Genomic DNA, 1,079,735 nt, shown 5'->3' on the forward strand with positions numbered 1-1,079,735 from the left:
TCTTCAGAGCCATCTAATTTTCCTGGGATGTGCATGTAATATGTCAGACTGAATAATCATCATCCTGACCTTGACATTTACAATGCTGTCTTGTCATTGGCAAATATGCAAGAGCAGACTTGGCAAATTGAGGACCATAGCCTACTTTTTCATTGACCAAATATCCCAGAATGTCTACGTTTCTCCATACCCAAATAACATGGTTTGGGTTGCTGGCTTAAATGTCTAGATCCTGGAAATCCAAATAATTAAAATTTTTTTTTTACTGCAAACATTTCCACTCTCATGAAAATGAGGAACAGATTTCAGCCGAAGTGGATACCTTGAAGGGGTTTTGTGCTTGTCAGAGGTGAAACAGGATCTTTATGTTTCAGAGCAGGGACCCCAAAGTGCCTTGGCAATCCAGAAATTTTAAAAAAATGCTGCAAACAAGTGTCCACTAAAGGTAACATCTCTAGTTTATCATATTACAAGGAATGGCACCAGGGTGGAGTGATGGAGAGCAAACATTAGAGAAAGGAGAGGGTGAATTCCATTGTGATTGACAGGTCAAACTTGTAATCAGAGGTGAGTATTTTACCTGGAAAGTGGATCTCTTTCTGCTTTCCCACCACACAAAAAAAATCAAATGTAAAGGTGCTTAGGAGAAAACTCGCTGCTTGCAACTTTACAGGGTTCTTATCCAGTAGCACCTCTCTCATATGTACAAGTTTCAGATCAATTGCTCCCAAGCACTAGAGGAGATTATGCAAACTTTACCCATCTTTCTGGGTAAAACAACTGAATCTTTACTTTTGTAATCTGTCAGATTTCTTGGCTTCAGAAGGAGTGGCCTTGCCTGTAAATGTGATTCAATTCTGCCCCCAAACATACAGATGTTTCCTTCAAAAAGAAAACAAACTTTAAAGATACCCAGAACAAAAGTTTCTGGACCTATTTGCCTGTGATTTTGCAGGTTTAGCCACTCTGGAGAATTTACTTTGTCAAAAGGTTGGTTTGTTTTTTTTTTAAATTTCCCAATAGTTAAGGTCAGGAGAATGAAGCAGACCCAGATGGACCCTGTGCCAAGTTTTTCAGCCTATGAAGCATCCTGTACTAAGACAGGATGTTTTATGAAGCTGGGTCCAAATTGAAGTTTGTGGTTGGTTCACACTCTTAATTTCTATGTTGCTTCCCTTCCATTTCCTTCACTTCTGACAAGCCCATGCTTTTACTGCCAATTTTAACTTTTATTCCGCTGAGGTTATTCTGTTATTTGATTATTCTGCTTTTGCTGTTGATCAGTTTGTGGTTTGTCATTTATGGCTTTATTGGTATTGTTGTTAACTACTTTCAGTTACAGATAGTGTGAAATACAAAATTTAAAAATCAATAGTGCCTATTCCCAAATACATCTGTATAGGATTTCACCATTAGTTTTAGATAGAAAACACCTGTTTGAAATAAGAACGAACATTGCTAAATGTGTACTGCTCCCCTACTCTGTTGAAAACATTTTTTCCCCCTTTATAATTTCCCCTTTCCAGTTCACTGTCAGGTATCATTAAAGCACATCCAAACATATATTGTGTTTTAGACAGACAACAGATCCAGATTGTTTAAAGGTAAAATGATCGTTGTCAGAATAATTTACTTTTTTCAGTACAAAATCCCTGCTTAGAAGCTGTGATTACATAAAATCAAATAAGCTGCCTGAGGGGAAAACAATTACATTGAACTGTTTTTAGAAAATCAAGTCCTGAAGAGCACCTTGGGGCGAACTATGCATTGCATGTAAATATACCTGTATGTAACATGTGAGTGCATGGAACAGAGTCCTGGTTGTGTTTTTCTTTTTTTAAATGAGAAGTTGTCTTCAGAAGCTGCAGTTTTGAGTGGTCTCGAGGAGAGGCACTTGAGCATTTTCCTGCCCTCCACTTTTCCAAAGAAAAGGGCTCCTTAATGTTTTTTCCTGGGTTCTGGTATGTGCTCCTGGGCTGTCTGAACCACTGAACAGTCAGAGCCTCTGTAGTTAGAGATAGGTACATCATATCTTAAATATTCATTTTACAATCTCCGTGGAGAAGGGGGGACAAAAAGACCTCTCTCTTCAAAGTCTGAATTCAAACAGTTTGGATTCAGTATTTGAAGACAAGAGAAGGTCTTTAGATGTATTTACAGAGGGAGAGATGTGCATCTAATTGTAGTGGCTCCGTATTTCATTTATGTAAGGGAAATTAACCCAGTATAGAACTTTGGAGTGGAGTTTAACCCAACTGTGTTTTATTTAGAAAAATGGGCCGAAGAACCAGTCCACGATAGAATACTTCATAATTTGTTTTGCTGTTATAGAATCATCTTGCTCTTTAGACTTGTTATTGACATAGCTCACTTCCTTTGGCAGTGGAAGTGGAACACTTTTTAAATCACCTTGCAATTACATAATTATCCTGCTTTGGGGCTCGTTTAGAGTGATTTCATATGGTGGTTATGTTAATTTCTTACCAGTTGCGACCAGTAAAATAAGTTCTTTTATTTATAATTTGGTATATTTATCTCAATCCAGGCATGTCCAAAGTCTGTTTCGAGGCCCTAATTGGGCCCGCTGGTCGATTTAATCTGATCCTCGTGGCAGTATATGTCCTGGGGTAAAATCCTAAAAAAAGCTCAGCAACTTTGGAGTAAAATTGTAAAAAAAAGCTCTCAACAATTTCAATCCTAAGAAAAGCTCAACAACTTTGGTCGGTCCTCATGCATGTACACTTCATCCAACCCGGTTCTCTTTGAAAAAAGTTTGGGCACTCCTGATCTCAATCCTTTTAGAGGGATATTTTTTTTCCTTTTTCCTCTGTGCAGTTAGAATTGCACCAGCTTGGCCCATATGGTTTGTGCTCCTGTGCTTTCTGGGGCCTTCCTTGTATTGCTTATTATTTTAAAGCATACAGTGCCTGAAGAGTATTCCATTCATAGATGGAAAGGATTGAATAAATAATGATATTTGTAGATGATTTAAAAAGCAACAACACTTAGCCATGCAGTAGTGCTTCATGCAATGAGAATGATGTTAAAAATGTTAGTATCCAAAATTTCCATACCCAAATGTATGCATTATCTGGGATAAATGATTTTGTGAACACATTGGCTGGCACAGTGCCTTTTAGACATCCCCACCACTGTGGAGTGTCAACATGGACAAGTGGTTTTCTTTTGCCTCTGAGTGGAAGCTGTCATGTTTAAATCTGCCCTAAGATCAGCAGAATAGTATAGCTGTGTTAAACACAATCAGATGTCTTTGAGGACTGTTATACTGGGGGAATTCTGTTACTTACCCCGTGGCACGATGCAGCTGTAGCATCCACTTATGCGGTGAAAGTATGCCACATGTCACTTGAAAAAGCTTTTAGCTTTCCCAGAAGGCATTTTGTCATCGTGGGGGCTAGCTCATCAGAACGTAATATAAACATGTATAAGTGCCAAACATAATGAAAACACATTTACATTGTTTTAAAAAGAATTATTGTCCAGTCTTTGCCTATTAAAAAAAATATCCTTGATTTGAGAAAGAAACATGCCAAGTATTTCACTTTGAGTTACATCATTTCCTCATTGTATAATATGACTGTCATACCAGTAATGGAAAGTTCCAGTGCGTGGTGGTATGTCCTGTTCGCCTCTGTATAGTTCTATCCTTTCAGACATTCTGGTAGATTGCAATGTTTAGCAATATTGTGATACTGTGAGCTTTAGCTTGTGATAACATTGCAATGTTTAGCTGGTGATGTTGTGAGCTTTAGTTGGTGATAACATTTAGCTGGTGAGCTACCATGATGTTGAAAAACCAGATATGGCCTGGCCCTTACACACATTGTGATTCGCAATATATTGCCAGCTCAAATATTAATGAAACAATCATCACTATGTGAACTTCAAACTGGTTTTGGATGATATATCAATATATCGCCCAGCCCTAATTGCAACCTGTTGCACAGGTATGGAGAAAAATTATGTTGTGGCATTATTGGTGGAGAAGCCTTGTCCTTTGCATCTGGCATGGGGAACAACTCTTATCCCTGGCCATGCTTGCTGGTGCTGATGGGAGTTGTTCTTCAGCAGCATCTGGAGGGACAAAGGTTCCCAACACCTGCTACAGAACTAAAGGTTCCTTTTGCCGGCATTTTCAGGTGAGCAGGTGCACCACCATTTCTGAAACTCAATGTAGAATATATCTTTGAGGGGGTAGAAATTAGAGACTTCACGTTCAGCATTCTTCACATGGGATTATTTATACTCTTGGTCAGTCGTTTCATCTTATTCTGAAATCATTTTCAATAATGGGGCAGGAGTGGCTATAGAAAGGTTAAGATGCCACTTTTAACGTGCTAAACTAAATTATGCCAATTTCCCCGATGAAGCCTGAGTTATGTGGTTGGCTTGGTACAAACAAGAGATGATGAAACAGCAGAAAATATCACAGGGTCATTTGGAGAAGCTAAAGGACTAAATAAAGGTTACATATGGCTAGAAGGCACATAATTTCATATTTGCATTTGTTTCTACTGTCTTATTTTGTTGAATCTACTTTTGTGGAAAGAGCGTCTTATGACAAGTTATCCATTTGACATTTAGTGTAATACAGAATGAAGGAAACCAAAATATTTTAGCTGAACAATTCAGCTCACAGAGTGACTTCCTTGTCGATTGTAGAGGATTATAAAAATATATTTATCAGGCAACACTGGGGGAACATCTTTTGTTGGATCTATTTCAATATCGTTTGAGAGAACATGGAAGATTTTTTAATTTAATGTACTGTACTCCCCTCAGTAGGCACGCGGGTGGCGCTGTGGGTAAAACCTCAGTGCCTAGGACTTGCCGATCGTATGGTCGGCGGTTCGAATCCCCGCGGTGGGGTGAGCTCCCGTCGTTCGGTCCCAGCTCCTGCCCACCTAGCAGTTCGAAAGCACTCTTAAGTGCAAGTAGATAAATAGGTACCGCTTTATAGCGGGAAGGTAAACGGTGTTTCCGTGTGCTGTGCTGGTGCTGGCTCGCCAGCTGCAGCTTTGTCACGCTGGCACGTGACCCAAAAGTGTCCTCGGACGGCGCCGGCTCACGGCCTCTAGAGCGAGATGAGCACGCAACCCTAGAGTCGGACATGACTGGCCCGTACGGGCAGGGGTACCTTTACCTTTACCTTACCTTACTCCCCTCAGTACAGTAAGAAACAAAGCGAAGCAAAAAGTGTATACAGACACAATCAAATCTGCTTCCAAATGCAAGTGAAAGCCCCTCCCCCAATATAGCCCAATGAAGACCAACATGGAATGTAGACTGGCTGTTCTGAGGAGCAAGAGAAATAGAATATTGGGAGAGGGGGATGGAATGGATTGTTTAGGTGGAGGAGATGGCTAGCTGGCTAGAACATTGAACATGGACACCCCACCTGGCAACACTACCCCACTTCTTGAATTGCTTTCTGGTGGAACTGCTGTTCTGTTCAGAAGTTCACCAGCCCACAAACAGCGGACTGTTTTGCCAAGCTGTTTTGAAAAGCTTCTAAATGTAAACAAGGCGTTAAAGCTAAACTGAGCATCGTCTAAGTCAAATCCAGTTCTCAAGACATACACCTTTTGTTTTTCTTAGAAAAGTAGGCAAACTGAACATCTGCTGCATACATGGTTTATCTGAAGTCTCAACCATTTCTGGCACCTGCACAAAATACAGTATGGAGAGGGTGTCGTGGCATGTCACAGAGTCTTAGTTCTTCAAACTCTTCTGGTTAATGTGCCATGGAGGGTGTTGCTGTTTCTCCTTCTGCCTCCTTTTGGTGATGACGCTGCTCTCTAAGACGTGCCCCTCCCCTCCTGGAGCAATCCTCTCCACAGGAACCATCGAGTGCTCTTGTTCCACATTCATTTAGCCCCTCCAAAGGAAGAAACCCCTTCACCACATATTCCCTGCTCAGAGATAAGCACATCCTTCTATTCAATTCACATATAATAAAGATTCTAATAAAAAAACAAATAGATAAAAGTACCAAGGAAAAAATGCAGATTAATTTGGGAATTTATATCCTTGATTTGAATGGCTTACTTTCAGGGGTAACATGCTAAGAAAATAAGAGGATTCTGTTTGCTTTGTGTTAATTTGCATGTTTATGTTAATTCTGATGCTAATTGGGGGTGTCTTTGAATGTCTCTAATGTACTAATCTAACAAGGGACATTTTCAATTAAATGTATCCTAAGTGGGAGCTCTGAAACTAAGATCTAGGCACAAACGAATAGTATAACTCCCCTCCATGCACACACCATGCTGCTGTGCTCCTGTTTGGCAATTGTGCTCAGGTATTTAAGTCAAATGTCATTAACGTTACAAAAGGAAGACTTTGTGGAGGGAGTGCTTTAAGAAGTCAAGAGCAAATCATGCACACTGGATTAAAATAATGCATAGTGACTAATCAAAGGAAAAGCATATCAGGGGATCAGGACGTGTGTATGGGTTTATGGGTTTCTCCCTAGAGTCAAATCTCGTGGCACAAAAGCTAACAAAGTAAACCACACTAGAATGGCTGCCATGCGTATGGATTTCCCCAGACGTTACTGGGATTTCAAAGGGGGAATTGACATCTGGGGCGGGAGGATTTCCGAAAGGTAGTGCTTTGTTCTGGATCTCAGACAAGTCAATTGAACAATTGACAAGTCAATTGAAAATGGCTTCCTGAAAAAAAGCTCAGCTGTTTTGGGGTCCTCCTAAAAAAAACCTCAACAACTTTTGGGGTGTCCTGGTTTTTACTTTTTGAAATGTGGCAACCCTACTGTAAGTCATAAGAATCTGCCCTCCCAGTTCTTGGATGATGGATGATATCCTACATGCATAAAAATGTAAAGTGTTTCTGCTCACCAAACCGTCTTCTTTCCCCACAACTGACCAGATGGTCTTTCTTCAGAGATGTATCTCGGGTTAGCAAAACTGGCCCCCACTGCTGCTGCAGATCAAACACGGGAGAAGCTTCCCATCCATCTCACAGGCATGTGAATGTTTTTGCCCACCCCCCCTTGCCCTCACTCTGGATGGGTGATATAAATGTAGTAATTTCAAATGTGGCTATTGCAGTAAAGTGGTCCCCCCCCCAGCTCAGTGCTCTAGGGACGTAAGCAACTGCTCAAGAATTTATGCCAGCTTGTTATTTCCACACAGTTTTCTATCAGTTTGAGTCCCATAAATGTTTCCAGGAAGTAAAATAAATGGGTCCATTGGAATAGTTTCCAGCTCCCAAGTAAAGTAGCCTTAATTTAAATGAGTGCTACCAAACCTTCCTGAGTGTCTTTAGTTCAGGAAAACTTACAAGCAAAGTGACCCTTAGTTCAGCAATATCTATGAGGATTTGCATGAGTGTGTGGTGCTACATCTGGATTGGATTGCACTTTTGCTATTTCAAATTCCAGAGGACAAGAGTTTGAAGACCAGCCCATGTATTTTCAGGAGGGTTTAGGATTGCCTCAACTCATGCTACCATCTGAAATAGAGATTTAATCATCATGTTCTTGTGGGACGTTGAAAAGCATTAGCCTGTGGTCTTTCCACTGCACAACAATTTTATGAACAGAGGTGGAAACATGCAGGAAATGCCAGGCATAATTCTAAATATATGCATCTGCATAGGAAGATTTAAGCTGCTTCCTCTTGTTAATATATGACTATTTGCTGAAACATTTCAGTCTGGAGCCTTCATATTAATTCCTTTGACTATAATAGGACTACTCTGTAGGTTAATGAATTATGAATTCACTAAGAACTATGCTGAAGATTTTTAGAGCCAAAAATGGTATATTTCCTCTCCTGTGAACTGCTATTCCTTCTTGGTATTTTGACTAATTATTTTGGTCATTAATTCATGCAAACATATTTGACAGAGTACAGGGAATGGTAATGTCCTAGAAATAATTCCCTAGCAGAACCTGACACTTCTCTTTAACTCCAGATAGATATTTATTATTTTACTTATAGTATATTTTTATATCGAAACACCTGTGTCACCTTTGAGTATGATTACATACCGCGCCTGATAGATGCAGTAACACTCAATCACCTTTTCACCAAGAGCCTCCAGGGGCTGGGCATGAATTCTTGCTTACAAAAATCAATAACCCAGTGTTGCCTAGCAACAGAGAGTGGTATAAGCAAAGACGTAAAGCTTTTCAGGAATTGTCACAGACCAAACACACACTCTCCTTCCTAGTAATAGAAAACCAATTCTGGGCTCTGTTTTGCTTGTAAAAAATAACCATAGCCTCTTCAGTATTTCTTGGTTTCTAAAATTTACCGTAAATGGCATTCCTTCTAACTCTAAATAATATTATTTCATCCATCCTGAAATGGAACAAGTTTATGATTATTCACAGAATAATTTACTGTTTTTAACTGTTTTAAATAGCTTGTGGTAATCTGTAAAATTTGCCACTCTGTGCTAGATTCCTAAGGGCATGAGTGAAAATGCTGAAGTCTCTCTACCATCAGATCAGCTATAATCTCCTTTTGTTTCTCCTTCTTCTGCTACTGTATAAGGTCCCGGTACTAATCAAAGGTGCAGTGCTAAACCTGTGACTCAATGCAACAATATCAGACTGCAAAGGGAGATTGACTTGATGGAATGATGCACACAAAAGCATACATAGCAGGTCAGGGAGAAGGCTGAGCTGGAGCAATGTCATTTCAGATACCAGATGAGGACTTGCATGGCTGAATGATCCTCTATAATTGTTGTAAATCCCTGAATATACAAAGCTAGATGTTTTGTCCCTGACATTTAGTTTTCCATGTGTGCATAATTATTTTGTATTATTTTCCTTATCCAAGCCGGGCCCTTAGGCTAAAGTCATAATGCCCATACAAAGCTTTTCTCCTCACCTGTCTGTGAGAACTAGGTCTTCTGCTCATTATCTCCTTCCATTCCTGTCCTTCTGGCAGGGTGACCATTTCGTACATTGGTTCATTTCAGTTTCTTCCTCAGATCCATTCTTGACCAACAGCACCATTCTTTACTCCTCTATTCATTAAACGTGTTTCCTTCCTCTTTTACCATAGAGGTTCTTCCTCCATTTGATCAATATCTTATTGAGGAGGAAGTAGGGGCATTCCCCTCCATCACCATAGCCCTCTGTAGGTTAGAGGTTGATTGTCTACAGTAGTGGGAAGCCTGCTCTTCCTGTGTGCTTTAGGGCCTGGGTTTTCAGGGAGTGGGTCTACCTGAGCAGAGCAGACTTTCTCCTGCAGACAATCATTCTCCAACTCATGGAGAGGAATGGAGTGGGCAGAGTAAATGCACTCATTCCTACTTCCTCCATATAATGTTACTATGATGCGGAGAAAGGAACCAACTGAAGATGGCTATTGTTTGTAGGGCATCTTTTCTCCTTCAGTCTTTGAGAACTCTGCAGCACTGCCTTTCTGCTTCTTAGCTGTATTTCAGATTGCCTTTCAGTTTCGCACTGGCTTTTTGTTTTAAAATTCCTATGGGTTGGAATTTGGTAATTCAAATTAGACCACCATCTTGGGGGATGACATTGCCACCTCTTGGCTCTGAAAATTTAAAAACCACAACATGAGTGGTACCGTAGCATGTGTGCTACCATTCCAGACACTTAGTTCCAGGACATAATTCTAGCCTGGAACAGGGCTTTTATTAACTCCCTTTCCCTTCCCAATCAGGATTCTAGGTCAAGGTTGCCATTCTTAGCATTAATTCTGAGATTTGACCTGACTACTGACTGGCTTCTGAGTACATTTCAGGTTGCTGATTTTCACTTTTAAATCCGGTCTACAGGAAGAAACATTTTCCCCTTTATGAGTCTTCCTGTCATTTGAAATAATCAGCAATCAAGATGTTGAGTGGATTGGGGGAAGTGCACAAATGCCTTAAATAAATTCATAAAAATAGATAAGAGGTTGTTCAGAATCCCATGTAAGAAACCTATCTTCTAAAAAGGATAGAAGCAGGCTTTTCAGATGGTGCTTTGACCTTATGGAATTCTCTCTCCACTGACAACCATGGATATTAAAAGTCACAATCCCACCCATAGCTACTTACTTGGGAGTAAACCCCAATGAACAGTGGTTGGACTTAATTCTGAGTAAACAGGCATCAGGTCAGGCCATTGACATGTTAAGTAGAAAAGTAAAATGTTCTTCTTTGGAAAAGCTTTTCATACTCAGCTGCATGTTAGATTTTTTTTGTGGGGGGGATATGTTTTCTGTAGATTCTCAGACTACAATGTGTCTGCCATGTTTATCAAAATCTGTTGGGTTAATCACAAATTCATGTTCTTATTATTGTGAGGTAATTTGGAAAGTTATTTGTGAGTCATAAGATGATGGTGGTGCTAAATGTGTCCAAAACAGCCTTAGAGGAAGAGGACGGAATAGAGGAGGTCCTGGCAGAGAAACTAGAAGTTAATCTGTTTTGTCAGTAGGGGTTGTTTGGTCATACTCCAAGATCTTAATCATTTGTCTTTAAAGATAATATATGCGTGAACATTTCTAGGCTTGGTAAGTGACTAAACACACAAAAATTTCCATTGCTCAAGATGTACGCAACAGGATTCAATTTTCCAGAGTGGCCTTTGCCTTTGGGTCTCAAACTTTGCATGCCCCATTAGATAACACCTCAGAGAGTGTGATGTTATACTACACAGTGTGGCTGTAACAGCTGCATTCACCAGTTTCAGGGCATGAGTAAGAACTTTATACACACCACAAGCCATTGGGGAATGAAAATACTGTATTAATGAAAAACATTTTTGTAAATAAGTGCTTATTACTTTGTTGCTTTTTTATATATTACCTTAAAAAAACAAGCAAGCAAGCAAACCTAAAGCAGTCAACAGTGCAGTTTTGAAGAATGGAAGGGGAAAGGAGGCTGGGAGTCTAGGGGTTTTCAAGATGTTAGAAATGTGGGGGAGGGGGACCTAGTCATTTTGCATTTTTATTTTATTTTTTGTAAAAAGACACACCTGGGATTCTCAAAATGGGAGATTTCACAAAGTGAGGGTAAACTTGATAAAAGCTATGGCGAGTTGGCATACACTATTTTGCACTGCTATTTTTTGAGAAATAAAGGTGCTGGAACTCACCTTGAACACCTTCCTTGTTCTTTTAGAATGGCAACAGCACTCACCTGAGAGGTGTCAGAACCCACCTGAGAGGTGCCGGAACTGAGTTCCTGTGAATTCCCTCTGAAAAAGCCCTATTTTCCTAATATGCAGTGCAATCTGAAGCCTGTTTACTCAGAAGTGAGTCCCATTTTTAGCAGAAATTCTGCTATCTGGGAGTGATACCTGGGAGTGATATGTTTTCATAGAATTGCAGTCTAAGACAGCAACCCTGTATGCACTTACATGTGAATAAACCCTCTTGAGAACAGTGGGGTGCATTTTAGTAATGGCTAACATGTGAAGGGAGCCTTACTGGTCACAAAAATGAAGACCTTTCATGGACTACAACAGAGAGGAACATGCTTAAATCTCTACGGCCTTAGTACTTTAATTTCTCCTAGTTATTTGATATCTCCCCTTCCTAAGGAACTGCATAGAGATGAACAGAAGGAGAAATATCTCATCATTCATTAGACTAATTTGATTTACTTTTCCTTGATTGTTAATTGCTCCTCCTTAGCTAAAAGAAGCAGCCTTCTTAATATTTCTAGGAGGAAATAAGTTATCAAAATTACATGATCAAAAGAATATTAAGCATTGGACAGCTCCATGCATGAGGCAAATCTTGATAGATCCAAACTGAGCTTAATAACTGTGTTTCTTGACCTATAGTAATTAAGACAGTCACTACAAGCCCTCTGGAGAAATTTATGCTTAGAGGACACTTGGCTTCAAATCAAAATGCTAGTTTGTCATTTTGTCACTGACTCACAAGGACCCGTCTTGCTTGGGCAGAATGGTAATTTCTTCCTCTAGGAACAAGTGAACTGGACAGTACAAAATTAATTATGTGTTTAGTTACATCAGTGGCCACTATCTTCTCAAACATCATGATTTATGCGGTACTATAAACGTGTTTGATCATGAAGGAATGCATGCCAAACTCTCTTTTGTGAAATTCTTCCGGATGATTTCTTATTCAGCATAATCGCCCTTAATTGATTGACATTGTTAGGAACTTTGTGTGCACTCTCTGCTCAGATTCACAGACCTCTTCATTAGAGACCAAGGGAGCGTATCTGAATCATTCCATGACTAAAGACCTGTAGGCAAATATCCTTCCACCCAGCCCAAAATCATAGCTATAAAAAGATGCAAATAAAGAGGAAGAGGAGAGGAGAGGGGACTTGCAACATTATATGAGAGAGCACGGGAAGGTTTGCCACAACAAAGTCAGCTTATGATGGCAGGTTGTTCCCACTAATTATAGGGAAAGTCTGACATTGCATGCAACGTGGGTCAAATGAGAAATACCAAATTGACCTCAAGAATGTATATAGAAAGCAGTATGTAGCACCTGAAGGCCAAATCTCACGGGTGAGTATAGCCAATGGGTCTCAAACCTCCAGTGAGTTTTGGACTTCCCCTGCATGTGAAAACAGACTCCAATGGATTGAGAGGACAAGACCAATAGTGAGTCCAATGGTCAAGAAGGTGGTTTCTGCACATGCTGTAGAGGGAAGTGAGGGGCAAATGGGGCTCATAAACCTGGGAAGTCAGACCACCTAGGAGAAGGAAATCTTTGATCCTAAACCTCTGCCGCCTTCCAGGATAGCTTTGAGAGAACAAAACCCTACATAAATCTGGAGTGGAGTCCCTAAGATGGTTGGGCGGCGCCTTGTATGTCTTCTTTCAGCAACTCCTGCAGCCAAGTTGGTGCCAAACGTGTTGCTCTGCTTTCGCTTGGACCACATCAGTGAGGCCAAGAGGGGAGTCTTGTCTGGGCAGCCCAGGACCTCCCAGGCTTGCACTCTGAATAGGTCACTGCTTCGGTGCTGCTGACACAGCGGTTTGGCTTCACCTCCAGAGGCACACTCCATTGTCTCTCTAGACAGACAGATGTCTACAGCAACCAGTTGCATGGACATTGGTTGCAAAGTTCTACTTCAAATGTGGATCCAATGGGTTGGTCCACCATAGGATCTTTCCAAAAACCTATACAGCACTGGGTGCCAAACTCAGAAAAAGTTGTTGAAGGCTGTAGAGAGAAAGTACCCTGGGCAGCAGAAGCACAATGTATAGAGGCTTTCTATAGTGGACACTAGGACACCACCGAGTGGATATATTGTTATGCTCCCATTCAACTGAAGGCAGAAAAAATGTCATCACTCTTAGAGGTTTCTGTGTTGCCCCTCCTCTTGAGTCATCATTATATTGGAATTAAGGCTCAAGTAGCTCCACTAACGTTCCACATAAGTGAGAACATAAATTCGTTCAGGGAAATCTCCCACTCCCACAGGGAAGAGGTGACCCTCTTTGTGTTTTCTCATCCATTTGCTATCAGGATATCTCCAAGACAGGGAGGACAGTTCTCCAGAAAAGTATGAAATATCATAGTGCTAACTAGCTCTAATTCATCTACACTTTCTTTTCTTGGTCATGCTTCACTGAAGCATAATAGCATTCAACCATCACTAAATAATACTGGTCGTTGAATCCAAGGGCCCACTGACTTCTCTAACCACTATTCCAGGCATAGGCAAACTGGGACTACAACTCCCATCATCCCTAGCTAACAGGACCAGTGGTCAGGGATGATGGGAATTGTAGTCTCAAAACATCTGGAGGGCCGAGTTTGTCTATGCCTGCACTATTCTATCTACTCACCAGCCAGGGAATGGATATGACAATATGAAGACTGAGTTTCCGTTCGCCACCACCACCCCACTGTCTGTGCTGAAAAAAGCTTGCCACCAACTTATCTTGGCTTACTTTTGTTGCTGAGTTGCTGTTACCAAACAGGAAGAAAATTAAATGTAGTGGCATGGCCACCTACTGTTTTGCAGAGCGTGAGTGCACAGACAGATGATGATCTCAGCAGAAAGACTGGAAGAGTAAGATTAAAGCAACCCATCTCATGTCTGATGCAGTGTGCTGAGTGGGCAAGAGTATCATCTAAGGAAACAGAAAATGTATACAAACCACAATCCTAACACAGTCATTCTCTCTCTTAGCTCCAACGTAGTCAATGTTGATGTGTTCCAGACACATAAAAACTCACTGTTAGTAGGGGTGGGTTTAGAAAGTTTTGAATGGGAAACTTTGGAAGCAGTAGGATAAATGAAGCAACACAAGGTGAGAGACCAGATCTGGGCTGGCTCACCCTGCTGATTTTGCTCCTTCCACAGACACTAAGCGGACACATTGTATCCAGCTCCTTTGATACATGTGGCATTTTCACATTTATTTACAAATGATGTTGGCATTAGCCAGTCTTTCTCAACCTTCGATCCCCAGATGTTGTTGGACTACAACTCCCATCATCCCTAGCTAGCAAGACAAGTGGTCAGGGATTATGGGAGTTGTAGTCCAATAACGTCTGGGGACCCAAGGTTGAGAAAGGCTGCTTAGGCAGTATCCAGCTCCGCTCTTGACATCAGGCAGCCATCTTTACTTTACTCTTTTTGGTGGCTGCTACAAATATTTTTTGTTAGAGAAGCCTACCCAGACATGCAGAATGCTGATGTGTTTTTAGCTGCTTGTAGGTTTTAAATTTTGGAATGTTTTAATTGTTTTTAATTAACAATCCTATGTTTAGCTTTTGGCAGCCCCAACCATCAGCTGCTGGAAGGACAAGGAAGAAGGGAAGAAGAGTCTGAATGCACTCCTGCTTCCCTGAAAGGTGACCAGTGCCAAGGATGATTGTGCCAATATTATTTTCTGACAGCATGCATGTATACTTAGATTCTGGATGCAGAGATCCAACATGCAGCACCCTTTTGCATGCAGGGGACATGATTTAGCAAGAGGATCTTTGTGCAGAAGGAAATCACATTCAAAAAAGAGAAAATTTCAAAATAAATGAACCTAACTTTGCTCCTCTCAGGAAGAAAAAAACTCTTAAAATGTCAAGCCAAGGTTAGATTCTGCTCAACGCCGTCACTGAGATAAGGCTTGCTGGCAGAAATCATTATTCCTCCTTTAGTGGAATATCAACGTTCTATTTCACAATAATTTATGTAGGTTTTGAACTGATTAATACATATTATAAAATATATTACAAGCATGTATGAGATATATTTATATTTGGCTGCAAGCACAATGTGAAAAAATTAACAAGCAGTTTTCAGATTACACTGAATTATATTTGCATCCGTAATGTAAAATCAGTGCTTCAAAGCATTAATGATTAATGGTTCTGAACTAGTGACAAATGATGTATCTATATAAAGTGGGAAAAGTAAGTGTGTGTGTATCTATATATCTCCTGTGCTGATTAGAGTATGCATACTTGGCTGCATTTGTAAATTCATGCATGCAGATAAAGATGCATTGATTGGCACTGAATCCAGAACTGAAGACTTGGGACTCTGTTTTTTCTCTCTTGAGAAAGAGCAGCAGCTTAGAGATAACTCACTAATTTAAGGTTGCAAGCCTCTGAAAGCAAAGATTTGGCTCAAATATGCTAATTCCCATTTTTTTATTTTTATTTTTTAAAATATGTATCTTAATGTCTAGAATATAGCCCAGTCCCATTCTAATTCCCATAAACCACTTCCTTACTTCTTTACTCCTGGCTGCCAATGAGTCGTGTTGCTAGTGTCCCAAGTATTTACTAAGAAGGCAGTGCATGAGGCCAATTAGGGGCAGTGTGACCAAGGAGGTGACAATGCTGCTGATCATGGAGGGATAAGAATAGCAGTATAAGGATTGTGAATGGCAGGGGTGGAGGTTTTAGCCTTAGGTTTTAGATGCAATGGAGAAACTGTGATTTGACAAACCTGTAAAGGAAACTTGATAAGAGAAGGGATAAGGAGTAGGGGATGTGCAACTGGTCATATATTTCCAAGTCCAAAAAACCATGGATTGTGCGAATGGGAATGCATTGCCTAAACTGGGTGATAGAGATCTCTCAAATACTGAAAATTGTTTCGTAAGAGTCATTCAAAATCTTCTACTTAAAGAATTAAATTAAAGCCACTTCATAGAATGTATAATATAACTTTTATTCTTTTTTCTAAGCTCTTGGAAAGTTACATAACAACCGTGCTTTAGTTAGGACACCATTTATAGACATTTAAAATGCATCTTTATAAATATTTTACATTTGGTCCATAGAACATTGCAGTTTTCTAAATTATACTGTACTCTCTCTTTTTAAAACAGGCTCTATATATATTTTAGAATATGTATATATTACATATATATTTTTATATAGAGATAAATTTGCTTGGTGTTTAGAGAATAATTAATTATTGCAAAAAGCATATATGATCATATATTCTTTCTTTTTTAAGGGCAAATACTACAAAAAGATACAGCTATTCACAGCTTACACACAGTAGTTCTACGACACTATTTTTGTGCTATATATGATACGTTTGTACAGGATTCTGCTAAAGAGCAAATCTGTCAAACATCTGTCATAATTGTTTTACAATCAAACATTGAATACTGCATTTTTCTTAGAACAACATGGGACTTGGTTACATAAACAATAAAGAGAAAGTCTGAATTTTGTATCTTAAGTCTAATGAAATTCACAGTTATAATGTATATGAAGCAAGTGAAGTATGACATGTTTTCTTTTCTTTCCCCCCCTAAACCCTGAAAATCTACAAGACATTTGGATTTATTTGTGAGTTCATCTATAGATATTCAGCATGTATCATAGATTTCTGAATATTTTACAGTTGATCTACTGTATGAAACGGTTTAGAACCTACTAAACAATACTCTTTTTATGAGTTTTTTTTATTTGTTAAGTTGAAATATATGTATATATATATTTTCTACAATAATGTGCTTGACATTCTGAGAATAATACCTTATTGCAAGAACATATGTTTGTCACCTTCAGACAAAAACAACAAAAAAACCAACATTCACAGTTAACATGTTGTTCACATAGTAGTTCTACATAAAGTGTGTGCTATCTAACATTGTACGTTGCACAAGGTTTCGCTGAAAAGCATGTTTCATTGCACAGTTCTGTCACAGTCATTTAGAATCAAACATCACATACCACTTTTCTTACGATTCTCACTTTCTGTCTCATAGCTGCCAAACAAGAGTTGCCTTTATGGACTCTTGAGTCTCGCCATTTTCCACACAGGAAGAAATCCATTAGCTTTAGGTGCCTGTGTGGAAAATGCAAGCGAGAGCCTAGAATGGAGCTGTTTATGGCAAGACCGTTCCCTCACTTCTCCATCTTTCCCATGAAAAATACATACCTAAATAAAACCATAAAAATAAAATTCTTTCTTCAAAGTGCTTTATAATATGCTTGCTAGTCAAAAACCTCTATTGTTGATAAGACCTTCAACAGACCGACTAGAGCAGTGCTAATTTTAAAGCCCTAAATTATATTCTGCGGGGAGCATCTCGATGTAGAAGCTATTTGTTTGGTTCTCTATTTGTGGGAAAGTGCTATACCTGCCAATGACACAACTTAAAAGTGAAGCACAACCTGGATTAAATGAAAGATAACATGTACAGCTTTAAATATGGCAGCCTTTGGGAGGGACTCTTCACAGTTTGAAGTATGTAGTCATATTATCACTTGTGCGGCTGGCTTTTTGTTTTTTGTTTAAAAAACCACCCCAGTACTTTGAAAGATGCCGACATGGAAAATATTCTAAAAGATATATTGCTATAAAATAATACATTAAATGTTGGCATCTCAATAGGTTCGGTTAGGGAGTGGTGCAATTTAGTCTGTACTGTATATCCCAAAATAGCTTGTTAATGGCATTTGTATATGAATGATTCAGTATATTGTAGTATATGAGAAGATTTCCACGAAAATTAGAAAAACCAACTCCAGAATAAAGTTGGTCAACATTTTTAAGGGCAGTATTTTCACTGGTAAATTTTCTTGGTAAAAAATACTTTGCTGGTGAATACAAAACAGCTTTCTGTTTTAACTGTTCTCAGAAATAACAGTCTTGGGATTCAAACAGTATGAAATATATTAATAAAAATCAGCTGCACAAAACTTCAAATTGTTGTGTTAAAAGGTAGATTAAAAATGGCCTACATGTCTTTATAAATTCCCAAAGATATCCAGCTCTTACTGAAAGAGAATAAAAATGTTAACAGTCTATGGATTGCCAGGAAACACAAAACATTGTCAACAACTAAGCCCACAAAATGGTTTGATCGTATCCACATTGCTTCCCTTATAGTGGTGATGGTCTTTTGTGCCACTAGAGGTAGGTAATTTTATTCTCAGACATAAATTTGTGGTCATATTCAACCATGTTTCATTTGTGTATGGTTTTTCTTTTTTTTTTTTTTTGCCCCCCTAAAGGAAGCTTTGTATCATTTCAATGACCCAGACTATATATATGCTTCTTTGTTTGCAGAGTTGCTCTGCTGGGCTTGTTCAGGTCCGTTTTCAGGATGAGTAATGTCTTCACTTGGCTGAATCATTACCTGGATTCGCTACAGTAGAGAGAGAGAGAGAGAGAGAGAGAGAGAGAGAATCATTTCATTTTTCTTAATCTGAATGGCTTCCCTTACATTAAATTTATATTCCAGTTCTGTAGTTGTCATTCATGAAAGGTGCAATAGGAAGGAAGGAGGGAAGGAAGGAGGCCACAGTTCTTGAACGACTTTCCAATGTATGGTATCAATAATTTTTGGGACAATAACACCATTATTAGATCAGTAAATCCTGCCTAATCAAAATGTTTGTCCTATTATCAGTCCATGCACTGTGTAACAACTGAGATAAAGCAGACAGCCTATTTTATTACTTCATTCTGGTCCATCACCCAAGCACTGCCCCCTTGGGCCAATGATTGGCCAATTTGAATTCCAGTGCATGGTGAGCTATCCCACCCTCCTTTGCGGCCAGCTGGGGAAATTCCCCAACAGGCCAGGCTATGATGGAGAGGCCCTTTTCTCCATGGAGCCGAGATCCTTCCACAATGGGCCACCACCACCACCCAGAGACTGAGTAAGTGGCCGTTCTCAGTTGATGCACTGTGTAACAGCTGAGATTCTCTACAAAGATTTGAGCTGAGATGTTGGTGAAGCCTGCTGGGCTGGGGTCTTCGCTGACATTAGTTCTAAGCAGCATAACCAGTGACCAGAGATTGTGGAAGTTGGGAGGAAACAGGACAAAGGGAAATGAAATTGGGGCAGAGGAAACTGAGAAGCCCACTCATACAGCTAGAACTCATCTTTACAGTCACAAAGTGGGAAAATCATTTAGCCATGTTTTTACTTGGAAAGGAGAAAGGAAGGTGAGAACCTGAGTAATCCTGTCACATTTTTTAATGGCAACTGGTATGGAGAGGCCTTCCTATGCTGCAATATTCTGGAAGCTTAGCTGCCGATCTTTATTTCATTTAAATGTTTTATAGTCCACCCTTCAGCTAGGAAGTTCTCTAGGGGCTCGCTATCATATTGATATATAGTAGATATAGAGATATGTGCCGTGGCTACTGATTTACATTTGGACAAATCATAAGAAAAGACTGACCCAGGGATAATTTACTGTAGCAAAGAGGTATACTTTGATATTGTAAATAAGAACGCAACAGCAGATTGTGCTTGCTGAAACTGGCATCTTGCCAAGTGTAGGCACAGTTCTAAAGACATAATTTACCTGTTTCAAGGAGCCTTTTAATGTAAGGAACATGTATGCCATGTAGCCTGGAATCAGCACCATGGATGATAGAGCCATAAACCAGCCAACACCTTGGCCCCATGCCGGGAATACGTAATCGCCCAAAGTGAGAGGAGTCATTTGCACGGCACTGAAGATAAACACACCCTGGGGAAGTAAAAGCATTAAAAAAGTCAGCTATGGTTTGTTGTAGTTGCTGCTGCTGCTTTTGCAGGTAGTTCTTTGCTTGGATAGGAAAATTAAAGTGAAAAGTTATTTCCCTTTTTAAAATTCCAGACATCCTCCATTTTACCTATGTAATTTCTGATGGTACTGTTATGAGTTTGGGGTGAGGGCGGGAAGTAGATTGTATACAAAGACCCCTCCAAGCCCTGGATCCAGCAAGTGTTAAAATATAAGCCATTGAGGTGATAGCCTGGCCAATGAGCCATTAAGGGATACAAAGGAAAGGGGCAAATGGGTCGGACCCCTCACCCAGCTTGCGGCTAGTTTGAAAGACAAAAGGCCACAGTAGAGAGTTGAGTTATGTAAGCTGGAAGCTGGGAGAAAAAGAAGCGAGCTGGAGATACAGTCAGAACATGTTTGATGTCTATTTGAGCCCAAGGCTGCAGCTACGGGAGAAACAAGACCCTTTTGGGGTGTTAATGCTGTGAACCCCTCCATTGCAGACTCAAGTTGTACATCTGTGTAAATAAACCATATCTCATAAAGACACCACAGTCTCCGCTGTGCCTCATTTCCAAAAGTGCTTGGGAACCCTGGAATCTCACAATGCTCAGAGACAGGGATGACGTGCACCCGGAGAGAGCCACTATGGGTATTACTATGTAACCCTATGGGTATTAGGTATTTTCAGACATTTAGTTAGTTCCCCCTCATCGGATATAAGATTTATAGGAATTATACTGAATTTGTCCCTCATAGACAAAGGAGTAATTTCTGCATACTCAGGAGATTCTCTGGAATGCACAACTTTTGTACAAAACAATGCAATGCAAAGATTCAGTATCCATCCTGCCCACCAGGAGCCACAACCTGTTGGTGACAGTTCAAAGGGTTGTGGAGGAAATTGGAGCAGGGGGTAGGGAGGAGACAGGCTTGCTTAAGCTCCTAGAGGTTTACAGAATCTTAAAGGTGGGGTTCTTAGCAGTGGTGATTAAGGTGAGGGAGATGTCCACCACGAAGCCTTTCTCCCCCACTGCGTATGGAATTTTCAGGCAGAAGGAAGGAACAACCTTCCTTTCCCCTTTCTCTAAAAGACATTCCCCCATCCACTGGATGCATAGCCCTTTAGTGTTATATAGCAACAGAGGAAGGCTTCAGAAGAATGAGCGAATATGGTGCCCTTTTTCCTTTCTTTCCTCCTTCCACCCTGCGAGCTAATTTGTATTTGTATTTTTTATTTTATTATTATTCCTTGCTTAATTCTGTGGCAATGTGCTAATGCAATAGTTCCAAAATGCTGGTTCAGGACTGGACGTTTATGGAAGCCAGCCCAGAGCTCATTGGTATCCTAGTATTGTGAGATGGGGATGTGAGCATTTCTCATTAATTTATTCCTATACCACTATGATTCCTCAAAGGCCCCCAACTTGTTGCATCTGTTTCCAAGAGCCCTGCAAGATTTGGCTCGTAAACTCTAACTGCATGTTAAATTATCTGATCTGTCTTGTAAATGAATTGGCAAATAGCCCTAAACAGTGTGACATGCATTTTGATATACAAAAGGATATTTTGAACCATATATATTTATAAATTTTGAAATCATACAGTTTCATAGATTTTTAATTTTCTCTTGTTGCTTCTCCTTTCAAACATTTTATTTTTCATGTACAGAATAAAACAATATATACTGAGGTTTGAGCCTGCTTTACGTGGTTTTCTTTTTGCTTCTCAGTATCATAAAATGATATGTGCATTCACCACTATAACCATTGCTCTAGCCCTTTGCTAGAAATAGCCCAAAGCTATTTTTGCTAGTGGAATCAGCTAAAAAAGACAAAAGTAGAAAGTTTTTGGAAAGAAGAAAATAGAAGATGGCAGCTTTTATATTAGATTATCATCACCTGTGCACTAAAAATAAACACTGGATTCTCTAAAATAATGTGTCTTGGGGCGAGTCGGCAGTTGTTATGGTCCTTCCATTAACTATTGGAAGATTAGAATTTCATTAAGTATACTTTAATTAAAATTATTTTAGTTGCTATTTCTCCAGAAGGCATGGAAGTAGACCAAAGTATTTAGAGAACAGAAAAAAAACACAGCTTACATTTTTTAAACACAGCTTACACCTTTTAAAAAGTTTTGTGAATATTATGCTTGAATTGTAAGTTCTATAAATTATTGTACGTTGTTATATCAAAGTAAAGCACAAATGTGTGTGTGCATGATCAAACGGCCAAGTGTAGTTGCAGCATTTTAGAGCCTTACTGGACATCCTTATCACTGTGCATTCTTGATTATTTGTGCTCATTTGAACTTTTTAAAAAAATGTAGACTTGCATTAATTGCATTTAACATCTTTAACATTTTTGTTTCTTACTGCCACAATGATTGGAGTAAAGAAAGACCAGCAGAGCTTCCACCAGATGCAGGGCCTATAGCCAACCATCTCCTGGATATTGTCGTAAAATCTGTTTACACCTAAATAAACAAACAAACAAATTGTTAGTTGGTTGAAACCAATAATGAATGGCTAGGAGAGAGAAAAGGTTTGAAATATATCAGAAGAAGAAGAAGAAGAGTTTGGATTTGATATCCCGCCTTTCACTCCCTTTAAGGAGTCTAAAAGCGGCTAACATTCTCCTTTCCCTTCCTCCCCCACAACAAACACTCTGTGAGGTGAGTGGGGCTGAGAGACTTCAAAGGAGTGTGACTGGCCCAAGGTCACCCAGCAGCTGCATGTGGAGGAGCGGAGACGCGAACCCGGTTCCCCAGATTACGAGACTACCGCTCTTAACCACTACACCACACTGGCTCTCTTGCCAGATAACCTACCAAAGTCTTGCCAGAGTCTTGCCAGATAACCTACCAAACCCATTAACAATCCAGTGTTGGTGGTTCTACAGAACTGGTGGCTCCAAAAAGGCCTTAAAGCCAGGGACTAGCCTAGCTGCAGGGAAATAATCAGACCTGAGTGGGGGAGGTTTTAGCACTGGAAAAATGGAGCCCACACCCTACGGGGAAGGGAGGAAATGAACAGCAATCCAAACAACAGCCAATACATCATTAGTTCTGGTTACAAGGGGTACATGTGTCATGAGAAAGCTCTTTCCCCCATGATTCAACATTATGGGTTGAGTGCAGAGAAAATGTAACTTCCCAGGAACAGGACCATTAGCAGTAGGAACTGTTAACAGATTTGCATTCCTTGTGCAGAAACAATGCACAGAGGAAGGAAAATGCCAATCCCCTAAGGAAAAAGCCTAGATTCTAGCATGTGAATGTGAATATAATCAATAATCTACAGTAAGATGCTTCAACAAAGAAGAGAATAAATCAGAGAAGTCAACAAAAGAGTCATTAAAATGTAAGAGATTTATTAAGGTCTTATAGGGTTGGTGTGAAAAAGCTCATTTGAAAGCATTAAGTTAGGGAGCTGCAATACGTGTGTCTAGGAACTCTGGATCTGAGGGGCATCCTACAGAATCTTGACTAATTTATTGCCTCTTTGTAGCATAATATTATTATTATTTGGGTTGCAATTTGTGTGCACAGCTAAGCTGCATCAATAGGATTTAAGTGTTTCATGTACAGGACTGCAACCATGGTTCTAGTTCATCCTAAATATATAGGTATTATGCTGTTATTCATTTATAATCTGGAAAATGTATTTTTCTTTGATAGTTTGATTGCATCTTCAAATTCTGTTAACTTCCTGGATAGAAACTTATTCCTCCCCCCCCCATAGGTGAAACCTTTCTGATCCTCAAAATAATGGTAAAATGAGAATCTAACCTTCACTAAACATTTTGTGCATATGACTTCACTTTCTTGGTCTTTTTCCAATCCTTATACCCTTTCTAGGCATGGAAATTTCCTGACTGCATTATGTGATGGAAATATTTTCTAAAGCCTTCTGCCAGCTAGCACATCAATGGAGATTGGAAATACCATGTGGAATGTGCTTACATTGATATTTTAAGCACCTATTGGATAGTGCCAGTAACATCACAAATGACAAGCCATCATTTTGTTGATACTTTAAAAGTTTTCAAGGATTTAATAAGTTGTACATTTATAAAGTGATACCGCTTTTCATAAGCAATGCAGTGCTCATAAAACGTTTAAAACAAAACAAATCAAGGAACAGTTCTTCCATAGCACCGTATATGAATGGTAGTACTTTGACGAGTGCTAGAGTTCTTACAGTTCTTATTTACTTTTTCCAAAAATGCTTAAATTTCAGTTGAAAATGTTAGCATGCTATCAAACACCCCCAATTCTCTCCTCCCTCCTAAGTGCAATATACCGTATTTTTCGTCCTATAGGGCGCACCGGCCCATAGGATGCATCTCGTTTTTTGGGGGGGGGAAATGAATAAAAAAATTTATTTCCCCCCCCCCAGCCGCGGCTGCAGCCCCAAGCCTTGCAAACACCTGCCCGAAGCACGGGGCGCCCTCCGGAGGGCGCCCCGTGCTTTGGGCTGCAGGCTGCCGCCCCAAGCCTCGCACGCCCGGCGGGACCTCCCGCCGGGCGCGCAAGGCTTGCGGACACCCGCCCGAAGCACGGGGCACCCTCCGGAGGGCTCCCCGTGCTTTGGGCTTCAGGCTGCCACCCCAAGCCTCGCGTGCCCGGCGGGAGGTCCCGCCGGGCTTGCAAGGCTTGCGGATAGCTTCCTGAAGCCTGGAGAGCTAGAGGCATCGGTGCGCACCGACCCCTCTCAGTCTCCAGTCTCCTTCATTTTTGGAGGGGGAAAAGTGTGTCCTATGGGCCGAAAAATACGGTACATACAGTGAAATGGCACATCTCCCTCACTTAAACAGTTCTGATGGCCTCAAATTACCTCTAGGTATGACATTATTTTGTTAAGATAAATGTGGCAATTATAGAAAACAATTTCAGTTTTAAGTACACATAACATTTTAAATGATTACTTCATTTCATCTGGGGACTGCTTTACAAAAAAAATTACATTATTTTGGCTTATTTTCATAAATTTCAAAATACTATAGCATCACATACCATAGCACCAGGATATGGAGATACACTCAAAGAACACAAGAAACAAGAGACTCATTCCACTTGCAGAATAATAGTCGAAAAGCTTGAACACATATAGTCCACCCTGCAATATAAAAAATGTGTTAAGTTCATCACACTTCTGAGATTTCCTTTCCTGTTTTGTTTAACCTTTATATTAGCTTTAGTTTCCTATTTAAGTTCTGTTTTTATTATTTGGAAAGATTCTGTAGGTTTATAAGTATTCATTGATCACTTACCCTGGATAAACTGTGACCTTTGGACCATACAACTGCAAATAATCAGTGAATTGCCCAACTACGTATCAGTATCAATAAATTTGGTGTGTAATATTTTTATTTTGTAAACTGCCCTGTGATCCGCAGATGAAGGGTGGTATAGGGATAATTCCATATTTATTGATAAGAGTAAATAGTTGAGCTAGAGGTTCTGTCACATGGAAGATGTTCTCCAGATCCAGAGGGTAGGACCTGAACCAATGGAGTCAAGTTACAAGAAAGGAGATTCCAACTCAACATCAGGAAGAATATTCTGATGGTAAGAGCTGTTCAACAGTGGAATGAACTCCCTTGTAAGGTGGTGGACTCTCCTTCCTTGGAGGTTTTTAAGCAGAGGTTGCGTGACCATCTCTCAGGGATGCTTTAATTGAGATCCCTGCCTTGCAGGGGGTTGGGTTAGCTGCAATTCTACAATTCTGTAATTCAAAGCAGACACACAATTGGATAGGGAAGGAATAATAAATACATTGATGTCTTGCTCTTGTACAAAGAAAGATTCCTTAAATATACCATTTGCGTATTGGTTTTCAATGTTGCCATGGCTTTTGGCATTATTTACATTCCATACTATATAAAATATTGCTCCTGAATGCAGCAATGTCATTGGCTGATGATAACCAAGCATTTATGTGTGTTTTTCTATCCAAGGGTATCTAAGAGTTGCCAAAATATATGGAATCCTCAGTGGTTGTAAATCAATTTAATAGAACAAGCTGAAGATTTTAAGAGTAGCATTAAGCCTGACAACATGCCAGTAAATATAGGTATTATATATTATATATGCATTATACTAATCTCAAATCCTTAGAGGATATTGACATTTGAAGGTTTAGGAAAAGCTGAATCTCTCCTGTCTCCCCACCTTCTTAAATTAATAGGCAATCCACAGAGGACTCTTACTTCATAATTCTGTTTAGTAGAAAATGCGACCACAGCAAATTAGAGATAAGAAGTTCCCAATATAGTATTTACCTGAGTAATATTCGACAGTCCTATCAGATAGGAAACGACACACACACCAGCAATAAAAATTTCTCTCCGACTGCGTAACAGTCTTGGAAATTCATCCACTAGTGCTGTTATGAATCCTTCAACAGTACAGAACTGAAAGTGGAATGAGAGGTTACACACAAACCAAACCAGCAACATTAGATTGAGCTAAAGCAACATCCAGATTTATCCTATCTCTTCTCCAATTTCTCTTCTCCCAAACTATTCTGTTGTGATGCAGATCAATAGTCAAGATACATCTGGAACAGGGCAAACCGATACGCCCAGTTCTGATATGCTTTGATCAGACTAATGTTGACTCATTTCATGAGTTGTGGTGCAGCTTCTGCAATCATGTTAAAGCACAGGTGGGTTATTTATAGGGCAACATTTCTGAATCTATTAAAATACACTGGAAATTAAAAATAGGAAACTCACGCTTTTTAAAATCTGTGGGACAGGTTGTCTGGACTAATCATAATTAAGCTAACTTGTTCCTGCTGAGAGTCTAGACCTCAGTTTAGAAACATAATAGATAGTCAAACTGACTTAGATCCCTTTGTGCATTCTGATGCACATGCAGAGCTCCTGTACATGCTTAAAGTCACATATAAGTTTCTTCTTCTTAGGGCCACAGTAAACATTTTTTTTCAATAAGCAAATATTAATTTTGCTGCCCTGCCAAAAGAACTACTAAGCACATGACATTCTCCCCTCAAGCTATGAGTGTGTACATTTCTGACAGCCACTGGGGAGTGTGTTAAGACACAATGTTTTAACATACTGTAGATTGACTAAGGATAATATGAGACAAGGAGCCATTTTTGGTGGTATCTGTGTTGTGACAGCAGAGTGGAACTTTTTCATATTATACTACAGATGAAGAAGTTGAAGAAGTTAAAGAAAAATAAAATAAGGAAGTCCGAAAGCTCTTACACACAGGCCTAGGGTTTTTTTTGGGGTGGGGTGGGGAATATTAGGCTACTTTTTATATTTCAGTAGCCTAAAGCTGAACTTAGTTAAGAATATGTTTGACTCAATTAAATTAATAGCAGTTTCTTCAAAATGAATTATTAATTTTGCTGATTTTCTTTAATAAAAGAACTTTAGGCTTCATGAAAGAAATGAACAGAATAAGGACTCTTCATTATTTCCATCCCATTATGAAATAGCTATTGCTGTTGCTAATGTACTGTGTATGTACTTTCACCAAAAGTTAAAGTAAGGTGCGCTATGAAAAATAAGGTTTGTTGACATGTATGTACATACATTCCACTGTGTTTGTTTACATGGGTGGCACTGTGGGTTAAACCACAGAGCCTAGGGCTTGCCGATCAGGTCAGTGGTTCGAATCCCCGTGACGGGGTGAACTCCCGTTGCTCAGTCCCTGCTCCTGCCAACCTAGCAGTTCGAAAGCACAAAGTGCAAGTAGATAAATAGGTACCGCTCCAGCGGGAAGGTAAACGGCATTTCCGTGCGCTGCTCTGGTTCACTAGAAGCGGCTTAGTCATGCTGGCCACATGACCCGGAAGCTGTACGCCAGCTCCCTCAGCCAATAAAGTGAGATGAGTGCCACAACCCCAGAGTTGTCCGCGACTGGACCTAACAGTCAGGGGTACCTTTACCTTGTTTGGCGAATTGGTGAGTAAAGGGGATTTACAGTTCTATATTTTATATTCTGCCCCAGTGATGCAGGTTAGCTCTAAGGCCACCCACTGAATTTCATGGCTGAACTGTCCGTTAAATGAAATTGGGCCTCCCCCATTCAAAATGCAACAGCTCCGACTTCATTGGTTCAATGCTAATAAAGGTCTTCATGTCAGCCTTGTGTAAACAAAATGGCACTCTAAATTATTTTAATATTTACTCTATAAAAGCGTGGAAATCTTGTTTGTTGGGAGCTGTAGCAATAGGGCACAGGGGCTCCATTTTGTGGTCTGTCACTGGCACTGGCACATGGACATCCTGACAACATGCTGGCATCCCCTCCAAAAGCTTATTCCAGAGTGAACTGGAGAAGTGGAAACACTTGGTCGTGGACCCGAAGATGGTAGCCGAGCTTCCACTAGTATAGAATCTGCCTCTGCTGATGTCAATAATAGCCTGGCTTGAGGGAACATCCATGTAATGGGCCCAGTACCTGAACTACTAATAGGGAGGAGTGAGGACTCTGTAGACCAATGGAACTGATGCTGATGATGTGGTGAGTACCTTCCCTTCTTGCATAGGACATTGGGGGAGAGAACCCAGGGCACTCAAGGGATGTAGCCAAACCAGGAATGTGTCCTCTGAGGAAACAGTAAATGGGGGACATGGGGGTCAAACCTTCACAATGTTTGGCAAGATCAATATCCTGAAAGTAGTCAGAGTGAGGAAATTTATGCTACTATAAAGGCATCATCTCATGAGACAGGATAATAATTGGCTGCTTAGTTTAAGAAAATAGGCACAATTGTTTGGGGGCCTAAATTGTACTGAAAATGAGTTGTACACACACACACACACAAACTCACAAAAGTCAGAATTAAACATTATGGAAAAATGTTTTATGAGGCATTTTTAGCATGCATAGTTTAGCATGCTTCTGCTAAATCTCCTTTGACACAAGGAGTGGAGAACCTTCAGTCCTGCTCTCAGTGACTGAGAAAAAGATCAGCAAAGGCTGCTGCTTTCATGAACCAAGGGCACTTATAGGGACCAAGAAAATGGGGAGGCTCACTTTATGGGATTCCATATTCTAAGCCACAGTGCACAGACATATTCTAAAGAAAAATTTAATTGGCTGTGGTGTCCCATCTCTGGTAAGCCTTCTCCAAAGAAACTTCTTTGATGTAATGCTTTTGAAACCAGGCAAACTTTTTTAAAATTCTAGGTATATTATTTAACATTTTGCTTATTTAAATACTTGTTAAAGTTCTGCAATCTACTGTTTTATTAGTTGGGTTCTTTTGTATTGTTTTATTGTCTGTAAACTACCCTAGAATCACTGGATGAAAGGTGGCATACAAATTTAAATAGTCACCCATTATAGAAACTGTTGACTAGTGTTAATGGCCCAGTTCAGCCATAGACCTCATTCTGACATAATGAGCCTTGGACCTGTGTGCTCTCCTCCCTTTTCTCCTCTGCATCTACAACACGGAGATCAGGAGTCTTTACTTCCTTTTTAAACTAACTTGTTCAGTATTATGCGTGAAACTCAAGAAATGGGCTGGTCTTAATTACCGGTACGTTTTGTGTTTTGTTTTTTAGAGAAACAAGCCAGCTTCGAACTGTGGTTCGTGAAGTTGGCTGGTATCAGTGAAGATTGATACAGAGATAGAGCTAGCATTGATAGAAACATATAATGAACTGTTGGACATTTGTCTTCAGTAATAGCATTTTAAAAAACAACAATAACACTTCGTTTTACCTGACTGTCGATTCCAAGCATAAGCAACATGGAGAAGAACAGTATTGCCCACAAAGGTGAGACAGGAAGTTGTGTTACTGCTTCTGGATAGGCTAAAAATGCAAGCCCAGGACCTAGTAATGGGGGAAATGTATTTATTGTCACTTACCATTAATGCAATATCTAGCAGCTCAATTTATTAATTATAAACTAATTTAGTCATTTTACTGTACTAATATCTCATTTCCAGTACGTTTCCGAGCACAATTCAAAGTGCTGGTGTTGACCTTTAAAGCCCTAAACGGCCTCGGCCCAGTATACCTGAAGGAGCATCTCCACCCCCATCGTTCTGCCCGGATGCTGAGGTCCAGCGCCGAGGGCCTTCTGGCGGTTCCCTCATTGCGAGAAGCAAAGCTACAGGGAACCAGGCAGAGGGCCTTCTCGGTAGTGGCGCCTGCCCTGTGGAACGCCCTCCCATCGGATGTCAAAGCGATAAATAACTACCTGACATTCAGAAGACATCTTAAGGCAGCCCTGTTCAGGGAAGTTTTTAATCTGTGATATTTTAGTGTATTTTTGGTTTTCTATGGAAGCCGCCCAGAGTGGCTGGGGAAACCCAGCCAGATGGGCGGGGTACAAATAATAAATTATTATTATTATTATTATTATTATTATTATTTCATACTACTGTATAATAACAAAGCTGGAAAAACTGAGACAGATACGAAATGGAGCTTAGAAAGTGTAGGTTTAAATATGCACATGAATGTATATCTTTATATATCTATGGATATAGAAACAACTATATTTTTGTGAAAAACAATTACAATATATTTTTCTATATACACAATAGCTTCTGCACTCTAAAAGCATTATGAAGTTATCTCGTATAAACATATGAAGCTGCTATGTATTTCCAACAAGTAACTGTGCTGGTAGTTACTTGTTTATGCATGTCTACATTGATTTTTGAACCCTTGGCGTGAGGTGTGTTGGCCACTAGGCTTGCAGACACTTCTCAGATTACTTTGGGGTAATGGCCACCGATCTCACAAGCGTATTAGTGCCTTGTTTATGCAAGTGTATGCCGCTCTATTTTCCTAGACAACCATTAGGACTAATGAACTTTTGGGGGGGTATTCTCTCAAGTGCAGATTCCCCAATTATAGTGTAACTTGTCTTCCCTGCTATCTTCTGAAACAATAAGACACTGCAAACTGTTAAGATGTTGCACACCTGATTTTGCAACTTCTTCAATAGGACGTTTGGTGACATGAGCCATGAATCCAACAATGGAGAAGATAACAAAACCAGCAAACATGCTTGTGCAAGAATTTATGCAGCACACTATGATGGAATCCCTGAAAAAAGAGACAGAGAGAGAAGAGGGTAGTAATACTGTCCAAAGTCAGTATTTCAAGCAACATTCCCGTTGACAGGGCAAATTGTTTAAGGCTTATGATACTGGATTATAACTCTGTAGATGTAGGATTAACTTTTTAAATACAAACATTATCAGTGCACTCTAGCTAGTTTTCTTCATTTGACAAAGAAGCCTTTCGTTGGTCTGTCTCTTATTAAGCACTGTGTCTGTTTTGCAGGGGAAAGTACTAACTGACATTACACTGATATGAGCTAGCTGAACAAATTTTGCTCAGGAATATTGAGACATGCAAAAGTAGTCTTACTGCCCTAGACATCCCAGTTCCCAAGAGCCTGAAAATCGGGAAGTTTGATATTCTGACATTAAAAGTGGGGCTCTGCAGCAATATGTTGCAGCACCTAACAAAAGTGCTCCTGTTCAGAGTTTGAGCAATTCTTATAGGGCTGTTCAGGACTCACAGAAAGAAGGGAAGATGTCAGGATGAGTGGGGGAAAGGAAAAGAGATACTTTAAATCTATCTTATTCACCTGACATCTCTCCCTGCTATTCTATATAATGCTAAAAGTTGCCAGATCCATCTGCTTTATTGTTACATAGTTTAGTCATCCTCTCATATAAATGCTGAGAGTTGGAAGCAGATCAATTTAGGGTCTCAATAAGATATTTCTTCATATTCCTCTCTAACCCCAAATGAAGCATAGGTCTTGGTGGAAGCCACACTGAATGTAGGTCCTTGCTGAGAACCTTTGTTTAAAAGGTAGAAATCACTACTAGTACTTTTGTGTGGCTCCATTTTGCTGCCAAAACAGATAGGGACCAAAACATCCAAATGAAGTATTAGAAGGAATGATGTTGCCCACTTTGCATCTCATGAGGATCTCTCCTTCAACAATACAGCTGCTCCTCCAGTATGGGAGGAATCTGGAAACACCATGTGCTCTGTGTGCAGCAGGAGAGAATCGTTCCCTTTCAGCTTCTGAGGGATTATGTTTGTGCCCTGTGAATTTTATCAACTCTTCCCTATCTGCAGTATCTAGGAATCTAGGTTACTAAAGAATGGTAACTGCTTTACCTGTAAACATTGTTGTTGAAAGGGTTGTAACTTCCAAGAGCAATCAATGAGCCAAGACCCAGACCATAGGAGAAAAAGATCTGTGTGGCAGCATCCAGCCATACCTAGTCATAAAGGACAAAGACAGGTCCACATGGCTATGATTGGTAGTTTATATATAGTTACAAACAGGTGATAATAAATAATGAGCGTGCAATGACAATATGAGCAATACTACTACAAATGGCCCAGAAATCAGTACAAGGGCTCCTGCTAGTGCAACATGCCTGGTGGGACAGGCTCTGGTGGGACAGGAGAAACCCCAGAACACCACATGGAGGGGAGAGCAGAGGGGATTTGATTTAATCTGGAATGCAGAAACACTTGCTCCAACAGAATGATCAGAAGAGTGCATCACTTGAACTCCTCCCCATAGGATTATTAGGTTACCAGGCCTGACTGCTTACCTCAGAGTCGGAGAGCTTCTCAAACTTAGGAGTTACATAGAATAAAATGCCTTCTCTTGCTCCAGGTAATGTTACTCCACGGAAGAACAAGATAATCAACATGACGTATGGATACGTGGCAGAGAAGTACACTACCTGAAACAAAGAATGGGGTGCGTAGCATTAGAAGCAATGAGTTTAACACTAAGGTTTAAGAAATACAGGGGAAATAAATGTGGCGATGCTGTACACATCTGAATATAAGACTAGGGATGGGAAATTCAGGCCTAGGGACTAAGTGCCGTCCTTCAGACTTTCATACTAGGCCCTCATGACTCTTCCTAGGCCACACCCCCCATCCCAGCCACTCCTCTTGTAGGCCCTGCTTTGCACCCTCCTTAAGTGTTTTTGCCTGGCTGCAATACTTACTGCTTGCCTGGATGGAGGACAGAGGAGGTGTGCAACAGTGTGTGTAGAAACTAGCTTACTGAGAGAAGGTAAAATTCATATTAGTTGCTCTGCCTACTTTTGCCTCTGGCCTAACCCACGATTAGCATGTGGCCACCCCCAAAAAAGGTTACTAAGAAGGAAATGTGGCCCTCAAACTGAAAAAATTCCTACTGCCCCCTGTCTGAGACAGATGCAACAGTACTCTGCTCTTTCTTCTTGCATGTTATGCTCAGGGCTACAGAATCCCCTCCTTGCTAGACATGCCCATGCTTGGTTCTCTTCTACGGACTGCCGCCCTCCAACTTTTATAGTTAAGTCTGCTCTTACTTACTTTTCCCGCCACAGCAGTACCTACTTATCTACTTGCACCGGCGTGCTTTCGAGCTGCTAGGTTGGCGGGAAGGTAAACAGTGTTTCCGTGTGCTCTGGCTTATGTCACGGTGTTCCGTTGCACCAGAAGCGTTTTAGTCATGCTGGCCACATGACCCAGAAAGCTGTCTGTGGACAAATGCTGGCTCCCTCAGCCTGAAAGCGACATGAGCGCCACAACCCTATAGTCACCTTTGACTGGGCTTAACCGTCCAGGGGTCCTTTACCTTTACCTACTACTCACTTTAAAAAACTTAAAAGTTCAATTTGTACAGTAATGGAATATATATATGCATGCTTGAAATACAATTTACAGCAGAAAACAATAGTCTTGTGGCGCCTTTAAAGCTTGCATGTTTTATCCAAGTTTATGAAAGTTTGTGCCATAATAAAATTTGTTAATATTTATGGTGTTGGAAGAGTCTTTATGTTTTTTGCTGCAACAGACTAGCACCACTATCCCTCTAGTAATTTACGGGGGTATCCAAAGAGTTTAAAAAAGGGCATATCTCATGGAAGGATGTATCAGCAAGACTAGTCTATTTCGAAGCTTTAGAATTCTATGCCAACTCTGATTACAATATACAGGCTTTTAGAACATATTCTTACCTTTCCTGTCCAGCCTACCCCCTTCCAGATGCAGAAATACACTAAAATCCAGGCAATTGCTAGAGTAATTGCTAATGGCCAACGGATCTGGCCTGGTTTTTCCAATCCATCTGTCATTTGGTGCATGTTACGTCTAAAATCAAAGAGGAAATGTATAAATTTCTTGAACTTAGCTGACCTTATACATCTAGTAAGAAATTAACTGAACATATTCATTGGGATGAGGAAAAGATTTTTCTCAACTTACTCCCAGAATTCCAAAACAGCACTTGTCATGTTGGTGGTATTTGCTATACTATAATTTGAGAAACAGTGGTCTGTGTTCCAGGGGTTGTTACAGTGTCTCCATGGAAGATTCTAATTAAAAAGGCAAGGATAAAGGATGGGGAGAGAAGAATAAAAACATCAGTGTTTTTAAAGTCATCTTAAGAGCTAACAGCTAGTATATCACGCTCGCTTAGAAATGATAGCCAATGTTAAAACTAAGCTGGTTCCAATTTTTCAGGGCATTAAGCTTCCACAGGGTTCATGCCTGTCAAGAATTATATTCTGTTGTAACTTTTGTCTCTTAAATGTTCTTGACTTACATTATTATATATGCATACTTCTGAAGACACACAGTACATTATTGGACATGAAGAGTGGCACTGATCTAATCTTTTTCCAGCATTTCTGATTTACTCTTCACAATTAGGAAGAACTAAACATGCTTTCTTTTTCTTTTTTAAAACTGAAACAAAAATTTAACTTGAGTTGAGTGTTTCTTTTCTTACTAGCCTTTTCTCTCAGACCCATTTTGTACGTTATTCTGGTGGAGACTGCCAAAAAGAGTTTGGGCCTTGCTCTACCACTTTATGGGTCCATTAGGAATGTGTTCGTTGTGAATTCCTAGGCAAGCGCATCCTGAAACAATCAGATTGCATGTCTCTGTAAGAATTCTGCACCACAACCAATTTGTGTGAGGTTGATTGAGGCCTGACTTTAACACACTTTAAAACAGCAGGTGCTAGCCTGCTAGCCACCTGGAGCCTCTGGAAAGCACAACTCACACCACTTGCATTGAAGATGGGGGTCAGAAAAGCCCCTTGGGCTGACAGGATGTGATTATGTTTCATCCATTCCAGGGACTTCATATGAAAAATGTATGGCTGCCCCTATGAGCCCATGGAGGAAGCCATCAATCATGTGCTGTCAATCCCAGGGACAGCTCTGGCCAAATTTTCAATGGGTATGACAGCAGCTATGCTTTCTAGCTGCTGCAGACAGCTAGTACCTGTTTAAAAAAGAAAGAGGGAGAAAATGTGTTAAAGCCAGCACTTGAGGCACTTTTTATTGTAAAAATATTAAATCTGTGCAGGGGGAAATGCACACAGATACTGGATAGAATACATGTATTGGTGAACACATGCAAAAGACAAATTAACAAGACCGACACATCCATTCCTGCTGCCCATGCAGCTGTACTATGGCTATACTGGACCTATGCAGCTGTTTTAAAACATGGGTTGTGTGAAATCTACATGAAACCTCAGCCAGCCATCCGGCTGCTGCATTTTTGGACCAATTGAAGTTTCCAAGCCATCTTCAAAGGTAGTTGCATACAGAGTTCCTTGTAATAATCCAGTTTGAAAATTACCAGAACCTGGAATACCATAGCCAAATCATCTCTGTCCAAAAGGAGCTGCAGCTTGTGGTCCAGCCAGAGCTGGAAAAAGGCACTCCTAGCCTCTTAGGCCAGTTGAGCCTCCATTGACAAGCAGAATCCAGAAGAACTCTTAAACTGTGGACCTGCTCCTTCCATGGAAGTGCAACCCATCCAGAACAGGCTGTCCTTCCCAGCTCCTGGATGTGAGAACTCAGGATGCATAACAGCTCTGTATTTTCTGAATTCAGCTTCAATTTATTGGCTTACATCCAGCCCGTCACTGTCTCCAGGCACAGGTTTAACACAGGTTTAAGGAAGAACAAAGAAACAGTGGGGTCACTCAGAGGAGAAGATGGTGAAATGCAAACAGGGGGCACAGAAAGGGCTGAACTCCTCAATGCCTTCTTTGCCTCAGTCTTCTCCGATAAAGAAAACAATGCCCGACCTGAAGAATTTGGAGCAAATGATTCAGCAGAGGAAACACAGCCCAGAATAACTAAGGAGATAGTACAAGAATACTTGGCTAGTTTAGATGTATTCAAGTCTCCAGGGCCAGATGAACTACATCCAAGAGTATTAAAAGAACTGGCAGATGTGATCTCAGAACCACTGGCAGTCATCTTTGAGAATTCCTGGAGAACAGGCGAAGTCCCGGCAGACTGGAGGAGGGCAAATGTTGTCCCTATTTTCAAAAAGGGGAAAAGAGAGGACCCAAATAATTACCGCCCAGTCACTCTGACATCAATACCAGGGAAGATTCTGGAGCAGATCATTAAGCAAACAGTCTGTGAGCACCTAGAAAGGAATGCTGTGATCACCAATAGTCAGCATGGATTTCTGAAAAATAAGTCATGTCAGACTAACAAGCGTGGTAGATGAATTACAAGCCTGGTAGATGAAGGGAACGCAGTGGATGTAGCCTACCTTGATTTCAGCAAGGCATTTGACAAGGTGCCCCATGATATTCTTGTAAAGAAGCTGGTAAAATGCGGTCTTGACCACTCAGTGGATTTGTAACTGGCTGACTGACCGAACCCAAAGGGTGCTCATCAATGGTTCCTCTTCATCCTGGAGAAGAGTGACTAGTGGGGTGCCACAGGGTTCTGTCTTGGGCCCGGTCTTATTCAACATCTTTATCAACGACTTGGATGATGGACTCAAGGGCTTCCTGATCAAATTTGCAGATGACACCAAACTGGGAGGGGTGGCTAACACCCCAGAGGACAGGATCACACTTCAAAATGACCTTGACAGATTAGAGAACTGGGCCAAAACAAACAAGATGAATTTTAACAGGGAGAAATGTAAAGTATTGCACTTGGGCAAAAAAAATGAGAGGCACAAATACAAGATGGGTGACACCTGGCTTGAGAGCACTAAATGTGAAAAGGATCTAGGAGTCTTGGTTGACCACAAACTTGACATGAGCCAACAGTGTGACGCGGCAGCTAAAAAAGCCAATGCAATTCTGGGCTGCATCAATAGGAGTATAGCATCTAGATCAAGGGAAGTAATAGTGCCACTGTATTCTGCTCTGGTCAGACCTCACCTGGAGTACTGTGTCCAGTTCTGGGCACCACAGTTCAAGAAGGACACTGACAAACTGGAACGTGTCCAGAGGAGGGCAACCAAAATGGTCAAAGGCCTGGAAACGATGCCTTATGAGGAACGGCTAAGGGAGCTGGGCATGTTTAGCCTGGAGAAGAGCAGGTTAAGGGGTGATATGATAGCCATGTTCAAATATATAAAAGGATGTCACATAGAGGAGGGAGAAAGGTTGTTTTCTGCTGCTCCAGAGAAGCGGACACGGAGTAATGGTTCCAAACTACAAGAAAGAAGATTCCACCTAAACATTAGGAAGAACTTCCTGACAGTAAGAGCTGTTCGACAGTGGAATTTGCTGCCAAGGAGTGTGGTGGAGTCTCCTTCTTTGGAGGTCTTTAAGCAGAGGCTCGACAACCATATGTCAGGAGTGCTCTGATGGTGTTTCCTGCTTGGCAGGGGGTTGGACTCGATGGCCGTTGTGGTCTCTTCCAACTCTATGATTCTATGATTCTATGATTCTGTCTCTCCTGATTCAGTTGGAACGAAGAGATAGTGCTGGGTGTCATCTACACATTAAGGACACTTCACTCCAAATCTCCTGATGACAACTCCCAGAGACTTCATGTAGACATTAAATAACATGGGAGACAAGATGGGACCCTGTGGGAAACCACAGAAAACCTCCATGACACCAAATAGTAGCCTCTCATAATGACTTTCTGGAAATGGTCCTGGAGGTAGGAGTGGAACCACTGAAGTACAGTGACCCCAACCTCCCTGAGATGCTCCAGAGTGATACTGTGGCCAACAGTATCAAAAGCTGCTGAAAGATTGAGAATTAGTAGGGTCACACGTCCTCTATCTTTCTCTCCAAAAATGTGATCAACTAGGGCAACCGAGGCAGTTATAGTGCCACGGTCAGGCCTGAGGCCAGATTGGAATGGATCCAAGGAATCGGTTTCCTCCTAGCATGCTTGAAGTTGGACCACCACTACCTTCTCAAGCATATCAAGGGTATGGTCCCTGGGTGCAGGGAGGTCTTCTTAAGGAGGGAACCAACCAATGCCTCTTTCAGTAAAGCATTAATCACTCCCTAGGCCCACCTAATTAACCTTCTATGGCTCACTCTAAGAAGATAAGATGTGCAAGAGTCAAGGGGGCAGGTGGTGAGCTGCACTTCTTCAAGAAGTTTGTCCAGATTAAGCAAAAAAACAACAACAAAAAACCACAACACCATTCACCACTTGAAAACAACTCTTTTGGGTGGCTACTTGCGGATGTGATGGTAGTGGAGAAGTAAGCTTTCTTTGCCACCATCATTTGGTAGGCAGGGTGGTGTGGTTGGTTATACCTGAACATGCCCTAAAGTTTTGAAATAGTTGTATTCCACCTCAAGGTTGATGTGAGAGACAGTAAAGAAATAGTTAAAAATAAATATATGGACCTGTGGAATAGAGGAAGGCCATTGCTATATGAACTTCTGGCTGCCTCTGGAAATTAAAGTTATATATTACGCCAGTATGTTGCCATGATGTGTTTTATGGACCAAAACCTTATAATACCTGTTGGAATAATAGAATCTCAAAATGCTATGGGTGGAACTTTTAGTGGTCAAGGAATCAGCATGACTTCCTAGCAATGCTATTAGGTCCTAATCTATGTCCATACACAACTGTTGTTCTCCAGTTTTCAAGTTCATCCAATTTAAATCATTTCCCTATGCAACAGAAAGGAGAAACTGAAATGATTTGTCCATTAGGTAGACCATTCAGCAAGTAAAGTGACTTGTGAAGAAGTTGGTGAGGGATTGATGAGAGGAGTGAGCAGGGGGGCAAAACTCCCCTATGTAAATAAATAAAATGATATTTTATTATTATTATTATTTTAAAGTAGGTCAGCTAATCAAGCTGAGCTGTGATGAGGGTTTTTTAAACAAGAGAAGAAAGATCACTTACTGTGGTGAAAGAGTTGTATAAGTAATATATGGCCCAGGAAATAATCACAATGTAGTAAATATTAAGCCAGAAGGACAGGACAGCAGCAGCTAATCCCACACCTACAGGGAGAAAAGCATATCAGAGCATTTTAGGACTCATATTCTTAGCAGTAGAGTTTCAGAATATAACAATAATAAGTACATTTGGAGGGATGTAAACCTAAATAAAACAAAATTGCTATGTGTTTTTGCGCACTTATACTAAGATGAAAATGGTTATGAGAAAGTAGTGGTTACGTGAACTGCAGTTTGAGGTACCAGTCTTCTTAATGAGGGTTGAAGAGTAGCACAAAAAACTACACTTTCAGTTTACATTTCTATAAAGTCAGATAACCCTTTTGCTATGGGCAGGGAGCAACCACGTGAAGGGGGAAGAGATATCACAAGAAATGTCACTATGTGCACTACAAGTAAGCAAATTAGGGTTGTTGGGAGAAGGAAAGAGAGTGCATCTTCAGAAAGCAGTGTTCTGTTGCCAAATGAAATAAGGGTTCTGAATGTTTAGCCAGCCTACAGCTGGAAAACAATATACTGAGAAATCGAGACTGAGGATAATACATTGCAACACTGGCCATAGTCAAGAGATGTGTATGGAAAGAAAAATAGGATAAAGGGTGGAGATGCCTGGGATTAAATTGCAGAACTACCTGGTTATTCTGTTTATCTTTCTCATATAGACAGAGTTTACACTGGCTTGTTGTAAAAGTGCAATTTCATAGTTATGTAAACATCATTTTATTATTTCTTTTGCAATAAATATTTATTGGTTTGGTGCATCTTTTAATATACTTAAATAACTTTGAATTCTTAGTCTAGAAAAAGTGGGCCAGTATTAAATTGATCAAAGAATGACCTGAATGTTAACACCTACTATGGTATTAATAGCACTGTACCTTTGAACATTGGAGCAAGCTTCCAAACTCCAAGACCTCCTATGGATGTGTATTGCCCAAGTGAACATTCCAAAAGAAACAGGGGAACTCCAGCAAAAATTAAAGTAAGGAAATATGGAATCAGGAATGCTCCTGAAAGGATACAAAAAATGAGCAATTATACTGAAAACCAACATATGTATCATTAAGCAAGAATTCAACCATCATTTTTCCTTTAAATGCAGCAGAAAGAAAATGTACACTATTTGTGACCTAGTTGCTCTAGGTCTCCTCTGATACTATTGCCCTAATCGTATGCATGGTTAGGGATATGCTTTGCTGTTTAGCAGTGTGAGCTGAGTCACATGTTACACAGAATGCTTGCAGATGAGTTTCTGTCTCGTTGTTTTTGATAGGAGCAGACAGTCTTTACCAGCAGTTAATACCACCAGGAGGGTCTTGCTTTGTGTCGCAGCAAGAAGGAGCTACTCTCGCTACTGAGCACCCTGACATAACCTTGACCTGGCTGCAGAACCTGGCTTTTTGGTGCCATACTTAGTCCGGAAGAGACTGCTTTCCTGTTAAAGGCAAAAGCAGATGTTCTCATAGTACACAAGGCATATCCTTTTTCTAAAACCTAGCTGCTGTGGCTGCCGCCAAATATAACAGTATATCATGGTGGTACTCTGAATGGGACGAGGCAAAGAATCAGCAGAGCAGTCTCTGTGAGCCTCTTTGCTCTCCTCCAAATGGATAATAGGGAAAGTGTTCTGCTGCCTTCCAAACCAACCAGATGGGAACTCAAAATACATCGATTGTCATCCTTCACTGAAGTGATCGCCTATCATGGCCAAGGAATCCAGTGTGCAAGTAGTAAAATCTGTTTAGCGTGCACTTCCAAAAAGCATTATCATGCAGTTTGAAAGACCTGTGTTAAGAACCTCAGCCTGCTCTCCCTTCTCTGCTGCTGGTCTTGTAAGATTAACAGGAAGTAGTGGATTCTGATCAAAAATATTTAGCACTTAATTACATAAACTGAAATAAGTACCTCCTCCATTTTTTCCACAAAGGTATGGAAACCGCCAAACATTTCCTAAGCCAATCGCATAGCCAACACAGGACATAAGAAAGTCAAATTTCCCCTTCCAGGTGTCTCTGTCTGGAATATCTCCTTTTTTCTTCTGCACCTTGACCACCAGCGTCTTAGGCTTGTCATTGGTGATTGAGGCATCGCTGAGTTCTGTGGAGATTTGTCCGTCAGCTACTTTTGTTCCATTTGTTGCCATGTCTCTAGGTTTAGATGGAGAGGCTCTCGCAGCTGGACGAGAAATGTCAGCACCAGTCCACGTGGACAGCAGCTTTGCGGCTGTTGACTACCCAACCAAAGCTTGATGGGGTTGTTAAAATATCAGTGGAGGTGATGCTTGAGTGTGTTAAAATCCAAACAGGTATCTTGTAATAGGTGTCCGTATTGATCTGCAAAACAAGACCAGGAGACTTTTTAAATTGGGCCTTACACAGAAACGATCACAGTTATATTCAAATCCTTTCAGTAACTTGAATGTATTTTCAGATTGTGCCCTTGATCACAACCACCCATGAAAGTGTACTTTTTATCTAAATATAGGAGTCCTTCTTGGAATGAGTGGGAGTTTAACGCATTGGCTGGTAATCCAGCTATGGCTCTTTCTGGGCAGGGAGAGTTTGGCCATAGTGTTGCAGGCCTTAGTAACCTCTAGATGGGACAACTGTTGTGTGCTCTACATGGACCTACCCTTGAGGCTGGTTCAGAAATTACAGATGGGGCTGAATGCTGCACCTGGAATAGCTCGGTGTCAGCATATTACTGGAAACTGCAGTGGCTAAGCTCAAGGTATTATTATTTGTGTTAAAAGGAACAGGTTACCTGAAAGACTGCCTTATACACCAGCCAGATCACTGTGATCATCTAGAGAAGCCAAACATTACTTTATCTTATACTTGATTTCAAGGGTTTCAGCGTAGTGGCACTGATCTTATTGAAATTAGATGGACACCTACAATTCTGATGTTTTGTCATCTGTTGAAAACATTTTAATTTCTCAAATGTTTTAGATAATTAATTCTGTTTATTGTTAGTCATTTGGTTCTAGTTATGATTTTATCAATGGTGGTTATATTTTTTTAGTGCCCACCAGCACCATCACAATAGCTTTCTTATGAATTAGGTGGTTTAACCATATAAACAAAAAATAAATCAAATACTTGATAAATCAAATAAATAAACAATAAAACCTTTAATCTTTTCTCAAAGGTTGGATTTTAAAGGGTTAGCAAATCATTACACTGTTTAAGGCATTTAAACATAGGAAGCTGTCTTATATTGAGTCAGAACTTTGACCAATTTAGTTCAGTATTATCTACTATGAATGACAGTGGCTCAATAGGATTTAAATCGAGTCTTTCTTGGGCCTACCTGAAGATGCCAAGGTCTGAGCCTGGGATCCTTTGAATGCAGAGCTTGTGCTTTGCAACTGAACTATGACTGTTCTCCTTGTGGGATTGTGGGAACCACTCCCTGGAAAGCTGTTCCCATACCACTAGGACACCATTCAGGTGTGTCTCAAGTATCTGAATGCAGGGTGCAATTATTTTGCTCTGCAAATTGGTCATAATGCTATTCTTACTTGGACAACATAAGAAACAAAGGGAAACCTTCTTAGGATTTAGGTCTAACTTTGCACCTTAACTTGCATGTTCCCTTGATCGCTGCTGGATTTCTTTGAAGAAAAACAAATAGGCAATATGCATGCCAACAAGTATACTTTATGATTACGATAATACAATATTGTTTAATGGCATTAATAATTGCTTTTGTAGTACATATTTCAGGTAAATGAACCAAGACAAGGCAGAGAGAACCATCATAATCAGAAGCTGAAATGATCACAAATGTGATCATTTCAGCTAGCGGTTTATAATGATCACATTATTTTTTATGATACCTTTGTCACACTGTGTACTAAGGGAATCACAGAATCGTTGAGTTGGAAGGGAGCCCAAGGGTCATCTAGTCCAACCTCATACAACGCAGGAATCTCAACTAAAGCATCCCTGGCAGATGGCCATCTAATGTCTGCTTAGAAACCTCCATCAAAGGAGAGTCTTCCCAAGGTATTTTACTTTGTTGCCCTTTCAGATAACTCCCATGCAAAAAAACAACAACCCACCAAATATTTATATTTTACAATGGACTGCACAGTAGCTGCTATGCTTATAGCAATGAAACTTAAAACTTTTTTAAATAGAACACGGACCCATAGGCTAGTATCCAACTAAGCTCTCCTCAAAGTAGACCTGTTGGACTTAATAGACAAGTTAGTTCTGTCCATTAATTTCAATGGGTCTACTCTGAGTGGACCAGCATTGTGTAACCCATGCATTTCAACTTTCATTATTTGAAAGAGCTAGAAGATAAAATGAATATTTAGTATTAAGCATATAATGAATGCAAGCTTTGGTTTAAAAAAATAGCTCAGTGAATGCCTAATGGACAATTGTTGCACTGTCAGTATGACTGATGAGGAACCCATCAGTGATAAATTATAATCCAAATATATTAGCTTTTCAATTACAGCCTTCTGGCCATTATTTCCAATCAAAATGTCAGTAATCAGAACTCTTTTCTATAAATTCTTAGCTAAACTGTTCTCCCCTTTATTCTACAGTTGCATTTCAGAGAAGCAGCATTGTATTTAGACCAATCTTTTTGAATCTGCTGGGTAAAGAACAATTTAGTGTGCCTGCACTTTGTCCACCATTGCATTCAGTCACTGGCATCCAGCATTTTTAGAAATGTGTGTACCTCCATTTGAAGTACAAGCCCCTCTGCTTGTTGTGATTATATTACACAATCAAATCCATTTTATACACAGAATCTGGAAGAGTAAGACTTTGTAAAGACAAGTCATGCATTTTACTGGGACCAGCTCAAATTTTATGAGATTTTCATGGGTCTCTGTAGTCCCCAATGTGTTGGGCTTCCTTTGCTCATCATAAACCACACTAGATTAAAATTTCACTTTACTGTGGTGAACTTCCTTTTTATTTTATTGTCTTGTAAAAATTGATATTTTTTGCCTTTATTCCATTTGATCACACAGCAGACAAAAAAGAAAATGGAAGGATGAGCCAATTAAGATGAAAATGAAAAGATGAGCTGATGAAATGGAAGAATTTCTTTCTTTTTTCCTTCCAAATAGCATCACTTGCCTTGCAGTCTGGGTTTGCTGATTCACAAGTTCAAGTAGGAATCAGTTCTTTGGGAACTGTTATATTTCTCTATGTATGCTGATGAAGTAAAGGACATGGGAAGAAAACCTTCCTTAACTTTTTTGATTGTAATTGTAAATGTGAAAAAAGAGGGGTTGTTGGAAAGGGGTTATAGTACTCAGATTCCACATGAGCACCAACATTTGCTAATAGCATCACCCCATTCTCAGGGGCAATGACACATTATTTGCATTCCCAAATTCACCCTAAGGGCCTTTCTTTCAAATTTGAGTTCAGAATATTCTGTCCTGCCCCCAATTCATTTTTTTAAAACCTGACCATCTAATTCAAAAAGGAGTGTAGATTTGTGTGTGCAGAATATTGAGACACCTGTAAAAAATACCCACAATGAATGTGAGTTTCTTTAACTGGGAGAAAGATTAATGGCATCACTGAATAATAGAAATGTGCCTGAAATAGCCAGTGCACAAATTTCTAGCACCACCTACTGATGAAAATTAGAAGCACAAATGAGGTGTTTCTTTTTCCTTTTTATCAGTACATTGTTATCAAGATTTCCAGTTTTGTTTTCCAGTTTAAAATAAGTGCAATAAGCGCAATATTTGCTCAGATTTCCCAAATCACAATTTTTTAGTATGCAAAATCATATTTTTAATTGATTAGGTGTGAGAATTATGTGAAAACCTTTGCATAACTTTGTCCAACTCCTTTGCATAATGCTCTAGGTCCAGAATGGCACTATTACCAAAATCTTTAACCAAACCAAGATGTTATTTATTGGGGCTTCCATCACAGTTCCACCAGTTCAGGATTTAGACAAAAACAGTGAAATTTTGGTTAGAGTTGTTGAAACACACAACACAAGCTTTTTCAACAACTAGAAAGAACTAAAACAGGACATTTAGTATTGACTCAGCCCTGTATACAATGTTAAAATAATGCTGGGCTTGAAAAATAAGCACCAGAAAGCTCTAAAAAGGAGGAATGAATGGCATACAATCCTGTCAAGGTTAGGGGAAACTTTAATAAATAAATTATGTCATCACATTCATGTATCTAAGAGGCAGGCACAACCAAATAATAGATTAGCATTTACGAACTTAGCTCCATAAAAAAAAAAAAAATCTAATACGCCCTTCTACTGCTTTATGCTGCTCTTCTGAACTGTACTATTTTCATGTTTTTTATTTATTTATTTTATTATTTGAGGCACCCTGGAAACACATGTAGTAATATATGTGTTAATGTTGTTGTTGTTGTTTAGTCATTTAGTCGTGTCTGACTCTTCATGACCCCATGGACCAGAGCACGCCAGGCACTCCTGTCTTCCACTGCCTCCCGCAGTTTAGTCAAACTCATGCTGGTAGCTTCGAGAACACTGTCCAACCATCTCGTCCTCTGTCGTCCCCTTCTCCTTATGCCCTCCATCTTTCCCAACATCAGGGTCTTTTCCAGGGAGTCTTCTCTTCTCATGAGGTGGCCAAAGTATTGGAGCCTCAGCTTCACGATCTGTCCTTCCAGTGAGCACTCAGGGCTGATTTCCTTAAGAATGGATACGTTTGATCTTCTTGCAGTCCATGGGACTCTCAAGAGTCTCCTCCAGCACCATAATTCAAAAGCATCAATTCTTCGGCGATCAGCCTTCTTTATGGTCCAGCTCTCACTTCCATACATCACTACTGGGAAAACCATAGCTTTAACTATACGGGCCTTTGTTGGCACGATATGTGTTAATAATCATTTATAAATAATAACCAGCAACCCAGTGTGCAGGAAGTGAAATAGCTTGAAACTACATTGGCCACAAAATTGAGAAATTCACTGCTGCCAAACCTTAAAACAACCCTGTCTATAATGATATGATGAAAAGTCAAGGTAAGATGGAAAATGTAACTAAAATAGTAGTTTACTGTTGACCAGTATAAGCAAAGATGTTACTATACAACAGAGTCAGCTTTCATACACTTCCTCAGCTGCATGGAAATTGCTTCCCTGTTGTGTTGATTACAGAAGACCAGTTGTTTCATCTTCTGCGGTCTCCCCTCATATCCAACAGCCTTCAAACACTTAATTTTGGACACAGAACAGTGTCATACAGAGATGGTGTTGAATATACTCATTATGTTGCTAGGACTTTCTATGGAAACATTAGATGTAGTGAAAGACAGACTTAGGTCATACATTAGATGAACATGCTTGGGAAAAGACTTGCACCACTGAAACAAACATGTCCACACGTCAGGGTCCATGCTCTTAAAACAATGCAGTGGTAGTTCAGAAACCTAGTACAGTTTTGTTATATGGAAGCAGGCATTTCTCAAGAAACTGAAGAAATTGCAGGAGTAGGAGAACTCATGTATATATTTGGTGGGAGTGCTTGACTGTTAACACAAGAAATGCTGACCAGAAATGCTGACAATCTTAAGTGAATTAATTTACCTCTCAGTTGCTTCTTAGAAATGTGTTTGAAGGTAACAATTCGGAAGTGAAATTTAAGGAATTACTAAAATTTCTGATAACTGCAGCACATCTACCCATTGCACAGAAGTGGAAGATACTCAAAATACTGGCTTCTTAAATGGTATTATTTGGTTATGGAATTCCATTGAAAGTTGAAATCTTTTATTAGTCAAGTCAAACAGAAAAGCTTGTGGCCACCTGAAGCACTCAAGGTGCTAGGAACTGATTAAAAAGAACTACAAATGATTCTATTTCAGACTTTAGTGACAGCCATGAGAATCTTTTTTTTTAATATCTTAGGTTGGAAATGAGGAAGATCCTAAATTAGAAAAATGTACATGGTCTTTACCTTTGCATGTCTTGAGAACCATGAAAAACTAGGCCTTTAGTTCCTGAGGCTACATGAACGCTTTGTCTCAGACTGCCCTGATTCTCTCCAGCTCCTAGCAGAAATAAACCCCAGGCTTCACTGTCATGTCTCTCTACAGCAATTCAATTACTGCTTCCACTCCCGTTGGCTGCTTTACTGCTACACGAGTGACTCTTTCTATTAGCTGCAGCTGGGCTAGCTGGTGCCTAAAGGCACGGTCAGGAAGGAGCAATGGCAAAGACTTTGCATAAAGACGGAGAGTCAAAGCCTGTATGTTTTCTTCATATTAAGGTCATCTTCGCATCTGCAGAGGAATACTATTGTCAATATTAGATTAATATTGTCCTGTCTTTTTAAATGGGAACTGCTAGTCCAGTCTCTCAAATATATGGAGGAAACACTTCGTAAGTTAGGGATACAGCAGATGTCAAGGCAATAAACAACTATTTTACTTTTAAAAGACAACTGAAGGCAGCCCTCTTTGTTTTTAATATTCAGTTGGAAGCCGCCCAGAGTGGCTGTGGAAACCCAGCCAGATAGGCGGGGTATAAATAATAAATTATTATTATTATTATTATTATTATTATTATTATTATTATTATTTATTATACAAAGGCATTCATTGCCTTTAAAATTAAGTGGCTGTTTCTACCCTCAGTCTGTTTAGGGTTTCCAGCTTGCAGCCCAAAGAACCTTCCTTTAGTTTAATGTCCTGCCCCCACCCCAAAGGATGGTGGTTACAGTTTCTTCCACCCTCCCCATCATTCAATCCATTTACACATCCTCCCTGTGTTAGGAAAACAGGAGATTACAGAGGAACAACTTTATCCGTCAACAATGAGTCAGGTCCCGTTTAAATATGCTTGGATTTAATGCCCCCCCAACACTTAGTTCTTTTGGATCACTTTTGTGGGGGGGAAATGACTAACAAATAATAATAATAATAATAATAATAATAATAATAATAATAATAATAATAATTAATTTAGTATGTCTTTAGATGCTTTCTTAATGAAGTTATTCAGCTTTTACAAGGCTAGCTCAACAGAGACATTGCTTAGCTTGTATTTCATGACTAGTGACTGCTGGAAGATGGGGATTACGAACTGTTTTCCCTGGGGTGGTTCCTTGAAGGACACTGGCTCACCCATATGGGCATCCAAGATGCAGAGCTCCACGGCCAATAATGTATGTACAGTGCCTGGAATCACAGATAGACTGTTCTACTGAAATAAGAGAAACCAGAGCTTATAATTTCTGTCCCTCCAATACATAGGAGAGATAAGAGAGGCTTAATGAGTCATAAAGCAGCTGTTCATTCTTGGCTGACCACCTATAAGAGGAAGACAAAACCTTAGGCTTCTCCCCCCCCCCCAAAAAAAGAAGTTGTATCAAGACATGGCACCCTGTAGCCTAACAGCATGTTAGAAAGTCAGTACTTCCAGAGGCAACATTGCCGTAATAAAATTAGACCATAGTACAGAGCATCCCCTCTGGTGAGTACAAAGCACTAAAAAGATAACTTCCTCTCTTTTATGGCTGCGGGGATGCAGCAGCCTGCAGAGTCTGGCAGATGTAAAATGGGGACAGGCTTGCAGCATGTGGATGGAGCCTGCCTAACGGTTGCCCTTTGGCCCAGTCTGGTTTGTAGGAGGGCAAAGAGAATTTGCAGTGCTAAGAAGAGTTTTGTGTCCTTAATACTGTACAGGGCTCCTGCTGCACACCAGCTTGAACTGCAACAGCAACAGGCGTGTTTTTGAGGGGGGAAAGATCTTACAAGCTTGAACAGCTGTCCACCCTTTAGCTCCCTGTGTTTCAGATGGAATGCTTCCCCTCTCCCAACTGCTACCACAGAGCTGCCTAATATTGCCCTGAGGAATGAGAGAGAGAAGACAGAACAGGCAGGCCATTCTTTATCTCCTAAAAAGTGGCCTGGCCTAGCCATCCCTCCTCTGTCTTTGGCCAACTTTTTATTGGCACCCTAATTTGCCATCACAGGTTTACTCACAAACCATTTTTGCCTGAGGGAAAGAGTTTTCAAAAGGCCTTTCCCCTCCCCCCCTGTAGCTTGTCTCCTGCCTTTTTATTATAGCTTTAATATATGAAGTTCTGTGTAAACTGCTTTTGAATGTTCACCTGAAAAACAGGATATAAACAACTTGAATGAATATAATGATCCTCACCCAACTTTGTTGTGTGATGTTACCACTGGAAGCAAGCAAGCAAAACATGTTTCCTTCTAACTCTGTTTCCGTCTCTCCTTCTTCTACATGTGGCAGTATTCAACTAAGTTTTATTCAGAGAAGACCCACTGAAATTAATGAACCTATATCAGTAGACCTACTCTGAGTAAAACTTAGTTGAATGCTACCCATGCTTTTTAGAGACTGAAGAAAGGTTCAAAGCTTCCTGTGTACATTCCTGTACAGTGATACCTCGGGTTAAGAACTTAATTCGTTCTGGAGGTCCGTTCTTAACCTGAAACTGTTCTTAACCCGAAACACCAATTTAGCTAATGGGGCCTTCCATTGCCGCTGCGCTGCTGCTGCACAATTTCTGTTCTCATCCTGAAGCAAAGTTCTTAACTCGAGGTAATATTTCTGGGTTAGCGGAGTCTGTAACCTGAAGTGGCTGTAACCCGAGGTACCACTGTATAATATATATTGATTTGGGGCATCTTCCGTATATTTTCCATGTTGATAATACATATCCTATTAATAATGATATGGTAAGTGGAGAGTGAAATCTAGCTATCAGCTTGAGCATAAATATCATATTTAATGTGAATTATTTTCCTGATAATTACTAATCAGCTACATTTAATTGCATCAGAGAAGGAACTTTGAATTTGAAATGTGTGTGAACCTTTGATTGCCATTAGTCCCTGCCTGTATCCTAAGGAAGTTTCTAACACTCCACTTTAAATTCTCAGTTTAATTTATATGCAGATGACAGTATAACTTGCAAGGCACTCTGCAGATGTTGCTTGCTGGATGCTATGAACAGTGCTTTAAACACAAGCTGAGCTATCAGGCTGGCAAGTGCTTGCTAAGTGGTCCCAAAGTGCACATACAATCTACCCAGCATTCAGATGTGAATGCATTCATTTTGTGTCAGCAATCCTTTGCAGAATACAACAGAAGAAGAAGAAGAAGAAGAAGAAGAAGAAGAAGAAGAAGAAGAAGAAGGGGAAGAAGAAGATAGCTTCCAGAATTACAATCTGGTGTTGTACAGAGATTTAAATAGGTACATGAGAATTCAGGGAATTTAACTGAAGTTGCTTTGTAAAAAGGGGTAATGCAAGTTAATTATACAAAAGAATTCAGTTTTTTTGACCTGCCAAATGATCCACATGCTGTTAAAGTACATTCTCAGATTGTAAACTGCAGGTTCTTCTGAGAATTAATGGGCCAAATTTTCTTCTATAGTACAGAAATGATAGTTTGTTTCATATACAGTTATTTAGCAAACAGCTTTAACATTTAATGTTTAGGGATCCTGAAAATACACATTTCCTCTTAATTTCCATCTCTCAAATAGTTTTCCAGCTGCAGTGCTCCTATCTATCACTGAACATACTGCCCTTGGCCAACTAACTCTTCAGCTACCTTATACCCAAGATAGGAATGAATATTTAACATTGACTTCCAAGTGTGGGTGGTTGGGTGAAGATTAAGGGGTTCTCTCTATCCATTACTCCATGGTTCTGAAAACCGAGGAAGATAGTGGGATGAGGATCAAGATGCCTACTGAAGTTGAAGCTTTTCATAGATGCCTTGGTGTCAGCAAGATTCTGGGTAATAAGATTGTGTTGCTAGTCAGCTGATTATCCGTGTCTCAACTTAAGTTGAATTTTCCAAATAAAAGAAATAATATTTTATCTGGAAAATTTGGCTTAAGTTGAGTATGAGGAGAAAATGTACTGAAAAATCTGTTGTGGTGGGTTGTATATTCAAGATTAAAGGATGTGCATGAGTGTAAATTTATACATTTTACATTGCTCTTTAATCACTGAATTCTCTGATTTCTAGCATATAACTGATTGTCTTCAAGTCTACCGAAGTCTATTAACACTTTGAACTGAGTGAGTATCCAATAAGTCGTATTTACTGAAGAGATACGAAGGAGACCAAAATGTTTTGCTTCTGACAGTGAGGAGACTGTAGCATATCTAGCATTGCTGCTAGCAGTTGCTATTTGGGGAAGTCATGCTATCCTGTCTGCACTGTGATGCTGTGCTCCATTTCTAGCCACTAGAAGAGTTTTGAGAACTGCTTTTGGAGCAGCACTGCCAATGCTGAAATCAAAGTTCAGACTCTGAGGCCTGAAAAAAACTAAACCTTGGAAGAGTGTAGCTCACTTCTCACACTGGCAAAATATGTTCCAGTCTGATCAGGAAGGTTGAGAGCAGAAACTTTCTGTTCATACTTTAAGGGAAAGCTTGCACTAGGAGCCAAACTACATGCTAAATTAACCATCCTTTTTAAAAAAGGCATGATTAAGTTGGCCAGTTTTATTTTGAACAGCACCCTTCAGGGTAAAATAAGAGCCATAGTTTTGGGATGGAAAATGGGTGTGAGCCCCCCAGTCTGGCCTGGGAGTGTGATCCAGATGCATAGCTGACTTCTTTTCCAAATAAAAGTGACCAATTTAAACATGGTTTTTAATAGTTGTGTCTAACATAACATGCAATTGGGCCCTTGTTAACCAGATATAGGAGTGTTTATGATTAGTCAGAGGAGACTAATGCCATTTCAGCAAATATATCTCTGCTCCAGAACAGAGAGTAGAAGTCTTGCCCTTTAAGCTCTTTGCTGAATTACAGAATGAAACTGGTTTGCTCAGTATGGCAGTGTGGCAATATATGCAATGGTGCAAAAGCAGCATGACTTAATTTGGCACAGATGCTTGGAAATAGCAACTGCCTCTGGTTTGGGGTCACCCCCCCCCCAGTTTCTCTGAACTATTGAGATCCTTAGAAAACCATATATGTTCACCAATATATTTGCTAGTGCTTGTGTGATGCAGACATTAGATCAGGCTTCCTCAAACTCGGCCCTCCAGATGTTTTGAGACCACAGTTCCCATCATCCCTGACCACTGGTCCTGCTAGCAAGGGATCATGGGAGTTGTGGACCCAAAGCATCTGGAGGGCCGAGGCTGAGGAAGCCTGCAATAGATCATCCTAGGTAGCAAGAGAATGGGGAGCTCCCTTCGCTTATGCAGCCACTCAAATGGAAGGCTGCATTGTCAGCAGGGAAGGTTTCCTCTGGGTCTCAGACTTAAGTTAATCAAACAAATAAACATTTCAAATGCATTGGACACCAGCCTGCTTGTGTACTCAAGGCCTAGCCTCCTGCCACATTTGCTGGAGATCCAGTGCTACAGGAGAGGGCCTTTGCCATATGCTTTGGGGATATATATGAAAACCATAAAAAGGACACACACACACACACACACACACACACACACACACACTCATGCTCTCAGGACCTCTTGACCCTCATAACTAATAAGAGCTATCTAAAAATGGTGACTCCAGATAAATTTGAAAATATTTGGCAGAAGTGTCCTTTGGTGATTTCATCTAGTCCAATGCCCTGCAGTGCAGGAATCCTGCCCACAGCTATCCCTGGGCAGGTTTGAACCACCAGCCAGACACACTGACTCATTGTGCCACATACCCAAATGTTGTTCTCTGACACTTTCTCCAGTTTGCTGCTTTCCCCCCTTCTAGGTCACACTACACACACTTTCAGCTATAAACTCTGGTTCTGGTCCTTCTCACTAGCTGCAAGTAAAGGGAGGGAGAAGGGAACCCCCCCATTTGCATCTCCCACAGAGCCGATTCCTTTGTTCTCCTTACTCCTTACACTTTGCCAGGAGGCTAACCTGACTTGGTTATCTTTGAACACTTGCTGGCTCCAGAGATTAGATGTATCTAGCACTCTGGTTAACACCCCAAGTCTTGATTAAATCCTAACGCTTACTGGATTCGGGAGTTGAGAGGGGTTTGGCATCCCTGAACTCATAACAATATACTATATGTTATATCCCTTTTCTAGCTGCTAAGGTAAGACCAACAATTTCATAATGATTGTGATTGTTATTTGATACATTGGACTAATACGATCCAATTTGCTGGCGGGGAGTGGTCTGTTCATATGTTTTGTATAATCTTTTATGATGGCTCAAGGCTATGACAATAAATTAAAAACATATGACAGTCCTATTATAAACACAGGGGAGGGAGGACGATTTTGTTTGGCCTGAGTGCAAGAAATTGGAGCTGAAAAGCAATTGAATGTGACTGTTACCTTTTCAGCTACCAATTCAAGTTAAACCCAAATTTCTTTTTTTTCTCCCCTTTTCTTTTGATCCTCAGGCTTCAATCCAAACCTTTGGGTTTAAATGGGATTTCATTTTGAAATGAAAGCAGTTTAAATGGAAACAAGAAATCTCCACCTCCTGCCAAATTGGGAATTTAAAACTGTGTGCTGCTGAAGTGTCTAGCAATCTTGGTAAGTTTCTGGCTTGAAGTGATAAGGACAAACAATCAGTAAGCTTGCTCTGAAGGTAAGAGATAAACCGAAGCAGTGCCTTTCATCTCACTTCAAAAAGTAGGAGCTCAAGATAAGTTTTTATATATTTTGCAAGAGGTCAATAGGTGAAAACTGGCCTTCTTTTGCTTTGCATGCTGATTGAATTTCATTAATATATTGACAAAGCAACACACGTTCCTTTTTTCTCCATTTATTTCAACACTACGTCCATTTTTCACAGAGCTTTCAGCTGCCACAATTTCTCCATGAAGCTGCTGTAATAAAAGGGTATTTTAAATAAAACATATATTACTGAATATGGCAGTTCTGAAACGCCTTTCTCCAAAATAACCTTGTTGAAATGAATAAGACAATACTAGAGGTAAGGCTGTGTTCTACCATTTGATAGCAGAGCAGTCGCTACAAGAAAACACAAGCTCCATAGGAAACTAACTAGAAAGGAAGCTATTACCAGTATGTTTAGAACAATTCTGATTATTTCAGTAAAACTTAAAAATAAAAGCTTTGATGGTGTAGCTAATGCTAGCAAGCAGCTGATACTTTCTGCAATTAACTATTCACATTTCCCTTCCAAAAAGGAACAGCTGAGGTTTGTGCACCTTACAGATAATTTCAGTGCATTCTCCTTGGGATCATGTCTTGCACTGAATTTTATTTGGAGATTCACAAGTGAGCCCTCAGGTGTTATCATTATTTTCCTTAGTATGCAGTAGATTCTGCATTCCTATGGTTGGAATGCTGCACAGCCCTTATGTTGGTTCAAAACCAGTGTATATGATGTTTTCCTACTCTCAATTTTAGTGAAAACAAACAACAGGCAGAGCGCAGAGTTTATTTGTTGTTGGTTCTCTGTACATAATGGAAATACTTGAATGCCACTCCAGATTTAAAATACTGTAAGTCCCACTGATTTCTACAGAAGCATTAAGCATATACCTGTATTTGAATGTCTTACATTGGAATCAATGGATTCAAAAGCAGAGTGGTCCAGCCCGTAGTCCAATGGCGACATGCAGCCCTCAAGGCCTATTTTGATGGCTCTCAGCAACATTTGATGCTGCCTGCAGCCCTTGTGCTGGTAAGCAAGGAGCTGGGCTTTGGGAAGGAGGTATGGGGGTTCTGATAAGGTCCTAAAGGCCTCCCGTCTCCTTCCTCAAATCTAGTTAGCACTTTCCCAGCTTTGGAAAGGAGATAGGAAGGCTCTAGGACTCTGCCAGATGCTTGCAGCTCCTACTCAAAGCTTAGCCAGCGTTGAGGAGGCAGCATGAAGGGTGTGTGTGTGTGTGTGTGTGTGTGTGTGAAATTCTGCTCTCACTCTGCCTCCCATGCAACAAAGCTGTGTGCAGCCCTTGGGTTCTGTGTACTCTTGCAGCCCATTTGGTATGAAAAGTTGGACTGCCCTGGTTTAAAAGCACTTAACTTCATCTGGATTGTGTTCTCCCAACACCCTTTCTTTCTTTAATATACATGCATTTAGGGTATAACCCTATACATAGTTTCCCTTGGAATAAACCCCATTCTGAACAGATATGTCTAAGATGGTGCTGTTAGAAGACATGGAGAAGAATCTTACTTTAAGTGGTTTAACCTAATTTACACGTCCTGAAGTAATTCACTGCCCTAATTCACATGTAATTTTCCTTAGGATTTTGCATTTCACCGAATTTTGCAATAAAGTTCTTGGCTCAAAAACAGTACAAGAATGTGCAAAAGCTTTCACAATTTCAGGGTAAAATAAATTTAGAGATGTGTATGTTGATATAAAATACACACTGAATATGTATTTTGGGGATAAAATATGAATTTAAAGTTACATTTAAAACAACAACAACAGCCTAGAGTTTAACATGCCATTAGGAAGGATTTTTCAATTAACACATGCAATTCAGAGACAGGCCACAAAAAAGCAGCAATCCTATACCCACTTCGATGGGAGTATGCCCCACTGAATTAATGAACACTGGGATAGAGAATGGATACTTTTTATTTGAAGATGACAAGATCTTAAATCAGAGGAATTTTCACTAGACTCTCCAACTCTGCCTCTTTTTGGATTCTTCCACAGTATTTCTGAAGATTACTTGGCCAGCTTTGGTAGAATGGACTTGCATAATATTTTTTCTAATCCCTTTTACCCTTTTTCATCGGTGCCCTTTCCCTACACTCTAGAAATTCACACGGAAAATTACTGAATGCATTTTTCAAAAAGGGATTATTTTGCGCTTTCTCTGGAGGAGGACAGTTGCCTTTGGTTGTTATGGTGCAGTAATTGTGAATGAACTAATTAGCATAATAAATTAGCCTGTGAATAAATGCATCTAATTACAACTTGGAAATCAGAACTGCAATGGGAAACATATACCCCAGCATATAACTAAATGACCAGTTGCTTTGATTATTCCAGTCCTAATTAAACTTTGCTCTTTATCTTAAAAGTATTACTGCTTTGGTTTGCACCTCCCAATTTTTGGTCTATGCAATGCTTTGCCCCATGCCTCATATTCTCTCTTTGTGGTGTAATACAAATATATAATCTATTGGAAGTGGGGAAGATTGGATGATGGTCATTCCAGGCTTGTGGATTGGGATTAATTAATTAATTAATTAATTAATAATATTTATACACCACCCATCTGACTGGGTTTTGCCAGCCACTCTGGGCAGGTTGCAGCATATATAGAACATAGTAAAAAATGTTTCAGTATACTTCCCACCCTAGAATTCTGTGATTCTAGATAGGGATTTTTTGAATATCTTAGCACTGAGCTTACTTGGACAGATCTACCCCCCAATTCTGTCATTTTTTACCTGTTCCTCTAAAAACTCTTCTTGTATATTACATGTATTATACTGATATTATACCCCATGTTTCTCAAAGTAATCAGCACATAAACAGATACCTGCACCAATGCATATAACTGCATAAAATACTCATCTTGATTCTTTTATACATTTTAAATGTATAATAAATGTACACATCTGTTTTGTATATAATCTTGTGTATAATTAGTTCAACATTTTAAAAAAGAGGACTCAGCAATGCATGAGTGGCTTGGTCAAACTTGAGACAAGACGTGGTCAGATGCAGGCCAGGGTCAATTGGGTTAGAACTGCCAAATTCAGGGTATAAATCTGTTTAAAATTTCCGAGCACAATTCAAAGTGTTGGTGCTGACCTTTAAAGCCCTAAACGGCCTCGGTCCTATATACTTGAAGGAGCGTCTCCACCCCCATCATTCAGCCCGGACATTGAGATCCAGCGCCAAGGGCCTTCTGGCAGTTCCCTCATTGCGAGATGTGAGGTTACAGGGAACCAGACAGAGGGCCTTCTTGGTACTGGCACCCACCCTGTGGAATGCGCTCCCATCAGATGTCAAGGAAATAAGCAGCTATCCTATTTTTAAAAGAAATCTGAAGGCAGCCCTGTTTAGGGAAGTTTTTTATATTTAATGCTGTATTGTTTTTAACACTCGATTGGGAGCCACCCAGAGTGGCTGGGGAAACTCAGCTAGATGGGCGGGGTATAAATAATAAATTATTATAATTATTATATTATTATATTATTATTACTCCTCCATTACTAAACTTAGGATATAATTTTTTTGCACATTAGCATGGGGGGAAGTCCTTTGTGGTTTGTGCCTTATCATGCAATATTTATTCAAATTTCCAGTATAGTATAATATTTCCCCAGTAGTTACACACTGATCCTACTGAAAGATAAGCAGTAATTTGTGATTGATCACACTGTATATCAATCTAACTTATTAAAATATCAAAAGCAAAATCTAGTGAAAAATCAGGTTTTTAAAAAAATAATTTCATAAACTATTTGCAATTAATCATCAGCCAGGAAAATCACATAGCAATGTTATGTTCATACTAAGGATAATTTTTCAGAAATTTCTGAGCTTTGAGAAAACTAAGCTCTCTTTTTAAGCATTCCTAATTTTTATGAACTATTCATGTTTGTGCAGTGAGGGGCAACATGACTGCCTATAATTGCTATTCCAGCTGCAATTAACCATATGTAGATGCTTTCCCATGGAAATGTTTTGTGCTAAGACTTAATTAGGCTCCCTGATTAAATGGCAATTAAGGATACCATTCCTTGCATTCCACCTTAAAGGAACTGTCCAAAATAAAACAAATGGGATGTCATGAAGAAATTAAAGGACATTCTAGCGTTAGCAACATATAAACCATAAGCACAGTGTTTGCTTCTATGTTTATTCCATAAAGACATAAATCAGTATAGGATCATAAGAGAACTTAAAATCTTAAAACCATTTAGTGTCTAATTAAAAAAATTTTTTTTTTTAAATGTAGACCTTCTAAAACAAAGAACCTCTGAACAGCAAAGTAACTGAACACACTTTCTTTAAACTCAGACCTATATGGAACCTTTGAGTGGACCAACCTGCTAAACATTTTGACAAGAGCCTAACATTTAAATCAAGATGCCGGCAAAAGAGAATTGCAAGGCCATGATGCAAGAGCTGGCTGGGCTTTATACAGGGTCAGAAGAGAGTGATAGCATCCTTGGCATCCATTGCCAAGACGAGGGTGGAGTTCATGGTAATCATCTCTAGAGCTAAGATCTTCCCCCGAGTTATTTAGCTCCTAATTTCTAAGCTATATGGAAAAATATCCAGATTTATGGTAAAAGCATGGGTTGGACTGTAAAATAGCAAGTATGTAGCCCCTGAAAAACACATTTTCATATATATATATTTGTAGAAACTTTTTGATTACTTTTAGTGTGTGCTTGTCATGCGTTTGGGTGGGAAATATTGCATTGGGAGTCTATGAGAGGAAGTAGAATTAAGTAGCTCACAGCTGCCTTACATTTCTCCCATCCCAGGGCACCTTGTTTGCCATGTCGCCAATAGATGGGTTTTGAGCATCTCATTTTCCAAGCATCCTGTCCCAGCAGTTAGCCAGTTTCAAGCGTATGTACCTGGTGTTGGCCTCCCAAGACCATTGTGCTTGGAGGTGTTATCAAGCACAGGTTAAAAAATGGTAAAGAGACCCCTAACCATTAGGTCCAGTCATGACCGACTCTGGGGTTGCGGCACTCATCTCGCTTTATCGGCCGAGGGAGCCGGCGTACAGCTTCCGGGTCATGTGGCCAGCATGACTAAGCCGCTTCTGGTGAATCAGAGCAGCACACGGAAACGCCGTTTACCTTCCCGCCGGAGTGGTACCTATTTATCTACTTGCACTTTGATGTGCTTTCGAACGCTTGACAATTAATAGAACCTTAGCTTTTAAAATTGACCTTTGGTAGTACTGTAGTGGGTTTATGGAGTCAGTTGAGCATTATGTCCCTGGAATGAACATCACAATGTAACATTCTGAGGGATATTCTGGTTTTTGTGTTTTTAAAATGCTTTCACATCCCCAGTTCCCAATAATGCTCCTTGAAACTGTCCCTTTGCTGTGATGCAGTGCTATTCCAGGGGTATTATGGAAAAGTAAACATGGAGTATAGCCAGGAAAAGGTATTGCCTTCAACAGTGCCACAATATTCGGTATATGGTTACTTGTTTAAGTAACCAAGGAGGAAGTACATTGCTGCACAATTGGTAAATCATCCCTACAAACTTTCATCACTGCAATTTTAGGTCCCGTTTTGCTAAAGGTTCTCAGGAGAAAACCTGTTGGTTCAGATCTAATATAATTTTGCCTACACACAAGTACTTTATTGCTCTGTTGTTGTTTCATTGTGTTGGTACCGTTTTCCAATCTGAGCTCTGACTGGGCTTCTGTATAGTATAATTCAAAGAAATTTCACAAAGCTTGAACCTTGTGACTAGTCCTTTGACCCAACATTATTTTGCCCAAAGGTATGTGATGCTTGCAGCATCACAACTTCACAATCCATTGTGTTCTGCCAGCTATGGGGGACTGATGTTGGCCTATATGTCAGGGCATCAGCCGATGTTGAGAACCAAACCAGAAAGGTTGCAATTTGCCCCATGTCTGCCCAAACCTGGAACTACAAATAAATAAATAAATAAATAAATGCCCTCCATTCTGATCCTACAAAACTGCCATACATTAAAAGTTTGGGGCTTTAAAAGGGGGGGAGGAAATGCTGCCGTGGCTGGTCATGGATTTTGTGATTTTTTTCCAATTATAAAAACATTCACTGGAGCTCAATAGCCTGAGGTGGACTAATTTTAGATGTACTTTCTCCCACCAAAGGTAAGCTTCTTTAGCAAGCAGCTTAATCTTCTAAATGTAAAGCCAGAGAAAATTTTGGAACCTCAATCACTGAAGATTTTTAAGAAAGCTGGGTGAGTGTCTTTCATGGTTATGTTGGGAGGTGAAAACGTTAGTCGATAGAGGGGGCAGAGGATTATCTAAGGACATAAGCATTAATAGGTTATTAACCTATCAGAGTTTAAATCTGTTGAATCTGTTTATTGTTTACTGTTGCTGTTGTTGATATTTTTGTTTTATAAATGCTTTCAGTATTTTTTTAAAAAAAATATGAACCTCTTTGTTATCCAGCTTTGGACTTTTGCCCATAACACTTTGGTTCATGAAATGCTAATGTTTATATGATTTTTTTCCTCTATAGTACAATTAATTTATGTCTATGTTTTTAAACGTAAAACGCCTTTTAGATAAAAAGTGACTAACACATTTAATAAATAAAATGTTTCATGTTTTTAGGTGAATTGTAGCATCTATGCTGTCTATCAAATACCTTTAGCTTTGCTTTCCCTGTTATGACAGCTAAATAGCTTTCATGGTAGATGTTTACAATATATATTATCATTTATTATTTACTAAATTTGTTAGTTGTTTTATCTTGCCCAGGGCAACCCAAAGCAACTTACAAACAACCAAACAAATAAACAGACAAAAAACACAAACCACACACATCCCGCACCACATAGGTATATTAAAACCAAGAGGAAAGAGAACATCCCACCCACTTCTAAAAGGCCCCAGATAGTTAAAAGGCCAAAGGCCTGGCTACAGAGGAAAGCTTTTGCCTGGAGTCTAAACAAATATGATGGTGCCAGGCAAGACTCCCTGGGTAGAGCATTCCACAAGTGGGGAGCCACTGCAGAAAAGGCCTGTTCTTGTGTTGCCACCCCCGGACCTCTACAAATGACATTTCAGGGTTATGTGAAAGGCCTTCTACAGATGGAACTCAAGGATTTACACATTTCCTCTTATTTTCAGTCTTTAGGCATCTTTGCTCATACACAAAATGGCACAAGAGGCAGGTATCAGAGGGTTTGGAGAAATCCCCACATTTGCAGAAATCCAAAAATAAATGGAGGGGAGTCTTCAAAAACAGAGGAATACAAATGTAACTTGCTACGGGTGCTGGGAATTGTAGCTCTGTAGAAGGGGAAACTAGCTCTCAGGATCTTTGGTGGGGAGGGGGGGAGAGTCATGTGCTCTAAGTGTACATTGAATGTGCTTTAAATGTATGGTGAGGAACTGACCATAGTTGTTCTCTATCCTAGTTGCGACTTGCTTTCCCGTTCTCTTCTAGTCTTCTCTGACTTTGCATGGCTTTCTTCTCTTTAATGCATAGGTGAAGAACTCTCTTTCTCTGGAGAGAGCTGCATCCTACAGAGGCGTAATCCAGCAGGAGGTGTGTAGCTGCAGTAGCTAGGGCTGAACTAAAGCTTGTGGTAGGTGGGGTCCGAGCTAAATGTTGGGTCCTTTCTTTCTGGTTCTGTCTGTCTTTCCTCTCTGTTGTGGGAGGGACATATCACTCTTGCCATAGGTGACTTGCAGATGGCTTCCCATCTCCTCCCTCCTATGTTCCCTCTGTTTTGGCTCTTCTTCATTTATCTTCTTCCACCCTTCTTTCCCTCCAGGTACTCTGCCAACAGCATTAGGCCAAAGCCACAGTTTCCCACTGCTGCCTTGGAGCAAATTACCATATTTTGGGAGCATATTTCTTGTACAGCATAAAAAATATATCTCTTGCTTGGCTAAGTATCATAGATCACACCTATAGCATACATTTTCCCTACAATCAAGGCGTCCCCCCCAAAATCTTGGGAACATTAGTTTGTTAAGGATACTTAACATCACAGATGTACAATTTCCTTTCCACACTAATGATGGTTTATGCCCAAATTAAGAAAAGTTATGTGGCTGTAGTCACACCCCTTACAGACACTTGTGCTCCTCCATCAAGTAATTGTCAGAGTTATTAGCATGTGCACAGGGATAGCCCTTTTGCAGCTTTTCTTCTATTTAAAGCCTAATATTCTGAAATTTTGATGTTGTGGATGTGTAGGAAATTAGAAGAGGAACTACGTGTCTGCCTGAGCTATGGAAAACCTGGTTATTGCGATGAAATTTTGTCTGCAGCTAATGATTGCTGTCATGGGCAGTCAGAGGGAAGTGGCATCAAAGAGACTTCTCCTAAACCTCACCCACCAACCTCCAACCCTTCCACTCAGAAACTTGGATGGTGCACATATCACACAAATTAAGATGCTGAGGATCCATTCCAGATCTTTTACAAACTTTTTTTGTTTTGTTTTTGTTTTGCAGTAGATGAAAATGTGGTTTTTCAAGTATATTATTCTGGAATACTAGCTGAATAATGATGATGCTGTGTGGCACCATGCCAAACCTTCTCTCCACCATAAATGGATCAGTTTAAGCCACCAGCTGAGTTGCGCTGAACAGGCAATCTTGGTGAGAAAGGGAGAAGCCCAGTGTTTGAGAGGTACTAGCTGTGCCAGCACAAGTTTGATGAGGCAACAGGAATAGACAGAGAACTCTCAGGATGATCCAGTGGCTGTTGTACCAGTGTTAGTGTCACTGACTTGGGATTTACATTGATTTTCCTGTTAAGTAGATAAAAAAAACCACTGACTCTTATGGAGAAACTGCTGCTTATACTGGGCGTAAGCAAGAAGCAAAGCATGCTTTGGTTCATTTGGCTTAATATTTCAGTGTGGGATATCTGATGGGGAGTTCGTGCAGTTAGAAAATTTAGATTAATGCGCCCCCTTGTTCCCAGGTGTGATATCTTTGCTGTATCCATGTACCCTTTCCACATCAGATGCCATGGGGCTGGGATGATGTGTCTTAACACTAGGGCTTTGGATCCTGGCTAGGGGTCTGTAAGAATAGCACGCTCTTCTTGTATACCAGACTATCGGGATGTGGGACTAGGTCCCCATATCACATCCTCATGGCCTTCCTCTATACCACAAGGGGCCAATATTTTAACCACTCTCCAGCTTAATGGCTCTTGAGAGAGACTCTTGAGAGTCCCATGGACTGCAAGAAGATCAAACCTATCCATTCTTAAGGAAATCAGCCCTGAGTGTTCACTGGAAGGACAGATCGTGAAGCTGAGGCTCCAATACTTTGGCCACCTCATGAGAAGAGAAGACTCCCTGGAAAAGACCCTGATGTTGGGAAAGATGGAGGGCACAAGGAGAAGGGGACGACAGAGGACGAGATGGTTGGATAGTGTTCTCGAATCTACCAGCATGAGTTTGACCAAACTGCGGGAGGCAGTGGAAGACAGAAGTGCCTGGCGTGCTGTGGTCCATGGGGTCACGAAGAGTCGGACACGACTAAACGACTAAACAACAACAACAACAACAACAACAACAACAACAACAACAACAACAACAACTTAATGGCTTTGTGGTGTACAGAGATGCTCAGCCATGTTACGTTTCTGTGGGAATGTCTGAAATGGGCAGTAAAAGCCATTCTGGGTCCACCCACTCTCTTTTTTTGGTTGGAGTAGAATGACCTCCTCCAGGACTTAGTGAAGCGGAATTGGTTTGTTATATCCATCCATTGCCTACAACCATATAATTACCTTTCAGATTTCTGTATGAATTGCATTCTTCTTCTGGCTTTCAAACCTGTGATTACCCTAGAGTTACAGCTCACTTTTTAAAGACAAACTGCTATTGGTTTGCTTTTAAAAGAAAAAAGCTTTATTGTAGCTTGAAGACAGTTCCTCTTTGGCTAATAAGAGGTTATTTTCTTTAAATTGCCTGGCCCTGCATACATGTCACTAAGAATAAGCAGACGTAGCTTCCTTTAGCAGTAGGTGCACTGCAGCCAGATAAGTAGTCAAATCCATTTTCACTACAGCAGTAAAGACCCAACACGTTATGGCACCTGTATATTAACACATTAGCAGCCAATAATATTAAGGGAACATCAGCATGCACAAATTTATTTCAGATGGTAACAAACGTTTCAGCAAAGCTAAATTGTTCTAAGAATTTGAGGAGAGCCTGCTGGATCAGGCCGGTGGCCTATCTAGTCCAACAACATCCTGTTCTAACAGTGGCCAAGCTGATGCTTGTGGGAAACCCGCAAGTAGGGCCTGGGCACAACAGCACCGCAGTGACTGCCAACTGCCTGTGATTGTGAAGGCAGAGCATAGCCATCATGTATAACAGAGATAGATAGCATTATCCTCCATGAATTTGTCTAATCCTCTTTTAAAGCCATCTAACTTGGCAGCCATCAGTGCATCCTGTGGCAGTGAGTTCCATAGTTCAACTATGTGGTGCATGAAGAATTGCTTCCTTTTGTCTGTCTTGAATATTTCCACATTCAGCTTCACTAAATGTCCATGAATTCTAGTGTTATGGGGGGGGGGGTAGAGGTTTTATATACTTCCTCTATGCTATGAACTTCTGTCAGGTCTCCTTTCACTTTTTCTCTAACTAAAAAGTCCCAAATGCTGTAACCTTTCCTCCTAGGGGAGTTTCCCCAGCCCCTTATCCTTTTGGCTGCCTTTGCTGAACCCTTTCCAACTCTACAATAACCTTTTTTTGAGGTGAGGCAACCAAAACTGTACACAGTATTCCAAATGTGGCTGCATTGTATATTTGCATAACAACATTATGATATCAGCAGTTTTATTTTCAACTCCTTTGCTAATGATTTCTAGCATGGAATTTGTCTTTTTCACAGCTGCTGCACACAGGGACAACATCTTCAGCAAGCTACCCACTATGACCCCAATATTTCACCCGTGGTCAGTCACAGCTAGTTTAGACCCCATGATTGTAAATGTGTGATTCAGATTATTTTTCCATGACATGCATCACTTTATGTTTCATCTGAATTTGGCATTTGATTGCTCATTCAACTGAATCTGAAGAGGTCCTTTTCAAGCCCTTCACAATATCTGTGTATTTTAATGTCCCTGAGCAAACCTGGCCACTTCACTGCTCATCCCTAACTCTGGAGTGTTTATAAGTTAAAAGTTAAAAAAACCACAGGCCCCTTAGGGGGCTCCACATTCTATACCTCTCCGTTCAGAGAACTGTCCAGGGCCATATGAGAATGACTACATAAGTCCTTGCTTTCCTCCTTGTAAATAGATTGACGGTCAATAGCTCAGGCATAGGCAAACTCGGCCCTCCAGATGTTTTGGGACTATAACCCCCATGATCCCTAGCTAACAGGATCAGTGGTCAGGGATGATGGGAATTGTAGTCTCAAAACATTTGGAGGGCCAAGTTTGCCTATGCCTGCAATAGTTTGGCAACCAATGGTTTTAGGACTGAACTACTGAAACTACTCGCCTTGTTTTATGTGCTGCTTTCAGCCACTTATAGTTTACTGCAAAATTTATTTATTCATTTATGTCCTCCTAAGAACAAGTTCCCTAGAGCAAAAATTACAGCAACAATATAAGTCAACAAATTAAAGAAAAACACACAAGTGATCAAAATGCATCCCTAAAAAGCAAGAAGTATGTGTGCAGGACAAAACTAATGTGAGAGAGAGCAGAACAGTAAAACCCACTGTGTTAAAGCAAATTTTAGAATCACTCCATAATTTGGGGAAATTAAAAAGGTGCTTGTCTGATGTTAAACTGACATTGATACAGGAGCCAAGCAAGTGTGAGGCCACTACTGAGAAGCCCCTTTCGCTTATTGCTATCTGTTCCACATCACACAGCTGGGGCATTCATAGAAAGGACTGAGACCTGACCGCCTTAGGTGTTGTTTCAATATTGTTTTAATCACAGTAAATTTTCTGGTCCTTGTTCATTCCCCCCAATAGGCAAGACAACACAGGCAATTTAAAACAATTGGGTCAACTGCAACAAGCTCTGTGATGTACACTTGAGCCTAGTCAAGATCCCCATAACAACAGGTCCATGAGCACATGTGTAAGAAGATTCAGGTTTGCAAGTATGTATGTACAGGCACACATATTTGGTAACAATTGCAAAAAGATGCACATTCTGTCACTTTCACTTTTTCAATAATAATAATAATAATAATAATAATAATAATAATAATAATAATAATAATGCTCTGCTGCTGCCATCCTCTGTTTGGCTTCGGACATTTTCTTTCCCATGAATGCCCTGGATGTAGCAATATTGGAGGCATTTTGGGAGAAAATGGCACCAACCACAAAAAAATTGTGGTGACTGCCCTGCCCCCTTCCAAAAATGCTTTAGGGGGAAAAAAGCTATGTATGTGGCATCGTGAAAGAGGAAAATGTAGCTGTCAGCCAGTGGCTGCCAAGAGGAGCTCTAAATCCCAACACAACTGTGCTTTAAGATAAAGGACTGAAACTGCTGTGGCCACCACTAAGCCTTCACCCGAACAAATCTTTCCGTTTACCCTTCCAGTGATAAATTACCAAAATCCCAGCTCTTCTCTTATTCTCCGGTACTTCCCCTTTATAGAGGTCTGTTATTGGTGGACAGACAGGTGAAAAGGAGCCCCCTCACATGCAAAAAGGAGAGGAGAGGCATAGTGCTGTGGTATCATGGCTGGAGGGGAAGATGAGCAGGAGCAGCAAGGAGGTAGTGTTGGGGGTCCTGCTGCCAGTGGGCCTGGTGGTTGGACATGAAACGAGCCCCTTCAACAATGGCAGAAGGTAATGATCCTTAAGAGACCCTGGGCATAAACTAAAATTAATCATGAAGTGCAGGAGATGGCAAAACCAACCATCACAGGATGAGGATATAGGGTTTAAATCAGGCATAGGCAAACTCGGCCCTCCAGATGTTTTGGGTCCACAACTCCAGTGGTGGACAGGACCAGTGGTCAGGGATGATGGGAATTGTAGTCCCAAAACATCTGGAGGGCCGAGTTTGCCTATGCCTAGTTTAAATTCAGGAATACCAGCTTACAAAGGAGGTGAAAATACAGAACCAGTCAATGTCAACAGCCCAAAAGAGGTAGCCACAAACTGCTTTATCCTCCCTAACTATTTATTTACTTAATTCTTTAGTAGCTTAGTTATCTAAATAGATTTGTGAAGCAGTATTTGCTTGCATGACTGGATCTGATCATCATGGATATATATATATATAGGAGCGTGATCCAAGGAATGATATAAAACTTAAAAGATGAAATAAACAGTGGACTCCATTATAGAATTATGAAAAATGTTTACACCTGGTGCCAAACTGTAGAAATTTTTCAAAAGAAAATCCTCTGGTGAGGAGCAGTCATCTCAACAGTAGACTGGATCAAATTTGCTTATCTGTTATAGAAAGAGATGTAATTTTATTGAATAGTCAGTTAAGTATTATTAAAGGAAACAATTCAATAAGAATAAAATTCAATTGGAATAAAAAAAGAGATTGCTTTTAAGCAATGAAGCAAGAAGTAAACATTCAGTGTTTTGCTAGATAGAGATAAAATTGTTGTCCTGAACTCAGAGACCTTGTCTGAGATAGGACACCTGGTTTAACCTTTGCACAGCAAATCCCGGTACCAGATATTCAAAGTGGACTATTCAGTGATTTATTCTCTAACCAAATTTCAAATACTCAATTCAGTTTGGAAGCAAAAAGGGCTACATCATCAGATTTCCCCCACATGCGAGTAACATTGCTGGATCTGTAGCACTTTCTGATTTAAAATTTTAATGCTTCCCAACATGTTCCTAGATAGATCAGATCCCTTCCCCAGCAACCTCTTGTATTTCCTAAATTAACACAAGTATATCGTTGTTATATTGACAGTAGATGTTAAACTGACTTAGGTGGCTTTGAGAAAGCACTATCTCTCAGTTCTTACATGTGACTGTCTTAAAGCTAAAAACACTGCACGGAGGCTTCTTCTGGAAAAAGCAGGATATAAATGTAACAAATAACTAAAGTAGTAAAAAGCTTATGATTTGATGTAAATGAGGCACTGTGCAGCCAAATAAGCAAAGAGGACTTGGTGCAAACCACATCATACATTTAACTGTATGGGAACTGTGGTTTACCCACCACAGAGCTTTAATTCCCGGCACCCTTAACAAATGACAGTTCTCATGAATTTGGGGGAGAAAAGTAACGTGTTTTAAAATAGTTTTAAATCTGTGGTGTGGATGTGACACAGCAAGTCCAACCCAGCAGGAGGATAGCAGCATGTGTTAATGTTACTCTACCGGCAACATCCTGCCTGTTCAAAACTTTTACGTGGTACAGAAATGGGCATGGTGAAGCCTAAAACATGGGATATCCAAAAAGCCTGCTGCCCCATTTACTCCATCCTCTTTACACATTTATATCCCACCTTTCATCCAAAGAGCTCAAAGTGGCATAGATGGCCACTTGGCTTGCACTCTTTATAAAGACTTCAGGAATGAGATTATCACCCCTCTTTTATTGTCCATTCTGTGTCGCCCAACCACTGCCACAGTGTCCTTTCTCTTGGCAGATCAAGATGAGCAGGGGACAGCAAAGGTTGCAAGGTTTTTGGCCGGGGCAGTTCAGAATAAGATCCACCATTTGACTATTGATTCAAAACCCTAAAATGTACTTTATATAATTGACTTTCATTGCTATGGCTGATGGCTGACGCAAATAAAGATTCATTCATTCATTGGCATAGATAGTTCTCCTCCTCCCCATTTCATCCTCACAACAGGACTATGAGGTAGGTTAGGCTGAGAGTGAGTGACTGGCCACCCAGTGAGCTTCATGGATGAGTGGGGCTTTGAACCATGGTCTCCCAGGCCCTAGCCCACCACTCAAGTCACCCCACCACACAGGCTCTATGTTATAGCTACTGTTTATACAGAACAATAATTTGACTGCCCCTTTATCATGTTTAACCCCCACTTATTTATTTGTCTTTTTTGCTTTAAATTTGATGTATTTCTGTTTTAATTATTTTAACTGTATTGTTGTTGTGAGCCGACTTGGGCATCATTCACGGGAGGGTGGGATATAATTATTAAATGCATTATAATAATCAATACAGTGGTACCTCGGGTTACATACGCTTCAGGTTACATACGCTTCAGGTTACAGACTCCGCTAACCCAGAAATAGTACCTCAGGTTAAGAACTTTGCTTCAGGATGAGAACAGAAATCGCACAGCGGTGGCGCGACGGCAGGGGGAGGCCCCATTAGCTAAAGTGGTACCTCAGGTTAAGAACAGTTTCAGGTTAAGAACGGACCTCCGGAACGAATTAAGTTCTTAACCCAAGGTACCACGCATTATAGAATTACAACTATACACACTTAAAAGACTTAGGCACCAGTTAGTGAATTTAGTTCGCTTGCTGAGCGCTTAGTTGCTTTATCTTGCCTATTAAGCCCGGGAGATTATTTTATCAGCTTGATTATATTTCATCGATAAGCAACCATGTGCAAAAATCCCTAATTGCGGAATAACGAGGAAACATAGGATATTGTCTGTAAAACAGTGTTTGCATAAATAAGCACCTAAGGACTAATAGAAGAAAAGACTGATTACCTACTACATACAGACTCCCATAGGGGACTCAGCTGGTTATATAATTATCAGCAAAGTTTTAAGCTGCAGAGAACAATATGGGTTGTGTGAATACATATAGTAACCAATTCTGTAATTCTGTTACAATGTGTATTATTTCCAGAAATGACAATCTGTATACAAAGAAACATTACGTACAGTAACAATCACTTTGTTTCTCTTAACCAACCGATTTAAAATAAAAATGCAAAGATAACAGAGTAGAGTGTAGAAACTGGTGGGATCCATTTTCTGGATCCATGTCAGGAGGGAGAGACTACTGTTGCTACAAAAAAAGGTAGCAGGTTGGCATAAACCTTTAAACCTCCTACAGCTTTAAAGGTGCCTAGCACAAACCGCTCTGAGCCTATCTGACATTCGGCCAGCTTCATCTCTTCAGGATTTTTTTGCAAATTTCATGCACTTATGTTGGGGAAGAAAAGTAACCATTATGGGTACATTGTGACTTCCTTGTTTAAATCAATGAGAAATGCAAATGAAGCTTTTCCTTTTAAAAATAAATATAAAAGTGGCCCCAGGAATTGGGAACAAAATAAAGCAAGATATGCCACCGAAGTACCAAGATAAAGAACCTACCTAAATGAAGAAACAAATATGAATATGAAGAGTTTGTTTTGGGGTTTTTTTTGGCACTGCTCTACCTGCACTCAGGGCTCAGTTTCTTGGTCTGGTTCTAGAATGGGGTGGAATCCTGGGAATGTCAGAGTGCAATGGAAACAGGCATTTTAGGGCATGACACAGAGAGAATGATTTATTAGAAACTGGTTATTATTTAAAGACTTTAGCTGGTAGAACTTTGAGATGTTTTTAAAAACATGTCTGTCTTGTTCATTCTGAAGTCAAAGCATTATATGCATAAAATAAACTTCCAAATAATTGATACACACACACACACACACACACACACACACACACAACACACACACACACACACACACACACACACACACAGAGTGGTACATCGGTTTAAGAACCGTCTGGTTTAAGAACGATTCGGTTTACAAACTCTGCAAAACTGGAAATAGTGTCCCGGTTTGAGAACTTTACCTTAGTCTAAGAACAGAATCCGATTGGTGGAAGAGCACCGGCGGCGGGAGGCCTCATTAGGGAAAGCGCACCTTGGTTTAAGAATGGTTTGGGTTTAAGAACGGACTTCCAGTACGGATTAAGTTCATAAATGAGGTACCAGTGTAAGTCCTGAATTGTTCAGAGCAACCTTTGGCTGCAGTCTATTGGTGCTATTAGACAAATAGGAGAAAATGAACTGTCCATATAAGATAGGAGTGGTGATGGTGAGTCGTTTGATGATCTTGCATGTTCTTCACAGGATCACACTCTCCCAGAAGGCACAGGTTTGCACAGGCTGCCAAGACCATATAACACTGGTCCTGAAAGACCTACATTGGCTCCCAGTATGTTTCACAGCATAAATCAAAGTGTTTGTGCTGACCTTTAAAGCCCTAAATTGCCTTGGCCCAGTATACCTGAAGGAGCGTCTCCACCCCCATCGTTCAGCCCGGACACTGAGATCCAGCACCGAGGGCCTTCTGGCGGTTCCCTTACTGCGAGAAGCCAAGTTACAGGGAACCAGGCAGAGGGCCTTCTCAGTAGTGGCGCCCACCCTGTGGAATGCCCTCCCATCAGATGTCAAGGAAATAAACAACTATCTGACTTTTAAAAGACATCTGAAGGCAGCCCTGTTTAGGGAAGTTTTTAATGTTTGATATTTTATCGCTTTTTAAATATTCTGTTGGGAGCCGCCCAGAGTGGTTGGTGAAACCCAGACAGATGGGTGGGGTATAAATTATTATTAGAATATTATTATTAACCTGAGGGTGCTCCTGGCTTCAGCCTAGCTTAGCTGTTGTATTCTAAGAACTGTAATGTCTTTAATTAGCAACACCTAGCTCACCAGGACACAGAGTGTATTGTAGGCTGCTCTTGACAAGTCTCCAAAAGTTACAGCTCAGGCAAAATACTAATAAGAGCTCACAGCCCATAAATATGTGACTTTAATAATCACATGTGTTTGTTTTATGCTGATTGTTACCTACAAAGCCTTACACCAACCTGAAGAACAGTGTATATTTTAGATACACACCTCGGATCCCATTTTAGATAATCAAGGAGGTGCAGCTTTGAATTTCATGTTTCCATGATGTAAACTTGATGGAGCACAGGGAAAAGACTTTTCCATCAGGGCTTCAATCCTCTGGAACTTTCTTGCAGTTGAGACTTGACTCTCTGCCCTTAGAAGGCATGTGAACATTTTAAGCTGAAATTTGGGTTGTGAACTAGCATTTATTTAACAAAATTTGTATGTGCCTTAACTGCAAATAAAACATCTAAGTGGATTAGGAAGAATATAAAAGGTTTAAAAAGCAAAATGAATAAAACCAACTATTAAATACATGCATTGTATGCTAAAATTACAGATTAAAATACATATCAAACATATATGCCTGGGTAGGCTTGCCTAAACAACAACAACAAAAAGGTGTTAGCAGATGTGAAAAAGAATACAGTGAAACCTCCTACCTAATGTCAATGGGCAGGGAGTTCCAGAGTGTAGGAGCTGCCCCAGTAAAATACTGGATCCTTACAAATGCAGAATGTGCATTGCATGGCACCTGCAAAAGTGTAAGTTCCATAAAACAAAGTGGTTGAGTGGGCATATATGGGCTAAGGCAATCCTGCAAGTAAACTGGTCCCAAGATGCTAAAGGCTTTATGTACTAACCCTTACACCTTGAACTTGGCCAGTGATGAATTGGTAGCCAGTGCAGACCTTTAAACAGCAGTGTTATGTGCTGGCAGGATCTTATCCTTGTCAACAACCATGCTGAAAATTTCTGCACCAACTGCAGGTTCCAGACAATCTTGGAAGTCACTAGTACCCACACTGCTGTGCTTATGGTCGCCTATCAGTGATAAATTTGGATCCTGAAGCACCCCCAAACCACATCCTGTCCAGAACTTCATCCTGTCCAATTTCTCAGAAATGGAAACTACTCACCCACAACCCCTCTGACTTCCTTGGATTCAAGCTCAGCCTATTTTCCCTCATCCCTCCCACCTCTTCATTCTGACAGCAGTCCAGGGTTTGAAGGCCCTCACCTGATGCACATGCTATGCAGTAATAGAGCTGAGTGCTGTAATACCCTTGGTGCTTTGCCTCAAATTGCCTAATGACTGCTCCCAGTGGCTTCTTATAGATATTAAACAGCACTGAGGATACAACAAGTGCATTGAGGCACCCCATAGTATAACTCTCCAAATGCTACTCTCTGAATTTGGCCATGTAGATAGGACTGAAGCTGCATTAGCACAAGGCCCCCAATTCCCATCCCATAGAGCAGGAGGATACCATGGTCAAAAGCAGCTGAGAGATAAGAAGCAGGAGCAAGGTCGCACTTGTCCCACTCTCAGTAACGGCTACCCATCAGGGCAACCAAGGCCAATAATTGACTTTGGCAGTCATGCCTAGACTCAGATTAAAATTGGTTCAGATAGTCTACGTCATCCAAGAATACCTTCAGCTGGCCCACTATATATTAATATGCTTTTCTACTGAATAGGTTTCTTTTCCTGAAATTGTGGTTTACTGTGTTAGGTTTCAATCATTTTGTGACAATTAATTTTGCAAGTACAAATTGAAACCGGCAAAATATTATGGTCCTAGGTTGTGATGACTCTCTCGTTCTCTTAGAATGGAAATGGTGCCCACCTGAGAGGTGCCAGAACTGAGTACCAGTGAGTTCTGGTTGAAAAAAAAGTCCTGGTCAGGGCCAATATGTCAATGTCATCACAACCTGGAAAATGGATTTTTGATCTTAGAATGGTAACTCAAGAAATTATATGCTCTACTCCCATGGGATACAGATTGTTTTAGAATTCCAAGGTACCCCATTTTCTAATTATAAACCTTGTTTTTGCTGATTTCCTTAATTTGTCCCTTGCATTTGAACCCTTTGTAGTTTAGCCACATATAAAAATGTTCTGTATGATACTGGTAAACACTTTGTAACATAAACAAATAAGGGCGTTCAAAATACCTAGACAACAAAAAGTAACAAAAATAAAATTATTAAGTGCCTATTTTAGATAAGAGGCAGCCTTTTTGGGGTCCCCCTCCATAATCAGCCTAGTTTTTAAATTTATTTTGAGGATGAAAGGCTACAAATTTGAAAAAGAAAATCCCTAAATTTCCTCCCAAGCTCATTTCAGGAAAGAATAAAAGTGAGCTAAGAAGTGTTTATTTTTTCTTCCTCCATTCACAAGATGATGCCTCACTCGTGGGGAGTGGTAGATGAAGAGAAAAGGAAGAGACCGCTCTCTGCAACACACACACCATGGAGGTTTTCAAAAATAAAATGCCTTCTCTTCTTGAAAAAATGGCACAGAAGGTCAGAAAGTTCTCTCCTTCTCTTTCATATTTTCTCTTTCATGGGAGGTGTATCTCCTTATGGCGGAAGGAGAAAAAGAGTTTCTCCCTGTAAGGTAAAGATCCAAGGAGGCTGCTTGGTGCTGAAGTTAAGTGGGGGGTTAAGTGGGATGCCAATCCCCCCCAAGCAACAGCATGCAAGCCCCTTCAAATTTCACAGACTCCCCCAGCATCATAGTGAGCAATGTGTGAAAACTTGAACTAGGATCTCAGTGAGGCAGAGCTAGGCAGCACCATTCCAGAGCTTTCACTGGGAGCAGATAAAGCTTGATAAAGCTCTATGAAATTTTAAAGATGACCCAAATCCCTTCAGGAGGATTTGTGTTTGATAGGGTGCAGGTTGCTACCCCTTCTGGATTTTTCCCTCCCCCTTTATTGATCTGAACCAGCCAGTTGGGCTTCCCATTTGACACACATCAGATAAGGATGATCCTTCCAGGACAACTTTGGGATTCTATGGCCCATTACCCCCATCTGGCCATGTGGACAGAATCCTTCCCCTTGGGACCTCCTTACTAGGGTACCCTGATACTTTCATCCACAGGAGAGGGGAAATAAGGTTCCTTCCTACCCCTCCCCCCATTAGAAAATGCCTTTTCGTGACAAAAAGATGTGACAATTGCTGCAAGGTAGGCAAAAACCCCAGACCGGCCTGATTGGTCTGCAAATAAAATTCTTCCCTGGCCCCAAATACAGCGATGGATTTACTCCACAGTAAAGTCATATGGATGCACTGCTTGCTTACCTTCAGGCAGGGCCAAATATCTACCAGGGTGGAGGATGGAATGCAGGAAGGTGGCACAGCCTGCTTTTGAATTTTGGAGGTGGATCTGAGAAGACAGGTTTACCCAGGTCTGTCTCCAAATTTCCATCCTGCTGTCTGGCCTCTAATTGGCCAGTTTAAGGTGGGGAAGCCACATACTCCCTGTGGCTGGCCAGGGCTGATAACGTCAGCCAGCCAACTGCACGAGAGGCTTTCTCTCCTCCCAGCTCACCCAAGGCCATGCCAGGCTGAAACCGCTGCTGTCATCAAGGACAAGCAGTCTTTATCTAGTGGTTCTGTCCTTGTAGTTCTCTAAGTTACTGATGGAGTCAGACAGTACTGTGGAATAGTAAAGAGGGCATGCTAAAATAAATGGCCGTCTGTGTCCTTTCTTTCATTCTACAAACCACACCTCTGGTGTGTATTCTGCAGCCTCCCAGGGTGTCCAGTGCTTCAGCTAAAGCCTAGGAGACGACATCATGCCATTACTCCTCCCATGGGGCTTCTTCCGATGAGGAAGCATGGGTAGCTAGGAAGGCAACTCAGTACTGGATAAATTTTTAATGGAAAGCAAAACATACACACCACCCTCAGCCATCTCATCATGATGAAAGCAAGTTCCAAATCCAATGAAATTATAAAGAAATTCTAAAATGCCCTAAGAATGAGGAAGAAAAACAGAAGCTTCTTTCACAGTGGAAGAAAAAATTCAGAAAATGGAAGGCCAGGTTATGGTAAGGCACTAGTGGCACATTCAGTCCTAAGCACTTATATTCTGGCACAATTTTTCTGTAATGTGGTTTATACCATGATCCATATTAAGTACCTGAATTGGTGTGGTAGCACTGTCTGTTAAAATTAGTGGGACATATCTTGATAATATGCTTAGTTGTCAGGCTGTTAAAACTGGACCCTGTGTAAGGGCATCAAAGGGATGAGCATGCCCAGCAGGGTGCTTGACACTCCTAATTTTAGGGTTGTAAATTCCACAATAAAAAAGATAAAAATTCACTAGTCCCATTCACCATAGAAGCTTGAAGAAAACTAAAATTCTCATAAAAGTAATACAGCACCACACAGGCTCAAATAACAGCTCCTTCAGTAAGATTTTTTTTTAATGGAAAATGAGTTTGTTTCTGAATGAAAGGAGACCTTACAACTCTTTCCCCCAATTAGCTTTAATCAGCCAGAATGAAACACACCCTCCTCTCCAAGGATGCAAAATAAATAAAAAAAAAATAATGATATCAAGAGACAGGGCAGCCAAAAAGAAGTTGTAATATAAGGGAGTTATGGATTGCCATTAAATTAACCAGATGCTTTTCTGAATTGCAACAAGATGATTTAAGAAGGATAATAAGCTGAAGAAAAACAGAACTCACTGGGAATATGAAAATGGCATTCCAAATTACCCACAGCTGATGACTAGAGTAAAAGGAACCTGCAGGTAATCACTAAAGATAACAATGTTAGGAACAAGCATTTCTAAATCTTTCCTTTCATAAGCGTTCATCTTCAGCAGGAAACATGTCACAAACAAGACATACACAAACCAATGCTAGATTGATACTTTACAGGATAATACGAATTCCATTCCAGATTTTGACATGGAAACACAGGTTCTGAAATGCCAGAAGTATGTTAGAGACCTTCAAAATAGTAAGCAGTTGTCTCCTCTGGAGAACTGGCAGCAGCTAGTGTTTCTTTTATCCCCCTCGTCATGGTTTGCAATGCATTGTCAAGCATGCTGTGAACTGGACAGTGGCCTACTTCCTACTTCCTGCTCAACTAGTGGCTGCCCTGGGAAACCATGGACCCCAGAACAGAATGGGGATAAACAAGCGCATTGTAAGACTGTGACACTCCCTCAGTGAAGTTTTATTCTCAGCCCATTTTTCCATGTTGCTGTTTCCAATTCTTCTTAATCTGAGAGTTAAAAAGTGGCATAAAATATATCTGAAAACTGAACTTGAAAAGCATGCGAGGCATTGCTATTTATCAACATTTTGAAGCTAAGCAGATACACCTGCTGATTCACAGATTGCCTTTTTTTGCTCATCCTTCACCAAATGTTTGAGAATCAAGTAACATGTGCAGTGGCTAAACCCAAAAAATTGGCATCTGCAGCCAGCAACCATATATAAATCCAATGGGTTGAATATAAATTAAGTTAGTTGAACTCTGTCCCCACTGCAATCATGAGACAACTTAGCAATTACTTGTTTTTAATGGGAATTAAGTTTAACTAACTTGGTCAGGATCCAAACCAATGCTCAGTTGCTTTTAATCTGTTACCAAGCATATTATGAAACTTTGCTATTCATCTGGAAATGATAGGAAGAATCATATGCTCTACTGAAGTCCAAATCACTGCAATTCCTACATTTCTCCTTCTAGAGAAGGAATGGAAGATGTGTGCAGCACCAAGGAAGCATGGAAAATGTGCCACAAACTAAGGAGTGTGGCTACTTTTAAATAATAAATACATATACAAATCAGTTTGCATAAAAAATTATGAGGCCTTAGCTGGTGGACGCATGTCATCCTTTCTGTAGTGCCAAATAAGTCATATGTGTTTCATGGGGTTATAGATAAAGATATTCCATGCAGAGTTTGAGTGCCATTGCCACCGTCATAGAATTGTAGAGTTGGAATGGATCCTTAGGGTCATCTAGTCCAACCCCATGCAATGCAGGAATCTCAACACACAGAAAAAGAGTGCATGCATATAATGAGGAGGAGGAGGATAATGGTGTTGATGATATAGTCTTGAGTGGGAAAGGAACAATATAATCAGCAAATCAAGCACATGGAAATAAGAACAGCAGAAGGGAACTACTGGTGCGTACAGAAAGGCAGCTGTGTTGGTCCTTTGGAATGGGAGTAATTCAGCTCCCATACACCGTAGTGAGGATGGCTGAAGAGTGATTACAGAGATGGGACTGTAATGTTGCTCTAAAAAGGAAAGGTGCTCCATCAAAGCGTACCATCAGAATGAAAGCATTGTGGCTGTAAGAGTGTGAACTAAGAACTAGGTAATCACCAATTCTGCTCTTACATTATCACCAACTCTTAAGGTGTGCAGCCTCAGAGACTCTGTTGACTTGTTTAAAACATATGCCTATTATTTTTCCTTGAGATACCTCAGGTATGGGTATGATCCAGGCATCTGAATGGGGTATAGAGTATGCACATGCCAACTTCAGTCTATCACATCACCTACACATCACTTGTAGCTATACAATCTTATAATTCTGTTATCTTGGTACCGATAGAAATGTCCAACAAGCAAATTATATAGTCACTGAAATGCTGGATTTGGATGTCAGCAATGATATCCAGATTTGAATTCCGTCAGCCCCCCCACCCCGGGGGAGCTGCCACGGATTGGTCTATTTGAATGGATGGGTTTGGCGGGAACCTGTGAGCCTCTGTGGTGGCCATGAGGAACGGGTAAGATGGGGTGGCACGTCCGGGCAAAAGAGGAGGTGCCGCGTCAGGCCGCAACAACCGCTCACCAGGAGGATGAGCTATAATCGGCCTTTCAAGTCACTGTCTTTAAGCTCACAGTCTTTAAACTGTCTTATAGAGTTGTTGTGAGGTAGCATCTAAGATCATTTTTAAAGCTGTGAACAGAGTTGTTGTAATGTGGTTAAGAGAGTGAGCTGTGAAGTAACTACTTCAAAACTCACCTCAGCAACAAACTCACAATTTTGCCTTTGGCAAGCCACTATCTCTTTACCTTAATTCTCCCATCATCTTCAAATAAATACTACCTTACAGAGCACACGGCACCAATGTATTACTGCACACAGAGGCCTTTCCTTTAGTGTCCTGTCCCCACCACTGACATTAGTCTTGAGAGAAGCCAATAAAATACTTTCTCCCAAGCCAAATCAAAGTGCATGGGGTTACAGCTGGAGACAGGAGATTTGCAGAACACGTCAGGGGAACATGACGATTTCTCTGGAATGCAAACGTACCCACAGGCAGAAGAGAGTTGGCACCCCTTTTTATAGAGTCATATTTCAAAGATTATTGTAATATGCAATTTGAGCATTCAAAAGGCACTGAGTGTTTATTATTGCTATTATTTAAACAGGAATTTTAATACATTTTTTTTTTACCATTTCTGTCTGGTGTATGAAGAATTTTACCATTCTTATTTGTCTCTGTGACTTTGTGCCAAAGCTGTGACCTATACAAAATATAATTTTAACAGGAATCTATGAGATATAGAGGCCACAATTCAGCAAATTCATTTGCATGCACAAACAGATTGCACGTCACGTGTGTGTGTGTGTGTGTGTGTGTGCGTGCGTGCATGCTTGACACAACACCATTTCTCTTAGTCCCATGCCTAATATTTAGGGAGCTTTAAAAACCACTTTGTTTAGTGGATTGAGGTGTGGACACTATGGTGAAAAATAAGAAACTTCTCCTGACACATAAGCAGACACAGATGTGAGCTTTTGGATTGTGCGCCACACTGGCAAACATTATGGACTCAGGAAAACAACACAAGGCTTCTTGTTTATGTAAAAAGGAATCTGTTAACTTAGCTAACTACATTATTTGTCTGCTCAGAAATTTAGGATGCTGTGTAAAACACAACATGGCAGAAAACTCCTGGAATAGAAATGCAGTGCAGATTTCGCTACCAGCGCAGTTATATTATCTTGTATGGCACGTGCACAGTTGCCAAGGCAACCAGTATCCTTCAACCAACTCTATTATTATGGCTATTAGAGGCTTTTAGACTCTCTGGTGTCCAAGCCATCACTCTGAGCTGGTTTGTGCTAATAACCCTCAAATACAGATGCAAGTAGAAAAGCACAGAGGAGAGGGGAGAAACACTTTTGCAGATCGACACTCAGCATTATAAGCCAGTGGCGGCTTGGGAAATTAAATTCAATCAGCTAGAGGGAAGCAACTGTTATATAACTATCTTTATTAAGCCAGATAAGTGTAGTGACAGTTCACTGCAGACCTTGAGTTCCTGTGATGAATAACTGTCTGAGTGAATCTAATAGCAGAGCAGGGCTACAGTACTTACTAATTATCTGGAAGAAAAAATCTCATTGCACACCTATTGCAGTGAAAAATTAATTAGCCACTGCTGCAGCTATCAGATTGTATTTTCTGAGAGGTAAATGATGAATATATTCATAAAAGATACAACTAGGAAATGATGGATTTCTACCTTTTTAATGTTATCTCTCAAATTGTGAAAGTGGATGTTGCCATTATTAAATTAAAAATCATTACAATTCAATCTGTATTTGTCTGACACAAGCCATCCTTTTAACATTTGCAGAAAGCTTTCCCAGTCAGTAAGTGCCCATATCCTTCTGTTATATCTAAGCATTCACACATCAAAGCACTACAACAAACTCATTATGCACCATATGGATCAACAGAGAATTTCCTTTAGCCACCAACTAGGGAATTTCAAGCAGAAAATAAATAGTGCAATTTATTTTTTTAAAAGCACCCGTTGACAAATCATCCAGTGGTTTCTGAACTAGATTTATCCTCACACTTGCAAGTGCACTCAGTGTTATGGGGAAGGCAGAATGATGGATGTTTTATAAGGAAAACAATTTTTGTACACTAAACAGGATTTAGGAACTAACAGCCCACTCCTGGTGCTTTGTAGTACAATAAAAGCTTGCACAGCAGCAGCTGCCATTCTGAGCACCACCTTGTGCAGTTCAGCCTACTCAGTAAGGCTTAAGGATGAGGCTCAGAACTAACAGCATCCCCCCATCCTCTCTAATTTTCCCCGACCTTGAAGAAAGCCTCCCTGCACGGTGCTTCTTTGCTGTGCAAGGGTTTGTGTGGCACTCCTGTGCTGCGTAAGGTGCTAGTCCAGCTTGGAGTAGATTAATGGCTCACAGTAAGTGTTGGTGGCCATGGCTGAACCCAATGTTGTAGTGACATTGGGTCCAAACACCCATTTTAACCTTTTTTGAAAACATGATTTTGGAATACTTTTCAAGGCCACCACCCTCAATCCATTATGGAATTCAATAAGGCTGACAACAACATGCTGTTGCATGTTGCAAAATCTCTGCCTCTTCTCTCGGAGAGGTGGGGGAAGGTGGATAATGTATTGGAGGAGCTAATTGCATTGTGAAATAACCGTCTAGGATGTGGATGACTGAGATGGGAAGAGGTATGTTAGAATTTCCCCATACTGTGTTTTGGCAACAGCAAATCCAGTAGCAGTGCCCGATATTAAAAATGCCTGGGCCATTTCTGTGTGATAGCACTCTTGCTGGTATGCAGCTACTGCTAGACTCCATGGCATTCTCACAGTTATCCAGTGAAATGCTGTCACAGTATGGACAGGAAAGAATCAAGTGAGAGGTGGGGTGGAACCAAAAAGTATTATATTATCCCTTGAACATTTAAAAACTGTCAGTAAATGTATAAAATTCAAAATGTCACATTTCAAATGTCTATTTCCAAAACATACCTAAGCTGCTATAGTATGGGTACTCTGGTACTTCAACTCTACTTTAACTTTACCAAATCATACCTAAGCTGCTATAGTATGGGTACTCTGGTACTTCAACTCTACTTTAACTGCATATCCAGTTCCCTAGAAGTAAGCCTCACTGAACTCAGCAGGTAGGACAAGGAGCTAAGCTGACCCAAGCTAGCTCTTGCTTTCACATGACGGCACTGGGTCCAACTGTTACCCCAATTCCATTACAGCATGACCAGCGAGACAACTGATGTGGCCCCACTGCTGTTAAGAACCCCACTACCTAGTCGGGTTGTGGATTGCATACTTAGCATAGAGCCATTGAAATAGACGGTTCAGGTTAGTTATTATAACTTAAGTCATTTCACTAGGTCTTCTTTAACTGTTACTAAGTCTGGATCCAACCCACTCAAATTTATGTGTATTGGATTATCCTATGAAGCATACACAGTTCCAAAACACCAGTGTTTTGCCCTTGAATCCAGTAGGCCCTGCGTAGCCTCAGAAACAATGGAGATAAAATTCGGAGTGGCCATGCAAAAGTAGATTCATCAAAGACTATCAGCTGTTGCAACTGCTATGAATGGGTTACAAACTCATCCTCAGGGCTGCTTCATCTGATACAGCTGCTATATAAAGGCAGCAGTTCAAACAACATGCTGTGAACTTGCTCGACTTGTTCTAATTCTTACACATCCACAACCCCAAAGAACTTTTGTCCCTATGCTGTGGAAAAAATGTGTTGCTGATAAGGTTTGGCATTCACAGCCATATTGTGTAAAAAAGCCCTCAAGTTTCACATTTTATATGCTTATGCCATGTTGGCAGTAATTGCATACATGATCTTTTTTCCAAATCAACAACCATGTGCAAATGTAATTTGTACTATTTCTCAAATTATCAAAAGGTTAGTGTAACACGCTCTGCAACCATCCTCAATTTCTGGTACCTCTCTCTAGTCCCCTTATCCATTTTGTCTCAATTTTGCCTTTTGGGGGAGATGTTGGGGATACCTTTTAAAAATGTCATTGGTGTGCATATACATGGACTAAGAGTTTCTCAGGTTTCAGCCCTGCTTTGCCACATATCTGGGGAAATTACATCTGGGGAGAGGGTGAAATGAATATACGATGCCCCATGCAACAGAATGAAGTGGGAAGATGGCCAGTACCGCTTCAGAGGGTGGTGGGGGGGATTACCTTTTTTTTTTAAAAATTGAGAATAAAGAAACAAAGGGTGGGATTCACCTAATGATTCCTGTCAGCACAAGCACTCTGTGAAGGCTTCCACTTGCACAACAAATTGGCTCTGTGGGGGGTTGAAAGAACCCTAGAACACGGGAGGAGAAGGGGAATTGTTTTCTCTGGCAAACTGCAATGTGTGATGCTGAATCCGACCCAAAAGCTTCTTGTAAGCAGAAACAAGAATAGCAGGCAGAGAGTTGGGCTCTGTAGACTTTCTTGCTGGTATGCTTGTTCTTTTCTCGCAGCAAATGTTTATGTAGGGGAGGGCATTTGAAAATTCTACATTCCAACTACTTCCTGGAGTAACATAGTGATTTAGAATAACACAGTCACCTCATTCTTACGTGTGTAGAGGAGTCTAAAAGTACGTGAACTGCCATTCTCTTGTTCTCCTTCTAATGGCTAAGGTAAAGGTAAAGGTAAAGGGACCCCTGACCATTAGGTCCAGTCGTGACCAACTCTGGGGTTGCGGCACTCATCTCACTTTATTGGCCGAGGGAGCCGGCGTACAGCTTCCGGGTCATGTGGCCAGCATGACTAAGCTGCTTCTGGCGAACCAGAGCAGCGCACAGAAACGCGATTTACCTTCCCGACGGAGCGGTACCTATTTATCTACTTGCACTTTGACGTGCTTTCGAACTGCTAGGTTGGCAGGAGCAGGGACTGAGCAATGGGAGCTCACCCCATTGCGGGGATTCGAACCGCCAACCTTCTGATCGGCAAGTCCTAGGCTCTGGGGTTTAACCCACAGCGCCACCCGCATCCCCTTCTAATTGCTACTCTGATAGTAAAGGGGAAGTGTTATGACCAGGTTAGTAAAATACCTCTTTCAGGAGCTTGGGGGGGATAGATAAATACAGAATATAGTTGATGGGGGAAAGCCTTCAGTAAGGAGGAGAGGGCTGCCATAGGCGGTGATCCTTGGTGTGAGAATGGGAGTGGGTCATATCAGTGTCCATGTTTTCATCCGTGAAATGCTGAATACCATGGCACTCTTAACCACAACTGACCAAATGGCATGCATTTTAAGCACCAAGTGGATCAAGTGGAGGTTGTTTTCTGAAAATGTGGATCTTACTTCTTATCTCGCATGAACTTAAGTGTACTGAGTTATTTAAAAATAGAAACAGTAAGTCACTTCAGATTTTGACCCTGTTTTTCAACATTGTATCTTGCCAAGCTTCTCTCTCTGTTTAAATCAATGTATCAAGAACTGGGCCTCATGAACATTCGGATACACATGCTTGATCTTTATGTGAAAGAACAGAGAAGAAGAGAGAATGTGAAAGGGAAAATCCAGTTGCTCTACACAAGGGAATGCTTTGAGACTCTCTCTTTTTGTCCCTGTTCCCAGTTGAGGCTGAGAATCCCACTAAGGATCTTGAAGAAATGGCAACACCTCCACTTCCTTTGTCTGCCAAACCAATCAGATTAAGTGGGCACCTGAACAAAGGAGAATTAATTTGTATTCCTAGAAAGAACACAGAGGAAAGAACATCATAGATTGTGAAACACCTTTTAGGGGGGGATAGCATCTGGTTCAAATCCAGTTCCTTCTCAGTAGTGTGCTCTTTGTAATGCTGAACCATTTGAAAACGACCCATTAAATGTATCAGCCTTGCAGACAAAGAGGGAATGTTTTTACTATTTACATTTCTTTTTGAATATATAAGTCTTTGTCGTTCATTTTGATGATGATTTTAATTTACCACAGTGTCAGGGTGTACAATGGGAGCCCTCCACTGTGCATTATGAACAGAACACAGGAAAATGCAGATACGTATTTATAACAACAGGAAAACAACAATTATTCACTTGTGAGCAACTGGAAAGGAGGAATGCACAATATTATAAAAAATGCATACTTGCCCATTGCTCTTCCAGTATCTCAAACCATTTATATAATTTAAAGTTCATTTGGTACTAGCCTCTTCAGCAAAGCAAACCTCATGATCATTTCAACATACTGAAGCAACATCTATCTTTTGATGATATTTACATAATACATGGATAAATGGTTGTTGTGTTTTATCCACTTCTTCCCCACACAATACTGTAACAATATTATTATAATCTATTTAATAGTTACTTGTTACCTAAAAGTCTCCAAGCAATTTACATGTAAAAACATAGACATAAATAAATTATACCATATACAACATTAAAAAAGCACACATCGTCCCCATAACAGCAATAGGAAACTTTCACAACACACTAACAATGATACAAACTCCACTCTTGTCTTTCAAAAGCCTGGGAAGGTAGTAGGCAGCCCAAGCTGTGCAGAGCATTTCACAGAGAGGACCACAATGGAAAAGACCCTCTCCCTTGTCATCACCCTCCAAGCCTCATTCAGAGGAGAAGAGTCTCAAATGCCAATCTAAGGATTTGGGTAGATTCATATTGGAAGAGGCATCCCATAAGATACTGGGGTCCTAAGCTATCAAGACCAAGACTTTGAATTGGGCTCAGAAGAACATGGGCAGCCTTGTGTAACGGGAACAGAATTGGTGATCTATTTGTCTCATACCTGTCAACAGCTGTGCAGCTGCTTTCCACACTAATTAAAGTTCCCAACCTGTTTTCAAAGGCAGCTGGGTAAAGTGCATTGCCATAGTTCAGTACTGAGGTTTCCAGAGCATAGGTTAGAGTAGCCAAGTTATCCCAGTCCAGATAAGGTTGTAGTTGGGCCACCAACTGCTGGAAAGCACTCTGTACTACTGATGCCATCTCTGCCTCACGTGACAGTAGTGGATACAGAAAAATATGGTGTCACCCAAAAATATCTCAAAATGACTTAAAGAACTCAGGAGAAGCAGAAATGTTAAAGGGTGTCCCTTTGCTATATAAACCCATCAAAATCCCAATGTTCTGAGTAAAAACATTTTATTCTCAGCCTCACTTGATGGGCAAGGAAAGACGATAAAGTAAACTGGTGGCAAAATAGCATTCAATCAAATGGAGACTATTCTGGTAATAAAAACAACAATATCTACTCATTACATGCTTGTTTGCAAGTTGTGTCGAAAGAAAATTGAGTTGGTGTATTATAATTGAAAAAATGATGGACTAGCAATGAAGTCACTGCATACTTGTGACTGCTTTAAAATATGCTCCTCAATCAGTTCTTATATTTCAGCATTAAAATTGCAATAGACTTCTGTGATTTCACAAACTAGAAACTTCGCTTTATTATCAACTGAAAAAACATGGAACAGATACACCAATCCTGCTACATTTTCATTTGAAAAGACTACGAAGAAGATATATTTAAGCATTGCCAAAGCAAAAACATACTGGCCACTTTAAAGGGAAAACTCATGTTTTTCCCCCTCTTTAAAATATTCTATTACATATAAATGCACATACAGTATTATAAAACACTTTTATACATTTATCTTTTTTATTATAAAAATTAAATATAAAGAGAACAGAGTTATAAATGGCATGTTTGGATTTCTATAAGAATGAATTTCTTTTGAGTTTTATTTTCTCTATTTTTAGTTTTTCTATTTTTACAGCTGTAGAGATAATGAAAATACATTAAGAAAACTTACTTTGAACTAAAATTATGAAACTGTTAGTGAAAGTAAAATTCAGCTGCAAAGCTGAAAAATGCATTTGTCAATAAAAGCGACAAAGGTATATAGTGTTTCATGTTCATTCTACATATGAATGGAGGCCTTCTCAGCATCTTATATTGTTAAGGAAAACAAAAATATTTCTCTCAACAGATACTGCCAGTAGAGTTGTCCGAGGAAATTATGCACCATATCTGTTCTCAACAGTGTTGGTGCATATTGAACACCAGCACTTCCCTTCATATCAAAAGCTGGTAATTAAAATCAAAAAGTATCAAGAGGAAAGACCATACCTTAATAAAGAAAAATGTTATTTTACAATATCCAACTGATTTCAGTGGGAAGGACATTAAAGTATGCGTACTTCAGTTTTTTACTCCAAAGTAATACAATTAAGTTCAACAGAACATGCTCCCCATGAAGAGATTGTAAGATTGTAGTATAATCAAGCATGTAGCATAAAAATGAATGTCTATAGTTTATCCTTAAATTTAGTATTTCCAAAATACCCTCAACCTGATGCCATTACTCCGCAGAGTAGCTTCTGACAGCTCTTGGTCCCCATGGTTTGTTGCAGTATATAGACCCCCCCCAGTCTACTTATAAATATATTTGCATTCATGTTAAATTACTGGCCCATAAAAGTATGTATTAAAACTCTTTTAACTTTAATTAACCTTATGTTTGACATACATATATTTAAAAAGGAAATTAACATGACATTAGTTAATAGTATGGAGCTGAAATTTACTATACTAACTCAAGGCATTCCTGGCTCTGGATACAACTTTACTCATGTAGCCATTGTATAGTTTTGCTTCTGATTTCCAATGAAATAAATGCTTATTTGATTTACCAAGACTTTAAAAACACCTAACACTTTGAAACTGCAAGTTTTCATTTAAATTCAATCAACAGAAAAGCAATAGATCATAAATAGCTTGGAATTTTTTACCCGATGCAATGAATTCTGATATAATAAGCATTTCCCTAGATGTTAGGTGACCTATTAACTTATTTTAGTTGTATTTTGACATTCAGCCTACTCAACTAGCCTGAAATCAGATTTGTTTTATCTCTTGCTTTTGTAACTGTATGGCAGAAGCATACATTTAAGACAGTTTGGACTTTTTTTTTCAGTATCTACTGATACAGGTTGTATTCTTTTGGCTAAAAAAGTTGTAGCAAGTTTTGCATGTATGCCTTCCTTAGAATATTGAAAGGTTTATATAATATAATAGCAGTGTGTCTTGTCTCCCATCATTAGATCACTACAGTGCCACAAGATATTATTACCTCATCTTTTGGCTTCTTAAATCATGGCTACAACTGACCTTGTCTTTCCAAAATGAATTCTGTCACAATAATGACTTTTTCATTGTCATTCTTCAAGCAGTCATTGCCAGGTCAAGAAGCCACAACTTAATTAATGCTTATTAATCAGGCTCAGAATTACTCTCACAATACTAGGGATTCTAAAATTCAACCAGATATGCCTGTGTGACTGAGGAATAACTAACTATAGCAATATCATTGGTGCTTGCCTAAAATTCACCAGAAGGCCCAGAACTCAAATTCACATTTTGCCTTCAACTTGCATTTTCATAATGCATTATGCAGACAAGAGCCAGAAAATTATACCTCTTATTAAATTCAATAACTGAACAACAACAAAAAAAAACAACTCCAAGGAAAAAATATTAAATGAGCATTTCAATTAAATACTAACTCAATATTTAAGAGATTTTTTCCATGAAGAATTATGTTTTAGAGTACCATATTTTTCGCTCTATAAGACGCACCAGACCACAAGACGCACCTAGTTTTTGGAGGAGGAAAACAAGAAAAAAAATATTCTGAATCTCAGAAGCCAGAACAGCAAGAGGGATCGCTGCGCAGTGAAAGCAGCAATCCCTCTTGCTGTTCTGGCTTCTGGGATAGCTGCGCAGCCTGCATTCGCTCCATAAGATGCACACACATTTCCCCTTACTTTTTAGGAGGGAAAAAGTGAGTTTTATAGAGCAAAAAATACGGTATATATGATGGCATACAAATGTTAGCTCCAGAGGGGCTTTAATATTACTATACTAAGAATTTACTATATGCAGCTTGTCAGTGTTTACATGTATAGGGTCAAGCATGTATCACTATTACCCATTGCTTGTTAAGCATGCCTGTTAAATTCTCATAGATTATAACAATTACAGATTGAGAACCTACTAACATTACAAGAGACAATGCCAATGCTCTCAGTTCAGCTGACTATCTCTTCTGTAAATCTCCACAGGGTTCAAATTATTGGATTCAATTAAAATGTTGCGTCAACAAACCATGCCATTTATCAGATTTAAAGAATGCAAAATATTGACCCTAACCTTGTTCTTATTGGATGTGAACACCAATCCTCCTTTCTGCAAATGGTGCTTGTACCAATTTTATGCCATCTGAGTTTTCTGTCTCTAATCATCTTGAATGAATCAAATAAAATCTAAAAAGTCTTACTAATTTAGCATACGAAAATATTCACAAGCTTTAATGATCACACCTTCAAACCATTTTAATCCTCTAATATTATTAATGTTCATAACTGAATAATTATCATTACTAAAATAGCCTGAAAAAATGTATTTTGCTTTTCTATGATTTTAAAGGATTCCTCTAAACAAACAAGGTCTGCTGAGACATAAAATAATTTAAATGCAGATCTATTTTAAAATAGCCATCTATCTGACGTATCACAAAAAATACTGTGAAGCTATTGGCTTATCATTCCGTTCTGAAATACAATGACCTTTTGCTACCAATTCGACTCAAAGGAAAATGTCGTACAAAAATAGGTTCATATTTCAGAATTGCTTTGTGCAATGCGTAGTGCTTTGAATCTGGGTGCTAGGTTGTCATCCTGTTTCAGTGTAAATGCATAGCCTTCTTCAACACAAGTTCCAGTGAAGTGAACTGAGGTGATGTTGCAGAGAGCATCGAGAGCAAAGCCTAAGAACATGTCTGTACTAGTTGTTTATAGTGTGTCAGTTCCAATTTAAGATGTCTTTAACTTGCATCTAATCTGCTATCTTTATGCATACAACATCAAATGATCATTGGAGACGTCATGTATTTCAATGATCTCTGCTAAAAATGACCGAACTGAAAAGAGGCCTATGTGTATTACTTTAGTAAAAACCTATTTATTGGTCACTGTGACCATTGCCTGTGGGAGGAGTCTATAGTACACCCTCCTCATTATTCTCTCTCTCATAGACCCCCTCCTTCTCATATACCCTCCTTGAGTTCAAAAGGTAATATTTACATTACAATCATTGTCTACTCATTATGCTTATTTTGGTAAATGAACCCCTGATAATCTTCTGTTTTGCTGTACAATAGAATGCTCATAAAGTATGAAAATTTAAATTAAAACAGGAAAGTTCAAATGGAGAATTGTAAAAGCCAGATCAGTCCCAGGCATTTCACAGACAGGCCAGAATAGAGTCTACCGCCACAATATAATTTTCTAACGAGCCTTTAAATTTTCTCTCTTACGTACTTTGGGTCTCCTTCCTTTCTCTTTCCATTCCAGAATAATCCCACATTTGCTGATAGTGTTTCAATATGGAAGGATCACATCAACAGCTACCATGCATTGTAAGCTCTGCAAATTAATACTGTATCCGTAAAATAAGGCCCATTTTAATTCTCCCATAATATAACACCTAAAATGTTATCATCACCCAGCACTAGTTTTTACTGAAACCTACATCCAAGAAAGCAAAATGGGTTAAGGCCACAGCCTAAAATATTATTAACATTATTTTTGAAATTATAGATGTCATAATAGACAACTGATGTAACATGTCTTGTAATTTTAGATTATTTATAATTGTAATTGGATGTTAATTCAGCTCACCATTCAACCTTTCTGAAGACTATATATCATTTTTGTAAACTAATTTAGCTTTGTCAATAAGAAAATGAGTCATCTCCTGTTAGCCTAGGTGCGCTAACTAGATCAAGAATGAATTGCTTACAATTTGTGAAAACTACCAGTTTAAAATAATTTATTGAAAAACAGGTTCAAAATGTAACGAGAATGCCCAATGCATTCATACCTCTTTCAATTAGAGCTTAAAATTCATTCTCCGAAAGCCATATCTTCAGCACGCACACACGCACACACACATAGGGGGACGATCATGCAGTTTTCTGTTCATTTAAATCCCATTGTGTCTTTTATTCTTAAATGTATGAATGTACACATTTATTTACATATTAGGTTGACTTTTTTACTTGAAATTTAGCACTACAGGACAGGCAGTCCCTGCAAGGAATGAGTAATTTTAAGGGGATGGGGCATATACTTCAGAACCCATTATTGTCCTATTTTGATGATCAATCAAGTGGAAGAATGTGATGACATCATCTGCTTTAAGATTAGTAATTCATTGCCTCTAGCTATCAGAAGCCACCCAATAAGAATAAAAGAAAGCCAGGGGAAAAGGTTCTGTTCTTATTAACTTTATGGTAAAGATTTCTTTCAGATCTTTTGTCTTTTTCCGGTCTTTGAAGACATACCATGGTCTTATTCAAAATTTTCAATGAATATCTCATTGAAGTTTATTATGCAGTTGCAGATATTTGTTTTGTATGTCATTTCAATCCAAAGGCAAGTTACTTTACTGTCTAGGATAAAAACAGCAATAGATTTATTTGCCGAAAACTAATCTTCTAAACTGTTTTGGTTGTAATCCCATCAACAGTATGCTTGAATCCAGAAGTCAGTATTATTTAAGCACCAATCTGTGCTCAGGATCATATTTTCACTCACATATGAGCTCTGTACTGGAAATAAGCCTTATAAAATTAATGAGCTATTAGCACGATCAATCTACAGTTAAGCAGTTTTAAGATCCATTAATTAAAAGTATGCCTTCCTAAATCTCTGCCACTGAAATAAGTGGAATTCAAAAGTGCTCAACTCTGGCTAGATCAATATTGGTCTCTAGACAGCTATATACTCTCATATAAAATGGTCCCAAACCATATTGCAATTGACTCTCGCAACAGCAAAATTTAAAGATACATTTCCCTAAAGAAAACTGTGCATGGAAAAGAAGTTTGTCATATTGTATCTGGTAGCTATTTCTGGACATAAATTGCATAGATTGTATGCCCGCAATCTATTCGTGACCTGGTTTCCTTTAAAGTTTGCTTGCATCTTATGAGGATGTTTAAATAAATTTCACTGCAGCAGAGCAAATATGTAAAGTGAACAGAAATTATAGCTTCTTAACTACAATATGAACTGGTTTATAAATGCTTTATATATTTATTTTATCATTCAGAATTCTAATTCTGCATCAAACTTCAACCATGTTGGTTTGAAACATCTCAATTCTTTGAAGAAGTTATTTTTAATTTTCACATCATCCTAGTTAAGCCTTCATTGGTGAAGATGACATGGATTGCTTTAATGAAAAATTATCAGAAAAGATTGGAATAAAGGTCTCTGTACTCCCTATGACATTTGTTACGTTGGTAATATATGTGATGCTTCACCTATTGGCAATACAATCCTATACATGTCTACTGAGAAGCAAGTTCCACTGTCCTTTCACTGTTGAAATTGAAATTAGTTGCTTATTTCAATTAGACATTACATAAAAGCAAAGGTTGTTAATGTAAGTTCTAAATTTGACTGTTTTTATTCAATTCTATTTGAAATTTCCATTTATTTTGGAAGACTGACAACATCAATGGGAAAAAATAATGAATATATTCCACTGAATGAAAGAAACACACACCACTCCATTTACAAATGCAATGCAACATCCATTATTGTTTCACTGATAATTTCTGAATAAACGCATAAAACATTTTAACATTCCTGACATTCCATTTAAGAAAAATATTAATGCCACTGGTAATTACATTTTCATTGACTTCTTATCTCATTCTTCTGTCCCAAATTCAAACAGAAATAATGTGGAGCTGTCTGAATCATTGCCAGATGTTTATAATGATTTATTGACTAGGTTCATTAAAATGCATTTATCAACTCATTCAAATATAAATTTAATGGTTCCAGTTGACGCTGCCATTTTATTAATGTTGCTTTTATCTGCCCAGACTGGCTACTTCAACAGAACAGAAAGGTTTCAAGCTAAATGTTTTTTAAAATGCTTTATTTAGTTGCAATGCACTGCAATTCTTCTCACTTAAATTTAATTAGATAGGTAGCCCCAACTAAGGATGGGACTATTGAATAAATGCAGCCTATATGAAAAGGGGGAAATGCAGTACATCAGTTCCGCTGAGGGGCTTGTATGTTTATGTCCAGAGAGTTCTGCAATTCAGTAATCTACAGGTAAATTTAGGTTAGGCTGGAGTTCAGTACCTTAAAGAACTCTGCCTCTAGGGATAAGTTGGGAACAAGAATGACTCTGCTGACATTAGGTAAATGCCTGCTCAGTGACCTTCATTACCAAAGCTCTTGGCTTTCAGGAGCATCTCAAGCATTCTGTGTCACTGCTGATATCACTGTGCAGAAGGCAACATGACAGGGTGCAAATGAGAAGCAAACACAAAGTGGCCAACAATCAGCACAGAGAAAAGGCAAATCTTTGGGCACAGCTGGCAACACAATATCAGTGTGTGTCTGATAATTTTTTATACTAGGGCAAGCACAAGAATAAAAGAGTTTTGCATGCTAAGAAAACCTAATTTTGTTTAAACTTAAGACATAGTCATCAGAATGGTATTTGATGAAGGGTAATGCCAGATCCAATTATATTCTGAAAAGGCTGGCTCCATCTATAGTACAATTCTATAGGTCCTACTCCAGAGTGTGCTCCATTCAGTTCCATAGGGCTTACTATCTGGACAATGTGTATAGGATTGCAGACATGGTTTACAACAGTCTTACTATGCTTTAACAGCCTATACTTGGGTACCTGTGCATATTATCCCCCTTCTTCACATTATATAGCCTCTTGTATTAATCAGGCTTTTCCATCTGCTCAAACTATACAAATGTGAATGTTTCGTGCAATACTTAAAAAAACCCAAAACACACACACACACACAACCTCAAACATCGTTTTGTTGCTGTTTCAGAAAGCTCTATGTACACAGTAGCAAACTGTGCCAGTTAGACACCAATGGTTATTTCACCACACACATTTCCACAAAGTGGAATGTGGCATCTAGTTCAGTTTACAGCGTTAAGTTCAGAACTGTAAGCTGCTGAGATAGTCTTTGCACACTAAAGCACAGCACAGTGTATCTGTCCAGGACAGGTAGATTCCACAGGTAGAAAGACGGCGACCTAGATAAAACAAAAATATGGTTGGGCAGCAAAACGCTCGCTTCCGTTTGGACGAAAGTGTCCACAGCTGCGCGCCTGGGTTTACCTGCCCATCCTTTCGAGGCGCCAAAGACGCGCACCAGAAACGCAAACCAAATCATTAGTATTCTCCACCCCCTCTGTGGAAAATTAGAAACGGTGTGGATGGGGAGGGGGCAATGCAAAATAGTGACCAGGGCAGAACCACCCTTTCCAAAACATGGTCCAGAGCACACTAAACAGAGGATTCCAGATCAGAATCACCATTTGGCGCCCGATCCAGCCCCTCTGGTTCCTCTCATTCCACCCTGACCACTGACATCCCAGGCTGGACCCTCATCTCCCCAAGCCTCCGAGCAACTCCCATAGCGGTCCCTTCAGCTCCGTGTCCTTCTTTCCTTGTCGCCTTGTCCCGCTAGCAGCGTTTCCCTTTGGCTCTTCGGAGCCTCCCCCCTCCTCCCTTGCCCGCCAAAGAGCCTTTCTTCTTCGCTGTCTTGCTTCAGACAACCTCCCGCTTTGACCCTTCTTCTGCTTCTGCTTCTTCTTCTTCTTCTCCCCCAGCCTCGCGTTCCTCCTGGCGCCCGACCTACCTGCTGGAGCCGAGGGGACGCGCTCGCTGCCTCCACACGCGCTCCGTCCGAGCCAGCCCGCGCTGCTCTCCCCGCGCGGTGTGAATGCTCATTTAAAGCTCGGCGCCCGCTGCTCAGTGGCTGCTGCTCCGCTGTAGTCTCCCGGCTCTGGCTTCTTCCTTTCTCCCCTCACGACACAAAGGCGCTCGCGAGCCCGCTCCGAGGAGCCCGGCGAAGCGGCCCCGCCCCCGCCAGAAGAGACCCGCACCTGCCGCCGGGCGGCTCCGTACCCCCCACTCCGCCTCTCCCGCCAAAGTAGCCAAAGCCCGCCCCGCGCCGGGGTAAAGTTAAGGCGCAGCCGAGCCCGCCGCGTCCAGCCGCCGAGAGAGAGCTGGGCGGCGCTAGCGGGGCTGGTGGTGCTGCTGACCCTGGTCGGGGAGGCGGCGTGGAAAGTCTGGCACGCGGCGCTTGGCTGAGGACCTGCCCGGGCCGCCCCTCCTCTTTCTGAGGCAGCTTCCTGTGCAGCCAGGCGACGCCAATGACAAGGAGTGTTTTAGGCGGGAGAGAAGGTTGGCCATGAGTCAACCTGAGGGAAGGGACTCCTAGGCCTATTAGGTCCGCCAATTGCGCCCTCAAAAAAAAAAAAAAAAATGCTTTGGCCAGAAAGTTTCTCCATGCTCTCCAGCTAGGGCAGCTCACCTCAGTGCTACCAAGAAAGAGGTGAGGCAGTGGGCAGAGATCAGCTGATTTCTTGCTGTTTCTCTGGGTAGCTTGGAGAGAAGGTTGGGCCTGGCTAACGTGGACTCCAGCTTCTGTTGGCAGCAGCCAGCATGGCCAATGGTCATTGAATCATCGAATTATGAAGTTGGAAGGGACTGTGAGGACCATCTAGTCCAAATCCCTGCAATGCAGGAATCTTTTGGTCCAATGTGGGGCTCAAACCCGCAACCCTCAGACTAAGAGTCTTGTGCTCTACCAACTGAGCCATCCCATGGGAGCTGAAATTCAGCAACCTCTGGAACATCAGAAGAGCCCTGCTGGATCAAAGGCCCATGTATCCTGTCCCCACAGTGGCCAAGCAATGCGAAGCCCCCAAGATGGATGCTGAGGGCGTGACATTGCCTACCTACCTCTGGCCTCGAAAGAGAGAGAGAGATGCCACCTCTGTCCACAGGGAGAAAACAGGTGTACAAGTAAGTAAAGGCAGCTGCTTGCGCAAGGAGCAACCTGAACATTTAGTCGCCTCCTGCACTCTTCCTCTGTGTACAGCAAATCCTTCCCACCCAGAGAGGGACAGAAGGCCAGTTGAGATGGTGGCAAGTTTTTGCTCACCCACCCGCTCATTCACTCGGGTCTCAGTCGTTCCCACCCATGCCGTGGAAAGAGAAAGGGTAAGTGAGCAGAGAGAGCTTCTGCGAACAAGGTGGCAAGTGAGCAATCAGAAGCAGCCGTGGCCTCTCCTTGTAACCATTGCTTGCCCAGTCCTTTTGATTGTGCTTGGTTAAAGATACGAGGGAAGAAGAGGCAGTGGCTGGTACTCCCATCTCTTCCCTGGGCACAGTTTCTAGGCAGCGAAGTACTGAGGATGATATTTTTTTGGAAATAACTGCTTGTTTACTAGAAGCTACTTCCTACTGTGTTTTATCAATAGGGCTGCATAGATTGCAACCCAATCATTCAAACACATACATAAATCCTGCGTAGAAGAACTGTGGGACTTACTCTTAGTCTAAAGATGCAACCCGTAGCTTAGGAAGTTCCATTGAATTCACTGTGACCTATTTCCAAGTAAATGACTGCATATATACCATGCTTTTAAGCGCATGGCTTTCCCCAAATTGGCAATAATCTCCTCCCCTCCTTTTCCATTATAGCAACAGTGTAAAGATACCACCCATGGCTTTTATTTATTTGTTCTTCTTCTCAGTTGATACAGAAACTAGGTTGGGGAGAAATGCATCAAAATGCAGCATTTCATATGAAATGACAGGATAGACACATAATAGAATATATGTGGATTTTGGTTAACGTCATGTGTACACCGCTTCCTAAACCAGCAGGGGAGCACATTAGATGCAGAGTTAACAGGCACATGAACCACAGCCTAAGTTTCAACACAGTTAAGATGCCTTGCCTTGCGACATCCACCCAGACCTGCATCTTCCTGGATGCAGAAATTGCTGTACCCCAAACCCAACATTGACTGCCTGTGCTTTTCCCATTGCTGAAAATATGGACTGAATACCTATCTGCCTGAACACCGGCCCTCTAAATTGTGAATGCTGCTCATGGTAAATTGGCATTCAAACTGGAAAATGAATGAGCATGTGTTGTATAATCATATGTTCATTTTAAAGCTTTACTCCTTTTTATGCCAAAGAGGTAAGAGGAAGGAAATATGTCAGAGAAATTCGTTTTTGGCTGACACTTTTGTTACGTTCAAGATATGTGATATCCAAGTGAACAATCTAAAAACAGGCTGCTTTTTGGAGGCCTGGAGGCAAAAAGTCAGCTGTTGCATTAAGTGTAAAGCAAATATTAATACTTGCTTTGATATGTGTTGGCACAATTGATGTCATTACATTCACACCAGCTTTTCATAGCATTCAGTACTGCTGGCTACAAAATCAGTTTTTTAACACAGTTCTCTACAACACAGACACAGATTATCCATGAAGCTGGCCTGCATTATCACTCCCCACCATTACAGTCCATCAGAAGACAGCACTATTGACAGACTTGGTGTTACAGCTTTTGATAATTAGTCATAAGATTAGTAACCAACTTAACCCTGAGAAGGTTACTTTGGTAAATACTAAATGGTCCTTATAAGCATGATCAGAATTTGTGCTGGTCATCATTTGAGATTTCAGAGGAATATGTTCTGTTCCACTAGCCAAAATAGTACCTTGGGTTATAGACATCATATTTGCATTTCCAATTTCATTGATTTCAGAAGGTAAGGGCATGTGATGCAATACATGATCCCCCAAAAAATTCTGTTGTCCCCCAGACTGATAAATAGTAACGGACCATGTTCTGTCCATTTTGAGGAGCTATCATTTAGTGAACGGTAACCCTTTTTTAAAATAACATCTTGTCAGCCTAGTGACAAATTCTGGAGATCTTAAAAGCTTGCCACACTTTTATGACGTTCAAGAGCAATTTCATGTTTGTAGTGTACTGGGAGAAGTTTAACACTATATTTATGCTCCTATATGTCACCCTGAGTTCCATGATGGATGCAAGGTAGGGTATATAAATGTATTAAATAAAATAAATAAAACAAGTTTCCCACATGGAATAGTTATATGTGTAGGAAATTGTCTTGTGTGCTGCACACCTGACACTTGTTTATTCTCATTATTTGGCCAAAAATATAGGTTTTGTGGCAGCTAACAACATTTTAAAATATCACTACAACAATTCAGGCAAAATAAGCAACAAAAAGCTGCCTAACAGACCAAATACCTGAGCATCCCCTATGAATTGGTCATATGGGACAATTTCTAAATAGGAATGCAACCATGAGGATGTATACCATTGTATAGAAGGCACACTACTCATTATCTTTGCTGGCAGTAGTGCCCAGAGAACATCACTTCATCTGAAAATCTCACAATTTGGAGAAAGGGCACATTTGGGATGAGGCACTTATTGAGGTCCTACAGGCCTTTAAAGATCAAATCAACATCTTTCCTGGTATCATTGGACCAGATCTTATTAATAATATGTCTGCCACATTCTAGAGTAGCTGGAGTTTCCACAGGCAGCCCCAAACAGAGCACAGTATGCATCATTTAATAATCCAATCATATATTGGTCTACTCAGAACATTAAGCTTTATTCATGTAGAATATATATGGTTCACAACAGAACTTGGAAACCCTCCAGATGTTGTTGTACTACAGCTTCCATCATCCATGACCATTAGCCATGCTGGCTGTGGTTGATGGGACTTGGGAGTTCAACAACCTCTAAAGTGCCAAAGATGTCCCATCTCTGGTATATAGGATTGCAGGCTTGCCCTCAAGTCACCAGGGCATTGCTGAAGAATGCAAGGATAATTCCCCTAACTTTTAGTGTGATCAGATAGTTGAGAGCCAGTGTGGTGTAGTGGTTAAGAGCGGTAGTCTCGTTATCTGGGGAACTGGGTTCGTGTCTCCGCTCCTCCACATGCAGCTGCTGGGTGACCTTGGGCCAGTCACACTTCTTTGAAGTCTCTCAGCCCCACTCACCTCACAGAGTGTTTATTGTGGGGGAGGAAGGGAAAGGAGAATGTTAGCCGCTTTGAGACTCCTTAAAGGGAGTGAAAGGCGGGATATCAAATCCAAACTCTTCTTCTTCTTGACACATAAATAAAGTTGCACAATAAGAGTATTTTCAGTCATTTCCTAAGCAGCATCCATTTTTATTCAGGGTGGGACATACTGTAACCCAGAATTATCTCATACACTACTGCCTAAACGCTGATGCATCACAGTAACATGAAGCAAAAACTTAGTTTATGTCTTTTTGGGTAACTTTTAATTTGGCATTTGGTGGAATATAATGAAAGGCAGCATTTGGCCTGAATTATTATTATTTTTTTAAAAAAGGTTTGGGGATCCCTAGAGATAAGACACTATTTATTTTGTGATTAATTTCCTTATGATTAAAAATGATGAATATAGGTCACCATTGAAGTTTGTCTTGCCACTTCAGAAGTAATAATATACATAAATTATAATACTTAAAGAAAAGGCTTTATAGCAAATCAGTTTTGTTTTTGAACTGGGATGCTTAGTTTTTCTATTAATGTTAGAGTGCAAATTCCTTGTTACTGTATAACCCCTCCTCCGCCAAGTTTTGAACCATGGCTCTCTGGTAAGAAGAGTTAAATTTATTTTGCTTTTAGTCTTAAACATCAAGGTATTTGAGATCTGGCATCAGCTTCATTTTTAGAAAATAGTATAAGATATAGATGATATAGGACATATATTTACAACAGCTAGGTTAAAAAATGACGTATACAGTGGTACCTCAGGTTACATACACTTCAGGTTACATACGCTTCAGGTTACAGACTCTGCTAAGCCAGAAATAGTGCTTCAGGTTAAGAACTTTGCTTCAGGATGAGAACAGAAATTGCGCTCCGGCAGCGTGGCAGCAGCAGGAGGCCCCATTAGCTAAAGTGGTGCTTCAGGTTAAGAACAGTTTCAGGTTAAGAACAGACCTCCGGAACGAATTAAATACTTAACCTGAGGTACCACTGTAAATTGAATGAATAAGCACCTTTCAAACCCTTAGGTGCACAATGCAATGTTCTCCTTCATAAGGGTTAGGCAGGAAGCCCATGTAGGTATGATGACATTATCCACTGTCTCTCGCACTCCACGATAACTTCATAATCTGTTTCCTCGTGCCAAGTGCTAAGGATGTATTACCATGCTTCACATGCAGACATGGGGCCAAATGTTGTATAGCACATGTGGTAAAATGATCCTCTGTATCCACTACATGTTTCCTGGTAATAAATTTATAAAGGTAACATCAAGCAAAGGCTGAGACTTCAGGGTGATTCTGAGGATGCTGGGCTGATGCTGCTATGACTGTCTTTTTACCAGAAGTTGCAGAAACTTTTGCAAAAGTAAAGCCTTGCTGGAACTGAATTTTGGCTTTACTAGGCACTGAGTAATATTTTTAGATAGAAAAGAAGACCTAATTGAGGACTCTGATGGACGTTTGGATTAGTGTCCAAATGAATATGGCACTGGAGTCTAGCCATAATGGGCTGTATGCAAGTCAGGATTTAGCCTTAATAAGAGATTAACAAATAAATTAATGAGATCATTACAGCAGTTTCTGTAGCATAAATGTACATTCATAACGTTCCATCATATTTTACATCCCAGAATTTCTTAGAAAAATACTGGCTGAACAATTAAAACAATTAATACTGAAATACACTTTAAAAAAACCCCACCCTGCTGGGATTCTTGACTTTATTTCAAAAAGTCAAACAATAATGTTATTTAAGTGGACTCACATCTGAGAAGGAAGACTGGAATTGCGGTTGTTCAGGGGTGGCTAAACTATGGTTCACAGTCCATAACCATAGGTCATTTTGGTTGCCTCAAAGGCACACCTCTCCAAAATAGAAAAATGTCTTTCATTTAAAACCAAACAAACCCTTTCTCTGTTTGCTCCTTGTCCATGCAGGTTTTTTTTTTAGCTTTTTAAGGCATTTTAGGATGTCTAAAATACATTCAGCATCCAAACTGGCCATCTCTTCTTAGTGTTTTAAAAGAGCTATCACCACTACAGGATTTTAAAACCAAGGAAACAGGAATGAGGGCCCCTTCCTGATTCCTAAGACCTTGCAATGCCAGTGTCCCAGATTGAGAAGAGGGCTTCTCTGTCCGTCCTTGTTTCCACCCCATCAAAGTGCTGTGATGGGGAATAACTCTACTCCTTCTGCTGATTGGTAGTCTAGTGGAAGGGCTGTCTGAATATGCAGCTGTCTGTCTGCATGTGTGTGTAGGTGTGGTGAATGTGTGTGCGTGCGCATGCTATCATTCGTGAGAAAGCTTCAGCAGTAAACCCCGAGGAATAATCCATACCCCCTGCCTAAGGAGGTTAAAGTTTAAACTCTACACACATCTGGAGTGGGGTCCCTAAGACAGTTGGATGACATATCATGGGTCTTCTGCTGGCAACCCCTGCATCCAAGTTGTTGCCAAATGTATAGCGCTGCTTTCCTTTGAACCACATGCCAACAACAACCGCAAAAATGAGGGGGAATGCAATCATAAGAATGGATGACATCAGGAAGTAGACAATTTTGCTCTAAGTAATTTAAGAGAATTCGTCCAGCATAATAAAACAAATAAAACAGATTATACAATTTCATGAACTTATTGTAGTACTAAAATACCAAAACTATTAAGAATTAGTTCATAAATCTATAGCAGGCCTTATTCTACTAATTCTGCTTATTCTTCTAGGAATAGAGCTACAATTTATTCCCCCAGGCAGCTGTGCAGAGCTCTTTTTAAATTCTGATATTTATTTTTAAATGTGCATTTTACCAGAATCTTGCTAAATGTGCAAAGTGGTGAGGATGATCTTTCCGTCTGTCTTGTACTAGCATGAGAAAATTCGTAATAAACTTCACAGAGCTCAGCTGAAATGCCTAGATAAGAAAATTAGTACAATGAAACATAGTTCCTTTCATTTAATTTATTTGAGTGTCAAAGTCAATTTATTTTATGCTGACTCCATAGTCTCAGTATGGCATCATGCTTTGAAGGGAACCTACACAACTCCTTCATAGCAAGTGCTGCAAGATGAGAAGGGTATTTTCATCTGAAAAAGAAAGAGCTCTGGATCTGAGCACAATTCGTGTGCCTTGCAAATCTAGGCAGGTGTAATGGCAAAAAACAGGGCTCAATTGACAAGAGCTTAGCTTGGATACTTATTGCCCTGGTCAGCAATGAAATAGTTAATAAGCTTATACTGTAATATTTATGAGACACATAATCTACAAGCCTAACTTTACATACTTGGAAGAATGCATTAGGGCTTACTTCTGAGTATTACTATTACTGTTATTTTAATTTATTACCCATGATTCACTCTAAGATCCCAGGGTGGGTTACAATTTAAAATACAATGTTAAAAATAGGTTTCTTAAAAATAGTAATCCTTATCATTACAAAAATGTAATCACAAAAAATGGGGGGGGGGAGGAATTTGTCCTGAAAATATGCATCTCAGTTGTCAAAGGCCCAGGTAAAGATGTGTGTCTCCAACATATGCCAAAAACTGTATTGTTACCAGCTGCCACAGATAATGCCCTCTCCCTGGCCAGCGCCACCACCCAAGCTTTTGAGGGCAACAAAAGTACCAAGAAAGCCCCCTCTGCTAATCTTAACACACATGGGGGTCCGTAGGTATGGAAGTGGTCTTTCAAACATTTGGGCCTGGATCATTGATGACTTTAAGCACCTTAAATTAAGCCTGAAAACAAATTTGTAATCAGTGCAGCTGTTTTAAAACATGGGTTATATGAGATCTAAATTATCGTATGTCAGAACAATACTACGGTCAACTGTATTGAAAGCTGCTGAGCAATCAAGGAGAAATAAGCAGGGTCACATTTTGCCAAAATGTTTTCTACCAGGGCCACCAAGGTGGTTACAGTGCCATGGACAAGTCTGAAGCAGGACTAGAATTGATCCAGGTAATTAGTTTCCAAGCATCCCTGAAGCTTCACTGCTACCACCTTCTCAAGTATCTTGCCCCTAAAGGCGATATTTGCCATTGGACAATAGTTTCATAACGTGTCTTGGGCCAGGAGGGAACACCTTGCCACCTCCTTCAAGGCAGGTGGTATTCCCCCTCCTACAATGAAGCACTGGTCATTTCCAGGACCCACACCGTCAACTCTTTATGGCTAACTCTAAGAAGCAAAGATGGGCAATGGTCAAGGGGGTAGGTGGTTGGCTGTACTTCTTCAATCAGCTTGTTCACATCCTCAGGCTACAATAATTTAAACTGATCCAGTACAGATGGAACAGACAGTGCCTAGACACCTCTATTGGGCTTTCTCTAATTGCTGCATCCAGCTCTGTCCGAATCTGAGTGGTTTTGTCCCTAAAGTGCCTTGCAAAGTTGTTACAGCAGTTCGCCAAGCGTGTCAGAGCAATACTCTCTTGGTCAGATGACAAAAGTCCAATCACCACTCAGAATTTGTGCCTGTTTGAAGGGCAGTTTTGAGCATCACTAGTTTTTTGCCTGTAAATTGGTTGCAGGCCCTTTCCCCCCAACCCCACTAAACCTAATAACCATACAAGTGTCTGTCAGTGTCTGATAAATTAGATAGAAACCATTTCAGGTGGAAAGGACCTCTGTAATATTTTCTGACTAGTAGAATAGAAGGAGTTAGTTTGAACAAACCAAAGATCTACTTTATTTCCACTGCAAAGAGAACCAAATATGATTTACTTCAGTGATTAGTTTGGAAGCTTCTGTTCTTGTTAGTATGTCTGTCATTTAAATAAAGTAGTAATAAAAATGCCACCAAATCCAGCTTTTACAAGGACATACCCCCACTTCTTTAGATTTGTATCTGCATTGCCAAGGCTTAGCTAAATTTATGACCAAATGAACAAAATAAGACATAGGGTATAATGTGTTCAATGAACCCGAACATGTAGGTATATTAGGATCAGAGGCTCACACCAGGTATTGTCAGAAAACCCTAAAATGTGAACTTTTTCTCAGCTTAGGCTGAAGATGAAGGCAAAAAGACTATATTAAGAGCACCATTCTAAGTATATCCAGTCAGAAATAAGTAACATTGGGTTCAATGGGAATTACTCCCTGGTAAGCGTGTCTAGGATTGCACCACAAATGTTTTAAAACTGTATGGACCCATATTTTTGTTAAAGTAGTTTTATCATGCTGTGATTTAAAACTAGACTTTCCTTCTTTTTTCTTCCTGTATACAAGTATCTTGCTAATATCTGTCTGACTTCTAACAATTATATTCTTTGCTCACCAAATTCTGTGGAATTTTGAAGGACTTCTGGTGTGATCCAATAGTTCGTTTTACCTCTCTTCAGTGACACTGACACTCCCATGAGGAGACAGCACTGTGTACAACAGGAGCAAATGATGGAGTTGATACAAGCGTAGCAGTGATGTGCTTCAAAAGGAGCAGGAAGTTCAATTGGCAGCCTACCTCCCAATGTGGCATAGGTGGCAGAAGAAAGAGAGTTTGCTGCTGCGTACTTCAAATTGTATTTTTCAGAAACTGTCCCCCAAAGCGCAAAACCGAAGAAGGAAAAGTTGCAGTCTATTTTAAATTTCACTGGCTTCCAGTGGTGTTCCTCCTTGTGAAAGCTAGCAGAAGGAAGAGGGGGGAAATCAGCTGGGACTTCTTACCCTATAATTTCCTTTAGACTGCATATTGTAGCACTTTGGAAGAGAAAGGTCTCCAGCTGTGATATCCTAATTCAGCTAGGCTGCACACAGAGGGAGAGAGTAAAAAGTGAAGTACTCAAAGTTTTAGATTGGGGGAGGGGGGGTTGATGGGGGGCAATTGCAGAACAGACTGCAGTGAAACTGTAACAAGAATCTTCCTGGCCTATAGTAGAATTTTAAGAATATGCCCTCTACTACAGTAGTGATTTAATTATTTTTCTCTATTTATTACATTTCTATCCTACCCTCCTTTATTTATGTGGCATACAAAGAGAACCAGGCACCAATTCAGCATTATTAATTATCTTGGGTCTTCTGCTTAGATTGCTTCCCCACTGTCACTATTTAATGGATGGAATTCTAACATACAGCAGTAAATTTAGCTTGTACAATTAAAAGGCATTTGCTCCCCACTTCCCAAACCCCTGACAAAACAGCCTCCCCCACCCAACCCTGGTCTTTTTGCAGTAATAAAAGTGATGGGAAAATATACTACAAAATTTAGGATAACAAAACGCTTGATGTAAACAAACACACCAATTAATGTTCAATAAACAGCAGATATTGTGCGAAAAGAAATCAGGACGAATGGCCAATAAACAGCTCATATGGAAGCTTTCTTACTGTTTGGGACATTTCAGCAAGAATTATGGAAATGAAATCAGCCTTAGTTGCACATCAATAGCAGCTGAAGTTTCAAAATGCCTGCTCTCAGTTTTTCACATCCAAATTAACAATAGTGGCCATTTACATGAAACAATTATGTGTATTCAAAGAATCATTGGCCCTTTTTAGTTGAGGCAGGGGCTTCTATTCATCCTCATACCCTTAAGATATCTAGGATGACATCTAAAAATGCACAAATACTTTTCTTGGTGCACAATTTGCTTAATCTCTCTTTTAGAGAAAGTCTTTGGCAATTTTGCTTGAAAGTTTAAACGTGCAGGAGAGTTCAAATGGATGTTTTAGGGATGAGTTTGCCCCTAAACATGGAACACAGAAGTATTAGATCATTATTTGCTCTTTAGCTGGTAAATTTCATTAACTAAAGCATATGTGTTCCATCTGTTGCTGTTTACCATGGACACTCCATATTTTCTAGTCATCGGTGGTAAATTATTTCCAGCTTTTTTGCTTTAGGTGACTCCTTCTCACTGGTTGCATCCAGACACAAAGTAGAATTTAGCTAAATAAGTATTATTTAGCATTACGAGAGTGAGATGAGTTTTCCCCTAGCTGTTCCCCCCACAACTCTTCCAAAATATGCATATATGGGGGAATATGTAGAAAATTACATATATTTGTGAAAATTCATTATATTAGAGGAAATTGCATACAGAAAGGTTATATTAGGACAAATGCATAGTGCATGCTGGTAGATTTTCGTGAAGACCTTTAATTTTTTTTAAAAAAGTAACAAAGTAATGTAAAAATGTGTCATACTAAACTTAAGGTGGGAGAAATGAGATTCTGACTACACATCAGGAAGAAGTTTCTGACGGTAAGAGCTGTTTGACAGTGGAATGAACTCTCTCATGAGGTTGTGGACTCTCCTTCCTTGGAGGTTTTTAAGCAGAGGTTGGATGGCCACCTGTGATGGATGCTTTAGTTGCAATTCCTGCATTGCAGGGGGTTGAACTGGGTGGCCCTGTGCATCCCTTCCAACTCTACAGTTCTATTATTCTATGATTTTGTTTCAAAGTGATGTAATATAATAAAGAAAAGAGATTGTGCTGTATTTGTGACCAGTATTATGAAACAAGAATAGTCACCTGCTGTTATATCCCTCAATATATTCTAATAACACAAAGGTCAAATCTGAAAGTTATGTCTCGGGCAGCTATAATTTATCTTAGAAAATTGCCTCACAGTGGTTTTGTGAAATATTGTTATTGTAAATACATGCACTTCTCAGCTCCTGCTATATCAAAATAATGTTTTCCTCATTCAGATGCTTCCCTAAGAATGTTTCCTGCCTTCATTACAGCAAGCTTCTCTGAATGAGCTGTAATATGACCTAAGCAATGAGCAAAATAAGCCATAATACTAGTCCTGGATTATTGAAAACACAGCTCATCGAACAGGGTATTTCTCACTGCCCCACTTATGGAAGCCTCCATGGATCAAACTGTAGCAAAGGGACTCAACCCCAAATCCAGAATATAGCAAAAATTACCAAAAGAACATTATACAGACAATTGTGAAAAATATCAATAGAATCCTGAGTGCTCACTGGAAGGACAGATTCTGAAGCTGAGGCTCCAATACTTTGGCCACTGCATGAGAAGAGAAGACTCCCTTGAAAAGACCCTCATGTTGGGAAAGATTGAGGGCACAAGGAGAAGGGGATGACAGAGAACGAGATGGTTGGACAGTGTTCTCGAAGCTACCAACATGAGTTTGACCAAACTGCAGGAGGCAGTGGAAGACGGGAGTGCCTGGCGTGCTCTGGTTCATGGGGTCACAAAGAGTAAGACACAACTAAATGACTAAACAACAACAACATCGGGAAAAGAGAAATGCAGGGTTTTGTGTGTTTTTTGGTAAATCTTCACTGAATTATTTTTAAAATGAAAATAAGCAGACAACATTTATGTCTGGACAAAATTCTTGACCATGAATGGTGAAAAGGTTTTATGTTAGCCATCTATTTTGAAAACACATATTTTCATGTTTTACAAATCAGTGTCACTGTTCAGGTGAGGCAGAGGTCAGCAATAAAACAACAGATCTCCGGAAGTCCATTCAAAGGTGACTATGGGGTTGCAGCGCTCATCTCGCTTTCAGGCCGAGGGAGCTGGCGTTTGTCCACAGACAACTTTCCAGGTCATGTGGCCAGAGTGACTAAACCACTTCTAGTGCAACAGAACACCGTGACGGAAACCAGAGCACATGGAAATGCTGTTTACCTTCCCTCCACAGCAGTACCTATTTATCTACTTGCACTGGTATTCTTTCAGACCGCTAGGTTGGCAGGAGCTGGGACAGAGCAATGGGAGCTCACCCCATTGTGGGGATTCAAACCGCTGACCTTCTGATCAGGAAGCCCAAGAGGCTCAGTGGTTTAGACCACAGCGCCACTTGCACTACACTTGTACACCTATTCCTTGGGCAGCAGATCTGCAGCCCAGAAGTGATTCCTGGGACAGAATGCACAGCGATGATGTCACTTTATGAACAACTGGCCAATGGGACCAGCCATCTTTTCTCCAGAATTGCACCGGCGAATGCACCATTGGCCATACTTCTCTCTCAAGAATACCTCTGTGAATTTTGCCACATCCTGAGCATTCCACCTCAAGAGTGTTGCAGAAAGCAGCCAAGCCACCGCATGAAACAGTGGGAAGGTTATGTTTGTTTGCAAAGAAAGAAAGAAAGAAAGAAAGAAAGAAAGAAAGAAAGAAAGATAGATCGATCTTTGGCATGTCATCTGTAAAGGTAAGGACACTTCTTGATTGTTACAGGTTTTCCTCCAGAAGTTTAATCCAATATCTGGGGTGCATTTTCACACACAGCCTGAAATTCACAGAAATAAAAACCACTAAGACTGAATAGTTTGACCCAGCACTTCTGGGTTCCCATTGCCAGATACTTGAGTTCACTATTTAAGAAAAGAACTGAGATACATTCCATTTGTAATGAAAAGCTGCTTGTTGTTTTCTGCAGAGAGGTTTTGCAATGGAGTAGTGCTGTGTTTGAAGCAATAAAGTAATGAAGAGATGATTTCACAGTGATGTCAACCTGTTTGTTCCCAATGTCCTTAGTGAGCTTTGGATTGGTTCCTGAAGGAGAGATGATTGGGATGTTGTTGTTTTTATTGGTGGGATGCTGTTTCTCTACTGTTGGAACACTTCTAGCAAATGTGAGGTTGCTGAGAGTTGGCACTTTTTGAAAAACTCCTGCTGCCAAATGGCCTTGCATGCTCTTTGAAGTTAGGCATGGTTAGTGGGAGGAAAGAAACACAACCTTTTGTTCTGGTAACATTTCTCCTATGCTCTGTTTTGCACTTGACGAAGTGGGTCCCTACCATCCTTGGCTCTATAGTTCTGCTTGCAATGGTGCTTCACTGATTTGTGTTCTTAATTGCACAAAGTTACAATTCAGATACCATATCACTGAATGCTCATCCTTGTACTTAGATTCCTAAACTTATTTCTTAGCATGCATCCAGTAATATTTATTTCACCACGTGAGTTATAAATTTTTATCCCTAGGGATTTCCTTTAAATGTGTATGGTGTACTGTGCAGAGCCCATTGAACCCTTGACCACCATGAATTTTACTCATAACTTCCACCCTTGCTAGCACAGGCTGAGTCAGTCATGTACAACCTCATCACAACATGGTGCGGAGTTCACTACACATCAAGTTTGGGCTCCTGTTTGCAAACAACTGCTCAAAAATCCATTGTTACAAACGGGTGTCGATCCATGCTCATGCTTGGTATAAGTGAACAAAAAAGGTGGAAATCGGAATAGGATATCTAAAAACAGAGCTTACTGTTAGTTTTAAAAAGCCATATGAGAAAATTAATGGCAACAGAAGAAAAGCATGTCTTGTTGGCATTAATTTACTGAGTGCAGTCTTTGCCATTCCTCATCCCATTTCTCTTATTTGTATCTTATTTATGTTCTCTTCAAATGCAAGGTCAGAAATAGTCAGAGTTCTTTTTCATCGAACTCACAAATATTCTCATTCCTGGCCATCTCCTCTTCTCTCATTTTCTCTAGTTCCTACCTGTTACCCTAGGAACCGGCTGTTGTGTTAGCTGTACAAATTCCACAGCCACTATAGGTGGGAACTATGCAAGGTGTTATATTGGAGTGAAAAGAAGAAACATTAGTTTCACTTTGATCTTAGCATGGTGTCCAGATACGATTAGGTTTATTAAATTTATATATCACTCTGATTTATTTTTTTAAAAGGCCTGGACCAAAATTAGTGATAAGATCATATAAACCAATTTAAAAAGATTTAACAATGCAATACCATATCACAGTTACTGCCCAAATGGCCAGGAAAACAAAAACGTCCTTGTCTATTGCTGTGCCAGGGACAAGGTTGGTACCTGGTGTGTCCCCCTGGGGAGAGCATTCAATAAATATGGGCGGCAGGGAGCTGCTGCAGGGAAAATCAGCTTCTTATAAAGAAACAGTTGTCTTTTCCATTTGATCATTCCATTTTTCCTAATGTTCATTGTTCATTATATGAACAGCTGTGTGAGGTCTGACTGTGAGGTATAAATTCCTTAAATAAATCTATAGGGGACTTGCAGAAACCCTGATAAAACAGTCAGAGTGTAGGTGGATAAGCACTTACCTGGCCACAAAATAACTTTTGAAAAAGCCCAGACACTTCACAGAGCGAAGGAAACAATGTTGTGAATTCACAACTGTTGGTTATTCCAGTGCATTTATCCATGCTTTATTAAATGCTGTATTAAATGTGTGGTTATGCACAGATTTCAAATGTCATAAATAGAGGGAAATGTAATCTCTTCATCCAATGAAGAGGTGGTGGTGGTGGAGCCCCAAATCATTAATTCTAGAAACCATAAGAACCCAAACCCATCTGTAGGCTCCCTGTGCAGAAACCTACTAATTCATGTAGATTAAGACTGTTCACTGATACCTATGTATCATAGTTAATGATGCACCTTTAAAACTAATGTGTACATTTAATTAAAATGCATGCTATCAAATTCTCTGTATAGGTAGCATTTGTGATATTTATTGAAGGTTGCATGAAACAATGTGCAAATTAACAAATACAAGCTATCTCTCATTGTTAGAATAAGGATATATCATCTGTAACATTCTTTCCATTCTGTATAACAGTAGCACTCTCAGTTCCCCAATTACAAATTGCTTTCACTGATTAAAATTGGCCTTTAAAAATTAATTGATTAATCTACTGATTAAAGCTTGCAGTTCTCATTTAAACATGCTATATTTTATTCCTTATCTTCGGTACAACTAGGGATAAGGGAAGAATCTGCCAAACTCAGATTCCTAAATTCCAAGCTCACCTGATCTGATCCAAGCAAATTAGATCACTGGTTCACTTCAGATTTCACAGTTAAGCAAATTCCTCTGTCAGGAAGTATGAAGGTTATGCACTGCCTCCATACCTCTAAATATGTTTTATTCCTTTAAACTTTTCAGAATAGGGCACCTGGAGTGGTTAGTGCATGGAACTCCTTGCCAGCACAGAGCAACAAAAGCAAGTAGCCCCAGGAATGAAAGAACTTGATCTCATTCCAATGCTCTCAGGGGAATTGTGCAATGGCTGCCCCTGTAAATACTGGGTTTTAATAGGTCTGTCTATCCCTTGGTATAATGGAAAGCAGGATTTAACACTTCATATTCAGTATTAGTTTCAATATTATGAATTTCTTCAGAATTTTTGTGATTTGAATTTTAAATCGGGCTCTCACATAAATTAACAGATGTAAACATTATGGCAAAAAAAATGATACCCGGTCTCAAAGACACTGAAAAGCAATGCACTTTTTATTAATATGTAATGCATTTGGGGCATAATGGACCTTCCACAGAGGTGTTTTTTTAAAAAAAAACAAAAAATGACTAGGATGACAATAAATAAAAATTGCAGTGCCACTCTGTCAACCTGCATTACGCTCCCAGATCCCTATTTTCTTCCCACAAAATATGTATTTTATCATGTGCAAAAGGATTTCCTTCTCATTTGTGGGTGGAATGGGATTATCTTTATCATTAAGCAATAATCAGTAATACTAATCCTGTGGAGGGTTCTGTGAGCTGAATAGTAAAGAGGTAATTTTTGCTGTTCCTCTTCTCCTGCATCAGCTCCCACAATATTCCAGGAGAAATCCCAAACCCCTAAAGTGAATTTGGGTTTGGGTGTGTGCAAAGTCTTCACAGGTTCACAGGGAATTGGCATATTATCATCATCATCATCATCATCATCATCATCTAATAATAATAATGTTCCCCTCCCTCTTCTAACAGAAGGCTCCACTAGTCAAAGAGTAAAAAGATGCTACAGGATACAACCAAAGTGCGAACCTGACCGATAACTTGTCCTTAGATTTTAAATACAATATATGAGAACATGTTACCAGAAACTATAATTTAAGGCTTCCCAGCATTAAAGCAAATGATATCCTGATTAAAATGTTCAGTAGTTACGACATGTGTATAATTTCAATTTTTATTTTTAAATACAGCATTTTATGAGCAAGGATGATATTAGTATTAATTTTCTTCTGCTTTCAAAAGCTTGTGCATGACCCAGGCAGTCTTGCTGGGAAACTGAAGTAATGACAGATGGCAAGTAAATGAGGGATAAAAACTAACCTGTTAAATAATATGACATGAAATTTAGCGTTTAAATTCCCATCTGGAATGCCTTTACACTCAACTGGTCTTCTGGGGTTTCAGTGAGAGTGTACACAACATGTGGCAAATTTATGAGTCTATAATCCAATTCCAAGAGCTTGCAAATGGACTGTAGCACACATGGCTGCTTTGCTGAAACTAGGACCTCAGGGACCACATAAGGTAGCAATTACAGATCCACACAGGGTGCTCATTGCTTTTGGATTTTAGTTATGATGGCCACAGAAAGCAATACCTCTCAGCACTGGAAATCTCTCATGGTAGCTTGGTATTAGAAAGCTTCTGATGGAGAGTGCCAATTTTAAACCTGAGATTGAGGGGTGGTGGTGGCGGCGAGGGGGAGTGGGTGGAGTCAGCCAGCTCTGATATTTTTTGAATCTGAACATTATGCTACATTGCTGGTTAGGTATGGCGGATGACAAGAACAGAACCAAAACACAAGGGAAAGAAATGTAAGTTGTGGATATTTCAGTGGCTTGCCTGCAAGGGATGCCGTCCATCTGCCTTTAGTGCTATGAGTGAGTGAGCTTACCAGCCGAATCCTAACGGAGAGTGAAAATAAATATATTTTACAGAACCTTTTTGATAGCATGCATCTTCTATCATGAACCTGGTGTCAGATCCCTTTTCTGCAGAGGATGAAGCTGAGGACTCTGAATCAGAAGGGGAGTGACAAGCTGGGTCAGCTCCAGAATCACTTCCACAAAACAAATCTGTGGTGCCTCTCGGGCCTCTCTGCCACCGTCACACTTGGAGGACTAGCACAGAAGTCCCAGTGTGGCCATAGTTTCCTCCACGGCTCTGTTGGAGTAAAAGAGTGCTGGAGTGGATATGACCCCATGAAAAAGCACCTTTCAATGAAGGCACAGCTTTCTGTTAGAATGCAGCTCGTCCTCCTATATACAGGGCTCAGCCTCAACTTGACTGGTGCTGAGGCAACATCAGAGCTCTGCCCTCTGTTAATATTCAGGCAAAGTCCTGTGCAAGTTATGTCAAACCTGCGCCTCCCTGCTTTCCTTTAAATGCTCTCATTACCCCTGAGTTTGGGTCTAAAGGAAAGACTGTGCTACTTACTAGAGATTCCTGGAAGAGCCAAAAACTGCTCTTTGCCTCCAGGACCTTCAAGCAGACAGTAGTTCAGATCCGGATCAAAGCAGGACCTGCCGTCAGTAACCGCCCCAGCATGTCAGACTAAATATATTTGATTTAAAGAATTTAGTGAACAGCTGCAAAGGACCCTGTTGTCCAATAATATAGACAGATTACATACAAGAAGAGTATTTCCCTGTATTGATGAGTAATGTGAGAATGGTAATTGAAATCTGCAGGAAAGTGTGTGAAATCAAAATAAGATGTTTTACTACTTATTAACTACCAATACATATTAACCTATTACTGTGTCAAGCCATCTTTACTTTTGCATAATATGGGCAAAGAACTTCAGATCAGAGCTGAGCTTGCAACAGGTCTCTTTTTTCTCTTTGCTCTTCCAAGCTTGCAGAGTAAGCTTAGTGGCACCTTACCCCTCTCCTGGGGAGGAGGTGAAGATTTGTTAGTAAATGCTTATAAACTACTTTGAGATACCAACAATTGGTATAAACGATAATCCTTGTTGCTATTAATGGAAACAGATACAATAATTAATGGCCTATTTGGTTTGCGTTGTCAGGCTCACTAACCAGTGCAGCAGAAGATTAATATGCTCTTCCAAAGCAACCCTACCAAAGTGACCCATCCAATTAGCAGTGTTTCACACCTGCTTCTATAACAGTTTCAAATGATGAGTCTCAGTAAATGGTGAAATACAGTTATAGGACCTTGCAAGCACTGTAGCAATGCTCACATCATCAACCTCGACAGTGCATCAGGGAAATTCTACTGATACTCAGAACATCCTGTTAATCCCTTCTAGATATTCTTCCTATACAGAATAATGCACTGCCCAGTAATGTCTTCGTGATGTTCCTACAATGAACACTGTAAAGCAAACTTGCTGGCTATATATTTTTACTTGCATATATTTTGTGGGTTTTAATAAAGAGGATGCCATTCTCACCTCTGTCATTCTGCCTTCTCCAGGCACCTTCTCATTGTTTATTCCTTTCCACCTCATTGGGGGAGGGACTGTATACTGCAGTACAAAAACTTCATGTTTGCCTTATAATATTAATCTGGGGGGTGGCTTTTACAGAGAATTGGCAAGGGGAGGCATTTGTCTCCACAGTGTCTCCCCTGCATATTCTGTCCTGACTGTTTTTAAGGAATTTATCACCAACTGGGTCCCGCTGTTGAAGATAAATCTGAGGACTAGAAAAATAACCATCTACCTTCCCACTGATTCTCATTCTACAAATGTCTGAACTTTCTGTGGTACCTCAACAAAGCCAGGTTTGGAAACTCATGTTTGCCAAGGTAGCATACAATCTCAACATTAGGTAGTCCCCCATCTCAGCATGCAAAGCCTGAGTGTAGACACAATCTACAAAGAACAACCTAAGCCTATGCTCTGTTGTACAGTGCTATCTTGGGTTAAGTACTTAATTCGTTCCGGACGTCCGTTCTTAACCTGAAACTGTTCTTAACCTGAAGCACCACTTTAGCTAATGGGGCCTCCTGCTGCCGCCGCGCCGCCAGAGCACGATTTCTGTTCTCATCCTGAAGCAAAGTTCTTAACCTGAAGCACTATTCTGGCTTAGCAGAGTCTGTAACCTGAAGCGTATGTAACCTGAAGCGTATGTAACCTGAGGTACCACTGTACTCAGGTAAAGCAGTACATAATCTGAGAAGGTGTGGAGTCCATCCTTTCATCCCTGTGTCTATTCCTGCCTTCTCACATGTCAGACTTGGAGATACTGATACCCATCCAACAGTCTGAATCTCCATATATAATTGAACAATTTATTGTACATGTACATTTAGGAAGGTTTTCTTTTTAAAGAAAAAAGAAAAACGGGTTGCTGGATGCACAAAAATGTACACTGATGCCTATGGATTTCAGGATTTACTTCCCTGTTATTCCTAATCCAAATTACTGATAAACCAAAGCAAGGAATGCCTTTTGCTTTCTACCACTGTTATATATTATCTTGTTTATGTTTCATATGCCCTGAAAGAAAACTAAGTAGGTGAGTTAAAATATCCTGTCCTTCACAGTGGGAAAACAAAGCAATTTAAAAGTGGAGGTTCATAATTTACTACTTACATCTATTTCCTCTGCAAAATTGAATTTAGTGAGAGGGAGAAGCAGTAGGCATTCTAATTCGAAAATAAAATGCTACTGTTGGCACGGCCACTGTGGGGTAGAAGTGCAGAGGAGATGGTGGTACAGGATCTACAGCTCTCATGGGGCTCATACTCTGAGCTTTCTTATAAAAGAAGAAAGCTTGTAGTTTTAATGAGATGTTGTTTTTAAAAAACATCACAACAAATGCTTTTAGAATACAATGTTTGCTTTCTAACAGATTAATCTTGAATTTATCCATACATGGGTATCTGTATTTTGGTTGCTGTAATTCTCCCCCATGATAACCATTTTGTGTTAGGCAGCACTCGAAGTTGCCAGTTGTGGTAAGACAAAACTTGCAGCAAGTATTGTGTCTGTGGTGCCCATGGCACTCCCCGCCTCCCCAAATAAGTGTCCTTGGGCCCTCAAAGGGGAGCGGCCACTGGTATATCTGCTTTCAGGCACACAAAATAGGTTCTCAGTATGTATTCAAGTTTATTATTCTCAATAGGTTTGGTCAAGCTTGATGTACAAGCCACAGAAAATTGCAGCAAATAGGTTCAGCCGGTTTTCCTGACATAGTATATTTTTAGAGCAGAATACTCATGCTTTTCAGTAGGAAATATGATTCAGTTCAGAGCTGGTTTCACATTTTAGCATGTATACATTTTTCACAGTGGAGTTACTGCTTAGGAATCATTGAGAACACAGTGCGTTGGTAAAACAATTTTCACATCACAAAATGTATCCCAGTGTCCCATACACTTAGTGCTTTGCTCAGTGTGAAACACAATGCACCTTATACTACGTTTATATCCTACATGCCACCTGGTGGGTTTATACTTTTTAGAGATGTGCTTCAAACTAGGAACAATTCTTTAATAAGATTATAAATCCTAATTTGCCAGCCCACCCTGCCTGCCCCAAACAGGCCCATCCATCATAAGAAACAATATGAATATAAAGACTTCTTGTGGATTTGTTGTCATGGAAACCACATTTCGACTCTGCTATCTCCTGCATTGTTTTTTCTAGCTCTTTTCTTTCCCTAAATTACCATTCTGTCCTATATTCTACATTTTAATTTGAGTGGTGAACCTTGCTCCATTTGGAACAAAACTTCCCTAAGAAAGATTTTAAAAACAAAACAAAAAAACCCTCCTGCCAAGAAGTGTTCACTTATTTTCTGTAGGTAATACAGAAATTGTCTAGGCATCTTACTAATTCTTGCATGATCCTGAAGGTGTCATCTTCCAGGTCAGATACTAAACTGACATCCTGACTGCTTGATACAAGCTTATTTGAAAGTGATTTGGATGATATTTCTTGTAGCGTCTGTGACATCTTTGATTTGTGAAGCTGTGTATGTTGTCAACTGCATAGATAAAAGGATGTTTGAAGAGTCCAGAACTTGAATGCTACTAAGTAAAGGTTGTAGTCTTTGGTCCATATTCTGAATCATATTTCTCTTGCTATATTGAGACAATTACCTAACTTTACAAGTACGGATTGCTTTTTTTCTTATTTTATTTCGATATTTACAACCCATTCTATATCAAACTGATCTCATGGTGGGCAGCAAGAATACATTACTGTACATTAATAAAATGGGAGCAGACAAGACAATAAATAAAGGCATGCTTATAACATCTGAACTGGCAGTGGCTATCCAGGAAAGACGTCTGGTGCTTGTACTGGATAGCTCTCAGAAAATGCTGCAGCAGCTGTGAATAAAGTAGATTCAATTTTGGGGGTAATTAGAAAAGTGACTAAAAATAAAAATTGCCAATATGACACATAATACATATAATATATATTATATACGTAACATAATACAACTTATGGGATGAGCATATTTGGAATACTGTGCATAGTTCTCAAAATTCTATTTGATGTATTACTATTCTAATCGTTAAAAATTTTACCGGCCTTTCTCCGGGACAAGTTACAACTATTTTATAAGACTTATTAGGTGCTGTTACACACTAATATTAATGGAAGTCTTAGGCCCTCCACAAACTTTTGAAGTAACACATTACACGTGCAAAGATACCCACACCAACTTTGCCACAATCAGGACTAGAAAATTGTGGAGTTTTGAAAAAATATGGGACCCTTGAACTATTTGTCAGAATCACAGAATATGCACAACTCATCCCTGGATCATATTTGTCAACTTGGTTAATTTTTCATCCATTTGAAAGCAGGATCTGGAAAACGCAAATACAGAATATAACAAAATGCATAATGTATAATATGCATGTGAGTCCATATAATCAGGAATGGAAATGCTCTCTGCATTGAAAGGAAGGAAGGTGCAGTAAATTCTTATACTGTATAGGAACATTGGAAGAGCCTTGCTGGATCAGGCCAAAGGGCCATCACGGTCCCGCATCCTGGTCCCACAGTAGCCAACCAGATGCCCATGGTATCTGAGTGAAGCAGCACTCTTCCCACTTGAGATTCCCTGAAACTGCTATTCAGAGCCATGAACCCCAGATATGACCCTTGTGAAGGAGCAAACACATTCAAATGCCTGTTATTCTATGTCATAGCCATAATGTGAAAAACATTCCCACATAATAGCTCTTTGCTGGAAGAAAGACATTAGTGATTCTCTACTATAGTCCCCACTGAACAATGCTAGTACACAGCCATTCTCTCAACAAAGCAATCTATATTATGCTAGGTGGTGTTCTCCAGAAATGTTGCTTGTCTAGCAAGCAGCCCCTTTTAATCACAAAGCCTGAATCTGTACATTCATTACGATAGTAAAGCACTGATAAATAGAATTTCGCTTTCAGTTAAATTACACCTTTCATCTTGAAAGGTCACAAAGTGCTTTAGCAAATTCAGTAATAATGCAAACTGCTCTCATGGGTACAACAATAAATGGAAAATATGAAGCAGAAGGCAGCACCTTCTTTCCTCCCTCCAGCCCACCTGGCATCATTGTATAACCTCTTATTCCCTCTTGTTCATTACTCCTTTCCTATAAAAAGCTAATTGTTGCTAACCTTTGCTCAACCTAGTTTCTCCCAAATGTTGTTTGACTACAACTCCCATCATCCCTGACCATCAGGGCTAGGGCTAGCTAGGGCTAATGGGAGCTGTAGTCCAATAACATCTGGAGGGTGTCCGATTGGGTAAATCCGGTTAATCCTAATCCATTCCCAGTATTAAAAATTACATTAATGGTTTTTGGGGTGTCTGTAGTACCCCAATGATATTTCCAGTGTATGCTGGGGGTGATTTTGGACCCCAGAAATTGTTGTTTGTTTGTTTCTGTGGCATCACATGAAGTGTGATTGACAAAACAATTCAGAAACCTTGGTCCCCAAGCAACATATGGTTTGTGCCAACCTATTTACGCCTGCCCCCCACAATAGTTTATTGTTCCAGGTGGCCTTTCATGTCCAGGAGGAAAATGGGAAGTGATAACTGGCTGAAATTTGGGGACACTGTACAGCTTGCAATTTGTGACGGTGTCCTAGAAACGTAGCATTCCATAGCACTATTAGTCCAGCATTTTTCAACTGCTCGCATTTCTTCATTTTATATTCCTAGGATTTTTAGATGACACAAAGCAGAGACAATTGTACAGAGGATTCTATGGAGGATTAAAGTTGACAATGGTTTGATAATCGACACACTAAGCAAAATCTCATTCAAACAAAAGCAAATGCAAAGTATTTCAGTTATGAAGTCAGAATCAGGTTTGTTAGGAGTGATTTATTTAAAAAACCCAACAACCTAGTATTTTATCTGTGTGGATGCTAAAAGTTTGTAAACATGGGAAGAAATGAAATGTTAATCACAGGATCAGCCTATGTAAATAACGACTTGCATTAGAAGTAAAAAAAATTGTAGGAGTTATGTAAAATGTGCTACCTCCCAAAGGATAAAGGCGATCATGTGGCAAAGGCTTATCGCATTCTTTGCACAGAACTGGGATTCATATTCCCTGTTGTTTTCAAGGAGAAGATGATTGCATTTTGCATCTGTTCTCAGCACTGCTCAATAGCCCTAACACTGACTTAGCATTTTGCTTCTGAATGCAGTCTGATGGCATTTCCTTCTCTAGCTCTTGTTCTGTATCATCCTCTTCTCCTGTTCCTCCAGTCCAAGCAGCTGATCACCAGCTTTTGATTCAATATGTCACACAGCTAATCAGAAGGTCATTCCACAACCTTCCAAAAGTACATTAGTATTCTAGTCTCTTCATCAGTGCAACATTGTCCATTTGGGGAAAGACTGTCGCTTGCTTGGTAGAGCACCTCCTTGCATGCAAAAGGTCTCAGGTCCAATCCGTAGCCCCTAGTGGGGCTGCAAAAGAGTGACTCCTCCAGGAGTCCTGCCAGTGTAAGACAGTGTTGAGATAGATCTAGGACAGTTTCCTATGCTATTGCTATGTCCCAATGGTATACTTCCACTATTCTTTTGTGAATCTGTAGGCCAAGCTAGATGTTATGCCATTCGCACAATTAGCAACTGCATGAATGGCTTTTAAAAAGGAAGCTGAAGACCTCTATCACTGCCCCCACCCACCAATCCAGACCGAGAGCCAGGTGTTTATGTGAACGTAAGACAGTGGATTTTTAAAAATAAGAAAGTTTGCTCTCTGCTGTCAGAACTGCCCTCCACCTTGCACTGTAAAACAAACAAACAACAAAACAAAAAATCCTTTGCAGCAAATAGAACCCCCCTTTGTCATGCAAATAGGATCCAGATTGGAAACAGAGGAGCAGCGAACAGTTAAGACCCCCTCCCATTCCAGCTGCCTGATCCAGGCTGGGGCCCTGGCACCTATAATTTACTTTTTAAAAGCCAATTACACAGTTGCTAATTGAGCCAATGATACCACATTCAATTTGATCCTGAGTCCTCTAAGGGGAGAGGCAGTCAGACTTCTTACGAAGGAAAAAGAAGGAAAAGTAAAATCCTAAGTTGTGTAGCCTGGCATGTGTAATGCCCCCCCCCCCTGGCTTGGCTCTATATTTTCCTGCTGCCATGTTTGGCTCCCTCAGTCCGTTCTTTGAGTAATGGTGTGTCTATCTGCAACCACTGGGTTAGCAGCCTAGCAGGATACGAAATCAGCTTCAGTTTTCTATATTGGTCTAGACTAAATGGGTGGACTAGGTATGAGATATAAAGCAGGAAAACATGGGGAACACAGTTCTGAGACTTTGAGTGTCTTCATTTTGAAGTGCCAATGGAGAGAATTGTCATGCCTCCTGTGTGACTAGAGGCTGCAAAGATGTGCTGAGCCTGTCTAAAAAAAGCAAGTGGGAATCCCTTTGTGACAGCTGGCATTTTGTCCCTGTAATATGCATGGGAAACAAATTTAAGTAAAGCTAAGTCTTGATCTTGCTTAGTGCCTTTTGATGATCTTCCATCCACCAGCCTTATTTCCCCTTAGTATATACAAGCTACACTGCACTTGATTTCCTTAAGTGTTCTATGAGATGTATGACAAACTTTCTGACTGGCTTTCACACGTCTAATCATTACTTAATATTTAGGTTAGCAGCCTAACATGTTGCTCTTTCAGAAAGGCAGAGAGTGGTATGCAGACCCAAATTAACTACACAGCCTGATTGATTCGCCAAGATTAAGGAACGTTATCAATGGACATAAACTATTGCCCAAATATACAGTTGTTTCTTGGATTTGTGTGAATGGGCTAGAGAGCAGTACTTGCTGGAACAAGAGTAGATTCATAGCTTGATGCCAGAGCACCTGCTTCTCATTCAAAATATCAAGGTTCAATCCTGACATCTCCGGGAAGGATTGGGAAAGGCTCCCATCTGAAAACCTGGACCACTGACCAGGCCCATGCAGAGCTTGTCTGAGGCCAGGGGCATGAGTTTTATTAGAATAAAGTTACAAACTCAAAGAAACCAAAACAAAAAAAACCAAGCAACCAGTCCCTGGCAGGGACCCCTAGCCGGCTTTGCCCTTCCAGGGCAAGTGTACCCAGCTGCTGCTCCTCCCTCTGCATGGGCCTGCCACTGACAATCAGTGTAGACCGAGCTGAGCTAGATGGACCAATGGCCTGACTGAGTATAAAGCCGCTTCCTGTGCTTGTGAGTGGTGACAATGAAATAAATGCTAGCTTTGTGCATGGCCATACAACTGCTAAGTTCCTTAGAATGCTGCACGCTCCTGTTGAGCCTTAAACAAAACCATTCAATCCAAGCCTTTCACATCCGGCTCCTAACAGAGACTTCTCTGCCTTGTGTGATGACTGTAAGGATAAATAAAAGCACAGAGGCTTGGGGATGCATATATTGTGTTTATTGAGTTTATATCCTGTCCTACTTCCAAAGGAGCCCAGGGCAGAAAACACATCAACATTTCTCTCTCTCCCCTCTCTCTCTCTGTGTGTGTGTGTGAGAGAGAGAGAGAGAGAGAGAGAGAAAGAGAGAGAGAGAGAGAAACACACATCCTATTACAGTTAAAAATGTCTAAAAACAGGTAGGGTTAAAAACATTATTTCATCCAGCAATCTCAGTGTTTCCAGAAATACACACACACTCACAAACACACACACACACACACACACACACACACACACACACACACAGATGTAGAGAACATATGTTGCATAAATAACATGGAAGCATTAACAAGCCTAAACAACATAGGACCAGTGATGTGATATTACCTTAAACTTTTAGCCATTTAAAGTGAAGACCAGCACTGTCAAAATACTTTGCGGTTTCTTTCTTATGCTAGGGAAAACTAAAGATATTGAAAATAAATGACCCCATACTAGGTTATTGCTTCAAAAGCACCAATGTAAGGGATAGTCTTCTGCTGCTTCTTTCCCACCAGTGTCCAAAGTATGAACAAAATACATAAAATACTTATGCACATTTACTTGGGAATAAGTTCCATTGAATTCACTGGGACTTGCTTTTGAGTAAACATGCATAACATTGTGCTATTAAACCAACTAATCATCTTGCTCTTAACTGCTTTTAGCTGATTCACCAATTAACTAATTACAAATTAGCAAATTTGAATGCAGATTATTTTGGGGGAATATTTAATGAGGATGTTTATCTTTGCTAATTAGCATAGGTTAATTGTGTATAGGTAAAAAACACATTCAGCCCATTCCAAGAATCAAGAGATGCACAAAGGATGCTTACAGAAATTGCAGTCAGTCACTTCGTTATATGGGAAATCTCTACTTAAAATTCATAATCTGAAATAATTAACTGATCCATTGACCAATCACATTTAGTTAGAAGGTAACCAAATGGACTGGAAACTAGGCTAAATGTGCTAGTTAATCTCCATATACAGTAGACTGCTGGTTAATATAAGGAATTTGGATACAGGACAGGCAATGCAGGGTAATTTCGAGAAGACACATAAATAGTTGGTGGACTGTCATGTAACATGAATGGACAGAGTCAAAACTGAAAGATAGCAGATTTGGACTGGATTCCATATTAGGGCACCTATTTATCTTGTAAAGCAGAGGATGGAAATGGGAAGAGTATATAACAGGATACAGGTGTGCATTGGCAATCTGCTGACAGAGAAATAACATAAACTTGAATTTTAAAAAATGCAAATTTGAGGAGGTTCCCATTTTAGAAAGGATGCTAATTGCTTGAATAAACATCACTTCATTCCCTGAAAATATAAGGAAGGCATTGTGTAATAGGAAGACAGGAAAAAATCTACACAAAACCCTGTGACATAGCTAACATATGTCAGTGCAAATTCAATTCAACTCTGGTTGCCCAGCATAGGATGCGTTAACAAAGCACTTGGAATGCTTAACACCAGAGCAAGGAATTTATGCAAAGGAAAATTCAAATGGACAGAACAAAATTGCAGCCTTCCCTGAAAGAACATTGCAGAGTAAATTTTCCATTAACAGTAATAGGACTCGCCTTTCTAATTTCACACACACTGTGCTGAAATTCTCCCCTCATGCCCAGGGAAAGAAACCTCACTGGTAACTGATCTTTCCTTGGAGCATTTGGAATATACTGAAGTGAAAAATATTTTGGTGGTATGCTTCAGCTTAATTTAGAGTGCAGCAAACAAACAGTTAAGACCTTGTTCAATTCATGTCAATAGGAACCTGCAGAGACATGAGAAGACATTTTATTTTGGGCAGGGATGTGAAAACCCAAAGGGCTTCACAAACATTCCGCAGAGTGATGTACAAACAAAGGAAGTGGAAACAATGATTTTTTTTCAAAGAGACCCATTCTTGTGTGTCTTTAAATTGGATAGTTGGGCAGATGTACACAATATATTTATGCTCTAGGTATCATTCAGATCACAAGAGACCCATGGGATTTAATGGCAGTGCTCTGAAGTAAGTGGTTTGATTGCAGTCTCTTACTGCAAATAGGTCCTTAGAGTAGTGGAATAGAGAGAACTGTCAAACAGATCTGAGCAACAACTGCACATAGCTAAAGTAATATCTCCCTAAGCTGCTATTTCTTGAATCCTGGATAAGCATGTGCTTATATCTTGCGCTAAGCACCTAAACTGAGCCCTAAATTAGCCACAGCTAGGTGTTTCTTAATATAGTTTATGAGCAAAATGGACTGTAAACAGGGAACTGCTGAACATGATAGATGTTAGCCAGTCTACAAATATTACTGGAAGTGTGCTAAGATACATTAACTGTTTTTCTTTCTTTCTGTTTCTTATGAATTTTATTCTAATCTCCCATAAGTATTTTGCAATATTCCCAGAAACCTCTTGTAAAAGGTTCAGCCATAGAACGTGGGCATAGCTGCTTCCCCCAGTCAAGTAAATAAATATAAATACTTAACTAACTGACCAGTTGTGTTGCAGATCACTCTGTTCTGCTCCCCTCCCCCAACATAGGATGCATACGGGTTAGTGCAGGTTAGAAAATTAACAAACAAAAAAAGCTGATTTCTGAAGCTGGGTAGAAGGAAGAAGCTCAGAGGCAGATTTATAAGGTTTCTGGGCTCATTTTGAACCGTTTTTATGGAACAGAGACAGTCTTGGTTCTACATGTCCCAACCCTCCTAGTCTTGCATTCCATTGCCCATAGCATTTTTATGGACTGCCTGATTGGTATGGGAGGTGCCATTTTATGGTGGTTCAGGTCCTTCCTGGAAGGTTTCAGAAGATAACACTAAGGGATTCCAGTTTTACACTTTGCCCATTTACCTATGATGTACCACATCAACTCTGCTACCCATGCTCCTTTAACATCTATATGAAACTGCTGCTCAGACAACACCAAGTTCCAGTTCTCTTGTCCACTGCATTCCAGGGAGGCAAGTTTTTGACTCAGTGCCTGAGGTCCTACCTAGAGCCAAACGAAGATGAGGTTTGAGTCAGAAGTGCTCCTAGCCAGTAAGTATAGTTGTACTCCAGCTTTACTTTTGAATGCTCAGGTAGCTGGTGTGACCAGGAGTTATTTTGCCCAGCTTAGACTGATGTACTCATTTCTAGAGAATGTAGCTCTGGCAATCATGACGCATGCCATAGTTACCGTGGACATTGCAGATCTTCACAATTTTCCCCTCAGCCTAGGAAAAGCTGGGCAGTTTTCGAAGGTGCTGAAGATTTAATACTCCTTTCCAACTCCCAGAATCTTCAGTGTTCTTATCACAGCCCCCAAATTCTTTTCCTTCCAACAAGAGATTTATGGCCCAATTAAACTTTATCTTAGATTACGTTCTGTCAGTAGCACACACATATCTCAGTCTCTGTTTCATACCTAGGGTGGAAACCCCGCTCAGGTCTGTCTCTCTGTAACACCCTTTTTGATGAATTATTTGATCCCATTTTTTCAGTTATGTCGTTCTTGGTATTTAATTAATCTGTAAAATTAATCATGATTCATTGACCATCATATGAGACATATGTGCAGTGATTTCTTATGCATGCTTGGTTACTGTGCTCACTGTGGCTTACTCTTTAGTAAGTGTGTTTGTTTTTGATTGCTGCCACCTACACCAATTTTCTTTGACTTTTTTTTTTAAAAAAGAGAGAAATGAAGACTTATTATTAAATGGCTTTTCCACATGGGAGATTATCAACATACTGGTGACAGAAGAGACTATGATATGAGTATTAAAAAGATTATCACAATTTCCTTTAAGGAAGTTATCATTAAATAGCTTTGATTATATTCTGACCTTGCAAAACTCTTGTTAAATTGGACAGATGCTGATATCAGAAGAATTATAAGCTGGTGGTATATAAGCAGCATGCTCAACTATAATTTCTATTCTCATCTCTCTCTTCCCCCTCTTTAATATCCTGAAACCATTATTCTCCTAAGACTTCCCACGCCCCCACTAAGCACTTCAACAACCCCAAACAGCAATTTGTCTTCCCTGAAGCTCATTTTGCCAAAACCATACCTCTTTTGTGCTAGGCTTTCTGCAGATGCTAGTGCCAATGCATGGGCATCAAGGGGGCATGGCCACTGCCTTGCAGGGTATCAGGGCAAAGCCAGCAGCATGATTCCACTGCCCCGTTCTCCATACGTATGTTTTATGCTTGGAGAATAATTGGGGTGTTTTATGTTTGGATACTAAGGAGTTAGAATTGTATTTTACTTAATGCAAGAAATCATGGCTTGTCTGCCAAGCTTTCTCAATGGTGGTTTGAAGAAGTCATAGACATTATTCAACATTATTATTATTAGATGGGTCTTAAAACGGTATGTCTGCAGTGTCAACTGCCAGGGCCAAGAGGTGTGTATTCATCATACGCAAGAACTAGGTAATGAAGGTGCACCTTCTGAAGAAATTCCATAACTTAACCCAGTGAATATCTCCAATATCAGAATAAGAGGAGATGCAATATTTGCTGATAGCTTCTCCATCTTGAAGCCCTTGGCACCCCAGAAAATCAGCTCCAAGGAATTGGAGGACCCTCCAAAACAGAATGTAAGAACATAGACAGATCTCTGCTGGATCAGGCCAGTGCTCCATCTAGTCCAACATCCTGTTTCACAGTGGCCAACCAGATGCCTTTGGGAAGCCTGAAAGCAGGATCTAAGAAACAGCACTTTCCCCACTTGTGATTCCTAATAGCTAGATTTCAGAGGCAAACTAATATCCAGACACATAGGCCACACGGTATAAAGGGGGAGAGGAGAGGAAAGAGCAAGCTAGTAAAAATTGCCTCCACTTCTCTTTCATTTGTGGAGGTAACCACAGAATTAAAAGACCTTCCATGAGTTCAATGAAACAAACTGGATTCCACCCCATGCTTTCCACAATACAGACCCTTCAATGCCCTACACAACTTTCATATGCTCATTTTATGGGTAGAAAATACTGGTTTTCCATTACTAATTATGGCTAGTGTACAACAGATGGGACTTGTCAACCTGGAAAGGTAACCCATCCAGGGGAAGAAAAAATCTGGTCCTAAACTTCCGCTGCCTTGCGGCTATACTCATTTTTGAGAAAGCCTTCAGGAGTAAACCCTGAGGAAGAATCTGTACCAGCTACCCTGTGGGACACCTTCAGGAGGAGAAAAGGCTAAGGAGTAAACCTCACACAAATCTGGAGTGGAGTCTCTAAGACAGTTGGATGGTGCCTTGTATGCTTCCTTCTGGCAACTCCTGCAGCCAAACTGGTGCCAGATGTTTTTCTCTGCTTTCCTTTGGACCACATCAGCAAGGCCAAGAGCAGGGGTCATGTCATCTAGGCAGCCCAGGACCTCCATATGCACTGTCCAGGCTTGCGCCCCAGAGAGGTCACTTTGGTGCTGCTAAAACAGCAAAAACAGTGAAGGAGGCAACAGTTATGAGTTACTGGTCTCTGCAGCCACAGCAGATGCTACGATTCTCCAGCTGCTTGATTTCACTCCCAAAGGCACTTGTCTCTTAAGACAGATGGAAGCCAACAACAACAGTGTTTCCCAACAGGGTGTCTTCCAAATGTTTTGGACTACAATTTCCACTATCCCAGACTATTGGCCACACTTGCTGCAGCTGATGGGTGTTCTATTATAAAGCATCTGGAGGGCACCAGGTTGGGGAAGGCTGGTGTATAATAATTTGCACAAAGCTTCCTTAAGCTGTAGACAGGAAGATATGGGCTGCTGCTATGAATGCCTGCTGTTAGCTTTGTTCCAATGAACAACAAACCCATGAAAACACCCTAGCTAACATGGCATTCAGGTTGGAGTAAGAGAATGCCCAGAGTAGGATGTTCGCATTCTATAAGAGACAAGGGTTTCTTTTAATGTATAAGAGCTTTTGGGCAGGGTAAAGGCTCAGCTTCTTTAATCCCTGTGTTGCAACGATGGGGAAAGTTGCATCCACTAAGTGTTGCCCTGCTTTGAAGTTCCTAAAGGGGCAAAAGCTTGGTCTCTTGCGGAAAGTGGTCATCCTTGGGATGCCTATATTCTCTGTACAGGTAGTAAAAGTGAACGCTCTGATTCTTTTACTGTCTCTGAGGCTTTCCTAGAGCCATTAGATTCAGCCAACTGGAAACTGATATCTGATGCTGGGCCAAATTGCACTCCTCGATCCATTACATTGAGTGCAGAATCTTTGCCAATGTGTAATTGAAGACAGCATTTTATTGCCTCCTTTCCTACTCCGATACAGCTGCCAACTTTTCAACAGGCCTCTGTAACCATGCATTGAACAGCAGCAATTACCAGGTGATGACATGTATCTCCATGCCATGAATCACCTGTTTAACACCTGTGCAGCAAGCTGCTATGAACAGCGTAGCTGCAGAAACAAGCTGGAAAGGCAGAAGCCTTAGCCTTCTTGTACTGGCTGTGATACTTAAGCACAAATTGCATTCTTGTGTATTCCATAAATGCATCTGTGAGTAAACCTGGATAATCAGTTTGACCGGAGCCTGTTGCCAAATAATATGTTCCTGTCATCCAACCAGTTTCCAGAAACATGAGTGCAAATTGGCAGCCATGTGGTTCCCTATAGACACACACACACACTGCTTAAAATTGTGGTGGTTGGGAGCTTATTACAAAATTGTTTTCCAAGTGGAGATGGTCTATTTCTGGGGGTCGGTCATGTCCCCCTCCCCCACCTTCCACTGAAAGCATTCTGCGAATGCTGATGCAAAGAGCCCCCATCTGCAGCTGTGCTAGCAACAAGGACAAATGTCTTCAAAAGAAAAAAAACAAACAGTGCGCAGTCACACTGGATAAAAATGCAACTGACACCACACAAAGCTAATCGCCAGCTGCAGCTGCCGTGGCTTGGAAGCTGACCAAATAAACAGCTTTTCAGTGCCATATTGTGTCCTGTAACGCTAACTAGCTTGTGAAAGCAGAGCACATTTCCTATCATACTAGAAGCGTTGTGTGATGCTATGGGGTGGGAAGACGCACGTCTTGAATTTCAAGGAACACTGAACTGTTTAGAGCATTAGCCAGTTGGTCAAAAGAGACAGAAAGCCCCTACCTTATTTGTATGCACTATCAGCAGAGCTGTTCTGGGGGGGATTATGGTGACAAGGCACCACTTCTTTTCTTTTTGTGGTTGGCAGGGTCACAGTTATTGTGTCTGCTTAAGGAAAACCATGGAACACTCCAGTTCTTGACTGAATCCAATAGTATTCATTGGAGAATGAGGTCACATCTTGCTTTCCACATGATAAGAATGGCTCCTATTATGAGCCATCCTCCCCATTAAGTCATGTTACGTGATCCTAGAATGGCAAGCCGTAGGCTTGGAAGAAGTTCATCACAAAGGCTGTTGCCATGGAATGCTTTGCTAGTTACAACTCACAGGAACACTATAACATGTATGGCAACTGGAAGGACATGTTTCTCTTCATGTATGCCCAGTTCATGCACAGTGTGCAGTTGCCCTGTGGGCTCACATGTAATGAAAGGCACATGTGTACAATTGTCTCACATGATTGATTTGTGGGTTTTATATAGAATCGTAGAGTTGGAAGGGATCCCAAAGATCATCCATTCCAATCCCTTGCAACACAGGAATCACAGCTGAAGTGTTCCTGATAGATAGCCATCCAACCTCTGTTTAAAAACCTCCAAAGGAGGAGAGTCCACCACCTTCTGGGACAGTCCATTCCACTGTTGAACAGCTCTTACTGTCTTTTCTGCATGCAATTACTCTCTCTAAATGTGCAAAGCAGACCTTGAATTACAAATTTATCCTGAGTGTTCTTATTCCACACTCTTCCTGTGTCTCTAGCAATATGAGAGGTAACATTCTGATAGTGTTGGCTTAATTAGAAGGCCGTTTTAGTGAAGATAGTGCAATCCTGTACAATTTACTTGAAAGCAAGTCCAACTAAGTTCAACAGAATTTAGAGTGTGTATAAGATTATCAATATCCAGATTATTTCTGGGCAGAAGAAAACAAGCTGGAATGATAGAAGGGTGTAAACTCAGTACATGCTGGGAAGCCACAGTTCTCTATGGCTATCCACTGTCATGTTGTTATGAGATAGGGTAGGGTGGGAAGACAGTTTGGCTCCCCAAGGAGGAACATCAGGCTATTTAGAGCCGACATTGCCAATATAGCACCTTCCAGATGTCTTTGGACTTCAACCTCAGTCAACCTGCCAGTGGTCAAGGATGATGGGAGTTGGAGTGAACAACATCTGGAAGACATTAGGCAGTCAGGGAGAAAGTCAATACTTTCTCGATAAAGTGAAATGAAATGCAGAGAGTTCCATGCATGCACATCTACTATAATTGATAATATTTATTTAACTGAATACCAAGGGTGAGAAACCTGTGGCATTCCAGATGCTGTTGGACTCCAACTCCATCAGTCCGAGCCAGCAGGGCCAATGGCCAGGAATGATAACTTGAAAACCAACAACATATGGGGAGCCAACATCTGAAAAAGTCTGCTTGCAACTGCATGAGTCCCTTCAGCTGCTCCACTGTTCATCCAGTGCTGGGGTATATACCTATCAGACATGACAGTATCATGCTTCATGGACAATCTGTCGTGTCTCCTTGTGGGTTTGGCATGCCGCCCATCCAGTTATTTAACATACATCATAAACAGCAGCTGATATTTAGTTTACTTGTTAAACATACAGTGCTGACAGCTGATCTGTCCCAGGTTAGCTGCTTCCCGTTAAAAAACAGAAAGGTCTATGGCAGCAGTTGCACATGTTCAAGCAGTACCTGCAGTGATACAAAGCAAGATGTGATCTGATCCTCAAATGCATGATATTGTATAAACAACAAGGCAATAGATCCCTGGGGGTCCATCTTGACTTCCATCTCACGTTTTCAAAATCCAGGATTCAGCACAATCCTGTGCATAGTTGCTCAGAAAAAAGTCCCACTTTGGTGGATAAAGCTTACTTCATAGTATGTGTGTTTGGGATGACAGTTTCAGAATATCTATTAACTACACAGTTCTACTGGCACTCTGACTCTTCATGAGAGAAAATGAGCTTTCTTTCTCCCCCAGTTATTTAATATATTTCAGCCACAGTCAACAGCTAATTAGTAGAGGGCAGATAAATAGTTCCCATTAGTAGCAAAGTGTTTGGAAGTTATTTCATGTCAACAAATTCTCTACTTAACCTGAGATTGAGAGAAAAAGACCAGTACTAATAGATTTCAGCTGCTAAGAATTTGTTACTATAGCAACAGCTCAGCCAATAGAAACGCTGAATCCATCCGTTTTTACTCAAAATGAATTCGTTTACCTTAATTTCACCAAATTACCATTGAGCCAAGAACAAAAAAAAATCCCTTCAACAGCTGGCTATTCTTGAGGAGCAGTGTTTATTCAAACATAATCTCTTGCTCAGATTTTTCATGTTTGTTTTGAGGAAAGTAATGTGTGTATTAAAATGGCCCTCACTGAATTTTTGCATCAAAGTAAATGACAGTTCTGATGGTGGTGTTGATGATAATAAAAAAAAATACAGCTCATCTCAAAGTACTTACCTACAAAAGTGTGTGTGAAATGAAGTAATTTTCTATACATTTATACGTCATTATTTGACTCAACAGAAAACTTCCAAATTCAGGTGGCAGGTATCCCCACTCGTCCCACAATGCTCTCGGGTCATGATGTTCAAAAGGGTCCCTTTTGACTATGCAGATTTCATTTTCAGAAGTGAAGTCCCTCCTTTTACTTGTGAAGATACAAGGAAAAGCACACAGGCAACGTTCTGTGTTTCAGGTCAGAAGAACTGCCTCAGAACACATCCCATAGCGTTGCCGGTGAATGTGATTGAGCTGGGCTGAATAGCCCTCCTCTTGACTTTTACAGAACCATTTGTCCCCCACAAAAGAAGCGGTAGGATATTTAGCAACCCTTAGGAGTTAAGCCTTTTCAGGGTTGATATTACCATTACATATAAGGTGGATGAGGATTTTTTTAAAAAAACCTTTTAAATATATACCAGCCTTGTTGCAGCTTTAAGATTTCATTAGCCTGACAGAACAGCGATGCCCTTAGAACAATGATGCATCAGCATTTGCTTTGAACACTGGTTTGTGGGCAAGACTCACAGGTATTACTTGCATGAGGAGGCAATTATGGTGAATCTATGTGTCTAACCCTGCCCCAAAGATGCACATCTACTCCTTTCCATAGCTGTTGCTGTCTTGTGGTGTGTGTGTGGCTGGCTCAAAACATTTTGGCTCCTGAGGTGGATCCCAAAATGATGTTCCCCCCCTCCGCACAAGGGAAGATAAGGTGTGACAAGATCTACATTAGGAACAAGCAGAAGAAGAAATAGTGTCACCAGGGCCTGCTGCCCCACTGAATCCTCCCACCTGAGACAGTTGCCTCAACTTGCCCCATGGGTGGACCGGCCCTGAGTCTTCCTACATAATATTGGAATTGTCCAGAATTCTAAATAGCATTGGGGCCCCCTCTACATAACAGTAGTCTCCATGATAAAGATGTAATGCCCAATGTCAGCTGAGGCAGGAGTCATGCAGCTTTGGGGGCTAGACAAAATGCACACTAACAGTTCCTGGTTAGCAAGTCCACATTAAATCACAGTTCTCAATTTTGGATGTAACAAGGAACCGTGGATTAAAGATACTAGGATCATATTTCCAAAGCTGGTGCTCAAGAGTAGTTGGGGCAGACCCAGTGCTCACCTCTAGCTTCATAAACTGAGGTTCAGAGTCTTGATTCTGCATGCTGTGACCTGACAACCCAGTTAATGGGATATATGGCTTTGAACTGGACATATCTGGGACATTAATCCAAAATAACTAGTCATTTAGCTTAAATATATATTTTTTCCATATAGGAAGCAGAAGACAAAACAACAAATAAAGCTTACAGCTTCACTTCTGTATACATTGTTGGGACCTTCCAATGTGCCTTTGAATGGAAGTTTGTAGCACACATCAGAATTCAGATTTTCAGGTTTCTTGGCTACTCGTGTGGGTTAATTACATATTGGTAAGAGGAAAATATCTTTTATAAACATTTAACAAAGAATCCTGAATACAAATCGTGTCATGAATATGTAAATCTTGCCTCAATGTGACACTTCACGTGTCTGGAAAACACTGATAGAGTAAAGAAATTAAACGCCATCAAGGATGATAAAATTTTAAATTAATATTGTAGTAATGACGGGGAATACAACATTTTAATGGATGTATGAAATGCTGCAGCGTACTGCAGATTCTACATATTTGTTTATAGAATTCGTGCTGCTGTGGTTGATGCGGTTTGGCAGGGAAATCTGTATATGAACACCAAGAACTGAAGTCAGACTGCACAGATCCCAAAGGATGCTGGAGAATATGAATATTCGTTTGAGGCATTTCATGCACTGTGCAATCAGTACTGGCTCTAAAGCAGGCATAGGCAAACTCGGCCCTCCAGATATTTTGGGACTACAACTCCCATCATCCCTGACCACTGGTTCTGTTAGCTAGAGTGCCTGGAGAAAGAACTTAGTTCAAAACACAATGGGATGGGGGAAAGGTTTGCTTCCCCCATTTATATGTGGAGATTTCCTTATTGCCTTTCCCTCTGCAGTTGGTATCTTTCTGCATTTTCTTTCCTTAAATCGATGGAGGAAAACCCCAACATTTCAACTAATTATAAATCAGTTGCATAAATATGCACTGGCGGTGTTTGTAAAAATGCACATAGGAAACCCAATCTGTTGCTGATGAGTCATGTTGATATTTTATGCTGAGCAGAACAGATTTTGTTATTAAATATTTTGTTCACATCAAAGCAAGCATAAGATTGGATTTTTTTAATTAAAAAAAAATTAATTGTCACAGATTGCAGATTCTTTCCTAAGGCATGCTTTATATTGAAGTGGTGTTTAGTAAACAGTTTAATAAATGGCTGTCATAAACATATTTGTTTATTTTGATTTCTTACCTCCCTTATCCCTAGGGCAGAGGGCGGACTTAAGGAAAAGCTAAGTGGTAAAACAGTTTTTCAAAATATGACTCACTAAACAAATAACTAAATAATTAGTTCAACACACACACACACACACACACACACTGTTTTGGCCTATTTATCTAACCTGCCACTCAGCCCCTGTTTAGACAAATCTGCCCAAACCCAACATAAAAAAAACGGGAGCCAGTGAGTGAAGGAGACATTAAGGAGGCAGAAAAGGGGAGAAAGAGAATCAAAGAAATTCAGAGCAGTGGTGAAAGAGAGGCATGGCAAATCTCACATTGAACCTGGAAGCGTCCTGTACTAGGGAATGGTTTAGGGCTTGTCCACTGGGTGTTTGCAACTACTTGTGTTCCCATTTAATTTGTGTAGGCCACATGATGTTACCTCCAAATAAAATCAGTCTTGATATTTCCCCCTTGTAAATTTGGTCTTATGCTATGTGGGGATAATCCAAAACCTTGAGAGAAATGGGACTCTAAACCACTGCACTCAGGGGCACAGATTGTTTGTTTCAGAGTTTTTGAGTGACTTTCCGCTCCTTCCTTTTCATGCCCACTACTTCCTTGGTTTTTTTCATTTCTTTTCCAGCCATGCTCATAACTATTTTGGGCACACTCCTGAACGGCCTGCATCCTTCTGCCTCCCCATTTTAAACAAACAAACAAACAAACAAACAAACAAACAAACAAGATGTGTGGGCAGCTATCTGCGCACATACCCTGGTATTACTTAATTGCCGTAACAGAAACTACAAAGCTGAAGGTGAGCACAAAGGGGCCTGGCATGAACAGGAAAGACCAAAGTTGCTCCTCGTATACAAATTCAAATAGGTGTGGATTCTCCGGTCTAATTTGAATTGGACCAACAGGTAAATAACATTCAAGTGTGGACAAGCCCACTGCTTTGGAAACTGGGAGACTCTGAACCAGGACAGTAAAAAATGAAAGTGGGACACAGTTGATTTTCATATCCTCTTTTGAAAGAAGCTAGAGTTGGTTGTGTGATTTAGTTTTCATTTAACATCTCCATCACAAAAACCATCCTGGAAGCAATATTCTGATGTGGTAAGCAACGTGCAACTGCTTGACAGAAATTGTTCCTCAGTCAAAAGTAATTGTTCCTTCACTTGGATCTTTTCATTTTGCTGATCTTTGGCTATCAAGAAAAACAAGCATCTCTGCTTACTTTGCTGAGAGACCAGATGCATCATGTTCCTCCCTTGCTGAAATGTCCTCTAGTCTCATCTATTTTCCCAGGCTACAACAGAGATAGACTCTCCCTGAACTGATTTCACTCAAGCTGGTACTATATAACTTTAAGGACTGATACCTATTTTTTTCTCTTTCCTCCTTATCCCCTTTACCTTCAGTGTCATGCTTTTTAGTCAGGCTTACAATCTTAGTTGGTCCCTAAGGTGCTAGTGGACAATTTTTTAATTTTTTTGTGTGTGTGCTTACAATCTTGTTTGTTATTGATCAATACGAACAGTTCTAGAGTACTTTTCAGCTGGAAAGCATGGTTAAAGATGTGTTAAACAAATCCATATCCTGCTTAAAGGGCTCTTGCCACAATGCAAGAATGGAGAAGAACAGAAATTTGCTATTGTCTCCTTATTTGATTCTTATGTTCTGATCTTGGGTACAACTGTATGCACATTTCCTTGCATGCAAGTCCCATCCAACTAAGGCTGCAATCTTATAAACACCCCACTGGTAACTTGCTACTGCTGGATGTTAGGATGTAGCAGATGCAGCTGTCTGCTGGCCTCCATCAGCCTCTACTGGTGAGGTGAGAGGTGTTGTTTTGCTGCCCTGTTTTGCTGTCCTGTTGCAACCAAGGTTTGCATGGTGGATTGAACACCACTGCCAGCATATGGGCCTCGGAACAGGATATTACAGGAATGGAGCAGGGCCATCCATGAATCCATTGGTCACTACGCTGATCTATTTACCAGAAAGGAGTCCTATTTTGGCCCCTCAGTTGTGTCAGCTCATGCCTAGCACAGCAGAAAATGACATGAAAATTGTTGCTTACCTTCTTCTCTGGTTGATTTGAGCTGTTAGGGCTTTGGCTGAGGGTGTTGATTTAGCACTTTGACTTGTATTGTTATGTGGGGTGTTGTTGACTCTATTTTTAAAAATCATTTCAATATAACTTCCACAGTATAAAGAATATAGCAACTCACTGATTGCCAAAGTATCTGGTAGTGCAAAACATTAATGCTGGATGTTGGCTGATGCAAGAATGATAACTGGGGTAATTTGCAAGTAAAAGGGTTTTACTTAGCAACCTGTAAACATGAATTCACATTCCTATATCTAACACAGTAAAAAAATGATTGTGGATCCATTATGTACTGATCATGTTAATGAAGTAGGGCGGGTTGTTTTGTTTTCGTTTTTAAGAAAAAGACAATGATTACCTTGAGTGTGACAGGCTCAAACTTCATTAGAAGTCACAGCTGCTGGGATCATTATTCTGATTAGTTACCTTATATTGCTCGGGAAAAGACAATTATCATCAGGCTCCCTCCACCAGACAAAGAAAATGGTTCTTCTCCTACCACAGCTGAATTTGGAAAAACTGGAGCATGAAATGTAAAGGAGAGGAAAAACTGGGTGCAGGAGAGCAGTTGATCATACCTTCCTGGACCCAAGCATTTTAAATAGAGGTTAGTACATTTAAAGGAAGGAAATGCTGGAGCATTTTCAGCAAGCTGCTAATAGATGCTAATGTTCAATCTTACAAATCAGTGGCTCTAGAGGAGTGTTTATTTACGGTACATTAGCCTGTCTGCACCGCTGTGAAATCTCCACAGACTGTCGATCTTGAGAACTGACCCCTTCACAGCTCTGAATAAAATAAATAAATTTAAAGATTGAACAGTTATCCTGGAATGTGTATTGGCAGTTGCCCTTTCAGTTGTGTGTTTTTGGGATGTGCTGCTCAGAAGGAAATAGACTGGGGCCATGGGCAATGCAAGCTGCACTGCATGCCCTCTAACACTTTGCAGTTGAAAGCAGCGACATACCTTTATAACACTTCAACTGTGTTCACACTCCTGGCTACTGTGCACTCACTGTGGCTATCGTGCTTAGTTGTGAATACATGTTTGCACAATTTTTCCAAAATGCATATGTATCCTGTACCTTGTTATGTGTTGTGGCTGTTGGATGTATTCTTTCTTAAACCAGTTTCACACCACTTGGAGTCTCTCAACCATTCCTAATTAATCTCTAGCCAAGGTGTGAACAAATTTGCATATGACAAAGACATCCCTGGCCCACCAACTGCCACTGGTGTCAGAAACAAGTCTGACACTAATGAAGCCATGCTGATGTGATGGCACCAGCATAAAATAAAACTGCCGTGATATGTGTTCATTCAGATCTATTTGGGACACTGAAGACCTGCAAACTATTAATAAAATTTTGTGTAGAACTGGGATAAAATAAACATTGCTAATACTTTAATTCAATTTTCATTCATCTGAGTAAACATAGGATCCAACAATTTGCTCCAGAGAACATCTTAAAATATTCTCTTTGAAATCACTGTCCTCCAATGATGTTATGGGAAGTAAGGAAATGAAATAGATAAGTTTTAAGTGCCAACATGCATGCAAAATAATAATAAGTTATGGAAGCAGGGAACACATTTCTCAGCTGTTCAAACTGGAGTGAATTATGATGCTATTTCGTTATCTACCCGCTGCTACATGTTGAATTGGAACCATCGGGTTTTGACCTTGACCACAGTGTTTTATTATTCACAATGAAATACATGGGAGAAGGCAGCCATAAAATCCATAAAGCTAATAAAGCAACACACTAAATTCTATGAACCAGGGCTGGCCCAGCCATGAGATGATGTGAGGCAATCACCTCAGGTGCCAGGATCCATGGAGGCAGCGGATTCAGCTTCCAAGAAACACATCACTTACTGCTGCTGCCACTGCTGCTGCAATTTCAGCCATGGCTGTGCCATGCTCCCTGGAGGTCAGATCAGCCACCTCCTCGGCAGCCCCCCTCATTCTACCTCTGCAGTTGCTTCTTGGTGAATAGGAGGCACTGCTGGTCTTCTCCTACCTCTAGGGAAGTAATGGCAGGGGCTGCCCTCTGGGGTCTCCTGGGCTCTGCACCCTCCTGGCATGATTCAGAGTGGGCCCCTTTGCCCTTCCCCCAGGACACCCTTTGATTCCTACTTCAACCATCAGGTAAAGCTGATTTGATTCCCGCCCCCTTGTTCCCAATATAGATCTTCACTTACCACTTCTTTCCTGGGAGTGGAGCACCATTTTGTGGTTTGCCTCAGGTGCCAAAATGGCTTAGGGCCAACCCTGTTATTAACTATCAACCTATGGGGCACAGTGTCTTAACCCAGAGCAATCAACAAATGACAAAAATTGTCTTTGTTCGAAGCTGTATTGTAACTGTTATGTGCATAGCCCCCCCCTTTTCTTGTTAATTTTGAATACAGTGGTACCTCGGGTTACATACGCTTCAGGTTACAGACTCCGCTAACCCAGAAATAGTACCTCGAGTTAAGAACTTTGCTTCAGGATGAAAACAGAAATCGTGCGGCAGCAGTGGGAGGCCCCATTAGCTAAAGTGGTGCTTCAGGTTAAGAACAGTTTCGGGTTAAGAACGGACCTCCAGAACGAATTAAGTTCTTAACCCAAGGTACCACTGTACAGAGCTACCAGGGACATGCTTAGCAGACACCTTGGCATTTGGGGGGCTTGGCTGGGAACTGCCGTCCCATTAAGAGTGTGCATCTGTGTGTGGCATCTATACATACTTTTTGTCTGGTATATTGAAATGGACCATGAGGGGAGACTCCCATGAGCTCCTATAGGACTCTGAAGGTCATTGGGACTCCATCATGCTTGTCAGCAAATTGTGGTGAGCAGTGCAGACTTGCCCTGTTAGAGTAACCATGTGGCTTTAACGCTGTTGTCCCCACCCCACCCGCAAAAGGAGGAAAGGAGGCACTGAATGCAGGAACAAAGCAAAGAGAAAACATTTTCAAAAGCCACCCCCCCATCCCCGTCAAATTATTATTGCCTGACACAGTTTGGAAACAAGAGATTAATTCCTTAGGGGCAAACTTTCTTATTAACAGCCTACAAAAATAAGGGACTGTAGCTTCCTCCTTTGCAACTTTGCATTTTTTAAAAACCTCATTTTGTGTCCTTTCCTCATCTCCTTTTCTTGTGGCATTATCTTTTAGAATATTAAACGTGTGAGCAGTCCCCCCCCCCTTGAATATATATACCGCATAGCATCTAGCTGCTGAGATACGTTATGGCAAATAAGTAGCTATATTGTGATTGTGTACACATTACTGGCTTAAAATGCAGCTGGGCTGTTCTGTTTCTCAATTCAAATTACAGCAGTATTTAATAAGAAATTACAGGACATATATGTATGGTAGCTTATGCTGTGTGAATGCCACTTCCCAAACCAGTTGTGTGAGTGTTCTGGATGCAGAGCAAATGGGAGTGTGTACACAGCTTGTATCTCCATTAAATATGTACCACTAAAGACCATTCCTGCTGTCTATTCCACTAAGCACCTACAGCCCTCAAATATTTAGAGAATAACATCTTTGAAATTATAGCTCATGTATGCGATGCTATTGAAATTCAATAAACTATTGATATTTGGACAGATTGCAAAAATGTCAAATATTCATTGCAATAGCTGAATATAGACGGATACTGCGCCAAAGAGACACAATTGGAGTCAGATTACTTGGAACAGAACAAATAGAAGTTTAAAAAAAAAACCCTGAGGGCAAAACAAAATGTGATTAATATATACAGCAATCAAGCTCAGCACATCTAAATTGAGAGGAAGAGCTAATCTCCAAATAAAAAACCTGAATAACATACCATCCTTTCGGAGGAACTCAGAACAACAGATTCTAATATAAACATTAACCACAGTGAAAAGCTAAGGAATTAAAATGGGGCCACACTATATGTTTGAGATACACACATAAAATTAAAGGTGACATCTTGCCCATTAGGCCTTCTCAAGGCTGCAGAGAAAAGTAGGAGAGGGAAGGTTAATTTCAAGGTTAGATTAAATTTTGGTAGTTGTTTTTCTCAAGCCCAAAGCAGAGCCTTTGGCCAAGATGTCACTGCAAATGGTTACAGTACTTAAAATATTTGGATTGGGTTGTGGTTGTATGTTTGTGCATTTTGGTCAACCAACACATTAAACCAACACATTAAACACATTAAAAGGAACACCCTGTAACCCTCCAGCATGAAAGAGGAGAAGCTTTGTATTGCCAAATTGCTTCAGGTAATCAAGAAACCAAGGCTGTTCATACATTACCGTTTACTCTGCCAAAGGAAACTTGAAAAGCGATGCTTAATCTGGATTTTTTGAGAACATCATCCTCTTTGCAACACTTGCTATGAAGATGCAGCAGCGGTAACAGGCCATTCTGTAGGGGCTCAGATCCATTCTGTGTTTATAAATCTTTGGTGCATATGCAAGATCCCCCAATAGCCTTTTTCTACAATATTTAATAAATTCCGCATTAGCAAGAAGCTCTTGTTTGTTGTTGTTATTGTTTTTAACTCACAGCAGCAAGCAGAGTTTAAGCAAAGTTCTACACCTATGTAACCCAATTTGATGGTCTCCAAAAGTTTTTGGACTAAAACTCCCATAATCTATGACAATTGTCAGTTTAGCTAGGACTGATGGGAATTGCATTCCTAAACATTTAGGGAACCAGTTTAGGAAAGTGTGTTCTACACATAAACAGACATTGCAATTGGATGTGATTTATTTGTAATTTAGTACTGTTATTTATTGGACACAGGTGGCGCTGTGGTCTAAACCACAGAGCCTAGGGCTTGCCGATCAGAAGGTTGGCGGTTCGAATCCACATGATTGGGTAAGCTCTCGTTGCTCGGTCCCTGCTCCTGCCAACCTAGCAGTTTGAAAGCACATCAAATGCACGTAGATAAATAGGTACCGCTCCGGCGGGAAGGTAAGCGGCATTTCCATGCGCTGCTCTGGTTCACCAGAAGCGGTTTAGTCATGCTGGCCACATGACCCGGAAGCTGTCTGCGGGCAAACGCCGGCTCCCTCGGCCCTATAAAGCGATATGAGGACTGCAACCCCAGAGTCATTTGCCACTGGATTTAACAGGGGTCCCTTTACCTTTACCCTTTACTGTTATTTATTAAGTACTTAAACAGACTAGTTAATCTGGGAGTGAGTGGAATAGTATTAATCCAGGAACTGTAAAAAAAAATGTATTAAGTACTCAAAATGTGCTCTGGAGGCTGATTCTTCCTTTTTAATTCTTTATAACTAAAACAAATACTGGCCATCTGGAACAGCTAGCTAGTATGTACAAGTCCTATCATGCTGTGTTGAAAACATTGCTGCAATTCCCCTGGGAGTATCGGAACTTCTTTTTATGTATATTACCTAGTAATGAGATTGTACTGTACTGAAAAAAACATGGCTGCCCCCCTGTGGGCTTATGGGGGCAGCCATGTCCCCCGCCTGCTACAATCTCCCTGAGTGTGGTGGGGGAATTGCAGCAACATTTTCAACACTCACAATAAGATCACTGTATGACACCGCTCCCCTGACTAGTATATGTGAAAATAAATAAGTTGAAGAGGTTCAGACTGCAAGCCACCTTTTAATGCAGACTAGTAGAAGCACAGATTCTGAAGTGGAGTCAAGTGAGTTGGTTTTGGAATTTTAAACAACCAAAATTCATTCCACATCCCAAGACTAACCATCCAATCCTGTGCTTCTTCATTAGGTTTAACAGGACATACCCCATTTAGGTTCTTAATACACTTACTAAGGAGTAAGTAAGGAGGGACGTGGGTAGCACTGTGGTCTAAACCACTGAGCCTCTTGGGCTTGCCAATCAGAAGGTTGGTGGTTTGAATCCCTGTGATGGGTGAGCTCCTGTTGCTCGGTCCCTGCTCCTGCCAACCTAGCTGTTTGAAAGCATGCCAAAAAGTGCAAGTAGATAAATAGGTACCACTCTGGTGGGAAGGTAAACAGTGTTTCTGTGTGCTGTTGTGGTTTTGGTGTTGCGTTGCGCCAGAAGCGGCATAGTCATGCTGGCCACATGACCCGGAAAAACTGTCTGCGGACAAACTCCAGCTCCCTCGGCCTCTAAAGCGAGATGAGCGTCGCAACCCCAGAGTTGTCTGCGACTGGACTTAACTGTCAGGGGTCCTTTACCTTTACCTTTAAGGAGTAAGTGGCTTTGGACATAATGTGACTTACTTACATTCATAGGGAGTGTGCTGGTCATCTACTAAGCAGTACTTAATTTGTGTTGAGTAAACAGAAGCATTTTTTCCGGGGGTGTGTGTGGGCGAAATGGAACATTTTAATCAAGAAACACAGAGAGGGATTCATAAAATGGTGGCCATTCCTGGCTTGACATGCTGTAGTGATGATAAAATGCAGAAGGAAAAAAGCTGTGAGGTTTAGGATTCTATTAGAAAGACTCAGCTGACCAATCCATTCATAATTTGGATTTATCTCTGCTGTGAAGACAGCCTGGCCAAGATATTCACTGAAGCCAGTGGCTGACAGTTTGACATAGTAGTGCATATTCCTGCCATTCAGATATGGAGCTATCTGCCTTGTAATTGTGTCAGAGTATGAACTTGGAAAAGACTTTGGAAATAGGCACATTCTGTCTGATGCATACAATATATCTTCATATCACTTGTATAAATAAATTGGTACAATAATCAAAATGTATAGGGTTTTTTCACCCACCAGCTTCCCCCCCTCTGCCCCCATTGAAACATTCTGGTAGAAAAGCATAGAAAGAATATCGGTTTTTAAAAGGGCATTTTCCTTTAAACCTTTAGGGACAGCTATACTGTCTCAAGCATTTGTCATGTCATTTTACAGTATGTCATATGGTTGGGCATTTAACGTCCCATGAGCCAGTACAATTCATCTCTAATGACATAATGCAGTGTTGCAGAGTTGAGATTTAGTGCAACATGCTGGCTTAAAACTAATCACCAATAAATTAGGGCACCTTTCTGAGTTATTCTTCTGACATGGTTGCATGTAAAATGCAGCTTTTACTTCAAGAAATTTAGCTCAGCTCTTTGCTGATTATTGGATACAGTACTATGATAGAGTCAAGAAGAATTTCAGTTTGCAAATGCTTTGCATGGCTCAAAGCTGGGGTGTATAAATAGAGTGTGCAATGTGTGTGTGTTGGGGGGGGGGGAAAGCCCTATAGGGCACAACTGTCAGATGTACTATCGCTGCCATGTCACTAATGTAGCCATGCAAAGCAATTGCCCAGAAGCATATCGCTGCCTCTGTATGCTGCTGAAGAATTTTATGTTGTGCTGTACAAGTCAGTGACAGAAGATATGAAGGTCAGAAAAGAACAACTCGGGCTCTCTGACAATCCCATACATAACACAGTTGACTAACTTCTTGTTGGCAAAGACTAGAATGAGCATATTTGGAAGGCAATAATACACGCCATATATAACAACGACGAGCCCCCGCAATCCCACTTGCAGAAAGACATGCTATTTACAACAGGGATAAATCAAAATTAATGTTGGTTTATTTGTAACATGGAATCCCACACTGACAAACCCAAAGGGCTCTCATATTGGTTTTAATCTTTGATTATGAACACATAAACACACTATATTTATATATACTATTATTAATTAACCAATATAAATGATCAAAATTGAAGCCAATGGCACTGAACAACTCTGAAAAGGGAGGCACTTAGTCACTACTCAAAACAAAGCTTGTTGTATTTCTTCGTTGCACAAACCCTGGCATACTGCACCTCCAGAGATTTAGAGTGGTATTCTAGCCTGTGAGGTAGCTATGGTTTATAATTAGCCAAAGCATTTTTTGCCATCTGTGCTTCCATTTCCGGTCATGTTTTGTTTTTAATTGCCAGTCAGCTTCATCTTGTTCTTCACTGCCTAAGGAACTCTGAGCTGGCCAAGCCAAGCCAAGCCAAGCCAAGCCAAACCAAACCAAACCAAACCAAACCTGCTTGTTTTCCTTCATCATGTGGCTTATATGCAATGGCTACAGTTTGGAGCTGCAGCTATTTTAAATTTGGCGCTGCTTTCCCCTGTTCAGGATGCTCAGCTTAAGTGCAATGCGAACAGAACTTAGTAAATTCTATTGCCAGTTACCTGTTCAACACTGTTAAATACCGACTGCTACTGCATGTCAGCTGTCGAAATACTTTCAAATGTTGGTTACATGTCAGATACTATTAAATGTCAGATACCGTCAAATACTGATTGCTACATGTCACATATTGTTAAGTACTTAAAGCTATGGTATGCCCGCTGTCCAATACAGTTAAGTAAATATGAAGTGTTACTGAAAAATCTTCAAATGTTAATGCTGAATGTAAAACATTTTCTGAAGTGTTCTACTCCAGAGAATAACAGCAAAGGGTCCTATAGCACATTAGACAAACACATTTATAAGCCCATCCTGGCTTATAAAAGCTAGCCGGGAAGGACTGGGCGATGGGCTTCGTGGGGTGGTGAATGCTTCCCTCCGTGAGGGAGCCTTCCCAGACCCGCTGAAAGAGGCGGTTATTAAACCGCTTCTTAAAAAACCATCTTTAGATGCAGCCACGATGGCCAACTATCGCCCAGTCTCAAATCTTCCATTCTTGGGCAAGGTGATTGAGCGAGCGGTTGCCGAACAACTCCAGGCACGCCTGGAAGAAGCGGACCATTTGGATCCCTTCCAGTCGGGATTCAGGCCTCATCATGGGACTGAAACTGCCTTGGTCGCACTGGTTGATGATCTCCGGCGGGCTAGGGACAAAGGTGAGAGCTGTTTCCTAGTTCTGCTGGATCTCTCAGCGGCGTTTGATACCATCGACCATAACATCCTTCTGGACCGTCTTCAGGGGCTGGGAGCTGGAGGCACTGTCATACAGTGGTTCCGCTCCTTCCTCCTGGGCCGTGTTCAGAAAGTGGTGGTGGGGGATGAGTGTTCAGACCCCTGGGCTCTCACTTGTGGGGTGCCTCAGGGTTCTGTCCTCTCCCCCATGCTTTTCAACATTTACATGCAGCCGCTGGGAGAGATCATCAGGAGGTTTGGGCTGGGTGTTCATCAGTATGCGGATGATACCCAGCTCTACCTCTCTTTTAAATCAGAACCAGTGAGGGCGGTGAAGGTCCTGTGTGAGTGTCTGGAAGCGGTTGGAGGATGGATGGCGGCTAACAGATTGAGGTTGAATCCTGACAAGACAGAAGTACTGTTTTTGGGGGACAGGAGGCGGGCAGGTGTGGAGGATTCCCTGGTCCTGAATGGGGTAACTGTGCCCCTGAAGGACCAGGTGCGCAGCCTGGGAGTCATTCTGGACTCACAGCTGTCCATGGAGGCACAGGTCAAATCTGTGTCCAGGGCAGCTGTTTACCAGCTCCATCTGGTACGTAGGCTGAGACCCTATCTGCCTGCGGACTGTCTCGCCAGAGTGGTGCATGCTCTGGTTATCTCCCGCTTGGACTACTGCAATGCACTCTACGTGGGGCTACCTTTGAAGGTGACTCGGAAACTACAACTAATCCAGAATGCGGCAGCTAGACTGGTGACTGGGGGCGGCCGCCGAGACCATATAACACCGGTCTTGAAAGACCTACATTGGCTCCCAGTACGTTTCCGAGCACAATTCAAAGTGTTGGTGCTGACCTTTAAAGCCCTAAACGGCCTCGGTCCAGTATACCTGAAGGAGCGTCTCCACCCCCATCATTCTGCCCGGACGCTGAGGTCCAGCGCCGAGGGCCTTCTGGCGGTTCCCTCATTGCGAGAAGCAAAGCTACAGGGAACCAGGCAGAGGGCCTTCTCGGTAGTGGCGCCCGCCCTGTGGAACGCCCTTCCAGCAGATGTCAAAGCGATAAACAACTACGTGACATTCAGAAGACATCTTAAGGCAGCCCTGTTCAGGGAAGTTTTTAACGTGTGATATTTTATTGTATTTTTGGTTTTTATGGAAGCCGCCCAGAGTGGCTGGGGAGGCCCAGCCAGATGGGCGGGGTATAAATAATAAATTATTATTATTATTATTATTATTATTATTATTATTATTATTATTTAAGCTTTAATGCACCACAGCCCACTTCGCTAGGTGGAAGAAGTGTTAGTTGCAAGTATATACACATATTGAGAAGACTTCCATGTATCTTATGAAGTGAACTGTAGTTCACAAATGCTTATGCCATAAAAGAATTGTTAGTCTTTAAGATATCACAAGACCCTTTATTGAAGTTTTCTGCTAGATATTAGTCTTTTGAAAGAGGTTTCTTGACAGCATCAATTTTGTTCTTCAGAACCCTAAACATTCTGGGTTCAGGATTCCTTATGAGACTTCTATATGGACGTTCATCTGTTCTCAAATCATATCTGCACTGAATACTTCCCTTCCTGAATTTATAGTTGTGGATAGGGAATTGACTATTTTTTATTTTTATTTTTTATTTTTTGTGCACTCATTATGGAACTTCCCCCTGAGGTTCACTCTCTGTTGGCTTTCTAAATGCTGGAGGACCCTTTTTATTCCAGGAGGTCTTTGTGGTAATAATTCATTATTCATTATACTCTTCTGTTGCCAATTTTACTGTAGTTCTTATTTAGCTGATTTATTTTAAAGTTGCTTTTACTTCCCCACCCCCCAGTTTATTTCAAGACTAGGCTAAGTGCCTGTTTGGGTCAACAGATAGGAAGTGCTGCATAAATTTACTACAATACTACATTTTTTAAAAAAAACAACCTGTGTTTTGTTCCAAAGCACTCTTACCTAATCTGAAAATGTGGTGGGACAGAAATGAAAACAAAATTTTAAAATCCATGATGTTATGATTTGTGGGTGGCCAGGTTCTCCTAAATTCCTGGGTGTCAGATCCCCCCCAATAATTCCTGGATTTAGTAAAAGTTTGAATAAATCAAGGTTTGATTAAACTTTGCCAAGCACACAAACCCTATAGATTTAGTTATGCTAATGAGCCACACCAGCTAGCTAGAGCTGGCTGGCCTGGCTTTTAGCAGGGGACAAAACCTGGTGATGGCCCATCAAGGAAACCATCTGAGGGCAAAACTACCTGACAAAAAGGAATGGGGGCCCTTCTTTGCTAGGTGCTAGTGGGCAGAGCCAAAGGCCTGGTTTAGGGTTTCAACTTTGGATGAGTAAGCTGGAGGGAGGTCCTGAGAGTAGGTTAGCAGCGAAAAGGAGAAGTGGGGCAGAACTCCATGTGAGCTAGAGATGACAGGCTAGAACTAAGAGACACAGAGGATAACTTGGTGCTGTCCTGTGAATCCAATGCCATCCTTTAGGGGGAAGACGGACCCGCAAAGGATATGAATGCTCTGCAATCCCTTTGTCTAGTTTCAAGTTGTGTAAATGAAAGCATATATCATAAAGACACTACAGTCTCTGCTATGCCTGATTTCTGAAGGAAATATGAACCCTTGTTAAGTGCCTAGAACCCCTGAAATCTCACACCACTCAGAAATGGGGGGACGTGGAATACTGGTGTCAGAAGTGGAGTCTGTGTTTCCTAGCAGAAAAAGCCTGTGGGCAAAAAGTGCCTGAAGTCCGAGATGGAGTGATTGCAGAGCATTCACATCCTATGAGGGTCTTTACATGCCACCCCTTGATGGTTTCTTTGAAGGGCCTTGAACTGGCCTTTGTCCCCTGCCATTGGCCCATCCAGCTAGCTTGGCCAAGCTGGCTTGGTTCGCTAGCATAACTAAATCCAGGGGGTTTATGTGTTTGGCAAAGTTTAATCAAACCTTGATTAATTCAAACTTTTACCAAATCCAGGAACAATGGGGAGGATCTGGTACCCACAAACCAATAACAACATATCACCTTAGCATTTTTAAAGGAAGAAATAGAAATCGTGCTAGTTATCACCTACCTATTGTCTCAGAAATGGTCCTGTGCAGGAGGAGGCTTCCAGACAAACTGCTCCTGTGCAAGCAACCCAAATGTGAAAATAAATGCAGTTGAGCTGGAGCCAAAAGGGGATGGGACCACCAAGTGGTAGCAAATTTCTAGGCTCCTCCCACTGAGATGAGGCAGGCAAAGAGGTAAGTAAGGATCCCTTAGATAAAAGTGCAAAGGTGTTTTGGGGTCTGGTAGAATGTGACAGTCCGATAAATGATGTCTCCTATCTGGATTCAGAAGGAGGAATTGCATCACAGTGAACTGTCATCTGGAGCTATTTTCTCAGGCCTGTCATTAGGCATGCTGCCTGGGGTTTGCTTCCCAGGTTATAAATTCTGCTCAAAGGAGCAAAACAGACATTTTAAGAAGGTACATTTCCTATGATTACTAAGCATTAATTAAGGTGTAAGAAAAAGATAAGCATTTAAGGAGATGGGATTTCCAAGGTGTAATTTATTATGATGAAGAAACATTGTAGGAATCCCAAATATAATCAAGAAAACCAACAGTAAGATTATCCCAGCAGGCTTAGCGTGGTTGCTAAGCAACGTTTCACGTTAGCTCCAAGTTGTCTGTGCTGTGACATGACTGAGAAAGACAGGGTAGCTACTGCTTCTGAAACCAAAACAAAAAAATAGTCTTTGGCCACACATACATGTTAGCTGAGAATAAATCACAGCAAAAGTCAAATGAATTCTGACAAGAGTGTGGGGTTGATTTTGCTTTCAGACACTGCAGAGTCACCAAGGGTGAGAAGCTCGCTATCTAATCAACACAGTCCTAACTGCACAGATATTTCGCATCAGTGTTATGATACTGCAATTTCAGTGTAGTGACAATTCAAGATCCTGCTCTTCAAAATGATGAAGCGAGAACAGTAGTAGCAGCAGTAGTAACAACAACAAATGCCTTTGTTGTTGTTCCACCCTTCTTTCAAGGAGATAAGGGTACCAGAAATGGTCCCCCTTCCCATTATTATTGTCAAATCCACCCTGTGAGGTTGGCTGAGGTGCCCACTTTACCTGGTTGTCTTTCCTTCCTCTTTTGAAACATATTTATATTTCCCAATGTATGTACAAGCAAAACTGAGGGAAATACTTTGTATAAATTTGAGTAGCAAAAAATTACAGACAACTGAACATGTAGCATAATTAAGTAGCAAGACTCTGGCCAAAGAGTGGGAATTGGAATGAACATGTGGCCCATGACTGGATCCTTCTTTGAGCAGGAGATATCATTGAAAAAGTTTTTTTTAAAGGTAGTGACTAGAGATAGTGGAGAAATTTGATTCCATTTGCATTCAAAGCTGAATTTATCAAATTTGTGCCTTCCAAAGAAATGTGAGGAAGTTCCCCAAGTAAATAATATTTGCAAATATGCATATATTAGGGTATATGTGCCTATAAATGAATATATTAGTGAAAACAACGTACAAAATCCATTATTTCCTTTTAAATTGCTTGTAAAAATGGGTACATTGGTCAAAACTGTATACTAGGAGAAATTTACACAGAAATGCTGAATAATTTTCTTAATTTTGAAGAATTTTTCTAAATGATTTTTTAAAAAACAAAAAAACAGTGCTTCAGAAATGTGGAGAACTGAATTTAAGATTGGAAAAATCTGAAATCAAGAGAACTGAAAGTGACAGATCACTCCCCATGCCAGTCCCACAAAGAAAGGTTTTTTGGGCATTTGCGACATCTACCACGTTTTCTCCCATGCCAGCTCCAATTCCTGTTTTCATAACCTCTTTGTGTTTCATTTATCTAGATATGTGTGCGCATGAATGCCTTCATTCATGATTAGCTCATATGTAAAACAACAACAACAAATCTGCCATTTCTTCCCACAGCCAGATTGTGTGGCTATACTATACAATGTATGCCTAAGCATATTAAACTGGCACATGTATTTTAAGAAATCACTTTGGTCCAACTCGCCCTGTCTCTTTAGATTACTGCTCTGGGGAAATTGTGGTTTACCGGCCTTATTCCCCATGGCAATAATTCCGTCTTGCCCAGGGCCTTTCTAAATATGTGGGTAGGTCAGTCAGAGGGGAGGGCCTTTTGAATTAGCTCAGCCCGTCATGTCAGTTGCTGGGCAGAGGCCATGGGTCTATTGTAGTGCATATTTATTTTTATTTTATTCTTTGCATGCCTGAGGAAGTTCAAGTTCTGGCATCTTCATATAAAGTGTTCTCAGATAGTAGGGTTCAAAATAGGCCTTGCTTGGGGCCCTGAAGAGTTGCTTCCATCCAGTCAGAGCATTTATTAAGCCTTTCTGACCAGTGATCAGATAGCGTAAGACAGCTTCACACCTTCAACTATTTAGTAGGTGCCAACAGATGGGAAAGAAGGGAAGAGATTGGTAACTTGTCTGTAAATGTCATGAGACTCTGTGAACTCTATACAGTTAAAGCACATGACTGTTGTTGTTTAGTCATTTAGTCGTGTCCGACTTTTTGTGACCCCATGGACCAGAGCACGCCAGGCACTCCTGTCTTCCACTGCCTCCCGCAGTTTGGTCAAACTCATGTTGGTTGCTTCGAGAACACTGTCCAACCATCTTGTCCTCTGTCGTCCCCTTCTCCTTGTGCCCTCCATCTTTCCCAACATCAGGGTCTTTTCCAGGGAGTCTTCTCTTCTCATGAGGCGGCCAAAGTATTGAAGCCTCAGCTTCAGGATCTGTCCTTCCAGTGAGCACTCAGGGCTGATTTCCTTCAGAATGGATAGGTTTGATCTTCTTGCAGTCCATGGGACTCTCAAGAGTCTCCTCCAGCACCATAATTCAAAAGCATCAATTCTTCGGTGATCAGCCTTCTTTATGGTCCAGCTCTCACTTCCATACATCACTACTGGGAAAACCATAGCTTTAACTATACGAACCTTTGTTGGCAAAGTGATGTTTCTGCTTTTTAAAATGCTGTCTAGGTTTGTCATTGCTTTTCTCCCAAGAAGCAGGCATCTTTTAATTTCGTGACTGCTGTCACCATCTGCAGTGATCATGGAGCCCAAGAAAGTAAAATCTCTCACTGCCTCCATTTCTTCCCCTTCTATTTGCCAGGAGGTGATGGGACCAGTGGCCATGATCTTCGTTTTTTTGATGTTGAGCTTCAGACCATATTTTGCGCTCTCCTCTTTCACCCTCATTAAAAGGTTCTTTAATTCCTCCTCACTTTCTGCCATCAAGGTTGTGTCATCTGCATATCTGAGGTTGTTGATATTTCTTCCGGCAATCTTAATTCCAGCTTGGGATTCATCCAGCCGAGCCTTTCGCATGATGAATTCTGCATATAAGTTAAATAAGCAGAGAGACAATATACAGCTTTGTCGTACTCCTTTCCCAATTTTGAACCAATCAGTTGTTCCATATCCAGTTCTAACTGTAGCTCCTTGTCCCACATAGAGATTTCTAAGGAGACAGATAAGGTGATCAGGCACTCCCATTTCTTTAAGAACTTGCCATAGTTTGCTGTGGTTGACACAGTCAAAGGCTTTTGCATAGTCAATGAAGCAGAAGTAGATGTCTTTCTGGAACTCTCTATCTTTCTCCATAATCCAGCACATGTTTGCAATTTGGTCTCTGGTTCCTCTGCCCCTTTGAAATCCAGCTTGCACTTCTGGGAGTTCTCGGTCCACATACTGCTTAAGCCTGCCTTGTAGAATTTTAAGCATAACCTCGCTAGCGTGTGAAATGAGTGCAATTGTGTGGTAGTTGGAGCATTCTTTGGCACTGCCCTTCTTTGGGATTGGGATGTAGACTGATCTTCTCCAATCCTCTGGCCACTGCTGAATTTTCCAAACTTGCTGGCATGTTGAGTGTAGCACCTTAACAGCATCATCTTTTAAAATTTTAAATAGTTCAGCTGGAATATCATCACTTCCACTGGCCTTGTTATTAGCAGTGCTTTCTAAGGCCCATTTGACTTTACTCTCCAGGATGTCTGGCTCAAGGTCAGCAACCACACTACCTGGGGTGTACGACACATCCATATCTTTCTGGTATAATTCCTCTGTGTATTCTTGCCACCTCTTCTTGATGTCTTCTGCTTCTGTTAGGTCCTTACTACTTTTGTCCTTTATTGTGGTAATCTTTGTACGAAATGTTCCTTTCATATCTCCAATTTTCTTGAACAGATCTCTGGTTTTTCCCATTCTATTGTTTTCCTCTATTTGTTTGCATTGCTCGTTTAAGAAGGCCTTCTTGTCTCTCCTTGCTATTTTTTGGAAATCTGCATTCAGTTTCTTGTATCTTTCACTATCTCCCTCGCATTTTGCTTGCCTTCTCTCCCCCGCTATTTGTAAGGCCTCGTTGGACAGCCACTTTGCTTTCTTGCATTTCCTTTTCATTGGGATGGTTTTTCGTTGCTGCCTCCTGTATAATGTTACGAGCCTCCATCCATAGTTCTTCAGGCACTCTGTCCACCAAATCTAAGTCCTTAAACCTGTTCCTCACTTCCACTGTGTATTCATAAGGGATTTGATTTAGATTGTATCTTACCGGCCCAGTGGTTTTTCCTACTTTCTTCAGTTTAAGCTTGAATTTTGCTATAAGAAGCTGATGATCTGAGCCACAGTCGGCTCCAGGTCTTGTTTTTGCTGACTGTATAGAGCGTCTCCATCTTTGGCTGCAGAGAATATAATCAATCTGATTTCGATGCTGCCCATCTGGTGATGTCCATGTGTAGAGTTGTCTCTTGTGTTGTTGGAAAAGAGTGTTTGTGATGACCAGTTTGTTCTCTTGGCAGAACTCTATTAGCCTTTGCCGTGCTTCGTTTTGAACTCCAAAGCCAAATTTGCCAGTTGTTCCTTTTATCTCTTGATTCCCTACTTTAGCATTCCAATCCCCTATAATGAGAAGAACATCCTTCTTTGGTGTCATTTCTATAAGGTGTTGTAAGTCTTCGTAGAATTGGTCAATTTCAGTTTCTTCAGCACCAGCAGTTGGTGCATAAACTTGGATTACACCCCCCCCAAATCATCCTGGGAACTGTAGTTTATTAAGTGTGCTGGGAATTGCATCTCTACGGTGACAGTTGCCAGTAAGCAGTGTGTATAGTGGTTAAAAGAGGTGGACTCGTAATCTGGTGAACTGGGTTAGCTTCCCCGCTCGTCCTCATGCAGCTTCAATTCCCTAGGAATTTCCTAGGAGCAAGGGATACTGGAAAGAAGGGCTTTGGAGTGGGATCATAGGTCAGGGGCAGAGTGCATACATTGCATTCAGAAAGCTACAGGCTGTATTCCTAGGCATATCCATTTAATAGAAGAATGAAGTAGCATGGGGTCGCTAACATCAGATCTGGGGGCCTATCTGCCCCCAAGCCATTTTTTTTCCTGGCCTTCTAAGACCCCTCCTTGAGGCAAGGAGCTAGGAGTAGTGCTAATTTTTACCCATTATATATTCTCAACTGGTTCTACTGACAAGTAAATATTTCCGTGCTTCCCCAATTCTCCATATATGATTTGTTAAATTGACTTTGTACTTAATCCCAAACAAGTAGCATGAAATGATCACTTTAAACAACTGCTCCAGCTCTGAAAAAAAGAAAACTTTGAAGCAATATTTTTGAACAGATTATTATTATTTTTTTGAAATGATCGCTTTTGTGCTCTTTGTCCCAAAGGATCCTTAGTGGTTATGTAGTATTACATAAATTTTCTCCTGATTAAAAATGTAAATTGACTAAATGCCTAAAAGCCCAGTGAAAAGGCTTCTAACATTTCCCCCCTCTTCCTGCCTTCCAGTTTCCTTTTTTATCTCTTCAGAATAAAGAGCTGATTATAATTACAGTGGATACTGAAATGTAGGCTCAATTTTTAAAAATTTAATTGAAGTCTGAAATGGGTTTTCTCCATTTTTATGTGTGTGAATTGTTCTATAGCATGTGGTTGGTGTTTTTTTAAAATGTACTGAATATATTTGTATATAAATCTACATAATTTTAGGGAGGGAGATTGAATGAGAGTGAATGCTAATAATTCCTGAGTAGATAAGGGAGAAGATCCTTTGAGATTCTGTCACTAATTCCATTCTGTAGAATCACTTCACAGATCCAGATAAGTAGCCACCTTGGTCTATAGCAGCAAAAAGACAAATGGGAAATGGGTTGGCTCTCAGGGTGGTAGTTTTCCACTAGTCTTGTTATGTGTATTGCTTGTGTTAACTGGTTGTGTTGCTAAAGGGTGCTTAGCTGAATTTCAAAAGCAGCAGTAATCCGGTTTCTTCTTTACCCTGAAAGCATAGCATATGACCACAGCCATTAAGATGACAGCTGGTTTACTATTGTGCTTTCAAGTTTTTATGAATATAAAATCTCCCCTTTCCTTCTCCCCCCACTCCATTTCTGATTTATTGTTATTTTTGAGGGGAAAATAACAGCAGTGTGACTACCAACTTGCATTGCTATAAAAGTGGTTTGAACATATTAATGGAGGATAAGCCTATCTATTGCAACAACAACAACAACAACAACAACAACAACAACAACAACAACATATTTACGGTATACCCCATCCATCTGGCTGGGCTTCTTCAGCTACTCTGGGCGGCTCCCAACAGAATATTAAATACATCATAAAACATTAAGCATTTAAAACTTCCCTAAACAGGGCTGCCTTCAAATGTCTTCTGAAAGTCAGATAGTTGTTTATTTCCTTGACATCTGATGGGAGGGCGTTCCACAGGGCAGACGTCACTACCGAGAAGGCCTTCTGCCTGGTTCCCCGTAACCTCACTTCTTGCAGGGAGGGAACCGCCAGAAGGCCCTCGGTGCTGGACCTCAGTGTCCGGGCAGAACGATGGGGGTGGAGACGCTCCTTCAGGTACTGGGTCGAGGCCATTTAGAGCTTTAAAGGTCAGCACCAACACTTTGAATTGTGCTCGGAAACGTACTGGGAGCCAATGTGGGTCTTTCAAGACCGGTGTTATGTGGTCTCAGCGGCCACTCCCAGTCACCAGTCTAGCTGCCGCATTCTGGATTAGTTGTAATTTCCGGGTCGCCTTCAAAGGTAGCCCCAAATAGAACGCATTGCAGTAGTCCAAGTGGGAGATGACTAGAGCATGCACCACTCTGGTGAGACAGTCTGTGGGCAGGTAGGGTCTCAGCCTGCATACCAGATGGAGCTGGTAGACGGCTGTCTTCACACAAAATTGACCTGCGCCTCCATGGACAGCACAGTTACCCCATTCCAGGACCAGGGAGTCCTCCACGCCTGCCTGCTCCCTGCCCTCCCCCCCAAACCGAACTTCTATCTTGTCAGGATTCAACCTCAATCTGTTAGCTGCCATCCATCCTCCAACCACCTTCAGACACTCACACAGGACATTCCTTGCCTTCACCAGTTCTGATTTAAAAGAGAGGTAGAGTTGGGTATCGTCTGCATACTGATGAACACCCAGCCCAAAGTCATGATGACTGAATAATAATAATAATAATAATAATAATAATAATAATAATAATAACAACAACAATAATGTATATTCTCTCTAATATTGGAGCTGTTGCACTCATGTTTTGACAGTGGGCTTCTCATCAACCTCAGGTTGGCTGCTGTGCAAACAGGATGCTAAACTAGATGGATTTGATACAGGACGCTTATAGCATTGGCTCCAGGTTTTGATGGGCAAGATGCCCTTTGTGAACCCCTCTCCTCTGCCCTGCAATTGCCCACTCCCTCACCCACTACCTGTGGGTTTATCTGTGTCTGACTTAAAAGGATGTGTGTTAGTGAATGGGCTGGCAAATCATAGATGCTTTAAAATATACGCTCATCACTTTGGAATGTGTAGGATTTCACAACTTCGGGCAGTGTTTGAATGAGCATGTCACGTTTCAGTTGAGCACAATGGTAATTGGTGCTTCTGTTCAGCTGTCAGACAAATGGTTGCCTTAGAATACAAGAATCCTTCATGCCTCAGGCAAATATAGATTATTTGTACCTAAAGAGAGGCTGAGCAAACAGAGGAATACTAAGTGGCAGCACTTCTGTTCTCTTTAGTTCTTGTTCTGTTCTGACCTTAAGAAACAATGTAGGCTGCAATCCTATACTGTACTTACCTGGGAATACGGTAAGTCCCTTTGAACTCAATGAAACTTACTTCTGAGTAGGCATGCATAGGATTGCGCTTCTGGCAACTCAGTATACTTTGTATAATGCCAAATGTGACCAACCTTCCAATTAAGTAACATTCAACAATAAAAAGTTGGCCCCTAATGCTTAGTTAAAAACTAATTTCTAAATCCTATATTTAGAATTATTAATGTTCTCCAGATTCACACACATGCTAGATTCACATATACTAGAGATACTAGAGATGTAAAAATTCTGGAAATTTTGACGCCACGGGGCGGGGGGAGTTTTTGTTCTGGCTTTTTTTGGGGTGTGTGGGGGGGTGACACATGTTTTCAGAAAAATTGGGGGGAAAGTAAGAAATTTTTAAAAATTACTCTTAAATATCAAAAGTCACTTTGTTATTTTGGAACATAAAACGCATTATATGCAGGAGGGATAAACTTGGCAGAATCCCACACTGCATTCCTTGACCAAATACCTGAAGATTTCCTGTACTCATTCACATTTTAAAGTACCTTTCCAACATTTAGCCATGTTTGTTTTGTAATCCAGTCAAATGCGGAAGCAGTTCTATCATCACTTACCTTTCTGCCTCTGAATCGTAGATCCAACATATTTGCAGCAGCATGAAATAGATGTCGACAAAATGACATTATTCCCAAGTTCTTAGAGGTCTAGCCAAGAGGAAAGAAACAGCCACCAAATACTATACCAACAAGAAGTAGGCTGCAAGCAAAGAAGGCACTGAATCCTTCTTACTTCTTTTGTGACAATGGCAATGCCCTCCAAGAATCAAAAATTAATCTTGCTCTTGCATTTGAGAGTTGTATGCTCAGTAGACCATGGGTCGGCAAACTAAGGCCCGTGGGCCGGATCAGCCCCAATTGCCTTCTGGATCCAGCCCGTGGACAGTCTGGGAATCGCTGCATAGATCGCCAGTACACGTGTTCTTTCCCTCTCCCTCACAGGGCGGCGGCGCCTCCTCCCTCCCTCCTCCTGGCTTCTCCCCGCCCTGCCTAGAGGAGGAAGGGGGCTGGGCTTTGTTGGTGCCAGCAGCAGCAGGGCTCAAGCAGCTGCCATTTTAAGCAGGCCCTCTCCAGAGCCCTTTCACGTGCTGCTCATCGTCCCTCCGCTGCCACTGCCGCTGCCACCACAAGACACAAGTAAGCAGCCACTGGGGCTCGTGAGTGCTCTTGCATCTTTTTTTCTCTTTTTCAAAATATAGTCTGCCCCCCCCAAGATCTGAGGTACAGTGGACCAGCCCCCTGCTGAAAAAGTTTGCTGACCCCTGCAGTAGACAACTCAAGACTTGCTTGTCCTCAATGTACAGGAATTTTACTATACATAGTCTTCCTGATACACAGTTTTAGAAATCATTTGAGGGAGTAAATGTATGAACAACTTGGGAGAAATTCAGCATGTTGGCTTGCCAGATGGAACAATCCCTCCTCTCCTTCCTCACACATTGTTCCAGTGTGTGAGAGCAGTGTCCTGTTCTCACACTGACCAACCAGATGCCTATGGAAAGCCCCAAAGCAAGACACCAGTGCAATAGCACACTGCCCTCCAGCAATTTCCCACAACTGCTATGCAGAAGCATACTGTCTCCAACAGTGGACGTGGAACATAGCCTTTGGGGTTAGTAGCAACTGATAACCTTATCCTGCATGAATTTGCCTAATCTTCTTTTAAAGCCATCCAAGGTGGTAGCCATCCCTTCCCCTTGTGGGAGCAAATTCCATAGTGTGAAGAAGTACTTTCTTTTGTCTGCCCCAAATCTTCCAACGCTCATCTTCTTTGGGTATCCATGAACTCTAATTACAGCATCAAATACTGATCACTCACATTTGCTGGACTTATTTCTGTTTATGGACATGGTATAAGGAAACATCAGCATTTTCTGCTTCTGCTTCTTTGGGAATTCACCAACATCCAGACATGTCACCCAAAGCTACATATCATGTTACTCTGGCAGATTAATGCTGATCAAGGGATTAAATCCAGGCTTGTGGATTTAGTTTTAAAATAGGTATATGCTTTGGCGGAGAAGTCTGAGCATGAACAGTGGCTACACTTCCCAGAGCTTCTGAGTTCTCTCTCATTGCTACCTTTTTGCAATTATTTTGCCTCTCTTTCTGAACAGAAGGAAATTAACTGGCATGTCTTCTGATAGACACAAAAGGGGCAGGGCAACTCAGCCAAAGTTGAAATGCATCTTTTGCCCAGAATGGAGTTTTGTGGCTTGTATTTTACTTCAATTTCAGACTCAAAATCTATCATGTAGAGAAACAGCTGAGAAACACTGTCCTGTTCCTGAAAGAGACTCAGTGAAAGTAGGTTATTGCACCAGAATGAGAAAAACTACAGAACAGGGCTCTTTAGCATATAATCTCTTCATTGTAGGAAGAAAGTCAGTATTAAAAAAGCCTGTGTCCTTGCTGCCTCGATAGAAATAATCATACCTTTGCCAGTCAGTAGACTCATTAGTTTCTAATCAGAATCACTTTTTATTCAAGGTTATAGTACAAATATCCCTCCAGGGCACTTCAGTGCTGGAAATCTTAGCAATCTGGAAATCTTGTCCTTCATAAATCTTGTGGAATAACAAGAATAATAATTTCCCTTAAAACACCTTTCATCAAAATACACACAAACAATAATATAGCTTTGTAGGGTAGAATGATGTTTTCTTCCTGTTGGTCTGACATTAACTGCCAGTCACCTTCACTGGCTAATTACATCCATGTTCTGACCTGCCAGTGAACTATCTATTAGAGCTAATTGTAATCTGAGTCTCTGCAAATGATCTTCTTGGGGCTACTTTGTGTTCTCCTAACAGTCTTCAAGTGCTCTTCACTTTGTAGGGAAATATTGAAACCCGTAAAGAGGTCATGGGCCCCATGGTTCTGAACTGGTAAATGCTTTCAATATTTTTTTAAAATAATAACTTATAAGCATTCCCTTATGTTACACATCATATTACTTTGTAATTGCTATCATTTATTATTATGGCTTTTTATTATTTTAATAATATTTTTAAAGACAATAACAACGATAATTAAATTTTAGGGGCTTTAAAAAACCTCAAGGAAAGGAATATTTCCAGGGGAAATATTGTAATGCGCAGCTGTTTTTGCTATGAGAACCTTTTCTCCAAAATGTACCTTTTCCCATTTGACTTATACAACACCCTATTGCAGAGGCTTTTGTTGCCAAGCATATTGTGTAAACAAGCTTTTCAAACCAGTCTGTACCTACTGCCTCTTTGTTTTATCAGGGGCACATTCTGGCTTCCCTACTTTGTAAAATAAAAGAAAAAAAGATAATTGGCAACTATACAATGGCCTGGATTATACACATCTTATGGAAGCTTTCTTTATCATCATCAAGCTAAGCTAAATCTTCAATAAACAATTTAAACATTCTTAAACATATCAGAGATAGAATACAGTACATGTAAACATTGATTTTTAGAACAGTAGGCTGTGCTGTTTTTGGTAAACTATTCAAAATGCACACCTAAGGATTCTGCAGACAAATCAGCAATTCCATGCATCCATCCAATCAGAATGGTTCTAGCGATTTGCACTCTAAGCATCTGTTTCCTAGCAACCAGGGAGGCAATCCAAGAACATAGCATTTTACATGCTATTCCCTCTTTGTAATGCTAATCATAGATTTGTATGCACTGCGCTTTTTGTTTTGTTTGGCAGAAGGTTAGAGCGACAAAATAGTGTTGCATGCCACCCCAATCTCCAAGTGGTGCGAGATTCCAGGGGTTCCAAGAGCTAACCCAGGTTTAATGTTACCTTTTGGAAATGAGGCACAGCAGAGACTGTGGTGTCTTTATGAGGTATGGTGTACACACACACACACACACACACAACCTGAGCCTATGATGGAGGGTCTTGTTTGCCTATAGCCTTGGATTCAAGCAGAAATCAGCCATGACTCTCTCTGCTTTTCAAGCTTTCAGCTTTTTACACTAGATCACATCACAGCACATTGCCCTCATTCCCTGGCTTTGACCTTGTAACTATCTGAGAGTTGGAGAAGGGGCCCCATCCATTTTTCATCAGGCACAGAGCACCCTGTTTTTTGTTCTCTTAATTGCCCAGGAGGTTACCTCATCAGGAAGCTAGCTTGGCTCAGGGGCAGATTTAGGGCTTTGTGAGTGGTGCACATGAGTAAAGCCCAGTAAACATGAGTAAAGCCCAGTAAACGAGTCACAGGGCTTTGGGAAGGAGGTGTGAGGATCCTAGAGTCCTCCTGGCTCCTTCCCAAAGCCTAGTTACTGCTTTCCCAGCTTTAGGAAGGAAGTAGGAGGGCTCTAGGACCCTGCCAGAGCCTTGGGTCTTCTTCCCAAAGCCGGGCACCTCCTTACCCACCTTTGGGAAGGCAGCACGAGGGCTGGGGTTGGGAGCACACCAAATTTTGGCCTTGCACAGGGCACCATAACACCAAAGTCCACCACTGCCGGGCTTGATTAGCTTTTAACACTTGCTAGGATTATATGGGTCTCACACCCACAAACTCGTAATAATATATTATAAAACAAGGATGGAAGGCACTTGAAGGTCAGCTGAACTGAGGCAGGATACTTTCTACTAAAATAGATTTCATAAATTAGTGCATGTTGTTTGGGTTATAGGAGTCACATACTGTATATTTAAAATGTCAGTGCTTAATGGCATGAATGCCACTCCATGTGAGGAACTGAACGGATGTTTGACTTTTTATATATTTATTTTATCAACTCTGCTACCTCATCCTACAAGCCATCTTAAGACTGTGACCAGCTGCTTCACCCATTTCTGGAGAACTTGAAAGGTTGCTCACTATTTTGTGACTTTGGGGTTAGTTTGAATAAAAGTATTGCCCATCTCTGGATTTCTGGATTTTTCATATGCACTGGACAGGGAACTGTTGAGCTGGATCCTGAATTTTCCCACCCCCTGCAGACCAATTTTGGCAGGTGGGTGGGACTTGTTACCTGCCAATCAATCACCTGACATCATAATGTTGTCAGGTGACAAACACATCAACCTCCTTGGAAGATGCACTTTCAACACCACTAAGCTTTAAGCTCACCCTATTTGTTCCTTGGTAGCTGTGTCCATACCTGCACCAGAATTGATGTCACAGTTGTGTCAAGGGTGAGTCAGGTGGTGATGTGGTTTTAGAGGGAATGACCTTTTGGGCCAAACTGGGACTCATTAGACCCCAAGGCCAGGTGGTCCCTACCAGTGTTATAAACTAGTGTAACCTTGTTTGCTTATTGTGTGGTAATTTATTGAAAGTGAATTATATATGACTAGAATTTTCCATTGTTTGTAATGAAACATCTGTTTCATTACAATACTTCGCATTGTGGCAGACATGAAAGACAGCCAATACTTAACTATTGGCTGTCTTTCATGTCTGCCACAATGCGAAGTAAAAGCATAAACAAAGTTTTTTTGGGTTTTTTAAAATAATGCCCACGGAATCCTTCAAAACATTCAGAACATCTCCATTAAGTGGAGACTGAAGCTGGGAGTTTGTGGTTAGGGCACTGGGAGTATGTGGTGAGGAACAGAGAACACCTCTAGTTCTGTACAGGGAATCCTTCAGTTCTGGCCTCGCTCACAGGGCACTGGGATAGATGATCCACTGGGCTGACCCTGTGTGGCTGTTCCTACCTTCTAATCTTCCTCACTACAGAGTTAAATAGAAACTGACTGGATGTCAGATCCTATAAGAAATGAAAAGGATGACATTTGTATGCATTTGTGAGATAATAAGCTTTTATGTAAGTCTATCAATGGATAGCCAAATATTTTGCTTCTAGGACTCTTTTGCCACTGAAATTCTTGGTTGTTAGCATAATGAACTGTACATCAAATATAATCTGTAATGTATGAGCAGCGCTTCTTGCTTTATCAAAACCACTTAACCAGAGTTCAGCACCAACACATTTTTATATACATTTTTAAAAAAGAATATCCATCAGTTGTAAACTTAAAATATTAGATGTCTGTAAAACTATTTTTTTAAAAAAAGATATTTCCTGGGATTGGATCAGAGGGCATTAGATCTAGTTCACAAAGTTCTCCAACATGTATGTTGTCTGGACTGCTATTTTTAAGCATAAACTGTGCTATGGAATTTAATGTAGACCTTTGTTCTAAGCAGGTTCTTAAGTTATGCTTTTAGTGCCAGTCTGTTTGTGTAGCTTGATGGCAACAATAATATTAGAATCACAATTAGAATTTTTGAAGCGATTTTACGTCTGCACAGGGACATGCGGCCCTTCAGGTAACCTGGGGCCAAGTTGTTCAGGGCTTCATAAGATCTTGAACATGACCTTATAGCTGATCAGCAGGCAGAGCAGTTCCCTGAGCACAGGTGTAATATGTGCACATCCAGATGTTCAACTCGATAACCTGGCTACAGCATTTTGCAGTAGCTGCTTCTAGATCAATCCGAAAGGAACCCCTACATGGAGTGCATTACAGTATTTCATGAGCCAGGAGTCAGCTTTGCCTGCTGAACAGCAGCCTGAAAGGGGAGAAGGTGGAGTGACTCCACCTGCAGCTCACCAGCCTTCAAGGACACAGAGAAGATGCTGATGAGAACCAGCTGGGTTCAACCTTCTTAAGCAGAGCTTCCAGCAACAGTCAGATGCTAGTAACAACACTTGCACTTCCTGGTCCTACCTTGCTACTTCCGGCTTGTCTTGAGCCTTGACTCCATGATCATCAGATTCCCTGACCCCTGGACTCCTTTGGATACTGACCTCAGAGACTCTTCTGGTTGGCTGGCCTCCCACTCCACTGAGCCTTGCATGTTGCTGCTCAGCAATGAGACTATGACACAGTAGTCCATTGGTGAGGTTACCAATGCATGAATCACAGTGGCTAAGCTATTACACAGGAAAAGATGTAGCTGATGTACCAACCTAAGCTGATAATAGGTACTCCTTGCCACAGAGGTCACCTAAGCCTCTGGGTACAGAGGTGGGTCTGGGAACACCCCCAAAGTACACACACACACACACACAGTTCCTTCAGAAGGAATGAAACCCTACTCAGACTGCTGAACTTCCCAACTTCTGAGTCTGGGGACCACTCACCCATAAAGTCTGTTGTACCAGTGTTCAGGCTTGGTTTGTTGGCCCTCATCCAGTCCTCCAAATATATGTATCTTTTTATTGAAGAAGTTCATTACGTAAATTTCAAATGATCGCAGTACCTTGGTTCATAAAGTGCAAGTTAGTTAGGTTTTCATCAAGGCTCAACCTGAACTAAATTTCTCCCCCTTAGTTATCCTCCAAGTGCAGTGGGTTGCTCTTAAAGCACAAGTTTGTTCCTTGATTAATTTTTTAAAAACTCACCTTAAAAATGCAAACCTGTATCTGCAGGGGGGGTCCCCTCTTATGGACAAAGTGGGGTGTGGCCCTGCCAGGATTCTTAACTTCCAAAATGTCCAAAACTGTGTGGTTCAGTCTTTCTCCTGCTACCTACAAACATATCAATCCATTTTTAGTGGCTGAGATCCTTTCTAGATCTCCTCTGCTTAGTCAATCATAAAAATCACTAGCAGGACTAAAACAGGACAGCCCTCAAAAGCAATAAAAGAAAAACGGCAGGGCAGGTCTATGATCGCCCATCCTAAGCCAATGAAAACAACACATTATTCATATGGGTGCTGCTGTTTCTGACTCTGGTTGTTTTTTTTTTGAGGGGTGTGTGTATATGTATGTTTGTGCATGTAAAAGAAGGAGGGAGAAGTTTATTCTGTATCTTTTTTTGACCACAAGGCAGAGGGTGAGAGAAAAGCTCTATGAAGTTTTCCTTGGTTGAAGAGGTACAAAAGTAACATAATTGTGCTATAAAGCTCCTCTCGTGCTCTGGTCCATGGGGTCACGAAGAGTCGGACACGACTAAACGACTAAACAACAACAAAAGCTCCTCTCTGGAAACAACTTTCATTACATTTGAGTTAGTTTACCAGCACATTACTGATTTCTGCTTTGAAGGTGCCTCAAATACCAGCAGACAAAATGAAACTAAAGAAGGAGAATAAGAAGTTAGACCCAAGTATATATGAAAGCATCCATTGGAGAAGCAGTTGACTGTTACACAGTACATATATTTTTATTTTTTTTAAAAAATTATCTTATCAACAATTGTGGCCATCTTTTGATAGCCAAAATGACTTAGGTCTGCTGACTTTTAATGATTCCCCCCCCCACTGTTTATCTACATTGACAAGAACAGTCAACAAAATGACATGCGAAATTATTACATTTTCATTATCAAGAATGAAATATCCTTTATTCACAGAAAAGCTTTTTTTTATAGAAAAAAACTATTTTTGTTTTAAAATGAAAAAACAAACAAAATGCAGCTCAGTTGTAGAATTTGGTACTGATCCAAGTACTTTAATAAGGCCACAAATCATTTTGACAAATAGCCAGAAATAAAGTAATCTTCTAGAAGACGAGAGACAGACATCATAATATCTGACAATGTCTGCCTAGCGATGCTTCTAAGGTACTGACAGGAGCATCAGGAGAGGAAAAGCAGGCACTTATTTGTCGACTTCAAATGACTTCAAATTCACAAATAATTTCTTTTCTAAGCATGACAAGCTCAAAAATTGCCTATCTTCTTTCCAATATCATCCATCTGGAGAAAACCTGGAAAGTATGAAACGGACATTTCAGATTCTCAGCTTTATATCTTTAGGGGGAGAAAAAAAAATAAACTCTGTATTGAAAACAACAAGAGAAGGCAAAGAAGAGACCTAAGTACCCAAAACTAGCAACCTGCTAAAAAATAATCCTGCATTAATTTAACCATCTCATTATCCATCAATTAATGAGAAAAGAAATTGCATTCACACATTATCAAAAGGGGAAGGGCGAATGAGCAACGTTCTCCTGGGTGTGGCGCAGGCCTGCTGATGTGCTTACCTAACTTTCAAAGTGACCAAGAGGTTTTGTTTTTCATCATACAAATCATCACTCCAGTGGTCTGCACTCTGTTTCCTCAAAACCACATGTCCTACACTGGGCTTTACTGTAAGCATGCAAGTTGGTGTAAGCATGACGTGTGTGGCGCTGTGGTCTAAACCACTGAGCCTCTTGGGCTTGGCTGATTGGAAGGTCAGCTGTTTGAATCCCCGTGTCGGAATGAGCTCCTGTTGCTCTGTCCCAGCTCCTGCCAACCTAGCAGTTCGAAAGCATGCCAGTGCAAGTAGATAAATAGGTATCGCTGTGGCGGGATGGTAAACAGCATTTGAGTGCGCTCTGGTTTCTGTCATGGTGTTCCGTTGCAGAAGTGGTTTAGTCATGCTGGCCGCATGACCTGGAAAGCTGTCTGTGGACAAACGCCAGCTCCCTCAGCCTGAAAGCGAGATGAGCGCCGCAACCCCATAGTCATCTTTGACTGGATTTAACCGTTCAGGGGTCCTTCACCTTTACCTTGCAAGTTGAGACGTCACTGAGCAGCTGACAGGCTCAGCTGCTCAGATTGCTTTTTGCTTTGAAATAAATCTTGCTTTGAAATAAAGATTTTTTTTGCAGGTAAAAGGAAGGCCTTTCCTTCAAACAAAATCAGTGAGCACACTTATGTCAGGCAGTTGGTAGATAGCCTCCCAGTTTCCCAGGATTTAACAAAATTCCAGGGAAGATTTCATTAGGTAACTCCTACCATGGGCTTTTCTGGACCAGGAAGCATGGGCAGCAGGGGAGCTGCAGAGCACTGGAGAAAGATACACACACAGAGGGAGAAAGAGAGAGATTGGTCTCCTTGCAACAGTAAAGTAAGTCAAAACCACTCGTATCCACTGAAATTCTAAACAAACAAACAAACAAAACAACAACTCTAAAGCAGCTTGCTAATGAGACAGAAAAAATGCAAAACTCTTTCACGAGGGAAGAAAACTTTTGTGAAACGACATGGTATATTTTTGTAGAGTGCTACAAAGAACTGCTCATTCAGCAATGATTTCAGGTCTAATTGAATCTAAATTACCCGTGTATGTTTAGGGCCCAAAGATCCACAATCCAAAACCTACAACAAATGGGTGAGGCTACAATCATATGCACATATATGGTGGGAGTAAACCCAACTGAACTGAATTGAGCTTATTTTGCAGTAGAGGAGTATAAGATTGCATGTGATTCCAGCTCCAGGGAAAATGGGATGACAAAGCAGGCCAGCAGGATGAGTGAAATTCACAGCTGGGTTGCCAGACCTCTAGGGCTGACCTGAAGTCTCCTGGTTTGCTTGCCCTCCCTCTTTCCCAGTGGCAGAAATCTTCAGATGGGGAAGAGTACTTCTATTTATTTCTTATGGAGGCAATGCATGCAGCTTGCAAACTTTGGCTGGCAAAAACTGGATGCATATTGCACAGACTCGGGGAGAGGCAGTTCTTCCCTCTTCCCACCTCTCAGTTAAAAAGGTAAAGGGACCCCTGACCATTAGGTCCTGTCGTGGCCGACTCTGGGGTTGCGGCGCTCATCTCGCTTTAGTGGCCGAGGGAGCCGGCGTACAGCTCCCTCCCAATTAACTGCCTTCTCCAGGGCTCAGTGGTGGGAGGGAGCTCAGCGAAAAATAATCAGGGCCTGACCCTAGGTGTCAAGTTTGGGTCTTGAAATCTCAGGATCTGGGAGGTTCCTGACCTGGAAACCCTAATCACAGCAAGGTTCAAAATATTCAATTGCAAAGCAAAACAACTGTGTATTTTAAGAGAGTTGTGGATTTTTTGTTTCTTTGTTTCTATCTCACACTAGTTAGGCATGTAAAATCGCATCGGTCACATAGGTTGGGGGAAAACCTGTAACTGTATTATGGAGTGCACAAGGGGCATACAGTGGGAGAAGAGGGAGGAACATTTTGTTCTGAGAGCAAACCTCATTCCCTACGTGCATAGCACTCCATAGCACTCTTAGCAGTATATTGAATTCTACCCATATTTCCCCATAAATTAGATTGACCAAGACATGCCCTAACACTTTGATCACAATGACTTCTCTTAGAAGTAAATGGATTCCAATGAAGTTTTATTTTGCCTAATGCATTTGGAATTAGGTATTATTGATAATTTAACTAGCGTTGCTAATAGCTTTAGGTTTTGCCTCAGATATACCTGGATAAAAAGGTCTATGCCTTTATGATGATTATTTATTAAATTTGTATACTGCCCTATACCCATAGATTTCAGGGTGGTTCCTAAATGTTCATTTTGTATTGTTGTTTAACCTATTTTCAGTTATTTTCTATACTAAAACTATTTTTAGCTGTTTGTAAATCACCTTGACACACACATAAAAGATGATACATAGATAAATAAAAATAACAGATAGGAAAGATGTCTTTTGAGAGCCAAAATAAGTTTTCAGTAGCAATGTGCAGCGTTTGCAGAAAAGTTTGTAGAACTTTTGAAAAGGACTTTCTCAAAACCCTGCTATTTAGATACCACCCTCAGTTTTGGGTAAATAGAATCTAGTTAACTGAAGAGCACTGGCAAATCAGAGCTCTGCAAAGTAAGAAATTGAAAACTAGAAAACAGATATGGTTGGCTTTTATGCTGCCACCTTAATTTCTATTGAACAAAATCTAAAAGCTTGTCTAGAATGTGAATGACACGACTGGATGCTGTGGTTCACCAAAAGTAATGCTTTCAGTCTTTAAAAAGCATTATCAACAGTTAATGATTTCTAATTAAAGTTTCTGTAGCAATTACATTGTTGGCTTCTTTTCAATTATTGAAACAGAATCCCCATTTCCCTATTTCATGTGGTTGACATAATTTTGGCACACAGGTGTAAGGCTGGAACGTTGTAACAGAATATTATAGAAGCAGAGAGAGCATTAGTAGTTTACGAAATGACTCACCGTGTAACCTTAAAATATAGTACAACCTGAGACGGATGCAATGAAAATAATTCTTGGTGAAAATAAGCAGTGTCATTTTTCTTTAAAACTATCTCAGAGCAGTTTGTTCAATTTTTTAAAAAAGTCAATTGTAATTTGAAGTCTTATTGATTTGGCATTTACCACACCTGTACACAATACAAAAAGTGGCCTACTGAAGCACTGCAAATGTTTCTTCTTATGCTTTAGTGGGAGTTTTGTCCCTTTCAAATAGGAGACTTTTTATGCTGTAATACAAGACCAAACACCATGACAGGGAAGGAGTTGGAAGAGTTGTAAACTTTGTTGATAAGGTTTGTGGCGTCTATCAGTAAGCTAGCAAAGTCCCCACAAAGTATGAGGGACTATATTTATATTCAACTCTATATTCTTGGCTGCCATTGACTTTGACCTGGAAGGGACTCAAGAGCAAACAGGTGGTGGTGGTGGGGAGACAGGTCTAAAATAAGCTACAGATAGGAAAAACATATCCTTTGTGGACTCATCCCTCCTCCCCGCTACAGGAGAACGTACATGATAAAGTTTCACCCAGATTTTCTTTTTGTGTCTGTGACCTCCTCCCAAACTTTTGAAGAATTCTGTGTCTCTCCCCAGAAAATATTCTGTAAAATCTCTCCCACAGTTCCCAAGAATCTGAAATTTTCCATATTTCAACTAGATTTGAGTGGGCTTTGATTCTTATCAAAGTGAAAATAAATGTAAAGTAATGTTTTAGAATTCTAGAAAGTTAAAAGAGGAACAACTTGTATAAAATGAAACTGTAAATATTCTTTAAATCAACCAAAAAGAAAGGGCTTTTAAAGGATACCAAAATAAGGAATGTGGTCATTAGAGAAGGGTACTCTTTGTGACTATTTTATTGCAATTTAAACCTTGTGGGCAAAATTGCCATCATCACTCAAAGCACTGAGAGTTACTGTGGTCTTGTGGAGAGGATTTAGACATGGGAGTTTTGAGCCCACACGTCTTTCTTAAACAGCCATCCACTTGCCTAGTGGCATTTTAATCCATGTCGCTTTCCCCCACCAGTACAACAAAAAGGGGTTAGGTGGCACCAGTTGTTGCATATTTTTAGTCAACTGTGTTTTAACATGCTTATGTACTTTCATTGTTGTATATTTACTCTGTTTTCAATTCACTTTGGGACTTTTTGTAGTGGGAAGTGATGTGTGTGTGTGTGTGTGTGTGTGTGTGTGTGATAAACCTAAACTTAGTGATTTGTCACATGGTGTTGCTGTGACGGTAACTAACATAAATGCAGAAAGCACTTCATCACATTCACAGTAATAATAATTACTAAAATACATAATAATATCCTCCCATACAGTGTAACTCATAGGTGCCAACTCCCTGGGGCCCTGAGTGCCTGAGCACCCACAAAATTCCCCATGAAGGGGCCAGGCACCCACAAATTTTGGTGCCAGGGCCATGCACGCTGCATGGAACCCATGGCCCCAGTTGTCTGAATCTTGCTTATCTCACATTTTTGGTCTTTGAGATAAACTATGTCCCAAGTCCTACCCCTCTCCTTCCCCGCCATCCATATTGTTACTTTATACGGAAACAACATAAGGATTGTTGAATGTTTTCTACATTTTCCATACCATTTGTGTATATGATGCTGATCTGTATTACCCAAATGTTTCCGAAGACATTAGAAGAGTACTGTATTGTGTGGAAATAAAGACGCCTAAGATTCCTAAAAACTGAGTTCCTTGGCCAGAATATTGAGGCTTCCAGTCATACATTGTGCTGTGAAGCAATAAATTGGAGACTTCAGAGCTCAGCTAGCTAGTGAAGCATACCTAATACTACTGCCATTCCTGCAAGGTGATTCTGGCATGCTATTACAGACCATGAATGCCAGCAGAAAGTGGAATTCAAAGCTAGGGAAAGTTACTCTTCTGCCAATAGCAATTGCAGCAGGAAGGGCCAAGCAATGGGCCTTTACATTACTATCACTTAAATTACTATCATAGGTTCAACCTTTCTATCTGGAAACCCATTTTTAAAAAATTGGGTGATGGCGTGGATATTATTATTATTATTTATTAAGTTTATATGCCACCCTATACCCAGGGGTCACAGAATAAAATTAACATAAAACCACAAAATACCTAATAAAAATAAAACAACAACCCAATAGCCCCCCCCCAAAAAAAACACATTTTAAAAGGGCATAGGATGTCAATTAAATCAACCTAAGGTCTGGTAGAAAAGGAAAAGGTGTATAATGAAGGCCCTGGAGAGAGCATTCCATAGATGGCGAGCCACTGCAGAGAAGGCCCATTCCCTTGTTGCCCCCCCATATGGAATAATATTTCAATACACCCTCTTTTTAATAGTATATAGGTCATTATTCACCAATCTCCTTAACCTTTGCTTGGATTGGGGTGGGGAGGATGGCAAGCTGACCTACCTATTCTGGACCATTCCAACCTCCTCAGACATCCGACTGAGGTCACTTGGAATCCTTGGAAAAATCTTGGAATTTTGGATCCCCACAGATATGTAGCACTAGTAGGAGCACTTTTACACAGAGGGTGGGTATAGAGTGCTCTCACTCTGCTTTTTACACTAGTTATATTTTTTAATGCTGTGAAAGCAGCGTCAGGGCAGGACTTTGGGGCAGAAGCCAAGAGCTCCACTCAGCAGAAGGAGCAGGAGTATCCCTGTCCCTGGTAGGCCTGGCTTACCTCATTTTGAAGTGAAGCAACGCACAGAGCAATTGCTCTTTGGCAATGCGATGTGTGATTATTGGTTGTGTTGTCTGCCTTAGAACTCTGTTTTCAATTGTTTTCAGTATGTTCTACAGACTATACTAGATATAGGATAACAGACATTACAAAAGCAGCATAAATCTCCAGTGGTCTTGGCTTCTTTGGAAAAAAACGAAGGCTGCAACCCAATATTCACATACTAATAGAGAGTAATCCACATTGGATGCAGTGAGACTTCTAAATAAGATTGCACTGTAAAACCTATACCACTCAGGACAGTGGGGAGAGTGAAACACTACCATACAAGTGTATCAAATTTGGCTGGTAGGATCCCAGTGGTCCTGCTGTAGTGTTGCTTTACCATATAAACTTTGCTTGTATTTATTAAGTGGATTTTCATCGTGGCAATTATGTGTACAGGCTTTTTATTAAGTGCTAACCTAAAACACCTGGCTTAAAAAAACCTTTTGCAAGGTATTTGCCAAATATGTGTTTTGAAACTTAGGTCATTTAACATGCCTACCCATTTTCTAAAAAGAGATTACCTTTCAAGTAAATACAAAACAAGTATACATCTGACAGATTCTATGTTGTGTTCTTCAGAGGCCCAAGGACTTCAAAAAGGGTATGTTACTTTCCATTTTTGTGTACAGGAACCACTACCTCCTTCCCTAGCAATCAAATAAGAAGAATATGGTAGGGAGGATTGGCAACACAACACTGGGAGATGTGACTTGATTTGACATAGAATCACATTTATCTCCCTCTAATTTGCAAACTTACAGTTACAGCAGTAGTGTTTCCCTCCTGCCCTGATGTTATGTTGTTGGTATGCACCAAGTAAGAACACAACTAGTTGCCCACAACTGTTAATTTTTTATGAATAATAAATATTTAAATTGATTCCTATCCCTGTACTGTCATCACACCTAAAGTATATGAACCTTGTCTAGTCAGCTAAGATACCTGAGGCCAGCTGCCCATGGGATAACATCACAGAATTGAGAAGTTCTGAAGTACCGGGTCCACAATTAGTATCCTTATAAAACTTCTTTCAAATTTTATGGAGGTAACAAAATGCAATTCACAATTACAGAAGCTGAACAGGACAGGTGCAATTCTACATTTTAGACTTCAAATATGACGTGCAATCAGAATTGACAAGGAAGGATAGATATGTTTATCATGCCATTTGAAACAGGAAAAACTCCAGTATAAAAAATAATAAGGTGTAATAGAGTTGTCCCCAGAAAAACTGTGCGTTTACTGAATGCTTTATAAATATATACATTTTTAAAGATGGGCTCTCCCCCAGTTTTATTTCTTATCGAGAGGAGCAGACTTGATTGAAAAGCTTATTCATATAATGTGGAAGTGGCTTACCAAAAGGAAAAAGAATGGGGGGCGGGGCGGGAATACAACCCTCAGCAAAATGCATACAATGAGTTATCCAAGCTCACCAGTCCCTGGATGATAAGGGTGATGTGAATGTTGCAAGCAAGAATACAAACAATTGAGAATGTGCAATGAAGCAGGCTGCTCTTGGACCTGATTGATAGCTTACATCCACTTGCTGGATTCACAGCATCTGCAGGTAAGATTTCATGCTCCATTAACTAATTCTGAGCATGCTGTGTCCCATTTTGCCAGGAACAATTAGGGATGGGCAAGCCCAGCTCAGACAAAATAAGACAAGAAGGACGCCAAACAACCATTCTGTTTTCCAAACTAGCTTGCCCTGATATTCTGGAGATTTGAAAAGCTATTTGGAGATCCCAAAGATCAGCAGAAAAAGACTACGCCATTTAAATGCTACATAACATTTTGCACAAGGACGCATTGATTTGCTGTTGAGCATATACACACTCACAAGGAAACCATAACCAATGCTGATTTCTAATGAATGTCCCTTATATGATACATGCACTTTCATGTAACTCAATGCAATTTCATCAGATTCAGAGTTTACCTTTTTTAGTTGGCACTTAAGGTATCTTGGGTATATGCTTACAACCATTCAGCTAAAATAATGAGTGCAGATACAAAGCCTTGTTCCTGGGCGATAAATGCCAGCCTGCCATGCCATTATACATCTCGCCTTGCATTTCTGAAATGATGCAATGTATTGGTAATGCATGGCCCTTTATGTTTAGGAAAGAGATGGGGGAAATTTCATGCAGGTGGTGAGTTACTTGTTTTGTTTTATGGTCTTCTGATGTCATATTTCCATATGTTGCTGATGGAACTGCAGTGCTTCCCCACTACCACCCTCAGGGCACATCTCAGAAAAGCATGATATTCTCTTAGAGGAAAGCTGCTGGCTCTAGGATAGTGGGCAGGGACAGACCTCTCTCTTCCTCCTGTATGCCTTTGCAGCTCCCACCAGTTAACAGTTTTATGTGAAGGGTGGTGTTTTGTTTTATGTATTGATGTGTTAAATTTTGATGGTCATTGCTTTTAACCATTTTGTAGGTTTTTAAACTTGAGGCATAATTTATTTATTTATTAAATTATTTTCTTGTTACAAAATTGTACACACATAAGTTTTTAAAAATGACATGACTAACAAGATTGGCGGGGGTATTATCAGTGGCGTAGCGTGGGGGGTGCAGGGGGGGCCGGCCGCACCGGGCGCAACATCTGGGGGTTAGGGCAAATCCACGGGTTAGGGGGCGCAAATCCACGGGTTAGGGGGCGCAAATTACTTGCCTTGCCCCGGGTGCTGACAACCCACGCTACGCCACTGGGTATTATTATTACATATTATTTAACAGGACATAATAATGAAATGATTGCAATAAATCACTAAAATGAGTTCCTCAATAAATAAAAAGTCTACACCCTTTCCTTAATAAAGCACTAGAGCTCTGGTGTTTTTGACATCCTTCTTTGGTATCTCTGCATGCAACCGCTTCAATAAGCCCTCCTTTCGACCTGCGGTCCAGAACAAAGAACTATAATTTAATTCCAAGTGGACTGTGTTGTTATTTTCAGCCATCCTACCAGGACATTCTGGATGTCAAAAACTCTAACTTGAGGTCATTAAGAATAGCAATAATACTGCATTGTGGGGATTTTTACATTAAAATACTGATATCAGGGTGAAAGCTGTGACTTACTATCGTCATTACACTGAAAAACACGCATGCTTTGATACTGTAGTAGCATCCAATAATACATATTGGTCAGTTACTTGTAGGTCTTTGGGTAACAAGTGTCTAATAAGTCATCATCATCATCATCATCAAAGTAGGTGGTAAATGACTTGTTCAAAGTTATGACCCAAGGGATTGGAAACACATGTTCCATGTAAACATTTAAAATCATTTGCAGAACTCAAAAAGCATTGTGTGGATTTAATGCAGAACATTGTAGCAGATGAACTGGGAGAGGGGTGGCATTTCTCTTTGTAAAAATGTACAACCTACTTTTTGAACTTGGAGGTAATACTGTATCTCAAAGGGGAAACACAAAAAATAGCAATAAAAGTGTTGAATGGCAGCCAACATCTGACTCCCTTTTTATGATACTCAAAAACCAATAATACAATCAAGCTCCTAATCAAGGAAGCAATCAGAAGCTCTAGAACAGTTACATAAAACAAATAATCAAGAGAGCTGTTTATAATCACACTTTAAAACACAGTGAATGGAAACTCGTTGAACAGGAACTGGGAGAAACTGTGAAGGCTTTCAGTAGCTACTGAATTAAGATCGGACAAGCTAATGAAAGTCCTCAGAATACGAGTACCTCTGTGTCCCTGAAGCTTTTGGAACAAACTACCTCAAAATCCTAGAAGACAAAGTTAGAAGCTTTAGTAAAATTTGATAAACTTTCTCTTAGGTACACTAATAATAGCTTCTTTTTCTGATGTTCAGAAGTGAACACTTTTCCTTAAGAGGCACAAATGGCAGGATCCTCACACTAGAGCAGGGGTCCTCAAACTTTTTAAACAGGGGACCAGTTCACTGTCCCTCAGACACTGTGGGGGGGGGGCGGACTATAGTTTGAAAAAAATATGAATGAATTTCTACGCGCACTGCACATATTTCATTTGTGGTGCACAAAAAACAGGGGGGAAAATACAATATTTAAAATGAAGAATGATTTAAATCAACATAAACTTAGAAGTATTTCAATGGGAAGTATGGGCCTGCTTTTGGCTATTGAGATGGACATTATCTGGTTCCATATTTGTCGAAGAGTCCTCCCCTGGTCTTACTCAGCTTCATGAAGAAGGGGGAAATACCTCACAATCTGAGGAGACAATTGTCTATGTTGAGTATAACCTTGTTTGATTTCTTGTGATGTTCAGTTTTCTTGTTTGTTACTTCACGAAATACTAATAAACCTCCTCACGGATGGGGGGTGGAGAGAGAAATGAGAATGGCGCCTTGGCTGGGGTAAAAGTAAAAGCCGTCCCTCCCAGCGCAGGCTAGGCTAGGCCCGCCCCGGTCTCCCTCACCCGGGAGTGTGGCCACCACAAGCCCAGCCAAGGGCTCCTTTGAGGCGAAAGAACGGGCAGATGAGTGCGTGCGTGTTTTTTAACCTCCCTTCCCTTCCCTCTCTGAATGGCAGCAAAAGGCTCCTCATGACGGCACCTGTGATGTCACTTACTGGCTTCTTCCTTCCTTTCCGCTTCCCTCTCTCGCTCATACCCCCTCCCTCCTCTCCTCTCCTCTCCTCCATGCTGCACGAGTAGCAGTCGCCTCACATGGGGTTCCTGACGTCAGTTCCAGTCCCCACACGCAGTGGGGGGGGGGAATGGAAACACGCGTAGACCTGTTAGACAGTGGCAGGTTCTGCATTTGTCGGGCAGGCCGGGTTCAGGAACCTGGTGGGCCAGATGTGGCCCACAGACCATAGTTTGAGGACCCCTGCACTAGAGGATCAGCAACATTGGGCCAACCCCAGGTTTTGCAAAAGTATAAAACCCTAAGGTAGGAGGGGGCAGCCCTATGAGGTCAGCCATGCTCAGTAGCCATGGAATGCTGACTGATTGTTGGGGGGGGGGATAGATTGGATTGAATATTGTGGAATAGGGTTAGGGTCTGACTTGAATAGTGCAACACTTTGCGGAAGGTGTCTCTTTTGTTTATAGTTTGTTTATGAAATTTATATACCGCCCTTCCTCCGAAGATCACAGGGAAATGAATAAATTTGCAGCTTTTGCCTTCAACAAACAGTACAATAAGAATTGAAAAATGATACGGTGTTTTGCTATTGTCAGCTTTCAACATCTTTGTAAAAAAATAAGCATGTGTCGCTGTGGAGTAAAGGCTTTTCAGTAGCTTAATGTCTGAATGAATTAAGCTTGAAAGACTGAAAACACATCATTTATACTTGCTGCAAGCAAAAGAATAGCTTTGATAATGTCAGATCTTGTTAATTTTTTTTTAATGTCCCTAATAGTGCACAGACCTTTCATTGGGTAGTTTGTTCCAGTAAAGTGAAGAGCAAATTCTGACTGATGCAGCCAGAATTTGAGCGTTGAGCAAATCTTGGGCATGAAACAGCTAACGTGTGGCATTTTAAAGTCCCATTTATTTTGGTGGGAAAGAGTTAAATGTGTGCCATGTGCCTGAATCAAGACCCAGATTTTGTTCAGCTGGTTGCTGGATTGCCATGGGATGCGGATGGGGAAAGAAACAGGAAGCTGGGGAGAGGGATGGAGTAAGTGGTTGGAATCCTGAACAGAAACACTATATACAGCAGCATTCCCACTTGTATTTGCTAATAGTGATCTTTATGGCACCATCATCATGCCAGCAATGAAAAACCCACAAGTGTGCAGAAGTACGAAAAAAAAATATTTAGTATATAATTTCCCCCCACAAAACAACAACTAACCCCCTAAAGGGATGGGAGTTGGGGAAACCCATTTACAGCTGAATGAAGACTGCATTATGGGGCCAAAGAATGATGACTGAATGTTTGGGGAGCAGGGGGAGCCTGGCAATAGAAAACCAGGTTAGGATGGACTTCTTGAACAGAAGCACTCTTCATGGTGCATCATTTCTTGCAACCCCCACTTGGGTTAACCAGATTCACTGAGACGTATTTATGTATATTGCAGTGGAGAAAGCATGTAGCAAGTTGAACCAGGAGAGCTTTGCCATGTCCCTTCCAATGAACAAGAGCTCAAGGCTTGTTTGAAATGAGGTCATATTCCTGATCATCTTGGCAAAGCATCTTTGAGAGACCTGTTCTCAATGAACCTTTCACACTGCTTTTAAATCCAACCGTAACACTACTCCTCACAATATCCGCTGGCAATGAATGCTAGAATAAACAAACCTCCTTCCTTTTATTTCCTTGAAATCTGCTGCCAGTCAATTTCATCCTTGCTTTTGTACTTTGGAGAAGAGTGAGTAATTGCTCTTTAGTCACTCTCATCAGCCCTTTCCTTTTTGTGTAGGCAATGCTCACATCCTCATTTGAGGTATATTTCCAGGCAGTGACAGTACTAGCTTGAGAAAAAGGCAATGAAACCAGCTGCCATGTTTTAGGTCGTATAGTGTGCATAACCACAGAAAATGGGGTGAAGGTAAACTCTGCAAATTCTCTTCCTCCCCTGCATGTATGCACACCATTCAAAGGAGGAAGCCTCACCATAACACTAGAACTTGTGGATATCCAATGAAGCTGAATCTTGGAAGAAAATACTTCTTAACGCAGCACATAGTTAAACTGGAACACGCTCCCCCAGGAAGCAGTGATTGCCATCAAGTTGGATGGCTTTAAAAGAGAATAGGGCACATTCATGGAGGAGGGGACTATCAATGGTTACTAGCCATGGTGGCTGTGCTTTGCCTCCATGGCTGGAGGCAGCAATGCTTCTGAATACCAGTTGCTAGAAACCACAAGAGGGGAGAGTGCTGTCGTGTTCAGGTCCTGCTTGTCTGTTCCCCACAGGCAACTGGGTGGACCCATTTAAAAGTGTTGTTGGGAACATGGTGGCATGGTCTAGTGGCCATAGGCCAGGGCATTGGGGTAGCTACTGCCTCACTCTATCCCCAGATCTCAGAGACATTCATCTCAATCATCCACAGTCTCACAGGATATGCACTGAGTCTCAGGCTTTTGAGCTTTTGGGTCTATAACCTATAACCTTTGCATTCCATGACATGGGCTCCTGAGGAAAAAACTAGTCAAGGATCAGCTTTGATATTAGATGAATAGATAGCTCAGTTGTCTATATTTAAATAAATAGGGCAACTGGCTGCCTATCGAGCAGCCTTTTAACATTTATCAGGACAGCTGATTGATTTATAATATACTGAGATGGCTTATTGATTTTTTTGAGATGAGCTTTGTAATAGGATCCATAACGTTTTCATCTTTGGGTCACTGGCTGAACTGGAGGTCAGTCATGATCAAATGCTATCCTCTTAGGACTTTGAAGCACTGGAGCCAGAAAATAACCCAGGACTGGAAGGATTGCTCCATAGGAAGCAGACCATAACTTATAACTTTGACTTCATATGAAGTGTCATCCAACCAGGATGTGCTTGGATGAAGGCTTGGGAGTCTGGAATGGGTCATGTTTACAGTCAGTTTCATAAACTGTGGAAAAGAATTGGTGGGTGCAAAGTGTTTGTGTGCAGGCTCTCTGCAAAACCAGGGGTCCCTAAAAAGGCTGGGTTTCTGCCCAAGCATGCGCAGTCTGCATGTTTATATTTTGTACATGTGTAGGGTTATGACCAAAACGTAGGAGCATGACCAGTGGTTACCAGCTGGCTCAGTTTCTCTCCCTCTTCTGTCTTCATTCCATGGAACATGGACATTGCTAAAGATGACGAATCAAGTGGGTGAAGAGATGAGTCTTGGAAAAAGAAATTAAGAAAGTAGCCACGGTTGGCATCTATGGTAAATGTGTGATCCTCCAAAGGCCTGACATCAGCATTTAGTTTACAGGGGCAATCTTTGGAGAGGATGTTTCCTTGCAGGATTCACTAAGGCAGATGCCTGGCCTGCCCACCTCCAGCACCCAGCACTCTGTCATGAACACATCTGCCCCAAACAGAGAAGCACAGTGTGAGTTAGGAAGCAGTCAGACAGATGGGAGCAGTCCTCCTCCCTCCCTCTCTGACACAGAATGGAATGTTGATAAGGAGTTAGCAGAGAGCGGGATGGAGAGAAGCCAACTCACTCAAAAAGCACAGTCAGGCTCGGAAAGCAGGAGAGGTAGCATTTCCTCACCGGAAGAGGAGGCACTTAATCACCTGAGCCCAAGGAGTAGACATATGGGAAAGGTATTAGACAGGAAACAAACCCAGAAACGTAAGGGTCATAGGTTCAGGATATTCTGCAGAACCAGGAAGCATTCCTCAGAAGGGTCAACTGAATCATAAGGTACAGAAGCTCCAATAGAGCATCTGAGACTGATTGTTTGTTTTGCAATAAATTTTGACTTGCGTGCTGTGTTATCTAGACAGCAGCCTGGGCTCCTGACACACTCCTCGGGCATCACTGGTGACATTGCTGCAGCTGCCAGCCTTGCCCTCATACTTGCAAGTGGGCTTTCTGAACAGAGGCAGGTCTGTAATTCTACTTAGCCAATGATGCCATTAATTTTGCTAACAAATATGATAAAGGAATAAGAAATGTGGTAAAGGGGCAATGCTATTAATATGTAAGCATTGTCTTATGTTAGCAAGTTTACTGCTGTGCATGTGTGCAGATCTGAAATATGAAGAGTAAAGTGGATAGGTGGCTTGTAAAGTAGTATGTGGAAAGAAAATTTTCTGACCATTCCTCCTCCCTGCAGATCTTTCTGGAGTATAAGGGGACTCATTTGAACAAAGTAGGACGGGGCATGCAGCGATGGGGTGGGGGGTGGGGCGCTGGGTAAGGGGGAATCGTGGTTGGACAAAAATGGCAAAAGGGAGGATTAGGAGAACATATTTTTTTTGTAACTTTCTTTATGTGAAATTCCTTCTTTTCACCTATCTTGCAATTGAAGCCAAAGACTTCACAATTACTATTGCTTTAATTTATATGAGGAAGCAATGGACACATTTTCCCCACACCAATGTGTTATTAGTACTAGCTTTGGTTTGATAAAACACCATAGATTCCATACAAGAGAACATGAAGTGATAGCCTTGTCAGTTAGTTATCTACACTTGTGTCTTTTATTTGCTGGTGTCCTCATTTGTTCTTTATTCAGACTCATAACCGCTCATTTGCGTCTGGCTTCTGCATTTGTCCTGGAGCTGTTGATGACTTCTCCTCATTCCTGGACATTTGCAGCGTTCATCCATCAAAAGCATAATGTAGATAAGGATGAAAACCCAAGATCTAATTTTGTTCTCATCAAAATCATTGGCAAAATTCGATTAATTTAAGGAAAACATATTGGTGTAGTGATGATAATTGTTTCACAATGCAAGATACCTGTTTCACCATTTCAGATGTTTGGACCTTGTTTTAATTGGATTGATTTACCAGGGTACCTCACCTCACTTTATAGGTTGGGAATTGCCAAACCGGTGATTGTGGATGTCCTGAGTGGGTCACCCTCAATATGCTGTTGGTTTTTTATTTTATTTTAAGGGCATAGCAGTTTCTAGAGCTGGAAGGGCCTGCCCCCTTGCATTCTGGTTAGTTTTGAATGATATTTGGGGAGAGGGGGGAAGTGGCCCTTCATGTTTGCTTGCTTATTGCTTGCCAGCCATGTGGAGCTGGCAGTGGGCACTTGCTTCACCTCATGAAGGGACTCTGTGTGTGTGGGACTAAGAGAGATGTCTTTGTGGTGGCGAGGGAAAGGGAAACAGGGATGTATGGTTTCTGTGAGAGAGAGAGGGGGGTGAGGGAGGGGAGGTGTGCATGTATGTGTGGTCTGTGAGAGAAAGAAATGTATGTGTGTAGTATTTGTATTTGTGTGTATGAGCTGTGAGAGAGAGGTGGCATCTCTTGGTTCTCTAAGTTCTTAATAAGGACTTTATAGGGAGAGAGAAACTCCATCCTGTTGATTTGGTGCCAGTATGGTACCCCAGCTGATAGGTTATTTCCCCGCACAGGAGTCAACTCCTAGGGGTCGAGGTCCCATTGGCCCTCCCAATAAAATGTTTGAGGGGGCTGGGCACCCATAAAGTGGGTGAACATTACCATTCAGATGGTGTGCATGCGCTGCCCTTTGTGATCAGTTATGCAGGGCAGGACATACCTGCCCACCCCACCCCCAATATTTTGATCAAGTTGGCACCCTTGCTTCCTCCACAAGGGGCTGCTATGTTGACAGGATTATTATGGCTAACTTATTATGGTGTTACGCTAAGCTGTTCCAGGACAAATCTTCCTCTCCTTAAGGAGATTGTTTGGCCAGGATGTGTCATTTATAATTTCTCATTGTGAGAAGTTGTGAGAAAGTGACACACCTTTCCCTGCTCAAACTAAGGAGGTGATACAAGGCCGTTTTCTGTGGGAAGAAACAGAGAGAGGCAGAGAGTTAGCTGAAGGCTGAAAGTGTCTTGGGATGCTGGTTTCTTTTTCTTGGAATCTGGTGTGGCACAGTGGATCTGCAACATGTGACGAGTGGGAAGGAGGTTTCCTCTCCATCTTGTAAACAAATAAAATGTGACCAGAAAGACACAGCAGCAGTCTTTGGTGATAATTTATCCAAAAGAAAGTCAAACCTAGGTCTTGGTGCTTCTGGAAGATCTCACTGCTAGAAGAAGCTTGTCTTTTTCTAAATATTCTTTGCAATTGAACTACATTATATATTCAGAAAGGAGAGGGCCTTTTCTGTGGTGGCTCCCTGACTCTGGAATGCCCTACTCAAGGAGGCATATGTGGTGCCTACATTACAATCTTTTTAGCGCAAGTTAATTTTTTCCTATTTTCTTGGGTATTTTAGATGATATTTTAGATGGAACTGATGCATTTTTACCTTAGCCCTTCCCTCTCCTGACAACCTTTTTATTATTCATTCACAATTATTTGTGCTCATGATGCTACTGGGGCAGTTATACACGATTTTGCTTTCACTACTTTCTGTTCCTGTAACAGTTTTGGGGGCCAACATACTGCTTCATGCTTAGCTGGTGCATGTCCTGTAGCTTCCTGCTGAAATCCTGCAACTTTTCATGCAACAAATGTTTAGAGGTGCGTGAGAGTTGTCCTTCCCCCTTTTTGCACTATAGCACAGAACTGCTGTAACATTGGGAAAGTATCACACAACAACTAATAAAGTGAATGATATGTGAATGCCAGATAATCAAACACTGGTGTACTATTATTGTGTCCACAACCCCCCCCGAAAAGCCCCACCAGTCTGGAGGGGGCCTTTAACTTGCTTTTTTGTTTTTGAAATTCCACCTCCCACTTGAATATCATATTATTATTATTATTATTATTATTATTATTATTATTATTATTACACGCCCATCAGCCACTCTGGGCAGCTTACAGAATATATAAAACACAATACAGCATCAAACATTAAAAACTTCCTGACACAGGGCTGCCTTCAGATATCTTCTAAAAGTTGTCTAGTTCTTTATCTCCTTGACATCTGCAGGGAGTGTGTTCCACAGGGCGGCCGCCACAACCGAGAAGGCCCTCTGCCTGCTTCCCTGTAACTTTACTTCTCGCAGTAAGGGAACCAGCAGAAGACCCTCGGAGGAAGACCTCAGTGTCTGGGCTAAGCAATGGGGGTGGAGATTATCCTTCAGGTATGTGAGGACAGTTTTATTCATACTTTTGTAGATCATCCTGGAATCCTCTCATGAAGAGCGGTTAAGAAATGTTTCAGATAAATAAATGCTGGAGCTTAGCCATCTTATCTACTTATAATGTTGTATGTGGCATGTTCCTCCCCGCCCCCCCCAAAACCAAACTGTTCTTGAAATACAGTTTTGATGCATTCCCCAAAATAACTCATGTCAGACTCAGAATGTATGTCCACATAAAGAAAGGCTAATGAACCAGTCAAGTTGCAGCACATGGGCCACAAATACCAAGTCTTGCTCTCAGCTCTTTGCGTGTGAGTCAGTGTCTGCTGCTGCAAGAATGGCGTTTGTAAATAGGACCACATCGTTAATGCAGTTAGAACAACCAAATGCCATAACACTGTCACTCTGCATGTCAGAATCGATGTACGGCCTCGTCAAGGAAAATGCAAAGTTGATGTGGAACTTTAAATAGCTCTCTTCTCATGCTGTTGTTTATGGGAAGTAATGATAGGAGGGCCTCTTTATGATTGCAAATCAAGCTCTTTATTCAAAAACTGCACCGTAATTGCCTTTTCATGTGAAATGTGTAAAGAATTCAGATTTATTTGTGTCTCTAGGAGAAAACATCCCCGTGAGGAGTAACAAAGCAATAGACAGGGTTCCCCCCTGCCCCAAACAAAAATTGATCCCAGCACAAAGTCTTTTGTTGACTTGGTCTTTGGAATTTATTTTTTAATCTCAGGAAAACATTTTTCATTTAGATTGTGTAAAGTACCACTTGTTTCTGGACATGTGGTGAATATAATCACAAGCAAAATTCATGCATTTTTAACCTCCCTGCCCCACCTGCAGAATTTTGTCAAATGGAGAGTTAAAGCCAAGGACCTTAATGAGAGTAGACAACCTGATTTCCCAAGACCTGCACGGCTGCAAAAACACATCAAGTAGCCTGGCTGATGTGATTACAGCAGCAATCGGGATGAGGCAAGTGGAGTACATTCACCCTGCGGTGCTGCACTTTAGTTGTGCCCTTTGTCAACTCTGTATTGTCGAGGATTAAGTGCACAGGTTTGTATGACTGTGGTCCACAATGGATGAAAACCCACTAGGATTTCTGCCTCCTTCCCTCACCTCTTTACTCCCAGTGCAGGTTGCCTGTGATCATAGCCTTGGAGAGGAACAGAATTGATGATTGTACATGAGGACCTCTTTCCATAGCAGGTAATGGTCAATAATATGTTGTTGGTCCAATGGAGGGCCTTTGACAGAGAAGGAGAGAGTTCCCAGTCCTTTGTGGGATCCCCTTCCACAAGCATATTAGAATGGATTGGCTGCTTTGTTAGTTTCTGTGATTTGGCCTGGGTCAGTTATTTCTATGTTGCTATAATAATTTTTTTTTTTCCAACTCAGAGCTGTTAAATATGAACATATATAGGGTGATAAATATTTTTGCAGTAAGCAGAATGTTGCTTACGTGGTGATATCTAAAGGATTGAAATCTGTACCTGAAAATATTAAAACATAGATAAAGATGCTAGAGTGGTAAATTGCTTATGCAGTATTAATAACACAGCAGCTGATTGCAAAGAAGTCATGAATGCAATTGAATTGGTGATGGTATTATAACCACTTAAGCTGATTGTTTAAAGGGCCTGTTCTGGCTACTCCAAATGGTGAATTGATTTTTGGAAACCTGGAATTTGTCATGACCAAAACAAAACTGTGTGAGTATTCCATGTTTGTTGCCTTGGACTGATTGATTGATCAGTTGCCTCACCTATCTAAGGCCAGGACCCAAGGACAAAGGAACCAAGACCCTTTATTACCATCGCTTTATCTTAGAAATGAGAACAATCCACTACCCATTTCAGAGTAACAAGCTTTTCCAGCATGCAGGCTCTCTGATTTTCCCAGAGTTAGGTTTCTGATTTGATCCCAGACTGCCCTGCTTTCCCTTTGGGCATCCCTCTTTTCATCAGAGAAAAGTTGGAGGGGATGTATATCAAAGGTGTAAAAATAACCCCAAACAAAGGAACAAAAATACAACCCGTAACACAAATAATAGAAGGGAATGCCACATCATGGTGTCATGACCACACAGGTGCCATTGCTATCTATATGCAGTTTCAACTAGGGATGTCCTTTGGTAGTTCTTAAACAGCACGGCTGTAATCCTATACTCAGTGGTTCTTACTTCTGTGCTGTTGTGCTGTTAAAGAAGCAAACTGCAAGGTATTCAAATAGCTCACCATTTTACCAGGACAGACAGGAGTGTGGATATGTTTATCTTTTCCCTTTCATTTAAAAAATATTTTTATTGAAAGTTTTCAACATAAGATACAAATAAAAACCAAACTAATCTAAAAAGAGAAAGAGAAAGAGGAGCAAAAACAAGAACAAGAAATAGATATAAAAACCCTCTGTCACAATTGTTTCATATCCTTCATCCATATACAGAAAAGTAGACCATCCCAGTTCTCACCTGGGAACTTCTTCCCCTAGCCTCCCACCCTGGGACTCGGAGATCCCTTCTACCCTGTTTCCCCCTTTCCCCTTTCAGAAGTGTGTCGAGTGCTCCCCTTACACTTGTAAGAATGAATTTGTATGCCACTACAGCTGCAGCTCTGAAAATGTTTGTCAACGAGGTAGCAAGATTCAGTCTGATGTCTACATTACTTCCTTGCAAATGCTGACACCGTCTCCTTTTCACCACTTTCTGTCTTGAGGAAAAAGTGAATTGCAGGTCCGTGCGTTAGAGCCTGAACTAAATGAAAGCTCCTTCTCCCAGCGGCCCTACTCATTTGCTCCAGGGTGGAACAAATTATTTTCTGCTGGCATTTGCTGCCACCTAATGATACAGAAAGCACGCCTTTCAACGGCAGGGTGCAGAGTCTATCTCAAATCAAAGCCAAAGAGAAGGGGGAGGGCTTGAAACCCAATTAGCTGAACTGCTGTGTTTTGCTCTGGGATAATACACCACATGGCAAGTCATGGTTATGGACTTGACTTCTGACTGACCCTGAGAAAAACAGCTGTGGAAAATAGTTATGATGGCACAAAGACATTTCACTTGAACAGAATATGGCCAGTAGTTAGTTATTGCTCTTTCTCCATCACAGTATTTCCCAGAGCTAACCAGATGGTACAAAATTAGTATATTATCAGTTTTTATAGTGATAAATACTGAGCAGCCTAGAGCAAGGGTAGCTGTTTGGATGTCCATATGAAAGAGAAAAGGATACAGACCGGTGCAGTACAGTGGTACCTCGGGTTACATACGCTTCAGGTTACATACGCTTCAGGTTACAGACTCCACTAACCCAGAAATAGTGCTTCAGGTTAAGAACTTTGCTTCAGGATGAGAACAGAAATCGTGCTCCGGCAGCGCGGCAGCAGCAGAAGGTCCCATTAGATAAAGTGGTGCTTCAGGTTAAGAACAGTTTCAGGTTAAGAACGGACCTCTGGAATGAATTAAGTACTTAACCTGAGGTACCACTGTAATCTGAAAAAAGCAGGATAATGCAAGGGACTTTTTACTGCCCATAGCTCCTTTAGAAGGGCAGGACTATACTATGCTATGCTATGCTATGCTATACTATACTATACTATACTATACTATACTATACTATACTATACTATATACTTGTTGATATATTATTATCAATACATGATCTTGATATTAGCTACCGTTTGAATTATCAGTACAATGCGAAGAGGGAGGTTTATGGCAAGGTCACCAACTTCTTTATTCATAGCATCTATTCTTCAACTAGTGGACAGGGAGCCAGAGTGGTCAATCAAGGCCTGTATTAAAGCGAGTGCATCTAGCGATAAGGGGTGCTCGCATGTGCTCAGGGGTGGCAGTACATTTTTGTGTTGCCTACATTTCATTTGATTGATCATAGATCCATGAAATTGTCTAATCCACTTTAAAAGTTGGTGGCCAATACTGCCTCCTGGAGGAGCAAATCCATAGTTTAGCTTTAGTACCTTCTTCATCTGTCCTGACTCTTTCAGCGTTGGATGTCCTAATGTGATGATATAGAGGGAAACACTTTTCTCAAACCACTTTCTTCAAGTTGTGTATAATTTTAGACACTTCTCTCATGCCACCTCCTACTCACCTATTCTCTAATCTGAAAAACTCCAAATGTTGTAAACTTTCCTTATTGGGGAGTTGCTGCATCCCTTGGCTCACCCTGGCTGTCCTTTTCTAAACCTTTTCCAGCTCAAAAATATCCCGTTTTAGGTGAGGCAACCAAAACTGTATGCTAAACCTCACTGGATGTGCCATCTACACTTGGTGGTTTTGTCCCCGCACTTGTTTAAATGAAAGCATCTTTCAGCCCAAATCCTATACCGATTTACTCAGAAGTAACTCCCACTAAACTTTGTGTATTCTAGCTGGCATCACAGCCAGGTTATTCCATAGCATGCATAGCCATTCACGTTGGTTTGGCTGCCATCCCATGATCTTTCATATTCTTCCTTCTGCCTGTGCGTGCCTTCTTTATGACTCAGTGAAGTGCCAGGATTCATGATGGTGGTGAGTGAGTGACTAGAGAGCAGAACTAAAGCCCACATCAACAGCGAGAGCCCAAGTTAGAGCTGCCCCTTGGGGGTGTCTGTGTGAATATTTGTAGCCTGCTCTTTTGAGCATGGCTTGCCTCTAACTCTGCCTTCCTTGCATGCTACTCACCCGCTGGCGGAACACAGTAAAAAGTGATTCATCTATGAGCATCATAAGAGAACAGTGGAGCTTTCTTTTATTATTAAAATAAAAGATGGATTAACAAGAACATTCACTCCTCATTACAAAGCCGTGTGTTACTTAGATTAATGTTTAGGGGGGGAACTGCCACGGACGCAGCACAATACAAGCTCATGAGTCATTTGCTGTCGACACCTCTTGAGGAAGAAGTTGATCATGTTAAGCTGCCCTGAGCAATTACACCCAAGTACTGTGGCCAATGCCTGCTCCAAATTGGATTCTATAAGTACACATTTTTTTGTTATGTAAATAGCAGCTGCATGGAAGCTTGAACAAGTTCAGAACCATAAGAGCAGGCAGGGACAGCTCTTTCCGTGCCAAAAGATCCCCCCTTAGCAGCTGCTATTTGCATTTCAATAGAAGTTCTCATTGGTGCCAGTGTAAGAAACCAGTTGGTGCTGATAGAATAGATGACTAAACCATCTCTGTCAGAACCAGATTCTGGACCAGCAACTGCACATTAGTGCCAATAATAGTTGGCCTTGGTATGTCATTGCTTTATATGCTATGGTAGTGAATGCTTGCATACTTGTCTGTAATATGGGACTCCTCAGTTTGAATTTGTTCAAATATAATTGTAAAGGCTGTGCTAATATACCCACCAGCTTGTGCATGGAAATTTCAGTCCTTCTGGTTGCTGCAAAACAGAGTGTCCCCCCACACACATGGGTCAACTTTGACAGGAGGGCAGATCCACTCATCTATCAGTCACCTGACACCATCATGACATGAAATGATTGACAGGTGGGTGGCCCTCTAGCTCCCAAAGGTTCCCCACTCGTGTTATATAGTTATAGTAACATAAACAATGGTTGGACAGTGTTCTCGAAGCTACCAACATGAGTCTGACCAAACTGCGGGAGGCAGTGGAAGACAGGAGTGCCTGGCGTGCTCTGGTCCATGGGGTCACGAAGAGTCGGACACGACTAAACAACAACAACATAAACAAAGTACAATGCGCCAAGCACAGTATGTTTACCCATTTTCTTTAATTTTTTAAAAAGGAGTAAGCAGACAAAATGTTGTGCTTCCTTGAATACCAAATAAAAACATTCCTTGTGTAAAACAGTACATAAATCTGGGCTCTTCTTTACTTATGAATAATACTGCATATATACTTCAGAAAAGGGCATTATTGTTTACTGCTGCATATCAAAAGAAATAATCACAATATCATTGTTGTTTATCTTCATATTCTTTTCCAGGAAAAAAATAACAACAGAACTAGTCAGGAATTTCAACCCTTCCCCAAAATAAAAAATAAAAGCACAAGTGTTAAATGGGTCAAGTATTAAATGTGCACATTTACAAGCACAGCAAATTAGAAACACTGCTTTAGACCATGCCAAACCACATGTATGTGTATAAAGCTATTAGTGAAGTAGTTCATAGCAGCAGAGTAGGAATCATATTCCATGAATCATACCTGTTGGGATGGTTGGATGAAAACATTCCACATGTAACATTCTATATCCATGAACCATCTTCTCCCATCCACACCTATTTGGGAGTGGGAGTTACCTCTATATAGGGTTTTGGCTGAAAGATGCTTTAATTTAAATGAGTGTTGGGACTACCTCAAATTATTTGGACTATGGCTGGCTGATGTGGCAGTAATAAACACAAGCATTGAAACATATCATTGCAAACTTTGGGAAATTCTTATATGTGAACAGTTCCGGTGAAGATGATCACTTAAAACTATTTATTGTAGGCATCCAATACTTACAAATCACAGAGATATATTTCTCAGAAATTCACTTGAAGACCATCCCTGTGTTTGCAGGGCATTTGAGCAAATGTGTGGACTCCCAGAGAAGAGACCACAATCACTTTGCTCCTCTTTGGTTGTTTTGCTGCTGCACTGAACTAAGCCGTGGTTTGGTTTAGCATGTTGCTTAAATCCAGGTTCATGTTTTACCTCTTCCAGACAAACCACACGCTGCAAACAATAGGTCAAACATTGGTTACATCTCATGGTTTGTCTGGAGAGAGCTAAACCATGAGGCCAGGTTAGGTTGCAGTGCATCAGCAAAACAATTTGGGAGGACCAAAATAGCCATGATCTCCTCCAAAAAGCCATACACTTGCTTATCCACACTAAACCATGATTTGACTGAGTGTTAAATGCAAACTAAGGCAGTGAATAAAATAAGTTCAGAAATGCAGAATAGTCACCTTCCAAATTAACAGCTTGATTTTCTTTTGACTCATACTTATTAATTCTAGAACTTGAAAAGGTCAGTGCATTGATTTAAGCAGTGGATAGTTGTCCAACAAAAATGTGTAAATAATATTTTATTTTATTTTTTATTTACGGCTATTAGCCCATAAAATATGTACAAACATAAAAACACAGGGACATAAAAACAGATATATCCGACAACAGAAGGTGAACACCACGATGCAAGGGTGGGTCATTGAGCAGAGCCAAGTGACGGCTTGGGGCCAGGAGAGCTCCAAGGGATGGAACACAGAAAAGGAAAACTAAAGACGAACTCCGACGTGCACTCTCAACGTAACAGTCCAATTAGTTTTGATGTTGTTGTTGTTTTTTGGTGGTTTTTGAGTGTGAGATAACCGCATTCAGAAATCTCGCCACCTGCAGAGTTACAGAAGGATCTGTATCCTGCAAAAGCAGTGCGGCGTGTGACTCAACAGGCCTGCCAACCAAGCGCAGTAAAGCAGGGCCCAGGAATTTAGCCCTGGCTATGCTATGTAGGGGACAGTTGAACATTATATGTGAAAGTGATTCAACAGTTTCCCCGTCACACACGGTGTAAATAATAAAAAATACCAATAATAATGATTTGCTACTCATTATTATGGTCAGGAGATTCAAGAAGAGCAAATAAAGTATATGGTTTTCCTTCTCATTTTTTTCTGAACCTATAACACCTATGGAAGGAAGAAATGAAACTGCAAAGGTGCAGTTAAGGGGTTATTTGAACCACTAGTTATAATTAGTTCAATAAGGTTGACAGGTGAGATGGATGACATACAGCATCTTTGAATATGGATCACTGAGTTCAATGAAACTTACTCTCAGAAATATATATAGGATTATAGCCTAAAAGTAGATGGGTTTTGGTCTCTGTGTTGCTCCCCATTATGCACTTCTGAAGAACTTGTTTCTCGTAAAGTAATACACATTATGGTTGTTCTTTATAGTGGCATGCTATTTTAAGGTTGTTACCAGAAATAGTATGAAAACTGGTGCTTTAGCTATACAGTATACAGATATGCATGGTGGAATGTGCCATAAATATTGAAGTAAATTCACTGCAAAAAGCTACTTTGAGTCTAGTAGCCCAGCTGAGAGACCCTATGGATTGGCCAGTCCATTAAACAACATAATTGATGACTCTCAACTTTGTACAACATTCACTCCTGAATTCTAAGTCCATTTTATTTGTATTCAGGTGCAAGTTAAAATCACATTACCTATATTTCCCATTTGTAAAACAGGCTACATACGTATTCTATGCTGAAATGTGTATTAGTTTCAGAAATACTTAAGACAAAGGCATTCTGCCTGTGGTGGAAGATTTATGTTATCATGGATACCTGTCCAGGAGTACTCGGAATGTGTCAATATAGCTTACTTATCATAACAATGGTTTTAATTTACTTGCCCTGTTAGACCCACAATCATGCTGATTGACTGGTAGCTGGGTGCATTTTTCCATAAAGCATTTAAGGCATGCATGCTTATGGATGGATTTGAGATTCTAATCTATTTTTAGTAATTATGAATAGTGGGCCCAGGTGGCAGCTATTATAGATATAACAACAAGGAGTACAGTGATATATTAAAATGTCATATAAATGTTTTGTATTGTCCCTATCACATTCATCAATGTTTTTAAGAACATCTGCTTACTTTCAGTAGCTTTTAAAAAGTCCTTATGGATACCAAAGCCTGACTCCATCATCTCCTGCTGTCCAATTATACCTCACTTTCAATGTCACATGCAGAATATCATGCACAAATTCATACACATTTCGCTGTGAAGACATGTAAATATCCAAATGGTGAGACATTTTATGCAGTCACTGGGGTCAAGCAAAGAGAGATAAAATGTTTTTTAAATCCTGTGACACAGCACCTGTGAATTCAAACTCTATTAAGGTCACAGCTATATTAATAGCTCTTTTATATATAAAAATAATTTTTAAAGTGAGTTCAGTAAAAAATAACTTCTACAAATGTCGTTAGCAGGTCAGGGGAAGCAAGATATTGAGATGTAGTTTTCCCATTTTGCTCCAAAATGAGGAAGTGTTGCCTTCCCTGCTTTACAAGTCAAAGACATGATCCACTAAGTCTGGACATCTACAAGAGTGGCCAAGAGCTGTCTCATGTTTAGAAATAAATTAACTTCTTTTCTTGGAACAGAAGACCCCATGATATATTAGAAGCTGCTTTTGAAACCTCTGCAAGCTTCAAAGATGACTTCCATGAGGTGTGGCAGCTGCTGTTCAAGACATGCAGGTCCAAAGTCTAGCTTTTTCATCCAGCCAGTCAGTTATTTGGGCTGCGTCGAATGGGCAAGGTAGGAATCAGATCCAGAGAATTGTTCACAAAGGCATTGGGTGGTATTCAATAAATAAATGTGCAACTGGAATGACTTCTACTTGTGCATCAGGACGTCTTCCTACTCTCTTCTTCCATTGTGTGGTCTGCAGCATCCCCAAATTTGCTCTGGATGATTGAGAGAATCGCCCAAACAGATTTTGGAGTGGGCACAGCAGGAGGAGAGTGCAAAAAAAAATGAAAAGTCCTGTTTCATAAGCGGAAGTCATTCTGCTTGCACAAAGCACTGCTCAGCACTACTTAGAATACAACCCTTTGCCTTCAAACCTGTGACAGCATGTTTGCAAAATGCCAGAGTTAAACATGGGCAATTCAGGTTGTTGTTTTTTTGTCACTTCATTCAGTAGAAAAGCAAAAGGTAGAGGAGGGTGGCTGGTGGGTAGCATTTGCCTCCCTCTGTTTGGACACTGATGTCCCCACTGTGTTTTTACCGTTTTATACCCCCATAATGAAGAGAAACAGAAAAGTTGATGGGAGAAAGAGGCAGCAGGCAGGTATGTGACCCAACCACATAATTCAATGGGTAGCACACACTTCAGAATGACACTCACATATCCACATGCAATGGAGTGCCTTTCAGAACCACACTGGCCACCAAAAACTTGCTGGTTCATGCATGTTTCTGACAGCTGACAGTTGCAGTGGCAACTTGTGGCACAACAGAACTGGGGAAATCACAAGGCATAGATAACATGAAGATATTGGGGGCAGTGGTGGAGGATGAAGGTAAGTGCTGGGAACTGAGCTAGTGAGGTGCGTATGTGAAAAACAGAGAATAAGAATGAATTGAGGATGAGTCAGGTACATGCTTGCATATCTGTGTGAATGAAAGAAAAAGGGTCTACCTGCCCACTTTTGATGTTGGCTTTGCCCATTGCCAGTATGCAGTTCCCATTCACCTTCTTCCAAGGAAATACGGGCCTGAACTTTAAAAAGGTTGCCCACCCTGATGGAAGGACTGCCAGGGTTTGAGTCTAGTGACATTTGGCAAACTCATTCACTGGACTGGGCCCAAATTCAGAAACAGAGCTACACATCCAAAGACAATTCCCTTAGATATTAATAGGAGGACATTGTAATCCCCTTTATATACATACAGTAGAAGCTGAAATGGTCTGAGATGCTCACAAATTAGAATGTGTATAGCTATACAACACCATACCTTTTTTCTTTTTTTAAAAAAACCAAAAGTATAAAAGTTTTACAACACATTATACAGGTCCTTCTAGGATCTATAAAACACTTACTGAAATCACCATATTACAAGGCATCACTAACAATTCTATTTCATTTTATATATATATATATTTATATTTATTTATAATCGTTACTTATATAATAATTAAAAAAATCACTTTTAAACAAGTATACAAGTTCACTTTAAAATTAACTTGTTAATAAAGTTGTGCAAAACAAGCTGGCCTCTATAATTAAGTGAAGTATTTAATTTATTTATTTACTTATTTATTTATACAAAAAAACCAACAACAACAGAAGAAGAAAGTTCTTTCAGAAGTGCGTCTCTTTTTCTGTGATGGCTGAAATGTTGCCATCACCTTTCAGTTTGGCATCGCAGTCATTTACAGTAGCAGCATATGCACCTGCTCCACATTTTCCTCTCATCTTCAGGTCTGGGCTGGCCACAATCAACTTTCTAAATCTCTGGGGGCAGGGAATGAAGAAAATGGAAGGCATTAGCCATTTCTGTGACCTGGTCACAAGCACACTCCATCCAGATCAGGGGCTTGGAACCTCCAGTCCTCTCTATCTGGCTCTAAGGACTCTTCCAAGCACTGGCGAAGGAAGAGGCGTGCGGGGGGAGCGCACCGCCCCCGGCAGTGCGATCCCGGCGGGTGCCATCGCTGCTGCCCCCACCCGTACTGGGCACCATGCCCCTACGGGTGGCACACCACACCCCTGGGACACGCGCCAGCCCCGCCCTCGCCTGCAAACAATACATTGAATAGTGTTCATGATACTTTGGCATAAAAATGGTCTTTTTTCTGTAGACCTGACCTCCCGTTTACTCCTATTTCTCACGAGTTGTTCTCTGCCATATGTTTATCATGGGTTTTCCATCATACTTGAAACTCCTACCGAAGTTATTCAAATGCTGCTACAGAGTTTAAACTGTCATTACTATTTTTCAAATAAATTTTAAAGACTTCCCATTTTGAAATAAATACTTCCTTTTATTTTTTATTCTTTCTGATAGTCTAATTCCGCATATTCAAGCATTTTTTGAGTCCACTGTAATCTAGAAGGGACTTCATCACTTTTCCAATTTGTCGCAATGAGCACTCTTGCTGCGACTGTGGCGTATAGAAAAATTTCCTTTGCCTTTTTAGGGATATCTGCATCTGTGATTCCCAACAGGTAGGCTTCTGGTTTTTTGTTGAAATATATTTTTAACACGTTTTCCAATTCAGAATGAATATCCTCCCAGAATATCCTGATTTCTTTACATTGCCACCACATATTATATAGATTACCTGGCTTTTCTTTACACCTCCAACAATTACTTGGTACACTTTTATACATCTTAGAGAGCTTCCAAGGGGTTATATACCATTGATGTTGCATTTTAAGAAAGTTCTTGCTTATTTCCTCTAAAGCTTTTTAACTTAAATTTATTATCTTCTTCCTTTTTACTTATTATCTTCTTCCTTTTTATGATGGCCACGTTCCCTGGGTATTTTTTCTCTTTACTGCACAGGCCTCCATCAGGAGAGTTTGGGTTCAAGCAAGTTTTTATATTTCTCCCACACAACAAACAATGATTTCGTAATAATATGATTTGTAAAACCTCTATGGATTTTAGCTTTCTCGTAAGCCAAATATGCATGCCAACCCCATCGGTTGTCAAAACCCTCCAGATCCAATAGTTCCAAATCCTGCAATGTACACCATTCTTTCAACCAGGTGAAGCAGGCTGCCTCATAATACAATTTAAGACTGGGCAGGGAGAAGCCTCCTCTGTCTTTTATATCAATTAAAATCTGATGTTTAACTTTAGGTCTCTTCCCCTGCCAAACAAATTTAGAAATGTCTTTTTGCCAATTCTTGAGGCAGCCTGCTCCACCCAGTATCGGAACCATTTGAAACAAACAAAAAAATCAACCTGAGGGGCAGATAACTTCAGGTTTCTTTTTATCTCTGACCATACTTTTGTATAATTGTCCTGGAATAGATTTATGTTTTTAGGGGTAAAGCATATACCTAAATACTTTGCTTTGTTACATATCCTCAGGCCTGCTATTTTTTCTAGGTCTTCTTTTTCCTGTGAAGATATATTCTTGACCAATAATTTTGTTTTTGTGGTATTCAATTTAAAACCAGCAACTTCTCCAAAATTCTTAATCAAGTCTAATACGCTCATTAAACTTTCTTTGGGGTTTTTGGTCATTATTAATAGGTCATCAGCAAAGGCCTTGAGTTTGTAGGATTTATTTCCCAATGTTATTCCTTTGACCAGCTGGTCTCCTTGTATCCAGATATTTAGGACCTCCATTACCATAATAAATATTAAGGGAGAGAATAGGCAGCCTTGCCGGGTCCCCTTACTTATTTTGCATTCATCTGTGATTTTACCATTGATGATTAATTTAGCTGATTGTTCAGAATAGATGACATTTATTCCTTAACAGAGATTTTCACCAATTCCTTGAATTAGTTTTTTCATAAACTTCCAGGAATCCTGGTCAAATGCCTTTTCAGCATCTACCAACATAATAGCAGCTGCTTTATCAATTTTATAATCAAGATATTCTAAGACATTTATCACACACCTGAGGTTAGTCTGCATACGGCGCCCTGGGAGGAAACCTGTTTGATCTTTATGGATTATTTCTTTTATAACTGTTTTAAGCCTGTTTGTAGTAATGTCTGCAAATATCTTGTAGTCATTATTTAGCAGGGCAATAAGTCTGTAGTTCGCCATGCTTAAAGGGTCAGATCCTTGTTTATGAATAAGGGTAATGAAACTTTCTTTCGATGAGCTCGGTAGTATTCCATTTTGTAGAATGTCATTCATTGTATCTTTCATAGGTAGAAACTGTGGGGTGTAAGAATCAGGTACAGTCAAGCACAACATTGCTAGAGTAGACATGAAGGTTGTCTCAGTCCTCCAGCCGGAAGTTCCTGCTTTCCAGGACTGAGACGAAACTTCCTATGTGTAACTTGAAATGGGCATGGCCTCTCCTGAAGTAGAAAGAACCAGAATCACAGGCTGGTGACCATCTTGTCTCTATCAATGCCATCTTAACAACAGCTCTACTAAGATGCACCCTTGGCTCCAGGCCAAGAGAAGAAAAGGGGGGCTTTCTCCCATAAGGAGATAGTCACCACATTTAAACTATGTTCTAACCTTTTAAGTCTGCCTTCTGGGAACCTTTGTGTGAACAGATGATTACTTGTGAGTAAACGTTTTATACTTTACAGAAGACTGTGTAGCATCTTATTTTAGGAGGGATTAAATGGGGAAAATACCAGGAAATATTTACAGAGACTCTAACGAGTCTGAGCAAGCTATCTGTTGTGCGTGTGTTTAAAAGAAAAAAGGGGAATGTTAACTCTGCTGATTTTGTTGAACTTGAAGACAAGTTGGGACAGGATATCTTAGATAATATATCCTCCCCCGCATCCCTAAACATTCCCACAGAAACAGTGATTGTTCTAATTTTTTATAATAAATAGCTGGTATACCGTCCGGACCCGGTGTTTTCCCGATTTTCGATCTTTGCATTGCTTGTTGCACCTCCATAGCGGTTACTGGCGAATTCAATGTGGCGATTTTCTCCTTGGGAATTATCGGCAGATTACTTTTGTTTTAAGTATTCAATTATTTTCTCAATTTTCTCTGGTCCTTCTTTGTATAACTCTTTGTAGAAATTAGTGACGCTCTTACTAATTTCTTTCGGGTCTTGAATCCAGGTCTCATCTATTTAAATTTTAATTTCATCCTGTTTCTTTTTCAGTTCCCAGGCTAGAAGTCTACCTGGTTTGTTCGCAGATTCAAAGCTTCTATATTTTAACCATTTGATCTTCCATTCTATTTCTTCATTTATAATCATCAAAAATTGTGTATGTAGGATTTTTATATTTTGCTTTATTATTTTGTCCTCTGGTTTTTGAAATAATTTCTTTTCATTATCTCTGATTTCCTCACATATATCCATTTTCTTCTTCTCCTTTATTTTCCTTTGGTAAGCACTTTGTTGGATGAAGAAGCCTCTTATAACTGCTTTTACACGCATCCCAGACCATTTTTATATCTGTCCCTTGATTTAAGTTAAAATTAAAGTATTGTTCTAAAATTTGATTGGCCTTCTGTGCTGTCTTTTCATCATTCAATATATTCTCGTTGAGCTGCCATCTTTTAGTTTTTTCTTTCCCTCCTTTAAACTTAATCCATACTGGGTTATGGTCTGAGATTGTTCTTGGGTGGATTTCAACTTTCTTAATATTACCTAATATCTTTTGAGGCGCAAATTGCATGTATTCTTCCAGCCGACTTGTGAGGATCCGAGTAATGCGTAAATTCTTTATCTTATTGGGTGTTTAAACCTCCCGGTATCATTCAGATTCAGGAGGTCTATTAACTGAAAAAATGAGGTTGGGAGTTTGTCTTGTCCCGTTGCTTTTTTTGTTTTTTTGCTGCTCTATCTATGCCTGGGTTCACTACTCCGTTAAAGTCACCTAATAAAATAAGTTTATCTCCAAGATATTCTAGGACTTTTTCTTCCAAGAATTGATAGAATTCTGATTGCATGCAGGGGGGTGGGGGGAAAGCTTATGTTAATAAGACAAAATACACTCATCTAAACCAGGGCAGAGTTGAACCTACCATTGTTATTTCTAATGTTTTAGTCACTGAACATCTGTGACAATGCAACCCACTGTTGTTTTCTTTTTCATAATTATTACTATGAAACTTCCCAGGATCAGAGCCAAAGTGGATACGTGGATTGTTGACTACAGTTACATCACAGAAACTGGTCTGGATGCATAGACACCAGCTTAGATTTCATAACTTCTGAATACCTGATGGTAAGCAAAATGTGCAGCATTCAGCTCAATATGCTCACCTACTCTATCAAGCAACAATAGTCTGAAAGCATTCCTTACCTCTCCGATAGTTCCTTCTGTCTTCCACAATTGAATACAGATCCACAAAGGAATGCAAACCATGGAGGAGAGAGCCATCATCCACCCAATGCCATAACCCCAGTCTGGGTATATATAAATGTTGTTGTATTTCAAAGGCTTGTATTTCACCAGGAAAAAGATGAAGATTCCCTGAAATGGAGATGGGCATTTTATCCATTTTTGTAAACAACACATAGATATTTAGGAAACTTATTCACCCCGGTTCACTGAATTGCTACATTCAGGTTTCAAGACAGGTAGCAGGCAGGCTGGCAGGCAGGCTGGCTTCCTTCCTCCCTTCCTTCCACCTGAACTTCCTTTCACATTTAATCTCAGTCTTCATTTAAGGACCATAGAAATTGGCCACCCCCCCCCCCCAATTTGACAGCAAGTTACAGCTGTGCTGAAGAGACTCATGGGAAGGGATCTGTTTTGTGGCTTGAAAGCACTTCTGCACACACAAGAGGGGGTCATGATTCTCTCATGCCCCACCAGCTGTATCACTCCCAAATGGATCACACTGTATATTACTTTTGAAGGCCCCTGAAAAATTGCACCAAGAATGGGAACCTCCCCCCTCCGCAAAAGCCCCAGGGTGTGTGAGGACGACCACACATAAGCCTTTGGATTCCAGCCCTTAATTTGTGTACAGTTCAGTTCAGTTTCATAGTAAGTAACAACATAGTAGCATACAATTGCTCCAATAATAACTACACATGAATTTATAATAGACACCTTGAGTGCACATGAAACCACTATGATGTGGGAACAGAAATGTGGGAACACATAAAAAGAAGTTGTCATACCTCATCATATTGTAGGGGGGTGGGGGAAGAGGAAGAAAAGAAAAAGTAGGGGCTACTGAAGTCTAAAACCAATAGCAAAGAAATACCTAAACAATTTAAAATAACGAAATAAACAACATCTGCTTGAAAATTAAATAAGTTTTAAAATCACTTTTTTATTTAATTTATGAGGAATTGTTGCCTTTTTTTTTACTGATACCAGGAAATTAAACTATTTTGCATTTTGGAGGTGTACTTCCTGTTCAAACACATGTGTGTGGCTCCATGATTATGCTCTATTTCTGCAAAATTATTTCCATAAAGTCTTTGGGGAAAGGTACTGACAAGGACCTTACAGATTGCTCTACCATTTTATCACACTTTCATTACTTACAGCGCAAATGCCAGGAGTGAGTAACATCCAACACCATTTAAATAATGCCAGTGGTCTGTACCCAATCATATCTTCAATGTTGTCATAAAAACGATTGCTTCCTGAATAAAACCAATATGAAAATTAATAGAAAATGAATACAGGTTACCAGGGCTTATGTTACTGGAGTGATGTAGATTCATTAGAATTTATGCTTTCATTCTTAGAATATTCCTTGCCTCTGCCATTGGCAAGGAAAGCCTGAAAACACGAAGTAAATGCAGTTGGTGGGAATAAGATGAAAATCTGCCCCCCCTTTTCACAATCTCATTCACAACTAGCATATATAAGAAACGTTTTTTGGAGGGCCTGCTGAAAAATTGAAGTCCTCCTTTACCTCTAGTGGGGTCTGCAGAGATAATATAGTAGCTACCTTCCCAGCAGATGGAGATCTTTGGTTGACATGTTATTTCCCCCAGAATTATTTACCCCTGGAATGATGTTATAGAATAACATAATGTCATTCTGAGAGAGCTACAGTGGTACCTCGGGTTATATATGCTTCAGGTTACAGACTCTGCTAACCCAGAAATAGTGCTTCAGGTTAAGAACTTTGCTTCAGGATGAGAACAGAAATCGTGCTCTGGCGGCGCGGCGGCAGCAGGAAGCCCCATTAGCTAAAGTGGTGCTTCAGGTTAAGAACAGTTTCAGGTTAAGAACGGACCTCCGGAATGAATTAAGTACTTAACCCGAGGTACCACTGTACTTGATGAAAAAATAGCAACCAGTATGGAGGCTGCCAAGTATTTACCCAAGAACTCCCTCAGAATGATGGTATGTCATCCAGCAGCACTGAGGTGGAAAGAAAACGGTGGCTGGAGCTTATAGACACCAGGAAGAGATCTGATGCTGTCACTGCCACAGACAGTGTCTAGCATACCTTTTTCCGAAAGCAAAACAAAAAGAATTGAAAGAGTTATCAAAGGTAAAGAGGGAATCTGAAAGATTAAAAAAAAAAAAATTCACCCTTTTATGATTATTCTTTACGTTCCAAAGCTGAGTTGTTTCATTGAAATTTCAGCTGAGCACTAATAGTTTTAGTATCCTCAGCGTTAAGAGGGAGAAGAAGGTAAAAACACCACACTCTGCTAGGTGGCCATTCTGCCATCCTTGAAGAAGAGAAGTATGGTTCCATTGGTTTCATGGTTGTATCCAGTGGTTTCTCTCCGCTGACAGAAGGAATGTAAGTTGATTTTCATAGATTCCTCCTTTCTTCTGCAACCCCTTCACCACCAATCATGCTGTCCCAAAGGTGCCCCAACCCTCTGCGGTAGATTTGGGAAGGGCGCTGGGAATCAATTAAAGTCACCTCTTCCCGTTTCTGCTCTTGGAAGCTCCCACTGGATAAAAAAGCCTTCTGTCAACAAAGGGACACGGCTGGATACAAACCCAAATGGTTTGGCTGAATTAACTGCACAATTAACAAACAACATGTAGTACTAACATAAACCTTGGCATCAGAGAAAGGCACGTAACACAACTCCACATATTACAATGGAGTAGAGGAAGAATGTGCAAGCTGTGTTTTTTCTAGCAATGCTCCCAGCATAGCATAGAAAAAGGACTTGTGAAGATGAGATGTACAAGCTACAGGCATAAGAGCAGCAGATTTATCTCAGACTCACAACTTCCTTTTCATATGTTATATTAGATGCATAATTAGAGAAAGTACAACTTGTACTGACTCTCCTGGTACTATGAAATGAAGATTCACATGTGAAAAGGATCCACCAGAAGGGGAAATATATACAACTTGCAATATGAAAACAAGACTGTGAAAAAGAACTGATCCTTGAAATCCACATGATGATGTATGGCAAGGTAGGCTATGGAAAACACGGTAAGACTCATTCTAAAAATGCATGATGTGATTTCAGAATTAGCCCCAATGTTGCAAGAATTGCTGACTTACCGTAAAACCAGCCAATGCAGACACATTCAAATATAGCAACGAAAAGAAGACACATTCCACTGGCTGCATAGGAATCAAACAACTGGAAAACATACATTCCACCCTGGAAGATAAACAGTTAAAAACAGGAAAAGTTGAGTGCGAATAACACTTTACAGCTGAAATAAGGTTTCCGTCCACTTGGGAAATTTCTAAACCAGCTGATATTTTGGACTACAGCAACTATCAGTCCCAGGTGGCAAAGCCAATGGCCAAGGGTGGTGGATGTTTTAGTTGAAAACACCTGGAGTGCACTAAGTTGGTGAAGGAGACATAAATTATAAGTCTGCTTGCTTAGGTTTAAGGGTCAAATGAGATGCAATGTTAAATGCATACTTGTATTTATGGGACCATTAAAAGCAAGCATCATCTGTTTGAGGTGTGACTGATCATTCTCAACGGAGGAGGGATTTAATTATTTCCTCCCTGGTTCCTTTCCTCAGGACTGGAGCAGGAAATAAAAGAGTTTTAAAAGCGCTCCATGCCTGTTGTGATCTTGAGAAAGTATACCATTGAAGAAAACCATGGTTGGTTTTTTTTTTAAAAAAACCCTACGTGTTTGTTTTGTCCCTTGGCAATCTTTTGCTTTGCTGTGTTTTATACTATGTTCTTCCCTCCTTTTATTTTATTTAGGAATTGTATTGCCAGAAGGGTAACAATATTCAACCCAAGAAACTTCCCACATTGCTTTTTGGAAACAGGCCCTTTGTCCATATTAGAAGGAGAATGAGAGAGACAAAAATCTCCTGTCTTAAAGAAGTTCTTCCTCACACCTTGTGCTTATTTTTGGAGCATACACTTGATAGTGATGCTATTTGTCCTTGGCAGCAGGTTGAGATTCCACGTGAATTATGAATTCTCCTCCTAAACACCCAGAAATTTTAAGGCAATATCTGTTACATAAAAAGTCTTACACTGTATCAGCCCATAAGCAGTGTACATTTCCATACACATAGTAAACATCTGGAGTGGAAGGGGGGGGGGGACAGGCGAAGATGTCTTATACTTTAATTTATGATGACAGGGCACTAAGCATTGCTCTTTCGAGATGTGTTTCCAACTGCATATATTCAGGTTTAAGTTGCTAATCATTGAAAACACTCTTAGTCTCTGAAGTACATTATATGAATATTCAGATTTGTTCAGTTGTGTGTTGCGTGAGCAAGTACAAAACCACAGGCAGTATTCTGGGTTAATGGCATCTATCAGGGTGCATGGAACATTTTCATGAAAGGGTAAGATATGAATGTAACTTGTAAGAACATAAGAAGAGCCTTCTGGATCCAGCCAACTGGCCATCTAGTCCATAATCCTGTTCTCCCAGTGGCCAACAGATGCTCGAGAACAAGAACATTATCCTCTCCTGTGGTTTCCAGCAATTGGTATTCAGAAGCATACTGGCTCTGAACATGGAGGCAGAGTAATCTATGCTCCTTTAGCTGATCAAAATCTTAATCTATGTGCTAGTCCTATTGTGTCGCCGACACCAGTATCTTTCTTATAATAACAGCAAGTAAGAAACTTTAGATATTATCATATGAGTGCATATGGTGAGGGACTTGGGAATACAAAGCTACCGAGTCAAAAGTTAATCTTCAACAGTCATCCCAAGTCAGAAATATCGAATGGGACACTAGCCATTTATCTCCTCAGCTAATTATTGAGGCTGTCTTGAGAGCTGGCCTAGATCCAGGCTTTGCAGTGGTAAACTGAGACTGAAATTCATTGCACATAAACCCTCTTCAGTATTGCTTTCAAGTGCTCCCAAGGAATCAAGTCCTCTTGAACAGGAGTGAATTTCTGCACCCTACGCCATGCTCCTTGGAACGTTTTGGAAAGAGCTCTAAAGAAATTATTTACATGATGGAATGTTGCACAACAGTGCCATTTGGTGGCACATGATGCACACTGCAACTTGATTTATACTGCGGAGTGCCTATTTCACAGCATACATTGCACTCTTCCCGCAGCAGAAACAGCAGCAGCTACCATGCTGGGATTTGGAACAATTTGCTTCTCTTTTTCCTGCAGCCCATCAAAAACGGTTGGGTAAGCACGAAAGTACTGAAGTAACAATTGAATACTATGGGTCCATTCTATACAACAGAATGGGGAAAATGAGTTAATCACCATGAAAAATAGCTTATTCCTTGATGCTTAGTCCAGCCTCAAGCAGGATTGCCAGCCTGAATCCAAACGAAGCCAACTAGGAGTTTGAGCCTGACTCTGAAACTCTGAGAAGAGTAACAACTGTACATGGAAACAAGGTGGACTTGCTTGAAAAATACATAGAAAAGGAAGGAGAAAATTGACAACAAAGCTGCATTGTATTTCTATATGGCAACTGATGGGAAACAGCAACAGTGGTGAGAGCTTTATTGCTCTCCTTCCTGGCTTCCCTTGGGCAACTCTTTGGCCACTGTGGACTCAGTGCTGGACTGGATAGGCCTTTGGTCTAAACTAGCTGTGTGGATGCACACTTCAGAGTGCTTATGCTTGTGTGGGCAATAATGTGCTCAAAAGATTGAAACTAAATGCAAAACATATTGGGGTGGTTGCAAAATGTCTATTCTACAAAGGGAAGCAGTCCTCCTGTTTGCAGAAGGGACTCAGTGGTCTCCCTTCAGTAAGAGTGAACTTTGACCAGAAGATCAACTCATATGTATATGGTTATAGTAAAGGTAAAGGGACCCCTGACCTTTAGGTCCAGATGTGGGCGACTCTGGGGTTGTGGCGCTCATCTCGCTTTATTGGCCGAGGGAGCCGGTGTACAGCTTCCGGGTCTTGTGGCCAGCATGACTAAGCCACTTCTGACGAACCAGAGCAGCACACGGAAACACCGTTTACCTTCCTGCTGGAGTGGTACCTATTTATCTACTTGCACTTTGACGTGCTTTTGAACTGCTAGGTTGGCAGGAGCAGGGACTGAGCAACGGGAGCTCACCCCGTCATGGGGATTCGAACTGCCGACCTTCTGATCGGCAAGCCCTAGGCTCTGTGGTTTAACCCACAGCACCACCCGTGTCCCACCTATATGGTTATACACCTCTCTATTCTTTTTTATTATTATTGAAAGGCAAAGATTTGAAAGCTTGGTATTCAATTTTAAATGGACATTCAACAACCTCAGTTTTTTTTTGTTCTAGTGAAATACTATTGTCTCCCAAATTAATAATTAGCCCACTAATAATATCCAATACAGTATGCTGTGCAGTTTTAAATGTTAACATCCTGAAGTACAAATTCAGGATGTCGTTATGTAGGAAACTAGTCATTAAGAGTAGATAATAGATATTTATAGCACAATTACTTGGTCATATGTACAGAAAAGATGTACATATTGCAAGATGGTGATTAATGATCTGCTTTCTTCTAACAGCCTCAGGTAATGTCAATGCATGTAATGAATCTTAAATGTATACATTTGTTTATTTACATCTTACTAGTTAGGCAGGGAAGGACCTCTACTGATGCTAGAGCCTGCAAACTTGTAGAGAAAATGTCTGCCCTCAACTCCCTACTCTAAGCAATTCCATCTTTAGTATATGCCTTAGCTTCTCCAAACCCTGTTTATTCATCCATTATTATAAAATATATTCTACCCTTCAATGCAACGGTCACTGTATTGTAAAAATACAATAAAATATGATGCCATTTAAAATCACAAATAAAAAACCTAAAAGGAGCAGATCTATAAAACAGCACAATAATTAAAAAGAAAGAAAGAAACAGTTCAGCCAGATTGGAACAATAAATAGTAGTGCGCTGACCATTTTGCAGGGTTGAATTCAAAGTCACGCAATAGCAAGCTTTCTGTGTATGCAAGCATATCCGCTTCCCAATGGAATGATCCCCCTCCCACTGTGTGTTGTTTTGGGGGTTCTCCCAACACTCCCAGAGCCAATTTCAGGGAGTTTGCTGGGGGAGGGAGGGGGGGGGAAAGCCTCATTGCATAAGCAGTAGCCCTTGCACAAGGCTTCCACTGATGGGGTTCATTAGGGGAATTCCACCAACTATTTTAATTTTCAGCAACTTAAGAGATGGTGTGGGGTGAAGCAGATGTTTAGGAAGAGGCCAGGGAGTGTGAGAATTTCAGAGACTATTCTCAGCGAGAAAGGCAACGTGTGCTATTCTTACCTTATACACTATAAACAGGTGTCTGTGACATTTTTAAAACACACCGTGCACACTTGCAGTGGAGCAGAGCTCTTTACAAACACAGCATCTCTCCTCACAGCACTTCCTACAGTTTCCAAGTGACCACAGGGAATCATGTGACCATGTGGACATTCTAGGAATTCCTGTGAGGCTGCCAGCCTATATATGAAGAGCCCTGCATTGCTGCAAGAGCACCAAGCCACTCAGCTCTTTATTTCAAACTAGACTAACAATATACCTTAGAGCCAAAAGCAACAGATGACCATGTTCAATTGCCATATATCAGATAGTGAGGGTGATGTGTGAAATAAAAGGCTCCTGTCGCTATGATACAATAATGTTTGTTCCCATATGCCCCCCAGATACGACTCTGCAGTTCCTTTGAGGATTTTTTAATCTTTCCAAGTATGTTGTATTTTGTCACAGAACAACATCTGATCAATATTTTGTTGCTCCAGATGTCTATCAATCCTCAAATAGTTTTGCTTAGAATTTCTAAGGCTGTGCTCCCGTTGCTATTTACTGCAGTTCCAGCGCACTCCCACTGCTAGTCCCGTAGCTCTTTTGCTTGGAACTAACTTCCATCTGATTTGAAAAGGGAAGCCATGGCTCCACTGTGCTCTAATTCAGGTGGCTTTTGCGTCTGTGCACATGATGACATGTGCGCAGATCGAAGTTTCACTCAGCATGGGGAAAGATATCACTTAGTGTTTCAAGCCACTAGTGCAAACATAGCCTAAGTTAAAAAAAGAATGGAAACAATTTTCTTCCCCACCATTCCAAATACAAATAAATATATCTTACCTCCGTTAACATGATTAGACCAAGGAAGAATGATACAATCGAAAGAGCGAGAATCAACAGCTCTCGTCTGTATCCCCTCCGGAAAACCTTTGGGTACATATCTACCACAGCTGTCACGAGACTTTCAACACACACAAACTGGACAAAGCAAATGCAGAAAAAATGACATATAGAGTAAATGATCTACAGTACCTGTTCCTCAGCACATGCCAGTGCACTATATGCTTTAATTTTTTTTGCATTATTTATAGCCCGTTCCTATATAGAGCTTTAAGTATCACTAAAGATCGCACCTAACTTGCCATACTTGCTCCCACCTGATGAGAGCTCTCTGCATGACTTTCTTGCACGGTGGCATTTCCTCCACGCTGACCACAGGAAAAGTACTGCATCAGGCACTAGGCACTGCATTAAATGACAACCCTGTGACATGAGTAACATGAGGTTGGTTGGTTGGTTGGTTGGTTGAGCTAGTTAGTGGGTTGAACTAGATGGTACCTTCAAACTCTGTAGTGCTATGAGTCTATCAGTGCTCAGGAGCTATCAGATTGCTGGGATAGCTCAGTTGGTAGAGCATGAGACTCTTAATGTCATGGTCATGGGTTCGAGCCCCATGTTGGACGAAAGATTCCTGCATTGCAGGGGGTTGGACTAGACGATCCCTTGTGAAACCTTCCAACTCTACATTTCTATGATTCTATGATTTCAGTTGATATTTCTCATGTCTAATCCAATACTTCCTGAACCATGCTGCTAGCCCACTCTAGTCTTAAATGCATTTTCTGCTCTTTAGTTCATTGCCCCAGTCTTGCTAGAACCCATCCATATGAGTGTCTCTAAAGTGAGTGTGTAAGACTGATAAGACTGTATATTCTGTACTTTATGATTTCCAACCTTATGCAGCAGGGCTGTGTGCATGTGATTCCCCAAAACAGCTGCATTCCAACCAACTGGCTGTTTTGGATGAGAGCTAGACGCAGTCCCCACCACTTTAGCTTTTAAAGAAGGGCTCTGCATTCTCATGTCCAGTATAAGATTGGGGCTCATAACTTTTCATTCCTATCTTATAACCTTGCTTCTCACTCACCTGTGGGCGACACATTAAAATTATAAAATAAAATGAAGTACAGTGAAGCAAGAATTCAGCAATATTAAGCTGGCAATTTAAATTAGTTTTAAATTTAATTTAAAGTTACAGCTTGATTTAAATTCAGATCTCAGCTTAAGTTACACCTGGAAAGAATGTTCTAAAATGTCATCTTTGATCCATACCTGACTATCTAAACCAAGGAATATCAGCATCATGAAAAACAAAGTTGCCCATAACGGAGAAAGAGGCATCATTGTTACAGCTTTTGGGTAAGCAATGAAAGCAAGCCCAGGTCCTGAAAAAAAAAGAAAAGAAATTAAATAGGAATTGTTTATATGGTGGTCTTGCACAGTGGGGTGGGATATAAATTTAACAAATAATACATAACGATTAAAGTACACAATATCACTAGTATATCAAATACACTTTAAAATAATAATAAATGTATACTTTTAGTACTTACCTGATTCTGCAACTTCTGCTATGGGCACTCCCTGCTCATACGCCATAAAGCCAAGGACAGAAAAGATGGCAAAACCAGCCACAAAGCTTGTTCCACTGTTCAAGCAACAGAGCATAATGCAGTCTCTGTGGAAGAAAGAGCAATTTGCTTGTTCTCAGTGTGTGGCTTTGCTTCACATATTTTTGGGCGGCTACAACAGCTTTGAAATTTGGTACATATGTAGATCAAGACACCACAGTTATTAGAAAAATCAGACAATGAAACAAGTGTTTTGGTCACCATAGAGCAGCAATAGTGTTCCTTCCCCTCTGCACAGGTTTTATTATGGTTTAATCTTAAATAAAGTGGCCCTAGTTCAACCCAACCTCTGCCTGTCTCTTTATTTGGCCATCAAGTTGCGATTGGTGGACTTTGCCAATAGGCAGGGCTTCCTCACTGCTTCCAATTCTCCACTCAGTATCTAGTAAGACAACTTCCAAATCACTCCTTTGTGGATCTGCAATTATTAGCTTCATGGGCCTCAACACAGCTGAGTTCATAGTGATGCAGATATGCTTCAGGGTCAACAGAGAAAACTCTTAACCTTAGAAGAAGTGACACAAACCCTTCAGAGATAATATACTATAAATGCAACAGTGGTACATTTTAGTATTTACAATCAATATTTATGTGCCTGAAGCAGGTTTATAGTCAGCTTTGTTTCCAGTGACACACTTCAGGTAAGCAATTTTTTTTTATACTGATAAACAGAACAGGCCCAAGACATTTTGGCACCTGAGGCAAACCACAAAATGGCATTCCTCTCCCTGCCAGGGAAGAAGATGTGAGGGAAGATCTACATCAGGAACAAGGGAGGAATAAAGATCTACATTGGGATCTGCTGCTCCTTTGGAACCTGCTGCCTGAGGCAATTGCCTCACCTTGCCTCATGGGTGAGCCGGCCCTGCTGATATACCATCTGTTTTACCAGATCCTGCATATGATTCCTTCACTTCTTGATGGATGCTGTTTGAAAAGTGTGAGTAAATGTTTACAATACAATTTGTAATTTCACAGTAGTCAGTAAAAGAGGGAAAATGTAAACAAAACAGACTTGTGGCACCTTAAAAGTAACAGGTTTGTTCATTAGCCTTTAAGATTCCACAAGACATTGTTGTTCTTGCAACAGCTTAACAAAGCTACCTCTCTGGAATTTGTTAAGAAATGTGTTAACTTTGCCCAAGGCTCAGATAAGAAACATTCTCTACTCTCATGATAAGGCTTCAATATTGATGAATATTGGCATGACTTACAAATGTCACACATGACTGAATAGTTGGATCTACTACATAATATTGGTTTATCTTGTAATTTACTAAAATAAGTCCTGGCTTTAGGCATCATTTCTTAATGACTGAACTAATGGATTCAGTCATTTTAATGTGTAAAGAGGTTCATTTTAAGAATCTTACATTTTTACAGACTGGCTACATTAAAAATCATTATAATAAATACCACTGATTAGGGGGAAATGCTAGACTGTGCTTCAGATATATGTATCATTTACAATAATTGTATGGCGTCTGTTTAAACTGGATATTCCTCCCTTCCTATTTTGCATAATAAATAGACCAGCTGAATTTGTAGTTCAATAAACATGGTGAGTGAACAGGATAGTGGGACTTTGCAGCCTATGAATAAAATTGACACTGACTTTATTTTTACAGTATATGTCAAACTTCTTACAGCAGCTTAGCAGCATCCGATTTTCACAAAAACATCCCTCCCAGAAACCTTAGTATGTTTTATGCAAATTTTGCTAGTGACTAGGAATTGGGATTTTAAAAAGGTAAAATTTGAAGGTAAAATAGTATCAGCTTCATTATGAATCCAATTAAAATTCATGAAAAAATATATTTGGTTTTTAATGTTCTCAAAATATCATAATTGATTCTCCATCTGAGGGAATATCTCAGGGGGATAAGCATTAAAGTTTACACTAGAGGGAGCCAATACACCACTTTCAAATTTCTTTATGAACTACAAGGTTATTGTCACATGGCGGTACCTAGATCTTATGGCTGCTGTGTTATAGCTTTTAAAAAGTATTTATGAAATGGACACTACTCTTGTTCTATCCATTACCTGCCATTTTACAGACACTCAGAAAATAAGCATTCTCCAAGGGTATATACTATGTAAATTTTTCATCCCCAAAATATGTTACCAGAACCACTAGTCATTCCATGTAATTTAATGTACTGAAAGATGATACCACACCTGCAGTGAATACTGACCAAATTCACAATTTTATACTAGTATGGCACCAATGCTAATGTACCACCATGTGGGATTCTAGATTAATCTTTGTCATAAAAGAGGGGTTGGGCTGTTAGAATTCCTGCTCCATGTAGCCATATATTTTCTGAACAGCACAATCCTCCATTTCTACTCAAAAATTAAGTCCCACTCTGTTCAGTGAGGCTTCCTCCCAGGTAAGTGGATATGACTGAAATCAAAGTACATGAAAAAATGTTCACAAATGATCGCACTTGTGCTAGTTAATTTTTGTATAATGCATGCATCATTCATGTGCCTAAAATACAGTTAATGTATTATCTATTCTATATTTATCTTTATAACTTTAATAATGGAACATTAATTTTTCCTCCCAAATTACCGTTTTCAAAAGAAATCAGTTCAAAAGCAAACTGATCAAGTAATGCTCAGAACCCTTAAAATGTCGTTGTGTAAAACACAGTACTCAAGCATGTTCTGTGTATCTAACTAGTATATATTCAGCTCTATGCAACTATTCCACTGCGCACATAAAGTAACTTTTGAATGCGGAAATGAACTTCTCCTTCCTCTCCTTCCCTTGCACACCCCCTAAATCTGCTTTGGGAGTTCCTGCAACCCTCCAGCAAAGATTTAGCGGCAGAGTGGGGGGCATGTGGGGAGAGGGGAAATTCCATTGCAATCACAGAAGTTGTTCCACATACACAATTATTTAGTTGGGTACCTCAAACAGGTATTTGCCAGACTAGACCACTCAACAGAAAAAATAAACATAACTGTAATCGTGCATTACCTGTAGCAGTTGTTATTGTAGTTGTTGTAGCTCCCTAAGGCTGTCAGACACCCCAGGCAGATGGCATAAGAGAAAAATATTTGTGTTCCAGCATCCACCCAGACCTGCAAACACAAAATATAGCAATAATTATAAAAAAGTTTTTAAAAATCCTTGTTACTATAAGGTAAGCAGATCATAAATTATTAGAAGAAGCCTTGAAATTAGATTCTCTAGTGCTATCCAGTGTTGTTTTTTTTTTTTTTTTTTTTGCAATTCACTTGAAATTGCAAAGATTACATATTTTTCAGACCAGTGTAATAGACTTGAATGAGGAACTTCCTTCATGGCTATATAATGGTTATCATCAGTCTGTTTCTTCTCATTCATTCTGCTGTTTGTCACCCATACAGTATCAGAACCATACCATATCCAGCGGGTTCAAACAGCAGTGGCTCACAGTTGATAGGCCTATCCCCAGTGAATTTGTTTACATCTCAATTTAAAGTAATCTAAGCCAGAGGCTATTGCTACATCTTCTGGCAGTAAATTTTATAAACTTCTTTTACCTCTCCTGAATCTACTGCCAAGCCACTTCATTGGTTAACCCTGAATTCTAGTAGTGTGAGTCCAGGGTTGCAGGTTCGATGCCCATAAGGGTCAGCTGTATATTCCTGCATTCCTTCCAACTCTTATGATTTTCTGAGTCACATAAATATACTCTACCCACTGTCTCCATGCCATGCACTTCCCATCACCATTTTCCCATGGCAACTCCAGCCCATTCTCCTTTATCATTTCAAGTTTAACTATACAGTGGTACCTTGGTACTTGAACGGCTTGGCTCCCAAACAAATCGGCTCCCAAACGCTGCAAGCCCGGAAGTGAGTGTTCCAGTTTGCGAACGTTTTTTGGAAGCTGAACATCCAATGCGGCTTCCATGGCTTCTGGTTGAGTGCAGGAAGCTCCTGCAGCCAATCGGAAGCCGCACCTTGGTTTTCGAATGGTTCCAGGAGTCGAACGGACTCCTGGAACAGATTAAGTTCAAGTGCAGATTAAGTTCAAGTACAGTGCTACTGTATTCTTTTTTTAGATGAAGCAACCACAACTGCATACAGCTAGGGGAGGACTTTGGTCTTTCAAATTTCAGTGGTGCCCTGTGCAAGGCCAAAATTTGGTGACCCTTGTCTCTTGCCTTCTGTTCTGCACAGTTCATTACATCATAGTTGTGAAACCCAGTGGTGCCCCCTAGGCTCAACCGGTTGTGCTACCCAAAAGCCAACTCTGACACAGCATTCCAGATGTGACTGAACTGTAACTTATTCTTTGATGAGAAAAGTGAATGTAAAAGTTATGGTCAGCATCAATGAACTGTAAAACCATTTCTGCTTCTTTTGTCGATCACAGGAAACTGCATTTGGAACAACAGAGAATTTCAAAAGCATTTTGCAACATTGCATACAGGTTAGCTACCCAGAGAGAAAACAAAAAATCCAACCATGGATAATACTCCTATCTATTTATTCTGTTTGTAGATCATTTAACCGTTAAAATTTCAGGACAAAATGCTTAATGCAAGATGGAAATTGGATTGAATTACCAGTTGTCTCATGGAATTCCAAATCATAAAAAAGATACAATGTATTTTACATGTAACTTCTAAGAGGCTCCGATTTCTCAAGTTATTGAAAGCTGGAAGTGTTTCTGTTTTGAAGCACTAGTACGATCACATTTAATTTGTGTCACAAGTTAAAATGGTTTCACTGCTGTCATGATGAGTAAAATATAGCTGATTACATCTGTAAAATGTTCTACTTCATAGTGAGAAAAATGGATATGAAACACATTTTAACTAAGAAGTCTGGAGATCTCATTTCTTCAACAGCAGTTCTCTACATTGCATGGCAAACCAAAATGGATTTTTAAAGATCATTTGTGGGCTAAAGTGGTCTCAAACTCTTGGAAATAACATCTCACAATTCTTTAATTAGGTGGAATACTGCAGCAATATATTTTTTTTACAATGCATTTTCAAACATACATCTTATCAATGCCATACTGAAGTTACCTCTGGAATTAACACTGGTATCAGTGGAGCAAATTGATATGTCAGAATTGCTGTGATGTCATATTTGCCAAATAGCTAGAGGGACAGGAGAGGAAGATAATTGTTTTGTTCTGTTCTTGTTTTTATTACGTTGTATGCTTATTATGCTTTTTTAAAAATAAAAAAAATCTTGTATTTTATGCTGTGAACTGCCCTGAGATCTATGGATGAAGGGCGGTATACTACTACTACTACTACTACTACTACTACTACTACTAATAATAATAATAATAAAAATAATGTCTGCATAGTCTATAAGGAGGATGGTATCTACTAGATCAACTTGATTCTATAAACCTTTGCTATCAGTCCAGAGACCACACTTTTGAATGCTGAAAGAACAATAAAATTGAATAAATCATTTTGAAGCCATTTTTGTCTAATTCTTTTCAGAGAGGGTACCAGCCTCAGAACTGAGAAGGGACATATGTACCTTCCATGGAAGAAAATGAGGAAGTCGACCACAGAGAATAATTTCTCCATCAGGTCCGCTCCCCAGGCATACTCCCAGCTCACCTGCAACTGGCCTTACAAGTAAGTACCTAGCCACCAGTGCAGTGAGAGGAACCAGGAGCATCACCTCCCATTGTGCCAAAGACTGAGGGAGATCAGCCCTGCCATGGTGTCATTGTGGCGCCAACCACCACACCCAGCAAAGGGCTTTGTGAGCTGAGTAGAGCCAGGAGCGGTGGTGCCATAATGACATCAACAAATGACACAGGACAGGTGTGTTGGGATTGAAAAGGCCATAACTTTGTTAATTACAGATGTCAATTCATGATCCCCCAGGATCACCCAATGGAACTGTTATGACCCGTTATGGACAAAAACCACCGCCCAGGCTCCCTTAAGGTGATACTCCATGGCCGCAGGGGGAGAAGGGAGGAATCTCTGAAAACTCTGCATAAACTAATTCTCCAGGCAGGAGTTAGTTCAGTTTGGGGAGGAAGCCTCCACTTGGTTTTAAAGAATTTCCCCCTTCTAAACAGCCCACCATACCTCAGCTTCCCTCCCAATTCAGCAGGGTTCCTGAATCCTCACGGTGGGGTTTTGGAGGCTGCTATGAAGAGGATGAAGGGACACGGGTGGCGCTGTGGGTAAAACTTCAGCGCCTAGGGCTTGCCGATCACATGGTCAGCGGTTCGAATCCCCGCGGCAGGGTGAGCTCCCGTCTTCCGGTCCCAGCTCCTGCCCACCTAGCAGTTCGAAAGCACCCCTAAGTGCAAGTAGATAAATAGATACCGCTTTATAGCGGGAAGGTAAACGGTGTTTCCGTGTGCTGCACTGGCTCGCCAGAGCAGCTTCGTCACGCTGGCCACGTGACCCGGAAGTGTCTCCGGACAGCGCTGGCCCCCGGCCTCTTAAGTGAGATGGGCGCACAACCCCAGAGTCGGACACGACTGGCCCGTACGGGCAGGGGTACCTTTACCTTTACCTTTATGAAGAGGATGGGATGAGGAAGTCGGTTCACACCAACCCTGTAGATTTACCATTTTGACGTAGGTTTGGAAAGAGTAAAAACTATTGTATATAATATTTTGAAGCTCCAGAGAAAGGGGGTGGTAAAAATAAGTCATTCAAAACTTTTTTTTATAAAAAAGTGATCACAACAAAGCTGCAAATTACAAAGTTGGAACTACAATGGATCTATTGAATGTAATGAAGTGACTTGAAGAGATAAAGTGATATCTTTGAAACATGCCATCATTGCCAGCTGCTTTATATATCATGGTTGTAAAATACTAGAAACAAGGAAATCTAGCAGATCTAACAAATTTATCAAGCGTGTTATTGGAATGTACTTTTGATGATGTTGATTGCAAAGATCAGAAAGCAATGCTCACAAATACATTCCTCAGTGAGTATAAGAATCTACAAGGGGTCAATATAATAAAGGAAGGATTGTTATGTGATGAAGCGATGTTCACTTGGTATGGTTGCCATATTTTGAAGGGCAAAAAAGAGGACACTTGCTGACTTCCACTTTTAACTATGGATCGCTATGACAACTCTCAATTTACATACCCATGAAAAAGAGGCCGTGTCCTGGAAAAAGAGGGCATATGGCAACCCTATATGGCAACTTAATAGTACAATTCACATGTACTATTAAGCTAAACTAATCAGAAATTAATAGTTTACAACAACCGGAACTGTGAATAATTTGCCATTTCCAAAGATTTCCTAGTGATTTCCTGTTTACTTTTCTCTCTCTCACCCACCATGCCTAAATAAGAACTCTAGGTATTATGAATCACAACAAAGAATTCTGTGACAAAATTTTGCAGTATGAAGTATCTTCAGGATACTCTATCTCCCACTGGGTTTCCCAACCCTCCTCCCAAAAAACAGTCAACGTTCTCATTGGAGATTTGGAGTCTGCTGGTGAGTCCCTCTTGTGTTATTATATATGATTTATTCCGGTAGAATAGAGGTTGAATAGAGATGACTCTATCCAATTTATGAGATAAAGACTTTGGGGTTGCGGAGCTCATCTTGCTTTACTAGCCGAGGAAGCTAGCGTACAGCTCATGTGGCCAGCATGACTAAGCCGCTTCTGGCGAACCAGAGCAGTGCACGGAAACGCCGTTTACCTTCCCGCCGAAGCAGTACCTATTTATCTACTTGCACTTTGACGTGCTTTTGAACTGCTAGGTTGGCAGGAGCAAGGACTGAGCAACGGGAGCTCACCCCCGTCGTGGGGATTCGAACCGCCGACCTTCTGATCAGCAAGCCCTAGGCTCTGTGGTTTAGACCATAGCGCCACCTGCATCCCTCAATTTATGAGATACTATAAAGCGTGTTCAGCTTCATGGAGAGCACATGTTGCAGTGGGGTCTGACAGGCCACCCCCTCAGTTGCTGGGTGGGATCATTTAGATGGTCATTGGCAGTGATTGGGCTGTTTGGGTTACTTGGCTAACTTTGATGTTGCCAATTTGTGGGGTGGACCAAAGGTTTTATGTGCAGGGCATGCTGCATTGAGCGTTCTCTTTTGCAGCGTGTACTGGATCACTTGCCCACCCTCTCTAATTTAGGGCTCTTGCGTCTGACCTTGCTATGCCTGTCATGGGGTTGTCTGCTTTTGGGGCAGGGGCCTGGTAGGAATTTTGTCTATTTGGTTGATTGGCTAGTGCCATTCGGTTTTTGCCTACTGCGTAGCAAATCGTCACAACTTGTAAAGTTGTGTTTAGGCATTGGTTAATTTTTGGTTGGTAGAGGGGATGTGGTTGGCAGTGCCTGCCCCTCCAATGCTGCTGCAGTAAGGGAATTCTGTTAAAGGAATCCAGGGGCTCGCCATGCTTTCGTCCAAATCCTTGACGTGGGGCTTGGGCCGCGCAAGCCCCTGGGAGCATGCGGGGAGAGGTGAGGGTCTGGTGCCCGGCTCCATTTTCTCCCCTATATTGTTTTCCCTTACTGGCTTTCGCTGGAATCCAAAGTCAGTTCTGTCCCTGGATGGGGACAGATAGTCGGAACCAATGCCTAAGCAACCACTCACATTTATGTATTTTAATAAAGTTGTGGCCAAAATTATGCCTAAAACCTTAAACAAAAATTCTGTGTGAATTGTGATTTATTTGGGGGTGGCTTGGGGACCTCGACACACAACACAATTCTGGCATAACTGATCAAGATTTTTGTACTGGGAAAGGTTCCACCACACCCCAGTTTTACAATAAAAAAGAAGGGACATAGAGAACCTGCTCTCTTTGACTTTTGTTTCAGTCAAAAGTCAGCAAATATTTCAGAAGAGGGTATGATGAATATGACTTTGCTAAAACTGGAAGGTGAGATTCAAGGACATTGCTGCAGTTGTGGAACAAGCTCTACTTGTACAATGGGACTTTCCCCCTAAATCTGCTCTGGAGAGCTGGGCAAACCCTCAGAACAGGTCAGAGGGGTGCAGGAAAAGGAGAGTGAGGCAAAGTCCTACTGCATGAGCACCAGGTTCTTCATGTGCATTCCCCACCCAGTGCTACATTGAATTCCTCCCTATAATTTTAAGTATAACATGCATTGCGTTAAATTGAATACCATGATTTCTGGTGACTGATAACAACTTCTTACAGTTAAATGTGTGATTCAGAAATTTGCTGAAGCCATTAAAATTTTGAGTTTCAATACAACAGAGAAAAACCTCTATATTTTAAATGTATAATTAATTACTTTATAGCTTGATTATACTATTTATACTAAGTAGTGCGTGCTCTGAAGCACACTTCCTCTGCAGTATTCAGCTATCAGTCACACACAAGAAATGTTTGAGAAAAAGTTCCCTGCATATTAGTGGCTATACAGATGTTTTAGCCCAACTACAGCATTTCCCTCCCCCTCCCCCAGAGCACTTATAATGAAATTCAGATCTACTACTATGTAAGATAGACTCTTCCAGATACAGAAAGCTGTTTACTATGCTTATTTTCATCAAGGAATGAATAATCATTTTATAGTTGAAGACTGACATAAATTATGCATTATTGTTGATGAGTCTTGGCATTATTTACATTTTAAATAGCAATTTTCCTGAAGTTGAAAACAAAAATCTGTTTTTGAAAATTCTTTGGTACTTCTGAGCTTTTCTCTAAGTTTGGGAGGAAGGAAGTAGACATGTTGCTGAGATGTTACATAATTTATGGGCTGGTTGTTGTTGTTGTTGTTTTAAAGGCCCCAGTGTAGACTACAATGTAAAATACTGTTTAAACAGATAAAAAACTTACAATTAAAAAAAAAATCACAAAAATAGAGTGGGTCCTAAAAATGAACATCTCAGCGGTCAAAGGTCAGGGTAAAGAGGCGCACATGCAGCACCAATGAAAGCTGTACAATGACATTGCCAGACAGACCTCTGTGGGGAGGGAGTTCCACAACTCAGGGGTGCCCAAGATTTTATCTCACAAGCAAACAAGACTTAAATTGTGCCTTCTGTGGAATCTTAAGTGCGGAAAGTGCTCCATTATGATCAAATATAAGTATGTTTAACCTTCCACCACAGTAATCCAAGCTTTTCATTACTACGTGTACATATAATCTTATTACACCTTCGGTTTGTCTCGCCCTTAAATGCTGTAATTCAATACGAAAATAAAGCAACACAAAATATGAACTCTACATTGTGTATATAAATAGCAGCAAATGTGCAGTATTTGGATACAGGACTCATTTTGTTTCTGAGGTTTTACTACCCGGGGGTTTTCAACAACACAGCTTCTGTAAGCAGAGGCTTCATTAGGGGAGAAAACAGAACTTAAATGGTTAGGCATAAAATGGCTGAATTAAGCCCTTTCTTTCCCCCTCTTTTAATGGAAGTGATTCTCAAAAGATTAAAAGTAGGTTAGGGGAATAATAAAACAGCTATGTTTCTAGTGTCTACCTGACAACAGCTTTTGTAGCAGTGAATAATTACATGAAAATCACTTCCTTTCCACCTCTCTTTGGGATTTCTGTGGGTTGCTAAGCAGTCCCTCTCCTACCTTCTGCTAATGTTACTTACAGACGCCAATGAATACAGCATATTCATTATGAGAAAAGGGAACTGAGGGATAGAAGGGCCTAAATACTTGAAGTTTTTTTGTTTTTGTTTATTCACTGCTGCCTCCAGCACCAAGCACTATAGCTCAAAATACTTTACACATATTTAAATGCTAATTTGTCCAGGCATGATTAGTAGGAACCTATCTCTCTTTAAATGAAGCAAAAAAAAAACTTTATTGGAAGAAAAGTCACACTTGTGTCATGTTTTTGTGGTGCCAACCAATGTAGGAAGTCAGTTGCCAGCGTGACTGTGTCTAGCGAAAAAAGGGGGGAACTTCTTTATGTAGCCCTTCTGCAATCCTATGTTCTAGCCACTTACCTTGAAGATGCATCAACATTTTTTCTTTAAAATGTCTAGCATAAACCATGAATACTTGACTAGGGATTGAAAGACCTAGTCAATTTCAGTTCTCTTCATTTTTCTAATCTCCACATTTCACAGCAATTTGTGGTTTTGGGTTTGTTTGTTTTAAAAAATCCTAATGAAAATCCACCAGCATTTTAGTGCAAACTTCTCCTAATAAGCACATTTTTATTTGCAGTTTTTGCAAGCAATTTCTCCTAATGTAATGCTATGTCTTTTCCACCAATATATTCATTTTCAGCAATACTTTCTCTTAATGAAAGATTTTTGTAAAACGATGGTTGGCAAACTGGGATACTAAAATTCAGACAAGTGCAAATTTTATAGAATGGGGGATTGCATATCCTTCTGGAAATTGTGAATTTAATAGATTCAGCTTTAAATGAGACCTGAATCAAATTTCTCCCACATCTCTACCCCTGATAGCTATATGGGTCACACAGGGAAACAAGAAAGTAGGCTGTTCATTGGCCAGACTATAAAAAAAGGATTCTAAACCAAAACCTTCCCAGTGGGAAGACAGAAATTTACAACATTCTTATTTTGGATGTTTGAGCTTGGCACAACCTAGGCTGTCATACCACGCAAAAATGTACTGATCTGAGGAACCTAGGAAGCTGCCTTATACTGAGTCCGACAACTGGTCCATCTAGCCCAATGTCTGGGAGTATTTGTAAAGAGAGACATGAAGTGTTTTAAATCCGCTTTTGAAACTGTAAAAGTTTGACAAGAGGTGCTACAGCCAACAAGATTCACAACTACAGTGGTACCTCAGTTTACGAACTTAATCCGTTTTGGAAGTCTGTTCTTAAACCAAAGTGGTTCTTAAACCGAGGCTTCCCTAATGAGGCCTCCTGCCGCCGATGCCCTTCCACCGTTCAGCTTCTGTTTGTAGACCAAGGTAGAGTTCGCTAACCGGGACACTACTTCCAGTTTTGCGGAGTTCATATACTGAACAGTTCATAAACAGGGCTGTTCTTAAACCGAGGTACCACTGTACTTATTTGAGGTAGGAGAGGCAGATTGCCTTTTCAACAATTTGTGCAAGTTTCCTCTGACTGTCATGTTCCCTCACATGCAGACTTCTGGGGGATGCATGCCAGTGGAGGGTGGAACCAGAGGCAAAACTGGGCAGAGAAATGGATATGGCTTTCACCTTTGCATAGCAGGCTACATTGCAACCACACACAAGTCAGGTTTACATACCTACACATGGCACATGCGCATGCATACACCTTCCAAGCAGCCAAAAGGCAAAAGGTATTAACACAGTTCAATAAGACATTTCAGTCAGGTAAAAGCACTTACGAGGGCTGCTGAGCAGGGCCAGTGAGAACTGTAGCCAAGAGCTGGATAGAGAGGCTTGGAAACTGACATATGGTTCCCCAGCCCTGCTTTAGAGGAACAGGCTGCCGCAGAAGCTGGTGAACTCTCCTTTCACCTTTAAAAGGTGAGGCTGGATTGACACATATCAGAGTTTCTGTAGCAGTGGATTTCCTGCACCAGCTGTTTGCAGGGCTAGATCAGGGTTTCCCAAACTTGGGTCTCCAGATGTATTTGGACCACAACTCCCATCATCTCTAGCTAGCAGGACCAGTGTTCAGGGATGATGGGAACTGTAGTCCCAAAACAGCTGGAGACCCAAGTTTGAGGTATCATCCAACTCTATGATTCTGTTCTTATACCTTGCCTCAAGGGCTCCACATTCAAAACCCAGCAGCAGCCCCAGCTAGGGATGCATGCAAAGAAGAGTACATCACACAGGTAGACAAGGAAAGAGGGAGCTCCATGCTGCAAAATATAACTGCTTTAACTACTTTTCATTTCTTTCCCCATTCCCTTACTACATTCCTTGTCACTTTCTTCATGAGCAGTGCCTACCACACGGGTTAAGCAATCCTCCCTGCATGCAGACAAGCTTTCCATCAGTGAATCTGAGGCATTCCATTTCTGTCACTACCACTACTGGCCACAGACTCACGAGCAATTTTGCTTTGCAGAATCATAGACCAGATGCATGGGGCAGAACAAATCATTACTGCACACAAGGGTGTATGTGGCTGTAGTTCCTTCCCCTCAGTGGGGTGAGAGGCTGAGCCAGGAGCACTGGCAGAGCTGTAGTTTCAATCTAAACCATCCTCAGAAGTAGTACAACTTTTAATACATTGTAGTAGCAGAGTGTAGCCCACTGAAGCAGGGAAATCTTCATCCAAATAGGACTGCAGCTGGACCACCGTCCAATTTATCCAATGTTGCACCTGAGTAGTGCTGCATTGCTCGTAATGGGTCTAACCTTCACCTCTGAAATAAACTTAAAGGTGCTTTTCTTTTCCTGATATGAAAAGAATGCCCACCACTTCATCTTTGGAGAGAATGCCTGAGGTGAAAGGCAGGCTTTCTGCTTAACTGGGAATTAGAAGAAAAAGCATACATGAAAGGGGGGGGTGTCTACGAAGCCCAAATGTTTGAAGAGTTGCTGGCACTTACTGAGATTCAGTTCTTTTCACCACTTCTTCAAATAGAGGGTTCATTTCAGCTCACCAAAACAAACTGAGCCATTCCTCTGGGAGGAGGCCGAGACTAGCTTAGCTCTACAGTCACTGATCTACTTTGACAGGCAACTAACCTTCGTGTGTTTCTAGCTGCCTGATGAAATTTTAAAGAAACACTGAAAGCATAGGAAAACCTTACCCACATAGCAAAAGCCGTTTTCACCATCATTCACATAGTTTATTGTTGCAGATATACTAATTGCACTGTAAATGGTTAATGGGACTATAACAAAATATGGATATCAACAATGAAGGTCTGAAGTCTACAACAATGGTTGTAAACAAGGGAATGATCTGCAAAAGGTGCTGCTAAGCAGCCACACAACAGCTTTGCCTCCTCCTTACCAACCATATTTCCAAGAGAACTTACTTGCTAAATCCATTTCATTTTTAAAAGAATATAACAAAATAGAAAACTGTTGATTCCATTTTGCAGCAACGATTAGAGGAAAACAATTTACACCAAAACCAAATGAAGTTTCAATACAGTTGAGGAGTGAAGAAATGGGGAGAGAAGGAAGGCACATAATGGGACAGGGGTGATACCCTAGTGAGGAAGAAACTGAATATAAAATGTCTAGTTAAAACAAGCCAGGTTCTTACCCGATTGCTTGAAGTTGGCTCATTTCGCAGCTAACCATTGTTTCTTGTTACACTGGTTAGCAAGTGACATGTTTCACTCTTTCAAAGCACTCTTTTCTCCCAGTTCAGCTGGGGAGCGGTAATAACTTACTCCCCCTTTTATATCATCAGGGGAGCAATTACTGCCTAAAGCTCTGTCAGAGCATTCAACTCACTGATGACACTAGCAACACTTGCAAAATGTACACAGGCATGAAGAAAGCCTTTGGACCAATGGTCAGGAAAACTGCACCGCTGAAAACCTTGTCAGGAGAGAGCATCACAGACCACAGCAAGCAGATGAAGTGATGAGCCAAGCACTATCTAGAATTGTACTTACAGGAAAGCATGGTCTCTGACATAGCAACTGACAGTATCCAGACTCTCCCTTGATGAGCTGAAGTATGCCATCAACTCTCAGGCATGAGGTAAAGTCCCAGGGCAGGACAGAAACACTGAAAGCCAGCTTCAATTCCTCCCTCATGACATAACTCCGCAGCCCCCTCTTGCAATGTTGGGAACAAAGATTCATGCCACAAGACATGCATGACTCCAGCATTGTGACCCTCTACAACAGGGGTCAGCAACCTTTTTCAGCCGTGGAATGGTCCACCATCCCTCAGACCAGGTGGTGGGCCGGATTGTATGGGGGGGGGGGGGAATGAACGAATTCCTATGCCCCACAAATAACCCAGAAATGCGTTTTAAATAAAAGGACACATTCTACTCATGTAAAAACACGCTGATTCCCGGACTGTCTGCGGGCTGGATTGAGAAAGCGATTGGGCCGCATCCAGCCCCTGGGCCTTAGGTTGCCTACCCCTGCTCTACAAGAACAAATATGACCACCATGACTTTAACAACTACCATGGGATCTCCCTGCTGAGTACTGTGGGGAAAGCCTTCAGCCATGTAGTTCTCAACAAATTGCAGTCACTCATTGACACAATGCAGCTTTAGAGCTCAGAGATCAACAGTTGACATGATTTTCTCGCTGTGCCAACTGCAGGAGACATGCCGAGAGCAGAGATGCCCCTTATACAGCGCTTTCATGGACAAGGCCTCTGATCTCATTAGCCAAAAAGGACTAAACAAGATAGGATGCCCACCTGAGCTTCACAAGATGATTGTGTTCTTTCATGAAAACATGCACAGCACCATCTAATATGACAGCTGATGCTCAGATGGCCTTCCCTATAAAGAGCTATGTGAAACAGGGCTGTGTTCTCACCCCAAGTCTCTTTGGCATATTCTTCTCCCTGTTGCTCTCCTATACCTTCAGCTCAACTGAAGATGGTGTGTACATCCATTCAACGAGTGATGGGGGTCTGTTCAACCTGGGCCATCTCCACACCAAGACAAAAGCGTGGTGGGTCCTTATCTGAGAGATGTTGTATGCAGATGACACAGCCTTGACAATGCACTCCAAGGAAGCTCTTCAGAGACCCATCAACTGTTTTGCCCAAGGCTGCACTGAGTTCAGCCTGACGAGGACCAACATCTTCGGTCAGGACATCGCCAGCACTCCATGCACTCAGTGTTACAAAAATGTCTGCAAATGTGACATGGAAGCTGAGAACATCAACCTTGCCCTTGTAAATGACTGCAATGCCTGGAGACAGACAGTCAGGTCGTGCATGTGACCAGTCAGTGACCAGAGGAGGAATGACCACTTGGTGGAGCGCAGAGAGAAGAAACACCATGGTGTATCTGTAGCAGCACAAATGGATGCTTTCATCTGCCCCAGCTGCAACACAACATGTCTGTCCTGTATCAGTTTCTACAACCACAGCAGGTGCTGCAACCTTCTAACAGTTTGACTTCACCCCCAAAGATGCACTCCTCCATGGTCTCCTAAGACAGATGGATGCCACCGGAGCTATTAGGAATACCCATTACATATTCATGTTTGAATGACACTAACTTAGCAGCTGCATATTCTAATTCTAATTATATTGTAATTCTAATATTCTAATTACTTTAGCTCTTATAACTGCACTATGCATTTTAGTAGCTATATTACCTCTGTTTCATTCCTCTCCATTGTTAATTCCACAAGCCTCTCCAATGTTAATTCCTTGCTGCCCACGCTGGTGCACAAAGTATTTTGCCTCCTACCCACAGACATTTTACAAATCATAAAGAACCAGTACAATACAATAACTTAATCAAATCAAAGGAGGGGGAGCAAAGGGATCCATAGTCTGGATGCAAGCATACTTAGGATGGCAGCAACTAGTTGTCTCTTCCAAGGCTTTCCTTTGAAATATTCATCCTGTTTGTTTGTCCATACACACATATGAGGGAGGGAGGGCCTGGACCTGCTCTGGAGGGGAGGGTGTTGAATCAGTTGTATTCCCATTTATTTCCCATGCTGTTTGCAGTGTTTCTGCACACCCGGAAACTAGCAGGGAATCATGCTTGCCCTCTATTTAGCTTGCTTCGCTTTACACAACTCGCTTTTAACAACTCAAACAAAAGCATGTCTGCTAACAGTGCAAGCAGATCACATTAGCAACTGGGCCACTCCTCTCTGCCCCATCTCTTTGTGGGATGCTACCCCAATGCTAGAACAACTACAGAGCTTTCAACTTGTAGAAGGAAAGAGGGCTCATTGCCACTTATCCTGGAACTTTCCCCAAACTTCATCAGCTTGCCTTCCAGTGGTATGACAGTGACAGAATCCCAAGACTATCTTCATGTTGGAAGGAGCCTTATTGCAATCTCCAAGCCTTCTTGCTATTAATGTTCTGTCCATCAGCATTGGGATTTTGACCACAAGGAACATCTTTCATCTCAGCATGTCTAGAGCTGCCAATTCCTGTGGTCCAACAGTAAAAATTCTCTTGCTATTCACCCAAAAGCAGCAATGTCAACTTTGGACAGGCTAAAGTAAACAGAAGACTGGCTGTGCAAAATTCCACAAGTCTAACGCCTATGATTATACATGGGACAAGTCTGCCTGTGTCTCTTGGCCATAACTCTAATGGATTTCAATGGGCCATTCCGATCTACAGGTACCCGTTGGACTCATGGAACCAGATGTAGATACCTAATAATACTGGGTTAAGGGCTCATAGTTTCTAATGACTTGCACACTTTCAAGGGCCTCTGTTAGTACTGCTTAATTCATTATAGGGGCAGCAGAATTTCAACAAAAACTGTTTCTGCTCTTCTGTGGATGTGCAAAAGATAACAGAAAGAAGCCTCATTGGCAAAAGTCATAGACTTCAATCTTTTAGATACTTGGCATTTCAGTCCTCTAGCTGCAGATTAATCATGTGATAACATTTTATGAGTAAACCACACATTTCTGCGAGCCATGAGTCATTTCTCTTAGTAATTACTTCTTTTCATTCCTATCTGCCTTCTACCTTCAAGCACTGACTAAAAAGCTGTAGTCATATTGTGTAGTAGGTACCTGCATTCCCTCTAATCCTTTCCCTTTTCTCTGGCTCATTAATGCCAATGCGCTTTCTTCAGCTTTGGCATTGTTCACTGTTCTTGTTACTTTCATTCTCATTGTGATAAGAGCCACACGCTCTTTTGTTAATACCACTTTAGTGTCTTTCTAAACTAAAATTATTTCTAATTATTTGAATGAGCTGCTGAAGAAGTAAACGTTCGTTGGCTGCTTTCCCCCAACAAACTAAGACTTCACATCTGAGGAAACAATACATTATTTCACCTGTCAGAAGATGTTACCATTTATCTCACTTCTACCCAGACACAAACATTCCAGTAACTATTTATTGCACTAACACTTCCTGTTCCTAAATCCCTAAATATGAGGTGTTTAATTGGGGGGACAGACTAATCACTAATCACTTTTTAATCTTATAGACTAAAATGTGAAGCCATAGTATATGGCCAAATACAGAATTTATTTGTCTGTGACATAACAGGATCTTTTTTAATCCTGGACAAATCATTTAACAGTAGTGATTAGCCAGTTGATGACATTTTAATAGGTCATATGCATACAAGTACTGTATATATTCCTGCTATGCAGACTTAGCTTATGTGTGTTTAGTAAATCCCATTGAGTTCAATGTGGCTCAGTACGAATTAATGACACAAGAATGCAGACTTAGTGTATTGATTTTATTTATAGAAATAATTACAAGCCCAGAAACCACAGCACTGTGGTGGGATCCAAATAAATAAAATATAGCAACTAACTAAATGAAGGCTTTTCATAACATAGACAATACAGATCTAACTGGGACTCATGCATGGAAATACTGTATGGGATAAATCTAACACATTATTATTATGCTACTTTTATTTTTGATATTTTTATGTGATAATTCATCATAATTATCCAATTTGGTAATTTGCAGGCCATTCTGAATTATAAAAAAGAGATGCATTACTTTGGGAGAGATTATGAGGTGATATGGACAGGAAGCTGGTGATTTTGTTCAAGATTTGAAGCAGTTGTTATTGTATTTGTTGTTGTTGTTTGAATTTATATACCACCCTATGCCTGGAGGTCTCAGGGTGGTTCACAAAATAAAATCAAAATATAAAACCACAAAATACATAATCAAAATAAAAACAACCCAATACTCGCCCCCCCAAAACCCCCACCAGATTTTAAAAGGGCATAGGATGTAAATCAAATCAACCAAAGGCGTGGTTGAAAAGGAATGTCTTTGCCTGGTGCCTAAAGGTATATAATGAAGGTGCCAGGCGAACTTCCCTGGGGAGAGCATTCCACAGACAGGGAGCCACTGCAGAGAAGGCCCGTTCTCGTGTTGCCACCCTCCGGACCTCTTGAGGAGGAGGCACACAAAGGAGGGCCTCAGATGATGATATTAGGGTCCAGATAGGTTCATATGGAAAGATGAGGTCCTTGAGGAATTGCGGTCCTGAGCTGTTAAAGACTTTATAGGTCAAAACTAGCACTTTGAATTGGGCCAGTGCAGTCGGACCAGTTCTATGCTCCCTCCTCTGCACCCTTGGCCTCACTCACAAAAATTGCCCTTGTGTGTGCGCGCTCTCTCTCTCTCTCTCTCTCTCACACACACACACACACCAATTCCCCAGCCTTACCCATATACATTTAGCTATAACAATTACATTAACATTAATTACATTAATGGGTTCAGGACAGTGCCACTTTAAGCTTTAGCTACAACTGATGTGTTCAGGTAGAAATGGAGAGGCATGAAAGATGTCATGGAGTGACATGGAGTGGATGAACCCACAGCCTGTTCTTGATATCTTAACCATCATTAACTATTTGTCAGCCTTATGTCTGTTCTGGCTTAATGAGTATATGTGGGAGATTATGCAAGGGCAATAAAACTGTAAAAGGTTATTTTGAAGAAATAATTGTCAGAGTATTGTAAAGAAAATTATCTTCCCTTTTTTTAATGAGTAGTGATGTGAAATTGGAGGAGAGTATTATAGGACTAATATGCTCAGCCAGCTATAGCTCCACTAATCTGGTATAGGATACCAGCACATCATGCACTAAGGATAATGGTTGTAGTTCTAAGTGATAAAGCTGTATCAAAATACACCCTGGCAATAAACCACTGTTCCTATATTATAAAATGATACCAACATAGGGCAGCATGGAAGAAATCACAAATGGACCAGCATATTTCCCCGTTCACTTGCTATGCCAAGCTTGAAAAGGAGAATGTAGAGAAAGCCAAACAGCAATACCTATTATGTTATAACTGTGCGACCTTGGTCAGAAGGATGTGGTTGAGAATAAGTAAGATATGTATTTGGAACCACTTCTGCACCTGAGACTTCAGACAAGAGCTGACTGAGGGACAATCCTTTACCCACTTACCTGTGAGTAAACGATCCATTTAACAAGGGTTACTTTTGAGTAAACATTTATAGTAATGAGCTGTTATGCTTGAAGAAGCTGTAACTGCAATGTGCCTATAAGTCAGATGAACAGCAGAGAGACTGCAGCAGATAATTATGTTTGATTATCCAGGTTTGGGGAAATTGTCAAATAATATTTCTATGTACAGGCTGCATTTGGAGAAAAATCAGTAGAGGAATATCTCTGAGTGACAAGACACAACATTAAATGAAATGGAAAACCCCATCAAGGGGTGCCAGTGAAAGCACAGTATTAAATGCACCATGCACTCTTATGTTGGCAAAAGAGGCATGCACCACTCTATGAGTGCTCTTACTTTGAGTGCTACTAAGGAATTAACAAGAAATTCCTATAAAGCAACCTTCCTCTGTCACAAGCAATTGGTTATTTAACACAGAAAGAACTTTCATATTTAAGGCGTTACAAGAAATCTCTCACTCCCAGTTTCTACATGTGTGCCCTGGTAACATTTTCAGCTGGCATTTAAAAACATCTGGAGAGACTGTTGCCCAGCATAGGAGTTTTCCTCCTCCTAGGAGTATGAAGTATGCAAGATACACATCCTACATACTTCTGGGTTAGTAACAATAGGTCCTTACTGTCCTCTATCTCAGTATTTTCTTATCTAAGAAAACAGCTGTGTAAGTCACAAAGCTGAATTCAGATAAGACAGAGGTGCTATGTGGGCAGAGTTGTCAGGTCCATGAGGTGCAGAGATGGCCTGTTTTGGGTGGAGTTTTACTCCCACTGGAAGGAACAGGTGCATACCTTGGAGGTATTCTTTGAGACACTGTTGCTGCTTGAGGCCAAGTGAACTTGATGGCTAGGAGTGCCTATTTCCAGCTTCAGCTGGTATGCAAGCAATGGCCCTGTCTTAACAGTAATGATTTGACCATTGTATTCCATGCTCTGATAACCTTCAGATTAGATTATTGCAATGCCCTCTATACGGGGCTGTCTAGTGTACATAGACCACATAACACCGGTCCTGAGAGATCTGCATTGGCTCCCAGTGCATTTCCGAGCACAATTCAAAGTGTAGGTGCTGACCTTTAAAGCCCTAAATGGCCTCGGTCCTGTATACCTGAAGGAGCATCTCCACCCCCATCATTCAGCCTGGACACTGAGATCCAGTGCCAAGGGCCTTCTGGCAGTTCCCTCATTGCGAGAAGTGAGGTTACAGTGAACTAGACAGAGGGCCTTCTTGGTAGTGGTGCCCGCCCTGTGGAACACCCTCCCTTCAGATGTGAAGGAAATAAGCAGCTATCCTATCTTTAAAAGACATCTGAAGGCAGTCCTGTTTGGGGAAGCTTTTAATATTTAATGCTGTATTGTTTTTAACACTTGATTGGGAGCTGCCCAGAGTGGCTGGGGAAACTCAGCCAGATGGGCGGGGTATAAATAATAAATTATTATTATTATTATTATTATTATTATTATTATTATTATTATTATTATTATAGTGCAAGTAGTGAATAATGTGGCACTCCTGTCCTGGGTGGGACAACTTGTCAGGACAAGCGTAACACCTCCTAAAGCACTTATACGAACTGCCTATTCCCTTCCAAGCCCGATTCAAGGTGCTCACCTTGGGGTTTAAAGCCCTAAATGACTTGGGCCCCAAATACCTGCAAGAGTTCCTTCTGCTCTTTCTGCTGGTCATAACATGGCAATCTACAGGAGGAGAGACAATTCTTATGGTGACATCTTCTTTGGCAGTATGAGGTGAGAGGGCTCATGAGACAGTCTTCTATACAATGCCCACAAAACTGTGGAACACCCTTGCTACAGAGGTGTGTCAGGCACTGTCTCTTTATAGCTTCAGTATGGTAATCTGGGGTGAAGTTGTTTAGGGCAGCATTTAACTAACTTGTGTGCACAGAACAAGGTCCCCTGTCTCCCCCCTGGTGCCCCTCTAAATCTGGTGTGGAGGGCGAGGAAAGCCCCAGAATAGGATTCAGGAGCACACCAGGGAAAGTATAATTGCACAGGTAGACCTCATTCCCCACATTCACACCCTAATTAGCTGTATGGCAAATCTTCACCATGATCAACTCCCCACCCGGAAACCTATGTCCCCACTTTGGAAGGATGTGTGGATCCAGAATTGGCTTCCACAGTCACTTACAGACTCACTGTTAAGACCATGTTCATGGAAGACAATCTTAGCTACGAGTGATCGCCAAAGAAGAAGAAGCTACCGTATTTTTCGCTCCATAAGACGCACCTGACCATAAGACGCACCTAGTTTTTGGAGGAGGAAAACAAGAAAAAAAATATTCTGAATCTCAGAAGCCAGAACAACAAGAGGGATCGCTGTGCAGTGAAAGCAGCAATCCCTCTTGCTGTTCTGGCTTCTGGGATAGCTGCGCAGCCTGCATTCGCTCCATAAGACGCACACACATTTCCCCTTACTTTTTAGGAGGGAAAAAGTGAGTCTTATAGAGCAAAAAATACGGTATATATGGAATTTCACCCTTTCCAAAATACCCTTTATCTTTTTTAAAAAAATGTAACCCATCTTGGGACCTTATGGCGAAGGGCAGGTGGCAATATTATTGTTGTTGTTGTTGTTGTTGTTGTTGTTGTTGTTGTTGTTAGCAGCAATAGCAGCTCATTCCCCCCTTTTAAAGTGAAATTGAAATGTGCTTTTTGTCCTTTTCATTTGGTCTGTGTTTTAACACATCTTTGCCTCAAGGTGGCAATGCTGCTTTCAAAAGATTGGGATGTTGATTTAAATTGTGTTTTTTGTGTTTTTAAAAGAATATTATTTTAATGTAAATAAAGTGGCTAAGACAACACGAGAATGTACTCAACTTACAATTTCCAAAGCGGGAAAACACATATCCTCACATTCGCAGAGAGTCCAATGCTCACACTTAGATTTAAGCTACTCCCTTGAAGAAAACTATCTGCACATACAGCCATTTCTGGATAGCTATAGCTTGGCTACAATAATATTTGGTCTGCGTAATTCCCAGTCTGGAACTATTTCAATGTGCTCTACATGGAGCTGCCCTTGAATACCGTTTCGAAGCTGCAATTACTGCAAAATACAATGGCAAGGCTGCTCTTGGATGTCTCTGACCAGACACATTTTATGCGGATCTGCACTGATTGCTAATTCACTACCAATTTAAGATGATAAAATGGCATATAATGCCTTCAATGACTTGGCCCACCAATATCAGAAGGACTACCTGTTTAAACCGTCAACTTTTTTTGCAGAGTAGGGGGAAAGAGCTATAGGGCTCCCAACTGGAATGTGCTCCTGATTTAGATTGGGATCTTGAGCCAGCATTCCATTGAGATGAGCCCCCCCCCCCAGTATAAGTTGCCCTGAATATGTTTTATGGCAAACAGTACCTTAAGCAGCAGAGAACTATGTAGAGTGGGGTAATTTTCAGCAAGATATTGGTACAGGGCCCGGATTCAGACTGGGAGCTCCTTTTGGATCAAAGGGGGAGGGAGACAATATTACAAATGACAGTGGAACACTTGGTACTGGGGATAATAGCCTAATTGATGCACAAGAAACTGAGGTGGCGCTGCAGAAACCTGCTAAAAGGGCAGGAAACTACAAGAAGGAAGCAGCTGGAGGGAATGACTTGCTGTTTCGGTTGTCTCTATACTAACCCACAGAGTATGGGAAACAAGTAAGACGAATTGCTCTTAATATATAATGGCAAATATGACCTAATAGGCATTACTGAAACCTGGTGGGATGCCATCTTCTCCTGTCATCTATGCTACTATATCAGGCCTCTGGAAGAGGAAGGGGCTCCAAGATGATTTCTAGGAAGGCTTGAGCACTGCCATGTTAAGCACCGCCTTAAGGTCTGGTGGGAGCAAGAGAGGAAAAGATACCAGAGCAGACCAACAGTATCTTTTATCCCCTAGTAACATCATGTCTCCATTTCCTCTTTCTTCCAAGCTTGCTTCTAGGAAATATGTCTGGCTTCTATGTTTTACTGATTATGCATTTCACACACTCACAGAACAGAGGCACTCTCAGGCCCTGGTTCCTCTGTGTCTAGGGATGTCAGAAAATTCCAGGCTAAACAGAAAGACATATGGAAATTCCACCTGCATGTTCACTCAGTGTTCAGGACTGGAATTTAAGAGATTGCAATCCACATTCATCCACAGCAGGCTTTGGTTTTCTTTTAAGTCCATAAATTATACATAATTAATGTCACACTTTTTGACATGTCACTTCGCTTGATGTTTCCCCAGACTACTACAATGAAGATCAATAGAGGTTTAGAACCCTGTGGTGAGATGGCTAATTGATGAGTGGCTAGCTGCTTCATTTACTTTGAAAGAGAACACACGGGGGAGTGAATAATGCAAGGTATTTGTTTTTGGCTGATAAAGGGGCTGCCAAGGTGTGAGAAAGTCACTGATGTATACAGGTGACTCTTTGCTTTTCATATTTCTGAAGTGCTGTGTGTTGCCAAAGGCACTCTATATGCACTGCAGTCCTAACCATGCCTATTCAGAAGAAAATCCCACTGAATTCAGTGAGGCTTACTCACCAGTAACTGGGGTTAGAATTTCAGCCTTAATTTGCTTCCTATTGTGAATTTTTAAAAAACAACAATGGAATACATAGCTCATTATTGCTCTTTCCAGGTGGAAAGTAGTGGTGTCTCTTGCTACCTGTGAATTTTATCTGTGCTCCTCCATTAGTTCCAACCTCTTTGTAAAAGTGGGGAGAACTGTCTAGATTCAACCATTTTTTACCACACCAGTAGGTGGCGCTGTGGGTTAAACCACAGAGCCTCGAATCCGCACGAGGGGGTGAGCTCCCATTGCTCGGTCCCAGCTCCTGCCAACCTAGCAGTTCGAAAGCACGAAGTCCAAGTAGATAAATAGGTACCGCTCCAGTGGGAAGGGAAACGGCATTTCCGTGTGCTGCTCTGGTTCGCCAGAAGTGGCTTAGGCATGCTGGCCACATGACCCAGAAGCTGTACGCCGGCTTCCTCGGCCAGTAAAGCGAGATGAGCGCCGCATCCCCAGAGTCGGCCACGACTGCACCTAACTGTCAGGGGTCCCTTTACCTTTACCACACCAATTATGTATTTTTAAAGTAAAATTAAGTTTAAAATTTCTTTACTTCTCCAACCCCCTGCTACAGTTATATTGCCTTATAATGAAACTGTCCCTCCCTGATGCCTGAGGAAGGGAAATGAGATAGGATGACAGATTTATACAGAATTGTGAAATCAAGGTAGTGAGAGTGGCTTCAATACTAACCCCACCCATCTGGAAGTAAGCTTCTCTGACCTCAATGGGACTTGCTTCTGAATAGACATGGTTAGGTTTGTAGCCATAGATGGCTTTGTGATGAGTGATGCCACAAGGCTGTTGGTTGAGTTTGCCTCTCTGGAAATTCACTAAACTTTGAAAGGGAATATACTGGGAAGGCTACTGAACTGTAAATTATAGTGTACTACAGCTATATTTCACAATAAAATGATGCAGACCATAGCAAACAGCAGGATGGATAGCTATGTAATGGGTGGAAATGGAATGGCGGCAGAACAAAACCAGCTCGCTTTACAATGAACAAGCGACACAATGGACACTACTAATTTCATACTTCCCTACCTGTGTCCCCTGAATATCTGCTTCAGAGTGTTGGGGAACCTCTAGAACAGTATGAGAAATGGCCTAGGTGTGTGTGTGTGGGGGTGACTCTAGCAGGAAAAGAAATAAGTGAAAACCATTCCCCACACTTCTGTAAACGAAAGCTTCCAAAGGATCCATTTCCCTTCATGGAAAGGCCCCTTCTTTCATTTATAGAAGGGAACCCTTTTGATCCAGTGTGTTCATATCTCTATACCAGCAAGGAAGGAATATGCAATCATAGCAAGGATTAAAGTGCAGGTAGGGTGCAGGTAGGATTCTGTTACAAATTGAGAATAAATGTAGAATTGTCTCAGGTTGTAAACAGGAAAGAGATATGAAAGTCCAGAGATTCCAATTTTTGTACTTTTTATAAAAAAGTACATGCAAACCATATTAATTTTATTTCAGTGAAGTGTGTATAGCCTTATAACTTGCTGGTGACTGTAATGGTGGAAGTTGTGGCAATCTGATATCCAAAAACTGAATGCTTTCTAGTATGGTACAGAAATGCATTAGTTAATTTACTGTCTTGACTATATAGCAACCCTGTCATTTAATCCCCCCGCCTTCTTAACAAGTTTATGTCTCTGAAATGGTATATAATATGAGGGCAGCATAAGATTGTTTGGGTCACTGTGAAATGTTGCTTGGACTCTGAAAAAACTTTTTACTGTTTTGCATTGTTGTTTTTTAAATCTGTTTCACCTTTCCTCAAAAGGTTCAAGGCTGTTAACAACAAATGACCATAGCAATAATGACAGTAAAAGCAGAAAAGCAAAAGCACTATCTGTCCATAAAACTCTAACAAAAAAATGGTCCACACAAGACTGTCAACCAATTAAACCATGTTCAGTTTGTACAGCATGTGCCTTTTAACCAATTAATTGAACAACAAATTATATTTAAATAAAAATCCATATTACCAAAATCTCAATAGAATGATGTCTTTGAGACACTGGAATAACTGTAAGGTAACTCACAAAAGCCACCTCCTCATTCTTTGAAGAATGGCAATCTTGAATAGTTTCTTTTCCAACACAGTAAAAAAATAGCCTCAAAAATCCAAGGATACCCTTTACTCATAGCCCAACCAATTAAAAATTGCCCTCACCAATTAAAACAGACCTCCATCAATTAATAAATGAAAGCTTGACTTGATTAATCTAACACTGAAACCAATTAAAACTGACAGCCCTCCTGTATACCCCAAAATAAAAACAAAAATAGCAATTCCCAAAGCGTCTACCCTAGTGCTTCTGAAACTGCTAAAATACATAATTTGGCAAAATAAAGTTACTAATGTAATTAGCCTATGCTTAAATGTAGGTGTGATGCTGACTTTAAAAGTAAACAAAAATTGTGATAAAGATTTCAAATGCAACCCTCCTTTTCAAGGTCCTGTATCAGAATATTAGCAACATCCTATTGAATGGGAAAATGTGGAAGAAGAGAAATAGTGAGACATGCAAAGGGGATTTGAAAAAAGTCCTGCTTTTCAAAAGTTCTGACTGCTTGAACAAGAGAATGATTCATACAAATACTTAAAACACAGGATCATATCTATCAAGAGTTTGCCAAATGAAATTTGTACATTTTAACAACTTCAGAAGTACTAGAGGAAAGGTTTGGGGGAATAGCTATATTACCTTAAAATGTACTTTTGCTGAGATGTTCACTGTTTATTTTATTAATTGTTTATTTCAGAGTTGTCTATACCTCCCTTTGCCAGGAAGCCCTAGGATGGTTTACATAAATAACAACAGAAAACAATACAACAGAAACCCTATCACAGAGAAAAGGGGGGGGGGAATAGCATTAAATTATTCACCAATTCCATACAAATCCAATTATTTAAAAAAATCTTACACCACCATTTCCCCCAAAACTCCTCGAAACTCGAAAGAGGAGTTGCCACTAGACTCAGGCAGCTACTTTAAGAAATGAAGAGTGACAAACACCTCTTTTATTTATTTGACTCCATCTAATTCCACCATAAACTTTATGTTTGATGAAGTCTTACAGTTATTAAGACATCGGCCTTGATAAAATAAATCACTTTCAATGGCCTTCATTTCCCGGCTCCCTTTTAAGTCCTTTTCTGACAAGTGGTGGAAAGTATACCAAATGCTCAGTTGTTGAATGGAATCCAGAATCTTCTAATAAGCAAGTGCTTTGTAACTAAAACCCAAAGCCCAGCACCCCTTTCTTTTCAGAATGCTGCTTTTCTGCCCAAAGAGTCCTATCTCCATGATTTCAAAAGCAAGCATCCACACAGGATGTACTTTGCCAAATCCAAATTAGAAACGTGTCCTCAGGTTTACACCAATTAAAGCCTCTTCCAGGGGCTTTAAACAGTATGTTAGGCATTGCCCTCTGTGCCTTTGTGCAGAATCTGACCCAGCCAGAGTCCTGTCTGAGTGGATCCCTGTGTCCACACAATCAAGCCCCTCACCTGAATATCAACAGATAAAAAGTGCAGTTTCCCAACAATGGTTCTATCACTTTTTGGAATGCCTGCTACAAATTGCCTGGGACGACACAGGCTGTTTTTCTATGGCAGCTGAGGTTACTTTGTTAAGCCTGTCCTAGAAAGTATATTGTTAGGTTGTTGTTTTCAAATCACAACTTTGTATTTTCTCTCCATTGTTTTATACTGTTTTAAATAAGTCTGCTGTTCTATTCTGAATGCTGGAGTTGATTAAATTTTTGTCTTGCTACAGATTCTAACCTTACCCACTGTGCCTAACCATTCACTGAGACTACAGTATGAAGTACTTGCAATTACTTACTGGACTCTGGCTGCCTATAATCATAGCTGTCAACATTTCCCTTTTTTAAAGGGAAATTCCCTTATTCCGAATAGGATTCCTCGCAAGAAAAGGGAAAAGTTGACAGCTATGCCTATAATCAAGATGAGAGTGCTAACACAGTTCCCCCACTCAACCACCCACAAACATCACAAGTCTTGTTGTTGTTTTGCCCAGATCTAGATAAAATAGAGTGAAAGAGCTACCCAGGACTTATTAACAAGTAAAGCAGGCACAGGCAAACTCCAGGCCTCCAGACGTTTTGGACTACAACATCCCTGACCACTGGTCCTGTTAGCTAGGGATGATGGGAATTGTAGTCCCAAACATCTTAGATCACGGACTGCAGTTTCTTAAAGATGGACTTCTGGCAAGCGATGGGCTGTACCTCACAACGGTTGGGAGGAATGTTTTTGCCAAAAATCTCAGAAACCTCATCAGGAGGGCTTTAAACTGACTAATGTGGGGGAGGGAGACAGTGCTCCTGAAGGTAGGAGTCTATCAATTGATGAAGATGATCATCCAAATGCCATAGACCAAATGGAGCAAACAGCACGAAGACCTAGTGGTGGGAGGAAAAAATCCTTAAATAAGAGACACAGGGGAATGATTAATGGACTTCAATGTCTGTACACTAATGCGCAAAGCATGGGAAATAAACAAGATGAGCCTGAGCTCTTGGTACAGCAAACTAAATATGACATAATAGGCATCACTGAAACCTGGTGGGATAAGTCCCACGATTGGAATGTAATAATGGAGGGATACAATCTATTTCAGAGAAACAGACCAGACAAGAAAGGAGGAGGAGTGGCGTTATATGTCAGGGATGTGTATACCTGTGAAGAGATCCAAGATTTAGAACCTCAAAGCCAAAGTGAGAGCATTTGGGTCAAAATTAAGGGAGAGAAGAATAACAGTGACCTCATTGTGGGAGTTTACTATAGATCCCCAAGCCAAACGGAGGACATAGATGATGCCTTCCTGGAACAGATGGCCAAGCATGCAAAAGGAAGGGAGATAGTAGTAATGGGGGACTTCAATTACCCGGATATTTGTTGGATGTCAAACTCAGCCAAGAGCATAAGGTCAAACAGATTCCTCACTGGCCTTGCAGACAACTTCATTGTCCAGAAAGTGGGAGAAGCAACAAGAGGAACAGCCATTTTAGATCTGGTCCTAACCAATGTTGATGACCTGGTTAGTGGGGTAGAAGTGGAAGGATCATTAGGCGCGAGTGATCATGCTCTTCTGAAGTTTACTATACAGCGGAAGGGAGCAGCCAAGCATACTAGGAATCAATTTCTTGACTTTAAGAAAGCCGACTTCATAAAACTTAGGGAAGTGCTGGGTGAGATCCCATGGACAGTAATACTAAAAGGAAAGGGAGTTCATGATGGCTGGGAGTTTGTTAAGAGGGAGATAGTAAAAGCACAACTTCAGGCAATACCAATGAGACGGAAACATGGAAGGTGCCTAAAGAAGCCAGGGTGGCTATCTAAAGAACTTTTAACCGAGTTAAGATTAAAAAAGGATGTGTACAAAAAATGGAAAAGGGGGGAAACCACCAAAGAGGAATTCAAACAAATAGCCAGCACGTGTAGACACAAAGTCAAAAAAGCTAAAGCACAGAGTGAACTCAGGCTTGCTAGAGAGGTTAAAAGCAACAAAAAAGGCTTTTATGGGTATGTTCGTAGCAAAAGGAAGAACAAAGAAACAGTGGGGTCACTCAGAGGAGAAGATGGTGAAATGCAAACAGGGGACACAGAAAGGGCTGAAGTCCTCAATGCCTTCTTTGCCTCAGTCTTCTCCGATAAAGAAAACAATGCCCGACCTGAAGAATTTGGAGCAAATGATTCAGCAGAGGAAACACAGCCCAGAATAACTAAGGAGATAGTACAAGAATACTTGGCTAGTTTAGATGTATTCAAGTCTCCAGGGCCAGATGAACTGCATCCAAGAGTATTAAAAGAACTGGCAGATGTGATCTCAGAACCACTGGCAGTCATCTTTGAGAATTCCTGGAGAACAGGCGAAGTCCCGGCAGACTGGAGGAGGGCAAATGTTGTCCCTATTTTCAAAAAGGGAAAAAGAGAGGACCCAAATAATTACCGCCCAGTCAGTCTGACATCAATACCAGGGAAGATTCTGGAGCAGATCATTAAGCAAACAGTCTGTGAGCACCTAGAAAGGAATGCTGTGATCACCAATAGTCAGCATGGATTTCTGAAAAATAAGTCATGTCAGACTAACCTGATCTCGTTTTTTGACAGAATTACAACCCTGGTAGATGAAGGGAATGCAGTGGATGTAGCCTACCTTGATTTCAGCAAGGCATTTGACAAGGTGCCCCATGATATTCTTGTAAAGAAGCTGGTAAAATGCGGTCTTGACTATGCTACCACTCAGTGGATTTGTAACTGGCTGACTGACCGAACCCAAAGGGTGCTCATCAATGGTTCCTCTTCATCCTGGAGAAGAGTGACTAGTGGGGTGCCACAGGGTTCTGTCTTGGGCCCGGTCTTATTCAACATCTTTATCAACGCCTTGGATGATGGACTCAAGGGCATCCTGATCAAATTTGCAGATGACACCAAACTGGGAGGGGTGGCTAACACCCCAGAGGACAGGATCACACTTCAAAACGACCTTGACAGATTAGAGAACTGGGCCAAAACAAACAAGATGAATTTTAACAGGGAGAAATGTAAAGTATTGCACTTGGGCAAAAAAAATGAGAGGCACAAATACAAGATGGGTGACACCTGGCTTGAGAGCAGTACATGTGAAAAGGATCTAGGAGTCTTGGTTGACCACAAACTTGACATGAGCCAACAGTGTGACACGGCAGCTAAAAAAGCCAATGCAATTCTGGGCTGCATCAATAGGAGTATAGCATCTAGATCAAGGGAAGTAATAGTGGCACTGTATTCTGCTCTGGTCAGACCTCACCTGGAGTACTGTGTCCAGTTCTGGGCACCACAGTTTAAGAAGGACACTGACAAACTGGAACGTGTCCAGAGGAGGGCAACCAAAATGGTCAAAGGCCTGGAAACGATGCCTTATGAGGAACGGCTAAGGGAGCTGGGCATGTTTAGCCTGGAGAAGAGGAGGTTAAGGGGTGATATGATAGCCATGTTCAAATATATAAAAGGATGTCACAAAGAGGAGGGAGAAAGCTTGTTTTCTGCTGCTCCAGAGAAGCGGACACGGAGCAATGGATCCAAACTACAAGAAAGAAGATTCCACCTAAACATTAGGAAGAACTTCCTGACAGTAAGAGCTGTTCGACAGTGTGGTGGAGTCTCCTTCTTTGGAGGTCTTTAAGCAGAGGCTTGACAACCATATGTCAGGAGTGCTCTGATGGTGTTTCCTGCTTGGCAGGGGGTTGGACTCGATGGCCCTTGTGGTCTCTTCCAACTCTATGATTCTATGATTCTATGATCTGCTGGGCCAGAGTTTGCCCATGCCTGAAATAAAGTGTCTCTAAGCCTGTTTTGCTTTGAAATAAAGGTGGTGTGGATGCTTCCATTTTACTACTAATTTTAGTATGGTGTGTGTGTGTGTGTGTGAAACTACTGACATTTAGAGTGGTTTAACTAATGTGGTTGCTTGACTATCAGATGCATATTGGATCATGCCCACAACATCCATGCTGACAAGCAGCACATCTCTATTTCAGGAGTAGGGAACCTATGGCCTTCCATCCAGCTGCTGTTGGACCCCCATCATCCCTGAACATTGGCTATGCTGACAGGGGCTAATGGGAAATAAAGCTGCAGCTACTGATGGGGCCATGGAGTAGCCACCCAAGATTTAAACCAATTTGCTTGAAAAAGTAAAGAAATATAATACGGCAACAGTTGTTCCAGATATAAAATAAGCGAGTCTTGCTTTTAAGAAAATATACATAGGATTTCTCTGTAAATTTCATTAATATGCCAAGCAGTACAATCTGATATGCTAATTAAGTTATGAATGATACATTTTATGGCATTGAAGCAGTAAAACTAGTGTTGGTTTGATAACAGAGTATGTATTGCATATATTCCAAACATCTCTCCTAAATCCACCCTTCTCCCCGGAAAAAAATAAAGGAAATGGTATTCTTTTCATGGTTTCAAAATTCCTGAAATTTTTACATCTCTAGGTACAATTAAACGCAGCACAAATGTTTCCAAACTGGCTTTGCTTACTTAACATCTAGTTGAAACTATAGGGATTCGCCCCTTGTTTCAACCTGAAATAAAAACACAGAAGACAAAAGTTTGGGTACATGATGGAAAACAACAATGCACTGGATGTTTACATTTTATTAGCTCCTACCTGTGGGTCAGAAAGTCGCGATAGGTCAGGGTACAAGTAGAATTTTATCCCTTCAGCTGCCCCAGGTAGTGTTACTCCTCGAACCAGCAGTACCAAGAGCATGATGTAAGGGAATGTAGCTGTTACATATACAACCTATGAAGAACAAGTGGGAGAAAACACATTATTTTAGCAACAAAAAGTTACATGTAAAATAATGTACTCAGCTGCAGTTCATAAATGGAGGATAATATTATGTATGCTTACTAATCCAGATGTCTATCAGGAGATCAACAGCAGGCGGGGTATATTGCCTATATGTCCTGCTTGTGGACTTCCCATAGGCTGCTGGTTGGCCCTGTGGAAACGTGTTGGACTAGATAGGCCTTTAGTCTGATCTAGCAGGGTTCTTCTTATGTAATTTTCTTATGTTCATGATGATTCAGTATATAATAGAATCATAGAATTGTACAGTTGGAAGGGACCCTGAAGTTCATCTAGTCCAACCCATCTAGTGCAGGAATTCTGCCCACAGTCATCCCTGGTTGGTTGAACCACCAACCTTCTGGTTAACAGCCAGATGCACTGACCCACTACGCTCTCTGGGCAATGGAAGGCTTGTAGCTAGACTTCAGTTGCCAGGGAGCTGGATCTGGAGAGCTTGGTTCAAATCAATGAAGCTGTCTTATACTGTCTATTGATATATCCAGCTCAGTATTGAGCTGACTGGCAGCAGCTCTCCAGGGTTTCAGACAAAACTTATTCATACTCTGACCTGGAGATGCTGGGTATTAAACTGAAACCTTTTATATCCAAAGCATGAACTACCACTATCCCAAAATTGGCCTTGGCAGGCCTTTGTCAACTGGGTACCCTTCAGATGTTTGGAGTACAATTTCCATCAGTCCCAGCTGACTCAAGCTGATGGGAGGTATAGGCCAAAACATCTGGAAGATATTGTGTTGACAAAGGCTGATCTAAGGGGAGGAAGTTCCAAAGCCTTGGTGTAGCAACCGAGAAGGCAGTTAAGTTGAACACCAGGTCCACAGATAGACTCAGGAGTATTATCAGACTCTGAACCAAAAGTTTCAAGGGAAATAGTACCCACCCAAGATAGGCTGAACTCCAATTTTCAGAACAATTCTACTCATCTACTTCAACTTTGTCTTGCCTGGAAAGACAGGCATTTGCTTCCATCTAGTCCAAAGGTTCCCAACTGCAGGTCCGTGAACCCCAGAGGGTTTGCATAACCCACCCAAGGGTCTGTGGCAACATTCACATAACAAAAACTACCACAGAGATACCAAAATTTTCAAAAGTAGGGGGTCCATGCCTTGGCTTTTGAAAAATAGGGGGTCCGCAGTACTGAGCTAGTTGGGAACCACTAATCTAGTCCATTACTAAGTTCAAACATCAGTTTAGCTCCTCAAAAGCCACCCTAAAATGCGATGGAAAGGAGAAGCAAAGCTGAATGTTATCAACATATTGGTGCTACGACACTCCATATCCATGGATGGTTTCCCCCCATAGTTTTTGGTAGATGTTAAATTTCTTGTGGGGACAGGATGGACCCTGAGGAACCCCACAGACCCAAGCATGCCTCTGAATAACCATTGCTGTAAATCAAAATCAAAAGTGTGGAGAATGCTGTTGCACCCAGGTTTCATTTAGGCAGTTAGTTGTCTGCAAGAACAGGATGCTTGACTAGATGGGTCTTTGGCTTGTTCAGCAGGGGTATTCTAATTTACCTAAGAGACCCTCACAACCACTGCTAGAAACTGCCCCTTCAAGAAGGACTGGAGCCAGATTGAAGCAGTGCATCCCAGTCTAATCTATGGTCAAGAAGAATATGGTAGTCAATGGTATCAAAAGCTACTGGAGGAACCAGTTGAATCTATAGGGACACAATTCTCCCTGTCCATTTTTTGGCATATAAATTTCAATACAGCAACCAAGCCCATTACCTAATCAGGCCCAGATTAAGATGGAACCAACTAATCCTTATTTGTAAAATTCAAGATGAGGCATCATTACCGTATGGCTAAAATATCATGCACACATATGTATCAATCATACTTCAATAAGGTATAAGTAGAAAGAGTTAACCTAAGATTTAACTCAGAAAAATAGCTAAAAGTGATTACAGAAAAGCAAAAATAATTTTTGACATGGATGCATTTATGCCTGGGCAAAATTTTAAATAGGAAGTCGATGGGCACAGGTTTCAGCAGGAAATATGGTTAGATCAGGCTACAGTTAGAAGTCTATATGTACCGATGAAGAGTAAATGATTAGGCAATATGTTCTTGTCTAGAAATGGGAAAACAGAGGAATATGTTAGGGAACAGGAAAGTAAGAATTAGAATTCAAATTGAAAAGACACTCTGCATGTGTCCAGAATATATAGACACCAATGAGAATACTGGCATGCCCATCGTTACCATATATGGAAACCCAAAAACCGTATAAAAGAGGTTGGGAAGTTAAGCTTGGGATGGAATTTTAGCTTGGACTCTGGTGGCCCATTATGTTGCATTAATGTTAGGTAACTCTGTTGGACTGTGCTGATGGGCCACCTCCACAAGTAGACTGACATGTCTTTGGAAGTGTAAGAAACTATTTGCTTTCTTTGAAGCTGTGAATGTCTGTGTGCGCAGATTCAATTTTAAAAAAATTGTTAAACTTGCAACTCAGTTATGTCGACTCTACAATATTGAGTTCATTGGATAAATAAATCCCCAAAGCCAGGAAAGTAAAACAGTAAGGCAGTTGTAGGGTACCTCCAGCCTTAGAAAATTTGCCACCCTCATTACCCACTTGATGATTCTTCCTTTGGCTGCTCTTATCAGCCAGGAAGGGCAAGGGCGGAGGAGCATACCAGCGGTTGGTCTCACACCTCCAAAAATCCCATCTGCATCCTTCATAAACTATCCAAAACAAAAGGTCAAGCCATTTCCACAGTTGCATTAACTGTGGTATCCCAAGCAAAATGATTACAAGTTGTATATATTTGCACTGAATTTTTCTTCTACTCATCCATAAATCAAACACAAGAAAGTTCAAGGCTAAATTTAGACTGCAAATAAAGCTGCATTTATATAAACAGAAGCAAATGTATAAACATAAAGAACTTTCATTGAAGTGTTGTAAAATTAGAATGTTAAATACAGAAGGGTCTTCTTCATGCAGCCTGTTTTCTGGCAGCACATTCATGCACCCTTAAATTATTATTAGTATTATATTTATACCCCACCTTTTTCCCTGACAGGGACTCAAGGTGGCTTACAGATAAAAGAAGAACAGCTTAAAAACATACAGGGATTTAAAAAAAAAATTATTGAATTATAACTATATATAAATATAAAAAATTAAAAACATAACAATAATATAATGAAAACAGCACCGCACCAGCCCTTTCATTAAAATTCCCAAAAGCTGGTTGGAATGAGAAGGCCTTCATCTGCTGGCAGAAGGCACACTTCAACTGTGCAAATGCACTCCTGGCCACTGCAGAGACTTGGGCATCCATGCTGAGAGCTAAACCCAGGAGCAGGCCCAAACTGTGAGCCAGTGTCTTCACGAGGAGAGCTGCCCCATGCAGCACAGGTTGAATCCCTATTCCCTGTTTTGCCTTCTGACTGACCAAGAGCACCTCTGTCTTGCCATTTGTTCACCCTCATCCAGTCCATTACTGATGTCAGGCAGCAGTTTAGAAATGAGAAGAGCTTCCATGGATTTAGGTGGAAAGGAGAAACAGAGCCGAGTGTTCTCAGCATACTGGTGACACTAAACCCGGAAACTTCAGACAACTCCTCCCAGCAGTTTCATGTAAAGGTTAAATAGCATGGGGGACAGAAAAGAACTCTGAGGGACCCCGCAGGTCAACAGCAAAGGCATTAAACAGGAGTCCCCAGCACCATCTTCTGGGTTCACCCCTCCAAGGAGAAACAGAGCCACTGTCTCATCCCAAGTCCCACCCCAGCAAGGCAGTCCAGAAGGATACCATGGTCTATGCTATTGAAAGCTTCCGAAATGTCCAGCAGAACCTACAGGGACACACTTCCCCTGTCCCACTCCCCCAAGGTGGCCAAAGCCATCTCTGTCCCATAACCAAGCCTGAAACCACATTGAAATGGATCTCAACCAGTCCCCTGCTGGCCTTTTTGATGAGCCGGTAAAAGCAAGGCTCTAGTATACCTATGTGAGCAATCACATTTCCAAGGATCCTGCCCACATCCTTGAGCCCATATCCAGCAAGCAGAGGCCAAAGTTTAAATTCACTGGACCTGTATCAACTATAGTGTCCAAGTCAGAAAGGATTGATTTTGTCAATGAAGTGCTAAGCTGATTGTTCCCAGCAGGCTGCCAAGTGGTCATGGGTAGGCAAACTAAGGCCCAGGGGCCGGATCCAGCCCAATCGCCTTCTAAATCCGGCCTGCGGACGGTCTGGGAATCAGTGTGTTTTTACATGAGTAGAATGTGTCCTTTTATTTAAAATGCATCTCTGGGTTATTTGTGGGGCATAGGAATTCGTTCATTTTTTCCCTTCAAAATATAGTCTGCTCCCGCCCCCAAGGTCTGAGGGACAGTGGACCGGCCCACTGCTGAAAAAGTTTGCTGACCCCTGGTCTAAATTCTCTCCTGAGCCAGAGTGTAAAAGACCACTGACAACTTGAAAGAGCTCTGCTGGACAGCTCCTTGCTGATGCAATGGAAACGGGGTGGGGTAATCTTGCTCCCTTTGTTGTTGTTTAGTCGTTTAGTCGTGTCCGACTCTTCGTGACCCCATGGACCAGAGCACGCCAGGCACTCCTGTCTTCCACTGCCTCCTGCAGTTTTGCTCCCTACATTTTGCTCCCTACACTGCCACAAAACAGATCTTCAAATAGGCCCCAACCTGTGTTCAGCCTGATTCATTCCGAGCTTTCTGCCTATGTTGCTCTAGTCACCATCTCACGTGTTTCATCATCACTAGCTCTATAGAGGACCAAGGGGTTGGATTGACTCCACTCCATGAGAGGAGATGCCTCAAGAGCCACTCCAAAGGCTGAGTGGTTTTGTGGAAATGTAGAGAATTTTTCCTGGGAGAGAAATGGAGGATCACCCTTGTAATTGCCCTCCAGCCTTGCATGGAGATGGACTTGCAGTATCAATTAAACAGTACATTTATATTAGTCTGCACTGCAGGATTACTGGTAATATTTTGGGTGCATTGGCTCCCATTTACAATACATTAAATTTGAGTCACGCATACTACGCATTAACATTCAGTGTTGTACTATCCCCATCCTTAAATACAACTTCTGCCCTTTGATTCCCCACTTAATGACCTGGAACCTTATGTTAACTTGTACCGTCATTATGGAGCTTTGTTGCTGTTATTATTACTGGGTACATCTCAAAAACCATTGCAAGCTTCCTGTACTTTTTCTTTTCTTTTCTCCAACATGTCAAACTTCTCTGAATAAAACAAGGACAACATCGTTTCTAATTACACTAGATCCTGTTTTAATTGCCTCTAATTGCCTAGTGTATTAATTTGCATACCAATGCTCAAAATAGTTCCTCCACATCCCTGCTATGCCCCAGCAATGTCAGTGTGCTGAGAAAACAAAACAAATATCTAGCCTATCTGTTTGGACTGCAAGTTTGAGTCATTACATAAACTGAGACTTCTGATCAGAAAATCACAGTATATACAGTTTGCAATGCAGCAAGCTTAACTCTGGAGAGCCAGTCCAGAAGTAAGGCAAACCTCAGGAGGAACGATACAGTTTATCTTTAACCTGTTGAGACAGAATAGGAAGCACTCAGCATGGCGAATTGAGCTGGAAAAGTTAAAAATAGATTTCCCAGGCTGCTGCTACAACACAGCATGTCAGTTTAATGTTCACACACTATATCACCACAACTTCGAGATGAATCAGAAAAAAGAGTTGGCTGTAGTGAACCTTACTCCTTTGCTTTCCTTGTATTGTGCGTATACCATGTTATTTGTTAGCTGATCAACATTTTTTTTGCAAAAATGGGCCCCTCCAGACTGCTATTTTATTGGAGGTATATTCTGCTAAATGTTCTTGACACAATAGCAGTGCATTAAAAAGGTAAAGGGGACCCCTACCATTAGGTCCAGTCGTGACCGACTCTGGGGTTGTGGCGCTCATCTCGCTTTATTGGCCTAGGGAGCCGGCGTACAGCTTTTGGGTCATGTGGCCAGCATGACTAAGCCACTTCTGGTGAACCAGAGCAGCACACGGAAATGCCGTTTACCTTCCCGCCGGAGCGGTACCTATTTATCTACTTGCACTTTTATGTGCTTTTGAACTGCTAGGTTGGCAGGAGCAGGGACCGAGCAACGGGAGCTCACCCCATCACGGGGATTCGAACTGCCGACCTTCTGATCGGCAAGTCCTAGGCTCAGTGGTTTAACCCACAGCGCCACCCTCTGCTTCATTAGTTGTTCCGTGGTGCTACCCCAAATGCTGCCACATTATTGCTGTCCAGTGGGGCTAGAGCACAACAAACGTGACAAAAAAAAAAAGGCCAGAGGATTTGTGATATAAGAAGTTACAGGATTTCAGCAGGGATATGCATCGACTGGAAACAAAACATTATAGCCACCCCAAAACGTTTGTAGGGGCAAACAGTACTGAAAAATGGGATGACAAATGACCATCCCAATAACATAAAGTGCACTAATCATCATGAACGTGCAAAGAAAAGGATGTCTGGAGGCTCCCAGTCCCTTACAGTGAGACTTTTATCACTGCAGTTTAACAATTATGGTTGCATTTTGGTTTAATGTTTTACAACTGCCATGAGAACTTTGCCCAGATTTACTGAAACACATTTTGCTTTCCTCAAGATTCTTTGAACATTGGCCTGACTAGAAATCTCCATACTCATTTAGAAATTCTGCTTAAATCTAAATTTAGTGGCACCTGAGGGGATGTTTGGCCACATACCAACACACACATGCACATGAGTTTTTACTAGTGTTATTTAAATTATTTATTCCTTCCACTGGGATTCTTCAGATGCTTGACCTGTGCAATGACTTAAAATTTTTTTTATGTGAAATTAAGAGGGGATTCAACAACAGAAAAAAACAATTTTTAAAATGTATGAGTGAATGGAATCAGTTATGAAGACTGATACTCATCTCAGTTGTCAGATTTTGGATTACATTAAAGGCTGCACAATTGCCATTAAAGTTTTAACATAATTTCAAAATGAGGCTGGGTTTTTGGATTTTTTATTTTATTTTATTTTTTACCTTAGACACAAAAAGTCATTCAGCTATCTGCATAACTCTTTACAGAGTCTACTGGCAAACTCAAATTGTCTGCAAAAGTTTTTCACTGCCACCCCTTTTTAAAGTGGCTAAAATGTGATTCTGACTATATGAGAAAAAATTAACCATCTACACATACATTTTCATTTGTATGAGATTATGTGAGTAATACAGATTGAATATGTAAAGTCATAAATTATTAACACTGAAATAATTGTTGTAGTTGTGCATAAAAATATTTGTCTTTTTATTTTATCAGTCATTTACTTACCTAGTATTATTAAGTCGCTTCCCTGTACTACCTTTTTAAAAACAGACAGGGAGGAGGAAAAATCAAAAGCTCTGATTGTAAAAAAGGAAAATATTAAATTCAGGCGATGAGGCCACTTGTATAACTGAGACTGAAAACTACCCTACGTTATCTCTCACATGGGAATGACCCTCAAGTTCCTCAATGTATGCATTGTCACAGCCCAAAAAATCCTGCTTAATTTTTAGGGTGAAGCTGAATTCCTTTTCATGTCTATTAGACTGAAGCCTAATCTAGTCTCTGGGGCCAATTAAAGATATCTGCAACAGAAAACCACGTGGGGTGAGGGATTAAATAGTTTGTTTTTATTGCAATTCCATGCTGATTGCAGTTGCATGTGAAATACATTGCAGTGCTGCAGAAAGACTTCTGCAGCAAGCTGCTCTGAGATTTCCTTAAATCCTCACCAATGTGTTAAGAGAAGAAGAAAACATTTTTCAGTGTTTTAAAACTTCAGCGAGAAAAGGCAGGAAAGCCCAAAACTCTGCATGCATCTCATGAACGTTCTACTTTCCTCCTCTGAATACAGAGATCAATCTTGGGCTGCATGTTAAAGCCTCACTATGAAGGACTATTCTCTGCTATTACTTCAAGCTGAAACAAAAGACACTTCAGGAGATATAATCATTGCTGCCTAGTTCCCTTTCCTAAAGACTTACAATGGTCCCCAGTTCCTTTCTTTTTTCGCACATCTTTCTCTTTTATTTTCCTCTGCTGTCCCTTTACACTTTTTCTTTATGCCTCATTGAATCCATTAGACTCCTTATTCAGTCTACTATTGAAAAAAATAAATTTTCTGTGTGGAACTACTGACTGAGTCTTAACTGCTGGCAAGTACAGCTTAACTCCTTCTGATGAGTTTACTTTAGAGTTAGAAGGTGAAAGGTACACAGGCACTGTTCCTTAACTTTATGAACATGTGCACATGTTATGTTGGCTTAACTTCACCTCTGCATGAGAGCTTTCTTATCCTCACTCTCCTCTAAACAAGCAAAAAAAAAAAAAAAAAAAAGTGATAAGTGACTGGCAAGTCTGCCAGTAGCAGCAGGATGAACTGCCGGTTTCTGCATCTTACTCTCAGTGTTCCAGCTGAATTTGTAATGTTATTGTCAGTTTGAGAATTTCAGTCAAAGGATGAATACAATACACCACTGCCAGATGTTACTATCTCCAGAAATGAGCAATACATTCTGGCTCAAAACATTTCAGGATAAGAAAAATGGCAGCAATCCAAAGCATCTGGAAAGTCCACGTAGCAGGAGATGTGGCACAAAAACAATGTACTAGCTTGGTATTTCATGTAACTTCATAATTCCGGTCAGATGAAGAGCACAGTCTCCCCCGCCCCCCGCAGCAGGATCTCACTAGAGCTCAGCTCCGGCACCTCTCAGGTAGGCACTATTTCCATTCTAGGAGGAAGAAGTTCATGGTGAGCTCCAGAACCTCTTTTTCTAGAAAAATAGCACTGATGAAGAGGGTTTAATATTAATGAATCTTTGAGGATATGCCTACAAAGAACCTGCCTTTTGGCATCTGATCTGCTGAATGCTGCCACCAATGTGCAGAATGTTTTATGTTCTGAGCCAGAAAATAGTTTTGGTGAAATACTCCTTGATTTAATATGTTTTAGCATTATGAACTGTCTAGATTATTAGACAGCAAACCAAGTAGCTGTAAACTTTGGTGATGCACCTAGTACCCACTGAGATCTCAGCTTGACAAACATGGTTTAGCAAGACATGAATATTATGTCCCAAAGGGCCCCAGTCAGCACCCAGCCTAACAGAGTACGCACTCAAAAATAATCATCAGAATCCTCTGCAACAAGTAGATATTTTTTGGTCAGCGTGCAAAGGTTTTTGTGAAAGAAGAAAATGTGAAAAACTCTGCCAGACAACATCAATAGACAGAAGCAAATAGGGGAAGGCAAATTTTCACAGAGAATATTTTTTTGCAGTTCATATGATGACTCCTACCTTTCCAACTTTTTCACTGATTGGTTGGAACTGCTTTAGGAAACAGTGTTAGCTGTCTTGAGAATGCTAGACAGTTCTGCCTACCAGTTGCTGGGAATACCAAATGGTAAAAAAGTAAAGGTAAAGGACCGCTAGATGGTTAAATCTACTCAAAGGTGACTATGGGGTGTGGCGCTCATCTCACTTTACAGGCTGAGGGTGACAGCGTTTGTCTACAGACAGCTTTCCAGGTCATATGACCAGCATGACTAAACCGTTTCTGGCACAACGGGACACCGTGGCGAGTGCTAGTGCATGGAAATGCCATTTACCTTCCCGCCACAGCAATACCTATTTATTGACTTGCACTTGAACTGCTAGGTTGGCAGAAACAGGGATAGAGCACTAGGAGCTCACCCCGTCACATGGATTTGAACCGCTGACCTTCTGATTGGCAAGTCCAAGAGGCTCAGTGGTTTAGACTACAGCACCACCTGCGTTTCTATACCAAATGGAGATAGTGTTATTGTACTCAGGTACTGCTCACTAGTTTCCTAAAGGCATCTGGTTGGCCAGTATGAGAACAGGATGCTGAACTAGATAGGCCTTTAGCCTGATCAAGCAGCCACTTATGTTCTTAAAGTTCTGTGATTCAATAAGGCATACCATAGCTATGTACTTTAACACATACTAATCACATACACACACCACAGCACTTATGAGCTTCACTGGAAAGTACAGTAATGGAATTTTGAACAATTTGCTACTTTTCAGTGAGCAAAAGTTACCTTTTCCATTCCCACTGATTATGTATTCTAGTACAACTTTATGTAAGGAGAATCTGTTGACTCTGAACAATGCAAAAGCAAGATTAGGTTACAATTCCATGTTTTGAAGCTTTTTCCACATCAGTAAACCATAATGATGGTATTTCAAAAGGCCAATTTACAGAATCAAAACCTCTTTTTTTTTTTTGCATGATGAGTTTCTTACAGAGCTAGCAACACTCTGCAATGGTCATGGGATTGTTTAAATACTTATGATAAGCATCTCCCCACTACATCTCAATGAAGGCTTAACACTACTCTGACAGCACAATAAAATGATTCCTCCATTGCAGAATCATGGCAAGTTTTGGTTGTATGACGTAGTATTTCAGGCTTTAATCGACTATTCATTTAAGTGGTTTCTTCAGAGAGTAATAAAGCATGTCCACTTCTCATTTGCAATGCTAAGCTAAGGCTTTTGCTTCTCCTTGCTCCAGGCAGAGCAAAGCAAAGCAGGAGCAACCAATAAGCTTGTACCAGCATAGCAAGCCCCCTTTCCTTTTTTACTGTGGCTCACTCCGATGTGTGAACCAGTCTAGTATTTGGTATACATTTTTTTTTTTTAGCAAGAATAACCTTAGATCAGTCTTCTTCAAACTGGTCCCTCCACCTGTGATAGCCAGGGCGAATGGGAATTTTAGTCCAAAACATCTAGAAGACACTATGTTCAGGAAAGGTCACTTAGAAAGTAAGGATTCTAAGTGAAGTGGCCCTTTTTTTTTTACCTATTTATTAAAATGATGTATACCCTGTCCTTCAATCAAATTCCCAAAATTTATAAAATTTCAGATCCAAATAAACCAAGTTAAAAATAAACAAAAAATGCACTAAAGCAGCAAAATCTATAAGAGAAGTATGCACAAAGGTCCTATGCACACTTTCCTAAGTGTAAGCCCCACTGAATTCAATAGGGCTTACTACTGAGTAGACAAGCAACAGCTTGTACTGCAAATTAAATTAAAAGGCTTGACAAATTAATACTTCAATCACCTAGTATTCATAAAGTCCAGTGTACAAAACTTTCAGACCCAGACTATTACTGGGGGGGGGGGTCAAACCAGTTCAGGCACTTTGGAATCCATTTTTAAAAGACCACATTAATAATAATTTTATTTGAGATGTTAAAGTAACAAACAAATCCAAAAGTATGCCAGCATGATTAAAATAATGGATTTAAGGAGCTTGCAATTGTAAGTTGCTTTGAGACATTTTATATAATAAGCATCAAATAAATGCAATGAAAATAAAAGTGCCCCACATTGCCACATTTCTCCCCACACTGCTCTCATGTAGATGTGCCTTGCATTGACACATATCAAACTATTTTGAAGCAAACATTTTGTGATATGTGACAGTCAGCTTTTCATAGAAAAGAAATTTCTGTGAGCACACACACACAAGTCCTTCAGAAACCTTGAAGTAGGTATTTGGATATCATTGGGTGACTAGGAGCACTGAGGATTCAGCAGTGTACAATGGCTTCCTGTGCTCAAAAGCAGGCTATCTTGTACTCAGAGCCAGCCAGATTATGAGGCAGGATGAAGCAGCTGCCTCAGGTGGCACCCTTGTTCTCAGTTTTGCCACCAGTCTGCCCAGCCTCAATGGGCCTCCCATCTGCTGACACCTCCCCATCTGCTGAGTCAATGAGAGGGGAGACATTCCACCACCCAGCTTCGCCACTGAGAGATTTTCTCCCCACTCCAATTTGCTGCTGGGTGGGTGAAGTGAATCCAGAATTGATCTCTTCCCTCTGCCACCTGGTGGGGAAGACTCTGCAACAACTTCTTGAGGAGAAACTCTTGAGGAGAAACTCATCATGGGGGTAGGAGTGAGGTGTTTCACCTCAGGTGCCCAAATGCCACAGACCATGCCTGCTTGTACTTTGAGAAAAGCATGTGGGTTTTGTTAAGTATCTTAACTGCATTGAGATGCAGTAGAAAAAAACGGTATTATAATTTGCTGGCTTTGAATCTTTGAAATTCACTGTACTCTGAATGCGGGTAAATATTCATTTCTGCATTAACAGAAGTGTCAAGAATAGTGTTTCTAAATAAATGCTGCCTAAATTCTGTGAACACAATGAACTTGACATTTCATAGCAAATCACAGCCCTATCAACTTACATTTACATGATTTCTGTGGCTGGCCTCATCTTGTGTGTTTACCAAAACAGTACTGTACATAAATTTCTCATTCCTTTCTACTGATTAGACGAGCTTGCCTTTCCAGAAATCTTAAGCTGTTTTGCAAAAGACAAGTTTCATATATGTGAAAGATGCTGCTATTGTTTGTTTATTCATACTAACAGTGTGAAGTTATACACATCTGCTCAGAAGTAAGCCCTTTTGGCTTTAATATAACTTACTCCCAGATAATAGTGCATAGGCTTTCAGCCTAAATAATATTACAGTTTCAGTACAGTGGGTTGTATTGAAAGCTGTGGTAGCAGACGTCTGCTGGTGCAAAGGGACTTCCATATGCTCTCCTCTCCACACCAAAATCTGCTCTGGAGGGTCCCTCAGCCCCCTGGAGCTGATTTGGGGGGCACATGTTGCTGGAAGAGACAGGAGAGGAAGCAGCAGCTCTGTTGTGTCATGGGAGGCCTTTTGTGCCAATGGGGCTGCAGTGGTAGGTTCAGTCCAGTATGACAAGCTATCATAAGCTTACATATCTGAAGAAGTGTGTATGCACACGAAAGCTCATACCAAGAACTAACTTAGTTGGTCTTTAAGGTGCTACTGGAAAGATTTTTTTTTTTTTGTTATAAGCTTACCTAGTATATAGAACCATTACTTTTACCTTGCCAGTTGACTTGGTTCCTTTCCATATGCAAAAATAGCAAATAGTCCAGGCTGCCAAAAGACATAGTGCCAGCTCCCAGCGAAGATTCCCAATGTGTTCAATTCCATCAGATATGGCCAACACCCTGCGTCTGCACAAGAATAAAAGAAGCCATAAATTGCTGGAAACTTTTAATGAAGTCTATAGAAAGTTTGAAAGAAAGAGGGCAAAAGAATTGCTAGAAATCTATCAATGTGCTAAACAAGAATCATTATCAATTATTATGATACCTTTCACATTGGCTAGTGTTACAATTAGTATAACAACAAGGTAATCCGTAAAACTGCCAACTAAATGTGGGAAGTCACATGTGTCAAAAGTTGGTTCCCATTCATACAACAGCTTCATACACTCAGAACAAGCACTGCTCCGTGACCACTGCTCCGTGGTCCACTTTTATGTGCAGTGCATACTCTGTAAACCAAGACAATTTGCTTGTGGTAGAAAGTGTACCATCAAACCAAAGGCAAGCTATTCCATTTAGCTGCTATCTTGATTTAAGTCTGGTACGCATTTACCAGACATACAATATATTCAGTAAAAAAGTAACCACAGTCAGGTCCCCACATTAGCCTGATATGTACTGTACCATGGAAACAATCTGGCTGGATCAAACACAATTCTAGCATGACACAAAAAATAATTTTTATAAGGCTTTAAGATGTTTTATTCTTGAATGTTGCTGAGGTTCACACAAAAAAGGCTTTGCAGACCACATGTGGACCACAGGCAGCAAGCTTGATGACCCTATCATAGAGGAATGTTTTCACCTAGCGCCTAACAGTATGTATTGAAAGCACCAGGAAAGCCTCCCTGAGGGAGACACTGCCACTGCAAAAAAAAAAAAAAAACAAACTACTCTTGTGTTGCCACCCTCCGAACCTCTTGTGGAGGAGCCACATGAAGAAGGGCCTCAGATGATGGTTGCAGGGTGCGGTTTGGTTCAAATGAGGAGAGGCAGTCCTCAAAATATTGTGGTCTTGAGCTGCTTGAGGCTTAACGCTTTATAGATCAAAACTAGCACCTTAAGTTGGGCCAGGAAACAGACTGGCAGCTAGTGCAGTGGTGCCAGGATTGGCATTATATGGTCAAACTATTTTGCCCTGGGGAGCAACGAAGCTGCCAAGTGTTGCACCAGCTGCAGAGGCAGCCCCACATATAACACATTGCTGTAATCTAATCCAGAGGTTAGCAGAGCTGAGGCTATCCCTGTACAGATGAGGTGCAGCTGGGCCACCAGGCATAGCTTTTGGAAGACACTCCAAACCACCTGAGCCTCAAGCATTCTGTGACAGCAATTTCTTGAAGCCAGGCATGCAGGCTGGATGGTAGGTGGGGGAGAAAGATAAAGGAATTCACCCACCCGAGCTCTCTGCAAATTTCTGTACAGAGCCTACATGTGCAGAAATTGTATATTCAAGGATGGCAAAAGCCAGTTTCCACTCCTATCTCGTTCTCTTTCAAATTTTATTTGTAGTGCCATGCCTGCAGCCTGTAAAGCAGTGCCAACAGAACAGTGGACAGCCTGATTGGTACTTACCGTTATTCTGAATTTTTGCTGCCCCCCTCAACACACATTAAAAAGACACACATTAAAAATAACATGTAACAATTTTTATATACCATGTACATTAAGAAAACTCTCAAAGCAGTTTACAAAAGTATGTTGTTTTTAATAAAAAAGGAATTTAGGGTGCTACTCATATGTAACAGCTATATGAATAACCTGGATATAAGCATGCTAAACACCAGTCTCATCATTCCTTGAATATTAATATTTGTGGCTACCTACAAAGCACAGGCATTTCAATTTCACTTGATGAAAATAATACACTGTAGTTTGCCCAAAACTTGCTTTGGCCTATGAGTCATGGACATGTCATCTTTGCTTGCAGCTTTGATTTAGAGAGGGTGCAGCTGGGTCAAGGCAGAGGAAAGCAGAAAGGAACAACAAGTGAAGCAGAGAAAACAGACCAGCATGCAGTTTTCCTCCATTGCCATAATTAAGCTGCAATCAGCCATGTGGACAAAAACAGTTTATTTCTGTTTTGGGGAAACAGTTACTTTTATGATCAAACTAGGTAGTGCGCTAAGTTTTAAATTTGGTTTATTCTAACAAGCCAGGATCATAAAGTGGTTTAAAGTTGGCTCATTTGGCCAAATCAGTTTGTGCACAACTCCACACTCCTTGTGCTCACACAGTAGTGGTGTGGGTGTGTACACACACACTTCATGCCTCCCACAGGATACTCTCATATCACTGAATTATGCACTTTTAATTCTTGCACTGTGCTCATTGCAAAACAGCTAGGCACATTTCACTAAAAGTTTTGGGTTAGGGTTTGGATGACCCATGTTAACCTGCTATCATGCCTAGATATACTACTGCCTGATGGCAGGGTACTTGTTAGCACATGGAATACTTGAACACTCTATGGGTTCTGTCTCTTTAATTCTGGCCTTTGTCCCCAAATACATGGTCTCCACTATTAATGCTGTCAGATTCTGCCCATTACTCCACCTGGCTCTGCTTCTCCCTCTCCTCTTGCATCCAGGCCAGGTATGACAATTTTGCTTTTCAAGAGCTGGCAACAGGAAACAGGAGGCATGGGCAGCAATATCAATGAGCAACGGCTGCAGAGTTAATAAGCAGAAGTAAATAAAATGTTTTTCTCTTAATTAAATACTTTCCTGCAGGAACCTTGCCTCTTGATTATTTGATATTTATTTTTATTTGATAATTGATTATTATAAATATTTGCTACCTGCCCTTCACACACACACACACACACACACACACACACACACACACAATTCCCAATGTATGGTCTAAGAAGACAAAAAATACAATCATATCTAAAATAAAAAGCATAAAACACCTGTCCAAAGTAAAAGCCATACAGCACCAGATACAGAGAGGAAAACTCACATTCAGTCATTCTCAAAGCCTAGGTGAAAAGATGCATCATAGCATGTTGCCAAAATGTGTACAATTTAAGTGTGCATCCAGAGGGAGGAAGTTACAGATCTTGGGGACCTTTATGAAGAAGGTTCTTACACCTTCAGCCACACTTTGAACCCCTGAGGGTGAACAGCTTCTAACAGAGCCCCCTCCCCCAATGAACACAGCTCCCAATTGGGATGAGTTGTGTAAGTGGAGTGGATCTTTCAGCTATGTGAGACCCAAGCTGCTTAGGCTTCATATGCCAAAGACAAACCTTAAATGGAAGCAAACAGGCAGCCAGTGCAGTTCTCCCATAATAGGAACTGCATGAGATCTCCCACTCACACTTGCATGTATTCAGCTGCATTCTGCTTCTAATTGCAGCTTCCAACCCATCTTCAAGGGAAGCACCACATACAATGCATTGCAGTAATCCAGATGGAAGGTTACTAGGATACAATTGCATAGCCTTATCTTTCTGGTACAGTCCATAGCTGGTGAACCAGCTGCAACTGGAAATAGGGACTCATTGCCAAATATGGCCTCAAATGATAAAGCTGGACAAAGCTACAGATGTGCCCTTTCCAGGAAAGTGTGACCCAAGTAAGACAGACTTCCAGACTCAATAACCCAGACCACATAACCTTTCCATCTTGTCTGGATTCAGGTTCAGTTTACTGGCCCTCATGCAGCCCATTACTACATCCAAGCACTGGTCAAGAACCTGAACTGCCTCTCTTGATTCAGATGGAATGGAGATAGATCTGTGTATGATCAGCACGCTGATCACTCCAAATGCCCTGATGACAGCTTCCTACAGCTTCATAAGGATGTTAAACTGGGTGAAAGATGGAGTATGGCAGGACAGAACAGATATATTTCCATGGTGCTGAACAGTGTCCTCCATTGCTTTGACTGGAACAAGTCTCCTAAGTAGCATAACCATGGTTCCTACCACACCCATAGCAAACTGTATCAAAAACCAGGGAGAAGTTAAGGAGAATAAACTGGTTGCACTCTTCCTGTCTCTCTCTTCCCCACCACAAGTCATCAACCAGTTTTGGTTCTAAATCTCAGCCTGAAGCCAGATTGAAATGAATCCAGATAATCCACTTTCTTCAAGCATGCCTACAGCTGTGTCACTGCTACCCTCTTGAGCACCTTGGCTATGGAGGGTATATTTACAACTGGGTGATATTTATTTGTTATTTAACAGTTCTGTGGCCGGTGAGATCCTCTTATGGAGGGAGCACTCTTTCAAGGCAGGTGGCAGTTCACCATCCCATAGTGAAGGCATCATTAACCCAGCCTGTCAATTCCCTCAGCTAGTTTTTAATAAGCCACAATGATCAAGAAGCGAGGAGGTACCTGGTTAGCTGATACAAGCAGGCTGTCCACATGCATCCCACAGATACAAGCAGCATCTCCACATCATCATCAACAATTAAAAACTGATTCTCTGGAGAATAGCCTGCTGGATCAGGCCAATAGCCCATCTAGTCCAGCATCCTCCTCTCACAGTGATCAATCAGATATCTGTGAGGAACTAGGGAGCAGAACATGAGTACAAGAGCACTTTCCCCTCCCATGGCTTCCAGCAAGCATTACTGCCTTCAACTGTGGAGGTAGAGCACAGCCATCAAGGCTAGTAGCTACTGATAGCCCTCTCCTCCATGAATTTGTCTAATCCTCTTTTAAGGCCTCCAAGTTGGTGGTCATCACTGCCTTCCGGAGGAGTGAGTTCCATAGTTGCTGCATGAAGAAGTGCTTCCTTTTATCTGTCCTAAATCTTCCAACATTCAGCTTCATTGGATGTCCATGAGTTCTAGTGTTATGAGACGGGGGCGGGGGGGGGCAGGTGCGTGGGATGACAACTTTTCTCTGTCACCTTCTCCATGCCATGCATAATTTTATAATCTTCTATCATGTTGCCTTCATTAACCTTTTCTCTAAACTACAAAGTCCTTAATGCTGCAGCCTTTCTTCATAGGGGTGTTGCTTCATCCCATCCATTATTTTGGTGGCCCTTTTCTGAACATTTGCCAGCTCTGCAATATCCTTTTTGAGATTAAGTGACGCGGGTGGCGCAAACCACTGAGCTTTGGGCTTGCCAATCAGAAGGTTGGCAGTTCGAATCCCCGCGACAGGGTGAGCTCCCATTGCTCTGTCCCAGCTCCTGCCCACCTAGCAGTTCGAAAGCACGTCCAAGTGCAAGTAGATAAATAGGTACCGCTCCAGCGGGAAGGTAAAAGGCGTTTCCGTGCGCTGCTCTGGTTTCGCCGGAAGTGGGTTAGTCATGCCGGCCACATGACCTGGAAAAACTGTCTGCGGACAAACGCCGACTCCCTCGGCCTGTATACATAATCCCACCCTTGACTCCCCTCCACCACACCCCGATTTCTGTTTTATATTATGTTAAATCCTTACATTGCATTTCTTATCTGAATTTCTTTCATATCTCATTTACACATCATTCTTCTTATAAATTCTACAGTCTTAATCTATACATATCAACGTATTATTTTGTGAACAGTTTATCTATATAATCTTCAAAGCATTTCCATTGTAGTCTTAACTTTTGATTTGACTGTGACCTTTTGGCTGCTGTTAATTTTGCCAAATGTATATAGTTACTCATTTTACATATTCACTCCTCTTTGGAGGGAATCAATTCACGTTTCCATTTGCTGGCTAATACTGTTCGGGTAGCTGTTGTAGCATGCAGGAAGATTACTTTCTTTTCTTGTGGAATATCTTTCCCCAAAAGACCCAATAGGTAGGCCTCAGGTTTCTTTTCTATGGGACTCTTTAACATCTTTTTTATTTCTTCATCTATAGTATCCCAGGAACGTTTTATCTTTTTGCAGCTCCACCAGACATGGTACATTGTCCCTTCCAATTCTTGACACTTCCGACATAGGTTGGATTTTAATTTGTAAATTTTGGGTAGTTTCGATGGTGTCAAGTACCATCTAAAAAACATTTTCATGAAGTTCTCTTTAATCATATAACAGGCCTCCCTTGGCCTGTAAAGCGAGATGAGCGCTGCAACCCCAGAGTCATTCGCGACTGGACTTAACAGTCAGAGGTCCTTTACCTTTACCTTTTTAATATACACAGTAGTCCAAATGCTGTTGCACCATAGGTAAAGGGTAAAGGGACCCCTGACCAATAGGTCAAGTCGTGACTGATTCTGGGGTTGTGGTGCTCATCTTGCCTTTATTGGCCAAGGGAGCTGGCGTACAGCTTCCGGGTCATGTGGCTAGCATGCCTTAGCTGCTTCTGGCGAACTAGAGCAGCACACGGAAATGCCATCCTTCCCGCCTGAGCGGTACCTATTTATCTACTTGCACTTTGGCATGCTTTCAAACTGCTAGGTTGGCAGGAACAGGGACCGAGCAATGGGAGCTCACCCCATCGTGGGGATTCGAACCGCCGACCTTCCGATCGGCAAGTCCTAGGCTCTGTGGTTTAACCCACAGCGCCATAAAAGCATAATGATAATGGCAGTTTTAGTTTCAATTCCCCTCCTAATGATACCCAGCATGGAATTTGCCTCTTTCATGACCGTTGCACACTGGGCCCACATCTTCATCGAGCTATCTACTATGACTGCAATTACTATCCACTATGTAATTGTACACACACAAATCTGAGGAATTTTATCTTCCAGTTGTTTTCCCAAATTGTTACAGCAGGCTGCTGAGACCTGCAGGAATGCTCTCCCGACACTGCAAGCTGGGCAGAGATTATTAACTTATTCCCCCTTTGAAAAAAGCTCTTCTGTACAGCTATCTGAGGGTACAAGATTGGCATAGAAGTACTGTACACTTTGTTTGCATAACAGGATTTTGCCTCTAGAAACTACAGGCCCTAAAAATGTTCTCCTGGGCACCTGCAAGAGGTCACGACATACTGACAGAAGCTTTAGCACCCAGGAACTGCAATCTTTATTTTGCTAATTGTGCAGACAGTCTGACTGATTAGAGATTTTATCTCTTTCTTATCTAGATAAACTCATCATGATTTAACTAAATTAGGCAGGAATGTTGTGTGTTTTTCACTTTGAGGCTGTGGCTGTATTGTTTGAGCAAGAGACCAGACAAGCAACCAGAAAAAAAAATTCTCTAATAAGTTACCTAATTCACAGCTGAAGCTTTTTGCCTAGGGAATGAATACAAGGAAAATTTACATCTGAGTGTTTAGCCTTCCTGTGCTGCCAATCACTTTGAATTAGTGGTATATGATATTCAAAGCTTTTCAAATAAAAGAGGGGGAGGGACTTTGCTTTGGCCTCACTACCACCCTTCGGAGGCCAATGGTGGAAAGCACGAAACATATAATCAATCCATAAAGTACAATGTTCCATGAACTCTCTATGCAAAGAATACATGTAAGAAAAGAGAAAGGAGGCTCACACAGGGTCCAACAGTGATTTTCTCACCAGGCACAACACAGCTTTGCCTAATTCCTTCCCCTCAGCTCCCCTGCTGAGACTCTGGCTGCCCAGAGTCATGCCAGAAGCCTATCCAGTTCTATTCTTGAAAATCTAAGGCACCATGCCCAGGATGCCCATTTTCTATTTTTATTCATCCGTACATTTCCCCCTTTCCCATTTTATCAGGTGAAATATATTAGCAGAAAAGTCAGAATTTCAGCTTCCTTAGAATGCATATGAGGCTGATTATCCACTGTACCAAAACCGTGTGACTGGATGCATTTAACAGGGAAAAGTGTGACACAAAGGCCCCTTGGATAAAGGTTGCTTGGCTCTCTGGAAAATATTTTATATAAAACGAACTCAACAAGCTTAGACATTTTTCTGGTGCCTTGTACTTCTCATGCAGAGACAGTGAGCATACGGGATTGAACCACAAGAACATATTTTAGGTCTATAGCCACTGTGGCTGGTTGGTTGGATGGATGGATGGTGGTGCTGCTGTGGAAAACAGTGATCTGCTTTCATTCTTAAAGTGTTATATATTTATTTAACTAATATTGTACATTTATTCATTTAATCTATATACTGCTTGATTGTAGTAAAGCTCTAAACAGTTTAGAATAATTAAAATTAGCCCCAAACTCTGCTTATCAGCTTCATGGTGCAACTGAATGCCACTGGGGAGCCAAGATGCTGTGCTAGATGGACACCTGACCTGATCCAGTCCTGTTGCATCCAGACTGGTGAGGGCTCATCATCAAACCTACCTAGTGGCAGTGAAGGCAGCAAAGAAGGCATACTTTGTTGCCTCCATTGCACCTCCATTGCAGCTTTTCTGGGAAGTGCAGGGTCTCTTACAGACTGCTTCTCCCCTTCTGAACCAACACAGATCCTGTGACCATCATCTGAGACCTTTCCTCATGTGCTTCCTCCACAAGAGGTCCAGAGGGTGGCAACAGAAGAACAGTGTTTTTCTGCAGCAGCTCCCTATTTGTGGACTGCTCCCCCCAGGGAGGCTCATTACATATCTTTAGTCACCAGGTGAAAACATTACTCTATAACCAAGCCTTCCGGTGATTAACATACTATGGTCTTTTAAATGTGTTTGCGGAAAGGTGATGGGGGGGTTATTGGTTTGTTTTTGTTTTAACGTGTACTTTATGTTCTCATTGTGTATTTTTCTGTTGTGAATCTCTCTAAAAATCTTCAAAAGAAGGGTGGTATACAAATTTAATTAGTTAGTTAGTTAGTTATGATAATAATATTCAAATGGACTCTCCCCGCCACTTTTAAAGAAAACCTGGTTTCTTTCTGGTTTGCTGCATTTAGTTTTTTACTAACCCGTGAATACATCTCATTGATTCAAGAACCCAAGCAAACTCCACTATTCTGAAGCAGCAAGATTTTTATTTTATTTTACATACTGTACTGTACAATAGCAGAAAAACAAACCATTTATTGCTGCCCTCCTTCTGACAAAAAAGACTTCCAGAGTAGCTTCTAATGATCAGGAATGATACAAATCTTAATTAATAATAAAACCTTTAAAAGTTTCTAAATCGACTACAGTGGTACCTCTGGTTACGTACTTAATTTGTTCTGGAGGTCCGTTCTTAACCTGAAACTGTTCTTAACCTGAAGCACCACTTTAGCTAATGGGGCCTCCCGCCGCCACATGATTTCTGTTCTCATCCTGAAGCAAAGTTCTTAACCCGAGGTACTATTTCTGGGTTAGTGGAGTCTGTAACGTGAAGCATATGTAACCTGAAGCGTATGTAACCCGAGGTACCACTGTATCTATTTTCCACAGAAGTATCACTGTCTCTTTGCACGGAAGTCAAACACAAACCTTAGTATGCAAAGTCTAACCCTGTTCTGACTACACTTAGTCAAATTATTATCTTTGTTCACACAGATCACTATAAATCACTTCCTTTCACCAAACCTCCACACTTATTCTCAATTTATTATATTGCTTTTGGGGCAAGGGGTGGAGATACACAAAACTTTTACTTAGCTCCTGCCAACCTAGCAGTTTGAAAGCTCGTCAAAGTGCAAGTAGATAAATAGGTACCACTCTGGCGAGAAGGTAATCGGCATTGCTGTGTGCTGCTCTGGCCACATGACCCGGAAAAACTGTCTGCGGACAAACATCGGCTCCCTCGGCCAGTAAAGTGAGATGAGCGCCGCAACCCCAGAGTCATTCATGACTGGACTTAACTGTCGGGGTCCTTTACTTTTTTAAAAAAGGCTGTACTGTATTAATTACAGATGCACCTATTTTTCTCTGATTGGGAGAAAATGGGACAACCACTAGGAAATGTGATAAAGGTCACTAAAGGAAAGGGAAAAATGTGAACTCTTTAGGACCCAAGGATTTATATCTTCTGGTGTCAAAGCAACTCACTCACCAAGCAGGAGCAGCAAGACTGGCTCATCTACCTGCACATTTAGCTTCCTAACTTCATAGGTTGCTGACTGAGCTTTAAGGGGGTTTGTTTGTTTGTTTGTTTGTTTTAAAGTAAGTCAAAGCCTGGGGCCCATTGCAGGCATGGGTTCTGGTGCAATCAGCAGCTAGGCAGGAAGGCTGAGCAGACTATGCAAAGCCCCACTGTGCCTCTGGTCTCTTTGGGACTTTATTTGCGCTCACTGAAGTCCTCTTTGGGCTCTGGGAAGAGTCTCCTCATGAGCCATGAGGACTTTCCAGCTCTCTCCCACCATTTCCTGGTTTGAATCTATCTATTTATTTCCCGATGCTGTGCATATAAATGGTCATCATTGAGTCGACTGTGCGTAAGTGGGGGTATGCCTGAAAAAATTGGGCATGCCCTAATAATGTCCTCAGAAGGCTTCACAAAGCACAGAGATCAGATCTTAGACAAGCCCACTTCCATAATGGTTCCTTCTGCCCAACCCTCTCCCTGGTCCTCAGGACTAGAATTCTGTACAGCCCACCAAAATTTTCTGTGCAACTTCCCCCCAATTAGAAATTAACATGCAACATATTCATCTGAATTCAAATGATTAGCACTTTGGAAGCTTGACAGTGTGTTTGCCTCATTTTACACAAGTGTACCCATTTTGGATGAAGTAGCTGCAGCATTACGTTTCCCATGGGCTTGGAGTACACTGAATTTTCCTGGGAAAGGGTTTCTTTAATAAAGCTTTCCAGCATGTAGGGCTGTAACACACTCCTGAATAGCAAGAGGTTTAATCACTGCCAATGTTTCATGGAAAGGAATGTACCAGAGTACTTACTGCATTGTTTCATGGTTTGGAGAAGCTAAAGAACAAATTCAGTCTATTTGGGAAAGTCTTGTTGTGTCTGTTAACTATTTTAGAGCAGTATACAAGGTGTCTGTTAATCTGGGGACGAGGTCGTTAGAGTTTATTTCTCCTATTGCACCACTTGAAACAGCATTAAAACACACACACACACACACACACACACACACACGAGGTAATACACGCTTTATCTGACCCAATTGGGTCCTAAACAATTTTATAGAAAGAATCTTTTTTTAATGCTTAACCTACGTTCTATCCACAGCAGCCATTGAACAAAACAGTTTCCCCCTCATATGAAAAGCTGCGACTACCAAAAATTGGGTGTAGCAAGAAATAAAATCTTCATACAATATGGGTTAGGTATCAGTGGACTGCTAATAAATTTCAAACTGAAAATAAGTAAAGGATTTATAACAGTCCTCGGACTGAAATTAAGTAACCTGCTTAAAAGGAAGGGGGATAATATCCCAGCCACTTCTAGCAAAATGTTACTCTCTCCGCCACCAGGAATGCCATACGGGAGCTTGCTAGATGTTTTGAATTACAGGTCCTGGGGCTGAGGGGTGCTGTATTCCAAAATATCACCAGGTTGACGAAGTGGTCCAATACCTAAGGAGTACAGCATACCCTCTAGCTGACTAGGTTACAATTTTACCTAAAAATAACAGAATGAAATTCTTCAGTCTTACACTGGCATCAGGCCTGGCCAGGGCCTTTTCATAAGAAAAATAAAAATTAGAGACTGGTACTCATATCCTGATAAATTGTAAAACACCTATTCCTCTCCTCCTGTACTGACTTCAAAATGAACTTTCTATATAGTAATATTTATTTGAAACACCCTTGAAACTGCAAAAAAGTAGAAATCATAACCAAAGTGTGCAATTGTCATGAATAAAATGAACCAAATTCCTACATAATATGTCCTTCCTACTAAACTAGTAGAGACATATATTTGTTGAATACACTCTTTTGAAAAAATGAAAACAGCAGCTCAGGGATTTTTTCTGGTTTGCATACCTTGACAAAAGAATATATTGAGGGAAGACGGATATGACTTGCTGATCCTCACTGAGGAGATCACTAATTCTACAAACACGCACATAGTGATGTTGCTGCTGCCCAACAACAAGGAACATTCCCCAGTTCTAGGGAAACTATTCAAGCTGGCTGCCTCACACTGTCTCTTGCACATGCACGTTCAGCACAAACATGCACTCACAGTATATTATCTATATATCTATGCATATCTCACAGCACAAATATATTTCTTCCACTCTCTCTCTCTGCCCAAGTGCATCTCACAGATACACACAGACTATAGACTTTCTTCCCTTTTCTCCTTCATATGCCCACCACACATACCTACAGACCTATTTGCCTACGTATAACCCCTTATGCACATACCTCATGTGCGCACACACCCTCTCTTTCTCTCACATGCATGTACACACAAAGACAACACACATATTCCTTCGTTTCTCTCTCTTCTGCACACACAGACAGCGTATTGTGTGAACACGCATACATCCAATCAGGAAGCAACTAACAAGCAAGGCAAATGGGATGATCCCTGGTGCGTCTTCCTTCTCTGCAGCTATAAGAACAGCCCCTACACAGGGAGAAGGTAACACCTGCAGCCAGCTCTACCTGACTGGCAGGCAACAACACTTGGAACCTGCAGGGACATCCCTGCCATTTTTCTCCCTGCTTTTTAACACAAGCCCCTACATGGGGTGAAGGAAGCTCTCACAGCCAGCAAGGGACTGAGAGTTTCCTTCCTCCCCTGACCCCAAGCAGACCAGAGTTTCTAAGGAGAAATGAAGGTCTTTTTTTCTTTCTTTTTTGATAGGATGTCACTCAAAGTAAAATTAAAAAGTACCAGTATGAAGTGGCAGGGCATACTGAGGGGTGGGCAGCCCTGAGCTCCTTTGGGAGGAAGGGTGGGATATTAATTTCACTAATAATTAATAAATATGGAAAGCCCATTTAGGAGCATAGAAAGGTGGGGGGGGGAATAAAGGGCTCACAGATTTCATACTGCTCTGGATATCAATTTAGGTCCCTTCTCTCATAAATTAATCAAGACTTCCACTACACCTGTACTTGGAGTGAACAGAAAAGCGTTTCATGTACAAGGTATCTTCCCCACAATATAAAGAAAACGCAGGCAGGTCCCATGCAAACATATTTTAAGTATGCTTCATATTTCCATTTTCACAGCAGCCCAAGGCACTGTTAAACAAAGCCAGAGGAGCATAGACTGGCATGCAAATCAGGAATTCCCCTGGATTGAATCTTACCTGGGCCATAAATTCACTGAGGCTACAATTCCAAACCCACTTATCCGTAAGTCCCACTCAGCACAATGGGTTTTACCCCTGACTAAACATGCACAGGACTGCCGTGTAAGTGGCCTTAGGCAAGCCATTCTCTCTCAGTACCTCATCTATAATATGGGGAATAATAATGCTGGCCAACGTTATAGGGCTGTTGTAAGGATTAAAGTTTGATAATGCATGTGAAAGGCTTTAAACTCCATGCATGTGTTGATTATGGTTGTTCTCATTGTAATGTCTTAGGGATTGTATTTTATAACAATAATACTATGTGTAAAATTCAATATACAGTATTACCTACTATTCTCAGCAAAGCTGTAACTGCTCTCTCAAAATTCAATAATAAGGCAGCTTAGTCTGGGCAGCTTCTTTGGGGACAGAATTCTATAACAGTGGTGTAACTACTGTAAGAGCCCAGCTCTGAGCTTCTGAACAATAAACCATTCTCATGAATGGTACTTAAGAGCTAGGGATGAGCGGATTTCCTTCCGTTCCATTCCATTATTGTTTATCCAATTCTCTCTGCTCTGTCTTCCACTCCTCGTGAACTCCAGTTTAACTGGGAGAATCAAAATTAATTCTGCTATTGGAACAGACACTGTTTCCCACAGTTTTCAGTTCACCCAGTTTATTTTATTTCTCCACACACACATTGCTGATTTCCAGTTGATAAACAATGAATAATATTCTTCAATGCACTAATATTCTTTTGTGCAGTGTTGCTGATATACAGCTATATACCTCATGCCAAATGGAAGTCCTTGCAAACTAAATCTTACTATCTAAGATTGTTTTGCGACTGAACTTGTGTTTTTTTTCTGAAAAATTACAAAAGAAAGAATATTGATGCAGTCATGCGTACAATTACATTAAGACCGCTTTTAAAGTTTTATCATAGTGGTGCATAATGGGGAGGAGGACAGAACTGAGAGAACGTTGTGGCAAATTCTAGAGACACAGCTCTCTGTACAAAATTCAGAACCAAAAGAGAACAACCAATAATTCTTAGAACATCAGTTCCACTTCGGAGAGAAGTACATGTAATCTGGGAGACTCAGAAAGAAATAACGATGAAGATAATTTCAGAAGCATCTCTGCTTAAGGGAGAGCCTCTTCCACAGATCTCACTGCTAAGAGGTGGATGGACATTCACTGAAGTATGCTAAGCCCTGCTGAGGCTCTTCCCAAACAAGATTCAAAATTTGGAAAAGAAAGCTATGGTGTAGATTACTGGTTCAAGTAGTCTTGATCTCCAGCACTTTTTGCACACCAAGCCTTTCTTCTAAACATTTTAAAGTGATACATGCATCTTCAATAATAGCAACTGTGTATAAATGACTTACAAAGTAAATAGTTGCTGTCGGGTCCAACCTGGATTGAGCCCTCCGACATTGGGAGTAGGGAGCTTCAGTCTTGGTAAGCAACAAGGAATTGAAAATGTGACCCCATTCAAAATGCACGAATCCTGGCTTGCAAAGTCATATTTCTGCCCCCAGAAGAAATTCTGGGCAGAATATTCCAAGTGGTTCCCAGTGGTTGATGTTAATGGGAATGAAAAGCATTGTGCTCAGTTCTGAAAAATATACCACTTCATAAAGATTTCTGTGACCTTCCTTTGTCAGTTACCAGAATGTAATACTTAAAAACTGAACTACCCTCATAGCTAAGGTCACTCTCACCATATTGCATCCTACTAAGGGAAGGATTTGCTAGTTTAATTTTTTTCCCTTTAAAAGACTCAAGCAATAGAATTAGTCTTTGTTTCACTGAACCCTTATTGAAGATTCATTGAATTTGCATGAGCGCAAAGTGTTTTCTGAACTCATAATTCATTAAAATTGGCATTTCGCTCACTCTATTCTGCATCACTGGTACCCAAAGCCTAAATGCATTGGTTGTAATTATGTCTCACATATTCCAATAGTGTTTTTAGGGCTACAGTCTCAAATTGCCTTGCCACTGCTGCCATAATCTGCAGTTGTTTTTCTCCAAGCCTGGAGAAATATAGTAAGAAGAAACTTCCTTAGAGAATTTCATGAGCACAAATTTGATATTCCAAGCTCTTCTATTGTGTTTTCTTTTAAATTCAAAAGGGAAGAAAGCTATTTTTCAGGCCATGCATGTTGGCATTTGTTCAGAAGGCAGAAGCCTACTTTCATAATTTATTCTCCAAATTTTCAATGAGAGATTTGATTCCTTTAGGTATAATCCTGTACCGATTATCTGCTGGTCCATCCTCCTGCCAATCATCTGGTTTCATTACCTCAGGTGATTGACAGGTCAGTTGTCCCACCTTCTGTGTTGGCCTGTAAAAGGGGAGGGAGATTCTTCACAAAGCAGTACCAATCTAGAAGTTACCAAGACCTGAACCACTATGTCCAAGCTATCCTTGACCACAAATGGTCATAGCAAATACACTGGCTGAAGCCAGAAGAAAACAGTCTTAGCCTCTATATCTCCAGTGATGTGACAGGTCTAAGAGAATTTCCAAGCTATGTATCTGCTGCTTCACGTGGAGTGCAATTTCATAAAGAACAGGCAAACTATCAGTTTCTTAAATGCCGCCAGTTTAGTGCTCTGGTTTGTCAAATATTTGCCAGAAATTACTTGAGCCATCTAATTTGCAAAATAATCAGCTCCTGTCACTTTCATTAAAACGTCATCTAGTGTTGAAGTACATATTTTTCTTGGCTAGTTCCATTATGCTGTCGAGGATCTACATAGATGCATATTATTTCCCCATTTTCTTGATGACTGTGACCACCACTGTTGCACAACACAAAGTGCTAAGCAATTCCTTTAATTATGCCATGTTTCTTAATCTTTCCTAGCTCCGTTTTGATCTTGTGATGTACGGGAATGGACTTCTATGTGAAGTGTGAATTGTGATTTTGAGCCACACCAATTATTTAAAGGAGATATTGCTCTTAACACTTCATGCTGAGTTGCACTCCATAGAAAACAGGGGGAGAAAGAGTCTTTATTATAATGACTCACTTCATTCATTTTAATAATTTAAACTTGTGCATTTTAATCAAGTATTGGTTTTTATAACAGCTAATAGCCCTAGATCTAATGCATTCTTATACAATCATTCCTGAAAGAAAAATATATCATATAAAACAGGATACAAGAAATACATGGAATAACTGCACGTAACTGAACAACAGTATCTGTTTGAATCTTAAAAATCACTACAGCATTCCTTGGCAGCACCAATAAGTAGAGTTTCTTTAAGAGTCAAAATAAGAACCACATCTCACTAGTAATTCTATTAATTAAAGTTTAATTACCCTTGAGTAAACGTTTCTACATTCAGACACGTCAAGATTCAGCACATATTTTTAGCAATTTTTCAATAAACTAATTACTAACATCCGTTAACCTATTTTGCTTTCAATGTATAATTAACTACCCAGTTGTAATTCAAAAGCATTAGGCAGCAAAAGAACAAAATAGTGTTGATAGTGATAAATGCAAATGCCACAGGCTGTCTTAGGTGCTGGTGAATTTGCCATCGTTGGGCATATTTTAAGCTGAAGAAGTTTGACAGACCTCTGTAAGCAATGTGGCAGTTGCATTCTGCATTTAAGAGCCTGCCTTGTGCAGGATATAGTCTCCAAAGTTCCCTCTAACTGTGATTCTATAGCACCCTTTTTGCATCACGCCAAATTTGCCAAAATGAGATCTGACTAAAGCTGAAATCTTTAATCAAAAAACCATGGAACCCTTTTATCCTGCAACAATATCACTTGAAGGATGCTGTGTTGTGTCATAGTGTCCCTCCACAAAGGTGCTGTGGAGTGTATTAGGAGTGTAGCTTGCCATAACAGCAAAAAAGAAAAATGGGGGCAATGCTGTCTGTACTACCAGGCATTCCAATTGTAAGTGCCTGCAAAAAATTAAGTCAGTTTTTGCCACCTATTCTGAAACCATCCAAAAATGTCTCCTCATTTTTGTTACAAGATATAAAAGTAAGGAGTCACTTTTCACCATGTCCAGACAAGACACTCTGTGTCCTTGTATATAATCCCCCAAGGCACCTGCCATCATTCCGAATTACCAGACAGAAATAATGAAGAAATTCATGGTAAATGAATATTTTAAAAATCCCAAAGAAAGATGTATTACAGGATGCATATTTTGGTTTAAATGTTTGCATTAAATGTTTTGCAAAAAAATTTTTTCTGCCATGTTTGCTCAAAATTCATTTGGAATTTCTACTCAGCAGGTAACATAATCTCTAGGGTGCATCATAGAAATAAACGATGCAGATTCCTCAAACTATTTAAAATTTTCTGGATTGATGCCTTATTATAACTCAAAACCTTGCCTAGTATCAAAGAGAAGGTGGCTCAGCCATGTTCAGTGCTTCCAAATAAAACCAAGCAAAGCTTGTGGTTTCGAGGCAGAACCCAGAGAAAAACTTGTGTTCATCCAAATGAAAGAATGTTTTCACACGGCCTTCTGTGAACTGAACACAAACCGACGAGTCTGGCACAGCAAAATGTTCTTCAAGTTGAGCACAAAAAAGGCCCAGTCCAGAGAGGAACTGAATAAGTGTGTGGGTGCTAAGTGCACCAGAATCAGGCCCAAACTTGCTAATGACTTTTCCTAGGATTGTGGGGATTAGTAACAATGTGTCTCCTGCAGTTATTTGCAACCTGAATAAAGCAGGAAAAACTCTTTTTGACTTTGTCAAGTTTTTTTTTAACCTTTTCCTTCTACAGAGCATAGCTCATTTTCCTTTGAGAAAATGTTTTTCTCACTGGGCTTTACTTGAAAACACGAGGGATATGCCACCTTTTCCACTGAATGACAGGCTAACAACTAGGTCTTCTTTAGCAGAGGTCTGGGTTGTTACTTGCCTAACAAAGGAGACTATTGAGGTGGAAATAACTTCACCACCGTGTCACCTCCGTTTACCCAAATCCTTTTCTAAGAAGCAGCAAGCTGTATTTCTAAACCATGGTAAAAGACTTGAACAGAGCCAGTAAGCAAAAATTACATCAATGGGTTCCCTCAGCTGCACCCTTCTCATTTGATAGAAGATGATCTTCCCTGCTACAAAAGTTTAGTTGTCAAGTAAGTCTCGTGCCCATTCTATCTAACATGTATATTTCAACTGTTTCCAGCCTTTGGGTCGATAAACCAGCATCATGGCTTGGATACATCAAGGAACTTCCACCACTATATTTATAACATAACCAACATCACACAACAGCCCTACAGCACCACAGCTTATCAGCTTATCATACAGAGGCGTGGGGTTATTTTTTACATTTTGTAGCCTGCAAATTCAGACTGAATTTGCCACTTGCTTTCATTCCCTGTGCAACTAAGGGATCCCTAAAATATACAGTCATACCTTGGTTTTTGAACAGCTTAGTTCTCAAACATTTTGGCTCCCAAATGCCACAAAGCAGGAAGTGACTATTTTTGGAAGCTGAACATCTGATAGGGCTTCCGATTGGCTACAGGAGCTTCCTGCAGCCAATCAGAAGCCACACTTTGGTTTCCGAATGTTTTGGAAGTCGAACAGACTTCCAGAACTGATTCCGTTTGACTTCCAAGGTACGACTGTAGTAGGTGTCCAGTTGTGTGCCTCTCAAATTCTCACAAGACATCTGTGTGTGAGTATACACACACACAATCATGCTGGCACTAGACACTCCCACATCATCTAGATATTCTCTCCCACAAGTGCCCACAACTAAAGAACTGGGCCAGTCAATAGGTAAAAGGACTCATACGTTCAACAACATTATTATATATTTTGCATTACAATATTCTATAAGATTATTTAAAAGTTATGGTTTCACTCCATATCAAACCTGCTGCCCCATACTATGTCACTTATATCTGTACTGGCTATGTGTAAAACCAGTATTATTTGTAGTGGACAATAAGAAAAACTTGATGCAAATATAGTACTGTATATTGTGATGGTGAATTACAATATTCCTGAATGCACAAGGGGCACATTTCTTGATTTTCCAAACTCCATACTTTGCCAAAATTTAGCATTTGCCAACAGGACCTAAAGTTCTCATTCTTCTCTTTTGGATTTGTGCATTTGTGAAACTGTAATGTGGGTAGGCATATGAACAGAAATTTGGCTGTCTGCATATCACATAGTATTTTTATTTTAAACAAAACCTGAAATCATAGTAAGCACAGCATACAATGTATCCTTAGTTCTTTCTTCACACTTTCAAGCCATGTGAACAATGGGAATAAGTTCATTTGAAAAGTGCAGATATAGAAAATATAACTCTAAGTGTTCAGTGGTATTCTTTCCTGCAATGTCAGAAAAAGCATTCCTCAGCACCCTCATGCATCAAATATACAAATATTATTGTGATATAAATATTATTCTGGAACTCCTAAAAATGCTCCAGGGGGCAACATATTTAACTAATTAGATCTAATGCAAATATGCACTCTTTCATCCCTGATAAATTTCTAGTTCTCCTCAAACTTTTCAAAATCCACTAATGCAAGTATTAATATTCATTGCCTCTGAATATGCTTCCATGCATTACAAATCCATCAGATGTCAAGATAGTGGTGAATGTTCAGTTCAACTCAGAAAACACTCCCCAACTTAAATGAACTCTGTCCTTTATTATAGTTAGGGAAACATCAAATTATTTCTTTCTCTCTTGGTCAATGACCCGTTCAAAGAATATGTCTTAATAAGAGTAGTAGACAATATATTTATGGGAGTGGCACAGGGATTTGTTAATAAAGGCAATCTTAAAGAATATTTGCAGGTGACTACTGCAGAATTTTAGTAGAAATACAGCATTTACACTTTTAAAAGGAAAGACTCAGGTTCCTCTCCGATCTCTCTCAGTGTGTGTGTGTGTGTGTGTGTGTGTGTGTGTGTGTGTGTGCAGCTGGCCTCTGAGCACATCTATACTCCACCACATGCTACTTTGTTAATTTTGTTGCTTTGAACGCTTATGCCTACAGAGCACAGCATGACTGATGGGGTTAAAAAACACAAGAGAACCTGCTCAACATTTGCTGAAATGAAAGCTTGGATTTCTCATCAATCATTTAAAAACAAGTCTTAGCGGCTTGTGCACACAAATTATTCCTCTTCTGAGGCACAGTTCTGCACCAAACAAATGCTTCAATTCAGTTTTTTCACAGGATAGTTTTTTGTACAAATAAATTGCCCAGATAGTAAGGAAATTGGCTTAGCATAAATTATTTTTTATTACTTAGAAATTGGTAAGTTGTCATTTACCAGAATCATTGCCCACACTCCTACTTGGACTGAATGATTAATATTTGGATTCTAGGAAGTGGAAACTCCCAGACGCATGTGGTTGTGTCCAATGATGCACAATCAGTATTCTATTATCACAATGTAACATCTATGTTTCTGCACCCCCCAAAAATCTGCTTTGGAGGGTACCTGGACCCTCTGCAGCAAGAGAGAAAAGGCAAGTTTCATTGCATAAGCAGAAGTCTGTTATGTAAATGGAGCAAGAGTGGTGGATACAATTCATGGTTAAGAGAGTTCTTATCAGGTCGCAGCTATTCAGGTGAACAATGCAACATCTCAGAAACACCAGTGAAATCAATCCATTTTCCAGGTTCAGCCATGGATGATGTCCAGTTATGCAGGTTTTTAAAAAAAAAATACAGGAAAAAATAGTAATTGTTGGGGAAACAATAGACTGCTTTGCCTGCCGAAAGATGACCAGGCACAAGCTCCCCAGTTATGTACAGTTATGGCAGAAAGGGATAGAGGAACTCCACTCAACACATTTGACCATGCAAATTTTGTGTCTCTGCATTTTAGATGCAATTACTCCCTACAAAATCTGTAGCAGCAGATGGTCAGAAGTATAAACACACATAAAGAGAACTCCTGTGCTTCCTTCTCCTAACGCTTAAAAATGCTGGGGAAAATTCACTAGATATTTTTGTGAACATTTTTCAGCCAGCATAGATAGCACAGAAAAACATAGCCAAAGAAAAATTGAAGCACTGGGACCAAAACAAGCAAAGGAATACTCTCCCCCACCCCCGCCAAGTAATCTTCACCACAATGAGAACACAACTGGAATATAACCTTAGCCAAAAACCAAACTAAGGGCAATACATTTCCAAAATGACAGGAAATGCTCAGATAAGGTATTATGTATGATATGCCATCTCCTATGCATTGATAATATTTGGCTGAGATTAGCAGTCCCTTCCAACAGAAATCTAAGTTTCAGGGCCCTGCTCAGGAAAGTCTTGCAACAAACTCTTACAGATAATATTCCAAGGAAAACATTCCCATCCTCTCAACACACATGCATACACAAAATACTAGCCATCATGTGCAGAACAAAGTTTGATTTTAATGAGATGTGGTTTCAAGTAAATGTGTCTGGATTGCACATATTCATTCCCAAAGAAAATATATATTTTTATTTCCTATTACGGAAGAGTTCTTTGTGTCACCTATGTGAATTTTATGTAAAAACAATTTGCTGCTGAAATTCTCACGTTGCCATAAGCTTACATTTAGCTATTATTGTTTGCTCCACACCTTTCATTTGAAGAGAGTTAATACTGTAATTAGTTTAGAATAAAAGTTTAGTTATACTTACTCCCAAAATTCCATCACTGGAGAAGTAGCATTCTGCAAATATTGTTGGGAGCAGTTGCTCATATTAATTTTTTGAAATTCTACACAGTGTTCTGTAAAAGAATAAAAAATAATAATGCTGTGATTTTAAAACTTTCAAGTTCACTTTGAATATGTTAAGATCATGGCCACGGAGATCTGAAAACAAGATTCAGTCACATGCTTTGATTACTAATTCATACTGGTTGTCCTCAGAAAGGTGTTCACTAGCTGCTTTTGATTTGTCCTGTTACAACTGCAACAGCCAGACCAGTTGGAGGCAGCAGAAATAGGATAATTTCCTCTGATTGCTAGGGAGTTTAATCATGCATTGTGTTTGATTCAGTTGACCGCAGTTCAATTCCTAATGCCTATCACTGGCTCGGGAATCTCTTTCTACCAGCAGAAAGGTGGACTTAATATGGCAAGTGACAAAGCTACCATTTGGCACACTGTTATCTCTGGCATGAGAGAAATGGTAGAAAGAGATCAAAGCAGTTCTCCATTATTGTGTTGACACTTACTATTTGGACAGCATTGAATATTGGCTAGGCTTTCCTAAACAGATGCCAAAAAGGACAGTGAAGCACTATCATTTCTGATGAACTTGATGCTAGACTTTTAATTTACCTAAACATCAAGAGATTCAAGTAAGAGTCCCAAGCTGTTAAAATGAATAAAAGAATGAGAATGAAAGAGTACAATTCTCACTAAAAATTATATTAGATGAGGAATATGAAAAGAAAACCCTTACCATTTAAGAATGTATTATTTCCCTTTGAAGTGTAATTAACTAATTCAACGTGCCCTTATACATCACCAAATAAAAGAGGTTATTGGTTTGTAGTTTATACTACATGTAAACTCATAAGAGAATTAATATTTGCCAAAGGTTAGTGTGAGGGGCTTTCCACTGGACTCAACAAAAAGAACCCACAAAAACTTCAAGAGGTAAGACTGGAAGTATAAACAGATTGGCAACCCTTCCACACCTTTTGTTTTAGTGCACACATGTAACCCTTTCTGAATCTCTGCCTCCATATTTTCACACTTGCACACACTTTTCATTACAATGTTTAATGATTCACAATAGTATGCAAATGTGTCCATCTGTTGATGGAAAGCTGTTTGATCCAGCAGATAGCTGTGTGAATCAAAAAAATGTAAACTGTTTTGTCTTCAAGGTTACAGTGAGCTCAACTGTAAGTTTTTAAAATAAAATAATAATAATAATATACTAAATTCCATTACATAAGAGGTAAAAAAAACCCCTACATATACTTTCTCTATGTTTAGTTTGCAAAGTTTTAATAAACAGTTAAGGAACATATTGTACCATCACTTTTCAAACCAGTATGTCTTAGAAGGGAAGCTTTTCAAAAATAATACATGCTGTTTAAACCAGACTGTTTGGTTCATGAAGCAAAATGATGTATGGGAGAAGATTTGAAGGCATTACTTTTTTATTGGAATAATCAACATTAATTATTGGGATTCATCCCTTTATTCTTACATCATGTGTTGCAAATCTGAATTACGCTAATTTTCACCATTATCTTGTTTGGCCCCATAATAATTTAAATATTAATTCACTCTGCTGCTCTTTTAACATATTCATACAGATTGTATGTTCATTGTGCCCATACCTGTATTCCATTCATGCCCACAGGTTGCCCAGGGGAGCTCCGTTGTAAAGCAGTTAAACAAATAGAAGATGGCCCATGCTAAAATGATGATGTAGTAAACATTCAAATGTGCCTCAATAACCTGGGTAGCATATCCGATACCTGCAAAGTACAAATACAGGAACTTGTTTCAGCATTGTTAAAGGAACAGGGAACGAGCGTCAGAAAGCAGTTTTTGTTCAGATTCTAAGATTGTCACTTGTTACAAAGAAAATCCTGAAAATATAAATGTAAGGGCTGTAAGGGAAGAACTGGTCATGGGGGGAGCAGTCTTTGAATATATGTGACAAATTGGATTGTGTAATGAAATAAGGCCAAGGCTGAGAACAGCAGGGCTATGCAATGGGTTCAAATGTAGGTAAAGCATGTTAAAGTGTTGGAAAAATGATTTTAGAGGTTCTGCTTCAATGTATAGAGAAGAGGAAACATTCTACGTTTACAACAAAGCATTTAACATACAACTTTTTCCTAAATTCTCCAGATATTTTGCATGCATTATCTGGCTAATGGCTACCTGTAAGGTGATCTGGTACCATTAACTTTTGCGCTGTATCATTATCCCCATACTATAGACTGGGTGGGATAAAGCTAGGATTAAGAAAGTGGCTTGCCTACGGTTATTCAATGAGTTCATGGTTAAAGTGGATTTGAACTGAGGATTCCTGAGTTTACTGGTCCTCTGATGTGCTGCACTGGTCAGGACTTGGCATGATTTGCTAACTAAGTTCCGAAAGCATCAGTAAGAAAGGTGTGTAGAATGGCTGGTGCAATGTTTTTGTTGTTGAAGGAAGCAGTAAAAAATATGTTTGCTCCATTTGTAAGATATTTCCAAAACTCATGAATGTTTTGTGTGTGTACATGCATAGATAGACGCATAGATGTTTATATATGGGAAACAAGAGAGAATTTGACATGTACCTTCAAATAGTGGACAAACTTTCCTCCAACATGTAATGCCTCCTTCGCTAGTAAACTGTCCCAAGGCAGTTTCCAGGAAAAACACTGGTATTCCACAGCAAATAAAGAAAATCACATAGGGTATGAGAAAAGCACCTAAAAGCAAGGATTGGATATGTATTATTTAGTTTGATCCAGGTCTTTAAAGATAAGTAATAAGTTTAATTTCATGCATAAATTATTTATACAAGACTACCGTACATAACATCACTTTATTGTCTTATCTCAAACAACACTCTGGGCTCATCCACCCTTGAGCTTGTGCCATGCCTAGAAAGTGTGGGTCTGAGCGGTTTTCCCCTTGCCCCACTCCTTCCCAGTGGAAAAACCTATCTATAGTGATAGATTGGAACAAATGGCAATCCAGGAGAAACCTTAATTGCCATTTGCTTTGACTGAGTGCTGAAGAGCAGTTTCCTCTGGGGGAAAGCAACAGGACAACTGGAAGTATGGGTGAGCCCCTGTCTTGAATGTAGTATCACTGATAGCAAAGGAATATTCATGCAGGTAAAGATGCATAGCTCTGGCCCCCGAGTTTTCAAAATTGATTTTTAAATGCCAACAATTTGTTATACCAACAAGCTTAATATTATCCAATACATATTTCAGGCTGATTTTTACTTACACTTGAGTCGCAGATTTAACATACTCTGGGACATGTACCCATGGTCTCTAAAAAGTTATTATAAATATGAGCTATAATAATTTTGTGCATTTGAGTATTAAACCCACTCACAAAGCTAAGGCATTCGCACACTATGGATAAGAAACTACTATAGTATCAATATTTGCAACCAGAAATATCAATGGAACTGACATTCCCAGTTAAATGCTTAAATGTTATTGACTTGGACCTGGTGTAGAGCACACAATGCTAATGATGCAGTTAGGCAATCATAGATCCTGGACTTGATTGGGTGGGGGAAGTTGGGGGTGACTTCTTTAGATGGCTTTCTGTCTTCCTTCACTTACTTCAAAATGCAATAAGCCAGCCCTGCTGAGTTTGGGGGCCCTTGACTTCTGTCCCAAAGCCCTGACTTGATGACACCACTGTACAACGCTTAAGCCAATGGGATGTGACTCAAAATGACCTCCCTGTGGCAAGATACCTGCCAGGCCAAAGACATTTAGAAGCACTTACTGCATGGATTCTCAACCCGTCATGTGTTAAGCCTCCACACACCCTTCAGTCATTACAGTGGTACCTCGGGTTAAGTACTTAATTCGTTCCAGAGGTCCGTTCTTAACCTCAAACTGTTCTTAACCTGAAGCACCACTTTAGCTAATGGGGCCTCCCGCTGCCACCGCGCCGCTGGAGCACGATTTCTGTTCTCATCCTGAAACAAAGTTCTTAACCTGAAGCACTATTTCTGGGTTAGCAGAGTCTGTAACCTGAAGCGCATGTAACCTGAAGTGTATGTAACCTGAGGTACCACTGTACAAGGAACGTAGAAAGTGGGCAAGGAGACCCAAGTCATTAAGGCTACAGTTCATTTCATAAGCGGTCAAGCATTAATCAGTCACCATATGGACTGTATCTGCTGTAGCACCCCAATGGCAAATGTAACAAGAGAAGATACTTGAACAGTAGACAAAATGTGTAGCATGGAAAATCTAACTAGTAAATGTATAACCTTTATTGTTTGATTACATTGTATTGCACTTCAATTTGAATTACTTTGTTTTTTGCTCTTTATGCATTGCTTTTTACTATTACAGTCGTACCTCAGAAGTTGAACAGAATCCGTTCCGGAAATCTGTTTGACTTCTGAAATGTTTGACTTCCAAAGCACAGCTTCTACAACCAATTGGAAGCTGCGGAAGCCCCGTTGGACGTTTGGCTTCCAAAAGAACAATCACTTCCAGTTTTCAATTGTTCAGGAGCCGGAATGTTCAACTCCCAAGGTGTTTGGGAGCCGACGTATGACTGTATTTGTAAATTGCTTAGAGAAACTTGTGTAAAGTGACTAATTACCTAAACAAATGATACTAATAATAGTTCCAATTGCATAGTTCTAAGCTATTTTAATTTGTCTATACTTTTAAAGCAACTAAACTTAACTGGTGAAACTAACAGTTAAATATTCTTGTATTGCCTTCCATTCATGCAGCACACCAAAGCATATACTATGCTATTACTTAGCCCTGAAAATATAGCAGGTTTCCTTAAATAAGTTTGCAAACAAAATTATTTTATTTGGGTAGTAAATATGATCACAGTAACAGACATTCACTAAAAAAGGGGGGGCACCCAACAGTGAAAGCTGAATATTTTTCATGTGCCATTAAGCAGTTTGGTAAAGTTTAGAAAATATTGCTGGATTGGTTCTAGAGAGCAAGTGGCATGCAGAAATTTTAAGAAACTGAATCTTCTTCCAATACAGTTTTACCTCTCTCATGTACACCAGTGGACCTTAGTGACTGAAGCATTCTAATAATAATTTAATGCATTAGGTAATGATATTCTAAATACACCTACTTGAGAAAAATGCAACAGCATTTCAACAAACACTTAATTTTTCAAGTCTTCCAAGGACAGCACAATCACACATAGAAATCTTTATTCAGGAACACCTTCAATTCTTGGTTTTCTTTTTGCAAATAAATTACATTGGCAATTTGCTGAAACCTATTGTTTCAAGCCTTTTCAGAATACAGAATTCTGGTGCTTTTCTAGATGAAAAAAAACTATGCAACTCCATTATGAAAGTTAAAGAGACAAATACAGTGGTACCACTGGTTACATACTTAATTCGTTCCGGAGGTCCATTCTTAACCTGAAACTGTTCTTAACCTGAAGCACCACTTTAGCTAATGGGGCCTCCCACTGCCGCCGTGCCACCGGAGCACAATTTCTGTTCTCATCCTGAAGCAAAGTTCTTAATCCGAGGTACTATTTCTGGGTTAACGGAGTCTGTAACCTGAAGTGTATGTAACCTGAAGCGTATGTAACCTGAGGTACCACTGTAAAGGGATAGTGAGTCTAACTAAGTAACTAACTAACTAACTGCTGGCAAAAAAATCCTGTAAGTATAGTTCTGCTACCAGGATGTTCACACCAGCTCGAGAAGGGAGGTGACTGACTTTCACCAATCTCTCATTCTCTCTCTAACCCCTTGAAAATCTGTTTTATCTCCATTGACTGAACCATGACATTCACATACCCAGTGCTTTCCAATGCTGTCGCAGTACATAACTGTAGATCCAAAGCACAAATCCATTGTAATTTATTTTATTTTTATTTGGGTACACCGTACTCTGGGTACACTGTGGGGTTTTTTGGTGGTTTTTGTCATCAGCCTTTGTAAAAATTATGAAGATCCATGAGGATCACTTGTGGATCAATGCTTCTATAGTGCTAGAAAACATCAGATCTGTGATCTTAACTGTGCAGTCTACCACTGGAAGCTTTAATTTTGTGGTTGTAGAGGATGCGTAAAATCATGCAAATTCAAGGTCTGTTTTAGTTCTGCTGGATCAGACTTTTGCCTAGACCCCTTATAAAAGCAAGGACTTGTGTTCATGAGTGTCTGTCTGTCGAGGAGCAAGGAAGAGAGACACTGACCTGGGGAAGTGGGGAGGAAAGCAACCAAAGTAGTGGTGTCAGAGTAATCTCTCAGAATTCCAAAAGGCCAGAAAGGATAGCAACCCTTGCTGTTTGCCCAGAAATAAGACCCACTGGACTCAGTACGACTTACTTTTGAGTACAGATATACAGTGGTACCTCGGGTTACATATGCTTCAGGTTACATATGTTTCAGGTTACAGACTCCGCTAACCCAGAAATAGTGCTTCAGGTTAAGAACTTTGCTTCAGGATGAGAACAGAAATTGTGCTCCGGCAGCGCGGCAGCAGCAGGAGGCCCCATTAGCTAAAGTGGTGCTTCAGGTTAAGAACAGTTTCAGGTTAAGTACGCACCTCTGGAACGAATTAAGTACTTAACCCAAGGTACCACTGTATAGGATTGAAGTGTTTGGCATTTATATATAAAAAAGCAAACAAACCTGTCTCTATGTCAAAAACAAGCATCAATTCTCAAAACACCTAAGCAAAAGCTATACATTTCCTACACCACCAATCAAGTATCATCAATGTGCATGCTCTAATATGCATGTGAACAAGAAAAGATAGATGATACTGTTCATTTTAGCACTCAACACTCATACCACACAAATTAATGATTTATGTAGAAACTGGTTCATTGGCATCTCCTAGATAAAATCCTAAATCCTCAAACCATATTTTGCCCCACTTGATTCTGTGATTTGAACAATGATCAATTTGTTTATTTTAAGTATAAATGCAAATTTAACCATGGGCAGAATTCAACTGAATAGCTGTGCTAGCAGAAGTCTCACTAGCACAATGGGGCTTTCCCCCTTTCCTCCCCCTGTGCCCCCCCCTCAAGTCAGGGGGTACTGGGATAATCCTCATGTCATCATGTGGGGCAAGGAAAAGGAAGATCATTCCAACTGGCAAGAAGAAATGTGTGCGCTGATGGAATGATCATAATAGTGCAATGTTGACTTTGTCCCATGGTCTCTAATATCTCAACTAAATTTAACATGGAAGAAGTGAAGTTCTGAGTCAGTATTGCACTAACCACTGAAAAGCAGTACTTAGACCCTCAAAATAATAATAATAATGAGCTTCTGTGTTCTTATGTAAACATATTTCTTATTTTGCCCTGACGAACGTATACCTTGAAGTAGGAAATTTGCTTGATCATGTGGCATAAAAATGACACCCCCAGCTTTGTCAACAGCATGTAACAAAAACAGCATGAGGAATTGACTAACGCTAACCAACAAGAATCATTGTTAATACAGAAGAGCTTGTTTTTCTGCCACTGTGTAGCAACAGACGACAATAAAGAAAAGCAAGTAAACCTACACACTGTGCTTTTAAGAGACGTAGCAAACCAAATGGGCCAAATTCATGATGGTGCTTCGCAGTACAGAAACACAAAATATTTTGGCCCTGAACTGTTGGCAGAGAAACAGGAAATAAAGATTCACACTTTCTGTGCTGCTTTGTAGACAGGCTACCCAATAGTTTCCCTCATGTTGTTTAACGAACACAATCCCCATCTCTTTTGGCAGTGTTTGAATCTTTACAGTATAGTTGTTTACAAATGTCTTAGGTCAGGATAGAACTAGGCATTGTAAGTGTACTCAATAGGTTGAGCACACATCATAGTCCCTCCCACTTCTGCCAGCACCTCTACTTTTCCACGTTTGAAGAGCATCACCTCTATGCCAAAGCATAACCTACTAGCCATATAGTATGGGAGGTTACTCTTCAATGGACAATCCAAATCTCCCCCTGACCACATGGAACTGGTTGCACAATTGCTTAGATTCTGGTCTTAAAGCTTATCTGTAAATAAATTACTCTCATATTCAATGGCCTTAGTCCCAAAAGTGTGCCTAGAATTGTAGCCTTATTACTTTAAGGGAAGTGGAACTGTGTATAGCAAACTACTGTCCATGGACCACCAGTGATCCACAAGTTTCATTCATGTGATCCACAAGATGTCTCTGGATTTGTGGATGAAGATGGAAGGTAGCATATCCATCATTTTTAATATCTATGCTGATTATTAATTGTACTTTTCTTATTTTATTTCTACTATTGTACTTTATTGTATTATAATTTGAATTCTGTGAAATTACAGTTGCTAAAAGAGGCAGAAAAATCATTAGGTGGTACACCAAAAATATAAGCAATGTCCAAATGGTCCTTGGGGGGGGGGTTGGGAACCACTAGAGCAGGGGGTTCCAAAATTGAGGTTCATGAACTTCATTAAGGTGACACACAGTGCCTCTGCATTAAATATTAATTTACATTTCAAACTGTATTTTATTGCTTCTTTTATATCTTATATTGTTTTTATTGTATTGCAATTTCAGTTCAATGAAATCAATCAGCATCTAGCACAGTGCATTATAATTGCTACAACTGTCAAGTTGTATTTTCTTATCATTGATCATATGTGCATATAGGCATATATGTTTCTTGCATGGTATAGTTACTATTATGAATGTGATCCATAAATATATACCTAGAATAGATAATATCTAGAATATTTTGTCATTTAATAATCTAAGGATAATACCTAATCCAAATTACATTTCATCCTGCCTCACAATATCACAGTACTGTACTGAATACTGTTTAGAGTTTGCTGTAGTGGTATGTCCCTTCTTCAGTTTACAATCCACCCTCTTTTCCTTTGAAAACATTGATCATATTTGCCTCCTTGTGCTATTACAGAGCAGAAGTTCTTCAAGTTTAGCATTCAGGACAGGATCCAAAGAACCATGCTACTAGCTCTACTCATCCCAAACATCCTTGACTTGTGGTTCTCAAGAATCAGTTACCTCTCCCCCAAACACACACAGAGTAATGAAACATAGCAAAATACTATTGTAACACTTTCAAAAGCAGCATTTACTGTGGCATGACTTTAAGAATTACTGTTCAAATGTTTAAAATGTGGAAAATTCAATCGATCCTCAGATATATTAACACCTGTTTACAATGAGCAAAGCAAAATAGAACTATCCATTCCATGTTGACTGCCCCAAGAACAGCATTCAGAGGTTCTTTCTGACACAGAGAAATGATGGTCTTATAAAAGCACTTCACTGTGTGTTGAATTGTGGTTGATGGTTATATTTCTGAATACTAACATAGCTAGTAGCCAATGGCAGACCTTAAAATCACTTTTAGAAGCTATTTAAAGCCGGTGGTCATCACAGAGCTCCATGGCAATACAAATGAAGTCTACCTAATTTGTAAAAACAAAAACTTGAGGTTGCTGTGCCAACACCATGCCAAGACAGCATTGAACTCCATCTGAATAGATATGCTTAAGGTTGCACTGTGAGCATAACTTCAGTATGCAACATAAAATCTCTATAACTGTATAGAGTACAGTATATGTGACAGTATAACCGGTAATACTTTCCAAAGTTATATTAACAAAAAGTCTAGTGGCACCTTAAAGACTAGCAAATATATGTGCATGCACACACACAAACACACAAATGCAGTCAATATAACAGTTTCTTTCTTCACTGTCCACCATGCAGTTAAAGAAGTGCTGTCTATAAAAGATCTTGCACAATGCACATGTTATTTGGGTGCTTCTATATGGGGGCTTAATTTGGAAATGGGCCATTGAGATTTGCAGATAGAATGTTAGCAACAAGTGTTGTTGTTGTTAACATCGGATATCCCTTAGAAATTGTACATCTGGATTAAATGTTCAAAATATACAGTCTGACATTTTGAACCCAACAACATGAGGATGCTGCTAAATACCTGCATGTCTGAGGAACTCTAACCCCACAATAAACACCCATGTGGTAGCACTGCTTTGCTAGGAGACATTTAACATGGATTAACATGGATTTTGTCTAAACTCTATAATATTCACCAGCAACAAGCTTTAGGAAAAGAAACCTTCTGCCTGAGAGCCAAAACTGATATTTGTCATTAAAGGTTTTTTTTAAACAACAACACTTTCAAAGGGTTCAAAGGGGTTGCATGGTGTGCTTTCAATTCAGTCTAGCCAACAAACCTGTCCTTTTATCAACATGACTCTACACAGTCACTACATTAATCTAAATTCCATACTGCAGGTGGAGCATTTTACATGCCATGCTCACACCTGCCTGAATGCTAGCATACACTGAGAAAACCTCTTTTTCCTGACATTAAGCGCACAGACCTTTCGGCGATTCCCTAGGGCATGAAAGCTATGCATTTACACATGATGCCATCTTACCTCCTCCATTTTTGTAGCAGAGATACGGGAATCGCCACACGTTTCCCAGCCCAATAATCTCCCCAGCCACAGAAAGCACAAATTCAACCTTATTGTTCCAGTGGCCTCTTTCATGCACTTTCTTATCGTTACTGTGGACCAAGTTGGTACTTGAGGCTTCGGGGTCCAGAGCATCCTCTGGCTTGCCATTAATTATAGGAATAGTCTTTTCAGCTGTCATGACTCTTTCCAGCCTGAAGGAGAAGGAGAAAAGGGAGGGGAGATAGTAAGGAAGGTTTGGGTGTTGAGACATCCCTTTCTACTTGGTCAACACACCGCTTGCTTTGCATCTCCCGTTTCACAAAAGCCTCAATAAAAAGCGCAGGAGATGCAAAACTTTGCCAGATCCCTGCTGCTGCTGCTGGGATTATTTAGCGCGATAAATACAAACGGAGACAAGGAGCATTGCGCTCCCTTTTCCCACAATCCCTCCCCTGACCAAATGCAGCAGCCTTGCAAACCTGCCATGCATCCCTGGGGCTGCCCTGCATCTTCCTAGGGTGAATGTAACGCGTGGGGAGGAGGCCGGATTCTTCGACTCACCCAGGACTCTGCCTGTGCTGTTGGGAGAGGGAAGAGGTCGGTGCCGGGCTCGCCGCTGAACCTTCGGGCTGCGTCCCTCTTCGTCCTGTTGCGCCGTCAAACTGGGCAGAGGGGGCCCGCGGCGAGGCAGGCGTCCGCGGCGGAGGCGGCAACCGGGGCTGAGGGGGAAAGGCTCGTGATAGGCAGGGACGTCTGGTCTTCTCCCTGGCCGCTGTCGCTGCCTGGGAAAGGCTGGGGTGCTCCTGGGCTGGCCACGCTGCTGAGGGGAAATTTGCAACTGCTCGGCGGCGCTCGCGGAGGAAGACGCACAACACCCGCCCCCTCCACCCACCTCAGTCTGTCCCACCAGCTCTCCCGCCTCCCCTCCTCCTCCCCGCTTCGCTGCCAGCAGAACAGCACAAGCCCGCGCTCCACCTCCTCATAAACGACGACAAATATATATGTGTCTATTCCCACACGCCCCTCCACCTCCCATATCCTCCCCACCCCCCGTTCCCGCCTTTAGGACATCTACGAGCTGAGGGAAGCAAGGGGCGGGGAGCCCAAGAGCTACTAGCCATGGCCACATGGACGCGGGAAGCTGAAGCAAGCTAGCCCAGGGCTCCATGCGGCCGAGGGAGAAAACGAATACGTTGCCAAAATGCAGGCGAAGCTGGGCTGAGGGGCGAATGAGACCCCCCCAAAAAGGCGGGAGAAGAAGCCAGAGGCCACCCGCGTAAGACACTGTGTGTGAAATGTTCCATGAGATTGCAATGGCCTAAAACGAGGGGCAACAATGTCATTAGCTTCGCCTTTGTGGCATCCTCAGCATTAGCAGAGGCAACCGGTGTTTGCCAGGGATGTGCATGCGGCTAGCCATAGTTCGCTGCTGAGCAGAGGCGCCAACTTGCACACCAGATTGAGGGGTCCCAGCATCATGCGTGTGTGTGACGTCACGTGGGCAAGGCGCATCATGCGCCTGTGATGTGACCCACACAACGCGCTCGGCCTCCGCCTGACCTGGCCCACTGCTGCTGCCACACACACACACCTGCAAGTGTGTGCAGGCTGCCTCAGCCCACTGCCTCCTGCCAACTTACCATCCTGCACCTCCAGAAGTGAAGCCCGGCTTCCTGAAGTATGTCTGCAGCAGCAGTGGACCTCAGTGGAGGCCTTGAGGTGGCAGAGGCCTTGGCCTCATCACAGTGGTGAGCCAGCAAAGGTAAGGTTTCCAACAACCAGGGTTCAGAAGCATTGCTGCCTTAAACTGTGGAAGAAGAACATAGCCGTCATGGCTGATAGCCATCGATAGCCCTCTCCCTTCATGAATTGGTCTAATCTTGTTTTTAAGCTATCCAGGTTGGTAGCCATTGCTGCGTCCTCTGGAGCAAGTTCCATAGGGCTCCTCAAATATTTTGTTTGGGAGAGCCAAAGACCCCTCAGCCTCTAGGAGTTGACTCCTATGCCAGGTAGTCAACAAGACCACTCCTGTTGAAAGTGGATGCTAGACTGGAACTCAGCACTTTTTTGGAGGAGCACTTTCCTGACCAGGCAGCTCAAAATGCTTGTTGTGATCTAAGGATGCTGCTTCTACAGATGTTACAAGGTTTAGAAACCCTAGAAATGCAATGATAATATAAACAAATGAGTTGTGGTGCCTTTCTTGTGACCAGGAAAGGAGGTCCAGAGTATTGCTGCACCTGGTCCTGCTTTTCAAGAGGAGTACGTGAGCAGTGGCCAAGAACAGAAACCAAAAGTGGAGATGCAATAGGGATAGTGCTTCTCTAAAACATATGTTTTTTCATTGTCCTATATTGAAAGATTTTTGGCAGAAGGTAACTGAAACTAGCAACAGAACTGTATGGAACAACCTTACATTTATAGAGCAAAATATTCTTTTGAATTATATACCCAGCACATGGAACCGTACAAAAGGACAATACAAGTGGGCTCTCCGTGCCCTTACCACAGCAAAAAGACTGATATTGATGAACTGGAAAAATAAAAATGGGGCTCCCTTCTATGATTGAATTGAAGATGTGTACAAACTCGTAACATATGAACAACTTGCATATAAACACAGACTTGCCATGGACAAATTCAATGATATTTGGAATCCATTCTTACAAATACTGTAGTAGGTTAAGATCTGGTGCAGTACAATAACAACTTTGTAAAGTACAGTGGTACCTCGGTTTTTGAATGTAATTCCTTCCGGAAGACTGTTCGAGTTCTGAAATGTTCAAAAACCGAAAACTCGATACGGAAGCCTCAATACAGAAAACTCAGTAAGGAAGCCACATGGCACGTTTGACTTCCGAGGCTTGTTCGAAAACCAAAGCATTTACTTCCAGGTTTATGGTGTTCGAAAACCGAAATGTTCATCAACGGAGATGTTCGAAAACCGAGGTTCGACTGTATACAATTTTGCCCCCCCTTTATTTCCCCTTCTACATAGCTACTGTTTCTCTTTTTCTTTCTCTCTTTTATTTACATCTCATTATGTTTAGTGCACATATAATTATGTCCTTTTTGAACTTTCAAATAAACATGGGGAGAAAAGAAGAAATAGAAACCAAAAGTAACCCAGGAAATAGAAACCGAAAGTCCTGAAAAGGTCCACAGGAAATGGGTAGCAAATATCCTGCTCTGGTGCTACTGTTTTGATTGGGTAAGGGTTGAAAGAAGGCACAAGGGTTTGCTATTTATGGTTGCTAGAGAGAAAAAGCAAAGGAGAGCTGTTTCTGTTTGTTTAGGTATGGACCCCTCCTGGGCCGTGTTCAGAAAGTGGTGGTGGGGGATGAGTGTTCAGACCCCTGGGCTCTCACTTGTGGGGTACCTCAGGGTTCTGTCCTCTCCCCCATGCTTTTCAACATTTACATGCAGCCGCTGGGAGAGATCATCAGGAGGTTTGGGCTGGGTGTTCATCAGTATGCGGATGATACCCAGCTCTACCTCTCTTTTAAATCAGAACCAGTGAGGGCGGTGAAGGTCCTGTGTGAGTGTCTGGAAGCGGTTGGAAGATGGATGGCGGCTAACAGATTGAGCTTGAATCCTGACAAGACAGAAGTAGTGTTTTTGGGGGACAGGAGGCGGGCAGGTGTGGAGGATTCCCTGGTCCTGAATGGGGTAACTGTGCCCCTGAAGGACCAGGTGCGCAGCCTGGGAGTCATTTTGGACTCACAGCTGTCCATGGAGGCACAGGTCAAATCTGTGTCCAGGGCAGCTGTTTACCAGCTCCATCTGGTACGTAGGCTGAGACCCTATCTGCCTGCAGACTGTCTCGCCAGAGTGGTGCATGCTCTGGTTATCTCCCGCTTGGACTACTGCAATGCACTCTACGTGGGGCTACCTTTGAAGGTGACTCGGAAACTACAACTAATCCAGAATGCGGCAGCTAGACTGGTGACTGGGGGCGGCCGCCGAGACCATATAACACCGGTCTTGAAAGACCTACATTGCCTCCCAGTACGTTTCCGAGCACAATTCAAAGTGTTGGTGCTGACCTTTAAAGCCCTAAACGGCCTCAGTCCAGTATACCTGAAGGAGCGTCTCCACCCCCATCATTCTGCCCGGACGCTGAGGTCCAGCGCCGAGGGCCTTCTGGCGTTTCCCTCATTGCGAGAAGCAAAGCTACAGGGAACCAGGCAGAGGGCCTTCTCGGTAGTGGCGCCCGCCCTGTGGAACGCCCTTCCAGCAGATGTCAAAGCGATGAACAACTACCTGACATTCAGAAGACATCTTAAGGCAGCCCTGTTCAGGGAAGTTTTTAACGTGTGATATTTACTGTATTTTTGGTTTTTATGGAAGCCGCCCAGAGTGGCTGGGGAGGCCCAGCCAGATGGGCGGGGTATAAATAATAAATTATTATTATTATTATTATTATTATTATTATTATTATTATATCAGCTACTTCAAAAAGCAGAAGACACCAAGTGAGCCTCAGACACATACTGAACATACTGCTTCACTGGATATCATGCAAGTAGCACCTAAAAGAGACAGAAAATATTGAGGTACTGGTAGGGGCAGGGCATGAGAACATCCCAAATGAAAATACTGAGGCAGCTACTAGCACTGTACAACCTGAATAGCAGAAAAAGCTGGATATAGGGAACTACCGAAAGCAAATCTTGTATCAGGTGCTTTAGAGTGGTTTTCACAAACCTAGACCCCCTATAAAAAGTTATGTATTTAAGCATCATAGTATGGGTCCAATAGTGTTTTGCCATGCATGGCTTTCTAAACAGTCTCATTTGTTGGTGTTCACTGCTGTTTTGAAAGGACCTATACGTCATTATTGCATTTTATTTCCCTAGCTAGTAATCCAAGGGATACAGGACACATGTGTCAACTGAACAGCAAATGTGTCAATTGAACAGCAATTTAATAAGTCATATGTAAGAGCTAAACAGGAAAATAAACAGACACTGTACTGTATACAATCAACTCTTGTGTATTGTGGGTCATATAGCATTGTTCTTTAGACCATTACTTCTCTTTAGGGTAAGACCAGTACCGCAAGTAACATGACAGACCTTCTACAGTTTCATGTTGAGTAAAGGGATGTTGTATTTCAAAAAACCCTGGAAACTTGGGTGGGCAATGCTAAGTACCCCTCTGCAAGAACACAAAGCAAATTAATCAAGTTGTGTGGCCGAATTTCAAGAGAGGATATTGTTGTGAAGACTGATGCTTCCACAAATTTCTCAGTTTTAGCAGATGAAACAGCAGATATTTCTTGCATACAACAACTCTCTAGGTGTAAGATTTGTGGAAGAAAGTGAGGAGAGTGCATCTGTACATGAGGAATTCATTGGGTTCATTTCAGTCTCAGACCAAACTGCAGTAGGCATAGCCTACTGGGCAAAGATATGATGGTTGTTCCACCATAGCAGAAAAATAAGGTGGGTCTCAAGCATCAGTTATAGCAATCTACCTGCAGGCAACCTTTGCCCCCTACTTGGCCCATAAACTGAATTTCACTGGAAATGTACTGTATTAAAGCTATGATAAAAAAATTCTGTATAATAGAATTATGTCTAATACGCATCATAGCGTTGCTGTTTGAAACACAGTGGACACACAAATACAGGAAAATCAGTTTGTTTGCAGAAAATTACCCAAGTATTCTTTTGCAAGTAAAGCTATGATCAGGATCAAGCAACACACAAACAATACAACTTTTGTAGCAGTTGTGTGCATCATTGACTTTAATTGTTTGTCATGTGATCATAGGCAAATATTCTTCAGCACTAGAGCCAGTCACCTAAGAGATCTATGAGATTAGGCATAACAGAAATGAAAGTGCACATACAAGAGTTGCTCGGAATAGAGGAACAACACAGGAAAGCTAGCAAAGAGACCTTTAGCACAATAACAACCATATTTTGTTTTGCAGCTTGGTAAGGTAAAGGTAAAGGTACCCCTGCCCATATGGGCCAGTCTTGACAGACTCTAGGGTTGTGCGCTCATCTCACTCTATAGGCTGGGAGCCAGCGCTGTCCGCAGACACTTCCGGGTCACGTGGCCAGCGTGACAAGCTGCATCTGGCGAGCCAGCGCAGCACACGGAATGCTGTTTACCTTCCCGCTGGTAAGCGGTCCCTATTTATCTACTTGCACCCGGGGGTGCTTTCGAACTGCTAGGTTGGCAGGCGCTGGGACCTAACAACGGGAGCGCACCCCGCCGCAGGGATTCGAACCGCCAACCATGCGATCGGCAAGTCCTAGGCGCTGAGGTTTTACCCACAGCGCCACCCTCGTCCCTGTTTGCAGCTTGGTAAAAGAAAACAAAAATGATTCTCCGAAGTATCAGTTATACATTTCCAAGCCACAAAGAATTGAAGTTTGAAAGCAAGAGTATTGCTTGTATGTACACATATCCGACTGTCCTATCTGATGAAATCTTTGTCAGATTTGCATGTTATTTCTAAGCTTAGACAAACCTTGTTTCTAAACAAGTCAAGCCCAATGTAATGATTTTGTTTACTGTGAAAATTAATAAAAATAAAAATATTATTTAAAAAAGATTCCCAGGTTATGACAGATTGGACAAAAGGAATACACCTGCATAATGCCTCCATCAAACTACTTCCAACTCCCTTTCAAACAATAGTATTGTCTCCAGTCTACAACCTCAGGTGGCATTTTGAAATTACCTAGCTCTAGCCCATCAGATGAAATAGAAACAGTGGGTTCAGGAAACTAGTATGCTGCTGCACAGATTTCCATACCCACACATTCATGTATACAGGAGAATAATAGCAGGCACGGGTGTTCAATTTGGTGTCCTAGTTTTCTAGCAATTGATGACATCTTCTTGAGCTGCCAAGCAGTGATAGCACACAATGGACAGATTTGCTGGCAACGTTTATGGCCCAAAAAGATAGGCTCCTGTTGAGTTTGGCACATGCCATTACAATATGCTTTGAGAATTGTAATGAAAATTATTTGTTGTCAAGATAATTCTCACATTTTTTTTCATCATTAAATATTTCTACAGTGTTGTTCCTGTATTGATCATAATCTGCAAATAGAAACACTGGAACATGTCCATGCAGCTGGATGCCGCCACCTTGCAAAAGTTTTAAAGGTTAGCATGCAATTTGAATACATTTAATGAAATAATGACAAAATTAAAAATAATATATGACAGTGGATCTGACCAGCAAAGTGGTTTTCTGTATTCAACAGTGGTCTTGTAGGACTCTCATGAGCAGTATGAGTCCTATCAGAATCTGATGATTGGGGAATTCGTCTATGAAAATAGATATTTTGCACTATCGTTGCTAATAAATATTTATATTTTGAAAGTTTACTTGTGCCAGTTTATACAATTTGTCCATCTAGCCCAGAATTTTTAGTTTGTCTGGGAGCAGTCATCTAGGGTTCAAGGCTACAGGTGTGTTTCTATTGCTAATACAAGCATGTAAATGTGGTTAGGGGCAGGGCAGAATCCCAACTCAACCACAAAACTGACTGGTTGACCTTGGGCCAGTCATTGCCTCCCAGCCTAACCTATCTCACACAGGGTTGGTGTGAGGATAAAAGGGGATGGGGAACTATGAACACCTCCTTGTAGTAAAGATTAACAAGAAAGGAGATTCCAACTAAACATTTGGGAAAACATTTTGATGGTAAGAGCTGTTCAACAGTGGAACAGACTCCCATGAGAGGTGGTGGACTCTCCTTACTTGGAAGTTTTAAAGCAGAGGTTTGGGTGGCCTTATGTTGTGGATGCTTTAGCTGAGATTCCTGCATTGCAGGGGTTGGACTAGATGACCCTTGGGGTCCCTTCCAACTCAAAGATTCTATGATTCCATGTAAATAATCCTTCTAACTGGAGATGCCAGGGATTGAAACAAGACCCTTATAATACAAACCACATGCTCCATGGCAATCAAGGACTTGGTTGTGGTTAAAAAGGCTGCCACAACTATCAACTATCAGACAATAAATTACATGAATCAGAGATGTAGTAAATAAAGGTAAAGGTATATATATAAAAAACCCATGTAGTAAATATGCACTGTATGAACCAGTACCATAGCTGTCAAGTGTCCCTTATTTGAAGGGACAGTCCCTTATTCCAGCGCCATGTCCCGCTGCTGTCCCTTATTGATGGATGTCCCTTAAATGTCCCTTAAATTTCAAAGGAAGCAGCTCCTCTCCCTCCCTCCCTGCCGGCCAGGGAGGAGGGAGGCTCCAACTGTGTTGCTTGGCTGCGTTGCTCACCCAATAAGAAGTCTAAGAACGACTGGAGGGTGGAGCTTGCATGCCTTGTGGGTGGCTAGTTAATGCAAGCTGAGGGGGGTTTTGAATGCTGGACGCCATTTTGTTGCATGTGCTGCTGCAAACTTTGCAGTGCAAAGCCAGGCCGGGGAGCCATCTTAAGTTGAGGCTGCATAGGCCTTGTGGTGCATGTGATTCAGATTCTATTCAGTTGAACCTCTGGTTACAAAGTTGGTTGGACAGTGTTCTCGAAGCTACCAGCATGAGTTTGACCAGACTGCAGGAGGACAGGAAGACTGGAGTGCCTGGAACAGGTGAGGCTGCAGGTCCCTTATTATGGCTGCTGGTCCCTTATTTCCAAGGCTGCTGGTCCCTTATTTTCAAATCTGTAAGTTGACAGCTATGACCAGTACTTTTGTTTTTGTTCTGATCAAGACTAATATGCTCCCACTTCCATTTTTATCAAAATCATGTGAAGTTTTATTGGTTATCTACTCCTTCTTAAATGCTTCTCTAGTGAGGACCAATCCCCCTGAAATTAGATGGATATGATGCCCAGAGAATACCCTAAGCTTCTTGTTTCATTCTATTAAGCTTTAAAATGTAAAAGGTAGCAGGCATTTTCAAGTGGTAGCTCTTTTTTTATTTTATTTTTTTAATAATATTTATTACTTTTAAAAGTTACAAAAAAGGAGAAGAAAGAAAGAGAAAGACAAAAAAGAAAAGAAAACAAAAGAGAAGAAAAGCAAAAACAATACAATACAATATATAAACAATACAAAACCCAACCTAAACCCATTAAACTAAACACATAAATAAAGCAAAACAAAAACAATTTAAAAACATCCCTCCTTTTCCATACTCTATCCTTCATTCCCTTGTTTCCTCGACTTCCTCACACCTCCCTTTTTGTATCCCACTTCTAGTACTTGTTTCAGCAAATTCTTTCCATCTTTCTCTATTTTCTATCATATTATAAATAACATTTTTTTTAACCTTATTTCCCATTAAGACTAAATTACTTATATGTACTTAGCTTCTTATAGCATTTCTGCTAAATCCATAAAATATCATTCCACCATTTTTCTAGCTGTCATTACTTTTACAATATTTCTAAATATACACTTTAAATTTTCCAGTGTTCTTCCACCGTCTCCTCTCCCTGGTTTCGGATTCTGCCAGTCCTTTCCGTCAGTTCCATATAGTCCATCAACCTGGAGATCTTATGTCCGAGGCTCTTAAATCTTTTCCAAGTCCCTTCTGCAGATCTTCTTCATATTCTTTGATGCTCGGGAGCAAATCTCGGGAAAACTCCAACCTAGCAATACTTTTATTCCTTCTGGATAGTTCAGTCAAATTTCCATAGTTAAAACTAAAGTCCATAAAGAATTTCAGGATGTATTTCAGGATTCCTCCAAATCTAAAGGCCTCCAAAACTTCAGGCTCCTCCAAACCCAGGCCCATGTCCCAAAAGTCAATCAATCCCTGGATAGAGGGATCTTTCCAACTTTCCTTCTTCAGTCCAAGCCGGGATCCAATCCTCAAGATCTGACTTTTGCTAGGTTCAATCACGGAAGACCTCAATTTATAATCCTCAATTTGCTTCTGAAAAATTGAGGATCCCGCTTGTACTACTTTAGGTTTCACAACAACAGCTTTCTCCTTTTCCTCCACCATTTGTCCTGCCAAGGTATGTTCCTGTGCCAAGCCCTGAATTATTTCTGTGTTGGTACTCACTTTTTGACTCAAATTAGTCACTTTCTGTTCCAAGTTATCAATTTTAAAGATCGTGTCATCTGTCTTTTTATGAAGCTGTTCCAGCGAGTAGTTTATCTTATATAATACAGTCACAATAGCTTCTCCTATCAACATTTGAATGGTCCAAGGTCAATCTCTGGTTCTCAGAATCCTTATCTTGCAGCTGGAGATCTCCCTGTTACACTCCTGTAACAGTTTCACATGCTCCCTCTAGGGGGAAACAGTCTCCACTTGTATCAATTCTTTCAAGCACGACTCGAACAAATAAAGATAGTTTCAATTTTCAGTTACTTTTTCCTCCTTTTTTGAACGCAAAAGAGGACAATGGAAACAGTATCTTTCTTATTTTAGCTAGCTGTCAAATCCGTTCTGTCAATGAACATTCCCCAAACGTCATCTGGCAGCCCTTTTCCAGGTTCAGAGCAGTGGTAATTTAATTTTCACTCTCTCCTGCAGGCTCACTAGGTCCAGAGCTTCCCCCCCTCTTCTCCTGCTTCCAAGGGGGGTTTTGTATTTTTGTCCGATGGAAATTTAATCCTTTGTCAAAAACTTTCAGAGACTTTAGCTTGTAGCGTCTTTGCTTCAATCTATTTACAAAAGCGGAAGGCGGACTTCCTGTTTAGAACCTTCCTGCTTCAATGCCAAATTAAAATATTTAGAGATCCAATTTTCCATTCTACTCACAGGTAGTTGTTTAAAATCCAATTGTCCGCAGGAAAAAGTCAGCGCTCTCCGGCAGCAGCAATGCGGCTTCACTCCGTGAAAGAAGCAGTCGATTCAAAGCACCGTGCCACTCACCCCACGTCGCTCCGGATCCCCAATACAGGGTTTCCCCGTGAGTAGGGGAGGCGCAAAAGGTGCCAGCCGAATCCCAAGTTCACAGGCTTCTCCCGCCTGTGATTTCTATGGGTCTCCGCCTTCGCCGTGGTGGTCAGACCCTGCTTTTCATGGAGCAAGTTCCTCCCGATCGGAGGAGCTCCGCCATTGCCGGAGGCGCCAACCCAGAAGTCCTCAAGTGGTAGCTCTTACACAGAACGCATTACAATAATTTAATCAAGAAACAATTCATCTAAGGTGATGGCAAGGTCTGGCTGTACCAGGAATGGGTGCAATTGGCACATCAGCTGAAAACGCACTTCTTAACAGAGTAACAGAATCGTAAGTTGGAAAGGACCCATTTGATCATCTAGTCCAGGCATGTCCAACAGGTAGATCGTGATCTACTGGTAGATCGCGGGGGTTTTCCTGGTAGAGCTTTGGCCCCTCAGTTTTTTCGTTCCATCCCCCCCACAACAAAAGGGGGTGGAACAACTGTGGTTTCCTAAAGAAAGCTCAACAACTTTGGCTTCCTAAAAAAAGCTCAACTTTGGTCTATCCAACGACAATGGGTAGATCACCACCAGTTTTTTTATAATGTGAGTAGATTGCAGTCTATTAGGAGTTGGACATCCCTGATCTAGACCTCTGCAATGCAGGAATCCTGCCCACAGTTATACCCTGGGTGGGCTTGAATCACCAACCTTCTGGTTAACAGCCAATGCACTGTCCCATTGCACCACCTGGGCTAGATTGCTATAGCAAACACCACAAGGCCAGATCCATGAGTACTCCTATGCTATCAATGTTGCCATCCTGTCCCTGGACTAGTAGTTCCATGGTAAAAGGCAGCAGCAGAGTCTTATCTCTTATTTTAGCGCTTGAACTTTGACTCAACTGATATCAGGTGACTGACAAGTGGGTTGTCCCACCCACCTGTCAGAATGGCCTATGAGGCTGGGCAGCTCTGCATCCAGCCCTCCAGCCAGATCCAATTCCCAACTCCTGCTCTGACACTTGCCAGATCAGTTTATCAACCACAACCAAGTCCTTGATTGCCACGGTCTTATTATCTCTCCATCTGTAGTTAACCAGCAGCATCTTCATGTTCAAGGGATAGCAAACATGACCATCAATCTCCCCAGGACTGGAAGAAGGGCTCAACCTTCTTTCCCAATTAACATCCACCCCAGCTTGCATTGCCATATTACGCCTGTGAACAGCAGCACCCAAATCACCCTCACCACATACCCTCCAACATGTCCCAGAGGAAACTGGGATGCACGCCTTTTATAGCTGCACTCCCACACGCGTCACATGACTTGCATGAGAGCACAGTGCCCCAAAACAGGATTTCCTTATTAAATCAGGACAGTTGTTAAGTATGTCATCATTCTATGACATCTGACAATGTGTACACACTATATATTTAAAGTACACATTCTTTTAAAAATCCTGAGAACTGTAGTTCACCCCTCACAAAGCTACAATTCCCAGAACCCTTAAACTGGATTAAGCCTCATTTAATTGTTGTTTAGTCGTCTTAGTCGTGTTCGACTCTCCGTGACCCCATGAATCAGAGCATGCTTTGAAAACTTTCTTCTCAAAGCTTCTCCTTTTTTATGTCTATGGAGTTTTCTTGGCAAAATAAGGAGTGGATTGCCAGTTCCTTCTCCAGGTGGATCACATTTAGTCTAAACTTACGGCTATGACCTTTCCGTCTTGGGTGGCCCTGCACGGCATAGCTCATAGCTTCTTGGACTTATTCAAGCCCCTTCACCACAACAAGGCAGTGATCCATGAAAGGGCTCATTTTATTAGTCCATTTCTAGTCTATTATAGCAACTATATACTGTAACTATTCAGAACCTATGCAGCTTGCTTGGCATTAGAAAAAAGAGAGAGGGTGGGTAGGGAAGAGTGAGATCTAGGTATTGCTTACATATTGATACCTAACTAAAAATCCACAGGCAAGCAAAGTCCCTTAGAGGTTTCATGTAGATGTTAAACAGATTGAAAGACAATACAGAACCAAAGGACCTATCCACAAGATTGGAGCCACATAACATAGTGACCTCAAATACCATTTCTGTGACCTGTTATGTTAAACACATAACCATAATTTGTTATGGTTCTCTTTCTTTGTCTCACCAGCTGCCATGTTGTATTTTGTCTGGTGGAATCAATTTTGCTTTAGCACAGATGTCTGCTGCTTCTAGGAATTGGAATACCTGTGTGGTTTGCACTAAACTAGCTGTTAGCTTTTGAATTTATTTCCTCCTCTGACTTAATCCCAGGCTCAAACTACTTAAACACAAAATTAATGTTAAGATTTCTATATTATATAATGTTAGGTTACAGAGTAAGGAGCAAAATAAGTCTCAACACTGCCATCTATTGGGACATCATAACAATACTTTCTGTAGAGGATACATGAATTGTTTGTCCAATATGTATAAACATGCTTGACATATAAAATGTTTTTACGTTTTAGATACATTTACTAATATATACACAAAATGCAGTATATAAAAAGCAGCCAAGATGTATAAACTATTGCATAAATTATTGGAAAAGCCACAATTAGCATGGAGTACTAATATTTTGAAAAAATATTTTAATACTGTGAAAATATTGCATTATTGCGAGTACTGCATTAATGCTGGTAAAGTGTATTGTGAGAAAATATGAATCGACAGCCTGATTCTCTCACAATAACTATTTGGTCACAATGTAAGGAGGAACTTAATACGTTGACAAGCATTGCTGGGACAGATCCAGGCAGCTCCATGAACCCTCACTTTGTCACATGTTACACAGAGTGTGGGGTGGCTTCTCACATATTCATAGCAGAAACTATATATATATATATATATATATATATATATATATATATATATCCACCAATCTGCTCTAGATTGGAATTCATTTTTAATGACACACAAGGATTAAACTCTAGGAGGAGGAGAAATGCTTCCTGATCAGGCTGTCCCTGCTTTCAAATGAATCTTATATGAACCTAAGTGCCCTCCTTGCAATGATCTCCTTTGGCACCTATGCAGGATGCTAAAAAGCCAAAGTCTAGTCCATCTGCTGAGCTGGTTATGTACCGTAGTTCACTGCACCTGACATACCATCCAACAGCGTAGCTAGCCGCTCGGGTACCCCGGGGCGGCGCATGTGCCCTGTACCTGGGGGCAAAGCGAGCCAGGGCAAGGCACATTGCGCAAAGCCTCTCTGCCACCTCTCCCTCAGCTGTTGGGCAGCTGAGGGAGAGGCGGTGGGCAGACGCAAGCCCCACGCTGCTGTTTCAGGCAGCGCAGAGCCTGCAGGTGCCCAAGCCACGTCACTCCCAGGAGAGATGTGTGGCTCGGGCACGCTGCAGGCCCCGCGGTAAATGCCGGCCCCCACGGTGTGGTGCCCAGTGCCAGCCGTGTTTCATTGCGTTTGTTGACTGAACTAAAAAGTTTCATGAGCCCTATATATCTCTCATATTTTTGCTATTTTGTCACCCCCCTCAGTGATGACACCCGGGGCGGACTGCACCCACTGCACCCCCCCTTCCTATGCCACTGATACCATCTCTACCATGCTTCAGTTAGATTTAAAGCTTCTGTGCAGCTGCTAACTATTTGAATTGACTCAGACACAAAAAAGTAGTACAACAATGAACTGACTAAAAATAAGTGCCTGCCCTTACACTTTGCTTGCTCCAGTTTCTCAAAAAGTAATATGCATGAAATTGTTGTGTACACCACCACTTTTAACTGCTTTCCTTCAACAAAAACAGCTGAGTTTTGTGGTGGCACTAATTTTTTAATGACATAAATAATAGGAAGCAGCTTTAAGCTGAGTCAGACCATTGGGTTATCTAGCTGAATATTGTTCCCCACATCGATTGACTTCAGCTCAACAGAGTTTCACACAAGGTCTTTCTCAGTCCTACTTATTGACATCAGTGACTGAACTAGGAACTTCTGAATGCAAAGCATGTCGTCTACCACTGAGTTATGGTCCTGACCCTAATTTTCTTTTAAAGTATCTAAGTCCACTTTAGACACATGAAGTTTGATTTTTATTTGGCAGCCAATACATGGGTGTAGAAGAGAACTAGAACCTTTGACAATTCTATTAAACCACAATAAGCATTCACAATAGCAGCAATGGATTACACAAGCATCCTATCACTGTAAATAAATTAACGCCTATAGCGGGATAGAAATATATTCTTTATCCAAGTAGGGGTGATAGTATTTCATTTATTGGTAACCTTCATGTTAGAGTTTCCCTTGAAGTTTCCCTGCTCAATAATGGCTACCTTTGTCCTGAACCACTGGGTACCTGTCAGCAAGTCCAAAATCAGGCCACCTCTGCAGTCAATGCAGGGGTCAGGGCACTTGGAGATCAGTCCCAAAGAACTCCCTGGAACATCCAAGCAAACCCAGCATCTCAGCTCTGCTTTCCTTCTTATACTGTGCCTGCTGATTACAGCATCTGAGCTTGATGAGGCATGTGACCCTCACCTGTTCTGAAGAATCACACACCTCCTCCCAGAGCTGGTGAGCCCCACCTGGCTAGCTAATGAGCTTTGCTGTGGGCCCTTGCCTGCTTTAGCCTCTTAGAGCACCCCTTCCACTGCTCCCTATTCCCCAGAGCCTGCTGTGTTTGTGGAGACAGGGGCTCCTCTGGCTCTTGCGGGTGGGTCCTGCTTCTCTGGTTCCTGTGCACTGACCGCTATCCCCTCATCATCATCCTCCACCACCCCGTGAGTACTTCCTACACCAACCTCTCCTTCCCTATCCCCAGCTTGCCCTGGTGTGTCCTAGTCCCGGCTATAACCATGGCCGGGATCCTCTTCCTCCTCCCCATTGTTCTGCCAGTTCATGACAACCTTCCACTTAGCAACTGCATGTCCAGTTAGGGTGACTGGTTTTTGAATGTCAGGAATTCCTGCTCACAAGCCTGCCATGAAGGGCAGTTAGGTTGGTGGGCACAAGTGAAAGGGTTGCTACAATGGTAGCCCCAGAGAGCACCCTCCTAAAGGATCCCTGTCTGGATCCCTATCTATCTGCTTTTAAGTGGGCATCTTTTCAAAATACAAAACTATGCATTACAGAAAACAAGTATGAAATATTGAAGCAGAGACAAAAAGGGGACCAGGGCAACCATAACGCACTGAAGACTTTTGGTATGATAGAAATTATAACCAGTCTATAAAAATAAAACCACTGGACATAGATACCCCTTATTTTCCAGTAGGGTGTACTGCATTTCCAACAAACCTTTGTTTGTGAAGCTCTGTTTGGTTTTAGACTTTACTGTATTATTCACAACCATTTAGGCCAGGGTAGGGTGGGGCAATTGGTTGTGTTCTGCATCAGTAATATCATACCAAGAAGAAAGAAATATGTCCTTACCTTTTTTCTTTTACTTCTCGAGGCTCTGTTTATATTGTCATTTTTTCTAGTAGGGCTAAGTCTCATACTTTCATGTACCAGTGAGAAATGTCTGCTCAGGCTAGATCCTTCCAAAATCAGGCTATTGTGGCTCTGGCTACAGTTAACATAGGGATAATCAGCTGATGTTTATTGAAATGGTGTTGGATTTTAAACTATAGTTTCTCTCTATTTAATACCAAAATATTACTTTGTACTGGTCTGGCTGGAAATGGTTGCATGCTGCTGCTTAAGCTGAATGATTTTGAAAGATAACTTGTTTTAAATGTACTGTTACATTTAAACAGTTACAGTTACTATTTATATTATAGTAACTGTTTTCCATCTTGAGAAAATTCAGTTTTGTATGACGACATATAAATCTCTAAATAAATAAATTTTGCAGGGAGATTGTCCTGTGTAAAATTCAGAAGGACATTTCTGGAAGGCAATACAGTGGTACCTTGGGTTACATATGCTTCAGGTTACATATGCTTCAGGTTACAGACTCCACTCATCCAGAAATAGTACTTCAGGTTAAGAACTTTGCTTCAGGATGAGAACAGAAATCGTTCTCCGGTGGCGCAGTGGCAGCAGCAGCGGGAGGCCCCATTAGCTAAAGTGGTGCTTCAGGTTAAGAACGGACCTCCGGAACGAATTAAGTACTTAACCTGAGGTACCACTGTATAATATATCTGGGAGTAAGCACCAAAGATAAGATCTAGCTTTCAGAAAGCAAGTTGATTTAGGCTGAGCCACTTTGAAAAGTGTGTATTTCAGTTTGGGGCCAAATGACTTTTGCAATGGAAAATGCAATGCTTTGTAGGTCTAGTCATTGACTTAAATTGTGAAATAAACAACTATATTGTCCACATCCCAATCTCTGAGTGGCCTACCTACAGCATTGCTCACTCTTTAAGATGCTGCTCAGAGCACTTAACTGGCTAGCTAAGGCCATTACCTTACAAAGAGACTATTCTGGCCAGTTGAGGTTTCCCTTACATACACAGATTTAGAAGGGACGCGTGGGTATCATCCAGACTGACTTCAAACATTTTGTAAGGCCTCTATCTGAGAACTTGAAGAGCCACAGACACTTGGAGTAGACAGTGCTGCATCTCCTGGGATAGCTCAGTTGGTAGAGCATGCAGTTGGGCAAAAGATTCCTGTACACAGCAAGTTGGGCTAGATGATCCTTGTGGTCTTTTCCAACTCTGTGATTCTACAATTAGATGGAACAGTTGAAAAAGTCAGCTTCATATTTTCATAAAACAAAGGTCAATACATTGTTTTGCAAAACATTTATTCCCTCACTGATACCACGTCTCAGTTTAAACTAGGGGTGGGGCTCTCCAGGTGTTGGACTCCAACTCCCATCAGCTCCATCCATCATGGCTGATAGTCAGAGATGATTGGAGTTGAAGTTCAACAATATTCGAAGGACCACAGGTTAACCATGCCTTTTGAAAGATATATAAAACCCTGCAGTTCCCTAGTTGTTAAACTCTTGAGTTTATGTTGTCACAGCTTGATCATCCTGGAAAATCCACTTGTATGCAAATATTTTGTTTGGTACAATTATATGTCAGATGTAACTGTTCTTTAACAGCTGTAAAAACAGATCACATCCCTTCTGTTTTGCCTTGAAAACAGTTCACTGGAATACTAAAAGCGAGAATAGAATGGTAGTAACTGCAGGAGAAATGACTAGCAACGTGCTGATGTTTAACGTCTCCCTCACTCCCTTGTTATAGACCTTTTCATTCTCAAGCTTTTCTTCCTTTTCTACACTTGAGTGCTCACTTTATTATCTAGAAAATGGGTTTCTCAGCAGGAAAGCAATGGCAACAGAATGGGTGTTTGGCACAGCAGGCTCCTTTTGCCAGAGCCAAGTATCTAGATAGAAAAGGACTGGATATTCCTTTTAAAAAGTTCATTAACTGTTTGACCTTTCCAACTTCCGGGAAGATAAAAGTATCAGTGTAAGCTAGACAAGAAATATGGACCACCAAAGATGCTATGACATCACCATGGGAATTGCTTATAAAAATAGAAACCAACATAATATTGTGGAGCTAAATGGAATCATGTGATGTAAGCCGTGAAACTCACCCAAAGTCATTAATATTCCCTACACTTTATGGGTAGGCACACTGCTATGCATGCAGCTTTGTGTACTGAGCTTCAGTACAGAGAGTACTCATTGCCCAACATGTACAACCTCTCCAATATTCCCAAACAGGCAGGTTTCTGCTATGATTATCACACTTTGCAAGTAACAGAAATTGGAAGATGGTAATTGTGTTCTGTCGGCAGTTTGACAATAGCTGTTCCTGGGGTGTGTCACTTTACACTGCAGTGGGAGACGCACGTGGTTAACTGCTCTGTCATAAGCAGGGCCTTTTTTCAGCCGGAACTCACCAGAACTCAGTTCTGACACCTTTTAGGTGGGCGCTATTGCCATTTTAAGAGAACAAGGGAGGCGCCCATGGTGATTCCCAGCACCCTTTTTTCTAGAAAAATAGCACAGCCATAAGCAAAGACTGTGGAGGGAGGGAAGGATTTGCTGGGATGGAGGAAGAGTCATCTTCAATGCATTGCCATCTCAAGTCCTTTGGTGTGGATTGCCACAAGGTCTTATGAGATTCGAGGGGTAAGTCTGTAGCTAAATAGTTGATTGGCATCCGTCTGTCTCAGGAGGCAGTGGAAGAGTGTGCCTTTGGGGGTGAAGTCAAACTGTTGGAAGGTTGCAGCACCTGCTGTGCCAATACAGGAGAGACATGTTTTCTTGCTGCTGAAGCAGATGAAGGCATCCACAGCATTTCTTCTCTCTGTGCTCCTCCAAGCGATCATTCTTCCTTTGGTCACTGCTGTGGATACATGACCTGACTGTCTCCAAGAGCTGCAGTCATCTACTAGGGATTACCTTTGGCGGGGTTGATGTTTCCAGCCTTCATGTGACATTTGCAGACACCTTTGTAATGCATAGTTGGTCTGCCAATGGGCCTGGTTTCTGAAGCCAGCTCCCTATAGAGCATGTTCTTGGAGATCCTGCCATCTACAAGCCAGTGTAGATGTCACTGAGACAGGAGTGGGAATGTGGGCTTGGGAGAGTACAGCTTTGTTTGAGACTCTGTGATGTCCAAAATCTTCCTGATGCAGTCCATGTGGAAGGCACTGAGCAGTGACAGAACAAGCTATAGCTTAGGGCCTCACTCTCTTCAGGGCCCCCCCAAAAAATTAAAGAAAAAGACCTGGATGTACATTTCCAAAATATAAGATTAAAAACAAATAAAATAAAACCTACATACAGCAAATGGCTTTAGATACCTATTAGGTCCATAAATTACCATATAGCATATATTCAACACAAAAAACAGCAACAATTTGTTGTTGACAAAGGACATATAAAGTGCCCTATTACCTTCAGTAGCTTAGGGCCTCATCAGACCTAAATCCAGCCCTGCACTGAGGTGCCGCTCCTAGCGGGTGTAAGTTGCCCTTGTCTCACTACCATAAAGCAGCATGCTCAACATGCATGTCTGATAGACATTCATCTTTGTAAATGGTAGAGCACATGAGTTGCATGTACAAGCTGCCAGGTTCAATACCTGGTGACTCCAGTACTGCTGGGAAAGATTGGTAGTGTAGACAACAGTGAGACAAACAGTAGATGGAGCCAGAACCAATGTCAGAGTCAACCAAAGGCTCATCCACACTTCTACTTTCATAAACAAGCCGATCCAGCAGCATCACAAGTAAAACTAAACAGCTAAAATTACCTAACACTGTGAAGTTTAGATTGTATCATATACTGTGATTTATGACTATGTCATTACCAGCAGAAGATTGATGAAGTACTTGTTGGACAAAATTAGATGCCTGGATAGCTCATTTGGTTAGAGTGTGGTGCTAATATCACCATGGTTGCAGGTTCAATCTCCGTATGGGACAGCTGCATATTCCTGCATTGCAAGGGTTTGGACTAGATGATTCTTGGGATCTCTTCCAACTGTGATTCTATGAAATCTGCTCCCCTCCCCCCCCCCAAGTTGCTGCTGGAACTGATGCCTGTTTATAGAACATACTTTTATTCCATTATTATCTATCTGAATGAGAAACAATACACAAACATATATTTGAATATAAACACATGTTTTCATAATGCACAGAGCTTTTCCTTTAGGAAGAGAGGGAACGAATGAGGCAGGGCACTGATCTACCCTTCAACCACTTACGTTTACCAGAAGTAATCTCTACTCTATCCAATCTGGCTTACTTGGTGGATGTGTATTGGATTGCAGCCTTAGATACTGAATTATGTACTAACTCCTGCATTTAGTCAGTGCAGTCAGGGAACACACACTGTTCTTAAAATAACCTCCTAGCTAGTTATGCAACTCATTTTATTGTTTTCCTGGTTCTCAGAGCCTTTGAGAAATGAAGAAGCATGATGGGCAGTAGAAATGGGCTGTTATCAGCCAGAGTTGAAACTATCTACTAGTAACAGTAAATTATTTTACCTATATGGAACTTGTTTAAGAAAAACAGATGCCCAACACAATGAGGAATAGGTACTGAAGAGTAGACTTGTGATATCATGGGAGTTCCAAATGATAGGTATAATGCTCTATGTGCTCTTTAAACCAATGACATAGGAGGATATATGCACATTGTATGGATATTCCATGCAGTGTTTCTTAGAGGGAAAACATGATATGTATATATTTTCCTAATTCTATGCCACTTGTTTTAACATCATACAAAGCACTATGATATGATATGATATGATATGAATTCTGATGGGGTGCTTCCTAGCAGGACAACACAAGTCTATAGCATCTGTTTAGTATCGCGTGCTGCCAGCTGCAATGGAGCAGTCACCTTTTGTAAATCAGCAGTGCACATAAAGCATTAGTCATCTTTCCAATTTCTTTTCCTTCTTTATAATGTATGATCTACTGCCCTCAGTGCTATCAGTCCTTATATTTAATTCATTTTTTTTCTCTGAAACATTTTTCAGGCCTGTTCTCTTATGTGGCATTGGAAGCAAATAAGGGGTATTCTACCTCTGTGTAACCTCAATTAATTGATATAAGCTTCACATGCCTGCCTCATTGACGTTACCAGAGTAACAACATGCAACAACTGTCTTCTTTAGAATATATTGCTTTTTAAAAATATATTATATACCTTGAAATTTTGCAACAATTAGAATCATAGAATCATAGAGTTGGAAGAGACCACAAGGGCCATCGAGTCCAACCCCCTGCCAAGCAGGAAACACCATCAGAGCACTCCTGACATATGGTTGTCAAGCCTCTGCTTAAAGACCTCCAAAGAAGGAGACTCCACCACACTCCTAGGCAGCAAATTCCACTGTCGAACAGCTCTTACTGTCAGGAAGTTCTTCCTAATGTTTAGGTGGAATCTTCTTTCTTGTAGTTTGGAACCATTGCTCCGTGTCCGCTTCTCTGGAGCAGCAGAAAACAACCTTTCTCTCTCTTTTTTTAAAATAATATTTATTGCTTTTAAAGATTACAAAAAAGGAAAAGAAGAAGAAAAAAAAGAAGACAAGAGAGAAAAAACAAAAAAGGGAAAAAACACAATACAAAACAATATACAAACAACAGAAAACACAACCCAAACCCATTAACCCTAACCCTAACCCGAATCCTAAACACATCAAATTAAACTAACCAAAACCCACTCCCTAACCCTAACCCTAAATAAAACAAAAACAATTTAAAAACATACATACATCATCCCTTTTCCATTCTCTATCTTTCATTCCCTTGTTTCCTCGACCTCCTCTCACCTCCCTTTTTGTATTCCACTTCTAATAGATTTTTCAGCAAATCCTTTCCATCTTTCTCCATTTTCTATCATATTGTAAATAACATATATTTTTAACCTTATTTTCCATTAAAACTAAATACTTATATATGCTTAACTCCTTATAACATTTCTGCTAAGTCCATAGAATATCATTCCACCGTTTTTCTATCACTCATTAATTTTACCATATTTCTATATATAAACTTTAAATTTTCCAATCTTCTTCCACCATCTCCTCTCCCTGGTTTCGCATTCTGCCAGTCCTTTCCGTCCACTCCATATAGTCCATCATCCTGGAGATCTTATGTCCGAGGCTCTTAACTCTTTTCCAAGTCCCTTCTGCAGGTCTTCTTCATATTCTTTGATGCTAAAAATCAAATCTCGGGGAGGCTCCAACGCAACGATACTTTTATTCCTTCTGGACAGGTCAGCCAAATTTCCATAGTTGAAACTAAGATCCATAAAGTATTTCAGGACATATTTCAAAATCCCTCCAAATCCAAAGGCCACCAAAACTTCAATCTCCTCCCAACCCAGGTCCAAATCCCAAAAGTCAGTTAATCCCTGCATAGAGGGATCTTTCCAACTTTTCTTCTTCAGTCCAAGCCGGGGTCCAAACCTCAAAATCTGACTTTTTCTAAAATCATTCATAAAAGGCCTCAACTTACAGTCCTCACTTTGCTTCTGTAAAGCTAAGGATCCCACTTGTATTACTTTATGTTCAGCAACAGCAGCTTTCTCCTCCTCCTTCTCCTCCACCATTTGTCCTGCCGAAGTAGATTCCTGTACCAGATCCTGAATTATTTCTGTGTTGTTGCTCGCTTTTTGACTCAAGTTAGTCACTTTCTGTTCCAAATTATCAACCTTAAAAGTCATGTCATCCGTCTTTTTATGAAGCTGTTCCAGCGAGCAGCTTATCTTACATAAAACAGTCACAATAGCTTCTCCTGTCAACATTTTTAAATGATCCAAGGTCAATCTCTGGTTCTCAGAATCCTTATCTTGCAGGTGGAGATCTCCCAGTTACACTCCTGTAACAGTTTCAAAAACTCCCTCAAGGGGAAACAGTCTCCACTTGTATCAGTTCTTTCAAGCACAACTCAAGCATTAAAGATAGTTTCAGTTTTAAGTTACTTTTCCTCCTTTTTAAACGCAGAAAAGGACAATGGAAACAGTATCTTGCTCTTATTAAGCTAGCTGTCAAATCCGTTCTGTCAATGAACTCTTCCCAAACGTCCTCTGGCAGCCCGTTCCCAGGTTCAGAGCAGTGGTAATTTGATTTCTCACTCTCTCCTGCAGGCTCACTAGGTCCAAAATTCCCCCCTCTTCTCCTGCTTCCAAGGGGGGTTTTGTATTTTAAACAGATGGACGTTTAAACCTTTGCCAAAAACTTTCAAAGACTTTAGCTTGTGACGTCTTTGCTTCAGTCTATTTACAAAAGCGGAAGGCGGACTTCCTGTTTATGACCTTCCCGCTTCGCCAAATTAAGGTATTAAGGTATTTAAAGATCCAATTTTCCGTTTTACTCACGGGTAGTTGTTTAAAATCCAATTGTCCACAGGAAAAAGTCAGCGCTCTCCGGCAACAGCAATGTGGCTTCACTCCGTGAAAGAAGCAGTCGATTCAAAGCACTGCGCCACTCACCCCACGTCGCTCCGGATCCCCAAAACAGGGTTTCCCCGCGAGTAGGGGAGGCGCAAAAGGTGCCAGCCGAATCCCAGGTTCACAAGCTTCTCCCGCTTGTGATTTCTATGGGTCTCTGCCTTCGCCGTGGCGGTCAGACCCTGCTTTTCACGGAGCAAGTTCCTCCCGATCGGAGGAGCTCCGCCATTGCCGGAGGCGCCAACCCGGAAGTAGAAAACAACCTTTCTCCCTCCTCTATGTGACATCCTTTTATATATTTGAACATGGCCATCATATCACCCCTTAACCTCCTCTTCTCCAGGCTAAACATGCCCAGCTCCCTTAGCCGTTCCTCATAAGGCATCGTTTCCAGGCCTTTGACCATTTTGGTTGCCCTCCTCTGGACATGTTCCAGTTTGTCAGTGTCCTTCTTGAACTGTGGTGCCCAGATCTGGACACAGTACTCCAGGTGAGGTCTGACCAGAGCAGAATACAGTGGCATTATTACTTCCCTTGATCAAGATGCTATACTCCTATTGATGCAGCCCAGAATTGCATTGGCTTTTTTAGCTGCCGCGTCACACTGTTGGCTCATGTCAAGTTTGTGGTCAACCAAGACTCCTAGATCCTTTTCACATGTACTGCTCTCAAGCCAGGTGTCACCCATCTTGTATTTGTGCCTCTCATTTTTTTTGCCCAAGTGCAATACTTTACATTTCTCCCTGTTAAAATTCATCTTGTTTGTTTTGGCCCAGTTCTCTAACTTGAAGTTCTCTTCAAGGTCGTTTTGAAGTGTGATCCTGTCCTCTGGGGTGTTAGCCACCCCTCCCAGTTTGGGTGTCATCTGCAAATTTGATCAGGATGCCCTTGAGTCCATCATCCAAGGCGTTGATAAAGATGTTGAATAAGACCGGGCCCAAGACAGAACCCTGTGGCACCCCACTAGTCACTCTTCTCCAGGATGAAGAGGAACCATTGATGAGCACCCTTTGGGTTCGGTCAGTCAGCCAGTTACAAATCCACTGAGTGGTAGCATAGTCAAGACCGCATTTTACCAGCTTCTTTACAAGAATATCATGGGGCACCTTGTCAAATGCCTTGCTGAAATCAAGGTAGGCTACATCCACTGCGTTCCCTTCATCTACCAGGCTTGTAATTCTGTCAAAAAACGAGATCAGGTTAGTCTGACATGACTTATTTTTCAGAAATCCATGCTGACTATTGGTGATCACAGCATTCCTTTCTAGGTGCTCACAGACTGTTTGCTTAATGATCTGCTCCAGAATCTTCCCTGGTATTGATGTCAGACTGACTGGGCGGTAATTATTTGGGTCCTCTCTTTTCCCCTTTTTGAAAATAGGGACAACATTTGCCCTCCTCCGGTCTGCCGGGACTTCGCCTGTTCTCCAGGAATTCTCAAAGATGACTGCCAGTGGTTCTGAGATCACATCTGCCAGTTCTTTTAATACTCTTGGATGCAGTTCATCTGGCCCTGGAGACTTGAATACATCTAAACTAGCCAAGTATTCTTGTACTATCTCCTTAGTTATTCTGGGCTGTGTTTCCTCTGCTGAATCATTTGCTCCAAATTCTTCAGGTCGGGCATTGTTTTCTTTATCGGAGAAGACTAAGGCAAAGAAGGCATTGAGGAGTTCAGCCCTTTCTGTGTCCCCTGTTTGCATTTCACCATCTTCTCCTCTGAGTGACCCCACTGTTTCTTTGTTCTTCCTTTTGCTACGAACATACCCATAAAAGCCTTTTTTGTTGCTTTTAACCTCTCTAGCAAGCCTGAGTTCATTCTGTGCTTTAGCTTTTCTGACTTTGTGTCTACACGTGCTGGCTATATGTTTGAATTCCTCTTTGGTGGTTTCCCCCCTTTTCCATTTTTTGAACACATCCTTTTTTAATCTTAACTCAGTTAAAAGTTCTTTAGATAGCTACCCTGGCTTCTTTAGGCACCTTCCATGTTTCCGTCTCATTGGTATTGCCTGAAGTTGTGCTTTTACTATCTCCCTCTTAACAAACTCCCAGCCATCATGAACTCCCTTTCCTTTTAGTATTACTGTCCATGGGATCTCACCCAGCACTTCCCTAAGTTTTATGAAGTCGGCTTTCTTAAAGTCAAGAAATTAGCTGTAATAGTGATTCAAAAGAGAAATTCTAAAAGATGAGGCAGCCATTGCAAAACACTTTGGAGAAGAATAAACTCAGGATGGATGATGGGATATAAATTAGGGTACCAAAAGTTAACATGTTTCATAAAATTTCATGCAGATTTCCTGCACTATGAGCAAAAACTGAAGCCACATATGCCTAAGTAATTTCTTGCATTAATGCACTGCTGCTTTATGAGAATAGTGATTGCATGCTATATCCTGAAATCTAATAATAGAAATACACCAAAAGATATTCCCTGCCAATCATTGTCACTTAATTTTTCCTGTACGGCTGATATCTGTTAACTCAAAGAGAGATAAATCAGGCGTTAGTTCGTAGGGGAAATATAAATGTAGGAAGAAATCAGTCATCCTATCTGGAAAACTGAGTAGTAGTTAGAATGCTGAGATTAGTTGATTTCATGTTACCTCAGTGGTGTGGTAGATGCTGCAGCATAGCTTATTCTCCTGCCACTCAGGGGAGGAGTTGATTAAGCAGGTACTTCCAGGCCATCATCGTCCCTGCTAAGAGATGGAGCAATTCTGGTGGGAGAAGCAATGGATTTAGCAGTCTCTCTGTCCTGCCCTCTCCCCAGCCAAGGAATGCACACATCTGATAGTTAAGTCTTTATTGCCAAAGAAGCACTTACAGCAGCTCCTACAGTGCTCCAGACACACACATACACACACTTCTAGCCTCTAGGCAGCTGTCCCCAGATTTGTGCCCTGTGGAGCAGTTACAGCAACAGAAGGACCACACCCCACCCCTCAGCTTATGTAACCTTATCTGATGGGGGTGGGCACAACCTGAAGCTATGCCTACATGGAAGCCATCACTGCTCTTTCCTGTTCAAATCCCCTCTTAGTTCTAGAAGACAACAAGGTGGGGGATGGTGGTAAGCCCACTTGGCCATCCCTTGCCTCAACAGTCTCTTCCTTCTCCACCACATTGTCCGTCTTGGACTGCCCTGTCCCTTCCTCCTCCTCCTCCTCCTGCCCTGGATCCTGCCTTGCAGGCAACACCAAGCCCCATAAACCACTGGCTGGGTCACTCTCCTGGATCACTCCCTTGGTACCCCTACCTCTGCCACACACTCTTCAGAGCCCTGCCAATCCCTGACACACTCCTCCATGAATCTGAGGTTTTGTGGTCTCTTTTAAAAATCTATGATACTTTAAGCCAGCAGTCCTCAAAGTTTCTGGGTTCATAGGCAGGTTGCAAATTTAAAAAAGGGTTTGAGAACACCATTGCAAAATTACTTTTGCGGGTAGGTTTGCAAGTTTCAAAATAGCTGAATCCAAGAAATGCTATTCAGCTTAGAAGTTGGTGGGAAGGACACAATTCCCTGCTCTAGACACCAGAAGCTCTGGAACAGAGGTCTGATGCAGATAAATTATTTCTCAAGAATTTACAGGGTGGGTTTTTTTTTAATTAGACACATACTTATGCTTACAGAAATGACATTATGGAAAAAATAATTTGGTTTATAGCCTACAGCCTGAAGTTGTCTTGGTGTGCTTCTAACGCTAAGGGCAATTTTTTGTCCTGGTCCATCACAGATGCCTGGTAGGATTAATTTATCTTGATAATACAGTGGAGTAACAGAATAACTGAACTAAGCAACTAAAATATTAATGAAAAGTAACAACTTGCAACAGTTTTATAACCATTAGATTAACACAGAAACACACAAGGTAACATAGAGATAAGTATTCCAGGAGAAAGTTCAGGAGCCAATCCATTTGGAGTTGTTGCAAAACATTCTACTTCCCCTACTATTCTAATTTGTTCTTCCCCTGTATTTGTTGACGTTTTTAATAGAGACCATTCTTTCCAGCTGAATTAAAAACCAGAAAAAAGTCTTTGTAGGAAGCAATTTCTAAGAGTTTGAAAGAACAAAATGCCTAAACAATGCACTTTTAAAAGAGAGAGGAACTGGCTAGTTTCTTTAGAGGGGGAAAAAAGAGAAAAACGTAAAAGTCTGTTCAGTTGCCAGAAGAGTTTGGAGACGTTAAGACTACCGAGAAAACAGCAAATCCTGCCAAATAGCTAAAAACCATAGAGGACCAGATGAATAAGTAGTTTCAACATAAGATAAATAGCATCCTATGCTGCTCATAAGATCACAAATGTGGAGGCTTTTCCACTTGTGCTGGGATCTGACCCTTGAAACAGTGCATCAGTCACAAGCAACATTGCTGGCTACACTGGTGATCTCCCTCACCTATTCAGTGCAATGCTGGCACTTGATGCTATACCCCAGAAGCCATTTAAGATTAGTGAATCCCGTACCACTTTTCTTTGCAAAGAAGTGCTTTGTAGTGACAGCTGGGACAGCATTGGTGGCTTTCTCCTGTTGGCCAAATATTGGATACTGCTGCAAGATTTTGTTTTAGCAGCTGCAACTTATATCACTGCCTGCAAAAACACAATTATAGGGTTATGTGGCCTGCTGGAGAACAACATGACAAGCTTATTATTTGTGCTATAGTTAAGCCAAAAGAGCTCTCGGTCTTCACAAATCCTGCTGGATTGGAAAAGAGCGAATGATATGGCGGCATTCAAGTAATTATTCTCACTGAATCTCTGTGTCCTTCATTCTGGTTGTCAGTCTAAGCCAATGCACATAAAGCCCAGTGTTGTGCTGAAGCCTGCTGGAGAAATACATAATGTTTCTAAAACTTTACTATTAAATGATACCAGGTATGCGGCACCAGAATATAGGAGACTTCAGTCAAGAAAACGTGAAATATACATAGATATTATTTGTTTATTTTACACGTTTGTCTGCTGCTTTTGGCAAAATTGACCTTGAAGTGGTCAACATTTTGAGAATACTTTAAAACAGGTTTGTGTTCTGATTATCACAGTAGAAATGTATCTGATATTATGTTTAAACACCTGAAGAGAATTCTGTGCTCACTAGACAGGCTCAGGCAAGCTGCTCTCTCTCAGCTGCAGTATGGTTGTCTCTTACTCATTTTATCCGCCTCAAGACAACTCTCTGATGTGGGTTAGGCTACAAGGTAGTGACTGGCTCATAGTCACCTAGTAAGCTTCATGGAGGAGCAGGGATTTATTTATTTTTATAAGATATTTATTAAAGTTTTAAAAGTTTATATAAAATAGAAAAAAAACAGAAACAGTAAAAATACATACAAAACACATACAACAACAAGTATCATTTCAATCCCTTATATTCATAAAACTTACTTTCCCGACCTCCTCATACCTCCCCTTTCTGTATTCCAATCTCTAATTAATTCAATTCAGCAAATCCTTCCCCTAATTTCTATATAATTTTTAACCTTTCTTTTCTTGATCACATAATCATTACAGCTTATAACCACTTAATTTCTGAATCAACATCGTTCTAACCTTCAATAATTTTACAATGTTTCCTAAGATAGTCCTTAAATTTCTTCCAATCTTCTTCCGCCGTCTCTTTTCCCTGGTCTCGGATTCTGCCGGTCATTTCTGCCAGTCCCATATAATCTATAACCTTCATCTGCCATTCTTCCACGGTGGGTAGATCTTCTGTCTTCCAATACTTTGCAATGAGTATTCTTGCTGCTGTTGTAGCATACATAAAAAATGTTCTGTCCTTCTTTGACACCAATTGGCCGACCATGCCCAGGAGAAAGGCCTCTGGTTTCTTCAGGAAGGTATATTTAAATACCTTTTTCATTTCATTATAAATCACTTCCCAGAAAGCCTTAATCCTTGGGCATGTCCACCAAAGGTGAAAGAACGTACCTTCAGTCTCTTTACATTTCCAACACTTATTATCAGGCAAGTGGTAAATTTTTGCGAGCTTGACTGGAGTCATGTACCACCTATAAATAATTTTCATAATATTTTCTTTTAAGGCATTACATGCCGTAAATTTTATACCGGTGGTCCACAACCGTTCCCAGTCCTCAAACATAATGTTCTGACCAATATCTTGTGCCCACTTGATCATAGCTGCTTTAACTATTTCATCCTGTGTATTCCATTCCAACAGCAAGTTATACATTTTTGACAAGTTCTTAGTTTTGGATTCTAACAATTCTGTCTCCAATTTTGATTTTTCCACCTGGAAACCAATTTTCCTGTCTAACTTAAAAACCTCCATTATTTGATAATAATGGAGCCAGTCTCGCACTTTATCTTTCAATTTCTCATAACTCTGCAATTTCAATATATCCCCTTCTTGTTCCAAAATTTCCCAATATTTCGCCCATTTAGACTCCATATTAAGTTTTTTCACAGCCTTTGCCTGCATTGGGGACAACCACCTGGGAGTTTTGTTCTCCAGCAAGTCTTTATACTTAATCCAGACATTGTACAATGCTTTCCTGACAATATGGTTTTTAAAAGCTTTCTGAGCTTTAACCTTGTCGTACCACAAATATGCATGCCACCCAAAAGTATTATTGAACCCTTCTAGGTCCAAAATATCTGTGTTCTCCAGAAGTAGCCAGTCTTTCAACCAGCAGAAAGCTGCTGATTCATAATAAAGTTTAAAATCTGGCAGGGCAAATCCCCCCCTTTCTTTTACATCAGTTAATATCTTAAATTTTATCCTGGGCTTCTTGCCCTGCCAGACAAATTTAGAAATATCTTTCTGCCACTTCTTGAAACAGTCCATCTTATCAACAATTTGCAATGTTTGGAACAAAAATAACATTCTAGGCAATACATACATCTTTATAGCTGCAATTCGACCCAACAAGGAAAGCTTCAATTTTGACCAAATTTCAAAATCTTTTTTTACCTCTGTCCAGCATTTTTCATAATTATCTTTAAACAAATTCACATTTTTAGCTGTCATATTAATCCCCAAGTATTTCACTTTCTTAACCACAGTTAAGCCTGTCTCATTCTGAAACCTCTCCCTTTCCATAGGTGTTAAATTTTTCTCCAATACCTTAGTTTTAGATTTGTTCAATTTAAATCCTGCTACTTGGCCAAAATCTTGAATTAGTTCTAAAACCCTTTTGGTACTAGATTCTGGCTCTTGTAACGTAAGTACCAAATCATCTGCAAATGCTCTCAATTTGTATTGTTTAGCTCCGACCTGTACCCCTTTAACCAACTGATCCCTTCTGATCATATTCAGCAAAACCTCCAGGACTGATATAAAAAGTAATGGGGAGATTGGGCACCCCTGACGTGTCCCTTTTTCTATCTTAAACTCTTCCGTAACCACATTATTTACAATTAACTTTGCTTTCTGCTCTGAGTATATTGCACCTATACCGTTTTCAAATCCTTGGCCTACCCCCATCCCCTGGAGATTCTTCTTCATAAAACTCCAAGAAATATTGTCAAAGGCTTTCTCCGCGTCCACAAATATCAAAACTGCTTTAGTATTTATGTTCACTTCTAACTTTTCCAAAATATCAATTATATTCCTTACATTGTCTGACATATGTCTTCTCAGGAGAAAGCCCGCTTGGTCCCTATGAATCTCCTCCATCAAAACTTTTTTCAATCTCTTAGCCAAAATGTCAGCAAAGATTTTATAATCCACATTTAGTAACGAGATAGGGCGGTAGTTCTTAAGTTGATTCTTTTCAGTCTCAGTCTTCGGTATAAGTGTAATATAAGCTTCTTTCCACGTTTCTGGTGCCCTTTTCCCCTCCAAAATTTCATTGCAGACTTCCATAGGTTGTAATAGCCACTCCTTCAACATTTTATAGTATCTGGAAGTGAGCCCGTCCGGTCCCGGGGACTTGCCCAGCTGCATGTTTTGAATGGCACCTTCTATTTCCTGTTCAGTTATTTTCTGATTCAAAACTATTTTACTTTCATGAGAATTTTTTTGTAATCCATAAGTCTTAAGAAATTTGTCTATGTCCATTTCTTTCTGCGGCCCTTGTGTGTATAATTGTTTAAAATATCTCTGGAAGCAATTTCTAATCTCATTTGGCTTATATATGTTCTTTCCTTCCACTTCTAGATTTGTAACCGTATTTAATTTTTGTCTTTTCCTCATTTGCCAAGCCAATAGTTTACCACATTTGTCTGCTGATTCAAATGTCTTTTGTCTCATTTGTTTAATTTTCCATTCTATTTCTTGATTCATCAGTTCCATATATTGTGTTTGGTATAATTTGATTTCTCTCAAAATCTCTTTGGACTTTGGTTTTGATCTTAGTTTCCTTTCCCCTTCTTTTATCTTCTCCAAAATCTTATCTTTTCTCTCATTTTGGCTTCTCTTTTTTATTGCATTTTGTTGTATCAGGAATCCTCGCATAACGGCTTTACTTGCATCCCAGATTACTCTTTTTTCCACATTGGTATTCATGTTTATTTCAAAATAGTCTCTCAATGTTTTTTGGGCCTTTTTATACACTTCTTCATCTCTAAATAAGGTGTCATTCATCCTCCATCTGAAGGAGCCAGTTGTTATTTGCTTCATCTCCATTCTTACTGCGTTGTGGTCGGAGCAGGGATTTAAAGTTTTTCCAGTCTGATTTTGTCTCTCTCACCACTATACCACATTTGGCTGGCCATTATTTCCAACAGGCATGTAGACCAGAGGGAAAGTGAACTGTCCCAAATAATCAAATGCATATAAGGTAATGGTGGGTTTCCCAGCCCCCAGATAAGATGTAGCACAACAGCCATTTTAGAGGTGGCAACCTGATTAATATCTCACACTTATTATCTACCCTGTTCACATCCATCTCTTCAACTGATTTACTCCACTCATGATTAATTTGCTTTGCAGATAATCACAACGCTTCCGTTTACTTACGGCTCAAGTAATCAAAAATCTTCCCAAATTTGATCTCCTTTCCCTTGATTCTCTCTCCCTTCATCAACATCAGGACCCTTCCAAACCCATATAAATTCAGTTAACCCCCCCCCCTTTTCCCTGGGATGGGACCATCCAACCTCTGCCAAAAAAACCCCAATAGGACTCTATGTAAGTAGTATTTAATGATTTGGCCAATTTTCAGTAAGAAACCTTTGCTGGGAGTGCAGAGAACTAGATGATAACAGCAAGCCATGTTTTTGGTATAAAGGTTATTTATTTAATATGTGTATATATAGTTTAATACAGTCGTACCTCGGCTCCCAAACGCCTTGGGAGTCGAATGTTCCAGCTCCTGGGGGGCCACTAGGGGGCGCAATGGAAGATGGCCGACAATACCATCTCTCCGACCCACACGGGGTAATTAAGAGGCTGTTATGGGAGTAGGCAGCCTCCCTTGTTGCCCCAAGGAAATGGGGAACACTGCCCTTGCCTGCTGTGCCCATAAATCACCCCCTAATTTGAAAGAAGGGAGTGAGGGCCCTAGGCAGAATGCCCCCGTGTGGACTTCGGCTCTCCTGGACACTGTCTCTGATCGCGCACTAGCTGCAGCAATTTGGAATAATTAATTACAAAAGAAGCAAATGCACATATTTCAAGTGAAGAAGGGGAGTGAAGTCTGCTAATTTAAGTGACCTCTGCGAAAGAAGACGACGGGTTGGAGAAACAGGAATATTTTACGATGAAGATACACCAAAGGCTGGGTATGTTGACAACGGGACTGAATGGGGGGGGGAACCTTTTTTACTTTCCTTCTATGTGATTTACAAGAACCCCTCCTCATTAGAATCGTCGGTTGAACTGACCCAAGCAGGATGATTAAGGTCTGTGTGGAGATAAACTTTAACCAAAAGTATGCTTTATGGAGATCGAGAAGCAATAAGAGCTTTTGGAATGGCGCAGCAATTAATTCGGAGTCGCCATCTTGCCAAAGGATTTATAGCCAGGAGGAAGAACGGACTTGTTTTCAGACTGCATTCCTGGTGAATCTCCTCAGAGGTTTTGAGAAAGGAGGCAGATTGGTGAAGATTAATGACGCTAAGACTGTTTTGATGTATGGAAGTGATGTTATATGGAACACGTCTGGATATGGCTACTGGATTAAAAAAATAATATCCACGCAGGATTACAAAATGTTCTAACCAGCTTGTGGAGACTATCAGAGGTCACAAAGAGAAAGGAAAAAATATATGAAAATAACAACAAGAGATGTGGAAAAACAATAAGAAAGGACTGGATAGTACTGTGAACATCATAAGGTCAGATTTGTGGACATTAAAACAACAGTAAGAAGCAAGAAGTTGATTGGATCCCCTTCGGAACTTGAAATATGGGTACCCCCAACAAAAATTTAAAATTTGGCTGTGTAATTTGGAATTTATGTAATTTGGTTTGATTTGATGTGATTGGTCGATTAATAAAAAATTATTCTTAAAAAAAAAAGAATGTTCCAGCTCCTGAACAATCTAAAACTGGAAGTGAGTGTTCTAGTTTTCGAACTTTTTTTGGAAGCCAAATGTCCAGTGCGGCTACCGCTACTGTTTCTGGCATGCCTGTGCAATCGGGAACCAATTGGAAGCTGGGCCTTGGTTTCCAAATTTTCAGAAGTTGAACGGAGGTACATCTGTATTTAAGAGAGTCTTTACACAGTTTACAAAATAGCAAATACAATAGTTATATAACAAACAATGGAACTAAGGAACTACAATAAAATGCAATGTAATAAAAGAATAAAATCACAGAAAACAAAAATATTGTAGCACATTTTAAAACATCTCTCCTGCCAAGACTGTTTTGTGTATATTTTTTAAAATTATACATGGATGTTTTATGATGGCCTATATTTGTGCGCTGCTCTGGTTCCCCAGAAGCGGCTTAGTCATGCTGGCCACATGACCCAGAAGCTGTATGCCGGCTCCCTTGGCCAATAAAGCGAGATGAGCGCCGTAACCCCAGAATCGGTCACGACTGGACCTAATGGTCATGGGTCCCTTTACCTTTACCTTTATATTTGTAATGCCTAATAAAGGTTTGGCAAAGTAAGTCCTGTGAAGACATATCCTGATTCACAAAATACAACACTTATCCCACCAATACTTATACCCCACGCTCAAATTCTTCCTTACATCTACACAAATAATACAATGCCTACTACTCATTCAATGTCACTAATCCCGTTCTTCTCCTTCATCTCATACATATCCACCACTACACACAACACAGCATCCAACAGCAATCTGGCTCTTATTCAGGTTGCTATCTCTCACCCAACTCTCTTACCCAAGGATGGGTGCAATTGAATACCCTCTCCCTAGTACTCCTTTCTCTCATCAAGGACATTGATTAATTGAGATAGCAAGAAAGTGGGGATGGACAAATCTGTCAAGTTTGGTTTTCTCATTTTTCATTTTTCCAAACTTAAATTCAATTTTCTACAATTCTACAGCAATTTATGATTTTAATTTTAAAAATATTTATGAAAATCCACTAGCATTTTAGTGCAATTTTATATACACTTTTTGAAAGCAATTGTTCCTAATATAATGTTTGTTTGTATGCTATTTTCACTACTGTGGTTTTTTGCCCATTTCTTACAATGCAACCAAAATTGAATTTCTCCATATAACAAAGGATTGGAAAACCCTCATCTGTAGGTTTTTGTTTGCTTTTTGTTTTGCTTTGACTTTCAGCCAATGTGTAAGATATGAACATGTGAAAAGCATTTCCTTAAGTTGTAAAAGAGAAGCAGGGGGATAGCTACTTACTTCCACTAGGAATAGTAGTAGAAACTAAACTTGGTGATCTCATTACAGCAATTATTAAACATTTTATTTCTGGAAGACCTATCATCCCAGAGATTCAAGGGGCAATGCCATTGTAATGAGAAACAACCCTTTAAGGGGAAACAAAACTTCCAGCACTTTCTATAGGATGTCCTCAATTTAGCACCAAGGAAGCAGCATGATTCAAGTCAACTCCAACAGAGATCTTATTCTTTGGAGAAAAACAACAAAACCAGATTGGGTCTGGGCTTGAATATCCCTATGCTGCAAGCTCCACAAAGTAGCAAGTGTCTGCGGAGGGCTGATCAGGAATTCTAGGCACACATCCACATGCAAATGGGAAGAAAGTACAGCACTACAGCCTTCAACAGAAGAATTAGCTAACCTCCTTTTAAAAAGGGGTGAGGGGGCGGGACAGGAGGGAGAAGAAAGGAAGAAAGGATGTTGGGCCAACTTTAAAAAGGAAAGCTGGGAATAGTTTTTTGTAGATTCCCCCCCCTTTAAAAGATCTTTATGTTTAAGAACAAAATAAAACAAAACTCCTAATGATAAGATGTAACAAGCACCAGTAGGGTTCAAAGTGACCCAAGGTCTTCTTTGTGTTCAGATTGAGGGAAGCTTCCTACAGAGATTTTTTACTGGCTAATTTTCCCCTCCCCGCTTAACGGAAGAATTTCCTTGCGTGGACATCTTGGAAAGTCTCCGTGCTGGGAGTCTGAACTTTCCCACAGCAGTGGAGTGTGAATTGTTTTGTTCTACATTAATTTAGGTTTAAGCAGCCACAATCCCAGACGCTGCCAGAGCGTTTGCCCCGTGCTTCTCGATACGATGCAAATTAAGCATTCCTTACAGCTGTAGCTGACAACAGGAAGTCTCAAAGAGCCTTTAAAGCAAAGGAAGAAAAATTGGCCTTGTTTATTCATTCACTGAGCATGCTCCACTAGCAGCACACATCATGTGATTTCCAGTTTCCAAGGCAACAACTGTGATGCTAAGTACACACTGTCCTATGCCAAAACAAGAGACTTGGGGGATTGAGGGTAGCTTTTGTAAAATAAAAAAATAAATGTACAGACCTTGTGTAGTATCATCATACATTTATAGAGGCTGATCTTTTCATTGCCTCCTTATTTGCAGCTGAACACAACACAGGCAGTTGCCAATAGATCTAAGCCTCTGCAGCTGTAGTAGCAAGATATTCATTAGCTGTATGGTGTGACAAAAAGAGAGTCCTGATAAATTATATCAGAACGGTATTATCTGAAACAAAGGCAGACAGCTTGTAACCTTGAGCTACTCATTTCTAATCCTTGCACATTCACAAGCATCAGTTGCTCAATAAAGTTAAACAAGCAGCTCTCAAAGTCTGAGCTGTCCCCTCCCCCTCTCCCCTCACAGTTGCCAGGAAGACTTGCACAAAGTCCTTCCTGACCCCTTTCCCACAGTCTCTTTCGACTGGGGCAAGAGGCAACGTGCAAACTCAGCCCCTCTGGAATGGTGAGTACAATGGAAATCGGGTGTTCCCTTGTGTTGGCTGCTGTGGGCAATTTAGTTCAATTGAGCCACCCTCTATATTTAACAGGCTTTTTGTTCCCTGAGAGACTCTAAGGGACCAATAAGCATGGTTCATGAGCCACTGGGCCTTCACTTTTTACTTTTAATAGCTTCTTTCAAGAATAGCTGCAAGAGCAGATCATACTTTTGCCGTTTGTCATCCCAATAATATGGATTGGCTTAAGCTGCAGCGGCAAATGTAATGACTTGTGTTATTGTGCTGACGAAATGTCACCCACACCTCTCTTTCAAATTATCCATAAAAAGCCACTCAAGGGACAGGAGGACACCCAGTCCCTCTCTATAACCACCAAGTGCCCCAATATCCCTTGCATTGTAAAGTTGTCTCCCTGACAAGCGGATATTAGGAAGCTGTGGGATAGCTCAATCCAGTGCTTTTTTTCTGGGGGAATGCAGGGGTATGCATACCGCTAAACATTTTGAGAGTCTAAGTTTGGCCTAATTGAGGGGCAGTATTTTAATATGGGATATGGGTGGTGCTGTGGGTTAAACCACAGAGCCTAGGACTTGCCAGTCAGAAGGTTGGTGGTTCGAATCCCCATGACGGGGTGAGCTCCTGTTGCTTGGTCCCTGCTCCTGCCAACCTACTAGTTTGAAAGCACATCAAGTGCAAGTAGATAAATAGGTACCGCTCTGGCGGGAAGGTAAACGGCGTTTCCGTGCATTGCTCTGGTTCGCCAGAAGCGGCTTAGTCATGCTGGCCACATGACCCGGAAGCTGTATGCCGGTTCCCTCGGCCATTAAAGCGAGATGAGCACCACAGCCCCAGAGTCGGCCACGACTGGACCTAATGGTCAGGGGTCCCTTTACCTTTATTTCAATATGAGTAGGAAAATGAGAGTACCCCTATTTTTTTTTAAGAAAAAAAGCACTGGCTCAATCAGTAGAGCACGAGACACCTAATCTCAAGCTCATGGGTTCAAGCCCGTCTTTGAGTAAAAATAAAATACAATCCTACATTGCAGGGGGTTGGACTCAATTATCTGTGTGGTCCCTTCCAACTCTACAGTTCTATGAGTCCATGATTCTAAGGAAACAGCAAGGCTAATGTCCATGAGTCCATGAGTCCATGAGTCCATGAGTCTATGAGTCCATGATTCTAAGGAAACAGCAAGGCTAAGGTCCTAGGAGCTACGTTCTCAGCAGAGCATCTCATAGGCTGAGCTACTAGGTGCAGCTGAGAAGTTATTTTGAAGAGTTATGTTCCTGACACTAGAAGGCATCCTTGTCACAGCAATCATATCAATTTGCAGATGAGAGAGTTGCTTCTTTTGGATGTGTGAGTTCTTTAATTAACTGTTATCATATCTTCCCTGGAATACAGGATGTGCTTGTGCATACAGATTCCATGTGTGCAAAGTTCTCTTCCGATGTGGTGTGTGTGGCTGGTTGTGGCTTACAAAAACTCGGTCCAAGCCGTACCTTCACCTTGCAAACGGAATGGGACTTACAGCAATGGTGATAAATTTTTAAGGTGGAAAATGAAACTGTCTTCAAAGAGAAGATTGAGAAAGCTTAGCTGTCACAAAAAATCACCTTGGTGACTGTTACCTTAAAGGTGACTTAGCCCCTAGAGTTATTTTGGTTTTAGGAAAAGCACTGAAATTGGGTCACCTTCAGCATGCAGTGCAAGTCTACAGTTCCAAGGCACAAAAAGGTGCTATTCAAATGGATTCAGCCAAACCAAAATAATTCTAAAATATTCACAGAAGGACAAAGAAGCAGTGGAAATATTGTATCACTACTTTTGCCAAGTGTTTTGTTCCAGGGGTTTATACATGTTAGAATACAGCATGAGGAGCAAGAAAAACCTTGCTTTTGGAAAGAGTGTATGTAGCTTCCTAGGTTTCTTGTTGGAAGGATGCTTATACATATTATCTTTCTGTCTTAACAGTCCACTTCCACAAACACACTGTAGTGGCGATTAAGGTGGCTATGCCCTTGTCATTGATCTTCAGGAGCACAACCATCAGAGAGATCTTTCTCTGTAAATGAGGATAATGTACTACCCCTGGACTGGCAGAAAAGATTCCAGACACAGTAAAAACGGGTTTTAAAAGTCCCAGGAAGTGGTGAAGAGTCGCAGATCTATTGGTAAAGTGTCTCCAGAACAACCACATTCTTTCGTGATTGCAGATTCCACTTCAGAGAGGAGGGGGCCTGAGCAAGGCTAGAAGGGATGTGTGTGTAGCTGATAAGTCAGGAGAAGGTGGAAGTAATAACATATTGTCAGGGGCTCAGGAGCAGGAGCACAGGGGAGAGAGGAAATGGAGAGCGAAGGGGAAGAATCCGAGGGCAGCGTAGGGGAGTATGACAGTGGCCCGAGAGATTCCATGAGCTTCTCCAGCGAATCAGAAGATTCCCAGAAGGGGGCGCCGATGGTCAGGGCAAGGGGGGGTCCCAGGGGGAACGCACCAGAAACAAGGAGCCAGCGGGGAACCCCGAAGCAGCAGCGGGGGATCAGCACCAGTTTCCCCACCAGAGCGTAGTGGGGGGGAAGAGTCACATGTGTCAGGGCCAGCGTCTCCTCCAGCGGGGAGAGAAGGTGAGTCAGGGCTGACCACGCCTCCAACGGAGGGGAGGTCAGTTGCAGCTAGCCTCCCCGAAGGGGGAAGCAGTGACAGCAGCAGTGAAACGGTCAGGAGGAAAGTTGCTGGCTGGGCGCGCGCGCCAAGTTCAAATGTACAGGCACGGGGGACAGCAGGAGACCCGGATGGGGAACCAGCTCCTAAAGCCCGCCGGAGGGAGGGGGAAGGCTCAGGGGATTCAGCGTCAGAAGAGTCTAGAAAGGGCGAGACCCCAACGGACAGGCGGAACCAGAGGCGGAAAGAACAGAGGAAGAGGTGGAGTAAGGCTAGAGTCTTAAACTGGTGTATGGGGGGAGGAGACTCAGACGGAGCATCAGCGGTCTAAAAGTAGAGACGTAGAGCTGCATGCTGCGGTTCTGGAAGTGAAACTGAACTTCAATAAAGACTTTCGTATTTAACAACGAAGTGGCATTGGTCCTTTGTGAGCTGGGACCTTGGGCAGCTCTGACACATATGAAGTTTCTGATGGATCTAGTTCAGTATCCTGTTCTCACAGTGGCCTGGGGAGAAATGTTTCAATTTTTAAAGCTACAAAATCTGCCTCCCAAAGTCTAAATTGCTCACAAGGTTTCAGGAGGCCTTTCATGCAGTTTGTAGTAACTCAAAGAAAGCCTGATTCAGCTTGGATAAATCTTTAATCTGTCTAAATATGCTCATTTCAGGGTTTGTTTTATTACACTACAAACCCCTGCTTTTGTGATAACATTTCACAGCATTCTAAAGCTCACACCTTTTAACCATTTTTGTCCTAAAGGAGAACAAAAGTGTGTGCCAATTCAGAGTAAAGAAAAGTACTGGTCCAAGAAACATCGCTGTCACTCTTAATTGGCTTCATTTGCCCTCAGTGATATTCTGACTTGGCTAAATCTGATTGGCTGTGAAGCATCATGACATGGTCACATTGACTATATCAAGGGTAGGCAAACTAAGGTCCGGGGCCGAATCCGGCCCAATCACCGTCTAAATCCAGCCCAATCGCCTTCTAAATCCGGCCCACAGACGGTCCAGGAATCAGTGTGTTTTTACATGAGTAGAATGTGTCCTTTTATTTAAAATGCATCTCTGGGTTATTTGTGGGGCATAGGAATTCGTTCATTCCCCCCCCCCCCAAAATATAGTCTGGCCCCCACAAGGTCTGAGGGACAGTGGACTGGCCCCCTGCTGAAAAAGTTTGCTGGCCCCTGGACTATATGATAACCTGGCTGGCAGGCATTATCCTTCTGATAATTAGTGGAGAACCTTAAATTAGTGCAGAATAGGGTTGTCAAACTGTTGATAGGTTTGAGGCAACCCGATAATAAAGCACCAAATCTGCTACAAATACACTGGCTGCCTATATACATCTGAACCCGATTCAAAGTGCTGGTGTTGGCCTGTAAAGCTCTTTATGGTTCAGGATCCCAATATCTTCTGGACCACCACTCTTGATATGAACCTATCTCTACCTTTAGATCTTCATCCAAGGCCTTCCTCTGAGGGAAGCTCAGCATGTGTTGGCAAGGGAGTGTCGAAAGTTCTTCCCAGGGAGGTCTGCTTGACACATTCATTGGCATCTATTTGGTGACTAACCCTTTCCCCCAGGCTTTTGGTGGACTGAGTTGATGACAAAGCTTTCTGTAAAGGATTTTTTTGGGGGGTGGGGTGGGGTAGGGTTTGTTTTGTGTATATCTATCAATACCTCTATAGATGTTCTTTGTATGAATTTGTTAATAGTATGTTGTACTTATTCATGTTTTAAAATGTGTTGTAACTTGCTTGGGAATCTTTGGGTAAGAAGTCTAAGAATAATAATAACAACTTCCTGCTCATCTAGTCCCCAATACAATAAATTAGCATCATAGGGCAATGGCACTATAGCTCTATGAAGCAACTAAGTGAATTTTGGGTAGAGGGATTCCCCAACTGTAAATCACCCCTCCCACCCAATTCCTTGGGCTCTCCCAAACAATAAATTTCAAGTTAGAATCAGTCAAACACTGTTTCAGGAAATCTCTATTGCTTACCCTATTTTATCATGCTCCATCAAGTCTTTTGCCAAAACTACAATTTAGGCTGCAGTCCTAACCCTACTTATCTGAACTTAACAGGCTTTACTTCCGAGTTGACCTGGTTAGGGTTGTGCTGTTCATTATGAAGTTGAAGAGCTTCATGGGACTGCAGTATTTAAATACAAAACTGCAATGTCTACACAAGATTGGTTTAGATGGTCTAGGGTGACACTATGTGGTTAATTCAAGCACTGAAATAGCAACAGCATATACAGGTTTCAAAGATAAATGTTTTCTTTTCAAGCTGTTAGAACAAACCTTGGTTTTAAATGAATCAATCCTTCTTACAAAGCACATCATTTGTTTCATGTCCATTTTTTAAAGAGGCTGCTACCACCGTGACTTAAAATTGTTCTCATCCTAAACATGTGCAATACCCCTAGACTTGGAATGCACTCTGGGAAGGTTTCTATGCATAAAATGGGGAGGTGCTTGAAATATGGATGCAAAGTAAACATCTGAGGTTCTGTTTGTTGCCTGAAAGTGTCTTAACAGATTACGGCATATTTACCAAACTAGTAAAGAATGATCTGTTAATAAGAACTTAGAATAGGAAACAAAACCAAACAAAACCCCTTCTGCTAAATTTAAAGATACTCAACCCAGAGAGACACAATTAAAATGCACAGATCAACTGTATAGTGTTCCCTCTCACAGTGGAGTAGCGAGAATACGGGTAACTTTCTACAAGGGAAAGTTACATTCAGCTGTGTGATCAATGTGCAGGATCTGCCCTCTGGTCTCAATCCAAAAAGAAACACTGCATACTCATTTCTTCTGATGACTGATCAGAGCCTAAAGATGACAACTATGATGATCTTATTATTTATACCAGGCACCCCCAAACTCGGCCCTCCAGCTGTTTTGGGACTACAATTCCCACCATCCCTGACCGCTGGTCCTGTTAACTAGGGATGATGGGAGTTGTAGTCTCAAAACATCTGGAGGGCCGAGTTTGGGGTTGCCAGATTTATATACACCACCAAGCAAGGAGACCTATTGGCCTTGGGTGGAGTGCACTGAGTTGTGCTAAGGATTTATTTATTTTTAATGGTGAGTGTATGCCAACAACTATCTGTGGATCTCTATCTAAATAACTTCCTACACAATAAAGCCACTATAAATACCTGAAATGAACATGACTTTGGTGTGAATAACAGTGCTGGTCTTTAAGTGAGTTCTTTTTTAATAAAAAGGTTTTTTGGTTTTCTAGATCTCTGTGTGAGTCGTCTGCCAGATGGTGGAACTGTCAGTTTTGACACCGCCCAATCGTATTTCAAAAGGTGTGTGTCGCTGAAATGAGCCATGGGGATGGAGTGTCACACTTCTCTGGGTAAAGGGCTTTGGATCCAAGTAAGAATAGCAGGGATCCTGTTCTTCATAGTGCTGAGACCCCCTCAAAAATGCCATCCCACTTTTGCCACTTCATTTTCACAGCCTTCTTCATGGACTGCAAAAGTAGGTCTGGATTTTTGGAAATATTTTCCTGGTGCAAGAGAAATTCAACAAGAATCAGGGAGCCTGATCGTAAGTGGTGGCAGAACCAACTTTGAAAATAGATCATTTCTTTAACTAGCAGCTCTTATAATACTTGCAGTGATAGAAATTCCATCAATGGCCTAGTGGACTGTCATTTTCCTTAGTTTCATCCTTCCTCATTTTGCCTCTTGTGATGGATAGGAATGTTGGAGAATTCTGACCAAAACAGGACTAGAAATTGCCAATATTCACTTGTTCATCCCTTGTCTGGAACAGAAATTAATCCAGTACAACTGTTGTTGTATTCAGTCCTCAAATGATATATAACAATACATAATTTATGAACCCCTGCCCCCAAATTTACATTGTGTTTTCTCTGCATTGAAATGAATGGTGTAGAATAATGTAATGATAATATAATTATGTAATTAATTACATAAAACATCGCCATAGCAGACACCATGGCAAATAATGCTGCTTTTGTTGGAAGCAGAATGGAGACCATATGTCACAAACACAGGGAATGGAAACTGATGCCTTCTTACATCTCTAGACAGGTATTTTGAAGTGGTGTGGGGTTTCAGATGAATCTTAGATGCTCCTCTTCTGTTCAAACATTTTTATTCTGTTCAGCTTGTTTTCCTTAATCTTCGTTTCTTTTTTATAGTCTGATTTCAGTTGTAATGTGCATAGTCCTTTGCTGTGAATTCATCACTATGGACTGTTGTCTATCCTGCATCTTATTATGTTATTACTGTGGATTCAGCTTACTGGTCCAGCTAGCAAACTCAGCCCTCCAGATGTTTTGGGACTACAACTCACATCATCCCTAGCTAACAGGACCAGTGGTCAGCAATGATGGGAGTTGTAGTCCCAAAACATCTGGAGGGGTGAGTTTGCCTGTGCCTGAGCTAGCAGAAGCTTCTGCTCATAATAACTTCTGCCAGTGCAAGAGTTTTCTACCCTCTCTTTCCTTCTGTGCCCCCTTTCCTTAAATTAAGTGTGGGGGATTTAGAAGAATCCCCAGACAGCCCACAGGGGAGGAAAGTTCATTCCATCACACAAAGAGAAAGGTTTGCGCTGATGGAGTGAGCTCCTTAGCACCAGGTTCCTCTCACTATTTGCCCTTTAGACACAAAAGCTGGTCTCCAGTCTGTAACCACTATCTCTCACAAATTTTATACAGTTGTGAATGGTTAACTGCAGTTCTTCACATTTTGCATCTCTCAAACTATCATTTCAGGTACAGAAATGGATCTTAATGTTAAACCCTTCTTTCAGTGTTGGTGCATATTTCCTACTTTTAGGATAACTTCTTTTGATAACCTCCTGCAAGTGTTTTAAGTGGTCGCTGCTTCACATCCACATCTAAGATTGGGGGGTGTCATATGAATTTCCAAGGGGCTCTTAACTATGGCTTGTGCTAGGAACAATAAAAAAGCATGCAACAGCAGTCATATTTCAGCACCATAAGCTGGAAGAGCACTTCCGGAAAGCAGATTTTTTTTACAAACATTCCTTGAGAAGAGAGCTCATAAGGACTGAGCCGATTCCAAAATGAAGTGAGGGGAGATGATCCAGCACTAATATTAAGGCTAGTAGAATGCTTGATCTCTCTCATTCCACGCAGTGTAACTACCTCCCTGGCAATGTCTCCCCTCTGTGTACTTGTGCAAGAAGATTTTCCCCCACCAAAATAAAAAATAAAACTCATGCCTGTTACCACTATAGGCCCATTTTGCTGGGCAGAAAAATTGCATGCAGGCCACCCACTTCATTCAGGTATATTATGATTAACCAAATGTCAATTATGTTGGAGCAAATGTGCAGCATGAAGGTATTATGGGGCACAGGTAGGCATGTCATTCCGTGTAATACGTCTGATCTGGATCACTGCTTCTCAATGGTGTTTAAAAGCTTATGTACTTGAGCCACAGAAGCCATTCATTAGCCATGCTTCATCATTGCTGCTACAGAATACATAAAACACAAGCATTAACAAGAATACAAAGTCAGGTATTCTCAATGAAGCCTCAAGAGCCCAGTAGGCAGGAGATGAAGTGGCTGGATGAGGGGAGTTGTGCCGTGGGTGGAAGAAAGGTCCAGCATTTCCCCTCCCACTCCTTCTCCACAGCAGATTGCCTGTTCCCAAGGATGACTGAAGAGAAGAGGTTATGTTACATGCTGTAGTGGTGTAACATGTAGTTTCACCCTCTCATAGCTTCCAGTACCATTTTTCTTTTCTTTTTGTTGAGTAGCATTTTAAGTGGCATTTCTTGAGTGCGCTGTGTGTGTAATACTGATGTGTACCTCTTGGAATTTGCAGAAGAGGCACTGTGCTTTAATTGTGCCATGAGAAGTGATGCAAAAGCAGTGCTTCCCTTGTTGAAAAAAGTAGCCTTGCACAGGGCCTGAGCTGGGGTGGCCAAACTCCACCAGTCACTATTTTGATTGCCTGGAAATTTGCATACTGCATCTTTGTGGACTGAAGCTGGCAATCTTTGGTGATGTTTTTCAACACTGGGAACAGAATAAGCAAATGGCATCTGTTTCTCAGCTGTAGCAGGAAAACTATTTCATTGTAACGTTCAACTGGAAATAGCTTGAGGAAAGTCAGTTTTCAAAATGGTTTATAATGGTATGCATGTAACTGTTTTCAAAGAAGATGATTTCCAGTTATACAGATTAACCTAAACTGGAATATAATTCTCTTTTTTTAAAAAAATTAAGCAAGAATGAAACACCAAACATGCATGTAGGCTAGTATTTTGAAATTCAGAATTGTCAGTGATAAGTATTGCATTGTCAAATAATGAATGCTCTTGGTATTTCCTTAGTGAAGCCTTAGAAATGAAAAAGAAAAAGCTAAAATTATCGTTGCAGAAGGACGGCATTTCAGTTTTGCTACCAAATCAAAGACAACTCTTTGAGATTCCCAATTAGGATTACTGGGAATGTGGGCACATGTAACTGTATTCTTTAAATATGCTCCACTCACATATGGGTCATTCTTCTGAACCCTGTATATGCACTAAAAAGAGTACTGTCCCTTTTATGTTTCTGCCTGCATTATTTAGACCCATCTCTTCGGCTTTAGCTACTTTCAGATAGCTCAGTTGGTTAGACCATGGTGCTGATAACGCCAAGGTTGCAGGTTCGATCCCTGTATGGACCAGCTGCATATTCCTGCATTGCAGGGGGTTGGACTAGATGATCCTCAGGGTCCCTTCCAACTCTACAGTGCTATGATTTATCTGACAAACTTACTTGGTGATCAGCGGCTTAACAAAAGGAGTTTGTTGCTTCAGCCTCCCACACACATCAGTTTGCAAAAGGGACATAAATTTGTTCCAGCAGCCAGATACAATTTAATATGTTGCATTTTGGCAGGAGAGAAAGAGGGGTTTTAGTTGGACTAGGATAAATGCAGCTGATAGAATCAGATAGGGCTGCAAATAAGGCTCTGGGTATCTGATACAAGATTAGCAATTGCAGTGTCTACTTTAGAAGTTGATTTGCTTCCAATATGCTTTGTTTGAAGACCTGCAAATCAGCCATGGGGAATGCTTTCTGGCCAGTGAGACAGATTTTAATCTACTCAGTCGTGGCGGGCCAAATTTGACAGGTAGGAAGAACCTGTCAATCATCTCTTGTCATAGTGATGTCAAGTGATGCTGCACTTTGAGGTCTTGGTTGCTGGGACTTCAAAACATAGCACAGGGCTGCTTTCAAAGGGCTTTCAAAGCAGGTTTAAAGAGCAGTGTGGGGTGGTTTACAAGAGGTTTTTAAGCAGCCCCACACTGTTCTTTGAAAGCCATTTGCAAGCAGCTCCATACTGCTCCTTAAACCTCAGCAAACTGGAGGTTTATGGGTCCACACTCAAGTGTCTTATGCACAGAAACTTACTGATTCTGTTGATGTTTACATCAGTCATGAGGTGGGGTGTCTTACAGTGGCTATTAATTCCTGAGATCAAACATTGGTTGGTGGTAATATTGCCCAGATCCTAAGCTTCAGGAAAAGTTCATTGAGATGCTGTCCAAGGTTTCCAAAACGACATCTGATGGTGGTCCCTGAAGCCTTTTTGTGACCTTCAGTAACATTGGACATGCCCCAAGCCATCAGTCCTTATGCCACCTTCCCAAAGGTGGATGAGGTGCTGGGCTTTAGGAAGGAGGAAAGAGGGCTCTAGGACCCTGTCAGAACCCTTTTGCCTTCTTCCCAAAGGCCAGTGCTTCACTTACCCAGCTTTGGGAAGGTGGCACAAGGGCCGTGGTATGTGTGTCAAATTTTTGCCTTGCTTCCTCCCTCTGGAGGTTTCAGTGTCAAAGTGCTCTTGCAGTCCACTTGGTATGAAAACTTGGGCCTCCCTGCTCTATAACAAAAAATTTTAGCATGATGGTGTTTACGCCAGTTATCACTGCATGAATGGTCATAGAGTTGGCTGATGCTTACTTTGGCTTTCCAGCCACAGCCCCAAGTACCAGACTGATTTTTGCCATTGTTTTATATCCCATTGTGTGCTTACAAATTGTTAAGACTTCATATATCTATGGCTGTAGATGATCCAAAATCCACTCAAAGAACTTCCATATGTGGGGTTATTTTTGCCAGAACACCCAATTTCGAAAGTTATCATGAAAAACAAGCTGGATTGACCAAAACATATCTTAGGAACACAGGTTGTGGACTTGCATGGAGGAATTCATTTCTAAGAAAGTGATTACTTAAAAATAAAAAGAGTAGCTGTATGCAACTGGGCAAGTGGAGCTATAGTCATGGCAGACGGACAGCAAGAAACTAGGCAAGCAAGCAAGAGCTCTGAGCATGCACAAAATGTAGCGCTACAAACGCTTATTGGCAGAATATTGATGCTTTTACTTCCAAGTTTTTAGAAAAGGCAAAAGAAGTTGCACATGATGAATGAAATCAGCATAAAAGGATTTCTCTCAAGCATTCCATGGGTGGGATAGGTGCTGTCGTCACATGCAAAATGTACCATGCAAAACAGCTGTCAGTTGTTAAAGAAGGGGATAATTAAATGCCACCTATCGTTTTAGATGTGTATGCTGAGAAGAAAAGCAACTTGAAAACTAAAATGTCAAGATTTTGTCAGTGTGCGGAAAGGGGGGAAATGAAATTGGTACATGTAACTTTGCTTTTACAAGTGGATGAACAGGCTGGCAGATGTCCAGAAATCTGAAAAGATGCTGAAAATGAAGCATGTTTAGTTTATAATGAGCTGTCAAACTGTTTCCTATTGTGCTAATTCACTCTTCCTGTCAGATTAAGTACTGAATGATGAATTTTTAAATTAGTAAGCAACACATCCTGCTAATACCTATGCAAAAGGTATTTTAAAATCAAGTTGGATTTAACGCTTCCCAGCTATACCACCATTTGATTCCTTGCTCCCAGAATACTAAAGAGTGGTGGGTCTTTCGTGGCAGAGAGTGGGGAAAATTACAGGATCCTCATTTACCATGGGATCTCTGGTTACCAGGTGCTCCACTTGCCAGCTGACCAGAGGCTTGTTTGCTCCTAGAACTGGAGAACAAGGATGCTTGTTTCACACCCAGAACTCAAACGTGAAGAAGGACCTCCGATGATGATTGCAGGATCCAGGTCAGTTCAGACTGGGAGAAGCAGTCGGTCCTTGAGGTATTGTGGTCCTAAACTGTTAAAGGCTTTATAAGTCAAAACCAGCACTTTGAATTGGGTCCAGAAACTAATTGGCAGCAAGTGCAGTTGGACCAGAATTGGTGTAATATACACAAACCGTCTTGCCCTGGTGAGCAACCTGGCCACCAAAGTCTGCACCAGCTAAAGTTTCTGAACTGTCTTCAGAGGCAGCCCTATGTATAATGTGTTGCAGTAATCTAACCTAGAGGTTACCAGAGTAGACGACAGAAGTTAGGCTATCCCTGCTTAGGTAGGCACGCAGCAGGGCCACCAGCCGAAGCTGATGGAAGACACTTCATGCCACTGAGGCCACCTGAAACTGAAGTGACAGCAAAGGATTCAGAAGTGCCCCCAAGCTCATTCCTTCAGAGGGAGTGTAACCCCATCAAGAGCAGGCGATTTCCCACCCATCAAGTCTAGGGAACCACCCACTAACAGTGCCTCAGTCTTATCTGGATTGAGTTTCAGTTTGTTGGCTTTCATCCAGTACATTACCGAAGCAAGACAAGGGTCCAGTGCATCCACTGCCTTGCCTGCAGATGTCAAGAAGTAGAGCTGTGTGTCATCAGCATATTGCTGACAACGCACTCCAAAACTCCAGAAAACCCCATTCAGTGGTTTCATGTAGATGTTAAACAACATGAGGGATAAAATTGAACCCCAGGCACCCTCCCATTGAAGGCTCCATGGGGCTGAGAAGTACTTCCCAAGCATCACCCTCTACCTCATGGATTGGGCAGGTGGCATGTTGGGATAGCCCCATGATGGCAGCCATAAAGTCCTGCGCCACTCCAGAGCCACTTGCCTTGGCATAGATGTTGAAGTCCCTCAGAACCAGCAGACTGTGAGTCCTCAACATTGCCTCTGAGACCAGCTCTGTCAGCTCAAACAGGGAGTCTGGTGGGCAGAAAGGCATGTAGTAAACCAGCAGAATGCTTAAATCTGTCCCAATTGTTCAGTGCCAGGAACACACTCTCTAGATCCCCTGCCCTGGCATACCGGACTGAGAAGCCAGGAGAGAGAGATGTTCTCTAATAGACAACAGCAGCTCCCCCTCTCCAACATTTAAGTCTGCCCTGATGCTGCACCAAACATTCAGGTGGGCACAGCTGGGTGAGACCAACTCTACCCTCACCCACCTAGGTCTCAGTAATACAGTCATACCTTGGGTTGAATGTGCTTCAGGTTGAGCGCTTTCTGGTTGCGCTCTACAGCAACCTGGAAGTAACGGAGTGCATTACTTCCGGGTTTCGCCACTCACGCATGCGCAAACGCTCAAAATGACATCATGCGCATGCGCGGAAGCGGCAAAACTCAACCTGTGCATGTGCAGACGCGCCGTTGCATCTTACATTCTGTTCAGGATGCAAACAGGGCTCCGTAATGCATTCCATTCCCATCCCGAGGTACCACTGTACAGACTAGATTGGCCTCATTCATAATCAAATAACGAACGAGGGAAGTCTTACTTGGAGCGACCTGGCATTCAGCAACAGCAGCTGCAGACCTGAGCACTGACTGATAGGACAACTGCAATTCACCAGGTGAATGGTGAGGCTGGCATACAGCACAGTCCCTGCCTGCCTGTGCCATGTGCCCCTCACCCGGCCTGCCACACTCACCACATCATACCTCCTCTTGCCCAGAACCACTACAATTGGGGTCGCCCCTGCTCTCCCCAGCTCCTCTCTTCTCATCTTACATTCCCATTAAAACAAAAAACCTCAAATTTAAAAACAACCAAGTTAAAAGCAGTTTAAAACAATCTAAAACATTTTAAACAATTAGGGCAATAACAGGTCCTCACAACAAAACCCCCTAAACAATACCCCAACCAAAATTATTGCCTATCAATTACAGTATCTAATCCATGTCAAGCTGCGCATCTGATTTACACCAGTTCTCTTTTTTCCCCTTTACAGGGGGTTTTAAATGTAATATTTTTATTATTACTAACACAATTATCCTCACTGTGCCACACTGTAAGCCTTCTCTTACAGCTATTCAAAATCTCAAAATACATTCTGAAAATTCCATGTACACAGCTGCAGAATGCATTGACAAAAGTGCAAGTAGATAAATAGGTACCGCTCCGGCGAGAAGATAAAAGGTGTTTCCGTGCGCTGCTCTGGTTTTGCCAAAAGCGGCTTACTCATGCTGGCTTACTCATGACCTGGAAAAACTGTCTGCAGACAAACGCCAGCTCCCTCGGCCTGTAAAGCAAGATGAGCACCGCAACCCCAGAGTCGTCTGCGACTGGACATAACTGTCAGGGGTCCTTTAACTTTACCTTTTTTTAGAGAAACATAAACCAACCTCTCTGCTGAGACATTGTTTGCCTGTTTGAGCTTCTTGCCACAAATTTTCTTACAGAAGAAGGAGCTGCAATTGCATACGTCACACAACCCGAGAGTCCCCTTTCCTTTCAACTGCTCCCCACTTAATTGCTGGTTGGTGGGAGGGAACTCAGCAGGATTATGAAATTGAGCTGTGGTCAGCATCTGGCCCATACGCTGGGGGTTCCCAACTCCTGATCCAGAAGGATGATTCAATCCATCACCACTTCTTCCCTTCCTCTCTAACACCCACTGCTCTGAGTATGGAGTCTCCTATTGACGCACACATACCAGAGCACCCAGTAGAAGACCTTCAGTTTTGCAAGCAGCAGGTCCCAGGCGGGTTCATCCCCCAGCAATTCCAGGCAGAGGTGGGAGAGACGGCTGGTCTGAAATCCTGGAGAGCTGCTGTCCATCACCACTGAATTAGATAGACTGCTGTTCTGACTTGATATAAGGTTGCTTCCTAAGTTCCTACACACAACCATGCTAGGAGTTGGGTTCATGCAAAAACTATGTGCCTGCAAGTTATACACTGGATTGTGTTCTACATCTAGAAATTTATTCATTGATTTACAGGAAAACATAAAGCAGCAAATTTGTCTCAAGCAGAATCCTTAACAGTAATTTCCTGTATAGCAATTCTCTTACTTCATGTGAAATAGCCACCTCTAGAAATCTGACTTGATCAAAAATGGTTTTCTATCCTACTTTAAAAACACTGTTATATTGTAAACATTTTGCAAACTTTTATACATGAGCTTAGAATATATAAAACTTGTGAGTTTAATTTTAAGAAACAAAAATAACTTTCCAGTTTTAAATATAAATTCTAAACACAATATATAAAAATCAGTGGGAATTACATCAGTGGCCCTGACCCAGAAAGCCCTTGTACACATAAGTATGGCACACACACAACTAACGGGGCATTGCAGAGGCAACCCCCCCCCCCGCAAAACAACAACAACAACCAGAAAAGGAAAAGAAACTCTGAAACCATTTTGGGTTAGAAAAAGGCACAACTTTATTTGATGAGCTTGCAACACTCCAAATCAACCAGTGCGAGAATTAGGCACATCTCATCTTGACATCTTATTGACAGACATACTCGAACAACAGTAATCCGGAGGCCGGAAGATCCAGAGAATGCAAACCAACAGTTAAACTTCTTGACATTCTTCTTCTCTGTAGGCAATTACGTGGTTAGGGCTTGGGAAAAATAGGTAAAATTATTAGTTTCCATTTGGGCTAAAACTCACAAGCTACAGTATAACACATTATTACTGAATGTACTTGAGCCCACTGAAACCAATGATCTAGACTGGCCATCACATTGTACATGTATTAGGAATACTTTCCTTAAATAAATCTTTGCCAATTGTGAGTCTAGATATTGTGGGGGAAAGAACCATCTCTGACCAGTGGTCATATTGGCTATGGGTGAGGGGGATTGTAGTCCAACAACATCTGAAAACACAAGGTGGGGGAAGACTGTCTTAAGGGCAAAATATCAGTATTAGGATTGCTGTGATAATCTGCTAGACTTAGTAATTGGTAGCTGGATGTGCAGACTCTTGCATAAACTAGGTGAAGAGGAGCATAATATATGTGCCCCTTGGTGCAGATGTCTGTCAGCATTGCATTAATGGGACAGGAATTACAACGCACAGTCAAATGCCCATTAATTTCACAAGTACTGCAACAAGTGGTGTGTAATGAAACTCTTCAGGAACGGAGCTGGATTAGGATGTATATAGACTTGAAGAAGCAAACGAATGATTTTGAGCCTCTGTAGCTGTTACTTTCTAGGTCAACCCTTCCTCAAATCATTAATGTATTCATGCATTAAGGCAAGGCAGCAAAATATAAAAAGATAGAACTGTAACATAGCTTCCAATATTTCACATACATTTGCAGATATAAAATACCAACATACATGGGACATGTTCTGACCATTGTAACGCATAACAGTTTGCACACTGCTTTTTGATGTGGAGGTGGGTGGAGGAAAGAACCCTACGTGTTCAAAAATGATTTGTAAATACAGGGCTATTTGAGACACGCCACAGCATCTCCATAGATACCCAAAAGCACGTGTAGGCAAAGAAAACTCCACAGAAATATACAGACTCACATCATGCATCCCTAAATTAGCACTGTTTGACCCCCCCAAAAAAACCCTGTTACAGTGATACTATCCAAATGACCCAGTTTCAGATACATACTAGCAAGCCTAATTACCTGTGTCAAAGGCCAGTGTCCAAATCCCAAGATCCTGTACTGTATACCTGCCCAAGCTGTGACAAACTGCAAAAAACAAAGGAATAGTATAATATACTTCATCAACGTAAAACTTCTAGCCTAACAAAGGACCATCCGAACACACAAAATATAGGAAAAGAGAGACTTTGCAACAACCATGCCCAATCAGTGGAGGAGAGAAGCTTACTGCAAAAGGTTGGTAAAGCAGGTAGTCCTTCCTCAAAGACAAGAACAGCTAGCAGCCTGCTTGTCCTTGAATCATGACAAAATGCACCTTCCAGGCAGTCTAAACCCCATGTCAGGATGCATTGTGTCTGCCATGACCAAACAACTGGAGTCATCATACTGGCCAACAACTTCCTGCCATTAATCATGTGGTACAGAAACCCAAGTATGGCTCCATTAAACCAGTGTGGTCAAACACTGCCATCAGAGCCTTTTAAAAATTATTTGTGGTGTAGTTTAAATGCAATATATATTGCATTGTAGCAACTTCCCCTCAGGAGAGGGTGTAACAGGCCTAACAGCATATATTTTCCTTCTTGTGAGCATTTATGGATCTGGGCTAATTCAGAATATTAGGTGTGTTTAAACTTATATAGCTGGACTTATATAGCTGGACTGAGCACTCAAACCACATGAATTTATGGTGAAGTGCAGTGATTTACTATTGCGAATCTGAACTCAAATTGTCACTTTAACTTGTTACCAATTGCTTTTTTGAATCTGATATTTTGTATTTGGTGATTTAAATGAGATTAAGTAAATTAAATTGATTGTTTAACAAAGTATTATCAAGTACAATAGTTAAACTATAAAATTCAAAAATACATCTATGTTGCACATTTTACCAAAAAGCAGTATAAATTAAATGCAGGCACTCAAGGTTCACATTTAAGGGAATCAAATTGTTAATTGTTAATTGATTCAATTTAATATTACTTGATGGTTCTCATAACAGTAGAAGGTAAGTTGCTACTGAAATGGGAAACATAGGGCAATGATTTTATATGGGCATGTGGTAACTTATATGTCAAACCTTAAAATATGTTCTTCCATTGTCTCTCTAGGACAAGTTTTTATGTCCAGCTACTTATATTCTTCATGCTTTGAGAAAAAGCAAGAAGCAGGGGACCAAGTCACTTATAACCAATGCAGAAAATAGTAATAGCTGCATTAAATTATATCCCACACTGGTTCCATCATTTCCGTCCAGCATTAACATCCCTGGCCATTGCTGCTGCTTATTAGAAACACATTAACTGTGATACCCCATTCAGAAAGCCATTAATATTTGCAAAGAATTACTTCAAAGGCATCTTCCTGACAGAGTAGTGCAACCGACCTCATACAAAACCATTGGCTTAGACTTCTTCATATAGAAGTTCAGTTGCTTTCACTCTATCAGCCCCAAAATAAGATATGGGAAAATGACAACTCATACCACAGTTTTCTTTCTTTAAATGATCCATTTTAAGTTGCCGGGTAGAAAATAGAGGGTCTCTTTGTGAGCTGCTTCTAACATTTTCACTCTGGCCAAATAGTGAAACTAAAACCTCCATACTCATGATACAGTGCCGACAAAGTGGCCCTTCAGTTTAGAGATTATTACTGTTTTTCATTGATCTCTGAAACTATCTCCACTGATAGGGCTTGCTAAAGATTAAAAAATAAAATGGAAAGGGAGGAGTCAAGGCTATGCACAAGCTCATTATGTACTTTAATGTTATTGCAGTGGGAACATGAAGGAATCAAAAAGCTTTCGCAACTCTGTTTAACTTGAGCATTGATGAAGGTAGCCTCCTCTGTTTTAATGATTAGAATGCACTTACCCTCTCCTGATTCTGCCAAGAAGGCTGCAAATATGGAACTATCCATGAAGGAATAACTTGCATGCTCTCTGCAGTAATACTTGGTAAGTGGTAACCAGTTTCATCTTTCTTTTTTAATAGAAAAGAAACCTCAGATGTTTTTGTATTGTCATGTGCCTCATCATTGCTTTTTTTTTTTTAAGAGGGAGGAAGAGGCAGCCTAAATAATGAAAAGTTGCAAGTGAATACAATAGCTCTCATCTTGTCATGCAGTGGCAAGAATTTTACTACTCAAAGGGGTAAGTTTACCACATTCTGCTTTCCGATAGTTTGTTTTTTTAAAAATAAGGTGTAGTAAAATTCTTGCCTTTGCATAGAAATAAGATACAAAAGGTGATTATAGAAAGTGAATTTATCACACATCTAGATCTGTTGTGTGGTACCCTCCTTACTATTTGGCAGGATACTAGTGATGAAGCTAAATTGGTCAGATATGCTTACCAACTACAGATGTGGTATAGTTGTCTCTATTCACACACAAAAAATGTCAGGGAGAGGCTTATGACTTCCTAGCAAAGATCGCTTCTTCTTTAATGGGGCTAGCCTTCGACTTAGTGAACCACAACTGATCAGCAAGCAGCTCCCAAGAGAACATTGCCCCCAAATCCTTCAGTGCTCCAAAATATTTATAAGTATGTAAAGAAGAGCCTGCTGGATCTGGACTTTGTCCCATCTAGTCCCGTATCCTGCTATCACAATGGCCAACCAGTTGCCTATCAGAGACCAGTAAGCTCGACCTGAGCACAGAAGTGCTCCCTTCCAGAGGTTTCCAGCAGCTGATATTCAGAAGGATAATGCCTCCAACTGCAAAGACAGAGCATAGCTATCATTTATAAGTGTCTGGTATTAAGTGCATTGAAAAATACATGTGTTGTTTCAACTGACAGTGGAAATAAAGAAGGATGTTATATTCAGACTTTTATTGTTCATGCTGCTTTGTGAATTTATTACTTTTTTTTTTCAATTTCCACTTGTGCTCCTGCCAGGAGATAGCTATTAGACAGTAAGCAGCAAGAGTAAAACGTTATCATTTTGTTTCAAACTATAAAATAATTTACATCACATAATTTTACTGTTGTGTGTTTTTTTCCGTTTTTTTTTTGAAACCACAAACATTCCAGCATCACACTGTAGGAATAACAATAGAAAGCATAACCTTTTGCATAGTATTAAATGAACAGAGACAGTAAGTTCTTTATTTACAATTATTGTCTAGATTTAAAAAATTCATAAAAACAGATGAATAAACATATAGGAATAATAACCCCTAGTGGGATGAATTGCCAAATGTACTGCTGTATTTTTTTCCACAAATCTCATGCTTTTAGGTACAGTACGCAGAGAGCAAGCATTTTATGTATTGCAGTGAATTTCAACATATAGACCATTTTGGTTTTTTATCCATTCTTCCCATCATAGAGAGGCCAAGCAATTAAGAAAGGGAACAAGGTGCAAAGCTTGTAGTTGAAAGGCTGTTATCAGCTCATCTGTTTTCTCCCCCCCCCCCAAGTCTGTTTATCATATACATATATATATATATATATAAAGAGAGATCATGGTTTCTGTTGACAGAATCCGAAGTTTCCTATGCATCACAGTTAATATATACGTTATATTGTCTTTTTCTTTCTTTTTAAACTATATATGTACAGAATGAAATATTGGTTTCTTTTTAACAGTTTTTCAAGTCTCAAATAGTACCCTACTAGTTATTAAGAATCTGTATTACAATGCGCACACACAGAAAATGAAATGAAAATCAAAAAAGTATCTGATGAAAATCAAGCTTGAAATAAAAGGCAAATCATCAATATTAAGTTGTTAGGGGGCAAAATATTCCAGTGCCAACAATTTCGTAGTTTCTTCAGCCCAGAGCTACATGCTTTTCCCTGTAAATAGACTTTATTGTATTTCAAATATAGTATCCCAAGGAGATCATAGAACTTCAGTGTTACACAAAAGTTAGTTGCTGTTATTTACAATCCAGGGATAAACCCTGCCTAACTGTCAGTCAGTTTGATTTTAAGAATAAGCTGGTCAACTGGACTGTCATGCCAGCTTTGAGATTTAAGAAGCGGGTAACACTGTCTGTTGAGAAGAGGGTTGTGTAAGCCTGGGAAGGTTTGCTGTTCAGCCAGACGTTTGGATCAGAGTGAATTATGTAGAGCCAAAAGACATTAAAAGCTTCTTACGAAAGTCCAGAAGCTGGCAATTCAAGGTGGTTAGAACTTTACCTGGCAGAATAGTTCTGATATGCCCTCAAAACATTAGTCATCTGAAACTGTAGTTGGCCAGGAATCTCATCTTGTCTGAAGAGTTTCTGGCTTGCAATAGTTCTTCCCACTACAGTTGTTCCACCTTATTAGCCAACTTTAAAACAGCAGGCAATACAACAACATATAAAGTTTTCAAGCTAATTTAAAGGGCTTTCCCCCCAACTCTTCTGGCATAATTGATCATATTAATCAAAATGTCTTTTGCACTGTACAAGTTTATGGAAAAGATCATTTGCTGAAAAGTCTTGAAGCAAACCTTGTATTAAATACAAAAGTCATTTATGAAAAATCTGTGACCCACAAAGTGCTTTGCATTCAAGTGGTTGACATAGCAATTATATAAGCTTTTAAATTACCAGGGCTGTTACCATCTTGAAGAAAAAAGAAATCTCACCCAGAATATTGCAGTTGTTTACAATGGCTTTCAGTGTAGAAAGCACAATACAAGGGAAAAACAACATTAGTGGATTTGCTATAATATACTTTTGTGACTACAGGAAGACAAGCTTGGTTTAAAAATAATCACACAAAGCACATTTCAGTATACACTTCATAAAGTTTCATTCAGGTCTACATAGTGCAGAAAATGATATTATTTTTCTTTTTAAATGTCAAAGCAACAAACCATAGTGGTTCTCATCCAAAATGCCAACAGCCCATATTTTTCAAGAAATAAATGACTAAATTTCTAATGGAATAGAATCCAGCACACAGTATTTCAACATTAGTTTGATCTTCATACAAAGCCAAATATAACTTATTTTTGAACTGATATTCAGAAACTCCACTGAGGTTTATTATAATCTTTAAAAAAAATATGTTTAAGAAGCCATTGCAATACACTTAAATAATGAAATGGCCTCATCATTAAGTATTGCATCAAAATAAGGTCAAATAATTCATTAAAAAAGAGAGAGCAAAAAACCTGATCATTTAAATGTGTATTTAAAACAAAGGAAGCCTTTCTGTTTCATCACCCTCTATATAGGATCACAATGCTACATCCAATATATTATATTTTGGCTTCTTTTGTTATTTGCTAGCAATATCTACATTATTTAACAAAAAAAGAAAAACCTATCAGGCAAAAATCTGATCACAGTTGTAATAAAACATCCAGGGTGCCATATTACAGAAATTTTCATTGAATTGAGCGATTTGAATATTATCTCGGCAGGAAGTGCTGTCTTAATCCTACAAATAGTTAAGGATATTATCTACAGTTCTGTAAACAAATTACATTCTTTATTTTTAGGACATAAATAAGTTAAAATATAGCAATTTGAGCAGAAAAAGGCAACATGCCAACAAAGAAACTTTATATATATATATATATATATCTATATCTGTATATAGATATAAATATATATATGGATATATACACATATATAATTATATTATGTATATATTTATATATTTCTATATATAGTCTCATAAATGCTTATTTTAGGTTCCTCTGTCCAACTGGTGCAAATCTACTGTGCAAGTTAAGCTTTGCAACTTCAAAAAAATATTTAAATTAATCTATACAACTGAGTCCATGCCACACAAGCATTAAAAAAACCCAAAAAAACTCACAGACCAGTGAATTGGATAAATAGCCTCAAAGAAGTCCTCTGCATTTCCTGCTTAAGGAATAAAAAGAAGGGAAGGTTGGAAGTGGGTAGTACATTCATGCAGGAGGGCATTTGTATTGTTTTTGTTTGTTTTTGCAGGGGGGGGGGAGCAAGAGGGGAATATGTAAATCAGCCATATGTAAATCCCCCAAAACCATCATGATCAGTGGTTTGTTCTGTCCCCCCCTCTCTCAAAGTGAACAGGAGTTCAAACAGCTTCTCAGCCAGCATTGTTTATACATATCTCTCTATGTATATATTTATATTAATATTTTTGCAGTGACATTTTCAGCTAAAGTGATGTCTCCAGGCTATGGATCGGGCTTCCTGGACTAGAAGAGGTAGCTGATTTACTTGTATCAGTTGTAAGGTTTATTCCACTGTCGATAGCACTATTGTTCTTGTTCAGTGAAGACGGTGGACTTGGGTTTTGCTTGAGTGCAGGGTCTTCTTCTAGTTCTGTGTCGTCAATGAGAGGGATATGGGGCTGGGAATCTTCTATCCTAAATTCAGGATGAGTCATAAAGTTGTGAATGGAGGTTCTAGATTCTGGTTTTTCTAACCCTTCATAGAGAGAGCTACGGAATGCCTTCACGACGCGGATCTGAGAGGAGGGAAAAAGATAGAAAAGATGTCAGTGGTAACTGCTTTTTCAAAACATCTCATTATGATTTACATTTTTTTGTTTTGGTGAAAAAAATGTGGCATATGGTTAGGGCAGAGCAGGCAGCTGTAGTCCATAGTCTCTGGATGCTAAATGCATAAACAAGTGGCTCAGTTTTGTGCATTTTAGGTGTCTGAATCAACTGCAATGTTAAAACCATATGAGATTAAAGCCATCAGAACTGTTCCCAGAACTGATGGGAAGCATTGGTTAAAGAAAGCAAACATCCACTCATGTGATATTTCCCTAGTAAAAGACAAGCCATGTTAATTCAAATGCAAATGTAGAACCATGCATGTTGATAGTTTGCAGTGAATAATTAAGAAAGCTTTTAATTTATTCTTTAAAAAGTTTCATTTATATAGACACACACAAAAAAAAAACCCCAACATGAAACAAATTGTATGTCTCAAACGAGAAAGCACAAAACATAGACACAGTTGGATGGATGGATAGGTATGAGAGACAAACATAGGAGCCAAATGTAAGAACAGAGCATAGGTTTTTGAAAAAAGCAAGATCTAAATGAAGCAGCCAAAAGCACACACACACACACACGCACACACGCACACACACACAAAGCCAAGCAGACAAAATACTTAGGCAAAAACATGCTATACAGGAAAAAGTCACAGTAATCACATAAACACAGCTAATTGGCACACAACAACTACACTTGGAAGCCTGGATAATGTGAACATGTAATTGTTGATACAACTTTTATTTTTTCTTCATGCATATGTGAGGTAAACACTCGAGTATAGACCCACTGTTCTAGCCATTTGTTTTTAAAATAACTTATTAATAAACAATTAAGACTAGAAAATTATATAGTGATTATTGGGTTTCATATAATTGAATTACAAAAGTCCGATTCCTTCATTTTCTGTGTCTCACTTATGAACATCATTCATAAAGTTAAGTGCATAAGGTGGTACATTTTTATGCCTCATCTGCAGTACTTGATGTCCATTTAGTTACGTCAAGATATTTTCTTGCCTTTCCATCACTAAGCCATAAGAACATGGGAAAGCCAGGTACTTAATTGAAGTAATGTTTGGATGGCCCACCAATTAATTATGCCTGCAGTGAGCTGCAGGAGCAGCAGGATGCATTGCTGAGTCAGCAAAGGACAAATAGTTCTCCGTGACCAGAAACAGGAGAGCATTCTAGATTCCTTCCGCTCTTGCCAAAGCAGAGGCTTCTACTATGTTATTAGTGAGAAAAGACAGGATTTCTTGAAGGAAAGAATTAGCAAGGAAAAAACAGAATGGCAAGTATGTGAATTGTTGGGAAATGTATTATGACTATAAATGAATTCTAGAGTTGTTGAGCTTTTTATTTTTCTCCTAATTATGAGTGAGGTATTAATGCTAGTCTGAATGAGGTACTAATGGCAAATGCATTGAGCAAGGGATGCTCACCTGAAAATGGGTGAAGAATTTTAAATCTCTGGGGCCTTTTAGAAATGTTTGAGTGTTTTATTTGTTTTCTGACATTTGCACCCCACCGTTCTTACATCATGAAAAAACAATCTGGCATACACAAACCACCTTAGCTTTTGCAAAGCGGTAGTCTCATGTACCTTCTGACTACAGATTACACATATCCAACATGGCGCATGCTTGGTTCTGAACCACGATTTATCTACTTTTATTATTCTTTGTGCTGGAGGTCTTGTGTCTTTAAATTGCATTTTATCATTCTACACTGTAAGCTGTCAATGTCATAGAGGGGAATTATATTACTATAGTAAATAAATAATGTGTGCCAGTTATGGTCCACAACAGATGGAAATGCTCAATTGACAATACTGTGAGATCTTGCCCACCATTGTTGCTGCTGCTTCAAGAGCACCACTGAATACCCCAGGTAGGGAGGCTTCAGCAGCAGGAGGGCAGTGGAAGGGGGGGGTTACCTTTCCCTTTTGCCTCAGGTGGCAAAATGAGATGCACAACCCTTGTGGGTAGGAGGCTGATTTCCAGCTCTGACTAGTTCACCAGCTCAGCCATTCCAGGATAGTGATAGTAAGGCAACAGTGATTCACTCTCTGGAACCTTCCTATTTAGAATCTTACATTATGGACTGTGACATGATATTCTGATATTTTATCTTTGCATGTGTCACCTACCCTGGGGGTTTGCAACAAGGAGTTGGGTATACAATTTAAAAATAAATAAAAATACAGGATTGGGCCAAGCGTATGTATATATCTTGCATATATAGTGTTTTATAACTGGAGAGCCACTGTGAGTCAGGGTAGACAATACTGAACTAACTGGAGCAGGGGTTGGTAACCTAACGCCCATGGGCCACAAGTGGCCCACGGGGGTCGTTTAAATGGACCATGAGCCGCCTCCAAACTGAGCTGCCCGCTTGGTGAGTCCCCGTGCACTGTGCTAAACCAGCACAGCGTGGCGCAGGGACTCGTTTTGAGGCTCCAGAAATCGCGACGACACACTGAAAATCGTGTCTGCGCAGACGCCAGAAATCACATCTGTGCACACACAGATGCTGGAAATTACGAGCATGTGTGTTCATACCCGCTCGCAATCCGGCCCATGGAGGGAATCTCTGCTGGTGTGTAAACCTTGCCGACCCCTGAACTAGAGCAATCGCATGACTTTGTTATAAGACAATTTCCTATGTAGCCATTTACCAAAGCAGTCTTTCTCCTCAGAAGTAATATGCACTGTCTAAATATGCACTGTGATCAACAATCTCTTCAAGTAGAAGAGGCCTCAGCATGAACCTAGCCTGTTTCCGAATAATTTGGGATTCTGACCTGAGAACTTTTAAAAGAAGGACACATTAGGAAAAATATTTTATGTGCTAGTGCCATACTTCTAAACTCCTTTGTGAGCTGGGTGGGATGGGGGTGGGGAGGTTTAGTGAATCTGCAGGAGTCCTTCTAAGGAAGGGTAACTCATAAAATTCTGTTGCATGTTGTTGATCATTGGCCATGCTGGCTGGGGCTTATGGTAGTTGGAAACTAACAATATCTGGAGGGTCACTTTATAATTAGGGTCTCCTGAGGTTATATTAAAAGGAAGAAAATGCTATATAGTTTAATTAGATCACTAAACTAAGAGTTGTGAGGATTAAAGGTGTAGCCTTTTGGGCTATTTCCTTATATAGGCAGGTTTTAATGACCCTCATATAAGATTGTATGCGTGCTTGCTTTCCATGTACATGTGGGGACATACCAGAAATAGATATCAACTACATGGCGATCATGTAATGGACAGTGTTCATGAAACGGACAATGTCAAGAGATGATAAACAATGATGTACAGCTCTCTTTTCTCACAGGAATGGAGACAACAGGAAAAAATGGACTGCTCTTAACACGGGATTACGGGTGGGGTTAAGGACAACACTTCAGAACATTTTGACATGGCTTTTAAGTTTCCACTTCTTTCTTCTCTGCTGCTGTAATAAAAGGTGCTTCAATTTTGCCCCACACTGAAAGTGAGACATAGATATTTGCATCCAGCAAAGAAAAGATAAATACAATTTTTAGATACTGCAGATTTTTACCTCCACTGAAGAACAAAACACCACCCTGATAGAATATCACTCCTAAGTTCAATGCCATTTAAATATGCAGGACCAGTTTTCAGATGTACTACAGTAGGTAGCATATGAGCTTATACTCGAATGTTTACCTGGCTTCATATAAGCCAAGTATCTTGAGTTTGGTTCACATTCATTGTCAGGCTCAAGGTTAAAGACTCACAACCTCTTTTTATTTCACTCTCTCCTGCTGAACCCTTTTGTCCAGTGATCTCTAGCCCTCTGGGAAAACAAACACATTTAATATTCAGAAAGTAGAGAGTTGGGCACTACAAAAGCAAATATTGCAATTTTATTGAAAGGACAGTAAGGCGGTTAGTTTATAAATGTAAACATGAAGTCCGTTTTGCCAAGAGATGCCAACTCTGAGGTTTAAGTGCTTCTATTTTTAGTTAAGGATGTGGTTGTGCAAAGGCAAGTCTTATGTTGACTTAACTGTAGTCAGACTTCCCTTCATTTTGAAATACGTTCAGAGCACTGAAAATATTCAGGGCCATTTCACCCTCAATGGCACATCAGCAAGAGGACTTTGAGAGTACAGTAATGTACATGGGGTGTTTTCACGAACTGGCATCACTGTGCAGGTGCTGTGTTTAAAGCTATAGCAACATTTTCAAGCCAATACACCACAGCAATGGCATGACATTATATGGAAGTAGTAGTTCAGACAAGTGCCATTTGTATAGAAAAATAATCCTTCTACTCTCAACATATTTCAAAAAGAATGAAAAAACAATGCAGAATACATAAGCATTGTTTGCTAGCAACTTCATGGGAAACAATGAATTGTACATTACTTAGTTATCGGATGGGGTCCATTCACAGACTCACTAACCCAGTGCTTTTTTTTTTTTTACATGCAGTGGGGATCCTAAGATGTTGCACACACACACCCACAGAATGTGGCATTGCTTGGTGTGGTAAAGGACCCCTGGACAGTTAAGTCTAGTCAAAATCAGCTATGGGGTGTGACGCTCAACTCCGCTTTCAGGCTAAGGGAGCTGGCGTTTATCCGCAGACAGCTTTCCGGGTCATGTGGCCAGCATGTCTAAACCGCTTCTGGCATAATGGGACACTGTGACAGAAGCCAGAACACACGGTTTGTGTAAATGTACATCAATAGCATCTATGCTCAATTCTTAAACCCCTTTCCTCCCTCCTAAAAGAAAAAAAGTGGGGAAGGAAAATGATACTGGGATGAGAGATACAAATTGTAGAGGGTCTGTGGGTCAGTGTCCCATAATGTTATCGTCTTCTTTTTAATGCTAGAAGACCTAACAAGAGAAATAAAAGCTCTCTCCTTTTTCTCCATGGCTGAAGATTGTTTTTAAAACAAAAATAAAAAAATAAAAAACCCTGCATCTTAGCTAATGGAGTTCAAAATTAGCAGTATATTTGAAGCTTATCCAACCCCCAAAAGCAACAACATTGCAATGTTCAGTTTATAGTATCACACATCGGTATGGCTTTGCACAACCAACAACCTAACCAAAATATTTTACAGGAATGTGACTCCAAATCTAATTTTGAAAATGTAGCATTATAATATATATAGTGATACCTCTTAGCTAAAATTTTAAAACTAAAGCAGCAGCATGTTATCTTTTAATAAGTTAGAACAGAAGGATAAAGGAGATTAAATGACAGGTGGAAGAAAAATGTGCAATTTTTACATGCTCTGATGCTGCAAGTAGAGTTAGCTTCCAATGCCAGCTACAGCAGGAGTATCAATTGCAATGGCATTAGCATGGAAGGATGACATATGCAGTTTTTTGGGTTTCATACCCTATATACTGGTTCCTGCCTGCTTTTTAAAGTTACTGGAACATATGACCAACTAGTTGCATAGAAAGGTTTGCTGATATTCAACTACAGCAGCCCACTTGCATGACAGACTTCTAGTCACACAAACGGGACTTATCCTTTCTCTCTTTCTTGCCAGAGAGTTGCAGACCCCACCTCCCCAGAGAAGAATGGGGCTGGGGCTGCAGAAAAGCAGAGAAAGGAAAAGTGAAGCTGCATGTGGTGGTGTGAATTTGGGTCTTGCCCAATATTTTTTAGTGCAATCTGGTTTAAAAAAAGTCAAAGGCTCTAACATGCATGCATAACTATTTCATTTTTGCCTCAAAACTCTTTATAAATATTTAAGTGGTTTAAACAGCCTTTTAAAAATGTAGTTAAATGCAATTGCAGAAAAATAGTAACCATGGGATAACAACTTTCATGTGACTATGCATGCAAATTTTATACTTGTTCAGATAATGTGAAAGCAATAGCTGGCAAGGGAAGCAATCCTATTGTAACTCGAGTAGTTTTGTTAAAGGAACATATTTACCAAATTAATATTATCAGTGGTTGCCCACTTGTGGAAACTCTCCCAGAGAGGCACACCTTGTATAGGAAAGTCTTTTAATGCGCAATGTTTTCTTATGCTTTTATATATGTTGGAAGTCACCCAGAATGACTGGGGCAACCCAGTCAGATAGGCGGGGTACAAATGATAAAATTATTATTATCTTTCTATATATTTTAGGTACCAGGCAAATACTTTTCTCTTTACCTGTTCTTTTGGCTTAATTTGAAATGTGGCATTGTGGCTTCCTTTAATGGGGCGAGAACTGTAAGTTCTGCCTGTGTAGCTGTGTTTTTAGGTTTTTAATTGCTTTTAATGTATGTTGCTGAAAGTCTCTGACAGGATAAAGGTAGGTCATAAATATATAATAAAATAATAATAACAGATTTAAATAAAATAATAATAATAATGCTGTAATGGGTTTGAAGTGTTTAATTTGTGTTTATGTGTAAAGCCTGTATCAGACCTTGAAAATGTGATCAAGATCCATGTGTATTGGATTGTGTGTGTGAACCCACTTCTGACACCAGTGTTACATGCCACCCCAATCTCTGCTGAGCGGTAGCAAGATTCCAGGGCCCCCTGGGGGGTGACTCAGGACCGTGTTTCCGTTGGGAGTTCAGACACAGCAGAGGCTGTTGTGTTTTAAGATATGTGGTTTATTTTACACATATATACAACATTTAGCCTTCAATGGAGGGGTGCACAGCAGCAGCACTTCAAAATGCCACCTTAGCCTTACGGCAGAATCACCAGCCTCCTTTTTGATCTGCAGGCTATCTTGGTCTCCAGGGCACATGCAAGCATAGTTCCTTGTCTGCTTCCTTGTACTATCTTTTTAATGGTTTATGTTTTATTGTGTTTTTAATATTTTGTTGGGAGCCGCCCAGAGTGACTGGGGCAACCCAGTCAGATGGGCAGAATATAAATAATGAAATTATTTACTATTATTATTATTATTATTATTATTATTATTATTATTATTATTTCTACTAATTTATTTGCCACCTTACTCATTCACATTCTAATGGCTAGAACTTTGATGCGCTGAAGTACTAATGCTTAATTCTCCCAGGCTCACCTAACAAAGGAGTTTGTTTGACTTCATCAACACTAGTTGATTGACTAGGATTAAAGGCTGGTATACACTTAGGATGTTTACCTAGGTTAATTAACTCTTCAAATGCTAATTGCTGGTGCTCAGAAATAGGTCCACGCACACATCTTTCAATACACATGAATCTTGATTACATTCTCAAGGTCTGATAGAAAGTCTTTACACATAAAAACTAATTAAACCCCTCAAGCCCCTCACATTACTCGGTTATAATACACACTGAGACTGTCTTATAACACATCCCAGTTATAACAAACAAGTTCTAATTAAATCCTAATATTTACTAAACCTAAACATTTAGCATCTATTATGTTACTCTTCATTGATAGAATACATTTAGGGATGGTGCACACATAGGAAATTCTTTACATCTTAATTTGGTTGTTGATTGTTTATACTTTTTTTTTTACAGGGTATAACGTTTGCTATTTATTTGAATAGGATTGTATCCAAAGATGGAAGCCTCTTTGATCTAACAATAGCTTTCATCCTCAGAAAGGAGAATTAAGTCTTCACCCTCCTCCCTGAAGTTCCCATCACCCATAAAAATTTCCCCAGGGAGTTTGGGGAACTTTGGAACAGTGTCGTCGTTTGAGGGGGGGCGTGTTGCAGGGCCGGGTGGCAAAAATAGTCTCCTTCCCTGTTCCACTGATAAGAGCCTCCACTGGACCAAAGAGTCTTCCGTCAGTGGAGGCACAACACTGGATACAACCAGAAGTGTACTACGCATTCAGTAGTGAACTGCATAGATAACAGTATTAAAGAAATGGGCGTGATAATAGATTTAATAGAACAATTTACTATCTCAGAGCATGTGTGAGAAGAATCCTGCTTTATGTGTTTTCAAATGTTGTCCTACTACATAAAACCTAGTCCAATATTTTATAAAGCGAAGCAGCCTTGGAAAGATGAGGCAACAGGAGATGTAGTTTACAATCTAAGAAGAAATGTGAACATGTGAACTGTTCAGAGGAGATTTATCATATAGAGATATTTTCATAAAAGAAGAAATTGGTATTCATTCCATAGGAGGTAGCTTTATAGAGGCACACCCTATTTCTGAAAATGGAGACCTGTAAGGAAGAGTGCCACTGTGGTATGCCAATATTTCAACTATATGACTTATTCTGGAATATAAGAGGTGGGAAAGGGACATAATCTTGAATGGCCCAGTCTTGAATGACTGCTAGATAAGTTGGCATCTCTGTAATCAGATGCATTAAGAATACACACTCACGCCCAGCCGCCGCAGCAGTTGTGCTGGTAGGAGAGGAAAGAGCATTGGATAACGAAACGTGGCTAGGGCTAGAAATATTGGTTACATCCTGGTTCTGGCTTGTGACGGAGGATTGTCTCCTGAGAGCCCCCTGAAAGGAAGTGCCACTCTTGAAAGTATTGACTACTTCGATCTGTAATGGAGGAAAGAATGAGACAAGTTGCTTGACGAACGGACAGAGCTTTGCAACCCACAGGAACAATATTTTCTAGTCAAGTTCAGCTGCTCATACAAATAGTGCTTCCATTTTCAAGGTCAGAATAAAATAAGCCCCTTTTAAAATTTAGAATAGACAGGCAGGTTCTGTACAGAACAACGTTAGGCAACACAACTGACAGTTTGCCAACTCATTTCAAGGAAGTTAGAAGAAAAACTGTTATGTATACATTTGTGTTACTATTGAGCTTTAATAATAAATTAATTTCTGACGTTACTATGAAGTTCATCTGCAGATAGTCATTACCCTTGTATCTACCAGTATTACCATGTAGATTTTCTTCAAAAAGTAGGACAGGGAAGAAATGCAGACACATCCAATCTCATTTAAAAAATAAATTCTACCTATGCATGTCTATTCAGAGAAAAGCACCATTCAGTTCAATTGAGCTTAGTCCCTGATAAGTGTGTATAGGATTGTAGCCTGAAATAATAGTACTGAATAATAAATGCCATATGAACCACTTTTCTGACCATTTTGGATTCATAATAGTCAAAAGGTAAACCTAGGACTTCATATGTACTTGAACCACATTAAAATTACCTCATTCTTTTTTCATCATTCACCAACAATGATTCTGATTATGAAAGTTGCACAGTGAAATAGCTTTCCATTTACAAATAATTTACTAATTCATTGCATTGGGTACACCTGTACATTTTGGAGCCAAGTAGAAGATTCAAATTGCATCCACCCAGGTTGAAAATATCATTTTTTACCCAGGATCTTTCTTCTGAGGCACCTGCCACACAGGACCTAATGGCAGGGCAGAGTATGAACCAGGAAGTCTCTTGTTTTCATATCACCTCTGCCCTGAACACACTGGGTACTTTACTCAAGCCATTCCTTCTCAGCCTCGATTGCTCCATGGAGGATAACACTGACTTACCTGAAAGGTCTGTTGTAAAGATTACAACCAGATAAATAACACATTAAGCACTTTGAACATTTGAAAGTGCTATACAAATGTTAGGTGGTATTATACTGCTACACATTATGTTGCTAGGAAAACAAATATGGATATTAGATGTATTAGATATGAAAGCAAAGCTCGACAGGCTAAGTTAGGCTTCAAGAGTTCATAATGCAAACCTTGCCAAAAAAAGTAATAATCCTTGACATACTCTTCTGTTTAAATTAAAATACTTAGGGATGCTATTACACAATCATATTGAAGAGGCTGCAGGGGGCAGAGAGGAAATCCACTCCCTGCAGAAGACCCCTGGGTCAAGAAACAGGCTCCTCACCACAAGCAATTTTCCCCCCACAACCTTTAAACAGGCTATGCAGGGGATCTGCTGACTACTGAAAATGATCCTCTTACTCCAAGCCCACCCCACAATAGCTTTTTCCTCCTGGGAGGCCAGTTTAACCTCAACATCTTCTCACAGTCTGGAGAGAGCTGTCCTGGCTGTATGAAGCGGTCATTTGACAGCCAGCGATCTGGGATTCTAAGACCCATCCAAATTCAGAATGTACTGAAAACAAGCAGAATCATTTCCTGATTTTAGGGGAAATGGCTTAGCTTATTTCTGAATCATTACAACACAAGCCATGGGTAGGTCACCCATCTCTAGCTGATAAATTTCTTCTCATAAATATTCTGTCACAGACATTTTGGCAAATATACAATTACACACACACACTTGTGATTGCCATTAAGGGTTGTGGTAGTGAAGTGGAGATTCCACTCTGCCTACTGCAAAAACATCTGTAACATAACGGAAAGCACAATACTGGTGTTTTTAGACTAGGTGTTACATCAGAACACCTTAGGATGAATATGTTTACATACGTCTCAGTAAGACACAAATGGATCACAAAATACTGATCTAGGTATCACAAAGATACCTAGTATTAGTACGAATGTCACATTTGATGGGGCTGAAACATCTTTCTTTTGCACACCTGCTCAAAGCTATGTTTCTTCATCTTTGGGCTCATAGGAAATGTTAGGCTCATGGGATCAGGGCAAACAGAGCCTTGCTTTCAGAAGACTGTGCAGAGCTGTCTTTGCTCTAATCCTCTTCATGAACATTCAAGGTATGATGTTCACCTATGTGAGCACCTTACTTGGGACATTTGTGATCGTCACTAAGAAGCAGTTAGGGAGATCCACATGTAGCAGAATGCATCTTTGTGTGCATTACTTGCTGGAACAAAAACCACATTCGTTTAATGTGCATTAAAATGCACATAAGAACATCAAAGCTATCTACTAAAACTGGATTCCTCCTCATCCACATTCTGGAGCAACATAAATAAGTTTTAAAGCACAAGTAGAGTGGGGATGGAATTTATGTACTGTGTCTGGACACGGATATATCCTTTAAGGCATGCCCAGTACAAACTTCTATTCTTTCAACAGTAAATATCCATTCCCATGCCACAAACCTACTGCTTTATCCTAATCTTTAAAATCTCCCTTCCATTTCAAAAGAACTTTGCCATTCAGCATTTAAGTTTCTGTTCAAGAAACATAAGTCAAAGCTCCTTTGGACATGTAGCTATGTGAATTCATCCCAATATTTACTTATTAATAGGGCAGGTTGTCACATGATCTGGCACATGGTTCTGGAGAAGCCATGCTGTATTTCATTTGGTAGACCATCATGAACTGTTATATCCTGGGCATAACAATTCTATCCGGTCAAGGAAGGGACAACTGAAAGTGAATGAACCACAAATCCAAAGCCTTGATGGAGTCACACCAGCAAGCATACAGCACTGCTTAAAATTTTATAAATTGCATGTTTTGAGTCTTTGAAAGCCACTTTGAGACCCAGATCAGGTGAAAAGTGGAGTATGTATATTTAAAATAAGTAAATAATGAAAAATTGGAGGATTCCCTGTAATATGCCTCGTCTTCCCTGACACTTTGAATCCTGAAATGGTCTTCTCTTGGACACCAGGAACCCTGAGAAATGTAGCTAGTAATCTACAATGGCTTAGTCTTTAATACGGATGCCTGGTGTCCTGAACTAATGCCATTAGCGTGGAGCTATATTGTTAATTGACATATTGATTGATAAGATTTAGGCTTACTTTTTGATGTGTTATCTTGGAGTGATAGTGTATCTTTTATTATGTGCTATAGTTTCTTTGTACCATTATGGTATTTAGACTGTTTTCTGTGAACTGCTTTGAGTACAAATGTATTTTTGGAAAATGCAGTACAAACTTACTATAGCTTTGGACCCAGATTCTTCACTACCTAACAGGCCACAGTGTCTCTTTGGCAAATTTGCCAAAGGCTCATAAATTGCTGAACAGCATTCAATAAGAATCTATTTTGACTACAATAAATTGCATTCTTAATATTAAGGGGTACTTACTTACTTGACTAAATTAATCCTTTTAAGTAGAATTGAATACAAATTCTGGCTTGAAATATTCTAATGCAATCTGAAGCACTATCCAACAGGGACAATTCAACAAGCTTTCTAGAGTCCCTGTTAAGAGACTATCATCTATGTGCCATTGTGAAAATCCAGTCAATCAATTTTACACGCTCTTCAATCATATTATAAAAGAGGTCTGTACTAAGACAGAAAACCAATAAAAACCAATTTCAAGTAAATATGGAAAGATCAGTATTTACTGTCCATAACAGCACTAAGATTTCACAGATGTATTTGTACCTAAACATCCCAACTTGCTGAATAATTAGTGGAAAACATCTGTTAGAAAGCCTAACAATGGGTATTCTGAAGGCAGAGCAAGTTTAAAGTTTGCCTTCTGTGTGAAAGCAGTAGAGATAATATAAAAAGGGATCACCTGTTCTGTGCTGAAGAAGAAAGAATTGAAGTCAAACTAGGAAACATTTTAAAGGAAACTGGATATTATATTCATTTATATTATAGTAGTAACCTGGATGAGTAGAATTTTGCTAAAAGCCCTTGTACCTCTTCAAAAGAGAAGACTTAATTTTCCCCTCCCCTTCAGCTATTGCACTAAATTCTTAAAATGCCATTCAAGACTACTTTGGTGATGAAAGTTGCAGTTTATTACTCTAACATGGCAACTTGATAAATCAATCTTGCCATATGTAGATACAGAAAAAGCTGGCAGAAAAGGCTGATTCTGATGCAACATGGAACTATGGTTCCTCACTATATGAGCCTTGGGTTTGTGTGCTCCTCCTTTACTTCTTTTGTGTGCCAGAGGCAAAGACTGAGAGCCTCCACTTTTACTTTTAAACTAAAAGCAGTTCTATCCAAATTTGAGCAGCTACGGTTTGTAAGGACAATCCAGAATCAAATCTTGTCTTGTTCTCACTAGCCATCATTTAAACAAATCAGTTTTCTAAGCCTGATATGAAGAGGGGAAAGCACACAACAAGAGGCACTCAAGTAAAGTGTTATTTCACATTGCAGGAAAACATGGTTTCTCACTACATCTGAACCCAGATCTAATCTCTTAGCTAACAATATTGTTATTCAAACTGGAATATAACAGAGGCTGCTGTTTACAAAGTTTAAACAGATGAACAAATAAAATCCAAGTGCAAGATCTGTCACAGACTTTAGCTTTAACCCACATCTCCTGTTTTTGTCTCCTCCTATTCAAAGTGTGTGTGTGTGTGTGTGTGCATGTATGAGAGAGAGAGAGAGAAAGAGAGAGAGAGAGAGAATTTCCTGGGAATGTGTTGAGATAAGGTGTGGTGTTGTCATTTCAATTCCTATAATACAAGACAGGAGGGGGGAAAGGGTCTGAATATTGACGTGTAGGACTCCTTTATTGTCTCTCCTGTAAGGGTACACAGAAGAGGGAGAGAACAGAGACTCCATCTTGATGTGAACCAGAGGGTTGGGGGTTTACCTCTTCAAGTTCCATCTTCCCCCATAGAGGGGGGACGGTTGGGGAATAAGTGGCCAGTTGATACACACTAGATGCACACACTGAGTGAAAAAATCAAAGAGTTGGAAAAGGTGCTCCAATCAGCCTCCCCATATTTCCAGAAGTGTATAATGCATTGGAGGATTTCTATCATTCCGCCATTCACGAGGAAGCTTATCAACCTAATCTTCACAGAAATCCTTTGTTTGATTATTTCCTGTAAAATGCAGTAGAGGTGTACTAATTCATTTGGGTGTTCTGCTTATCTGAACTGGGGCATCCAGCTGCACCATCTTGACAGTAACTGCCCGGCAGTAATTCTTTTACTAATCTGAACTTCCCAATCATCATGGGAACTCTCCAGTGGATATATTGGAGCCGCTTGCAAAACTCTTTCTGAATTAATGGCTTGTTGATGTCAAATGAGCACATGATGGAGGCATGGAGCGGGGCAGTCACAGACTCCAACTGGCAGGGGACGTACCAGCAAAGCCTTTCACAACACATCTACTTCTAAGCAGAAAGGAAAGTGAACAGTGTTGGTTAGCAAGAAAACATCATTATTGTTTATTTTGGTTTAAACAGTAAACAACAAGAATTTTCCATGGATCATGAAGATAAAAGTATATAGAACTAAAGGATATTTCTCAATCTACAAGAGGAACTAAGAGCAGTATTTGCTCTTTGTTGTTTACACTCACCACAACCAGAAAGACATCCTGACAGAAATGTCAACAGACAATACTCCTCCTACAGCCATCAGGAAGAAAATAATTCACATTTAGAGGATTACTTAGGGCTGATAATAGCCCCCCACTTGGGCATATAATAATTTTTTCTCTCTCTCAGAGAGTAATCCCAAATCACTACTCCAACCCAAGTGAGCAGATCTTCATTTAATTATTTACACAGTGAAAAATGAAAATTTATCCAGCTCTATGGTCTACTCCCATTCACCCAATCCCACCACTTCCTTTTCCATTCTTTTTTATTTCTTTACAAAACTTTACAAAAATCAAAAGGGATAATAGAAATTTTCTCTTGCACTAAAAACATTCACAGCCCTCCCTAAAAATACATCATCTTCTGCTTTAGAAAATTAACTAGCATTTGCTTGAATAGAACCACATTGCTTTAAAAATCTGATTGTAAAAATAAACCTTCCAAGATGGATTAATTTTACCCCCGAAGTGCCTTGACCTTACAAAGCAGTATTTTCATTTTCTTCTACTCCATTGCATTATAGGGAGCACATCTTTTCAAAGCTTTGACTAAAATAGTCCTTCCAGAAACTGACTATTTTTAGTACTACCTTCACACTTTACTGCAGTGACAAACACCCCTATTCAGAGAGCAGAAAAAAGAAACCCACATGATTTAAACATTTTTTAGTAAACAAATTTTGTTACAAATTTTAATAAATCTGCTTCCATCTTTTTCTTCTACTGACTTGGATATATTTATCATGCATAGCTTTTTCCTCATATTATAGTAAAACAATTAATTTTTTTTTTACAAGCAGAAAAAGGAAGAATCCTGGTGCCATTCCCAACTTCTCTAATTAAAATAAATGCAGTAATACAACATATGGAAAAACTTTTTTTAGCTTCTAGCTCTCAAGGTTTTGCTGACAAGATAAAGAACAAGGTTAACCCTATTTCAAGTTTATCACAGACGTGTGTGTGTGTGTGTGTGTGTGTAAGGTAAAGGGACCCCAGACCACTAGGTCCCATCGTGGCCGACCCTGGGGTTGCGGTGCTCATCTCGCTTTATTGGCTGAGGAAGCCAGCATACAGCTTCCGGGTCATGTGGCCAGCATGACTAAGCCACTTCTGGCGAACCAGAGCGGTGCAAGGAAACGCCGTTTACCTTCCCGTTTACCCGCCGGAGCGGTACCTATTTATCTACTTGCACTTTGACGTGCTTTCGAACTGCTAGGTTGGCAGGAGCAGGGACCGAGCAATGGGAGCTCACCCCATCATGGGGATTCAAACCGCCAACCTTCTAATCGGCAAGCCCTAGGCTCTGTGGTTTAGACCACAGCGCCACCCGCGTCCCCTATATATATATATGTATATATATTCAAATATCAATTTTTGATGATGCAAAACAAAGGATTCATTAGCTTCAAAAAGACTCATGCAAAACTCCTGGGAAACAGTACAAGATTATCCTTTTTTTAATGAATGAATAGAGTAACAGAAATAGTGCAACACAGAAATGTTTGATGTACCACAGTAGCTTCCAGCTGTAATGCAAAGTTACAGAGCTAAGTATGCTGTTTATATTGCAAGCTTGCATATATTTCTTTCAGATTTTGCTAGTTTACTTGTATATGACTTGTAGTTTAAGGAAATGTTCTTTCTGTGCTTTATACTTTCTATTCTCTTTCCAAGCCCAACAACACTGGTGAAGGGGGACTGCTGCCCACACCTGAAGAGTATAGGGGCCACTAGGACAACACCAAATGAGCTGTAATCCCCCTATTGCCTGAAGGCTGGCCAACATAATCACTACAATGGAATATTTAACTCACTTGAGAACAGAGCTCTTCTATAAAACTTTAGGCATTTTATTTCCAGAGGCAGCAAGAAGAATGCACTAACTCTGGTTCAGTAAGTTAATCAGTTAAACATTTCTTGTCTGCGCTAAGGCTTTAAAATTAATTTGTGGGTCAATCAGAATTAATTTTATATCTAATCAATTGTTTTTGAATAATTTACCATCCATTGTGGGAAGGCAGAATCCAAATTATCAATTAATAAATGGAGAAATTGACTTGGAATAGGTGAATAATTGATTGGGGGGGGATGTTTACAGGGGAGCAGTGGTCACGCCACAACAGACAGAAGAGGACTAACAGCCAAAAACACAGAGGGAAAATAAACTACAAAAGCTTTGAATACACCCACAGAAACACTAGAACAAACACAGGGATAGAGGCATACCATTCACACACTCATCCAACACTCAAGACTCACATTTCTAAACAATTAAACCAGGCCAGAAAAGCACAAGCAAGTTATAGGTCTGCTCCAGGCAAGGCAGGAAAAGGGAGTGATGTTTTCCTGCCTCCAAGCAACAGGGTTGCAGCCCACTTGATGTTGTCCTACTCAATAATACACAGAAGCTTTGATTCACCTGTGGAGGTCCACATCTCAGCACTGTGAAATCCTCCAAATATTCAGTGGTTTGAATATGCAAAGCATTCCCTGTCACAGAAATACAACAACAGTTCCTGCTCATATCAGAGCTACATAGAGCTTTGCAATATGGACTAAGGGTATATAATTATTTTGTCTAAATGTAAAGCAGCTTTGGGGAGAATATATCCCCAACCTTGTAGCACAACATACCTGGGTCTGGATTCTATTGAGCCCTCGAAACCAGAGGATTTGCCCACGCCGAAGTTCTCTTTCCGCGTGGTCAATTTCTTCTACATCTTCATTCATCTCCTCTTCGGGCGCCTCTTCTTTTAATGTAAGACCTCCTGCCTCCTTTAAAAATTTTAGCCTACTCGTTGGGATAGTTGCAATGACCTGAAAGTAAGTTTTAGAATTATGCCATTGAGCACTGTTTGTAGAGAGTATGTGAAGATCTTGTCTGTATTAGACAAACTACAAGTTTAATTGAGGACAAACAAAATATATATTGTCATTTGCCAAGGAATTCACATCAGCCCAAAGATCTTTGATGGATGAAGTACCACTCTACATCTTATGAAGCAATCTCAACAGGCAGGGAAGGAGCCGGTCCTGGGTCTACTGCCTCATCAGTAGTTCCAGGTGAACTGCAGGGGGGGCAGGCAGATAGGGGCTTTGTCTTGAGGGCTCTCCAGCATAGCCTCACCCCTCTTTCCTTCTACGTGCTCATCCTCAGGTGTCTCCTCCTCCTCCTGGTCTGAATCAAAGAGCTCAGAGGGAAACAGGACATGGGTATTTTGTGTGAAATTTGTCTGGATTTTTTTTTTTAATTAAAAGTTGCAGTTTAATATGGAAACAGGATGGAACAAACCTGAATGAAAACTTGCAAAACTGGCATGGACTGGAAACAGATCTATAGAACCCTCATTCCAACCCAACTAATACGAGCCAATGGAAACTGCTCATGGCATTAGGCACTCATTCCCCTACCAGCTTTTTGGCTAGGCACAGGAGAGTCTAGAAATCTCTATGCAGAGACCTGGAGGGGTGTATAGACAGAGAAACTTTTACAGATGATCTGTCCATGAAGATGTAGCTGGCATTACATCCTTATCTCATCACATTTTCTTGGTAAAACATTGGAAGAGGGAGAAATCAAATATTATTATCCACAGAAGTGGTTCTCTGAGTTGTAATGTATAACATGCCAGTGAACATTCAGCCTGAACAGGCTGTTTTGTGGGCACATGTGCTGAAGTTCTTTAAAATAAATTAGGGCTCCAGGAAATTGTGCAATCACTGTGCTGACCCACAGGGCACATCTGAAAGAAGGCCTTGGGGCATGGGAAATATGCCATCCTTGACCCTGTGTGGCCAAGCCCCCATGTCCTGCCCTCAGGGATCTGGTTGACCACTGTGGGGAAGAGGGAGCTGGTGTAGAGAAGCCTTTGGCCTGATCCAGCAGGGCTCCTACGTTTTCAAACTTTCCAGCATGACTGCAATTCTCAATACTGGTTTCAAAGAGTAAGAGGAAAACTGCAACCATAATTTCAAGGGGGAGGGGAATTCAAAAGTGTAAGTACCTTACAAGTCACCTTGTAAGTGTGAGTTTTAGAAATATGAATTCCATTGAAAATAATGGACTTCTGCATTTGAATTCTGGCTCATTTGCTTTAAAGTGTTTTGTCTTTACTGTACATGTTCTAATTACAGGGTGAACTTCTCTGCCTTTCTTGGAACTCATGTCCCTGTCAGCCTTTTCTGGTGAGGACATTTTAGGATACAGTTTAACAGCGGATAATATATGAAAGATATTAGGAAATGTTAGCTTTCCAGCACAGTTGCAAGTTTTATTCAGTATGTTAATTGTCATTTGGAAGTATTTGGGCAGAAAAGCAGCCTGGAAATAGTAATATAAATGAAGCAACTAACCTTGATTGAAATTCAGAAAATTTGAATTTCTGCCAAAACAGGGTTTTCTTACTGTTTGCTGTAGGTGATGAAAGAGTCCTGGGCCATTCAAGAGCCAATGTTTTGTGGTCATTAGACTATTAGGCTTAAACTGTGGAGACATACCTCCTTATTATGTAGTTTACTGTGGGCCTGACACACACTATCAACCTCTCCTACCTCACAGGGTTGCTGTGAGGACAAAATGGGAGGAGTCTGTGTATGCTGCCCAAGCATATTTGAGGAAGGGTGGGATGAAATAATAAAATAAAATAAGGGTCCATCAACCATAGGCAGCAATGTGAATCTCACAACCACAAAGGGATTCAGAGTGCAGCCTTCATTTATATTTCAAACCCTAGAAGAATGTGAAGCATTTACATGCTTTACTGAATTTCATTTGACGTCAGTGACAATTACATTTTTTTTAAAAAAATACTAGACACGTCATTTGCAACACCCACCTTTAATATATGAATAAAATTGTTTACACCACAATCCTTCTGCATGTGTCCTCAGAAGTAAGCACCACTGTCTTCAGTGGGATCAGGGCCATCTTACCCATAGGCGCTAGGGGTGGGGGCACCCAGGCACCGGACTCTCAGGAGCGCCAGGCCAAGAGTCCGGGGCCCAAGAGTTGAGTCTGGGGAAGAGCCCACCCATTGGTTGGAGCGCTGTGGCGGGCTCTTCTGCTGCAGGTAGCTCTGCGCTGCGAGTTTGGGGGCGACCGAGCCAGTGAGATGCTGAGGTGGCTGGCCAGCTCCGCCCTCCTGCGCACCTGGGACTGGGCAACCTGGGGGGTGGGGCGCTGGGCGGATCTTTGCATCCTGGCGCTGCATATGCTTAAGACAGCCCTGAGTGGGATCCCCAAGTAAGTGTAGATAGGATTGCAGCCTTACTATAAAATGTGTGATTTCCTTTTAATTATATAAAATAAGTAGTCCTTACCTGACCCCATACAAGTTCACCTAATCCAATAAACACACACCACATCCACTGGTCAAGCTCCAAAGGGGAACAGCTAAAAGGTTTACCACCAAACTGTACAATTACTATCTGCAAGGGGAAAGCAGAAAGAAAAATAAAAGGTGCAATTACTAATCAAAGAAGGGGGGAAAGGACAGAGAGATGCAAGTTTTTTGTTCTGATGCTTTTCTACAAGCTTTCTTTCCAGGTGTGAATGCTATCATTTATTATTTTACTCTCCGCTCCTTGTAAGAGGGTGACAGACGAAATATGAGTCATGAACAAATGAAACTGCCCACATATACAGGAGGGCCCTGCACGTCAGGTAAAGTTAGTCATGACTAAGACCCATTTAAAGCATCAGTGCAAGTTAGTCGCAACTAATTTAAACTCCCAGAGATGCTGATGAGACTTCATCATGACTAAATTTTGCTGGATTGAGGCTAAAATGTACCTATCATCATTTTCATATATACTCTACAACTATGTGTATAACTGCTGAGGGATCTTGTCAGAATAAGTGCAATATAAAGCCCAACCATATTTACCTATTATAGCTTTTGAACATATTACAATTACTATTACAATCCAACTATTACTAATGATAATTTATTTTCTTTAGACAGCATAAGAACTGCTATTCTGTGCTGAACACACAAATCAAATAATCGACATGGCTCAGAAAATTGAAAGCACATGCTATAAGGGCAAAATATTGATACTGGGAGATAATGGAGATTGATAAAGTTGTAAAGTGAGGATTTGGGAAAGAGAACAGGAAAGGTGGTGCAGACTTGTGAGAGTTGTCGACATGCAGAGGGCTGGGAGGCCAGCTGGCAAGCTCCAGCTTGGACGTCTCCTTCCATCGGCCCGTGCTCCAATGTAAATCAGCGACCCGGACTTGAGAAGCCAGGGCACACTATTAGCAGAGTGTACTGTGCACACAGAATAGGCGTGAGGCTTGTGAAGTCATACTACGGCTACAGATTTATTAATCATAAATCAGAACAAAGAAACATGTCGTCTCTCTCATGTCGGCTCAGAGAGAACAGCAAAAACATAAGCTATACACAAACGGAAGTTCCCAGCATACTGTGCTGGAATGTAAACAGACATGTGACACACAATTCCACATGCCTGTTCCTTAAGGTGGAATAGAAATGTCAACAAGAGTATGTACAGTGATTCAATAAATTCTTTGCAGAATAAACAAGTTTGGGAAATGGGAGAAAAACATAAAAGTGGTTGATCAGCCTGTGAAAAAGAAGGGACAGGAAAATCAGCACTTAAGCCTGTTCAGATAATAGTCAAGCAAAAAGTTGGGAAGAAAGAGTAGAAAGGTGGGGAGAGCCTTAAATGGAAGGCCCAAAACTTTGATGTTCAGCAAATGTGACAGTGCCCTAATACATAGACTTAGGTAGATGGTGGCATATTCAAAGCAATTACGCCGATTCATTTTATGGAGAGATTCTGGATTGACTACTGCAGACACAGACTATCAGAACAGATATCACCAAGGAAGAATAATATGGATGATGGTAATCAATACAATGGTAGAAGAAAAAGTCACAAGAACAAACAGTGACCAGAGTAGAAAAGTATGAATGATAACACAGCAAAGGATGAATTAGAAATATTGAATGGGAATAAGAAGAGAAAAATATGAGGGAAGTCCAGAGGAAAGAAAGTAAAGGAGATGGTATGATCAACAGTATGAAGACGCAGCAGAGAAGTGAAGAAGGATCACAATGACAAAGAGGCCTCACAAAATGGTAGGAAGAATATTTTAAAACCTGATAACCTTCAGTGGAGTGAAAAGAGCAAAATCTAGCCTGGAAGGGGTGAAGAACAGGAGAATAAATAGCCAAGAAAGCAACTTCTTATTACAAGGGAAAGGAGAGCATGAGAGGATAGGTGGAGCTGGTCAATCTTCTTGAACAAATTAGCAAATGATTTTTTGATAAGAAAGAGCAGAGGATAGACTGCAGAAGCGATAGAGCTATTTCACAGAAGCAAACTCAGGTTTACCACTGAGTACACTCCCAGAATGGCACCACTCACTTTGCTAGTAGAGGGAATCTCATGTCAAGAAGGTGGCAGCAAAATAAACGAATGCAGGTTTAAAAGTAAAATGTTCCCAAGGAAGCAATGAACTGTGAGGTAAAGGGGAGTTTCAGTCAGCAGGGAGACTTCCAGCAGTTTCTCATATGAAGGTGTGGGAACAGCACCTGGGACAAAGCTCTCAAAGTGTCCCAAGCACACCAGCCTAAGAGAAAATTGGGAAGGACAGCTGACCTCACATCACAGATGGACCAGCGGACACCTGGGGGAAAGGCAAATGGCTCTGCATTGGTAACACTGACTCCACTCTCCATAGACAGCTCTGTGGGGACCCTATCCTGGCTCCCACCTCAGCTGCTGGTCAGCTTCAGAGACCTGTGAACCATTCCTTATTGTGCTAATATGCAAACTTCTTTCTGGGATTGCAAGATCAGGTTACAGGTGTAGCTTGGTCCCTGCACACAGAAAACTAAACATCAGGGGAAAGCGTTGTAGCCTATTTGTCAGCCCAACATTAAACAGAGTTTTTATTTTTTTAATTGCAAGTGGGAGGGAACTGGGAAAACTGAACTCCTCAACTGAATTTCAAAAACATTCATGTTGGAAGAACCAACATAGTTTGAATATTCCCACCAGTCAGCTGCCTAGAGAGACCAAAACGGAAAGTGCCATGCCTGCTGCCGCCAGTGCCGCCTCTCAGCCTGCCCTGCCCCCTCTGCTGCAGGCAGAGAAGCAGCACCCACATTTGGAACCAATTCCAGGTGAGATCTCAGCCAATTTATACCTAACATGCCCAAATTGCATGAGCTATTGTGTGTTTGTGAGATTCCGTGTGATTTCAGCAGATACTGGCACCCCTTGTGGACCACCAGTGGGGTGCTCATGGGCTGCTGCTCCAGTTTGCCCAATGGCTGAGCCAGCCCCACTGCTACCATACAAAATATAACACTGAGCCTGAAGCTCCCCAAGGGGGGGGGGGAGGAATCTCATATATGTTCTGTGGTAGTTGTAACAGCAGCACTGCTTCACCAGTGTTTTAACTTCTGTTCATATTTACCTACCTAAAGTAGTTGTGACATGTTAAGAAGTTTTATTCAATATTCTCTCAAATGTTATTAATTGCTTGTTACATTTCATTTAGGTACATGCTAAGTTTCAATTGAGTTCATCTCCAGGGTCATCCCCCCCACCCCAGTCACAGCCTATCAAAACAGTTCAGCTTCCAATCCTCCTTACTCCTGTGGCAGGCAGAATCACTCCACTGACCTACGCTCGCATTTAATCCAAGGCAGGCTATTTCAGAAATACTGCTTTTGCTATCACAAGGCAGCAGAGTATCCAAGACTGGCTGTTAAATTTAAAGTGTAAGATATTTCAAAAAGATTGTGAAGAAGCATTTTCTCTACCAAATGAAGTCTGTCATCATGAGATTTATTATATTTCAAGATTACTTATTAATATACTTTGTATTGTGCTGTCTCAAAAATAACCAGACACATTTTAGTACTGCTAGGCCAATGACAAGAATTTCAAAAGGAATATAATATATTCCAGCTCCTTTGCTTCTTCTCATCTTCCTTCACATAATATGGCTCTTGGATTTTAGAAGGGGAAGAAGAGCAAAATGAATATATCTCCATAATATAAACAAATGAAAGGAAAAGACATAACAGATGAAGCCTTGAAACAGAAAGCAATAAATAGATTGCAGGATAAAAATAAGGGAGGATTGAACTGAGACAATCAGGAAGGAAACAACAGGAGAAAAATCATAACATCTATCTTAATGGTGGATAAATCAGCAGTTTATTTATACCTAACATGCCTTTGGATTTTCAAAGAATCTCGTGAGAAGAGGGTGAAGAGTTTACAGTGGAACGTGCAAACAATATTTTGCTGCGTTAACACTGTATAATGATTACCTGCACAACAAATGTGCCCAGTACAATAGTGCAAAATATAGGGTTTCTAAAGATGCCATCAAAAACATTCCTTTCACCATGGATTTTGCGTGCGTTGATTTCATTGAACAGCTGCATCATAACAAAGGTATTGAAGATGATAGTGTAGTGCTCAGAAGGCGGAGAGTGGAGTGGTGCATTCCTGCCACTGTCAATCTTGAACATTTTTTCACCTGATTATGAGGAGGAAACAAAAAAATAAATGAACAAAATCTAAAAAAACATTGTGGACAGTTCAGTATGCCATAGAACAATCATATCACCATGTCAGCAAGATAGCAGTCATAATAGCAGCAGTGACAGCAACAGTAACAGTAAATAACCAGTCATGAAGCTTTTAATTTCTATTTGCTACCGAAGTCTGCTGAGGTCCAAGACCTCCAAGGCTGCATATTTAGAAATGCCATCTGTTTCACACACAGAGCCAGCTAGACATTCAGAGTTGAGGGGTCTCATCGGATGAATGAAATGCTGGTGTTCAAAGAAGGACTTAAATTTATTAGGTACTGAGGAACATTATGGAGCAAGCCAAGCCTGTACAAATGAGACAGGCTCCCCCCTGAACTGCAATGGAACCAAACTGCCAATGATTTATATCAAAAAGCTTGCAAAACAGCTTTTAAACTCAATTCTGGAGGAAAGCTGAAAGGAATTGGGGAGCATCCAGTTCAAGATGATTCATTGCTCAGGAATTAAGTTGTAAATGTTCCAGATCATCCAAATGGGAATAGAATAGAACTTGGCAATAGAATACAGAAGAACATGACATCTGTTTAAAGATACTGAAGGTTCACAGGGGGAAATGTGCACAGAAAGGTCACTTGGAAAGGAATAAATGCATAGGTATTTATATGCTAATACTAGAAGCCTTCAAGCCAGAACTGGGGAGCTAGAGTGCTAATAAGATAATAAATATAATAGCCATGTTTGAATCCTGGTAGCATGAAGCAAAGCAGTATGATAAAGTAATCTCTGTATACAAACTCCATAGAAAAAACAAGCAAAGGAATATTATGTATGGTGTTGCAAGTGAGATAAAATGATTCTAATAAACTCCTCCATAGAACTCACAGAAATGAAAATACTAGGACCAAAAGTCCTTGAATTCAAGACATTATTTATCATCCATTATATTTATCATCCATTCAAACCAAAACACTGAGAATGATGTTGAGATGGAGAAATAAATCAGGGAGACAGTCTGGTAATAACATGTGACTTCAGCTACTCTCACATTGACGGGATAAATGCATATTCAAGTCCTGACAACAAGGCAAAACTTCTTGAAGCAATAAGTGAGTATGTCTTGAAAGAATCAGCAATAAAACAATTTGGAAGGGAAGCAATACTGAGAGGTGTTCAGAACCTGATGTGACTGTTGATGAAGTAATTTGGAACAGTTACTTCTGTGCTACAAAATTTAACATACACTGAAGGGGATAGTTACCTAGACTAGGCAACAGGGATGCTTTAAAAGAGGAAACTTTTCCAAATGAAGGAATTCATTGAAAGGAAGTTAAAAGGGAGAACCAAAAGGGTCAATTCCCTCCAGGATGTTTGGAGGTGATTTAAAATTACAATAATAGAATCTCAGCTGGAATTTATACCACAGTCCAGGATAGTTCAGGAAAGTACCAACAAATCCAAGAAGATGTCAATGTGGTTTATGAGCAGAAGCAAAAGAGCTATATAAGGCAAGAATAACAAGTAGAAGTGTTGCCCAAATGAAGAGAACAAGAAGCACAAACTCTGACAAAATAAATGCAAGCTGATGATAAAACAATTGAAAAAAGAATTTCAGAAGCACATTGCTAAAACCATTAAGAAGAACAATTAAAAAATACATACATTAGATGAATGAAATTATTGCTAAATGATAGTACTGAAAAGAAGTTTTACTGTGAAAAGTATTAGATCCACATCTGGATCACTTATTTTTGGGTAGCACCTGACTATTAACTAGATGAAATGTTATTTATTAAAATTAATGGATTGCAGCAAACAAAAGCATTCATTAATTTTAGCTTAAAAACTAACACAAGGAAAGAACTTGATAACAGTTCATAATGCATGATGTGCAGATAATACTAAAAGGCAAACTGAAGGGTACACTAAACATGGATTTGAATCGTGGTATTGGGATCCTCTTCAATTTTTATTTATTTATTTATGATCAGCAGCCACAGTGAAATTATATGAATCAGCACCACAACCTGGAGAGGATTAACCCTTTCACCTTGAATATTTCCTCTCTTTCCTCACGTTCTTATTCGCACCCTAAGCTGCTATTTGCTGCTCTTAGTGGGTAAAGAGAGGGCTTGTTGGGAATGAATTTTTAGCAAAAAAAAAAAAAAAAAGTATGGGAGAAAGGGTTAATTATTTCCCTCTGCACCATGGTTCTGATCTAGAGCACCCCCTTCCTATTTGCTATTAGTTTAAAAAAGGCAGAGAAACTCAATCATGGGCTTCAATGAAATATTTAGTGACACATGTAGTGACCCTAAAACCTGAGGGAATGAAATTAACAGGCAGAAAGTTTAAGAAATACAACGGGCGGGAAGTATTGTATCCAATACTTCCAGTGTAGACCCATTAAAGTTAATAGACATTCCTAACTTAAGTTCATTCCAGTTAATTTCAAACTGAGTTAATTGGATCCAAGTTACTTGAATGCAATCCATAATTTATAGAAGTTACTGCTACAACTCCGGAAAACCCCCCAACACACTGAGAGTATAGATTTGCTAGGGCTGCCATACGTCCATGGCAACTGTAGATTTGCTCATCTGACATTTTATATTTCCAGTAGAGGACATAATACACAAGAATATGGTGGCTCAGGAGGGTGTTACTTGGGGAGTATTCTTAAGCATTGTCAGCAACAGATGGCTCTCCCACCCACCCTAATGTTTGGCAATTCCCGAAGGAAACAATCAACAGGAGCACAAGACTTTGCTATGGAATTATATGGTTGCCATATTCAGGGCCAGGGAGGAATTTCCCTGCAGAAAATTGGGCTTGTCTGGAGATCTTGCCTACCTCATAGCCACAGTTTGTTGGCAAAAAAAAAGGGGGGGAGGCATTGGGTTGGGTCAGTGTGGCCGAGGGGCTGAGTCAGAACCATACCTCCATCTCCTCAGTTGAAGTATCAGGGTATTGAAGTCTCAGGGTACCCCATTAAAGTGTCCCGGGGGAAGACTTCTGTCTGAATGCCCAGACAGGGGCGGCCATAACGCCCCCCCCCCAAAGGCATGCTGGATGGATTGCCCAGAATTGATGCATGTCATTGGGTGATCCTAAACCCAGGAATAATTCTAAACCTGATGGAATAATCTTCCAGCAAATAGATTGGTTGATTCAGGATACACACCCAATGCCTATGCCAGAACATACTGACATCTATAATCAATAAAGTTGCGGCCAATTTGATCCCAAAATATTGTCTTCTATGAGGTGAAGTCCTACCACATGTATACAAGCCACGAGAGTAGCTCTGTGGATTGGATCGCTGAGCTAGTCTGTGTTCTTGGCAACGTGTTGTGTCACATCTACAGATCAAAAAAGGCATGGAAAGCATGTTTGAAACCCAAAGCAATACAATCCTGTAGTTCTACCACAGTTTGTTAAAGTTAGCAATAAAAAGGCTAGATAATCTTACCAACAAAAAGGAGGGTAAAAATGAGAGTGAGCTGGTACACAGCATGGCCCAAAATGTTCTTCATCATAGTACGGGAGATAAGGGGCTTGTTTCGGCCATATGGTTTCCTTAGCAGCAACGACTCTGTAGGAGGTTCCGTAGCCAGAGCAAGAGAGGCAAAGGTGTCCATAATCAGATTGACCCATAGCATCTGTACAGCTTTTAAAGGTGAGTCCTTAAGAGAGAAATTATAGAAGGAAATGTCAGTATCTTTGCCATGTCAGTATATGTGCTTGTTGCTCTTAAATATTTCTGCAAAACCTTTCCTTCAAGAAGGTCATAACTAAAAAGGTACCCCTGCCCGTACGGGCCAGTTGTGTCCGACTCTAGGGTTGCGTGCTCATCTCGCTCTAGAGGCCGTGAGCCGGCGCCGTCCGAGGACACTTCCGGGTCACGTGGCCAGCGTGACGAAGCAGCATCTGGCGAGCCAGCACCAGCGCCGCACACGGAAACGCCGTTTACCTTCCCGCTAGAAAGCGGTACCTATTTATCTACTTGCACTTAAAGGTGCTTTCGAACTGCTAGGTGGGCAGGAGCTGGGACCGTAGATGGGAGCTCACCCCGCCGCGGGGATTCAAACCGCCGACCTTGCGATCAGCAAGTCCTAGGCACTGAGGTTTTACCCACAGTGCCACCCGCGTCCCCTAAGGTCATAACTACCGGTATTCTAATTTCATTTTTGTATTCTCCCAACAACTCTGTTAGATGGATTTGGCTGAGAAAGTCAAATTTCAGCAGTGAGCAGGTGTTTGAATCTTGGCCTCCAGCATCCAAAGCCCATTTTCCAAACATTCTGTACAGACATAACCCTTATTGTACAATTGCAAGAGAAAATAAGGACTAATTTAAATGCTAAACCCTTAAAATAGATATGAATACAATACACACACACACACACACATACACACACATGCAAACATTTCAGCAAGTGAAGCTTGAAAATCCTTCAACAATGGTGGAGTAATAGAGCCAGTAACCTTTCAGGAAGCACCATTTGAGTTATTTTACTTTTACAAATTAATGGTAAGTCAAGATGTCACATCAGTCTGGTCAAGGATTATATGGTTTGTTAGGTATTTGTTTCCAAGACTACATAAACAACCACTAGAAGGAGCTATCTGCTCACTGAATCTAGTAGGGCTATGCTTGGAGTCAAATCAGGCTTTGAAATTGCCTGTTAAAAACAAACAAACCAATTCAGATCCCAAAACCAAAATAAATTACTATTAAATTATCTTTTTGATAATGGTTCCTTCTCAGCATCCTTCCTCACTAGAAAACTATGGATAAAGTGGCATTATAAAATTCTAGTGAGGAAGAACATGTGATTTTATTTTTTAGATTAATTGACATGCTTAATTCATGTTTCTCTGAAACCTAAAACAGACTATTCTATCATGTGTTTTTTAAATTTTAAAAAAGTGAAAATTAATTTGGTTTGTGAAAAATGCATAAACATCAATCACAATATTCAATATAATCGGATAAAGTGCCTTACAGACTATTCAAATGCGATCATAAATGCGATCTGACTGGTAAGTATTTATAGAATTGCAGCTGTAGAGTTCAACTGTAACAATATCCATCACTTTTAGAATACCTAGGATATAACTATCTTAAAGCAATGCACAGCTTGTTGTATTGATACAAGGCAACAGGTCCAGTTCTGAGCTCGTCCCACTACAATGTATTTTCTGCTGCCTAGTTTTGCCCTACTTGCCAGAACAAAATGCTTCTGTAGCTGCACTAGGACGAACTATGCCATTGTTCTTCCACACTGATGTGTACGAGCTGAGCATCCCTGTGATAGCTTGCTCTGGTCACCAGAAGCAATAAATTCATTGTGCTAACTAAAAAAACTCAGAACATATGCTTGTAGCAGTAATACAGAAGCATTTTTTTGTGATGCAGTATCTGCCTAAAAGCAACACCATAACCATATCTGAGAAACAATGCAATTTTGTGATATAATGGTTATAATTTCATAAGATTTCTGTGCCGTAGATAAATATTTGAAAAAGGAAAGCTGAGATATCTGAAGAGATTATCAATTGCCTAAATAAGCTTGGAGGTCTCAATATATGCCCTGCAAGCCATTTGCCCCTCCCCTGATTGGCAAAAGGCCAAACTCATTTACTCCTTCAGTGAGCAACTTGACATGCATACAATCTTTCAAAGAGATCATATGTGCACCGAGGGGGAAAAAATCCTCTTTTTACAAATGGTGTGAAATTAAAGTGCCTGTCCCTGCATCCTGCTCTCCTATCATCTGAAGCTATATTTGTTGCTATAAAAAGGTCTCTGTTGTGCAAGTGTCAGCAGAAACCCAAGGGAACTCCAGTGTATAATGAAAAGCAAATTTCTCACTTTGATCCATCCTCTAAATTACACATGTGCAATTGGCAGCCATCACTTTTGGCAGCAGCTCATTCTCACCATTTCACAGTGCCAATCATTCCATGTTGCTAAGGTGCCTCTAATAATTATCTATCATCTACTGCGCTGCACAGTTCAGTCAAGTGTAAAAGCTTATTCTAAACCCCAGCCTAAGCATTAAACACACATTAATTTTGGCACTTGGTGGAATGAAATTTCCACTGCAGCTCTTTCTTATTTCTGATTAATTCTTTGCAAGCTAAGGGAAATGTGCATCTGAGCTCGGGTTTAGAATAATTTTAAAGATGAGTCATTCAGCTACATTGCACAAGATTTTTTTTAAAAAATATGATTTTATGTATTTCAAAAGCAGAAGCAAATGGAAATTAAAACAATTATGTGGACTTTGAATTTATGTGGAAATGTGTTTAAGAAGTGATCCACCTAAAACAACATTTATTTCACTGGTTCTTTTCTTTGTAACCTTGGAAGGCATTAGCAAGGATCTAAATAAAAAAAGGGGAAGTTTTTGTAAAAAGATCCCAGATGTTTTACATGAAACACAAATCTGTACATCACAACTCATCATGAAATTATCACCCCTACATGTTTCATGTTGGACATATCAGGAACATTATTGTTATTTTTAAACATTCATTCATTCATTCATTCATTCATTCATTCATTTATATATCTTCCATATCAAAACTTTCAAGGACCATAACAACAAAGGTATGAAATTGCAAATTAAAACACATAACAGTAGGGGTTATGCACACTTAGCTAAAAATATAATTACAGTCGTAGTATGTGTACACATAGCCACATAGAAGTATATATATTTATAATAGTTCTATTGTATTCTACCATTTTAAATATCTTTGCAAAGTTTATTTTAGATTTTAGCTGCACAAAGAAAACCACAATCATTCTGTGACAGTCAATTTTTAATTTTCAATAAATGAATGAACAATGCACAACTATCAAGAAAAGTGTAACTCTCCTACACACAAAGCAGCAAAAGGTAATTGTGGTATGTTAACTACCCTACTCATTCTTCCAATAAATAGATGGATGCTCTTCTTCAGAAGCTCTTCCCAGGCGCACAGAGAAAGGGCAAAGCTTCATAAACAAGTGATTGATTAGAAATGGGTTCAACAGAACCTCTCTTTTCTGCCCATCCTGATAAGTTCCTAGCTTGCAAAGTAAATATTCCAGAGCCCTAGGGAGGAGAGTTGTCTGGGCGCATATATGGGAGGAATGCATCGTCCTCCCTTTGTAGTAATGAGTGATGCACTGAAGTGCACATGCAGTCATGATTAGGGGAAAAGGAAAGAGGGCTCCATTGAGTTCCATGCTGATCCCTGCCACTGCATTCTTAGCTGCACTCATGGAGGGAAGAATTGTGTTAACGTTTCTTAAATACTTAACAAAATATTTTATCAATATGCCTTAGAATTTTCAAAAGGGCAAGGGCAAGGACATGCAATCCTTTGATTTCTTTTTAATATTTCTATCCCAAAGTCTAATTAAAATGAAATGTACAAGAGGCAAACAAAGTTGATATTATACACTCCATGGTTCACTGTGCTTTCCTGATTCCACATCTCTCTTTTGTATAGGAAAAAGAAATACTAAAGAGTGGCAAAGTGACATGAGCAGTCCTCCCTCCCCTTGCTCTGACCATCCCTGCTACAGTGAACAGCAACAGCTTGAGTTTTCACTGCTCAGAGGAACCACAGGTCTGCAATTGAGCCCAAGATCCATGAAGAAATAAATAGTTATAACCTTTGAACACCTTGAAAAATTTAGAAGAGTAATTTGGGAGGAGTTTCACCTTTGTGGCATCTAATAGAGACAGCCTCGGGTTTCACTTGGCCATATCATGATGACAAGGTAAACTTATTCTTTGCCGTATACCTATGACTTATTCATGATTTTGCTCACTGAGGCTGAATTTTCCTGTTGTACCAGAGTGAACAGTATGTGCTATGTGTATATCTGCACTGTATTCACAGAGGTGCCACACTCTGTTTAATATCACCCTTCCATATTTGATTCTCTCTCTATCTATATAACTCTATATATGAAGTGCTATTTTTCCTATAAAAAGAGGTGTCGGAACTCACCATGAACTCCTCCCTTGTTCTCTTGTCATGGCAATGGCGCCCACCCAAGAGATGCTAGAACTGAATTCCGGTGAGTTCCAGCCGAAAAATAGCCCTGTATATATTACTTTAAAAAAACCATGTTGCCGTATTTCCTTAGAATTCTTATAATGTAGAAAATAATGTGCAATGGGCACATGAGAACAAATAATATAAACAACTGGTGTTTTGTGATTGCTATTTTACTCACTTTTGGTGAAATAAGCAGATATGAGCACACCTTTGTACCTCTAGATTATAAGGTGCTGACGTGTTTGTTATTAATTTTTTAGGGATATTAAAGTAACTGGGTGCACTAGCAGTTCCAAAAGAGCACTGATATGTGGTTTCAACAGAAAACATAATGTTTGCTGCCTGTGAGGTACAAACTGTTCTGGACCTGGGTCCATGTTCTTAGCCCCAACAAGCAGTCAACATGGGTTACTGCCTACCAGTAGCACAACATATAAAATTCCAGTATAAGGGTGCTTGTATGAACTTGGGTAAGAGTCTTCACGTATGACATCATTTAAGCCATTTGTTGCTCTAAGACAGGATCAGATTTGAGTAAATGCAGTCTGCATAATTGGAGTAGAATTGGGTAGAATCCATAACAGCCTACTGAATGCAGTGACTGCATCATCATTTGAAATGGAATTGCCTTTATTTATTTATATTTAATTGTTTTCAATTAACTACATTTTTAGGCAAAAAAAGTTCCCTGGCAAGCTTATAATAAATGTTAAAAACTTCAAATGCACCAAAAAAATCATAAGACCACCACAGAATTAAACTGGTACAAAATAGGTTTCCAGCCAAACTCTTAATAACTTTGGAAATTCAACAAGATCTTAAAAATTCAATAAATATACGTAATCACCAAAAAAAATTTAAGATCACTATAGTTAAACCTGGGGAAATGAAAAGGTATGTACATGGTGCCAAAAAACAAACAAACCATGAAGGCACAAGGCGAGGCGAGTCTTTGTGGGGACAATATTGCATGACCATGGTGCCATCACTGAAAAGGCCCTCTTCCAAGAAGCAACCTGTAACATTCTCTTTGGCAAGGCCTCCAGACAAGTGCCTCAGATGAAGATCTTAAGATCTGGGTAGGTATACTTTAGTCATTTACTTTAATTCAACCTTACCTGGGTAATGCAAGCTCCAGTGAAAGCAACGATCACGGCCACCACATTTACTGTGAGCTGGAACTGCAGGAACTTGGAAATACTGTCATAGACATTACGACCCCACATTACAGCTTTCACGATGCTGCTAAAGTTATCGTCGGTCAGGATAATATCTGAGGCTTCCTTTGCGACATCAGTTCCTGCAATACCCTGAAAAATGTAGAAGACATATCAAGAATAACTTACGGTACTAGAATGAGAAACAGTGTTTCAATAAGGAATAGCACTTTAGAAGAGAGGTAACTTAAATTGGCTGTTAATAAATAAAACGAGCCAGGAACCAAAGAACCATTAAACTGGTTAGCCTGGTCAAAACTTTAGGAGACTTTAGACTTGTTTTCCTCAACAGCAGTTTCTATGCTGGATACATATTGAACCAATTTGGAAATGTTTTCAATAGCAGTTCGTAATATGGCAAATCTAAAATTCAGTTAGATCTCAATACAGGAATTTGACATCACACTGTCAATAGGCATACTTAAGACAATCAATTCAGCTGAAGTAACAGCAATACATCAACTGACAGATTGCCTACAAGCCTACTCCCAGGGAAATGATGGCACCAAAGCAGCAGCAGATTGGGTGTGAACAGTCTCATAAAATGGTAAATATATTTATCATTAGAGGGAGTTTCAGGGAATATTTTACCCCACCCCACCCCACCCCACTACTGAATGCACTACTTCAACCCCAAAATTGAAACTATTGAATATTCTGGGCAGTCCTGAAAACGAGCATGTTCTTAAATGTACCATTGCAAAGCCAACATCAGCTTTCTTAAGTGCCGGTCCATCATTAGTTCCATCACCAGTCACTGCTACAACCTGCCTCTGCTCCACTTGAGTGCTGTCAATAATACCTGTAAAATATTGCAATGAATTTTAAGAAACTGTGTGGTTGCATGAAAGTATGGTGGATTAAAAAAATTATAGTCTGATGCTGTAATCTGCATGTTCATATGGGAAGAAGCATATTCACAGGTGGACAAACTTTTTACAATCCTTTAAAATTGTGTACATCAATTCACATGTTCCAGCATACCAATCTACTTGATTAAACTACATCATACCTCTCATATAGCATCCTTTTCACACACAGCTCAATGTGCTACCCTATTTCTTCTTTCTCTTCCCTTATTAAGCATTGTCTTCTCAATTCACCTTTGCTCTCTTTTCTTTCCCAGCTTCTAAGAACTGATGGCACTTGCAGAACCCACTGCTGAAGCTAAATCTCATTTCTAGGGCACATACATTGCTATTGTGAGGGCAGAAGTAGTTTTCCAAAGTTATTATTTATATTGAATTGGAAACCTTTTTCAGCTGGAGCACCACATTCCCTTGTGGGCAACCTTCCAGGGTGACATGCCAGCGGCAGGCAGGTCTAGAGGCAAGCATAGGTGGAGCAATGACTGTAAATTTACATTTGTATAGTAGGCCAGTTTCTATACATGCTCACACATCATTTTCTATCTTCCATCTAGGCATGCAAGAGGCATTATCAGAGCTCGCCTCTAGCCACCAGACCTGAAGGCCCACCCCCCTCAGTTTATATACATGAAAAGCCATTGTATAACAAATGGCTAAATAAATTATTACAATTACAGAACAATGAAGGTTATATAAAAAAAAAATATTATTCAGAGTTTTATTTATTTTTTATTTTTATTTTTTAAAAAACCAAACAGTCCAGTCCTTAAACTCTGAGTATTAATAGGTTTCAAATGCCTCACACCACCAGCATGATTTCACAAAATGTTATGGTGATGGTGTAACAGGCATTCAGAGAAAGGTGTTCATTCCTGAGGTGCTCATATCTACCACTTGAGCTTAACATTTATTGAGGGATCCATTAAGCACTCCAATGATCCAGATAATACAAGGTTCATAAAAACCTAACTGCTATTTATATGCGAACATTTAGTTGGAGGCTATATTGAGGTCAAAACTCATACAGATTTATTGGGATTTTGAGGATGTTCAAACAAATTACAAATGTATCCATCTAACAGCAAATACTAAACACTGCTTTAAACATACTTTTGAGCCAAGATACCATTTTCAGTATTTAATTAATTAAATATGGTAAGCAGACCATTTTACTCCTCAAAGAGGAATGAAAAGTTAACACCATTAATGATGAATGAAGGAGACCTTATATTATGCTAAATGTGGTGCCCCTCTGGCAACTGTGTATCATTAAATGTTCAATATATAAGAAGGGTTGCTTTGTATCTTATATTTTTTCAGCTCTAGAGTATTTCTTATGCATCAAAGCTGAGACCCTGGTTTGTCCTTCAAGCAGCAGGAAAACACACATTCAGTCAAAGCTAGTTAATGTTTCAAATAATTTCATATTAACTTTGAAGGGACTACAAAAATACAAAAGCTAAAAATCCTCCCAAGCACAGAAAAGTTCTTCTTCCACTACAGTGGCTATTTAACACACACATGACGCCCCCCCCCCGAAAAAAACGTTCCTTGTTCGGTGTCCTCACTGCAGCTCTAACTGTAGTTATATAGGACATTCAGGGCTGCTTTATTTCTGCCAGATTCATATCCTGCACATGTAAACAACCCTGTTATGATTCACGTGTTTACAGTGCCTCAACTTTGTTGACTGTGTTTTTTCTACAGAATAATTCATTTTACTCCCAGTCTATAATATCCGAATGAGCAATCCCAGAACGTTTATTTACGTTGCTTTAGAATACATTTTGTTTTAAGCTGACTGCAAGACTACCTAGTCTAATCCTGAGAGATGCTGCGGGCACAAACACTTTAATTGGATTTCTGACATTAGAATGTTGGGCTTCTAGGAACGTTCATCTGCGTATCTTCACAAGGATCATTTTACAGCAGACAGCTTGCTCCCTGGTTGCACGGAGAAATGAGATGAGAAAGCCACACACTAGACTTATTACTGGTAGTGCCAGTACTATAATTATCATTAATTTATAGAACACTATCAACGTATGGTGCACTTTACAAAGCAACATAAGCAATAAGGCAGATCAGCTGTGGGAAACACAACAAAGGAAGGGAGGGAGGAATTGAGAGACGTGAGGAAGAGGAAAAGAACACCAGCTATGCAGTTAACCTCCTTTACCTTCATTTTAGTTGGTGAGTAAGAGTAAAAGGTTAAAGGAAATTCTTATCAAAAGAGTTAATGTTGTATTGTGTTGTTTTAAACAAAGTGTATTGATATGTAGGAAATTGTAGTGATATATTTTATTACTACTACTACTACTACTATTACTACTACTACTACTACTACTACTATTACAATTTGTTAGCCACCCTTCTCTCTAGGTCTTAGGGTGGGTTACAATTAAAACAACATTAATATTGAAACGCAACATTAAAAACAGTTTAAAACAACTGAATCTACAAAATCATTTATGTAGTCACAGAAGGGCATATATATATATATATATATATATATAGATGTGCGCATCAGTGGTGCTGTATGTATATGGGTAAATTTGCATTCACCTTTGACTAAAGTGTGCTTATCAGTGGGAGATGAACGAGCAAGGACACGAAGTTTTGGCCATATCTTGTCAATGCGTTCCTGTTCAATCTGAAAGAAATAAGGATGATACATTTGTCAGTCTTTCAGAAACCTTTCCACCACCATGTACCCTTTAGAATAAATGTCACTTTAAGGTTAACTTGTTTCCCACCTGACATTACTAATATTTAAACATCTACCAGGGCTTCCTAGGGTTTTCTGCTGCTCTCATCCTCTGCTATGCTTCGCTCTCTGAGCTATGATAGCCTATTAAAGAATGATTTGTTCCCCAAACAAATTACTATGCTCTATATTGTCATTTTCACCTGAGTAACAGGATAATGTTACTTTCAAGAAGTCATGTTTCTTTCGGTGCCTTTGCAAATATGTTTCTGACCTCTATCATCTGTCTTTCCTGAACCAGCTGCTGCATCAGCTCTTTATAAAGGAAAGAAACTTTTCGTATTCTCACTAAATGTAAATGATTGAACACACAGTAAACAAGCACTGACATGTTTATATTACCACTTCTAAAAATATTAATGCACTTTAGGGACATAGTGAGGATACTGGGTTGTTGAGCATTTTTTGGCCAAAGTTGTTGAGCAAATCGGACATTTTAACAGATTATAGAAAATTCCACCCCAATATGTGTTTTTGACTGATGCTTCCCAGATATATATGGGAAATTCCGGACACATGGCAGCCCTAGCATATAACATATTTGAACAAGACAAAGACAGAAACACCCTGAATCCCTACAAACTGTACAGTCAGCAAGGCTGGTGCATGAAACACAGACATGGACTCAATTGGCATTCAAGGCTAATACAAACCATGAATTAGCACAAATATATAAATGTGGAGGCTGCTTTGCTCCTCCTCTGGACCTGTTGCTGCTGTGCTTCTGTGAGCTAAGACTTGGCTTAGCATGTCATCTGAAACTGGGCTCATAGCTTATTTCCTCCAAACCATGAGCTCTAAACCAAGGACAAACCTCAACTTCAGCTCATGGTTTGTCTGCAGCAAGACAAACCCGGTTTGGACAACACAGCAACACAGAAGGACTGGAGGAGGAGAAAAGTAGGCATGATTTGCTAGCTTTTTAAAGACATACAATCTTAAAAAGAGTACCATCTCTCCCATTCAGAAAACAGGAAGAACGTGAGGAACAGCGCACAACAAGACAAATATGACAGGTTTTGTAACTATTTTATAGAATATTGTATGTTTTGTCCTGACATGACTTACATCTCCTTTCTCATTTCTGATCCTTCGGTTAAACTCTTTCCCCTCAATACAGAGGAAATCTTCTCCAGGGTGAATTATCCCACACTTTATTGCAATAGCACGAGCTGTATTGATGTTGTCCCCTGTGACCATACGGACTGTAATTCCTGCTCGTTGACACTTTCTTATGGCTTCTGGGACCTAAAACAGTGAGATGAATTGGAGGGGAAAATATAAAAAACAAGCTGATCACAATCAGATTTGTATTATAGCAGCAAAAGTACTGTGAGACCAAGAGAGATTGGTTTTCTAACATCTCCAAAAGAAGCATGATGGAGATATAGGGAACACAAGTAAGATCATTTCTTCCTACAACAACTTATACAAGAGACAAATTTGAAATCATTATTAACTTAATGTGCCATCCAACCTGTTATGACTGCCCAAGATGTTTTCCTGATGAAATTTAGCAAAATATAATTACATGTATAGAAACTGACCAAACTGACAGTTCAATCATACTTTAATAATAATGACAGGGAAGGTCTTGAGGGCAGCAGGCTGGCTTAGGGGATGTTTGGCAGGTCACATGGCACACATAGGTTTGTCCTCCCAACACCTTGCCACTGCTCCCTGCTTAATGGAATGGCCAACCCTAATAAGTTACTGCTTGCAGAATATGCTGTATTCCTGCTATTGGTTTAGGTGGTCATGCAACTCTTTTATAGGCATTAGAAACAACTAGAAACCTAATGAAAAATTCCCCAAAGGGACTGAAAGCCTCTTATGCAGCAATGATGAACTGAAAATAAAATTCTGAAAGGTTCACAATAGAATACTATCCTAACAGCACCTAACAGTAGATGTATATGTTACATCTCACAATTTTAAAGCAGCAAATACAAATTCAGGACCGCCTTACCAGATTATCTGAGCTCAGCTATTCCAATAATAGCACCAAGGAGAAAAGGCAATGGGAAGACATGCTCTCTATCCTCTATTCAGTGGCTTAAAAAAAATAAAAATCCCTTGCCAATACTAAAGTCATTATGAATAAGTTATAAGCCTACAAAAGATCACTCAAGGAGAATTTATATTTGAAAATCAGCATTATGTCCTGAAAGCACAGATATATTGCTAAAGCTCAACATAATCAATAGGCAGATGGCAGACTGCTTGGAAGCCCTACGTAAGCTGTTTCAAGCTACGTGAAGGAAGAGTGTACTAGAGGCATTAGAGATAAACATAAATGTAGTAAATAAATAAGTACCAGTGGAACAGCTTATGGAAGTTGTGGTACTTTCACAGCATGGATGTAATGGAATCAGTGCTCACATTCTGCTACATATCCACATTCAAGAAGTGTGGATGGGAAATAATGACTGGTAAAGGAAGTGCACTCGGTGCATAATCAGAGTTAGGACTGATACACTTGTGATACAATCTTGAGAAAAACCAAGTAAGAAATAGGACATTAGCATGAACTTTCACTAACTATAGTGTGAGGCACCACACTGTAGTTATTTATTAGAACATTTTCACCCACGTCTAAGTCCTCAAAGTTGCTAACAACCACGGCATATGACATAACATGATATGGCTGAGGTTAGGATATTGTTATGATATATTTTCTTTAAAAGTTAATGTATGAAAAGGTTCAGAAAAGGGCAAACAAAAATGATAAAGGGGGTGGAGTACTTCCCCTTTGAGGAAAGGCTGAAGTGTTTAGGACTTTTTATCTTAAAAGAATCCTGCCAACCTAGCAGTTCGAAAGCATGCAGTGCAAGTAGATAAATAGGTACCGCTCCGGCGGGAAGGTAAATGGCGATTCCGTGCGCTGCTCTGGTTCGCCAGAAGCGGCTTAGTCATGCTGGCCACATGACCCAGAAGCTGTATGCCAGCTCCCTCGGCCAGTAAAGCAAGATGAGCGCCGCAACCCCAGAGTCGTCTGCGACTGGACCTAACGGTCAGTGGTCCCTTTACCTTTACCTTTTTATCTTAAGAGAAAAGACATGTGAGTAGCGACATAATGGAAAAAATGTGGGAAAAATGGATGGAGAGAAGTTTTTATTCCTCTCTCATGGGCATACAATAAAGCCAAATGTTGGAAGATTCAGCATAAAAGAAAGCACCTATTTACACTGCACATAGTTAAACTACTGGACTCACTCCCACAAAAGGCAATGATGGCTACCAGCCTGGATAACTTTAAAAGAAGATTAGACAAATTCATTAAGAATAAGACTATCAACAGTCCAGTTTGCAGGCTTCCCTCTGTGAGAACAGGACATTAGACTAGATGAGCCATTGACATGATCCAGCAGGCTCATTTTAGGTTCTGCTTTAAACAAGAGAAATTAGAAGATGCTCAAGAACTAATGCAGGCCAGGCTATAAACTCCTGTGTTTTTTTAAAAACTGTTCCTAATTCAGATTGTAAAATAATACTTTACGTACAAGTATACTTGTCCTGTTTTGGCATTGACAGATAGTGATTCCTAATTAAAGATCTAACTAAAATGATATAATTTTCTTTCCTTTGAAGAAATCATGATGAATTTTAAACAATAAACAGGTTGCTCCACGACACACAAACTTATCTTCAAATCTCACAGCTTTCTGTTATCCAGAAATTCGTTGCTACAACTATATGAGATCGAAAACGAAAACATCTTCCAATTTTGGGCACATATTGATTGCAAGACAACATGAAGAGAAATGCCTTATAAACTGCATGCTTCCAGTTTTAACTTTCATTTTACTATGATTTTTCTAATCATTTAAACTAGCATAACCCACCAGCATCCACAACCCAGTTTAGAAACCTAAATAGCTTATATAAAACAACTGTTGATTAATTTTCCAAAAATACTTTTATGAAGTTGTAATTCAATGAATAAACAGGGTATGCAGTAATGAGGCTTCTAACCCTCCTGCAGAATTTTGTATGTTAAGATCCCCATAGAATATCGATGACTTTTTTTATATAAAAGACTGAGTTATGTAATTAACTGTGCTGAATTATCCCTCATGAAGCTCTGTTTAGGTGTTACAACCTGAATAATACTGAAGGTGCACTAAGAACCCTTTCAAGGTACAACAGAGATCATTAGAACCACAGAACTGAACTTCTATTAGCAAAGTAGTGCACTGAAAACATTTAATATATGTATATAGCTTTGATGTATGATACCCCATCAATCAATGACTACTGCTATTTAAAACCAAAGGCTCTGCAAACACAGCAGAACTCTATGCACACAATAGTGCTCCCTCTTCCACTCCTGTCCCCTCCAGACCCCTGTGCACCCTTGAATTTTGGGGGCACATGGGGGAAACAGGTGTCCCATTGTATCAGTAGAATGCTGCTGGCATGGCATTGGATGTGATCCAAAATGTTTTCTTCTATAGAGTAACACAGAAAAGCTGAGAAATTTCTCTTTATATAAATTTGAGTAATCATAATGCCATCCTGGCGTACCACACCTCTCTCGATCCTTCTAAGGCTAATAACATCATGTGGGGAAGCAGCCACAATCCTATGCACAAGAGACATACAGACATGCAGACAAAGAAGCTAAGCTATAGGGCGGCAGGGGCCGGTGTGGCTTCTACATAGAAGTCGACAAAGTCACATTGAAAAGCTCTTCAGATTATGACACTTTGTCTGCAGATTTGTTGGCTTTCTTGAGTGAAATCCTATATGTGGCTACTTAAAAGCAAGCCCTACGAACTTCAAGAAAATTGACTCCAAGGTATAGGATCGCTTTAGATGACAATGCTAGGCCCCAGAGGTGGGGTACCTCAGACCCAGGGACTGAATGCAGCTCTCCAGGCCTTTGTATCTGGTCCTCTGACTCCTTACTCCTCAGGTCACAACTCCCCCTGCTCAGTGATTTCCTTGAGTGCTTTTACCTGCCTGAAATGTGATCTTTAACTATGATAGTGCCTCTTGCTTGCCTAGATGGAAAGGCAGGTGGTGGGGGGGTGGAATGACAGAGTATGCAGAAACTTCCATCTTCTGTGTGACTGAAATATAGCCTACTGTACATATTACACCAGTGTTGAAAGGTCTGCATTGGCTCCCTATTACCTACCAAGCCCAATTCAAGGTTTTGTTGTTGATATTTGAAGCCCTAAGCAACTTGGAGCCAAGATACTTTGCAGACTGCTTCTCCCAGTACAGACCAATCTGTTCTTTAAGATATCCCAAGGAGATCCTATTGGTTATTCAGTGACCAGAGGATTCTTCTTGGGATGCCTTCCCTCAGGTAATTTGTGAGGCAGAGACAGTAATCACCTTTCAATAACTCTTTTTAAAAAATTACCCAAGTTTTCCTGCACTCTGATGCTTACCTTTTTACATTTGCTTTGTGCACAGCACAGTTTTATTTGTGATGTAGAGTTATGTTTCTATCTTGTTTTTTAAATCACGTTTTAAAGATAATTTTATTGAATGGTGTTTCATAGTGTAAACTTACTGTAAACTGCTTAGAGATTTTAAATATTTTAAGCAGTGCCTTTTAAAAACAGATAAATAAACAATGACATCAGTTGTTCTGCCTCTGGAACCACCCACCACTGGCATGCAGCCCCTGGAAGGCTTTCCACAGGGTAATGTGACCTTCAGGGTGAAAAAAGATTCACCACCCTTCTATACACACTTAGCTGGAAGCAAATCAGTGGGGCTCACTTCTGAGTAACTCTGTATAAGATTGCACTTTTAAGTTTGCCACATTTTTAGATACTGTTGGAAATGCTGTATGGAAGACCAAAGTGCATTGGCAGGTCTTAAGAATACAGCCATTTTACCGCAGGGGGAAAATGAGGAATTGTCACATGACGCCTGCTAGGAAAGAAACAGCCAAAGTTCTACCACACACAAAAAACGTCTACCAGAAATTCTTCTCAGCTTTCAGTTGGTCTCAGTCACTCACATAATTAATTTGACTTAGTAATGTTCCCCCGTGACTTTCTAAATATCAGCTCTGGGTGCCCATGTGCAACAAACAACCATAATATTTTATTGCTTAATTTAAAAGAGATGAGAATCACCTTCCCACTATCCAGACAAATGTGGTTACCTCTTAAGCTGTTAAGAAAGGAAATCATGCCCAGGGCCATGCGGTACAAGGTGTGAAATCTCCAGAAATATCCCTACTAAAATCCAAAATAGGGTTTGTTTTCTTCAGAAAGTTGCATTCTAAAACAAAATGACTACCTGCATCATTTTGCCCCTTAGGGTAAAAAGCAGCTCAGAGGGGCCATTTCTATAAGAAAAGCAGTACTACACAGAGGAAAAGAAATGTGCCCCCTTCCAGTCAGACTGCAGCATCAAGGCAATTATGGGTTGAACAAATGTTTGCTGTGGGGCATTTTTGACAGATAGGTGGTGCCACCCACCTGCAAATCACCTGATGTCATTATGATGCCAAGTGACAACTTCTTAAGGGCTTGTTGTCACTGAAGGCACACTGTCACCCTCAAGCAGCTGTCAGCAAGCCCCACTTAGCAAGGAATAATCAGGAGAGCACTTTAAACTTCTGATAGTTCCTTTGCACCATGTCTTTACTTGCTCCAGGTGTGGGGAAGGTGGACATAGTTTGAGGGAAATGGTCTTGTGAGCCAATTTGGACCCCTATCTAGATCTGTGCACTAGGAGTTCCCCGTTGCTGTCCTAGATTCTAGGACTTACTTAATAGCTACTTAATAAAGTAGCCCCCTGCTGAAGAAGGAAGAGAATGTAGGAGGTGGCAGCACTGACATTCAGCAGCAATAAGAAATATTTTTGTTATTTTTTGTCTTATTCATGCATGTTTTCTACCAAACGTAACTGCAAGTCTTTTAACTCAGACAATTCCTACACATTTCTAATGATTTTAACCACACTGGTCCAAAAATAAATAAAACAGGCTGTGAGATTACCACAAAGTGAAAATCACCAGAGCTACATTGGGAGCTGCTTGTTAGGAGTGACCGGGCGTATGAAGTGGCTGCCACACAACTGTGTTTCATGTGACAACTAGCACATTGCTTCTTCTTCTTTTAAATGAATAAGGTATTACAACTATTTTATTTCACTATCCAAAGGACTGCTTTTGTATTCTATTGTCACAACACATAGACCCATTTCTAGAGAAAGCACAGGCTGTTTTTAAACACCATCTTGGCTTTCACGTTGAAGCTGCATGTATACTTTCAGAAAACTAAGCTGTCCGCCTGTCTGCCTATGTCTGTTTCTAAAATCTCTAAGCAGTGTGCAAAAATACAAACATAAAAACACGAAAGTAGTGTAATAAAAATACAGATTAAAAAAACAACCTAGTAATAACAGCATCCAACATTATGGGTCAGGGACTGATTTGTAATGCAGAATTCCTAACCCTATTTAATTTCTATGCCAATTTCTCTTAGTTCCTCTTGCCCAGTCGGCCAACTTTCACTGCCACCAAATACTGAAGACTACTGCTCATTGTCTTATGAGCCAAGCTTTCCAGCAGTTACCTCTCTGGTCAGATCCAGAAGCTCCTTATTGAACTCTTCCTCACTGCTCAGTGCCCTTAGATAGCCTTTCTGTCAATCTTCAGCTTAAGCCAGTGATTCAGCTCTTTTGAGGCAGACTATACTACTAGGCTTCCCCTAGCCTCAATAAGCCTCTTGCCCATACTGCTTTTCCTTTTCCTTCTGCTCCAGACTCCAGCCTTCTTCCTTCTGCCTCCTCCTCCTTCTCAGCAGTTTCCTTCAGTCACACACTCTCCCAATACAGTAGCCTACTGATGCTCTGGTCAGCCTACACTTCAACCAATGAGATTTAAGCAGCAAAAAATTGTCATTGTCCCCTCATCAGACCACTTTTCCTGTGATCAAGAATTTCTATCCATCAAGCCAATCCAAAATTCACTTTTATAATCCTCTAACCCAGTATAAAAAGAACCTAGCTTTTACCAGTCCTGTCTTATATAATTAACAGGCAACGGCCAGCTGCCAATGGATACACTGTAATTTAACCTGAACCCTTCTATTACCTTCATATAAAACAAACTTTGTCCCTATAAACAAACTGCAAAATGTGATTTCTCCACATAGGTGCTCTTCACCATGGTGGTTACCTAGGCCTCCAGTAACAAAGATGGATCTATCAGTACCCCAAAATTCAAAAGTCTTCCTTCAGAGTCAGTAAAACCCTATCCAGAACTGGTAAAATCCCACGGAGACACTCGTGCACAGAGTCTCCATTTTACCAATCTGCAGCTTAGCAGTGCATCCAGGGACCAATTAAGAACAATCACAGTATCTCCTGATTCAGACTGTAATGGCAAGATAGAGCTGGGTGTCATTAGCATGCTGACATTAGGAGAGCAAATATTCTAACAACTGCTTCCAGCAGTTTTGTATCAATATTAAACAGCACTGGGAACAAAATAGCGCTCTGTGGCATCCCACAGCACAGCTACCAGAAGGTGGACACATAAAAACCAATGCTATTCTTTGAACCCAACGCTGTAAGTAGGAATGGAAAGACTGCAAAACAGCAACTGACAGAAATGGTCCAGGAGGATACAGTGGTAAACAGTACTGAATTAGCTTGCTGAAGTGCCCTTTGGATCACATCTTGAAGCAACTAAACTGTTGGGAGGATGAAATTAGGAGCTCCATAATTTTTTAAAAAAAGTTATCAATTTAAAAAACAATATTTTTATTTCAAACTGCCATGCAACATTTCATCCAGTGAACAAGCTATTTAGTGAATGAGCCGAAACCTGTTTGGAGTGGAAGACATTTCATCTAGGTATACCAGACACATAATGGAATGGAAAAACAAGTTATGTAGCCCTTTTATAACCACCTACTGTTTGTTAATACATTATCAGTAATGATATCAAAAATCATCATAGCAAGTGTACCCATTCATGTCTTGTAATAAACAAGCTCCCCAAGTGAACATACAGTGGTACCTCAGGTTAAGTACTTAATTCGTTCCAGAGGTCCGTACTTAACCTGAAACTGTTCTTAACCTGAAGCACCACTTTAGCTAATGGGGCTTCCTGCTGCCGTCGCGCCGCCGGAGCCTGATTTCTGTTCTCATCCTGAAGCAAAGTTCTTAACCTGAAGCACTATTTCTGGGTTAGCGGAGTCTGTACCTGAAGCGTATGTAACCTGAAGAGTATCACGGTATTGTTATCAGTTTAGGGTTGAGAGATGAGAGGTTTGGGGACAGGGATGTGACCTGGAGGAAGAGCAGCAAGCAGAGAGAGAGAGAGCCATCGTGGATCTCTGCTTGAATCCAAGGCTATGGCTATGGGAGAAATAAAACCCTCATGGGGTGTTAAGGCTGTGGACCCCTCCACTGTAGGCTTAGGTTGTATATGTGTGTAAAGAAACCAGATATCATTAAGACACCACAGTGTCTGCTGTGCCTCATTTCCAAAAGGAAACATGAACCCTGGGGTAGCACCTGGAACCTCTGGAATCTCGCACCACTTGGAGATTGGAGTGTCGTGCAACAATATATAAACAGTGCATCAAAGGATGAGTCTTCTGGTACTACTCTCAAACCTGCTAAAATATGTGTGTTTGTGTGTGTGTTTTAAAAAGAAACATCTCTATGGGCAGACTTGCTTGGACCTATTTCTACCTACCAATTCCTTCTTCCTCATACTAGCTGCAGTCCTCAACAGCACACTGACCATTCCACAGGGTTCACCAGACCTCAGGAGTAAAATGGGTATGTACAATGAACGGAAGCAAAAAATAGGAGGTGGGAATGTTGCATGAATGGGCCTCTTTTGATACAACATGGTGTATTTTTGGTCACACCGCAGTACAAAGAATTGCTTTCAAAAACTGAACTGTAGGAAGTACATTTTTATAATAATAATAATAATATTAATAATGATGATGATGATGATGTGAGTGCTTTAACATTCTACACCTAAAACCTATTTGGAAATTAGTATTAATAGTTCATGGAACTTAATTCAAATGAGGATGGTTTAGGAGGATCGGGGCTTAAGTTTAGCATACCTCTGGTCTTACAGGGTCTTCTATGCCAACCACACAAATGCAGGTCAGGTCAGATAGAATGTCGTTTTCATCCTCCCAGTCTGGTTCAGGGCTGCTGGGGAAGTCTCGATAAGCAACACAGATAGTTCTCAATCCATCACAGGCCATAGGTTCAATCACTTTCTTTACCATCTCATCCCGATCACGGGGTCTGAAGATGCGAGGCTCGCCAGCTGCATTAAGAATCTTAGAACACCTGGAAGGAAAGGATACCAGCAGCAATTCTACAGTTCAGAAACAATTTACTAGAGACCAAGAATAAAGATTTCAACATGCCTGAGATATAGCATTAATTTTAATAAGTAGCAAATTGACTGGTACCTTCCTAAGCCAAATGGGTGATGAAATTCTAGTTAGATCTATCGGTGGAAATAACAAATTATAACATCTCTTTGTTGGCAAAAAAATAATAAATGTTAGAACAAAGACAGAGAAGAAGCCTTGAATGCATAACAAAGGTAGTCTGAATAATGTGAGGGGGTTCAGTGTTTAAAAATCATTGGTCTTGAACCTAGAAGAACTGAATTTAAGTTTAACAAGCCCTGAATCAGACTTTTAGCAAGCCACTCATAGTAAGCCAATTAGTAACAGTGAGAACTATTGTCCATCTCATCCATTCATGATAAATAATACACACTTTGAAATGTGCTGCTGTTATTCTTAAAATACCGTATTTTTCGCTCCATAAGACACACTTTTCCCCTCTTAAAATCTAAGGGGAAATGTCTGTGCATGTTATGGAGCGAATTTGTGGTCCCTGGGGCTGGGGGGGGGGGGACAGGCTTCCCCTGCCAGCCCTGACCTGCTCTTTGGGGCTGGCAGTGGGGGAAACCCGGGCTTCCCCCGCCAGCCCCGACAAGCTCCTGAGCAGCTCTGGGGTAGCCCACAAAGCCTCCGCTGCCCTGGGGAGGCTTCGCGCGGCTATCCCTGGCTTTTGCGGGAGGTGGGGAAAGGGACAGAGCAAGGCTCTCTCACTTCCCCCACCTCCCACAAAAGCCCCCAAGAGCCGCATATTTTTTTTCTTGAATTCCCCCCCCCCCCCAAAAAAAAAGTAGGTGCGCCTTATGGTCAGGTGTGCCTTATGGAGCGAAAAATACGGTAATTCAATTCAATCAATTAATCTATACTTTTTCCTGGAAGCAGAAAAATAACAATTTACCTCTTTGTGGTAAATAAGATAAAAGGACATGTGCCACGTCTGCCAGGAATTTCTTCTACCTCTCACTTAAATGAATGGCAGCTATGCATACACAGTAGTGCTCTTCCTTAGCTCCCATTCATTTCCATGGGACTTATTTAGGAATCACCTAATACATGGCATCTCACAGGAGAGCACTTGATAATGTAAAAACATGTTCCATTGTCTTGCTGTACATTTAAGGTCTCTGTGTGCGCATCTGTCAATCTGTGTTAGTAAGATTTAAACTAACCAAATAATGAGAACTGGATCGCGCGCATACCCAAATTTAGTGACGTGTTCAAAGCAAATATTAAGTACATACTTCTTTAGGACAATTTCAGAAGCTCCTTTGCTGTACATTCGGAAACTTTCATCTGGCATTTTGATGACAGTACTCATTGATTTTCTCACAGAGTTAAATGTGTACACTTTGTAGAGCTTCTCTTCAGGTATTTGATTCCGGGCAGGCTGGTAATCCTGCTTTAGGTCCAAGACAAACCCCAGCAATCCACACTCTGTCTTGTTGCCAACCTGGCGAGGTAGACCACCATCCTTGTCTGGTGGCTAAGGAGAAAGAAAGAATTGGGATTTCAAACTTTCCTTCATGTCCCCACAGCATAAAGATCTTACATAAAGCCACACTATGCATGTGCAGCTTTCCCTCCGATATTTCCCTTTTTTATTTTTTAGTAAAGCAGCAGAAGTCTGAGATCTTGATTGGAGCACTTGTAGAGCTGCCTAACCTTTCCTCTCAGGCAGACTTTCTAGTCAAAATTTTCCCGGATGCTGCTTTCCACCGTGTGGACAGGGTGTAGAAAAGAGCAGTCTGTCCCCCACTCCAGTTTTGTGCTCCCAACTGTAGGCTTCTGCAGCCCATTGAAAACAAAAAAAGGTAAGAGCAAAATATGTGTAACTTGTCATCTGTGTCTTACTCTAGAAATCTTAACTTACCACACAAATTCAAATAAATAAAGACATTTCACCCTCTCCCTTTCCTTGCATAATGCAAAGCGGCCAACAAAATAATAATAAAAATCAAATTTTAAAAAAAAATTGCACCAAGATATGCACATCCAGATAACATGTTAAAAATAACATGTTACTTCTATTGCAATTCTATTTAACAGTGACCCTTAATATTAACAGAATGAAAGAGAGCTTATCTACTGTGTTTGTTAAAAACATGAGCTTTGAACTGCAAGTTCTCTGTTGAAACCCTATTATAGTGATGGGTGGAGTCACTGGATTTGAGGAAAGCCATTATTTCTTGGTCTGAGCTCTCCATCTGGGGATAATAACGAGCATTAGTAAGGTTATTATTGATTCATTCATTCACCTTGCACCGTAAAGGTATCAAGGTAATTTACATCAATACAAGGAAGTAAATTGTATTCAAGAAAACGTAACAAAACCCTTGATGTGATCATCTTGGAATTTTGTACACACTGAGTACCTAGGCAACAGTCCCCCCCATATTAATCGCCTTTCCTACACTTCAGCAACTTAATAAAGGCTATAAAATTCATTCAAAATAAATGTATTTTCCTCTGATAATATGTTTTAACCATCATGACAAATAATTTCTAAAAGAATTTTAGAACTGTAACTTCTTAACAAAAGAATAAAAAGTGTGACCCCTCAAGGCCAGTGACTCAGCTACATTACTAAAGAAAAAGCGTTTTATATGTGTTATAATATTGTGACACCAGACGGCGCTGTGGAGTTCCATCTTTCACCAATGTGATTTTGCACTTTGAGGTTTACAATGCGTTTTTCTGAAACACTTTTTTGATGTGTCTAGATCCAGCCCAGGTCTGACCTAACCATAATCTAAATAATTGGTTGCATCCACTGACATATTTACTCTATGCAGGCTTGTCCTGCTCCCCAATTGGGACAGGCATTTCTGCTGTGGTTTAAAGTAAGTTTTAATAAAAGATACTCATTGTTTTGAGTGTACATGAGTAAATGTAAGTATAAATAAGAAAAGACAATGATTTTCAGAAGAGGTCTTAAATTCTGTGAGACCTGCTAGAACAGCTGCAGATCCCACAATCTCACCATGATGTAATAAAATAAAGCATACGGTGGCGAGAATTGGCAGTGACATTTCCTCCCCTGGAATGCTTCAGCACAAACCATCTGATTGCCAAGCCAGTTTCCTTGCAGACTACTGTCCGCAATCTGTAGTGAGAACGAATCTGCTTTACACTTTAAAATGAAATTATTTTAGGCTGTTTCATGTTTATTAACTCTCAAAATTAAAGCAAATAAATAAAAGAAATTTAACTCTGCTACAATGAAAGCTATTATTTTATTTCCACCTGCAATTTCTGCTATGCTAATCATACCATAAATCTTTTCTTGCAGGCTGAGAATCAGCTGTACCAGAATGCCATGGTGGCTGACTGCCCCAGGTCTAAAGTGCACAACAATCAAAGCTTTTATTATTATTATTATTTGTATACACCATTCAAATTAAAATAGAGTCTTTGTAACCAAGTATTTGCAGATGCCAAATAAACTTAAACTAAAAAAATGAAAAGAAATATGGACCTAAACTGAGGCTGAAACATGAAACAATGTAAAAACAAAGTTACCTGGAATTTTTGAAAATAATTGTTTAGAAAACTGTCCTAACCATAAATCCTGATCAGAAGAGTTATGTGAGACAATGAAGTTGTGCATTCAGATCAGGCTGTTGAACTCACGATAACTGTGATAACTTCTCTCATTTGCCTAAATATACAATAATCCACTATTCATTTTTAAAATCTTAGTTTAGTTCGATGTTGTAAAACAACTAATATTTCATATCCCTAAGTAAATATATTGCTCTCATCCTCACACATATACTCATACACACAGCTTAGTCCTACACATAATATATATATTTACTGCAAACACACACAACCCCCAAAGAATCCTGAGAACTGTAAGGCTTTATCCCCCCTCAGAGCTACAATACCCAGCACACTTAAAAAACTATACATCTCACTAGATGCCACTGATGAAGCCTAATAATAATAATAATAATAATAATAATAATAATAATAATAATTTATTTATACCCCGCCCATCTGGCTGGGCTTCCCCAGCCACTCTGGGCGGCTTAAAAAAAAATTAAAATACTGTGATACATCAAACATTAAAAGCTTCCCTAAACAATCAGCTTATGCCTGCCCCAGTCACAAATCCAGCAAAGCAGGGCATTTGAAAATTCTATTTAGATCATGGGCAAATAGATGATTGGCTCTCTACATACTTGCAAGCCCAGTATAGTATGGTATCATTTTATACCCAATAGCTTAGGTTCACTCTTGGAGTAGATGTGAAAACAACACTATTTACTTTTTGTATCTGAAGCCACATGTACAGTAATTAAATGGGGGAATCTTATGTGGCCAATGGAGACATGGGGAAAAGTCCCATTACAGTAGCAGGATTCATTGGGCTGACCTCTGCTTGTGGAACAGATTAGTTGAATTCCACCCTTAATGTTTGTTTTATCTTTTAACTGCTTATGCATTTTATTTACAGTCAAGTGGTATGTAAATTTTGTTAAATATCACTAGAGAAACTGAAGCGGGAAATGAGCAAGCATGGAATTTACTTGGGAGGGGGTTACAGATGCTTTCTGGCATCTGTGGGCTGCAGTTCCTGCAGTATGCCATACTGTGACTGCTTAAGTAATATTGAAGCTTAGCCTGCCTTCTCATCCACCTCCTATGCCCAGAGCAGGGGAGGAAAAGGAAGTCTGTTTGCTACTGTAAACTGGCTTGTTAGTTTCCAAGAAAAGGTGCAGAAGAGAAAGCAAGCTAAACAGGCAAAGGCTGTGTGGGAAACTGGGTTGTTCTTCCCCTTTTATCATAGTGATTTGACCTCTACCTGTAGACAAAAGGAGATGCTATTCAGAGGTTTTGATTGTCTTCACCGGCACCTTGAAATAATATGATATGTTTCAATAGATATGTTACACATCAGTCACTAAATAGTCTACAGCTCACATGTATATGTCTGCAGGACAAAGAAAGCAGGAGGCTATAAGAAACTCTACTACTATAGTAAGATTATAAATAGGCCTAAAATTTATTGAATTACATGGGCTTCCCAGAGGCCCAATAGTAAGTCAAAGCTACATTAAGTAGAAACAAAATAAAATATAGACATTTCTAGCTATAATGCCTTCAAAGTTTCACAGTGCTCTTAGGATTCTGAAAACAGAAGAGTAATTTTATTTTTAAAAGTACATATATAGTAAAAACTATTAGTCTGTAGAGAAATACATGCCACTTCTCTTGTCCTTGAAAACACATATATAAAGAACAGTTATCAATGACATTGTAGTTCCTTGTGCCACAGCTTTTCTTAATTTCCAGGCTGCAATTTTAATACTACAAAGGATTTCCCCACTCCATTCTTATCAGTGACTCCTAGGGTAGAATTGGATATTATTTATGCAAATGTCACTTCCCAAATCCTGACTCAATGCAAATATAGGCTCACAGAAGACATTAGTAGGGGAGAACGTTGTTACCCCCTCTTGAACCCACCAGTTCTTCCATAGGCATTTTATACGTACAGAAATTTGGTCTTGAAATCTGGCTAGAGTTTTTATTTAAATGGCCAGAGGGGCATTTGTAGAAAAATGGGCAAGGAAAGGGCTAAACAGAACTCTCGAATATTTGGGAATTTGCTTAACCTCAAAGAATATAAATTTGTTTCAAGATAACTATATAATGGTGTGGAAACAAATAAGGAGAGACTTGGAAGTGTGGGAATGAATGAAATTATCACTCCTGGGTAGGATATCTGTAATTAAAATGAATGTGCTACCAAAGATGTTTTTGTTTCAATCAATTCCAATATTTAAAGATTGGCAAAAGATAATTTCAAGATATATCTGGCAGGGGAAGAAACCGAGAATTAAATTTAAACTATTAACGGACTGTAAAGAAAGAGGTGGTTTTGCCTGCCAGACTTGAAGCTGTATTATGAAGCAGCCTGCTTCTGTTGGTTAAAGGAATGGATATTATTGGAAAAAATAGATTTATTAGATTTAGAAGGCCATGATAACAGATTTGGGTGGCACGTGTATTTATGGTATGATAAAACGAAGGTACATAAAGGATTTGGAAATCACATATTCCAAAAGTCTCTCTATGAAGTATGGAATACCTATTAGAAAGGAAAACACCCTGGTGGTTATCACCGTTAGAAGCTATGAGTGTTAAGAAAATAAATATGAATAAAAATTGGGTAACATATGAAACGTTACTCAAAAATGATGGCAATAAATGGAAATTAAAACCATACAAAGAGGTGAAAGGATTTGTTAATGATTGGTTGCACTACTACCAAATTAATGAGATGTTTAAGGATGATATGAAGAAAAATGTATTTGGAAATACCAAATCAAAATTTGAAATTGAAATATTGAATAACAAATATAAAACATTGTCAAAAATGTATAAAATATTGCTGGAATGGCATCTGAAAGATGAAGAGGTAAAGTCGGTAATGATTCATTGGGCTGAAGATTTTGGTTATAATATAAAGTTAGAAGATTGAGGGAAATTATGGAAAGAAGGAATAAAATTTACAGCGTGTAATGCCTTAAGAGAAAATGTGATGAAAATTATGTAGATGGTATATTACACCGGTGAAGCTAGCCAAACTCTATAAGGTAGATAATAAATGCTGGAAATGTAAGGAAAAAGAAGGTACCTTTTATCATATGTGGTGGGAATGTAAGAAAGTGAAATGCTTCTGGGATATGATATATAATGAAATTAAGAAAATGTTGAAATACACATATACTAAAAAAACTGGAAGCTTTTCTACTGGGAATTGTAGGTACAGACATTAACAGACAAGATACTAAGCTTTTCCTATATGCAACAACTGCAGCAAGAATTTTATTAGCACGGAAGTGGAAACGAGGAATTACTGACAAAGGAAGAATAGCAACTGAAGTTAATGAGGAACTGGCCAAAATGACGGGAAGAATCTGAGAACAGTGGGACCAGAAGTTCATCAAGGACTGGACTAAATTTGTAAATTATTTGAAAGACAATTGTAGTCAATCAAACACGTTGGTAGGATTGCAAGAAGCTTTTAAGGAAAGGTATAAAAATCACTGCAGAGAAGAATAAGAAAATATGATGCTCTGATGTTTTTGATTTTAAAGCAATGGTTAAGTAGTGAAAATGCAGAAATTTGAAATGAAAGATAGAAAATCACAAGGAAGGTTTGAAGGAAGTCATGGCCCTAAAAAGCCAAAATGTATAATACGAGGGGAGAGATTGTAATGGAAATCATTATTGTAAAATTAATAAACATGATATGGAAAAATAAATAAACAGAACTCTCAACTACAGATTCTTCTTGAAACTATTCTTCTAGCCACACAACGAATAAATAGTTCCAACCGATTCCTCTTTAAGCAAAATGGAATACAAAAACAGAATGATCATTATTCATCTAGTTCAAGGGGTAGAGATCTGATGCAGCCCTGCAGTTATTCTATACAGCCCTTAGGACTCTGATTAGGCCGCGCCCACCTTTCACCTGCCCCGTTCCATGCCATTGTTGAGTGCTTTTTGCCTGGCTGGATATCTGTTTCTGAACTGTGAAAATGCATCTTGCTTGTCTGGATAGACAGATTGTGTGTGTGTGTGTGTGATCATATTTACTAGCCAGCATAAAGTAAGCCATTTTATCTTAGCCTCAATCCCCTCATGTGCAATAAGAAGGATAATAATACTGATTTAGTTGTTAGGATTACAAGTAAGTAGTGCATGCAAAGCACTTTGAACAGTGGAAAGTACAGTGCAAATGCCATCCTCATCGTTATCATTATTTATTACTATATGAACCCTGACTTGCTTGAATTATGCAATAGTGATCTGCGCTGTCTACAGGGACAAAAAAATGTGAAAGATAAGTTAATAGACTTTGGGGGCCTTTTGACATTCCTTATAAGTCCACTTCTTACCTAAAAATATCAACTTCATGAAAATTTGGCATGGCACATGTAAGCTACGAAACAGAATAGTTTTCGAAACATTTCTTTTAAAACCACAAAGCATATAGATGTAGATTTTTCAAGTTATCCTTACTTTCGCCAAACCTTCACACAACAACATTTTTATTACGGTGGAAAGAGAATCGACAGAGATTCCCCAAATGTTTTCTTAGTGTCTGAAATCAAAGCCTACCTACCAGAACTTTTGAAGTGTAAGCGCTGTTGATGGCAATTGCATTAACCAGCAAATCCAGAATTTTGGCTGGAATGGAATCTGGGTCAGGGATCTCTTTGTAATGGGTATCTCCAATGTACGCTTGTACTACTGTCATCCGGTTGGTGGTTAACGTCCCTGTTTTATCAGAGCAGATGGCTGTAGCATTACCCATAGTCTCACACGCATCCAAATGACGGACCAGATTGTTATCTTTCATCATTTTCTGAAAAAGAAGAAAAAATAAAGCCTATTTGGTAAATAGGTTGAAAATCCATTATGCTAATTAAATGCATAAGCATTTTTTAAGTAGAGCAGATGGATTAATCTTTCCACAAAATCCCATTTGCACTTGTAAAACATAGAAACTTCAGGTACACAAAATGCATTTTTACAAAATTCCTGTAAATGAGGGATTAATGTGACTTAATATCTGCCAATATTTTAATGGTTGGGGGTTTTTTTGGTTTTTTTTAGGCACATGAGACAATCAGCAGAACAAGAACAATATAATCTGGCTACAGTTTTCAAACATCAGTACAAAAATACTGAAATTCATTTGAAAGATACACTCACCCACCCACACAAAGCATTAAACCAAAGTAGGAGTGGACATATTTCTTTCATTCCATTTTGTAATTCTACAAATGGCTCTGTCCTGTGTTCCACTCTACTTATCTTCCAATTTTACATTAAGGATTTCTATAATTAATTTTGGTAACAGTGCATGTACAGTTTGCTCTTGCTGAACTTTCCATTTCTTCCATTTCCATTATTCTTTTCCATTTAGGTAAGCTGTGTGCATGAGTGATCATGCACATTTAAAAAAACCCCAGTCATTTCTGTTTTCTTTGTTTGCTTTTCAGCATACAGTTGTCTACACCACTGCATTTACATTTCTTGGAATGGAAAGGTTCTGGTATTTTAGACTTCAGTGGAGCTCTCCACCCAAACACTGATCTTTACTTGTAATGGAAACATTTGCAGGGAGGGGGGAGGAGAAAGGCAGGAATGGAACTCAGAGAAACACACATGTTAAGCTAAACATTCTATTATGAATGTTTATGGTAGCTCTTGCTGCTCTCTATGCCTTCCTCCCATTACCAGCCTTTTTTTTGGTTTGTCTATATGTCATTGTTGTTGAGATTGTGTTTATATAATCTAAGAACAAAACTAATACAGTGTTTCAGAACTGTATTAAAAAGCCAGAATATTAAAGCTACTAAGAATGGTATTAAGCACTGTGATGGCAGGAAGGCATCAGTATAGACAGCAGTCTTTACAAATTCAGGAATTCCAAGCCAGGAAAAATGGCAAAAAAACCACCATTCATAGGTACAGCTCCACAATCTAAGAAAAGGGAAGCGGGAACCACTAAAACAATAACTTTGAAAGGAAATTCAGAAGCATCCTTGGGGGAAAGACTTAAGGGAATATTAAGAGACCTCAAAGCTGAATAGCAAATGATAAATACTGTACACATCTGAGTGCTCCTTGGCCTGTGTAAGCAAATTGCGGATGAGAGGAGGAAGATGTGCATTGCACATGAACCTCTAATGCAATGACTCAGCACTCAGTTTTCTAATATAGGTACAGATATTTTGCCATGTGTAATTGATGGCTTTACCAGGCTAAAGTAATGCAAGGTGATAATCAAGCATGTTAAGGGAGCAGATAAAGAGAGGAAGTGGTAATTTCAATTTATCGAAGAAGAAGAAGAGGAGGAAGAAGAAGAAGAAGAAGAAGAAGAAGAAGAAGAAGAAGAAGAAGAAGAAGAAGTCGTAGTTTGCGGAAAAACAGGAATTACGTTACAACAATAAGTGCCTACCAACACCCTGAAAAAATCCTCTTTGAGGAAAAAGAGAGACAGTAAACTCTATTACATTTCTCCACAATGAGTACCAGTCCCGTACATAACTCTATACAAACTAGCACAGGAAACCCTCATCACACAGTGCAGAGATCTGCTGTCCTAAGGCAATTAAGTTCATTGTGAATTGTATTTCAGACTCTGCTTTGGTGTTTGGGTTCCCATTCAAATGCATTTGCATTATTTACTGGATTATGTTATTCATGCATATTGAAAGCCTACTACTGTAGAATAATTTAATTATGTAGATATACCTTACTGGAAATTGAGCTATTCTAGCATAAGTGTTTTCCCCCCATAACTGCAAAATGGCTGACACAATGGCACCTGAGGTGCTTCAGTTTAAGTGGGAATCCATGTCTCTTTATCCAAGTCCAATTGCTTCATTCACTTCTTTAAAGAGATCCCCCTAAGTAAAGCCCACCCATGTTATTGTTTGAACTATTAGTTCCACAGTAGTGAGAGAAGTTCCTCTAGAGAAATATTCTACTGTGCACAATGTCAACATTTCTATTCTATTCTATTCTATTCTATTCTATTCTATTCTATAGCTACACTTTTGATCTGAAGACATTAGCATTCTGAAAAACCTTTAAAATTACACTGACATGCAGTCCTGTTTACCTTACCAAACAGTAAACCAATTTTTAAGTAATCTATGAACAAATTAAATAACTACGCAAAAAATCTTGGTTTCAAGACTGTTGCTTACCTTTACAGAATAAGCGAGGGAAATAGTAACAGCAAGTGGAAGTCCTTCTGGAACAGCAACTACAAGCACAGTAACACCAATTATGAAGAACTTAACAAAATACTGAACATAGATAGGTGTGCATTCAGGCAGCCATGGCTTCTTGCTGACTACGAAGTTTTCAACAGTGAAGTATAATACTAAGATGATGACAGTGATGGCAGACATCACCAAACCTGAAACAGACAAAAAAAGTTAACTTTTACTATAGCAAGTGTGTGGGGGGGGGGGTAGAAATTTGTGAAAAAATTTTTTTATTTAAGGCATCATGCTACAACATTTTTGTATGTTAAAATCTCAGTTTAATCATTATCGTGTCTGACAGCTTAACTATGAAGCCCAGAGACGTGATCCAGAATCACACACACATGCAGCCCATCAAAACTACTTATGAGAATGATCTGTCTCTGAGTAAGGCAGCGTCCTATGTGATATTTCGAGATCTTGAGCTCAGCTATACCTTGGGGAAATTGCACTGGACTCTTATCACTACAGAGAATGAGCAGAACCCCACGGAGTCTCAGTTTGGGATCCAAAGAAATGTGTTTAATACTACAATTGCTTTGAATGCCTTGAGTGTGGAGTGCAAAACCAAAGAGTGCTAATCGAGTTCCATGTACCAAAAAAAAAAAAAAAAAAAAAGGTGACAAAGGGAATGGCTTTGGGAAATGGTTTTTATCTATTGTGCGCAGATCTGGCTGGCAATTAGTCTAAACTCTCTAGTACATTCCTCATCACAATAGGTTACCCCATCAAATGTACACCATACCTGCTTTCCCTATCTGGACAGCCAATTTAGTTAGCTTCCCTTGGAGGACAGATTTTTCTTTCTTATGCATGTTGGCTTTCCTCTTGTCTTTATCATCTCCATCTCCACCTTCAGCACTCTTCAGTGGCTGCATCTCCATTGCAGCAGCACCATCCTGCTGTTTGGCTAACAGTGCAGAAGGGGGAAAATTATTTAAGAACTGTAGCGTTATTTCAAATGTTTTATTTAGAAAATGAGATATCTGGCCTTCAGTGCTGGCTGCTGCACCACTGCTTTCCTTAGAACAGTTGACATGCCAGGTTATTTTGATAAGATTATAAGTGTCTCACCACTTCCCAGTCTTCAATTTACAAAGCACTTTAGAAAACATACACAAAGGTCTGCTTCTGCCTCCCCTTCTCTAGAATGAAAGTCTGTTGGTTTTAGAGCAGTTTTTCACTTTTAAGTTTAAAAAAGGTTTTTTTCTTGCATTTATATCACACTATTATTCTGCTGTTTGACCCAAAGTGGCCTACATGGGGTCATCCTCCTTGCAAAGTACTTACCAGACTCAGACCTGTTTTACTTTAGCAAAAAGTGGTTTCATGTGCACTCACACTATATCCTGAGACCAGGATATGAATGATAGATTTATGACCTATATAATTAACTATCTAACTTTTTTTTTTACATCAGAAGCCTCCTCAGAATTATATAATTAAATTGCCTCTGGATGCCAGCGTCACCTACTCCACCTCCTTTATTCAGAGGCAAGGTCTGACGATTACTTCTAAGTCTGTTTGCAGCATGCTTTACAAGTAGGGATGGGAGAAGAATTTGATTCAGTTTGCATTTAAAGCATAATTTATCAAGCTCACGCTTTCCAAAACAATATGAGAACTGAAACACAGCCATCCTTCAAAATTTGCACCTATCTGAATTTTGTGATACATTTCTCCCGCCAAATAATGCTTATAAAAACACACATATTGGGAGTGAATGAATACATTCATGAAAAAAAAAAACATAGAAAAGGGCATTATATTAGGAGAGACTGCTTGCAAAAATGTGTACATTAGTCAAAGCTGTGTACAAATTGTGTTAATTAGGGAAAAATGCACAAAAAACTGAAGGCTTTTCATGATGATCTGTTGTTTGTAAAATTCACTTGCTGCAGAAATGTGGAAAACTGAATTTAAGATTATAAAGATGAGAACTGAAAGAACTTGGCAGATCCTTTCATCCCTACTAACAAGCCTCCCCATAATAGAGAACGCTACACTATTATCGAGAACTCTTGTATTATTATTATTATTATTATTATTATTATTATTATTATTATTACTATTAATAATAAAAATTGTATCCCATCTTTTCTCCCAAAGGAGTCCAGGGCTGCAAAGACATAAGCAACAAAACAATTTAAACATCTATAAACAATTTGAAAAATCTGCAGACTAGGAAAGAGCTCTACTTAAAAGGTTTGTTGAAAGAGGAAAGTCTTTGTGTGCCCAGGCATAGAAACATGCAACCCAGCCAAAGGCAGACCAATGAGGAATACACATGACACTGGTAGTTGGGATGAAGTAGGCCACACTTCTTACTGATTACAGATGTAAGTAGGTTTTGGCAAAGGAAGTGGGTGTGACTCTGGCGTCAACCAGTTCACCTGCTGGCTGACGAGAGGGCTGGGTTGACCCTGGGTTGAGTGCTGTTCCCACAACAGGTGTTCCCACAATGACCATGGAAGTACAATGGTTCTGGGCTGGGTAGCAGTCATGCCATGACTGCAAACCATGGCTTCCCCAGGATTTCCAGGTAAATGGCAATTCCATAGATGCCAAAAAGAGAATACCAGTATGCTAAAGGCTGGATTCCTATATTGTGTGGAACAGTCCTCCTGGTAAGATGATATCTACAGGAGGCCCTCACCTGCAGAGTGCAGTGATCAGTACAGTGGTACCTTGGGTTAAGTACTTAATTCGTTCCAGAGGTCCGTTCTTAACCTGAAACTGTTCTTAACCTGAAACACCACTTTAGCTAATGGGGCCTCCCGCTGCTGCTGTGCCGCCGGAGCACGATTTCTGTTCTCATCCTGAAGCAAAGTTCTTAACCCGAGGTAATATTTCTGGGTTAGCGGTGTGTGTAACCTGAAGCGTATGTAACCTGAAGCATATGTAACCTGAGGTACCACTGTATAAGGGATGAAACCATCAGGTATGTGTATGTGTGTTGAAGCAAACAGACTTACAAGTTCACAGCATACCTTGCTACTGAATGGGGCAAGGTCAGAGCTAAAGAGGGTGGTGGTGGTAGTGCACACAGATTCAAGGTTCCACCTTCATTTTCATTTTCTAGCGCTCGAAGAAGTCAAAAGTCTCACAAATGCAGTATGTTTTTACAAAGAATTCAGTATATGAAAAAGAAAAAAACCTTCTCCTATCTTTCTGCAGAGAACTTTAAATAAATCGTGTGGAGAGAAACATGTACCTTTCCTTTCTGTTAGCCTTCATTTTGCAAGGGGACACAACTGGACATCACACATTTATCCAAGCCCCGAGAGGTTCCCTCCATTTCTTTAAAGAGGAAAGCAGCCTTTGGAAGTGCAAGTTTGAGCAAAGAAATGAAGGGGGAAAGGGTGCTTTACTCCTTCTCCATGTACCATTTTTTACACTTGCACATGTCCCGAGGCGGTAGAGTTTAAGATACTGATTTTATATTCAGTTTACTTAGCCCAGGAGTCAGCCTAGACATGACGGCAGAACTGCATGCAGAAATGTGTATACCACTGCATCCCTACAGAATGAGTGCAAGAAGCCAAATTCTCCCCCTTGCCTCAGCCATCGAGCCATCTTTAAAGCCATTTTCCCCAAGAATGATATTAAGGAGAAAAAATGCCTATTAAAAGATATTGTGCTGAGCCCTGCCTACCAATTTTGCAAACCTCTTCTCTCACACACTCAGAGAAACACAGAGATACTATGGAAGAGGCGATTATCTTTCTGCCACTTCCAGGGGGGTGGGTAAATTTTGCTGAAATCTTTTGGGAGGGTGACGCTTACCTAACATTATGAAGAACTAAACTTTGAAGAGGGAGAGCACTGGAAGATGTTAGAGCACAACATCCTTCCATAGTTATTTGTAGGAGCACTCCAGCTAGACACTGAAGATCAGTGTGAAGATTTTCTCTTTTAGTTAAAAGGAAGCAAAGCCTCTTGCCACCTTGTACATTTAGATAAACATCAAGTACTTAAATACCAGCTATACACAGAACATGTTAACTACCACAACCGAGAACCTACTCAAAGTATTTTAATGCTCTAAACCACTCTCAAAAATATGTGCAATTACAATTGCATTTGAAGTAGCAACAAAAAACAATCATTTTTTGTATAATTAAAACTGAAAACATGAAGAAATATGAGGAAAAGCAAAGGCAAGTGTTCAAATGGTTAGGAAAGCTGGTAGCTGTAAGTTGCACTAGAATTGCTTCATCATCCCTGTGTGTCTGTCTCACACACTGCTTACGAAAGTTGGTGCAATAATAAAAATGCTATAGGGCACAATATATTACAAACTCCCCCTGTGCAATCCCAGCTGAAACTGAAGGGAGATGTGCAAAAGCACAACTATGGCCTTACATAAATTTAATGGTGTTGCTCAGGAGAAATTTTCCACTACTCATAGTATATTATGGTGTACACTGTTTAGAAGATCTATCAAGAATAGTTAGACATAATCAATTTAGCTTAGCATCAAGTAGGACTGTATGTGTTATTTCCATATTTTGAAATTCCTAAGAGGAACTAAAAAATGTATTTTTATGGGCTTTATCTTCTTCGTTATTCATCTATCTTACGTAGCTTAGAAAAACAAATGTGTTCAACTGTTCTATACCAGTTATATTCATTCTGCAAAGAAAAACATGTCAAAAAACTGCTGTTAGACAAATGTAGACAGCAAATGTTATATTGGAAAAATAGATACAATATTATTCGGCAAAGAAAAGACCTTTTGAGAATTCTAATTTTTAATTTACACAGGGAATATACACTTAAATAATCTGCACAGGAAATAAATATTATTTGTTGTTGTTTTAAAAAGATGAAACACACTGCTTGACAACTAGCTGAAATCTTACAAGGGTTATGTGTCTATGTGGTGAAGAACCACATGTGCCCTGGCAGTGCTTTTGAAATTTCTTCTGCAACCACTTTTACACAGATGCAACCTGATGTCCATCTGAAAAGTGTATTGCTCTTTAGCTATGCAGTGACTACAGCCTCTGTCTGGGTGCATGCTTCCCTGCATTCACACACAGCACTGCAGGATTTCAGCCTAACTTGGTTAAAAGTCCAATACACTAATATTCTCTAAGCCGCAAGTTGCAAATCCTTCTTTATGCACAACTTGATATTAGCACTAGCACAGAATACCTTCAAGGTGGCACGGACAGTGCTCCCTATGTGAGCATATCACAGTAATAACCATAGAATAGCACTAAGGAGAAGACTGCAGAAGTGAAACAGCAGAAGCAGCACTAGAAAAAAGAGGTTGTGTGAGCATAGCTCCATGAAGCTTTCATGATAATGCAGTTGACTGAAGCCTTCTGGTAAGATGGATATGACAGCTCCAAGTTGTTGGAATCTATCAGCGTCCCATGGTTTGTTATTCCAACATGAAGGCTTAAAGGAGGCAAGAAAAAGGCTGGACTGTTTACAGTGTTGTTTTTGTCATAGGAATAAAAAATTAAAAAGTTTGCTTTTGAGGTACTTTTTTTTTTTGCGGGGGTGATATTCCTGATACTATACTTGCAGAACTAAATTCAAGTACATGTTTAAAATCCTCCTTAATATAAAAGAAGGTTACCTTTATTCTGGTTGTTCTCCATATTCCCATCCTGCATTTTGCCTATGTGATAAAAATTGTAACAAACAAACAAAAACAGACAGTAAACAATCAGTACGCACAGACAGAACACAAGACAAAGGGGGATTTAAATAAAAAGGGCCAAAAAAACACGTTATGAGCATGTTTAAATAAAGTTTAATGCAAACTTTTATGATGTATTTATATGCATGAATGAGCTTCCTGAACAAAAATTTACAACCAAGTTTATCATTTACCACCAAGGCCTCCTCTGTTGCAGTAATAATAGAAAGTCATAAACACTTTGGAGCAATAATAATTGTTTTTATACTGCAAAGCCTAAAGCAATAATTTGAAATTATCTAACCCAGTATTTTGGATTCTGCGTTCTTCTGTCAGGAAATACTTTTGACATAGACCTGCTTGATATAGAAACTTACTTATACTGTGTTGCAAAGGTTTCTGGGGCATGTTCTACAGTTGACATAGGACACTTGGCAGGCTTGTCTGATCTGCTCACAAAAATAAAAAGAGCAGTCAAGACAGACACAGCCCCACCCCTACGTTTGCACTTCTACCATTCCAGCCTGCTACCCCATTTCCAATGGGAGAAAATGTATGGTGGGGTGGTGGTGGCAGACAATGGCTCCTCCAAAGATGGGGAAAGCCTCTGCTGCTGATCTAGTGTCTGCCTGCTTAGTGACATTGCAAATGCCTCTTTCTACCAGGATCATAGGTCTCATGAACAAGAAGTCCCAAGGTGCTGTCATGGGACTTCTGGTTCAAACCCCTTTATTGCCAGGAGAAATAGATACTGCTAGTGGCTCTACATTGGCAGAATCTTCTGCACTTTCAATATACTCATGGGAGAAAGAAGACAGGCCCCGTGGCCTTTCTCATCTTTGAAGAAACTAACGTCATCCCCTGGTGCTCAAGGAATTTTTCTCTTGGGGGACATGGGCAGCTGCCAATAGTTCCTCTTTGAGCGTTAACACTCATGTCTCTCGTCTACACCTGGGGAATTTCAAGGTGCAGTGCAGCCTTGTGTTTTCCCATCCCCAAACTTAATATCTCCTGCAGTTCCACTTTGGAAGGGGAAAGACTGGTGAGCAAGCAGTCGTTTAAGTAAGCTTGCCTGTCATTGCTAATATTTTCACTGGAGAACCCCTGCTAAACTTTCAACAAACCCCAAATTTCCAAAGCACACTGTTGGAAAACCACAGATCTGGGCTTCATAAATGATAAGGCATTCCCAAGAGCTTACCCTATAATGCTCCAACAATCTAGGTGTTATTTCAAACTGGCATAAGTTGACTGCTCTAACAGTACAATTTTCAAAAGTTTAATTAGTATGTTTAAAATATGCTATTCGTTAGCAATATGTATCATATTATAAAATAATAAAATAGGAGATCTGGCATGGGAACGGAAGACTATCTAGTACAATCTATTACACTGTAAAAATCCAATATGTACTTTTGACAAATCAAACTGCTTAAACCAATAAGAGTCCATGGTTGCTAATATTATAACCAGAATATAGAAATAAACACTGCATTCTGATTTTAAAATTTGGAAGACGAAATTATAATTTAAAAACCCTGATGAAATTAATCCTTATAATTCCAATATCAAAGAACTAGAGATATTCAGAGTAGCTGGCATTTCCTGCAAATAAAATAAAATTCAGTTATAATCACCCCCCAAAACCAGCAATCTCACCACAGAATGCTGTGTATATAGAATGTTCACCCTCTCAGAAATTATTCCCTATTTATTTTAAGGGAGGAAGTAGATCTGCATGTGCATTCATTTTCAGGTAAATATCCATTCCCTCCACTGAAATGAATGGATATGGCAAGGTGCAGATATATACAGGTTTGGTGTATATATCTTTCAGTCAGGGAACTGTACCGATGTTGGAAAGATTGTTCTCCAAAATGTATTATGTAAAATTAATTTTGGAGAACAATCTTTCCAACATTTGTATAAATGTTACAAGTGTTAGACTGGCAATGTTTATAAACGATCCTACATGTCCCAATTGCAATTACAGATCTACTTGCTGTTATTTCCCCACCTGAAGCTAATAAATATTTGCCAAACAAAGTGACTAATTTTAAAGTAAAATAAAATAATAAATTCCTCTAATGCAGAGCAGCATGATTATTTTGAAAACAATGGTTATTTTAAATTTGCATGTAAGGTACTATTCATTTTTCTTTTATAGTGTTTCTATACATTTCATAAAGGGACGCGGGTGGCGCTGTGGGTAAAACCTCAGTGCCTAGGACTTGCCGATCGCATGGTCGGCCGTTCGAATCCCCGCGGCGGGGTGAGCTCCTGTCTTTCGGTCCCAGCTCCTGCCCACCTAGCAGTTCGAAAGCACCCTTAAGTGCAAGTAGATAAATAGGTACTGCTTTCTAGCGGGAAGGTAAACGGCGTTTCCGTGTGCTGCGCTGGTGCTGGCTCGCCAGAGCAGCTTCGTCACGCTGGCCACGTGACCCGGAAGTGTCTCCGGACAGTGCTGGCCCCCAGCCTCTTAAGTGAGATGGGCGCACAACCCTAGAGTCGGACACAACTGGCCCGTACGGGCAGGGGCACCTTTACCTTTACCCTATACATTTCTACTAGATTCGCCAAACTGCAGTTTCCACATTCCATGCTCATAATATGGAGTGCAAGAGTGCTGCAATGTGCCAAAAAGTGGGGGGAGGATACATTTCTATCATGTTCTCCATAAAATGTGAAATCAGCAGTTCAGCAGGAAAAATGAAGGAATGAATTCAGGCTTCTACAGGCCTTCCTGAAGAGCTGGAAATGGGAATTTTAACCTTTTATAATAGAGTACTGCATGTATAGCCCCAGCTGTGAACCACATGTGCCACTTATGCACACAGTTTTTCATCCTGCTGGGAATACACATGCAGAAGCAGTGTTCTGTGTGCACAGCATCACAGGTGGGATTTAGGGCAAAGGTGGCTTAGGCTAAGGTTCTTTTTAAAAAAAAAAATAAAAAAAAATATTCTCTGCATTTTTCTCCTTAAATCATTTAATAAAAAAAGAAATATATTTTCATTTATTTTCCTCTGTACTGAATGTTTTCATGTAATGTTAAAATTACAGTACCAACTGTTCACTTTTAAAGTTTCTGTCTGGAGAAAGCTGCTGCTAGATACAAATGGCTGCTTTAAAAAAATTCACCAAATATACACAGAGAAATGCTGAATCTGGCACAGAGAAATATTGAAGCCAGTTGACAGGTGTCTATGGGATGGGATAGCAGTTGCATGTTAATATATCACAGAGATAAATAAAAGGGATGTGACAAGGAAAGTCTCAGCAATGAAGCATTTTTGGAGATCCAGAAATACTGGATAAATTGCCTCTCTTGAGAGGTAAAACTATGTATTTCCACTAGACAGTGTGATTTGTACACATATACTATATTACTAAACTGCAGAAATGACTATTAGGGAGTATGTTACTTTTTCTTCTAGCCCAATACTCCATTGTAAAATGTATAATAAGCATATACCAAAGGATGACAGACATGACAGAATTAGACAATACCCAGGGGTCTCCAGATTTTTTGAACTCATTTGGGGACTATGCAAAACATTGGGGCAGAATACACACATACTTACCACAACTACACATATATGTGCACACATAAACATAACGGTTATTGAACAATGCAGTTGGAGGGAATGTTAACCCAGCAGCAATCATCAGGAAGATCTTGCCCACTCCTGCAACAATTAGGCTTCAAAAAAGCCTTCTGAACAAATGGAAGGCTTTTCCTCAAGCCTAACTGCAGTGAGGCAGAAGCAATTTCAGATTTGCAACTGAGACGATAATATTGGTGGACTGTGGACTCAGCTGGGAGATGGGTAATCATCTAAAATTGGGAAGAGCTACCTCGGAAGCACAGGGAGACATAGAAGGAGTCTCACACCAGACCTATATTTCTAGCAGATGCTAATATAATATTCCTGATACAATACTTAGATTTCATTAAATAATGACACATGACTATTTAGAAGTTTTTTGGAACTATAGGTAAGTTAAGTCTTGTTGTTGGTCTAGGGCAGGATTCATCTAACAAGTTCCATCAGAGGAAGCCTTGCACAAGGACTTCTGCTTGTGCAACAGGGCATTCCCCAACTTCCCCATGCCCTCCATGTCTCCCAAAATATCTGCTTTGATCATTTTGAAACCTATTCATTGGGAATTCAAAGGTCTTTCTTAAACCCACTACTAAAATGTCTAAGGGAGCAGACTACCCTTTAATCCAGGGTAGGGAACTTTCTCAGCCTGAGGACCCCATTTCCTTATGGTTGACCTTCCAGGGGCAACATAGGAGTGGTAGGCACATACCCACACTTTCTCAGATACTCAGATGCATCCACAGATAAACACAAATATGATACACTCATTCATGCATTCGCTCACTCACATACATTCCAGCCCCCAAATTAGGCAGTGGTGTAGAGAGCTGACTGCCATGTGCCCTGTGTCCATGTCCCAGCGTCACACCATCGAAGACTCAAATTCAGTTGATTCACAAGTCACCAACTCAGGGGAGAGAGCCGTTAGTACTCCTTTCTATATCATTCTAACCCAAGGACATGGTTCTTCCAATAATTCCTTGGGAATTATTTTCCTGTAGCTTTCCCTACTCCACAGCCACATATATGGTTCTTTAAAGATTGCAGGCAGCACTTCGGGGGTGGGGGGTGGGGTCAGAGTGGGAAAGGAAGGCCAATGGGAACAGAAGGCCTTTGTCAGCCTTCTTAAGGCTTTGGATGACTCTTCTTGGTACAGCCTAGCTTGACTCAGGTAATTGCTACCACTTCCCTAGCACACACAGAGACCTTGCAGAATGCAATGCTGGCAGCACCAGCAAATGCTTCCATATTGCAAGGGGCAAATGGGTATGATCCAGGAGATCCATAAGCTGGATCATTTAGCATTTTTAATGTTAATGACAGTTGTGTTGGAGAGAGGGACTCAGTTTAAATTGGAACTGTAGCACAAAGGAAGACTTGTACTATTTCTCCCATGCTGTTTTCCTGCTTGAAATGCACCCCACCCCCCAAACAGCTACTTGCCCTGTGGGGTGGGTGCATGTTTGGTCTTGGAGGACAAATAGTGGTTCTGGTGGGACATTTCAATCAGCTGCTATTAACATTTCAAAAATCCATGGGAAATACTATTCACCAAAGCCTCAAGGTTAGCTTTATTTTTTTTTTTAAAGTAATACTTCCATAATGACAAGTAATGAAATATGTTTTAATTTATGATAACAGAAATTAAGTTGCCATCTTTCAAAACTCAGACATAAAGTAGAAGCACAAAGTTCAGTCTTGCGTACTTAATATTTTAAAGCCATAGTGTGAAGCAATAGTCATGGACTACTGCATTTAACAAGTATTGGGAAGTATACATTTCTAGACTATTTAAATGGATTGTTTGTACGGACTGTTACATATATATAGTGTGGGTATTTTTGCCTGTTTGTTCATTGGGGATTATAGGATTAAGTTGGAAACCTAGCAAAGGCTCAAATATCAAGGCAGAAAAACTCCACTGATTCTCCACTTTAGAGAATCTAAAGGGGATCTCTGTTTTATATTGTTGCCTGGAAATGACAAGCTATCCTAGAATAGGTATTTTCTGACAGCAATATGCATGTCACAGTAAACACAGAAATATTTCATATCCCACATGATTCGGTACGGGAGTTGCCAACACAGTGCCAGGTGGGGCGATGACACCCAGCGAAACTTTAAATGGTGGCCCTGGGCAGGTATCCCAAACTCTGAGTTTGCATTAAAAAAAAGTAAGTCTCTAGCTGTCCTTGAAGAAATGTTATGGGGCAAAATGTACAGGTACATTCTAAGCAATTTCTGTGAAATGAGAATGAGTGAAGTGTGTCCACTTTGTATATTTTTCCTGGTACTGAGGAATGCTTCTTGTTACTATAGACGTGTGTGTGTGTGTGTGTGTGTGTGTGTGTGTGTGTGTGTGTAAAATCAATATTATGTGATCTGCACTATCAGGACAAGCAAACTATAGCTGACTTCCCATGACAAGCACAAGGGTCTCTCTTTCTAATTTTGTATTATTCCACACAACTCATGGGCACCATGAGACAAGCCTTTCTAGATGTGTAGAATGTTTATACATGTTCTCTCTCTCTCTAGCTACTGTTGGTTTTAATTATCATTTGAATGTTTTTAAATAGCTGCTGTTAACTGTTTTTAATCAAGAATGTTAATGTTTTGTTTTATACTTTTGTAAACTGCTTAGAGGATTTGTTCCAATCAAGCAGTATATAAATTTTGTTAAATAAAGTAAAATACGTACATTAAACTTTAAAAGAGAGCTCAAGTACATGCCAGGCACTATAGTGGCTACCCCATTATAAGTAATAGTTCTCTTTAAAATGTAGGACATACACTAAATATGCTTCTGTATCAGTGCCAGGCTACCTACATATACAACAGGCCCTTTCTTAATATACTGTCAAAGCCTCCTTATGAAGGTTGCATTCATTTGTCTGTCAAGGAAGTTTTGCAGATGAGCCTAACATGACGATGCTATCAATTTCAGCCTCCATCTCTCAAATACAGTCCCATGCTGAGCTAAACAGACCAATTTGGTTGTACAGCAAGTATTCACAGCTCCCTAAGGGATGATTTGTGACTTGTGATCACATCAAGAGTGTGATTTTGCAAGTTTCAGAAGGCTTTGTTTCCAATATGATTCAGCAGCGGAAAGAATGAAATTATAGCATGTTCAAATTTATTAAGATGGTATTGTATTCATATTTTTACCAGGAACAGAACAACTATGAAATTAGTTATGTTACTTAAGAGGGTCTAGACTTGTTTTCCGATAACACACTGTACTACAATTCGCATCAATCCTGACAAATTGCCATGCTAGTTGGACTGATGGGAGTTGGACTCCAACAACATCCTGAGGACCACAAATTCCTCATTTCTGATCTTTAGGATTTCCTGCTTTGGGGGCTCCAGAAAACACATTTAACATTCATTTTTTAAACTTTCTACAGGACATGAAGTGTATCCAATTATAAATAGGATTAATAAACATTGTATAACATCCATGCTTTGGTTACTATTTAGTGGTATCATAAATAATTCATTACTACTTAGATGCTAAAAGCACAACAATGTAATCAAGCAAAGATATTATAATAGGTTTAGAGAAAAAGCAAATGTTCTATCCAAGCTTGAGAAAAAATACACCCGTTCATACTTACTATAAATTTATATTATTATAAAGCAGTTTATTGTATGGGCATGCTAAGAAATGGAGTCAAGAAGCTGGCCAAAGTCACATTCAGAATTGCAAAGGTGAAGTTGTATTTGTTGAAAGAAAGAAAGAAAATGTATGAAACCATATCCAAGCACATGCACGGTAGTACACAGCAATCGTTTGCTATCTACTATCATTGCCTACAGTAAATGCTTAGCTCAGTGCTGAGTCAAAAGGTTGTGGGAATGCACAATAAAGCACTACAATGCTACTGGTAGTGTTTAAGCCAGATTCCTGACCCCAGCAGGATTGTTTTCCCAAAGCTATGTTGAGACTATGAATGCTTATGAGAGTGCCACACTGGAACAGTAGAATGAAAAACAAAATCATGCTCTCTTTCAAATAGACATTGGAAAGCATGGAAACAACAGCTTTGCACTGAAAACCTTGTGAGGAAATGTGGATTTGGCAGATACTTGCTGCAGTAGTTTGTTTTTAATAGTTTGAATCAGCAATAAAAGATTCCTTGATTCCTACTTGTTCACGTCCCATTGTTGTATCAGTGAGAAGCAAAGATTTTGGCTGGCTAAGACCAAGTGGGATTTTGTGGCATCTCTTATAAGCTGCGATACAATAGGAGCTCTCACAGGGTAATAATCACATGCACATACAACATCTGTGCCGTTCATAAGAGAAAGAGGGAAGCTTATAGAGTTAAGGAGAGAAATCCATCAAATAAAAACAAGCTAGGTGTTCTTAACGTACCATTGACTAAGCTGGCATTTGCATTATCTGTGGCATTTGCACCTGCTGCCCCATCTGTAGTTGAAGGAGGATGGAAGGAGGTATGGGAAGAATCTACTGAGTAATAATGCATAAAAGGAAAAAAAGAATAAATCATAATAATATGAACAAATTCACATGACAGAAAGGATAACATTTATGGACTAATGTGGCTTCATTTCTCTCTCTCTCTCTCCAAAACAGAGTTGTTTTAAAGTAAGCAACATAATGTCTAAAAATGGATGTTATTACAAGAATGTCACAAGAGTGGGGAACAAAAACTCATACATGGAATATTATAAAAGTAAATATGAAAGACATTTAACAGAGTTAACAGAGTTGGTGAGAAACTGACTTTACATAGTACTTCTAATTCCTCTGCTCTTCCACGCAGACATTCTTAAGATGCCTCACTTTTTAAAAATAATAATAATAATAGGTTTTGATTTAAAGTGTAAGAAAAAAATAAAGTATTATTTAAGCACCCGCATTTCTCAGGACATCCATAAATAACTACAATATTACGTTTACTAGAACTAATATGCTTTATTTATCTATGCATCTAAAAGGTATTCTATTTAAATCCTTCATTCGTTTTAAAAATAATAAGGCACATTTTCCAGTGTTACATTCAAAACAGATTTTGGGAAACCCAAGAGTACAATCACGAGCCATATTTGGCTCTTTATTTTTGTTTGTGTGTGTATATATCTATATATATTCCATTCAAGATTTGCTAAGCAATTGTATTACCAATTCTGTTTTTCATTGTGCATTGAATGATGACAGAAAATCAAATCAAGTCAATCACAGTTCTAAAATGTCAGCAGTTTCCCTTTCAAACAAGGGGTGGCAGCGGGGGGGGGGGGGGAATAGGTCAGGCAAGAAGTTCCTTCACATCAAGAGGAAGCAAAAGTTCCCAGCAGATTTTGCATTGATTGGAATTTAGCTGTGCTAGAGCTGAGTGAATAATCTGCAGTGAATAAATGATCTGAAACTGTACAAATGTTTCCAGCAACAATTTTGGCTTCAAATATTCAGTGGTTCATTTTCAATGTCACATAAATAATGCCTTGGGCCAACATGCTATTTAGATCAATAAAGTGTCTGATCTTAGATTTGCTTTTCTAGTACTAGATGTTTAAAGTTAAGATGGTACCATGGAACTCTAGAGGTCAATGAAGTCGGGCATGTGCTAGAACACACAAGCTGGCAGGAGGCTCATCATCAAGCAGAGCCCTCTAATTCCCATCTTAACATTTGGGGGGGGGGAACGACTGCAAGTGTGGGGATGAGGCTCACTAGGAGCCTGGCTGCTTCCTTTTCTGGTCTGTCCGGATGTCCCCTTGTAGGGCTTGCGGAGGTCAGCCAGCCATATCACCAAGGCTTAACTGAGAACAAGTACTGCATCAGTGCTACAGCTTGGGGCCATCCAATAAAGTTGATTGACAAGAGATTAAAGGCCGACAAAAGGAAGTACTTCTTCATCCAGCACAGAGTTAATTTATGGAATCCATTGCCACAGCATAAGGCGGCTCAGCCACTAGCTTTAGATAGCTTTAAAATCCAAAGGGATTAACAATGGCTGCTAACCACAATGACTGTATGCTACCTCCACGAGAAGAAACAACATGCCTCTGAAATTATTGGGAACACTAGAAAGCTTTTGCCTTTTGCTCTGCTTATGGAATCTGCAGAGAAATCTGGCTTGCCACTGTGGGAAACAGGATGCTGGGCTAGATATGCATGTGGTCTAATCCGGCAGGGCTTATTCTATGTTTATTTAGCTTTGTGTCTACCCTGTCCCTGCCCTAACAAGCATAATGGTCCAATGAATGGAGATTGCAGGAGACAAAGTAGGCCCCAAGTTCAGTGAGGCTTCTTTGAACTCTTCAAGAGTTCCTCTGCCTGCCTAGCACTTCAGCCCGCCCACTGGAGTCAGACTTCTGGTTTACCCACTAGCTGCGCCATTTTGTATTAATATGTAAGTGAAAATTTAAAAATCATAACTTCCATTTTTAAATGAGGTTTTAAAAGTCCATATTTTAAACAAACTTTTCTGAAGTAATTTGTTTAGGGAACAGCCACATAAAAATGGGTAAAAAGAACTCCAACTGAAATTTCCTTTTAGATTCCAATCATGTAGTGAAGACAAGTTTTCTTGACTATTCACTCAGGTCTTTTCCGCACCCTCATTTTTGGGAAAGTCCCAGTTAAAAGCCTCAGCCTTTCCTCTGATATGGTAGGTTTCTTACTCTACCTGGAAGCTGATGTCCATCCTCCTGTTTCACACCTGTATGATGATTTTTACAAAATGTTAATGAGGAAGAAATGCATACATCTAGAGAAATGCAAACACATCTGATTGGTAGGCTTTCAGAAAGCTGCAAGCATACATAACAATGGATGTATGTTTGAGCTTAGGAAATAGGGACATAATCTAATGAGCACTGTTGCTGTACAAACACTGCTCATTTCAGTGGGGCTCATGCCAGACTCATCCACAAGCTCTGTTTAAATAAAGAGTGTGTTCACAGGAACAGTGCTTGGAAGACTGACATTCCATGCAGCCTGATCATTACATCACTGGAGGCTTACTTGAATGACTGAAGAATGAGTCTTGAAAGCATTTTGTTAGGTGTTTTATTGGATGTGTAATGATGTTTTATGGAAGTTATATGACAAATATGACCCTCTTTTTTCACCTATCCCTCAGTTGGTGGCGTAGACTGACAGATTGTCTCTTTTAAAAAATTAAAATACAGGACAAGGAAGAATAAACACTAAATGAAGAAAGAGGAAACACTGGGGAGAATTACACAGGATCTTGTCACAGAAAAGCAGGCCCAGACTGTAGACTGTGGCAGGCTATGTGAAAATTACTAGTGTGTCTTACACAATTCTTGCTTAAAATATATTAGCTATAAAGCCCTCAATCACCAGCCATTGTTTTCTGAGAAAACACATTTTAATCCCCGTTTATCATATTAGCTTTACATGTAATGTAACACTATTAGTCTACATAGAGATAGAGAGTTTAGTGTGTACTGTAAGTGTAGGGAATACAGCAAAAACTACATTGAATATTCTGTACACCAAATACAACCGCCTACACTTTCTTGGCAATTGTATTTCACTTTGTCCTAGTTTAGACTGATCTAGTCTAATACGAAACAAATGAACTCTAGAAGTACACCTACCTTACAGACATACTGAAATCAATAGGATTTATTATCATTCCTTTAATACTAAAGCTTCTGATATACCTCTGGGGAGGAAAAAAAAGCCCTTTCTGATTTAGGAGTGTAAGAAAACTGTGTTCATGAAGAAGATTGCACACATTCAATATATTTCCTTTATTTTTATTTGCACTCACGTTAAGACTCTAACATGACCTGCAATGGTGCAAAGGGTGACTTTCACAGACGTGGTCAGCTTTGCTCTGGATCATAACCACATAGACGTCAGTTTAACTAGATATAAGACCATCTGGCAAAAGTATAAGGACTCTGGGCACACATTATTTTTGTGAAAAGGTAAGTGTGTACAAGTTTATCAAAAATTTGCTCATTAACCATTACTATATCAATGATGCATGGTTTGATAAAAGAAAGGAAGAAATTGTTTAAATAAGGAATGCAGGAATTGAATTGAATTGAATAATAAATAATCAATCAGTTGCAGTGAAGATTTATGGGGAAAAGAAACTTGAACAGATCCCTATTATTATTTTAGCTTTCATTTTCATTAAGGCTGCCTGAATCTGGAAATTGAAGAGTGATCTTCACATAACTTCCCATGAAACATAAGTGGCTTTCTTTCCAAGAAATATTCTACAAAGGAGACCATCTCAGTTCAGCCCACTTATAGGCATGGGCTGGATAAAAATACTCTGTTATGTTAACGGAATGGGCTTCCATTCATGAGAAGAGAGTTCTGCTCATGGAAGCTCCCCTTCTATAAGTGGAAACATCTTCTATCCAGAGAATAGACTGTTTAGATCCAACATTTAGATTGTGCTTAGAAAGATAAGTCCCCATCTACTACAAAAGTAGAAGGCACTATATAGATAATTGGAATGGTACTAGTTACTAAATTAACAAAAGCTGGATGAATGTTAGTTGTATGCTAACATCAAGTAAAATATGAACTGTGCACGATAAAATATGGCACAATATAAAATTCTGATGTTAAATCGAAACATAAAATCCAAGACTACAACAATTTCAATTAGATCTCAAATGTGAGGATAGAAATTATGAAAGTAGCAATTTACTTCTTTTTTAACAACAGCACTCCATTATGTTTGTTTAAATCTCTGTTTGTTATGACTTTGGGATATATAACACAAAACTCAGCTTGAGATTGTGTGGAACGTAGGTGTGCCCGGAACTTTTTTTTTTACTTTTCCCTTCTCACATTTTACATACAAAATGTATGATGTTCAAAATAATACTTTGGTACACATCTAGCATGTGAAAGTTGTGAGTGTCATAGGTCCTGCCCCCCAAAATGATGGGACTGAATCAGAAATAAATGCTGTGTAGTTAGTTTGTGTATCAGTTTTATGTAATAAAAACAGACATTAAGGAAATTTGATGTGATCAAAGTTGCACCTTTCTTATCTTTCTTCTCCTCGTCTTCACCAGCGCCTAGCAGAGTAAAGATGATCCCTGTTTGAGAATTAACTCCTACAGCAGTAACAACCATTCTTCCAGAACCTTCCATGACATGTGTACCTAAAAGAATTAAAATATAGATATTAATACTTTCTGCTTTGGGAGGTAATGCTGCACAATATACTATGATACTTTTTATTAAAAAAAACCTAACCTTGTCCCTGTGATATGATCAGGTTTCAATCTAAGATCACAATGCAATCCAGAATCAATTTTGTTTAAGACCAGAGAAGTCAATGAGCTTTAAACATTCTCCATTCTGTGGTGGAGTGTGACCTAAAGTTTCATCTTGAGAGCTGGCGCGGTGGCTAAAATGAACCCAGGAAGTAGCCAAGTAACAACCTCTCAACCGCAGTCCCACATTTGCAATATGAAGGTAATGATTACAGGGCTATTAGACAAGTGTTATACAAGTCCAAGTAAGCCCAAGATAAAGAGTGAATGAAAATGTAAAATATAAGATCAGCAAAACCAGAACATTTCATCTAACACTAAAGCATTGTCTTCGTAGGAGAGAAGAAGGAATCAAAGCAACTGACTGGAACTGACATCCCATGCTGCACTGTGAGGGCAGTTTTCTTGTCCCTTCAGCAAAGCGCAGGAAAGAGCATTACCAAATTGCCTTGCCCAAGCACAGATATGTTCACTGACTTGACAGAGCGTATTAGAAGACGTAATGGAATTGCCTTCACAGTGCAGTCCAGGAAGACAGGGAGCATTATCGGATAGCCTTGACGATGAGGTGGGGGGAAGGGTGCCTCTCTTCGTGGACTTCACTGCAAGACCAGTTTTATCACATCTCACAGCAGGGCGAGACAGAGAGGATCACCCAGACAGATGCCTTGGAAATGTTGGGAACTGTTTCCTTCCCTGGCTGTCACACAATCTGTGCTTGGGGCTTATCCATTCCCCTGGGGAACCCCAGTCTTAACGCTGAATCTGAACAAAAAGCAATCGGGTTTTCTGCAGATTGCTATTTGTTCCAATTTAGCACTGAAGAGTGGGTTTTCTGGGGGAAAGTGGCAGGACAAAGGCTTGGACCTGTGCCTAGAAAGTGTGGGACAAGCTGAAAACCACTTAAGCCCATGCTTGCTAGGCACAGGGCAAGCAGAACTGTAGATGAGCCCCTACTTTCATTGGAGTAAAAAACATTTTGCAAAAAAGGATCCTCTGTTTTCACTCAGAATTTTTTTCCTAGTCCCAAGGATCAGTATCAGCTCACATCTATATCCATCAGATTGTGCAATTCTGGCTATAATCCAGTAGACTCCCACCTAAAAGCAAATCCCTCTGGACTGAGTAAGACTTATTTCTTAGTAAATCCATTGGACCTGTCTGAGTAGCGCACATTTTCATTGCAATTTTCTACCCCTTGTTTAATTTAAGCTAATGGCAAAGCTTTTGTACTGACTCTGTTTTTCAAAAGATATTGAGATGTTTTCTGATATTATCTCCTGCCTTAAAGCATGCGTAGGTAATTTCAGATATAGTATGCAATTTAAACGGCACTAAAGTGGGCTGTACATTTTTAATGGATATAATTCATTAATATTGCATCGGGCCTGCGAATTCAATTTCTTTTACTTCTGTTCATTAAAAGCTACTCCACTGCACCGAGACATGTGATGTTAGTCTGAACCAGAGGGGTCTAATACCAAAGCTTGTGGTTCCTGAGGCTCCCAGCTGCTCCTTCAAACCATCCTGTACTTGATTCTACAACTGAACCATCCCCCAGTGTGTTTCCACAATATACCACCAACATGTAAAATCTGAATATTATTCTTACAAACCTTTAAAGGAATGCATAATATAAACTGTGTTCTTTACTGCAGTGGAGGACGGGGCAGACTTTTTAAAATCAAACTTTTTAAAATACAAATTTTGGTTGCACATGCAAGAGCTTAGCTTTTGTTGTATGGCACACTCTTTTTGACAGGTTTAGGTGTGTTACTCAATTCTCTCTAACTTGTCTACAGTTCTCTTTTCTCTTTAACTTTCATACTGTGCAAAAATGTTAGGCAATGAGCTTTCCCCCATCCGTCTGCTATTGTCATCTTGTATTTCTCACTATAAATACAGTTCTCACTTCTGTCAATTATGCATAATTTAATTGCTTCCCCTTATCATTGCTGCTCCTATCTAAAAATCACCCTTTGGGCCCTTTTCCTAGTATGTCACATTTATAATTTCATTACCATACAAAACTCAGTGAAGAAAAAAGGGGGTTCTTTGTCTTTGCTTTCAGACATATGGTGCCACGGATACTTTTCATGATGGCTTTTTATGTCACTGTTATCATCCAATCTTAAAAAACTGAAATGCAATCTGATTCTTTTGATAGCTTCTCTCAAACACCTGGGCAGCCATTATATCTTTGAAGCTAATACTTGCTTGAATTCATCCACACATTTTATGTATATTTATGGTGGTTTCGTTGCATTAATTTATTTCATTTCCATAACTGAATAAGTATATCTTTATTTTTGTAAGTAGAAAATCTATTTCCACATGCTATAGTGTTGTTGTTTTTTTATTTCACCTTTTGCATTAACTATTTCTCTCTCTCTCTCTTTCTCTGTCTTCAACCTGTGAGCCCTGATTTTCCAGTAAAGGGTCCTAATCCCATATCAAGCACTGCTGTGCATCACAAGTCTTTTTTCAATTCTTGTAGGGCACACGATAAACCACCACTGACACTGGCAGAGAGAAGAAGACAGGCAGAGACTTCATCAGACATCAGCTCCTGTCTCAGCTGGACTGTCCCCTCCCAGGAGCATCTAAGACCAACTGTTTTGTGTGACGACTATGTTTCACACTATTGCACACCTGCTTCTGGTTTAGCTAGATTGTTTTTGTTTAAATTGGGATATAAAACTACTAAATTAAACAAAACAAAAACAAAAAAATGCCATCTCTGATACATTTTCCTCACATTTAGCTTATAGTGAGCCTGAAAGAGAAGGGAAAACCACAATCTTCAGGGCCGGCACTGGCATTAGGTGGGATGAGGCTTCTGCCTCCAGCAGAGGAAGCCCTGAGGCTGCACCCCTGCGGGTGCTCCACCTGCTCTGCTGCATCCACCAGTGGCAGAAAAGTGGCACCAACATCAGTGACGATTTCAGGTGAGATCTCAATGAATTTGGCCAAGGTCTTGCTGAAATTACCGAGACCTTACCCAAAATGCTCTCTGCCAGTGGCAGCGGCAGAGCAGGCAGTATAGATGGCAGTGGCAGGAGCAGGTATGTCTGCAGCATCAGACACGGTGGCACTTCCTGTTTCGCCCCGAGTGGCAAAGCGGAAAGCGCCGCCCTGACAAGCTCTACAACAAAACTTGCAAAAAATGGAGAGGTTAGGAGTGTGTAAATGGAAAAAAGATAAACCTTTGTTATTCCTGTGGAACTAAAACTTGCCACGATAGTATGCAAACACAGATGTTCTACCTGCAGATATAAGCAGGTCGTGGTTCAGTTATGCAAATGAAAGAAATAAGTAACCTTGTCAATGCAATGAAGCAGCTGAAAAAAACATTCAAAAGTGAGGACAAATTCAAGCAAACATCTGCATGTTCAGTGAAATCAAAAGAGCACAGGGCCTCTTAGGTTGGAAGCTTGCTCTTTCTGTTTAGCAAGAAACCCGTACTGGAACATTTACTGCCAGAGAACCAAGAGTGAATTTGAGTTGTTTTTCTCCAGGCAGTGACTGACCTGATTCCTTAATATAGCTGCATTTATTTATTTATTTAGAAACTAATAAAGCACAATGACCACCAGCATTTCTTTGCTTCTCGACGAACTAATATCTATTTATTTCAGGTTTTTCAGACTCATGCTATATTCTGGTGTGCTTTCACTGTATAACTCCTAAGTTGTCTTAAAACAAAGTGACCAGCTTGCCATTTCTGAGACCAGAACTGTGCATTTGGTTGCCAAAGCAGAAGAATGCTGGAATGGAGCAATTTGCAAGACAGAAGCAGTAGACAGGAGGTGCACGTGACCCTTATCTCTACTTGACGCTCCCCCCCCCACACACACCGCAACTCCTCCCAGCTGCATGTGGCGGTTTAAAATTGATTAAATGCATCATGTGTGCATCTGCATGTCATCTGCATAGCACTGTCCTCATCCAAGTGATAAGTCACACTTCACCCCGTTTAATGTGAATTTTCCCAATGTGTGGATAACGCAGAAAAGAAAAAAAGGATCCAACATAAAATTGCCTGTCACCCCATTGTGGACATACTGAAGTGCATTTAGTGTTGGTAGTTGGGTTTTGTTGCTCCTGCTGTTGTTTATGTGTGTGGGTGCCGTATATCATCATGTCCCTACTTCCATTAGTTGGGTGGCCCTCAGTGCACTGCTGCTGGGGCCAGGAGCAACACACGTGTGTTTTTAATGTATTAATACACTGTTTTGTGGAAGTAGGGTATATCAGACAACTTGTACCTCTCTCTTTTTTTAAAAAAAGTGGTCACATACACAGGTAAGTAAATTCCCGTGTGCATACCCACAAGGCACCTCAAGTTCCCAGAACTAAAGAGAGTGGGAAAGTACTAATTGAGGGGAAGGGATAACAACAAACAGTGAAAATGCATCCAATCAAATACCACCCACTAGCTTGGATGGAAAACATTTGAGATAGAGCTCAATTGAAAGCACTCACATGTGGAAGAACATGCACAAAAGTGCATATGGAAAAAATCAGGTCTGTGCACTTCACATGCACATTAAAGCTCTGGTGCGCACACAGCCCAAGAACCAGAAAACAAAAATGCCAAACCTAGTATTACTCAATGCTTTTGGCATTAAAAAAAGGAGAGAGGTAGCTTTAATAAACAACAGTAAATTCCCAATTTATGTTGTCTGATCAGTAAAACAGCAGTAATAGGTGCAGGCTCAAGGAAGGTCTCCCTTGGATTTTTTTGGTTTTATATAGTTTCAATTACTATTGCATTTGGATATTATATTAAAAAGGGGATGGTTAGACCAAAAGCAACCACAATATGTGCCGCAATATAAAACTTTCAATGTTATAAGCATAAATTGACTACATTTGCACGCTAAACCATAGTGAAGTATGATGTGACTCCCATTCTTTCCTCTTCTCCAATGCAGTCAGAAGACGAGTTTGGAAGCTTATGCTTTTGGTTAACTTCCAGCAAAGGAGGGGGGGGGGTGTGCACCAGTGACTTGAACTCGCAGATCCAAAAGAAGAACAAAGAAGGGAACTAACTGTCTTTCTCTCTGAAAAATCAAGCTGAAAACAATGTGCTGGAAATGGAAAACCCCAATACATTTAGCAGTACTCTGTCCTATTTGGCACTCCAAAATATGTAGCAGCCAAAACATTAATTCTAATGAGAACAGAATTACCACAAACACAAGCGGTGTGAAGGCACAGATGGCAAGCAAGCAATGCTAAATTGGAAGAAGTAACTGTGATAGTAAGACTTGAAGCCAAAGCAATGCTGTTGTAATTCAAGGAGAGCACTCTGTTCCAAAATTCAGAATTGGAAAGGTGCAGGAAAGAATTATTTAGAACAGCTAAATGCAGTATAATCAACCTGACAGGCCATAGGGTAGCCATGTGCCCTACTTTATAGGAGGAAAATACTGAGCTGTCCAGTCCAAGCCTGGTTTGAAGATTAAGAACCATAAGAACGTAGAGGAGCAGCTGTGAAGTTTATTTTCTTTTTCGGTAATGTACTTCCCCTTTTTTTGCCTAAGTGTAAGTGGCTACCGTAGGACCCAAACATATCGAAAGGATGCTTGGGCCATAATTGCTGTCTGCCCAGTGTAACAAAATGGTCAGGCTACTTCTAAAATAAACTGAAACTTTCATATGGGTACATTCTACAACAAGGAATGCACTGGGCATGCATATTCAGTGGGAACTGGGAATTTAAGTATGAAAAACAGAAAATAAATCTTCAGACTGAATGGGAGATAAAACTGAATGGCAGCTAGTTTGCTCAGGTTTTCCTATTTTCTGTTTCTGGATTGACCTCTGTGCTGGGATGCAATGCACTAAGTCAAATGCCATGCGCAAAGGTAAAAGGTGCAAAATAATTAAGCAATACTGTTAGGCCCTACAAATCTTTGCGCTGCTAGCACTCACTATCCTACTTACCCTGAAAAATCTCACCGTGTTTGCTTTGAGCATTGGCATTCTGTATGGCATGCTGAGCCAGTGCTCAGCATTTTAAAGTACTCCATACTTAGGGTTTTCTCTTCATCTTGTTTTAAACAAGCAGGCACTATTTACAAAGCACGTCGTTGCACCGGAGATGTCAGTGCACCACAGAAGAGGCCAAGCTGAGAGTGGATTGACAAAAGGCCACCTCCCTCATGTCACAATCACCTAAACTCATCCCAGCTTCCCATTTATTTAAGCATTATGTGGGTGAAGTCAGAAGTTGATGTGCTGAAGCAGAATAAAGCAGGCAAGCAGATTCTTTCCTTGCTATTTCACACCAGTGTGAGCAACAGAACCCAGGTGCACTTGTCAGAAATTATATGGGTCAAGGTTCATGTGACTAACCTCCCCCCCCCATCCCACCGTCGCATCTTCCTGTTCATGGCCAGGTTTGCAAATGGGCAAAGCACTCACACACCTTGTGGCCAAGAGCAGCAGATTACTGGCAGCAGCTACATAGTGTGAGGGCCAAGCAATATTAGGAAAAGAGTACACATCCCATTCATCAAAATAAAAAGTGACAGGTGTCTTTCACCCTTTCCATCAGAAGGATCGTTCTTTAGGATTTGCCCCAACAGGAACATATTTCAAGGCTTACATTTAATTTTTTTTGTAGGAGGGGCACACCTTCAGAACAGTATTATGCATGTTTCATGAAGTCTGCATCCAGTTAAGAACTTGGCATGTGAAACGGTAAAAATTGCATATGTCCTCAACTGTAAGTATGTATCTCAGAGTCGTCATGCTCCCCCTTCTAAGGGGCAATAATGCATATTGTTACTATAGGATGTCCTACTGTTTCACTATAGAATAGCCCCAGGGTCAGCCCAATACATTTTGGCACCTGAGGCAAACCACAGAATGGTGCCCCTGGTACATGGTGCTACATCAGATACAAGGGCAGAAAATCAAATCAATCTTACCCGACAGTTGAACTAGGAATCAAGGACCATTGTGGGGAGAGCAGGAAGAGAAGGGGCTCATTCTGAATCATGCCAGCAGGTGTAGAACTCAGGAGATCCCAGAGTGCAACCCCTGTCATAGGGATAGGAGGAAAGCAGCACCACCTCCTATTCACTGAGAGATCACCATAGAAGCAGCATTTGTTGGGCGGGGGCTGCCAAGTAGGTGGCAGATGCTGCAGCATTCCTTGGAGGCCAGATCTGCTGCTCCTGTGGATCTTGCCACCTGAGGCAGTCGCCTCATTTTGCCTCATGGGTGGACCGGCCCTGAATTGCCCTGTCTTTAATCCTGAGCCTAATAACTATACCTAATTCCAGTTATGGTTCTGAGATAATTCCACTGACAAATTGCTATTCAGTGAAGCTTTGTGTTAAATAGCAATATGTAATCTCCTCCATTCTTAACTTCTTAACTGTGACAAGAGGGTAAGCATAAGCAAACATGAATATTATCCCAAACATGTACCCCTTCTACCAAAAGGGGAAAAAGTTGGCCCCGTTTTGAAATCTGCTCCTGTTAGTTGAGGAAGGAGGAATCACATATGGTAGGTTCCGCTTGTAGGTGGGGGAAGGCCCATCAATGACATGTGATCAAAATGGTCCCTTGAATGACTCTGAGCTGTGATGGGACCTGCTCCTATTAGTCGAGGGAGGGAAATTAATCACATAGGGAGGTCACAACCTATATTCTTCCTGGGCAAAGGATAGCAGGGCAACCCACACTGGCCTCCAAATGACTGGGAGATTTGAAATGCATGCCTCTAGATCAGGGGTGGGGATCCTTGGCTCACAGGCAGTCTGTTTCTCCTAACCCATGCTCACCTGCCCATCATCTTATATCTCTAGTGTCATCAGCTGATGGGCGGGAGCGCAAGGTTTAATCCTGCATTGGCTGTGCTGCACTGTTCCCAACAGAGAATAGAACCATGCAGCCTAGGCAGCAGGATTTAATCTCTGCTCATCAGATGGTGAGTGAAAATTAAAGCCCTTTGCCTTTTCCTTTAAGTGGGCAGCAGGAGGTGCAGAGTTGGCAGACCACCACCATCACCACCACCCAGCCGCCACTGCTGCCGCCCACTTACTTACAAGAAATGGCCTCCTTCTTAAAAGGGAAGGAGAGAGCCTCACAAAGGGGTTTTCAAGCCTCCTTCCACTTCCCTTTTAAATCCCTGAAATCTTAAAGGTGGCCAAGGACTTGTGCAAATCTCCTTGCGTCCCCTTTAAGACCAAAGCACTTAAAAAGGAAACAGGGAAACTTGCAAACTTTTGCATGCCTCCTTCAGTTCCTTTTTCAGTCTACAAGATTGAGAGTTTAAAGGAGAAGTGGGAGGAGGCTTGCAAAAGCCTCCAAGAGTCTTCTCCCCTCCATTTAATATCTGAGCATAAGGGATTTTGACAGGAAGGTGGCATTGCCCACCTGTCAAATTTTGCCCACGAGGCACATCCTGGAGCCAAAAAGGTTCACCATCCCTGTTACTGAACATGGGAACTAAAACCTAAAGGAGCCTCAGAAGGGCAATGGGCATGTAGAGGGTTTAAACAACACCCCAAAACAATCAATCATTGTGGGGGTGGGACTTGGGGGACCACATAGAGTTATACCACTGGAAGAAAATTAACAGCTAGAAAAGCATGCCTTTCTTCCAAGGTGAATACTGTTCTTTCTTTCTTATGTCATCCTCAACAACTTTGTGAAGTAGGTTAGGCTGATAAAGAAAAATTCACTCGTTCAGTGTCATCAGGTGAACTTAATGAGAGAATGGGAATTTGAACCTGAGTCTCCCCAGTCCCAGTCCAGTACTCTAACCACTATATCATATTGATTATCTGAGTTTAAGTCATGGTTATGCCACATCATTTCACTGTAGTTTAGTAAAACAGAAATGCTAACTGTAGGTTCAGGTTCCTAGTTAGTTCAGCAATAAACAAACAAACAAACATACAAACAAAAAGCTTGTAGATTACTGGGAAAGGTTAAAATCCTGTATTTCCAAGTGAGGAAAAATTAATGGAGAATTTAAAACACCACCACCACAAAAGCAATATTCCAGATTCTCAATCAGCAACAGCTCACTGAAAGTGCAAAACTCACCCGAAAGCAGCATTGGATCTTTGTCAACAGATTTGCGGACTTGATCTGATTCTCCAGTTAAAGAGCTTTCATCAATCTTAAGGTCATTTCCTTGAATATACACCCCATCAGCAGGTAGAAGGTCACCTATCAGTAAAATCAAGTTAAGGAAAAATAAAGTGGATTTAGTAAGGTTACTGTGTGAACCTTCAAAAACATTTCCGTAATCAAAATACTAATCCTCAAGTGTGTCACATTTAATCCTTTTCACACAATACATTTTTCTCTCTACAAGGGCAGTCTCTCCTGACCTTCCTTAGACATCGCTATATTGATGAGCTTCCAGTTTGCTTCTTCAGGCAGCGCACAATTTCACTATGGAATCCGCTACCACAAGATGGAGCAATGGTCAACAACTTGTACAGTTTAAAAGGGAGTGAGACAAATTTGTGGAGGACAAGACTATCATTGGCTACTAGCCATGAAAGCTGTGTACTGCCTCCAGAATCAAGAGGCAGAATGCCTCTGAACACCAGTTGTGAAGGGCACAAGCTATTGTGCTTTCCATAGGTATCTGGTTCATCATTGTGAAGGCAGGTTGCTGGACGAGAAGGGCTTTGGGTCTCAGAACATGATCCACAGCCTCACTGCTCACTGGCTGCATGATGCAGCAGGAACACTGCTGCATCTGTAGACCTGCAATGGTGGAAGATCATGCTGGGAGGCAGTAAGAGGCCAGCAGAACTAGGAAGTGGGACACCTCTGTCCAATTCAACCCCTCTCAGCCTGGCACAAGGTTGGGGCTGATATGTACTGTCAGCTCCTTTGTTATTCAGCAAGTCATAAAGGAACACTGGGTACCAAGTCGTATGTTTGCACATATCCAGTCACATATGCAAGGAAACTTACCATATTTTATCTGTGCAACGTCACCAACTACTATCTCTGCTACTGGGATTTGAATAACTTGTCCACCCCGGACCACAGTAAACTTCTGTTCTTGCTCAATACGACTTTGAAGCCCACGGAATTGCTTCTCTTTGCTCCAGTCATTAAAGGCAGTGACAAGTACCACACAAATAACAGAGAGCAGAATGGCAGCACCTTCGATCCAACCAGCTTCTGCCTCTCCTTCATCTTCCGCTCCTCCTGATGCAGTAGCACAGGCTTGAGAGACAAAACATAGCAAAAACAGGTCACTTCAAAAAAGAAAGAAAAGAAAAAGGAGGAGGAGGAGCAGCAGCAGCAAATGGTTTCTTAATTACATTTTTAAACAAATGTGATATATATATATATCAAATTTAATCCATGTTTCTTTTGTAAGTTCTCACACACAAAAAATCAGAACACACATACTGGTGAAATTAGTTTGTGTACTACTGCACAAGCAAAAGCCGTTCGCATACAATTGCATAAACAAATACATGGTATTTACTTATGGGAGATACTTATACAGTAGTCCACTTTTCAACTTGTTGCTTATTTTCTGCAATTTTTTTTTTTTTTTTGCAAGAGGACAAAATAGGTAAAACCAAAACCCAAGATAATTTCCCCTAAAACCTAAAAATAATTATTTTTTTCTCAGATGAGAATGTTGATTTTGGCAATGAAAGTTTGCATTAAATAAGGACAAATAGCTTGTGAATCACACATATTTCATGTAGAACCTGAACCAATAGATCCAAATTATAAGAAAGGAGATTCAAACTAAACATTAAGAGACTTTCGGATAGTAAGAGCTGTTCGACACTGGAATGTACTACTTTGGATGGTGGTGAACTCTCCAACGTACAACCCTCTCGTGACTGGACTGTGAGCTATGCAACTTGCAGTGAGGATATTGGTATTTCCTGTTAAAATTTAACTATGGAATTTGAATCCCCTACAGATGCTTATAACTTAAAGGGTTATATATATAACTTCATGCAAGTCATGGGTGTTAGTGGAGCAGGAACGGGAGATTCTCAGGACTCTTTTTTCAGAGTAGGAATGGCAATGCCATCTGCTGTAGTGTCAAGATAACTGATCAACCTTCTTTGGTCTGGCAAATGAATAAAATTTAAAATTAGCAGATTAGTACAGAAGATGTGAGAGAATGAGGATAATAATCAAGCAGTTCTTGGATGCCTCTTTCTTTTCCTGGAATTCCTGTTAAAGTTAGCAGTTTAAATAGTAACACACCTTTGCAATATTACTTTGTATTCTCAGTAAATGTTAAAAGTTGTATTTCAGCTGATGAAGTTCTTTTGTCAAAACGGTGTGTTTTACAACTTAAACCTATGCAGTCAGAAGTAAGCACCACTGAATTGCTGAATTTAGTTTACTCCTCCATGTAGGACTGAGGTCATGCCACATGCTTGATCCCAGGAATGTTTTGAACCTAGGCTTATACACCAGCATGCTAACCACCACACCATACTTTGCCAGCTCATTGTTCTATGACCAGCAGCTGATCCTCATGAACTGGTTATCATGCTATGCTGCCACTCTTTGGAGGTGATGATAAACACTGCTGTCAGCATATATGTACTTTCCTTTGTGGCTTAGCTATGAGGGCTGTCATGATGCATTTGCATGATACTATCTGCAAGTGTTTCAACACTGATATTTTAGTAAATCCTAAATATGCTGCAAAGCAAAGTTAGCATGAATGAATCAAATTGCTCAATGGTGAATATTATGCTATAATTTCAGGGGAGTTAAAGCAATGATTAATTTCACATTGCATCTGTAAGAATTGCTTTCACGTTAGATTTCACGTTACAGGATCAGCTATGGCTATTCCACTGTGTGTGTGTACAAACACACCTATTAAGAATTACTTGACTTTGCCTCGCAGCATGCAGAGCAAAAGCACATTCCAAACTGATAATCTACCCCCAAAAGAGGATATTCAAATAAACTGGACAATTGTTTCAAACTGGGAAATCCTTTAAAAAAAGGAAGGTGATCTTACACTTCCCTTCACTGGCTTGGCTTTTAACCTGACCTGCGCTTACATGCCTAAGAATAACCGCTGGCAGAGCTCTTTCTCACACACACTTGGTGATGTATCTGGTATCATTGACAAAAGTGACAAAAGAAGTAAGTAGACCACTAGTGCTTGACAAACCTAAAAAGGAATGAAAAATCTCACTGCGACAGAAAATCAGAAATACTCTGAAGGCAGGAAGTGTCACTATATCTATTATTCTATCTCAACAAAAGATTCCACAGCACATCTAGAATGCACAAGGAAGTCAAAGTGCACAGTACACCAACATGGTACAGCAACTGAACATCAAACATGCTGAAGCTCAACCCAGTTTCTGCAGCTGCTGCTATGCCCCATCAGCAGCAACAGCACCAAAGGGAGTTACACAGAGAGTAGGAAGAGCAAATATGTGATCCCTTTTGCAAATGGGCTGTTTCAGCACAGGGAAAGAACTGAATGAATATTCAAACTGCATCGACTCAGCCCTAATAAAAGCAAGGTTGGAGGATGGATGGCGGCTAACAGATTGAGGTTGAATCCTGACAAGACAGAAGTACTGTTTTTGGGGGACAGGAGGCGGGCAGGTGTGGAGGATTCCCTGGTCCTGAATGGGGTAACTGTGCCCCTGAAGGACCAGGTGCGCAGCCTGGGAGTCATTTTGGACTCACAGCTGTCCATGGAGGCACAGGTCAAATCTGTGTCCAGGGCAGCTGTTTACCAGCTCCATCTGGTACGTAGGCTGAGACCCTATCTGCCTGCGGACTGTCTTGCCAGAGTGGTGCATGCTCTGGTTATCTCCCGCTTGGACTACTGCAATGCACTATACGTGGGGCTACCTTTGAAGGTGACTCGGAAACTACAACTAATCCAGAATGCAGCAGCTAGACTGGTGACTGGGGGCAGCCGCTGAGACCATATAACACCGGTCTTGAAAGAGCTACATTGGCTCCCAGTACGTTTCCAAGCACAATTCAAAGTGTTGGTGCTGACCTTTAAAGCCCTAAACGGCCTCGGTCCAGTATACCTGAAGGAGTGTCTCCACCCCCATCATTCTGCCCGGATGCTGAGGTCCAGCGCCGAGGACCTTCTGGCGGTTCCCTCATTGCGAGAAGCAAAGCTACAGGGAACCAGGCAGAGGGCCTTCTCGGTAGTGGCGCCCGCCCTGTGGAACGCCCTTCCAGCAGATGTCAAAGCGATAAACAACTACCTGACATTCAGAAGACATCTTAAGGCAGCCCTGTTCAGGGAAGTTTTTAACGTGCGATATTTTACTGTATTTTTGGTTTCTATGGAAGCCGCCCAGAGTGGCTGGGGAGGCCCAGCCAGATGGGCAGGGTATAAATAATAAATTATTATTATTATTATTATTATTATTATTATTATTATTATTATTAAGGCCATTAAAACGATTGATTTTCAAAGTATCACACCTTGTGCATACAGCCTCCACATAAAATCTCTTCTTACTGGACTCATTCTGTACCAGCAGTTACATCAAATATGCTCCGGATACACCAAGCTGGATGCTGTCCCTAATTGTGCAGTGACGTGTTAGATCCAAATTTCCTCATAAGCAGAGGACAGCATTGTCATTCGTTGCAGCACAGTTAGTCTTGCATTCAGGCTTCAGCAGGCAATTGCAGTCAGTAAGGAAGAGTCTTGCAGTGGTTGGTGCATAATGGGCCACAATTTCTATTTAATTATCTAGAGGCAGATCAACTCAAATTGGTAAGCTAATAGGGAGGGCAGGCGGTCCACTATCTGCACTTTTATCTGCTTTGCATGCCACAGTTGCCCTAGCAGCTTCCTGTTGATGGTGAAACCCTGTGCTGGGGGAATGCAGTTTGGCTGCAGCAGGTCTCATACCAGGTAGTTTGTGGGCCAGTTCTGCCCTTGTCCCCCTGTTTTCAGGTTCCTTTCTCACCTTGGGGACACTCCCTGTCCATAAGCACAGTGTATTAATCCAGGTGCTATCCTATACCCACTTACCAGGAAGTGAGCCCCATTGAACTTGCAATCAGATCCATGGGGGAACTGACAAGATGTTGATTAATTAAAATTTGGGATAGAATTAAAAGACTGAAACTTAGCCTTCCAAACCTAAGCCATTTCCCACTAACCGGCATTGTATTCCTGTGCAAAACACAAACAAAATGCTCTCTGGCAGGACTGCTGAATTGACTGAGTACATACATGTTGTCCCTGGATGGGGATGGAATTGAACATTAATTGCTTTAAAATATTTTTAACTGCACTAAAACTTTTGACTGGGCAGGATTAATAAACTTTATTAATTTAGCACAAGTTTTTAACTGTTTCCTGATAAAATTTCCTGGGCTGTAGCTGGATAGCACCACATATATCAGCAGGTTGTTGTGATTTCCACAAACCTATATGAGCGGCAACAGTTACACATACAGACAAACAAAGCAGAAAGTAATGAACTTTTCAATGAACACAGGTCAGTTTGGGAAGAAAGATGTCTAGATACATGCTCTTCCCTGGAGAGTAGCATGTGATGTGCTAGTCATTACCTCCACAATCCCTACAACATTAATAGTTCACTGAAAAGTGTTGCCTTAGGGGAAGGAGATGACAGCAAGGAAATGAAAGAACAATATAAATTCAGGGGTAGATTTTAAAAATAGAAATTGAAACTTAATGGGCCACCTCCAGAGATAGTTGTGTACAACATTTTTTTCCACTTGAATAGTATCATCACTATAATGAAAAAAGTGGAGGAATATGGCACATAAGGATCCACCTTCCCCAAGGCACAGCATGATGGATGATCCTTACAGACAATGCGTGGTTCCAAAATAGATTGCACTGGCCAGGCTATGCACAATTTCATATTGCATAATGCATCTGCTTTCCACCAATTGTACCTTCTTAGGAAACACCAGTTGCTGTAACTCTGCACAGAATGATCCAGTTCTGCCAATCCTAACAGTACTTCTGCTCATACAATTCCATGCACAAGCAGCACACACCTGTGACAAGCCTGTAGCATGCCCAATAACAATTAAGTGTCAGCTGCCAGCACAGGACACTAGCAGCAGGCTGGTCCCAACAGAAGCATGAATTGCACAATGCACCAGCACTCCAAATCTAGTTCCTGATCCTATGAATTGCTGCCTCAAGACTATGACTCAAGGTATTGCATAAGATTGCATATAGAACAGGAAATTACCGGTAAGCAATTTTTGGCATGCAATCTAGGGAGGATACTTAATGCACAGAAATGTGCACGTGTGCATGTGGACAGCTTTCTGAGTTTGAATTCTGCATGCTAAAAAGTGCTCTGTGGGGGAGGGGAGAAAGGAGAGAGAGAGAGAGAGAGAGAGAGAGAGGGAGGGAGGGAGGGAGGGAGGGAGAGCGCTACGTATTACACTTGGAATGAATGCATGGTTCTTTTAACAGATGGCCAACATCATCAGCTTTAACTGGGCCAATCAGCTATCGCAGGCAGAAGTTATTCCAACCACTTTTATTACCATTTTTTTTTTTTTTTACAGAGGATCATCCTGTAAATTCTCATCACTCTGACCATCTGTCCACTGGGATATCCCTATAGACCAAGAAAATGAGCTGTCATAAACATATCTAGATGTGATCCACCATATATATTGCTTGATTCCCTATAAAAAGTAGATTCAAGAAAAGCAATGAAAACATTCCTAGCGAGCAATGTATATGTACATGCTGTAACATAGTCTAAAGACAGACTTGCAATAAACCATCTCTTTTGGTTTCTATACAAAACAGATATGCAAATGAGAAAGAGTAAGTTTTCTAAGGAGATTTATTGCCAACATAAACATTGCAAAGGAATAAAAGTGACAAAACTAAAGATGATCATCAATGCATCCTCATCTCAAGAACAGAAATAAAGTTAAGTGTTTTAAGACTGGGAAAGGATAGATTTGAGATGTGTAAGGGAGGCATAGACAAGGTACAGCTGGGGGGCGGGTAGGAGTAAGAAAAAATTAATCACAACTAAAATATATTTGAAACACTGTTGAAACACATTGCAAAATATCCTGACTGTCTGCAAAACCTAAAAGGTTGAGATTAATATTATTGGGACCAAAGTTGATTATCACCTTGGAAGGAAAGGGGCTCGGTAAGAGATGGAAAAGAGACGCTTGGTATGCCCACCCACATTTATTTGGCTTTAAAAGCCTGATCCTTAGCTTAAGGTTAGTGATCACTTAGATTAATGATTAGATTAATAATAATAATAATAATAATAATAATAATAATAATAATAATAATAATATACCACCCTATATCCGGAGGCCTCGGGGCTGTTCACAGAATAAAATCTAAACGTGTATAATGAAGGTGCCAGGTGAACTTCCCTAGGGAAAGCATTTCACAGATGGAGAGCCACTGCAAAGAAGGCCCATTCTCGTGTTGCCACCCTCTAGACCTCTTAAGGAGGAGACACACAAAGGAGGGCCCCAGAAGATGATCTTAGGGTCCTGGTAGGTTCATATGGAAAGATGTGGTCTTTGAGGAATTGCAGGCCTGAGCCGTTTAAGGCTTTGAATTGGGCCCAGAAACTAATTGGTAGCCAGTGCAGTCGGACCAGGATCGGTATAATATGCTCAAACTGTCTTGCTCTGGTGAATAACCTGGCCGATGAATTCTGCACTTGAAGTTTCCAAACCATCTCCAGAGGCAGCCCTACGTATAGCACATTGCAGTAATCTAACCTTGAGGTTACCAGAGCATAGACAACAGTAGTTACGCTATCCCTGACCAGATAAGGGTGTAGCTGGGCCACCAACCGAAGCTGATGGCACTCTGGACCACTGAGGCCACCTGAACCTCGAGCGATAGCAAAGGATCCAGGAGTACCCCCAAGCTACGAGCCTGCTCCTTCAGAAGAAGTGCAACCCAGGTGATCTCCCACCCATCCAGTCTAGGGAACCACCCACTAACAGTGCCTCAGTCTTATCTGGATTGAGTTTCAGTTTGTTGACTCATCTAGTCCATTACCAAGGCAAGACACTGGTCCAGCACATCTACTGCCTCACTTGCAGATGTAAATGAGGAATAGAGCTGAGTGTCATCAGCAAACTGCTGACAGCGCACTCTGAACCTCCAGATATCGCCACCCAGCGGTTTCATGTAGATGTTAAATAACATAGGGGATAGGATTAAACCCCACATTGAAGGTCCCATGGGGCTGAAAAGCATGATATGTGTAATAATAATACTAAGGGATACCTCTCTGTGATGTTAGATCCATAACACATCTGGGGTAAAGTGACACACCACTGAACTTTATCACTGTTCCATGACATTGTCACATGGCATTAGGATAAATGTTAAAAACTGAGAGAAAATTAAAGGACTGTACATACACTAAAATAATTTTCTTCATATTAAATGTTTAGAGGAAATGAAATAAAATTGGCATAATCAAAAGCAGTTAACCCAAGTGAGTATTAGTAAAGAAAATAGTTTTACCTTCATTTTCTTCTCCAGGTGGATGGTAAAATGAGAGCCCAAGAGATATGATGGCTGCTATTTCCAAAATGATAAGAGTCACATCCTGTAATGCTTCCCAGACTAACTGTAAGAAAGTTTTTGGCTTCTTTGGAGGTATAAAGTTTTTCCCAAAAATTAGCTTTCTTTTATCTAAGTCAGCAGCAGTGCCAGGCAATCCTATAAATAAACGAAACAAAATGGTTTAAAAGTGACCGCCAAGTATGTCGACACACACATAAACTGCATTTTCAAAGTACAACTTCAGATTTTCATTACAGCATTTTTGGTTTATTAGACTTCTGCTTTTACTATTCTCTTTTGGCGAGATCAGATTCTGCTAATGTATTACAGAGAGTTCTATATATTTAGAGAATTGGTTTAGGAATACAATTCCTTAGCAACTTTTTATTACACTGAAAGAGAAAATTAATTTACTAAAGGGAATTTACAGAGAAGGGTATCATTCATCTAGTGATCACACAGAATATTGGGAAGAACAAAAACAACAACAAAATAGATTAATTGAACAAATTAATGGCATGTAAATAATTCAAAAGTCCCTGTATAAGGCTCAATAGTAAAGAAGAGAAAGCCACAGAAAATAATGTTGGATGAAATAACTAAACTTGAGCCACATCCAACAGTGGATTTGGGTAAGCAGAAAAAAACTTCTGCAAGGTGAGACACACTTTTTTTTTACAGACTCTCCATACCAATTGCTGCCCTCTATGCAATATCCTGTACTCAGGAACAGCTATTTGAGTAGCAGAGTAGAAATAAGGGATTGGCAAAAATTGTGTACCAAACCTTGTATAAGTGGAAATGTTTTTCACTAGTAATAGCCATCATCAGATACTAGCTCTTATTTTCTATTTAGCATTACACAACACTTTTTAAACCTGAAAAACTGTATGTACACTCTAGTTTATTAATCCCCACATATTGCATATTTTAGATGTTATTATTCTTCCATTTACAGATAAGAAACTGATACATTTGCATCCGTTGAGATTCAGTTAATTCATGGCTTAATCTGAACTGGGAATCTGTCCCCTAATTAACTATCTTCAGTTCCACTGGTCAGAACATCCTCAGGCTGTGTGAAATGGTATGCTTACAATCTCATACAAAACTAACACTATGTGACATGGGATACTGTGCGGAGCATAGAAAACATAAAAGGCAGAAATGTGAAAGATTTGAGCAGCAATGAGTTCTTAGATGGGGAAGAGCATGTGGCAGGAAACAGGGAATAAGCTTGTATCTGGGAGGGATACATTTTAGCACCATTTTCTGTTTCTATCACTCTGTACAATAAGACTAGCACTGTCGGAAGTACATACAGTGGTACCTCGGGTTAAGAAGTTAATTTGTTCTGGGGGTCCGTTCTTAACCTGAAACTGTTCTTAACCTGAAGCACCACTTTAGCTAATGGGGCCTCCCGCTGCCGCTGCTGCGGCACGATTTCTGTTCTCATCCTGAAGCAAAGTTCTTGACCCGAGGTACTATTTCTGGGTTAGCAGAGCCTGTAACCTGAAGCGTCTGTAGCCTGAGGTACCACTGTATGAGCTTGGAGTTTGATTTTCTTCTGTATGATTTTTTTTTTAATGCATGTACCATACATACATTTACTGTATGTACCATTTACAACAACTTCAGAAATACATAGCGTGCGCACACGTACACACACAACACATTTCACCAGGCCTTTTTCATTTTGTTTTTTGTTTACCTTCTGTATGCCCTACTCCCAGATTCCTTTGAAAACGAGGGAGAAAGAAAGCTGCCCCTTTTTTTGCCTTTTAAAAGCTGTGTGTCTCTCCCTTTGTCTTCTCTTATGCTTCTACCCACATACACCAGACAACCAATATTTCAATTTAAACAGCAATGGAGGATGTGGGATAAAGGTACGGTAAGGAGAGAGCTTTATCTTTAGGTAGCTCAACACGCAAGGCAAGTGTGGAATCTATTCCAAGCACAAAAGAATGCAAGAGCCCTGCTGGATAAAACCAGTGGGCCCATGGATGGATGGATGGATAGATGGATGAATAGATAGATAGATATATGATAGATGATAGCTAGCTAGCTAGCTAGCTAGATAGATGCTATGTATTTAGTACCATCTGCCAAATAAAAATATAGTTTTGTGGACATTATCAGATACTCTATGTAACACACAACAGTGTTTCTATTTTTAATTATATCTATTTTTAATCTTGCATCACTCATTTGCCAAATACTTTAAAAGGGGAGAAGGTTCTTTGTACAGTGTGATATACATGTGTGCAAGTATTTTATAAAGGCTTACTAGCATCGGCACAGTTTTATTTTGTAATCTATTTTGAAATTATGTGGGAGGATGAAATATTATGATTACTTTGAATGATTTAAACTGTTCCCTGCAGTGCTGCATAGTGTACTAAATTCACTCATGTCTTTGATGCGTAAGCCAGGGGCTTCACTGGAGCAATACATTTCAGCATTGCTCTTATTTTTTTCAATCTCTCTCTCTCTGTCGCACAGAAGCAAAAAACATAATATAATTAATTATTCTGTCACTCCCTCCAGCTACTGAACAGTTTACTATACAGTGCATTTAAAAAGCCATCAGTTGACTAGTCCTTGATGCTGCATGGAAAACCTGGCATAAACAATTCCACAGCAACAGTTTGGGGTAACACAAACAGCACAATTTTATGAGAAGCTAAAGTGTATACTTTCAGGAATTCTGAATTGGTCATTGACTCCTACCCCACCCAAATGGAAATACACTTACAAGACCAGCTGCTGGGAGATACAGCATGTTTTAAAAGCTGTTTAGGAAAATGCTTTCAAAATGATGTGCGTGGATTTCTTTTTCCAAAAGCATAACTGAGGGATTACACTCTCTCTCTCTCTCTCTCTATATATATAAACATATTGAACTATCAGTCTGGACTTAAGGCAATCCAACGCAAAGCACAATGATCTCACCGATCCTACAATGCTGATGTAGTGGCCAGAAGAATTCACAGATATTTAATCCAACAACTGAATTAAAAGCCTATTAAACTGATTGCTAGGCATTAAGGTGAAATACAATAGAAAGGCAAGGGAAGTGGGTGGCGCAGTGGTATAAACCACTGAGCCTAGGGCTTGCTGATCGGAAGGTCGGCGGTTCGAATGCCCGCGACGGGGTGAGCTCCCGTTGCTCTGTCCCAGCTCCTGCCAACCTAGCATGTCAAAGCGCAAGTAGATAAATAGGTACCCCTCCGGAGGGAAGGTAAACAGCGTTTCCGTGCGCTGCTCTGGTTCACCAGAAGCAGCTTACTCATGCTGGCCACATGACCCGGAAGCTGTCTGCGGACAAACGGCGGCTCCCTCGGCCTATAGAGTGAGATGAGTGCTGCAACCCCAGAGTCGCCCACAACTGGACCTAATGGTCAGGGGTACCTTTACCTTTATAATATAATAGCAGGGGAAAGATGATGAAATCATGGTGGGATCTGAAGTGTTGCTTCATGTCGGGGATGAGCAACATTTCTTCTGTCAAAGGGCTTCATTCCTCAGGGTAATCTTTTGGGAGCTATTTGCCAACAGCAAGTGGAGCCAAAGTCAGCAGTGGGCAAGACCAGAATCAAAATGTATGGGGTCAACATTTTCCCTCCTCTCCTGTCATCCTTTCTCTGCTTGTGTCTTTCTCTTTCTGTCACCTCCTTATCTGCACCCCTCTCTTTCTTTCTTTCTTTCTTTCTTTCCCTCCCTTCCTACTTGGGCCTGCCCTGTGGACTGTCAGGATAGGAACACATCTCTCTTGCTAGACATCAGAAGTAAACATCCCAGGGGTGGTCTGACCTAGGAAGAATAGGGCAGAACTACTACTTTCCTCAATTGGGACACTATATTTCCATTGAAGCAGCATAGTGTTTGTTGCTGCTGCATCACACTGTTGACTCATATTAAGCTGGTGGCCTCCTAAGACCTCTAGATCCTTGCCGTGTGTAAAACTGGCATTTGTGCAGCTGGTTCTTCCTGCCTAAGTGTATAACCTTGCATTTGTCCCTAGTGTAATTCATTTTGTTCGTTTGGGCCCAGTTCTCCAATCGGTTAAGGTAATCTTGAATCCTGATTCATTGGCTAGTTTGCTGCAAATTTGATGAGCAGACACCCCCCCCATCCCTAAAAAACACCTTCAACTATGTCACTTATAAAGACATTGAACAACAACAGGCCCTGGACAGAATCCAATGGCAACCCACTTGTAATTTGAATCCATTTGGTTTACACAAGAAAGGAGATTCTGGCTGAACATCCAGAAGAACTTTCTGACAGTAAGACCTGTTTAACAGTGGAACAATCTCCCTCAGGAGGTGGTGGACCTCCCTTGGAGGTTTTTAAGAAGAGTTTGGATGGTCATCTGACATGTATGCCTCAGTTTAGATTCTCTGCATCGCAGGGGACTAGATGACCCCTGGGATCCCTCTCAATACTACAATTCTATGTATGTGCATTAGGGGTATGAAGCAACCACAAGATTTTCCTTGCTTCTGTCTGTAGCATTTGGAATCCCACCACCCACCCCTTTCCTCCACATTACAGTGTTGCCTGCATGTATTGGCCAGTATCTCTTTTTCGTTTCTTTGTCAAATTCAATTTTTTTGCCATATTCTTTTTCTCTCCTCCCCTTTTCTCATATGCCACACTCACTTTAGTATTGTCTGCTTTTAATAAGAAAAAACTAAAAGACGCTAAACACCCACCCACCCCAATTAAATATGTAGCTGCAATGCAGCATTCTGTGTCTAATGCTGCTTCTGAGCTGAAGGATACAGCAACAGAGCCTCTTAACCTGAACTGCCATTATTCATTTACAGCCTCAGTGTTACTGAAGGATAAACATTTTTTAAAATTAATGCAGCCCTCCATTCTTAATTCTGCCTCATCTACAAAGAGAAAACTGAATAATAATTCTTTCAGGAACCTTTACTGAATATTATGGATATGCCCTTGTTCCAGAGCTGGTGAATGAAGTCCCCCTGTCCACAAGACCTTCCTAGCAATTCCAACAGAAGATGGAAATCCATTATGTGCTCTGCTTTGCATATTCATATCTTCTCCAGACTGAATAGGGCAGCAATGTACACACAATAAATTCTTGTTCACCTTTGAGCCACAACGGTTTCTGGTAGTTCTTGGTATTTAATTGAACTCAATGAAGCGTGTGTGTGTGTGTGTGTGTGTGTGTGTGTGTGTAACCAACTGCAAGAGTGCCTACATAATCGCTACTATTAATAAACTTACAGCATCTTCAAATTTTAATTAAATCTCACCTCACATTTGGTGTGCTCTGCTTCAGTAGGCAAGTCAAAGCAGCTCTGAAACTGGAAACAGGATCTTCCCACACAAGTGTACCCAGGTGTTTAAAGGTATGTGTCTACAATCACGTACGATAGTGACACATATAGTATGTTAGTGTTACCATATTTTGAAGAGCAAAAATAAAAAAGAGGGCAGATTTGCCAGGACTCATTTGTAGGTGGGCCGGGGGGGGGGGAGGGGGAAGGAAGGAGGAAGATAAAATAGTAGTAATACTGTGGGTGCAGTAAAAGATAAAATGTGTGTGGGAATATTTAAAAATGGAAATAAAACATGGAAATGAAAGTAAAAAATAAAAATAAAAGGGGCCCACCGATATACAGGAAGAAGGGGATTCCCCGCCCCCAAGAGAAAAGGAAGAAAAGGGGGGAGGCGATGAGTAAAAATACAAAAACAAACCGAAAAAGGAGGAGGAAGGTTTTTTAAGTTTAATTTAATTTATTAAAATAAGGATAAGGATGGTTATTGCCACATCCGGAGGTCGGAGCCATTCCTGAGGGCTAGGGGAGCATCCTAAAGGGAAGCCCTCATTGTCTCAGGCTTAGCTTCCCCTGCCATTTTCAGTCTCTTCTGCACTTGTCCACCAATAGATAATAATAACAATAGGGACGAATCCAAGCAACCCAAGGCAAAACAAATTACACATCAATAGGACTGCGGTGGGGCGTCCAATCCACAGCAACAGGCTCCTGGGGCTTAGCTGCCTGGGGATCAATGAAGCAGCTGCGGTTCTGGTGGAAGCAGCACCAGGAGCTGCCACACTCCTTCTCCTGTGCCTTGTGGGTTTTGGCTCACAGCCACAGCTTTCTGGTGGTGGGTTTGCTCTCTCCGGTGGCACAACCGCTGCTTCCCTCACCTGCCTTCACAGACTGCCAGGGGGGCCGTGGGAGGGGGGCTTGGAACTTGCTGGGGACTCGTGCCTCACTGCCCCACGAAGGAGTGTCCTAGGGCTGAAGCCAAGGCCCTAAAATTAGGATTAACCGCACCTGGTTGTTTGCACAGGAAATGAGGAAAACCAAAACCGCCAGGGTCTCACCTTGGCCTGCCACCAGCCAGGGCTTCCCCACACACCCAAGCCCCAGTAGAGCATGCCAGGTCCTGGTCGAGAAAGCCCTTTCCCCGCGCTGCTCCTGCTCCTTCATGCCCTGGTGCCAGCCATGCTTCTCCAGCTGCTGGCCCTGCTCAACCTGAGCCAGGCACCACGGATGGGAGGCGCCCCAATGGCTTGGGTAGTCTTGGCGGCATGCAAAGGGAGCAGCCTCTCAAATGAGGTGCCTCGGGTGTGGACCCGGAGAGTCCAGAGGTAGACCCGTGGTGCCAGTTGAAGGTGCTGGGCAAAGGCCCCAGTGGCGGAAAAGTGGCAGGGATGCAGGGTAGGTGCCCGGAGCAGGGCTTTCAATGTGTGCCACGGAGCTGCAAAGCGCCCCGCTTGGCAGGCGTGCCCAGTGACCAACGTGCTTCTCAATGGCAGTGTCCTCCTGGAGTGGGGCTGGCCTCCTCTGCTGGCTGAAGAAAACAAGGGCCACAGGGCTCCTGTTTCCACTGCTGAGGTTGGCCTGCTACCGAACAAAAAAACCTGGACATTTTGCCAAGTTTTAAAAAATCCCCCTGGACCCAGATTTTACCCCCCCCCCAAAAAAGAGGACATGTCTGGGGAAATCTAGACATATGGCAACCCTATTGTATGTGTTCACCATTGCCATATTTGGACCTTTGGTATTTCGTGTGGAATGCAGCATAGTGCTGGTTGTCCCCTCACTGGAAGCAATTTTGTTTCCCGATGGAACAATCTCCCCCTACGCTGGTTTCTGCTAGTGGAACAGGTTAGTTGAATCCAGCACTAATTTTATATCGATATAACCAGATATACCTTTCAATAACAATTGTTCTTTTGGTGACATGCAAAAACTATAAAATCAGTTTAAAACCACAAGATCCACATAAGTATATCTATATATCAGCACTCCTACTAAATCATTTTAAATCAGAGAAGATGTCTTAAAATCAAGACAATCAGCAATTACAGTAACACAAGCCAAACAAGTTCCACAACAACATTAAAAGATAGCATAATACTAGAGAGATTAGAAGAATAGAGTCCAAAGGCCTGCAAAAATCAGGTTGGGTTTTTTTGTTGCCGAAAAGACATTAAAGTGTGCACAGGATGAACCCCTCCAAGGAGAGGAATCTATCAAAAGGGGCCAGTGCTGAGAAGGCTATTTCTCTGTTAGGGTGTTTAGAGAAGGGCCTCCATTGATCACGCAAGTATACTGGGTAGATAGGGTAGCAGAAAAAAGCAAAGAAAATAAAATTGGTGAAATGTGGCAGAAACAAAGCTACTTATTTTGAAGTGGGTGAAAAGCTGAGAAATCATCAATTCAAAAAAGCCCAAGTCCATGTAGGAAGGATGTAGGATGCTGCAGCCTAAAGCCATGAAAGCTTTAGAAATCAGAACAAGCACTTTGAATTGGTCCAGAAATTTATTGGGATTCAGTGGAGATGAATTACGGTATTATTATTATCCTTATTTCAATTTATATGCCATCCTTTTTGAAAAGATTTCAGGGTGGTGTACAACATTAGAAACACATTACAAAACATCAATGATTAAAACATAGCAACTGTTTAATGCAATGCTGCTGCAGTTACAGTAATGCAAGGCCATTATTGTATCGTATCAGAAAGGATGCTTGTGTCTCAATTGAAAAGGATGAACAACCCCAACTTGCCAACGTGATTCTCTAGGGGAAGCACAACCTCCTCAAGAACCACTCCAATTGAATTTCTACTTTTTATTAACAGTATTCATTTTAATATGTAGAGATCTGGTCCAGAGATTCTGAGAGTAGATTTCCACCCGTGGAATCTTTCTCACACACATAAGGAGGGAAAGATGATTTCTCACTTCTGCCAATTTCCCCTCCCCACTGTAGTCCTCCAGAAATCTGCTCTGAAACAGTATAGGAAGCTATATAGAAGGATGCAAGGGGAAAAGAAAATTGGTGAAAGTAATATTTTCCTTTTCCTTTCTGTAGCTTCTGTTGGATCCCCTGACTCAGTTTCAGACCCAGCATATCCCTTCTGCAAATGGAAGGATGTCCCCTCCGTTCATAGAAGGGCTACTCTGAATCCAACCCAAAATACTCAGCCTGCAGCTTCCTGTATATTATAAAAACACATTTGGGGACAATTTCACAGCAGGCAGCTTTAAAAGCAAAACAGAGAAAGCTAATTTCAAAGAGCTGTATCAATCTATCTTTTACTTTTGAAACTCCTTAACACTGAAACTGAATAGTTTTTAAATGGTCCAGGAGCTTCCTGGGGTCTTAACTTTATCAGGCACCTTCTCATGCCCTTGGTTTGTCCTTGAAAAGACTCTTTACAACCATGAGTCACCGTTTTCCAGCATTCATATGGCTCTCAGTCAACTAAGCAGAACAACACAGAATTAATCATACAGGGAAATCTCTGCATAAACAACTTGGATGAAAATATGGAGGGGATGCTCATCAAATTTGCAGATGACACCAAACTGGGAGGGATAGCCAATATGAGAGAAGACAGAATCAGAGTTCAAGATGACCTTAACAGATTGGAGAACTGGGCCAAAACTACATAACAAAATTAATTTCAATAGGGACAAATGTAAAGTTCTTTTTTTAAAAAAGAAAAAGAAAAAGCTTTTTATTAGTTTTCTTACATTTTACAAATAGTTCCATTTCTTACTAACAAATTACAGGCACACACACACAAAATTTTAAAATAGGAAAATAATAAAAAAGGAAGAACATACATACGTCCATAAATCCATAAGTTCTTAAAAGAAAATGTAAAGTTCTCCACTTAGGCAGAGGTAAAGAGATAAAGGTAAAGGGACCCCTGACCATTACGTCCAGTCGAGGACGACTCTGGGGTTGCAGCGCTCATCTCACTTTATTGGCTGAGGGAGCCGGCGTACAGCTTCCGGGTCATGTGGCCAGCATGACTAAGCCGCTTCTAGTGAACCAGAGCAGCGCACAGAAACACTGTTTACCTTCCTGCCAGAGCGTACCTATTTATCTACTTGCACTTTGACGTGCTTTCGAACTGTTAGGTTGGCAGGAGCAGGGACTGAGCAACGGGAGCTCACCCCGTCGCAAGGATTCGAGCCACCAAGCTTCTGATCTGCAAGCCCTAGGCTCTGTGGTTTAACCCAGCTGCATAAACAGGGGTACCTGGTTTGCCAGTATTTATTGAAGGACCAAGAACAGAATTTAACTGTTCCTTTTCAAAAACTGCTCCCATGGAAGCAAAAGTCATTCCTCTTACTATCAACAGCTTCATATGCGTAAGCAGTTGTAATTTCATCCATCCAAAGGAAACCATAGAAGAAGTTACATGCTAATAATGCAAAGATATATCTGTGACTATTTGTGGAGTCAAGGATAGTGTTAATTTCCACTCTAAGGGAAATTTCAGACATGCATTTAAAAAACCCAACCATCTACCTTTGCAGCCAGGGTCAAGCTGACCTGTACCACAGTCCAACACTGAGTAACATGCTCTTTCCAAAGGCATTATTTAGTATCCATCACCTTTTATGGGTATTGTTCACTTGAATAATTTCTGGGCATGTCATAGGACTCAAAAATCATATTGCCTTTCAGTGGTTCATAAAATTACAAGGGCCAGCTATAATTATAGCATGTGGGTTTTTGGTTTTAGGAAAACAGGCTCTAAGAAATTACAGGCAGAACGTTGTAGGTTTTCCAACCAAATGGAAATGGACAAATTGAAAAAGAGACGTTCAGAGCTCCAAAATTTGCAGAGATAAGGAGCACTGCAAAAGGCTTTCTGGTCAGAAGCAATTTTTAAAAGTAACCAGAGCTGCACTCTGGTTCAGATCTGTTAAGCAAGGGTCACAGTAGTCATATTGCCCACCTATTAGTGGAGTTTAATGGCTCTCTCTGCTCTGTAGATATTGTGGAAGTGCTTCTAGTGTCAACAACTTTTGGATTTGAGAAACATTAAGGTCTCAGTTACTCTTTTTAAAAACAACAGGAGCAATACAAAAACAACAACAAGCACTTCTTGCATATACTTCTTCCTAACACAAGATTTCAACGGATTGTGAAAGAGCATATTAAGCATAAATAAAAATACAAATGCACATAGTGATGTGCTCATGTGCATAACATATTCTCAAAATTATTGTGTGCATTATTTCAATCGCCTAGATGGGGGAAAACATGACAGGATAGAAAGCTGCAGCAAAGGTAAATTGTGCATGGGTAGCAATCTTTAAAAAGTCTAAGCTGTGTACAAACCACACATTTAAAGCTTATTACTTCCCCCAAAGAATTTTAGTAAATGTTGTTTATCCTCCACAGAGCTACAAATCCCAGCACACTTAACAACCTACAGATCTCAAGATTCTTTGGGGGAAAGCAATGTGCTTTAAATGCATTGTGTGCATGCAACCAAATAAATAAATAAATAAATAAATAAATAAATATGCAATGGTGAAGTAATTTGCATTTGGGAAAACAGAAAGGAGAATTCCCTGGATGTCTAGATCCAGGTTTGGGACAAGTACTCTTAGGTGAGAAAACCACAGCAGAGATTTAAAATCACAAAATATGCAGCAAAGCAAAGCATGGAAATATAGGCTGTTAGACCTATAATATCTCCTCTTCTAAGTTGCTTCCAAAATTACCCACTTCCCTTAGCATAGAAAGAGACCACACATTTGGTAAGTTAATTTTTTTGTTTACTTAAAGCTCTTCAAACATCAGATTCACATGCTTTTCCACACAACAACAAGAAAAGACAGGCAGCATAACTAAGTTTCAGAATGGTGAGAGTTTCACATTACTTGTATAGAAACGCCAAGATGGCTTGCTTAAGCCACACAGTCTAAGCTTGAATCAGCTTAGACATCCTGCGCACTGTCATGCCAGAGGAGTATATGCTCTGGTTATCTCCCACTTGGACTACTGCAATGTTTTACAAGTGGGGCTGCCTTTGAAGGTAACTTGGAAACTACAACTAATCCAGAATGTGGCTGCCAGACTGGTGACTGGGAGCGGCCACTGGGACAGATCTACTTTGGCTCTCGGTACATTTCCAAACACAACTCAAAGTGTTGGTGTTGACCTTTAAAGCCCTAAATGGATTTGGTCCTGTATACCTGAAGTAGGGTTGCCATATTTCAAAAAAAGCTATTTTTAATGAAATTCGCCAAAAGATAATCAACACTTATGACTTGGGTTGCCATATCTTCAGGTTTTCCTGGACATTTTCATGATTTTTGGAAATTCTGCCCAGACGCTATTTTCAATGGACAAATCCCAGATGTGTTCGGGAAAACCCAGACGTATGGCAGCCCTACCTGAAGGAGCGTCTCCACCCCCATCATTCAGCCCGTACACTGAGGTCTAGCGCCGAGGGCCTTCTGGTGGTTCCCTCATTGCGAGATGTGAAGTTACAGGGAACCAGGTAGAGGGCCTTCTCGGTAGTGGCGTCTGCCCTGTGGAATGCCCTCCCATCAGATGTCAAGGAAATAAACAACTATCTGACTTTTAGAAGACATCTGAAGGCAGCCCTGTTTAGGGAAATTTTTAATGTTTGATGTTTTATCATGCTTTTAATATTCTATTGGGAGCAGCCCAGAGTGGCTGGGGAAACCCAGCCAAATAGGCGGGGTATGTATGTATGTATAAATAATTGAATATAATGCATACTGGTTGGGTTCACATGGTGGAAAGAGAGAGAACAAAGGGTTTGGTAACACTTCCACCCAGTGTGAGGGTGTGTGATCTAGCTAAGCCTGGCAGGTCAGCTTACTCTATGCTTTTAACCTCTTCATGCATTCATTAGAGTTAAGCATGTTGATTATATGAGGCTGGATTTATCCCACAGTTCTCTGAGCAGAAACATGTAGTTCATAACAATCCAGAGAAATTTCAAAGAAAAATAATTTCCCTCTGGTGGTCACCACTAAATAAATAAATAAATAAATAAAATAATTTTTATTTATACCCCGCCCTGAGTCGCAAGGTGGTTAGATTGGTCTCAACTAGGGCCAGGGCCTTTTCAGTACTCGCCTGGACTTGGTGGAATGCTCTGTCACAAGAGACTAGGGCCCAGCGGGACTTGACATCTTTCCGCAAGACAGAGCTGTTCCAGCTGGCCTTTGGTTTGGATTCAGTCTGACCCTTATGTTTTCCCTCCCTTTATGGTTTTGATCCATGGGCTACTTTTAAAATGAGGCTGCATTTTAAATTGCATTTTAACCTGTATTTTAAATTGCCCCCCCTTCTTTCCTCTATTATGTTTTTACCGTAATTTTACTGGTGTTAGCCGCCCTGAGCCCGGCTCAGGGCAGGGTATAAATAAATTTTTTTTATTTATTTATTTATTTATTTATTTATTTATTGGTGACCACCAGAGGGAAAGGGTGTCTTGAAATGCACCTTATAAAATCTACTTGAATAGCATATACATGATAGATGATGCTTCCATTTTTAAACTTTTATCTGATAATAAAAATATTATAAACTTTCTTGACAGGAGGCACTGGCACTAATTGAGCCCCCGCAAGAGATGGGAGTTGCTCCCCCCCCAACCCCATGTCATCCCAACCCAGCCAGAGGACCTCTGTCTTTGAAGGATTAAACTTCAACTGGCTCCCACGCAGCCATCCAGCCACAGCTTCCAAGACATAGAACCTCTTGCCTGGTTGCAAATCAAGGGCAGCAGCTGCTATTACTGTACACACCAACTTGCCAGCTATTGCTACCTCACAGCCACCCAAGAAAGTAAACTTCGGTTGTTCCCATTTTACAGAAGGCACATTGGGTGACAACCAGCATCTTGCTCAAGTTTACAAAATGACTAAGTGGAATATGAACTCAGTACTTCTAGTTTCCATTACAAATCTCTATCCGCTATACTTATTGGGTTCCAGACCCGTTGTATAATATTAACACATGAATTTTCTGGATAAATCCAGTCTCACTGTAAATGTTTGATTTATTTTGGGGGGAAATACCTTATACAATATTTAATATTTTAAATAAAATGCTGAAGTGGCATTGAGCTTAATTATTTAACTTCTGACACATACCCTGCTTTAAAAATTCAGTATCTTACTGCAGATCTAAAAGACTTCTCTATAAATAAATCATTATCTTTGAAGTAATAACAAATTTTTCAAAAAATACTCCCAAATGTTTTAAGCAGAGCACAGGATGTACAGTTCTGTTCCTCCTCAAAAAGTATGTGACTAAACAATAATAGTTATGGGATGCACATAATTTTACATAATTTGGGGCATATTAAAATAGAGGAACGTGGGTGGCGCTGTGGGTAAAACCTCAGCGCCTAGGACTTGCCGATTGCATGGTCGGCGGTTCGAATCCCCGCGGCGGGGTGAGCTCCCGTCGTTCGGTCCCAGCTCCTGCCCACCTAGCAGTTCGAAAGCACTCTTAAGTGCAAGTAGATAAATAGGTACCGCTTTATAGCGGGAAGGTAAACGGCGTTTCCGTGTGCTGCGCTGGTGCAGGCTCGCCAGAGCAGCTTCGTCACACTGGCCACGTGACCCGGAAGTGTCTCCGGACAGCGCTGGCCCCCGGCCTCTTAAGCGAGATGAGCGCGTAACCCCAGAGTCGGACACGACTGGCCCATACGGGCAGGGGTACCTTTACCTTTACCTAAAATTGGTACCTAATACAAAAATAGAAATATGTAGCATGATTTCATGGCATTTTTCTGCAATAAATGGAAAACTAATAATTAGATGGCAATTACATGAACACTAGGACAATTTGCTTTATCTACCACCTGTCACATAACTTGTATAAATCAGAGTGCATTATAATTCAATAAAATGCAGGAGAATTCATATTAATTATGAAAAGTATATAATAGGATGATGCTAGGTTAATCTTCGTAATTACAAGTGCCAGCTTATTAAACTAAATGTATGGATACAACAACCCTGATTTCAGTGGATTTGTTTTATTATATGCAGATATTTTGGCCAATCTTTTTGCTCTTCTTTCATTTTGAGTCTCGGATACAAAATTAAGCCTATTGCTCCCTGGATTTTTTTTCTTTGTAAAATCACATTAACTTAGTGGGCCTTCTTTGTTCACACCTGCTGATAAATCATGGCTCCTGGTTGAACGAAAAGATGCTGATTCACACCCAGACTTCCGTCTATGCAGTGATACCTGTATTGTCTATGTTGGGGAATCAGTGATTATAATGAAGACCTGTGCAGAGAGTTACCTAATATTTAAAAGAACAGGAAAGCAAGCACAGGGGCAGAAATGAATGTGCCTAACAGGGAACCAACCAACGAAGCTTGGGATGGGGAACTTGCGGAATTCCAAGGACTTAGCTATACATCTGCAAATAAATTTACAACATTTATTATCGGGCAGATGATATATTTTTGCAAGCTTGACTGGTGTCATGTACCACCTGTATATCATTTTCATAATATTCTCTCTTAAGGCATTACATGACGTAAATTTCATACCAGTGGTCCACAACTGTTCCCAGTCAGCAAACATAATGTTATGTCCAACATCTTGTGCCCATTTAATCATAGCAGATTTAACCGTTTCATCCTGCGTGTTCCATTTTAACAGCAAGTTATACATTCTTGAAAGTATCTTAGTTTTGGGATCTAACAGTTCTGTTTCCAATTTTGATTTTTCCACCTGGAAGCCATTTTTTTTGTCCAAATTATAGGCCTCTCTTATTTGATAATAATGAAGCCAGTCTCGCACTTTATCTTTTAATTTCTCAAAACTCTGCAATTTCAATTTGTCTCCTTCTTGCTCCAAAATTTCCCAATATTTCGGCCACTTGGCCTCCATATTGAGCTTTTTCTGAGCCTTTGCTTCCATCGGTGATAGCCACCTTGGGGTTTTATTTTCAAGTAAGTCTTTATATCTTATCCAGACATTAAACAATGCTTTCCTGACAATATGGTTTTTAAATGCTTTATGTGCTTTAACCTTGTCGTACCACAAATATGCATGCCACCCAAAAACGTTATTAAAACCTTCTAAGTCCAAAATGTCTGTATTCTCAAGAAGCAGCCAATCTTTCAACCAGCAGAATGCTGCTGATTCATAGTAAAGTTTAAGGTCTGGCAGGGCAAATCCACCTCTTTCCTTTGCATCAGTTAATATTTTAAATTTTATTCTGGGCTTCTTGCCCTGCCAGACAAATCTAGAAATATCTCTCTGCCACTTCTTGAAACAATCCATTTTGTCCAAAATTTGCAATGATTGAAACAAAAATTACATTCTTGGCAATACATTCATCTTTATAACAGCAATTCGACCCAACAAGGAAAGCTTCAAATTTGACCATATTTCTAAGTCCTTTTTCACTTCTGACCAACATTTCTCATAGTTATCTTTAAATAAGTTTAAGTTCTTAGCAGTCATATTAACCCCCAGGTATTTTACTTTCTTAACCAATGTTAAACCTGTCTCCTTCTGAAACCTCTCTTTCTCAATGTAAAGGAAATGTAAAGAAAATGAAGGTACATTCTTTCACCTTTGGTGGACATGCCCAAAGATTAAGGCTTTCTGGGAGATGATCTATAATGAAATGAAAAAGGTATTTAAATATACCTTCCTGAAGAAACCAGAGGCCTTTCTCCTGGGCATAGTCGGCCAATTGGTGTCAAAGAAGGATAGAACTTTCTTTATGTATGCAACAACAGCAGCAAGAATACTTATTGCAAAGTATTGGAAGACACAAGATTTACCCACCCTGGAAGAGTGGCAGATGAAGGTGATGGACTATATGGAATTGGCAGAAATGACTGGCAGAATCCGAGACCAGGGAGAAGAGTTGGTGGAAGAAGATTGGAAGAAATTTAAAGACTATTTGCAGAAATATTGTAAAATTAATGAATGTTAAAATGATGCTGGATTGAAATTAAGTGGCATTAGCAACAAAGTTAAGAAGAATATGCAAAAATGGATTGATAATGGATGAAAATATATAGCTATAATATGTTAAGATATTGAGTTAAGATAAATGAAAGAGGGTAAGGATTTGCTGAATTGATTATGTAAATGGGAATACAAAAAAGGGAGGTGTGAGGAGGTCAAGGAAACAAGCAAATGAGCTTAAAAATATCAAAAAATGGATTTGTTTTTAACTTTTTTACCTATTTGCTTTTTGTATCTTGTATTTTTTTTCTTTTTTCTTCTCTATGTATTTTTGTATTTTTTGTATTTTTTCTTATCTCAACCTTTTTTTATGCTTTCTTTTTATTCTGTAAACTTCTGTTTTTTGTAAAACCTTAATAAATATTTCATTAAAAAAAATATATACATCTGCAAATAAAACGATTTGAATGTGTTGTAAAGTGCAATATACAATTCTGACACTAGATGGCAACTGTGAGCTATAGCAAATTCAATGCATTTTTCAAAACGATTTTTTAAAAAAAGCATTTTCACAACGTTTTAACATGTGTGTCGATTCCACCCAAGCGTTATTGGACTCCCATTGGTCCCAACCAGCATGGTCAATGGGCAGAAAAGATAGAATTGTAATATAGCAACCTCTGGAGGGCCACAGGCCTCTCACCTCTGTTCTAGACCGTTGCCATAAGTTTTATTAGAACTGGTTCATACCTCATCTGAGCCAGGATATACACAAATAATCACACATTTTGTTGGCCTACTTATTTGAGCAGTGCAATGTCAAATAAGGCACCCTTGTAAGACTGCAGAGTGGGGCATGTTTGAAAGTGTCAATGACTGGCAGGTCTATGACCACTTACTTGCACTGCTAACATAAGCTGATAATTCATCTAAGCAGTTATTTGCAGAAACCTTGCAACTCTTAGTAAATCGGGTCCTCCGTTAAAGAGGGCACGTATTGCGGTAAGAGCTGGAAACCAACACCCTGTGTTGTGGGTGGGTACAATTGGTGAGCCACAACACCCGATTGGTAGGTCCCTCATAGCTGGGTGCAATCTGGCCAATGGGACGCAGTCAAAATGGTTCGAGGAACCTATTTATAGCCATGCACATGACCCAGAGCTTCCTCTTTCGGCGCGTGCATTCGGAAAACCCGCCCACCTCTCCCTACTTTTAGGGTTTTGCGCTTGACCTTGCTATGCCGTCGTGTGTCATCTGTCGTTGGGACAGGGGCACAGCAGGAATTTTCCCCACTTGGCTGATTGGCTGTTGCCATTTGGGTTTCGCCTGCCACGTAGCAAATCGTCACAACTTGTAAGGTTGCAGATAGGCTTTGGTTTAGGTGATAGGGATGGGAGAACGCTCTCGCCATCCCTATGTGAAGAGTATTCCGTTAGTCCAGGGAGACATGTTCCCGACTTTCCGCTTATCCAGGTGTTCACCCTTGGCTGACCTATGCTGGAACCCTGGGTCAGCGCTACCTGCGTGGCAGGGAACTAGTCGAACCAGAGCCTATGCAACCATTCACTTTCTGTAATCAATAAAGTTGTGGCCTAAATCCTGCCAAAAACCAAAACCAAAATTTGAGTCAAGTGTGAATTTATTTAGGAGGAGCCTGAGGAGAATGTCAAATTTGAATCCACAAATGCTAAGTATTATATATAACTGCCTCTTGTGTTCTTGTAATAGACTGAATATTAAGGAATTCAGTGGCAACCTGTAAATATTACCTTAGCTTTCAAACTTTAAACTGTAAGTTACAACTTCACTATGGCAAAAATTCTAAAACATTTTGGATGCTAGCATGTTGCAGGTGTTCCTGTATGATACCGATTGTCTAAATCAGTGTTTCCCCAAGTGGGTGATAACGCCTCCTGGGGAACACTGGAATGATCCAGGGGGTGTTAGTCAGTTCAGATACAATTGGGGTGGGTGGATGCTGAATAAAAATAAGGGGGCGGTAGAAGCATAAAGAAGAGAAGAAATTTCTGAAAAACCATTTGTACATGTTTCCTCTGTTATTCTGATCGCCAGGTCGGGCGCTGTTACAGGATGGTGACAATGCGCTGTTGCAGGATGGTGACAATGCCTCCTCTGGATCCGGCAGTCATGCTGGAGGTAAGGGTTTTCCTGGTCTTGGGTGAACCCTTGTTAGCTTCACCCAGGCCTGGGAAGTGGATCACAGCTTGCCTATCTATTTGGCCAATGGTAGGCGGGCTGTGGCTCTGGCCCCGCCCCTGGAGTGGATAGGACTGAGCCCAGGGGGACGCTGAGGTTTTTTTTCTGAAAAGTGGGTGGTTTGGGAACCTCTGCTCTAGAAACATTTCAGTTGGGCTTTAAGACCTGGTTTTGGAACAGAAACTGTCTTTGTGTTCCTGTGAGATATCTGCCAAGAGTGACAAAGTGGGGCCCTGGTGATCTTCTTGAACCTCAGTGCCTTTTGATACCATTTGTCATGGATAGACTACCTGGGTTGAAGGCTGGAGGTACTGTGTTACAAAGCTTCCACTCCTAACTATAAGGTCTGTTCCAGAAGACAGTGCTGGAGGATTATTGGGGAGCATAGGTGTTCTTAATCACTTACCGTAAATTTTGTATTGTATTTTATACAATACAGTCTGCAGACCGTCCAGGGGATTCCAGTATACAGGAAATATATAAATGGCATACATAATGATTGCAACTTTCATAAATTCAGTTCTACAAACCTTTTTGTAGATTAAAGGCAGTCCTGCCATTATGGCTGCCAGATCATAGGCAGAAATGCTTTAGAAAACAGGATTTTTAAAAAAATCTATGGTGTTCTCTAGATCATGAAAGAATCATTAAGTAGTGATTTGGGGATGGGGTAGAGATGTAGCATTGGGATTTGGTTTAATTGTTTGCATTGCATGGAGCTTTTTGCTATATGGAGATTCTCTCAATTTATGGTAGGCATGCTGTTGTACGTTTAGGGTAGAAAGACCCGGTGAATGGATCACCCTGCCTTCAAGGTAAGCATTGAAGCAGATGTTCTTTTGCTCCTTCCAACTTTGATTTTATGCCATAGAGATGCTGTGGTCAAGTGCACAGCAAAGGAGATTAAGAAACAAGGAAGCTTATTTAATATAAGGGTGTTCTGAATCTAATCCTATCCTTGTTTCATTTAGCCTCAATCCTGCAATACTTTACTTTTGTTAACAAGATGAGAAAATTCTGTGATGGGGTACTTTTTAAAAAAATGCTAGAAGGCATTTGTTTTGTCTACATTCTAACTAGCACATAAGTAGTTTCCACCCTTTTTTGAACCAAATATCCCCAGGAACACCTATGTCAACACAGCCTGAACAGGGTATTATATGCTTTTCTAAAAAAAACAAAACAAAAACAGCCTAAGGAAAGAGCAGCAATTAAAATAAAAATTCCAATGCTCTGAGAAAATTGCTGCAAAGGTAATCAGGCTGCTTTCTTAGCAATACAAAGGGAATCTTTGCCACTGTTCTGTCTAGATTCACAGCAGTTATAGATACATTTAGCTCTTGGGAGGATTCATCTTTGCTGCACAGCTGTTTTCTCAGCAAGAGGAAAGCGTCAGCCTCCTGGAGAGTCTTAATTAAATAAAAGGCTATTCTGTAAAGTGGGAGGAGTATTGTTAAGTCATCAGCCCTGCATTAACTTCCTTTGCTATTTGATTATCTTTACAAATTACATCTTTTAATAAAGAAGGAGAAGTGAAATTTCTTAGATTAATTTGCTGGGTTCTTAACTGGAAGCTTCGCTGAACACTAAGAGCAACGCTGTGTCTTGAAATAACAACCCCAAGTGTATAAAAGGAGGGGGGGTAATCTAGGATGATTTAGCCACATTCCCTTGTTTATTCTTTTATGTCAATCACAGTCGATCACCATGAGTTTCTGTGGAACAATAAGCTGTATCTGTCAAAGATAGCAGCACTGGCTAGTTTTTGCACATTCCTTTATTCCGAGACAGCAGAGGGATGCATCAAAGCCTGCTATTTTATTTTATTTTATTTTTTGCAAGGCCTCGTTGACTCTCTCAGCATTACGTAGCAGTTAGGATGTCTGGCTAAAAGAGGCTGGGTTCAAATCCCTCCACAGCTATAAGGTTGATGCTGGTCCACTACTAACACTGATTAGTAACTTTTATAACCAGTCCACTACTTCTCATTAACCTCCCTCATGGGATTGTTAAGATGTTAAGGGGCTGATTACACTGAGTGCAATACCACAGCTTCTTACAGGATAAATATATATTTGAGGAAGGGTTGTAGCTCAGCAATGGAACATCTTAAAAAGTCTCCAAGTTCAGTCTGCAGCATCTTGGGGTTGGGGTGATATATGTCCCCTTCTTGAAACTCTGGACAGCTGCTGCCAGTCAGGTATAGACAATACCAAGCTAGATGGACCACTAGTCTGGCTCAGTATAAGGCAGCTGCCTATGTTCCTATGTAATAAATATATGAAGAATTTGCTTCCATAAGTGATTCACCCTTATTCGTCAACAAATCAGGGGGTTGAAAATTGTGGGCTTTCTTTATCCAGCCAGTTGTACTCAGAGTAGACACACTGGACGTAATGGACCTATATTAGTCCTCTCCATTAATTTCAGTGGCTCTACTCTGAGTAGAATAGATGTTGAATGCAATAACCCTGTTATTCCAGAAAAATTCATATTGTAAATAGATCCTTAAGAGTATGTTCATACCAACACTTATTGATCTAGAGAGCTGAAACATATCTACTTCTAAATGAATACTAAAATGTTTTAACTTGTGCTGAAAATTGCACCACTAGATAACACCCTTTCACAGGGCCAGCCCACCCATGAGGCAAGGAGAGGCCACTGCCTCAGGCAGCAGGATCTGCAACGGCAGCAGTTCCAGCCTCCAAGGAATGCATCACCTGATGCTGCTGCAGCAGCAGTAGCACAATCCTTGGAGAGCGGATCTGCCCCCTCTCCTCCTTTGAAATTTGCTGGAAGGTTTTGCCCCCCTCAGCATTGGAGTGAATTTTACCTTCCCCTGATAAATCACCAAAATTTCAATGACAAACATTTCAAAAGGCATTAAATTTTTAGAATGGGTTTCAGCAGAAAATTCCAACATATAAAAGTTCAAATAAAAGCAAACCACAGAAAACAAAGTGAAGGAAAGTCTTAGCTAATGGGGGGGGGGGAGGATTATATTATATAGACCAGTGAAAATCTCTACAAGAGCTGGGTGCCCAATAGCATAAGCTTTTTCCAGCTGCCTACCAAATGATTCTAGGGTAAGACTCTGCATCTGACTACAGCCTTCTGGTACAGAATTCCATACAAATGTTGAGAATACTTAACATATCCATAGCCAAGCTAACCTGCAATTGACCTGCTGTTATAATTATTATTTTTTTAAAATCTAATTTCCACAATCTACATAGCAAATTGTGATCAAACTACTACTACTTTTCAGAATACTGTAGACTATCAATTTATATAAAATGTATATTAGCATAAGGCTTTACCAGCAATTTTGTGGGACCATTTTCTACATAGGTAATTATCTTTTATTTTTAAACACCTTCTCCCCACCCAACTAAATATAATGATTAAGAAGATGTCCTTCCCTAGCAGGTATGCTATTATGGGAATCAGGAACTGAGCATTCATCAGAATGTGAAATATAAGAACACTGCTGTGTATGTGGAACTGGAGGAATAAAAACTGATGAGCAAAATGTAACGTAAAAGCCTAAAGAGCAATTTCACCTTGCCCAAGTAATTCAAAATCATAAATCATCTGCAGAAGAACAGAATCTGTAGGAAAAACAACGCCGGACATTGTTTTCCAGCATAATTCTTCACCATACCGATACAGAAGTCAAAACCAAGGTCCACGTGAATCAAAGGCCTAGTTCTCACCTTTGTCTGGTCTGTCCACTTCCAGCTGCAGGAAGAAGCACACATGACTGAATGTTTCTACATACCCAACTCAGAAAATTGTTTATCAGGGAGATGGGATGTAGCCATCAGCAGCGTGTCCCGTTACGCCGCTTGAGGTGAAACAAGAAGTACTGCTCTTCCTAGCTGCTGCCACTCATGCTCCCTATGGAGAAGCTCCCTATGGCACCGGCATTGGTGCCAATTTCAGGCAACATCTTGGCTTATTTTGGGTGAGATCTCATGCACTGCATAAGATCTCGGGCAAGATTGGTGCAGGGCAGGCGGGGCACCAGTCTCATGCCACCTAATCACTGTGCCAGCTCTGGGTGTATGTAGGAGCTTTCAGTTATTTGTTCCGCACCTGCTGTGGGATAAATACACAGTGAGAACAACTGCATAGTCCTCCATAACATTTGGTTTAGAACAGAGACCTCAGTGAGATCCATAATTCCTTGGCTCGGAATATTAGCCCAGTCTTCAAAATGACCTCTGAGTTTTTCTGTGGCTCACATTTAATTCCAAGCTACAACCCCTTCCTCCTCAAAGAGATGGCAACTGTTAATGGTACTGTTGCACCTTTAGACCACCACAAAGACCCAGCGAGGCTTGTAGGCACAAGAAGAACCTGAAACTACAGAATTTGAAGCACATTCTAATAAACTCTCACCCTGCAATCTGTAAATCATTCTGCTTAAGGGACCCCCCACACACACACACCAGAAATTATCTGCATTTCACTTTAGGCAGATTATACTGTCAGTCCAACAACAAATCTTGAGTGAAAGTTTATTATTTGGCTACTCATTTTCATCACCAGCCATGCTCTATATTTTGTGTAAAATAATGCTTGTCATTTTGCAACAATCCCAAGTACATTCTAAAAGCTCAGATGAATGTACTGTAATGACATGATTGACACGCTTAGCTACCTCAGAGATTTTCATACTAGCAATGGGAAGAGCACATTGTGATTCTTCCCAGAAAGGCACATCAAAATAGTGACTCGGGTCAAATACTTCATTCCAGCATCAATGTAATGTGCTGTAGAATAATATAACAACAATAAAACATGAGCCTTGGGGTCTAGTGAAGCTACTCAATTCATCCATCACCTCGCATGAACTGCATCTCTTCATAGTGGAGGAAAAGCTAGCGTGGAGTGCAGCTCCCTCATACCAGAAGAGAGTATAAAACAATACTTGAGTATTTACACAAGAGCACTCCAGCCTCCTCTGGCGTGTGTGACTTGCAATTACCATACACTGCCTACTGCCTTTTTGACATAAAGGAAAATGCTTGCAGTATGTAGGCCAAGGCTGCCTCCCCATCCCCGTATACAGGTTTGTTAATTATTAAAGACTTCCTTTTCTCCAGGCATCCCTTTCAAAGTCTAACATCACACAGATCTGATAGCAGTCATCTCAGCCCCCTCAGGTACACTCATCTATAATTTATCACTCAGAATTTCAGTTGACTGCAGATTTGCACTGACAATGAGGAGAATTTATCAACTTCCTCTTCTTGAACAAAAGCAATGGATAGAAAATGGACCCGGATATTATATTGATAGTCAAGTTATTTCCCAACTATTAGAAGCAAGGGAAGTGCTGGGCAGAACATTGTTTTATTTGATGGTCATCATCATCTATCATGTACGTGCATCTGCTAAACATCCTTGCTGTGAAAATGATGAACCTCTTGTCAGCAAAATTTAAAGATTGGCACTTTTAGTGAAAACTGGATTTTCCATCTAGTTTCAGAACAGAATGGGACCTTTGATTGTCACAATACTTACAGAAAGGTAAAGGTAAAGGACCCCTGGATGGTTAAGTCCAGTCAAAGGCTTCAGGCTGCATGAGCCAGCGTTTTGTCCACAGACAGTGATGTGGCCAGCATGACTAAACCACTTGTGGTGCAACGGAACACTGTGACAGAAGCCAGAGCACATGGAAAGACTGTTTACCTTTTTACCACAGTGGTACCTATTTATCTACTTGCACTGGCGTGCTTTCAAACTGCTATGTTGGCAGGATCTGGGACAGAGCAACTGGAGCTCACTCCGTCGTAGGGATTCGAACCACTGACCTTCTGATAGGCAAGCCCAAGAGGTTCAGTGGTTTAGACCACAGGGACACCCACGTCCTAATACTTATAGAATGTTAGGGATCTGAAATTAACAAAAAGAAGAAGAAGAAGAAGAAGAAGAGGAAGATGATGATGATATTGGAGCAGCAGGTTCTTCCTGCTTAAGTGTAGAACCTTACATTTGTCCCCGTTGAAATTAATTTTGTTAGTTTGGGTCCAGTTCTCCAAACTATTAAGGTGATATTGAATCCTGATTCAGTCTTCTGTGGAACTAGCTACCCCACCCATTTTGGTGTCACCTGCAAATTTGATGAGTATCCCCTAAATTCCTTCATCCAAGTCATTTATACAGATGTTGAACAACAACAGGCCTAGGACAGAACTCTGTGGCACCCCACTTGTCTCTTTTTTCCAGGATGAGGGACCATTTGTGAGTATGCTTTGGGCTGGGTCAGTCAACCAGCTACAAATCCACCTAACAGTAACTTCACCCAGACCACATTTTATCAGCTTCTCCACAAGAATATCATGGAGGACCTTGTCAAAAACCTTACTCAAATCAAGATGCACTATATCCACAGCATTCCCCTGAGCCACAAAACTTGTGATTTTATAGAAAACAGAAATGAGATTTGTCTGGCATCACTTGTTTTTGAGAAATCCATGCTGGGTCTTAGTAATCACAGCATCCTTTTCTAAATGCTCTCAGACTCACTGTTTATTTATCTGTTCTAGGACCTTTCCTGGTATCAATGTCAAGCTCACTGGTCAGTACATACCTGGGTCTTCTATTTTCCCTTTTTGGAATATGTGGACAACATTTGCCCACTTCCAGTCTGCAGGGACCTCATCTGTTCTCCAAGAATTCTCAAAGACTATAGACATAGGCTGAGATTATATCCACAAACTCATTCAGTACCCTTGAGTGCAGATCTTCAGACTCTGGACTTTTGAATTCATTTAAGGTAGCTAGGTATTCTCTGACCACCTCTTTTCTATCTTGGGCTGCAGCTCCCTCCTTGCATTGTTTATTCTGTTATCCTAAATAGTTATACTGCCACACCTAGCTACATCACTAGAGCAATGTCCTTGCAATACCAGCATATCACTGTGGTTTGTGATGATGTTCTGACACAGGTATTCAAAATACAGTTTCCGTTGTCCCATAAATAATTGATAGCTGACACTCCTAAGTATTTGAGCGCTCTGCCATTTCTTTTCACTTCAGCTATAAGGAAACTGTTCCTGAGAACAGAAGAGTTTTTCATCCATTGGTTTTTGAGAAATTGCTTGTTATCAAAACTCCTGTGTTTGAGGCATTAAAGAAGTAGCAACTGTTATCTTAGAAGGAAGCAGGTGAGGGACCAAACACACAACGAGCGTTCCAACATAAGGCAGCCACTTCCAGTGTCAAATGCCAATGCCTGCATTAATAAACTGGAAAAAGATCAGTAAAAGCATTTCCTCCTTCACAATTTCTAGAGTTTGTAGCTACTTCCTCTGTGCAACAGTCACACTGAGACCCTCCATTATCCTTTTTTTCTCCATTTCTGTTCTCTAGTATCCCAGCAGGTGCAGAAATGAGGGAAGAAAGCTGGGATCACACAGGCACAGGTTAAGATGGTGCCAATCACCGCAAGCAGCCATAGGTGGGTTCATTTCTCTAACAAAAGCCTGTGCTAGTACAGCATGCTATATAGTATTAAACATTTAACTCCAAATACTTTGAAGTTCAAAAGCATATGCATAGTACCATAATGAGACACTTAACTGAGTGTGCAAGTCATCCAACTGGATGCAACGACATTTACAGGACTTCAATAAAAGCTGTATTGTTTGTACAATGTGTTGACGTGCATAACATAGAGGGGAGAAATGTTGCAGATTTATGACAACTGGCAATGTTGTGAGACTTTGCGCCATGCCTCCTCTGTCAGCTATAACCAGCTGAGCTTTGCAGAGGCTTCAGCTACTCCAACCGATCAAAAAGACCCAAGTTTCCACAAAGAAATGGAAGAGGATGCTTTCCCCTCTTCTCCTTCACAGAACAGTGCTTTGCAGTTGTGCTTGTCCCTTTCTTTGCTCCCCTCTTAAGCCTTTACACTAAAGTTGTGAAACCCTGTACCAAACCAAGAAACATGGTACCAAATCAGATAAACAACCTGTGCTATTGTTTTTGTGTTAAAAGTTGTGTACTAGAATTTAAAAGAGTCAAGTTAAATTACTGGCTTTGACATAGAGTCCATGCATGCCCACAACCAGGTCACTGGGTAACTCTCCATTCTACTGAATTAAAAATACAAAGTGGGGATACTGCTACTGCTCAGCCTCGCAGCTGTTGTGAAAATAGAGGCATTGCAGTAAGGACAACAAGAAGAAGAATTATTTATCTGAATGGAGCCATGTAACAGCTCTTTAATTACGTAAGTGGAAGCAACACTTTTCAAAAATGGATGCTACTCTTTGGATTGTAGGGAACCTAAAATTGTTAACATTAATTTAAAAATAGCTCAGCACTGATGTCATTTCACCTGAAATAATATGAAGCTTAACGTGAGAGTCAGATTGGGCCAAACGTCAAATTTCACATCCCTGCTCAGCCATGAAGCTGGGCATGTCATCTTTCAGCTTAACCTGGGAGTCTGTTTTTAAAATGAAGAGAGGCAGGTGTCTGTGTGAATAAAATAAGCCCAACTCACATGATTGTTGTGAAGATAAAGTAAGACAACCTGAGATCCTTAGGAAATATGTATAACACATAGCAGAAGACAGAGCAGTTGTGTTCCAGGTAGGGTTGCCGTATTTCAAAAAGTGAAAATCCAGACACAAAACTTATTGCCATACGTTTGTCTGGATTTTCCCAGGCATTTCAGTGATTACACAAATACATTATGTAAATAAACTAAAAGCACTGCTATCAATGCTTAATCATAAAAAATGAACATGTGGGTGTTATGTTCTGCCCAGTGCTAGATAACTGCAAATCATTTGCCTACAACAAAATGCTTGCTACTATTTCCCAGCTCAGCCTCAACAATAAAAATTTCAGAAAATAATGAATTCATTGTAGCTCACTTGACTTATTTATACAGATGTGAAATACATTAGATATTCCCCATTGAATGTTCTGGAGCAGTTTGCAAGCTCACTTTAATTAGCTGCTGCTTTAAAAAAAAGAAAATAAAATGTCAATTTTCTGCAGGAAGAATGTTGAGGGCATTTTATTGAGTAGCACTGATTCTAACTATCTGAATTCATAAAATAAGACAGGCCATAGAATTTTAACTAGGGTTATTTTGAGCTGTCCACAGATTCATTGGAAAGTACATACAGGGGAAGTGGAATTGTGTCCTATATATGCACATTCAGTAGTAGATGTGAAAAGAATACATGCCCTGTGTGAGCAAATGCTACATCCATGCCATGGAGACTATAATGTCCCATACGTTTGGGGAGGGTACTAAGAAGCAGCAGGAGTCAGGATAACTTCAGTAGTTGTATTTATTCATGAACAAAGGAACAGCAACTCCACATAGCAGATGGGCAAGACTAAGGTTCCAGTCCTCAGTTAACTAAGGAGGGAACCACACCCAGGGCAGGAGTTTGTTTTACAAATTAGGCATCTCTCTTATAGAGACAGGCAACACAGAGACCTTGGCTATGCAAAAGTTATTTCCTGTGTGTACAGAGACTGCAGAGTATGCACCTAGGTTATTTCATGCCTTCCACCAAATCTACATACGGGAGGTTGCAGGTAAAGAACTGTAAGCAGGCATGACCCGCTGTGAAAAGTGCTCATGTTAGTCAATGCATATCACCCACTACAAAAGAAATCCATCTCTGGTTTTCCACAGGATGTCAACCAGTTATTTTCCTTAATGTTTCACAGAAGTACAGTAACTATGCCAACATACTGACTGAGGCTCACAGGCAAGTGTTTCACAAGCCCTGCTGGATCAGACCAAAGGCTTATGTGGTTCAGCAATCCTGTTCTCATTCATAGTGGCCAACCACATGCATGTTCTCCTTGTGTTCCACCATGGGGAAAAAGGGAGGATATAAATATAATAATGTTACAGAAAATATGTATTTTGGGTAATGTGTGACCAAGTCCACAGAATAAGTGATTTTTACCTGAAAAGCTAAACTGCAAAGTAGATTCTCACCAGTGAGTAGCAAGTTGTGGGTGGCAAATCAAATAGTAAGTAGAGAGTGTTCACATGTCTCAGATAATCAGACTCTAAACCGAATTAACATCTAGATAATTCAGAACTAGAAATGAAAGGAGCACTGATAATGGTGCCCCAAGCAGAGTTTGTCCATTTCCTCCCCTCATGAGACATTTGTCAGAAGAAATGGAATCTCAATGAACACTAGTAGATTTCACATAAATGATGCATCACAGATGGTGTATTTGCCACTATGATTACTGAATTAATTGATGTCCCCTACTGATATAGCACAACCTACACTGCCATCAACCTCTTCTCATATTAATGTAGTGTGGCCAGATAAAAAATGTCTGTAACTTTAGTAACATAACCATTTAAGTCCTGTTTTCCAATGTTGGGTTTTATAATTTAAGAATTACAATGGCATATCTAGATGCTTACGAATGTAATATGGTTGTAATACATCCCTTGACAATCAGCTTGGTTTTTTTTCTCACTGATAAGATGGACTATCAACAAAGTTGTCTGACTAAGTACCCCTTTCATGACAGACTTGCCCTTTTATACCAGGTGAATGTACCTGTGGACTCCAATTCCCATCAGCCCCAGCCAGGCATGATAGGTGTTGCAGTCCAACAACATCTGAAGGGTCAAAGGTTCTCCATCCCTGTTTTACACCCATGTCTATTCATGAAAGAAGACAGTGGCAGGCAGTAGATGGCAAAATACATGAAAACTGGTGGAACAAAGAAACAATCTGTATCTAATATAAATACCAGAACCCTTATGGGTTGTTGAAGGTTTTCAACAGAAAACTACCACATAAATCTATTAGAAACTGCAAGTGCTATCCTGCCCAAGCCCCACTGATTTCAATGGGATGGTTTTAATTCTGCTTAACTCTGCCAATGAAATCACTGGGACTCAAAAGAGCTGAATGTTTTGCTGGGTTGTTCCTTGTTTTCATAGGAAGTTGATACTGTTTAAATGGCTTTGCAACTAGAACTAAGCCTCATTAGTCTACCAGACTGCAAACATTTATCCCAATCTAAGTCTAACAATAAAAATGTCTATTTAAAAAAATCATCTGTGTGCATTAAAATGACTTAATGTTGAGGAGTTCTAAACCAGCCTTTCTAGATGAATAATTTTGCCCTTTGGAAATGCTTTTTTTAAAAGTTAAACTAAAAAAAATTCACTCCTTAATTAGCACAAATTTTCCTTCCTATGTTTATCTATCAGGAGTTAGACAAGCACATGCAATTCAGACAAAAACCTACCTCAGCGCATCAGCCACATGCCTTATATGCTAAACCATTATTTGCCAAAGAACTGAAATTTGTCAAGATTCAGAGATGACAGCAAAGTATTAGTCACTGTAAACTGCAGTATATAACATGGCAGACAAGCAGAGTTTTGTGCTGCATGTAAAATCAGGGTTTCCTGGATTCAAGACACTCTAGTAAGTACCTGATCAATACAGCAATTAGATCAGATTCTCAGCTTTCAGTACCAAAGTTACAGGCCTCACAACTGCAAGCAAAATATCCAAAGCATGTGAGAGATGTACACAGCTATGAGGAGGCATCAGATAGAAGAACTGGACTTTTAGCCCATTGAAAAACATCTGCAGAGGCTCTAAGGAAGGCTCCAGGATCCATGCTACTCGAAGGAAAGCTGGATGAAGCTGCAGTGTACAAATTCATTCACAATTTTTCAGTGGGAAACTGAAACCCTAGGAATGACTAGTTCGCTACAGAAAGCAATTGTCCCTCTTTAAGTGTCTGTTTGCACTATTGATCTTGCAAGGCATATTCAACACCAGGGACTGCTAGTCAGGAATGAGTCACCCTCCACACTGGCTGGATCAGACTTAGGGTTCATTAGTAATGTGACACACCTTGGCTATCTTTTGCATTGTTTGGATTTCTGGTCTCACATTGTCAAGATAGGGAAGCTTGGAATAAATATGATATATAGGTATCTTCTCTCTGTACTTAGGGTGTGTATATCTCTATCTACCCACTTAGATGAGCACTTCATGAATTTGAGAAGGTGAGTTCTGACCCTTGAAAGTTTATTTATGCCATAACAAATAAGCCGTTCACTAGCTTTTAACGCTCTACAAAAACAATACTGTTTTTGCTGAAACAGATGAACATGGCTATCCCTCCATTGCTGTAGGTGTATGTAAGTTTTAAAAACCAAGGGATTCCTGTTCTGTGTAACAGTGTCTATAGTGGATGTTACCTCCATGTGATCTATCCTGCAGAGTATTACAGGTGGAAGATTGTATATCGATACGCTGTTGTTTAATAGTGCTAGAGAGCCTGTTTGACCAGATTCCACCTGCTAGCACCTAACAATGGCAGCATGTAGCAAGAACAACATGTTGAGGCCTCTTATTACTATTGCCAGAATAACATTTGTCACTCCCTTGCAGCTGCTTCCTGTTCCTTTTACACCAGCATGCCTCACCCACAATGGGTGGCACTATTCCATAGGACAGACACAATTACAGGGCTTTGATTAAATATTTAGGGCTGCTATGTGATGGTATCCTCTGTGCAAATGTATTTGTATGCAGGATATACTTTGTTTTTTGCTAGAACACACCAACCAGAGCCTGGTACAAAAGGAATTCTGAGCCTAGGAATTTGTTTCAGTTTTCAGAACTGAACTGATCTCATAGTCTTTCCACACACAAATCCACTCCGTATTACTTCAAGTTTTCTTAGTTTCAGAGGTGTAATTTAGAGTGTTTGCATGTGGAGGGTTATTTTGTAGCTTCTGTGAAATAACTGGGAACCATAAATCCTTGCCAATCTGCTTCAGATCATTCTATCTTATGCCTTGCCCTCCTGGATGTAGAGGATATTCCTGATGAGGTGGTTTTCTCAGGGAACTTCTTTCCTACCAGCTCTGTTAGGTGATTCATAAGGAGAGACGCTTCTGATTCTCTTAAGAGAGTACCAGAGCTTCTACATTTGGGCAAAGATAGCTCATTATAAAACTCCTTTCCTTTCTGAGGAGCTAACTTTTCCCTTTCTATAATCCTCAGAATTTCAGTGAGACACTCATGAGGAATGGGAGCACAGGCTGAAGTAGCTTTCTAACCAACAATACAAAAATCCAGGAAAATATGGATCTTGAGTATGGCTTGTCCTCATTCCTTTTTTTTTTTTTTGTAATTTTGAATGCAAAGGGAAGAAGACAGGGCATTCAGAACTTAAAGAGCCTCAAACGCTTATCCTCATGTCACAATTCAGGTCAAATGCAGAAAAAGTGGTCACTATTGCCAACAAAGACTTGCCCAAAGACATTTACCAGAAGCAGGTAATTTAATAATGATATAGCCACATTTTTTAACCATTTCATTAGCAAACTATCTTTTTCTCATTAGTTCACTCTTTCAACTGCAGCAGCTGCTAAGCATGGAATGTATTTAAGGAAAAAAACAGCTGGGAAAGTGAAAGTACAATAAAAATGTTGCTGCTATTGAACAACAAACAGAAATAGATTTGTGTTTTCAATCATTTTAAGCAGTTAATCACATTGATAGCAAAAGCAGCGGTACTTCTGGAAAACTGGGACAATGTGCAGAACTGCCAGCATCTCATGACAAAACATGCCACACGTTGATGTCACTGTTGAACAGGATTAACATCAGGAATTAAAAATAACATTGATGTTTGGAGGGGGGAAAACCTCCTACTTGCCCTTAAGAGACCTCTGTCTCTTGCTAATGCTAAAAACAGTTACCCACACTAGGAAAAGCTATTTTTAATCATTTCAGACACTTGCTGACATTACTGCATGCAAATCACTTTAAAGATTTGAGGATGAAGCTGAGAAACTGTGCGTCTCAAAAAACGGCTGTTTAATATTCATATGTCATTGGTGTTATTGCAAAGATCTGTTTGCCCCCTTTTTATTCCAGTATTAATCACAATTGTGTAAATGGAAGCCTGTGAATTGGAACTATGTGACTGCTTTGTAATCCACTAAAAGCAGGTCATTTTAATACTGGATAAGACACTTTGTGTTTTATGCTCTGCCATCTGATATTTCACAGGTAAACAGGACATTCCAGACTCATGATGAGGAAAAAGCATGAATAGATCATTCAAAGGGGGCGGGGTGGGGAAGACAGCTAATCTCTTTGTATACAGACCTATTAAAGTCAATGCACTACTCTGCCAAAATTTAATAGGGCACATTGCACATTTTCCTTAAAACAATGTCTTATCCAAATGTGATTGTACAGTATAATAATAGGCATGCATTTGGATAGCATTTAGTTACTTTAGCTTTGATATGTCTAGCGTTTGATTCTTTCTCTGCACACATATTGATAAATTCATACCGAGTAGAGCAGTTCAGCAACACCTGAAGTTTCATTCATGCTCAGAGATCATCATCTCTCCTACAAAATTAAATGGGGTGGTGGTAACACAGAAGCATTGCTATTTGGGAATATATCCTTCCTTGCCAATTGTGAAATATACCAAGGACTATCTTGAACAGAGTCTTTTGTAAAAGAGAAAGTGAACATACCAAATCTGATCTTCCTCAGTTGGGCCCATCAGCCCCTTAGTTCTTTATTTATTTTTCTATATTAATAGGTCACCCTATCACATATTTTTTGAGATGGCTTATAATGTGGAATCAAAACAAATTTAAATTCAGTGACAATATAATATGTAGCAAAATATAATGCAGCATAAAAGGCCAAGTAGCAGATAATAACTTCAAGCTAAAATAAAAGGACTGGGAAAATAATAATAATAATAAAGATATTCACCTAGTTCAGATTGATGAGAGATTAGGCACCAGGCACACAGTGTTCCAAAGACTGTTCCTTAAGAGCTATTATCCTATTGGATGCACTGTAGCTCTTGGGAAATGGATTGCCCTTTCTTTCAAAACACATTTACAGTGTGATCCTATACATGTCTACTTGGTAGTATTTCCCACGGAGTTTAGTGGGGTGTACTCCTAAGTAAATTAGCTTTAAGACTGCAGCCTTACTCAACAACACAATTGTTGTGTGTGCTTTAATTCTTCAGTTCAATGCTCCTTTAACTATGTAGAACGATTTTTGTCTAAGCTAGATAGCAAGGCACACTGTGCCTTCGTCAGCTTCAAATGTACATAATGAATTCAAAGAGCAGGTCAACTGTCACAGAATATGTTTGTTTTACCTGGAGAACTCGGGAAGTTAATAAACAATTAACAAAAGAACAAGGTGTCTCTGTACTCCATTGTCAATGTCCAAGGTGTGCATGGAAACCAAAGCACATGAAACAACTCACAGTATATTGTGCATTCCCTGCAACTTTTCTGGGAAAACATATTAGGTAAAATGAAGGCAAATGAATGATTTCAATGCATTGAACTGTGAAGTTCCACTCTGTCAAGTTACAAAAGAAACTTTTTATTTATGTCTGAACCTGGTTCCATGTGTTCCTTAACACACACACACACACAGAGAGAGAGAGAGAGAGAGAGAGAGAGAGAGAGAGAGAGAGATTGGCGGGGGGGGGGGGACTTTATGTACTAAGGAACTGAGTAAAATACCAATAAATGTATATGCGATTGCATGGTGATTGCACATGTTTTTCTGTGTTAAGGGTGTGTGATTGTGAGCATGACTCACCCCACACACTTCGAAGTCTGGTCCAGTCCACAAGTGGAATGCTGCACCTGACAGCCTTCCACTTGGACAATCTGGCTCTTAGTCCAAATAGGGTTCCCCACCCCTGCCACAGTGCACAACACTTACAAGTTAAATTATCTTTCCCACATTATTTTGTTAGGATGCTTATTTGGGCCTGTTCATAACAAAGGCGAGTGGATGATGGTTAATGGATTGAGGTTGAATCCCAATAAGACAGAAGTATTGTTTCTGGGTGACAGGGGGCAGGCCAGTCCTGAATGGGGTAACTGTGCTCCTGAAGGACCAAGTGCACAGCATGTCGGTTATTTTGCACTCACAACTGTCCATGGAGGTGCAGGTTAATTCTTTGTTCAGGGCAGCTGTCTACTAGCTCCATCTGGTACGCCAGCTGAAACCCTATCTGACTGTGCACTGTTTCACCTGAGTGGTGCTTGCTCTAGTTATCTCCTGCTTGGATTACTGCAATGCATGCTACGTGGGGCTTCCTTTGAAGGTAACTTGGAAGCTACAACTAATCCAGAATGCAGCAACTAGACTGGTAACAGCCTGTGGAACACCCTCCCATCAGATGTCAAGAAGATAAATAACTATACAACTTTTAGAAGACATCCAAAGGCAGTCCTGTAAACGGAAGTTTTTAATGTTTTATGGTGTTTTTATATTATGCCATAAGCCACCCAAAGTGGCTGGGGTAACCTAGTCAGATGGGTGGCATGTAAATAATAACATTATTGATTATTATTAAATTATTATAGCTGTGACCATGGCTGATTTAGCACAATAATTCTAAAACTGAAAGAGAGAGGAAATGGTATTAAAGGAAAGAGATCCAAGGACTTACTTCACTGACTGTGCTGATCCTGCTAGTTTTTTCTGAGTTGACATGGGGGTTTGTTATCTCTGTGTGGCTTGCTGGTGACATGCATTCTGAATCTTGTAACAAGACAAGGACACTTGCTAGTCTCTCCCTTTTCACATTTCAGGGTTTTTCCCTCCTGGGAACATTTCTTTCAAAAGCACATTAGTATATGACCTAATACAGCAAAAATAAAAGCTGAGCCTATATATTTTATGTTTAAATTGCCTCCAAAGTAGTGTTCCGTGTGCAATTTAGGGATAGTTTTACAATGTGAGCAGCTAAGAAGACCAAAGGGGGGGGGGAATGGAAGTGTGACATGACAAAGATAATCACACAGTATGTAGTTCAGTTCCAATTTTTATCATCTTTTCTTTGCGAGGGGAGGAGATCTTATGTCTGCCCATTAATTCATATGGTGCATTCTTTAATAACTTTTGAAAGAATATTTGCATTTTAGAAAAACAAGAAACTTGCATCAGAATGTACTTGCATCTGCCAAAAACTGTCAGAACTCACACTGGTAAGTCTTTGAATTTGTGTGCATCTACAATATGAAATGAACCATTTACTTGGACAGTAAAGAACCCTCAGGTTCTGGACTGATTCTACTCACCCAGGCTGGCCACTGGATCATTCTGGAAAAGCAGGAGTATGCAAAGATTTCCCATTCTCATTAAGCCTTGACTCAGCACCATGGCCTTCCTGAGCTATGATGTGTTTCTGTATCCTTTTGTTGTTCTTTGGTCCTGACTTCTGGCTTTCAGTTCCATGCCCCACTCTTGTCTCCTGCTTCCCAGGTCATCTTAAAACGCTGCCTATGACCCAACTCTGACAGCAACACAGCAAAATCTACCTCACCCCTTAGCTAGTTTGAAACAACGTCAAGCAAATCAACAAGGTCATATTGATACTTAGGAACAAACTACTACAGAACTGTCTCTGAAGAGAATGACAGAACACCACCTGCTGTCACTTGCAGCTCTCAGTTAAAACCAAAACATATCATAAATGATCTATAACTCAGTCTGGACCACGATGCCTCCCTCTCACAGGCCGTTGGAGGTCTTTGCTTACAGACAGCTTCCTAACCTAAAAGAGCAGCTCAACAGCAACAACAATCAACATAAGAGAGAAACAAAGCCAGGGACTAAATCCAAGCTCTGTTGCCTACTCTCTCCCCATGTATGATAATTACCTAATAATGTCGGTCACAACATTAAGGGTTCAATCACCTGCTCCTTTTATAACCTGACAATATGCTATCATCTGCCAGCAACACCTTTGGGCATTCTAAATGAAGCAAACTGGCCAGTCGCTATGCAAAAGAATAAACGGACACAAATCTGACATCAGAAAGGGCAGTATTCAGAAACCAGTGGGGGGACATTTCAGCCTCCCAGGATACTCTGGTGCTGAAAGGATCTTCAACAACAAACTCCAGTTGAACCTGCTGAATTACGACTTATGAAGAATGCCTACAGTTGCATTTCCTTAGTGACGACCCTTGTAGGTGAAAACAGCATAGGCACAGCATTCACTCCCTGCAGTAAGGTAAGAGCGAACTTCTTTCTATGCAATCAAGCTTGCATTTTTTAATTGCTAATAGATTTCACTGTCACCAGGGAACCACCGTTAGCAACATTTCAAGGTACGGTACTTGTTTTGAGGGTCCATGTATTATATTATCTCTAAAAATCACAACTAGGCTTTTCAAAGCTAACTTACTTGAAAAGTTCACACAGCAATGGTCCATAACTTGTCTTGTCTAATTAGTTCATCAAATACTTGTGCTTCAAGGAAGCAGTAAATTGAAATGGTTCAGGAAAAGAATATGACCTTCTTTAATATGTTCATTTTCACCTAGGCAGCATTCAAAACACTGATGTAAACTCATTTTCACTAGGGTACACTTTAAAGAGAAACAGAGGCTAACCCAATAATTTTTAAACAGCAGTGGGGAAAGCTTGTTATTTCCTCAGTGGGATCTTCATCCACACAACTGCAAAGGTAATCATTTAGGCAAGTAAAATATGTTTTACTTTCAAGTTGTATCAATTAGTGAAGCTGAAAGCACTTTGCCAGTGCAGTGCCAGTGTTTCTCAGTTACAGTTAAATGATTTTGCCTTTGTTAGATTTGTCAGATTTCAGTTCTCACACAAATACACATGATGAATAAGCAGGGAAAACACTGTGCTTGGCCTTTTGGCAGGACCCACCCGGTGTATCCACTCAGGATCTATCCACTTGCCTCTCTCCTGGCTCATCTTTGATGTATGGGTAGCGAAGAGCCACAAGCAGAAAGAGAGGCTACTCTATACCTCTAATCCACAGAGGGATCCCTGCATAAAAGATAAGGCTGTGTCATCAGCTCTTATCCCATAAGGTTTAATAACTGCACTCAGGATATTACTTACATGAAGATTTAGCTTGCTGCAGACACTTTATTCATAATTGTGTCTCTGTTTATCCAGTAACTTGTTTATTGTCTTTTTATGCAGTTTCTGATATCTCTTAGTTTAGTAAAGGAATCAAGGTAAAAAAAGCATCTTGAATTAGAAACCTGGAGCTGATCTCACCCTTTTCTGGCTGCTCTCTCTATTGCTAGTTAATTATCAGAAATGAGCAGACTCAGGTCTTCTCCTTCCCCTTTTAAATGCCATAAATACTGATTTCCGTGTGCCCAGATTTATGGTACTTAACATAGTGGTGGCAATTCTCCTTGTGTGTCTCCCAACCACTCCTATCTCACAAAGAGGGCATGAGCAAGAGGCCGTTTGTAATGATTACATTTGTATCCCATGCTTGCTCCAAGGAGATCCTGTGTTCTTCCCTTTTTATTTTGACTTCAACCATAGGACATAGACTGGACTAGAGATACTGGCTGACCCACAGTCACCCAGTGAGCCTCTTCTTGTGACTTCAATGTTTTTACCACTGAAACCAGCACATTTTTTCTTGAATGAAAACCTGACCTATAGATGTGGGAACAACTACAACTGGGTCTTCCTAACAGCATTATCAAGCCACATACTGCATTTTGGATTCTAGTGAACTCCCATGCAGAGCACTTTGCAACAATCCAATCTGGAAGTTACCAACTATGGAGTACAGTAGCAAAGTCATCTCTGTTGAAAATAGGTTGTACCTGGGCATAGGCACTACTAGCCACCAAGGCCACCTAAGCCTCCATTGTCAATGTTGGACCAAGGAGTACCCTTAAGCTATGGAGAGTCTCATTCCAGCAGAGGTCAACCCCATGGATGACAGTTCTTGCCACTTCTTGTGACTTCAATGCTTTTACCACTGAAACCAGCACATTTTTTTCTTGAAAGAAAACCTGACCTTTAGATGTGGGAACAGCTACCACTGTGTCTTCCTAACAGCATTATCAAGCCACATATTGTAACAGAATATCACTAAAACAAAAATATACCAAGTAAGAGAATTCTATTATGTTTATATTTGTTGTTTAGAGAATAAAAGTAATGGGCATTATGTAAACATAACAGCTAAAAATAAGGTTTTTTAAAAAATAATACAAAAAAAGCTGAAGGTATGTTTTAAAACAGTGCAAAATGAGCACCTAAGGCAGAAACCAGCAGGAAAAACTAGGTGAAACAAGAATGTATTCAATTGCTTCCCAAAAGTACAGATAGCGGGCACCTTTTGTATCTCAACAGTTTCCACAAAACATGTCACAAGCCAAGTCAACAGATCACATGCCAAGTCTAGGGGTCGCATAAACAGTTGAGAGATTCCATGCCCCACGGTAGATTAACTCAGTGAAAAATTCCAAATAATAGAGTAGGAAGAAATCACAGATAATGTAATCCAAACTTCTGTTGATTCTTTCACCCAAATCTTTCCCCATCCCATTCACATTTAAAACACATTGCTTTAAAGCTGAGGACCTTTCCCTGTTGGATCTTGCTTTTACTCTTGCTTCAACAGTCAGCTGGCAACTACTACTTACTTGTGTTTCAACCCCTGCAGTTCTGGAGGTCACACCAACATTTACTGCCCAAGCCTCCTGAACTACAGAAGCAAAAATATAGCTGTTTTCATGCAATCAGATTTTTAATCTTATTGCTTGTCATATTTTCATTCTTCATTATGTGAAGCTACACTGTGTCTACTTCTGTACCTTAATACTATAAAAAAATAGTGCACAATTATTAACCTTCATTCTATATAGTATTTGTCGTCCAAGCTGCACTATTCCAGCCTATTAGAAATCCTGCCAAACATATATTTCAGTATTATGTATACTTCAGCCTTTGATATGCTCTTTCCTAGTACATAGGCTAATTGACAAGATAGAAGGCATCAGCCTCTGAGGCTAAATTCTGAATCCCTTGTGGAATTGCCAGTCTTCACTCCTTTCCATCATTCATAGCACACATGGAATTTGGTACTCGTACCTTAAATACAGATTACTTTTGAACTACTTTGTATTGCAGACTAAATGGAATTGAATAGCCTGTTCTGCTAAGCAGGATTAGATTTCTTCATCGTTGCCTCTTCCGTAAATAATGCAATATAGAATCCTTCTGAAGCTAAACTATGTACTGTGTTCGCAACAAGGTTATGCAACTGAAAAATTGAACTATAGATTGTACTGTACACATCCCAAGAGTTTGGTCTTAAATGTCTCAAATATATTGCTATATTTAATTGTTCGCACAGAGCATACAAAACCATGCCCAATGCACACTAAATCTACGTGCCAGATACTGTACATTTCATGATATAGTACTACATATTTTCAACAGCTTAAACAAAATGTCCAAAGAAACGTATCTTGTATAGAAAGTCTATTTCCCCCCATGCTTAGTATATTTATATTGTTCTGCAGTTAACAAGGACCTCATTTGAAAGCGTATTAATTCATGACAATTTAATAGCTAAAAAGTTTTGTCTAGCAAGGTGTTTTAAAACAGACCACGGTTTCCTACAGTACAACCAACATTTTCTCTAACCCATACTTCCTCTAATATGAGAATAAGGAGAATGATAGTTACTTCAAAGTATAAGAAAAAGTATTTAAATATGTGGCCTGGTTTCTATTTTAATAAAGACTCCCATGTTTATTTCAAATAGCACATTGTTCTTATCATTACTTCGGAATGAACTACAAGCTAGCAAGCCTATAAAGCAAAATGTTTTGATTGATGTACTTCTGGCCTTGTTTCTTGGTCTGCCCCAAAAGTGTAACCTCACATATACCTATGCAGAATAAAATTTACCTAAAATTAGGGCTGCAAGTTCCCAGTCCCAACTCTTGCTAGGATAAATGGCCATTGCCAACAGTTCCACTAACCTAACATCACATAATACAATGACAGCGACAGAGACATGGACTATTAAACAAACAAACTTAGGATCAGAATCTAAATAGGGATAAATCTTGGTACTTCTGCTTTCCTGATTTGTTAATCAAACTGTCTTTTACATTACTATAAGCAACTTTCCCTACACAGAAAAAGGATGTTTTGTGTAATGCACTAAAATGGGGCACAATGAATAAAGTGTCCAAAGGTGATTACGGGGGAGGGGGGATTATGTGACTGTCTGTCAGACTGTGGCACAGACTACAGGTCAATGTTTCAAGCATCCAAAGCAAATGCAGATGCATAAACAGAGATGACATACATGAACAGAAGGTATAAATACTGCAGAATAGCAGGAATAATATGAAAAATAATGCCGTTCACATGGATACACTGAGCAGGATTGCATGTATGACCTAGCAGAGAATTTAATGGAATTCTTCAAGGATTTTTCTCATGCATTTCTCTAAAAATAATTCTGCTTTAAAAATCAAGTTAGCATATTTAACAACTTTATAAGAGCAGCACTATTTTTGGACTCTCGCACAACACAAGCTTTAACAGTGGCTATATTTGTCTCAATCTGCTCCTCTCTGAAGCATGTAAAATAAAATGTACGACAGAAACCTGCTTTGAGAAAGAAGGATGACAGCAATGCACACACAAAAAGCCCTGAACCTCTGGCTCTAGTGGGAAAAGAAAACTATATCATTGCCTACCTTCTGTTGGCGATGTTTTCAAGTGTCTGCAGAGGCCCTCAGTGTCCCCATATGTCTCTTTAATTTTTACTACTGCTTCTGTTCCTCGAAGTTCCATGAGGGAGCGCAGATCCAGAAGCGTGCACCCAAATTCTCCTGCATGATTGGCCTCATTTCTTTGGTTCTTTGAATAAAAATCGCTATTTGTCATGTCACCCATTGTTGCTGATGGTATTGCTCCACACTGCACTGTATGCAGCTCGAAAATTTGCAAGGGTGGAAACTCAAGTTCCGGCCTAAACAGTAGAACGAATCCACTTTATGCCGCTAGTAGTAACAGTTGAGAAAGCGAGGAATGACTGATGTGTCTCTGTCCACAGAATGGCTGCTTTCAAGGTTGCAGACCAGTTCCACCCCATTCACCGTTTCCCATTATGCTGCACCCAGGCTGTTGGCATCTACATGATCATCTCTTCCTTCAGACCTTAAGAAATAAATACAGAGCACACGTTAGAAAACGGAGCAAGATGCACTGAAATTTATTCCATCACCAAACCATGAAATGGGGCTTAAAAACAGAAGCCCGTCACACAGAAGGCTTTACAACAGCCCTGTAAAGATTTCACAAAAATTACAGTATTAGCTGGCTCCACAGAACTAGCTGTGTCACCCACAAGGCTCTTTCCAGCTCCAGCAGCAATAGCGGCAGTCCTTACTTTAATCAAATCCCGAGCGCACAAGCTAAATGAGATGCCTCATGAATATTAATAAGTATGCCATTAGCCCAACAGCCTCTGGTAGGGGCTCTTGTTCACACTGCTCTGTCAAACTTTCATTTGACAAGAACACACACACACACCTATGAAGTAATAAAAATTAATTGAGAACTATTACTTATGCTTTCATCCATTATAGAAACTGTTTTTCAGTTCAAGGAAAGTGAAATTGAAAACAGGGCATTTTCATTTCCAATCTGGAATACATTTAAATAAATTGAGCTTTGCAGCTTCGAAGATAAACACAAACATGAGGAAGATAAAAAAAACACTTGAGTGCTTAGACTAAACAGCAAGTCCTCTGTGTCATACAAATGGGGAAAGTTGCTCTCCTTCAGCACCACCTGTTATCTGACTCACCAGCACATTTGATACCCTTACTTAGTGAGAGCTGAATATTCCTTTGCAGAACTCCAAACAGGCAAACACACCTACCTTCAAGGGACTTTAATGTGCAATAGCCAGATACACAGAGATTATCTGTGAGAAAAAGCAGTTATTTAACATATTTTCTCTTTCTCAGACACATATACTAATGAGCTCTGGACAAAATGCTGAAGCTAGCTCTTATACTTCGCCACGGAGAATTCAGCTAAGATTAAAGGGTTTTGTTTTCTTTAAGTGGGTTAGTGCCTGTCCATAGTTCGATAAACTCAAACCTTTGAAAAGATTTTTTGCTGTTCTGCACAGCTGAAAAAAGACATTTTCAAACCCTAATATGACACCTTTTAGAAGCCACATGCATGCATTCCTCTTATAGAAAGAATCCAAGGATGTGTGAAACACACAGGAGAATTTCTGCAGTTGTTATTATTTTCCTGGACCAGAGCAATGGATGTCTGTGGGAGTTTCACTGGCTCAACAGAAAGTCTGTCAGACTGCGTGGGAACACAGATTGCTCATCACTTCATTAAATATATCACTTTATCAATTATTTCATTTAATCCAGACCCAGATGTCATTGCAAAAGTGTTTTCCTCTTCTGGTTGCATTTTCTCATAGTTTTTGTAATTAATATATTTCACTTCCCACTTCCCACTCTAACATAAAAAAGCAATCAAAACAGATGGGGAAGCACTTAAGGACTCAACTGGACATAAAGTAGGAAACAGCCTCCAGGATTAAACAAACAAACAAACTTCAATGCAGCTAATTTGATTGGGGAAGTGTTATTGATGGGATGGGGAGCTGTCCTCTTTTTTGCCAGTCCCCCACTCCAAAGCACCCCTCACCACCAAAGCTGCTATTTGCCACAATGGGAAAATGTCAGGGGTTGCCAACCATTTTAGGTGACATTTGAATTTTTCATGAGTACAGTGGATACCACCCCCTACTTGCTACTTCTTTGCCCCTTTCCTGGACCAACCCCCACACTTATCAGGAGACATAAAGGGGGGGAAGCATGTACACTTGCGCACACATACACACCTCACTTTTCTAAGGGTTAAGGGGAAAAGTCAGATCCAGTAGACTTCACCTGAGCCTTGGAAAAAATGGGAAAGAGCACGAATCTTCCTTCAGCTATATGTACTTTTCAAGGTAACCACCCTCAGCACCTCATGACCAAGGGGCAGTGAGGAAAGGAGCTCAGAGGCTTTGCTGGCATGAATGGAAGACCTCAGTGGTGCCCCATTGCCCACAGACACAACATTGGTGACCTCTGCTATAAGTACAACAGGCAAACTGGGGGAGTGGCACAGAGGGGCAAGGGTTTGACATATCCTCCACAAATGCAGCTTCTCTGACCAAATTTGCAGCCCCATGTGATACTATCTTTTTAATGAAACAGCAACAGTGATCCTGATCCCAGATCCCCTGGTTTAATTTGATCCTCAATATTTATACTTGTAGACAGGTCTGTTAGCATGAAAACTTATGTCAGACTGGATGGGATCACAAGAAGTCTCTGAGCCTAAAAAGATTAATATCTCACGAGAATTCGACATATAACACTAAAAACACAGGAATATTTTTGAATATTCACTCAATTTGATTGATGTGTTGCATTTTCCAGTTCCAGACAAATATTTCATCTGGTATAGTCACATATTTCATATTACCACAGAAATAGAGCTGCAGCCTTAGATTCTTCTTTCACAGCATATCCTTTCAGCTTACATAAGAAAATATCCTTTTATGATAGGATTTACACATCCCTAGAAAAGCGTCTGTGCAAAAGTGATGTACCACTACATTCTTTGAAGTAACTATTAGTTGAAATTTGGGTAATGAGTGCTTTATGTAAATACACCAGTTGCTTTTCCTTAATACCATTAATGTTGAATTTTCATACAGTGAATTAGAGAAGCATCTACATTCCTCACAGGATGTTTTTCAACAGGATAGTGATGCGTACAGTGTGTGCTCGGTTCACACTTCCATCACCATGTATGAATATTTGTTCCAGCTCTTGTAAATATCACTGAGTCATTTTTGTCAGCCAATGTCAGCCAATGATACTGTTTTCTCACATCCAATGAAATAATTTGCCTGTTTAATATTTTATTTGACCTTCAATTAAATATTAACCAACAAAAAAGCAGCAGATAGTCTACTCGTGGGACTACATACCTCTTATTAATGTTTATCCATTGGCTAGGGGATTCACTTAATGGCACAACCCCCTGGGAAATAGCATATCTTGTGTTTCTGGAAGGCAGGTCATAAAATGCAGAAAGCGCAGAGCATGACTACCATTATCCACTGATAATGCAGCTCTATAATCCCATGGAACAAGATATGCAACTTTCATTCGATCCTGAAATCTTTTTTATGAAAAGGCCAGGAAGTCTGCCAAGGAGCCTAGCAGTTTGCTGTAACTGAAACAAACACTGCCCTCAGACTCTTACTCAGTGATTAGCGCAATTGCTTCATAAAAGGCCGGGAATCTGAAACAAGGAATCAGAAGCTCCCAAAGACTTGGAGTAGTGACATTCTAGAAGACATTTTAAAAGTGGAAATATGAATTATCCTCCCTCAATTTACATTTCACTTGCCTAATTAAGTTTCTGTTTGGATTTGGAATGTTAGCATGTTGATGCCTGCATGTGTGGGCTGGGATCCAAAGAAAGAGCAAACTATTTGTGATTCCAAATATGTGAATAAATACTGTACATGAAGAAGTGAGGTACCACTGTCATCATTATCCTGGTCCATATCAACAAAATTGGGTTTCCTGCTTCTCTCCTTCTTCCTGTATCCAATTTAGAAGAAAGTTATTTGACAAAAGGAGTCTGTCATTATGTATTTCCACAGTGTCAACTAAATGACCTCCAATCTCAACGGAGGCCTCTAAAGCTCTATTAGAGTACAGCAAATAATGATTTCTTATCATTATTTCTTCTTTTGCCTCAAATTGCTCTGTCACAGTTTGCAGCAGGCTTCACTTAGATGATGATGCATTTTAGAATGCAAAGAAGAAAATTAAGTAGGTCCAGCAACTCTATCCTAATATTGAACTCTCAATATTTAGACAATATTGATATAAACAAGAAAGATCAGACCAATTTTAGCTTACTTCAAATATCGATATGCTGTTGAACTGGATTTTGCTTTTAAAAACAAAATAGATTTTGAAAATATATAATTGCACATTGGGGAAATTTTATGGCCCTAGTCTTTATCCTGTAACCCAGCAGTCTTACCAGACTATTTTTGCCCCCCACTGCGATATATTTACCAAACTCCAACAAAGAGTTTCCTTAAGTAAAGTGGTCCAAAGTCATGACAGCCTCCATATAGGCACATATTTAGAACCTTTCACAGATGAAAATGATAACACGTTTGTAACATTCGAAGGATCACTTTGCAATCTCCAAGCTCCATTGTTACATATTGCTGAATGCCTTCACAGCTTGGCCTTATACAGGGGTACCTCCAGTTGCGGACGGGATCCGTTCCAGAGGTCCGGCCGGATCCCGAGGTTTTAGCAACCAGAGAGACTGCTTCTGCGCGCACACACGTGGCAGTAGAGTGCTTCTGCGCATGCGCGCGGGGCAAAAACCCAGAGATATACTTCCTGGTTTGCCACTTACGTATCCCAAAGTTTGCATAACTGGAGGGATACGTAAGCGGAGGTACGACAATATTATGGTCATTTAACCTGCAACCCTAACCTGGAACAGTCATTAATATAACTTTAACACTACAACTCTTCTTTCTTGCATCATTCAAAAAATACTGGGCTGCCAATTGCCTACAAACAGTACACACTAGCAATAACTCACATCTAATTAAAATGAAGAGATTTTGGAGAGCCACTGCCAGTCAAAGCAGACAATATAGGGCTAAATATACAAATAGTCTGACGTGATAGAAGTCAGCTGTCGATGTTTTCATGCTCAACAAGCTGTTCTGAACTTCCCTTATCAAAAGAAAAAATCACCCTTGTAAGTCTGTAGATATTTCCAAGGACGTCTACAGTACATTGTCACTAGGATGAAACAAGCTTGGAAAGGACAGATAAGGCTGCCTTTTACTAATGTTGCAGAATAAGAATCATGGAAAATCTGACTCAACTCAAATGTTATTGTAGAACAACCAAAGAGCTTTTCTTTCTTCTTCTTTTTGTACCAGTCAACAAACTATGTGTGCTTAACATCCATGAGATTTAAGTGCATGTAGCAAGTGTGAACTGGGTGTTTAGGGGCCAAATAATGAGGGGGATCAGATATTTAGGATATAGGCATAGCAAGATTACAAACAAAAACAATGCTTGTTCCATCCATATTAATGGCCATAACACAACAGTATGAACAAGGGAACAAAACATTACATACATACGCCATTTTAGCAGTACTCAGAGAAGGAGCAAAGTAGAAGCAGAAAATACAATCAGGGACTGCAACAACCACATCCTACCCACAAATGGAGCCAATGAACTCACTGCAATGTGGACACATCCAGCCATACACCGCTACATCCCCCAACTTGCAGCCTGCTTGAGTGCCCTTTATCAGCTCCTGTGGTGCAGGCAGAAATCACTCACTACTGTCAGGCCCTAGGCTTCATGACAGGCATGGGTCCAGGTCCCCTTAAGCTTCTCACATTCATGGCTTCTGAGCACTATTTCTGATCCTGTATGTGTGGGTGGAATGATAGTGTTTTAAAACACTCTGGTTTTATCTATTAATGTTGTTTCACTTTGGTAACAAAGCATTCTTTCCCCGCTTGAAATCAACGGCACAGACATCCCAAAGCACAACTGAGGGATTTCTGTCACTGATGCCTTGTAATTAATTAATTAATTAATTAATTAATTAATGCTAATTAGTGGGCAATCAGGATCAGTAGGTGTTCCTAGACACATTGGTACGTCGGGTTACGTATCCCTCTGGATACGTAATCTTCAGGTTGCAAACGCGGCAAACCCGGAAGTGTATACTTTTGGGGTTTGCCGCGCGTGCATGCGCAGAAGCGATCTGCACACATGTGCAGAAGGGCACCTCCGGTTACGGACTTTTCGGGATACGGCCGGGCCTCGGAACGGATCCCATCCGTAACCAGAGGTATCACTGTATTGGAATAAAGGTCACACCTATTTGCTAGGGTGGAGACTGAGAAACAGCTTTACAATTTCAATCTAGCCAGAGGAACAGAAAGATTGATCCTGTGTGCATGTTCCAGTTTACTCTGCACCCAGTGCACTCTCACCTCTCACCTTTGGTTTAGGAAGCACTGTATGTGTTACATTAGCTACAACCGTATCTATGATGCAACTATCCTGCTATTTCTTATGAAATGCTGCATTTTGATTCATTTCCCACTCAAACCAGCAATGATCCTAACTGAGGGGGCAAATGGCCTAGCCTTTGTTATCTCTCTCTCTCTCCATGTGGAATTCAGTTTGTAAGGAGCTCAGAGCATGGCTTTAACCAGCCTCTTTTGTTTCAGACCAGAATGGAGTCTAATAGTAGCATTTTTCCCCTCTACCAATAGTTTAGAAACATTTACCTTCTGTAACTAAGCAACATTTTGACTGCCTTTGCAACTTTTCGGATTGCTATATGGAAAAGCATGACTCTGACCTTTGAAGGGTTTTGTAAGTAAACCACTTTATGACTTGCCAAATGTACAGTCTATCTCTGTGCTGGGGAAAACTTGGAAGCAGCTTCTAAAACTGGACATTTGGGGAGTCACTGGAGAGGGAACATTTTAAAGGTTTTACTGGCTATATTTCCTTGCTTTGCTTTGCTGCATGTTTTGTGATGTTAAATATCTGCTGAGGTTCTCTCAACCAAACAGTACTTGCCCCAAACTTGGGTCTTGATTCCAACAAGTAGAATATTCTGTTGGCATAGCTCTATCAGTAGAGTAATTTTGCGAGTGGAGGGGCTGGAAACGGCAGCATCAGAGATGAATCTGGGAAGGAATGGGCTTAGTCTGAAACCTAAACTTACTTAGATCTTGCTCCCATCTTCTATGGCAGTGTATAATTTAAGCTAAAAACCGATCTGAACTACTTTATAATCAAATTATACTGGTCCTACCTCAGTGTTCTGATCCTCAACTTCCTTTCATCTCAGTAAAAAAAAAGCAGTGTCACAAAAATATTTGTGCTTTATTCTATTTTTGTCTTTCTCCACCCAACCTGATATTAAATTTAATTTAAAGGCAAACTAAGGAAAACTGTACCAATGAACCCTTGTTAACTTCAAGATCTTAAATTGTTGTTTAAATTGGAAAAGCTGTAATTAATCCAAGCAACTAACCAGTTCATAGAAGAGAGAAATTCCTGCTGCGAAACAAATATTATTGTGTGTTTAGAAACTGACAGAAACCGCATTCATCTAAAAAGTGGAGCAAACGGCAGATAATGCAGAAGAAATAAGATTGGATAACAGTAGCCATTTGCTCTTCCTTATACTCAGTGCTTTTCTTCTAGAAAAAAACCAATGCTGGTACTGGATACCTTTGATTAATCTCCTTGTGTGGTATAAGCAGTGGGGTTTTTTCCTGGTGGTACTCGAACAAGTGGAAAGCAATTTCCCACTGCTTTTTCAGGGTAATGGTTTCATATACCACTAATAGATGAGAGAAATAATACTCCATAAAGATTCCAAAGATCCCTAGAATGCATATAATTTATAAAGTAATTATCAAAACAACTGGATGCCTCAAGTATCTAGGAGTGGCTACTCCTCCTGGACATGTGGCAAAATAAACTGCCAGGCATTGCAAGGAGCCAACATGCTAATTCGTATTTTGTCCAAAGGAAAGGCGCTGAGTTGGAATAATTTTCAGCGCCCTCATTCATCATTGCTTTCACTTGCACGTAGCCAATCAAATTTAGTAACAGATGATGTTACTAAGTGGCATTGCATTGGCTCCAAGATTCTTTTCTTGTGCAGCGTTTTGCTGATATTTGCCCATGTGCACTGATAAAATACCATAGGTAATCTTGATTTGATTGTATCTGCAACTAAATCAAAAGCCTATTTGTGTGTTCTTTACCAATATTAAGGAGTGGACATGCATGTCAGTAAAACATTACACCAAAGGAATATTACTTACCATCACCTTAGGATTACTTTGTATCTCAGTAATTTCTTAGTCTGCATTTTGCTACTACTAACAGAAAGCTACAAATTAAATGAGAGATGTGGAAAAGCTCTACATGCTCCTGAATTGCATAAATTTTCCTAGTTCAACTAAAATCCAAGTGGAGTGGAACACTGAGCAGAATGAGCCCACAAAATGAGCAATTTTTTTTTTAAAAAAGAGAGTAATTCCTTCATCATATTTCCTGCCAGTAAAGAAGCCCACTGGGTGAACTATTCTACACATATTGTGAGAATGAATTATCTCAGGAGTGCAAGCCACGTCATACACTTGATAATGAACTGATTAAGCTTACTGCATTCCTTACTTCGCCTTTCGTCCACAGTTTCCTCATAATTTATAGCTCGCATTTTACCCTCACAATAATCTTGAGATGTCACTCTGTGAGTTTTATTGCTGGGGCTGGGGGCTGGGGATTTGGGTCTTCATAGTTCTAGCCTTATATAAAAAGCACTATGCCACATTAGTTCACATGAAATACTGCAAATATACTAGGTGTCCTTTATTTTTTCCTATAAGTAAAAAGTTAACTGACAAGTTAAAGTTAAAGTAAGCGATACTATTTAAACTGTTCCCTGTTTTCCCAATCTTTTGACTTTTTTGGGGGGTTCATGCCCTGTACTGACCTGGTGCCAAGCACTGAGGCCTTAGAGGTTGAACCGGACACTCCACAGGTCAAAGATCCTGAGAAGCAGTCAGGGTGCCCTAGAAGTGGTGATGAGGATCTCTTGGAGGGGTCCTCTCAGCAGGAGACATGCTGAAAAGCTCTTGGAGCTGTCAAGGAGCAGGTAGAGCCACCCCTCAGTCCTTGAGAACACCCAGCATCAAAAGGCTCAGGCCAAAGAGTGGCAGCAGAGTATGTGTGTTCACACCAAGAGTCTCCCCATGGCTCATGAATAAGGGTCTTCTCATGAGTAAACAATCCCTAGAACTCCTTTGCAGGGTTAGGGTGTAGTCTTGGAGGGTGCAATATATAAGGTCTCTCTTCTGAGCCTTCCAGGTGCTGCAAACAATGCATGCTCCTCCCTCCTTGCACCTTATTTGAGGTCCCCTCTCCATTTTTGAACTATATCAACAATATATTTCAATATTTGAAAGATTACCTTCTACCCTACAGACCCACTTGTGTGGCAAAGTAGTTGTGTCACCTTCAGAGTTTTTGGGATGGAGACCCAGGAGAAGCTATTCCCTGTAGCATCCACTAAGATGTGGAATGCCCTCCCCATGGTGGTGCACCTGCCACCTTCACCGAATAACTTTATTTGTTTGCTGAAGAAACCCCTCTTTCTGATTCTTGATTGTTCTGATTTTAATATTGTATTTTTACATTGTTGTAACCCACACTGAAAGTGAGAGCTGGACCATAAAGAAGGCTGATTGCCGAAGAATTGATGCTTTTGAATTATGGTGTTAGAGGAGACTCTGGAGAGTCCCCTGGACTGCAAGAAGATCAAACCTCTCCATTCTTAAGGAAATCAGCCCAGGGTGCTCACTGGAAGGACAGATCCTGAAGCTGAGGCTCCAAAACTTTGGCCACCTCATGAGAAGAGAAGACTCCCTGGAAAAGACCCTGATGTTGGGAAAGATGGAGGGCACAAGGAGAAGGGGATGACAGAGGACGAGATGGTTGGACAGTGTTCTCGAAGCTACCAGCATGAGTTTGACCAAACTGCGGGAGGCAGTGGAAGACAGGAATGCCTGGCGTGCTCTGGTCCATGCGGTCACGAAGAGTCGGACACGACTAAACGACTAAACAACAACAAAAACCCACACTGGGACCCTATCATGAAAGGTATGCAAGAAATCTACTAAATAAAAAGCAAAAGCAAGCCAATGCCAATTGATATTTCCAACACACAGTTCTCAGTGACTATTTGGCAATGGGATACTGTTGTCAAATAAAAAGTTTTTGGAAATGCCTGCAGAAGTTAATCTGTATGTGAAATTATTCACATGGCTCAATGGACTATAGCTCTGGAGACTTCAAACTTTCTATAGCAAGGCAGTTCAGGTAGGTAATGTTTCTCACTGGCAAACAACACTAATTGGTTTGAGAATGGTGATTTACACTGCCCTTGCCCTTGAAGGAACCAGTAAGTAACTCAATTGTGAGCACAGGGAAATCATAGCACTCAGTTGATGCCCAAGTGAGAGGAAACACTAGGCCATTACTCCTAACTCCATTTCAGTAATAAAGAAATAAACATTGTTCATTGCGTTTTATTTCCTATTAATCCATTCTGCTTGGTATCGCCTATTTTTTCAAAGAGTGCTGCAGCCTGGCTCCTAATTCAAGGACACTCCACACTCTCACTTCGCAGCTGACATCTCCCAAGCTGAAATATAGGCAAAGGGTCCTCCTTTGCCCAAGCCCACCCTGCTTGCGTGCTCTCCTTATACATTTCACATGCTCACCCCTCTTTATGAATCAAAACAAAAGGAAATGGTCAGATAAGAGAATCTGAGATATAAGGTGATGGTTATGCCTGGAGATGCTGTTGATGGGAAGGAATAATAAAAGAGTATCTTTTTTGCCTTAACTTTACATACTGAATCAACCCCAAAGAAGACAACATTACTGTCTCTTCATCCATGAGAGAATTATCCCTCCCTCCCATATTAAACCTTAAAGTTCAAGGTCCTCACTAAAGTTAATAGAACTCTAAGCATTCATTTTTGGAGGGAAGTGGGTGGTGCTGTGGTCTAAACCACAGACCCTAGGGCTTGCCGACCAGAAGGTTGCTGGTTCGAATCCCCATGACTGGGTCCCAGCTCCTGCCAACCTAGCCATTCGAAAGCACGTCAAAGTGCAAGTAGATAAATAGGTACCACTCCAGCGGGAAGGTAAACGGTGTTTCTGTGTGCTGCTCTGGTTCGCCAGAAGCGGCTCAGTCATGCTGGCCACATGACCCGGAAGCTGTTTGCGGACAAACACCAGCTCCCTTGGCCAGTAAAGCAAGATGAGCTCCGCAACCCCAGAGTCGACCGCGACTGGACTTTACAATTAGGGGTCCCTTTACCTTTTAAGCATTCATTTAAACCAGAGCAGGGGAAAATGCTGGGGAAAGCTCTTTCCCTGAGTGATTAATCCACACTCTTAAATACTTTCATTTTCCTTATTGGTCCTGGAGGCTACTACCTTTATATGGGAAGCATGTTGGCATCATTGCAAGCACAGCCCTTGATTGGTGGACACTGACAGTGTTTCCAGGAATGTCGGAGTGTTTCTGTCATTTTTACACTGTGTTTGTGTTTTCTATACAACCCTAATCCCTCAAAGGCTCAACATATACAGGTTATAGCAGATGTTCTGTTATTGTAGCTGTGGCATGTTTTCCTATCCATTTCTTGATATTTTGCTGTTGTGCATCTCCTCTTCTTTATTACTACTCAGAATTAATTTGACCCTTTTGTTTAATGCAAATGTTGCCAAAATTAAGCTGTTATTCATTTAACCTTTTATAAAATAAAAAACAGCAATCTCTCTTTTATGCGCTCCCCCAGACATAAATATTAGGACTACAAGCTTTAAACTGTAAATGAATCAACTAAAGCAGCGGTGGGGAGTTTTTCGTCCTTCAGATGTTGCTGGACTACAATTCCCATAATCCCTGGCCATTAGCCACACTCGCTGGGGCTGATAGGAATTCTAATGCAACAACACATGGGGGGCAGGCTCCCCGCCCTTGACTAAATACTTAGGCTGCAACCCTAAACACCCCCCCTCTTAATATTGATGGTTGTGGGGAGGGGTTAGAAGCAGCATAGCTCCTGCTCACTGGCCTCCACTGGCAGACACAGTGTTGTTGATTGGTGGGGCTCCACTGTTACAGAGCCCAATCTCTACCCAAACAGGCAGGGCCGGGGCAACATAGGGCTGACCACAGGTCTGCTGCATCTGACGTTGTTCCAGCTTCTGGAGAGGGGCCTGATCTGGAACACTGCTGGTGTGCCAGCCTGGAGCTGACTCAGCAAAAGACCAAACAGCAAATTCCAAAACACCCACCTGCCCTGATCAGAAAGAGCCAGCAGTGCTTTCAATTAAATGGTGGCTGTTCAGTTCCAGTTGTCCCTGGCCCCTCATTAGGACTGCTCTGCCTGTTGATTAGATGGTACAGATCAATGCTAATTAGTGCAACTGAACCTTGTGTTTGTATTTGTTTTATGAGGGGCGGGGGTTAGGAGTTTACATGGTTCTGGCACGTTACTATAAAAAAAGGAATGAAAACCAATGCAAATGCTGCAGTCCTGTGCATGCTTACTTGGGAGTAAATATTGTTAAACTGAGTGGGACGTATTGCTGAGTAAACCTAAGACAATTCTGCAACAAGCACCTTGCCATTTAAAAAATGAGAAAGGTGTTTGGGTTTTTGTTAATTGTAAGTAGACTCTGTGTCTCAAAAAAGTCAGCTATACCGAGGCCTTTTTTATAACGGGAATTTATTTATTCAGTTGATTAAATTCAACCAACATATTGGTAAGAGGTAGGGGTTTATCACCAGACAGCCTGAGTAAATGCTCTTGTTCATTTGATCTTATAGCACCAAACAACATGCAAATGATTCTACTATACCTTCTACCTCAACAAACCCTCTAAAATTTACAGTAATACAAGTTATTTATTTGTATGACTTCTTACCTGCCCTTCACCATAACATGGTGTTACAGCAACAGAAAATGAAATTATAACAACATAGCATATCCAAATGATATGGACATCTGTGCCCTCTTTTGCAAGTGGGTCAGGAGGTGCAACCCACAGTGTACCAGCCCTAGAAAATTCTGCTGCCTTCCCTCCAGAGTAGTACCGATTTCAAGGACTGTCCACCATAGGAGTAGCAGCACTTTGCCAGAGGGAAGTAGAACTGAAGCTGGGCCTGCCCATTACTACTGCAGTAATTCTTACTGCTGGTCACTTTCTTGCTTGCTCTGATAATCGTAAGACAGAAATAGCTGAGAATATCCCTCATTATATTTTACTGCACTACCCTCTTCAAGCTTTGTCCTTGGAGCAGCAATTCTGTGTGCTGTGCTTCTAGTCTGTTGCTCTAGCCTATAAATTGCCTTAACGTTCCCAAAATTTCCTTCAGGTACTTATTCTAATGACAGCATGTGGAAACCACTGAGACTTCAACAGAGAGGAAAATGAGGTTTCACATTCATGAAATTCCCAAGCCTGTAGAGACTTGAGAACTGAATCCTAAGGACGACGTCACTTGGAGTTGGATGTGAGATATAAAGGCAACTGCACATTCAAAGAGATTGAAACTCTTGTGCTTTTATTCCTTTAATTTTTATTTATTTGGGTTGCAATCCTATACTCACTTACCTGAATGCAATGGGACTTGCACAAGGTTGAAGTATTAGTCTTTTTATAGGCTGGCCTCAGAGAAAGGCTCCCTGCATGTAGAACAATTTAAGATAAAAATACAGTTTTTTAAAACTCCATTAAAAGCACTCAGGAACAGAATCTATTAAGATAGCTATAAAGACAACACTATAACCAGTTCTAAAACAGACTGGGAAGCTTGCGCAAATATAGAAATCCTTGCTAGGTGCCAAAAACACAACAAAGTTGGCACCCACTAGGTGAGTTTACTGGAAAGGGCTATACCGCAATTCAGGCTGCCACACCTGAGAACACACTCTTCCATCCCTCCCTCTCCTTCCCTCCTTCCCTCACAATGCCTAACCTCAGAAGTCAGGGGGCCTTGAAGCAGGCCTTCTGTTTAATCAATGTTTGAGGCAGATTCATGGGGGTGGGAGAGCAGTACTTCAAGCAGCCAGTTCCTTGACTGGCAGTTATGTACCAAGTTAGGATATCTCTAGATACTCGTTTTCAGGGTTCAGTATTAGTGGCCTTTCCACTCTCTGCTCAGTCAGGCTCTGTGAAGTGCAAGGAAGGAAAATTGGTGCTTCTTGAACCCTTAACAGCTTATAATATCCTGCAGGAGAGAATGGGTGTCTGGGTAGCTGAACAAGAACATTTTGTAGCATTTCTGGCTTGGCATAGCTATTTAGGAACTCACATTCTCTAGCAACTGTTATATATAGGTAATCAACAACCTGGATTTGAATGGTCAGAATAAAACTACAAAATAGACCTGTGACTCTAAAGGTTTGAAGAAAATTAAGGTTATTTTACATTTTCATCACTCAAATCTTTCATTCCCCAAAATACTGGTTTTTAGAGTTTTTTCAACTGCGGGCTCGAATTTATTGCATTTTTTACCATTTACTATTTTACTATTTACTATCAGAGGCATTAAATCATCAACCACTAGGTATATGGAAGTACAATATTTTGCATAATGTTGATTATTAACACAACACACACATATAATCAAGACATTCTAACAATGCATGGTAACCCTTCTGATGTATAATTCATTCTAATTGAACAGAATATTTAAAAAATAGGTTCCCTCCCTTACTGGCTCAAGAAGTAAATCCAGTACTTTCTTCAGCCGGAACTTGCCGGAACTCAGTTCCAGCACCCCACAGGTGGGTTCCATTGCCATTCTAAGAGAAGAAGGGAGGCACTCATGGTGAGTTCTGGCACCTCTTTTTCTAGAATAATAGCACTGGGTAAATTATTTACCTTCTTGAAAGCACTCACATAAGCACACACAACCACTAGCACCTTAAAGCAACTCAAAATGCAATTGTTCTTCCCTTGCTCTGTTGATGTTCTTTACAGTGGAAAAAGAGTTCTGGTCAGAAATCATAGGGTTTTGTTAAGCATATCACCAATACTTTATTTTCTCATGAAGCAATGAAATATGTGCATTAAGCACTGCAGAACTCAAAAAGTGAGAAGGTGGCCACCAAGTGGACCAACAAATTGCAGAAATTGGATTAAGAAGGCAAAGAACATGTGAGACTATTTAAACAGTCACAACAGCATCTTACCTTCTTCCCTTAAACCTTCCAAAGGCAACAACACCATCTGTGTGATGATGAAGCAAGCCTTACTTATTTAGAAAGGGTGTGTTTGATCTCCACCCCTTCTTCAATTTTTTTAACTTACACTACCCTGGGAACAAAGGGTAGCCAGTGAAGCAGTTACGCTACAAAAGAACAAAGGGGTTTCCTGATGCAATATGCATAGTGAGGAACTGACCAAGTCTGGCTGAGTTGTTTTAGTCTAACAGTAAATCTCAAAGATAAAAAAAGCAATCCTGGTCTGCCAACTCCAAACATTTCACAATTCTTTTTCCAGCATTCAATACTTGCTTCTTTGAAGGACCCTCTGCAGGAAACAATGGACCACTCTAGGGTGCACAGTAAGCTAAATGGATTATCCAAGGAATGCAGACTCTCTGCTGTGGCTGCTGGCCTCTGTGAATTCAGGCTACAAAGGTCAAAAGGCCCAGTTCTAATTCTGAAGAGTATCATGAAGTAGAAAGCAAGTTAGGAAGATTTAGCAGATGCTACTTTAAGCATCTCAAAGCAGTCTAGATCCTCCTTAGGAAAAGTGCTACTGACTCCATCCTTTCATCCTTATCACATATAGCAAAAGTATTGAGTCTGCCAAGAAACCTTTTTAAAGCCTCTTAACGCGGGGGGCGGGGTGGAATATATGTTTCACTGGTGGAGTGGAAAGTAGAAAGAGAGAGAGACCACATGATTATTTAAACAGAGCATTTTATGTAGCAAGGATTAGTATCTAGAAGACCACATGTGTGCTGGAGTTTTCAAGAGGGGCTTCCTATTTTCATCCCATTGAAGCCCATGAAACCTACTTTGTAAGTCTGCTAGCTCCTCTGTATTGCCATTCAGAGTAGGACTTCAACTGACAGAGAAATCAGTTGCTTCCCCAGGCGCATGAAGTGCTTTGCATGTATGTGCCTATGTGTCTTTTTGGATATTAGACATCGTCTTGGGCCACACACACACTAACCTGCTTGTAGCACCAAAAAGCAGTTTTTCTTAATCCAGAATCCTTCATGCTCATCCTCAACATGGTACCTTCCGTTTAGATTGATTCTAGGTCCTGCTGCCCACAAGAGTGGGTGTGGTAACTTGATATGCATTTGACAACCCTGCCCTTGATTAGGTTATCTATGTTTTTTATCTGTTTTCAAATGTGTACACTTCAGGGTAATGCAGAATAAATCTGCAATGAGCTTGTATCAGAAGGAAACCAGTTTCTCAAGAAGCAAAAAATATGAAATAGATCTAGACCATGTGTGGACTAGGTAGAATATACAAGTACTGGTCTCCACTGATTCTAGAATAAAATGTTTTGTATATGCAGATGTGGAACAGGCATCATATGTTATGCCCACTACACATGGCCCATACATTTACACCCGGTGATGCACTTATGGACTGCTTGTTCAGTCCAGATATGGCAGGATTTTCAGCAGGAAATTATGAAACGTTAATTTGGATCAACAAAATATTTTACCAGGGCCAAAGGTTTAACAGCAAACACCACTATGAATTTCCATTATAGACAGGGAAACTCTGATTAAATATAAAAAAGCTTTCTTAATTCTTACAGAATTGAAGGAAAACATGCTCTCTCACATAATTCCACAAACTGTTCACAAACATTCTCACACACTGACATTTATTACAGGAGAACAGCTTGGTGTTTTGGACCTCCTTAAGAGCAGGTAGAACAAATAGCCAGCACCAAAACGACAAAGAAGAGACAGTCTCAAACTGATGTTTTTAAAAATTGATTTTTTTAAAGTGACATGTGATATGGTTAACATGTCAACATATAACCTTCCCCACAGTGAAAATAAAAATCCTGCAGTGTTTTGGTCCAATGAGGTTACCACAGGGGTGTATTCAGAGCACCAAGGCATGATATCGGCTTATTCGGTGCAGCATGAGATCAAGAATGCTTATGCAAGGGATATTTCCTCCTCACACTGCAGCTTTCTGCAGAAGAAAGGGCTCTTTTGAGGGTCAAGGGGTCCTCAGAAAAAGCCAGGAAGTGTGGTAGCGGCAATGGAGAGAAGGGTCAGGGACATCAGCCAGAACCAGCTTGCACAAGTGAAGCTCCCAACTTAAAGGAAAGGCTCTTTTGAGTGCAATAAAGAAAAGGGGATGATAGTTTTCCTTGCACTTATGCTGCATTGTATATAAACCAATATATTGAATCATATTGTGAACATCTCACATTGCAATTAAATTTTTGGAGCACCATTTTGTGGCTTTGCCTCTTTTTTGTGACTTTCTGGCTATTGGTAAACCAGTACAGGAAACACAGTGATCGAGGGCTGGGAATTGGGGTAAGAGACTAGAGAGCCACAGGCACAGCCAACGTAGGTCAAGGCAAGGTCTAATCCAGCTGATGAACACTACTCCTTTAGCTATGTCTCAACAAACAATTATTTGCACTGGATGGTATTAGGTCCCTTATATCATGTGAGTTCCTAAGAAAACAATTTTACGGTCCTGTGGTCTACAAGATTTGTGTGCAGCTTTCATCAGGTGGGGCGGGGAAAAGATGCTTTTTAGAATAGCTGTGTGGTACAGTATTCCTAGTTTCTTCTCACCAGGGTGATTTGAGAATGTTATAAAGAAAGATAAACAACGTTGACTTTGTTTTGGTGTTTGTATGATTTCCTGTTCAGGAATGTTACAAAGCTTTCACTATTTCCTCAGATCAGGGTATTTGCTGTAATCATTTGTTTCCCCCAAGGAGACTTACAAAATCATAGAATTGTAGTGGTGGGGGGCGGATCCTGGGAGTCATCTAGTTCAACCTTCTGCAATGCAGGAATCCTTTGCCCAACGTGGGGCTCGAACCATTACTTTGGTTATTAATCACTTTCCAAAATCATATGTAATGGAAAGACTGCCTGTAAAGACAGTTTGGAAAATGAAATGAATCTACATTCGGGCCAGGCAAGCATAGCCTACTGCACCAAGATTGCACCAGATGAACTGGTTTCCAGTGTTTTCTGAGACCAATTTAAAGTGCTTCTGATGCTGCCCTTTAAAGCCCCAGATGGTTTGGGGCCATGTAACTTATGAGGCTGCCGGCATCCCATATCAGCTTACTTAAGATCCACTTAAGATCCACTTCTGAAGCCCTGTTGAGGTACGCGGCAACAAAGGATGGCAGGCTCACAGGCCAGGGCATTTTGAAGAATGGCCCCACAGTTGTGGGGAAATGATACCACATCAGATCAGGAAATCCTCCATCCCTGCACACTTTCAAACAGGGCTGAAAAATTAACCCTTTTGCCACAGTTTATAGCAATTAACTGCAGTCTAGCTGTTGATATGGCATTGTGTTCTGAGTTCTGGTGGTTGCATGATGTTCTGCTATGTTACATTTTGCTGGATTGTTGGTGGGTTTGCTAGTTTGAATAATGCTGGATAAAATAATGTGCGGAGATTATTAAGATATTTTAAATGTTTATTTGTTACTGTTCATATTTCATTTGATTCAGCCTTACTTGCCAGACATATACATATAGCTCTGTTGGATGACATACATTTTCAAAGGTGATGACACAGGACAGGATTTCCCAGTGTGGTGTTTGATCTCCACATGGAGTTCTGGCATACTTGTGGGAAGGAAATGAGAGAATTAAAAAGTGAGTGAAGAAGCAAGATATATGCAAGGACAGGGTAGGCTTGTAAAAACCTTGACCTCTGAACAGAAGTGTACTTTAAAAGTAGTAACTTAAAACATGCAAGGATAAGCTATTATTCATTCAATAGTAAACTTTTTAGAGCATTAAGGACACAGTACACATAGTTATAACCAGTGCTTTTTTCTGGGGGGATGCAGGGGTATGCATACCCCTAAACATTTTGTGAATCTTTGTACTTTTGTCCACTTGCTATATTTATTTCCCCTGATTTGAACTGTAAAATGGTGATTTCCTTGAGTCAGAATGAGTGTACTCCTAAACATTTTTTAAGAAAAAAAGCACTGGATATAACCATAGGCTTGCTGAAATTAGTGGGCATAACGACACTTAGCTGTGTGTTGGACCATGGCCTAGTATAGTGAGATATGTTGTGAGTGGGAGTTGTTATTAAAAGGACGTATATCCATTACATACAAATGCCCATTGTTGCTTACAACCAATATTATGAAACTATGGGATGACTCAGAAAAACAATGAATAACTAAAATAAAATGTGGAACGTAAAAAATAAGCACCCTTGGTGAGAAACCAAGGGTGCCAACTTGAAAAAAATATGGGGGTGGGCAAAGAAGCCCCGCCCCACATAACTGATCACATGACATGGTGCATGCACACCATTTGAATAGCAATGCTTATCAACTTTGGGGGGCAGCCCCCTCAAATATTTTATTGGGGGGTGAAGACCCCTCAGCCCCTAGGAGTTTTTATATCCAAAATTTAACTCTGGTTAGCTCAAAATGGCATCTAAGCTGTGGTGTAGCATGGGAGAGCCAGCTACAAAATTGTTAGGGGTGCAAAAATTCAGCACCCGGTGCTGCCTCAATACGGCTGCACACTTCTGTTGCTGGGCTCTACTGAAAGCAGCTTCTCCATGTGGAGAACCATGAAGTGACCTCTCTAGACAACGGAACTCTTCTTCTTTTTATCTCTCAGACTGTGATCTGAGTGACGCAGATGCTGTTAGGTAGTTGAATGTGCATGCATACTCCATACGTTTCTGTCCCTCACACCCTACACCTCCATATGGCCCCAGGTGCCAGCAATCCATGCTATGTCACTGCATCGGAGAGAGGACACTTTCTCTCTCTCTCTCTCTCTCTCTCTCTCTATATATATATATATATCCTTTCTTGATTGGAATTGGGGGAGGGGGGAAAGCTTGGTGGGCTCTAGTCATCCAGCAGCAGTCTTGGGAGGCAGAGGATGTCGCTAGATCCAAAAACAGTTTAGTAACTTGGTGTGAAGACCTTCATAGATGCTTAAACATGTGCTATTTCCACTTGGGGGGGGGGGATATTTGCATCTAACCTCCAGATTATACGTTGAATTCTGCTAAATGTAAAGAACATGTGGAAGGATTTGTGCAGGGGGAATCAGGTGTATGCATTAAACATTCACGTGACCCTTTAGGATTATGATCTTCAAAAGTGAAATGGTTTCCAGGGCAGCAGTTTCATTATATTAAAATTATCCCAACAAAAGTAATTATGTTTTAATGGATTGTACTGTATTTTTCACTGTCACAGTACGAAAGCCAGCTATCAGTGAAACAAGCTATTGAATTCCATTTTAATACAGAATTTACCATCTGTACTATCCAACAGTTTTAGAAAGCTTATTAAATATAGTCACAGTTCCTATAAACATTAGTATAATTAAAACTGAGGCAGTATTTTTCTTATAAGATACATGATTCAAGGACTCCTCAGAGGAAGAAAAAAAACACATTTTCCATATTATAATTAATTAGTAATCCAAAATTAGCATTAAAAGGTTGCTAATTGTATACATAAATTCAGGAGCTTTTATGATTTTAAAATAGATCCTTATTCTTAATAGTTAATGTTATGTAAAGCAATTGAAAAAAATTTTTTAAAAAATTAAAAATGGTATCAGTTAATGCAAATTGCAAGAAGGTAATTCTTTTTCAGTATCAGTTGCAGGCTATGAATTTCAATCAAAATGCTCCCTGAAAAGGTTTCAGTGGCGGTTTTAGATCAGTCAACAGGCTTTTTGGGACAGGCACTTGCAGTTGTGTCAAGCAGCATAAGAATATGATATACATGGGATACACAATTGATAGAAAACTCTAATACACAAAGCATGTATTGGAAATTAGGATACTTGATATGTGTGCATATACCCCAGGGATATGTGTGTGTGCACAATAGGACAATGAAATTGAAAGGGCATCTTAAGATGGCTGTGGTGTCCCTCCAGATGTTGCTGGGTTCCAACTCCGATCACCTCCAACCTTTGGCAATGCTAGTTGGAATTAATATTAATTGGATTCCAATAGCATCTGGAGGGTCAAAGGGTCCCCTTCCTGGTCTTAAGACTTTAAAACTATCTCAAGATCATCTACTTCAACCCTACATCTTGCATTAAGCTACCTTTGCATTATGCCATGCGATTCTCCCCATGTTATTATGCTCTGCTCTGATCATAAGAAGGCATATCAAAAGGATGGGGTAGAAGAGTTGTCTTGCACAGTATGTGCCTGGCAACATTTCAACAGCTGGCCACTTATTCTTCCATGTGCTGCAGAGCCATTCAAAGGTTAGAGGAAGAGCAGCTTCATGTCTTACTGGCAGCTGCTGTAAATGTCTATTCCTTGGCATTGCAATACAATCTAAAATATATTTGGGTCCTAGTGCAAACTGAATGCCTTACCTTGATGTGCTCCAGCTTAAATAGGCATACCGAAATGGCTAAAAAGAAGCAAATAACTGGATTGACTACAGGAGGTCCAGCAATTATCAGAATATATTCCATAAAGATAAACATCTCTCAGATACCAGCTTTGTCTTCTACCTCAGTAAAAGAACCATATCCATTGACTGACACAGAAAGCGTGCATGCACATGTACAATATGTCATGGAAAACAGGCCTAAAAGGTCAAGCTTAACCAGTGAATACAGTTTGAGTTTAATCAAAGCCAAAATGGCATTGTGACCTTCAAAAGTACGCAAAGTGCAGAGTCAATTCAAACGCAAGTCCCCTGTACTTACAAACAATGAATGCTTGGGAAAACATTAAAATAGCTTGGTAAGGAAGCAAGCTAGCCTATATTTCACTTAAAAGCAAATCTACCTCACCCTCTTTATCAGATTGTCATTTTATACAATAAATGCACAGCTCTTCTGTGTGGGGAATCTAAACGAGTGAGGTAGCCAACGTTTGTAATTACCTAATAAGGTGCATTAATTTGGTTATAAGGCTTAGCTGTATTATGAATTGAGTGCTCTTTTTCCTGAAAGTTCTCCTCTAGTTTAGAATGTTAAATGGGATAGTGTGCATGAATGGTCCACATGATCAGCATTCAGTCAGCCACATACCTGAAGGCAGCTGCTCTGCAGGTGTACAGTTTATTTAAGGCTAAACTTTGCCCTCAATTAAACTGTGCTGAACACTGTGAGGCTATGTGGACCTTTCAAATGGATCTCCAATTTACAAAATAATACCATGCTGCTTACATAAATAAACTACTCCTTGGCCACAATTCAGTGTTTGAAAACCATTGGCATTCTTAATCATGTGATTTGCAACACACAATGCTAATGCAATAATCATTTACATGTTGCTGCATGTTTGACAACATGGATTAACAATTATTGAACTATGCATGATGAAACATAATGTATGCAGGGAACAAAGCACTACTGTTGCCAACACAACATGCTGCCTTCGCCACCCTACACAAACTATAGTTCCCAAGGTGCAGTGTGATAATAAACATGGAGAGGGCAGGCTCGCCAAAGGCATCAAGTGTCTATAACGGGGTAGGCAACCTAAGGCCCATGGGCCGAATGTGGCCCAATCGCCTTCTCAATCTGGCCCACAGACGGTCCGGGAATCAGCGTATTTTTACATGAGTAGAATGTGTCCTTTTATTTAAAATGCATCTCTGGGTTATTTGTGGGGCATAGGAATTCGTTCATATATTTTTTTCAAAATATAGTCCGGCCCACCACATGGTCTGAGGGACGGTGGACCGGCCCATGGCTGAAAAAGGTTGCTGACCCCTGGTCTATAAGCTTAAAGATATGGGTATCAGAACTGTGAAACTGTAATTTTCCATGTATGAATGCTTTAAGACAAAATGTCATTTAGTGGACAAAAGACGATTTGATATAGATTTAATTAACCCAAATATGATCAAGAGACTTTAAAGAACTTTACATCTGCCAGATGCAGATGGGTTAAGAATCAAACTAGATGCAACATGAGATGCAACTGAATTCAACGAAGAGTAGAAAATAAATACAAAAGGTTGTATTCAACTTTTACTCAAGGCAGACCTACTGGGTGATATTAAACTAAGTTTTACTCAAAGCAGACCCATTGAAATTAATGGACATGACTAAGTTAGGCCCATTCATTTCAGTGGGTCTATTCTGAATGAAACATGTTTTAATACTACCAATGGGTCTACTCTGAGTAAAAAATAGTGCTAAGAGGGGTGGGAATGAGGTCCACCTGTGCAACTGGACTTTCAACATACCTTCCTCCAATGCACACCCTAAACCTGTTTTGGGGGTTCACCCAACCGTCCAGAGCAGATTTAAGGGGTACAGGAGCAGAGGGGGAAAGTTCCATTGTGTGAGCAGACTCCATTCTACACATACAGAAGCTTAGTTGAATCCTGCCCAATGGACCTAACTTAATCATGTTCATTAACTTCAGCGGGTGTACTCTGCATGGAGCAGGACAGGTTGTCCCTGGACAAAGAATTCCCTTGCAAGTGAAGAGGTAAGGAGTCTTTTCTCCCCACACCCCTCACTCAGAAGGGTATGGCAGAGGCATGTGCATTGGCAGAGCACACGGATGACACCTCTCCTTCTCTCTCACTTCCTCACAGATACCTTCTGTGCATCCTGGTCCATATGCTCCAGCTGCTGATCATTTGCTCTGAGCTGTTTTGCAGCCAATTTCCCAAACAGAATCAAGGACATGCAAAAGGCTTGCTGTGTCCTCTCTTTCTTAGGCATGCCAACTGCTGAAGTCATATCCTATTTCTCCTGGAAGTCCGAGAAAGATTGAAAGGAGGACAAAGAATAACAGGTGCCAACACAGCAGCCTTGTGAATGACCACAACAGAGGCTCTCTGACTGAATTCATTCCTATTTCTCAGACTTAGTTGTTATTCATGGAGGTAAAGAATATGTTGTACCTGCTGAAAGCACTTTGGTCTATTATCTGCACCACAGCCAAGTTTCATGCAGAACAAAGTATTAGAAACAGCAGATTAAGGTTCACCTGGCAGGCTGGAAAAAAAATATTGTCAAATGTATAATGAAAAACTGGCAAAATAATTTAGGTGGCAAAACAGGTTCGACACACATAGGTTTGGCTTTAGCCAGAATAAGTGCCCTTGTAAGTATGTTGCACTGAATTCCATCCATTGTTTTTCTTTTGGATGTAAATCTAACTGACTCGTTTTTTTGTGAGGGGTGGGGATTGTTTGGCGTAAATCAGTTTACAGGGTATAACTAGTTTCCATGCTATCAACTGCCAGTGCATGAGCTACCTTTAATTTGCAAAAGTAGTTTAGATATCCCTTTATCCACAAAGAATGCTTGCCCCAGAATACTGCAAAAGCCATGTTCACAGAGTGAGAGGGTAGCATTCACATTGTCTTGCAAGTGCTTTAGGATTTTAATCCCATTTTCAAAACTGATTTAGACATTGATTTAGGTTACAGGAACTGAAATGAACATAATCCCATCAGTAAGTATACAGATTCAAATGCAGGACTCTTCCTTATCTTTCAGCTTTAGTATACCAGTTTCTCAATCCACATTGTCCTTCAGAATCTGTGGATATGACCGTTTCCCAAAGTGTATGTTAGTCATCTAGGGATGCTTCCTAGATGTGCCTAAGAGGCAATTTACCTAGCTGACAACTCTGACCAGGTGGTTTACCTTATAAAGAGGGCTGGCCAGGAATGAGCCATTTAAGCTTATTACGATATCAATGTCAAGCTCAAAGAAGAACTGCCAAAGTCCAACTAATCCTTCATGCTGAACTGAAAACATATCTTCCTAATAGGAAAACAACACATGCACCATGAAATCATATTTGCAAAAAGATGTCCCACTGACCGTTGTTATGGTTGCATTAATTGGAGGAATTGACTAAATTACTGGAGATATAACAGCATATTTTTAAACTTAGCATTTTACATTGACTGCTAGCATCAACATAAATTAAAGTTTTGAAAATGTTTGCTTTAAACTATTTAACCAGTTTAAACAATACAAAACTTCTCTAACATGCAAGCTATTTAGGATTAGGCTATGGAAGAGTACCAGTAATGAAGTAGGTGATGTTTGAAGGCTTAAATGCCTCCAGTATGCCTTTCACAGTTCATCCTCTTATATGTTACATTTTAAACTTTTATAACACAAGTTCTACCAAATTGGAACATATGCTAACCCCTTTTCCATGGGAAGTATTGAAATCGAGAATGAAACCTTGCATACAATCTTTATAACGTTTCTACAGTTTGGTTATCTGTGGAGCTCTTAAAACAACATAAGATGGCTGTGATGGGAAGATGGGCTGAGTGGTACTCATCCTCATAGATAACCCACCCAGTGAATCAATGGACAATGAGATGGAGCAGGGGAAGGCTTGATGTGGTAGGTGCAGTGAACAGACTCAGTCTCTCTCACCCCAGATAAACATGACAGATGGGTAAAAGAGGGCCAAAAGCCTGTTTGATCACGTTCTGACCTGTTACCCTATTCTAGAGCACCTCCAATGTGATAAAGCTTTCACTTGTCTGTCCTACTTGAACAGTGCTCCTGTGCAAGTGGAGAATCTCCCTATACATGGAAAAACTGCAGATCACACATGGGAATAATTCACCGTCTCTTTAAGAACTGGAGAGCAAATGTTGTTAGAACTGGCTGCAACTTACCAAGCAAATCTTGGTAACCGAGCAGAAGGAAACAGCTCCTGGGTTTGTAGTCTACAAGTCTTCTAAGTTGATTATTTTAAAAATGAAATGCTTTATTTATAATCAGAAGTCCAACCACATTAAACAAAACAACAAATCACAGAGAAGGCTTTTAATGGAGGAGAAGTCTGTAGATAAACGGACTCTCCATGTTTGGAGAACTACTAATGGTGGAAGTCTGTTTCCTTTATGTCTTGTTGCAGTGTGTCCATACTTCTCTGAACTCCCCTCAATAAGAAATTAGTAGGGTAGCCATGGGATGGGGCTTTTCTTGGGGGTGGCCCACCCGGTCCACCAAACTAAGATCTGTATGCAGTATGTTGTCCCAGGCTTTTAAGATTATGTTTTATGGTTGGTAGTTTTGGCTCCTGCATTCTTGCTAGTTGCTGTTGTTCTGAGGTCCTGTGCTTTATACTGCATTTTAGCTGTGATTTGTAATTGGGGTGGGATGTGCTGGCTTGGATCTTATGTCTTACTGTGTTGTTGTTTGTATCTTGCTACTTGTGTCTTGTTACTTTTTAAGTATTTTATAGCATGTAGGTATTTTTAATAGGCATCTAAAATGGAGAAAATTAATACATAAATGTGAAACAAGATGGGCACTTGGTTTCATCCAGCTGCCATTTCATCCAGCTGCCATTTCATCTGCCAGGCTATTTCTCCCTGACATTCGGGTGTGCGTGGGTTTCATCCAGCACTTGGTTTCATCCAGCTGCCATTTCATCCAGCTGCCATTTCATCTGCCAGGCTATTTCTCCCTGACATTCGGGTGTGGGTGTGCTACGCAGGTGGCGCTGTGGGATAAACTACAGAGCCTAGGACTTGCCGATCAGAAGGTCGGCAGTTCGAATCCCCATGGCGGGGTGAGCTCCCATTGCTCGGTCCCTGCTCCTGCCAACCTAGCAGTTCGAAAGCACGTCAAAGTGCAAGTAGATAAGTAGGTACCGCTCCAGCGGGAAGGTAAATGGCGTTTCCGTGCACTGCTCTGGTTCGCCAGAAGCGGCTTAGTTATGCTGGCCACATGACCTGGCAGCTGTACGCCGGCTCCCTCGGCCAATAAAGCGAGATGAGCGCTGCAACCCCAGAGTCAGTCATGACTGGACCTAATGGTCAGGGGTCCCTTTACCTTTATGCTGCAATAGGGTACAATAACATTATTCCTTCATATTCAAATAAATCGTACAGCCAATACTGAAAATGGCCCACAATCTGAATGATATGGCTCACCTAGTAAAATAGTGTCTGAATTATATTATCAAGCTGTTTGGGAGACAGAAGGGGATACAATTTGCATGCCAGTACAACTTTTCACCATGTAACAAGCCTTGGAACCACCAAAACTACAAGCACAGAGTTAGTTTTTAAAGGTCATTGAACCAAAACTTGCTGCCAAATATATTTATCTTAATTCTCACAGCCTCTTTCTTCTATCTACAGATTAAATTTCTATATCACCCCCAAGAAACAGAATAGTTGAACAATAGCAAACATTATTAGCTCTCCTCAGAAAACAAGGAAACAGAAAAAGGATCTCATATCACAATTCACTCCCAAAGATGAAACAAAATACTAAAATAAAATATCTGCTTGGGTACATAAAAAGGGGAGGCATGCAACTTTATATTTAGGGCTACACTCACGGCCCTATCTTAAGAGTAAGTTGGCTGAATCACATTCCACCCCTATAATGAGGATCTGTGTGGAGGAGAGTCTATATTTTATAATTACAAAATGCTTCAATTGACTGTTCTGAAACTTAACATTGTAGACAATTATAGAATTTGTTTCCATCTGCACTGCATGTAACCAGAAGAGGTAGGAAAGGTACTGCAGGAGTGTTTTGCAGTTCTAGAAACTACATAAGGTAATACTGTTCAAGTTTCTGAGTTCAAAGCAAAGTATTATGAGACTCCTCTGCATACTAAAGAACACCTCAGTGGTCCCCATACCAAACCTTGGGAGGCTCCACTTTCTACATGTCTCAGAGAACTGTCCTTTTATTCCTACTCTTTGCTTCCTGCAGCTTAGCCAATCTGGGATCCACAAGAGGGCTTTCTCTTTTTTTTCTTGACTGCTAAGCTTACCCTGGAGTCCTTCCTGAGGAACTTTGCCAAAAGCTTTTTAGAAGTCCAAGTACATGCTGTCAACTGGACCACCTCTATCTATATACTTGTCAACACTCTCAAAGAACTCTAATTAGGTTGATGAGATAGGACTTGCTCTTGCAGAAGCCATGCAAACTCTGCTTCAGTAAGGCTTGTTCTTCTACATACTTGGATATTCCATCTTTAACAATACTTGTGGTTAATGAGCACAGAACTGTAACCACAAGTCCCACTTTGGGCAATGCATTAAACCAAACATTGGCTTAGCAACACAGCCAGGGAGGTGCAAATTGGCTGTGAGCTCTCCTCTGGGAGATTGTTCATTTGCATGGTGTGGCTAAGTGAAGGTATGGCTTAGCTTAGCATGTTGTCAGAATGTACTTATTAATTCACACTGTTTTGTTAAGTGATATAGCTTCTGGGAATACACAATCTCGTGAGTTCCTCAGACTCAATCTAAATTAAGTGGCTCAAGTTTCTGCTACCTAGATTGTGGGCCTGTGCCTAAGGATGTGTACATTTTGTTAAAACAAAACCTAATACATTACAGGTGCTTCTAACAAATAACAAATAACAAGCATAAACAGGGTGGGCAGAGCATTGAGATGCATGGAATGACAACGCTTCCACCTATTCAAAACCCTACACAAGAATAATGAAGATACAGTTACTTAACCTTTCAGGTGCACACAGGTCACACGCTTGGGAGGCCAAGCTTGTGTTTAAAAAGAAGGCTCCTCTGCTAATAACAGCATATAATCTAAGATTAAAATGTAGCACAAGAATTTACATTCGTCTTCTTCTTTTCCTACGTAGCAGTTATTATTGGAATATCAATCCTGTTCTCAGACAACTCTTTTGTTTCTTCTGTGAGCATCAGCAAGAATGTACACTGCATTCTGTCAAAATGAAATTCTGACACATACAAGGCTATTTGCTCACTATCCGATTTGACTGTTAACCTTTCAGCTGCACAGACTCTTACAGCTGGTCCAATATTTGAGTGCCCATTCATCATTTAAGATTGGAGAAAGGATTCCTGTCTCAAAGAAATCTTACGGGAAAGGTCAGTGAAGAAAAAACATCAGCTATGATTCATAGCTTCTTGCTAAATCACTTCTTACTTAGCGAGAAAGAGTGGAATGGAGTATGAAGAGGAGAGGAGAGTGACACAGAGTATTGTGGGGTTACTACTGGTCTTGCCCAAAAAACTGGATCCTTTACTGGATCAGCAAAATGTTACAGCATAGGCAAGGAGGAAACTTGAAAAATAAGCTGAAACAGACAACTCAGGAAGGTCACTTCACCCTTTAGTGTCTTTCCCCTCTAAATAAAGTGTGTATTAATTAAAAGCTGTTGCTTTTTCCAACAAGGCTGGAGGGGGGCAAGGGTGGGGGGCTGTCATTAGTCACAAGCTCAAGGAGTCATAGGTCCTGCATAAGACAGTGGTTGTGACCAGCAGTGGTGTGGTTCACGTTGGCAGGTGTGCTGGTTTTCCTAAGACAACACATGGAGAGACAATCCTGAAGAGCAAAATGAGGAATCCTCCCTTTCAGTATGTCAGAGTTGAGTCATGGGAAACTAGAGGGGAGCCTGGACCTGGAAATCAAGAGTCAGAAGTTGTGCCAGAGGATCAGACCTGAGAAGGTCAGAGGCTCAAACCAAGGAACAACGTGAAACTACCATGGACTGGTTGGGCGCAAAGGAATGGTGGGAGTAACCAGCTAGGGAACCCGCAAGAGAAGAAGGCTCAGAGCCTGGGGAGTGGTGGGCCAACAATGAGTGGTTGGAGGAAGAAGACAGGGAGGAGGAGGTGTAATAAGTTTGAGAGGTAACAGGGCTTAGTGAGTGGGGAGAGTATGTTGCAGAAAGAAGTCCAGAATCAGAGGCAGAAGCTGAAGCAGGATAGGAGGGGGGCCAAGTGAAAGAGATTAATCTGGCTGGCGAAGAGGCATGGGTGTCTCCTCCTCCTGCTGAGGCAACCTGCACTTCCCCCGGTCTCCCAGAACCAGGAGAGGCTTGAAACAGGTGCAGTTTCAGATTGATTGGGGGGAAACCATGCAGCTGTGAGGAGGTGGGGACCTTTAGTCTCAGCAACTGCTTCATAGGGGCAAGACTTACCAGAGATGAGTTGCTAGGCTCATTAGGCCTGTGCAGAATCTGTTTTTGCTAATAAAGAATTAACTCCAACTTGCTCAGTGTGATTTACTGCTGACTTGCTCCTGTCCAAAACATGTTTTGGACACCTTTGGAGTGCTTTCCAGCCCCGTGCACCCTCCAATGTGGGGTTCAGCAGGGCTCAATTCTATCCTGATGTTGTTTAACATCTACATGAAACCGCTGGGTGGGGTTATCCAGAGGTTCAGAGTGCACTGTCAGCAGTATGCTGATGACACATGGCTCTACTTCTTGACATCTGCAGGTGAGGCAGTGGACGCACTGCAGCAGTGTCTTGCCTCAGTAATGGACTGGATGAGGGCCAACAAAGTGAAGCTCATTCCAGATAAGACTGAGGCACTGTTAGTGGGTGGTTCCTCAGACCAGATGGCTGGGAGGTCGCCTGCTCTTGATGGGGTTACACTGCCCCTGAAGGAGCAGGTTCGTAGCTTGGGGGTACTCCTGGATCATTTGCTGTCTCTTGAGGCTCAGGTGGCCTCAGTGGCCCGGAATGCCTTCCATCAGCTTTGGTTGGTGGCCCAGCTATGCCCTAATCTGGACACGGATAGCCTAACTCCTTTGTGCATTCTCTGGTAACCTCAAGGTTAGAGTACTGCAATGCATTATATGTAGGGCTGCCTCTGAAGACAATTCGGAAACTTCAGCTGGTGCAGAATTCAGCAGCCAGGTTGCTCACCAGAGCAAGACGGTTTGAGCATATTACACCGATCCTGGTCCAACTGTACTGACTACCAATTAGTTTCCGGGCCCGAATCAAAGTGCTGGTTTTGACCTATAAGGCCTTAAACAGCTCAGGACCACAATACCTCAAGGACCGCCTCTTCCCATATGAACCTACCCAGACCCTGAGATCATCTTCTGAGGCCCTCCTTCATGTGCCTCCTCCTCGAGACGTCAGGAGGGTGGCAACATGAGAACGGGCCTTCTCTGCAGTGGCTCCCCGTCTATGGAATGCTCTCCCCAGGGAAGTTTGCCTAGCGACTTCACTACAGGGTGGTATAGAAACTAAATAAATTAATGATGATGGTGGTGGATGAGGAAGACAGGACCCAACGGCTAACATCAATAGACTGGGCCAGTCATAGGAACGTAAGAGTCTTACCGGATAAAATCAAAGGACTGTCTAGGCCAGCATCCTGGTTCCCATATCAGTCTATGGGAAGCCTGCAAGCTGGACATGAGGGCAATAGTCCTCACCCACTGTTGTTACTTTATCTTCTTTTCAAAGATGCTGGAGATGTCAATGGGATTCTTTGAAATTGTGCTGTCAGCACCAACCAGCTAATTGGTGCTGACAGTGGACCTGATTGGTGCTGGTAATGAAGCCAGCTTGTCAAGGAACAATCGAGAACAGCTTTTGAAAAGTATGCAATGCCCTCTATCAACAAGTGGGATACAAAATGTTAAGTCAGTCCAAGGCCACAAATCAATATGCTTTTCGCTTTTACCAGACTACACTCTCAGCATAAATTCAACGGAGACCAAATTGCTTTCCATACTTGCAAGCTGTCTTTGAGTGTTCACAAATACAGACAAACGGGAGGGGGGGTGTGCTAAAAAGACTCCTGCACTGGCAGACATTATTCCTGCTTGTTCAAATGAAAGAATATAGAGGAAGGGGAATTAACTCAATTTTATAGCATTACAATCCTGATAATGCTTTGATGTCACTGCTGACCATTCAAGTTATTCTCTTTAAAAGGCCAAATCCTGAGAGTCTGCATTTACATTAAAACACTGTATTGGTTGTTACCAAGAAGGGGAAAACTATACGCAGGTAGATCTATTTTAAAAAGAGTTCATATATCATGATCTTCATAGGTGTCACTGCTAGAGTAGCATCATATACCGAAGACGCAGGGGCGCCTGCTATCCTATTTTTATACATAATGAATACGTCAGTGTTAGGAACTGAAGCCACAAAGGACTTGAGCCAAGATTTATCAGGCAAGGGTAGATTTTCACATTCATCCAACACGAACAGTCTTAGTTTTCATTTCTTTGAAAGCATGACTCCTCAATAAGAAGAGAAAAGGGCTGTTGCTCAACAATTTCGCCCTTTCTGGTAACAGATTTGTGAATACCATGCCACCATGAATCAGCTACTGCTTTTTAGTGAGGTGGTGCTGTTTCACATGTATTGAAATATTGCTGCATCTGTGCCTACCTGCAGGGTGGATAGTGACATGACATGATAACATATAAAAAACCAACTTTTCTGCATAATGAATAAAAAGAAAGAAAATTCACCATTAATATCAGTAGGCCAGATAAAGGAATTATGGCAGCAAAGTTCCTGAGTTGTTGTTGATGAACCATACCAGGTTCCTTTGTGGTGTTCAGTTGTCTGACCTGACCAAGCAAAGATCAGCTGCTTGGCAGTTTTTCAGAATACGCCTTCTTCTAAGGTGCCATCACATGTTAGTCTTGTGAAATGACTACATGGAATTAAAGGGGCTGAAGAGTCACACTGCTGGACACATACCCTGACGCTGCATGCCTTCCCTGGCCCTGCCAACATTCATGCATGAACACTGATGTCTGTAGCAAGGAAGCCTTGTAATTTTCTCCTGCTGTAGACATCCACCTTCAGTGTATGACCATCATGGCTGGGAAAGTTTCTGACAGTGGGGACAGTGCCAGCAGATGCTTATTTATCTAGCTATTTTTTAATTTATGCTCTGCATCTGAAGAGACTTTCCAATGGCACGCCAAGGGGGCTCTAGTCATGTTTCCCTCCCTCGCAGCCTGTTTTGCACCTTCTGTCATCTTTTTTGACTTAAGTAGATGGACTGTTTTGCTGCCCAGGGTTAATTTTCTGAGGATTATGGCAGACTCTCAAAGGACAGTAATGTTTTGCTTTCTAAGTGGCAGATGTACTGATTCAGGGTACCTATGACTTGATACCTGCAATCTACAGCTTTGGGATGAGGTAGGTTTAGAATACAACACAATTTTATTCTGTTTTATACTTGGATATGACTTTTAACAACACTGTATTGCTGTTTATGGTTGTGTTGTTCTGTACAGTATTTTTAGCTACCCTGTGCACTAGTTAGGAGAACAGGTGGGAAATAAGTAAAAATAATAATGATAAACTATGGTTTAGTGTTATATGTAAAACTGGCAACGTATCTTGAGAATTTCCTATCAATCCACTGTCTTCTATACAAAGGTGAAGGGACCGCTGACCGTTAGGGTCCAGTTGCGGACAACTCTGGGGTTGCGGCGCTCATCTCGCTTTATTGGCCGAGGGAGCCAGCGTACAGCTTCCGGGTCATGTGGCCAGCATGACTAAGCCGTTTCTGGCGAATCAGAGCAGCGCACGGAAATGCCATTTACCTTCCTGCCAGAGCGGTACCTATTTATATACTTGCACTTTGACGTGCTCTCAAACTGCTAGGTCAGCAGGAACAGGGACTGAGCAACGGGAGCTCACCCCGTCGCAGGGATTCAAACCTCTGACCTTCTGATGGGCAAGCCCTCAGCTCTGTGGTTTAGACCACAGCGCCACCCGCATCCCTGTCATCTATATAGTCATAGTCAATTTATTTATACACCACATTTTCTAGAAATACTTTAGTGCTCAAAGCAGTTCACAGGAAATAAGCAGCGTACAATAATAGTACATATATACTTCCACAATAGTAGATTTAAACATTTGTTTTTGCAAGTACTGAAATCATTCTCTTTTTGGTTTGAAATGACAGTGACAAACATAGAAAGTATCCTTTTGGAAACGATTCAAATAAATCTAGTTCTAATAAATCTAGCCTAAGCTAGCATTTACTGTATATTATTAATTTATATAAAAACCATTTATACACCACTCACAATTCAATAATATTCAAGTGGCTTACAACAACTAAGTACAGATTTAAAGCAACACATTAAATAAAAATTAATGACTAATTAATAAAAAGCAGCACCCATAATTAATTGAAGTCCAAAATGCACAGCACTGATGGGTACCAAAAACCCATATATAAAACAGTTTTTAAGAAGCACCAAAAGCATAATATTCTCAGCATTTTTCAAAATAACATTGAGGGAGGGTGATGGTTACTAGCAACTCATTATTGCTTTAATAGTAAAACATGAATTTATTATTGACATGTTAATTCTTCTTAAATAGTATATCTGTGTGCTATAAATCTATCATTTAAACACTTGTTTAAAAAAAGAGAGAGAAATAACAAAATGTTTAGGGAAAATTCAAAGTGCTGCCATAGCCTGGGAAGGAAGACAAGCTTTGGCAAAGGTTTCTCAGTCCACTTGATGCCATATATCTAACCCTGTCCCCAGGGAATGAGAGTTCCCACACATGCACCCCTCCTGTAGCATTTCATTTTAGAAATGCCTTTGAAGCACTTTCTCTATTCAGCAGGGATGGCTTATTACACATTTTCCTTAGGGCTGCAATTAATATTTCTCCCTGTAGAAATCCCCTACTGGGGATTCCTGCAGCATATGATCAAAAGCTTCAGAATATTCTTGTAAGCATTTTCCAGCTGTACGCCTGATCTCTAACAGGCTAAAAAGGTTTTTTGACCTTAGTCTCAAAAGTCTGCTCTTCAACTTGGCCACAAAGTTCCATAGCAAAGTCCCTGCAATTTCCTCCTTTAAAAGTATCCTGTGGCAGCTGCTTTCTTGATTTACACAGAATGGTAAGGGACGGACTAATAACTACCCAGATACTCCCAAATGTGATGTCTGATAACATAACTTAAATCAACTGCCATACACTATTAAAGAGAGGTCATTAGATATAATAGAGCACATTCTCTCATTCTTTGTATACAGAAAAATGGTGTCTGGTATCTTCAACTACAAGTAAATCAGGTAGCAGAACTATGAAAGACCTTTGATGGAAGAAGAAGAAGAGTTTGGATTTGATATCCTGCTTTATCACTACCCGAAGGAGTCTCAAAACGGCTAACATTCTCCTTTCCCTTCCTGCCCCACAACAAACACTCTGTGAGGTGAGTGGGGCTGAGAGACTTCAAAAAAGTGTGACTGGCCCAAGGTCACCCAGCAGCTGCATGTGGAGGAGCAGAAAATCAAACCCGGTTCCCCAGATTACGGGTCTATCGCTCTTAACCACTACACCACACTGGCTCTCTGGAAGCCTCTGCAAATCAGAGAAGAAATAACTGGACTTTATGGACTAAGAGCTTGACACAGTATGAGCCAGCTTTTGAATTCACAGTGAAGAATACCAGGAAAATATGTGCTGGTGTGGTCCGTGCTGATGTGGTGTGTGGCATGGGGAAGATCAAGAGTGGAACCCAACATTGCACAAGCAGATTTCTACTCACATATTGGTACTTCACCTTCCTCTCCCCCGTTTAGCTCAACCTCACAGCCACAAAATCTGGTTCCCCCAACCATCCATTTAAGAGTGTGACATCATGCAGGGGGCTTCAAGTGGAAGAAGAAAGTGGTCCCAGTGTGCAAGTGGAAAACTCTTACTTGTAAATAGGGAAAGGATCTTCACTGAGGCAGTGTAATGATACAGACTCAGCAGCAGCAAAAGAGCCATTCAGGTCCAGAGCTCTTTCAAGGTGAAAGGTTGGCTGGGATGGGCCTGGTCCAGGAAAAGAGGTCAAGACGCACAAGTCTGGGGTCAGCTACAAGAAGTTCAAGACAGCATGAGAGCTGATAAGTTGGTCTAACAAGTTTTCCACAACTTTCTTGCTGCTTGCGTGGTTAGTCTGCAAGCAGATGCTGCGTTTATGTGGATGTGTCTGGTTCCTTCTCCTGAAGTGGCAACAGTTCCCAGAAGAGAGCACTAAACCTGCCCTCCTCCCTACAATCCAGCTTGGCCACCCCAGGCTCAGGCTCCATGCTCTCTTTCCATCAGGAGGGGAGGGAGCTGGAAGTCCCATCTCTACACTAGAGTCAAACAGAATCTGGAAAGGGAAGAGGGGGGAAAGGACTTCCATCTAATCCAGCCTCCTCCTCTGATTCCTCTTCTTCCTCTTGATTCTGCCATCTTGGGGCCAAGCCCAACAGCACCAAAGGAGTCATGACAGGCCATTCTGTTTACACATGGATAACACTGGATATAAGCATGTAATATCTTTGGGGTCTAATACAAGGCATCTGGTTCACACAGTTAATTGGGAAAACTATTACCGTGATCCTTTTTGGGATTTCATAAATATTGAAGCTGAAACTATTCCTAACAACACCCCTTTCTTTGAAGTATATTATGATATTATAATTTGCTCTCCTTTAGCCAATAGGATCTGATCTTTCAGTATTCTTCTGTGTATTAGTATAACTTTGTAACTTATTTATCGCTTATGGAACAAGTTGTATCAATCTTTAGAAGAAATATAAACATGGCAATCAAAATACTAACGGGGCAATTGAGTTGCTACCTCTAAATATACCTCCAGATAATCTGTTTCCTCCAAGGACATCTGAAGTTGCATGGCCACCACTATCTCAAGAAGATTTCCCAAGAAGGAAGTATTTGTCACTGGGTGGTATATGTCACACAACTCAGGGTTATTTGTTAAACACTAAAGGGAGCTGTTGGCAAAATATAAATTACCCCCCCCCCCGTGTGTACACATGTGACATCATCAAATCTCACAGGTAGCCATGAGCGTAGCCGGGGGGCGGGGGGTAGGGGGGCAACTGCCCCCCAGATCAAGTAAAACAATAGAAATACTTAACTAACAGACCAATCATGTCAGTTCTGTCCCCCCCCCCAACAAAGTCCTGCCCACCTAAAAAAAATCCTGGCTATGCCCATGTAGGTAGCTACCAGATTTCTGGGATCCTGCCCCATCCCACTGAGTGACAGCATTTGGGAGCCACAGTTTTAATTTTCCACAGTGCCCTTGATGACTCTGGAGAAATGTGGCAAATTAAAATGGCAGCTCCAACCTCCCTGGTACTGATCACACAGTGCTGCAGTTATCTCTCGCTTAAGGTCCTCTCAAACCTGGAGCTGGTATTGTTTCTAAGTGTCTACTGTGTACAGAGGTAAGAGCAAATGCTCTGCATGCAAAAGGTCCCAGGTTCAGTCCTCAGCATCTCCAGGTAAGTCTAGGAGGGACTCCTGTCTGAAATCCTTGGGATCTGATGCCCATCAGTGTACTGTAGACAATGCTTAAGTAGGTGGACCAATGGTCTAACTCAGTATAACACAGATTTCTGTGTTCCTTGATTTTAGGGGAAGGGCAGTTGCTTAGTGGTAGACCACCTTCTTTGAATGCAGATAATCCCAGGTCCAGTCTCCCAACAGCTCCAGGTAGGACTGGGTGAAACCCCTGCCTGAAGGCCAGGGATTCACTGCTAGTCAGTACAGACAATAATGAGGTAGCAAGTACGGCTTAGTATGGTATGGCTCAGTATTATGGCAGTGTCCTGTGTTCTTAATATTCAGATCCTGTTATTGGTTACACACACAGGCTTGTACAAATATGTGCATTGTCTGCATCAACATTTCCTGTAACTATTTTTGACAGTTTCGTATTAAACACTTAGTAGCTTCATACGGCATTAATCCTGTTTAAACAGAAGTGTCAAAGCTGTGCTTGAAAATTATCCTCGAATTTGACTGCATTCAATTGTGATCCTGCTCAACATGCAAGAGTCTAAGGATGGAGCTGCAGACTGCATAGCTCCAACATGAAAAACATGGGAAGCTGCCTACTAACCTGGTATTGTCAACACTGACTGGCAGCAGCTCTCCAGGGGTTCAGACGGGGAAGGGGCATTCCCAACCTTACCTGAAAATTGAACTGCTTGCAAAGCAGATGCTCTACCCTGAGCTTCTTCCAAGCATGAGTAAGTATGGTATTTACCGTAGGATACACTGGCTAAGGGATGCAAACTGTGAGCACCTTCCAGCCCTCTGAACAGAACGAGGTGGGCAGCTGCCAAGCTCTTGTCATTGTTGGCTGACAAAGGGAGACATGCAGCTCAGTTGGTTAGAGTGTGGTGCTGCTAACACCAAGGTTGCAGGTTTGATCCCAGCTGCATATTCCTGCATTGCAGGGGGTTGGACTAGATGATCCTCAGGGTCCCTTCCAACTCTACGATTCTACGTTTCTGTAAGTCTTTTATCCAAGTTACAAAGTGTGGATCTTCCCACCATTCAGCGGGGTCACATTCTGCATGGATTCCAGCCTGATAACTGGGACTGCAAGGATAAAGCTGTGAGAAGAAAGTTGAGCTCAAACTTTATTTCGTGGAAGATCGAGATTAAATTCCAGAGAATACTGTTCACAAGCTATAACCTGCCCAATTTATTTTACTGACTTCCTCATGCTGGATTCAGAGACCACTTTTGAAGGTGGTCTGGACACAAGGGGAAGCACCATAGCACAGTGGGTAGGGCATCTGGTTTGCATGCAGAAAGTCCTAATGTCCATCTCCAGGTAGCACTGGGAATGTCCACGGTCTGAATATAAGGTCTTACAGGGTGGTATGAAAGTGCAGCAGCTGAACAAGAGCTTCCAAAATTACGCAGTGCACACAGACCTCTCTACGTGGCATGCTGTAACATCGCCAAGAACTATATTACCTGGGCACAAAAACATGTTTGTGAACAATGAAGAAATGTCCATCACATATCACCAGCACAGAAATACCTGAACTCTAGGAACGGGAAAGTAAAATCTTGGGATACCTTTTTGGGAGTTACACTAGTTTTCTTGTTTTGTGAAAGGTGTGAATACTTTATGAAGATTGTGATATTTCTGCTGCAACACTGTTTTCATGTATAGCTGCTTATCTGTGATTTAATCTATTTATTTGGAGGAGCTGTGGAAGAACAGAGCTAGCTGAGAAGACTCTTACGGCTGCAAGGAAGGCTAATTTACTTTAATGCAGTAGTCCAGGTGGAAACCATTAGGAATCTAGCCAGCCAGGAAGGAAGGAAGACTGGTGAATGAGAGAGAGAGAGAGAGAGAGAGAGAGAGAACACAGAGGAACTATTAAAGACTTCTATGAGCGGTACCTGCAGCCAAAGCTGTGAAATGTTCTTCAGGATATGGTTTGGATGAGTGCTTTCCCTACTGGAAACCTATTATCTGTTTAGGGTAATTGAAATCTGGGCCTTTTCTAAGCATTATACTCCATGTTGATCTCCTCTCCTGGTCTGAACACTTATTTTGTTTAAAAGGCAATGCAGTGGAAAAAGAAGCAACAGAAGCAGACTGCACCTCTTTACCATCTTAGAAATCAATGGCACTTAAGAATGTTGGTTTTTCCCCATCCTTACATAGTGCTGGCAACTAAATAAATATAATAATAATAATAATTTATTTACACCCCGCCCATCTGGCTGGGTTTCCCCAGCCACTCTGGGTGGTTCCTAACAGAATATTAAAAACTTCCCCAAACAGGGCTGCCTTCAGATGTATTCTAAAAGTCAGATAGTTGTTTACTTCCTTGACATCTGATGGGAGGGTGTTCCACAGGGCAGGCGCCACTACTGAGAAGGCCCTCTGCCTCGTTCCCTGTAACTTGGCTTCTCACAGTGAGGGAACCGCCAGAAGGCCCTTGGCGCTGGACCTCAGTGTCCGGGCTGAACACTGGGGGTGGAGACGCTTCTTCAGGTATACTGAGCCGAGGCCATTTAGGGCTTTAAAGGTCAGCACCAACACTTGGAATTGTGCTTGGAAACGTACTGGGAGTCAATGTAGGTCTTTCAAGGACCGGTGTTATGTGGTCTCGGCGTCCAATCCCAGTCACCAATCAAGCTGCCACATTCTGGATTAATTGTAGTTTCTGGGTCACCTTCAAAGGTAGCCCAAAAATAACAACAGTACCCAAAATCTAGATTACTAAAATAAAGTATCAGCCCTGCTTTACTCAGAGTAGAACTTCTGAAATTAATGGGCCTAAGCTTTGGACTCATTCACACTTCCTCTTGTCCTGCTGGCTTTCCCCCAAGCCACTCTTTCATACTCAGTCAAAGCAAACAGCTATTTAGGTTCTCTCCAGATTGACGTTTGCTCTGATTTAGCACCGAAGAATGGGTTTTCCTTTGGAAAGGAGCGGGACAAGGGGGAAATCGCTCAGACCTGTGCTTTCTAGGCATGGGACAAGCAGAAGTATGGATGACTCCTTAGTCATGCGTATAAATTTAAATGGCTCTACTCTGAGTAAAGCATAGTTGAATATCACCCTATGTTCCCAGTCTAATTTGACTCCCCATTCACTGGGTATTAAACTAACCCCAGATCTTTTATGTGACTAGCTGCACCTTGATATCTCAAAGGACTAAGGCAGAGATGTGTCGGAGGTAGGCTGGTAACTTTAGATGATTTGTTTACAAGACTGATATAATCCCAATATAACATTTAATACTCTCTAGCAACCTTGCTTTGGAATACATTATGACTCGTTAAAAGCAAATCTAAAAAGCCACTGTAGGATATTATCATTCAATTGTTTAATTTATCTAACTAAAAGATAACAAGAGACAGACTATTAACTCAATAAGATAGTCATAAGCATTTGAAGATGAAAATTCACTTGATCATGACTGTTTGCTTGATCAGAAATCTAAACAAATTATAGTATAGTGTTTCTTCAAAATTTCTTTTTAAAGCAATAGTTTTAATATGCCTCACTTACAGCAAACAAATGCCAACAAATTGTCATGTCTCAGTAGGAGGGAAATAACACCATTATATTATATATATATATATATATATTAAATAAACCTGGGTATGATAAAAATTGGATAAATACAGACGTTGATAAATCAGAAGAATAAAGAATTTTCAGTACTGCACCATGAAACAAAACAAAAATTGAACACCCAGAATTAAATACGTTTGGCCATCGAAAGCACAAGACTTCAGCAACCTAAAATCAGTTTTAGATTGTAAAGACTGAAAATAAGGGACTGAAAACAAGATAATAGTACTGAAGTGTAATGCCTCCATGCACATGGAAATGAATGCTGGTCATTCCATCTCAGAAATGATGCCATGACCCTAGAAAGACTCAGAAAACGGCAACCAAAAATCTCAAGGGCTTAGAGCACCTTTTCTGCAAGGAAATGCTAAAGCACTTAGGATTTATTATTATTACTATTTTAGGATAAAGACATGGGACGCGGGTGGCGCTGTGGGTAAAACCTCAGCGCCTAGGACTTGCCGATCGTCAGGTCGGCGGTTCGAATCCCCGCGGCGGGGTGCGCTCCCGTTGTTCGGTCCCAGCGCCTGCCAACCTAGCAGTTCGAAAGCACCCCTGGGTGCAAGTAGATAAATAGGGACCGCTTACTAGCGGGAAGGTAAACGACGTTTCCGTGTGCTGCGCTGGCTCGCCAGACGCAGCTTGTCACGCTGGCCACGTGACCCGGAAGTGTCTTCGGACAGCGCTGGCCCCCGGCCTCTTAAGCGAGATGGGCGCACAACCCCAGAGTCGGACACGACTGGCCCATACGGGCAGGGGTACCTTTGCCGTTACCTTTAGGATAAAGACTGCTTGTGGAGGGAAATGTTGCAGAGATTTATGAAATTGTGGATGGTGTGGGAAGCTAAGAGAAAAGTATGTTTCTTCTTCTCTAATAATTCTAGAGCTAAGGATCACCAATGAAATGGATTGTTGGGAGGTTCAGAATGAAGAAAAGACGAAAGGATGCTGTATAGAGCGGAGTGCCCAGTTTATAACGCATTGTTCTCCTTATGTTCACATTTTGAAATTAAAGGAATGTTGAATTTCTAATCCATGCTTGGAGAGGAGCTTGCTAGGAGTCTGTGCCTATGTTCAATGTCAAGCGCATTGAGACTGCTCCCTCCTTTCCTGGTAACTTTAAAAGCCGAGCACCGTGCCAGAGGCATAAGCCTTAGATGTGAGCTGACTAGGAAGAGCTAAAGAGCTTGTCTCCTCCTCAGGGCCGTCTTACCCATAGGCTCTAAGGGTGCAGGGCACCCAGGTGCCGGGCTCTCAGGGGCGCCAGGCCAAGAGTCCGGGGCCCAAGATTTGAGTCCGGGGAAGATCCCACCCACCAGTCGGAGCGCCGTGGCGGGCTCTTCTGCTGTGCTGCGAGTTCAGGGGCCACCGAGCCAGCAAGACGCTGAGGCGGGCGGCCGGCTCTGCCTTCCTGCGCACCTGGGACTAGGCAACTTGGGGCTTTTCAAAGGAACCTATTGCCACACCCCTCCAAAAACAGCAGCATCTTACTTCCGGGTCAGCGCCAACGACGAATGGCGGAGTTCCTCCGATCAGAGGAACGGGCTCTGTGGAAATTGGGTCTTCCCACCGCGACGAAGGCGGGGGCCAGCTAGAAATCCCAGGCGGAGAAGCCTGGGAACGTGGGGTTCGGCAGAGCACCAAGAACGTCTCCCCTACTCACGAGGAAACCCCTTTTCGGGGCTCCGGAATGAAGTGGGGTGAGCAGCGCGGTGCTGCAAACCGATTGCTATTTCCATGGAGGGAAGCCACGCAGCCATCGCCGGAGAGCGCTGACTTTTTCCTGATGACATTTGGACTTTAAATCAAGTACCCGTGAGTAAAAACAGAGAATTGGATTAAGAAATTTGCAAAATTTATGAATTAGGCACGAAGCGGGAAGGTTTAAACAAGAAGTCCACCTTCCGCTTTTTGTATATAGACTGAAGCAAAGACCTTGCAACCTAATAGCCTGGAAAACTGCTTTAAAGTTGGAAATTTCCTGCATCCACAACCAATAAAACCCCCTTGGAAGCAGGAGAAAAGGGGGGGGGGATTTGACTGTTTAATCCTGCAGGAGGAGAGTAAAGGAATTTAAGTTTCCATCGTCCCAAACCTGGGGACGGGGTGTCGGGACAGAAATTGTTTGCGACGTCCATTGATTGAAAGCGGAGTACTTTTGACAGATAGTTAAAGAGAAACAAATTAACTTCAACGCTACTTTCTGCACTTCTGTATTGAAAGAAACAAAGTATCTGAAAATCGAAAGGATTTGAAATCGAAAGTAATCTCCTTTGTTGGATACATTTTAAAAATGGATACAAATAGAAATTGTGTCCCCTAGAGGGAGCCTGTCAGTTTGTTGTTGCAGTTTACTTGGAGACTCTACAGCTGCGAGATTTGGATCGTGGGACCAGCTGTTTGACCTTGACAGAAATGTGTTGGAAGAAAGGTTTGGTGTCTGCCCTTGGCATGACAAATGTTTTGCTGGAGCAGCTGCATGAGAAAATGAACTTGATGCATGAAAAATTGGACTTGATGAGTGCTGTGGCCAGTGAATATGATTTAACAGAGAATAAGGATAAAGAAGTTATACAGCGATCAATTCAGGAATCTGGTTTAACGAGGCAAGTCCAAGGGCAGATGAAGAAGGAAGAGGCAGTGATTACTCCTCAAACAACACAAATGGAGAGACCCAAAGTCCTGCAGGAACAAAAGCCACTGCGTTGGAAGATTGAACTTGGAGAGTGCTGGGAAGTGTTTGAAGTCAAGGAAGCTTTTAACTCTAGTGGGACTATGAAACAGGTGAATAACTATCTTTTGGATAAATATTTTTTGGATTACAAAGATGACGACGGGGAGTGGGACTGGGGGGAAGGGCCCAGTCTGACGAAGGAAAATGGAAACTATTACCGGATGGAACCCTCCGGAGACCCACTCCCCAAGAAACCAACAATAGACAAAGAAGTGCGTAAGCACAAACAAGAACAAGAAAATTTGCAGAAGGGGCCTAGAAGAGATTTAAGGGCCTCGGACATAAGAACACCAGATTGATGGACTGGATGTAATGGACAGAAAGGACTGACATAACCCGAAACCAGGAAGAAGGGACGTTGGATAAAAATTAGAGATATCAAGGGAATTTTTTTTGTTAATTTTGGAATTAGTGTAATATTAATGAAATATCAGGGAATATGCTGGAAAGGAACTAAATTGGCTTTAGCAGAAATTATTTAAGGAGATATGTATGAATATGAGGTAAACTTTGAAATTTTAAGATTTTTAAGATAAGATAAGGTTAAAGAGATTAAGGTAAATTGAATAACAGATTACATTAAAAGATGGAAAGGTTATGTTGAATCAACAAATAAGATAGATTGTGAAGATTAATCATTTAAATTAAAATTGAGAAACATGGGAAGAATTTTCTGGAATAACAAATTAAACTAGAATACAAAAAGGGAGGTGTGAGGAGGTTCAAGAAATAAGCAAATGAAAAGTTGTAATCTGAGATTTGTATTTTTCTTCTTTCTTTTTTGGTTTTTTCTTTTTGTTTTATTTTTTGCTGTATTTTTCTGTTTTTCTTGGTGTTTTTTCGTGTTTATGTATTGATGAAATTTTGAATAAATATCATTTTAAAAACAAAAAAACAAAAACAGCAGCATCTTTTTTCAGATATTACTGGAAAATAAGTTATTTCCATTACTGGAATTGTTTCATAATATGGATTATGTGGGGACAGAAGCAGAACAGCTGAAATTTGTCATCGCCAGTCTTTTGTTGTTGTTGTTTTATTAAAAGGGCAATGCTTCTCCTTCTGAGGTCAGTACAGCTGATGAACCTTCACTATCTGAAGCTGTAAATAATCAGTGTCTCTCAAATGTGAAGTTACTAGAACATTTGTTTGGTACATTGAGGGAGGCACAAAGCTCATTATTAAAACTGGTGGAGGAACAAATGTTTTAAGAGCAGTAGTGCTCAAACATCATGGCCCAAATTTCAATCGGCTATCTAAGAATTGTGCTATAATGGAAATACTTCTCCTCCATCTAATGTTAAGAAAAAATCTACAGTTTTGGAATTCACAGAGCAGAGGCAAATACACCATCTGTATAGAACGCCTTAGGACAACTTGCTTTTCCCTTGCCAAGAGGACACTTGCTAGGTTGGCAAAAATAAATCACAAGCTTTGCAGCATTTTAAAACTTTGCTGGGAATCTGTGCCAGAGCTGGTAGACAAGATGTCAGAAGTATAGTTAGACTACCTGGTCTGGATCATGCACAGATTTCAGGGACCAAAGAAGCATTTATTTACTGCAACAGTGTATGTAAAAGGATCTTCAGGACAACTAACATTGGAGCATTACTAAGTACTAAGACGAAACAAAAAAAATGGCCACAAAACCTGAGCAAAGGGAGAAACTTTGGACAGTATCTGTTAGCACAAAGAGTTTCACTTGCCCAACAGGAATCCACACGAACCATAGTTAACTTTCTCCAGTAGTACTCCTACCTCTGCCATTCATGGTAGGAAATCATTCTGATGGGAGGGTACCTGTAGGCAGCTGGCAGGAAGAGTGTCACTGCCTGGAAACTGGACATACCGTATTTTTCGCCCTATAGGACGCACTTTTCCCCCTCCAAAAATGAAGGGGAAATGTGTGTGCGTCCTATGGGGGGAATGCAGGCTTTCGCTGAAGCCTGGAGAGCGAGAGGGGTTGGTGCGCACTGACCCCTCTCGCTCTCCAGGCTTCAGGAAACTCTGCACAAGCCACGGGAGGGCTCCCACGGCTTGCGCAGAGCAGCCTGTTCTGGGGGCTGGGGTCGGGGGAAGCTCGGGCTTCCCCCGCCCCAGCCCCGCGCCTGGGGGGGGGGAATAATTTTTTTTTCTTTATTTCCTCCCCCAAAAGACTAGGTGCGCCTTATGGGCCGGTGCGTCCTATGGGGCGCAAAATACGGTAATCCTGGAGGCTCCTGAAACTGCCTCTGAGGCAATTCCCCAGTTCCTAATGGAAGCTACCTAGAGGGAGCAGTGGAGCATGAGACTGAATTATTTAGCCCATCAGTGGAGATATGCCTAAAAAGAGTGTAAGAGCATCATGCTTCAGTGCCACTAGGTACTCCTCCAATTAGGACACCATTTGTGGTCACCAGTGGAGCCTTTTATGAGGTCATATGGTCCCTGATTTCATTGTGGATATAGCACTGCAGAAAGCCCAGCAGCAAGTTTTTCATATTCTTTTTAACCTATAGACACAAACCAGACTAGCAGAAGTGTGGAAGTCAAGCTCCACTCTTTGTGGCAATGCTGCAGTTGGGATGGGTGCAATGAAGGGAGTCATAGTCAGAGGGCCAATGGGCAACGTACATTCCAAAAAAACCTTAAAGCTAACCTAGCTAGAAGAACCCTTGAACCACTTCCATGGGCTGTCGGTGTGTCTTCTTCATCTGAAGCATTAAGTTAACTGCACTTGGTTCCCATTAAAATCAATGGTTCTTCTCATATTGATTTTAATGGAAACTAAGTGCAGTTAATTTAAGTCTGGATCCAACCCTTGGTTACTTAAGGCTAACTTTAGCTTACTACTAATACAATTCGTTCATTGGGAGCCAGGTTGGTATTATGTTAAACATTTGCATTCATGTTTTCATGCATTTTAACAAAAATTGAATGCCACATGTAATTTCCTACAATTCTGTATTTATTCTGACTTCCTAATTCTTTGACTAATCTCTTAACACCTTTCTGTCTTGTTAGATCATCTACAGTCACCTGCACAACACTTACGAAGAGGCACAGTGCATGTGCAATATTTGGTCTTAATAGAATGCAGCTATATTGGAAACACTTAGTGTAGACACAAGCTATGCGCACAGCATAGTAAGCTATATTTGATTGCCTTTGGCAGCGTTTATTCTAATACTTAAAGGACAGAATGTAAAACATTCTGTTTCATTGAGAATCTAATGTGAAAGCTTCAAGCTCTGAAAATGTGTGCTGCCATCAGTCCATCAATAGGGATATTTTTAGAACACGCAGAATCAATCATTATAATTCTAGTGGGGGAAAGAAATGTAGTAAACATGCAGTATGAAATGAAAGCCCTCTCAAGTAAGGACAACAGCAGTGGCTTCCAAGTTTGACTTTTGTAGTTCCACAAGCTAATGCTTCCTCCCGACATTTTAGAGGATTGAACATCTTTAAATAAATTGGAATCCCTTGCTGGAAACAGTAGCTTTCTAATTCTGTATAGTGCAGGAAAAGAACTTTCTAAAAATGAAGATGGCGAGTCTCTAGCTTCAGAGCCTATGCCAAATGTAGTGAGGTGCTGAGTGAAGCCAACATTTTCTCATGTACCCTTCCTAAAAAGACGAACTTCACAAATAGTAGTGTGGATTGCCAAAATCCGGTCTGCTACAGTACCAGATCATGACTTGGACCCTGCTAAGTTTAACTCATATAAATATTATTAATTATATGCCTCTGCCTATGCCCAGCACCACACCATTACAGTTTAGAGTTAAAAACTGTATTGTGGTATAAAGGGAATGAATGAGGTAGCCAAGCTTGCAAATGACACCAAATTATTCAGGACTGTGAAAATGAGGGGGACTGCAAAACGACTTGTCCAAACAGTGTGAATGGGCAATAAAATGGCAGACTGGGAGCATTTACTATGTTTTTATATGTACTGTAAGCCACCCAGAGTGGCTAAGGAAACCCAACCAGATGGGCGGGGTATAAATAATAAAATTATTAATATTATTATTATTACTAATTTCGTATATACTTTCAGGGAGGCCCCTTTGGTCAGCCATATTTGCCCCCACATGGGGCAAAGTCAAAGCACCTACCACGCCCCACTGGTGTGACCTCAACTGAATGTGACTAACCAGAAAAGACTAAACTGGAAGAGCTCTTGGCGCCAGGGTGGACAGTTCAATGAAAAGTGTCATAGTGGGGAAGGCAAATTCCCTCTTAGATATTATTAAGAAAGGGACTGAAAATCAGATGACAGTTTCACAGTACCCAATGGTGCAGTCTCATTGGGAATACTATGTACAGTTCTAGCTAAGAGCGGATGTCACAAAGCTTGAAATGGGCAACTGAATGGAAGATACTGATGGCTTTTAGCCACAGTATCCTAAAATGTAGGCTTCAATGGAGTGTCCCTATTCAGAGGCAATGTTCAGGGGGGCAAACAATAAAGAGCATTGTTGCCGCTTGTGAGCGTTCAGAAGCAGGTGGCTAGCCACTGTTGGAAACAGGATACAGGCCAGATGGGACCTTGTTCTGATCCAGCAGGGCCGTTCTTACATTCTAAGGGCTTAAAATCTGAATGTAGAGCCTATATCTACCCCTTCTGGACTACAGATGTTGGTAGGTATAAATACTTGATGCAAAACAACTTTGCTCAGGCAGTTTGGAAATGCTAACTAGGGTAAATACTCACCTCTGCAGAAAAGGAGCCAGTCAAATTTCCCCATCATTGCAGTGCTTTATTATTTAATTGTTTATGCACACTTCTAGGATACATGTCGACTAGCAGACACAAAGGTTGCAATTCAACATCGCCCTAACACAAACATTCCATGACCACAGGCATCTCTGCTCTCCCCTCTCTGCCCACCCCATGCAGTTCTAGAGAGCCTTCTGACCACTCCCCCTTTAAAACTGATTTGGGGACACAAGGGGAGGAGTGGGAAAATCCCACTGTGACAGTAAAGTCCCTGCACTGGCTCTTGCTAGTGCAACTACTCAGTTGAATCTGGCCCAATATGTTTCATTGGTTTCAGGGTGGCTTGTTTCAAACAAAATGTTGACCACAGGTGTGTGTGTGTGTGTGTGTGTGTGTGTTTTGTTAAGCCGCAGTTGGCTTCTGAACTCCGTGCGGCTCTCCCAGAAGAGAGAGGGGTTGTGCAAGCCCAAGACTTGCACATTGCTAATTTTTGTCACGCTAAATTATTGTTTAACAGAATATCCAAATGTGGTTAGTGAGCTTGATGGCTGAGCAGGAATTTGTTTCTGTGTCTGTGGCCTAAATACAAGACTCGAGCCACTGCACCATACCAGCTTTTTTTGAAATGCCATTACGTAAGTGCAGAATGCTTAACAAGCATGGTTTATTCCCACACTGAAGAACACGATAGACACCTGTGCATTAATTGTTTCCTTGCAAAAGCAAAGCAAGGGACTGCATGTGTAAAGCAAGAGATTTGCTGTGCCTACTGTTGAGAATATATTCTGTTTTTGCATGGTTTGTAGTACAATTCACAATCGAACTGGTAAGAATTGTTCAGAACTAGAGCTAGGCATGGATGGACAAGGGTGTAGATGGCTGAGGGTACGTGTATGTGTGTGTATGTGTTTGAACAGGCATGTGTGAGAGAGGGGGGATACGGGGGGGGGGTTTAACTGGCATACAGCCTCAGTAGGTTCTCTATGAAAGAATGTGGTCCTCAGGCAAAAAACACATTCTCCTCCAGTGTTTAAAGGTTTAACTCATGAATGTGGAATTTATTTTCTAAATAAGGCTACAAAATGTTTACCCCACTGCATCCACAGAATATTTCCCTTCCTATATGCTATGGAGTACAACTTAACGTTGTACCAGGTTTTCTTAAGATTAAACAGCAAATGTGAAAAGCACAAGTTCTGGGCACAAATCAATTATACATAGAACATATATAGAATTCCATCTGAATAATGAAAAAGTGACTTGATTTCACAATAAGTATTGCAAATAAAAATGTGGCATGTATATTATATCTTAGGTTGCGCTGCTAAGGTCTTTCCAATTGATTACATTACAAAAAAAGAAGCTCAGCAACAGATGCGGTAATAATTAGCGAATAGAAATTTCAGATACCCAAAATGCTTTTTAAAATATTCTCTTAGTAATCTTTACAACAGTCCTGTAGAGAAGGTTAAGTATTATCATTCCCAAATTGCAAAAAAGGGAGAGGCTGAGAGAACAGTGGCTTGCTAAGGCCACCTAGTGAATTCACAGCAGAAGTGAGACTAGAACCAAAGACTCTTCCCCATCTCAGTTTCTTAGCCACTATGCTACACCAAATGAAGACCTCACACATCATGCAGCCTTACATTCATCACCAGCACACCATTATAGTATCAGGAATGCTGACACCCCACTTTTAAGCTATTGAAACCTAAAAGGTAGGTTTTCAATCTACAGTAAGCGAGCAATGTTATGCAAATATTTATGAACTCGAGATTCCAAATTAAACATTGCATGTGTTGGATTGGGTTGCAAGTGTGTTCTAAAAAAGAGAGAGAAAGAAATCTATTATAATCTCAAAATACGCTCTCTATGACTATGTAAAGTTAAGCATAAATTTGCAAATGATCTAGAAGAATTACAGCATTACTTGCTTTTATTTAATAGTCATAGGATTGCAACCATACAAACCAATCCTTAACTATTTACTCAGAAAGAAGCCCCAGTGTGTTCAATAAGATTTACTCAGAAGTAGACTTGCACAGGACTGCAAGCTTGGTTTTCTGAAGTTTTCCCAAGTTTTTATTTTAAATGAATTTAGTAACAAGTCTTTTTCTTTTCAGTGTCTTGGCATAGATACAGTGGCAATTAACATGTTTGCCTATTCTTAAAAGGAAATCTGAGAAGCATAGGTCCATTGCCTAAGAAGGCATTTCTTGCCAGTTGAAGATAAAAGAGGAGATTATGCAACTTTCACTGCAAGGTACCACTGTCAGTTGTCATCTTGTCTCTGAGCACTGTTAAAAGGCTAGGCATGGGCAAATGTATTTCAGATCTGGTAACATGTATCGCTATCCAATTAAACGAAATGCATAAATATCAGGTCCTAGAGTTTTACTGCAGTGTAATAAGCCAACAAGGTTGGCTTGTACTTACAAGGTCATGTCTTCTTAATAATGTCCCATCAGAATTTGAAATAATTATAGCTCTACCTAGACAAAAGAGCCATGTGCAATTATAAGGACAAATCTGGCAGAAATGAGGAAAATGCTTTATCAGCTTTTGGAAAAGGACCTGGCAAAAGAGGTGAGCATGACTAAAGAGGGTTTTTTTTATTTTTGAGAGAAATAAATCCTAGCACAATTTAGATGAACAGTGTCAAAGCACATACGGCGGTCTCCAGCAGTATTTAGCAGGTAACTGGGGGCGTTCAGAAATAAAATTTCTGAATGGTTTGCTAGATACATATTGAATTGTAAGATGAATATTCTTCTAAAATCGTTTTCCTGCAAGTGTTCCAAAAAGCACAGTCTCTTTCATCTTCTTTCATGCTTTCCTATGCTACAGTTCTAGTGGAGGGAGAAATAAAGCCACCCTCAAATACTGCATCAATATGAACACATGGAGCCTTTTTATATGTGCATCAACTACAGAAGATGCCAACCTCCTTTTCCTCTTCATTTTTGAAGGTGGGATGGGGAGGACTGAGCATTTCTCCTGTGGAAATGTAAGTATATTTAACTGTGATGTGCTGGTCAAAATCAATTCTCCACAGGAATACAGTCACAAAGAAAATATAATGATGCTGCATTACTATGAATAACCTCCCATGAACCCCCAGGTTCTTGTGCTATTTGCAAACCCTGCTCATTTTTACCAGCACTTCAGGGCAAATATGCAACACTCTCTTTGCAGGTAGCCATTCAGAACAAACTGAAAGGCAGGTGAACAAAGTGAAAGTCAAATGTGATCAAATACCTGCTGGAAACCCAAGTCGACTAGTTATTTACAGGCAAAGTAGGAGAGCTAATAATCATTCTTATGGGTGACCTTTCCCAAATGAAACACTGGCCCCGGAAACCACCAGCAACTGAAAAATGTGGATATTTCAAAGCAGAGCTATAAACTCTCTGTTTGTTACAGACAGGATGAGCCATTCTTAGATTATGCACAGTCTCTCTCTTCCTGCACTTATTCATTATTATACACATCCCTTCTGGAAGGAAAGGCAGTTTGTCTGTATACAAGTACCCCCGGTATCTTTCAGCACCCTAATCACTATAATGCTGACTTTAGCCTTTAATATCATAAGTAAGGGCATGTAATCAAAAGGTCAAATGAATATAAGCTTCAGCTGTCCTACAATCTTTTAATTTATACATGTGCTTGCTATGCATGAAGGAATGCAGTGTTATTGCAAACACTGCTTCCCACCCCCACCCCCGGGATTTTTAAAAATTGTTTTTAAAGACAAGCTTCATTTTCTATCTTTTAGAAGGTGGAAGCATTAGCTGCTAGCTACTCAATGGTTCCAGGACCACCTAAAAGAACCATCTCATTAAGTCAAAGGTGACAATGTGCAGTGTAACACAACTGGCTAACTTTGCATAGGACATAAATCAAAGTCTACAAAAGAGATGGACTGACTGCTTCCTGGTACAAATCAGACAGATGATGTGCCTCATCTTAAACTAGAGATCAGATGACTAGGATCTCTCTTTACATAATGGGGAAAAGCCTCCTGCGTTCCAGTGGTGTTTGTTAAATCAATAACTGTGCCTGAAACAGGCAAAGATTTACCATGCACCATTTATGAGCGCTATTGACTTGAGAACTGTCAGGTTATTTTGAATATTCTGAACTAATTATAGTATCAAGGCAAATAGTTTTATTCAAGAAATGTGATGTCCCACTTATTTAAAAGATAAGAAAATCTCCCGGCTTTATGCACAGCAGTACATTCTAACTCGCAAAGATGGAATAATTGTGTAGGTCAACATTACCCTGAGTTTGAAACTATACAGCAAATGCGTAATAAAGTCATTCCAGTCTTACACCCTGTCAAAATACATACAAGTCTTTATACAATGCTGTGTTTTCACTGTTTAAAGTTATAGTTGAAAAGCTCTATCTGGCAAATCTTCTACACTGTAAATCAAACAAGCCCCAATCTGTTTTTCACCAACAGCAACAGAAAGAATATCACACACACATTTCCCTCAGACTTTGTTTAAAAACTGGCTTATACAAAATCATTACTGTTTAGACTTTTAAAAAGAAACTGCAAGTACTGTCACATCGTTTGCCTCTCACTGCAGTAGTCGCTTTATGCAGTGTAGTCCCCCCCCCCATTATAATATTTTATGTAGAAGTTGCATTACCTTTCCAGAGACACAAGGACATGAACTAAAATCTAATGCATCACTCAGTCCTCCAAATCTGCACACCATTTCCCCCCAACAGCTTCTGCCTCCGCGGGTCGGGATGCAAATTGCCAAATAAACAATCTCAAAATAGAAAGGGGAATGCCTCCTTGAAAGGAAGAAAAAAATTAGCTAGTATGATTGGGAAGCTGCTACTTACTTGGCTAAGCTATCATCACAAATCCAAAATTATTTCAATTATACAGCGGAGTAATCACTGTTCGGCATCTGTAAAGGATTGACAAACTGAGCTACATTACAGGAGTCCCTCTGCAGACTGTACCATCCAGACCGAGCAGGTGGGGGGAAGGAGCGGATATTTCCGAGCGAGCATCTTGCTGAAGGAGAGAGCAAAGCCCAGGGAATGTTTATGGCTTGCCGTCGCAGACAGCCGGAGGAGGAGGGCAAACAGCAACGGTGGCACGGAAAGGAAGGCTCTTTCTTGCAAAGAAAATGGACTGAACCACCATGTTGTTGTTTGTGGTTTTAATGCTTCCCTTGGGATAATGACAAAAACGGAAGATGGCAAACTACCAGGAATATGCCACTTATGGGAGAAACCTTCAAGGACAAGGACTGTCAAGTTCTATCACTATCATTGGAGAAAGCGGGAGGGGGGGAGGGAATGCGTGTTGGTGGAGCGGAGAGGAAGGGGAGAAGCCTGTTCACTACTGCATCTCTACAGAAGGGATATCCAGACTGCAGAGACTCTTGATTTCAGTCTCTAAGGTTAACCAGGATTTGGTGTGGGTTGTTTTTTTCTCCTATTAATCATTTGCAGACCTGATCAAAATTTCGCATTTCAGTTGTAAACTCATTTTACTAATGGGGAAATAGGTGAAAGCATTCACAAAAGCAGCATTCTGTAAATAGAGCACCATGATTTTGCACACGCGTGTGCACAAACACACACGCACAGGCAACATGTTTCCAATCTCTGAGGCAAATGTAGCATGATTTTGTCTACAAGACATGAGTACATTAGAGTACATCATTGCTCCCCTTTCTTTTTAAAGGAAGGATTTGAAATAACGAGATGTAGATAACCAGAACATTTTAATCAGTACATTAACCTATGAAGCAAAATAGAACACTGTCCTAGATTTAAATGTTCAGTACTAATATTTATTTCAATCCCTGTAAAGCACAGACTTTCGTGAAATGGAGAGGGAAGGAAGATGCAACACACTTTTCCAAAATGCAACGCCCCCCCCCCAATATTTTTTTTTTTTAATAGACACCTTTTTGCTTACTGGTAAGTTATTTGTTTTACATGCTTCTTTTTTGTTGCAGTGCATTTCCACACAGGCATTTCAATTTACAGCTAGAATTATTAAACTGAAGAATCTGTGGGGAATGAGAACAATGTTTTTGAGTAGGGGAAGTGGTAATTTCTTCTATGTCCAAATAGTGCAACAGTGTACTGGATGTAAATACTTCATTTTACATGAATTGATGGTATAAGCAAATTCTAAAATTCTACAAATTTCTGGCAGTGGCATATTTACAAATTTAAATTTCAGATAATTTTAGGCCCCATAACATTCTTAGGGTCAGTGTCTAAGGATGAAGCCATGCATCCAAGTTTTGAAACAGGCAGATATGCAAGAAACCCTGTACCTTTAAGCATGTAAAATATTACTATGTTTCAAGTTGGAAGCTTTTCTAGATTATCTTAGTGACAGCAGTGCTTCGTGACTGGGCTGCATCTTGGATGGAGCATGCAATTGCAACCAAACACACCTCCCTGAGCACTAATAGGAGTAGCTGTACGGATGCTCTGTCATCCTTGCTTACTTGCTGCTCAGAATATCAATTCAGCCAGTTAAACCAAAGTCTGCACTGCAGTGCACCAAAATGGAAGCTTAAAAAAAAAAAACCCCTAACATCTCTGATGAAGGAATATCACACCTTTGCCAATCAGTTAGAAAATAGGGGAAAGTCTGTAAATAAAGGTTTTGTTGTTGTTTTTAAAAAAGAACAAAAGCTGCATTTATAAATAGAACACTCAGGGAACACATGCTTATCATGACATCATGCGCAGTGACATTGTATTACATTTTAACCATACTGTGCAGGCTATCGCCTGCTAAGAAACACCCAATTCTAACTGTGCGAGTGATAGTGCTCAGCCTGTAGATCAATGTCTAAGACTGAAATAAAATAGAGAGGATAAAGTTTGCAGAGTGAAAGGACGTCCTGAGTAGGCTCAGGAATTGTAACTGTTAGTTGCTACCTCAGCTGCTGTGCTAGGTTGCAAATGTTGTTGCACCAAAAGTCTCCTGCCAGGATCCAATGTTTATGCTGCATCAGAGTTGCAAAATCTGTTGCATAAAAACTTTCTTGCCGGTAATTTTTCCACCTAACAATATTCTAAGGATAATGAATGACGGGCATTTAATAATACCATCCATTGCTCTCTCCTAAAATGAAAAAAAGAATATGAAAAAGACCTTTTTTGAGGAGACATTTGAGATGCTCAATTTGTTTTTATTTGTTTTAACTATTTGATACTGCTATGCAGTGACAGCAACCAACTCAGCAAAGCACAGCTAGAGAGCACATACAATACGGGAAATCCATTGAGTCTTGAATTGATACACCGAACAGCATAAAAATATGATAATTTTTGTAGCACTTAAATTAATTACTGAAGAGACATTCTGGGATAGCTGTTTCCACACCAGTATTCCCAGTCCTCATTTAGAGTACGGCCTCCAATGCAACGTGCCACACAATGTGATGATCAAGCTATTAACCTTGTTGCCAGCCTCATCAGTTGGGGGGGCGGAATCTCCCAGTGCTATGTGCCACTGGCAAATGTCTCTATTCGTTGTAATGCTGTGAGTCATCACACAGTCACCTGGGTAACAGGGGCCAGCTAACATTACCAAATGCAATCCCATCAAGGCATGTCTTCTGAAGTAAGAATCTGACATAATTTGTTGTGAAGTTCAACCATAGACTATTTATTCCAGATGCATAGCTGCTGTTGTTTTTGCAGCAATGGAATGCTCAAGTTCACTCTGTGACTTCCGTTAAGGTTCATAACTTAAAAACTCTTCAGACACTTTTTTTGATCTGCCGCCAAAACCCAGAATGAACTGCACTGTCTGACAGCCTGCTACCCAAGGATGCAGCAATCATAAAAATTAGGAAGATTCTGTTTGCTGCAGGATAGAATGTTTAATTCCACCAAGCAAAGTCTACGAAAGTCTCCTTGAAAAACTAGCTAAACAAAAATGCATATAAGGGCAAGACACTATAGATACCTGTCAAGCTAAGTATTGACTTCAGAGCTACAAGAAAAAAAATGTAGGTTTACACTAGAATTAACATCTCATTTTGTTTCATCTTTCATTGGGCTGATGGGCACAAATCAGTAGGATTTTGGTTGGATGAACTTTAACAGGGAATCTGCCCCGGTGTATAGTGACTTGAAAAGCTAGCTTTTTCTATGACCACTTTACATGGATAATGTCAGGTCAAGCTACTTTCCCAAGAGGCCTGAAAAAGCATCCAATTTCCCTTTTCCTTATCCCACTATCTCCTTCATCTCCATGCTTTCTAAAGCATATTGGGGATGGGATAGGATGACAGACACCTTCTCTTACTTCTCACCTCAATAATTGGAAAAAGCAGGAGGTTAAATATCCCTGTCTCCATCTGATTTTTTCTTATCTCCCAGGACATCTCAAGCAGCTTCCTTCTATGGTGCCTGAAGGACCACAAGAGACAGTGCTGTTGTGCTCATGTTCTGCCAGCAGACTTCCCATAGCAATTGACTGCTGTGAGGCTGCTGGTCTGATTCAGCAGGGCTCTTAAAATGTTCTTCTGGGAGCATAGAAAATATGAGAAAGACGTGTGTGGGTCCCTCCTTTCCTTCTCCATGCATTTCTGTTTCTGTCTTTCCTTTTTTCCAACCATCTCAAGTCAGTTTAGGAAGCATAAAGGGAGGAATAAAAGATTGACAATTGTACTACTCCTTTCCTCCTCATTGTTTCTCCTCTCCACTGTCCCACCCACCCATACTTCCTAAGTGTTTGGCACTGTTGGTCTTTCCACCTCCACCTCCACCTCCACCTCCACCTCCACCTCCACCTCCTCTTTGTCTCACTCTAAGGAAGGGAATTTCCTTACAGTGAGGCACAGAGATGGAACAAGCATTCTGGAGAGACTCAAAAGCTGGCAGGTGGTGGCAGCAGTTAAGTTGGGTGGGCCAGCCAGTGAGAAAAGCAAGGAAAGGCCAGGGCTTGACTCTTTTGCATAAGGACCTGGTTCATATAGCTATGACTAGTAGCCACTGACTGACTCATCCTCCATGAATTTGTCTCATCCCCTTGTAAATCCACCTAAGGCAGAGGTCATCACCACATCTTATGGCAACAAATTCCATAAATTAATTATGTGGTCTGAGAAGAAGTACTTTCCTGATTCTTCTGTTGATGCACACTAAGCCCACTATGATTCTAAGTTTTCTTACCTGGTTAGAAACCACTACCTCTAATCCTATCAGCGTATATTGGAAGTTAGGAGCTAGAAAAGTACACACAGTGGAGCAAAAGATTAATAATCTAACTTCACAAATATACTGATAGGAACTGAAGAGCATCTCTGTACAAGCCCCTTTGGGGCCATTACTCACTGTAGCTGATATGTCAGATTGTGGTGGGACACTCTAAAAGATGCCCCTCCCTGCTTCAGTCCCCATCCATGAGAGTTAGAAAAAGCATAACTGCTGTAGACTGAACTACAGGGAAGCACAACAGTGATAATGTACGTTGCCATATCAGCTGGGTCTCAAAACTATTATGAGGAAGTGGTAAGCAGTGGCTGCAGTGCTGTGACCAAACTGCCTGATGATCTTGTAAGTCAAATTGCTAATGCTGCATCTCATAGGTTTGGACTATCAGATAGAAAACCAATAAGAAAGGCACTAAGGTACAAAGCAAGTCCCATTAAATGGACCAGAAATCATAAGCAGTTTGTTTGTTTACTCACATTCATTAGTTATTAATGCCTCATTAAGTCAAACTATAGAGCTGACTAAAAATAAGCAGCAAGAACACTCCGCTAAAATGGTATGAACTCATAAAATGCTAACAGCAACTTAAGATCCCAATAACTTGTAAGATGATAAACAAACAAAAATTATTTTCAAGGCTGGATTCGTTCGTGAAAGATAAGCACTCACATTTCCATCTACAGAAGCAGGTTGGCAAATGAAAAGGTAATGCAATCTTGTTAAAGCAAAGTATTATTTTATCTTTTCTCTATTATCTGACACTTGTGGAAATTGGAGAAACATTTCTGGCCAGACCACTCTGCTGTCCCAGTAGCAATCTGTACTTGCATTCCAGGTGCAAACATTCATGAATAGGCAACCATGGCATTTTCTTGAGCAGATTAAAGCACAGGAGTGAGGCAAAAATCTGTACTTTCACATAACCTTGAGAGGGCCAAAGCAAACTTGTGACTACGAGGATAGGAAATGAATCCCCACCTACAAAAGCTCTTGTACTAAATTCTCTTATCAGCCACTTAAACAATATGCTACAAGGACCTAGATAACGATATGATGGATTTTGGATCATCACAACAAAATATGTACTGAATTTAAACATGGTTTGCTTATGCAATCATTTATACTGAGGCATTGGCATTTTAATTCCCTTATATTGCAGTCCTCACTCAGAGTGTGTAAGTGGGTTTATTCTCCATTTGTTAACATGGACAGTCTGCTACTGTTGCCACCACTGCTACCACTACCACTTCTAATACTTCTATTAAGAATAATGTATGGTATGGTTACATATGGGTGAATCTCAACTCACAAGCCCCAACAGGATACACTGAAGGGAGTTTCAGCTGCTCAGAGGTGAAGTGAATGTGTACAAGGTGGTAAAATCAAAATCAAGTCAGGTATCCAGAAATTCCAAAATCCCACTGCAGACAAGTGACTGCCAAAAGGGAAACGATTGTCTCTAAGTGTAACATATAAAGAATAATGCCATTGTGGAGCAATGAGGGAAGGGAGAGCAAACACCCAAGTGGAAAGGGTGGCACGGGAAGTATGTAATCACAGAAAAATTGTTTTACCTGGAAAGTGAATCCCTTTTAGTTCTTCCCACCTCAAAATTAACCTTAAAGGTACCTAGCACAAAGTCCCAGTGCATTTTTGTCTGAAATTTGAGATTTCTCATGTCTGGCATTTATTTCATGTTTCCAACTTTCAGACCAATTGCCCCCAAAATACTAGAAGAGACAAAGGGAGGTGGGTTGCACACCCCTAAAGTTTCATCTACGTCTAGGTTTTTCTTTTTCTTTATAATACCCATTTTAAAATTTTGCAATAGTGAAAGGGACTAAAAGCACATGGAACCCCAAACTATCATTGCTGCACTTGCTAGAAATTTGCTTTCTGAAATTTGTCGTGATTCATTTTCTCAGAAACAGTAACCTTGCCTGCAAATTTCATCCAGGAAAAAATTATAGCTGTTAGGTTGTTTTAAAAAAAAATCAGTAATGACTAGGGGGGTGGGGACAAAGCAGACTTAGATGGACCTCGAGTCAAAGCATGCCTCAGACTGAGATGGGCTGTTTTCCAAAGTACCAAACCGAGGTCTGAACTAAGTCTTGTGGTCAGTGCACACCCTTACGATATACCATTTTCCCCTAAGCACTAAAAGCGCTTCACACAGAGTGTTAAATAACAAGTGCAATAATGCTGTACCATTTTTATGGATAAGAGAATAAAATCTCTCAGTAACCAATGGCTGAGTTGACTGAATCAGGGTCTTCTATAGCCAAGCTCTAATCTTAATCAGTATCCTGCACTTATTGAGGAAAGGAAAAGAGGCCATGGCTACCATTGCTCTTGAAACACTCCTGTTTCATCTGGCATTTAGTAATCATGTAAATGCATAAGTTTAAGCAAGCACCTGTTTTCTTAGCTAGCAAAGAGGCCAGTACAGTTCGAAGTTCACTGCACATACCCAGGGTAGATTCAAATGACCGAGCAGTCACACAATGGCCATCCAGTTTGTAGGTTTTCAGTACATGGTGGGCCTTTACAGGCAAACATGCCATCAAAAGAAGTAGCCTGAATGCAACTGCTTGTCATTTAAATGTACTCTCAGTAACCTGAGCATGACTTAACACACTGAATAAGCACCCCTTTACATCAGGTATGTCTCCCTCCCCCCAGTTCAATGAAAGGGTATGCATTGAAATAAAAGTCATATAATCCTCCCTTCCTACTCCACCATTCTATTCATTTCTTTTATTCTCTCTCTCTCTCTTTCCTCACTCCAAAACCATTTACTTGTGACACAATAACCACTGGCATAGCACTTCCAAGTGCTGTCCTATGTTTTGCTCCCTTCACAATAATTAAAACTATGAAAGCAGCTGCTTGAAGCGGATAATTCACATTCTCTAAAGATTTTCTCTTCATGCCACCGCTCACCTAGCTACATTCACAGATTCTGTTAAATGGCCTTGTGTACCTGACTTACGAGGGATGCGGGTGGCGCTGTGGGTTAAACCACAGAGCCTAGGACTTGCCGATCAGAAGGTCAGCGGTTCGAATCCCCATGACGGGGTGAGCTCCCGTTGCTCAGTCCCTGCTCCTGCCAACCTAGCAGTTCGAAAGCATGTCAAAGTGCAAGTAGATAAATAGGTACCGCTCCGGCGGGAAGGTAAACGGCATTTCCGTGCACTGCTCCAGTTTGCCAGAAGCGGCTTAGTCATGCTGGCCACATGACCCGGAAGCTGTACTCCTCCAGTTCTCTTCCTGACCCTATCCAGTGCAAACATTTTCAGTTAAAAAAAAAGTTGTACAGTGCTCAGCACCCAGAGTTTGCTCCAGTTATCCAACTTGTTTCTGAACACAGGAAGAGCAGTCAACGATGATGCAGGTGTGTATTTCTGAAAAGAACCCTACCCTAAAGCTCTTGTCAACCTTAGACCAGTCAGCAACAGTAGGCAGGGTGGGGCCATGCTGCCTACTTGACCTTCCATCACAGCCATTGCTGTGGTGGACTGAGCACAAGCCAATCTGGCACTCCTGCTGCTGCATTTGCACCACACCAACCTCACCGCTGCCTGGCCCTTGCAGTATGTCATAGCAATGGCAATGGCCAGAGCTCAGGCAAGCAGCACTGTCTTGTCCCAGTTACTTTGTCAAAACAATCCCTTAGTTGAGGACACTGGTTTCCTATCCCTGCAGGTGGTTCAAGACTTTGCATGAAGGAGGAGGAGGAGGAAGAGGAGTTTGGACTTGATATCCCGCCTTTCATTCCCCTTAAGGAGCCTCAAAGCGGCTAACAATCTCCTTTCCCTTCCTCCCCCACAACAAACACTCTGTGAGGTGAGTGAGGCTGAGAGACTTCAGAGAAGTGTGACTGGCCCAAGGTCACCCAGCAGCTGCATGTGGAGGAGCGGGGAAGCAAACCTGGTTCACCAGATTATGAGTCCACTGCTCTTAACCACTACACCATGCTGGCTCCCAGGGTTTGGAGGGTGCACCTCAATGGTTGGGAACCATCATACCTAAAACAGCACCCTTATCAATCAATCTACCCATCACCTAATATTTGCAACAGAAGCCCTTCTCTGGATTCCTTCCTCATGTGAAGTCAAGAAAGCAGAGAGAGGGCATTCTCTGTTATGGGACCCCAGGCCTGGAACTCTCACCCTGTGGAAACTGGCCCTGTGCCTTCATTACCTTTTAGGTGCCTATGTTTCTGAGTTTCCAACTGAGCATATAATTTGGCCTTATAATTGACGTCATTGGCTTTATTTGTTCCCCTTGATTGCCATTGCTGTCTTCCAAGCATGGAGGGCACGCATTATAGCCCATGAGATATGGAAAATAAGGGTTTTCAAAAAGCTTTTACCGGCTTAATGGGTTTTAACAGACTTTATTCCAAAAGGAAAACTAAATGTCCAGCACTCTAACAAACCTCTGTGAACTGCTCAAAATTACCTTGTGGAGCTCACAGTTAGGGTTAGAGGAGCCAAGCCTCATGCTGTACTCTATTTCTGAGGCATAATTTTGTAAGTGCACTAAGACATACATGCTGTGTACCCGTTGTGTGCCAGTTACTTTAGGAAACCTGGAGTGTTTCCTAATAATATTCATATAATATTATTCATATAATATGTGTATAAAAATGTATATGTTATGTGAGAATTGTATTTTTAGTGGAACCAGCAGTGGATTTACTTATCACTGGGAGGAAGGAGTGAGAAAAGAATTAGAAATGATTCGGGTGGTTAAGGTCAACAATTTCTGAAAATTCCATCCCTACTCACAGTGATTGCCCCAGTTTTAAAAATTCCGGAGAACATTCTGAAATTAAACAATAAAAAACATGTCGGTACTCTAACATTATCATTATTATAGAACACTGCCATTCTTCACAATTATTCAATTTAAACATCTCATTAGTATTTAGGTTTTGCAAGATATTCTTAAAGTCCAGACCTCATTAGGATTTTAGTTCAATGAAATATCTGAAATGATCCAGAGGGTGGGACTCTTCCTCACTGAGAAAGTTATATTTCATGATTATATAATATTAATTGTAGAACAAGGGCTTAAATTCTGTATTGTTCAACAAACAAAAGGACATGAATAATAGTTTTTGACATAGTGGTTGGATTGCCTCATTAAGTTATTATTTTGATGAACATTTCACTATGTTTTCGTTCTGGTCGTGCCTAAAAGCTTACTTTAGCTCTCATTGTTCTCTATACAAACATAAATAACTTGCAGATCTGATTATTTAAGGATGCAATCATATAGGCCCTGGGAGAGATTATGTCCTGGTTTTTCTTCTGGCATGTCCCAAGAGTCTTATAACATGAGTAAGTAGCCTCGAATGCTTTGATACGAAAGGCTGCAGGGTTTGGGCTGGGCAAGCAATCTAGTGGGAGCCCCAGACTAGCCTTGCCATTGCGCCCATAGGGCACCAATCTTGATACTGCTTTTCTTCATCCCTGCAAAAACATTAGCAGCCTGGTTGTAGAGCTCTGCCTCTCTACATGGTTGCTGCTGTTGTACAGAGAGTGCTCCTCTCAGAATGAATTTTGGGAGCAAAGCCTGCAACAATACTGTACCCTAGCATTCACATGCAAAGAATATCTGAAAGGGGCTATCACTGAACATTTGAAATGCTGTCCTGGCAAGGAACCAGTACAGAGGGCAGCACGCCACTAATAATGACAGTATGAAATATAGCAGCTGGATCACTTGTTAATGGGAATAGAGTACAGCCCAATGTGGGGTGGGGGTGGGGCAGCATTCAGTACTGGATACATATAATCTATTAATGTATATTATACAGCTGACACAGCACTTAAAGGTATTGCGTAAAATAAGTATTATTGATCTCAAGTATTTTACATAAAATGCTCTCTCTTACAGCTTTATTTCTTTGATATACTTTCTGTTTGGAAAATACTACAAATATTGACTGCCTAAAAAACAAATCTACCTATACTGTATGTAAATAAGTGTGTAAATAGAGACTAGGGAAAGTACATGATTATTGTATGCCCAGTATATTTTATAAATTATAGTACCAGCCTGTTCTACCAATGGGCTATAGCTCTAGATCATGGGTAGGCAAACTAAGGCCCGGGGGACAGATCCGGCCCAATCGCCTTCTAAATGCAGCCCGCAGATGGTCAGGGAATCAGCATGTTTTTACATGAGTAAAATGTGCCCTTTTATTTAAAATGCATCTGTGGGTTATTTGTGGGGCCTGCCTGGTGTTTTTATATGAGTAGAATGTGTGCTTTTATTTAAAATGCATCTCTGGGTTATTTGTGGGGCATAGGAAATCGTTCATTATTTTTTTTCAAAATATAGTCCGGCCCCCCCACAAGGTCGGAGGGACAGTGGCCTGGCCCTCTGCTGAAAAAGTTTGCTGACCCCTGCTCTAGATGTTTAGAAACATTCAGAAAGATTTATAGAAGTATTAATTCTTTGTAGGTTAGTACATCTCAAACCATTAAGAAGGAACTGCCAAATGACTGTTGCTTTCTGGTTTTCATGTGTTAAGACTTGAACGTATGACATTTGTGGTACAGTGGTACCTCAGGTTACATACGCTTCAGGTTACAGACTCCGCTCAGAAATAGTGCTTCAGGTTAAGAACTTTGCTTCAGGATGAGAACAGAAATCGGGCTCCGGCGGCACGGCAGCAGCAGGAGGCCCCATTAGCTAAAGTGGTGCTTCAGGTTAAGAACAGCTTCAGGTTAAGTACGGACCTCCGGAACAAATTAAGTACTTAACCTGAGGTACCACTGTATTTCATACAGGTTGTTCTGCACCCTGTGGAGAAAGACCATGCTCTCTTGCCCTCTATTTGACCCGTGCTCTGAATGGCTGACAAAGTGCCAGCTGTCACTCAACCCTATGTGGGCAGCAAGCCAGCAACTGACCATCTATGCTGTGTTGCTCATGAAGAGATCTAGCAGAGACTAGTAAATAACTAGTGCAGGATCAGGTAGACTCCAGCTAAAGAGCACCTTTTGTTTTGGAAGTATTCTGCTCTGTCCCTTCGTTATATCCATTGCCTTCCTTATTCTTAATAAATGTTATATAATTGAACAGTTGTGTCTCTGCATTGTTGCCAACTCACAGGATTAGTGTGAACACACCCACCCCAAGCCTAAGCCATTTGAGACACTGGACTGAGGTTGACAGAGAAAAGCAGGTTGCTCTAATTTCTAGGAGAGACAAGGAGCCAGGTACTAGCTCTCCCTCCCAAGAAAACTGAAAGGGATCTGGCTGCCTTGGGGTACCTTGGAAAGCAATTGCATTGACTTTCCAGACTTTACCCCACCAGGGGGTTGTAAAGGTTTACAGATGGTGCGGTGGAAGCAATTATTGGATAGTTTGGGGGACAACGTGACTGGTTTACCTTACCAGAAAGGGTGGAAGCAGGTCCTATTGGCCTCCCCCCTCTGTTTTATACCTTTCTCTACAATGCTAAATGTGTATTATTTCCACCACCTCTCAGCTGTGGTTGAATGAGTGTCCCCCATTAAAGTTCATGGATACCAGGAGCAACGTGTCCTCCTCCATGCTTATGTCTTCAGATCAGTAGGAGAGGCCAAAACACAGGGGACCCCACCTTCTCCATTGCAGCCCCTGCTCTTTGGAACACTTTGCTAAGGGAATTTCAGTTGGTTCCCTGCTTCCCTGTATTTAGGTGTGGCACTAAATGCAGCACTTGCAACCACATTGTAATTAAGGGGGGGGGGACCAATTTTTGCGGCAATTTTTTAATGGGACCGCACTGCAAGGGAAAGTTTAACTATTTCTTCTCCCACCACAATCTGGTTAAAAACACACACACACAAAAGGCATGGCAGGGTTAAGAGGTGGGGTTAGAAGCTTCAGTTGTGACAGATGGGAGTTTTTCCTAACAGCAGCACTATAGGGAGGGTATAGAATCATAGAGTTGTAGAGTTGGGAGGGACTCTGAGGGTCATACAGTCAATTTTTGTAAAGGTTGAGGGGGGGGGGGAGATAACCCCAACCTTCCTATGTGCTGCAGTCCCAGTAAAAACAATCATCCCAGCCATGCCTGTAATTAAAAGAAGGAAACCCAACAGCAGGATTGCAAGCAACACAATTATTCCCCCCTCCCCCCAAAAAAAAACCACTTTAAGGCTTTTGTGGTCTTGGCTGTTTTACTTCAGTATTGAGAAGATTGTTTTAAATGCATTTGTGGTTGCTTATATTTGTTCTTGCCTTGTTATTTTGTACGTATTTTGTCCTATTTTATTGCAAGCTGAATTACCTTTTTGGTTAGGAAGTGGGATATAATTGTAAGTCTCAAAGAAATATGGTACAATAAGATCATGTTTGTTAATCATGTCTATTACAGTTTTCAACAAATGATTATTTGATCATTAAGTATATCTATAAACACAGTAATTAGGTTTGAAAAATACTTCTCCCCTCCCCCCCCCAGCAGCTAGGAAAAAAACAATTCCCCTTCCTAACCAGGGTGAATAATATCAGTTGCAAACATTGCAGGTGGAGGGAATAAACCTTCTTTCATGGACGGTGACTGTGAGAGCTGTTGGTATCAAATACTGGAACCCTTTATCACAGCAGGAAGATTGTACTGCAGACCAACACATCGCCTATTGGCTTTATTTCTGTGCACTAGTTCTTTGGAACAATTCATCCCTTCAACAATTGGTCATATTGCTGAGATTATATAGTGGCCACTAATGCATCTCTCTACATGATGCGATCAAGCATTACACTTAAAGCTGAAGTGAGAGTAAAGTTTCACGCTGCCCTCACTAAACGGCCCTGCAATTATCTCCATTTCCAAGCACTACTTTTCAAATTAGAATTGTTCTAGTGTGGAGTACAGTACGTGGACAGTGGTCACCTATTTTTCTAGCACACAACCCAGATGTGCTGGGGAAACTTCCCCATAAGCTGCTGTTTATACACTAAAGCTAGAACCAATTGTGAACCATTTCACAAACTACAAGAAAACCCCAGATATTTTTTATTGTGGTTGCCATCAGGATGAGTAATGACTTTGTTACAATGAAAAAGAACACAATTCAACCAATATTAAGCATTGTTCTTATCTACTGAAGAGTTAAGCACACACTCTCATTGAAACCATTGCTTGTTTTGTTTGGATCTGATCTGCATTTGTTGCCCAGGATACAACCTTTAAATTAGGGTAGTGTCCTTAATTTTTGGAGCTCAGTGCCATCAATACGGTAGTGGCTCAAGGGTCAGGGAAGCCCCAATGTTGCCACTGCCCTGCTTCATCCCAGCCCCATACTGATGAGCTACAGTGATGTCCAGGAGTGCCAACCTGAACAAAACATTAGGGAGGGAGGTATGCCCTGCCCCACATAATAGATCACATGACACAGTGCACGCACACCATTTGAATGGCAATGTCCATCAGCTTTGGGGAGGTCTGGCCCCCTCAAATATTTTATTGGGCTGGCTGTTTATTGGAGTTGGCTCCTATGGTGATGCCAGTGTTAGGGGGGGGTGCTTTCCATGGCTCTGCCACACCACCCAGGCCACTACAACATGCTGAAATCAGTTCTATTTTTTTTCTGGACACTGGAATCAGGTGAGGCTGTGTGAGTTCTGGATAACAACAACAATTTATTATTTATACCCCGCCCACCTGGCTGGGTTTCCCCTGCCACTCTGGGCAGCTTCCAACAAAATATTAAAAATACATTTAAAACATCAATCATTTAAAACTTCCCTAAACAAGGCTGCCTTCAGATGTCTTCTAAAGTGCTTGGATGCTGCGGTGGGCTGGATGAGGGACAATAAGCCGAGACTGAATCCTGACAAGACAGAGACCTTGTGGGTCTGGGAATTAGGTGTCAATCCTGGTTTGGTCATGCATGCAATCCCTTTGGAAGAGCAGGTTCATAGTCTGTGGATGCTCAGAGATCCATCACTGTCACTGGGGGTGCAAGGTGCCTTGCTTGCCGGGAGTGCCTTTTACAAGCGTCAACTTGTTCTCAGGCTAAAGTAGTTCCTGGAAAGGAATAGCCTAGCCACTACACCCATGTGTACTGGTGAACTCCCAGAAAATATTTTAATGGGCTGCCCTTGAAAATGGTCCCAAAGCTTCAGCTGCTCAGTTGTTGAGCAGTTATCAAGACCATATAACAATTGTCCTAATAGAGTTACAATGGCTGTCAAGGTGCTTCTAATAGCATATTAAGTTCTAAACAACTGGGACCTAAACAGCCCAGAGTTGAGACATGCAGGGGAGGTCCTCGTGGTAGTCATGCCATTGTGGTGACTTATAAAAGGGCCTTCTCTGCTGCAGCACCATGACTGTGAAATGCCCTCCCCTCAGATACTGTACTGAGTTTTTCTTGTCAACTGCAAATACATCTGTTTTCTCATATGGTTGGCTGCTTTATTGCTGTATTCTCCCTGTTATGGTTTTGTATTTCATCTATGCTGACACTTATATTGTTGGATTGTTTTATGTTTTACTGTACTCTATTGTACCCTGCCTTGGGCTTGTTATCAAGTAAGAGTAGACTAAAAGCACATTTAAACAAACAAACAAAAGTATTTTGTTTGCTAACTAAATATATGATAAATATTATAGTACTACAGTACTAAATAAATAATAGTATTGTATACTTAAATGTAACTCCAATGGCCAAAACACTCTAAGCAGGTTTTTTATTATATCCCACCCCCACCCCACCCCCCAGATTCTGCTCTTTTGTGAATGCTAAAACAGTGTGTAAGCTAAAATAATTTCCATCCTGTGTTTGCTGTATATGAAAGTAGTTTCTGGATGTTATTGACTATTTTCTGTTTTGTTATTCTTGAGAAGATGCAGCACACTCCTGTTTTGTCATTTTCCATGCTGTGTTGTGAGTTTTATTTTTTTAACATTTGCATTTATAGATTTATTTCTTTGTTGGCTGTCTTCCCAAGTTGTGTGAACCCAGGAACAAAACATGCATTAAGTCCCCTCTCTCTTATGTATATTACCATATTATCCTTGAATTGGAGATACCTGCTGCACTCCAGTACCTGAGGAAATACATCACCTAGTGAAGCCAAGTTAGTATCTCTTAGTAGAATGGATGAGGTTTGGTGAGTAAAGCAACAATGTAAGTTGCTACGGAAATCTTATGGGTCATATAGGAAATATAAACAAACACAGTAGTTATTACTTCCTTGTGACTGTTATTATACTGGCAACTGAAGCACAGAAAACACAAAGCTGCTGTCACTCACAGTGTTCTTGAACAGAGAGATTTTTAAAAAGTGTATTTACTTTTCAGTTGCTTTGTCAATAAACAGATGATCTAACAAATGGTTCCAGTAGTATAATTGTCAATGTTAAAGGTCATTATTTCACTTTCAATATCCTTACTGTCGCTGTCAGATCCAGATTCTAAAGCAGCTATGGTCATTCTTTTTAGCTGGAGACACTGACAGAATCAATGGTGAGGGCCACCAAGTTTCTGCACAGCTAGAATTCACCAGCAGGTTGGGTTGGTTTTTTTCTTTTCTTTATTTGTTACTTTGGGTCATATCATTTAAAATGGTTCCCTATCCTTTCTATGTATGTCTTCGACATTAGCCTCAACTCTATCAGTTTTGGAACAACTGCATAATGCAGTAATGTTAAATATTGCAAGCCATCCTGAGTGATATGTTTTCATAAACAGAAAACGAATATGGACTATGTTTTTGCAAATAACAGATATTAAATTTGAACTTGAAATTTTAAATCAAGGTCTTGAAAGATGAGCAAACCTTCCCCAATCAATTCATCAAGACAATACCCGAAGAAACAGAGGCAATATGTTGGCCTTTTTTCCTTGTTAGTATTAGCATCTTATTCACCCTACAGATACCCTTTAAAGGGCATCACAATTCAACAATGGAAAGGACCACTGCTGCTACACTGCAGTCACTGTATAGCAACTGCAATTACTGAAGCTGCTGGGCATCAGGAACACTATCCCTGTGACCTGATATTCAAAAGCATTTGTTGGTTAATGATGTACTAAAGAGGCAATTTGACAGGAACCTAGTAAAACATCCATTTTGCTAGGCACCAATCTAAACACAGAAAATAGGAAAGAATTGGTGTTCTTCCAGTGAGAAGAGTAAAATCGTAATATCTCACTTTCTCTGTCTCTACCTCCTTTTTTACAGCAGTCTTTTTTAACCTTCCTTTTTTGATATCTGCAGCATACTGAAAAGCATACCAAAAGAAAAATTATTCCATTTTTTACATTTTGTAAAAATGTAAAAAATCCTCACTTTTACCACTTCAGAAAAGCAGGTATAGAATGATTAATAGTAGTTAGGCTGCTTTCAGATTGCTGCAATTTTGCAGTCAGGATTCAGCTGCATACCAGCAAATTCAGGTTGTGCAATTAAAGTGGATTTGGTGCTCTTCTGTAACAAACCCGCTTCCAGAAAGCTCCTGAACTTTTTGAAGTAAGGAAAGTGACAGGGAAATGGATGGAAACATGTGAGATAACCATGGCTTTGAATGACATTGTATAACCTCACAAATCAGAACAAATGCTCCATCAACCATGGACATTGTATGACTTCCTCACAAACATTCTGCAAACAAGGCAGGATGCACTTTCAAGAAACAGGTCATCGAGAAATGACTTTGGAACTCCTGCCCTTTCAGGTTTTAATGGAGACCAACCTAACCCCCGGTCTGTGCTGCTGGAGAGTATTAGGATAATGTGGAGGATAATCTTCCACTGCTGTGAAGGCACCTGCTGCATCCAGAAGCATGGAAAGCAACCTCCAGCAGTCTTCCTCATAGCAATGGCCTGTGTAAAAGCTGTGAAGAGGAGCAGGTACAGGTAAGAAATCAGTGGCTTGGGAGATGTTGAATCCAAAGCCCCAGGGACCCCTGAGAGGCACGGCCTTTATTATTAGTTATTGGGGGCCATTTAGAATGTTTCCTTGCAAGGCCCAGCAAGTCAAGCAATTGCTAGGTAGACAGGCCAACTAAGTTCAACCAAAGCAGCGTTTTGACTAATTGTCAGATCCCGGAGGTTTCACATGCACAGAAGCAGAGAGCTGGAGCTCTCCTTGACGTTGTCTACACAGGTTAAGTCTAATAATAATAATAATAATAATAATAATAATAATAATATGGTAATAATAATAATAATTTATTATTTATACCCCACCCATCTGGCTGGGTTTCCCCAGCCACTCTGGGCGGCTTCCAACTGAATATTAAAAACAGTACAGCATCAGACAGTCTTCAGTTGTCTTCAGTTGGATCAGGCGTCCTCAACCTCAGCCCTCCAGATGTTTTTGGCCTACAACTCCCAGTGGTCAGGGATGATGGGAATTGTAGTCTCAAAACTTCTTGAGGGCCAAGGCTGAGGAAGCCTGCTCTAGATGGTGGCACATGCATTTTGACTCTAGTATAAGTATAGAAATCCCAATTAACTAATCTAAATTTGGGGTAAGTGCCAGCATTGTAAGTGAAGTTACAGGGGGATAGGTGATCAATGAGATCAAATTCTAATTCTCATTCCAAACTAGCAATATGTGATGACATCTTAACACAGTTGCCTCAGCTTATTTTCCATTATATAGATCCAAGAGCTATAGAAACACGGTTAAATAAGCAGCAGTATATAATGTGAATATACAAACAAAAAATAAATGTGCAAAAATTAAAAGAGCAACTACATAACCCAGAAAAATGTGTGCAGCAGTTGCTTCAGAAACATGTAAACAACTGCACAGCAGTAAACACAATATTGGTAAGTGTTAAATCAATATAAAAACATTCATATTAAACCTATCAAGATCTGGTCTTTTCCAGATGGAAATATTTCTTAATAGCTAATGGGATTAAAAACACCACATTTCATCTTCAGAATTATTCATTCATACTTCAGCGTCTGTCTCGCATAATTAGCACACTATTCTTTCCCCAACTGCAGAAAATAAAGAGCCAGCCTTCTCTATACTAAGTGTGGCTGAATTCTTCCAACATTACTGTACTGAAAATCAGCTATACATCCTATACTGAGGAGTAGATGCTGAGCATCAGGTGATATTAGGACTGACTAGGGGAGTTGGCAATAAAGCATGTCTTCAAAAGAAAATGACTGATGAAAGAAAGAAAGAAAGAAAGAAAGAAAGAAAGAAAGAAAGAAAGAATGCATTTATGTTTTTATTGCTCTATCCCCACACAGGGATAGAGTTGGTTATACAGAGTACCCACAAAACAGCCATCCAATGTGGCAGAAGAAGAGCAATTAAACATAGCGTATAGCACAGCCAATATTTAGAAACAGTTAATATGCCCAAATAGTCTTAACCCTTGGAAAAGTCAAAAGAGCAACTTTTGTTCCGAGTTCATATTTGTCTTCCTGAACCATACATGTTTCCACAGAGTGTGTAGAAAGCACACAGTTTTGGGGCCCTAGAGTCCTAATCTTATAAATACCCTTTATAACTTATTATTGGAACTTTCAGGGCCTTTGCCAATATTACTTTACTTATGGCTTACCGATACAATTACATCTACAGAACTAGGCATATATAGGGTGAGGTCCAATTAGTCCACCACGCACTGTTGCTCCAGTAGATGCATCACCAAAAGAGGACTGGGGGAAGTGACTTTTGCTGATGTCCCCTTTCCCCTACACCTATCCAGAAATCTGTTCTGCATAGTTAGGTAAAGGTAAAGGTACCCCTGCCCGTACGGGCCAGTCTTGACAGACTCTAGGCTTGTGCGCTCATCTCACTCTAGAGGCCGGGAGCCAGCGCTGTCCGCAGACACTTCCGGGTCACGTGGCCAGCGTGACAAAGTTGCTCCGGCGAACCGGCACCAGCACCAGCACAGCACACGGAAACGCCATTTACCTTCCCGCTATAAAGCGGTACCTATTTATCTACTTGCACTTAAGGGTGCTTTCAAACTGCTAGGTGGGCAGGAGCTGGGACCGAACAACGGGAGCTCACCCCGTCGCGGGGATTCGAACCGCCGACCATGCGATCGGCAAGTCCTAGGCGCTGAGGTTTTACCCACAGCGCCACCCGCGTCCCTGTTCTGCATAGTTGGGGTCCCTCAAAACAGATTATTGGGGTGCTGGGGGTTGCAGGGAGGGGAATCCACAAAAAAAATACCTTTTCCTCTTCCCTTAGCGGGTGTCTCCCACTGGATCAAAATGTCTCCAGCATCATTCTTGATTGATTTGAGGTGGGGGGGGGGTTGCTCCATTAGTTTTAGAATAAGAATAAGAAGTCTCTCTCTCAAGGTGAGGCAAAGCCACTATACTAGCTAGTTTTCTGGCAGGCAGGTCACTGTTGCTTATCGAGAAGGGGGAATGGTGGGCAGGACAGCACTTAAATACACTGCAAAATAAGGATGGGTCAGTGCATTTCTGGTCCATTTCAGTTTTCACATTCCAAAATCCATTCCATACTTTTAAATAAGAAAATTGGCATGGAATTTAAATAATATGTAAATGTGTATCTGGTATCCAGTTGAAAATATTTTGATCCAATGAGGGGAAAAATATTTGAAGAAAAGGAGGGAAAATACATATATCCTTTGCATCATACACAGAAGCACAATGCCATTTCAAGGGATTCTTTCACCCCATGCCACTATGTGTGCTCTACCTTTGATTGTGTTTACCTTTTAACAACACAGTCAAGGGGAAAGAGAAAAGTCATTTCATATTTGACAGGGTAACCCAAATCAAGATCTGACACATCCTTTTTACAAAATGACAATTCACACTGAAAAACCACGTACTCTATTCAGAAACCACCTCCTGCACTGTATTTATATTTGCTTCTCAGGTGTGGAACCTTTTCAACACAGTATTAACATTTCCTTTAAAGTACTTCCTTGTTTTCTCCTTGAATAAGGGCATCATGAGAATATTGGCTAGCAGTGAAATTTCAGTACTAGTATTTCGATTTCTTTGATAATGAAAACTTAATTGCACTGTTTTATCGCCAGGTGCTTGTATAATAAGAATAGCTTGTCTCTTTTGTAAGGCATGTTGCATCTCATATTGCTCTTCCTTGGCAAACCTGGAGCCATAGGTGGGTCAAACTGTTTTGCTATCCCCAGCCAGAAATTAATTTTGCTTCCTTTTCAATGAGACAATAGGGTCCAAGGCAGGGAAATAATTTGGCTTTCTCCACTTAAAGGTTTTCCCAGTTATGCTTTGCTTGTTTTATTTATTTCAGAAATTTGCTCCATTAGTTTTAGAATAAGAATAAGAAGTCCGCTTAACACCGCAGTCTCTAATATGGACTTTGGAATTCTTATGGGTCAACACAGCTACCATTACTTTTTGACTGACTGGGATACATGGGGGTCAGTAATAATAACCCTTGAATGCCTATATGTATTTCTGTACTGGCTTATATGGGCAAAGATGGAAAGATTTATTATTGTTTAATATTGGAAGAATGGTTTGTTGAAGTTATTGGAGGCAAAGTTGATATGTTTGATTAGACAAAAAACATTGCTGACATTTATTAATGGTAATAATTAGAGAATCCCTTTTGGACTTTTTGTGTGAAATGGAAAAGGAATGAATTTGAGACATTTTGGTCTGAAAACTGGGGAAATATTGATTGACAGAAATTAGAATATCCAAGAGTGAATGTTTTTAATAATTTCCTTTATGTAACTGACAGAAAATTGGAAGTCCTATTTATTTTTCTTCTTTCTTTTATTTCTATTTTCTTTAATTTTTATTTGGTATCCTCTGGTCTGTTACCAGGGTCCATGGATTACACACACATGAAGGTAGTGGATGGTTGGCAGAAGGACCTTAAATGAAAAGCAGGGAAGCAAAGATCTCCCAGGGCGAGAGACTGGGAGAAGAAAAGAAAGCTCCCAGGTGAGACCTGGGAGGATCCACCTCTTTCTGTGTGTGACAAGGGTTAAGAGCTACATTTGAGAAAGGACTCTATATTTTCTTTTTTTTTGTTCCATTTTGTTTCTGCTTAGACTCGTTTCTTTGATCTTATTGTTTTATGAAAAAGCTTTAATAAGATCTTATGAAATAAAGGACTGCAGACTTTGGCTCATGGTGAGCAAAAGGCAAACATGTGTACAGTACATGTGAAAGAAGGCTCTGAATAACACTATGATTATATTGATATATTAATGCAGAAAGAAGGAAGTAGTTCTGAACAGCTTCCTTCTTTATGGTTCAGGAAATTTCATAAACCCACCTAAGAATAAAAACAAATTAGTTGCCAACATGCAGCTGCACATTTAATACTAAGGTAGCTAATTCTTTGGCTTGGCTCACAAGCTTTGACTTGTGTGAACAATCTCCCCACCCCCATTTCTGTCCTTTCTGCAGCACCTTGGGCAGCATGTTTGGATGGAATAGGGAGAGATGCCTCTGCCTTCTACCAGCTTGCTACCTTATTTGCTATGATTTGTTCTCTGTAACACAAAATGTGAAGGCAAGTACTAAGGTGAGCAGTGTATTCATTCTATTTGGCTGGGATATTAAGGCAAAGGGAGGCAGGAAGAAGCAAGGGAAGGAGGGCCGAGAGATGAAAGCCATGTGGACAGAAACAGCAGAGATGAGCCCATTAACTCAACCACTATACAAGATGTGCTGTTGTCCAGTAGCCTGCAGGAAGCAGCAGGATGGCTGAGGATGAACTGGGGGGGGGGGTGGAACAGATATGTAGGGGTTCCATCTGCTTTCCTTGTTCCTCTGGTTTATGCATGTGGTGAAAGTGTTGATGCCTTAGGGGGGAAGAGTTGTTCTGTGGGACTACTGCAGAAAGTAAATGAGGATTGCTCCAATATGCTTGGGAGCCCAACTGAGGATAGAAGCTCTCATCTGGCTTATGCAATTATGGAACAGGAATGCATCTTGTCTCCTGCCATGTAGCTCCACAGAGCTGAGGCATATGGTATTTTGTAAAAAGCAGGACAATCTCTCAGATGCAAACACAACTGAATTTCAGGTGGGTCACAGAGGCATGCTCAATCACACTACCGCAATTAGAAAGAAATAACAAGTTAAAATGAGTTGCAATATTCAGAACCTAGACCGTAAGTAAGTGCCCTGTACAAAGGCACATTACATGATCACAGCTAGCCAGCAATTACTCCATTCTGCAATAGATGCAATTATATGCATAGCCAACGTGGTTTTAATAGACAGTGACGGGTGGGGAGTTGTAGTTAGTCGCATATACCAAGGTGCGTGTCATTGATTTTGTTTTCATTTCAGTACTAGCTCAAGATGGATTGACAGGAAAAAGCCTTTTCTGTTGTGAATCACACATCTCCTACAAGAAAGCTGCTGTTTCCCTGAGGCTTTCAGAGTAATAGCAAGGTGAACAGTTCCACAGCAATGAGGCTCAAAAAGAAAGTAAGTGACACCTAGCTGTGGTGTGAAAATGGCAATCATGTCAAAAAGATCAGATGAACAATGTGGGGTGGAAGAAAAACAGGCTATACAAATGCAGGCATGGACACAATCTGAAATCTAGAAGTGCTGCTATATTGTGGTAATCCATATATTTTAATAGCTAAGGAATGTGAAGTTTGATGACTTCTACCAATATTGAAATGAGATGACATGGCATAGCCTTCCCTTGGCATTATAGGCTGTCCTACTGCAAGGTGCAAACTCTGGCAACAGTTGCTGGCCCCATTAGCTTTTTACTATTTGAAAAATAACACAATGTCCTATATGAGTGAAGCACAGACATCTGGCAAATCTAATTTTATTTTGTATTGCAGAGATTAGGCAAGTCTAGAGAAGGAAAATAAACACATCATTTCACAGTGCAATAATTTTTGTGCGTGAGTTTTTGGTAACTCAACGTAGCCAGCATCATAAACAGCGGGTTTTCCCAGGGAAAGTGGTGGGACAAAAGAGAAACCTCTCTGACCTGTACCAAGAGTTTATGGTACAGAGCTCAACCAGAAGTGTTGATGAACTCTGTATGTGACTATTGCAAAGATCTATAGGATCAGGATTTCAGTGTGTTTTAATCTTCCAAAGACAGGCATTTAAATGTCTGATTACTTAAGTATTAGCAAGAACTCACTTTCAAGAACACATTAAAGCATACAGATAGGTAGCCGTGTTGGTCTGCCATAGTCAAAACAAAAAAAAATTTTTTTCCTTCCAGTAGCACCTTAAAGACCAACTAAGTTAGTTCTTGGTATGAGCTTTCGTGTGCATGCACACTTCTTCAGCTCTCTATATTGGACAAACAGGCCAAACCTTACGCCAAAGAATAAACGGACATAAATCGGACATCAAGAATCACAAGACAGAGAAACCAGTAGGAGAACACTTCAGTCTCCCAGGACATTCTATACAAGATCTCAAAGTAGCTGTATTATTACAAAGGAATTTCAGAAATAGACTGGAAAGAGAAGCTGCTGAATTGCAACTCATTACCAAACTTAAAACCATGGAGAGACCTGGTCTGAACAAAGACATTGGATTCTTATCTCATTATACATGACAAAGCCATTTTTCACCTTCTCACCCCTTGCTTTTTCCTGTAAGACCTATTGCAGTCGTTAAGAGTCGTCAACAGGCTCATCACAGCTATCTGCCAATCACCCATTCCCACCACCCTTCTGAGTAATACCCCTCCCCACCTTCTCACTATATAGAAGGATCTGGCAACTTCTGTTTCAGTGTATCTGAAGAAGTGTGCATGCACACGAAAGCTCATACCAAGAACTAACTTAGTTGGTCTTTAAGGTGCTACTGGAAGGAAAAAAAAATTTTTTGTTTTGACATTAAAGCATGACTAAGGATATTTGAAAGATCACATTTTTGTCTCTCTTCAATTTACACCACACACCAAAATACAAATTAGTGTAATATTAATTGATTAATGCAGTGCAATAGGAATGATTGAGTAAGTGGCCATACTTATGATGCACTGAATTAATAATTATAATAAAATGGTTGGCACAGACCGTATGAAAATGCTTTCTGTTTTAAATTGATAAGATATAGGCCATTATCTAGACACATAAAATTTGGGAACTGCTGCTAGCTATAGAATTTAAAAGGAACTTATGGGAGATATAAAAATGCATCATACTGTCCTCTATGCAAGTAAATATTAAACCTTAAGTGCCTCTGCAATAAGGACTAGGGAGAAATAATTACCATTCTTGTGTGTCATCCATGGGAGTTCACTGTAATACCCAGTAAGTAACACTCCTACTTATTCCACATTTTGAAAACCTGAATTCTTGAGGATGCTCTGTCATTTCAGTCAATAAGACTATATTCTTACTTTAATAGCTAAGGGCATGCAATTCAAGTAACACACTTACTCTAATGAAATATGATTTAAATCATTGTGAGTTGGTTTGAGAGTTGCAGGTAATGTGGTCATTTAGCTCACATTGTGGAAAGTAACGGTGCATCACCAGAACACAATACACATTTCCATGTCAAATAACATTTAGATAATCTCTGCATCTTATATGAATGAGTAAGACTCAAATGCACATACAAAATACTTTGAAAATGAGCTTGATTGTGTAATGCAAATAATCTAAATTCTGTTCGGGGAGGGGGTGCAATCAGAATACCAGAAAATGATTCCTGCCATGAAGGATACTACAGACAGGTCAACTACTAATTTTATATTCCCTTGAATAATTCACTATCAATGCAATTCTAGTATCAAGTGTTAAAATGTGCTTCTTTTATAACATGGTCCTGCGCATGTATATTGAAAAGTGCCACTGAGTTCACTGAAGCTTTCTTGCTGCAATCCCATGATCTGGGAGTAAGCCTCACTGAATTAAATGTGACTTTATTATGAGTTAATATGTGCTGTTAAGCTGCAAAAAAATCCTATACCTACTTTTCTAGGAATAAGCCAAGGAAAGGCAAGTGACTTACTTCTGAGTAGACATGTATAGGACAGCACTATTAGTTTCTAACTTAACATCCATATAGCCCTACAGTGTCAGTCTTTTCATAATATAGAACAGAACCGCATCCTCAAAAAGAGGGAGCTTCTTAGCCGGATTCAGTCAAAAGGTCCCACTAGTGTAAACACATGCAAGGACATCCACTAGCACAAAGGGGCTTTCCCCACTCCTATCCCCATATGCCTCCTCATTGGTTTGGGGTGGGGTCCAAATAATCTCCAGAAGAGCACAGGGTGAGATAAAGTGGGTCACTCCATTTGGCAAGCTGAAATGCTCGTGAATCGGTCTCCCTGGGGAGGTTGCGAACTCTTCTTCCTTGGAGGTTTTTAAGCAGAGGTTGGATGGCCATCTGTCATGGATGCTTTAGCTGAAATTTCTGCATTGCAAGGGGCTGGACTAGATGGCCCTCAGGTTCTCTTCCAACTCTACAATTCTAAGTTTATGGAACAATTGCCACACTGCTGTGTTCCCTTCCTCCCAAATATTTTAAGGATTATAGTGAACCAACCATTTTCATTTGCCTGACTGGTTTCTTTTCGTTAGCAATGAAACATGATTATTTAAGCTTGATAGATAAGCTAAAGATTGTTTAGAATGCTTTGAGAACATCATACAAAACTCACAGTGCTGATTTATCCTTAGAAATGAGTTGATAAACTGGAACTGGAGTCACATCACCAGATTCTTCTAGGGTTAATCAATCTTGATGTCGCAACTGAGGAGAGAGGAAAACACAACAGAAAGATTCAAGATGACAAGCTATAAAGGACACAAGTGAAGTAGGAGAATAGCAGCAGACTACAATACTGCGATATCAGATTGGAATTTATAAGATTCTAGCAATATATGTATGGTTATAGATATAAGTTCATGAAGGGTTCTCCTAATGTATCAGTTATACCTTACATGCAAGAAAATGTTCAGTCTTGCCCATTGAACATTGTATAATCTCACTGAGCTTTTATAGCAGGTATGCTTCCTAAGACATTTAAGCCTTCCCTCTTATTAAAAAAATAATTGAATTTCACATGTAAAAATCAGTTTTTGCTTAATCTCACCAGATGGTAATGCCATCATCTAGAATGTGCATTTGATTTCACTCCCACATTGTTTTGCATTAATATTTACACATGACATAAACAGCATGAAAAGAGGCTAAAACATTTTGGATATTATAGGAGATGTGGGTCTTCCATCAAATAACAGTGCTGAGTCTCCTCCTCCTTTTTGCTGGTAGTGATGCAGAACATCTGACTTGATGCCACCATTTCACTGGCTCCAGTTTCAGGTCCATTTCAATCTCATATCTGAAGCATCAAACCTGCTTGCAAAGTTAGTATAGGGCATTTCACACTCCTCCTGTCCCAAGCAATAGGATATTCAGCCTGCTGGTTCTCTTTCAGAAATCTGATAGAATTATAGAATGATCTTACAGGTGAAGATTTATAGGCCCAGTTTGCACACAACGCTTCAATAATGTGTGGCATGCAAGTAGCCACTGCTAAAAAGTTTATTAGTTGCTTCGCTCCTGCTCCCTCCTTTCGCCTGCAGCAGAAGAAACAAACCAGAGGCTGGCACGCCATTGCAGCAAATCAGTACCCATGCTTTGTTTTTTCCCCACTAGCAGCTGGTGAGGCAGAACAGGTAGGGGACTCATAGCTTCCCAATGCAGTGTGCGGTGCAACAGCGCCCTACCCCATGCCGCCTCACTGGCCGTCACTGTTTCTCTCCTAAACAAACCATGATGGCAAGCCAAGAACAAAGGGCAGCATGTAACAGGAAGCGAGCCACTGCCGACTTCTCTGGCACACTGAAGGAGTGGGTCAGGAACACCCCAGGGACTTTTGAGCAGCCTGCCCCCAACACATTGCTCATTCACTTTAAAGCATTATTTAATTCAAATTGTGACTTAAAATGATGTGTAATGTGGTTTTATTTCCTGATTTGTGTGCCATTTTTAAAGGCGTAATTGCCCCTTCAAAGCCGCGTATAAAATTTCAGGAGAAATCATCAGCATCCAGTTAATGCCCCCTTAAATTTCAACAGCACCAGTTAAAACTTGAGTAGTGGTTAAGAAAACGAGCAGCAATTAAGAAATAATAATAATACTCCAACTACTGCTGGGGAACAGAAGCAAATGCACAAAACAGTACTGGGTTATACTCTCTGGGCCAGTGCCACGTTCTATGCAGCAGCACTCAGCATATAGCTGGCAATAAATTTTAAGTACAAACAGTAGTAGTTCCAATGGTGCATCCTCACTTAATCTAACAGGTCTGAACACAGCAAAATCCAAAATTCAATCAGGCCCCTCCATCCCTTGCAGATGGGTGTAACTTCCAGATGCTTTGGGGTGAATATTTTTTGGCTGCTGCTAATTGCCCATTAATCAGTGTCTATTTTCTCCGTCAATTAGCAGATTCCACCATGCTCAAGAGACAATGGAATTTATATCATACTGCATGATACAACAGCAAAGATAACGACAAAAGAAGTAGAACACCTCTTTCCTCCCACCCAAAGCTCTCCCGTGTGATGCTGTACACTTTAATTCAGAGACATTCTAATCAAAATGTCCAACAATCTCTCTGATGAGTCTACTTTCCATCAGAAATGGAAGTGGGGAAAGGGGTGAGGACAATGACTTATCCTATCTTCAGTCCACTCTTAGAAAGTACAGCATGCAGGACACTTCTGTGCTTGGGTTGCCATTGTGTGCAGAAAGCTTTTCATTCATTTTCATTTAGTTAGCATTTTTATTTTCTAGGTTTACTTAGTCTAGCCTGATCGATCTAATCTTCATTCTCAGTGAGTCTAAGAATTTCATTTCACGTTTGAAATAAGAAGCCCTGGAGCATGGCAATGACATCATCATATACAAGGGTGCTGTGTTATTCATGTTGCGAATGAAGCCCATGATAGAAACAAAACCCCTGTTGTGTGTTCGTCCAGACTGCAATTTTCCATAGATCAGTTGTTGGCTCTTTTGAGCATATGGTGGAGGGAGTAAACATTCACTAGAAAGTATAGATTTAAAATGGCCTCAAATAAACCTGGTCCCATCAACAAGGAGAAAGGATTCATTTTATTACTAGGTTTTAGTGTTTTAGTATTGTTATGAGTTTGTGGGTACAAGACGCTTCTAAATTCCTGGACCCAGTAAGTGTTAGAATTTAATCAAGCTTCCTGAACCCCTGGATCCAGCAATTGTTAAAATATAAGCCAGGCCAGCTTCCTCATGAGGTAATTGCCTGGAAGATGAGTCAACAAAGGAAAAGTAATGAGCTATTAAGAACGCCAAGAAGAGGAGATTCTGTGCCAGACAGAAAATGGATGGGGCTCCATCTCCAACTTGGAGATAGAAGACAAAGTCAGAGTTTGATTTAGAGTTTTGGGGTTGGACATGATGTGACCGGGGGGGGAGGGGAGGCTGCAGGCTGTTAAAGGCAAAAGCTGGACAGAGGGTCAGAGAATGGTGGTTGATTTCTGTTTGAATCCAAGACTGCGGCCATGGGAGAAGCAAGACCCTCTTGGGGTGTTGATGCTGTGAACCCCTCCATTGTAGCCTCAGGTTGTATGTGTGTGTAAATAAACCATATATCATAAAGGCACCACAGTCTCTGCTGTGCCTCATTCCCAAAAGAAAATACAGACCCTAGGTAAACGCATGGAACTCCTGGAAAATCACGCTGCTTGAAGATTGGGGTCACGCAACAGTGTTTTGTTTTTCCCCAGGAAATTTTATTTAACAGAATTTTATTTACTTCTCCAAAAATACAATATGCTAAAGGCAGAACAGAGAAAACTAAATCACACTCTTCATAATCAGATTGCTCAGTATGTTCCACGGACTATTCCTGTCATTTGCATATTGTCTTATAAAATGCATCAAGTTTAAAAAGGAATTTAAATCAAACTTTCATTGCCAAAGCACACCACAAGGTGGCAAGATTGTAAAAATAAAGATTAAATAAAGATTAGAAGCACATTCAAGTAATGGCATTCAGAGTGACATTTGAATTTTAAATTATTACAACATCCTTTGCATTAGTTTTAAATGCATGCAGCCATCACTGCCCCTATGCTTACAGTAGATGTTCTTTTTTTCCAAACTCATCTAACCCCACATCATAATCTAAGAATGATAACACTGACCTACTTTACAGGGCTGTAAGAATTACCAAGATAATTGTGTATAGTGTTTAAAGCACTATGCGCTGGATGCAGCTGAGCAGGGGCTCTAGAGGGAGCCAGTGCAATGAGTCCTGCTAATGCAATGGGGCTTTCCCCCCGCTCCTCCCCCTGTGCACCCCATGTCCCCCCAAATTGGCTCTGCGGGCTCTGGAGAACCCCCAAAATAATGTGTGGGAAAAAGAGAGGGGAGATCACCAATGGCTTCAAGTTACAAGAAAGGAGATTCCGACTAAACATCAGAAAGAACTTTCTGACAGTAAGAGCTGTTTGACAGTAGGATAGACTCCCTCGGGAGATTGTGGGCTCTCCTTCCTTGGAGGGTTTTAAGCAGAGGTTGGCTGGTCATGGATGCTTTAGCTGAGATCCCTGCATTGCAGGGGGTTGGACTAGATGACCCTTGGGGATCACTCCCAACGCTACAATTCTATGATCATTCCACCGTGCAAACTGAAATGCTTGTGATGGTGGAACAACTGAAAGAGTGTGGCACTCCTTATCTATGTTTCAAAGACCTGCAACAATAATGTATGATTGTATTTTCAACTTACAACCTTACAACTGCTGGATAAGGATATTTGAACTAATGGAATACTGTACAAAAACATGCTGCTGCTATGGGTACACCAAATTAAAGTGCAGAGTGGTATTGTGATTCTGTTGTGCTAGTAATTATTCCACTGTAACCACCACAGCAGAAATAATATAGTGCAACTGACTTTCTGGGTTGGTGTGTTGTGCGACAAGCACTGGTGGAGGAAGAGGAGTGTGGGAGGAGCACACCGCCCCCGGCAGCGCAATCCCGGTGGGGTGCCATTGCGGCTGCCCCCCCCCCCTGTGCTGGGCACCATGCCCCTACAGGCAGCGTGCCACGCCCCCAGGACACACGCCAGCCCTGCCCCCCCGCCTGCTCTCCGTCTCCTGGTGCCGGAGCATGAAGCTCCACCACTGGCGACAAGCACACAAAGTGCAATGCGATTGAGTGTTTTGGGGGGAAGGCTTGGTTAATTTTCTTGTACACAGGTTGTACCTCGACAATAAAGGTATTATTATTAGAAAGTGGTGGCGTCCCTTGCATAAAGGACAAAAATGGGTGAAGTGGAAACTTTCAAAACAATCCTCCCGCAGGGTTTAATATTGCCCCCACATTGTGGGGGAAAGTATGCACTGTGCAGAAAGTATGCACCTGGTGGCCATGAATCCTCAATGCATGCAAATTATTTCTGTACAGTGCACACTTAACTTGCATCCGCAACATGGGGGCACTAGTATAACCTGTTTGGTGAATATTTTTTTCCTTCAAAGGAGCAGAACTGAGGTGCAATTCAAAATATTCAATGTATAGAATTTTGTATTTGGGAAAATGCTGTTCTTTCCCCCAGAGAGCTCAGCCCTTGCTATTGCAAATTGCTCAGAGGGATATGATTATGTAAGTATTCAAAGAATTTGTGATGTTAAGCTTCCACCCCATGTCAGAAATATTGTGTAGATTAATTGCTTTAGGGCAAGGATAGGAAGCCAATGGTGTCATTGGACTGTAACGGCCAATCAACCCCTGTCAGAATGGCCAATGGTCTGGGAGAATGGGAGTTTTAATCCTGCAACATCTAGAGGGTCACAAGTTCCCCAACCCTCTTTAAATGGTTGACCACTACCCACATACTACCATTTCAGCATAGGAATGCTGAGACTACTACAGCTGTCCATGTACCAAGTGGTAACCTAAGCAGAGTTATACATGCAACTACTTTGTATTCTAGTAATCTTTATGCTCCTGTTACTGTTCAGGCATCTGGGGAAGCAGGAGAGTGGTTAAAATTCTTCTCATTGCTTTGCAGAATGATACAGTTGACCAACTCACTAAATGATTATATCATTAGGAACTCTCTCCCAGGAGACTCTTGCCAGGTGCCTGCTTTAATGCCTTTTTGGCATCAAGTAAAACCCTTTTTTATTTTCCTGGCTTTTTACCATCCAATGAGTTTTTATCAAGGAGTTTTATGGCCTCTATTTTCCTGCCATTTTTATGGATTTCCATGAAATATTCTCATTCTATTTTGACTTTTTTAAAAATCTCCCCTTTGTATTGAAAAGCCTGTTAAATCATAACACTGTACTAAGTCAATGGTCAGAAACAGCCATCTGTTGTATTCACTTCTCTTTCCTTTTTCTTAAAGGTTTCCCCCTCCCTATACATCAAGGCCCTGCCATTTGATTAAAAGTTTTTGTTGTTAATTTTATTTATATACTTCAGGTTAATTATTGTCCCTACAGGACAAATAAAACCAGTACAAAAATGTCTTATATGAATGCAAGGTAAATTCACCTTTGGTATAAATAGCACATCAAGCTACACCTTGCTTGTGTATTTACTAATATTAATATCCTGGGCATCTTTACCAATCTGGAACTTGAGAGTTACTTTAACCTTACCTCCAAAGCAAGGTCTTTAAATGTCTTTGCTCTTGACCTCATATACCAATGATACAGCATATCTTTGGACTACTAACTTATTTCAGAGTCAGTCCATTATTTGATCTAGTATTTCATGAGTGAAAACAGTTGTCCCTAGAGTCATGCTTCTCAATGTAACTTTCTCAAATATAGGTCACTGAGCAGTTCAAGGGAATCAACAGGGATATTTCCCTTTCCAATATCCAGAGGAGACTTCAATAACCTGGCATTCTCCAGATGTTTTGGACTGTAACTTTCCTCAGCCCCAGCCAGCATGGCCAATCATCAGGGATGATAGGAGTTATCGTCCAATAGTATCTGGAGGCCACTGGATCAGGGAAGGCTGTTCTAGACAAATATTGTCTACCAGAATCACTAAAACAGTCTTAGTTCCATTATCAGGCTGAATGGTTGAAAAAGACATAACAAATGGAAAATGAAATGAATGTGGCTGCCAGAAATGAAATGAATTGTGTAAAAAGTATATTCATATTGTTTAGTCATGACTAAGAATTGGCAGGGAAGGGTTAGGAAAATTAGCACTTGAGGTGGAAGAGGGAGCTAACCATGGTTAAGGAATTGCACCTGTACAAGGCCTAATAAATATGTGTGAAATGATAGGATCCATATTAATTTCAATATTACTTACACTACAGAGAAAAAAATGTACACGGATTTAAAATGATTACTGTAACAAGTAAAATTGGAATAGTCTAACTAGGAAAATGTGCACATAAGCATATTCTGAGAGAAAAAACAGTATTGAGAACTGCCCTGCCCTTGTTCCTTATTTTAGAATCATCAGTCTTCTTTCCAGTTTCCATCATAATGCACCCCTTTCTTTTCCAGGCTAGGTCTCATATTTTAATTCTGGTAAAACAAATAAAGGTACAAGTTACTGCAATGCTGTGTGCAATTCTTCATTATTTCAGAAAAGCTTTCGTATCACCTCAACACGCTATCAATAACGTTGCTTCAAAAACATATGAGAAAGTATTTTATAGTTTAATAGAAAATGAAAGAGCAGGCAAAATTAATTAACAACGCAGCATGGTTTTCTCTTCCTATTGTTTTGATAAATATCAGTTGAATGGTGATTTATATGGTAGAAAATAAAAAATAAAGTGCTGGTACTCATGTTGATAAAATTGCCTCAGGTGCCAGAACAAAATGGTTGCCAAGGGCAGCCAAAAAAAGAAGTGATGGTACTCTGTACTAGTAAGCACAATCTCTCTCACACACACAACATTACAGATAATAAAATTATTCATATACTACTGGGTTAAATTTCAATTTACTGGTTGTAAATGACCAAATGTGAAACATATTTACTTCATAACCATTTTGCTGAACTAGGACAAGTATTTACTACCAAAGATTAACAAATAAATCAAAGGCTCTAGCAGCAGTTTAGCGCTTGATAACAAGCTCTTTTCCCTTAACAACTGAATAGGCCCATTATTACCGTGCCAACTCAAATCTGGTCTTCTAATGCAAACTTATCTGCAAGGGAGGGGGAAAACGAATTACAGAGAGTATTAATAGCAGTCACTAAAAGAACATTGTAGGATTCCATGAATAAGAACACTGGCTTTTCCCTCTGTGACTTCAGAAATATCATGCAAACTTGAAGGAATAAAAATAGAAAATGTACTTTTCTCTCCCAAATTAACTGAAGTCATCCAACTGAATGCTTAGTTCCTGAAGGCTTTAAAAATAACATATTTGTCCTTCTGTAGTTTACCCTGAACTGACATCAGACTGAAAAATGAGTTTTGTGCCGAAACAAACAAAAAACCACCCAAGTACTAATGTATAGGAAAGCTTTCTAAAACACTTAGCCTAGCAAGGAGAAGCCATGATGACATAGGCTATCCGCTCTTGTTTTCATGGCCCTTTAGAATAAAAAGCAAACATATAATGACAAAATCCTTAAGAGCCCAAATCACCCAATTTGGTAATTTATGATGAGAGCAATACATCTGCCACCAGCTTGGCTGCAGGAGTTGCCGGAAGGAGGCATACAAGGCTGCTTTAGGGATACAGCCATCATAAGGACTCCACTCTATTTGTGTAGGGTTTATGTCCTGATCCCCTGGCAGACAGTGTGCCAAGTCCAGAAGCCAACCCACATAAGCCAAGTCCAAAGATCAGGAAATGCAGTCCAGGCTCAGTCCAAGTAAGCCAAGATAAGTAAGTAAGCTCAGCAGTCAAACTCAAAGTAGAAACTCATGCAGGTCCAAGGAGAATCCTAGGCGAGGTCCCCCAACATGGGCAGTTGAGCAGACACAGTACACCAGCTCTGCTACCTTCTTATACTGTGCCTGCTGATTGCAGCATCTGGGCTTGATGAGGCATGTGACACTCACCTGCTCTCAGCTTGCCCCAGCTGAGGAATCACATGCCTCCTTCCCCACCTGGCCAGCTAGTAAACTAGGCTGCAGGCTCTGGCCTGTCTCTGCTTCTTGGAGTGCCCCATCCGCTGTTCCCTTTGTCTTAGGACCTACCATGTTCATGGGGATGGGGGCCTCTCTTGCTCTGGCGAAGGGTCCCACTGCTCAGCTTCCACACACTAGTCCCTGCCCTCTCATCATCCTCTGTCACCCCATGAGTGTTGTCTACAACAACCTCTCCTTCCCCATCCCCAGCTTGCTCCCGTGTGACCCACTCCCAGCTGCACCCCTCATCAGGATCCTCTTCCTCCTTTTCCTCCTCCCCGAAATCCTGCCAGTTCATGACAGTTTGCTCCTTAGCCTTTTCTTCTGCTGAAGATATCCCACAAGACAGCAGAAGTTTAGGATCAGAGTTTTCCTTCTCCTAGATGGGTTACCTTCCCAGGTTAACGAGCCCCACCTGCCCCTCACTTCCCTCTACAGCACGTGTAGAAATTAATTTAGCAGTGATTAATTTAGCCTATGGCACACAAAAGATTGTAAGTGCGTCTGCCATGCTGAGATTTGTTAGGCGTTCTCAGAAAGGTCCTGACACTTGAGGGTAGGCGGATCTATAATCAAGACATGCCTGTTTTCACCAACTGTGAAAATATATTTTCTCTTAGTGTTGATTAGCAGATGGACTGTGAAATAGTTTGTCACTCCTAAAACTTTTATTTTAAAAGCAGGCATTGGTTTGAATTTCAGAGTGGCTCTAGAGCCTTTGGATTTGGTTGATGAACAACTTAAATATACACATGTTCTTTACTGATACGTTATTCACTTCTGATAGAGAACACAAGCAGCTGCCAGTCTTACAGTCTGAAAGGGGACATAGGATTCAACAGTGGCTGGGCTGATTCAGGATTAATACAAAATGGCATCTCTGTGCAATCCTAGCTATGTCATAAATGTAGCAGTACAGGTTATTTCTCAGAGGCGATGTTTCGGAGATGTAAGGAATCAGTGGTCTTCAACTGGAAATTCTGACAGTAAGTATCAAATGCTTAACTATCTGCACTGCCATGACCCACCTACATAATTCCTTTTGGGGAGAGCAGGAGGTTGTCCTTTTCTAACCTTGAAATAAATAAGAGGTGGCCGAGTGGTGTGAATCTTCCTTGAATACTTGCAAAACCTTTGTAGCTTCACACCAGCCTTTCTTTCTGGTGGTTATTCTAATGGTTATTCTTACAGTCTTCTGCATTTGGCCCTACAATCTGAGGGTGTCTAGAATGCTATCTGCAAAGTACCGAAGAGCCCTGGCTGTTTATCTTTTTTGCTGAAGCAGAACACAGGCTTTAAAAAAAAACTTAAATGAAGTTTAATCCTCTGCTGTTGTGCTTAAAAAACAACAAAAAAAAAACACAATCCAGAGATGTTTGGTGCTGTTAATCCAATGTTTTGGACATTCATACTTCTTGAAATATCCACGGCCATAGAGAAACATAAATACATACAGAAAAACATAGAAACAGAGCAGCACAAGACCTTGTTGGGGCCCAGATCAGACTTGGGTGGGGGAATCCTTAACTTCATGCTTTGCTTCAGGAGAGGAGAGGGAAGATAATGAGAATTAGGGAACCTTCTTGAAGGAAATGGGCTATGACATGGGAACTTAGGGAGAAGAAGGCAGCTTGAAAACACAGGGTGCTGCTGTTCCCCAGAATGAGAGTGAAGTGGTGATGGGGAGAAGCTAGGATAGATGGTATGAAAAATATGGATGCAAGGATATGGTGGTTTATTTCATGCAAATCCCTTCTCTAGTTCTTAGGTCTGAAATATTCATACTAGCAAGGTATTCAGCAAGGTGTTTCTTACAGCAGCTTATCAGATTTCCACTGCCTAACTGTCAACCATAAAATTAGAGGTAAAACTACAGATTCAGACTTGGCTACTAGCTTTGGCAGGAAGTATGATATCCCCTTTAATTCACATCATAATTTCATGTTCAAAAACTAAGATACTAAGCACAGCTGCTGCATTGTTTGATGCATTAGCAGCTGAAGAGTGTGGTTCCTGCATCAGGCAGGTGAAATTGCAGGAAAGAGATCTTACTGTGGAAGCTTGAATTACCATTCTGAGACTTTGCTGTTAATGGGCCTGAAACTGTACACTGCCTTCTTTCCTAAATCATCTTGTGTCACACCAAGCTTTTTCTCTACTGTAGTTTAAAACTGTATGTGTAGTCCACTGAAAATCATAGGCTAAAAGAAGGAGTTGTCTCCTGGGATAGAAGTGCCTACTTTATGTAGCAGTTATGACTACTGCATTATTGCTCTGAGCATTGTTAGCAAGTACATCTCAACAACCAATATATCTTCCACTTCTTAAGGGTCTTGTAGCAGGAGTTTTAATGGGAGATGGGTGACATTCATAAAGAAAGTGCTGGTCGCAGCTGCCCATATGTAAGTCAATGAAACTGCAACTCTACTTTCCCTGAAGTCTGAAGTATGGGCAATTTGTTATTTAAGGGGGGAGCATTTCTGATCTGGATTCTGCTTCTCTGACTCCAGATACAAAAGTTGAGAATGCTGAACAGAATACTGGGCTGGGGTATTGTTTATGGGGTTTGTTGTGGGGGGTGGGTGTTGTTTAGGATGTTAATTTTTGCATCTCTATTTTGGATCTTATGATTTATGTGAAAATTGTTCAATTTGGTTGTGTACATTTTGTTGTTTTTTCATTATGACTTTGTTATATTTGTATGTTTGAGCATGGTTTTAACTTTTGAAAGGCAGCATACGAATAAAACAACTGATTTTGAAAATGATTGATTAAAGTGATACTCATTTTATTAGGTTTTGTAGTTCAGTTCCCATGGATCAGCTTACCACTTCATTGTCATTTTAATTATCTTCCCTAGAGTGTGTGCATCATCTGTTTTATTTCATAATAGGCCTACATAATATGCACCTTCCTCCCTGTTGTTCCATGTGCCACTTTATTTAGCAAACACTCTAAATTATAATAGAAAATACTATTCACAATCTTTATCATGAATGTGAGTGTGTATGTGTGTATGTTAGTAGTCCTTCGAGTGACATTTCTGTATCACAGGTTACTAAATATACTTTAAATACATGAGCAATGCCAAACATGTCCACCTTTTCATAAAAGCCACTTTTCTCTGTAATGCTTGGTTTTCTTAATTTTTTTAAAACATAAAAGAAGCTTATCAAAAATATTAAGCAAAATAAGTAGTTTCTCTCTCACTCACTCACTCTCTCTCACTCACTCACTCTCTCACACACACACACACAGTGGGGAAAACCATTATATTTTAACTTTGTTAAAGATTAAATACCTTATCATTATTCTTAAAGAAGCAGAAGGCAGAACATAGTCCTATACTTTATCATCCCAGTATAGATAATATCAAAATTTTATGAAAGAGTTCCCTGTGAGTTTGTATGTGATTTTCTATTGCTCTGCAACTCTTGAGAAAGTATATCTTCTATTGCTCTTTACAGATGTTAATCATTCAGAGGAAGAAAATATTTAGACAGGGGAACTGAATGCCCTAGGGCAGTGGTGGCCAAACTCAGCCCTCCATTTGTTTTGGGACTACCATCATGCCTAGCTAACAGGACCAGTGGTCAGGCATGATGGGAATTGTTGTCCCAAAACAGATGGAAGGCCGAGTTTGGCCACCACTGCCCTAGGGATAGGATGTCCATCTATGGAGCCAGCTTACTGGCAAAGGCCGGCTTACAGCTGTAGCACCCATTTGGTCCTCTACAGATCACTTCCATGGAGGCAGCTTCTAGAGGAATATCTACCCACTGTAAGCTGGTTCAATTTAATACATTCCCAGTCTGAGTCCAAGTGAGCTGTCACTGGCAGCACTAATACCCCATGGAGCCTTTGTAAATCTCTACCATGGAGGTGGCTAGTGGCATAAAAAACATAAAATTTCAATCAATATTGAATCTGGACCAAACTGCCCTATATTTAGTAGTGGATGGTGAAGCAACACAGGCAGGGTGGTGTTGCTCATCTGGCTCTCAATGCTCAGCACTGTTGCCAGTTATTGAGGAAGGAGGTGTGGGGAGCTCAGCACGGTACTAATGCAGCAGCAGAACTGATCAATATTCCCAGCACTCTGCACAAACCATGCCAAGATACCCACAGTCTTGTCCCTTCCCATCTTCCTCTTGGTATTTGACAACGCTTCTCAGCACCGAGAAGACAGGTAACCCAGAGCCACCCTACTTGTGCTGCCCTACCAACCAGTACTGCTTAATACATTATGTTACTGGAGTCTTTACAGAAAGATGATGTCCAAGAAGCTTGAATGATTGGGGGAGAACAGAGCTATGTTGTATTTAAGGGTTGTCATATGTCAGCAATTTCCCAGATATAGTCGTGATTCGCTTGAACGTCCAGGAAAATCTGGACATTATGGCAACCCATGTCGAAAGCGTAGATTTTGGGCAAAACTAAAGATCAACAACTTTTGTGTTCGGATTTTCACTTTTTGAAATATGGCAACCCTATACTAGCTGTTGTGGTTTGGGGAGCGAGAGATGAGGTTTTAACATATACAGATGTACAAACTGTGTGTGTGTGTGTGTGTGTGTGTGTGTGTGTTGAGGTCACACTTAAGATAATTAAATTTAGTATTTTTATGAGTTAAGCCTAAGGCAACATGAAGCAGTTCATCATCATACTGCATTCTCCATCAGTACTTACAACATCAATATCACAGTATTATTTGGTGGAAATGCCTCGGGTTTAATGCATATTCCAGCTGTCAGAAGCAATTTCTCTGCTCAGTGAACTAGCACTCCTGCTTTTTTATTATTATTATTTACCACTCTATAGTGATATCACCATAGATCAGGCAAGTCTAGGCTAGTCAGAGTTAGAGAAAGGATTCTTGTCTACAGATGCTAAGATGGGCCCCACAGAAAAGTAGATATGTTCACTACAGTTATCCCAATATCTATACAGAACAGTACAGAAATTCTACAGCTATCAGCTGTGTGGTATGTTTTCATGCAGCTCAGGTGTTGAGGCATCAGCTGAGTGGGGAGTTTGCTTATATCAGCAGCTGCCTCTAGGTGGTGAAGAAGGCAAGGAACGCAAAGGAGGACTTCCCCAGCTCAAGGTCACATTTCAACAAAAGATCCTGGTTTCAAACAGGGAATTACTACTTTAACAAGCCAACTTCATCATCAATGGTTTGATGCTGGCTTGCCATGAAAGTTACCATAGTTTGTTTTAATCTAGTATCTCTGCTTCAAACATTAACACTAAATCAGGACATTTCACTCAGGCTTTTTCAGGTTTATCCATGTAGTACTAAACCATACTATTTTACTACATGTGAATGAGTCCAGAATCACAGTGTTGTGAACCCCCCTGAGATCTACGGTATAGGGTGGAATACAAAATAAAAAAATACCTGAAGTGCAAGTAGATAAATAGGCGGGAAGGTAAACTGCATTTCCGTGCGCTGTTCTGGTTCGCCAGAAGCGGCTTAGTCGTGCTGGCCAGTAAAGTGAGATGAGCGCCGCAACCCCAGAGTCGGTCACGACTGGACCTAATGGTCAGGGGTCCCTTTACCTTTACCTTTTAAACCAGTAATCAATTTGTGGTTGTCTCTGAGGTCAGGGATTCTATGGCAACAGCTTCCCAGCATGCACTACAACCAGTATAGCCAGATATACAGTAGCTACATTCTAATTAAGTTTACATATTTGCACATTTACATTCACACAAAATCATGGAGGGCTAATACTTTTGAATAACAGTTTTTGGAAACCAAATCCTGTACTCAAATCCTGGTTGTGGGTTTACCCCAGGCATCTTTCTGGTTGGCCACTGTGAGAAGAGGATGCTGGACTAGGTGGGTCATTGGCCTGATACAGCAAGCTCTTCTTACATTCTGATGTTCAAAATCAAATTACATATTTACAAGGAATAGGCTTGGATTGTGAAATGAACAATACTGCATGAGATATTTTGGACAGACTAGGCAAAATTTTGAATGTGGTTTTTGTGATAAGGTTTGTTTATCACAAGACACCACTAAGGAAAGTGTAAAAATAAGTGTATAATTGCATGCACAGTCATCTTTTAAATTAGGAACCACATTGACTGGAAATGTTTTACAAAATGCTATATATAGTATACACAGCGAGCCACAATCACAGAGCGAGCCTAGACATTACTTTAGCCAAAATCACCAACAAACCCATGGCAAATTTCTAACCAATTTGGATTGCATGTTCTGGTTATCATACAAGTGATTGTTGAAGAGAGTGCCCTTGAAACAGCCCATATGACCCATTAACGTGCTATGTGTATAGCAGGCGTTGCTAACCCACAGACTACGGCCCACATATGGTTCCCCGAGAGGTTTTTTGTGATCCCCATGCCTCCCCCCATTTGTCATTCAAAATCAGAGTGGTCCTGTGGGAAAGGCCAAAATACCACAACTTTTCATAACACTAGTTTATGCTGGTGTGGCAGGAAATCGCATCGTTCACTCCTCTCGTATGATCGTTGACATGCTATATCCTCCAGCATAAAACTAACAGCAAGCAGGTCATGGAAGAATAGAAAAGCAGCCACCACACTATTCCTGAATACAAGAACAGACCCTAAACGTGTTATCAAAATCCTTGAATTTGACATAAAATTTACAACAAGGACAATACCCAAAGAAATAACTTGCTGGCAATTAAAAAAAAATGTGTTACTTTGATTTGTGTATGTTTCACAAACTCCTGAAATATTGAAAAGGAATTAATTGGTTGATATAAATTCTCATTTTTTAAAGCCTCTTAATTTCTCATTAGCACAGAGCTCATTGGAATGTAAAATTGTGGCAGCTGAAATTGATATAATTCCCAGACAGACTCTGACAGAAAGACTCACATTAATATTTACTACTTCAAAATGAAAAAAAGAAAGATGTATTTTCTTTGAACCAAGCAGGAAGGCGGAACTTTAGTATGGAGAATTAACACTGATGAAGATGGATTCTAAACACCATTAAATTAATCTAGGAAGAAATAAGCTTAAAGTTAGCTTGACTTTTCATTGAGTATATGGAAAAAGGCCCAGAAGAACTTCAATGTAATAGTCAGAGCAATCATATTCTCACATTAAGCCAGGGAAGAAAAAGGAAAGCGAGAGAGCAGGTGACATATAAAAATGGCAGACATGTCCCCAGTAAATTTGGACACAATAACTGTGTCCACTGATGCCAAAAATGATGCCCACATACCACATGAACACATAGGACAAGGCAATGAATTCATGCCACAGAACTCCCCCTCCCCCAAATCATCACATACATCTCATACAAAATGAGAGGTGGGTGGCGCTGTGGTCTAAACCACTGAGCCTCTTGGGTTTGCCCATCGGAAGGTCAGCGGTTCGAATCTGTGCAACAGCCAACTCTTGCCAACTTAGCAGTTCAAAAGCATACCAGTGCAAGTTGATAAATAGGTATCGCTGCAGTGGGAAGGTAAACAGTATTTCCATGTGCTTTGGCACTCAACACGGTGTCCCGTTGCGGCAGAAGCGGTTTAGTCATGCTGGTCACATGACCCAGAAAGCCATCTGTGGACAAAGGTCAGCTCCTTCAGCCTGAAAAGTGTGATGAGCACTGCACCCCACAGTCACCTTTGGCTTGACTTTACCGTCCAGGGGTCCATTACCTTTACTTTTTTTACCATACAAGATGGCACCATAGCACCACCACTCTATCAGTCCTAGTGGTCCATGCAGGAAATGACCCTATTGCTGAAACTTCTCAGGCATCTAAGCAGGATCCTTGGAACTAGTGCTTACCACAACTAGGGTTGCCTTATCTTGAAGAGCAAAAAAGAATGACTTGTACCATTGTGCACCTACAGTGTCTTATTTTATTCTTCCATTTAGCTATTCCCATTGTGGCAGAGCAAACGAAAACCACATGGAAAAATTATGAATATATTGTTTTCTATTTTTATGTATCGGCCATGTTCATTTCCAATGTGGCAAATATTACAGGAGCAAGAAAAACATCTATTTTTAGCTTTGTCCTGCAGCTCAAAACCAGACAGTAGAAAATAGAAAATCTCATTTTTATTTTTTTTCTGCTGGAGAAGTTCCATTCCTATTTGTGAAAAATAATCAGTTTGCTGCTGTGCTAGAAGAGTTAGAAATAGAGTAGCTAACATGGTGAGACAAACAAATTTCCAGCAAAGAGTAGCTGATTTTAGAGCTTCTCAAAATTCTCCACCTTACTTGTGGGCAGAAAAACAAATCGGTGTAGATCCAGCCCTAGAGTGTGAGCCTCTGCTTTAGCAGTGGCATAGCACTTTTTTCTCTCTCTCTTTTCAGTTACTGTGTTGGCAGCCTGGCTCTGAATAATGGTCTGAACCTAGTGGTTTTGAATGCACTGTGAGGTGATGCAGTGGCATAAGAAGGGGGTGCGGTGGGTGCAGGCTGCCCCAGGTGTCATCACTGAGAGGGGTAACAAAATGACAAAAATATGTGTTTTTAAAATAAGAAATTCCCATCACGAAATAAAGGTTTTAAGTGCTTATGCTCACAATGTTAAGTAAATCTTATTTTTCCTTCTTTTAATAATTTAAATGGGGGGGGGGGTGACAAGAATTTTTTTGCACTGGGTACCACCTGACCTTGCTACGCCACTGAGGTGATGGGGGAATCATGGCTAGCACACAAAAAGGGTGGATAATATCTATAAAATGACCTTCTTTTGTTTCTTAGAAAAATGTATTTCAATAATTTTTGGCTCAGCTCTACCTGGTTTTGACTTCGTGTACTCTAAATGCCTGACATGCCAGCAAATCATATATAATTGTGCACTAGTAGGAATGTACTATTGGATTATGGATTTTATATACAGTACAAAATCCAGCCCAAGACCTTCCCTGTGCTCCCTCAGACACCTTTTCATAAGATGTTGGACATAAGATGACCCCACTTGAAATAACACAAATAAAGGTTTAGGATGAGAAAGTAATTGTTGGAAGTAATTATTAAGATCTTCTGCTGAGGCATTTCTTCAGATGCCTTCCTTATTAAAAGAGGCTGAGTTGGCCTGGGACGTTTTGCCGCCTGAGGCAATATCCCTGGTACCACTTCCCTGCTCCTCATTGCCGCCACGCGCACACAACCCAGTGCCCACCACTGGCTAGGTGATTGCCAACTCCACCTGCTCCTCTGCCACTGTGGCTGTGACTCCCTGCTGTGGCCACCCTCAGCCTTCGCTGCCATTGTACCAGGGTTTCCTCAGTCTGCCTCCAGGTAGTGGCGGAGTCATAGCATCAGGCAGGCCGTGGAAGGGGCATGGCTGTAGCATGAGATGCAGCCACAGTGGCAGAAGATCAGGAGGAGGCAGTGAGCACCTGGCAGTGGTAAACAGTGGGCATACAGCTAAGTTAAGATCTTTTTCTTTACCCGGGCATTTTAATTTGTAATTGCTTGGTATTCTAATTTTTATCTGTTGTCTTTCATTATAGTTGCTAATCTTAGTGTTTGATTGTATTATATTAGGCGTTAAATAATTTATGGAACCTGCTTTGATGAAAGGCAGTGCAGAAATGTTTTATATAAAATAAATCATCATGCCATTGTGTATCTTATTTTATTACAATGGTTTCCACCTAACATGTACCAAACTACAACTAAAATAGCAGTTACATATATGCTCATTTATGATGAGTCTCACTGTGCAGTTCAACAAACCGTAGGATGGTGGTTTCAAGCTTTCTTCTTTCAAGAAATCCTTTCCACACTGATTTGTCTGTTGAGCAAGCCCTCTGGGTGAGTTGGCATCCTCTGAAGGCTGAAAACTTTAGGGCCCTTTTCCATGGGCCAGGCAAGTGTGGGAATCTTATTAGAATAAAGTTTTAAACTTGGGGGGGAACCTGCCAGGCCCTTGTGGGGGAGCCCTGGCCAACGTACTCCTCAAACACCCAAGGCAAGTGTACCTGGCTGCCCCACTCACCCCACATGAGCCTGACATGGGTACACTAAAAGCCTCCTCCATATAGGGACTATTAGGTTTGTCTTCCACATATTTTGCCCCAGCCTGCAACAGTTCTGCACCTGCATGTTGCTGGTGGTGGTGGTAGGGAGACCATTCCTCCATTTATTTCAGCAACAAGAAACTGTTATTCACCACCTATGACACCTTTGGTAGTCTTCCACAGTGGCACTGTCATCTGAAGTGGCCCTTAGAGGCTTAGAACAACTGAGAAATGAAAGAAGAACAATACAGTTTAAAATTTAAACAGGTTGAAGAAGTGGACACAAGGGGCAAAAACATATGTCCGTTCTGACTGGGGGCAGTAGGGGGAGGAGGTAGTCCTAGGACTGGAGAAAGACAGCAGCCAGGAATAAAAATGATGGGTCAGCAGGAAAGTCTGGTGCTTTCTGAGACACTCAGTTACATCTGCAAATAATCAGCTACTAGTAGACTTTAGAGTAAAAAATGTTATCTGTAAAAAGGAATAGGCGGTATTGAAGGCTCAGCACTAATCCAAGGGCAGTTTGAAGCATTTCTTTGCCTCACCTTGCAAATATGCATATGGCAGGTGGATTTTTTTCTGAGCTGCCCCTTTGAATCAGACGTTTCTGAGGAGAAAATGTGTCAGAATACCTCAAAATAACTCTGTTAGAAGCCTTATTGTTACCAGAGTGGCATGAAGAAATCTGGAAACTGTCCTCGAGAAACTTCCCTGAAATCCTGCTCCCACCCCAAGGCCACAGCAATGGAGCCCTATATTTTCTTCAGAGGCATTGGATGAGATAAAACCAATAAAAAGAAACTCAACCATTTTAAAATACAACATATAAAAACAGCACATGAAAAGCAGTATTAAACCAAATTTCAATAGGGATTAAACTTGTTTTAAAGGTATGGGGAAATAAAAATGAACCTCCCCAGGGGATAGAATTTCTACCCGAAAAGGCCCTGTCTAACATCAGACTCACTACTATATCACTCATTCACACCACCTGAATGAAAAAGTAAAATATGGGAAACTGTATTGTTATTCAAATTAATATACCATACAAGAAACCCTTAAGAATACCCCTTGTTTGTAACCTTGCAATGAAAAAAATGAATAATATTAATAATAATTGTACCCTGCCCATCTGACTGGGTTGCCCCAGCCCCTCTGGGGCATTATCATTCATTTTTGCTGCTTTAAATACGTAATGCATTTTTGTTCGATTTGTAGGGGGAGAGATGTACAGTGCACATGCATATGTACAGTATTGACTTTTCTCTTTCTCTTATTCTGTAAACTGTTACAAAAACTTACAAACTAAATATCAGCCTCACCAGCCACGGTAGCAGCAACCAGAATGGGGGCCTCCAAGGATGATATTAACAAATGGACAAGCGGATGTGGAAACAGGATCTCCTGTCCTAAGCTGTACAAAACTTCAAAAGTAAGCCATTACCCCCCCCCCAAGAAACAGATCAAGGATCAGCAGAACTGATCGGGCCCTAGCAAGATCTGATCCCAGTTCTCTGTCCCAATTAGCAAGCTAGTACCTATGTTCTGGACAAGCTCCAGGTTTCACACAGTATTCAGAGACTGCCATATATACAATCATAGGAGCCAACTCCTAGGGGCTGTGGGGGCTTCGGCCGTCACAATAAAATATTTGAGGGGGCAGCCCCCCCCCCAAGTTGATGGGCAATGCCATTCAAATAGTGTGTGTGCACTGTGTCATGTGATCGATTATGTGGGCTGGGGCTTACCTGCCCCCTCCAATATTTTATTCAAGTTGACATCCCTGCATACAGTTACTTGAAGTAATCACCAGAGCTCATCTGTTTGTTACATGCATCTGTCCTTTAGCCCTCAAAATTCCAGCTACAACACAGAAAGTGTGGTTAAACTCAAATATTATTATTTTTTAAAATAATAAAATGTTTGGGAATTGTACATATTGTAATTTTTTAATTGGTGCAGCTATTGAGTTAGATGTAGTAATTTAGAATTAAATTGTTTGATGGCTTTCCTTACTATAGGTTTTATATGGGTTATTTGGTAATCATGCTTACCAAAATTATATCACAACACCTGGTTCCATTGTTTTTAATCTTCATTATGATTTTAAAGTTCTGGAATGTAAAATCAAATTATTTTTGCTGCATAATAAGAAATAATATTTCAAACCCCTTAAGGCTTTGTAATTTTAATGTGACTCACTCAATTTACATTTCTGTGGAAGAATGTGTAGGAGTGTAAGCACTTATGTATTATCAAGGAATATGACATTATAATCCCATGAAGATACTACTTTGAGAAGAAAATGTACCTATTTTTTTTTTATTTCATGCTGAGTACACAATGAATATTTTCTGTTAGTCTCATACACAAAAATAGAACAATTCATATAGACATTTTTAAAATATCTAATATTGTAGGGTATAATAGCACTTTGTGCTAAATTGCAATAGATTCTTCCCAATGTGTTGATGCGTGTGATCAGTTTTTGTAAACCACTTTGTGATCTGTTCTGATGAGAAGCAATACTGTATATAATAAATATTTGAAAGAATAAACAAAGAAATGATCATCACAATTGAGATGTGTGGAGATTCCATTGCCCAAGGTGGTTTGTTCCATTGTTTAAGGCTGAAATGCTATTCCTCCTTTCCTGGGAGTAAGCCTCATTGTAATTTTGCTGTTAGTCTCTCATTCTCAAATGCTTTCCTTATATCCTATATTTCCTTCCCTCCTTATTCTCAGCTACCTTCTGTATGAGCTCTATGTTCACTTTGACCATCACACAATGGTGGAGGCATCATGGACTGCACAATAGCTGTTAGCACAATAACTATGGGTAGGATAAATTGTAAATGTAAATACATAAATAAAATGTCATTGTATCAGGGCAGCCAGTGAACTGTTTGCTACTGGAAATTGCTAGTGCAATGCTGCAGAGCAATCTCTGGTGAAAGAAGAATTCTGTCCCTTACTGAGAGCAGCCAATATGCAAGAAGCAGAGAGTGTGTTGGCATGATGTGTTGCAAAAGCACATGGCTGCTGACTGCCTGACAGTAGGGGTGGTTGGCTGACCAGCTACCATGCATTCCTCAAGCTCTACCCAAGCTTTCTCCTTGTTAATAGAACAATGAACATGTATAAGAGCAACATTAAAGGTAAAGGGTAAAGGGACCCCTGACCATTAGGTCCAGTCGTGGCCGACTCTGGGGTTGCGGTGCTCATCTTGCTTTATTGGCAGAGGGAGCCGGTGTACAGCTTCCGGGTCATGTGGCCAGCATGACTAAGCTGCTTCTGGCGAACCAGAGCAGCGCACGGAAATGCCATTTACCTTCCCACCGGAGCAGTACCCATTTATCTACTTGCACATTGACGTGCTTTCGAACTGCTAGGTTGGCAGGAGCAGGGACCGAGCAACGGGAGCTCACCCCGTCGCGGGGATTCGAACCACCAACCTTCTGATCAGCAAGTCCTAGGCTCTGTGGTTTAACCCACAGCACCACCCACATCCCTTTAAGAGCAACATACCTTGGCATTATTTGGAGAGTGTGGTGCATGCTTTGTTCACTTCCCATCCTCCACCTACACAGAGTACTTTAATAATTGTCTCCTGGCATTCGGGCATTGATGCACCCTCGTCTTATTTCTCCTCTGCAGTGACCCACTTTGCTCCTGCTTGGCTTCTGTCTCTGTCCTCATTTCTGTAAAGGTAGCACTCCGTTCCATTCTGGACACATTAGTCAGAAGAATGAACAATTTACATCTACGTATGTTAGGAAAAGAGTGGTACCTCGTGCAATGTAATTAAAATGGAAAACAGAACAGCAATCTATCGTATTCCCTTCTGTCTGAATAGAAATAATGGAACACACATTTAAAGGGGCAAAAAAATTGACTTGATTTTATTTGTTTATTAACCTGTGTGTCACAGCTAAAGATTTTAAATGATTTAATTAATTCTGTTCCTCATGCTCTTTTCTGATGCAGAGACGCCATTATATTTTCCAAGTTGCTTAACATTAAAAGAAAAATGCCGTCTATAGCAGGACAAGGACAAACGCTCAAGTGGCTTTTCAAAGGGACAACATCCTCAGTTAACATCCAGTCTTGCAATTACATGTAGGCAAATGCTAACACAGCAAAGTGAACCGACTGCAGAGGTTTAAGTAAACGTCTGGACCAGCTCATGTGTGCAACAGCTCATGATGGTGGTCTTGACTACACAGTTATATATGAATCCAGGGCTGGTGCCAGGCGCTCAGTACAGTGACACTAATATATTTTTGGGACCCGCCTTGTTCTTGGGATTGTAACTTGTATATTCAATTTTTGTGATCCATCCTGGGGCATTAGGGTGAATGGCACCGAATTAATCATCATCATTCTCCCCATGCCAACTGCTTGCCCTGGAATCAGTGGACCCATGCCACCAACCCCTTGTCACATTGCCTCCAAGAGAATGTGGCCCTCTGGAAGAATGTGGTTCCTCTTCCTTTCAGTAGACAAGTGTGAGCTAGATGAGATCAATATATGGTTTGATATGAGTAAACTTATTGTTTGGAGAACAGCTTGGAATTCCGTGATCAGACTGAGAACTGGCTTGCCAACCATTTGGGAATCAGTTTCTCAAACTCCATGTGCCCTCAATAGATTTTTATAGGGGGCTGATGACAGTGCTCAAGCAATACATCCTCAGAAGATGACTATGACTTTTGCAACACATTTTTTCCTATTCCAAACATCGGTATTGGTATCGTAAACAAAGAAGGACTAAGGAGGGGGAATGGATACTGTATACTGCAGAGGATATACAGCTTCATCGAACTATCCACTTGGGAAGCGCAATTCCTTCCTATGTGAGACTTCACAGCTAATTCAAAACCCATTGAGTATGGAAAGATTAAGAGAGGTGGTACTGGATGAAAAGAAGACGGTGATGGTGGTAAAGCACAAATGAGAATTATTTAGTTGATAAAAATCTCCTAGTAATGCACTGTAAAGAATGAGTTGCTGGTTTACTAAGGGACACTAAATAATGTAGTTGCGAGAAAATATTAAGCAAATGAAGTCCCTGCCCATGCTGATTTTCTTCCAACAATTCTCCATCCCAGCTAGCTTTTCAGTCTGATGCAGGATCGCCAAGTGCTGTTTGGTGGGGAGGCTAAAAGAAAAGCACCACTCCTTTCACTACTGTGGGCTTCATTGGAAAGTTCTCAGAAGATTCAGAAGAGATAAAGAAAGTACTTCTTCACACAGTACATAGTTAAACAAGGGAACTCATTCACACAGGAGGCAGTGATGGCCATCAACTGAGGTAAACTCATGAAAGAGAGGGCTATTGGTGGCTACTAACTCTGATGAGTATGCTCTGCCTCCGCACTTGAAGGCAGCAATGCTTCTGAATGCTAGTGTTTTGCTTTTTTAGGGGACTGGCCATAATATTCCAAGCAGCACTACTTCTCCTCCATTGCTGCAGACACTGCCATTCCTCTGCCAGACCCACCCAGAGAAGCGCAGGCACTGACTCCTCCAAGCCACCATCTGCACTAGCATGGGCATGTGGGGACAGGGAAAGTAGCAATGGCAGGAGGCCAGCAATGGAATAGAGCCACTGCCAGCTGCAGCACTCTGGGCTTCCTGACTCACTTCTGCAGTCACCACCTGCCCAGTGTAACACAGACAGAAGCACTTTCCCTCCATTCATCACTTGGTCTGGTCAGTTGCATACCTAGTGCTCTTTGCACCCTTGGCAAGGAGCTGTATTGGCAACCCCTCCCCCCAAAAAGACTTTACTGCAATAGCCACATTAGAATAATAATAATACCTTTATTGTCATTGTACAACCTGTGCACAATGAAATTAAATGAGCCTCCCCCCAAAAAAAAACACTCCATTCTCGTTAATAGAGAAGTTGCCTGTGAATATTTTATATAAAATAAAAAGTAGGACACAGGCATAAATGTGTGCAGCTTTGATAGAATGACCAACTTCTCACTGCTGAATAAATTTTAGGGAAAAGAAACATAGGACAGGCCTATAAAACCTCAACAAGATCTCTCCATTTTCTCTGGCTCAGAGCTTTATCAATTGTAGGTCAGGGCTTTATCAACTGTAATTCCCAAGATCTTTCCCAGCAGAAGGAAATTTAAATTTAATATATCCCAGGCTCCTTTCAAATTGTTCTTATATTCCTCAGCCTTACAAAAGAACCTATAATCTTCTATATGTCAGTGTAAGATGCTTTATTCTAGGAATAGCTTTACAATGCTATGAGCCCCCGCCACAGTCTTTCACAATACTACTACAAGAAACATCGCATAATACATTATTCTGGCCTCTGTAAGCTAAAACTTTCATATGGTAGTAGTAGTGCAGAGAGAGGCTTATAGGGAAATCCTTAATGTTTGAGGGAGCTTTGCATTTTTCAAACAAGGCTAGATAGCCCATGCATTCAAATCATTAAAATACCACCTTTCTATTCATACAAATGAAAAGTGTTGTATATACATACAATTAAAGAACGAACTGTTTAGTTTAATCTATTGATTTTTATTAACAAAGAAGACAGTAAACTAATTTTGCATGCTATGAAATTGGACAGGGGAGTGTTGCTCCAAAGTTGAGGGTCCCTCTACGCTGTTTGAAGAAAGTATAGGGGCATTCTTATCCACTTGTACAAACCACTTGCAATGAATCCTAGAACAGCTATACTTCTGTCCAGTTCACTTATACATACTGACTCACTGTGGCTATAACTGAATGACTGTTATGGTAGTCATGTGTCCCACTTTATGCAGAACAGTCCTCTAACTGTGAGGCTGTCAGAGGACAGTCTTCACTATTTGGAGGAATCTTCTGTGGGTAAAGAACTGTTCTGTTTGAAGAGAAAAAGCTATAAGAAAGGAGAACAGGGGCCTTGAATTTCACCATCAGAGTTCAGTGCATGGGCAACTAAGTGCTCCAGGAGGAGAGCATGATATTTAATGCTGCTGAGAGACCAAAGAGAATTAACAGGGTTGCACTCCCCCTGCTTCTTTCCTGACAAAAGTCATTGATAAGGGGGAGCAAGGCAGTTTCAATGTCAAAACCAGGGTTTCAAGCCAGGTTGAAATTGCTCCACGTTATCCATTTCCTTCAAGTATGACCACCTTTTGGACCACCTTGCAACAAAAGGTGACATTTGCAGCTGGCCTCACACTTCTGAGTCCAGAAGATCATTTCAAGGAAGGAGCATAATGCCACCTCATTTAAGGCTGCTAGCACTTCCTCAATCCCCACAACAAGGCATTACCCACACCCTGGCCTTGCCCAATCGCTTCTGTTTAGCTAGCTTTTATTAGCCAGGAAGGGCAAGGGTCAAAAATCCATGTGATATGCCAAACTCCTTCAAGCAGCTTCTCCATATCCTTAGGCCACAACAATTGAAACCCAACTAGATGGTACTCTGGACACTTCCACAGGACTAGTGCTAATGGTGGGATCTTATTCCATACAGACATGAACAGTTTTATCTTTGAATTCCTGTGGTTACAGAGAAGAGAGACCAAGCCCATGTTTGATGCATGCTAAGCCAAACCTTGGCCTTGCTGCCTTGCCATACTGTTTGAAGAGCAAAGTGGGTATGAGCTGCTCTCCAGGAGCTAGCATGCTCATGCAATTCTAGTAAGTCGTAGTTTGGTTTACCGTGACGTGCAAATGACACCAGTGACCAGCCCAATAGAAGTATTGTGTCCATCAGTGAGAAAATGAGAAAAAACAAATACAGGGCTCCTGGGAATCAAACTTAGGCTGATGTGGAAGTGTGTTTTCATTCTTTCTGGACAAGTTTATCTCCTGCCTGATATACGGCAAGGGGAAAACTGTGATTACCTCGTTAAATCTCAAACTTAATCTGTTTATTTATCCTGCTTACTAAAGACAAATAGTAAAATGCTGAACTTTACCCATCTGTGTTCTAAATAAGCTCAAATGTCAATGGCTTATGAAATAATGGAATTTACGTATTATAAAACTTCGCTAAGCTTTCATTAGAGTGCCATAAAAAGTATTTGTAAACATATATCATGAAAATCAGTGGGAGCTATGTGCACACATCAATCATCTAATCTGTCTCTCACCGCTTTATTTATTAAAGGTATTTTAGTTTTAGAATTGCTTACATATTTTGTGCTGTTTTACTGATACATGTGGTTGTTGTTTTTATGACAGCAGTAAAGCAAATTAGCTATTAGCTTCTGAATATCTATTGAGTGACCTGTATACTACGATAACATTGTAATTGGCACTGTATTTGTGCAGTTGAATTGTCAATGTTACATTACAATTAGTTGGCACATAGAAGGAAAAAGAGGTTTTATGTTTATAACAGTAAAATGACCTAGAAGTACTTGAGAACAAATGACAGAGAAAGAAGACAACTGAAAACTGAATTGGTTGATTTCTTACTTCATGAAAAAAGAGCCTTAAGGCAGGATGTCAAGGAGTAAAGGGGATCATTTGCAGAGTCTGTCATATAACAGAAGTAATAATGTAGATGACACTGAACAGCTTGAGGCATGTGAAGCAAAGGTTTGTTCTGCTGACCTCAGGTGTTTCATACTGCATACCTCACCTTTGAGATCCACTGCAACTATATGGGGCAGAGGTGTGTTGACTTAATGACTACATTACATACCACTAACACACAAACCATCAATAGGCACACCCACAGTGGGGGAATGAAGTTGAGGCATGAGGACTGCAAATGCATCCCTCATTGTATAAGGCTCTTGTATGGATTGCATAGATCAGCACCGGGCGTTGAGTCTGGAGGGTGCTACAGTATGCCACAACTATGGCGTAGTGAATTGAGCAGAACATAAGGTGAGAGGCAGGGCTGCCAAATTTTTGTCTCCTGCCTGCAAGGCTGTGGTTGAGGGAGAAGCAAGATCTGTTGAGGCGTTAATGCTGGGGCCCTCGGTCTTAGACTCAGGTTGTATATATGTGTACATAAAAAACCATATATATATATAAGACACCACAGTCCCTGCTGAACTTCATTCCAAGGAAACCAAACCCTGAGTAAGAACTAGGACCCTTGGAATCTCTAATTGCTCAGAGATGGCAGTAACAATATTATTACTGATAGTTCAAAGGATCTACAGAAAGAACTAGGTTGCAATGTTCCAGACGTTAAGGACTGGAGGCCACATCATCCTTGGGGTGTACAGAAAGTTGCCTAGGGGAGGGATAGAATTGGCAAATTTGTCTCCTTCCATCATTGGGAACACTGTGTGAATAGTTTCAGGTGCAAGAATTCATAATCCTAACACCATTTATTTAATTTATTTTCCAAACTGCCATCCATAAGAAATATTAAAAAATTATATAAGTAAAAAAAATTGGCACAGGGAAAGGAAGACTAGAAGATAACTATTAGCAATAGCTATCCCCTCATATTCTTTTAGCCAACTGGTTTGCTCAAGAAAAAGCCAGAGTTCTGTATTAGCAGACTCCCAGCAAAGTTACTTCTAAATAAATTTGTTCATCAGTCAAGTAAAGGAGAAAAAAATCTTGTTCTAAAAACAGGTTAAACCCTTTTTAAGTAGATGCCTAAAGGGAATATGTGCCTTTAAAAACTAAAAGTTGGCTTCTCTCTTCTCCCTGTGTTGCTTGGCTATTCTGTAGATAAAGTGGAGAAACTGAGACATAAGCAGTTGAGGGTCACCTCACAGACTTTTTGGCTTTCCATCTGCTCACCTGACCTTGCTTCCCTCCCACAATGTTTCTTGATGGTATGTGGCCTGTTAAGATTCCTCTATGCTGTGAGATCTGAAGGGACCATATGGTCCTAACTATCTGGTTAACATTCTGACAAGCTGCCATTTATTATTAAAAATAAAATAGGTATTAATTCTATAATGCTCCAATAACTCTTTCATCTTGCTTTCATATATATTCATAATACATATGCAGTGTGTCACATTCAGAAAACTCTCTGTGTTGAATTCCTACTTTGCATATAAATAAAGCACCATTCATATTCCCATTGTGGTTGCCATAGAAGACTTTTTGCTTGTTCACACTGGTTTTGACCACTTTCTTAACTTAAGAGGCTAAGTAGACTATACATAGTTGTGTGAATGATTTTTTAAAAACAGAAAGCAAGCACAGAGAGCTGAACCAGAGTGTGACTGCAGCGGAAAACAAATTCAGACTGGACCCCTATGCTTGTTATTTTCTTTTTAAAAGTCAATTGTGTAATTGCTATTTCATGAAGGGCATATCATTCCAATCAATTTCTCTGGGGCTGATAGGAAGTAGCGTCACAACACTGGGTGGGAGGTAGCACACATGATATTAAATGCAACTTTGAAACTTTGAATACAACTTTGTATTTAATACACATTTTAAAATAAATAGAAACAGCATCAGCTGGAGACAAATAATGATCACAATCACTGTAGTGCGTATGGGAAATTTTACCCTTTCCAATTCCCCTGAACATCTAGGAAAAATTTCTCTTCTAATGCTGCTATTTGCACTGGGAGGAAATCAGAAGAGCTATCCCAACCTTTACAATATCCTTTGTATGTTTAAATCAGCACAGATACACAACCATCTCTTATCGTTTACCAAAAATCAGGAAATGCATTATTAATTATTACCACAGTTATTGCCATAAGGTGTGAGGCAGCTCCCTGAATATATAATAAGCCTTATATTCCTGAAGCATATATAAGCCTTATATTCCTGAAGCATCTTTTCCTTCAGGCCTTTGAGAGTTTAAGGTTTCCTGGAGGGCAACAACCAGTATGCTGTCACTGCTGTGCTGATACTGGTTATGGCTATATGTTATTTTATTTGATTTGTTTGGGTGGAATTCCATCAGTGCACTGCACTATCTCCCCTCCCCTCCCTCTGCACACTGTTCTCAAGGTACTCCCAACCATCCTGAGCCAATTTGGGGGGGAGTCATGGGGGGAGGATGGGCAAGCCCTGTCACACTAGCAGTGCTCGCTGTAATGGCTTCTCCTAGCACAACTATTTAGTAGACTCTGTCCCAATATGTTTCATTATTTGTTTTGTGATATGCTTGCTTTTATTTCATTTTATTTCATTGTTTTATAAACAAACATGGGATCTAAATAGATGAAGGGTGATTTAAATATGCAATAATAAAATTAACAACAACAATAAAATAATAATAATAACTTGAAGATAACCCTAACAAAATAGTGGCCCTGTGCAACATGTCTAATTTTTAGCCAAGTCATGAAACAATGGCAAGCCTTAATTGTTATATTATGGAGGGGAAGTATGTTTTATTGTTTTCCTACATCAGACACATAAATTGCAGTCAGTTTTTCAAGACTACACCTAATTGAAATTACATTACAGCAAATTAAAAGTAAAGGAAATGACTTCAGATAATGAGAATCTACTAATTCCATAAATCATAATTCGGAAGATGAATTATAACACCTGGTCAGGTTTGGAAAATAACAAATCTATTAAAATTAATGAGATGTTAAAATGACAACTAATACTTCTATTTCCTTTCAGAGCTGTCCAGTTTGGTATTCACTGTTGTTGCTGCTGTACACTCAGAGAACAGACTATAAACCCATAATAAAGTGGTGTCTTTTATCAGAACCACCTCTCTTGCAACTGGTTATCTACTAGGGTTTGGTAATTAATAGTACATTACTGTATCCTGTGATAGAGAAGGGGATGTTGTTGCTGTTTGGTTTCCTTTAATGTTTGGGATTTTTGAAGGGGCAAGTAACCTTTGTTACTGGTTAAAAAAGAAGAATAATGATCATACAAATTTGTGTTGAACTGTATTGAAGCTCACAGCACAAATGTTGGTCATATTTAATTATAAATAAACATTTCCCAACATTATTGGAGGTTTTGCATTCTTTTCATGAAGTACAGTGTCCAAACCACTTTAATCCGAACAATCTCAAACTAGGGTTGCTAAAGTTCAAAAAGTAAAAACCATGACACCCCGAAAGTTGTTGGGCTTTTTTCAAATTTTGGAAATTCCCCCCAGATGTCAATTCTGCCTTTGAAATCCCAGTAATATCCAAGAAATTCCGGATGTATGGCAGCCCTATCTCAAAAACATATTAGACATGAGAAAAAGCTCACCAGAAGTCTTTTACTTCAACTACTTCAGTCTGGTCTCCAGAGCCCTTGAGCTTTATATATAACTTAGACTAGAACACATAAAACACAGACCAGAAGTATGCCCCTAATTTTGGGGATATCACACAATTCTTGGAGGTTCTTGTTTAGCGGTATCAGTTTACCTTAATGACCTACTGCCAACCATTTAACTTTTGGTAAATATGCTCCCAGTTTTTGTTTTTGTTTTTAATCCAAAATAACATTCTAAGTTTCTATCCACTGATTGAAAATGTTGGAAAACAAAAATTTGCTGAGTTTTCAAAAAAAAAACCACCACTACCCATAGTGAACAATAAATACACACAAGTTTGCATTCCTCCGCTGTGTAGAAGATGGTTAGAATTTAAATATGCAGCCTTATGATTGGTAATTTCTAGAAGCCAACAAAGCTATACCCATGCATAGATAATTACAAACAGCATTTCACATTGTTGAAGTATATGACTTCGCATTTTGCAATGCAGCTTGTCTCTTCAACACTGAAGAACAGCCACAGTAGAAATTTGTAGGAAACCTACAACCTTGAGTGTGATCTGCTTCCACACCACTATGTTTTGTTGGATCTCAGCCACTGGAACTCCCCTGAAATGACTCAGTTGTGGGAGCATGTGTCCTTGGCATCATAATTTGTGAAATGTAATGAGGAGGAGAACAATGCTTTCAACTATTGTGATCTGATTATGCAGAAAACTAATTCTCTGGTTTAGAATTGCCTTTGAGCAAAATAGCGTTTTCTTTGCCAGGCACCTAATACTGCTTTTTAGTTGAATTTTTTTTCTCCTTTTAAAAACTATTACAGACAAATTGGCAAGATAAAATGAATTATCCCTTCAGTCTCAGTCTGAATAATAGCCTAGTAAAGTTTATTTGGTTCTGCATTCCAGTCTTGGAAATGAAGAAGACAAGCATGAATTAAGCTGGCAGGATTATTGCCTCTTGCTTCTTACATCCCAAAAATGACCTGCATAAGAAAAACATTGAGAATGCCACCATTTTTTTATAGCAAAAACTGAGTAAAACTAATTGTATCGACCTGGTTGACCTTTCACAGAGGCCTGATCAGCTAGGGCTCTCTGAATTGTTGTTGAACCACATCTAAAGGGCACCAGGTTGGAGCAGAGGGTGACATGTTAACATTTTCCTCTTGTCTTTCATGAAGAATCAATTTTTAATTCCTCTCTGTTATCCTTTGTTCTCATTGCTTGCTATTTATAGCTCTTATCAGTGCTTTTTTTCTGGGGGGATGCATACCCCTAAACATTTTGTGAATCTAAGTTTGGCCTCATCGAGGGGCAGTATTTCAATATGAGTAGGAAAATGAGAGTGCCCCAAAACACTTTTTTTTAGAAACAAAGCACTGGCTCTTATTCTGAAAATCTGTTTTTATTTCTCTCCTTCTTTCTAAACTCTTTCGTGAACTGAGAGTGCCTAGCTGAACAATCGTCCATCTCCTGGCTTCCCTCTGAGGACTTGCTGCTTCTCCCACCTTGGTCCACTTTAGCTGGAATCTAGTCATGGAATCAACATATCAAAGAAACCCAATAAATTTCCTTTATCTCCAACAACCTAACTTTCCTTAGTATATTATTTTCTCAGAAGGCATGCACTTCCACAAATGGTTGGCTGCAGTGGGAGAGAAAAATTGTTTCTGTCCCAGGGTAAGAACCTGTTGGTGGAACCTGTCCCTGCCAGGTGACCAACAGAAGGGAAGTTAGTATACCCTGAGTAAGAAATAAGTGTAGCTTGATTAGCAGGTTGTTGTTGTTCTGTTTGTCTGTTTTCCAAAGGATTAACTGGCATTCCTAATACAAAGCTGCGTGGTTATTGGCCATTTTATGACTTTACTCATTTATATTGTTTTGATTGTTTTGTTTTGTTTATTGTGCATTTAGTGCATATTTATTTTGTATTAATAAGCCTTTCATCCCTTTGGGGGCCTTTGGGACAAAAGATGGCATATAAATAAAGCATAACCTAGTGTAATATTTCTTGTTATAATATTACTGCCTCTAGCTGCTAATGGAAATGGTGTGACTGGGTGTTGTGTCTTCCTACCTAAATGGGCCGATGGAAAGTACATCAAGGAATTTCACTAAATAAGTCTATTAATTACCCTGACAGTCTCATGTGGAGTTTCCAATGGCTGACTGAACTTAAAGTGAACCAGTGAAGAAGATTAAAAGATCACGGCTGGCCTTAAAACCTTGGCCTTCCCCTTGCCCCTCCCCAATCCTAGCAATCCTTATCCTGTCATCCAGGAAAAGCTGTTTACTGTCTACAATCTTCACAGAAAGAGGTCAATGACTAGCATATATAGGGTTGCTATTCCTGGCCAGCACTCTGGCACAAATTCATCACACCAGTAAAGGAAAGAAGATGACATTGCAGCAGTCCAATTATTCAATGTGATAAAGGGCACAATATTGTTTTATTCTTAGATGCCAAAAGTCAACTCACAATTTATATGGCAAATGAATTTCTGCCTGTCCGCTGTGCATCTTCCAGTAAAAGCCATGGGCCAAATTCAACTAACAAGGCCCATTAGTAGAAGCCCACATAAGGACTTCCACTAGCACAATGGGGCTTTCCCTCCTCACCTTCCACTGCATACCCACACTGCCCCACCCCAAAAAAAGCCCAGAATAGCACATAAGGGGGAGGAGATGGAGAATCATTCCATCTGGCAAGCTGAAATGCTTGCATTGAATGAACAAATTGCTGACTGGAACTGGTTACTAGAAGAACAGCTCTTTATTACAACAGCTCCACTGGCTACTGGTCCCTTTCTGGGCAGAAATCAAAGTGCTGGTTATGACATATAAAGCCTTATATGGCTTGGGTCCAGGCTATTAGAATATTTGAAGATTTGGGTCCAGGCTATATGAGCCTACCCAGGCTTTGAGATCTTCAGGTGGGCTTTGGTCCCACCACCTTCAAAGGCACATCTGGAGAGGACAGTGAGCATAGTGGCTGCCCCAGATTGTGGAATTCCCTTTCACAGGAAACTAAGATGACCCTTTCTCTGCTTTCCTTTTGCTAACGCAAATATTTTTTTGTTAAGGCAAGGCTTTGGCCACTAACTGGCTGTTGGGGCAATCTTCAGAGGCTGGGTGTTGTACTTTGGGGGGGGTGCGCGCACGTGCTTTTAAATTGTTTTCAGTGTTTTTGGTGCTATTTTTAAAAGGGTTACTGATTTAATTTTTACACACACACACACACTGACTGCATGGGTCTATATAACCTGCAATATTAAGTAAAATGTTATTTCTTTTTATCGAAAAGGGCTCAGTAGCTGTTTAAAGCTGTTCAGTCTCTCCTATTCCAGTAATAAATTTAACCAGATACAGATTCATGTCATGCTCCATTCACCCTCTGCACCCCGCCCCCCCCCCCAGTGTGTGCATGCCCCGGGTACTAGCTAACCACGCTACACCCTTCGGAGCCCTCTTGATAGTTCCACCACCCTCAGAGGTTCTGGGGTAGTGACCTTGGACAGGGCATTCTCCATGGCAGCCCCTAAATTGAGGAATTCCCTCCCCACCAAAGTGTATCTCATGCCTCCATTGTACAATTTCATCATATGCTGGCACCACACTTCTTTGCAATTGACATCTTGTAAATATAATAATGATAATCATGATTCCATACATTTCTTCCCCATTTAATCTGGATTTACCATTTCCACATGGTTTCAATTTTTTAGTTATTGGATTTTGCACAGAAATGGTAAATTGGGATCCCATTGGAAAAAAGGAATACAGTGGTACCTCAGGTTACATACGCTTCAGGTTACAGACGCTTCAGGTTACAGACTCCGCTAACCCAGAAATAGTACCTTGGGTTAAGAACTTTGCTTCAGGATGAGAACAGAAATCATTCTCCGGCAGCGCGGCGGCAGCAGGAGGCCCCATTAGCTAAAGTGGTGCTTCAAGTTAAGAACAGTTTCAGATTAAGAACAAACCTCTGGAATGAATTAAGTTCTTAACCCGAGGTACCACTGTATTGGGCATCAACATTTTTGATGAAGGTAATGTCATGTAAACACTACATGAAATTTGCATTCTACAGCAGCAGTGTCCACAGTAAGCTGCCATGTGGAAGTGCCCCCCATCTCTTGTTCCCCTTAATGATCCTTTGCACTGCTTCATTGCATTCACAAAGGTGGGAGAGAGAGATAAAGCAGAGTAACCTGTGTGCAAGCATGGGGGGTGGGTGGTAGACAGCTCTATTAAGCCTATGAGACTCCTTTGTGAGCATAAACTGTGTATGAAACAGATTGGTTTAGGCCCCACTCCCATGTCAAGGCAGTTTATTATATCAGTATACTAATAATGCACATTTAATATGTTTTTGAACTTGAACATTGCAGCAACACAACAATAACTTTTTTATTAATTAAATTGGTTGTTCAGCATTCAGCATGAGCTAACAGGATGAAAAGAATGCAATAGAATGCAACATTCAAAGCAATTAAAACAACAAAAGGACAGAAAAACATATCCAAGGTGGCACCAGAGAAGCTCCTCTTTGGCAATGGCATTCCAAATATATGGTACTACAGCCAAAAAAAGCACCAAGATATACTTAATTGGATGTACTTAAGCTGGGAAGTATCAGTCTCAGATATTGTTCAAGTGGTTTCGAGGGATTATTTAAATGATAAACTGCGCTCAATGAGCATAATGAGCATAATTAATGAATGTAAGCAATGACATCAAGGCCATGAAACATGCTGAAGAAATAGAAAACTTACCATAAGCATGTAATCTAATGGTTGCCTGGTATTCATACAATGGTATGTGGGTCCTAAAGTAAAATATAAACAAACAAGTTGTAGTCTCTGATAATGACAAATTGCTATTTTAACACTGCAAGTTTCATAGCAAAGAAAATTCAGGAAACATATTGGAAGTGCAGCAGTAACAAGAACAGCCTTCACTTTAAAAAGGACGTAGGTTTGCAAGAGTCACTACCTGTACAATACAATACAGCCTATTTCCAAAGCATTGGAAAGTTACTGCTATTTCAGTTTATTTTCTGGTTTCAAGTAACATTTAATCTAAACTGTGTTAATCCCAAAAAAAAAATTGTTGTCATTTAAAAAAAATAGCCAGTGAAAATTTGTTGCGCTTCAGTTGTTAAGATTAGACCATTTAAACCTTTGGTTGCAGACATTCAGAATGCCTTTCAGCACCTAATGACAGTTGGCAGAAAGCATGAATAATTAGGCACGTGTTGGTGATCAGACACCTTGCAGGAGAAAACAAAACTTATTGATTTCCTTTTTCAGATGGTTTTGCTGACTATGTGGATTTACATAATTCCAAGTAAAGTTATGGCATAACACCTAAAAGATAAACTATAAATATGATGATTTGGGCACCATCTCAAAATAGCAGCAGTGCATTGCAATATGATAGTGAGTTGCTGTAGAGACAAATGATCAGCATACAAATAGCCTGATTATGGGAGCAGAAGGAATAATCGCTGATTGGCGATTTAGAGCAGAGGAAGACTGATTATACTGAAATGGAAAACTGACAAACCAAAAACTTATTTCTACCTTCTCTGTTCAGTGTTTGGTAAAATAACAGCTCAGAGAGAGAGAGAACTTGTTGAAGGCTTGTTGAAAAAGGAAGGTCTTCAATAGACAGCAGAAAGGTAGTATTGAAAGTGTCTGTCTGATACATAACAGAAAGGAGTTCCAAAGGGTATGTGCCAGCACACTAAAGCCTGATTCCTACATCACACAGAACGATGACAAGTCATGCATCCGCCAGCAGCCCTGATGAGTTGACATCTGCCAGAGGCCCTCACCTGCATAGCACTGTGAGCAGCTGGACAGATGATCAATCCTTAACACTTCAAATATTCTTCACAAATTCTTAAACAAGCAGCAGCACATACCTATGTGAATTCTTTTCCCAGTATTGTTTAGAATATGCAAATTTGAGCCTCTACAAGGAAATGCATTCTCAGCTCTGGACAGCTGTGGGGAACAAAGAATAACCTCTGTACACAAACACACATATTTGCTAAGAGTGTCTTGAGTCATATAAGAAGGCCATTCTGCTGGTTCTTTCCAGGCTTGTCCCATCTTGCTTCTAAGCTGAAATTTACTTCTGCCAGTTTACCACAAACTTTTGCAGTCTGCTCCAGTTTTAATGGTTAGGACTGCTTTCTGCAGTTTCTGCTTTTTGCAAATTTTAATTTGACCTCAGATCTTCCACTCCTCTTTTCTGTCTTTGTTGGCTTGGATATGGTTCTCCTTGAGTTTATTGGAATAAATGCCATGTCTTCATCCTTTTCAGATAGAAAACTACCTATTAAACTTATTTTAAATGTGTGGTGTTGTTGTTTTTAAAAAATGTTTTTGTTCTGACTGTAAAATACTAAAACGCTAAAATGAGGTGCATGGAACGTTATGAAAGCTACTTCACTTAGACCATTTTTAAAACAACTACACTTTATTCAGACATTTGCATTGCTGTGTCGGGTCATTTATTTTCAATACAAAAAGAGCCACAGTCATTATGAACCCCTTAAACACTTTTGAATATGAGCTACAAAATGTTTCCAATCTCAGTTTTTCAATTGCACAATATTAAATCCTGCCATACTGATAATGCTGCTGTCTTGTTATTTCAGTTCTTTTTAGCTCTACACCCAACAGCCAAAGAAAAAAATGTGTAAGCATAAATGTACTTATAATTCCTAAAATATACTCAAGGTGCTGTTACCAAGAGAATAGCTTTCTCCAATATACAGAAATATCCAAATGCCAAGCTGGGGATGGGAAATAACTTGCTTTGTTTATTATCCTGCAGGCATAGAAAAATACTGCTATATACACAGTCAATATTGGAACAATATTTCTGTCAGCTCGGATGTTTCAAATAGAAAATAAATTATGTTCTGAGAAAAATCTTCTAAAACTCTTGAAATGAATCTGCATATACCCTTAATAAAGAAACTGAGTAATGGTACCACACTGAAAATTACTAAGTGGAAAGGGCCTGATTTAAACACTACCTTGGTAGCAACTCTCCCCACTGTAGAAGTGACTGCGTAAACATTCATCACATGGATTGGTAGATTTTGTGGATAATTCTGGTGATCGCAGTTCCACATGAAATACTACCTTCTCCCAAATGAAGCTTCCTATCAATTAAGATCTTAAGAGAACCATCTGCTGTTGGAAGGCTTTCTCTGTAGTGGCACCCAAGTTATGAAATCCGTACCTAAGAATGTCCACCTAACACCCTCACCTAACACCCTTATTGCCATTTTTAAGGTGCCAAGTGAAGTCCATCCTGTTTACTCAGTCTTTTAATGGCATTTTATGGTTTTTGTGATAATTGGTCTCTCCCTTTTAATTGCTGATAGCTTAATGGATGTTTAGTTATTGGCTTACTTTGTCGATCTGCTGTTTTATGTAGGAGTGGGGAGCCACAAATTAAGTAGAAATCCTGGCACTAGGCTTTCCTGCAACCAGAGTCTCCTGGGATCCTTGCTACAATCAAGGAATGGATCATTACAATGTCCCTCACCATAAAATCTGGAAACTCTCTGATTTTTGGCTAGCTCTAGGGCCTTGCTGGTCAGGAAGCCTGGGCTATAGAAGGACACATAAAGGCTTTTGGAATTGTCCAATGCTGTAAGGATCATGAGATGCTAGGGATGCGGGTGGCGCTGTGGTCTAAACCACTGAGCCTCTTGGGCTTGTTGATCAGAAGGTTGGTAGTTTGAATCCGCGTGACGGGGTGAGTTCCTGTTGCTCTGTCCCAGCTTCTGCCAACCTAGCAGATCAAAAACATACCAGTGCAAGTAGATAAATAGGTACCGCTGAGGCGGGAAGGTAATGGCATTTCTGTATGCTCTGGCTTCTGTCATGTTCCATTGCACCAGAAGCGGTTTAGTTATGCTGGCCACATGACCCAGAAAGCTGTCTGGCTTCCCTGGCCTGAAAAGCGAGATGAGCGCCACACCCCATAGTCACCTTTGACTGGACTTAACCATCCAGGGGCCCTTTACCTTTTACCATGAGATGCTGTGCCCTACTTTCTCCCCCACCTTCCACCCCACTCAATCTTCATCCCAGTGGCAGTGGAAGAGCAACCTGCATAGTGAATTCTCATTTTAATTCTCAAGAATTTATTTTCATCAGGGTTTGGTTGTTGCTGCATTTTAAAAAGGCTGTACTGCTTTGTTCAGCACTGTGTGATCCTAATAGAAAATGTTTACTTCTATTCTTTTAATAAAAATGTTTAGGATTCTAGTATTAGTAATTATAGCATTATAAAACAAAGCTGACAGCTGCCATGTTACTGCAATATGTCAAAAGGGATGCCAGTAGAGGCCTCTCGGAGGCTATGGCGCATCTACTGTCACATCTCATCAGGTGATGAATTTGAAAAGCTGTAAGTGCCAAGTTTCCTCATTCTATTACATGAGTCAAGGGGGTTGTTAGGAAAAACAGCGCTCTCTCTCTCTCTCTCTCTCTCTCTCTCTCTCTCTCAGAGGACATATATCCAGAAATATGAGCTGGCACTGTTGAACAAACACAAAGTAAGCAAAACTTTGGTTAGCAACAGTCTGACTGGACAGCCTTAAGGCAAAATTCTGTGTAGGAAGCAAGGAAATCTGGCATGTTAGATAATGAGGTAATAGGTGTTAGAAATACTATATAACTCTATGTAAATAGTCTATCCAGGGTCAAATCTCATACTTCTCGTTTTTGTTCCAGAATGCAAAAATGTGCTTGTGGACATGGCATAAATATATAAATTGTTTATATATTGAAATCACTGAGATGATCACAAAATTCCCGCCTTCATAAATAGTATTTCTTTTTTTGTTTTGTTTAAGGATATGTTTATTAGCTTTTAGAAAACAACAACATACAAATAATCAAGATAATTACTGTCTGGAGTACATTGTTACAGTTGGAATAAAATTAACAGAAGGTTCAGTATACTTTTGCAGACATCATAATAAAATGGATTCTATAAAGGAACATTTTGGAAGTGTGAGTCGCCTATCGGTAAGCTAGCCTTGCAACATAGCACTTCTGATGTTTAAGATAGCAGTGTCAAGTTTCATGTTCATATAACAATTTCTTCTCACTAAGAGCTACTCCTAATTTAATAAGCCAGCTTTAAACAACATAATATTCACATGAGATCAGTTGTTGCCTTTTAATTAGTTTCTGGTAACTGTATGAACAGTAGCAATTAATGACAAAAGTACAACAGATTGCTGGAGATGTCATTATCGAATGTATTATAGGTAGCCAAAAAAATAAGGGATGATGCTTAAATGCAGTAAAGCTGCAGGTTTTTGTAAAGTTGTAAAGGCCAAGGGAGCCAGCATTTGTCCACAGACAGCTTTCCGGGTCATGTGGCCAGCATAACTAAACTGCTTCTGGTGCACGGAGGACTGTGGTGAGTGCCAGAGCACACGGAAATGCCATTTACCTTCCCTCTGCAGCGGTACCTATTTATCTACTTGCACTGGTGTGCGTTTGAACTGTTAGGCTGGCAGAAGCTGGGACAGAGCAACGGGAGCTCACTACCATCATACAGATTTGAACTGATGACCTTCTGACCGGCAAGCCCAAGAGGCTCAGTGGTTTAGACCACAGCACCATCCACGTCCCATGACCTTCTATGTATAAATACCATGGCTGTGAGGATGCACAGATTATAGTACTGACATCACTAATGGTTTTATTCACCACTGGGAAGCAAACATATTTTCAGGCTGCTATTTGAGTGGTTTTCCATGGACTGACCAGGAGTTGCAGATTACAGAAACAATAAATCTGGGATGAGCTACCATGACGGTCTCAAAATGCATGGGCAAGTATGTTCATGGGCAAGTATGACATTTAAAGAAGACAGGAGTGCCTGGCGTGCTCTGGTACATGGGGTCACGAAGAGTCGGACACGACTAAACAACAACATGACATTTAAAGATATGTCCACAAGAACTTGCTGGTGATTTTCTAGTGGTTGCAGCTATAGACAACAGTAACTTCCAGCATTATATTATAACTGAATGCAAAGGAGATGGGAAAATGAATTTAAATAATTATTTATGACTGCCATCTTGCATTTTTCACCTGACCAATTTTGCTCATTTGAGGGGGACACTCACTATATTCCATACCCTTTAAAGGTGTCAAAAGTGCTGCTAGATCTTTGTTCCTATTAACTGGTCAAGAGCGGTAGACTCATAATCTGGTGAACCGGGTTCGCTTCCCTGCTCCTCCACAAGCAGCTGCTGGGTGACCTTGGGCTAGTCACACTTCTCTGAAGTCCCTCAGCCTCACTTACCTCACAGAGTGTTTGTTGTGGGGGAGGAGGAGAAAGGAGATTGTTAACCGCTTTGAGACTCCTAAGGGTAGTGATAAAGCGGGATATCAAATCCAAACTCCTGGTCATGGGATCCCACTATTCCACCTCTATTTACCCCCAAACCGTAGTTTTATCAAAACGAAAATCAAGCTTAGGCATGTTACATGTTTCTTTATCAGGTATAAAAAGAAAAAGAAAAAAAAAGAACTCTAATTTCAGAATTCTGAAGCACAAGTTTCACCAAACAACTGAAGTTTCACCAGTTTGGTACCATTCCTCTACATGTAAAGTCAGAAAATTCTAATGAAGGATGCTTACTGGCTTTTCAGTCTGTGCTATTTTCCTTGTCTAATACTATCCCTGCAGCAGAAGTTGCCAAGAGTATTTGCTGCATAGTCTTGGCAAGAACTTTTCTAAATCTGCACTGCTGATGTTTGTTATTCATCACAAAGTATCCAGGCATAGAAAGCACTGCAAACCAAAACACAACAAAAACAGTAGTTGCACAATACCTATATGTTTGCAGACTGCTACCTTTTTGTATCTTGCAGGTCAAACTTCAGAAACAAGTATTATTATTATTATCCATTCATGTAAAAGGCAGGTCTAACACATCCCATCCACTGAAAGAAACTACAAATATCTAGAACCTTCCAAACTAAGGAACAAAAAACTGAGTAAAGAGAAGCAGTTTTGCCTGGCATTTCCAATGAGATTTTGAAAAGTATTTAAAGTATTTATTTATTTTTGCTTGTTTAACTGAACTAATCATCATACAACAGCCGCTTCTTGACTTTAACAATAAAATGGTATGACTGTTAAAATCTATGAGTAAGATTAAATTGCAGCAGTGCAGGTTGTGAATTATTTCTCTGCTCTCATGCCTTGAGCTGGTTGCTGGAGCCCAGGAGACCACTGTTCCTGAGACTTTCAGACAAAAGCTCTCAGAACAGCCTTCCATACCAACAGGCCTACAAAACCAGAGCCAGGACCCTCTGGGTCTTGTGCCTCCCACATTACTTCACTGACACAGTGGCACAGAACGTGCACCAAATGCAAGGCTATGGAATGGGGGAGGAATGCCTATCTTTAGACCAGTGGTTTGTCCCTTTAAGAATCTGAAGTTATCAACAAGGAGGTATTGCCACTAAGGAACAGTCTATTTTATTTTTTTTAAGTAACTTTTATTAGATTTTCATTAATAACAGTTTAATGGAGGCCATATTAATACAATACCTAATCATCCCAAATCATAATACAATCAAAAGAGCCAATTTATCAGTTCCGAATTCAACATTTTTGGATGACTTCCCGTGTTCCGGTTATCAGGAGTTGATGTATTCCTTGGTCCTGCTCCAATTCTCTTAATTAGTCCAAATACAACAATTCCAGTCTTAATCCTTTATTTTAGCAGCCACTGGTGTGATGACTTTCGTTCATATTTAACAAAGCCATATACATTAACTTGCAATAGGAATTTATATCCTGTAGTTTTCTGTGTGAAATATTTGTTTACATTCATCCTTTCCTTCATGTTATAATCAATCAATCCTCTTCAACATTGCCCCTCCTTCGACGACTCAATTCTCATTATGCCACAACTTCTCCATTTTGCCTTTCGAAAACTGAAAATATTCCAGCGTCCAGCCGTGACTCCTGGCATACTTCCAGCATTTGTCTTCTTTTGATCCTTTCCAATCTTCTAACAAGCTGGTGTCTCACCAAAACCATAATAAATCAGAGCCCTCTTTAGTAGGCAATACCACAAATCACCACAGTATATCACAAAGCCTATTTCTTCAAGTACTCCGTAAAGAAAATTATAAAGTTCTTTTTGAATCGCTCTTGCATTCCATATATAGTTGTAATCCATTAATAATTTCATTCCATTAGTAATTAATTAATTAATTAATTAGTTCTTCTTCAGTGAAGGCTTGCCAAATCATAGCATAGCAAATATAATGAAAAAAGAGAACAAAGGCTCCCCTTCACTTACACAGCAATTCAATTATGACGAGAGTCCTCTCCAGATCAAAACCTTGGCACCCAGTGGCTGATTCATTTAGCAGGTTATCTTTCTTCTTCATCCAGAGACGTCTGTTTATTAAGCCCAAATTCAGATCCATCTTAAAAGAAACAGAAGTACCTCCGCTCATGGCGACCGTGTTGGGGAGTTTCCAATACATACAGTGCTATGCACTCTGCATCCCTACCCTCGCATTCCATTGGAGCGAGAGGCAGTTATCGGATGATCTGCGAGTGAAAGCTCTCCCCCCTTCAACCCAGGGGGTGGGACTTGTCAGGATAATTACTCCCAGATTATCCTTAATTAACTGCATGACTGGCATCCACTATCATGGGATCCGCTGTCCACCATGGCGGCAGTGCCGGAAGTCTCCAATAAGAGATAGTCTAGAGGCAGAGGTTTAAAAGGCCTCAGACTGCTTGCAACTTCTGTTGGAGTAAATTGCTCATTCAGAGCTATCCATGGTCCTGACCTTCTGACTCGCCTTCTCTGTGGAAAGCAGCATCTGACCAGAACATGAAAGTACAGTGTGTATATATATGTATATGGCTTAATAAATTAAAAGGCTAGAAGTACATGTATGTATGTTGCAAAAGTACAAGAAAAACAATAAAATAGAATAACATTAAGCATGACAATGGTGGATTAAAATTCAGTTTAAAATTTATTGGGAGATTCAAAATGCTTGGGTTTTTTTGCTTTGTTTTTAAGAAGTATCTCTGGTGCCTAACAGATAACAAAAACAGCTCCAAGCAAACCTTCCCATGAATGGCATGACACAATTGGGGCACAACAGCTGAAAAAAACCTTTCCTCATGTTCTCACCTCTGACAGGGTTGGTAGCTGAAACAGGACATCAGCCAATAATTTTAACACATGGGTCGATTTGGTATAAAAAGAGATGTACCTTCTAGGGTGAAGGGTGAGTAATGATGAGGAGGAGGAAGATGCAATATGGTCTTCAGATGAGGCCTTCTCGAGGTTCCAACTGTAGGGGATGTGTATAATGCAGCTGTAAAGGAGAAGGCCTCCTCAGTGATAGAACCCTGCCTTTCTAATACCCATCCTAAAGGAAGTGCGGCAGGCACCCACACTGCATCCTCTTCTTGCTTATTTGCCCAGTTTTTTATTTCTTAAAAAGAACGCATTGGTTGAGGTGGTTGAATAGCTTTTTAGTTTATTACTTCTCAGACCTTTTCAATGTTGTTTTTTATTGTTAGTTTTGATTTTGGATTGTTATTTGAATGTTTATGTACCTTTCTCTGGAATCCAAGAAAGATGTGAGCACAGCTTATAAATGTTTGAAATAAATAAGATAAACAGGTTAAGGTAATCACAAAGGGCAATAAACTGTAGGTCGAGAAGTTTCTATACCAGAAATTCAAACAGAGTTTTCATGTAAAGTGGAGCGGGGGGAGCCACTGCTGAATTCTTACATGAAAACATTCTCTAAGATTACTGGCACATGAAGAACAAAAATTCTCACATAACCACTCTTTTTTTGTGATTATCAAACACCAGACTTTGAAGACTTGAAATGAATATCAGAACCTTTTGAAGTCTACCTATCACCATTTCCCAAGGAGTCGTAGAACACTTCTGCTTCTCAGATTTCTTTCTTCTCTGTCATTGAAATATTCACAGTGACCAACTGTCATTGATCTATTGTGTTTAATGCTCCAATTTCCAATGGCACTCTTTTTCTCTCTCTCTCTCTTCCCGAGTATTTATTAGCATAGTTTCTTTTTTTCACCATGCTACAAATCATTTTTCTTCTATCCAAAATATAAATGTAAATATAAATTATTTTAGGGGGCTTAGGAAAAATATAGCTAAGAAAATGACTTAGATGCTGTCTTCCTCTTAATTCCATGAATAGAACAGCAGCTTCCATTCATGCAAGACTTGCAGTCCAGTGAAGAATCCTACTTGTGGGAGGAAACTCCACTATTCTGAAGCTTCCCCACAACATTCCATAGCATGCAGACACAATGAAAGAGCAGCCAATAAAGATCATATTTCCTCTGCCAGCAGGAGCTACTTGTGAATGGAACTTTACTCACATGATACCCCCACTGGTGGGTAGGCAGTCCGGATTCAAGCTACTTCCAGTTCAGGCGGCAATACACTTACTTGGAAATAGTATTTAACTCAATGGGGCTTATTTCTGAGTAGAAATTTCTGAGGAAATTAAGGCCTATTGGAATCAATGAACAAGTTAGCTGGAAATATCTGAAATCCCATTAATTTTAATAGGTCACTTGTGACAACCTTCTTTATAGTGGAGCTATTTTATTAGTTGCACTATGGCTACACTTCACAACTTCACAACTGTTTCACAGTATGTGGCTTGTGAGTTAGCATTGGCTCTGTCTTCATATAAAATGATGAAGCATCAAGTAACGTTCATTTGTCTAAAAGTCGTGGTTAACTGAAGCCATCTAGATCATAGTTGACTGACATTACTGAGCTTGGAAAAACCCCAATGAAAGTATAAAACTATTGTCATTATTAACACATATTTAAATACAGTATGCAGAGGAAGAATTCTGACCTCGGTTGCACCTTTTCACTTCTCGCTAAAGTCTACAAGACAATCTAGTGGAAACCAGGATTGTAATTTGGCATGCTGAATATATTTTAATAAACTAAGGTTCCTCATTTCAAACTGAGCTTTGAATTCTGCAATTACACACAAACACAGACCAATACAGACCAAAATGGGGGGGGGTGGAATCATGTTGGCATGTAATATATTTAGTTCAGTAATGTTCAACCAAGGAACTTTAGAGAGATGGTTCCCTGTGGAGAAATCAGAAGGTGTGAAAATCTTTGCATTTATATCCTACACACATCTGGATATTGCTCAGGGAACAGTATGAGAAACCCCAAATAAGGGCATATGCAGATTAAAAAAAACTGTTCTGAACATTTCCATGTTTTATTGGCTTTCACAATTTAATTGGATAATATAAATTTAGGAAAGATATTCTGAAGAACCATAAAATACGTTTGATCTTTTAACTTCAAATGTGGCCATTTTAAAAAAAATATGTATTGAATATTTCTGGGGCAGCACTAAACTTAATGTTGTTTCTCAAGATATTTTTTGGTATGGATATGATTTTTTGAAATAACAAAAGGTCACTGAATACCTTGTGAGAACGTCTTCTCAATAATGCATAGTGGAATAAATCTGGAGACAAAATAAGTACTTTTTAATGTTTATATTAAATAATGATATAATTCCAAATTTGGGATTCTGAAACCTCCTCCTTTAATTTGTAGTTTCATTCTCTGCAAGGATATTCTTGGTGATGCTGAGCCCCAAAGACATTTCCTAAACAATGAGTTTATCTTTTGAAAATATGATCCAGATATAAAAACCAGAAGTCCTCTCAGGATATAAATGAATCTGGGAACAGAGTTCATTTTCAGAGCATTCACCCTTCACCAAAGGGCAAGGTTCAATGACTCCCACCTATCAATATCTGAAGAAACCTTTTATTAATTTATTCATATTAACTGTAACTAACTGTGTTATATCTCTTGGTATTAACATACCTAGATATTTAATAGATACGGAACATACCCAAAATTGATATTCCTTGAATGAGTGTGTAAACAAACTTTGACCTATTGGCATCAATTCTGATTTGGACCAAGTAACAGAATAACCTGATATTTTACCGAAAGCGTCTATCATTTGCATCAAGATGGGTATACTAGTCTGAGGTTCTGAAATAAACAAAAGTATAAATAAAACTAACTTATGTTCAACTGAATTGTGAACTGCTCCGTGATGCTATTAGATGTTGTCTAATAGCACTAGCCAGGGGCTCTAAACAAATGTCTAAACAGACATAATACCATTCACTTTGATTCTAGATGTGGATCATTATTTATCTATTTTATGAACTCCAAGGGAAATCCAAATTTAATTAAAGCTAACAACATATACTGTTTATAGATTTTATCAAAGGCCTTTTCGGCATCTAATGATATGATTACAAACTGATATTTATTTTTATTTAAATCAGCCAAATTTGCCACTAATCTAATGTTATCTGCAGCCTGTCTTGTTTTTATAAAGTCGGTCTGATCCCTCTCGATTACCACCACAATTACCTGTTGGATTCTATTTGCTAGTGTCAATGTTCATTTTTTTGTATCAACATTAATCAAGGATATAGGGTGACAATTCACACATTTTGTATGATCCTTATCTGATTTGGGAATAACTGTGATATTTGTTGTTGTTTAGTCGTGTCCGACTCTTCGTGACCCCATAGACCAGAGCACGCCAGGCACTCCTATCTTCCACTGCCTCCCGCAGTTTGGTCAGACTCATGATTGTAGCTTCAAGAACACTGTCCAACCATCTCGTCCTCCGTCGGCCCCTTCTTCTTGTGCCCTCAATCCTTCCCAACATCAGGGTCCTTTCCAGGGAGTCTTCTCTTCTCATGAGGTGGCCAAAGTATTGGAGCCTCAGTTTCACGATTTGTCCTTCCAGTGAGCAACTGTGATATAAGCTTAGTTAAATGTTGTGGATAAGATACCTTTATCAAGTATCTCATCATTTTCCCCTTTTATTCTTTTATTCTTTTATTTATTTTTATATGATGAGTATGCAATTGGGATGCAGGTGGCACTGTGGTCTAAACCACTGAGCCTAGGGCTTGCTGATCAGAAGGTCAACGGTTCGAATCCCCGCGACAGAGTGAGCTCTCAGTGCTTGGTCCCTGCTCCTGCCAACCTAGCAGTTTGAAAGCACGTCAAAGTGCAAGTGGATAAATAGGTACCACTCTGGCGGGAAGGTAAACGACGTTTCTGTGCACTGCTCTGGTGTTGTCAGAAGCGACTTAGTCATGCTGGCCACATGACCCGGGAAAACTGTCTTTGGACAAACATCGGCTTCCTTGGCCAGTAAAACGAGATGAGCACCTCAACCCCAGAGTCATTCGCGACTGGACTTAACTGTCAGGGGTCCTTTACCTTTACTTTTTTATGCAATTATTTGACCACAAATATATGCTATATATACTTCCCATTCAAATATACAGGCAGATGAGTACTTGATCTTTTCATCAGTTGGTTTACGTCAGTGGCCCATGACTTAAGTAATTGCGTTTGAGGTGTTACAGCCTTTTGTTAGAGAAATACGGTAGTTTTAGCTTAGCACAACTGCCTTGACCCTAAAATTCCCTGCTCTTGAGGTTTGGGGGATCTTATGCCAATAGCAGCAGGGATGGAGGACTGCAGCTGCTTTCTCACTGTTCTGTTTCTGGAAGCCTCTAGCTGGATCCAAGCCCCTTCTGTAAACAGAAAGGCACCAATTGATCTAACTCTGTGTGAGTCATCAAGTGAGCCTGCTGTATGCATAGAACAGAATAATTAACTTCTGACCAGCGGTGAAGTGAGAACCCCCATAGCCATGCCCTCAAGGGGAGGCTTAAAATGCATTTAACTGTGTAGATCCATACACACTGAAAACTGCTGAAAACTCTTCTCTTCAGGCAGGCTTATGCATCCAATTAAGAATACATATTTCCGTAGCAGCTAATCTCCATATTTATATGGCTTTTATTGAACTGTTTTATATATAACTGTTGTAAACTGCTCTTATATTTTTATGACTAGCAATATATAAATATTTTTATAAATAAATAAATAATGCACATACAAAACATCAAAGAATGATAGGTAATAGCATAAAGCTCAATTTATTAGGAACTGCCCACCTGCATTCCTATGCATAGTTTCCTATGTAGGAGCAAGCTCCATTAAAGCTCAATGATTCTGACTGCATAGGTTCAATTTGTAAAACACATTAAACTTTAACAAAATATCTTAAGTCCGCTGAAATGCAATGTTTAGGTATTAACAAAACCTAAATGAAAACTTAACAAAACAATCTTGTAGCGAAACACTGCCATTTAAAAAAACCCATACCATTTGAAGAACCCCATCAAAAAAAGTATCCACCCTCTGCTTTATTTCTTCTGTCTTCATTCTCTGACTACCTGTATACTAAACTGTCATAAGCAAGACTGAAAGCCTTGTTATCACCACATTCACCTGCCAGAGCAGGGAAGATCTTGTACAAATATCATCCACACATAACTGAAAACATGAGCTCCAATCCTAAAATTGTTTTATTAAAAGCCCCCTAATCCCAAACCAGTGTTTCCTTTCTCTTGTTTATTATTTCTTTGTACAACTTAATATTCCCTACACTTTGTTCCTTCTGTGTCTATAAGTATGAGTGTATAAAATAAACAGTTTTGGCTTCCTAGCTTGATATATTCCTGTAACAGAACTTTCAAGGTTATAAGAATCTTGGGCTTGATTAATTTATTGCTTCTTGTACTGTTGGGGATGGGGAAAGAAACATCACATCTTACTGTATATCCAGCTATAAAGACCTATCTATTCCTAATAAAGAGGGACACGAGCCTAGGGCTTGCCAATCAGAAAGTCGGCTGTTCGAATCCCCACAATGGGGTGAGCTGCCAACCTAGCTGCTCTGTGTGCTGCTCTGGTTCGCCAGAAGCAGCTTAGTCATGCTGGCCACATGACCTGGAAGCTGTACGCCGGCTCCCTCGGCCAATAAACCCAGATGAGCACCACAACCACAGAGTCGTCCGCGACTAGACCTAATGGTCAGGGGTCCCTTTACCTTTACCTTTATTCCTAATAAAAGATTCCAAGACAATTCAACTCTATCTGCAATGTGACTTTGAAAAACTTTTGTGTGAATACATAACTTTTTCACTTTTAAAGTTGCCAATGGATCTTAATGTAGAATCACCATTCTTCACGCTTCACCACTGCCTCAAAATAGCCAGCTGTGAAGCTGGTGGCTCCTTGTAACATTGCAGGCTGTACCATCAGAACAGTAAAGCTTTAGGCCAAGACACTTGGATATCTAACTTGCAAAAGTAACACAGATGAACTGTGACATCAGAAGCCCTAAAACAGCTGATCAAGTTACACTGCCTTGAGGAATGTACTTGGCAACGGGAAGAGCATGGGAAAGGTACTGGAGGTCTTATGGCTATGATACGATACGATATCTTTATTGTCATTGTCCCAACTTTTTATAGCATAGGTAAATCTCTTTAAAAAAAAAAAAAAAAGCTCTGGAAGAAGCATACAGAAGTGAACTATTAGGTTCACATTCTACATGGGAAGAGAAGCAAATGCAACAATCGTGAATGTTACTAGAAAGTTCCCCTTTCCTTGGATTTTAGAAGTTTTGTTTCTATTGAAGACATGATGGCCAAGCAGGTAGGAGTCTCGGAAGCAAGTATGGGAAGGCTATAGAGAGAGAGGGAGGGAGGGAGGGAGGGGGGAGGAAGGGAGAGAATAGCAGATTCCTTACTTAAGACTGACAAACTGCAAAAAAGAAATGACCCCGTAAGTCTTTGCACTGCTGGAGGGTCATAGCAGTTGGTTAGTGCTTATAGCATCAGAAGAAATGATCATGAGTCTTTTATAACATCCTGGCACCACGAAATTTTCTATGTATGTATTATCTTCAGTATTCCTTACAATTTATCTCGTGCTTAATTTTAATGCATTCGTTGCAAAGTACCGTATTTTTCGCTCTATAAGACGCACCAGACCACAAGACGCACCTAGTTTTTGGAGGAGGAAAACAAGAAAAAAAATATTCTGACTCTCAGAAGCCAGGACAGCAAGAGGGATCGCTGCGCAGTGAAAGCAGCAATCCCTCTTGCTGTTCTGGCTTCTGGGGTAGCCTGCATTCGCTTCATAAGACGCACACAAATTTCCCCTTACTTTTTAGGAGGGAAAAAGTGAGTCTTGGCTTCCCAGATTCAGTGTTTTGTCAACTAGAGTACCACTTTGTCTTTAGGAAAAAGCAAAAAATAAATAAATTGAGGACCTAGGTTTAAAATAGTAATTTTTATATAATCAAAGCCTAAATTCCTGTTGCAATAATTTGGGGGCAAATTATAGCACAACACAATCCCAGCAAAGGGCTTCTTTTCCCCCTGATCCTAAAGGTTATTAACCTAGGTGAGTAGACCTTTCCAGGCAGATATGGTAAGAGTGATGCATTTTGTATTGATAAAATCTCTGGCTTCTCTCTCAAGAAGGAACTTCAGTTTTCACTGGACTTCTACAGCAGTGTTCTACAACACTACTCTTCTACAGCAATTCAATTACTGACCTATTTGCCAAGACTAACTCTGCAGCAAATTAGTTGCATAAAGTTTGGCATGCTAAAAGCTGCCCAAGAGTAGAATCATTCTAGTGAAATATGTGCCCTTTACAGACAAATAGGGCAATAAAGTACACATTTAATGCTGTATGCATGAAATTATGTCAGCAGTTCTCAAATGGTATGTCAGGACCTGAGAATGAATCACAAGCCTCTTGTGGGTGGGTTGCCAAGCTACCAACAGTGGGTGTTGGGAACATTGTGACATCAGGTGCTAAGAAGGGTAACTTCCAAATCATAAAGTGGGATTAACAGCAAATAAAAGTTCATGGGTGGGTCTGATGAGGTGAAGGGGGGGAGAACTGGCAATACATGAAATCCTTAGCATATAAAAATTGAAATACAAGACATATAAAAATATGCATGGTATACGGTCCCGCAATATATTGTGTAGTCTTTTTTTTTAATATAAATTGACAGATATATCTAAATTATCTTCCCAAGCAGTTCCGTTGATTCAACCACAGTAATTATTTATGCATAACTCTCATTGATTCAACTGCATATAATATCATGACCCCTGAATATCACTTTAAATTGTGACTATTTTGCATGTCCAGGGATTCGAAAACTAGATGCAAATATTTAGTTCGTGATTACCAGGAGCAACTAAGAATTCTGAGAATCCACTTTGAGATTCAAAGGTATAACTTTTATGTCCAGTATGTCGCAAGATAACAGAAACTATTATTGAGTATGTATATGCATGGCGTGCTCTGGTCCATGGGGTCACGAAGAGTCGGACACGACTAAACGACTAAACAACAACAACATATAGTTGTGGAAATGCTAACTGTGGGTAACAACTTTTTCAAAACCAACTAAAAAAAACCCCAAAACATGACACACAAGGATCAGGAAGGAAAGAGGGGGAAAAGCAAACTCTGGTGCCAGTTCTTCGTGTTAAATAGGAACTCGTATAATAATGAGCTGGAAATAGTTTAGGGACAGGAGATGCCTGGTGGAGCTGGTCTTTCAGCAGAACTGATGGAATCAGCCCTGCTTCTCATCTATCCCACTGAGGCTGCCTGCTAGGATAACTGCTACTAGGTGACAACTGAAATAGAGGAGGCTTGACAGAGCTGGCCTTTCAGCAAGGCTAATGGAACAAACCTGCTTCTCATCTCTTCTCCTGAGTTTTTCATTAAGTTTCTTATTTTCAATTTCAAGTTTGGCTGATGAGGGAGTTGTCTGCATACCCTTCTCAAAATGTAATCAAATTCAACTGACAAAAATTATTTTGGTTTTAACAATGTTGTGTTATGGGCTGTCCATATTCGCTCAAACTCCAAAATGCTATTTAAGGGCCACACAGGTAGGATGATTGATATGGTACCCTATCCTATGTTTAGTTGCAGCCTCTCTACTACCTTGGAGTTGAATGGCTTGTAGTAGTAGAGTAGCAGACCCAAGTCTCAGATTCGTCTGTTTGCTGAAACAGACACATCAAGTCTATGCAAATGAAGATATCATGCAATTGAAGCAGCCATTCCACATTACCCAAATGACAAACAAAGCCATCCACATAGAATAATATAATTGAAAGGGCACCAGAACATTTAATGATAATTAAAAATGTACTTCCTGATTCAAAGTTTATTAAAGCGGAAAGATTTTCCATTCAGTACAATGGACTCTGAGGTAGAATAATGCTGATTCATCTTCCGGAGCAACTTTATTTTCTCCTCTATATAGTTTAATGATTCTGTGTGAATACTGTACTCCATTAAGGCTGTAATAGCTACGCATATTTACCCTTGGGTAAGTCCTTCTGAACACAATGTGATGTCTGAGGGGGGGAAATGTTTAAGATTGTCTATCAGTAGTGGCTCATTGGCTGGGGTAGAGCTGAGAAACTGCCCTCTTGACACCCACCTCACTGCAGCTTACCTAGACAGGGGCAAGGCCAGGAGGGTGGTGAGGTCACAGCTGCACAGACACATCATTTGAGTGATTCTGGCACTTCCATCCTGCTTCCGTGCAGCCCTGCCTCATCCAGGTAAATTGCAGTGATGCCATTGTTAGTAGAGCAGTTCCCACCATAACTGCTGCTACTGCTGATCAGCATTTCACAAACTTTCCATAATGATTTTTAATGAGACCTGCATGCATACTGATGTACATGTGGGGTGGGGGTGTAGAAACAAGGCTCCGTTAAGCCCTATGGGAATCTAAGTATGGGCACTAAACCCATGAGGATCATATGCCAAACAAATTACTTTAAATTACTATGTAAAACAACATAGCACACTACAGTATGCCCACATCTTATGCGCATTCAGCTTTACACGCATGGCAAAAACATTAAAAAAGAGGTGGAAAGGGGCCTGGGTTTCAGGAAAAATTACAGTGGCAATCCCACCTGCCACAGAACCCAATGGGTTTTGACTATATGTGATTTTGGCTTTAGGTGTGATACGCAGAACGTAGCCCCTGAATAAGTTGCAAGACTACTGTATATTTTTGTGAAGCATTTGCAGGCAGTTGTCATGTAATAGGCACAATGTTCCGGTAACAGTCCCTGAAAAATGAAAGCAGCTCTTTTCAAGATGAATTACATTTTGGAAGAAACTCCAGCAGAATTACTGCTCTTTTGTCAGCAAAGTGAATCTAAAAAGTTCAGCACAATGGCTCATTCAATGGCACACTATATCTACCCTCTCACAACCCCACTTCACTGTGAGGTTACGTAAGATGCTTTTTGTATTTATAACATAACATGGCCTTGTATATAAAACCAGTGGTTATAAAACACAGGTTGTGTGTTCCATCTTACCTCTATTCACTGCATCTGCAGCCGTGCATTTTGGATGATGGATATATTCCAGGAGGTGGGGAAACTGTGACCCTCCAAACGGGGCTGGACTACAACTCTCATCGTCCCTGACCAATGGCCATGATGGCTGGAGCTGATGGTGGTTGGAGTCCAACAACATATGGAGTGCTACAGCAGGTTCATACTGCTGACATACTGCTGCTACACATGTTTGCTGGTGCCTTTCACTACAACATCCTGCAATCCATCGCACTGTGGCCTTTCACCTCTGATACATTTAAAAAACTGAAGAGGGCAATGTGAGCCAGGTGGCAGCAGACAATCACACTCCCAATAATATTATAAAGAGAGTAACAGGGCTGGTTCAGAATATACAATTTTACAATGATGAATTTAGGGTTCTCCAACATTCAATTTAAATGTCCCTATTTTGAATTAAATGAGGGGCTACAATCAAAGTTCAACATAATGGCACACAATATCAGCTTCTTATGATGACTATGAAGTTAGGTATGTTTTTATGTTTATAACATAACATGGCCTTCTGTGCAAAAATCAGTAGTTATGCCCATCTTTACTTTGCTGACCTTCATGCAGTTATCTGTACTGCGGAGCAACTGGGAAAATGGGTGGCATGAAGTTGTGCAGAAACCCATCTTTTTATGGGCTGCCATCACTAAGTTGCAGAGATGGAAGAGCACTGTCTTTCCAAATGATGATACAGCTTTGGTGTGAAGATTTCCTGCCCCCCAGCTGCGGCTATTACGATCTTTCCCTCTTTTCATTTGTTTACAGAGGTGAGTCCTTTTGCAAATGACACAATCCACACACAGGAAGTACCGTAGATATCAGCAGACTCAGAAAAATCTCAAGGTTTGTTTAAGTACAAAAATAAGTAGGGGGAGAAATTAATCCCAAAGCAATCCAGTGAAGTCAGAGCTAGCTCAGTGGGAATGGAATGCTAGCTGACTGTTGGGAGTGTGGGGAACACACAGTGTGAAGGGGGACTGAATGGAGTATTCTGGAGAAGAGAATGAGTAGCTGACTGAATCATTAAACTGGAGCCCCTCACCACCATATTTTGTTACAGGTTACACTTGTTGACACGCTTTTACTATTACTACCTTCTTCTTCTTCTTCTGTGATCACCACAGCAACAACAGCAAGAACCCTATGCTGCAACATTTTGTTGCAGGTTCTACTTAATGCCTGTCTGTTACCACACCAAAAACCACAGTTGTGAGTTCAACCAAAGCAGTATCATTGAGTCACATATTTTCAAATCAGACTCACCACAATTTGTATGAACAGGAATATGATTAATGATCAGCCCTTCCAAGAAGCAAACACAAAACCCAGATATGCATAAACAGTTCACTGGATGGTAAACTCATCAAATGCAATGGCCTATTCTCATTCATAGGTATTACTAATGTGTGGTGTCATTGATAGAACTCACAACTCCACCAGGGCTAGACAGGGGAAGACTTCGGTATTTCAAATTTGAACCGTGACCTGTGTGAAGCCAAAGTTTGACACCCGCCCCCCACCTCTCTCCTTCCTTTATGCTCAATTCACTACATCATAGTTGCAACGCCCCACATCACGCCCTAGGCTCAGCACCCAGTGTGGCAGAACCAGTCGTGCTGCTCTAAATCTGCCTCTGAGCTAGAAATAACATTTAGCCAAAACTAAATTAGCAATACTGCCTGAATACATGCAAAATGGAAATTAAACTCCTTGCAACTACAGCTACTGAGCTGCTTAGAAAGCAGTGTCTAAGAGTTATGTTTGTGGACTTTTATAGCAAGATACAGGGCACTTATCTCCTCCAATCAATTTTATTATGTACCAACAGCAAATAACTAGCCTTATTTGTGTACATTATACAGCTAGACCATATTAACTGAAGAAGTGAGTGAGCAGCATACAAAAAAGTGTGAATTGCAAGGTGATGGGGTGGAGTGGGGGATGTAAGTACAAGAGTGCACCCCCCCCCACACACACACACACATTCACTGAAATGCAAATGGAATAATACAACATCAATACAAGAGCACTCTTACATCAATAACACAGCAAAAGAACAGCTATGGATATATTTAGATTCTTAAGTGGGCACTTTGTACATCCACTAAATTTAGGTTTATGAATGACTGTTGTATTCAACATTTAAAAGCTGCTTTTGGCAGTGTATTATGCATTATGCCAAAGTCCAACTTCATATTCATATATACACAAACCATTAACAAAAAAGCACTGTAGTTTCACCTACTGCTTTATATCATATTTTCTATTTTTCAGCTAATGTCCCGTTTATAAGTTTTGGCACCAGAATGCTTAGTTGGGTTAATGTTAAACAAAACCACACAAAAACAGTAGGATCACTTTCTTTCACAGCATAAAGGTAAGTCCAGTTGTTTTTAACAGGGATAGATACGTTCCAAGTGGTTTGATAGAGGAAGCATTGGCCATGTGTAATTCTAGTAACCATTTTCCCCTTTTTAAAAAGAGGCTTTCTCCTGAGGCAGTTTTAACAAGCTGGGTATTACATAGCTAGTGAGGATATTACTATCAAGTGTGGTGTAGAATCACTTGCAAACAGATATGTTAAAATGTCAATAAGGGGCTTTTAACTAAGCTTTGCCCCCTCTCAATTCTCGTTACCCAGTTTTTGTAGGTGAAAATTTAGCATAGCCATCCTCCAGTTTCTTATGACTTGTTAGGTGATAAGTAACTAATACCATAAACAAGCAAACAAATAGCTTAAGAATTTTTTTTTTTAATTTCAGAATGAAATTAATGGGGCAAGTATTTAAATCTGCCTGGAATGTGTCTTGTGTTAATATGAATGTTTCATAGAATTATAGAGTTGGAAGGTACCCTCAGGGTCATCTAGTCCAACCCCCTGCAATGCAGGAATCTCAACTAAAGAATCCATGACAGATGACCAGCCAACCTCTGCTTAAAACCCTCTAAGGAAGGAGAGTCCACCACCTTCCAGGGGAGTTCATTCCACTGTTGAACAGCTCTTGCCGTCAGAAAGTCATTCCTGGTGTTTAGTTGGAATCTCCTTCCTCGTAACTTGAATTTATTGGTTCAGGTCCTGCAGGTGACAGCCCTTTAGACATCTGAAGATGCTATCATATCTTCTCTCAGACTCCTCTTATCCAGGCTAATCATACTGAACTCCCTCAACCAATCCTCATAGGACTTGGTTTCCAGACCCTTGTTCACCGTGATTGTACTCCTCTGTACGCGTGCCGACTTTTCAATATCCTCCTTAAATTGTGGTGCCCAGAACTGGACACAGTACTCCAGGTGTGGTCTGACCAAGGCAGAATAGAGCGGTACTACTACTTTCTTTGATCAGTACACAATACTTCTATTGCTGCAGCCTAAAATAACAGTACAGTGGTACCTCAGGTTACATACGCTTCAGTTTACAGACTCTGCTAACACAGAAATACTGCTTCAGGTTAAGAACTTTGCTTCAGGATGAGAACAGAAATCGTGCTCCGGCAGCGAGGCGGCAGCAGGAGGCCCTATTAGCTAAAGTGGTGCTTCAGGTTAAGAACAGTTTCAGGTTAAGAACGGACCTCCGGAACGAATTAAGTACTTAACCTGAGGTACCACTGTAGCTTTTTTTGCTGCTGCATCACACCATTGACTCATGTTAAGCTTGTGGTCTAAGACCACTAGATCCTTTTCCAATGTACTACTGGCAAGCCAGGTGTCTCCCATCTTATATTGGTGCAGCAGGGTATTCCTGTATAAGTGCAGAATCTTCCAATTGTCCCTATTGAAATTCATTTTGTTTATTTGGCCCACTTCTCCAATCTGCTCCCTGTTGGTGAGGACCAGTTCCAAGACAGATGATCCCCATGTTGCTTCCTCCACCTTCTGGGAAATGAATTTGTCAATGAGGCAATGGAAGAATTTGTTGGACCAATCTGGAGTTTTCAAATTGATTGTTTTGCTACTAGCATTATTTATCACTTAATTTGCTATCTGTGTTTCCATAAGTGATATCTGAACTTGTCTGTCCAGTGTGTTTGATTTCAGAAATGTGTTAGCAACACAGATGCTGAAAAATTCCGTAGGTGTTAAAAAGGAAGAGTTGTTCCTGATTGCATTTCATGCCTATAGTCATTTCAAAGCTATGAAAAATGCACTTCAGAAGCACCTGCTTTTTTATCTGCAAACCCACCAAAACCAAAGATCTTATGCTGTCATTATTTATTATGACACGAGAACAAAGACCCTTTTTGCACTAGGGAAGTAGACTCTATCGTTGTTCCTTCATGTTGTTATTTTCTGAACTTGAATGTTTTCTATCGAAGCTTTAAACTGAACTCCTTACAATTATCTTCACTTAATTATTACAAATATTAGGGATTCAGTGGCATCATACCATCCCAGACACCTTTATAGGTATACAGAAACCCTACAAAATCTGAATTAACTAAGGAACTTTAAAAATATTGCTTCAGGCAAATTTTTCTGAATCTATATTATAGCTAGCAAGATGGTTGGCAGCTCAGTGCTTTTGGTTTTAACAATGAACTTAACCACAATATTGATATACAAATAGCATATGCCTTAGATGACGCATAATGCTTAATTAGCAAGATTTTTGACTGTTTGGGTTCATTCTATGGCCCATAGACAAAATAAAAATGCCTTTTTCAGATGCTAAAATCTGTGGATAGCAAACATGAGCAGCAACAGTCTCGACCTCTTTCATACATACAGTGGTACCTCAGGTTACAGACACTTCAGGTTACAGAGTCCGCTAACCCAGAAATAGTACCTCGGGTTAAGAACTTTGCTTCAGGATGAGAACAGAAATCACATGACAGCGGTGTGACAGCAGCGGGAGACCCCATTAGCTAAAGTGGTACCTCAGGTTAAGAACAGTCACCGGTTAAGAACGGACCTCCAGAATGAATTAAGTTCTTAACCCAAGGTACCACTGTATTCATTTCATTGTCCTGAAATGTGCATACATGTGTAGGCATCTCTGCACAATACAAAAGCTTTAAGTAGCCTGACCCTAGCCATCTAAGGCTTTGTAGGTTATAACCAGCAGGAATGGACTGATAGCCAGTGGAGCTGTTGTAACAAGGAGTTTCTGTTCTCCTTGTATTGCTGTTGTGAATGGCCACTGTGCTCAATTTACATCCATTTAAGCTTTGATTGGAATTTCATAGTCTGTAGTATTTCCAATGTCATTTGACTCTATCTATAGCTGTGTTGTCACCCATTTATTACTGATGTAAATGGTCACCTCACTGTAATTAGTTTACATGCATTTAAACTTTAATTGATTTTCAGTCTGTTCTTTTTCCATTTCATTGCTACTTGACACTAATTTTTACCATTTAGACTACTACAACAATCTAATATAGAACAATAACAGGTAACACAGTAAAAATGGCTGAATCTTAAGGACCACTGAAGCATATGTTCGCAGGGCTTGCATGCTGCTAAACTTACAGCAACTTGCAGTAAAAGCCACTTTAAATTCCACCCACAGACTAAAATACCCTATTTGATATACTGTCATGATAGTTTACAACAGAAAGCAACCCCTATAGCATCCTGGGAAGACCTTGTGGTTCTAAAAGAAGAATGTGACCAGAAAAGTTGTTGGGTCAAGCCACCCAATGTTGGAAATGCCAAGTTACTACAGAAAAAGAAATTTAATTCTGGCATGAGGGCAGCATCTTGCTGTGAGCAAAACTCCACACTTCCCTCTGACAAGATATATTTCAGTAAATGTCTTGGCATTCAAGCAATATCTGTGCAGGAAACGTTTGACTACTTTCCTTATCTCAGACTAGACTCTACATTTGCTGAGTCCTTATATGCTCACGAGCAGTTGGCAGCAGAACTAGCGTCTGCTAGAAGTTATTACCCAGATTACAGCTATAAATAAATATGTCATAACCAGATGGTATGATGGAAAGAAATTATTTTACAGCCATGTTTAATTTCATTTGTGGTGTATGAAATTCACATTTAATGCCACACTTAAAAAAATAATTTATCGCTTTTTCCTCCAATGCTGTATCATTAGCACTTCATGAATACAACATTACAAGGAACAACAGAAATGTTTAATGCTGGCTTCAGAGGATTTGGGGCCTTTGAAGCTACTGCCAGGCATCTCTCCCTCCTCCTCAAAAGCCCCCTCTTACCTAAGGTATGCCTTACCCCATAATCTGCAAAGATAATTAAAATGATGATACACTTCTTTTCAGCTGAAGCTCTTTAACATTAAGAAAATCCAAACTGAATCTTATAGTCAGGCTGTACCCTGGGGGAAGTGGCAGTCCCCAAAGAGGAGCATTCTGTATGGGCCAACATCTGACTAAGGAGTCAAACCACTGTGCATCTGGTCTGCTGCAAGGATGCATTTATTTCATGTCTGTTGCTTCACAGACCAGCTTCCATCATTTCCCAAGTTACTGTCTACAATGAGCACAGTCCTTCTGGAGGCCCCTCTCACTTGGGGTACCTGACTTCTGTGCTGTTGGCTGTTGCATGCTTAGAAGTCTAGGAGTCCTGTATCTTCCTGTGGAGGAAGGGGCTAGGTAGGTCTAGAATGCAGCTATTCTCTCTTTGGTGCCACCCAATGGAGCCTAGAGAAAGAACCTGAAGATGGTCTCTGGTGGGGGAGTAAGGGTGAAGCCACCCTTCTTGGTCCAGCTTTCCCCATTGTTTGGACATACAGCACAGGAGGGAGGTTGACTTTATACCCAGCTGCAGGACCAGTCTGATCATTAGGCAATGGGGAATAACCACCACAGGAAGAGATGCTGGGAAATGGGATAGCAGCAACAGCACTCTTCAGCCAATCCTCTTCAAGCCCTTCTGCCATTTCTCGTGAACCCCCATCACACAGACCATTCCGTCCCCCTGAGCTGCTGCCCCAGCTGCTGGTGGTGATACCTGCTTGCTGCCGGATGACTGTCCCACTTAGTCATCTTTTCCCAATATGCCACAGGCAGCAACAGTATGAAGGGCCTCTGACCAAGTTATTACACACCTCAAGTTATTAAGCCATTCTGGGCAGCTGTTTCTTCCCAGAAGCATCGGCTTTGCTACCATCGGAAACAGGATACTCAATGGAACACTTGGTCTGAGCCAGCAGGGCTCTTATGTTCTTACATACTCCCTCATATAAGATGAATGAAGCCTGCAAACCATGGGCTGGATTGTGCTGAATCGAAATATCTGTTATACATTTGTTAATTTTACACTATGTTGAGTGGGGAAATCAGCTGCTAATACTTTTATCCTGTTAATATGGCAGTTACAAACAATGGTAACAGGAAGAAATTGCAAAAGAACGTTGTGTTCCTCATTTGAAAAACTTTATTATTTCTCTTTCTTTTTTTGAAGGTCCAAATAGAACTGAAATTTTCTCATGCCCTTTTATGCAAGGTTGAAAATCTCCCACAGACCGACAGACTTTCAAAAGCATTAGTTACAGTATTCATAAGCTACTGTCTGTTAAATGCTGCCTTACTTTCTAGAAAATATGTAAATGTAATGTTCTGCTCTCAATTTCTGAAAACCCAAGTAGAATCATAGAATCATAGAACTGAAGAGTTGGAAGGGACCCTGAGGATCATCTAGTCCAAGCCCCCTGCAATGCAGGAATATGCAGCTGTCCCATACGGGGATCAAACCTGCGACCTTGACATTATCAGCACCATACTCTATGCAATTGATTTAAGGGCATTTTCATACAAGCAGAGAGAACAAGAGAGACCAAGCAGATACGTATTGTAACGTGATACAGACTACTTGGAGTCATGGCGCTCTGTAGCTGATCACCAGCTGACCCTGCTACTGAGAAAATTTCAATTAGAGAGAGGTGACCCATTTGGAACTGACATGTTCATATCCCATACATGTGGTGATTGTCACTACTTTATAAACCTGATCAAAAAGAAAGAGGTTATGGATGCTTGTAAAAACACCTGAAGTTGTATGCATATTGCTGAGAGTATGAAAGCTACTCTATTTTTACTGTTTTCTACTACATGTATTTCACATAATTCGGACGCCTTCACATTCCTGGTAATAGTAATGATTAAGAGCAAATTTGCCCTCAAAACCTGCTTTTCATTTAAGCTAGAGATGAAAGAAATCATTGCCCCAAAAAAGTAGAATTAATTTCTCACACAGAAATAGTTCAACTATTAACTTGCATGACTTTTAACTTGGGTGACTTTTGTGCTAGTTGTTTTAGTGGAATCAGCTGAGAGTTTTCTGAAAATAGCAACTTTAGGTCTTTGGGAAATATGCAACTTTTCTAAAACTCTAGTTTTGAAATGACAACTGTGAGCTGTTAATTTTCTTCAAAGCATAGTCATAAGACCTGTAATGAAGGGCTAATCTTCTGCATGGCTATAATTAAAATGAATTTGTTTGGACTTCCAGGTTTTGAGAGAATCCTGCATATAACATAGCCAACAACTTCTAATTTATAATACCTGTGTACAAGAAACATTCGTACAAATGTCATTTGAAACGCTAAACATTAAAATGCATATTACAGCATACTTCTTCTCAAGAGATACAAGCAAGCCAGCAAAGGCTTAGTTGAACTTACTGAACTGGAACACGTACAATACTTTAAAAAAATAAAATGTCCATATAGAAAACTAGTAACAAGGAACATTTTAAAAGCAATCTTTTTTTAAAAAAATAATAATCTTGCTGTAGGGCAATGTACAAAGAATAGCTCTTCAGAAAATTGGAGGTTTTTTATTTCCTTTATTTATTTATTTTATCCTGTGTTGCCGTGTATAAGGGACACTCAAGATGTAGTACAGCTGCAACAACAAAATAACAGTAGCTAAAACAACTCAGGATAAAACCAACATTTTATACAGAAATACAATAAACAACTTAAATAGAGAACAAGAGGATCAGTCAGTCCTTCCAAAGGCAGAAACAACATGGCCCTTTAAGAAATGTTACAGTAAATGCACTTAAAAACCTGTATAATAATTTCCCAGAGATTACTGACCTAGGTGTATGTAGAAAATCAAAATAGCAGCTATACCCATCTGGCCAAAGCTGTTCAGAGTGCTGCTGTTTCTCCTCCTGCCATTTATCACCGTCACCAAATACACCACCCTCAGAAATGAAGCTGGTTCTGGCAGACGCTCCAAGTGTCCCTATTTTATAGGGCCAGTCTTGGATTTGCAGAAGCCATCCCAGTTTCTGATTTGATCCAAGAATGTCCCACTTTTCCTTAGGATTGGAGAAATGTTAGAGAGTGTGGTTGGACGCCCCTATTGTTGGACGGTATGACACCACAGTACTAAAGAGGAAGCAATTCCCAGTGTGCCATCACAGAAGCCAACTCCCAGATTGGGGAGGTCTTGGTGCAAAATGCTCTCGGTGGGCCTCCTTGACTTGGAAAAAAGCATGGTTCAAACTATGAGTTCTCTCTGCCTCTGAACTTTTAATGTGCTTAGTGCAAAGTGAGAATATCAGCAATGCTGGGGCCAAGAGTGGCCAGTGGAGCCTTGTTGTGGAGAAGTGATGTTGCCACTTACTAGAGTTCTGCAGTTGCTGAAGTTGCGGGAGGGTGAGCACACCTCTGAGAGTACTGGATAGGCTTCATTGGGGCACCCATACTGCCTGCACCATCCTAGTAAGTGGCATTGACACTACTGTAGTAGGCCACCTCCACAGCACCAGGTGCTCCTGGTTGTGGCCATAGATTCTTTTTCAAATGCCTGTTTTCATCACCTTCTGGAGCCAGCCTTGAATGTCTTCCACAGGAAACACATAAGCTCAGATTTAGCTGACGCTTCTGGTCATGGAAGGAAAGGATATGATTTGCACTGACTCTCCTCCACTGCAAGACACTGTGCCAACTTCCTTTCTGTTTCAGAGGATATTCCCATAATCTACAGCACATTTTCAAGTGGCACAGAGGTCTGCAGGGGAAATTAGTGGAAATGGTCTGGCACCCCTTCCATGAGCAGGTGTCTTCACTGAATCCAAACACCTTCTGCAAATGGATTCAGTTCATAAAGTGTGAATTGCTTATATGTGCTTTATGCAAATTGCATGTCTTTCCACCTCTGCACAATGCTTCGTAACCATGAGTCACTGGGGCTCCATTATAGGTACAAAATGGATTTTAAAGATGTCTGCATGCCATACAGTTGCTGCCAAAACCACCAGGGTACCCACAGCAAAAATGTTTGTTACACGAAGTGCGGAAGTGCCGTAAATGCCTAAGGATGATTATGATGTCAGAAAGTGAAACGGACAGTGTGAAAATCCAGTAACCAGATTGTTTGACCTAATGTAGAAATCTGAACACAAGCTCGGACAGTCTGTTTCCATGTTTATTCCTGTGAAGTTCCGACATATGTTTCACTGAACAATGCCATCAAAGCAGCAGTGCTGCAGTTAAGAGCAAGTGCACAACAACATTCTAAAACAGCATTTCTAATTATTGTAATTGCTGCTGCCTTTGGCTTTTTCTTTTCTGCAGCAAAATTCTGATTCTGATACAGGCTGACATCAGCTAAGCCTATGTATTTTTAGACTTATTTGTTTATTTTATGTTCACTCACTGCTAACAGGGAACACTGACTTCTCAAAAAACATGGAACACAAAGAAAAACGTTTAACTTATCTTGAAAGAGACTGCAAACTGACATGCATCATCACAACAGGCTTTTGAAATTTATTGCATTGTAAAAGGAAAACGTCTCCATCAACTCTGCTAAATAAAGCAAACTCCTCTCTTCAGCATGTTAATATCTGATCACCCTGGTAAGCATATAGGGCCTAGCTATAGGTGAATGACAGATCACCCATTTAGAACTCACACCCTCTACCAGTAAAACCCAAAAAATGTAGTTCTATGAGGAAGACATAACATTCTCAATACCCAGACCAAATCTCTTCAGATCTCTGGCAGGAAAGCTACCACTAAGACAAAGTGAAATCAACATTTTCCTCATAACATGACAATAATTTTAAAATTTGTTGCTTGTGGGGTTTTCCTAATGCATAATATAAATACTCATTATAAAGATTAGATAATATATTTTCTCCCAAAGAAAACGCTAAATAGAATGAGAAAACTTTTCCTTCCTCAGAAAATAGCGACCTAGAAATAAACTTGGAGGCATATTACCCATTTTGTTTCAGAAATAGTCTAGTCTAGTGGGAGAAAGAAATAGAACTATTTTGAAGCATGTGGTCTTTTAAGTGGGAAAAGATAACACACTGGCACTTGAGCAAAGTACTGCTGGGATGTAGGAGAGATACATCTAGTTACTCACAGTGGGAGAGTTGTGAATGCAGCACCTCAGGCAAAGGACAGAACATTTTTAGTGGATCAAACTTTTTGAAATGTTCCCTCAACATCAAGGAAGGGACTTTGAAATAAATGAATGCACAAATCTGTAGCCTTATCTCAACCACAAAGCTGATTTATGCATGTATGTGTGGATACATTCCTTTTTTAAAAAAATGACTAATAGCTCTGTTGCTCACATGTCTGGTAGATGGTATGTAAATGTTGTATTATCAAGTCAGTTTGAGGGCAGCCTCCTACTGGTCACAAAATGCTAAAATCCTACATCACTGATGATAAGTTAATTCAAGTCACAGCTTGTAAAAATAAATTTGTTTGCTGTTTTTTGCTTTTCAATTTTTTAAAAGATTATTGAATAAAACATTAAGTATGCATGATTACAGACCTTTCCATTACTGGATATTAAAATATAGGTATGCCTTCAATAAATAGATATGTCTTGAATACAACCAAGAGTGACAACTTACTGAAAGGTTTGCTATATTTTACACCTGATGATATTTTATGTGAAGAGTGAAGGAAAAGCATAAAAGTAAATCAGTTCATTTCAGAAATACCCTGATGGACAGAATCTCTCTATTAGAAGTTAATTTTTATTAGTGTAAATAGAAACTCAAATATGGAAACAAAGACTAATAAACATTTAAAAAATATATCTAGTATGTCTTTCATTCAGTGACTTATGGGGACGATTAAAATGTGTATTGGTAGTTTTTAAGCTTGCATTTCCATGTTGACTACTTAAAAGACTCCTGAAACCATTTAATGTTGTGCTATTCATCTTGAAGTCTACAATAAATGCAGCCATAATTATAACTTTCCTTAGAAGCCATTAACGTTGCTCTCTTGAGCTCTGAAAAGATTAGGCTTGCATTAAAAATAACTCCTCGTTTTGCTTTTATATATAAGCATTTTTATTACAAAGGCATTTAGCTAATTTTCATAACTGAACTAGATATATTGCAGTTTCCTTTTATGCTGCAGCAACATATTTTTTATTATTATCCTGGTACTGTTAAGTGGCAGCTAATTACACTGCCCCAATCCTTTGCATATCATAAATCACTCATCTTTTTGACAGCTTCAAATAATCTATTTAATCTTCATACAACTAGTAATATGTACCTTGGCTTAAAAATCACACACAGTTGCTAGGTTTTGAGAGAAAAGATTTTGAAGCTAAATTTGCTATCAAATAAAGTGTTGCCTTGAAGCCTGAAGAAGTATGGCAGCTTAACCAGTGTTATTCCAAAACCCTCTTTCGGAATAAAAAGTTTCACATTTCTAGCACCGCCATTTGTTTTCTGTACTCACAGATGCCACAAGATTATTTGTCAATATACCGTAAACCAATGCAAGCAAAGAAAGAAGGCTGGACAAAGTGTTTGTTTTTAATGGAAGGGCCCAGTCCCTGATACACTTCTGAAAAAGCAAGCTTTGCAAAAGCAAGCAAATCAGAGTTTTTCGTCACTGCTTCACAAATAAAGTGGCCCATAATGTTTGACTCCGTACATGCAGATATTACAGCAATCCATTCAGTGTTCCAACCAAATGCACTGTTCGCAACAATATAATGCTCACATTTGTTAAGCTCAACAGGAAATCTATTCTTGCCAAGGTAACGGATGGGCTTTCTAATGTAACCTTCTATTCCGTACAGTACAAATTACTTTCTAAAGGCAACATGAGCAGAAGGGAGTCAATTAAAAAAAAAATCAAAGATCTTTTTATAGTTGCGATAATGACCTAGAGTCTTTCCTCAAGTACTTGGTGATAATCAGCTCAATGTTCAGATAGTCTCAAAATCATACATAAATTTACTTTAAAACAGAATAGTGAATTGAAATAAGGTGATTGGATTTTCTCTATAAAAGGTGAGAAGCTTGGCTTAAATCCAAGTAAAAGTCAATAGGTCTGTTTAGTTGTGACTAATTTATGACCTGCTAATGTCAATGAAGTGGGACGCGGGTGGCGTTGTGGGTAAAACCTCAGTGCCTAGGACTTGCCGATCGTATGGTCGGCGGTTCGAATCCCCGCGGCGGGGTGAGCTCCTGTCTCTCGGTCCCAGCTCCTGCCCACCTAGCAGTTTGAAAGCACCCCTAAGTGCAAGTAGATAAATAGGTACCGCTTTATAGCGGGAAGGTAAACAGCGTTTCCGTGTGCTGCGCTGGTGCTGGCTCGCCAGAGCAGCTTCGTCACGCTGGCCACGTGACCCGGAAGTGTCCTCGGACAGCACTGGCTCCCGGCCTCTTAAGTGAGATGAGCGCACAACCCTAGAGTCGGACACGACTGGCCCATACAGGCAGGGGTACCTTTACCTTACCTAATGTCAATGAAACCTTTGTGTGACAAGGACTGCAGTCCTAACCCCACCAGACTGCACTTCTGGAGGGGTTTAGCATCCAATAGATGTCCCTGTTTACTCGCAGGAAGCTTCTGCCACTGTGAAAGTCCTCACTGCAGCTGCAGAAAGCACACCAGGCAACACTACTAGTAGCAATGTTACCACCTAAGGTTGTCTGCAGAGGCACACAAAATGACGTACTTTGGGTTGGAGAAGATCTGGGCCTGCCAAAGAACCACCAGATCTAAATCCGTCCTGCTACTGAAAGACAGTCTAATCTGGGACTCTCTCATGCACCAGCCTGGAGATGGCACATATCAAAGAATAATAAGGGTGGATGTAGACATTCATTTTACCCTTTTATGTTCCTGTACATGTGGCAAAATTCCTCTTACTTCTTGGCAAGGCAACACAGACAAAATGTTTACCAAGTGGTAATGTGTCATTAGATGTTGTTTGCATGCAATAGGGTTGCAAATAAAGTATTCAAAGTCTAACTTCTGGATATATAGATTTTAAAAATAGCCTTCACTTTAAAAGTCCAGAACACTTTGCCATATGCCATAAGCCAGTGTTTTTCAACCACTGTTCCGTGGCACACTCGTGTGCCGCGAGATGTTGCCTGGTGTGACGTGGGGAAAATTGAAAAATTCGAAAGATTTTTTTAAAAAAGTCAAATTTTCGCCCACTAGGTGGGCGCCGGACTGTGTCCACCCTATTTTCCATCCGTCCTGGGTGGGGATCAGATCGGATGGGATCGGATGAGAGCAGACAGGCGGTCCGCTCTCATCCGATTCCCCATAGAGAGCAGCAGGGCTCTGACATCTCCCTCTCCGCACACAGTGCGGAGACGGAGCTGTCATCCGCCGGCTCAGCGGGGATCAGCGGATTGATCCCCGCTGAGCAGAGAACGGTTCGCAACGTTTTTGTTTGCCATTAAAGAAAAAAATATTAAACATTTTCTAATGGTGGTGTGCCTCGTGATTTTTTTCATGAAACAAGTGTGCCTTTGCCCAAAAAAGGTTGAAAAACACTGCCATAAGCAATTACCACATGAGTCAAATAACAAGTTAGAAACCACAAACTGCTAAGCAGCAAATTAACTCTGGTTATCTGTCCAGCCTTTGATTTGATTTTATGAACAGATCAAAAAGGGACAAGAAACAATTATTTTCAACAGATGTTACCGGCACAAGTTCCACCACCAGACCTATAATAAATAATAATAATAATAAATTTTTATTTATTTATTTATACCCCGCCCTCCCCGACCAAGGGCTCAGGGCGGGTAACACCAAATATAAATACAGTAAAAAAATTAAAAACAAAACAAACAGTTGATTAAAATATAAGTTAGAATACAGTTTAAAATGCAGCTTAAAATGCAGCTTTGTTTTCATGGTAGCCTATAGATCAAAACCATAAGGAGAGAAAACGTCAAATATTCATTGGGGCCAACTATCCATGCTGGTCCTACATGGGCCAGCAAAAAGAGCCGAGGGAAAATTTATATACAAAATCCTATATAAGGGGTTCCATCAAAAAATAAATAAATGGGGGGCTTAGACTGAGTCCAGCCCAAAGGCCAGGCAGAACAGCTCCATCTTGCAGGCCCTGCGGAAAGATGTAAAATCCCGCAGGGCCCTAGTCTCTTGTCACAGAGCATTCCACCAGGCCGGGGCCAGAGCTGAAAAGACCCTGGCCCTGGTTGAGGCCAATCTAACCTCCTTGGAGCTTGGGACTTCCAAACTGTTGTTATTTATGGACCTTAAGGTCCTCCACGGGGCATACCAGGAGAGACGGTCCCATAGGTATGCCACCCTAAGCACATTAACTAGGTCCCATGTTCACTCCACAGCATCTAGATAGGATTGGGAAAGACTTCTGTCTAAAACCCTGGGAGCCACTGTAGGAACTAGATAACCAACATGATATGAGACAGCTTCTCATGTTCCATGTAGATGTTATTCCACTAATGGGAACCTGCTGTAGTCTCTCTTTTTAGTGAGAGTACTGCCATAAAAGAACAAAAGCCACATGAAAGGTCAGCAGAAATAAAGAAAATAAAAAGGCTGAAGGTGTATATAAATTTATTATATAGTAAAGTAATCTGAAAGTATTTTGAACCCATACTGTGTTCTTCATTAGGGTAAGAATATGCTGTATAGTTTCATAATTCTCTGGTGGAACTAGTGATTGCACAGATTCAAGATACATTATAGAATCATAAAATTGCAGAGTTGGAACGCCTCTGAGGTCTCTTGATGTGGATATAACATAAATCTGTAATGATCCTGAAAACAAATCAGTTTAAGCTATCAAACACTTTTTAAAAAGATAAACAATGTACAGGCCAATCCTGTACAAGCAAATCCTATTGAGTTCAATGGAACCTACTCACATAGGTGGGCATAGAATTTCTCCCCTGCCATATATCTGCAATTATTATTTTTCATTTCTACAAAAAAAATCATATATGTGAAAATTGCAGTCACTCTACTTTCACTGTGACCAGTAAAGACATTTCTCCGCTTCATTCATCACTATGCATTTTCAAAGTAAAATAATTGCTTTTCTAAAAATAAACTTTTTTCCCTAAGCCTGTCAGTAGTGAAGCACAGCAGGGAAGCCAACTTAATATCAGCACTTAGTTAAGTAGTTTAAATGCTGTTAACAGTAGGATACATCTGATACTATTGAACACTAGATTCTTGTGCTTCTGAGGCTGGCAACGAGCAGTAAAAGATCCAGATTTTGAGCCATATAACAAACTGGGAATGGCGGTGGGAAGCAATCATTCAACAGTCTTAGTTTGGATTACATATTATCTGACACTGGCAGAAGGCCTAGCAAAAACTCTAGTACTGAAGCCAAGTGTGGTACATAGTCAGGCGAAAAGACTGAGTGCACTAAACTGGTTAATGAAAAGACAAAACAAAACAAAAATCCCAGTCCCTTCAGGGAATACTGTTTCATATTCTTTATGAGAGTGAAAGAGAAGAGAGCTCAAATAAAAGTACTTAAATATAGTACTGAAGAAGATATCTGCCTACAGGCTAAACTATATTTCATATTAGAAAGACCTTAACAATAATGTCTTCTGAATTTTATATAATGAAAAGAAAGAGGGGCGCCAAAGTGCTGGGAAGGATTCTAAAATTCAATATTTATCTTTTCTATATACATTTTTTTCAGCATATAGACAGTGCTTTCTGATTCTGGTCTCATTTATTCTTACAACAACATGTCCACAGCATCTTAATTTTCATAAATACATCCTCTGAACACAATGGGTTCATTTAGTTGTAATGGCTAACCATGCTCAGAAATGAGGCCCACTCGTGTCAATGGGACCAACCTCCAGATTTGTGTATAGGATTGCATTTTATATCTTCCATCAAGTTAAATCTGTCCACCCACTTGAATTGGTCTAACCCTTTAAAGGATCAAAACTCATGGCCAACACCACATTTTGTGACAGTGGATTCCATAAATTGTGCTTTGTGTGAAGAAGTACTTTCTTTCATCTGGGTCTTACACAACTTCCTCAATTACAACCCTTAGTTAAAATATCGTAATTCTTTTGGCAGGCTCATTCCATACCCTGCAAGTGTCCCCCAAAAATGGGACATCACATTTTTTATTGTGAGAGAATGGCGGCCATTTTGGGCACCATGATCTTGCATGATCTTGCACCATGATAGCCACACTCACCCACCCCCCAAAAAAGAGGACCATTTCCGCGACCACAATCTTGGAAACCCAACATACATGTTTTGGGGTTCCATGCTGGAAAAGGTCCTCTTTTCAGTGGAAAATTACAACACGAAATCATGGCTCCCAAAATGGCCACCATGTTCTCACAAGCAAAAACACGAAGATGACGTCAAGGAAGCTGGTGTCCCAGATTTTGCTGTCATAGAGTTGGAGGATATATCATTCAATAGCCAGTACAGACATACCTTGGAGATATTGCAGGTTCAGGTCCAGACCACCACAATAAAGTGAATATCGCAATAAAGCAAGTCACACAAATTTTTGGGTTTCCCAGTGCAAATAAAACTTATGTTTACACTATACTGTAGTCTATTAAACCAGACCCCTGTAGCTGCAGGGGTGGGGGCGATCCTGCTCCAGCCCTAGCCAGCTCCTCTCCCATGGTCAGAAAAGGGTAGTGGTTGTGGGGGCTTCCTTTCCCTGGAAGCAGCTGGGCTGCCTGCAGCTGTACCTGCATCCTCGTAAGGAGCAATATCTGTGAAATACAATTTTTTAAACTGTAATAAAATGACCTTCAGATGTGTCAAGAGCCTCACATACATTATCTCAATAATTCCTGTAATAGTAAAATAGGGCAGTATTATTAACCCATATGACAGATCGGGGACAAGGGGTAAGGAGAGATCACACATGTGAATGAAAAATGATGGCTATTGTAAGTCTGCCAGGTAAATTTCTGATTTTCAGGTGATGAACTGAGTATTTGAACTGGGTTTAAGGTGACATAGAACTTTTCATCAACAATATAGAAGCAAAATTGTATGCATAGATGACTCTAGGTCCAGCGTAAGAATTCCTATGATCTTAAATCATACCCTATATATAATCCATAGCACAGAAGGGATTAATATCAGTTATGCTTTGCTAGAAATGATGTACATCGACTGAAACTTAGATATATTACAGATTTCAAAGTTTCAATAAAAGCTTAGAATGACAGGCCTTGTTCTAAATTGATATTTCACCAGGATATATTGCTTGCGAATAATCAGTGACAAAATACACACACACTGTTCTAGCTTACACACTGTGCTAAAGGAAAGAATTTGGAATCCCATCTGACAGTTTTTTATTTAATCAAGAACAGCTGATCTGATAGCTTATCAGCACAACTCTCTGTATATCAAAGTATCCTTGTGATTGCAGCTGTTTTTATTACCTAGGAGTGATCATACTACTTATATGCCAATCTTTTAAATGTTTTGCTATAGTTCCAGTTCAGCCAGCAGGGTACAAATTAGACAGATACAGCCCAACCCAAAGCAAATGTTTTGCTGTTTATTAAGTGAGGCAGGGTTTTACTTGAGCTGTAAATAATATAACTAGATTATGACTTCACATTAGTGAGAAGTGAGGAGCATAATGCATGCCAGTATATAGTCTACCTCACTGGTGTTCACCTGATGGGTTGGGACCCAGTCGTGGGTCATGGGTTGCAAAAGGAGCACTACCACCATGCAAATATGTGCTAAAAGATTAAGAAATATGTCCCCAAATGCATGTTTGGGTTAAAAGGGGTTCCTGGATCTGAAAAGGTTGAAAATACCTGGTCTAGCTGCTGCAGCCAAATGTAAATTCAGACCTCAGAGCAACTATAGCGTGGAAGAGGAGAGTGATAAGGTAGTGTGTGAAAGCAAGGAAATTAGGGATTATAACATCAAAACTTTTGAGGGATGCCAAGAATATGAACTAATAAAGAATTTGAGCACCAACCCAAATATGTATGGTGAGTACTCAGGCTGAGATAAAGGCTGTGTACCCACCACACATTTAAAGCACATACCCCCCAAAGAATCCTGGGAATTGTAGTTCACCCCAGAGAAAGCAGTGGTTCTCAGTACCTTAAGTGCCGTTTCCAGTATTCTTTGGTAACTAAGGAGTTATGTGATGGTTATAATGCTGCACTTTGTTGGCCTGCTTACTTTGTAAACAAAACAAGTCTGCTAAGAAACACTGTTTTTGTACTCAGCTTCCCTTTGACCGAAGTAAGTTCCATAGTAGCCATCCCTTTCTGTTGACACCAAGCCGGAAGTTTGGGGACAATATTGTGCCTTAAAGCTTTCTATGCCTTAGTATTGTCTTACCAGTTGTCTGAATCTTTAGAAATGGCTTGCAATGTGAACTACTAATAAATAATATATTGCAGCAGAAGAGAGAAGTAACGTATGCTGAATGAATATATCGTTATTAATGCCATAACATTTAAAATTAGTGAAATTATATAAAGTTGTGGTTCTCTTTACAGGGCATTGTCACATGTATCTTCTCATTAATCCAAAGCATTTTGAATTGGCCTGAAATTCATCCTAGGTCACAATTGGGTGAATTATTTTAGTATTTTCCACTATCTGATAGGGGGATAGTTTCAGTGGGTGGGTCACAGCTGGGGAGGGGAGGAGAAGAAAGAGGGAAGAATGATAGAAAAGGAGGGACAGAAATGTCTATTGTTGAATAGGTGTGTGTCAGAGAGATAGGGACGAGAGTAAAGGGGGTAAGAAAGAGACTGTGGTGAATGGATAAGGCATAAATGGGGTGTTGTGGGTGGTGAATGGGGGCAAAGTGTGTGAGAAAGAGAATGAATGAACGAATGAATGGTGGGATTTCTCTGCCTGGATAAGGGAATATCTAAAAATGCAATGTGTAAAGTGGTTTACAGACTACCTAGTCTGGTTTAGGGTTGGGGGGGTTAGGGGCACTTTTTACTGAGTGGAATGAGTAATCTCTCATTCCATTGCTTTACAGTCAGATGCACCATTCTCTTTATTCTTCACAGAAGAACAATCACCATCAACACCTCTAACACCTACCCATAGCTCATTCTGTCAAAATTTAACGAAGTGATAATACTTCTACTGTCTGCTATTAACACAGAGCTCTTTCAGCATTTGGTAGCAATAAATCCTATTTCCACCAGAAAGGTCTGCTAGAGGACACCAAAACTTTTGCGGTTTCTTCCATATATTGTTGTTAAAATGTTGGAAGTGGTTGGGCAAAAGAATCCAAAATCAATTTATAATTAAAAACAATGTTCACTCCCTCTTGGACACAAAATTGTGTCATGATTAATATGTTCTGTCCATTCTTAAAGTGAAAGCAATATCTGAGAATGAGCAGCTCTTATATACCTTATGTAAAAGGAAACATTTAAAAGCACTAAAAAAAAGTCCGTATCATAAAGAGAATATCTCTATATTGCATTATAAAGTTCATGTATACCTCTGCCTTTACTTTTCCCAATTTTGTCATGCTGCAACCAGAAATTGAAGCCTTTAATTTTGCATTCCTTTTTTTAAAAAATAAGATACTAAACAGCATTAGCAAGCTCTATATTATAGCTATATAGGCAACTCCCCGTTTGTGCAGGGGTTGCATTCCGGGTCACTGTGTGTGTCAATGGAGTGAAACAGGATGTTTGCAGGTTCTTTCAATAGGTTTCAATTATTCGCAATTTCATCAACGCATGGAGTGCCTCGGAATGAAACCTTCACATAAACGGGGGGCCACCTGTAATTTATAACCCACCAATCTGAATATACAGACCATTATCAGACATGTATAGTGTCGCCATCAAAGCCTTTTGCAATTGTTGTGCTCCATTCTTTGGAAATCTTACTCAGAGTAGGCTCATTAATTACTAGCCACTACTAATTTAGAGCAATTAATTTCAGTGGGTCTGAGTTAAACCTAGTTGAATTCAATCCCTTCTGATTTCACTGCCTCCCATGGACTACAAAATTTGCCAAACATCTGGCAAGCCCAAACAGATGGGCTAGTAGACTGCTTACATCTTGGAGACCCATGAATTGTGCATATTTCTTCTAACAAGACTTAAAGAATCCATGAATTTTCAAGCTGTGACTGCTTGAAATGCAAACATTGTGGTGAGATTACACACACACACACACACACACACACACACACACACACACCTTAATAAAAGTTTCCTAGCTGCTGCCACCCAAATTCTGCCAGACACCCTAACCCTATCAATTCTTCTGTGCTCTTTTTGGTATTGCTATATCAGCTTTTGGCTGCAGCTCTCTTTCTCCCGCTCAAGGTGACGACGATTCTTAAAACATTTTGATCTGAAGGCCAAACATATCAAGGGCTCCCTGAAAGAAGAATCTGGGAATGAGGAGCTTCACACAAAAACATATTTAATCTAAAATCCAGGACACTCTACTGCTAAAATTATATCCCAGATCAGACTTATAATTACTCAGGGGATAATAAATGTCTGTCTTCATGTTAGATAGATAGCTCCCCGTAACGACAGTTATTTTCATTTAACACTCTATAAAGGCAAAGGGAGAGACCTGTCATGCCCACTGCTACCTCAGCTTGCTATGTTAGAGCTCAAGCAGGTGTGTTTCTCCAGTCGTGATGCTTTGTCAATTCCCACTCCCCATACACTTCAGTAATGATAACATCTTTTGGATTTAACTGATGTCTGAAATCACTTCACATTCCAGGAGGTCAAATTAAAGTCAGTCATTTATACAAATCATAAAGCACAGAGAGTTGACTGAATTTTAATGAAAATGAAAGGCTGTGTAGGCAGAGAGAACTGAAAACATTTTCCTTTTTGCCTTAAGTTTTTCTTCTGAACACAGAAATCAGTACACCGTGTACCCTTCCACTCCCGCCCAGAATCTAAATGCATTTTCCATATAACGAACGAAGGGATACAGGATAAAGTCTATTTCTCTTTGACTTCAAGGGCAAGACCTCCATCGGTTTTAATGGAGTCGAATTTCACCAATTACTCATACTCAGCATTCTTAATGTTAGTGCGTCACATTATTTTGATACTATATACTACAAGCACCATGCTTCCAATACAGTGCTACGAGTAAAACAAATTTTTACTCAAGTTCAAAATATAACTGGAAATGCACACAAAATCATAAAGTTTGGGACAAAAGCAAACAGGTAAGCTCAAAATAAAACAGCACAGCTAATAGAAGTAAAACGAGAAGGGGGGGGGACCTAACATACAGGAATCTAAAAGAGAAGTGAAATTCTTTAAAATGCAAGATAAAGCATATTTCAAAAAGAAAAAACAGGGAAGAAGCTTCTCATGATTCTGCCACCACATACAGATCACATGCTTGACTTTAACATCAATTAATCTTAAAGAACTACCACAGCCAAGCCCGCATTCCCAAAAACTAACATATCTTAGAACCCACACATCACTCATATGCGTATGTTTAAAAGGGAGAAAAATACACCATTTTACTACCTTGAGCATGATTACACAACAGTAATTAAAGGGTGCTTGACATTAAGGAATTTAATAGGAATTCAATAGGAAGCCACTAACCCAGTGAGGGTCTAGAGCAGCATTGGCCAAACTCGGCCCTCCAGCTGTTTGGGGACTACAACACCCATCATCCCTAGTTAACAGGGTCAGGGGTCAGGGATGATGGCAGTCTACGTGGAGCTTCCTTTGCGAGCAATCCAGAAGCTGAAGCTAATGCAGAATGCTGAAGCACAGCCTGCATCTAATACCTGTGCTGAGAGATCTGTATTGGTTTGGTACCAGGCCAAGTTCAAGGTTAGTATATAAAGACCTTGACAGTTTGAGACCAGTTTAGTTGCAGGATCGCCTTATACCACATATGCCGATGTGATGGTTTGATTTGCAGAACTGGCACTATTACAATAAGTGTCACATAATACCCATTCTGCACTTGTAAGAAACAGATCCTTTAGTGCATCACCACGTATATTTTGGAACTCCTTGCCTATTGGCATCAGGCAGGTGCCCTTGTTGTATGATTTTTGGTGCTTGCCTGCTTAAAATACTTTTGTTTAGGCAAACCTATCCAGGCATGTAGAAGTTATGTGCATTTTATCTCTTTTAGCTACTGCTGATCTTTTGAATGTTTTTAAATAGCTGTTTGTAACTGTTTTAGTCATCAATAATTTTAATGTTTTATATTGTTATAAGCTGCCTAGAGATTTTCTTACAGTCAAGTGATATCTACATTTTGTTAAATGACTGGATGAATGAATAAACAAATGTGATCAAAAATTATTTCAAGTGTTAGGTGAGTGGGGAGTTAGGGAACTAATGGCCTGTACTGTAGCAATTTATTCTGCCTCAGGCTGGTATTGTGGGTTGGTTCTGGTGATTGTTCTTGTATTCCGCTGTACTGCACTGGGTTCAATGATATTAACAATATTGATAAATACTGTGTTAAAGTGATTCTGCTGTTTTACATTATTTTTAACTGTATTTGTATTAATATAATCTGCAATCTGCCTTGGGAAGAATTTTCTTTTTGAAACAAAGTATATACATTTATGAAATAATACATAAATCTAATTAACCCAAAACAAGCATGCACATGCCTGTGAGCCCTTTGAAATACATTTTTATAATATGAATTTCAAAGGAGTATCCATGTTAGTCTGTTGTAGCAAACACAGGGAAGAGTGTTGTTGCACCTTAAAGACTAGCAGATTTATTGTAGCATAAGCTTTCATGGTCTGGATTCCACTGATAAGGAAGGCTCTAGTGCATGAAAGTCCATGTGACAATACATCTTAGAGTCTCAAAGGTGCCTCAAGATTCTTTGCTGTTTGCACTCATAATGTGATTGCTCATCTGTGTTAGACATAGCCTTTCTTCCCTCTGTTAACTCTTATAATGAGAAGCACAACAGAATTACTTCAGGGCATCATTAAAAACCAATGTAACATTCTTTTTTCCAATTTTACTTTGCATTGGTCAGATACACGTACAGTGCAATCCTATACATGAGTTCAACGGGACTTACTCCCAAGTGAATGGCTATAGGATTGCAGCCTTAATCTCCCAGGTAAAATGTTAATTAGTTTTAGACTGAGCAAGAGCAACATTATTATGAGCTATACGAAACAAACAAATTACATGGCAATGTTGCATTTTGAAGCCAATTTACTCAGCTCTCATTCATTGTTAAGAACTGATGTTTGTCATATGGATCCATAGGATGGTCATTTGCACATCTAAATTTTCTCTGCAGATTATCGTTCTCATTACAGGGTCCTGACATTTAGATTCCAGCTGGACAGATTTTACGTCTTCCTCTTGGAGATGTACCCAGCTGCATTTATGAGTATCTATGAAAAGCACAGGATCCAGCAAATTCATTTCCATAAATGTATATGTGTTTCCCACCCCCCACCCCCATTTAGCTGGAACCAAATTCAGACTGAAAATGGAATGCTCACCTGTTGATTTAGGAGAGAGAGAAAAGGAGTGGAGACATAGCTCCTATTCTGGTGGATCCTCAACACAGAGGCAACTAATTACCCATTCAGCCTTTCTCAATGAAACAAAGAATGCAAGTGGGGACTCAGCTAGGAGAGAGACCCAGAAATCTCCATTTTATCCAGATCAAAGAGGGCTGTTTGATTCAATCTATCGTACCTCTCCTGCTATAATTAAAGTGTGATTATTTATTTATTTAATATCTCACTCTTCTCCATAAAAGAGCCCTGTGGTGTCATGCCTATGAGTTTCTTAATATTTCATACTCAGATAGGCATAGTGGCACACCAGATACTAAATACATATATTTGAAATCCTATTGATATGAGGAGGCCTTATTTTCAAGTGTACTTAGGATGATTGTGGAAAATAATATATCTTGGTGGGGGCAAATTACAACAGAATAATATACAGTACATTTAAGATAAAAGTACCTTGAAGGATAATTAAATTCATTACTGTGTCTAAGTGTATGGCTTAAATGGCTCGTGGATGTTTATTGAACTACGGTAGTACTGTATTTCGTTTTGAAGCTTCTGACTCCATGAACTATATTGACAGTTCATTTCACTTCTCTTAACCTTTTTCTTATTATTTGTATAGCTATATCTTACAGCTTCTTACTATGTACAGTACTGCATTGCTTGGTTTTATGCTGTTTTACTGGTACCTGCACAGAGATCTATGGATGTTGGGTGGCACATAAATGGACTTAATTGAATAAATAAATCTTAATAAAGGATTTTTTACAATTTTGATTAAAGATGTTTGTGCAACAATAGTCAAATTATCTTTAACTGGGTGATTATTATAAGAAATTCACTATAAGAATAAATAAGAATTTATTATAAGAAATTCACTATTTGCCATACGTCCGGACATGGCTGGGATTCAGGTATCAGGCAGAAAATGCTGTACAGTAATGTCAATGAAAATCTGGATGTATGGAAGTGTAGAATTTCCTTTAAAAAAGCTCAACAACTCTTGCATCCAGATGTTCACTTTTTGAAATATAAAATGAAATGTAAACTCATACTATCTGGTTATCAGACTTGTATTCAAATTACATAACCTCCTGTGGTTAACATGGTTGCCAAGATCCATAGATAATTCAATCATATAAGAGTAAGATGCACAATGAGTTCCAAATGTGTAAGAGCAGTAAAAAAAAAAAAAAATCACCCTAAAAGACCATTGATGCATTTCAGAATCGGCAGAAACATAACAGAGCTGATATAACAAATATTAAGAAACAGAAACTGAAAAGAGACTGTTTAAATTCCATGTAGTGTTGATTCAGTTTTGTTCCTTCTTTTCATGACCTTTTGACAATGTGGAGGACTGGAGAAGATAAAAATAATTTTCAGAATGAATAATTATTTTTTCTATTATGTTTCTATAATTAAGCTCATGATAAAGATGCAAAACCAAAGAGATGCTAGTTCTTTACACTTAAGCAGTTTACAGCTCCAATTGTTACAATAAAAAATAAATGCAAATTGTAATCATTGTCTGAATAAACTGTACTTTTTATATACCAGAAATGATAATTCTATGGTGAACCAAGTTATACATAATGGATATTTCTATTTTTTTCCCCTGGAAAAAGTTATTTATTTAATATTGCAGACTGTCTCACCAGAGTGGTGCATGCTCTAGTTATCTCCCACTTGGACTACTGCAATGCGCTCTACGTGGGGCTACCCGGAAACTGTAATTAATCCAGAATGCAGCAGCTAGACTGGTGACTGGGAGTGGCCGCCGGGACCACATAACACCGGTCCTGAGAGATCTGCATTGGCTCCCAGTACATTTCCGAGCACAATTCAAAGTGTTGGTGCTGACCTTTAAAGCCCTAAACGGCCTCGGTCCTGTATACCTGAAGGAGCGTCTCCACCCCCATCGTTCAGCCCGGACACTGAGATCCAGCGCCAAGGGCCTTCTGGCAGTTCCCTCATTGTGAGAAGTGAGGTTACAGGGAACCAGGCAGAGGGCCTTCTCAGTAGTGGTGCCCACCCTGTGGAACACCCTCCCTTCAGATGTGAAGGAAATAAGCAGCTATCCTATCTTTAAAAGACATCTGAAAGCAGCCCTGTTCAGGGAAGTTTTTAATATTTACTGTACTGTTTTTAACATTTGATTGGGAGCCACGCAGAGTGGCTGGGGAAACTCAGCCAGATGGGCAGGGTATAAATAAATTGTTGCTGTTGTTGTTGTTGTTATCCCATGGCTTCAAAACTGCCAGACAATTTGCTAGGGGTGAATGTGGCCTTTGGGCTAAAGAGTTTAGCCATCCCTGGGATATAGGATTGCAGTCAGCAGTTGATGGAAGGTATAAAATGATGCCAATCTTTTAAAACACAGCACAGATTAAATTAAATAGAAATAAATGGAACAAAATAGACACAATCTTAGCAGTACATACCTCTAAAATAATAGAAATTGCGAGATTATATTTTTTAAAAAGATTATTTTTCCTTGTTGCAATTTTCCCACTGACATAGGAAACAGGAATAATTAATGGACTTGGCTGCTTCTCTCCAAGGATGAAAATAATCAATCTGTGGGAAACGAAGTCCTTTATCTAGTACAGATTTAGTTTACTGTAGGGGCAGATGGAAAAATGTTTGAGAGATCCTTTCCTTGGCTTATAGCCAGAACAGCTTATCAGCTCCCACAGCTGAATTTTCAGCAAACTCACAAGTTGATATGTAAGACACTAAGGATAATGCTAATGATCATATTTTCCTTTTTATAAAGTTGAAGTTATTTTCCTTTAGTATTATTACTGGAATTGACTTACCAAGTTGCTCTTCCTCTGGCCTCTAAGAAGCCAGAAAAGGGGACAGGGGAATAAGAATGTGTACGTGAAGTTAATTAAAATTATAATCATCTAAAAAAAAGATAGCTTAAAGCATGTACATTGTTTTAATTAATTCATTCTTAAACAAGGGGTCCTCCAGATGTTGTTAGGCTCCAAATTAGCCCCACAGTCAAGGATCTAGTCAAGTAACATCTGGAGAACCTTAGGTCCCCAATCCCTGAGTTAAACCAATTTAAGGGGGTAAACAAGCATATTCATGCAAACACTTCCCTCTTGATAATTCTATGTCAATACATCACTTTACAATATTGTGTTATTTCTACCTCAGTATACTGCATATGTGGACTGTAAATTGATACGATAGTAATAGCTATGTCCCCAGACCTGATTATATGATTAGAATAGCCATAAATAAAACACGTTTTAACATCTTAATTATGGAGAATTAAGCAGAAACCCAACAATATTCAGAATGTTGTTCAGAAGGTGTTGAATGTTGCCCAATAACCAAGCATAGCAGCTTATTATCCTTTATATGGGGAACCCAAATGCAGGTCTCTCCATCTGGCCCTGAGGACTTCCCCCATGTCACACCTATACCTGCCCTGCTTTATAGAGAAGGGGAAGAGGAGGGGGGGTAAAATTTATAATTTTTGCAGTGTATGTGTGGGGTTCGTATACAAATCAATCTGGCTTACTTGACCCAGCAGGCTGTTCCTCTGTTAAGCAATTATTTTGGCCTGGCTACTTCTCTGAATCAACCTGACGGAAAACATTGTGATTGTGTGCAGAAATTAGCCTACTGTACAAAAGTAACATTTACACTTGCTGCTTTGCCTCCTTTTGTCTCTGGCCCCACCCACTTGGTCAGTGGAAGGGGATGTAGTTCCAACCCTGGTGGATATAATTGCTTTTGAAGCTAGGAGTTTGCATTATATCCTAAACTGGGGTAACAGGAACCAATTGACTTGATGAGCAAGAGCTTTGGAAAATACAGTGTAGCTGCCCAATGCAAGAGTCATATTTGGAACGCAAAAGTTCCATGCATTAAAGCCTAAGAGCCATCAGTATCAGCATGTGACTTATTCAGATAAATGCCAAGGTAAACCACCATATATACCTACCTGTGCACTGGACTGGGCAGACACTTTCAAGCAATTTTCCTTTGCACCCAAAAGTTGCAATGATTTTCATCTCTGTCCAGGGCCTCCAATGTGCCCAGCAACAAAAGTGCTGTCTACAGTTGCTCAGAACTCCTCTCAGTACTAAACTGCGATGGGGAGGATGTTGCATGCAGCATTATTCACTGGGAAAAACGGGCCCCTTTGAGAACCCACGCACCCAGACACAATCATTTGGTGCTAAGAGATCTGAGAAACTACAACAGGCAAGGGAGCCATCTGTTTAAATCACCCCCAATGTCCACATTGTGAATTGCTCTGCAGTGAAGTGACATTGTAGAGGGATTAAATGAATGTCTTGCTTGCTGCAGCACTTGGCACTCTTCTCATCACCTAGTGAAAGTGAGGGGGGGTATTGTAAAAGCAACTGCACAAGGTGCAGTGGGTTTCTCCTTCATTGCTCGTTACTGAAATAAGCACCAAACGGCTACACACCAAATTAGATGTATCTGGCATAATATAATTATATAATTATGGAAGGATGCTACATCAGGGGCATCAAGGGAATTAAAATAGCATCTCCTTCATGCAGCTGTTGATGCTCCTCTTTATGCCATGTGTTCCATCACTGCTTGCTCTCTCAACCACCTCCTGTTCCACCAGGGGCATGGGTATTGGGGGGGGGCAACAAGTGCCTTTCGCCTGGGTCACCCTGGAACCAACCTTGGACATCAGACTAGCTCAGTATCATTTGTTCCAAACCAGCCCTCCACTTGTAAAACACCACTGTAAATTAACAGTTAGCCTAAGAAGGAAGTTAGGTAAGAAGCGATTGTTTTTTAACAGCAAGCAGGCTGTTAAAACAAGCACTGCCCCTCTTGTCTGCTGAGAGATGCCACTTTTGCTGTTGTGGTGCCAGCTTCTACTTGTGAAAAACATGAGATGCCTTTAAGAGTGCAGTGGCCATATTGACATTAGCTGACGGGGGAAATTATATTCATGTTAACCCAGACATCCCAGGAATCTGCATTAGGTTTGGGCATTCGGGGTAATTTTGGTCATTGGCCAGAACAAAGACATAAATACTGTCATATACCGTATTTACTCAAATGTAATGCGCACCTTTTTTGGGCAAAATTAAGTTGTAAAAATTAAGGTGTGCATTAGATTCAATGGCACATTTACATTCACCAGCAAATACTTTTTTTGGTTTCATGGTTCTGAAAATTGAGGTGCGCATTAGATTTGATGGCACATTAGGCTCAAGTAAATACAGTACACCTTCCTAGGGATTAATTGTTGGGAGCAAGAGTTCTTTTTAATTCCACACACCCACTAGAGCTCGACAGTTGGCATTAACTAGACATCTCATGGTTTGTATTGATGACAGTCCTTTGAACAAAAGGAGCAAATAACAAATGATGCCACCCAAACTCAAAATTTGGCAGTTTGAGAAGGTTTGCTCTATTTAATGAAATTAGATAGAAGCACATATGCCACCTTGAGCTCCTTAGAGAAATGTGTAATATAAATGTAATAATAAATAAAATAAAATAAATCGAAGGCAAACAGTAACAATAGCACTATCCAGTTTCTCTCATGATCAGTTCTCACTTCTTGTCTTGGCACAGGTGTTTAATAACTGTCTAGAGAAAGTGCATAAAATGTTGTTTCAGAATGGCCACATCCGCCTCTATTACAAATACTTGTATCTTCTATGTTTTTATGTGATTTCCTATTAATATCCTACAAATGCAAAAAACAAAAAAACAAAAACCAACTCACAGCCTGATCACCTGCATATTTATTTGGAAGTAAATCCCACTGAATTCAGTGAGACATTCATGCATAACTGTGCATAGGGTTGCATGGTTAATATTGAACCGAACTCTGAAATTGGAGCAGATGAGAAGGATACGAAATATTGTACCTTTTAAAATTCACAGGCTGCTTTGACTTTACTCAGATTCATCCCTCAACTTCCTTAGCATGGGAGCAACAGAATGGCTTTCACCTTCTCATTCTGTCAGTCCAATAACATGAGTTCCCTAAGAATTTAGCACGGCTTTAAAATCCTGTGATTTATAATGATCTATGTAGCTTACACAACTTGGATACTTTTCTCTTAATTTATATGGACATCCAGGCTTTGTGTCTTTCCTGCCTACAGCCTCAAAAGTCTGAACTTATATAAAGTGCTGAGGAGATAATTGAACTTGTAAAGTAATGTAGGATTTAGAACATGCAGCAAGAGGAACTCGGAAGAAGGATAGGGAACAGTATAACAGAGAACAACCTCCATATTTTTTCTGTATCAAGTAACATGCCTGCAAGAGACATTAATGGTGCAGAACCCTTGATTTAAGAAAATGTCTTGGTATTTTTAAAGATTCACTAGAACAAGAGTGACCGTACCAGCCAGATGAAATAAAGTTATTGTCTCTTATTTCCAGAGTTACACTATATAATATAGTATATGCAGTATATATACTTACAAAATAACATGAAAATTCAAGTAATTTATGAGATGTGCTGCCTGCTTTTTATGCTTCTGTTTGGCTACATAAAATATGCCTGCTACAGTATGGTATAGGACAGCTTCAATCTTTACTCACACACTTAATCACAGGGATTCACATTCATGTAACTGTAGCTATGTCCCCACTCTCAGAATAAAAACCCTTGAGGTTTTACTCCATGCTGTGTTTCTAAAGATTTGATAGGGGAAAACATGAGGTTAAAAAGTAGGGAGAAGGGCAAACCTTCCATACTTTGGTTGCAAGGCTGACTTGCTGTAATGTAAAGGTAACGGACCCCTGACAGTTAAGTCCAGTCGCGATCGATTCTGGGGTTGCAGTGCTCATCTCGTTTTACTGGCCAAGGGAGCTGACGTTTGTCTGCAGACAGTTTTTCAGGGTCATGTGGCCAGCATGACTAAGCTGCTTCTGGCGAAACCAGAGCAGCTCATGGAAATGCCGTTTACCTTCCCACCGGAGCAGTACCTATTTATCTACTTGCACTTTGACGTGCTTTTGAACTGCTAGGTTGGCAGGAGCTGGGACTGAGCAACGGGAGCTCACCCCGTAGTGGGAATTCGAACCGCCGACCTTCTGATTGGCAAGTCCTAGGCTCAGTGATTTAGACCACAGCGCCACCCGCGTCCCTTCTGAAATGTAATGTATTTCAGTATCAGTGTTGTTTCTTTCAGCTAATATTCATCCAATAGCTATAATATTCATTCTGCTCACCAGTGCCAACCAGGCACAGCAAAATCACAACTTGGGCTAGCCATGGGCAGTTGTGGTCTGTATCGCTATGATTACTACTGACTGATTATAGGTTCCTATTTTCTTTAATTAGAACAGTTGGACAAAAGGAAAAGGTTTATAGTTCTATCTTGGCTTCTTTGACAGTGACTTGTCAGGGACAATTGGCAAAATATGAATGGTCAACTCGCTAACCCAGGTGATGAATAACAGTGTTACATGGAGGTGATATGCCATCAGTGACCTTAAACCAACTTTCATTCAGGATTCCAGGGTAGTTTAAAATAATAGTTTAAAAACTATTATTTTAAAAACACAAAGTTACAATATGAATAAAATATAATGCAAACAGAAACAAAAACAATAATAAATGACCAAGATTTTTTAATAAAAACATTACATAGTTCAGCAGCAGTCAATAATTGCACAAAGAAACTCAGCACTCAACCTCCTCCAAAAATCAAGGTGAACAGTTTTGTTTCGTTTTACATGATACCAGAAGCTTGAGATCACCCATGCCTCCATGGGGAGGGAATTCCATAGTTTGAGTATCACAAAAAGAAATCCCTATCCCATATCGAGGCTATTTTGCACCCTAGGCAAAGCTAACTACATGCTATTGCTTCAAGTTCACAACACAGATCTTCAGTCTTGGTATCTTTGTTTTCATTGTGTGTCAATGATTTTTCCAAATTATTGCAGTAGTTTCCTTTTTAATACTGTATATTAATTATTATTATTATTATTATTATTATTATTATTATTATTATTTATTTCTATCCCACCCATCTTGCTGGGCTTCCAACAAAAGATTAAAAATATATTAAAACATCAGTCATTAAAAACTTCCCTAAACAGAGCTGCCTTCAGATGTCTTTAAAAAGATAGTTGCTTATTTCCTTGACATCTGATGGGAGGGCATTCCACAGGGCAGGTGCCACTACTGAGAAGGCCCTCTGCCTAGTTCCCTGTAACTTCGCTTCTCGCAGTGAGGGAACCACCAGAACTCCCTCGGCGCTGGACCTCAGTGTCTGGGCAGAACAATGGAGGTGGAGACGCTCCTTCAGGTATATTGGGCCGAAGCCATTTAGGGCTTTAAAGGTCAGCAGCAGCCCACAAGGTAATTCTTGGTTACTTGCAATTGGCATTTAGCTGAATTTGAATCAGTTTCCTTATTTTCTAGTAGCTTGCTTGTAAGATTGACTTCAAAAACCACACAACAAGGGATGCTGCAAACTTCAAGCTAAAAATTTCATCAGCAAATGCTGTAGCTTCATTTCAGAAGTATTTCCAGATAATCCGTTTAGACTTGTGTCACCAAAAATCTCTAAGAAAGCATCATATACACTATCAATATATCTAAGTGGTTTCAAAGCATCAGTCCAACTCTCCCACCTCAACGGCTTAACGGTTATGCCTAAGTCTGATATATGGCTAGTTAAAAATCGTCAATGCTCATCATTGGTGACATCATTGACTACCAGGTTTAAAGAGTGTGCATTGCAGGTTCACATGGACTCTCTTTTGTACATGATTTTCTTTGCCTTTCATGTTACTCCCAGAATCATAACCTTGACCACGAAGATTCTCAATAAGTAATTCCATTTGCTCAAGCTGTCTAATAAGGGTTTCTATCATAAAGACATCTGTAGTCTCCTTTAGAGGAACAAATCCCATGAAATGTTCTCTTATGATAACCTCAGGCTCAGACATCTCATTATCTGATGGTTTGATTGCATCAGCACAACATAGTCATTGTCATTTGTTCAATATGACTAATATCAGATGTGCAGTCCATAATAATTGAGTAGTATTTGGCTGAGTGGAGAGAGAGAGAGAGAGAGAGAGAGAGAGAGCGCACCTGCTGAAAGCTGTATAAGCTCATTTTGAATATATTTTCCTAGGTTGATCTTTACCTTTGCATAAATGTTCATTCAGGACAGGTTAAAAAAAGGGCTAGATGTTCTACAAACTTCAAAAACGTCTAATGATTTCATATATACATTTTAAAAAACCAATTCTAATGTATGCATTACTTCAAAATATAAAAGTAAAATATTATCAGAAATAAGATATAACAGAAATCAGAAATCAGAAATCTGTATAAAACTGTGCTCCCAAAATTCAGTTCTATGCCCTTCTGAGGTCAGCGCCCTAAGCACCTGCCTAGTTAGCCTAATGATAGCACCAGATGGGTGACAGTCACCCATCAGTAGAATCTGATCTCAGGGTTCAGGCCAACAGGCAAAGGAAAGTTGACTTCTTCAAGTCCCGAGTTGTTTAGTGCTTTGTCTGTAACATCAACCACTTAAACTGGGTCCAGTAACACATAGGCAACCAGTGCACTTCTTTGACAATTGATATTATATGCCTCTTCCTGATTACATCCAACAGAACCCTGGTGGCTGCATTCTGCACAAGCTGAATACCTTATACAGGTTTACGCAAAGTACATGTTATTGGGATCATAAGAACATAAGAATAAGTGCTGAATCTGGCGAAAGGCCCATCTTCCAGATGCCTATGGGAAGTCTGCAAATGGGACCTGAATACAATAGAATGTTTCCAGTGTCTGGTATCCAGAAGGAGCTGAACTCTCAATTAAAGTAGAAAATCTATACAGTGGTACCTCGGGTTACAGGCGCTTCAGGTTACAGACACTTCAGGTTACAGACTCCGCTAACCCAGAAATAGTACCTCGGGTTAAGAACTTTGCTTCAGGATGAGAACAGAAATCGTGCCCCGGGGGCACGGTGGCAGCGAGAGGCCCCATTAGCTAAAGTGGTTAAGAACAGTTTCAGGTTAAGAACAGACCTCCAGAACGAATTAAGTTCTTAACCTGAGGTACCACTATAAAGGGAAAGTTGGCAAGTTGCTTAAAGTAGAAAATTTCAGCTGCCATGTAAGAACTTTGTCAGGAACTAACAAAAGAGTTAAACTATGTATCTTAATAAGGAGAAAGAAAAAGAAAGGAAGAGGACAAATTTCACAATTATATAAAATGACTACCACCTTGAAGCCTAGCAAAGATCCATATAAAATATTATAGGCGAGGGATTTAGATATTAATAAATCAGAGAGACTCTGGGGAAAGATTCATAATACAATTGTGCCGTTCTTATTATGTTCCAAGATCCTTTAAGGAAAGCTCACTATAAAATGGTGTTCCAGTGGTATATGACTCCTGTTAGATTAAAGAATAAAGATTAAAGAATAAAGATTAAAGGTGGTCTTGAAAAGTAATAATTAACAGTGCAATCCTGAAATATAATTATTTTCAATAGTGCTTACTCCCAGGTGGGTGTGTAGAGGATTGCAACTTAAGGCCTAGTATAGGCTTGCTTATACTTTATAATAAATTAGATGAGGTTTTGTTTTGCAGCTATTAAAAAATAATGCTATTATGCAATGCTAAGAGGTAAACAAAAGGTAAACAAAAGAGGAAGAGTGAAACATTTTAGCTCATTCTCAGCCATGGAAAGAATTTGTTCCATTTTTAACTCTAACTAATTAATTACAATATTTATAACCAGTATTTTGGTCTCAAAGGGGACACTATAAGTGCAAACACTAAGGGTATGTTCACATTGCCATTTAACTCCACATCTTGGTGGCTGTTCCCAGACTCTGGAGCTCTCTACCTGGAGAAGCTAATCTGTCTCCCTCCTTGTTGTTCTTCCTTTGGCAAGTGAATACCTTTTGGTTCCAACAAGCATAGGAAATTTGACTGCTTTTAATGAAAGGGCAGGGGCCATGCTGTTTTTCTTTTAATTATTTGTATGTTTTAAACAGATTTTATACATGTTTTAATTATATTAATGTTCCATTGTTTTTTAATTGTTGGTTTTTTATGTTTTTAGTGATTTTTGTTCTTATCTATAAGCTGCCTTGAGTCCTGTCAAGGGAAAAGAAAGAAAGAAAGAAAGAAAGAAAGAAAGAAAGAAAGAAAGAAAGAAAGAAAGATGGATGGATGCAAGGGGTAGAGCAGCAGAGGAGAGGAGGGAAAGCCCCATTGTGCAAGCAGAAGCCCTCATTGAGGGCTTGCATTGAAGGGACTCAATGAGCATAGCTGTCAACGTTTCCCTTTTTTTAAGGGAAATTCCCTTATTCCGAATAGGATTCCTCGCAAGAAAAGGGAAAAGTTGACAGCTATGTGAATGAGCTAGATAGATAGCAATTATATGTTACACCAACAGTAATCTAATCAAATATTAATTTGTTGCATAGTGCAATCATAGGCAGGCTCACTTGGAAGTAAACCCATTCTGTTCTATTCAGCTTAGCTGGGTGAAATGTGCATCGGACTGGATCCCAAGTTCTCTTTGCTTACCATCCTAATGAAAAATCTATGAGCACAGGAGAAATGACTGGATTTGAAAGTGAATTTTAATTACTAAATTAAATTTATTTCAAAACTACATGGAAAAGAACACCACACAGCTACGTGTATCCAGGTGGATTTAATGTTTATTGAATTGGTGCCATTTCACCACTAAGATTTCCTGAATGCTAGAAAGGTGGTTTTGGTCAAAGTATGTCAGGATAGGGGCTGCAGCTCAGTAGTAGGATGGAAGCCCCAGATTCAGTATCAGCTGGTGCTGGGGAATGCCTCTGTCTGAGACTGCTGCTGCCTTTGTTGTTTGTTTTATATACTGCCTCATATTTCAACAGAAATACTGAAGTGGTTTAAATATCCCAATGAAATAGAATCACTATAAGAAGTACAATTCAAATTCTACATTCAGATCAATATTCCTATGCTAAACAGACCAAAGACAGAACTCTGTATAAGGCAGCTTCATACAAAACATGGCCTGATTTCAGCCACATTTCCAAAATCAAATATGACCGGGGTGTTTATTAATTGGTATTGCATATTAAAATCATTAATGCTCCCTTAGGATTTTGGTTCTGAATAACAATCTATTGAATATATCTGAGATCTGCTCTTATACCTTTTAACCTGTCAGATGTATTTATTAAAGGTAGAGGCATGGCATTGACAAAGAAATGTTAGCCTATTATAAAAATACATTTCAGCCTTTCTAGCTCTGTTCTGTGTTTTGATCAAGCGTTTGAAGTTCCTTTAAGGTTGCTTTGTCCTGAAGGTTTTATAATTTACGGTTAAAGTGCTGCATGAGCAATCTCTCTGGCTCAGCAAGCAAAGCAAGTGTATTGTTAGCTGCAGTGAATGTACAATTACAGGAGAGTTTAAAATCACACAGCTTTTCCAGTAAACCTTGGAGCTGAAAGATGTTTACATATTACAGAGAGAGGATAAGAAATTTAAATAGATGTGAATTCAAAGAACATGGGGAATAGTCAAAGACTGTTCTGCATCATAAAAACATCATTCTGCAAGCTAACGGGGTTTCATTGGTCCAGAATCTATTAGCTCAGCTCATTTCAAGTGTTTAGATTGCCATCCTGATATCCTAGCATGATTGGCTTGCAGTAGTACATCTGATTGGAGTTTTGTGGCAATAAAGGATCATTATACTAAGCACTTGTTGGCATAACAAAACCTAGGGCTGCACCACTGGCCCCATAATATTTCTGCTTAAAACTAAGCACTTAGACTTAACCACAATTACAATTTAATATCTGTCAAGGTGAGACCTGACTCCAGGGAAGAAGTAACCAGGAGAAGAGCTTCTACAGGATATCATGCTTGAGTCATAGAACTGTGCTTTATGAGCTGGGTAAATTCATATTCTGAGCCAAGTAATTACAAACTTTGGTGACATCTATCCACAAGATGCTGCTTTAAAGTATCTTATTTACTGTAAGCGGCAATGTCGATTACTGAGCATGTATCTCTCTCTTTACTTTATTGCATTAATAAGTCTATTTGTCATATTTAATATCCTCTGGGAATATAAAGGGCATCCCTTCTCTTCAATAAGTGCCACAATAAATTTGTTTGTCTTTGACATGCCACAAGACTCATGGTTGTTTTTGCAATGACACACACACGTTACTCAAGAAACTCTGGCCCCTAAGTTACAATGGCCTGCCGCCACTTTCCCATTCCCCACACCTAATTCCCAGCCTCTACCCCTAACCAACAAGCAATGAAAACCTAGACAATAGACTTCATCTGCACACTAGCCTACAGCATTCTGCACTGATGCAAATGTTATCCCCTGTCCAAACCAGCCAATACAAGCATATGTGGGATGTAGCATCACAGGAACTTGGTATTGATCAAGGGCAGCATCAACTGACTGTATAGTCCTCCCCATTGCCTGCTGCTTACCAGTTGCCACTAAGAATTGCAGCTCAGTTTGCCACACAAAACACAGTTAAAAATAAAAATACATTCGCTCAGTCATTCCTAAAATCATACATCTGTGCAGTTTTCATGACCTGAAAATTAAACCAATATAGTCAAGTAGCAGATATATTAAAATTAGTCTTGAAAATGTAAGGTCAAGCAAAAGTGCACATAAATAAATGTATAACTTTGTGAAACAAAATCCAATAAAATAAAAGTAATATTAGTTCAACATTTAGCACTTGCAGCATTTTAAGTGAAAAGCCTTGAATTACATTATCTGTTGATAAGAAAAAGATGCCTGGAATTCTGGGTTTAAATCAGGAATGGATTAACCATTAAGCTAAATAAGCACACAAATTTTCCATTGCCAGATTTGCCATGGAACATATGATGCAGCTGAATCTCTCTCTCTCTCTCTCTCTCTCTCTCTCTCTCTCTCTCTCTCTCACACACACACACACACACACACACACACAGTGAAAATATACAATAATAAACATTATTTTCCTTCTTACTGTAGGTTTTGTTTCCTTTTGAAAAATAAAAAATATTTTATGCTTTATTATTTTTTACATTTTAAATTAGATATATATAGGGACACCAAAATATTTTAAGTGCTTATGGTTTCTGGCCCTGGCTTGAGTCAGTGGTATGTTCTGCCTAATATACATAGTACTGTAGTACCAAAAAATAAACTGCATATATTTATACCATTAAAGGCCATTAAAGCAGTAAGGGGATAAAAAATATGTCTGTGAATGGGACCTTATTGTAGCGGCCATCCAAGACTTCAGTAGGCATCATTTGAAAATAAAGCTCAATAAAGGCATTTCTTAAGGAAACTGATGAGATTTTGGTTGATAATTAGCTGTAAAATGCTCTTTTTTCAAGAGTGGATACCAAGGGGGAAATTGGTGCGTCTCTTTAGTTGTAGGCCCCTTCTGTATTCTAATCCCTTAGTTGACACTTATTCAAGGTTAGAACAGAGCTCAGTTCTGGAATATAAAAGTAGTCTTATTGACAAGCTGCTTTCTAGGTTTGGTTATCAACCAATTCCATATTGCACAGTTCAGGAAACTGCTTAATAGGCATAGCAGCAATTTTAAAAATATGCTCTAACCCATGGGTAGGCAAACTAAGGCCCGGGGGCCAGATCTGGCCCAATCACCTTCTAAATCCAGCCCACTGACGGTCCGGGAATCCGTGTTTTTACATGAGTAGAGTGTGTCCTTTTCTTTAAAATGCATCTCTGGATTATTTGTGGGGCATAGGAATTCGTTCATTTTTTTTCCCAAAATATAGTCCGCCCCCCACAAGGTCTGAGGGACAGTGGACTGGCCCCCTGCTGAAAAAGTTTGCTGACCCTTGCTCTAACCAAACATAGCCCACTCTTGTCTTAATTGTTGGCAACTCAGATTCTGTACAGAGAAGAGCTGTTGATATTCCTGATGGTAGAGAGCATAGTTTAAAAAAAAAAAATTAAAATTCTGCAGTGTTTCCAAAACTTTGATGGAGTTCAAATCAAAGCCCTGGATTTCAACACCATAGAGCATTTGTGTAATCACTTTGCTACCAAATATATTTAGGGAAGTTTCAAGCATTGTAATAGAACTTCATCAGTGCCCCTATGTTTTCTGTGCTTTGTCTTTCACTGCCTCCATAGGACACTTCCAAGAGGTTTCACTAAAGAGTACACTTAGGTATTCAAATGAGCGAGTTTGTTCTATGGTTTACTGACCTAAGCACCATGCTCAGTTGGTTAGAGTATGGTGCTGATAACACCAAGGTTGCAGGTTTGATCCCCATATGGGGCAGCTGCATATTCCAGCGGGATAGCCAGCGTGGTGTAGTGGTTAAGAGCAGTGGACTCATAATCTGGTGAACTGGGTTCGATTCCCCGCTCCTCCACATGCAGCTGCTGGGTGACCTTGGGCTAGTCACACTTCTCTGAAGTCTCTCAGCTCCACTCACCTCACAGAGTGTTTGTTGTGGGGGAGGAAGGGAAAGGAGATTGTTAGCCACTTTGAGACTCCTTAGGGTAGTGATAAAGCGGGATATCAAATCCAAACTCCTCCTCCTCTTCTTCTTTTTCTTCTTCTTCTTCTTCTTCTTCTTCTTCTTCTTCTTCTTCTTCTTCTTCTTCTTCCTTCATTGCAGGGGCTGGACTAGATGGTCCTCAGGGCCTCTTCCAACTCTATAATTATGTGATTCTATGATTCTATACCTAGGACTGTGTTTGCCAAAAATCATAATGTTGTTCTTAGAGTTATTTATAAATAGGCTTTCCTGTTTACAAAATGCGCCGAACACCTCCAAGAGATTTTTTTGAGGCTTTTGTTCAGTTTCCTTTGTGTTAGTGTTGCTGCCAAGTGGAATCCCTGATCTAGACCTTGTGCAGAGCAGAAATGAATTGGCTGTCCACCACAAGAATGAGTTTCAAAGCTTTATGGGAAACAGTCTTAAAATAGTTACAAAATAAACATTGGCAAAAATATAACGTCTCACATTTCTCTTAAACAAACTAGCGATACTGTCCAGTCTTCTTTTTAGTCCTTAATACTATTCAATAAACTTTCCTCTCTCTCGGCCCAGAGAGAGAGAGATCCTAAAGAAACATCTTGCTTGCTTAGGATCGCTGAGCTGAACTCCTCCTGCTGTTGGTTCCAAGGACTAGCTAAGAAACTGAGTTCTTAGGTTTCCTCTTCCTGCTGTGAAAGATCACTGCTTGGGTTTCTGGGATGAGTCATCAATTAGCCTTAAACCCTCTCCTTGCCACATTTGGGAGAGACAAAGCTCTCTTGCCTAACGCAAACCTCTCTGCATAGGATTTTAAATACATTGCATTCAAACGTAATATTTATGCACATTAAACTTTTATATCTTTAACACTTTGCTAAGTAACAAGCGTGAATAATCCCAAAGAGCACTTTCTAGAGTCACTGACCAAGCGAATGGACCCAAAGTTATTTAGCTCAGCAAGAAGTAATTGTTTGACTCTTCCGAATCACAACATACCCAAGCTCTTAAGTATAAATACAGTACAGTGCAGTAGCAGGTCTCTCTCACTGATGTAAAGGGGAGCCTAGGGAGTCATTTCAGTGTAAAGTGGCACCACAGCTCTGTAAAACTGACTGACAGGTGCTCTCAGACTCTATAAGAAATTATGGCTTGTACACACACACACACACACACACACAAACAAACAAACAATCATTCCCAAAAAGTGCAAATATTGTCGTAAGGACACAATCACAAATTACTCTTCACATGGGATTTTAGCTTATCATTTGATCTGCACCTCAACAGAAGAATGCACTGTATAAACATATTCACTTTTAAACATATGTTGAAAGACCAATTAACCAGTATGTAATTCTTCCTTTTTTATGGTGATTGAGAGAAGTTAAATAACTTTTTTTAAAAAAAAGTGATCCCACACAGTTTCTTCCAAGTTTGATAGTCTTATTTGAGATAAATGAACACCTTCAAAATTGTTTTAAAGAAATAAAAATAAAATAAAATATTTACAAGGTATCTTTTCACCTCTGTGAATTTTTAATTACTGAAGAATTTAACACGTGCCTGAAAGCATTGCCTGATAAATGATCGCTCTCAACTACAAAGCCTCTCAAGTATCACATTTGTTAAAATTTCATGGAGTCACCAGCTTTCTTTGACATCTGAAAACTATATTTTAACAGCACTGACTTTAGGTGTGCATATAGGTATGATTACAGTCTGAGGAGATTCAACAGTTTGGAAGGGCAAATAAAATGCTTCTTTGTTATTCTGTGGATGGCGAAAGCTAAGGGTCTCACTTGAGATGTTTTGTGGATAAATTCCAAACAGATAGCCACTTTACCTATCTATTGAAGAAAAATCAACAAAGAGACCTGTGGCACCTGAAAGACTTAACACATTTATCGCAGCTTTGTGGGTGGTTTTATTTCTTACTGCTAGGATATAAGCATTATTTATTTCAGAAGAAACATGTTGATGTCTACCATCTTCTGTACACTGCACAAGCACAAACTATTTCCACAAAAAAAGCATTTTGATGTAATAACATTAATACTGGGATATAATATGGGTCCCTTGATGCAACAATGATTTGTAAGACTTTTAGCCAAAAGCATTAGCTACAAATGTGTATAATAACTACTCCTTTAAGCTTAAAAGTTATTTCTGCATAAACATGTTGAATCATACTGTAAGAGAAGAGAACAAAACTATGCAAGATAAATTTAGATATTAGTTTTCCTCATAATCTATGTCACTACGTTTAACTTTTTCCAATGTGGTGCTAAAGGTTCGAGTGACATGGAATGCGGGACACACATCTGGCAAGATTTCCTCCCAGGAATTCACTAGCATCAGAGCAACAGTGTGCCTGAAATGTGCTTTGCCATCTGTGTAGAAGACACCGGGTTTACATACCTTTCCACCATGGGTTGGAAAGCAAGGGTGCCAACCTGCCCCCCCACATTGCAGGGGTGCATCATGTGATGTGTCACATTCCACATTATTCTTAGCATTATAGCTCATGGTTTGTCTGGGAGGTCAACTATGAGCTCAGATTCAGATGGCACACTAAGCCAAACCATGGCATGGCTTGCAACAGTGCTGCAGTAACAGCAGAATTGAAGAGGGCTGCAGCAGCCCTCATAGTCGCATGCACTAAACCATGGTATAGTTTAGTGTTACTTTCAAAGCAGCTCTATAGTTACATTTAATTGCAGAAAAACATTCTCTTCACATGCACATTGTATCTAGTTTGACCAAGAAGTGTATAGCTCTCTACATCACAGGAAAATGAACTTCTACCAAATAATTGCATGGGGATTCTACAATACAAGCCTATGCTTGCATACTGTGTAGAAAATGTCACAGGGTTCAATGCAACTTCACCCCTAAGTAATTGGGTACAGCAATCCTACCTCATTTCTTTTTTCCAATGTTTAGTCTGTTTTTGCTGACTATTTTTATTGCTGTTCATTTTTCATTTTGCTCTGATTACTATTTTTATTTGTAAAGACACCCTGAGTTTGATTCTATAACAGGAAGATAGAGTATATTTGTCAAAATAAATTAATGAATAAATTTTATTCCCTGTAATACATATCACAATACAATGCAAAACAAATATTCAGATAGCAAACTAAGAGCAGCAGCAGCAGCATTTAAATCACTTTTTCAAAGGCCTTGACTAAAATGTCTGGGGACAGAAAGCAACTTTTCAGTGACCGCTTAAAAGCAGGCCGGTGTATGTAACTCCCTTGGAAGGCAGTTCCAAAATCCAAGCATTATAACCACTTTCTTTTCTTCCTCACTAGCATACATCTGTCATTAGGGAACAGTGAGAAGGGCTTCATTGCTCTGCAAATTTCTAGACTAGGTTAATATGGAAGCAAATGAGGTACCTTATCAACACCTAGTATTCATACTCTAGTCTAGAATGATTTGAAGTCAGGGTGACTGCTAGTACAAAACTATCGTAATATAGTAAGCCTTGATGACCCCGAACAAAATTTTGGGTACAGCATTCTGGATCAATTGAAATTTTATAGGCAGACTTGCACAGAGAACATTAGGAGGCGGGCAGGTGTGGAGGATTCCCTGGTCCTGAATGGGTAACTGTGCCCCTGAAGGACCAGGTGCACAGCCTGGGAGTCATTTTGGACTCACAGCTGTCCATGGAGGCACAGGTCAAATCTGTGTCCAGGGCAGCTGTTTACCAGCTCCATCTGGTACTTAGGCTGAGACCCTATCTGCCTGCGGACTGTCTCGCCAGAGTGGTGCATGCTCTGATTATCTCCCGTTTGGACTACTGCAATGCGCTCTACGTGGGGCTACCTTTGAAGGTGACTCGGAAACTACAACTAATCCAGAATGCGGCAGCTAGACTGGTGACTGGGAGCAGCCACCGAGACCATATAACACCGGTCTTGAAAGACCTACATTGGCTCCCAGTACGTTTCCGAGCACAATTCAAAGTGTTGGTGCTGACCTTTAAAGCCCTAAACGGCCTCGGTCCAATATACCTGAAAGAGCATCTCCACCCCCATCATTCTGCCCGGACGCTGAGGTCCAGCGCCGAGGGCCTTCTGGCGGTTCCCTCATTGCGAGAAGCAAAGCTACAGGGAACCAGGCAGAGGGCCTTCTCGGTAGTGGCGCCCGCCCTGTGGAACGTCCTTCCAGCAGATGTCAAAGCGATAAACAACTACCTGACATTCAGAAGACATCTTAAGGCAGCCCTGTTCAGGGAAGTTTTTAACGTGTGATATTTTAGTGTATTTTTGGTTTCTATGGAAGCTGCCCAGAGTGGCTGGGGAGGCCCAGCCAGATGGGCGGGGTATAAATAATAAATTATTATTATTATTATTATTATTATTATTATTATTATTACAGTATTAAAACCTGAAGGTGAAATGGTCATGAGTCTTTTCCTCAGAAAACAGTACATGCAGCAAGCCTACCAGATGAAATTTGTGAAAGTCAGTCCTGCCAGCACCACCACTGAAGTGGCCTTTCAGATACCAAAGACCTACCATATTTTTCGCTCCATAAGACACACTTTTTTACTCCTAAAAAGTAAGGGGAAATGTCTGTGTGTCCTATGGAGCAAATGCATGGCCCCTGGAGCTGAATTGCCCAGGGGCAAAGAGCAGGTCTGCTTTTTTTTTTTTTTTTTTTTGAAAGAGGGAAGGGGGTGTTGAAAGGAAGCCACTGAGCAGCTGATCAGCAAGCGACTGGGAGGGAGATAAGGGACGCTAGCGATAAAGGAGGCTGCCTGGAAGGGGGGAGGTAAAGACAATGAACTTGCAAGGAGAGGAGACAGGAATACTAAAGCAATGAGGAGAGAAATTAAAAGAAAAGGAGGAACAAAAAACTGCTCCAGCTAAGGAAAAGACGCTAAGGCAAACAAGAGGGAAGGGGGTGTTGAAAGGAAGCCGCTGAGCAGCTGATCGGCAAGCGATCAGGAGGGAGATAAGGGACGCTAGCAATAAAGGAGGCTGCCTGGGAGGGGAGAGGTAAAAGCGCATGGATCCTCAGGATTTTTGCATTGGGTCACCCCAAATTTACCATCAGATCACATAGCATGTCCATGGCTATAGCCTACACCAAAAAAAATCACACACCCACTGTTTCGTGGGGCCACAATGGCACAAAAATGTGGTTACAAAGCACGGATCCACATGGATTCTCAGGATTTTTGCATTGGGCTACCCCAAACTCACTGTCAAATCACATATCATGTCTATGGCCACAGCATGAACCACAAAAATCATACATCCACTGTTTCATTCAGAATATTTTTTTTTCTTGTTTTCCTCCTCTAAAAACTAGGTGCGTCTTATGGTCAAGTGCGTCTTATGGGGCGAAAAATACGGATAAGTCATTTAAGGATTTAAATGCTAATGTGAGCAGCTTGAACTGGGCCCAGAAATGAACTGGCAACTGGCAACCACTGCAGCTGTTTTAAAACAGGGGTTAGGTGAGTTCTAAATGAAACCCCAGTCAGAAATCTGGAACTAGGACCAGTTGAAGTGGAGCTGTTTTAGCAATTTGGAAAGGTAGATATCAGATATCTGAGGGAGAAGCAAGTGTGCGAGGCAGATATCTGGAAAAGAACATTACATGGACCAGTGAAGAATTAATGGAGAAAGCTGATTCTCCATATTAAATGACAGTATGGATGGACCTTCTACTTTGAATGTACTGGACCATTTTTTTCTTGCTCCCCTTCCCAATGGTGTTAAGCACATTTGGGTGCTGATCCCTTAGTGACCACAGTCTCCTAAGAGGGGGAAGAAGATACAATTTATTGTTCTCAAGTAGTGATACTTTAATTTATTGCTATTAAAACAAACAGGTCCAAAGATCAACTTCGCAATTCCTTTTCTTTTCCTCCTTTTAATATGTAATATTGAGGGTTGATTCATTTGTAATGGTAATACCAATACTCTGCTTTAGATCACAGCTCTTCAAAATATTTTCATCTAACCTGGATAAAACAGTCTGTTTAGTAAGATTGTCTGTTGGACAGGTATACAAATTATGTTGGGTTGAACATAGATTATACATATCGATTTCTTTTTGCAGAACACAAAATGATTAGGTGACAGTTTGTAACCCCTATGGCTATTTGATTTATTAACAGATGCAAAATATCACAAGCCTTCTGTGCTGGCTGCTACGTATGGCTGCAAGATTCAAATTGCTATGTGGGAAAATCCCTTGGAATTAAATATCAGTGGTCTGCATTATTAAACATTTGCATATTTCACATCTTCCAGTAACTCGATATAGCAGATAAATGAATCATACACTGTGTTTTCAAATGGCAATGATATTTTCATCATAGCCTAAACATGATTTTGTCTAGTAAAGAATGTGATTATACTCTATACACAGGGGTAGGCAATATACTCCAGGCAGTGTGGCCAATTCTTAGGGAGGATGGGAGTTATAACCCAAATTATCCTGATGCCATCGTATTGGCTTCCCCTCCTTTATACCAACCTGATGTGTAACTATTCAGAAAAGTCTCACTGACTGCTATGAAGTATGTGATGAAGCTACCAGATTTTTTGCTGGGTGAATACTCTATTTTGGTCAATTATGACTGTTTCCTGAAAATATTTTAAAGCACTCTATTACACCATTTTAACCCTCACTTACATACATAGAAACTTACTTAGCCTGTCAGAGGTACAATGATCTCACCACGAAACCTGATTCATAAAGAGGGTAAGGAGGATGTAGTACCTCTCACAGCAAGCATACTAATGGGATAATATAAAAATTTCACAGCAGGTGAAGATAATCATGACACTGAAAAATCCAGTCAGTTCCTGGCTCATTTCTCATGGAAATAAAGGACTTACATGGCAATGATTTGCTGATAGCCGATTCTATGAGTGCTGGTTGCAAGAGGCTGGATTCCTCCTGATGGACTTGACCACCAGCAGGTTGTATGGCTCTTTCCAAAACATTATGTTAATTGAATGCACAACATTAGGTCAAAAGAACAAGTTGGAGAACTAGCATGCTTTCTTGGAAGTATACTGCTGAAGTCAATGGGATTTAAACTTGGCTGTGTTGGGTTTCTATGCCAGCTATTATGGCTGTAAACTACACTTGTTTTTATCTTATCTTATCTTATCTTATTAAATTTATTTATTATCTGAAGATATTAGGGCAACTCACAAGATAAAAATACAGGATAAAATGTTTTTTTAAAAAAAAAACAGAACAAAACAAAACATGGTAATATTAAATATATGATATTTCCAGCTGAAGATAACTTATTTACCTCTTGTCAATGGTATTTACCTACAAAGAAAGTATATAACGACTATTTATCAATTTAAAGCTAGGCGCTAAGTACAGAACAATGTTTTATTCCTGAAAAATTAAATAACTGTTAGCTGAAATGACAAGATGAGCTTTGAGCTTACATACAGTATTATATTGCCAATCATCATCTTCATATCAAGGTGCGTTCATGGGTCAGTGCTATCTGTGAGAAGGCAGAAATGCTGCATTACTAAGCAATTTCAGTTTATCATCTGCATCTACACCAATTAACTGGTTGATCACACTTTTTTAAAAATGGATTTTTTGTTGAATATAAAGACTGCTTATTCCTAAGCAATCAGTGTTCATCAGCAATTAATTGCCCATCCAGACCGCAAAGTTGATTATAGTCAGATAGTATCCATCATATCAACATGCTTTAGCTGCAAAAAAAAACCACAGCAGCTAAAGCAGAATATTGAATCTAGAAACTGCGGAAGACCTGTTTAGCAAAAGACAGATAAATAGTTTTGCCTCTTTCTCCCACAGCCATATCCTATTCGAACAGTACACCACTGCAATGCATCAAAAGCCACGAATCCTTGCTGATACAGCAATATCGAAAGCTGATGATGAACTGGAGGTGAGCCTACCTGGTAATACAACATTGCCAGTTGGACTCCTGCTGTTGTGGGAGACTGTAAGAAATGATGAGGTACACAGGAACAGGCAGTTAGGCTAAAATTCATTTGTCAACAAATCAGTTTGAAACCAATGACTTTATTGGCAAGTACAGATTTTAAAGAACTGAGAAGTCAGTTTCATACTTTGTGCCTTGCTAACACAAAAAGCATGAATGTGATATACCAGACTACTTTTTTACCATTTATCTTTATTTTCAGATAATAATACAGAAAAGATGGGAGACAAAGGATATAAAACAACCTTCATTGCCCGCCCACCCCCAGCTGAAGTACCATACTGCTCATGTAAAATGCCACCAGCCCTTTCCTTTCTAATTCAACATGTGTGCATTACGTTAAATCTACATGTCGTGTCTTGTTTCCACATGAAATCTGTGTCCTGCAGAATGCAAATATAAAATCAGTACTGTTAGGCTGCAATCCTATAATTTCTTACCTGGGAGTAACCCTCAACAAATTCAGCGGGAATTACTTTGGGGTAGACCTGAATAGAATTCTGCTGTTGGAGTTGTACTCCAAACCACAAAGATGCTACATTTTTATAGAATCATTGAGTTGGAAGGGATCACAAGGGTCATCTAGTCCAACCCACTGCAATGCAGGATTCCACATTTTGCCCAATGCGGGGAATTTTATGTTAATTTTATATTTTTTTAATTTTAGCTCCATCAAAATTGCAATTAAATAAATGTTGATATTTACTTGATATAATAGAGGTGGGAAGAAACATTTCTTATTCTGTTAAAGTAGTCAACAGTTTATTCTTGACATCCCATTATTTGTTTACATGTTCATGGTTTTTCAGTGTTTGTTGCATTTCAGAATGCAAAAGTTTTGTTGAACTACCAACTTGATTCTTCCCATACAACAATGAAGACATTTGTTTTGCCGCAGGAAATTCTCAACAACATCTCTGTTTAAACTACTATGGGTAAGTGAACCTCTCTGTGCTTCTCTAAGAAGGACAACATTGCTTTAGCAGAACTTTGGAAGGGCAGTATTTAGACACAATGGTGTGGTACAGTCACAAAAGCAGAAAACTTTTACCAAAGGAGTGGGGAAATAATATAATAATTTCAATACCAAGGACAGAATTTAAAATCTTGTTGTACAAAATCTAGGATACTAAAAATGTAAATCCAATTAGTTAAATTATTCCTTTATGCAAATGCTTCTATGTGCAAAGGAGCATTTTGAGGTGAGGGAAGATGTTTGCCTTTTCTAATATTCTAAAAATACAGCTTCCCTAATGAGTTCATTTGCATGACAAATTGCATTTCCAGAAACATCTTTTAAACACTTAGAGGTATTATCCTATATGCAGATGAATAACACCCACTAAAGTTTGTGCTTATGACAGCTTCATTTCATTTTTGCTGGCATATGCTTTTAAGCAGAAGATAAGAATCTCTGCTATTCTCTGGTGTGGATTCATTCTCTCCATATTAATGAACTGAAAGCTGCAGGTTATAAAGCAGTGTATGGTAAGACGTTAATGAATGTGCTACACTTATTTCTGGGAAGATTTAGACTATGGTAGGATTAAGAGTAGCAGTTCCTAGTTTGCCATTTTATGGCCAGCTTTAAAGATCTCAGCATGAACACATAAGCCATAAATAAGCAAATGGACAAAAATAAATGCACAATCGTCATAAGTTTTTAAACTATTGTATACACCTGCCTTAAAATATTATGAAGTCAGATATCCTTCAGTTCATCATGATTACTAAATATTATAACTTTAATATCATTACTATTGAATACAGCAAAAGTTTGGTACATACAGTATGTATGAACAATGCTGAGGAATCACAGCCTATCTCCAAGTAGGTAGCAAGCTTGTTCCCTCCTGCTCCATAGGGTAGGACCCAAACCTATAGATTCAAGTTACAAGAAAGGAGATTCTGACTAAACATCAGGAACAACTTTCTGGTGCTAAGAGCCATTCAGCAGTGGAACGGACTCACCTGGGAGGTGGTGGGCTCTCCTTGCTTGGAAGATTTTAAGCAGAGGTTGCATGGGCCATCTGTCATGCATGTTTTAGCTGAGATTCCTGCATTGTAGGGTTGGACTAGATAACCCTCCTTTGCATCCTACTTGAGTGTTTCTAGCCAGGCTGGAATGTGTCCTTGAAATATACTCAGAGTCGCAAAGTGATTTCATGCTCTTTATTCAGCTCATAGTGGTGAGGAGGAATGAATGAAAGTCCCCTCAAGGTATCTGCTTTATATACATTATTTACACAATGGGCTGCACATGATTGGCTAATTCCGGAATTCTACTGTAAGCCAATCAGGTTGTGGATTCACTTCTATCTGGAGCATGATTGGGTGGTTCCTGCCAACCAATCATACTGCTGCATTGTTCTAGGACCAATCAGACTGCTGCATTCTGAATCCTATTGTTCTAGGACCAATCAGACTGCTGCCTTTTGGATCCTATTGTTCTAGGACCAATCAGACTGCTGCAGTTTGGATCCTATTCAACTCAGTACATAACAGTCCTTGAACTCTAATAATGCCTCTTGGTTGCCTGGTTGAAGGATAGAGGGTTGTGAGAATGTCTGTAGAAAGTAGCCTACAGGTGTTTTTTTTTAAAAAAAAAAGGTTTAAAACTGCTTTTTCCCCCTGCCTACTTTTGCTTCTGGTGTTCCTCACCACCAGCATGTGGCCCCCATCAGGATGGAATGTTAACTCTCAGGCTCAAAAAGATTCCCCTGTTCTATCCCATCACAGTTCCTTTCTGTTAATTTCCTTGTTTTGCCTTTCATTTTATGTAGCATCAGAAGAATGGGAAGGGGCAGTATCTTATAGGATAAAAATCAACAGTTGGGTTGTTGTTTTTCAATCTCTCCCCACCCACCCACCCAGCTGTATGAGAAGAAAAATTAGTAGACTACTGCCGTGTGTGTGTGTGTGTGTCCAACTAGAGGCAGAAAGTATTTACTTTCACATGCTTTTCTGAACAGCAGGTGAACTGGTCTGTTATACTTGGCTCACATCACAAAGCCTAGAACTGGTGCAGTTGCATTGCAAAGGCTAAGCTTTATGACCAATTCTGTTCCAGCCTTACATCAAACACAGATAAGAAAAATAAGTTCTTTTTACATGATCATTCAAATACAACATGATGCATTTCAAAATATGAAATATGAATCTAAGAAGTATTCACTTATGTCCATTCCAATGTATTCAAGTATCCAAGTATTCCAATGTCCATTCATCACTCTCTACGTGTCTGCAGCATCAATAATTGGCTTTCATGTATGAAATGGCCACCATAGATCAAATATACATCACATTCCAAACGCTACCTTTCAATGAAGTCGTTTTGTGCATCCTGCTGCTACTCATCAAGCATTGAGTCATTAAAAAAATCAAGTGATATGTATAAATGGGAATGGGAGAGGAGTTTGAAAGTGCTGTCATTTCAACATGGAAGCTGTATACATTCCAGAAGAACCTGGCCCTCTTTACTGTAGTCAAAAGAAAGGAGTGATAAAAGTTTAGGAACATTTGTTGTGAAAATTTTCAGTACTTCATCTCAGATTTCAGACTGCATTAAACTCTAATACCCCCTGGTGGCAACTACTAAGCACAGCAAAACCAAACCGAATCAAGGTTCTCTAATCCCACCGCATTAAAAAAAAAAAAGCAAAACGATTTTTAAAAACCCAGTTGTTTGGATGGTAAACATTTCCATCAACCCTCCACTGACCAATAAATCCTTCCAGGATACCTTTCCTTCTGAAGGAACCCTTACATGCCTGCACAATACACAATACTGTATACAGTATCAGCTGGTGACTGTGCTCGTTGAGTTTCATATGGTAAATCAGGACCTGGTGCCTTCAAAGGACATCATAGCACAAGTAACTAAGAATAACTAAGAGTCCTGTTGCTCCTTGATACATCAGTCTCGTCTATATGCTATCTGTTTCACTGGGCAAAAATGCAGGGTCCCTAATATTTCCTCTCTCCCTTCTCCCAAAATGGGAGAAAAGGCATTTCTAACTTGCCAGCTGTCCTTCAGTTGGAACTGTGAATTAATTCTTAGGGGAACAGAAGGAAAATTCCTATTCATGGTGAATCCCACACAGTCACAGATGCTGGGCAACACACCATTTCCATCCATCTTCCCACCAAAGAGACGGACATTAGACAATGTGGCAGAATTCACTGGTTACAATGGGCAGTTCTTGCCACCATGTCAATGAGCCCCTCTACCACTTTCCCACAAAGAACAGCGCAGGTGTTCCTGTAAACTCTCCAGCATTATTTCTGGGGTCAGAAAGGTGTGGATCCTACGAAACCAATCTGTGCATTTGTATTAATAAACTGGTGCTGGCACCAGGGCCAACTGTCTCATGTAAAATCAATGCTCATTCATATCTATATTGGTTTTATGTTTTTTGCTCTTAAGAAAAAGCTTTTTAATTGTTCGTAAATGGTCTGGCGTTAAGGATGAGCAGTGGTGAATTTCATAAATGATGCCAAATTATGTGAAGAAAGTAGGTAGAAGTGTTTTCTTTCACATACAAATTACTAGACTTCATGGTCATCCAATGAAACTTATTGGCTAGAAGTCAGGCCAGACAGTACAGCTTCATGCAACACTTGTTGTTGTTGAAATTTCTATACCACAGCAATTTCCAGGCCCTTGGTCCAACTGATGTCAGAGGGAGCAGTACAGGGTACAAAGTCATCCTAGTGCCCCAAATGCCCCTAAACCAAGGAGATGTGCTTAGATCAGCTCAGGGGCTGATCTTTTTTTCTCCTGTTAAATGTTTTCAAAGAAGAAACCAGCAAAATGGACAGAGGAATGCAAGAACACCTTCATTTCTGCCTTGCCAGGATGAGCCCAACAGGGCACTGGATGCATGTTTAAACTGCCTTGGAACTAACTGCACCCTTAAGGAATACAATATTGTAATATAATGAATATTTTGAAAATATTCTGAATATTTTGAAAAGTTGCATGAAACTGCATACAGGGGAAAGTATGCATCTGTCAAATGGAGCAATGAGTTGCTCCTTTAAAAACACTAGAACTTTGGGGCTTCATAACCCACTTTAGAAGATAGAATTTCAACAGGTAAAGTAATTATCATCATTGCATCTTCATGCCAGAAACATGCAGCTGGCAACATGCAGCTGGAAAACAGCACTGGAGGTCTGCCAGGGAAAAACCTGGCAACACTATTGGGTTGGGAATCCTTGCCTAGCTCCAACATGATGCATCCCTATGTGACCATAAAAGATATGGAAGTTGTGGAATGAATTTAAATAAAGGCTGTATTTTTACAAACCTGCCTCATGTCTATGCTTCCTACTTTTTTAATACTTTTTTCCTTTATTTTGTGTTTCCTATAAATTATAAAATATCATTTAAAAAAATTATTGCTAACCACAAGTAGGTGCATGTTTCTTTTGAAAGCTGATTTACATTGATTATTGTTCAGAGAGTGGTCAACTGGCATGCAACACAGAACTATATCTGAAACAGAGCAAACAAGGTCCTGTAAATTGCCTGGCTGTAGACCACCTAGGAGTCATATGCAAATCCCTCTAAACTCTCCAAAACAGAAAAATGGTTATGGTTAAGTAAGCATGAGCATTCCTCAATCCATGCTGGTGTTCATTCATGTTTTTGGCTAGTACAGTGGTACCTCAAGTTACAAATGCCTCAGGTTACAAACACTTCAGGTTACAAACTACACTAACCTAGAAGAGTTACCTCAAGTTGAGAACTTTGCCCCAGGATGAGAATGGAAATTGTGTGCAGCAGCAGCAAGAGGCCCCATTAGCGAAAGCACGCCTCTGGTTAAGAACAGTTTCAGGTTAAGAACAGACCTCCAGAACGAATTAAGTTCGTAACTAGAGTTACCACTGTATGTGTTATGGTCTGGTTGGACGGGGAGGAATAGTGGGAGGAACTAGCTGGGGAACCCCCAGGGGTAGAAGGCTGAGAGCCAGGTGATGGAACAACTTTGACTGGTCAGAGGGAGAAGAAAAAGAAGACTGAGAGGAGGAGGTATTGGAAGCTTAAGGGGTAACAGGGCTTAGGGAACAGAGGGAGTCTGTGGTGGAGAGAAGTCCAGAATCAAAGGTAGAAACTGAAACAGAAGAGGAAGGAAGAGTCCAGCTGGTGAAGAGGCATGGGTGTTTTTGCTGCGACAAGCTCCCCTTCCCCCCTGGTGTCCCAGATCCAGGAAAGGCATGAAGAGGGCAGAGAAATTAGCTTAACACAGGCACGCCGCAGTCTCATATTGCTGGGGGGGGGGGAACCCTGGAGAAGGAACTTAGGCAGATGTGGAGAGGCAGGGTCTCAGCAATTTTATCATGGGGGCAAGACCTGCCGGACACGAGTTGCTGTGCTCACTAGGCCTGACACTCCTGTACAGATCCTGTTTTTGCCAGTAAAGTATTCACTCCAATGTGTGTGGTGTTATGTACTGGCTCCTGTCAGTTTATTCCATTCCACTGCAATTCGTTTTACACAAGTCTACTTTCACCCCATTTTTTTTCATCCACTGAAGTGCAACTATGGCAAAAAGAATTCATGGGAAGTATCTGTGCCATGATGGGGGTTGAACAGGAAGGGAGAAGAAAATCCGACAGCACTGGTTGTGGAATAATAATGGATAGTGGGCAAAGCAGAGATATGGGAATATATTACTTGTGTGAAATAAAGTGGGTATTATTAGAGGCTACACTGAGTTGAATGTAAGTAGTGTGACTATCAGCTACTGTTTTCAAGTGTCTTGGGTTAAAAAAACAACAACAGCACTGTGGTTGGCCCAGGCTTGAGTATAACCAAGGTCTTTACCATCCTAAAAACTGTAATTATATTAATGATTGCTAATTCTTGTGAAATGAGCCAAGAAGCCATGCATATTTTATAACTACACCTGCAGATTGCTTCCAGCTCTGGCACTGCATATTCTAATTTCTTGGTTCACAGCCTTATTCCCCAATGGTGTTGGAGCAGTTAATTTATTCAATAATTTATTAGCCTCAAAATATTTACAGCTATTAGATAATATGTGTAGTAGGTTCCTAAATAGTTTTTTATATATATAAATATATTTATGTATGCTATCCTAACATGAAGAACCCAGCGGATTTGAACGACTGGAAAGTTCCAATGAGGGGGTAACAATTCAGTGTAGTTTTTCAGTGCATGAAAACTGTTATCACACATTGCTGTTGGAGAGAGGATCCTGGTTTGTGTAGACCACTAATTGAATCAGGAGGCCAGTTGTTATACACTGCTTGCTTCTAACCGATTTTTTTTTTCTCTCAGAGGCAGCAAACTGTCTGAGATTATAAAATCTACATTAGCACCTTATATCAATTATTCAATCTCATGCTCCACTGACGCCTATCCAGTGAGTGGGCAGGGATTTGTGCTTTCTGGGACTGTTTACTTATTTGCTGCAGGGATCCTTCCCACAGGTTTTGGCAATGTTTTATTAAAAAATAATGCTGTTGATTTGTGCTTTTTTGCATGTTTGCTGTGGTGGGAAAACTGTGTGTTGCAAGAATGCCCTGGAAAAAGAGGAAGGTCTGGAATCTCGCACCGCTTGAAGTGATATGCAACAATATTTTATTTTATTACGTTTCATTTTTTTACATGTTTTTAAGTTTTAAATATGATTTTATTTTATTTCTACTCCATTGGGAGGAAGGGCAAGATATACATAAATTTGATAAATAAAGTAAATTTTGCATCAAATTTTAATTGTCTAGAAAATTCGTTGCTAAAATAGCATTGCTTTGGTAAAGTTTTCAAGAGAAGCACAAGCAAATGTAACTCAGTATATTTTTAGTTTGTGTATTTTAGAAGAATGTAAAAGTCACCCACTCTGGGCTTTCGAGGGTACAGCTTTTCAAAATCGTCAACATTATGAATTGTTCCATATTTATAAACAAAAGACTGGAAGTGCTTTACAAATTATATTTCAAATTTTTTGTTTCACTGTGATTTTTTTTTTTTTTGTAAAGGCACAGTTAAAGTTTCTCAAAAAGTTTATATTAAACAATGGCACGTTCCTATTTCTGTTAGCACAATAACAAGCAAATTTCACATACCAAGCAGAGGTCTGTGTGTGTTTTAATTCCACGCCTGGATGTAATCCTCCATCCTGAGAGGAAACAAAGTGAAGGCTGCATTCTGGAATATAATTTGTAGTTTAACACTTGCCCAGAATGAATGTGCGTAAGCCTTATTTCATATAGTGATTCACATGTGTTAATCTTGTCCACTAGCATTGTAGTGGAGCAACTAATCATCTTAACTGAAATCCCTGGCTGAAAACATATTGAATCTGCTACGTGAACAGCTTTAGAACTACACATAAACCAGGTAAGAGACAGAATAAAACACAAATCAAGTAGAAAGGAAAGGAAAGAGAGAGAGACCTAGTTATGGAAAATAATAAACCAGACAAGTCTCTCTTTCAGGCCTTGACCTGGTTATGGGGGTGGGGGGCACACAGAGGATATGATGGAGTTGCTCCTAATTATGGTCCTGCAAATTGGGATGAACCTTTACAGGCCAATATAGACACCTCAAAAGCAGTAAGCAAAAAAGGGGAAATGTTCCCACTTCATTTCTAAAAGCCCTCTGCCTTTCTTCAAGCATTGATGTCATCACACAGTCCCCATCTGGGATTTGGGGAGAATTTTGTGGCGGTCCATTCCTTAGGACCCATTTCTTAATCCCAACCAGAGTTTAATTTTATTTATTTACTTTTTTTAAAAAACAACACCCTTTTTTGCCCATCATCACAATTAATTCCACTGTGGTTTATATGGATTTAAAATGATACAGATAAAAGAATGTGGCAGATAAATGAGCTTGACCTGACACCCATAATTTATTTTCAATAGAGCGAAGAGGACTGTGCATGTATGAGCAGCCTTTCAATCAGCATCCAATTTCATTTAATTTGTTCATTCATTAATATATTTATTATCCACTTTTCATTACAGTAGCAATCCCGGAGCAGGTTACATAAAAAGTGAAAATACGACATATAAAACAGCAGGAATAAATATATCACAATTTGCAACCAGAAAAACGAAAATAATAACAGACAGACACAGGCACAGGCACTAATATCCAGTAAGCACCTGAGTGAAAAGGTGTGTCTTAAGCTGACACCTAAAAGTTATAAAACTTTCTTATTTCAAATGGGAGCAAGATTTACCACTGAGGTACCATGACCAAAATCCTCCATCAGGTTGCTGCAAAGTGCATCTTAAATTGCTGCGGTGCCTCTAGAATGGCCTCCCCCACAGCTGTTAATGTACAGGAATACTATGCCCTGGGGTATATAGGATTTTATAGGTTAGCATAAAAACCTTGAATTTGACTCGATATCAAATCAGCAGCCAGCACAATCCTTTCAAAATCAGTGTTACGTGCTCTTTATAAACTGCACCAAATGTCATAGCCATCATGTTTTTCACATGATGAAGTTTCTGAACCAGCTCCAAGGCAGCACCACTTAACATGAATTTTCAACTACAAAATCTGAGGTTATTGTTTTGTTTTAAATATATATATAGCATTTATTATATCCTGCATTTCTGCCAAATAGTGCTCTTGATAACTAACAGGTATAAAATAAAAATATAGTATTAAAAAAATGGCATCAAAAGAAAGAAAGCAAAACATCAATCGAAACAACCACTTAGAATCCCAGAGTAGGAGGACAGCATTTCCAAGTAGCTCTGAAGAGACTGCAGTTTGTTTGTTTGTTTGTTTGTTTTAAAAGTGAGCTGTAGGTTGTATGTTAGAAATACTGTTTTCTATGGTGCACAAAGACAGAAAAAAATGTCCCTGTGTTGCCTTGAACCCCTGAAAAACCTGTGAAAATAAGGTGCTCTATTATTTCTTTATTATTTTAATACCACTGTTCAATCATATTCCCAGAAACTGTTTAGAAAAACAGTGGTCAATAATGCCTCCTACAACTCTATGAAAATATCAGACAATAACTAGTAACTAGCATGTTTCAAATCAACTTATTGGCCTGGTCCATATGTAACCATATTGGCATGATAAACCATGGAACAAGCCACACACCTGCAATTTCCCTTCTCACCCGCCCCTTTTCCTTGCATGCCCAACTTGGGCAAAACTATCCTGCTTTCTCAAACCACAGTTTAGCAGGAGCAGAAGCTTCCAGTCTCTTCCCTACAACTACACCATACTACTGCTCATCCATAGAAACTCTCAGAAAATAAAAGTGGGAATTGCCAATGAGAAAATAAAACTGTTTGTGATTTATTATACACTTTCAACTGCTTTTATATGTGCCCCTAGCAGCGTATCTTTTTACATGATCATTCCTAAAGTTCTTCCCTTTTTGTGTACTTGATATATTCATGGCCTGATGCTACATGCTTTCATGAAAATGGCTACGCATTCTAAAAAAGAAAGGACAAGACTGAATCAAATTCACTTTTACCATGTTTCCATTTTAAGCTTTCCTTACCCACCCGACAATGATTACATTTTATGCACCACAAAATGCCAAGCAAACTGAACCTCTGAGCTATAAAAAATTGCTGCACTTTTTTTTCCTCTTAAAGATTTGTTGCCAACAACAACCAAGCATCACATGAATGAAAGTCTGAATATTTTGCTCATGTGATTCTGTTTCTATGCAGGCTAAACCTCTCTTTTCTATTTTGCATGACTCCACAAGCTTTCTTGAGATTTAAGAACTAATCCTATTTCACCAAAACATTTTTGTTTGCTTCAAATCCAAACGGAGGTTCTCTCCCTCCTTAAAAAAAAAAAAACTTCATCAGTTATGAGTAGCTTTGAAATTCTTTCATTCAGATTTACAAGAAGACTTTTCTCATACTAATATCCCAATGTTTAAAAATCAGGCATGGTTTATTTGATAATCTTAAGCCTTTAAATCAGACAATTCTTGGTGTCTAATGAAGTTTGACTTTTCAGAAAATGTAGTGTGGTGTTAATGATTACTTTTTCTATAAAGGGAAACATTTTCATTTACTAAAGCTGTCTATACTCTATGTTTGGCAATTTAGCACTCTGTACACATTCCTCTTCTTTAACGATTAAGGCTAAAATAGGCTTGTGCACATAGGTCACATCCGTGATGAAAACAAAAAACTTAGATTGCCGCTTAACAAGAGGGAAATCCTTGCGTATGGATCTCCCTCTCCTGTTTCTTGCATATGCTATATATAGGTTAGAAATGTCTCTGTTCACTCCATAAAGCTTAAAGATGCAGCACTTCATCTGGTAAAAAATTAAGAAGTATTTTACAATATATATATATATAAAATTCTTAACATGAATGCTAAAATTACTTCAATTAGTCTTCGTGTTTATAAACGAACCTTCACTATTTAAAATATTGAACCTATTAACCAGAGGTTCAGTCTTGAATGTGTGTACATCATGACCCTTCAACATTCCTCAGATGAAAATAGGTACAATTCTCACTTCCCCCAACTGACCCTCCTCGACCATCCATTTTTTGTCCCCTTCTCCACCACATAACATTTCCATCACCATTACACCAACAGGGAACAGGGCACACGCACTGCACCATCCTGAGAAAACCACTTAATCCCATTTTTATTTTACTTTATTCTTTGATAGATTTACAAAAAGAAAAACACACACCAATAAATAAATTTTAGAAAGGGGCAAGATTAGACACGGACACATAAAGCATTTTTTAAAAAATATAATGGAATAAAGACTCGTTGCGCTCCACTATGCTCCCCCCTTTCTTCCCGCCCAGGGCTGCCTTGCCCTCTGCCTGCAGTGAATGTAATTCCTACAACTGCAGTTAGATTGAATCATAGAATCATAGAGTTGGAAGACACCACAAGGGCCATCGAGTCCAACCCCCTGCCAAGCAGGAAACACCATCAGAGCACTCATGACATATGGTTGTCAAGCCTCTGCTTAAAGACCTCCAAAGAAGGAGACTCCACCACACTCCTTGGCAGCAAATTCCACTGTCGAACAGCTCTTACTGCATTGCAATGCAGAATTTCCTCACACTATTTGGGCCTGTTGCAAACTGCTCAGAGGGCAAATTCACATAACTGATTCATCATACAAAAAACAGTGCAATCTCCTACATGCAAAAAGAAGTAAATGGTGGTTACTCCATAGTAACTGTGTTAAGGTAAAGGTAAAGGGACCCCTGACCATTAGGTCCAGTCGTGGCCGACTCTGGGGTTGCGGCGCTCATCCCGCTTTATTGACCGAGGGAGCCGGCGTACAGCTTCCGGGTCATGTGGCCAGCATGACTAAGCCACTTCTGGCAAACCAGAGCAGCGCACAGAAACGCCGTTTACCTTCCCGCTGGAGCGGTACCTATTTATCTACTTGACTTTGACATGCTTTCGAACTGCTAGGTTGGCAGGAGCAAGGACCAAGCAACGGGAGCTCACCCCGTCACGGGGATTCGAACTGCCGACCTTCTGATCGGCAAGTCCTAGGCTCTGTGGTTTAACCCACAGCACCACCCACGTCCCTTAGTAACTGTGTTACTAGAGAGTAAATTCCATTGAATTATGTGTGATTTAGTCTACATAAATATGCATTTGGCTTGCGTCAGTCCTTGCAGCATACTAGACTTCCACTCATATACCATTTCATAAGGCTTGTACAGTATCTATTTTTGTTCAATATTTGAATTTACACGGGGTAGAATGTTTGATGAAACAGATATTCAAATGATGCACATACACAAAATCTCTAGAAACCCCAAAAGGCTTTTTTTATGACTCTGTAGTACAATGCTGTCCCAGAGGAGACTTCTGTATTTGGGGACAATAAACCACCTTTTCTAAAGAGGAACCTAATGAGGCCACGTATATTACATATACAGTGGTACCTCGGGTTAAGTACTTAATTCGTTCAGGAGGTCTGTTCTTAACCTGAAGCACCACTTTAGCTAATGGGGCCTCCTGCTGCCACTGCGCCACCGGAGCACGATTTCTGTTCTCATCCTGAAGCAAAGTTCTTAACCCAAAGTACTATTTCTGAGTTAGCGGAGTCTGTAACCTGAAGCGTATGTAACCTGAGGTACCACTGTATTCTATCTCAGCAGATCTATCGTCCTACTGTGGCATTATCCACACGTACCTTTTGCCTTGCTCTTTTAAGGCACAGGTCCATGCTTAAAAGTGGGGGGGTTTGTCTCAGAGCTTTCCTCACAAAAATTCACTCTTAGGTGCTCAATCAGAGCAAACATCAATTCGGGTTTTCCACTGATTGCTGTTTGCTCCAAATGAACTTTAAAGAGTTGCTTTTTCAGGGAAAGCGTGGGGGGAGGCACTTGGACATGGAGCTTTAAAGCACAGGTCATGTCTGAACAGAGCAGAGGAAATGTAAGTGAACAACCCCTGTTATTCACTTTCCTTTCACCAGGTGGACTGGTGGAAAAATTATTTGAGCTTATTAAAAGTATAAGTTTAGAATGTACTTGCTTCCATCCCATAATATATGAAGCTGATACAGTTAGCTTTATAATTGAATTTACACACACACACACACACACACACACACACACACCCTATACACTAAGGAGTAGTGGTCACTCAGTTTAGGTATATGCAGTGTAATGTGATTCTCAACATTAAAACCTGCAATATTGTGTTGAATGAGCCAAGTGATGCTGATGCATAATAAGCTACATAACACCCTGTGCTGCAATCCAGTCTCAGACACCAACATATCAAGAGTACAATCTATACTCTGCTTACATCAATGCTTAGGGATGAAATCCTATGCACATTTACACGTGCAAGTATACCCCATTGTACACATTGAGACTGGCTTCTCAGTGAACATGCTTACGGTTGTGCTGAAAAGTTTTGCTTTAATGGCTTAACAATTATTAAAGAAACTTTGGGTGGGATTCACCTAACAAGCGCTGTCTTTGCACAATGGGACTCTTTCCCCCATTCCTTCCCCTGTGTGCCCTCGCCCCCCCCCCCAAAGGCTATGGTGCAGACCAAACGTCAGTCATAGCGCCAATATTGTTTCAGCCATATTGTTTATCAGGGTGAAAGTATTGCTTTTCAGAAACCACCCCTCTCATCACCCTTATTATGTATCTCTTTGTAGTTGTTCACAGCCATTGTTTCCCTCTCTATTTTTGATGAGCTGCTTTCTCCCTTCTCAGATGATCATAGCCAGTCAGGGAACACATAATGAATGTGATGGTGTCACCATAATATGTACCATCCCTGAAGGCAAACAAAGCCAAGCAAGACCATAGTTGGCATTCTTGACGGCAGACAAAACCAATCAAGACAAATAACAATCATCATCACACTGCCCTCAACATGAATGAGTGAACGCTTTTACCCACTCCTTTTGGCACAATTCCCTCCACCTCCAATGGCGAACAAAATTGGTGCTTTTCACCACTGGTGGAGCTCAGTTTTAAATTTTACATAGGTCCGCTTGATACATTATATGAACCCACATTACCTATAATTAATACTAATGTAAAACTCATCTTTAAAAAATTCCAAATACTGGCCCCTGGTGCAATCAACTCTTGCCTTATGAATATATAGCTTAACTAAACAGGACGAGGGTGGCGCTGTGGGTTAAACCACAGAGCCTAGGGCTTGCCGATCAGAAGGTCGCAGTTCAAATCTGCACAACGGGGTGAGCTCCCATTGCTCGGTCCCTGCTCCTGCCAACCGAGCAGTTTGAAAGCACGAAGTGCAAGTAGATAAATAGGTACCGCTCCAGCAGGAAGGTAAACGGCGTTTCCGTGCGCTGCTCTGGTTCACCAGAAGTGGCTTAGCCATGCTGGCCACATGACCCGGAAGCTGTACGCTGGCTCCCTCAGCCAATAAAGCGAGATGAACGCTGCAACCCCAGAGTCGTCCGCGACTGGACCTAATAGTCAGGGGTCCCTTTACCTTAAACAGGAATCAGTTAATTGAAATGTGAAGAAAGGAGTGCACGAGCACAAAGCTTTTCCTCATAGAGTCAAACCATGGTTTCTTATGTCTGAACCAAGCCTATAATGCATTGTGTTCTTATTTACCATTGCATTACCAAATAAAAAGAAGCATATAGTATTGCAAATTTTTAGATATATAAATAAAACATATACCTTCTTAACTGGAGGGAGGGAAGGAAGGAAGGGGGAAGGAAAGAAGGAAGGAAGGAAGGAAGGAAGGAAGGAAAGAAAGAAAGAAAGAAAGAAAGAAAGAAAGAAAGAAAGAAAGAAAGAAAAAAAGAAAAAAAGAAAGAAAGAAAGAAAGAAAGAAAGAAAGAAAGAAAGAAAACCTTCCTTCGGAGTAAGGAACCTTCTCGGAGTAAGAGAGGATATTTTTCCTCCAAAAAGATATTCACTGGCTAGCTTTACATGAATTGCTATGGGCTATATTTAAACCAAACAATTTGACCAGATCAGTTCAATTATATTCCAGAGAAAATTGTGCTGGAGATCTGATAAAGAGGACTGCTATTAACGGATGCAAAAATTAGCTTGTGTGTAAGAGCGTTTTCTAAAAGTCTTATTTTGGGACCTTAATTATACTCAGTAGCTCGCTCAAAAGCACAGCTATCTCCTGGTAACTAAAAGGTTCTAGGGGTTTCTCAACCACTGCTTTTGCAGATCAAAAATCCAGTTTCAAGCACACATAATTCTATTTTTTTCCCTCAAATTGAAGGATTATCTCCTTCATTCATGCCAACAGTATGAAAGCAGAACATTTCACCAATATTCTGCCCCAAACTTTAAAGTTCTCCATATTGCAATGTGGCTTGAGTTGTGTAAAACAAAAATAAAGAGGGCACACATTTCTATTAACAGTACCTGACAATGTTATACAAATATTTGCAACATATTATGCTGAGTTTTTCTGGCTAGTACTGTTAAATGGCTAAAAAATGTTATTTTGCAGGAGATGGGGCCTTATTCAGGCTCAGCTTTGTCCCCAAACTGAGCTACTGCATTTTAAAGAGAACTGCTTTCTTATTTATCTGTATACTTCTACATTTATACAAATCATATACAGTATAATGGATGAGTTTGCATAGTCATCTGAAATGACAAAGGAACTCATGAAAAATTACTATCAATTAGAAACAAAGGTCTTCTATGTTGTGGAATGCCAGGGTGTTCATTTGACCTTGACAAAAACAAGTAAATATATTTTTTGTTATGCCATACCTCTGATATTGATATCTGTTTATTGATAAGTATTGAGAATCCGGACACTATTTATTTATTTATTTATTTATTTATTTATTTATTTATTTATGAATTGTTTTTATTGCATTGGTTTACTGCTTTTACCTTGTTTTTAATAACTTTTTAATTCAAATAACTAAGAAAATAAAACGAGTAAATTGCAGTGAAAATAAAGAAAATAAAGAAAGTAGCTAATTAGGTCCCAGATTTTGGACTGCGAATGAATCATGCCCTATGTGAACAGAGAAGAAATTTTATTGACCATTATCACAGTCATATTTTAATCTGAGTACATTAAAATTGTAACATTTTAAGCATATCTATAAAATGAATTTAATCCAAATATCTATTCCATTTGAACATATTGCTATAAACAAAATGGCAATTTAAATAAATGTTATCTAAGCATTTACTGTAGAGAGGTATTTTGTTTCCAGGCAAGAATTTAGAAGCCACTAAATGGTGTTTTGACACTTTCAAAATATAGTATACATCTTCTGTATTTTAAAAATAAAAAGAACAGTGAGATTGGTGTCTAATCACCAGAACAGCAGAAGAAGAATGAGCTTAGCATAACAAGCTGTCCTGATGCAGCTTGCATTGTGCACACTTAGTCAAAGCTAATCTTTTTGCGTTGCCAAAAGGCGGCAATGAAATGGCCTCAGTCAGGGCTTGCCTGCTAACGGACTGAGTTGATTTCTGTCATCCGTCTCATCAAACCAACTCCATTCATTTCATAATTGAGGGTTGCTGTCAACAGAGTAACATGTCCAAACCATGCTATATTTCTGATACTGCTAAGGTATACACATGGTTTGGTAAACGTCTCACGCTATGGTGCCTAAACAGATTTCTTTGAAAGAGATATGCACTTATGAAAATAGGAGGCACAATTCAGAAACAATGGACAAATTGCGCTGGTTTGTTTAGACCCATTATGCCTTCTCCTTCTCTACTCCTAATTCTTAGCTACACTGGGAAGCACTCCAGCACTTTAGCTACTCAAGCTGTGCTTATATGGTGTAAAGCCTGAGGGTACTGCAACATATAGCCTCTCAGCAACAGCCCTTTGTATGAGATCTGTAGTGAAGAACTGAAAAGGCATCTTAAGCAACAAAGAGCAGCCTAGTGTTATGTGGGGGGTGGGGGTGGGATAGGCTGTATGCTTGAGCTCTGTTCTAATTCCTGGGATTCAATTCCTGGAATAGCCAGGCTAGTTTCCTTGTGAGGCATTGAATCTCTAAGTATGGGCTATTAAGTTAACAAAGGCAGTGACTCTGTACCAGATAACAAATGACAGACTCGCTGGTAGTTAGACAGACAAACATCAGAGTTGAGTTGTCTGAGCTAGAAGGCTGGGCAGCTGGCAGACAGATTTCTTCCAGTTTTCTGCTGCAAACCAAAGCTGCAGCTATGGGGAAAACAAAAACCCTTTGGGGTGCTAATGCTGTGAACCCCTCCATCGTAGGCTGGTGTTACATATATGTGCAAATAAATCATATATCAAAAAGATACCACCCTCTCCGCTGTCCCTCATTCAAACGGAAACATGCGCCTAAAACCTCTGGAATCTCACACCGCTTGGAGATTAGAATGGTGTGCAACAATATACATACCACATATAAACATGGGGTGGGAGACAATTACAGCAGATTGTAAGATTATCTGTAACATATCCAGTAAAACTAGCATTACTGGTAGATTTCCTGTGCAGTTCTAATACCAATAATACATGTTTCTGGAGGTGGTTAGGACAGTGGAGTAGGAGAGGGGGGGATAGGGAGAGTTTCCCCTGGCCCAAAATTGTCAGGGGCGCAAAATTCTTTACACTCATCATGATACCTTTGAAGGTGACTTGGAAACTACAACTAATCCAGAATGCGGCAGCTAGACTGGTGACTGGGGGCGGCCGCCGAGACCATATAACACCGGTCTTGAAAGACCTACATTGGCTCCCAGTACGTTTCCGAGCACAATTCAAAGTGCTGGTGTTGACCTTTAAAGCCCTAAACGGCCTCGGCCCAGTATACCTGAAGGAGCGTCTCCACCCCCATCGTTCTGCCCGGATGCTGAGGTCCAGCGCCGAGGGCCTTCTGGCGGTTCCCTCATTGCGAGAAGCAAAGCTACAGGGAACCAGGCAGAGGGCCTTCTCGGTAGTGGCGCCTGCCCTGTGGAACGCCCTCCCATCAGATGTCAAAGCGATAAATAACTACCTGACATTCAGAAGACATCTTAAGGCAGCCCTGTTCAGGGAAGTTTTTAATCTGTGATATTTTAGTGTATTTTTGGTTTCTATGGAAGCCGCCCAGAGTGGCTGGGGAAACCCAGCCAGATGGGCGGGGTACAAATAATAAATTATTATTATTATTATTATTATTATACCATAACCACACATACTAAGATGACAAGCTGTTTTACTAATACTAGTTCCGAGCACCATGAAAAGAACCTTTGAGTTCCTGGTACGGGCAGGAAACTGAAACCAAGTCAGGCATCACTAGATCTATAAGGATTTCCTCATGCAAAAGGACCCATCAAAATGATCATCTTAAAAGGGGCTTTTTCTAAGGGCCCTAGACAAATTAATTCGAGATCTGTCACCACCAAGTCTCCTGTTTCCTTTAACCATTGTCTAAAACTAAAACAAAAAATGTGGATCTGTTTTGATTAAGTTCGTCTGCTGGGGGAGCAGGTATTTAACCCTTCCCCCACTATCACACACAAACTATTGGAACCAAGGAAAACCTCCATTTGGCCTCTTAGGAAAAGCTTACAGACAAACATGCTTCACTGGTATGAGAACTATAAGGGCAAGAGGCTACATATCAGTGGTAAGTATTTAAACTGATGGAGCTGGTACTTTCTTTTTATTTGTGCATCATTTTACATTGCTGCTGTAGTAGTGTGTCTCTCTCCATTTTCTGTTGTTAACATTTCTGCCTGGTTTTTTTTAATTACTTTTATTTTTGCCTTGGGAGGGAAGTCATGGGGAGGGGGTTAGAGAATGCAATATAAAAGTAAAATAAATAATACGCAAGCAGAAAGAAAGATGGGTTCCTTAGCCTCTTTTAGCTTTGTTCGAAAGTGTGGTTATCCTTTAATAAGTAAGTGGTTTTACAGGAAATATGGCTATACATTCCTCCACATGCAACACTGGTGGCAAAATGGAACAGACACAATTATTTGGATAATTGAACTGCCAGGGATGTACTATTTCTGAGTTATAATTCAGAAATAAATTCAACATCCACAGAGTAAGAATGCATTATCTAATGGTCCTTATTTCTGCTGTGAGTCAATAAAACATTTGCCACTGTTGCTGAGGCTTTGCCAAGATTAAATTGGTTTTTGATTAAATATGAGGCAATGACACTTAAAAATCAATTAAACCAGGTATTCCTAAATTTAGGGAAAGTTTTCCTGGAGAACACAGGAAGTAGTTCAGCAGTAGTAAGAACACAGTATCTTCACAGCCCTACCTGTGAAGATGCCAGGAATTTTGCCTGAGACATCTTGTATTCAAAGTACCAGTAAGTGTTCTGCTACTGAGCTGTTGCTCTTCCCCATCATGTATGTACCGGTATGTACCAAATCTATTATCTCACATCCTCCTTTTGACTTTGCCTGACCCATCAAGCTATCCTGTGGCACCTCCCTCTAATACCTTCCATCTCCATCCATCTACAGAATTCCTTCCTGTAACAAAACCTTTTCTTGCTAGCTTTAGTATTTCTGCACCTAAAACCCAAATAAATGACAACTTATCTGACCTTTAACAGTTGATTTACCTAAGCAAAACATACTGGAACAGGGTTCAAAAACCTCTAATGACCTTAAATTTTATTTTCCTGAAGTAATATTGGGAAATGATTTATGTGAAACTTAAAAAGATGCTTAGGGTTTACATTTCCCCCAAAAAAACCCAACAAGAGGCCTTTCCACTAGATATAATAAATGGTGACATTCGCCCTCAAATGCTATGTCTCTTCCTCTGTGCAACTACAGCACAAAGATGGAAGGAGAAAGAAATCCCAACAAAATAACAGTGGCAAAATAAGCTGATAGAGTACACACAGTTAGCTACGATGATGGCAAAGATAAGAAATCAAGATGAGACATGAATAAGGGAGGAATGGGAACACTTTGGAGAGTATCTAAAAAGGTATAATAGTAAAATAAACTATTTGATAGATAGACTTGTGAGCAGCAGTTTACAACAACTAAGATTTTATGTAGAATGAAACTGGGTGGAATAAACTGATATGCAGCCTAATAAAGATCAACTAGGATGTCATGGAGGGATGGCCTGGGAATCTTGATATAGGAGATGATTAAAAGAAAATGTAAGACGTTTACATCCAACTCTGGAAAATGTGTGTGTGTGTGTAGTCTAAAGTACAGGACGCACCTTGATTTTTGCTATGTGAAACCACATTTAGTGGCAATTTAATTTAACTATATTGCTTTTGATTAATTTCAAAGCTTGATATCTTTCTATTAAATACTCTAGGTAACATGCAAGATTAAATACTCAAGGTGACATGCAAGACCAGTCTAAAAATCTAAACACTTTTTTTAAATGAAGGGGAAATACAATAAGGCCAGCAAATAGCAAAAGTTTACCCTCACACCCAGGACTCTTAAAATACTTGCAGAAATATTTTTATTTTCCATTTATTGTATTTTTATACCACTCTTCTTCCAATTAGGGAGCTCAGAACAGCGCACAATATAATTAGAATCATCAACACCAAAGAGGTCCCAACACCATCACAAGCCATCTGAAAGTGAACAAGGTGATTTGGTGACTCCCCTAGAGAAAGAGTGGCACAACTGTGGCAGCATGAATGAAAAAGAACTGCTCTGGACATTTTCCTGCAATTCCTCATGTCCTTAGTGATTTCTAGCCAAAGCACTGCTTTGAAAAAGTATCTTCTCACATTTGTTTGGTTGGGGTTTTTTGTTTTTTTGTTTTGCTTTGTTTTGCAAATCATAGTGTGCAAGTCTTACTTGCAATACACATTTTACTGCTCACATTTTTCTGCTAACACTACTACTTAACAGCATAAGGAAGAATAACCAATGTAAAAGCTCTTCCACTTTGTACTGGTGGGCATTGCCATTCAAATGGTGTGCATGTGTCATGTCATGTGATCATTGATGCAGGGCAGAGCTTACCTGGGCACCCCTGTTTTATTGTAATACTGCCTTATGTCCCCCTGGAACATAACAAATTTCAAAACAAAATCCTGCAGCAACAAAGCCAGAAAATTTCTGAAATCGAAATGAAAATACTGAACCAACTACTGTACAATTTTAAAAAAAAACATTAAATGTGAACATATTTTAAAAGTTCCATCACAAGAGTCGAGGGAGAACAGCAAAGGAACAGTCCTTCTCTGGAAATGCTTTATGATCATTTCAGCTTGGGAGCAATAAATGTTAACAGTGAACATTCAAGGGAAATATATGAGGTGAACATTACAGGTTCAGGCAAAAATCAACAGGATACTATTTCTTCTACGGGAAATAAGAAACGCTGACAAATCCACTAACTTGGTGCCCTCAAAATCATTTTCTGCTATCTGCATCATTGGATTCATTTTTTAAAATACCTTTTGAGAACTCCATCAATGGAGAAAAACCAGAAATGGCAAAGCTGTGACCCTCCAGTTGCAATTGCACTCCAACTTGCATCAGCACCAGCCAGAAAGGCAAAGGATCATGGATGATGAGAGCTGCAGTCAAACAGCAACAAGAAAGCCACAGGTTCCCCATCCTTCTTTTTTACCCTCACATACAACCCTAATGATTAGAATGTTGCTCCATCAAGTTAGGGATGCTATATAAATGTCAAAGCAGGATTCTTTACTTATGCCTAGTTGGATAGGAAGTTGCATGCATAAACAGATCCTGCAGTGCAGATCACATAAGGCTATATCCAACAAAATATTCTGCTCATGCAAGGGCATACGCTTGGGCAATGGAACTTCCTTATTCTCTGAAGCCCCAAAAATCTGCTCCAGAGGGCTGGGGAAAACCCCAAAACAGAGAGTGTGTGGCAGGGATAAGACAGGGGGTCCCACTGTGCATGTGAAAGTTCTTGTACAAACAGAACAATCCATTCAATCTCTAATTCAACAGCTTGGGTTGCACAATCTTAAGAGTTTATTCTGCATTCAACTGCACTAACTAAGCAGCATCCTTTATCACGGTATGAGAGCCCTAATAAAAGAGCTAGCCACAATGCCATCAGAACTTGTATGCCAACCATTTCCCAGTGCTGCATAATTTATATTTAATACCAGTGGCAAAGCCAAAAAATCAACAACATTATCTTATTAATGCTCATTTTAGGAACAGTGCTATGTAGGGTTGAACATAGTTGATTAATGGGGAATTCACATGAAAGAAGCCATGGTTTGGAATTGCAAAGTAGTCTAGAGTTCCTGCATGCTGCCACTATTATTCCAATGAAACAGTAGTGAAAATGAACTGCAGGAGCATAACCATCTAGAAGGGGTGAAGCTTGGGAGTTTTTAATTTACATTTACCTTTATTATGACTGCCAACAATAGCAGTAAAGGGGAGGAATACTATTTTTTGCAGCTGATGGTATATATACAATGTAATTACATTACATTGTTGGAATGTATAGCAATTGTCCTATGTCATCTTCATCAAAGGATGGAAGAGAGTTCAGAGGTGTTCCTAGGTATGGACTTCTGTCAGAAAAACCAGGCACCACCTCCAAGGCTGTCTCCAACACCACCTCAGAACCAATTAGCAGAGACCTCACAGGCAGGGTGCCTGGACTCCACCCACCCATAACTTACATGCCCATCTCATCAGACATAATCAACTGGACAGGGAACTCGGGTTGCAAAACCTCAGACTACACTGCTATACTTTTAAGACTAAGATTCCTCAGAGAGGAGGCAGAGACTAAGATGAGGGAGAACTGCAGATAACAGGGACGTAGGAGTTCAGTCTGGCTCTGTAACTTGTGAGCTGCCCTAGGTTCTGTTGTTTTCCTTCCCATTTATATCTCACAACCTTTCATAGAAGGCCTCCCAAATTATGGGCTGGGCTGTATTTTTATCACTTGATGAACTGCAGTTGCCTGCCTATTTATATGCCAGGTGACCTCTCAAGGGTTCTGACCTGCTAAGACTGGTCACCCCAGTCTCTTGAAATGGGGCAGGCTAAAACAGAAACAACGCAGGTGGCGCTGTGGGTTAAACCACTGAGCCTAGGACCTGCTGATCAGAAGGTCAGCGGTTCGAATCCCTGCGGCAGGGTGAGCTCCCGTTGCTCGGTCCCTGCTCCTGCCAACCTAGCAGTTTGAAAGCACGTCAAAGTGCAAGTACTGCTCTGACGGGAAGGTAAACGGTGTTTCCATGCACTGCTCTGGTTCGCCAGAAGCGGCTTAGTCATGCTGGCCACATGACCAGGAAGCTGTACGTCGGCTTCCTCGGCCTATAAAGCGAGATGAGCGCCGCAACCCCAGAGTCGGTCACGACTAGACCTAATGGTCAGGGGTCCCTTTACCTTTACCTTTAAAACAGAAACGAATCAATAAAATAATTGCAGCACTGTGGAGATGAGCACCCCAAACTCACTGAAGTATTGCTTCATGTGGCATACCACACAACATAGATACAATGGCAAGGCTTGTTCTGCTTCTTATAATTTGAAATCCCAATATAAGGTTGTGGCAATGAAGCTTCCTGTATAAAAGCTAATATGACTTTAGAATGCTATGTAAATGATCCATCTGCAGGCTTGGCCCCCTATCCATTCATTTTCTGTCCAAATATGTGCCATGCTGTTGCACTGTGCAGCTCTGGTACACTTTTTTAATGGTAGCTAATGTAGCTGACAGTAGTAGCAGAATTAAGTGACACTGTGCCAGTCAACTGAAATATATATGCAACTGCACATATGATGCTTCACCAGTGCAATGTCAATATGATGTCTGAACATTTCTCAGCACTACAGAATAGAGTATTGTCACTTATTGTTCATAACACCTTTAATGTGCAAAATGCTTTGCCATTTTTATTTTTCATCGAACTCTGTTGGGATTATGAGTTGGTGCTATAATTAAAAGGCATATGAATCATGCTGAGAATGAGATTCATTGCAAAATAATATCTTATTTGCAGTGAGTGAATTATGAATGTGAAATAGTCTTTGCCTTCAAATAACATATTAACATTCTGAGTATCAGCTCCAGAAGAAACAACCATTTTATATCAATGCATAATAATATCAATCATAATTTCAAAGCTATGTGAATTAAATGGAAGTAAGCCTTTAAAGTTTTAACGAACAATGTTTTAATGGCCATTAAAGCACAATATACAAAAAAAGTCTTTTTATCATTAATCGTTAGCAAAGATTCGATTCCAGTAAACACTTACAAAGCTACAGTCAGTTAAGCAGTCTCATTTGAAGGTATCCATGTTCAATATGGAGCCAACCTAAGTTCTAGTTCTTGCCAATACCAAGGGTTGTATTTAACATATCACTAACTCCGGGTCCCATTAGCACAAGGAATACTGCTAGCACAGCGAGACTTTCCTCCCTCTCATTCCCTCCCACATGTTCCCTAAATCTGTTCTTGGGATTCCCCCAAACCTCCTCAGCAGATTTTGGGAGAGTACAGGGGGAAGGAGATGCAGGAGGGGAACCTTATTACACAAGTGGTGATCCTTGTGCTTAACAGGAAAACAGCACAACTCTTGCATAAATTCAGAGAGGAAACTATTTAAAAACGAACAAATTTCAAAGTTCTCCTCTGATTAATTGCAGTGACGAATATTCTCCAGTTTTCAATTATTCCACACCATCATTTCCCACCTAAAGATTTCTGCAATCTAGTCCAATCTTTTTAGGTAGCAGTCACCAGCAATCACATTTGAAAGAAATCTAACATGTAGCAGTAAGTTTTGGCAGTGTTTGACAGCTGGCCTGCAGTCACAGTTAACATTTGTCAGTATCTAATGTGTAGTTGCCCAGATTTTACACTATCTGACATATGACATGCAACAGCAATCAATATGTGAGAGTATAAGATAGATGACTTGCAAAATAATTTAGTAAATTTTCTATATGACATTTACTCATTGAACTAAGCAAAACAGGCAGATTTTGAACATTGGTGTCTTTTTTTTCTGAAATTCAGGAATTGAATGTTGATGTCAACTTACAAAATCTAATTTTCAAATTTTGAAAATTCACCATAATTTGAAATGGACAGATATTTGGTGACAGTATAGATGGACTGGCTAACCATGTAATAGGATTTTCTACCATGTAAATGCTTGGTTATTGGTACTAAGATAAAGGTTAGGTGATTATTGTTGTTTTTCTGCAATGCATTCTAAATTTTGGTAAAGTTTGTATGGTCTGTATTAGTGATCCATGAATAACAACACTGAAGATATTCCTCCAGGCTACAGAATTTCATGACTGGAAAGAAGAACATTTTAAGCAATCTTCCCTGCTTTTTCCCATTCTTTTCAAATTTCACAATATCATGTTTTGTGTATCTTTACACACACACAACGTTTGTGAGATATTCTGGTTTTGTTACCTTTTATTTCTGTGTTAGCATATTTGGATACTAAATAACTAAATAACTGTGCACATGTAACAACTTCTGAGAGCACAACAGAACTTTCTCTCTTAGTCCACTCCACAAACACACCCAAATGCAATTATCTCATTGGATACAACCCTATATTGTGATCTATGAAGTCCCATTAGTTATTCTGTTTTATAATAAGGGCACGTAAATCAGTTATTAATCTTGATTTTAATATGTAATGGAATTTGCAGGGGAGGGGTTCTCTTCTTCCTCTTGTTGGAGTAGTGAGCACATGTGCATAGAAGAGGCATGACTGATAAAAAAAACAATGCCACATCCAGTTGTGCATAAGAAAGAAAACTATAAATATTGCATAAAGGAATTAGAATATGATACATACAACATTATCAGTGGACTTTTAAGACCATACTTCCATTAACAGGAAAACTTAAAGTAGTGACAAAATGTATGTAATACCTTTACATCATAGCAAGAGATGAACACAACTAGTCAGAAACAATAGAAACCACAAAATAGTTCAAAATTATTAATTGTTGCCCGTATGGCTATAAATACAGTTAGGAAATGTGCACACTTCTCCATATATCTGAAGTTGTAAGTTGATTGTCTATGTTCAGCCCTTGTTTCAGCTCAGTGAAAGAGGGGCCAACTATCTCTAGACATCATTTGCTCCCTAGGCAGGATGGAGCAGGGAAGGGAGGGGACATAGCTCAGTAGTAGAGAATCTACTTTGCAAGTAGGTCACAGATTCAATTCCTGGCATCTCCAGGCAGGACTAGGAAAGAGACTCCAGCTGAAATCCATGAGCTAGTTGAGATTCCTGCATTGCAGTGGGTTGGACGAGATGACCATCAGGGTCATCCCTTTCAACTCTACAATTCTATGATCCTATGTAACTGTAGACAATACTGAGCTAGATGGACCATTGGTCTGATATAGTATAAGGCAGCTTCCTATGTTCCTGTCACCATCTTAAGCAGCCATCCTTCCTTCAGAAGGACTAGTCATTGTGTAGCTAGAGGGGAAAGGGAACTGGTAGTACTTCTACACATAGATACCACATTCTTCCAATGGAGCCTAGAGAAGTTAGGCCAGGTTTTGTATAAAAGTACACATTTCCACAGATTATTCTTGAATGAATACTATCCTTTAAAAATGAAGCTCAGGTAGTGAGTGTTAGTTCCAGCAAGATATTTTACTAGAATTCAAAAATAATGGATAGCCTAGATGTAGTCCTTTATAAACTGCATGTAAAGAGTAATTCATACAGGGCTTTAAAATAAAACTTTTAAGTATTGATATCTATACAGTATATTTATATATTGAAAACCAAATACTGCATTAAGGAGAGGAATTCCTAAATGCAATCCACTCATTTCTCAAAATGAGAATATACATTATATGCATATAATGGATGGGAAAACAACAGTTCCAGTTCTGCAACTACTAATTAAAAAGTACGCTTTTATTACAATTTTTCTATACAAGGCAAGTATTATCACAGTTCTTTCCAAAGTGCAATATCCATTAAAAGACATTCCTTTATTGACAGAGCAGTATTTTGAACACGGAGTCACAAAGAATAAGATGTGCCAATGGAAAAGGTGAGAAAATCTGTGGATTTCCAATTTGGTTACTGATTTGTCAATGCAAGCCAATACTCTTCCATACAATTTGCTTACAAAACCATTCCCACATCCTCCAAGTAATTCAAATTAATTTTATCCTCACAACAGCCCTGTGAGGTAGATGAGAGAAAGAGAGAGGTCACTTGAAGAGTTTTCTGGCTGGATAGAGAGATTTGAAATGAGCTCACCCTGGTCTACTGTACCACACTGAAAGGCAGCGCCAGGTTTACTTACTGCAGAAGTGAACTAAGCTGTAATGCAATACACTGTTTTGATGCCTCATTAGCCACTTTTACATTCTTCGTTTATTGCATACAGTTGCACTGAGAAACAGGGAACAGAACATTATGTTTCCATGACAAAGTTTTACTTTCTTCTTGACCTTGCGAGCAAGAGATAGTCCCAGCCTGCAATAACTGCGCGCTTGCTTCTCTTACTCTCATCGAAGAATGGCAGCCTGTAAAACTCTTAACGATTCTTTAAAAATATTTCTAAATTGTTTTGCTCTAATGCCGCTTGATCAGCTACTAAGGTTAAGCTCCTGAAATGCCTTTATTTGCCAGGCTCACAAATTGCCTTAAAGTAACAACAATCCATTCAAAAACCGGGCCGGGAGATGTTGCCATCTGGAAATTCCCTTCCCTAGAAGAACCCTGCCATTATCAACCCAGTTGGTGCTTATAAAATTAAGGGCAGCCTTGAATTAGCTACAGCTCTCCTGGTGTATCCATCCAAAGGCATTTTCTCAAGGGGAATTGCATCCTTGCCCTTCCAGAGTTTCCACAGCGGAATATTGTTCCAGTCGCCCAATGACATGAAAGGTCCCTTACCATTTCTCCTTGTGCAACATGTTATGAGGCGCTTGGCTTTTTCCTTTAAATACACACACACACACACACACACACACACACATTTGTTGCATAAATTTAACCACATCTCCCCAGGTCCATCCCTAGACTTCAGAGGTTTCCACCCTTCAGTCCTATTCCTGCTTATTCAGAAGCAAGCCCCACTGGTTTCTGAGGAGCCCCAGCCCCAGGTCAGCATCCTGAGGAGAACAGCCTGGGTCTCCCAGAGAGCAGCTTCCCAGCAGAGCTCGGGACGTGCTGGCTGCAGGCTGGTCCAGAGCGCCCTTTCCAGGCATCTTCGCCTCCCCTCCAGCCTCCCCGGACCAAGTCCGAAGTCCTTCCCCTGTGCCCTTCACTTGGCCGGGCCACCCCGCCAGAGTCGCACTGCGAATCCCGGCCCCGCCGCCTGAAAAGCCCACCTAGCAGCTCAAGGTCACCTTACGACAAAGCCAGGCAAGAGCACCTTTCGGGGGTTGGGGGGGCGGAAAAACCTGCGGCAAAAAGAAGGCGCCATCCAGAAGCACCTGCAACAGGAGGATAGGAGACTGGAGAAAGAGGTCCCGTTGGAGAACAACACACAAACATAATGAAAGCACACACACCATTAAAAGAAAGAAAGAAAAGAGTGCTTCACAGCGTGACGAACAGACAGAGGCAGCGCGGGAAGTTCCCTTCGTCTTACCTGAGGTGGCGACTGAGGAGAGAAAGCGCGCCTCAGAAGTCAAGCCGCCGCTGCTGGCGCTGACTAGCTGAGGCGGGAGGGCGCGCGGATGCTTGCTTGCTGCTGCAGCAGCAGCTGTTGCTAAGTCACCTCAGAGAGGATAAAAGGGAGCCGCTCTTTTCCTCACAGGCAGCGGCAGCGCGCGGGGATTCCACCAACCGCGCGCGCGGCGCTTTTGCTGCTGCTCCAAGCTCTCCCCCTGCTGCCGCGCTCGTCTTCCTGCGCTCTGGCATTCCCTCCGCCAGTCTTGGGCTGTGTGGAAAAGCCGGGACGGAGGGAGGGAGGGCGGGCGGGGGAGGGGGAAGGGAACCCTGCCGCGAAACGAGCGGGCTCGCGCTCTCCTCGGGGTTTCCTCGGGCAGCCTCCTCCTCCTGTTGAGGCGGGAAGAGGCTCAGGTGGTTGGGGAAACAGAAGCAGCAAGCGAGGGCTGGTCGGAGTTTAGCACCCAGCACCCAATCCCAAGGCTTCGAAGTAGCAACGAGGGTTCCTCTGAGCATGTACAGAGAGAGCGCTATCCCCTCATGTTACGTAGGCAGCACCTGTGCCTGGGAGTAGTAGTCACAGGGTGCTGCTTTTAGGCAGCTCTCAGGGTACATATTAGGCCCTAGCATCCCTTTGCTCTAAACGTGGTGTTTGAAGCAAGACCTAGCAATATTGCATGTCCAGGAGAAATGTCACTACTATTTGGACGCAGTAAGGCAGGTCATCATGCATTGCTGTAACATTATTCCTAAAGTTTATTTAGGAGCAGGCATTTATCTTGACACAGAACCACAAGCATCTATCCATGCAACTAAAGTCAGATAAAAGGGGAAAGCAAGATGAAGCCTCATGATACTCCCGCATGTTGCATGTCACTGGGGGATGCAGTGACCCCAAGTGCCATAACACCAGCCCAAATTAGCTACTTTCTCTATTAACTAGCAATGTGAGAACCGGTCAACTGAGAGTCTGTATGTTGTCGTGGTTACAGGGTCAGTCCAGGACTGGGAAAACTCCAATTCAGATCTGCTATGACGTTCACTGGGTGACCTTGGTCTCTGCCTAACCTACATTACAGAACTCTTGTGTAGATAACATAGAGTGGCAGTGAGAGACAAGTATTCCTAGAGCTCAGCATAGGTAAAGGTAAAGGTAAAGGTAAAGGGACCCCTGACCATTAGGTCCAGTCATGGCCGACTCTGGGGTTGTGGCACTCATCTCGCTTTACTGGCGGAGGGAGCCAGCATACAGCTGCTGGGTCATGTGGCCAGCATGACTAAGCTGCTTCTGGCGAACCAGAGCAGCGCACAGAAAAGCCGTACCTATTTATCTACTTGCACTTTGACATGTTTTCAAACTGCTAGGTTGGCAGGAGAAGGGACCGAGCAACGGGAGCTCACCCCGTCATGGGGATTCGAACTGCCGACCTTCTGATCAGCAAGTCCTAGGCTCTGTGGTTTAACCCACAGCACCACCTGCGTCCCAGAGCTCAGCATAGTAGTCATTAAAATGTATCATTTTTAAAAAATGTATTTGAGACCAAATTTTGTGACTGCTTGAAGACTCTGGCAGTTAAAAGCAGGAACAAATGTTCCATAAGTTAACAAGGGTGAAAGTAGGCAGGAATATATTACTTATTAGTCACAGAAAAATACCATCAGACACTGCTAAATCACACTTGGCAGCTTAACATGTGCCAGATCTTCCCACTACAGTAACAAAGCTCCTAAACTTGCTTTCTGTTGCTTGGGTGCAGCAATAATAAAGAGTAGCTTGTGCAGCGTGTTTTACTGTCAGTGCTGTGTATTTTTCACCAATTAAGGATGGCGACTTCCATGAAGGAGGAAATATTTATAGACAGCTCCAGCACAATTCATCTTAAAAATTAAGCACTAAGAGAGTGGGTTGAATGGGCAGCGCCTGAGATATTTAAAGTATCTATGAATTTGATGCATTCTGTTATGTTAGCTCCATTATGATTATTTTTTTTAGAAAGTAAGAGAAGCAAAGGATTTTTGGTGTTTCACTTTGAATTCCAGTCGTACCATCAGCTTAGGGCTAAAGTACAAGTGATGTTAAATGTATATTTTGCATTGTGTGTATCATTTTTAAAACTGTAAGCAGCAGCCATGGTGGCAAGGGGGCCACTCAGGATCTGTACCACAGTGCACGGAGAGGAGGAGTTTAACCCTTTTGCATGACCCACCCACACCACGGTCCCAACAAAAAACACCACAACCCCCAAAATTTGCTTTTAGCTGCAGGAGGTAAGCCTCTATTCCAGGGCAGCTTCTGGGGGTACCATTTTGATTGGGATCATTGTGTGGTAGGAAAGAGCTACCCCCCTCCATGCATACCGTTTGCTAGCCCTGGTCCTGATCTTCCCTTTGTAAGTGCTCCCTCTAGTTAAAATAATTATACACAGGAACGAATTATGCATGTAATGCCAAACTACATTATGTGGCTAACAATATGTGTAATTTGTCCATTAATCTGCTTGCTTTTTGTTAAAACCATCTTCTTCCCAAACAGAGATGTGAAATAAGAACGGTAATAAGCATCTTATGCTGAAAACAATTTTTGTTGCTGTAACTTCACCAATGTCTATTATTATCCTGGCCTGCTTGACCTAGTTACGGCTGCACATTCCATTTGGGGAGCCAGCAAGGAAAGACAGGATTGCTGGATATGAGTGTATGTCATGATTCCATAGTGAATAGCCTGTCACTTCCTGGGAAAAGAGATGATCGCCAATATTTTTTCCCTGTCTCCACCCCCAATACTCTCAGTTTAAATGCTAATAAGATATGTCACCTGGTGAAGGCATAATTGCATAGCTCCATGATGTCATTCATGACTGGCACAGATTTAATCTTCTTTGGTGATCACTTGTAGCCAAGTAAGATTGTTTTCCATGAACACGGTCTTAACAGTGAGTCAGTAAGTGACTGTGGAGGCCAATTCTGGATCCACACGTCCTTCCACAATGGGGATATAGGTTTCCGAGTGGGAGATGATCATGGTGACAGTTTACTAAACACGCCTTCCTCTTAGGATGAAAGGGAGAAATGTGCTGACCGAGCGTCTTTGAAGTCCATGACACCTTTGGTAAAGGCTGTTCTCCAATGGGAGCGCTCGCAGGCCAGTGTTTCCCAGTTGTTGGTGTTTATACTACATTTTTTAAGATTTGCCTTGAGAGAGTCTTTAAACCTCTTTTGTTGACCACCAGCATTACGCTTTTAATTTTTAAGTTCAGAATAGAGTAGTTGCTTTGGAAGACGATAATCAGGCATCCAAACATGATCAGTCCAACAAAGTTGATGTTGAAGAATCATTGTTTCAACACTGGTGATCTTTGCTTCTTCCAGTACACTGGCATTAGTTCGCCTGTTTTCCCAAGTGATATGCAAAAATTTTCAGAGACACCGTTAATGGAATCTTTCAAGGAGTTGGAGATGGCATTTATAAGTTGTCCATGTTTCACAAGCATACAGTAAGGTTGGTAGTACAATAGCTTTGTAAAGAAGCATTTTGGTTTTCCTGAAAATGTGCTTCAGTTGGGAGAAAGCTGCACTATCAGAGCTCAGGCAATGCTGGATTTCAGCATCAGTGTCGGCCCTTGTGGAAAGATAACTGCCCAGGTAGGAGAAGCGATTGACACTTTCCAACGTTACACCATTGAGTTGGATTTGTGGCGCTGCAGAGGGATTGTTTTGTGCTTGTTGGTGCAGCACTTTGGGGTTTTTTTTGGATGCTGAGTGATAGGCCAAACTTTTTGTAAGCTTCTGTGAAGATATTTAGGATGGTTTGGAGGTCATCCTTTGATCACAGATTTAATAGGTCTATCAGGATGGCAGTGTTATATTGTCATGCAGGTGGGACAGTGTGAATGGAAAGAAATACAGGATCTCTCTATCTCTCTCTCTCTCTCTCTCTCTCTCTCTCTCTCTCTCCATTCCCTGCTTCCTTGTCCCAGATTCTACCCAATGGCTGCATAGGAGGACAAGTAGAGACCAGGGGAATGAGCAAGCATGCATCCAGTGCATGTTCATTTGTGAGATCTGCATTTTCAATAGCAAAGAACTGCATCAGCCAGGTTAATACTATTATTTTTTACTTTTTATATTACTTTTATTTATCTCTGTAATAAAATAACACCATTTGGTGGAGGCAGTACACAAATTTGTCACATAAATCCATTAACAAATAATCATAATAATTTGGGAACATAGGAAGCTGCCTTTTGCCAAGTCATACCACACATGCACCTAGACCAATGTCAAGCAGCTGTGAAAAGGGTGAATTCTGTGTTGGGGATGATTAAGAAAGGGATTGAATATAAAACTGCCAATGTCATAATGTCATTATGCAAATATATGGTGAGACTGTACTTGGAATACTGTGTATAGTTCTGGTCGTACAGTTCTGGTTGCCTTGCTTCAACAGCACATTGCAAACCTGGAAAATATTTTTTAAAAGGGCAAGCCAAATAATCAAGGGCTGGAGCAATTTCCCTTTTAATTTAGAAAAAAAATGTAATAATAGAGATATACAGGTAACTCACATCTTACATGGGCGGTATGTTCCTGGTCATCATGTGTATAGGGAAAATAGTGTAAAGCCTGAATGAAACCTACAAAAGCCATTTTAAAACCCTACTGTACTTACTATGAGGGATGAATGTGGCTCTTAGTCTTCCTTCTCCTCTTCATCACGGGATGAAGCTTCAGGGGATGATAAAAGGACAAGGGTGATTGACCAATAGCCAAAAGAAGTGCTTGGGTGTGCTCTGGTTCAGATCCAGAGGCAGGTTGCATGGGCACATCTGGTGCTGCTACTAGTGGCTTTTTTGTGAGAAACATGGTGATTGGCAGCTGATGGGATGCTGGATGCTATGATCCTATACATGACTGTGGCCTGATGGGGAGTCTTGCTCTTAAGCTTCGCTCCTGCACATAATGCTGCACAAACCGTCCTAATACTAAGACATTCACTCACCACCTTAGAATGTTCAGTTCATATTGAGTTCAGGAAAACATTGTACTTTGACCCGTTCTTAATGCATAGTTGATCACATCTACAGAACGTGATTATTATGCTCTTTTAAGTTTTCTATATCAATCATTAGTAATTGTTTTAAGTCTTACTATATTAATCATTGGTTATAATTTAATTAGGAGGTCTTCATGCCTGTCTAGTTCTGTGCTCCCTTTCCCAGTCTTTAATCTATTGGTGATTAATGCAACCTTTGCTTTGTATTTGTGTTAACCAATCAGCAATAAGCACATATGTGGCAATACTGTAATATTAAATAAAAGAGGCTCCTTGAGACTTGCTCAGGAGATGCCTCCCAGATGACACTCGCTACCTGTCTGTCGTTATTTCAACCCAACAGGCAGCTGCCGCTGTTGTCTCTTGAGCTCATCAAGCATTACCTTGTATGGTCTCTCCAAACTCTTCTGCAAGTCCCTCCAGCCTCCTCTGATCACCATCTCAAACCACCTCCTCCACACTCCAACCTCCTCCAATATCTCTCCAAACTCCTCTGCAAATCTCTCCCTCTCCAACTACCTCCAAAGTTCTCCGCTTCCTCCTCCGCTCTCTCTTCACACTCCATCAATTCCCCAACCACGCCCAAACACTCCCACAAAGACTGCTGGGATTGCTGGCCCGAATTTTCCCCGCTCTCCTGCCCCCCTTTTCCCTTGCACATGGCATTTCCACAGCATTATTATTTTTAAAAGAAATCACTTGTTTTTGGCGACACTTATATAGCTGTAATTGTGTAAGTATAGTAAGTGTAAGGTGCAACTTGCCTGTATAAAAATATGCATGGTGCAGAAAAAGTCTCCCTCATAATGCTAGAACTTGGGGTCATTCAGTGAAGATATTAGAAGATTCAGGACAGACAAAATCAAGTATTTCATCACACAGTGCATGGTTAAACTATGGAATTTGCTACCACAAAATGCCATGATGGTGACCAAATTAGATGGCTTTAGTATGGGTTTAGACTAATGGAGGATAAGGTTTTCAGTAGCTATGTTTCAGTGTCAGAGATAGTATGTAACTGAATATGAATTGCTGGGAAACACAAGTGGGGAGGTTGTTGTTACACTCATGTCCTGCATGTGAGCTTCCCACAGGTATATGTTTGGTTACTGTGAGAGCAGGATACTGGGCATGGTAGGATCCAGCAGGGCTTCTCTTATGTTTTCAATTAGCATGTTTTTACATGAGTAGAATGTGTCCTTTTATTTAAAATGCATCTCTGGGTTATTTGTGGGGCATAGGAATTTGTTCATTTATTTATTTTCAAAATAAAAAAGTCCGGCCCCCCACAAGGTCTGAGGGACAGTGGACTGGCCCCCTGCTGAAAAAGTTTGCTGACCCCTGTGCTATAGACTCTCTTCTCTGGTGCTTTTATTATACACCACCTACATCAGAGATCCATGCAGCTCTACTATTTAAGAAAGCATTTCCTCACACCAAATTCATAGAAGTGAAAAGTTAATTTAAAATAAGATCATTGATCATTACAAGTATCCAGCACTAAACACTCTGAAGCCTAGAAAATATTGATTCTAAATCCAGTTTCAGGTATATTATATTCAAATTTATTCTGGCAAAAGGTTCCTATACTGAACAATTTGGCATTAAAGTTTCCACCCTTCTTTGCTGATGATGCACTGAACAAATTTTGACACACACCCCCTACTAATCATCTAGCAAATATAGCATAATTAGTAGCTTCTGTACAGTATCTTTGAGACATATTCATAATTTGACCTGTTAAATCAGTCAGGTCCACAATGTTCTTTTCTTACATTAATATTTTATTGTTGGTAGGGATTGAGGATTGCAGTGGGAAATGAGCAGAAACTCTGTAAACATATGATTTTCGCTAACCAAAAGAAATCTGACTATTAGATGATTTGCTTGTATCGGGATCCTGAAAAATATTTCATAGAACTCTCTCCTCATTCTGCATCACCTCTGATTCAGCATCAAGGCAAGGCAAAGGCAATACATCTGGAGCCAACTATCACTGCAGCAAGTGTATATAAGCACACCCTGTGTGACCCTCACTGCCCTTGAAACAGAATCAGTACAACTTACAACTTACACCTGTAAGGTGGACTTTACCAGCCATCTGGTGTAACCAAAACATCAACACAATCTAAATTGTAACCTAGCTGATGACCTTGCTGGGGCAATGATCCCAGATAGAGAGATAAGAGGAACTAAAAATTACTGATTGATTTCTCTCTAAAATAAATCTGGCACCTCCTTGGCAAGCAGCCTCACGCTGAGACAATTTGTTAAACCTGACATAAAAGTTGATGATCTTGCACCAAAAAGCACTGATTCAGGAGCTGTGCAAGAATATTAAAAAAAAAAGTTACATAGAAATGCCACACTAGGTGGAAAAGTCCAGAACAATCCTTGTTCTGATGATTTGCAACACAGAAAACTGGCACAAAATACCACTGAGCCCAAGAGAAAGGCAGTCATATTTATTTCTTTTTAAAGAAATGTACTGGACACTCATAGCTAGATTTGCTTTCTCCTTTATCCAGTTTCATGTACAAAGAAATAAATGAACATTGGGAGAAGGTTTTTATGCTTTCCAGAACTGATTCACAACTCTGGGGAAGAAGGAAAAAAACCCACTATGCACAATTTATGAATGTGCACAAAGTTCATGAACAAAACCTTTGGCTTCAGGAGTATACAGCAGTAGATTTTCAAGCAACCAAGTAAGCCTGCACTTTCTGCTAAGTGCTCCAGGGTGACTGTTCAAAGTACTAAGCAGCATGAATAAATTGTTTCTGCTTTATGGAAAAAAATACTAAAGTGACTTTTATGAAATAACCAACCAAGGGAACAGGGTAAACTCTACAAAAAAATCAGTAAATAGGAAGCAGGTAGAAACATTTCAGCCTGAGAGCTATATTCTCCAGCAAGAAAACTTTTGGTGGCATCAAATGCCAATGGTCAGAGGGGGAAAGGAAATCAAGAGGAGTTATCATGGTTCAAGGACACATTCCAGTCAGGCAGAGTGCAGGAGAGGTGAAAGCGTCCTGGCAGGGGCAAACTTTGGTAATGTGAGTGAGGCCAAAATTTGGTGCCCCAAAATGGATCTTCTCAATTATAGATTTTCTCAATTTTGTGCCACCTCGGCTTGGTAACCCTGTGCAGGAAAACCACCCACACTGTGGGCTGGGGAGGGGCGGGGTTTACGGAGAGTCCAAGTGGTCTGATAGAGAGGCCTTGGGCAAAATGTTTTATCAACACAAGGTGTCTGCATCAAATGATAATGATTTGACATGCATCCAACTCGGTTGCCCCAGCCACTGTGGGTGGTTCCCAATAAATTATTAAAAGCACAATAAAACATCAAATGTTAAGAACTTCCCTATACAGAGCTGCCTTCCGATGTCTTCTAAAAGTCATGTAGCACCCTGCTTGTGGTTAACGCTTAGCTGGAATGAAATATTCAACGCAGCAATAGAGAAATTAAAATAATAATTTATTTGTCAGACAAATAAATAATAGGCACAGTAGTATATGGTTACCAAAGCTCTGCCCATGCTCCAGCCCTGATGGCCAGCACTTATATTTCCTCAACCCAGCCCCCTTGCTCCTCCTTTGGCTGCCTCTGTCCAATCAGCCTGGTTGAAATTCCTGTTGGCTGTTTGCTAGAACCAATCATAAAAGATACACCCATTTCCTATTACCTTTTATGGGAGACAAAGAGCTATATTTCCTTCTATCCATAAATGGCAAACAAGTAGCCATATATCTTACATTTGCCTCGACAAGGCACCTTAATTACCAGATCACCTTTTGCCCTTGTTGCCCCTCCATTCCAAAATAGATGGCTAAAACAGATGGCTCAGGGTCTTACATTTTGTTTAAACAGAGATCTTGGGTTCACATTCTCACACACCATCAATGAAATAAGAATCTAACATTTCTTACTTTCTAAATCCTTTGCATAATTACATTTAAGCCAACAAATCTCATACATTAACATAGATAGCTTTTTAGAAGAAAAGGCCTTTGCAAAGTAAAACTCTTCAGTTTACACCCCCCTTTCCCAGCCAGCTGCTTTTCCCATTAGCTCTTGCCCTTTAACCTTAGGAAAATGTGGCTAGTCTCTAATGGGAGGCACATGGTATTATTTTCTGTTAAACAATAAATCCTACTATTTACTAACTCTTAATTAGTGTTTTTGCAGCTTGATTTTATTCTGTAATATGTAGGGTCAGTGTAACCTTTGCTCCCAGCCTATAATTCCCTTTTACAACTTTGAGAATTTTGGTTCCTGCTATAAATCAGGGGGGCCCTTGTCCAGGAGGACAAACATCTGCCAAAGTCCTTAGCCAGCTGGTTTTCTGCCTGGCATAAAACATTTGCAAATCTTTAAACTCATTTTAAAATACAGGCCTTGATCAGATGCCTCAGTCATATAGTTGTTTATTTTCTTGACATATGATGGGAGGGAGTTCCACAGGGCAGGCGCCACTACCAAGAAGGCCCTCTGCCTGGTTCCCTGTAACATCAGTTCTCACAGTGAGGTCAGAACTGGATCTCAGTGTTCTTGAAAGTGTGTATAAAGGTTATAAACTAAGGCCGATTGAATTTTCCTGTATGGTCTAAGCACAGGCATCTTTGAAAACCTGAGAATCTGGCCTACACGGACTTTACTAAAGGAAACCAAAGCTGCTATGTGGTTAGCATACTTGTAAAATAACGTATTTTGAAATCAACATACCCCATCCAATTGGTCTCCAAATTAAAATACCCATGCTGTCCCCTTCTTTAAACTACTGTTAACTACCCAGATGCAGACATACTGCTTGAGGTATAATCTGACTTCAGGAAATGGTCCATATGCGACAGAACATGTGATTCAATAGACTGAAGGCACTTAAGGGAGGAGAATACACTTAAGGGAGGAGAATCCTAGGAGAATACGTATAAATCAACACATTCTAAATGACAGTCATTTCCTTGCTTGGGACAGTGTTCTTTCTAGAAAGCACCAATTAAGGAAGCAGCTGTAACCAGGTTTGACAAACATTTATAGGACAAACATCAGAACAATGAAGACAAAATCTATGCCCCTGTAAATGTTATATAGAAATTACAATTGCAGAGGTGATTCCCGAACTATGTGCTAAGGCATGGGTAGGCAACCTAAGGCCTGGGGGCCAGATCCGGCCCAATCGCCTCCTAATCCAGCCCATGGATGGTCCAGGAATCAGTGTGTTTTTATATAAGTAGAATGTGCTCTTTTATTTAAAATGCATCTCTGGGTTATTTGTGGGGCCTGCCTGGTGTTTTTACATGAGTAGAATATGTGCTTTTATTTAGAATGCATCTCTGGGTTATTTGTGGGGCATAGGAATTTGTTCATTCCCCCCCCCCCCAATATAGTCCGCCCCCCCCAAGGTCTGAGGGACAGTGGACCGGCCCCCTGCTGAAAAAGTTTGCTGACCCCTGTGCTAAGGGATCTCTGTGTTCTGCAAGAATTGAAGCTGGCTATGCCCAGTGGAAAGAATATGGCCCCATGCCATATTTGTCCTTCTTTCTGTCAATGTAAGAGAGCAACAATATCCTAAGGGAGGAAGCCAGACCACACTGGGGTTCCCTGATATAACTCATACTATCACTGTAATCCTCCTTTAATCCTCAGAGAATCCCAGAAGCATCATCCATTGCCCAGAAAGCACAGACTTATTCTTGATCTCTTATTGGTTGGGCAAAGATGAGGGCAGGAAAGCTGATGAAAATATTAATGGGTCTACTTCACGATGGCTAAGAGGATGCCTGCACATTGTCGTAGGAGGAGATTGGGAACTTCTAACATTCTCTGGTGCAGTAGTAAGGTATGCTTCCAATTTCCATCCATACAAAACCAGGGAAATACTGGCCTGCAGCCAGGGTGAATGTAGCATCTTTGTTCCCGGGCCGCTTGGCTAAAGATGACAATGCTTCAGCTTGGTATAACAATAGTTTTTCCACTCTAACTTTTCCAACTATATTGCTTTTCAAATGCAAAGTTGCTGGAGATGCTCATTTTATTTTAAACTCGCTGTTTCCTACAGAACCCCATTACACAAAAGCTCCCAATAAGCATCTCAAGAATGAATCCCTCATGTCCGAAAAAGATTAGGCAGCAACAGGGCACAGAGTACATTTCATTTCACAAAAGACTGCAAGTAAAGGAATAACCTTGGCAGAATTGTGCCAGGGGACCAAAAGAGAAGGTTAATAGGCTTCTCTGGAAGAATCTAAATCATACTGAAGCAAAGTTACGCTTCAAATAAACAGCTCTGTTAATGTAATATTAGCACTCGCTTTTTCAACCTCTGACCAGGAGTGCTTTCCTTAAAAAATTATGATCTTGCAACTCGTAATCCACATTTTAAAAACAAGAACATTACTATTACTGAAACCCAGATTGGCTTTGGGCGAATAAGATGTTGCTGCAGCTACTACTATGGATGCCAAACTGGTTCAAAACATCGATTTTATTGTGGAAAATGCAGACTAGAGAATTTAGTCACAATTGCCTCCCACCCTCGTTGGAGGCAACTGGAAGCTCTGTTCCCTTCCACTTCAAAGGGGCATGTTTGGGAGGTATTTTAATCATGTTGTGGGGACATGACTTTTCAGGCTTTCCAATACTGTTACTTAACATTTTTTTAAAAATGCAGTAATTGTATTAATACAGTTTAGATCATATCCAGTTTGGCTCCAAGAGAGATGGAAGTATTGCCTCGACTCAGCTGTCACTAGGGGCCCAGATAGCCCTAGTGACATGGAGCACCTTTCTCTAGCTTCAGCTAGTTCAGCAGCTAAGGCCATTCTTAGAGCTTTGGCCACAGTGATCCACACCATAATTAACTTTACATTTCCATGACTGACATTTGACTCTGATGCTGAATTTGTAGCTGCTGTGGGCATGGGGAGTGACTGCATTGGTATTTAGGGGTGCTTCTAGTGGGTGCAATACCAGTCTTCCACTCATGCATTCTCTGAAGATGAAATAAGGCAATTTATGGGGATCTGTGAGCTAGATGAAATCAACTATGGAGGAATGACAGGTTCGTAGGCACCCATGCCTGGTCTATGGGGCTTTATGGAACTAGAATAAATGTCTATTGCAAAACAAGAATGTTCTGTTGGCAACAAGATATGCCTCCCCAATACACAGTAGGAAAACATTTGAAGGATTTTTACCACACCACCCCCTAGCAGCCAGGAGCAATGAGAGAGAGAAAAACTGAAAACTGGTAATGGTGGAAAAGTGATGAGGGACAAAGTGATAGTTTAGCATTAGGTTCCAATCAAGGATGCTTCTGGCAATCAGGGACTTTGAAAAATGTTCTCCAAGACATTAGAGAGAACTTGAAGGGCAAATGGTCTGCAGGGTTTTAAGGAGCTATTAGTTTAGTCACAGATTAAAATCTTATTTAGTCCTCTTGCTTCTCTTGATCCTTCCTGACTGATGATGGGAGAATCTTTCAGAGACAGAGAATGGAATGGGTGACTATGAGAAGTAGGGAGTAAATGTCTGAAGCAGTGGCTTTTTTACTTGCTCAGTGGTTTTATAGGTAGCATAGATACATAGTGTGGACCTCATGGACTAAGAAAGTCTGTTTTCCTTATGCAGTAGGGCAATAATATGATGGTTAGATAACCCGAGAGCGTATCATTCAGTAATAGTTTCCAAATGAAAAGGGACTGATTTTTCAAGCACCACAGTTAGGGGCATACACTTACTTCACCAGCAGATCATTAGGTTCTACTGAATTTTGTGGCAGTGTATCACCACACACAATGCATGATATTTATTACTAATGGCAGAGAGGTGTCAACATTACCACCATCCTACACCAGAGAAAGACTCAGCTTGGATGTCTACATATCATATAAAAGGTCTTAAGCTGAACTTATTTCAAAATCAGTAGCTTAGAATTACTGCTAGTTGTTGTAAACATGGCTCCTAATATTTTGGCCCAAATTCTGATTGATTACATCTGCAGGTTTTTCTGTCTCTCCCAACATAACTATCTACACTGTATGGTTATACAGAAGACAATTGGTAAGGAATTATTGATGGCACACAGATTACATTTGTTGGTTTTCCCTATGAAATGTTTCCAGGATTGTTGAAGCAGCAGCCATCTGTCCTACTGTTTGGTATGTACTTTCTAAGCTTCAAATCTAATTTTGGATTGGAGGAGGGGAGAAGTTAAAAAGAAAATAATTTTCAGCATTTAATGTGAGTTTTTAAAAACAAATTATCTTGCATCAAATACAGGGATATGAGACAAGTGTTGGGGGAGCCTGTTCAGAGATAGGTAGGTAGATAAATTTTGTAAGACGGAAACAAACAGAGGAACTGAACCTACTTGTACATTTTGTTATGTAAGACAAGAAAGGGAAGGAACAGACTCCAGCTGTGTAGCTCTTTGCCAGATACCGTATTGGGAAAAACGGTTTATTTATTGCACAGGACAGCATTGTACCTATAAGGTAGAGTAGCTTCATTTTGCAAACAGAACAAAGCAACACAAATACAAATGTACTGTGAACTTTCAAAGACTGCATGTTCATATTATTTTAATGAGCTGCACCAGCATGGATTAACATAGAGTTTCTGATTAAAGTTACTCCATAATTATTGCAAAGTTCTGCAGTAATAAGGGTGTTGAAGTACATGTACTTTGTGCAGATTAATATTCTTTTTAATTATAACTGCAGTGGAATGTGAATTAGGGGGGAAAAAATAATACTCTGGCTGACAGCTCAAACTTACCGATTCCTCAGTATAGAGGGCATGATGTTTGTGAAAATGTTACCCTGTTTTCTCTTTAAACTTTTTGCTAATGAGATCTTCAAAACAGTGTGAAGGTGAATTCTTCACTCATAAAATGAAGACAAAGCAAACTAAAGGCGGCAGCATATTGTACAAAGCACTTTTGTTGACCTTACAAAAATATCATAGGACAAGTATGGTCTCAAGGAACCGCTCTTCAAATCCAGCACCACAAAACTTTATGAAACAAGGTTCTTATTATCCATCAAAGGAAGAATGGTGGCAAATATGATGTGTGTTTTTTCACTCTGTAACAGTTTGGTTTAAAAGTACAGGTAACAAGCCTTCATTGGACTGAAGAAAGCAACACAAGACTTACACAGACTTGCAGTCTGACATACCTCACTGCTGAATGAGAGAATTAAATGGGTAACCCAGTGTGTGCAGTCCTGAGTTTCTTGGGAAAATAGTACAGAGGTATTACAATGAAAACAGGCTAGATTAAAAAACCTTGACTGTATTCTGCAATTTTGAAGAGACTATGAGCCCTTACTTTCTTTCTCCTAGCTGTCATGTGCAAAAGTCTTGCAATCCCATGGAGGCCATTGGTCCATTCCACATTTGGGGGCCCCAATTTTCACACCCCAGAATTGAGTGCTATGCTCCACTTTTTCTCTCTTCATGTCCCAAAGCAAAGGTACTTAATAATTCAGAGAATCACAGCTTATAAAGACACTTGCCCTGAAAGGTTTTCTCCATCCTCAGTATGACGGGCAGGACCATGGACTAAAGAGCACCAGGGGGCAGTTTAACTACACACAGTTTAAATTTTGGAAGCTGCATGAACAATTAATTGGGAGAGTCTACAGAATGGACAGAAGAACACTTTCACTTTTACACTGAAATGGTGCTGTTAGCACTTGTGGCGACCAAACTAACAACCCAAACATCCCTATGATACATAATTGTTTACTAAAAGAAATTGATGACTCATAATTGCCTCATCTTTACATGTAAGTTATTTAAGTTTTCAATCCAGTACATGCTTACCTCAGTCAGACTTATTTTAGCAGATAAAAAGAAAATTCTGCTGTTAATTCTCAACACCTTACGTATATCTATATGTATTTATATATTTTATAGTCCCCTTTTCCTCCTAAAGAAACCCAGGGTGGCAATACACCTAGACAGTTATAACCTTATGCGTTATTAATCAAGACCTTAAACCCTCATTCACAGTGGACAGGCTTTCTAGGAAAGACAAGAAAAAAAGACAAAAGGTCCTTGGCAATTAGAATTCAGTAACTGCTATTAGAGCGAAAATATAAAGCTGGGTTGAAGGACACTGCAATCCAATTAATCAAAGCTCAGACTTCCTAAAATGGTTGCTGTGAGCCAAACAAGCCTACTTCCCAACAGGTTTCTCACACTACATGAAGATCCAAGACCAACTGAGAGAAACGTGTAAGAAAAAATATATTGCCTCTGCTCCATCTGTACAGTGCCTTTCCTCATCACACATAGAATTATGCCAATGCACTGAAGAGTGATTGGCCATGGCATGCAGCCATTATTATGGATGAGTTGGAGCATCAGGTAACAGACAAGTAATATGCTGATGAAAAGAAGCCAAATCATGTGAAATCACTTTGCGAGTGTGTTAAAAAAAAAAACTACCGCCACCACCAACTAATAAATACAAGTTGCCTCAGTTCTATCTAATGCTCCCAAAGTCATGCAATTCGTTTTTGTTTTTTTTAAAGGAGTTTGTAAATGTAAACATTCTAATCTTAGAATTTTAGTTAAGAGGAAGATTTCTTCTGCCCATGCAGGCAAATGCAGAAGTACATTTTGGAGGAATTGTATTGTGAATGTTACAGAACGAAACACTTTTCTGTTAAGAAGAGCCTTGCTATGTCTGCCCAAAAACTTGTCTAGGCCAGCTTCCTAACTCTCAGGTGCCTATGGGCACTGGCGGAGGAAGAGGAGTGCAGGGGGAGCGCACCTATTGGCAAGACATTAGGCTTTTGTTGATCTGTTCACTGCTATATTATAAATCAGCACAGACTCCAATCCCCATCTGCACTATACGTTTAAAGTAGTTTTAAGCAGTCATGGCTTCCTGCAGAGAATCCTGGGGACTGAAGTTAAGTGCACTGAGAGTTGAGAGGAGACCCATATTTCCCTCAAAGATTTACAAGAGTTTCCCTAGGAAGAGGACTTGACCATTAAACCACTCTAATCTGGGGAACTGAGTTCGCTTCCCCGCTCCTCCACATGCAGCTGCTGGGTGACCTTGGGCTAGCCACACTTCTTTGAAGTCTCTCAGCCCCACTCACCTCACAGAGTGTTTGTTGTGGGGGAGGAAGGGAAAGGAGAATGTTAGCCGCTTTGAGACTCCTTCAGGTAGTGATAAAGCGGGAGATCAAATCCAAACTCTTCTTCTTTCTCTTCTTCTGAAGATTGTAGGTCTCTGAAGGAAATAGGGGCTCCTAACAAATCTTTAACAAATTACACTTCTTTAGGGGAAGATTTTTTATTTATTTCATAAAATTTATCCACCACTTGATTGTAAAAAAACACACCCTCAAAGCAGTTTGCAAAAAATGTGAAACAAAAACAATATCAGCAAGGAGGATTAACAACAATATTTTAAAATTTGCAAAAAGTTAAAATAACAAAAAACTATGCCAACTTTCTAAAAATCTGGCTTGCCTAAACAAAAGTGTGCTTAGCAGGTGCCAAAAAGAGTACAATGAAGGCATCTATCTGATATCAATAGGCTATGGCTGTTTTAAGTGGTATGCTCCTGCTTTAAATCTATAGGCGCAGTTGTGGCCGCTGCCAGCAAGGGAAGACTTGCCTTCATCATGAGCTGAGCAATTTCTATCTTCTCAGTCTCACTCCCTTGTCTCAGAAGAGTTGCTACCTAGTGGTCAGGCAGGACCAAGAACAAGGATAGGAAATGCTGTGTAACCTAGGTACTATATGGACAGCATTATATCTGTTCCTGATGCTAACACTTGAATGTGATTGTACTGTGCAAATCTCTTGTAAGCCTCTTTGGCGTATAAAGTGGGATATAAGTATTTCAAATAATTGAACAAATTGACAAATTATTGAAGATCCCAGTACACCAGCCATTGGTGGCCCCACAAGTAGATATGCACTCCATATCATATCAAACTCTAAAGTCTAGTGTGTTGCTCTCTCAAGTTGGGTCAGGGTGAGTTCTTATGAATATGAGGACTTGATCCAGGCTCTGCCTTCTGAAGACTTAACAGCCCTTTCTGTCTACAGAATGCTGCTAGCTGCCCCTCGAAGAGTGGGGAACAGTGGCATGCAGAAAATTATTCATTGGGAAAAAGGGCTGTATGTAGAGTTGAGGACCCCAAGGGTCATCTAGTCCAACTGCCTGCAAGGCAGGAATCTCCACTCAAGCATCCCTGGCAGATGCCAAAAAACCTTCAATGAAGGAGAGTCCATAGCCTCCCTGGACAGTCAATTTGCCAATTCCTAGCAGCTTGCAAAAAGAATAAAAGTTTGGCTTGGTTTGTTTTCTGAAAAAGACAATGTTGGGTGGAAGGGTGGATCCCTGCCCCCCAAAATAAAATTAAAAACATTTTTAACATCCCCCCTTTCTTCATCATCTCTATCTCTATGATTCTGTTGTTATTGGTTGTTGCATGAAGCTGCTGATCCTTCAGGTTCTGGCAGATTGGAGTTGGGGGTTTATTTTATTAAAACACCATGCTTTCAAAACACACACACACACACACACACACACACACACACACACACACAGTGGCTGAAGGAGAGGAAGGAGGAACTGAGATATTAAGGTTGCAGGGATCTTGGCTTCCACCCCCACCCCATGGTCACTCCAGGCTTCCCCACTGCACTTCCTTAAAAAATGAAGAAGGGGCTGCAGTTCTGCTTTAAGCAGCTGTTTCCTGCTCATGCATGTGTGTTGCTCTGCAGGCTTGTGCAGTTTTGCAGCCTTTATGGAGAGAGACGGGGGGGGGGGTGCATGCACACACATACACAGAGCCTGGAGACACTGGCTAAGCAAATACATGGAAAGGTCCTGCTGGGAACATTAAAGGAACTAGCATAGTTCCACTAGTCCATGGATCGCACATCACTGATGGAGAAGGCAACTTCTTCCAATTCCCCACTTCCTCAGCAGTCTATAGTGCCACCTCCCATGCTGTTCAAGAGGGTCCTCCACTCTGCTGGTGGGAACATCCATTCAGGACATGCTCTGACCAGTGGGAGCCCAAGTCTGGATCCAACTCAGTGTGCTGAGGAAGGAGATGCTAGTAAGAAAAACGAGCAGCAAGCTTGTGATTTCTTTGGTGCACGATAGAATCAGATCCTTAAGAAACCCTGAAGACTTATTAATAGCTGTGTCAGAACACTTGATAAGATAAAGGATGTGGTACTGGTGTATTTCAACAAGAAAATGCAAACGAGAAGTGGCAGGTAATCTTTAATCTCACTGTTACACGGCTATACAAAAATATAACAGTAGAAATCATTTATAAACAAGAGCCTCAGCTCTCAGAAAACAAATCACCATCCTATACTCAAATCACCCCCCTTGTTTTTATCTGATCTTTTCTCAATATGACCCACAGGAATTTCACATATTAACCCAGGCTATCAAAATTTGCAAAAATTAGGATTCTGTTTGCTGTTCAGATGTGATTTTCTCTACACCCATCCTCACCTGCTTTATTTTCAGCTGTATATGACCCTTTCCCAAAGTCTCAGAGTAGATAATAGTCTAAGGAACTAAAACCACATATAAAATATATATTTTACAGGATCTGAATTTGTATCTGCAGGTTTAGTTCGTGCGGATGTCCCTCCAGATGCAGATGTAGCGCTGAATTTGATGGCTGTTCAATCAGACCATTTTATAGAATTGCCACTTACCTCGTATTCCCTGAAAGTACCCAAGCTGATAAACCAACCACTTTACTAGTCTCCCTCACCACACACACCTGCTTTCTGGGATCCCTACGCATACCATTCCTGACAACCATTGTTGTTGACCTGAGTATAATTGATAAAGCCTCCAGACCTCTCTTTGCAAAGAACGGGAATTAAAAACAGCAACCTTGTGTTCCCTCCATTTTCTTCTGAAATTTTGAACTCAACTTATTCTGGCTGTGTACACATTATGCATTTAAAGCACATTTAGAACATACTCTCTCCCAAAGAATTCTGGGTACTGCAGTTTATCCCTCATAGAGTTCCTAGCATCCTAACCAGCCCCCTCACAATGCTTCTTTGGGACTCATGACATTGGGGTTTCTAAACAACTCTCAGGATTCTTTGGGGGAAATTATAAATATTTGAGTGGTATGATACTGCTTTCAATGTATAGCACAGATTTGGCCTTTGCAAGCTATGTTCATGGCTACTATATCAGCTTATTTTGTCTGATGAAAACTTCTAGACCTCAAAAGCTTGCCACACTTTTGAAAAATTTTGGCTGTTCCCAATAAAGATATTACTCAACAGTGGATTTTGGAGTTTTTTCTTATGGAAAAGAATAAAACTATGAATTATGGAGTTTTTTCTTATGGAAAAGAATAAAACTGTGATGGAGGGGAAGAGAGCTGGTAGCTGCAAATAATTTGAACGTTCTGATTAATAGGAGAGATGTACTACTTGGCTGCACTGGAAACAGGGTTAGGTATTTAAGCTGTAAATTCACAAGTTAATGTTTTAAAATGTCAGCTTAAGCAGTAATGCAAGCTACTACTTGGCCTCAGAACTAAGCTTATTATTCTAGCCACTCTATCACTGATGTCACAAACACTCATAGAAACTCCCAAAGAAATTGGAAAGCTACCAATCTGGGCAGTAACCAAGTAAAACATCACTAAATCACTGTCCAACTATAATGCATAACTTTCATTGTAATTTATGTGACTGCAGCCTTCTCATCATGGTAACACGGTAAACCAAGGGTGCATGCACAGTTGACAATGTCAAGAGACAGGGACTTTTCAGTGCCTGCACCAACACTGTGAAACACCTCATCCTGTTGTCTTTTGCTAGCTGGTAAATACATATTTAATTTGGAAAGCTTTTGCTTGCTGAGCACTGGTGTTTTTTCGAAACATGATCCTGAACCCGCAGCTCCTAACTTTGTTTATATTTTAGTGTATTTTTCTTGAATGCATTATTCTATATGATATTGTAGTCTTGCTTTGTTGTAAGTTACCCTGCGTAGTGCATAAGACACTGCATGGGCAGGATAGAAATGCCTATATAAAAATAAATACATTTTTTGCAGTACAATAACAGCTTCTCAAGCTGGACAGACTGCCAAAATGGAATAGACACAAGCAATTTACGCAGGAGGAGCAGGTGGAACAAATAAGGAAGAGTATTAGTAAATATACTGCAGTATCTCTCTGAGCCTTCATCCACAAGCAAGAAAGAAGGAAAATCTTGATTCAGTTGTGTTAAACTTGAGGAAGTCTTCCTAACAAATCTGTGTTTTTAATTTGCCCTACTCTAGTTTGGTTTTGTCTTGTCTAAGCCTAATGCATTAGAAACTTGTGCAAAGGAATCGTGAGTACAAATCATATTAACAAAATACAAGCATGAGCATTTGATCAAGAAGACTTTCAACCATACTGAGTGCTTGGAATGAACTAGTCCATTTCAATGAAGTGCACTGAACTAGTTAAAGAAATCTTACACCTGTAAGCAGTTCCCATAATTGCTGGGTGAACTGAAACTGAATTAAGTCCGTTTGACAATTGAACCTCCCCCCAAAAAATCTAGCTCATATTTACATTCATTCCCTCCCCACTTGACACCCCCCCCCCAGTTAGAGGTCCTAGACTCTTAGCTTTCATTTTAAAAAGTAAGTAAATCATACATCTGCAAAGAAAGTCACAAAGCAAAATGTGGAGGCAACATTCTAAGGCTTAATAGGGAGATACAGATATAGATGCTGCTTTTGCTTTGAATGTATGGTGTGCACAAAGCCTAAGTTGCTGATGGTCCTCATACTATATATGAAGTGCTAAGAGAAGTGGCACTGCGGTCCAGCATACTCTATATTGGTTGGGAACGGGGTTGGGAACCAGGAGCATCATATGGGAGGAGTTTGTTAAGAGGAGCAGTTGAAGAGATGCAAGTGCCTGTCACAGCAATGGCCATTTGATCCTCGGCATTATGCAATTGGTGAAAGAAAAACTAGCACTGAACAATGGAAAGATTTCTTCCCATGATAATTACCTTCTGCAGCGCTGGTCATCAACAGCAACCCGAGAGGAGGAGAAGTACTGACACTGTAACATTAGCTAGTTTTGTGAGATCACATCATACAGAGAAGAAAATGGAAGCAGCAACCTTTACGTGAGCAGTGCTTCCATCAACTGGAATTTTAAAGTAGAGTGGATCGAGGATTGTCCTCTGTCCCCCTGTGTCAATCAGAAAACAGACATTGCTCTGGTGGTTTTCCACAGCAACCTAAACAATAAGCATTTTACCACCATAAAGCAACTCTGAGTGCTAGTGCCACCACTCCACCTCACTTGTGCTAGATTGCTTTCCTCTTCTGCCATATTGGCTTCTATGCCAGACAAGTAGACCTGTGCAGGTGATCATCTTTGCTGGTATTAATGATTATGTGTTCCAAAGACCTTTTAAATGCATTTTCTTTGCTTCCCTCCCCAAAAGCTAAAATGTTTAATCACACCTTAAAGGATAACAAGTTTTATAATGGCATAAGTGTTGGGGGGTATATAGACAGCGAGGTGAGAACAGAGGCAGATTTAGGGGAGCACGGTCGGTTGGGTCTCACTGGGCACACTGTAGAGGCGCAGTAACTATGATATAGAATGGAAGGCAAGAGGCAGGTTGGGTGCCGAATTTTGGTGTTGCACAGAGTGCCACTGAAATTTGAGACCCCAAGATCTGCCACTGGGTGAGAAGGAAATTAAGTGCATACAGTATTAATTGGCAGTTGCATAACTAACACTGGCTCTTTCACAAGGGCATTTCAGCTATACCAATAGTTGCTTAATACAAGTTGCAGCCAGGTCCTCCTTCTCTGAAAGCGATTTCTCATTGTGTTTGATATGCAAGTTGTGGGTCTTGCAAATGATTGAAAATTATTAGCCTAAAAATGTGTACTCTGTAGATACATTTATGCAGGTGTTTGGTGGTCCTGTCCCATCAAATAGAATAAGTTATGTCTCCCAGAGCTTACTTTGTAGAAGAATTTTATTGCTGTAATTTAAACCAGTGAGAAAATTGAGAAGAAAGTGAAAAACTAGGGCAAGTTCTACAGAATTCCCTGATCTCCACAACAGAGGCTTAATAGAAATAAGTATCCAGATATTATTTTATTTGATCATTAATTACACCTTCAAGGAATTTCAATTCTTATCTTCTGCAGACACCCATGACCCCTAATTAGGATCCTGGGCAGAGGAAGATTGAGATTAATTGCAACCATAGCACACTAAAATGAGATACCCCCCCCCTGCACTAGTTACATAAACACTGTAATTATATTGGTTATGCAAACATTTTTAATGGAGGAGAAACCTAAGATAACTGGAGGCGCACCCTCTTCAGTCACAGCACAGCTGAAGAATAAAATTAGCACTAAAGATAGATCACTATGTTAAAGTTGTTTCCTTATTTATTCGTTTTATCTTATTTTCCATTTTTCAGAAAGTGATGATTTTTAAAGAAAAAGGTTAGGAAGTTTTTTAAAAGTTAGACCATTTTTACACCAAAGTATACAACTCGTCAAATGCCTTTTTGTCAATGTTAAGCATTAACCTATATAATTGATGACATAAATTAATGACACAAAATGAAAAGTATGTGGGTTTTCTTTCTGCTCTGCCATTGTGAAAAGTCTATGTGTGTGTATTTCTCTCTCTCTCTCTCGCTCTCTCTCTCTCACACACACACACCCCACTACCTCTTATACCAAGTAACTCTTACAAAGAAACTCAAGTGTCAGTAAACATAGAACAGCGGCAAACAAAACTCAGCATAGTTGGGTTTCTTTGTAACTCATATTAATAGGTAACTTAGAGGCTGGGTGGAAGAAATCAGTCACCTAACTATACAAGCATTTTAAACACTAGCAAACATCTTGTTTGCTTTGCTCATCTGAATGTTCTCTTTCACAAATACTCAGCCTGGGCGCAGGGTGAAAAGGACTGGAATCAGAAGGTCTGACTCCTATTTGTCCACTTTGAAGATAATTTTACATGGATTTCCTACTGATTCACTCCTCAGTTTCTCTATATAGGTAAATGCATACAAAAAAGTGGTTTATTCACACACAATACCCTAGCTTTCCTATTGATCATTAGAGATTTCTGGGGAGACATTTCTTGAAAGAAAGGGAACAGACAGGGACCAGCTCAATTTATGTTATGATTGGAGAAGAAATTCACTTCAATTCACATTTAATGGAGAATCTATCAAACTTTCACTTCCCAAAACAATATGAGAATTCAAACACAACTTTCCTTTGAAAGTCACATTTATCTGAATTTTGCAATCTTCAAGCAAAAAATATTCACAAATGAGGAATGGCAGGTGAAATTGTTGGATTACGTAGAATTGGATAAGATGACAGGGAGAATACGAAACCAGCAGGACCAGAAATTCTTGAAAGATTGGAGTCAATATATGAGTTATCTGAAAGACAACTATAACCAACTGACTACGCTTATAGGACTACAATAAGTTTTGTAAGGAGAACTATATGAAATATTGCAGAAAAGATTTATCAGAATGTATTTTAAGTTATGGATTATTAAAAGTAATAGGATAACAAATGTAAGATTAAGAGATGAGGTTTGAAAATCATTAGACGTGGTTGATGGAAGTCTCAGGCTAAAATAGCCAAAATATTGTATAAGATGAGATGAGATATGTTCTGTTTGGAAATATATGTAAAAACTAATAAAAATGTATATTTTTAAAAAATGTTCACAAACGTGCAGATATTCAGGGAAGGTGCCCATAAAAATTAATATACTAGTGAACATAGCATACAAAAATGCATTGTTTTAGGGGAAGTTTTAGTGGAACACCTAATACGTCGGTGTTCTTCTTTTACTTGGATGGTTTGGGATGTGTCACTTTTATATTACCGCAGGGGCTTGAAGCGAGATGAGCGCTGCACCAGGATTTTTAGTTAATAGTGTTTTAAATCTTTTGATGAATTTTGATGTTGGTATTGTTTGCTTTTTTAAGATTGTGAGTCACTTTCAAACAAAATACTTTGTAGTAAATCACAAAAATATAAGAACAATAACTTGTGACAACTGCTTGCAAAAATGTGTACATCAATTAAAACTGTATACAAAAATGTGCTTGAAGAGAAATTTGTACTAAAATGTGTGAAGGTCCTTCCAAGCTGCCCAAACCATTTGCCTGAATCTAAGAAGAACGAGGGAGGCGAAGGTGCATGTATTTGACCTGCACCAGAACCAGAGGAGGCAGCTTGCCGTAGTTTTTTGCACCTCTGTAAACACGGTTGTTGTGAAACTGGCATCTGTTCAGTGCTGCTCCAAGTCTCTCTATGACTTACTGTAACAACTTCATGGTGAACTACAACTGTCAGACCACTTCGCCCAAGATCAGGACTAACTTTAAAATCTGGATGCCTACAGAGGAGGATGGAGTGGGCACACCATGTGGACCTCTTCTTTCATTGAGCCCATGCCCTACCAGTCTCTCCCCTGCCCCCTCTAACAACCTCATCATTTGCGGGCCATGCTCCCACTTCTTTCCTCTTGCTGCATAATTCACAGAGGTCCAATAGCCAAAGTTATTTCATTCCTCCCTGCCCTCTCTCAGTGCCTAATGCTCTTCCATCAGGAGCAAAGGGCTTGTTCAGCATAGTTCAGCTCTGCCAGGCTGCTGGATGCAGTTTATATTTCAATGAGATGAGAAGGATGGGATGCTGTATTATTGCATCAGTTAAAAAGTGAACAGAAAAGGTCATGGGAATGCTGCCAGGAGTGAAAGCAAAAAACGCTTACAACAACAAGGGCATGCCTGGTGCTTGAAGTATTTTCTGCAACGGGGAGAGGGGGGAGAGAGAGAGAGAGAGAGAGAGAGAGAGAGAGAGAGAGAATCATGTCCAAAATGGAAGCGGCAACAATGGGGCAAGAGAGCTGATTCACACAACACGCACCTCTTGAGAGAAGGTTAATTGAAGCACGTAAATCCTAAAGAATCTCAGGGCAGTTCAAGTAACTATTTTCAGTCCTAATCTAGGTGAACACATGGAGGGCACTGACAAAAAATAGGAAGTAGGTTAAGTTAAGGAGAAGGGGAGGGGAGGGGAGGAAAAAAGGCTTTGGCACATTTCAGGAGAACCCAGGAGATAAGATAATTGTATTCTTTCCTGGAAGGAGTGAGCAGGGAAGAAAACCTAAAAATGGGAAAATAAATAAAAATGTCTAACGTAATTTATTAGTATTTCTTCTAATGTAGCTATAAGAATGCAACTTTGGAGAAATGCCAGTTCAAAATAGGTTTTACACTTTAAGTTGAAATCTTTTTTCAAAAAAATAAATAATTAATTAAAGATTTCTTGATTTACAAAAATAAGTGCATTGTCTCCTTTTTTTCAAGTTGTGTTTTCTGCAGATCAGTTTCATTTGCTGTGAGATCTTGATTTGTCTGTATAGGTAGAGTCTTCTCTGAGATCTCTAACTACAACAGTATATATGGGAGAATGAATTTGGACTAGAAACAAATATCCTTACTTAGGCCACATTCACACCATACATTTAAAGTGCTATGATACCACTTTAAACAGCCATGGCTTCTCCCAAAGCCACCCACCTTTAAAAAACATTTCCCTGTATCTTGGGGTTCCCCTAGGCTTGCTGATACATCTCTTTTGTACATGGGTGCTGCTATTTTGGATATATAATGGTCCACACCATCAGTCTGCTGTTCTATATTATATAGGATTAGCTATTTGGTCTAGCAAAATGTCATTGCACTGGTTCTTAATGAGCCCCTCTCCCTCTTATAAGTTTCATGATAACACACAGAGGTTTGAAATGGATAAGCTCTCATCTGAGTGGAAAGAAATGGTCTACATTACTTTCAGACCCAGAAGCAGCTGAACCTTGCAACAGTCGACTTGCAACACTTATCCGTGTTAATATTTTTACCCTTGCTTTGTAAAATGTTAATTGAGAAACCCAGGTAAGTGGTTGTGCCCTGCACTTGTGTGACACATGAGAAGAAAAGGCATTTCTTTGGATGTCTAGCAACTAAAAAGCAGCACAAAGAGGAGAAGCTGGTTCCTTTGTTGCATCTTTCAGCATAGCAGCCCCAGACCCAAGCAGAATGGCTTCTTAAAAGGTTTCCTTTTGTAGCTGTTTGTACCTGAGAACTATGGGGTGAGTTTAGCTTAACCCACAGAGCCTCTTTCAGATTGCTAGCAGAAGATGCTTCTTGACAAGAAAGACAGCCTTTGGCTTCCTTGAAAGATGAGCCCTTGTGCAGCGCTGTCACTTGAAATGAGAGCCTCTCAGCCTTGCATTGCTCTCAATTAGCATAGCAACTGAAATGAGAGGAGAAGCACCTTCCAGCTCCATCTGAAGGTTGGAACATTTGCCTCCCATACATATATAATATGAATACAAAATTCACTGCACGGAATAAGGAAACAGGTGACATTTAAAAGGTTGTAGCAATTCAGAATACACACACATACTCTATCCCCCCACCCAGCAGTAGCTAGGTGATCTTGCGCCCCTGGCAGAACCATACAGATTGCACCCCCTAGTCACAGACAAATTAGCTCTTCTTTCCGCCTCTCCTCCAACCACCCCTCCACCCATTCAATTCATCCTCTATTTAAACCCTTTTCTTATGAGGCAATAATCAATATTTTTATTTATAGACATATTTATGTACATATTTTAGCCGATTTTGCGCCCCCTCCTTGCCTGCGCCCCTGGTGGGGGCCCACCTCACCATGCCCTAGCTACAGCCATGCCCCCACCCCCACTAAAGTGAAGCATTTATGATAGAAGGGTGGGAGAGACCTTCTGGCATCCTGCTCATCTTTCCTCACAATGCCTTGTCAAGTGGGCCATCAAATTTAAGTCTCTGAACATGGGTGTAAAATACCAACAGCAACAAACACTCTCTGCAAGCCACCGCAGATCTATAGCCATCAGTTCTGGACCTGGTGCAGAAGTCAGCAAACTTCCAGTATTTATCTAAAAGATTTCATCTTGCCTTTCACCCATAAGATCTTCAAGGTGGCTTGCAAGCATCACATTAACTGCAGAATCTACTGTTTTTGTTTTTAATGCCCACAAAACATCCCTGTTACGGGGGTCCTTAGGGGAGTCATAGTCCCCCATGGCTCAGATGTATAGCCCATATCTGCCAGGAGAGGATTATTATCATTACTTATATTATCATTTATTATTATGGGCCCAATTTTCTGAATCTCCTCCCAGAGATGCTACGGTTACACTTGGGTTATTTGGGGACAAAACAAAAACCCTCTGGTGGGCGATTCCACATTTTTTAAAATATAACTTCCAGCAGCCTTGGGAAGGGACTTTTCCTAGTCATTGGGAACATGTGTGAGTTTTCTCCACATGATCATAACCAATGTATTTATATACATTGAGGAGAAGAAAATAAGCAGCAGCTTCCCATGTTTGAGGTGGCCCCCATTTTGTATACAGGACCACGGACACTGTTGGTATTTCAATGTTAAAAGAACAGTGCTAACAGCACTCACATTTCTTTGAACACAACCCCATTCCTTGCTCCCATCTCCGGAAGGGTAGAGGCCCCACTTCAGGTCTCCTATATGCTACCACTATTTATAGTATAACACCCAGAATCTAACTGGCATCATCAGGTTCCTTCTATCCTAGCCTGTCCTCCAACATGTCGAAATTCAGAAAGGATATTGCTCTCAGAGTAAATTAATGTTTCATATAGCATTAGCATTGTGCTTCTCACTGAAGCCATCAGAATAATAATAAAAAAAACCAGTGGACACAGAGAATAAAATTAAACAGATGTTTGGGGGTTTATTTTTCATTGAAGAGCATACCAGCTACTTATCTCGGGTAAAAATCTGGGGAGCCAGTTTTGGATGTATTTTATACTGGATGTAATTTGAAGGATTTGCTCCATTTAAGGTATTCTGTTCTACAGGGTAAAGTCTATTTTTGGCAAGTAGCAGCATCATATGTACTTTGAGTCAGTAAAGGGTTTTGTTACGGATTATCTCTTGCCGCTGGTAACCCTGGTAATTCCAAGCCAGCATTACTTTGAAGCCATATTCAATGCACAACAGTTCTGCCTCATCTGAATAGCATGTGTATGGCTAATGGAGCTTTTTTATAAAAAAAAATAGTGTGCAATAATTTTCTTTTAAAAAGTTAAAGTGTGTCCCACACCTTATCAGTTTCATGTTCACGGGTTTATTAAATCACAAAGTTAATAAAACGGCAGTCTATAGGCATGCAGATTTGCTGTATTTCAAAAAGTGAAAATCCTGGTCATTACAGCAAAATAAGTTTGCCATTAATCCAAGATCTAGTGTCACAGAAAAGCAGACCACTGTTGACATACTTATTTATATTAGAGAAGTTGCATGCTAAATTCTCAAAGTGTTTGGATACTTGCAAATTGTTCTATGCTCCTTTTATTGACAACAATTTTTTCCAAACAAGCGATTCATCTTCAATGACAAAATTAATTTCGTCCAATAGTTGCCTTGCTGCTTGTGGAAGAGCCCCCTCACCACAGTTTATCTAAGTTAAGTATATCTCCACATCCTCCTCCCTGAAGATAAAGAGCCTTCTATGCAGACTTCAACTATGCTTTCTCCCAGTTGTGGTCCCAAATGGGTAAGTCAAACAGCCTGGGCTTCTACTGCACCCGGTCTGGAGCTGCAGCTCCTTAGAACAAGGTAAACAGACCTGCATAACAGGAGAGTAATTGGCCTCTGTGGCTAAATAAGCAATAAACATACCTTCCATTTGTTGTCCTGCTGAAGCGGCCTTCCTGTTTGTTGCTGCCAGCCTCCTCTTGAAAGCCTTTGGGCTAGGCTGATCTGCAGGGGTGGACACTGGACAGACAATGCTCCACCCAAGAAACATACTAGCTTGAGGGGAAAGAGGCCTAGGGCAAGTTTGTTGCTTCTCTCCCTGTGTTGCTTGTTGCCTGTCTGTTTTCCCCAACCGCAGCTCTCCCTATCCTTTAAATTCTCCCCACCTGCCTCCACTCCTATCCACAGCTGCAGCCCATCTGACTTATTGGGTTAGCAGACAACACTGCAGACCCCTGTGTCCTTTTCCAACCATAGCTGCCGCATCCCACCAGCCTGCTGCAACACCCAGCAGGGCGATCTGTAAGGAGCCAGAGCCAGGAGTAGATCAGCAATAAAAAAGACACCAATGTTAGTGAATTCTTTATTCAAGGCAGCCAAAACAGTGCAGGCCTAGTGACTCTTCCCAGGAGGTCTTGCCCCCAATGAGGCAGCTGCAAGGACTGGAGGTCCTTGCTTTTCCACCGCTCTCTAAGGCTCCTCCCCTGGTTCCTTCCCCAACAGTCTATGGCTCTGGTATCTTGTATCTCATTGCTCCACCCTCTCCATTTCTCTGCATGTAATGGGAGACCAGGGGGAAGGTGAGCTGGTTGCAGCAGGAGGGGGATACGCCCTGACTTCTTCAGCAGCCTGCCTCATAGCTGCCTATTGGGTCCCCTCCTCTTCTGCTTCTGAGCCCGGACTGCTCTCTGCCCCAGCCTCTTCCTGCTCAATAAACCCTGTTGCCTCTTCAGCTTCTGGCACCTCCTCCTCCAAGTCTGCTCCCTCTTTTCCTTCTGACCATGCATGGTCGTTCCACCACCAACCCCCTGGCTCTGAATTCACGATGCCAATCAAATTTATTTATTTTTTTGCTCCATCTTCAGAATCAAGAAATATTCACAAAGTGAAAGCATTTTTTAAAAATCAGCAAAAGCAAAGCACACTAAATTCTATCAAACCTACTTGGCAAAAAAACAAAACCAACCAAACAATATATACCTAGCTACAGTCTTGGTATCCATGGCCCTCCAACACTCCTCTTTAAGACAAGCAGAGTGTTTCTTTAGTTAACCATTAAATCAAGTAATGCAGCCATCTAGATAAAGCAATTTATTGTTCAAAATCATGGATATTAGAGAATGTGTGTCAATACATACTTCATGAATAGCCTGTCAGCACTGCTTAAAATACATCAGGTTACTCTTATTTAATTAGGGTTCAAGCCAACATAGCATAGTAAGAATATTGCAGAAACAGAAACATTTGAAAAACTGAAGATAGCCTCTCTATAAAGAACAGACAGAACAGCAATACTGAGGTACTCATCTCAATTTCTTTCAGGCCACTGCATAGATCCTTCTGAGTATTTGAGACTGGGTATTACTCTGCATAGCTTTTAAATATCTCATAACATAATGAAAATCACTGTATTTTAACCTAAAGCAGCATATTACACATGCACTGATAGAAACACATTCCGTGTAGCGCTCCTGTTGTTCAAATCACCCTAAACACTTTGGGGATTCTATCCCAATTGCTAATCAGATTTCTCCATGAAAATGTCCAAACTGTTCAACATTCAGCTGTTGTTGGTGCAGCATGAACATACACCGTCTTCGTATTTAAAGTTTTCATGGAGGTATTCCTTGTAATCTCTGAAAGAAAAGAGAACATTGAACATTATTTTTAAATTTTGCATCCTACCGTTCATGACCCAGTGGTGCCAGGCTGGGTCGCAACATACACAGGGCATAAAAACAATCCATCTCATATAACAGACATTTAAAAAAATAAATCAGGTTTTTGTATTACAACAAAGTAACAGTTTTTTTCTTAATGAAGCTTTATCATATTGAAGATCGTATCAAAGAAAAATATGGAATTAGATTTGCAATCATCTAGAACAAGAGTTACAATTTATTTGTTAGGTGTCAATCAAAATCAAAATGAGGACTTCTATGTGTACCGTAACAGGTTTTATATTAATGTTCCCGACCTTTCCAATTCTGCCCTGGTGTCAGAGACACATGCCTGGGTCACAGCAAGTCCTTTTTATCTTAACATTGACATCAAGCTACTCTGAAAGCGTCACCAGGAATCTACAAGATAGATGTACTGGTAAACCCAGACAGCGAACAGGTGCATCCACCTGGATCAGTTATAGGCCTGATATATGTGTCACCTTAATGGCATATGAGCGGAAACATTGAGTCTGCTTCCCTCGTTGGTAACCTCTGAATAGAAGAGATTATGTGGAGTGAATGGGCTGGCTGATGTGGTTACTTTCCATGGCAACGTTGCCAGTCCTCATGGCAGCTGTGGCACTCACAGCACTTCCTATGGAGCCTCATCTGGCCTTTGGCCAGCTGTAGAGTTGCACCTCAGTGTGGTTAAGACCCAACCTAAATTTTGCAGTGGGCTGATCCTTTACCTGAAAAATTAAACAAGCAATCTATAAGCTAAAGCTCATCTCCATTTTGCAGTCCAAAAAACAAAATTAGGAATCCTCTTAAAAAGCTAAAGAATATGCCACTTCAAATATAGCACTTGTTTCCTCAAACATTATACTTGAAGTTTTAATGTTTTTCAATTTGTGTTATGGAAATAATTCAGGTGGTGACTCAGATGACAGTAGGCCTAGGCGATGTATTGAGAGAATGTGAAGGCAGCTTCACCTGGTGGTATATTGCAGGTGAAACCGCCACCACTCCTAAGTCCCTCTGCTACCAGCGCCGCTTGCAACATCAGGCTGCTGGCAGCAGAGGTACTCAGGAGCAGCAGCTGTTTTGCCTGCGATATACTGCCAGGTGAAACTGCCATCGCTCTACCCCTCATACCGCAGAGGGAGGAGCAAGCTGTATTGCAGGGCTGATACAGCTTAGTCCTCCCTTGGCTTCTTTAAACTGCTCCCGCTCCCCTAGCTGAGCCAGCCCCAATACTTGACCTGGGAACCAAAGAGACATGGGGCTTGCTCAACTGGGGGGCAGGAGCAGTTTAATGCTCAGCTGGGGGTGGGGGTGGGCTGAGGCCAATGCAGCTTGTTTTTTCAACCCTGCAATATATCACCAGACCGTGATGTTTGGCTTGGTGATACACTGGGATGTTGAAAAGCTGATATAGCCCAGCCCTAAAGAACAGTCCAGCTGAAACTGATAGAAAATGAACTGAAAGATACAGAAGGTAGAAGCATAAAACCTGCCTCTGAATTTACTTATTTAAAGTGTGTAGTTAGCAATATGCCAGTACACAAGATAAGCCTGCAGCAAACAAATCATAGCCGCAAATGATTCCCATTGCAATATGAGCACAATTGCTTCATAAAGCAAAGCTGGCCATCCTGACATTGGTTTCAGCATGCTTTAATGAGTTCTGTCACCCTGGGTAGACACAACATCTATAAACAGATAAATTACATCACTCGGCTTCTGCTGTTATCATAACAGCAGCACAGAAAGATATCTGTGGTGAAGAGCATATTAGGTCCAACACAGCATATAGATCCAACTTGCATGTCACAGACAGAAAAACCTAGTCCTCCAGCACCACCAGATCTTCCTACAGATGTTAATGTTGTTACCAGGTATGGGGCAAGCTTCCATTCATCCCTTTTCATGAGTTCATGCCTTCTTAAGGGCCACAAGTCAGAACCTGGACCTTCTCAGCACTAGACCAACAGGTAGAAAGAACCCTCTCTCTCTTTTGGGCCCTAGAAACAAGTGGAGCCACTTTCTTTTTGTTATTTCTGCAGTCTCACTGTTTTTGAAAAATTAATTTGCTAGCCTCATGCCAGAAATGAGAGTGTGGTGTACAGTTTGTGTCAGATAAGATTTATCATCTTTTAAACCTGCCTCTGGAATATCGTGTTCAGAGGATTAGAAATCACCACCTGACTGTAATAGAAGATTCATACAACCAGACTGCCACATGAATACCATTAGCATTTAAATTCCCGAGCTGATAAATGTTTGCTGTCTCACACCCTCCTCTCCACCTATAGAAGTCCGTATCTCACTCATTTTGTATGCAGATATTTATCAATTTACAACAAATCTTATGCCAGGATAGATAAGGCGCCATTGCCTCTCAGTTGAACTGGACAATTTATGCCTCTGAACAAACTGGGGAAAAATAAAAAATAAAATCAGTGGAACCATGTAGTTGTGATAAGAGCCTGAATTTCACACCCAACTCATTCCCCCCCCCAATCTATTTTGCAATGCAAATTTCAAGAGATATGCTGTTTTCATTAACTATGATGCTGCAATTGTTTTGTTGTAAATCTCCTGTCAAACCTCAAACTGTTAACAAAACTGCTGATGCTATGAAAAAATGCTAAAGACATGATGCTATGAAAGACTGGCTATAATTAGCACCAAAGTCCCTTGAATTTTCTAATATATGCAAAGAACATAGGGGATGAGATGGGGTAAGCCTCATTTCATGCTGGGCCTTGGAGAAAGGCACAAACAGCAGGAATTTCACTCACTGGTCCAACCTCCTTCGATGCTTGGAGCAAAATGACATGCTCTGTTCAAACAAACATCATCTGTACAGTGAAGACAGAGCGGGTCAAGACTGCACTTATTGACCCCACCCCATAACCTATGCATTCAGAAGCTCTTGCACATTTAACAAAGTAGAATCCCAGATCACGCATATACATCATGATGTGTCAACAGTCTTTCTTTCTCTCTTAGTTTGTGCCAGGAACTGAAATGACAGAGGCAGCAAGATTCAAGCTGCTTGACATAGAGCAAGACAACACCTCCTCCCTGCCTCAGGTGCTCTGTGACTGCAGAGTACCATACCTTATATATCAGAAAATGGGGAAGTAATCTCTTCTTCCAGCTTGACAGCTGAAGTAGGGGCAAGCAGCAGTTACCAGAGTTAAATCTATGGCTGTTATTATTGTTACCAACATCCATCTGTGGCATCATTGTGAAGGATCACTCAAAATGCTCTGCCATTTCATTTTATCCATAAACCCTGCTTGAAGCCAACAACAATTTCTCCCCTAGACACCTCCATAAGTTTCTGAGGACTACATTACGGTTCATTACAAAATGTTTTTCATGAGACTTCAAGTAAATGAAATAAATAAAAGGTTATGTCTAACACTGGCCTGGTTTGCAAACCAAACGATGGCATGAATATGCAGATTCCTGGAGACAAGCTTGCAACTGCTTTGCTTCTCCTCCCCGCTGCCTTTTTTACTCCAAGGTTTGGCTTAGCATGTAGTCCAAACCCAGGTTCATGGCTCACCTCCCTAACAATGAGCTGCAGCAAAGAACAAAACCAAGCCACAGTCTGGCTTCCCACGTCATGCAAACAAGATCACTGGCAGCATTCTCAAAATAACCGCTGCCAATTTAATGCTAGATTTTAATATCCACACACTCATCAATATGATAAATCAATAGCTCTTACTGTTAAGACAAATGCATTTTACTTTTTAAAGTGCTTGTTACTAAATGTACGGCACACTTTAAAAAAGTTCACGTCATGTTCCTGATTGAATTAACTGACATGCTTAACTGTAGCAAAAGTTCCTCAAGTAGTAGTAGAATAAAAAAAATAGGATATTTTCTTGAATGAGATATTCACATATTTCAAGTGGACAATATCTAATTACTATACATCATAGAGTTTGTCAGTTATTTCACCAAGTCAGTCATTTTACTGAGATAATTGTCAGACAATCTTCATGGAACATTTACTGTAATAACTTTTTTCTGCCCTGCAACACTGACAGAAGATGAAAATCAACTTTGTTCTAGCATTAAAATGCAATATTCAATTCCTCTCACGTTTTCTCAGGTCATCAAGATTTCAAGTACTGCCTCATTTTCCATTTACACAAGTTGCTGTGTTTTGTTTTATGCCTTTCTCAAATGCTTTAAGTTTAATGAGATAAAATGTCTCAATTTCAGATGCTTTTACGTGTTTAAATAAGCATACAGTAACCACTTTATTAGAGAAAACAGTCTCCACAATACCACTAAGGGAGCCTGGGACACCTGTTGTATTTTCAGATCTTAATTTTGTTTTGATTAGGACAGGGGCCTGACAGGCCTCATAAGGACTGCTGCTGTGGCTGCTGCCCAGCAAGGACTGGGGTATTTGGGGGAAAGTTTTGTTCCAAGTTTTTGCTGTCGTTGTTGATATTAAGTGATAACTATTTTTATTTTTATGTGTAAATTGTTCAGGTTAGGGTTAGGGTTATGTGTTTTATTTATTTTTATGACTACTTTGCTATTGTTTGTAATTATGTAGATCAGGGATGTCCAACAGGTCGATCGTGATCTACTGGTCAATCGCGGGGGGGGGGGTCGATCGCAGTTGATCGCAGGATCCTGACAACCCAGCACTTTCCCCTTAACACAGTGGTTTTCAAACGATGCACTGTGGCAATCTGTGGCACCTTGAATGATGGTCATGGGCGTTGTGGGGGAACCCATGGGCAGCACCGGGGAATGGGGAACAATATTGGAGGGAAACTATCCTTCTTTCCAATTGGTTGACACTGCTGTTACTCAGTTGGTACCACCTACCATGCAACTGCACTTGTCATTTACTGGTCAAAAGGCTTGTCATTTCACACTCTTCCCTCCCACGCAGAGCCACGTCTTGTTCTGCCCCCTTGCTCGCTACATGCCATGTGCAAAGTAAGAGGGGGTGAGTGGTTAAACCAGCTGCAGGGCAGTAACTGGATCCCCAGGCAGGGAGACCTTGCAGGGTTCCTACTTATTTCTAATGCTGGCCCCAAGGGAAAGGTGTTAGGGGGTGGGGAAGGACCCATACAAGTGGCACACTCCTGGAGTTGGGACACTGAGGTTCAGCAAACCTTCACTTGTCATGAGAGAGAGACAGGTGACCTGGAACCCTGGTTTGTAAGGGCTAGTGGGGGGAAGTGGGGGAGGACGCTGCCAATCTAAATGGTGTATTCATAACTTTCTAGGCAGTAAATCTGGTTGGGCTCAGTGGGACTTAATTTTTATAAACCCACATAGGATTGGGCTGCAAATAGGCAGCTGTGAACATCTGTAAGACACACTTCCCACAGGCTAAAGAAGAATTCTAAGCTTCGCTGCTGGTGCTTGGTCTTAACAGCTGTTGTGGTGGCAACTCTGCTTTAAGGTTCTAGTTTTCCAAACTGGGATTCTGTTATATACTTCATTTAATGGTGAGATACCAGTGGGCATGTTAATAGGTAAGAACTTGTCACTTCTTGCTTTGGCCACAAGTGACTTGATCCAACCCCAGCCCCGTACTTTGCTGGGGGCAGGAATTCAGTAGGGCTTACTTACGAGCAGGCATGGTTAGTATTGTAGGGAATGATGAAACAACACAAGTTTTACCAGGTATCCCACAGGAGAGCTGCAGAAGGACTGTAGTTGGTCAAAGGTGGCATGCACTCAAAAAGGCTGAAAACCTCTGCCTTAACAGATTGGTTTATCACCCCAATGAGAACTAGGCCAGTGTACGTAAAAGATGTGTGAAGACAGTACTGTTTGAAACACTAGCAGGGGCTGACATGACTGACTGCTCCTCTGCACAAAATCTTTCTGTGCACATTGGACATTTACATAATGGGAAAAGGTTGTAGCTGAGCCTTCTCTCTACCATGCTGGGATATTTTTTTATATTTTTTTTTTGGTTCTAAGACAGATTTTATTAAATTATCTAGGAGTTTTTTTATTAAAAAAAAAACAAGAAACTCTAAGAGCAGTATGAGACTTATCACAGCATGAAGCAATGTAAATGTGAGTTGCATAAGGACAACTCCCTCTGCTTACCTTCTGTCAGCGCTTCATCCAGGAACAATTTTAGCCGTCTGCTTCTGAGTCCAAACACTTTCCCCGTTTCATGCAGAAGCCCTTGATATGTGAGTCCGTTCTGACCAACCGGATTTTCCATTAGAAGAGTTCCCACCAATCCATTCAGACACTCTGCAGGAAACAAGTTGTGATGATTCTCAGCAGCGAAAAAGAAACAAAAGGTTTCCTAACATCCCACAGGCACGCATTTCTCCTACACCCTCCTAGAAATCTGATGCCAGCCTCAGGCTGTAATCCCATGTGCACTTACCCAGGAGCAAGCCCCATTAAATACATGGGATTGCATGGGGATGCACTATCATTCATAATTCACACCCCGAGCAAGGCTGGAATTTGGCTGCCTAGTGTTAAGAAAGGATTTTGCAATGCTTTATATTAAAACTATGATGATATGGCAATACAATTTGTCTAGCATAAATGTACAACATCTACAGAATTTGTGAGAACAAGATTAAGGTGATAACTGAACTTGCTCAAGACATGAGAAGTTTATGAGTACATGCAACGGGATTGTCGAGTAAATGCCTCTGTTTCGCACACATCCAGAACAGCTGCTCTCCAGTATATATCCTTGAGCTGGTCTTGTTAATTCTATTTTCAGCTCTAGAGATAATTTCGTTTTGTCTTCTTATGTCCTATGAAAACCCCAGGCTACAACTTACTGTTGCCTTTCCCCGCAATATCACTTCAGCTCTTTACCTTACCTCCCTCAAAAGAAACTCCAGCATGTCAAAACCTTAATAGTATTACTGTTTGGAGAGAGGCAGAAAGAGCATGACTTGTGCCTGTTTAATTGTGTGACGGGGGGGTCATATGTAACCACAGCAACTGGAAACAGGAAGCAGCCATGCCTTTAGCTAGATTTCAAACGGGGCCCAAGATTTAAGTTGCAATAAATAATTTGATCTCGTATCATATGATCAGTATAATTACCTTGTGGTTTTGCATTCACTAGTTGTAAATTGATATACTGACAGAGGAAGCCATCAAGACTGTTCAAGGCTGGCACTGACCCCGCAGTTACATGAAGCATCTTTCCACTGAGACTCAGCAAGTCTGTTTGGTTTTTCAGTTCTGAAAAGAAAAATCCAGCTTTTATAAGCAATCCAACAAGCAACATCTCTCCCAGTTATCACCTGATACTGGTCAGCTGCTTACAGTAAGTTTGCTTTCAGATGCAGTTCACAGATTGTTGGCATCCATCTGTTTTGAGAAACAATGGAGTGCACCTCCGGGGGTGAAGTCAAACTGCTGAAGAATCACAGCGCCTGCTGTGGCTGCAGAGACTTGTAACAGCTACCTCCTGTATTGTTTTGCTGTGTTAGCAGCACCGAAGTGACCTCTCCAGGGCGCAAGCCTGGGCAGTGTGTATGGAGTTCACAGATACTCCTCCTTAAACTGGAAACATTTTTGATTATTTGTATTCATTTGCTGGGAATATTTATAGTGCAGTAGACATTAGGTGTTGTTGAACTCCACCTCATGTCAGCCCCAGCCAGCGTAGCCAATGATCAGGGATGATGAGACTTCTAGTCTAGAAACATCTGCAAAGCCAAAGTTTTGCCATCCCCAATGTAAAGAGAATAAAGATTAGAAAGCATCTTTGGACTGGATTGATGTGCCTGATCGGGACGTCCTACATTGCAAAGTCTGGGCCATTCTTATGTTACCAGGGTGTCAAGACTCTCAGTGTTGCATCCTATTTCTGCAAGGAGAAGTCTTGTTAGAAAGAATTCTAAAATCTTAGTGAGAGGGTCAACAAGCATATAGAGGTGATCCAGTTGACACTGTGCCCTTAAGACTTTCAAAAAGCGTTTGATAAAGCACCGCGCCCAAGACTCCTGAGTAAGTTTGGAAGTTATGGGTTAAGAGCTACTGATCCATAGGACAAGGAACAGGAAGCAGAGGGTAGGAATAAATGGACAGTTCTTTTAATGGAGGGTATAGAAAGTGAAGTTTTCTGAAGATCCATATTAGGACCTGTGCTTTCAGAAATGTTCATGAATTATCTAGAAATAGGGGTGAGCAGTGAGGCAGTTGGGTTTGCTGAGGACACCAAATTGTTCAGGTGAGTTAAAACAAAACGTAAGATTTCCATGTAAGTCTATCATTACTGTCCAGCCTAACCTACCATGCAAGATTCTGGGAGGGGGGGTCCCTATGCATGCTGTCCTGAAATCCTTCTAGAAACCATTTTTTTTAAAGTTTATTATTTATTAAAGTTATCTTTCACCCTTCCTCCCAAAGGAGCCTTCTTGCTTATTTTGCCCCTTTTGATTTTTTTTTAAAGTGTGCTGTCTAGAAGGACAACGAAGACTGCTAACAATGGAGAAGGCAATTATTAATGCATTTACTGCATTAAGAAGTATTGCACAAAAGGATTTATTTGATTTTTTCATCTGCAGAAGGCAGAAATTCTGACAGCATCAGACTAAAAGTCTAGTGCTTGAATAAATTTACCAGCAAATAAGGATGGCACACCCAATCATCATCAGTCAATGAATTGCAAGAAATGCCATATTAGGATCTACACATTATGTGAATGTGCCATAAATTGGGGTGGGGATCTGTCAATACACACCACTCAAAAAGCAGTTCCCACACCTTTTACCCTCTCATGCCTGATATGAGATTTTGGAGAAGGTGTATCAATGAATTGGTGCCATCTTGTGTGAACATAAATCACAAGTCTTCCAAACACTCTGAAATTAACTTGTTAATATATATGCATATGCACACACACATATGAGTGACAATACAGCAAGAATAATTTTAAGTTCAAATCAGTTGAATAGATCTTCAACTTATTTGAATAAATATAAATTAAGAGATGTTACAGAATCTTACAGAGCTGCATTTTAAAGCAAGTGCATTAATTACAAAAAAAAAAAATTCTATAGCTGTGTGGAATTATGTGGAGCAAAATTTATTTGTCCATACTTTTATATTTAGAAAAATCACATTCTAAGACATGCAAATTAGTCTGCCTCTCTGTGTCTGCCAAGCAAAACCGCATAAGCAGATACATAATTTGGAATATGAGCTCAATATTCAGTAAAGGTGCTATAGCTGAACATTTGGTTCAAAATGCTGAGTAGACCAGAGATAAACCTTCCCACTGACCCTCATCACTAAGTGATGATACAGCAGATTCAGCTGTATTGCTTTGTGCTCATGTGGCTTGATGAGCACATTGCTCTTTGTGCAGGTTTGTTTTTTGTTTTTTACTCCAAAGATAATGGCACCATGCATCTTGACACAGCAGAGAGAACAATACAGCTCAAGATGATCCGGGCAAACAAGAAATCACTTTAATTAACAGTTTAAAAAATGAAAAGTGCTTTCCTGTTACCTGACCGTTCCATCTTTTTCATATATAGCTTTCTCTGTTTACAACATTAGGATATTAAACACAAAGCAGAAAAAAATGTGGAATCATTCTATTGTCCTGTTTCCTAAACCCTATATTCCTAAACCCTATATTTACAATGCATATGTATAAGCTAAAACTGCCAACATCTGGTGTAGACCACAATTTCGTTTTATATAGGAAGGAGATAAACTAAACATTGGGCAGTTTTTTGCAAAATCAATAGATCTCTCCCAAAACACAACTAAGCACTGCTTTCACTGTGAGTTAGCTTTGGCTGTCATCACATAGACAAATCTGATTGGCTGCATCATTACCGTTGCTAGGAAGAAGGCCAATTTGAAGGGTGAGAAAGCTGCAGCCAATTGGGCTTGTGAGAACAAGCTCACAATGGAGTATTTCTACCACCACAATCAGAATACAAAGGGCTTACCAAGAAGCAGCCACCTACATACGTCACTGAGAAGGAAAGAACTTTTTACAGTGGAGAAAGATTTTGTTAATACCTCCCCTCACTCAGGCTCACCCCTAACTGCTGTTTCACCTTCTTCTGAATATCCATGGTAAAAGCTACCAAACAAAACCAATGAGATAACTATGTGTGAGCAGTATAAAACTTCCGTAAAGTGTGACACTACTCATGTGCTATGCAAAGTATACTCAAAAATATGTTTCTGAAATGTACATGAAAGCCTTTAAGCAAAGTACTAGCGTGAAACTGTTTGCTATGGCATATTCAATTTCTCTTAAATTCTTTTAAGAAAAAGTTGACAGCTAGGACACCAGCAACAAGGGGGTTCAGGAAACCTCCATAGGGTCTATGTGCTTTCCATGTGTTGCTACAGGATCAGCAGTTTCTTTTTTTAAAAAAACCTTTAAAAGGGTAACAATGGCCATACAACACAATATGAACATAGTGTGAGTTTTTTTACTCAGATCCTTTTGTTACTTTTTATTGCATCAGCCATGTTTTGTTTCTTGTCGCTGCAAAGTTTTATGTGTCAAAATTATTGTCTACCTGTTTAAGAGAAGAACAAGTTAAAACCTAAAGTGTATTTTAACAAAATTGTTCTGTATATACAAGTCTGGAGATCTTCAAACCTCCGTATGACAAAACACTTCAAAGTGGCAACAGCAGAGAAATGGCTTTATGACAGCTTTAGAATGTAAACCGCATACGTTCTAACTATATCAGAGTTTGAAATGCTATCACAACTTGTTCTTCTGGGTTTAAGTAGCCAAATAAGGAGTCAAAAAGCACTCTCCTGAACATTCCATCTGAAATTGAGCAAATTTACCACAGAAGCAGCCTTCAGGAGGATTTTTTTAAATATAATTCTGGAGTTGTTTATAACCAGTTTCAACAGTGTATAAACTTCTTGTCAAAAAGTAAAGTAAAACACAGGTCCAAGACTAGGCACACTTCCAAGGAGATTTTAATTTTAAAGCAAGTGTCACCTGCGCTATAAAACTGCAGTAATAATAATTTCCCCAAAACATGCAAACACACAGAGACCGTGAGAAGTGTGTGCTGCTTGCACATGAGCCCTCATCACACTTCACCACACTACCCACCTGTTTTTCCATTGAAAACTGCTAACTTTGAATTTTCAAGACCAAAAATGCATGAAATGGTGTTAACAAGTTTGGCGAAGTCTAATGTATTATCTCCTTTGGGATTTTCCAGCAACACCGTACCAGCTGGAAAGAGAAGCACAAAGCAGCAATTGTAAGAAACCAATTTTGTTTAATCAATTTGTTGTCAATACTGTTACACCTATATGTAAGAGGTGGGGGGCAGGCCCGGGGAACAAATGTGGCTCTTGGGACTCGCCCTGGCCATTTCCCCTTCCCATTTCTTCTCCATACATCCCTCAATTGATTTTGCCTGGCTGGAATGTAGGTTGCTGTACAAAGGCAAAAATCACATCCATTGCTGCACCCATCGTTGCCTCCTATTCTTGGCATGAGGCCCTCAGAAAGCTGTGAATACACACCTACTGGGTGAATACATTTACCAAACAAGTTACTTGGATTGCACAATTCTTTCATCTCATCCAGGAATTATAACTTCATTTCAATTATATCAGTTCAATTATATTCTTTAAAATTGGCACTAAATAACCAAGCACAATGGTTCAAATGGTTAAGATGCCTAAACACAATTCTCAAGGTTGACTTTGTTAAAAAATATTTAAATTGATATTTTTAAAGAAAATTGTCAGGATTAAAACATATGTAAAACTAATTCAAAGGAGCCAAAGGAGGTTGAAACTGATTTTTCTTGAGCGGTTGCTCTCCACTGCACATAACAAGGCACATGAGAAATGGAAATAGCTTCCAAAAGCCGCTTGCGATCTGGCACAGAGGTCAAGCCTTCAAAAGGAAGAAGTCTTATTAAGGATATGCAAACCCTTTGTGTGAGCTGCCCTTTGGGTCCTTGCCATAACATTTTTAAAAAGCGGTTTTTGATTTTTGACGCAGCAGATTCAAAGAAGACAAATGACAAGTAACTTTCAGAAATAGTTTAAGGAATTCCTACCTTGCTCTTTCCCATTCACAGAGATGTTCAGATTGACATAAGCACATGCTGGCTCAATGCGATGATTCAGAGCACCTTTGGCTAGTGTAATTTCCAGTTCTGATCCCTTCAGCTAAATAAACAAACGTTACATTTTCTTAAAATTAGTATTCTAAGAGGAGACACTCAAACTATTTCCCCTCAGAATTATTATAACTTGGAAATGCTGCAGGGATGATAGTGACAATCGTTGTAATTTAACGCTGCTTCATAATAAAAGACTGCAATGCAGTATGTTAGCAGAGGCAACCCTGGTGACATTAAAAATATAATATTTGCAGTTTATAAGCCAGCAAACAAACTTTTAAGGCTGCAAAAAAGTTAAATGCAGAAAATCAGAGGAAGACAGAAAGGAGTCACAGCAGCACATGCAGATAACATTATGAAATGCCATTTCTGGGTCTGCTGATGTTGGCCACTAGGGGGCAACTGTTACTACCCATTAGCCACCAGGAAACTGTCACATTTCAAAGCTGAATTAAGAATTCTGAATAGTAAGAAAGTGTGGGTGCAAAGCTACACACAAAAAAACCTTCACAGCTACCATGCAAATGTTAAGGCCCATTTCCCCCAAAACGTTATTATTTTTATTTATCTGGGTGCACATAGGACTGGAACCTGTAGACTTTAACCTGTAAAAATGCCTTTAAAGACTGGGTAGTATTTTGCTGAAGATTAGCATTTTAAAGATGCTAAAACCAGAGAAAATTAATTTTTAAGTCTGAATCCTTTGAAAGAAAAATTACCATTCCATTACTAAATGGAAGTAGGGTTTCTTGCCCTTATTTCCCCCCACAGTCTCATAGAGAGTCAGGGGACCCTGTTTTCAGCAGCATGGAATGGAGGACAGGGGGAAGTCACTCAAAAATGGGGTAGTTGCTTGGAATTCTTGCGGTTTCATTAATATTCATTGCACCCCGATTTGCATTAGTAATTTTCCTAAAGCAAGGTTTTGGTACTGCTTTGGACTTTCTGCCTTTTTCATATATAGCTTTATTTTCCAGAAGGTAGTAGGTTGTTTAAGGCAGGCATAGGCAAACTCGGCCCTCAGATGTTTTGGGACTACAACTCCCATCATCCCTAGCTAACAGGACCAGTGGTCAGCGATGACAGGAGTTGTAGTCCCAAAACATCTGGAGGGCTGAGTTTTCCTATGCCTGATTTAAGGTTTTTAGGCTTAACTGAAACAGTATTCCAGCCTAAGCAACTAAAGGGCTTTTGACCTGATAAAATGAAAATATGAAAAAATTGCAAGACTCATCTATTCTATTTAGATCAACCATCTGTACATACACCAGTAAAATTAACATAAAATTTGCTTTTTCTGGCTGTCCCAGAACTGCACACATTGTTGCTCAGTATCTTGCATTAAACTATTATTCTCACCAAATTACATTTAAATCTGTAAATGGGACTGTCACCAACATCTTGCAGATTTGCCTCATTTTAACTGTATGAACAAATTATTAAATGACTATACACTACTATTTTCATATGTTTCCAAGTTATTTGCTAATGAAGTAATACAGGGATTATATTCTGGGGGTTTGGATTAGCTTTCTATCTATCAAGGTCATATCAATAGACAAAAACATTTACATTTCTGTTAGGCAACTTCATAGATTACCAGAAAAGTAAATGACTACTTCCTTTAAAAGGTAAAGGGGCCTGACCATTAGGTTCAGTCACGGACGACTCTGGGGTTGCAGCACTCATCTCGCTTTACTGGCCAAGGGAGCCGGCGTACAGCTTCTGGGTCATGTGGCCAGCATGACTAAGCCGCTTCTGGCGAACCAGAGCAGCACACGGAAACGCCATTTACCTTCCCATCGGAGTGGTACCTATTTATCTACTTGCACTTTGACATGCTTTTGAACTGCTAGGTTGGCAGGAGCTGGGACCGAGCAACGGGAGCTCACCCCGTCGCGGGGATTCGAACCGCCGACCTTCTGATCGGCAAGCCCTAGGCTCTGTGGTTTAACCCACAGCGCCACCCGCGTCCTTTAAGATACACAAAATAACAGTTACATTGTGCAGTTTAAGTTTGTTGTGCAGCTTAAAAGAAATAAGCAACTTCACTGACTACCTTTTATCTTTGAAATAATTTCAAGACATGCATTGTTCTATTTTTAAAAAATCTACTATTCGATGTTAAAGAAAAAATAATGTATGGTCTTTTCACACTTCTATACTGTGCTACCCAGATGCATTCACTCTATATTCAGGTGAGTAAAATATATCCAACACACGCACTGGCCCAGCAAAAGACTTAACTTGGGAGAGTAATGGAGCTGGCAATTTCTGCATGGGGAGATGCACTATTTATAAGCCACAACCTATGCCCAATAATACATATTGCTACATTTACACAATTCTTTGCTCTTATAAAGGATGGAGTTAGGCCACATAAAGGAGGCATCTGCAAAACATGGTGTTCCTGTGAAATACCCAGCTTACAGGTGACACCCACATGATAAAAAGTGAAAGGTAGGCTCTGGGAGTTGAGAAAGTACTTTTTATGTCGGCAGTGGCTACAGTAAGCACAATGTAGCTCTTAAGAAACATTTGAACAGATACTACCCTGTGGATTAAGGTCTATCAAGTCTGCATTAAAAAGACTCCTGAGCATCATCGGAATTAATTTGCTTTACTTGAAATCAGTAGATACAGTAAAAAAAGTAACCTACAACATGCATTCTGAGTTTTAATTTCATATGGTAGAGATGATTAGCTGAAATGCAGAAAACCAAGAGGGTTTTTAGTGCTGGGTATGTAAGTCCATGCTGACCAGTTCTGAAACCACTTGGATGATTTCTGTGACTTCCTGAACTTAAAACTTGTCATATAATATGAACATCTGAAATGGATATACCGACTCTGGTCCAATAAACATTTAATGTGAGGCAATGCATTATTCAGATAATGGGGTGAGGTGAATATTTTCCAAAGAAATTCTTGCTTGTTTTTACCTGGGTTTTCTCTTGAATAAGCACTTCCGTTGAGGTAGGCACTGGGTATGGCTTCAAGGCAGCCTTTATTGTTGCAAAAATGAAATCTGTATGCTCCTTAATAACAGTATCAAGATAATCACCTTCTGGATGAGCACGGTAATACACTGTAATCTCATCAGTTGGAACAAGATTGCGCTGTAACAAAATCAGCAACCCAATTGAGTGAGCAATAAAGATTACCTATCACCAAATATTTGCAACCAAAAAGTAAAATCTGTTTTTTTGGTATAATCAGAACAAAACACACATTTAAAAAGTCAAGCATATTTTAGCAAATATTCTGGCAAGCAGAAAAGCATCTGATTGCACATCACATGTTAGTTTGTCTTAGCCAAAGTCCAATGGAACTCTACAAAACATTTTTCTTCAAAATAAAAAAGATTTCACCAAGAAAAACAAAAATAAAGGTATACTGCAATGAGCAATTGCTTTTTATATTTAAGAATGCAAACAAAAAGTAGAACTGACCAACAAATACTGTCCCCAGATTTTAAAATATTAACCAAATGAACACAATTCTGTTCTGGAGGAGTCTGCAGTTGATTGAGCAATGGCATCTATAGTTCTTGTTATCTTAATAAAATGAGAAGTCACCTTCACACACAATTACCTATGTCATGCTCATTTTTTAAATCATCTTTTCTAGTCTCCTTTTATAGCCATCTGTTCTTCATGCATATAACTAGACATTGTGAGTGCAGGCACACAGGATAACAACTGAGAGACGCCAAAGCACCGCAGGCCAACACACAACTGCCAAATATACTTTAAGAGAGTCACGGTTTATAAGTGTTTACACGCTAATGCCAGAAAGCCTCCAAGTCAAGATGCGCGAACTGGAGTGCTTGGTCTTAAGAGGACGGCATTCATATACTGGGCATAACAAAAATCTGATGGAATGGAGAGAACTGGTGGGACACGACTGTATCTCTGGATCTAAATTTGATAGGACAGGGAACAACAGACTGGAGGTGGTGTCACTCTATACATCAAAGAAAGCATTGAATTCAACAAGCTAGAAATCCCCAAAGAGGGAGACTCTTCTAGCATTGTGGGTAGTGACACCAGGCCCAACAGTGAGTGGACATGCTATCAGTCAAAGTGGGTAGAAAAACTTTTTCTCCCTCTCTCATAAGACTAAAATTTGTAGACACTCAGGGAAGCTGAATGCTAGAGGATTCCGGACAGACAAAAGAAAGTACGTCATAACACAGTACATATTTAAACTATAGAATTTGCTTCCACAGGAGGCAGTGTTGGCCATCAACTTGGATGGCTTTAAAAAAGGATTAGACAAATTCATGGTGGAGAAGGCTGTTCTAGCCACAACAGCTGTGCTCTGCCTCCATGGTCAGAGGCAGCATGCTTCTGAATACCAGTTGTTGGAAACTACAGGAGAGGAGGCTGCTCTTGTGCTTCATTTCCCAAATTTACTAACCTTCTTCCGAAGTTTCTGGATGCGATTTATTACTTCACGTGCAACGCCTTCATCGACCATAGACTGATCGGGAGTAACATCCAGGAGAACCAAAACCTGGCCAGAAAAAAGGCAGGTGCTATATAGACCTTGTTTTATAACAACAATCAAAGACATGTTCATGTGGACTGAGACAAGAGAAACTGTGTTTTACAAGTTAGAGCTAGTTACTATTAACTCATGTTTTGTTGTTCTTTTGAACTGTTACAATATATATACTAAGGTGCTACTGGAAGGAATTTTTGTTTCAAATATATATACTGCTAGAGACATGCACAATGGGGCACACTAGGACAACCCCATGCATGGTGTGCTTAACTTTTTGCCCTGATGTCAATAGTGACAATACAGGTTGTGGTGGTAGTGATGGGGTGCTAAGCACACTGCAGGTCTTTAGATTTTAGCTGGGCATAGCTACTTGAAAGTGAAATAGCCAGCCACAGGATCAGAAAAAAACAGTTAACTTCCTGCAGTTATTATGGAGGACACTTATCTGAGGACGTCATTGCTTAGACTTGCAAAGCACTCCTCCTCATTTAAGCTATTGCTGCTAATGACACAGCTCCTTCTCCAAATTCCAGCCAATTTTTTGTTCTGCTTTTCAATTTATCTGCTCAGTTCTACACTTCCTGCAACTGCTATAATACGATTATGTCCATTTATGATATGGAACAGAAGCCAACTGCTCTATGTCAAACATTCCCCTGGGTTAGTTCAAAATCCTTGCATGAGCCTAAGCAACTCTTTGGATCACTGTTTCCTGCCATCTCAAGCAGATATGCCAAAATGGTATGGTAGAGGTTCTATATTGCAGAGGCACTGATCCAAGGCAACTAGTGCTAGCAACATGAACATCTGGATTTCCCATCGTCGTCACTGATCACTACATTTGATACCTGAGAATCAGAATGTGCTTCAAATTGGGCAGATCCTCCTTCAGCCTGGTTAAAGGTGTACATCAGACGGAGATCTTCTTCATGCAGTTCATGACCTTCTACAACAATGGTGCCTGATTCATTTAAACCAGAGAATTACCTATTTTATATTAAGCAAGTGTTCCAAGCTTTCAAAAATGTTCATTAGTCAACATTTCAATGTACTGTTTTCTGTCTCTTGTTTGAATGACAACATCCATATCAATGTATTTCTCTGACTTTCTTGTGTTTAGAACAAACATTTTTGCTCCGTGGGCCAGATGTTTATCAGAAATTTACAGGAGGATGGGGTCTCCCGCCTGTCAAAATTCCCTCAGTAACTTTGAAAATCCAGTTTCCAAATCTTCAGTCTCTGGCAGAATAACTGGAACAAAGTGTTCCAGGTTCTGAAAGCTTAGACCATCCAAAGAACATGCAAAGCAAAATATGAGAAGTATAAAAACATTTTCTACTCAAGGTAGTTTGGATTCTTTTATAGACGTTTAGACCCCTGACTAAGCACTTCCCTGAACATTTCCTCGTTTTGCAGAATTGATTTAACCTTTATCCTCTTTGCAGTTATTTTCCAATATGTTTATGGAACCTATAAACATTTGACAATATACTAACAAGAGAAATAGCTTTTAAATCTCTGCCTTTTTGCTTTTAGACTAGAAAAGAAAACCAAGCAGCTAAATGGATTGGTTTCCATACCTGAAAATAAAAATTATTTTGCATCTGTTTCCAAGGTCATCACACTTTTCTGACAAACTACACATACTCCACTGATACTAACCAGTCTTCTGGAATTCTTCCAACTGCTCACTTTTCAATTCCTTCACAGCAGCCATAACAGATTTAAAGGCACCTTTCAGACGCTTCCCAAGCACCATGTGATCAGGTTCTGCTCTTAGGCGGATTCCATATTTATCTTTCTCAGTTGATAATGTCACTTGACGGACATTCAGTTCCTGTGCATTTCCCAAAAAAGTAATAAAATGGAAAAAAATAGTTTAAAAAATAATCATCACTTGAAGTCATGATTAACAAACCATTTTACAGGCTGAATGGCAAAATATTACAGAGAGTAGGACAAACAAAAAATAGCTGTCTCCTATTCTGATATATGTGCGCTTGAAGTTTGAACAGTACTATGATTAAGTCATTTTAGATTGTTTGTTTATACAAAAATACTTTGCTGTACAGAATACCAAGTTAAATAGAGCTCCCATTCATGCTATTAAATAAGAAAAAGTTCTCCCACCAAAGTATTATCCAAACATCCTTACCTATTCCCACCCCTGAGTTTCCACCTTACACCTTCTAAAGACCCCAGTCCTACTCTACTCAAGGTCTCCTCACTCCATAACCCATAAAACCTTTGAGATCACTCCTATTCCATTCAGCCTTTGTCCTTGGCTCTTTCATCTTGTTATTAAGCCAGTCCTCTTTTCCTCCTTGAGCTAACCCCAAACTGATATTTTCCTAAATAGTGAACACTTTTCAGTAACTAAGAACTATCTACTGTTTAATTCCATCTAATGCAACGTTGGTGTTAAATACAATCGTACAAACCAAACAGGAGATGGTCTGATAAAATAAACCACCTTTCCTATTTTGCATCTGAAAGCTTTTCTAGCATACTTCTGCTGTGTTGCTCTTGTTCGTAGGAAGCCTGGGAGACCTTTTGTCTGGCCAAACAAATGTACATACAATATTATAAAGAGTTCCATGTCTTTTACGAGGCATTGAGCTCTAAGAATCCAATACACGAAACCACACAAGGGGTCACTTTGTCTGGCAAGCCACACTTTAATCTCTAAAATAGATAAAGGATAAAATTGGCTCCATTTCCAGAGCAGAACAGTTCACAATCAGCCCTCTGAAGCAACCCTTAGCTAAAAGCAATTTACTAGTACAAAACAATCAAAACATTTTATGCGCTTTCTTTCCATCTCATTTCTTTTTTTCTCTTCTTTATTTCAACAGGAAAGTCCACACACTAATCTTCCTTCCACTTACTGTTTAATGAACTGTGCTTTCGCAATTGGTATTGGAATCAAAAAGAATGTCAACTGACAGCAACAAGGTTTTACACAACAAGCGAGTGGCTCCTCTTGCGTTTCCATCAGCCACACTCCAAAGGGACGCAGGTCCACAGAAACCCATAAGCAGCCACAGAGCAGGAGTGTTACTTAGGTTCTCCACCTCGTCCCATTTCACCGGGAAACTCAAGGAAAGCCACCACATCCATAACAACAGCTTTTTTAAAAAAAACTTATTTTGCACCAAAATCCAAAACAGCCCTTATGAAGTTAGCTTAGTGGAATGAGACGGTTTAGGAGGGCAGCTTCTTCAGAAAGGCATAATGAAAAATGATACTGCGATGCTGCAAGACAATCTTTTTTCATGATTTTGTGAATGATCAATGATCATGAAGTATTTATCTCCGAAAAATATGTGGTCAAAAGTCAACTGTATTATACATAATACACAGATGTCACACTTTATCCTCTGCTTAGTTTGGTCCTTGCAGTCTTCATATATAATCAAGAGTACTCAGTAATGACATCTTTTTTCTCAAGAAAGCATGTGTTTGCTTAACCCCTGCCTACACATAGATCTTGATACTTTCTCCTACTCCAACTGAGTTAGGTCTCTGTGCCTGAGCTTGACTGGAGTAAGACAACACACAAGAGTCCGCTGCAGGCTCAAGTCCAAAACGTGACAGCATTAAGAAATAACAAGGGGAGTCCAAAGCCAAGCCAACATCAAGCAGCACACAACTGTAGTCCTGGGTCAAATGAAATCCAAAGGTTGAGTCAGAAGGTATGTGTGTGAAAGAGATATCCAACAAACTCAGCCCAACACACAAGGACTTCCACCTGCCAAATGGGTGGTCTTCTCCTTCCTTCTATTCTTCCCACTCCTTGCTCCAAATCTGCTTCAGAGGATTGAGAAAACCCCCAGAATAGATGGGGAAGCAGTCCCCTTGTGCAGGTGGAAGCAGAGGCAGAGCTAGCTGCTCCGGCATCCGGAGCGGCGCACATGCTATACACCCAGGGGCGGGGCTAGCTGCCCCCAGGGGTGGGGTGAGTGTCCCAGGGGGGCGGGGTGGCAATTTCACCCCCCTCAGGGAGGACACCCAGGGTCCGCACCCACCACACACTCTTTCCTCCGGCAGTGGGTGGAAGTCCTTTCCTAACAGGGCAGCTTGGTTGGATACAACCCACTCTGTTTTATTTTTAACTGAATTTATATTCCCACCACCAAGGAGCCCAGGGTGCAAAGCAGCACCTAATTTTAAGCAAAAACGTTCTCAACGAAGTTGCAAGGGCAATGTCCACATCTGCCACTCTCTTGTACAGGCTGGATCATGTGGTGTGCTGTTATGCTGACAGACTTGCAAGGCAAAAAACGTGGCATCAACCTGAATAAAAACCAGTAAGAACTTAAGTTCTAGCAGCAATGCCTTCTGCTCTTCTGTCTTACCTCAAGTATATACTTTTCCAAGGACTTGATATCTTCCAGCGCCTGGGGATCCTGATGAATAACCACCACCTCTTTCAGTGGATACTGAAATTAAATTCAACATCATCAGTCTGGAAAAAGGTACCCAAGATCTATTGCAAAATGGCTATTTAAACCATGGCTATTTAACAGATATCCTTATAGTTCATTTTCTGGAATTCATTGATTTACCTATGCATTTCTCTGTCACAACCAATAAGTGCTTATGGGATATTGATGTAAGATAAATTAAAAAACATCTTACCTTTACTGGAATGGTTTTCCTGTCTCTGATTACCCGTCCAAGCTCAACAACAGATTGCATTCGGGAAACGGCACTTTCTATATTTTTGTCAATCAGATCCTCTCTAGATTCAAAAAGGGGGTGGGGGGAATTAAAACTTGTTTTGCATATGAAGCTAACCCCTTTAAAAATAATAATCTACCTTTAAAACCTGGCTGAAAAGAAAATGCCCTTTGCTGGGACCCTCTTGTATGGCAGAATTGCCAGAAACAGCATTTTTTACCATCTTAAAGACTGCACCAAACACAAATGCCAATTTGATAGTCAGTGCCCCGCGGTGGATAGAGTGATGGACTTGGGACTATGGAGACTGGGTTTGAATCTTCCTGCTCAGCCGTGAAACTTATAAACTAGAGGAAGTCACATTCTCTTTCTGCCTAACCTATTCCATTAAATTATTAGGACAAACTAGGAGTAGCTGGTGGGGTGGGGTGATGCCACAGAGCTGCCCTCCTGAAAATGTAATCGCTGCCACTTACCAGGACAGTGTGAGCAGTGCTGAGATTAGAGCTGTGCCAATCCAGTGGTCCTGCCAGGGCACCTACACTGCTGTCCTGCCCCCACTCTGGTAAGCAGCAATGATGTCGGTGCCAGGCGGAAGGTTCTGCCCTACTGTACCAGCAGCTTCTACTTTATTAGCTTTTAGGTGCTAAGTGAATATTTTTTTCATTATCTCAAGCTTTTAAGACATAGCTTAATGGTTGTTTTATCACTTTATTGCCAGTTTGCTTCTGATACTCTTGTTAAAAGCAGTTCAGAAACAGCAGCTTGTGCAGAACAGGGCTGCAAGCCAGGACTGGGCCATATTACAAGAGAGTTTTATCAGCTGCACTGGGCTCCGAAGTCTATGCAAGTTTTAATTTTTAAATCCCTAGACAGATTGGTATCACCTCCTCCCATATGTATCTACCCAAAGCTTGATCTTCTTTGGCAGTCCTGCTCAGAGTGGCCCCATAAAATGAAGCAAGGTGGGCAGTCATCAGGAAGAGGGCCCTTTTATCACGGGCACTCCAGTTATGGAATAGCCTGTCCAGGGTAGATTGCCTTTGAAATTGGTAAAATCTGGGCCTTGGGACTGTGTTTTCCTTTTTAATCTGTTTGGAGTTTCAGTGTGTGGCAAGTTATGGTTTGCGTTATTTATGTAGCATCCCCCTCCCCCGCTTTTTAATGGTTTTATGTTTTATTTTGCATTTCAATTATTATTTTTTACTTATTTCAAAGAACTTTATGTCACATGGAGGGTAAATAAGTAATATTCTAGTAACCAAGTTGCTAAATATTAAAAGGAATTGCAACCAGTAAAAATTCTGGAGGTTAAGCCTGACCACTGAAATATGAATAGCCTTTCATTGGCAATCAATGCTTTTATTGGCCACTCAGCCACACAATACAGGAAAAAATCCATCATATTTATGAGAGGGTCCAATGCCTCTTATTCCATTCATTAACCATAACTTAAATTAGAAAATTATTGATCTGTCTAGCAAATAAAACTATCCAAAAATGAAGATGAGAAGCAGACTGGAACGGTGACTTACACACAAAAAAGAAACAAATTATGGACGAGCCTTAAAATAAAAGTTTGGATGTATGAAAATGGGACTTGCTTGCTATTCAAAATTCCACACAGCTGGACAGGAAACAGAATTATGAGATTCTAACCAAGCCAAGTTCTGTAAAGTAGCTGGTACCTATAGGACTTATTTCAGAATTCACAGTGAGATGACAAAGCCATCTTCATTTGTTTGATAATCTTTTGTTCCCCAAAGTTTAAAGTGTAAGATAGGAGTGAGGAACATTCTGCAGTCTGAAAGGCAACCTCACCTCAAAGCCAGCCTTCTAGCGCCTTCCTGCCAGTGGTGGATTGGGCCAAAGGCAAAAAAAGTGATGCAGTGCAATGGATGCAACACTTTCCTTTGTACAGCAGGCAATACATTCTAGCCATACGAAAGGAGGAGGTTTCTATATCCACACACATCTCTCCATCATGGCAAGCAAGAAACATTGCCACAATTCAAGAACACATTCCAGACATGAGGAAGGTATTGAGTCGTACCTGCTGATGGGGAGGGTGGTGTGGCCTATGAAGAGTACTGAGAGCTGGACAGAGAGGCCTAGAGGGCCATATTCAGCCCTAGGGTCCAACATTCCCCACCCCTGGTGTAAGGTTACCAAAATATGGACCTAGAACCTGCTCATTCCTTGAGACCATCTGAGGAGATTCTCTGCTGAAGCCAGATGAATGGGCCAATGATTGGACCTTCAACCCCTGGACCACGTACCTAAGGTCCACTCTTTTAGGCACTGGGTGGAAAGATAAATGCTACAGATTCTAGTGCTGCTTTAATGCATTAACTTTGCCTTAACTGATGCTCATGCTTACGTTGGGTCCATCATCTTATTGTTTTATACTAAAAAATATATTTTAATAGTTTTTATATTAAATTATTTAACCTTAAAGCCTTGAAACTATGTGTAGTAAGGCAGGATAGAAACACACTGAAATTCCCTCAGTACACACATCAAGCAAATACTGAACAGCTAGTTTGTAAGAGAATTCAGGAAACCTGATACATTCTCATTTCAACAATAGAAATAGTAAAAATGATAAACTTAACTACTTAAAGCTGCCCAAATGGAAGCAAAATAAAATTTAAACCTTTAGCCTGACAACCATGGCATGTGCAGCCTGACTGCTTTCCATCATGGGCAAGTCCATCATACAGTACAGAAACAGGGGGAAATGGTATACCAACGCCTGTTAACAGACTCAGTAATTACTACAAAGCTTTTGGGAGGTGGAAAAACTGCTTCACTAGAGACTGGCTATTAAAAACAAATAAACTCTCCAACAAAGCAAATTTGCAGTATTTTTTAACGTAAGTTACATTCACAAATCACATTTATCTTTGGCATCATTAATTGGACAGAACAAGGTGGCACCTGGGACTAAAAAAAATTAAGTTAGATTCCTATAAATAACTGAACATCTTTCTAATGTGCCTTTCAAAATACTAGTTCAAGGGCATTTGTAATGACAATGTACCTTCTGTGCTACAAACAAAAGAACATTTATACCCTGTAAAATCCACAGCTTTGATAGAAGAGATTTAACTCATATACCTCTAAACTGTTTGGATTGTATCACAAGAGAAAATGATTTTAGTTCTCTTGATTAATGACAATGCAATTGAATGAGGTACCAAAGACAGTTCCCCAGGTAAAAACAAGAAATATTCAAAGCATATCCAAACCTATTTGCCAACCATATCCAGAAAACAAATGTTGGGGCTTCTGCTAAACTTCAAACTGCAACATGGTCAGAACATCAAAAAACCAATATATAAACACATTTTCTTCCTCAAACAAAAGCAAAGCAAAACAGATCAGCTTCCTTCAATAGTATTGATCACTAAAACCTTTCCTCTGACTGTTGCTTACACCTTGTAAAATGTTTTCATCTACTCCTTTCCAGAATTTATCAGAACTGGGTTTTTATAGAACCACAATATAGAATGACCACCCTCTTCAGTCTACAATTCAGCAGCAGGTATGGGTATTTAATAAAGTTGCAGATTCTACAGTAGTTTTACAAGTGGATTTGGAAAAACATGTTTTAAGAACTTATAGGTAAAACATTATAGGTAAATGCCTTATAGGTAAAGCATAAAAGAAAGGGCTGCCTCGGAAGGCGGTTCGGAAACTACAGCTAGTGCACAATTTGCCAGCCAGGTTACTCACTGGGACAAGACAGTTTGAGCTTACTACACCGATCCTGGCCTGACTGCACTGGCTGCCAATTAGTTTCAGAGTCCAATTCAAAGTGCTGGCTTAGACCCATAAAACCTTAAACTTGGACATCCACTACAACTGATGGAGTTGCTCACCGAACTTGAGGAACCATGAGGTAGTGAATGCTATCTGTGTTCTTCTCCTGAATGCAGGCAGGATCAATAAGAGTCTTCAAATTCTGGTACATCAGTTCAGTGATAAATGGAGTATAAGGTGCCTGGAATGACAATTTTTCATTACTTGGCTATTCTATATTTTGAAATAACTACAAATGAATTATAAATTGCTAAAACTCATAGGTTGTACCCAACACTGCACAAGCAGAGTTTCACTTATACAAGAAGACTTCCATTTCCTCCCCTCCCATATGCCACTGCAAATCTGCTCTGGAGGATCCTCCAACTCTTCAGAGCTAGTCTTAAGAGTATGCAGAGGGCTAGAGAGAACAGGAAGTTTTGTTGTATGCAAAGAATAGGATTCTGTTGGATATAGCCAAAGATATTCTCTGTCACTATAATGCAAGTTTTCATGCACAGTTTCCTGTCAAAAATGTACCAGCTGCAGAGTTCCATCAGGAAACTGTTTCCAGTTGAACAACTTCCTCTGGCTAATCAAAATAACCAAATTACAAGGTCTAATACCACCTGATGGCTGTACTTCTTACCTGGCCTCTTTACAGATAGGCATTCAACAAAGAGAATAGCTCATCTCTTTTTTTTTTTTTTTTTTTTTTTTTTTAAATAATTTTTATTACGTTTCTTTTCATAATTTTGACAATTCAATACAATACAGAAAAACCCAAATACAAGAAACAATTTTTGATTTTTTTAACAAAAAAGAAAACCATTGGACTTCCCCACACCTTCCAGATCTGCGTTCTTTGTAGTAGCAATATCAGCAATTTGTTACCTTATTTCAAACCTTGTTGGAACTTTCCATTATTATGTACCCATATTCAGTATATTGTATCTTAACTTTGTTACCTTTTAAAATAAACATAAAATGTTTGATTCACATTGACTTCTTTTCTCATTTGTCATTAATTTTACCATTTGCTTAATCATATTTGCTAAAGCGTAACCTTTCCAAAAACATGCACTGTCTTAAAGTTCATACAGCTTATAGTATTTTTGCAAATAGTCTTTAAATTTTTTCCAATCCGCCTCGACTGATTCTTCATCCAAATCTCGGATTCTGCCGGTCATTTCAGCTAGTTCCATATAGTCCATCAACTGCGTCTGCCATTCCTCCAACGTGGGTAAATCTTGTGTCTTCCAATTCTTTGCGATGAGTATTCTTGCTGCTGTGGTAGCATACATAAACAAAGTTCTATCTTTCTTTGACACTTTCTGGTCTACCATGCCCAGCAGGAAGGCCTCTGGTTTCTTGGGAAAGGTATACTTAAATACCTTTTTCAGTTCATTGTAAATCATTTCCCAGAAGGCCTTCACTTTTGGGCAGGTCCACCAGAGATGAAAAAATGTCCCTTCTGCCTCCTTACATTTCCAACATTTGTTATCAGACAGGTGATATATCTTAGCTAGCTTGACTGGGGTCATGTACCACCGGTATAACATTTTCATAATATTTTCTTTCAGGGCACTACATGCCGTGAATTTTATCCCGTTGTTCCATAACCTTTCCCAGTCTTCAAACATAATGTTATGTCCGACATCCTGTGCCCATTTTATCATGGCAGATTTAACTGTCTCATCCTGTGTATTCCACTTAAGCAGCAAGTTGTACATTCTCGATAATACCTTAGTTTTTGGTTCTAACAATTCTGTCTCCAATTTCGATTTTTCCACTTGGAAACCAACTTTTTTATCCAATTTAAAAACCTCTTGAATTTGAGCATAGTGTAACCAATCTCGCACCTTATTTTTTAGTTTATCCTTACTCTGCAGTTTCCAGTTATCTCCAATTTTTTCGATTATTTCCCAATATTTCGGCCAATAGGCCTCCATATTGGGTCTTTTTCGAGCCTTGGCCTCCACTGGTGATAGCCACCTCGGGGTTTTACTCTCTAATAAGTCCTTATATTTCATCCAGACTGCAAAAATTGATTTTCTGACAATATGATTTTTGAACAGTTTATGAACCTTAACCTTGTCGTACCATAGATATGCATGCCAACCAAAAGCATTATCAAACCCTTCCAGATCCAGGACATCAGTGTTTTCTAACAAAAACCAATCTTTCAACCAGCAGAAGGCTGCAGATTCATAATATAACCTCAAGTCCGGCAGGGCAAACCCTCCTCTTTCTTTCGAGTCAGTTAGTATTTTAAACTTTATTCGAGGCTTTTTGCCCTGCCAGACAAACCCAGATATATCCTTCTGCCATTTTCCAAAACATTCCACTCTGTCCACGATCTGTAGGGTCTGAAACAAAAATAACATTTTCGGCAATACATTCATCTTTATAGCTGCTATTCGACCCAACAAGGAAAGTTTCAATCTTGACCAAATTTCTAAGTCCTTCTTAATTTCCGACCAACATTTTTCATAATTGTCTTTAAATAAGTTCAAATTTTTGGAAGACAAATAGATCCCTAGGTATTTCACCTTTTTAACCACATTTAATTCTGTTTCTCTCTGAAACCCCTCTGTTTCTGTAGATGTCAAGTTTTTGGCCAAAACCTTAGTCTTTTGTTTGTTCAACTTAAATCCTGCAACCCGACCAAACTCATGAATAAGTTCTAAAACTCTTTTTGTACTGGGTTCTGGCTCCTGTAATGTCAAAACTAAGTCATCTGCAAAAGCTTTCAGTTTATATTGTTTCACTCCGACCTCTATCCCTTGTACCAACCGGTCCTCCCTAATCATGTTCAATAGCACCTCCAGGACTGAAATGAATAAAAGAGGGGATAGAGGGCACCCTTGTCGTGTCCCTTTTTCAATTTTAAATTCCTCCGTCACCACATTGTTCACTATTAATTTAGCTTTCTGTTCTGAATAGATTGCTTCTATTCCATTTTCAAACCCCCGTCCCACTCCCATCCCTTCCAAATTTTTCTTCATAAACTTCCAAGATATATTATCAAATGCTTTCTCCGCATCAATGAAGATTAAAACCGCCCTTGTGTTCCTATTGGTTTGCAATAGTTCCAAAATGTCAATGATGTTTCTGGTATTTCCATATAAATGTCTACCAGGGAGAAAGCCAGCTTGGTCCTTGTGAATTACTTCATTTAAGACCTTTTTAAGTCTGCTTGCTAAAATGTCTGCAAATATTTTGTAATCCACATTCAGGAGTGAGATGGGACGGTAGTTCTTAAGCTGGGTCTTTTCAGATTCTAGCTTGGGTATCAATGTGATGAATGCTTCTTTCCACGTTTCCGGTGCCCTCTTCCCCTCCATGATCTGGTTGCATACCTCCATCAAAGGCTGTGTCAAGTAGTCCTTCAAAGTCTTGTAGTATTTGGAGGTAAGCCCATCCGGGCCTGGAGATTTGCCAAGTTGCATATTCTGAATGGCACCTTCAATTTCCTGTTGAGTTATTTTACAATTCAAGATTGATCTTTTATCTTGGGTTATTTTTGGTAGTCCATTTATCCTTAAAAATTGATCTATCTCCAACTCTTTCTGAGGCCCTTGTGCATAAAGTTCTTTGAAGTATCTGTGGAAGCACTTCCTGATTTCTTCTGGTTTCTGAACCATTCTTCCTTCAATCTCTAGATTTGTCACTGTATTTAACTTTTGTCTTTTTTTCAGCTGCCAAGCTAGCAGCTTTCCACATTTGTTTGCTGATTCAAACGATCTTTGCTTCATCTGTTTGATTTTCCATTCGATCTCTTGATTTATCAGTTTAGAGTATTGTGCTTGATGGAATTTGATTTCTCTCAGCACTTCCTTTGACTTGGGATTGGTTCTCAGTTTCTTCTCACCTTGATATATTTTCTCCAATATTTTATCCTTCTTTCCATTCCAGAGCTTTTTCTTGATTGTATTTTGTTGTATCAGAAACCCTCTCATAACGGCTTTACTTGCGTCCCAGATCATTCTTTTTTCAACTGTAGTGTTCAGGTTGATTTCAAAATAGTCCTTTAACGTTTTTTGGGCCTTTTTCACAATCTCTTGATCTCTTAATAAGGTGTCATTCATTCTCCATCTGAAGGAACCGGTTTGGGTAAGTCTAAGTTCTAGTTTCAAAGCATTGTGGTCGGAGCATGTTTTTGGGCAGATTTCCACCTTTCTAGTCTTGGGTGCCAGCCCTCTAGATGTCCAGATTTGGTCGATCCTTGTCCATGAATAGCTCATCTCAGAGACAAGGAAGGCAACCTATATCTCTTAAGCTCTCTAGACACCCTCAGAAAACAGAGGAATGAAAGAAAGTGAATAGCATTCAAGTCAGAAATCTTAGCAAGCACTGTCTTAGTGCTTGTCCTTTCACACCAGGAGACAGTGAACCTTCCAAGCCTTCTGACTACTGAGATTTCACCAGGCACAGTCCAGACACGGCCAGGCAATTCTTCCTGACTAAAGAAACTTGCCCCCACTCTCCTTCCCTTAATTAAATCAGAGACTGTCAGAGAGCTGGATTCTGCCCCCGTCCCACATTATGTGCTCCTGCAGAATCATAACCCACATGCAGCCCTAGCAAGAACCCTCTCTGTGTTACAAGCTAACTGCCATGAGCTTCATGGGGCTCTATCAAAAAGCAACGCTTCTGTACCTAAATCTGTAAGAGGATGATTGTAAGGTAAGGTAAAAGGTAAATGACCCCTGGACGGTTAAGTCTGGTCAAAGGCGACTATGGGGTGCGGTCAGGGCCGGATTTAGGTTTGACAAGGCCCTAAGCTACTGAAGGTAATGGGGCCCTTTATATGTGATATTTTAGGGAGCAGGCTAGCAGGCGGGGCCCATTACTTACATCATAGGAGTCTATACAACACAAAACACTGTTGCTGTATGTAGGTTTTATTTTATTTGTTTTTTATCTTATATTTTGAAAATGTACATCCAGGGTTTTTTCCCTTTAATTCTTTTTGGGGGCCCCAAGAGAGTGTGGCCCTAAGCTATAGCTTGTTTAGCTCATACGTAAATCTAGCACTGGGTGCGGCGCTCATTTCACTTCAGGCCGAGGGAGCCGGTGTTGGTCCACAGACAGCTTTATGGGTCATGTGGCCAGCATGACTAAACCGCTTCTGGTGCATCGGAACACTATGATGGAAGCCAGAGCACACGGGAACGACGTTTACCTTCCCGCCACAGCAGTACTTATTTATCTACTCACACTGATGTGCTTTCAAACTGCTAGGTTGGCAGGAGCTGGGACAGAGCAACAGGAGCTCACCCAGATTCAAACTGTCGACCTTCTAATCGGCAAGCCCAAGAGGCTCAGTGGTATAGACCACAGCGCCACCCGCATCCCAGATGAATGACTATACAGTAGTTAATTCTTACCATAAGTCTGCACATTGAGTGAAGAACGCTGAATAAGGTTTCTAAGGCCATAATGCAGTCATCTGTTCCATTTTCACCCTACTCAAGAAGTAGTCATAGATGTAAGAGAGATTAGACTAATAATTACACAAAATGGTATTGATCTTCAACACACAAATCAAGGAAGTACTCAGCTTTAAAGGGAACCTGAATTAACTCAGGAGCAAACTACTTCCACCTCTCATGTATACACCCTGGAAACAGAAGTCACATACCTTTAACCTCCTGCGATTCATTCTGACATACCAGTTGGTAAGAATGTCTACAAACTTAACGAGACGAGGAACTACCGTGTACAGTCTGTAGGCTGAAAGTGAGGGGGGAAATAGCAAGCTGTAATGTCCCATTAACCTTTTAGCTTCAGTCTCTTTATCTTATCAAAATCTTGGAGCCTGTGACAGTACCTTAACAACATTAAAAATGTATCACTATAAAGAAAGAATGGATTTGACTATGAGTCCCTTATTCATGTTATCCATAGTTAAGAAACCCCTTTTCAAACCCTAGTTTCAAACTCATATTAAGAGAGCAAAAATGTTCAAATCTGTAAACAAACATTGGGTTGTATCCAAAGTTAGTCCTACTTTAAGTAGATGCACTGAAATGAACAGGCATAACTAACTAGGGCCCAGTAATTTCAATGAATCCACATCAAACAACCCACAAAAAGTAAATAAAACCACGGATACAGAAATCAGTATATTTCTACTGTATAACCTTGCAGCACCAACATGAATGTAATTAGAATCCTGAAATTTAAGGAAGCATACGCACCTGCCATTTCTGCTTTGAAGAACTGAATGAGTGACTGTGCAAAGGAAAGAATCCATTTATCCATGATATTGTTGCTTTCTTTAACTGTATTCTCATTGTAAAGGAATTCCTTTCCATCTTCCTATGAATATGGAGATAGAAAAAGAGATTTAACTTGAGCCAGAGCAATATGTTGTGGAGGTGGGAAAGAATCTGTGGTTGGGGTAACCATAACAACATTATAGGTGGTTGGGGGGGCAATTTTTCTATTTCTTTCCCCTTGTTTTCTCCTCACACTTCCCCTTCTATTTACTGCAAAAGGAAGATATTAACTAAGCCAGCTCAGGGGGTGATGTAGTTTTGGGATCTATTTAGGGGCATGTCAGGGGAGTGTAGTGACTGAGGATCTTACAAGTCCACAGCCTCACCATCCCAGAACACTCTGCTTGGCTCACACATCTGGCAGAACATAACGAGTGGGCCGAACATGCCTGCTGAGCTTTCCGCATGCCTACCAGGGACTGTGGTGATGTAAGTGCCATCCTGCCATCAGGTTTTCCTCTTCACCAGCAGAGCTGCACTTATGTTAGCTGCAGGATCACACCCTAATTCTTCCAATTTCAGTTGGTGTACTACAGTAGTACAGACCAGTATTGAACCAGTATGCCTCTGACTGTGCAACAATGTCAAGTGAAAAGAGAACTCCTGCAGTTCATGGGTCATTCAAGAAGTCAGTTGCAAATGTTATTCATTCATTAGACATGTTCTCATGCAGGCAAACACAGCAGCTATTTGCAGATTTATTCTCTTTTTGCGACAAAGCCATCTGGGGTGAATGCCACTCCGAGAGTCTGTTCACCTTATCATGCTGCACTGAGAGGGTAGTAGTTTTCAGGATGATACCATCAGTTCAAATTTCTTGGCAAGTGTATCACATAGCAATAGTTTCAATTGCTTTAATAAGGTAGGATAATTTGAAAAGCGCTTCAGTCAAAAAATAGCTGCTTTCTGGGTTCTCATTTGAGGACCTCTCATTTGGACTTTGCTCCCATTAGCAGGGAACAAAGCACTTCACTTTAGTACTATGGTACATAATAACATTTTATAAATAGTTTAGCAGATGGTAATTTCAAAGCAAGCTTAAAAGGTTAAATGCAATGTAGAGACATTTGCCAGGATTTACTGCTCGCTCCTTACACGAAATGAGGGAGTGGTCAGAGCCCCTCTTTATGGCACCATTCACCTTAATGCTATATACACAGAGACCCTTGAACAATGTTGAGCCACATTGCTATAACTTAAGGGAGGGGAGAGCTTCCTATTTGTGCAATTGCCAGCACAACTTAGTTATGCAAAAGTCCTGGCTCCCATTTGATGAAGAACTCTTAACTCAGGTTGTGGTTTCCACCAAAGCCTTTAACGCCCCGATCAGTGCGATGCACAGACAAAATGAGGTAATGTGGTTCAAAGGCACAGCAGGTGCTGCCCACAACTACCCAAGCAAAGACACGGATCCAACAACAATACCCCACTGAAACGCCAGGGAATGGGGTAGGGACAACTTAGCGCAGCAAACGGTTCTAGTCCTTAGAGCGGGCAAGCAACCTGGCACTTCTCTGCAAAGGCTGAACCTGCCCCAACCTGCCCCAACTTGTGCTGGCATCTCCATGGTCTAGGCCAGTGTTTCCCAACCTTGGGCCTCCAGCTGTTTTTGAACTACAATTCCCATCATCCCTGACCACTGGTCTTGCTAGCTAGGGATGATGGGAGTTGTAGGCCAAAAACATCTGGAGGCCCAAGGTTGGGAAACACTGGTCTAGGCAATGGAGGGGGCACCACTGCCTCGTAAGAGGCATGTGGGAGAGGTGAGGCAGCAATCTCCCTGGGACAGGCAACACTATATGTGGTTTCTGGCAACTTCAGAGGCAGAGTTAGGGGCCTGATAAGTGGACAAGCCAGAACCAGCTTCCTACAACTCAGGAAAAGGAGCCAATGCCTCAAGTTGCAGGTACAGGGTGAGGGAAACTCACCACCACTAGAATGCTCTCTAGTATCCTCTACCTTGGGTTCTCCTGACCTGAGAAAAGACCTTCCTAGCCCACAAGATTCCCTCCCAGGTCATCTATCTGCAACTCCTCTTCTCTCTGTTGGCTCAACCAGCCCTCCCCACTCAGGGCCCATAACAGCAAATACATCTCCCAGGAACTCAATACCACAAGAACAATACAGTGGCACCAAAACTAAGTTCAGAGTATGTAAAATATTAGGGCAGTTTGAAGAACAGTATTAGGAACATTGTCTGGGGACCCTCAGAAATAGCTGATTAATTATGCAGCTCCAAAGCTCTCCTTACAGAGGTGACTGCTAAAAATGTAAACCAATTTCCATTACTATTTATTGAAGTCTGCTGCCTTTATTGCTTCTAATAGCAAGGGCTCCATGGTGGTTTGAAAAGCTCATGTATCATGAGAGGTGAGTAATTATAAGCTCTTCAAGTTATCAATTTCCCATCGGAAACATAGTGTATTCACTAAGATAATGTATCTGTTGAGACTTTCCTTACCAAAGAACCAATATTCAAAGGACCCGTGTTCTCTCTTCAAGTAAATTATTTGAAAGGCAACCATTTAGAAACAGTTGCTGAGAGAACAGATTAAGATTTAAGTACTGACTGACCAGAAGAGTTTTGAAATTTGTATTGCTGACAAGTCAGAAGTCTTTCCTCAGGTTGCCAAGTATACTTTGTACAAGTTCTGAACTGCTTCAAATAAGCTGGTATCAATGACTAGAGATCATTACATATAGAAGAGATATATTGCTATTCTTGGAATTCAACGAATTAAACACAATCCTAAATAATGTATTGCCTTTTTTACCACTTTTTATGTAGAATATACATTACAGGAGGATTACGGATTTATTAAATCCCACTGGATAAAATGAAATGTTTCTAGTCAATGAGGACCATAGACTTTGGAACGCAAGTTAAATGAAGAATACACATTCTTAACCTAAACATTTCACATCTGAAACAGGGAAGAGGAAATAAATGTTTATCAAATATTCCTTTCCATTCCCATTCTGCTTTCCTCAGAGCACTGTGCCCCAACCTAGAATAGTAATGGATGCCATTAAACTAGCAGTCTTTGCAAGTGTTAGGAATCTAAACTGGTCTTCATAAAAAGTGTAAGACATACAGAGAGATACAGTGTCATCAAATCAGAAATTTCTGGCATCAGAATTTTTTAACTTTAGTTAATATTACTCTTGTAAATTAGCATTTCAGAAGCCATTGGTGCACCAATAAACTGAACAGCTCCCCAACACAAGTGAACTCTAAATCAGATTCTTAGAATAATGCCGGGGTAAGTGGGCATAAATTGCAGCCTATAATTTTTTGTCTGCAACTACACTCTCAAACTGGATAATTAATACTGGCTACTTGAGTTTGAGTTTCCCTCCCCTCCCTCAATTTTTAACATTTTTAAACTTTTCACCTCACCACCTAAGAAGCTCAGAGTGGTATAAACAACTCTTCCTGAACCTCTGCTCACATTTGTCCTCCCAAAAAATCATGTAAGTTAGGTTAGGCTGAGAGACAGTTCAATTTCACAGAAAAGCAGGAAGCTTCCTTATACCAAATCAGAACATTAGTCTATTTAGGTCAGAATTGTGTATCTACATTGACTGGAAATGGTTCTCTAAATTTTCAGACAGGTGACATTCGCAGCCCTACCTGGAGATGCCAAGTATTGAACCTGGAAGCTTCTGTGTGCAAGACCGATGCTTCCCCCCCCAAAAAAAAAAGTTTTCCCCATTACATTTAAAATAAAATAGATGATGGCATTAAGAATGATAGTGACTAACTCAAGGTCAGCACATTATCTTCATGGCATTGCAGGGATTTGAAAGTGGGTCTTCCCAGTGATGGTCTGACACTATAAGCACTACATTTCTGGCTCCAACAAAATGCAAGCATGATAAATTGCAACCACAACCAACTGCACCAACGCATGTTGCCTGAGCCATCTTGAGAGCCCATTTGACCAGATGAGCAGGACAGATATCATGAAGAATAACTACATACATTGGCAGCATGCCGTGTGACTAGAGATCCCATATTGATAAGCAAAATACAGTAATGACCAGAGAAACAACTTTCTTCGACAGTGCAAAGTTTTGTACCTTAAGTTGCAGAATGACAACGTTCTGAATGAGAAAGCGATATGCATTGTACCATGGCAAGAAGACATCCTTCAGTACATCTCTCACACCTTCTTCTTTAAACCTCAAGTTTTCGGCTCTCACAACAGGAGAATTGATAAGGTACAGCCTACAGCAGCACACACAAACAGAGCAGAGTAATGAAAATTTGGACATGCCTTTAAAGAAAACACACCAGATCCCTTTTTAATACACACAAATTAAAATTTCAACAATCCTCCACCCAGGACCCAAAATAATGTTGAAGTCCTAATACTTTGTTCAGTGCCAGGAAATCTGTAGATGTTGCTAAGATACAACTCACGCTGCTGAAATGGCAAATCTAATTGGCAGTATTTGCAGAGGTGTAACCCCACCCCCACCCCCAAAATTCCGCAACTACATAAAAAGGCATTTCCATTTCTTGCATTAGTCCAATTTTGCTGGATATTTTCTGTCTTTCTTCTTACTCTACTAGGCTGCTGAATAGAGAAAGCAAACATTTCTAAAGAACTGTGCTCAAATTACCATCACCCATCATTTCACATTTCCATATGACAAGATGGCTTTTGGACAAACTGATTTTTTTCTGCATAATGTACAAGAGCCTTGGTATTTTAACAATGCAACCCTATGTATGTATAGTTGGATAGAAGTCCCACTGGGCTAATTCCCAGGAAAGCATGCATAAGATTGCAAAGCTAAAGAATATGGTTAAAACTACCTACAACAGAGATACAGGGTTTGTAGTTAGTGGCCTAGTTTGAATGACATGGTAAGCCAAACGAAGGCTTGCCAGGACTATAAGTGTGCGGTTCTTTTGTGAGGAGTTTGCAGGCACTTTGCTCCATTTTGCTCTTGCACCACACTGAACAAAGCCAAGGCTGTTTCTTAATTTTCCTATCACATGTAATGAAAATTGTCATTTTCTGCCCTGAGATTTCAAACACGTAGCTGCTTATTTTGTTTACCATCTACACATTTTTATAATGTTGTTTTCCCCCATGCAGCTGTATTCCAAGAGAATGGGCTTCAAGAGACTGTTCCACAATTCTTCCCAGACATCCACTGGAATATTTTTACCTAATGTTAGGTTAGTTCATCTAACCTTCTACTCTTTTTCATGTTCTGATTCCACGTCACACTTCAGCTATATATATTTTTGAAAGTATATATCTGTTAATGTGCATAATTCATTTTTCCAACTCTGAGATAATCCTCCAAAAATATCAAACTAGAAAATATTCAAACGAAGAGAGATTTTCCCCATTCAATTTTGTTTTGATCTCAGAGTATACCAATCATTAAATCCAATGGAGATGGTCAGTTTTCCAAATTTCAAAACCATTAACTGTATCTATACTTTAGTTGTATAGCACAGAATTGAATGGGGAAAGGCTTGAGTTAAATAGCCTTTTAAAACAATCCCAAACTCTTAAAATATTGAGTATTAAATGGTTGCTCTTCACCAACCTATCTGTTACCCTCAGATGCTGTTGAACTCCCACTCTACTCAGTCTCAGGTGGCCCACCCAATGGATGGGCTGATGGGAACTGTAGTCCAATGTCACCTGGAGAACCACAGATTCCTCATCCCTAATAGGCAAAGTTTTAGCCAAGGAACCAAAAGACAAAAGGCGGCCACTAATAAACTCACTCAGTACTTGTTACTCTCATTTAGAGTTCTTCGCTTCCTTAAGCAGTTTAAATGTGCAGCTGTTCAAAAATACCACATTTATCAGTAAGCTGCAGAGGATATTTCTGCAGTACTTAATCAAAATTTGCATATGGGGGAAGGGAAAAACTTCTTCCACAGAAGCTAAATTAGCTCAGTAAAAAAAGAAAAAACCCACGAGAAAGTCAGAAGTAGTTTATTCTATAAACAGAACACAAGTGCTTGACATCAAGCACTTCAAATAAGTTCAGACATCTGAACTGGAGCTCTCTCCTTAAATGAACCTACTAGCAAGCACTACTTTGCATTGTGTGTGGGAGTATGTATAAATAAGACTTTAGTGTACACATATCAGGCAGGCAGAAAGCAAAAACAGATTTATCTTGCTGGAAAAATGAGGACAGCAATGAATGCTCTTGAGAGCTGGGGATTTTCATTTAGGTAAAGAAAATAAAATCTACTGAAGTCTGACATACAATATTTTATCTTGCCAGACATATATTTTAGAAAGACAGTGTTCTTTAAGGTGAACAAATACAGCTAATAATTCAAACCATATACACACCAAAAAGTGCTCAAGTTCTTCAAGGCTTCCAGAATACAATCAGCTATATATTTGGTTTAGAGCCTACCAACTTCTGGAAAAAAATAACCATATAATGCTGTGTAGACCTGGAAAGCCTAGAGATGGGATATACACCCTACGAATGAAAATTCCCACACATAGACACCTAAGCTGTGCAATCAATTTGGCACTTACAATACAATCCCCAGGCTTAGGGACTATGCACAAGACGACACCCACACGTGTATAATCAGGAGCCCCGGAGACACAACATGCTGGTAAGCTCATATGAACCAGCCTAATGTCCCACACCACCAACGCAATCGTCCTTGCTATAATGTTTTTCAGTATTTTTAAGATGATTTTGCATGCATCCACACATTCACACAGATATTTCAATGTGGAAATTAAAAGGAGCTGGCAGTGATGCGAGGCCTGCCTTGTACTTCGTTTGCAGTACTGGACAATCCATTATTCTTCATTCAGTCTAGCACTCTGTTTATACCAGTGGTGAACCAAATGCTTTTGGAAGCTTTTACAATCTGGACAACTTCACCATTCCATTGTGATGCCTCACAGCACTCCCTCCCCCCTTTTGCATATTATAAAAGTATTTTTGTTCAAGATGTATACAGTTGTTCTGCGGTTGTATCTACCTTCTTGTACAAAGTTCTGAGAAGAAGCACACACACACATTGCTACTGCATGAACAGCAGTAGCTGCACCAGCCAAAGCAAGGAGCAAAAGCCAAATTTTTGACTGGCTATACCTAAGCAGAGGGCCCACAAACATTAATAGAAACGGGGGGGGGGAGAGAGAAACAATAGCAGGATCCTACCTTAGAGCATCAGCCCCATAAGAATTTACAATGTTTGCTGGGTCCGGGTAATTCTTCTTCCTTTTGCTCATCTTTTGCCCATCACTAGAAAAGATTAAAGATGGAAACTATGACAAAGGATGCGTTGCTGGTAAAGTTCTCAAAATTAATACAAATGCTCTACCATTTTTATGATAGAAAGTGCCAGTCCCCTCAAGAGCAAATTATGTTTACTTTCACAACAGCCTTATTAAAGTGAAGAACAATGGAACAGGTAGATAAACAACCATAGTTTCTTCTAGCCATATTTATGTATTGGGTGATAATGAGAATTTTTACTTTATTCTACCCACTCCCAACGATATATAAACTTGTATCATTTTGGAAGGGATTGGGCCTTCAGCGTAAAGTAATTGTCATTCAGCTAAGGTTGGTTATTCAATGAAGGATTACACAGAAATATCTGCAGCTTAGAACTACATTTCAAGCAGAACCTCAGGAAAAAGCAAGATATTAACAATATTACTTGCCTGGCAAGAACTAGGCCATTTACAATTACATTCTTGAAAGGGGGCTTCCCAAAAAGAGCTGTGGACAACACGAGCAATGTGTAAAACCTGAAAAACAAATTGATAGTTAGCAGCTGATTCTAGGTTAATGCTAAAATATCACACTTTCAAGCCCTTGTATGCCTTCAAATTTTAATTGACTCCTTTTAGCAGATTTCAAACCCCAGGGATATTAATAAGAAATACATGGTTATAGTTATCCAAAAGTGTCATTTTATTATGCAGATCTTCTGGAAAATCTTCACATATTATTTCCCCCCTATTGCTAGCTTCTAATCTTGTAACAAACTACATTATCACACAAAACAGTCCTCCTTCCAAAGCTACAGTGTCAAAAGGAATATTCCTGCATTCAAGAAAACTGAGTGACATAATGATGCAGAACCTTCCTTTCATAATGTGACTCTACAGCATTGTGTACATCACATTTGTAAATGTTGCTTAACACAGTCCTACAGTCACTTCAGGGTAGAGGTGTGTAAGCCAGTGCACACAAATATATATACACAAATATATATATACACAAACCTTCATCTTTCACTTGGGACTTGATTATAATACTCAGTAAAGGAACAGAATTGCACTGGGATTACAAGGCTCATTAGAAATTTAAATTTTGTTTTCCCATGTATAATAGTTCCGAAAAGAAGTTATCTGCATCACTGGAAAGTTAACTCCACATCATGGAGTGAAGTTTTGTGTGTGCAGAAGTTGCCAGTAAAAGCCGGAACATGCTAGAATATTCTAGCGCATCTGTAATTTTCCATTCTTCTCACAGCACAGCTGCATGCTTACAGGCTGAGTCTTACCTTAGTGCCAAGGCCACTGGGAAGGTTATATCTGCTAGTCAGTGTACAGTTTCTCGCTCTCATTTCTTCTACTGACTTCTATTCTTTGCTTTCATTTTATATTATATTTGTGTGGTGTACTTTTTATGCTGAAACTGGATTTTTGCTCTAACAGGAGCCAAGTTGTACCTTGCTAGTGATCTTGCAATGAACTGTAAGCTGTAAGCCTTAGTAAATCTCTGCTAAAGATTTTTCTGTGTTCTGTGTCTTTTTGGGATGCCCGCCACTGCCAGAGTTCCACTACTCTGGTAATCAAGCAATGGTCAGGGATGTCCTGGGCACTGGGGGCACAGATCCAGACATTTAAGAACAAACTAGCTAACGAAATACAATCTTTGGAAAAAGGAAAGCCAAAAGTAAAAGAAATGACACCTAGCTCTTTACCCTCAGTGAGAGAAACCAACAACTGAAATAATCCAGCTTTTCCTTACTGCTTTTATCAGCTAAAATGGGGGTGTAAGGTTATGAAAGCATACAATGCAGTTCTACTGCTGAAACTAAGCAGATGTGGCCCTGAAAGTTGCCTTGATTTGAGGCTACCTGAAAATCAAATGCAAATTTCTCTGAGCTTTTCTGTCTAGTGTTCATGAATTACAGTGAGTTAGACCACCATGTAATTCTCTGTTGGGCTGTATCTGAATGGGTCAACTTGTCTCATTTTGTAAAGAGCAAGGTACTATGTAGATACCATTTGCTGATTCTCCCCCGCATCCTACAGAATACCTTCAGGCTTGCCTTGGCCAGGAAATGATACCTAAAAGTTATTCGCTTATTACAAGTTTTGTAGCCAGGTTTCCTATGGCCAAGTCTTTCATCAAGTATTGTTAGTTAGGTTCTTTGCTCTCTGGATTTTTTGTTAGGTAGACGGTGAAGCAATTTTAATTTCCATATTGCTGCCTTTTGCCATGAGTCTTCTGTATCCACCTACCTATTCAATCAGCTAGTGCAGGTATCTTCAACCCTTTCAGACCCAGGAACCACTTTTAACCCAAACATGCATTTGGGGACCCTTTTCTTAATCTTTTACCATATATCTGCATGGCAGTAGTGCTCCTGTTTGCAACCCACCTTGGCTCAGACTGTGACCTGTTAGTGGGTCCCAACACACATTTCACAGAAATCATTCAATAACAACTACTTTCTTTCTTTCTTTACAAATCTCTGTCCATGAAACTTTGTTAGTTCAGTGCTTGCTATACAAACATGAGCCAAATTATATTTCAAGTACTGTTTTAAAGTTATCCAGATTTCCCAGTGCTCTGCAGTTGTAAAACCCTGTACAGACTAATAACAAAGAATTACCATCCTCTGGTTTGGTCAATGCCTTCAGCAATGAAGTCAGCAGGAAACGCATCTTCAAATTCTCTTTTGTTCTCAAATGGGTAATGGACTTGGGCATAAGGCATGCTCCCACTCTCAAACCAGCAGTCAAACACTTCTGAAACACGATGTAATACACCTTTGCCACAGCGCGAGGGGATGGTTATATAATCAACGCTAAAGGGAAAATAATCCAGCAACAGTTTAGACACTGAAGTTCCACTCTACAGGTTGGAAATTAATCTTAAGGAACCCAATTACAGAAACAGATGCCAATCCCAAACTTCTGAAAGCTGAAAGCTACCCTAAGGTCCCACATCTCTCTCCAGGTCAGTTTCCAAAGAATGATAGTTGACAGATAACTAGCTAGCTAACACTTGAAATAGCCTATGCTTCCCAATAAAACACTGCATTTCAAACCACGTCAGAAAGAAGAACCTTATACAGTCCACATGTCCAGAGTCTGAATCTGTCAGGTAAAGCAACATATTATGGGGTTCCATTAATAAACTGTTACTATACAGTACAGGAGTTTTTTGTGGGGGTTGTACAGATAAATGGACAAAATGATGCCTCTCCAGCCTGTGCCAATCTCTGCTTAAGCTGCAGCTACAGAAGGGTTGGGAGAAACCCCATAACTTATGTGTACGGGTACACACAGGGAACCAGACTGAACCGAAGAGAACCAGACTGAACTCAGTAAGCCAGTGGTGGGAAACCTGTGGTTCTCCAGATAAGGTTGCACTGTAACTCACCATCCCTGTCCATTAGGTATGCTGGCTATTAATCAACATCTTAAAGATTCACAAATTATCCATTCCTGCTCTAAACAGTGACATAAGCTAGTTGGTAGTGTCTCCCCACCAGGTTGAATATTAAACTCTTGAATTTGCTCTCATTCAGGAGTTAGGGGAAACTGAGAAGGTGGGAAAGTATCAAAAAATGATATTCTGTAACTTAAGGTGTTGCACAGCAGCAGGACTATCTCCAGAGAATTGCCTGATAGTCCCTTTCTGGTTTGGACAAGCAACCAGTTTCTAGACTCTAAAATCAGGGCTGCATTTTCTGAAATGGATTCAACATCCACAAATGAGAGCAGAGCTATTTCTGAGCTACAATAGACCCTGGTTTGCTTTTGTTACAAGCACTTACCTTTCTCTGTGGAGATCAGTCACTTTCACTCCTGACAGCTCTTCCAGTTCTGCTACAGACCCAATACAGACCACCTGTTAAGACCAGTACAGTGGTACCTCGGGTTAGAAACACCTCATGCTACAGACACTTCAGGTTACAGACTCCGCTAACCCGGAAGTAGTACCTCGGGTTAAGAACTTTACCTCAGAATGAGAACAGAAATCACGCACTGGCGGAGCGGCGGCAGCAGGAGGCCCCATTAGCTAAAGTGGTACCTCAGGTTAAGAACGGTTTCAGGTTAAGAACGGACCTCAAGAACAAATTAAGTTCTTAACCAGAGGTACCACTGTATATCAAATAGGATTTGTTAATGAACATAGTTCATAGCTGAAGCATGCAACTGGAAAAGTCAGTTGATACTATACTAATTGATTGCTATGAAGCCCAGCAGCTGTTTGAAATATTTGTAAATTGGTATTAGCAAAGCTGAATCACTTCATATTCCACGTGTTTGTAAATATCACAGGTGCTAACCTTGTGATAGCATAGGCAATGGCATGTACTGTAAGAAGAAATGGAGGCAAACAAACTAACTAAACCAACACACTTTCTCAACTTCACCACTGTCACCAAGCGGTTATCTTTCCCTGCCCCGCCCCCCAATGACTCCACTAAATAGCCCTTTAACCTTTTGGATTTTAATTTTCCCAATCAACTCCTTATACTAGGTGGAGTTGAATGCAACTTAGGCATCTGAGCAAGGCCTCAAACCAAATTGTGATTTTACTTAAGGTTTTAGTAATGCAACCAGAGACCTAATTTTAGTTTTTGTTGTTATCCAAAACAGCAGATTAAAACAGTAATAACAGTTTGAAATCAAACAAAACTTTTCCTTCCCTAGTTAGAACTTTTAAAAAGGTGTCCATTGGATTTCATCAGCAGATTGATTGTTTTTGACAATAGCAAATGGAAAAAAGATGGAAAAAGTTTTAACTAGCAAGTTTTAATAAGTATGCCAACTCTAAATATGGAAAAAATGCTTTTTAAAAAACAAGCTACAGATATTGATGGAAGAATCATTTAATGCTTTTGACACACCAGCAATCTAGAAAGAAAAACTGTCTCCCAGAATTACCATGACAGCAGGATCGCATGCATTCCAGAAACAGATGTACCCCAGAGAAGTGCCTTATACCTACTGTGTTCATTCACAATATACTTTTTGCAAGTTTTGTGGTGCCTAGCTAACTGAGCATCATTAAGACATGTCACCATTCTGAATAGTAGTAAAATCCAGCAATGCCTCCATTTTAGCAGTGGCAGGGGAAAGCAGCCAAAGCATGAAGCAATCAATTAGTAATCTGCCCAAAATGGCAATGGAAACCTTAAGCCATTGAGGATCACACCTTTTCTCTCGTTGATCTGATCTACAATTGCACTCTAAGCACAATCATAGTAAATAAAATAAAATGTAAATAAAATGTAAATAAAATAAATTATTTTTACTCACCTCTTCAAAATCATCACTGACCCACAATGGGATTGGCGTCCCCCAGTATCGATTTCGTGAAATTGCCCAGTCACGTGCCTCTCTCAACCAATTTCCAAAACGCTTCTCTCTCACAAAGTCAGGAACCCTAAGTTTTAAAAAGAAAATCTCACTTACAATAAACAAAATCAAGAGAACTTGTTACGCATATGTGGACACCCTATGTTGGAATATTATAGCTTTGATAGCGTGTACGTTATTTACTTCTCTGGTTCATTTAGTCATGAATAAAGGGTCGCAACAGTGATCAGAAATCAACACACTCCAATTTCCAATTTTGTGGTTTGCTATAAAAGTAAACATTTCTGGATCGCCCCTCATGTATGGAAAAGAGGAGACTGAAGGTCACTGTGGCTCACTCATGTCGCAGTAAACCATGCTTTTCTATAACATGTGAAACCAAGGTATTACCTACACTCAAAATAATTTTAGATGCAAATAAGTTTATGCTGATTTAGTGTTTCAGAAGGGATTGTTTCATGTGCCTCCTTTGATTCACCAAATTGCAATGCACTTTCAGAAGAGATACGAGATTCAAGTTCTTTACACCATGTTGCTGCTATATCATCCTACAACCTAGGCTTCCACAACCTTGTGCATTTGCACCTCTTTCATCCTTGTGTCATATTTCCCGCATGCTATCTCACAATAATAGGATGCCAGGAAATAACTTGGTCCCCAAGTTATTCCCCAAAATGAACACCCTAAATATACATAAAAGACTTCTGCTGACGGTCACTATATATAAACCCAAGCGAGTATGTTTTGTGCTTGCTGCTTAATAATTGGGCAATAGGTCTCATTCTGTGACTTTTCTATGAAGTTTTAAGTTACTTTTTGTTTGCAGGAAGTATAAGTCAAATTTCCAGCACAACTATTGAAAAATCTTTTAGAACTCAGCAATTTAGCTTTCCAATCGCATGAATTTCCTTGCTTTGAACGAATTTAAGTGCCTTTGAAAGTGCTAGAGCCTCAATTTATTACAGTTATACACTTTGTGCTGACCTAAAGAGACCCAGTCTAAGCACAAGTGGAAAACTGAATTAAGATAAAAGAAGAGCATTTGAACAATTCGCTAATGTGGAAAATGAACTTTGCAACCTTTACAATAGCTTTCAACTACAAGATGCTGGCAGGTGGCACCTGTAGCTTAAAACAGATAAAAGCTACTTAAACTGTGAATAGATGCTAACAAGAGATCCAAAAGTGCAACAATGCAGGCAATGTAGCTTATGGACACAGATATCTTTTTCCTTTAATTGAAAAACTGAGCATCTGGGAACATTTTTCATTATTACTAAGAGCTGAGGTGAGGCAGAACAGAGGTAAGCTGACCCCTGCGCTCTCTAGATTTGCCTCTCTTACTTGCTGTAACAGTTACATTAACAGCAATCCCAACCTGCAGTGGGCCTGCCAGCTTTGCTACTACAGAGAGAGTCACAGGTAAGACTTTTCCTTTTCCCGCCCCTCCTTTGCTGTTGCAGCAAAGACACCAAGGGTAGGATGCCCAGAAAGAAAATGTGGTGCTCTTATTTACTGTGTCTGATGTTTAGCAATCTTACCTTTGGGTAAGCAGAGAGATGATAAAGGTTCCTTTTGTCCCTCATCAAAATGACAAGACATTTTACTAATAGAGTAACAGAGTTAACTTAGGCCTCAAATCTGAGTATGCACTTTTACAAACGCTCAACTTTAATAAGACATGATGGAGTTTCCTTCAAGCAAGTTATTCTTTTGCACAATGGCGTACACCGAACAAGGTCATTTGTTATTTAACCATCACAAATATTATATTAAAAAATGAATGCAAAACTTAGTTGGCTGTATGAAACAAAGTCACCCTTACACATGACTGAACTAGTCTTCCAGAACAATTGCTTTATTCTAAATCAAGGGGAGAGGGGATACAGCTCAAGGCCCAAGCGCAGTCTTTTAGACCCGACACAAATTTGTATCACTGACCTCCTCCCCCAAACATATCTATCCCATACATACAGTTTCTTGAGTCATGAAATAAAAGTTCCTGTTTTAATTCTGAAATTACATTTTCTACATTTCTGAACTTACAAAACGCCCCACAGTGGGACTTTTCAGCCATGCCCCAAAGCACTCCCACCTCCCTGCTGTTTTGGTTTACCACAACATCCAGCTTGAAGACGAGTTTTGATGAGTTTCCAAACTGGTTTGCCAAATTAACCAGAAAGTGTTCTATTAATCTGGAAATATAGAAGGAGGGAATACACACACATGTGGCTCATTCCCAATGATCAAGTTTGGGAGGATTAGAGCACTTCTGAACGCGGTCATTTTTATTATTTATTTTCTAGTTAATTACCAATTGAGCTCATGGCACTTGCTCCGCGATAGGGAACCTGTAATCCTCCAGATGTTGTTAGACTGCAACTACCATAAGCCCCAATCAGCATGGTGAATAATAATAATAATAATAATAATAATAATAATAATAATAATAATTTATTATTTCTTCCCCACCCATCTGGCTGGGTTTCCCCAGTCACTCTGGGCGGCTTTCAACAAAACATTAAAAACAGAATAAAACTTCAAACATTTAAAAACTTCCCTAAACAGGGCTGCCTTCAGATGTCTTCTAAAAGTTGGATAGTTGTTTATTTCCTTGACGTCTGATGGGAGGGCATTCCACAGGGTGGGTGCCACTACCAAGAAGGCCCTCTGCCTGGTTCCCTGTAACCTCACTTCTTGCAGTGAGGGAACTGCCAGAAGGCCCTCGGCGCTGGATCTCAGCGTCCTGGCAGAGTGATGGGGGTGGAGACGCTCCAAGTATACTGGGCGAAGGCTGTTTACGGCTTTAAAGGTCAGCACCAACACTTTGAATTGTGCTTGGAAACGTACTGGGAGCCAATGTAGGTCTTTCAAGACCAGTGTTATATGGTCTTGGCGGTCACTCCCAGTCAGTGATGATGGGAGCTATAGTCCAACAACATCTGGAGTTCCCTATCCCTGCAGCAGATGTATTAGACATTTCACAGGATACAAACAAGTGAAGTGAGCATAGTGATTTCAAAAGATATCTTTGGTCCTATATTCTGATTTGCCACACTTCTCCCACTTCCAAAACCTTCCGGATTTTAGATAGTAAATTGACACATTTAATGTAGGATTTCTCTAGAAAGGTTTTACAGTGCACCACAGTGCTGTTTTATTATCAGTTACAATCACTTCCTTTTGTTTATTCGTTCCTTGGAAGATACAGCAGGATCATTTGCCAAAATTAAGATAAACTGTTGCTAGGTTCTTAAAATATGCCAGTTCCAAAATACATTAGTATTAAGTTCTCTCATTAAAAACAAATTAGAAATTCAATTAGGTTATAAAATTAGTCAAACCACATTTAATCTAGTTCATCAGAAGCAGTGCCTATGAGGAGTAGAAAGTATTCCTATGAGAAATCTAGTCCTAGCAGCCAGCAAGGATTCTAAAGGCAGTACAAGCATCATACCAATTCCAAAGGATGCTATAAAGGCATCCCCTCTTTTATCATCCCTAGTTTAAAAATTCTGTAAATCCCTCAACAACCCCATTGGGGAAAAATAGAGAATATCACTGGACCTTTCCTCGGCACTAAATCAGACAGATCTGCAGACATTTTTGCACACTTTCAGTAAGTACCAATGCTGAATCAAAACATTTACATATAACATGGTGCCGTACTCTGATACCTACACATGCAAATTTATCATATAGCTTCAACTTCAAAAGAGAGCAGCTCAGCAGGCTATTAAAACGGGCTTTGAAAACCTGATAGCAAGTAACAGGCCTAATATCAAACCAGAATCTAGTCCTCTCTCAATTCCAGAAAACATTGTTCATGCTGTGTGCAAGGTGGAATAAACTATTAACAAAACTGTCCAAACAATGCCAGGGAATGATGTTGAGCACCAAGCTCTTTCTTGTTAGATATTTGGGCTAATATTAAAAAATATTATATTCAAAATCAAGGTGGGAGTTTAGCATCACTAAACTGCTTGAATAATGAAGATATCCCAACGATTAGACAAGATTTGTTAACCATACTAATAATGACAGCTAAATTCCAAACTGACCTACGTTGGACATTCCTCTCTCGAGGGCTAGCAGACAAAAATCTAAGACACCTTCAAAGAGGACAAAAGAACTACCCAGCTAAAAATTCTGTCCAACCCCACAAACATCAACAACTTTCTGGTGAAAAGGTTCCTCTTTCATTCTGACATGTATGGATTTAATTAAGCTCTTTTGGAAAAAACCCAGCTGCAGACAATTTAAATCTTTGTACATTTCTCACAAATCTATTGCTAGTCTGACTATAGGTGCTGTACCACCTGTTATGTGACTTTAATTGTGTACTAAAAGGAATAAGCAAAAATCAAATGACAGTACAAATAAATGAAAAAGGTGCACTATAAACCAGCCTTCCCAATGTTGTTGGACTTTTGAGCATTTCCTAAGGAGAGTTTGAGTCCAATAACATCTGAAGTGCACCATTTTGGGAAAGGCAGTTGAAATGTTTATTGCCTAATACAATCCCGTAAGAATGAAACCCTAGAAGTCAGTTAATTAAAAGCTCAATTGCCACCTTTTCCACAGAGACATAATTTTCTTTCACAGAATAATGCACTGTCATTTGCATATTTTCAGTGTATATTTTCAAGACAGTAAAAGCTTGCAGCAGACAACAATTAACATAGAAGACAAATACTTCAAGCTTACAACTATTTTCCCGTAAGGTCATTAGCAGCTCTCAGCACTGAGTACCAAAGATTGCACTTGCTTGCTATGCAGCCTTTATAAAAATGTGAACCATGCATTTGCTTACATCAAGCCAGAAAGTCACACTGGAATCATTTATGGAAACTTACATAAAGGCCCTACTTAAATTTAGCTTCCATGAAAAGAATATGACTACGAAAAATTATTCATGTTAACAGTATTGCAGAGAAACCAACACATACATTTTTAGGCTCTTTCTTACAGCTTTTCCCCAAGAAACAATAACAGCAAAAAAGCAATTTGCCCCTGAAATACTACTATATTTATCAGGCTCCCAAATCTTAAGGGAAGAGAGCTCTGACACTCTCAGATGTTTACCCCATTATGTAAGTTGTAGACTGCAAGAATATCTATCTGTTAAAACGCCCAATTGTATACATTACTTTCTGTCACCCTTGATAAATGGTACATGTCTTTATTTCCATTGCACCATGAGTTGTAGAAGAGGTGGAAAAGATTATTCCAACACAAAAGGGCTGCCAAAGATTGACTTGTAATTGAAGCCCAGTAAGACTAAGACCAAAGACCAAATTCACCTGGCAGCACACACGTGCCCTTGGCTGATAGGCAGAGACAGCAAAAGAAAGAAGCATTTGGAGCAAGAGATCTCCATCGACTGACACAATAGTTGGAATTCAGACTCCTTGTTCAATCAAAGCAAATGTCAGAAAAGATCAAGACTTTACTGGCAAATGTCCACACCTCATTAGAAAAACAGACAACCAAATGTTAGAGAAGATACAGGAATTCTGCATGGATAGTAGCTATGTGAACGTCAACAGCTTCATGCAACAATACTAATGGACTCAATGCAACAGCAGTTTCTAGTATGGTCCTCAGAGAAATTAAAAGTAATCTTCCCGTCCAAGGGTACTTGGCTACTGGATCAGTTCACACATCACCTTAAGCCATAGGTAAAAACAAACTGTGGTAAAATTCAGTGGGATTGACTGCAGCAATCTTTCTTTACAGGCTGGCTTAAGCTCAAGAAACCTTTTTCCAGCTTAAATTCGAGTAGGGGATGTCAGCCACACAGCGACAGAGTTCCTTATTAAAATAGAAGTGGGGGAGAAATAGCTGCAAGACAATAATGAAACTATGAAGTAAAAGGGTAACTGAGGAGATTACCAGTAGCACTGGGCATTATTTTCCAGCAACTTCTCCACCATGTGCTCCACACGGACAAACCAGCTTGGCACAGCTTTGTATATTAGAGGAGTATCTGACCTAAAATAAATGATATGAAAAGAAAATTAGGCACGCTCTTTAGCTATTCTGCAATACTTGTTGCGCCAGCTTCACAAGTCACCCCTCTAAAATTCAGTAGCAAAATTCCCATTGATTTCCACGCACAGCATGACTGTGCCCCTTGCCTCCAGAGCCTCACTGAAATGGCAACTAATATAGAACTCCAATATATCACCCAGGGAAAAAGGAAAGCTATCTGAGTACATGAATACATGAGGATACCAATTTAGTCCATAAGAAGTGGGAAGTATTTTATTTAAAACCCACCTGGCAAGAAACTTAAGAATACAGTTACTGAATCATGCATCAAGGAGAATCGTAGAGGACACCTTGCAAAAGTATAGATTCATCTTCCTTTAAAGGTTCTTCCTTAAAGCTTCTGAAAGGTTTCCTTTGCCCCATACAAGCATAAAATTAAAAAGGTTTAATAATACATTTAAGAAGAAGGGCCACAGCTCAGCGGCAGAGAACGTGCTTTGTGTGCAAAAGATCCCTAGTTATCTTTTGGGATTGTTGGCATCTCCAGGAAGGGCTGGAAAGGAACCCTGCCTGAACCCCCCACAGAGCTGCTGCTGGTCCCTGTAAACCAGGCATAGGCAAACTTGGCCCTCCAGCTGTTTTGGGACTACAACTCCCATCATCCCTAGTTAACAGGACCAGTGGTCAGGGATGATGGGAACTGTAGTCTCAAAACATCTGGAGGGCCAAGTTTGCCCATGGCTGCTGTAAACAATACTGGGCTAGATGGAGAAATCCTCTGACCCGGTATAAAGCAGCTTCCTGTTCCTAAACTCAGTTTTCACTGTTAACTTCTTATATTAAAGACAACACAGGGACTGTGCCTGCATTCAGACTCTGCAATATTTTAAGATGCCATGTGCTATTTGCTAATCTGTCCAGACATAAGCTGCTGAAAAGCTAAAATGCATTTCTCAACACCAAAAAAGAATTTAAATGCAATGTATAGCGCATACTAAACTGAATGAAGAGGAGAAAGAGACAACTTGCTTTTGAAACCCCATACAACAAAAGCGAAAATATTATCTGCCTCCTTTCAATCCAAACATGTAATTCTACGTAATCTAAAGCTAATGATTTTCAAGAAGGCTGGCAATCTCTCTTGTCAGCATATTGAAATCCTAAACAGAACAAAAGTACCAAAGCTATATATGTAAAGAAGCTTAGTTTCATCATTTATCCCCTGCCTTGTACAGGCATAATACTGGCTCCCTGCAAATGCTAAGCAGAGTTCAATATCAACCAGGATTTGAAACCAGGGCATGAAGAATTGCATAGCCTGATTAAGAGAGAGCCTTGTTTTTAGCAGTGTAGAACAAATACTAAACTGCAGCTGACAAAGGAAAAATGTGTGCTAGATATGGAAGGGAAAAGGAAGAGCATATACATACATTCCAAAGGCATGTTTCTAATATCCAAAACCATAGTTTGCAGGAAGCAAGCATTACATATGGGCCAGATCCCAATGTACCAACTGTCATCATCTCTCAAAACATTTCGCTATTAACAATATCACTCTGTTCAGTTCACGTGGAAAACAGAATTAAAACTGAGCAAAAGTGATTGATACAATACTACTATGCCAAACCAGTTTGGGGCAATTATTTCACTTTCTACAGCTCTCCCTAAAAGTTTAGAAGTTTAAAGGACTGCACACACACACAAAGCTAGTCTTTTGCTATGAAAAATGTCTCCCAAGCCTAGCCAATTATAGAATTTGGGGAATAAGGGAGATTCAACAAGATTGATTAATTCTTCTTTGTAAAGGTCTTAGAGAATATAGACAGATTACACTTGAATACAAATTCAAACTAGCTTTAAAAGATATATAACTTCACAGGAAGAATTTTCATACTCTTTTTGCAATTTCAAAGGGCAAAATAAATTGATACATGAGATTTAATTGGTTTGAACTATATAACACAGCTTATATTTATACACCCACTGCTAAATTCCTCTGAGCCAGAACTTTGATTTTTCTGAAACCTATGCCAACACTGGAAATATTAACGAAAGTCCAGTTATAACAGCAGCCAGTGTAGCTCTCACAAAATTGCTGCAATGGGAGAACAATCTGGCACACACACTATTTAACTTCTGCAGCTGACTTTTGCATTGCATGCAGTTTCTGAACCATGGCATTTGCAGAATCTTTTTCTTGCGGGGAGCGGGAGACAAGGTAAAATACTGAAAGAGGGAACAAGCTAGTTTCTCATATTTCTACAAGTGCTATAGAATTTTTTTTTAAAAAAATGAAAGCTAGGAAACAGGATTTTTGCTCATTCAGGGGAAGCAACTATTTCTCCCCTGCCCCTGTAGACACTCATGTTCTGAACCATCTTCAAGAGTGCACCTACCTACACAGAGCACATTACGATGGTCCAGCCGTGAGATTATAAGGGCATGAACATCTGTGGCCGGGCAAATGAAATGAGAACCTTCTGCAGTTATTAGTAGATAAATGGTGTCACTATGGGTTGTATCCAATACAGTGCAGTTTAAAAAGCACAAGAGGAAAAGGAAACACCTGCCTCCCTCCTCCCCACTGAGTGGAACCCTCGCCAAATGTCTGGTCTGTAAAAGAGGGAGACTGCAATAGGCATGGGTGACTCAGGGGAAAGTCGGCAAAGACAGCTTCTGTTCTAAAGAGCGGCCTCTGCCCAATTTGACATATACCGTATTTTTCGCTCCATAAGACGCACTTTTTTCCTCTTAAAATCTAAGGGGAAATGTCTGTGCGTCTTATGGAGCGAATGTGTGGTCCCTGGGGCTGGGGGGGGACCTGGGCTTCCCCCGCCAGCCCCGACAAGCTCAGGGAGCAGCAGGAAGGCTGCACGCAGCCTTTCCGCTGCACCCCGACCTGCTCTTTGGGGCTGGCGGTGGGGTAAAGCCGGGCTTCCCCAACCGCCAGCCCCACAAGCTCGGGGAGCAGCGGGAAGGCTGCTCCTTTCGCTGAAGCCTTTCCTTTCGCCTCTCCTTTCGCTGAAGCCAGGAGAGTCCTGCTCTCCTGGCTTCAGCGAAAGGAGCCCAAAGCCTCCGGAGCGCAGTGGAAACTCCCGCTGCGCTCCGGAGGCCTCGGGTTGCCTTCACTAAAGGAGAAGGCAATGTGGGAGAGGGAGAGCTGCGCGGTGCCCCTTCAGCGAAGTGGGAGGAGAAATGGAAGGGGCTCAGTTTCTCCTGCTGCTTCGCTGAAGGGGCGCTGCGCAGAGAGGGGGAGAATTTTTTTTTCTCGTTCTCCCCCTCTAAAACAAGGTGTGTCCTATGGTCGGGTGCGTCCTATAGAGCGAAAAATATGGTAGTTAGTCTTTCACTGATAGCTGTGAGAAAATATACACACACTGTGCCAGAGGTGAGATCTACTTACAGATACGAAGGGAGCTTTGATTACAACTAATTTAACTGCATAGATTAGTATCTATGCAAATAAAAGACAACCTAAACAGGACATATTTTTCACAAATAAGTTACCAGTCAAAATGCTTCCTTTAAATAGTATGTTAATTCTTCTCCGTACCTCCAACAAAAAGGATAGCTGTGCTTATAAGAGCTGGTATGGACCAGTCTTCCTTGTTCTTTTAGGAATCTGATGATGTTCTTATCTGCATCCTGAGTAAAGCAAAATATTATTTTAGAATAATGATAACCCATACAAATAATATCTCCAGGTGGGTGGTAGCTTCAGGAAAGAAAAAAAGAGAGAAGTTACAAGCTAACAGCCAGTTCCGATGTAGCGTGAGATTAATAACATATCTAGCATTTAGCACAGATGCTGAGCTGGTTTTTATGTAATATTAAACCATAGTTGGGATGTGGGTGGCACTGTGGTCTAAACTACTGAGCCTAGGGCTTGCCGATCAGAAGGTCGGCAGTTCAAATCCCCGTGACAGGGTGAGCTCCCATTGCTCGGTCCCAGCTCCTGCCAACCCAGCAGTTCGAAAGCACATCAAAGTGCAAGTAGATAAATAGGTACCACTTTGGCAGGAAGGTAAACTGCGTCCGTGCACTGCTCTGGTTCGCCAGAAGTGGCTTAGTCATGCTGGCCACATGACCCAGAAAAACTGTCTGTGGACAAACATCGGCTTCCTCGGCAAGTAAAGCAGATGAGTGCCACAACCCCAGAGTTGTTCGCAACTGGACTTAACTGTCAGGGGTCCTTTACCTTTTTTAAAACCATAGTTAAAGATAAAACTATGGTTTAATGTGAAAGAGCAGCTAGTACAGTGCTGACTTTGCTCCTCCCATACTCCTGCTGTGCTGCCAGGAAACAAGCTAGAGACTGACTTGCTATGATGTTTGAAACTGGGCTCATTGTTTCTTCCTCCTGACAGAGCATGAGTGGTAAGCCGAGAACAGACCCAGGCTTCTGATTATAGCTTGTTTAGACAGAAATGAGCAAAGGTCTGAATGAAAAAGTGCTGGAGTGGAAATGGTTCATCTGGATTTTTCACCATTTTCACAAACAATACCACTGACAAAATTTATGGGGAAAAGCAGCAGTAGGAAACAAAGCACACACATCTCTTCAGTCTCTGAATACTGTTTGACACGGAGTTTTTCTAGCTTCCTTCCTTCACAACCAACCTTCACATATTGTCCAGCAAAGTCTGTCACTTCTGCTGTGAAACAGCCCGAGGCATCAACAGGACAAACTGGTACTGAATCTTTCCGAATGATATTAAAATCCATACAGACTCTGTAGTCATCCTATGCGAGAAAAACAAAGTTAAATATTCAAATGTGTGTCTTTTGATTTCTAAGGCAGCATTCTGAATTTCAAAATTCTGCTGGATTTTCTAGATTCTCCAACTTCAACAGGAACCTGATAAGTTGTTTCTTCACACTGTGAAATACTTTGCTTCTTGCGTTATAAAATATCTTGTCACACTGAGGAGGAGTTCATTCACGCGTGTTTTTCACTTCATGGTTGCAGCATCAACCGGTTACCCACATGTGCAAATGATCAAACAACACAGAAAGAAGCACCACATTTCTGCACACTACCTCAGGAGACAAATACTTTCCAATCAAATGCAGATAGTTGCAAATCAAATAATGAGTAATCAAGAGATTTTACATGATATGAGCCAATCCCAAGACTTGTAGGATTTAGTCACCTTAATTTGCAGTTTCTCATGTTTTAGAGTGGGGGGGGGGTGATGATGACTAGGGCAGGGTTGTAGATGAATGGTAGAGAATGTGATTGTTCACAGAAAGTACAGTCAAACCTCGGTTGTCGAACTTAATCCATTCCGGAAGCCCGTTCAGCTTCCGAAACGTTCGACAACCAAGGCACAGCTTCCGATTAGTTGCAAGAGCTTCCAGCACTCAAACAAAAGCTACATTGGATGGTTGGCTTCTGAAAAACATTTGACTTCCGAAAAACATTAAAAAAACGGAGCATTTACTTCTGGGTTTTTGGCGTTTAGGGACAGAAACATTCCAAAATGGAGCAGTTTGGGAACAGAGGTTTGACTGTACCAGGTTCAATCTTAGGCATTTCTAGGTAGGCCTGGAAGAAAGACTCCCATCTGAAACCCTGGAAAGCCACTACAAGGCAGTGTAGACAATACAGAGCTAGATGATTTGACTTGGTAGGAAGCAGGTTCCCACACACTGGGCCCATGGTCATATCAAACTGCCTGAGCATTTTGCCATTCTTGGAGAAATTGCAAGTAGTAGTAGTAGTAGTAGCAGTAGTAATAATAATAATAATAATAATAATAATAATAATAATAATAATATCATCTCAAGTTCTCAAATAGTCTAGAGAGCTTCAACACATGTCTTTTTGTTTGCATCTGTTGAGAGCAAACCATGGTTCAGCATTCTGTGAACGAGCATTGAATAAGTCTCAGGTTTGCATGTTTTCTTCCTCTTTTAATGCTTCTAGAATGCTCTCTCATGGTTTGCTTATTGCACTACGTCAAACTATGGATCAGTACCATCCAGATTTGCAGAGAAGAACATGCAGCCACTTTGCTCTGCCCCAGTTCTTGTTCTGCTGCTGTGGTGAGTTAAGCCATAGTTTGGATTAAGACACTGTCCAAGCCCAGGCTTGTGGTTTAATTCTCCCAAACAAAATGCAATCCATAAACCATAAAACAAACCTTGGACAAAGTTCATAGTTAGTTTGGAGTAACTATGAGTGTCTGTGTGTGTGCTATAAAAGTTTGGAGAGAGCTAAATCATGAGCCCAAATTCAGACAACATGCTAAGACAAACCATGGCTGGACTAAGGCTGCAGTCCCCTTGAGTTCATTTTTGAAATTTAGTGGACACATAGCCTGCTTACAATTAGGCTATCTTCTTTTCAAAAAAGATGTACTGCACAAAAGAGTTCCAATACAAATTATGATGCTGTTTCTGTATTGTGTCAGGAGCAAATGGAAATTGGTAGGTAACAAGAATGTACTCGTTGTCATTAGAGTATGTGTACAGTGTGCTCCTGACAAGTTACTGGATCAAAAAAGAATCTGAATTTCTCAATTAAAAGAGTTAAGACAAGATCAAAACATGTTTGACATAAAAGCACGTAAGTGACTTTAAACTTACAGCGCCAAAGTAAGGAGCTTGATGTACAACCCCGGTACCTTCTTCTTCCTTCACATAGTTGTCAGTCACTACAGTAAAAGCACCATTTTCTTTGCACTAGCACAAAAGAGATAGGTTTTTTTTTAAAAAAAAATGTACAAAACATTGGCATGGAAAATATGACAAGCCAGAAACATTGTTCAAGCATTCTAGTAATGGTTACATATGAATTTGTTCATTAAAACCACTGATACAAACATAAGTTACATAAACTGACATAGAGAGAGATCAGCAGTATGAATACCAAACAAAAGCTTGCTGGATAGCTCAGCTGGTTAGAGAGTGGTGCTGACAATGCCAAGGTTGCAGGACAGCTGCATATTCCTGCATTCCACGGGGTTGGACTAGATGATCCTCAGGGTACCATCCATTAGATATTATTCTATTAGATATCTATGAGACACCCTCCAGAACTGAGGGACAATTTAGATCAAAAATAGCCATTTTCTAATCAGGGTGGAATGTGGGTCTTTGCATGCACACATGACAGAGCACACAGAACCGACATGCAAAGGTGGCATCCATATATTTGCATATGATACACCCAGAATTTCCCTGATCCTTCATCTCAAACAAGGCTTGGGAATATTCATGAGAAGATGCGGTAAGGACTCAGGATGATTAAAAAGGTTCTAAAGCTGTCAAGGCGAAGGTCACGGTGCACTATGGATTGTTCTAAACTAAGTAGTTCCACTGAAATCAATAAACTTAAGTTAGTCACTGTTCACAGATTTCAATGGATCTGCTCCAATTATTAGCTGGACGCAGCCCTCTATTGTTCCACAAAGGGAAGCAAAGCACATAAAGCTACCCTAAATTTATTTTACACTGCAAGCCTATACATATCTACTCAAAAGTAAATTATGCAGAGTTGAATGGAACTTACTCCCAAGCAAATGTGTATAGGATTACAACTTTTGTATCTTAATGAAGCCAATTTGGATGGGATTCAGCTAATGAGTCCCATCAGGGGAAGCCCTGGGCAAAGACTGATACTCCCAGTGCAACACTGTTCTATTGCAAAACACAGTAAATATGAGTCTCATTAATTAAAAGACTGGGTCATAAGATCCCACATTCCCTCCCCAAACGCATCTGCATAAATTGATCCTTCATGGATCAAAAAGGTTTATTTTTCCATTACTTTTTATAATCCTGAACAATGCTAACACCATTTGAGAAAATCATGGTGTTAAAACATCAAATCTGAAAGGATTTGTTTTTATATTCTTTTAAATTTATTAGAATTTAATTACTTTTTAACTATTATATTTTATGTTTTTTTATTTTCTTTATTTTATCTGTGTTCTTTTAATTCGTGTAAGCTCCCGTGAGTCCCAGGAAAAAGGTAGGAGATAAATAAGTATTATAATAGTAATAATAAAGACACATACTGCTCACCTTGATAAAATACTTGAAAAGAGGTTTATATTTCTTCCCTTTAAGGGTAACACCAGGAAACCTGAAAAACATTTCCCCCCAAAATTTAAGAAGTTTCATTTATGTACAATATTTATAAACAGCTTTTCTGCTATAGGAGCCATATGCAACATAATAAAACAAGACATTAAAATAAAACTGCATGGAAGTACAGTGGTGCCCCACAAGACAAACGCCTCGCAAGACGAAAAACCCGCTAGACGAAAGGGTTTTCCGTTTTTCGATGCGCTTCGCAAGACGAATTTCCCTATGGGCTTCCTTCGCAAGACGAAAGCCCACAGGGAAATCTCCAGGACAGCGGGGAAACGCAGCGCGTCTTCCCCACTATCCTCGGACCTCCTCCGAAGGCTGGCGGTGGGGCGAAGAGACCTCCTCCCGCCGCCAGCCTTCGGAAGGCTCCTCGGAAGGCTGGCGGTGGGGCGGAGAGACCTCCTCCCCGCGCCAGCCTTCGGAAGGCTCCTCGGAAGGCTGGCGGTGGGGCGGAGAGACCTCCTCCCCGCGCCAGCCTTCGGAAGGCTCCTCGGAAGGCTGGCGGTGGGGCGGAGAGACCTCCTCCCCGCGCCAGCCTTCGGAAGGCTCCTCTGAAGGCTGGCGGTGGGGCGGAGAGACCTTCTCCCCGTGACAGCCTTCGGAAGGCTCCTCGGAAGGCTGGCGGTGGGGCGGAGAGACCTTCTCCCCGCGCCAGCCTTCAGATGGCTGTCCCGAAGGCTGGCGGTGGGAGGAGGGTTTTCCTTCCCACCGCCAACATTCAGAATGCTGTTCTGAATGTTGGCGGTGGGGAGGAAAAACCATCACCGCAAGCCCCGGGAACAGAGGAGAAGCGCTGCGCGCCTTCCCCTCTGTTCCCGGACCTGTCCTGAAGGCTTGCGGTGGGGAGAAATTAATTGATTTTCAATGCATTCCTATGGGAAACCGTGCTTCGCAAGACGAAAAACTCGCAAGAAGAAAAAACTTGCGGAACGAATTAATTTTGTCTTGCGAGGCACCACTGTACTGCATAAATATCAAGACAACAAGCAACAGAATCTCCATTAGCAAGTTACAATGATATAAAAACTTCTTGGAACTCCAAGAAAGACACTAACTGAGCAAGCCCAGGAGGCCTAGAAGGTGCAAAGTGGTAGATCTACTACCACTTCCTAAGTCCTACTAGTTTGTGGCAACGCAGCAGGAGGCGGGGATGTTGGACCTTTCCTCCTACATCTTTTCTTCAAAATTGCCCCCATTGGTTTCAGTGGCTGGGAACTGCTCTGTGCTGGTGAGAACTGAGGGCCCACTTCACAGGCCTCCTCAAAGAATGAGTGGGCCTTGGATCCAATCCTCTCTGTCCTACCTTCACCCCCAATGCCCTATTTCAGGGCTACTACTCACAGGAGCTCTACTGGCAGGAGTGCTAAGCCTACTGCGTTTTCCACAGGGGCCTCCACAGTGACGTGCCCACCCTGCTAGTTAAACCTTTCTCCATCAGCAGCAAGGCACTAGAAGCTAAGCCTCTTCAGCCAATGGACCTGATGAATAGGAATACTTGGCCCACCTACACTTTTTAAAAGAGGGAAAGCCACATGTCTGTGTTGCAGCAAATACAACTAAGTTTTGTGGTACCTTAACGACCAACAAATTTATTACGGTATAAGCTTTCATGGACTAGAAGCTGCAAATCTACATAGTTTTATGTGTGTGGTGGTGGTTTACATTCCAGCAAAGCATTCCTCAACCTCCTATAAACTGGCTGGAAGGGGGCTGGACTAGATGACCCTTGGGATCCCTTTGAACTCTATAATTCTGTGATAAATCTCTGCTGTTCTATTTATTTCAGTCAAGACTTTTTTCTTATATCTGGAAAATGAAATCAGCTTCGCTTTGTAGATGCTTGAGAAAATTGCAGCAGGAAAGGCAGTGAATGAGAAAAGAACACTCTTAGGAAAGTATTCTTCAGAGTTTGTGACAGTTGCAATTCTTAACAAAATTCTATCATCTTTGGTCATTTGATGTGTGTTTTTTTTATATATCCGATGGCCTTAACAGAACTGGGGCAGACACAAAATTGTGCAATCCTAGTTCTTTAAAACAAATGGGAGCTTTGCCAGTGACTTCGATGGTTTTGTGGATGGCACTTTAAAAGCCTTGATTTTAAAACAATTATGCCAATAAGACCATAAAGGAGATCCAGAATGCTATTGTCTGAGTCAGACTGAGACTTGGAGAACCCTTTTCAAAACCAAGTTCACGCTCTAACATTATCGATAAAAAGCTACTTTAAAATAAAGTCACCGCTTACTACAGATGAAACTTCAAATCCAATGCAATCTTCAGTGGCAGATACCAGATCTTTTGAGAGACTGCCATACATAGAAGCAATTTCATATATTATGGCGTCAGACTAAGAAAAAACAACAATTCTTCTATTCTCTTACCTTGCAAGGCAATTATTTATAGAATGTGGAATTTAGAATGTATGTACTAATTTATCTACTTGCCTGTCAAGTATTGCATATTCACTTTCAGATTTGTACAGGGATGCCAGTCGAGCTTCCATCAAAATGAAAATCTTCCCTGTATTTTTATCTGGGGAGGAAATCCACGGATGTTAATATTCAATTGCTGAACTCTTACAGAAAGATATATGAAAAACAACATTAGTATGAAGATGCCAGGCTCATTTCTGCTAATTAAAATACCTCTTACACTATTATTACAGGGACCAAGACCAAATAAAGACATAGGCTATTACACACTTTTTTAAAAAAAACACTTCCAAAATCCAAATCTGTACTTTCAGACTCAGCACAGACATCACACCAAAACCATGGTTAAGGAAGCTAGAATCTGAAACCAACAGTCTAGCTCTCTCTACCAAGGGCCCATTTCTTGGTGGTTCCTTCAAAAGCAGAACCTTCAGTTAGGCAAGCTGGTCAGTCAGTTTTTATAGCGCAACAGCACAGCTCTTTCAAAGAGGTTTTCAATTATTTAAATGAGACAAATGATTGGAAGTATTAAAGCACAATTGTCGGCACAGCACATGCCAATAAGACGTGACCCTTCCCTTCAAACGAAACTGAGTTCTGATCTGCCTGAAGCCCCATTGTTCTTGCCCCAAGCTTCTCTCAATGCTCCAGCTCTGCCACCAAACTCTTATGTGAAGAGCATGCCTAAAGTTTTGAACATGACAACAACTCAAGCTGATTGTTGGTCTTGCAGTGTCCTCTGTATCCATTGCCTCATAGACAGCAAGCATTGCCTACTTTCACAATACAAGATTAATAAGAGGAGCAAGCTTTTCCAGAATGAAAATGCTCTGTGGATACAAAGGCCATATTCAGTTTCCAAAATCTAAAAAGGTTAAATTGTGAGGATGGGAATTCTGCTTCCAGAAAGCAATATGCAGCAAACTAATAAGAACTGAATATATTTCTCAGATTCTGATGCTTGGACAACAGCAAGACCCAGAGATTCTGGGAAAAGGTTGAAGGGACAGAATTCCTCCCCAGATCTCTCTATGACACACTTCTATTACTGGTTCCCTCAAGACAGGATGCATGCTGTGTTGCAAAGCAGAAGTATGCATAAATATTACAGTTAGGGCACCAAGGGGGTTATATTTCTTTGGACAAAGAAGTTCATGTCATTAAAGGGTATGAATGACCTTTGGATTGGAAAGAAGGAAAGCTACCAAGCACTTTTCATGATGGACACTTTGGCTATGAGTGCCCAAGAAAGATATCCTGAAACAACTGGGAATTGTGTGGAAGACAAAATACAGATTTATAAGAGGCAACCTTTTTTCTCTGAATACGTATTAATTGTTGCAAAAATATGAGTATGTTTACATAATTCTTGTTGATTTACAAACTGAAGTTGAGGATTTAGCTATTTCAAGCTGTCAGCCGAACCTTCCTTGTGCAGCTCTTGCAAAGATAAAATGTTGAAGAACCATGAATGCCTTAGCTCCGTGAAGCACAGGTGAGATATGTGCAATATTAAGATTAAAATTATTTTAATGGTAAAAAATTAGGTGGAAGGTTCTAACAACCTTATGTAGTTGGGAAAAAATATGCCTTCAACTGCTATCTTGCAATTTGTTATATAGATTTCTATCAGCCTTGTATTTCAGCATTCACCTGGTAACTAGAGCAACAAGGGATTGCATGCAGGCAAGGAGCAGGCTGGCAGAAGACCACAGCAGTGTTCCATCCCTTCTCTGTGTGCAGCAGAGAAACCAAGCAGGCTGTCAAGAGGAGTAAAAACCCCTCCTCTACACCCAATATAGAAATACAGTTGTCTGCTGTAGGAGGGTGGCACTCTTAGGTCCTCCTGAAAATATGTACACTAGCAACTTTTATGGGCTTATGTACAAGGCTGGTTTATGGATTTTTCTAACATTTCTTTTCCTTTTGTATCAAATATTTTTTGTACTGCTATATGTTTAATAAACTTTGAGAAATATTTTTTTTAATGAAACAATTGCTAGAGTTGTAGAGAGAAGGGATGAGCCCCATATTTCATACAGATAAAACTCCTCCCATCTTTGTGGATCACCGCAATTCAGACACCTGGTGGAATGAGCCGCAAGACTGAGAAAATCTTGCAAAGGCTTTCAAAAAGCCTTGAGCAAAGCAGTGTAGCAGTAGCGAAGAATAGATGTGTGCTAATTTGGGAGGAAGCAAATCTTTCGGCCATTATGGCTTTGTTCAGAATATTGCTTTAGAACTCGAGAACTATCAATTCAAAATTTCTAGGGAGTGACTGGGCCAGGCCCAATTTACTACTGAGGCCAAATTTGCAGAGGACGTAAGTGATGAGCAACAAAGAGTGGGAGATAGTAATTTCAGAAACCGCTTCATCTGAGCTGAGGAGATAGCTCTGGATGTTTCATTTGTAACTCTGTGAAGGAATCAATACAGCTCTATATGATATGCATATGTATGTGCAACTTAAGGCTCCAGATTCTTGGCAGGCGCACCTCCACCTGGCATCAACGTATGAAGTCAGGTGTGGGGCAGATAGGCACAGTTTGGGAAAAACAGCCTGGTGGGGCGAACCGAAACCAGTATCAGGCCTAATTAGCCCCATGGGCCAGAGGTTCCCCATCCCTGGCAAGGGGAATGCACTCTGCACCTCCTCAAGAGCATCTAACATATTCTTAATCCATGCTTTCCAGGGAACAGCCTGGGCACTGAAAACAGATTACAGGGTTCAGCCCAGGCAAACTGATGTACCAAGTTAGATAATGGCTGTTGATTGTGCAGAGTTCATCTCAGGCATATTTTTGCTTATTTTGTGGGCCAAGAGAGACCCACGCTTGAAAAGAAGCTGCACCACTCATGTTGCTCCCCATGGTTAGCTGGGACTGGAAAGGATATCTTTATTGGAAGGGGATTGGCCTAGCCTGCAGCACAGAGCTCAGCAGAAGACGCACCAGAGATTCCCTTACAAGGAAATTTTCCAATTATCCTTTTAGCATTAGAAGGCAGCTTGAATCATCATGGGTAGGTAAATCAGAGGGCAAACCAATTAGATAAATCATAATAAATTAAACAAAAGCTACAGGAGTTTGGAGTGAAGCACTTTATGTAACCATTGTACTCTCCCCCATTATGCTCCCTTCCCGAGATTTATTATGACAACAGCATGAAGTTACTTTCAGGTTTTTTGTTTTCATTAAGATGACAGAACAAAAGTGAAAAGTTACATCAGCTTTGCAATAAGCCACTTGCGTATTTGACTGAAGGAAATAACTCCTGCTGCTGCCAGGCAAGTCAAGTCAATGTACATGCTGTTCTAGAATACAGCAGTACATGCAGGTGGACAGGATGGAGAAACATGTTGTATGGGTTGGTTACAAAAGTTGCCATTTGCAAAACCATGACTACAATCCTATGCATTCTCACCTGGGATCAAGCCCCACTGAACCAACTGGGACATACTTGCAAGTAAGAATGCACGTGAAACCACTCAAAGAAAGCACTAATCGTATGGCATAGCATATTTTGCACTTGCCTTCCACCTTCACATATTGCAAGTCTGGGTTGACACAGAGGGCCAGGTTGCTAGGCAGGGTCCAAGGGGTTGTCGTCCAAGCAACTAGAGAGATGCCTTCATCTTCTTCCAGTGGAAAGGTAACAATGACTGAAGGGTCTTGGACATCCTCAAATACAGAATTAGAAAAGTTAGAAGTGACGTGGAAAAAGTTAACCCTTTTTATGCACAACAGAGCAAATAATGAAAGCAAACTGTTATGGCCAACAATATTCTTAATACTTTTTACAGAGCATGATTCATTTATCAAAGGCTATGGCAACAAGTATCTTTCTTAAAACAATCTTCTCCATAGGCTACTGATTGTTAACAAATAGCCCCATTTTAAAAAAAACCAACCTATTCAGATTTTTATGTAATTAACTATTTAAACTGAGATCAGAAGCAAAACACCATTACCTAAGTTAACCAAAACATGAAGTATTGCTAGATACAAACAATGTGGCTATTGTACTAAGAGGTACAGCAGAGGCACACTCCAGATAGGCATGGAGCTAATTTGTAGCTTCAAATTAAACAACTATTTTTGTTTATCTGTATGGAGCTGCTTCAAATTCTACATGTCTTGAGTTTAGGGTTGACATGAATCCAAGAGCACTGCCCTGTACTTTTACCTATAACCTATTAGGGTATTCACATGATTACAATAAAACAGCACAGTCTATCCCCATCTGCCTCTTGGTTTTTTTACAGCATTTTCATTTCCAATATTCAGTTGTTTGCCAAGTTATACAGTGTTCAGGCTCACATGACTCAGGTAATGTTAGGATAAGGTGAGTGTCAATGATTTGTTTGAGTCCCAGACTAAAAACTGTTAAGCTGGAGAAGATTCCATCCCTGCCTCCCATTTCTTCTAGCACTTTTGACAGTCTGGATAGCGATCTTCAAAGGTACAGCATCAGAAGACCTTGCAATATATTAATTTTTGCACTGCCAGCTCTCCCTGGTTCCTTCTTCACACCCTGAGTAAACTCTGGTAATTCCATTAGTGTTTGCCACTATTTATGTTAGAACTAAGAAATACTCCAGAGGGAGTTCACTCACTGAGCATGAAGCTCACTCAGCAGCCAAAACACAAGCATGCTTTTCCCGTTGTTATTATATAACTGCTAGCAATTCTGTTCAGTCTCTGAGCAATGTTGTATGCTGCCAGCCACCTTCACGGTTTCAACAAATACTAAATATAGTTGAGCAATTTTCACTGAACATTTATTGGCATTTTGCAGGATGAACAACACTTCAGCTGCAGAATACTAGTGAGCTATTTTTCTTTCTCCAATGCCTTCTAAAATAAGCTTACTTCTCAGGAATACAAGCTTTGTGTTAGAACATGGGATGAGCCATTTGTGCACTTTGTGTTCAGTTTAATACGCATTTCAGAGGACCCCAGGAAGCTTAAGAACATCACTCTTTTTTGTTGTTAAATAACTTGTTTTTGTAGTTCTTGAATTCACATACAGAATGGGAAAAAACTTTTTAAAGAAAAGAACCACCAAAGTTATTTTTTGTTCTCTTAAAAGTCAGCTGAAGCCTGTTTTCAGAATTCTGAGTTTTGACAGTGTACACTCCAAAAAACTGAAACATTCCAGAACACTTTGCAGGAAAACCAGTGATAGCATAACACATTTTATTCAGTAGAGTGTAACAGAGAATTCTCAATTCTTATGTTTACTTGGAAGCTCACATAATGTGCTGTTCACTATATGGAAGAGAAATTAATACCATTTTGCAGATTTACTTTGTTTAGTCTACACTATCCTTCAGGTTCAGGATTTGTTACAGCATTACAAAATCCTAAAAACATCACATTTTGGGGGTAGGCACTGACATTTTAAAATAATCAGCTGTTTAGAAAAAAGCAACTATTCAAAATCTAAACAGCAGCAGCTTCAAAATTCCAACTACACACACATACAAACAGGGTGCCAGTAACCTTAATTCCCTAAAAGCTGGCCAAAATAAAAAGTTATTGGATCCCAAGCAGGTTAGAAAATTATGGGTTAGAAGCAGCAGCTCAAGTTTATTTTTTTTATACTACTCGTCAACAAATAGTTCTTAGAGTGGCTTACTATAAAAATCCAACACTATAGCAAACAATAAACTGGCAGGTTAAAAAGGTCTCAGTCAAAACCCAAAAAAACTTTAAAGAATGGTGAGAATAAACAAGATTTTGCTGGAAGATGACACAGTTGGCAGCAAACAAGTCTGGAAAATGTTCCAGAAGGGATGCCACTACCAAAGAGTCTATCTTTGAGGTCACCATCCACCACCTCAGGTGTCAGTGTTTCCACATCCTCAGGCCACAGAAATATAGCACAAAATCCACATCATGCTCAACATACTACAAGAATCTATTGAAGACTGCAGATCGGATGGACAATTCGCAAGAGCCCAGTATGCAACTGGAGCAAGATGCTATAATGTTCTGTACAAGCGGTCACCAAAATTAGCCCACATACAAGGTAAAAAGGTAAAGGACCCCTGGACGGTTAAGTCCAGTCAAAAGCAACTATGAGGTGTGGCGCTCATCTCGTTTTTCAGGCCAAGGAAGCTGGTGTTTGTCCTCAGGCAGCTTTCTGGGTCATGTGGCCAACATGACTAAACCGCTACTAATATACAGAGGACCATGAAGGAAGGCAGAACGCATGGAAATGCCATTTACCTTCCTGCCGCAGCGGTACCTATTTACCTACTTGCACTGGCGTGCTTTTGAACTGCTAGCTTGGCGGAAGCTGGGATGGAGCAACGGGAGCTCACCCCCTCGCACGGATTAGAACCGCCAACCTTCCGATCAGCAAGCCTAAGAGGCTCCGTTGTTTAGACAACAGCGCCACCCACTCCCTTAGCCCACACAGAGTACATTACTGTAGGCTAAACAGATCCTAGGCCCATACTTGCCTACCCACCCAAGAATATGAGACAGAGCAGCAAAGGCAGTGCCAGGTTTAAGGGGGCACCAAGCAAACTGTCTTGTGCAGCTCTCCCCAACCCTGATGCTACTCTCTGCAACCTTGGTGCTGTGGCTGCCCCAACCTTTGCATACATATGCACCCTGCCTGCCTTCTTGTTGTTATCTATCTCTGCACTCTCATACCTGCACTTGCTGCCCAGCCTTACCACCACCACCATTTCAGGCATAGTTGGCACGGCAGCCAGCTTGGCCAGGCTAGGGTGTTTGTGGAAGCCTAAAGATGCCTGCCACTGCTTTGCTTTAACTCTATAACTTCCTCAGAGTGCAAAATGAATGGCAAGGAGCTGAGCCACTCAGATGCTACCTGTTAGGCTACAGAGCCACGGGGGGCATCAGAGCAGCTACAGGGCACCGCTTCAGGTATTTGGAGCAATGCTTTCTAGCACACTGTAGCCTGCTGCTACTAACAGTCATTAGGAGGCCCCTGGCCTATGGCATCCTGGACATATGTAGGGTGGCAGATGGACTTATGCCACTTGGTCCAGTGGTAACAGCAGCACTGCACAGGAATCTAAAATATTTATTCAGCTTTAGATCAGGCTGGCAGTTAAAAAAAATACAGTAACATAACAAGCCTACATACCTTATAATTCTGGTGAGACTCGAAGTTAGAAAGGGGTGTGTTACATGCTGTTGAAAAAGGCATGACTTTAACTCCTCGGTATACCAGTCCTTTGTCATAAAGCTGCTTGAAAACCCACCTAAATGAATAAATAAATAGCAATTTAAGCAAACAAACAGAACAAGTTTGTTTTATTTTAAAAGATTATAATAATTAGAGAAGTCAATTGACCACATGTAAAAAGAAGGCACAGAACTTCTGCCCAGAACTACTTTCCTCCCTGGTGAGTTTACTGTAAATAACTTTTTAAAAAAAAGAGCATTTTGCCCTTCAGTATCTTATCATGCAAGTTGTACTTTCCAGGCCAAAAGCACAGAACATAGAGCAGCAACTACATTGGAGTACAATTTTTAAAAGGTAATGAATACTATCTATCTTAAGTTGCTATAGCATCTGTAGAGATTTCTAAGGTCAAACAATACAGATGTTGTTGCACCAAGAGAAATCATCACAGAAACACTTCTCATCTTACAATCAGAAGTCCCCCTTAACAAGGCAGGAGGGGAGTTTAAAAACTGTGGAATTTAATGCCACAAAATGTGGTGATGGCCACTAACGTGGATGCCTTTAAAGGGGATTTAGGTCACCAATGTATACTAGTCACAATGGCTAAATTGCTTTCAGTATCAGAAGCAGTATACCTGTGAATCCCAGATGCTGGGGAACACAAACAGAAGAGTGTCTTGTGCTCACATGCTGCTTGTGAACTTCCCACAGAGATCTGGTTGGCCATTGTAAGAACAGAAATCTGACCTAGATGAGCTTTTGGTTTGATACTGTATTCTTATTACAGTAGACACAGTAATGCACATTTTTTAAATACAAAGTTGCTGTATTTTATTTCTATATTACAAAGAAAAAGAAACTAGTAACTATTACTAGAAGGGGAAATCCTCTCTGAGGAAATAGATATAAATGTCATGCACACACAAAATTCAGGAGCTGCATCACCAGATGACTGAACTGCTAAGCCAAATTCAAGTCAACGATTCCCTCTTGTGGAACTTTTTCCAAGTGCAGGAAAAGTGTTCTTTCTTTTCCCACACCATCTTTCATTTTTACAGCTCACAAATGTTTGTGTTGCCACTAGAATGAGACAGTTCAATTCTGCAAGTACAAGAAAAAGCTGAATTTACAAGATGTCTATCTTTCAGAGAGGAAATGTAACATTAATAACTTTCAAATGATCCAGCAATGGTTCACATGTCACGTACTGTTAAACTGAATCGTGCCTTGGTGCTAACTTGCAAGAAGGCAGGATCCCAGAGACGAGGCTACAGCCAAGCACTCCTTGCCCAGTCCTCCTGCTGCCAAGCTACCCAAAGCTAAGCCATAGTTCAACTTAGCATGTTGTCCAAATCACAGACCCCCAGTTTGTCTCCTCAAGACAAACTATAAGCCGTAAACCAAAAAAAAACCTTTTTACAGTTCTTGATTTGCCTGGAGTAAGACAAATCACAAGCCCAGATGTGGACAACATGCTACACCAAACAATGGGCCAACCCCAAGTAGCACAACAGCAAAAGGGGCAGAAAAGGAGTGTTCCTGTTCCTCTCCACGAACCCACACAGGCTAAGCCACTATTTGGCTTAGCATTATGTACAAACTAGTTCAGTATTTCATTTACTTGTTATATTTGTGACCATTTCCATGCTACAGAATTAAAACAGGCATCAGTAATTGCAACCCTGTTGTAGAGACTCAATAATTTTTTTGAAGTGGGTATTAGATATATACTAGAGAACTGCAATTGGCAGGGGTAGGTATTCTTTAGCATTTTCTTAATTTCTAAGAGTTGGAAAGGAACCTGAGGATCATTGAGTTCAGCCAAGGCAGGAATCTCAGCTAAAGCATCCATGACAGACTGCCATCCAACCGCTGCTTAAAAACCTCTGATGAAGGAGAATCTACTCCGCTGTCTAACAGCTCTTACCATCAGGCTGCAACCCAGTGAAGAGACCCAAGCCAACATCTGGGGTACAGGACTACTGGATATGTGGACTAGGTGACATGGTTTACATGAGAAAATAATCAAAGACATTTGTGGAAGGCAAGGCTTTTCAGCTCAGACATAAGGTTACAAAAATATCAAGTATTTTTATATTGTAACTACAGTGGTACCTCCAGTTACGTACTTAATTCGTTCCAGAGGTCCGTTCTATACCTGAAGCACCACTTTAGGTAATGGGGCCTCCCGCTGCTGCCGCGCCGCTGCCACCCAATTTCTGTTCTCATCCTGAAGCAAAGTTCTTAACCCGAGGTAATATTTCTGGGTTAGCGGAGTCTGTAACCTGAAGCGTATGTAACCTGAGGTACTACTGTAATCTGCTTTAAAGACTTATTGCCTTCAGGAGTTCAAAAGTGTCTATCATAGAGATCTGCTTCATAGCAAGCCTGCTAAAGATAATTTTTCCAATTATTAGTCATAGTTCATCATATTAACTCTGAAAACAAGTTAAGGCACCTAGCATAGTGAGGAAACTTGCTAGAAATGTCAGGCACATATACCTCCAGTTACAGTAGTCTTGCATTACTGTCCCTTCTTCATCAGTGTAGGCAGATAATTATTACTTTATATTAATTTCAGCTATCTACGGCACATACAATTCTCTTTACAACAGAAGAGTTTTTTCAGACCCTAATCCTAATGCAGCAAGCTTGCCTGGTTGGCCTTGCATGGCTAAGCAACTACCAACCTTCCTCCCAAACTCGGAGCTGGGGGGAAGCGGGGATCACTGCACAAATTTAGGGCCAATCACCTGCAGCTGCAAGGTTGGGAGCCAGACTGGTGTTTTGCATGTTGAGTGGGCAAGTAAAAATGTGAAAGGCTGCCTACTGCAATAATATACAACTTAACCAAAGTTCAAGAAAATACTGGAGACAGCATTACAAGACCAGCAAGACTGCTATCTTAATATATCATCTAAAAACCATTTACATAGTTTGCTTAGTAATTTTAGTGTTCAGAATCACTGCAAAGCAAGACTACTTTAGGCAAGCCTAGCCATCAGGCATACAGAGTTCTATTTTTGACTTTTCCACCTTTGAACAGCTGGCATCTGCATTATGTAACAGTTTTTTAGCATGATAAAGAAAAAGAATCTAGGATTGGGCTATGCTGTTTATTGACAGTGGAAGGCTTGAAATAACAACTCGGATAACCAGAGCAGGGAGCAGGTTAGCTATCTCCTACACTGATGTTCCTGGATGTTCCCTTTTATTTTTTTCCTCCCACACGTGAGTATGGATGCTTCTCACTCCTGTGTAGACAAGGTAAGTGCTAAACTTGGAATGAGCCCCACAGGACAATGTAGAAATAAAGACATGCAGTATTGTCCAGGCCGACTCCAGCTAGGGAAGACTCACGTCTGATACTTAAGTCTTTATTGATAAAAGAACTTGCAGCAACTCCCATGGTGCTCTGTATGCGCACACATGCGCGCACACACAAGCCTCTAGCCACTAAGCAACTGTCCCCCACAGATCAAAAATTAGACCCCTCCCCTCCTCCAGCTTATATACCCTCTCCTGCCAGGTTGCACACCTGCAAACTGAGACTTCTCCTGCATGGAAGTTGTTGCTGCACTTCCTGCTTCAAGCCCCTCCTGGTTCTAGGAGACAGTGGGGAGGGCAAAGGTGGGGAGTCTACTGACCCATATCTCAGCTGAACAGCCACCTGCTTCTTCTGCTACATCATGCATGCCTTCCTCCATCTCAGGCTGCCCTGACTCTCCCTCCTCCCCCTGCCCTGGCTTCTGCCTTGCGAGTGGCATCAAACCCCATAAACTGCTAGTCCCCTCTCCTGGATGAGTCGCCTGGTCCCCTGCTTCCACTACACACTCTATGGAGCCCTGCCAGTCCCCGACAAGCGTAGGGAGCAAATATGGATCAGATTATTTATTATTATTAAAAAGAACCTATACCACCTTTCATTACAAGATGAAATTGCAAAGTAGCTGTCTGGGGTAGCTTAAAGGGGAACTTCCAACTGAGAATACAATTATTATTATATATTTATGTCTAGCCCACCTTCTTCCCTGATGGTACTCAAGCATCTAACGACGGGCGGGGTGTGCGTGGAGAACAGGGATAGATGGACATATTTAATATGAAAATAAAGTGTGCAGTGTGCAGAACAGAAGCGCATGGAGGGTGAAGATGCAGAGGAGGGGCAGAGGAGGAAGTTCTTCCACCAAAGCACAAGTTCAGAACTACAGTATTAGCCGTCACAGTAAAATGCAACCTCCAAGTTCAGAGGCAGTGTGCTTCCAAGATCTGATGCTGCAGACCACAAACAGGTAAAAGTTGCCACCTTCAAGCTCTGCTTGTTTCTAAGCCTCCCAGCATCAACCCAGTGGTCATAATTGGAAGCAAAACTCTGAACTAGATTGAGACTTTGGAAAGAGATAATGCTTACACACTGCTGGGCTCAGAGAGGAAAAATTCAAGGTCAATCGCAACAGTATCCTAGTACAAGTCATAAAGGAATTTAACACACTGCCTGAAACACATAAAAAGTTCAGATATTGAAAGCTGGCACTCAAATTCAGACATCTTTCAACTTCACTTTCACACTGTTCTCATTATCCAGCAGTGACAGAGACCACATAAAGATGCTTTGCTACATCAGGACTGTTTTTACACTGCTCTATTGTTCAGCCTCTAATAAGCAGAATCTCATGTAGCATTACATTTCTCAGCACCTCCAAAAGGCTACACAATATCAAATGACAGTGCTTCATTCACCTGGTGCAGCACAGCAGGGCATTGTCTTTTCATAGGATCAGCAAAATCACAGCACCTGACCTGCAGCATAATTGGTTTCCTAGTGCCCAGGACAATCTCAACAAAAATCAAGATTTCAGTAACCATAGAGCATGAAACCTACACATACTTTCTGCCTTTCTATTTAAGAAGTGCCCATGTCAGCTTACAAGTTATTTAAAAAGACTTCCATAACAGTAAAAAAAAAAACAAGCCATTAAAAAAATATTACAGACTACCATAAATTATAATAAACTCAGTTCCATGGTGCCAGGAGTCTCAAATAATTGAATCAACTGGCAAAAAGCCTGTCAGGAAAGATAGTCTGTGGAAGGGGAGGCAGGGCTTATGGTGAACAGTGAGAAAACCAAAGTAAACTTACCACACAGTCTCCATGAACTCTGGATACAAAGTTTTATAGTCATTGTCAAAGTCAATCCACCGTCCAAGTCTTGTAACACTGATCTGCAAATACATTAAATTGTGACTCTGTAACAGCTTAGTGAACCCTGTAACTATTCATGGTTATAGTTCATGGCCACTACCCTTTACTTCGATTGCTAAAAGATATACACCTTCCTCAAGAAACAGATTTTAAACAAGAATGTCCATCAAGAAAGATTGGCAGATATCTTTTTAACAGCTAGGATTTAACTCATGCAATTACCTTATTTTTCACCCTATAGGACGCACCGGCCCATAGGACGCACCTAGTTTTTTGGGGGGAAATAAAGGGGAAAAAATTATCCCCCCCCCAGCCGCGGGGGAAGCCAGAGCTTTTAAAAACGCACCTACCGTAGTTTTTAGAGGAGAAAAGGATATCTTTCCGAAGCGCGGGCCGCTCTGCTTCAACGTGCCCCGCGCTCCGTGCAGCAGGCTGCTATCCACAGCCTAGGGAGCCCTGCGGGAACTCCCAGATAGCTTCCTGAAGCCTGGAGAGCTCTCCAAGCTTCAGCGAAAGCCTGCATTCGCCCCATAGGACACACACAGATTTCCCCTTCATTTTTGGAGGGGAAAAAGTGCGTCCTATAGGGCGAAAAATACGGTAGGTTCTGCGTGCCCAATAGAGCTTCACATTTGTGTTTTCTGAACAGCATCCCACCAAATCACATGGCCCACTTTGGAAGCAAAACAGAATTTTAAACGCAATTTGTGATATAATATTGAGAGAGAGAGATAGATTACAGTTCAACTCTTAGCTATACCTAGTTTTTCAAATCCCAGTCAATAAGTACATGCATACAGAATGAAGGGGAAGAAAGGGAACCTGCATACCAACATGTTTGATGCTTTGAAACCATTGCTCTGGGGAAAGAGGGTAAATATATATCTATATTGAACTTACTTTCCATTCTTGGGAGTACCTCATCACAATTCCTCTGCAACTCTTGTTGTATTCTGCAATTCCCATTTTTGCAACATCTTCTGGTCCTTTGATGCCCAGTGTTTTATCAATTTCATACTCCTGAAATGAATTATGGTGCTTAGGATAGGTTGCATTGGTATTACAGTAGCTTTGTTAACTATAACAGAGAACTTTTTGAAGCCCGTCAACCAAGAGGATCTGTGGTACTTGGCCTATAGCTTTGTGCCAAACAATAAGGCAAAACTCCTCTGAGTGCAGAAGTCTCACACAGCAGGAATAGCTTCAAAGTCAGCAATATTTGATTTCACAACCCAAAAAACCATGATGCTGAATTGCAAGTTGCAATAAAAACCAGGTCTCAGCTGTGCCCTGGTATTGTAATTTACTTTTTACATCTTAAGCGTAAGTCGCTTACCAGTACTCAAATTTACTAAACATGAACCTGATATTTTTAAATTACTACTTTAAAATTAACTCCATGGTATACACATGATCCCAGAAATCCTGGTCGACGAACAGGACATATTTAAGAAGTTAGGAAAACTATTCATGAAGGAATTCAAAAAATAAGCTCATAAAAAAAGAAAATGAGATTTTTTTTATTTCCAACAAATAAAACAATGATCAAAAACATGTCTTTGAATTCTGACTATGACTGAAGCAATATCAAAGTAAAAAATGAGCCTTTGTGAATGTAAAAAAACAAAACCTTATATGGAATTCTCCATCAGGACAGCAAAAGGTTAGGAATGAAGTACTAACAACTATATCTAGGGAAGACACAAGAGAAAACATTCAACATACCACTGGCAAACCATGGCAATCCCAACCAAATCTTCTGTCCACATGAAATCCACTCTGATGAGCAAATCTAGTTACTATGTCTTTGATGGTTCCTGCAAGTATGTGTCCATAATGAGGAAGTCCTGTGGCAAATGGAGGCCCATCATAAAATGTAAACCTATATTTAAAAAAAAATTAAAAACACAGATTAAGAAAATAAACCAGACACATTAAGAAACAAAAAATTCTCTTACACAGGGAAAAGAATAAACAGCTTTATCTTCTATCGTTCTTAAGTTATAACACTTGATAAGTCAAGTGAGCAGTGAACGAGATCATTTATAGAAGTTTTCAAAATGCCATGTTTTATGCAAATATGCATATTTTTACTCTTAGGATTATATGAATCAAGTGATCAGTCAGCTATTGCCCCGCACTAACATAGATCTTTCTCCAAAGTTTGATTCATCTCAGACTTCAAAACAAAATAAAAACCAGTTGTTGCCCATTTGCAGGAACACTGAAGGGCAAACTTGGAAAATATATCTTACCTCGGTCTATTTTTTGACTGTTTTAGGCATTCTTGAAAGCAATTAAGCTTGCCCCAAAGCTGCAATATTTTCTCTTCCTCCTGTGGAAAGTTTATGTTTTCTGCAACTTGCTGAACCATGATTTTCCTACATGAAACAAGGTAATACACAAAGCTTAGACCAATTTCCCCCCAGAGACCATGTTACACAGCAATGTATCATTTCATATAGCAACTTTGTTGAGAAGTCAGGATTGGAATGCTACATTCCAGCACATCCAGAGAATGACCATTTTGCGCATGACCAAGGCCCGTGTGACCGTTGACGCACCTGCTGCTTTTGGTCCCAGGGCGGGAGCGGAATAGGCTTCTGTGCGATCACAAACACACACACTGATCCAGAAAGCAAGCTCTGCACAAACGGGGAGTTGCCTGTACCTTGATAAGAATTCAAAAGGCCATTTAAAAGTGGTTTTCTCTACTTGAACCATATTTTCCGGACTCCAAGAGCTATTTGCAGGGCAATCCTATGAGTGTTGTAGCAGAAATAAGTCCCACTGATTCAGTGGGCACATAATGCTACCATGCTCTATGTACATGAACAGCAAGAAGCCATGAGTCTTGCTTGGGCTTAAACATCTGCTTCTCCTACAGGGCCAAGACTAAAGCTGCAGCTGAGTTTCCCCTGAAGAAACCTGGTTTCTTGTGATGTATGAGCCAGAGATCAAGCAAACTCTGGTTAAACCAGCCAGCTTTATAAATCACACTATCTGGTTTGAACATAACAGTTAGCCAAATTTCATGGAAAGTGAAACTAAACTCTACTGAAGTCTTCCTTCATCCCTCCCAGGAAGAGCAGGGAGAAGAAACATGGACTTCTTCCTGCTTAAGCACATAGCATGAAACCACAGCAATGAATGCAGCAACTGAGCCAGATTCAACTAATCCAGTGCACTACTGGAAGGTAGCACAAGGACTCCCACTAGCACAATGGGGCTCCCCCCAGCAACTCTTAAATTTCCAGCAGATCCACAGTGAACAGTCAGAATAACCTGCAGAACAGCACATGGGGGAAAGAGATGAGAGACTGTTCCATCTGGCAAGCAGAAATGTTTGCACTAACAGAACGATTAACACAAACACTGTGTTCAATGTTCACTCAATCAGTGTTCACTGTACTCACTTATTCCTTAGCAAGGAAACTTAAGATTACAACCTCATAAGGAGTGAAGGATGTAACAGCATCTGACAAAAGTCTAATGAGCAAAGGAATTTGCCAGGCTTGAAAGAATAAAAAGTAGAGGTCATCCTAGCTTTGCAGGTGCACACATGATGTGGATAGTGAACAATCAAAGCATAGATTTAAATGCAACTCTCTATATGTCCCAATCTACTGCCCCTCTGTTGCAGTTGTTTGATTTGTCCCTCAATGTCCCTATGCTGCTTACTGGATCAGGTTAGAATTTGTCTTTTTAAAATAAATTAAATATTCCAGTAGGCAGGGTGGATTTGATTTAAATCATGATTTAAATCACTAGTTAGTAAGACTTGATTTAAATCATTTTTTTACAGAAAGACTCATTCTGGCTGGTATAATCTTAATATTTACAACCAGATGAAGGTTTCATTTTTGGAAAAATAAATTTTCAGAGTAGTTTTTACTGTTACTGTATGTCAAAAATTACTGATTTGGTTATACTATTAGAAATACATAGACAGATAATTATGAAATTATTATGAGGTTTAATAAGTTAACTGTTTATATTTGGACAACTTTTCTGCTGTTCTTTATTGGAAGGAGAAAAATAATCATTTCCTTAATAACAATTTAAACAATTTATTTAACTAAAACAGTAACATTATAGCATATGTATCCATGTTTGTTAACCGATGTGGTTAAATGGTCATTTAAAAAAACAAAAACAAAAAAACCTTAGACTGAGTTTCAGCACACATGAAAAACCTTATTTCCTGATTAATAGCCTTTGGACTATAATGTAACTTAAATAGAAAACTATCTTTAGAAAGATTTTTCCTCCAAAAGCATTTTATTTTAAAAATCCAATTTAAATCAAAAAAAATCAATTTAAAATTTTTAAAATCCGATTTAAAAAAAAAAAATCATTTATTTTTATCCACCCTGCCAGTAGGCAATTCTATATACAGTATTCAAGATTCATAAAGCTAGAAAGGATTCTGCTTACTATACCTATACAATGTAACAATGACAGGGCTATGGAGGCTGCTAAAGTATCAGACTCCATGCGTAAGTCAGAGTATTATTTTTTGCCCTCTTCTACTAACTGAAGCACTGTATGGAGATAACAGTGTCCAGCAACCACAGGGCACATATTTAAGCATACCACAGCATGCTGCCTTTTAAAGCATAGGCCTGTGCAGAATTCCTCAAAAGGAAATCCCACTGGCTCCTGCATGAATCTGAGCATGTTCTAACAACCTCCACAGTGTCCATTCTCAGAGTTCCTCAGGTGTCATGAGTGAAGATGGTTGGTGGTTATTGTAGCAACCCAGCTGCAGAATGCTCCCCAAGTAGGCTTGCCTGACACCAACCATAATGTAATTCCATTGCTCAGTAAATAATTCTTTTATTTGCCTGGGCCTTTCAGTGACAATTGTTTTAGATCTGTTTAGATTAATTTCATTGGAGCTTTGTTTTTTTTAAATGATCCAGCTATCGTAACGTTATTACTGATGTTATGTTTCAATTGTAAGTTATTCTTTGTTTTTCATTTTTTTAAAATAATATTTATTAAAGATTTTCTTGATTAACAAAAGTGGATGCGTTGTCTCTTTTTTCAGAATTGTAAGTTATTCTGAAAGCCTTCAGATTGAAAAGAAAGACGCAAATGATTTATCAACCAAATAAAAATAAATTGATTCCCAGATATGTGTGTATAGAAAAGATTCTAATTGTTCGATTCTTATTAAAGATCTGCACTCTTCGATGGGCAGGACAGGGTTCGGGGGTGGGGGGAGGATGAAGAACTAAAGGATGAAGAACGGATTCACATCACTTTAAACCACTTTCACATGATGCCACAAAGTGTTTCATTTGATGTAAAAGGACTTTTTAATCTTCAAGCAATCTTTTAGCAGTAAAGCATGATCATTCCAAATGGCTCCTTTTTAACAACCTTATAAACTTCTTTGTCAGTGGGAAGGTTCCATCAGGTCAGATTTATTTTAGTCTCTCTGCATATACATACACATCTCAGAACTTTGCAGTAATGTATCCGTGCATATAATAAAGCAATTCAACATTTTTTTGAAAATGCTATGTTACTCACTACTTTTAAAGAGAAGAACATCCAGTGGGAAAGGGCGTGGTATGAGGGATCCTACCAATAGGACAGTGGCCTTCAAACCTACAGGAAACAAAGAAGTTATTAATGAGTGTAATTTCTAAGTTGTAGGCAGGATTCACCCAACAAATCTGTCAAAAGCTGGAACTATTCCTATGGACACTTCTGCAGGTAGAGACAAAAGTCCTAGTCAGAAATACTAGATATATACTACATGGATGGACGACAAAAGCCCAGGAGATGGGCATCAGAAACAGCTAACCTCTGAAAACTGAAAAATTATATTTGTACACTATGTTCTTTAAATCCACCTCCCCAAACTTTAAAAAGTTTCATACATGTTCATGAATGGGGGGGCATACTAAACTATGCCTCAGAACTGCATCACAGGATATCCACTGCAGCCACAGCTATTCCAAGTACACACATTTAGGAACACCTCCTGGCATTTATCCATCACCAAAAAGTAACAAAACACAACTTGTTAGGTTTTCCACTAAAATGTGAAATATGAAACAGCGCAAACAACGCACAGCTTTTTGAATGTCTCATATTTCCACAAAATCGTATTTGTTTTAATGAGCGATCTTGTGGAAGTATTTCAATTGCCAGCAAGATTGCATTGATAAATGTGATCACTGTACTGCCAACATAGCTGTAAAATAAGCAACAGATGAATGAAGATGAAGTTTGAAGTGTTTTGCAATTGGGAATAGAGCCTGGTTATAGATGTGGAGATGCTCGCAAGCGGGGGTGCAGCAGAAGCCAAATCAAAGGCAAACTGAGGAAATCCAGCTGTTTTATCTGCTCAAATAGCAGCATGATGTAATGACATCATGCAGCATTGGTACCACCACCCACTTTCATGATGATGCAGAAACAGGTGAAATTTAATAAGCTGAAGAGACTATGAAGAAATACCAAGGTCAAACCATGGTGGTCCTGGACATAATTCCATCCACACTAACATGACTCCACAAATCTCAATCATCTGTAAGCCCACGCTGCTCACTTCAAGATGAGGCAAAAAGACCCCTCCTCTCAGATTTCTCTGCATATAGCAAAGAACTCGGAGGAATAGGAGACTTTCACCATGATACGATACAAGAGACCAACCATACTACTCTTCCAAGTCCTTGGAAACTTGGGGAAAGGGGTCGCTCAATTTCTGCTGGACTTTAGAACAGGCAGATGGAGCAAGGCACAGATTCTGCATGTACCCCATCTCAGCATAAAATAAAAGACTGACTCCACCCCTCTATCAAATTCTCTGTACAAGGCAGTGGATTCAGAGGAGGAAAGGGGAGGGGATGAGTTGGTGATTAACACAAATACTGGCTGGCTATTAATGTGATGCAACTGTAATTCAATATTGACAAATTTTCTACTAAGTTACACCCACACTGCCAGGGAATAAATACCTGAAAACATATGCAGGAGACAAAGAAGACAGATATCCAACAAGATGCACATATTGTCTCCCTGGCTGAAGCTCTGCCCTCATGATGCAATTATCACACAAGTTATGAACAGATCAGTCAGAAGTAGGCAGTTGTGTGGACAACTTTTCAAGGCCTTAAGCTAAGTAATAGACATCAACTGGGGTGTATAGGGTGTTAGGGGAGGGAAGTACCTCTGGTGAGGAACACATTGTGCATGCTCTTTCTGGGGTAGTTTGACAACCATTAGTCCTACCCTGCACTTAGCTCTCATCTGTGGCTCCCAGAAGCTGTCAGCATGCGACAGGAGCTACATCCCAGGAAATAGTGTTGACTGGCTGGCTAAACCAGGTGAGGGTAGCTGATGGGTCTCAAACCCGCAGTAAGTTATGAACTTCCCCTGCATGTGAAGACAGACTCTGGTGGATTGAGTGGATGAGGCTAATAATGGGTCCAACAGCCAAGAAAGTGATTTCTGCACATGCTGTAGAGTGAAGTGAGAGGCAGATGGGGCTCATCAACCTGGTAAGGTAGCCCATCTAGGAGAAGGAAAACACTGATCCTAAACCTCCCCTGCCTTGTGGGTTTATTGGGGAGAAAAAAACCGCTAAGGAGTAAACACTACACAAATTCAGAGTGGAGTCCCTAAGATGATTGAATACTGTCTTGTACACCTCCTTCTGGCAACTCCTGCAGCCAAGCAGGTACCAAATCTATTGTTCTGCTTTCCTTTGGACCACATCAGTGAGGCCAAGCGGGAGGTCTTGTTGTCTGGGCAGCTTGGGACCTCCATACACACTGCTCAGGCTTGTGAAATAACACAGGAGGCAGCAATTACAAGTTACTGGTCTCTGCAGTCACAGCAGGTGCTGCGATTCTCCAACGGCACACCCCGTTCTCTCACAAAATGGCAACAAAAACAAAGACATGAACTACTTATTAATTCTGTTGCCTCCCTGTTCTCTTCCGGATAGTGAATCTCTGTAGTTTTGCTCATTTACTATGAAGTCAGGTTTGTGTCTATACTCAAAAATAGATTTTTGCTTTGGTACAAATGTAAGGCTTCCACATACTTCATACTGCTAATACCATTTGATTATAGTATATTTTCTACTTTTACTGGATAGCTATACTTTTATGATTCAATTAACAGAGGTGATAAGCCTTTCATTGACTGGAAGTAATTGCTAAAAGAGCAGGTTTAAGTCTAGACTCTACACATACAGATGGTATGAGTTCTTTAAAAAGCATCTGAAAAACCACTCCCTCTGCCCCATTCTCCTTCTACCTGAACTATGAAATTTATATTACTCTCTCTTCTAGCATTGCTATATATAAGACAGTGTATGCAATGGACTTTGAAGACTCTGAAGAACTACATAAAGGTGAATTGTTACACATACACCTCACTCTCATAGATACATACATATGAACCCATCTCTTTCCTCCTAATGAGTATCTTCTTGTTAGGAGACTATGCAGAGCAACCCCTTAAGGGAAAGCTACTGTGGGGAGAGGGGAAATGAGAGCAAAGCATTTCTAGTCATCCTTAAGTCCATTTTAAACTTCATAAACCTGGGAATGGGAGAAGACACACACATACACACAAAATGAATGAATGAATGCTTAGGCCAAGGATCAGCTTGAGCCCAAGAGCTCCATTTTGAACCTTAATATCAAGACATTTAAAAGCATAACATTTCTTTAAGGAAAAGGCAAAATTAAGCCACGTGAGGAACACAAGAAGACGAAAGCTTTTTAAAAGTACACCAGCGTTTATTCGGCAAATTTGCTGGCGATGAGATACTACAGTACTTTTTAACATGGGGAATCAGCCTCTAGTGTTGCTCCCTTAAAACATGAGATTAAATAGTGACCACCCAAGATTGGGCTCAGTCCATCCTCAAAGTCTCCTGAGGCAGGAAATATCGGGGGCTTTTTTAGAAACTCTCACTCGCTCCCCGCCCTCGGCAGAATCACACCCACAGCTGTCAGCCCCGGGAGCGGCGGGGAGCCACTGAGCCAGGCTCACTAACAGCGGCAGGTAGGGTGCGAAGTGCGAGGGACCAGCCCCCTTCTTCCCTACCACCCCCACCTCGGACCCCGCTCCCCCCCCCCTCGAAACGCACCTGCCCTTCCAGCTCAACGGACTCACCCGGCTGTAGGCCCAGCAGCCAACCGGCTAGAAATGATGCAACCTGAAGGAAAGCATGACAGGAAGTTTAGAGGGAGGAGGAGGGGCAAGAGCAAGGCGCCGCACGCCCACTCGCAACAGCCTCTCAGAGTGCTCCGTGCACAAGCTGCAAATAAGGCGGCCTCCCATTGGGCCAGAGGGTTTCCGGGCAACCATAAATCCTAGCCGAGGTTTCGGGGGAAGGGGAAGGGAGGCGTGTAGCGGCTGAATGGTAGAGATAAGAAAGGGTAGAAGGGCGCGCACGTCCTACTTGGCTTGCGAAGGGCAGGCGGAGGGCGAGTGGAGCGAAGCCGCGACGCGCTCACTCTCGGGGGGGGGGGCGGGGAGTGCTTAAAAGAAGGACCTTGAATGTCTGTGAAGGAACTAGACTGGCTCTCAGTGCAGCCTGGGGCTGCTTTCATAGCCGCAGCGCCCTGCGAGGCTCTCAGTCGTCAGCCCTGATTGTTTTATGCAAGACATGGATGGCGAGGATGCATTAGATATATATTGCAAATAATACTGCTATCTATCTATTAAATTTGTATACCGCCCCTCACTGGAAGATCCTAGGGCATCTTCACAACAGAAAAATGCAAACTGATAATACGAATGATGAGTTTACAAATGGACTGCACCTACACATTGTTTCATAAAATTTTTACAACACTGATGGACGTAGTCAAGTGAGGGGGGGGCAAGGACAGGCAGCTGCCCGCCCCCTTAAATCAATAAAAATAAAATACATAGGAAACTGAGGTTCTGCCTCCCCTAACGAAAGGCCTGCCCCCCCCCCAAAAAAAATCCTCCTGGCTACGTCCATGGGTTTTGAAGACGCTCGAATTCAGGGCGAAAACGCTCTAAGAGGAAGGTTTGTTTGGCAGCCCCTCACCATTATCAACTCCCGTTCAGAAACCTATGGCCCCACTGTGGAAGGACATGTGGATCCAGAATTGGCCTCCACAGTCACTTACAGACTCACTTTTAAAACCGTGTTTATGGAAGACAATCTTACTCGGCTACAAGTGATCGCCAAAGAAGAAAACATTAACATTTGTTTTTTTAAAAAGTTGTTGAATAAGAATACAGAAATTCTGTGAAACGACACTTTTTAAATTGGCAGCTACTGAATTAAAGTTTTGTTATTACTAATAACAAGTGGACCTACTTGGGGTTTTTTATGGGGTAACGGGAATAACTAATGGATTGTTTCTATACAGAAATTTTTTTTTTTAAATAAAAAGAAATAAATTGTGGCAATTGTAAGCCAATCAACATATGAAGTGTGATTTGAAAATTCTCTCTGCTGATTCAGTCCATAAGTGATATAGAACTGATCAATTGCAATGTCAGTAGTTTGCATTGCAGTCTTCCTCCTCTGTTGCAGTTTAAAATCTCTGGATTTCAAAATGACCTCTTGCTGTGTTGTTAAGTGAGCTATAAGAAAGTATACTTTCTTATATATAACTCAGTATGCTTTCTTATATATAAATTTCTTATATATAACTGAGTTGTGGGTAGGTGACACCACTTTGTGGTGGCCCCGGTCCTACTTGGATGGTTGTTTCCAGAGGGTGATGCTCGGAGAGTGCTCTTCGGCCCCATGGAGCCTTCTTTGTGGGGTTCCTCAGGGTCTGATTTTATCTCCAGTGCTGTTCAACATCTACATGAAACCACTGAATAGGGTAACCCATGAATTTTGAGAACATTGTCGGCAATATGCTGATAACAGAAAGTTCTACTTCTTTACATCTGCACTGGAGAGCCAATAAACTGAAGCTCAATCTTATATGGATTGAACTTCAGTTTATTGGCTCTCCATTACTGAAACAAGGCACTGTTAGTGGGTGGTTCCCTAGACCAGATGGATGGGAGGTTGCCCGCTCTTGATGGGGTTATACTGCCTTTGAAGGATTGTGTGCTTCTGGATCCATTGCTGTCGCTTGAGGCTCAGATGGGCCTGTGGAACGGACTTCTTTCCATCAGATTGGTTGGTGGCCCAGCTGTGCCCCTATCTGGATGGGCATAGCCTGACTTCTGTTGCCTATTCTTTGGTAACCTCTAGGTTAGATTACTGCAGCACGTTATATGTGGAGCTGTGTCCAAATATGGTTCAGAAACTTCCGCTGGCGCAAAAGGCAGTGGCCAGGTTGCTCACAAGGTCAAGACAGTTTGAGCATATAACACCAATCCAACCTAAACTGTACAGACTGCCAATTGGTTTCTGTGCCCAGTTCAAAGTGCTGGTTGGAATGGAGTGAGGAGATTAATACAGGCTAGCGGCTGCCTACATTGTGATTCATCAGGGCGGGGATGTGGAGAGATTAAATACTGAAAATTTATATGGAGGAACAGATGCTGTCTATAGGCAAAAAAAAAAAAAATAGGCAGAGATGTACAAACATTATTTCTTCTTTTCTTTTTATCACTGATATTAAATTTCCATCAACATGTGTTTCCTTTGCTGTTTTGTCTTTTATGTAATTTGAACACCAGCATGGCCTGTTTGTAATCTAGGGTGTGTTCACAGCAGCATTTTGCTGCTGTAAGTAATCAAGGAACAATCCTTCTGGCTCAGGCTTCATCAGTGTTCAGTGTTTACTTATTTCTAGATTATCTTTCAGGGTTCGCTGCTGTTTTCCCTATACTGCCTAAAAGGGAGTGAACCACTTTGGAACTACATTAGTTTTTCTGGGGAACAATTGCTGAGGTAAAGCAGGTAAAGTATTGTGTAGCTATTTCTGCCTTCCTAGGGGGAAATAGTTGGGGTAAATGAAGAATAGGCATTGTGGTGCCCTGCACAATGTTGCCAGCTATAACGGCAGCCCCAGCCAACTATGCCAGTTGTCAGGAATTGTGACAGTTGGAGCTCACAACACATTGGCAGCTCCTCGGGGTAAAGTGTCTACTTTCAAAAGCAGCAGTGACATAATTAATGCAAAGGAATATTAAGAGTGGCACTATTTTTCTCAGCCTATATCAAAGCAAAAAGGCACAACAGTATCTACTACATACTTCACCCTCCATAAATTCTTCAATTTTAAATGAAAATAATCCAGTATTCCTTAGAAGATGGGATTATCTACCTTTACCTTTAAAGTAAACCTGACAGGCAGGTTAGGCTTAAGCAGTGCATTTAACAAATGAGGAACACAAGTCATTTTGGATCAAGGTCCAGAATTTTGCCCTCTATAGTACAATGGCTTCTGTTACTACTATAAATTCAGGGGAGAGTAAGAAGTGCAGTTCTTTACCCCTCACATTAATGTCAGTAGTAAAGTACAGTAATTTTAAAAGTAAGGTGCAAACATACCATACTTCATCAAGGTATCTGGTTCCATCAGTCTTGCCTCTGGAAGTGAGAGTCCCATATGGTTTGAAAATATTCACCTAGTTCTCTAACAGCTAAACGGGCAAATAAAAACATTGCCTCCTTTCTGTTTCTGGTTCCTCCATACCTAGGGTGTAGTTATCTTAATTCCAACAAAATCCTGTGGTTTGTTATTAAAATATTTCTTCTGCCATTTAACAGGAAGGAATTGAAGATGCTGATCATACACCGAAAGCAAAATGCAATAGTCTGGAGATGGCATGCACTAAAACTGTAACTGCCCAAGTTCTAGAAGTGAGGCTATGCAGAAAACCTGAGGACAGGGTATCTCTTAATAAAATACCAGCACTTATGTTCATTAATGCAGCACTCGCAGAGATTTGTAAAGCATTTTACAGCACAGCTATACAACAGAGTTAAAACATGCATACATTTACAGCTTCACTCTATGCTTTCAAACACACCCTGGTACCTTAGTGCTATGCCAATCAGCTTTGAGTGAAAGACCACTAGAGGGCAATATTTTCCCTCACTGGGTAGTCATTCAATACCGTACTGTTATAGAGTCCTATAGACATCTGCTTGAGAAGGACTTTTCATATATTCATATTTATCCAAGTTCTGGATTCAGTTATTAAAATCTGTTTTCATAAATATTTCAAAGTTAGTGAAAAGCACTGATGATTTGGATAGGCCAGGGGTGAGAGCCCCAGCAGAGATTTAAAATCACAAAACATGCAGCAAAGTAAAGTGTGGAAATATAGACTGTTATACCTTCAAAATAGCCCTTCTATGTTGCTTGCAAAGTTCCCCACTTTCCTTAGCATAGAAAGAGACCACACATTTGGTAGGTTAGAAATTGTTTACTTACAAACTTTTCAAATGTCAGATTCATGTGCTATTCCATACAGCAGCAAGAAAAGACAGGCAGCAAAACCTAGGTTAGTTCCAAAGTGGTAAATTAATTGTATCAAACACAAAGATGGCTTGCTTATGCCACGCAATCTAAGCTCAGAGCATGCATTGTGGACCTCCTTACTGTTAGGGTTCACATCGTGGAAGAGAGAGAACAAAGAGTTTGGTAATGCTACCTCCCAAGGTGAGGGTGTGTGACCTAGCTAAGCCCAGCAGGGCAGCTTACTCTATGGTCTTAACCGCTTTATGCATTCATTAGAATTAAGCATTTGGTTACAATTTACAATTTATTTACAGCTATTAGCCCATAAAATATGTACAAACATAAAAACACAGGGACATAAAAACAGATATATCCGACAACAGAAGGTGAACACCACGATGCAAGGGTGGGTCATTGAGCAGAGCCAAGTGACAGCTTGGGGCCAGGAGAGCTCCAAGGGACGGATCACAGAAAAGGAAAACTAAAGACGAACTCCGACATGCACTCTCATCATAACAGTCCGATTAGTTTTGATGTTGTTGTTGTTTTTTGGTGGTTTTTGAGTGTGAGATAACCGCATTCAGAAATCTCGCCACCTGCAGAGTTACAGAAGGATCTGTATCCTGCAAAAGCAGTGCGGCGTGTGACTCAACAGGCCTGCCAACCAAGCGCAGTAAAGCAGGACCCAGGAATTTAGCCCTGGCTATGCTATGTAGGGGACAGTTGAACATTATATGTGAAAGAGATTCAACAGTTTCCCCGTCACACACGCATAGCGGAGACACCAAACCCTTGGAAAATCTGTGGTTCAGCAGGTTCGATGGAAAGACATTGAACCTTGCACGAATAAATGCACGTCAGTGTGGTACTGATGAAAGAGATGACATGTATGATGGAAGGCCAAGTGGTGGGGTTATTCCGTGATACCTGGGGGAGCAGACACCCCCACCCCTGGCGAGGTTGTGTTGATTTTCAATGTCCGCTAATCTTTGCTTAATAAGGCTTTTGGCTGAGCGTAAGTTCATCTTTAAGGGGTCCGCTGGGGAAATTCCGATGCTCAGAAGTTTGGCATGGATTTTTCCTACCCACAGATTGACAAAGACGTCCCGCCAGAGGCACTGAAAAAGGTAATGGTCGGGAAGCCTATGCCAGCTGGACAGCCAATAGCCAAAGACTCGCTTCCAGATGACAGTCTCCAATGATGCAATCCTTAACTCCAGACGTATGGCTGCGTTGCTCACACACATGGGGAGTTTCAGAAGGCGACGGAGAAACTGATTCTGCAATGTCCCCAGTGATGTTAAATTGGACCCTGGGGCCCAGAGCGGGGCAGCATAACAGAGGGTGGAAACCACTTTTGTGTGGTATACCTTCAATGCAGAAGGGATGTGAGAGGCTCCGTCGGCCGCAAGAAATTGGAGTAGAGTATAAAGTATTGTTTTCCCTTTGTTTAGTAAATACTGTATCTGTGGCTTCCAGCTTAGATTGTAATGAAAAAAGACTCCCAGGTATTTAAATTTGAAAACCTGTTCTAATTGGACTCCATCTAACTTCCAGCTGTAAGTTTTCCGAGACCTGGTAAAGACCAGGACTTTAGATTTCCCATGATTAATTGTCAGATGGTTAAGTTTGCAATAAGCTGCAAAACTCTTTAGAGCTCTGCATAAACCAACTCTAGAGTAGGAAAGGATCGCTGCATCGTCTGCATATAGGAGCAAAGGGCAGCGAAAATCAGCTAGGCGGGGGGCATGAATGTTGGCTTGAGACTCGTTCAGAAAGAGCTTCATATCGCTAATAAACAGGTTGAAGAGGAGTGGGGCCAAAATGCAGCCTTGGCGCACACCTCTATTTATTGGGACCTCGTTGGATAGGTTTCCCGCCGGTGTGAGTCTCACTCTAGCCGACGACCCATGGTGTAATTGGGTTATAAGCCATAACAGCCTTCTATCTATGCCCCATCTCTCTAATTTCTTCCATAGGCAATTTCTTGGGATACTGTCGAAGGCAGCCTTTAGGTCTATAAAAGCGACACATAGGCGCCCCCGACTCGGGGCAGAATATTTTCTGGCAAGATGATACATGATTACCATATGGTCAGAGGTCAAGTAATTGTTCCTAAAGCCCGCTTGCTCATGGCCAATCAAATTTGAGTAAGCATTTGGTTATATGAGGCTGATTTATCCCACAGGAGTCACATGCCAATGGTGGGTGGAACAAGAGGCAGAAGTGTGTGGAACAGTATTAATGTAAATGTGCGCTTACATAATAGTCTAGTTTCTACAGACACCCCCCCCCTCTGTCTTCTTTCCATACAAGCAAGAAGAATCATCAGAGTTCAAGGACACAAAATATGGGCTGGACAAGGTTACTGTTAGGCAGTGCTTTTTCTTAGAACAAAAGGTGCCAGAACTCACCATGAAGCTGTTACAGTAAGTGCCACACTTTTGACATTTGGGGGGGAGACACCGGTACTGCGTAACTTTGAGTAACCCCAGAAAAAAAGCACTGCTGTTAGGTGGATTTGCAGCTGGTTAACTAATAGAACCCAAAGAGTGTTCACTATTGGTTCCTCATCATCCTGTAAAAAAAGTTGACAAGTGAGGTGGCACAGGGCTCTGTCCTGGGCCTGTTGTTGTTCAACATTTTTAATAAATGTCTTGGATGACTTGAGGGGATGCTCATCAAATCTGCAGGTGACACCAAACTAGGATTCACATTCTGTGCAAACCATAAATGTCAAACAGGTATGTTTAAGTTAGAGTTATTCTGTGTTTCAGACTACAAGCAGCACCCACCACTTTCCTGAAGGTATACAGTCCCACAGGACTCCCAGTGGAGAGAAAGGGCAATGTGGGCCAATATGATTATCACAACAGCAGCAAAGAAAGTTGTCAAACACCACGGATTAAATGTTTTAAAACAAATTATATTTGTTTGGGTACACTGTTAGATGGAGAATCTTGGCTGATGAGCATAGCTGTTTCTGGATGCAATATGATCTTACCTGTATGGTGGCTGAAAAATGTTCTGTTGCTGCAAGAATCAGCACTAGGGAGTCACAGCTGCATAGGTGGAGAGTGCTTAGTACACATGCATTGCTTCAGGCAGTCAAGCTGAATAATATGGGCCTTACCAGTATTGGTGACATATGAGCCAGCCCTAAGGCAGACAATTATGAATACAGTGTTTCCCTAAATTCCTATAGTAAGGTACTCTAGGATAATTTCTCCAAATCAGCTGAGCCTGATGATTCTGCATCCTCCATTAAAGCCTCAAGTACTGTGAGCAATATGAATGTTAAGCCTTATGACTTTGCTGTCTATTAGAAAGTCTCATGGAAAAATAACACTCCCAGTGATTAATTTGTTGAAAGGGAGACACCAAAGTCTGAATATATGTCATGTAATTAGTCCAGAGAGACCTACTCCTTAATTCCCAGTATATACAGTGGGGCAGTTAAGGAGGCTTAGACTCAAGACTGTATTGCCCTTGCTCCCAACTCGGTAGTTGGTAATGTGCACTGTTTCACTCACTTTAAAATGTGGTAAGCCAGCCATGAGTAATTAGACTAGGCACAGGGTGTGGTTACTCAAGGGTGAAGGAATGGTTCTCTGAACATGCTCGGATGCACCTTTTTATTCACATTTTTGCAGGCTCCACTCTAAGATTAAGAAGCAGTTTTCCTGATAGAACCCTGCCCCAAATTAAGCCCAGGCTTTCCCCCAGGAATGCTATTTAAATGTGGATTTTAATTTAATTTTCTTTGTCCAGGCAGATTTTTTAAAAAGAAAAGGAAAGAGTGAGCAGGGGGGAAATAGCAGGCTTGAGGTTTATGAGAGTGCATTGTACCCTTGGCATATTTAGGATAAAATGAGTGGGTTTGGAGGGTGTCTGAAAATCCAAAAGCTTCCCAGAATTTTTAACATAGACCCTTCTTAGGACAGGTGGACTCCAACACACATCAACCCCAGCCAGCATGGGTAATGGTCTGGAATGACAAGAGTTGTAGACCAGCAACATCTGGAGGATGCCACACTGGCTATCCTGACCTTAGGGAATGACTATGAGGTTTCAGTGCCTCTTGATCTGCCTCTTGATCTGCAGCTGTTACAAAGTCTATCCATCCAAATATACGTTCACAAGGTAAGCAATGACATCACCTTTTCTCATCCCACTACTTTCCATGTGACAAAATACACACATGGTTTATTCATAGCTTAGATGACAGTTACAGGTCTGACATCAAAGCTTAGCCCTGGAATGCTGAATGCCAGGTGTCTGTCTCAGAGGTTACAAAACAACAAAGCAGGGATATGAGTATGCAGGGTGCCTTTCCCAGGCTAAATCTAGGTGCACACAGCTATGTGCATCACTTGGCTTTTCCACACTTGATTTATAAATATGACTGCTAAGTGAATGTGTGGACTGTTGGAAAGAGGACATGAAAAAGGCTTGAAAGGCAGAGGTCCTTTTATCTACACATTGCAGAGAGTAGTCTACAAACAGCCTTGCAGTATAATTCACTGTTATACCCCGATTGTAGGTTGGAGGGTAATGTTGAGAAAGGTGCTTATGGTGGCCCTGCAATGTGCTCCATTGTTAATATTGCAAATTAAAAGTTGAGACTGGTTTTGATTCCCATTCAAAAACCCACATTCAGATGGCACCAAGGCTGTGTACACACTCCCATGTACTCTACATCCAGTGCTCTTCCACCACTGATTTGGGAAGTGGTGTACACATCAATAGCCATGATCCATTTCAATCCCCTCCTGAGGGTTTCTTCCAAAGATGTTGTGCACTTCTGCAAACTAGGTGGTTACAATCAGCTAGCTGCTGATGGTTCCATGTATGTGGCTGTGGTTGTTTTGGTTCCATAAGCAACAGCATTTGGTTTATTTAATTGCAATTGGTACATCAGACACATTTTGATTCTAAATGAATACACATACTTTTCATCAGAGATCTGAACAGATGCTAAACTACCACACAATTCTGATTCTCATTTTCTACTGCCACTCCACAGATTAGACCAGGCATCCCCAACCTTCGGCCCTCCAGATATATTGGACTACAATTCCCATCATCCCTGACCACTGGTCCTGTTAGCTAGGGATCATGGGAGTTGTAGGCCAAAACATCTGGAGGGCCGCAGGTTGGGGATGCCTGGATTAGACAAATGACAGGCTCTTCTCAGCAGATGATCCTTTCCTCTGAAAATTGTTCTTTCTTTTTTTTAGTCAATGGTGGCTGATTAGTAATAAGTCATGCTTTGTATTGTAGTTCATTTTTGTAGTTCTTCACCAGGTGAAGAAACAGGATGAGGTGGCAATGTGAACCAGTGGGGTGAGTCAAGATGTCGAGTTATATCCTTGACACTGCCTTCTGTTTTGCCTCAGGCAAAACACTTCTTCCTCACATGAAAAAATATTTCAAGGGTACTGTCTTAACCAGGCATATGCAAACTCCGGCCCTCCAGATGTTTCAGACTACAATTCCCATCATCCCTGATCACTGGTCCTGTTAGCTAGGGATGATGGGAATTGTAGTCCCAAACATCTGGAGGGCCGGAGTTTACCTATGCCTGGTCTTAACCTAGGCCTCTCAGAATTATTTAGCTGGTGAATGTATTTTGGACTCCCTGTGGTGATATAAGTTATCCCTGTGACTTTATTTGAAATATTCACATGGAAGAGAAAAAGAGCGGATCAGGAGGTCGTCTAATCCAGCCAATACCAAAGAATAGGATTTTATCACGTTAACCATATCCGTATATCATACAGGTACATCATTACAAACACCCCTGCCATTGCTCAGCCAACTGAGCAGTGTATTACACATATAAACAAATGCTTTTATTGTCATCAATATGAGAACTAGCAAGACTCTGGAATGTGAAACAAAATCCATTCATTTAGCCTCCTGTGGAAATGTAGGGAGGAATTTGACATCATGCTAAAGTTTCCAAAATCACAAGAATTTCTGCTTGCCTGCCTGACCAACTCTCTCCCCTCTCATTCCGCTGCATATTCTGAGGGTTCTCCCAAGCACACCCCTGAGACAATATGTTGGGGGTAGGAGTGCAGGGGCACGGAAGGAAGAGAGGGGGCAAGTTCCATTACATTAACGGAAGTCATTGTGCAGGCCAGTTACTGGAATCCAGCCCATAGCTGCACACCACGGCCAATCTCTGCCGAGCAGTAGCTGGGTGCCAGGGGGTTCCAGGCGCTCACCGAAGGCTGGGTTTCTGTTGGAAAACCAAGGCACAGCAGATTCTGCAGAGTCTTAGAAATATGCTTTATTCATACATATTTACACTTGAAGCCTTCAATGGCGGGGGTGCAGAACATTATGTTCAAAGAGTGTCCCTCATTGCTCCTCTCACAGCTTCAGCAAGCTTGGGGCCAAAGTAGCAACAGCCAATCATGGCCTCCAGTCTCACAGTGCAGCCTCCTCTAGCCAGTGCCACATGGAGTTTTGCCTACATTCCTCCTCCTTGTTCCCAGAACACCTTGTCCCCAAAACCTCTGCATAAAAGGACAATTTTTTCCCTGTGTGACATCACACTCATGTTGCCCTTGTAGGGTCTTTTGTCTTCTAGATGGCTTTTGCAATGGGGTAATGGCAGGGCCATCATCTCCCTCTGCCTCTCTATCTTGCAGCAAAACAAGCTCAGCCTGTCAGCTCACCTTAATTGTCAAAGCTCTGAGTAAACCCCAGCACCCAAGAAACTAGAAGGAAAAATCTGGTACCCACAAATTTGGGGGATCCCTGCTCCTCCACTAACCCGGTATTGACCTACCAACACAAGTAATAATTCCACCTCTTACGAATCGTGATAATTATAAGTAAATGTATTTGCCCCTCCAACCAGTAAATGAGTTATGAGTGTGGATGGGGTGTGGGGTTTAATCCTTGCTATTCCAGCATGACGGAGATGAGGAGATCAGACAGCAATAACTTCTCCAGTTCACTGTTTTGGTCAGAGCTACATATAACTTCCTGCGCAAAAAGTCTGATGGAGGGGAAGGGGCAAAACAGAGCTGCTCAAACTACACACACCAATCAGCCATGCAAAATGTGGGCAATTGCACAAAACTTCCACACAATGCAAACATTTCAGAACTATTTTGGATATTTTACAAATGCCAGATCATTTTGCAATTGAATTAAAAGTGGTTTGGTGAATGCAGTGTTCCAGAATATCGATGGAAAGATCATGACATGTGGAAGTATAGGGATAAGTCGGGGGGGGGGGGCAGAAGCTATAGAGCTACACAAAAAATATCTGGAATGGCCCTAAGGCACATTTAAGACAACTAGAGTTTGGCTGAGAGCCAGTGGGAAGCATATAAACTTCACATTTTGCCATATATCAATTTGTAATGGGATAGTTTTCCTTTTAAAAAAAAAAAAGGCGGGGGGGGGGGAATGAATAATTAGGATAGTGAGCCAGATCCTCACATATCCCCTGCAGCTATTATGGTCCTCCTGCTTTCCATAAGTGCAAAGCCCAAGATTTTAAAGTGGTCGTTTACCATTAAGAAACAAGGTGTGCATTAGTGCACCCAGCAAAAAGTAGTGAATCTAAATCATCATCATCAAGACCCTCCCATCCCACTGAAATATCTGCAAAAAAAAAACAGTAAATCCACATTGAAAAACCCAAGCTGAACTGGGAGAAAATAAGTAAAGGAACACAACAAAGCGTAAACTCCTATTTTTGAAGTCTCTTCGTGAGACAGTTCTGTTTGTTTACTCATCTTCTCGGGGTGTGTGTGTGTGTGCAAGAACTGCTCCACGTGACGATTATAAACAAGGCCAGAAGAGCTGGCTGCGCGCGCGTCCCCTTCGATTCGTGCTGGCGCTGCTGCACTCTTGTAAATAGGGAAACGTTTGACCCATCCTCTTCCTCCTAGTACACCATCTTCCACGGCTTCTCTTTGCCACCCGCCGCCATTGCAAGGAATTTCCTACACAGTACTGTACTATATAGCAGTCATTTTAAGAATAAGAACAACAACGCGCATTCTTAAAAAGTAACATTAACCTGACCTTAGCAATGATAGATGAGCCGCACTGCTCACTTTTCTTAAACTGAACTGCCCCCGAAAATGTACCCCGTGCCGTCCAATCTCAGCGTCTTGTTTACGCAGAATAAATATCTTGCGTTCAGTGAGTTTTACCCTCGCTTCTAGAAAGTGCGCATAGGTTTGCAGTCTTAGCCAGACAGTCTTAGCCAGAGAAAATGTTTCATTGGTGAGGGAGGGAAGCACTCTGTATTTCAGGAAGCACCTGTGGAAGCTGCTTCCCCGCCGGGGCTGCTTCATGTTTCTGAAAAGAGAGCTAAGTCCCTAAACATGTTTCCCTGTGAGCTCCGCTGAACTAAAAGGGGTTTGCTTCTATATCGGGGTGCAAGTGGAAACGTCCGAACAAATATGTCCACCTTCAAGGAACACAGTCCACCATTTTCTCTGCCCTGGCAAGGAGACAGGATGGCGGAATCGTCTGCCAGCTGACATGGGGGTTGGGTGGGTGGTGGAGAGGTGGCTAAGAGGCAAGAAGGAGTTAAACTGATCAGAGTTAAGAAGGAATTAAGTACTGTAGATATAGATATATGTATATTATGCGAGCCTTGAATGTCACTGAAAATGCGCTTTGCAGCCTTCCGTCCTAGGAGTGGAACCGCAGACTGCATTCTGACGGCTCTATCTCTCCGCTACCGAGATGCGGACATGAACTTTCTCGGGCCGCCACACTCCTTTCGCGTCTGCCGGGTTCAGCGACCCACTTTGAGCCATTTTACGCGCCTACCCCACTCGCTCGCGCTTCTACGGACAGCTAAGCACTTTACGGAAGAGACCTCGAAGACGCGGCTCTCGGAAGAAAACGCAAGCGTAAGTACGGTTTGTGCATAGGAGCTCAGGAGAAAATGACTTGCCTTGCGATTTGGACCAAACCAACATAGATATAGATATACACCCTCACACAAACACAAACACAAACACAAAAAAAAAAAATGGGGAAAGGAACCTCACAGCAGCATCTTTCCTCCTCCGCTCAGATTGTCTAATTTTTGCGTTTTATTTGTGTCCCTCCAGTTAAGGCTCTGGAAATATTTGTGGGAATATTTGTGTAGATAATTGTGGGAAACGGCTCACCCCCCTACAGTGGCTGCCATTGGATTGTTCCAAACTATATATATAAGTGGGCGAGGCGAAGCGTTCGAACACACAGAGGCTGAAACGAGTAGGGAGAGTTCGGTATGTGCTTTATTTTTTGAGCGCTTTGAGCTGAGCAGAACTTGTAGGCGCACAGCCCAGTGGCGCGTCACTCCTCCTCACCCCCCCTCTCCTTTCCCCACCGTCTCAGGCACCAAAATCCAGTTCCTGTAGAGAAAGGGGGTCTTGGACTTGAGCAAAACACCCCTGGACCCACCTAGCAGCTCTGAGCAGCAGCAGCTAGCCTTCGAGGTGGTCAAGCTGCCCCTCAGCCTGCAGCCTCCCGGCCGGGCTATGCGCTGCAAAAAGGCTCTGGTCAAGAAAAAAACGGAGCGGATTGTGAAAAGGTAGAAGCTAGGCGAGGAGAGCCCAGTGTGGGGGATCTGGAGGTTTGAAGGGCGCCTGGAGAAACCGACCCGAGAAGTAAGCAGCGAGAGAGGGGAAAGGAGGAGGCGAGGAGGGCTGCTGCTTTTGGGGGGGTTGCTTGGCAGCTGCCCCGGGAGTATGCGAGAGGAGTGTCCTTTGCTATGCTGAGAAGGCAAGAGCTGCTGATGTGCGGCAAGGGGGTCCGCTGCTGGGATCCCCCCAAGGCCGGGAGAGGCGAAGAGGTGCCGGAAGGGGCGTTCTCCCGCTTGCAGCCGCTGAAGGAGAGGGGGCAGCCGCGGAGGGTCTTCGGCCGCGGCAGGCCCAGCTGGCACCACCGGAGGCGGGGCAGGAACCCCAGTTCCTCGAGGGCGCACGGACGCCAGCACTATTACCAGCAGCAGCAGCAGCAAGCCAAGGTTTGGCCCCGCTGCTACCGGCGCACGCGGCCGCGGGTGCTGCTGTCTCTGCGCCCGGTCAACATGATGGGCAAGCGGGCGCCGGGCATGCGGGCGCCGCGCAACACCAACCAGTTCCTGATGCGCGAGAAGTACCAGCTCATGCACCTCCGCTCGGACTCGGTGGGCACCGAGAGCGGCGGCTCGGACTGCGAGATGGACCCGCTCGACATGGACTCGTACCTGGGCGTGCTGGAGAACGCGCGCGGGGCGCTCATGGACTGCCCGAGCGCCGACGGGTCGCCCTCCCCCGCCCGGGCCCCGACGACAGCGGCGCTGCTGCCGCCCCCCGACGACGGCGGCCTCCCGCCGCAGGCGCCCGGGCTGCGCTTCTTCGGAGGATCCCTGGAGGGCGCGCTGCAAGAGGAGAGCTTGCAGTACTTCCCCTCCGAGGACGATGTCATCGAGAGCGAGATCTTCATGGAAAGGGACTTTCACGAGTTTTGTAGCAGCATCGCCTGACCTGCCTGGGCTTTTCTTTTCTTTCTGTGGCTGGGCTGAATGTCATCTCGTTACGTTCTCTTTTTCACCGCCGTTTGTCCGAGTGGATCTCGGGAGCCACACCGCCTGGGTAGCTGGGGTGGGTTGTGGTGGTATGAATGTATGCTTCAGTGTATTGAAAACTCCCCAATCTCTTGACTGTCCCCCCCAAAATGGACCAATGGTCAAGTCACAACTTACCACAAAGGTGTGTGGATAAACTTGCTAAGGTGGCAACCTGTGAAGATAGTAGGATTTGTTGAATTTGTGTCTCACACTTGCCTCTGATGTATGTGGGCAAATAGCCATCTCTGTCCCCTGCGTGGTGATACGCGTCTGTCATAGATCCTTTGGGATCCTTTTTATTTCCTGCCCAAGGAAACCCAAGGAAAGCCCAAGGAAACTGCAGCAACTCTGGTCAATGGTTTTAACTAGACCCTTTGGACACACCATTATTATTAAAGATGATCACTGGGAGAGGCAGGGTTAGCCTCCCCTGGAGGCAAGGTGAGGCAATTCCCCCAAGCAGCAGCACCCACAGGGGCAGCAGATCCTGATGTAGATCTTTATTCCCCTACTGTTCCCTCACTTTTCCCCTGGAAGTGGGGGGCGCCATTTTGTGGTTCACCTCAGGTGCCAAAATATGTCTGTCTGACCCTGAGGAGGGGAAATTTAGATTTTGACTGGGGGTGGGGAGGGGGAAGGAAGCGCGCTGGCTGAATTTGTCATTTTTATGGAATATGCTCAGAGAAGCTGCTCAGATGCAAAGAACAAAATTTGTGCGGTCAAAAGAGATTACAGCGTTTATGTAAGACTCATTGTGTTCTCTAACATTTGTGTATTTTTTTATGATGGCATAATCAGGAAGAATGCAGCTACATCCCACATGCCTTCAACTCCCAGTTAATTTGGGGGATGGATGGAGAAGGGAGTTAAAAGAGAAAGACGCTCTGTATTGGGGCATTTAAAAAAAACAAAACAAAACACTTCCCTGCTACCCCTTTGCGTTTTTGTCAAATGGGGCCAGGCCAATTGATATGCAAAATTCTATGATTATGACTGTAAATAAAGTACACTTTTTATAATAAAAGGAAATGAGATGTGACTTCTTGTGGGTTTTTTTCACCTCTTTCTCTGTGGGAGGTGGGAAGATGCAATAGGAGAGGGGAAGACCAAGCCAGTGTTGTGGAAGGAGGGAAGGGGATCTGCAAGCCTGACAGTGCTCATTCTGTGAAACAGGCAGTTCCAAAATTAGGTAAACACATTTTTCTGCTATTCTGTGCTGAATACTGGGCAGATCTTTAACTAAGAGACATCATTAAATCACTGGGCTGTCATAGTAGGAGGGAAGTAGCACAAGTGCCCACTCCACCATTAAAAATAAAAAAGTGGCAAAGAGGTATATAGACCAGCTTGACTGCCTGCCTCTTAGAAGCTAAACATTACAACAGGAGACACCCAAAGTGTGGTTTGCATGTTGGTGGCACAGTGTGAGGAAAGGAATACAAGTAAGCCAGCATTACGTCTGACTCAACAAGGCAGTAGGCAAGAGTGAGGAACAAAGGTGGTGGGAGGGATTTGAGAGCCTGCAGATAATAAAGGAACAGCCACCTTTACGAAAGTGCACACCATATCCCACAGCGAATATCTTCTACTGGAGAAGAAGCAATACAATTCAAAATTGTATTTCAAAATTGAAATACAGTGGTACCTCGGGTTACATACGCTTCAGGTTACATACGCTTCAGGTTAAAGACTCCGCTAACCCAGAAATAGTACCTCGGGTTAAGAACTTTGCTTCAGGATGAGAACAGAAATCGTGCTCCGGTGGCAGCGGGAGGCCCCATTAGCTAAAGTGCTTCAGGTTAAGAACAGTTTCAGGTTGAGAACAAACCTACAGAACGAATTAAGTTCTTAACCCAAGGTACCACTGTATTCTCATTCAGCCATTTTTCCCCACCATGAACACTGTTGATAAAATGGAGGGACGAAAATTACCTGGCACTCCAAGATCCAGCTTTGAACACTAGAGGGAGAAACAAGATCTCTCAGCTCAACTTCTGTAGCAGTTTGCTCATATGATCAGCAAGGAAGCATGTACTAGGGAACACTTGGACGTGCTGCAGAGAGGAATAAATAGATCACAGACATCCAGTTCCTACAAGCCAGTTCCCACCCTTCCAAGTTGTAGCAGCTTGCTTGCACAGAGAAGAGGTGTCAGATTTTGAGAAACCTCTTGTTGTTGTTTTTAGTGTGCTTTCAAATACTACTTGTTTGTTGCAGGAAAAAAATAATTTTCCAATAAAATGTATGGTTACTTGATTTTTTTCCAGTCTCTTGATGGGAAACATTTTGGTCACCAGGGCAACTAGAGTTGGTAAACTGGAGTTGGAAGTGGGGAAAAAAAAGAGCAATAGCGGTCATTGCCTGCCAAAATGTGCAAGAGGAGGTGTTTGCTAGTTCTGGGAGCTTGGAGTTAGGACAGGAAGGTGGAAACTTAAAATGTCCTAAGTGTTGCTAAAGATTAGCACACTTCTCTCTCCTGCGCACAAGTGTCTAAGCATTCCCTGAGCTCTCCTGGCATTGGTGTGGTTTCCTGCATGGCAAGCAAGAACGTTTGACAAGCAGCAGGGAAAGTAACAGTGGAGCCATTAATTCTGAAACTTTAGTTTACATGACCTATTCCACGTAGGATAACCTGAGCACAATAGCACATGAGAGATTGCCACGTATCAGTGTAACTTGAGCCTTTTTATACATACCTTGCAGTGTGGGCAGCATATATCTAATTCTGATTGGCAGGCTGCCACTTTTCCAACATTAAGAAGTGTGCACCTAAGAGATATGCAAAGTGCTTTGCCTTATGTATGTGGGTGATGGCCAGAGTTCCCCCTGCTTTTCCAGAACTCCCTTTTGCAATGTGCATGGTTTGATTCAGGCAAATTCCATGCAGTTCCACACAAGTTCCATGCAATGGAGGAAGGGGAGAGCACAAAATAAACTGAGCAAACTTGGTAGTTGTGTCCCATATTTATAAAAGAAGTAGTCGTATAGTACACAGCTGAGCATTAGCAACTTAGTCGTGAAATTCCTGTTTTTTGCTGTCTCAGGCAGCCACCAAGGATTACCTAGTGAAGAGTTCAATCCATTGGGACACCAGCTGCTGCTTGTTCCTCTCCTGGAACTGCAGGAGTTAAACATCCACCCACATCCCTTTACTATCATAATAGGTTGCAGCATTGTGAGGTAGCAGTTTTCTAATAAAACACACTCAAATGTAGACCATAAATGGCAGCAAGATGCAAGAGCGCTACAGTGCTTGAAATGGTACATAAGGAATTTCACTGGAGTAGACAGCTATCAGTGAAAGTCTACTTTTGTTTTTGTTTTTTTTAAATATAAATGTAATAAGATCCCTGTGCCCCCTTTTTGTAGTTTTTTTGTGAACTGTGAAGTAGTTGTTTGGACACCCACTAGATTGCAAACTGGATGATTAAATAAATCTCAAAGTGCCACTGACTTACCCGTTCCCTCCTAAACAGAAGTGGCCTTACATTTCTGCTGCAAGCCCTGTACACTATCGTGATTGCCTGAGTTCTCACTTAGAAAAAGAAAAGTATGCTATATGCTGCAACACTTCGGATTTCAGATATGTGGTCAGGAAGCAGGGCCAGCCTACCCATGAGGCAAGGTGAAGCAGTTGCCTCAGTGTGGCAGGCATAGGACCACTGGGAGAAGCAGCAGATCTAGGCCCGCAAGTGGTGTGCTGCTTGCCGCCCTCACCCCGGACACAAATGCCACCAATGCATTCTCCATGCTGCTGCTGACTCCCCCCTCCTCACCGCCTGCCGCCTCCTCCTCCTCTTCTTTCTCCATGCCATTGATTCCCCACCCCTAGCCAGCCTCCTTCCCCCCACCTTTTTCTTGGGGGCAGTGGCAGAGGTGGCAGGGGAGGAGCTGGCACCTTCCATTTTCTCTCAGCAGCAAAACGTGCTGGGCCAGCCCTGTGGGAAGCCTTGTGTGGGCAGGAGCTTCACCTATGCCTGTTCATGCCTGTCACTCTCCCTACTGTTTCTTAAAAGCTAAGAACAGCAGTCGTTGGGATTTGGGAAATAGCTAAATCAATAATTTAAATGACTTTAGATTAGGAAATTAGGTTTTGCAACTTTTGAGGCATGTGTGTTTAGGTATCTTTAATTTTTTAAAATACAGTGGTACCTCAGGTTACATACGCGTCAGGTTACAGACTCCGCCAACCCAGAAATATTACCTCGGGTTAAGAACTTTGCTTCAGGATGAGAACAGAAATTGTGCTCCGGTGGCGCAGTGGCAGCGGGAGGCCCCATTAGCTAACGTGGTGCTTCAGGTTAAGAACAGTTTCAGGTTAAGTACGGACCTCCGGAACGAATTAAGTACTTAACCTGAGGTACCATTGTATACTTTAGTTTCATTTGGTTTTTAATTGTATTGTGTTGTCAGATCACTTTCGTGTTTGCTGCCCTAGGCTCCTTTGGGAAGAAGGGCGGAATATTAATTTCATAAACAATGTGTGGCATTTTCAGCACAGTTATCTAAATCCAATGATCCTAAGCATACCCCTTCCCTGTTGCACAAACTACATTGAGTTAACATATAAATAGGGACTTCTGTTTTGGTTCCCCTTTGGTTTGTTTTTATTTAATGTTTCCTGCCTCTTTTACCATGATTGCATGGTGACACGATAAATTCCTGTTGAGAGTGGTCCCGGGGTGACCATTAGGATAGGCCAGGGGTAGGCAACCTAAGGCCCGGGCTCTGGATGTGGCCCAATCGCCTTCTCAATCCAGCCTGTGGATGGTCCGGGAATCAGTGTGTCTTTACATTAGTAGAATGTGTCCTTCTATTTAAAATGCATCTCTGGGTTATTTCTGGGGCAATTTTTTCAAAATATAGTCCAGCCCTCCACATGGTCTGAGGGACGGTGGACTGGTCCACGGCTGAAAAAGGTTGCTGATCCTTGGGATAGGCATTGCTGAGCAGCTCCCCCACCCCCACCCCTGTACAGAGGCCAGAGGCAGAGCTAGTTGCTCTGGCACCCGGAGTGGTGGGCATGCTGTGCTCCTGGGGGCAGGGCCATGGGGCAGAGTGAGCTGCCCATGGCAGGCTGCTTCCTGTGGGGGGGGGGAGCCATGCTGCTTTGCCAGCAGCCTTCCTCCCTTCCCTCTTCTTTTGACAGCTCGCGGGAGGCTCCCCACCCCGGAAGCAGCCCGGGAGTGGGGGGCAACAGCGTGCTGCATGCCTGTGACTCCCAAGCCTCTCCTGAGCTGTCAAAACGAAGGGGGAAAGGTCGCTGGCAAGGCAGTGCAGCTCCGCCCCTTCCCCCAACAGCTCAGCATAGGCCTGGGAGTCACGCGGGGGGCACGCCGAATGTCGCCCCTCAGTGAAGACACCTGGTGCGAACCGCCCCCACCGCCCCATTCTTCCGCCCCTGACAGAGCCCCCTCCCCCATCATTATCTGGAGCCTCCTGGGTCCTTGCTATCACTGCCTGCTATCCTCTGCTCTCCAAGTATTATTATTATTATTATTATTATTATTATTATTATTATTATTATTTTAGTAATAATAATAAATTAAATTTCTATACCACTCTTTATCTGAAGATTACAGGATGGTTTACAATGGGAAAACACAATATGCAATATAAAAGCACAAAAATATATGACGGGAGTCTCTTGACACAAATTGACAGGATTTTACCCCCGCTTTCCCGCCCCACAACAGTAGCAGGAGTTAAAATGTAGCTACTCAACACATTGCTTAACAAGATGCGATTTTTGTTCACACTTGCCCTGGGTGGGTGGGGGAACAGTCATTGTTACTGTCCGTTATCAGGATCACAGTCTTGTGCAACAGGATAATCCACAGCAGCAAATGTACCACCTATTGCAAAGATTACCACAAACTGCTCCTAAAATTTGCCTCATGGTAAGGCTGGCCTTGGCAAGTGTCGGAAATGCAGCTGTCTGTGGTTTTAATCTGTAGCACGATCTGCTATCAGCTCAGCAAGGCTGCTGCTTATTACACGTCACCCTAATATTTCCCAGGCTTGCTGCAAAAGTTTTTTAAAAACTCCAAAACAATCAGATGTCATTCTGCTGGTATTCATCTAATGAGATTATGACTGTTGTTATTCCTTCAGCTAATTGTGTAAATTCTTGCTTGGAACAATGTTTTATTTTTGATCCTGCCATTATTGCATAATATTGTGGTCTACCAAAATCCTCACACAAAGTCTAAAAAATGTATATTTCTTAATAACAGTTTACCTCCAAAAGTTACACATTTTAACCTACCTATGCTACAGTTCATTGTTTCCTTTTTATTTTATGGGTTGGGTTTACTCAACTGATCTATGTAGAGGACGTTTACTTAAAATATGAGAAAAATAAGGATGAATTATGCAGAAAGCTGCTTTCTCAGAAAGGAGCTGCAGCTGATAAAGTCATTCCGATTTCCTTGTCCCTTCAGAAAAAGGAAACACAACAACAACAACAACAACAACAACAACAACAACAACAACAACAACAACAACAAATTTTGAATATTTATAGCCCGCCCATCTGGCTAGTAGATATATTGCATTAAGTCAGCAACATGTGTATTAGGGCAGGGGTGACTAACCTAGATGTTGTGGAGCTACAGTTTCCATCATACCTGACCATTGGTAGCTGGGCTGATGGGAGTTGAAGTCCAACAATATTTGGAGAGCCACAGATTCTCCATCCTTCCCCAGCCGCTCCAGGTAGGGCTGGGAAAGACTCCCGCCTACAACCCTGGTCAGCTATTGCTGATCAGTGTTGATTGGACAATATTGAGCTGAATAGGCCAATGATCTAACTCAGTAGAAGGTACAAGGTAGGTTCCCAGGGTGAATATGCAGCCCCATCACTGTTTTCCTCTCTTAGACATGCTGGACCACATTACACTGATCCACACAACCTGACTTGTAAAATTAAGGGGGCTGCCCTTGACAGCTTGCATTGGTCACAGCTTGAAACAGAGTATTACACTTTCATCATCTAGGGCAGTCTGGTAGCTTTGCACAGACCCCCTGAACAGTTTAACTCATCATCTATTTTTAGGAATCCATGACTTTGCAGGACTCACTGCAGTATGCAGAACTCAGTGAACCAAGCTATTTTTGATCACACAGATTTTTACACCTGATGTAAAACCACGCTCAAGAACTGGCCGCAAAATCTGTCCAGCTTTTAAAAGCCCTTTTAAATTTAAATGCCTTGGGAAAGTAAACCTTCTCCCCACACAAAATTAAATGACATTCAAAACAATGTAATGTCCAAATTCATGGCCCACTGAGTCCAACATCAGAGCATATTAAAAATTTCCAAGTAATATAGGAACACAAGAGTCTGCCAATGGCCCATCTAATACTTGCAATTAATAATAATTCCTTATTACATGTAAGTACAGTGGACGCTCGGGTTGCGAACATGATCTGTGCGGGATGCACGTCTGCACACGCGGGGGTTGCGATTCGGCACTTCTGCACATGCACAAAGCACGATTTAGTGCTTCTGCACATGCGTGACTGCTGAAACCCAGAAGTAACCCATTCCGGTACTTCCGGGTTTCGGCAGTCCACAACCTGAAAAAAACACAAACTGTAACCTGAGGTATGACTGTACTGTTACTTCACAGACATAAAATGTTTTATTGAAAATAAGCAACAAAATAATCCTTATTGCACTTATTTGAGTTCAACTATCTGTTTTTGTTTTTAAATGTGCATTGTATTCAGTGAAACCCAAGGAGGCAGACCAAAAATACAAATGTAGGGGGATGTGAGCATAATTGTGACATTATATTTCCATGAGTACTCTCTACATTTTCACAATTCGGCACATATCTCTCCCTGCATGGTGTGCTTTAGAAATGAGTCTGAAGTTTCAGGACAATAGATAGAGATGACTGTAAAAGAAATGTAACAACTACCATTAAAATTTAGTGTCTCTGTAAACAGACTGACAAGTTGCCTCCCTGAGAAATACATGTTAACTTCTATTGATGTCTACTGAGGTCTAGAGGAGTTCACCATATTTTATAAAATGATTCTCTTGAGGTTTTTAAGATTACAAAATGGATTGATAGGAGCTCAACCCATATCAAGAGTACATTAGGAGAGATCTCCCTCATTCGCCAGGAGTTGTTGTATGTATCTCAGGCTCGCCAAAATCCGAGTCTATATGCACCCTCTTGGTGCATATAGAACTTTATGACAGCAGGAAATTACTCAGCCTAGCAAAATCTCATTGTTCATGGAAAGTGCTCCTCATTCAAATAATCATGTAGGCATTATGAAAAATCTTTTTACCAGGCAAGCTGTGCTCACATAACCTAGCAACCTGCGACATGCCAACTATAATGAATGTATAGGTTAAAGGGGAGAAAGAAGGGGTGGGGGAGGGAGAGAAAAGGAACTCATGCAATATTCCCAGCAGGATTTTTTTATCATTTAATTGTTCTTCTATTTAATCCATTATGGCTTTTGCCACAGAAGCAACAAACTAATGTCGATGTAACGCTTTAGTATTTGCCATAAAGGTAAGGGGTATTTTGCACTTGTCTAATTGTCTCATCTTCATTAAGTGTTGCTGTTAAGTTTAATAGTTTCTCATTACCGTAGCAGATGTGTTTAAGTGGCAATTAGGCACCCCCACCCCACAAAACGCAGTGAACTTGATTCTTCTTTTACTCTTGCTTTATTCCATAACACTCATTACACTCCTTTTCAGCCTCCAGCCCTGGCTATACTCCATTTCCTTCCATTATTATGATTCAGATATAGGTTGGTGTTACTTCTGGTTTCTGATGCTGTCTGTGAGTTAAGCATTTTAGGACCTGCAGCATATAATGGAAGATTGCTATGCTTAGGCTGCTATTTCAGTTACAAGATCAGGATATCTCTCCCACTGTAGCTCTTCAGAAACTGGTATACAGAGTCACACAGTTGTCATGACTAGTAGCCACTGATAGACTTATTCTCCAAGAATTTGTCTAAGCTGCATCTTGTGAGAGTGAATTGCATAGTTTAACTATGAGCTGCTGCATGCAGAAGTCTTTTCTGCTCCCTATCCTGAATCTTCCAACATTCATATTCCTTGGTTGTCCCTGACTTATAGTATTATGAGAGAAAGAGAAAACCTCTCCCTATTCACATAACCATGGGAGTAGCCGGGATTTTTTTGGGGGGCCAGGACTTTTGTTAAGGAAGCCAGGACCAACATGAATGGTCAGTTAGTTAAGTATTTTTATTGCTTTAGTTGATGGGGGGGAGCTGCCCCCCATCCCCCGTGGGCTACACGCATGTACATAACTATGCTCTGACTCTGTTCCAGGAAAGCACCCTCAGATCTGCTGCAGGCAGTATGCTGAAGAGTCTAGTATAGGGCAAATGTTCGGCTGCTGCAAGAAGCAGCCTGTTTTCCACCTGGCCGGCATCCATATATTAATGATACCAGCACTTGCTCTGTGGCGGGGGGGGGGGGGACAGGTAGCCATAAGTGGCAAAGGTGAATGAAGAGCCTCAGCTCCGTGTTAGCATGCCCCAGGTTCAATTCCTCACATGTTTTTTTTAGGTAGGGCTGGCAAAGATGTTTTAAACCCTAGAGATCTAACACCAGTCAGTGTAGGCAATACACTGAGTGAGAGGTTTCGACTCAAAGAAGTATAAGGCAGATTCCCGTGTTCCTGTGTACAGACAGGCACCAGCTGGCGAAATTTCCTGGGTTTCTCAGTGCCAGAACTGGCAGCTGTCCTGAACTTTGCAACAGTGATAAGGCAATTAGTGAATCTGCCAGGTGGCAACCCATCTCCCAGGCTGAGCTTTCTCAGCTGCCAATATTCATACTGAAAAGCTGGCACAGGCATATGTGCCTTTATACATACCACCTCCTTAGATCTGCCCGCCCCACCCTGCTGTGTGCTGCTACCATCTTCCGTAGGAGTGAGAATATTCTTTTAAATGCAATAAATAAATAAATATATAAAACACTGGGCAAACTGCTATTAGTATCCTTAAACCAATAAAAATTAATGGTACGTCTGTTTTGTGATGAGGGAAATTACACGATGGCCAAAACTGCAGGGAATTTGGGAGAGTAAGCGAGTAAGATGGGCAATTTGTAGAAGAGACACACAGGAAAGCCCCAAAGTTGGCTGGGCTACTGTGTTTACAAACCCTATTGACCAATTAAACGAGGCTTGCTGCTTCCATGCCTGGCTCCCTGTTGAGAGGCACCTGGGCAGGCTGCTTTGGATAGCATCCCTGTAGCCTTCCTTTCCTCCATGGATCCTAAGGCTGCATTTCTCATCACAGTTTCATTGCCCATGGTCAGTGCCAGAAACATGAAAATAATGTCTGTGCCATGGCATGCCCAGAATGCCTGGGGGAATTTTCTACCTACCACAACATGCAATAAATAAATCTTATGTATTTATTACGTTTATATCCTGTCCTTCCTCCCAGGGTTGCAAACAAGAGACAAAACAGTAAAAACTTGTTTTAAACAATTCCAGTATGGATGATGATTGGGAAAGATCTTGACTTAAAAGGTTTTTTGAATTGCCACCCTCCAGACCTCCCAAGGAGGGTGCGCATTATTATGGACTCAGCTATACAGCTGCAAATAAAACCTTTAAAGTGTGTTGCAAAGTGCATTATGCAAATGTGACGATCGATAGCAATGGTGAGCTATGGCAAATTCAATATATTTTTCAAAACGTTTTAGAAAAAGGATTTTCACAATGTTTTTTATATGGAAAGTTAGATAAATGGTACAAAGGCTTTTTCAGGGCTATTCCTGCTCTCAGGAACTCCACAGTTTTGTAAAATATAGTAACAAAGCTATTGCATCAACATAAGTTTACAGGATAATTTTCAAGAAAGGAAGCCGAACTACAAATGGAGGATATCTATAGCAGAACAAGGTTATCTATATCTACTTTCCTAGACAGCAGGGGCGCAGTCAGGCGATGTAAAACTCTGAACTTACTGTTTTTGAGCTGGGAAGGTATTCTGAAAAAAGTAATGTACATTACTTCGTTTACTTTAAAATGTGGCAAACCAACCCTGCTGCATTTGGAGGGGGAGGCTCCTCCTGCTCCTCCTGGACTTCTGCCCTAATGTCCTGCCCTGACAACACCATTTCCAGACAGTCTGGGTCAAATTAGTTCCAACACAAGTGCCCCAGTCAAAATTTTCAAAGTGCACACAGGATCCAGCTATTTCTATGAGCTGGAAGGACAAAGGCCTTGTGCTTTTAGTGACATGATGCATTAAAGACTTTAAAGGTAAATGCACTTGAGTTAACACAGATTAAATTTTACAAAATGTTAAACCCCTATATGAGCTAACTCCAGCTTCTGGTACCAACATAATCCTAACGTATCATTCTGCCCGGACGCTGAGGTCCAGCGCCGAGGGCCTTCTGGCGGTTCCCTCATTGCGAGAAGCAAAGCTACAGGGAACCAGGCAGAGGGCCTTCTCGGTAGTGGCACCCGCCCTGTGGAACGCCCTCCCATCAGATGTAAAAGAGATAAGCAACAACCTGACATTCAGAAGACATCTTAAGGCAGCCCTGTTCAGGGAAGTTTTTAATGTATGACATATTAGTGTATTTTTGGTCTTTGTGGAAGCCGCCCAGAGTGGCTGGGGAAACCCAGGCTGATGGGCAGGGTACAAATAATAAATAGTTGTTGTTGTTGTTGTTGTTGTTGTTGTTGTTGTTGTTGTTGTTGTTGTTGTTTTTGTTGTTGTTGTAGTAGTAAATATAATCTGTTTGTGAACTAGGTGTTGCCACAAGGCATGCAAGACGAGCCCTGTTGCATCAGACCAAACAACCATCTATTCCAGCATCCTTTTTCTCACAGTGGCTCATGGGATGCCATTGTGGAGCTATACATTGTTCTCTCCCCTCACTTTTTAGGAAACAAAAACTCGAAACTTTCCATAGCTGTCAACGTTTTTCTTTTTTAAGGGAAATTCCCTTATTCCGAATAGGATTCCTCGCAAGAGAAGGGAAGAGTTGACAGGTATGAAACTCCCCCCCGCCCCGGAAGCTGTGGTGGTGAATTTATTGATTTTAGGTAATGTTTTTATGCCCAGAACTGGTAGAAAGCTGTTATCAATTGATACCAGAAAAAGGAAATGAGCACAGGGACTATGAATGAAGAATCCCCAAAAACAATACAAAGTGTGTGTAGTTTTTCTCTGGGATAATTCTTGAGAGATTTTTAATTGTGCAATTCTACACTGAGGTAATGATTTTGCTTTTTTTAAAATTAAGTTAGTATGTTTGGAAATTCATCTCTACTTCAAGCTCTACACACTTAGATTTGCATTAAGGCTCCCCAAAGAGGTACTGGTTTGGTTTGAGTCTGCCTCATGAAGTCCCTGTACACATTGGAAGACACAGCCTTTGACTTTGGGCAAAGGCTACATTGCCATTTATTTAGTTAACAGTCTACGCCTTAGCATGATCCTGAACATATTTATTGGAAGTAAAATTTGCCTACATAAAAAAAATAAAAAAGCTTGCTTTTCATATACAGTGGAACCTCATGTTATGTACCGTCCTCCTTACGAATGCTTCGGGTTACAAGCCCCACTAACCTGGAAGTAGATGCTCCTTGTTGCGAACTTTGCCCCAGGATGCGAGCGGAAGTTGCACACCGGTGGTGCAGCAGCAGCGGGAGGCGCCATTAGCGAAAGTGCACCTCATGTTAAGAACGGTTTCAGGTTACAAACAGACCTCCGGAACAAATTAAGTTCGTAACCAGAGGTACCACTGTATGCAAATACTGAGAATTATGCTTGTACTTTTGTCTACTGGTTTAGCAACAGAACACTTGATGAAGAACTAAATATTTTTAGCGATTTTATGACTTTAGGAACTAATCTCATTATGTTGAGAGGACCAACTCAGCATTTGAATATTTGGGTGCCCCAACTACGCAGCTATGCTGGTCTTGCTTTATTCCCATACAATATGCAAGAGAATGGATACCTAAAAGGTATAGGATAAAACAGTGTATTGCTGTTATACTGAAACACCAGAGCAGATTCAAGCTATACTCATAAGCTCCTTACTGTGTGATAGGAACTGAAAACATAAAACATGAACTTCCAAATAATTTAACAATGTAAGAAACAACCCTCAATTGTCTATGAGCAGTGAACAGAATTGTGGAGGCCTGACACAAGCAGTGGTGTTCAGGAAATGGCTGGGTGGGTTTATTTAAAGGCTTTGAGTAATGCAAAGAAACAGCCCAGCATTTTGCTTCTTAAACGTTTTATTCTCAAGCAGCATGTTGTCACTTTAAACCCCTTGGCCAGGTGACTTTCCTTAAACAAATGCAAACAGACCTGTGAAGCAGGAGGTCTTTTAACCTTGAAATGCAAAGCCTCTGCAAAAACAACAGGCTCTGCTGTTTTGTTTAGCAGCCAGTCTGTTACAAGTGGGCAGGGCAAAAGTTCAAATCCCTCAACTGTCCCGATTTGAGCGGGACACCCCAGAATTAAAGAAGCCATCCCAGCTTCTGACTGGATCCCAGAGTGTCTCATCTTTTGGTCCGGTATTCTGGGGCAAATCAGATGGATCCCATGAGAGCTTGGGACCCAAAAACTAGTGGGATGTTGATCAGCGGGATGTTGGAGGGTATGAAGTGGAAGAGCGACAATGTATGACAATGCTAACTAAGGGCAGATCCACACCACACATTTAAAGTACAGTGGTACCTCGGTTACATACACTTCAGGTTACAGGCTCCGCTAACCCAGAAATATTACCTTGGGTTAATAACTTTGCTTCAGGATGAGAACAGAAATCATGCTCCGGCGGCATGGCAGCAGCAGGAGGCCCCATTAGCTAAAGTGGTGCTTCAAGTTAAGAACAGTTTCAGGTTAAGAATGGACCTCCAGAACGAATTAAGTGCTTAACCTGAGGTACCACTGTACAGCCAATGCCCATTTAAAGCACATAACCTCCCCCAAAGAATCCTGGGAACTGTAGTTTGTTAAGGAAGCAGAGAATTGTAACTCTGTGAGGGGGAAACTGTGAGGGTCCATTGGGAGAAGTTATATGCTTTAAATGGGCATCTGATGTGCATTAAAGGTATGGTGTGTATCCATCCAACCCTTAACTTTGTACAGTGGCTTTCTACACACACGGCCCTCCAGGCTCCATCCAGGCAAACAAGACAGGTGGTCCAAGTTCGAAGTCACATTCCAGTCCAGCAAAAGCATTTGTAGGGGACACAAAGTGGGGGCAGTGCAGTGGCATATCTTGGGAAGAGTCCACTGGGCCAAACCCTTGTCATAAATACTGATATGCAACAGACTTTTTTTAGGGATAATATTCACCTTCCCCCATAGATTTATAAAGGCAGCAAGTAGGTGGATAGCTTGCATCATCACCAGTTTCCCTAAGTATGTTAGCCCCAGTACATCTGAGCCATTGATAAACCCACAAATTGCTGCATCAGCTCTTTCAAGATGTGCCCTGGAGAAGGAAGCTTCCTTGACTGCCGCTTTCTACAAACAAGGCCACAGGGAACAACTCTACTCCACAGAGACTATATTATTGCAAGGGGAAGCCTTCAAAGTTTGACAGAAGAAAAACAAGCAACAGGCTGTGGTGGACCTTCCAGGACACAGCATCACAACTGGCATTTTCCCAAAATGCCTCCTGGTGTTACAATGCCAAGCATATCTACATGGAAGCCTCACCGATTTACCTGGAAATGTCTTCCCTAGGCCTAAGCCACACCCTGTTTGTTTTTCAGATATACAGTGGTACTTCGGGTTACAAACTTAATTCCTTCCGGAGGTCCGTTCTTAATCTGAGGAGCGCTTTCGCTAATGGAGCCTCCCGCTGCTGTGCTGCCGGTGCGCGATCTCCATTCTCACCCTGGGGCAAAGTTCTTAACCCAAGGTACTACTTCCGGGTTAGCGGAGTTTGTAACCTGAAGTGTTTGTAACCTGAGGTACCACTGTAATGGCAATCTACACGCCCTCTCACTCAGCTGTAGCCTAGATACAGGCATGTACGTTTTTTCAGATTTTTATCATGCTGAAAATTGTACCTGGAAAATTAGACAGAACTACTGGATAATATTTGGATTCTTTGTTGGATGACTCATCCATGTTCTTCTCTTTTCCGCACATGGGTGAACCTTTCGCTGCTTATTTAGAATTCCGAGGAACAGCCACATGGGAGAGTTGCCAGCCTCCTAGAACAACAATAACAAAATGGATTGGCTGTTTGGTTGCTTTTGGAACAGTTGCCAGAAGAGCAATGGGCAAGGCCAATCTTCCCCACTGAGTTTTGTCTAGGACGTCTTAGGTAAACAGGCAGCAGAATACAGCTTTTGCATGGAATTTTGTCCTTGGATCCCCCAAAACCACCAAAGGTAGGGTAAAAAGTGTTTGTTTCTAATTAAAAGATCAGCAACCCTACCTAGCAAAATCTCCCAAACTTCACAACCCAGGCTGCTAAAATGGCACTGACTGGAAAGGTAGCATATATATATATATATATATATATATATATATGCGCACACATGTTGAAATTTGTGATTTTAAATGCAATTGTGTGAATATTTCAATTATACGTTTTGAAAATATAGAAGGAAAAGTGTTTCAGCACAAATTTTAAAAAATAAACACACTGATAAAATGCTACTGACAGGAGAGTTAACAGCCAAGGAGTGCTGAAGTAGATGTACGATGAGAGGTTCATTTGCCCATTATGTCACTGCTTTGATCAAAACTACACCTCTTAAAAAAGATGGAGGAGTAGTTCTAAAGCAGTCTAAGTCTACGGAGGCTGTTCTGTTCTCTTGGTCTGAAAGAGACAGAAAAACAAAAGCGTAAACATTTGCCGCCTTGCACTGAGCCCCCTAATCCCCCATCCTTTCACCAGGAAGCTAGTTTGGCTGTTTCCCGAAATTAGAAAGCTTGATTGGCTTTCAACAGTTGCTGGATCCAGAAATTAGAGGGATCTGGTACCCACCCCCAATCACCTCATAACACCATACACAGACACAGACACACACACCCCAACCTTATTCTCTTGACTATAATTTGTTTTAACAGATTTTAATACTGTACAGTGGTACCTTGGGTTAAGTACTTAATTCGTTGTGGAGGTCCGTTCTTAACCTGAAACTGTTCTTAACCTGAAGCACCACTTTAGCTAATGGGACCTCCCACTGCCGCCGCGCCACCAGAGCACGATTTCTGTTCTCATCCTGAAGCAAAGTTCCTAACCCGAGGTACTATTTCTGGGCTAGCAGAGTCTGTAACCTGAAGCATATGTAACCTGAAGCATATGTAACCCGAGGTACCACTGTATTGTTGTCACCTGCCCTAATGGTCACCATTTCCAGCTGCTTTGTGCCCATGGAATCAAGGCATGCATTGGCTGGAAGGGAGTCCCTTTTTCCCTAGCTTGTTCGTGGGTTTGTGGCCCAGATTGCCTGTCTTTTTGTTGAATGGGTGTGTGTGCTGATGACTAAGAATAAAAAGGGGAAATTAGTGCCTCGGAGATTTCCAGTTGCCTTTTCTTTTTTAATCAACTGAGAGGGCTGTTGCTGCATAGGACAAGTTTAGACTCTTGACTACAGGATGTAATTGCAACAAAACTACCAGTAGGCTAATGCATGTGCTTCCTTTCTCCAGCAGTGTGGCACTGCACTGCTTTCAACATGACTTGGAACCAGTTGTAATTTGCTGTTGTAATATCCCTAAGGGTTTCTACTTTTTAATAAAAATAATATTTGCTTTAAGCTTTTGCCAGGCAAAGCCTTGAAGCTGCAAATCTTTTGTGTTAAAGTTGTATAATGTTCTCCTGCCTTGCTTTGTTTCTAAATCAACCAACAAGTGTGGCTCATGTATTTATCAGATCAAAACTCCACTTAAAATAATAGAGAGGGGGATTGTTTGATCATTATTTTAGTTTAGTTTTAAGCTGGAAAAAAGAGATGGAGGGAAGGCTGCTCCAATCAAAGAGTGTAGTCAGATGAAATCAGCAAGTAGCCATAGCACAAGCTGTGTGCAGCTCAGCAGCACTCTTGAAAGTAGGAGTTTGTTTTGTTTTTAAAAATCTGACCTGCCTTTTCTGAATGACACATATGTGGGAGAAGTGCTATTGAATCCCAGAGGCTTGAACACATTCCTGCTGCTTCCTTCGTACTGGTTAGTTTTAAGAAGACAAGTGTTTTTATAAGAAGCAGAGAGGCAGAATACAAATGTTCAGCAAATATTTCACCGCCTTGTCCAGCCAGTCCTGAGATCTAACAGCCACAGTACTAGAATGCTGCAATCTGGAAAAGGCAAGAATTGTTCTGCCTGTTCTTCAGTAGGATGCTTTAACCCTGCAAAAAAGTTACTTGCCTGTTTTTGCTTTGGGACTGCAGGCACCAGTTTCCAGAATGTGTGTCAAATTCAGACATTTGACATGGCTCCTAGATTATTATTAGTTTAATCAAGTTTTGTATCTGTGATTTAAAAAGAAAAAAAAAGTATAGTAAAAGCCAGAACCAGCATTTTCATTCACGTCTGCATGGCATGCAATGTACCGTATTTTTCGCCCCATAGGGTGCACCGGCCCATAGGAAGCACCTAGTTTTTTTTGGGGGGGGGGATAAAGAAAAAAAATCCCCCCCCCAGGCGCGGATAGCAGCAGAACAGGCTGCTATCCGCAAGCCTAGGGAGCCCGGAGGGGAAGTCGCGCCGGTCTCCCCAGGCTTCGGGATGCAGGCAGCTCTCTGCAAGCCATGGGAGACTGGCATGACTTCCCGCCGGGCTCCCATGGCTTGCGGAGAGCTGCCCGAAGCCCGGGGCGTGCTCCGCTGCGCTCCCCGGGTTTCGGGCTGCAGGCTGTTGTCCGCAAGCCTTGGGAGCCCAGCAGGAAGTCGCGCCGGGTTCCCAAGGTTTGCGAATAGCTTCCTGAAGCCTGCATTCGCCCCATAGGACACACACACATTTCCCCATCATTTTTGGAGGGGGAAAAGTGCGTCCTATAGGGCGAAAAATATGGTATCCATGATCTAACAAAGACCCCTCTCTTTAACTACAGTGGTACCTCGGGTTACATACGCTTCAGGTTACAGACTCTGCTAACCCAGAAATAGTACCTTGGGTTAAGAACTTTGCTTCAGGATGAGAACAGAAATTGCGCGGCGGCAGCATGAGGCCCCATTAGCTAAAGTGGTACCTCAGGTTAAGAACAGTTTCAGGTTAAGAACGGACCTCCAGAACGAATTAAGTTCTTAACCCGAGGTACCACTGTAGTAATGTGCATTAATAAACAATAGCGCAAATTCTTAATTTCTGCTTCCTTGTAGTTTAGGGTTTTATTGTTTTGTTTTGTTTCAAGAAGGCTTCAGATGCTACTCTATGAATACAAGCATTCTTATTGTGCAACTACAATCTAGAGCTTATGATGGTGGTTTAATTTTTAACTGAACTTCCTGCATTCCTTTCATACAAAATTGTTTGTAGAAGACAGGACTAGATGAACAGGAATTGCTACAGGGACTGACTGGGGGTGGGGAACGGGAAGGGCAAGAGAAATTTAGATTTACTCAGCTCCTGTACTGAACACAATGCAAGGATCTTCTAGTGGCCCGACAATATTTATAGATTCTATTCTACCTCTCTTCGTATATTGTTTTAACTGGACCGTTCCTCTTTTGTTGTCCCAAATTGACATAACAGTGCATTTTAAGGCCTTGTTATCTTTGCCTCTCTCTCACTAATTTTGCTGTTTCTCTCCACTCTCAACATTCAGAGTGCAAGCTTCCCAAGGAACGAACCTGTGCTCTTTTTCTTTCATATGCAATGCTGTCATGTGCAATGCACACTGATGAGGTAATATTAATAGTTGTGTAAGTAATAGTTGCATTCTTCCTACCCCAAGGAGACTGCACTTAATCTATGGGTGAGGCCTTGACAGTCTGATCACTCTTAAAGCTGGTGAATGGTGACCTACATTTCTTATATAGCTATGAAACTTACTGTAAACGATACAAGCCATGTTTGGGTGCTCACTCTCACATGATGTATGATGGTGTGAGGGGCAAAGTGGGGCTTCCTCACTGGTCATGCCCCTACTGTCACATTCCCACTCCTTCTGCGTGAAGGGCACTGGAAGCCTTTGGCTGCTGCTCCTCCTCTGCTCCAGTCCCAGCAAGTCAAGTTGTGGCTGCACTGACAAGAGCATCAAGTTTCCACCCTGTAGGCCAGAGCTGGCTCGTGGGTCTGGGTATGTGTGAAAAGGAAGGTGTGTTCCAGCTGGCCCAGATCCAGGCAGCGAGTTGCGAGCACAGATCACACTGGGCGAGGAAAGAGGGGGGTGTAGCATATTCAGACCAATAACAAGCAAGGAGCTGAAGAATACTATGTACATACACTGGATTGTTTGATCTCTCTCTCTCTCTCTCTCTCTCTCCCTCTCTCCTCTCCCTTCCAACCATTGGAGACCGTGAAGCCTGTTGCTATGAGCCTGCTGCATTTGAAAATTAGCTCTTAGGGCAGGGCGGTGGCTTTATGGGAATTGGGAGTGGGAAAATAACCTCAGAGGTGGAACCTTGGCTCTTTGCTAGGACTTTGGCTGGCAAATTCTAACTGAACATTGCAAGAGTAATCACTTCGCAGGTTCGTTTTAACAGGAAAAGAAGGCCTTCCCTGTTCCTCACACTCTGGTCAAATTCTTTCTTTTTTTATGCTCTCTAGCTGTATACCATTAACATTTAGAGAGTGGGTTTTAAGTGTACTCCATCCACTCAGTCCTGGCAATTAAAAGCAAGCTGAAAGTGCATAGTGCTTGAGAACAGGAGACCTGCTGCAATAGGCCCATCGAGTCCAGCATCCTGCCCTCACACACACGACAAGAGCATAATGGCACTCTCGCTATTTGTGGTTCCTAGCAACTGGTATTCAGGGACATACTGCCTCTCATGCCTGAGCTGCGTGACTAGTAGCCATTGACAGCTTTATCCTTCACGAATCTGTCCTGTTCCATTCTAAAGCGAATTCTGCCACTATATCTAATACTAAATATAGGCTAGTGAATTTCATAGTTTACCTATGTGCTGCATGAAGCAGGACTTCCAACATGCAGCTTCATTGAATGGCCTTGTCTTCTAGTATTATATGAGCAGAGGAGGTGAAAAAAAAATCTCTCTATCCACTTTCTCTACTTTTATACACTTTACTTGCATGAAAAAATACAAGGGGTTGTGTCCCTGTTGCTTCACTTGCCAACCCCCGCTGGCATGCCACTCAACTTTCCCTTCCCACCCCGCACAACTACAGAGCTCACTTCTCAGCCTCCCAGTACCATTTCTAAAGCCTCTTCTATTATGCAGCTCCACTTTGCACCCATTTTCACCTTTATCTCGTGCCCATGCCTTCCCCCTCATTTTGTGTAACCCCTCCTAGCACACAAACCGCCTCCATGGTAACCTCCTGCATCTTCCTTCTCCCACAAATTGCAACTACTAAGCACCCTATTCTTGACCCTTTCGTGCCTCTGCTTTCATCTTCAACCCCATTCCAATGTTTCCAAATCCCTCCTTTTTGGCAACCTCCTTTGCACCCTAGTATTCACCTTTACTTCCCCCCCGCACTCCTCCTAGCTTTTCTCAATTCTCCCTTGCACATAGTAAAGGTAAAGGGACTCCTGACCATTAGGTCCAGTCGTGACCAACTCTGGGGTTGCGGCGCTTATCTCGCTTTATTGGCCGAGGGAGCTGGCGTACTGCTTCCGGGTCATGTGGCCAGCATGACTAAGCCACTTCTAGTGAACCAGAGCAGCGCACAGAAACACCGTTTACCTTCCCACTGGAGCGGTACCTATATCTACTTGGACTTTGACGTGCTTTCGAACTGCTAGGTTGGCAGGAGCAGGGACCGAGCAACAGGAGCTCACCCCGTCGCAGGGATTCGAACCACCGACCTTCTGATCGGCAAGTCCTAGGCTCTGTGGTTTAATCCACAGCGCCACCCGCATCCCCCCTTGCACATAGGTCAAGCCTATTTCCATGCCTTATCACCTCTCCTATTGTGCAGTCTTTTTTGCATACACACGGACACCTGTATCACCTTTGCCCCCTTTTTCCTACCTTCTCCTTCATCCTTTTTGCAACTTTTCCTTGCACACAGGCCATCACCCATTTCCATGTCCCCCTCCTATTCTACAGAGCCCATGCTGATACATACTAATTTATCTTTAAGATGAATAGAACATTATGAGCAAGTTAGAGAAGGCTAAGTTCGGCTGATGGTGAATGTTGTACATATATTGGTGCTTGCTTGTTTGCTTCTAAATTACTATATTGAAACTGGAACATCATGCTGAAAAGAACAAATAGTTTCAGGAGTGAAATATATTATGGAAATGTAGTACTCTGGACTGTTTGAGGGCTTTGCATCCTTTATCTCTTTCATATGAAGCAGCTGAGGAATAGAAGGAGGAGAAGTTCCAAACAGGCAATTTATTCCCTTTTAGTCCGCCTCCCTTCTCACTGTTTTCAAATGATGGCAGAAGTTTAAAAAAGAATTAAGAAGCTATTTAATCACCCCCCTCTTTTAGGTTGCTTGAGCTCAAACCTGCTCAGATATTAGAGACGACTGCAGCCTTGTTTGTTTAGATTGGCTTTTAGTGCCCAATGGTCAGTCTTCTGCATATGTGGAAAATCCAGGTAGTTGTCTCAGCTTCAGCCCCCTCCTTTTATTAAAGGGGTGGTGGTGGCCTACTTTACAGTGTTATGGGAAGGATAACTTCAATATAGCTCTTCGTAAGCACCGTGCATTTAATCCTGCTTACATCTTGCAGAGTCCATGTAAAAATTGGCATTAGTTTTGAGGAATTCACAGCCAAAACAAGAACTGTTCAGTAGGAAGGCTTATTTAGGAAATCAGAACCAAAATAGGGATAGAAAAAGAAATAGGAAATAGAATTCTAACCCACACTTAAAACCTAACCCATTGACTTCAATACCAGAAGTCACAAACCAGATCATACTACTTGTTCATACAATAAAAGACCACGGGTTAAATCCAGCCTTGCAACTCTGAGAATAGAAGAGCTTCTGTTCAGAGAAGAAACTGGGATCCAGTGGAGGCTTCCCGCTGGAGGAAGGAGTTGGGGTGGTCATTTTTGCTGATTCTCCCTTCAGTTCCAGCATTGCCTCCCAGACTGTTCCACTGAGTTTTATTCTAGAGGAACAAGGATCTGTAAGGGAAAGGAGGGATTGATGAAAATTGCTGCTCATCCCTTTATCAATGCCAATGGAACTATCTGCTCCAATCCAGCAGCATCAGCATCAGCATCATCATCAGGAGGAGGAAATCATAGAGAATAGATGACAATAAACAATGGTTTGTTTTAACCCTGGTTTGTGCAACAAACCACGAGTTGTTTTACAGACTAGCAAACAAGCCAAGGCTTTTTTCACAAAAGCTTGGTTTGTTTCCCAGCTTCTCTAGTCTTATGTCTTTGTAGCTTTAGCAAGCATATGTGGCAAACAAATCATGGTTAAGCAAGACTATTATCAACTTGGTGAGTATCCATTCAACTCGGATAATATATGCATTAGTCTTAAAAGATTAGAAGGGTCAAGATGGCAAATGTTTTAAATGACTTTGCTCTTCAAGAGAGCTGCATTTTAGAGTCATTGCGACTACAAAATCATCATCATCATCATCTGCCCATTTGACTGGGTTGCCCCAGCCACTCTGGGCAGCTCCCAACAAAATATTAAAAACACAATCAAACATCAAACATTAAAATTTTCTCTATACATGGCTGCCTTCAGATGTCTTCTAAAAGTCAGATAGTTGTTTATTTCCTTGACATCTGATGGGAGGGTGTTCCACAGGATGGGTGCCACTACAGAGAAGGCCCTCTACTTAGTTCCCTGTAACCTCACTTCTCGCAGTGAGGGAACTCCAAGAAGGCTCTAGGAGCTGGACCTCAGTGTCCGGGCTGAACTATGTGGGTAGAGACACTCTTTCAAGCATACAGGGCTGAGGCTGTTTAGGGCTTTAAAGATCAGTGCCAACACTTTGAATTTTAGGAATTCATAAGAATTTATTTGTTTTAGAAGCAAACCATCTAAAATGTGGTGCAGACGAACCATTTTTTGGAACATTTTATGCTTTTGGTAGACTGCTGACTGTGTGTTGGGGGCTTTTGCAACAACTGTATAATTACACAAGAGAGAGCAAAGACCTCTGTATAGTGAAAAAGGGAAGTCAGACTTCTGCCTTTCTTCACCACCTCAAAATTTTAAAACAGCAGATAGAAAGTGTTTTGATTATTCTGCAACGGTAACATGATTTTCCAGGGGACCAAATGTGGCTTTAGGCAGAATTTTCTTTGATCATATAGCTCGCTTTGAATTCAATGCATGGATAATTGAAAACTGAGAGTTATAAATTCTGCAACATGGTGCTCCAATGAGGAAATGACTTAAATCTACCAGAGGGTTTCATGCTTGAGCCATCTCTGCAGGGGCTGGCAACATCTAAAAGTAAATTAAAAAAAAAAAAAAGACTGCCCGAAGAGTATTAGGTTTATGGCAGTAAAAATACACCTATGGTGTGCTGTAGGACACTGAGATCATTGCTGTTCTTTAGCACAACAACAACAACATTTCAGTTTGGCTTCTAAAACCTGCTCTATTACACCATCTGGAGGGGGAAAATAAGCATAGCTCACACAACCCTATGTACAATAGGCCAACCTTCTGCATCACTAGAAAAATACCATATATCATCCTTCCCTAACTTGGCCTCCTCCCAGTTGTTTTGGATTACAGTCTTCATCTGTGCTGGCTGGGGTTGATGGGAGTTGCAGTCTAAGAGATCTGGAGGATACCAGATTGGGGAAGTCTGCCATATATGAACACCCACAGTTGTATCCAAACAGGTGTATTTACATCCTGTACTATGCCCATAAATAAAAGTAGCTTATTTATATAGTGTGCACATGTGGTTATGGGGGAGAATAAATTGGGTGCTAGATAAATGCTATTAAAAAGCAGGTGGGGGAGAGGCAGATCCTCCTAATTCCTCCCTTTATCTTCTTCTTTCTGCACCATGGGGATTGAAGAGTAGGAAAACAAAGCTAGAACAGAAAACACAGTAAAATCAGATAGCGAGGATCTGAATATATCAGGCACACTGCTTCTTATGAGGCCTTGCACAAATTACTATCTTGTAGCCTAGTTTATTTTATACCACTTATGCAAGAATGATGATATACTGTAGCCTTGAGTGCTTGGAACAGGGTGAGAAATACCTAAATACAATTCTTTACCTGCTTTGACAGTGCCAAATGCCAGTAAATATAACAGTGATTTCTCAGGCAGTGTGAAATCCTCCTGGTGTATATGCCATTCAGCCACGACCCAGGATTCTCTGCATGATGCAGCTGCTGGGTAGATGGGAGCTTGTAAGAGAAGTCAATGAATTCATACACTTCCACTGTCACTTTGGAGGGAACTAAAAATAAGTCTTTTATCAATCTGTTAGAAAGCAACAGATGATGGTTTGGCAATTGTGAGCCATATGCCTCTCCGAGCCTCCCATTCCATGTTGGAAGTGAATTAGCAATACAGTATAGCACTCTCTGAAGAATAAACTGGTGTAGGCTACTTTTCCTTATTTAATGACCATTAAAAAAGAAAGAAAATTAATATGGCTGAGGTAAAATAAGCTTTTTAGATACAGTTGTACCTTGTTTTGCCAAAAAGGACGCAGGGCAAAGCGCCGCTCTGCGCACGTGTGCAGAGCAATTTGTGCTTCTGCGCATGCACGAGCAGCAAAACTGGAAGTAACACATTCCTGTACTTCTGGATTTGCAGTGGATGTTCGCTGGAATGGATGCTAGACAAGGCAGACGTTCATGGAGGTATTACTGTACTAGGCTGCTTCAGACATAATAATAATAATAATAATAATAATAATAATAATAATAATTTATTATTTATACCCCGCCCATCTGGCTGGGCCTCCCCAGCCACTCTGGGCGGCTTCCATAGAAACCAAAAATACAGTAAAATATCACACGTTAAAAACTTCCCTGAACAGGGCTGCCTTAAGATGTCTTCTGAATGTCAGGTAGTTGTTTATCGCTTTGACATCTGCTGGAAGGGCGTTCCACAGGGCGGGCGCCACTACCGAGAAGGCCCTCTGCCTGGTTCCCTGTAGCTTTGCTTCTCGCAATGAGGGAACCGCCAGAAGGCCCTCGGCGCTGGACCTCAGCGTCCGGGCAGAATGATGGGGGTGGAGACGCTCCTTCAGGTATACTGGACCGAGGCCATTTAGGGCTTTAAAGGTCAGCACCAACACTTTGAATTGTGCTCGGAAACGTACTGGGAGCCAATGTAGGTCTTTCAAGACCGGTGTTATATGGTCTCGGCGGCCGCCCCCAGTCATCAGTCTAGCTGCCGCATTCTGGATTAGTTGTAGTTTCCGAGTCACCTTCAAAGGTAGCCCCACGTAGAGTGCAGTGCAGTAGTCCAAGCGGGAGATAACCAGAGCATGCATCACTCTGGCGAGACAGTCCGCAGGCAGATAGGGTCTCAGCCTACGTACCAGATGGAGCTGGTAAACAGCTGCCCTGGACACAGATTTGACCTGTGCCTCCATGGACAGCTGTGAGTCCAAAATGACTCCCAGGCTGCACACCTGGTCCTTCAGGGGCACAGTTACCCCATTCAGGACCAGGGAATCCTCCACACCCGCCCGCCTCCTGTCCCCCCAAAACAGTACTTCTGTCTTGTCAGGATTCAACCTCAATCTGTTAGCCGCCATCCAATCTCCAACCGCCTCCAGACACTCACACAGGACCTTCACCGCCCTCACTGGTTCTGATTTAAAAGAGAGGTAGAGCTGGGTATCATCCGCATACTGATGAACACCCAGCCCAAACCTCCTGATGATCTCTCCCAGCGGCTGCATGTAAATGTTGAAAAGCATGGGGGAGAGGACAGAACCCGGAGGCACCCTACAAGTGAGAGCCCAGGGGTCTGAACACATAGTTCTATTGGCTTATTAAACCATGCTTTACTAACCCAGGGACAGGAAGGGTGTCCATATGTTGCCACATCCTGTTCCCCTCACTTTGGCATTGAACATTGTTTGCATATAAACCATAATTTCCCACCGTACTCAAACCTGTAAACTTTGGTTTAAATCATCCACAATCGCAAACCAAAGCTGGCACACAAAGGAAGAGATAAAACAGTGTGCCAGAATGGCAGATTACCTTGGTTTCACAAACTGGAGTTTATCAAGTGGCAATCGTTACTTCTTAGCTGGCCCACTTTGTATTATCTAATTAAAATTGCCATTGGTTCTTTTTTCAGGGAACCATACTGTGCTTTATACACCTGTAAGGGATATTTGAGAATTTTCACATATGTGGCTAATAAGAATAGCTTCAGGCACAACTTTCCCCCAAATCAAGTGCTTAGAAAGGCATCTGGAGTACAACTAATTATTCACGATGGTTTTTGTCCAAGATAGCCATCATTATCTGCTTTGAAACTGTTGTTTTGTTAGAATTTATGAAGTGTTCTTTTTCTATAGCAAGACTCAAACACTGAAAATTAGGAAAGACAAAACGTAATTTCTTTCTTTATTGGTGCAATTGTATCTTGACCTACCCTACAAAAATGTTAAATATATTTTGCCCTTCTTACTAGCTGCATTTAGAAGCAACTAGACTTGTCATTTTATCAGAATGTAGGATATGGTCAGTTTTTTAATCCAATTTCAACCGTGTGTTAAAACTGACATTAGTGAAAAACCATAACCCTGAGTTTGGATGAAAAGACAAGATGAGTTTAAAGGAAACAGACTAAACACTGTTTAGTCTGTTCACAGCTTCCTTCTGCTTGTTTGTGTAGAACTGTATTTTACGCATTAGCATTTTGTTTTTAAAATGCCCATGGAGAACTTGCTGCAAGAAAGAGTACCATGCTGGAAATTGCTCTTCAGCCATTTAACGCGGGTGGCGCTGTGGGTTAAACCACAGAGCCTAGGACTTGCTGATCAGAAGGTCAGCGGTTCGAATCCCTGCGACTGGGTGAGCTCCCATTGCTTGGTCCCTGCTCCTGCCAACCTAGCAGTTTGAAAGCATGAAGTGCAAGTAGATAAATAGGTACCGCTCCAGCGGGAAGGTAAACGGCGTTTCCATGCGCTGCTCTGGGTCATGAGAAGCAGCTTAGTCATGCTGGCCACATGCGGACAAACGCCAGCTCCCTCGGCCTATAGAGCAAGATGAGCGCCACAACCCCAGAGTCGGTCATGACTGGACCTAATGGTCAGGGGTCCTTTTAACTTTAAGCTGCAAGACATGATAAGTACAACATGCCTATAAAATTTCTTGGTAATAGTTCTGAACAGGAAGTGAAAAAATGTGTGTCTGGAAATATGTGTTTTTAATGATGTCGTTGATGGTTTGTATTTCTTAAATTACTGTATGTTTTTGACAAGATATGTTGTTTAACATTCCTTCTATTGTCTTTTTTCTTTCTTTTCTTTTTTTTGTAGACCTTTTTCCTTTCCCCCCTTTATAATAGAATATTGTGTCTCATGTGTAACTTTTAATGTGCAAATAAAAATTAAAGGAAAAAAAGGAAAAAAAAGTGTGTCAGCTTCTTAATGATCATCCAATGAGTTTTGCTTTCTAAAGAGTCAGGACATGCCGCCACTGGGTTTTCAAGCTTATTTTCGACTGGATTTCTCTCTTCCTTTCCAGGGTCTTAGCCTTCAGCCGCCACCCCCACCCCCCTTCTCCATTGTTCACACTTAAGCAGTTTGAGAACTTTGACCTTCCTGTCTTCCATGTCCGCCCCAAGGCATTTTGGCACCCGAGGCAAATCACAAAATGGTGCCCCACTCCCCACCAGAAAAGAAGGGATGAGTGAAGTTCTACCTCAGAAAGGGGGAGGGAGGGAGAATAAATATCTACATTTGGCTCTTCTGCCCCTATAGATCCTGTTGCGTAAAGCGGCCTCCACACCTGGCCTCATGGGTGGGCCAGTCCTGTCATCTTCAAATGTTTAGCTCCGATGCCATCTCCTTAATGCCTGAGCAGCTACCCTTTCTTAACACTGAAAGCATTCAACCACATGAAAAATCACACTAGTATTGCATGTAAGCAAGGACACACCTGGTTTAAACACAAACAGCATTTGCTATCTTCCATACTGTGCACCTCCTTCTGCCATAGCATTTTAATATTTGTTTAATATTTGTTTTTTAAATTGCTTTTTTATGTATGTCATTTTAAACTGATTGATATTAATGCTATATTCTTAGTTTTAGATTTTATGATTTATGTGGAAATTGTTTTCCATTTGGTTGTGTACTTTTGGATGTGTTTTATTTATTGCTTATGACTTCTGTTATGTTGGTAATTATGTAAATCTTGTCATCTTGTAAGCCGTCTTGAGCACTGTTTTAACTATGGAAAGGCGAAATACAAATAAAATGATGATGATGATAATTTTGCCAGGGATGAATGTTCGGGGGAAAGAAAACTCCTGTGCAGGGTGGTTCATTACTCAAAACAGCACATCCACACAAATCCAATGAGATGACTAATTATAGGCACATGCTTTAAATTATCAATTTGTATTATTTAGAAATACAATTATTTACATAGTTGATGTTACTGATACAATTTTCACTTTGGAAAAAAAATATAACTTACAGTTTTATTTTACAGCAGAAAATAGAAGTTTGGTTATGTAAAAACAGCCAATGTGGCAAGACAGCAAAGAATTTAGCATTATTTTCAGTTGGGAGCTGCTTATCCAACACAAAGAAACTGATTTCAGCCTAAAAATGTGATCAACCCCCCACAACCATCAATAACAATGCTCACATTTAAATAGTTTTTGACTGCAATATATTAGGCCAATCCTAAATATGTTTAACTTTATCCCAAGGAAGTCACACCAAGTTTTTTTTTGGGGGGGGGGGGCTCACTCCCTGTAAAGTAATGGAATTGCAGTTTGTTTTTTTTGTCATTTGTCGCGCTCTGATGCATGTTGAACACATCAGAAAGCAGCACATGCTCCATTACAATTTGAATTGAATACCTTTGTCCTATTCTTCTCCACCAATTTAACTGCACTTGCACTTTAAATGTAATATCTAACATTGCAGAGGTTTAAGACCTTTGTGCATTTGCTCCTTAGCCGGTTTCTTACACTTACATGTTTTAGGAAGGTGTATCAATTTACACTGACATCTATCTGCTCTATGAACTGCTCCCAAATGTTACTTTCATAGAATTGTAGAGTTGGAAGGAACCCGAGGGTCATCTAGTCCAACCCTCTGCTATGTATGATATAATAAAAACCTCCGCTTCCAAGTATCTGTGGTATAGTGTCTTACATCCAAAAGAATGGTGGTAGGCATAGTAGATCTGGATGGACTCCACCCAGTTGACATTTTATTCTGGATTATTTTAATTTATTATTGCAACCAGGTAAATGAATGCAGGCAAATTAAATGAGATCTGCCTACAGCTTATGGCTTTTCTCAAACCAGAAACCTGCTTTTCATAAAGATGCCCAACCTGTGCAAGGCCCAGATTTCACGGCACTTTGTGTTTAGCACAAATTTTCAAATAATTCGCAGAAGCATTTCTTGAGACGTCTTCCATTATCCCTGTTTTGAACGCCCAGTGTTTTCTGCATCACTGTTGTTTCACAGGGCCGCTGTATTCAGTGTTTTGCTTTAACTTTTCTTCTTGCATCTTTATGTTTCTTCCGACAATCCTGAAAATATTTCGAGTTTGTTATTCTAAGTTAACATTTTAAATACTGTCAGCTTCACGAGCTAGCCTGCTCCATAACAGACAGGTAGAGTCAACTGTTTGTAAAGTATTAGTAGGAATTATGCAAGTTTATTCTGTCCCTGGTTAAATTAGGACAGGCATCCACCACAGCTATTTCAGCACCTCTGTTTAAACTGCACTAAGATAGCTTTCTGGATCCATTGTAATGAGGGGTTCTAGAAGGGTTTTGTGACCATGATTATTCTGACAGATGTATATTGGTCCAGCAGTGGCTAAGGACCTGGCAAGGTGGATCTGGAGCCTAGGGGACCTAGTTTGCCCCTGAAACCCTTTCCACTAGCCCTCAATCTTGGTCTGAAGCCCTGCCCTTCTTGTGCAATTGAACTTCCCCTCCCTTTCCTCCCCTTGCTTGCCCCTGCACTGCCGCCCTCTCAAATCTACTCCATGGGTTCCCCCAAATATCTGTAGCACATTTTGGGGTGGGGGAGAGGAGAGGGAAAGGGAGAGGGAGAGGGAGAGGAACTTCCTTCTCTGCTTGTACAAATCATTAGATTGAACCCACCATCCCTTTTAATTATAATAACCATGACTATAGTACAGATATACAATGAACTAGGGCATGGCTGGCAAACCTACAGCCCTCCAAGTATTAGCACACTACAACTCCCATAATCCCTGCCCATTAGTTATGTTGTTTGGGACTGATAGGTGATTGCCACCAACAACAGGGACAGGTTTCCTGCCCCTGAATGAATTGGTCATAGTTCAACTGCATATTTTAGTTGAGTACAGTTACCGTGAACTGCATGACCAAGCTTGTGAAAATAACTTTACAAAAATGGGTCCAGGAGTCTTGTTATTTCCACAAGTATCTCTAAATCAGACCAATAATCTCTTCAGTCAACATACCTCAAGTAATGTCTGGCGCCGACTTTCCCAATCATCTCTGTCTTCATCAAGGTTAGAAGATTTACAGAACAGCTTTGGACCCTCTACAAAAGGCACAAAGAAGAACTCCAGTATTTTCTTTTAAATAATCTTGCATTCAGCAGGCGTACGAAGGGAGGAAGTTATCACTGTGAGACAGTGATCCCAACTCCTGCCTGAGATGAAATGCTTGATGGCTTTGATAGCTGAAGCCATGATAGTGTTTACTAACTCACATGCTGCTTGTGGCCTATTTTCCCCCTCCCACTCCACTGCCTGCTACGTTAAGCATGAATTACATACTTGTAAAGGACAAAAGGTTATCTGTGCTGTCCACAGCCCGAGAAAATCACATGCTGTTCTCAGCCATATGGCGTTCCCAAAACTGCACTTGTTCTTTAAAAACCATGTTGTCAGCAACAAAACATACTAAAAACACCAGGGAGGAGAGATCGCAATCTAATACCATCCTGTAAGTATTGTCTGGGGAGGGGGGGGGGAATGGCAACTCCTGCCCAAGCTAAAGCATATTGTTTTAAAATCACAACTTATGAGTTCAGTGCTAATCAAGTTAACTTTCACTGCCAACTAACATATATTTTAATGTTCTTTGACAGGCATGTGAAAAGCAGCTTTAAAAACATCATAAGTTTAGATGAGCATAAACAAGGAAAACCATGTGCATGGAAAGCATGACAGAACAATCTATGTTTTTAGAGGTCTATAATTTTACAGTAGTTTTGCTGGTTACTGAACTATCCAGCTGCCCTAAACGCTCTTCACCACCCCTGCCTCCAATAGCTCCTCCTTTTCTTCCAGGCCTTCTCTGAGTACCTTCCCACAGTAGCATCTAAGGCAAGCCTTTTCCAAGGGAAGGACTGATGGGAGCAAGGTGTGTTGGGAGCAGCTGTTTGAAGGGGCCATGCATGAGTTCAGACAGTGGTCGCTACACTCTCTTGCTGGCTGTTCCTGAGGGAAAGGCACTGGCTCCCTTCCATCAATGGTGTCAAACCCACCCTCAGCCTTTCCCAGGGAAAAGACTGGCAGAGATGGGAGTGTGCTAGCTTGGCTACTACTTGGCCCAGTGCCATCTAAGCATGCCCCACCTGCCAGCCTTTCTTGTTCCATTGTAGGAAAGGCTGCCTTTGGCAAGAGGTGCTGGTTTGGCCTGGTGTGTCTATGATGCTCCTGCAGGTTCTACCAAATCACTTCCGGCCTCCCTCCCAATTCTGAAGTGGCAGGCATCCCTGCTCACTTCTACAACTTCAGATATGGGAAGAGGGCTGGTCCCTCCTCACACTTGCCATTGTGAGCACAATGAGTCTAATTCTCAAAGCCTGACCATTCACAGTGTAAGGTAAAGGCTCACAGGCTGCTCCACTGAAATAAATTAAAAAGATATATTAAAAACTTGAGTTGCATCTCCTCCTTAGTTGACTGTATTAAGGGTGCATCTGCTGCTGAACCCCCAATTCTGCCCCCTGTCCTTTTTTCTGTTCATACCCAATAACATGGCGCTTTATCTTGAAATAAAGTTCAAAATATGGGCAGCAGTAAGGAAGATGACATCATAATAAATATGAACCTTAATGAACAGAAAATAGGAAAGAGAAACTCTTTGGGTATGCAAGTGACAACCCAAAGGAGGATCTCAGACAGTATTAGCAAAGACCATCTTGAGATTTATGGCCTAACACTTTAACATCTACCCTGACACAATGGGCACCAATTCCAAGTTAAAGACAAAATATATGAGTCCTCGGGAACTTCAGATTGTTAAATAGACCTCAAGGCTGTGGAAAATAGGTCTGCATGCCAACCATGAAGTTTCTTGTTTCCTGTTCTTTATTTGGTTCAGTAAAGGGTCTAAGGGGGGGGGGGGACTGACAGCTAAGCATGTATTTGTTACCAGTCTGTTTTCCTTTTCCTTTGTACCTACCTTTTAATCTATCATCATCTCGGGAGAAGAAGAAAAATCTAATATTAGACTGTGGCAGTACTGGAGACCTAAAAAATGAACAAGAACATTATTAGTCCCCAAAAGGAACACATGAATAGTACATTCAACTTGAGGAACAAGTATACATTCTTAAAAGCATCATGCAACATTTTTAAACCTTGCCCTGCCCTCCTTTCCTGAACACTGAGATGTTTCAAGAAGGGTCTGCATATGGCACAAAGGGATGTGGTGGAAGGGGCAAACCACCACAGTTTAGACAGGGATTGAGAAGCTTGGCTGTGAGTGGTTTAGGGAATGTCTGATATTTGGGGCCTATATAGCCAACTGCTTTAGGGATTCTCAATAAATATCATTTGTAAGGACCACCTACATTTCTTCGACATCTTCTCTTTCAACTTCTTCTGTCTCATCATCTTCTGAACTACTGTCCTGAAAACGTGGATCCTCTTGCCATGCAACCCTTGAAGCTTTTATTGTTTCAATTACATAGGGTTCTGCAAAACAGACAGACACAAAAAAGAATAGAGGATGGCAGCTTATGAAGAAAGCAGTCCAACATAGAAACTTCCACCTCAAAGAAATTCCCAAGCTATCCCACCCTTTCCCTGCAATATGCAGAGGAGTCACGCTCAGAATGCTGACCAACACGAGAGTTGCAAATACACATATGAGACTGTGGGCAGCAGAAGCTATCTTACTCTCTACGGATGTATTTTAGTGGACTTAAGAGTGTATCACCCCATAGATTTAGGGTACCCAACAATCCAATTTTGGACCAAAAAAACTTTAGAAATTAATTTGAGGGTATCTCATAGGTATCTACACATTTTTTTTTTTTAAAGAAAATCTGAGTTGTGAGAGCACATGGCACAAGGCAATTTGGCGTGGAATGACCCACAATGGAACACAGGGATGGGTACAGTCTCTTGGCTATGCTATGCTCAGACAGCTAAGGGCTCTAGAGGTAATCACTAGCTCCTTGCCTTATGCCTAGGAAGAAACAGGTAGCTCAAGCAGATGCTGCAATACTGGTGTAATAAGCTCCTAATGATTCATCCCCATCAAAAAGATGAGTCACAGTGTTTGGAATGAGCTCAAATCCCTAAGCCGCCATAAACGGAAGCCTTGGATCAGGCATCCCCAAACTCGGCCCTCCAGCTGTTTTGGGGCTCCAACTCCCATCATCCCTAGCTAACAGGACCAGTGGTCAAGGATGATGGGAATTGTAGTCCCGAAACAGCTGGAGGGCTGAGTTTGGGGATGCCTGCCTTGGATGAAGTGCTCCATGGTTGTCAGCTCTCAAAAGTTATGAGGCCATGAAAATGAGCTAAGTAACACTGCTTGCATGCTGAAGTTGCAGCCTTAGAACAGGCACTGGTACCTTCTTTCACTGGCGGCCTCTCCTCTTCAGCACCAAAAAAGGAAAATTTGAAAGCGCTGGTTTCCTCCTCTCTGTCGGTTCCAGTGCTGAATCCTAATGTCTCTGCCTCAGCTGGAGTTGCTTCTCCCACATCCTCATGTTTATCCCAAGGTATTTGTTCTGTTTTCTCATCACACTTTGTAGATCCAAGTATCTCTTTCAAATCCACAGCGACATCATAAAATATTTCTTTAGACACCTCAGGCAGTTTCTGAGCTTCCTCCTTCTGCTTCTTCCTTTTAGCTTTACTATAGGAATTAAGTGTGAGCGCATTTTAGTGTCTCATATTTTACAGATTAATAATACACAGGTGATTTATATATTGCCAAGAGCCTACGGCGGGGTAAATAGGAATGTAGCATTTTTCTCAACCCATTTACTTTGGAACGTGCAGTGTGCAAAAGCCCTCAGTCTGGTACTCTTGCTTCACTAACTTTGGCTGTGTTTTCATATAGCAAGGGACTTGACATAAGTCATGCCCCATCTTTAGAAGCACCACATTGCTCCATTTCAGCATTTGATGGCTGGCCAGTCTTGGTTTTTATATATATATATATATATATATATATATATATATATATATATATATATACATACACACACACACACACACACACACACACACACACATATATATATCACTGTCACTCTCAAAGATCTAAAACAGGAGCCTGATGTTTCTGTAAGGCCTAATTCACTAGCAAGCAACAGCTCTGAAATCACAGCTAGTCTATCCTGCGCCTTCTGTAAAGTTAGGAGAGTCCATTTCTCCCGTTCCAATTACTCATATAATAAAGCAAAGAGAACAAAGCTCATGAGGTTCCTATTGCATAGGATTTAAAGTGTTGAGAAGGAAAGCCTTAGGTGCTAAGTGAAAGACAAACAGATTCCTAGCAATGAGCAGTTGGTGGAATAAATTACCTTTCTTTCTCAGTGTTTTCTGGCTTCCTTTCAAATACAGCATGGTCTTCCCTTGTAGGGTCATAGCGTAGGGTGTTCATATCTCTATAAAAGAAAATGACTAAGTAAATCAAGATGTCATGAGCAAAGTTTAAAATTCCTCCAATGGCGCCAAGATTCCATTCTATGAAAATATTTATTTATAAACATTTTTGTTGCTAAAACTAGATCTTGCTTGTTTTACTGTACAACGATCTATGGCAGTTCTAGCAGAGATGAATTGGATATATGCCAAAATATGCTCTTACATGCACTGCTTGAGAGTTCTGCATAGTATACTTGGGGCATTCACTTAGGACTAAAGTATGTCTCCTCTCTTTTCTAAAAGTACATGTGCATAAATCTGTGATCCTATACGGGGGGGCGGGGGGAGAAGAATCCTTCAGACCATCATTTAGCTGTTTTTCTAAGACCAGCCGAAGGCTAAACACAAGGCTGTAATGGTTTGATGCTGACTTCCCCGTATCTTCCCCGTAATGTCACCTCAGGAGATTTTTCATGCTATGATTTATGATGTAATTTTGGCTGAAGATGCCAAAATGGACTTTGACTATATGAAGAATTCCAAGGCCTCAGTCTGGTGTATCAAAGGCCTGTCTATCTGCAGGTTCTCTCTTTCCTAGAGCAAGTGCCCACAGAGCTGTGGAGACTGACCTGAATTCTCCAAAAATATCTAGTGACTCTTTGGAAAATGTGTGAGACGAAAAGGTACAGGTGTGCTTCTGTGAGTTCCACCTTTATGTATATTCTCTCCCCCTTCTTTTCCTGACTTCTTTGTACACTTGGGGCTTGTTTTCACTTTTCATTGTTTCCTTCTGTTATTTGTTCCTGTATTTCTGACCTCCTTCATTTTCTTATTCTTTTGACTCCCAACATTCCTTCTTCCTGCCCCCTTCCTAACTTGCTTCTGATCACTCTCCTTCTTTCTATTTCCCTTCAACCCCAATTCTTGATTTGATTGCTCCAATCCAAAAGGATTTGGCATCAGTTTACAACCAAGTGGAATACAAGCAGACTTTTAGCCTATATTCCTGAAACAAACATGATATGAACTTTAAACCTTCATAAAAGTAGTAGTATTCTTAGATACAGCTATTTAGAAGCTCTGTTGCAATGACTGTGAACTCCTGCTATTCTACTATTTCTGTAACGCATAATGGTACACAGAAAATGGTATCACTTAAAAAGGCATGAGATTATCAGCCTTTAGATGCCAGGATAAGACATTTTTGTTTGCTCAGGCCTTGAGTTAATTGCCTTCTATGATCATCCTTTAGTGAGGTGGGCAAGACTTGTTAATTTGTTGCTGGATGAGCATTTTATACATTTTGCATTCATTGTTTCTTTTAAATTGCTTTTATGTGTAGCATTTTATCTTGCTTAGTCACTTCAAGTCTTTTTATTGTATATAACAACTGATAAAATTAATAATAATAACCAACCTCAAAGATGGCTACAAAACATTAACAAATAGGAGAAATTTGTGTTATTTTAGTGAGTTAATGTTCAAATCACATTCCATGGGAAGAAAAAAGCCACTCTTTAGCAGCAGAAAGCAGTAGTTCTATTCTAAGCTGGGAAAATGGATGTTTTCACTTCGCTTCCTTATACAGAAAGCTTCCTACAAACAGAAAACCATCTTAGGCTGAAAAGTTCTACTCAGGCCTTGGTCTGCTGTGACAGCCCTCTGCATTCAGGGAGTTATTAATGTGGGAGAACCATCAGCAATGTGAAATGATGTAGTACACCCCAACACTTCCTTCTCCTGTATGTGTAGAACAAGCCTTAGTTCATCTGATAAAAGAAATACCCATACTTGAATTTCTTGGCATTCGCTGTCTGCTTGCGAGGTTTCGAAAGTTCTGGACCAATATTCAGAAGATTTTTCAAGATGTCAAGATTTTTCTTTTTTTCTAAAGTGAGCTCCTCCTCTTCATCTATTTCCACTTTTGATTCATCTAAGCGGAGAATAATAACAGTTAAAGGAGCCTTAATTGCCAGCACCACCAAATGATATTGGTTGAATTCAAGCATCACACCAAACCATGATTTGTTTGTTTTTAACATCCGAACCTATGCAGCGGGCTGCCAAATAGCGTGATTTTAAATGGTGTGAAACTGCCAAGCAATCCAGTTTAACCTAGCTGTCTGAATTAACAAATCACTGACAAACCAATGTTTTTTCCCAGCCTCAAGAGACTATTACATAATGGCAATCCATGATCTTATGATAGCCTTAAAAATTGCCTTGCCTCTTCCAAATGTGTAGATGTAGATCTATTGATATTCTGTCAGACATGGCAAATTTCCAAAGGATTGCAGGTGGCAGTGAGTTAATGTTAGTGAGTTAAGACTATTCCTATGCAATTGTAGTATATTCCTTTTCCCTTTTCCCATATCACTATGGTCACAGACACAGTATTTTTTAATTGCCTTTTAAAGCATTTAAGGTGAGCAGTAGTAAAGAAGGAACAATATATATAACAAGGTCACAGCATATAAAATTGTTTTAATGAACTTTTCTCGAGAGGAATCAATAGGAAAGCACCTAACCTTCTTGTTCACTGTCACTTTCAAGGAAGCGAGCATCCATACGAAATCTTTCATCTGTTCCAAATCGTGACTGTAAATGCATAAGCTGAAACAATAGCAAACAGAAAGTTGGTATTCCCTCTTCCTGGTTTATGGCAGATATTCATTCTACCTTCAATAATTGCTATGTGGTTATAATGATGGCTGTTATTCTGTGTACACACACACACACACACACACACACACACACACACGGCTTGTATTAACACTAAGCCATATTATGACGTAGCATGAATAAGCAAGTGCTCTGGTGCACACTTTTTAAAACTGGTTGCTTCACTTCTCCCTCTTACCTACTACTGCTGCACTATGGGGAACTAAGCTGCAGTTTGGCTTAGTGTTACATCCAAAACAGGGCTTGTGGTTTGTCTCCCCCCCCAAAACCACTGGTGGTAAAGCAAGAACAAATCAGCTTAAGATTTGAAGCAAGCCTGAGTTTGCATGCAACACTAAACCAAACTGTAGCTTATCTCTCAGCAGCAGTACCAGAGGAAAAACGAAGTGGAAAGATTTTCTAAACATGCACCGCACTGTTTGCTTGCCCATGCTAAGCCAAAAGTTTGGACTTAGTGTTATGTGCAAGCTAAACGAAGCATTTATAAGCATCCTGTTACAGCAGAGATGAGGCAGATTAGCAGACATGAAGGAACAGAAATGCCATTTATTGTCAGAGACATATTAGAATGTCAGGAAAATATTGCTATTTCTTAGGATAAAAGGTCATGAAAAGAACAATATTTATACCTATAAAGGGCTAATTGGAAGCCCTCTGTAAACATTCGCGTTTTGGAACTGTTTTGGAAAATGCTTAGGATAAAGTTCAGTTATAGGAATATATGAGGAAGTGGAAAGAAAAATGTATTAAGTAGATTTACTAACCTTCTCTCCAGCTTTACCCTCAAACTGAGGTTTGATTTTGAATCTGTCATCTTCTTCATCTGTTGTTTCCGATTCATCATCACTGCTCTCAAACAACTTTCCAGAGGTTTTAGTAGCAAATTCCTTGGGCAAAGTAACAAATACAGGATCTTAATCAGTTAATTCTAAAAACAATTCCTAAAGTTTTAGCAAGTGTTCCACTGGTTTATCCAGGGGTGAATGGGAAGAAACTACAATGGCAAATAAGCCATTGTGTGCCCTCCCCAACTCAGATTTTGCCCCTTGCCACCCTTTACCCATTCCAATTCAAATGAATGGAGGACACTCTATTACATTAAAAGAGTCAGGTAGAAAGCCTCTGCTTCCAAGCCCTTGGATTGATTCAGAAAACTTACTGATGTCTTCTGATTTCCCCCCTGAAAAACTCCTGTAATTTGAGTTATGCCAAGGCGAGCTGTAGAAAGTTTGCCTATTCCTACTCAGGACAGTGGAAAGTGTCAGACATTTTACCATGTCTGTTTATTTGGGTCCAGTATCTAGGTTACCTGTACTCATTAATCATCCTTAAGAATTTATTGTTGTTGCTCTAGATGTGTATCTCAGAAAAATTCAATAAATTTTGTCTGGGACGGGGGTGAAAGTAGTGGAAGCATTCATTTTTCTAAAACAAAAACAAAAACCCAGACATGTGTATGCTTATTTTTCTCTCCATAGTCAGCCATGCAAAATGCATGTTTAGAATTTTATCACTATGAATACAGCTGAATTTTGTAGTCCTCTCACTTTTCCCAGCAGCTGTCCTGAAGACCCTCCTTGCGTGCTCTCTTGTACTTCATCTTTATTTTCAGCTTCATCCTCTGAATCAAATACTATGTGCTTCTGTTTATTTGCTGACTGAGTTTCCTACAAAACCAGAGGGTGAATAATTATGAAGATGAAACATTAGCAGTACACAAAATATTCAACAGGGGAACAAAACAAACACTTCCACATATCTAGAGCAGTTGGACATGGAGCCAACCAGAGTGGTGGTAATAATAATAAATTTTTATTTATCCCCACCCTTCCCGGTTCAGAAAACTGGGCTCAGGGCAGCTAACAACAAATTTAAAACACTTAATTGTAATACAACATAGAAGCAGCATAAAATACAGTATAAAAACATGAATAACAATAAAATTCGAAGTTCAAAAATCAATTTGGGGGAAATCCATCCAATAAGCATTAGACAGTCACCAAGGCTAGCTGGCTGAATCCTACTTGAGCCAGTGAGGAGGCCAGGGGAGAATTAGCTGTGGGGTCTCACAGCAGGTGGTCTTCATAAAAAGGGAGGGGGCGGGAAGAGAAGGGGAAGAAAAGATCAGGTGGAATTCAAATTCAAATACAAGGCCAAGCAGAATAGCTCTGTCTTACAGGCCCGACGGAAGGAGGTTAGATCCTGCAGGGCCCTAGTCTCATGGGACAGAGCATTCCACCAGGTTGGAGCCATCAGTGAAAAGGCCCTGGCCCTGGTGGAGGATTCTCTGACTTCCTTAGGGCACGGTGACTCTGGACTTAATCAGCCACTTCAGATTAAGTACAGAGTCACCAGGCCCCACGGAGAACCTTAAGGTCCATGAACAATCATAGTTTAGAGGTCCCGGGCCCTAAGGAATTCGTAAGGTCGCGAATTTAAGTCGCACTTTAACTTTTCATGGTTGGAATTTGGGGGAAAAGTGAGGTTTATATTCAGGCCAATATGGTACTCTTCCTTTCTCATTTATATTTTTCTTTACAGGGTTTTCTCTGCAAAGTTTTTCTTTACTGGGTTTCAAAATGAAGAAATAACCCAGAAGGTCCACAACTGAGTGTGTGTGTACAGTATTTTCGAGGGGGGGGGGAATGATCCTTTACACTTGGATAGTAAACACTTTCTGTCTGTATTTTCTCAAATGGCTCCTTTATTTTCTGTCCACTGATTGCCCTTCATTTTTGCATTAATTTCTCCGAAAGAGCACACTACCAAATCTTTTTATACCATGGGTCAATATTTACATTCTGCAGTGTCTTCCAGTTTCGAGCTACCACTGCTCACACAGATGAGTAAATGACATAACAGCTCTATATGAATATGATCTAAATTTCAATCCAAAATCATTAACAAGTCAGAGAGGGCTGTATCCATTGATCAGTGACCTCACTGACCTCCTGGCATATCAGTTTCCAAAACACTTATACCTACTGACCATGTCACAGCTTCTCCAACATATAGGGGAAAGATTATGGTTTATCATGGATAAATTTCTTGGTGTCAAATACCATTGATGTATTTTGTTCAATGGCAGCTCCCTAGTGGCAGATGTTGTTTCATATTATTATTTACTAATATGTTTATTTCTTTATGTTTTTCTAAGGCATAATTATTAAATTGTGAAATTCAAGGTTTTATGACCACTTGCAGGAATCATTTTTTCAACCACTACCCCCCTTCCCAAATTCCACCCCAATAATATCATAATCTCTCCCATCATAATAAAAATATAAACATAAAAACTACCAGACTGGTTAACGCTCCCTGAATAAGTTTCTTCTGCAGTTCCCGTTCTTTTTGCCTCTCCTGTAGAGCAGTCAACCTTTTTTCATTATCCTGCAGCTGTTTTTCCTTTTTATCAGACACGCTTGTAGCTTTGGCAGAATCCAGGACGGGCTCTTCACTTCTCATGTTCTTACAGTGTGCAAAACTGGAACCTTTAATGCTCGTCTCTATCTTTGTTTCCTTGCAGAGAGATTTCAGATTTTTTGAGTTATTTCTTTCAGACAGAACACTCACACCACTGCTTTCCACCTCACTACTTTTTGCACTGAGTTTACTGTAGTCAGAATCTTCCCCTGATTTTAGAATACAAGCTCCCCTGAGAGAGTCTGTGCTATTTTCTTTTAACGGTTTGCAGTTAAGTTTTTTGCTTGCAGAGCCGCAGCACTGAGAAACACTTTTGGGAGCTTCCAGATCAACAAGGCCGGAGGAAGTCTGGTTATCTTGACTGTTCTGTGTGCCCAACTCACCCTTAGTCAGCTCTCGACTTAATGACCCTATTCCTCTGAAAGGTGGAACTTTCAAATTCAACTTCTTTCTCTTCGGATTCTCTTCATCAGAACTTCCTCCTTCTAAAATGGCAGAAATGATCTCTTCAGGAGAAATGCCTTTTTTCCGGGTGGTGATCTCTTTGGATTTCTTTGCAATATTGCCGGTACTGTTAACTGGAAATTCAGTACTTTTACAAGGCGTGTCATTTTGGTTACTTGCAGTATCTTTATCTATAGTTTTAGTATTTTCACTGGCTAATCTTTCTAATTCTTCTAATGTAAGATCTAGCCGGTAACATCCCTGCATCATGGTTTCATAATCTTCATCCCCTTCAGACTCACTTGTGTCAAGATATGAATTGGAACTTTCACTGTCCCCAGCCTTGCACTTATTACTGATGCTGTTCTGTTGAGCAGCAGCCTTTGAATCTGATGCTTCCTTAGGCTTTACTCTCCCCACGCTTTTCGGTTTATCCAATATTAAACCACTTGAGGCAGAAGATTTGGAATTTGAAGCATGCATCTTAGGCTTGTCATCCTTTCCCTGCGTGACTGCTTTAGATTCCTTTGGAACTTCCTTCTTCTCATTATTTGGTGTTCTAGTCACAGCTATAATTTCATCAGTGTCAGCCGAATCATAACCAGACTGATTGTCAGTGGTCCTCAGCGCTCCATTACACCCGGTGTGCGCCTGCTTAGCATCTTGTGCTTTCTGTAAGGACCAATGAGTGCGATATTTCAGCTCGAAATCCTCTCTGACAACTTCCATATTCTCTTCCTGTTCAGTATCGGGATTATCTTGATGCACTTCTCTCTCCCTTTCTATTATGGCTCGAATTTCTTCTTCAGAATCAATATCACTTTCAGACAGACGGTTTCTATTCCTGCAAGGTGTTGAAGCAGTTCCAAGCTTCTGATGGGCCGAGTGCTCTTTACTTCGCTTTTTGGTCTTGGGTGTGCAGCTTTGAACTAGTTTGCCTGCGGCCGTGCTTGTTGTTTTTGATGGAAACTGACCATATGAATGCAATTCTGTCCAGCTCACAGTGTCCCCATCCTGCACTCTAATTTTCTTTTTAGGTGGCTCATATGCAGGAAAGTGCCCTTGCCGTTTCTTGCTCATGGTGTCATCGCCTTCCTCCAAATGCCACGTGAGCTTGGAAATAGGAACCATCTCAGTAAGGTCTTGATCCAGTTTTTTAAGATTGTGACAATATTTGGAGGGGTCATACTTTATGGTGTAATTGCCTGAATTAAGGAAAAACAAATTACTCTCTTGCACTAATTACAGATGGGTTTGCAACACTATCTGGCAGGAAAGAAAATTCTTATTAATGTGTCGCTATGATTTAAGAATGCCTGGGAACAAACATATCAGAAAGTGTGCACCTATGCTACATGTTGTCCAACTTAGTTCAGAAAATGTTTATAAAAACTGTTTGTCACATTCTTAAAACTATTCATTACCATTACTATGGATTAAATATTTCAATGGATTGTTCTTGTTTGGCTTCTTTTACTCTAGGCAAGAAGATATATGGCACAATTGGATTATCACATTGTAGACAGTGTTAATAACCGGGTAATGATATCCTGCCTCCATTTATAATAATTATAATAATTTATTATTTATACCCCACCCATCTGGGTGAGTTTCCCCAACCACTTTGGGCGGCTCCCAATCAAGTGTTAAAAACAATACAGCATTAAATATTAAAAACTTCCCTAAACAGGGCTGTCTTCAGATGTCTTTTAAAAATAGGATAGCTGCTTATTTCCTTCATATCTCATGGGAGGGCATTCCACAGGGCAGGCGCCACTACCGAGAAGGCCCTTTAAGATCTACCCAGCCTTTAGGAAAGGATATCTTGCTTCTGTGTTGACCTTTAAGATGGAGGATTGGTAAAACTCTGCCAAATTTGCCAACAACCCAGTCCTATTAAAGAAAAAGAAAATACACCATTATTTTTTGGGGGGAAATTAATACAATTACAAAGCAGCATTTAAATAAAATGGTAAGCAGCTGTCTAGGCTTGGGGAAGCCCTCCAGATGTTGTAGTCCATGAACATCTGGAGGGCACCATGTGGGTTATCCCTAGCTAGGCATTCAAATTTTATGTCTGCCATTGAATTCACCATACCTTGTGATTTGGTACTTCTGTTCCTGGTACTGCTTTCATGTGAAAATCTGTAAATCCAGATTTCTTCATAGATTCTAAGACATCTGTCATGCCATTTTTGCCTGGCTTTTCCTTCTTTATACTTGCCTCTTGACGCTCTCGTGCCAGTCTACATGGTAGCATGCAATTACAGTTTTCCAGATTAAAAGAAAAGAGAACACAGATCTTGTAAACTTTCAAGATGGTTGCTTCTACTTACAGACACTGTAAACGTCCTAATAGTTTCAGTTCATGCAAATTCCTCCCTCCACACAAATGAAAGATCACATTCTACATTACAGTGCATCCCCAATACCAATTAATCAGCATCCACTAGGAAAAACAATATATATTCAATGCATTATTCATATCTGTTGTGAAAGTAAGGTTCACTTTTATAATGAAGGATTACTGAAAATCATTTGATGCCTCATCCAACATTTTCACTGAAAGCTGTTTGTAAAATACTAAATATTACCTATGCAAAAAGCTCTCTTTGGCCAATTCTATTTGTAGTGTCCCACCTTTCCATTTTGTCTTATTTAAAGCAGACACACCTTTATGAAAAGAAATAGAAAGAGAATTATTAACTTATCCAGTATGCTGAGCAATTCTCCTCAACAACTTCTAAAGCAGGGGTGGGGAACCAGGCATTGTTGGACTACAACTTACATCAGCTCCACCCACCCTGAACAATAGGGATGATAGCAATTGTGTGGTCCATCAATATCTAGAGGACCAAAGGCCCACTACCTTCATTTTAAAGTATTTGTTTCACTATTTCATTTCTATCCCACCCTTCCTCCCAAAGGAGCCCAGGGCAGAACTTATTTCAAGTACCATTGATCAAGGAAATATGCAAGAGCCAATGTGCTCTAGTGCAGCCTCCTCCAACCTGGAGCCCTCCAAATGTGTTGGACCACAACTCCCATCAACCCTGACCACTGCCTGTACTGGCTGGGGCTGGTAGAAGTTGGAGTCCAACAACATCAGGAGGGCTCCAGGCTGGTCTAGTAGAGACAAGGTGAATATGGGAAATGAGGAACATAGGTTAAAGCACTATCCAGCCACATTGGCAAGATTATTGTGCCTGAATGATGGGAAAGAATGGAAGGATAGCTTGATAGTCAAGGTTGGAGAAGTTCTAGAGGAGTTAGGTGACAGAGGAAAAACTTGAATGCTTGGTGACTGATACTGATAGAAAGAGAACACATCAGTAAGGAATTCAGTGCAGCTATTATCATAAGGATAGACAAATGCCACAAAGGATAGGTGTCTATGAATAAGATGTGTAATTGTTTTTATTCAAAGGTTTGTTTCAAAGCACTCCAATAGTAGCTACCTGTGGGACGATAGTAGAGTTTATCAGTATTACAAGGATACAACAAGTACTTGCATTTTTACAAGTGGTTTGCCAACAAATTAAGCAAAACACATTGATTATAGGTGAACAGAAAAGTTAAGAGTTAAAATAGCTGTGAATTTCAACACTTCTGCTAGCCAGATTTCAGTGTCAAAAGCTGGTTTTGCTTCTGGCATCTGGCAGACACTTAAAACATAGAACATTGCACTGCCAAAAAATACACCTATTGGTGATGTACTTACATTTTTTAAGTTCTTTTTCTGAAAGGGTGATGTTGATATAGGCAAATGTCTTTGTAGGGTTCCCTGTTGAAGAATGAGACTATGTTTACTCCAAAAAGGCACAATTAAAAAACTGCAGCATAAGGGCTGTTATTGCAGATCAGTTGTGACTCTAAAGAGTTTAAACGTATTACCTTTTTCATCTTTCCGGGTCACAATTTCTGTCTCTGTCACATTTCCAAACTTGCCAAATCTTTCCTGCAGTTCAGTTTCAGAAATTGTATGGCCAAGTCCACCAACATATAGTCTCTTTATAACTGGTGCTTCCTCCATATTCAGAAATTCAGCAAACGTCCTGGTCTACCATGGGTCTTTTCCGTTTTAACTTTTCTATAAAATAACAGGTGATTAACACTAGGAATGTATATTTTATCATCAAAAGGGTTTTTAAGCTGAAATTAATTAAGGAGAGCACATCCAGACCAAGGATAGGAAACAAACCACCTTCAGTGCTGTTTTGTTCAGTTTGTGGACTCTCTTTTCATTGATGTTGTTGTTGTTGTTTCAGCCCACGGCTGAAAAAGGTTGCTGACCCCTGGCTTAGAAGTTTAAAATCCCGACTGCAAGCCACTGAGTCTGCTTTGAAGTGGCTTCCCCTCAAAGGGATACACTTCTGGTTTTATAAGGGTGAAACGCAACACATTCTAATGTTTTGATCTATTTAGCACCGGCTGAAGGAAAAGAGAAGCACAACCCAGCTGTCACTGTTTCACTTAAAAACTTAAAAAACCTCTAGCATGTTGAACCCTACTACAACCCAAACCCTACTTCTCCTGCAATCCTTTGCATATGTGCTTATCAGAATCAAACTGCAGTACTGTACATACTCTTAAACACACTTTCAAGTAAAACTCGCTGAAACCAACAGGGCTAAAAACTTCAGGGCTAGCCTGCAGGTGGCCCCATCACCTGAGGCGACTGAGAGGAGATATGATAGCCACCTTCAAACAGTTAAAGGGCTGTCACATGGAGCAAGCTTGTTTTCTCTTTCATCGGACAAGTGGATCGATGAAAGGATATTCCAACTAAACATCAGGAAGAACTTTCTGACAGTAAGAGCTGTTCGGCAGTGGAACAGACTCCCTCGTAAAGTGGTGGGCTCTCCTTCCTTGGGGATTTTCAAGCAGAGTTTGGATGACCACCTGCCATGGATACTTTAGCTGAGATTCCTCCATTGCAGGGGGTTGGAAGAGATGACCCTCGGGGTCTCTACCAACCCCACAATTCTAGGATTCTCCCTGCGCTACTTTCCCTCCCCTACAGCCACCAGGCTCTGAGTGGGAATCAAGACCAGTTAAAAAGGGGGATATAAAGAGATCCGCTGCCTTTCCCCCACGCCCAGGACGAACAATTCCGACTGAGAAGAAAGAGGCTTCAGGGCTCACCCGCGGAGGACCTGCAACTTTGGGGTTCGCACTGGGACGTCACAGTCCCCCCCCCCCCGCCGCCACCCAGCGCTACTCACAGCGTGGTCTCCGCGGGGTGCTCCTCGCTCACCTTTCCCCCTCGATCCACTTCCGCCGCGCGCTCCACAGCGTCACGTTCCGCGCCGCTACTAAACACATTGCATCCACTCTCCCCAACAGAATTAGTAGAGAAACAAATTCCTGGGAAGCTGGGTTACGGCAAACGACTCCAGCGTAGCTGTGATAAAGGGGAACCGTGACTGTCTGCCTGCCTCCTCTCACCCCAGCCAGATAGAGAGGCTTACATGGCCACCCTCTAGCAGCCTTTCTCAACCTGTAGGTCCCCAATGTTGTTGAACTACAATTCCCATCACTCCCAGCTAGCAAGGCCAGAGCTCAGGGATGATGGCAGTTGTAGTCCAACAACATCTGGGGAACCACAGGTTGAGAACCGACCCTGCAGTCGGTGTTGTTTTTCCCGGGGTGGCAGAGGCGAGTAAGCATGAAAATACGCTTGCCATGGCTCTGAAATGTATAGCCCAGGGTTATTAAGTGCAGTTCTGACCATGTCTTCTCAGAGATAGACGCCCAATGAATTCAATGGGGCTTAATCGGCTCAGATCCGCGGAGTTAGGAACGTTCAAATACGCTGCAGTCACCATCACTTTAAGTAGCTCTTGATTTAGAAAAGGGGGGGAAAGGTTGGTAATGGAAGGGCCCTGAAAGCTTCCCGTTTTGTCCTTTTTGTAGCTGTAGACATTTTCCCACCTGAATCAATGAAAAATCTACACAAAACACAGCTTGGGTACCAAACGGCCACCTGAACCGCTCCCTCCAATGCTCTCCCAACAACCCAAAGCAGATGCTGCGCGCGTGTTCCCGTTTTAGAGCTCTGCACCGCTCTAACCTTTTCCTATCTCTACGTGCCATCCAAGCTCACTGTTTCCCAGCCGGACAAGTATACTCGGCAGACTTCTGGACTGAACTATCTGATCTTCCTGAAGAGGGAGAAACGGAAGGTAGTGAGGTGTGTGAAAAAGAGGACTCTGGGCTGTTCCGCGGAATCCTTTTCTGTTCGCGGCAAGGCTCTTTGAAAAAGTTGTGGCGTGCTGTGGGGAGACCTAACCCAACCCCAGGGTTATGACGAAGCTTACTAGCTTCTTTACCCCCCCCCCCGCATATTCTAAGCGATGGTAGCGTCTGAGACGCGCTTTGTTTGGCGGTTAGTTCAGATCTAACGCCTGGTCGGAGGAGCTCGAGCTGGGGCGGTTTTCGCTGGGGCGCGAGGGGTACGTTGCTGTCCTTACGTCAGCCTCGGGGTGGTGGGGCCAGGGGAGAGTTGCCGGGAGTTGCTGCTGAAGCAACGACGGGGGCCCCTGTTGCCTTTGGCGAGAGTGCCTCTGAGCATGTGCCGTTCCCTGTCGCCTGGCCCGCCCCACCCTTCGTAGTCGCGGCAGGTCTCCATGCCAAATGGCCCCACAGCTGAGGCCTGTGTGAGACGTTTTTGCCCCTGAGGGAAATTTTTGCCCCTGCCGGGGTGGGAGCTTCTATGCTGGCCTCCCCAGCGGCAAAGAGGAGCTTCTCCAGGGTCGGGAGAACAGTTTCAGGTTAAGAACAGTTTCAGGTTAAGTATGGACCTCCGGAACGAATTAAGTACTTTACCCGAGGTACCACTGTACTTACAGAGAAAAAAAAAAAAAAAAAAAGGACAAGTTTGCCAAGACTGACAATAAAGAAATGTACTTGTCATGTGTGGTTTGGTATTTTAGACTCTCAGATCACAGCACTTGTATCTATTTAATGTCACCGTCCCACAGAATATATCCAATGATCTTGAGGGGATTCAGGACATTTCACATTTGGTTCAAGCAATCTAACTGCATATTATAAACTTCTGGAATAGTTAAGCTGAATCTCATTCTTGCTTCTGACAACTAAGATGAGCTAGCTACATGGATTGTACCCTAAAATTCAAATTCACTTACTTCAAATTAATTTCTTCATTAAGATATTAAGAGATAAACAAAATCATGCCAACCTTAAAAAGCTTTTAGGGATGATTACCAGAATGTCTGGTAAGAAAGCCAATGAATAACTGTTACTTTTTCCACTTAAGTTTGAAAATTTAACCTTAATTTCAATTACATTAATTTTTTGGGGGGGATGGGGAACCCATTACTTACCAAATTGCTGTTTTCATTCTCTTTTCTGTAGGAAGCCTGGGGTGTGAAAAATGAATAATAATGATATTAAGATTTATGAAAATGAAATCCAGTCTTTGGAAGAAGAAATTAAGATGTTAACAGAAGAATATGAATGTAGTCTACATGGATCTTTTGCTTATTCTGATGGGGAGATAATGAAGGCTATGTATGCAAATGTTGTTGTTGTTGTTGTTTAGTCGTTTAGTCGTGTCCGACTCTTCGTGACCCCATGGACCAGAGCACGCCAGGCACCTCTGTCCTCCACTACCTCCCGCAGTTTAGTCAAACTCATGCTGGTTACCTCGAAAACACTATCCAACCATCTCATCCTCTGTCGCCCCCTTCTCCTTGTGCCCTCCATCTTTCCCAGCATCAGTGTCTTCTCCAGGGAGTCTTCTCTTCTCATGAGGTGGCCAAAGTACTGGAGCCTCAGCTTCACGATCTGTCCTTCCAGTGAGCACTCAGGGCTGATTTCATTAAGAATGGATGCATTTGATCTTCTTGCAGTCCATGGGACTCTCAAGAGTCTTCTCCAGCACCATAATTCAAAAGCATCAATTCTTCGGCGATCAGCCTTCTTTATGGTCCAGCTCTCACTTCCATACATCACTACTGGGAAAACCATGGCTTTAACTATACGGACCTTTGTTGGCAAGGTGACGTCTCTACTTCTCAAGATGCTGTCTAGGCCTGTCATTGCCCTTCTCCCAAGAAGCAGGCGTCTTTTAATTTCGTGGCTGCTGTCACCATCTGCAGTGATCATGGAGCCCAAGAAAGTAAAATCTCTCACTGCCTCCATTTCACGTTGTATCAGTTAGAAAAGGAAAATAAATATTAACACCAGTGTAAAGAACAGGTGGGCTTGAGTACTGTTGTGTACAACCTGCATAATTATCATATTTGTTAGATTTAAAGCTAAAATGATCAGTTTGCTCATTTTTAACATAATGATCTTGGTTCGTGGCTTATTGCAACAAGAACAACTTGTGTTCCTGTAGGCTTCCTCTTCCCCTCATGCACTTAGCTTTGGCACTGATAGTTTCTTAAGCCACTGTTTCTTGCGACTTCCCAGATGAGAAATACATTAGTTTAAGGATTCACAAAAAAAACAACAACAACAAACAAACAGAATATGAAACCAGGATATTCTGATTTGTTGGAAGTCCTAGATTTAATAATCTAGGATACTGGTGCCAAAGCCAAACTTGCAAGGAAAGGAAGAGAGAAGGGTGTGTCTGGGTACACAGTTCATTATTAAGTGAATAAAATATGGCTTATTGGACCAAGTTCATTAAATTTGAGGCAGTCCAGTGCAATGTAAGTCTAGTGCTATGTAAAACAATCCTAGGGAGATGTGTATTGAAATACTTTACACAAAAAAATAGGCTATTTGCCAATATGTCAATGCTGGAAGTAGGCTTCTCATTTTCTTGCTGACAGCTGAAGTTTTTTCTATCAGGAAATCATTTAAAGGAAAATCTCAAGAAGACTTAAGGCACTATGAATTTTCTCCAGACTTGAAAACTCAGCTTGACTTCTTAGAGTCTGATCTCTTCTTCATGATGAAATTTACAGGCATTTGCTTCACACATTGTTCTAGAAAACCTGTGGAGAAAAGTAAGTATTTTGACTCTTTATGCCTCACCCATTCTTAATTTCTATAAGTTTCTGTCATATGTCATACCTTATCATATTTGAAAAGATCCTACAGCTGGAGTAGGATAACCTGTTGTCCAAATCCTCAAGCTGTAGTTTCCGTTTTCTGTATAGTCTTTAATTCTACATAAGATGTATTGGGACTGCATATCCTCATGATATCAGATAGGTTGAGGTATGGAGATGAGTGAAAGTTTACAGAGGAGAGGAAGAGGCCTAGTTAAATGAAAGCCCCCCTTCCTCCTTCTGTTTTTCCTTCTGTATTTTAGAATCTGGGGATACTGGTCAGCCAACACTGGTTATACTGGTGGTGCTGACTAATGCCAGATCTGCCCAGAATAAAACATCTGTCACCAAGCTGACTTGGTGTGTATAACAGACTTGGACTGATGAGCTTGGTGGCCATTTGCTAACCCAGGTGTGTTCACCTGTGTATTTGGTGCAACATCATTCCACGTCAGAGAGATTAACGATGGGGAGGGGTTCACCATAGTCCATAAAAAAATTCATCCCCTTTTCTAGGAGGAGACTAATGTGCATTGTCTGGGTTTAAGGGATTGTATGTGTTGTTGGGCCAGAGAGACAGATCAGAGATGTTGTTAATGTACTGTTCATCCCAGTGTACTACAATCTCCCTGACCAGGCAGGTGTGAGTAGTCTCAAAAATTATGTTGAATAGCTTTTTCAGAGTGGTCATGGGGGACTTCAGTATTCATACTAAGGCTGCCCAAGCAGGTGGGCTCTGGACATCATAGCCTCCATGACAATGACAGGACTGTCTCAGTACATTGTTGGCCCAGCACATGTGGCTGGACATAACCTTGACTTGATCTTAGACATTTCATTGATTGGGGAACTCACTGTGAGTCCGTTATCAATACAGATTGTTCCTTGGTGTGGTTTGGAATGAATGTGGCTACTTCACTCTATAGGGGTCCTCTAAATATTTTCTGGACTCCCATCTCCCATCATCCCCAGCCAGCATAGTCAGGGAAGATGGCAGTTCAGAACAAGCAACACCTGGAGGGTCCACAAGTTCCTCCAGCCCAGCTTCAGACAATTGTAATCATGAACTGGTTGGTAGAATAAATATTTTATGTTAAATATGGCTAATTTTAATGTTATTACTTACTTACTTTTTAAAATGAATTAAGCAGATATCAGTACCTTAATAAAGGTCTCTTTTTGTTTACTTTTGTGGTAGGTGGAACTAGAACTACACACAAATACAGGCTATCAGGAAATTGCCATTCAGTGTCCTTTCAGTTGGAATTTCAACTCATGGAAGAAAATCAGGCAAAGGAAGAAGACGTTCATATCAAACAGGTATATATTAGGAAGCCTGATTTTTCTTTGGCAACCATCTATATTTGGTCACAGCGTCACTTTGATTCTTTGTTGGTACTAAAGGGTTAAGAGGTAACAAGTCGCTCTAATCACTGGGCAGCTGGAAGTCATTAAGCATCCAGGAATGTGAGTTAGTTTGTATAAATAGTCAGTTCACCCGTGTGTTTTCCCCCTTGACCTGACTCGCAGACTCAGTTTGTGGCCATGGGCGTGTTTGCTGATGTGAGTTAAGTTTAGAGTAAAGTTTTCTTTATGCCGGAGATAAAAGCATGTGTGCTTTATCGCCAGGGTTTTTCTTTTGTAAATAAAGTTTTTTCCTGAGTTCCAAAGTGCTTGCTCCAGGATTCTTCATTGAAAGGTACTGTCTCTCCTGCCTTCTTCAACCGCTGCACGAAATTCTCTGCTGAGATAAGACTTATGGCGTTGGAAGCGCACTGGACGTTTACTTAACATTAAACTAATTAAAGTTTGATGGACATTCTTTTGGTAACTACTTTTCTAGAAAGCCTAGTAGCATTTCCTTCAGCATGAAAGATATAACATCACTTTTCCTTGCTAATGATTAGTATTTGGTGTGCGCATGTGTGTTTCTAAAAAGAAAGCTCATTGCAGTATTTAATTTAAAGCATTTATGTCACACTCTTCAGCTGAAACGGCATCCAGAGTGGCTTATATAAGGTCACTAACAGATATGGCAGCACTGACTCTCAGGCCAACTATGTAAAGTGATGCAAAATGAAAAAGGGATGAAGAGGAAAGAAGTAAATGAGAGAAACCTCTAGCACCAGTTCTTACAGTTAAACTTGCATGGAAGTACTGTAGTTGAAGAAGAGCCAAATTTAACTAGTCTCTGAGTAGAGTTGTTTGAGTCACCTTGTCATCCCATCTCTCCTTCTGATAGAATGCAATGAATAGTACTGAGGGTTGTATTCAACTAACTTTTAGTATTGAAATTAATGAACCTATGCTAGTCATGATCATTAATTTCAATGGGTCTTCTCTGAGTAAAAGACTACACCCCTGAGTGTTTTATGTGTATTTAATCTAGAAACACATGAAAGATTAGTTCTTCTGATGACTTGTTCCATTTAAGAGCACAATCCTGTGTTTGCCTATTTAGAAGTAGGCTCCATTGAGTCCAGCTGCTTATTTCAGTGTGTACAGCACAGCCTCCTCTCCTCTCCCTTCTCCTTGGAAGTCCTCCCAGGAGAAGCTGCTGCTGCTGTCCCTGGTGTCTGAGCTGACCATCCCCCTAAGAGAGGTGCTTCCGAGAGGCAACATTCGCCTGAGGAGCTTATAGCCAGGGCTGCTGCGATAAACAGCTGTGCAAACCTTTGGGAGGCAGAGACAGGATAGGGCATCAGAGGAGGGAGGGAAGAAAAGAGGGACAGAGGCCAGTGTTGCCCGCGGCATTCCTAACCATCATTCAAGGCACCCAGGGTGCCACGGCACACTGGTTGAAAACCACTGGTGTATAGGATTGTAATCTAAATGGGGTGTGATTGGAGGGTTGAGTTAGAACAAGTTAAAGGTAAAGGGAACCGCCGACCTTCTTATTGGCAAGCCCTAGGCTCTGTGGTTTAGACCACCGTGTCCTGTTAGAACAAGGTATAAGTCTAAATTGCCAGTAGATGGCAGCATTTTCCATCTCATAATGACATAGTCATGAGCATCAACATATAAATTACTATAGATTTGCCATTTGTATCTTTATTGAAAAATTGTTTCCCCTTTAGAAAAATATATGTACACCAGTGTTACATAAACTAGCACTGAAATCCAGACTTTTATTTTATATTTTATAATGTAGGTCTAAAGTCTGTCATACTCACCTTGTTCACATATCCCAGTAGGACAGACAACGTCTCATTGTGAGCATGCAAGTGGCTTCTGCTTCAACTCCCCACCCACTGCATGAGTGGGAATTGCAAACCATGATTTATGGCTGATTTGGGGATGGTTTTGGATATAATAACACTAAACCAAGGATTGCTGTTTGCTGTTTCTGCTCCTGCTAGGGGAGCTGAATTGGAAGCCATCTGTTCATTCATGGTAAACTATTAACTGGTTGATTATGATGCATGAACAAGGTGAGTATTGCATATTATGTATTCTTCTGCTCTGAAATATACTATAAAGCTATATAGTATAAGAAATTGTCATTAAAACAGGAGCCTCTGTTTATGTGACATCCTAGGTTTCTGACAGAGAAACACCAAATTGTAATATACCTAGCAACCTTAGTTATTTTTTTACACTTATAATTTAAATACAGCACAAAATAGCACTTTCCTGTAATTTACCTCTGCAACTGTAGCTGTGATAATCCTGCTTGGAATTGGTTAGTAGTCTGTCATGTGCAGCATTTGCCTTACAACAAACATCTGCCCTCAGTGGGGCAGTTCAGTTGTAATGCTGGTGCTTTTTAAACTGTGGTTAGGTAATCAGTGCTAGGCTGTGGGGTAACATGCTTCCTCTAGAGTGAAATTATCTCCCACATTTAATTGTACATTAATGCTTGTTATTAAGATTAGATAGTGTCCCCGCTTAACCTAGCTTTGTTAATCGATTCAAGACTCTAATCTCAAATCCTGATTAAAGAAGGAAACTGGCTAGTCAAAATCAAATATCTTTAATACGGTCAGTGACCAGGAAGGGAAACTGGCTAGTCGTACATTGGCATGAAGGTAAAATTTATTCCAGGGTGACCAAGATGATCAAGGGTCTGTAAACCAAGCCTTATGAGGAATGGCTGAAGGAACTGGGTATGTTTAGCCTGGGAAAGAGGAGATATGATAGCCAAATATCTAAAGGGTTGTCACACGGAGAATGGAGCAAGCTTGTTTTCTCCTGCTGCAGAGGGTTGAATGGCTAGTCTTACATTGGCATGAAGGTAAAATTTATTTCAGGGTGACCAAGATGATCAAGGGTCTGTAAACCAAGCCTTATGAGGAATGGCTGAAGGAACTGGGTATGTTTAGCCTGGGAAAGAGGAGATATGATAGCCAAATATCTAAAGGGTTGTCACACGGAGGATGGAGCAAGCTTGTTTTCTCCTGCTGCAGAGGGTTGAATCCAAACCCAATGGATTCAAGTTACAGGAAAGGAGATTTCAACTAAATATCAGGAAGAACTTTCTGATGGCATAGCTGTTCAGCAGTGGAACGAACCCCCCCGCCTCCCCAAAGGTGGTGGACTCTCCTTCCTTGAAGGTTTTAAAACAGAGATTGGATGGCTATCTGTCATGGATGCTTTAACTGAGATTCCTGCATTGCAAGAGGTTGAACTAGATGTCCCTCGTGGTCCCTTCTAACTCTACAATTCTAAAAATTAAAAAGACTTGGGGGAAAAAATATTCACCTTGTGCTAAAAAAATCACAATGTAAGCAGAAGATGTGCCTTCTGGGAGGGCATTCAGCTATCCCTAAATATCCACCTGTAGATCTTTCGTACAGTGGAATTGTAATACTGTCTGTAGCTTTAGGTTGTCTGCTGAAATGAAGTAATTTTTCTGTGAAAATTAAAAGACCAGAAATTGTTCACATGATGTCCATTATAAATGGCAAACTGCCATTTGCAGCATGGTTGAGTTGATGTAATCTGTTGGTCTTTCCCTAAGACTTTTCCATTTACATCATTTACATGGTAATTCCATGAATTACTATTTGTGTCTTGCCAAGATCAGAGAACGAAGGAAAGTAAAAACAAGTAATAGGTTTTCCTTAAGTAAAATGAAAGTGGGTAGGAGTGCAGCAAAGTGAAGGGAGTGAAAATGGTTGACTGTTTGCATGTTGCTGTTATACGTGTATTTGACATCCCTGGAAACCAGCTGTATGGGTGTTTTAGTGTGTTCTCCACATGTTGTGGAAACAATAGCATGAAACAAGAGATCAAATAAAAAACCCCAAACCTTTAGTTTTTAAAGTATGTGATATCGATAAGTTCATCTAAAGAATCTTGCTGAAGTGTTTTAGGATAATCAGTTCTAGAACATTGTAATATCTCATGACCATCATGGTTAGCAGCTCTTGATAGCCTTATCCATGGGTAGGCAAATTAAGGCCCGCGGGCCGGATCAGGCCCAATTGCCTTCTGGATCCATCCTGTGGACGGTCTGGGAATCGCCACTTGGATCGCCAACACACTTGTTCTTTCCCTCTCCCTCCCTCTCCCTCACATGGTGGCGGTACCTCCTCCCTCCCTCCCTCCTGGTTTCTCCCCGCCCTGTCTAGAGGAGGAAGGGGGCTGGGCTTTGTTGGTGCCAGCAGCAGCACTCGAGCGGCTGCCATTTTAAGCAGCCCCTCTCTGGAGCCCTTTTGCCAGTAAATTTTTTAACTTGTTCACTTATCTCCTAAAATGTCCATTTCTTTGTATGGTTTCAGTTATTCTATATTTTTAAGAATGGACTTGTGGTAGCTCATGAATGCTTTGCGCTGCTTTCGAGATATAAATCTAAAATAAAATCTCTTTTCCTCAAGAACTAGGATGTTGCATTTGTCATTTTCTCTTTCAACCACAAGATGGCACTTGGATATAAATATGTAACTTAAGCTTCTGAAGATTTTAGTTTGCCTAAAATATTTCACCCTTGCTAAGTTTTGCTCTTCAGAGTGCAAATGGAAGCTTTTCAGACAGCAGTAGTTTACTTCTATGGTAATGTTAACTTGGGTACTGGTTTTGTATTACTGCTTTGGTAGGTAGCAAGCTACTACTGTTGCTTTGTCTCAGAGCATCCACTTTGCATTCAGAAGGCCCCAGATTCAACTCCTGACAGGAATGGAAAGGCCCCCCATCTGAAACCCTGAAGAGCTGCTGCCAGTCAGAGTAGAGTATTCTGAACCAGTGGAGCAGTAGTCTGACTCAGTATAGGGCTGCTTCCTATGTTTCTAAAAGCAGTGGCTGTTCCATAGTTCTTCACAAAATAAAGTCACAGTAGATCAAAAATTCTTCCCAACTATTATTTCTACTTGGAAGGATACATTCTAGCCCTGAGCCAAAAATGCCATCTCTTAAAAGCATCTCAGAGGAAACAGCAGTAATCATTGCCAGATCTTCCAAGAGTAGTTTAACACTTGTCAAATGCACACTTTACAGTGGTAGAAGGGTAAGCCAGCAGTATAGTGCAAGTTTGACACCTTCTGTATTATTACAGAAGTAGAGAACCCTATTCTTGGCCTCCTTGGCATCAGCAGCATGACTGACTCATGTGTCTTCAGATCTTACTTTTCCCAAATGTTGAAGAGAATTTGGAGTAGCCTTAACTCATGCAGAGATCAACATAGGACATCCAAATTTCTGCCAAATTGCAGTTTCTCTCAATGGTCACCTTTCATTGATTTATTATGTACTATAGATAGAAAAAATCGTTGTAATTTGATCATATTTTAGTGCTATATTTGTGTATTTTCTACTTATTTTATCTATTAATAAAACATTTTCTTTTTTATGAACCAGTGTAACAGAAATGTTTCAGCTATTGTTACGGACCTTAGCATTGTGATAGAATCTGACAAATATTTGGATTTAAGCAAGCTTGTATCAAGGTAAGACTTCTACTAATATATAAAGGGATATCTTTCTTTGCTTTGGACAATGTCAGTTACACACAACATAAAGTATGTTCCAAGTCCCACTGAGTTCATTGAGACATTCAGCTACGTGGTAAAGTAAGGCTTTATCCTTACTTTTTAGCCCAAGGGGTAAATCCTTACTTTTTAGCCCAAGGGGTAATTTTTATTCCCTTGAGGGTAATTTTCCAGGGGCCATATGTCAGTGGTTGGTGGGGCCAGCATCAACAGATATGGCTCATAGTTTAGCAGACTACATTCCAGTGGTGCATCTATACACTTATCCATTCAGGTAACAAAAAGGCACTATCACAGTCAAAGGACACATTCCACCCAGGGAAAAGCATTTCACACTGGGCAGGTGACTGACTTGGCCTGGGGAGAGGATGTATGGCCTAGGGAGAGTCCTGAGGGTGGTATAGGGAGGGCTACATTCAGCCCCTGGGCTTGATGTCCCTCAGCCACATGTGGTATAAAATTGCTATCTTAATTAAATTGCTGGCATATATGGTTATACAAAATAATACAGCTTTTATGTTTGAGAATGAACTACCTTATTCTAAAGGTGCACCAATCTGTGATTTGGGAATCACTCACCCGCAGTGTCTCTGCCTTGGGTTCAGCTTCAGTCTATCAGCCCTTGTCCAGCCCACCACTGCTGCCAGGCACGGGTTCAGCTTGTGCCTAGCCGCTCCTGACTCAGTTTTAATGGAGAAACAGTCTTGTTGGCATCAGCACAGTGATGACATTGTACCCCAGACTTCCCAGTGACTGCTCCCAATGGCTTCATACTGATGCTAAACAACCCTGGAATTTTTTTTAAGAGTGCTTTGTGGTACCCTGCAACTATGTTGCCAGATTGTAGACATGTAGTTTCCCAATGCCATTCTCTGAGACATGTCATGCAAGTATGTATCTGTCATATGCTGAAGGGGCACCTTTTTATCTTGGTCTTTGACAGCTGAGATAATATTTTCAGTATCCACCCTATTTGTTGACTGTAATTTGTTTTAAACTGATGTTTAAGAGGAGGGGAGAAGTCAAACTGAGTATGTATTGATTTACATGTGATTATTGGAAAACTGAAAACTAAAAACTTAATAATAATAATAATGATGATTATGTATTTTAAAATTGCTGAAATGCACCCTGGAAACTTATAGGTGAAGGGCACATAAGAAATTAGAGAAAAAATAATATGTAAGAACAAAACTGCCATAAAACAGTGCCTCCAATCCCCAACTCATAGAGATGGTCCAGGAGGATACCATGGTCAGTGGTATGAAAGGCTGCTGAGACTTATAACAGGAGCAGCAGGATTTCAGTTCCCCATCGCTACTTGAGAAAAGGTCATTTGTCAGGGTAACCAAGGCCAAGTCTGGAACAAAACCATGCCTGAACCCAGACTGGAATGTGTCCAGATAGTTTTCTCAAAAGTACCTGAAGCTGAATTGCTACCACACTCACAAATACTTTATATGTAAGATGTTCATAGGTTAGAGAACTTATCACATGAGTTTTTAAGCTCTTGTTTCCTTCCCCTTTAAAATAACTGCAGAAATGGGGGTATTGACAGTCAAATAGGAGGTTTGTGTAGGGAAATCAAGTGTTAGAAATATGATTTAGTCCTGGTCCAGTGAATTGTGGGGAATCACTATGGGCATGTTTCTAGAAGCAATTCTTAAAGTCAAGGGAGTCACTAAAGCACCCTTGCCTTTGAGAATTGCTAGTCAAAATACACCTGAGGAAGGCTTTCTCTCCCCCTCCCCCAGTAACAACAGCAGGCTTGGAATAAATAATATTTACAGCACATAGTTCCCTCCTCCTTTCCCTTTCAAATCAAACCAAATGGAAGTCAAAAGCATACACAAAACCCTCAATATGGCTATTTTTATTTTTTAACTATTTAGATCCTTTAGAAACATGCTTGGCCGCAAAATTAAGGTAAAGATAAATGAAAAAAATAAGCTCAGCATCTTTGCAGTACATAAATGTAGGTTTTCTTGTGAGGATTTCTATTTCAGCATGTGGTATTTCCCTGAGCCTAACTGATCTTGAATTTCTCTGCTGGTTGCAGTACATTTGACTCTTTCTCTTCATCTGTGGAAATAGGCAGTGGCATCTCAGAAGGTCTGCCCAATTCTGAGAGCAACATAAAAAGTGGCAGCCAATGTTTAGTATAATCTGTTGTATGGATCACACAAAGTGATTTACTGTGTTGATTTCATGCAGTAACAGTTTTCATATGTATATAGTGCCCATTGATATTTAGCAAACCAGACTGGGTTTACTTTGGCATACCAGCTCTTGCCTAACATAATTGATGTGGCACATTCACCAAAATAATGATGGGAAAGAGTTTCCCCAAAAAATCTTATAAAGAGTGTTTGGCTTTCATGCTAGATTTGATTGTTATATCATCATCACACAACTAACTCATTGCGTAATTATTTCAAAAGCTGCTTTCTTGATGCAGTATGAAGCATTTAAACTTGACTTTTGCCTACCAGCCAACTGAAATTTGAGTCCATCAGTAGTGTGCCAGAAATGAATATTAAATCACATCTGGATCCAATTAAGCACTGAAAGACTCTTACCGTAATTTTCGCTCCAAAACACGCACTTTTTTGCTCCTAGAAAGTAAGGGAAAATGCCTGTGCGTGTTACAGAGCGAATGCACTTGACCGGAGCCATGGCTGCCGTCAGTCAAGCAAAGCGGGAGCCACTTGCAGGGCTTTGCACGGCTCTAGCTTTGCTTGCTTTACAGCCAGGAGGAGGGGGGGAGCCAAGGAGGAGAGAGGGAAGGAGAGCCATGGCAGCGGGCAGCAGCCGCTTACACGCGAGGAGGGACAGACGGGAGCCATAGCGAGCTGGAAAAAGCGCCCCGTAGCCAGCAACAGCTGCTGCAGCCTCAGCTAGCAAAGGTCCGTGTGCTCTCTAAACGGAGCAATGAGGCTGCAGAGGGACGGCAGGGCACAGGAGGGCTCTGAGCCACGAGCGCAGTGAAAACCAGTAAAAAACTTTTTAAAAAGGCTGCTGGGGACAGGAGGGCACGGGATGAGGGAGAGGGGGAAATTACGATTCTCCCAGCGTCTCAGCTGATCTGCTGAGCAGGACTTGGGTTGCAGGGGATTCGCCATTAGCTGCGTAAAGCAGCAAAGAGGGAGAGAAGGAGCAAAGCGGGAGAGAAAAGGAGCTGCTTACACTGCTGTAAGTGGCTGCTGTCCGGTTGGCTCCTTTAAAGCAACAGTGCTCTTTCCCTCCCCCCTCCCCGCTCAGCTCGCCGAAAAGCTCCTTTTCCACACACCCCACTCGAGCTTTCTCCCCTTAAACCCCTCTCCTGCATCATTAGCAGCATCCTTCTCCACCCACCCCACGCGTGTTCCTTCTCCCCTTAAACCCCTCTCCTGCATCATTAGCAGCATCCTTCTCCACCCACCCCACGCGTGTTCCTTCTCCCCTTAAACCCCTCTCCTGCATCATTAGCAGCATCCTTCTCTACACACCCCATGCGTGTTCCTTCTCCCCTTAAACCCCTCTCCTGCATTATTAGCAGCATCGTTCTCTACACACCCCATTCGTGTTCCTTCTCCCCTTAGACCCCTCGCCTGCATTATTAGCCGCATCCTTCTCCACACACCCCACGCGTGTTCCTTCTCCCCTTAAACCCCTCTTCTGCATCATTAGCAGCATCCTTCTCCACACCCCACGCGTGTTCCTTCTTCCCTTAAACCCCTCTTCTGCATTATTAGCAGCATCCTTCTCCACACATCCCACACGTGCTCCTTGTCCCTTGAATGCTTTTCCTTCCCTCCCCACTTAAAGTGTGGTTACAAAGCACGGATCCAGATGGATCCTCAGGATTTTTGCACTGGGTCACCCCAAGTTCACCATCAGATCACATAGCATATCCATGGCTACAGCCTGCACCAAAAAACACACACGCACCCACTGTTTCATGGGGCTGCAATGGCGCAAAAACGTGGTTACAAAGCATGGATCCACATGGATCCTCAGGATTTTTGCATTGGGCTACCCCAAACTCACCGTCAGATCACGTCTGTGGCCACAGCATGAACCACAAAAATCATACATCCACTGTTTTGTTTAGAATATTTTTTTCTTGTTTTCTTCCTCTAAAAACTACGTGCGTGTTATGGTCAGGTGCGTGTTATAGAGCGAAAAATACGGTACATTTGTAGGTAGTGGAGGAGGGTAAAACATGAAGCATTGTTTGCCATAACTGGAAGGGTCACTGCTTTTGACCCCCCCACCCCAGTATGGGTGCAAAAACGTAATCATGCTTTGGTACTCTAAAAACCTTTTTTTTTTTCGTTTTTGTTTTGGTAAGACTTAATGTAGAATCCAACAATTCTGAAACATTTCCTTGTTCAACATCATTAAAAGTTATCACACGTAGCTTGTGGTTCATGAGTTGTTGTTTTTTGCATGTGTTACAATTTTCTTTTAACAACTTCATTTTCATGTCACTGTAAACAGTGGTTTAGCATGCCTTGCACAATTTGCAGTGATCCTTTGGCTTATATGTTCCCACCTCTCAAATGGCTGGAGAACTTCAGAAACATTTTATTTTTTGTTCACCTTACCGGTAATCAATTTCAGGAGTTCCTGATGGGACTCGTTAGATTAATCCTGCCCAGAGTTTGTTGGTGATGGTAGGGCTTGCAAATGTGTGCTTTTAACATGTATTCTTTGTTAGGTAAAGGTAAAGGTACCCCTGCCCAAACGGGCCAGTCTTGACAGACTCTAGGGTTGTGCGCTCATCTCACTTTAGAGGCCGGGAGCCAGAGCTGTCCGCAGACACTTCTAGGTCACGTGGCCAGCGTGACAAGCTCCTCTGGCGAACCGGCACCAGAGCAGCACATGGAAACGCCGTTTACCTTCCCGCTATAAAGCGGTCCCTATTTATCTACTTGCACCCGGGGGTGCTTTTGAACTGCTAGGTTGGCAGGCGCTGGGACCGAGCGATGGGAGCGCACCCCGCCGTGGGGATTCGAACCGCTGACCTTTCGATCGGCAAGTCCTAGGCGCTGAGGCTTTTACCCACAGCGCCACCCGCGTCCCTTGTATTCTTTGTTAGATATGAGTAAAAGTGCCTGTGGTCTCTTCCCTGCCTTCCCACTCCATCATTGCTGCTGGAAGCTTGACAATCATGAGATGGTAGGGAATGGAGCTGCCAGGCAGAGTGAGTAGGGTGTGTGAGGTCTGTGAAAGTGTCAGTGACAGTTTCTTAACCAAGCAAGCAGATTAATTTTCAGCAACCCTTCACTTGTATCTGTGTAGGTGAGTGTGCAGCATTCGTGGAGCAATGCAATTAAGAATTAAACCAGGATATGGAACACAGATGTAATTACAAATCACAGTTAATGCAAACTGAGTTTTACAAAGCAACTGCAAACTGTAATCTACAGTACTGGTTTGTTGGCCCCAAACTATGGTTTCAGATGTACAAACAAATTATAGTTAAGCTAAACAAACTATGGATTAACATTGCATCCAAATCAGGACTAAGCCTCTCAAGATCTGTTTAAAACAGTACAACAAATCACCCTAAACAAAAGATACGCAAAATGATGTGGTATTTGGTTTGAACAGCTTTAGCAAGTTCTTTCCAACAGAGGGCCTAAAGATAATCTAATGATGATCTAAAGATTTTTTTTAAAAAATTATAAATGTATTTTTGTAAGGGGGACGGAAATATTTTTTAATGGCATAATGTTATTTTCTAGAGTTGAAGAGAGTGGGAATCTCTTGCTGTTCTTCAAATGTCTCTCCTATTTCACTGAGTGGTGTGATCATCGGAAACGCACTTTGACCCATTTCAAGGTAGTGTTTTGAAAAGTTATGCTTTCTTTTAAACCTTCCTTTTTCTCTGTTAACCAGCTTCATTACGGAACAAGAGAAAACTGAATGACATTGGTTTTTGAAATATGGGTTAATTTAAATGGTACTGCAAGTTTGGGAGAAAATATAAATTCATGCTTGTTTGGTTCTGTGCTATTTTAAAAATCTCAGTCCCTCAAAAATAATGTTTTATGATTGTGTGGACTGCCGAGTTGAAACTTTTCACTGTCTTGTCTGTTGAGGTTCTGGGAGAGTCAAGAGCATTGTGTGGTTGGTAGGCTGACAAGACTCCTCATCTGTAAGTCTGAACTGTTAGTCACAGATTCAGAGTCTGGTAACTCTGGAATTGTCATAGAAGAGGACTGGGGACTGGGTCACAACAATTTGAGGATTCCCCCAATATGCCTATTGAGGGAAGGGGAGAAGGGTTTAGTGGAGAGCAAATAAAGGGTTCAATTTGTCTGTCATAGGATGTAGTAGGAGGAGTGGCAAATCATGGAACGTAAGACTGAGGAAGATGCTGTGATCAAATAAACTTTCAATCTACCTGGCTGTAGGTGGAGATTAAAAGTGCTCAAACAAGGAAAGGATTGAGGTAATAAAATGGAAGTGAGGTTTGGTGCCATTGCCCAACCACATATTTTGCCAAAGACAAACTATGTATTACCATCTTTGCCCAGTCATAGAAGACCATTTACTTACAAAGGAATAGTGAAGTATGTCCTCTTTCTTACTTTTTCTTTCTGGTGGTTTGTATTATTAGACATGTTAGAGTTTTAGTCAATAAGTAACACACACAAACTAAAAACAAACAGTAATCTCTAAAGATTTTGCCATGTAAATGAGATTGGATACATAGTACAATTAAAGCAGAATAGCTAGAGCAGAGCTTAATAGCTGTAAAAATCTTCAATACTAGTGAATAATTAAATCGGAAAAGAACATATCTGGTATGAAAAAAAGAGAATGCAGAATTTACTGATAAAGAAGGTACTTCTGAAGAAGTCTTCAGCTGACATGCACAAAGTTGGACAATTATATTCAAACCAGCCCAAATGACTCTGTTTTGAGATAAGGGTTTAAACTCTGGCTGATCACAACACAGATGCCACAATCTAAAAATAGTCATGTGGTGGCTTGAGGAGAGTGATATATTAAATACAATAAAAATTCACAGTTATTTCTTATTCTTACTGCAAAGTACTATGCATGATTGGGTAGAATCAAGTTCCACAGTGCTCAATAGGACTAACTTAGAATTGTGCATAAGATTGTGGTTGTCTGTAAATACCTATTTGAATTGTATAGGACTGTACTTAATATTACCAAAATGGATGCATTTCCCTTCTAAGTACATTGACAGCTTAAAGAGTGTCAATAAGGTGCATTATGAATTGTTCAGTTATTAATATTCGTCAGGGTTTTTCAGATAATTAGTAATTGTTTTTTGGTAACAGTGTTCAATGCAGAGACTATGTTGCATGGTATCTTTAAGCAATATTAATATTGCCAAGCATGAGTTTCAGGTGCTGACTATTTCTGCTTCAGAAATCTAAACAACTCAATCTGACTGGTCTCATTCACATGATGAAATCCTGGCTTAATAATCTAGGATTTGTATGCGGTTCATGCACCTTTACACAGACCCTTTGCTTTCTCTTCTCACTTCCGTTTCTGTGAGTGGAAAAGCAAACTAAGAAGTTGCCAACTTTAAACAATGGGAAACTTCCTCAAATCTTTTTGTAGGTCTGTTACTGATTAAAGATGGAAAGCTGTTTGTTGCCTCCATTTTATCCCCAATATATTGTGTCCTACTTTGCCATTAGACAAAAAACTGGTGTCTTAAATCCAGCTACTTTATGTTTGCTAGAAAATAACAAAAGTTTATTCTGCTTCAGCAAAGTCTGTCTCATTTCTCCCATGTTGTGCATTATGTGTTTCCTATATAAAACACATTAGACTGGTCACATGAGAATGCTACCCATTCTCTCTACATCAGCTGATTATTCTCCACACAGTGTTAAAGCATTTTAAGAAAAATATTTATTCTTTTGAAATACAGGCAACCCATTTATGTGGGAGTTACGTTCCGAGGTACTGTATGTGTCAGTGAAATAGTGCATATTTGAAAAAACAGTTGAAAACAAAAGCCTGCAAACACCCTGTTCCCCACCGTTTTCCCGTTCTGCCCCTTTTTGTGATTTTTTGGGCCACTTTCGGGTTCAGCGTGATGTGCATTTACATGGTCATGCACATATTGAATGCACATAGATGGGGCATTGCCTGTAGATTGGTTCCCTTGAAAAAAGAATACGTTACTGGTTTTATATTTGAGTCTAAGTTCTAGAAATAAAAAAGGCTCAGGCTTATTAAATCAGAAGGTGCAATTTCACCAAGTTAAGGTAGAAGTTATAACGGCTAAAAGTGTTGAATATACATATGTGAAGATATTAACATGGAAAGACAAATTGAAACCGTGATAAAATGGTAATCTTTACCTACTTTTTACCATTTTCAGTTTTGTTAATAATTAAAAGTATGTGCCTATAGGCAAGGTTCTCAGGCACATAAAAGCATTGGGGTACTTTCCCAAGATGACTGGGTTGCCATCCATTCTTATGATATCCATGCGTTGCCGAACGTAACGGGTCTGATTGTTCCCTTTGCAGAATGTTTCATCTGTGATGCTGGTTATGTTGTTGAACTGCAAATCAAAACAGTGAACTTGAAAAATCTGAAGATCCAATGCTAGTTAAAAGATATACTAGTTTGATGTTTTCTTTCATTGAAATCCTATTCAATACTTCTCTCTATAGCACTATAATGATTTCTGTTATAAATATGTACATTGTATATAGGACATGGTTTTTCCAAACACCTTACATTAACGTTTGGTTCCTTCATGGCTCTTCCTATACAACATTGTGTGTCTATTGCATGGTATTCTGCCCTGAAAATTTCTTCTTTACATGAAGAAAAATAAAACTTGCAGATTCCTATAGATTACAAATGGGAGTCCCTACACTACAGTAACATATCCCTTCCGAAGAATCTGTAAGTTACCAGAGAACAGTATTCTTTATTGGGCAGGTTGCTGTTTCCCTTGCTTAGGCTTTCAGTGCACAGCTTCTGTTTTATTTTATTTATTAACTTAATTTATAAACCACCTTTCTGATGAAGTATTTTAAAATACAAAAATGAAACAAAAAATGTAAAGCTGAGTTCTCTTAGGTCATTGGTAGTGTGTGTATACACACACACACAAATATTTCTCTGTGCAACAGCAACAAAATGTTTTCAGACCTGAAGATTCAGAGTACGCAGGCTCTCTGGCAAGTTAAGTGGGACAGACTCGAGTAAATTGTGTCCTAGGTCGAGAAATGACAAGTTGGTCAGCTTCTGTAAAAGAGAAACAGAAAAGGAGGGGAAAAGAAACTGTTTTACAAGCAGTTTAAACAAGATAATTGGTTACTAATTGGATCTATTGATAGGGATTGGGCTATTCAGTTGTGTTGAAAGATGTTTGAAGCCTGTAGTATAAATAAATATATTACTTAATCTAAAAAGAATAACACATTTTTTAAAAAAGTGATTTCCTTCAGTTCTTTTGGGCCAACACCAATATGATAGATGCTGTAGATGCGGAGAGAGGAGCATGAAGAGAATCAAAGATTCCACTGGGCATATATAAGCCATTCAGCATGCCAAAATTAATGAATTAAATCCCAGCTTATTTATGCTACTTTACCTCTTCTCCTTTTCATAACATTAATTCTGAACAACTTGTTTTTGGATATTTTGAGCAAAAAATGGTGAAATGCTATGTAGCATGGTGGGCTGCTATGTTAAGAAACAAGATGACAGCCCTCTTGGGGATGCAAAACTAGTTGTATGGTCCTTTGGATTGGGATCCCATGCAATATTGTATTGAAGAAGTAGAAAAGCTTCCCAAAGCATAAACTATAAACTACAGGACAAATCTTGGGTATAGTTCTTAGATAGTCTGAAGAGCTAAACCACAAGATTGGGTTCGGACGACGTGCACACACCAGGCCATGGCTCACTGTAGCACAGCAGCAAAACAACTGAGGAGGAACCAAGTGGCCAGGATGTTCTCTCATGGAGCGTACATGTTGCACTAAGCCATGGTTTGGCTTAGCACGACATAGGAATCAATTGTAATCATAAATTTTATTACCTTGAAAGCGTTTGCTTTAATTCCTCTGCTTTTAATAAAGTTATTGTTTGCTTTCAGTGAAGTTAGCTTTGGAGGCAAAGTTGGAAGCTTGGCAAGTCTATTATCAGCAAGTGAAAGTTCTTCTAATAATACTAGTTTTGCAAAGGTCCCATCTTCAATATCTTGTATCATATTTCCAGTCAAATCTATTCTTTTCAGTGTGGCTAAAAAAGAAGAAAGAAAGAAAAGATAGGCTCTGATGCTTTTTGTAAGCAATCACCTGCTAAGCCCCTAGTAAAGTGTTGCTGCATAGTAGGCTGTGCTGTGCAGCCTGGTTATGGAGTCCTGGGTATTGCGCTGATAATTTTTCTCCTCGGGAGAGCTTCAAATAAACTAAGCTTGCCTTCAATGTCCTCCAATGTTCTTCCTTTACAGTGGCAGCACCAATTGTAAATCTCTAATTCATCCTTTTAAGCACTGGCCTGCTAACCACAGATGACCAGGAATTTCATGCAACTGAGTGAGCAGACTAGTGCAAGGGAGTGCTCATTCCTCTTCTGTGCACGTGGGCTGTCAGGGAAGAGAAGCCCCCCACCACTACACTCAGTAATAAAAGTGCACAAACAGGCTCACCTCCTCAGCTGTTATCTCTCTTTCACCACTTATCAAATGATTGCTCTGCAACCCTCTCAGGAGCTGGGTGCTTGGCTCAGTAGGAAGGTTTAAACCACAGCACTAAAGCTACTTTATTTTTTTTATCCCTTTTTGCTGAGATTTTGGCATTTGATCAGGCTTCTCAAGGGTACCCAGTGTCTGCTTCCTGCCAGCTTACACAATGTTGTCCTGCTAATCTATGAGCATGTATTCTTTTTTGGTCTTCCTCCTAGAGTAGCACTGTGTTCAACTTACAGAAAGGAGTTCTAGGATTAATCCTTTCTCATTCAGTGGGCATTGTTCAAGGATAGTACTATGCTGTTTCATCTTATTTCTAGGGTTGTCATTGATGAAGAAATATTAAATTAATTAATCAATTAAATACTTAATTAACCATACATGTATATGCATATGAAGAAAATGGTACTGCTGAAGATTAAAATGTTCTTTCTTAGTTGTTATCTAGGTCTGACTTTGTGGCCACAGGAATCATGTAAAGAGATACAGTGGTGCCTCACAAGACGAAATTAATTCGTTCCGCGAGTCTCTTCGTCTTGCGATGTTTTTCGTCTTGCGAAGCACAGTCCGTCGCAACTGCGCCTCTTCAAGCGGCTTTGGGAAAAAAGCGAAAAAAATCACAAGACGTTTTCGTCTTGCGAAGCAAGCCCATAGGGAAAATCGTCTTGCGAAGCGACGCAAAAACGGAAAAACCCTTTCGTCTTGCGCGTTTTTCGTTTTGCGAGGCATTCGTCTTGCGGGGCACCACTGTAGTCCCTTGTGTGGGAAAGGATTGCTTCTTCCAGGATGGTGATTCAGACAATACCTGTGGTTATTTATCTGAAAAAATAAGTTTTAAAAATAAGAATAATAAATGAATTGAACTTAAAAAGAATAGAGTGATCTTGGTCAGTGTTTATTTGTTTACTAATATAGATGGTTGCAGTTAAAATTTTATGAATGAGATGTAATTCACCTTCAGTAGTAGTAGTATATGGACATGAATTTAAAGGTAATGAAAGGTATTTTTAATATTTTACCCAAACCTTTAGTATAGTCAAGAAGTATGGTATGTAGTTTTAAATCAAGTATATACTTACGAATTTCAGCAAAATCAGATACTTTCAGCTTCTTGATTTTGTTGAAACGTGCATAAAGATAGCCAGTTTCTTTTGGCAGAGCTGGAACACTTTCCATATCTGTTTCTTCACAGTAAACTGAACCACTTAAACAAACACACAGCAGACAAGTAGCCAAATCTGAAATAAGATAATTTTGTTTCTATGTAAGTGGAATGTTGGACGGTTGATTGTCTGTCAGTCCTAGTGGCACACTTTATGGGGCATAAATGCTATATTCAAGTTGTCTTACATGCATTTTGCAGACATTAGGATATGGAAACATTTTTTTACTCATATCACATGAGGCCTTCGGACAGTTTTGAATTTAGTGTCAGTCAACAGAATTTTTTACATAGCACTTTATTCAAACAGACTTGACCTAGTAAATTTTAGAATTTAGATTTCTAAAGCATAGAAACTTACCATATCTTGTAAATTTGAGATAGTGTACGTATTCTTTCTAAAATGTTTTCAACTCCATTTCTTATTGTTGTATGGGTTGAAAAATACAGATAGATGAAAGGATAACAAATGTAGCTTAACTAGAATTCCAGGTTTAATAGTCAGATCATGAGAAATAGTCTCTATTTTCTTTTTATTTGCTTTATTTGTAATATTTCTCAAACCTTAGGATATTGGAGTGAAATTTGATATGACAAATGGGTTCAATCCTCCTCATTTGTTTTCAAGGAGAGGAATTTACTCACTTCACTATTGCCTACAGAGGTGCTTCTAGTTACGAACTTCATTCATTCCGGAGGTCTGTTCTTAACTTGAAACTGTTCTTAACTAGAGGCGTGCTTTCGCTAATGGGGCCTCTTGCTGCCACTGTGCCGCTGGCACATGATTTCCATTCTCATCCTGGGGCAAAGTTCTCAACTCGAGGTAACTCTTCCAGGTTAGTGGAGTTTGTAACCTGACGCGTTTGTAACCTGGGGCATTTTTAACTCGAGGTACCACTGTATTTTTGTTCTCCATCCCCTGTTCTTCTGACACTGAGAAACCTTAGTCATGATTCTGAAGCAGCTAGACCCAACACTGATTGATCACATATTGTCAGCACTAACACTGTAGTTGAGAAGTGAGATCTGTTGCTGAGCTTTCTGCTTTCTCTGGCATCATTTTTGTCTGGGAAAATGCAACTCTGTGATATCTGTGAGCATGTGCTTGCTGTCTAGGCTTATAAAGAAAGTACAATTTTTAAAGCCTGGAGTATGTGAGTGTGTATGCACACAGCTGCCAAAACATGCTTCTCTGACTAGAAGCATTAGAAATAGGGGAGAAGGGGAGAGCAGTGCATCTTGCACTTTGTGGTTCATTCAGGGCAATCATTACTTGCTCCAAGCAAGTGGCAAGTTGAATTCTGATGCTTATGTCAGTGTGCATACTTTCTCACATTTTTGGTAACTATTTTGTTTGTTTGTTTCAAGCTTGATATTATACTGTAATGTGGTAAAATCTTACCTGTTAAATTTGTTGATCCCTCACTAAGTATCTCTTCATCTCTCTGCATTTGCAGTTCATTTTCGTGGAAAAGGAGCATATCATTGCTTTCCTTATATGTAGGAAGTTATAAAAACACATGCAGGGATTAATATATTAATTTTCAATAGTGGTGGTAAAACCTTTAAAAGTTAATAAACCACATTGTCTGGAACATTTCCTGGAGCACTGGAAACAATCTAGTTTAAAACACACACACCAAAATCTAACATTCAGCAGTACTTCTGGGATAGGGTAACTTCATGTGACACCTCATGTTGAATACAGACAGTTAAATTAAGCAATACTTTGTTATTTCCATTTGCTAGTGGGCAGATCAGATGTCATGTTCCTGGCCCAACAACCATGATTTATTGGATCAGGCATGCACCGCGTGTGAGCTTCTTTCCCTGGCACACCCAGGTTAATACAATATAACCTGGCTGGTAGTTTGCTGTGATGACTGAACTGGGAGGTTGTGGGTTTAATGCTCCCTGTAAAGGTAAAGGGACCCCTGACCATTAGGTCCAGTCATGGCCGACTCTGGGGTTGCAGCGCTCATCTTGCTTTATTGGCCGAGGGAGCCGGCGTACAGCTTCCGGGTCATGTGGCTGGCATGACTAAGCCGCTTCTGGCGAACCAGAGCAGCGCATGGAAACGCCGTTTACCTTCCCACCGGAGCGGTACCTATTTATCTACTTGCACTTTGATGTGCTTTCAAACTGCTAGGTTGGCAGGAGCAGGGATGGAGCAATGGGAGCTCACCCCGTCGTGGGGATTCGAACCGCTGACCTACTGATCAGTAAGTCCTAGGCTCTGTGGTTTAACCCACAGCGCCACCCATGTCCCAGTGCTCCCTGTAACTGGGATCAAACCATGGTTACCAATTCTGAATTGCAATGAACACTCAGACTAATAAGAAGTGGGATGGTGTGTGGAGGCAGTGGCAGGCTGGATGTGTTGTATGTTCCAATTTTTTGAGTCCAAGAGGTAAACACAGCTTGTTCTGGACAGGATTGCACTCCACTGGAAGGAGCAGGTTGATAGCGTGGGGATACTCCTGGCTCCAGCACTGTTACTTGAGGTCTAAGTGGCCTCCGTGGCTAGGAATGCCTATTTCCAGCTATGGCTTGTTTGCCAGCTATGGCCCCATTTGGACAGAGATGACTTGGCCACAGTACTCGGTGCTCTGATAACTTCCAGGTTGGATTATTACAGTGCACTCTGGAGCTGCCCTTTAAGATGACTTAGAAACTTGTACTGGTTCAAAATGCAACAGCCAGATTACTGGCTGGGGCTGCCTTTACTACTCATATATAACCCCTGTTCTAAAACAGCTGCATTGGCTGCTAATTCTTTTCTGGGCCCAATTTAAGGTGCTTACGCTAGTATTTAAAACCCCAAACAATTTAAACCTCAAATATCTGAAAGGCCCCTTGATTCCCTACAGACCCTCCCCAGTGTTAATATTAGCGAGGGGGCCCCTCTTGGTAGTTCCATCAGAATTTTGGAAGTTCAGAATCCTGCCCTGGGATCTGCTGGGAAAATGAAATGAGGGAATAAAAGCCTCTCAGATACCACAACAACACTTTGAAGCTGGACAAACAACTGATTGTGTTTTGCTCCATATCATCAGCATTATAGTTGAGACAACTACTGGGACTGAGCTGACCATCCTTTTTGCAACTCCATATTGCTCAGCCATCAAGCAGGATCACCCCTCATCACATCAACTGGGTCCTCTGACCTTTCATTTATTAAGTATATGAAACATTTATAAACTGCTTAATACAGGCAGTGGCCATTTTAGGTGTGACTGATATGTGTGTGACTGTGTACATGTGCATCACACTGAACCTGGAAGCCACCCAAAAACATCACAAAAAGGAACGGGGGCAGAACGGGGTGTTTGCCGGCTTTTTCAGTGGTGTTTCTAATACATGTGATTTCACTTACACACGCAGTGTCTTGGAACGTAACTTGGGAGTTGCCTTATTTTAAAATCTCAGAGCAGCATGACTATGGATAGTTACAGCTATTTCTGTACAACAGTGATGTTTCTGGGATTTTCTTGTGCCTTCAGTTGCATAGGAGGAAATCCCGGTATGCATTTCCTCAGGAGGATGTCACTGCCCATAGATTGGCAATGGGGCTGCAGCGGAACAATTGCCATATGGGGGGCTTCCTGGCTCCAAGGGGTACTAGTTAAGATGTTACCCCAGCACTGAGAGCAGCATGCCTCTGAAAACCAGTTGCTTGTAAGCTTCCCATAGGCATCTTGTTGGCCCTTGGAGAATAGAATGTTGGACAAGCTAGATCTTTGGCAGGGTTTTCCTTATGTAGTCATGTTTTGAAGAGACATGGAATGGTGGAGGGATCCAACAAGGTGACTTAATTTAATTTACTGTAAACTTGTGAGCAGGGTTTTGTTCTACTGGGTCTTTTTTCCTTCCGGCTGTTTTATAAATAATTATAAATCATACCCCAGTCCCCCTCAAGGTATGCAAATGTGCCACTGAGTTTGGGTATTGCTGTTTTGATGTTGTTCTTGTTCATGAATTAAAAGACAGGGAAATCATAAATGGTATTAAAATATGAGGTGACAAACTATTGTGCTACTTGCAAAAATTCAGGTAAATGTATGGAATATATGAGAAGAGCTTAAGTCTTTGATGCACTTAAATGTTCATTGAGTTAATTTTGTTGTCCATATCCTGTTTGAGTATTATGAATAGAAAAGCAATTTGTCTTTGTTTTAATACCCTTCAGTTGTAACCCCTGTATTTGGTTCTCTTTTAAGTGAAACATTAGCTTCTCCCCATTTAGTACTCTAATCGCTTTAGCTGCCCTTCTTTAACCCCTTTCTCACTTCTTCTTTTCACTATTAAATGTATTACTCATCCTTCACTGAAGGACCCAGGGTGGATTATAGCAATCTCAAACATCATTAAACGTATCTTACATTACATGGGCTAGTTTTGCATAAAACAAATTCGCAAGATATGTACTATAAACTGAAGTTCATCTTACTGAAGCGCCATCTACTGGTGCAAAGCACAGTTTACTCTGTTTAAAATGTTACACTTTCTCCTTTTTAGGTAAACAATTTTAAAAATAGTAAATAGACATCTTTAAGGAATAAACAGTTAAGAACTTAATACATGTGCAGATAATGTAATAATTAAATTGTCACCAACTGTGACAGTTGGTTAGAGCATGGTGCTAATAATGCCAAGGTTTCAGGTTTGATCCACGTATGGGACAACGGCATTGCAGGGGGTTGGGCTAGATCATCATCAGGGTCCCTTCCAACTTTATGATTCTATGAATACTGCTGCCCTGGATGAGTTGCACTTCCCTTGAAAGAGCAAGTAGGCAGTATGGGAGTGTTTTTGGCTCCAGCTTTGTCACATGCCCAATTGCAACAACAACATAAATGCTAAAACTAAATTTCTTTTTGGCATTGGCTCTGAACATCATGTTATGAGGCTTTGATCCACCATAGGTTTTCTGCATATGTGTACTACATTCTAGACAATATAATTTTAAATACTGATTTATTTATTATTTGTACTTGTAGCCTGCCCATCACTGAATGGTCACAAGGCAGGTTTTTAATACTATTGAATAGGGCAGCACATTGTAAATTCATTAAATGTAGTGGCAGTTTATAAGGCTTGTTAAGGTACAATGCTCTGTTTTGGTTTGAATAATTGAGGGTTGTACTGTATAGCTGTTTATCATTTATATAATGCACAAAATTCCTTATAATATATGTTAATGTTGCTCTCATAAAATAGGCCACTGTTAATCCTATTTTACACAAAAGGGATTGGGGGGTTGGGATAAGCCTAAGACTTGTCTAGACCAGAAAATGAGTTCATGATAGATCAATGGACCACACTTGATTTTTTGTATATCAGTGCAGAATGGTCACTCTTTATGATAATGTAACAGTTAATTGGTAAAATGTACTTTTGAAATAAAAGGGGAAGAAAGTCATGCATTAAGGCAAACGTGGGCTCACACCCATTGCTTGTGGCCCACATAGGTATGTCACATTGCCTATTCCTATGCGCCCAAACAATTCCACTATGATAAAGGAACAAAATAAAACAATTGTGTGTAACTATATTATGATTTTATTTTGGCTAACTTTACGTTATCCTTATTTTTTCCACTTGTTTTCATAATTACCCATGGAACATGCTTGCATGCATAGATGAACACAGAACTTGTCAAATACCTGATTTTTTACCGCATCCTGTGGCTTGTCTTCATAATCCTCCTTAAATATTATGTCTTCATAACTTTGCTTAAATATTGTCTCTTCAAGAGTGGCCAAACCAGGGTCATAAAATGTGGCTGAGTGTTGTTTAGGTGGTGCCAACTTCACCAAGGGCAACAAAAAATAAAAGAAGAGACCAAATTTCTGCAAAGTCTTCATTTTGAGAGGCTGAGGCTTGTATTGAGCTGGAAGGACTAAGCAGAATGATTTCTTTGTGACTGGAAATAAAAAAAGCAATCTCTCAAAACAATATTTAAAGCGTAGAGGTCTAGTTGGCAGTGATTTCTAATGCTTAAGGAACGTGGAAAAATTATTAACTCTTAGCATTCTTTCTATAAATATTTCCAATGTTAAAAAGTTGACAATGTACAGTGTAGAAAAATAGAAGTACAAATTGATACATTGCAGATTTGTTTTGTGAGTTAAGTGCTGATAGAAATACATACAAAACATTGTTTTAGATTTTGTATGTATGGTGAAGAAATAGTTAAAAGGAACAGGGCTGAGCCCAGCCTGGGACTGAAAAGTATTTTTTTCATTGTCTTAAGGACTATTTTGTAGAGCAAACTAAACTTTGAAATATGCAACAAAGTAATAACAATGTATTTAAATATAAAAAATAGCATGCATACAATAGAAAAAAATACTATAACTTTTAACATATGTAATCTAGTATATAATAAACTTTTACAATAACTTGTTAAAACTGATAAGATAACTTCTTGGAAGATAACACCTACCGTTTTCGCTGATTGAGATCTCTTGTGTGACTGTTTCAATATGGTTTTCTCTTCATTAATTCCAAATGGCTAGACAAGAGTGAGATTATTTTCAGCAGTCTGAAATGATACTACTACAAAAACTGTCAAACTTTAAAAGCACCTTCTGTGGGGTAAATAAGGCTGGGTCAGCATGCAGTCTTGAATGCAAAATGATAAATCAGTCCTGCTCGACTAATATATTGGAAAATATTCAAATTAATATGTTAATATAGTTGCTCTTATCGTTCAAAGCTTTAACTGGATCAACTGCAGTTTCATGCAATAAAGACAAGCAAAGTCATATGCTTCTCATTTAGTTTAGCATTTAATGGAAGACAAAGGAGCTGACTTCCGTTTCAGTTTAGGCATACGCATTCCACTTTTTTTGTGCAGTTAAAACTTGCAACTCAAGATACACACAGAGGAAATTCAAGCTTTTAGTTTGCAGTTTAGTTGGTTGTAGGTTTTGAAAATCTTGAGAGCATTCCAACCTTAACAGCTCATTACAGAAAACAGTGTGATGTATATTCACTGAGAATACAGTTTGTAATAGAAGCAGATTTGCATATGAAAATGACATATGACAGAAAGTGCATATGGCAGAAAAATTACATTTCATTGAAAAATAATTCAGATTCATGTCTTGATATGAAAAGTGCTTCCTATGTTTTATACCTCTTAAAAGAGGGGAAATCTTTCAGTTTTATACACAGCCAGCGAAGATAAACAGAACCTAAATGTACAAACAGCATTTATTGTTGAAAGACATCACTGCTGAAACTGTCTGTGCTTTGGTATGTTACTTTTAGCTGGGACTCCAAATAGAAGATGCATCAGCTGAGAATATTTTCATTTGGATTAGTTTTGTAAGCCCAAAGCTATGTTGTTGTAGAATGTTTATTGCTCCAAGGAAAGCCAAAGTTCAGACACCAGCTGTTTGCTGTGGAACGCCATCTCAGTTGGAGTTGGATGCTTTGCTTTAAGTACATCTGCTGGTTTACAGTCTTCATTTGAAACTTGATTCATTCTGAACATAAATGTTTCCCCTGAATTCACTGTGCAGATGGAAAATAATGGTAGCAAAACTGAAAATCAGTGCATGTTATATTAAAATACTATGTGTCCTGTTAATATTAATACTGAGGCACCAGAAGAATTTTAAAGTTTTTTAGCCCAACTGTTCCTATCATTGGTTTCATTTTCTCTTACATTCAGTGACTGATGACAATTTCTCTCACTTTTATGCCACTTTTACAACTCAAGCTATTATATGGACAGTCCCGGATTGGACTGCATCCGGAGCAGTGTTCACTCAAGCGTTATCCTCCTCCAAAAGCCACTCCCGGGGAAAGGCCTGACAGTGGGGTGGGAAAAGAGTTGTCAGGAGTGGGTGTAAGGAATCACTGGAGAAAGCTCTTGCACAATTCACCCACCCAACATTCCAGGCCATTCCTGAAACTTTTTGACCTTTGGGATATGCTTTTGGATGGGCAGACAACTGTGCAGGGGAGGAGAGGGTAGAGCATTCACTTTGCAGGAGCACTGCTTTGATTGCAACCTGTGGTGTTTCAGAAGAAAAGTAAAATTGAGCCTGTTGTTGTTGAGATAACTGTTGTTGCTCTTTTGACTCTTTTTATAATATGATCCTCTGAGATTTTATTTCTTTGTATGTTGGCAGGTAGACTGTAAATTGAACTGGAAAGCTCATCCCCTCAAATTTGGATGCAAATTGTGATTTTAATAAGGCTCTGCCTATAAGGCAAAGAACTCCCCAGTCATTTTTCTCAGTTTGTTTAACTGTATAGGGAAGGGGCCAAGGCCTCCCTTCATCTCTATTACTCCTGCAGACATGCATTTACTAGCTCAGTAATTTCCAAAGTGTATGCCAGGACAAATGAGATTACTGTAACAGAACTGCTAATATAGAGCTTTCCAAACTTTTCATGTTGGTGACACACTTTTTAGACATGCATCATTTCACGATGTAGCACCCTGCTTGTGGTTAACACTTAGCTGGAATGAAATATTCAACGCAGCAATAGAGAAATTAAAATAATAATCTATTTGTCAGACAAATAAATGAGAGACACAGTGGTATATGGTTACCAAAGCTCTGCCCACTCCAGCCCTGATGGTCAGCACTTATATTTCCTTAGCCGAGCCCCCTTGCTCCTCCTTTGGCTGCCTCTATCCAATCAGCCTGGTTGAAATTCCTATTGGCTGTTTGCTAGAACCAATCATAAAAGATACACCCATTTCCTATTACCTTTTATGGGAGACAAAGAGCTATATTTCCTTCTATCTATAAATGGCAAACAAGTAGCCATATATCTTACATTTGCCTCGACAAGGCACCTTAATTACCAGATCACCTTTTGCCCTTATTACCCTATTGCTCTATTGCCCTATTCACTCCAAAACAGATGGCTAAAACAGATGCTCATTATGTCTTATATTTTGTCTTAAAACAGAGATCTTGGGTTCACCTTCTCACACACCATCAATGAAATAAGAATCTAACATAAGAATCTAACATTTCTTACTTTCTAAATCCTTTGCATAATTACATTTAAGCCAATATATTTCATACATAACATATATAGATTTTTAGAAGCAAAGGCCTTTTCAAAGTAAAAAAGGAACTTAGTAAAAACACTTTCCAAAAGCAATCCCTTAAATTTACACCCCCCCCTTTCAAGCCAGCTGCTGTTTCTATTAGCTCTTGCCCTTTAACCTTATGAAAATGTGGCTAAAGCCTAATGGGAGGCACATGGTATTATTTTCTGTTAAACAATAAATCCTACTATTTACTAACTCTTAATTAGTGTTTTTGCAGCTTGATTGTATTCTGTAATATGTATGGTCAGTATGACCTTTTTGCTCCCAGCCTCTAATTCCCTTTTACAACTTTGATAATTTTGGCTCCTGCTATAAATCAGGGGGGCCCTTGTCCAGGAGGATAAACATCTGCCAAAGTCTTTTAGCCAGCTGGTCTTCTGCCTGGCATAAAAACACACAAGCATCTGCAAATATATTTTTTAAGCTCATTTTAAAATACAAGTCTTGATCAGATGTCTCAACGACACAGTTTTACTAGCAACCCAGGGGTTAAACTAACCCTTTTCCAGCCTTGGGAGGAGCATGAGGAGCATTTGCATGACACACTTACAGGATGCAGCCGACATACTAATGTGTCATGACACACAGTTTGGAAAGCTCTGTTCTAGTATGCTGTAGTCATAATGAGGGTGTCTGCCACATCTCTGAACTGTATGTGATTGGTATAATTCAGTCATTGCTGTAATAGAGAAACACTAGGATTTTTAGCCACTGGAAGGAAGTTCTCAGTTGTGTGTCTGCTTAAGTCAGTGCTCTCTGGGTTTGCCTCCTTCAAATTGCATGCAGCTCAGTGATGCTTAAAATACACAGGGGCTGGGCTTCTCTGGGGCTGGAACAGATTTCTGACAAAAGAATTCTCCTGTTTTTGAAATAAGTTATTTTTTATTTGTATGGTGCAGTAAAATCTAGTTGCTGCTGTGCTGTGGCTGGAGCAGGCCAAAAGCCCACTCAGATCCAGCATCCAATTCCCACACTAGCCAGCTAGATGCTTATGTGAAGCTCGCAAGCAGGATCTGAATGCAATAGTCCTCATTTGCCATTCCCAGCTACTAGTGTACAGAGAATTCATCTGACAGTAGATACCACCTCTGTGTGCCGCAGTATGTTGTAGCTGCTCATGCGCAATACTATGAACCTAAATACCTCCTTGTATCATTCTTACACACTTTAAAAATAAGTGTATAATGTGTCTCTAATTTTATTGAAAATTTGGGAAACTCTATTAATCTGCAGAGTAACCACTGTGGTGTTCTTCATATGTTGTGGGACTACAACTTCCGCCTTTATTTCTTACTGTTGGAAATGCTGACTGGGGCTAATGGGAGTTGGAGTTCAAAAGTATCTGGAGCACCATATGTTGTCTACTTGTAGATCAGTCTTCTCGGCCTGTAGCTTTTGTACCCTCTTAGCATCTTGCTTCTAGTTTCATAGTTGAGACATGGAAAGATGCAGCTGTTGCTTGGCTGAAAGACCAGGTGCCATTTGGCTCCTTCCTTCCCTGAACTGTTTGCATTTATACTGGTCGTCAAAACAACAGCTATGTGACTAAGAAATTGAGCCCTTAGTTTGCTTGTCTGAGACTTCATTCCCCATCCTTTTTGTGTCATGTCTTTTAATTTGCATACCTGCAGGCAGGGACAGACTCCCCCCACCTTTTAGATTTTAAAATGTAGGTGCTTCATAACTAATGATTAATAATATGTCACCCTTACTTCAGGTTAAAATAGTGATGATTACAAAATGCTAACAGCAAGGGAGAGCTGCTACCTTGTGAGCTTCCCTTGTGAGCTTCCCGGAGGCATCTCATTGGTAGTCGCTAGAGATGGAATGCTGTACTAGATTGACCTGTGCTCTGATCCAGATTGGCTTCCCAGGTAAATCACAAGGAAATATAATAATAAGAATAAGAATAATAATTATACCCCGCCCATCTGGCTGGGTTTCCTCAGCCACTCTGGGTGGCTCCCAATCAAATATTACAAACACAATACAGCATTAAACATTAAAAACTTCCCTAAACAGGGCTGCCTTCAGATGTCTTTTAAAAGTAGGATAGTTGCTTATTTCCTTGACATCTGATGGGAGGGCAATCCATAGGGCAGGCACCACTACTGAGAAGGTCCTCTGCCTGGTTGCCTGTAAGTGAGACACAGCAGCAGGCCACTGTCTCCTAAAAGGAAGAAAAGGAAGCATTTTTTCTGCTTATCCTCCTAAAAAATACACTAAATATGGGACACTAAATACTCTGAATTATGGGAACTAATTGTAGTGGTCTGTATAATGAGAAGGGAACCACTTTGGTGTTCTTCCTACATTGCTGGACTACTATTCCCTCCCCTGCCACCTTAAATACTGAATCCACTCCATGGGAATAGTGTATCCACTCAACATTTGCTGATATTGCAGTGTTCAGCACAGTGTGCCCTAGAGTATATACCGGTAAGTCAAATACTTTGTAGTCTCTTAAGAATGTACTTAAAGTTACGAGGTAATAGTTGTGAACCCTATATTTTGTACTTTTCTTTTTCTCTTTTTAAAATTCATTCTATTTCATATGTCTTACTGGATTGTTATTTTTTCATAAAGGCATGACATTTTTTCAAAAAATACTGTTGCCATGTGCAGTGTGAATTGGTCAATACCAAGTGATGCAGCACTACAAAAGATGGGTTATGGGCACAGGCAAAGGAGCTGGTCAAAGGTAGAGGAAAAGACTTCAGTTCATTCCACACTTTGTAGCAAACTTCCTGTGACCACATCTGACAAAACATGCTTTGACTGTAATGTATATATGCAAAATAGATTAGAAGCCCGTGGACCTTTCTGAGCATGATCTGTTCCTACTTGGTTTTTTAAAAATAAGGTGGCCTGAAGGCTTCCTGTCACTTTTTTCCTTAATAAAACCCAACTTTAGCTGTTTGGAGCAGCTAGAAGGTGTGGTGCTTGCCATGTTTACTGAAAAACAGCCCTGGAAGTGGCAGCACATTATAATATGCCACCACTTCCCGAGTAACTGTACTAAGAAAAATACGGCTGTTCCAATGAATCGATGACCTTTTCTCTAGAATGGAAGAGATTTAGGTAGGCAGATCACTATTTCTATAATATCTCAATGTAAATGTATAGTCTGGTATAGCTAAAATGAACTTTGATATTAACTCTGAAGTACATCTATTGAAGTTTCCCCTATTGGATATCTTTTTGTTTTTGCAATTCAGAGCTTTAGAAAGCAATAAAAGAAAGGAAACTGAATATGTATTACATTGGAATGTTAATATATTATAAGTAATCTCTAAGAATCCAAAACATCTGTTAAATGCTGAGCAACCTCTTGTTCAGAAATGGTATTGCTTCTCAAGTACTTCAGTGCAGTGTCAGAAACAGAATTTATTTAGAAAAACATAATAAAGCTTTTTCCCCATGGGGGAGGGGCAAAATGAATAATAAATGTCACATTTTCAGTGCATGTTTTTACTGATAACTTTATTTAGATAATCTGCTAGAAGAAATCTGTTACATTTTAAAGTATATTGTACATTTATTTGTAAATGCTTAGATATATAGCTAACTAAACATTACATAGTTACAATCTAGCTGCTTTTATAATTCAATCTATGTGTGTTGCTGACAAGCATCAGGTTTGCATAATTACTTGTCTGTTACAAAGTTATGTACAAAGAGAAAATGCTGGGTTGGTTCACATGTATAGTGGATGCTCAGGTTGCAAACGTGATCCATGCGGGAGACACGTTTGCAACCCGCAGCGCCGTGTCTGTGCACGCGCAAAGCGTGATTTTGTGTTTCTGCGCATGCACGAGAGCCGAAACCCAGAAGTAACCCGTTCTGGTACTTCCAGGTTCGGCGTGGTGCGCAACCCAAAAACGCTCAACCTGAAGTGTCTGTAACCCGAGCTATGACTGTAATGCTAAGTCTATGGTTTAGCACTTCGTGGGTGAGCCACCAGCAAACCCCAGAAAAACCTCTTCCATTTGCAACAGATCCTGGTTCAAAACAAAAAAAAATGTTAATTGCTAAACAAGAAAATGTGAAACCATGGGTTATAAAGCTGCCTTGCTTAACTGCTGTTTGTTTTTTAACCAGGATTCCTGGTTTGCACATTAAACTAAATTGAGATTATTGAAACTGAAAGGAAATTGACAGAACTCCTTCCTCTTGGCTGTGCAAGAGGAGGAGATGGGAGCAAGGGTAGCTTGCAAGCCCAAGGGCCCTCTGAGACTTGGTTACATAGTGTTAAACCATGGGAACCAGCCAGCAGAGTAAAAGAATTACCACATGCTTCATAAAAAGACAACTCTGCTCTCATAACTGATCTGTATTGTCACTGAATTGAATGTAAACTAGTTCTGGTTTTGTATTTGTATGTTCACATTAAACATTTGAATGTTGGTGAACACTGGGGCAGATTACATCCTAGATCCAGTTTAAATGCACTAAGTACCCTATAGAAAACTTACACTAGAAGCACATTTCTAATAGCCTTCTTTTTTAACTGACTATTGTTGCAGTATGTTTTTCTGAGCATATATTTGAATAATAAAGTATTTATAAAGCAGCAAAATTTGAATTATGGCCAAACCTGTTGTAATTGTGGACTTTTAATTATTTGATTGTAGCTGGTTCTCATAATGGAATCCTAACATTTTCTTAAAGTCCCGTCCAGGTCCTTTTACATCAGTGATGACTTTTACACTGGCCTCCCTAGGATTGTGACCATGCTTTTAACTTGTACTATATATGGCGTACCTAGGAAAAATAATATTCTCATTTGAGAATGTCATTATTCCATAATGCAGACAGTAAGTTCAATGATGTCTGTAGCAAGAAATATATCACACAAGCAAAGTTGATACTGTGTGTTTGTATATATAGTTGAAAGTTTCTAATTGGGTAGATAAGATATTTAGAATCGTTTTCTGTTCCAACAGTGTCTGGTTTGAAAATATGGGAAGTACATTTTCATTGTAGGTTGAAATTTGATAAATAAATGCCGAAAAATATGCAGACCTGCTTCACAAGTCCTACAAATAATTTGCATTTTCAAAATGATTTTGTTTGCTTTTTTAAATGGGTATTTTCTCTATTTATAAGAAAATAAATTGTCATAATACTACTATACCTTATAACCTCTTAATATACATAAGGGTCAAAGTAATCATCATCCCTTTCCCTTTGATTATGATCATGATCTTGTTCTTCGTGATCTTCTGCTTCTTCATACTCTTCTGGTGTTAAATATCTTTGGAACACTGGCGTTCTCAGCTGTGTTTGCTGGTTGGCATCAATTTTTTGTTCACCATAATAAATACTGCGTATATGTGGAAAGCAGAAGAAGGCATATGTACTTATTGGAGTGGTGAGCTTGTTGTGTTCCACTCGTAAGTAGGTTAAGTGATTGAGGTTCAGTGGATCAATAGTAGGACACATTAAGGTAACATTGATTACTGTAAAAAGATAAAGCAATGTGTTAAAAAGGTGGAACTATTAATTCTGAAATGCTGATTTGCTATCATAGAAGCAAAAATGGTACTCAGTATAATCCAACCAAGGAATGCTTTAAAAGGAGCTGATTTTTTCCTTCTGTAGTCATTTATAAGATACTTTTACTGCTAAGAGTGGATTCTGATACATTGATACATTATACAAGTCCCATTGATGTCAGTGATGTTTACCTCTGAGTATGATTAGTTATGTCAGACTACCTGTAGTTAAGATGAAACCACTTCTTCACTTTAACAATATAAAGCTACAATTACATATCCACGTTCCTGGGAGTAAGCCCCGTGGAACTTAATTTCTCAGTAGATATGTACAGAATCACACTGTAACTTCTTTGTTTGTTTTTTAAGAAGTATAACATGATTCTGTGAGGCTTTTAATCTTATATATTGTAGGAATCTTTGCTTTCAAGCTTTTGTGACTCCCCGCCCCCACCTGTGATTTAACTAAGAACAAACATTGTATAACTTGAGCTTGTAGTAATGAAAGAGATTGCACCATGGATATAAGAGTGCTATTATGAGACAGAATGCTAAGATGTTAAATGAAAGCAATTCATTTAACAGTGCTAGACCATGGTTGGTTGGTTGTAACTTAGAGGTCAAAATGTACTTTAGATTTTCAACTATGACTGGTGCAAACTATGGTTTTGCATGGAGTCTGAGTTGAATCAATTTGGGAATATGAGAATCTTGGGAATAATGGGTATCTGTGCTAAGCAGGTGACGAAGCTTGTAGAATAATAAGGTATATGGACTGCTGCTCCCCCCTCCCTTTCATTTTTCACACAATAGCATTTACCACCAGGGTTGGCTGAGTGGAGTCTTATCTTGCAATCATGACAACACACATGGCATGTTGCTTTCTTCATTACAACCCATGCAGAATAACTTTGAACAGATGCCATAAAGGATGTGAGGTTTGCAACTTGCTATGTGAGTGATGATAAAGTAATAATTTTGTTTTTTCCCCTGTGTCTTTGCTGCAGTACGGTATTGTCTCAAATGCATATTCAAACTTTCACATAAAATAAGATAAAATCAAATCTGTCTCACATATGCTGACAATAAGGTGCTATATTTCACTCTAGTTGCTAGACAATATTAGAACATCCATAAGACAATCCAATAATAATTAAAATTCTCAATGAATACTAAAAAAGCAGCTTTAAAAATAGCTTAGACAGCTGCTGGATACAGTCTGATCACAGATGTAGCATCCACAACTGGTGGATCCCTGCAGGTACCAATAGAGTCATTACCCCGTCAATGTTGCAGAATGACATGGAAACATTGCAATAAATGGTAAGTCTGTGCAATCCTCCTATGTCCTCACCTGATCCTTCATCTATATGCCATTCAAGTTATTTCTACTTGAAACTGAACAAATACATTTTTTAAAAACAACAGAAGGAACATTGGTGAAATTCTTCTGGGGGAGCCTCAGCAATACCAGCAAAAAATACCTTTTTCTTACTACTAATCTTTTTTACCTTGATGCAAGGCAACTCATACATGAAAAAATGTCCTGTTTGGTACATACAGACCTCAACCTCAACACGTGCACCTTTAACAACTCTATAATCCACTGCAATGGCTGCAATTCTGGCTGAATATCTTAGGCCCATCAGAAGATGAGCTCCAGCTAGTGTATTGGATGAAGTATTTTATTAAAGACCCCTGCTTATATAGGACTAAAACTAGGTTCAGGAGAACTAAGCTATATGCTTGGTCTGATAGGGTTAGATAACCCAGTGATTACTAGCAAGCCTATCTCTTGCAAAGAACCAGATTTCTTTACTAATATTACTTCTGTCTTGTCATGATTTTTATTTACTTTTGTAAAGAAGAAGCAACTAGTAAGAGCAAATAATAATAATAATTTGACTTCAACTTTACCCACTCAAACTTTAGCTTTAATCAACTCAACCACAACTCAACCAAAGACAGAAACCAGGGCTGCTGGAAAGGCTGTGGTTTTCAGTTCATATTTAATTTTTTAAACCATTAAGTTTTCCAGTTTCTCATTTGTTTCCTTCTACGCATCTACCTTGGTCTTACACAACAGTCTGAGAGATCATGAGAAACTTGTATTGGTCTACATATATTCATTTATTTATTTTGTTTACTTCAAATAGGAAATTTCCATGAACACGGTCTTAACCGTGAGTCCGTAAGTGACTGTGGAGGCCAATTCTGGACCACACGTTCTTCCACAGTGGGGACATAGGTTTCTGGGCAGGAGTTGATCATAGTGAGAGTTTGCCAAACATGCCTTCCTCTTAGCACTTTAAAAAAATAATAATACATTTTTCAATATTACGTTGCCTTGCTCTAACTTCTTTGCCTTGCTCTTCTAAAAATATTTTAGAAGAATAGGGTAGATATTCCACCATTTATGCTCTAACTTCTCTGTCACCATGCATAGCTAACAGTATGAAGAATGGTTAAAAACTAATATTAACTTTACAGAGACTAGATCATTGAAAACAAAGGATTACATTACAGAAATAACTCTTTAAAATAGTAATTCAACCAACCTTCCATGTCATTGTCTTCTATGTACAAATGCTGCAGGGTTCTTGGAATGTAGAATACTTGCTTCAGTTTATTGTGCCCAAGATTGAGTTCCACAAGATTAGAAAGGTTAAAAGCATTATAAGGAACTTCATGCAGATTGTTGTGTGTCATTCTTATAGCAGTAAGCTTTGGAAGTTTCTGGAAATAATTATCTGGAATGAGAGAAATTGAGTTATTTTCAAGGGAAAGATGCATAAGTGAAAATGGTAGATCTGGAGGCATTGATTGAAGTCTGTTGCTGCAGAGGTTGATCTGCATTAGGTTTTTCATCTTTGAAAAATGTGTTTGTTTCAGTTGAGAATCTTCAAGGTGGTTATTGCAGAGGTCAAGCATAGTCATGTTTACTAAACCTTCTAGGTCTTTGCTGGGCAACCTGGAAATCTGATTGAAACCCAGGAGCAATCGTTCTAAGCTTCTAGGTAGAGGGGATGGAATTTCTTCCAGCAGATTGTGCTCTAAATGGAGTTGTACTAGATTTGAAAGTTTGCCAAAGACACCTATGTCAATCATGTGAGACTTAATTTTGTTGTGGCTGAGGTTAATTTCTTTCAGGGCAGTAGCATTAACAAAGGATTCCACAGGCACAGCTTCAATGTCGTTATTCTGTAGATAGAGTTGCTGGACGTGACTGGGAATTCTCGGTATAGTCTGAAGTTTACGATTATCACAGTACATTGTTAGTGGGAAAGTTGGTGGGCAAAAGCATTCTTTGGCACACTGAGCAGGTGTGCTGGGATAAGGAATGGCGTATTCTATGCTAGGAATATGATGAAAAATGGATGGATATTCATTATCCATTTCATTATCATAGTCATCCTCATAGTCATATTGGCAGAACACTGGGACTCCAAAGAGGAGAGTGATAGTTAACAGTTGACTCAGGATTCCCATATTCAAGTTCTGATCTGATATCCTGTGGAAACAAAACAAAACAAAACAAAATGTATTAATAAGACTGTTGTGTAATTGGCAAAATTATGTTGTCATTTTTTAATATTGTTTTGTCTGAGAATTAACCATTGTACGGTTTTGAGACTAAAACATACTTTAGACTTGGGGCTAAAATACTGTGTATGGTTTGAATCAGAACATTTCTTGGTAAATTATTATATAATAGTTGAAATGTTTTTCAACTACTTTTAGCTAAATATGAAAGAGATCTGCTACCTCTTAACTAGCAACTATTTTCAAGTCTTCCAGATAATTCAGAGCTCAACTGCAAACCTAAGAACTGTTGATGATAATACATGAACTCTTCACAGCAAAACTAAATGAATCAAAATGTACTCAAAAGTGTATTAATTTGACATTTTAATTGCCTGTTCTTGCGGATCACCCCATTGCTTGTGTTGGCCACTTTCTTTCAGGTACCTTGCCACTGCAGCATGAGGAAAAGATTTGTTGACATAAAATGTTTGTTATTTCCCTTCCTAAACATTTTTGTTGGCACAATAAGTATTTGGATGTTGGTATCCTGACATATACATTAAATACATTACTTTAGTGTGTAAGTGTATGAGACTAGAGGTTTGTAAGTCATGTTTTGTGTTGAGGAAGTTCATAGATAAGGATATATTCTGAAACTTTTTCTTTTGCCACCCAGTTTTTAAATAATTTTTTTGTTTTTAACCTTTCAAAATTCAATAGCATACTGCACATATATTTAAACTGTAAAACATATACTGTACAACTACTGAGCAGATGAAAGAGTAAGCTAAATAATAGGGGAGAAATACATTACTACAAGCTATATTTTGTGGTGTCCAGTGGAAAGGAAAGGAAGTTGCGGCAAAAGATCCTTTAAGGAAACTTTGTGACTTGCTGGCAGTATAAACAGAGTTGATGTAACCCAGCTATATGACAGGTCTTCTGAAAAGATGCCATATAAAAATTATTTGCTGCCTCAGAAATTTAATGTAGTTTGGTTCTAAGAGAAATATACAGGCATAACTGTCAAATGGCATTTATTTCCACGTGTTTCTCAACAGCTCAAGCACTAAAGTGATGGCAAGGAAAGGAATATTCATAGTTTAGCTTCTGTGGTGGAAGGGAAAGTTGTGGGTTTGGATTAAAATTTCACTGCAGCTATAGAGACAGAAGTAATAGGTTGAGGATTAGAAGACGATTTGGAAGAGATCCCAGGAACTAGGGAAGCTTAGGTCAGAGAGTTCAGAGGCAGTGCTGGGAAGCAGGGGGTCAGAATATATACTAAAGTTTCTTGCTGCTCACCCACTGCTTAATCTGAGAGAGGCATCTGTGGAAAGAATGGATAAAGGAAACAGAGGTCCAGGGAAATATTTATATTTTCTTGGGTTCCTTTACTACCCGTTTATCAATGCCCAAAGTACATAGCTATAAAATGTAATTATGAACATGCACAATTGTTAGAATACTCAGAGTGAAGAGGAAAACTGGCAAATGAAACTATGGGAATGTGGGGGAAATTAACAGAATGCTTAAGTTAGAAAAGTTGTGTGTTATTGATGGCTGAACGTCAGGGTGATTAAAGGAAGTAGATGAGATTAAGTAGTGGATGAAAAGGAGGAAGTGGTTGAAGAAGGGCCTCAGGTGATGATCCAAGGGTCTGGGTTGGTTCAGATGGGGAGAGATGGTCCTTGATGTAGGACCATCCTGAGCCATTTAAGGCCATGTAGTATGTCCTGAGCCATTTAAGGCTTTCTAGGTCAAAACCTAGAGCTGTGAGAGCTGGACCATAGAGAAGGCTGATTGCCGAAGAATTGATGCTTTTGAATTATGGTGCTGGAAGAGACTCTTGAGAGTCCCACGGACTGCAAGAAGATCAAACCTATCCATTCTTAAGGAAATCAGCCCCGAGTGCTCACTGGAAGGACAGATCATGAAGCTGAGGCTCCAATACTTTGGCCACCTCATGAGAAGAGAAGACTCCCTGGAAAAGACCCTGATGTTGGGAAAGATGGAGGGCACAAGGAGAAGGGGACGACAGAGGACGAGATGGTTGAACAGTGTTCTTGAAGCTACCAGCATGAGTTTGACCAAACTGCGGGAGGCAGTGGAAGACAGGAGTGCCTGGCGTGCTCTGGTCCATGGGGTCACGAAGAGTCGGACACGACTAAACGACTAAACAACAACAGGTCAAAACCAGCACTTTGAATTGGGCATGGAAACTAATTGGTAGCCAGTGCAGTCAGGCCAGGATTGGTGTAATATGCTCAAACTATCTTGCCCCAGTGAGAAACCTGACTGCGAAATTCTGTACCAGCTGAAGTTTCTGAACTGTCTTCAGAGGCAACCCTATGTATAATGCATTGCTATAATCTAACCTGAAAGTTACTTTAACTAGAGCATAGACAACATGAGTTAGGATATCCCTATCCAGATAGCAATGTATCTGGGCCACCAGCCAAAGCGAATGGAAAGCACCTCTGTGTCCTCTATAAGAGGTCCAGAAGGTGGCAACATGAGAACAGGTTTTTTCTGCAGTGGAATTCCCATATGTGGAATGTTCTCCCCAGGGTGGCTTGCTTGGCCCCTTCATTAAAATCTTTAGGTGCCAAGTGAAAGTGTTTCTCTTTAACCAGGTGTTTAGCTGATCAATATTCTATGGCTTTATAAAACTGTTGGGGGGGGCGGTTATTGGTTTGTTTTTCTTTTATTGTGTACTTTGTTTTCTCATTTTGTATTTGTATGAGCCACCCTGGGATCTTCGGATGAAGGGTGGTTTACAAATAATATCAGTAATATCAAAACCTGCCAGGAAATCAACGATAAGCGATAGGCCATAGACCTCCTGTTTCTCTCCTGATAAAGATGATTACTTGTGTAACAAAGGCTGCCTCAGTGCCATACTCAGGCCTGAAGCTACAATGAAATAATAGAATCATAGAACCATAGTTGTAAGGGACCCAAGGGTCATCTAGTCCAGCCCCCTTCCATGCAGGAATCTCAGCTAAAGAATTCATGACTGATGGCTTAAAAACCTCCAAGGAAGGAGATTCTACCACCTCTCATGGGAGTCTGTTCCACTGCCAAACAGCTCTTACTGTCAGAAAGTTTTCCCAAATGTTTAGTCAGAATCTCCTTTTATGTAACTTGAAGCCGTTGCCTCGAGTCCTACCCAGAGCAGGAAAAAACAAGCATGCTCCCTCTTCCATGTGACAGCCCTTAAGATATTTGAAGATGGCTATCATATCTCCTCTCAGTTTCCTCTTTTCCAGACTAAACATGCCCAGTTCCTTCAAGTGTTCCTCATAAGGCTTAGTTTCCAGACCCCTGATCATCTTGGTTGCCCTCCTCTGCACACTTTCATCTTGTCAACATCCTTATTAAATTGTGGTGCCCAGAACTGGACACAGTATTCTAGGCGTGGTCTGACCAAGGCAGAATAAAGTGGTGCTATTACTTCCCTTGATCTGGACCCTATACTTCTGTTGATGCATCCTAGAATAGCATTAGCTTTTTTTGCTGCTGCATCACACTGTTGACTCATGTTAAGGTTGTGGTCCACCAAGACCCCTAGATCGTTTTCACATGTACTGCTAGTAAGACAGGTGTCCCCCGTCCTATATTTGTGCTTCTGGTTCTTCCTGCCTAAGTTCCGTAATCTGTTAAGGTCATTTGGAATTCTGATTCTGTCTTCTGTGGCATTAGCTACCCTTCCCAGTTTGGTGCCACTGGCAAATTTGATGAGCATCCCATCAATTCCTTCTTCCAAGTCATTTATAAAGACATTGAACAACAATGGGCCCGGGACAGAACCCTGCGGCACCCCACTTGTCTCTTTTTTCCAGGATGGTGAGGAATCATTAATGAGTACTCTTTGGGTTCGGTCAGTCAAGGAGCTACAAATCCTCCTGACAGTTACCTTGTTTAACCCACGTTTCACCAAAATAAACTGCTTCCTCCAAGCACGTCTGAAGCTGACTGTACATGACGATCTCAGTCATCTTGCCCATGAACAGGACATTTACATGAGATGCAGAGAAGTGTTTGGATCCTAACCAAGGGAAATCTTACCCTATCAATAATATTACCTGAAGCTTTAACATTTAGTATATGATTCATGTTTTTAGTTTGCCTCAGTTGATGTACCAGTAATCTGCTCTTTTTATCACTGACTTCCCACAATGTTGGTCAGCAAAATTCTTAAGAGAAATCATTTCTTCAAGATGTGGAAAGAGTTAAATGTGGTTTTTAGTTTTCTTAAGTATCTCCAGAGATCAAGAGTAGGTCTCGCACAGGACATTGGGGCAGCAGTCCTAAACCCACTTAGCTGGGTGTAAATCCATTTGATTCAACTTTCGAGTAATCACGTATAGGATTATGTTGTAAATCTATTCTCTTATGGTTTTCTTCTTTCTATAGCTGGGCCTGTCCCATAAAGTCTGATGTACAGCCACTGCTGAATTGATGTCCCTGACACTAGAAATTTCATGTCTTGCTACTAATACTAAAAGTATCTAATACTCAGTTTCCAGTTAATTCAAAAGGAGACATTACACAAAAATAAAATGGACCAAGAAACAGGAATATGATCTGATATTGCAATAGGACCAGAATTATGAAATATGTTTAGCTATTCTAATTCAGAATATATTTAAAGTCAAGCTGAGAAGTGTTTATGAGTTAAAAATATAAAACTATAAAACTACAATACTGTGCAGTTAGTTGTTTTCACTGGCAAATACCACAAAGCATGCTTTTTGTCTAAATATCAATAATGCATGCAAAACTACTAGTAGTTCCCTCTCAACATTAAAATATAAGATATTGATCAATTTAAAGACAATATTGGGACCATAGCTATATTTATTTTACTGTATTCTATCTTCAAAGTAAATGTCTACTGTACAAGCTCAAATGCTAAAAATGAAAAAAATATTTCCTAATTCAGCTGTTGAGGTGACTTGAGAAAATTGATATCCTAATCTAAATAATCTGCATTATTATTTCTTTATAAAGAAGCTCTCTAGACTTCTATAGCATTTACTAGGGCTCTGATCTTACAACTTTCTGTGATACCATTATTAGTGAAATCCTTCCAAGCATATTAAACAACATTTTCGTAATATAGTCACACAACACTCTGCCTTCTGTTCTTCATACAAATCCAATATACCACAGCTCCTGAGGGACACTTCTTTAAGGCTGTATTCTCTTTTCTCCTTAGCAGCTTTCCCCTTTGTCTTTTCCACTTCACTTTAAACACCTTCCCTTCCAAAAATGAAGATAATGAGGTCAAAAGCTTACTTTTTGTGTGCAAAAAGAAGACGATACTTCTTTCTTCTCAAGCTTTGGTACTATAGTGGCTGTTCATCTACACTCTCCCTTGTTTCAAGTCCAGCTTCCTCATATCTCATCTTTTCCTTATCTAGATTTGGCCGTACAATATTAGCTTTTAAATGTTGACATATATTTTCCAGTTCTCATGCTTCCTAATTTGCTATTCAATTCTTCTGATGTTGAATTCATTTTTGTTAATGAACTGATTCTATTAGCGTGTGAAAAACAACTGCAAGTTGTGTCACGTTGATTGAATAGGTCAAAAGTATTATTTACTTCAATCAACTTACTCTTACTCCTAAATAAAGGACTAATAACTTGATCCTCACATAAGTGGCAGTAATGAAGACAAGGGCATGCAACATTGCAACTAAAACAGCGTCTGGGGTGCTAGTCTAGTAAAACATAGCCAGTGTGGTGTATTGGTTAAGAGTGTTGGACTATGACCTGGGAGACCAGGTTTAAATCCCCATTCAGCCATGAAGCTCACTGGGTCACCTTGGGTCGGTCATTATCTCTCAGCCTAACTTATCTCACAGGGTTGTTGTGAGGATAAAATGGGGAGCGGAAAAACATGTACACCACCTTGACTTCCTTGGAGGAAAAGGTTTTATATAACTGTAAAAAAGAAATAATTAAAACAGCTCCACTCAGCATGCCTTTCCAACCCACCAAGATGAAATAAAATGCTGGCACACCATTTTGCCAGCACTGATAGAAAGGAGTTGCTTTGATAGTTACAAGAGGCATCAACCTCACCACTACCTGAACTACCTTCTTGTTTCCCAAAAGCATTGATCCTCCCCCACAGCAAAACTGACATCACCATTTCTCCAGAGCAGGGGAAATATTTCAGCAAAGTAGACTGGCAAAAGATGGGATGTATGGTGTTTTTTTTTGGGGGGGGGGGTAGTGAAACATAAAATCAGACTATTAACTGTTTATTGGGGATTATGCAATATTACATAATTTTCCAGTTGCCAGAGTTCTGTTTTCTGTTATATCTATGCAACATGGTCAAGAACATTTTAAGAGATCACCAAATATTAATTCCTGAATTTAGTGACTAATCAGAGTAATTTATTTATATTATACATAAATATGTCTAACCGTATACATTTGAGCAAAAGGTTTTATGTATCACTGAGTATCACTGGATGCTTCCAATGATAAAACTACATGACAAATATAATTAGATGAAATGACACTGGATATACGCCAAATGTATATAATCAATGAGCATGATAATTGGTTAATAAGGTTGTATAATAATCTGAAGCACGTTACCAGTAAGAAGATAGAAGTATTTAAAAGAAATAATTTCCTACCTCTAAATTATTTTGTAGTTTTCAGCCAATGAATATGCAGCAAGCTTTAGAAAGTGTCAGATGGTGCTTCCCTTAAAATCCATAGTCACCATATAAGAAGTATCTAGTTCAGAATATGAGTACTTGATGAAATGTAATTTACTGCAAAAATCCTCCGGAGATGCTTAAAATGCTGCTTGTTGCACAAAATAGTTTATTCAAATAAGAGTATACTTTTACCCTAGTGAAATTATGTGGCTTTAGCCTGCTTTCTCTAATGTTTGGTTTGAGGTGTGGCAGGAATTTCCTTCACTTGAAGGGGTGGCTCAAGATTATTTTTAGCATGATCCATCCAACTCTGTTTGTTTTATTGTCAGTGCCAATTCTTGTGTCCATTCAGTTTGTTTACTGCCTGAAAGTCCAGTTAAGTATATTACCATTCTCTCCTTTTAAGGACACTTACTGTTAAATTATATCAACATATTTACATTGCTAACTATTTGACATTCTTGTTATAAGCTAAATCTTACAGCTAGTGCAAGCATGAACATCACTTGATTCCTTCTGATTTGTGATTCCTGAATAGTCTATGACTCACATCTGGATTTATTGATTGCTCCATTGTAACACACTGTCATAATCTACCACCACACCAAGCTAAATGCATTTCAGCAATTCATTTCATTGGATTATAATCCTTGTTGAAATAAATTAGTCACAACTCACTTTTTATATTGATTTCAGTGGGACCTAAATGTAGCTAACATCTTCTGGATATACAAATGGTTCAAAGCATGTTTAACACTGTGATCCTATACATGTCATTACTGTGGTACCTCGGGTTACATACGCTTCAGGTTACATACACTTCAGGTTACAGACTCCGCTAACCCAGAAATATTACCTCGGGTTAAGAACTTTGCTTCAGGATGAGAACAGAAATTGTGCAGCGGTGGTGCAGTGGCAGCAGGAGGCCCCATTAGCTAAAGTGGTTCTTCAGGTTAAGAACAGTTTCAGGTTAAGAACAGACCTCCAGAACGAATTAAGTTCTTAACCCGAGGTACCACTGTACTACCCACCTTATAAAGTCTGTTTGAGTGCTGGTGACATTTTCTGCTTTTAACTGTCCCTCTTCTCCTTTATTGAAGAAGGTGGTTAACATCTGTTTGCAATTTAATTCTAAAGCACTCTTCCCCAATGATTACAACCCCCTATCATCTTGGTATGGCAGTGGCCAGGAATGATGGAACTTAGTCAAACATTTGGGGACCCAAGTTTGAGAAATGATGCTTGAGAGTTTCCCAGATAATGTAGACTTCTCTATTTCTTACCACTTGTTAATCTTTCGGATTGGTCAGAGATTCTTTTGTTAGCTTGAGTGGACCTTCTTTACTTGAAGGCAAAACACAAAAATACAACCCTATTGTTAAACATCTCAGCAGAATTCAGTACAATTGACATGGGGTTAATGTCACAACTCTTTATTGGAACCACCCTGTTAGGTAGAAATGGAACTACAGAGTACCGGTAAATGCTGCATACTCACAAGATTTCCAGAAATCTTCATGTGCTCTTCTAATCTTCCTAGTCTTCCTAGTCTATTTATGTCACAAATTAAAGCTGCAGTCATAGGCCCACTTACTTGGGAGTAAGATCAATTGCACTCATTGGGACTTTACTTCTAAGTAGACATGTATAGGATCACTCTCTTAAACATGCTTTGAACAATAACAGTGTATCCAGAAGATGTTACTCACATTTAGGTCCCACTCCCTGCTGTCGCCTCCTCTGACAACAAACTTTTGTCTATCTAGCTGCTTATGTTTGCTCATACTAAGCAACCTGCCAGCACTGGAGAGAAAAAGACTGAAACTGATCCAGACAAACACAACAAGAGGCAGCTAATGATCTTTCTGGCATAGACTGTATTAATTATTGTTCAAGCTGGAAAGGATGTAACTTATCACAGCAGGCTCTTGGCAGTTTTAACTCTGGGTGGACAGTCCAACTGTCAGCATCGCCCTTGAGCCAGTGTCACCAACTGGACTCATCCACTTCAGCCCCGACTGGGCTAGGCGAGCTGGGTAGCACTTCCAGAGACCACCTTCTGCACAGGAACAGGTCAAAGTGCTGTGGACTCACAGCTTAGAGTTGTGAGCACCGGATTCACTTCCACAAGTAGACAGTCGTCACACAGCAGAGTATAGCAGAGTCTTTGTTGTTGTTGTTTAGTCGTTTAGTCGTGTCCGACTCTTCGTGACCCCATGGACCAGAGCACGCCAGGCACTTCTGTCCTCCACTGCCTCCTGCAGTTTGATCAAACTCATGCTGGTAGCTTCAAGAACACCATCCAACCATCTCATCCTCTGTCGTCCCCTTCTCCTTGTGCCCTCCATCTTTCCCAACATCAGGGTCTTTTCCAGGGAGTCTTCTCTTCTCATGAGGTAGCCAAAGTATTGGAGCCTCAGCTTCACGATCTGTCCTTCCAGTGAGCACTCAGGGCTGATTTCCTTAAGAATGGATACGTTTGATCTTCTTGCAGTCCATGGGACTCTCAAGAGTCTCCTCCAGCACCATAATTCAAAAGCATCAATTCTTCGGCGATCAGCCTTCTTTATGGTCCAGCTCTCACTTCCATACATCACTACTGGGAAAACCATAGCTTTAACTATACGGACCTTTGTTGGCAAGGTGACGTCTCTACTTTTTAAGATGCTGTCTAGCAGAGTCTAGCAGAGTATAAATGACTCGGAGAGCAGCTCTGTAGAATATCTTCTTTATTCTATCTACAACTATCATACAAACTATATACAGAGCTAAATGAGTTCTAAGCATAAATGAATGCTAAACTGCACTGAGTGTCTGCAGCTGCTCTTAGCAGCAACCTTATCTCTACACACGATCTATAACACTCAGTCTCTCTCTCTCCGACACACTGACTGACTGACTGGTTGATGTGGTGCTGGAGCAGAATAAGTAGAGAGCAGAACACGCCTCCTCCTCTCTGGAGAATCAGCAGAGATCATCAGGAGATTCTTGGATATGGGAGGGGTGAAATCTCCTCACCAACATGACCAGGACTGAATAGCCTGCTAGTCACCTGAAAGAGCTCCTCTGGATGACACTGAGCAGATGGAACAACTTCTTACAGTGGAAGAAAAACATGGTATGCAAATGTAATAAATAAATAACATTACGACAAACTAGATCAAAATATAATAAAAACCAGTAAAAGTAACAACACCAAATAAAGTTTTCTTTTGAAAAAGGTCGTTTGAAACTCTATGTTTGGGCTATTTTTGAAAGCTCACTAAAAAGTAGACAGATGATCCTTTCTGGGAAGCATATTCCAAATTGGAACTTGCCTGGAAAAGTTGGCCAGAAGAAATAAGTGAAAAATTATTAACACTATTATAATTTATTACTGACCCTTCACCCTAACATTAAATTACCATTCATCACTCCATTTGTCATTACCCTGTGAATACCTGGATTCTTGCCTCTCAAACCCTCCCTATGACACAATCAATTAGGCTGGTTCATACCTGGAGCCTAATGGATCCAACTGGCTTGCACAATTCTACAGGGGAAATTCTATTATGAAAATGTTTTCACAGCAACCCCTAAATTCCATACCCTCCTGTACAAAAGTATGTATAACTGAAATAGTTTCATATTCTTGGTGTCTCTATTCCTGCATCCATTTCCCTCCCCTTTCTATGTAATCTTCTCTGTTTTATGTATGGATTGCAAATCTCTTGAGACAGGAACACAGCCATACATTTTAAAAAGTTGTGCATATAGTTTGAGCTATATAAAATAAGGATTATTCATGTTAATGGTTATCCTGTGGATAGTATAAATGAATTATGAAATACAAGGCTAACCTCAGGAATAGACATGGTAGTTCCTAGACATCCATATCTACTTAGCCATCAGGACATCACTAAAGAGTGCAGATGGTGAAAACCCCATGTTCTATATGGCCAAACAAAACACAGAGCCTATTTGAAGACCTAAAACACTGTTTTTCTTCTAATGAGCTCAAGGTGGTAATACATGGTTCTTCTCATTTCACCCTCACAGCAACCTTGTGAGGTAGGTTAGGCTAAGAGATGGTGACTAGCTCAAGGTCACTTAGCGAGTAATGTGTGGTTTAAGTTGGTTTGATAACCTACTTGAATTATAAAACAGCAATTTTTAAAATGCATCAATAAAACAATTGAATTGTCTGCTGGGATTGCCCCGTGACTGATATTTGCCACTCAAACCTAATGCTGTACTGAGTATTCAGTGACACTGTCTGGGGCTGGACCAACTCTGCTCTCCTAGCTTCATATAGCCAGCAAATACCAGGTCAGCCATTTCATTCACAATCAAATAATGTAAGATGGTTCCTGGCTTGCATTTATGTGCCACAGATATTTAACAGTAGATTAAGATATGCAGTAGTTGAATTTTTGAATTTTAAGACAGAAGTATTAAAATGTGTTGGAGCGACATATTTCCTGCCCGGCAGATGGGTGGGATGATGCACTCATAACATTTCATTTTAAAAATCACTTTCACAATTTCCATATCTTGTGCTGTACTAGGTAGACCTGTGCCCTGTTCTAGCAGGGTTCTCCTTGCATTTTTATCAATACAAGTTTTACTATGTTGCCTGAATTATTTTTGGAAATTCAATAGTATGCTTTAAGACAGAAATATAGGATTGGATCCTAACTCTCTGTGAGCAGATTTCCACTAACAGGGTGTTCCTATTGGTGGAAAGGCAGTATGTGACCCTCCCCTACCTCAGCAGCCATGTGTGTCCTAAAAAAGAATCTGCTTCAGACGGCGGGAGCACTCCCTGAAGCATCCATCATAGGAGATGGCTCTGGGGGCTGCCAATGAAAACTGCTTCTCCTCTTCTGGCAGCAGGCACCTCCATTGTATCAAGAGTCTCTTCTGTCAACAGAAGGAAGACTTCCATTAATGGAAAGGCAATTCACATAGTAAACAAAACACTTGTAGTTAACATAAGAACATCATGTTTCAGATATCTCTATCTGATCTTATTAGTTCAAATGCTGAAATAAAAAAGTAAGAGCAAAAGTTTGAAATTAGCAAATCTGTGATATGCCATTTTAGTAGGAGTTGGGGAAAGTCTTCAAAGCAACAAATGACAAGCTAGTGATATCAATTTGTCACAAAGTAGCCATTATTTATTTATTTATTTATTCATTCAGTCAGTCAGTCATTTATAAACTACATCAAAACAATAAATATATCAATATTTTGTAATAGTAAACCTCTTCTTGTGATCAAACAGTGCATGCCCTACATAAATATCTCTCTGTGGGAAATGTTGGTGTCATCAATCATGTTTATATTTAAAATAATTATTTGTTTATTTAACATTTCTATCCTGCCCATCATTACAAAATGGGTCATAACTATAAAATTCATCAAATATAAGATTATGAAGCAAATAATTCATTACAATTTATTAGGTGGCAAGGCCCTAAGCTGCTTAGGGCTTTTCACATCAAAGGCAGCACCTTCAATTGAGCTCTGTGATGAAAAGGCAGCCAGTGCAAGTATTTCAGGACCTGTGTTGTCCAAGATGGCTGTATGAGATCATATAACACCTTTGCAGCTACATTTTGTACTTGTTCCACTCTATGAACCATCTTCAAGGACAACCCTCATAAAATTCATTACAATAGTCTAGCTGGGAAATTACAAGGATATGGATTTCTGTGGCCAGGCTATACCTGTCCAGGAGTGACTGCCTTTGATCTGCAGCTGAAATAGGCATTCCATGCCACTGTAGCCACCTGGGCATTCACTGACAAGTTAGAATGAAGAAATACCCTCAGTCTACACATCTACTCCTTTGTGTGGAATGCATCCAGAATAGCCTGCTCCCAATAACTGCAAATCTACAACACTTTTTTGTGTTGGAATTCAGTGTCAGTTTATTGGCTCTCATTCAGTCCACTGCTTCTAGGTATCAATTAAGTACCTGTACAGCTGCACCTGATTGCAATAGAAAAGGAAGAGAGCGCTGGGGGTGACCAACATACTGGGGAAGCCTCACTCCAAAACTCCCTGAAAGGTTTCATATAGAGGTTAAATACCATAGGGAACAAAATGGATCCCTGCAGGGCCCCATGGCACAACTTCCAAGGAACTGAGGAGAGGTCCTCCACTGTTATTTTCTGGAACTAGTCCAATGGGTAGGAACTGTAGGGTGCTGCAAGAACTCTGTAGTGTCATGCCTTTAACTCCCAATCCATAAAGTCATTCTAGAAAGATACTATAGATTATGTTATCTAAAGCTGCTGAGAGAGCAAGAAAAATTAGCATATAGAAATCATCAATCAGGGTGACAAAAGCTATTTCAGAATCTGAATCAGGAAGCTGGGTAGAAATGATTCAAGATATAATCTTCCAAGGCTATGCATTCTTAGTGGATGCATGATGGTAACATCTGCCTTCATGCTGATCAGTACGTGGAGATTGACCTTTTTATGAAACACATACATGGCTCCTGAATAGGATCAGTGGCTGCCATCTTGACTGTACTTTTCAGAGACACAGATAGCATGTCACTTGGACAATGATGTTATAAAAGGAATTTGATGAAAGCATGTATGAACCAGACTGCTATATGTCTTATTGTATATATAAAAATTATTTTTAAAAAGATTTTAAGGGTACTCTGTTGGAGTGTGATGGTTATTGAACACAATTAGCAGCAAGAGTAAACAGTTGTGAACAAGACCTATGTTTTGCTGGTATGCACACATTCAAATGAGAAAAAATTAAATTATTAATCCTTCTAGTTAACAAGGATTTAGTGGGGGGGATATAATTGCTTGAAATAGATATTACTATTGGAAATGTGTGTCCATCACACTAAATGTTTAAAAACTAGAAATAATGCAGTTCAGCAGAATTAAACTGAGAAGCTATGCTTTATGAGTGTATACACTTCCCTTAGTTAGCTTGAGTTTTGAAAGAGACATTTCCCACACTCACTTGATGTGCTCAGTTTCAGAAACTACAAAGAAGGTATTACCATGTTTCATTGGAGCCTGACTGTGGAATAAAATAAGAACATTTCGCCTAGAATGCTTCCTAAGAATATTCTGTATTAACTTGGTGTCAAGTAAAAAGCAGGGAATGATAGCCTATCCTTATTTCCCAGAAACTATATAGTTAAAAACTCTTAAGTCACATTTGTACTGATACATTCATATTTTGTAAACAAACTGCAGCAAGTCTGGCTCCTGGCAGCACATGTAGCTCAGCTAATTTTTATTGAATATTTTTCCAGATTTATGCTGGCCAACTACTTACTTCAAATTGAATATCTGAGTAGTGTTTCCAGCTTTGTCAGTTTAGAAGTTTGTTGATTTTTTAGTGGTTCTACATAATAATCTTTTAAAATTGACATTTTATGTGCACTGTTGTGTGATTGAACAAGTAAGGTAACTGTTACAAGCTCCTTCCCAGATTGTCTGAGACACTGGAATGTGATACGTGGCATTTGGAGCTGAAGCCAGTTGTTCACTTACTGCAAAACTTTCCCATATGTTTCTTGTTAGCAGCTTTGTTCTGAAACCTCGAGTCTTCCCAGAAACAAATAGAAAGCAGATTCTTAAGTTTTACTGAACACAAAAAGTATTCTCAGTCTCTTTCCACTGAGTAACCATATTTCTTAAGAGTGTATACAATAATAGTTTTAAAAGAGAAGAGATTAAAAACTCTTATTGAATTATATGCTTCTTTTGCACTTGCATTTTTCTGGTGACTTTTATTAGCTAGGAAAATAATACTCAACAAATTGTTTAAAAACTAAACAGCAGCTATCAATGTTTGCATTAATTAGAAAAGCAGGAGGAAATCAAAGAACAATTTCTCATATTTTTTACATTTCTTACAGATTTACCATGCAATCTTATAAATTTCTACTCAAAAGTAAATCCCATTGTGTTCAATAGGACACTGCATGGTATTGTATTCTTTATTGCTTTTATCTACTGTCCAATTGAGGGATGTGGGTGGTGTTGTGGGTTAAACCACAGAGCCTAGGACTTGCTGATCAGAAGGTTGGCGGTTCGAATCTCCACGACAGGGTGAGCTCCCGTGGTTCAGTCCCTGCTCCTGCCAACTTAGCAGTTCAAAAGCTCCGGCGGGAAGGTAAACGGCGTTTCCGTGTGCTGCTCTGGTTCGCCAAAAGCAGCTTAGTCATGCTGGCCACATGACCCGAAAGCTGTACGCCAGCTCCCTCGGCCATAAAGTGAGGTGAGCGCTGCAACCCCAGAGTTGGCCACGACTGGGCCTAATGGTCAGTGGTCCCTTTACCCTTTACCTTTACTTCCCAATTAAACATGTTCTCTGGGCAATTCACAAATTTAAAATGATACTGATACAATCACAACTAAAAACAATATGGAAAAACTATAGAAGCACAAAAGTCAGTATGAAACCATCATAAGCAACATGAGAGCAATAAAACAATGAAAACAATGAAAACCAGCAGTAAAATTAACATTTGATATGAGAGCAACTACTGAAAATGTTCTTTCCTAACTGCCTCAACTCATTAGGAAGAGGAACTATGAGAATGGCCTGTAGTGAAGATTTTTTAAGGTCCAGAGAGGTATATATGAAAGGAGCCAATTCTTCTGGTATTCTGTCTCCAAGCCATTTAGGGTTTTAATGGTTAACAACAGCATTTGAATTGGGCCTAGAAATAGATTGGAAACCAGTGCAGATAACCAAGCACTGACATCATGTGCTGATATCTACCCGTTCCTATTAATAATCTTGTCTTTCGGGGCGGGGGGGGGGGGTTAACTGAAATTTCTTTTCCAGAGCATTTTCAAAGGCAGCCCACAGATTACTCATTGTAGTAATCCACCTGGGAGGTTACTAGAGCACTGATAACTTTGCAACACGTTTATTTATCCACCAAACCTGATACAAGGCACTCTCTGTCACCATGGCTACCTGTGCTGCAAGTGAAAAAGCTAAAAGCTAAGAGAACCACCAAACTACAAACCTGCTCTTTCAGGGAAGTGTAAGCCCATTCAAAACTATTTAATTTGAGAACCATGTATTGAGCAGTTGAATCACCCATGAACAGTACCGTCGTCTTCTCTAGATTTAAGTTTGACGCATCTCAGCCACACCCCAGATTACTTTTCTCTGCTTTTGTGTAGACATTGAATAGTAGGGGGAAAGCTGTAATATTCCAGCACCACCTTCATGAAATGTAGTAGAAGTGGAACCACTGTAACATGATAATGTCCCTAAAAATCTGGCATGCTATATACTGTGCTACTGCTGATCTTCTCCAATAAATAGCTAATTCACTTGTGAAAAAATATAAACCACCAGTTGATGTTGTTGTTCAAGTTAGGCTTGTGTTCTAAGTACATTTCAGCAGTATCCTTCGGTGGTATGCAGTAGCATCCTTTGTGTACTAGCATGTGATTTCTGGTTTACGATGGTAGAAATGTTAGATGTGTATCTTTTTCATACTTCTCATGTTGGCCAGATCCTTCCTGATCTCTACCCATACTTTGAAAACCTCAAAGAAATTGCTGGTTCTGGGTATGGTTTGTTTTACTCCTCTTCAAAGAATAAGAAGGTCCTTGACTCATTTTCTCCATTCTTATTGTGGGAGGATGAGTTGTGCTTTTCATTTTGACCTATATTAGAAGTTTTATCATTTTGTATACAATTTACAAAGATCCGTATAGTTAAAGCCATGGTTTTCCCAGTAGTGATGTATGGAAGTGAGAGCTGGACCATAAAGAAGGCTGATCGCCGAAGAATTGATGCTTTTGAATTATGGTGCTGGAGGAGACTCTTGAGAGTCCCATGGACTGCAAGAAGATCAAACGTATCCATTCTTAAGGAAATCAGCCCTGAGTGCTCACTGGAAGGACAGATCGTGAAGCTGAGGCTCCAATACTTTGGCCACCTCATGAGAAGAGAAGACTCCCTGGAAAAGACCCTGATGTTGGGAAAGATTGAGGGCACAAGGAGAAGGGGACGACAGAGGACGAGATGGTTGGACAGTGTTCTCGAAGCTACCAACATGAGTCTGACCAAACTGCGGGAGGCAGTGGAAGACAGGAGTGCCTCGCGTTCTCTGGTCCATGGGGTCACGAAGAGTCAGAGACGACTAAACGACTAAACCACAACAACAACATACAATTTACAGTGCATTCATAAGTTCTCAATAAAAATTACTTGCAGAATTTCTCTTGGCATAATATGTAATCGTTCCATAGGTTGATTCTTTGTGGGTGGTAGAAATCCCGCCAATAACCCTAGTTTACAATAAACGTAATATGGCATTTCACTCTAAAATTATTTTACATTAGGAATAGGTAGATTTATCACTAAACCAAGAGAAGATAGCCAAAAAGAATAGTATAAGTCCTTGATGATGCTGGAAATAACTGCAGCAGACTAGTGGAGATATTCCCTGGCCTTCTCTACATTGAAGAAATAATGTTGGCATTTTTTTCTTTCATCTTACAACAAATGCATTATTATTCAGAGAAGGACAGCTTCTCTTTCTGTATCTTCATTTGGGTTTTATTTTGTGGGGAAGAGCACAAACCCTAATCATTGTCTTTCCTAATCATCTAATCTGCATGTGGCTAAACAAGAAGCCAGGACAGCCAGTGGGATCTCAGCGCCACGATCCCACTGGCTGTCCTGGCTTATGGGATAGCCGCGGCAGCCTCTCCCGGGCAAGGGGAGCCTTCATCCCCTGCCCGGGAGAGGCTGTGGGCGGCTAAGGCTCCCCCAAGAGGCAGCCCTTCTCCCTCCTTGGGGAAAAGCCCCGAAGAGCTGCGCACACGCTCCACGCGGCTCTTTAAAGGGAGCGCTGAGCAGAGCTTCCCGCCTGCATTTGCTCCATAAGACGCACACACATTTCCCCTTACTTTTTAGGAGGGGAAAAGTGCATCTTATAGAGCGAAAAAGACGGTATGTGTCAGGTGTTGAGATAATGTCTTAGCTTGTGCCTATCTATGTTTCTTAGAGCTCTGCTTTGAACTCCTGAACTGTGTAATGTGTAACCTGATATACATTTAAGCCATTTAGTGATTTTTGGAATAAAGTTGTCAGGAATAATTGAGCCAGGGTCTTCACACTGTGCCCATGTGTGGGAGCCAGGTCAGTTGGTTCAGGATGAGCTTGCTTGTTTATTGGCAGGTATGAACTGATGGGAGTGTGTTGCATGAGTCCTTCTAGAAATGCACTGTCTTCCGGTTATTTCTGAGGCTCATTCGAAGCAAACCCCGCTGTCTCCAGTGGGATTTACTCCCTAGTAAATGTGTTTAGGTACTGGATTAACTATGGATAAAGCACATTTCTGTAGAAATTACTTAATCATCAATCTTTAGCTAATGCTATATAGAATAATATAATGTATTATTCATTTAAAATGAAGCTGTAGGATACACAGAAGGAGAGCTACTTCACGTGGACCAGGATCCTCTCTATAGTGTGAAAGTTTATTCTCATACAGTGGTACCTCTAGTTATGTACTTAATTCGTTCCGGAGGTCCATTCTTAACCTGAAACTGTTCTTAACCTGAAGCACCACTTTAGCTAATGGGGGCTCCCGCTGCTGCCGCGCCGCCGGAGCACGATTTCTGTTCTCATCCTGAAGCAAAGTTCTTAACCCGAGGTACTATTTCTGGGTTAGCGGAGTCTGTAACTTGAAGCATATGTAACCTGAAGCTTATGTAACCCGAGGTACCACTGTATATCAAACTGCTTTGTAAAAGTATCCTTCATTTTTCTGAAACTTGTTTATTTGCATTCCATTCCCCGCCCCTTTTTTTTTATAAGTCCTTGATATAGTGGGATTAGACTGCCATCCTATGGTCTGACTGAGTTTTCTATTTTTGCAGTAAGCAGAAGAGCAAAAGAAGATAAAAATACATCATAATTCATACCTGAGGGACTAATTAAATTGTATTTTAACTTACGTTTATTAAATGTGAAAAAGTAATAAAAGACATTAAATACATTAAAATAATTCAGAGATAAAAGCATATTAATTACACATTTATACTGATTCGTGCATAAGTATTAAGGATCAGTTTTTGACTTAAACAAATTCTGAATGCATTTTATATGACAATACAAACATCTTACAGTAATATATTTCATGGCACTTGGGAGCAAAAGTATAGATTGTCAGGAATGATACCAATAAAAGTTGAGTGGCCATATGTACTTTACCATTGTTATATTCCTGAAAGATTATTCGCTACATGTTTTTCATTACTCTTTAGACATATGTTTGAGCATCTCTGGATTTCAGAATGGACCTGATAAACTATGTTGACATAGCACCTCCATAGCACTATAGGGATAGGGCCAAACTCAGTGATTGAACCCATGCTTTGTATGGAGAACTGCCCAAATTTAATCGCTGGGCTTGAAAAAAATTGTATGAAACACCGGAGAGTTGCCGTTGCTCAATGTAGACTTGGATTGTAAAGCTTTGTGGCTCAGCAGGCCAGATCTTTATCCCTTTGCTCGCCCGCCCCCCTTTGTGGGCCAACTTTGATGGGTGGGCAGCACCTGTCAATCATCAATGATACCAGGTAATTGACACCAGTCAGAGTTGACCTGTGAAGTTGGGAAGAGATAATTTAAAGGGCTTGCTCAACCCTGTGTGCAGTGCTTCACAAACACCCAACAGTCAATTGGTTGTTGAGGTTTCGGAAAGTAGTGTGCGAAGTACTTTGCAAGTTCTGTGTTCAACACTTCTAAGCACCTGACAATCAGCTGGTTGTTGGTGCTTGGAAAGTGTTGCACAAGGGGCTTTGTAGGCACTGCTAATTGGCAGTGCTTGCAAAGCCTCTTTCTGCCAAACCCAACCTGACATGTATAGCATAGGTGTAGGAGAGGTGGGCATGGATTGCCTGAAACAGCCTTATGGGCTCCCCTCCTGGATTCCAGTGGGATTGGACTGACTTTTTGCCACAGTTTTGGGGGGAAAGGTTGAAGAGGATAGAAGGGAAGGTCCTAGTGGGGGGATTCCTCTCCATCCTATCTCCTTGCCTGTTTCCCTGCCCATTACTCAGACGTGTGGGCTCTATTCTGTCTCTGGAGTCAACAGGGTCTGACTTGGACACTCTGCTTATGAGATCAACTTGTCTCCAGAGCTACCCGAGTCCACCTCTGGTTCAGTCCCTAAAGAGGAATCACCCATCTGATCTGATCTGGAGAAATTGCTGATGCCTCCTCCATCACCTAGGTCACAGAGACGCCAGCTCAGACATAAGTAGATAGGTCAGGCCCAACCTTCCTGAAGCAGTGTCCATTTGCTTGCCTAGTCTAAGAAACAGGCCCACTTGCTCCCTAAGTTGTACCACCCCATTTTCATATAATGGGATATCAGGGGGCATGTCGGTTGCTGGATCTGCATCTTAGCTTGCCTAGCCCATAGCTGTCAACTTTTCCCTTTTCTTGCAAGGAATCCTATTAGGAATAAGGGAATTTCCCTTTAAAAAAGGGAAACGTTGACAGCTGTGGCCTAGCCATGTGTTGTACATTTGAACTTTACTTTGCTTATGTACTGTTACCAATTTAAGTATTAAAGGTTCTGGTAGAAATCATAATCTTGGTTCATGTTCTTCATCCAGGGCAAGTTTCCCACAGTATCAGAAGTTATTGCTAAGCCAATGAGATATTATATATGAACCACAGGTATATCTGAGGTTTGTTTGAGCTGGAGGTGTCAGGAGGACACCAGTCTATTGCAGGTGCAAGAGGCTTGTGGACAAGGGACAAAAGTACCAGGTTCTCTCCAGGGAAGGATGGGAAAGACTCTGAAACCTTGGATAACTGCTGCAAGTCAGCTTAGACAATGATGAGGTAGATGGAGCATTTCCATGCACTCTGGCTTCCATCATGGTGTTCTGTTGCACCAGAAGCAGTTTTCTCATGCTGGCCACATGACCCAGAAAGTTGTCTGTGGACAAATGCCGGCTCCCTCAGCCTGAAAGTAAGATGAGCGCCGCTTTTACCTTTTTCACCTAGGTGGAACAATGATCTGATTTGATATAAGACAGCTTGCTGTGCCTCTGTAGGTTACATCTGTAGTTGTCAGATTCATATGGTGAACATTTTTCTCATGTTCAGAATGTTGTGAATGTAATTAAAGAAGCAAATGATTCTATGAAATAGTTCTTTTGCATAGTTCTTTAAAATAAGAGATACAGAGCCACTGTTTGATTAGATGCATTACTACATTTGTGAAGAAAAGCCTTGTACCCACTGTCAGACCCCACTCCCTGTGTTCTACTATACTAAAGGAGGAACCTTGTAGAAACTAATGGTGTACAGAAAAACCAATCACTTCACCATTTGCTTTTTGGAATTGAGAAATAGCTCTGTTAAGGTTGCACACCAAAAAAAGGTTACCTACTGTTTTGTATTTCTGCCTCTGCCAATCTGAGGCACCAGGGTACAAAGTACTATTTGTGCAAATGGATGTGCCAGTAACTAGGTGAATGGCAGACTGAAAGGCTGCTTTGAGGCAGTACATGGCACTGCTTCTAATTTTTTTGTGCATTACAGTTATTTACTTAACAGGAACAATCAGTTCTCCATTATTCTGAAAACTGACAGCAGGAATAGATTCAGAAAAATGAACCAAAGAGTCTGTTGACATTCTGTTAACTGAGTCACAGCAATGTTAGGAAGTTGCCATTAAGATCTATATACATATAGATGTTTGGTTTATTTCTGGTTTTCTTTACTGTAAGTCCATAATTAGGTCTAAAAGTGTAGGAATTGTGCCTTTGCTTATTATTCTACAGTTAGGTGGTGCTGTTACACTAAAGAACTAAACTAGAAAAGAGTAGCCTTTATTTTTGTGATGGTTTTTTACAACATTTGTGGATCAAATAAGTGCACCTCACATCTCTGAAGGATGTCTTCCTATCCTGTGTTCACCAAAAATAGAAACAAACAACAACAAAAATTGAACATAAAAGCCTTCGTCTTGAATATATTACTAGATTATGGAAAAAAATAACATATATGATGTGATGTGTAAGTGGTTGTCCCACATGCAGACATTCTGGGACATCAAAACAGAGAAAAAGGTTGGGGATTCTACAGTAAAGGTACACTCTGGCTATTAGGTTGACAGAATAGAGAAGCAGGCAAGTGTAAGCCTGCACTTGCTGCATCAAGGCAGAAGAGCAATAGCACTTGGTTACTGGTTTCTTTTGATTCAGTGGTCCTTAGGTGCATATTCTCCAAACTCAATTTCTTCACATCAAAGGATCCCTTAAATTAGGGATGGAGAACATTTTTCAACTTGAGAACTGCACATCCTCATGGACAACCTTCCTGCATGCTATAAAGGCTATTTCTGGGCAGGGTCAGAGACAAAAAGCGGGTAGGGCCAGAGCAAGAAGTGAACAGAGCAATGAATGTGGACTCTTACCTTTGTGCAGCAGGCTACATTGCAGCCATGCAAAAACTAGAGTCTTCCACCCACCCACCTACACCTCTATCCTCCGTCTACGAAAGAAACAGGCATTATCACAGTTCAAGGACACATTCTAGCCAGCCAAAAGCACTTGAGTAGGACTCAGAGCAGGGCCTTGAAGGGAGAGTCCTGAGAGGTTACTTTTAAGCCCCAGGCCTAAGGTTTCCCATCCTTGAAGTGGGTGATCCTGCAGTTCAAACAATTGTGGAGGTGACTAGCCTTGGAGGAAGCCCCCCTGACATGCCTCTTCTGAGCCTAGTTCCCCACCCCACACTAAAATATCCTTACAAACTGTAAGGAGGAAAACTGCCCCATTCCAGTTTAAGGGATTGTGGAGTTATTGGCCTTGGAAAACCTGTACCCTAAGGTATTATCTGAGCACAATTCTTCTCCCCCCCCCCAGTTCTTTTAAAGTATATTGGAAAATGTGTTTCCATGTGTATATTTCCTTAGTTGGACCAGATGACAGAGTACAAGTGGAAGTGAAGAGGGAGGGGCAAAAATCATTGTCCCTCTTTGGTGATGAGATACCACAAAAATTAGTTTTGTTTTCTGGGTCCACATTGTATATAACGACATTGATATATTCCTCTTATACCTTTTATGCTGATGTGTAATTGTTTTGTCTAGAATAACTAGCAGAGTCATTAATGATACAAAATTCTGTCCTGAATTGTTTGTGATAAGTATGGGTGATATTAAGTAGAAGTCATAGTTTCCCAAGTTTAGTGCAGACATACTACTTACCAATATGACCACAGTTAGGAGATGGGTGCCCCACCCATGCGCACATGGCTATTCTTGTGCAGGCACTCTCCCTCCATTACAGTTTTGGAGATAAGTATGGTTGTCATTAATTTTGCAGAAGCAATTTCAGTAACAGTAGTTACTGAACACAATGTTCAAACCTACTTGTAGTCATAGTTGCAAACTGTGGTTTTATGCTATTGTAAAAAACAAACAAACACCAAACCCTGAGCATTCTTTGTTCCTTCTGCATTCCAATAACATTCAGCATGTGCCAACTTAGACCCAGTTGTAATTTTTTGTCTCATTCTGGTGTACCTGAAAAATCCATTTTAAATTCCCTTCTCTTGCACTCCTGCCTAGAGTTGCCTGTATGGCTTGCCTTCCCTGTCATGGAGCACAATATAGCTTCTTCTTGCCTTTACATCCACCACTCTATTCTCATGTGCAAGTTATCTCTTGATGGTTTAGTGGTAAGCCTATATGGCAATCCTGGAAGTACTATGATAACATTTTGTTTTCATATATAAATCAGAAGCAGGAAACTAGTCACAAAGCAGTGTGATCATGGCATTAAGGGTAGGCTGAGGGAATTATTTTAAAAGCTGGATTTATTCTTATCATTTACTTCATAATATATTGGCATGCTGCAACTACTCTAACTCACTGGTAAGGACACTAGTTCAGCAAAGGACAAGAGCACAGCAACTGAAGAAAGTGTTTGCTGTAACATTACTCAGATGCTTGGTATCAGAACAAATTTATGTACATTGTAATTGTTTAATTAAATTCTTACAACATTCCTGAGTTTCCTGCAAAATAAAGATCTGTAGGAATTCTGTGCACGCAGGAATTCAGCTAACTGTAAAACATCTTAAAAGTTACCATATAAAAATAAGCGCAGAGAGATATCCGTATCAGCTACTGTTTCATGGAAATTTTTGGTTCTCCAGGCTATGTTGGGGTAATTAGAATCCTGCAGTATGTTGTACATAATCATTGAAATTTGGCTTAATCTGTAATCAAACAACAGATGTCTTCAAGACCAACCAGCTATGGTGCAAGCTTTTGTGGACTATAATCCAAATCTTCAGGTGCATCAACTGTAGTCTTCAGTTGGCATGCACATAGGGTCCACACAGGAGTAGCAGAGTTGGAAGGGACCCCAAGGGTCATCTAGTCCTATCCCCTCAATGCAGGCATCTCAGCTAAAGCATCCATGACTCAGATAGCCATCCAACCTCTGCTTAAAAGCCACAAAGGAAGTAGAGTCCACCACCTCTCATGGGAGTCTGTTCCACTGCTAAACAGCTCTTACTGTCAGAAAGTTTTTCCTGATGTTTCATCAGAATCTCCTTTCTTGTAACTTGATTTGAATCCTACTCTCCAGAACAGGAGAAAACAAGCTTGTTCTCTCTTCCATGTAACAGCCCTTGAGACATTTGAAAATGGCTATCATATCTCCTCTCAGTCTCCCCTTTTCTAAACTAAACATACCCAGCTTCTTCAACCATTCCTCATAAGGCTTGATTTTTCAGACCCTTGATCATCTTGGTTGCAGCTGTTTGATATCTCTTTTAAGTTGCATGGTCCATCCAAATGGAGCCCACAGTTTTTGAACAGTAAATACAAAATGCAAAAAGTGGAAGTAAATCCAGATAAACTTTCATGTATTTGATTGTGTTGCTGCCATTATTTTATGTTGTAAACCTCCCTGTGATCTTTGGATGAAGGATGGTATATAAATTTAATGATAATTAGTACCAATCACAGAAAAATTTGTAGTATTTTGAAATACTTTTAGTGAATTGCTAGGACACATTTGGAAATCTAAGAAACTGTCACAGGCACAACTCTATACCTATTTCAAAGAGGGAAAACTCATGATGCTGAAACTAGCAAAACACATAGCAAAAACAAAAAAAATACAGGCAACACAAACAGACTCACACCTCAAAACAGGCAAAGAATGACTCCTGAAAACAAAGCAGTCAACATGCACACATACAAACCAACCAAGCAAAACAAAAGCAGCCAACACTGGCCAAAGAATAGCCAACACACACACAACCTCCAAAAAGCAGGTAAAACAGTTCACTCCCAAACAACCAAACAAAAATGTGGGCAAAACAATAAATCCAAAACAAGTGAGAAGAACATACATTTATGGCAGATTCCCTTTTCATTTTTGTTTCTGAAGAGCTTTGGAGACAGGTTTTCCACCCTCTTTCTTTCCCTTCTTCATTCCCTATGAAGAATTTCCCTGAGCCTTGTGGGGCTCAGAGGCATTCTGGGGAATGGAAAGCAAGATGATGGGACAGGTAGCAGCCTATACTACTTCTAGGCTACCCAGCTATTGTTCAAGGTAAAAAAGAAATAAAACAAAAACAAGGCAAATCTCCTTTCTTGTAACTCGAAGCCATTGCCTTGATTCCTACCCTCCAGAGCAGGAGAAAACAAGCATGCTCCCTCTTCCATGTGACAGCCCTTAAAATATTTGAAGACGGCTATCATATCTCCTCTCAGTTTCCTCTTTTCCAGACCAAACATGCCCAGTTGCTTCAAGTGTTTCTTATAAGGCTTAGTTTCCAGACCAGGCATAGGCAAACTCGGCCCTCCAGATGTTTTGGGACTACAACTCCCATCATCCCTGACCACTGGTCCTGTTAGCTAGGGATGGTGGGAGTTGTAGACCCAAAACGTCTGCAGGGCCGAGTTTGCCTATGCCTGTTCCAGACCCTTGATCATCTTGGTTGCCCTCCTCTGCATACGTTTCATCTTGTCAACATCCTTATTAAATTGTGGTGCCCAGAATTGGACACAGTATTCCAAGTGTGGTCTGACCAAGGCAGAATAGAGTGGTACTATTACCGTATTTTTCGCCCTATAGGACGTACTTTTCCCCCTCCAAAAATGAAGGGGAAATGTGTGTGCGTCCTATGGGGCAAATGCAGGCTTTCGCTGAAGCCTGGAGAGCGAGAGGCGGTGGTGTGCACCGACACCTCTTGCTCTCCAGGCTCCAGGAAGCTATCCGCAAGCCTTGCACGCCCGGGGGGAGTTCCCCCGGGTGCGCAAGGCTTGCAGGCGGCAGCCTGCAGCGCGGAGCGTGGGGCGCCCTCCGGAGGACGCCCCATGCTTCGCGCAGGTGTCGGCAAGCCTTGCGCGCCTGGGGGGAACTCCCCCCTGGCGCGCACAGCTTGTGTGCGGCAGCCGGCAGCACAGAGCACGGGGCGCCCTTCGGAGGACGCCCCGTGCTTCGCGCAGGTGTCCGCAAGCCTTGTGCACCGGGGGGAACTCCCCCCGGGCGCGCAAGGCTTGCGGGCGGCAGCCTGCAGCGCGGAGCATGGGGCGCCCTCCAGAGGACGCCCCGCGCTTCGCGCAGGTGTCCGCAGCCTGCCGCCCGGCGCGTGGGGCGCCCTGAAGCAGCGCCGCCATCCCACTGTTCCCCGACCTGGTTTTGGGGGGGAAATAAAGGGGAAAAAAATTTCCTTTATTTCCCCCCCCAAAAAGTAGGTGCGTCCTATGGGACGGAGCGTCCTATGGGACGAAAAATACGGTACTTCCCTTGATCTGGACCTTATACTTCTGTTGATGCAGCCTAGAATAGCATTAGGGTTTTTTTGCTGCTGTGTCACACTGTTGACTCATGTTAAGGTTGTGGTCCACTAAGACCCCTAGATCGTCTTCACATGTACTGCTAGTAAGCCAGGTGTCCCCCATCCTATATTTGTGCATCTTATTCTTCCTGCCTAAGTGCAGAACCGTACATTTGTCCCTATTGAAATTCTGTTTTTTTAGCTTGCGCCCAGTTCTCCAATCTGTTAAGATCATTTTGAATTCTGGTTCTGTCTTCTGTGGCATTAGCTACCCTTCCCAGTTTGGTGTCATTGGCAAATTTGATGAGCATCCCCTCAATTCCTTCATCCAAGTCATTTATAAAGACGCTGACCAACAATGGGCCCAGGACAGAATCCTGCGGCACCCCACTTGTCTCTTTTTTCCAGGATGGTGAGGAATCATTAATGAGTACTCTTGGGTTCAGTCAGTCAAGCTACAAATCCACCTAACAGTCACCTCGTTCAACCCACATTTTGCCACTTTCCTCACAAGGATATCATGGGGGACTTACTGAAATCAAGATACACTTTGTCCACAGCATTTCTGTGATCCACCAAGTTTGTAATTCCATCAAAAAAAGAAATCAGATTTGTTTGGCATGACTTATTTTTGAGAAACCCATGCTGAGTCTTAGTAATCACAGCATCATTTTCTAGATGCTCACAGATCAACTGTTGAATTTTCTGTTCAAGGACCTTCTCTGGTATCCATGTCAAGCTCACTGGTCAGTAGTTACCTGGGTCTTCTCCCCCCCCCCTTTGAAGATGCGGACAACATTTGCCCACCTCCAGTCTGTAGGGACCTCACCTGTTCTCCTTCTCAATGAGACTGATAGGAAGGGCCATATATTTAAATTATTGTAAAGGGAGTAACAACACCATGAGTGCAAGGAGGCAAACCACACACAGGATTTGCTACATAAAGTGAAGGAGGTACACAGAAAGGAAAGTTTTTCCCCACCTGTCCCACAGCAGCATATCATAAAAATTGCTCTTGGAAGAAATATTGGTAATAGGCCAAAAGCCTAGATATAAGTATTAATATGAATGAATTGTACAATAGATTTAAGTTAATCAAGGCTATTGATTTCAGTGGCTTTATTCTAACTTAGTTGGATACAGTCTACAGTAAATAAATAAGATTATGAGAAATCAGTAAAATTTCAAAATCTAATATAGGAATCTTAGACATTCATACTAGAAATTAACTCGTACTGAAATCTATTGGACAGGCTTTTGGATAAAACATGCCAAGAATCAGGCTGCAAAGTTTACAATAAGTAGTATATTTTTAATATTACTATTTTACTTAAACTGAATAGGAAACAGCATGACAACATTAAAGGTTTCAATCTAGCATTTTAATGAACACCATTTAGAATTTTTAAATTCTCAACTTCCTGTTTATATGAACAGCACATTAAATCTATAGTCAAGATAGCCACTTTTATACAGTCCCCTCATTGGTTATTCAATCATGATCAAACACATTTTGCATTATATGGATTCAGCAAAGTTACAGTACTCAAGATGTAATATGGAATACAAGGTCAGCATACAATGACAGTGATCCAGTGGCTGTGGTGTACACACACAGCTCTGTGCACACAGGGGCTACTCCTTTTTCCTCTGTAAACTAAGTTTGGTATGCTACACATGTTTGGAATTCCTGTCCATTCATTTAAAAAAATCCCTTTGCAACAATGTACTAGGCCCCTATGACTGCAGATCTTTTAACTGTGTCCCAAACTGCCAGCTTGAGTAATTATTTTTACAGTATATAACAATGGTGTATTTGTACTGGCCTGCAGAGAATTTTATCATTCCTTTAAAAAGAAAAAAGAAAAAAAGTTATAGGATTTCTACATTGTTAATATTTAGCATACATACACCTTTGTTACCAACAGAATATATAGTTTTCGGGAGAAACTACATGAATAAATACTAAAGGCTTTGAGGCTTGTAAGTGTATGGTATCAATCTTGCCTTTCAGCTTACTACAAAGATATACATATTATCTAACCTGACCTGATGTATTTTACCAACAAATTAATACTACAGTACCTTTTAAAATTTCTTCTTAGCCAGTTTAGTTTACTTTTGTTAACTTAAAAGTTCACAATTCCCCCTTGAAATCTGATAAATACCTTTACAGGATACGTTTGCAATACAGAAAAAAATATAGGTTAATCAAAAAAATGTTTCAAAATTTTGCATTATTTTCTGCTAAGAAAAAAATAGTTTATAAACATAGCTTAGACAACAATGATAGGAAACACCTAATAATAAGTTTCCAGTTTAGGGTTCAGGAAGCCTTTTATTCTGGAAGATATGTAAATTTAACATAAGATTAGAATTTTATGGGATATTACATTAGTATTTTATAAAGCAATTGGACAGTATAAAGTTGTCCATCTTCAACAGATTTCAAGTATTATATTGCTGGTTTTAACATTGCAATTTGAATGACGTTTTGGATATACACCTTTATTTTCCATAATTTCCAATCTGCACACTGTTTCTATTTAATATGCAGCGAAATGTTCCAGGCTGGATATCCCAGTATTTAACAGGATTGTTGAATAAACTTATGCCACTATATAACGTCTTCTTCAGCCTTCCTCCTGTTGGGCAAAAATCATTCACTCCCACTTTTGAAATACTGTTAGAATGAAGAAAGACAACCTGTAAGAGGACAGAAAGAAAAAATAAATATTTGACATATCCCATGACTACATTAAATTGCATGTAAAGATTTGAAATATATGCTAATCCTAGGTAAAAGTGTATAGATTGCAGCCTTAGATATTTGCATCTAAAATTCAAAGGGGAAAGTGAGGTTTATATTGATTTATAGAAAAATATTCAATATACTTTTAATGTTTAATTTTTGATACTTCTTAGATATGCTTTTTGAGGACAAAAGGTAAAAATTGGGGGAAATTGGGTTGCCAGAGTCACTATGATAATGAAAACACAAGTCCAGATGTATCAGTGGTGATAGTTTTGGAATTAAAAGGGGGCGGATATGCCAGTTTGAGATGGGGAAAATGGAAGAGTTTGTAAACTTCTGTTCCTGATCATGTATCCATGTCAGGCAGTCAGGTAGTATAGCATTTACACTGGGACTTAACTCTTAGCTTTTGGTAATTGCTGCACATGAGTGCATACTTACATTAAACCCATGTCTTGACCGGTTTTTAAAATAAAAAACCATAAAATATATTTGGCTGGATCCAGATACCTGTACACAGCTGGGGATAGGTGGAAAGTGAAGTTCTCATCCTTCTCCCTGCCAGCCCCTAGAGCCCCCTGAAAATGACATCCCCCCGAGAGTCAGAAGACCCTGCTAAGTGGGGGGGTGAAGGGAGAGTGAAATTTGGGCATAGGCTCCTTTTTTGTGTAGAGCAGAAAGTTCTGCACTCTAGTTCACACCTTTAAAGGTCCCATGCCACATGGGAAGTATTTTCTGGGAACTCTGAAGACTGGTGGTAGCAAGGAAGTTAGGTTTTCCTGCCCCCATCTGTGGGCTAAAAACTGAATCCAACACATTTTTTAAAAAACGTTTATTGTATAGATTGACAATACACTGAATAAGTAGGACAAAAATGTCAAGAGGATAAGATTTTAAAAGTCTGCTGCACTGTGTATTACCTGCAGATACTTCAGATCTGGAAAACCAGAAGGTACTTTTTTAAGTTTATTCTTCTCTAGATGGATTTCTCGTATATTTGGCATATTAGCAAAACTGCCATTTTCCACATCTTTGATTCTGTTGTTTCCTAGCCCCAACCTAAAGATAAATGTTAAAAAAGAGTACCTGAGACAATATGGCTTAAGATAACACTAAGAAACCATTTAACATACTGTATAGAGAAATGAACATATAGAAACAGTGGTTAAGAAGTCTTGGCTTACTAGCCAAACCCATAATTTGGTTGCCAGTGACCTACCCTTCCCACGATCCTGTGCAGTGTACAGAGAATTTAGAGAAAAGTGGGGCACTTGCTATTGTACTCAAGTCTTCCAGAAAGAATAAGTGGTACCTTGATGCTGATACCTCCGGCAAAGAGAAACCCAATGAGAAAGTATACAAAAGTATGTTTCAGAACATTGTAGTGGACACTGACCATTCTCAGTTTTCATCATTAGTCTTTATTCTGTTAAGAGTCTATACTTAGCATCTGATTCAAATCTCATATTCAGTTGAAGCAAGAGCTAATTACAGAGGTAGAATTATATATAGGCTGTCTAATCTGATGCCTATAACAGAAAGAGTTCTAATAATTAATCATTCTGATAAATCAAGACATCCAGTTTTTTGAAAGGTCAGTGGGTTTTTCTAAAGCTTCTTCCATCCCCTCCCTCTCTATAGCAACTCTGCCTTCCTTATGCTGCTCCCTGGACAAACAAACAATGTCTTATTTTCAGCCAGCTGCTCTCTCTTTTGCAACAATGCTCATCTGGAAGTAATCCAAATCTCCAGCTGACCTCATGTGCAACCTAAACTGGCAATTCTGTTTGAGATCAAAAGGCTTGGTTATGTACACAGGTTTCTTGACTTGTTTCTTTCAAACAACAGTCTCTGTACTCTGTGAACGTACTGTATAGCCCTCTGAACTGTAGCCATTGTCCTGAGTTTTCCTCACACACTCTCCCCATTATTTTATTATTTTCTCAAGATAGGTAAACCTGTCTTCCTAAAATCAGTTGCACTGGGCACTGTCTTCTGAAATTACTTGGTGAAACAAATAATGAGAACTACTATTCACCAGGTCTTTAATCTTACTTTTTTCTCTCAGTTGTGCTGAAGCTGTCTTTTACTCACCATACTTTGGCTCAAGTTCCCATTTGCTCTTCATATTTTTCAATTTAATTAAATTAAACAGCAAAACAAGTTCATGGTAAGTGCTGTTTTTTCCCCTTAGCAATAGCTCTTAAGGACTTTATGTGTGGTGAGTCTTACAAGATAAAGGCAATTTAGTTCAGAGACTGTAATATAATCACAATACTGTCCACATCTTAGTGAAGTAAAAAAAGCAAGGTTTTAATTAATTTGAGTGAAACAAATGGATTACACAGCCACGCTTCCTTAAGCAATGCCCATATAGAAGCTGAAATGGCTAAAGTGTTGCATGGAAATTTAACAGCTAGCTGTGACCTGCTGCTTGGACCATGACACCAGCTTTTTGACTATGTTAAATGCCACATGAATGAACAAAAGGACTGGCCCAGTTCCTACATAACTGATCAGATGCCAGGTACACTGAATCACTTGAGAAATGTTCCACCTCAAAGTGCCCTTATTTTTTTTTTTAGGAAATATTGGTTGTTTCAATCACTGCACCATTCCTCATAGTTTTAAAAATGAGAAAATCCTAAAATGTTTACATAATATCAAATGTTTGAAAAGAATTTTCCATATTAAGTGTTACCTTTGAAGGTTTTTATAACGAATAAAATCCTCGAGTTCTATTGCAGAAATTTTGTTGCCATCTACATGAAGTTCCAATAGACTGGAAGGCAATCCTATTAGGGAGAGACACACATTAAGTGTTTAAGCTGGACACAAAGAGTTTCAAGAGGCAATGTATTAATTGTGTTGAGGAAAATAGTTTGTTCTATTTCATTTGCAGGACTTCTGCCTTTAGCATTAAGATGTTATTTTTAATGCAACTGATAGAAAAAGTCTCACTATTGTAAATAATATTGTGCAGAAATTTCTGCAATAAGTTTCTGGAATTTTTCTATGCTGTCATTCCCTTTCCTACTATTAGATAAAACACCTAGGGCAAATTATTATTAGGGTGGTTTTTTAAAAAAAGTCTTGTTCAATTTATTGCTTAAGTTTTAGACTGCAAAACTATAATCCGGGAGTAAACGTGATTGAACTGCATGGGACTTGCTTTTGAATAGGCATATATAGGCTTGTAGTGTTGAACAGCAATCCTGTGTACATTTTCCATGGACTGTTTTGGACACAGTAGAAATGCATACTGTCAATTAATTAAAATAAGTGACTTAGAGAGCAATCCTAACCCCTAGATCTGCTGGCTAGAAGGGGTAAAATAGGGCAATCATACTTCTCCACATGGCTGGTGTGTGTGTGTGTGTGTGTGTGTGTGTGTGTGTGTGTGTGTAATATGCTCTGGAGGTCACATATACATCAGCCGAAAGATTTGATGGGGTAGACTCTGAAACAGAGGGTCAGAGGCAGTCTTGGAACTGCTGGGAGACGAAAATAAAAATAGGCACTCTTTCACCTCCTGACCTAATCACCATAAGCCAGCAGGGCTTTGCAAGTGTCCATCACTTCACCCAGTTAGGATTGCTGTATTTCCATTCACTAAAATAATAGTTTTGGAAGAAAAACACTCCTTTAGAAAAAGATGATTCCTGCATGTGTAGCAGTGGGCATGCATCTTAGAAGAGACACTTCGTCCTGTGTGAGTCCTCTAAAACACTCGTGGTTTTTGTAGTAAAAATCATACATGATTTGTTTAAAATAGCTACCAAATTAATTGGCAACAATTTTTTGTCAAATAGTTTTGATTTAACATTAACAAATAAATGAGTAATATTGCATCCATAGTTCTAATTTATCTTACTTTATCACAACAGCAATCTGAAGGTACGTTAGGGTGAGAGTGACAAGCCTAAGGTTACCCAGCATGGTAAATGGAAAATATTTCTCCCTATATGTTGATTCTTGCCTGTTGAGATCTGTTCAAACCATATCCTATTTTGAAGAATCTGGGATGCAGGAATAGGGTTTCCTTAGTCCTAGGGTTATAAAGTATGTCTATGAGTGGCTTTACATGCATACAGGCATGACACTGCAGACAGCATTGTGCACCATGGTGCCTTATAACCACATAGCCCACTTTATTCATAAGTGGCAAGGACACAACATCTAGTGTTATAGTGGACCTGCATATATTTGTGATATTTCAAATGTTATAATTTCACTATGTTTTGCTAGACTTTTGAGTTTGCCCTAGTACTTCCTAAAATGGACAAAACCAGATACAGACATTGTGTGCAATTTCTCAGCAGCTGATGAGCAAGTTCATTTTTTTTCTAATAAAAATATGTGATAATCATCACCGCATGTAGGATTTTTCCAAAGGATGTAGGAGTTGCAATTTTATATTTGTCAAGGATATTATGATAGCATAGGCTATGGAAATTGTAAGCATAATAGTATCCTTGTTGTGTTCTTTTCATGCTGATCTGCAGAATAGCTTTCCAAGTTAAATCTAAGCAGCCACCCATACTTCAGAACTGTTGGCCTCTGTATTCAGGGAATAGCCAAAAGTTGTTTCTGTGGTGTGCTTTAAAATTAGAGCTGGAAGGCATTTAGTACTTCTAGATTCCAAGAGCTTTCTGTTTATTATATTTAGTTATCATTTTTTGTGCAGTACCATGACCTCAAGCATGCTTCTAATTTCCATAGTGGCTTAGGAAAATATTAAATCTCCAGTGCTATTACTTCTGGCAACACTAGTATGAAAATACCAACTAATAGTTTTCTTTCCCTACTCTTTTTAGCATGCTAATATTTTTCTAGTGTATGTATTCATGTTTTTTTCTGGTCATTTGTTGGTAAATTAAACAAAAATGTTTGTTCACACTTGTTTGCCTGCCAATGTTAATTTTTACTCAGAAGGGAGAATTAATGTTTTCTCATTAACATTTTCTTGCATTGTGACCCTGAGTTTAGTCAACAAAAAGTTAGGTGCGTTTAGGATCACCTAAGGCTGCAAGCCTACAGTTAGTAACTGGGAGTAAACATTGGTAAACTCAATGGGACTTACTTTGGGGTAAACATGCATAAGTTGTGCGGTTACTTGTGTTCATTCAGGAACTGGGAAGCAAAGAGGATTTCAATTCAGGCTGATTTCCTGTGTTTTATGGCATGTCATGAAAGGATGTCTTGCTTTCCCCAGGAGTTTTTATTTAGAAGGCAAATATTTCCCGAAAATGGTACAAGGAGCTAGTAGTTCTCTACCCTCACTAAGTTGTTATAACTAGTTTAAGAAATTATTTTCTGTAGAGTTCTATGAATTCCTTCAAGTTGTCATAATAATGTCAGAGAAGTTTGCCTCTTTAGTGACTACATAGTGAGTATGTATCCCTGGCTCATTACTAGATATCTCAACAGCAAAAGAGAACTCCTGGGACATCAGGACCCTGGGAAAGGTGGGCGGTTTTCTCCCTAGACCATCTCAAGAAGCGGTTGCTGAGGTTTCTTCCTTGCTTAAAGAGGAAGAGTAACATAAACAGACCATACTTCCTCATTGACTTCTCCTGAGAATATTGATTACTTCTTCCTGGAAGGTGGCCCAGCTCTGGGCATCATGCCTTCACCACTGTGCTAATCCTAGAGTCAGTGTACACTTCAAAAGGAGAATTCTTGCTCTTTAATAAAACTGACTGCCAGGATGGCCTTCAACAACATGTACCATTCTAAAAGAGTATTTCAGTTGTCAGCTGGCTTCAAACAAGCACTGGAGCAATGTTTCAGATTGCCTGCCGGTTAGCCTTAGTTTTGCCTTAGTCTTGCCCCCAGTTCCCATAATACATTGCCCCAGGTTTTGATCCCAAGATAACAGCTATTTGCTGTTGCTTGTCCAACAAGACAGACAAATCCTCTGTCTAGGACTTGGATACTCTACAGCTTTACCCTCTGCCACTGTGCAGTGACACCTCTATGAACCTGAGTCATGAAAGGAGATAATGTATTATCAGTTCATCTGTATTTCCAAATGATCAGGTTTCCTAGGTAGATAGTCATTAGAGTCGCTACAGTAGTGACCCTCAGGAAACACCTACTTCTGGGATTTCTCAGAATTTTAAGGCACTTAAGAAAAAAATGTACCGTAGATTCCGGCGTATTAGGCGACTGGGCATATTAGGCGACCCCCCAAATTGGCAGCTGCAATTTGAGGGTTCGTCTTATAAGCCCAGTTGCCCAATACACTGGGCAGCAACAGGGGGCGGGCTCAGCTCCGTGCCAGGAGAAAGCCACCCGGCATGGAGCTCAGCCTCCTGCTCACTGCTGCTGCTTCAGAAGCAGCAACAGGGGCGCGCTCAGGGAGAAAGCTGCCCGGCACGGAGCTGAGTCTGCCGCCCACTGCTGCTGCTTCTGAGCCACCGCCACAGCAGCAGCGGGGGGCAGGCTCAGCTCCGTGCCACCCATACCTGGCGTATAAGGCGACCCCCAACTTTGGAGAAGATTTTCCGGGGTTCAAAAGTCGCCTTATACACTGGAATCTACGGTATATCCTTTAAATTTGTGCTTCCAAGTTTTTTGCTATCTGCCCAGGTATCTGCATATTTTGGCCGTTCTATGGGTGATCCTTGGTGTGTCCATAGGCTTCTGATGTTTATTATGCATTGTAATTAAAAAGTATATCACCACCATTATTTTTAATTCAATCAGCATAATACCAAACTCAAAATTAGAAAGCAATGTACATGAGAAAATGTAAGATAAAAAACCTGATTTATATAATAAAAAAGATCATACCTTTAGGAACAGAGTTTAATTTAGCTTCTGCAATTCTTATATGATAGACTGTCACACCTTCAAAGGCCCCAGGTTCTATTCCTTCATTATCAATAGGATTTGCGCTCATCTCTGCCAAAAGAATAACAGTTGTGGCTTGTGAGGCTGTAGTTTTTAAGACACCTTTCCTTGGTTGAGGCTTTTACAGCATTAAGAAATGAAAGAATGTCTTTAAACATGTGTAGCACGATTTCCTCCATTCAGAAATATAAATGTTCTCTTCATACTCATAGGTATGGGTAGTGGCTTCCATGTGAAGGCGTGACTCCCAGACAAAGTTGAGCTCCAATGTTTCTTGCTTAGAAATTAAGCCATGTCACATGGCAGAAATTCTTGAAGTCGTGCATTGTTTTTAAGGAGAATACAACCAAAAACCAAAGCAATGCACATCAAAGCTTCTAAAATGTCAGGGAACACTTGCTTCTAGTTGCATACAATTCTTTCAAAAACTTCAGTCAACCTTTCATAAAGCAAACATTCATCAAAGATGGAAATAATTAATTGTGATACCGACCAACTTACATGGCTTTAAAGGATTGGCCAAATTCAAGGAGAATAAGGTTGTCATTGGCTGCTAGGCTTGATGACTATATGCTATCTTACTCCTTGGAACTTGGAATAGACATGTACCGTATTTTTTGCTCTATAAGACTCACTTTTTCCCTCCTAAAAAGTAAGGGGAAATGTGTGTGCGTCTTATGGAGCGAATGCAGGCTGCGCAGCTATCCCAGAAGCCAGAACAGCAAGAGGGATTGCTGCTTTCACTGCGCAGCAATCCCTCTCGCTGTTCTGGCTTCTGAGATTCAGAATATTTTTTTCTTGGTTTCCTCCTCCAAAAACTAGGTGCGTCTTGTGTTCTGGTGCGTCTTATAGAGCGAAAAATACGGGTAAGTCTGTTGTTGGTGAAGTTCATTAAGATGAGTTATGCAGCGCAACCTAGTGTTGAGGCAGAAAAGTGTCCAATAGAAATGTACCTCACTCTCAGGATTCAGTTTACTTTTCTTCCTAATTCGAGGAGTCAATGTCCTTTATACTCCCTGCTGTCTCTCCTCAAGATCATGACATATGCTATCTTAATCTTTGAAACTTCTGCATATGCATGTAAATTTGCACCTTCAGTCTGCTTTTGTAGCCTTAAGCTGCAATCCCCTTAGGCAGTAGCATGCATCTGAATACCAGTTGTTTGCCCTTACGCATGCTTGTGGATTTCCCATAGGCATCTGGTTGGCCACTGTAGGAAACAGGATGCTGGTCTAAATAGCACTTGTCTGTGGATCCAGCAGGGTTCTCCTTATGTTTTTAATTGTCCATGTCACACAGACCAGTGTGAGAGTTTATTTTAAGCCAGGGCCCTCCAAAGTACCATAATCTATTTTCAAAGCTATGGTTCAGTTCCAGTGTGGCATAATGGTTAGAGTGCTGGACTAGGACCTGGGAGGAGCAGGGTTTGAATCCTCACTCAGCCATTAAGTTCACTGGGTGACCTTGAGCCAGTCACCATCTCCTAGCCCAACTTACCTCAAAGGGTTGTTGTGAGGATGAAATGGGGCAGGGAGGAGAACCATGTACACATTATTGAGATCCTTGGAAGATAAAAGTGGTATATAAATGTAATAAATAAAATAATGTTTGATTATGTACAGTGTGCCTCCCATCATGGAGTAAACAGAACCTATCTCCATATGACTGTGATAAGGAAGGGCACTTTCCTGGATTTAATTTTTTTTAAGGGATGGAGGAGATAGGGTGCCAGGGTGAAATCCACACTTTTTATTTTACCTGACAAACCTTTCCTCAAACAGTCTTACAAGAAAACAATGCAATATATCAGTTCCTTTGTTTGTTCTATTGGGAAATGGCAGAATCTTCCACAGTGAGGGTGGAATGCAGTTGTACTATCCCCTTACATTCAGTTTGTCGTATTTCTAAAATGTTTAAGTAACCTGGCAAGACACTTTTCTTGACCTTACTTGCCCAAAGTGAATCACCCCTCTAAAACATCTTATTTAAAGAATAAAAACAAACTAGTCATCTGAAACTTAGGAGCACCCACACTTAGGAATATGATCTCAGTATTTGTCATCCTGGTGCAGATGAGAGTTTGACCACTTAGGCATGTAACACAGAGCAGGAGAGCATTGTTGGAAAAACTCAACCAGCTGGGACAAAGTCTAATACACACAAATGCACACAGTTTGCTCAGATGGGGTAGGGATGTATGAGAGAACCATGCAGTAACTTGGGCTGCCTGCCTTGTTTCTGTGTGAACTGTAGCCAGACAAGAAATCATTCCCACACAATTCACTCCCATGTGCAGGTGATGGTTTGTTTTTCTCTCTGCCCTATAAAGCAACCATTCTGTTTGCATTTGCTGGGTAGAGTAGAAAATAACAGGCAGCCAAAAAGGAATCTGAATTCTACCTACAAAGCTTGGGCTAAGAAAAATAATCTACTATTGGGAACCATTTGTTCAGCAGAAACCCCATGGCTGCATTTGGATGCAGACAGCTCTGTCTCAGCTCTGTTTCTGAGCCTTCCTTTCATCTAGGGCTCATTTAATCCCTGATTTCTATCACATTGCTGATGAATGAAATAATACTGTACTGTAGTTTGCTTCCCCCCTGGTGTTATGCAACAGCTTGATTTATAAAAAACACACTTACCTAACACATGTAAAGCCTTCATTCCTTTAAATGCTTCTTTGTGTATCTTTTTCACTTTATTATCATGAATTCTTATCTCAGCTAAACTCTTTGGCAGATTTGCTGGAATCTCAGTTAAGTGATTATGGGACAAGTAGAGGCGCCGCAACTTTTTTGTTGATTGAAAGGCTTTGGGGTGGATCTTGGTTATTTTGTTGTTGTTCAGTGCAAGTGCCTAGGCAAAATGTGAAAAGGTGAAGTTAGAATATTTATTTTATTTTACGTCTCACATTCAGAAGATGTCATATTTTTTAAAACTGCATATATGTATTTTGCACATTTGAATTCAAAAACACCATCTACGCGTCAGAAAGCTCCAAAATGAAACGTGTGTGTGTGTGTGTGTGTGTGTGTGTGTTTAGATTTGAAGAAGTAACAAGTAACAAGAGGGAGTGAAATCAGTCAGGACTTAAGAATGGGAAATAAGAATTAACATTTAGTTTCACTTAGATGTACTGTCAAAACGTAAGCTGTATCCCAACTGTGTGTGATTGTGACAGAAGTCTTATGCCATGGATAGCTTTAGAGCTGAATTTTGCAAGATATTTTGGAACGGTCCCACAACTGCTGATGCTGTTTAGTGAAATTATGCAGGGCAGTGCTTTCCCAGAATCCTGGTTATGGTCCATATTGATTGTGGTACTTAAGATGGGAAAGGATCTAGTGTCTCTGGATCTGTACCACCCAACAGCCCTCCTGAACTATGACACCACAGTGTCTATCTCACTGTGCAGCTCTTACCAATTAGCTGGCAGATCCTGTAATTAGAACACTGAATGCTATACACCACAGTGGTAGCATTAAATGCCATGTAGCTCTGTTGTCGCCTGGTGTTTATAAAATATTTGACAGGGTAGAATGGCAATTCATTTGCCACCAAAGCAAATTCTATATCAAACTTCATGCACATCATGTCCTTGCTCTACTCCCAGTGTTACTCTCCCTCTCAAACGCAAGTTTGCGTGAATGGCTTAGTCTCATTCAAAGCAGGGGGACCAAAGATGGTGTCTACTGTCCCCCTTCCTTTTTTGCAGTGGTGATAGAAAAATCACAACTTCTAAGTAAATTCCAGCAGAACTGGACATTAACTAACCTGAATCAGAACTTTGTGTATGCTCTCCCACTTGAGCATCAGGTAAGACTTTAGAACATCACGTGGCTGAAACTTCAGTCAGGTGACCTAAGGTACCTTGGCATGACTATTCCCAAGAACTTGAGGCAGCTGAGGAAGAGGAACTTTGATCTTTTTCCTAGAGAAATGAAGGCTGAAATCTGTGCTTAGGGACAGACCTCTCTTGGTCTGGCAGAATTGCCACCCTAAAAATGTGTTTTCCCCCCATTTAGTTTCCTGATTCCAGTACCAATCTTAGACATTTGAAACAATAATCACAATTGCAAGAGGGCTTTGTAAAACATGTCCATCGCTGACATGTGTCTAGCATTTGCTCAATAAGGAATATAGCCCTTAGGCTGGAAAAGGTTTCCCAGTCCTGTTCAGTGAGATTTCAAAAAACATGTGTGCTAGTTTGATTTAAACAGAAGGCTGTATGTTGGCTAGGCACAATATTTTGCTACTGGTTGTCAGTAAACAACAGGATTTTACATTAAGCTATGAAATGTTTATTTGTCTTAAAAGACTGTAGTCAATTTATTTATAATTCAAGTGCTAGGCTAAACAAAATGTATTTCTTATATGGCCAAGAACTTTCTGTTAGTTAGGCGTTCAACTGGCCATTCAGCTGGAATCCAAGACGCGGGGAAGTTTATACAAAAAATGTATGAGATTTTCTTTACTTCGGCATATGAAGACATCTGCACTCTGACATAAGGGGAGGAATTCAACATGAGCTACAGCAGTCTTTCCGTCAGTGCAACAATTTCAGCTTGCCAGGCAGAACGATCCCCTCTCTCCTTCCCCTTTGTTCTGGGGGTTCTCCTGACACACACACACATACCCTGAGCCAATTTAAGGGGCACATAGTGGGAGAAGAGAGCATAAGCCCCATTGCACTAGTGAAAGTCCTTGCACAGGCTTCTACGGCAGGACTCATTAGGGGTGAATTCAGCCCAAGATCTGTCAGTTAATGGTGAACTGAAGGTTGTCTGTAGTTTAGGTAAACAATAAACCAGGAATATTGATCAACTTTGTGTATGGAAAGTGTTTTTTCCTGTACTTTGCATAACAAATACAGTGGTACCTCGGGTTACAGACGCTTCAGGTTACATACGCTTCAGGTTACAGACTCTGCTAACCCAGAAATAGTACCTGCTAACACAGAAATAGCACTTTGCTTCAGGATGAGAACAGAAATTGCGTGGCGGCGGCAGCACAGCAGCAGGAGGCCCCATTAGCTAAAGTGGTGCTTCAGGTTAAGAACAGTTTCAGGTTAAGAATGGACCTCCAGAACGAATTAAGTTCTTAGCCAGAGGTACCACTGTAACTGACTTTTCCCATAAGTGTTATTGATCTTTTCTCACATTGCTTTCCATACATTTTATGTTAATGGCTGTCAGGGTAGAAAACATCAACTTGACATAAGATAGATTGCCATAGTCCTTGATAGAGACAAATACTAGGAATGCTAGAAAGCAGACTTACATGTAGCGATGTGAGTCCTTTAAGATCATTCTCCTTGACCTCTTTTATTTTGTTATTTTGAAGGTCTATCATGCGAGTATCAAAGGGAATATTCTTTGGTATTGAGGTCAAACCTATTAATTAGAAATAAAAAATAAATATTCATCTACAAACAAAAGACCCTTTAATCTCCATTTGTTTGTATTATGCTGAAATGTTTGTTTCAGTTTTGCAATAATTTAAAATGTTTCGTAACCATTAATTCCAACTTTTGGGTATAGCCAATGTTACTCATAGTAGACCCATTGATATTGCTGGGTCTACTCTAAATATGAATTGGTTGGCTATCACCCCTTCCAACTATCAATAAAATCTAATGCTGATTGTGCCCCCTTCTCCTTTGTTTGAGTAACAGATGAAGCTATATTTAAAAACCTGGAATCAGGTTTCAGTTTATCAGAGAGTTCAACATGGGCAAGGTAGCATCCGATAAATTGAACAGATGAGATTCTACTGAACTCTTACAAAAAGACTGCTCTGGTGGCATGGTTATGCTTTTTTAAAATGACTTTATAGCTAATTAGGCATAAGATTAATCTAAAGCTATGCTAGAGATACACAAGAAAGTAACAGATAGCAAAGCAGTTCTTTCCCTAGGCTTGTGTTTATTTTTGAGGTGTCCAAATAACCCTAATACCTTGGTGATGGCAGCTGTTGAAATAATTCTGGTTAACATATTAATTTACTGAATAGACTTTTATTGAACTCTATTTCTGGGAAATACTCTTAGAGTTCATAGGCTCTAGAGAAAAAACTATTACCACCTCCAGATTGTGCCATTTCAAAAAAGTGTGTGGGTATTACAAATAAACAACATAGATCCAATGAAAATAAAGTACAGATTTATTCTTACCCAAATCTGAACAGTGTACAACTCTCAAGTAGCATTGACATCCAAAGGGACATACAGGAAATAAATCAAAGGGTATTATGGGTGCCCTAGTTGGAAAAAGAGAATTGTCATCATCTCTGTCATCGTCATCTTTGTCGTCATCATCGTCGTCGTCGTCAAGGTCTTCCATATCCATGAGCATCATGTTCTTGAAAGTGAAGTATGAAGGGCTTATAAAAGGCTTAGCAGAGCACAAAGCCAAGAGGAGGAGAAGCACATATTCTCTCATATCTTCAGAGAACACACTCCTAGTAAAAAATACAAGCTAGTTTGTAATTTGTTTATGCATTTCCTTTCTTTGTATGCTGTTGTCTGGAACTTCTTCTTAGAAGTTTGTACTTCCAATATGAAGTGTTTCCCTGTTGCAGCCCATAAAAATGAATTTTCCCAGGATGTAAGTTTTCTTTAATGGGGCCCATTTAGATGCTTTGATGAACTCATGGCCTCATAGCCTGGGTTTGAAAAGAAATACTACAAAGACTTTGAGTTTGTCCTAATGGCTTTAGAGAGTTTCAGCCAATGTGCACATAAAGTGGCTCAGATTTCATTCCTAGTTCTCAGGAACAACTCCTACTGACTGTATTGTGTTGCATTATTTGCACCTTAATATCCAATGTACCAACTTGCCAAACTTTGGTTTAGCAAGAACAAACAAGTGTTCAGTTATCTAGAACAAAAACTGAAGCCACTTTGCTCCTCCCTGGTCCTGCAGCTATCATTCTATCTAGGGCTATACATTACAGACAAACCCAGGTTTGTGGCTTGTCTTGCTACAACCAATGTTTGTTCTTATTTATTGCTTATGGCTTGTTTGTGGTAGGCAAATTGTGAGCTGCGTTATGGCTTACCTCAGGGTAGCCATGACTTAGCTCCAGATAGCACAGCACCAGCATGACTGTGGCAGGAGCAACACAGCTGCATTTTTAACCCTGGGTTGCTCATACTTGTGTGCCATAGTTCGTCTTAATATTACATGAGAACAAGGCCAATATGACACTGTGAGGTGTAGAATTATTTGAGATTTGCAGCCGTTATATAGTGCATGAAGATTAAAACTAGTGTATTGTTACTTGGCAGTATTGTATTAAATTGTCTTAAGAAGTCCAGGGCTCTTGCTGAATCAGTGAAGTGAAATCAACAAGGGAAGGGAACTTTATGAACTACCGAAACTCTCATACTTCTCCATGAACTGCTTCCACTTGCCCCTCTGAGGGTGTGTACACAATTACACTCTCATTCTTTGGAATTTTGGAATTAACTCATTCAAGGAAATGACTCTCTTATTATTCCATATGCATAGCACTTGTAGCAACAAAGAATCTTGTGTCTTTTTAAAGGCTGGCACATTAATTGCAACCTAGCCTTCATTCCCAAAGTTTATTTAGTTGGATACAACTTTATTAAGTGATTTTTATAATGAATCCGTGGATACATTTCTCATTCCTCCCTCTCTGAAGGAACTATTCTGTTCCATTCTATATACTTAGGCACCCTCACAGCAAAACAGAGCAGCTTTCAATAATGTTTAAAACAAATCTGTTGGCCTGTATGACTTTCTTCTTACTGTTTTGTTCATAGTTGCACAGATAAGAAGTGCAAGCAATTAAATAAACAGACTATGTGCTTTCATTGCTGTGGCCAGATTGTCTGAAAAGGTCCCCATACTTGAGGATACACAAAGTTTTAACCAGAAAACATTCAGCACCTGATGCTGGGGGCAGGGACAGCAGCACTGCTACTTTATTATTATATGGAGTTCCCTCCATATGTATGCTGTGTGAAGGAAACTTCTGTCCATACATGAAATTAAGGAAATCTCTCCTTCCTTGCTAATAAAACTCTGTGGCCTCTGTTACTATTGTTCAGTTTTCTCCTCAAGGCAATAATTTCTTCCCATTTCACTTAGAGTAATTTCACATATAATGAAGATGCAAACTCAGCTCTGCCACTGAGTGCACACTCAACAAGAAACTACAGCCAGACACAATTCCCAATGAGTAAATCAGCATTTACCTTTTTAGGTATATACTTAAAATATATAAAAATGTTTTATGGTCTAAAAGCTAAATGTGAATTATAATATGTATTCTGGCCCTAACAGTATGATAAACTCCAAACACAAATCCTGAATGGCTGTTGGAAATGCAAAAAAAAATGGCATTCCTTTGAACCAAGTGATTGGTAAATGAAATAACACTGAAACCTAACTACTTTCTCAACATCTGTAATAGGAAAAAATACCCTGACCTCAGAGCTTTTGCATGCTGTTAAACTGTGCTGTTGACATACTGTCTTAACAGTAGGAAAAGTCCTAACTAAGCCCCTGGTCTTATGGGAAAAACTTCCTAAGTATTTTATTTTGGCACAGGAAATCATTATTTTAGAGAAGGTAGGGAATATTGTTTCATGCTGCCAATTTGGCCAGAAGTATGTTGTAACTTCAATAATTAACTTTACATCAGAAAGTTGAGTTAGATTGATTTGAGACATTGGGGATATGTACTTCAAGTATATATGGAACATAAAAAGTAGTTGGAATATGTTTTCTGTCTGACTTTTGCCAAATAATACTCATTCTTGATTTGCTCTTGCTTTAACAATGTATGTATACAGTTAAAAACTAAAGCTACAGGTTTACATGTACAAAGAAAAACCACAATGGCCCCTTTATCAAGACAAATTAACTTTTATATGTGGAAAATCTGAGAAACTGAGAGCACGATTCTATGCTAAGAAGTAGATGTGGAACTTGCTTGTAGGCAAGTGCTGATAGGATTGCAGCCTAAGTGACTTTCACAAGATAGCAGCCTTACTATCAAGTCAATACCCTAAACTTTCTGATATATTTCTTTCTGCATAAATGGTAGGGTGCCACACCAAGTATTAATATTTATAAATAAAATTACTCAATAGATTAGGATTAGAACACAGGTGCTTTTTCCACATTAATACTTGGTGCAGCAGTCAGTGCTCTTCCTTATATAGTATTTTTAAAATGCTGTCTGTCAGGATATTAGTAGGTAACTCATGTGCAATTATGCAAAATTTAAGGTGCAGTCAAAATAATAAAAAGTACTAGGATGGAAAGCATCTCAATTATATTAAAATAACCAATTATAGAACGGAGTGTAAAAACAATTATTGGGTTGTATGCAAACCTACAGTGAACACCATTTAGTTGTCTAGTGGCAAAATGCCAGTTGCATAATATTATAATATTTGGTACTTGTTTTCATGACAGAGCTGACACTGGAGTGTATTCTAAATGGTTAAAAGGCAGATTTTAAAAGTGCTAAAAATTTCCATTGTCTAGAGCAGGGTGCTCACACAACCTTGTCTCTAAATAATGTAAATCAGTAGCAAGAAAATGTTGTGGGGTTTTTTTGTGAAGAGCCATGGGAAATGCTTGTGTTTGCTAGTAACCCCCAGTCATTGCTCTGCACAAAAACAGAAACCATGGAAGGAAAAGAGGAATCCTGAGCAGTGAGTTAGTTATAAACTTAGCATCTACTAACCTTTCATACATTCTCCCAGATAAATTGATTCATTTAAAGCTCTTTTGTGTTTATAATATCTACAGCATAAAGGTGAAACATTGCAGAAATGTTTACTGTATAATATTGGAAGTCAAACATTTTTTAAATGCTGAGACTTGCTATGTCTTGGAGGGGAATTAACTATGTTCTTCTGTTCAAAACATCAGAGAAGAGGCACTTTATACTGCTTCCATGTTTTTGTAAACAATTATTTGGCAGTGAGTTTCTTCCAGTTTGTTTTGCTTTTTTGGTAAATATCAGATTCTGAATGCCTGGAAACATTGCTAAATTTAAAAAATATCATTAAATGTCTATAAAACTATATAGGATGCTATTTTTTCTCTCCTAGATAAATATAACTGTGCTATGGTAGACCAGTTCAAAAGGTACAGGTTTCCTGTTTTCCTTTCTTCATACAGTTCACAATATAAAAGCATTTCTACTACAGTGTACAATCATCTAATATATCCTTTAAAATACTGAACAGTAGTCAATTAGGTTACATTAGTAATGATAAAAGCACATTGTTAAGTTACAATGAGAAAAGTGTTTTTTTTTTAAAAAAAACCAACCCAAAACTAAAACATACCTTTCTGATTTGTCAAATTCTTCTAAAGATAAAAATCCACCTGAGAAGTTTATATCCAGTTCCTTACTATATAGAACTCAGATTCAAGCCTGTAAAATGAACAATAAATAATAAAAGGGTAAAAAAAAATCGCTTTAAAGTTCCCGTTCCTTCTGGCACTCTGGGTGATACTTGAATAAACTGCTTCTGTAGATTAGTCTATCTGAGCACTGAAGAATGATGTTAAGAAAACTTGTTACTACTCATGTGTTTTTCATCACTGCTTGTATCACAGCCAAAACTTCTAGCTTAATTCTAGACGTCTAAGCAGAAGATGTGGTTAAATCTGAAGCTTAATAATGCATGGCACAAAGCCAGTGCAAGCCCCATATGGTTCATTCAAGTCCATTTCTGATGTGCAAGTACACACCTCATAAAATTTCTGCAGTGTGCCATTTCTTACATAAATGAAGACGTCTCCATCTTTCTACCCAGGGCAACCTAACAGTAAATGAATTATTCTATCTTGGTTATATTTAAGGGGATGTCATTAGAGCTGAAGGCAGAGGTATTTAAATAAACAGCTATGTATTGGGTTACAGGATGATCATATAGAGAGAGAGCTATGGCAGTGGCTCTCAAGCAAGGTGCCCACTGGGGTGCATAGTGAGTTTGCTGACACACCCTTCTCCCAAAATGCATCTAGTTAAAGTTTTGCACCAAATACAGCCACTTACCTCACTTAATGATTACTGGGCAGAGAGAGGAAAAGACCACCACTCCATTTACACACACATTCTTAGTCAGCATAAAAGAAGTAGGACATCCAACTGAACTGGATTCTTTGAAGAGGCCAGCATACTATGATTTTTCAGTATGCTCCAGCAGATTGGTTGGAAACACGCTGCTCAAGATCCTACAAACTGGTCAACAAAGTCCAAACACTCAAAGGAACTTCAGCTTATGTTTCTAAAATAGTAATTTCCCATGCCACATAACAAATATCTTTTATAACTTGAACTTCAAAAAGCACATTATGAAACAGCAGGGAGAGGTCTTTTCCCTCTCTCATAACTCGTAAGCAGGGAATGGATACAAAAACCCTCTCCCATACATGATCCCTATTCTCCAAGTTGAAAAGAATGGAGATTCGTTATGTGCTTCCCAATAGCATCTGATTAGCCATGGGATTAAAAGGACCTTGAACTGATACAACAGGGCTTATGTTATGTTATGTTATGTTATGTTATGTTATGTTATGTTCCGAGAAATAGTCAGGAATCCATTCAAGATGCTCAGGGGAACACCAAGCACACCAAGCAAGAGTAGAATGCATGCTGAGCCTTTCAAGGAAGATAATTCCATGTGGCTGTCCCAATGAGTTTACTGGGAAGGTTCCTTTTATGGGGAAAATCTACTCACTAGAAAATTTAACAGCAGGGTACCGTATTTTTTGCACCATAACACTCACTTTTTTCCTCCTAAAAAGTAAGGGGAAAAGTCTATGCATGTTATGGAGGGAATGTCTACGGGTGGCATGCCTATGGATTTTCCTCCTCTAAAAACTACGTGCGTGTTATGGTCGGGTGCGTGTTATAGAGCGAAAAATACAGTAATTTGTACAGGTGTGTCTTAAAGTAAGACTTCTCTGCACTTTAATAGCATCTTAGAATGACATAGCATTATCCATATTTAGATAACATAAACGGTAGCATAACAGAGCATTGATAGTAAAAAAAAGAGAGAGACACTGATGCTCCATGCTCCATGATGGACTGAGGTAGTCCATCATGACAGCTAGCCATTGATAGCCATAATCTCCATGAATTTATGTACCGTATTTTTTGCTCTATAAGACTCACTTTTTCCCTCCTAAAAAGTAAGGGGAAATGTGTGTGCGTCTTATGGAGCGAATGCAGGCTGCGCAGCTATCCCAGAAGCCAGAACAGCAAGAGGGATTGCAGCTTTCACTGCGCAGCGATCCCTCTTGCTGTTCTGGCTTCTGAGATTCAGAATATTTTTTTTCTTGTTCTCCTCCTCCAAAAACTAGGTGCGTCTTGTGGCCTGGTGCGTCTTATAGAGCGAAAAATACGGTAATTTTCCCATCCCAGGATGCAGAAAAGTAGGTGAATCTGAACCTGCACCTTTCTTCCTGCTTGAGGCAGATTTTTACCACCAATACTGGGGAACCAGAAAGCCTGAAGCAATTGAGCTAGCCTTGTGGTAGTGTGTGTAGTTCTTCGGCTTAGTTCAACATATTGTCCCACCTCAGAAATGTTGTCTCTTGGGTATATGACTCAGACCCAGAATAGATGCAGAGTGCGCCTTTATTTAAAAAACAAACCAAAACAAAAGCGCAACTATGCAAAATCTAAGCCTGGCCCTTAGTTTTGCTAAGATGTACCATCTCAATAGGAATATTCTCTCATATAAAAAGCCTTCTGCATATAGAACACTTACAAGTTAGGGACACAATTGCTTTTTTAATTCAGTTGTAGTGGAGCAATGGAGACAAGTTTTTACTACTGTCTGGGGATAGGCAATTTGTGGTAATATCACAACTTTTATGGTCTGTTTTTTAGTATATCTAAAATCCTTTGCTTATTAGGGGCTACCGCACATTTTTTTCAAAAAATTGCTTTGCACAGGTAACTACCATAGAGTGGTCAAAATTTTCAAAAGTAGGGGGTCTGTGGCTTGGCTTTTGAAAAATAGGGGGTCCTCAGTAATTAGCTAGTTGGGAACCACTGACATAGAGTATTCCCTCACAACTCCACTTCTCTGCTCCCAAAATTGAGCTTCCCAGTTCTCACATGTCTGTATACCCTTGAAAGATAATAAACACTATCTTTCAAGCTAACTCTCTGCTCAGAGTCTGACTTCTCTGGCTGCAAATATTCCCTCAGGGAGGATTTTATACAGCTCAGAAATTATGCTGTTATGAAGTCCAATGCCAGGAACCAAACCGCTCTTTCCCTTTCCCTCTCAAAGTGTTGTCTCTACCCCTTTCTGGCTAGCCGTACCCACAGCCAATCAGAGTGAAGCTCTAGCTCAGCATACTGAGAGCTATATCACTCTGGTAGAGTTTTGCCCATATTGTACCATCAAACTTCACTTTACCTGGGCCATCTGTCATAGTTAGTGACAAGGTTTAGCTGCACTTGTGATCCTCATCCTCCTTCCTAAGGCAAGCCCTGCTTTGGGAGCTCCTTTACTTTTCAGTCTTTCTTTATTTCCACTCAAATACAGCATAAGATTCTGAGATCTCATGAGTTTTCTTGTCTGTTCCCAGTTGCCACAGTTAATTCTTCCAGCCATGGCCAATTCACCTCTATCAGGTCACAACAACACACTGGTATTATTGGCAGATCCTGCAACAATTGGCCCAGTGGGTAATCATCTCAGCAGACATTACTATAGTAGAGTAACAGAGGTCACATTTGGGGAAAATAATCAGATAACAAGTGTCTCTTCCATAATTTGAATGATTTTTAGGGCTTAGCAGAGAAGTTACATATCTTGAGTAAAGCAATAATCAGACTAATAATAGTGAGCAAACCTTGTGTATATTAAGCCTATTTTTTATATTAAAAAATCTTATTACAACAACAGCTGATTCTAGTTAAATCAACATAAACTAATCAAAATGCAGTTTCCTAGCAAATCAATTCAGAATAATAGCACTGCTTTAAAATAGTTGACATTATGGCAGAGTATGCTCCAACTGGACTTTTGTGTAATATAAAAATGCCATTAGATTATGCAATAGTAATATGTCAGTTAGTGTCTATAAATAGCAGCCATATTTGGGGTTCCTGTCCTATTGCAATATGATTAACACTAGTACACACATTTTAAAATCTCAAGTATCTTTTCATCCATTTTCTTTAAATACTCATATAACATTTGCATTACATTTTTAAAATGATATTTCCATATGAACATCCTGCAATACATTTTTCGCTGATTTTCCCCCATTGTTTTTTGATGATACTAGCTCCTGAAAATACAAATTCTCATTTTTGAATTGGGCCAAGATGATTTAATATGACATAATTTTCTAGTGATATGTTTTGACTTTAGTTCAGTCTGGCTTATTTTAAAAAGCTGTACATTGTTTATGTTGCTTGACTATGGAAAATCCATTATTTCAGAAGTGTAGTTATTTTTTTGATCTTTTACCAGATGTCAAAAGAAAAAAAAAATAACAAACATTTACATAAACACAAATACTGCACAGAAGCTTTTTTACTCTTTTATTTATTAATGCATACTTAAACCTTATTCAGAAGTTTTGGCTCATTCTCTGTAACTTTTTTTTCTCTGTTTGCACTGTAAATTCAATGCTTTTTTTAAAGTGTTGGACGGATGACTATTGTATTGAAATATGCTGGTATGTTGGGTTAGAGAACCAGAATAAACGCTGTACACTCAACCGCACAATACATTTTTCTAAAGTTTTGCACCCAGATGATAAATATAGCTACTTGAAATTTGAAAATGTTCCTGAAAGCAAGCTATGCTTGCTCTTGATTGTCTTGTGTACTGGTCATGACTCAGTGCTCTCTGGGATCAGTCAAGCATTTTGATTTGGTGCTTCATTCATTAGTTGTCAGTCCTTTCTCACAGCATAAGCTGTTCTGGTGATTTTTAAACAATAAGAAACATAGAAGTCATGAAATTAACAGCATGCAGTTCCAGCAAGAAGGCCAGGCATGATTTGTGAGATGTACAGTGAGGTTTAGAAATAATCATGAACGGACAAAAGGAGAAAATGTAGTAAGGAACTTGTAAGATTGATATATTGAGGGCTACATTCCAGTATGAGAAAAATGGTGAACAAGAAAGATAGAGGCTGTAGTATATAATCTTTAGTAATCCATGGAAAGATATTGAGAGGTAGTTTGTGCAACACAACATATTTGTGCAAGAGTTTTTGCAAACAGAAAGAAATGGAGAAACCACTTGAAGCATCCACTGTGTCGAGCTATTTCAATTGCTTTTGTTTGATTTTGATAATAAACCTGATTTGCAATGGGGGTTGAATAATTTTGATTGCAACTGTATATTAAGTGTACTAAGGTAAGTTATATTGGTGTTGATAATAGTTAGGACAATCTGAAATATCAGTAAACAGAAAACAAGATATCAAATGCCTGTGTTCCCTATTTTCTGTCATACAATGAATGCAAGAAGAACAGACTGGAGAAGTAAACCATATATCTACAAGTGTGAGAAGTGTAATGCCATCATGGAATTACTGAAACAGTAGTAAGAGTACAGCTGTATGACTAGTAGAGCACCATTGTGATGAAATGAATACAATCTTGAATTCGGGCCATAGAAAATTGCGTTCTGCTATGAGGATTACAGAGTAGCCTTGGGAAGAGTAAAGTTTTTAGATAAGCTTGCATTTTTAAAAATAAAAAGAAAGCTTATTGAAGATTGAAGCCCCATTGGCCAAATATCAAAGGAGGAAAGGCTAACTCGCTCAATAAATGTAAAATTTTATTGTAAGTCGGAGGAAAAATGAAAACCAAAGAGTTGCAACACGTCTTTTTTTGGCAGAATTTCATAATTTAACAACCAGATTTATAGAGGATGTTCCAGATAGGTAGGTTCTGGCTTGTCCTACCATCACAATTAGTATCAAGAAGTTTGATTAGTGTCTCTGTCATTTATTTTCTTTTTAAATTTTATATCCCACTTCTCACCATCTACCGTATTTTTCCCTCTATAACACGCAGATTTTTTCTCCTAAAAAGGAAGGGGAAATGTCTGTGCGTGTTATTGAGCGAATGTGTGGTCCCTGGAGCCAAATGGCAAAAAAAATCAGGCAAAAATCAAATCGCGCGTCTCGGAGAAGGGAAACCTGAAAAGAGGAAGTGGCTGCTTTCCTGCATTCTGCCTCAAGGTCTTACTGCCCACCCTCCTCTGTTTCCTTGCTGTGTTTGCTCAAACGGAACAAAGAGCAGGGAAAGCCCCTCCCCTCCAGGCAAGCAGAGTGTCGTCTCTGTGCTCCGGTGCTGCTAAAAACATGCAGGAGGGAGGGAGAGAGAGAGAGAGAGCTGGCTAGCTGGCTAGCTGGCTGGCTTGGGTGGGTAGGTGAGGGAAAACTTTTGCCTCCCGTTATACCCCTCTCCTGCATTCTTAGCCAGCTGCTTCTCTGCACACCCCTCTCGTGCTCCTTGTCCATTCTGTATTTTTCCTTCCTTCCCCACTTAAAATGTGGTTAAAAAGCATGGATCCACATGGATCCTCAGGATCTTTGCATTGGGTCACCCCAAATTCACCATCAGATCACATAGCATGTCCATGGCTACAGCCTGCCCCCCAAAAATCACACACGCACTGTTGCCTGGGGCTGCAATGGTGCAAAAATGTGGTTAAAAAGCATGGATCCACATGGATCCTCAGGATCTTTGCATTGGGTCACCCCAAATTCACCATCAGAGCACATAGCATGTCCATGGCTACAGCCTGCCCCCCCCAAAATCACACACCCACTGTTGCCTGGGGCTGCAATGGTGCAAAAACGTGGTTACAAAGCATGGATCCACAGGGATTCTCAGGATTTTTGCATTGGGTCACCCCAAATTCACCATCAGATCACATGTCTGTGGCCACAGCATGAAGCACAAAAATGATACATCCACTGTTTCATTCAGAATGTTTTTTCCCTTGTTTTCCTCCTCTAAAAACGATGTGCGTGTTATGGTCAGGTGCGTGTTATCGAGCGAAAAATACGGTAGGTCTCAAAGCAGTAGTACACGTGGCGACCATTTTAGACATGTCCAATTGATATGCGACCGCCAACATGTGGGTCCTTTTCTGGACCCAAAAGAGGGAAGAATGGGGATGGAGCAGGCTTATGTGTGTTTGACCAATGTGAGTGTTGACCCAGAATGCAACCCCCATGGCAGTGCTTTATCTCTAGAATAAAAGGTGCCGGTACTCACCATGAAGTTGTACAGTAAGTGTCACACTTTTTAACAACAACAAAAAGAGGTGCTGGTACTGCGTACCCTTGAGTACCGTCTGGGGGCACTGCCCCACGGAAACATTCAGTTGCCTTTACTTAGAACCACCGTTCTTTTGATTAACAAGTAAATGGGGTGAATCTTATCTGAGCAGGTCGTCAAAAGTTTCCAGTATATAGGCTTGGTTTATGTCATTCATTGGTTGCAGGAAATGTTCACTTGGTGTACTGTAACTGTATTTGTCATGTCCTCTTCCACTCCCTTCCCAGAAGTATCAAATAATGTTGGTATTTGGACAACATTTTTGGGTAGCATTATTGTAATTTAATGGAGTGCTTGTTCGTATTTTATGCTTGCGTGGCCTGGAAAAAAATACCCATTGCTTTATAAAAGATGTCTAAAAAGCAAAAGCTAACAATTATATGATTCTTGAAAGCCAAGAGTTTATGTTACTTCTATTTTCATTTCCTTTTTGTTTACCAGCATGAAGACTAAGCCATTGGGGTATTGGTCTCTGAGCATGCATACATACATGAGCTAAATAATACTCTTCTTAAAACTTGGCTCCTCCTTGAAACCATGCAGTTGATTATATCTGACTTTTATCTAAGATATAAAACAATAATGCTTAACTTATAAACCAGATACTTACCTCCTCTAAAACAAAAATCTAAAATATCATTTGATTAGGAGGTATGTGGACTATAGAATAAACTAGTAATTTACTGAAAATACAGTGTTCTGCATTTGTTCTTTCACCAGAATTGTAAATATTTATATTTCTGTGGGAGAATTACCAAACATAATTGTAGGGAGCAATTCAAAATCACATGCATAAAGTAGTACAAAAAAATGAAGTAAGCAGAATCATTGGGTGCAGCTTCTGGGCCTTATTTTATCATCCGTTTTTTTTATTCGGTTTCTCAGTTCTTAGATTAAACTGGGATACAATCTTTCTTTATAAGGCATCAAGAATTTGGTAGTCATGAGCACTCAGGTTTCTGATTTTCATCAGTGGAAGAACTCAGCCCCATGTACACAGTGGAATCTGTTTGTTTGTTTATCTATTTAGGGTTTGGTATCCCACTTTTCAGCTCAAACATGGAGATGCCCCAAAACAACTAGCAAAATATATAAACAATTTTAAAATGCAATAAAAATGCAATAAACTCTACAGAACTAATAAATAGCAAGGAAGCCAAAACTGGAAAAATGTTTAAGCAGAAAAATAATTAAAAGCACACTGGACAATAAAAGTATTTAAATGACAATAGAACACTGGCAAAGTAGAAGATAACCTAGCCTTCTCATGCAGTGAGGTCCACAGCCCCATTCACCCATCATGGTAAAACATAGTCCGAAACAAACCATGGCTTACTGTGAATAAGCAGCATGTTAGTACACACTGCTAAGATTGTACATGCCCCACTTCTCCCTTGCTTCTAGGTAACTTGGTCCTAATTCATTACGGGATTTAAATCTCATTGAGGCGAACTGACAACAAATGCAACCAGTATAGCAAAGGAGCGAGAAGCTCCTGAAATGTACCACCAGTCAAAGGTTTAGCAACAGCATTTGTCACTAGTGGAACTTTTTGAACAATTTTCAGTGGCAGTTCTACATAAGGCATAGTTACAGTAAAGGTAAAGGTAAAGGGACCCCTGATCATTAGGTCCAGTCGTGACCGACTCTGGGGTTGCGGCGCTCATCTCGCTTTATTGGCCGAGGGAGCCGGCGTACAGCTTCCGGGTCATGTGGCCAGCATGACTAAGTCACTTCTGGCGAGCCAGAGCAGCACACGGAAACGCCGTTTACCTTCCCGCCAGAGCGGTACCTATTTATCTACTTGCCCTTTGACGTGCTTTCGAATTGCTGGGTTGGCAGGAGCTGGGACCGAGCAACGGGAGCTCAGCCCATTGCGGGGATTTGAACTGCCGACCTTCTGATCGGCAAGCCCTAGGCTCTGTGGTTTAACCCACAGCGCCACCCGCGTCCCTCATAATTACAGTAGTCCAGTCTAAATGTAACTAGTGATAACTAATGTAACTAAATGTAACTGACTGTCGGCCAGGTTTGACTGCTCCCGGAGTTAGCACATTTGATGCACCAGCAAAAGCTGAAAAATATGTGCTAGTGGACAGCTGCCTCTTGAGCACCAGAAACTACCCCAAAGTTGTGAAGCTGTTTTTTTAAGGAAAAGGCAACCATATAAAGTCACAGTACCACCCAGTCATTAGGTCAGTGGCCTTACTACAAAGAACACTTCTGTATTCTAATTATCTATCACTAGCCTAAGGCAATGGCTCAGACCTATTACAACCATCCTAGACTGGGACAGAAAGACTAAAGTATTATAGATAATGTAATGGTGAGTGAAGCAAAACCAGTAATATTGAAAATAAAGGTCTCCTAACCTGTCATATAATTTCAGTATTTTCTTCAAGTTACGAAATAAAAATTGCTAAGGATGACTGCTGTATTAATCACAAGCCACTTACCGGTAACTGTCTTGGGGAATTTGACATGGGATTTGAAGGAATAAACACTGAGATCATACATCCTTCACTTTTTTAAACAACCTCTGTTCCAGAAAGAACAGGCTTTATTTTCCATTACTGTCTACTGTACCCAGCACTGGAATGTTGTACAATGATATTTACATAGTTTCATGAGACATAGTAGCTAGGGGTAGCCAACCTGATCCCCTCTATATGTTGTTGGACTACAGTTCCTATTAGCCTCCACCAGCATGGCCAGTAGGGATGAGGAGAGTTTAAATCTGGGAACATCTGACGGCACCACTTTGGCTACCACTGCAATAGCCAATCCATATAATACCATACCAATACAGTTCACCAAATATGAGAGAAATGTCTGGCAAATGGTAAGGTAAATAGAAATGATGGAAGAATTACAAAGGAGACCATGGAATTTTTTTCTGAGCTTATACTTTCATCAGAATGGAGTGTTCTGTTTGCTTATGTTGAAAAGACAATATCTGTAAAAGATGTGCAGTTGACATCTTCCCGATAATTGATTTGTTCTATTACAGTTACATTTCCATGCTGCCAAATTCCTTTTCCAGTCCCGTAATCTAGTTGCAAATATCTCCAATCATTACTAATACCCTAACTTTCCCTCAGTACTCGAGATTTTAGCATTATACACTCTAGTAACCCTCATCACCAGTTCCCTTTTAGTCCCCATTCATCCCAATTATTCAAGTTACTCCAGCTAGGCTGTGGTTCCAAATCTTCCCATTATCCAGCTGCTATTAGTACTGTACAGTGCTCAAGTAATTGTACTAACCAATATGAAGACAATATGTATTTTGAAAATACTTTATTATAGTATTTAAAACAGTTATAATTACTAATACTATAATTATTATAGTATTGAAGACAGTTATAATTACTAATATTCCTTATATAGCATGAAAATGGCTATCAAACAATAGTACTTTCAAAGCTAAAAATATACGTTATCATTTGATTAGATTTTTTATGTTATTTATCTTACCAAAGATACATCTGTGTATATATGTGTGTATATATGTGTGTGTGTGTGTGTGTGTGTGTGTGTGTGTGCGCATATATATATGCACATAATTGCAAGCACATGTATTATGCATGTTATTGGCCCATGAATATGCTACCCACTCCATGTATGTTTCCTGGAAAACACATATGTTATATGTAATATTTGAGCAATCTTATAACATACTGTAAAAGTGCATAACATGTAAGAGAACATGTAATAAAATCTTGATAGAATAACTTGAAAACGTTATAAGAATTACAAAAAGACCAAAAATATATCACTTACCAAGGCATCTTTCCTTATACTTTAGATCTGGGGTGAGGAGCCTGTTGTTTTCCAAATGTTGTTGAACTCCCATCAGCCCCAACTAGCATGGCGAATGGTCAGGAATGATGGGAGTTGCAGTCTAGCAACAACTGGAGAGCCACAGTTGTGATCTAATAATTCAGATTAGGGGTAAAAAATATTTCTCAAGAGGATTACATATTAGCAGATATTGAGTCATATTTTTGACCGCAAAGATGCTTAAAGGCACAAATAAGAGAGAGAAAAGGTCACAAATCTTATTGTATCTTAAGCAAGTATACAAAACATTTTATTTCCCACCTTTTACTTATCACATTGTCAGATTCCTGGGTTCCTGACCATTAGCTTACTTTTGGACTGGTGTGTTTGCTAGTGTATTTTGTAGTAAAATATCATGTGTCATGAAGTCTGGCAAAGTATCCATGTTGCATAATGGAGCAAGCAGGTAATGCAAAATGCTAGCTGGCAGGGGGTAGTGTAAAATCAGAGTTCCTGCTCCTACACCTTGTTTTAATTTCCCTCAGTTCTTAGTGGCTCTTTGAATAGTGAGAGCATGTTATTGAAACAAAGGGATAGTGGCATGATATACATTTTGTGACCAGACTCTAGAGTCACCTCTTCTTTTCAGGGACAACAGCCATTCAGTTCATGATTGTGGAAGAAGCCTCCAAATTTAGAAAAAGCTGTTGTCTGTCAAAATCTTTTTAGAACATGTACACATGATGATTTCAGCAGCGGCTTCCGCAGCTGGAACTAAGAATGTTTACAGTGGAACAACTGTATCATCCTATGTCTGCTTTCCATGGTTTCAAGTTTTTATCTGGAATGTGAATTATTGGGGAAAGCATCCAGCCGCTACATCTCAGGCATGTAATTCATTCTTGTCACCACCTCAATTAACACAGATTTGTTAGGAGGTGGATTTTCCAATTTATCTTGTTTTCATTGAACATACTTTGGATTGCCTCAGGCAACTATGAGTGCAGTCAAAATGTTTTTTTTGTAGTACTTGTTCTATTTCTTTGAAATATTTGTTAGTGTTCACAGTTCCATGAAAGCTTTAATACTGCGATGTGAACTAGCATGGAATTACTTTCTGTGGGGAATTTTGCCTTTTAATTTGCTAATGATGCAAGCAAAAACTGCATATCATTAGTGGATGACAAAGACGTCAGCTTGCATTGACCTTTGATGATAAATGCAAGTTGCATAGCTTTTGATTATGCCTCAAATAGCACACATCTATATGAAGAAAGCTTCTCTATCCTCTGCTTCTTTATCACACCACATAATGGTCAGGATGCATCAAACAGTGAAGAGGGTGTAGCTCAGAGGTGTAACTTAGCATATGCCATCTTCAGTTAAAAGTATCTCAGGTTGGAGAGCCTTTGCTAGTCTAAACAAGCAACACTAGGCTACACAGCGCAGTATAAGGCAGATTCATACGTTCATAAGCTAGAGTCACTTGTCAATTCTGTCCTTTTTAAGATCCTATCCATAAGCAACATGCCATTTCCTCATGGTATTTGATACCATTTTAAATCTGCAAAGTGTTGTACGGTTTCTAAGTTTGCTCTGAGCGTAATCTACATTGTCTGCAAGTGGAGGTAATAGATGACAGTTGTACTATGAGAAGTGTGAATGGTAAGCAACTGTGATAGAGGCAACTCTGCCTATTATTTTGAAACCATTTTTATCCTGCTCCCAAGCAATCTGGTCTCAAGAGGAACTAGCGCAGACTGTGCCATTCCTTTGCTACAGATTTTCTATGCTTGTATATTATGGAGCCACTGCTTTCCCTGCTTTGGAGCTTATTTGGAGCATAGTGTACTTCTGCTTTGGAACATGTGCCTGTTTTCAAGCAGGTATTATTTTTGCATGAACTAAATGCCATCACATATTCTCCTAGAACAGAGGAAGCTGCCTTGTGCTGAATAAGTCCATGTAACTCAGTACTGTCTACATGGACTAGCAGCAGCTCTTCAGACATGGGACATGTCCAGCTCTACCAAAAGATGCTAGTGATTGAAACTGGGACCTTCTGCATCTGCAAAGCAGATGTTCTCCCTTATTGTGGTATTATAGTAGACTATTGCTACATTCTCAGGCACAGCTGTCACTGTATTAATGAAAGTCCCTCTCCCAGCTCTGGTTCATGCCTCCTTCACTCCTTAAAGGAATAGTCAGACTATGCTTGCAACTACGCCCACCAAGACTTCCTTGCTCCTTGAGCTTTTCAGTAACGCGGCTTAGTGAGATGTGTTACTCAAATAATGTTGTGTGATGTATTGATTTGTACTACATTTTTTTTTTAATTCCAGTTCCCATGAGCAACCTACAGCACAGGTTAGCATTAATGCCATGTATGAAGAGGCCCCAAATGTTCTACATTTGGTACTGTCTTAATTTATATGTGCATTTTACAGTATTTTCTTAATTTGAAATGCAATTCCAAACACACACACACACACAGCCCTCCCCTCTCTGTAGGGTTATAATTCATTGCATTGAAAATATTTATCAAGTCAACTTTTTGAGGAAAATCAGAAGGTCAATGAAGTTCAAGAATCTTTCTTGTACTCACTTATCACATTGGTATGCAATATTTATCTTACTAGAAGTGAAAAATAGGCTGCAAATATAATATTTCTAGGCATGTACACGGCCAGCTTCCTGGAGATATTCCTACAATTATACCTTACCCTTCATTAATAATAAATAATACTGTTAAGTAATAGTGCTGAGGCACCTTTCATAATTTGTGCTTTGGTTTTCTTGCTTGTGGAGAACAAATATTCTAATTATAGTATTTACATGCAAAAACAGTTCTTTTATTTGCTCTTCTGAGGTTTCAGAATCACACTAGAATATGATCTGACACATGAAAAAGCATATGGTGAAAGTTCCCTTGTATTGATGTAATTATATTCAAGATGAAGGTGTTCTAATTGTGAATCTTCATAATCATGATTCTCTTCACTGTCATCATCTTCCTCCTCCTCCTCCTCCTCCTCCTCTTCATTATCCGACCTACTCCTACAGATGCGCTCAGTAGGGACTGTTCTGTAAAACCATATATGAAATAGTTAAAGGAGATTAACTATTACATTTTGCTAGCTAATTTCCTTTTTCTTTGCAGCTCATTTTCAAGATGGAAACTATTGTAAAAAGTGTGAAAAAAACACAGAGCTGTATCCAGAATTTTTCATTTTATGGGTCCCCAGATATTCTGGTTAGGCATATTATAAGCCACTATCAAGCATTTTGTCATTTGCACACATAGCATACACTACTAAAAACATGAACACAGTATGTACCTCTACAACATACATATGTGTTTTCTGTTTGTGTACACATGTTTTGATGTCTAGTCACATTTAGAAACCTATGCAGCATTGCAGAAAATCCTCAGAACAGGAAATTTGGTTCACTCATTTAGAAAACTTGGTCAACCTTCACATTTGTTATTTCTTAATACTGGCCTAAAATTTAGACAGTATTTTTATTCATGACAGTACCACGTACTTCCTATCCTGCTTTTGAGGGTTAGACAGCCTCTTACTTTCTCGATACCAAATGTTGCTGATAAATGGGAATGCTGCTATCCTCATACCATGTTGCTTTTACATGCTCAGGCCATGTAAACCTGTTTGGAAATAAGGTGATATAAATCTAATTTCCTGTTTGGAAATAAGGTGATATAAATCTAATATATGCAGTTATTTATTCAATGATCTTCTATATTGTGGGCTTTGTGAAGAATGTATCTGAGCATTTCCTACTGCTGTTTGCCATCTTCATATGGAAAAGAAAATGAAAAAAGACTTAGTGGGAGCATACTATTTTCTTTCTGCTGTAGTCTGATGTTCAACCACTATAATTTTAAATGTCCTAAGTGCATGTCAGGCACCATCCTTTGATTGTTAAGGAAAGTTTGGTCTGAAGAATGTGGTATGCTTATTTACACTTCACTGTGGAATTTTCAGATGACTACCGCTCAACAATAACTAGTTAGAACAAAAGAAGAGCCTTGCCATATTTGATCAAAGGCCCATCTAGTTCAGCATTTGTTTCCCTCAGTGCCCATCCAGGGTAAACAGAGTAGGAAGGCAACATCCCTCCTCATGGCTTTTCCCCCAGCACCTGCAATTCAGAGCTATGCTGCATCTGAATGTGGATATTCAGTCTTGCCATCGGGGTTAATTGAGGTTCATAAAATCAGTCTTCCACAAAGTCATCTAGTAGGGGGCTTTAGAGTTTGAGGGACCATTGGTCTGGAAGTGAAACAGGACCACCTAAAATATGGCATCCCAATTATTGGGATCAGTATGACCTATTGAATCAACAATGTCTTGCACTAGTGGCCTTCAAAGATTCAGTTAAAGAAGTAAGCAAGAATTCCATAAACCATGATTTGCTGTGTTTGAACATTTATAATAGAAAGCCAGTATAACATTATTGTATTTACAATTAAGATGTGTATTTATTTATTTACCTTATTTTGTTATTGTTGAGCCTCAGAAAATTTAAGGATCTCATTTCTGCAATTCCAAGTGGTACAGACTTCAGTTGGTTGTGATCTAAGAAGACTTCTCTTAGAGAGTGATATGCCCCATAGAATGACACAGGATCAATTCCCTCATCATCAAGTTTGTTAAATGAAAGGTACAGATATTCCAGCCCTGGCCTCATGTGTCCAAATACAAATCCTGGGATTCTGTCAATTTGGTTGCCTATAAGCACAAGGTGCACCAATGACTTTGGCAGATAGGAGGGAACATGATATATATTATTGTAAGAAAGATCAATAGATTCCAGGTTCCTAAAATAAAGTGAAAAGATATTAAAAAGTAAGAGCATAAAGTAAATAATTTTGTCTTCATACATAGCATGCATTTTAAGAGTTCAGGAAGATTGTAAGCGTACAGTCTTATCTATTTTTCTGGAAACCATTTGGGGAATATTTGTACCATATGTTGTTTGGCTCTAAAACTCCAACTCCCGTCATTTCTAGTTTGCAGGATGAGTGGTCAGGGATGCTTGGAGTTGTCGTCTAACCACATCTGGGGACCCAAGGTTAAGAAAGGCAGCTTTAACCACTTACACCACACTGGCAGTACTTCTTTCTATCTTCCTAACCATCCATGGGCATTTTTACATGTACAAGGCAGGGATGGGCTGCCATCCTGCTTTCTAGCCATAAAGAGTTAGCAGGCTATAAGGAGAAATGGTGAATTATTTGGGTTGCCTGAGAGCAGCTCTTCTTTGTCATAGCAACTGGTAGTTTTCAGCCTGCAGTACATTCTACTCTGCACTAATTAATAAAAGGGCAGGACTGTAAAAAGTCAAAGGGCATATCTCAGCTCTCCAAAACAAATTCACACTAAACAGAACTTTTTCCCTACCACCTACTCTTTTCCCATAGCTATTGTCCAAACATGTTTACATAACTGTCACTGTCCAGGATCTGACAGATTGCTCAAGTCTGTATAAGAAAAAGAATAATAACTATAGTCACATTCATAGGCCAAACCTATTTAATTTTCCTCTCTTCCATTAGTTCAGGACATCTGTGCTAAAGTACTCTTTTGGAGTTAAAACCACTCTCCCCACTCTCCGTTATCTCATTAGTCAAGTTTTTTTAAATACAATTTGTAATACTTGACACATCAGAAATCTCAAGTGTTCAAATGCATTTCCCTTTGAAGGAAGAAACAATATATATTATTGCCAGGATGATAGCATTATCTATCTCCATCCAGAGTCCTGGTTTGTGTACTTTGGATTGAAATGTTTTAATTGGTCAGTAGTTTTATTGTTGGATTGTATGAATCTATGTTGTATATGATCAGAGGCATTTTTGCACAAAAAGCAGTAAAAAGTAATAATAATAATAATAATAATAATAATTAATTATTTATTTATTTATTTATTTATTTATTTATTTATTTATTTATGCCCTGCCCATCAGGCTGGGTTTCTCCAGCCACTCTGGGCGGCTTCCAACAAAATATTAAAATACAATAGTCTATTAAACTTTAAAAGCTTCCCTAAACATGGCTGCCCTTCAGATGTCTTTCAAAAGTCTGGTAGTTGTTTTTCTCTTTGACATCTGGTGGGAGGGCGTTCCACAGGGTGGGTGCCGCTACCAAGAAGGCCCTCTGTCTGGTTCCCAGTAACTTGGCTTCTCGCAGCAAGGGAACCGCCAGAAGGCCCTCAGCACAGGACCTCAGTGTCCAGGCAGAACGATGGGTGTGGAGATGCTCCTTCAGGTATACTGGACATTTTCCTCCAGACATCGGGATTCTACTATCTACTGAGATAGATTGGTAGAATGTAACCTGCTTAGTGAATAACTATCTCATTAACACCAAGAATAAAAAAACACAAGAGTTCCTTTCTTCAGAGGAAGATGCTTCCGGTGTTTATAATTTTGCTTTAAGTAAACTAGACACCTGCGTGGTATATGTTGTCAAAATCCAAAAATAAGCTCGCCTGGGGAGTATGGAATAGTTTGATATTTTTTAAAGGTGACAGTTTTCTGGGTCAGAGGTCTACAAATTCATTTGCCATGTTGCTATCATGATCATTGTTGGCTCTCTCCACTCCTCAGTAGTTCACTAAGAGCAGAGCAATCTGGAGAGAAAGGGTCTGGAAATAAAATTGTCCTGAAGATAGAACAGTGTAAGGGACTTGTTCTGTTCTCCAGAAATTCTGTGCAAAATCAAGCAAGAGCCAGCACAGCCCCCAAATCCATTGGCATGCACAGAAGACTCACTGGGACAGGAGAAAGGATTTTCTCTCACTTTGGATGTTTAGAAGGAAATGCACAAAGTCCTTCCATCATGTTAGAAAGAGTCGTTTGTGAAGTTACTTATATCCCACATCACATCAAGTAATTGAGAAATGTATTTTCACTGAAGCCATCTTCCTACAAAGCTCTGTGTAAAGTGATGAAAAATACCCTAGTACCCTGTTCTGTGCTAGTAGACTGGGGGTGGGACATTGGAGTTAGTTTCAAATTGCCCTGACCTTTCTACAGGAAGCAGAAGCAGCATGTGTGTGTCTCACTGCTCTGCCTTCTCCAAAAGGAAGCACGGTAAGAAGACCACACTCTTCTCTCCCAAGTTCTCTTTGTATACCAGCAAATAGTTGGTTAATATGCCAAGAAAAACATTTGTGGAACCTCCATCTTCTATGTAGTACAACTTCTTTATTACAGATAGGTAGCCGTGTTGGTCTGCCATAGTCAAAACAAAAAATTTTTTTTTCCTTCCAGTAGCACCTTAAAGACCAACTAAGTTAGTTTTTGGTATGAGCTTTCGTGTGCATGCACACTGTGTATCTGAAGAAGTGTGCATGCACACGAAAGCTCATACCAAAAACTAACTTAGTTGGTCTTTAAGGTGCTACTGGAAGAAAAAAAATTTTTTTGTTTTAACTTCTTTATTCTATACTTTAATTAATTAAATGTTGTGATTGGAAAATAACACAAAGTTTACACTTACTCATGATTGATCCATGCCAGAGGAGCTATTCTGCTTTCTTCTAATTTGTTGTGCCTCAGAACAATTGTGTTTATATTTCTGGTATGATTAAAGCAAACTTCTGTAATTTCTTCAATTTGGTTATTATCGAGATATAATTCCTATTTAGAATGCATGGTAAAAGAAGGAAATATGTAAAAAGTGTATTGTATAATACATTAAAGTGGTTATTTTAAAATGTAGAATATGTGGCGTAAAGCTGCTTTACTTATTTTCCAAAAGTGGCAACAAAGTTGTTCCTTGTTTCCAGACAAAGTTAGTTAAGAGGCATTAGTTCCAAATGAAAGGGGGAGAAGCCCAAGTTCCCCCTTCATATGTTGCATGGGTTGTGTGATTGAGTACTGCATCTATTTTCCCCATGTCCCTAAACCTGCCCTTGGACTGCAATCCTGACTCATTGCTTTTGAAATTATTGGCAATTACTAATGAATAAGCATGCCCAGGATCAAAGCTTAAGGTTGTCTCCAATCTCACAGTATAAGCATGCCCAGGATCAAAGCTTAAGGTTGTCTCCAATCTCACAGTATTTTGTGCCATGGGGGGATGGGGGATATGAGATTCTTGCACATGCCAGGAAATTTAAAGTTCTCTGTTGCTCTGGTGCAACAAATTCACTTTTAAAAAATGAGGTTTTGCTATTAGGAAAGTGATGGAAAATGCATTTAAAAGTATGGAACAAACAAGTGATTAGCAGGACAACATATTAATGTCCCACAAGCATATCTGGATGAACGTTGATTGTCATATACCTGCCTCATAAACAAACAGAAGGAATGCTAAACCTAACCTCTACAGTAAGCCTTGTGCAAGCAAATCAGGATAGGTCACCTAGAGGACCTGACTATTATGGAAAAGGAAGCAGATCATCTTTTTTATTTTGAAAAAACCTTACCTCAATAGAATTGGGAAGGCGCTGCGGAATGGTCCTAAATTTATTCCGTCCAAGGCGCAAATAAGACAGGCTCTTCAAAGGTTGAAAGGCTAGTGGACTAACATTAGCTTCGTTGAGTTTATTGCCTTCTAATTCCAGTGTCACCAACTTTTCTAAACCTTTAGAAAATAAAGCAATCATGGTGAAGTGTTTGTGCTCATCCAGTAAGATTCAGGGCAAAAAAAGAATCTGAATATTGGTATTTCATATTCTAACCAATTTCTCTTCTCATTGACCTATGCCTCCAGAATATCAGAGAGAAATTTTAATCCTAATGTTATTTAATAATAGCAGGAGAACTTCATGTTTATTTGAATACAATTTATAATTATCCACACTTGTTTGTTATTGGTTCACTAAGACACAACTATGATTATAGTAAATTTAAATAAATTAGGAATAAATATAATACACGAGAATTATAGAATACACTATTTTTTTATTCTAGCTTTCAAGTAGAAACCACATGCATTGAAAATATAACTGCCTTGTTCTGAGTCTGATCACCAGACTTATTTTTTACCCGTTCTGCTATGATTAAAATAAAAGTTCCTATCCTTCATAAGGAGGATCTCTCATCCCCCATTTCTATCTCCTATTGTGAGAAACAGGGGAGCCTCAGGTCTTCCGGATCTGCTGCAGTCCTTCTTGGGCCAGGGGAGGTTCATCCTATAGCAGCACTTTAGGGTGCCCCCAAGAAGGTACTTAATTTCACAAAGGTGGCATCTGGATATTGCAAATGAGTCATTGGCAACAGACTTTTAAAACTAACCAGATTCTCTGTTATCAGCAACTAATGCCTTAGAAGATATTTGGTCTTAAAAAAGAAGATATGTATTTTGAACAATTTTTAAGTAGCAAAATGAACATAATGTGTACTATTTTGCATTCCAAACTATAAACAAATTTTGAGGGAAATAATGTTCTGTTCGTACTGCTTTTCAGCATTAAGAGCTAGATCAGTTCACATTCTGAACCGGGTAATTTACATGCTTTAGCCACACCAGTACACAATTTCTTTTTGTAAACTTTGTTTTGAGGTTTTTCTTACAATCAGCAGTATATATTTTATGAAATAAATAAATAATCTATTCACTTCCAGTATTTTTGACTCACTTTCAGGAAAAGCCATCCTAAGGCAGCTTACATACATTTCTATAAATGTAAAGGTAAAGGGACCCCTGACTGTTAGGTCCAGTCGTGAACGACTGGAGCCAGCGAACAGCTTTCGGGTCATGTGGCCAGCGTGATTAAGCTGCTTCTGGCAAACCAGAGCAGCACATGAAAACGCCATTTACCTTCCCGTTAGAGCAGTACCTATTTATCTACTTGCACTTTGACGTGCTTTCAAACTGCTAGGTTGGCAGGAGCAGGGACCGAGCAACAGGAGCGGGGATTCGAACCGCTGACCTTCCTGATCGGCAAGCCCTAGGCTCTGTGGTTTAGACCACAGCGCCACCTGCGTTCTATAGAGTAGGTGGAATTAAAAAGAGTATGCAACCTAGTATCTCTCCTCTAGGCAGATTACTGGGTAAAAATCAAGGCTACAGCTACATTCTTATGCATCTGAGTAGAGGGTGGTTGTCCCTCTTGTAAAGCGTGTAGCTAAGTACTGGAAAAACAACTTTGTGCACAATCAGATTTGTCAGTGTGATAAAACAAAGAGTGCAGTTCCCATGTTTAAAAATATATGTACATGGTCCACTCCTACTGTCTCTGGGAAAATACTTTTGTTCCACCTACTTTTTTCCTTGCCATGAATTTGTAAGCTTTTATTACCTTAGTCATCTGCATTCACAGTTACAATATACCTTCAAAGCTGTATTCATCAATTGCATGTAGCTGGTTTTCGTTTATTTTAAGTTCTTCTAAAGTTGATGGCAAACCAATCGGAATATGTACTAGTGCATTTCCATCCAAATATAAACGTTGCAAATTCTTCAATATCTGTGTTGGGGAAGATACAAATTGAGAAATCGAATTAACTTTGATTTTTAAGTTCTAGCACTGTTTGCTTTAGGTTCATGTGTGCTTTATGAATATTACTGTATGTGGCCTGCGTTGGCTACACTAGCACATGGGGAATTTAAAATTAAATTGAAGTCAATAATTTTCACCTCCCTAACCTGTGAAAGTAGTAATTCTCACAAAATATCCCCAGATCTCACTTTGTTTTGTCAATGATTTCATTATTGATTGCAATTGCGAAGAGTTGCAGAGTATTCATTAATGTACTCTCATGGATTCTTTGACAAACAATTTCGGCAAAACAGCTATTGCTATACATTGACACACACACAAAGAAATTAAAAACCCTAGATTTTCTTACTTTAAATGCCCGTGGACCTATGCCAGATGATGTGATATTATTTCTACGAAGATCAATCCTTTCCAAATTGGGAATCCCATTAAAAGCTTCATCTGGGATGGAAGTTATAGTATTACCTAGGGAAAAGAAAGGTGTGCAATAGCAATAGGAATTTTAAGACTCACTTCCATTTCTTAATCATTTTCCATTTCCCTTATGGTTTTATCACACAGATGCTTAGTACCATATTTAGTGTCAAGTAAACATTACGGTGTCTCCATATTGCTTCTTCATAAACCAATGAAGCAAGGATTTTGATATAGCCAAGCAAGGAATATCAAAACTTACATCACATTGTCCCTTCCCTCCTCCAATTTTTACAATGAGAACATTGGACATTAGTTGTCCGGTGCAAATAGAAATAGTAGAGCTAACATTAATGTGGGATGCATTTGAAAATTATTATAATAAACAGGTCAGGTTTTTTCCTTACCTACAAGCTCTATGCTTGTAAGCTCTGCATCCATGATTGGTGGTATTTGTTTGAGTTTGGCATTAACACAGCTGATTGTGTTGTCCAGGATGGAGCATCCGGTTGGCAAAGTAGGCACTTCAGTAGAAGGCTCAGGAATTGGGAAACGAGGCGGCATTCTGAATACATCACCACGCAAAACATCTTCCTCCTCATTTTCTTCTTCCTCACTTCCTTCAGGTTGTTCACTTTCTTCTTCATTTTCTTCTTCCTCTTTCTTGAGTCCTTTTTCTATTCTTAACTCTTCTTCTTCATATGCTCTTCTCCTTTCTTCTGCTGCTCTCATCTTCTCATTTTCCCTTTGATCCTTTGTGTGTCCATGTTTTTCCTTCTGTTCATGGCTTTTTCTTCTTTGCTGGGTCTCTTTATCTTTTATAGTAATTACTTTCTTTTCAAGTTGTTTTCCCTTCTTTTCAGCATTTTGATCTTGTAGGTTGTACAAGACTGGATCAGTATGGTCATTGGGCTCTAGATTATCACCAGAAAATTCAGATGTGTCACCTAGTGAAATAGTACTTAGCTCTGAATGCAAGGAGGTCATGGTGTTGAAAGTGGACAGTCGATACCAATATAAAGAAAAATGATAACACAGTTTTTAGTAGCAAGCATTAGTATATATGTGCTTGAAGAGAATAATTATTCTATTATAGTGAAGAATATTAATAAAATGCAGTATTGTGCATAAAATCCCTAAGATAAGAAAATTACAGTGGTTTTGCTGGTGCATTTTTTGTATGTTTACGCACATACATATATACAGACTGAGTTAAGGTGTCTGGTAATTTTACCTAAACACTTTTTAGTTCTGTGTCTTGAAATCCTATCTTAAATCTTTGAACTAGTTGTTAGCTTATGACATTAATACTGAAGTCTTAAACAATATTTATTTATTTTTTACAAAATCTTATCATATATTTGTTCCTTGTTTGAATATATAAATTTTAGACAAGGATGTTGAATTAATGGATTGGATGATTATCTGTTGTGACTCACAAATTCAATAATGGGATTTTTCCTAAATGGTGGTATTTGTGAAGTATAATATGTTGAGCTACATTCTAGTGAGTGCAACTGGTGACTGCAAACAAAAAACTTGGGAAAGATTAAGACCTTTGCCATAATGACAGCTAAACTGGCCCAAGAACTTAGTCATCTAGATGATGTAATTCAATTCAATATCTGAGGGTAAGGTAGCATTTAGGTTGCAGGTGATTGCCCTTTTCGACAGTAGTGCCAATGGCTATATAATTTTCCAGTTATTAACTCAAAATTATGAAGGAAAAATTCAAATGCAAAATGTATATTATCCTGCTTTGTTTCCCACCTTTGATTTAATGGCAGCATGTGCTTACACACTGGCAATGTTTGGACACATCACTAAACCATAAACTATTAGGAAATTAGTTTATGCATGAGCTATGTGCTACTACATGCAGCTTGAGCTTTCCTGCTTTGCTTCTCCCTTCCTCCAGTAGGAAAACGCAAGCATGGAGTGGGTGATGTAGTATTACATCAGAACCAGTGTCCATGGTTTATTTCCCTCTAAGCAAACCAAGATAAACCAAACTAGGCATCCTGATCAATGTTTGCTTGGGAGAAACAAACCACAAATCCTGATTCAGATATAACGTTAAGTCAGCTGCTTTGTGGTTTGTTTCCTCACTGGAGGGAGGGAGGAGGAAAGCAGGCAGATCTGTTCATGGGCTTGTGGCTCAGCTAAGTTTATGCAGATTTGCTGTTCATGTCTGCAGACATTTCCATATGGGTAAGAGTGTCTGTTGGCTTAGTTGTTGCGCTGACAGGGTCAAAAAAAGATGCCACCATCATCATGGACAATCAGGACAGCAGTAGATATCCCCAGTGGAAATGCCTGTGTACATATACAGCCTACCATAATCTATACAAATACTAAAAGGTTAATGAATAATTCCTAATTTCATTGCATTTTAGCAGTTGCACATATTCAAAGGATTACATTACTTACACTAAATTGTATCCTGTATATATACTGTGTGTCTGAAGTATGCAAAAAAAATCAATATACTGTACCAATATCCATACACACTGGGCAACACTCTCCTTCAGGTATCTTGGTATTGTGACACGTCAGAGGATGGCACAAGGTTTCATCACACAACACCTTTCCTTTTGAGCAGAGGCACGTAACACAGGGTTTAGGAGACCACACAGACTTATCATACATAATCATCCCATTTGCAAAACATTTATTTTCTTTTCCTGATAAATGGAAAACAAAAGCAAGTTTTAAAATTGGTATAAAATGTATTGGTAAATTAAAACATTTGGTGGGTTGGTTTTCCAGATACCCAACTTCATACAAATCTCTGTGGGGGCTCTAGTGTATGCATGAGCAAAGACTCCCCAGCCAAATCAATGTTGAAGACAACTGTGCATGGACAAGAAGGATGCTACACACCATCCTTGGTATGTATCCAACATGGGAGATACAGTGTGGTGTCAGACTAAGTCTCCGGGAGACCCAAGATCAAATCCCCACTCAGTCATGAAGCTCACTGGATAACCTCAAGCTGGATAAACTCAAGCTAGCACTATTTCTCACCCTAGCACACGACATAGGGTTTTCACAAGAGTAAATGTTTATGTGTAAACTGCATTCAGCTCTTAGAAGAAGGACTATTATAAATTAAAGAAAGAAATAATAAAGAATTGGATGATGTAATTGAGGGGTCATGTCCTGTCTTGGGAGAGCCATGTAAATTATACTTTTTTGTTAATATCTTTAATATAGAAATATTTTTAATTTAGATATAGTTGACAAAAAAGATTGTGTGGTTGTAGCCACCTGTCTATCCTGGTGGTTTGATTACCAAACATGAATTGCATTACTTTATATCAAAATAAGTTCTATTTAACATTGTAAGGAGGTTTGTTATCACAAAGATAGTATCTCTAAATCTATAACCCTACCCTCTACAATTAATTGGTCTTATTACATTATTGAGATTTACATGTAGGCTTAGTTTTTGATCACCTAAATTTTAAATTAGTGTACATGTTTGTAAGAGTATACTCTGCTACAGAAATAAACTTACTTGGCCTTCTACACTGCCTGTTAACTTCTATTGATCAACAATCCAAGTCCTTAGTCTAAAAAAGCTAGCTAAACTCAAGAGAGGTCCACAATATGCCAACGGAAATTAGCAACTTCACCCACCAAATAGTAATTGAAAAGTTTTATTTCAGCAAGCTTTTGCACAATTTCATGGTTCTGCTTTTTCTGCTTCTTTAATATGTCTAGTGTTTAGATTGTTTTTACTGATGTTACTGTGTTTTTTTCTTGTTTATTTGGTATAGTTTGCAATCCTGGTAGCTTGGGTTTCAGGTACTACAGTAGGAAGCATTTTACAGGAGCATAATCAGTTTTGCCATTCAAAACAGGGTGGGTAGTGGTCATTCCTAAAACTCTAAAAGGAAATGCACTACTTTCCAAGCACCTGATGTTAATCCTCATCCAACAGTTAAGAAATACAAGATTAGGACTTAATTTCATATGATAATAGTTGACAACCCTAACAAAGCTTGCTTGGTTGTTTTCATATATCAGACATGTGTCTCAGAAGTTACTTGCTACCTTTTGGTACACCTACTTTGTGCAGTATAGAGCTGGAGTTGTTAATCAGTTGTTCTCCAGCTGTTGTGGGTCTCCAATTCCCTAGCATGGCCTAGCACGTGCTAGGGATTTGGAGTGTTTCCGGCCTCTGCAGCCACAGCAAGCACTGTGATTCTCCAGCAGTTTGACTTCACCCCTAGAGGCATGCTCCATTGTCTCTTGAGACAGGCAGATGCCAACAATCAGGAGATTCATAGTCTAGCAACATATGAAAGACCAAAGGTTAGCCACCATGCCATAATTATAGTTATGGATCAGGTACCAGCCCTCACATGCAAGATCTCCTTATCACCATCAGACAGAAGTAGGAAAGCTACTTGCAGGGGTCACTGATGGTTTTCAGAGTGCAGTGTTAACAGTGGCGTAGCGTCGGCTGTCAGCACCCGGGGCAAGGCAAGTAATTTGCGCCCCCTAACCCGTGGATTTGCGCCCCCTAACCCGTGAATTTGCGCCCCCTAACCCATGGATTTGCCCTAACCCCAGATGTTGCGCCCGGTGCGGCCCGCCCCCCCTGCACCCCCCACGCTACGCCACTGAGTGTTAAGGCTTGCTAATCGCTAAGCCACCATCAAAGAATTCTGATTGTAGGACTAGGCTAGGAAGAGGGGTAATGGAACAGAGAGTATCGCTAGTTCAATTGAAAAAGCTTGCTTGTAGTCTACACACTACATATATATTATTAACATGTGAATCATGAAAAGAAAACACAAAAGAAGATTTTAAGAAAGAAAGATGTGGAGTTCTGCTAAAGCCAGAGATGCTTATGATCTTTCTTAAAAAAAATAATATGGACATAAGATTGATTATAGGATCTGTTGTTAAATAGGCTTCTTTCCAAATCTGACCTTAACTTGTATTCTAAATACTAGACTAGAAAAATACCTTGTGGTTTAAATCATTGGCAGATATCTTAGTGCCTTCAACCTTTGGAAATATGGTACAGATCCAATATTCCAACTAAAATGTCTAGTGGTTTTAGCTCAGCTTTTGGGTAAAATTCCAGTTTTAAAAAGACAAGAATCAATGGGGAAAGGAGGAAACCACATATTACTTCAGCTGATGATTTCTGACAGGAAGATTTGAAATAGTTAATGAAATGCTTGGTACATGTATTGCCAGTTGTGTTTAATGTTTAAAAAATGTCTCAAAATGAACAGTTTTCAATCAGCAATGTATATTATAAATGGGACATGGTAGTTCTCTATCATTTCTGATCAGATTTTTTTTATCATAGCCATTTCTATTAAAGTTGACATTATTTGTCCAACACAATGTTTAGCATGCCTTAGAAGGAAGGGTGAATATATGTTCGAAGATGATCCAGTTTCATATGCAACAGTAATACAATTCTCTAAAGTGGCCAAATGCCGTTTGGGGCAAGAGGAGTTTTCTCAACCAGTTGCATGGTTAGAATGGTCAATTTTTAGCCAAGCTGGCACCTTAGTGACCGCAATGTAGTAGATATATTCACATTGTCATATACTGCTAAGTTTGCAGTAACTTCTTGATAAATTGCAATGCGTATATGTCATTCTGAACTTTTTCAACTAGTGTTATATAAACTAGTTGCATTATAAAGCAGGGTATGGGGTTACTAATAGGAGGAGTTGACAGCATATGTATGTTTCTGTTTTCACTTTTATATTAAAGTTTCCAATTTAAACTCCCCATTTGTGGATTCTGTTATTATTGGTGAGACACATATTTATTTTATATTTTTACTCACCCTTTCCCATATAGATTGGTAGGATAGTTTGTTTCTACCACAAACATTTCAGTTTTGAAAAATGTTATTTAATACGTTACCATGCAAAGAGTGTTATTCTTCACATTGTTTCTTTGTGAGAAATTATACCTTTCACTATATAGGAGGAACTTTAGCTGAGAAAAGCATCACTGCATTCTGAAGGATACTCTGGGAGTTTATGATTGAATTGCAGTAAGGGGGCAAGAGCATTCTGGATGATAGAACATGTGGAATGCATTTCTTCAGCAGTTCATTGCTGGGCCATGATTCATACCTGCTGAGACTGTGAGAATTGATCAAACTCCCCCCTCCCCCTTTTTGGACCATTGCTTCATATTTATCTCTGCTGTATAATGCATACATATTTAAGAGGTTGGTTTCTTGTCATTGTTTATGAGTCACAGATGGGTTTTGGATCATGCACAGTTTGCCCATTTATTGGTAGTGGAAATGTTAACTGGAGAACTGTTCAATTGCTGGATTAGATTCAATACTTCAACAATGAAGAGCTGAAACTATGTGCTGAAGCTGACTTAGTGAATAGTTCACTCAATTCCATGTGTTTTGCTAGCAAGGTTATGAGAATATGAAGGAGAATACTTTGCCTGTTTCTTGCATTATTGTTTTAAAGAAGGAGTAAAGGACAAAAAGAAAAAAATGAATAATTTGGAACTGATTTTTATTTACTATCTATTGAGAAAAGCAGTATTTTGAAAGCATATCTTGTTCTTTGGCATTGGTGTTGTAATAACAAAAGCTTAGTCAACATATAAATCTTTTGTTTGAATTGTGTTTTTGTATTAGTTTAATTTATTGTTTCCAATTTTGAGCTGCCTTGAAATATGTTTGTATGAACAGTGGTATAAAATTAATTGAAGAGAACCCAGTCTTGAGAAATTAGTGTGCTTAGTTGTAAAAGGTAAAAAGGTAAAGGACCCCTGGACAGTTAAGTCCAGTCAAAGGCAACTATGGGGTGCAGTGCTCATCTCGCTTCAGGCTGAGGGAGCCATCGTTTGTCCACAAGCAGCATTCTGGGTCATGTGGCCAGCATGACTAAACTGCTACTGGCACATGGAGGAACGTGATGAGTGACAGATCGCACGGAAATGCCATTTAGCTTCCCGCCATAGTGGTAACTATTTATCTACTTGCACTGGTATGCTTTTGAACTGCTAGGTTGGCAGAAGCTGGGACAGAGCAACGGGAGTTCACCCCATTGCACAGATTCAAACTGCCAACCTTCCAATTGGCAAGCCCAAGAGGCCTAGTGGTTTAGACCACAGCGCTACTCATGTCCCTCTTGCTTAGTTGTAGAAGTGCATTGCACAGGGTACTCAGCTTCTGTAAGTTCTCTACAGCAAGCAAAATACATACATGGTTTGCAGAATTCTGGGAAGCAATTGATATGTTTAGTAAATACGTGGATAGTACAACCCTTTGCATTTCTACTCAGAAATAAGTCCTTTTTAGTTCAGATATATGTATATAAGTGAGTGAGTATAGGCTTGGCATTTTAGTTAGCATAATAATAAAGTAAATATTCTCTGCTTACCTGGTAAAATATTGTAACTGGATTCTTGTCCACCCTGACCAATCAGAGAGTCAAATACTTCAGTGATATCACCATCAATATTAATAAGCGGAATGCTTGGTATTGGAGTAATAAAGACTGGGGATTTGATTTCTTGTTGCTTGTTTAGTCTATGATTTCCTGAGGAGCTCTTTCTTAACCCTCTATAGTGCATTCTCCTCCTTGCCCTCCTACGCATTACATTGCGTTCATTCTGAACAACAGCAATGCACAGAGAAACAAGCAGAATGTAACAGAATAGTGCTGCTTTTTGCATTTTCTCCTTCTAGTGTTGTATCCTACAGAAAACACAAAAAAGAAGTTTTCGAGATTAATGGAACTGTAGGATATAGTACTGTAGAAAATGGTAAGAGTTCTCTGAAGTGGATTATGTTTGTACCCAGCTGTTGCAGTGATTATTAATGCCCACTATTTTTTGACCAGCTTTCTATAGTTTAAATTGGGCAGTGAGGTGTGTGACCAAGTGCCTAACGGATTTGTTCTAGCCTAAAATATCTGAAGATGTGGGATGGAGCATTGATACATTATTTTCATGATTCTCTATTGCCAAGATTCTCAAGGGGCTTTTTTGTTGCTTGTCAGTGTAGGACATACTATATGGGATGTATCCAACTAAATCACACTCAGGGTAGATTTGTTAAAATCTGTAGGTTATATCCAATGTTATTCATACTCACAGCAGACTCACTGAAATTGGTGGTGGTGAGGCCTCCACTACAATTCTGCCTGGGACCTTGTTCATACCAGGAAAGGTCTTAGAACAGATAGTCAGTCAGTCTGTGAGGAGCTGGAAAAGGGTACTGTATTTGCTAAAAGCAAGCATGGGTTTCTCAAAAACAAATTATGCCAGACTAATCTTTTTTTTCTTTTTTTCTTTTTTGATAGAGTTACAAGCTTGGTGGATCAGGGAAATGCTGTGTCTGTAATATATCTTGATTTCAGTAAGGCTTTTGACAAAGTCCCCTATGATATTCTTGCAGAGAAACTGGTAAAGGTGCTAGACAAGGGGGAATTTGTAGCTGGTTTACTCACTGAACCCAAAGAGTGTTCACCAATGGTTCCTCGTCATCCTGGAAAAAAGTGACAAGTGGTGAGCCTCAAGATTCTGTCCTGGACTTGATGTTGTTCGACACCTTTATAAATGACTTTGATGAAGAAATTGAGGGGATGCTTATCAAATTTGCAGATGTCACCAAACTGGGAAGGGTAGCTAATACATACCTCAGAAAATATAATCAGGATTCAAGATGACCTTAACAGACTGGAAAACTAAGCCACAACTTATAAAATGAATTTAAATAGGGACAAATGTAAAGTTGTACACTTAAGGCAGAAATAATCAGATGCACAAATATAGGATTTGTCCATGATGACAAGGAACCATTAATGAGTACTCTTTGGGTTCGGTCAGTCAACCAGCTTTAAATCCACCTATCAGTTACCTCGTTAAACCCACATTTTGCCAGCTTCCTTTAGCTGTGATTCCTGCATTGCAGGGGGTTGCACTAGATGACTCTTGGGGGCCCTCCCAACTCTACAATTCTATAATTCATCCATCTTCACATCATATAATGTAGTGACTGTCTGTGTAGTAGGAATCTTTATGCTTACAGGCCTAGCAATATGGACTCAGGTAGTTTGTGTAATGTGTAGCAACTATCCATCTTTGTGCTGGTCCCGGGGGGAAGGTTACCGTTGGCGTAGTGAAAGTCCGGTCCTGGGTCACTAGCCTGGAAACAGTTCACAAGGAGCGGGGCGAGGTCTGAAGCAGGAAGCCGGGCGGGGACAGGAACACTGGAGGGTCAGGTCTGGGTCCGGGCAGGAACAGGTACTCAACAACGACGTTGCTCCCGCAACCTGGGACCGGGCTGACTGGCCTTTATCTTCTCTGAGGCCAGGGGCGGCCCCGGCCCCCAGGAGACCCACCTCTCCTGGCCTTAAGGCGAGCACTCCTCCTGGAAGAAACCAGTTCCCTTCGCCTCTCTGCCCTGAGCCTCTGCAGTTCAGGAGAGGCCAAAGGATTACTGGGCCCAGGGGGAGACTCACCTGTAGGCACTGAGTCCTCAACCACCTCTGGAGCCAGAGTGGATTCACCTGGTACCTGCTCCTGAGGATCCGGCACAGGTGCAGGCGCTTCAGAATCAAGGCCCTGCCCCAGTTCATTTTTTTTTTTTTTTTTTTTTATAATATATTTATTAAAGTTTTCAAATAAAACATATATCAAATAAGCACTTATCGTTGTCCATTTAACATCTTTCAATTGTTACTTGGGACTCCCCCACACCTCCCGCATACACTTACATCATTATTAAATTATTTTCAAGCAAATTATCATTTAACTCATCTTAATTAATAATCTTAATTTGGTTTGACATATAATTCGACTTTAAATCTATTTTAATGGTAGACAATTGTCTGCACTGGCATCCTATTCAGCACTCAGCCAGATTACAATATTTTTGTAAATAAGTCTTAAATTTCCTCCAGTCTTCTTCCATCCTTTCTTCTCCCTGGTCTCGAATTCTGCCGGTCATCTCGGCTAGTTGCATATAGTCCATCAGTTGCATCTGCCATTCTTCCACAGTGGGTAGCTCCTGAGTTTTCCAATTCTTGGCAATTAATATTCTTGCTGCTGTTGTTGCGTACAAAAAGAATGTTCTGTCCTCTTTTAACACACTCTGGCCGACAATACCCAGGAGAAAGGCCTCTGCTTTCTTAGTAAAGGTGTATTTAAACACCTTTTTTAATTCATTATATATTTTCTCCCAAAAGGCCTTCACTCTAGGGCAGGTCCACCAGAGGTGAAAAAATGTTCCTTCATTTTCCTTACACTTCCAACATTTGCTATCAGACGAATGGTATATTTTAGCCAGTTTGACAGGGGTCATGTACCATCTATACATCATTTTCATCACATTTTCCTTCAACGCATTACATGCAGTGAAGTTCAGCCCAGAGGTCCACAACCTTTCCCAATCTTCAAACATAATATTATACCCAATATCCTGCGCCCATTTTATCATTGTTGATTTTACCATTTCGTCATGTATGTTCCATTTCAGCAGCAAGTTATACATTCTTGAAAGTACCTTAGTCTTAGGTTCTAACAGTTCAGTTTCTAACTTTGACTTTTCCACTTGGAATCCTAACTTTTTGTCGTTTTTAAACACTTCTTTAATCTGAGCATAGTGTAACCAGTCTCGCACTTTGTCTCTCATCTTTTCTAAACTCTGCAATTTCCAGTTGTCACCATCCTTTTCTATTATCTCCCAATATTTTGGCCAATTGGCCTCCATATTGGCTCTTTTCCGAGCCTTAGCCTCCAGGGGTGACAGCCACCTCGGAGTTTTATTCTCCAGTAAGTCTTTATATTTTGTCCAGACATTAAAAACTGATTTTCTGACAATATGGTTCTTAAAGGCCTTATTTATCTTAGCTTTATCATACCATAAATATGCATGCCATCCAAACGCATTATTAAAACCTTCCAAATCCAAGACATCCGTATCTTCAAGAAGTAACCAATCTTTTAACCAGCAGAAAGCTGCAGCTTCATAATACAACTTTAAGTCTGGCAGGGCAAAGCCCCCTCTTTCTTTCGCATCTGTTAATATTTTAAATTTGATTCTGGGCTTTTTGCCCTGCCAGACAAATTTAGAGATATCTTTCTGCCACTTCCGGAAGCACTCTGTCTTGTCTACAATCTGCAGTGTCTGAAACAAAAATAACATTTTTGGCAATACATTCATCTTGATGGCAGCTATTCGGCCTAGCAATGAAAGTTTTAATCTTGACCAACTATCCAAGTCTCTCTTAATCTCTGACCAACATTTTTCATAATTATCTTTAAATAAACTCAGATTTTTTGCTGTTATGTTTACCCCTAGGTATTTAACTTTTTTAACCACATTTAGTTCTGTCTCTTTCTGAAGCTGTTCCAACTCAATATCTGTCATGTTTTTCCCCAGAACTTTAGTTTTTTGCTTATTTAACTTAAATCCTGCCACTCGACCAAAGTTTTGAATCAGTTGTAGTACTCTTTTCAAACTAGACTCCGGCTCCTGTAATGTCAGAACTAGGTCATCTGCAAAAGCTTTAAGTTTATATTGTTTCGCTCCGACCTGAATCCCTTCCACCAACCGGTCCCCCCTAATCATATTCAGGAGCACTTCCAGAACCGAAATAAACAGTAATGGGGAAATCGGGCAGCCTTGTCGTGTACCTTTTTCAATTTTAAACTCTTCTGTAACCACATTGTTAACTATCAGTTTAGCCTTTTGTTCTGAATATATTGCCTCAATCCCGTTCTCAAACCCCCGTCCCACTCCCATTTCTTTTAAGTTCCCCTTCATAAATTTCCAAGAAATGTTGTCAAAGGCTTTCTCCGCGTCTATAAAAATTAAAGCTGCTTTGGTGTTTATGTTTGTTTGTAAAAGTTCCAATATGTCTATAATGTTCCTTGTGTTAGTAAACATATGTCTGCCCGGGAGAAAGCCTGCCTGGTCTTTATGGATTATCTCACTTAAAACTTTCTTAAATCTTCGTGCCAAAACATCTGCAAATATTTTGTAATCCACATTTAAAAGGGAGATGGGACGGTAATTCTTAAGTTGTGTCTTTTCAGTTTCTGACTTTGGAATCAATGTGATAAATGCTTCTTTCCACGATTCAGGCGCCTTCTTCCCCTCCATTATTTCATTACTGACCTCCAACAAAGGTTGTATCAAATAATCCTTCAATGTCTTATAGTAGTTAGAGGTCAGTCCATCTGGCCCTGGTGATTTGCCCTGTTTCAGACTCAGGATGGCCTGTTCAATCTCTTGTTGTGTTATTTTGCCATTTAAAATTGTTCTGTTTTCTTCTGACAGCTTTGCTAATCCATTTCTCTCCAAAAATTGTGTAATCTCTATTTCATCTTGTGGCCCTTGAGTATATAACTTTTTAAAATACCTCTGGAAGCACTTTCTAATCTCTCCCGGGTTCTGAATGTTCCTTCCTTCAACCTCTAAGTTTGTTACTGTATTTAATCTTTGTCTCCTTTTCAACTGCCAAGCTAGCAGTTTCCCACATTTATTTGCCGATTCAAAAGTTTTTTGTTTCATTGTTTTAATCTTCCATTCTATTTCCTGATTTATCAGCTTGGAATATTGCGCCTGATAAAGTTTAATTTCTCTCAGAATCGGTTGGGACTTCGGGTTAGATCTTAACTTCTTCTCCAACTCTTTGATACTTTCCAGAATTTTATCTTTCTTTTCATTTTGCAGTCTTTTCTTTAAGGAATTCTGTTGGATCAAGAACCCTCTCATCACAGCTTTACTTGCATCCCAGATAGTTCTTTTTTCCACCGTAGTGTTCAAATTAATCTCAAAATAGTCCTTTAAGGTTTTTTGGGCCTTCTTTACAATTCTTTGATCTCTAAACAGGCCATCATTCATCTTCCATCTAAAGGAGCCGATTGGGATCAATGTCATATCCATTCTCAAGGCGTTATGGTCGGAGCATGTTTTGGGGCAGATTTCCACCTTCCTCACCTTAGGTGCCAGACTTCTAGTTATCCATATTTGGTCGATTCGTGTCCAAGTCAGTTGAGCTTCAGAAAAGAATGTTCCTTCTCTTCCCAAGGGGTTTCTAACTCTCCAGATGTCAACCCAGTCCATATTGTCAGTCATTTCAAAAAAGGTCTTAGGTAGTCTTCCCTCTTTAGTAATGTTCTGGTTCTGTGACTTATCCATATTTGTTGATACGACCCCATTCATGTCCCCCATCATGATGACGTTGTTGTAATCCAGATAGTCCAGCATGATCTCGTGCAACTTCTTATAAAAATCCGATTTTCCTTCATTTGGAGCATAAATTCCTAATATCAAAATTTTTTCTCCTTGATACTGTATTTCTATTGCGAGGATTCTTCCACTTTCGTCTTTAAAGAGAAATTTTGGTGAAAGGCTCTCTTTTGCATAGATCACTACACCTCTCTTTTTAACTGTATCCGATGATATAAATTCTTGACCAAGCCTTTTATTTATTAACACCTTTCTATGGAGCCTAATCACATGCGTTTCTTGTAAGCATATAATGTCCAATTGTTCCTTTTTTAAAATATGAAAAATTTTAGACCTTTTTTCGGGACTGTTACAGCCATTTATGTTCCAACTCAAAAGCTGCAGAGACATCCTGGATAGATCTGGTTATTCTTTCTGGGGTGGTACCTTGTTCTCCGGTCCTTGAGGATCCGAGGGGGCGGGCTCCCCTGGAGGTTCTGGCGCTGGCAATCCAAGTCCTTTGTGGAGGTCTTCTCCGTGTGCTCCCAAAAACTTGTCTCTATCTTCCACTGTTTTGATTTTGATCTTTCTCCCTCTGTAGGTAAAGGATAATCCTTGTGGAAACTCCCACCTGAAGATAATTGCGTTGCTTCTCAACAGTCTTGCCAATTCCGTGTAATTAGATCTAAGGTCCAGCAACTGCTTAGGAATGTCCTTGTAGATTTCAATTCTCTTGCCCAAGATGTCTAGTGACTTTTCGTAGTGCAGGCCCAAAATCTTGTCCCTTTCCTCCTTTGATCTCAATGTTATCAAACAATCTCTGGGCTTCTCTGTCCTTCTGACTCTGCCAAGCCTGAAAGCAGATGCAATTTTAAAGTCTTTTTCCTCTAACTCCCAAAACTTGGCAAATTCCTTAGTTAGAAATTCAATAAGATTATCTTCTTCCACCTCTGGTATTGACCGTATCCTCAAGTTGGTCTCCCTGTTTCGCAGTTCTGTCATCAAAAAGTAAATCTGATGTTCTCCAACTTGTTTGCTGAGTGGTCTTACTTCTTTCTCAAGTTCTTCCAATCTTTGACTAGTATCTTCAGCCAGTTTACGATTTTCACCTACAGCCTCCTTTAATTCTCCAATGGATTGGGCATTCTGTGCAACTTGTCCAGTCAGCTTATTCAAACTTTCTGTGTTCTGTTCAATTTTAGCTGTATGCAAATCAGCCTTCTTGTCCAGAGCCTCCAGTTTCTCCAAAATTTTCTCCAAGACAGAGCTACTTGTCCCTGAAGCCATATCTCCCAGGTGCAGCTCCTCTGTCTCACCCTCCCCTGCCTGTATTAGGGAGGCCGCCTCTATGTCTGGAGGCAAAGTGGAAGGCAAGGCCGGCACAGAAGATCTACGCTGTGAGGCTGCAGATAAAGTTAAAGTTGTTTGTTTAGTCCTTCCTCTTCTCCTTGCGCCACTCATTCCAAAGTTATCTGTAATCCAAGGTCAATCCAAGTTGTTCCCATGAGAAGCAGAGTCCCAGATGCAATAGTCAAACAGAGGCCGGGAAAGGGAAAGTAAAACAAAGTCACTGCTGTAAGCCCAAAATCCTCTAGAGGGAGCTTAATACGTCTTCAGGGAAAAGATCAAATCCAAGTTAAACTTATAAATTTAAATCCATGTCTATCGCCTCCACAGTGTGTTATTTTTAGCAGAGTAAAACTTAAAGCAAAACAGTGTTTCTTACAGTGCCTTGACTGCAACAGTTTCAAAGTATCCAGTTCCAGCTCAGAATGTTTCAAAACCTGAATTCAATATATCCAAAGTTGCAAACTGGTGCTCATTCAGGCAGCTCCAGCACCAGAGATTCTTATTTATTTTATAATCCACTGGTACCACAGAAGAAGAATATCAGTGCATCCCACATATGACCAGCAAAAGTCAATAGCTCAAAGTCTTTCACTCAGAAAACTGCTTTAACAGGGTGCCAGCATTTAGTTAAAGCATAACTTTTTGTCTCCACTCCTCCTGCTCTTTGCTTAAAGTTCAGTATCGCGGGAGATGGGCTTCCTGCTTATTCTCACTCCGTTTTCAGCCAAATTTCAACTTTTTTTTAAAAAGTTTTAAAAGTTCCATAAAGTTCTCAAAAAGTTTCAGAAAGTTGACGAAAGTTTCAGAAAGTTTTCAATGTCCAAATTTACTCACGGGTTGTAGTTTCCAAAGTTCAGAAAAGTTGCAGGAAGAAAGGACAGCGCTGACCGGCAACAGCAATGCGGCTTCACTTCGCTGTTTGCGCAACGACCCACAGCGCCGCTACCCCCTCCGCGATCCGGAGCCCCTTACGGGGTCCCTTCAACGTTTTGGGGGCTGCTTCTGGCGCCCGCCGGGTCCCGAGACCACAGGCTTCTGCCACCTGTGGTTTTCCTGGATGGGTCTCCGCTTCGCCGTAGCGGACGACCCGTTTACAGCGGAGCTCCCTTCTCCTTACTCGGAGAAGGCAGCCATTACCGGTCGCGCCGCCTCCGGAAGTCTCGGCCCTGCCCCAGTTCAGCCGGCCCTGGAGGCGGGGACTCCTGTGCAGGCTGGGATTCCTCCGGTTCAGCCTCTGAATCGGATTCCCAGGCCATCACAATCTTGCTTTTTTATATCTCTGTGCTTGCTCTTCAATCCACAAAGGCATTTTTGAAATAAATATTGTATATTCATTTGTATTGAGATTGGTTGGTTCTTGCTAATTCCTATGGGCATGGAAGGTAGTTTGGGCATTTCTAATGTAACTGTTTCTATTGAGTAACTCCTGGGTTCAGCAACTGACTGCTGTAAAGATCCCCAAATTGATACCTCTGTGAACATGTATTCACATATATGTGCATATAGTCACGAGCAGATTTGATAACATGCCAACTATCCTTACATAAAATCTGTAAGAAGGCAATAGCAATTCTTCATTGTGCTGGTGTGTGTTTTATGGGAATGAACATGTGATCAGCTGAATCAGACTTTGCTTCCTGCCTAGCAGTAGGGAATGGAGTGCGCAACAGTGACTGGGAGCATGTTACGCACAGGATTTTTTTGAAGTTCCTGCATTGCAGGGGGTTGGACTAAATGACTCTGGCAATTCCTTCCAACTCTACAATTCTATGATTCTATTATTTGTTCCCTCTCATACCACATTCAAGAAGTAACTTCTGATTTGGCCAGCATTGCACAAATGCATCCTTCACAATGTCACAATGCTGAGAAAAATATACTTTCCCAGGTACCATAATATTGCATTATGAATGCTGGTCATTCTTTATAGTTAGTACATTTCTGTCAGCAAGGCAGAGGAAATGGTTAATTTCTTCAACTGATCTTCATTAAAGGTACTTAGACTAAGCTAAATTGCATAAACACTACATTTGATATTCCAATGAACTACTGTTCAAACAGTAAAAGTAGGACTTTTACACAATATATCTAGGAACAAGGAGTTGATAGTTATACAACACAGTTATTAATTATGTCATATTTTCACAGCTGTGAATTTAGCTACATAGCAATTAAAACTTTGCCAACACACTACTATTATTCATAAAAATGGATAAACAGTACTCCACATTGCATTTTCTTTTGCTATATAACTCTGTTATTGGTGGCATTCATGCTTATTAAAATTAATGATACTAAATACATAGTACTTTCTGCAAATACATTTGACATTTGTTCTATCATATGCAAGTACATCATACTTTAAACCTCAAATTGTTAAGCAAAGTTTTACATATATTTCACATGAATCTACCAATCTTTAAGCAATAATTTAAAACGTAAATGCAATATATTACCTGGTAATCTAATCTAACAGTAGATTCTGCTTGCTGTTATTTAATCTCCAGCTGCAAAAGAAAGAAACTTCGGCTGCCTTTAAAATAAAGAAAGCAACAGTAGAATTATGTTGAAACATGTAAGATGACTCCTTAGGGTCTGAAATAGTTCCTTTCCCTGGGGACAAGGCACTGCTCTGCCCTGTGTGCAAAGATTCTGCTAATACAGCTATTGAGAATTGTGCAAACTTCACTTAAAGAAAATGAAAAGCAGCACAATACTTTAGGTCCTTAGGCTGACAAGGCACAGCTGGAAACTTTCCTTTAACAATATGCTTACATAAGGAAAAGAAAACAGGACTATTTTCAAACGTGATAATCATTTGCAGGTATTTTAATCCTGATTTATAAACATTTTAGTATTAGTTCATTGTAGGTTTATAAATTTTACAGGTTACATACATATCATAAATTTTAAGTAGAAGCACCCCAAGAACTCATTATTTCCTTATGTAATGACCAAGTTTCTCTGCTAACACTATCTCATTTTCCCCTCTGTGCTGAAGGCTTTATTCAGAATACAAATTCTGCTTTGTTTGAAGTAACAGATTTAGTCACAACAGAAATCTTTGCACTTTGAAAACTGAGTAACTGAAGCATTTCTTCTTGCCTTGCCATTAAAGAGTAACTAGGTCCTGAAATATGACACTTGCACATAGCTCTGTAGAAACTACAGTGGATTTTTAACCAAAAAAGGAAAGTATACATTACTCACAAGTTCTCTTTGTGCCAAAGGGGTGAAGTCTCCCATTGTTTGGCATATGTTTCTTAGTGTATCACAGCTTCAAAAATGCTAAAAACATCTAACAGAACAAAACCTTTGAACAATCCTTTGTTTGAAGTCACATCATTTAATTTGCCATAATAGATGCTTAGAACTTGAAAGGCAGTGTCACATTAGGGGGAAAAGTATCGTTTTATCATTTTGTGAAGGTTGAGGTGTGCTTCACTTTAGGTCTGTTTTATGTGATCATTTATCCTTAATGAGCAATCCTAAACTCAATGATATGTAGCAAACTCGTATTATGTCAGAGGGGACATTTCGGTCTTCAGGCATTGTTATTATTGTTGTTATCATCATCATCAATATTATTAATTACACACCTTTACCCTAAGGTCCCACGGTGGGTGACAACAATTAAATCTCCATGTTAAAACAGTTTAAAACTTTGCAATCCCAGAAATAAGCTGGGTCCTAAAAATATACACCTAGGTGGCAGAAGCCAGAGTAAAAAAATATGCCTTCCACATTTGCCAAAAGCTGTTTAATGAAGATGCCAGCCTGCCAGTGGCAGAGAAAGATGGTGTGGGGGGTGCAGGCCACCCCGGGTGTGATCACTGAGGTGGGGTGACAAAATGACAAAAACATGAGTTCTAAAAAACAATTTTTAAAAAATTGGGCTCACAAACCTTTTTAGTTCAATCAACAAACATAATGAAGCGTGGCTGGCACTGGGTGCCACCATGCAGGAGCCGGCACTAACCGCAGGGCCTGCAGTGTGCCCCAGCCACGCGTCTCTCCCGGGAGTGACATGGTGGCTTGGGCGCCTGCAGGCTCCACGCTGCCTGAAACGGCAGCTGGGGCTTGCTTCTGCCCACCGCCTCTCCCTCAGCTGCCCTACAGCTGAGGGGGAGGCGGTGGAGAGGCTCCACGCAGCGTGCCCCGCCCCATGACAGCTCGCCCCACCCCCAGCTGCAGGACGTGCGCACTGCACCGGGCACCCATGTGGCTAGCTACAGCGCTGCAGGCAGCCACACAGGATATATGCTATGCAACCACTCTTCAAGCTTCTGAGGTTGGCGCAACAACCACTTGGGCCCCCTCTGCTGATGTTAACACCGAAGAGGGTCTGCAAGGAATAAGATAGTCTTTCAGGTATTTGGGACTGGAGTCACTAACTTGACCACTGTGAATTGGGCCTGGAAACCAACTGGAAACTAGTGCAGCTGTTTAAAAATAGGGGTTGTGTAAGATCTAAATGGGACGCGGGTGGCGCTGTGGGTAAAACCTCAGTGCCTAGGACTTGCCGATCGTATGGTCGGCGGTTCGAATACCCATGGCGGGGTGAGCTCCTGTCTCTCGGTCCCAGCTCCTGCCCACCTAGCAGTTCGAAAGCACCCCTAAGTGCAAGTAGATAAATAGGTACCGCTGGTCAGTAATCTGGCCACTTCATTGTCAGCTGATTGAAGTTTCAGAGTTATCTTCAAGGGCAGCTCCACACAAAGTGCATTTCAATAATTCAGTCTGGATACCACCAGAGCATGGAGCTCAGTGACCAAGTTATTTCTGTTGCAAAGGAGCCATAGCTGATGATCCAGCCATAGTTGAAAAAATACAAACCCCCCTCCCCCCCAAAAGTCACCTGAGCCTCCAGTGAGTATTAAATGCAGAAGCACCCCTAAGCAACAGATCTCCTATCAGTGGGGTTCAGCCTTATCCAGGACAGGCTGTCTCCCCATTTCCCATACATGAGAACTCAGGACACATTAACAGCTCTGTCTTTTCAGGATTCACCTTCTGTTTATTGGTCCACACCCAGCTCATCACTGCTTCTAATTGGGCCTGGTATGAGTCCCAATTTGGCATACAATGCCATTTCCCTCACACCATGCCCACCAGTCCCACACCTGACATCGGGAGCTTAAAGAGCACTTCTAATTGTTCCTTTGCATCTGAGGCTCCCTGTCATTGCCAGACAACGAGTCAGAGAGTCTCACTGAGGAGATTGGAAGAAACAGTTTGGCTTCAAAGCACTTTGTCCAGCAGCTATAGTCCGAACAGCTTCCTCTTCACAAGGAAAAATGCTACATTCTTTTCCACAATATAAAAGGAGAAAAGTGCATTTAATTGCTAGGAAAGTTTTCTCCTCCTCTTCCTTAGCTCTTAAAGTATCAAGCTATGATGGATAAGGTGCCAGTTGTTACTTTGGGGGGAAATGGCTCTGTACCTAGAACGATTTCACGTGGGTAAGTACTGATGAAATTTAGTGAGGCCTTTAAATTCTCTGACTGGAAGCTTAATACGGTAGGGAGTTTGTCTGATTGCTGATTTCAGATAATTGTATAAACACTTTTTAATGAAAACATGGATAGCTTTGTTCCATGATATACCCTGCAAATACCAGAGTAGAGTGCAGATCCACCTTTTGAGAGAATGGAATGTTATAATTCTAATACTGGTGATTTACAAAAGAAAAGAAAAAAACCCAGGAAATCATAGTTATGGACCAGCAGTAAAAGTTATACTCAACATGTTATATTTACCCCCACCACATACCTGTGTTTGGTGAAAATGTTGTGTTCTTGGATAAAAAAGTGAGTTATGTTTTCGGTTTCTTGGTCCAGGAAAGTGCCTCAAACCCACATGGTGTTTTTCTGCATCTGAATCATTCTTAGAAATACATTTAAATTTGTTATAGGTGTTAACAGCAGCCATCTCACTGAGGTCTGCTTGTAAACCTTAGTATGTACTGAGTACATTCCCCCCCCCCTCACCATCCTACTATTTTTACTGTCTATTTTAAAACAACTCCCAAAGTGGAAAGGTGTTTAACATTTAATAGCACTTACTGCTGAGCAGCTTAACACATATGTTGAACATTAAAAAAAAAAAAAATTCTGGGAGGACTAAATGAGCCTCTGCTGGAATCCTAGGCCCAACTCATAGACACACTGAGGCCAACACTGAAATAGCTCGGTGGAGGGGTGGCACAAGTCCCTCCACCAGACAGCTAAGTTTCTGTATAAGCCAGTTCCTCCGCACAAATAGCCAGTCATATAGAGCTGGGAACCTGTGATCCTCCAACTGCTGTTAGACTTCAACTCTCTGTTGACCATTGACCATGCTGGCTAGGGCTCTCTGTTCATGAATTATCTCTCCCCCACTCCTGCAAAAACAAACACAAACAAACCTGGAAAGAACAAGAACTGGAAAGAATGGTGAGATTACCAGTTCATATGGATGCCCCCTTTCACTTCCATCATGCTATTTCCACACATGCTACAGAATTATGACTGCTCTTTTCTGCCATAGTCCTACCATTTAGCCCAACTCATGCTCATTAGGTAAGCTTAAAAACTCTAGGATGTGTATGCCTGCCCACAATAAATCAGGCAATTGTGGGATCAGCAGAAAACTGACTCTAAAACTGCACCAGTGGCTAAAAAGCAACAACTAGCACAACTTGCACTGTCAGTTAAGAATAGATCTTTCCATAAGGGTTGGGTGGTAGTTTCTGATTTTAAATTATTATGTGATTATATACAGATATTTTTGAAATCTGCTTTTATATTTTCATGGTATATTGGTATATATTTTGATAAATAAATAAAAAATAAACGCTGAAGCCAAAGAAATCAGATTAAAATCAGCTGAAGTTTGATCTCATCCACTACTGCTACCACGTTTGCCATAGTTGAACTCCAGAATTCGTTCTCACAGGGGGCAGCAATGACCACCAATGCATGGCGCTAAAGGTTATCAGTAGCTGTGCTCTGCCTAGTGGTTGGAGGCAGTACGCTACTGAATACAAGTTGTTAGAAACCTCAGTAGATCAGATTTTTCTTGCACTTGGTCCTCCTTGCAGACTTCCCATAGGCATCTGGTTGTCTGAAACAGGGCATTGACCAGATCCAGCAGGCTCTTCTTATGTTATTGGGGAAAATTACCCATTGCTCCATATGGGAGTTCAAACCCATAGCAATTTATTTTTATAATAGTCAGCAAAATGCAAAAAGAAGTGGCTTGGCACAGTAAACTACATATATGAAACCATGAGTAGTTGCATTCTTTTGTTTAATGAGTGGTCTCTAATTCCTTTACAACCATAAATATGGAAGAATTGTGGGGGGGAACAAACACAGAGAGACATTCTGTAATATTAGAAACAGATGTATTCAGTGGAAGTGGGAGGGGGTGTTTGTGTAAGGATGAACCTTTAGGAGTAGTGATTTTTAAGTGTTATTGGGCAATATTGTTTGTAAAAATATGACATTAATTCTGTGACCCCCAGATTTTCTTCTCTTCAACAACAACTCACATACACACACATCAATAACATGGCAAATGACTTTTTAAACCAAGAGGAATGTCAAAAAGAGATTCTGATATAGTAAATGGGTCTGATGTTCCATGAAAAAGTCAACTCCACTGAACTCAGACAAACCTCTTACATGAGCATCAGCAGGTCTTGGATACTAGTCATATATCTGCTAGATAAGTTCTGTTTCTTCTGCTGCTCCCTGTCAGACAGTTGACTTCATTGTATTTATAAGTGTTATAAACATTATTTTCTCTAAAACTTATTAGAATTTGAAGTGATTAACTGCCTAAACCTAAGCAATTATTTGGCTGAATAAATCTTAGTTGTATGTATTTCCAATGATGTTGTATTTTCAGAGTTATTTTTCATGGGATCATTATTATATCTGTATCCACTTCAACATTTTCTTATTAAAAAAATCGTGTTTTGTTTGTTTTCTTTTACAAGCATTCAGCCTTAGCATTCCAGGGATTACATAATAAAAGAATAAACAATAAGCTAGACAGTGAATATATAGATTCCATTCTTCATAGTTCTTTTCCTGAGAGTATGTCCCCTTTGAACAAATATAACTTAACAGTTATAGGAATACTCAGCAGTAAGTTTCGCTATATTCAATGGAAAGTATCTTTAGGATTGCAACCTTTGGCCGCAATCTGCCTACCTGGAAGTAAGCCCCATTTAACTCAGTGGGGCTTATGTCTGAGTGGACATGTATCAGACTGTGCTGCTTGTTGAGAAAACAGCCCTATTTAATTCAGGAATAGCTTAGATGGGCAACTTTCAGCTGTTTTCAACACATCTGTTTATGAATAGTCTGAGTTCATTGACAACATTTAGATCTAATGAGCCTTGAATCATATCAATAGTTTAAATGGGTAAACATTATTATCTTATAATTTGTTATTTTTGCTTCAGCAATCACTGTGTAATTTTACAGTAATTTTAAAACCAATTTTGTATTGCAGCAGTAATAAATCCTTATTCAGATTTATTAGAATATCACCAGAGATATCAAGTGATCAGTATTTAGTTTTTAATAGGAAAGTGCAATCAATGAGGCAATAATTCATTATGCTGTTATTCCTTAGGTATTACTCCACTAGGGGCTATCATCCTTGATCATATTGCTCTCTGACCCTGCCTACTCCCACTCCTTCCCTTTACCCCCTCCCCACAAACCCCTGTACTCTCATAGGCTTTTAACTCCACACCCAGACTGCCCAATCCTCACCAACCCACTTCCTTCCTGCAACAGAGGAAGTGGAGAAAGACTTCCTGCTTCCATGGTAGTAACAGCAGCCTTCCCAGTCATTTGTTGGCTCTGCCAGTCTGCTCACTCATGTTGCCAGTTGCCTGCTTTGCTCAATCACTCTGCCCGCTGTTGTCAAACTGCAATTTGCGTAACTGAGTACTGTCAGCCACAGGAACTGCAGCATGACTTAGTTTACAAAAATATTATATATTTAGAAAATACTATATTTGAGCCTATGGCTCTATGAAAATACTAATTTTCAGTTGGCATGCTTTAATTAAAGACTTTTGATATCTTCACAATAATCTCAATGACTGCAAAGTCTAATACTTAAGTTGTAAGAAATGTTGGCATTCATTTTTGTATTCATTATATTTGTAAATGTTATTCAGTGTCCTTTTAAAAGTGAGGAGCTTGATGTGTTGGATGTTCAGTCACCCTTGGGAATCCTGAAGGAAGGAAATTATAACTGTTTTATATTTATTTTTTATTAATGCAGCTGCCATGTATTTTGGTTTGTTAGATTTATGTCCTTCCAGTCCTCCAAGCAACTAGGGCAGTAGATATGAAGTCTGCTCTTATTTTATTTCCACAATAGCCCTATGAGATAGGCTAGGGTGACAAATTGTCACTGACCTAATGTGAGCTTTGTGGTTGTGCTGGGATTTGTACCTAAGTTTCCCCACTTTCCCATTAGAGGTCTGAGGTCTTCCACACCATGCCACATTGGCTGTGTTTTTGTTAGCCTGCCCAGCTGGCAAGACATAAAAAGATGATTCACCGGCTAAAAAAATAGTTTGGTCACATTTGTGTTCTCTTAATGTATAAAATATGTCTGAAATGTTCATCCTTATTTTAACAAGTTTCTTTAGCCCTATTTTTCCTTGCAAAGTAAATGTCAGCATGGTTTCATTATTACTTCAGTTTACATGAAACTGGGCATATTTAAAGTGGGACAAGAAAGATTTTGTTCAGTTTTCCACAAGTGTATCTGTGCAGTGTCAGCATCACCTTGAGCTGGAATACTTCAAAACAGTTTTTGAAGACAATGTCAAACTTGATTACGAAGACCTGTCTAGAGCTCAAATTCCTGTTGTGACACATTCTGTGCTGCGGAAAAATAATGTGCATTGCTATTTGATACTAACCTGTAATTGATATGATCAAAAGGGTTACATGGGCAAGGTCTTAGAATCTCCTTTTGGGACCACAAGCTCTCATCATAGTCCATTAATACTTAACTTTTTATACAGCATGAGGAGCTTTGGACAGAACGGGAACTTAGGAAAGTCTAGGTTTGTGGAGAACATTTGTAGACACCCAGGAACATCTTTGGACCTTGACCTACATTAGCTTTCGAAAGAGATTTAATTTTTTTATTCTTCCATGTGCCTATATTTGAATGTAAAGAGCCTTACTGGAGAAGGTTCAAATTGGTATTTCATTTACATAGACTGAGTTAAAGGAGGCTTTTCTATTGATAGAGGCATGATTCCATTTAAGGATTTAACTATAGGGTTAACATGTTTACAGTCACATTATTTCATATTAGTCTAGTTATTATCTGAATATTTGCAAATTTAAAAGGGTAAGCAAAATAATAATAGGGTAAACAACTCCTCATGAAAAGAGAAGACTCCCTGGAAAAGACCCTGATGTTGGGAAAGATTGAGGGCACAAGGAGAAGGGGACGACAGAGGACGAGATGGTTGGACAGTGTTCTTGAAGCTACCAACATGTGTTTGACCAAACTGCAGGAGGCAGTGGAAGACAGGAGTGCCTGGCGTGCTCTGGTCCATGGGGGTTATGAAGAGTCGGACACAACTAAATGACTAAACAACAAAAACAACTCCACTATGAAGAAAGGCTACCACATTCGGGACTTTTTAGTTTAGTAGAAAAGTAAGATGGGACATGATAGAGGTGTATAAAATTATACATTGTGTGTAATTAGATAAGAGAAATTTATTTCTCATAATACTAGAAGTCAGGGGCATCCAGTGAAACTGAATGTTGGAGGATTTGGGGCAGACAAAAGGAAATACTTCTTCACACAGCACATAGTTAAACCATGGAGTTCACTCCTACTAGATGTAGTGATGGTCACCAGCTTGGATGACTTTAAAAGGGTTTAGGTAAATTAATGGATGATAAAGGATCCCTGGACGGTTAAATCCAATTGAATTCAACTGTGGGGTGTGGTGCTCATCTCTGCTTTCAGGGTGAGGGAGCCGGAGGATAAAGTTATCCTGGCTGCTAACCATGACTATATACAAACTGCGTTATTGGAGGTGGTATGCCTCTGAATAACAGTTGCTAACTGAATCCCAGCTAGATAGGAGACAAATAGATAAATAGGATATTTAGTCTGAGGAAGGGAAATGGAGTATGGAGAAGTGAGGGATGGAACTCCCTGAGCCACTGCTTTTGTTAACAGCTCCTAGAACCTAAATCACATTTATTGGTTTGCCTTTCTTCACCCCATCCCACTCTGATTATACCCTCAAACCTCATCCATGTTTTAGCAGACTTTGTGCAGCACAAAAACTCTTCTCCTTGGTTTGCACTGGCATGTTTTGGCCTGCTCACCTTTCTTACAGGCTTTTCTTTATTTTCTTATTCCCATCGGAACTGCTAATTATCTGCCACATCTCCCTGGACTGTCTTTTGAGAAATTGTCTTAACTATCTTCTCCAGCCTTTAGTTCCATCTTATCCCTCAGATAGATGCTCATGATGGAAAAGTCCTCCTGGAAAGGACATGTCACTACATATACAGGTTCTCTCTCTTGCCTGGAGGGCCAGACCATGTAGGGGTCTTGGGACTTTTTCAGATGGCTGCTGTTCAGATCCATTTTTTCTCCCGAACTCAGTACCTGAAAAATAGGCTTACACACATTATGATAGAAAGCTTTGATTGTATGATCATTATTGTCCAGTCACAAATATATTATGGGTGAGGACTTCTAGGATTTAGAAAGCTGACAGCGCAACTGGTGGAATCTGAAGGACATATTTATTTGATAAACTCAAGTGAAGTTTAGTTCAGTATTTTAGAAGAGACTATGCAGTTTAGTTTTTCTGAGCAACTTCTCATAAAGCCTCTTACATTGTAAACTGGAAAATATTTCTATGGATAAAATATAAATTCTGGGTACCTTTTTAAAAAACTGATTTTTTGGGGGAGTGGGTGGAGGTTAAAGTTAAGAATGTACTAGACCAAAATACTCCTCACAAAATAGTCTTAACTGCTTTAATCTTTTTTCTTTCTTTCAATTTATACTGCTTAGCACTATAAACTGAAAGCTGAATGTTAATAAATTTTTAAATACAGTGGTACCTCTGGATGCGAATGGGATCTGTTCCGGAGCCCCGTTCACATCCTGAAGCGAACACCACCCGCATCTGTGCAGGTCGCAATTTGCCGCTTCTGCGCATGCGCGTGGTGTCATTTTGAGCATCTGTGCATGCGCGAGGGGTGAAACCCGGAAGTAACGTGTTCCATTACTTCTGGGTCACCGCTGAGCACAACCCAAAAACGCTCAACCTGAAGCAACTTTAACCCGAGGTATGACTGTAATAACAAATTCAGTCTGAGTCTGGTAGAGCTGGGCTTGATTTACTTCCTGTGAACTATACATTCTCATCAAAGGAATCAGGAATACTTAGCTTGCATTATTCTGAAACTTACATACTGCCTTTCAATCCAGTAAGGCTCCTAAGTACTTTTCACAGTACAAATCTTAGATAAATAAAATAGGAAACCAAGTTCACAAAAAAGAGCAAAATAATAATAAAAATGTCATAATAAACATAAGGAGCAACATAAGGAGCAGTTATCCTGTGAAATAAATAAATAAATATTACTGCTCTTCCAAAAACTGAAGACAACTCATTTACTTCCACATTATAGGTAGCTGAAAACATAATGCCTTTCTGGATATCGGATGTGTAATGCCTCTCAGACATTCTTAATTTAGCCCCTTCTGAACTCACTCTACCTTATACCCCTTCACCCCCATACTAATCTGTTTAACACAGAGATCCTTATGGGCAGCTTCCTGATGCAGGAAAATATTGTGGATTGAGTTATTTATCCAACACAGTATAGATGAGTAGGACATCTCCGGTCTCCTAAAACAGGGGACTATTGTTAGAAAAAACTGATCTTCCTTCTTCCCAAATCAAATTGGGATGATGTGGGTACCAGGGATGCATACATCCTCACAAATCCAAGGTGTGCCATTCAGTCCCCCTAGTTCTTAGCTATAGGGAAAGAGTGGCTCTAACTGCCCCGGGAACCTCTTCCTCCTTGTAATTTTGCACCTCCCTTTCAGTTACCCCTGATTTCTGAAGGAGAAAACTAGTTTGAACTAGTTAGGGGGCTTTATCTCACTTCAGATAGTATTAAGCAGATCTAGTTTCAAGAATTGTAAGTTGCAGTAAGTTAGAATAGTGGGCCAATTCTGATCTCATCTGTATTTATAGAATTTCATTATAATTCCAATAAGCATGGACAGTATTTTTTTTTACTTATACACCAGTCAATGAGAATACAATCTGAACTATTGGCCTGGTGTTTTGTTTGTATTATAAGTACCAAGGACTGTGATGTCAGAACATGAACAGATGAATGTCTGATAGAAATTGCAGTTGTAAAGTACCTTTCCACCCTTGTGGTTTATAAAAAAATGGATGCAGAGTATATAAAAATGAGTAATTTTCCTGCCCTTGGAATTAAGTTCTGTTTTTTATGAATCCAGGAGTAGCATATGTTTTTAGTGTTTGGTATGTGCAAAAGACTGTCCAAGCCCAATATTCATGTTGCTTTGCTTTGCTTTTTTAAAAGACATGTTGGCAGATCAGTTATCTCCTTGTCTAGCTATCCAGCTAGAAATAGTTCAGTGATGCAAAGAATATGAGCACATGTTAATACCAATGGCAGAAAGCAGAAACCATTTTCTGGTAGTTGAATGAAAAATTCTAGAGCTGCAGGAATGTTGAAAACAAGTAATATAAAAACAGGTTGAAGAAGAAAGGATAAAAATAGTCCTTCAATATTCTGACTGTAGGGAGAATTCCATAACTAAATACAGAGTTACTCTGACTGTGTATCAAGAACAGCAAGTCCCAGAACATGCTCTGGAAATTCCATCTCTGAAGCTAACCAGTATTTGGCCTGGAAGTAAGATGGCCTGGAAACTAGATGTATGCTACTTTGTGTTCCTTTGGAGAAGGGCATGGATACAAATGCATGAAGAAGTCTTTTACATTACTTAACTTTTGCCCTTCCCTTTATCAGCAAGTCTGTGTCCCCTGCTCCTTTGACCCCAGGCAGTAATTAACCATAGCTGCTATGGTCTGTCAGCATATAAGCTTGTGAACTAGATCCGGTCCTCTGTCTGACATACAAATTTAAGTATAAGCATAACATGTTATGCCCTTGTGTAGTCAATATGCTGCTAGCTAATGAATCTAGGCTTGTTCAACAGTACAATTGGTTTTTATTGTAATCATAAATATGGATGTTCATTTCAATGTACAGTGGTACCTTGGTACTTGAACAGCTTGGCTCCTGAACGCTGCAAACCCGGAAGTGAGTGTTCCAGTTTGCAAACGTTTGTCGGAAGCCAAACACCCTCTGTGGCTTCCGCAGCTTCTGATTGAGTGCAGGAAGCTCCTGCAGCAAATTGGAAGCCGCGCCTTAGTTTTTGGACCATATCAGGAGTTGAACGGACACCTGGAATGGATTAAATTCGAAAACCAAGGTACCACTGTACTGAAATGGGTTTTGCACAAGAGCTGACAGTCTGTTGTTGTTGTTGTTGTTGTTGTTGTTGTTGTTGTTGTTGTTGTCTATTACTATCTATTACTCTTGTTAGTCACTTATTTCACAAAGGTCTCCAAGTAACTTGCAACATTATTAAAAACACAAATTAATTATATTACATCATAAAACTAAGCAAGCAAACAAACATAACAGCCAAAGGAAGCTCTGGCAGCATACAGACATGTTAGACTATCAGCAACCTAGTAAAAAATTTCTGCTCTGGAGGGTTGAGGTAGCAGATTTGAGAGGGCAGGGCGGGGGGGGGGATTTAATTGTGCAAGGAAACATTCCTCTTACACAATGACTCTGCTGGAAAGCTCTTTGTCTTTGGCTCTTTCAGCTCCTGTGAAAATCCCTTCTAGTGGCAGGGTGACAAAACACCTTGAAAGTTATCAGTGATATCAGAGGAACAATTCAGTTAGTCCCCATGGCACTTGTACAACCCTGTTCCAAACAACAATCAACATTATGATGCTGTCACTAGTTGTCCACAGAGACAATTACTACAATTTGAATGCTAGGAAAATATGATTGCATTCCTGAAACACATGTATAACCAAGATTCACATCATGTCTGGATTGAAATGGATAATAACAAATGATCAGCAAGTGTGATTCCCTGCCCCCTTCATTTTAAAGCAATTCACTGAAAAGTTTTTTTAATAGTTCTGAAATAAGAATGAAAACCTTTTCCCTCCTTCCCATATATATCTGATACTGCCTTGAATTATGGTTCAAACAACCAAAAGTGGTCAATTTTGTCACTTTTGTTTTGGAGACATTTGGGACATTTCTGTTAATTAGGCAAGGAAGATCTGTGCTAAAAAAATTAATGTGTTTAAAATATTAAGTAATAATACGTTAAGAATTCAGTAAATTTTTAATAAATAACAAGTGTGTGTGTGTGTGTGTGTGTGTGTGTGTAAAAATGTTAATTTTATATAGAAATTCATTAATGAAAATTAATGTTTTTTAATTGGCTATGTTTTAAACTCCAAAAAGTTTTATTAAATAAAAGGAAAGGCCGCATTATAAATCAAGCCATTCCTTGGAGCATATTTTAATAATTTTCCACCCAGTGCTTCATTGCCAAAGGATGTGAATCAAACAAACAATACTTAAGATGTGAGATCATAAAACATGTCTGCTTAGACCTTTCCAAATAATGATTTAGTGCTGTATAGTCATTCTGACTTTTTTTTTTAAAGGAAGCATGTGCATTTGAGAATGGTTTGAAACACATCTTCAGAGATTTAGCAAATTACAATAATAATATTTTGCAATCTCCTTAAGTGCTAGACAGCTTTTTGGGTGTTACATTGCAAAGATGATGCCCAGCTTGAAGGCAAGTAAACAAATGAAATCAAGGTATAAATGCACTGCATATATTTATTTAACACATGTATGCAAGAATTAAAACTATATCAAAATAGAATCTCTGGCTGATAGCAAATGGAATATGCACCAATTGCTGGATAATCTTATATGATTTTGCAACATTTCCATATGTAAATGTTATAAAACCATATAAGATTAACCAGATATTGACTTGGTAGCCAGTGAAATATGGGGGTGGGGAGGCAACAGCATGAAGCACAAACGAGGAGGAAGAGGCGGCAACCCCTCAAAATTCTACTGTGAAATGAATTTTTAAATTGCTGCCTTGAGAGTTAATGTCATTCCTTCTCATAGCTGAATGTCATTAAGACTGGAGCCAAAATGATGCCACAAAGAAGCATGATTAATGTATTGATATGTTCTGGAAGAATGCAAAAGTGCAAAACATTAAAACAGGGGAACCTGTCAGGTGGAGTGAGCATGCCCAGTGACTCCCAGTGTCAATTAGAAAAGGAAAAATTATCACTTGTGTATAATATATTTAATGGCATTAAGTATTGGTTCTGTTAAATTAAAGCAGGGTACAAAGCTCAGATCACACTGAATGCAATTTTTATATTTTTGCTATATCCAAAGCACCACATTTTTTTGCTTTAAAAAATCATTTGCAAGTTATTGTTTTCTATTTAATACATTCTCCTTTAACACTCTTTTTCTATGTTCACCTCATAAAAATATTCTCTTTCTGAACCACTCTGTTAATTTCCTTTCCTTTTCTATCTCTTCTATCCCGTGCTGTTTGTCCGTCTGTCAAGAGAACACTGCAACCCTGTTTTTTGTTCTCCTTTTTTCTGCTATTCATCCACAGGGCCCTCTGGAGCCTCCTTTCTCAGCCAGTTCCTCCTTATCTCCACTCCTCTTTTTTTAACTTGAGCAGCAGCAACACACAAGCCATTCAGTCTGTAGGACTCCACACCAGCAAAGGGGGTTTGAGCATAGCTAGACCATTCAATAGAACTGGCTGCATTGTGATGAAAAAACTGGAGGTAACTCAGCCATTAACTTCTAACTCATGGCAGAGAAGCTACAAAAACAGTGATGAGGCATTATTCTGTTCCCTCTACCACATATGATGAATTAGATTTTCTTACCAACAGTGAAAAAGGAACACAGACAGTGAATATAAGACTTCCTTTGGAAGTAGCATAAACAGACAAATTGGGGGGAGCAATTGATTCTTGGCCTTTAAGCTGTGCAGACCTGTGTTCATGATTGACTGATACAATATGGTTGATTTATTGTATTTCTCTGCCACTTTCCATACAATGTATTCCAAGATGTCTTACAAATGATAAACAGCAGCAATGTAACATAACATCTTAGTTACACCACATCTTAGATACTTGGCCCCCACGTGCACTGGCAGAGCGCATATAAGCATGTTCCTCCCTGTTCCGCCTTCTTCTGGGTTCAAAAGGACCTGTGCATCAATTGGATGCGCCTAAAATGGTCACCGCCTATATAATCAAGTTTTTTTTCCAGCCAGAACTCACTGAAATTCAGTTAGAGCACCTTTCAGGTTAGCGCCATTGCCATTCTTAGAGAACAAGGGAGGTGTTCATGGTGAGTGCTGGCACCCCTTTTAATAGAAAAATAGCACTGTGCATAATTAACAAACATCATTAAAACCATTATAAATAATTATAGATGATAAAATAGTAGTCAGCAGCTAACAAGTAAGGTAAAGATTATTACATTCACCCATCTCCACACACTATGAACTCAAGACCATTAAAATTTGCAGCTGGCATACAATTATGCCCTGATCCACCAAGGCTGCTGTCACCTAAGCTCCAGCCATCACAAAGGGACTGTGATAAACTCCACACGCACTTCCTTACTGTGCCAGATGCTCATTGTGGAGTACCACTATTCAACCCCCACAAACAGTAGCAACATAAAATAACAAACAAAGGTGATGATATCCTTGAATAGATACGTGCTCATTCTGCTTGGTTTTACAATCAATCCCACACTATCAATTTTATTTTTAAAGCCAAAACACACAATGAAATTAGAGTATTCATTGACTACCATCTCATGTACAGCAAACAACCTTTTCCCTACTTTCAGCTATATCTTTTATCAGCCAATTGACTAATAGTAGCATGCGTATAAGGGACGCGGGTGGCGCTGTGGGTTAAACCACAGAGCCTAGGACTTGCTGGTCAGAAGGTCGGCGGTTTGAATCCCCACAACGGGGTAGGCTCCCATTGCTCGGTCCCTGCTCCTGCCAACCTGGCAGTTCGAAAGCACGTCAAAGTGCAAGTAGATAAATAGGTACCGCTCCGGCAGGAAGGTAAACGGCATTTCCGTGCACTGCTCTGGTTTGCCAGAAGCGGCTTAGTCATGCTGGCCATATTACCCGGAAGCTGTACTCCGGCTCACTCGGTCAATAAAGCGAGATGAGCGCTGCAACCCCAGAGTCGGTCATGACTGGACCTAATAGTCAGGGGTCCCTTTACCTTTTTAGCATGCGTATGTTATCTTAGAATCTGTGCCATGCTTGCTAACACTTGTTCTCTTTGCAAAACAAGTTTCTTTCCAAGAGAACTGGAGTAATTCTACAAATGGGAACAAACAATCCTTTTAAAATGGTTGTGCTTGACGGTCTCAAAAATAGGTAGAATATGTGTGCCATTCTGTTGTAGAATTGTTTTGTGGCTGTTAGAAATCAGAGAACAGCTTGATGATCACATGTCAATATGTGACGTGGTATTACAACACAACTGTGCCATACAAGGCCTAAAGGAAAAACAGTGGCACAGTAGGATGCAAAGAAATATTCTTTTACAAGAATTGGGGTTAAATTTAAGGGCAAGGACAAAAGGGGGAATTCAAAATGGTGTAAGCCGGTGTTTTTTCAAGAGTCACAGCCTGTTTCTTCAGGGGAATTCAGGTTGTCAAAAGACAGATCTGCTTTCTGGACATGTGAATTGCAATGAACTGCTCTGAAGAAATGTTTTGGTTTAAAATGCATCGGGACTCTTGAATAAATATTGGTTTTCATTTTTTAAAAGAATATATTTTTTGTGGTGTTTTCTGTAATCTTCACCCTCCTACTTGGCTTCATGACTCATATTGAATTTAAGATGGCAGCTCTGTTGCTGTAGTCTGATGTATAGTTTCTAAGAGAAAAAGTTGCTGCTCAACCCTGTCTAGAAGTCTTGTTCCTTGCTCTTAATTTTTTTGGGGGGTGGGGTAGATAGGCTGTGGCTTTTCCATTGTTGAAGAAAGGCACACTTCATCTTTGCAGTTAAAATTTACTTAATACACATTTCACATATGTCAGGGTTCATCTGTGGTATGGAATAGAAATTTCCAGCAGAATTTAAGTCTGCCTTTGGTTGGTGCTACAATCCTTGGGCTGGATTCTATGAACTGATTTTGCACAGCGTCTTATAAGACTGGGCCATAGGTTGCTGGGGGATCCACATCAGAGAATGCTTTATCATGTTTACTTCTTCATAATTCCATAGTGTAAGACAAACCCAGCCCAGTTCTCAGTTGCTGGCCTTTCATTGTGTGGTCATTGCCTGGATCCATTTTGTTCCTACTTCATTTAGGTTTACAACAATACCTAAAATATCCTATACTTATACACATGTGGTTACTGTTTAAAGAGGCTGTATTCAAAGCAAATGCTTTTCTAAGGTACATAAAGCAGTGCCATTTAAGCATAAAGAATCCTATTACATTACTGCAGACATACTATTTAGTCCAAGTTAGGAAAATAATATAGATTAGGTTTCTAAATTAGTATGGTTTCTGTAGTAGTAAGGAATCTGTTTATGCTGAATAGGATGATATATATTTCAACTTGTCATGAATCATTTTTGGTTGGATTTCATTGGTGAACAAGAGGTTCTCTAGTTCCTACTGACTTAGGAGGGGGGAATGGGCTGGGAATTTTACAGACACAAGTTTTGAGCTTGCAAACAGCCTTCTTGGTTCAAGTGAAATAAACTGAAAACAGCTGGACTGGAGTATGGCAAAGGAGAAAATGAATCGTGTTATTTTCAGTCTGAATTCAGATGACTCAGGTTTTTGAGCAGATACAAAAACATGAAGAGCCGGACACCTTTCACTTCATAAAAGACTATTTTGCTTACATTCTTAAATACAGTGGTACCTCGGGTTACTTATGCTTCAGGTTACATACTCCGCTAACCCAGAAATAGTACCTCGGGTTAAGAACTTTGCTTCAGGATGAGAACAGAAATCATGCTCCGGCGGTGCGGCGGCAGCAGGAGGCCCCATTAGCTAAAGTGGTGCTTCAGGTTAAGAACAGTTTCAGGTTAAGAACGGACCTCCGGAACGAATTAAGTAGTTAACCCGAGGTACCACTGTAAATACATTCAGAATAAATATATCCCACAGAATCACCTTTTACTGTCTCTCTGACCTATATGTCGTGCTGCATGGTCTTCAAATAAGCTAAAATTAGGACTCCATTCGAAATCCATTTTTTAAAAGACTATGCTATTGGAAGGAAGTCTTTTAACTAAAAACTAAACATAACTCTCCCATTACAGTCTTTTGTTGTTTGCCCCATGAATCACACCTTTACAATCATGGCTATCATTACCTCTATTTGCAGTATTCAGGCTGTGAGTACCATTGCTTATGTAGCCAAAATGTCAGCACCCATTCACAGGAGGTAGGTATCACTAGGCTTGGGAGAGCCCCAAGGTTTGCAGAAGTGCAAACTTTAGGAGACGACCCTAAGAGCAGAACCAAAAGCAGTCTAATGAGGGCTGGGCATAAATGACCATGTAATGTTGACTGTAAAGCCGGGTGGACAGCAAACTGCATTGGAGAAGGAATGGAATAGAGTTGCTGCAACTCTGAACAGAAGCACTCCATACTGCAACATTTTGTTGCAGGCCCCATTTGTCTTTATATATTTATGTTTACAAATGTATAATTTCAATATTTATATGCTTTTTAAAAATACAGTACAAACTTATGCATGCTTGTTTATAATTAATACCCATTGATATAAATGGAATTTATTCCCAGTAAGTGTGTACATGATTATTTTAGGCTACAGTTCTATGCAGTCTAAGCCATCTTGTCCAGTATTTAGATTCCCAGAGTGACCAATCAGATGTCTATGAGAAACCCACAAATAGGACATGAAAGTATCCTTGTTCTTAGTGGTGCTTCCTTCTGAATAGATGTGTAAAACATTGCACTGTTAGATTGGATTGGTTACCATGTGTGGTAAAATGCTTCACATTTACTTCTATTATCAATTGTTTTTTTAAAAAATTAATGCAAATATTAAAGTAATCATTTTCACTATCCTCCAGAAACACACAGGGAACAGCTATTTCAAATATTTATTTTGGGGGATTTTGCTGTTTCTGGAACAGTAACAGATGCAGAATTTCCCATTCCAGCAATGTAAATTTTCCCAACTGAACAGTTTGCAGGATTCCATTTTCACCCCCAAATGTGCACTCCTCCATTGTCTCCCGAGAGACAATGTCTCCCGAGATGCCACCAACACTATTTTCTAATTGCAATAGAATCAGAAGTCTGTAGCATCCACCCAGAATGGCTATAATTATGCTCTGGAACTCGCTATAATTATGCAGGGAACTTAAGGCCTAGAAGGTGGGTAAGACAAATGCATTCCTCCCAGCTTTTCTACCAGATTCTTGGGAAATTTCCTAGGCTACACCTCTTTCCCAAGCCACAGTTCCTCACTGACTTTGCTCCGCATCCTCCTTGAGTGCTTTTGCCTGACTGGAATGTGTACTTGAACTGTGATAATGCCTGGATGGAAGATGAAGAGATATGAGGAGGGAGTGTCACCACTGGCATTTGGCCTCTGAAAAGTTGCTCATAGGGAAATGCAAGCCTTGGGTTGAAAATGTAGAAGTGTCAGGACATAAATCGTATCTACTCTGCCATATCCAATATATATAATTCATATTCTGACACTGACTTCTACAGGAATCAGAAATTTCTCACAGGTTTTCAAATTGTTTTTGAAGCATATTCTACCTTGGTTTAGTACATTTAATATGCTTTTGATTTAACACTAAACATCAAATAAAGCACTTTAGTCAGATTTTCATCTCATCAATGAATAAATAGGAAACATATGTAGTCATAGCATGTGAACATTCAGTTGTAAAGTAAGACTCTTCAAGCTCAACATGAAACTGTCTGGTGCATACATATGAGGAAGAATTTGCTTTCTTTAGACAAAGATTCAATAGGATTCAAAGAAGTACAGAAATTTAATAGCTAATTTATGGCTTTCTGATATTTTTCACATGGTGATATTGCCCAGTTATCCCAGCAAGAGAGTTCAGAAAACCTCATCTAACCAATTCCCAGCTTTGATCCCTGAGCTTCTCAAAAACTATTTTTCCTCTTTCATAACAGCATATTTGAAACTCAACCCTCCCTGTCTTTGAAGATTTTGTGATAAAATTGCTTAAAGTAAAAATACCCCCCTGAACCATCCCAGAACAGCATGGGAGGTGGTGCTGAGATGAGTAGAACTCCATTCAGCCCATGATAATAAATTCAGACTCCAACCCATAGTGAAATAAATCAATAAAGTAATAGTTCTCCCTTCAACTTATTCAGAATATTTGCACTTAAATTTGTAATATCCTTCTTGTATTTGTGAAAGATGGCATTACATGATGAGTTTGTACTCTTACCATGAGCCACTCCTTGAGTCATAGGCATGAATGACAGAGGGCAGAGGCCTTCATTGGGATTGTGGGACACTGTGTCACTGGCATCTTCATTCAGCCTCCAGAGGCAAATGTGTATGTGGAGCCCACCTTTCTTGTCATAGCACAGAACCACAGAACCAGAGCAGGAAATGGCAAGGTCTCTAGAATCTCACTACAGAAGTCTGGGCCACCTGGGACAGAGTTCCACATGCAGGTTATTTCTGCTTGCAGGGCATGCAGTACCCAAGCCTACACTGGGGTTGTGAACAAGGGGAATCACATCCTGGGAAGTGTTCTCTCTCTATACTTTCCTTCTTCACCATACCTGTACTCCAGATATTCAGACTAACCAGTGCATTTTACTGGTTGTCTCAGCCTTTCTGAGATACACTCAAAACTCTTCCCAATCCCAGCTGGCAACTCTGCATCTAAAGCAAGATTGGAACCTTTTGGTGATATGAGTATATTGTATATGTGATGTGATATTTATTGTTGATCAGGGATTTCAAAGTCTCTGGGCAACACATCCAAATTTAAGACTGGGTCACTTGATTGTTTTCATGATGGCATCCTCACCATAACTCACCTAATCTAAAAAATAATAATCTCGGCAGTACCCACCACATTAGTTAATAAGACTGTTGTACATTTTTGTGATCATCATCAAAAGTGCATACAGAGAAAACATTATTTAATTACTTTGCTCTATGTAAAACAACCTGAAGAGATATACAAAGTGAAGTGCCTGTGATACTAAATTACCAGATGAAACTTTGGGTCTAAAAAGAAAAGAGAGAGGGAGTTGGAATTCATTTGTATGAGTTGGGGGAAAACAAAGTAATGAAACTCTCTCATATCACAAATATCTTCTTTGGGACAAAAAGAAAATGGGTTGCATTCCTGAAAAACTGCTCAAGCTTAAAAGCTGTTCTTGTTTCTTTCATGACAATGATGTTAGTGTTAACTTGGGCTTTTTAGACAATATCTGTTGCATAAAGGCAGGATCTAACACAGAATGCCAAGTGTTGAGGTAATTATTTTAATTTACCCAAGCTTTTCATCAAGAAAGTTTTATAGCATTATGCTGCACATAATATTCAGAAGTGCAATAAGTTGCATCCAGACTACCTGAAACTTCAGACATGGTTTGAGTTCGTCTTGATAGCAATTCCCTCCAATATTAAGGCATGTGTACATAATTTAAAAGGTACCTGAACACTCTTTAACAACAAGAAAATAAGCTCTACAAGCCTCATAAAGCTTCTTGAAGAAATGTTGAAGTTTCTTTTAGCCAAAAAAAATAGCGTTTACGATTCTAGACTATGCCAAAGTATTGATATGAAAGCAATATCAGCTCCGGGGTGGCGCCATCGGCAATGGCGGACTCCCTCTGAACTGGAGGGACCAGCTCCACGCGAAACGGGTCGTTTCCGCTACGGCGAAGCAGGGACCCTTTAAAAAAATCACAGGTGGATGAAGCCTGTGACCATGGGACTCGGCGGGCACCTTTAGCGCCCCCCCAACCCGCAAAGGAACCCATTAACGGGCTCCGAAGCGAAGAGGGGGAAGTGGCGCGGTGCTGTGAGTCAACTGCTTTTTCCGTGGAGCGAAGCTGCATAGCCGTTGCCGGAGAGCGCTGCCTTTTTCCTGGGACAATTTGGCATCTAAAGAATCACCCATGAGTACTTAAATCTTGAACAACTGGACTTTAAATAAGGACTGGCCAATAGAGAGGAATTGGACTCAAAATTTATTTCAATTTGGTACTGAAACGGGAAGGTCTAAACAGGAAGTCAGCCTTCCGTTTCTTTGTAGTCAGAATAAGCAAAGACAACGTAAACTAGAGCTTAGAAAATTACTTTTAAAGGATTGGCTTTCATCATTTAAAATCGTGGAACCCCCCTTCGGTAGCAGGAGAAGAAGGGGGATCTCTTTTTGGACTGTTTAAACCTGCAGAAGTGAGTTTAAAGTAAAGTAACTTTCCACCGTCCTGATCCTGGAGCGGAGTGTCAGGACTGACGTTTGAAGCTCATTGACCAGAGACAAATGTTTTTGACAGACAGCTAAAAGAAAAGTAATATAGTGATTCCATTGTTTCCTCTCGCATTTCAAAGGAACAAATATTGACAGAATATCTTAAAAAAGAAACTTTGTTGCTATTGTTCTTAGAAGAAAGAATAAACAGAAGTTTACCCCCTAGAGGGAGACTGCGAAATTGTAACCAATTTCAGGAGCTTGCAGCTGCTACAGATTACAATCGTGGGAAAGGACTTGTGACCTTGTAGGACAATGTTTTCAGAAGCTCTGTTGGGTGCTTTCTGTAGAATAAATGCCCTATTGGATCAGTTAAGCCAGAAGACGGATTTGATGACTAATGCGGCCAGAATTTTTGAACAGGCAGCAGGAAACTACATGGAGCCTACCCAGGAACTAAAACAGGAGTGTGCTATGACAGCACAGATGAGAGAAGAGGATGCTGCTGAATCCTGGGTGCCAAAAATGGAGGGAGTTGCGGCCCTGCAGGAATATGGGCCTTTGGATTTGATAAACGAATTTGGAAAAAAACAGATTTGGAAAGATAAAGTTTGGTTTGGTTTGGAAATGGGGGGTTGGATTGACCCTCCCATGCAGGGATGTTTGGACTTTCTGAGTCTGGTAATGGGCCGTCAGATGTTTGGAGCTGTGGGGGCTCTTAATTTTGGAGGGAATCTGAAACAGGTGTTTAAATATTACATGGAGTTTAGTCTGGACTATGGAAATGGGGCTGATCTGCTGAAAAGGGTCAAAAACATTACTAAGATGGAGTTCCCACGAGTGAAAGGAAAATATGAAGAAGAGTCGCGGAAGGGACATGGAAGAGACTTGAGGGCCTCGGATATAAGGATACCAGGTTAATGCGCTAGATTAATGGGACAAAAAGGACTGACAAAATCCGGGACCAGGAGGAAGGGATGCTGGATGAAGATTGGATTATTTTACTCTCTTTTTTTTTCTTTCATCATTAGGACTGTTTTAAAATAATTGATGAATGTTAGGAAAATGTTGAAATGGAACTACTTGGTTCTAGTAAAAAATTTTAAAGAATTAGGTTAATGATATGGTTATGAGAAGTTGGTAAAAATAAGATTTAAGTTTTAAGTTTTAAGGTTTGTTATAAGACAAGATGAAAATAGATTAAGGTAATGTAAGGACAAAATATTATGAACTATGGAAAGGATTTGCAGTGATAATTATTAACCAGGATACAAGAAAGGGGAGGAGGAGGAGGTCAAAGAAAGAAGGTAATGAAAGTTGAAAATTTGAGAATGATGGATGTATTTTTTCTTTCTATTTTTCTGTTTTGTCTTTTTTTATAATTAAAAAAAACTTTAATAAATATTATTTTTAAAAAATGAAAGCAATATCAGCATCTCAAATGTGTTTTAATAGTTGTGCTCTTATGATTGCCTTTATATTTGTAAGCCACTTTGAGCAATTCCTTTGTGGAGGGGGAAAGTGGAATATAAGTTCTATGGGAAGCTGAGTTTAAAAGGCCCAGTACACAAATTTTCATGGCCCTCTGGTGGCTATGATGGCTCATTTACCAGAAGTAATGTATTTAGCATTAACTCTGGAAGTATATAAGGACACGGGTGGCAATGTGGGTTAAACCACAGAGCCTAGGATTTGCCGATCAGAAGGTTGGCAGTTCGAATCCCCGTGACGGGGTGAGCTCCCGTTGCTTGGTCCCTGCTCCTGCCAACCTAGCAGTTCGAAAGATGTTTCCGTGCGCTGCTCTGGTTCGCCAGAAGCGGCTTAGTCATGCTGGCCACATGACGTGGAAGCCGTACGCCGGCTCCCTCGGCCAATAAAGCAAGATGAGCGCCACAACCCCAGAGTCGGCCACGACTGAACCTAATGGTCAGGGGTCCCTTTACCTTTACCTGGAAGTATATACTCGATTCTGACCAAAGTAAGCCTCCTAATATATAGTTTGTTCTAGGACTAAACTAAGCCTACCCCACATCTTCAAAGCTCTCTTCTGAACCACTTCTAATTTGCCAGTCTTGAAAATGCATTACTACTTTTTAAAATGTTCTAGAGAACAGTGTTGTTTCCCACAAATATCTGAAGTTTCAGTACATGTCGTAGTACAGTCTTCTTACGTAAATTTGGCATAGTGTTTCTGCAGCTATTTAAAAGCAGCCTACAGAATCTCATTTTGGGTTGGGAGGGGGAACCCTCCTTTTGTCCAGTGCACTTAAGCCTTGAACAGGAATGTGTACATAAACAACATTTTAGAATAGTTTCATACCAAGTTGATGAATATTATACCCAGCCTCTGAAGTGCTGCACTAAGGGCATTGAAAAGCATTCCTGTGCCATATCTCTGTTTTGGTTGTTAGGCAACTTGTACAACAATAGTATCTCTTTCAGTTATTTCTGCCATTTATTGTCCTCTGCATGAATACACTTAGTGTCAAAAGAAGTCAAAAGTATCTTTCATTTGGAAAGACATCATGTGACAGCCCTTTTGAGAAAGTTTTGTTATATTTACAACTGTGAGAGATACAAGTAACTTCAAGCCCTGACTATAGGATGCCATATTTCTATTAAGAGTATGAAAGGAAGGACTACTCTCGTTTTCCTTGTCCTTTTAAAGCAGTGAATAATATAGAGAATGATGGTTGGCTCAGTTCTGTTCACTAACTCCTCAGTAACCATCTTGCCCAGTGAATCCATGCATATTTGCAATGAAGACATAAGGGATGTTTCCAGCTGAGGGTGTTAGCTCGCAAATAGGCTGTTTTGAAGCAGATTAAGTTTTTATGTGTGCACAGTTTGCCACATCAGTTACCGATAGTTTAACTGTAACCTATCTCACACAGTTATTGTGATACTAAAATGTGGAGAGGGGAAACTATGTGTGCTATCTGAAAGAAAGGGGAACAGAACAGAAGTGGACAATGGCTGGTGAGACAACTGGGGAATACGGTAACTCCTTGGGGAAGTGGCCTTCCTTCCTGAGAAAGAGTCTTTTATAAAAACTTTTATAATAGCAACTGGAACCTTGGCTGATGATATAGTATATTTCCTTCCAAATAATACTAATGTATTGTTATATATAATTTTTAAAAACCACAATTATTATCAAGGGATTTTTCTGAGTCAGTAAACTGGGTAAGTACTATCATTTGTGTCTGTCCCAAGAGCATGGGAAAAGACATGAAAAAAATTCTAAACTTCTTGGCACCAGTATCTTAACTCTTCCCAACCACAAATTGGATCTTAATTCTTCTTCCACCCCACCCCACCCAATACAGCTATATTTTGTACATTCTTGTGACTAATTAGCATTTAAACTGACAGAACCTAGGCTAATATATATTTTTGAAGTTATCTATCAGATAAACGATGCTCTAGTAGGTTAAAAACTTTCGATTTTAATCTACAACAGCCTAACACAGCCACACTTCTGGAATCTGCTAATGCAGTGGAACACAGAAGTTTGTATGAACACCAGTCTTAATTATTAAGCATAAGAATGCTAGGCATGGAACAGCCCTTGAAATCCAAGATAACCAACAAGGATTAATGAACCTATAAGGTCTGGTTTTTAATCTAACAAGCAATGCTTACTTCAGATTATTTACAGTTAACCCTTTTCAGTGAGTCCAGCCTCATTGGATGTTCCATGGGTAGGAAAGCCTTGGCTCTGAGGATTGGCACCTCTGCACATTTGTTGCATCTGTGAGATAGTAAGGTAACCTACTACCAACACTGTGTTTCAAAGTTGAAGAAACAGCACATCAATAGAATGGGTTATAGAATTTCATAATATGGCTTTCCATTAAGGAAATAAATAATGGAGAGTCTTGTGATACCTTGAAAACTAACATATCTAAATAGGGCATAATTGATTGTGCATGAAGTGTCACCTTCAGTTGCAGGTAAAATGAGGGTTGCACTCCATTCATCTGATGTAGGGGACTCTAGTCCATAAAAGTTTATGTCATATTAAATTATTTTGTTAATCTTTAAGGTGCCAAAAGACTTATTGTTGTTTTTCCAACAAACTAACACAGCTTCCCCTTGGAAATTAAAGGAATTGTGTCTGTAAATGTGTGTTATTTTCTGTAGCTTATAAAATTCTCGGTGGTGGTGGTGTCTACATTTAATATTTTCCATGTGCTATATACTAAACAATCCTCTAGTCTGCTCTATGAAAAACTGCTGACTATGTAATTGTATTTAAGCTATAACATTCATGTTTTTTAATTTACATTCTTTGTTCAGATGATTTTAATTTAAAAGTCCTTGAGGTTTAAGTCTTAATCCATCACTTTTTCCAGTAAAAGTCACACAAACCCTATGTGTGCTGTTTCTTTCTTGTTTTGTATTGCTGTTTCAGTAGCTACATTTGTTGCGACATGTTAAATTTAAATTTGTGGTACAGAGCTTAAGTAGTCAAATTTCAGATCGCTTTTCTTTGATTCTAATATGTCATGATGACAGCAATAGCACATGGACTGCAAATAATCACACAGCATTCCCATTACAAAATGCTAAATTGTGGTGAAGGGGTGTGACCTGAAAAAGTGATTAATGGATCTTTAACTTTTTCAGACCATAGCACTATAGGAATTAAGAAGTCCTTTTGTACTATCACTTTGCTGTTCCATCCACTTTCTGATGAGATTTTCTGTGCTGAAAAGAATGTGATATACAACTTCCCATAGATATTGACCATAATCCAGCAAAGATTATGTGGATATAAACCTGGTGTAAAAAAATTATGAAATAAGTATACTTCCAAAAAAATTACTACATTTTTATCTGGCCTTTCTTCTATCAAGGAACCCAATGTGATGTGATTTGCCAATCACATCACCAAGGACCCAAAGTATACACGTAAATTCCAGGTGCTTTTCTATCTTGCTTGCTCATCTTCAGCAAGATGGTGGCTTTGTGTGCCTCCAGAATATACCCTGGGATTATGTTACAATTATGCAAAAATCTCCAACTCAATAGATTCTACATTTTTCACAACTTTTATGTTGGGAGTGGGAGAGGCACAAAGGTAATAAAAAATAAAAAATAAACTAGTAAGTACAAACTAAAGTTCTTACTCAGTCAGTTTGGTTTTGGCATCTGTTGTAGCTGACAGTGCTTGTGAGACTTGGAAAACAATTCCAGACAGGGCAGTTACTTAATGTTTCTAAAATCCCAGGAACATCCATTTAAACTCTTAACTTGCTACAAAGTATAACCAGATCCTGGAAAAATAATGGATTTTCAAATGAAGTGAAGTGTTTGGTTCAACCAAAAATACTTTCCATTTCCTCATCTACTCCAATAACAAAAACGGGGTACATTCTGAGGTGTCTGACATGCACTTTTTTTAACCCAGCTGAGTTGTAGAATGAATCAGTTGCCTACCCTTTAAAAAGTCCTTGAAACTGTAATACAATTGGCACTGAAACTAGAGAAACATATTTTTCATGGATTGTGAAGCATTCACAGTGTTGTTTTTAAAGTTTAGCTTCCCATTTCTCCTTTATTTAGTTAGGTCACAGATTTATTGGATGGAAAATTTCCCTTTAATTTAGGGGTGGCTAATCTTGGCCATCCAGCTGTTACTAGACTCAAACTCCCATCAGCCCCAGCCAGCATGGGCTGCAGCCCAGCAACATCTGGCAAGCCAAAGGTTAACCACCTCTGTTTTAAGCAAAGTCCAGTCCACTGTAAGATCAATGCGATTGAAAGGGATTAGGAAAGTGTTCTCATCTACCTAAGTGGAGTTGTTCAACAGAGGCCTGCATGCCTTCACACATATGACAGCTGAGTCTAACTTTGGAAAGCAGTCTCTGTTGATGATTCTTCTCCATCGCCCTTCTTCTGGTTGTTCTGCATCTGCAGAGGGGGGTGAATATAGGTGATCATTTACCAAATGATAATTGACCACACTGTATGTGACCACCAGTCATCTGTATTCTCCTGACAAGATTATGAGTCGCCACTTTCCAGAAGAGTACACACTTACCAGATATCCCTTGTGTGTACACCATGATAAGTTATTACTCAGCTATTTGCTTTCAGCAGTCTATATAAGAGGAAGGACACCCAACCACATGTCCCACATCAAGCTTATAAGCAGTCTGCTCTAATTACTGGATATCAGTTTTAGGCTTTCAGTTTGGGTGAGTGAGAAAATAATATACACCGCCTGAAAATGCTTTCTCCTGGCACTAGCAAAATGTTTAGAACATTATTTTTATAGCTAGGTGTTCCTAGAGCATCCAGGAGTTTAAGAGCCAGAGCCTAATAAGTTAAATTAGCAATAAGTTAAATTAGTTGTTGCTCAATAGTATTATTGTCTCAACAGCAGCTAGTGGAAGGTAGGTGAGAAGAGAATATGCAGCTTCTGCAGACTGTATCACATCTTCTGAAAGGGAACAAGAAATTGAGGACAGTTACATGAGATCTGGAACAAGCTCTAGGTAGGTTGTCCAGGCCGAGACCTAAAAGCATCTAGGGGTGGCTTTTCCAACTACAGCGTTGCAATGACTGATATGTCTTCTTTCAGAATCACATTTTCTATGCTGACAGGAGAACTTCACTAGGTACAGGTCTTCCCATCAACTTGCAGTGATGGATAAAGATGGACATCATAGAAGTCTCCGTTCTATGCAGACCTTAAAAGGGCAGGATCTCTCTCAAAACTGAGTTTCAAAAGTTGTTTGGAACAAATATGCATACCACAGCTGGGTTTGTCTGTGTGCTAAACTGAAACATCTGTCTTATTGGAAATCTTCAATTCTGTTTAATCAAATATGGACTACAGATATTTCTTTGTTATCTCCCAAAGGTGTAGAAACATTAAAAGATGAGTGATTGCTTTTCACCTTGGATATGAAAGTTTTTCCATTCCTGTGAGGAAATCCTAACACAATCATATATTTTTATCCAGGACTTCTAAGAATGGAGGTTGTCAACATGTGAATCTCTGTCTCTGTTGAAAAATGCCCTGTGAATATTCTAGATCTTTTTGTTGGGGAATCCATTTCCTTTGTCTTAGGAACATGTCAAGGAAGTTGAAGTTGCAAAAAGCATCCAAAGTAACCAATGTCTGAAAGCTGTAGCTAGGTTTTTAGTTATTTATGGCTTATGCCCAGGACTTGGTGTGAGATGTAAGTGCTATTAAACTAATAATGACCCCAGTGCTATCAAGTTCAACACATATTTATGTGGGGAAATTGCCAAGGAAGTCCAGTAACTTTTGAGTTCAGAAAAGGAAGCTTCCCAAAAATGACGGGATTGGTAAAAAGGAAGCTGAAAGGGAAAGTGAAGCAGGTCAAATTTCTCTGTAATTCTTGCTAGATACTCTACTCAGCTAGAATGTATACTGCAGACCAGGGCCACAAAGAGTAAAGGGAGCTATCTGGGCACAATAAGGCTTCCTTTGAAAAATAGAAGTTTTGTCTAAATGTAGGGAATAAAAAGAAATACAAACTTTGACAAAACAAATGAAAACAGACAATAAGGAATGCTGTGAAAAAGTACATAGAAGTTTTCAGTCTCTCATGATAGCAGAAGCTGAGGTCATCCAGTGAAGCTGTACGTTGGAAATTTCAGGACAGTTAACAGGAAATACAGTGCACTGTTACTGTGGAATTCATTCTTAAATATGTTATGATTTACATCAACCTGAATGGCTTTAAAAGAGATTTAGGCAAATTCATGGAGGATAAGGCTACCAGTGGCTACCAGTCATAATTTACAAAGAAAACATTTAAATAGCTACCTTTCTACCGGTAGGACTGGGAGGGGGCATGGGCGTGGCCAGGATTTTTGGTAGGGGGCAGGCTTTTGTTAGGGCGGCAGAACCTCAGATAGCATTGGGTGGGCACAGGAAGGAAACAAGGTCTGAAGGGGAAAAATATACAGCCCTTCATCAAAAGATCTCAGGGAAGTTCACAGAATAAAATACAAGATAAAAAACAGCTTGGTCCAGCAGGACTTGATGCAGCAAGACTTATTCAGTGGTTGACTACAGGCCCTCAGCTGAGATACCAGCCAAAAAAAAAATGCTATCCTTCTTTCCTTCCTTTGATCCTTGTTCTTTTCTTTAACCATCCAGTTTGTTCCGTACTGGAATAAGATTTCTGAGAAAACCATTGTGGGTTGTTGTGGGTTCCCTTTCTTTGTCTGCCCTTCACCTTCCTTTGCCAGCTCAGTTGCTGACCATTCAAGTTAAGGTTGGAAAACATTTGAGAAAACCCTTCTTTTTATATTCATTGTTTGAGGAAGTCTAGCATTTTATTTGCCTACAGCCTTTGCAAAAATAGTCTGTGTTGTCAGTGGAAGTTTCTGTAAGCAAATTCCAAACACTGGGGGTTCTATAGAAGACTCTGCCGAGGAGGAAACTCCTCATGTACTGGAAAAGTCCAGTACATAAACACCTCTAGATCATGACCCAAATCTGCTGACTTAAGTAACCACAATTTGAATATGTCACAAAATCATATGCATACTGCAGTTTGCTGTGTTTTATTGGGAAGAGGGAAGGGTGGACTTCCCTGGGCCTAGGTACTGAGCATCATAATTTTGCATCATAATCTTCCATGCTTTTCTCACTGTAGTAAAATACCATACTAATTATCTGCCTTTTTTGTAATAAATCTCTTGTCACTACTCAGTTCAGTGCAAGATCTTTTGTTTTTCTTGTTCATATGGATTCCAGCAGCAAGGTCCGCACATTACACTGAGATCGCAGTTTAATGTATTGTATTCCCAAGCAACAATAAAAGGGAGCATGTGGTAGCCATTTCTGTTTGCCAGATGTAGATAGGATCTTGCAAAATGATTTGTCTCCAGTGCACTTCAAAGAAACATCCTGACCCTTTATCACTACCATTTATTCTCTTCCTGCTTTGATCTGTGTAAACTAATTTAAACTAGTTTCTTTTCACATTTCACAAGATTTCTTACTCTGTAAACCAGCCAAATATCAAGCAGGAAGAAAGTGGTTGGTTGGTTGGTTTGTTTGTAATGTGGGTTGGTTTTTTTTTGTAAACACATCATAGCAATTTGAGGATCTTCAGCTTAGATCATGCTTATTAATGGAGCAGTTACTCAGGAATAATAGCTCCAGTGATCACTTCAGTTTGTTTGTTTATATTTGTTTATATGATCAGGATATAAATCCAAGTACTGTACAGTGTAAAGAAAAGGATCCAATTCAAAGTTCTCTGCAAGCATGGTAAACTGAAAGTGATCTAATACACACACAAGTAATTATATGAGAATTCGTTTCATGACACTCATATAAAGTTCCCTGTAGAAGTATTTGCTTCCTCTTACTTGGACACAAAATAAAGAATAATGGAAAGGGTTTTTTTATCATAGCAGAAACAGTCTGCTGTACTTGGACTTTTTTCCAGTGAATGTGGGTGTATGGTAATATTTATTTATACATACATATGTTACCGGAAAATCCGAGGGCTCCCTTGGACAAAATCAAGACACCAACCAGAGCAACTTTGAAGCAAATCAGCAGCCTGTAGGCCCGGTCCTTATTGAAGAAAGACTGTCGCGACAGGACTCCCACCGCCCACAAGGTGAAGCAAGATGGAAGCCCAGAACAAAAGAAGACACCAACTTTTATTAGCTCCTAATCCCCTAAGCTACACCCCTAGAAATACATCATATTTACATCATGACTATATTAAAAACAGGAGGAGTCGAGGAGGGGCTGCACAGGTAATCTGAGTACCCTGACACCTGGCCGGAGCCCCTTCTCTTCCCCCACATGAGTCATTTTCAGGAAACAAAGAGAAAAGGCGCAGTTTCCTGCCCCCTGAGGGGAATCCGGTCACGGTCCTTTTGTCAGAGTCTGTGTGGAATACACTAATGTATGTAGTCTGTTGTGTCCTTGATAGTCTTTTGTCTGAGCCCATCAAGATGACTATCAAGGTTGTCATGCCAACTGGGAAGGGCCGCAGAGTACGTGACTGCTCGGTCAAGGGATTATGGCTGACTAGTATCAGGCCACCCCCCCCCTTTGATAGTCCTTGTAATATGAAGCAAAATAAAAGTGGTCCGGTGAAAATCCGATGTACGGCTGATTTATGGTGAATTTATGAAGAATACTGTCCTTGAAGTTCAAAGCACTTTCGCCTTCCGGAAGCGGCTTGCAACATTTTGATTAAATCAGTCACGGTCAATTGAACTCGGAAACTTTGTATTGAGAGCTGTCAAAGACAGAGAAACGAGCGCCTGCTGCCTGCAGTACCTGCGTGGCCGCCGCAAGGGGCGCTTTCGGTAACGCTAATTGGCTGAAGCGGCAGCCGATTGACCCGGAGTTCAGGCGGCTGGTCTACCCATAATAAAGATAGGGCGAGGTGGAGCGTTACGGGAAAATACATGAAAATAAAGGGGTTCTGTGAGGAGCTGTCAAGCTAGCGCTTCCTTATTTACGGAAGGCTTTTTTTAGGGGATGCCCCTCTAGAAGGGGCATCTCCAGGCTCGGGAAGGTGGGAGGTGTGCATGTGGTGCTTGTGCATTACGATGTAATGAAGGGGGGGGTCTCCTGCTACACATACATACCCCACCCACTCTGGGCGGCTCCCAACAGAATATTAATAAAAAAGCGACAACATTAAAAACTTCCCTAAATAGGGCTGCCTTCAGCCCTATCTTAAAGTCAGATAGTTGTTTTTATATTGTTAAATCCAGACTTGGTGAGAGTGGAAATCCACTAACTGAACAACTCTGTTGGAGGAAAAGTGGGGAGGCCATATTTGCCAATTTCCCTACAGCCCCCAATGCCCAACTAAAAGCTGCTACAGAGGGTTGTGGGGAGGCCATACCAGAGGGTTGCACGAGGCACTGGCAAAAAATCACCTTGTCTCATTATGTCCAACCCATAAGAATTTTTCTTCAAGTGGTCTTTTGTGCAATCACAATTGTTGTATCATCATCCGTGCACACTACACCTTACCCATCAGAAGGCCTTCAGAAGGCACAGATGCCTTGGAGAACTATATTTCACAAATACCTGCTGCCTCGGATCATCCTAAGTCCTGGAGAGGGAGGCCTCATAAAGAGGCTTCCAAAGAGATGTTCCTTCTCACTACCAGGCTGAATCTATGTTCAGTCTAGAAAGATCATAACTTGGTGGTAGACCACATGCTATGCATACTGAAAGATGCAGGTTCATTTCCTGGCATCTTCAATAAAAGGAATAAGGTAGCAGATAACAGGGAAGACTCCTGCCTGATACTCTGGAGATAAAGCACCGGTCAGATGAGACAGTAATGGAATAGATGGACAAGCAGTCTAAGCTGGCTTATCACAACTTTCCTACATTGCACTTATGTTCAGAATTGTATTTATTTACTAGATGTAAATAACTCCTTTTCAACTGGAGTCCTCAGAACAGCTTACAACTTTTATGAAATGCAAATTGATATGTAAAAAGCCAAACAAAATGAGTGCATCTGGAGCAGGCATCTGATGTCTGTCTCCTCCTTGTATCTTCTCACAGGGCAGTTGGTACCAGGTGGCCTGGAAGGCAGGGAGGCCGCCTGCAGCAGGGACCCCATCTTCCCCTGCCTCCCAACAGAGAAGCTGGCATTAGGACTTAGATGTAGATCTTTTGCTATGCTAGCCCTAGCCTCTCTGTCTTCAGCAATTTTTCAGAACATATGCAAGTATAATAATTACCTGAAAATCACAATTGTTGGATTATCATCAGTGTCCAGAGTCTACTCAATATTACTTCATATTGAATCTCAACTCATGTATACTTCCGGGGGGGGGGGGGCAGGCAGGCTGTAACTAATATTTGGCTTATCAGTAGGATTGTACCTATTAATATCTTTACAGACTGGCTATAGTATTGTCTTTTTTTACATTTAATAGAACAAGTATCCTGATGTTGTAGTACTTCCCGAAGGATCATCTGGAGATTACATGATCTTAAGAAGTGCTAACCTTCCTGGGTAAGGAAGCTTTATGATACACATTAATGAAAGTTGTTGATGAATGGTCATAGTTATAAATTATAAGTGGAATTTATTTATTTATTCTGTTTACAGCCTTTCCTTCCTTCCAAAGGAGGCCAAGGCAGCAACTGCATAGAAACTGACATAATGGAAAAGTGGTGGTAGTTTTTCGAAGTTTCACAGTATTGAAACATGATGACACAATTTGCTGTATTTGAAACTGATGGCAATAGAAATATTATTGATTGAGCAGGAACACATATTTTAGCAGGGAAAATTTCTCAAAATAAAATCTCTTTAGAATCTGCAAAATGCATTTCTTCAAAATGCAGACTAAGGCGAGTTTCATAACTTTACCTGCTTCAACATTTGAAAGTAAATTAATGATTTGGTTCATAGTCTTCGCTAAAAAGATGTTGAAATCCTCAAAGTGGATTTACAATTTCTAGCATTTCTTATAAAGGCCTCAAGGCCATGATAAAAGTCTAGTACCAGAAAGTACGCACCCTTCATTATTTTGTTTGACAACTCAGTCATTGTAAGTGGCCTTCCATATTCCATAGTGCACTTCTCCTATGAGCCAACCTTCCTTTACATGAATAAATTGCAATAGGTAGGTAAGTCTTGGAACAGGAAATTGCTTTCATTGCAACTGACCTTGCCCAGCATTAATGTGCCTTAGCAGGATATGGCTGAGGTCCTGGTGTACAAAAGTGTGTTTAGCAACTACACAATTGGTACCAGGCACGTCTCTTGAAGGGGTAACTGTAGGGTTTTCCTGCCTCTGAAAGCAGCAGCCTGAAGAGAAAAGGCTGAAAAAGACTTAAGAGCAAAATAACATTCTTCCTTAGCATCAGAAATTCTGCAGCAGCAGGTATACATACGCCTAGTAGTGTGTATTTGCTAACTGCAGAGTTTTTTGCAATACAGAATTTGACCTCTGAAGCTCTGACATTTAATATCATTTGCCTTTTATAGACTTGAGTTAATGATTGTTTGGAAGATATATGTAGATGAAGAAGGAAAAGTTACACCAGTCTTGGATCTCCTCCACAAAATACCAATGTCAGGTATGCTTACACAGTACTGTATAAAGTATTTCTTTCCTTGTTCCAACCATTTAATTCCAGCTTCATTCTCTCTCTGAAAGTCTTCTTGCTTTGCATTCCTGAAAGTACATCCTGCAAAACATTCATTGTCTTGATAACAGTATTCTTTTGGCAGCACTTAAAGACAAACTACACAATACATATTAATAACAAGAATAAAGTCCTCGTTTGCTTTGTTTTAAATAGAAAGCAACTTATTTAGCCTTTTCTCTGCAAAGAAAAAGCATCTTGGAGACACACACACACACACACCCTTCCTGATTCTTTGCCCCAAGCTGCAGCTTGCTGAGATTAGCTCAGTTTAGTTTAATGAAGCCCCCAATGGGTTTAGTATGTCACACTTGCATATAATATGTAGTTCAACAAAATCCGCATCTGTTTATTAAATGCCTACAAAGACTTGGCTGGCTAGTTCAGTTGGTATGTGATGTTCAGCTACTTTCCTCCTGCTTCTTGGCCCTTGTTATTCCCTGTAGGCTATCAGATCAAAATACAGCTGTGATAGTAGTACGCATGAAGCCTTGACTACTGCTTCATTTTTGACTTTCTTGTTTAAGGGGAGTAATCTCCACTGGATCCACTATAATACTACAAAGGTTAGGGAGGTAGTCCAAGAAGGAAATTCTTTAAGCCACCAATAACCAGTTTACTTCTCTCAGTTTCAGTATTTTCAACTGAGAATGTAAGGCTGGGGACCTGAAACCCCTTTTGAAAGTCTGATTTTTAGTAAAGAATTGTAAAGGATAATTGTCCCATTCATTACCTATCAATTTACAACTAATGGGGGGGGGGGAGATACTGGGTTGCAAGTTTTCACTTCACTCAGTATAGGCTCTCTTCATCTTGCCAAACTTCCTACATAAACAGAAATTCAAGACCTACAGGGTTTAATTACTTTCAACCAATAGCTGATTTTCTCCATATTTTGTTTGAATTGTCCCCAAATTTAGAAATGCTTGAATATTGGTATTGAGTAGTGTGAACTAAACATCAAGTTTGTTTGGCATTTATCCAGAAGAGCAAAAATATTAATTATAAATCTCCTGTATTGAAGGAGTGGAATCTCTGTGACACAGAGACTAGCCAATCTGACAAGAAATTTCAGAGATGGCAAATAATGAACACACGTTTCAAGAGTTTATGGTTGCCCCTTATTACAACTTGGCTATTAATATTTGCAATTTCCATTATACATTTATTATTTTTATAAAAAAGTAACTGACCTAATTTTGCTTGTTTTAAGCAGCAGCCCGTTCAAGCATCTAACCAAGTTATGACCCCTTTTCAGGCTGGATAGCTCTTGGGGGCTGCATTTTAGCTGTGGGTAGAGTCAGACCCTAAAGCAAGAACACGCACCCACAGCCCATGTAGATCAGTGGGGGGATGGGTTTCGTTCATCCCCATTGGAGTGAGGAAATGATGGAAAAGAAGTGGGGGGGACAGGGAGATCATATTTTCTCCACTCAATTTCTTTAGACCTGCCACTGATTTTCAGCCACTACCACTTTCTTTAGCCAGATGCCCAATATTTCCTGTCTTCAACACCTCATTTTCCTTTTTCTTCTGTGAAAATTCTGGCAGTGTTGCTCCTTAGGCAGCTTGGCAAAGCCACAGAGGCAATACAAATTATAAATATTAAATGTTTGCAACAGTTGGCAAGTTATAATTAGATAATTATGATATGGCATGCATCCTATTAGTTATCCGTTAGATGCCCCCTACATCGATTTTGGACTGCAAACTTTACGCTGAAAATCATTATCAGGAAATTAAAATTTAAACCATCCTGGGGTAATATACAGAAGCCAGGGATTGATTCACCCTGTGAGGCTGCTATGCAACTTCATACGACATACCTAGTTCATCTATTTATTATCTTACACTCAAGCCACATTCTAGAGTGTGGAGGCAAACTGTCTTTAAAACTACCAAAGCTTAGAATAGGACAAAGATATATACAGTGATAGACATGCTAGATGTTGAGAGCAGACTATATATATTTAGTGTACCTATAGGCCTGTGCAGTTGGGGTAGAACTGATAGTTCCCCCCTTTTCTTTAGGGAGCCTCCCTTCAAGAAAGTATCCAAGCCACCAAACCAAAATATCCTTCCAAGCCCATCTCCCAGTTTGCAAAGGGTAGCATAACCAGCATAATCAAAAACTTCAGACTTCTAGGGAAATAACAGGAATGCACTCCCACCATCTACCTCCCCTTATAGGTAATCCAGTAGGCAACTAAAAGTACATAGCCAGGCTTAGTTTATCCACACCTGAGAAACAGTACAAATCCTAATGACACAGAGGTAGAAATGGGTTGTATACTGCTAATGTAAAAAAGTATTTTCTTCCTAAATACAGATGAATGCATAAATTCTGGACCACATTCAAAATTGCAGTGCTAGACCATTTCAAGTCATTATTAGTATTTAAAGTGAATTGTTAACTCCATTTTTTTCCTCTTTCAGTGGTGGAAGCTAACAAGTTTGCATCAGATGCTCCGTACTGCTTCAGAAGTCTACTACATGTGCTTGGAATACAAGCATGCATTGAAACACTGATCAAGTCACTTTGCAATGATAAATGAATACCAGGACAATAAAATATGCATCTATAGTTTATTGAATATAAACATTAAGTTATTTTTCATTTAGAAATCAAACCCATAAAACATGCTATCTGTACAGTTATGGCACATATATATATAAATCATCATGACAAATAAATACAGCCATTTTAAATACAAAATGCCAAATAGATAAGTGAATTTTATTTTTAAAAAGTTAACTTTCTGAATCGAAGTGGTTTCTCCCCCCACCTTCAATAGCATTTCCTAGAACCTCTTCAGAATGACCTGGTAAACTCAAGTTTATAAAAAGTGACAGTTTCTGTTCACAGCTGTATATAACAGATTCTTAGATTAGAAATGACACTGAAAAGTTAAATGAAAGGAAGTTTCAAGATGCAAAAAACTTCACTCAGTATCGCTACTGCTTCTTTCCTCAATCAGTGATTAAAGGCAAAACCAGGTTTATCAAACCTTTCATAAAATAGAATTGTGAAATTTTAATTTACAATGGATCAGAAGGCATAGCTACAATTTACAAAATGTAACCTATTTATTTTTAGTCCCAGGATTGCTTATAATGAAAATAGCAAGGTCAAGATCATTGACCCACATACAACTTACCCCATGTACTTGCGGTTTTTTTGCTTTCCAAGTTAAGTAGCACAACCATTTCAAAGGTCTCCCTGCTCTTTTTGAGTGCCGCAACAGTATTTGCATAAAAGCAAGCTTTGTAGCTGTTCTCAAAAGGTGGAAACCTAGTCCTCAAGCAAACCCCTTAAACAGCAATTTAACTCACTTGACTCCCTGGCCCTAGATTATAAATGTAGAATTTTACCTACTTCTGATCAGTTAGTTCTGACCAGAATATGCAAAATCAAATAAGCATTGCTGCACATCTATTTGTGCCATTGCCTTGTTTTGCTTATTGCTTCAGGAATATGGGAATGACAGTCTTCCTTGCAGAACCTTTACATACCAAGAGGAAACCTGATATAAGATATTACCTGACACTTCAGTCAGCTAACAAATTTAAGTACTGATTGTAACCAACCATTAGGCATAGCAGTTTACTAACTTCAACCTAGTTATAAGTCTTATTCTAGATAAATGCCTTAACCTGCAGTTGGGTTCCTTGACATCCTGTGAATTGAGGTCTGTAACCTCTATATAACCACATCTTATAATTAAGCTGCACAGCTACCACAAGACAGTTTTTAGAAGTAATGGGAATGAATAGAGACACTAACAAAAGTATGTTCTGTGTAAGATGAGAACAAGTATTCAAATTATACAAGTTTTGAAATATTACCATTATATTTAATGTTAACTGTAGCAGCTTAATTGGTAATGGCAAGAGTATTCTTTTAGATTTTTAGGGATAGATACTGTACCTTAAAAACAATGAATAAACTGGATCACTGATGACACACACAAAATGTCAGTTAGAACATAAATGCCTACAGTTGAATATAGATACTAATTTTTGAATGGCTAAAGCAGCTTAAAATCTGGGTTTCTCACAGATAGCCTTCACCCACTTCAAGTATCTTGCCCCCAGGCAACCCCTATGAAAGTTTATCCTGTTCTACAAAAAGCCCATGACATGACTTGCCTTTCCAGCATTTTGAATTCCGAGGCTCAAGTCACGCAGCCAGAATAAGAACAGTAATATTCCTATACAATAAGAGAAGCCTATTGCCATTGCACAGCACAGTGGGAAAATAGTCTGAGCAGATGAGCCCTGCAGCCTGCCAAACCTGAGGCATATATCCTATTATCTGTATGCAAGATAGGGTAAGAGACAGTAATAATCATGCACAGGCACTTCTAGAGAAAATGCTCCTTGCTAACTAATAACTAATGTGAGGTAAGTTTCAAATTCATAGAGTTCACTTTGAGGAACATCTCATTAGCAATGACTTTATTTTGCCCAGCTCTGGGAGAGTTGCAGGTGTAGAAGGGGGAAATCAACAAAATATTAAGTACAAAACTTATCACTCATGGGCAGGGATAATAAAGCCACTCTTTAACTTCACAAATGCTTCCCACAGCAGCAAAACACAGGATGGCTTGCTTTACTGGAAGGTTTCTGTATATAAATCAGGCACATGTATAGTTACTTTACATGGAGTTAAAAATATCGGGGGGACAATTGAATGTAATTGTGTTAACACTGGACCATTTGAAAGAGCTTCATAATTAAATCGTTCTAGTGAACTTTTAAAAGCAACACCTATTGGAGTAAGGAAGAGCTGGTTTAGTTTGATAAGGCTGTTTTTCTCAATATCATTAAGTTTCCTTTGTTTTGTAAGTTTACTCGCATGTATTCCAATCGCTTTTTTAGAATGGCCACTACAATACCATTTTTGGAAACAACCAAACTCATATTTTGTCACAAGACTAAAAAAATATTAAGATTCAAGCTGAAAACCTAGGCAGCACCATATATCCACTCTCCAGCTTAATAACTAAATAGGCGCTGGTTCACTTTTACAATTAATTTGAGCAAGTGCTATTCAGCAATTCACATACTATTGTTTGCAAAGTTTCATCTGCAAACCTCATAGGAACACTGGTTCCCTGCATTGAAGAATTAAATTCAAGATACTCATTTCTCTGCTTCATACAGTAGTCATTTGATTCAAACTTAACTACTTTCCCAGCAACCAGTTTACTAAGGGTTTGTAGGGTGCATATGTCTGTCTAACTCTTTTACCATAAATACATTCCTTCAAGGTAGTCTGAGTGGTATTCTGTGTTTCTGAAAGGCAGATAAATTTAAAGCACAACTGAAAATAATAGAAAACCAACATAACTTAATTATTCCCATTCTGTGTTTGATAAATATTTAGCCAGTTACATTTTATGGAGAAGTAGTGTGCAGTCTTCATTTTCTTTCAAGAGATTTGACATCACCGAGTCGTCTTTGGCCTGTGTGTTCTTCAAATAGAAGTTTACTATCTTCCTATCAAGTTTGTACTGATGGTGAATGCTTTCATATGGCTTAAGGTCTAGGTCCAAGACGGAGACGGAAAAGGTGAATCTTGATTTAGAAGTTAGAACCAGCGGCCTCTGCACTGCACTGTAGTTTGAATTTAAAAAGAAAAGTTACTTCTTGCCCCAAGAAAAAAATCTGACATCAATGGACTTTTTAAAATCTTCTACACATGAAAAAGTTTACCCATTACCTAATCATGACCAGCTTCAGCTGATGCTGCATTTTTGAAGTAGCTGTGGTCTTAAATAAGATACAGCTTTTCCAGTCCAAAATGTGGTGGAATGAAAATTTAGTTGATCATGTTGATCATTTTCCACCTAAGTTTATGCCAAGCATCCCTAAATTGTTATACCACCAACACTGCCATAAAAATGAACTGCACTGAGATGTTAGCAATCTGCTTACTTAAATTTAAGTCACCATTTTCACCAGATTATATTGCATCAGATATAACACAGGGAGAATATATAGTATTAGTAATCATTTCCCTAAACCAAGACATTTAGGTCTTAAATCTGAAGAAATAAAGATCTGCATAGAAGTTAATATAGCAGTATGTCCTGTTACATAAATTTTGTTCTGATATGTAAATGATATAGCTGTGGTCCCATGAGGCATTTCTCTAAGATTCCCTGGTAAGTAAAGTCATTCATTCTGGTGTTACCATACCAGTACAGGAATGTGTCAAGTATTCCATTCATTTATGTGCCCCTGACACTGCAGATAGAAACCAGCATTAATGGCTAGTCCCTTGGAAGGTGCATCATCGTGCAGTTCCTAACCACAATATGAGACTCCCATCCTCATGGGACAAAGAATTTACCATTATTCCCTTACTGGCATAGGAGCAGGGAGCAGAAGCTATGCTGGTAAATTTTGATTGAGTAAAGTTCTTTAAGTGGTTGGTAGATGTGCACACAAGGTTTTCCAGAAGAACCCCTATTTATATGTTTTAACTGTTTCCCTAACTGAAAATATATATAAATTTCAATGTAACTACCATAATTATATTTTAAATTAAAACCAGAGCCTTTCTAGAGACATTCAGAACTTTGCAAAGTGAGTGAGAATGTAGCAGACATACTTATCAATGACTGGCCACTGCTGGCAGAGCAAGAGGCAAAATGAAGGAGTTCCCCTCAAGGAAAGAAGAGCCCATCGGCCAGTACATATGGGTGTCACCCCAAGCATTCTAATATGTCACAAACCTCTTGACCAAGCTATGTGTACTATTAATACATCTAAAAAATAGATTACTAGGTTTTCAATAAAGGCTGTCATAGGCATCATCACTTTTGCATGCTTTTAGTTGAATGGGGTTTGGAGCTTCAATTATGATCAATGGTCAATAAAATTTGAACCAAAGCAGCATTAACTTCAATGTATACCGATCATTCTGAAGAGTGCAGACAGAGAACCTCCAAGAAGCATGCACAACATTCTAGATCATCTTACCATTCATCCTGCTGACAAGGAGAGAGGGCAATCATAATGGAGCAGTCCTTTGCTGTCATTGCAACTCTGTACTGCTGAACCTGCACAAAATTAAGACAGGACTCATCTAACAGACAATTACTTAAGAATTATAATGCTAACTCAGCCAATCACAAATGCAAGCCAGCCTCTTATGTCTGCCAAACAATTGCCCCTGTGTAAGATATTGTGTGGCAAAACAATAGTATAAATCTTGACCTCCTGTACACATAGATAAATACTACAAGGGTCTGCCCCCATTTCCATTTTGCCAGTTGATACGATAACAGAAACAGCTGCTGGCCACTGTTGATTCTACCCATATATTATCTGGGGTATGAAAGAGTCCCTTTCTTGTATTAATCAAGGAAGAGGAATCTAAGTACAGTGGTACCTCAGGTTACATACACTTCAGATTACAGACTCCGCTAACCCAGAAATATTACCTCGGGTTAAGAACTTTGCTTCAGGTTGAGAACAGAAATCGTGCAGCAGCGGCACAGCGGCAGCAGGAGGCCCCATTAGCTAAAGTGGTGCTTCAGGTTAAGAACAGTTTCAGGTTAAGAACAGACCTCCAGAATGAATTAAGTACTTAACCCGAGGTACCACTGTAGTTATTAGGAAGCAGGGCATGCTGCTGGCCCTAGCCCTACATCCATACATTATGCCAATGAAGCCGATGTGTAGGCTTCCATGCAGTCTGAATGGAAACATATAGAGAGACCTATGCATGCAAGCCTTCCCCTGGTCAGACACCAACTCTGCATGGATGCCAGAGGCTGCCCCTTACCCACATGAATTGGTCTTATGTTCCTCTACACAATCCTGTGCATTTATATATGTTTGGGAATTTGATCAAGCAAAAATCAGAATGTATTCATGCTGTTGTCAAATTATGCCACTGGTAGGCCACACGGGTATAGGTACATTGACTTCATGGAATATTTCACTGTACTCCAAGTAGTCAAGTAACCAATTAATTGACAACATTACAACCCTACCTCTGTTCTACTGAGCCACATGTTGGAGCATACAACACTAGTAACCAGCAGAGAAATATCAGCCAACACATTTAGCAGACAATTTTATTCTCAACATTAATACACCACTTTTCCTCAAAGTTGCTAATAAAACCAAGTCATAAAACAAAAAAATTGAAGCAGTACTTACACCTGGAGCCTTATTAGAGCTTTAACATGTGCCAGCTCCAGACTTATCTTTGGCCGAACTTTGCTAACTGGAGGCTCCCACTGACACAATGGGAAGGGGCAATTTTTGACACCAATTCCTCCCACCTGCAGCATCCTATGCTGAATGAAAACAAACTCTGGAGAGTCAGAGTATTCCCTGGAATAATGTGAGAGGTAGTGTAGAGATGGCAGGGGTAGTGTGGGGGATTGCTCAAAATTGCCTTCCATTTCCTGCCACAGGAGTGTCCAATTAGAATGTTAGTCTCTATTTATATAGCACACAAATGATGCTGTGATCCATCACTTCTGAGTCACGTAAGCACATAAAGAACTCAAGCATAGGTGGATGGCTTCATTGGTTCCAGGGGCAATGTGGGAGAAAGCACTCAGGTTGAATCAATCGCATCAGCCCCAATACGTGGCAAGGTCAGATGAAGCCCTGTTCCACTTCTAATGCAGAGTGAAATGATTGAGTGGTGGCTATTAACACCAGCATTTTACTTACTAAAAGAAAGAAACCATTTCCTGTTCCCTTTGACCAGGTGTACAGAGGCAAAGGACTTGTATTGCTAATACAAACTGAATTGGGAGTCCATTAAGAATTCCTTGGGGGGAAAACTTCTTATCTTTACTTAAAATTGGTTCAAAGTAAGGCAATGCCTTCCATGCAAAGCTGGTCTTAATATACGGTACCATTAGCAAAATCTGCATAGTAATTAGTGGTGTCACCAAAAATTGTACTTACCTCATCTGTATTATAAACTAAGCATGATTTGTCTCAGATGTTTTCCTCCAGTTTGGACTGTTATCTGAGCAAGTGAATCATTGTCTGGTAACTGGAATGCTACCACTACACCTTACCCATCAGAAGGCCTTCAGAAGGCACAGATGCCTTGGAGAACTATATTTCACAAGTACCTGCTGCCTCGGATCATCCTAAGTCCTGGAGAGGGAGGCCTCATAAAGAGGCTTCCAAAGAGATGTTCCTTCTCACTACCAGGCTGAATCTATGTTCAGTCTAGAAAGATCATAACTTGGTGGTAGACCACATGCTATGCATACTGAAAGATGCAGGTTCATTTCCTGGCATCTTCAATAAAAGGAATAAGGTAGCAGATAACAGGGAAGACTCCTGCCTGATACTCTGGAGATAAACCACCGGTCAGATGAGACAGTAATGGAATAGATGGACAAACAGCCTGATCTGGCATATCACAACTTTCCTACATTGCCCTTATGTTCAGAAGTGTATTTATTTACTAGATGTATACCCTCCTTTTCAACTGGAGTCCTCAGAACAGCTTACAACTTTTATGAAATGCAAATTGATATGTAAAAAGCCAAACAAAATGAGTGCATCTGGAGCAGGCATCTGATGTCTGTCTCCTCCTTGTATCTTCTTCACAGGGTAGTTGGTACCAGGTGGCCTGCAGCAGGGACCCCATCTTCCCTTGCCTCCCAGCAGAGAAGCTGGCATTAGGACTTAGATGTAGATCTTCTGCTATGCTAGGCCCTAGCCTCTCTTTCTTCAGCAACTGTTCAGAACATATGCGAGTATAATAATTATCTGAAAAGGGCATCTACTAATAATTAATAAGAAGGAACTTCGGATCCTTGCCTTTGTCAGTGCATATGCTACTGTTCCATCATCTTCAGTTGAGATATCTAGTAGCTTCTCATAGAATGATTCATTATAAGGCCCATCTATCTGTAACACATTCCTTAAAAAACAGGGGGGGAAACCAATTAGAGAACAGGTCAAGAACTAGAATTACATAACTGTATTGCAGATTATACTATATTTGTGTATCATTAAACAATTGCACCAAATTTGTTTCCGCTGCTGTTTTCTTACCGTACATCTAGCTAAAATGTGTTTTTAACAAGTGAGGCTGTTGCACCCTCTAGTGACCTTTGTCTAAAATCACAAGAGATGAGCCATGGAACTAATATTGCAAAAACAAGGCATCTCCAAAGTAACATTCTAGTCTTTTGTTTTTGAAATAGAACCTGAAATAAAAATGTTGCAGAGCAAAGTGCTTTTGTTCAGGGTTCTGACTAGTCTGTCATGTCCATTTTAAAGTGTTTTGTACTGCTGCAAGTTGCTCTTCATAGTCCAGATCAATTTGTCAGTCCATGTCTCTAAAGTTCATGCTTTGTGTGTACTTTCTGAAATAAGAAATTCAGTATATAAATACTTAGCAACACTCTTGTTTTTTGGGTCTACACTGACTTAGAAAGAAGCAAGTCCCTAACAAAGCAAGTCCCTAACAATGCAGAAGTCTCTCTCTTTCATTCCTAATGTGAGCAGAATCCACTGACTTGCACTTAACATTAAACCTTGGTTTAGTCCCCAGAGGTGAGGAACCTATGGCCCTCCAGCTGATGTTCAACTTCCAACTCCCATCACCCCAAGCCAACGTGGCCAATGGTCAGGGGATAATGGGAGTTGTCTGGAAGCAGACAGGTTCCCCCACCCCTGCATGTAGTGCTGTGTGGGTGGACCAGAACAATGTCCACTTCCACTGAGTTTAATTTCAGGTTCGAAAAAACTAAGCTTAGTGTTGTGTGAACCAGGAATCCTGGTTTAAAATAAGCAACGGTTAGTTGAAAACGCCATCCATAGTTTGAAGTTGGCTTGTTTATCAGATACCATTGTTTGTTTTAAACCAGGACTCCTGGTTCACATATAACACTATGTTATATGTTATATTCTTTGAAACCAAAAGTAATATTGGCAGAAAAGAATATTACAACCTCTGCATCAGTCCAAATGTTATATTCCAGAACTGCAGAAATAATCCATATTTCACTAACGCAAATGCCACACTGCAATATTGTTGGTAGATCCTCTTCTCAACAGAGGAGTAGTGTGCATTTTATGAGAACCAGCCCATTACTGTCTTTCTTTTCCCAACACAGAAAGTGAATAACTATTACTGTGTTAAAGAAAAGCTGTGTAAATAAGAACAAGAACTGTCAAAAAAGCTATTTTGTGACAGGAGTCCTTTATCCAATGTGGTATGAAAGAAGGGCAGTTGCCAACAATATTGGTAGTGTGGCATTTGGGTCAGTGAACTGTGGGTAACTTCTGGATTTATGCAGAGGTTGTAATATTACAGACCACCTTCTTTACTCAAGACGCTAAGCTAAGCTGTATATTACGACTCAGAGCTGTACATAGAATGACATCATTGTTTTCTTAAACTGGTAGATCTGAAGGGTCAAATAAATGCAGCATCTTCCCGCAAGCCCTAATCCCCAGTATCATGGTGAAGATAATCCTAGAATAGCTGAACAGGCCCTCCGAGTTTTAAAGAAACCTTAATGAGCCTTTGAGAACAATCTTCCACATTGCTCAGTGAGCTTCACTAAGCTCTACTCCATTCCACTTGACAAGTTAAAAACTGGTGCCATGAAATCTTACCTCTCTTTGGGAAACTCTTCCAAGTATTGCTCCACTCTGTTGTACAAAGGATATACACCCTCAATATCCAGCATATCCAGCATCTGAGCCTGGAGTGTTTTGTAGAGGAGACATTCTTTGGGCAAGCCAGAGGTCTCCATTTTATTTTTGCCTGAAAGGAAAGTATGTTTTCAAAACTGGTTTGACAAAAATATATATACAAACCTCTCTGCTCACAACTAACAAAAGCAAAGTTATGGAGCAGGGGAGATTAACCATGCCCAATTTACATATTTCAAAACAAAAGCCAGATTTGTACCCCCAGTTCAAAAAAGGAAACAATGAGGCACTGTAATTCAATGTTCAGCTCTAGTTAGAAAGGACATTTCCAAAACAACAGAGAAATATAAGTCCTTTACTGCTCCCAATATTGAGGGAAGATTTATGGTGATATGCTAATGCTATTGCAAATGGCATACATTTTTAAATGTCAAGGCCTCAAGTTGTACAATATTTGAGAGTCAATCCTAAGAAGAAATATTATCTTAGCACATTTTGAAAATACCCAGTTCCCCACCCTCAAGTTATTAAGAAGAAAAATTTCACCAAACTGATTTAATTGATTTTTAATCATGCACATCTTTGCAAATCTAAGTTTTGTGTAAAAGGCACATTTTACACAGTGTAGATTTTTAATGCCATATTCCGGGGGTTCCCAAACTATGGTCCACAGACCATCAGTGGTCTGCAGGCTTCATTCAGGTGGTCTACAAGTGTGGCCATGAAGAACAGCAGGAGCAGCAATTGTGAACAGCATGTACAGTGCATTCAGTATTCATATTGATTTTTAATTGTGTTTTTATTGCCACTTTTATTTCTCAACATTTCAATGTTGCACTATGTTGATTGTTTCATTAGGGCAAGTACTCCTTATCTCCCACCACATGCTGTTCTGGAGGTTTTCCTACACCCTCATGAGATAATTTAGGGAGGCACAGTGGGAGGAAGCCCCAGTGCACAAGCAGAAGTTCTTGCACGGGCTTCTGCTGTCAGGACTCATTAGTTGAATCCCGCCCTCATCAATTTTCAAGCAGTCCGTGGCAAGGAGGGGAAGTGCAGAAGCTGCTGAAATATTCTATTAACTACAGCTCTAAAAGCAACAGCATAGGCCTAGAGAAACAAAATATGCAAGTTCTACAAGTCTGAAGAAGTGGGATGCCCAGAATTAGCTTTGCGTTTTCTACACTGAAAAATCTCTTGAAAACTCTGCAATATACATGTGAAACACACGGGGCTTTGCAGCAAATAGACAACTTGAAAATTGCAGTGCAGACAATCATTTTATCAATGCATTCTGAAAAATGATTACTAAAGTAATTGATTTATTCACATACTTTTATGTATATTATGCAGACACAGTGGGGAAGCATATGCACATCTAGACTCATACTTGTATGCTTTCCTGACAAGTATTAAGGTCGGAAGCATAGCAGATTTTCTGATTTAAAAGCTAAGTACATTATTGGGAAGCCAGAAAACCCAGATTAGACAGAGATTACTTACAGTTCAACCCAGTGGCAACCACACTGGCAGCAATGCATATCTTGCTGTACAGTATTTTATCATTTGAATTCTAGATGGGCAGATGAAACTCAGAAATTGCTTACCATTTCTTGCTATTTCTTTACTGAAAGCACTAGCTTCACAGAAACTCCTTCCTTGTGAGGAGGGAACTGTCTTCATATCACCTGCTTTGCAGGCATCTGTGCTACTCAGTAGAGCCATTGTTATTACATGGATTAATTCTTTCAGAACTGTCCGTGTACAATGAGTTCCATTGACCAGGCCATTTGAAGGAAAGAAAAAAGGCTTCAGGTGGCAAGCAAGTTCATTCAAATCAGAGAGAGCGTCCTCATTATCTTTACAACCATAAATTAGTTCACCATTCTGTAACAGGAAGGAAAAAGAAGTCATACATCTAAAATTTTATTTTTTCATATTAGCAAAATGTATGGAGTAACAGACACTGCATGCTTGTATGTCCTGTGCTTTCGTGGCTTGGAAAACTGGGTTTCAAAGTGGGAAGCTAAGGACTGAATCCTGCTCAGCTGTGAAGCACACTAAATAACCTTGCATAAGGGGACACTTCTCCTACCTCACAGAGATATTGTCAGGTTGTGAACTAAATGTACAGCAGCAAATCAAGCCTGGGAACAATCTGGGTAGCCAGATTGAAGTGTGGCAGGAGAAAGGTGTGATTTGGCAAGGGAAAGCAGCAGGCAAAGGAAGGGGCAAACACATCTGATTAAGAAGCCATGCTGCTGCTTTCCTCTTCCAAATTTCAGTCTCCACTGCCACTTTTTCAAGAGCTAAGCAGCAACCTGGTTTCTCAGACCTAGAACTACTGCCAAGCATAGTTCCAGCCTCAGCTCTCTGGAAGAAGGCCAAAATACAAACCTAAGTTAAAACAATGAGCTTATTCAATTGCTAAGTGGGATACTACTAATTATAAGTCATGAGGAAGAAGCTTAGCCTCTGACAGGAAAAAAGATAACAAAAAAAGTTATTGACACAGAACACAACTTAAAAACAAATTAGATAGAAAGACACCCACTGACTTCAGTGAATTAGTTTAGCCATGTATATTTAGCAAGCAAGTCTTTTTCCTCTCGTTTTGCTTTCTTCAGAATTATCTACTAAATCTGTACAAAGCATATTAACAAATTAATAAAGGCAAGGTTTGTTCAAAACATTATTTGATCATTGTGCTAACATACAGGCTCACCACTGAACAGATCAAATTACTAACAGTACCATCAAAAACTAAAGACAGTCAGCAGAGGGAGACAGGGCTCATGTATGCCATTAATCTACAACTGTGCTATGCAGGTGCAGATTTCAGAATTCTCACTATTTCAGTTTTGATTTTTAAGTGGAACAAGTAATGCAAAACACAAACATTTGCTTATGAACTTTTGTAGTTTCTAGAATTAAGCTTTTCATGGAGCAGACTCTGCACTTTTAAAACACAGAGTATGTACAGCCATGTACTGGTGTACAACTAGTCAAGTTTGCTATTTTGGTTTATAATGAGATTAAGTGCTAGATAAAGACTTCCTTTATAGAACAATTCCTTATGTTCACCACACACCTTATCTAAATGCCACTAGGAAGGAAAGATCCTGTTGAATTTGGCTAATACAGGGCTAAAAAATGAGAAAGCAGGCGGGATACACCTAATGAGGACATACGCTTACACAATGGGTGTTTACCCTCTCCTCCCCAGTACATCCCCCCCCAAAAAAAATTGGCTCTGGAGGTTGGGATAACCCCCAGAACAGTATGCAGGGTGGGGGAGATGGAGAACCATTTCATCTGGCTAGCTGAAATGCTTGCACTGACAGAACAATCAGAAGATTATGACATTGAATTCCTCCCATGGTCTCTGTTGTGGTAGGATTCACCAAAAGAACCATCACATAAACCAAGGAGACTTGGGAGGACAGTCAGTGGTTGTGCTGAGATGCAATGCTTATCTATAGCTGGCACTGCAATAATAAGGCTGAGTGAGCAACCCTTGGGATCACACTGCACAGCTATTCAGTCATGAAATCAGCAAGTTCTTTCATTTTATATTAACCACAGTTTACAAGTTGCCTGAATCCTAAACTGTGGTTAATCTTGACTATGGTTAACTGAAATAAAGCAGCTTTATAAAATATGGTTTGAAGCAGGCTCATTTTAACTAACTATAGGAAAGATTAAGCCAGTTGGACCATGTTTAGACATGGCAAGTTGAGGTCAATCTAAACAAGAAGTAAACACTTCCAAACACCTTCTTGTAGAACATCTCAAAAGTGTGCAAGCCAAATGCTAAAATATGGCTTAGTATAGCAGGGGAACCTTCAGCCTTCAGGTCTAATTAGTCCCACCAGGCCTTTGAATTTGGCTAATAAGATCATTTTGAGTAAAACACACCAACCTGTCAGTCACCGGAAGTCATATGATAACAGAACTTTCTCATCATATGATCTTTGTAGCTGACATTGCAAATATTGGTACTGTGGTACTTAGTACTAAGATCAAAAATAAGCCTCTATGACAGCAACAGGCAGTCATTTCACACTTCAATTCAACTTTACATAACCATATTTGCACTTCCTCCATTACCTTGCCTATCTCTACAGATTTTTTTTACTTTCAAGTTCACATAAATATTTTAGGAACTGAAATAAATAACTTTGTTTCTATATGCATCAGTATGTATCCAATTTTTATCCAGTAAAGACTGACCTTGTTGTATTTAAGTTTGTGGGACTAGCAGCTGGTCACCCAGTAAAGCATACTAACAAGGGGCAACAGATATGGTGAAGAACAAAAACTTATTGCAATTTCCAGTGCACCTTACCTTAAATATTTTTAAGTTATTCTGTGCTTCCTGTAGCAGACTTCTCAAGGCAAAGTGCATTCGCTGTTTATTTCTAAAAGGAAAACCACATTGGACTATTTAAAATGAAGAAATGTGACCAGGCAAACACTAAAACATTCTTGCTGCCTCTCATCTGTACTCAATATTTCCTTCCTAACCTTTATTCTCAAGAAACCTGCCTCTAATGCTTGGGCATCATCTTCAAGACCTCCTTCTTCAGCAAGGTCTTTCTGAAGCCACATTTACACTTGCCCGTAACTGCCATTGCCACATTACTTGCCCCTTTGATATCTCCACCAGAACCCACCCTTTTTTCTCTAACAGAGAAGATTCTCAAGCTAGGAATATTGTCCTTGCCTTTCATTCAGCACCTATAGCACCTGACCCTACACAAAATTGAAAAGATTTTTATTAAAAATACAAAGCAATACAGAAATTTAAAAATAAATAAAGTAACAGTAAATAAGTAGTATAAATGGTAGTGATACAAACCTAACACAAAGCATTCATAAAAACGTAACAGCTCTCACCCTGAGAAGAGATCCAGAGGACAATATTTACTTTGCCGTTTCCACTTTCCTTTTGCTACCTGTTAAAACACATTATTTATGAGTACAAGGTGAGATCCCAACTATGTATTCACATTTTCTAGAAAACATCTGCAACAAGCATTACACCCGTAGAACCTTTAGGATCTCAAATATACAAGTAGCTCATGCAATTTAAACTTCAGTGGTGTCCACATGTTATTTGTCATATAACATCACCTGTTAAATGTTAAGATTTGATCAGCTAGCAGTTACTTGTCTTTTGTTTTCTCTAACAAAAGCATTTCGTCTCTAGTTTCACTGTAATGTAGAGCATTTTTGCAAGTGCAGAAAGTTCCATGCTGATGTGGAAATGCTCCTCCACATAAATCTATATGTTTCTCAATGAAAACAATATGTCAAGGAACATAAGAAGTTACACTAATGCTTTTTGATGAAGACACAGTGGGTTAAATGAGTTTTTTCATATATTTTTTATCATAAAGGCATTCACAGAATCATAGAAGTGTAGAGTTGGAAGATGGCACAAGGGTCATCTAGTCCAACCCAGTGCAATGCAGGAATCTTTCACCCAACATGGGGCTTGAACCCACAACCCTGAGATTCAGAGTCTCATGCTCTGAGGTATCCCAGTTCTCAATTACAAATCACACCCAAAAATGCTCAACTAAGAATGGTACTTTATTCATTCCTTAGACAAAACAAAATTATATGCAAGTACTAATCTCCTTAAAATATGTTTCAGTAAAGCAAGCAATAGGCACAATTTCAATAGTTCTTGTTTGGTGGACTGTACCCAAGATGGAATGTTAGTTCTATCATTTTACTAACCAAAGGGGGGGGGGAATATCTTGTAGATAAGACATTACCTTTAGATGTTGATGCATGCAGTAACGACATACTTTGTGCTTTATCTCCTGTGAAACATGACTGGAGAAAGGGAGGAAGCCACATTTGGGCTGCAAGAATAAATATTTAAATATATTAAAATTATTAGCACACTTTGTATTTAGAAGGCACTATTTGGGCGAGGGGGTCTAAAATGACATTTGAAGTGTCTTTCTCTCTGGATCTAGCCTTTCTCCATAAATAAGTTTTGGTAGACGTGTATATATTCACACCACCCCAGATACATCTGAGCATCAGGATTATCTCTCTTCGTGCTCTGTGATTAATATAGAGAAGGGCTACCTTAATGATTTCTGATATATCCCAAAGCAGTATCTCCCTCAATACTTGTAAAACATCTCAAACTAACATTTAACCAATCCAACGCATAACTCGTAGTTTTTAGAAAGAGTTATGTGTTAACTGTTCAGTTTTCAGGTTTGTAAATAATTTAAATTTGCATAAATGCCAAAAAATTAACATATGAGAAGAGGTCATTTATACATGTCTTTTTCATTATCAAATAGAAATATAAAATCATTCTCTGTAGTCCTGTTGTCTGTCCCTATATCCTTTTTGACAAGAGCAACTCTCAGCATGAGGGAAAATAGTCTGTATTATTTATTATTATTATTTTTGCTCTAATCTTCTAATTTTACAGGTTCAAATGTTTATACAAAGTTAAACAACTGGCTGGCATGAAATGTTTCACCTATTATATCAAATCACCTCTTCGCTGTACCTCTAATGGTGACACAGAATTCAGACTGTTCTCATTCACAGTACTTTGGGGCCCATAATTTCCAGCAAAATAGCTCCACAGGGAGTTGAAGGGGTGGCAAGACCAAAGAAACAGGGGCTCATACTCTCAGCAACTAGTTATTACTAAACACAAAGTGAATATACAGGAACAGGCCTTGGCTCCAAGAATTTAAATTGAGACACATTTTTCTTGACAGACCAGCTGCCAGGCGAATGGGGCTGTTCAAAGTTGAGGGTCTATTTTTTTGCTTTTAAAATCCTGACAGACTCACCTTAATCTCTACACAAAGTATTGGTCGATGTTCAACAACATGTAGCCTAGTAAGGTTAGGAAGGCACATAGCATAACCACTAAGAGCATCCATGTCTTTATCACAGCGAGACTCTGTGGATAAAAAGAAATAACTGTTTGCATCCATGTTCAGTGCTGAAGTGTTATGGGCAATACAAATAAACTCACAGCCATCAGTTTACCACCTTTAAGAGGAAATGTTGTCTTACATTACACTGTAGAATATTTTTCCAGAAATAGTCTCTCCCGCATCTGTATCCATCATGAAATGCGATAAGTAAAAAGAAAACAGACAGGAACCCACATTACACTGCTTCGCCTGCATGCAGGAGATACTCCTGCTTCATTTACCTTCGTGAATATACTGAAATCACACAATGTTGTTCCACTGCTTAACATAAGCGTGCCTTAAAAGTCTAGTCAGTACTTGGCTGCGAAGCTACCTTAGAGCCCAAGTGTAAGCTACTCTGGACTTCAAAGGAAGTGTCCCTATAAGTGTAATAAAACCGACCAATAGAAGAACTACACCAAATGCCCAAGGTGGTTATCACCGATGGAAGCAAAGGCTCAGAAAAAGCTCAATATGGAGGCCAAGTGGCCGAAATACTGGGAAATTTTGGAGCAAGAAGGAGACAAATTGAAATTACAGAGTTTTGAGAAATTAAAAGACAAAGTGCGAGACTGGCTTCACTATTACCAAATAAGAGAGGCTTATAATTTGGACAAAAAAATTGGCTTCCAGGTGGAAAAATCAAAATTGGAAACAGAACTGTTAGATCCCAAAACTAAGATACTTTCAAGAATGTATAACTTGCTGTTAAAATGGAATACGCAGGATGAAACCGTTAAATCTGCTATGATTAAATGGGCACAAGATTTTGGACACAACATTATGTTTGCTGACTGGGAACAGTTGTGGACCACTGGTATGAAATTTACGGCATGTAATGCCTTAAGAGAGAATATTATGAAAATGATATACAGGTGGTACATGACACCAGTCAAGCTTGCAAAAATATATCATCTGCCCGATAATAAATGTTGGAAATGTAAAGAAAATGAAGGTACATTCTTTCACCTTTGGTGGAGGTGCCCAAAGATTAAGGCTTTCTGGGAGATGATCTATAATGAAATGAAAAAGGCATTTAAATATACCTTCCTGAAGAAACCAGAGGCCTTTCTCTTGGGCATAGTCGGCCAATTGGTACCAAAGAAGGATAGAACTTTCTTTATGTATGCAACAACAGCAGCAAGAATACTTATTGCAAAGTACTGGAAGACACAAGATTTACCCACCCTGGAAGAGTGGCAGATGAAGGTGATGGATTATATGGAATTGGCGGAAATGACTGGCAGAATCCGAGACCAGGGAGAAGAGTTGGTGGAAGAAGATTGGAAGAAATTTAAAGACTATTTGCAGAAATATTGTAAAATTAATGAATGTTAGAATGATGCTGGATTGAAATTAAGTGGCATTAGCAACAAGGTTAATAAGAATATGCAAAAATGGATTGATAATGGATGAAAACATATAGCTATAATATGTTAAGATATAGAGTTAAGATAAATGAAAGAGGGTAAGGATTTGCTGAATTGATTATGTAAATGGGAATACAAAAAGGGGAGGTGAGAGGAGGTCAAGGAAACAAGCAAATGAGCTTAAAGATATCAAAAAATGGATTTGTTTTTAAGTTTTTCCTATCTATTTGTTTTTTGTACTTTGTATTTTCTTTTTCTTTTTTCTATGTATTTTTGTATTTTTTGTATTTTTCCTTATTTTTTCTTTTTTTGTTTTTCTTTTATTCTGTAAAACTCTGTTTTTTGTAAAACCTTAATAAATATTTTATTGAAAAAAAAAGAACTACACCAAATGTTTCAGAGTTTAAGCAGAAAACACCTTTGATGTGGCTTTTGTGAACCAGCACAGTCAAGCCAAACATTCAAAAACTTGAGTAAAAGGGATCTCCAAGCATGTTTTCACCTATATAAGAGCAAGAACACTTTGCATTTCACCCAAACAACCTGCCTCTTTAATTCATAACAGTCCACCCCTCTAGCAGGCATCAAAAATACTTTTAGAAAAGGCCATTCTCTCCCAATCCCATCTTCTTCAGAAGCAAAATTAAGTATCACTCTTTACTCATGTCTCCTGAAGTAAGTGCAAGAAAGGCAGACCCCATAAACATGTAGTGGGAGACAAAAGGTGTCACAGTCATTCCGGCAAAAAGAACTGCTACATCAAGCATGATGTGGCACCAATGCTGTTGTGCACAGAAAATTGACAGCCACAGTAAGCTAGCAGGACACTTCAAATGCAAGGACAAACTGTATTTTGTGGATTTATTCCAGAGAGGAAGTCATATGTGTGAAGCAGGACCAACAATCTTGAGGCATGGTTCCATTGCTTAAGTGGTCCAGCAAACCCTGCATTTTCAAAGCACTTAGCTAGTGTGATTACACTTACTACAAATGTTTGCATCATACAACATCTAAGAGGTTCTGATTTTTACCAGCTACGCACTAATAAAACAGGACTGCCATTAAGTTATTCGCACAACTGGAAACTATTTTGTAAAATTTTCCATAAACACAGAAAGATCTCTTTGAAGTCCAGAATTATATACAATCTTTAGACTAAAAGCATAATCTATTAACATCTTTGTACAAGACGCTGCAAAAGCAACTACTACTTAGAAAGAACTACAGTGGTACCTCGGGTTACATATGCTTCAGGTTACATACGCTTCAGGTTACACACTCCGCTAACCCAGAAATAGTACCTCGGGTTAAGAACTTTGCTTCAGGATGAGAACAGAAATCGTGCTCCAGCGGCGCGGCAGCAGGAGGCCCCATTAACTAAAGTGGTGCTTCAGGTTAAGAACAGACCTCTGGAGCGAATTAAGTACTTAACCCAAGGTACCAATGTACATTAACTACAGGACAGTAAGGCCAGAGGCAATTCAGCAAATCTTTTAAACTGACCAAAGAATCAATGTGGTACCATGGCTAAGCTTCTGGGCTTCAACATGGGAAACCCACATTAAGTCCCTGCTGACTATGAGGCACAAACAGCTTTAACCTACCTCAGAGTAATTGTTGAGGCTACAAGTGCTGCTCTGAGTTCTTTGGAGGAAGGAAGGGTAGAATAAAATTGCAGGCAACATTATTCTGTCAAAAGCCTCCATGAAGTTTACTACAAGAGGTCAATAACTTTGTTTTGTGTCCCTTCTCCAAAGCAACATAAATGCCAGAGAAAAGTTCAGTCAAGTGCAGTTATAAATAGAGCATAAGCTATTTTCTAGCCAGAGTGTTTTATAACATTCGACATGCATAGTTTTAACTTTCCTTTTGCAAATGCTTCCCAAAGTTAGAGAATTTGGTTTGCTGAAACTATATGCATGAATACCAGCACATCTTTGAAACCTTTACAGAAAAACCACTGTTATTTTATGCACTGGTTGTGAAGTAGCTGCTTGAGAAATGCAAGCCTGTAAATTTACCTGACCTGACCTGACAGAAGAATCTGCACCATGCTGCAGAAAATGGCTAACTTAACAGGTGTGACACCTAGAACAGAATTTATCTGAGCCAGCAACACTGCACAATATTGTTAGATCTAAGAAGAGAAGTGAATAATTCATCCACCAGGATTATATGCACAAATAAATTAGGCTCCATTAATCACATGAACTGGAATTTCACCAGGACTAAGTGACCCACCATTCAAATATTAAGCAAATTTTCTCCCTCTTAGCAAGGCCTCGGGTTGTGTATCATTTTGCATCCAAATACAAATGCGCCAGCTTTACCAAAACAACAGGCCATTGTACTATTTTTTATCCCTAATGAGGACAAGTTTATTTTAGGGCAAGTTTATTTTGAAAGAGGGATTATATTCTTTATCATCTTGGTGATATAACATGTTTGCATGGGCCTGGCTAACTTTTCAGAAACACCACCTTAAACTATTAACCACCACAAGCTTCACTGCCAAACAATTTGATTCAAATGCAAACATACAGCCTAACTGAAACACTCCTTTAGTAAAGTACTAGTGCCCAGTTTAACAGCAAGTTAAACAGATGATCACACCTGCTACCAAACAGAAACTCAACTCCACAAACATTCCATGGGAAGTATGGATGGAGAGAGGCAATGCATACAGGGAATTATTCAGGTTATGCTTAACTTAGATGCATCTGTAGACAGAGGTAATTGAGGGCAGCACCTACCTTTATTAATTTCACAGACAAAGGGGAAAAAATCATTTTTGTAGGGTTATTCGGGGGGGGGGACACAACTGTTTTGCCCCCTAACAAAAATCCTTGGACAAGATGAAACTAGTAAACAATATGAGAATCAGGTGGGCAGAATCCATCCAAATTTCATTTATGCCCCAGGTGCATAAGAAAGACTCAAATGAAAACAAAGAGCTCACATACTTGCAAAAAAATAACTGGAGAAATCGAGCTAGCCAGAATATGTCTCACTTTTGGAGGCAGCATGTGACATTTTCTCCTCACCCTTCCCTTCCAGGAAAGAGACTCACAGTCAGCAGTAGTCTTCAGAATTCTGGTGCTCCATTCCGGAGCAGTGCACAAAGATGTTTCTCTGTCTCCAAGGAGGGAGGGTGTTCAGAAAAGCAACCCCTATACTCTGCCTCCAGAAATAAGGACGCATAACAGCCCCCTTTTGCCTTTCAGGAAATGGGAAAAGTAAAAACTCTCACACACCAACCCCAAAATTGCAGAGGGTGCACACATGGCTCTCTTGCCTGCTCACTTGGGAGGCAATTCAATTCTCTAAGGCAACCAAGAAAGCATTTCCAATACTGATTGACGTGTGTGACACATTTTGCAATTCTGTATTTTTTTAAAAGCAGATTTCAGATAAGGCACATTCCATATTTTGTGCAAGCAGTTATGCCATTATTTTAATTCCTTACCTGGCCTCTCTGACTGGATCTTTAAACAAAGCTGTTTCAGAAAGTCCAAAGACAGCTGCACTACCTCCTAAAGAAAAAAGGAAACATTATTTTACACAACGAATTGCACAGTTGCAACAAAGTGAAAGAGCACTGACTTGAAACAGAATCACTGAGGATCCTTTAGGTGGAAAGGTGGAAGAAAAATAGACAAAAATTAAAATGACATTCCTATAGTGGGGGAAATAGTTTTGTCTGGCAATCTTGCCCAACTCTTCTTATAAAACCATAATTGTGACAAATGGGAAAAACCGGTGTTCAAGTTATGTCACATTCCTAGTAAGAAGTACTCATATTTACATTAACAGTTCATCCCATTTATCACTATGTGCTAAGCATGATTACATCTTTTCCCTCTCCTAAGCACTTCTGTAACCACAGCAGTGACTGAAAAAATGTCTTCACATTTTAAGTTTATCATTCAGGAGCAAACAGCCCTTAAGTCATTAATCATTAGCATTAAACACTCCAGCTGGAATTCAGGAGAATAAATTAAGTGGAAAGTCCCCAGCGCTCCATCACCTTTCCTTGAAGAGACAAGGCTGATTAGGCTTTCCACTGAACTCAAAGGAGACTCCAATCTTAAGCAATATGCACTTCTTAGGAATATTCAGGTTACTGCTGAATATTTAAGTAGGTGTTGTGTATTTTCTCTTTTATATCTAAGCAGCAATCAACCAGAACAGTTTTAAATTTTTTGATCAATTGATACTGAAGCACAGAAAATGGCCCTGTAAGAGTAGGGTAGTTTTTCTGATAGGTCAGCTTTGTAACTATCCATTCATCCTTCCTGCCCTTTTTCATAAAAGGAGCCCAGGGAATCAGACAATACAAAAAAATTAAAGACATTAAGAACATACACATCAGAGAAGAGTTCTCCTTGGAAGAAACAGTAGTCTGATATAAAGGTAGCATCATGCTAATCGGGGGGGGGGGGTGTCCTCTTTTCCTTCAAATATAGAGCTTTGGGATTCTTTCATATGCAACAGTTTACATTTTCATACGCAAGTAGTATACAAGTTACATTTTTCTTCAGAGATTCTTTTCACATAAACATTTTAAGACTTTTTTTAAAAAAAGGAGTAAATGTTTACTGCATTCCTCACTCAGCTGAAGGATAACCTATCAGAATTGGGGTATTTTAAAATTTCAGTAGCAGAATTAAGATTGAACATTCAATAGACTCCCAGGAAACCCCCACACACTCCTGTTGCTACTCTACAGCTCAGTCTATGCTGCAAAGGTGAGCACAACTAATCCTAGATACATAATAGACATTTTGTCCACTGCTCTATGTTCTATATGAGCAATCTAAAAGCAGGTTAAATATGGAGATTTAATGCAATGTTCCTTCATACAAAAACCAAACCAACCAGCTTGGCTACAGATGTTAACAAAAACACAACAGTAGGAAAAACACTAAATGAAACAAGAAATAATAGTTACCCCATGGTGAACATACTTCTCCCCAAAAAACTGCTTCATTATGTGTTTGCCAAAGTATACTATGTTCTGAAGATGTTGAAAGATTTCTTCTGGTGTCTAAAAAACAAATTATAAATTGCTGTTGAAACACAGATTATGCAGCATTACTAGATAACAGTTAAATCCACTTAGAAACAACATCTGAAAAAGATTACAGCGGTACCTCGGGTTAAGAACTTAATTCGTTCCGGATGTCTGTTCTTAACCTGAAACTGTTCTTAACCTGAAGCACCACTTTAGCTAATGGGGCTTCCCGCTGCCACCACGGCGCCGGAGCACAATTTCTCTTCTCATCCTGAAGCAAAGTTCTTAACTATTTCTGTGTTAGCGGAGTCTGTAACCTGAAGCATATGTAACCTGAGCTACTACTGTACTTTAAATCTGCAAAGTCCACAACACCCACCATAAGCTACCAAACAAAATGGTCTGGTTCACATGTCATATTAGTCAGAAATGAATTTAAATAGAAATAACACGTTGCTTAAATCTTCTAGCAGTACGCAGTTGCGTGGCAAGGCCATAGGGGCAATTGCTCCGGGCACAAAATTCTGAAGGGGAGCAACCAGGTGTCCTCACTACAGGCACGCTCATCAATGCCATGTGGCTGAGCTCCTGCAGCTGCAGAGAGGCAAGCTGCAGCCGGGCCAGGCCTTCGTCACGACAAGCCATATACTGGCTTGTGTCCCTGTGGAGTGGCAATAGCAGAAGTGGGAGAAAGGCACAATGACGGCTTTTTAGCAGTGTACTCAAGCATTATTTATTAAATTTATATACCACCCTTCATCCAAAGATCATAGGGAGGTTTACAACATAAAACAGCATGCTGCATGTTCATATCAAACCATATTTTTAAACTATGGGTTAATGTGACATGAGAATCAAGCCATTATAAGCAGCAAGTTTTTCTACTACTGCTCCCATATGCAAAACTTGATTTTCAAAATCCGGTTAGCAAAGACACTTCTCCACAGGGGGATCTAACCGATTATCAAACTGTGTTCTAAAATCCCAAGTCTTCTGCAATACTAATATGCATTGACTTTGTTTCTTCTACTGGAGCCATTTTTGCTTATTACAATGAAATAATTCATATGAATAGTTACTATTCTACAGTGCTTTTCACTGAAGATCATCAAAAGCACGTTTATCAAGATCTGGCAATATCTCAATCTACTAATTGGTTAAAAGCCCAGCTAATCAAAGGATTGCAAATCCTCACATCTCAGATAATGTTTTAATCAAGCTGCTGTTGGTTTTTTTAAAAAATAATACTGAGGCCTCCTTGAGCTCACAGAAAGTGGGAATGAAAATTAATTCTCCTTTTTAAATAAAACTAGCAGAAATTTCTTTGGTGGGAAACAAGAAGGATAAAAGGGAATAACAAATGATAATGGTCTCACCTTGTCTCGATTTGGAGGAAACTTCAAAAAACGTAGTACCACACAACGCTGAAATTTAATTTAAAAAATGAGTGAATTAAAATAGATTTGTAATTTGGAAAACAAGCTGTAAAAACCCATTGCAGTAAAATAATTTGCACAAGTAAACCACTTTATCTATTAAGCAGGGGCACTGTTGTATGTGGCAGGCCTCAGGATTCCTGCCCTTTTCTACCTTTTTATTTTTTTACTTTGTTTACATGGCAGCTAGGCTCAATGCAAAGTGCAGTGCCCATAAGATCCCAGCCATCCACTATTTTCATTTGCAAATCTGTGTTGTAAGCCTGTTCCTGAATCCTTTAAGTACTTAGCAGTGCCCCTGCTTTTAGGGGAAGCAAGCATACATTTGCTCAGTATTCTGTGCATTCTTTATTTAGTTATCAAACAAAACATATCAACTGATTTTACTGGATCAGATCAGCAGTCCATTTAGATTGGGAACTGTCAACCTGGTACCCACAAAGGCCTTCACTGGTGCTCTAGCCAGAGGCCCTAAACTATAAACTTTCATTTGATTTTTTAAAAAAGTGTCTAGCACTCCAAGAAAGAAATTTATAAACCAAAATGTGCAGGTATTCATAGCAATTTCTGTGAAATAAGCCAATCTGGCTGCTCCTGTTTCTCAGATATTTTAACCATTGAGTGAAGTTAGTGGTAAATGAGTTGTTTGGATACCAGGCAACAGGAATCACAGGGCTCCTGCTCCTAAAGACCTGCTGTATTCTCTTCCTTTTGAATGCACTTTCCCTGGAATCTCTGTAGTTTGCCATTCCTTTTCCCCTAGCCACCAGGATAGATCTTCCCTGTGATAGGTTTGAGATCAGGTAGACCGTAGAAGTTATTTTCTGCAAATATGAGCAGATGTTAAAGACTGTCTCAAAAATCAGAATGTGCCTGCCTTGATTAAGTTCAACATCTCCCCTGTCTTCAGTGCAAGAAAACAGAAACAACTATCCTAGAATCAATAAAAATATGAAAACCTGTACATGGGGTACATGTATTTAGCCTGAAGACCAAAAAAAGAAATATCTAAACAGTTGTAAGAGAAAGTTTTATAACGGCCTGTGTTTCAGACAGCTATTATTTAAGTTAATACTACTGTATATACTCGAATATAAGCCAACTTTTTCAGCATATTTTTTATGCTGAAAAAGCCTGCCTCGGCTTATACTCAAGTGAGGGGGGCAGCTGCAGAGGGACGAGGGCAGGCACAGGAGCCGCGGCTGGTAGAGGCACTGTGCTGCGCCTCTCCCAACCAGGCTCCTATGCCTGCTCTTGCAAGTGGCAGAGGAGGTGGCGGAGGGACAAGCGGCTGCTCCTTCCTCCTCCTCCGCCTTTGCTGCTGTCGGCGGCAGCAGAGAGGGAACGAGCAGCCCAAAAGGAGCCCTTTTGGGATGCTCCTTCCCCCTCCGCAGCCTTTTCCGCTGTCGGCAGCGGTGGAATGAGCAGCCCAAAAGGAGCCTTTTCGGGCCGCTTGTTCTTCCTCCTCCACTGCCGTCACCACCAGGTTTGTGGTGTGGTGAACCAGCTTATACTCAAGTCAATAAGTTTTCCCAGTTTTTTGTCCTAAAATTAGGTGCCTCAGCTTATATTCGGGTCGGCTTTTACTCGAGTATATACAGTGATTTTGTGTTTTTTATTCTGCTTTTATCCTTCTATTGTCTGTTGACATGTTATCTTATGAATTTGAAAAAAGGCAATACAGAAGTTTAACATGTTCTGCAGACCTAGTCATTATTTAAAAAATACACATTTGTGCAACCTGTATTATTCTCCAAATCTCAGACCTTTTAGGCATTATTTTCAATATGTAGATAATGATCATTACTTTAATACAAAATACATTTATTTTAGTCCATAAGTGGTATTTTAGAAATAATGTATCCCTCTATGCTTTATAGCAACAGAGGTTGCATGCACATCTATTTTACAGCTTTTCTCCTTAAGGAGACACAGTAAACACAACTATTCATAAACTTACAGTTTGTCAGCTGTTACGGAAACCAACTAAATGCTCTTATAGAAATATTTCACAAATAGGCACTAGAAGTGAATTTTGTTATTTCAAACTCATTTACCTTATGTCCTTTGCTGTCGTATGTGCAATACTTCCTTGAAAGCTACAGGAAGCAAAGATTTCCTCACTTTGTTTACAGTAACATGGCACTGAATTTGCCAGGCTTGAAATCAAATCAAGTTTTTTTAAAAAAAACAAACAAACCTAAGACTAAAAGTTGAACAACTAAGTAACATTCTGCTGATATTCCATGTTTTTCAAGAATTTTTATGTTTAAATTATTTTTCTAACTTGCTTTCTTATTTACTCTGAAAAGTAAAAGAACAAAATACACAGCAAATGAACTTTTCAATAACAGAACTAGATTCCAGTAAATTTTTCTGTTTCTTACAGCCAAATAGGAGGATTTTCAAAAGCCACATCTGTGGTCAGCTTCAGTTAAAATGTTTACCATACTGCTGATAATCCAGATTTTATTCAAACCAGCAGGGCTGTGTGTATTGTTCCCTTGCTTTTGTTCAGGCTAATATTGTGCCAAGAATGCAATACAAAACATGATCAGTTGAGCTTGGTTTTTCAAGATTTATAGAACTAATTCTGGTGGTGTGGGAGAGGGGACATGATGTTGATACTTCTGATGACCAAGTTTGAAATGGGTTTTTCCACCACATCGTAGAGATGCAAACAAATGGATAATAGGCTTGTCCAATAAGACTACTACTTCAATTTGTGTTTCTCAACATCTTCAAGCAGTGGCTGCGTATGTAATGAAGCCCTCTCTTCAAAATGTTCTATTTGTGTGTAGGAGAACTATTACAGTGAGGCACATGGTGTTGCTCCCTTGGAAATCTCAAAGCAGACTTCACAGCATACATCTCTCACACTCATTTCTACTGCAGCACCCCTTAAAATAAAAGGGAGTGTTAACCTAGCTTTAAGCTACAAGAAGAATTTGTCCTTAACTTGAGAACACTAATTCTGGCAATGCTCAAGACCACCTGTTCTGTGAACATTTAATCAGCAAGCCTAGACATTGGGTAAAAGCAATTAAAGTAGTTTATATATTCAAGCTCTGGTGCCCATTTACCAAACAGCATCAAATTGTCTCTCAACAAGAAGTAAAGTTGCTTAATTCATTACATATGGTCTCTGGGGAAACTTAGTTTATTATACTGTCCTTGTTTCCAAAATAACAAAGGCAAAAATGAACATTTAATGAATGGTATTGGACTCTGACTAGTACTATGTAGCACTACAGGGGAATTTGGTTCTTAAAAATAATTTATAGGGTTAACAACAGACTCAAGATTTTAATAAGATTAGTATCAGTTGCTTCTACATTATATGTGGTTACAATGACACTGATCAAGTCAAAAATCTGTAGAACTTTCAACATGATTACAGCCCTCCACAAGCAAGGCTGTAAACAGGGTGAAAGTGATGTACAGAGGGGGGCAGGGCTTGGCAGAACACCGAAACTCTCCCTTGCATATTTGCTTACATGGAAGTAAAATGCTTGCCTGAATATTTCTATTATTGTAAGCTTACTAGCACATGCCTCACATTTTCTGTAGGTTCATCTTACTAAAAAAGGATTTTTCACATTATTGAAGTAAATAGGAGTTTGTCAGAAAGCTGTAGCTACCATATAGTCACAATACTATAAATTAAGTGAACATTTATTTTCAACAGTGAAAGGAAGATTTCTTTCTGAGATTTAGTGTGACCTGCTTTTGAAAAAGACAGATTTGACAATTGAATTCTGTGTCTAACAATGTATTGGAAACATGTGAATATAACTGGATTAAGAAAACTGTGCAGCTCCTCTAATATGAAACCCCAGCCCCAGTTCAAAAACATCGTTTTCCAAAATGGAATACAAAAATGCTTTTGCAAGTCCCATTGTTCTGTCAGGCAATTAAGGTGCGGGAGGAAATATTTGTTGGTCAAGGGAAAATATTTGTTGGTCAACACAAGGGAACTGAGCTACTTCAGTTTTATCATGACTTCACTAGTCAAAAATAAATACCAACTGTTTATTGTGATTATATTAACCATGTTGTGGAAGTAGCTGTGCTATAAGTCCTTACATGCAGTCTTATGCATGTTCCAGCAAGCATCCCACAGTTCCCACAATATTTATGTAACCAGTTGCTTAAGGGAAGTGCCTAAGTACTTTCTGTGATAGGCTGTAAATACAGCATTCACACTTTATTTCTCCTAAACGAAACATGTTCAGGAAGCTGATAACAAGCCCCAAGTTCTAGCTTCGACACTGAAAAGTTGTCTGCACAGCAGAGTTGCACAAACTGAACTTCATAGCTTGGCGTTATTTCTAAACACAATAATCACTGAATGCCTTACTACTCCAAATGTCCTGTTGTCAGATTTTAGTACACACTGCTTGTTCAACTGATGCTGAAATTGACAAGGACACACATATGCACCATTATGCGTGAACATGCATTTGGTTATGCTAAGCTACCACAAACCAGTATATTTTCAGCCCTGTTGCTATTACTTTGGTTAACTGAAAATCCAACTGTATTTAGGTATCACATGCAAGTATCTTGGCACCACAGAAACAGATACGAGCCTCATATCCTAGTAACTAGTTTCTTCAGCTTATCCAAATGCTGGGAACAGAGAGATGCAACTATGCTGAACATCAAGGACTGCACCAAAACTAGCTCAGCATATTATATTCACCGAGACTTGGGTGAGAACAGCACTGGGCAGATCAATAAACTTTGCGCACAAAAGGAAAAAGCAGCAGAACCTGCTCAGACCTTTTCCGTGTGCATGTTCAAGCTCTGTTACAAAGAGAAGAAGAACAGGATCAGCAAGGGACAGAATATTTCACGGAATACCGTGCAAATATACAATTCTTCACACACCTGTTTCCTTTTTTCTACCCCTGCCAATGGAGGAGCAAAAGAATAACTAAAATAGTTACTCAGAGGCACTGCACAAAGGGCTTTGCAGGCATCAGCCCCTTTTGTCCAAGCCCCACATCTGATATCAAACATGCCAGGCATAGGGCAAACATGGCTTGGCCAAAACTGCCTCATGGACCAAGTGGGCAGGCTTGGCAAGCCAAATTAGGCCCACGGAACAAAGGTTTCCCATCCCTGATGCAGACACATTAATTTATCTCCTCTCACAAAGGTATTTCCCCTTCTTTGTTTTTTGAACAAACTATGATGAGCATTACATTTACAATAAAGCTAATGCTAACCACAGTAAACCCAAACCACAGTTTGCAACCATGATTTCAAAAAAATTAACTGATTTGTTGACAATAATTAAAATTGAAAATGCCACTTTAGTTGTAATGCTAACCACAATTAGCTTTGAAAGATAAAGAGGGAGGAATTAGGCAACTGGGCAGAGTTACATTTGCACTGGACCCATGTTTCAGGGATTAATTACTTGCACAAGTCACATTTCTAATTCTTTAACAGGCAGGTAAATATATTCAGTTGTTGGCATCTGTCTGTTTCAAGAGACAATGGGGTACACCTCTGGGGGTGAAGTCAAAACGCTGCTGTAGCAGCACCAGCGTGACCTTGGGGCACAAGCCTGGACAGTGTATATGGAAATCCTGGGCTGCCCAGACAACAATACCCTCTCGGTATAATGATGTGGTCCAAAGGAAAGCAGAGCAATATGTTTGACACCAGCTTGGCTGCAGGAGTTGCCAGAAGGTGTACAAGGCACAATCTAAGCGCCTTAAGGACTCCACTCCAGATTTCTTCTCCAGAAGATATCCCTCAAGGCAGAGGAAATTTAGGATCAGTTTTCCTTCTCCTAGATGGGATACCTTCCCATGTTGATGAGCCCCATCTGTCCCTCACTTCCCTCTACAGCACATACAGAAACCACCTTCTTGGCCATTGGGCCCGCTATTGGTTTCATCCACTCAATCTGCTGGAAAGTGTCTGCATACAGGAGACCTAAGTCACCAAGGTTTTGAGATCCATTAGCTACCCTCACCTGGTTTAGCCAACTAGTCAAAGCCGTTACCTCAGGTATGGCTGCTGTTGCATGCTGAGCTGGCATCGTCTAGGAGTCACTGGTGGGAGCTGAGTGTAGGGTGGGGACCAAAGGTGAACAAACTACTCCAAAAGAAGCATGATGAGGGGAAGTACTACCCCTCCCCTAAAACCCAGTACACACCATATATATATTCAGTATCAAGTCAGCAACAGCATCATTCAACTTTCTTTTAGGAGCACTAAAACAGATGGTTATGGTTGTGCCAAATAATGGGAGACAAAGGATGCTTAGATTCTTATTTATCAACCTAAAGTTACAAGCCAGACTTCAATTTCTCAGAGATGGAAAGCAGCCATTGCTTCTTTTTCCCAGAACCCTAAGTATATATATCACAGCAGCACATGTGAGGGACATTTTCATCCTGCAATATTAATCTTGAAACCAAGTCTATAAACTAACCTCATGGCTGTATCAGCCTAATTTCTTTCAAGTTGCTTCCTCTTCCTCATCACCCTTTCCCCTGCTTTATGCAAAATTTTGCCTGAGGAAAGGTTCTGGAGAATTTGAAAGCCTGTCATGTTTTTGTGACATTCTTGGTTGTTCCCAAAAAAGGTACCATAATGCTATAATATTAATAATCACATGTACATTTTTATTCCACTCCAAGAAGCACATACCCCCTTCACGTATTATCCTCATAACCACCTTGTGAGGTTAAGTTAGGCTGAGAGCAAGCTTTGTTGTTGAGCACGGATTCTAATATGAGTCTCCTGGTCTATACTACATTAGCTGTCACTGGAGGAGGAGGGAATCAATAGATGAAACAGAACAAAAAAAATCTCAATTAGCACAAAGCTTTCATTAGATTACACCTTCCTAGAAAACAAGCCTGCCATTTCATAAAATGTACTACATTTGATGTGTGAAGAAAGAAGACATTTGTGTTAAACACACCAGCACTTTTAAATAGTGACTTGCACCATTTTGGAATTTTTCCTCCTGCCATGGTGCAGTGAAAAGCCTTCCTCCCAGGACATCATAGCCATTTTCCCCACTTATTTTGTCAGAGGTGTAAGATCTGCTCCACAACCATGACTCAGGCCCTTTCCAGTCAGCTTTAAGATAACTTGCTTTTAATACTCTTTCTCCTCCTCCAAGCCCTTTTCAGCACTGAAAAAGAAAGTCACTCAGCTTGAATTATCACAACGCAACACACATTAAGGCACAGTGTGATTAAGGACCACGGGCATCCAATAAAACGATGCTTCTCCGGCACACAAATCGGGGATGGCACCCATTTTGGCAGGGATGGAGCCTTTAGCTATATATCTTTCATGTACACAGTGAGTTTCCCTATACATGGGGGAGTTTCCAAAACTTACTCCCCTCCCCACAAAAAAACCGAAGATCTGATTTGCTGATCAACTGCGATTAGAGTTCGTTGTCTCGACACAGTTTTTTGTTGTTATACTTTAAGATATCAACTTCTTTCAAAGTCTGTTAGCTTAACGAAAGCGGTATAAAAATGTTTTATGTCCCCCACTCCCCCCAAAAAAAGTGTCACGGAGAGAGAAATAAGGAGCGTCTGATTTTACCGTTATGCTTCTGAGGGGAGCGAGAGGAGGAGGAGGAGAGGCTGTTGGACCACTTCGCTCACCCGTTGATGAAGCAGAAAGGCGAGTTTTCCCGGCGGGTGTCCTCCCTCCCCTCCCCGCCTCCCCCGGGCACCTCTTCCGAGGCAAGGGAAGCGGGGAGCAGCGGAGGGAGCCTTGAAGAGGTGAAGCGGAAGGAACTGACGGGCCTTCAGTTCCCTCCTTCCCCGCCCCCCTCTAACTGACCGGCCAAAATTTCCGTTAAGGGTGGAAGGCGGGGGTGGGGGGGCTGGGTTTTTTGGTGTTTTTTTTTCAAAAAAGGAAGAAAAAAGCCCGAACCGTTAAGCACGAGACTCAGGAGAGCGGTTGGCAGCTAACCTCAGGCGCGCGCGAGGCAAGAGGCGGCCGGCGCCTTTTTTCTTTTTTACCTGTCTGTGGGAGACGACGAGGCTCTTGTTGCCTTCCCCGTGGTATCGCCATTCATTCTCATCCATTTTCTCCGCTTCCATCCCCCAGCCAATGGCCCCTCCGTTTTGGTTTCCGGCAAGGCGAGCGGGCGGTCGTCGGCGTCGCCTCCTGCTGCTGCTGCTGCTTCTCGCCGCTTCTCCTCCCTCAGCTCCGGCCTCCGTTTTCACCCCGTCCCACTGCGCGCGCGGCCTCCCGCCCACAAGTCCCTACACAGCGATGAGGCGCAGCCTCTCCGGACAACGCGCTCAACGAAGCCGACCACCTGGTTGTTTCCCAGCCCACACTAGCGTCCTCGCCCGGATCGGAACAGGAAGTTCCACCTTCCGCCTTGGGGCACGCGGAGGTCACCCACCCGAGAAATTAATATACTGTATAGGTTTGTATGGGGGGCGGGACTTCCTTAACCGGCCCTATTTAATGAGGGCATCAGCCTCAGCTCCTATTCTTCCCGCAAGACTACGGCTGTAGCAAGCGCCATCTTTATTTCTGGCAAGTTCGGGAAGAAAGAGGTTCTTCACCCTTGACCGGGAAGACCCTGGGCATGCGCAGGAGCCTTAGCGCGGTTCATAGGCGTGCGTGTGTGATATGATAAGGAAGAGCGGCGGCAAGCTGGTTTTGGCGGTTTGTTCAGAGGCCGCCGTCCCTTCTAAACCGACTTCAGGAATTGATTGCAAAATGGTCGCCTCTTCTTATATATATAATTTTAACCACATGGCCTACATCTTAGGATTGTACGACAGACCCTGGCTTTCATTAGCATCGGAGGTAGACAGGAGTCTGCTCGCTATTGTATTAATTTATTTAAATATATCTTCTGCCCCCTACCCTGGAGGCTTGGAGTATGTAATAACATGTTAAAAACGAAATTAAAATATCCAGTTGCACACTAGTTAAAATAATTATTTAGTCATTTGCATATTTAAAAGGCTTCCAGCCCACATTTCAGAGGCCCCTGCCCTCACACAGCAGTTTGGTACGCTCCAGGTAGGGCTGTGAAAGACCTGGTTGAAACCATGTTTCAGTTGCTGCTGGTCAGGGTAAGATAGTACTCAGCTAGATGGACAATGTTTCTGACTCAGGTATAGGGCAGCAGCTTGCAGTCCTGGCTTACAGCATTTAGGAGCATATTAAGCAGCCTTAGGCAAAATCAGAAATTTGGTCTATCAATATTGTTGACTCCAGCAGCAATGCTATGATGCCTTAAGTGAGATCTTTTCCCCAGCTGTGCTATCTGTGATGGCTGTTGCATACATACAACAATGGCGTCACAGGATTTTGAGGTGGCAGAGTGGACTGTTATCGATTCAGGCTGCAGTTCCTGCACTGCAGAAGTGAAGAACATTTTTGCATAAACACTCTGCAAATGAAACACTACTACTTAGGAGAAAGGTTCTGCCACAGCCCCCTCCCTGTTGTGCTAATGTGAACACTACTGAGCTAGATGAACCAATGCTCTGACTTTGTATAAGGCAGCTCTCTATGTTCCTAGTTTTCCTTCGGCATTGAGGCTTTCCATAGGGGATTTTTTTTTAAAAAAAGGATTCCCCCACCTGCAGTATGAACCGTTCAAGGGAGGTGCAGTAGCTTAGTGACAGACTAAGCACTTTGCATGTAGAAAGTCACATGTTCAGTCCTAGGCATATCCAGGAAGGGGTGAGAGAGCATTTGCTAAAGCTAACAAGCACACAGCAAAGGCATTGTGTGCTAAGAGTTAGATCCAAAAGAGGTAAGCCCCTTCTACAGCCAGAACCAAGATAGGTAACTTACAGCTCAGGAGCTGAAACTTGGAGTGTTAAACCTGTAGAAGATTAGTTTTTAGCTTTGCTCTAGCAAGGCAGGTTTGAGGTGCCACAGTAAACTGTAACCAGAAACCTAGATTAAATGCCATTTAATGGTAAATCCTGTCTTAACTAAACTTTTGTGTCATTAAGCAAATAGATAGGATGCCATTTAATGGTAAATCCTGTCTTAACTAACATTTTGTTTCATTAAGCATATGGATAGGGGTGATTCAGTAGACACTGTGTACTTAGGCTTTCAATAAGGTCCCTTCCCAAAGATTCATGAATAATAGTCATGGAATAAATAGAGATAACTGGTTAATGATCCATAAGAGGACAAGGAAGATGAAACAGAGAGTGGGGATAAATGGACAGTTAGCACAATGGAGGAGTGTAAGCAGTAGGGTTCCCAAATGATCAGCTTTGGGACATGTGCCTTTAACATGTTCATAAATGACTTGAAGGCGAGCAATAAAGTGACCAGGCTTGATCATGCCACCAAATTGTGTAGGGTCGCAAAAACAAAAAAGGTTTGTGAAAACTTCCAAAAGAATAGTTTTATAGTATTAACTTGTTGAAACACAGACCTTGGGCTAGAAACTACAGGTTTCTGGAGATGAGGTCAATTGTTTGTTCTAAGGAAAAATGTTACACAACTGCTGCCCTTTCCTAGATCCATAAATCCATGCATTGTGACTCACTTCCTGGAATGGAGAATAATGCAATGTAATGTTGAAACTTGGGAATACTGGTATGTCGTCATGCTTTTAGACCTGACTCCAGCAACGGCTTAGTAAATTATTTGCGTGAAGTTTGCATGCATACGAGTGTGAAATGTCCTGAAACGTGCATTTGTCAAAGACTTTAAATTATTTTAAGACTAATACTTTATTTATTTTGTCATTTATTTGAAAATATTTCCTTCTCACCCTTCCTCATAATGAGCCCAAAGCCAGGGCACAACAAAACAGAAATAAAATAAAATGTAACAGTAATGTAATTGCTGGGATAGCTCATTTGGTAGAGCATGAGACTCTTAATATCTTTGAGCAAAAGATTCCCTTCCAACTGTACAATTCTTTGATTTAATTTAATTACAGCACTTGGGAACTCCTCAGGAAATATTTTCAGTCCAATAGTTCTGTAATGGTAAGGATCAGCAACTATAAGCTCCCTAGTTGGAAGATGGAGTGGAGGTCTTGCCACTTGGGTCAAAAATCCCAGATGAAGGCATTGCAACTTGGAGAACTCAGCAAATGTCAAGCTTTGATTTCTTGAGGAACAGCCCTAATGGCTTCTGATAAGTGCCTAACCCTTGGCTCCCCAGACCAGTAGTTCCCTTCCTCCCCTGCCCTTGTTCCTTTCCACTCTCCTTTTATTCTAACATCCTCATGTTTCCCTAGCCAAATCTCCTGTCTCTTAAATCTCTCTTTGCTAGTTCTTTGCAGTGCCTAGCTTTTTGAATTACCTTGCCCCTACCCTCTCTTCTCAACTTCCCGCTATCTCTTACCTAGCTGCTCACCTTTCATTCAGCAACCCTCTCTAACATCCAGCTAGGATATACGTAAATGCCTTCTGGCTGGAATGTAGTCATGCCCCCTCTCATTTTCCAAAAGGAAACACAGACCCATGGTGCCTGGGTGCTTGGAGCTTGGGGTGTCTTTACGACATATGGTTTATTTACACATATATGCAACCTGGGCCTGTGATGGAGGGGCTCACAGCATTAACACTCCAAGAGAGTTCTGCTTCTCCCATAGCCACAGCAGCCTTGGATTTAAACAGGCACCAGTCACAGCTCTTTCTCTGCTTCTATCTTGCTGCATTTAACAGTGTCACCTTTCCCCCTGAGTTCACATCCCAGCCAACTGCAATCCTAAGTAACTGCTCTCCTTCAAAACTCTGGCCTTTATCCTGCTAAGAAACTCAGAGCTGGAGGAGGGTCCCCTCTCTCTGACTTTCCTAATGGCCCATTACCTTTCCTTTGTCTTTGGTTAATGGCTAATCTCCCAGACAATTCCTGAACACAGGAAGCTGTTTCTTCCCGTATTTTAATACTTCACTAAATCCAGCATCTGTCACCAGGTGAATACTCCAAGCATTGATTAAATTCTGATACCTACTAGACCCAAGAATTTAAGGCACCCTGTAAATTCATAATATTATTATCATAACTCAATACACCAGATTCTCACTTAGCATGAGGGAAACCTAGCACAAAATTCCAAGCAGTTTGCACAGAAATGACACAGTCACCCATTTTGATCTACCATGGCGTCTCTGCTGCACTTTTTTAATTTTGCTGTAGTTGTTGACTCTGCAGGTATAACAGAGTCCAGATTGACATTGCTGGCAAGATTGTTTGATAATTTAGTTTTACATAGCCATAACATAATCTTCACCCGACTTGGCCAGATGCCTGAATGCCTTGATGAGGCAACCTTCAGAAAATGGCCTGTGCACTACAGCCGTTCATTATTTAAATGTTTTAAATATTAAATTTGGAAAAACTTAAGGCTAATTAAGAAAATGTGTTGCGTTTGCTGTTGTTGTTGTTGTGTTTTGCAATAGAGATGCAAGCCAGGAAAACGTATTAAAAAAAAAAAAATAATGGCATAAAGGAAGCCAGTGTATTCTTTCTTTGTTTTGTAGTTGAGGGAGAATAATTTAATGCAGTGAATGGTGTTTGTGTCACGAACTAAGGCTGGATATTTTTGGCACCACATCAATGACTTGTATGTTTCTATTTTTAAAAGAGCTGATTGTTTCCAAAGAATGCTGGACCCCTTGGGTTATATTACAGAATGGGGTAATAAAACCTGCAGTCAGCTGATGTAATGTGCCACTTTGCGATTTAGTCTTAAATGGAATGGCTCCAAAAGGTTCGGGAATGTACAGTTCTGATCACATTGCTGCTCAAGGGACACTATGTATCTAGAAATGAGATTTATTGAATATTACAGTCAGAACACTCCCAAAGTGACTAATATGAATTAAGGCTCTGAAACATAAATGCATCTAAATGCATCTGTATAAATCCTAATGCTGCCAATGACATTTGCACACACAGTAATCTTTCTTGGACTGAAGGTGTCTCTTTACATTCACAGTAGTCTTCAATCACCTGAGCAGGAGTCCAGCACAATGCTTTAAAATGTGAGTCAGGCTTTTCAGAGCTGTGTTTCCGGGGAATTTAGTGTTGTTACCCATAAACCAGCAGTCCTGCCTACTTCCCGAAATAGTAAAAAGCAAAATGATTGGGTCAGTTCCCTTGTGAGAAGAGAGCCTTTTGGTTTTCTTGTTGTACGTCCTCCCACTACCAAAATAGCTTTGGTCATTCCCTTCCTAAGGTGGAACTGTCGCTGATTACTATTACGCAGGCAACAAAACAAATAAAATAGTATTATAAAGACAGATGAAAGCAGGAAACTTAATTCTGAGGCTGAGAAAGAGATCTTCAGAAAGATGCTTAAACCGTAGGAATTTAGCAGCACACACAGCAAACCTTTGTACATCCTTGACGTTAAGTTAAACTATCAGTTCAAACTCCTTTTATTTGTATGGGTTCTGTAGCTTCTCATACCATACATTGCTTGCAGAGGAATATACCCTACTTTGCATTAAGCAGAGTAAACAGACTAGTCACAACCTTCCCAAGGTCAATAGCCCAACCCAAGGTACTTTGCTTCCTTGGGTACTATGATAATTGAGCCTGAAGATTGCTAAAGAAGTCTCTCTGATAAACGGGAATCTGCAGTTCAGATAACACTGGGCAACAATTTTTTACTTTTTGAATGTTGTCTAGATTTCTACAACTGATTTAGGGTATTTTTGCACTGCTGAATCAGGAAATAGCATCCGTTTCTCTCCATCAGGTCAGGTTTACTATAAACTGAATGGTGGGCATTGATAAAGGTAAGTACACGTAAATTGCATGTTGCTTCACCATTTTTCAAACTTCAGGGCTTGAACTTCCACTTCTTGGAACTCCTGGAATGCTCAGCGGCAGGGAGGTCTCTCTTCAGAGTCCAGCAGTAGTCAGCCATCATGACTGCGTCCCAGCAACCCTGATACCTGGTCTCCATCTCTTTCATGTCCTGATGGAATCTCTCCCCTGCTCATCACTCATTGAACCCAGGTTCTCAGGAAACTGGTCCATATGTGAAAATAGGTAGTGCATCTGGACGCTCATGTTGCAGCCCAGGTTTCTGAAAGCAGTCAGCATGTTGTTGACAAGTTCTGCGTAGTTTCTGGCCTTATTGTTGCCAAGAAAGTTCTTCACTACCAGAACAAATGCCTTCCACGCTTCCAGTTCCACTTCGTTCATTGACTTTCCGAACTCTGGATCTCTGATGAGCTGACGGATCTGAGGACCGTCAAAGATGCCAGCTTTCAACTTCTCCATGGTCAATCCTGGAAAAGCCTGGCACAAGTAAGTGAAGCAGTCACCATCCTTGTCCAGAGCCTTGGTGAACTGCTTGATTAAGCCGAGCTTGATGTGCAGCGGTGGGAAGAGTATTCTGTCTCTGTCCACCAGAGGGTCGTTGATGACGTTCCTTTTTTTGCAAGGCACCAATTTCTCCTGCACAGGCCAGTCCTTACAAAAAAAAAAAAAAAATTTTCCCCTTCCAGTAGCACCTTAAAGACCAACTAAGTTAGTCAGACCAACACGGCTACCTATCTGTAACTAGGCCAGTCCTTCTTTGTGTAATGCTGAGCACGGTCCCTACTATCCCACATGGGTACTTGGTTAAGCCAGACTGTTGTCCCAACAAAAAGTTCACCATCTTCAGGTCAACACAAATAAACCACTTATGCTGATCATAACCAATTTTCTCCAGCACATACTTCACCACTTCATAGTTCTCCTTCAGTGTACTCGAGTGAGCCAGGGGTATAGAGGCAAACTGGTTGCCGTTGTGTAGCAGAACACATTTCAGTGATCGCTTGCTGCTGTCAATGAACAGTCTCCAATCTTTGGGTTCGTACTGTGGCACTCCAAGCTTGAGCAGAAGCTGCGCAATATATGCACAGTACACCAAGCCCTTCTCTTCCGAGAAAGAATGGAGGTATTCTTGATGCCTGTTGCGGAAGAAGCTGATGCGAGCACTGTCAGAGAGGAGGTTTTTTTCCTTCAATCTGGATGCCAACAGTTCGGCAGAGTCCTTTGACAAGCTGAGGTTGCGAACTAGATCATTCAACTCCTTTTGGGAAAATGGATGTGGAGCATCATCTTCAAGAACCACTTCTTCTTCTTCATGTCCTTCAACACTGGAGGCATCTTCGTCACTAATGTCAGGAAGTTCTCCAAAGATAGGCACTGGAATTTCATCACAATGAGCTACAGGACGACGTGATTGAAGATCAGGATACTTGAGGCTGCTCCGGTTCTTTCTGTTGATCCCAGTCACATCAACAGCGCACCAATTTATGGAAGATTTCGAGGTTTTATGACTTCAAACTGATCCCTTTTCGACATAATCACCCAGAACTATCAGACCTGAATACTTCTTGTCATTAAAATAATCATTTCCAATCAAAACAATTATTCGACATGTCATTTTACCCCCACCAACCTCTTCTAAAATGCTCCACACAAGCGTACATGTGAACAAAAATGTAAAAAAAGACATGTGGCCATAGCTCAAAAACTTGACCTGACTGAGCAAAACCAATGTGATTTTTGGATTCAGCGCATCAGATTCGTCCTAAATCAACTGAAAAAACACAGACAACAAATTTGTTGTTGACCAGTGTAATGTTTAGGTAACAGCAGAGAACCAGCACAAGCAACGCTGACACAAAACCTCACATATATTAAGTAAAATAGAAATATCACCACTGACCCCACCCCCACTCTTCTTTTCCCCCCTCCACCTCTTCCTAATGTCTCAACAAATGAAATCAATTTGTTGGTTTTTTTTGTTTTTTAAAGTGTTACATGGGGGGGGAAATACGAGAGAGAGACATTGCACATACCTTTGTAAATCAAGAAAACCTTTAATAAAAATACATTCTTTAAAAAAGATAATGTTTAGATTTGATTATGTCTCCAATCTACCTATATGAAAGAATTTCATAAGGCTTATCTACAAACAATGAACTGTCTTGGATAAATTCAAAGTTTGCAGCAGAAGAACCACAGAACACCAGTCCCTAAAATGTTTAGTTTGCTTCTCAGAGGATCTGTAGAACACATTTTTTTCCTAACCAATTTTATAACCAAAATGTCCTCCTTGTAATAAAGGGGTGGTAAAATGCTTACAAATTATGTTAGTGTTACTTTGCCATGTTTGTGTCTTATATTCCTGATATGGAAAGCACTGGAACATTCAACTATAAAAGAAACAAACAAAAAATACATTGGCTCTTCACCCCACATCTCAGTTGTCCTCAGGCTGGAAAGAAGGAAAGCTTTTAAAACGTCAATTAGATTGATATTTTGAGCATAGGATATACATGTCAGCATGCTTTACTGTGTGTTTTTAGAAGAAAACTAAGGTCAAAGCTGACCTTATCCATTTTATTCTCTTTCACAGCTCCTTGTTTACTGTTCCTCCCTTATTAACTCAAGCCCAGGGTGCTAGTGACAGTGGCAAGATCACATGTTCAAATCACATCTAAAGAAAGGCAAGAGGAACCAGTGGTACCAAATAGTATGGGAAACAGCCTTATTAGAAAAATTGACTAGTAAACTGAAACCGACATGGGGACAAATGGAAGAAAACGCCTTCACCCCGGTATGGCTCCCTTTTTTCACATACACAGCCCAACAAGACAACGACAAGAATCCACCAACCTGATTCAAAAACACCCACCCACCCCACTCACACATGAAAACAAAGTTCACCACAGCCAATCGCAAACAAACAACCACACCCTAGGCCAACTCCAACTTCTCTCACCACCAAAGGAACACAAGCAAATACCAAAGAGAACCTGCACAAACGAGGCTGAAACAAAACCCCTCACATACATTAAGTAAAATAGAAACATCGCCACCTGACCCCACCCCCACTCACCATGGCCCCCTCCACCTCTTCCCCCCTTTTCTTCCTAATGTAACACCAGTGTCTCAACAAATGAAACTGATCTGTATAAAATGTAACTTGAAAAAAGAGACATTGCACATACTTTCATAAACCAAGAAATCTTTAATAAAAATATGTTTAAAAAAAGAAAAGAAAGGCAAGAGGGATGGGGTTGGATTGCTCCGTTACTGTGTTTCTCTCATGCCCCGTTAGCCTCTCTTTATTTACCAAGTCCGGAAAACCCGACAGGACAGCAATCCTACTTACGCTGACAGTTTCCAAATCTGATTTTAATCCTTGTCCACTACCCAGTCTTGTCACCATTCCTCCAGCAGGTCCTGTAAAGTGGTAGCAGAGTTTCACCTAACATGTCAAGGCTGCTTAGAAAGTGGTACATCATAAACTGGTACAAGTTCAAATCCCCAGCTGTGACTACCTAGCACCTCTTTTTTCGGCATCTCTATCTTACTCTCTATTTGCTGTCCAAATCCCATATTCTGGCAGTACTGCTAGACTGGTGCAGAATGCTCACATACATTCCAGTGTCATGGTAACCATGAATGGTGTTAAAATCCTGTCTTTTTAGACCAAAAATGTCAAAATGGAAGCCCTAATGATCCTTTTGCTCGTGTCCTTTCTTACCCACTCTTCTCTGCCACTTGGAGGATATTCTTTAACTGCCACGTTCCTTATTCTTTTGTGTGGAGATAGTTGATGACTCATGACATGACATCTCATAGAGTGACCTTTTTGTTCCTTCTGAATGTACTAAACTCTTGCCTGTAGTCTGGTCATATCTGCCATGTTATACTCACTTCCTCCTTTCTAGCTTTCCTTACTGCAGTACTTCCCATATTAATTCAGTTTGTCTGTATGAAAATACTGAAATCTTCACCTGTTCTTTTAATCACATCACACACTACACTTCATTGCCTGTTGCTCTCTTCATCCATTTCGTATTTAAAGTTGTCAGCTACTGTTGCGAGGTCTTTTCTCTCATTTCCTCTTATTACTCTTTTTATTTCTAATGCATTATGCAAGCACTAGGCCTGTACCTGTCACATTATTTCCTCTACGACCCCACTTCAGATATTTAATTTTTATCATTCCCTCCACCTCTTTCTTGTCTGCCTTAAGACAAATGTACATGTTCAGCAATAAACACAGTACAACCATACTTCTTGTTGTTTAGTCGTTTAGTCGTGTCCGACTCTTCGTGACCCCATGGACCAGAGCACGCCAGGCACTTCTGTCTTCACAACCATACTGGGGCTATATAAATTCAGTGTGTTGTAGGGGGTTGCATTATTATATATAATCTATATAAAAGAAAATTGGTGCCCATAAAATAAATGGTAAGGGAGAGAAGGGTTTTAGCATGCCTAGGTTTATACACAAAGAATTGCTTTGTTTGAATTTTAATTTTTAACCTGTGGGACATTCAAACTACTGAACTCTTCATGCATTCTGGAACAGCATTTGTGTATGTGTATGCCACTACTGCTATTTTTCATATATAAAAATCCATTATGCCATGCACACAACACAGAAATAAGACAGCCTGCTACAATATGCATGTTAAACATAATGTAACAGCAGTATTTTGAAATGTTTAAAATGTTCAGTGAGCACAACTGCATCCTTAATGACAACATTCCACATCTTTCCTCAATTCTCATTAGTTGTGGCTTGGAGGACAAGGAAAAATCTATGATGTTGTGTTACACATGACATCATGAAATGTTAAAAAAGAAGAGGAAGGAGAAATACAGGCGGCGGCAGCAGCCAGAAACCAACTTTTAACATCTAGTTCTAGTCTAATCCTGAGCCACACAATGAGTCAGGATGTGTATGCTCTTATCAAGGACTGTATTTTGTGAATACAATTGCATGGAAAAAGACTCAAGTTATGTTCTTACTTGAAACTAAAACTATTTGTGATAACAGTGATATAAGAGAGATCTTGTATTTGTAAATAGAATTCTGGGTTTACCAAGTATGTTGACAAATTAGATCCATGTCTAGAAACAAGCCCAGTTGACACAATGCAGAAAAGAGGTCTACTACATGCAGCCCAACCCTATCCACATTTAGTTTGAAGTAAATCCAATATATTCCTTAGCACTTAATTCCAAAGAAGTGTAGTAATGATTCTGTCTGTTAAATTAATAGTAAACTGGTAAAATGAGGAAAACTTTGCATTGCTTAAACATAATGCAACTCTTTTTATTTTTATATATTTTTAATTGATTTTAACATATGAATTATAAAATGTACCACAAAACTTATCACTTATACAATCTTTTTAGACTTCCGTCAGCACCTCTGATGATCCACCGTTTTAACCACTTCTTATGCATTTCTTAACTTTATATTGCCTTTACATTTCTTAACAGATCATCCTTCCCCTATCCATTTTTGCAATACTTCCAATAATACTCCTCACAAAACTTCTTGCAGACCTACATACGTCATCTGATCTTCACTAATACTTTTCAGATAGTCCGTAAATTTACTCCAGTCTTCCGTGAATTTCTGGTCCCACCGGTTTCGAATCCTTCCTGTTAGTTTATCTAAACATAATGTAACTCAGTTCATTCTTCCACCCACCTCTGCATGTTAAAAAAAAACAAAGTATCTGCCCACCTATTTTGCTGGAAACAGTTTAAGTAATAGTTTAGCATCCTTTGAGATTGTTTTTCCTATGCATTAATTAGTTTATTATGTATACACAAACAAGCAAGCAAGCAAGCAAACAAACAAACACATTGTTATGTACACACACACACACACATTCTCCCCCTTTCTGTGTTTTGACAAACCATTTATTAATTGTAGCTTGTTTATTTAGTAGAAGATACTTGTAAGAAAAGCATTTTCTTACATGTGATATGTGGGTGGGCATGAGAGAGGTGTCAATATACTGGCAGCGCTCAACTCAGGCCTAGGTTTAGTATTAAACTGCACCACCTAGTGGTTGAAATAATATTGGGCCTCTTTTATAAAATGTTTTTCAGCTTCCTCCTCTCATGGTTACTTGCTTAAGGCATGTTATTTACATGTTATTTAAGTGCAATAACGTTGGGGCTGGAGCTTTTAAATTTCCTGGGGTATGCTAACATTATTCTAAGAAGTAGATCATCATTACTATTTGCTAGAATCATGGATTTTGAACAGGTTCTGAAGTTTGAAACCATAAAACATGAAAAACCTTTATTTTTAAAAATTCTGTCCGTAATAGCAATTCCATTTGCACTTCATGCACACAGAAAACTTAATAGTGTACAACATTGCGCAAGCAACATGTCAGCTATTCAGCTGTTGAGCATCCAGTTCAAATTATATGTAAGATATCTCATTTTATTGTTTGTTATTTTGCTATATGGGGCTGGTGGGAGATACCATCCAAAACAAATGGAGGGCAACATTTTGGCTAAGGCTGCCCAATTGCCTAAGGTAATATTCACACTGTAAATGATATTTATTGGAAATAAAGCTCAAAATGACAAAAGGTTCAGCATACCTTGGTGACTGCCTCTTCTCATAGAAGCTGTTGGAGTCTTCAAACACAGATGGGGAACCTGGGTCATCCAGAGGTTGTTGGATTACAGCTTCCGTCAGCTCTGACCATTGGCCCTGCTGCCTGAGACGGGGAGAGGGAGTAGTATTTGGAGGGGCCAAAGTCCAGCGGTACTGCACATCCTTTGCATGCAAATGGCTATCCTTGGCATCCGCAGGCAGGGCTGGGAAAGACGCTTATCTGAATTCCTGGTGAGCTGCTGCCCATGTAAACAATACTGTGCTAGATGGATCAATTGTCTGATTCCATATAAAGCAATGTCCTGCGTTCATATGCAGCAGTATATCTCCAAATACTAGTTACTGGGAATCACAGGGGCGGGGGGAGGTCGCTGTTACACACAGTTTCTGTTTGCACAGTGGTATAGCATGGGTTTCAAAGGCCCAGGGCAAGGAAAGTATTGTGCTCCCTAACCAGCAACTCCATGCAGTGCTGCTGCTGCTGCTGGAGGGAGCTGTGGAGCAGTGGCAGCACATGCGTGTGCATCTCCATGGGTTGGGGCACTGCCACCGCTGCATGTGGGGACACCATGTGGCCAAGAGATAGATACAAGGGCCCACCCTCTCAACAGCTCCTGCTCAGCATGCTGCTCAGATGAGGCAGGTGTGTGGGACGGAAAGTACCTCCAGTCGGGGAGGCAGCTGCAGAAGCGCACCCCTAATTTTTTGTGCTTGGGGTAATCGTCCTGGTAGGCCTCCCCACCATGCTATGCCTCTGCATTCCCCTGAGCATCTGGTTGGCCTCTGTGAGAACAGGATGCCCAGGGGTACCAACTTGAATAAAATATGGGGGCAGGTAAGCCCTGTCCCACATAATCACATGATGCGATGCCCGCACACCATATGAATGGGAATGCCCATCAACTTTGGGGTGTCTGGCCCCCTCAAATATTTTATTGGGGGGCCAAAGACCCCTCAGCCTGTAGGAGTTAGCTCCTATGAGGATGCTGGACTAGATTGGGGCTTGGGTCTGATGCAGCAGGGCTGTTGATATGGAGCGGCAATTGAGAAGTTGTGGAAGAGCTGCAGACACAATCAGAATACAGTGGTACCTCGGGTTACATATGCTTCAGGTTACATACGCTTTAGGTTACAGACCACTAACCCAGAAATAGTGCTTCAGGTTAAGAACTTTGCTTCAGGATGAGAACATAAATTGTGCTCCAGCGGCACGGCGGCAGCAGGAGGCCCCATTAGCTAAAGTGGTGCTTCAGGTTAAGAACAGTTTCAGGTTAAGAACGGACGTCCGGAACGAATTAAGTAGTTAACCCGAGGTACTACTGTACTATGTTCCCTCAGGGGTCAGTTATACTAACTACACTACCTCAGCCTTGACTTGCCTGCTTTTTTACTTCCATTCAGTCAACATGGTAGCACGGTCTGTCAGCTTCCTGCTTCTCAATGTCAGTGCTGCCATTGTAGAACTCAGCAGGGAGCAGGATGGAGACAGCAACTAGAATCAGCTAGCTCTGCCTGTGACTGGGTCTGACCCCACCTACTGCTAGCCTTCCTCCCTTCCACCCTCCTAATCCTAGTGGGGACCACCCACCATGGCCTCCCACATATTCTCACCTTTTCCCTCTGAGGGCTCCCATGCATCACTCAGACAAGGAAAACCGTGCCTGTTGCTTCTCTCACACACAACTTTGCTCGGACCAAGGTTGACAGCATGCTTCTGTCAGCACTCATTCCATCACAGGGGTTGTTCCGGAAAAGCTGTGACTGTTTTAGTTGTGTCTCTGGTATTGCAATGGCTAGCAGATTCCCATCCCTGGCCAGTAGCCCATTCCCATTTCTGATGTCTTCACAAGGGAACACAAAGTGGGTTCGCCATGGCCGCAAGCCCCCAGGGCTTTATTTTTTCCTAGCCTTTCCATTGGAGTAGTGATGTGTCTGACCTCAAGATCCATCTTGACACCCACTTGTGAAATGAACTAAGCAGTGCTGTAGTCAATAAGAAGCTTTGTGGGGAAATAATCATTTGAGATTTTATAAACAACTTGTGAATGGATAGGATGAAGGGGGCTTAATACAGGCCATAATAAAGCAGACTGTTGCCAGGGTGAGGCTGTTAATCTATGCATAAATCATAGCGATTGTGATTCATACCAAACTGCCTTTGGTAAAACAGAAAAAGGAAAGTCTATGTTTTGTTTATTTTTGTTTATTTATTTGATTTCTAAACCCACCCTTCATCATAAGGTCTCAGGGTGGTTCACAGAATATGTATTGTGGGTGCTTTAGCCTAAATGTCCCAAAGACACGTTTGAACTTCCAAACATTTTGCTTGGCTCTGCCCCCACTTGCCCCACACCACATATATAATAGTAATTTTCTGAACAGTTTGAACACTGTATTTAAAAAGAATTCAGAGAAAAGGAAACCCAGTCTTGTTCCAGAAAAGAAATAATAACTATTCATAGAATGAGGAGCTGTACCATTCATTTTACTGCATGTGCGCTTAAAAAGAAAGCATGTGTGAAAAAATAAATGTATACAGTTAAAATTGCTTAAAGAAATTTTACCGAGAGTAAAAGAAGAAAGGGGGTGGGGAGAGATTTCTTGATAGAATTAGATGCCTGATTTTATCCCTGTGCCACAGGGGATACACAGAGGAACCAGGAAATTGTTCTTCATAGAGAACAATGAAAATATTTGTCATGAAATCAGGGCTACATCCCTTTCATTCTTTATGCAGTGGTAGCAAGATTCAGCTTCTCACTATCAGCCTACATGATGGTAATTTTATTGCTTTTTTATTCACCACCTTCCTTCAAAATGCTACTGACAAAAATGATTTCTGTGAATTGGCAATCAAGAATAATGCACAAAGCGGATCAGTAATTGCTGAACGCTAAGACTCCTTGCTGTGACATAATTCTCACTGTTTATTACTATGTTTTCTTTTCATGCTGATTAAAAGTGCTTTATTTTCAGTGTGTTGTACGTACTGACATCTTTCGTGGTCCTTTGCTAGATGTTTTTCACTGGGTAGAAGTATAGACATCTGATATACCATCCATTGTTTCCTTTTTCTTTCAAGAAAGCCAATTGATTAAATTGAAAATAATATTCTGCTTCAATTTTTATTTTATTTTTTAAAAATTTACATACTGGCTTCCTACTGGCTAAATGATGTGGCCTATGGAATCTTGCGCCAGGCTAACTGATTAGCTGAGGTTTTTTAATATGCCACCTTTCCACAGTGAGCTGTGCCCAAAGCAGCTTTAAAAATTGCTTATCTTATCAAAGTACAAATCACTGGGGTGGAGGCCTAGAAGTCAGTTTGCAACACATATTAGTAAATTTAAATGGGACAAAAATCATTTAGCAAACATAGCATAAATTCAGTATTACAAAATAAATAATCTGGACTTAAATACATAAGCAGAGAGCTCAGTAAGAAAATTAACAAATGATAAAGTTCCAACTGCTAGCACAGGTCAAAGGAGCCTCAGGCACTTGGCATACATACCGTACACCTCTGCATAAACATTAACATTTCCAAGCACCGGAAAATGTGAAATTTAGTGCACAAGAAACAAGAAGCTGGAAACCATGGGGTCCATTTTGATGTTATTAGTGATAACAAACTCTTGCTTCCCTCCCTTCATTCGGTACACCTTCCCAGTCCTAACAGAACATCGTGAAAATCAGATTTACATTTTTCTAAATTTGGGGTTCTACAAGACACTTTGGGATTCTGCAAATTGGGGATTCTACAAGGCAAGACTACCAGTGCAATCCTATATATGTCTGTGAAGAAGTTAAGTCCATTAGACTTATTCCCAAGTAAGAGTGTACAGAATTGCAGCCAAAAGCATATGGTATATTGATACAAAACAGTTCAATGTCTCAAACAAGGACTTTCAGAATGGTAGAAAAATGGTTGTGAGTAATATATACAAGGAGTTCCTTTAAAAGAGATTTTCTTCAGACACTATAGGAAACAAATACGCTTTGCAAATAAAACTAAAATGGACGTTAAGTCAAAGGGAATAAAGGACACAGATGCGTAAAGACTTTTATTTAGGTCACTGGGCTGGTGAAGTGCACCCGCTGCAGTCAATGCAGTCATATTCAATATAATTAGTCTAGCACATGTACCGAGTGGGGGGCGTTCTGCTCAACAGAACAATCATTCAATGCAGCAATTGAAAAAAGGGTTTGGGCCTCGCTGCTGTTTTCAGTAATATTTCATCAGCCCAGGAACAGATGCAGCTGCAGTAAAGACAAACACATTAGAGGATAAAAACAGGAGGACAAACCACAAGAGACTCTGGGTTACAATGATAAGGCAGCTGTTTTGTAAAATAATATGTTTAATGCTGCTGCTGAAATTCACGAATTAAGGTCAAATATAGAGGTGGTGACTGGACTTTAAAAATTCTACCACCCTTATCCAAACCCATAATGGTTTTGTCGAACATGCTTTGCATAATTATCTCAAGTTCCAGTGTGTTTTTTGCAACTTTCTGTATTTTATTCCATGTCTCTTTGTGCAAACCGTCTCACAGTCTGCATATTTCGGTACAAACAATAAAATACTAATGTACAGCAGAAATGCATCTTACACAATAAGTATTTCTATTAATGGAGCCCCTGTTTCACCTCAAGCAAACAACATATATGCATCACATGCCAGGATATACTTGCAATCACTTGGTAACAATCATCTGTACACAGAGCTCCAATGAGCTCTGACAGGTCAGAATCTTTAAACCTAAGGCTGTATCTGTGGTTTGAATAAACAGAACTAGGAATGGAACCCCAGAGGATTTGAAACCGGTCCTGCGTTTAGGATAGATCGTTAGCCAACAAGACTAAGACCAATACTAATTTTGGTTTTATTCCTGTTAAGGAAGATAATGGGATTTAGATTTACTTCATAGGGACTATAATGGAAGGCAGGTAAGGAGGTGAAGACTTTTATAAAGCTTGTGCTCTGTGTTTCAGTTCTTATGATCAAATTCTGGCGGACACACACACACACTCAAACACACTTTGCTCCTGCTTGGCTGCTCCCTTTATGCAAGCAGGGAAATGAATCAGAAAGCTATAGTTAAGCATAGCTCCTCACTATGTGTGAAGTGGGAACTATAGTTAAAGGTAAAGGTAAAGGGACCCCTGACCATTAGGTCCAGTCCTGGACAACTCTGGGGTTGCGGCACTCATCTCGCTTTATTGGCTGAGGGAGCCGGCGTACAGCTTCTGGGTCATGTGGCCAGCATGATTAAGCCGCTTCTGGTGAACCAGAGCAGGGCACGGAAACGCCGTTTACCTTCCCGCCGGAGCGGTACCTATTTATCTACTTGCACTTTGACTTGCTTGCGAACTGCTAGGTTGGCAGGAGCAGGGACCGAGCAATGGGAGCTCACCCCGTCACGGGGATTCAAACAGACCTTCTGATCGGCAAGCCCTAGGCTCTGTGGTTTAGACCACAGCGCTACCCGTGTCCCAGGAACTATAGTTAACGGCTCCCAAACAAGCCAGAATTTGGAAGCTAGAGGTGTTTGTGAGCAGAGTAGGTGAGGGAGGGACTGCTAACCATCTTCTGTTTGTCATAAGGACAGGCATCCCAGTAGTAGTTTTTAATCAGCAACTCCAACCATTCTCAGGATTGGTTAAAGGTGTTAGCAAATGACTCAGTTTTAAACATGTTTCCGATGATTAACCCTATGAGACATAAAGACAACAATGTGATTGATACAGCTCTGATGACTAACTTTAAAAAATGTCAAGATGCTGTCTAGTCATGTGGGAGTGTTGCCATATTGGCTGGGAATCCTGAAAGACTTACTCCCTGCCTTGCAGCCCTTTTCTCACTTGACCAGGGAGGGCGGGGTCCTGACTGACTCCAGCTACAAAAGCTGAGGCTGCGGAAGAGACTATTGGGCTGGGGTATTGTTTGGGTTTTTTTGCTGGGGGGTTGTTGCTGTTATTGATTTTTTTTGTGTATATTTATTTTAGATCTATGATTTATGTGGAAATTGTTCTATTTGTTTGTATACTTTTTGATGTGTTTTATTTATTTCACAAACAAAAATGGCCCTATAAGGCCCTCAGACAAAATCTCAGAAATGTGTTCATGCACCAGTCACTGCTAGTGCTATTTTTTCCGGCCAATATAATGCTGAATTTGCACAATTTCACCCATGTCACCATATATAGATAACATAAGAACATAACAGCCCTGCTGTTATGCTGGACATGATGGGCATAACAATTAGGAACAGTGGATATGAGGATAACAGCCATTATTTCTTTGCTAAAAACTCTGTCAACTCTGTTGTGTAGGCATCTCTTCATGTACATTAAAAGTTCACTTTTTTCAAGTGGTCACAACAGAGTTACAACAGAGAACACTTTAAATACATACAACTTGTTTATACTGTATATTTGTTTATGTATTTATTTAATATTTTTACCTGCCTTCCATTCCAAATGCACTCAGTGTAGCTCACAACATAATTTTAAACAACCTACAAGATACACTCAATAATAAAATAATATCCAAGAACAGAAACAAAAAATTGACAGGCTAAAGCAGATGCATAAAACAACCAAAAAGGGAATAACAAAGATGCAACAGAACAAAAAGGTCTTAATATTCCATCTTAATGCCAATAGTTAGGGGACCAATCAGAATGCTCAGAGGAGGGAAGTCCACAATCTGGACTCCACTATGGAGAAAGCCAGATCCTGTGTCCTGGTCAATCAAATGTCCAACTACAATGCACTCAGCGCAAGGCCCTCAGTGAGCAATACATACTGTTAGGTAGGAGAAACTTAGTCTCTGATAGTCATCCCCTTCTCCATGGCACATCCACCACAAGTGAATGTGAAAGATTGGCTTAATTCAATGCTGCCAAGTGTTGTTGTTTTCAAATATTTCTCAAAAGTTATAAATTAAAAAGTCCTGCATTAGCTGAGGCAAGGCGTTCAGACATCAAAACAGGTAATCACAGCATTGTGTTGTTAGGGTGAGTTCAGGAAGCTAATTGTGTCTCTGCGGGGACAAGGAAAGGCATAGGTCAAAAGCACTTTCCGGGAGTTACGCCTGCTTTCTGCAAATCTATTTCATAGTAAATGAGAATGAGAAATAGGTGTAACCTAGTCCTGAAACAGGAAGAATAATGCATGGACTGTAGAGAATGGTATTGGCTCCAAGTTTTGAGGGGCATTGGGGGCCTTCTCATCAAGGAAGGCCACAGTGTCTGTTTACTTGCACTCTGCCTCTCGGCAGATTGGGAAGAGGGGGAAAGCACAGGGCAGCTGAAAGATGCTGGTTTATCTCCTCCCTTTTGCATGCTCAGGAAAGGCAGGTGAACAGGCAGTGAAAGCACAGCAAGGAGGAAGAGAAGCAGGAGGCTTGGAGGGTCAACCGTGGTCCCCTTGCAGGGCTGTGCACTTTGACAGGTCTCAAATGATGCCAGCCTTGGCAGAGAACAAAGTCGCTACCAAGAGATTCTGCCTAATATTTAATTCTATCTAAT

The 1,079,735-nt window shown here is 40.4% G+C and overlaps 11 protein-coding genes and 12 long non-coding RNA genes across 61 annotated transcripts; 9 read left to right on the forward strand and 14 right to left on the reverse strand.

Annotated features, from left to right (window-relative positions):
- Window positions 1-17,754: 17,754 nt before the first annotated feature.
- SLC6A1 (solute carrier family 6 member 1) lies at window positions 17,755-94,308 on the reverse strand. 2 transcript variants are annotated; one of them, XM_083603409.1, is made up of 15 exons: window positions 93,859-94,308; window positions 41,043-41,470; window positions 40,016-40,147; window positions 39,082-39,182; window positions 34,184-34,293; window positions 33,937-34,069; window positions 32,530-32,664; window positions 32,084-32,187; window positions 30,864-30,988; window positions 29,649-29,761; window positions 26,219-26,350; window positions 24,951-25,053; window positions 22,309-22,409; window positions 19,746-19,913; window positions 17,755-18,574 (listed from the first exon to the last, which is right to left on the reverse strand). In XM_083603409.1, exons 2-15 carry the CDS (start codon window positions 41,278-41,280, stop codon window positions 18,470-18,472), a joined length of 1,800 nt encoding a protein of 599 aa, XP_083459535.1. In that variant the 5' UTR covers window positions 41,281-41,470; window positions 93,859-94,308; the 3' UTR covers window positions 17,755-18,469. The 2 variants fall into 2 exon arrangements, with proteins under 2 accessions (XP_083459535.1, XP_083459536.1); XM_083603410.1 differs by lacking the exon at window positions 93,859-94,308 and adding an exon at window positions 88,305-88,325.
- LOC310755806 lies at window positions 52,763-58,044 on the forward strand. The gene is made up of 3 exons (XR_014544558.1): window positions 52,763-53,169; window positions 53,482-53,617; window positions 57,988-58,044. It is a non-coding gene; the product is annotated as an uncharacterized lncRNA (long non-coding RNA).
- On the forward strand, window positions 58,059-62,176 carry LOC310755807. The gene is made up of 3 exons (XR_014544559.1): window positions 58,059-58,236; window positions 59,869-59,960; window positions 61,223-62,176. It is a non-coding gene; the product is annotated as an uncharacterized lncRNA (long non-coding RNA).
- Window positions 71,816-73,801, forward strand: LOC310754026. Its single transcript, XR_014543545.1, has 2 exons — window positions 71,816-73,157; window positions 73,686-73,801. It is a non-coding gene; the product is annotated as an uncharacterized lncRNA (long non-coding RNA).
- A 21,598-nt stretch (window positions 94,309-115,906) lies between the features above and the next one.
- LOC310757876 lies at window positions 115,907-161,674 on the reverse strand. Its single transcript, XR_014545531.1, has 3 exons — window positions 161,609-161,674; window positions 123,592-123,733; window positions 115,907-116,135 (listed from the first exon to the last, which is right to left on the reverse strand). It is a non-coding gene; the product is annotated as an uncharacterized lncRNA (long non-coding RNA).
- Window positions 161,675-163,222: 1,548 nt separating this feature from the next.
- LOC310757887 lies at window positions 163,223-169,268 on the reverse strand. The gene is made up of 2 exons (XR_014545541.1): window positions 169,177-169,268; window positions 163,223-163,513 (listed from the first exon to the last, which is right to left on the reverse strand). It is a non-coding gene; the product is annotated as an uncharacterized lncRNA (long non-coding RNA).
- A 436-nt stretch (window positions 169,269-169,704) lies between these two features.
- On the forward strand, window positions 169,705-175,787 carry LOC310757905. The gene is made up of 2 exons (XR_014545560.1): window positions 169,705-170,102; window positions 175,554-175,787. It is a non-coding gene; the product is annotated as an uncharacterized lncRNA (long non-coding RNA).
- On the forward strand, window positions 170,397-172,978 carry LOC310757878. Its single transcript, XR_014545533.1, has 2 exons — window positions 170,397-170,511; window positions 172,341-172,978. It is a non-coding gene; the product is annotated as an uncharacterized lncRNA (long non-coding RNA).
- Window positions 175,788-185,921: 10,134 nt separating the features above from the next.
- Window positions 185,922-188,222, forward strand: LOC310754380. The gene is made up of 2 exons (XR_014543781.1): window positions 185,922-186,737; window positions 186,878-188,222. It is a non-coding gene; the product is annotated as an uncharacterized lncRNA (long non-coding RNA).
- A 487-nt stretch (window positions 188,223-188,709) lies between these two features.
- On the reverse strand, window positions 188,710-285,446 carry SLC6A11 (solute carrier family 6 member 11). Its single transcript, XM_083603403.1, has 15 exons — window positions 285,068-285,446; window positions 284,486-284,718; window positions 276,652-276,786; window positions 275,695-275,835; window positions 274,032-274,122; window positions 252,360-252,492; window positions 239,197-239,331; window positions 209,422-209,525; window positions 206,352-206,476; window positions 206,071-206,183; window positions 204,799-204,936; window positions 199,798-199,900; window positions 197,847-197,947; window positions 196,647-196,817; window positions 188,710-192,182 (listed from the first exon to the last, which is right to left on the reverse strand). The coding sequence occupies exons 2-15, from the start codon at window positions 284,703-284,705 to the stop codon at window positions 192,030-192,032; spliced, it is 1,863 nt and encodes a 620-aa protein (XP_083459529.1). The 5' UTR covers window positions 284,706-284,718; window positions 285,068-285,446; the 3' UTR covers window positions 188,710-192,029.
- A 15,935-nt stretch (window positions 285,447-301,381) lies between these two features.
- Window positions 301,382-819,456, forward strand: LOC310757877. Its single transcript, XR_014545532.1, has 2 exons — window positions 301,382-301,421; window positions 818,999-819,456. It is a non-coding gene; the product is annotated as an uncharacterized lncRNA (long non-coding RNA).
- Window positions 336,708-689,933, reverse strand: ATP2B2 (ATPase plasma membrane Ca2+ transporting 2). Of its 16 annotated transcripts, XM_083603265.1 has the most exons (27): window positions 689,658-689,900; window positions 593,744-593,796; window positions 558,362-558,453; window positions 479,245-479,707; window positions 438,163-438,360; window positions 430,617-430,874; window positions 429,729-429,854; window positions 420,420-420,542; window positions 418,064-418,096; window positions 415,786-415,881; window positions 407,731-407,772; window positions 402,883-403,047; window positions 402,075-402,289; window positions 399,476-399,718; window positions 392,574-392,815; window positions 391,033-391,267; window positions 382,031-382,210; window positions 380,761-380,848; window positions 378,022-378,128; window positions 377,228-377,419; window positions 371,515-371,728; window positions 367,818-368,029; window positions 363,817-363,924; window positions 361,132-361,314; window positions 352,681-352,852; window positions 348,140-348,195; window positions 344,287-344,337 (listed from the first exon to the last, which is right to left on the reverse strand). In XM_083603265.1, exons 4-26 carry the CDS (start codon window positions 479,441-479,443, stop codon window positions 348,188-348,190), a joined length of 3,639 nt encoding a protein of 1,212 aa, XP_083459391.1. In that variant the 5' UTR covers window positions 479,444-479,707; window positions 558,362-558,453; window positions 593,744-593,796; window positions 689,658-689,900; the 3' UTR covers window positions 344,287-344,337; window positions 348,140-348,187. The 16 variants fall into 16 exon arrangements, 15 of the variants coding, with proteins under 15 accessions (XP_083459399.1, XP_083459403.1, XP_083459398.1 ...); XR_014545439.1 differs by lacking the exons at window positions 348,140-348,195; window positions 352,681-352,852 and adding an exon at window positions 336,708-336,917 and having other exon boundaries at window positions 337,950-344,337; XM_083603278.1 differs by lacking the exon at window positions 348,140-348,195.
- IARS1 (isoleucyl-tRNA synthetase 1) lies at window positions 719,714-816,937 on the reverse strand. 5 transcript variants are annotated; one of them, XM_083603260.1, is made up of 37 exons: window positions 815,336-815,497; window positions 814,668-815,246; window positions 802,343-802,411; window positions 798,760-798,837; window positions 795,474-795,599; window positions 794,944-795,100; window positions 794,119-794,238; window positions 793,156-793,238; window positions 787,971-788,088; window positions 784,378-784,525; window positions 780,858-780,945; window positions 778,342-778,402; window positions 776,902-776,997; window positions 774,931-775,053; window positions 773,864-773,955; window positions 770,212-770,310; window positions 764,257-764,383; window positions 762,765-762,838; window positions 761,595-761,789; window positions 759,406-759,492; window positions 758,897-758,980; window positions 755,801-755,948; window positions 751,637-751,757; window positions 751,078-751,169; window positions 750,824-750,901; window positions 745,511-745,632; window positions 741,585-741,687; window positions 741,302-741,385; window positions 738,606-738,780; window positions 737,792-737,904; window positions 736,857-736,952; window positions 735,377-735,553; window positions 732,369-732,480; window positions 731,402-731,527; window positions 727,390-727,530; window positions 726,415-726,567; window positions 719,714-720,273 (listed from the first exon to the last, which is right to left on the reverse strand). In XM_083603260.1, the coding sequence occupies exons 5-37, from the start codon at window positions 795,590-795,592 to the stop codon at window positions 720,191-720,193; spliced, it is 3,795 nt and encodes a 1,264-aa protein (XP_083459386.1). In that variant the 5' UTR covers window positions 795,593-795,599; window positions 798,760-798,837; window positions 802,343-802,411; window positions 814,668-815,246; window positions 815,336-815,497; the 3' UTR covers window positions 719,714-720,190. The 5 variants fall into 5 exon arrangements, with proteins under 5 accessions (XP_083459386.1, XP_083459385.1, XP_083459389.1 ...); XM_083603259.1 differs by lacking the exons at window positions 814,668-815,246; window positions 815,336-815,497 and adding an exon at window positions 805,702-806,872 and having other exon boundaries at window positions 802,369-802,411; XM_083603263.1 differs by lacking the exons at window positions 802,343-802,411; window positions 814,668-815,246; window positions 815,336-815,497 and adding an exon at window positions 816,838-816,937.
- Window positions 819,457-838,675: 19,219 nt separating the features above from the next.
- Window positions 838,676-841,997, reverse strand: LOC310757906. Its single transcript, XR_014545561.1, has 2 exons — window positions 841,523-841,997; window positions 838,676-839,434 (listed from the first exon to the last, which is right to left on the reverse strand). It is a non-coding gene; the product is annotated as an uncharacterized lncRNA (long non-coding RNA).
- A 3,834-nt stretch (window positions 841,998-845,831) lies between these two features.
- Window positions 845,832-864,395, reverse strand: NOL8 (nucleolar protein 8). Of its 3 annotated transcripts, none has more exons than XM_083603283.1 (17): window positions 864,123-864,395; window positions 862,760-862,955; window positions 862,587-862,649; window positions 861,460-861,538; window positions 860,964-861,111; window positions 860,695-860,758; window positions 858,299-860,070; window positions 856,546-856,665; window positions 855,763-855,885; window positions 854,845-854,929; window positions 854,108-854,249; window positions 852,253-852,336; window positions 851,293-851,579; window positions 850,282-850,405; window positions 849,891-849,958; window positions 847,934-848,016; window positions 845,832-847,004 (listed from the first exon to the last, which is right to left on the reverse strand). In XM_083603283.1, exons 2-17 carry the CDS (start codon window positions 862,896-862,898, stop codon window positions 846,951-846,953), a joined length of 3,435 nt encoding a protein of 1,144 aa, XP_083459409.1. In that variant the 5' UTR covers window positions 862,899-862,955; window positions 864,123-864,395; the 3' UTR covers window positions 845,832-846,950. The 3 variants fall into 3 exon arrangements, with proteins under 3 accessions (XP_083459409.1, XP_083459410.1, XP_083459408.1); XM_083603284.1 differs by having other exon boundaries at window positions 864,091-864,395; XM_083603282.1 differs by having other exon boundaries at window positions 864,011-864,138.
- Window positions 864,396-864,489: 94 nt separating this feature from the next.
- On the forward strand, window positions 864,490-1,027,941 carry CENPP (centromere protein P). Of its 2 annotated transcripts, none has more exons than XM_083603564.1 (9): window positions 864,490-865,050; window positions 866,246-866,401; window positions 867,695-867,852; window positions 869,096-869,217; window positions 874,693-874,781; window positions 880,556-880,652; window positions 1,024,120-1,024,199; window positions 1,025,181-1,025,272; window positions 1,027,778-1,027,941. In XM_083603564.1, exons 2-9 carry the CDS (start codon window positions 866,265-866,267, stop codon window positions 1,027,894-1,027,896), a joined length of 894 nt encoding a protein of 297 aa, XP_083459690.1. In that variant the 5' UTR covers window positions 864,490-865,050; window positions 866,246-866,264; the 3' UTR covers window positions 1,027,897-1,027,941. The 2 variants fall into 2 exon arrangements, with proteins under 2 accessions (XP_083459690.1, XP_083459689.1); XM_083603563.1 differs by lacking the exon at window positions 864,490-865,050 and adding an exon at window positions 865,076-865,320.
- Window positions 876,681-879,119, reverse strand: LOC310757859. The gene is made up of 2 exons (XR_014545501.1): window positions 878,995-879,119; window positions 876,681-877,397 (listed from the first exon to the last, which is right to left on the reverse strand). It is a non-coding gene; the product is annotated as an uncharacterized lncRNA (long non-coding RNA).
- Window positions 879,377-880,482, forward strand: LOC310757857. Its single transcript, XR_014545499.1, has 2 exons — window positions 879,377-879,525; window positions 879,907-880,482. It is a non-coding gene; the product is annotated as an uncharacterized lncRNA (long non-coding RNA).
- On the reverse strand, window positions 880,159-893,667 carry OGN (osteoglycin). Of its 2 annotated transcripts, none has more exons than XM_083603554.1 (7): window positions 893,130-893,667; window positions 892,348-892,607; window positions 888,084-888,174; window positions 886,599-886,757; window positions 884,869-885,071; window positions 883,974-884,069; window positions 880,159-883,374 (listed from the first exon to the last, which is right to left on the reverse strand). In XM_083603554.1, the coding sequence occupies exons 2-7, from the start codon at window positions 892,546-892,548 to the stop codon at window positions 883,201-883,203; spliced, it is 924 nt and encodes a 307-aa protein (XP_083459680.1). In that variant the 5' UTR covers window positions 892,549-892,607; window positions 893,130-893,667; the 3' UTR covers window positions 880,159-883,200. The 2 variants fall into 2 exon arrangements, with proteins under 2 accessions (XP_083459680.1, XP_083459681.1); XM_083603555.1 differs by having other exon boundaries at window positions 892,348-892,583; window positions 893,130-893,446.
- Window positions 899,231-918,057, reverse strand: OMD (osteomodulin). Of its 6 annotated transcripts, XM_083603492.1 has the most exons (5): window positions 914,500-918,057; window positions 913,076-913,441; window positions 903,826-904,778; window positions 900,907-901,231; window positions 899,231-900,533 (listed from the first exon to the last, which is right to left on the reverse strand). In XM_083603492.1, exons 2-4 carry the CDS (start codon window positions 913,099-913,101, stop codon window positions 900,918-900,920), a joined length of 1,293 nt encoding a protein of 430 aa, XP_083459618.1. In that variant the 5' UTR covers window positions 913,102-913,441; window positions 914,500-918,057; the 3' UTR covers window positions 899,231-900,533; window positions 900,907-900,917. The 6 variants fall into 6 exon arrangements, with proteins under 6 accessions (XP_083459618.1, XP_083459620.1, XP_083459622.1 ...); XM_083603494.1 differs by lacking the exon at window positions 914,500-918,057 and having other exon boundaries at window positions 899,231-901,231; window positions 912,980-913,146; XM_083603496.1 differs by lacking the exons at window positions 913,076-913,441; window positions 914,500-918,057 and adding an exon at window positions 912,160-912,957 and having other exon boundaries at window positions 899,231-901,231.
- On the reverse strand, window positions 932,422-958,600 carry ASPN (asporin). 4 transcript variants are annotated; one of them, XM_083603513.1, is made up of 10 exons: window positions 958,205-958,600; window positions 954,366-954,616; window positions 951,267-951,355; window positions 947,103-947,389; window positions 946,211-946,323; window positions 943,573-943,786; window positions 940,871-940,981; window positions 936,774-936,867; window positions 934,993-935,131; window positions 932,422-934,023 (listed from the first exon to the last, which is right to left on the reverse strand). In XM_083603513.1, the coding sequence occupies exons 4-10, from the start codon at window positions 947,368-947,370 to the stop codon at window positions 933,826-933,828; spliced, it is 1,137 nt and encodes a 378-aa protein (XP_083459639.1). In that variant the 5' UTR covers window positions 947,371-947,389; window positions 951,267-951,355; window positions 954,366-954,616; window positions 958,205-958,600; the 3' UTR covers window positions 932,422-933,825. The 4 variants fall into 4 exon arrangements, with proteins under 4 accessions (XP_083459639.1, XP_083459640.1, XP_083459638.1 ...); XM_083603514.1 differs by lacking the exons at window positions 954,366-954,616; window positions 958,205-958,600 and adding an exon at window positions 951,676-951,894; XM_083603512.1 differs by lacking the exons at window positions 954,366-954,616; window positions 958,205-958,600 and having other exon boundaries at window positions 951,267-951,632.
- Window positions 961,553-990,175, reverse strand: ECM2 (extracellular matrix protein 2). Of its 5 annotated transcripts, XM_083603342.1 has the most exons (11): window positions 989,948-990,175; window positions 981,412-981,449; window positions 980,341-980,657; window positions 975,439-975,627; window positions 973,351-973,911; window positions 972,879-972,994; window positions 972,361-972,496; window positions 970,511-970,668; window positions 969,580-969,719; window positions 966,567-966,893; window positions 961,553-965,134 (listed from the first exon to the last, which is right to left on the reverse strand). In XM_083603342.1, exons 3-11 carry the CDS (start codon window positions 980,633-980,635, stop codon window positions 964,903-964,905), a joined length of 2,154 nt encoding a protein of 717 aa, XP_083459468.1. In that variant the 5' UTR covers window positions 980,636-980,657; window positions 981,412-981,449; window positions 989,948-990,175; the 3' UTR covers window positions 961,553-964,902. The 5 variants fall into 5 exon arrangements, with proteins under 5 accessions (XP_083459468.1, XP_083459471.1, XP_083459470.1 ...); XM_083603345.1 differs by lacking the exon at window positions 981,412-981,449 and having other exon boundaries at window positions 973,351-973,857; XM_083603344.1 differs by lacking the exon at window positions 981,412-981,449 and having other exon boundaries at window positions 973,351-973,890.
- IPPK (inositol-pentakisphosphate 2-kinase) lies at window positions 1,027,914-1,060,719 on the reverse strand. Of its 3 annotated transcripts, none has more exons than XM_083603440.1 (13): window positions 1,059,809-1,060,719; window positions 1,051,734-1,051,781; window positions 1,050,295-1,050,390; window positions 1,048,810-1,048,876; window positions 1,043,845-1,043,957; window positions 1,042,792-1,042,881; window positions 1,041,905-1,041,963; window positions 1,041,354-1,041,426; window positions 1,038,613-1,038,892; window positions 1,036,967-1,037,117; window positions 1,035,158-1,035,260; window positions 1,032,332-1,032,411; window positions 1,027,914-1,030,960 (listed from the first exon to the last, which is right to left on the reverse strand). In XM_083603440.1, exons 1-13 carry the CDS (start codon window positions 1,059,887-1,059,889, stop codon window positions 1,030,735-1,030,737), a joined length of 1,467 nt encoding a protein of 488 aa, XP_083459566.1. In that variant the 5' UTR covers window positions 1,059,890-1,060,719; the 3' UTR covers window positions 1,027,914-1,030,734. The 3 variants fall into 3 exon arrangements, with proteins under 3 accessions (XP_083459566.1, XP_083459567.1, XP_083459568.1); XM_083603441.1 differs by lacking the exon at window positions 1,059,809-1,060,719 and adding an exon at window positions 1,059,384-1,059,731; XM_083603442.1 differs by lacking the exons at window positions 1,050,295-1,050,390; window positions 1,051,734-1,051,781; window positions 1,059,809-1,060,719 and adding an exon at window positions 1,047,375-1,047,480 and having other exon boundaries at window positions 1,048,810-1,048,861.
- Between the last annotated feature and the right edge of the window lie 19,016 nt (window positions 1,060,720-1,079,735).

This window comes from Podarcis filfolensis, assembly GCF_964270895.1.
Source record: "Podarcis filfolensis genome assembly, chromosome: 2".
NCBI classification, from domain to species: domain Eukaryota; kingdom Metazoa; phylum Chordata; class Lepidosauria; order Squamata; family Lacertidae; genus Podarcis; species Podarcis filfolensis.

Coding starts and splice junctions, on each gene's coding strand:
- SLC6A1 (XM_083603409.1), bottom strand. CDS start 41,280: ATGGCAACAAATGGAACAAAAGTAGCTGACGGACAAATCTCCACAGAA. Junction 34,070..34,183: donor GCTGTTTTGGAATTCTGGGA/GTAAGTTGAGAA, acceptor CTTTGATTTTAG/ACGTAACATGCACCAAATGA. Junction 25,054..26,218: donor GACTGTCGAATATTACTCAG/GTAAATACTATA, acceptor TTTATATTGCAG/GGTGGACTATATGTGTTCAA.
- SLC6A11 (XM_083603403.1), bottom strand. CDS start 284,705: ATGACAGCTGAAAAGACTATTCCTATAATTAATGGCAAGCCAGAGGAT. Junction 275,836..276,651: donor AGTTTGTCCACTATTTGAAG/GTACATGTCAAA, acceptor TGTACTTTGCAG/GTATCGGATATGCTACCCAG. Junction 206,184..206,351: donor AGCAGAAGTTGCAGAATCAG/GTAAGTACTAAA, acceptor TTTTTTTTTCAG/GACCTGGGCTTGCTTTCATT.
- ATP2B2 (XM_083603270.1), bottom strand. CDS start 479,443: ATGGGTGACATGACAAATAGCGATTTTTATTCAAAGAACCAAAGAAAT. Junction 418,097..420,419: donor GGAGAAGAAAGATAAGAAAG/GTGCAACTTTGA, acceptor ATCATCATACAG/GTGTGAAACAGGAGGATGGA. Junction 378,129..380,760: donor TAAGCACACTTTAGTCAAAG/GTGAATGCAAAT, acceptor AATATTTTACAG/GTATTATTGACAGCACTCAA.
- IARS1 (XM_083603263.1), bottom strand. CDS start 795,592: ATGGTTCAGCAAGTTGCAGAAAACATAAACTTTCCACAGGAGGAAGAG. Junction 736,953..737,791: donor AAGCACATTCTGATTCTCAG/GTATCAAATGTA, acceptor TTTTCTGGCCAG/GTTTTGGTTCTCCTGGATGT. Junction 727,531..731,401: donor AGTTTTCAATGGAAAAACAG/GTGGGTAGTGTG, acceptor TTTTCTTTTCAG/AACTGAAAAACCAAACAGAC.
- NOL8 (XM_083603283.1), bottom strand. CDS start 862,898: ATGGAGGAAGCACCAGTTATAAAGAGACTATATGTTGGTGGACTTGGC. Junction 854,250..854,844: donor AAGTGACAGTGAACAAGAAG/GTTAGGTGCTTT, acceptor TTCTCCGCTTAG/ATGAATCAAAAGTGGAAATA. Junction 848,017..849,890: donor AGATGATGATAGATTAAAAG/GTAGGTACAAAG, acceptor TGCCTTTTGTAG/AGGGTCCAAAGCTGTTCTGT.
- CENPP (XM_083603564.1), top strand. CDS start 866,265: ATGAATAATAATGATATTAAGATTTATGAAAATGAAATCCAGTCTTTG. Junction 867,853..869,095: donor TAGAAAACCTGTGGAGAAAA/GTAAGTATTTTG, acceptor CTTTTGTGGTAG/GTGGAACTAGAACTACACAC. Junction 880,653..1,024,119: donor GCACTTTGACCCATTTCAAG/GTAGTGTTTTGA, acceptor TACATTTAATAG/AACAAGTATCCTGATGTTGT.
- OGN (XM_083603554.1), bottom strand. CDS start 892,548: ATGAAGACTTTGCAGAAATTTGGTCTCTTCTTTTATTTTTTGTTGCCC. Junction 888,175..892,347: donor AGGATGCGGTAAAAAATCAG/GTATTTGACAAG, acceptor CCTACATATAAG/GAAAGCAATGATATGCTCCT. Junction 883,375..883,973: donor TGCGTACTCTGAATCTTCAG/GTCTGAAAACAT, acceptor TTTGATTTGCAG/TTCAACAACATAACCAGCAT.
- OMD (XM_083603492.1), bottom strand. CDS start 913,101: ATGAGTGCAATTGATCTTACTCCCAA. Junction 904,779..913,075: donor GCAATTGATCTTACTCCCAA/GTAAGTGGGCCT, acceptor TTGTTTCCACAG/GATATCAGATCAGAACTTGA. Junction 901,232..903,825: donor AGAAGACAATGACATGGAAG/GTTGGTTGAATT, acceptor ATCTTTTTACAG/TAATCAATGTTACCTTAATG.
- ASPN (XM_083603513.1), bottom strand. CDS start 947,370: ATGAGAGAATATGTGCTTCTCCTCCTCTTGGCTTTGTGCTCTGCTAAG. Junction 940,982..943,572: donor GAAGGCTTTACATGTGTTAG/GTAAGTGTGTTT, acceptor TTCTTTTGGCAG/AGATGAGCGCAAATCCTATT. Junction 934,024..934,992: donor CAGATCTGAAGTATCTGCAG/GTAATACACAGT, acceptor GTCCTCTTACAG/GTTGTCTTTCTTCATTCTAA.
- ECM2 (XM_083603342.1), bottom strand. CDS start 980,635: ATGCAAAAAGCAGCACTATTCTGTTACATTCTGCTTGTTTCTCTGTGC. Junction 975,628..980,340: donor CAGTTACAATATTTTACCAG/GTAAGCAGAGAA, acceptor TCCATTTATCAG/GAAAAGAAAATAAATGTTTT. Junction 972,995..973,350: donor TACAAGCATAGAGCTTGTAG/GTAAGGAAAAAA, acceptor TCTTTTCCCTAG/GTAATACTATAACTTCCATC.
- IPPK (XM_083603440.1), bottom strand. CDS start 1,059,889: ATGGAAGCGGAGAAAATGGATGAGAATGAATGGCGATACCACGGGGAA. Junction 1,051,782..1,059,808: donor TCGTCGTCTCCCACAGACAG/GTAAAAAAGAAA, acceptor ATTAAATTTCAG/CGTTGTGTGGTACTACGTTT. Junction 1,043,958..1,048,809: donor GATCCAGTCAGAGAGGCCAG/GTAAGGAATTAA, acceptor TTTTATCCACAG/AGTCTCGCTGTGATAAAGAC.